The sequence below is a fragment of the Lissotriton helveticus genome, chromosome 6, assembly GCF_964261635.1.
Source record: "Lissotriton helveticus chromosome 6, aLisHel1.1, whole genome shotgun sequence".
Lineage (NCBI taxonomy): Eukaryota > Metazoa > Chordata > Amphibia > Caudata > Salamandridae > Lissotriton > Lissotriton helveticus.
The window spans coordinates 1,791,925,624-1,793,079,056 of record NC_136067.1 but is presented as its reverse complement, the minus strand read 5'-3'; the positions used below and the strand labels follow the sequence as shown (position 1 = coordinate 1,793,079,056).

The window sequence follows — 1,153,433 nt, the reverse complement described above, 5'->3', positions numbered from 1 at the left end:
CAAAAATAGAAAGGAATAGAAAAAAAGGAGAATGAAAAGGAACAGTCCCCCCCATAACAGACCGCTAAGGGCAACACTGTTGTGGGATGAGTTTTTTCCCCTCATTGCCTCCTATCCCCAAAGCTGCCTCTGGTTGGCAAGCACTGTGAAGCAGCCTACTGCTGCATTCTGGTGCTATAGGCACAACAATAAGCACATTTATTGGATAATTAGAGGAGTTGGGGCACCGAGTCATATTACTCAGATTGCAGACATCGTCTGCCTGTCAAGATTCTAGGCCCCATTAATCACAATAGAATAGTGAATTTTCAGAAGGAACGAGAGAAGGAGGATATAAATATTTTGCAAAAAGTATTCCCTATTCGTCCTTAGGCGCCCCCCTGAAGAGGTGTGCGCACATTAGTCAGGCGAGGGCCAATAACTAGCATAACTGATTGACTTTCTGTTCAGCAATTTTACATTGCCTCTCTTGGTAAACTTTTCAATCTGAGGCCCGACAAACCACATTATGGACTAGTTTTCAGTAATATTTCCTCACTACCCCTTCATGATTTACCTTGTTCTGGATTTCTCTAAAATAACCCCTAATCGAATGAACATTGGTACCACGGAAAAAAGCCCAGTTATTTTCACAAAAAATAGAATTAGATACAAAATGTTTTTTGTTTTTTTTAAAGTTCATAAACGCCACATGAACGTCTTGCACAGGAGTGCTTTGCAGCTGCCGCTTGAATTGGCACATAAATCAAATTAATAAAACAGACGAGGGTTACTATTTTCTTTTTTGTAGTTTTATATAGCGCGAACTCTAAGCGAAAGCATTGGGAAGCTTTACATAAGCAAACATTAAATCACACACGAGGACTAATGTATTATTTGCTTATAGGTATGGGAAAATTAAGTGATTTGCCTAGAATCACAGGATGTTCAGATGACACCGAGACTCGAACCGGGTCTCACAGTTCTAAAGTAAGCAGCACTGACCACTACACCACTGTCTCCTCTCAATGAAGACTCCTATTCCTCTCTGGTAAATTGTTTGTGAAGCAGATGAGCGCAGAGTATAAAGAGAAGTCACATCTGACGTTTTCCATTTATATTCAGTGCTTTATATGTGCCGGTACTCACCGGTACTGAGTACCAGCACTTCTACATTTTCTGCCTCTGAGTACCGGAACTTTTTCTTGTCTCAAAGAGAGTACCGGTACTCATGGGGCAGCAAGCCAACTCCGTGCAATCTGGCTTGAAAAGAAAGAAGCGTGACACAGCTCATGAGTCAGTCCGTTTTCGTGAAGCACTCGAGTGCTAATCTTTTACAATCTGCTAATTGAGCAACGTGCATATGTATTCAATCAGAGCAGGCAGGGCGTGGCGACAATTGCACTGTAGGTGTGCGAGAATGCCTGCTAAGAGGCACATCTGACTCAAAACTAAGAGTAGGCTTCCTGCTGGCATAGCAGAGTAAGAGCACTTGATTAGAGCCGGATCGAGGAGATAGGTGGTGATGATGACGCTGTAGCACAGCTATGGGGTGGGAGATGGCGGGAGGGGGAAGGGTCGGGGAATCAAGCTGTTGTAATGTGGACATATGCGATCCGAAAACACATGAACTAAATACCTTGTCTGTGTGCAAGTGCTTCTATGTCCCTGTGTATGTTCTTCTTGTATGGATGTTGTCTGCAGTGTGCAAATCTGCAGACCAATTACACCTCAAACAAATTAAATGTGTGCCACTGGCCCCGTCCCTTAGCCCTGCCCGTAGCCCCGCCCATGTAGCCCCATCCCCTAACCCCGCCCCCTTATCCACATCTCAGGTGAGTACCTGCACTTATTTTTTTCCATTTAAAGCACTGTTTATATTGTGCTGTTTGTTTCAAGCATCAAGTGTGAAAAGTAAACTATTCTGTCTGCGCAAATATGCTTTCGACACCTGCACATTGCCTTTCCTGTACATATGGTAATTTAGAAGCTGGGAAGCAAGGTGAGGAAGGAGTGTGGTGGTTGGGAAACAATGGACAGCGGGGCGAAAAATGGACAGCGAACACAAGTGAAAGGGGATACCCTCTAATTGAATGAACGGTGACGCTGTTGAAAAGAAAGCCCAGTTATCTTTGCTAAAAATAGAGTTAAGTGCAAAACGTATTTGTTTTTTAAGTTCATAAAAGTTACAGGTGGCTTGCAAAGGAGTGCCTTGCAATTACTGCTTGAATTGGTGAAAATATAACATCAATAAAACAGACAAGAATTATTAGATCCCAATCAAGGAAAATTAGTACATATAACGGCCTAAAGCAAGGATGTGTTTTTGCATCCTGCCTTTCTAACCTATTCTTATCATATATCGCTCAGTATTTAGACTCTATAAATACTCACGTGCCAAGGTTGGGGGAAGTGCAAATTAGCTACCTCCAATCGAAGTTGTTAAAACATACAGGTACTTCGGGGTGGTGCTCGACAGCAGAGTCTCTTTCAAATTTCATTTTAAATACCTAAGGTCCTAGTTCATGCTTTTAAAAGTAAAACAAAAAAATTGTTGAATTGTCAATCGTATGATTATATCCTTAAAGTCATGAAATCTAAGTTAGAACTAACTCTTTTATACGGCTCACCCATTACCAGGGGGAAAGATGCAAGGCTCCTGGATTTACAGGTGGACAAGGCTTTTAATTCAACTTTTGGGATCCCAAGATCAGTAGGACAAGCAGGAATAAGACTAGTGTTTGGTCTCCAAAGGCAGAGCTTGGTGTCAGCAGCTCTTTAAAGCTTATTAAACCTAAGTTTGGGAATAAATCCGACAAAAGAGTGTATTCGGCCTTGGATTGAGCAGTGGGCGGATACTACCTGCAGATTATGCGGATGGCCACAAGAATCATTAGTTCATATGGTATGTGTGTGTCCTAAATTGATTACTCTTTGGCGTATTTTTTTAAAACCCCAATTTTTGAGGATTGGGGTTAGATCAGCCAGTCAGGCACTTATTAGGTCCCTATCTGGTGAGTTGATTCTGCTGTTATGCTGTTATGCTGGCTGATAAAATGTTTACATGCAGCTTAAAAATGTTTGATATCGCCAGCTTGATTGTATTAAATATGAATCAATTGAACTTAAGAGATCGTTTGTCAGTCAGTCAGTCAAAAGCTTTTTATCGGTTAAAAACCATAGAAAGACATATTAAAAATTCACAGACAAGTTAAAAATGTTAAAAAGTTAAAACTCCACTATAAGTGCAAGATGATAAAAAATACAAGAAAGAGGGAGAAAAGGACAAGAGGGGCAAACTTCCATATCGCGGTAACAATAAAAATATGTCTGAAGGCCCCACGCAAATTTTTAATAATAAAAAAGGTGCCGCCACCACAATCAGGAAGAAGATCCGTAAGTAGTGGGCAGTGATTTGGTATTTCCTTTTAAATTGCGCACACCTAGAATACCTCATGGACAAAAGAAACCTTGATGTTGCAAACAAAGCCAGGGCCGTGGTATCAACTCTTAAAAATCTGAATGCCTCCCTAAAGTCCCTAAGACCACTGGACTTATAGTATTGGATTATCCATTTAGCCCTCGCCCTATGGTACGAGGGGCAAAAGAGCAGAACGTGCTTATCTGTCTCCTCTGCACCCCCACACCCGGGGCAAGTGCTCGCTAGCTGTGTGGCCTTAGACCACTTGTGCGTAAGGCCCCTAAGGGGCAGTGAGCCATGCCTAAATTAGATATACAGTTTCTTTGTCAGGGGAGGCTGGTTAGAGATCGTTTGTACAGATTGATGCCCAGTGGAATAAAGTGTATACACTATTAGGGTAATAATTAAGCAATGTACTGACTGATACTACCCTTTGGTCAGATACAATTGATGTATTTTAGTATTGTCCCTGAACTATGGAATTACTAATTATGGCACGTTGGCACTTTAACACACAATATGTGCAATATTTTCCTGTAGTAATTATTGTCGTTTTAAAAAAAATAAGTTCGATTCTGAGATGGATTATTACTTTTTCCATGATTTATACCACTTGAACTTAATAGATCCTCTGCACAGTTCGATACCTAGCAGAACAAAGTGTATATGCTATTAGGGCAATATCTAAGCAGCATAATTACGGAGACTATCTTGGTTCAGATTTAATTGATGCATTTTTGTCCCTGAACTATGGAACTACTAATTATGGCACAATGTCACTTTAACGCGCTATGGTATTCAGTGAAGTTTTTTCTATTTTTTTGGGGAATTACTATTTTATTGCATGATCTGGTTCATGTTTGATTTTATGATATATTTATGAATACATTTGTACAATTGTTAATAATATTTGCAGTACAGAAGCTTTCTGTTTTAATACATTATGTGATTGTGATGATCCTTTGATTACCATGATTTTTATTAATCATGTATGTCAACATTTTTCCAAGTTCTCCTCCACTGCCCTAGTCCAACACGCTTGGATCACAGCGGCCATCCATGCCCAAGAAACGTTCATGGCTAGGCATCTACGCATCTCAAAAGTGCATGTCCAATACACAGGAGAGTACTGAATATACTTTGCTCTACCCTTGATTATAGCAAATTAGTATACCGTATGAGCATTATCTCCTACCTCAAATACCGTCCCTAAAGCTATTTTACAATATTAACTCCACTTATTACCCTCATACTATTACTATCAAGACCAACCCAACAACTAATGACTACGTGGTCTTGTTTTGCTCAAAACGTCTCACTACAGGAAACTATTCTTTCAGGGATAAATCAATGCAGCAGCATCTTACAGGTAAGCAAACTAACACCGTTAGTTTGCCATATTTCTTTATCTGATAGCTTGTTGAAACATTTACATGAATATACTATAAGAATCAATTACCACCGCAACTGTTGCTTTTGGGATAGTACAGAGTGTAATTGGGTGAATCAAGTTTCAAGCCTCAGTGAAAACATACAGCAGTCAGAATGTGGTCCGCAAGGTTCAAGAGTAGCATAATTTAAAGTTTTGGAACAACATTTGGAATGATAGTTGTGAAAATGAAGTCATACTGAAACTCTGTTATCCCTCTGTATCCCTTCTAATTACACATACAGAAAATAACCTTTTGCTGTCTTGATAATGAAAAGATACACATTAGATTTACCTGCGTCGGTGTCCATTGGGATAAGGCCTTCTGGCGAGGAGCTGTGAACAACAGGAGACACTACTGCGGAGAGTTTGTAGGACATTAAAATGAGATCAGCCACCGTCTTCCTCCATTCAGTCAACAGGGATAGATTTCTTTAAAGTAGAAAGGAAAACAATCATCAACAGAGTCGGAGGGTGCCATACATAATCGCGTCAAGTGGTTAAAACAAATGTATGTCTTTATTTTCATCAAGAGCCTATTGCACGAAATTGAGTGTCGTTGGGCCACAAATTACCCAGATTTTACCAGGCTGGAGAGAATAAGTATCTGTTACCTAACTTCCACAAGAAAGCAGAAAGTAAGGACACAAACCTTGCTGCCTTTAAAGACCAGAGAATGAACATGGGATTATGCAGGTAGTTCAATCTGCAATAAAGGTATTTTTTATACTCCTCACTGGTTGCAGGAGTTAAAGAAATGACTGTGCTTTACCCTCAGCTTTGACAGACACAAGTGTTTCCTATAACTCAGGCATTTCTACAATTGTATATTATATGACACACTAGCACTAAGTAACTAAAAATACAAAGGGTGCAGTAAGACAGCTCAGTGGGTTACTGTACCATATGCAACGCTGTCTGTGTCACCAGGGGGTCGATTCCGATCCGGTAAAATGCGCTCCAAATCGTCGTATGGAGCGTTTTTTCCCCGTACGAATCGTACCCGTAGACGTCCCGTACGTACGACGAAGTACGATCCGTACCAGGTGCCGAACTCCGTACGAGTCGTACAGGACTCCGTACGACTCAAATCTCCGTACGAGTCTCACTCGGAACCCGCTGTACGCGACATCACAACGGTTCGCGGCTGGTTTTTACGACCCAGCAAGTACGATTCGTGTCGGGTACGCACCGTACGACCCTTTTCCTACGGGAGCTGAAAACAGTCGTAAACGCAGAGTTCGCGCCGAAACAGGTACGGAACGCCCCCCCCGGGTACGGCACGTACCCCCCATGATCGCAGGGGTACGGCGCGTACCCCTGCGATCATGGGGGGTACGTGCCGTACACCCAGCGTACATGGGGTACGGTGCGTACCCCATGAACGGTGGGTGTACGGGACGTACCCCATGTACGTTGGGTGTACAGCACATACCCCCCATGATCGCAGGGGTACGCGCCGTACCCCTGCGATCATGGGGGGTACGTGCCGTACGGTGTGTATGTGATTGTGCGCTTTTCCGTACGAATCGCCCTTAACTGACGTGGACCGTACGAATAGCGTCCCGATCACCCGGTCTGGATCGTACTCGCCGAGTCGTACGGTGTGTGTACGAGTCGTACGGAAACGGCTCCGGATACGAATCGTACGGACGGGGATTTTACCGGATCGGAATCGACCTACAGAAGTCCATAGAGGGCGGGCTCAGGCTTCCATCATTCTGGGACTGATAAATTAAGCACCAAGTGCAGTGTGTAATCGTACAGTACTTCTTTAATACAACATGTCAAGCTCCTAGGTATTGTCTTTTGTGCTGAGTAGATGCAACCTTTTGTATTATTTATAACGTGAAACAGGACATTTAGTTTACAGATTAAAATTAAAGCTATTTTGCATTCCCAGCGAAGGAATTACCATAGGCAAACACGTTGATGACTAATTACTCAAACACAGTGCACTAGAACAACAGTTTTAAAATGCAATCTGTCAACTTAGAGTTTTATGAATAACATTCAATCTATTCATAATTTTGACATGCCATTTTATGACAGGTTGACGTATTTCTAAGCGGACACTGATTATTTTTGAAGAGCTAATAACCAATCAAATTTCAAGTGGAGTTTGTTAAATAAAAGATTTTTCAAACGTCAATTCTAACTAAATACTTCGGAACAAGAAAGAAAATGTGAGCATCAGGAAACAGTTAAAACTTTATGGCAGACGTTTGATATTAAAAAAAGGACTCCTCGGATTTAAGAATCAAATAAATCGGTCAATCAATACATCGAACACGAAATACGATTTACCATATTAAAACAGCCTGTATATGAAATATTATGGTAATAAATTAACACATTTAAGATATATCTGTCAGTATAGAGGCAAGACTAAAACAGAAATTTATGTGCACCTCTTCAACAAAACTCAGTTTGAAAAACAGTGTTTTTAAGGAAGGTCACCTCTTGTCGTAGCTCAGTGCAGAAAACATTAGCAAAATACTTTGCCATCTGTCTACACAGCCTCTAAATACAACAAGGAAATAACATCTTGAGCCACACACTTAATTTCAAGAACCGTTGTTTATCCAATATCAACGTTAAAAAATGCTCTTTTGCACAAAGATGGGCGCATGAATTTCCAGGAGAAAACATAATTCCTGTATCACCAGATTTCCTCAAGATATTAAAACATCTTTTTGGAACAAGTGGATTTTAGATTAAAAAACAACAACAATAGCTTTGGTATTTTTAAACTAAGCTTTTAAAAGTTTACCCAGAGTACCCATTCCTGTTGACATTAGTTTTAATTTGTTTAATGTTTCATTTTACAAAGATATGAAAAACTCTGTAGATTTTCCATCAGGTCCAGAACATCAGCCTAAAAGCACTTGCTCAAAATGTTTGGGCTAAATCAAACTCCACTAGAAGGATTGCTTTTAATTTTAAGGGATGGTCACACACCAACAGGTGAGCAGCCAATGGCTATGTCTGACTTGTGGAGGCCCAGCATCTTTCACAAATAATCTCCGTACAGTGCCGTAATCTTCATAATCTGAGTGCACCCCTCAATTGGTTGTCATGATGTGGCTGTCAATCTCATGCACAACTCACAATTAAATCTGTTATAAAATGCACTGCTTGGTATGGGTACATATTTACCACTTCAAGCATATTTAGGGCCATATGTAGGTAATCTCTATTATCGATTCTTAAACACCGAATTTTACCGATTCGGTATTTGAGATTCGGTAAATAGTATGTAGGTAAAAATTCGGAAAATTTTACCGATTCGGTAATATTCGATATTACCAAATCAATATTTACCAATTCGGTAATTCCCATTCATTCCTATGGGAATGAATGGGAAGCCATTCACTATTACCGATTCGGTAAATACGGAATCGGTAATAGGGGGAACATACTCAAGGGTTGCAGGGTGTCACATTGATAGTTTTGAAATTTGAGAGTGACCCCTTAGCACACCAGGGCAATAGGGTACTTTAAACAGTAAAAAAAAGGGTTTCTTCCCTTGGCGGACAACTGAAGTAACACAAACTTTATGATTGTCTAGGTCACCTGAACACATACAATAAGTCCTGCACACTATAATACACCCACACAATAACAGTATAGTTTTGATATTTATTTTTTTAGTAAAAAAAGGGAATTTTTCTGTATATTACACTTCTTAAAAACAACACATTGCGCGCCTGCATAAAAACAAATTACAATTTCATTAACATCATTTTATACACATAATAATTAAAAACACATTGACTCACAATTGATTTTCATCAACATTGGTTGGCTAAAAAAAGAGAGAAAGGTCACCAGTGCCCAGAAGCAGGAAAGACTGATTATTTAGTCTTGATAAAGATGGCAGAGTATCAATAAAAGCCATCGAAACGCGTCGACGCTACTGCTGCACAATCAAGAAACCAAATCTATCCTGTAGACAAGATATAAAGCGGGTCCAGGTTTAGATTTTGTGAATATTAGGTTTCCAGATGTGCAAAATGTAAAGACCAATAAGGAGTGTCTCTGTTTGTCTCTCCCCCTATGTGACCTGTGACTGTCTGAAAGCACCACACAAACCCCAACAGCAGAGACATTCACAGTCATGTGATCAAGGATACTGGCAGAAAGGTACAATTGGGTGGGGCAAGAAAATGTTAACTTTCTAAAAGTTTGAGTGTACACATCATATCTCTATCTGTCCCCAATCTGAAGTTGGCACTTATTAAATGTAATAACGTAGTGCAGTGTTAGTCACTGGAGAGTGACAGGCCTTGCCACAGTGAAAAAAGCCTTTGGGAGTTTTTCACTGTCAGGGCATGTAAAACGTAAGTAAACATGTCCTGCTTTTTAAATACAATGCACCATGCCCTATGAGCCTTTAGGACCTCCCTTAGGGATGACTTCTAATAAGCATTAAAAAGGAAGGTTAAGGCGTGGTAAAAGGCGTATTTTGCCAGGTCAAAATGGCATTAAAAAATTGCACAGCAAACACAAGGAGAAGATGGACGGGGACGGAGCGCTGAAACTTTTCTGACACTTACCCCCAGTCACAGATCTGGGTTGAATCCATCATCATTCTTTAGCTCACTTCGCCACCCCAGTTCAGACCCAGCCATAGGCAAATCATTCTTGAACCTGTGCCTCATGGTAACAGTCCAACCTGAACTGCCAAGCCAGGTCTTCCCTGGACAGGAAACAAGCATCCTGGGCCCGGTTTCGGGGTAACACCCCATATCAGCCAGGTATATTTCCACATTTATTTTACTGATAAATATGCGCTCATACGTTTATGCCAGTCACGTTTTAGAAAATTAAACAGCCAAATATTTGTAATGGTGTAGTTTTAGTATTTTAATCTCATAGTATTGTAATATTTTAGCGCTGTAGTTTTATAGTAGTGAGTTTAGGTAGTGTTATAAGTGTTAAGGTTGTGTGTTGCATCTTTAGCATTGCGACTTTGCAGTTGTGGTGTTGTATTGTTGTGGCCGTTGGGCAGCAGGTTCAAGTGGGGTGGTGGTGTTGTTGCAGTACCACAGTTGTGGTTCTATAGCACAGTTCTGTAGTTACAGTGTGTTACTGCTGTAGGAGTAGCAATAGTTTATTATCGTAATTACAGTCTTGCAGTGGTCATGTTGAAATAATAGAACTGTAGTTGGTGTGTTGTCACACTGTAATTGGGTTGCTGTAGCAGTAGATGTAATGCTACAGTACTGTGGTTATAGCTCTCTGTAGCTGTAGCTCCTGATGTTAATAGTACTTAATGAGGGAGATCTTGGCGCTCTGTCCGGCAGGCAGGTGAACAGTTCAATAAAACAGCCAGGTTTTGGGATGTTTTTTCAAATCATTAAAGCTGGAGCATGCAGCTATGGACAGTGGGAGGCTATTCCAGTGGAGTGGGGCGAGATAGGAGAAAGTCCTGTCACCATATTTTGACGTGTGAATGCAACGAGGACAAAGAAGAAGTTGATCTTTAGACCTAAGGTTTCTATTGGGATGATAAGGAGTAAGTCTGTCTTGTAGATATTTAGGACCTACGCCTGACAAGGATTTATAAGTCAGGCAGAGCAGTTTAAACAGCGCTCTCTTCTCAACAGGGAGCCAATGAAGGGCACTGAGTGTGGGGAATGACAGTGTCTATGGAGGCACTAAGTGGGCAGCGGTATTTTGGATATAAGGATTTCATTTCAAGCGAGGAGTAGGGCATTCCCTTAATCCTAGCGACTAATGATTAATGTCCGGATGAGTGCCTTCTGGGAGCTCGGAGGGAGATACCGAAGGATTTTCCTCAAAAGCTGCAGAGTGCCAAAGCAAGTGCCGCAGGGGGAATTAATCTGGTCTTTCATAGATAGTCTATCGTCTAAAAGTATACCCAGGGTCATGGCTATTCTGCTGGGCAGAGTTCAGTTGGCCGCCAGCCCTCCGTCCAGAAGAGCTGAGCCTTGCTTAACAGAAGGATCTCTGTTTTGCCCCCATGCATGATGTAGCAATAATGTTTTACTCTCTACCTGCAGTGCTGTTTGCACATATAAAAAGCAGTGGGAACAATGGCTGGAGGAGCAGCAGATCAGTGTCTGAATGTACTCAATAATGCAACAGGGGGACTGGAGCGGGGAGACAGGACAAGCACATCACAATGCTTTGGTGCCCCAGGTCCACGGGAAGCCTTCAACAACTAATGGTAGACCTTGACCCAGTATGCATACACAAAACCAACAGCTCAACTGTAGTAAAGTGCTATTAAAGCCAAACCTAGTCTCCTTTTCTCTCACCAAGACTTGTGGGAAAATCAATACTAAGGAAAGGAAAAGCCCCCTTCTCTATTAATAGCAGCTCAAGATTGTGAAGGTTTTCTCAACTATATGAACCTCACATACGACTTGAAATTAAACATTGCTGTATCTTACCTGAGCGATACCTGCTGCAGAGCACCATTGATGCAATGCACCCTGCCATACATGGGAAACAGCGCAGCCGCCTGCAGCAAAGACTTCTCAGAAAGTGTTATGTCGCGCTCCAAGTTGGCCAGCAAACACCTCACAACTGAAAATGAAACATAAAAGCAGATTAAAAAATAGGCTTGGTCACAGACAAAATGTATGGCTCTGCATTCAAGTAAGGAGTCTGAGGTGTAGCGATCATCAGTACAGCAGGTACAGTAGCACCAGGGCTCACAATTTTGAGCCGCAAACTTCACTAAATATAATGGTCGGCATTTATTACCTGATCAGGGGTACTAAGACCCTTCGTCCTTGCTCGTGTTTGGGCACACAACACCATTGAAAGAATAAACACAATGAATAACGCCCCATCCTGGAGAGGTGTTTGCTAAAGAACGGGCGGATGGGACAGGTTTTTGCCTATTATTGTGTTCTTGCAGGGGAACCAAAGGAGGAGGTCAGGAGAAGGGAAAGTACGTAATTCCAAAAGTTTCATGCCAAATGAGAAAATAATTGAATCCGAAAACACACAAAGGATGGAGGAGAGTAGACGAGATGGGTTTCAGATGCAGGACATAAATATCACACACCTTGCTTTTCACTGGATAAGGTCAGAACCACAGGGAGGTGGCAGAACATGAATACATTTTGACATGAGCAAGTGGAGAAAGCTGGTCCTCTCTTCCCTGTGTTGTACAGGATGTGGGAAAGAATACAAGTGTTTCTGCATATTGTGTCCATAGGAACGAGAACCCATTTCACCATACACAATCCTTTGCTACACAGGGCTTTACTCTTGTAGATCTAGCTTTACCCTTTGGATTACAATGTGCCCGAATCATTATTCTTATCATTCTTTAAGGGAGATCCAAGACGGATGCAACTGGAGTATAGGAGAACAGACGGACACAGCACATGTATGCCCAGGTAGGACTTGGAAGAAGGCAACTACGCCACCCCGTTCATTTATTTGAGATTACAAGGCACTTGTTCTAACTCTATCTCTCACCAAAGCACAACATGGAAGAAGACATGTCCACCCCAAGCACAACGTACAAAATGGTATGTCCAGCTCAAACGCAACAGGGAGGACGACATGTCCAGCTCAAGTACATGGAAGACGACATGTGTAGCTCAATCACAACGTGGAAGAAAACATGTCCAGTTCAAGCACAACTTGAAAGAGGACATTGCCACCTCAAGCAAAACAAGGAAGAAGACATGTCCACCTCAAGCACATGGAAGATGACATCTCCAGCTCAAGACCATGGAAGAAGACATGTCCAGCGCAAGCACAAAATGGAAGAAGATTTATCAAGTTCAAGCACAACATGGAAGTTGACAAGTCCAGCTCCCAGTTGGAGGATGCTGGTCACTCAGTATTGAACACCAAGGTGGACAGTTTCATGTTCTCTTGTTCTTCATCTATCTATTTTAAAATACTGCCTCCGGACCAGTACTGTCAGCTTTGTCGAGTTCATGAAGCCATTTGTGACCAGACTGTGCAGCCTGGAAACACAGAAAGGTGAAATCTATATATGTAAACTACTCAACACAACACCCAAGACTTGCTCCTACGTTTGAAAGGTTACAAATCCCACCTCATTTCAGTCTTCCTACTACCCTAGACTGAATTGTGCCACTTCCCTCGCTCACTCCATAGTGATGCTATGTTTCGGATCTCGTTGGTTTTTGCACACAATTATTGCATTCAATTCGCACTGCAAATCAACCTGTATGTCATCAATTGAGGACTACACATCCTATTGCTAAGTGAAGCACCCAGTGCCATTTGATACCTGCTTTAATATTTATTAACACGCCCTAGACATACACCTGCTACATGCTCTGAAGACCATGATTACGCAAAGCAAGGCGCCACGTCTCCAAGCTACATTAAGAAAGGACGATAACTTGATATACTGATATGACACTCTTTAATTCACTCCCTGGTCTATTAAAAGGAGTGTGTTCACATAACACACCTTCATGTGTATGTCCATCTTTAATACATATATATTTATGAGTAAATAAAGAACATAACGAATAACCATTTATTAGATATTAAAAATGCATGTGAACAAGCCACAGTTGTACGAAAAATTAGTTCAAAAGTTTTTAAAGGCCAGCCTGAGCTCCTAATTAAACTCAGTGGTCTGGGACCCTAGAGGAGGTTTGGAAAACATCAGTGGTCTACAGAATAAAAAGAGAGCGATATAGAAAAGAGAGATTCTTGTATTAAGTGGCTAATGCTGTTTGTGGCAAAAATGTTCTTGTAACTGACCGTTCAAGGTGTTTATTTCCACGAATCCAGCAGACGCATCTGTTTCCATCTGAAGAGAACAAGAAACGGGCTGGTCCATGCTCCAGGTGTTGAGCGCGTTCTGCAGCCCTTCCTGGTGAATGAGGAAATTCAACATGTATGACGCTGTCACGCAATCAAAATGCTTAGTGCTGGTGCTAAGGTCCATTCCTGCACGAAGTAGAATCTGGAAATTTTCCGGATCCTGCAATAAACCAATGATGCAAAAATTGGATTATTTCAAAGCGAAATTATGGAAGACTATCACATTATTTAAAGTTAGATAACATTTGTTAAAGCAGGTCATACTGTACAGGTCTACAGCACAGCCCCCACAACCATAAGAAAATACACAGGGCAGGCAGCTCAGAATAGTGTAAGTCCCACAGCACCCAAGTCAATAAACAAGGAAAGGTTACAATGTTAAACTCTTACAAAGGTGTGAACTTGAACTTTAATTCTGGATAGTTTCTGGATATAACAAACATTGGCGGAGCCGATAGGTCTCGCCTTTGGGATCTATTGGCTCTGCCAATGGTTTTTGCCATGCGGCACAGCATCCCAGATACCGTTCTGCATGGCAAAAGAATATATATAGAAAAAATACACCTAAAAAATTACGAACTCACTTTTTTTCCTTTAGTTATCTATCAGTGTTGGCTCAGTAACTAAAAAAAATGCAATTTTTTTTTATGTTTGAAAGCAGGTGGCGAGGAAGCAACACAGGGAGTTTACTGGGTCCCAAATGGCCAATCCAGCCCTGCACACCGTAAAGCCCAACTGCTGATACCATCTAGATTTTTCAACAATAGAGAATTGAAAGCTTCCCCCCCAACAAACCACAACTTTGATCGTGTTCTGGCAAGATACAGTCAGATACTACATGGAACATAAGCAGACAATGTGCAACGAGGAGGGCATCTCAGTTGCTTTACCAGTGCTAGAGCATAAAAGTTAAAAAGCACCACCAGATGGGGCACTATTTTCAGAGAAAATTCTTCATGTTAAAGAATGCCTTCACACATTTGGACACTGACAAAACAGAGGAGAACGGAGTAGGTAGCACAAGTAACATTATGTTGCTGCAACTTACATTAGTGCAGGGTGGGCGTCGCAAGTGCCACACAAGATGGCAGCTGGACTGTGAATCTCCCAGTCGGCTTCACATGGGACTCAGTGCCGTCACTACATGAAACTTCCTCCCCAGCCCGGATTTCAAGTTTGGAAGGTTATTTATTTTATTTATTTATAGAATTTTAATATTGTGCGAACATGACCCAAGAGGGTATCGGAGCACTTTGCAAATAGTCAGGAACAAGTGACAGGGAGACAAGTAGGGCAAAACAACAACATGATCGTGAAGCTGGTGGAGCTTGCTGCCACCTTCCAAGAAATTTTTTGAGGGATTTACATGCTGTGTTGGTATGTTTACCTTCATGCAGGAACATGATGGACAATTAGTGGCTCTTTTGAAACATTCTCAGTAAAGCAACTAAACTTAAACACTCTCTGGCGTCGGTGGCTCTAGATGCTGAAAAGGCATTTGATCGAGTAATGTACACTCTTCGCTGGCACGGGTTTGGCCCTCGATTTCTTCAATTAATTTCTGTAGGAAGCTGGCTCTTTATAAGGTATACCAAAAAGAGGTATACCATGCAAAGAGCCAGGGTATTTCCCTACTAGTGGACAGGGGCTTGCTCTAGCAATCCCAAGGTGCTTTTCTAGGAGGTAGTGGAGTCGAGCAGGGTTAGGCTTATCAGAGAGGAGAGTTAGACATCTGCAAATACACACAATAGTCAATAAATGATGCACACCACTCAATAATTAAATTCACACCAATTTATAAAAATAACACATCTTTATATAAATTTAGGAACGAAGGTCATCACAATCAGGTAAGTGCTTTTAAAAATAGCAGGTTTGAAGTAAATAGGTTTTTGATACTTTAAATCATGATTAAAGCCTTTTGCTGTAATGTTAAGCTATGGAGAAAACATACGCTGCATCCGGTCACTTAACGACGACTTACAGGACCCATCCCCGGGACTTAAAGTGAGTAGGTGGCAAGGTCCAAGGCAGCACCAACAGGTCCCACGGGATGCAGTGGAGTGTTTTTCAGTGTCGGATGATTTTGATACTTGAAATCGCAATTGAAGCACTTTGGTGTAAATTCAACCTGTGGAGGAATAACATGTATTGCATTCAGGCACTTACAGCGATTTACAGGACCAATCTTCTGGACTTAAGGTGAGTATGGGGCAAGGTCCAAGGCAGCACCAACAGTTTACTTCGACCAGCACTTTGGCGGCCGGATGCAGATGTGGCGGCCGGATGTAGATGTGCCGTACAGCGTTGGGTGCCCCGTTCAAGTCTATGGAGATCAGTATGTCGAAAAAGAGGCAGCAGACTCGGACTGGGGGACCAGTCGGGCTGAACCAATAAGGGGGCTCAACTCTTGCGATGATCGGGAATGTGGGGATGCCTTTAGGCCTGTTCTCCTGGGGCAGCAGCTTTTGGAGGATCATCAGCTTGCACCGTGAGACGACTTTGGCACAATTGTCGAAAATAGGCGAACAGGCCAGCAGTGCTGGTGCCAAATCAGTTTGCTTCTTCTGCAGTTCTTGTTTCGTGGCTCTTCTGCCCGTCTTCTTTTGCTCGGTAGGATATGATTTCCTGGTGTCAGGGCTCCACTAAATTCTGAATTTAGAGGTGTTAGGGGAGTTTATAGTAGTAGCCAATGAGCTACTTATCCCTAGGGTCACTACACCCCCTATATGACCACTTCCTGGGGGAAGTGGGCATACCCCTGTCCCAGGGATCCTAAATTTGCCATCACCAAGATGGTCGCATCTGAAAAGTTGCACCCACACCAGGTAGCCCAGTTCAGGGGTGATGTGTTCCTGAGGGTGGACACGCCTGTCTTGCCTAGCTAATTCTTCCTGCCTTTCCAGGCGCCAAAGGGCTCTGAACAAAGGGGGTTGGTTTCCTCTCCAGTGAGAGAAGCCAGATTCACATACCAAATGCAGTGGGCCTCTTTGAAGCTCCCCGGCCATAGAATGCTAATCTGCAGGTCATCCTGTAGGCGGGGGAACAAAGCATCCTCTGCTAGAGCAGGTTTGGTTTTTGTCCCACGCAGAGCAAAGGCCCTTACCCTTGGAGGTCGGCAACTCATCTCTGGTGGCAGGCTGGGGACAACCAGTCAGTCAACACACCAGTGGCTGGTAGAGTTTCAGGGGGCACCTCTAAGGTGTCCTCTAGGTGCATGTATTACTAATTCCAACACTGGTGTCAGTGTGGGTTTATTAATATGAGATGTTTGATATCAAACAACCCTATTTTCAGTGAAGCAATCATGGAGATGGAGAACTCATTTTCACCAGTGTCCAACACATGCTCTTAAAATGGCTTCCGTGATCACATGTACTGGCAGTAATGGAACGGACCAGTACGGGGGATATCTGCTCATGCATTTGTGCCCTCACGTGTAGTATAGTGCACTCTGCCTTAGGGTGGTAAGGCCTGCAATAGAGGTGACTAACTTATACTGCATGCAGTGTCGACACGCAAGGCACACAGGCTGTGCGCCATGGCATGTTTTCACTTTTGTCTGTACCTCGACTTGCTGCCTGCAGGGGCAGTTAGCATGAGCCTGGTGAGGGGTCCCTTAGGTTGACGCAATACGTGCTGCTGCCCTTGGGGACCCTCTTTAGTACCTCAGACCCTAGGTACCAGGGGTACTCTTTACTAGAGACTTACAGAGGGTACTAAAGGTATCGCCAATTGAGGACACAATTGCACAGTTTTGGTAAAGAGATCTGACACTTGGGACCTGGTTAGCAAGAACCCAGTGCACCTCCAGTGAAAATCACATTAAAAAAACAGGCAAAAATGGGGGGTGACCATGTTGCAAAGGGTACATTCCTACAATTTCCTTACTATATTCATCCCCAAGCTCTTCTGTTCTGGTAAACAGACATCAATCTTCCTATTTTCCCCTCAACAGAGAAACACGGCAGGGATGCCCTCTATCACCCATGCTTTTTATTCTCGCACTGAAGCCTTTTTTTTATATAGGCTGAAACATTCTGAAACCTTTTTCGTCTTCCAGCTAAATAAGGGTAATTTACAGCTTATGCAGAAGACATCCTTCTCTATATCTCCAAACCAGAAACCTCTCTCCCTTCGTTTTTTGAAGAGCTAAGTGTATATTTGAAAGTGTCAGGTTATTAACTTAACATAGAAAAATCGGAAGTGATGCCTCTGAATACGTTCTGTTTGAAAGCACCTTTTCCTGGGATGGTTCTCTCCTGGAACGCTGCCAATATCAAATGTCTAGGAATCCTCTACCATAAAAAACTAAGAGACACTCTGCTATATAATATGGATGTCCTTCGTGCAAAAATAACAAAACTAATGCAAGGTTGGTCCCCTCTATTTTTGTCATAGTGGGGTCGCCTGGATACTGCTACAACCTTCAAATTATTCATTTCTATCTCATGATGTTACCTATTAAAATCCCGGTTAAATACTTTATAGCTATTGATAAACTCTTATCTAAACTTTTATGGAACAGGAAGCTTTCTTGTTTTGTTTTTTTACCTCGCCTAAAATTACCAGAATCAGTCGGAGGAGTCAATTTCACTGACTTTTCTTACTATCAAAAAAGTTGGTATTAAACAATGTTAAAGTTGTTCTCTTGAACTTTCAGACCCTCCACCCAAATTATGCTTTCAGCTTGAATTAGCCCTTATCTCTCCCTTCTCTCATACATATATTATACACATGTCAAATCTCACTAAATATTGGGTTCCCGTAGTCATATCTCACTCTTGTTCTCTTTTCAAGCCTTACTTATAGCTCATCTCTCCTCGTCTGAACAATTTCTGCAGAGTCCTATTTGGTATAAAGGCTACTCGAAAATGGTAAACCAGTACTTTGGTGGACTTGGTTAAACAAGGGTATATTCACTATTTCTCAATTACTTCCACATAATAATACAATTATTCAATTTAGAACTCTCACCTCTTTCTTTAACCTCTCCCCGACATTTTCCAAACAATATCAGCTCTTAGTATCACTGGCCCCTACATTGGTGTCCCTCCCACCCCGTTCAATTCAGGGAAATTCTCTGAAACCCTCCCACAGATGTAAACTTCAAACTTCCAAGGCCTCATTAATATACTGAACACTGATAACTCCCTCTCTGGGTATGGGGAATCAGATTTGGTGTCTAAATATGAGAGAAACATCATTCCACTGCATGTCCCGCCAACTTTACCAACATGCTTTATTATTTCTATAATAGACTATCATACACCAGAACACTTGCTTAAACTCAAATTGCTCAAAAGTGTGTGCTGGCATTGTAATACCAATACCAGTACCTATCTTCACATGTTTTTCCAATGTCCTATGTTGTGATTGTTCTGGGAGCAGTTATGGACAAGAATAGGAGACATCACCAAAGTTGACATTCCATTTTCCATTATGTTTTTTTTTTAGCAGCTTAAGTAATATCTGGCCTCGGAATAAACTACTCCATAAATCTGTTGATCTACTGATTGCTATTGCCTTCCAGGTAATTACCAATATTTGGAAATCTGTGGCCATTATCACATTACACCAGTGATGGAACTTTGCGTGTCATAACCATCATATGGATCATTATAATTTACACTCTCTATCACTGTTGGCAAAATGGGATGAACTTTGGGAACCACCGACTAGATGGTTGTCCTTGCATGCTCGTACTACAAAATTACTTAAAGTATTTTATCATTTTGACTGTGGGTTGTTGTTTATGCATTTTTCTGTTACTAACATTGTCCTTGTTTATCATACAATGTATTTTTGCATGATTATTTGGAAGTTTCTCTCAACAATTTTACAGTATTTACAGTTTTCTTCTCCTCTTTTCTCTTCTTAATCTCTCTCACCTTCTTTTTCTATATTCTCCCTACTTTACTCTTTCCTTTCCACTTTTCCTTTAATAAACCTCTGTTCAATCCGGTTACCTGCACAGTACGGTTATTTGTATTTCTGATGTTAGCATGAGTCTCATTATTTCGTTTCTTTATTGTATCCCATTGCTATTTTTGAAGCTGTGTATGGAATTCATGTATATCTTCAATAAAAATACTAAACTTGAAAAATTACATTAGTGCATCTGGTAAGGTGTTTGCAATACCAAGCAACCAGTCTGGGTGTAATGACCTGAATGGACAGTGAAACATTAAGAAATAAAGAACTAGAACACTAGTCCTGTGCCTATCGAGGTCAGTAATGCTGGCCCTCCTTCAGTTAAAAAAGAGAATGAAGACACCTCTTCAAAGAGTACGGTCATCCCACATGATATTAACATGATAGAAACGTTCTTGTTAACTAGTTAAAGGTAAATAAGGTATACATACTACTCCGCTTTGGGCAGACCAAAATTCACAATGAGTAAGAATGGCCATTCTCCCTTACAATTTCCTTTTTATTGAAATTCAACCTATCAGTGTGATGGGTTTGGTTGACGGCAAAGGCGTGGGCAGGAAGTGAAGGGAAAAGGAAACATCATGCAACTAGGTGTAGCCAAGCCACCATAAAGGTAAATTTATCCTTCTCTTCCTTTCTGGGTCTCTCATAGAGCCACACTCATATTAGATTTCACAACAGCAGAAAAAGTAACCAAAGGTAGAAAACAGCACTGCACCGCCCAGAAAGGGTAAGCAAAGTTTGTTAAGATCTTTTTAGCAATCTGTGGATCATCATTGGAAGAAGCATCAAGACTAAAGTACTAGCAGAATATTTGTGCAGTTGTCACCTACTTATCATGTAAATCTATGCCACAGGAATGTGTCTTTTCAGAATAAAACATATACCCTATTGGTGCTAGTTCAATATTAGCGAAAGGGGCCACCAATGGCCACTCCATGAGTAGGTCTCTTTTCCCAGTAGGCAAAATTCAGTTTTATTTGCCTACAGGTGGAGGCAATTGGCATTCATCTATTAAGCGTCCACTAACAGTCCTCTTTGAAAGTTAGACCTGTCATGCATAGGATTATCAGTAAAGGAGAGCACCAGCTGAGCATCATCAGCATAAGAAATTAGTGCAATCCTTTTGGATCGGATGACCTGTGCCAGTAGTTGAATGTAGATATCGAACAGGTTAAAGCCCAATGAAGAACCCTGGGGAAACCCGTGGGGTACAGTGTGAGATTGAGAGCTGTGGGTGGGTGAAATTACCTGGAAGGTGCATTTAGATAGACAAGTCGCAAATCAGGACAATGCCTCCCCACCTACACCAAGTGCTGTTGTCAGATTTTATGAGACAATGTATCAAATGCGGAGCTCAAATGCAACAAGATCAGGGCCTTCGTCCAGGGCACTGAGCAGTTGTTAAGTGACTTCGAGGAGTGCGGATTCAGTACTGGGCCCTGGCCTGAAGCCATTTTGGGAAATATCCGTGGTCCTTGGGGTTAGTGGAGAAATTCAAGCTCTGGCAATGCAGAGCCTACCTGAAACGATTATTATGGACAACAACTGACCAGTATCAAATTCTATTCTAGAACCTATAATCTGCTTAGGAGCAAACTATACATAATATCGAGACATGATAATAAGAGTTGGGTCACTTCATCCCAGAATTCCTGCAAAACAAGAATGTGACAAACGTATGGAAAATATCAGGTGCAAAACAGCCATATTTAGGGCATTTAGTATTCTTTCCTCCAAGGTTCCGACCTCACTTTGAGATTCTATCCGGCTTGGTTTATCTTCCTATGACTTCTAGACATAGATGAACTATGAGGTGGTGCAGGAGACTTAGATGAATTCAGCCTGATGTGCACCTTCTTGAGGAATAGGCCCGGGTTCACATGTTTGAATGCTACCTCCCTCTCAACAACCTCCTGTATTGAATGGGGAACACACAACCACTGGGGAGGTGGAAAGAGGAAAACTCAGGAGCAGTGCAGGCTTTTTCAGGCTAGGACTCAACAAATGGGTGCCCACAGGAAACTAGCCTGACTCCAAGATGCAACCCATCTGAGTCACAGGTGACGATGGAGACTCTGCACCCTGAAATGTGCAGAGAAAAGGTGAAGTGCTTGACTTCTATGTACAGCTCACAGTACAAATGCCTCCAGAAATAGGCTGCTTGACGCCATTGTGAAAATATTTAGCTTGGCCACCACTTGACATGACTGTGTAACCTCATATATGGAAAAGTGGAATGTGTACTCTCCAAAGAACCATCTGCTCTTGGGCAAAATTTCCCTGAACCCCTGACAACCAGATTCAGCTAAAACAAGATCAGCATAACCAAGCTGGGTAAATGAAATTCCAACTAGATCTGCCTGTCAAGGTAGTAGTGTTTCATAAATGTATGCACCAACATCCTGGCAGATGTCTAGAACAGGTACCCCTTTCATCAAAGCCACTGTTGCAGCCTTCTTCCTAGCGGAATAAACCCGCAGGTTTCTTGGGGCGCTCCTGGGCCACTGCGTAGCTGATTTTAATACAAAGGACGTTCCACCTCGACTGGGTCCACTTTTCCACTGCCTTCCCTTTCTTCACCCCCATGAAACGGATCACTGACAGAATATGGAGTACTAGAATATTGAGTTACACAAATATCGGGACATAAATATCGTTGTCAAAAATATCGACCTCCTATCTTCATAATGGTAAGTACAAAAATATTGAAAAAAATTATTGTTAAAAAATATCGAAGTACAAAATATTGTTTTTTTATGTATTAAAAATAATGTAAAATACATTAAATAATATATTTAGATTTATTTGTATATTTTAACAATTATAAGTAATAAATGTAAGTTAAAAATAAATTAAACATACATATATAGAATGTATTATATATATTTACTTAAAAATAATTAATAAATAATTGTAATTAATTATAAAATATTCGAAATATATAAACAATTATAACTAAGTATATATACACCTGTAACAAAAATGATTAAAAAAATATATTATAAATTAAAATATTCAATATTTTTTAAACCTACATTTTATACTACATTGAGTGCAAAGGTAGGGAAAGTGTTGGATAGTGTAGGGGAAAAAATTCATTACTATTCCCACTCCAGTGAGTGCAACAGTAGGGAAAGGGTTGGATAGCGGAGGGGAATAATTTACTATTCCCACTCCAATTAGTGTGACAGTAGGGAAAGTGTTGGATATCGGAGGGGAAAAAATTACTATTTCCACTCCAGCAAGTGCAACAGTAGGGAAAGTGTTGGATAGCGGAGGGATAACAATTACTATTCCCACTCCAGCGAGTGCAACAGTAGGGAAAGTGTTGGATAGCGTAGGGGTAAAAATTACTATTCCCATTCCAGTAAATGTAACAGTAGGGAAAGTGTTGGATAGTGTAGGGGTATAAATTACTATTCCCACTCCTGCAAATGCAGCAGTAGGGAAAGTGTTGGATAGCGGAGGGGTAAAAATTACTATTCCTACTAAAGCATTAAAATTTAAAAACAAACAAAATATCAACTACAATACAAAATATAATAAAAAAACAAAAACAAAACATATATAAAAATATAAGAATTTACAAAACATAGAAACATATAATGTAGAGAAAATCAAAAATTAACATAAAAAGAGTAATTGTTTTAATTGAACAAACAATTAGCAAATAAATACTTTGTAATAGAAATTAATTTTAATCAAAACAAATAGTTGTTTAATGTAATATTTTTTTCCTACCCTATAACACCACACAATTTACAACACATATCTAAATTTAAAAAAAGTGTACTTCTATAATTAACACAATCAATGAAACAAATATTAACAATTAAACAACATTTAAAAAAGTAAAATGAATGTACTAACCAAACGTTACAGCTATAGAACCTAAATCCCCAAACAAAATAAAAATAAACAATTACTAAAAATATTTATCAAATAATAAATAAATATTAATGATGAAGTAATAATTAATCAATTTACACTCAATTACTTTTCACCCTCTACCCCAATAGAGTGGTGTGGCTCATTGGTTAGAGGCGGCAGACCTGTAAGCAGAGAACGGGCTGGGACCAGGGTTCAATTCCCGACGCGGCAGGGTCGTGGACCAGGGTCAAAACGGACTCGATGATTCTCGCCTCGGTGCCTACTCTAACCAGGGAACACACTCGGCAACTCTGGGCATTAAGCTTGCCTCACCTCTACAACGGCCCCCCACAGATGCCGGGGATGCCTGGTTTCACCTTGGAGATACCCAGAAAGGGACCATATCACAGGGAAAACCAGGGCGGGTTCCCCAGCGGTCTTTAGTGCCAGGATACTCCATGGAGTCGCAGTGCGCTTTACAAGTACACCCACATTTACATTTACATAAACACCAAAAGACACACCAAACAATATTTACAAAATTTCCATAGCTAATTTAACATTAATAAATTAATATCAATTAACAACAAATCATTAATTTATTAAAACTAAATTAGTCCCGACCATTTACCACTATAAACCCCACAACTCACACATCAAAATAATTACACAATTGCCATATTTAAATGTTTTATTAATTAGCATTAATTAACAAATAATTATAAATATATTACCTCCCACCATATTCCCCTATAAATGCCACCACCAATTTCTTAAAACTGACACAATTAACATAATTAGCAATTAACTAATTGATAAGAATTAACAAGCAAAATATTAATAATTATTAATAAATTAATTCCCACAATTAACACTATAAAATAAAATCATAATAAAACTATCAAGAAAATTATTAAAATTGAATTACTTTCCACCCTACTCCCCTATCAACCCACAACCCGCTCCTAAAAAAATAATTACCATAATTACCAATTAATAAATAATAATTAACAACCAATTAATTAATAATACATTAATTCCCACAATTAATATAACATTTTAAAATAAATATTTATTAGAAATATTGATAATTGAATTATAATTAAATTACTTCCCACCCTACAACCTGCTCCTAAAAAAATAACAATGACCATAATTACCAAGTAATCAATAATAATTAACAACCAATTAATAAATAATTAATACATTAATTCCCACAATTAACAATATACATTTTAAAATAAATATTATTTAATAAAGAATATTGATAATTTAATTATAATTAAAATACTTCCCGCCCTATTCCTCTATAAACCCACAACCCGCTGACAATTAACATATTTAGCAATTCTTTAATCAAAAATGAACAGCCAATTATCAATTAATTAATAAATCAATGACGACAATTAACACTCTAAAATCAAATTTAAATGCGTACTAATAAATAAAAATTAATATTGAATTTATTATAACTAAATCACTTCCCACCCTATTCCCTTATAAACCCACTTCCTACAGAACGAAAAGGCTAAATTTAATAAACATTTTAAAATTCTAAAAATGTAATACATATATTAAAATACAAATGTAATACTTTGACAAAAAAATAGAGCACATGCACTTAAAATAAATACTAAAATACATAACCCTAACTAAAAAAATCTATATTTGTAACTATATTTTCGCAAACGATATTAATGACTTCCAAACTGGAATGGCATGGTGAGCAAAAATGCTATGGATTTAGGCCCATATATCTGTACTGAGATGAATGTACGACATTGTTCTGCATCATGTCCATCAATTGTTCTTTTTGCAAACCTTTTTTTTAAAACACATCAAAACAGGGACATACACAAAGATGGTTGGCAGGGTAAACACAGAAGCTGAAAGTGCTGACAAATAACCTTTCACTATGCCCACATCAAGGACTTGCTGGAGTAAGAAAAGTTCAACATAAGAACATCAAAAAGCTTGGAAGGGGTACTTTCACTCTCGAGTACTACATCAAATCTAGATTTGATATAGTATGCAGTGGCTAACGGTCCCCTGCATGGGTTACTCAACTTTCAGATTTAATTCTATATGCACTGGACTAATAAATACGTGGTACAGTTCGGTGATTAGCGGAAATAAAATTGTTTGGACAGTGACGTTTCATGTGTATCTGGTACCAGACAAGTATGGTGGTGGATAACTAGGTCCTGAAAAGACCAGACTAGTAGCTCCAGGTCAAAATGTCAACATCCCATCTCTTAGTTGTTTCATAACTGAAGGGACTTGGAGTATATGTGTACAGCTGAATAAAGTCTCCTGAAGATATTTGTAAAATTACCTTTAACCTTTGGATCTGTACAGTATTTTTTTGATTTCTGTATGCATATGTTCGCGTTTAATGAGCACTTTGTCATTTGCACTACACTTTCATTATATGTATTACACCTTAATGCGATGAGTTAACTATAAAATCTGAAACACAGAGAAAATAGGTAGTGTTTCAATCATTCTGAAGGATATATTCCAATTTTAAAAGTGTATGTTATATATTGAAGCAAGCAACTATTAAACAGTGATTGACCACATTATCTTAAAATCAGAACATAGGTATTGATTCAAATACATTTCACAGGACAATTCTTTTGATATAGTATGATTACCCACATTTTAATAGGTAGACAGGATTGTCTTTGGGTTTTTTTACACTGTACCACTGTTTGGACAGATCTACTGGATTTCAACTGGGCTGCAAAACCACTGGTTGAACTTTTGTGATTTCATAGCGCGACACAGGGCTGGATTGGGTAAATGTCGGTTTGGGTCAGAAATCAGATCATCAATGGGCACAGGTGGGATCTGTGCGAGTATGGAAGGAGCTAGCGTGGACCTCGATACAGGGGTAGAAGTCAGAGCTGGAGTCGGTAGGAACTCAGTACTGGATTCAAAGACGGCATTGTGCATTGAGAGTGGACCTGCCAACGGAAGTGCGACTGAAGACCCCTGTAGTTCCATGAGGCCTAAATCCATGCCTGAGGGTGCTTGAATCACACCAAAGATCTGCCTCATCCTCTTTCAAGGTAGCCATTGCTGCTCGGTCAATAATGACCCAGGAAATTTGGGGTGCACTAGGAAGAACTACAGAATTTGTTCAGACTCAAGAGACATCAGAGGACTGCAATCTTTATCCTGGCACCCTTGTGTCTTTTTGCTACAATTGTAGTGATGGGATGGGCTCAAGTCCCATTTGGCCTTCTTGCACTTGTATCTTGACTTTGATATGGACTAATTGGAAGACTTGACTTAGAAGTGCATTTTTTATGGGAGTTGCCTTGAGACCACACCTGCAACGCAAAGCGGGAGCTGGACTTATGCTTCGACAGCGATCTCTTGCGCTCCGCGAAGCAGAGATTTTTGCATCCTGGTTTCAAATCGCCTTGGGATGCATGAGGGCACCTTTGTGACACAGCCTTCAGTCATGTCTGGAGCCCCAGCACCACAGACACACCTTTTGCGAGTCTGTGACAATCAAGTGCTTCCTGCAATCTCAGCACGGTTCACATCATGTTGTTTTCGGTGGTGACAACATTCCATAGCACACTGCAAAAAGTCAGTGAGAAACCAGATGAAGGTGAAAGTAAAGATCAGAAGCTGCATTGATAGGAACAAAAACAAGGAACCAACATCAGCATGCTTATGGGTCTCACTTCATTACCTCCGGGAAGGTGCAGAGTCAAAGTGGAACCACCCAGCACCACATACCGTTGCGCAAAAGCACTGCTTAAGAATCCAACAGATCCAGTCTGGCACCTGGGAATATTCTAAAGTGGAGGATTATGCAGAAAGCGGGTGGGAGCACACAGCCTCACATCCCAGCACTCAGTTTGCCCCAATGCATCATGGTAAATGAAGTGCACGATAACACTTACTTCAGGGACTATGGTGTTTCTCACCCTTGTTAGTGCAGCCAGTGCTGTGTCTCTCTAGACATGTGTTTCAGGATAGTTGTCCTTCTTCAGTAGAGAGAAACACATCGTTTTGGGGGTGCTGGAGATGCTGGCCAAAGTCTTCTCAGGTTTCTGTACCACTCACTGGGTGCAGGTGCATCAGCCAGAACTTGTCACCTCATTTTCTCATGGGAGCCTTTTTTAACAAAAAAGAGGGTGGGAGCACAGTGCCTCACATCCTAGCACACCCAGTTCGCTCCAGTTTTAAATGGAGTATTAACATGCACTGCATTTACCACAATGCATCTGGGATCATTGTGTGCTGGTATACCAGACAGTGTGCTCCCTTCTCCTTTGGGATTGGCTACTTGCTGAGGATTATGCAGGCTCCAAGCCATACCAGAAGAGGAAAAAAGGATATATGGAAGACACTTACCTTCACAGGAAGAAGGAGCATCACTGCATAATACCATGACGCATGCGTCAAAGCAGAAATGGAATGCCCTCCATTCTACAGCTTTAAGAAGTAGTTCCCTGTGCCGGCTTGCCGACCTAATACACAATGGTGGTGAACATTTTTGCTACATGCTTTTTCTTAGTAAAAAAATAAGAAGAAGGATGCTCGCCCCTTTGTCTTCAAAAATAACTAGACCTTCTCTCAGGATAGACAGGAAAATCTGAATTATTTACCAACAACATTAAAAACCAATCATAGGATGAAATATTGGCCACATTCAGCATCATTTAGCACCCAGGAGAACTCATTTCAGAGTACGCTTTCTACTGAGTTGGCCAGAGTTAAACATTTTGCAGAAACAGATGATTTAGAAGAAATTGCATTACCTGTAGACCTAAGACATTTTCCGGCAGTTTTCTTAGCAGATCAAATGCAAGCCGTTTCACTTCCTCAAAACTGTTGGTGAAGCACTCAATGAGAGCTTGAACATGTCTGTATGTCACTGCTCGAGACAACTCAAACACTACTCGGGTTTGACCTGCTTGAAAGAGGTAGAGAAGAAACATTTAACGTAGATCCATTTACACCTAATCAGATTGACATGTACATTCTGCCACCTGGTGAGTCTTGCCTCAAACAACCCACACACAATCAGTTTTAATTATTGTTTTTTATAATGTCGAGCAATTGTATTAAAACAACATTGATAGAGAAAGATTACAGTCTTTATGGACTAGCTTTAACGTAATTTCATATTTTTCCATTTGAACAGACGTGCTTCTTGAATATGTAATTTAATGTTATTGGACTAGCATCTTTGAAAAAACGTGGGAAATTTAAATCACCTAAGTAAAAAGCAAAACTGTTAATAACCATGCTGCCGTTAATTAGCCAAGAGGAAATTAGGAAATTCCAACCTTGCATTAATGTGCTGAAAAAAATGACTTGGATAAAGTTACAGTCATTCGCGATACTGGCCGGAAAAGAGAGCTCGATTTTTTCCAACATCGAGCAAGTCCGAAGCCACTTACTATCTAGAGGGGTAAGAAAGACACGCCAACTCTTTCACTTAACTTCTGGCGACATGCATAGTTCCTGACACTGCCCCAACTCCTGTTGCCCCTTCTGCATCCAATTCCTGGGCTCTGTCCCTCCCCAGGAATCGTTCCCATCTGCAACTTGGCCATACGACACCCAGAGCTCTTATTTAGTTTCTAATACATTTTTATTGGCATTTAATATTTTCCACATTAGAACAATAACAATTTAAGATATACGAAACTCCTCCACTGTCAAAACTCCACTCCCCCGCCAACTTGTCTATTTCCCTCTACCTCTCTTCTCTTTTCCTGATCACCTTAGACCCCCGTCTCCATAATCATTTGTTGTCTTGGATATGCACCAACATTATCCAGACCCTGACAACGCTTGACCATGGGTTTTATGCATCACCGCAGAATTATAATGGCCAAGTTGAGTCTAGTTTAGGATTTTGAGGGCCACGTGTCTCTGTGGGCACAAGGGTTCCCTGTAGTCCTTGCTAAGGAAGACAGGGAGCTTACTCCATTGCTTGGCAAAATGTTTTTCCTCACCTCCTGCTGCCCGTGAGGGTGATCCCATGCCCTGGAGCCACCAACGTTCTTTCATCCACTGGTGTTGTGAAAAAAACGTAGGTTTTCCCCACAGGGATATGATAGTTTGATTGACAGCCAAACCCAGATGGAAGATAAGACGACCATCGTTGGCATGCAAAGGGTAGATGTCTGTGGGTGGTTAGCGTAGCAGTATCACTTCCAGGCACCTGGCTAGGTCGGAGCCCGTAATCTGCTCTTTGTACAATAACACAGAGTTCACATGCAGAACATTTCGAAGGTGGGAAATGGACTGTTTATCTTCCCTGCAGGTAAGTATTTTTCAAACGGGGTTAGTGTGCTAATGTTCCCCGCTTGATTATGGTATCGCGCAGCAAATACCATAATTGTAGGCAGATGTAGCGCTCGGATTCTGGGAGCGCCTAATCCTCCTTGAGCTGTGTCATGGTCAAACATGTTCCTAAAGGTGCTACACCCACCTGTACGAAGCTGGCTCTTTATATACTGGTTGGAAATGGCCCTTTTTGAAGGGTTATCCCCAAACATTTATCTTCTTCCTCCTATTTTTTCCTGACTTGTTTGTGTTGGTTTTAGGGCTCTGGCCACTTTACTACTGCTAATCAGTGCTAAAGTGCATATGCTCTCTGTGTAAATTTTGGTATGAATTGTAAGTAAGCATTACTTTATTTGGTTTCGTTAAAAATCATAAAAGCATGGAAGAAACACATATTACATAATAGTTTGCAAAGATAAAAATCTATGAAATACAAAAGTTAAAACATTATCCAATCATAAGCTTCGGTCACAAACAACGGTTAAAACAAGAAAGTTGTAATTTATACAAATTGTAAGAACCTCGTCGCAGTTCAATATGAAAAGAGCGATATTTAGTGTCAGTGCAGATAGGGAGTGACCAGACAATCATATATCTTTGCCATGTGGACTACTATGTTTTTTGTCCAATTCTTTGGCTGCCATTTTCCAAAAGGTGATGACTCAACATGACAATTCAATTGACAGGCCACCAAGGCATTGTATCACTGGGGCTCTGCACGACCTCAATTGGTTTTTCCTAAACATCTCGCGGATTACTGTTTTTCGGGATTCTATTAGCAAGGGGCAAATGCATAAAAGGTGTAGTAACAACTCTTCTCCTTGTTCGCACAGGCGGCATTCTTTAGTGGGCCATGTAGACTTCCATTTCGGGGTTACATCCTTCGTGGGGAATGAACCCAGTCGCAACAGCGTCAAGTACTGCTTTTTGTAATGAGAGAATTGTTCAGACAAATGCGGTTGGGGTTTCAGAAACTGATATGATTGAATCACTGCCCATGCATGATTTTTCTTAGCAAAGGCAGTGCTGTCCATTAGTAGCGAAATTCGTTTAGTTGCGCTGTTTACCATATTTTTGAACCCGGAATAAGAGGTTGCTGTAAACCAGGCCTCTTTAAGATGTAGATCCGCGAGTGATTCTTTTAGGACTGCAATGATATAGTTTTTTTGCCTCGCTTGCTTTTCAATTTCTTCCCAACAGAAGTGGGCTATAGTGTTGTCTTCCCCTTGCCTCATCTGCCAGTAATATTTGACCATCGCCCCTTGTCTGGCAGGTTTCTGGTTTTTCAGCCCATATTCCAGTTGAATTTGTGCCTGAGAGATGTGCTGAGGGATTAAAAACAGGCGCTTGGAAAAACTTGATTGGGCTAGATTTAAGGCGGTGGTATCTTTTGTATTCATATTTTTCGACCCATATGATATAGTGGGTAACATTTTTGCTGCAATTATCTTAAGCAACTGACCTGTTGGACAACCTTTTAGCTTCTTCTGTAGAATTTTGAAAGCATAAAGGAGTTGTTTTGCTTTAATATTCCCTTGGTCCAAGTGTTGCTTACAGTTAAGTTTAAGGTCAAGTTGGAACCCTAGGTATTTGTATGAGTCCACCTGGGATATTGTTTTTTCCTCCAGTTTCCAGGTGATTTTCCCTTTTGAGCCTATTTTCTGATGACTACAAAAGCATAACACCTTAGTTTTCTTAAGGTTTATTGTTAATTGAGCAGAAGTAATATAATTTCCTAGTTGGGTCATCGATCGCTGCAGGCCTATTGGTATTTGTACTTAAAGCACAATATCATCCGCGTATCGGAGGCTGATGATTGCTGTTTTGCCTAGTTAGAGATACTTCTCAAGATTGGCAGTGTAGATGCTGAATAAACAGGGGGCCAAGACGCACCCCTGTTTTAGCCCATTTAGTGTTAGAATATTGTTTGTTATGGTGTAGCCATCTCCTTTCCTTATCTGCACCCACTTGTCCGAGTAAAGATTGATTATTGCCTCAAAAAATTTAGGTGGTGCCCCCCAGCTTTGCATTTTGGCCCATAACTTCTCTCTCTGAACCTCGTCGAACGCTGATTTAAGGTCAATGAAGCAAGCGTACAAGGTTCAGGATTTTGCATAGGCTTGATGGGCTAGAAGTGTCAAAACAGAGATATTGGTGAGGGTGCCCCTTCCGGCCCGAAATCCAGTTTGCGTGTTTGGTATCAGGTTTACGCGATGGACCCAATCCTCTAGCTCTGCCAAAAGATTCTAAGCATATATCTTGGCCTCGACATCGATCAATGCAATCATTCTGTAATTAGCAGGGTCTGAACATAAACCCAATTTGTATATAGGATTTATAATACTTCCTCACCAGGAATCGGGGATCGTGCCAGTTGCTAGTGCATGCGTGAACAATGGAGTGAGAATACCAGACCAAAATGAAGGTTTGTGCCGGAAGAGTGCATTTGGCAAGCCGATAGGCTCTGGTGCTCCCTCAGGTCTTAGATTTTTTATCATTTTGAGAATCTGATCTTGTGTAATCTGTAGCAAAGGTTCTGAAGATTCTAACTTTTGTGTCTTATGGGCGATTTCTAGTGTATGAACTTCCTGGTTTATATCACCTAAAAGTGGAGTGGCATTGTATGTATGATTGATATGGGCTCTCCAAGTGTCTTCCATTATTTTCGAGTTGAAATGCAGGTTCTTGCCATTTGATAGCTGGTTAATAACTTCCCAGAAGAGCTTAGAGTCTCTCTGTTTACTAGCATGGGAAAGTTTCCGCCAGAGGTGTTCACTATAATTATTCTTGGCCACCTTGATGTCCCTTTTTAGCTCTTTTCTTGTTTTTGAAATTAGGGCAAGGATGTCATGGGAGGGTTCTGAGCCTAGTACTCGAAGTTGTCTTAAATATTTATTCAGTTGATTTTTTTGTTTCCTTAGGCTGTTCGAGAACCACGCTGCTCCTGCTGGTCTTCCTTCTTTACGACCATTACCTTGTCTTGAGAATTCTTTGTTGAGGTCATGAGTGAAAGGTGCCCAAGCCTTTGGGCACAGTGCTTCAATTTTGAAGTTCTCAAGGAGAGTAATGCATGTGGCTATGATGTCGTCAATTTTTCCCTTATTCCAAGTAAGTCGTTTTAAATTATAGCATTGCGTTTGTAGAGACACTGCGTTTTCTGTTATGAGGTTTGCGGTGCTTATAAGCAAGGTGAACGTTTAGGGATAATGATCACTTTCTGCCCTTTCTTTTATTAGGAAGTTCACAATGTATGGAAGAATGTCATGATCTATAAATTTGTTATCAAGGATTGAGCCTGACTTTTGAGTAAGCCTGGTGTATGCTGGGGAGCCTTCTGGTTGTGTTATGGATTGGTGCTTCCATGATTGGGTATTTGATTTACTTGTTAGTCCCTAGTAAAGTGCACTGAGTGTGCCGGGCATGTAAACCAAATGCTACTAGTGGGCCTGCAGCACTGATTGTGCCACCCAGTTGAGTAGCTATAAATAGGTAAACTCAGACCTGCCATTGCAGAGTCGGCGCGCAGTTTGTAACTGCCATGTCGACTAGACCAGTGCACACACTTGCCAGTCCCTAACCTTCCCTTTTCTACATGTTAGTCACCCCTAAGGTAGCCCAAAGTAGCCCTGTGGGCAGGGTGCAGTGTATGTGAAAGGTAGGACATACCCTGGTGTGTGTGGCATGTCCTGATAGTGAATTACAGCCCATGTCGTTTTTTCACTATTGCAAGGCTACCTGTTCCCCATAGGAAAGAATGGGAAGTTTGTTTATAACATCTTATAAACATAACTGGCCCTGGGAACTACGTAGGAAAATAAAGTTTAGTATGCCTGAACTCAGAATCTAAAGCTGCATCTTTTAGTGAAGGTGATTTTTACATTCTGAGTTTGAAAATACCGCTTTTAGAAAGTAGGTATGACGCCTGCTGATCCCACCACCGAGCCGCTGCTCGCACGCAACCTGTGGGCACTGCACTCCACCTCGCTTCCTGCACTGCAGCCTTGGACTACCAACACCAGCGCCATCGACTCTAGTTTGTCAGCCAACGACAGCGCTGCAGCTTGCACCGTGACCTGCCAGCACAGTCACGAGCACCACCTTTATTTCGCACCGCGACCCTGGTCTCACCGACGATGCCATCGGACGCCGCCACCGAGACGATGCTCGCACCCCACCCTGAGGGCACCGCACGTCACATCGCAGCACACAACGCCTGCCGAAGCCAGCGCTCCTGACTTCAACAGAGAGGAGATCGACCTGCAACACGTGTGACTTCGAGGGCCCCGACGACTCCTGCACCAACCTCCGGAACCGATGCCTGCAGACGCTGGGTTTTTAGAAGGTCAACGAGAGGTCGCAGAAGTCCTGCATTTCTAAAAGGTACTGTTTGCAGGTCTTCCCGATACCGTAGTTGGCCCGCGACGCCGCGGTCAGCCAGAATTGTTTGGATTTGTTTGCTCACGACGCCGTGTTAGCCCCGGACGGAGCTATCGACATCAAGGAACTGTTTTTAAAGCGTATTTTGATAACTGTGGATTTTAAGTACTATATTGTGGATTTTTATTGTTTCTGGTCTTGTCCTATATATATATAAAAATATTGGATATTTTTCTAAACTGGTGTGGTGTCCTTTTGTACTGCTTAAACTGTATTACTGTTGGTTATGTGTTGGGTATGTGCAAATGCTTTACACACTGCCTCTAAGATACGCCTGACTGCTCATGCCAAGCTACCAAGGGGGTGAACAGGGGTTATTTTAGGAGTGTAACTCCCTTATTCTGACTAGAGTGGTGGTTTCGGCCTGGCTTTGGCACATGCCCTAGCCTGCCATAAATCCTATTTCTAACAATACTATACCAAAATGAAGTATAATTCGCATATAATCCAGTGGAACCCCAAAGGTAGACAGAGGTAAAAGTAGATAGCACCTTACTCTCTATTTGTGGTAGTGTGGGTGAGCAGTAAGGCTTTATCAGAGAGTAGTCTTAAGCATTTGTTGTACATGCTTAATTAGCAAATGATGTCACACACTCAAAGACTGAACTCAGACCAATTTTATTTGTATACAAATATTATTATGTTATTTTATTTCTGGAGAATTGCCTTACTTCGGTTACTGTTTGTACTAGAGTCTTGCGCCTGTGTATGACTCGCATCTATCTCCCCCTAGAACAGCCATGGACTGCTCGACCCGCACTACCAATGAGTGAAGTGCTGAAAGGGGTAGGACAAAGCCCAGTTACTCAAGACCCATAGTAGATCGGGCCATGGAACATTAGTAGTAAAAGGCCTCAACCCCCGCAGTTTGCCCCAGTAACTCCTGCTTGCCCCTTTGCTCTCTGAGAGTGCTTTTGTAGAAGGCCAAAAAAGGGATGGACTGGCATGTGACTGAGCATTTACCAGCAGCTGAGATTAATTTATCAAGCATTCCATCTATCCATTACTTATGTTTGTATACTTCAATTTGTAGCCCCAGTGCCAAAAGGATTGCTCAGACATGGGGCGGTGCTCACTATGCCAGTGAACCAAGCTGCACCCGACTGAAGGGGCCCAAATAGAACAAAGCTGGTCTGGTCCTGGGTTGCTTGTGTTCCGGTTCAAAGAGGACTTGACTTGGCAGTTTCGGCTGTATTGTTCCTACAGGAGCAAGATTGATGCGGATTTGTATATGGCTGAGACTTTTTTGGGTGCCATTGTGGGCAAAAAAACAAGATGGTTTGGGATGCAGGTTATGTAGTTACCAGCAGCTGAGATTCATTCAAACAATCCAATGTAATGTAAATGGACTGTGGCGAAGTGGTTGGGGTACCGAGTCAGGGACAACATTTGAACAGGTTGGCAGCGATCTATGCAATGCAGTGGGTCTCTGTGTATGTACGTCTGCTCGATCTTCAAGGAGCATAATAGTTCAGGAGTAGAGACCTTCTCCCAGTAGTTTTACAGCTACCGGGTAAAAACAGTGCCAAAAGTTTTGGATGTCTTTCAGCTGAACATTCACAAAATTCACTGAAATGTTCACAGTTTTTGAGTTGAGTCTGTCTAGATAAATGATATTATCAAAATGCAGTAAAGCCTCTAATCCTGGAGATACTTCTGCGACAGTTCAACAGAATGCAAAGGCTACTGACAGCATGCTCTTCCTTGTACCATGAAGATAAAATCCTTGTAGTTATGTGCTCTTGAACTGAAAGTTAGAATCAATCCCCAGTTCAAGCCCCCCCACCCTTGCAATGTGCCTTTGAAAGTGCAGGAAGGATCAAAATAGAGAAAGCCGCCAAACATTTCAGACACTGGAGAAATAGTTTCTAACAGGATAAGCAGTGAGTTTGCATCATCTATTTCATTATAGGTATGGATTTCCCCTTACGGGCATTGCCTGCTTTTATGAAGCTGCAGGAAATCAAGCCGGGACAGGACCTCGTCATCAGCAATAGTTTATTTAATGTGTCATTAATAAGCAGGTTTCAAAGATCAGGATTTTGTGTAGGCCATGGTAGGTGATACATTGAATATTCCCCTTGGTTTCTTGTGCTGCGTTACAAAGACTGCAAATCTTGCAAAAATTTTAAAATGGAAAAAAGAGTATATTACAGGTGAGGCACATCGTCTGTCGGGTTTCTCTAGTTGGACAGCAGCAGATCCACTTTAGACATTGTAGTGGCGGGTTCTATTTCACGATTAAATTCTCTGGGAGAACGGGCTCCTTGGTTCAACACTTTCCACAGGGAAGAAAGATGCCCATCTCTCGCTTTAATAATATTGTATTCAACACTAAATGCATGTACTCAAACTGAAGTGTAATAGACACACAGACCAGTGAACAAACATAATCCATGTGTTTCACCAGTCACCAACGAATTGCACAGCCTCACTATTTCCTAGTAACTAATAAGATATAGGGCCAGATGCAAAAAGCACTGGTCACAAAACACTAGTCACAATTTGCGACCAGTGTGGTATTTTGTGACCAAAACCTATGTACTAATAGGTCGGTTTGCAAAATACTGATTTGTAAAGAGATGCAATTCAACCTATCTAATGAATAATAATGGAGTAGGTCCCAAATTGTGACCGAATATGATTTACAGCCATCACAGGGATGGTGGCCTGCTGGAGTTAGCAGACCACCATAAATCCAGTTGCTTTTATATTTATTTTTTTCCAATGATATCCGTGTACCTTAAAGGAAAATGAACTGTGTTTAAAACAGCAACAACGATACCTTTAAATAACATTTTATAATGCTAGGCAATGGTCACATAGAATCACCGCCTACTCTTAACAAATGCTTTTGTCAACATTCACAAAGGGTGAATGCGTTACCACTACATTAAGTAGCATTTGATTGCAAACCCAAGATGCGATTCGGTAACATGTTACTGAATCACAATTTGGGTTTATTACATACCCCAAAGTCTTTTAGCAAACATCCCAATTTAGGGAACTGAAACATTGCAAAATCAAAAAGCCTTCATACATCTGGCCCAGTAAAGCTGGAAAAAATGCATGCCTGCTTAAAACCAAGGAATGCAAATAATTAAATGTCTGGGCTTTTCCTTCAATTATACATTGCCTAAAATTCAGATAATGAGATCATAGATAATATCCATTCACCAATAAAAGGGAGTTGTGGGAAATCCACCTTTTACGGATTTCAACTTTTGCTGGGCACTATAATTTTGACGGCTTTAGTACTCTGTGCAATTCACCACTGCTACCCAGGAGTGAATTGCTGGTGCTCCCCTTTAAACATGGTCAAACTGTCATACACCTAATTGGTATATTTAACTTGCCTAGTACTTGGTATATGGTACAAAATGTACTCAAGGGCATGGAAGTTAAATGCAACTAGTGGACTGCAGCACCTACCGTGCCACCCACTATTGTAGCAGTGCAAACATGGCTTCAGGCCTACCACTGTAACCTGACTGTAACAGTGTAACACATGCACTGTAAGCTGCCAAAATAAACACTTTTGAGAGGTAAACACCTCCCTTTTGAACATTACTAAGTCACCCCTATGGAAGCATTGTAGCCCACAAAGTAGGCAGCATGATATTTAAAAACAGAACATGTAGAAAAGTAATATTACCATGTCTTACGGTGACTATATCCAAAAAGCTATTTATTTTCACTGTGGTAGGCCTAGCTGTCCTATATAGAAAATCAGAGTGCAAATTAAAATATAAATTTTGTATCCCAGGAATGGGACCAATTTAATCAGCTATATCTAATAACCAATAAAATGCAATTCAATGGTGGTTAGATTTTAAATAAATAATAAGGAAAAGTAACTTTCTATAATGTTACCTCTTCCTTGCCTGAGGTTTCTGGGGGCTAATTTGCTTTAGTTTCCCAGCTTCTCACAGACAGTAAATATCCTTGAATCTGTGTGAAATGCCTCCCAGGAGCAAACAATAGGCTGTTCTGAACGGGCACAAATGGCTCCTTTAAATACAGCAGAATACAGTCTTTGCGCCTTGAGCCAAAAACATCTAAAATGGCAATACAGTGAGAATGTTTATATACAATTAGTGCAAATAGAAAGGACTGTGGCCTCTTTACACTTTCAATAGGGAGTTGAACATTTCAGGAAGATTTGCAAACGCATGTAAAAGAGGATGTAAAAGAATACTCCTAAAGCGCTACTTCCCATACTCAAATGTTTTTGTGAATCACCTGCTGCACTTTTTACTCAAATACCATTTAGCAGCTCATCTCCATCAGTTTCCATCACTGAAAGAAATACACAATAAAATCTTAACTAGCATAGCACCAAGAAGTACCACGTCTTGGTTCCTCATCAAATATGTCAGCAGGTGCCGGGTCTGGGGGTTTAGTGGACTAATGTGTCCACTGTATGGGCCTGTGTTTGACCTCAGTCACAGGTTAAAATCCCTCCAGGTCCACTCAGCCTTTTATCCTTCTAAGGTCGATAAAATGAGTACCACTGAGTTGGGTAACAATAAATATCTGTTATTCAGCGCCAAGATACTTATCTGGGTGAACGAGTTCTTTACATATACACGTTATGTTATGGTGTAATTATGTCAGAGCCCTGGAAAGAATAGAAAGAAGCCATGCAATCAATAATAATGATGATCCTCCTAAACTGCCTAGTAGATGAGATTATTAAAAGCAAAGGAATGCAGTCAAAGGGCACCACACTGCAAATTGATCGCAAGGTTGATCCTAGAATTTGGCCAGGCTGTTTCTGCCACTTTTGAGAGTGGCACAGTCATAGGTTCTAACTTGAGCATCAGACCAACCCCATATTGTTAAGAGTCTCATAACGCAAACACAGAAGACCCCTCACCTTGTATGCGTTCCAAAAAGCATGGTGGGAACTGGGTAATCAAAGTATGTTATACTAAGGAGGTCCTAGTTGCTTGAACCTTGCAGGAAGAAGAATGAACACAAACTATTCTATACATAAACAAAGACAGCCTGATACCAGCTCTCTCTTTGAAAGCAGCGGTGGCTCCTTCGCGAAAGCGAAGGAACACCGCCCTACTGCTCTGCGAGCAGTGTTAACTAAAGTTATTATCATTTTTGTTTTCCTTCCTCCTTGGGTGCAGGGTGGGTGGGAGTGGGCTAGCCAGTGCAGGCGGCAGGGGAAGGAGTGTTAAGCATGTGAGAATTTGGCCTGATATGTGATGTCCACTATTCTAGTGAGCACCCTGTATCAGTCCAAACAACCCTTATGGTGATGGTTGTAAAGTCAACCTTATAGACCAGCTATCCTAGTGGGAGCATGGACAAAGCAGTCTTAGGCTAAAACTTCAGAGAGCATGTGAAGCCAGCTGCTTTACCATATGTAACCCCTTGAATACCAAATGAAAGGACATCACACAGGTTATATATAAAATATATATGTATTTATTATCAACACAACCCCTCTGAACTTTATGAGGTCAGAGGCTAAAGCATATAACAAGTTACTCAATTATCATACAATAAATTGCACAAAATACAGTCGAGCCCTCGGGGCGCTGAAGACCATATACTAAAATAGTGGTATAAGAACCACGTCACGAACAAGGAAAAGGCCTAGGGAATCGCTGGGGCTACACTGAGCTAACATTAGTTAGGGAGCAGGAGGCCCACGAGAAGCGTGTGCAGTGTCTACACACACACACACACACACACGAGTTACCATAGGGATACAATGGGAACGTACAAGTTAGAAACTAGTTGATTTAGGACACTTCCGGATGAACTAGGAGAAAGCTACTGAAAACAGGGACACTTGGATAGTCAATACCCACAGGAGCACCGGAGTAATCACGTTACCTCACCCACAGGAGCCGGGTGCATAGGTGTCAAGATGTGTCAGGTTTCGTCGCTGAATCCTATGGAGACCTGTAAAAAGATGCTGCAGGCGACCAGGAGAGAAGTGTCCGGTTGGATCCAAGGGTGGATCGAGGATGAAGAGTACCTGAAAGCAGAGGGGACAGAGTCTGGGTCACTAGCCAGTGACCAGGAAGGAACCAGCAAGGGACCAGGCGATGTCGGATGCGATCAGGTGAAGATGCGAAGCTTGTCTCTGCAGCCACGTGGACCAGGAGGCGTTGACGACGACCAGGAGCTGGAGGCGGACTGTCCCACGAAGGCTCTAGCTGTCGGCAGTGTCGGCTTCCAGATTGGAGTCAACAGGGCTTGGCAAAAGCAACCCAAGTAGGAATCAAAGATGGGCTTCTGTTCAGACCAGCAAGGTCTGGGGGGGGGGGGGGCTACTCCTTTTTAGGGAAGCAGGGGCCAACCTGGAGCAGCCAGGCAGGTGGTTCAAATTCAAGGGTTCGTCGTCACAGAGGCCACTAGCCAACGGGCAAGTGACCGGACAGACGCGTCGAGCACAAAAGTACTAGCAGGCCCCACGCTGCACTCGGTGAGTGTGGGGGGCTGTGCTACGGTGCAAAAGGTGCTCGGGGCTGAGGCTTCTCAATCCCCAATGCACAACTTCGAGGGACCCTCAGAAGCTGCACAAGGAGTGTGATGTATTCCTATAGGTTCTGTATCGATCCCCCTATTCCTGACCCTGTTCTGGTTAATAATTAACTAGCAGCCATCCCACGGTACAAAAAAACCGTTATCTGATTAAGCCACACCACGGCACAGGAACGCGTTATCTGATTAGGTCATAACGCTTGCCATCTAATTAGGCAAACACTATTCCTCCAGCCCCTGATAAGGCATACGGAGTTCTCAAAACAAATCAAACCTATGACAACCTAGGAAAATCCCTACGGCCATTGTTTTGATTTCACCGAGAACTTCAGTAAAGAATGTGCTAACGACCAGTCCGTATGACATCCTTATTGACGTATCTATGTCCATCCTTACGTCAATCTCGGCACCATACAGGTATAAATATTACCGACATTGCCTTAAGCAAACACACGCGGTGGTGACGAGATCGGAGCAGCGAGACTTGCCGAAGAGGCCAGCACAGAGCGGACCCCGCTGGCGCTGCCCCGCCTTCCTGACGCGCTGATAACGAGACGCTGCTTTTCTCCTGCCGAGAAATCCAGCTCCGGCGCTTCCAAGCAGCCCTCGCAGGCAGCTGGAATATCAAGACCAGAGACGAGAGATACCAGCCCTCAACCATTCTAGATCTCAGGTACAGAACTGAATAACCCCTTGCAGAGAATTCTTGAGTCAGTCACTTGGCAAAACAAACTTAACTTAAACTGCTACTTATCTACTCCCGCCCACGTATTAGGCTTAGGTCAGGTACACTGGGGTAGGCGTGGTTAGAAGCACCAGTTGAGTACGATTAGTCAAATGTATATATGTATGTATCTATTTTATCAGTTTTAAATATCATATGGCTTAGAAACCATATCAATGCTTCTGCAGTATTATTTTATACTCCTGCTTTTATTGTATGCACTTTACTTAACCATAAGTATCGCAATAATATCGATTCATTTCTCTTGTACGAGAAAAGAGACTGATCAATAAATAACATCTTTTATTGAACACGCCCGTCTCTTCCTTTTCTCTACAATCTGGTGAAACTAAGAATGCACTGAACTGACTGAGTAAAATAAGTTGTCTTTTGTTTTCACCCGACTCTAGAGATACACTCTTGATTAGGGGAGAGCAAAGTTGTCATGTTCTATGGTTGTCAGAAACTAAATCCCTTCTTGTCTATCCAGGGAGGTTAAACTCCTCCTTGCCTATTCGAGAAAGTTTCTAGTGAACTCTGAGCTAGCTGGCAAAACCAAAAACTTTAAGTCTAATATCGTCAGTAGAAGACCTAGTTAACCTCTGTCCTAGGTCTATACTATTGAAGGTATTATTCCAATGCGCAGAGCCTATTGGGATAATAGGAACTACACTACATGGCGCCCAACGTTTGGATAGGCGATAAAACTAACGCAAGACATTAGAGTAACTCAGTCGTGCTTTTTCACACAGAATTCCTTTTTTTCCCATAATACTCCAAAGACGTCTGGAGTGGGTGAAAGGTCATATCCGCCAAACCGCGCAGGAGGAGACTCCTATGTACGGTTCTTGGTTTAGTCAACGTTGAAGGATACACTGTTCCAAAATATTGTGCATCTAATCTTTGTTTCCATAGAAACCTGATCTGCAAACAAACAGAATAACCTTCCTGTCGGTAAAATGATAGACAGTGATGAAGAAAGGGAGACAGCTAGAATAGCAGCTGAACTCCTAGTAGCAGACAATACTCTGCTGGAAAATGACCCAAATGCAATACTCATCCCGGTCAACATAAGGAAATCTATAACCTTAAAACTTATAGAAAATGGACTGACATCGAGAGGTGGTACAGTCATATTCGTAATTGAGGCACACGAATATCGGCAGACAGAGGTATTCTATTCATGGATAAACTTTCCAGCAGCAAACGCTGTAACAAAAGAGTTCCACTATTATAAAATAGAGGAACCACCGGATATCTACACTCCTTTCGAGGAGGTGGAAATACCACTCAAATTCCAAGAGCACCTGCTCTTGTTTCATGGCGCCCTAAAACATAATAATCACATCACCAGGCTCGGTCCACTAGGTAGGCCAGGAGCAACGTGGCCGGTCCTAGCCGGATATACACCACATCCAGACATTGAAGAAATGCCTGCAGCAGAGCTTTTAATACAGCTAAAACAACTAATCAAAATACATAGACAATTAGTCCAATATGTAATGCGGACTTCAACAGTCCAACCAGCAATTAAAATTCCACAGCTGAACCCTCATCAGGGTAACACAAATAAAATTACACCACAGAACATACAGTCCTGTCTGGGTAAAGTACCCGCAAAACGGGAACAAATACCTTTCTGGCTAGCAAAAAAAATCACTCAAATAGAGGCGGTGTTTCCAGACACCACCCCGGTAGAAAAACACAGGATTCTGACTATCTGTATTCCAATGGGAATCGCACCACACGTGGAAGACTTTGACACTTGGGGTACAGTCTTTGCTTCCATATACACAAAAACACATGGTGTACCATCCATGTCAGTAATACCAGATGTGCTAAAACAAATTCAAGATGAATATGGTCCAGAACCCGCCTTAACTCTTGGTATGAAATTACTGAAAGACTTCAGGCAGGTCTCGGCTATATTATTAGCAAACATAAAGGGAGAAGCAGCAAACGTGGCGATCCGCCAAAGGTTAAGAGAGACAGATATAGCAGACCAACCAACTGAAATTGCCAGAATTATAGAGAAATCCTATGAAGAACTAGGAAGAGATAGTCTGGGTGGAATACCGGTAAAACCTCAACTGATTGAAAGTCCTGAAAAGGTATTTATTAAAAATAATTTAAACACTCAAAAAAAGAGCTGGGATGGAAACAAACAATCCAATCCTAAAGAAAAAAGATTCCAGTCCAGAGGAAGGTCTCCTCGGCGGAGAGAAAGATCTCCGAACCAAGGACGCAGGTCTCCCCAAAGTGAGCCCTCTGGGAAAAAATACAACCTTAGAAATAGGGATAATATAAAGAAACCTGATAGATATCAAGATAATGATACACGTCCCTCTCAATCTTTTCAGACTTCCTCGCAGAAATCGGAAAGAAGAGGACGATCAGAACACAGGGAAGAGCACGTCAAGTCCAAAGACAAGGAACCTGCTCATCCAAATAAAAAGTTACAATTTCCAAAAAAGAAGGTAGCCAGTATTAAAGTAATCAAAGATGCCGAGAATACTGCGAACACAGCTGAAAAACGGAGAATGGGCTCAGACAATGCTAGACAGCGCAGCAGAAGTGAGCATAGCTCGCAAAGTCCTTATGAATCATCTGGAGACAGTGGACACGAATGAATACATTCAGGTGGAAACTGCAGATACCAGAGTTAGCAAACCTCATAAAATATATGAAATTACACTACGTATAGAGGGGGATAAGACTAGAAAAATAAGGGGACTATTTTGGGATAATCTGTCCAAGGGCTATGACATCCTTCTAGCTGAACGAGACTGGCCTCCAGAGTTTGTCAGGGAGTGTCCTCATGGCGAAGAAATAATTATGCCTGCCTTCTCAAATCATATTCCAATTCATAAAAAATATACACTTGCTAGAAAGTGGGCAGTAGCTCAAGCTCCTGCTTTATATAAAAATCATGTAGGATGGGATGGAATGGAATGGAATGGAAATTGCACTTGTATAGCGCGTGTCTACCCGGAGGCCTCGTAGCGCTTCAAGCTGAATTCTGGTGCAGGCTCACGGGGATCAACACGTCTTTGCAAACAGGTGAGGTTTTAAAGCCTTCCTAAATGAAAGATGGTTATTGATTTCTCGAAGGGAGAGGGGAAGGGAGTTCCAGTACCCAGCAGCAGTATGGGAGAATGAGCGGCCGCCCCAGCGAGCTTTGTTAATTTTAGTGGTAGTTGGACTCTCCTCCCCACAAAATCCAGTTAAAATCACAACCTACTGCACAGAGGCAGTACCCAATTAAGCAAGAAGCTAAAAAACAGGTAAAAGAGATCCTAGATCAACTTGAATACCAGGGGGTGATTGAAACTTGCACCTCACAAATAAACAATCCTTTGTTTCCTGTCTCCAAACCAGACAACTCATATCGTCTAGTTTTGGATTACAGACACCTTAACTCATGTTGCAAAACATTTGCAGTACAAAACTCGCATAGTGCTGCACTAATGAATAACATAGTGCGCAAAAAATACAAAACAACATTAGACATCTCTAATGGATTCTTTTGTCAAAATATAGCACCAGAGAGCAGATATTTGACTGCGTTTTCGGTAAATGGCTCGCAAAAAAGTTTCTGCCGTTTACCCCAGGGGCACAAGAACAGCCCAGGATTATTCTCAACGAGAGTAACAGAATTACTACAAACATACGATGACGAGGCATTATCATATGTCGACGACATTTACCTAACAGATGATGACTTGGATACTCACTTGAAGAGAGTGAACACCATAATACTTGGGTTCGCAGCAGAGGGTTACAAATTCAACTTTAAAAAATCAAGAATTGCCCATCTAACAGTCCTGTTTTTAGGATATGAATTATCAAGTGAAGGCAAAAGCCTGGCTGACAATTTCCTAGAGAAATGTGCTGTACTCCAAGCTCCTAGAACACTAAAAAACTTACAATCAATTCTAGGCTTCCTAAATTTCGGAAGAACATACATTGCAAATTACGCAGAAAGGATCAAACCCCTTTATGATCTAATAAAACCAGATTTTAAAAGAATCAATTGGACTCAAAAACACACAGAAATTTTGAGATCTTTACAAACAGACATGTTAATTAAAACAAAATTAGAAACACGTGACAACACACGCAATCTTGTGATTCGAGTCATCCCAGGAAGATGCGGATTCACATACCTGACCTCTAATGAGGGAGAAAAGGTACCAATTGCATACAAATCACACTTGTACACAGAAGCTGAAAAGAAGTTCAGTATTAAAGACAACATTGTTCATGCAGTTCAAACGGCTATAGCAAGAGAAAAAGACAACGCTGACGGTAGACGTATCACAGTCAGAACAGCGGAGTCAGCCTTTGAGGCATTAACAACCCCATGTAATTTACCAACAACAGCGTTGAATCCAGAATGGATACAATGGGTGAATTCAATTACAACGGACAAAGTAAAATACTACTTTGATCCAGAATTAAAGGAATTAAAATATCTAGAATATGAAATGACATACCCTCTGCCAATCGACATTCTGCCTGTACGACAGTACGCCTGTGTAATACATACAGACGGGCATGCTCAACCCTCAGTTTGGGGAGAGCTGGCTTACAAGGCCACATGCGAAATTGTAAAAGAAGTGTGGCGCGGAGGTAAATTAAGACCTCTACTTACAAAAACACACTCAGTAGAAAATAATTCAGAACAACAAACTGAAATAATAGCGTTAAAAATGGCGCTAGATAATGCCGATCGCGAATTCCCGACACTTATTGTGTGCGATTCGTATTACTGCCTCAAATCATACAATAACGATTTACAGAAATGGATTCAAAACGGTTACAAAGATGACACAGGTGCAACAATAAAGCAAAAAGTGCTTTGGGAACAAGTAGTTCATTTGCAAAAAGAACTACCAAAGACTCACGTGATACATACACTGAGTCATCAACGTGATGGCGTTCACGTTGCAGGGAATTCATTGGCTGAGAAAGCCACAACGGCAGCAACTGAATCAGCTTCCGTAGTCAAGAAAAAGCGTGCAGTAAAATACATTGACGGTGAAACAGTGCTGGCGGTGAAAACGTCATCAAAAGGCGACTGCTCAGCACTACCGATCAACTATCCACTCAATTATACATACATAATCGATGCAAACTCCGTTCCTTTTGCTCGAATCCCTGGAGTGGGGGACAGAGTGATTCCAAACATGGACAGGAGAGGTTTGTTAATAGCAGACGCACATATGGGTGAGGGTCTCAGACACCTCAAACTAAAAGATTCCCTGGAAGAATTACAATCAGTGTACTGGTGGCCAGGTATGAGCCTGCATCATCACATCTTTGTAAAGAACTGCCCAGACTGCAATAGAGATCGCAGTGGCGAGAGAAACGGTATATTAGCATGGCGTTTCACTCCAGAGTTGATCAACAATAAAAATTAATGCGTCCAATTAACATATAAAGACTAGTTTCCACTTGTGATGTAGACCCCAGCACTCGGCTGACGTCTGGACTGTTATAAAAAGATTTGCAAGTCTATAATGGCATATACGCTAGAAGCATGCTACGTTTGGCTGAATGTTTTTTCTTCTTGCCCTAAAGCGTATGAAAAACATGGCCAAATGAGCATAGCATAGCGGGACTATTCTCACTTCCTACCTGAGGGAACGGGATGGTGTAAAGAAAAAACCAAAGGCATAAAGCAATCTATAACAGCGAAGGTATTAGGTTCGGGAGCTGGGTGGGTCAAACATCTAATCCAACGTAGTCTAAATAACCTGCCAAGAAATTCTCTGAGGGGATTCAGTCCGTACAAATTATTGTTTGGAACTAGAATGATGGTCTTAGATCTGGACAGTCAGACTTCAGTGGTTAAAGAAAAAAGCTTTGATATCAAAGATCGTTTGGCTATTTTACAGGACTTAAACGAAACAAGGAAAGACCTGAGCAACATAAAGTTGAAACAACAGCCAACGACCACTGAAGAAAAACCACCTGTCCCAGCAAGAACTGTCTGGATTCCAAAAGTCGGGGATCTAGTCGGAGAAAAGATCGCGGTAAAGAAGGAATTTGGGCCTTCTTACAGAAAAGCAGTTCCTGTCTTGTCTATCAACGGGACAAGATCAGTAGTACTACCGCCCCTTGCTGGTAAAAAGGAGAACAGAGTTGTATCAATCGACCTGATAAAACCACAATCCTGTGGCCGATAACGAACAGTAGGCCGAGTGGACTCCCGATAAGTAGTAGAACACCAAGGTTTGCTACAAACACAGAGGTTCAATCTAAGAGGCTACTCACATTTGAAATGCCAACAGAACAACAACAAGGACTATGCAACAATGCTATGGAACTTAAACCTCTAAAAACCCAAATAAAAACATTTAGCAGAGACACACCAATCTACAATGATGTAACAAATGACTATGCTGCTGCAACAAAACACAATAATAAAGCAAACAGCAATCCTGAAACAATAGGGACAATAGACAGAACGGCATCGGGTTACTTCATCAACTTCAATGATTCATCTGAAAACCTGAGTGAATCAAAGGAACAAACATCAACAAAAACCTTTAAAGACAAAGCTAAGGAACTTTTTCAACATCTGAAAGAAACCTATCTGATTTCTCCATGGATTGAATTCTGGGTGGCCTTAGGTGCACTTATCCTCATACTTTGGCTCATCATGGTACTATGTTTGGGACACTTCATTGAGGGAAAATATGCTAAAATGGACACAGCAAGCCAGAAAATCAACTTGGTCCTCAAACCACACACGTCTTCACACGTCGAGAAAAGAGAACTTTCTTCAGTCAACTTCACAGCCAATCCTATACCCGGTGGGGTAGCATGGGACAATACTGATTATGAAATCTATGGTCCGGTTGAAATCCTGAAGTATCCACATCAAATCAAGATCTCATTGAGTGACTTTGTAAAACCAAGCTCAGTTGCTGATGATTGGGACGTTGAAAGCATTAATAATATGATGTCTGACCTAGTGATGTCTGCTAAATTTACAAAACATGATTATTTGCAGGGTTCCTCTAATTATGATAAAATGTTCTGCTATAATCACTATAGAAATTAAGCAACACCTGACTTTACTTACTGATGGTGCTGACTTGCGTGATTTCATTATGGGACCGCGCAAACAGCGTCAAAAACGCTTCATAGCAGCCTCTGTATATGCAGCTTATAACGAAGCCTGGAAAATAACTCAAATTGAAACGTCAGAGAGAATATGGGAAATTGACCGTATTAATTTGGAAAAATCACTTTCTGTAGTGGACAATGGGTTAATGACTCTGTCCTCCAGAATATACTCTTTGGACAGCATTGTGTCTTCAGCAATCGACATAATATCGCAAGACTTACTGTTGTTACAACACGGTCAGTCCCAATTGCGTTCTATTGTACAACTTGGCTGGACGTTACAAAATCTCCGTTCAGGCTATGTGCCTTGGCGTTTAATCAACACAACATCACTATTCAATATCTTTAACCTTACTGATAAACAAATCAGTATGGCACAGAAGGGTGCTGATTATACAATCCTGAGCATTGAGAAACTCGAGAGATTACCATTGACAATGTCAGAACGACCTGTCAGTGAATGGATAATACATGGAATAATTAATATTCCAATATCTACTTTCAGGTTTCAATACTGCCAAAAATATATACAGGCTGGCATGTACGAAAAATTGGGTAAAGGGTACATTAAGTCAACATGGAACTTGCCCTATTCACATGCTTGTGTCAGTAATAAAGGCCGGAAAGTGTTTCTTAGTGGCAATAAATGTGCGATGTCACTAAGCGGTACACTTCTGTGTAATGGTATTAGTTTACACGGAGCCTGTGAAGGGTCCTCAAATAACCTTTCATGTCACCAGCTAGGCACACCTGCGACACAAATAGAACCATTCTTTAGGAGACTATCGAACGGGAGTTACATTATAATTGTAGACCGCAGATGTTGTAGCTTGGTGCCCGGAATACCTTATCTCATAACTACGACGGCGAAGGTCATGTGCTGTGAACGAGTATTGTTCCCCAGCGCAATGCCAGACAGGGAGGCAAGGTTATGGCCGAATTTGAAAATTGCTTCCATTCGAGTTGATACTTTAAGCAGAATGAAAACAGTGCTCCTTCAGACGCCGACCAGGCTCACGTCATCAAAAGAAACGTATGCTCTCCAAGTTGCAAGGACAACGGCAGAGATTCATTCATTGTTATCAACTAATTCCCCCATACATTTCGCAGAAATCCTGAACGAAATCTTAAATATTTCTGATACCAGTGGAGTCTCAAATGTATTTAAGACAGTGTTTTCGGGGGCTTTAACACCATTTAAAACCATTCTGGGTATTTTTCCGGACTTTGTCCATTCCATCTTTGGTGGACTTCTGCTCCTTTTGGGACTAGTGGCAGGAATCCTATTTTTGATCCTGTTATTTCGCTATGGCAAACCGTGTCACAGACAAAACACCTGCGACAAGGGAAGAAACAATCCTAGCCATTGGATACCGGGACCAGATATCTAAAATCCTTGGACTGTCCCGGCTTAGAGACCTGAACATGACTTGGTTTCTTTCATTTAGACCAATGTGGCAAAGCTGTGTTTTACCTGTATTAAGGTGCTTGCTATGCGGAGAAGAATGCGTGTTGGACACCTGTCTGACGCTACAATCGGATGCGCCAATGGATGCAGAAACTTTGTTGGGTCCGGTCACGGCTCATGCATTGTGCTGTCCCCAGCGGCTACCAATCCTGATGACGGCATTCGTGGAGACTTCACCACTACGATTGAGGGGTAGTGAGGTTCAAGATGAAAGCAGCATCGATCAGGTACGACCTTCTGTCAGCTATGCTGATCGAAACATCAATGAAGGCAATCATGCTCATGAATGCATGGTAACATCTTTTTCCGAGTTAATGGAACTTTCACAGGAAGCTGTTGACAGCTTTTTCGAGAGTCTAAATGATATGATGTTCTCACCAGAGCAGAAATAATGGCTTTTGAGCAAGCTAGCACACGGCGTTCCCAACACCCTGAATTTGGCCTTCAACTTTGATAATAAAGTATTGTGAACAATTTTTCTCCAGTTTACGGACAGCGGAACATAATTTTTTCAGCGGCCCCAAAATATGTTGCAATTTTTCGGGACACTTATCTTCTGCTTAAAGTAGAAACTATTCTTAGAGAACTAAAATTCTATTTTAGGAACTTTAGAGACATTAGCTGCCCTCTGGCATGTTCATATATATTTTATATTGTGATGAAATGGTCTCGCATTTTTTTCTTCTGTCTTAAGAGCCATTTCATGTGTAATTTTCATATTTTATTAATAATGATGTATGAATATGCGTAATTTATTTAGCATTGTTATACTGCTTGAGTGCATATATGCATATATATATCTTTTCGTATATTTCATGGTTTCAAAATGCATATGGATGTATTTTGGGGTGGTACGGTATACACGTGCTCTACTAGTATATTTACTATGCCTAGATTTGTAAATATGGACATAGTCTGCGTGGAGTGGGTGTGATGTATTCCTATAGGTTCTGTATCGATCCCCCTATTCCTGACCCTGTTCTGGTTAATAATTAACTAGCAGCCATCCCACGGTACAAAAAAAACGTTATCTGATTAAGCCACACCACGGCACAGGAACGCGTTATCTGATTAGGTCATAACGCTTGCCATCTAATTAGGCAAACACTATTCCTCCAGCCCCTGATAAGGCATACGGAGTTCTCAAAACAAATCAAACCTATGACAACCTAGGAAAATCCCTGCGGCCATTGTTTTGATTTCACCGAGAACTTCAGTAAAGAATGTGCTAACGACCAGTCCGTATGACATCCTTATTGACGTATCTATGTCCATCCTTACGTCAATCTCGGCACCTTACAGGTATAAATATTACCGACATTGCCTTAAGCAAACACACGCGGTGGTGACGAGATCGGAGCAGCGAGACTTGCCGAAGAGGCCAGCACAGAGCGGACCCCGCTGGCGCTGCCCCGCCTTCCTGACGCGCTGAGAACGAGACGCTGCTTTTCTCCTGCCGAGAAATCCAGCTCCGGCGCTTCCAAGCAGCCATCGCAGGCAGCTGGAATATCAAGACCAGAGACGAGAGATACCAGCCCTCAACCATTCTAGATCTCAGGTACAGAACTGAATAACCCCTTGCAGAGAATTCTTGAGTCAGTCACTTGGCAAAACAAACTTAACTTAAACTGCTACTTATCTACTCCCGCCCACGTGTAAGGCTTAGGTCAGGTACACTGGGGTAGGCGTGGTTAGAAGCACCAGTTGAGTACGATTAGTCAAATGTATATATGTATGTATCTATTTTATCAGTTTTAAATATCATATGGCTTAGAAACCATATCAATGCTTCTGCAGTATTATTTTATACTCCTGCTTTTATTGTATGCACTTTACTTAACCATAAGTATCACAATAATATCGATTCATTTCTCTTGTACGAGAAAAGAGACTGATCAATAAATAACATCTTTTATTGAACACGCCCGTCTCATCCTTTTCTCTACATTTCTGGTGAAACTAAGAATGCACTGAACTGACTGAGTAAAATAAGTTGTCTTTTGTTTTCACACGACTCTAGAGATACACTCTTGATTAGGGGAGAGCAAAGTTGTCATGTTCTATGGTTGTCAGAAACTAAATCCCTTCTTGTCTATCCAGGGAGGTTAAACTCCTCCTTGCCTATTCGAGAAAGTTTCTAGTGAACTCTGAGCTAGCTGGCAAACCCAAAACTTTAAGTCTAATATCGTCAGTAGAAGACCTAGTTAACCTCCGTCCTAGGTCTATACTATTGAAGGTATTATTCCAATGCGCAGAGCCTATTGGGATAATAGGAACTACACTACAGGAGCAAGGAGCAGGTTTTTCAAGATGTCCGGCCCCACATCTCTCGTCGCCTCTACGGGTCTCAGCTTTGCTGTGGCTGTGGATCGGGCTCAAGGAAGTCTGGAAGTCCAGTTCTCGTCAGGCTCTGTGCTCGGGCTTCGGCAGGAGCGTCGACAAAGCAAACCACTGATCGCTGCATGGTGCCTGTTTGCACAGGGTGGTCACTCCTTGACAACAAGGGAGATTCTTCAGTCGTCTTCTGTAAAGTAGATCGTCGAAAGGTCCAGAGTTTCGTTTCAAGTTTCAGTTCAGGATTAATCTAAAGTCTCTAGACTCAGCTCCTACCTTTATACTAACCAAAGGGAGTGGATTACCTGCTAGGTCCCTCCTATGGGTGGGACCAGGGAAGGGGGTGGTTACACCCCTTTCCCTTTGTCCAGTTTCGTGCCAGAGCTGGGGCTGGAGTGCCCCAGCAACTGGTTTCAACCGGACTATGCATGGAGCACCTTGTGTGCCCCAGGCAGTGTCTCATTTCATTCAGCCCTCCCTGCCCCAATACACTAAGGCCTGTCTGGGGTGGTGCTAGCACCTCCCAAGGCAGGAAATCTATTGTCAGATAGGGCACAGTAAGGTTGTGTACCTGGGCCACCTTGTAGGTGGGGGGCAGGTTCAACCACTGGAGAGTAAGATCCAGACCATCAAGGACTGGGCTCCTCCAATCACCCAGACACAGGTCAGAGCTTTCTTGGGCCTGTCTGGTTATTACAGAAAGTTTGTTAAGAATTATGGGTCCATTGTGACCACTTGACCTCAAAGAAGATGCCAAAGAAAGTTCAGTGGACAGTAAGCTGTCAGAAGGCATTTGAGACCTGAAGAAGGCCATGTGCTCTGCACCTATTCTGAAGAGTCCTGATTACTCCAAAGAGTTAATTGTCCAAACAGATGATTCTGAGTTGGGGGTGGGAGCTGTACTTTCACAACTGAATGTAGATGGTCAAGACCAGCCCATTGCTTTTATTATCGGAAGGCTGACCCCTAGAGAGAAACGTTGGTCAGCTATTGAGAGGGAGGCCTCTGCTGTGGTTGGGGCCCTGAAGAAGCTGAGGCCATACTTGTTTGGCACTCACTTCAAAATTCAGACAGACCATAAGCCCCTCTTGTGGCTAAATCAGATGAAGGGTGAAAATCCCAAACTGCTCAGGTGGTCCGTTTCCCTACAGGGGATGGACTTTACAGTGGAACATAGACCTGGGACTGACCATGGCAATGCAGATGGCCTCTCCAGATATTTCCACTTAGAACATGAAGACTCAACTGGTCAAGGTTAGTTTAATGTCCCTGCGTTTGGGGGGGGGGGGTTGTGTAGGAGAGTAGGGTCTGCTTTCCTATGGTCACCCCACTTTTTGCTTTTTGCTTTACTGGTTCTCGACTTTAATGTGGCTGTGGGCCTGCTAACCAGACCCATAGCCCAGCTGTTCTCTCTCTAAATTCATACCATGTACTTTAGGTACATAACCAATTGGGAAATGGGTCACCTTTGTGAGCCCCTGTGTAGTGTACCATAGGCACCCAGGGCATAGGTGCATCCAAGGCCTACCAGGGGCTGCAGCATATCTTATGCCACCCCTGGCTGGCCATCCAAATTGACACAACTGGCGGATCACTCAGCTGGGGCAAGGTCGTGTAATCACCCCTTGCCTAGGTATAGTATTCCTATACCTACCATTATATATAGACACATATATACCTATAAGTCACTCCTATGGCAGGTCGTAACAATCCTGAAGGCAGAGTGCTTGGTTTTATGTGAGATGAGGCTCTAGCATGAGCTGAGCCTGTCTGCAGCTTTCAGAACCATCTCCTTATAGCTGTTCTATGATATAGCCTTACCATATACTCTTAAGTGCATTATAACCCTCGCAGTTATTGCTAACTTTGGTTTGGCTTTATCAAAACATGTCGTGTAAGGTGTCATACGCTTTGGAATACTACCCCCTCGCCAGTTCTGGCGACCCGGTTAGCATTCCACCCTTCTAGAGGGAGAAGACATGTTGTTCCTGTTAATCCTGGTTAAAGTTTAACTTGTCTACAGTCCTGTTGCTGCTGGCCAGTGAGGCTGCCAGCTAAGGCCACACCATCAACTGAACCATCATCAGGGTTCTGAGTCAGCAGGTCTGGGAGAGGGTCACTCCCTTCCTCCTGGCCCTCATCTGTAGCCATGAGCAAGCCCAGGTCTGCCCTCTCAACATATGCCTTGAGCCTGTTGACATGAAGCACCCTGTGGGGGCTTCTGGGAGTCCCAAGATCAACCAAGTAGGTTACCTCTCCCTTTTGCTCAACAATTGTGTGGGGTCCAGACCATTTGTCTTGGGAGTGCTGCTGGGGCCACTGGCTCCAACACCCACACTTTCTGTCCTGGCTGGTACACAGTCAGCAAATCCTTTTGGGCATGCCAAGCTTTTTGAAGTTCTTGGCTAGCCTCTGGGTTTTTAGAAGCCTTCTTCATGTATTCGGCCATCCTGGAGCGGTGATCAAGTACATAGTCCACTATGTCTTGTTTAGGCTTTTTGAGAGTTAACTCCCATGCTTCCTTCACCAGACATAGGGGTCCCCTTACAGGATGCCCAAACCAAAGTTCAAAAGGGCTGTAGCCAACCCCTTTTTGTGGGACCCCTCTGTAAGCAAACAGAAGGCAGGGCAGAAGGATATCCCATCTGCGCCTAAGCTTTTCAGGTAAACCCTTAATCATGCCCTTCAAGGTATTGTTAAATCTTTCAACAAGGCGATTGCACTGTGGATGATATGGGTAGTGAATTTGTAATTTACACCACACTCCTTCTACATTGCAGTCAGGTACCCAGACATAAAGTTTGCACCTCTATCTGAGACAATCTCCTTCGGAAAGCCCACTCTTGAGAAAACTCCCAGGAGAGCTCTTGCCACCACAGGTGCTGTGGTGGTCCTCAGGGGAATAACTTCTGGATACCTGGTGGCATGATCCACTACCACCAGTAGAAATCTGTGCCCAGAGGCTGTTTGGGGATCCATTGGTCCAACAATGTCAATCCCTACTCTTTCAAAGGGAACCCCCACCACAGGTAGTGGTATAAGGGAGGCCTTTGTTGTGCCACCTGATTTGCCACTGGCTTGGCAGGTCACACAGGAGCGACAAAACTCCTTGGTATCTTCTGACATATGGGGCCAGTGAAAGTGAGCGACAAGCCTGCCCCAAGTCTTGTTCTGGCCTAGATGTCCTGCTAGGGGAATATCATGGGCTAAGGTAAGAAGGAAACCCCTAAATACCAGAGGTATGACCAACCTCCTGGAAGCACCACACTTGGGGTCTCTAGCCTCTGAATAAAGGAGTCCTTCATCCCAGTATACTTTATGGGTTCCTGTAGCATTCCCAGCAGCCTCAGCAGCAGCTTTCTGTCTGAGGGGTCCTAGAGAGGGGCAGTCTAACTGTGCTTGCCTCAAGTCTGCCCTTGAAGGTCCCCCTGTCCCAAGACACTCAACCTGTTCAGGCTCAAGTTCTTCTTTGACAGTTCCTTCAGTGGTCTCACTATCAGCTTCCTGAGAAGGCTGATCTTCACTTTGAGGCAAGGAGGAAGGCAATGCCTTAACCCTACTGCTCTTTCTCTTGGATGGCACTTGGTCCATAGTTTCAGTATCCAAGGCCTGTTCAGTTTGGCACTTTTTGGCCTGTGACCTGGTCACAGCAAAGACATGAGCTGATATGCCTAACATCTCTGCATGGGTCCTATACTCCACTTCTGATCATACTGAGGATTCAAGATCATTGCCCAACAGACACTCTCCAGGGAGATCTGCACTTACCACAACTCTTTTGAGGCCAGTTACCCCTCCCCAGGAGAAGTTAACAACTGCCACACTATGTGTAGTAGTGACATTGCTTGCATTGGTCACCAGGTAATTATCACCCAGTACAATCTGTCCAGGGTCCACAAAATTAGGTGTCAGCATGGTGACACTGGCACATGTGTCCCTGTAGGCCTGAGCCACTTTATCATTAATCAAAGGTGTTTGCCTGTACTTGCCCAGGGTACTGAGACTCACAGTACAGGACATTGCCATGTCCACATCACAGACAAGAACAGCCTGAGTTGGTATCCTGACTAGGCCAGAATCCATCTCAGTACCCAGGGTTAACCATACTATAGCCTTGGGTTGGGAACCACCACTGTTAACTGAACTAGGGGGTGCAGGTGTATAGTCCTTAACTTTACTTACCAGTAACCAGCCTTCCAAAGCCTTAGTGGCACAATCAACAAAATCAGTCCAGTCCTGAGTCTGTGTCTTCTGGGTATCCCTGAACAACAACCTGTATTGCTCAGTGCTTAAGCCAAACCCATCAATCAGAGCACTCTTCAGGACAGTGTAATTGTTAGCATCATCATCACTAACTGTGAGGAGCTTGTCTCTTCCTTTTTTTGAAAAGGAGAGCCACAAGATTGCTGCCCACTGACTTTGGGGTACCTGCTGTACTTTGCAGGCCCTCTCCAAAGCAGTTATCCATTTGTGGATGCCATCCCCAACTTTGTAGGGGGGCACAATCTTACTCAGGTTTCTACTATCATAGGACCTGTCTTTATCCTTAGGGATATTGCTGCCACCAGTGGGTTCTAACCCACTCAATTGTTGCTCTCTGGCAAGTGCAAGTTTCTCCTTGGCGAGGGCAGTTTCCTCTCTCTGGATCCTCGGATTGACTTCCTTCATCCTTGCCGGATGTTCTCTCCTCTGAGGAGAAGTCATTCCCCTCTGAGTAGAGCCATTAGAGTGCCTAGAAGCATTAGAGTGGAGAGAGTCCCTGGAGTGGGACCTTCTCCTCCTATACCTCTGGTTAAGTCCACTTAGAGGCCTGTATGGAGCTAGCCCATCTTCAGCCCCATGTAGGCTTAGGTTAGCCTGGCTAAGTCTTCTAACTTGGACCTGGCTGCCTACCTCTTCCTCAGAATCTTCCTCCTCCACCGCTTCCTCATCATCTATGACAGTAGGGTCTGGGGCATCTTCTGTTGAGGGTAGTACCTCATCTCCACTGACTGACAGACCGTTGCTAGAGGCCTTGAGAGCATCATATTCCTCCATGAGCTCAATCAGGTGTCTGAGGGTCGGGTTGGAACCCTGTTTTAACCTTCTAGATGTGCACAAGTGCCTTAAATCTTGGAAAGTTAGGGTATCATATCTGGAAGGTATCCTTGGAGTATCTACGTCCACTGGGAGAGATCCACTTGGTTCTGCTCTCAGAGACATGATCTAGTGAGGTGTGGTGTGTGCACCTACCTACACTAAGTGTTTCCTACTAGAACCTCTCTAGGAGTTGTAGTCAGGGTGTGCTAAGCCCTTTGCTCTACAACAACTAAGTTCAGTAGAACTTAAAGTATTATAAGACTTGTTATATGTACCTATAGGTACCTAATGTGATCTTTCAAATGATATCTTAAGATTACAATTGGTAAAACAACAGCAAGCTCTTATCCCAACTGCTGCACACCAATGTGAGAAGTTGGCCTGATATGGGATGTCCACTATTCTAGTGGGCACCCTTTATCAGTACAAACAACCCTTATGGTTGTGGTTGTAAAGTCAACCTTATAGACCAGCTATCCTAGTGGTAGCATGGACAAAGCAGTCTTAGGCTAAAACTTCAGAGAGCATGTGAAGCCAGCTGTTTTACCATATGTAACCCCTTGAATACCAAACGAAAGGACACCACACAGGTTATATATAAAATATATATGTATATATTATAAAAACAACCCCTCTGAACTCTTTATTCGGTCAGAGGCTAAAGCACATAACAATTTACTCAATTATCATACAATAAGTTGCACAAAATACAGTCGAGCCCTAGGGGCGCTGAAGACCATATACTAAAATAGTGGTATAAGAACCACGTCACGAACAAGGAATAGGCCTAGGGAATCGCTGGGGCTACACTGAGCTAACAATAGTTAGGGAGCAGGAGGCCCACGAGAAGCGTGTGCAGTGTCTACACACACACGCGAGTTACCATAGGGATACAATGGGAACGTACAAGTTAGAAACTAGTTGATTTAGGACACTTCCGGATGAACTAGGAGAAAGCCACTGAAAACAGGGACACTTGGATAGTCAATACCCACAGAAGCACTGGAGTACTCGTGTTACCTCACCCACAGGAGCCGGGTGCATAGGTGTCAAGATGTGTCGGGTTTCGTCGCTGAATCCTATGGAGACCTGTAAAAAGATGCTGCAGGCGACCAGGAGAGAAGTGTCCGGTTGGATCCAAGGGTGGATCGAGGATGAAGAGTACCTGAAAGCAGAGGGGACAGAGTCTGGGTCACTAGCCAGTGACCAGGAAGGAACCAGGAAGGAACCTGGCGATGTCGGATGCGATCAGGTGAAGATGCAAAGCTTGTCTCTGCAGCCACGTGGACCAAGAGGGGTCAACGAGGAACAGGAGCTGGAGGCGGACTGTCCTACGAATGCTCCCGCTGTCGGCGGTGTCGGCTTCCGGATTGGAGTCAACAGGCCTTGGCAAATGCAACCCACACAGGAATCAAAGATGGGCTTCTGTTCAGACCAGCAAGGTCTGGGGGGCTTCTCCTTTTTAGGGAAGCAGGGGTCAACCTGGAGCAACCAGGCAGGCGGTTCAAATTCAAGGGTTTGTCGTCACAGAGGCCACTAGCCAACGGGCAAGCGACCGGACAGACGCGTCGAGCACAAAAGTACTAGCAGGCCCCACGCAGCACTCGGTGAGTGTGGGGGGCTGTGCGTCGGTGCAAAAGGTGTCCGGCTGGGGCTTCTCAATCCCCAATGCACAACTTTGAGGGTGTCTCAGAAGCTGCACAAGTAGCAAGGAGCAGGTTTTTCAAGATGTCCGGTCCCACGTCTCTCGTCGCCTCCACAGGTCTCAGCTTTGCTGTGGCTATGGATCGGGCTCAAGGAAGTCTGGAAGTCCAGTGCTTGTCAGGCTCTGTGCTCGGGCTCCGGCAGGAGCGTCGACAAAGCAAACGCTGATCGCTGGATGGTGCCTGTTTGCACAGGGTGGTCACTCCTTGACCACAAGGGAGATTATTCAGTCGTCTTCTGTAAAGTAGATCATCGAAGGTCCAGAGTTTCGTTTCAAGTTTCAGTTCAGGATTAATCTAAAGTCTCTAGACTCAGCTCCTACCTTTATACTAATCAAAGGGGGTGGATTACCTGATAGGTCCCTCCTATGGGTGGGACCAGGGAAGGGGTTGGTTACACCCCTTTCCCTTTGTCCAGTTTCGCGCCAGAGCTGGGGCTGGAGTGCCCCAGCAACTGGTTTCAACCAGACTATGCATGGAGCACCTTGTGTGCCCCAGGCAGTGTCTCATTTCATTCAGCCCTCCCTGCCCCAATACACTAAGGCCTGTCTGGGGTGGTGCTAGCACCTCCCAAGGCAGGAAATCTATTGTCCAAGCCTCCTTCGCTGGAAGGACTCCCAGCAGCAGGAGGTCAGACTTGTGTCTGTGACAGCAGCATCCATTTTGTGATGCTGAGGCTCTGGTTAACTTTAACCGGGATTAACAGGAACAACATGTCTTCTCCCTCTAGAAGGGTGGAATTCTACCCCCGTCGCCAGAACTGGCGAGGGGGTAGTATTCCAAAGCGTATGACACCTTACACGACATGTTTTGATAAAGCCAAACCAAAGTTAGCAATGACCGCCAGGATTATAATGCACTTAAGAGTATATGGTAAGGCTATATCATAGAACAGCTATAAGGAGATGGTTCTGAAAGCTGCAGACAGGCTCAGCTCATGCTAGAGCCTCATCTCACATAAAACCAAGCACTCTGCCTTCAGGATTGTCAAGGACTGCCATTGGAGTCAGTTATAGGTATATATGTGTCTATATATAATGGTAGGTATAGGAATACTATACCGAAGCAAGGGGTGATTACACAACCTTGCCCCAGCTGAGTGATCAGCCAGTTGTGTCAATTTGGTGGCATAAGATATGCTGCAGCCCCTGGTAAGCCTTGGATGCACCTATGCCCTGGGTACCTATGGTACACTACACAGGGGCTCACAAAGGTGACCCATTTCCCAATTGGTTATGTACCTAAAGTACATGGTATGAATTTAGAGAGAGAACAGCAGGGCTGTGGGTCTGGTTAGCAGGTCCACAGCCACATTAAAGTTGAGAACCAGTAAAGCAAAAAGTGGGGTGACCATAGGAAAGCAGACCGTACTCTCCTACAAAGCACACTCCCTATGTGTGCATGACTGCTTCGCTTGCCCTCTCGGGCCGGCCAAACCATCATGTGCAGTTTGAATCTTCCGCACCAAGCTGTATTACACAGCCTGGTGGGGAACATGTCCAGCCTCCAAGACCCCATCTGAGCGCCAAACCACGGCGCTCAGACCAATCACAACGCTGCTGTAAGGCAGTGTTGTGATTGACCAGATGATTCTGGGAGTTGCTTCGCCAGAAGAGGACGGAGCAGAAGCGGTGGCACTGATGAAAGTTAATTTTTTTTGTATCCCATCTCCCTCCTCCTCCTCTCGCCGTACCACCCACGCTCAGTAGCAGCCGCTATCTTTCAAAAGAAAGTCAAACCATTTATTTCCGAAAGCGAGTTCAGAACTGCTGTTCAAGCCCTTGCACTCTTGAAGATGGCAATGCCTTACTCATTGGTCTCCCAGGTTCCCTGCTGGCATTTCCTTAAGGAGCATCCAACATGCCGCAGCATGTTTCATTCAGGCCTGAGGAAATATTATCACATCACCCCCACCCTGACGGAACTCCATTTGCTCCCCTTGCCAAACTGCACCAATAGCCATCACACCAGTACCCAGGCTTATTTGCAGACATGCTCACCACCTATGGTGGTTCTCGGCACACCCTCATCCAGGACACCATCAGATTGCAGACTATAAAGTGTAAAAAAGAAATGACAAGCGAGCTGGCCTTTTCCATCTATGCATTTTGAACATCCCCATACCCATCATGACTGTCCCAAGACTGCTCCAATTTAGGAAGGAGTTGAAGACTTACCTCTATACAGAACACCACATCACAATACATTAAACATCCTTAACTAAGCTTCCTCTCTTATTACTTGCCAACTTTAAGCTTGGCTTTGACCATGTACAGTGCTCTACAGCCTTTTGGAGAGGATCACGCTATAGAAATACCATACACATACATACTTTGAACAATATTATTTAAATGCTTTGTTAAAAATAGGAAGCGTTATATCAGTAGTTTCATAATGAACATACATTTGCACTGTATGCCATTACATAAATCCTAGGACCTACCTTCTGGAGCACAAAATATATCCGCTATTGTTTCCAAGATAGTCAAGGCAGAAAATCTGGTTGAATGGGAGGAGCCAGGAAATAGAGCTTCAAACAGGCTGTTACTCAGGGATAACATGAACTCCTGGAAAAAAAATAAAAGAAAACAATGTATGGATCGTAATGAATTACAAACAGTAGAGTTACCATCACATAAATAGAAAATGTAAATACGTATAGGTGATTACATTATACAGGATGTTCTTTTATTCCAAATGTTATGCAGCTTATCAAAAATAACAAATCACAATACAAAATAGATGGTAGAATTATTAAATTGTGATGTGGAATAGCGAGTGAAGCCAAAGCCTATTAAAACACGTCTCTTGACAATAATTTGCTGATTGCAAATAGGATAGACAAGGAAAAAACCAAAGTAGGTTCAAAGCTTGCGAGCAAACAAGAATAATTATTCAATGTGAATAGAAATAGATGAGATAAAATATTTTAGGAGGTGTAACTTTCAGTGGAAGAACGAACAACATTATATTCATGGCAATCCAGCCTTCAAGTGCATTTCACAACATGAAATTCTATTTAAAAGCAACTGGGGCAAGACAATCGATTATTAGAATTTGCAAAAGGTAAGTATTATTTAAAAAAGTATTTCCTTATAGGTTTCTTTGGCATACTGTCTTCTTCAGTGTGTGCAGCACAGCTGTTTCATGCTGAAAGAACAAATTCCACTTTCGCTTGTAGACCCTTTATTACACTAGCAGGTGCTGAGGGATAAGGTCCCCTGTGTATTACTGAAGAAATCTGCTCTTGACAACAGCACTGTTTCACTCATCATCTCAAATGTATTTTATCTGGGATCCCTGGTACAATTGTCCAGAGGAATTAATCATCTAGGCCTCCAAATGGGTCTCTTTCAATTTCAGATGAACTGATCATAGAGAAGTGGATGGAGAGGGAATGCTGTGTTATCACTAGTGATATTAAAGTGGCCTTTCCACAATGCCTATGATGCCTTCTGAGAAGGTTACGCATTGCAGATATTGGTCATTCTAACTGAGCCCACACAAGTTGTGAAATATAAGCATTTCACAACAAATTTGCCTTCAGCAGAGTTTTTCTATGCAGGATGGCACTGTGGAGGAAACAACAACTGTTTTCAGGGAGATTTACTCATGTAGTGACATTTTGTCCACGTTGATTAGCACTATGCCTGACACAAATTGTTGCAAAAGTCACAATGTTCACAAGTAAGTGGCAAAGCGGAAAACTATGTAATCAATGCTGCAAAGTTTCTATAGACGTTTAGGAAGTTTTGCACAAAAAAAAACTTTGCAACTTCTCCTCCTAGTAACAGCGACCATAAACACTAATGGGATAAAGTTGAACTATAGACAAGTCACATCGAGCTTGTACAAAACATGGATCAACTTGTGCACCAGTAGTTACGTTCACGTAAGGTTTGTTTATCATTGGTTTTCTAGACAATATGCCGCCTGGTATAGGGATTGACCGATTTTTAAGGGTAACTAAATGTTCCCCCTTTTTGTGACAGCTTGTTTTTCTCACCTCATAACGCTTCAAGGCCACAGAGGGATCCCACGCAGTTGCATCTGGTTCACTGACAGACGCCAACTTGTTTTTACTTTGCTCCAGTTTATACAGCACTTGTGAACTTTCTTGAATCCTACAAAATAGCTAAAAAATGCAGCATGGTCAGCGACTGGCGGCCGCCCCCCCCCCCCCCCCCCAATCCGGCACCCAACACCCAGAAACATGAACATGAGGCTTCTTTATCTTTGGAAGGCGGGGGCTAGTCCCCCCGCCGTATTTATTAAGATATGAAATTAAAAAAGGTTTTAATTGCATGGTCAACAATTTATACAAAAATCAGCAGGACATTAGATACAATATCATCAACAAGTTTGAGAGGCTAACTTTAACAAAACTCTAATACATGTTGTCTCCTAACCGAATCTAACATCCTCAACTTGATTTCTGTACATTTCTGGCCATATGGCAAGGTCACTAACCGGTGTCAGGTCCTACAAGCTGCGCCTCACCTAGAGCCGTGCGCATGCGCAGTCGTGCCCCGGGAATTGCCCGGTCTACGCCGTGAACTCCATTTACCCACTAAAGGAGGGCCCTTACTCTGCGCCATCCGGTGACGTCATGAGTATACGCGCGCGGGGTGGCTACCAGCCTAAGGAAAGCGTGACTACTCCTACCCGCGCTCCTTTGAAGCATCAATTACCTTGCCCCTGGAGTTCTAGGAGTGGCCCGAAGGCCCCTCCCCCTGGGCGGGAACCTCCATAGGATGATGCCCGCCCCCTCAGACCTTAAATATGTGCTCACCGGTCATGACCTTACCGCATGCCCCATACCTAATAAATACGACGACCTATGGGAAAAAATTCTAAAGGACAGCTACACTGACTAATAAATAACAGCATCAACGTAAAGCTACAAAGGGAAAAAAGGCCTAAACACAGATGGCATCAAAGCATTTTACACACCGTTCGCTACAAAGGGAAAAGGGGCCTAAACACAATTGGTATCAGAACACCTTACACACAGTTCGCTACAAAGGGAAAAATTCCTAAAGCAAATTACATCATCAAAATATACAGTCCAGATAAAGTTCAATTACGCATGAGAGACATGTTAACAATACGCCAGCAAAATTACGCTCAAACTAGACTTTTGTTCCAGGGATGGTGGGTGGGAAAACAAAGAAGCCCCGAGCGCGGGGCACACCGTCCTGTGGGGGAGCGTCCAGGGACAAGGGGGTCTCCCGGGCGCTCCCCGCCTCTTTATTCCCAAGGGGCCAGGCGGAGTAGCGACGCCCCTCCGCCCCGCCCCTCCAGTAGCCCGCCCCCCCTAACCCGGACATCCTCCACTGGTATCCGGGTCAGGGGGGCCGCCAGCCAATCGGTGGTGGGTCGCGCCCAAGGGCCCGCCCCCACCACCGAGAGGCAAACAAGGGGAAGGAGGGGAAGCGGTCGCCGCGCCGCCATGCGTGCGGGGGGGCCGAGGGCCCCCCCTTTTCACATGGTCAGCGACTGGCTGCCGCCCCCCCCCAATCCGGCACCCAACACCCAGAAACATGAACATGAGGCTTCTTTATCTTTGGAAGGCGGGGGCTAGTCCCCCGGCCGTATTTATTAAGATATGAAATTAAAAAAGGTTTTAATTGCATGGTCAACAATTTATACAAAAATCAGCAGGACATTAGATACAATATCATCAACAAGTTTGAGAGGCTAACTTTAACAAAACTCTAATACATGTTGTTTCCTAACCGAATCTAACATCCTCAACTTGATTTCTGTACATTTCTGGCCATATGGCAAGGTCACTAACCGGTGTCAAGTCCTACAAGCTGCGCCTCACCTAGAGCCGTGCGCATGCGCAGTCGTGCCCCGGGAATTGCCCGGTCTACGCCGTGAACTCCATTTACCCACTAAAGGAGGGCACTTACTCTGCGCCATCCGGTGACGTCATGAGTATACGCGCGCGGGGTGGCTACCAGCCTAAGGAAAGCGTGACTACTCCTACCCGCGCTCCTTTGAAGCATCAATTACCTTGCCCCTGGAGTTCTAGGAGTGGCCCGAAGGCCCCTCCCCCTGGGCGGGAACCTCCATAGGATGACGCCCGCCCCCTCAGACCTTAAATATGTGCTCACCGGTCATGACCTTACCGCCACAGGCCAGCATTGTTAACCGACGATCTGGCCTCCCCCTGCCTTGACCTACCCTAGAAAGTACTCACTTTAGCAAAACCCTCCAACCAGGCCCTGACATTATCAGACCACAGGACCTTTCCTTCCTCCGTCAAATGGACTCCCCTCACCAGGTAGAATTATGCACCGGGATAAGTTGAGACCCTACTACTGTGCCACCCGGGCAAGTCCTGAAGACCCACCCGCAGTGGAGATGAACTCCTCAATGAGTATTCGCCTCCCAAGTTTGGCCAAGTCATTTCCCCCCTAGGTGAAGTATCACCACTGACGGGGGGTCGGGCTGCTGAGCTAAGAGTCCCTGAAAAAAGTTCCTGAACTGACCAAGGCACAGACCCCCAAACCAGATCTTCCCTGTCCCGCGTCCAGCCTGTGGCTTGTGCTGGGACGTTGTAGCTCCTCCACTTCTGGTGATGAGTTCCTCCCCTGCATCACAGGTTTGAGAAACTGCAAGAACCAGGAAAAGACCAAGAAAACCTGGGTGACAATTCCCACTTCCACCTTAGGGAATGGGTAGCACTTACACCTGCCCGCACTACTTGGGCCCTTGGGTGTCCTCTTTCTCGCCGTATGCTTCCCTTTTGACGTCCACCCGCTGCTGATGTTGCGGTGTGGAGCACCCCTCAGATATCCGCCATGGACCCAGCCGTGACTGACGTAAGCATCCCTTGGGCTGTCCACCTGTTGCAGCTGTTGTGATGTGGAGCACTCCAGGTATCCACCATGGACCCGGTCATACATAAATGGAAAAGATAAACACAAACCATTAGTGTTTCTGGCGATAACTGCTGTCCACGTGCCAGTCTTACATTACCATCACTTGCTAAGTTTTAGATAAAATTAGCGCCAGATGACTACTCATTAACACTTCGACAGTAAATGTCAAGCATAGCCTCAGTTTGTGTCCCATGTTTTGTGATTGAATTAGTGTTACGGAGAGTGCCCTGTAGAATGACCTTTATTAGGAATAATATCCCGTGTGCAGTACAGTGACCCAGTGGCAGTGCCACAATATCCCGTGTGCAGTACAGTGACCCAGTGGCAGTGCCACGGCACATTTATGGCTACTACAAAATTCTGCTGTAGACCAGGACATCACCTCCTATTCCTAGTTTTCCACCCACGTCTTTAGGCCATAGGGTCTAGGTATGAAAAGGCCAGTCTGTTTGCCAGTGCAGCATCTAGGTCGTTAAGCATAGGACCAACACCGCCCTAACCATGCTAGGCTGTAAAAAATTGGCTTCCTATTTCCACATTCATTGTTACTACAAGAAAGTTGTGCTGCAGGCGAGGACATCGCCTCTTAATCCTTGTTTTCTACCCACGTCTTTATGCATAAGATTTATGTGTGAAAACAAGACAGTCTACTTAACCGTGCAGCTTCAAAGTCTTTAGCTAAAAAGGACTAGCACAGCCCTAACTATGCCCGGCTGTAGGCTGGCCCAAGGGCCTTTTTCGCTCGCCACTTCGGCTTCTGGTAAATATCATCCTAGCCAACCGGACATGATCACACGCATCCCCAGAACTATGCGATGCCGCAACCAGGCTCCTGGGCACCCTTTAGGTGTGACATCGGGGTGTGTAGGATTATCAGGACCCCAAGTAGTCTGTCTACAGGCTCTAGGCCCTGTCTCTATGCCATTCGTGGTACCCCTACCACCTTATTGATATATGGCTTTGGTACACCCCTAGAGCTCAACGTATATGGTGCTAAGTTACTGTGTGCTATATAGGTTTACAGACTGTAATTATTCGCCTCTGATCGCATCATAAGCTCAACGTATATTGTGCCAATTTACTTGTGTGTTAAATAAGTTTACTGACTGTAATTTCTTGCCTTTAACCTCGTAAAGGAACTGAAGGGATGTGTTTAGAACAACTACATATATTTGTTACACACCTGTTCTGTTTTCATTCACTCATTCATGAGATTATAAACTGGTAAAACAAGCTGCTCTACATTCCTTCAAGACTTAGCCCGAAGGCTGCACGCAATACAGCTACCACTAGGATAGCTTTCTAATATTGTTGACTTTAACCTATCATCAATGAAGGGTCGTTTGGACTGGTGCAATGTCCCCCCAGAATAGTGAACAGCACCTCAGATGTTTATTACCTTCACAATGAAATAAGTCCCTTGTTAGGCTTTCTGCTTTGGCTTGCAAAGGAATGTGGGCCCTGGGAAACTGGCTTTCACAGTCTCGTCAAGCCCTACCCTTAGATGTGCGTTAATCCCCAGGAGGACCCCAAGAGAAGGGGGTATACCCTATTCGTGAATTGTTCCAATGATTGTTCTAACTATCACCTCAGCAGACACCAATGATAGTCATTCTAGAGTGTCAAAATTTGACTTATGTCAATGGCTGTTCCTTGCGTAAGATAAATAAGCAGCAACCATGGCTTGGATAAAATATTGCAAGTGCCTGGAGGACATCAATAAAGAAGCCCAGGAATGAACACAAAAAAGGCATATGTAGCCCGGGCATCACGGCCATTAAGGAATGTGTTTAGCGCCCGCACCCGGGTGAACCAAGGAAACTTGTAATCACAGTGCCAAAGTTTACAAACATGGTGCACAATGAAACAGCCCATGCCATAATACAACATGTTTAACCACTGCAGAAAAGTGGTAACTAAAGCACAGGCCTCGCTCACTGTTTTGCACTGAAACTCCTGGCCGGTGCGCGCAGCAGCTTGGCCCACAAGGTAAGACTACCACCATTACGTGCACTATTCCCAACTCTGGACTGTCACAGTCCGTGTGTGTGTATTTTGAGCGTGTGTACCATATTCACCCATGTGATAGTGCAGATCCCTATATTTCTGTTTGTACGTCCTTGTAAACAGCTCTGAATTCCATGGCACTCCTTCTGCACACTCATCCTCCGTAGGTGTACGCTACATACGCAGACAAGTCAGTAATCCAGCGCAATGTGTCTGGATACCTACAGATGTACAACTGATTCTATCCTATTGTATTCTATGCGCTTTTATAAAGCGCTGATTTTTCCCGAAGGTGTCAGAGCACTGTAACATAGGACCCGTTACATGAGTAAACTGTTGTAGGAATAGAGCAAACAAAGTGTAGCATGAACCGACTGGCCAAGCAAAGTCAACCAGTCTGACCAATGTTGAGGACTCACGAACTTCCTGGCGAACAATAGCAGGCCAGATAATCACACAACACATGCGAAAAGAACACCATTTCAAACCCAGCACGCACATGATGTACTCCTTGCCACCTAAAATTCGCTGCATTCAGTAATGCCTAATGTTCATAAGAGAAGAGAAAGTTGGATGCTCATGAGATAATCATATGACGCACCCAACCTAGGAATGAACCATCATTCAATATTAATACACGATCCAAAGTGCAAAACGGAAAGATAGATAATTACTGCTTTCACATATGCCCCTGTCCTAAGGACATAGGCCATAGGCATGTACCGCATGTGGCCATCACCTACCCTTCAACCACTGTAGTATCGCCAATCCATGTAGCTCTGGGTGTCCAACCAGAAGCCAACACCAGAAGAAAACAGAAAGTAATATGGGCGCCACTGCCATTTATGAAGGAGGTGAAGCATGTGAAGGAACTTTTACTTTTTGCAACGATATAATGAGCTTTGAAAAGGATGACCGGCTGATGAGAGCCTCAGAAGGACGTAAGGAATAGGACACGGGAGGAGAGGAGTTAATGCAAAATCGGTCAGTAATCCAGGCCTTCTTTACTGAATGCGGAAACCTTAATCAAAATATCTAGAGAATATATAACCAATTAATTACACCGAAGGCAAGTTCAATTTACTGTTCACACGGGATTTCATAAAGCTCTTTCAGGAAGAACAGACAAGTTCATCACTGCAATAAAATGGAGTTGACCGATGCAGAATGTAAATGTGAACGCACCGAGTGGTGTTCCTGGCTTAGTCAAGAGGTGAAACATATTACTAGCTCATGTAGGATTTTACTATCTTCTAAAATGAAACGCTGGCCAACTCAAACATTGTACATTGACCCTCCCAAGCTCTCAGTTTTGTCTGCCAGCAAAAAGTAATAGCTGGCAAATGGGGAAAACAAAGTAGCATGTTTCAATTTAGAAAAATGCCTTATATTACTTGCAGCCTTATCTAAATTACAGCATATCAGTGCTGCTGTATATGAAGTCAATTTCAGTTTAACTCAAATGCGTGCAGTTATTGTTCATGCACTGCATGTTAAGTGGTGTTTTAATCCCAAATTATAAACTGAGGCCATTTCTACTAGTCAGAGACAGCTGAGTACCTCAGAGAAAGCCGTTTGACGAGAAAGATATCCGCACTCAGAAACCAGGTCGCCCAAAATATATCTTGTCAGACCAGCCTGTTAATCTAAACTCTACACTGACACCCAGTTATTTTCACTCTTAAAACGCTCACAGGAACCAGTAATTCGTTTCTCGCTTTCTACCTCCAAAGGAATGGATTTTTCGACCGTAAAGAGATGGACAGAGGAGCTGGTGACCCACAGATAACCTCTGCTTCATTAAGCTGCTATATTTAGCATCATGGCATTAATTTTTGTGGTTTCCCTTTCATATTTTGTAGTTTGAACATCATTAAAGTCGGGAGCACTGCTCCGTCACTGGGAAGCTCGCAGTGTCGGCTTACAACTTTATGAGAAAAGAAATGCAAGCAAGTTAAAAAACTGTTAATTGGAAACAGTTCCTTTGTAAAGCGATTATTTTGAAACATTAGGCCGAATAGGTGCATTTTATTAACCCACTTTCAAAAAACACAAGCCTTTTCAGAGACACGTAAAATAATGCGAGTATGCAACTTGACATTGGCTATCATTTTTCGAAACAAACATCATCATCGCTCCCAACTTCCACTGACTTATTTTCTCATCCTGTCCCTTCTAAGTAAAGTCTCCGTCACACTATATGAGTAACATTCTAATTTAAGGATCATATTATGACAATCACCACCTCAGGCTTTAGCAAAGAGGTTATATTAACAGATCTGTATAGCGTATAAATACTCCAGGAGCCGAGCTAGTTTCGTTCACGCGACAGCCTCAGGCACACAAAGGATGTAAACTGTCCAGTGCACGCGCGGCCAGCTCGAGCACGAACTCGAAGCACAACGATCTCCGAGCACGTCCAAGGACAATGATAAGCTTACGAGTGTCACCTGAATACCCTGGAGACGTACGGAGCCAGCCTCGTACCCCAAAAAACAGCTCTCTCTGATCAGTCCTGAATCTCCCACAAACAGAAGCAACAGACATGCCAGAGTGCTGTCTTGTTTGACCATGTGAGGACTCGAGATCTGTTGCGACATCCCTCACTGGATGGCGCCGCATCCACCAAGCCACAGTCTCGCCTCTGCACATGGGGCCAAAAAGCACACGTGGCACGGCCACTCCGCCTCCGATCCGACTCAGGATCTTGCACAAAACCCAGGCGGGAAACGGCCACTACAGCCGTCACATGTCCCAATATCCCCGTCCATGGCTCTGTGAGATTGTCCAGCTGATGACTCGGGACCAGGAAAACAAAAAAAAGACCGTCGGAGCTGGAGTTCTCGAGGATCCATCGTCGCTCCGGCTCTGTCCGCAAACAAAGAAGCCCCGAGCGCGGGGCACACCGTCCTGCTGTGTTATCACTAGTGATATTAAAGTGGCCTTTCCACAATGCCTATGATGCCTTCTGAGAAGGTTACGCATTGCAGATATTGGTCATTCTAACTGAGCCCACACAAGTTGTGAAATATAGGCATTTCACAACAAATTTGCCTTCAGCAGAGTTTTTCTATGCAGGATGGCACTGTGGAGGAAACAACAACTGTTTTCAGGGAGATTTACTCATGTAGTGACATTTTGTCCACGTTGATTAGCACTATGCCTGACACAAATTGTTGCAAAAGTCACAATGTTCACAAGTAAGTGGCAAAGCGGAAAACTATGTAATCAATGCTGCAAAGTTTCTATAGACGTTTAGGAAGTTTTGCACAAAAAAAAACTTTGCAACTTCTCCTCCTAGTAACAGCGACCATAAACACTAATGGGATAAAGTTGAACTATAGACAAGTCACATCGAGCTTGGACAAAACATGGATCAACTTGTGCACCAGTAGTTACGTTCACGTAAGGTTTGTTTATCATTGGTTTTCTAGACAATATGCCGCCTGGTATAGGGATTGACCGATTTTTAAGGGTAACTAAATGTTCCCCCTTTTTGTGACAGCTTGTTTTTCTCACCTCATAACGCTTCAAGGCCACAGAGGGATCCCACGCAGTTGCATCTGGTTCACTGACAGACGCCAACTTGTTTTTACTTTGCTCCAGTTTATACAGCACTTGTGAACTTTCTTGAATCCTACAAAATAGCTAAAAAATGCAGTTTGCAGTGTGAGAATAAGAGTATTTTAAACCACTGACACAAGCCTTTAAATGGGCTAAAAGCGAAATGAATGGCAAACATGGTATTCTGACGTGACAAAAAAGAAACGAGTGGAGAAAATACTAAATTCAGAAAAACTGAACGTGTTCAATAAATGGTCCAAATTAATGAGGAGGGATTAGAAAGCTCCCTGTAAACAATTGTAGCAATGCTTCAGCTGTCTGTAGTTACAATCATCAACACATTATCTTTATTCGATTTGACAAAGCAAAGCATAAAAGTACAGATTTAATTAACAGACATTTCATATCACTTTAGGAATCATAAATTAGCATGAAACACACCAGCTAAGAAACGTGATACAATAAAATACATTAAGATTGTAAAAACTGCAAATATAATAATGCTGGCTTAGCTTGTTTAAAATTCAAGGGTTATAGAAGGGTACTGTGGTTACAATTAAAATAATTAGGTAAACCCTCAGAGGAAAGGAACACGTCGCATACATCTGCGACACTTGTACCCCTATATTTTCAACCCCATTCCTGGAAACTGTCATGAAACCCTTTCTTTAGGAACGGAAGAAGCAGGGTAGTTGATTCTGCACAGCAAAGGGAGAAAAGCATGGGCAAAGGCAACCCCAACCACTCTTGATTCTTGGCAAGATCACACACACGTGATCTCGAGAGAGAGATCGATCTCGATCGATCTCTCTCTCTCTCTCTCTCTCTCTCTCTCTCTCTCTCTCTCTCTCTCTCTCTCTCTCTCTCTCTCTCTCTCTCTCTCTCTCTCTCTCCATCTCTCCTCATCTCTCCTCATCTCTCCTCATCTCTCATCTGAAGCAAGCATCAGCTATGCAAACATTCCTCACAACCACACCTAGTTGTATTGCTTGAAGGGTGTGAGTGGTGGCTGTGATCCCTGCTTTTGATGCTGCAGGTAAATCAAACACCCTTTAATAGTTGCCTTGTGGAGGAAGGCATTAGGGAGAAGAAGGAAAAGTATTTATGTCAATTGAGGATGATAGAGTCACAGCTGTAACCAACCACTGGGGCCATGAGTTGAGCACAGACGTGTAAGTACCGATTAAACCTGTTTATATTAAGGTGACCGAACGACTAAAGAAATCCCTAAGAGAAAACATCACCCATTGAGATTCAGTAATGACGGGGTGTAGGACAAATCCTGAAAGGTATGATGAGCTGAACAGCAAGGGTGAGGCTGAAGGGATGCCTCACCAATACCATCTATGCATGAATACCATTCAGTGGAAAAGTGCCCAAGCTAAACACCGACTTTGCACTGATGTTCAATTTAGATTTGTTTTTATATATGCATTTATCTTCTGTTGGTATTCTGGATATCTATCACTGGTTTGGCCTCCAGGAACTATGCTGGGCCCTTGTGATCTAAAGGAAACCACTTTTGACCTAGTCATTTGATTTCCATTTTTCACATTTGCTAGTTGCCCCATTTACTCTGCTGAAAATATATGAAAATGTGCTATGAAAATGAACAGTAAAAGCTAGGGGATTGTCTGTACCCTTGGCTCCACAGAGGGGAAGTTATTTTTTCTACAAATGAAGACAGGCATCACTTTAAACACAAAGACAAACAGCACTTTACACACATGACAAAGGTTTTAATCTTAACAACTGCAGCACTGGAAGAGTACTTGCAACCCTGCAGCATTAAAAGCTAAGTTCATTAAAGGTTCTGATACCTTTTTCATCAGACAGCAGATCTGCTGGCGCACCGAGGGGGCCTGGCTGCTCAGGTTGTACCGGATGAAGAAGTGGACCAGCTGCATCTCCTCCGTGGACACAACTTCCGTGCTGCGGTGGCTCTCACACAGCAGGCCCAGAGCATCGATGCGAACCTGTTCACAACACAAAAAATATTTTGTTTAATTTTTTTTTACCATTGTCAGTTGTATTAACAGCATACACTATATTGTTTTTGCGTTATGTAAATTGTCAACATTTTAGCGTCAAACTACAATAAAGTTAGTAAACTCTCCGATAGAAACAGAAACACTAGCTGTGGTGTTTCGCTAATGGAGGCTTTTCACAATATTGTTGTGGGCTCAATTCACGCAACCACCTCAGCAGTGGGGGTTACTGAGCATACAGATGTACATGCAATAAACACTGACAAAGCCAATAGGTTTGGCTGCTATAGAGTCAAAAGTATTTTCTCAACGTTCATCTGCGCACACAGGCAGCGGGGTAGCACAGGCTCCAGGGGTCACAATCCGAGCATGATAAATGTGCCCCTCGCCCCCCAGTTTGTAAGGGGAAAAAAGTTAGAACTGAGAAGATTTGGAGCACAGGCCAACTGCACCTGCTGCACTGTTGACACCTACGACCCTGCACACAGGTCACGTCCAGCAAAGGAGACAGCAGCAGTGCAATCTTCTCTCATATCCAGTACAGGTACAGCGCGGAAAAGCAATGCAAGCTTCCATCCATCACACACAGATTAGGTACAGCGCGGAAACGCAGTGCAAGCTCCCATCACACACAGAAGAGGTGCAGCGCGACAAAGCAGTGCATGCTTCCATCACAGACAGAACAGGTACAGGGCGACAAAGCAGTGCATGCTTCCATCACACACAGAAGAGGTGCAGCGCGACAAAGCAGTGCATGCTTCCATCACACACAGAACAGGTGCAGGGCGACAAAGCAGCGCATGCTTCCATCACACACAGAAGAGGTGCAGCGCGACAAAGCAGTGCATGCTTCCATCACAGACAGAACAGGTGCAGGGCGACAAAGCAGTGCATGCTTCCATCACAGACAGAACAGGTGCAGGGCGACAAAGCAGTGCATGCTTCCATCACACACAGAAGAGGTGCAGCGCGACAAAGCAGTGCATGCTTCCATCACAGACAGAACAAGTGCAGGGCGACAAAGCAGTACATGCTTCCATCACACACAGAAGAGGTGCAGCACGACAAAACAGTGCAAGCTTCCATCACAGACAGAAGAGGTGCAGCGCGACAAAGCAGTGCAAGCTTCCATCACACACAGAAGAGGTGCAGCGCGACAAAGCAGTGCATGCTTCCATCACAGACAGAACAGGTGCAGCACGGCAAAGCAGTGCAAGCTCCCATCACAGACAGAAGAGGTGCAGGGCGGCAAAGCAGTGCAAGCTTCCATCACAGACAGAACAGGTGCAGCGCGACAAAGCAGTGCATGCTTCCATCACACGCAGAAGAGGTGCAGCGCGACAAAGCAGTGCATGCTTCCATCACAGACAGAAGAGGTGCAGCGCGTCAAAGCAGTGCAAGCTTCCATCACAGACAGAACAGGTGCAGGGCGACAAAGCAGTGCATGCTTCCATCACACACAGAAGAGGTGCAGCGCGACAAAGCAGTGCATGCTTCCATCACAGACAGAAGAGGTGCAGCGCGACAAAGCAGTGCAAGCTTCCATTACAGACAGAACAGGTGCAGCGTGACAAAGCAGTGCAAGCTTCCATCACAGACAGAACAGGTGCAGGGCGACAAAGCAGTGCATGCTTCCATCACACACAGAAGAGGTGCAGCGCGACAAAGCAGTGCAAGCTTCCATCACAGACAGAACAGGTGCAGCGCGACAAAGCAGTGCAAGCTTCCATCACAGACAGAACAGGTGCAGGGCGACAAAGCAGTGCATGCTTCCATCACACACAGAAGAGGTGCAGCGCGACAAAGCAGTGCATGCTTCCATCACAGACAGAACAGGTGCAGGGCGACAAAGCAGTGCATGCTTCCATCACACACAGAAGAGGTGCAGCGCGACAAAGCAGTGCATGCTTCCATCACAGACAGAACAGGTGCAGGGCGACAAAGCAGTGCATGCTTCCATCACACACAGAAGAGGTGCAGCGCGACAAAGCAGTGCATGCTTCCATCACAGACAGAACAGGTGCAGGGCGACAAAGCAGTGCATGCTTCCATCACAGACAGAACAGGTGCAGGGCGACAAAGCAGTGCATGCTTCCATCACACACAGAAGAGGTGCAGCGCGACAAAGCAGTGCATGCTTCCATCACAGACAGAACAGGTGCAGGGCGACAAAGCAGTACATGCTTCCATCACACACAGAAGAGGTGCAGCGCGACAAAACAGTGCAAGCTTCCATCACAGACAGAAGAGGTGCAGCGCGACAAAGCAGTGCAAACTTCCATCACAGACAGAACAGGTGCAGCGCGACAAAGCAGTGCATGCTTCCATCACAGACAGAACAGGTGCAGCGCGACAAAACAGTGCATGCTTCCATCACAGACAGAACAGGTGCAGGGCGACAAAGCAGTGCATGCTTCCATCACACACAGAAGAGGTGCAGCGCGACAAAGCAGTGCATGCTTCCATCACAGACAGAACAGGTGCAGGGCGACAAAGCAGTGCATGCTTCCATCACAGACAGAACAGGTGCAGGGCGACAAAGCAGTACATGCTTCCATCACACACAGAAGAGGTGCAGCGCGACAAAACAGTGCAAGCTTCCATCACAGACAGAAGAGGTGCAGCGCGACAAAGCAGTGCAAGCTTCCATCACACACAGAAGAGGTGCAGCGCGACAAAGCAGTGCATGCTTCCATCACAGACAGAACAGGTGCAGCGCGGCAAAGCAGTGCAAGCTCCCATCACAGACAGAAGAGGTGCAGGGCGGCAAAGCAGTGCAAGCTTCCATCACAGACAGAACAGTTGCAGCGCGACAAGGCAGTGCATGCTTCCATCACAGACAGAACAGGTGCAGCGCAACAAAGCAGTGCATGCTTCCATCACACACAGAAGAGGTGCGGCGCGACAAAGCAGTGCATGCTTCCATCACAGACAGAAGAGGTGCAGCGTGACAAAGCAGTGCAAGCTTCCATCACAGACAGAAGAGGTGCAGGGCGACAAAGCAGTGCATGCTTCCATCACACACAGAAGAGGTGCAGTGCGACAAAGCAGTGCATGCTTCCATCACAGACAGAAGAGGTGCAGCGCGACAAAGCAGTGCAAGCTTCCATTACAGACAGAACAGGTGCAGGGCGACAAAGCAGTGCATGCTTCCATCACACACAGAAGAGGTGCAGCGCGACAAAGCAGTGCAAGCTTCCATCACAGACAGAACAGGTGCAGCGCGACAAAGCAGTGCAAGCTTCCATCACAGACAGAACAGGTGCAGCGCGACAAAGCAGTGCAAGCTTCCATCACAGACAGAACAGGTGCAGGGCGACAAAGCAGTGCATGCTTCCATCACACACAGAAGAGGTGCAGCGCGACAAAGCAGTGCATGCTTCCATCACAGACAGAACAGGTGCAGCGCAACAAAGCAGTGCAAGCTTCCATCACAGACAGAACAGGTGCAGGGCGACAAAGCAGTGCATGCTTCCATCACACACAGAAGAGGTGCAGCGCGACAAAGCAGTGCAAGCTTCCATCACAGACAGAACAGTTGCAGCGCGACAAAGCAGTGCATGCTTCCATCACAGACAGAACAGGTGCAGGGCGACAAAGCAGTGCATGCTTCCATCACACACAGAAGAGGTGCAGCGCGACAAAGCAGTGCATGCTTCCATCACAGACAGAACAGGTGCAGGGCGACAAAGCAGTGCATGCTTCCATCACAGACAGAACAGGTGCAGGGCGACAAAGCAGTGCATGCTTCCATCACACACAGAAGAGGTGCAGCGCGACAAAGCAGTGCATGCTTCCATCACAGACAGAACAGGTGCAGGGCGACAAAGCAGTGCATGCTTCCATCACAGACAGAACAGGTGCAGGGCGACAAAGCAGTGCATGCTTCCATCACACACAGAAGAGGTGCAGCGCGACAAAGCAGTGCATGCTTCCATCACAGACAGAACAGGTGCAGGGCGACAAAGCAGTGCATGCTTCCATCACACACAGAAGAGGTGCAGCGCGACAAAGCAGTGCATGCTTCCATCACAGACAGAACAGGTGCAGGGCGACAAAGCAGTGCATGCTTCCATCACACACAGAAGAGGTGCAGCGCGACAAAGCAGTGCATGCTTCCATCACAGACAGAACAGGTGCAGGGCGACAAAGCAGTGCATGCTTCCATCACAGACAGAACAGGTGCAGGGCGACAAAGCAGTGCATGCTTCCATCACACACAGAAGAGGTGCAGCGCGACAAAGCAGTGCATGCTTCCATCACAGACAGAACAGGTGCAGGGCGACAAAGCAGTACATGCTTCCATCACACACAGAAGAGGTGCAGCGCGACAAAACAGTGCAAGCTTCCATCACAGACAGAAGAGGTGCAGCGCGACAAAGCAGTGCAAGCTTCCATCACAGACAGAACAGGTGCAGCGCGACAAAGCAGTGCATGCTTCCATCACAGACAGAACAGGTGCAGCGCGACAAAACAGTGCATGCTTCCATCACAGACAGAACAGGTGCAGGGCGACAAAGCAGTGCATGCTTCCATCACACACAGAAGAGGTGCAGCGCGACAAAGCAGTGCATGCTTCCATCACAGACAGAACAGGTGCAGGGCGACAAAGCAGTGCATGCTTCCATCACAGACAGAACAGGTGCAGGGCGACAAAGCAGTGCATGCTTCCATCACACACAGAAGAGGTGCAGCGCGACAAAGCAGTGCATGCTTCCATCACAGACAGAACAGGCGCAGGGCGACAAAGCAGTACATGCTTCCATCACACACAGAAGAGGTGCAGCGCGACAAAACAGTGCAAGCTTCCATCACAGACAGAAGAGGTGCAGCGCGACAAAGCAGTGCAAGCTTCCATCACACACAGAAGAGGTGCAGCGCGACAAAGCAGTGCATGCTTCCATCACAGACAGAACAGGTGCAGCGCGGCAAAGCAGTGCAAGCTCCCATCACAGACAGAAGAGGTGCAGGGCGGCAAAGCAGTGCAAGCTTCCATCACAGACAGAACAGTTGCAGCGCGACAAAGCAGTGCATGCTTCCATCACAGACAGAACAGGTGCAGCGCAACAAAGCAGTGCATGCTTCCATCACACACAGAAGAGGTGCGGCGCGACAAAGCAGTGCATGCTTCCATCACAGACAGAAGAGGTGCAGCGTGACAAAGCAGTGCAAGCTTCCATCACAGACAGAAGAGGTGCAGGGCGACAAAGCAGTGCATGCTTCCATCACACACAGAAGAGGTGCAGTGCGACAAAGCAGTGCATGCTTCCATCACAGACAGAAGAGGTGCAGCGCGACAAAGCAGTGCAAGCTTCCATTACAGACAGAACAGGTGCAGGGCGACAAAGCAGTGCATGCTTCCATCACACACTAAAGAGGTGCAGCGCGACAAAGCAGTGCAAGCTTCCATCACAGACAGAACAGGTGCAGCGCGACAAAGCAGTGCAAGCTTCCATCACAGACAGAACAGGTGCAGCGCGACAAAGCAGTGCAAGCTTCCATCACAGACAGAACAGGTGCAGGGCGACAAAGCAGTGCATGCTTCCATCACACACAGAAGAGGTGCAGCGCGACAAAGCAGTGCATGCTTCCATCACAGACAGAACAGGTGCAGGGCGACAAAGCAGTGCATGCTTCCATCACACACAGAAGAGGTGCAGCGCGACAAAGCAGTGCATGCTTCCATCACAGACAGAACAGGTGCAGGGCGACAAAGCAGTGCATGCTTCCATCACACACAGAAGAGGTGCAGCGCGACAAAGCAGTGCATGCTTCCATCACAGACAGAACAGGTGCAGGGCGACAAAGCAGTGCATGCTTCCATCACAGACAGAACAGGTGCAGGGTGACGAAGCAGTGCATGCTTCCATCACACACAGAAGAGGTGCAGCGCGACAAAGCAGTGCATGCTTCCATCACAGACAGAACAGGTGCAGGGCGACAAAGCAGTACATGCTTCCATCACAGACAGAAGAGGTGCAGCGCGACAAAGCAGTGCAAGCTTCCATCACACACAGAAGAGGTGCAGCGCGACAAAGCAGTGCATGCTTCCATCACAGACAGAACAGGTGCAGCGCGGCAAAGCAGTGCAAGCTCCCATCACAGACAGAAGAGGTGCAGGGCAGCAAAGCAGTGCAAGCTTCCATCACAGACAGAACAGGAGCAGCGCGACAAAGCAGTGCATGCTTCCATCACAGACAGAACAGGTGCAGCGCGACAAAGCAGTGCATGCTTCCATCACACACAGAAGAGGTGCAGCGCGACAAAGCAGTGCATGCTTCCATCACAGACAGAAGAGGTGCAGCGCGACAAAGCAGTGCAAGCTTCCATCACACACAGAAGAGGTGCAGCGCGACAAAGCAGTGCATGCTTCCATCACAGACAGAACAGGTGCAGGGCGACAAAGCAGTGCAAGCTTCCATCACACACAGAAGAGGTGCAGCGCGACAAAGCAGTGCATGCTTCCATCACAGACAGAACAGGTGCAGGGCGACAAAGCAGTGCAAGCTTCCATCACACACAGAAGAGGTGCAGCGCGACAAAGCAGTGCAAGCTTCCATCACACACAGAAGAGGTGCAGCGCGACAAAGCAGTGCATGCTTCCATCACAGACAGAACAGGTGCAGGGCGACAAAGCAGTGCAAGCTTCCATCACAGACTGAACAGGTGCAGCGCAGCAAAGCAGTGCATGCTTCCATCACAGACAAAACTTGTGCAGGGCGACAAAGCAGTGCATGCTTCCATCACACACAGAAGAGGTGCAGCGCGACAAAGCAGTGCAAGCTTCCATCACAGACAGAAGAGGTGCAGCGCGACAAAGCAGTACATGCTTCCATCACAGACAGAACAGGTGCAGCGCGACAAAGCAGTGCATGCTTCCATTACAGACAGAACAGGTGCAGCGTGACAAAGCAGTGCATGCTTCCATCACAGACAGAACAGGTGCAGCGCGGCAAAGCAGTGCAAGCTTCCATCACAGACAGAACAGGTGCAGCGCAACAAAGCAGTGCATGCTTCCATCACAGACAGAACAGGTGCAGGGCGGCAAAGCAGTGCAAGCTTCCATCACAGACAGAACAGGTGCAGCGCGACAAAGCAGTGCAAGCTTCCATCACAGACAGAACAGGTGCAGGGCGACAAAGCAGTGCATGCTTCCATCACACACAGAAGAGGTGCAGCGCGACAAAGCAGTGCAAGCTTCCATCACAGACAGAACAGGTGCAGCGCGACAAAGCAGTGCATGCTTCCATCACAGACAGAACAGGTGCAGGGCGACAAAGCAGTGCATGCTTCCATCACAGACAGAAGAGGTGCAGCGCGACAAAGCAGTGCATGCTTCCATCACAGACAGAAGAGGTGCAGCGCGACAAAGCAGTGCAAGCTTCCATCACACACAGAAGAGGTGCAGCGCGACAAAGCAGTGCATGCTTCCATCACAGACAGAACAGGTGCAGGGCGGCAAAGCAGTGCAAGCTTCCATCACACACAGATCAGGTACAGCGCGGCAAAGCAGTGCAAGCTCAATCACACACAGAAAAGGTAAAGTGTGGCAAAGCAGTGCAAGCTTCCATCAAACACAGAACAGGTACATAGGTTGGTAGAACTTTTCTAGGGCACAATTCACCTCGTTTCAAAAAAGTACAGGAATTCAACTATGTTTGTTTTGCACATATGGAGAAAAACCTACAAATTCCGCCAGACATGTCAACTCACTGCAGCAGCTGCTCGTATGGGCCTGGCCACTGAAGCCGTAGAATCTTATCCCAATTTAAAAAAAATGTTTGGAACATTGAAAACCATCTTAATCCACTTGTTCCAGTAGTTTCCTTCGGAGGAAAGATACTCAATACATTTTTCAACCAATAATCATAGAGAAAACTGATCCCTGGATTACTGGTTGCTATCACTGTGTTGACAATGGCACACATTTTCTTGAATTCCTTGTTCGGGCCACATTGGGCAGGCCTTTGCCTAGAAGGAACAACATGAACCATGAAAGAATTAGGCCCCAAGTGGTATCAAGGAGAAAGGGGTTCCATTAACAGCAAGTGTTTCCGGAGTAAAGTGCTTCATATGACTAGAGCCAAAGAAGTTTTCCCCAAATGTACAGTCTAGGCGCTTTAAAACAACCAATATAGTGGAGGAAAAGATGTAAGAGTGTTATGTATATTTGACGTAGTTTTCTTAAGTCGTCATCATATTAGATTCCAATGATGTGGGCGTGGTCATGTCTCTAAGGATCTTTTTTTTTAAGTATGCCCTATTTATGTGCATTTTTACACAGTGCGGACCAACCGAGGAACAAGTGACAGAGAGCAGAACAAATTCCAATTAATATAAGAGATTGGCGTCTTATTTAAAGTCAGAAATTGTACAAATGGTGAACAAGATCGGGAGCAATAAAGTGCTTCTGAAGACCTGGACACTGGACTAGGGATTCGGCCCACAAAAACGGATGAGGATGGCTAAACATATGGATTTTGGGTTCCATCGCTTACAGAAACACTGATCCAACAAAACTTGTCAAAGGGTACAATGATAAAACATGCAGTGGTACACTGCAGAGGGTCCAGACTGCACAACATTTACTACTCAATAATGGCACATTCAAGTTTTACAGCAAACTAATTAGAGAAATGCTACGACTTTAAACCCTTCCTGCTTCCCTAGCTTAGTAGTAAGAATAGTTTCATTGTTATGCTAAACCTAGAGAGGGGTCATGAACTTGCACCCTATTTTGATCCATCTCAGATTAGGTCAGAGGAAGCACTCTCACCAGGAATACTCCAGCACAGCTAAAGTCCTCCCCCTGCCTCAGAGGTACACCCTCAGAGTCTCCCTGGCCAGCACCCATTTTCTGTGCCACTGATAGAACAAGCATTGGCATAGCTAATAGGTCTCGCCTTTGGGACCTTGTAAGTGTTTAGCCATGCAGCACATTATCCTGGGTGCTGTGCCACCGGGGAATGAAGAGCTATGCAATTACTACACACTGGGGTCATGCAGTGTGATTCACTGGAATACATGCATGCTTCAGGGAACATTTATGGACACATTCCAAGGTCTTATAACGCACAGACAGAAAGCAGAGTTCTTCAACACAAGTCAACAGCACTGTAACATTCTGTGTGCGACTGAATCACTAGAGTATTGAACAGCCTATTAAAAAAATCTGTGAATTACTTTTCAATGGCGGAAAAGTCACATTCCCCCGCCCCTTTCCCACCCCCCGGCCTGTATGCAACGGACACCTTTGTCTAGAGTTTTCCATTCAAAACACCGCTTGCACCATTCATTTAACAGCAAGCCCCGACCTGCCCTCGGTCCCAGCCCCTGGGTATAGGAGCACTGGACATAGCAACAACAACAAAATGCTCCCATTTGTCAGGTAGAGGGGAAATAATGAATAAACAGGTATTACTTGTGTGTCTCTTAATCTCCGTGCACCTAAAAACAAAAGAATGAATGTGACCTTGTGTAATGTAACTAGTGTTTTTGTAAAGCGCTTCAATACCTTTGGGTCAGATGATTTCACGCTCTATAAAAATGCCCCCAATAAGTTATCTGGCATTGTGTAATGTAACTAGCGCTCATGTAAAGCGCTCCAACACCTTTGGGTTGCTTGAATTTACATTACATAAACAAGCTTCCAAAAGAATGCAACAGGAGTTGCCAAAAACTTGCCCTTAACTATGCTGCAAAGTTGGGCTGTTGAAGGTCTGGTGATCGAGGCTCGCTAAAGCAACGATCAGCAAAGTGGGTAGGGTTTTGGGGAAATCCTCGCCCTTTGAAGTCAGTAAAAAGTATAGAGGCGATTTTAAAAAAGCATATGTAGCACCTGGCATTTCCTCTCGGTATTTGAATGGGACAGGGAAATTAAGAGACGGGTGCCAAAGCCAAAACACCGAAGACGGGCAATCAGCGATACGAGCAGAAGTCAAAGAAAAAAAAAGTTCCTCATATGAATGCATAAATACAGAACCGTAGTGTTAACATTAATTGGGCGGTGCTCTGTGGGAGGAAACCAAAACACAAGAAGGAGGGAAAAAGAGGAAGGAGTAAACACTAGCAAGCAAGAATTTTTGAACGACAATCGAAGGGACGAATAAAAAGGCAATGGGCGGGCTGTAAGCCCACAGAGTTAATACAGCATCTAAAAACTAAAATATCAACAGAATGATTTCTACATCAATAGGTCATTTCCTAATTATCACTGAGTTACTATTAAAGAAGTTTAGCCACAATGAAATGTTGTGTGTAAGTTACAGGTTTATGACGGTCTTCAGAGTTTTGAAACACTATATAGCTGTGTGATTTCATCTATTTCGTATTTTCACAGCTTGGTGGATTTTATTCTGACCAAATTATATATTCTTCTGGTTTTTAAGATTTCTGCACACAGTTTAAGGAGTTGTGCACAAAGACATCTTTGGAAAGAGCAACACAATTTGCAAGATTTTAATATCCTGAGACATATCTCGTACCCTCTTCACATAAAGGGAAGCTTCACATGGTAGAATATGGCCTTTCCTTGTACATGCGATAGTTGGACGACACCTTGAGCATTATCCACAGTTGCTTGACAATAATAAATATGATTTTCCAAGCAGCAGTGACTTCAGAGGAGGTGTGTGTATGTGTGTGTGTGTGGGGGGGGGGGGAGCTCTTATAAAACAATCCATGTTTGAAGTATCTCAGAACGTTTGAGACCACTACCTTGTGTTTTTCTACCACTGGCTCTTTCTGATTTTCAGCTTCACAAGAATATCTTAGGGTCTGCGTTGCCTAGGAAGCAGAAACTATCTGGGTGGTAAAGCTTCTTTCACGAAAGACTTGTTTTGCTGCATAGACATAAGGCATTTACACCATACTGAGTAGGTTGGTTTGCCAGGCAACCTCCATGGTTTACAAGTAAGCGAATATCAATCTTCCTACTACTTTCCAGAGTTGGGACACTTGAGCCGGGGTAATTCAGGATAAGCCAGCACGGCCAGCCCACAACAGTATATGCAAATTGTGTTACTACTACTATACTCAAGAGAGCCCCCTCACCTGGTCCAGTCCCTGTCTCAAATACTCTCCCCAACAGATAACTCCCCTAAATTGGCCCCTTCGGCAAAATCCCTTGCTATTACCACAGAGCATAAATTAGGCAACATATCTAAGCAGGCCAACAAAGTTCTTCTAAATCTACCTCCTGGGGAACCTCAAGCCCACAATCCCACAAGAAGATTTTAGGACTTTAGCATAATCTCTTCTTCAGTCTCACTTTGACAGTGGCAACGCCATACTATCTGGGCTACACAAACCGTCTGTGGTACTTACACTCTGCTGCACATTTGGTCAAGGGAGCAAAAAGAATTGAAAAGCATCACACCAGTTTTGATAGACCTCCACTAGCTGCTACTCAACGTCAAAATGGACTTCAGAATAACCTGTTTCAAACAATAGGCAAATCACCTCGGTCTGACATCCTATATAACAAGCAATCTCAACACCACAGGAGGATTAAGAAACACAATAGGCAAATCCATTCTGCTACTTGAAAACCCTATTAAAAACCAAACTAAAATCCTTCAACCAAGTTTTCTCCTGCCAAGTTTACAAAACTTGGAACAGCCTCCTGGAGAACAGTGGATGATCCGAGTGCCAGTTAAAGTTACATATCCTATTCATTGCATTCTTATTATAGTTAGCTTTTAATCGCTTCTTGGCCAGAATCTACACTGATCTCTTTGTAAGAAGCTAATTCTATGCTGTCGACAACAAGGTTTTAAATGTTCTTGGCCAATTGACAAGTAGGGCAAAACACCTTGCTGCACAATTCGTTATCTGCCAATTTACAGTACCACAGTATGGATCTGTGAAAGACTATTATCTGCTGCAAACATAAGGTTTGTATCTATATATTAAGTTGCTCAAACTTGTACATATGATTGATCAATGCAAAACCTTTACTGTTATGGAAAGTGCTTTAAGGAACTGCAATCAGCTGTGAGCTTAACTTGCAGTGCCAGTACAAAAATTGTGCATATTTGCAAAATGTAACACTTTGAGGCTATTCATAATTCTACTAAAATGCTCCATGATTATATGCAAATACAAGCATGGACGTGAAAGCAAGACTGGTGATTGTTTGCTTCCAAGCAAAATGTACACAAACAAATATCTTCAAAAATGTTTTGGTAAACTGCAAACTAAAATACCATTTGTATGACTAATCATTTATTTAACGCGATTGAGGCATTCCAATATTTAAAACAAATAATAATGGACACTCAGTGTAAACCCTTCAAGGGAAACATGAAAATAAATGAGGGGGCCCGATTCTGGAAGAAAGTCAAAATAGTGCACCCCCTATAGAAGCCCTGTACATTGGTGCAGATTTACAACTTTCAGTAATTCATAAGAGTTTGAAGAAGACCTAGACAATGTACTTGTAGCAAACATCTGTGAATTCCATTTTCGTATAAGCAGATATATACACATATACACGCTCATGTTAAGATAGTAAAGTACCGACCTTTTCCGGGTTGACCCTAGTAAGGATTTGGTCAGTACCCTTAGACATGTTAGTTTGCAGGTAAGCAGAGACTCAACATGACCTTCCAACCCGGGACCTATCGCTTCCCACCTACTTCGTTCTAGCCCAGTATGTGTGGATTTGTGGAGGTGTGCCAAAATCAGAGCTTTGCTATAATTCAAATCCTGATATAACGTAACCCAGACATAATCAGATAGGCTATTAGTATATCTCCGACATAATGTTGCCATCATTTGTGACATCACTGCATGGCTTTAAAGGTGACAAATTAAATTTTTTTACAGAACAATTTAATCTCTGAAGCCTTTGACCCTTGGGACAAGTAGATATTTTATACAATTTCACACTAAAGTCCATGTCGTTTGTTTCATGTAAAGCACTCCACTACTCGGGTGGTGAGGTTTGCTGTATATAAATAGCGCAATAAATGTATGCAAGTAGGAAAGATCAAACGTTTTCTTAAAATTATAGAACGTTAGGTGGTAGCAGAATGAAGGATATAGAAAACAAGGCAAAGAGCTCATGAAGGTGCACATCAATGGGTGGGAATTGAAACCCCATGAAGGCGTACATCAGTGTGTGAGATTTGAGATGTGCTTCTCAATTGCGCACCATTGAGGTTTCCCATGTGTTAAATCGTAGATGGTGGGTTGGTTGTAGAGGGAGTTGAGGATAGTTGAGTTAGGTTTATGACCCGTTTGTCTTTAGTTGTCACCTTCATGGGACTCTGGATGAAAGCAAGGGTATTTGTTAACCATTTTATAAAAGAAATAGTAATTTCAAAAAAATTATAGATAGTGAAGCGCAATATTTATATTTGTATTTTATTTTTAAAGCGCATCATGCAAATAACAGCAACCTGGAGGACTTCAGGCAAGGAGGAATGTTTTGCAGCAGTATTGAAGAGACCTGAAGTGTCTGCCATGCTGCAGAATGGTGTATTTACTCCATGTGACTGTTGTTTGCATAGCGAATTACAGTAGAAACTCTTGTGTGGGACGAGATTGGTCATACTCCTTTGACAGTTCGGGGAAATAATAGGGCTGGACTTAAGAGTCTGACTGATGTTTTGTGAGTCAAAGTTCATGGAGAAGTGAACCAAAGAATCCAGTAGATACTCTTAGGTTGTACAAAGGCGTTAATTTTGAGGGTGCACTCTAATGTCAGGAGCCTAAAATGGGTCTTACATAGGCAGCAAGATTTAAAAAAAATAGACAACCATAATCATTGAGCAGGTGGAAAGCATGATCCAGGCGGCTGATCAAAAGCATCGGAAGGGTTGGTGAACCAGATGATTATGAAGAGATCTCTGAGAGTGCTTTGTAAACTAGGTAATATGTTAAAATGTAATACATCTCTTTGACTAGAAGCTAGGTTTTGTAGAAAACCATCTGCAACTAAATATGAGCCAAGTTGCATGGTGCAATAGTTCTGGACTCCTTGGCGATCAGAAACATCCATTTTTTGGAATCTGTTTTTAGACAGCATGGAACTAGCCCAAGCGGGAAGTTATTAATGTGAAAACCAGGGCAGGAAAAGCTTAGTAAATACATTTTTTAACACAATTGGTGTGGATGGTGAAGCTGTTGGTCACTGTTGAAAGGCATTCTGATCTCGTGTTACTCCTACGACAGCTTGGGGGAGGGCAAGGGGTAGATCCAGGAGTCTCGCTGCATAAATGTGTGTTAATACGTGAAGGACCCATTGGGCCCAAGGGCAGAACAACACTAATCTGAACACTAAGATAGAGTCATCAGTGCTTGATAAAGTGTTGAGTATCTTTTCAAGGTGACAAAAGTTCACACGTGGTAGCCAATGAGATGAATTTCCATATTTCGCGTAGGTGGATCTGGTCAGTTGAAGGCACCTGACCAGAAGGATGAACCTTGCAACACTATGGAATCAATGGCAGCAATGTCTGACAGGAGGACATCTGGTTGAACTGGCTATGACAGATACTATTGAAGAAAGAAGAGGATAAAACAAACTATCTCATCAAGGGTGAGTATCCAGGCGATTGAGAAAAAGATAATTTGCTGTCTAAAGACACTGGCTCCCAATAAGTGAGTAAGAGATAAAGTGTTGAAGAGATGCACATGAGTTACTGAGACAGTAGGCTGTATTCTTAATATTTTCACTCCACATACCCACAAACCGTGCATAGGCCAAACAGTTTTAGAAGGCATTAGAAACTAGACCTACTTAATTTGTTGAAAGCAGTAAAGAAATCAGTGTTGGCATTACCCTCAAAATCAATGTGTGACTAGTAACAGCGACATAAGGCAAACTACCCTAAATATTTAGGTTTTTTAAAAGACATCCCACTAGGATGCATCATTCAGATATACAGCATCATAAAAGGGAAAAAACATTATTAATCTGATTGGCTGTTTATAGACAATCAATGTACTACATTTGATGTTCTGCATTACCTGATCGTGTCTGTGAACTAAGCCTTGCCGTATTATTCCAACTGACACTTGTTCCACCCAAACAAAGTTATCCGTAAACTGCATGTGCCCATGAGCTCTGGCTGTCCTCAGGCATGCCATCAAGGCTCCCAATGCACCACGGCTGTTTGTGGATCCTACAGAACACAACATGAAACAAATACAGTCATTTAACAGATCCAAATTACTGACAGACAGTTAAGACACGAAAACGAAGATATGCTCTGTTGATGCCTTCATCAATCTAAATTAATCCACGCATTTAGAAATTAATAATATTTGGAAACTTATGAATAACTATCATAATTCATTGGTAAACACATATATCAAATGTTCCAAGTGCGTTTATATTCTAATGGACACAAAATACCTCCCAGGTTCTCGTCCTTTTTTGGTCCAGTCTTATATGTTGTTTTGCATGTGCTTGCAACTTGAAGGTAATTCAGATTTCCTATGTACATCACTTGAAATGCTTGATTGCAAAGAATGCACTTGAATGTATAGTTTGTACGCCCTAATAAATGCAGCATTTATGCAAGAAATTGTTACTTTTTTAAGATCGGATTATAAATATTGGTCATGACAAAAATAAAAAATTATTTTAAAAGAGACAAATAAGACTTGTCCCTCATAGCCTGTACATAATCCTAACAATTAAATGGATGCAGGAGGTATCCTACAAGAATAATCTGGGTCTATTACAAGAGGTAATGACAAGGAGGATTGTATACAATTGTCCCACTAGATAACTACATTTCTAGCAGGACACAGCACCCCAAGCAAATCCAACCTCAGTCTGGTGAAGCTGCATACCAACCACAGGCTGCATTTAGCCAATATATTTTGGTGAGTTGGTTCTCATTGACTCAACTGTATGTTCCACTTTCCTGGAACCCAAGCAACTACAATACTAAAAATTTAAAGTAAAGCAGATTTAGTACCAGGAGGGTAGCTAGACAACAACACTTGAGGACCTCTTTGTTAAGGTAAATGTACAGCTTGAAGAAGTTTAAAAGACGGCTGATAGCCAGAAACCGGTCCTAGGATGCTTGATTCCGGTCCAGGAAAGACATGGCTTGGCAGTTCGGGCTGGACTGTTCCCATGAGGCACAGGGTCAAGACTGATTTGCATATGTCCATGTCTGAACTGGGGTGGCTTGGTGAGCAAAATAACGATGGATTAAACCCAGATCTGTGACTGGGGGTGAATGTTTTTCCATTGTGCAACATTCCGTCCATCATCTTGTGTGTTTTGCTGTTCACCCTATGTGGGAAGGGTATGCCCAGACGTGGGTCCCATGCTCACTAAGCCACTGGAGTCAAGCTATCCTGGCTGAAGACGGCTGATAGCCAGAAACCGGTCCTAGGATGCTTGATTCCGGTCCAGGAAATACATGGCTTGGCAGTTTGGGCCGGACTGTTCCCATGAGGCACAGGGTCAAGACTGATTTGCATATAGCCATGTCTGAACTGGGGTGGCTTGGTGAGCAAAATAACGATGGATTAAACCCAGATCTGTGACTGGGGGTGAATGTTTTGCCATTGTGCAACATTCCGTCCATCATCTTGTGTGTTTTGCTGTTCACCCTATGTGGGAAGTGTATGCCCAGACGTGGGTCCCGTGCTCACTAAGCCACTGTAGTCAAGCTATCCTGGCTGAAGACGGCTGATAGCCAGAAACCGGTCCTAGGATGCTTAATTCAGGTCCAGGAAAGACATGGCTTGGCAGTTCGGGCTGAACTGTTCCCATGAGGCACAGGGTCAAGACTGATTTGCATATGGCCATGTCTGAACTGGGGTGGTTTGGTGAGCAAAATAACGATGGATTAAACCCAGATCTGTGACTGGGGGTGAATGTTTTGCCATTGTGCAACATTCCGTCCATCATCTTGTGTGTTTTGCTACTCATTGAGTGTATGGCATGTTATTCTGATGGTTGATTTACTCAACAGTAGTTCTACTATTACAGACATGAAGAATGTACTTTGACATTCATACACGTTTGAAAATATTGGCAAGGCAGGACTAGACCGCACACAAAAGATATGGCGTGTAATGCATATGACCAACCTATCAGAACTGCATTTCTCCTAAAGAAGATAGGCATGGACGCTTGCTATGACCGTTCATTATTCTGTCCATTTCATCAGAAAGCAGAGGTAGATCCAGATCTCTCTACCCACTCCACCCTAGCGACTATAGTTGGTCATAATTGTGTGAGAGTGTCTTAAGGAACTGAGCTCCAACGTCAACAACTGAGGTCTTTCGCTTATGGTGTTCTCGGGCTCCTGGTTCTGCAGACTCCAAACTCTGAAACAACGAACTGATTTTAGCATTTGATAATAAGGGTAGCAACGAAGAGCAATCCATAGCTTTCTCATGGAGCTGCTAGGGGCTAGAGACTCATAACTCCAGAATGCAAGAAACAACACTAAATCAATGTCTAGTCAGTGCCTTATTGCTTAGAAGATTGTTGCGAGGCTTCCAGTGAAAAGGTATTAGGTGATGACAGGCAGGTGAATATTGTAGATGATGGAATGTTGAAAAACACAGGTCTCACATTGTCCCTCTGATGACAGAGTTAGTGGTGCCTGGAGGTGAGCCATCATGCCCCTCTAGAGGACGGTGTTAAACCATGTGAGAATACTGCGTCCACCCGAGTGGCACAACATCGACATTGCCACTCTTGACACCTCAGAAGCAGTCCAACAGGATGTCACTGCTTCATGAAATGAGACAGCAACACTGGTGAATAGAGTACTGCACATGCAAGCTAGAACCAAATTCCAGGCAGGAGAGTTTCGCCACCCAAGTGTAGGGGTACAACCCACTCAACCCTTAACAGTGCTACGCATGACAGTACATTCTTGTTCCTTTGGCAGTCCAGGAAAGGTTAATGAGAGATCCTACAAAAATACAAATTTTCCGGATGAGAGTACAGTTGAATTTCATCTGTCGTCCAACTGCATTTCGGGATTCTCATTCAAGGGTGGCATTCTTCCTTTCTTATTTGCCCGCAAACCCTGATTTGTGGGCAATTCCACTGGTATGGTAAGACAATTCCATCCTGTACAACTGGAGCACCATCAGAACTGAATTTGAGAAGGTCTTTTATGGGTAATCTGACATGTTGTCAGTTGCTAAAGAATTATTGAAAGGTAAAACAAGGTAACATGCAGCTACTCGTGTACTTTGTGCAGTTCAATCTTCTTGTAGCCGATACTGTTTGGCCTGAAAAAAGAGGTGGCACTTTTCCTAAATGAGGACTTAAAAGACGTTCTAAACCACAAATGTAATAAGATTCTGAATGAGACAGCATTTGTCTGGTTTAATAAAACAAAAGCAAAAAATATTTTAGAATGTAATAAGGCAGGTCAATTTTTGGCTATAGTACTAAATGCACAAGGAATTCTACCTGCATCGCAGCCATCAGAGATAAACTTGGGGATATCCTCGTGGATCTTAACACCATATTAGACTCTTTTCACTCCTTTAATGATTTCTTATATAAACCAAACAGGGAAAGAAATATTGATATATATAGCAAACGTATCTTGATGAGTTGAATCTGCCCAGTCTCTCAAGAGATCCACAAGAAACCTTAATAAAAAGATTAAGGCTGTTAAAATATTAAAATACATCAAATCTTGGATGCTTTGCTACCCAACTTAATAGAACTATTGACCATGTGGCAGAGTCAGCCCACTGACAAAAATGGCTGTCGAACATCGAGTCTCCTGAACACATGTAGGTCTCGGGGGTGAATGCCCCGATGGCGACGTCTTGCCTGACCACCACCAGCGAGGAACCAACCCTGGCATGTTTGGGTAGGTTTCGGGGGCTCCCTCATGAGGGGATAGTGAAGCATGGTGTATCGCTGTACATCTGCTGGTTGGAGTGCATCATGTGGACTGCAGAGAAAGAAAGAGGGATACCTGGAACCCCGCAGCGGTCCCTGACATACCACCTGAGGTGGACCGCCCGCTATGCTCTACTACACTGGGTTTCATCACATGATCAACTGTCTTTTTTTATAGACAAAAAAAATGACAATGGAATAGCCCTATAAAAGAAAATATTGGTACAATCCATAGGCAACTGACTGGTGCAACTGTCATCCCTGAGACATTCTTGAGAAGTGAAGGCTTTCCAAATAAAATGTATTTTATGCTAATTAGATGCCTAACAAGAGAACAATTATCAAACAGTGAGCGACCCAAAGTAACCCTTGAGGGCTTGGGTAATATAATAGAGGGGTAAAGGTGCCGCAATGTTTAGTTCATTTTGATTTGGGATAGATGGTCTCCTAGGTTTTGCTGTGACACATATTAATTTGATTTTTACTCCTGTGTACCTGCATTTCCTATTTTCTGCTTTGTGGAATCATTTTAAAAAAGAAACCTTTGATAAAATTCACTTTTTAATATACACCTTCGTGTTTCGTTGTTTATATGTTGTGTATTTGTTATATGTGACCTCATGGTTTTGATTTATTCAACTTTGATGTATTAGCTACACTTTAGGTTGATTGACCTCACCTTCCTTAACTAATTATAATTTATAATTCATTCAAACTATATCCCTTGAAGGCACCTTTACCCCTCTAACAAGAGAACAAACAACCAATACATTTTAAGTATCTTTGTATTCTAGGAAGAGGGAATTAGCTTGGTTAGGGCATCTCCAGTGGCGATCCTAGACTTGTCTGGGTTTCACCTATAGAAAAGAGGTAGGAGTATCATTCTTTATATGATGTTTTTTTGGGAGGCAGTGCTCCACCCTCTGTTGAAATAGTCTCTACCTACTCCAATTTAAATAAACCTATCCAAAGAGGCCAGTGAATTGGCAAATGGATTTCAGGAACACAAACAAATGGCAACAAACATGCACATCTACATGAAGCAAAAAACACCATCCATTTTTTTAAACGGATAAACCTCTACCAATAAACAGACCAAGAGGCATACAGGCACCACTGCACAGAGGCTAACTTGCACACATACCAAAAGTAATGCAATAGTAATATAACACAGAGGCTCTCACCCACATGCACACAAGGACAACACACATTTAAGGCATATTCTATACAATGAGGCACCGGTTACACAGTCCTACCTGCCTTGTTAGAGAACATGCTTATACAGTCACAGGCACTACCCACATACAGATACACAATGAGCGAGAGACAGATGGACTTATAGAAGAACAAGTGCATAATGTAATCAGTGTCCAGCACTCTGGAAGTCCCGCTATTGACAGGAATACGGAATGTGGTTACCTAACTGTCTAGTGGTCACACAAAGGATTTATCAGCTGATCAATGCATCCTTAGAACATAGTATAGTACCTGTAAGAAATGAAGGCATTAGTTGGCAAGTAATAACCACAATTCTTTTCAGGGTGAACCCTTAAAGTCACTAAATTAACCGGAAGTCAACTCCTGGTAGCTATGGCGCAGAGACAGGCTTAACTTGGAGGTGATATGTAATGTAGCAAAACAGTAATAAAGTCAAAACACCACACAAGAAAAATCCCAACCAATTTTGAAAATTAGAGTACATTTTAATGAATGAAATTGTGTCAAAATGACATTAATCCAATAAGGGAAACCGGAGATATGAATTTCTAATGTTTAAAGATTAAAATATTGGCAAAAAAAGTCAAGTGTCAACTGTGGTCATCTGATTGCGCTTGACTGGTTTCTAGGCGCAAGTTAAGGCTGACCACGATGGAGTACGGGTTACAGAATTCTGGTTCAACACAGTCGGAGTTTAACCTTCAGACTTAACCTTTGAAATGGAAGTCAAAAATCCTCAGTGGGTCAAGGCAGCTGGCTGTGGCTAAAGAGAGCTCAACGTCGTTGGCTAGCCTCTGGAAGAGTACTCTGGAAGCCGCTGACTTTTGCTCCAAATGGGAGAAATTTTAATTGGAAGAGAAAGTCCCTCAATGGCCAGATAGTTTTGGTACCTTTGCGAGGTGAAGATTTTTATCTTCAAACTTCGTCACTTTTTGGGAGCTTGGATTCTTCCAACAGGGCAAGGCTTCAGGTTCTAGCCAAGAAGAGCTCTAGGAGGCTAGATACCTTTGCCACGAGTTTCAACTGAACAAGATTTGCTAGTGCAGTAAAGCTTTGAGGGGGAGCAACAGGATTCTTTGGCCCAGCATCAACATACCTTTGTCAGATCTACTTCCAAGGTTAGTCCCAGTCTCCCAGAGATCTTTGAAGCCAAAAGCTTTCTAAGTTCCAGATTCCAGGAAAACGTAGGAGTATACATTGACACCAGTCATGGGTCCATGATCTTGGGAACAGCACTTGCAGCACTCTGGGGTCAAGATTTATCCTGGGTCCAAGAGGGCAAGTAAGTCCAGTCTTCCAGCCTCTTCTCAGATAACAGACAGACAGTCCAGTCCACTTAAATTCTTCCACAGTTTGAGAAAGTGTTCTGAGAAGGGTAATGTGGGTGCCACATTTATGCCTGGCACCAGCCTGTAGGTGGGGTGACTCCTGACCCCTCCCTATTCAATAGGATAAAAGTTCCCAGGGGCATCCCTACCACCTCACCGGCCACCTGAGAGGCCTCCACTGGCTCCCAGTCAACAAAAGGAACACCTACAAACTCCTCACACGCACCTACAAGGCCCTCCACAACGATGGACCCGCATACCTCTACCACCACACTCCTTCCACACTCCCACCAGGCATCTCTGCTACACCCATCAGCCCCTGGCCACCATCCCACAGATCCACAGGACCACTGGTGGAGGAAGATCCTTCTCCTACCTTGCTGCAAAGACCTGGGACTCCCTACCTCTGAATCTCAGGCAATCTCCATCTCTGCCTCAATTCAAGAAGCGCCTTAAGAACGGGTGAGGGTATCTGCTTAAGAAGCAGATACCCTCTCGCCCCTCAGCACCGTGAGATCCTTACGGGTGAGTAGTCTGGCTTTACAAGAACACTGATTGATTGACTTTTGCAGTCCTTCCTGTGTAGCCTACTGCAAACATTCCCACAGTGCCCCTTTCTACCTAGAACCAATATGGCAGAACCTTTCTTCCAATGTGCCCATCCAAGAGATGTGGCAAGGAAAAGAGAAATCCCCCCTCTTTGGTCACTCAAAACAGGTTCTCGGGCAGTTCCTCTTAAACAGGGATTGGTGTATGGCTCATTAGAGGGACAATGGAGGGGACAAGCCTGGGTGTTAACTACATCGGCCTGCAACAGAGTAGGCTCTTTGAAGTTGAATAAGTTCCTGGGCTTAGCCCAGATGGTCATCCTGCCAGATGAACAGATCACCTCCCATTACTCAAGACCTTTGTTTCAGCTCTGGGAGAAAGTTCACACCTTATCAAGGGAGCTTATTCAGCTGCCAGGTGACAGTTGGGCTAATGCAAATCAGCATCCGGAGGAATTAGGCAGGGAGCAGGCAACTTTTTGAAAGTACCTTTTCTAAAATATTGAGTACAAATCCAACCTCACCAATTAATTAAAGATTTAAAAAACTCAACAATAATGAAGTTTCCAGCTGTTTCTTACCCGGTATTAAATTTAATACTGTAAACTAGTGCGAATCCTGCTTTTAGGGCCTTTTCACTGTAAGGATATGCTTAACATTAATATCGTACATGTCCTACTTTTAAATACCATGCGTCCTGCCTTAACAGACAGTAAGCCCTACTGAGAGGTGACTTATTCATATTAGAAAGGAAAGTTTATCCCTGTCAAAAGTGGTTATTTTAACAGGTCAAATCTTCAGTTTAAACCTGCACTGCAAGGCTACACATGGCAGACTTGCAGTCAAGTTAACACTGTCACTATAGTGGACAACACAATGGGTGCTGCAGTCTACCTGTGACACTTAACATACAGGCCTTGGGAGCTCTTTGTACCATATAATAGGGACTTATTTATAAGTTAAATGAGTCATTGGGGTATGACAATTTTATCATGTTGAAAGGGGAGCACAGGCACTTTGTCACTTGTTAGCAAGGGTAAAGTGCAAAGAGTTCAACAGCCAGCAAATAGAGGGTTCAACTAAAAGGCAAAAACACAAACCTGGGGTGACCCTGCAGAAAGGGTACATTTCTAACAGTACTATAGCAAAGAAGATGTCAATAAACATTTTCTTTAAAGATAGTGCAAATTTGAATAATGCAGTTTGTTATCACAAAATTTTAAAAGCACTTTTCTGTTTAAAATAACAGTGAAATTGATAATAAATCAACTTCAACTTTATGTTGAACAAACAGGAATACTGGTGTAATTTCGGATTGGTTTAATATTAAGAATGGGAACTAAATTAGTCAGACCTCTTGCACTCACCTGACTCTGTAAACTGGAGAAAAGAAAACATGGTGCACCTGGTCTCATCAGTCCGCCAAACATATGACGTTGCTAGATCAGGGAGCAAGGATGTGGAAATCCTGGGGCCCGACGCCCAGGACATATTGTTTGGGGTCAAGGGCAACACGTTTTCATGTGTATTTTGTCCTTGGAACAAGTAGGCCCAACCCCCTACAGTACAAACCCTTTGGCTGACAGTTCACAGTACCACATTATTAATCAGGGAAAGGCATTGCCTGCAGTTAAGGTGATATTTGTGTCCATGAGTTAATGATGTTTAAACCTGTATTCATGGTTCATTATTGCAAAGGCTTTATTATTAGGGTGAGGGCTCTAAGTCAATGTTGTACACTCAGACTGCACTACTGACAGTTGTTAGTGTATAAAAATGTGTACACACGTTTTCAATGTTTAGCAATATGAGGCTATGTATACTGCTTCCAGAATGCTCTCTGATTAGATGCAAATATTTGCAGAAGCTTGAAAGCAAGATTGATGATTCTTTGCTTTCAAAATAAAATGTTCACAAAAAAAAAACGAAAATATTTCGCTAAACTACTGAAAAATGTAGGTACCATTTCTTTGCAGCATCATTTAGTAAAATGTGTTGATGTACACTAGTATTTCCCACAAATATTCATAATGGAAAAAATAGTGCAACTAGTTTTACTAAGATTATGGGAAACATCAAAAATAAAAAAGCATTGGTAAAGCCAGTAGGTCTGAAATTGTTGGTCAGCCTTTTGGTTTTGTCAAAGCGTGACTTGTTTTGGCATGGGTTTTGTAAAACTTTATTAGTGTGGGAGCTGCCAGGCCCTCACCATTATGACAAACATTGGAAAAAGCTAAAATTGTTTTGGTCTCAAAAAGCACACATTGCACAGTAGTTTCTGGCACTGAACAAAACAACTGTGTGTCAATATGCTCCTTGTGAAAGAACAAAATGCTATCACTCACAGTGAAGCTAGCCAATAGACAGAGAGACAGAGAGAGAGGGAGAGAGGGAGAGAGAGAGAGAGAGACATTTTAATAAACACAAAAGGTCATGGTTAATGCCAGACCTAATTAGGGGCCATTATTAAATAAAGTGCACCCATATCCTTGGATCAAGTGCAGATATATGACTTTTGTGATTTCACAAGAATTTACAGAAGTAGGCCAAGAAATAGTACTCCTCGCAAATATTTGTGAACTGCATTTAAGCATGAGCAAATATACAGGTGTAGATTTGCTCATGCGAAAATCTTAGTGTTTGCAAGTTCACTTTCCCTCTTACCAATTTTTTTCTCAACCTTGGAAGAAGTGTTATGTCTGCCATTGCAACCTTTCTCAGTATGGGAAAAGATTAGAGAAGAGTCGGTGAAAACCATCAAAACATGCAAATTTGTAGGTTGTCACAGACTCAAAAGGGCATTCCAACCCTGGAACTCTTGCTTAACATTACCTTCAGCCCCAGTATGTAGATCTGCGGAAACGTGGAAACATAAGGGAAGTGCTAGTATTCAAACCCTACTATGGAAGAAACCCTGGCATGATGAGAGAGGCTATTTCAGAGCGCTTATATAATCAGATTGATGCCATATTTTGTCACCGCATCACATGGCACAAAAGGGATACGTGGATTTTGTCACATGACAAGTAGATTTATGAAGCAACCTGCCCCATGGACAAGTATATCTTTTAATACATTCCACACCCCTGCAGGGAGGCCTACCACACAATGCAGTATTTCTTTATTGATAGGATCCAATGTGTAACAATGCCACCCATACCATCATTTCAATGTATCCTGGGAAATATGGTCCATCGACTACCCCAGCGATCTAGATTATCCTCACTGTTATTTCACATTTACCTGAAGCCTTCAGTATTGGCTTCCTCTATTCTTTGGATTTTAACTTGTAAATTAAGTGGATCATACACAGCTTTACAAATCAAGAGGGTGGATACATCCTGTAAGAATTATATATGCAAAACATGTTCTGTTAGTATGATAACAACAGAAAGCATTCACCATTCTCTATGAGGGACCTTAAAGAAATCGCACAAAAAACACGGGTGGTCGATATATTTACTCTTTCAGGATTGGCTTCAAATTATTAAAATAGGCACTCATTTGCACCTAATTTTCCACTTTACAAACTAATCAGAATGAGGCCTTCAGACTATGCATCTAAGGCGGTTTATCAAAGTATTTCTAGCAAGGATTTAAAAAAAACTGCAGTAAAGACTTGCCTGAAAAACATTTTGGAGCCACTCAGAACATATTTTCTGCACTTGACTCTTGGTGAACTCTGACTGTCCCTCCACATTGTAAGCAGAGATCTTATGATGCAGGAAGATTGTCAATTTCAAGGTATTGCTGTCATTTATTCTTCACGTGGCCGTTATCACAAATGTACTGCAATAATTGCCGAGCAGTTACTCACTCTCGTATGATGAATGTATGTTTTTTTCTGGAGTCTGAACTTTAATATGAGAAAAGTTAACACATTATTAAAAACAAACTGCAGCATCCAGCAAGCAGTGTTCTGGTGAGAATACTACACCTGTCCAGAGGTGATCTTGTTTCAAACGGAACAATGTGTCCAATGCAAGCCTATATGTATGGTCCATTGTTTCCTACATAAGAATAGCCTCAACGCTTTTTAAGGTGTAGTATAACTATACAAATGATAACCATTCTTAAGCTCAGAAACATTTGGAACGCACATGAAATCTTACACAGATCCCACACCCAGAAAAGAGGATAAGCACCAGGAAAGATGAAGATGTCAGCTTGCAGGGGAAGTAGGCAGTGGCATTGTTGAAGGAGTGAAAGCTGGACATGGTGACTTCCAGAGGATTTGTGGCAGGTGGGAGGCCGGGTACAACGTAATAGGTTAAAAAGTAGGTATACTTCCCAAAATAAAAAGACCACCGCTACCAAATTTAGACAAACCGTTTCAAGATGGCACCTGTCCTGAGTTTATTCCTCCTTTCGGGGTAAGAGAGGCAAAGACGTTTGAAAGGCAGTCAGAGCTTCACACTTCCTTGCTTGCAATTGAGTGTTAGTAGGTTTTGTGCTGTTGATCATAGAGGTTTTCCGCTGCCGCTTCTAGTTTTCACTCGCCTTTCCCTAAGATAGTCCCTTCGTTATTTTCGGTTCTTCCTTCAGGTTACCTTCCTTTTCTAAATTCAAATTGGGGCTGAACAGACTGTTTATTAACTCAATTTACATTTCTGTTATATTGAAATGCTAATCTACCTGGAGTCCATATTCTCTGGCATGCACTCCCTTGGGAGCTGCTCTTCCTCGCTTCCAGGGCGGTGAGTGGTGCATGTGTACACAAACTCTATTATGATCTACTGTGCTAACATATGTATCATAACCAATAATTTTGTTACAGCATTCCGACAAATAAGATCTTATCTTTGCTCCCTTTCCCAATCCTTTTCTCTTGTGTCCCCCAAGTCTAATGTGCTGCACTGACTTGTCACTTGCCATGCAGGTTTATTAGGCTACTGATAGGCACAGGCGCCATCTGTTTGCATTCTACACATAGGTGGTCTTGACAGTTTGCCACACAGGCTATGGGTGCAGAAGATGGATCCTTTGCGGGTCTCCCTCACAACTATTGAGGAAATTACACAATGCAACGACTTTAAGGAGATTTTTGCTTGACAGACAATCACGTGCAGAGTCCAGTTTGTTGATCCCCTTGGTGTTCGAAAAAAGTTAACTTCCTGCAACAAAAACACCCTCACATATTAGGGCCTATGACAATGAGACAAGGTGACCAAAAATGTGTTCCTTATGTCACCACAGTTCAACAACTGTGTGCTGAGGCAGCATGGACTGATGAAGGAGCAGGTGCTACCTTTAATAATATCTAGATGACAAACTTTCTTATTTTTTTATTTTCAAAAACCTTTATTGAAGATTTAGACACAGCAGTGGTACAGAGTTACACCATGGCAGAATAATATGCATCACAGTATAGATATCTAGCGGGCGGGATCTAGCGGGCATTAGGTCCCAGAATTCGGACAGTAGAGTCTGGAAACGGGAAGCATCATGCAACCAAAGGGAAACCTTTGGTGCGAGTGGGCGACCCCAGCAAATGGAAACCCTGCACCGCACAAGGACTAACAGCATATCAATCAGTCTGCGGGATGCATCTGGGCAAAATATGACAAAGCCTAAGAGGCAAATCAGAGGGTCGGGAGGGAGCGGAAATTAAGTGATGTCAGAAATAGCAGCGCATACCTCAACGCCAGAAAGCGAAGACCTTAGGGCATAGCCAGGTGTCTAGATGACAAACTTAAAGATACAGCTGACACTATGGTTGACCGCACCACTAATACTACTAAGTTAATTGATTCAGTTGTGCAAACTGATCAACAACTTTCCAATAGAACACGCAAGAAGAGAGGAGCAAGACGTAAACATTAATATGTTCCTAAAGCCACATTCACAACGCCAAATCACAATTCACCCTCAGAGGAGTAAATTCAAATTGGAGCAGTCAGGAAGTAATTTACTGCTGCGGTGAAGAAATGTAGAAGAAAGGAATATTTATGTATGTATTGTGGCCAATCGGGCTATTTTCTTCAGAACATGCAAGAGCTGTGCCTTTCTGGATTACATTCTGTTGAAAACAATGCACATTTCTTCCTGGACATGATACTTTATCTAGCCAGAAGGCCCTTGAAGTGTTAAAGCACAGTTGGATTACAGAGATTCAGAGGTAGTCTCTGAATAAATGGTATGCTCAGAGTCTATTTGGTTGATAAAGAAGAATCATTTAGAGCTTATCCTAGAAAACCTATGGCAAATGCTTCACTTTTAGAGATTCCATTCAGCAAGCAGGGTCACTGATAATGATTTATTTGATTGGCCATACAGTATTAGTTTCCATTGCTTGATGGGGCTTCATTTTCAATCATTTTAGGAACTACATGTTTCCAACTGCATAAGCTGTACATAAATTACAAGAAATGATTTTGTTTCCCTTCTCCTCACTAGAGTCTAAGAATTTGGCTTCAGAACACGAGCCAGAAGCTCCACTATAAGTCGTGGCAAACACAAGTGATCAAGTGACTATGAAAAATCTATTGTAATTTTGGCCCTTTAGGGTTTTTGTGTGTTTTGTGAAAAGAGTGCTCATCACCTTTCCCTTCAGGGGTCCTATGATTGTCATCAAACTATTTCTGAAAACCAAGAGTCCTAAGTGCCAAATTTAAGCCCTTACACAAAAAGAAGAGAAGGAACTCAAACAGTACATCTAGCCAATGGTTTTATGTGGCAACATACTTCCCTCCTGGAGCCCCCATCTTTTTTTGTATCCATATGTAATAGGAGAACTGTGCCCATGCGTGGACACCAAAGAGCTGTTAAATGCTGTAACCATAGAAGACAGATATCTTCTTCCCTCATATCGGTGCTTCTAGATCAGTTACATGCAGCGAGGTGGTTTAACAAACTTGATCTGAGGGGAGCTTACAGTCCTGTACTACTTCAAGAAGGCAATGAGTGAAGACTAGCTATAACATTAAATATGGGCACTATGAATATTTAGTGATGCCCTTGGCCTCAGTAATGCATCTACAGCATTCCACCACTTCATTAGTGATATCATGCAAAGTGTATTTGATCAGTATGTAGTAGTCTATCTAGATGAAACCTTTATTTTCTCCAAAACACACGCAGAACATGAAACGTGGGTTTACATAAACATTCTTTAAAAGTCAACATACCGAAATGAGTGTTTAAAACAGCATTTGTCACCTTAGGTTATGTGATCTCAGAAACTGGCATAAGCATGAATCCAGTTAAGATGGAAGCAATGAAGCAGTGTCCTGTGCCAACAAGTATGAAAGCGATCAAACGCTTTATAGGCTTTGCAAAATTATACAGCCAGTTTATACAACATTACCTGGAGAAGGCTAATCATCAAGTGCGTGGCTAGACCATAAAAATCTGGTCTTTTCGAAATGCATGAGGATGGAACACCATTGCCAGTAAATCATCGGAACAGCTCTGAAAAACCTGCTAGCTGCAGTGATTAGTTCTGCTTCCCAGACATACTTCTAAAAGAACTACAAAAGGCTCAAAAATAAACCTTAAGAATGCCTGAATGCACTCAACCCCGTAATAGCAGTCATGGTTTCTTAGGCAGATTATGTTTTTCAACTAAATACCTGCAAGACGTGATACTCCACTGATGTCATTGCACCCCTGTGGCAGGGCATCCTGGTAAGTAATAACTGGCAACTTAATGTCTTGTTTACTTTGGTGGTCTACCCTCCAACAGACAGAGCGAGGATATGTAAAAGCATGCATCACATTTATTCAAGTTAAATCCTCTAACGTAAAACTGATAGGATTAATACACCACTTCCTACTCCTTCACACGTTTAGTACACTATAACCATGGACTTTGTTGATCCTCCCTCATCCAAATTCTGTGATGACATTTTGGTAGTGACTGTCATTCATCAAGAGTATATTATGCCTTGAAAATCTTCTCCAACACCATAGTCTCTAGCCCAAAATTCCATGCAAAACATTGATCAACTCAATAAAGTGGGCTTGTATCAAATATATAGATCCTCTTTTTATACGGGTTTCCCCAAATTAGTATACACAAACCAAAAACAAATATAACATTTGAGGGGCTCAAGTTGAAATTACCTTAAGTACTTTTTTTTAACCATTCCCATAAATTTGTATAATTCATTTTTTTTTATTGTGCAGAACATCAGGCCAACAAGTTTCGCAATATTATGATAGCTTCCTCATGGCCACTAACATGTAAGAAGTATTTAATTTAAATTGCTAGAAGTGTGATCTTGAAATTTGGTCACAACACAGTGTGCTGTGCATGCATGGACTAAAAATAACATATGTAATGTTATCAGAGAAATACCTAGAAACAGTAACTGTTGAAGTGCCTTCAGACATTCTGTAGGACTCACACAAGTAAACCAACTTGTGTTTACCTGTGTGAATCCTACCGAATGCCTGAGATACTTCTATCACGAAGATGACTGGGTTTGATGGATTTCAACTGCAGAAATTATACATAGTAACTTGTTACACTGTTACACTGTTCCATCAAACCATCTCCATTTTTTCTTATTTGTTTTTCACCTGTGTGTGTTACCCATTGTCCTACCATCGAGTCCATTACCTTCTGCAAATGCTTTACTGTTTGAACATTCTATGCTTTGTGGTGTATTAGTGTTCTTTAAAGGGCTGCATGTTGGGGCAGTCATAAAAGGATTTTAAATAATGTTAGCCTCCATTTTCTATAATATAATCAAGATTTTCACCTGACTTGCACTAAAGCCACTTACAACATAGACGCACATAACTTACTGTGTCATTCTTACAAGATCAGGGACTCTGTATATATTTCCATTCGGTACTTACACCTCTCTGAGTATTTGCTCCATATTTTGCGAGACCTTTCTCAGTTTCGGCTGTAATCAATCCTCTGTCTGCCCAACTAACTTTACCAACGCACTGGCAAGTCCACCCTGTGTTTCGTTTCTCTCTTGAAGCCATATCTTCCTGGTGCTTCTTATACCTCTCGTCCCCTTCCCTAATGTAGTGTAAGGTAATAATATAGCCTTATAGCCCGCCGTAGCGGGCTATACCGGCTATTAAAGGCCCGTTGAATCGTTAAAGGCCCGAGCCGAAGGCGAGGGACTTTAACGAGACAGTGGGACTTTAATTGCCGGTATAGCCCTGCTACGAAGGGATATAAGGCTATTAGAACATTCTGACAATAGAGGGCAGAATGTTCTAACAAATTAAACAAAGGGTTCTCGAAGCTCGAGGGGATAAAAATCCCCTCGAGCTTCGAGAAGCCTTTGTAGAACATTGGAATGTTGCTCTGCGGGCCTTTACCGGCCCGTAGAAGCAGGGAGCACTCAATTGTCTGCAATGAAGCTCCCAACATTCCAATGCTCTAATAGTGAATAAGAAGTCTGTGAAATCTTTCATTTCATTTGTGTGCAGAATGGCGATTGTCCATTTAACATGCAAAGAGAATCTTGATTTCATTAAAAGACAACTGAGGCTAACATTATGCAATATAATTTTATTGCTGCCCCAACATGCTGCCCTTTAAAGAACACCAATACATCATAAAGCATAGAATGTCCAAACATTATAATCATTCAGTGCACATAGCCTTCATCCCTTTCTTTACTTTCTTTTGTTCTAAGACAAGTTGTAACAAAACGGTCTCTACCTGAAAACCTAGGAATTCCATATTTTGTGAAGGGATCATAACTGACTTCTCCACATTGATTATGAAGCCCATGCCCTATATTGTTACTACAGTCCACTTTAAGTGTTCTAAGAGCTCGACTCTGTCCTAGGACATGAGTAAAATGTCATCCAAAAAGGTACACCTCTTTTCCTCAGGAAGGTTACTACAGGACGCAGCCCCATGGTGAAACACCAAGGGGCTGAAGATAGTCCAAAAGGAAGACATAGAAACTAATAGAGGCTGCCCCCCAGGTGAAGCGGAGGAATTTTTGACTGTCTGTGTCAATAAGGATTGTGAAATATCCGTCCTTGAGGTCTAATTTTACTAACCAATCCTTTGATTGTAGAATGCCCCTTAAGAGATGGATTTTCCTAATCTTAAAATGCCTTTAGACTAAATAGAACTTCAAGTCCCTTAAAGGTATTAGTTAACGTCATCCATTGTCCTTTTTCTTCACTAAGAAAACAGTGCTCACAAAACCTCCTGTTCTTGTTGACTCTTGGAGATGGTGGAGATGGATCGAAGCTCCTTTGTAGCCTCCGGTCTTGTAATGAAATCAAAAGCACTACCGCATTAATTGTAAAGGTTAGGTTCAAGCTTTTCATCTTCGCCTCCCATCTAAACCAGGGGAACATTTTAGCGGTGGGGGTTCTGTCAGGCCTCAGCTGAAATCCTACAGAGATTCCACACTCAGATAGGAAATCAAGCACCTAGAGAGGCAAAGATGTGACTGGAAGGAGTAGGTAGGCAGTGGTGTGGTTGATAGAGTTGGAGTTGGTGGCCTCCAGTGGCAGTAGGGAGCCTGGGTTCAACACAATAAGGTGAAAATGTAGCTTCCTTCTCAAAACAAGAGGACCACCATTACCAATCCAATATGGCATCCGTCATGAATTTACTTCCTCTTCTGAGTTAGGAGTGGCACATATGCTTAAAAGGCAACTTGGACTTCACTTCCTTGCGTGGCAGATGAGTTGGCACCAGACGTTCACTAAGATAGCGCCTTTCTTACTTTTTGACCATTCCTTCATGTTCCATTTCTCTGCTAACTTTTTACCTCGCTGAACTCACCATTGATGTACCTTCTGTTTATGATGAAACGCTGATCAAGTACATACCTGGAGTCTGTATCTGGCATGCACCACCTGTGGCTCTGCTCATTCTCTAGGAGTGGCACATGTGTATGTATAAGATGTGCAAACTATTTTATGATCTACTATGCTGGCATATGTATGATAACCAAGAGTAATGCCCTGAGACAGAGAAGAGTCCAGTGTTTCTCCTTTTCTTATAAGTCTTATGTGCTGTACTGGTTAGGTCTCACCTACCTGACAGCTTATAGCGGTCTGTTTACGAAAACCCTTTTGAGGGCTATACCAAGAACCTATTGTGGGCTTAGATCCCATCCACTGTTTCCACTGGTAGGCTTTGCTTTAACTCTCATTTGCTTGCTTCTTATTCAACTATTTCCTTCCTCTTCTTGTGTTTGTTTTTCCCTTGGAGCATAACCATTTTACCATCCTTTTGAGTGACTGACTTGAATTCTATCATTATGCACACTTAGGAGCTGCTTCCTCCCTGCGCTCTCCATGTTACTTCCTCCTTTTTTCTGCTTGCTCCTCCAAGGCTTCTGCTACCCTTACCCACATGCTTTTATTGGTTTTTAAATTCTATTTTCTAACCTCTGGTTACCCCAATTTTCTCGCTTGTTCCCCAATACCGGCCTTCTAACTGTACAATGTCAGAAGTGGAGGTGTTTTTATTCAGTCATCAAACTTATGAAATAAACTCCACGGCTGGTGCAAGCAAATCGTAACACTGAACGTAGATGGGAAGTTATTGCACAGCGAGCTTGATTCTTGCTGTTCCAACTGCACTGGTAGTCTACTGATCTTTGAATAACAGTGTAGTACACTATTGCTTCATATGGCGGTGAAGACTTCAGAGGGTAGGGCTCCAGGTTGCTGTTATCCGAAGGGTCAACATTATAGTCCTGCCAAGGATCTTTAACCTTGTATGGCCTTACAGGATCATAGTAGGCACAAGACAATTTGGGCCACTGAAGTGGAGCCATTGTTGAGCCATTGCAACTTGAGGGTCCAGGAGCTCTCAAAGAACGACCAAACCCGAAGGCAAAAAAAACAATCTGATGTGGAATCTTTGTCCTAGTGCAGTGAGGGTTTTTGGTAGGGATCACAAGTTACCTTAAATTTGAAAAGTATATTTAAACAAAATAAAACCTTTCAATGTCCGCACCAAACACTAAACGGGAGTAGGTAAAGCATGTGATGTGAAGCTAGACATACTACAACGTGCTTTTATGAGTTACTAGGAAGTTAGGATCCTCCCAAAGCCACTCTGAAGCTGATGACATTTTTAGTGATGTACACAAACCTGTTACAGCAAATGGTTAGCCCTAAAGTGTAAACGCAAGAGCCCTTTTTAGGTCTCGCCCTGGAACAGGGACAGAGACTCTATAGCCGTCGGATGGCGGGGAATGAGGGACACAAAACTGGCACTATTTTTAGCAGTCGGATTTGGCTGCGTGAATGCGCACGTTCCGTCCTGCGCCGCCCTCCCATCCTACTGCGCATGCGCCGCCCTCCCAGCCTACCGCGCATAACACACACACACACACACACACGTCGCAGACAGACACTCGCTCACACACACACCCCCTCCCTCACAGTCACACACACGCACTCCAAGACACATACACACACGCACGCACACACATACACACACATACCCAGCCCGCCTCCCCCCCGCGCCTACATGCTCCTCTCCCTCCGCCCGCCCGCCGCTCAGCAACGCACTCACCGGCTTCCTCTCCTCAGCTGCAAGGCCCGGCAGCAGGACTCTTCTTCCCTCCTTCGGCACCGGGGCGCAGGGTAGGCTCCTGCCTGCTCCGGTGCTCCCTGCTCCCAACACGGCTCCAATCGCGGCTCTTCCGTGGGAGGCGGGGTAGGCTCCCGCCCTCCTACTTCCTGTTTCCGGGTGTCGCGCCGGCCTGCCTGACTTCCTGGTCGCAGGCCGGCAGAGTAACGAGGATGTTTTGCGGTATGTGTTTATTTATTTAATTATGCATTTTTATATAGCGCAGACTTTACCCGAAGGCGGTATTTATTTTTTTATGTATTTATGCATTTTTATATAGCGCGGACTTTACCCGAAGGCGGTATTTCTTTATTCATGTATTTATGCATTTTTATATAGCACGGACTTTACCCGAAGGCGGTAATGCTTGCCTTTAAATACTGCATAAATAATTTTAACAACAAATACTTTATATGTAGCTTTTTATGTACATAAGAAAACTATAGCATAAAGCAAAAAACATTGCCATTTACAATAATAATAGCTCAAAGTTAAATAATGCGAGACCTATTGCATTGCAAATGCTTGTTTTTACAGTGCCAAGAATCCACACAGCACGAGCCACATGAAGAGCAGCTAACTCTGCATGTCATGCATATCACTGTCACAACCTTTCTTGGTACTCCAATCCCAAACACTACAATTCCACATGACTCACCTAAACCCCTAATATATATCGCCAAAGGATTTACTATGATGCTCCACACACAGTTGGGAGCAACATAAATAGCAATTTGTGGTGAAGTGTGCTGCTTAACTACAAGGTCCAGGAGATTTCAATTAGCAGGCCACCAGCCAAACGCTTAACGAAGCTGGATGTGCAGACCTTTGTTTGTCTGGCAGTGCTTGAAGCAATTCTGGCATGTTTAGAACTAGACAGGACCACTTGAAGGGATTATTAAATATTTCACAATTTCCTCCTAAACCACTTTTTTTGTTATAGACATCTTCTAATTGCATGAATTAACTCATCCAAATATACAAACAAGCGTAAATATATTAATCATTGGCTGTTGAAATGCATGAAAAAATCAAATGCTAAAGATGTACTCACCAACATTAGTTACTGCTGAGGTATTTAGTATTTTCACCATGTAGCTTAAACTTTCAGGGCTACACTTCAGTAACTTGGGTAAGTAATAATCGATGATGTAAGTTGTTTGGAGCGGCTTTCCTTCACACAGTAAGAGAAGAAGAGGGGACACCCAGGTTTCATGCCACTGGTCAATCCAGCATTTTCCTTGCATGGCGACCCTGAGGTTATTCTTGTGGTTCACAAACATGGCTTCCAGAAGGTTACTTGCATATGGAGCAAATGACTGGTCACCCATCACGTCTAAGATCTGTGCTGGGATTGTTCTATCTATTGTAAGTATACTTTCAATGCCAACACAATCCACTAGACATGCAAGTGACGCATACTTCCCCTTAGTGTGCCATTCTAAACTCAGCAAGCTCTTCGTTAGCCTGGAAAAGAATGGGTCCAGTTTAATATCCAACGCATCCATGGTTGACATGTGTATTTGGAGGAGGTTTTTGAATACGACTTTTGTCTGATGCCGGACAGCATCTAATGGGTGTTCCCAGTGTGTGTAGACATATTCCAGAAAGGTGCCAAGAGTATCTGTATTTCCATTAAGACGACAGCGAAGGTCTTGGGAGCACTCATTAAGAACATCCAGTGCAGTGCTGGTCCACATGGCTAAGATTCTGGACACCAACATAGCTAGACAGGACTCTTTTAACCTATGAGAGAAATGTTTGTTTCAGATACAATTACAGACATATATAGAACAAACAGAACAAACATCAGCAATGTCCAGTGTCAAGCCATTTCATTTTTCTTTTTTAGTTCATTTTTTTTTTTTTTTAATATTTTTTATTTTACCTTTCACGAACGCACACATTTCTGAAAAAAAAAAAAAAAAAAAAAAAATAAAGGAATACAGCATTTTGCTCATACATTTGTTCCTCTTACAATGCAATCAAATAAATTCCAAATTGAAGCTATTTAACCACCAAAGGGGGAAAACATATATCATGTATCAAATTATATAATAAACATAGTCATATTACGTCAGTAATAAATAAATCAACCTATTCCTGTTCTCCATTTCTCCAACGGTCCCCATAACTTAATACCTCGTACTCTCCCACTCCTACCCTTTCTTGCATATATGTATTTTTCTAAATTATGTAAGGCGATGAGGTTTGATATCCATGTTTGCAGAGTCGGAGGATTCTTATCTAGCCATACCCTGGCTAACATTAATCTAAAAACAGCCGCTGCCATAAACAAAAACATTGCATCACCTGGGTCCGAATACTCATTTCCTGTATCCACGCCCAACATGATTAGGCCTACAGAAAAGGTTAACCTGATCCTTAATGACTTGGTTAAAAAGTTTTCAACATCCTTGATTAGTGTGTATAATTGAGGACAGGTAGCAAACATATGGACAATATCTGCCTCAGTAGAGTTGCACCTGGGGCACGTAGTACCTTCTGTACCCCCCCACTTCGCAATCCTGGCTGGGGTGTAATATAGCGAGAATAGCGTTTTGTAATGTTGGGATTGCAAGGGGGCGGAGCATAGGATAGACCGACCTAGCTCCAGTGAGTCGTTAAATGATTCAGTTGTGGCCTCAATCCTTTCCCCCCATTTGGCCCTATGTTTGTCTAGATCGTCAGGTCTATTCTTTGCCAGTGCAGCATATATTAGCCTAATGGAGTATTCCTCCCCTGTAGTTAGCCCTTCCATCAATTCCGTTGGCTGAAAGCCCAATGGACCTCCTTGTTTGTTCCTAAGGAAACTCCTAATCTGAAGGTACTTAAAGAAGTCCCTTCTGTTTATTTTATATGTTCTAACCAAATCATCAAATTGTATTATGCCCTCTGATTTGACTAAGTCCCCAACTTGCTGTATCCCTTTACCCTCCCATTCCGCCATAATTGCATCAGAAAAGATTTCTTCAGGGAATGATTTGTTTTTATAGACTCTGGTGTACCTATTAAATCTGCCCATACCAGTCTTCTTCAAAAAAATACTCCAGATTTTAAGTGCTGCCCTTAAGGTCTTATAGGTCTGCCTTCTAAGATACCCCAGATCCGTATAGTACAGGAACCCGTTATCAGTGTTTAGCCCTAAAACCATTGTATAGGTTTCATTTGACATGTTCGTGGCCTTTGATGCCCCACCACCTCCTCCGATTAATCCCTGCATGTACTGCAGTGCAGCAGCCAAGAAATATAATCTAAAATCTGGTGCACCCCACCCCCCTCTATCCCTTGGCAGGGAAATAAATTTATATGCCCTACGCGTTTTCCCTCTTGCCCAAATAAATCTATTGGCCAGGCTTTCCAACCTATTGAACCATTTGTTGTCAAAAATCAGAGGTATTGACCTAAATAGATATAAAAATTTAGGCAAGACCATCATTTTCAGCACATTTGTGGTTCCAACCAATGAAAGATGTAGATTGCTTATCCTTTCCAAGTCTTTTTTAACCTTAGCAAGCAGTGGTTCCATGTTGCGCTCTACTAATTCCTCCAATTTTACAGTAATATCAATCCCTAGATAGGTTGCATTGCTGACCACCCTACTATCTAGACTTGATGCAAACCTATTCAGAATGATCTGTGTTTTAGTTTTATTTAGGTTATAGCCTGAAATCAACCCAAACTCATGCGCCACTGCCTCTACTCCAACCATAGCCATATCCGGATTTGGAGTCAATATAGCCACGTCGTCCGCATAGGCCAGAATTTTCACAGTGCAGCCATTGAGTGACATGGACTGAATAGCCCGGTTTCCCTCCAATTTACGTAATAATGGCTCAATGTACAGAGCAAACAATAGTGGAGAGGATGGGCAGCCCTGACGAGTCCCCCGTTGTATATGTATTAAATCCGAATGCCCTCCGTTTACTCTGATTTTAACCACTGGGTCTCTATATAAAGCTTGTATGGCTCTTATATAACCTGACCCAATACCGCACCACTTCATAGTTTCCCATAGATAGTCCCAGGCGACCCTATCAAAAGCCTTCTCGGCATCTAAAAACAATGCTGAAAAAGGGTCGCCTGTGACATCTGCCACATCGATCGTAGTGATCAGCGTCCTAATGTGCTGAGTGGTACCCTTCCCGGGTATGAAACCGTGTTGTGACGGGCTCACCAAGTGCTCTATACAGCCTGCTAATCTCTTTGCCAACATTTTAGAATAGACCTTGCTATCTGAATTCATCAATGTGATGGGTCTGTAGGATCCAGGTAGGGATGCGGGCTTTCCTTTTTTGGCAATAACAATTAGGTCTGCCCCGCGCCAAGAATCTGGTGAAAGCCCACCTTGTTGTACATATACCATAACTTCAAACATATAAATCAAAAAACAGTCACGAAATACTTTATAAAATTCAACCGGAATTTGATCGGGACCAGTTGCCTTTCCTGCTGGTAGGCTATTTAATGCATCTATAAATTCCTCCAGACATAGGGTAGAATCTAGCATTTCACCTTCTTCTTTTGTGACAAGTGATGAACGCACACCTCCAAGATAGTTCCTAGCTTCCTCCAGGTCCTCAGTATTGCCCTGTGTATACAATTTTTCGTAAAATCCTCTAAAAACCTCTCTTATCTCATCTGAGCCTGTAACAGTGATACCCGTTGAATCTAGTATCTCTTTTATTTCAGCGTCAGCCCTTTGCTGTCTGGCTTTAACCGCAAGTATGTGACCCACTTTCTCACTACATTCATATAGTTCTTCTTTCTTAGCCAAGTATTTTTCAGCAGACCTTTTCGAGAGGCTTTCAACTGCGTCCGCCTTTAGTGCTACAATTGTTAATAGTATATTTTCCAAGCTGGACTTAAGTCTTACTGCAGAAACTAGTTTTCCTTCCTCAATGATCAATTTTTGCTGATAAGTTTCATATCTTAACCTCTCTTTCTTACGTCTAGTCAACACGTAGCTTAGTGTTTCTCCTCTAATGCCTGCTTTAAAACAATCCCACGTCTGCCCTACAGAAGCTGTCCCGTGGTTAATCTCCCAAAAAATCCTGATCCACTCTTCCATATGTTTCCTATATTCAAGATCTTGGAGCAGACTCCTCTCAAACGTCCATGTGGACCTCGTTCTCTGTGCTTGCGTAACCTTGATTGATAATAACAATGGGTTATGGTCCGATATAGTTCTTGGATATTTCTCGATCTGAGTCGCGTAAACCAGGGACCTAGAAACTAAAAAGTAGTCAAGTCTCACCAACACCTGGTGAGGTGCCGAAAAATAGGTACTACCATCTACAAATGGGTGTTGTATTATCCAGGGATCTGCCAGAAGATTATTTTTAACCATGTTAGTAATGGCCCTGCTTACTTTTTTCTTTCTACCATTATATACTACTCCTGTATTCATAAATGAGCTTGTAGGATCATGCATGTTGAAATCGCCACAGCAGATTATTGGTTCAGGCCACTGTGCCATTTCTATATCTAAAAACTCCCAGATCTCTGAATCGTCCTCGGTAGAGCCATATATGTTTACTAGTGTGACGTTGAGCCCTTTAACCATTAGTTCCGTGATAACCCATCTTCCCCAGCGATCCTCTTTCTTTCTTCTGACAATCACTTCTCTACTTCTTCCTAGGATAACGACTCCCCTTGTCCTGGAACCCTGCCTGCTAGCTGCAAGCACATCAAAACCCAGTTGATTCATTAAGTAAATCTGTTTTTCCTCTATGTGTGTTTCTTGTAAACATACTAGATCTGCTTGCAGGTTTCTTAAGTACGCTGCTACATTTGTCCTCTTCCTTGGGTCATTCAAGCCACATACATTTAATGAGACAATCTTACATGCCATTTTATGCAGAAAAAAGGGCCAACTCTTCCTAACCCGACTATCATTTCAAGCTTCTCCCCCCTTCCTTCACCCTTCCTCCCTCCTTCTTTATCCAACAATTTAAACAATAATTTAAGCAACAAACAAAATGCATAGTCCATGTGTGCTAATTGTCTTATCAAAATCGTACGCTTCAACTGTTTTTTACCTTCCCTTCCCCCCCGCCTCCCCTGACTGTCCCCCCCTTCCCTCCCCCTACGGGCAAATAGGTCACTCGTGACCTATGTGTGGACGCTTCCTGGTTGAGTTGGTCGCACCCCTCTCCCATCTCCTAATATGTCTCCCCCTTTCTCGAAAATTGAGCCATTTGACCCTCAGTGTCCCTCTTTCTTCGCCCTTTCCAAGTCCTGAATAAACTCTTGCGCTTTTACCTCTGAAGTAAACATCCTGATCTTGCCCTTCGTAACTACTTTCAGCCTTGCAGGGAAAAGCAGATATGCTTCCGAACCTAGAGCCTGAAACTCCGAGATCAGACTTCTGAGTCTCCACCTCCTCTCTACTGTCACATGACAGAAGTCAGGTCTCGTAAAAAATGTAACTCCCTCCGCCGACCTTTTGCTATCTGGTCTAGCTTTCTGGATGAGTTCCTCGCGGAGTAGAAAGTTCCCAACACAGACCAAAATTGCTCGGGGGAGTTGAGGTTTCGACCCTCCTTCGGCTCCGTATACCTTCCGCTGGACAAAAGGGAACCTGTGGGCTCTCTGCACTTCTGCCTCCCACTGCCACTGGGATTCAGGGAATGCCCCCCTTAATAACTTGATCACAAACCCCCTTGGATCTTGCCCTTCCAGCCCTTCTGCCACTCCCAAAATGCGAACGTTGTTTCGCCTTTGGCGATTTTCAAAATCCTCCATTTTCCATAGGATGTCATCTATTTTCTTCTCATGTTGTTCTTTAAATTCGCCAAAGCTACGAAAGTCGTCCTCCATTTTGCCTGTTCTCTCCTCGACCTCAGAGACTCTCCCTGCTAATCCTTCGTATAGTTTGTTAGTTTTCCTGAGTGTCGTTTGTATTCTCCTGAAGTCTTGCCTCGTTTTCCGGCTTGTAGATCTCGCTTCAGATTGGATTTGTTTCAGCATGCTAAACACTTTTCCAAACGCATCTCCCTGATTCAAACCTACTTCTGGCTCTTCTTGATATGATTGTGATGTAGCTGAATAGTCCCAAACCAGCTTCCTTTCAGCGCCCCTTGTCGGTGACCTTTCACGCCTATGCCTCCTTGTCTTTGTCTTTTTCAATGTAGACTCCTTATCAATATCTGTTTCTGAGGAGGTAGAGGCTGTCCATGAGTCGTCCTCCTCATCGTCTTCATCCTCCCTCTCCGCCTCTTCCTCATCCTCCTCCTCCAGCTCGGAGCCCTTTCTCCCCTGCTGAGCTGGGTCAGAATCCTCCTCCACTGAAAAAAAGCGGTCTCCCTCCAGTGAACATATATCCTCCTTCTCCTTCTCTTTAGGGCACCCGGGTGCTAACTTTCCATACACCAAGCTGGCTGTGCTTCCCCATGAAGGGTTAGGTGGTCTAGCCATTAGCTCTGCTTCGACCTGCATGATCGCCTGCATCATATCGTCGGCTTTCTCATGGGCACTCGGCCCTACAGCCTCCTTTAGTGCTTCCAACTCCTTATCGTTGTTTTTATCAGTTTCTGCAGCCACCATCTTTTTGCCTTCCTGCAGCCCCCTCTGAGCCAGCTCCCTTTCGTCATCCTTTACAGCATTAGCGTTATCATTAGCATTTGCGTTTCCCCCAGCCCTCAGTCCCGTATGCCCAGCTGTTACCTTGCTGCTGGCGTCCTCCTCGTGTCTCGCTGAAGGCTCCGCTGTAGGTTGCCTAGCAACTACTGCCTTGGCGTCTCCCACGCTCTGAGCTCCTGCCTCGGCCGGCCCCGCAGCGTCCTCGAGGACGTTTCCCTGCCTTATACCGGGATTGGGCACTTGCTCTGTAACACTGGTTACCTCCGGACTCTTGCTGGTTACTCCACTGTCTGCACAGCCAGGGCGGATGAATGTTTCAGGTAGGGTAGGCTGCCTAAGAGGGGTTGCTTTGTTTTTGGTTTTAGAGATCGCTGCTTTCTCGTTTATTTTACTTCGCTCATCTCCCAACATTTTTTCCCCTTTCGCGTCCGATTTCTTTTTGATAAGTGGCACAAGCGTTTTCCTTATTGCACCCTGGTTCTTGGCTGGTTCCTGCGCCTTCCTCGTAGCAGGTGTTATCGATGCAGAGAGGTTTACGACATTCCGTTCAGGCTCGGTATCTTCTTTGCTTTTCTTTTTGTCAGACTTTATCGGTTTTGGCGGCATTTTGTCTGGAATCGTGCTACTCCAGCCTTTTAAGCCCGATGCTTCAAAGTTTACTGAGAGCTTGGCTAGGTTGATTCTTAAAAATCCGAATCTCCGCTCTAGATTCCTTGCCCACCTGCCAATTCCAGCAGCCGCCGCGCTGCCTAGATCTCTGAAGAAACTGGATTTTGATGGTGCTGCTCCTTGAAGAAAGAACGACTCCAGCATCACAGCATCCCGACTTTGATCTCCAGGCACGACTCTAGTAATCCTATTTTAAATTATTTCAGCTAGTGAGGGAGACTAGCACTCCATTAAACCCGCATCAATAGTCCCGACAGGAGAGAGGCTCTAGTGCGACTGTTCACCTCGACCCGCCTGCGGCCATCTTGCCTTTCTTTTTTAGTTCAAACGTTTTAAGTTTTCAATATAATGGAAAATACACAAAGTTGAAAAACATCCCCATTTATCCATTTGATCCCATTTCACACATAAAGAATAACAAGCAGATGGTGTAATATAAGTCATCCACCATTGGCTAGAAGAGCAGTCTCTACAAAATAAGATGTTACGGTCTCTGCAGTATCTACGTTTGTATTTGTATTACATTACATAATATTCATATAGCCATGACTCCATCAGAGTCTTAACTAGAGGTTAATAAAAAGGCTATTGAATGTTGCCATTCTTGTTCTACTGATACAGGTAAAGCACTCGTCCATAGTCTAGCTCTACTATTCAAACCATAAGACTGTGGGAGATTCTTTCCATGTTTCGGGGTGGTGCTCGCAGGTCTTTCCTTTGAAGTACTACTTTGATGTTACCTTGGCCATAGTCTCAATAGAAATGCTACTTTTATGTCTAGCACATATGTATTTTATGCATACCTATGTATAATTTGTACCATGTGAGTCATGGTTTTGTCGTATTGGTTATCCATGTGCTAGGATTGCGTCTGTGGGTCACTTTAATTAATACATTGTTTTACAGAAATGTAGGCACTGCTTATATTGAAAAGAATCAGAGAGGCACATGTACGGCGACAAAAGCACAACAATCTTTAGATTTAGTCCACAACACACAGAAGAGTGATGATGACAGGAACAAGTTTTGGCTTGATGCAATAGATCTTTTATTCGTAAACATATGCAACACAGCCAGCGCGTTTCAACTTTGCGTGCTTCTTCAAGGCAAAGAGTAATCCAACGAGCAAGAAACAACACATTTCTAGAAAAAGGCATTTTTGATCGAGCAGCTGATTTAATATTCATGTCTGCTGAACATCGTCAGCTGCGTGCACTCACAGGAGGACCCGCTATGAAGATGTCAAAGTGGTGTTTACTGTGACTAGCATGAGATTTTGGTCATCAATCTGGTAGAAGCCCAGCTGATCTATGTGCTCAATAAGCCAGTACACAAATGGTATCTAGACTGTACAAGTGATGTTTGATGGAGCCTTGCATGTACTTCATGTGCTGCCTTTAAAGAACTTCATTGCAGAAGTTACACACAGGAGCTAGACAACATGAGCAAATTGCAAGTGGCGAAAGATATTGTGCTATGACTTTAACTTTTGCTTTGGGAAATCAGTCAAATCAAAGGCTCAATTTTCTCCCTGATTTAAGAATGGCGATTTTGCTTGTGCAGAAATCAGCACCATTAATTAGTGGTTCCCAAACTGTGTGCACCAATGTCTAGTTTTGACGATGCATGGGGTGCAGCGGTGCACAGACTGGGAACCACTGGTGCCTGCAGCCTGTCTCTGGGTCACATGGCTGGGTGTGGGTGATAGTTGGGCTTTGTGTATTCATTCTAGACAGCCACACACAATGCGAGTCATAGGGGTGACTGGATGGTCAATCACTGGCAGGATGGGAGGGAGGAGCTGGGCATTACCCCACTTACTTTCTTAACTGACCTGAGTGAGGCCAGTGGCATTTTTCTTTGCTCCAAGTGTGGTTTTTTGTGTACCATAGAACACTCTTTTCTTGTTTGCCAAAATTTAACCGGGGACTAAGAGTGGTTCCTCATTCTCCCTACCTCTCTTTTTGTTGTTGTGTGATTACCCCACTTACACCTGAATAGGTTGAGCCCTACATTCACACAAAGGGCTGTATACCCCCTGTAGTCTGGAGCCAGGACCAGGAAGGCAGGGCATCTGTGTACTTCAAAGGCATGCCTCTAGAAGCTTCTCCCCACTTCAAAAGGCACAACTGTGTATAAAAGAAGGATCAGACACGAACTCTTCAGTAGAATTCTAGACCTGTGGATACTCTGCTAGGAAGATGGACTGTTGCGCTGCCACAAGACACCTCCGGGTATTTGTGCGCTTTTTATAAATCTCGTTAACTTTAACATTAACACGAACTGCCACTCTGCTGCTCTAAAGAAACTGCTGCCATGCTGTGTTGACCTGCTGCCCATTTGCCTGGGGAAGAAGAACTGGACCTGCAACTACATCTTGAACCCAGGACCTCAGAGTGACTCAGAGGGCCAGTCTGCTGGCCTCCTGATTTGAGCCTCAGGGCCATAAAAGGCTGCCCAACAGCTCTTTGATCTGTTCTCAGCGAGTTCCTGACCCCCCAAGCGGTGCCTCTCGGGGCCTGGACCATTGCTGTGGCTCACAGGCTGTTGAAATCAAGCTTTTGAGCTCTTCGCGACCGACAACTTTCCTGTTCGCACCGGAATCACACCACTACCATCGAAGTTCAGCGTGAGCTGCCGCGAGCCTCTCTGTTCACACAGCAGCATCGACAGCCCACGTGTGACCACCAATGCGCAGCTCCAGCATACCCGTCCGCAACACCCAGCCTGCTCTTCACACCATGCCAACTGTCACCCGTGATACTCTCCTTGCTCCCTACGACACTCTCCAATGCGAACGGGACTCTTGCCACAAACACATGAGAAAGGTAAACCTTTAGTGGAATTAACCTGGGACTGTTTCTGACCCGCTCTCAATCGCTGTCGCCCTGAACTATTGGCTTTGACCCGGTCCAGCGCGACCAGATAGCTGCGGTTGGTGCTTTATGATTTTAGGCGCTATTTTACCATTTATTCTTTAAAAATTCACAACTCCGGTTCTACCGATTTAATTTTGGTTGTTTTGGTCTGGGTTTATTTATTAAATTAAGCTATATTGTTCGAATCAGGTGTGGGATCTTTCTGTGTGGTGTATTAGGAATATGCTACTTACCAGTATGCATCTGTTCTTGGCATAGAGGGCTGCAGAGTGGTACATTTATGAATAGATCGCCATCTGGTGTTGGGCTCGGATGATTGCACTTGTTTTTCTTCTGGAGAAGTCTTTGTCGTCATAGATGACTCCTCCTCTTGGTGTCAGTGCGCATGGGCATCGGCTCCATCCTTAGATTGTTTTGCCATAGTAGGGTTAGATGGAGTAGTGTAGTATAATACATAAAGATATGCCCATGTAAGTGTATCTAAATAAGATAATGTTGGGACAGACACAGGTTTCCGGGGAGACAGGGAGGGCATGTACCACTCTGCAGCCCTCTATGCCAAGAACAGATGCATACTGGTAAGTAGCATATTCCGTTCGAGGCATATGGGCTGCAGATGGTACATTTATGAATAGATTGTACAGCAGTTACCTCCCTAGCGGTGGTCACCAGTGTCTGTCGCAACTGTTTGAAATAGAGTTTTTAATACAGCTTGGCCCACTCTGGCTTGTTGTGCAGCCTGTACATCAACACAGTTGTGCTTTGTGAATGTATGTGGTGTAGACCAAGTTGCTGCTCTACATATGTCATCTAGGGGAATGTTCCCTAAGAATGCCATAGATGCTCCTAGTTTTCGTGTAGAATGAGCTCTAGGAGGAACAGTTAATGTTCTCTTTGCTTTAATGTAACATATTTGTATACATCTTACAATCCATCTAGCGATGCCTGCTTTAGAGATAGGATTGCCCTTATGTGTTGGGGAAAATGCTACAAATAGTTGTTTAGTTTTCCTGAAGTTTTGTGTTCTTTCTATGTAGTACAAAATGGCTCTTTTGACATCTAGTGTATGTAGAGCCCTTTCTGCTACCGTCTGTGGCTTTGGAAAGAAGACTGGTAGTTCCACTGGCTGGTTGATGTGAAATGCTGAAATTACTTTAGGCAAGAACTTTGGGTTTGTTCTAAGAACCACTTTATTCTGGTGTAACTGTAGGAATGGTTCTTGTATTGTCAATGCCTGTAATTCACTTACTCTCCTGAGGCTATAAGGAAAGCCACCTTCCATGTAAGGAATTGTATTTCGCACCTATGCATAGGTTCGAAAGGTGGCCCCATTAGTCTGGTGAGTACTACGTTGAGGTTCCAGACTGGGGAAGGTGGTAATCTTGGTGGAATGACTCTTTTAAGGCCTTCCATGAAGGCTTTTATCGCTGGTACTCTGAACAATGATATGTGTTGCCTGTTTTGTAGGTACGCTGCTATAGCTGCTAGGTGTACCCTGATAGATGTGTACGCTAGATTACATTGCTGCAAGTGTAATAAGTAGCAAATAATCTCCTTTGTGGATACGTCCAGAGGGTTGATATTGTTATTAGTACAGTGTATAGCAAACCTCTTCCACTTAGCTGCATAGCATGCTCTGGTGGTGGGACGTCTCGCTTGTTTAATTATCTCCATGCAATTTGGGGGTAGATCTAAGTACCCAAATTCTAGGATTTCAGGAGCCAGATCGCTAGGTTCAATTGTGTGGGATCTGGGTGCATTATTTCTCCATGGTTCTGTGTAAGGTGCATGGGTAGAATTTGTAGCTTTTGATGTGGCACTTGTGAGAGTTGCAGGAGCGTGGTGAACCACGGTTGTCTTGCCCACGTGGGTGCTACTAGTATCATGGTCATTGAGTGTTGTTGTAGTTTTCTGACCACTAATGGGATTAGTGGGAGAGGGGGAAAAGCGTATGCAAATTTGTTGGACCAATTTATCCATAACGCATTGCCCTGCGACAGGTGGTGCGGGTACCTGGACGCGAAGCTTTGGCATTTTGCGTTCTGATGAGTGGCAAAGAGGTCTATCTCTGGCTGTCCCCATCTTTGGAAGAATGGCTGCAGTATTTGTTGGTGCAGTTCCCATTCGTGTATTTGTTCCGACTGTCTGCTTAAGATGTCTGCTATCTGGTTTTGGACTCCTGGTAGGTGTTCGGCTAACAGATAGATATTTTGAGGAATGGCCCATCTCCAGATTCCCTGTGCTAGTCTGGATAGTTGGAGAGAGTGCGTCCCCCCCTGTTTTTGAATATAATACATAGCTGTCATGTTGTCTGTTCTGATCAGGACTGCTTTGTTGGTAACATGTATTTGGAAGGCTTTCAATGCTAGAAACACCGCTAGTAGTTCAAGGTAATTGATGTGCAGTCTTTTTTCCTGCACACTCCACCTTCCTTGTACTGTGTATTTCTCCATATGTGCTCCCCATCCTGTGAGCGATGCGTCCGCTGTTATTGTCACCTGTGGAATTGGTTCTAGGAACGACCGCCCCTTGGCAATGTTTGTTGTGTTCCACCACTTCAGAGAGCGGTGTGTGCGGTCGTCTACCAACACCAGATCTGTAATCTGTCCTTGAGCCTGATTCCACTGTGTCGCTAAGCATTCTTGTAGCGGACGCATTTGTAGTTTGGCATATGGAATTAGCAGTATGCAGGATGACATCATCCCTAATAGCTGCATGAACACTCTTGCTGGTAGTGAGTGTTGTGGCTGGAATCTTTGAATGATTGTAAGCATTGTTTGGATCCTGACTGGATTGGGGTATACTTTGGCTTTTTCTGTGTCTATAGTAGCCCCCAGATATTGTTGAACCTTGCTTGGTTGTAGGTGTGACTTTGTGTAGTTCACCGTGAACCCTAGCTGGTGTAGTAGCTGAATTGTCTTTCGTGTGTTTTGAAGACATTCCTCTTGTGACTTGGCCTTTATTAGCCAGTCGTCCAAGTATGGGAAGACATGTATTTGTTGTCTTCTTAGGTGAGCTGCCACCACTGCCAGGCATTTTGTGAACACCCTTGGTGCCGTTGTGACACCAAACGGAAGGACTTTGAACTGATAATGTTGTCCTTCTACCACAAACCTGAGGTATTTCCTGTGTGCTTTGTGAATCGGGATATGAAAGTAAGCGTCTTTTAGATCCAGTGTAGAAAGAAAGTCCCCTTTCTTCAGTAAAGGAAGTACCTGTTGGAGCGTGACCATGTGGAAATGTTCCGAATTTATGTATGCGTTGAGAGGTCTTAGGTCCAGTATCGGTCTTAGAGACCCATCCTTTTTGGGAATTAGGAAGTATAGGGAGTATACTCCTGTTCCTTGTTGGTGCTGTGGAACCTTCTCTATGGCATGCTTTCCTAGCAGGGATAGTACTTCCTGCTTTAACAGTGTCAGGTGATCTTGTTTCATTGGACGCTGTTTGGGGGGGATGTTTGGTGGGGTAGATGTGAGTTCCAGGCAATAACCATGTTGGATAATTTGTCTCACCCACCTGTCTGATGTGATGTTTTCCCAGACAGGTAGGAACTGTGATAGGCGTCCCCCGACCGGTGTTATATGGTCTGGGGGGAGCTGTATGAAGTCACTGCTTTGGGGTTGGAGAGTTGCGGTTGTTGTTGTTTCCGCGACCTCTACCTTGTTGTTGTTACCTCTGTAACTACCTCTAGAATTACCTCTGGGTGATGTAGGTGTAAAAGAGGTTTGTTGCTGGCTTGTACCTGTATTTTTGGATCCTCCTCTATAGGTGGACCTACGAAAGGAACCTCTTTGTGTCGGCTGTTGCAATGCTCCCATTGATTTAGCCGTTTCCGTATCCTTTTTCATCTTTTCTAAGGCCTCATCTGTCCCTGTGCCGAAAAGTGTTTTCCCATCAAAAGGTTGGTTCAGTAATGATGTTTGTACCTCTTGTTTGAACCCTGATAACCTGAGCCATGCATGTCTCCTTAACATGATGCTTGTGTTTGTAGATCTTGCTGCAGTGTCTGCCGCGTCTAGGGCGCACTTTATGGAAGTGTTAGTAATTAACTTCCCTTCTTGTATGAGTTGATCTGCCCTCTTTTGATGTTCTTTCGGGAGATGTGTGATGAGTTTTTCTAATACATCATAATGCGCTCTGTCATACCTTGCAAGTAGTGCTTGCGTATTAGCTATGCGCCAGCTGTTTGCCGCTTGAGATGCTACTCTCTTGCCAGAGGCATCTATTAGCTTAGACTCTTTGTCAGGAGGTGGAGCTTCTCCTGTAGATAAAGAGTTTGCTCTCTTACAAGCGTTTGTGACCACTAGTGAGTCTAGAGGAATTTGCCCTTTAATGTATATTGGGTCTTTTGGAGCTGCCCTATATTTCTTATCGATTCTTGGGTTCAGTACCCTAGCCCTCACTGGGTCTTTGAATATCTCTGATGTATGACTGAGAAGGCCCTTAAGCATTGGTAGTGTTCCTGATGTTCTTTGTGCAGTAGGTAGTGTTTCTAATAAGAAATCCTCTATTTGAGGTTCTGCATGTAGTTCTACCTTGTGATATGTTGCTGCTCTATTAATGAGTTGCGCAAAACCAGTATTATCATCAGGAGGTGAAGGTTTTGAAGGATACATTTCAGGGTCGTTATCGTTATCTGACCCTACATTGTACTCTTCCCATGGGTCTGCCTCCTCTGGGATTGTGTCTTCATCATCCCCAGGATGTTCCCCCTCCCCTGTGTCACTCTCTACATCTGTTGTAGGTGTAGATGGTCGTGTGGGAGGAATATTTGGTCTATTGTGAGGAAGGAGAAGATGGTGTGTGTCTAGGTTTTGGAGAAGGGGGAGGAGTTGTATTTGTCCCCATTGTTCTCTTCTTCGGATGAGTTTTGTCGTCCGAATGTTCATTCTTCCTCTTTTTAGGTAGTTCTGTGACTACCTTGCCAGTTTTTGGATTAATAAACAGAGTCTTTTTTTTAGGATCGGTCTTGTATTCCTGTGTCGGTACCACAGTTTTCGGTTCCGAAAGGTGTTTTTTCTTCTGACTGTCCATTTGTACTTTCGGCACCGAGATTTTATTCGGATCCGATGTCCTCGGCATCGAAGATGTCCCCGGTGTCGAGGGTGTTTTCGACGTCGAAACGTGTTTCGGTGTCGACATGGACTGCTTCGACTTCGAGCTTTCCTTGACTTGGAGCTTCGGTGTCGATGTGGTCCGTTTATCGGAACCACCAAGATGGGAGACCGAGTGTTTCGGTTTCGTTGCCGGGCTCGAAGGCGGGGCGTCGGAAACTTTTTTCGGTTGTCTGACCGGGCTCGAGGGCGGGGTCGACACCGTGCGGGGTCTGTTCTTTGGTAAAGGGACGTCGTCACTCACGGTTTGTTGGACGTCGATTTCCTCGACATCGGACCCGTCCACTTCCGACCCCGCCTCGTCGGCCTCTTCTTCCTCCTCTTCTGGGTGCTGGTCCTCGAACAGCTCCGGGATTGCTTGTGACTGCATTCTCGATACCTCGTGTCTTCGGGCTCGACGGTTTCTAATCGTCGATTTTGAAGAGAACGCTGCACAGGCCTCACAGTCCCTGGATTCGTGTTCAGGGGACAAGCAGAGGTTGCACACCTCGTGTAGGTCCTTGTGTGGGAACTTAGCACCACACGTTGGACATTTTTTGAATGGAGTCCTTTCCATGGACCCCGGGCTGGACTACTTAGAGTTTCTCGTAGTCGTCGTCCTTCGAAACGCGTCGGTATGGAAGTGAAGTCGCGTTCGATAACAATACCGTCGAATTGGAAAGGGTTACGCGCCGAATATAACCTTCTTTATCGAAGTCGGTCCGGAGCGCTTCGATCCTCATCCGAACCCGATGGCGGAAAAAAACAATCTAAGGATGGAGCCGATGCCCATGCGCACTGACACCAAGAGGAGGAGTCATCTATGACGACAAAGACTTCTCCAGAAGAAAAACAAGTGCAATCATCCGAGCCCAACACCAGATGGCGATCTATTCATAAATGTACCATCTGCAGCCCATATGCCTCGAACACTGTTTTACTGTCTGAAGTGTTGCACAAATACTTTACAAATTGCCTCCTAGTTAAGCCTGACTGCTCAGTGTCAAGCTACCAGGGGTTGAGAACGAGTGAATTTGGGGTTGCTGGTGCTATACCCTGACTTATATTGTGATTGCTGCTTGACCAAGGCTCACACCTAAGTCAACCAGTAACCCAATCTCTAACACTTCTCAATTCATATCCTGAATCCATTATTCATCGCATAACTTTATTTAAAGTATTCAGTGTCTGAAGATTGCAACTGTCCCATCATTTTGCTCAATAAGACAAATATATTCTAATGTAGAGTATAATGCTCTAAAGTGAATAATTTCTGCCTGTGGCGCCAAGTATTACAACTCCATGACTGGCTTCTGAAGAATTAGATCTAGCTGCTAAAATACTCTCCTCCAGTAACACTTCCACATTTAACAGTCCTATAACATATAGTTTGTTTTTCAACTACAACATATATGACCTACCCCCAAAACTGAACGTACATCTTGACGGACCTTCAAAATCCATGTAAAAGCAATATTTCAGTCTGGCTGTTGGTATTTCAAGAGCTATGTTTTTCTTCTTTGAGAAATAAAATTTCAACTCAATATCTTAGAACGTTAAAGAAAATGTCACCTTATCTTTCACTTGATTCCCGCAAACAGGCTATGGCTGCACTGGTGACATCCAGACTGGATTACTGTAATGCTCTTTATTTGGGCATTTACAGAGGTCTGATTCAGCGGCTGCAACTGGTTGAGAACGCAGGAGCCAGGTTTGTGATGAATCTACCCCGGTTTCAGTCTATCTCCCCCTTTCTCGTTAGGCTGCATTGGCTTCCCATTGACCACGGGATTCGTTTTAAAAACCTATGTTTAGTCCATAAGGCTTTGTTTGGGTCTGTCCCAGAGGGTATAAAAACTCTTTTACATCGCTATACACCCCCTAGGAACCTTAGGTCGGCGGATAAAAACCTGCTTATAGTGCCAAGGTTTCGTAAGGTCAGATGGGGAGGTCGATCTTTTTCTTCAGCTGCTTCCAAACTTTAGAACTCCCTTCCTCATGATCTCTCAGGCCTCTCTTCTCATCTACTTTTTCGTAAGGCCTTGAAGACTTGGCTTTTCACTCAGTCGGCAGCTTAATTCTTTCTGCCTTCCTTACGCTCAGTTCGTTTTAGCGCCTTGATGCCCTTGGGCTAAGTTCGCGCTCTATAAAACCCAATTTCATTCATTCATTTATTCTTATGTTTGCCAAATTTTTGCCAGCGTGTCATTTTCCAAATTTTATGGACAATTATCTACCTTCTTAATTGCACCCTTTCACATTTTGTAGAACTACGTAACTGCCCATTGACTCCACTGAACAATTCTGGAGGCGCAGTCCAAGACTCTCTTAAAGTAGATGTACCATCCAATGTCATCATGTGGTATGGCATTACTGCAGTGAAGTTCCACACATGAAATCATCCCATCTCACTATACCAGCTAAAATATGCTTTGTCTGCTAATTTTGATAATCTGATTCCCCAAATATAGGATTCAAAATTTAAAAGTGTCTTCAAACCCACAGAACTATTAACATTTTCCACATTTCTCTTAATGTTCTAAATTTGGATGACGTTTCAGCATCAGAAAAAATGTATTTTCAATTTAAGCACCAGCTTGTTTAGAGCACCACCAAATTGTGTCTGAAAGGTAAATTGAGTCCTCTTGAACCAACCAAAATGTCAACCAACTATCTCAATTTCTTATCTGTAGAGGTCTGGAAAGTGTCAAGAAGCAGATGGTCAAAGCTCGTGCTATGACATGATTACTGGGCATTTATTAGGAGAGGGATGATACTAGACGGTGCCTACTATGAACTTGGAAACCAGATATATCTTATTATTTCTATACTGATGTGAATAGGCCAGGGCAGAGTTTGAGGAATTCCACATAGCGGAACTCCACGAAGTGACAAAAGAACTCTGCCACGCTACGCAGAGTTCCGCAGGCTGCAGAGTGCGTTACATCGCTCCATTCGTGCTGACTTTTAGTGCCGGGTGTTTGTCCCGGGCTGTAAAATCAGCACGAATGGCACCACGCGCAGCGCAAAAGGGAGCTGCTTCTTTCTGCCGCATGAGTAGATGTTCTACTTGAGTGGCAGCTTCCTCAACGCGAACGGAAGGTTTCTCAACGTGAGCGTTAGCAATCATCTATGTTGAGAAATCTTGCCGGGAGGTGGTTTGGTGTAAGATATTCCTCATTCATTGACTTAACATTGGCGAGTGAGGAAAAGACTCCGCTCCTTGTTTTTGGAACTCCGTTCGCTAAGCATAGCGTGGAGGGGGAAACTCTGCAAACGGAGCAGAATTTCACGCCCAGGCCCAATTGTGAACCATGTGTACAGAGGGGATCATCAATCCCAGCACCAGCAGAACTATCACAAGTAGTGTTTTATAAATGATTTACACCAAGTCATGTGATAATGTGTCGATAAAACCAGCATAAGCGGTGGTATAATTTCAGGTATTTAAAATAAACAGCAGTATTTGCGTCAGCCTTTGGTCTCCTAGTTTCAGAACACATGCACATTTAAAGCAACTATAAAATACGAAATATTTTATGTACAAAAACCAACATTTACCTTGAACTGAGGGACAATAAAACCGATAAAATCTCCAGGAGCAGTTTTTCTCCATTCTGGCCCATGCTTCCTTGTTTCCAATCCAGCATAGCCAGGGCTCCATGGCAGAGGAAGAGGAGGGCGGAGTCGGGCACGTCTTCCTTACACAGGTTCCCACAGCTGTTCAGAAACCAGTCTGGTACAGATGCAGTATCTACTGACCGGAGCAACAGGTTACTCACCTGAGTAAGAAGAATGACATGTGAAAAGACTGCTTAAGATGTGCACTGCCCCAGAGTAGTGGAAGCCTACAGCAAAAAATGTGAATATACATGCCTAAAAAGAGGTATAATTATTTCTTAGGGTTAGCAATATCACTTCTCTTAACATACAGAGTAGAGAAGTGTTAAAAGCATTTTTTTTTATTAATTTCAACCACTGTAATTGTCTCAAAAGCACAGCAAGTAAACAGCAGCAAGTAAACAGCAGCAAGGAACATTTCACACTGGGTGTGCTTCTGGTCAGATAGGCTATGTCTATATTGACAGTAAATTCTGGACCTGATGTCACAGTGCACACCTAAACACTTGTGTATAGTAGGTGCAGGCACAGCAGTATTAAGGTAGGCATGAAGTATTTTTAGACATTAAAGGGTTAGTATCAGCAAAACAATGTATAAGAGAGAGCCATTAAATCTGCTGATGTCAAATCTGAGGCAGAAATAAAAGAAACATTGCTAGATATTAATCTTCATAATGCTAATTTACATTCAGTTTTATATGTACCACTACGATCCAATACTGACATCTGGTTTGTACTGGTTATATGATATTCACAATGCCGAACCTCTAAAAAAACAGAGACAGGGTTTTCTGTGAAATACTTGGCAAATTCCCAAATCTCCAACCTGCAGTCTACTACCTCGACATAAACTTACAGTTCCTAATCCCTAATCTCCATCATTAAGGAGGCAACCCAAAACACAAAGTTGCCAATTTTAAACATTGATTAACCAGATTAAGCTAACACTAACATTCAGATAAAAGGGTTTAACCATAGTGAGCTACTGTACGAGATACTGTCACTGGGCAAGACCCTCCACAGTGAAGCAGAACACTCAGCTCTGTGTTGGAGGTGAATAAGGGGCCATCACTATAGAATACGTGTATTTGTTAATAAATAAAAATGTACAAGACATTTCCCAAATGTTGCATAGAACGGTACTCACCAATAGAGGCAACTTCTCAGGTGGCTCAAACATGATCTTCAGATAAAGAATTACAGCCATTGCCGAAGTGCTTTGAACATTCTGCAAGAGCTCCTCTAGGAAATATAGATTACACATAATTATGTAGATATTATCCAAGAGCAGGGATATAGGAATACACAGTGTATCATCTAGAAAGCAGGGCTAGGATGACATATGCCAGACAGGTATTTCAGACACCCTATATAAAGAGTGCTGGAGAAGGAGTGGAATTATGGATGCACACAGATAAACAAGTTACTTACCTTCAGTAAAGATCTTTGTTCAGGATATTCTTTCTAACCAGACTCCATTCCATGTCTTGTGAATTTTCCCCAGGCGCCAAACTGGATCTGGAAAACTCAAAAGCAGTTCTCCTGCATGCCGGTAGGTGGCGCCATGGGACTTTGCATCAATGCTCCTCTATTTTGGAGGTATGGAACGAAGCTGCACATAAAATGCGTGCAACCTTCGCTTTCTTTGACAAACTCGACTGGGCCCTCAAATTTAGACCCAATTTATATATAGACCGAACTAGTGTGCAGAATTATAAATTGAGATCTTCCTACATACTAGAAAACATCCACAGAACAGGGAGGTGGGAGGGCGGTGAGGAATCTGCGGTTAGATCGAGTATCCACCAGAAAGAACATTATCATATGTAATTAACTTCTGAGGGATACTACTAACCACAGATTTCTCACCTTATGAACAGATACCAAAACAGAAACTTCCAAGGTGGTGGGTGTGTAGAATGTCTCAAACAAAAAAAACTGCTGGACTAAGGCGTGCAAAATGTAAATCGTGACAGACCTGATTGTCGAGGCAGTAGTAATGCTTCGTTAAGGTGTGCACTGATTCCCAAGTAGCTGCCTGACATATATCCAGGATAGGTACTCTCCATGCCAACGCAGCGGTAGCAGTCTTAGCCCTGGTGGAATGAAACCTTCTGGAGGCTGTTTCTTGGCCAATGCATAGCAGATCCTAATGCAGAGAACTATCTGTCAAGAGAAGGTCCATTTCTGCCCTTCTTTGCCCAGGAGTACCCCACAAACAGCAGATCGTCCACCCAAAGGACCTTAGTACGGTTGATTTCTAGGGGTCCAAACGATGGAGTTTCCAATTGCAGTTAAGCAGCCAACACGGCAGATCTTTTGCAGTCTCCTCCGAAACCTGGATGGGATCTGATAGGTTCCCCAGGTGCAGGGCCCACTGAGTCTTCAGATTCTACTGTATGGGCTGCATATGCCACCTGGAATGGTCAGCAAGCAGGATGCAAGAGGCTAATAGACTAAGAAGCCTCAGAGCCACCCTCACTGAAACACAAGACAGAGGTTGAAACATCCGATCATAGCCCAAATGTCCTGGATTAATAGGTCCAAAGTAAATGCTTTAAAGTGCAATGTAAAAAAAATGACTCCTATGAAAGGGAGACTCTTTGAAGGAGTCAGGAGTGCCTTTGGCAGGTTGATTGCGAACCCAAATGATGTTAAGAGATTCGCCGTTGGTTAGAGGGGCAGATACTCACTTTGGTGAGCCCACCTTCAACATCCAGTCATCAAGGTAGAAGAACACCAGTAACCACGGATCTCCAAAGATGGGCAGTAACAACCACCATCACCTTTGAGAACACCAAGGAGCACTGAAGCAAGGCAAACTGTAAGTGCTAGGGCCCAACTGGAATCACAGGTACTGTAAGTGGGCCTGCAGGACCGGGGTGTGACAGTAAACATCCTGCATGTCCAACGCCACCATCCAGACTCCTTGATCCAGGGCAGCGAGAACCTGGTCTAAGATTAGCATTCTGAATTTGTCATTGCACAAGAAGACGTTGAGAGGGCTTACATCTAGGATAGGACAAAGGCCTCCATCCTTCTTCAGCACAAGGAAGTAGTGGGAATAGCACCCAGTTCCTACTTTCAAGGCCAGCACCCTCTCTATGGCTGATTTGGCCAAACGACAGTGCAGTTCCTGGCATAATAAGGACATATGGACTTCCGAAAAGTGGTAAGATGTAAGTCGCAGGTGTGGTTGGTCAAAAAGAAATGGTAACCTGTAACCCCTTTGGACAATCTGTTGGACCCATCTGTCTAATGTAATTTGTTGCCACCCCTGCACAAAGTGGCCGATACTGCCTTTTGTGTGCTACTAAGGGCACACTAAAGGGTTTTTAGGTCTCGCCTGTCGATGCGCATGCGCATCGAGCTTGCGAGACTATGGGGGCTTAAACAGTCTTTAACCAACTTGCAAGGAATCGTGGCGATTCCTTGCAGTGCCCGTGAAATTCAAGCTCAATGCGCATGCGCTTAAAAGCGCGTGCACATGCCCCCAGCCGCCTGCCTGCCCCTGCTGCTTTCACACCCTCTCCCCGCTCTGCCCCCTCCCCTGCCCGCCGTGTCGCATTTCTCCTCCCCCCTCCCCTTCTCTGCCTTCCCTCCGTCTTGTCTCTTTTGGGCCCCCTCCTCCTCCTACTCTCCTCCCCCCTCCTCCTCCTACTCTCCTCCCCACTCTCTCTCTCACAGCCTCCCCCAGCTCCGCCCCCTCACTTCTTGGTTGCACGGCCGCTAGGCCGTGCCTCCCCTACTCTCCTCCCCCCTCCTCCTCCTCCTACTCTCCTCCCCCCTCCTAGTGCGTTAAAAAACAAAAGAACACTCCCATCACCTTAGCAACCGCACCGGGGCAATTTCTCATTGCATTCTCCTCGTGTCAGATCCTCGCAGCCATTGCACGCTGGATCTCTTACATAGTAAATTGTAATTGTATTTATGTAGTGCTTACTACCCCTAGTGAGGCGTCGAGGCACTTTACGCTGGCCAGCACGCAGCCCCAGAACCCAAGGTTAGTCCAGTGTTATGGGTTACTGTTAGTTATTGAACGTAGTCTTGTGCGCTCAAAGCAAAACATTCCATGTCGTCATTTCCGTTTCTGTGCAATGCTCTTTGTTTCACAGACGTCCTCACACGCAACTCGGCCAGCTCGGGTCACACTTCTGTCGCACAGTCCTTCCACGCCCCCTCATGCCACTGATCCGTCGTGCACACGGCGAGAACTGGCACGGATCCCAGGCACGCCCCGTGCCAGCCGTCGGTTACCAAGCGGCGCCCGGTGTTTAAATCAGGAAGATGAGATTATCTTAATTGCTGTTTACTGAGCTGCGCGGCAGGTGGTGGGGGGTTAATTACAGCCCTTGGAAGGGGAGAATGCGTGCTTTACTCCTGCCCAGGAGGCGTGGGCATGCTTACCTCATTTTACACTGAGTGTTCCATTATTTCACTGCTGCTGGCTGTTTTTTTTTTCTTGACGTGTTTTGGCCACCCCCTCTTACAAAAGCGCACCAAACGCACGCCTACACCACCCTCAAGCTACAGATTTTTAAGGGGCCACTAATTAAGCTGAACAGGTCACGCAGGCATCCTTACCGCCATCTCTGCTTTAATTGGATGTATTTTATTGTGAATAGCGCAGTAAGGCACAGAGTTGGTGTGATCTTGCGTCACACATATAACCCAGCAAAGGACCTTGGGAAACATAACTTAGAATGACATTGTTATGACATAACAACGAATGCAATATGGGGGACAGAAAGGTGTTATCGATGCACAGGGTCAGAGGTCAAACCAGTTTTGGGCTACCTCTCAGCGAGTTATATTTGCGTTCAATAACACATCACACACAAACAAGCATACACTTCATTTAAAATAAAAAAATAAAAGCCCGCCGTGTCGCATTTCTCCTCCCCCCTCCCCTTCTCTGACTTCCCTCCGTCTTGTCTCTTTTGGGCCCCCTCCTCCTCCTACTCTCCTCCCCCCTCCTCCTCCTACTCTCCTCCCCACTCTCTCTCTCACAGCCTCCCCCAGCTCCGCCCCCTCACTTCTTGGTTGCACTCTCCTCCCCCCTCCTAGTGCGTTAAAAAACAAAAGAACACTGCCATCACCTTAGCAACCGCACCGGGGCAATTTCATAAAAATGTAGGTTTCCTTAAAATTAAAAGTGAAATTCTACTGGTGCTATGCCCATAACCTCACAGCAGGGCAACCCGTGCCAATATCAGAAAGGCTGACTGAAGCACAAACAACAAATATATATAGAATGAGCGAGTCTGCATGATTCAGACTGTTCTACTGTGTCCTTTCCTCCGTTCTACTCTCAACATTTTAAAAGTTTCCGAATGAAGCTCTGGTTGGAAATTCTTAGTACGAACCCTTCAGGTGGTCTGAAAAATGTGTGTGAGGGTTGCTCTGAAAAAAGTGCGACCCACAAATTGTAACTAGTAATGACGTAAGTAATTATATGTTTGGCTTACACGTGACCTAAAATACTGTGCATTATATGCTGTGCCACACGACCAGTTTTGGGCTACCTCTCAGCGAGTTATATTTTGGGTTCAATAACACAACACACCACACACAAACAAGCATACACTTCATTTAAAAAAATAAAATAAAAAAAGACAAACATTTTGGAATGTTTATGGCTTTTTTTATTTGTAATTCTTTACCATTGGCTACAGGAAACAAAAATGCTAAAGATTTACAACAAAAACCCATAAATAATTCTAAAAGCACTAACTCTAATGATGCGAGACCTATTGCATTTCCAATGCTTGTTGTGGTAGTGGCTCTAGGGGAGTGCGCGCTGCCCCAGATGGCCAGGTCAGTGTCTGTTGGGTCTACCGCCTTACCTTGAAAAGGCTGTGAGGCCTGTTATGCGGGCAGCAGAGCCTGGCTCTGCCAATAAGCCAAGCCCCTGGTATACTCCAAAAAAGGTCAGGGGGGTGGGGTGGGGGAGAAGAACTGCCTGAGTGGAGCTGAAAGACCCAAAGACTGCACCGTGGCTCAACTCTCCTTAAAGCCTTCTAAGGCAGAGTGCACCTGTTCACCAAAGAGGATGGAGCCATTGAAAGACACGTTAATTAATGACACCGGGCCTTCCCCGGGGAAGCCTGTGATTTCATCCATGCATGGCTGCGGAGCACCACACTCACTCCAATAGACCTTCCCAGACAATCTGTGCTGTTTACGATTATGAATTTTTAAGCATCCTAACCGTCCTAAATGGCCTGGGCTACGGAGGCGTGCTAGTCTTCTGGGAACGCCAGTAAGGTCTCATCAACCATGCCCCAAAGGGCGGGGGTGTAGCAGCTGAGTAGTCAGCTGGCATTAACTGACTTCAAAGCAAGGCTGGCTGAGGAGAGCATTCATTTGCCTAATCTATTCTCCGTTTTGACTCCCTGTCAGGAGGAGTGGTTGGGAAGGCATTCGGGTTTACTCTACTGGTGGACACCTGCAGCACTAAGCTCTGAGTGTTATGTCAGGAAACACTAGTTGCCTGGGGCAAGTCTATGCAACCAGCAAGTTACCAGGTAAGTGGGGGAACAGAACATGGCTTAGACCAAGTGTCCAACAGTGTGTCAGGGACGGTTCATTGGAGGGTGAGAGAGGTTTGGTCAGTGTCTGGCCAGGCCTCAGGACCTCTGTCAGCATATTGATTTTGACCTCCATAGTGGGGAGGTGGCAGTGAACGACCTCAGCCAGCCTTCCTAATTAAAGCAGTGAAGGATATACTTTCTTCTGTTGCTGGTGAGGTGTCTAGCCCACTGGCAACCTGTAAGTCATTGTACAGGTTCTGAGCCCCAAAGAAGGCACTGGCCCCAGTATGGAACCCAAAGTGAATTCAAGAATCACAGATAGTGCAGAGGGTGCACCCGCTAACAATAACCGAATGGGAGGTCCATGCAGCCCCTTGGGTCCCAGAGTTGCACCAGCGGGAACCTGAAGTGTGTCAAAGATGCACAGCATGGCCTCTCAAAAGGATTCCACTTGTTGGGACTTTGCCAATGGACCAGGAAACTTGAAGTGCATTGGGACGAAAGATGGAATCAGCTCCTCAGTGGAACGGGAGCAAGACCTAGAGGCAGGATGACGCCCTCATGCCTCCCCTGGAGAGCGAGGGTGGTGGAAAACTGCAGACTCCCGCTTGTATTTCTTATATTTCTTCTTTGAATTTCCAGAAGAGTTTGATCACAAAGATGATCTGCCACAGGAAAGACATTGTGAGTGGGTCCACACTCTCAACTTCGACCTTGGAGCAAGACCAGTGCGGAGCCTTCCAGTGCTTCACCACGCATCGCTTTGCGGTCTCGGATGGCTTTTGTATTTATTTGGAAAGAAAGGAACTGATGTCAGTGCGCATGGGTGGTGCTTATATGTGATTGCGTTTGGCACTAACGGGGCGGAACGGCATTGACGCGGAGTCATATGGCCCCACCTACTGGTGCGCATGAGCATTCTTTTTGAGTTTTCTAGATCCAATCTGGTGCTTGGGGGAAATTTACAAAGTAAGGAATTAGCTGTTGGAAGTAGCCATCAAAAAATTTCATATGGCAGAAAAAAGAACAATGGATCCCGTCATACTCCTTGCAATGTCCGCAATATCCAAGTTGCACCACAACGCACAACTGAGTCCTTTGTCTAAGTAGTATAGAAAGTCTTGTTAGAATTCACTCTCCGCTATCACGTTTGTGTAATATGCTTGGGTATCATCTTAAATAACACTTCTTACTCATCCACCAACTCTCAAACATAAATAAGAATTAAATATCTTGCTTACTATTGATTGCAAGTGTATGAGTAAAACCTAATTTGATTCCAAATTCATTTTTAAAGAAGCCTGGGTCATTCTTGAGAATAAACACACCATAGAATATTTGTGCATTGGAAATATGGTGAAGTTCAAGCCAGCTGTTTTGGGGTAATAAGGTGAGACAGGAATACCATTAATCAGAATAAAGTTTTCAAAGTCTATAAACCAAAAACAGAGTTCCTCAAAACAACATTCCACTATTCTGTCTGGTTGCATTTTATTCATAAACTGACAGTGCACACAATCAGGAACACAGAGTATACATATGCGGATGGCCAGCCCAATGATGAATGAGTATTCTAAAGCGGCCACACAGATGCCTATGAGACAAAGAAGCCACTGCAAAACAGCAGAATGTTGCTTTGCTCTTGGATGTTTATCTGAAAAAAACTGCAACCGGTTGATACAAAAGAAGCTTGCCTGCTGACAGCATTAACATCAGAAGTGATTATTACACTATGATATTGCTCTCTTTGTCCAGTTGAAAAGGTTGACTTCTTTCATATGGTATGGGATACTCAATCATAACAAAATACTGGACTGTAATTTTGAATACCTTGTTGCATATACTCGGGAGTCCTACTGAACATTCACCCTGAATTGCTTTGCTGGATGTACTAGAGGATTTGGGGGGAGGTTTAGGTGACCACATCTTGGTTGGGATCGAACCAATGATCGTTATGAGAGACATGCATGCTACTGGAACTCTGCAGATTCTACCCCCTGCACCCTTTGTTGAACTGTTGATGTTAATTTGAACGGTGCAGTGTGACGGATTAGTGTGAGAAACAAAAAGAGCTCATCTGTATTGAAAGAGGCTACCCTCATGTACATCACAAAATCTGGGGGAAATGGTGGGACTTCAGTCGCTTTACATGACTGATTTACTGTACTTCGACATATGCCAACTGAATAATTTTCATTACCCTGATTGCACAGCATCTATTGTTCTGTATTATAAAATCAATAAAAAGTTGCTTTATAAAAAAAGACATCTGATCAAGGATGAGAGTTATACAAAGTAAATTAAAGAGAGAACCTTTGTACAGGGATCCGTTGGGTTGTATCTAAGTTAATATTCTCTAAAACCCACAAACGTACAGTCAGAATTTTCATGCATATAGTTTCCTTTCATATTAATGCTCTTAAGATATCAAAGTGACAGGGCTTTTTCGCTTGCTAGCTTTAGACAGCAAAGGCAAATTTTTTGGGATAACTCCTCTATTTCTTGGTGCCTTTGTCATTGTGCTCCAGCGCCTAGATATGGGTTGTTCCGTGGTGTGAATGCATTACAAATAAATACATAAATAAAACAAGAGTTGTATCACTTAATACATGTGGCAAACATAACAGAGCATGCATGTGTTTGTTTCTTCCAATATCCACCTTAACATTCAAATGTCTTGATCTGAGGTTTTGTCTGAAGAACTCCAACATTACTGCAGTAGCACTTTTTATTCTGTATACATAAACTATTACGTTTTGAGATGGGATCTATGCACTTACAGCTAGTTAAATTAATAGAAGTTCTGGAAAATAGATGTGCCTGGGCATTTCAATAACATGAATTGGTAAGGATTAGAACATTGAGTTTGTTACTCACCATCGATTAAAAAACTTGAGAAACAGTTGAGGAGGCCGCACATGCTTTTGCAAACAGGCGAATTGCGATCATCTCGAAGAGCCTCCTGAACGTTATTTTGAACTCTCTGCACCAAAATCATCGAAATCTTCACGGCCATTAACAAGTCATACATCAGCTGTGTTTGAGCAATTCGATTCCCATTGAGAGCCCTTTGGAAATTATATCAAAAACAGGTATTGTTATCTACAGGATTTCTTTATAAACAAAAACAAAAAAACAGGAAAGAATGTTGAAACCACAGAAACTATTATCGGTGGCGGCTCACCCTTATGATCAAATAGGGGGTGTGGGGTGCACACCTTAACTTTACATACTCTTCTCAAAAAAGCATCCTCTGCTTATAATGCTCCTCATTTGCGTGCTCGTCGGTATGGTGCCAAACCCAAATGGCACCTCTGACAAAGTAGATAAAGGGGGCAACATGATGCTCCAACCGGCCGCACAGTTGCGTAGCGCCACTCTGGCAGACAGTTTATTTGCCTTGACATTTTAACCAATATTTTTCACCCTAAACCATTCTTGGTATGTTTATCAAAATCTTCAAACTTTACATCAGTCCACACACGGGATTATGCCATTTTCAAATTTCTAGTGTGAATGCTGTGCCCATCCGGACCTCTTGCGTAAACACGACAGACGCAGGGGTTTATTATGAAAACCAATGCATTTCGAGCATCAAGTGCTCTTCGTCAGGGTATGCTGTTTCAGGCGTTCTCGCCACTCCGTTAACCCGGAGTGGCGCTACGCAACTGTGCGGCCGGTTGGAGCATCATGTTGCCCCCTTTATCTACTGGCTCACCCTTATGGGCATCGGGGCTTTGCACTCCTTGCTTTCAGACATTTCTTTGCGGTCTTGCAACAAACCACTCCAGCTCTCTGTTGCAGATAGCATTGTATACAATACTCCACAGTCAGCCGTTGCTCATGATTTAGAGGCTTTTCAGTCAGTCACAGTTCTCTACTTTTTATCAGTGGCCTTTCCCTCCCATTCTGCATTTGTCCCTTCCTTGAATCACAGTTATTGCTTTTGACTGCCTATGATCTTTAGCCTTCCACTGATGATGTCACAGGACTACTTTTTGTTATTTATTTCCTTAATGTCATTTCTTGTTTAACACTCCATCCACTCCTCCTCTCTCCACAGTGCTTCTGCAATTATCCTCCTCCTCCCTAATCTGTGTTTTCCCCTTCAAATTCTGAATAAGAACAATTCCATACCAGTCGGGAGTGATGATGTGATGGCGCCTTCGAGCCTCTAAGTAGATGATGGGACTCATGCAAGCAGAGTACTATCAGTCTGGGAAGGAGAGAGCCATGCATTGCAAACCTCTTTCTGGACCATCAGTATCACATAATGGGCACGTCAGTCATGCATTTAAAGCTTCTCTGGCTTTTTCTCTGCCAGAGGACATTTCTTTAAAGGCAAGACAGATGGAAAGCTGCACTTCCTAACGCAAAACATCGCGGACTGTGACGTCAGTGGCCTGGGTGGTTGCTACAACAAGACCTAGGGTCTAAGACCATGGGTCTCCGAGGAGTTCGTAAGGAGTGCAATACAGTGTCTGGTACTGTGCTCTGTAGTCATTCCTGTGCTGATACCATGCACTTGGTGCAGTGCTCCAGGCCTCTTTTCCCTGCCGTTGGACCATTTGTGCAGTGTGCCCACACAGCTCCTGCATCAGACAGATTACACTAATTAAGAGCCCCAGTGCAGTTTTCCATGTGCCTCTGTACCAGCTCCCTCTGCCATGCTTATTTACAATGGCGGCTGGTAATTTTAGCAGGGAGGTGGGTGGGGGCCACACACGCACACATACACACTGACCGCCATTGATACATTTACACACATGCACAACACACACCAATTCACAACACTCACTCACAAATACACATGCACGCTTGCACCAAACATCAAACAACATAAAACTTGCCTTTAGTGCAGCTCCCCCGGAGAGAAGCCTTAGAGGTCCCAGGAGGGATGGGTCTACTGTCTTGGCTCATTGGCTAACCATAGCTCAACCAATGAGAGACGGCTGCAGTCCCTCATTCATCACATAGTGTGATAGTGTCAGCAAGACTGCCCCACCCCACTCTGTGACAAGATGTCACTGATTGACACTCACCGTGGCCACTTCAGGGCTTACAACTGAAGCGCCCAAGTCCGAAGCGATCAGAGAAGCTCCCCCTCATAATGAGGGGGAGGGCCTCGAGGCACTTTTGTCAGGCTGAGGGGGTCAGGCTTAGGGTGACCAACTGGCATTGGTGCAAATTCAGGACGGTGAGTGTACAAATTCAGGACAAAGGGTCAAAATTCAGGACACAAATTCAGGACAGGAGGTCAAAATTCAGGACAAAACTTCAGGACAATAGGTATGTTTTACAGACACATCAGAGGTCGCGCAATAGTATATAAGTAAGCCCAGCCATTTTCAAACATATTCAACCATTTGCAAACCTATTCATCATGTATCCTTCCATCTATCATTTCACTCATCCATCCCTTCATCCATCCCCTCATCCATCCTTTCACTCATCCTCCATTATCCATCCATCCATCCACCCTTTCACCCTATCCATCTGTACACTTATCCATCCACTCTTCATCCCATCCATCCATTCACTGATCCATTCAGCCATTTACCCTTTCACCAATCCAGCCATCCTTTCACTTACTAATCCTTCCACCCATCCACTCTTTTAGTCATCCATCCATCCTCCCTTTCTCTCTCCATCGACCCTTTCACTTAGGCATCCTTCCTTCCATCCATCCATCCACCCACCCATCCATCCATCTACTCATCCACTCATGAATCCATCCATTGACCCTATCACTCATCCATCTATCATTTCACTCCTTCACACATCTATTCATCCTTTTGTCCATCTACCCTCCCTTTCACTCACACATCCATCCTTTCATCCACCCTTTCACTCATACGTCCATTCATTCACCCTTGCACTTATCAATTCATCAATCCATCCATCATCCACCCAACCATCCCCCCACCCACCCACCCACCATCCACCCACCGCACATCCATCCTTTCACCCACCCACCATCCAATCCACTCATCCATCCTTTCACCCACCCACCATCCACCCACCCACTCATCCATCCATCCATGCTTTCACCCACCCACTCATCATCCATTCATCCTTTCACCCACCCAGTCATCATCCATCCATCCTTTCACCCACCCATCATCCATCCATCCATCCGTCCTTCCCCTCATCATCCATCCATCCATCCTTCCCCTCATCATCCATCCATCCTTTCACCCACCCATCATCCATCCATCCATCCTTCTACCCACCCAATCATGCATCCATCCTTCCCCTCATCATCCATCCATCCTTTTACCCACCCCCTCATCATCCATCCATTCCCTCATCATCCATCCATCCATCCTTTCACCCACCCATCCATCCTTTCACCCACCCATCCATCCTTCCCCTCCATCCATCCCCCTCATCCATCCATCCACCCCCTCATCCATCCATCCTTCCCCCTCATCCATCCTTCCCCCTCATCCATCCATCCTTCTTTCCCCACATCCATCCACCCCCATCCATCCATCCTTCCCCCTCATCCATCCATCCTTCCCCTCACCCATCCATCCTTCCTATCCATTTATCCTTCCCCTCATCTATCCATCCCCTCCATCCATCCATCGATCCATCCTTCTCCTCATCCATCATCCTTCCCCTCATCCATCTTTCCCCTCATCCATCATCCAGCTACCCTTCCACCCATACATCCAGCTATTTACATTTTCTCTCTTCATCCTTCCCCTCACTCATCAATCCATCCATCCTCTCTCATTATCCATTTATTCAATCTTTCATTCATCCATTCACCCTTTCACGAATTCATCCAGCCATTCACCCATCCCTTCACCTACGCCCACCTTTCCATATTAATTTTGAGCTGAGCCCTTTTGAGAAGAGGCCCATCAAGAACTTCACCCTCGCTGCAGGGGCCGTTCCAGGACTGGGACAGAAGCCACCCAGGGCGGAGACAGGATCCACCACAGGGGGGGACAGGAGCCATCACAGGCGGGGGGTGGGCTTGAGCCACCACATGGGGGGACAGGAGCCATCACTGAGGGGAGGGCAGGAGCCATCACAGGAGAGGGAACAGGATCCACCAGGGTGGGCACAGGGGTGGGCATGCAGTATTCTAGGATCATCTAGGGCTCCTCGCCCCCTCCTGCACAAGACAACGAGAAGACAGGCTCTCTGTCCAAAATGCCACCCCCCACTGTGATGTACAGTACTTAGGAGATACTCTAAGAGAACTGATTGAACTTATTGTCCTCCATACTCTGTTAATCAGTGTGGGTGCGATTGTGCCATTTCTTTATTGTATTACATTATAGACTGCAGGGTTGAAGAGCCAAGGTTTGCTCATAATTTAGTGACAGTAATTAAGCTTGGTGAAGAGAAGCACGTGCTGCCTCGGTGTAATCTGGCCGAGTCTAGGATGTTTGGGGCCCTGGGTAGAAATGGAATGTGTGAGCCCCCCTCTAAATAGCAGAGACATGATGCATTCAGGGCTGTTTGCATTTGAATAGATGTCACTGCTCCTAAACCTGCAGCCCCTCCCTCTCAGTCACCTTCGAGCACCTCTTAACAGGTCATCAAGGGCTGGAGGTGTGAGGGGTGCCACCCCGCTGTGCCTCTCCAATGCTGCTGAGTATCTGAGGAGCTTTGGTGCAGCATCGGAGTGAAGAAGGGGGGTGGGTGCAAGCTGTGCAGCCTTTAGGGTGGGGCAACCGGTGCCCTGTTAAAATGACGGACAAATGGCGTCCGTTAAAGAAACCTTCACGGACAACGGACAGACTGCCGAAATTACGGACTGTCCGTGAAATTTACGGACGGTTGGTCACCCTAGTCAGGCTGTGAATTGTCAGCCTGGCAAAGTTCAACTCGGGCAGCCAGAAGTCTTTGCGTTTAGCACATGTATAGCTCCTGGCTACCTGGACTGAACAAGAAGAGTGTATGTCAGGCAAACCTTTGTTCAGCCTGACAGACACTCTGCTTGTTAGTGGAAAAGCTGGGGGGGGTGGCTCGTATGCATGGCCCGTGGCTGCCTATTTACACCTTTTGAAGGGCACCCACACTTCGCTGTGGCCATGTCTATGTTGTCCAGTGTAGTGCAAATGCTCACACAGGGACTTAGCTGCTGTGCTTGCTTGCCAGCCTTGTCATGTGACATGTGCGCCCAGGCACTGCGCCACACATTGCACTATCATGTTTTATGAAGTACCCCTGCAGTCTCTTTGCTCCCTTAGTGCAGCACCAGTCATGCCATTTTCGAATCTCTTGTATGGTGTCTCAAAAGACCTCTCACAATGCCCCGTGTGCAATGCCTGTGCCCCACTGCAGGCCGAGCCACTGACTTTCTACAACACTTCATGTTTCTGTACACTGCCTCTGAACACAAAGTGCAGTGCCCATACCGGCATGATAACTTGCAAAACAGCTCTAACTCCAGTGTGGTGCACCATATTCTCCCTTCCCATGTAGCATCATGACTGATTCACCTCTGAATGTCAACACCACTGTGCACTTTCATGCCTCTGCCAAGTCTGCAGAGGAACCACAGCTCCCTTCATTTGCAGTGACATGGGTCCCCAGTGCATGTGCAGTCATTTCGTGGGCCCACATCGCAGTGCCCCATACACTTTATGCAATGTTGCAAATGTGTCGCCAGCGGAGTGCTCATGTTAGCCACCCCCAGTTCAGTGCCCCACAGTGCAGTGGCTATGCACAGGATGGGTACATTGCACATCCTGTTCTAGACATATAATCATTAAACCGAGACATAGTAATAGCCATCAATAAGTTAGAAAACCTATAGACAGTCACATACAAATATATATATGCATATGCTTTCGCATACACAGACATACACGGCTGTCCCTACAGAAGAAACTACAGAACCATATTCTTAGATACCTCCGAGCACATATGTGCATGCCCATTAAGATTTCTTTACGTGTGAAAATATTTAGTTTTTTTTTTTTATAACTCACTGTTTTAATATTTTGGTTCTACTTTTGCTGTGCATTATTGTGTTGTGAGTATTGTAGTCATGTAGGGAAGAGACAGCTCTTGACTAATCTTTTGGTGCTGAGAATTTATGAGGATCTTTTTTTTGGTGGTAACAAATTCCATAGTTTAGCTGCTTGCACAGAGAAAGATGTTCCACGCATGTTTTTTTTCTTGTATTCTTGAATTTAATGACTGGGTGACAATCTTGAGTGCAGATTTCTTCCTTGGATCTACTTTGTGATTTTCTTCCGGATGAAAAATTGTCCTTTGCCTTGCATGGCATTGTGGTTGATATTAAGCAGCTTCAGAGAGGATCTTCTGGCAACTAGTAACTAGTTGAGTGTAATTAAGGGAGGCCCGATATGGGCTTGCGATTTTATACGTAGTAGTAGTCTAGCAGCAGAGTTCTTAATTCTCTGTAACCTTCTCATGGTTGATAAAGGTGAGCCGTGATCTAGAAGACCATTAGCATATTCTAGTTTGACAGGACAATAGATATTGTCGCTTGTACCTTGTGGGAGAATCCTAGATGAGGCAAGATGCACTGCTGCATTTTCATGGTGTTAGAATGATGGGGCAGTGCTCTCTTTATTTCCCGGCAACACCATTGACTGGACTGCCATGTGGTAGAGGCAAACCTTCCTTTTTTACAGCGCACTGCTTAGCCCCATAGATGGAGGTTGGACTTTTCACAATGGGAGACTGTTACATAAATGGTGAAGTTACGCCCTAAAACCAGATGTTCACAGATTATAATTTAGCATCCGGACAGTTCCTGACCTATGGGGCCGTAAACCATACATCTCCACGCCAATGGCATTTGGGGCCAAAAGAACCCCTGCGACTTGAGGTCTTATATCAGCTTATGATGTTAGGTAATAGCAGAAGCTTGATAACCTGGCTTCACAGTGAGGATAGATCTGCTGAAACTCGGGCGTAGACGGGAAGCGGACCTTGCCACAACATGTTAAACAACGAATGGGGCAGGATCCTGTATCACACATAACAGGTGTCCCGGAATACATGACTGAAATTCACACAATTTAACTACTTAGACCAAACTTAACTCTCCCCCAAGAAAATTGGGGACATCTTTGATGGTGATCCTAGATTATGCCCTGGATGCTTTGCTCAGCCAGCTTAATTTATCCATATGGTATGGTCTCGCCGGATGATACAGGGATACTGGTCACATGTTATTGACTATCAGGTGAGTGCTTTGAGCAGGAACTAGAGCCGACTCCTCAGATATGTTTGTTAGGCAGATTTTTCCATCCAACACTCAAAATAGCAGGTAATAAGCTCATCGACTTGCGCTAGCTAAAACATTAATAGCCAGGTCCTGGAAGTCGATATCAGGCGGGAATAACGAAAATGGGCTACAGAGGTGGTATGCTGGGGTAGAGCGGAGGAGGAGGGTATTTTTTGAGGGAAGAGGAGAACGGTTCTTGCAGACAAACCCTACATGAGATGAGGAGGGAAGTTACCCAGGGATTCATAGACTATTCTAACCCACTCAGAGCTCAGACTGAGCCTCACCCGGGACCTGCTGATTTAGACCAGGACTTAGGGAAGATAGTACCCCAGATCACGGTAGATGCAGTCCTATCGAACTGCTGGATCATCATATCCCCTCCTCGTACAGCTGGCTCAACCCAGACACACCATACGGCTATACAACCCTTAACATAAATGAGAAGATACAAACCTATGCATGGTTACTGGTTGGTTTGCAACTGATTGTTTATGTTTTGAGAACCTCAACTCTACAATAATAATGCATGCAGTACAAATAGAAATGTTTATCGTAACAGTAAATGCTATGTCAAGTTTATGGACTGTAAGACTGATGCCAACAAAAAAGTTTTTTTAAAAAGCTGAACAGATAGACATCATGCGGAGGGGGAAAAAAGGATGAGATTTTCTTAAATACAGGCATATGCTAACATATATTTGTATAGAACGCTAGTGTTTAACTATGGGTGTAGTGTTTTGTTATAGTTGCTAAAACACGACAGGCAGCAAGGTTTGTGTGCATGTTTAGCAGTTAAAAAAATGTAGAAATATACTGTTTTACGACTCCATTTATTCTCAAACCACAAAATAAATATGGATCAATACCAATAAGATGTCCCAAAAATAAATATGGATAAATAAAGGCAGAAATGTGGAAAAAAAATAATACCATAACACCGGGAGCTCTAGTTATAATCCACTGTGTTGAAAGCAGCTGAAACGTTCAACAGAAAAAGGGCTGCAACTCCATTATGGTCTACTGTGTTTTTTACGTTTATCTCAGGTAGAGATTAAGGCTGACTTAGTGTCTCTTCCTGGACTCAATCCAGCTGGGAAGTCGGAAAGTAAGGAGTTTTCTTCAATGGATTGTTACTGGACAAAGGCAGCTTTTTCTAAGTTTGCCAAAGAGTGGTCCCTTAGCTGTAGGCCTGGTGCCTTGAGGGTCCACGTTTGTTTTCTGAAGCGTAAATATGACTGTAAGTCTTCTGAAAAACTTCTGTTGTTAAGAAGTTGTTGACCAGTGTTCTAACTGGAATGGCCACTCGAGTGGTTAGAAAAATATTTTAGAAAGATTTGTTCGGGACAAGAGTCAGACGTGCAACTGGCAGACCTGCAAAGTGCAGAGGATGTGTTAGCCTTCCCCTGGAGGGGTTTGTTGGAAAAGGGTCAGTGTTGTTTGTTGTTTTGTGTGTCAAGTATGAATCCAACATCTGCTTTTGTTGTATAATGTGTTGTCAGGTTGAGACAAAATTCCTGCGAAATGGGATGGGATTCTTCGGTCCGTTTAGAACTGTGAAATTCTGTGAGTAGTTTTTTTTTTTTAAATATTCATTGAAGCGTTTTGTATTGTGAATTTTACTTGAGTAGTATTCTTTTTAGCACGATTGTTGACTTGTATGTTCTGTTATGTTTGTGCAAGCCTATTTTCTCCAAGGTATGTTTCTTTTGAGCCAGGTGCATTGAAGCTTTGTGATTTGGTGTTTTATCTTTTTTACGTCTGCACTCATCCAAGAATCACTTTTATTATGTTTAGAGTTTTTGAACTGTGTTTATTGTGTCCAGATGTGTGTTAGAAGTAGACTGGGTTTCTAGGTCCTCCAAATTCAGCTTGTTCCAAGGTCTCTATGTAGTTGCAGGTAAACTGAGATTAGTTGGGGTGAGTAGTGCTGTCTTGTTTTGGAATACAGCTAGGTGGTGGTGTGGCCATGTGACCCGAGTAACCTTTTGGAATGTAACATAGGTCTGGGTTGCCAAAATGACACCCATCGTGTGAGCTGCATTGTGTGTGTGTGTGTGGATTTGGGAATGAGCATTTGTAAGTTGAGCGTGTCGAGGCCAGTGAAGATTGTTCTTGAGTGGGGTATATTCGGGTTGTCAAACCATATGTTAAAGTCACTAAGGATGCATAGGTTTACTATTTGGCAAATATGTATGTATGTATGTATGTATTGGCATACTTGTATAGCGCAATGGCTGTCACCCAACGGGTATCCTGGCGCTTTAAAACTGAAACTGTGTCTAGAAAGGTGTCTGGGAAAGTTCCATTGTTAGGTGGTAGTTTGACAAGGAGGGCCTCACGACCTTATAAGGAAACGTCCTCAGCTTTGGTAAGAGTTGTTTCCTTAACTAAAATGGCTAAGCTCCCTCCTCTTTTGCCTATGCAATTTTGATTAACAGTTTGATAGCCTGGTGGAACAGCTTCATGCAATACTGGAGACAAATCTTACCCCAGCCATGATTCAACTATAAAGAGTAAGCCACATTCTAGGTCTGTCAATAGTTCAAAGATATGGTACTTGTTCTTGTACATAAAACAAGCAATTAGTAGGCAGTTTAAAGCAGCTGTTTTGGAGTTGGTGGATTTTACGCTACTGGAAAGTTTGTATTGTCGCTAGTGGTTGTAGGTGGTGTGCTATTGATAATAGCGTTTCCTGTAGCAAGACAGAAATTGAATTGCTTTTGGGCATCATTCTCCTCATCCAACAGGCTTAGAAGGTATTTTGTACAGTCTGTGTGTCTAGGTGGTGGGTAGACTGGTGGGCAATGGCACTTGAAAAGTGTAGTTGAATGCTAGCCAAGGTACAGGAAAGTTACGAAGACTGATGGGAAGTGGCTTCCTTTTGCGTATGTTGAAGGTGGAAGGGGTATGGGTGAGAGGTGGTGGAATATGAGGGCCTGGTTTTATGGCTCTGAATTCTGCAATGGATGATAAGATTATGTAAGTGAAAGTGAGTCCTATTGTTGTGCATTTTTAGACTAATTGGTTAGTGTCTTTGTTGTCTGGAAACTCATTAGGCGCACTGTGAATTCGCATTAGTATATTGGGATGGATGGATGGGAGCTTGGTAACGTCTGAGCTGTTTTACAGAGAAAGGTGGTGCAGTGTTTGGGTTTGTTTTGGTTGCTTAATTCTATTGGTGAAGAGGAGTGCTAAAACAGTGTTGTCCTGGGCTTCGGGTGGTGGAGGTTACTACGTAAGGGTAGAATATAAAAGAGGGATTTCAGGGTATGGTATGGACAATATTTGGAGCTGGCAGAGGTTAATTAAAAGATTTAGTGAGAAAAGGGTGTGTGAGATTGAAGGGAGTATGGATTTTTATTGCGTGTGGTAGGAGCGTATTGGGGATAGGTTTATTAAATCTGTTTTTTGCACAGAGTTGTAGTTTGTGTAGAAGTGAAGAGGTCCTTGTAAGCATGTGGGGTAGGAGGGTGATCAGGAGGGTTTTGAGGAGCTGGGTATTGCTTGGTGGTTGAGGGTTTGTTGGGGTGAACTTGTTTGCTGAGATTGACAAGTGTTTGTTGCAAGATTGTGCATATTCCATGTTGTGGATGTGTCCTGTTTTATTTGAATAGATATTTGAATAGGCACAATTTCTTGCCCTACTCCCTACCAGGCCCAAACAGAGAAGTTGCCCTTGTCCTCTCCAACCTTTGCCTCGATGCCCGGACTGTGATACTCTGGAGAAAGGCCTAGTATAGGCTGATTATGAGGTCAAGTAATCCTCTCTCAGGATCACCTGAAAGCCCAGCAAATCGGTTGCCCAACCAAGTGGTTGCCCAGCAACCACCAAATGAATGCAGCTAGAGGAGGGGTGTGTTCAGATTTCTATTCCACAACGTCTGTCTGAGCTAGCAGGTCAGGAGACCAGAGCTGAGCAAGAGGGGAGGAGAAGCAGAAGGGACAAAGATTAGGTCTTGCAGCAGTAAAGATTAGTAAATGGCAGGCAGAATTGCACATAATTCACAGATGTTTATAGTCAACAGTAGCAAATTTTCCATACAAAGCTCATCTAAATCTTCCTATTGGGTTTATAAGCAGATTCAGGTAGTCAGCAGGGCCCATGAGGAGTCAGACAAGAGAGGGAAAAGAGAGCAGATTTGGATTAAGGCCAGATTAGGAGTAGGAGTAAAAAGTGTTCCTCTTACCTGCAGGTGTGTCACAAGCAATTGCAGGCTGAATTGAGGGAGGTGGTCTTGAACCCCACAGGATAGATCTGGCGCAGACAGGTGCAGGGGTTGTCAGAACCACTCTATTGAGAGCCACGGGGCAAGCAGGGGTTACTGGGCCCAACCGTGGTTGATGCCTTTTACTTCTTATGTGCCAGGGCCCAGCCTACTATGGATCCTGCTCAGGTGGGCCAAGTACCCCTTCTGCACTTGACTCTCTGTGGTAGTGGTGGTCGAGCAGTCAAGGCTCCTTCGGGGGGGGGAGGGGGAAATGTGGATACAAGCCAGTGAGCATGACTCATAACTTAAAGTGCAAACAGTACAAACAATAAATCAAGGTCCAGCCAAATGCTTGCTTTTATAAGAAAAGTTGTATTTTATTTCTAACTCTACACATGACATTTAGAAGCAACACAATTCCCCTTGCGGTAGGGGCTCTAGTAGTTGTCAGGTAAATTCCTGTCCCGCTCTCTTTCGTGTAACGTGTCCAGGGTTATTCCCCATTCACTGGTGACGGCATCAGGGAATGTGACCTATTAGGCAGAACTCAATAGTTTCCTTTTGACTCTTCAGGATTTCAGTCAAAAGTTTCTATGGTGCCACAGCCCCAAAGGCATTAGTTCAAGCCTTACCCGCTCCTGCAGCACAGAAGCGTTCGGCCTTACAGCCGGTGCCCTGAGCGCGGGCACCAGCAAGGTTCAATTCTGCTCGTAGTGAGGCTGCTCGCTAACACGCAGTGTTGAACAGGCGCAGGGTTACTCCCCAGAGTTGCACAGCCGCTCTCCCTAGCAATGGGAGCAGTATCAAGCCAACAGAAAGTCAAGTTCTCCCTGGCATGAGAATTTAGTCCTTCGGCTCCCAACTAGAGTCCTGCGAGGCGGCGTGTCGTCCTATTCGGTGTGCTCCCGGTTCACAGGGGTTAGTGAGCACAGATCTTTTGGTGCGACAAGTCTCGCTGGTCACAGCCTCACTTCATTCCCAGGCGTTGGCCCGAAGTCTTCGATGATTTGGTCCTGGCAGCCCTCCTCAACATACGGGATTGCTGAGGCACCTTCGAATGCAATGTAGGCTTCTCAGATGCAATCGCCAACACCACAGCGAACAACGCTGGCATATGGTGTTACCACTAAGGCGTTCATGAGTGCTGGCACATTGGTTACGCAAATTCTTCACCAATGGCCCCCTCTGGAATACAGGGTCACCACAACGATGCTGTGTGGCCTTGGCACCCTGCACACAGCGGTCTATACTTGGCACAGTCTAGGCCAGCCCTACATTGGCATAAAGGGGTCACCAAAAACAGTCTTGCACACAGGCTATGGCCTGATCAGTGCACATACAAATCCTCACACAAGGAATCCTTATGGTAGGGATCCCCATTGGATCTTATTCCCACCAACGCTCTCCTCTTCCTCACAGGGTACACTGGTCTTGGCAAGCAGACAGGCGCTGGTGCTCCAGGCTCCAGGGCAGGTGGTCTTGGTTTCCCTGGGTGATGTCCTGACACCCAGTAGGGAGATTAGCAGGCCTAGGACCCCAGTCCTGGTCACAGGCATAAAGCCCATCTGTCTGCTTGGCAGACAGCACATTTTGTGGGACTCAATCTTCCCTTCTTATAGTCCTTTTCCAGACACCAAATGTGATTTAGGGTCTGGGTCTTTGAAGTTTTATGTTGGGGTTCTGCAACTTTTGAAGTGAGCACTTCTTTTCATCTTCTTTCATGAAAGAGGTCTGCCACAGTAGGCATGACTCCGAAGCTGATTATCCACAACACAATTCATGGGAGTGACCAGAGCTCACATCTGATTGTCAGCCATAGTGATATGTGCATCAAAAGATTGATCCCAGACTACCAGTGCTACTCTTAATGATTTTCTAATTGGCCCCATCTCCCTTCATGCAAGGTGTCCAGCTCCCTCCCTTGTAATTTGAAATGTAAAGGGAGTCTCTTACTTTTCTCTCCAGTGTGTCCACACCCAGCTCACAGAAATGCTGCAATACACAATTCTGTCTAGGGTATTCCTCTCCTCCTCATGTCTTTACCAGGCAGGCCTGGGCTTCCCAAAATGGAAACCAGAGTACAATACAAGCAGGCACACCCACTCAGTGTACTTTCACAGCACACTTGCAGTCTAGCACTGCTACTCCGTTCATTCGTTACATGTATTTATGCATCCGGAATGAACACACACACAGTCTGCACACACTGTTCAGCACTGAAGCATTTCTTTATTTATCCAAGGTGTGCTCTTAGCAAACATACACTGCTAGCACACACTCACTATATGGGCGCTGCACAACACTTCACCCTTCACAGTGTACTCCAGACAAGCACACAAACATTCAGTACACGCTTTATCAACACATGCACTGCATCTTTCATGTAATGTATTCCTCTCAGTATACATACATCCAGTACATGTACTAACAACACATGCACTGCACATTACTGCTTTATCCTTGTACAGTACCCTTCCCAGGTGCACACACAACTAACGCAGAGTCACTACTCCTGCTCTGCACTGCACTCCACATCTTACATGTAGGCCAAAGGTGAGTTAAGCACGCAGTAGCAAAACTTTTAAGAAGGTGAGTGAACCTGTAGCCCTTACTTCAGTGACGCAGTGCAAAAAGGTCCTAGTCCCTACTAGTGATCATTACATGGTATGCTGCCACCACCATGATCGTGCTGCTTAACTCCTAGTGAAGTCGGCAGCCTTCCACCACTATGAGGGTAGCTATTTGGGTGCCCCATTTCGGTCCAACAAGACCGCAATCACCAAGACATGTCTATTTCATGGCACATATGCATGATCCGTGTTCACTTATGACAAACAAATCAGCATTTGGGATCCAGACAACAGTGCAGAGGGCACTCCAGGCACCCTGCAGATAACTTTTCCATCCTAACAGGGGCCATGTGGTACAAGCACAAATAATGTAGCACTAGAGCCAAGTCAAATGGACAGAGGTGATGTATCATGGAAAGTAGGATCTTGAGAGGTGTCTCACAATGACAAAAGATGATAAGTGAAAGAACGAATGGAATGATAAAAAGGCATAAGCAATAAGATAGGTTTACACAACAATACATCACTACATTCAGTGTACCTCCCTCTCAGCGAGGTTTAGTTTGTATCCTCATTGTTAAAATGGGAAGCTTTCTGCTGGCAAGCTGTTGTATATTCATACTTTCTTCAATATGGCTACTTGGTGTCTGTAGTCCTTTCTTAGTGTGTTTATCTTCTAACCTAAGAGTGTTCTATCTGTGATGTGAAGATTCCTCATGTTTTGTCGATCGAAGGGGAGAAGGTGGTCATCATCATTATCATCTTGATCCTGATTCGCTTTCTTCGAGTTCTGGAAGTCCATGAGGTCGCTGACCTCCTAAGTGTTATATGTTTCCTTCTTTGTGTTTCTCCATGCTTTAACTCTTACCATTTGTTTGAGACTTTCATTTGTGTTTTGTTTGTAAGGGGAGAATATGTGTTGTATAGTCATACTTTCTTCAATATGGCTACTTGGTGTCTGTAGTCCTTTCTTAGTGTTTCTATCTTCTAACCTAAGAGTGTTCTATCTGTGATGTGAAGATTCCCACCTTGGCAGTTGATGGTCTGGTCAGCTGTGAGGTTTACTGCTCTGCTGTCTTATCTTATACTATCTTAATAAATATATCTTAATAACCTGAAGACGTGTCCTGCTGCCTACCTAAACTACTTACAACACAAGCCTAAGGAAATCATTCTAATTCCATTTCAAAACCACTGCAGAGAGGTCAGACACAGGGCAGCAACAGTCACTCCTGACACAGCACCTCTCATGGCCATGTGACATTGCAGATTCATACACTGAGAGACACTTGATATGGACAGAATCCTGGCCTGTGCTACCCCCACTCATTAGCGAGTGATCCTTAGAATGGTGACCAGGTACACAAAGGCCTACCTCTTCTCACCTGCCTGAGCTCTGTATCCCGGTCTTTCCAAGTCTCCCTCTCACTATTGTCCACCATGACTCAATGCATTTAGGTGTGCACACGTGGCATGCAGAGCAGCACAGCTGGCCCTGCGTCCAACATTAGCAAAGTAGGCAGCCTGAGCTGTCACTTGACCTTGATATATGACTCACACCACCAAGTTATCCTCAGAGTGGTTCCTACAGTCTAAACAGTTCATCCCAGTCTCCCGTACCCCGTCCCTATAAATCAGAAAAGACCAGAACACCTATCCACTTCAAGAGGCTATTTGGCATGGGAAGGATGCAAACAAGTTAAGTCCGCCAAAATTAATATTTACAAATCTTTGCAGCATCTTTAGAATGACAGCTTCCTATTCAAAGATGTTTGCTAGTTATACACATTTTCAAAATGAAATAGGGAGTGTGATGGCTAACCTTACCAGTCAACCCAGTTAATTAAAGCATTATAGAAACTGATCTAAAACAATGGGAAAGAGGTGCCCAGAATACATACGGAGATGTTTTAATGCAAAAAGTTGTCTTACAACTTAGAGTACTTGCCTGTTTTGGTCTTGCAGTGTATGAAGAACCCATTGCAAATACTGTAAAACTGAAGCCAAAAGAAAGACAAAATATTAGCTTGACATTCAACATCATTTAAAAATATGTGTTCACAAGATAAAAATTAAGTTAGCATCCTCGGTTGATTTGTGGGAAGCAATGCATGATCATCAAACAGAAAGTAGTATGGCCGATGAGTGGCCTTAATTTGATGGATACTTGTTTTTGTATTTTAAGTGTATCGTTTTGAAAAAAATCGAAAACGACTAGGCCGTGGTCCGTGGCTTACAGTAATGGCTCATTTGGGGTCCCCGGATTCTAATAATGATCCAGTAGGGATCCCCGGGTTCCAGTAATGTTTAAATAGGGGTCTAAAGAAGTCAAAAGGTTAAGAACCGCTGCTCTATGGAAAAGGGTGGCAGAGCCAGCTCTAAAGCAATGCACACTTGGTCCCACTTTCTGCCACAATGGCTCACTAAGGTAACATCCACTCAATCGGTTAATTTAGGCAATAAAAAAAATCACTATGTAAAGTGTAATGTTTTAATACTAACATCACCACAAGGGTTTGGTACGGTAATTTGTTTCATTTAATTGTGAAGAGTATGATAAAAACCATTTGCCTAAGTATACTTTTCTTTTCTCTTGCAATAGCCTTTGCTTCACCGGTTATTTAACAGGGACCAATGACATTACCCAAATGTACAGTTAGTCTTGACACCTCTGTACTGATTTAAGAAACACCTTTTATCATTAGGTAGTCTCTGGGACTCCAAAAAAGTGTCCCTTGTACTATTGTTGAATACTATTTTCGGTTACTTCAATAATTGTGATCAAAACATGCAGTGCTTACATTTTTACTCTAGACTAATGCAGTGGTTAATCTTTACTGTACATACAATATGCTATATCACTGTACTATTACTCAAGATGCTTAAAAAAACAATAAAAAAAACAAAGAATTCCGCTGCATACATCAGAAATGATCTTTATTAACTTACCCTCCATATATATGTCAGTCGCACATGTGAAACCTGTTGAAAAATACAATATGAATAAAAATAAACTCTACAATAGGTGTTCAATGTTTAAACAGGCACTTGAAAGGATAAACAAATAATATTATTTATTCAATAAAGGCGTGTTTAAAATACAATATAATATTTGGTTTAGGGGTTTTCAACATTAATAAGCAATTGCAAAATATACTTACCTGCCTGAATAGTTGTCTTCTTAGAATATCATCGCCTTAAAACTTGTCTGACAGTACCATGCTTTTCTGACAGAAGCATCAGAAAAATGTGCCATGTACTTACTCCTGCTAGTCCGACTCCACAACATATATGTGACAGCAGCAGTGCTATCCTACATGACAAAGTGTGGCCATACGGTGAGTGTAAGTAATTGTGTGTTACAGTGATGGGGTATTCGATTCAGAACAACCATCTTCAACTTTTCTTGACGGATAACACCTTATGTTCAGAGATCGGTAGCGTAACTTTCACCTCCCCCATTTACTCCCCGTCTTTAAAAATTATTTTGCCTGTTGAGCATTTCCAATAATTAAGTGGCTCTTGAACTCAGTTTTATAGATACTTTCCCACCTCCTTCCATGTGGGATATCCTCCCTGGTATGGTCAGGAGGAAGAGTAGCTCAGAAGCATCACTAATTGCAAAGACAAGCCCCTCAGAATTCAGCACCAGGCTTCTTCTTCAGTTCCTTATCTCTGGCCAGCACAAAACATGGCGTTATTAGGTAGGTATTAGGTGGGTGAGTTGTATAAGTAATGCAATATTTCCAAGTATGGGAAGAGTCTCAAACAAACCTGGGAGTAGCAGCTTGCCCTGAACCCAAGCAAGACTAACTAAAATGCCCCACCCGAAGTGAGCTATGGTCTCTGAAGATGCATTGAATGCATAGTGACTGGAGAAACCTATGGGGCATGGTCTTGAAGCTGCCCGGCACCTCATGATGATTAATGGGCTTTTAAAAATGCCTGATGCTTCCTTGACTAGCCCAGTATATTCCTGAAGCCCCTCTGGAAGTAAGGCAGGAGGACGTTTGCCAAAGAATCAAGGAGCATTAAGCAATCCAACTGGCCCCTGATAGATTACAGGCTGCAATTTCGGTTAGAGTCGCCGAAAGACAAAATGAGCTTGCTCAAGAACAAAAGAGAACATGATGACTCAAAGCAAACAGTAACAGCCCTCCAAAAGTCAAGAACCTGACAGTGGCACTTAGTATACAAAGGAGGAAAGAAATAGGAAACAAAATCGGGCAAGATGAAAGGATACTTCCTAAGCACAAACCTTTCCTTGTGGAATGCAATACAAGACACCTTAGCCAATAGGGTCATTTCAAAAGCAGGATCTAAGCTTGTCTGTCTCATATCTTCTCGTCAGAATTCACACTATATATTTGCCACATTTGTTATCTCAATCTATTGTGAACAGCCACAAGCATCTCTCTTGATTGCAATTTCTTGAAAAATCACATCTTTACGGCACAAAGTATGGTACGCTGGGTAATTGTATGCATATATGGTGAAAGCGCCTCAGAATTAAATAAAATTGGAATAGGTCATAACAACAACTAGAACCATAGCTAAAGTGCTCAGTCTCATACAATCTACAATACTTACTTTTTGGGGCTCCTGACCCACAAATGTACCTTCTGATACTAACCTGTGAAGAGCTTCCAACTTGATGTCTTTTTGTAGCCAATCCATGTATTTCTTTGCCGGTGTATGATCTCTAGCTTAGAACCGGATTGTTAAAGTATTGACTATGTCCTACAAAAAGTCTCTTATAAGGTCAATGACAACGTAATTTTTTTATGCCTTTAGGTACCCCTACCTGGATGACACAGGAAACATAATATGGACTTAAATGTAAGACCTGAAAAGTCTCAAGCTTTTTATTTAATATGCAACCTGACATTGGAGAACGGTAGAAAGGGTGGTTGAAAAAACGTTTGTATTCAGTCTTCCGTTCCAGTTCCCAAAAACTATTATCCATGGGTAGAGGCAAACGCTTCATGGATTTTACTAAGCAAACATTTATTAATTGAGTATTCCGTTGGTCATCTGTATTTTACATTGTGTGGAGGAGCTTGAGTAATTGAAATGAAAAGACATTTAATGAATTTATTTGGCTGATAACGATACCATAATCATATAAGGGACTTTTTGCATGCACTTTTTAATATATGACCAAAGCCATAATTTACACGGTTTTTACTTTCTGTGGAGTATGCCATGCTAGTATTTACTTGCTTTACTGAAAAGATTTAATTAGCTATCACTAAAGATGCAGGGCCCGATTCACAGAACTAACTTAAGACAAAATCCTAAACTTACTACTTTTGGTATTCACAGAAGTTAGGATTTTGTCTTAAGACAGACTTAAGACAGGATTTTGTCTTAAGTCTGTCTTAAGTCTGTCTTAAGTATGTGTGGCTGCAAGAACCAACGCATCGTGGGACAGCGGCTGGAGAAACCAATGCAGCGCCATTGCCGCATCGAGAACCGACACATCCACGATCCTCACGCATCAAACCGGAGCGTCAAGTCTGCATCAATGCTGGGGCCACACAGTAAGAAACCGACGCATCACCTCCCCTGCAGTAAGGAACTGACGCATCACCTTCCCTGTGGCTGTTTTTGTTTATGGTTTTGATGCATCCAAGGTACTTTGTTTTGAAAGTGTGCTTCTAAAGTTTGCTGTTGACAGAACTGTTTCCACCTTTTAAAAGTCATATTTTTATTACTGTTTTGTGGATTTTTGTCGTTTTTGTCTTGTTTGGTTTAGATAAAGATTACAGGGGGTGAGCAGTGGTTAATTTAGAAGTGTATCCCCCTTACCCTGACTAGGAAGAAGGGTCCCTACTTGGACAACGGTGCAAACCATTGCCAACTAGAGACCCCCATATCTAACAAACATCAATTGAAGCTGTAAAACCAGAAGTTGACGGAGTAAACCACTATGCTGAAATCTTCCAATAAGGACATGAAGACTGAGTGACATCATAAAACACATTTACAACCTTGAAGATGTCAATATTTCATATACATCGAATGAAGTGGTTGCTGCTATGCATAAGAGTCGATCGGGCAAGGCGCCAGGCCCAGATGAGGTTCCAGTCAATATATTAAAGGACAATATTAATGTCTGTCTGACATATATTATGGGTTCAGAAAAGGTCTTGGCAGGGCTGAGCAATGTTTAAATATATTATTGGTCTTGGAAAGGCTTTGATGAGAGAAGGTTTGAACCTACCATTGATTGGTGCCTGCCCTATCCCCACTTTACTGTATGCCGACAATGCCATTCTTATGGCTAGAACAGCAAAAATTACAAAAACGTTTACATTATTTTATAAGTTTAATGTAAAAACTTCACTTAAAGGGGAACTTGAACAAATCCTTTGTAATGATTTGCTGCAAATGCATACCTAAAATAAGCCAATTTTTAAAATAAAAAATACCCATATATTGGTAAAGTGAACCCCTTTACATATCTAGGGATATAGTTTGATTACTTAGGAAACTAGGTTTACCTAAGACAATGAATTCAACAATTCTACCATATGAAAAATCCTTCCAAGAACTCCAGGCAGAGTTAACTTTACAGAAATTCAAATTTTACCAAAACCTAAAGTATGGCATGTGCTTTACTCACATAGGGACTCTCTTGTTAGTGTGCCTGACTTTCAACCATCAGAATCAAAACTCCTTAAGGGCTCTCGGACTGAAGAAGGGATTTCCCAGATATACAGCTCTTCTGTCATACAGCCCACATCCTCTTGTGACACCCTTGTGGGTCCACTGGGAAACCTGGCTGAGTCCTCTTGATGACCTCTACGTCTCCTAGAACTTTGGTCATCCCTTCCAGACTCTGAATGATACAGCTCAACTACCTTCATATGAATTATCTCCCACCTATCAGATTGTGGCGGGTCAACAGACTGGTGACGCCCACAGGCTCCAGTTGTCAGGCAGACGAGGCTCATTTTTTCCATGTAGTCTGGGAATGTCCCTTGATATAACAATACTGGTGGAAAATACTTGCCTACATGCTGGTCAAGTGGAACCATCCCCCAGAATTGTTTTACTGGGAATAGTTGACGACTTTAGGGGAATATGGGGCGATGGAACCTTAGTGGGTTTTTGGGGAGGTGTTTGCCAAGTGAGACGCTGCAAAACAAGGGAGTTACCTGTACGCCCCCTGCCTGGTGAGCTGGAGAACTGCAATGGACTGGTGTGCTAAACTTGAAGAAACAAACTACCGATCCAGAGATGCTCACAGAAACATAAGAAGGTATGGGGAAAATGGTTGGACTAATATGGTTTAGAAATAAAGCCAGGTGCTATTTGTATGGTATCTAAAGTTATTCCCATTTGAAAACTGTCAAAGGTTTGTTTTCAATAAAAAAATAATAAAATGTGCTCATCAAAATATAATTCAATAGTTAGATAAAACAACGGAGGCAGTCTTTAGATTTGCAACCAAGTTAGGGATATGACCAAGTAAATTTCTTGCAGCTGTTACACAAGGTGCTGGTGTATGGGGGATATACAGAGAGTCCGCAATTAGAAAAAGTAGAGAATGGTTTTGTAAGACGAATACTTGCTGTTCCCCAAAGTGCTGTTTCCTGTATATGCCATATTGAATTAGGGTTGTTTTACTTTTGAGATCTGACACAAGTGCACCCTGGTCAGTTGTGGCACGCAATATGGTTTAATTTTAGTAGGTGAAGGTTTTCAACAATATATATTATTCCCCATTTGTTTGCCTTCCCACTGATGAGACAATGGCACAGACAAAGTTTACCTTGTCCTTGCGAAGTAAAGGCATTATTACAAGCACTATGCTCTTTATGTTTCTCTGCGAGTTTTATAAAGTTCCTAGGGCATGCATTTTTAAACCTTTATAACTGACTTTTAATCGCTTTAAACCAGACACAATTTTCCTTCAGTCCCTGGATTCAATGTAATTTTGTTTTGGGGTAATGAATTATGTCTTTGCGGCAATGAGAATAAGAAAAACACTGTCATTTCGAGAAAGACTCCAATTAATAGAGAGTTACTTATATATGACCACGGGGGATTTGTCCCTTTCTATCTCGGCGTGGATGGCATTTCCCCAATCCTACGCTTCAAGACTTTGATAGAAAAGCATTTGAGGTGAGCAAATTTAGAGTGTCGCTGGTATTGAGAGTGCTCTAACTGGAGCAGCTTTCCATCTAAACTTGAGAACTACCAAGAGTTCTCGGATTTTTTTTTTGCATATATATATATATATATGCAAAAGCCTATGAGGAAAATGTATTATCGAAACACGACAGGCATTGTCAGGTGCCTTTAATTGAACAGTATGCACGTCTTGCCTATACCAAATAAAGCTTTGGGGAAACGCTACTTGCACTCGAGTGAGGCTCAATAGTTGGACACTTCCCCTCAGAGCTTGATATTTGAGCGGCCATCCTGCAGTTGAAGAGGACCACCCCGAACCCAGGGGTGGGTCATGAAGTGCGTGTGAAGCACGTCTTGAAGTGGAGTGCAAGCATGGATTGAAGGCAACCGTGGCTGCTGGGGCACATGTGAGAGCCTTTATTTTGGCAAAAATTGAAGTGGCATCCATACAGGATTGAAAAAGGACTCCAGATCCCACAAAGCAACGTGATAATAATTTTTGCTCATTCGTGCACACAATAGTGCTAAACGAAGGTGATTGGTGGACTCACATGCCACTTCCTGACTCGGAGCCTGTGAGGAAGATTTATTATCGAAACGCGTCAGGCATTGTCAGGTGCCTTTAATTGAACAGTATGCACGTATTTCCTATACCAAATAAAGCTTTGGGGAAACGCTACTTGCACTCGAGTGAGGCTCAATAGTTGGACACTTCCCCTCGGAGCTTGATATATATATATATATACATACATATATATGTACTAACTTAAGGTGGATTTGTAGAGCGCTGCTTGTCACAAGTGCTGCGCTCGAGGGTATCCAGCATTTACACACATGAATGGGCAGCAGCATAGTTGCTCAGGTGGCACTGCCAATGCTGTGCCTTAGAAACCAGAGCTGAAATTATAGACTGAAAAATAGTTCTTTCCCAGGACTGTTTGTTTCTGTCCAAATTGAAAATTGTAACGTCAATTGGCGGTGGTGGCATGGCAAGTGCAGCAGCAACTGGTCCCTGGAGTTACTGGCAGCTCCGCAGCAAACAAGCATGCAGCATTCGGATATTTCACTGTGACAAAAGAGATTACCTAGAGTGAAGTTCTCCATGCAGCTCGAAAGATTATCCAGCACCCGTCTGTGCAGTGAATACTCTGTGTTTTGTAATTCTTCTCGAAGGCAGCTTGTGAAACTGTAACGAGCTTCTGTGCTAAAGTGCTGGTGAAGGCTGTCCAAAGAGCTATAGCACAAAACAGAAAAACAGAGAAATGTTAAAACACAATAACAAAATGTTACAAGTTGACAAGTGGTGCTATCAACTTCTGTCAAACACAACACAGATTGGCCTAGAAAACACACATGGCCTTCCACCTAATCGCTTTAAAAAGAAAGATGCGATGTTTGATACATGAATATTTATTTCACAAAATATAGATTTTGCAGCAATGCATGCACATTATGCATGTTTCACGTTCACACACTAGCTCTGGGTATTTCTTAGTGTCCACCTGCCCAAGGAAAATAGAACAAGCATTGGCAATGCCAAAAGGTCAGGCTTATAAATGCACTATGAAGCTAGACCTAAAAATACATGTACGTTAATGACTACCTTCTCCCCTCTGTGCTACTGGCAGAGAAAAACGCCATATATTATTCAGTTACCGTAGCCACTTTAATGGCATTACCATGATGTGTGTGTGCCCCTGAATGTTCAACTTTAGGCAGCTGGATAAACAAAATGATCACAGCTGTGAGAAGGACACACACTTTTTTTGTGGAAGCGCATAATTTCTGCCCAATCAAAACATGTACTCTTGGCTCTCAACATAGGCGGAGCCAAAGTCCCTCTGCTGGTGATTCTCACATAATTGTCTGGTGACAGCTGGGCTGTAAAGCCAGACCATTAAAAGGGATAATCAGCGGGTAGGAAACCCTTTGGAAAGTCTGCTCAGTTGGAATAATATGTTCAAAGCCAAGTTGCATCTCCTTATCTCAATATTAAAAATAGATAAATACAAAAGTAAAGATTACTTTAGAAGGGGAAATATGATACAAAAAAAAGAGAGCATAGTTTAAGCTAACATGAAACTTCACATAATTAGGAGCAGCTTTTCTTGCATGTGTTTACAACAGTGCAAATGTAGCTTAATGTTAGCTTTGAAATTATGTAGTACGAGTTAGTGTCAGGGTTTGTTTTATGGATGCAAAAGTACAAATGAACACTATTTTAATTTCGGTTTACTCAGAAAATTAACATTTAACTATAGGCTCCACCAGTTTTCTGATTAACACTATAGCATCAAAACCTTTTTCAGTGGCCCTTTCCCTGTACACTATGTTAAATATTCCCCCACTGTACTGTATTATCATCAAAAGCATTAATCCCCCCACCCCCCGCCACTCTGCTACCTCAATATCTTAAAACGGCATAGAGATCTACTCAATGTACCTCAGAAAATGGCAGAGAAGGATTTCCCAACCCATCAGACATCAAAGGCCTGCCTGCTATGACCCGATGTATGCCTGTGACTGAGTGATCTTGTACCCGTGCAATCTTGCTCGGGGTAAGAAGGGTGGTTGGAACCCAGTACAGACACAGGAAACAAAAAACTGAATTCACATGTGGAAAAACAGCAGATACTTTTGGGTACTCTTCTGAAAGCTGCAATGAAACTGCTGCTCCAGCTGCAGTGCGAGAGATCTGTGTGTGTTTTTAGTTTCTTTTTAAACCGGTAGAACAATTCTGGATGTGCCAGACCCATTCACTGCAGCACAGGCCAGGAAACCAGGGCTGGGCGCCCGATTGATAATAGGGCACCAGACACTACTGCTCCACCCTCTACTATGACTGTTGCAACTACTTTTACCACTACTATTATTGGTCCTACAACTGCTGCCAGTACTATTAGTCGTGAGACTGCTCAAATATTACATATCCTACTACAAGTTGGAAGCACTAATAGAACCTCCTATACAGCTGCTAATACTGGTCCCACTAGTACTCCTAATATTGAAACTTCTGCAAAACATACCTCTACTACTGCTGCCTATAGTGCTAACACTGGGACTACTACTACTGACACAATACTTTTACTGGTGCCAATTAGTACCTGCACTTTCAGCAGAAGGAGCTGTAATATTAGGTACAGCAGAAGCACTACTGGTGTAGAAGTCCGAACTAGAGGAACCAGTAGTAGTATCAGCAGTAGCACTAGGGGTAAGATAAGCCATAAACGTGCTTGTAATACATGTCCTATTAAGAGTAGTAGGTCTAGCACCAGTGCTAGTAACACGACTGCTACCAATGGCAACCATTGCTCTCCACCGCTAACCCTCAAAATGGAGCATGGGCACAGGAATTCTGCAGGCCCAACTATATAGCCTAAAAACATTCAGCTAGATACGATAAAAATGACATCACTTTAAAATGAGAAAAAGAGCTGTGAAGAACACACCAGAAACTACGTACATAATATCACCAGTCAATGAAGGGGCACTTTTAGTATACGCTAGATCTATTGGCTGTGGCAGTGTTTGGAGTATGTTAAAAGAAATTTTAGAGTGGATTTCTACAATTTAGTCTTGTACTGCTTCTGGAGTCTTGTGTTGTTTGTGGTCTCGGTGCTCTGTTGTGCTTGTGTTTCGTTACAGAAGATCTCTCTCGCCAATATATGGTGTTAATATATGGTCCTCCCTTTTAGGTGCACTAAAGGTGTTCATCTAATGGTTGTGAGCAATAATTCTGACATTCTAGGTGAGTGAACCTATGGGCATGTCTATCCTTGCATCACACCTTGAACTGGTCCTATTGCAATATGATAAAACAGCCTCTAGCGTGAGAGGAAGGGGGAGTTGCAGGAAATAGGATGTCACCAGAGGTAGGCCATGTGTGCTTCAAGAAGGTTTGCAGAGCCGTATTTACCAAGAGTGGGCAGGATGGCATAGTAGGTATTCAGACAGTTCATCCATGACCTAATTCTGATGGCGGGGGACTGCATGTGTGATATGGTGCATGTGTCTGTTCTGCACTGCTTCTGCCAATCCTTGCTCTACTAGCTTTGAGACTGAGGCTACGAAACGACTCCTTTCCAACAATTATGAGGCATTTCTGTTCTGGGTTTTTGTTTAACAACTTAATGCATTCTGGGAGTTACAGCCATATTTTTTTTTCATTTGACCCAACTGAACCAAGGTACATGAAAGCAATGACTTGCAGAAGAAAAAGTCATACATGCACCATTACATTCTTGGTTACCTAGAATAATCTGGTAACCTTAATCTTGATGTCTAAGGGTAAGGGTAAAAACATCCTTTGGTCAGATCATTTTCTGATTGAGTTCCACCTGGCTGGACCAATCAATCGACCTCAGAAAGCCTTGCCCCCGCCTATTCTTCGTCGAGAATGGCATAAAATCTCAGTCACCAACCTGCACAAATTTTGGGTGCAACCGACTATCACGGAGACAGATACTGCTGAGTCTGCATTGGAGAAATTTAATCAATCCCTAAAATCTGCTATTGACACCATTTCCCCCCTCAAACTACACAAACAATTTCCCCATACCAAACAGGAGAAATGGTATACAGCTGATCTTAGGAAAGAAAAGAAAAAATGCAGACGCTTAGAAAAACTTTGGAGAACATCAAAAAGTGAAGAGGCCAGGGAAGCCTTTCACGAGGCTCAGTCAGCATATTATAAAAATATAAAACTAGCCAGAAAAGTCCACCTTTCCGCGCAACTGGAGGAGGCAGGGAACTGTCCGCGCGAATTATTCAAGATTTTAAAAGATTTTATTAAACCCACAGCCACTGAAAGTACTGATGATGCTTCTCAGCCACTCTGTGACGAAATCTCTGAGTTTTTCGAGGAAAAAATAAATTTGATCTATGAAAAATTTTAACCTCTAAGGGTGGGGTTACTACACCCATTCCCGAAGCTCAACTTAGCACTCAGGCTACAAATTCCTTGTTTGTCATTCCTCCCGTCACAGATCTCAATCTGGCAACACTTATTGGCCATATGAAAACTGGCTCCCCCAGCGACCTCCTTCCTGCCAAAATGGTGGCCCCTCTGATTTCCATCTTAGGCCCCTCGATCCAGGCAGTTATCAACACCTCCTTGGCCAAAGGCCAAGTCCCCATGGAATGGAAGACTGCGGTAGTAAGCCCTATCCGGAAGAAGGCGACCCTACCCTGGACGGACTTATCTAACCTCCGACCTATCTCTCTCTTGCCTTACATCGGCAAACTAACAGAGAAGCATGTGAACACCCACCTTTCTAACTATATCGAGACAGCGGGTGGCCTAGACCCTTCACAATCCGGGTTTAGGCCCAACCATAGCACCGAATCCGCCCTACTGGCCGTCACCAATAACATCAGGATGACGCTTGATAGTGGAGGGTCGATGATTCTGGTGCTATTGGACCTATCCGCTGCCTTCGATACGGTGTCTCACGATCTGCTTCTCTGTCGGCTGAGAGAGATAGGATTGGGAGGTACAGCCCTGTCCTGGATGGCGAGCTTTCTTTCGGGTCGCTCTCAGGAAGTCCGATTGGGCTCCCATAAATCCATCGCTAGGGAGCTCACCAGGGGTGTGCCACAGGGCTCATGCCTAAGCCCCACATTGTTTAATGTGTACGTGGCCCCCCTGGCTGACTTGGTGAGATCCTTTGGGTTTATACCGGTGTCCTACGCCGATGACACCCAGCTTCTGTTCCCTTTTAAGACCTTCTCTCCTGCCTTACAGAGATCTTTCGCAGAAGGCATGAGGGCAGTTTCCAGATGGATGACTAACAACTGCTTACAGTGCAACGTGACTAAAACAGAGGTTGTACTCTATGGGGAAGCAGTAACACTTTGGTCCAATGAGTGGTGGCCGCCTGAACTAGGACCTGCCCCTATTCCTAAACAGACCATAAGAAATCTGGGAGTGCTGTTTGATCAGTCACTGACTTTTAAAGAACACGTCAACCAGGTTGCTGGTACCTGTTTCGGGGTCATTTCTCTGCTGAGAAGGGTGTTTCCTTTTCTCCCAGACCACCATAGAAAGACCTTGGTCCAGGCTCTGGTTGTCAGTAGACTGGACTACTGTAATGGCCTTCTTTTGTCAGCTAATGAAGGCCAATTTAACAAACTACAGGTGGTCCAGAATACGGCCGCGAGGTTAGTCATGAATGCTCCACCTAGGACTCCCTCCCGGCCACTACTGACAGAACTTCACTGGCTGCCAGTGCGACTGCGGACCAAATTCAAAATCTTGTGTACAATTCACAAGTGCTTGATGGGGAAAGGACCAAAATATCTCACCTCAGCCTTCCTTCCCTATGTCCCTGGACGCTCACTACGATCAAGCAGCCTCCAGCTCCTTAAAGTTCCAAAAATTAAAAAAACTCGGCAAGGAGGCAGAGCCTTAGCATACACAGGGCCTGTCCTATGGAACACCCTGCCCCTTGCACTAAAACTCAGTACTGATCACCTGTCTTTCCGAAAAACCCTGAAAACGTACCTTTTTTCCAGCATCTAACTTACTCCTCTCCCACCACCCACTAAAAATGTATATGGGCAGAGTAGCTGGTTTCTTTTGTATGGCACAGCGCGGAGATACCCCTTCGGGGGTCTATTCAGGCGCTATAGAAGCATATAAAATAAATAAATAAATAAATAAATAAATAAATAAATAAAATAGTCTGGTACTACACATGCTGTACATACTCTGTCTCTGTACATGCTGAGCATGTATCTTTGTAAGGAATTATGTATTGTCGTCACTGCCTATGCCTTAAGTGCACAAGTGTAAACTACTTGATAAGAACTGCAAGGAACTATAAACATTGACACTTAGGTCTATGATGAGCAATATCATTCTGAGAGATGCTATTTCCCCATTAGAATAGTAAAGACAAACGAGGAAAGGTATACCATGAAATCTGAGTGACATTAAGTTCCAATGTTCACTTATGTGCTGTGATGGAATTATGGAGTACCATATTTAAAATAAATCTCATTTACAACCACCAATCACTTCCATTTTTACCATTCGCAAACGTGCCATGAAGAGATATGCTAGGCTATGTTGTGAGGTACACCACTTTTCTGGTACTTGGCATTTCTAACAAATTTGTACATTTCGGGAGATGAGGTCTTAGTTCAGTTTAAATGATGTATCTCTTTAAGAGGAAAAATTCCTTTTTAGGTATGATCTAGCAGTACATGTTTTGCTCTTGCATGTATGATTCTGAGTTTTTTCAAGTCTGTATAGACAAAATACATAAGAAAGCTTATTCAAGTGCTGATATAATACAAGGGTCTCCAAACTTTTCAATACGAGGGTCACTACGATTTTTTTTCCAAATATTTGTGGACCGAAAAATATAGGTTTATAAATTAACAAATATAATTTAAAGGAATAAATACCGTTTACTTGGATCTTTTTTGTTATCAGCATGATGTTATTCAGAACAAAAAAGAAATGTGACCATTACAAAGAAAACAAAAGAGAAATGTAACAATTACAAAGAAAATATCATGCTTAAACTGAGAAATGATATAAAACGAGTAAAAATGTCAAACATTGGTAAATGCTCTGACAAAGTAATCAATTACTTAACAGTAGATAAGAAAAGCAAGCTATCCATTTTTTAATTGATTTTCAATATCAGAGAAGATTCAAGAGGCTCTGCTGCCACTTACAGGCTGCAAAAGGAATTGCATTTATATTTCCCTTTGATCATCGGAATCCGAGGCTTTGGAAAAGAATGGAGAAATTACATTTAGCTTATTAATGCTAAAGTTGCTGTGGGCAAGATAAAATCTTGTAGAGGGCCGTGGGTCATAGTTTGGAGACCCCTGATATAATACAAACAGAATGCCTGCGTAGGTTCCTTTCTGCAAAAGGCCTCCTCTCCGGTTAGGTCATGGAATCATTGTGATAAAATAATCGGCCCAGTCCTACGGTTATTCTGACTAACTAAAAACTATAGTTTACCTTTATCGTACACCCACCTATAACTTAACAACAGTTTTTGGAAGATGGGGGTCACCGAAAAATGACAGCCCCTGATTTTGTCAAACCACAAACTGCAATAATTTGGCAAATACAAATCCACTTAGGCTGTAGACGAGGAGTTTTCTTTAAGGTGAAAAATACAGTTCAAAATTGCCTTAGACGAGTGTACTGTTGTGAAATAGCTGAAACTGCATAATGGGAACATTTCTATTATGAAATTTAAATAATTAGAACATATTTAAATATACCTGGATAACACCTTCTTCAATGGGTTCTTTGAATCAACTGAGAAATACATCATTGTTAAAACCTCCAGACAATTCTGAATCATGGCAAGGCAGACGGAGGATTGGTGCAGCTCCTCCAGTAAAGGTGCAACCTAGAGGGGAAAAAAGCAGAAAGGGGTTATATTTACATTTATTTGCAAGTACATTTGGGGCCGGAAGTAAAAAGACTAGGAATATCGATTTTCAAATAGCGATTCTATCCAAATCTCTATTTAGAAAACGCTATTCCTTAACCCCTTCGCTGCGGCGGCTATTCCGCCGCAGCGCTAAGGGGGAGGTGGGGCCGCGGGGCGGTCCTGTGCTCGTGACGGAACCGCTCCGTCACGGCCCTAAGGTGAGCTGTGCTTGTGACAGAACGGTTCCGTGACGGACCTGCCCGCCCATTAGAACGTCAGCACAGGCGCGGAATTCGCACCGCGCAGGCGCGGCGAGCAGGCCGTGACGGAACCCTTCCGTCACCAGCACAGCCCACCCGAGGCTCGTGACGGAACGGTTCCGTCACGAGCATGGGAGGGGTTAAGTATGAAAGTTTTGTTTCATACTTGCGATTCCTAGAGGGTCACAAATCGACTTACCTCATGAACATTAATGAGGTAGGTCGCAGTTTGAAACCCATTAGGAATCGCAGCCCTCACAGGGGTGCTAGCCTGTAGAGACCAGAAGACTACCATGTCTATGATTGCCTTGGAATAAAGGCCTTTTTTTGTTGAAATGCAACCAGTTTTCATTAAAAGAAAACCAATTGCATTTCAACAATAAAAAAGAAAACGCCTTGTTTTTATTTTTGAAGAGCAGGCAGTGGTCCATGGTACCATTGCCTGCTCTTAAAAAATGTTTTCCCAACATTCACAAAGGGCTAGGGGTCCCATGGGCACCCCTCCCAATTTGCGAATGCATTACCACCAACTTTAAGTGGTGGCAAAGTGCAAATGTTTTGCAACCGCATTTTGGTCACAAAACATTTGTACATGCCAATGCGATCTGGTATTTGGAAAGGACGGCCTAAATACGCCCCTTCCAAAAGCCGAATCTAAAAACCGAAATTGCGATTCAGTAACAAGTTATCGAATCGAAATTTGGGCTCTGTACATTCCAAAAAGCACTTGGTCGCAAACGGCTCGATCCTGCAATCCAGCCCGTTTGCGCTGGAAAAAATGCTTCATACATATGGCCCTTAGACAGCAAACATGGCAGTAAGGTATACTGCATTTTACTACATATTCCATTCACGATACACGCACAAATATGGATACAGTATGTCACTGAGCAAGGGGAAATGCTAGATCTACAGATATTTTATACTAAAAAGAAATACATTTAGTATTTACCTGAAACAGGTTTTTAGCCGTAGTAAGGTTGCAAAGACTACTGACTAAAACAAATAAAGAAGATGAAGTATCGAAATTGCAGACCCACATTGGTTAAACACTCGCATATATAACAAGTCACCGTATTTCAAATGTACACATTCATGGTGCAGTACGGTGTGAGTATCACTATGGCTGCACTCTGAATACGACCAAAACAAAAATACAGAAAAGAAACTGCCTGTCCACCTGCTCATGTTTGGGGGGTGGTCCCAGACTGACTGTCCTATTTGCTCCTGGCAGTTTGTTGTTGTTTTTCTTTTATGCAAACTGTAGTGCCATACTTTAACAACACATTCAAATTCAGGGTGAACCCGGTAAGCCACAGGCATCTGGGTAAATAACGTAATATATAAAGAGAAATGATGCCTAGGTCACTAATAATAAATTTTAAATAAATAGGTGAGATAGTTGAGTTATCTGACCTAACGACAAAATAAATTGCCAGGAGAAGCATCTATTTTTGGATTTATAAATAAAATTTCCCACCTCCAAAGAGAGAACACCAACTCTTATTTTCCTTCTGGTTTTTCACTTTAATTGAAAAAGAATATAGAATTAAATAGGGGCTTATATAAATTGTAAGGCCGCCTACTATAAACAAACATAACAACATATATATTTACATATTGCTATTTACATAGACATATACAAAACACATATATATACAGAAAGATGTATCCTTATTCAAATGTTGTAGCCCAATTTTTCTTACAAAAAAGGATGATTGCTATATGTACGAACTCCGCATTCCTTTCGAAGTAAGCTACCCCAGACTTAGCACAAGAAGTATGAATAGTCCATATCTATTTAGGCTATCTCCAATCCTTTTACTCCTTGCAAATGATACTTTTGCACAATCAATAATTTAGCTGGGGTCTTCTTCAAACAAAGTGTCTTCAAACAATTTGCGAATGCATTACCACCAACTTTAAGTGGTGGCAAAGTGCAAATGTTTTGCAACCGCATTTTGGTCACAAAACATTTGTACATGCCAATGCGATCTGGTATTTGGAAAGGACTACCTAAATACGCCCCTTCCAAAAGCCGAATCTAAAAACCTAAATTGCGATTCAGTAACAAGTTATCGAATCGAAATTTGGGCTCTGTACATTCCAAAAAGCACTTGGTCGCAAACGGCTCGATCCTGCAATCCAGCCCGTTTGCGCTGGAAAAAATGCTTCATACATATGGCCCTTAGACTGCAAACATGGCAGTAAGGTATACTGCATTTTACTACATATTCCATTCACGATACACGCACAAATATGGATACAGTATGTCACTGAGCAAGGGGAAATGCTAGATCTACAGATATTTTATACTAAAAAGAAATACATTTAGTATTGACCTGAAACAGGTTTTTAGCCGTAGTAAGGTTGCAAAGACTACTGACTAAAACAAATAAAGAAGATGAAGTATCGAAATTGCAGACCCACATTGGTTAAACACTCGCATATATAACAAGTCACCGTATTTCAAATGTACACATTCATGGTGCAGTACGGTGTGATTATCACTATGGCTGCACTCTGAATACGACCAAAACAAAAATACAGAAAAGAAACTGCCTGTCCACCTGCTCATGTTTGGGGGGTGGTCCCAGACTGACTGTCCTATTTGCTCCTGGCAGTTTGTTGTTGTTTTTCTTTTATGCAAACTGTAGTGCCATACTTTAACAACAAGTACTAACAAAGGCAAGGGCGACACTTCCGACACCTAGTACAACCATATATTAAATATGGTATTCACTTCAGCATTCGGACTTTTAAGTCTTGGTTTAAGGTCACAGACTTTCTTAAAAAGATGATCATGTCTTTCTAAGTCAGACGCTTCCGACCTACCATTACGCTTCTCTTATCCCAACAACACACCAATCAATACGTTAGTATGACCACAAATACCATCGTGAACCCTTAGTGACATACATAAGGAAGTAGATGGCAGCATATTGAAAAAGAATAATTTAGAACATGGATATCTTTAGACAAATACAATTGTCTCAGATCAGATCTTTTTTAGTATTATGTATTTCAAAGCAAATCACCATCTGGGCACACAATCAGAGCCTCCAAATACTTTTTGGGCCTAACGGCAGCAGGTTAGTTAGCTATGGCATATGAAGGGGGAACACACACAAACACAATAGTGCAACATAAATATGTCCTGGCTGTCTCATGTTGCCAGAACAGGAAGTAGAAAACCGGTGTTGAGTGTTATGTAGTTTTTTCAAACATCTTAACTGGTGAATTTGTGTACTTATGAGATTAATTTTATACAACTATTTGAAATCCCATCTAAGGTGACAAACTCAAATTAAGTGCTAGTTATTGTTCAAATAAGTACAAAAATGGCAGCGAGAAGAGCCCCGCTGACATCGCACAACACTGTTGATGGCGAACAATGAGCAGCTGACTGTGTAGTACACTCTGGACTGTACGCACAGTGCCACTTCACCAATCCCACTCGGTGTGAGCAAAGTTTGTACCAAATGAGGAGTACAGTGTAGTGTTGTGAAGAACTCTTCTGCCACACAAAGATCAGAAACAAATTTGTAAATTCAGGCATTACAGAGAGTGAAACAAATTACAAGCTCTACCAGGCTTCCTGGGACCAAATCAAGAATCACAAGTAAGAGTCACCAGATTCTAATGTCACAGTGATTCTACCAAGAAGTAGCGCCACTGGTTATTAGTGCATTATGGTAAACCACATATCAGCAGGATCAACGCTTGGGCACCGAAAACAGACCCTAAAGCGGGATGAAGCAGTCTACTGGGACACACAGTTTGGGAAAACTACATTTTATGAAATACTATCTTACTATGGTCTCATAAGTAAAGCACAAACATTCACCACATACAGATTGAATGACCACAGACTGGACATTGGGAAAGAGACTAAATATAAAAGTTCTCAGCTTGCAGCACTAAGTTGTCTTTTGTCTCTGAAGTACGCACATATTTTTCCTTGAGGGCTCCGCTGAGCCCCAACCCGAACAAATATAGTGCACCCAAGGACATCCTTCAAGAGCAATGGAACTGGGGAGACCCTAAACTTGTTACCGCCCCAAAGTCTCAAGGTGGAATTCACCACCCCAATTTATCAAGAGGGAATAGTAGCTTGATGCGTTTACTTTATTTATGGCTGTTGACTGTAATTCTATAGTTCTGAGGTACTGCATGTACTAGCAACCTGTGTAAATAAGGTCCAGCGACACCTGGTAACACAGACCGCTTTGCATTTACCATTTTAAACAAATAGAAATGTTTGCGAACCTTCAGTGATGGCAAACACACAATGTTAAGTGCAGTGCTGTATGCAATAATTTCTTGTGCAACCATTGCAAGGGTTGTCCTCAGCTATCTCTGTGCAAATAGTGTGTGCAAGACAGAAGGCTGGTGCGGCACATAGAAACAGGAAGGGCAAACCATGCCCCACTTCTTCTCCAGGGCCTCTCTGATAGAGAATATCTCCCAATGCTGCTGCCACCCGGGGACACCTGTTTTTTTGTGGGGTCATATAGACACCAACGTTTGCTTGGAGCAAAGTTAGCCTGCTCTATCCAGTATCCTTACTAATGAAGGAACCTTTATTGATTTGATTTTTAAACTGTAAAAATGTGCCTGAACCTATCAGCAGTGAGCTAACCTGCCAAGGACTGTGAATATAAACTAAAGCCATGCTTCAAAAATTCAAAGAGGTGCATAGGCACAGACATGCAGCGCTTCCTGAATGTGGGGCAGAGTGATGCCATGTTCTTCAAAGCTAGGACTTTTGAAGCTCTCCAGGACTGCCCTTCAGCCTTCCTTGTCTGTGTCTGTGTGTAAGCCATAGATCAGACATTGGCCTACAATACCAAAAAGCCCCCTTTCTCCTTAACTAGACACTGGATTAGGGCTACCCAAGATCCATCCAGTAGTGAGTGGTCACTGAAAAACACACATTCTCTATTCATCCACCTGTTTTGCTGTTTGACCCATGTGCCTTTCCCACCTTTCACGTTTACAGTAGCCACAAGCCTCCATCTGGAGTGGCATTTACCACCCTGAGTGATCTGGGTATTTGACGAAGTGTACCCAAGGCACACTTGGAGGTTTCTTAACAAGGCCTGGCTGTTCAGAGATACCACCAAAAGCACTCTAGCCTAACAAATGAGGCATGAACCCAACATATAAAATAGCCCAAAGTAATAAGTGATCAAAACAGAATTTCTTAAGCCATAAGGCAGCAGAGGCTTCTCCTTCCTCCATACTAAACAGTTGTGCTGCCTGACGCAGGCTCAGTTCTGTAACAGACTCTAAGCCCAGAGGTGCACCACAAGCGCACTGATCTAATACCTAGCTGTATTAGGTTAACTTACACAGGACAAAAGCACCAATGCGATCCCCTCCTTAGGGTGCATTAGTGAACACTAGTAACGGGCAGGCCAAAACAGTAAAAAAAAAAAAAACTCACTGACACTGACCATCAGATTGGAAATATCTTACAAGAAAGATAATCTATGGTGGAAGTTCGAGGCATCTTGAGTGATCTGCCCTCGGACAAACTGAACATCATCCCAACTACCAACTGGGAAAACCATGAGGCTCTTTTAGGGTAAACTGACACTGTAGTCATTGGCCTAGGACTACAGAGAGCTGATCAAACACAGCTAGCTTTCGGGGTGACTGAAAGGTCATATACTGTCTAAAGTTATGCAGACTGTTGCAGACCTCCCAACTCAAACAGCTGAATTACCATAAAGAGTGAGATTTTTCAAGTATAAGGCCAAAGACGTGGAGGGCTGCTCAAAGAGAAATAATATTCCTATGATGGGACTTCTTGAAAACAGTTTCTCTAGCAGGTCATCACACTTTTTTTTTCTATTTTGCCCTCCAAGACCGGGGACTTTTCCTAGACCAGTGGTGGCCCACCTACTAAATTACAGTGACAGGGGCCTCCTACTCTGAGATCTCCGCAAGAGAGAAAGGCTCCTTGATAGTCAAGTACAGTAAAGTATTAAATGTCCCTGGCTTCATCATGGATATGCAGCACAAATGAAACTCTTTCCTGAAGGTGAAACCACAACTATGTACACAAGTTGCTGTTTTCAGCTAAACTAAAAGTGACAGAGGTGGAAAGAGAATTTCTTCACAAAGGCAACATCGGTTTGGAGCTGGACCAAGCAATGGGCAGGAATGAATAACATAGAAGGAGAAATAGAACAATAGCAGAAGACAAGCAGGAGAACAAAAAACACATGCCTCGCATGGCATATATGAAGGGCACCACTCAATCAAAAACTCACATTAAGAGTGATAGCCATAGCAGTAGTTAGTGCACAAAGCATTAATTCAGTAAGAGATCAAGACCCAGGTTCTGTCATATTAAGGTCCAAAATGGATTCTGAAACTTCACAGGACATTAACCTAGGATTACTCCCAAGACTTGAGATGAAATAGCTAACAAATATGAAACTAAAATATGCTAAAGATGGACTCCCGTTTCCCTAAACTACATATGAATTCAGACGTTGAACACATACTGAAAGGTCCAAATCACTACGAGTAGATTGATTACTATTGAAGCAGGATGGCAAACGAAGGCCACATCCTTTCCACCTTACTTTTGAGCCATCCCAGGTGGGAAGGAACCTAAATGTTGGCAAGCCTTCATTTATGACTGGCCTGGAGGGTTTTATGTTGTGAGAAATGTCATGGCAGTCAGTTGCTGGTTTTGGGTCACTTTGAAAATCTATGGTGGTGGGCTTGAAACTTGCATGTTAAAATCTGAAAAAACCTAAGTTGATATTGAATATGGAAGTGACACTGAAAGTTTCTGGGAACGTAATGCGTAGCATTGAGGTGCAACTAATTCATGAGCTATTATTAAACAAATGGCAAATGTTTAGGGTGGAATGTAAGGGAGATAAGTGACAAACGGTATACACATGTCTTTGCAGATGTGGTGCACGCATTGCCTTCCTGCAAGAAGCACACTAATATGAAGCAGATAGAGCAAAACTGAAAACGAAATGACAGAGTAAGTTATTTTATATCCCTTACTACTCATTTGCAAGAGGGGCCCTGTCTGGGTAATATATAGTAATATAAACCCAAGTAAACCAAGATGACTTGTAAGCTAAATTTATTTTTATAACACCAAGCAGGATAGACGGAGACTCTTTTTGACGATGATTTGTGTTTAGACACCTTATATTTTCCAAACTCTGTTTCTGGAGATGTGTTCTGCACAATTTCAGAATACCCAGATATTAAGCGGGGAAGATTATAACTGTGTTTTAAACACAGAGCTAGACAGGTTATACCCTTCCTTTATGGGGACACAAAATGGCATGTCAGATAGTGTTTTTAAAGCTGGGCTATTAACAGAGGTGGATAGAAATATGGTGTGCTCCAGACCGACATGTGTTATGTTATGTGGATTTGCAGAGCGCCACCACCTGTGATTGTACCCTGGTGCTCATTATTTATAGAGATGACTCTACATGTTCCTAACAGCAGAACATTGTTGTCTGACAATGGCCTTAGAATATTAGATAAGGCTTTGTCATAAATAATCCTTCATTGCTAACGATGCATTAGATTAAATGCTTTCTATCCTGGAGATTATTAGACTTGACATAGCATTCAGGGGAGAGATAAGGCAGGCATGGTAGGTTACTCTAGAGAAAATGCTGGAAAAACCCCATAATACTGACAGAACTGGAAGCCTATCAAATAGTCATGAGGGTAATTAGCAGCAAAACCTCCCATAGATGTAAAAAGACATTAAAACAAGAAACGAGACTTAAGAACAACAAGACAGCTCTCAAAAATCAAATATAATGAATACCCAATTATTACAGGGTAAGGCCAAATACAGTACATTATTGGCAAGTCTGGGATTATGGCACTACAGGGAATATGTAGCACTGCTTCATGAGGGAGGAGACCAGGCTGGAAACCTGCTTGTGCGATTAGTAATTTGTGAGAAAGGGTAATGAGACGTGAGAGTGAATCAGAATGCAATACACAGACGTTCTATGCTTAAAACAGTCTAACAGAAGTTGGTTCGACACACTGCCAACAGGAATACACTACATATCCTTTATTCATTTTTCTTTAAATCAAATATGTGCTTTATAACAATCACTGGAAAAACATGTTTTGTAAAGATTGGAAAAACAGTGTTTCCCTATTTTTAGGTTAGGCAGCTGAATAAGCACCGAGAAGCACTGATTTCAAAAGATTTGGAAAACACTGAAAAAAAACATCACTGAAATTCACACAAAATAAACACTGAATGCAGGACAGGTTGTACTGCAGGATACTGCAGAATTGTAGGCTTTTTTGCAGTTTGAATTGATGTTAACCACTTCGGCGCTCATGACGAGCTCAGCCAGGGATTGCACAGTAGAGCAATGTTTTAATCTCTACCTTTTAATAAGGGAACACATCAAGGCCAAGAGGGAGATGCTTTACACCAACATTCATGGAACTCTCTTGTGCCTTTGACGTGGTAAATCATTATAAACTATGGATCCTAATGGGGAATGGGGGAGGGGGTGTGGAAAAGAAATTAGGCACGCTGATAAGATGTCAGCATTGGGGTGCTACTGCCAAGGTACATTATGGTCTGCAGGGTGAGAGCACTTCCCAAATTAGATCTATTCATGGTCTATGCCAGAAATGCATCCTGGCCCCCTTTTTGTTTTAACTATATATCAGTGAGTTGGACATTCATTTATCTCTTATGGGAAAGGACATGCCTCAGATGCGGAAACTCTGCACTCCAATTTTGTTATATGCAGATGATATAGTCCTTATTGCAAAAACTGCAAATGGTCTTCTTGATTTATTTTTGTCTTTTATAGAGGATTTGGATTTAAAGGTGAACTTTTCTGAATCATTTATTATGGCCTGTGATCCTCTTAATACCAAGACCAAGTCTTATTGAATGGGGGGTGTCCAGTTAGAAAAGATTAGACCTTTAATTATTTAGGAATTCGTTGTAATTCATCACTAAACTGCCCCTTCCTTTTAACTTCAAGATGACAGCAATTTAGCAAAGCAACCGAGGCTGTTTTCTGGTTTGGGCACAGGTTATGTCATAAACCGATGGGACAAACAATAAAAATGTATAAGAGCAAATGCATATGGATGGGGAGGGTCTATAAAATGATAGTAATTCAGAAATTCTCCAACGTGCGGAAAATGGTTTTATCCATAGAATATCAGTACCTCAGAGCACAGCCACTTTTATATGCAACGCCGAGGCGGGTTTAAGTTACTTGGAAGATACTATTGGTTTAGGTCCTTTGATGCTATGCATTACTACTTAGTGCAAACCTGAGGCGTGTATGGTATTTTTTTCTTAAGTAGTGTTAAGCACTTGGAGAGGATTCCCTGGCTTGCCTATGTGAGGAAAGCAATTACGTTGTTGGGCCCAGAATTACTTATGAGTTCCCACAGTGTTGTTGCCAGTTCCAAAGAAAACGTCAAACTATTATGCTATAATTATTGTTCAAAGATGCGGCTGGAAAGGGCTCAGTCAGTGTTTAATTAGTTCAGTGTGTCCACTATCGCGGGGGATATCATTAACATTGGTGGTTGTAAGAGCTATCCCAGAGAGTCAAGGCTAGCTATGGACGCCGACTGTCATTAGGAAATGTCTGCAATTCCTTCTATGATGCAATCTGCCTGTGCAACTTCATGGCTCTGAAAAAAAGGCCATAGACTAAAGCAAACACCCCAACAGTGAGGCCAAGGAGGAGTAAAGGGCAAACTATACTTTCTCCTATAATGCCTCAGCTAGAAATACATTCACGACCATCATGTCCCCCATATTCTGCAGGGAAAATAGCTGGGCAAAGATCCCCCAAATTCTTAAGAAAATATTACAAATGGAGGCAAGAGCACACCTTTTGTTTCGCATGTGCTACAATAGAAGAGAAGCAATGTAGAAAAGGTTACATTTCACAAAAAACTGAATAGAGACAAGCTTAAACTGTTGTTAAAGTATCACTTTATGGCCATATTTACTTACCTTACTAATACTTGTCATACCAGTCATTTATTTGCAAAACGTGGAAGAGAATGTCTAGAGCATGTCTGTGGTTGTGGAAAGTATGGTTAATGTTTGGGCGAGCGTGGTTGATGTGTTTGATGTTGAGTTAGAGTGTATTTGACTTTGGAGGTGGCGTGACTGAGGTTGAGCAGAGCCTGGTGAGAGCGGGCAGACATCAAGAGCACAGCAAAATATGTACAGTGTGCAGACCAGGGTGGGCAGGCAGATCATGGGAATGATATTCAAGTAGGTCTGATTTACAGCGAAGAGCGCATGGTGGATAGTGAGTAGAGTTTATTTGCGGCTGGGGGAGAGTGTGGGTGAGGGTGGGCAGTTAGCAAAAGCACAGCAGAGCAGGCGCAGTGTGGAGACCATGGTAGTTTGAATCAGAACACAGGAAGACCATGGGGTAAAGAATAGGAAGAACATGGTGTAGAAGGTGAGTAGTGCATATGGAAAAAGCTAGGTAGAGCAAGGAAACGAGTGCACAATGCAGGCACGAATAGAGTAATTGCGTAACTGCAGAATTTTGAGGATGGTATGTAGACCATGGCTGAGGTATTTTCACGGTTTGTCTTAGGATGCGCAGTGAATAGTTCAGCATGTGAAAAGATGCAGAGCAGGTGTGTGGAGGTCATTAAATCCACACAACAATGAATGAGCTGTGAAGTGGGTCCACAGCTATGCGGCTAATCCGTTTATCAATCCAATAACTCTGAGGGAAGTTTGTTTGGTGCTCTGAGGCACTAAATCATTGCTATTTTTGCACCTGGCTATTTTATTTAACTGTGTGCTTTATAATTTTGTTTTCTCTACTTTAGCTTGCTCGACTTAGCTAGCTTTTGTCCACCATTTTGAAAATTAGCAGTCTAGTTCTTTATGGTTGCTCATTAGAAGTCCTATAAATGTGCAGCAGGTCAGTCTGCCCCTGGAGCGAAAGGTTGCTTAGACCTTGTAGACAGCAGGCGTACTTAGAAACCCTCCTTCGACGGAGTATTCTCCGTTTCCCACCCCACCTGGTTCCACTTTGTTCAACTCTCCGCCTCTCTTTGTCCCCTAACACTTCCTATCATCCCTACACATGGTTAATATCAATACCAGGTCCTTGAATAAGCATAGCACTGAAATTTAGAACTTGAGGGACGAAAACGCACTACACTTATTCTGTCTTACAGAGCCCTAGCTGTAGGAGTCATCCATGCCTGATATCTTGGAGGCATTACCCTCTCAATATAATATTTTAAACACCAATTGAGGCTCTCAGAAGTAGTGTGGGGGTTGCCATTATCGCCCACGTGCCCTTAACTCCTCGACCACTTTTCCTTAAGTTCCTTAAACATTTAATTTCCCTCTTGCTGTCTAGTGTACATGGTCGTATGTAGGCCAATGCAATGCATTACCAACTTTATTGACTCCTTACTTCTGACTCCTTCTTTGAGTTGCTGGTAATTGGGGATTTCAATTTCTTACATGACAGCTCTCAGGCAAATTCCAAGGACAAATACTTCTTTGACCTCATGTCTTCTTTATCTTTCACCCCACAGGTCCAATTACCTACCCATGCTAAGGGGTATATTTGGGATTTGGTGTGGTCACACAACATACCTATCAAGAAGTTGTCAGTCTACCCTTGCATATGGGCAGATCACCACCTCATTAAATTTGAAGCATTTCTAAGGACCGGTACTGTATTAAGTAATGCGTGCCCGAGTACCTTCCGCAACTAGAGCAGGGTGAATCTCCAGGATATGGCTAGTACCCTTCGTGAAACCTGACCAGTCCCCAGCCCCTCTGTTGAACAGACTTCTGCCAGTTTTTACAACTGTCTGTAGCAAGCTGTGATGTACATGTCCCAGAGTGAGCTCAAGGATGAAGCCTACTGTTAAATACGATCTGCGGTTTAATGAATTCAAAGCGGTAAACCTCAGGCTACGCCAACTTGAAAGGCAGTGGCGTAAGAGCTACGGCACTTTAGAAAGACTATCTTCTCGTTAGGGCTTGTTGAAGTTTAAAAGATTGTTCCTCACCACTAAATGTTTTATTTCATTCTAACCACGTTAATTTAGCAGCAAATAAACAAAAGAAAACTTTTAAGATATTAAACAAACTCGCTTGCTTCACGCAAGTAACCCGGGAGATCAAACCCTCCCAAAATCTGTGCAATGCACTCGCACTTTTTATGAGCAGGAAAATTAAATCAATTATGTTTAGCATTCCAACCACTTCTCTGCCTCAAAAGCATGGGGAGAATGTGGACAGTGGCACCATTAATTCTCACTCATTGATACAGTTTCCCCAGCATAAGATCCTTATTTCTTTCATGCATAAGGTGAAATCTAGCTTCCCACTGGATCCATGCCCTCCTGCTATTATACGAGCTCTGTCCGTCCTAACAGCCAACTATCTTTTAGACCTTTTGAATAAATCACTCGTTCGGGGCATTGGCCCAGACATATTTAAAGCTGCTGTGATATTTACCTTGCTTAAGAAACCAGGCGACAATGCTAAACTGATGAAAAAGTATCACTCCATTTCATTTCTCCCCTATGCAGCCAAAGTTTTAGAAGGTTTTTTTATGCAGGAGCGAAGCAGGTTCCATTATTCATCCAACTTTCTTCATCCATTGTTGGCTGGTTTCCGTCCAGCCCCCAGTACCTAAGCAGTCATGCTTTCTGTCCTCTATGATCTACGATGGGAGTTGGATTCGGGACATGTGTCTGCGCTTGTTCGTCTAGATATATCTTCCGTCTTCGATATTGTCGATCAGGCGATTCTGCTGAATCGTCTAAAGGCAGTTGGTCAACAGGACATGCTCTAAGTTGGATATTTTCCTTTCTCGGAGGCCACACACAAAGTGTAGCTCGGCCTGTTTTCTTCTACTAAGACCCATAGTATCTGTGTGCCACCCCCAGAGCTAATCATTATCGCATTTGCTGTTTAATGTTTACATCAGCCTTTTGATCTTAGCTCTGACTTGTCGTGGTTGTAGATTCTACAACTGCACTGGTGACTCTCAGCTCATCTTCAGGCGTGAGAGTAGTGCCCAATTCCTGCAATAATGTCAACCTACCCTGAAGTTCATTTGAACCTGGATGGGCACTAACTCCCTCAAGCTAAACGTTGATAGGACTGAGCGTGTTATTCTCAATTACAAGACCGGTATCTGAGCCAACACATATTGGTCCTCTGAACTTCCAGTTCCAGCAGCATCTACCAAGAGACTGGATATTGTGGTAGAAAATCAACTGTTCATGAACCACCAGATGAAGGCGGTCGTGGCAAAGTGCTTTGGCCTGTTGAAATCCATTAGAAGGGCTGCTCCTTTTCTGTCATCTGGGGCTTTGAAAGTGCCTATTGCAGCAGTAATTGTGTCCTGTTTGGACTATGCAAACTACCTGTATTCTTGTCTACCAGCATCTTCTTTACACAGATTTCAAATCATTCAAAATACAAGAGCAAGCAACATCTGTAAAATGCATAAACATGCACATATCTCTCCTGCCTAAATGAAGCTTCACTGGCTCCACGTTAAACAGAGAGCTCTTTTTAAAACGGCTTGTTATATTTACAAATGCATTCTTGACAAGGCTCCAGCCTTTGTAGCAAGCAGAATTAAGAGGCATGTTCCTCCTTGACCTCTATGATCCTCTCTTGCCAACAAGTTGAGGATCCTTCGGTTCAAGCACAAGAAAGCAGGGGGAAGGATCTTCTCTGTTCTGGTCCCCTTCTTATGGAACCCTCTTCCTTCCTCGATAAGGTTGGATTCTAACTCACTAAAATTTGGGAAGTTTTTGAAGGCTTGACTATTTAAGAAAGCTTTTGATTTTTTAGGGCTGGACCACAGGGGGTTACAAGATGGCGGGGGATCTGTATATGAACGGTATTTTCATTGATCTGGTGGAGATGGGAACCCACTATGGGGTTGACAACTGACAGTTTCTGCAATATGCAAGAATTTCACGCACTGTGTATGGGATATGACCCACCTTTCCGGAGGGGCCACAGAAATCTCATTTACTCGAGGCGATTCTAAACCCAGGCTCCTATAAAGGCATCAACTCCAGACTGAATGTAGCACTGAAGGCCGATAGGACGGTAGTAGACATGAGACAAGAAGCGTGGGACAGGGAGGTGGCTACCCTACAGACAGATGGTGAATGGTGCGGGAGGTGGCAAGAAATGTCCGCTTTAAGTTAGTGCATTTTTATTTTCTTTATCAAGCCTACTTAACCCAGCCCGACTCCATAGAACATATTCCACGAGATCACTAGGTTCTATTAGGTGCGGGAAAACGCCTGGAGACTTCTGCCACGTGGCTTGGAGTTGTGCACAGCTTAGGCTGTACTGGGGAGAGGTACGTAATGAAATGTGTAGAGTGACTAGGGTAGCTGTGGAGACCTCAATCCGTCATTGACTATTGGGTTTGCTACAACCCCCTCCCCAGAAGGGTAGAAAAATGTGTTATTAGTTTGCCCAGCTTGGCCTACTATTAGCACACCGCCCCAGAACAATACAATGGGCTGGCCCCATACCCCGACGCTCCTCAAGTGGAAAGCAGACCTGAGGGAGTGGGCGGCAGCCAAGGAAGGTAGACTTAGGAAGGTAAGTACAGATGAACATGCAGAGAGAGACACTGAGATGTGGTCGAGTATGCTGGATGTACTTGGAGGCAATGATGGGCAACAAGATAAGGGGAAGGTGAGGGATGGGAGCAGTAAGGAAGGTGACACGGATGAGACTAGTGAGAGTGAGCGCGAGGTTGCATCGGTCTCACGCACCTTGCCCGACAGGACACAGGGATAGGGTCGGGTTCAAGTTGTTGGTGACCCCCTTGCTTAATCGCAGCAATGGACTTGGATAGGGAGGGTGCCCCTCTGTTATGCACACGCACTACTCTACATAATACGATGTATGAGTGAGGGGGAAGCTTTTTGTCTCACCTCTCATCTCTGGCATCGGAGGTACACTTTGCTCCCCCCCTCCCGCCTGACTGGGCGGAACCCACCTCTGGATGATATTGTATTTGTCAATATGTGAAAATGCTGCTCGGTTGTATTTTGTATTCTTTATAAATTACAAAAAAAAGAGAGAAAGCTTTTGATTAGCCTAAACCCTCTTTCTTTTCCCTCCTGATTGTCACAGCGCCAAGAACACCCTTGGGTGTTTGTGCAATCCATACATTTTCCTAACAGAACAGTTAATACTGAGGATAAACTGGATGTGGGAGAGAACCCAGTATTTATTATTAGGAGCCTAAATAAGCTAGAGGTAACCCTTTGAAGGCCTTCTTCTGTGAAGGTGCCACTCAAACACTTATAATAAGAGGCAGCCTCCTTTCTTTTTTTGATTTCAGGTAATTTCAGAGTTAACACAATACGATGAATATCAGAAGAAAAGACCAACACTCGAGTAACACACTCTCTGCTCAAATGAGAACTAGGACTAGCCATTGTTTGTGCTGTTGGGAGTATCTGGACGATAAAGGCTGTTAACAGAAATCTGCAACTAAGTATCCGAGGTGCAAAAGTGGGTCCTGGAAAATAAAGCCAAGCCTCTTCTCTGAGGAGAGCAGGATCGCCATTTCATGGATACCCTTCTATCAAGAGGGAATAAATATGGGTACATCTACAGTGTTGTATGAGACAGAGTGAAAGCTAGGAAAGAGCTGCATGGCAAAAGGTGATGTATTCTTGTTGATGGCTGAAAGAGGTATCCACAACTGTTCACGAAGATCCACGCTGAATGCATGTGAAGCAGTTTTATTATGTTAATATATAAACTGGATATAAAACATCCCAATAATGAGAAGGCATCAGTATTGTGGTGGGACCCTATTATTATTATTATTATTATTATTATTATTACATTTATAAAGCGCCTGACTCACCCCAGAAGGAGTATCTCCGCGCTAAGGACATCACAGAATGCACGTTGGGGAGAAAGGATTTAAAAAAACTGAGCTTTAAGTTTTTTTCTAAATGCTAAATAGTTTTCTTCCTGTCGTAAATCTGTGGGTAATTGATTCTACAGCTTGGGAGCCAAATAAGAGAAAGATTTGCCTCCGAGTCTAGTCTGCTTAATGCGAGGGATAGTAAGCAGGCATTCAGATCCGAGTGGACGCAAGTGGGTATATTTGACTAACTTTTCTGATAAGTATGTGGGGCCCATGCCATTAAGGCCTTTAAACACCAAACAACACACTTTAAAGTGAATCCTCTTGCGAATGGGCAGCCAGTGTAGGTTCCGCAATAGAGGGAGAGAGGGGGTGCGATAAGGAGCATTGGTTACCAGGCGTGCCGCAGTGTTCTGCACCACCTGTAAACTTTGGAGATCTGACTCCTTGGCTGATATCAACAAGGCGTTACTATAATCCAAGCGACTGAGAATCAGAGCATGGATTAGTGTCTTGCGAGTGTTCATGGGAAGAAAATTGAATATTTTCCGAAGAAGGCCGGGCGCATAAAAGCATGATTTTTTAACTGTAGCGATGTGGCCTTCTAAGTTAAGGTCTCTGTTAACCAGCACCCCAAGGTTTTTGACCACGATTTTGGGGGTGGGGGCATCACCCAATTCTGCAGGCCACCATCCGGGAGACCATCTTGATATGGCATCTTTAAATAACAGAATCTCAGTTTTCGCGGTGTTTAACTGCAAAAAGTTGCTCTTCATCCAGGCAGTTATTATGTTCATGCCCTCGGAGAATATTTTCTGAACGTCAAGCGTGTATTTATTATAGGTGAAGATCAACTGTGTATCATCTGCATAGGAAATTGGGAAAAACACAATTTTCCTAAGCAGCGCAGCCAGTGGGGCAACATACACATTAAACAGAGACGGACTGAGACATGAACCTTCTGGCACTCCTTTTGTGACATGGCTGATCTTGGATTGGAAAGGGCCCAGATTTACAATTTGGGTCCTATCAGTTAAGAAATCCTTTATCCAGTTTAAGGCAGAATTCTTAATCCCTGATAGGCGAAGCCTGTCAACTAGGATCTGGTGTGATATGGTATCGAACGCAGCGGACAGGTCAAGCAGCACCAAGATTACTGCCTGACCTGCGTCCACCAGTATTCTTATATCATCGGTTACCTTCACCAGAGCCAGCTCAATACGATAATTTGGCCGAAAGCCTGATTGGGAATCATCCAAAAATTTGGCAGATTCCTAGGAGGCCGACAGATGGGTGTTAACGTGTCTCTCCAGTAATTTGCTATAAAGAGGTAGCAGAGATATGGGGCGGAAATTGGTGATGATATCGGATGCTACTGTGGTGTTTTTGCGAATTGGCATAATTTGGGCTACTTTCCAGGCATTAGGGAGTTTCCCTTCCTCGAGTGATTGGTTTAGGACAGAGCAGAGAGGTGCCGCTAATACTTCTGCTAACATTTTGGCAGACTTTGCAGGGATTAAGTCGGTTGGAGAGCCCGACCTAACTGATCTTAATAATAGTGCGGTATCTTGGACTGTCAGCCGTGGAAATTCTCTAAAAACACCTGGTCCTACTGGCACAGATGGTAGGTTGATGTCAACAACATCCTTTTCAGTATCTGAGGAGGTTATTTTACTATAGATGTCTTCTATTTTTTTAACGAAATAATCGGAGATTTTGTCGCAAAGCAGTTGGGTGGGTTTTTCCTCCGTGTCAAGACTTTTAGGATTTACAAAGGAATTTAAAATCTGGAAAAGCGTTTTAGGCAAATTGTCTGACTGTTCTAGCTGCCTTATGATTTGATGTTTGCGCGCTAATTTTATGTTTTTGTGATAGGTGAGCAGTGCTGTTTTATAGCGCTCTTTACATGACGTGTCTTTAGTACGCCTCCAATTACGCTCCAGTTTCTTACACTTGCTCTTCTCTTAATTCCATTGTATACCATACATTCTGTATGCGGTTAGTCATTGGATTTGACACTTTCTCTGGAGAAAGACAAGACTTTTTTAATTAATGAGTAACTTACCAGTTTGATACAGTGAATTTGCTCAACCCCATCAGTCAGCTCCAAACTTCGCAGCAACAAAGATGCCAGATTTTTCCCTTCTGCATCTGCAAACACTACGGAATTTTGAACCAAAAGGACAGGTTTAAATAATCATCAAAAAATAACCCTCATAAAGCAATGCAAGCGACTCGAGCACACACCAAAATGTGGACCTTCCTTTCCATTTCATTACTAATTTATGAGGTTTGTAATATGTTACAATAGGTAGACATGCAGCAGTGGGCTAGAAGGGACGGGGGTCCAAAGATGAGAATAACTTACAAATATTAACTAATAATGAGGGTATTATTGCTACTTTGATGATTTTCAAGCCACCATTTTCTGGACGTTTTCTTCTACAGCCGAATAGAGCATCTCTCTCTGTTGGAACAGATGTCTGCAGCAATTGCTTTCTTACATACCTCCAGTGATCACCTGAAAACCTGAATTAGTGGTCTATTTAATCACATGTCCATCCAATTTGTGATGTATGGGGATGACCACCCGCTAAATTAAGTCCTACATTATTGAACATTAGAGCAACATCAAACCAGGAATGTTTAGTACCAAATCTATTTAATCTACTATAAAGACATGAGGCATATTTAGGATGATTTATAATGGACAGTCATCCAAAAAATTGCCCACAGAGAGAACCACACCGTGTATATATATGCGTATAATGCTGGGTGTTTAGACTAGGCACATATATAAAAGGAGTCAATTACATTATGAGATGGGGTCAAGTTTATTCACTTCCCTATTTAACACCAGTACCTGGGAATCTTTATTATTGCACGGAGCGAGGGTTGGTTTTTCATCCAATCAATATTCGGTACCATGACATCAACCATGATGAGTTACAATGTGTTCTTTCTCAGATGATTATGTTCGCTAGGCTTCTATTAATATTTTATTACTTATTTTCTAATCAGAGTGCTCCGGTGACCAATAGTACCTTCACTTGCTCATGAGATCCTTTATCATTTTTGTGATAAGATCAATCTAAATATCCATGTACATTTTTTCACTTATCTAATAAGGTGTATCTGTTACGAGATATTACCATTTTTAATTAGAAAATAATTGTCACATAACAGGCTTTACCATGCACCAATGACTGGGCATTTCAAACCATCCACCAGTCCAATATGGCTGACAATTTTCCTGTATGTAAACACACTATATTCATACTTTACTTCAGCATGCTTACCTTTTTCACTCTTCCAGTAAGGTGTATCTCCGATGAGATACTACTCTTTCCACACAATTAAGAACAAGCTGCCACAACAATCTCTTAGAACCATTGACGAAAAAGTTACAGTACAGCAAAACTGCAGAACGGATGGAGCACCAGGACCCAATGGGCTACCGGCAGCCCTATTCAAGGCATCGCCCGGGCATGGGCAAAAAAAGAAAACTCGCTTTACTGCGCAGTCCACCTTCAACAGGCAGTACCTAACTCATGGACAGGATCAATAATTCAACCAATCTTTAAATGGGGTAACAGAAGTGATCCAGCAAATTAACGATTATTCGCGCTATTGGACACTGGAGCCAAGTACTGTGCAAGTCTAATACTACAAGATCTACAGCCAAGGGTAAACATGTGCAGGCCGGCAACCCTGAAAACATGCGCCTAAATATTCAAGTAAAGTTCATAGAAATATTTGAAGCTAGAATAAAGCTTAATGGGAGGGCAGACCTTACGGGGTAAAGGCCCATGGTGGGACATTGGCTACCACATGATTCACTGTCACTTTAGTGTCTTTTATATGTGCACTTTAGAAAAGAGTGGTGTGCTAATAAGACATGGTGGGACTCTGGATATCATATGATGCGCTGTCACTTTAGTAACTTTTGTATACACACTTTTGGCATTCTGCATAGGAAGCCACAGCGGGGACCGGATGTTTTGCTGATTCTTCATGGGTTTATATTTGGTTTTGTAAGGTGTATTTTATGGTCATTCTGTAATTTTAGAGAACCGAACTGAAGTTAGTTTGTGGGCTACTTTTATTGTCCACCTCTTTATTGCACAAAAGTGTAATGGTTTTAACTAACTATGGACTTTAAAAATAAAATTTGAATTTTGACTGTTTTTTTTTACTCATCCTTTGGTTCAACATGGCTGGGCCTTTCCCCGCAAAAAGTACACTAGATGCATACTGTTGACTTTGGCATGTGTTGACCTCTTACAAGTCAGCAAAAAAAGGCATGTTGAGGTATCCAAGCTGTGTGGACGTGTCGCAGATGGTATTCAACCACCTAAACCCAATACACTCAGTGGTACAATACCATTCGACAGGCAGGTTTCTGCTACTGCTAGGGCCACGAGTAACGGGGTAAGTGAACCCATGGCTGGTTTACCTCCTCTCCATGATTGAATCAAGCATACTTTTCTTCCTTTATGTCCTCGCCAGAGGTACCCGTTTGATACTGATTACAGCCAGGTGGCCTATAATTAGCTACCACTGTTGAGCTTATGATTTCCAATAGAAAGGAATATCTGCGAATTTGTCTATCACCTAGTGGTTGATGAGTGTGGTTAGGGTGGAGGGTGTGGGTTTGCTTTTGTTGAAGTGATCATATGTGCACTGGCACACGTATGACACATATGAAAGTATATTGGGTGCAGTAAGGTGATCAGTGAAGAGAAACGTTGATGGTTTTCTTTTTCTCTCTCTTTAGGTCAAATTACCAGTGATTGCACCACATCAGGAAAGCCACTTCTATCTCCTCCCCATCCATCCTAAACTGTCATACTTATAATTTAAAGTGACAGTAGATTTCGAGATAGGCAGCAAGAGTGGCGTTAAGTCCTGACAAATGCCCTGGACCAGTCCAACTCACACACACGTAGGGCAGAAACATGTTGACACGTAACTAAGGATCTGTAATGAACAGATTCCCAAAAGCATTGATTTTATTGACACTATAAGGAGGCACCAATAAATAATACAATGCAACCATCCCTTATTCAATTTTAACTCTTAAGTCTCATTTACCTTACTTTTAATAAGGGTTACTCTATAATACTCTTAAAGATTTCAGAGGAGAGCTCAGTGAGTAGACCTTTCAGGGTTTTTGGTGCGAAGGGACCAGATGATAAACATTCCACTTCGGTGGGTGGGGGCCCGCACCTTTTTAGAAAAACTCCAAGGCAATCTTTCATCTGTTAAGCACCCTCAAAAGGATGTTTCGGGTTGCTCAAATTTGATGGAGAATCAGGTACCCTGTAGTGTAGTTCCTATATTCCCAATAGGCTCTGCGCATTGGAATAATATATCCTATAGAATTGAAGTAGGACTGAGGTCGACTAGGTCTCTTTCGAATACATTAGACTTAATTGTGAGTGCCAGCTAGCTCAGAGGTCACTAGAAACTCTCGAATAAACAAGAAGGGATTAGTTTCTGACAACCGCATAAACAGGCCACCTTTGTTTCCCAAGAATAAAACGTATCTTCAGAGTCGTGGAAACAATAGACAGATATTTTACTCAGTCAATCGTGCATGCTTTGTTTCACCAGAGATGCAGAGAAATAGAGAGACGGGCGTTTTCAATAAAAGTATTTATTGAACAGTCGTCTTTCTCATGCAGAGGAAATTAACTGCTACAATCGTAATACAGGCTGCAAAGTATAATACGTACAGCGAGAAGAGTATTACAAAATAATACTGTAAAAGCATGGTATGGTTTCTAAGCCATAAAATGCATACATAAATAACAATGACTAAAAGTACTTAACTGGTGCTTCTAAAATACGCCTACCCCAATGTACCTAACCTAAGTCTAGTACGAGGGAAGAAGTAAGTGTGGTGTAGCATAGGTTTAATATTTTTTGCCAAGAATCTATCCAAGATTTCTCTTAGGGTCTAATCAGCTCCATACCTTAGTTTAGAATGAAGGAGGTCTAGTATCTCTTTTCTCGGACTCGATTTCCCAACACCCCGCAAGGGGAGCTTGGAAACACTGGAGCTGGATTTCTTGGCAAGAGAAAAGACAGCTTCTCTCAGTGCGTCAGCTGGAGGGTCGGCTTCCTTCGGCACTTGCTGTAGCGAGCTGCGTTGGGCAAGTAGATAGTCGAACTGCTCCAAACCACTGTGTGTTTGCTAGGGCAAGTGTGGGCATATTTATACCTTGAAGGTGCCGAGATTGACGTAAATTTGGACATAATAATGTCAGCAAAGAACCCCAAGGGAATGGCAGTTCTTTGAAAACTCCATGAGTTCTTGGACAAATCAATATTCAGGCAAGGGGATGTCCCTGACTGCTCTAAGCCGATTTTCCAAGAAATCGTTGTGGCTTTTTGGAACTAGTGGAAGTATCCATACCTGTATTTGGACTGCATGGGCTATGTCTAAATGTGGTTATGATTTCTATGCCTATATAAGGGCAAGGTGACTTGTACCAATATAAGGGCATGAATCGGGAAAATTACACTAGGGTCCTAAAACGCTATACAACAACCCATTTAGTTTCTTGCTCCGTTTTATGCAATCCCCATTTACAACCTGAACAGTCATTTAGCAGGTAGTCTTGTATCCAAAGCATTACCCTAGTCAAAAAAGGGATTATACTTTGACGCAGCTGATAGTGCCTTGTGCTGGTGGGACAGTAGTAGGATCTAGCTTAATACTTTAACACCTTCTGTGCTCATGACAGAATGGGTCCATCATGACCACACTAGAAAAAAATCTGTCTTCCGTAAAAAGCAGAGGAATTTTCCAACCTCCTTAGGCATGGTTTTGGTTTTCCTTGCAATGACGATCACATACATGGCGTGCTGTTGTCATTACAACAAAATCTAAACTGAAACTAAGTTTCAGTGTCCCAGTTTTGGTGCTCGTTGGGCTATCTCAGACTCCTGAGAACCGAAACACATGGGAGAGGTATCGTTGGAAAGGGGAGAATCTCCCCTTCCCAATGGTACCACTCTCTACTGAATCTCTGCTTGGAGATCGCAGGGATATAACCACTAACCACCAGGGATGGGGGAGCGTCCCCTTTGGCAAGGGCCTTCACTCCCCACCATTTAATTTTGCCCGAAACAGTCTTTCTGCCCCTCAGACGGGGGCAGTAGACCAAAATCTGGCCCAAAATGTGGCTTCCCTTACTAAGCTTAGGGGTGGGGGCATCCCAGAATGGGAATGTCAATGCCCCCACCCCCTAAAAAAATGCTACAGTCTTCCTGACCACCCCAGAGGCAGATGGGACGATAGCCCCCTATCAGCCCCTCTGGGGGGAGGCAGAAAGCCTACTAGGCACCAGGGATTTTTTTCAAAGTTCGGGTGGGGCTGCCCAGAATAGGCATGCCAATGCCCCCACCCCCAAAATAAAAGTGCCATAGTCTTTCTACCCCGTACAGGAGGCTGATGGGGGCAGAAGGACTACTAGACACCAGGGATTGTTTTTTTTTTTATACGTAGGGATTGGGGCTGCCCAGAATGGGCAGGCAAAAAGCCCATTAGGCACCAGGGATACATTATTTCAAAATGTAGGGGTGGGGGCTGCCCAGAATGGGTATGCCAATGCTCCATCCCCCTCAAAAATGCCACAGTCTTTCTGCCGCCCCCAAACCCCCGCCACCCCCCTTGGAGGAAGATGGCAGATGGGGGCAGTAGCCCTGTGGGGGAGGGAGGGGTGGGGATCAGAGAGCCCACTAGGCTCCAGCGATTATGGTGGCTTTTTTTTGTCAAACTTGTTCTTATAACCTTTTCAAGTCAGTTATCATAGAACATGGTAATACCTTCAATTGTTCTACTCATATACCACTGTTAGCAATCTTTTTCATTGTACAGTGTTTTCAGTTGGTCCGAGTCTGATCTGGTAGTCCCTTGAATAAACATTACATTTCAAAATCCTTGCCTTTAAACAAAACCCTCCCGTCCTCCCCTTACCCTCCCCTTCCCATAAACAGTCCCCATGGGCGATCAGAGTAGCACAGCTTCCACTGGTGAGTGGAAGACAGAGCAATGCGAGAAAGCAAAACTTGTAACTAAATTAATAAAAGGGGTACAAGAAAGAAAAAGAAAAAGGACCGATTAGCCTAGGCCAACTGGGATCCTGGGTGACGTGTCAGAGTGTTAAAAACATCAGGGCAAGCTCAGGCATGGGCAAAGGCCCTGCTTAAAATTGGAACAGGTGCAATGCTCTGACCCTCATCGGAAAGCTAGTCAACGAAAGGCCGCTAGATAGGTAGTTGACCACAGGGCCCCAGGAGTATTAAAAATTTTTGAACTATAGATAACGCTCATACGCTCCATGGTGAGTGCTTACCACATATGTGCCTCCCATTGTATCATGGCTGAAGCTTCTGTCTTCCTTCAGGCAGCGGCTTATGCTGTGTTGACCACCCTCAAACAAAGCTACATTATGGCCTGGTCTACTGTCATTTGGTATTTCAGTCCCGGGTCTCGAAGACCCAGCAGCGCAAAGTCGGGCGAGTCTGGAATTGGGTACCCTAGGATCTCATTGATTTGGGCTAGACCAGACCAGAAGGGACTAATTGTCGGGCAGTCCCTGCATATGTGACGAAAGTCGCCCAAGAGGCCGGATCCTCTCCAACATAGGTCGGTTGCGGCAGGGAATAATCTTTTAATTTTAGTAGGATAAAGATACTAATCGCAGAATATCTTGTAGTGAGCCTCACGTTGGGTAAAGGAGTGGTTATGATGTTTTATGTCCCTCCATAGTGCTTTCCATTGTGTGTCTGTGATATCATGGGGTCACTGTTCCATAGGTGTGGGTGCTAGAGAGTCACTCTTACACCAGTAAGAGAAGAGAGAAACGAGTGAAAGCAGAAAGAGGATAAGTCTAGGATCCACTTAGTAGGGGGGAGAACCACTGCCAACCCTTGACGATATGGGAATACCGGCAACACAGCCCATGGAGTAATTCTCCATGTGACTCTTGGTGAGCATTGGTGGACTTTGTCCACGAAGCTTGTGTGTTTAACATTAATAAACTCTAATTAACTGATTTTCACACAGTGGTGCCACCAGAGCGTGTACGTTACGGCCCAGACAGGTTGGGATAGGATGTGTGTGTACGCGCCATGGTCTCGTTACCACACTGCCGTGCACCACACCACACCACCCACTCTGGAGAGCAGCTACTCTGTTACACTCTGACCTTGGGGAACCGTTCCGTGTCTAAATGCATTACCATGGGTACTTCAAATACGGCACGATCCGGGTGGTGGGGGCACTCCAGAAAGCCTATGAGTTAGTCCACTTCTTGGCGCAACATGCGGGTTGCTCAGTAGGCAAGCTTGGACTGCCCTCTCCCCCGGAGACCCATCCTTTGCTGAAGCCAGTTTCATTGGCATGTTTCTCACCACAAGCAGAACTTTTTTGTCGCTTGCTATACAGACATATGTCATATATCTATTACTAATGAGCGATGTGTGTCCCTTTATGTTCCTCCATTTCTTCTCCTTTTCTAGGTCGCTTCTAGGAGCCAATCAACGAGTGAGTTGTTTTAAAGATTTATGGTGCCTTTGCTCCCGTTGGTGAAGTACACAGTCATGCCTCGTTGCAAAACACAAGCCTAGAAGGGAATAGGTGAGTAATCGGATTCAATGTTTTAACTTTGCCTCTTTATTTGGCCTCTTCCAAAACTGTTTTCATTTCTTTATTAGCTCTTTTAAGAACTTGTGCGGTACTTTGAGATATACAGTGGCATCTCCATGAAACCCTCTTCTTTTACCTAAGGTTACACCTAAATATATTATAGTTTGGCCAAAATGTTTGTCTTGTATTACAACATTTTTATAGCTCCTTGCTTCACCAAATTCAACTGCATGCAACGCTCTATAGGTTGCTTGGTTGGAAGTGGCTAAACTTTTGAAACTTTGATAAATGCATGTTCTTTTCTATTTCATAGCCAGGCATTGTAACGTTTTAAATAATGCTATCTAATGCAATTCAAACATTAAATACAGAAAATAACATTGAAACAATTTAACGTGAATAGGTAATTCCTTAATTCAAGTGTTTTTATTGGAATTCGTATTTGGTGATGACTAATTTTCCCTGCTCGGCTTCAGATCGGTAAACATTGCATTATTTGAAGCTAGCATTCAGTAGCCTAGCAAGTGTATTGTGCGTCCAAGTGCTAGCCAGGAAAAAGGATGTTGAATGAGCAATAAAATGTAGGAACTGTTTGCGTTCATTAGGACCCTCAAAGCCCCTGTGACACTGCACCTGCTTCACACTTGATAGCTATACCTTCTCCTAGCAAGACCACTGAAGCTTGAACCAAGTTTAGTAAAATATCTATTTGATTGCACTACACTGTGTGGCTCTTTTTACCACCCGAAACAGAACTCTGCAGGGTTGGATGTCAGGACTCCAAGGCCACCCACGGTTCCTTGCACTGATGATGCCTTACCCCAATAGCTAAGCAATGAATTATATTTCCTATTCCGAGTGTAAAACTTACAGCACATGTGGTAGTTAGGTTGCCCAAGATCATGCAATGCAATAGGTCTCGCAATGACATTATTTTGAGCTATTGACATCATAAAAAAAATTAAAAGGCATTGTTATTTACAATACCAAAAGCAACACCTATTGCATTGCCTAGCACGGTGTCCGTGAAGACGGCGCGGTGCTTATTAAAGTTTAAAAAAAAGTGTGATGGGGTGCAGAGCGTATTGACATAGCCAATAGGTCTAGGTTTTTGGACCTTATAAGTTTTTAGTTATGCAGCACAATATCCTTGGTGCAACAACATCAACTGTTGTATGGCTAAACACTTATAAGGTCCCAAAGGCGAGACCTATTGGCTATGCCAGTGCTTGTTTAGTATGGCAACGGGACAGACACAGTAAAAAGTTTTCTCCCCTTTGGTATCCTTAAGCCATTTTTAATATTACTCACACACACACTCACTGTGCACATAGGACCCACTCCATCAACACACCTGCATTCATCTAACGCTTGTTCTCTTAAAAGATTTCCGCTAAAATGACCCTTCGGGGGACCCGTTGCGCATTGCAGCGCCGGCCCGACGAGGAGCAAACGCCTCATGATGAAGCATGACATCCTTCGGGGTGTGTGAGGGCAACAAGAGACCACTTTGGTTCTCCCCCCTACTAAGTGGATCCTAGACCTAGTCCAATCCTCTTTCTGCTTTCACTTGTTTCTCTCTTCTCTTATTGGTGTGAGGGTGACTCTCTAGCACCCACACCTACGGAACAGTGACCTTATTTTTTGGTTTGATGACTTGATGGTGGAGCACGCGCACTGGACCGTAATCAGCTCCTGGTCCCCCTTCTCCCCCTTTGATACTGTCTTTGATATCATGGCCTAGTGTGCAGTAGTAGAGTGTAGAGGAAGGAGATGGCCCCTCTTACTGTGCCAGCTTCCTTAACGTAGCACTCCAGTGTCGTGAGTTCCCTTGTCGCCCCTTCTCTAATCTCGGTTTGTAAGGCCCAGTGTCTCAATTGGAGGTAGTGAAAGTCATCAGTATTGGGTAGGTGGAAGTCTCTTTGGCAGTGTTCAAATGTTAATATGTCCCAGTTGTGGAATATATCAGCTGGTGTAAGGCAACCTCCCTCCCTCCCTCTATGCGTTAAAGGGTACTGGCTGTAATGCTGGTGGGAAAGCTGCGTTATAATGTATAGGAGTGAACGGTGATGTGAACGTTGTCCAGTCAGTCTGCCTTAATACATAGTCCCAGGTTTTGAGAGTCGTTCTAGTGGGTGTGCCTATGTATGCATTAGCAGGTCGGTCTGACTTTGGCTTCCAGAGGAGGTCCCATATCACCCTTCCCACTATCACTCGGTCCATATGCAGCCAGTGTTTATCTGACTCATGTTGGGACCATTCAGCTATGACTCGGAGCTGCGCTGCTTTATAATAAAGGGTCAGGGCGGCCATCGCCAGTCCTCCTGCGTCTGAGGGATTGCGTAGAAGATGGAACGGGAGTCTTGGTTGTTAGGGAAACGGTGGGGGAGCCACGCAAGCCATAACTCCCTGGATGCCCAAGGGTGTCTAGTTTTCAGAAATGTGTGGGTTTGGTAGGTTTTCCTAGCTGGCTGCCGAGCCCGGGCCCAAAAACTCAGGTGAAGCCTCTTGCAAATCAGGTCGAAATTGGGGAATCAACACAAACTATAAAGGAGACATGGTTTCAAAGCATGTACTTTTAAACAGCAATTGGGTGGATATAATTCAAAGAACTTACACTTAAGTTTGTCAAGCTTGGAGCCTTCTACAGCAACAGAATTCACTCTAATTTCCTTCTTTTTCTTTAAAACCATCTTCAAGATGTGGTGGATCCTGAAAAAGGAAATAAGAAACAAAATTCATGCATAAAACCAATCACATATATATATATATATATATATATATATATATATATATATATATATATATATATATATATATATATATATATATATATATATATATATATATATATATATATATATATATATAATTTTATAGTAAAACAAAATGTAACGTTTTGAAACATACATAAAGTAGATTAAATAAATGCAAGAAAGTGAATTATTACTAAGGGTGAATGGTAGTCCACGATAAATAACACACAGCCACTAACCTGTTAGGTTCTGGCCAAGGGTTTCAATCATTGAAACCTGATCTCAACCCCTGGTAGCTATAGGAAAAAAGAATAAGTCCTAACTCTGAGAAAAAGTGTAACACACGTAGAAGTTCCACAATAGTCAAAAACACAACAAGATAAAAATCCCACTCCAATTTATAAAACTAGGGGAAAATGTAATAAACAAAATAACACCATAACAGCAAACATAAAATAAGGGGAACCGGAGATATGAATTTTAAAAGATTTAAGGCAAAAAGTGCCAGGAAAAAGTAAAGCTCCAATCAGTAGTCCCTGATCGCAGTTGACCGGGAACCAGACACAATTTCAAGTCAACTGTGATGTAGCGGATACACCAAGCAGGTTTTTCACAGTCAAAGGGTTTACCTTCTGACTCTCTGAAATAGGAGGGGAAATCCTACAGAGGAGCAAGGTTGCAGGCTGTACATGCCTATTAAAACTGGAGCTTCTGGTTTGCAGAAGTATGCACCCTGTCCAAGCAGGAGCCACCAGCCTAGTCAGGGTAAGCTAAATACACACTAAACTATAACCTGTGCTCACCCTCTGATAGCTTGGCACAGAGCAGTCAGGCTTATCTAAAGAGGCAATGGGTTAAGTATTCATGCAATACACACACAGTGACACAATGGAAACACCACAAAAATACTACACACAGGTTTAGAAAAATAGATTATATTTCTAGGAGTAAAACAAGACTAAAACTACAAAAATCCAATAAGTAGAACTAGAGTTATGAATCTTTACAAAATAAATCAAAAAGTAGTGCCTAGAAGCAAATAGTGCTTAGGGGTTATTTGAGGTTGCGCTGGACCGTGGTAAATTCAAAGTTAAGGCCAACTGCGATGGAGAGCTGGCCGGCTACAAGACTTGCACATGTCCCGCTGAAAAAGTACCTTGAATGTAGCAAGCATTGACGCTTGTCAAAGACTCAATGCATTAGTTCCGATCCGCATAAGCGATGAAGGCTTTGTTGAAGAACCCCTTTAGGATGCAGGCAATGCGTCGTCATCGAGCCACGCTGTCCATCTTCATCGAGCCACACAGTCAATAGAAGTGATGTTGTCGATCAGCTCCAGCGTCGAAGGGCAACGCGACGGTTCCAATCAGCGTTTTTCAAGGGCCCAGGACTGGATTGGCACCACTTGGCAGGGCAGGACTCACAGATGGAAGAGTCCAGGTGCTGTTGCAGGGTTGAAGGAAATCCTTGATTACCCTGAGACTTCAGAACAGGGGGCAAGCCAGCAAGCCCTTGGAGTCCCTCTGGGTTCAAGTCAGATGGGTCAAGTCCTTGTCCTCAGCGGGGCAGGGATCACCAGGCAGCTGGGCAGCACAGCACTTAAAAGCAGTTCTTTCAGAGCAGCAGTCAAGCAGAGTGCCAATCCTTGTAGTACAGTACTCTTTACTCCTGGCAGAATTCTTCACAGGTCCAGGGGTGTACTGTCTTGATAGGGTCAGAGGCCCAGTACGCATACCCTGTTGTGCCTTTGAAGTAAGGTTGACTTCAAACCAGGCCCTTCCTTGGCTCCAGACTATCAGTAGGGGGAAATCAGCCCCTTGTGTGGAAAACAGGCACTGCCTATTCAGGTTAAGTGTCAGCCCCCCTTCTCTTTTCCTGCCCAGGAAGATGTGTTCTCTCTCACACCCACCCTTCCTGTGTTTGTGGCGGACTAGAGAAAATGCACAAAGTGTAGCTGTCATGCACTTCACATATATATTGGAGGCAGGCTACAAAGCACACAGAGCAGTAAGAGCAGAAAAAAGCCCACTTTCTAAAAGTAAAAGACACACAGACGATGGACGGAATGCAGAGCAAATCAAACATTCACTCGCAGTCAAGAAATCTGGGTTAAATCTATTGTTCTTTTGCTCACCATGCCACCCCAGCTTAGACCCAGCCTCCCTGGACTGGAAACAAGCATCTTGAGACCAGTTTCACTGCATCACCCCATTTCAGCCAGGCTAGCTTCAAGCCAGTGACTCAGTAAGCCAATAACGATGGATTAAACCCAGATCTGTCAAAGGGGGTGAATGTTTGACAATGTTCAACATTCCGGCAACCATCTTTTTGTGTTGCACTTTCTAAAAGTGGCATTTCTAAAATAGAAGTGTTCAATTCAACATTGCCATTAAACAGGAGTTATCATTACCATTCCAAAGATTTAAAACATGATGCAACTACTCCTTCCTGATCAGGAATTACAGCGTGAAGGTTTTTAAGCAAATAAAAATACTAGCCTATGAGAGGAGTTGGCCTTACAGTAGTGAAACACAAATGTAGCTGTTTGTCACTACCAGCACATGTAAAACTTAAAAGTACATGTCCTTCCTTTTAGTTATACAGGTCCTGGCCCTGAGCACTTCCTAGGGCCTACCTTAGTGGTGATTTATTTGTAATAAAAGGGGTGTTTAAGGCTTGATAAGTGGTTTTAAATGTCAAATCGAAGTGGCAGTAAACTCCACACACAGACCTTGCAATGGCAGGCCAGAGACAGGATTGAAAAGCTACTTGTGTGGTGGCACAACCAGTGCGGCAGGCCTACTAGTAGCATTTAGATTACAGGGCCTGGGTATATGGTATACAACTTTACAAGGGACTTACAAGTAAACTAAATATGTCAATTGTGTATACAACAATGTTACCATGTTTAGGGGAGAAACACATGCACTTGAGTACTTGTCAGCAGTGGTAAAGTGCTCAGAGTCCTAAAGCCAACAAAAAGAATAAGCAAAAAGAGGAGGTAAGCAGGCAAAACGTTTGCGGGAAGACCACCCTAATGACGACACGTCTTACACTGCCAAAGACCTCTCAAAGATGGATAGTTGCTAGATGAGGCACTGCTAATGTTGTTAGCTAAGTTGGAAAAAGCTCAGAGACAGACAAATTAAAATTTCACAGCAGACAAAGTCTTTGCTTCGGGGTGGGGTGGATACCTTTTGCACTTTTGCCCAGTTAAGATTTCTACCTTTGTGCATCATATTTTTTATGGAACTTCATATCTGGGGCTACTCTGAAGCAATATCTGACAAAGCTGCATCAAAGTCAGACACTTTGGGCTTGGTCCAAGCTTCTGCTGATGCTCCAGAGGTCTTGTAAGTTCCAATATTTGAAGTTTCTGGGTCAGCTCCTCTTAGTCAATTCTAAGGCTCCCAGGGGCTCACAGAAAGCACTTAAGGTCCAGGACTCACACCAGCAATGGCCACCAATAAGGTCCAGTCCAGTTGCTAATGGTCAGCAAGGCACCTCAGGAAAATGGCCTCTTGCAACTTGATGCGTCAGTTTAGCCCCTAAAAAGTCAGCCAATTGACTCTTGGAATCAACGCATTTGTTCTACGTACAAAAGGGAGCAGGTTCAGCACTTCAGGTCTCATCACTGGTCTTCTATTCTTGTGCAGTTGCCGAAAGCCAGGGGGAGGGCGTGAATCTTGAGGATTCCCTATTCAATAATATAAAAGTTCCCACGGGCAACCATGCCCATGTTTGCAGCACGCCCGGTTTACTTTACTGCAAAGTAGCTCGGAATGCACTTTTCTAGGGGGAATCTAAAATGGCACATACCTTCTGCCCTGAAGGGAACTTGTGTGCCAGTCATGGGTGTGTGTAGGGAAATGATCAGTCCACTTATCCTAAGATATAAGCTACACCAAACTAGTGCTGGGACCAGCTCCCCTTCCCACTGGGACAAAGCTAGGCCAAGCAGCATGTGTCTTGAGATCAAAGAGTTTCTCCCCGTCAGGCCTCCACTTACACAAAACTATGAATGGATTGGCCTCACTTCTACTCCTTTCAAATCAATGACGTTCCTGGAACCTCACTAGCTGCCCTTCCTGAGCTCATAAGATCCCATGCCCCAAACACAGCCAATCTTGTCACCAGCCTTAAGCTACTGTACTACACTGGGATCAATTTTCATATCTCATTAAGGTCACACATTCACAGGGTCAACTGCAAGCAGGCTCATACATATTAGCCTTCAGAAGCTTCTGGCTGTGAAGATAGCTGTTTAAAGGTTACTTTCCTAAATATTTATTAGAACTCAAATTGTACTGTTGAATTGGATTTTTAACATAAATTACAAATAGTGGCTGAACCATTTCTGTAGCTAGGACAAAAAAAACAAGATAGCATAATAAATGATTCTGCACTCTAGTTTTCCTCATGGGACAGCAAGAGCCGTGAGCAGGGTTTTCACCATAGGGACATCAAGCCTCGAAAAAACATTAAAAAGTTACTAGACCAGCAGGTCAAATGACTTCAATAATCGAATCAACCTAACTGTAATGCGCTTGACCCATAAACGGGTCTCAAACTGTGTGATCATAGGCAAATATTTTATTTCACTAAGTCACCCTTTTCTTCAATTATCATATATAAAAGCACCTTCAAATATGAGAGTTCAGCATTCCTGCTGGGCAAAAACTCTTTTGTTTGATTTAATAGACTAAACTTTTGCCCCAAGTATGATACAAATCTAGATAGCATAAGGGTGCACGACCTGGTTTGCCTCTTAGTTCAGCAATAGCACTGTCATCAGGGCAGGTGCAGGAATATAATAATAATAATACTAGTATTTATAAAGCGCGAACAGCTGCCTCAACTAGGAGGCGTCCCGGCGCTGTGAGGGCTTAACAAGAAAGTTAGCTGGGAGTCTGCAGCCTAGAGAGGCACCGAGAACAGCCACGACTTAAGCTGTCTCCTAAAACTTGTTTCTGATTGGGCCTTTCGCAGCTCAGGAGGTAGGGAATTCCAGAGACGGGTCACATTAGCTGAAAAGGTCCGGCCGCCCAGTCTAGCTCTTTTGACTCGTGGCACACTCAGTAGCACCTGATCATTTGAGCGAAGACAGCGGGACTGTGTATATCTAGGCAGACGGGCTCTCAAATAATTAGGACAGGTGCCGTAGAGGGACCTATAGGCCAGAGTAAGAGTTTTAAATTGTATTCTACTGGCAATCGGGAGCCAGTGTAAGGCCCGAAGATGGGGGGAGATGTGCTCCTTAAAAGGAATATGCTTAAGTAGCCTGGCTGCCGCGTTTTGCACCGTTTGCAGCCTTTGAACCAAGTATTTTGGGAGACCGCTATACAGGCCATTAGCATAATCCAATCTCGAAGTGATGGTAGCATGGATCACGGTTTTCCGTCAAGACTCAGGCAAAAGTTTCAGGACTGGGCGGAGATTCCTCATTTTGCTCAGGCAGCAACCTGTAACCTGATGGATCTGGGGCACAAAGGAGAGATTTTCATCCCACTTGACCCCCAGATTTTTTGCCCCCTGGGAGGGGGAAGGTGGAGTACCCATCTCAGTCGGCCACCAGAGCTCAGCTGGAGGGTGACTGCCTTTACCAAAGAAGATCACTTCCGTTTTTCCCGGATTCAGTTTCAGCTTATTAGTATTCATCCAGGAAGCCACATCCTGAAGGCACCCCTTAAAGTTTGCAAATGCCGCCTCTGTAACCTCAGAGTAGGGAAAAACCAACTGGGTGTCATCAGCATAAGATATTGCGGTGACTCCCCAGTTGGCAATGAGGGAAAAAAGAGGGGCAAGATAAACGTTAAACAAGAGGGGGCTAAGGGCAGATCACTGCGGGACCCCGCATCGCAGCAGCTTACGCTTTGAGTCACAAGTGCCTAAGGTGACCCTCTGCGTTCGGTTTGACAAGTAGGACTGCATCCATTTTAGAAAACTTTCGCTTTTATAAAATATATTACTAAAGCATGATGTGTTGGTGCACAGTCCTTTACAGACAGCACATTTCCATTGAAATTGCCACAAACTGTTCCACTGATATGCAGTTTTATTGATACAACTATATAGCCTACAAGTAATAATGTGTGGAAATCAGGCTTCTGCAAATATTTATCATTTGTGCCTCACCAAATAAATTTTTTTGATCATAATAAAATCTTTCTTTCCATCAACACTTCACAATTTCTGATGTGGTCACAACTGTAACAAAAATCAGTCATTAGTTGCTCAGCACTGTTTTTCATCAATTAGAAATAGCTCTCATTATAGAAAAGGCTGGAGACGCCTGCTTTAGCAGCACTGGAGACCCAGGGCCTGCTTCCCTCAGCATTTCCAAAACTCCTGACAGTCCTTGCAGAGATAAGACTCGTGGACTTGCAGGACCTAGCCACGTTCCCCAAGGTTATCGAAATGGAGGGCGGTCCATGCACTATCTTGGATTTACCAATATAAACAGGCACCCCAATTCCACTTAGGTTGCCTTTCAACCATAGTTCCAGTTTGAAGAGTACACTAGTTCTGTAAAAAGATTACCTGCAGATCCCTCAACTGGTTTCCTTAGTTTCAGCCCAGCTTCTCTGCAAGTTCCGTTCTACTGCTGTGGTTACGTTACATCTAGGAAGTTAAAAAGAAAGTTTGTGTTAATATACCAGAATTCAGTAGTATGTCAACAATGCAAGTAACAAAAGCAAGTCGATCTACCGACCTTTTAATCACCTAAAATTCGCCTGCTCCCAACATGTGTATAAATCTACTCAGTACTTATGCACAACCCAGCTTTGGTGTAAGCAGGTATACATAAATCTGGAAGTTCACAGATATACATAACTCCTGTGGCGTAGCTGGGAGTGGGGGGGGGGGGAAGAGTGGTCTGCCCTGGGCGGCACTGTTTTTAGGGGCAGCAGAGGTGAGCAAGTTGTGTCTGTCGATTACCACCCTCCCCCGCCCCCGAGAACAAGCACTGGATAAATTACTGAATGCTGCTCTCAAAGCTGAGACTTTCTAGAACCGCCCTCACGCCCAGGACAGCTGCAAACCGACTCACCTAATTTACAGATGGTGAGCGGTGCTGGGGCTAAGTGTGACCATGCGAGGATTTTGTACACATCTCCAGTGTCAATTTTTATTATTTCCAAGGTCACTCTAGTCATTTATAGCTTGTGAAGGCAGTGCACCAACTTTAACTTGATCAATCCCCCTTTTCTATTACTTCTTCTGTTCATGCCCTTCCCTACTATTAGAAGGCCAGCCAAAATGTTTAAGAGTCTGGGAGGGCCAGTTTCACTGCACCCTTGTTGCAGTCAGAAGTCTAACAATTGGCAACTGGTACTGAGAGTAGGTTAGGATCATTGTCTGGCATTGGTACTAGTGGCCTTTGAGTGATCATGGAAGTACGAACGGGGGAAGAGGTGTGTTGGTGTGGAGTAAGAAGTTTAAGGTGCCAAATTCTCCAAACCCACACAAACACCCCGTCCTTCCACCATGTCCAAGAGGTCTGTGGAGACAAGTCACTGACTTGTATACTATTATGACTCCAAGTCAGATCGCAGTGAAAGTTGTCCAAATGAACTACAATATATTTATTCATTAAATCTATTAAAAACAATAGACTTTTAAGTAGACGCATGTTGCAAACTCACGGCCCCTACAATCCTTCTTCCTCAATCTGCCACCTTCCTCCTTCGCTCTAGCCTAATTCTTTCTTTTCCCATCCTATTTCTCACCACTGACAACCCAGTTGTCTACCCTTTTATTTTCCTCAACCATCCTAATTCTCCTGCTTTTCCTCTTCCCATCACTTTCCCTCAGATTTAAAGTTGGTGCATGTTAGTTGCAAGCATCTCATCTTTTCCTGTTTTTTTACTTACAAACATAAGCTGACATACACTTCACAACTATGGACCTTACTGCAATGCAGTCTCAGATGCAATTAATATACCTATCACAAGATCCATGGGAGGTTTGTCCTATATCTTCTCAGTAACTATTTTCCGGAGGTTTGCTTCTCTAAGACAACACGGTTTGCCACCATCCAACTGCCATCCTTAACGTATCTTCACCAATGTACTAATGCTGTAGAAGAGACTCGCTTATCACCAAAGTTGCTCTAACAAAAAAACTAATGGTCACTCTGTAGTTCCACCTTCTACTAAATGCTTTAGGGCCAGAAACTATAACCATCTACGTCTGAGTCATCCTATTGCTGCAAAGGGTACAAATTAGAGTTCATCATCAACATTTCCTATTATAGAAGGATACCATTTCACTTAAATTACTCAAATCCCTAGATCAAAATCTTTCCTGCCACGTCCTTACTCGGATGCCTTCTTGCCACCGAATGCATACCAAACTGTAAGGCAGATGAAATATAGCACCCTAAACTACCTCCAATTAGCTGATCTGACACGTAGATTATCATTCGTCCTAAAAGAAAAATATGATATTGCAGAATCCCACCAAAAATATGTTAATTCATACCTTTTTTATATCAACTTTTGGGACAAAGCCCTCACCACCAAAGCACATAGGTATCTTAAGGTCGCCCTGCTATAGAAATCACTCCATACATATGTGATCATAACCCGCTAACGTTGAATATAAAATTACTTTTATCCAAGGATGTTCAGAAAATTCCCCAACATCAAATAGAATATAATAAAAAATAAAGGACTACACATTAGATGGGGACAGATTGCCAAGGATGCCTTCCACACTGACCTATTTATACACAACCAAATGGAGATTAATCAGATCCTGCAAGAGGATTTGAGTCCAAGTGAGGTAATCCAGGCCTTTACCGCGTACACAAAGTATATGGTCGACAAACCGACCAAAAAAGCATGAGTTTGTTTGAGTGTGAATGCATACGTATGGGAAGTGTATGATGGAAGCAGGGTTTGGAATGATAAAAATATTCCAAATTCTGGATTGTTGTTAGATATGATAAATTTGGAACTACTATGTAATAATGGCCTCCATATGATGAATCTGATAGTATTATGTGATAAGGTACTTTGCATGGTATATTAAAACGTGATAAATAGATATAAAAATAACGAAAATTAAATACATTTAGAGTTATGCAGGGTCAGTGGTTGTCTGATTTATTCAGAGTGTGAAGAAATATAGGTTAACCTAAAATATTATTTTGCTAATTGCCACATGAGCATACCAAAAGGAAGAGACGTCTGTGGTATTATAGCCAGTTCTGAAACCGTCATATGGATTGCTATGTCCAATTCTGGAGGTCTCATCTTGCCAATTGTACCCACTGCTGTCGGTCACCTCTGTGCGGTGTACACAGTTATGTCTTAGTCAGGCATACCCAGAACCACTGGAATTATGTGGCTTTTTTTGCATACTTGTGGATTTGCTCCATTTACCACTTCCACGATCATCTGTTGCATAATCTGCAGTTTCTAGCTCACATGGATCAAAAGTTACTAAAATTGCAGCTACCCATATTGCTGCACAGTGGAATTCCCTATGCAAAGGTTGCCTGATCATCAATTCAGTAGCTTATTACTGTATTTCAATGTTAAACTAGTACTAATAAGGTGAAACCTTTGCCCAGATAGTGCCAACATGTCAAAAAACGTACAAAATTATGCAGTTATACGATCACATATATTCCGCATTAGACAGAATAATTTGGACTTTCTTGTTGCAGATTTTAGTCAACCCTTTCGCACAATTTGGCCCTCCCCTGCCGCATATTTCCAGTGAACCTGCGTTTAACTTAGGAAAGACAAACTGCATTCTTTAAAGGAGTGTGCAGTCATGACACCTTGATCCACAGAGAGATGGGTAAGAATGGTGGCATACCCAGTGGTTCATGGGCCTTGTGATGCAGGATCCCAGTATAGGAGTCACTTTGTCCCAACACAGACCATGCAATTAGGGAAACAATGAAAGTGTCTGTTGGAATCTCAAATGCATACAGTGATGTTATCCATGGTGGATCAGGCACTGTTGGCACAGAAAAGTGCTCTCGTGTGAAAGGGCTTGTATCACTGCCCGGAGTGCCCAACTGTACTGTTGTCTGGATCCCTAATGCTATTTGTTAATGTCATAGGCAAACATGAATCAAGCGCATGCTCCATGACATAGGTCTGTCTCACTGACTGTGGTCTTGTTGGACCAAGAGGGCCATCCAAAGCTCTATCCTCAGTGGTGGAAGGCTACTGCCTTCACCAGGAGTCAAATAGCATGAATGCAATGGTGGCAGGAGGGGGGCGTGGCTAAGCACGCAATGGCGATAGACGTGCCCGGGTAGAGCTCTCGCCTGAGCTCCCCTACCCCGGGACATTTCTCCGGCCCAAATCATCCTGTTTGGCCTGAGACTGCTGGCGGAGCTGCCCGCAATCCTTACCCGCGCACAGGCCAATTTTTGTGAAGATTAGCTGCGGAGCACCGCACAGAGGCCGGCACTGATTCACCCGGCCTGCATGTGGCCCTGCTGGGCGACGCGAGCACGCGAGGCCGCGGCTCTCTGAGGCCTACCGGACCACACACTGCGCCCTGCCGAGGACGGTCGGTGCCTGGGGGATACGATTGGAGCGGGACACATCGACCCTGGCCTTGCTGAGACCGGAGCTTTCCTGCACCAGGCACCCGGAGGGCCTTGGACGGCGAGACGACGGGCTGCAGACGGCCGAGGTCTGCAACGGACCGCGACTGGCTAGAGGGGACCCGCGAGGACGCGGAGGTGCAGATGCGAGAGCCCGACCCTGAATGCAGCCGATGCCGAGGTGCGTGACTGGTGCAGCGACGCCGAGAAGCAGACGGAGCCTCCTTCCCTCACCCGCTTCCTGACTGTCCAGCTGCTCCCCGCCGCCATTATCGGTCGGAGGCCCCGGGAACCAACGCGACCACGAGACACAGTAAGCTGCTGCGCTGGGATCGCACATGCACTGAGGGCTACGGGGGGCACTAACGGGGCACAGACATCTATGACTGTCGGCAACACCCCTGCATGCCTCAGACGCCCCTGCCCTGCGAGGCACCATACCTGCAGAGGCGGCCCAGGCGAGACACGAGCTGTACCAGGACATACCCTCGGGAACGGAGTTAACGGGCCCGCCACACTAGACTACTGGGCGGACACCGGAGGCGCTGGAGTGAGCACGGGACCCACACTCATTCATAGCCACGTCTGCGGCGATGAGGGCACTTGCTGACTGCTGACCACGCAGGTGTCTGCTGAGCGATCGGGTGGGAAGCTACTTCTCCCCTTCTACCACCCCTGAGACACCCTGGTGCACACCTTAGCCCTCACCTACTGCGCTACAGGCCCGAAGCTATAGATAGAGACTCGTGCGCCTGAACTACCGGGCACAACACGGCCGCTACCCAACAGCTCACCTGCCCCCTGGCGCTTCACCGGACGGTCGCGACCTGCACCCCTGACACTACCTGACCGTACCACCAACCACATGTCTGGAGGGGTTATGACACGTACCGGGACGGGGAGCACATCGGTGAAGGGGAAAACGCCGAAGGCCTCATCCAAAATGGACGCCGACCACGTGGCGTCGAAACTGGATTCGGTACTGGCTGCCATGGAACGAATGGAGGAGTCCCTCCAACAGACGCGCACCTCCTTAGAAACGAGGATAGACAGTGTGGCAATAGACCTGACACACCTCAGAGCTGACCACAAGAAACTGCAGGAACGCACCACGACGCTGGAGGGAGCAGTGGCAGCGATGGAACCGACAGTGGCCCAGTCTGACAGACACATACAAGATCTCCTTAACCGGGTGGAATTCTTGGAGGAACGCGCGGAGGATGCAGAAGGGCGGGCAAGACGAAACAACATTCGGCTGGTGGGCATCCCGGAGAAATGGGAGGGAAAAGACCCCACGCAGAGAGTAGAGGACTGGCTACGAAACCTACTGCCAGAGGACACGTTATCGCCTCACTTCGTGGTGGAACGTGCTCACCGAGTGCCCACGAAACCCCTCTCAACTGGCTCGAACCCCAGACCTATCATCCTCCGAGTCCTGAACTACAGAGACCGCGATGCGATATTGAGGGAAGCCAGGAAGCTGGGAGAAATCCGAATTGAAAACACAACGGTGATGTCCTTTCCGGACTATACAGTGCAGGTACAAAGGCAGAGGCACTCTTTCTTGGAGGTGAAAAGAAGGCTGCGACAGGCTGGACTTCAATACTCGCTGCTCTTCCCTGCCAAACTACGGGTAGTGGCGAAAGACAGAACGCACTTCTTTATGAACTCTGATGAAGTTGAGGCCTGGCTGGATGAGAACATGCCTGAGGTGCCCAGATGGGCGCACGGGACTGCCACCATGGAACGCACACGAGGGGCTCGGAGACGCCGCCGACGCAGGGCTCCCACCCCTCCCGGAGCTCGAGAGGCACCGGCACACTCTCCATCTGCACTCGAGAAGATACAAGGCCAGCAGGATGCTCTCTGCAGCGTGGCGGAAATCAGCAACTCCCCGGCTCCATCCCCTGCCCCGGGCGCTAGCCCGACGCCCCTCCAGAGCGATGATGAAGCAATCTATGGATTACCAGACTCCCAACGTACGGACGACCTGCCGGATGTCACCCCACAAACTGCCGACCTGTTTGGTTGACCTGGCCCGAGCGATTTCTCGCAAATGCGCGCTGGAACGACCAGGACTGCATGAACACACTGCGGACCCCCTTCGCGGACACAGGCCTGCACGACTGCGAGCAGCTGGACCCCGCTCTCCTTGAGACCCCGAACTTCACCCAGGTACTGTGACCACCACACATGAACGATCACACTGTACACTGCTGCGTAAGGGTCGCCTTTTCTGTGACGCTAAGCGCGACTGCTGGCACTCCCCGCACCTTCTGGGGACAGGGATCTCCTCCTGGAGGCGTGGCCCCCGCCACCTACCGTTTGAGAGCGCTGCCGGCTTCACCCTGAGAGACAAAGTTTGGGCACCAGCCAGGCAGCGATGGCCTCCTAACTCTATCCGGGAGGGCAGATACGCTCCCATTAAACTGAATTACATTTGCATTTGTTATACAATACGCCACAAGATAACCCCTTGAACTGTATAGTTTACGAGCTCACTTGAGAGTTTGGACGGCGACATGTTGTGCAGCCGACCTTTTGGCATTTTAGGTTATGTTGCCATGTTGAGGCTTTATGTTCCCCCCCCCCTTTCCCTACCCTATTACACCACTGGAGATCGTCACACTCCATACGGAGACTCTGGAGCGGACTAATACTGGGGACGGGGCTTTGGACCTGGCGGGTGGTAGTGCCTGGGAGTCACACGGGCGGGGGAGCTGGTGGAGCTTATACATTAAAGCGCTATGGCTGAGATACGGATATGCACCTGGAACATCAGGGGAATGCACACACCAGCTAGGCGTTACCAGATCTACTCCTACCTAAAAAGACACAAGATAGGCATTGCGCTCCTTCAGGAAACACACTTGAATAAGACAGAGGTGCTAGCACTACATCGCAAGTGGCGCGGACAACTATATGCTACCACTTACTCCTCATATGCACGTGGCCATTGATATGGGTTCGCCCTGGGATCCCCTGGACAGTCACAGACACTACACTGGATCAGGAGGGTAGGTTTGTTGTGGTACAGGGAAGACTGGATGGCCAACAGATAGTACTGGCGTCGCTGTATGCCCCGAATACTGATCAGGGAGATTTCCTGGTGCGCCTCTCCGCAACGATGGCGGCCTGGCACGCGATTCCGTGGCTACTGGGGGGAGATTACAACTGCACATTAGACGTTACGACAGACCGCTCATTCCCGCCCCCCATAGGCACTCCGACGCGTAGCGCCACGAAGGCACTGCTGGAGTGGGCTGGCCGATGGGATCTCCATGACGTTTGGAGATCGCGTAATCCGGGGACACGGGTCTACTCATACCACTCAGGCGCCCACGACTTACATGTCCGCCTAGACAGATTTATGGCGTCTACTGCACTCCTGCCCCTGGTGACCGACACACTATACATGGGTCGCACACACTCAGACCATAACCCACACTTTTTAACCATGGCTTGGGACCGCCCGCGCCCCCCCATTCCCACCTGGCGACTACAACCAGCGCTCCTACTTGATGCAGCTTTCCGCGAATCCCTCCTTACACACACCTCCCAGTGCTTTGAGGACAACGCAGGCACGGCTTCCCCCCCCAGGTGGAATGGGACGCCTTCAAGGTGGTGGTTCGTGGTCACTGCCTGAGGACGCAGGGGCACATAGGACGACAACTAGAGAGCGAACTGACCCGGATAGAATCTGACCTACTGGACAGGGAGGGGGAGGCTGTTGACGGTAGCGCTGACTCATTGCAGGTAGCACACGCGAGCTTACTTGAGCGACTCCGGGACATTAACTACGCAGCACACTCGGCGAGGACACATCACTTAAGTGACAGACCTGGCAAGTTACTGGCCTGGCTGATCTCTCAGGAATCCCGCTCATCCCCAGTAGTAGCGATACATGCGGAAGGGAGGGGCCTATTACACACGCAACAACAGATTCATGATGCATTCACTCACCACTACGATGCGTTGTATCGCTCCCGACTGCTGCGCTAGCGCGCGGACATAGCGGATTACCTCTCCCCTCTGCTCATGCCACACTTGACTACCACGCAACAGGACGAACTAGGAGAGTCGCTTGATCCTGATGAGGTTCGCGAAGCCATTTTTCACCTATCTAACGGCAAATCCCCTGGCCCAGACGGGTTTCCGGCCGAATTTTATAAGGCTGGCGCGGATTTACTCGTTCCGCAACTTTTGAAAGTGTACGCCGCAGCGGCGGGAGATGCGCTGTTACCTGCGTCGCTGAACGAAGCAACTCTGATCTCCATCCCAAAGCCAGACAAGGACTGCACACAAATGGGTTCTTACCGCCCCCTGGCGCTGCTAAATACAGATTATAAGATACTGGCCTCCGCATTAGCCCGAAGACTGGCCCCCTATGTGCCCCAACTGGTACACCGAGATCAAAACGGTTTTGTTCCGACACGCCACACCTCCCACAATATCCGTCGCCTTTTCCGTGTACAAGAATACGCTACCCATCAATGGCCCAGAGCGGGGTGCCTGGTACTAGACCTAGAGAAGGCCTTTGACTCGGTCGAGTGGCCCTACCTGGGAGCAGTTATGGAAAAGTACCAACTGGGAGGAGGCTACGAAGCCATGGTGGGCCTGCTGTACGACAAACAGACAGTCCGAGTTCGCACGGGTGCGCTGCTCTCTGATACTATTCGGGTACGAAGGGGAACCAGACAGGGTTGCCCCCCGTCGCCTCTATTGTTCTCCTTGGCCATGGAACCCCTGGCCACAATCCTCAGGGCTCAGGGACCTGAATGGGGGATCCCGTTGACAGATGGCCTCCACGAAGTGTCGCTATATGCAGATGACCTGCTGCTGTACGTCAGAGACATAACAAACGTCCCTGATAATCTGACCGACATCTTCAGCACCTTCGAAGAAATGTCTGGACTGAGAGTCAACTGGTCCAAATCGGGGGCTTTTTCCTTTAGCCCAGACACGCCTGAATGCGATGTGCGCCTGGGCGGAGGTAGATTGCAGTGGTATCCCACCACGTTCCGCTACCTGGGGATCCGAATATATCGGAATCCGATGGATATTCTTGAGGGAAACCTCCTGAGGGCCATCGCCTCGATTCGGGCACTAATCAAGTTCTGGAACACCTTACCTCTAAATGTCCCGAGCCGCATAGCACTTACTAAGATGATAGTGCTGCCCCGATTGCTGTACTATTTTGCTAATCTGCCCACATACGTCCCAAATAAAATATTCCACGATCTGGAAACTCTGATACGCAGTCTCATCTGGAACACGGGCCGGCCCCGAGTAGCGCTGACCAAGCTCTACATGCCAACTGAGCAAGGGGGCCTGGCAGTCCCTAACATGGAGCTATACTACCTCTCGGCTCAGATGCAGTGGGTGACGGGGTGGCTCAGTGGCAAGCACCTCGACGATACTGCTTCGGACACTGCTGCCTGGTCGCAAGCACAAATTTGCGCGCTGTTCCACCCGTTAACCCGGGCTCCTTGCCCCTTACAACTACACTTAGCGGTGGCGCGCAGATGCTTCCTGCGTTGCCTACGGCTCACCCGGGCGACGACACCCTACGCTCCGACACTACCTATACTGGGCACTCCAGGGCCGGTGGATACACTTACAGTGACCCGATTAACTAGCTGGACACAGGCGGGGGTAGACACTTTGGGAGATCTCTACGCTGATGGAACACTACTCACTGTCGCGGACCTGGCCGCCAGCACGGAGATCCCAGCTGGCCAGTTCCTACTACATGCGTCCCTCCTACGCACACTCACACAGTCTTGGGGCGATATGACTGACGAACCATCGATGCACACCTTTATGCAATATCTCCACGTCATGGGAAATGGCTTGCATATTATACATTGATTAGCGCAGGCCCTACTAACGCACTCGCAATTGTCTACACTGCCACTACGCGACAAATGGGCGACGGATAGGGGGCGAGCATGGACTGATAAAGAATGGGCGATGATTTTAGCCGGGCCGACATACATCCCGCGTAACCCCCGTTTTAGAATAATACAATTCTACATCTTGCACCGAGCTTATCTGACGCCCGACAAGATAAACAGGTACTTCGCAACCACGGATGCCGCCTGTCCGCGCTGCTCCCTGAACGGAGCAGACCTCCTGCACATGATTTGGCACTGTCCCGACGTACACACGTACTGGACTGAGGTGGTGACGCTACTCACACGCAGCACTGGTGAACAGGTACCGCACACGTGGGAAGCATGCATCTTAGGGCTATACAAGCGTACTAAACTTGACAAAGTGCGGACGCGGTTCTGGGACATGGGGCTTATAACGGCCAAACGTCTGCTTACCAAGCATTGGAAGGCGGCTACCCCCCCTCACGCGCGACACTGGCACGCCTCATTTACCAACTGGGCGCGAGCAAAAGGCACGGTACTTCTCCGCGAGGAAACGGCGGGACTACGTAAGTTCCCTATTGCTCAGCACTGGGACGACTTCCTCAAGGCGTTCCGGCGCGCCTGCCAGGAACAGGGAATAACCTGAGACACACTTGCACCGTCGCATTACATTGCCATTTAACATCGGAAGCTGACAGAACCCTGCTTCCCTCTCCACTGCTCACCCGCCTCACTGGACTTAAAGATATACACTGCCGATTATAGACACTCACTATGCCAAGCGCTGCACCGGCCACCCGCACAATACCGTACGCCAGCTGCTATCTTCGCCTCGACTGACCTGCGCAATTCGCGTGACGGGACACTCTGCTAGGCCCTGCCCCGCGCCCAACGCCACATATGAGGTCCTGTGACGAACCCCCCCCCCACCCCTTCCTTACTGACCCTACCCCCCAGATTTTCCCTGCCAAGATATTGGCATAGGGAATAGTTTGTTAGCTGGTCGTGTTCTCTGACCGGACCCGTTTTTTTTTTCACGCAAAGGAAGACGTTAGATGCAACATGTCACTAGCAAGACACGACGCCTTACTGCTCTCGAGTTACACATATCCTGTGGAGCCACAGTGACACTTACACATTGAGAGGGATACGGCCTAGCGCACACCCTCGCCCATGTTAGCAACAGACCCGCTGCGCTGCCTATCAGATACTACTGCGTCTCTTACGGCTTCTCGTCACCGATGCTGGGAGGTCATGTAGACACCAAACTACCAGACATTTGAGATCTGACTGCAACGGCTGCAGACTGCCTCTGCCACACATAACCACATACCACTGTGCCATAGTGAGCTATACTGTTGTACACCTTGTCGTTTTATAGACAGCACTGCGATCACGGATCTGGTACATCATCCGTTATGGATCCCCTCCCACTATTGATTACCTGCGACTCACTGTTAAACATCAGGTGAAGAATTGGGGGATTACGAACATGACTCTACTGTTAAGTGATCGCTGCACAGCAAACCTCTACAACGTAAGACAAAACACACTAGATCTACTACTGAAATACCTGCATTTCGCATGGCTACATATATATATACACTTGAGACTTGCCGCCGGACCCCCGGGTTGTCGGCTAAATGGCTGTGTCAACTAGTCATTGGTTAATCTGATTGTTTTCTGCCCGGCTGGCCCACGCGAGCCGCTAACTGTACCGTGTAAGATATTTACCGTCTTTAAATAAAGGTCTTCAAAAAATAAAAAATAAAATGAATGCAATGGTGGCAGCATGCCATGTAGTGATCAGTAGGAGTGAACGAGTCATTTTTAGGACTCGCCCTGGCGATTACAGCACGAAGCGCTGTCTCGCTGCGAGACCTATAGTCAACGGCTGTGCTTCCCAGGAGACAAGAGATGGGCATGGGCAACATGCCGGAATCGTATCAGGTCACGCGTGCTCCGATTCTGGCATGCTGTTCCCAGTCACAATGGATCAGGACGCACGCAGACACACACACGCGCGCACACACACACACGGATCAGGACGCGCGCATGCACACACGCAGACACACACACACACACACACACACACACACACACACACACACACACACACACACACACACACACACACACACACACACACACACACACACACACACACACACACACACACACACACACACACACACACACACACACACACACACACACACACACACACACACACACACACCCCACCCACCCCCCCCCCCCCCCCCCCCCCCCACCCCCCCCCCCACCCCACCCCACCCCACTACTCACCGGGCTCTTTCCCCGTGTCCCTCTCTCCCTCGGCAGCAGGTCAGTCTCGGCAACAGGCGGGGCTCTCCACGAGCACGGGAGCCCCGCTAGCTCACCCAAATCTTCCGGGTGGCTTCACGGGCAGAGGAGCGCGGTGTAGGCTCCCGTCTGCTTCCTGTCTTTTTGCGGCCCAGCCCCCGTCCCAACACAGGTTGCCTGGCTTCCTGTCTAAGCCGGGCTGCGGTGGTGAGTTTCGCAATACCTGACTTGTTTTTTTTCTGCTGCTGGCATCGGCTGAAGTAGGACACTTGTGTTTAATGTCTTTTTAATCCCTCCGTCGTGAGACTCATTCTAATAAGCACATGTTCTACTCTTGCAGCAGAGAAAATCGAAAGCATTGCCTTGAAGTACCATCGACGGCCTGTGTTTTGAGTGGATCCCTTAATGCGCCGTTTGTTTCTGCCCTGATCACTTCTTCTCTCCCCCCGGCTTGAGAATTATTGTATTCATGTAAGCGTCGGAGGCCATGTTGTGAACCGTCAACGCCCCAGCAATAGTAGTTACCGTGTTTCTGATGTGTGAGCAGATTGGGGTGAATTGGGCCCTATGTCGCCTCTCTTCTGTACCCGCCAGAGCATGGTACGGTCTGCTCCTCTCTAATAGAGGTACAGAGGTAATAGGCTATTGGGGTACCACCTTACTGATGTTACTGTTGAAAAGGGGTGGGTTGACATGCTTTTTAATCGCCGTTAATTCTCATGGCCAGTATTCCTTTCCACCTTTTGTAAATCTGGCTGAAGAGAGCTTTAGCTTCTCGCTGCCACTGTAATACAATGATTGGTGCTCTTTTTAAATGCACGTATGCCTGTCTGAAATTTTCGCTATGCCAGTGTAATCTCACGTAATTGCAGGTTGTTACTTGAGATTCCCATAATTACAGCATTACAACATGTTGCATATTTCCAGTCCATTTGGGTAAAAAAATCGAACTGCAGAAGCATTGGAACAAAGCGAATGAACAAAACTGTTCATATCTCGTGTGCTTTCTTTGCTACAATTGTATCGCAAAATGCGTCCTTGTGTCCAAAATGGACACAATGACGCATTTTTCATTAGAATGTATTGCTAAATGCTGGGTTTCCATTTGGAATAATGTTGTGTAGCGTGCTCAAACTTTCATGTAATTAGGCAAAAGAAACTGTGTACAGTTCATTCTCTTCTATGTCTGAGAGATTTCTTCTAGCGTTCTGATTCGTGTTCATCCTACATCTACAAACGTCATGATTGACAGATGAAATAGGGTTGGATTACAACATGGCTTCTCTGCAGTTCATTGGTGCCTCAGTGTGATCAAAGGCAGCTTTGTTTTAATGTTGCACTATGGGGGGTCTTATTTGCTTCTGGCACCCTAAGGACCCTAACAAAGCATACTGCAGTGCATCCTAGGGATGCTGACCCCCCTGTGTTGCCAACAGACCGCAATTATTTCTAGGGGCATTTACTACCATGAGCCACACTGCTCGGCATCTCAAAAATTTCAACCAACTGCACCACGGCCTACAAGCACTAATTAAACACTCTCTGTAGTAGATGATATCCTACCAACATCACTGCGTTTTCAACTCACTGCACACACTACATTGCATCTGAGATATGCTATTCCAACATGTTCCCCTGCAACCTAAAAACTAACCAAAAAGCATCCACAGGGGCATGCTGTCAACAGTGCAGCAGGTGAAGTTGCACCATGGCACGAAGTCTGAGCGGCCCACTGCACCCCAATTATGACTATTTTTACTATCAAACTAAGCGATAACAGCATTTTTCTTGTTGTTGCTTTGGTGGCCCCCTCTCACGGCCTCGCGAGCCGCGCAGCACTTCTCCAGCACAGCAACGAACCCTGCATGCGCCGTCACTGGGCACGAGCCGCAGGGCACGCCGATGTGCACGCTCATGGCGTGCCTTTCACTTTCACTTGCTCTGAGATGCCGAAGCCCCAGGGGAGAAATCGCCACCGCAAGCAGAGGCAGCCCGAGTGGCTAGATGACCTTGGGCTGTGTGGAGACGGCCAACCCCGGCGCTCATGAGGGTCAGGACACTGGCTGCTTAAAGAACTGCAGCGGAGCTCTGGAAGAGGGGCCAGCGCAGCAGACGGTCAAGGTAGGAGCTAGCGGGTCGATCTCTGAGGTCTTACATGTGTTCTAGATGTTGTGATGCCTGCCGACAAAGAGAAAAACCCCTGCCTGAATTGTGAGCGACTGTTCTATTACTAACTGCAGTCGTTTAAGGTGAGAAACACCGAACACGTCAGATTGCATGGCATGGGAGGGGGGCGCACTGAGTGGTAGGAGGAGCGGCCTGCAACCCTGGACCACTGTATGTCTGTGCTGAACCCCCTCACTCCCCAACCCCCACGCCCCCCAACCTGGACTGTTGCAGAAACCCATGGCCCAGTAGTCTTTCAGGTAAGTTTAGGAGCACTATCTCCCTATCAAAGTAGTGCCTGGATTAGGTGATTCCAGGGAGATGCAAAGATGTTTCTGTTCAAAAGCCAGTCACTGTCTCGAAGTCCCTCATGTAGGACCCAGGCCTGGTTCCTATGGGCTTTATCTTTTCTACTCTCCACACCTCACCCTTTTTTCTCTGTCTCACCTTCCTCTATCCCAACTTCACCCTCCTTTCTCTCCACTTCAACTTGCTGCCCCCCCCCACTTCACCCTTCCACTGACTCAATTACAATAACTTTTAACCCCATGCGTGCTGCGGGTTTTCCCGCTGTGCGCTGACTTTTTTTAAAAGCCGCGGTTCATGACGAGCTCAAACTTTAATGCTGCGAGACCTATTGCATTGTAAATGCTTGTTACCTTATGTCACTGGAGTGAGGTCTACAGATTTACTCACCTTTTTAAATTTCTTCTGGTGTCTGCTTAACTCACCCTTGGTCTACATCAGTTAGATGTAAAGTGCTGCACAGCGCAGGAGTGGTGATTCTATGATGGATGTAGGTATGCATGGAAAGGGTACAGTACAGGGATACTGCAGTGTTGTGCATTACCTGCATGGTGAGTGCATGTGCCGAGTGTATGTATACCTGAGAGGAAGACATTACACGAAAGATATGCTGTTGTGAAGTGCATGTGCAGTGGAAGCATGTGCTGGGTGTATAAGTGCTTGTGAAAAGTAAAATACATAAAAGGTTAACTGCTGTGCAGTGCGCTCAGGATGAATGTGTTTACTGGCAGTGCATGTGTTTGAACGTAGCACACCATGGCACAATACAGAAAGGCTACAATGCAAAACAGTAGGCAGAGTAAATGTGTGTGCTGAATGTATGTCTGTCTGTGAGGACACAATGCATGAAGGTCAGTGGAGGCTGCCACCTATCGGGAGTGGTGAGGCGGGCAAACCGCTGCTGGCAACACAAAGCATACTACACTGAACACAAAGTACAAGCTAACAAAAATATAAAAGAGAAAAACACCCTTACCTGATCACGCTCTTCACTCCGGACCAATCTGCCTCTTTCCTGCAGCACACCAGCTGCCTTGCTAACAAATCACTGCACTGCTCTGCAGAACTAGGATTGGATGGAGCGTCCTGGCTGGAAGCTCCTTCAGTTCCTTTAGGCATGTGTTTGGTCTCCATCCAGCTGCCTAAGACAGCAAGGTGGAGAGCTTCAAAGTGCGCATGTCCCTTGGACGGCACAAGACAGCCATCCAAAGTGATATGCGCACTTTGGAGCATCCAGCCTGCCACTACTCCTGTCTTCTGCTGCCAATCGGCAATAGAGAATACGCCCCGTCTGTTTCTGGGGTCAGGCAGGCTGGCTGCTGCAGCGCGCTCAACAGTAAATCTTTTAATTGCCATTTTATTTTTTTCTGTGCAGCTCGCAGCAGGCGGGGGGTGACGCTCCCCCGCCCCAGTGCAGAAACCTCTGCTGATGAAGGTAATAGTACTAAAAAGAGTATGTGCTGTGCCCTGAGTGCCTCCAATGGTACATTACATGGAGGACCCTGGTTCCATTTTTTGAATCCCAGGCCTGCCTGGTGAGGACATGAGGAGTAGAGGAACCCCCCCAGACATATTTGTGCCACAGAAAGGGTGCCCAGGCCACAACTCAATTTACATAACTAACCTGAATGCTAGGCCAAAAGCACTGCGGTTTCCAAAATATCTTCCTCTAAGAGGCTGTCTAACTGTGCCATGAGTTTCCAATCTTACATTGATATACTAATCATGTCCTCCAGGTGACTTGCAAACAACTTTAGGACCTCAAACAGAATATTTCAGTGTTGCATCAGCCCTCAAGTGTCTCATCCAGATCCAGTGTCTGGCCATAACAGAACAACCTGCTGATGCTGCACTTAACCAATATCCAAGAGGAACTGCTGCTCCACCTTTGCCAATGAATCAGTCAATCCAGCTCCCTGTTCTGGTTGATCTGCCATTTTCTGAAAGTTTTCGAAAAATGAATAGTGTAGCTAGGATAGGCTGCCGCACTGAGAGAACATTTACCTGTGGAATAATGCACTGCTAAATCAACTCTTTTGTCAACTGCGTCAGAGGTAACATCTTCCTCTGGTATTATAGAGACATTAATCAGCCTACCATTACCATGGTAAGCAACTGATTTGAAAACACTGGAAAGAATCAAAAATGTGGAAAGTAGTATTAATCTACGTCCTTCCATTCAGCAGAAGGTTCTCAGGCTCTTTCGATACTGGCAAAAGAAATCATAACTTTTCTCCTCCATTTGCTTGACAGGAAAATACATATTTTCCTTAATATGTTGCAGGAAATCTTTCAGGTCAGATCCTTGAATGGATCTGCCTTTAACCTACAGCTCACCATCATCTTTCCCATTTTATTTGGGGCAGATCTATGTGCAGTCTTTTTGGGAAACGAGGACTGTCTCTTACACTGAAAACAGAAGACGCTCCCATTTCAGTCATTTGGCTTTCCAATTGGAACTTTTATAGTTCATCACGACAAGTGAATCACAGTGATCCCGGTTGGGGAACGTTGACAGCATGTTATCATTTTTTTCCAATATTTTACAAACACACCCTGCCACCCTCAACAGAAGGGGTGAGGATTTGCTTCCTTCAAGCCATTTAGAAAAGACTACTCTTTGGCTCTATGTCAAGTGTATCCTGAGTTTTCCCACGCAGCCTTTATCTGAAGGGTGACTCTTAAACTCCTAGGGCCGTATTACAGCAAGGGTACACCTGTAACTAGTCGCACTAGGTGCAAACAGTAATAGGGCACCCTTTTACAGATAATGCGTTGTCCTTGGCACCGGCTGATTGAAGCAGGCATCCCACCTTTCACAGTGCAGCAGCTTGCCTGCACATTCAAGGGCATAAGAAATCCATCTGCAGGTGGACGCACTGAGCGGATACACCTGAGTGCAGTGTGGTGTCTGAGTGGCTCCTCTGGACACCAACTTCCCTCCAGAGAAGCGCACTGACTGTGTGCCACCTCTATGTGGCGTACAGTCAGTGCCCCCTCCTGACAGCCTCTTTACCTAGAAGCGCAGAAGCAAAGTATGTCCCTTATTTGCAAGGGGCAATGCCCCATGGAAATGAGGGAAGGCCTCTTTTGGGATAGCACTGGTCCTACATGCGCCCTGGCATTATCTCTATTACAGAAGGCAAGAACAGGGGCGCAGAAAGTGGCACTTCTGGGGCATTTTATGTAATATGGCCCTGGCGTCTATTCTAAAACTTCTTAACATTTCCCATATTACTAGGTTTATGCGAACTCAAACCTTCATGTGGGGATACGAATATTGTTTTACTCCCACAAACTATCATTGACCCATTTGGAGTCTGAGATCTCTACTAATTTGATTTCTCCTTAGGTCCTCTAAGCACGGTATCAGGCTTATCTCATATACTGCTGTCTATATTAAATGCTGTGGGGGTTCATACTCTATTTTTGTGATTAATGGGGCTCTCTTTCCTTTTGAAGCCCTTATGCTTGCTCCTTGCACCTCCAGTGGCATACAGATATCTGAGGCAAAGAAGCTTTTAATCTCTTCAGAGATAAAGACAGCTTGAAATGCATCTCTTTTTAAGGGAAAACAGCCACTACAACGCAGCCGTTTCCCCGCATAACTTTAACCACGCATGCATTACAACTCATGTGTGGTTACCATGTATAGCCTTTACCATGCATTCCTTTACTATGAAATACTTAGTAAAGGCACGTGTGTTAAAGGCTATACATGAAAAAGGGGTTGGGGGGGGGGAGGTCTTCCCCTTCCAAAATAAATAAAATTGTGTATTAGAAAAAGGGGGCTTGGGGTTCTCCCCCCAAAAAAAGAAAAAAAAACGCACCAGTTTCTGTTTGTGGAGGCAATCGGCGTCGTAAGAGGAAACGGATATACACTTCCGCCTCCTCTTAACAACGTGAAACGCACCACCACGTAGGAGCATGAGAAGGAGAGGATGTGGAGAGGTGAGGGGGATTAAAGTTTAAAACAAAAAAAAAAAGAGAAAGAGGGGGTGGTCTAGCGCAGGGGTACATTTTAAGGTATCAGTGGAGGGGTATTTAATTGAAGGGTTTGTGTTTTTTATCATTTAAATAAAGCTATGGCTGCAGCGAAATACTGAGCTCTGTAATGATAACATCACTTAAAATGATCAGTCATTTTTTGGCTTGATTCACACTCAGGAAGAATAGCATATGTGATACCATGAAAATGCCATTACCATGCATGGTTTTACAATGGAATAGTTGTAAAGGTATGCATGGTAAAGACATGTTCATGGTAAAGGTGATGCATAGCAATTGCATTTGCGTTGTAACGCATGCGTGGTAAAGGCATGCGTTGCAACGGAATGCGTTGTAACGTCATACAACCCTTTTTAAGGTGAAAACAATGTTGCTTCACGAGTGTGGACCTGACGGGAATTTCTAAAGTCCTCCCATGGACTCAAAAATGGTGCTAGGGTAGCTAAACACTTCCAGGATTGCATTCGGACACAATTCACAGGTCGTTCTTCCTACCAGCAGCAAGCCATCAGTCAGACACAGGCAGTACACTAGATTAGCAGCACCTAGTGTCCTGGGAGTTCTCCCAAAAGCTAGAGTTTCTAATGCCACCTCTAACCTGTGGCAATGTATAGCTCTAAGAGACTAGCACACGTAGGTCCTGCTAGACTCCAAGGGCCAAAGGCACTAACTGGGAAAGGGGCACTAAATAGTGCTCACCCACTTCTCCTGTTCTCTAGGCCTCACTCCCAATCCCCCCCCCCCCATTTCACCCCACTCCCCTCCCCTCCCTCATACCCACTCTCCTACATTCTTCTCTTTTCTCTAGTTCTCATACTCGTATTCCCGGTTCGCTTCGCCAGTCATCGTTTATACTGTAAATGTCCACTTATAGGGGCTGCAGAGACAGCTGTGCTGTGGCGCACTTTACTTTAACGGGTCTGTTTGCAAATAAAGCTTGCACTGCTAATGACCGTCATATGTCCCTGTGGGAGGGAGGAGCAGCTGGGAGGCGGGAGCGGGGGGGGGGGCCAATGGGGTTGACAGAAATGAAAAGGGGCGGGCCGCGAGGGAGCAGCGGCGGGAGGCGGGGAGCGGAGAGGGGGATCACACATGGGGAACAGTGACAAAAATACAAGGCGCAATAATCCTACTTTACAAAAAAGAAGCACTAAACAGTAAGTCACAGTAGAAATACAGAACACTGACAACTGGGCACAGAGGGCAAAAAGGCGGAAAAAAACGGGCGAAAATAGCGAGCAGCAGCGAGGGGGCACCTGAGGTCAGGGATGGACCTGTGGCGCTGGGGGAGAGCCGCGCCTACAGCTGGGGCCGTGCGGCGTGGGGGTGTCCTGGAACAGGTCACCTGTCCTGGAACATCTACCTCAAAATTTCAATTCTGGTCATCTTCGTATTTAGTTATATCTTTCTCAATACTGGATTTCAGCGGACGGACGGACGAACACACACACACACACACACACACACTTTTTATTCCACTCCAACTCATTCCACTCTCCCATCTCACTTAACCATCTCTGTTCTGTCCATCCACTTTCTCCTCTGCTCTCTCTCCTTTGCAAACCTTCTATGCCTCCCTCTTTTACTTCATTCACCTTCCACCTCTCAAGTCTCACTGTACTCTATCCAACTCTCTTCCTCCTTTCTTACCCCTCTCGCTCCTTCCTTTCCCCTCCCTCACATTCTCGTTCTAGTCTCATTCACTTTCACTGCACTTCATGGCCGACCTCCCTTTACCACCCGCTCACCCACTTCTCCTGTTCTCTAGGCCTCACTCCCAATCACCCCCCATTTCACCCCACTCCCCTCCCCTCCCTCATACCCACTCTCCTACATTCTTCTCTTTTCTCTAGTTCTCATACTCATATTCCCGGTTCGCTTCGCCAGTCATCCTTTAGACTGTAAATGTCCACTTACAGGGGCTGCAGAGACAGCTATGCTGTGGCGCACTTTACTTTAACGGCTCTGTTTGCAAATAAAGCTTGCACTGCTAATGACCGTCATATGTCCCTGCTGTGTATGTTAATGAAGCTTCGAAAACCCTGTCATTATACAAGTGCCAGAAAAGACAGGATTGGTCGATGAAAAGTACAAACCAAAAAAAAAATCACTTGACTTCACACCCTTGCATACTTAGGGACAGATTTACGACCCCCGTACGCCACTTTTGTGTGCCTGTGCTTCACTTTTGTGACGCAGCGGCGTCGCAAAACCAGCGCCATGCTGCTGTGTATTTACAATGTGACGCATCTAGGGAGATTTATTTATTTATTTATTTATTTATTAACAGTTTTCTATAGCGCGGACATGACCCATGGGTATCAGAGCGCTTAACATCAAAGGGTAACAAAAGGTATAGGTTACAAATAGATTTTACATATAGCGATGAGCTTTAAGATGAGCTTGAGATGAATGTCTAACGATCATGACAAGTATTCCGTAGTGCAAAACAAGGTTATGGGAGGAATTTGCTCATAAAAAAGTTCTTAATTTCTTTCTTGAATGTTGTTGTGTTTCTAATTTTTCTAATGTTTGCAGGAAGGGAGTTCCAAATCTTGGGCGCTACGCCTGAGAAAGTCCTTTCATATGTTTTTTTTCTTCTTAAAGATGGGTGGTTTCAGGAGCAGATAATTCGCACTCCTGACAAGTCTGTTTCTTCCTGTGATTTCTATTTTGTGGGCGAGATATTTAGGTGTGTTATGGTGGATCGCTTTGTGTGTGATACATGCCATTTTCATTTGAATTCTGGCCTCGTACGGTAACCAGTTTAAGGTCTTCAGGTGAGGTTTGATGTGGTCGAATTTCCTCGATCCTGTAATAAGTCTTGCCGCAGCATTGAGGCATGCTTTTAAAGGTGCAGTAGAGATTTTTGGTAGGCCAGCAAGAGTAGTACAACCATATTCGATCCTAGATATGACCAGTGATTGCACCGCCAATTTCAGGTCTGTCTCTGTTAGAAAAGATTTAATCTTTCTCAAGTAGTTCAAATGGAAACAGGCATTTTTTGCCATGGAGTTAATGTGAGTTTTCATATTAAGGTTCTCATCCAGTGTAATACCGAGGGATTTCGCCGAGTCAACTAGAGGTGGGATGCAATTTAATGCTGTAATCCTTTTGGACCATTCTTTTGTTAAGGATTGTTTTTTTGGTGGTGAGATGAGTAGGAATTCGGTTTTGTTAGCGTTGAGCTTGAGATGATTGTTGGTTAACCAATTCAGCGATGTTTTGAGGGCATCATTCATTGTAGATATGTCTTCCAGGCTGATGATCTTGATGTAAAGTTGCGTGTCGTCTGCATACATGTGATAGGATATTTTTGAATTCCGTAGGATTTCTGTGAGAGGTTCGGTGTATAAGTTAAACAGAGAAGGAGATAATGTGGATCCTTATCCTTGCGGTACTCTGAATGTGTTTGGGCATGAAGGCGATAGTGTTTGGTTTACTAGGAATCTCTGTGTTCTGTTCTTTAGAAATGATTCGAACCATTTCAATACCGTACCAGACATTCCCATCCTTTCTTGAAGTCTGATCAGTAATTTTTCATGGTTTACTGTGTCAAATGCTGCTGACAAGTCTAGGAGGATGAGTAGACACGATTGATTTCGATCGAGGGCTTGCAGTGGATCATCGACAATCTGAAGGATTGCTGTTTCCGTGCTATGATTAGCTCTGAATCCTGATTGGCAGTCATCAAGCAATGAGTAATTGTCGATGTGTTTACTCAGTTGATTCTGTACACATTTCTCTATGAGTTTTGCGAGAAAAGGGATGTTGGTTATTGGGCGGTAGTTGTTTGGATCTGTTGGGTCCACTGTGGGTTTTTTAATGATCGGTATTACTTGTCCCATCCTCAGGCCTTCTGGCAGGCATCCCTGTGAGAGTGAGGCGTTTACAATGTCTATCCAAATTGGAATCATATTATGGCTGATTTCTTTCAGGCATTTCGATGGTATAGGGTCATTAAAATGGTTATTGGGTTTCGTGGATGCAAGTGTTTTAGCAATTTCATTCTGGTCTAATAATTTGAAGGTGTTCCATTGTGCTTTGTTTTTGGCTGTCCTGTTCTCATAGTTTGGAACGGAAGGCGGAGTAGGCGTGGTGTCTTTGATGTTATCTGCGGCGGTCTTAAGCTCTTTTTCCAGTTTATTGGACTTGTTTATGAAGAATGCAGAAAATTAATCGCAACTTATTTGTGTTTTAGTGACCTCTTGGACAGATTTTGCTAGTTTGTTGGATTGTTGTTTTATGATTTCGAATAGTTTACGTGGTCTGTTTTTGGCGTTATCCAATTCAGTTCTGATAAATTCCTTTTTTGTGTTGATGATCTTCTTGTTATAGTCATTTCTGATTTTTCTGAGAGATTTCAGTGTAGGGGAGGATGGGTGTTGTCTCCATTTTCTTTCTGCTCGTCTCAGGGTACGTCTTTCTTCATTCAGCAATCCATTGAACCAGGGATTTTTAGTCTTTTCTGCAACTCTTTTTAATTTGAGTGGAATGGTGTCATTGACTATATTCGTTACTCTGGTATTGTAATGGTTTGTTAGGTCGATCACATTTTTCAAGTTGTTAGGTGGGTTCAGGTCTCTCTTGCAACTTTCAGATAGCAGATCCATATTAGCCTCTCTGGTATCTCGGATCCATTTTTTCATTTTGGTAGTTTGAGTCGTTTTTATTTTTTCCCGTGATTGTATTCGGAAGGTTATGGCATGGTGGTCTGACCAGTCGCACTGTTCATTGGAGAGAATTGAGATGTCCTTGTTCTTCGAGATAATCCAATCCAGAGTGGCTCCTTTTGAGTGCGTTGGTTGAAGACATGCTTGGGATAGTTTCAGATCATTTAAAAATTCTTTGAAGGCGTTGACCTGTTTGTCGTTGTTGTCGTTCCAACGAAGATTGAAGTCACCTAAAAATATATTATTGATGTCTGAGTTGGCGTTAGGAGTGATGATTTCCATCATTTGGTCAATGAAAATCATATTGTTTCCTGGTGGATGATATAGGGCATGTAATTTGCAGATCTGTTTGTTTGCTGATCTTATGTTGAGCCCCAGTTATTCGCATGATTCAAGGGGGTCAGATTAAAATTGGTTAACTTCTAAATTAGACCTATAGATACAGGCAATACCTCCCCCTGTCCTTATCTGCCTATCAAGTCTTAATATGTTGTATTGCGGTGGTACAAGAAGGTCCATGACTGACGATGAGGATTCAGACAGCCAGGTTGCGTCACGTTGTAAACCCCTGCGCCACACGTGGGTGTTTCAGAGCAGGGGGGGGCATACCGGCGCAGGAACGCCTCGCAAAAGTGGCTGAGTGAAATCTACAAGATTTCACTCAGTCACTTTTACGGCCATGCTGCATCAAAACCCTGCGCCTGCATGAAGCAGGCGTAAGGATTGACGCAGCATGTTAGGCATAGGGGCACCCCCGAGCAGTGCTGGAGTTGCGTCGCGATCGCGATGCAACTCCAGCACTGCGTCAGCTTTCCGGCATCAGATGCGTCATGCATCTGTCGATTCTTGCGCCAAGGTGCGCCCCATTATGCGGCACATCCATGGTGCGCAAGAGGCGTCTGCCGTGACGCACAATAACTGCTGCATCCGTGCTGATATGCAGGGATGTGCCAGTTATTGTAAATCTGCCCCCTAGACTGCTTCTGTGTAGAGATAACAAACACCATGTTTTGAAAAATAATACTTATGATGTAGTGGCTTATTTCACAAAAGCAAAAAGCTAGAAAAAACAAGCATTGGCATAGCCAATAGATCTCGCCTTTGGGACCTTATAAGTGTTTAGTTATCCAGCACAATATCCTTGGTGCAACAACATCAAGTGTTGCATGGCTAAACACCTATAAGGTCCCAAAGGCGAGACCTATTGGCTATGCCAATGCTTCTTTCCTCTTTCAACGTGTGCTGCATTCTACAGCACGCATTAAAAAAGAAAAAAAACTTTAGTGATTGGTTTTCTGCAGGAAGGTGCCCCTTCCTGCACAAAAACAATCTCCCCATGACGCAGGCATCCTTGCACCATGGTGCAAAGGTGCCTGCACCGGCACTTGGCAGCTGTTTGCGCGCCAGCATAGGGGAACGCACAGGAATGCGACACATTCTTGTAAATATGTTGCATTCCTGTGCTCTGAAAGTGCTGCAGCGTGGCGCAGCCAAAGGGCTTGCGGTGCCACGCTGCGGCACTTTCTTGTAGTTTCTTGTTACGCCACTGTTCACCTTCACGTTCCTTTCCCTGTAAAAGACACTACATGCAATAATAGAAGCTTGCGGTGCCGCTGTAGTAGAAGGGAAATAGCCATTCTCTGTGCTTATATCTGGGTCTTACGGTGTACGAAGAAACCACTAGGGAAGCCCTCTCCACGTCCCTTTATTTAGTGATAGTCATGTCCAGTTCTGACTAATGTTATCCGTTGATCATGCTTTCCGTTAGTTTCCATCCTTGGGAATAACTCTTCGGTGCACTCAGGGCTGATAAAGGTATTTTCATAAGTATAATCACATTCACCTGTATCCTGAAAAGTACGATCATTATTATACTTTTATAAGATACCAATACAGTAATATATTCATTCTAGAAATAACCTATATAAATAGAAATGCGTCTAACATATTTTACTTGTCATGCTATTGCACGTACACTGAGATTTTTTTGCTGGCCTCTGCCTATTATTTATCCTGGCTTCCCCACCTCCTGCGAACAGACGAAAGTCAGAAGCACACGTGTGTTTTCAAGCATGTGCAGAGTGCAGTCTACGAGAACTTTGGAAGAGGACTCTGACACGGTGGGAACGTGGTCCTCGTGATACCCAGACAATGTGTTGTTTTCATTAGGAGAACTGGAATGGAACCTGGGTGAGTAACTAAAACATGCCCACAACTCCTGTACACACACCACTGTAAATAGATCGAGGGATAGCACCATACACAGAGCAGTCAACGAGGAACAGTAACGCTGCTCCCGACAACGCCAACCTTTCAGGCTATAGAATAACGCACGTGGAAAGCCGAGCAAATGAAAAACATGTGCAAAGCCGGCAACCTCTTACCTGCAGCATGAACAGGAAGAAACACATCACTACCGCGCGCATGAGTGTAACCCATGCAAGTCAATTCATGGGCTTGGAAGTGTCACAGCAGCTTCCATGTCAGAGTCAGGCATGACGTCACTGGAATCAACAGGGTAGGCCACAGGCATGATAGAGAGATGGCGGAAAGTATCGATAGCCCACTTTCTCAAACGATTTCATTGCCGCGAGCGCCTCCCCGCGGCCAACCTTTGAAATAATTGCCACATTCTGATCACCCTAAATTTTATTTTGTTTTGTAATCAATCATGTTTGTTCCTTACCGGCGTTGCTTAACATTTGGTATCTTATCGGACTACTCCCACAGTATTGGCCTCAGAAGCCGACTCTTAACCGTGCCGCATTAGAAATAAATATAGGTAGCCGCGGCACACCGAGCTGAAGGTGCTTTAAGTAGGACTAGCGAGTTACTACATGTCTCACTTTAGGGTAGCTCGTGGATATGCATCACATATATTTAATTACGTAAATGAAAAAAAGATTATAGAAAGTCTCTATTTCTGTCCACCGCCACTGTCACTTTCATAGCTGCCAAGGTTTCACACTGCTTATGTTTCACATTTCCATAATTTCACTTTAATTATGAGTGGCATTCAACGACTAAAAATAAGCTTTATTGTTTATGGTTATTTAAAACCGTTACAATTTGATTTTTAAAAAACTGGCTCAATTAATAAAACTTGTGACTTGAGATGATGCTATGCACCCTTTCCATTGTAACACCTTCCCTGCTGCTCAGCCAGGATGAGTGCTGGAGTACTTGGTGATTTAGTGGAATGCTAGAGTGCTTGGTGAGGTAATGGAATGCTTGAGTGTCTGCAGAGGTTGGGAGTGTCAGCTGGAGTGTGTGGGCTGAGCAGCAAGGAGGCTGCTCCTGGTGGGGCTATCTGCTATTTACTTACCAGCAATTTACCTTAAACTTACCATCTTGATTACCCGCAACTAAGTCTTTAGAAACCTTCTTCTACAATCTACTCTATGGCTACCAAACTTCCTTACATTTACACCAGTGGCAATGGTTTTGAGAAAGAACCTACGTGTTGTTGAAAACTGAAGTGAATCTGAACCTACTGAGAACTGAAGTAAAGAAACTTGAAGCTTGAAAGCAGTGAAACGCCCTGGTAGCCCCAACAGTGTCTCTTAACATCTAAAGGCCTCCAGTCTGAGGTGTTCGACTTTCTTTACATCAATGGATTTGATGAACTGATACCAATTAGCTTGCCTGCCTGTTTGCCCTGATGCGTCAAAACAGATTTGAGTACCTGTGGAGGCACAAGGAGTTGCTGCATGTTTGCACGGATGGATGAGAAATATGGTAGTTTCTCCTTCTACAACTTATCTTCGTTTACTAAAGTTCCTTGCACAGTTTTTTTTTACTGTGTGCCTGGAAACTGATTCTGACTATATTGTCCCTTGTACCGGTGAGCCGCAACATTATTTGTTTCATTGGGCTCTGATGCATTTGGAGTGAGTGTTTCTATACTTTGGGAATGCGTGTACCCTGTTACTGTTAGTGCGCCATTTGAAAAGGCCCCTGTGCAACTGCGATTGGAGGACGCCACGCGCTGAAGTGAATTGTCATCAATGGTGTATGTGTAGCCGCATGTGCTGGAGCCTTACTGTGGGTGCGGCATTTGAATGGGCTGCAAAGCAGTCATGCGATGTGGAGTGTGTATCCATGGAGATCCTGCGAGGGTTGCCATGCATCCTGCGAAGCAATGGGTGGTGAGAGAACTGTCATCACCTTTATTATATGTAATGTTAAGAAATGGGTGAAAGTGATGCAGGTGTCTCCAAGTCTTCAGCATCGGTGAGGAACTTCGGGTAAGAGATCGCTCACTGGAGTAAAAGGCTTTTCATCTGCCTGTGATGGAATATTTTAATGCTGTTGTATTTTGGGACGTGTACTTACGGTGCATGTTGTTTGCTAAGGAGCTGTTTAGTTCGAATACTTTACATTCTCGTTGTTATGTTGTGAATGAAAAAGCAACTCTTATCGTGATGCTGGTGTATGACTAGTAATGCCTTTCGAGTATTAATTGGCTTACTATGTGTTGTTATGCCATGCTGATTTTCCTGTGTAAGTGGATGTTAAATGCTGGTCTAAATTTACTACATATACTGCATGCCTGTGTTGCATGCAGAGTGGTTGTTTCTTGTTTTTCCATCCCAGTGCGAGACTGATGCGGGAGGTCCATTGTGGGGAGGTTGAAGTGGAAGGAACAAGAGAGCTGGCAAGCCAGAGTCCTGGAAGATGGTAAACAGGTAAGTGGCAGGCGAAGAGGCTAAGCGATGAGGAGGAGTGTGGATGGTATGTAAATAAGACTGCTTTAGAACATTCATAAAGGTCACATTCTAATTGTTTGTAACAAGGAACAGGTGCAGATAATTATCTTGGTGAGTGTAACGAGGGGGACCCGGACCCGCCTGGCTTACCTGTGTCCCCTCTCTTTACACAGCACACCGAGACCTGGAAGACGCCGAATGCTGTGTACAGCCCCGGACCATAGGTAGTGGCGGAACCCTGTTTCTTTAACTGGGCCGAGCTTGACCCTGACCACGCCCTCCCGTCCAAGGTAAAACCCTGCCCCGAGAACCTGCAGGTGTGTTTTACACCCGGAGGAAGTGGAAGTGATTGGCAAGAGGACGGAGAGGAGTGGGAGTATGGAGCGAGCAAAGAGGACCGGCGAGAGGACGGAGAGGAGGAAGAGAGAGGAGACCATCGGAGGAAGGAGGACGGAGAGGAGGAAGAGAGAGGAGACCATGGGAGGAAGGAGGAAGAGAGCGGAGACCATCGGAGGAAAGAGGAGGCGAGCAGAGAACAGCGGGAAGCGGAGGAGGCAGGACGAGGAGACGAGGAAGCCCCGAAGTGCGGAGCCGAGGAGAAGAACGGAGAAAAGCGGAGACCGGGACGAGACGTCCGCGACACGCCAGGAGGCCACCCTAGAGGCGCTTCGCCCAGCCACGCTTCAAGGGAAGTGTGGCTTGAGCAGGTACGGTCACGCTTTGCGGGTTGGGCGGGTCGTAGGTGGGCTAAACCACCCTGAGTAACCGGCCCCCTTCTAGAGTAAAACCCTACCTTCACAAACCCTCACTTGAACCTGGGTCGAGTAGAGTCAAGTGTGTTCCTCACTCCTTTCCCTGAGCACCTTTCACAACCCCAGCCTAACTACGCTTTCCTTCTTTCCCGGTACGCTGGACGGGACGGGACGACAAGACGAGGAGAAGCGGCCTACTAGTCCCAGAAGACCCCGGGAATACCAAAGACCAGGAGCGGTGAAGCGTCTAGAACGACTGTCAGAAGAAACGGACACGCCTCTCCCCTACTATCAAAAGACGATTCAGAAGAAGCGCTCTTACAAACTAATAAAGCCATCCTTACCCCGAGTACCAGTGTCCGTGAGTCTGTTCGAAATCCCACAAGTGGTGGAGAATGCGGGCAGGGGAGTAACCGTCTGGGACACAAAGATGGAAGAACTATTACAAGCGCTTATCAAAGGCCAGGAACAGCTCGGATGGGCCGTGGAACAGCAGCTCGCAGCGGCCCAATAGGACAGAGAAACATTCAGGAACACAGTGGTGGCGCAGTTTGAGGGGTTGCATCAGGCGACCGATCCGGTCAGCAACCCTGTCAGAGACCCGAGGCCTCCACACACCCCTTCAGGCATTTCCCTCCAAAAATACATAGCAGGCGAGGACCCGGACGCCTTTCTCGTCAACTTTGAGAGGGTGGCGCTGGCGTGCGGCTGGCCGCTGGAGAAATGGCCATTCTTCCTCGCGCCCCTCTTGACGGGGGAAGCCCAAGCAGCCTATCAGGTCGCCAACGGCAACGGGCAGACCCCCAATAGACTGATCAAAGAGATTATCCTAGACCATCTGGGCCTGGATGGGGCGGCATATCGGGTCCGCTTTCGCAAGGAGAGAGGGGTCCCCGGAGAAAACCCCAAAACCTTGTTTTTCCGCCTGAAATCCGCCGCCGACAAATGGCTCACTCCTTCCACCTGTACGAAAGAAGAGATCATGGATAAGATCTACCTCGAGCAGTTCCTCAAGGCGTTACCCTTTGGGACCCAGAGGTGGTTGAGACAGCACTCCAACCTGTCGACCAAACAAGCTGTGGAGATGGCCTCCACGTTTGTCCGGGCCCAGCCCAGACTACACGCCACCGAGCCAGAGAAGACAAACCGGCCGCCTCTCAGACCGGATCGTAGACCCCGGGCACCCCCCGGTCTTCCGGGACCACGCATGAATACCCCTGACGTTCCCCAGTTCAGGGGCCCTCAATGTTTCGACTGTGGGGCCTGGGGCCACATCGCTCAAATGTGCCCACAAAAACGGAACCAGGAGGAACCCATGGATGTCGGGTATCTACCCCGGGCTGTCCTCTACACCTCTGAACTTGGAGGGGCTTATCACGTGAGTGTCCGGATAAACGGGGCAGAGGTACGGGCCCTCTTAGACTCGGGTTGTAAACAGTCTGTAGTCCAGGGGTGTTTTGTGTTGCCAACCCAGGTAATGCCAGACGCCATAGTCCACATCAAATGTGTCCACGGTGATGTTAGGGGCTACCCGGTGGCTTACATACCCCTAGAGATAGAGGGAGGGAGGACCCTAGTAGTCAAGGTAGGAGTACTTGACACCCTCCCCGAGGAGCTCATCCTGGGGACCGATAACCCCCACTTTCTGGATCTCTTCAAGGGGACCCTACACAAGAACAGTAGTCCCAATCCACGGCCTTTACCTGCCTTGACGTCCCCGATCCCTGGGAGGGAGACCGAAGTTTTCGTTTCACACAGGCGAACGATACCAATCTGTTCAACGCATGGGAGCAAGCCCATGTTGATCAGGCTAATCCCAACCCCAAATTCCCCCGGTTTGTGATTAAAGACGATCTTCTTTATCGACAGGAGAGTAAGGATGATCCGATGCAGCTCTTAGTCCCGAGCTGTTTCCGTGAACAGATATTGTTTTATGCGCACACGCATTTGTTGGCTGGCCACACAGGGAGCGAAAAGACTACCCAGAACGTTTTGCGTAACTTCTACTGGCCAGGTGTCTATCGGGACATCAAGACACACTGTCAGACATGTGACGTTTGCCAACGCAAGAACATGCACAGACCACCGGCAGTGCCCCTGCAGCCCTTGCCTATTATATGGGGCGCCTTTCGAGAGAGTGGCCATGGATCTCATAGGACCGCTGCCGAAAACACGTCGGGGCAACCAATACACCCTGGTGATCCTGGACTATGCCACGCACTTCCCGGAAGCCTTTCCTATAAAAACCCCGACTTCCAAGAACATCGCCGAGAAGTTCATGGAACTGTTTTCAAGGGTGGGATTCCCCAAGGAGATCCTTACTGACCAAGGGACTCCCTTCATGTCGAGAGTCATGAAGGAGGTATGCCAGCTGTTAAACCTCCACCAGATCCGGACGTCCGTTTACCATCCCCAGACGGACGGACTGGTGGAGCGCTACAACGGGACGCTGAAGAAGGTCCTGAAGAAAATGCTCACCGTGAACGGACACGACTGGGATACGCTATTACCCTTGGCCTTGTACGTCATATGGGGTCAGAAACAGAGCAGTTTGGGGTGCTCGTCATTCGAGATGCTCTATGGACGACAGCCACGGAGTCTCCTAGAGATGACCAAGGAGTTCTGGGAGGCAGAATCATCGGGGGAAACAAGGTCCCTACTGGAATACACCCAGAACCTAAAGAACCAGCTCGGGAAGATACGCGAACTGGCGTACTCCCATTTGGAGAGCAACCAACAAAAACAGAAAAACCACTATGACAAGGGAAAGAAGTGGCGACATCTTAACGTGAACGACTGGGCGCTAGTGTTGCTGCCATCCCCCACAAAGAAATTCCACAACGAGTGGCAAGGACCCTACCGAGTCCTAGAAACCATAGGAAAGACAACCTACCGACTACGGCTGAGCGGGAGAAAGACCCAGATATTCCACATCAACCTCCTGAAGAAGTGGTTAGGAGCCCCCCCGATTGATGACAACCTCGTCGCTTCCATAACACCGACGGGTGCATCGACCTTAAGTGAGTTGATAATCAACGAGGAGCTATACCAGAAGGAGAAAGAGGGTCTACAGAGGGTTTTTCGTCCCTTTGCACAGGTCTTTTCCAACCTTCAAGGCATGACAAGATTGGCGGAACACCGGATAGAGACCCCGGCGAGAGCCATTGTAAAACAGCGACCATATCGGATACCGGCTGCGAAGAGGGAAGCGATAAGCAGAGAAGTGGAGGAGATGCTCAAGCTCGGAGACATCAGACCCTCTCGCAGCGAGTGGTCCTCACCGATCGTGATGGTGCCCAAACCAGATGGGAACAGCAGGTTCTGCATGGACTTCAGAGGCCTGAACGCTATTTCATCGTTCGACGCATACCCCATATCCAGGATAGACGAGTTAATCGAGAAGCTGGGGGACGCCCAGTACATCAGTACTCTCGACCTAACTAAAGGGTATTGGCAAGTCCCCCTAAGGGAGGAAGACCGCAAGAAAACTGCCTTCGCCACACCCGACGGGCTCTACGAGTTCACTGTACTCCCCTTCGGTTTACATGGAGCCCCCGCCACCTTCCAGAGGCTGATGAACGAAGTCCTGAGAGAACACCAGGAATATAGCTCAGCCTATCTAGACGACATAATAATATTCAGTCCAACATGGGATGAACACCTGGAGCACCTGGAGAATGTCATACAACAACTAGACACAGCCGGGCTCCACATCAATGCAAAAAAATCACGGATGGGATATCAAAAAGTCAAATATTTAGGGTACGTACTAGGCCACGGTGTCATAGAACCACAGATAGAAAAGGTCAGAGCCATAGCAGACACCCCATTTCCCAAAACCCCAAAAGAAATGAGGGCCTTTCTAGGGTTAGTTGGCTATTATCGTAGGTTCATCCCTTCCTTTTTGGACATAGCCGCCCCGCTGACCGATACCTTGAAGAAACACCCCAGAACTCAAGAACAACAGAAGCCGACCCCAGCTATGTGGAACACGTTCCAAACGCTCAAAAGAATCATTACAACCAGCCCGGTTCTCTCCTCACCGGACTTCTCCAAACCCTTCATCCTCCATACCGACGCTTCGGACTTCGGGATCGGGGCGGTGCTGTCCCAGGAAACAGAGACAGGGATAGAACACCCCATATTGTATATAAGCCGCAAACTGTTCCCACGGGAGGTAAGGTACCCCACCATCGAAAAGGAATGCCTTGCAATCAAATGGGCCATAGATAAACTCCGGTACTATTTGGAGGGCCATGTCTTTACCTTGTACACTGACCACGCCCCGTTGCAATGGATGAGCCGCAACATGTCGAACAATCCAAGGGTCATGAGGTGGTTCCTGTCATTGCAGCCCTTCTCGTTCCAGGTCCGACACAAGAAGGGGAAGGACAACGCTAGTGCTGACTATCTGTCCCGTTATCCTCTCCCCGATCGGGAGAATCCTAGGGGGGAGGGGTGTAACGAGGGGGACCCGGACCCGCCTGGCTTACCTGTGTCCCCTCTCTTTACACAGCACACCGAGACCTGGAAGACGCCGAATGCTGTGTATAGCCCCGGACCAGAGGTAGCGGCGGAACCCTGTTTCTTTAACTGGGCCGAGCTTGACCCTGACCACGCCCTCCCGTCCGAGGTAAAACCCTGCCCCAAGAACCTGCAGGTGTGTTTTACACCCGGAGGAAGTGGAAGTGACTGGCGCGAGGACGGAGAGGAGTGGGAGTACGGAGCGAGCGAAGAGGACCGGCGAGAGGACGGAGAGGAGGAAGAGTGAGGAGACCATCGGAGGAAGGAGGACGGAGAGGAGGAAGAGAGAGAAGACCATCGGAGGAAGGAGGAAGAGAGCGGAGACCATCGGAGGAAAGAGGAGGCGAGCAGAGAACAGCAGGAAGCGGAGGAGGCAGGACGAGGAGACAAGGAAGCCCCGAAGTGCGGAGCCGAGGAGAAGAACGGAGAAAAGCGGAGACCGGGACGAGACGTCCGCGACACGCCAGGAGGCCACCCTAGAGGCGCTTCGCCCAGCCACGCTTCAAGGGAAGTGTGGCTTGAGCAGGTACGGTCACGCTTTGCGGGTTGGGCGGGTCGTAGGTGGGCTAAACCACCCTCAGTAACCGGCCCCCTTCTAGAGTAAAACCCTACCTTCACAAACCCTCACTTGAACCTGGGTCGAGTAGAGTCACGTGTGTTCCTCACTCCTTTCCCTGAGCACCTTTCACAACCCCAGCCTAACTACGCTTTCCTTCTTTCCCGGTACGCTGGACGGGACGGGAGGACAAGACAAGGAGAAGCGGCCTACTAGTCCCAGAAGACCCCGGGAATACCGAAGACCAGGAGCGGTGAAGCGTCTAGAACGACTGTCAGAAGAAACGGACACGCCTCTCCCCTACTATCAAAAGACGATTCAGAAGAAGCGCTCTTACAAACTAATAAAGCCATCCTTACCCCGAGTACCAGTGTCCGTGAGTCTGTTCGAAATCCCACAGTGAGGCTCTCTTCTAGAGGGTGTTTTACAATGTTCTCAGAGGTCTCATTCTAATTGCTTATAACAAAGAACAGGTGCAGGGGATTAATTTGATGAGGGCTGTCTTCCGGAAGGTTCACGTTGAGGTCATCTATGCCAGTTGCTTGATGCTTATTCTGGTGGATTTTCTGGAAGTTTCAGTGGAGCCTGAAACCTGAGCTTGCATATGCATGGTAAAAGTTATTAAGCCTTTTCAGACAAACCGGGGAACACCAGCTGCAGCTAGCTATTACCAACAGCATGTAATATGGTCAAAAGTCAGGGTACAAGATGTGTTTTCATTCATAGGTGTTGGGAGGAATGATATGAGTCATGCTGGTATATTGTAATGTAATATAATATAGTCTTATAAAGCGCACTGTCACCCCATGGGTATCCTGGCGCTGAGTTTACATTAGCTCCCCTAATTGCACATATTACCATGAAGATGACTGATCTGCATTACACCCTTGGGAAGAGCTAAATTTTAAGCCTCTTCCTGAAGTGTAAGAAATCTTCTATTTGCCTAAGATTAGGCGGGAGTTCGTTCCATAAACGAGTAGCTGCAGAGCTAAATGCTCTTCCTCCAAACCTATTGTGATATTCAAGAGAGATGAGCTGCGGCAGGAATCCTGACATAGGCGGTGTAACAGGCAAGTAAGCCACTTATAGTTCCAGTCCGGTCTTCAGGGGTCTCAGACCAGCACTGGGTGCACGTCAGTTGTTTGGGACTGGGGCACACAGAAGGTGTGGGGTTCAGTATCTACTGAGGCGGTCGATACCTGTAATGATATTTACCCTTGCGGTCCGTGGAGGGTCAGGAAGTGGAATGGTAATCATCAGAACGCCAACACAACTACTATAGCGGCTGCTGGCAACAGTTTGCTGTAGATCAGATGGATGAGTTCCTTGGCAATTCCAATGTTAGGAAAATGGGTCACAGTACTGATGCAGATATGCCCTCGCCTCTGGTATAGTGCACCCTGCCTTAGGGCTGTGAGGTCTGCTAGAGCAGTGACTTATACATATGTCTTCAGGCAGTGCCATGTCGACTTTGTCATTTTCTCCCTCCCAGGGACATGCAAGCTGGAAGGGCAGTGGCATGGTCCAGGTGAGGGGGCTCTTCAGCTCCCAGCCCCTAGGTACTCAGGGCGCCATTTACTACGGACTTACAGGTGGTAGAAGTATTAATGGGGGGGGGGGAGAAGCACCAGCATAGGGGAACTGGTTGGCAGGAAACCTGTGCGATTCATTTGAAACCACAACAAAACCAGCCAAAAAGTAGGTGGCTAAAAATGCGAAAGAGGCACTTTTCACAGTGAATATATAATGTGTATTAATAGTTTCCCTAAGAGAAGGAGATGGGTGTTATTGTAATGTATTTATTGTCTTAGAAGAAGTGTGGGTACTCTCCAATTAAAAGTATAGCATTTCTCTTGAGAAGTGCCAGTACTCTCTCTCTCAAAATAAAAAAGTGCTGGTACTTCGTACCGGACAGTACCGACCCATTTAAAGCACTGATGCTAGGGGAAGGCAGATGGTCCCCTGGGCACAAGCCGTACCAGCCACTAACTTGGCCGCTTCTGTGCACTGGTAGCCCTATTCTGGACGTGTCTAGTACCCCCCCTCTTGTCTGTCAGCTGTCTTTGCCTCCTGCACCTCCTTTTCACAGGTGCCCTAAGACTATTCTGCGGCTGTGCTCTGTGCTGGTCCAACTCGAGTCAGGTCTTTGTCACTGGCTTTGCCTCTGCCTCTGCAGGCTCTACTCCAGTGGGGGGGCTGAAGCTGTGGGGGCTCACCTACGGTCGTGACCAACCCAGCTCCCCCCACGCCGCTTTAATTTGATGTGCACCACTCACCGTAGCTATTGGTACAGGATCCAAGTGGGTTGAGCGAGCCAGCTCAGGCCTCCTTCCGGCCGTGCTTTTCACGCTTCCTGGGGAGCCTCGAGGGCTGATCTCGATGTTTCCTGGGTTGGGCTGGCTGTCTTTATGGTGCTCCATGGCTTGGCTTGGCTGGCTCAATGTGGTGCCATCATAGGGACATGGGTCAAGCACTTTCTCCCCTCTCTCTGTGGGGGGAGTCCTGAGGACTACAGTCTATGGTCGGGAGCTCTGCCCTGCATCTTCCTGCGACCGCAACCAAGCCTCCTCCTCCAGCAACAGCCCATGGCATCAGCTCGCGATAAATCAAGGAAGGGTTTTCGCTGTTGTAGGAGAGTAGGATCTGCTTACTATGGTTACCCCCACTTTCTGCTGGTGTTTCACTGTTTTTTAACTTTAGTCTGGCTGGGGCCCTGATATCAAGGACCCCAGACTAGCTGCTTCCTCTCTAAATTGATTGCATGTACTTTAGGTACAATCCAGTTTGGTTACTGGGTTACCCTTGTGAGTCCCTTGTATATGGTACCTTAGGTACTAAGGGCATAGGTACCGCAGAGGCCTACCAGGGGCTGAAGCATGTATTATGCCACCCCTGGGAAGCCTTCCAAAATGGCACCACAGGTCTGCTACTGCAGCCTGGGTAAGGTGGTGCATGCACCCCTTACTAAGATATAGGTTACCAATATCTAGCTTTAATCACTGACACATATAAACCTATAAGTCACTCCTATGGCAGGCCTTATCAATCCTGAAGGCAGAGTGCTTGGTTTTGTGTGAGAGGGTGCCCATGCATTAGCAGGACCCCTCTGCAGCTTTCGGAATCTATTCTCTGATGCTGTTCTGTGATGCAGCCAGACCATATACTCTTAAGTGCATTATAACCTCGTGGTAAATGCTAACTTTGGGATGGCTGAATGGAAACATGTCGTGTTTGGTGTCAAACACTTTGGAATCCTACCCCGCTGCCAGTCCTGGCGGCGGGGGTAGAATTCCACCCTTCTAGAGGGAGAAGATATGTACACACTAACCTATCTGGTAATAGTTTTAAAGATCCCTGGCATCACAAAATGGATGCCACAGCCACAGACACGGGTCTGACCTCCTGCTGCTGGAAAAAACTACGGCAGGGGATGCCTGGACAATAGGTTTCCTGTCACAGGGAGGTGTAACCACCTCCCAGACAGGTTTTAGTGTATTGGGGCTGGGTGGGTGCATTCATAGAATGCTTTTCAGACAATGCTGGGGGCACACTTGGTGTCCCTGTGCATACCCCAGTTCAAACCAGTTGCAGGGGCACTCAGCCCCTGCTCTGGTGCGAAATGGGACAAAGGGAAAGTGGCCTAACCACCCCCTCCCTGGATCCACCCATAGGTGGGTCCCTAGAGTAAGTCCAACCCCCTATCTTAGTATAAGTATAGGCACCCAGTCCTTAGGACTTTAGATTACACGTGGACGAAACTCTGCAACATATATCCTGTAACTTCGACATTCTACATTGACTAGAAGACGGAAGAATCTCCCTTGGGGTCAAGGAGTGACTCTCCTGTTCAAACAGGCACCATGCATCTTGCCTGTCTGCATTTCCAAGGCTCCCGCCGGATCCCGATGGATTTGCGACACAGGGCACAGACTTACAGACTTCACAGAGGCCGACACGAGATCCCAGCAAAGCTGAGACCCGCTGCTCTCATGAGTGATGTGTGACCGGAACTCCTGGACACCGTGCACATTTGCAAGTGCATCAACTTCCTGAGCTTTCCCGAAGTTGTGCGTTGGGCTACTTGTAGTCCAAGCCCCGATAACTATCTGCACCGAAGATTGTGGGCCTACACTCCACAAGTGTTCCGTGGGCCCGCTTCTATCATTTCCGCTCAAGGCTCCTTCGCGATCCCTGGTACGTCGACTAGTGGGTCCCCACGAAGGTGACTCTTCTGTTCCTTGAGCTTTCCTGGTTTCTTCAGATGTGCCCTGACTCCCCTCCAAAGAGTAAGTCCCTCAGACCTTGCTGGTCTGCACCAAAGCCAATCTTTGCTTTCTGCGTGGGTTGCTGCTGCCAAGGCTTGTTGGGTCCAATCCGGAAACTGACACCGCAGCACTCGACATCCTTTGTGGGACAGCTCGAATCCAGCTCCTGGTCATCCTCGATGCCTCCTGGTCCTCGTGGCTGAAGAATCAATCTTCACCTTCTTCACCTGAAATCACCCGACATCGGTTGGCATCTTCTCATCGCCTTCTTGGTCACTGGCTAGTGACCCAGACTCTGTCTCCTCTGCTTTCAGGTTCTTCAGATCTCCGATCCACCCTTGAATCCACCCGGCCACTTTCCACTTGGTCGCCTGCAGCACTTTTCAGCAGCTCGCCATTGAAATCGACGACAAAACACAACACAAAAAGACACCTATGCACCCGGCTTCCCTGGGTGAGGTAACTCAAGTACTCCGGTGCTCCTGTGGGTGTTGACTCTAGAATCTCCTAGTTCTAAAGGGGTTTGCTCCAAGTCCTCTTCTAAGTGTCCTTAATTTGTAATTTTCCAACCGCAACTTTACCCATAGAAGTTAGTGGTTAATCGCTGCTGTCTTTAGACACTGCACATGTCCCCCGTGGGTCCTGTGTTGCTACCTTGGGTGGTTCCTGGAGGCCCCAGTGGTTCTAAAGGCTCTAGGCCTTGTATCTATGTCAATCGTGGTTCTCATACCACTTTCTTAGTATATGGTTTGGTACGCCTCTAGGGCTAATCATATATTGTGCTAATTTACTGTGTGTTAAATAAGTTTACTGAATGTACTTTTGCCTCTAGCCTCATAAAGGGATTAAAGGGATGTGTTTAGAATGAATACATATATTTTATATATATACCTGGTGTGGTTCTCCTTTCATTTGGTCATTCATGAGATTATAGACTGGTAAAACAAGCTGCTTTACATTCCTTCAAGACTTAGCCTGAAGGCTGCTCTCCACAGCTACCACTAGGATAGCTTTCTATATAGGTTGTATTTAAACCTACCATCAATAAGGGTCGTTTGGACTGGTGCAAGGTGCCCACTCGAATAGTGGACAGCATATGCCAGGCCAACTTCTCACAGCTGTCATGCCTAACCCGTTGCTCAAGGGCCAGAGGCTTCTCATTTTCTCCAAGGGTGGGAGTCGTACAGCCCAGTCTGGCAGAAGATAATCCCCGAGGGCAGGATACACGTTCAGGGCACATACAAAATACAGGGAACGCCGAAAAAACATTAATCGACAATGAGAGACTCCTTCTCGCGAACAGTATAATGTCACCCACACTTAATAGTAGCATGGCACAGCCTAGGTCAGACAACTGTTGCCAGGCAGGGCGGCAGAAAAACAATACATTAAACACAGATTCACTGCCTTAGCCAGCCTGCGCCTCCCTGGCTTGATCAGAACATGATCAATTGACAGAGTCCGTCCAGGCTCTCTGCCATGTGGGACCCGAGGTCGACTACAGGATGTGAGATTAGCCCCAGCGGGGGATCTTCTTCCTATACAGTTCTCCAAATAGGTCCCTCTTTTACTGCAGTTTTAGACTAACCCAGTTTTTGGCATGTATTTGGAAGCTTCATTTTGCGACTGAACATCCACTTCGGGTTGATATTATGCTTTGACAGGGGGCGCTTTTTTACATTAATTATGTGGGAGGGTGGTTCTGTGTTTCAGTCTAGAAATCTCTGAAGTTTTCCTGGCTTGAATATGAATTTCTAGAATAGTAGGATAGTTCCACGTCATAATATAGTGAGAATCCTATAACTCCCATTGTACACTAGTGCCATCTTGTGTCCTTTCAAAAACAGCACTCAGCTTTTAGGCATCCATCCCAGCAAAGCGAGAAACCAGAACTACATGGTTTAATCGCACATCAAGACATTGTCATTTTGTGTGATAATGTCAGGCATTGCGCTAATGCGGGAAAATTACCGGAAATGCATTATTCTAACGCGAGATGCGTGGCACTTGGCAGGGTTGCACTTTTGAGATCTGCAGCCTAACAAATTAACAAGGAATGCCGGACCAAGGGTCTTGCTTGGCTCTAAGTCATGGTGAACACACTGATTCATGTCAGCACACCACTTTGCCATTCCTGAATTTTGCTGTTACATATCATTGTTATCAGGTGTGTTGGGCTAATCAACTCAATTAACATGAACCACGCCTACAACTCCCAGGATGCACTTTTATGTGAAGGCAAAGTCCAGGAATGGCAATGTGGTGTCTGGGTGACATTGTTGGTGCAAATTGTCAGTATAGGCTCGTCACTGATGATTCAGGAGAGATGTTAGACCCCTAAGGATGTTGTTGGTCCTCAACTGGACCTGATCATCAAATTAAATTCAATATTAAATAATGTAAAGCACATTAGGCATAACAATAAAGACTGACAAGAAATATAATCCAACCATGAAGTGTTATTGAAAGATTTAAAGGCATTACAGAAAGTAAAATAAATGGTTAGAAGTTGGTCAATTTATCGATAGCATGATGCTCAGAATAACATCCAAGGAATGAATAGGTAGATAGAAATATAGTTCAGCCCCAAGGAAATAAATCAGAGTTATAAATCAGAGGTCAGACTGATGTGGAGTCACCTCCTGAAGTAAATGGAGAGTGAGTACAACTCCCTCAGGAATGGGCTTCATTTTGTAATTCAAAGGCCAATAAAAAATACATACTTGAATACAGTTATGTTAGAATCACACACATTGAACACATCAGAATAAAGGAACAACAATGCAGTTTCTGAAATCACATTTGTTCCCAATATCCCACAGATCCACATAATGAAATTTCCACCTCTCTTGCTCTTTAGGCAACTTAACAGTTGTGCAAATATCTTGACTTGTTATGCAAGGTCAAGTTTTCATGAGAATCACACCATGCTCTCCAGCAAAGCCCTAATATATGTCCTCCCCAAGTCAGGGAAAGACCCTTTCCTCTGCAGTAGCTACCGCCCCATTTCCCTGCTTAACACAGATGTTAAGATACTGGCCAGCATCCTGGCAACTCACCTCAAACGGGTCCTTCCCTCCCTTATCCACCTCACACAGGTGAGGTTCGCCTTGGACCACTCATCATACAGTCACCTCTGTACATGGGCTCTTGCAGTCTGAATGGTGGCGGACCTGCCGGAGGAGGTCTTGGCACTGTCATTGGACTGTCACAGGAGCAAATGGGATTACTTGTTCGCTTCACTCCAGAAATGTGGTCTAGGTGTGGAGTTTATATCCAGAGTGTGCTTACTCTATGACTCTCCATCGGTGCAGGCTAACATTGGTGGCTTCCTCTCCAACCCTTTCCCAGTCCACCAATGCTCATGCCAGGGATGTCCAATCTCCCCCCTGGTTTTTTTCCTCTCCATGGAGCCCCTGGCAGTGACCTTGCATCTGTCAGATTAGATCATGGGCATATCCATGCCTTCAACACTGTATCTATATGCGGACGATATTCTGCTCACTCTCTTGGCCCTGCCCTTCTTTATCCCTGTGGTACTGAGGGTCATTAGCGCTTTCATAGCCGTATCTGGCCACAAGGTCAACTGGGGTAAGTGCGAGGTCATTGCGCTATCAAGAGTCACCACTCTGCTACCACTGCTGGAAAAGCTGTCTGCCTTAAATATCTAGTCATTTTTGTTAACATGAGCCTTGAGCACATGGTGGCAGACAAGCTGGAACCGCTCATACAGTGCATGCTGTTGGACCTTGCGAAATGGTCCCACCTGAACTTATCATTGTGGGGTCAGACTCAAGCGATGAAGATGGTGACCCTCTCGCAGTTCATCTATGTGTTGATCATGCTCCCCTTGCTGATGCCTCACTTGCTTCTTTATCAAGTGGATAGGGATCTCAAAGCCTTTATTTGGGTTTCAATGAGGTCCATCGATTAATTTATACAAAAATATAATAAATATTAAATCTCCAGATTATAGTGTTTCACATCCGCTCCCCAATCGTAAAAATGCACTGGATAGTGGCATATAATTACCATCAATTCCACTAAAGTTCCAATCTTGTCTTTGTTAGGTCTCTGTTACTAGTGGTACAGTACATCCAAATTGGTGCAATATTGAGGTTCAAATCTAAAAACAAGACCAATTTAAATTTGTTACAAAATTATTCACGAGGCAATCACTATATTGTCCAAAATTAAATGTCAACCTACTCACCCCCTCTTTTCCAGTCTCCATGCACACCAGGTATAACGAATCCAAGTTCCAAATATTCGTATCCGTACAAAACATCGTTTATAACCCAAATTCTTAAATATCCGTGACTACGTCCTAGAAGAACAAGTTAAAATATAGAAACGTGTTTGCGATATCCCGCAAACGGACAGTCACAATAACGAAATTAAACGGGTTCAAAACTCACCATTGATACTAGCGAATATCTTCGCATCTAAAGTCGGCGTTGCACACGGGCGCCATCTTAACCTGACTATTTATATATTCCAAGTCTTAGTCGCCATCTTGTAGTGTGCAATTTGTTATTTCCGTCTACAGGGTAGCCACTACCAGGATATATCATTGTTATTAATTTATTACTCATTATAGTCTAATCGTGGTGATCATGCGAGTAACCCAATATATTAATATTGTAATAAATGTTCCAAAAGTCGAGGAAAGGGCATGATAGTAACTCCAATACCTATTAAATCTAGCCCGTCATCTCTAAGACCACTATATCGTATTCCGCTAAATCACAACCAAAGTTTATAAATAAAAGGCGAAACACCTATTGATTATCGGGATTCGCCAAACATTTGCGTTCACAAAATATAGAAATATTTCCTCGTAAATATCCTGATAATAGAAACCAAAATCTTTCGTCAATTAATCCTAATAAGAATGTAGTTCAGTTCAAAGCACTCATGCATGTGTTACTTAGAATAGAAGAAAGAGAGAGAGTGTTCACCAGTCTCATAGATAATGGTCTTGTGTGTGTATAAGAATCAAAGAAGAAAGATAAGGAAGCGTGCCGGTGCTCATGGCTGAAGTAAATCAATAAATCTATGAATTTCAATTTAAATTTAGAAATAAGTAAATGGACTTATATATATCTGTATACAATATCTTTCCATGTCAGACAAGAAATTATCGGAGTGTACAATTATGACATATTCAGTAAAACCAATTGCAACCCATGCTGTACAGAACTTTGAGAAGATGGATGAACATAAATTCAGTTACTTTGGTATTGATCATGTAACACAGGACCCACGTGGGGCAACAGACTTTTGAAGCTAAGACGTAGGGAGGTAATTTGGCTGATGAAACTTAGAGCAGTTGAGGATGGTATGAATATTGATAACGAATACCAATTCTTCCTGGGCCAAGAATGAAGTATGTAAATGATATGCAATGAGATACTGTATATGTCTTAAATTATCTATTATGTTTCTCAGATACTATGGGTGTATAGGTATGCAAATTGACTTATTATTTTTGTAGGCCACTATACTTGAATGTATCACAAGTTATATTATTCTCTTGTATATTGAGACCTTTATGTTTGACTGTAATTAGGTTTTACTGAATATGTCATAATTGTACACTCCGATAATTTCTTGTCTGACATGAAAAGATATTGTATACATATATATAAGTCCATTTACTTATTTCTAAATTTAAATTGAAATTCATAGATTTATTGATTTACTTCAGCCATGAGCACCGGCACGCTTCCTTATCTTTCTTCTTTTATTCTTATATACACACAAGACCATTATCTATGAGACTGGTGAACACTCTCTTTCTTCTATTCTAAGTAACACACGCATGAGTGCTTTGAACTGAACTACATTCTTATTAGGATTAATTGACGAAAGATTTTGGTTTCAATGATCAGGATATTTACGAGGAAATATTTCTATATTTTGTGAACGCAAATGTTTGGCGAATCCCGATAATCAATAGGTGTTTCGCCTTTTATGTATAAACTTTGGTTGTGATTTAGCGGAATACGATATAGTGGTCTTAGAGATGACGGGCTAGATTTAATAGGTATTGGAGTTACTATCATGCCCTTTCATCGACTTTTGGAACATTTATTACAATATTAATATATTGGGTTACTCGCATGATCACCACGATTAGACTATAATGAGTAATAAATTAATAACAATGATATATCCTGGTAGTGGCTACCCTGTACACGGAAATAACAAATTGCACACTACAAGATGGCGACTAAGACTTGGAATATATAAATAGTCAGGTTAAGATGGCGCCCGTGTGCAACGCCGACTTTAGATGCGAAGATTTGGTTTGGTGAGTTTTGAACCCGTTTAATTTCGTTATTGTGACTGTCCGTTTGCGGGATATCACAAACACGTTTCTATATTTTAACTTGTTCTTCTAGGACGTAGTCACGGATATTTAAGAATTTGGGTTATAAACGATGTTTTGTACGGATACGAATATTTGGAACTTGGATTCGTTATACCTGGTGTGCATGGAGACTGGAAAAGAGGGGGTGAGTAGGTTGACATTTAATTTTGGACAATATAGTGATTGCCTCATGAATAATTTTGTAACAAATTTAAATTGGTCTTGCTTTTAGATTTGAACCTCAATATTGCACCAATTTGGATGTACTGTACCACTAGTAACAGAGACCTAACAAAGATAAGATTGGAACTTTAGTGGAATTGATGGTAATTATATGCAAATATCCAGTGCATATTTACGATTGGGGAGCGGATGTGAAACACTATAATGTGGAGATTCAATAATTATTATTAACCCCACGCAGTTCGAGAATGCTGCTGTGAACTTTTATCCGGACTTTTCTCAATCGGTCCAGAAACAACAAATGGGATTTCAAGGGATGAAACGGCGACTAAGAGACATGGAACTAAAATACGCTATGTTATTCCCGGCCCGACTGCGTGTTGAATATGACAATCGAACATTCTTCTTTGTCAGGCCTGAGGAAGCGAGTGATTGGTTGGACACTTTGCCGACTCGCCGTGCTGGTCAGGAACATGCTGGTGGTGCTGAGGGGGGACTGATGGACCAAGAATGACTATGGTGCCTGTGTCTGGAACATTATTCAACGTGTCCAGCTGAGGCTCACTGACTTCCTTGATCATTCCATTCGTATCTTGGGAGGTAGCGGGGATGGCGGGACCCCTTTCCTCCTCTGGGGTTTTCTTTGTGTAGATTTGTTCTTGTTCGTAATTGTTAGGGCAACAGGCACACTGCAAATTGGGGTGGCTTTTGAGTCGGTGCAGGGGTGCAGGGTGGGGGGGAGTTGTGTTGGGAACCTGGGGGGGGGGGGATCATGTTTTGGGATTGTTTGTTTCTTCTTTTTCAAGGCAAGGTACTTTCTTTATCTTTGACATTGGTGTGATGCTCGTTTTGCGATGGGAGTTCATTGTGGATCTGGATGGGGTAGAGGGTTGAGGGTATTATGCTGGAATGTGAATGGGTTGGGTGATCGGATAAAGAGAGGGGTGGTTATGCAGCAGTTGAGGCGCCTTTCGCCTGATGTTGTTTTGCTACAAGAGACACACTTGATAGGAAATACTTGTCACGCTCTTAATAGACGGGGTTATCGTCTTGCTGCCCATTCTGGATTTACATCTAGTTCTAGAGGAGTGGGTATTTTGCTTAGGGTTTCCCTCCCCCTCGAGGTTGACGATGTGATCCTTGATGCCAGGGGTCGATATGTTGCACTTGTTGGGCCGTGGGAGGGAAAACCAATTTCGTTGGTGTCGGTGTATGTCCCTCCGGGCTTACAATCCACGACATTTACGGACCTGGGGCGGATGGTTCTGGGTCTCCCGGAGGGTGTTTTGATACTGGGTGGTGATTTTAACTCCGTCATTTCTGGCAGAATAGACTGCTATCCGCCCCGAGATCTTCCTGCTGCGCACTCCTGGTTGGGTGACTTCCTGGAAACATTGGGACTTATAAATTGTTGGAGACTAATGCATCCAGAGCAAACACACTTTCCATTCAGGAGCTCATGGTAGTCTGTCTAGACTGGATTATATCCTGATACCGGCTGCCCTGTCCCCTTCGATTGGAGAGATTAGACACTTGGCCCGGGGTATATCAGAACATTTCCCTATTTGGTTTTATTTTAATCTTGGCACCGGCGCCGAAGGGAGGGTGGCCCCGATTAACCCCTGGTATCTTCTTAACCCTAAGACTCGCACTGAATTGATTAAATCAATTGATCTGTATTTTACTGAGAATGCTGGTTCTGTATCCTCGCCTGTTTCGTTATGGGAAGCTTTTAAGACTGTGATCAGGGGACAGGCATTGTTTTTGGTGGGGTGTGCTAAGAAATGTAAGAATGAGGCAATTGTTCGGCTCGAGACTGAAATCACAGACCTGGAGACTCCATTGGAACGAGAGGTGTCTCGAGAAGCATTACATGTCCTCCGCCTACAACAATTAGAATATAAAACTTTGGTTACTGATGCGGCAAAGATGATGAGTAGAGAACAGCAGGGACGGCTATATGATGTGGGTGATAAAGCAGGAAAATTGATTGCCTGGCTGGACAGAAGGGAGAGAGCGAGTCGAGTGATTCCGGTGATTGAGACATGTGGTGGTGTGCGTGTAACGGACCCTGTTGAAATTGTTGAATGCTTTGCTGCTTACTTTCGAGGGGTCTATACCTCGGTGTCCGACAGGCCCGAGGAGGATTCGCAGTTGTTGCTTCGAGATATAGCGCTCCCATGTTTGTCGGAATCGGATCGGGATTGTTTGGATGCCACGCCCTCGGTGGATGAGGTGGCTTTGCGCTACGCTCCATTCGTTCCGGCAAAGCTCTGGGTCCCAATGGTCTTCCTGTTGAACTGTATAAATTACGCCCTGATACTCTAGCTCCCTATCTCTGTGATATGTTTTTGGCTGCGCGAGACAGTGGCTCCCTCCCCAGAGATCAGCGTCTTGCTACCATTGTGGTGATCCATAAGGAGGGTAAACCACGGGATCGCTGCTCGTCTTATAGACCCATTTCGCTCTTAAATGCGGAGCCTAAGATCCTCGCCAAATTGCTTGCTAATCATCTGATTACGGTTATTAGCGACCTGATTTATCCGGATCAATCGGGTTTTATCCCGCACCGTAACACGGCATTGAATTTGCGACGTTTACATGGTGTTCTCGCGATGGCCCGACGCTGCGTGAACCAGCCATCTTGGCGTCCTTGGACGCCACGATGGCCTTTGATACAATCGAATGGTCTTATCTCTGGGCGGTACTCGCCAAATTTGGATTCAGCGCTGGTTTTATTGGTTGGGTCAAACTCCTGTATGAAACACCACTGGCACAGGTGGTGGTTAATGGCCGTGTCTCTGTGCCTTTTACTCTTGGGAGGGGCACGCGGCAGGGTTGTCCGTTGTCCCCGCTCCTCTTTGCTTTGGCGTTGGAGCCACTCGCCGCTTGGCTACGGTGGGAACCTTCGATGAAGGGTATACGCTGGACGCCGGAATTTGAAGATCGCATTTCCTTATACGCGGATGATATTTTATTGTACCTTACATCTCCCCAAAAATCGCTTAACGTATTGTTTGACGTACTTAACTCCTTTGGAAAGAACTCGGGCCTTATCATTAATTGGTCAAAATCCTACATTGATGTACTTGCGGGTGATGTCCCTCGTTTGCCGCGGGGCTGTCCCATCCAGTTGTCGCAGTCTGGCTTTAAGTATTTGGGTGTGTTTATCTCGTTGGATCCGACGGTTCGCTATGAACGATATTTGCTTCCCCCGCTCCAAAGGTTGCGCTCCGATGTAGCGCGTTGGGGTAAATTACCGTTATCTCCCCTAGGGCGTGCGGCCCTTTTTAAAATGATGTCCTTACCGCGGTTCCTATACGCACTTCAAAATAGTTTTGATGTCATCCCGTCGAAATATTTTCGAGAAGTAGAATCGTTGCAGAGGCAACTAATATGGGACGGACGTTCACGCATCGCTCTTCCAAAATTGACACTTCCCTGGTATGATGGCGGTATAGCGCTCCCGGATATTCGTAGGTATTATTGGGCCTCCCACCTTGCTGCCATCAACCACGGGATGTACGGCCCGGCGTTGAATCCAGCATTTGAAATGGATAAGTGGCTGCTCCCGGGTGGTGATTACTACAGGTCACTTTATTCGGGACCCTCGCGTTCTCAACTCTCGGGACCTACCGCTATAGCCGTGCGGGTATGGCATAGCGCAACGGCGGCTATGGGCTGGAGTGATAAACTAACTGGTGCAACTCCGCTCTATGCCTCTGCGAAGTTGGGTGGCCTATGGAAAACGAAGGGATTTGATAAATGGGACACGATCGCTATTAGTAAAGTGCGTGATCTCTGGGTTAAAGGAGAGGTGAAGACCTTCTCGGATCTGCAAGTAGAGTATAAGCTAAGTGACAGGGAAAAGTTTTGTTATGTCCAGGTACGCCATGCTCTGAACTCTGTGTTGCCAGTGGGTAGTGATATTCCGGAATCCTCCCCCCTCGAAGATCGTATACTAGACGGTTATGTGCCCGACAGCACTATCTCATTGTTCGATAAGAAAATGATTAATGACCGATCGAGTCTGCTTGATCGCCTTCGTGCAGCTTGGATTGCTGATGGTATTGAACTGGATGATGAGGACTGGCAGTCCGCGATCTCCTCTCCCAGGGAGGTGGAGATTCCGGCCTGCCTCCGTCTGGTCCAACTCAAGATCCTCCACAGAATCTATGTCACCGGTCCCCGTCTGATCCATATGGGCTACTCCACCGATGGCATGTGTAGGCGTGGGTGTGGTCTCCCTGGCACCTATCTCCATATCATATGGGAATGCCCTGAGGTGGTGCGATTTTGGAAACGTATACATGAGGTGATGGATGAAGTAACGGGTGTTGTCATGATGCCGGAAGCCCGACAATGTTTATTGAATGTGTGGGGTCCGAATGATTATGACGTGTCGCAGCTTCGGTGGGTGACTCTTGCCAATATGGTTGCGAAGAGGGATATTGCACAGCTGTGGGGGTCCCCGAGGCCGCCTACAGCGACCGCTTGGAAAGAGAGTCTGGACTGGTGCATGTTCAGAGAGAAGACAGTGTATATGGCACGAGGCAGACCCCAAAAATGGGGGAAGATTTGGAACCAGTGGAACTCATACCGTGGAGATATCTGTACGCCCCCACTCACTGCGATTCCTAGTCCTTCCCAGTCACCCTGACCTACATTCCTTCTAGCTGTGGTATATTGTGCTGTTCATATGCAATTCTACCTTTGGCACCCTCCCCTCATCTGTATTCAAAAAATATTTTCTACTGTTGTCATATATCTCCCGTCCTCCTTGAGCACGGACCTAATGGCTGTATTATTGCTGTATTGCCTTGATTGTATGTTTGATGTGTTGTTTCCTTTTGTTTTATATAATAAAAAGTTACAAAAAAAATTTATTATTATTAAGTTAGCTTCTTATGCAGAGGCGCTCCGAGAGGTTATGGAATTAGTGGGCTGGTCTAAGATCAAATGGCTGAGGGAGGTTAAAAGGTTGTTGGCGGAGCTCGGGCTTGGTGATGCGTGGATCGCGAGATCTGCCCCCCCAAAGCCACCTTAAAGAAACTATATTGGAGTTGGGTTCATACTAAACTTATAACCAAAACCAATCATTGTAACTCCACTGTGGCTTTTGTGAGGGTTAAAGACATGGTAGCCTACGAGCCATATCTGGATATGATTTCCATCCCTTTCGATCGAGCTCTGTACTTTAAGTTCAGAGTGGGGATTTTACCAGTAGGCGAACTGACTTCCAGATGGAAATCCTCTCACCAGCTTTCACCCTTTTGTGCACTCTGCCCCAATCGAATTGAGTCTGTAGCCCACATTCTCTTCGAATGTCCCGATTATCAGGCACCTAGGAGGCGTTGGCTTAGACCTCTATGCAGACGGCTGGGAACACGTCAGCATACTGTTGTACTTCGTATTTTAATGTCTGACACATCATCCTTGATTGTTTGTGGTGTGTCCAAATTTTTAAAGTGGTTTTGGCTGATTCGATTAAGAAGGCTTTCATTGGCAATTTAATCCTTGTTTTATTTAGCCTTATTTTAACATTTGTAATATATTGTGATTGTTGTAAATATTGCTCTTTTTTAGGATCATATATTTGTATTGTGACTGTTGTAAATATTGTGTCTTTTTTAAGTAATATGTAAAGCTTTTATGATATTTTTATATATCGAAATAAAGCCTATCAATCAATCAATCAATAATTATTTTATTTTTGTATAAATTTATCGATAATTTGGAACCTGGTCTGATGCTATGTGGTTCATGTTTGAGAATTCGATACACTGGTGTGTATTATGATTGTAGATTTGGATACAATTAATAATGGAAGAGTAATTTGAGCAGGAGGAATGTGCTGAAAACAGGTGAATAATACTAATAATTTGGAATATTTTTTTATTGACTTTGATTAGTCGCTGACTCTTTCAATAGTCTAGCAAGGGATAATCGATAATTTTCACATGCATGAGGTGATGCATGCAAATGGTGGGGGTTTCCCCTTTCTTTTCAAATTCTGTCTAGTTTTCACTGGGACCTTCTGACTATACCATCTTATCACAACTTGGCTATTTGGTGAGTGTTAATGGTTGAAGAAGGATCCCTAGTAACTATGACTATTATTTATTTATTTTGGGTTGCAGCCCTGAGGAAGTCAATTGTGTATAATAATCACGACGAAACACGTGTTGGCTGCATCATTGTGAAGATATACGCTGTCTATTGGATTGAACTGCATTGTCAAGCAATAAATACTGTTGAAACAACATTCCGGGATATCGGAATCTGAATTTGGACTTTGAAGCTTGCGCTAATCAAGATTTTGAATGTACTTTGGATCTTTACAAGTATAGATTAACTCATTAGAGTGCTCGGGAGGGTATTTGTTAGTTTAAGGGTGTGATGTAGGGGCTCTACAGTGTCCTGGTTTGCCATCTCTACTCCCAGCTGCAAACGGCAAGCCTTAGGGCCACCTGGCAGGCCCGTCTACTAGTGGAGTATTAGAAGGAGTTTTGGGCATAGTTTCTGGAGAACTTGGGATGAAGAGTCCGGGAAGCCTGGATGAAGTTTAGCCTCTTTAAGATCCTCCAGGGTTGGCACTGGATGCCGGCATGGCTCTACTCTCAAGACTATTGCCTCACTCTTCGTGCTTGCCGTGTGACCATGCATCATGTGACATAGTCCATATATTATTAGAATGCTCCACCATTTACCCCTATTGGACTGCGGTAAATTCCATTCTGTGGGAAACCCTAGACGTGCCCACGCCTCTCCTAGGCCCACTGATCCTCCTACATGACCTGGGGGACCTCCCCAAGCTGGCCCACCATGGCCTACGTTTGGTCACCACTGCCAATACAGTGGCCAAAATTTACACTCTACGACATTAGCATTCACCACAGCTGTCAAAACAAAAGGAATGGCCTGGGCAATGTACAAAACCTCCTCCTATGATAAAATAATCTATAACTTGATGGATAAAGATGACCTGTTTCTCCTTATATGGTCCCCATTCCTGTGGGATGACTGAACCTGACCCTTTCCTCTGCTACTCTGCTCACCCAACTCCTGTCCCCCAATTCTCTATCTTTTTCGGTCTCACACCTCTTTCTTTTTCTTTCCCTTTTCTTCCCTCCCTGCTCTCTCTCTCGCCTTCTTAGGCTCCTCTCTTTCCCCCTATGGCGTTCCCATATGGTTGGACTTGTTGCACCCCCTTTCATTGGATATGCATGTATTTCTATTGGCGGTCGATCATCTCTTCTGTACCCACGATGGATATACATGTCATTGGCACTGTTGTTCCTTTTTGTGTTCTTGGTATCAATAAAAAGAATTACAAAAAAAAAAAAGAATCACACCATGGCTACTAAAGGTGATGCTTTCAGAACAACCACTCTCAGTAAAACAGTGTTCTACAGAGTTCTAATAAAAGAAGATGATTTACACAAAGAGGCTGAGGCAATAAACCACTGCACTTACCTTTTTAGTGAGTAAAAAAGTCACAATAGATCATAATGATGCACCGACCTGGTCCAGCCCCTTTCACCTCCCTTACAGTAAAAACACAATTTTCCTACATAAATTACAAAGTTTCAATGGTCCAGCACAATACTAGTACATAATGTAAACTATTCCAGACTTTTGGAAATGGGGGTCTCTAGTTGTCCAAATAGAGACCCTTGCTTCTAGTCAGGGTAAGGGGGATACACATTTTAGATAACTCCTGCTCACCCCCTGGGTAGGTATGCACAAGCAGACAGACTTATCCCAAAGTCAATGTTTAAAGTATTTGTACTCAAAACCTACAGTAATACAGTGATAACACCACAAATGGACACCACACCTATCTAAACTCAACCTGGCCCATAGAAAACTATGGGTGCGTGATTTCTCTCAAAGTACCTGTAGTTGTGACTAAATTCACAAGGCCAAACAGCGGCAGAGATGAGAAGCGTTGAATAACAAAGAGATGCATCGGTTCTTGAGACCCTGGAGAGGTGATGTGACAGTTCTGCTGCACGCAGGAGCAGTTATTTCTCGAATCCGGTCTGTAGGGGGAAGTGATGCATCGATTCCGAGACGGTTCTTGTCAGCGGGCGATGCGTTGGGAAAACTTGCCGCACAGGTACAATGCGTGGAAATCCGGGATACGTTGGCGATCAATACGGCGGCGGCGAGCGGCGCTTTGTGGGTTTCTTCAGCCGCAATGCCTTAATGCGTTGGTTCTTGCAGCGGCGACAGGCGCTGTGTTGGTTTTTGCAGCAGAGCGGCTATGCGTGGAGTTTCTTCTTGCAGTGGTGCTGCTTCAGAAAAACAGCTGCAAGAAGAACGATGCGTCTATATTCTTGTAGTTGTGTTGCTTTTCCAGCTCCTAATAGCAGGAACAACCTCCAGAGGCCCAACACAGTACCTCCTGGTAGGTCAGAACTCCCAGCAAGGAAGTTCAGGAGAGCTGGGGGGTGAAGTCTTTGTGTCCCTGAGACTTCAGAACAGGAGGAAAGCTCTACTCAAGCCCTTGGAGATCTTCCTCAAGCAGGGGGACACAGCACACAGCAAAGTCCTTCTCCTTTCCTTGGCAGAAACCGCTACTGCAGGCCAACCCCCAGACAGCACACAGCAAAGGGGCAGTACTCCTCCTTCAGTTTCCCCAGCTCTTCTCCTTAGCAAAGGTTTCCCTTGATTCCAGAAGTAGTCTAAAGTTATGGGGTTTTAGGCCTAACACTTATGCCCCAAAATGTCTTTGTTCTCTTTGTGCAAGGGTCTCTAAGCCAAGTCCAAACTAGTTCTGTCCTCACTGGTGTAGTATGACCACATGGGGTGGGGCCAGCATTGTGCAAAGTTGACAGGCCCCATTCAGGTGCAAGGAAATCTTCTCCCACTACTCTAAATTCAGCCTGGATCTATTCAGCCCAGCTCTGAGTCATCCAGGAAGAGCCAGGCACACCTCAACACCCCCAGTGGCTGTCTACAGTGAATGCACATCCCCAGGCCCTGTCACTCCTAAACCAGAAAGTCAATACACAAACAGGCAGAGGCACACAGAATGGTTAAACAAGAAAATGGCACCTTTCCAAAAGTACAAACCAATATGTCGGGAACGAAATCACCCCCGATCCGGAAGCACTGTTGCATTGCCAAAAATGCCACAATTGATTTTCATTCAATCTTTTTATTCTTGTTATTCCAATCATTTCAATTTTCAGTTTGTTTTAGCACTTGAAATCCATATTTTGTATATACATCTGATGCTGAAGGTATGCCCATCCAGGCCTTTTCCATAAAGCAGGACTTATACAAATTTCATCCTCATTAGTGTGTCTTTCCCAATGCATTTCGGGCATTTTACTTGCCCTTCTTCAGGGGTTCACTACAAATATAAGCAATAACTTTAGACATTATGTTGAAATGTATAAAACACTTTACATCCTAAGCTTGTAACATGCTCATTGTATTTACATTTATAAACTGCTTCACTTGGCGTTTTCCCTCTAATAGTCAACAACATTAGACCTAAATTTAATATAACCCATTACTTCTCCCTTTATGTCTCACGTAGTTAACCATATTAACACTATGTGGAAATGTCGCCCCACTGCCTGAATTTATACGTTTAACCCATGCGCATTACAACCTTGATAGTGAGGCCTGCCTTCTGCAGAGCCTTCAACACTTCACAGAGGTGTTGCAAGTGTTCCTCCCAGCTGGAGCTAAACACAGCAATGTAATCCACGTAAGCAGCGCTGAATTCCTCCAGCTGGTTGACCATTCTCTGGAAAGTGGCAGGGGCGTTCTCAACCCAAAGGGCATGACACGGAACTGGTAGTGCCCCTCTGGCTTTGAAAACGCAGATCTCTCTCAGGCTCCATCGGTCAAGGCAACCTGCCAGTACCCAGACGTTAGATAAAACATACTAAGGTACTGGGCAGCTCTCAGCCGAGCAATGAGCTCATCAGCTCTGGGGATGGGGTGTGCGTCAGTCCTGGTGATGGCATTGAGCCCATGGTAGTCCACGCAGAACTGGAGTTCAGGAGTGGCACCGGGTGCAGCAGCTTTCGGAACCAAGACTACTGGTCTAGCCCAGGGGTTGCTTGAGGGCTCTATCACCCCTAAAACCAACATCTTGAAAATCTTTACCTTGATGCTGGCTCTGACTTTGTCAGTTACCCTGTAAAATGTATGTTTCACTGGTAAACTGTCCCCAGTGTCCACAACATGGACACACCAAGTGATAATTCCTGGAGTCAGGGAGAACAGGGAGGCAAACTGTCCCAGCACCTGGCGACAGTCCCTCTGCTGCTCCGGTGTCAGGGTGGAAGAGAGGTTCACTCCATCCACTGAGCCATCATGTTCCTTGGCTGACAGAAGGCCAGGAAGAGGCTCACTTTCCTCTTCCATTCCATCATCTGTAGCCAGGAGCATTGTCACTTCAGACCTCACAAAGTGCGGTTTGAGGCGGTTCACGTGCAGGACCCTCAAAGGGTTCCTAGGAGTCCGCAAGTTAACCAGGTGGGTTACATCACTTTTGCACTCCACTACCTCAAATGGACCTGTCCACCTGTCTTGGAGCATCACTCCCACCTTTGGCCAGGCTGAAACTCAACCAGAGTGGTATTCTGGTCTTACGGTCCTGTAATCTTCTCCTGGCTAGCTTCCAGGTATGCCTGAGCGAGTTTCCCGAAGGGTTGAGTCTGGTTTCTGAAGGCCAGCATGTAGCTGAACACATCTTGGGGGGGGGGGTCTTGTAGGCAAACAACAGGCATGGTAGAAAGACGTCTCACTTACGCCTCATGGCTTCTGCAAGACCCTTTATCATGCTTACATGTTTTGGTTGTATCTCTCAACCAACCCTATCCCTTGGGGGTGGTAAGGAGTGGTGAATTAGAGCATTACACCGCACTCCTCTCACAGTGACTTCATGTACCTGGAAATGAAGTTTGTATCAGAGACCACCTCTCTGGGGGACCCCACACAATGGAAAAGATCCCCATCAATGTACGGCTCACCACAGGGGCAGTGATTGTCCTGAGATGGTCAGCTTCCGGGTACCGGGTGGCATGATCCATCAAGAGCAAGATAAACTTGTTGCCTTAGGCTGTCTTGGGTTCCAGTGGCCCCACAATGTCAATGCCCTCCTGCTCGAAAGGGGTGCTCACCACAGGAAGGGTTGGAGGGGAGCCTTACAATTCCCTCCAGTCTTGCCACTTGCATGGCAAGTCTGAAAAGACCCACAATGTGTGCCATCATTCTTCTGCATTTGGGGCCAGTAAAAGTGGGCGACAAGCCTGTGATAGGTCTTGTCGCCCCCCAAATGTCCTGTCAAAGGCACGTCATGAGCCAGGCCCAGTAAGAAGGTTCTGTAGCACGCGGGCACCACCAGCACACGGGCTGCCCCGGGCTCAGAAACCTTAGGCTCACTGTAAAGGAGACCATTATCCTTATAAATCAAATGGGATCCGGGTGGACCACCTGCTGCCTGGTCTGTGGCCTGCTGCCGCAAACCAACAAGAGTAGGGCATTCCATCTGTGCTTTGCAGAACTCCTACCTGTCTACAGTGAATGCACATCCCCAGGCCCTGTCATTCCAAAGCCAGACAGTCAATACACAAACAGGCAGAGGCACACAGAATGGTTAAACAAGAAAATACCTACTTTCTAAAAGTCACCAGTCGTCTTCAAACTTCGTAAGATGCGAGACGTCTCAAGGCTACACGACTCCACTCTTCTATAGATTAACTGGACATAATTATTTAGCATTGAGAGAGACGTCTTCTGAACCAGATGTAAGACGTCTCGAGGCTACATTCTTCTTTTTATTAGATTAATTGGATATAATCGTCTAGCATTTAGAGAGATGTCTTCTTAGCTATTATCCATTTATCATTAGTGGTATAAACCCAGTGCTGTACACCTCGGTGCATTTTGGATAACAATTGCCATCTAAGAAACAATTTATTTGTTGGAGCCTAGTTATATGGCCCTCGTGGTGGGCCAAAGGACTGATTGACTTGGTTCTTATCAGTTAATGCATTACATTGGAGAGACTCTTTTAAATACTCAACTGTATGTCCTGAAGATGGTCTGATGGATGATTGCACAACAACAGACCGAAACGTCGACTGTTACATCCATTTACATAGTGTTTGTTACTGTTGAGAAACTGTTTCTATTGTTTTAGGCTCATTTTCTCTCCTTATACTTACCAGGAATCGATGTATACACTTATGATATGCAGGCTCTTTTATGTATCCTCTATCATAGTGTTGTATCTTTTCTGAATGTTCCCTTTAAGTTTTTGTTCAAATTAAATGTGGATATTAATGAAAAGAAGATATACCAGTGTTTCCCAATGTTCTTTTAAAATTCCAAAAGTACAGTTGAAAACTCAATGAATTGAATGAGCTTATTGAATTTTTAGATTAAATCACAGTTAAGTCACCAATTGGGGCTTAGCACCTTAGCAACCGGCTCATTTTGAAGATTAACGAACGAAATCCCTTGTAGGCATTTTCACTTATACTATTATTGTTGCCCAAGCCTCCATGGGTTTATTGGGTTTCCCACTGGTTTATTACTGTGCTTTCTAAAAGTGGCATTTTCAAACCCATAATTTAAAAACCATCTTTACTAAAAGATATTTTATTAAATTCTGAGTTCAGAGAACCTAAACTGTATTTGTGTATCTTGTCCCAATGGGAAGTTATGCTTATAAGATGTTACAATTTCATATTTTGTGGTGCAACGTTTCGCTCCTACTACAAGTCGCACAGCAAAGTCATGAAAAATTCAAATCAATCCATTTTATGTCTTATAGTCCGTTTTAATTCTTTTTAATTCAAAACATCTTTTCAACATATTTTCACTGCTTTCTCCATTCACATGAAACGTAGCGTGATTTCCAGTTATATTAAAGGTAATGTGATTTTCAGTTCTTTTAAATGCTTTCAAATGCTGAGAAAATGCCCATCCGGGGCTTTTACTTGCACATAGGGAATCACTGTTCATCCTGGGCAGCCTTATTCGCGTAAACTCAATGCATTTTGGGCTTGATAGCCCTACGTCAGGGGTCACTGCAATGTTAAAATGAACATCAGTGTTCTAGGAACATTTTCATCAAACAAGACTTAGTTAATAACAATTGATCAAAAATATTTACACCCTTTGTTATATAAATGTAAATTGTATATGTAAATTGATACTTGTATAGCGCACTACTCACCCGCAAGGGTCTCAAGGCGCTTGTACGAATACTGCTGTGGAACCCATCCTGGCTTCCCTGTGAGGTGTCCACTCCTGGGCACTCCCAAGGTGGAGGCCAGGCATCCTTAGCGTTGTGGAGATTAAGCAAGCTATTGCCCAGAGTTGCAGAGTGGGACTCCATGATTGGAATAGGCACCGAGGCGAGAATTATCAGGTCCGTGGAATTTTTAAGCTCAAGACCCGCCGAGGCCGGGAATTGAACCCTGGTCCCGGGCTAGACCTCTGCATCAGGGTCTGCTGCTCTAACCATTGAGCTCCACTGCTCCACTATGCTCCAGTGTATGAAACAAAACTACGCGTTTTGATTCTACCACCCTTTGCTTAATTGAATCTGCACCAGAACCATCCCCTCAAATGTCGTGAATAGTCAAATAAATCAAATATCTAAAATATAATGAATCATCATGAAATGAAGTGCCTCGCTTGATCTCCTGATTTACAGCCACTGTGAAACATCTAAACATCGACACCATGAAAGATTCCTAATGTTGGAAAAAACACTCTTTAGTACCTGCTACATCTTAACGCCGTAACCGGCAGTGTAGCCACTTCGTCCACACTCTATGAAGCTAACACGACAGTGCACAATGCACGCTAAGTGCTAATGATCTAGATAAAACCACCTGAACTGCAGCCCATATACTTTAACAGCACACACCATTTAAACTAAACCCGTGACTTTGGCTACCAATTACAACCACAGACCACAAAGAAATACATGTCCCACCATGCATCTTGAATGTAATCTGCCTTCAAACTCCCTAATGACCAACCCTACCTGTGTAACCAAATGATTTTCCCGGATCACTGACAAAATATAAAATACAGAAATATAGAATACCCAAAATATCGAAGATAAAATATAGAAAGCAAAAATATCGAAGTCCTATCTACAAACAGGTAATTACAAAAATATCGAGAAACAAATATATAGCATGTCAAAATATCGAATTTTTTAAAATGTCTTAAAAGTAATTTAAAATTAATGAAATAATAACTATAATTAACTAACAAATACTTAAAAATACTTAAATAACTTTAGAATTATTAAATAATTAATTTAAGTTAAAAAAAGAAACATACAATTTGATTTTTTAACACATATATATATATTAACATAATATTAATAAAAAATATACAGTATTTTTACCGTAGGATAGCAGGAGGGTAAAATTTACCATTACCACTCCAGCGACTGCAACAGTAGGGTAAACGTTGGATAGCTTAGGGGTAAAAATTACTATTCCCACTCCAGTGAGTGCAACAGTAGGGAAAGCATTGGATAGCGTCGGGGTAAAAATTACTATTCTCACTCCAGTGAGTGCAACAGTAGGGAAAGCGTTGGATAGCGTAGGGGTAAAAATTAGTATTCCCACTCCAGTGAGTGCAACAGTAGGGAAAGTGTTGGATAGCTGGAGGGTAAAAATTACTATTCCCACTCCAGAGAGTGCAACAGTAGGGAAAGCGTTGGATAGCGGGAGGGTAAAAATTACTATTCCCACTCCAGAGAGTGCAACAGTAGAGAAAACGTTGTATAGCGTAGGGGTAAAAATTACTATCCCACTCCAGAGAGTGCAACAGTAGGGAAAACGGTGGATAGCGTAGGGGTAAAAATTACTATTCCCACTCCAAAGAGTGCAACAGTATGGAAAGCGTTGGATAGCGTAGGGGTAAAAATTACTATTCCCACTCCAGATGGTGCAACAGTAGAGAAAGCGTTGGATAGCGTAGGGGTAAAAATTACTATTCCCACTCCAGTGAGTGCAACAGTAGGGAAAGCGTTGGATAGCGGGAGGGTAAAAATTACTATTCCCACTCCAGAGAGTGCAACAGTAGAGAAAACGTTGTATAGCGTAGGGGTAAAAATTACTATCCCACTCCAGAGAGTGCAACAGTAGGGAAAACGGTGGATAGCGTAGGGGTAAAAATTACTATTCCCACTCCAGAGAGTGCAACAGTAGGGAAAGCGTTGGATAGCGTAGGGGTAAAAATTACTATTCCCACTCCAGAGAGTGCAACAGTAGGGAAAGTGTTGGATAGCATAGGGGTAAAAATTACTATTCCCACTCCAGAAAGTTCAACAGTAGGAAAAACGTTGGATAGCGTAGGGGTAAAAATTACAATTCTCACTCCAGAAAGTGCAACAGTAGGGAAAGTGTTGGATAGCGTAGGGGTAAAAATTACTATTCCCACTCCAGATGGTGCAACAGTAGAGAAAGCGTTGGATAGCGTAGGGGTAAAAATTACTATTCCCACTCCAGAGAGTGCAACAGTAGGGAAAGCGTTGGATAGCGTAGGGGTAAACATTACTATTCTCACTCCAGAGAGTGCAACAGTAGGGAAAGCGTTGGATTGCGTAGGGGTAAAAATTACTATTCCCACTACAGAGAGTGCAACAGTAGGGGAAGCGTTGGATAGCGTAGGGGTAAAAATTACTATTCCCACTCCAGAGTGTGCAACAGTAGAGAAAGCATTGGATACCATAGGGGTAAAATTTACTATTCCCACTCCAGAGAGTGCAACAGTAGGGAAAGCGTTGGATAGCGTAGGGGTAAAAATTACTATTCCCACTCCAGAGAGTGCAACAGTAGGGAAAGCGTTGGATAGCATAGGGGTAAAAATTACTATTCCCACTCCAGAGAGTGCAACGGTAGGGAAAACGTTGGATAGCGGAGGGATAAAAATGACTATTTCCACTCCAGTGAGTTTAATAGTAGGGAAAGTAAAGATTTAATATATTAATAAAAATAAATTAAATATTAATACCAATAAAAATTCATTAAAATAAATTACCAATTTAAAATTATGTAATAATTAATCAATTAAAACTACAAATAAATATTAGTTATTAAAATTATTTTCCCATTAATACAAATTAATTACCAACTAACAATTAATTAACAATAAATTAAAAATAAATACCAACAAATAAATACAAATGATTTATTTAATTACAATTAAATTACTTCCCACCCTATTTCCCTATAAACACACAACCCGCTTCGGAAAAAAATTAACAAAATTAACATTATTATCAATTATTCAATTAATAAAAATTAATTACCAATTAAAAATAATTAATTACAAATTAATAATTAATTACCATTAATTCAAAATAAATACCAATAAATAAATTAACATATTTAATTAATTACAATTCAATTACTTCCCACCCTATTCCCCTATAAACCCACAACCCGCTACGGAAAATAAATTAATTAGATTAACATAATTATCAATTAATCAATTAATAAAAATTGTTACCAATTAAAAATTAATTAATTACCAAATAAAAATTAATTAACAATTAATTCAAAATGAATACCAATACATAAATTAACATATTTAATTAATTACAATTAAATTACTTCCCACCCTATTCTCCTATAAACCCACAACCCGCTACGGAAATAAATTAATAAAATTAACATAATTATCAATTAATCAATTAATAAAAATTAATTACCAACTAAAAATTAATTAATTAATAATGAATTACCAATTAATTCAAAATAAATACCAATAAATAAATTAACACATTTAATTAATTACAATTAAATTACTTCCCACCCTATTCCACTATAAACCCACAACCCGCTACAGAATTAAATTAAGCAAAAATTAAATAACATAACATAAAAAACACTTTAAAAAATTCTATATTATTAAAAATTCGATATATTTTAATACCTATATGATATACTTCTATATTTTAACTTTCTATATTTTAAAAATCGATATTACATTACTTACCTTCAATTCGATATTTTTCACCACTGTATTCTGTCCATTCGATATTTTGTCCATTCTATATTTTGACTTCGATATTAGTGCTATTCTATATTTTGGAATCGATATTATGGGGTCGATTCCGATTCGGGAAACAAATCCGTACGACAATTCGTATTCGTAGCCGTTTCCGTATGAATCGTACGAATCTGTCCGAATCGCGTAGTACGATCCGTTGCGAGAAAATACGTCCGAATCAGTGCGAACCGTATGACAATGAAGGGTAAATCCGTACGACATCGATCCGCACAGTGAACCGTACGATTCGGGAAAATGCCGTATGACCCGCCAAGTACGATCCGTACAGGGGAATGAGTACGCGATTCATACGGTAAACGTCGCGTATGAGAAATTCATACGGAGGGCAACACTATCACATACGCAAGGTACCCCTAAAATCAAGAGGTGTATGAACGGGGTGTACGTACCGTACACCTACAACCTTGGGGTGTACGAACCATAACCCTCCGGTCCGTACACCTACAATCATGGGGTGTACGCGCGGGGACATATGCACCGTACCCCTGAAATGCAGGGGTGTACGCACCGTACCCCGATGCACCATACCCCTGCAATCATGGGGTGTACGCACCATACCCGGGGGTCCGTTTTGTATGCATTACGAGGCGATATCTGCTTTTACGGACGTTTTAAGCTCCCGTAGAAAAATAGTCGTACCGAGTGTTGTCGATACGATTCGTACTTGCTGGGTCGAAGAATGCAGCTTCGATCCGTATGGACATTGCGTACTGCGCGTTCCGAATGCGATTCGTACAGATTAGTGAGATGTACGGTCTTCGGTACGATCGGGAAAATACTGCTTTGGGTACACATCGTACTACATGGTACGTACAGGTACGGTTCTGCATACGATTCGTACAGGAAAAAAGCTCCGTACGGCTATTCTGAGGGCATTTTACCGAATCGTAATCGGCCCCTATGTCTGTATACCGATTTTCACATTATAAAATTATATGCAATGCTTTGACAAGTCTGAATATTAAGTAACTGCAATAACAAATAATGTAAAATACGTTGTGTGTTATAAAGTCCTTTGTAGAGTTCACATTACTTCTAAAAAAGCAAAGTAGGCTCCCTCATGGGGACACGATATTTCCAGCCAACCTTCAATCTGATATTGTTATTTCTTCTTTTTTTAAACCAGATTATCATCTGGGTGCAAACGATCGGGGGACAAAAGTAAATTAAATCTCAATGATGATGATAGACTGCTCACCTAGTACTCATGTCTCACTGTTTTGGAAGAGTGCTCATGGCAGAATTATTGCGTGACGATTTGTAATGTGCCTTGTCCCAATGGCACTGGATGATAATTTCATCTTTTGTGGTGTGACGTTTCACTCCATCTACAAGTCGCACAGCAAAGTCATTAAATATTCAAATGAATGCATTTTATGTCATAACTACTTGTTTTGATTCAACCACCCTAGCGTGGGTCAATACGGAGTTTAAAGGCAGATTATGTTCAAGATGCAGGGTTGTAGGTGATGATGTTGATGTTGTGGGTTCTGATGATGTCAGGGAGTGGTGTCATGTAGATGTAGATGTTGAAGAGGGTTGGACTGAGGGATGAGCCTTGAGGAACGCCGCAGAGGTTGTGCTTGGGTTGAGAGGTGTTTACATCTCCTCCAGCAGAAAGGCTTGTAAATCAGCATATTAAGGCCAGAGGCTCCTGATATGCAAGCCTGGCGTCCGCCAGACCTGGAGGATTTCACTCCCTGCCCTGAGGCCCATTTGGCACCAGGACAGGTGGGAAATTAGATAGTCAGGAGGCGTGTTGCACTGCTAGGCTGGACACACCTTTAGGTACCACATGCAAAACAGGAGTATAACAAGATTAATGTAATTGTATGCTAGTAAGAAGCATAGAGTTCCCATTGACATAGATGGTCTTCTTGGGTGGCTGATAGGAGTATCATGGCAACAAAGGATGTAACACTTTCTATATTGTTTCTTTCTTCAGAGCCTCCATGCAGCTGCAATACAAGCTGTGATGGCCTGGAATATTCCCTTCAATGTCTGTCCTCTGACAGAATGAAATTATTTATTGCATCAGTTGATATTATGTCACCTGAATGGTGGTTGGAGCATCTGCTTCCTGATGGCCGTGGTTTTCCCAAAGACAAGCAAAAAATTAGTTTGTTTCTGGACAACAAACTTTCAGTTATAAATCTGAGGGTGTTCCTTATTTGCAGAGCAGTTCTTTGTGAGTGCTTGTTGGCAGAGTTCCTAGCCTGAATTTTAAATATAGACTTCCTAAGGAACAGGGATCATATTCTACTTGTCCTTTAAGTAGGTATATGGATTCTACCTACTGGGGTATTTTCTATATACTGCAACTGTATGGTTCGTCTGTAGTTTGCTTTTACTTCTGATGTCCTTGGTTGATTTATGGTGTTGGGATTGTTCCAGATATTGTCACACCCTATTGTTTTTAGAGTTGTTTCAATGTGGTCCAACCTTTCAGTTTTTGCAGAGCCATCTAATCTCATAAAATCCATCAAAGAAGGCCCATATATATTTGATAAAGGGTTTAACCATAGTCTGATCTCGATTAATGCAGGTTTTAGATTGATTATTTGTTCTATGCTTTTTAGGCCCAGCTCGAGCAGTAAGGCTTCCATAGACGTTTGTCGGCCTAGATGCGTCGGAGATCTTAAAAAGCATTTGTTTCCCTTTAGAAGTTTCTTGGTTTCTTATATCTCCAAAAAGCTGAACCATAGACAGCTGACAAAACTGCTTTCATCCTATACTCATCTTATTGAGGACATGACAATTTTAATTTTCGTCTTGCAAAGTAATATGGCAATTCGATTTACATTTTTTTTTCTCCAGTTGTTGACTTCAGATTAGTTTGTGATGAAGGATAAGCAACCTTAGTGACTTGCTCAAGGATAACGTCATATTATCAACATTACTAAGAACTAAAATAATATACTGTAACCAGACAATAGCAGGAAGTGCTAATACTAATAGGACATAGACAGTGTATACATCCTATTTAGAGCATGTCATGGAATGAACTCCTCAGGTTACTTTTTTTTATTTAGAATCATAAATCTTGCCTTGTTTGCATTGATGGTCAACTATGTATTGTTGCAGTAAGCCTCGAAAGACTTTAAAAAGTGGTGCATTGCCAACTCTGTCTGTGATAATACGACTGCACCAGCAGTAAAACTGGGGATTAGTATTCTTTCCTTCCACAAGTTCTGTACATCAGATTTAATTCTAGTAGATGAGTGCCCTTGTTGTTTCTATAAAGATTTAATAACAGAAGCGCTAGTACACCATCTTGGTGCATGCCCACTTCATTGGGGAAATTGGTGGTACATTCTGCAGATGCTCCAAACCTCATTTGAGCCATGGTATGATGATGTAGACATTTCAAAGCTGTAAGTAGATCACCAGACATTTCTTCACTTCGCAGCGTCGACCTGAGAAGAGTGCGACTGACTGTGTCAAAAACTCTTTTGAGGACCTCAGAGGTCAGGTAAAGACCCTTTCTGAAGCTTACTTGAATGATGGATAGTACTTTCATATATTCAATCCACTCTTGTAGATGGTCCAGTAAGGCTTTGGCATCTATCTTCCCTACTCCTTTGAGCAGTGATATAAGGTGAAAGTTGTCTGGTTTGGAGAGGGATCCATTGTTGAAAATGGGTGCAATAATTGCTGATTTTAATAAACATGGAGCTTATAAACCATATTGAAGACTATGCTCAGCATTGGGACCCACAACAAAGCCCAGGAGCCACAGAGTCTGAAGGAACTCCGTCAGGGCTGGATGCTTTATTTGTTTTTTGGCGGTAAATGGCTGTTTGAAAATGGGGACTCCGCTAGTCAGAGTATGCACCCTGTACAATCTGGAACCACCACTCTAGTCAGGGTAAGCTAGATACACAATGAAAAATAACTAGTGCTCGCCTAGCTTGGCACAAAGCAGGCAGGCTTATCTAAAGAGGCAATATATAAAGTATTTGTGCAACACTTTCAACAGTACCTTGGATAGAGCAGGCGTCAACGTCGAACACTCAATGCGTCAGTTCTGGTCCGTGTAGGTGATGAAGGCTTCGTTGATGAACCCCTTTATGATGCACCCACTTCGTCATTGTCGAGACACGCCATCCATCATCGGCGGGCCGCACAGTCCATCAAAGCGATGTCATTGATTGACAGCAGCGTCGATGGACAATGCGTCAGTTCTGATCAACGCAAAGTCGTCACTGCATCAATTTTGTTGGTTCTGAACAGTAGCCGTCACCTTTCTAGGTCCCAGGACTGGATTGGCACCACTTGGTAGGCTAGAATTCAAAGATGGCAGAGTCCAGGTGCTTTTGCAGGGTTGAAGGAAGTCTTTGATTCCCCTGAGACTTCATAACAGGGGGCAAGCCAGCAATCCCTTGGCGTCACTCTGGGTTTAAGTGAGATGGGTGTCCTTGTCCTCAGCAGGGCAGAGATCAGCAGGCAACTGGGCAGCACAGCAAAGCCGAAAAGCAGTTCTCCTAGAGCAGCAGTAGAGCAGAATGGAAGCAGAGTGACAATCCTTGTAGCACAGCAGTCTTTACTCCTGGCTGAGCTCTTCCCAGGTCCCGTAGTGTCCTGTCTTGGTAGGGTCAGAGCCCCAATACATATACACATTTATGCCTTTGAAGTGGGGTGAATACAGGCCCTTTCTTCCCAGCCATGGCTCCAGTCTATCAGTAGGAGGTAATTAGCCCTTTGTGTGGGAAACAGGCAGAGCCGGACTGGGAACCAAAACCAGCCCTGGCAAAGTGCTCGGCCGGCCCCCCGGGGCCTTGGGGGTACGGCAGAGAAGTTTGCCAGGGCTTGTTTCGGACGATTTTGTTACAGGGGCTGATATTGCAGCAATACTGAAAAACCGATCCGGTAACAAAAATAGCCCCCAGGGGCCCGACACTTACCCCCACCCTGGCAGCCCACCGGGGAAATGCCTGGTGCCACTATGACCAGTCCAGCCTTGGAAACAGGACACTGCTCATTCAGGTATGTCAGTTCCCCCTCTCTCTTCCCGTCCTGCAAAAGCATATGAATGCAAATGTGTTCTCTGTCACACCCACCCTGCCCGTGTCTGTGGCTGTCTAGAGGGAATGCTCAAAGTGTAGCCATCACCCACTCCAGACGTTTATTAGAGACAGACTGCAAGAGGAGAGAAACGTCCACTTTCTAAAAGTGGCATTTCTGAAATAGTAATGTTAATCCAATTTTACCAGTAAAGAGGATTTATAATTAGGATTTCAATGATATTGAACATGATGAAGCTACTCCTTTCTAATTTGGAATTACAATTGAAACATTTATTAAGAAATATCCAATACTAGTCTATGAGAAGAGTAGGCCTCACAGTAGTGATTAATGAATTTAGCTGTTTGTCACTACTAGGACAAGTAAAACTTAATATTACATGCCCTACCTTTTACATACACAGCACCCTGTCCGTAGGGCTATCTAGGGCCTACCTTAGGGGTGACTTATGTATAATACGGGTAGATTAAGGGTTTGCAAGGAGTTTTGAATGCCATGTCGAAGTGGCAGTAAACTGCACACACAGGCCCTGCAATGGCAGGCCTGAGACAGGCTGGAAGGGCTACTTGTGTGGGTGGGACAATCAGTGCTGCAAGCCTACTAGTAGCCTTTAGGTTACAGGCCCTGAGTCCATGGTATACCACTTTACAAGGGGCTTATAAGTAAACTAAATATGCCAATTGAGTATACACCAATGTCACCATGTTGAGGGGAGAAGCACATGCACTTTAGCGCTAGTTAGCAGTGGTAAAGTGCTCCGAGTCGTATGGCCAACAAAATGATACAGCAAATTGAGGAGGTAAGGTGGCAAAATGTTTGGGGAAAGACCACCCTAAGGTCTAACACTTGTCTCCCCCAGCTGAAAGTGAGGCGATCTACCCAACCTCCAGGGACTACTCGTCACCAAGGCGGAAGAACCTTGATAGACCATCAGCATTGGCGTGGTCTATCCCTGGTCTGTGTTCCACCCTGAAGTCCATACCCTGTAGGCAAATGGACCACCTCAACAGTTTTGGATTCTCACCCCTCATTTGCGTGAGCCACCTGAGGGGCTTGTGGTCAGTCTGAATCAGGAGGGGAGTGCCAAGCAGGGATGGCCTCAACTTCCTCCATGCCAAATCATAGCAAACGCTTCTCTTTCTATAGCACCTCACCAGTATTCCCTGGGTAGTAACCTCCTGGAGATGGAGGCTACAGTTTGGTCCAGGCCCTCTTTATTTAGCTGTGATGAAACTGCCCCTTTGCCATGTTCTGAGGCATCTGTTTTAACAATAAACTCCTGGGAGACGTTAGGTGCCCTGAGCACAAGGGCTGTGCACATGGCCTGCTTCAAGAATTCAAATGCAGTTTGGCATGCCTTTGTCCAAATCAAATTTCCCGGCTGCTTCTTAGAAGTTAGCTCTGACAAGGTGGCAACAGTGGTGCCATACCCCTTGACAAACATCCTATAGCACCCAGTAAAGCCCAAGAATTCTATGACCTCAATCTGGGTTTTGAGGGCTCACAGGCCATGATAGTCCCTATCTTTAACTGGAGGGGCTTCACCTAACCCCCACCCACCAGGTGCCCCAAGTACACCAGAGACCCTTACCTTGCCCTATCTGGCACTTACTGCCTTTGATAGTCCTGCCGGTTGCAGAGCGTTCAGCACTTTCTGGAGGTAAAAAAGGTAGTCCTTCCAGCTGTTACTGAAGACAGCTATGTCATCCAGGTAATACATAATATGCAAATCAGTCTGACCCTGTGCCTCATGGGAACAGTTCAGCCCGAACTGCCAAGCCATGTCTTCCCTGGACAGGAAACAAGCATCCTGGGACCGGTTTCAGATTCATAATCCTCATCAGCCAGTCTATCTTGAATCCAGTGGCCAAGTGAGCAAGGGACTCACGTCTGAGCATACCCTGCCAACTTAGGGCGAACAAAGCGATACAAAAGGGGTTGATGGGAGGAGCGTTTGAGCAATTCAAACACTCACCCCCAGTCAACTCATCTGGATTTAATCCATCACCATTCTTTAGCTCACTCAGCCACCCCAGTTCAGACATGGCCATATGCAAATCAGTCTGACCCTGTGCCTCATGGGAACAGTCCAGCCCGAACTGCCAAGCCATGTCTTCCCTGGACTGGAAACAAGCATCCTGGGACCAGTTTCGGATTCATAATCCTCATCAGCCAGGCTATCTTGAATTCAGTGGCCAAGTGAGTAAGGGACTCATGTCATCCAGGTAGGCAGCTTAGAAGGCCCCATACCAGCAAGGATCTGGTTCACCAATCTCTGGCTGGGGCATTATCTCGTCCAAAGGGCATCACATGAAGTTGCTAGTGGCCCTCTGGAGTGCATAAGGCTGACATCTCCTTGGCATCTTCTGTTAGGGTGAACTGCCAGTACCCTGAAATAAGATCAAAGGTACTTACGTACTGGGCAGCCCCAAACCTGTAAATAACCTCATCTGCCCAGGGGATGGGGCGAGTATCTGTCTTTGTCACTGAGTTTAGCCCTCTATAATCCTCCCAGAATCTCAGTTCGGGTGTGGTGCCTGATGGGGTAACCTTTGGTACACAGGACTGGACCAGGGGCTACTAGAGGGTTACATCACACTAAATTCCAGCATTTTAGAGACTTCACTCTTAATGCTTGCCCTCACCTTAACTGACAACGTAAGATTTATTCTTAACAGGGAGGTTGTCCAATGTGTCCACATCATGGGTACACAGGTGGGTAGCCCCAGGAATAAGGGAGAACAGAGAGGAGTACTGTGCCAACATTTGGTGGCAGTCTCTCTGCTGTTCCGGAGTTAGACTGGGGCGAAAGGATTACTCCCTCCAGAGATCCAGCTTTCTCCTTGGAGTCTAAGAGGTCAGGGAGAGGTTTACTCTCCTCTTCTCCAGCTGTTACCGACAGCATGGTGAGATCAGATCTCTCAAAGTGTGGTTTGAGGCATTTGATATGGAACACCAAGGGAAGCAATGCTTTCCGAGAGGACACCGGGCGGCCACAGCAGGTGCCCTATCTTACTGGGAGTACATTCAGGGGATGGGTTCTCATGCCCTCTGCATTTCCCCTTCTTAGCAGCTGTCTGGGCCATTATTCACACTCATCCTAGGTAGCCGTGTGGTAGCACAGATCCAGTGAGGTAACCCCAACATCTCCACATGAGCCATGAGCTCCTCCAGGTAGTGTGCTCAAGGTCATTACCAAACAAACAGTCCACAGGCATGGCGGGGCTCACAGCAACCTTCAGAAGTCCTGAAACCCTGATTCTCATTCTAATGGAAAAAAGGCCACAGGATAGTGACCCACTCTGTTTTCAGCCACATCAACCTGGTAGAATGCATAGGCAATGAGTTTGGGACTTCGATTTGCTGTGAGACTTTCTTTCCTGCAACAACGCCATAACTTCCATTAAAATTTGCGGTTATACTTACTCCTGTGTGGGCCTCCCCAAGATGGGCGAACTCTGTGGTGGATATATATATATATATATATATATATATATATATATATATATATATATATATATATATATATATATATATATATATATATGTATATATATATATATATATATATATATATATATTCACTGAAAAAACCATAGGTTATAGACCATATATAGTTAGGAATTAGCATTTACAAAACCTTGAAAATTCACTGAAAAAAACATAGGTTATAGACCATATATAGTTAGGAATTAGCATTTACAAAACCTTATTTTACTCACACAAAACCATTGAAATTCCATATATAGTTAGTTGCACTAACTATATATCGCGCACCCGCAATCCACTGCTGATGATGTCACATATTACATCATTCATGACATGGTCAGTGACATCACTGATGACATCACTGATGACATCTCAAATGACATCACTGATGACATGACTGATAACAACATCCAGTGATTTTTTGTTTCTGTAAAGTTTAAATATGTCTTACATATTGAAGATTGAGTGGATGTGTAAGTGTCTGGACGAAGGATTTAGTAGGTGCATGACTAACTGTATGAGTGAGTGATTAAATGTGTCTCACTGAGTGCATGGGTTAGTGACTAAACTGTCTTAATTTGTGCATCATTATGTCTGTTGTTCTGTAAACTGCTGCATGTGTTGATCAGTAGCTGTATGAGTAACTATATGGGTTATTGATTGATTGCCCAAGTATTTGTATGGGAGACTGAGTGTGTGTGTGGCTGGCTGGGAGGTGTGTGACTCTGTGCAGATCAATGTGTACTTGTATCAATGATTGTATAAGAAGGTAAGTATGTGTTAGTATATGTTTGAAAATGTAAGGTGCTCTATGTTTAACTGTATAGACAAGAAAATGGAAGTGTCATTGATTCTTTACATGACTGACTAGGTGAGTGAGTAACTCCATGGATGAGTGGCAGACTGTGACTGTCTGTATAGGTGTATGAGTGCATAGGATAGTGTTGTAAAGATGAGTGATTGTATGTATGAATGATTGTATGGGTGAATGAGTGAAGGTGTGTGTAGACGTAGGAATCAGTGAGTGCGTATGTAGTAACTAGTATTGGTGTGTCAATGGTTTCAAAAATTATACTCTGTATTTAACACTGGGTGAAACAGAGGTTATATTAAAATGTGAGGAGATGCATTGTATTGTCACATGAATGATATCATCAGTGATGTGGTCATTGATGTCAAATGAGATGTCATCAGTGATGTCATCAGTGATGTCATTTGAGATGTCATCAGTGATGTCATCAGTGATGTCACTGACCATGTCATGAATGATGTAATATGTGACATCATCAGCAGTGGATTGCGGGTGCGCGATATATAGTTAGTGCAACTAACTATATATGGAATTTCAATGGTTTTGTGTGAGTAAAATAAGGTTTTGTAAATGCTAATTCCTAACTATATATGGTCTATAACCTATGGTTTTTTCAGTGAATTTTCAAGGTTTTGTAAATGCTAATTCCTAACTATATATGGTCTATAACCTATGGTTTTTTCAGTGAATTTCATTGTTTTTTTAACAGCTAATATCTGTAGCTGTAAAATGTATTCTTCTTTAAATCCAAAAATATATTTTATATGTTTATGAATAATTTTTTTTTTAAATATTTTTTTTTCTTCGTTCCCGCTTCGCGAATCGGGAAGCTTCCCGTTAGCTGACCTTGATGCCGCGAAATAGACCGCGAGCCGGTAAACGTTTCTTTACCGCAACTGCCGCATTAGAAAACAACATCGTGACGCCTCCCGTCCGCATGACGTTTCGCGTTGTCGCGTGATACGTCATATGACGTGCTACGTTAGCGAACTGGTACGCGAAGCGAGTCGCAAAGCGCAGGTTTCTGGAAGCAAACCGGGAGGCCCTGCAAAGCGCTTAACGTAAACACAGCAGGTCATGTGACTTGGTAATAACACTTTTCATTGGTTCATTTCACTTTTGGTTTCCTAATGATGTAAGACTAGGTCATATAATCTAAAATGAACACTTTTCATTGGTTGAGAACTCTTGTTTTTCCCAAATGATGAAAATCCCTCCTTCTTTCCTCACTCTGACTTTCATCATTGTGAGAGAAAGACCCTTTGTGATCACTGAGCAATGGCTTCTTTAGTAGCTTCAGCTGGTGCTTCCCCACCACCTCCACCACATCCAAGGAAGAGTGGACCACCTGCTCAAGTTATAATTCAACAAGAAGAGGAAGAAGAGGAACAGGACGACGAGCACGAAGAGAGGCAGTTTTTGCCTGAGCAGCCCAGGACGTCTCACCGGAAAGAATACTTCATTTGGCAATTTTTTTAAATTCCCAAAGGTCAGAAAAAAGTAAATGCAAGATACGTAACTTGCCTTATATGTCAAGATAGACTGTCCAGAGGAACCGAGAAAAAATACAGTTTCGGAAACTACACAATGCATCGCCATATGACTAGGTGGCATCCTAACAACTACAGTGCTGCACAGTTTCGGAACGACCTAGATAATCTCCCTATTATGGCCAGAAGATCTGTTGTACCGGAAGTAACGGGACCAGAGGGCAGGGAGATGGTGCCAAATATACAAATGAAATTTGGTGAAGTAAAACACATCTGCGTATTTTGCGATGGATTCATTTCCTACGGAGAAAGAAGCATCACTCTGATCAACAGAGCTATTGACTATCATATACAAGTTTGTACGAAACGCCCAAAATAATAAATACTTCTTTTTTTGTTTTGTTGCTCCTGTTGAGCCCTTTACAATGAATCGTTTTCATTGCCCCCTCCAAGAAAAACCCAAAAAAATATAAAACTGTTCAGAAAAATTCAAAAAAATTAAAAAAAGTTCCGAAAAATAATAAAAAAAATATAAAACAACAAAAACAATAAAAAAAAAAGTTCTTTTCAGAACTACCTCCCCGTTATTAAAAAATTGGTACAATATTTGGAACTGTGCCAACCTCTATTTCTCTTAGTTCGCTTCCCAGTTCGCTCGCCGGTACGCGAACCGGAAGCGAACCAAAAACAGTAAGTATAAGGGAAGGAAACAGACACTTATGTTAAAAGAAAGACAGCTATAGGGGAGTAAACTAGAGATACTATTACCCGTAATCCACTGCTGATGATGTCACATATTACATCATTCATGACATGCTCAGTGACATCATCAGCAGAGGATTGCGGGTTTTTTGGCAACGTGCCTTATCCACGGTTTAATAACGCTGCCTTTTGCTTTATATAAGTTTTCAAATTGTATGAAATATATACCAATAGGTCGTTATGAACCTTTAGGTAGTGCTTTTCTTCATGAGGTCTGGTCGCTTCCATACACATACAGATGTTTCAAAGATGATCAAGAAGTTTATCTGAATGGAGAGGAATGCACTGAGACGCCAGATCATTCACTAATGTGTAGGCACATACAGTTACACGGTTCATGCAACAAACACCGACCAAATATGGCTTGCGTGTTGCAAGGCACGCCAGTTCCTGCTATCATCCCCACGTTCAAGTTGTTGGAAAATGGTAGTTATTTGATGCTCAATAATGAAGATTGTTCTGGGTTAATTAAAAGTATTCCTTTTATCGTAACAGTAAGTGAACGGGTTATTTGCTGCAGAAATGTTCTATTTCCTCCCACACATGAACATAGGGAGTTTTCAATCTCGCCACAAATACCAACCTTGAGAGCAGATTTCAACGGCATGGCAAGAATAAGAGCTCTTTTGTCTCAGAGAGAGGTGGCCTTGAGTTCGGCCCGTGAAACTTTCGTGCTTCACATAGCGAACACCCGTACAGAGGTGCAGACCCTTTTCAATTCAGATTTGCCTTTCCATTTCAGCAAGATGGTTCGGACTATCTCTAACGCATCCTCCACAAAGGCCCTGGCGCACTTTTTTAAAGTTGTTACCAGTGGTCTCGTGACTTCATTTGAGAAAATCTTTGGAGTCATCCCTGCTTTCTTTCATTCGATTTTTTCCACTCTGCTTCGTGGATTGCCATTTTTACTTGCATTACCAGCGGACGCTCTTGTGCTTTTTTACATTTTTAAATATGGATGTCCCTCCTATGCAACCTCCCGCCCTGCAGCTGCTGACACTGTTCCGCAATCGCATGCTAGAATATTATGGCACAATGCCGTTGGCGATATTAAGCACGGCATATGGATTATCTTTTCGATTCTCCTACTTCACCTGTGTCCAGCCTGTATTTCACTGCCTGACCTGTGATTTCGATTGGGCCATTGATTTGTGTCTCTGCGGACCGGTTTCTCCTGACGTCGACTTTAATCAGCTGATGACTCCTATCATTACTCACGAGTTGGTTTGTCCTGGCGAAAGGATTATGGCTGTGGCATTGATGCATGGACTAATTGGTCCCTGGAATTTACTGGCGGCAACACAGTCTTTCTTGGAACAGAGCTTTCTTGAAAACCCACCGAGCTGTCCTCTGATGGTGATAGAGGATCCGGTGCTGGGAGAGCACGTATGTTCTTTTCCGCTTTTAAATTGGATGGCTGAACTGTTTTCGGATGAAGACGGTGACTTCCTATTGGAGGCTGTTGCAGCTTATTTTGCATACACAGTTATGTCATAGACCTTTTTCATGTTTGATATGCTGAGTACTAGCATTTCATTGACAATTCATTGACTTATTTGTCAAGTTTTTATTATTTACCTTGCCTATTGGCTTAAGACTCGATAAAGTACTTGGCTGTTTTATTTTTCTTTAGCATTACATTTTCCTAGTTTTTAATGCTTTACCTTGCGGACCGTCCACAAATAAACTTGCAATCTGCTCTCATGAGATGGCACTTCTATTATCTTATTCAGTTCGTTTCCGGATCATGGGGAGGTGTCATCTACGTCCTGGATATCTTTACACCGTGTTAAGTTAGCATGGGCTCATTACCGGTTTAAACGCCATTTTTCCTTTTTTGCAACTTCTGCACACGACACTTAGTTGTTGCTTTAGCTTTCAACCTAGTAGTTCATCGTGGTTTACATGAGAATAATATGTTATTGCTCTACTATCTGCTTTGCTTGTTAAACTATATCTGTACAGCGAGTGCTAAAGTTTCAAGAACAACACGATACAGAATTGTTATGAGGTCTGATCTCCACGACTTCATACTCATAACATAAGTGCAACTTCTGCCAATTCTGGGCATGAGGCGGGTTATATATTGCTTTGCCGAACACACATACACAACACTTGATGCGGTTCACATGAAGAGAGAGCTGGTGTATGCTGATGTGATTCCTTCAAATCTAAGACACTAAAGTATGGGCAGGCCCTAAACCAACACAAAGAGACCTTCTTAGCAAATAATATAATATGTGTATTAGGGAGGGTGAGATATAAGCAGCCGCGGGCCGTGGAGGGAGTTACGGTGAGGCAGGGAGGCGGGGAGGGGGAGAAGCAGGGTGGAACCCTCTCCACCCTGCCCCTCCCCCTCCCCGCCTCCCTGCCCCACCGTAACTCCCTCCACGGCCCGCGGCTGCTTATAAGTGTTGCTAACTCTTATTCATTTACAGCATGTTAACATACTGTCACCATTCGCTTTTTATGTACTAGTAACTATGCTGGTAATTTTGCTACTGATAATATGTGTACTTGTATTATCTAAGATACTACGCCTGAGAAGACGGCATTAGTAAATAAACATTTCAAATACACATGTGTTCTTCTTAACTCCATGTTCTGGTTTCTAAGAAATATATAACGACCGACTGTTCATGAGTTCCACGTATCCTGAGGTACTATAAGTTCATATTCTGGATTGTCTAAACATTGAGAGTTTGTTATATCCAATGTGACACTGTACCTAGCTTGCTAAGGGGTTTTTGATTACTAAGGTGAGTTTTGGGACACCCTAATTCGCCGAGGTTCCAATCCTCTGTCCACAGTTCTGTGTGAGAACAGAAACCCTGCGACAGGGGCACCCCCGACCCTTGCTGGAGCTTCATCACACTTGCGATACAACTCCAGCAATGCGCCACCTTTACGGCACAGATACATCACGCATCTGTGCTGTTTTTGCCCCATGATGCGCCGCATTGTAAATGCAGCACACCATAGGTGACGGAACAGCGGCACAGAATGACTAACACATCCCTGGTGATGCGCCAGTCATCATAAATCTATCCCTATGCTTCTTATCTTGTTAGAGATGAACCGCCATATGTATCATCAAAGTTTTTTGCATTTCCTAAATAGCGAACTTTAAGGAATAAATAGCGATTCTTTACCATTCCTAGTTTGCGATGAGCTATTTGCTAATTACAAATTACCCATTCATTTCCTTCATTTCCATAGGGCGGTTGGACTCACTTTTAGCTCGAACGGCTGAATGGATTTGCACGAAACTTGGCAAAATTGTAGGGACTGGTAGCCCGATGTGCCTTTGCTATGTCTCAAGATATATGCTCCAGTGGTTTTTACGAAAATTAACTTTGAAAAATATATATTGGGCTACATTGGCCTATATATATGTTGGAACCCAAATGTAGCCCAATGTAGCCCAATGAAGCCCAATGAAGCCCAATGTAGCCCAATGTAGCCCAAAGATGGCCGCCAGAGACGAAAAAAAACAAATGTAGCCCAAATATCAGCCAGATGTAGCCCAACTATAGCCCAGTGACAGAATGACCAATCAGCGTCGCAAACCTCCGTTACGCGAAGCGGAGCGCTGTTACAGATATATATCTTTTTTTGAACGTTAATTTCTCAAAATCCACTGGAGCACATATATTGAGACCTAGCAAAGGCACATCGGGCTACCAGTCCCTAATATTTTACCAAGTTTCGTGCAAATCCATTCAGCCGTTCGATTATTATTATTATTTTTTTTTTTTGCCCCGCGGGGCCCTTTTAAAACCTCCACATCAAACCTAGGGGGTCAGCGAGGATCTACTATTCCCCCTTATGGTCATTTGCCCCTTCGCTTTCGCCTCCTCTTGTCTCTCGATCCTACCGAGAGACAAGATGGCGGCCGCTACGGACTGTTTGGAATGTTGACAGACGCCGGAGAACCAATCAGCTTCGCTTCACAAAGCTCCGTTGCGCGAAAAGTACGCGTCCTGGAGCGCTGCCCGGTCCGCTGTTACAGATATATATCTTTTTTTAAACGTTAATTTCTCAAAATCCACTGTAGCACATATATTGAGACCTACAAAAGGCACATCGGGCTACCAGTCCCTACAATTTTGCCAAGTTTCATGCAAATCCATTCAGCCGTTCGGGCTAAAAGTGAGGCCAACCGCCCTATGGAAAACTCAATGTTAAAAACACGTTTTGGGACCCCCCTTTTTTCTCGGCCCCCCCTTGACGAACCCCCCCCAAATTTTTAAGGGCTGCTCAGAAACAAAATGTGCCATTTTCCTGAAAATTTCAGCCAATTCCGTCCACAAACGCCAAAGTTATTAGACATAGAATTTTCAAAAATCCCATAGAGAAAAAATCCTAACTATATATACCTACTGGCGACCGCCAGTAGGTAATATATATATATATATATATATATGTATATATATATATATATATACAGACCAGATTCCTATCAAAAGGATTTGATGCGCACTCAGATAGAGTTTAAAACTCGCCAAAGTTTTATTTTTCAGAAGTCGCTACGCGTTTCGAGACCCACCGGTCTCTTGATCACACGATAATTGCTTTGTCTCCCAAAACGTGCATACATAAAGTTTCAAAGTGACTGCGTGAGTAAACACAAAGAAAAGACAATCATAACCACATGCTGCAAGCTTGAAACCATATGGATGTGAGCTCACTCTACACTATAATTGATCATGAACAAGGCATAAAAGCGTGCCTACATTTCATGCAAGCAAGAGATTTAGCGTACCTTGATCATACCAACATGATCATGGAGATGCTCAGATTATGTTTGAAAAACAACATTTTTATGTTCAATGGGGATCTTTTCAGACAGGTACGCGGGACCGCCATGGGTTCGAGCTTTGCGCCGTGCCTGGCGAACCTTTTCCTAGGCAAGTGGGAGGAGGAGCTCCGCAAAGATCAATCACTTACAGAAGAATTCAGGAAAGTCAGGACCTGGGTCCGGTACATAGATGATCTTTTCATTGTGTGGGACGGATCCGAAGAAGAGGCTCAGAATTTTGTCATGAAACTAAACAGTAACCCATACAACATTAAACTTACCCTGAACACCAGTACTCATAGCATTGAGTTTCTGGACACGAAGGTCACAGTACAAGACGGCCGTTTAGTAACCCAATTGTACAGGAAAGATACAGCAGGCAACAGCCTACTACATGCCCAGAGCGCCCACCCCGAGAGTCTCAAATGGAGTATCCCCTATGGGGGACTCCTACGAGCCAAACGCAACTGTAGCGAAGAAAACCTCTATGAGCTGGAAAAAAATACGATGCTCAAGAGATTTCGTGAGAGAGGCTACCCAGAATGGGTTCTAAACAAGGCAGTCACCAAAGTCAGTCAAAGAACTAGGGAGAGTACCTTAGAACCCAAAATTCCAGAGACAGAGACAGAACCCACCACAAGGCTTATCACAACTTTCACTGAAGATTCTAGAAAGGTAAATAAAGTATTGTTGGCCAATTGGAATATTTTAAAAAGTGATAATGTCATTGGTGCCAAAGTTGGTGATCGACCATCAGTCACTTACAGAAAAGGTAAAAGCTTGAGGGACATCCTGGTGAAAGGGGATATTAGCCCCAGAAACAGTGCAAGTCCACACAATCTTATAGGCTTCTATCCTTGTGGGCACTGTCGAGCATGCACAACCAGTACCATGGTGAAAGAAGTTGAGATACCAGGTGTTAACAACAAGAAACATAGTATAAAACAGTTCCTCACCTGCAGCAGCAACTACGTGGTATATGTCCTAGAGTGCCCCTGTAAACTTAAGTATGTGGGTAGTACCATCTGTATGGCAAAAAAACGGGTGCAAGAACATTTGCGGGCAATCACTAATATTGATAAGAACTATCCCATTGCACGCCATTTCCAGACACATCACCAGTCTAACAATGCTTTATTGAAATACTTTGCTCTGGAACAGGTACACACAAGTGGTAGAGGGGGCAATCGGCTCATGGCCTTGCGAAAAAGAGAATCAAGCTGGATAATGCAGCTCGAGACGAGATATCCCGGGGGACATAACCTTGATGAAGAGCTAGCATCACATTTATACGATACTTGATGAATTTCTAGTCCATGTTATTAGAGAAAAAAAGTCTGTTTTACAAGAAATTTGATGATTTAAGATGTATATATGTTTTAACAGCATTTTAATAATTTCTTTTCGTTCTGTTTAAATTTCAGGAGGAAAAGGAAGGGGCCTTTTCACAACTCACTTTTATAAAGATGCACGGCCTCCTACCCTTTTTCTTCACATGACTAAACCTGCTGTAAGGTACAGGAAGGACATGTAGTAAAGGGATTAATTCTGTTTCACTTTTTCAATAATTCTCTGGCCTTATGACACAGTAATGTCTATTGGAGAGAATATATTTCACAAACTATGTTACAAATCACCAAAATCATCACATTATCTGCACTAAGGTAAATTTATTGGGTGTATATCTATACTAGATATGAAATACAGAAGAGACATTGGATACCACTGACCGATATATATAGCAGTGCACAAACCAGCGGTATTATAATTTTTGTTATATATGTACTTAAGGCACTAGTCCGAATGTAGATAATACGTTTTCTGTTCATTAGAGATGCAATTGAAGTTGAATTTAATTTCATAAATGTATTAGGGGCACTAGTCCGAATACAGAAAACATGGTTTCGTTCACCTTTTTCTGAATGGGAAAAGGGAGTCAAAGCACTCACGACTGAGCTTTCTATAGTGCCATTTTTGCGCAAATGATGGATCTAAAATGATCCATATTATTAAAATAATGGAAGTCTGCTGCATAGCATAATCAGAAAATAATTTAGACACTTGTCATTGAGGTCGACTCATGTATATAAATTCTATGATTTGTCTATTATAATATCACGCGCAACAGTGGGCTTGAAGATGATGTTATTTAGCAGCAATTACACGGCTGGGTCGGTATGCATGCAATATAGACACTGGTCGTTTTTCAAGTTCTAACATGACAGTCTACGTTTTCAATGTATGTAACATTTAGACATATATCACTTTGACTAGGAAAGTATGCATTATATACTCCATTACAAAATGGCCGCTATGGTTTCAAGCTTGCAGCATGTGGTTATGATTGTCTTTTCTTTGTGTTTACTCACGCAGTCACTTTGAAACTTTATGTATGCACGTTTTGGGAGACAAAGCAATTATCGTGTGATCAAGAGACCGGTGGGTCTCGAAACGCGTAGCGACTTCTGAAAAATAAAACTTTGGCGAGTTTTACCCTCTATCTGAGTGCGCATCAAATCCTTTTGATAGGAATCTGGTCTGTATACATAACGAACCGGCACAATGGATCCTGCCGGATTATGCGCCACCTGACACGGGAACCATTCAAGGAGGATCTTTTCTGTATCTAGATATATATATATATATATATATATATATATATATATATATATATATATATAACCGACTAGTGTTCGCCAGTAGGTAGGTATAGTTAGGTCTGGTTTTCCATTGACAAAGTGTTTTTTGATTTGCTAATAACTTTGGCCCCATTTGATGAATCTTGAACAAACCTTCCAAAACAAAAGTTCACCCACCCCAGCTCCATCCAGGGGGCTGAGAAAAAAGGGGAGTCCCATAATGTAAAATCCCCACGCATTTTTCATACACTTGTTTAAGACAGGTTTTAGTAAAAACTACTGAACAGAATTACACCAAATTAGGCAGGAAACTAGATCTTGGTTCACAGATTGAGCTTTTTGTGATATGGTGTAATCCGTTTAGTAGTTTTTGAGATATGCAGGGTAAAAATTAATTGTACATTTTAGCACTTGGGCTCACTAAACTCCTGTGGGCATCCTGCGAGAGCATAAAATCATAAATGAAGCACTGTGATTTGTTGAGAGGTCAACTTTTCCCATGAGCTTTCATGCTCACGCAGGAGTGAGAGGCTCCTGCGCGTCTAGTGAGCGCTCTTATTGGCTGGCTGTTGGAATGTTAGAAATGAAATAGCCGCCATGCTGTGGAAATGAAGTAAAAAACGCGATGTAAGGGGGCAGCAGAATGGCATGCTGTCCCCCTATTTAGAGAGGAGGTGTCTAAAGAACAACTACAGTGAAGATATCAAATTTGTATATTTTTAAACTCATTTTTACGATCTCGCAGGACTCTTGGGGGACTGTGAATAGTAAAAAGTAGTAGATGAGTTCTCAATACACTCTATTAGTAGGAATGCATATTGTGGGGTTTGTTTTTGAGAAGACGTGTGTAAGAGTTAAGTACTGTGATGATTAGAAGGTTACATCTTTTTTTTTCAAATGTTACGCTCTCACAAGACTCTCGCGGGATCGTGAAAAGTAGGAAGGAGTAGGTGATGTTTGAAGACATTCTACTATGCACATTTTTTACTGTATGAAAGAGTCTTGCTGGTGATGGTTTTTATCAGACTCTACTATTTATGCTCATTGGTATGAGAAGAGTTGTGAGTAGAGAGGAGGCTCATCTAAACACCCTTTTTATGCACACTCATCATCTGAGATAGAGGTGTGAAAGGAGAGCCCAGACCCTCCACATCTACTATGCACACCTATCAATACAGAAAGAGATCTCAGCAGAGGGACCAGTCTCTCCATACACCCTCCTAAGACCACCCGTCATCTGAGAGAGAGGTCTGCAAGAAGAGGGCAATCCCTCCCGTACCCTACTATGCACACCAATCATTACAGAGAGAGATCAAAACAGAGACGCCAGTCCCTCCACACATCCTCCTATGTACACCTGTCATCTGAGAGACAGGTCTGAAAGGAGAGCCCCATCCTTCCCCACATCCTACTATGTATATCTATCATTACAGAGAGAGGTCTCAGCAGAGAGGCCAGCCCATCCACACTTCCTATTACGCACACCTGAGAGAGAGGTCTGAAAGGAGAGGCCTTTCCCTCTACAAACCCTACTGTGAGCTGCACCAACACGTGGTTGCTAGCAAGTTAGCTGATCCCAAGAAAATTGCTGAGGAGGCAGACATCTAGGTCAGCACCAGAGTGTCCAAGAAGGCATCTGGGTGGGTCTTCCGAAAGGGTGGTTAGGGTTCCCAGTTGAAGAAGGGGGAGGGAGTTCTCTAAAGACCCCCAAAACAACTCACTGAGGAAAGGGTCTGGTTCTCATTTCCAATCTGGCCACCAGAAGAAAAACTACCCTGACAACGGTTGGCAGCCCAAGACGTCCAAGTGCTATGAGTATGGGCACTACAAAGGGGATCCCAAGTGTCTAAAAAGAGCACCACCTCCCACTGGAGGCAAGATACCAGGGGTGGCTAGTGTAGTGCTGGGGTAGGAGTTTGTCCCAGTTAATGGGAGCAATCAGTGGGGTTATCCGAGTGTACCTGGGTGACAGTGAGATGGTTCCCAAGACCCATGTGCCCATAAATACTACAAAGTATACACAATGGGTCACCATCATTGGGCAAGGTGCTGAGGCTCTAAGGGATACAGGTGCTAGCATGACTAGGTACATCCAGTAAGCGCCGTTGCAGAGAGGTGTAAAAAGGGACATGGCCTGCACTACCTCTCTGCAACGCAGCGGAGTGTCACTTCCAGGAAGCACCTGGTGGGCTAGTTGGACCCCAGGGTCCCTCAGGATTGAAGGGTGTTAGACCTGGCACCATTGGCGTGGGTCTCCCTTCCATTTTTAGCTGTTGCCTCATGTGTTTTTGCTGGTGTTAGATGCTTTGGGCACCATGCCACTGCTGTCTAGTGTCACAGTGCAAGTGCTCCCTATTGTAAGTGAATGTATTAATTGGTGACTCCATGGTTGACTGTTTGGTATACTTGTTAGACCCTAGTACAGTGCACCGAGTGTGCCCGGGGTGTGTAAATCCAAATGCTGCTAGTGGGCTTGCAGCACTGGTTGTGCCACCCACAGAAGCAGCCTTGTAAAATGTGACTAAGGTCTGCCATTGCAGAGCCTATGTGCAGTCTGGTACTGTCATGCTGACTGGGCAAGTGCACCCACTTGCCTGTCCCTAAACCTTCCCTTTACTTCATATCAGACACCCCTGTGGTAGGCCTAAGGGTGCATTGTAAGTATAAGGTAGGACAAGCCCTGATGTGTGTGGCATGTCCTAATAGTGAATTACAGCCATTTTCGTTTTTCACTATTGCAAGGCTACCTGTTCTCCATAGGCCGGAATGGGCAGTTAGATTATTACATTCTTATAATCCTGACTGACTCAGAGGAACATGGTAGAAATTTGAGTTTAGTATGCCTGAACTCAGAATTATAAAATACATCTTTTAGTGAAGTTGGTTTTAACATTCTGTGTTTGAAAATACCAGTTTTAGAGAGTATGTATTTTCCTGCCTAACCTTTCAAGCCTGCCTCTGGTAGGTTGTGTATTCCTTGTCTGGTGTCTTCGGATTCCAAGAGACAGAATGAGTCAGCCCAGTGGTGAATAGAGAGATCTCCATCTAGATGGGTGAGAGGAGAAAGAACTTTGTGTGCTTTACTTTCAACTTGTGAAGGATCTCCAAGGGCTTGGAATAGAGCTTGCCTCCTGCTGAAGTCTCAGGGACAACAGACTTCAACCCCCAGCTCCTCAGAGTTTCTTTTGAAAGTGCCTGCTGCTGTTTTGGGCCTTCTGAGGGACTGCGTGTCGCAAGGAGCTGGAAGGGCGACTCAACGAGGAAGAAGCGTGTCGCCGTCGCTGCTCCTGCCGTCGCACTTCTGAACAAGGGTGTCGCCGCTGGAGCTGTCGTATTGCACCGCATCAAGAGAAGCGTCCCGCAACGAAGAGGAAGCGTGTAGCGCCACTGCTGCTGCCGTCGCACTTCTGAACAAGGGTGTTGCCGCTGGAGCTGTCGTATTGCACCGCATCAAGAGAAGTGTCTCGCAACGAGGAAGAAGCATGTTGCCGTCGCTGTTGCTGCCGTCACACTTCTGAACAAGGGTGTCATCGCTGTAGCTATCGTAATGCACCGCATCGAGGAAAGCGCCTCGCATCCCCGGAGAAGCGCGCCGCCGTCGCAGCTGCTGCCGTCGCATTTCTGAACAAGGATGTCACCGCTGTAGTTGTCGCATCGTACTGAAGCTTCTCGCAAACGTCAGAGAAGAGTGTCGCAGCTGAAGCTGTTGCCGTCGCATCGCTGAACAAGGGTGTCGCCGCTGCAGCTGACGCATCGGATCGAGACTTCTCGCATCATCGGAGAAGCGTGCCGCATCTGGAAGATCTTCACCTCTTTATTTCTTGGCCGCATTTCCATCACTGCAACATTGCTTGTTGTGGAAGCGCAACGCATCGTAAGGTACATTGACGCAAAGTGTTGCATCTTAAGAACTGAACTAAGCTAAGCTAAAACTACCATCTTAAAAGTACAGTATTGTGGATTTTTATCATTTAATGGTCTTGTGTTAAGTCTACTGTGGAAACGATGCGGCCCTTACCTCCCCGGGGCGACGTCTGAACGTGGGGCCCCTGACCACCGGGACCGGTCACGCAGTGCCCCTAACCACCAGGACCCCTCCTCTCTCTCTTCCCCTACAGGACCCGGCAGCAGCAGCCGAACGCGGACAACCGGAAGCGAACTCCCGTGACCCCGGAAGTCAGGCATCCCTCGAGGAACCGGAAACCATCAACCCCGACCCCGGAAGTGCTAGACCGAAACCCTGCCCGGAACACAGAAAAGCCGGCATCGAGGAGGACAAGCGGTTCCCAGCAGCGGACTCGTGGCAGGAGGCAGCAGCCAGCAGAGAACCACGGACAGAGAGCCGAGCGGAGGTGAAGAAGCACGACGAGGACGAAGAGGAGGACGTCTGGACCGAAGACTGGTGGCGTCCTCAGGAGGTGGCTGGAGAGCGGCCGCAACTTGGAGAAGAGTTGCGGCGGGGCACGTGAGTACACTCTACCCTTTCTCCGTGTTCCTCCCTGAAGTTAATGTAAATAGTGTAAAACTCGCCTCACGAGCACCAAGCACTGTATGTAGTAGTATAGCACCGGCACTGTAGAAAAGACCCGAGCATCGCCCCCCCCCGACACGCTAACCTACTTCCTGTTTCCCTCTTGCGTGACTATTCCCAGCCTACCCTACCATCCCCTCCTCACTGTCATCTTTCAATTCCCTCACTCCCCGGTGAAGGTGGGAGTACTCTGAGGACCTTGTATCAAGGACTAACCACCCTGTATTCCTCTCTCCCTTATATGTACCTCCGAGGAGTGCCAGTGTTCTACCGGTGTACAGACGACATCAGCCCGGGAGAGGAAACCCTACAGACGACCTCGCCGCATCAAACCGTCGTTCCTGTTAACCCTGCCCTACCCATCCATCCGGGACACTCTCATCCTATTCCACTACGAAAAGACCATTGTCCTGAAATCAATAAAAGTCGCTGATCATAGCACATTACATCCGGCCTCCCCGCCTGTTATTCCGGTCCGCCCACACCCCTACTCCACATCTACATAAAGTATACTTATTTTTGATATAAAACCTGTGTGGTGTTCATTTGTAGTGTTGTCGCTAGGTTACTGTATGTGGTCACAAATGCTTTACATACTGCCTCTGAGATAAGCCTGTCTACTCGTGCCAAGCTACCAAGGGGGTGAGCAGGGGTTATTTTAGGAGTGTACCCCCTTACCCTGACTAGAGGCAAGGGTCCGTGTTTGTCACAAGTACCTACCTGTGCCAACTAGAGACCCCCAAATCTAACATTGGTGGTCAGCGGTGAGGATTCTGGACTTGAATTTTTGACTCATGTACAGTGATTGGTGAACACTACTTATTGAGTGCAGACCATAATGCAACCACATAGTTTTTGGTAGATTCCTTTTTGGATTTTCTATTTTTGAAAGATGCTAGATTCAGTTGTCATGGAAGATACAGAATCCATAGCCTCTATTGATTGTGATTGTGAAGAGGAGAAGCTAGAAAGCTACAAAGTAAGACATCTGAAGTACTTCTGCAAGAAATTCAATGTTTCCACTGCTGGATTCAAAAGGAAGGAAGCGTTCTACAAGGCGCTGAGGGCCTGGGTAGAAGCAAGGAAAATCCCTGAAATTGAGGAGGGGGATGACCATGCAGATGTACAGCTGGAAGGGCCAGTGGGTCCAGAAGGAAGGAAGGCCCCTTTTCCCGCAGGTAGCAGTGCTTCTGGCAAGAGTCTGTCTCCAGAGGAGCTGGAGGACAGAGAGAGATCTAGGCGGCACAAAATAGAGATGACCAAGTTTAAGGTGAATAAGTAGAAAATAGACAATTAGACAAAGAGGAAAAGAAAATACAGTTTGAGCATGAAAAGGTTTTGAGGAAGTTGGAGTTTAAAACCAAGAGTTTAGAGGTTACTCCCTCTGATGGCAGTGTACCGTCAGTGCCTGTGGAAAATAGAGTGTATATTCCCAAAGATGTGGTGAAAGAGTTTTACAAAAATGATGATATTGGGCAGTGGTTCAGAGCCTATGAGGAAGCCATGTCTTCCCTGAGAGAGATTGAGGAGCGGGGTTGTGGGGAAGGTTCCTTAGTGAGGGGTGGGACACACTGTTAGACTTGCCTTCTGAAGTCCACAATTAATACAGCCACATGAAGGATGCATTAATGTCTAGGTATGGTTTGGCCCCGGAACTCTATAGGCAGAGGTTCAGGTCTTGTAAGAAGATAGAGAATAGTACCTGAGTTGAATATCTCACTTTCTTTTGCAGAGCATTGGATGGTTGGGTGAAGGGCAGCAAAGTTAATGATTTTCAAGGTCTCTTTGATTTGATTGCATGGGAGCACTTGTCTAGTAATTGTTTTCCTGAGCTAGGCCAGCACCTGGTTGATAGCAAGCTGACTAACCCTAGGAAGCTTGCTGAGGAGGCGAACCGCTGTGTTAGTACCAGGGTCCACAAGGGTCACATGGGAGACTCAGCCAAAGGTGAGCAGGGTCCCCAGCAGAAGAGTGGGGGGGACAAGGGTAAACAAAAGGAGTTCCGCAAAGGACCCCAGAGTAGTCCCCAAGGGAACCAAGGGAAAGGTTCCCAGCCTCCCCCGGAGAGAAAGCAAAGGGTCCCAACAGGTAGTCCTGTTCCACAGGGGCCCCATATATGTTACAAATGTGGAGACATGGGTCACAAATAGGTGCCGCCTATTTGGAAAGACAGCACCCACTGGTGCTCCACCCCGGCAGATGGCTAGTGGCCTTGGGGGAGGAGATTGATGTCCAAGGTGGGTGGGGTCCCATACTGATGACCCTTGTCTCTTTAGGAGACTGTGAGGTGGTCTCAGAAACTCAGCTGCCCAGGAAAGTGAAAATATGGGCAGTGGGTGACATCAATGGTCAAAGGGTGGAGGCTCTTAGAGATACAGGAGCCAGTGTGACAGCTGTCAGGTGTCACCGGGTGTCTCAAGAGTAGATTATCCCTCATGCATTTTGCCGAGTTGTTGCCGCCAACAACACAGAGAGCCATTGCCCAATGGCTCAGGTTCCCTTTGAGTGGGGGGGGGAGTCTCTGGTACTCTTCAGGTAGCTGTGAGACCCACCATGCCTGTTGACTGTTTGTTGGGGAACGATTTAGAGAGCTCACCTTGGGAGAAGGTGGAGAAGAGTACTCACTTGAAGATGGTGGGTCTGCCTGACTGGGCGTGCGTGACCACCCGGTCAATGGCAGCCAGTAGGGGTGCTCAAGAGGACCTGGAGCCTGAGAGGGAGGCCCAAGAACCCTCCTTAGAGAGAAGTGGCAGGTGGTGCAGGAAACCGGCCCCCGAAGTTCCCATGGCCCAGGAGGAGGTAGACTATGAGGGGGATGCCCTGGAGCCTACCGGGGAACAGGTAGCTGAACTGGGGGACCGGCCTGAGCTGATCCATTGGCAGCAAGAAGGAGGCCCCTCCAGGGAAGAATTCTGCCGGGAGCAGAGAGAATGCCCTTCCATTGAGGGCGTGTGGCAACAGGCTGTAAGCCAGGCAGCAGGTGATCAGTCAGGATCACATTGGATCTACTGAGAGAATGGTCTCCTGTATAGTGAGCCTAAGGTTGCTGAGCCTGGGTCAGCTCTTATGCTGGTGGTACCCCAGAGTTTCAGAGCCTTCCTACTGGGGCTGGCTCATGATGTGCCGTTAGCAGGATATTTGGGGCAGGACAAGACCTTTGAGAGGCTTGTCATCCACTTTCATTGGCCCTAAATGCGCAAGAATTCAGACACCCATTGCAGGACCTGTCAGACTTGCCAGGCAAGTGGAAAGAGTGGGAGGAAGCAGAAGGCTCCTCTCCAGCTATTCCCTGTGATCAGTACCCCCTTTGAGCGAGTGGGGATCGACATTGTGGGGCCACTGGACCCCAAAACAGCCATGGGTAACAGGTTATCCTGGTCTTGGTGGACCATGCCACCCGGTACCCGGAAGCCATACCTCTGAGGACAGTGACGGCCCCCATGGTGGGACGAGCACTGATGGGAATTTTCTCACAAGTAGGGTTCCCTTGCGAGGTAGTGTCTGACCGGGAACCCAACTTCATCTCTAAGTATATGAAGTCCCTGTGCCAGGAGTGTGGGGTAACTTACAAGTTAGAAAATGTATGTGTTCCTAGTGAATCACTAGACCCATCCCTGTGGGCACTCCGTTTCCCCTCTGCGCAAAATGAGGGTTTCAACACAGTTTTCCTATTCCAATTCTTTGAATGTTTATTTCATGCGATTTCAGCAATTATTATTCATTGCAAGGTCATCAATTCTTTTCCATGATTTTTATACATGAGGCATTATTAAAGTCAAATCCAATGCATTTCGGGCATTTTATCTCTGCCCTTCATCAGGGAATAACACTAGAAACAATAATAGAAAAAACGATATGAATAATTTATATTAAAAATATATGTGCATTTTGTTAGATTATTTGAGTTTCCTACCTACATGGTGTTAAGTGTTTGTGGTGACCATGCCTTTTATAGTTACAGTAACAGAGATGATATGTGCACCATATATGCGAAAAGGTGATGTCACGAATGAAAGAACGTGAAATGTTAAGGGGCACCTCTTTCAACCTTATGCCCAGTGACGGTAAAAGCATGTTTCTATTAGCGTTTCACTTACATGCCTGTTCTACCAAATCATAATCTATTTAGTCGATACGACGAGCTGCAAGTAAAAAATGCAAACAACCAGACGTTACTATCACGATTATTCAAAAACCCAGAATAAACCGCGGTTATACACTGATCAGTGTTCCTTTCTCCAAACCAACCTTATTAGTTGTATGGATAAATCTCCTTTACGACCTCCGGCACACGTCCGCCTCTCAGTACGCCTGCAACGCGTATCCACCATTTTTCTAATACCCGCCGTTTAACTCCAAAAGAGTTCCGATCACGTGGTTCAATGGAGTTAGAAAAAAGACTATGTGTTCATTGGTGTTGATCCGTTACTATGACCATGTTCATTCGAAACTATAACTATATCATGGGGGAACTCTCTATTGGAAATTTAGGTAAAATATGTTTATTATTAGCATATCCAAAAAATATAACAACGGGAAAAATGTCGGCGAATCCTAGATAATTAAAAAATAAATTTAGACGTGAAACAATGGCTTAGACTAGAACCAGTGAGATGAGAGAAACTGTGATGTTTATCTGCCTTAGTCCATGGAGCTACTGGGTAGGTGTGGTGAAATGTACGGCAAAGGAAAATATGTGAAAATGAATAAAACTGCAAAACATTATTAGTGAATAAAACATTACAAAAATTACATATCTCAGATACTACAATTGTCGGCCAAGGAACAGTCATAATTTTTCAAAGATAACATGATAGTTCAATTCGGTCATTAAGACCGTGAGGTTTCTGTGATGATAATTTTTGAATCCAAAATTTCTCCCTTTGTAGGAGGTGTTTGGTATTATCCCTCCATTCCACTTTATTGACAGTCTCCAGTATTGTGAATTTAAGCTGTGATATGTTGTGTTTCTCCTCCATGAAGTGGACGGCGACCGCTGATTTCATGTTATTCAAACGTATATTTGATTTGTGTTCAGTGAGTCTGATTTTAATACGGCTTTCAGTTTTGCCAATGTAGAGTTTTCCGCAAGGACATTTCAACGCATATATTACATTGGCTGTATCACAATTGGCATTCACTCTTAATTTAATTTCATGTCCTTTCATTGGATGGTTGATTGTGTTTCCTTTGATTATGCTGTTACAATTGCCACAGTTCAGGCAAGCTCTGGTGCCTTTAAATGTCTCCGTCTTGGGTGGTTTGTGTTTTAGTATCTCTCCTATATTGCAGGATCTTGAATGAGCGAACAAAGGTACGTTTTCAAATGATTTGTTGAAGTCTGGTTCCAAATTCAGTATCGCCCAGTGTTTTGTGGTAGTTTTCCTGAACTTTGCACTCGATATAGAAAATTTAGAAACTACTACCATTCTTGTTTGTTCGTTCTTGGTCGTGGTTTTTAATAATTCACTTCTTTCAATAGATTTGACTTTTTTCTTGGCTTCATCAATGATGTGGTCAGGATAACCTCTTTTTTTTAACTTTGTGGCCATCTCTTCCATTCTTAATTCCATTTGATTTTTTACTGAAGTTATTCTTTTCACCCTCATCATCTGCGAGACAGGAAGATGTCTTTTCAGGCTCGGTTCATGAAAACTAGAAAAGTGCAACCTATTGTTTCTGTCGGTACTTTTTGTGTGTATATCTGTTTCGAATCCTTTGTCTGTAATTGATACTCTAACATCCAAAAAGGTAACTGATATTTCTGAAATGTCCCATGTCAGTTGTATGCGGTCATCTATATTGTTGAAACTGGTAAGCATTACGAGTAAACATTCTTTAGAATTTTTCCAGATGATAAATATGTCATCAATATACCTTATTAGAAGTTTTAAATTGTCTTGCCATTCCGGTTTACCAAAGATGTTAGTCTCTTCATAGTCCTGCATAAAGATATTCGCGTATACCGGCGCTGCCGGATTGCCCATGGCTGTTCCCACTAACTGTTGATACCAAGTGTCATTGTATCGAAAATAACTTTGGTATAATGTAAACAACATGAGTTCCATTAGGAACATCTGAAAAGGAAGTTCCAGGTCGGTGTTGAGTAGCGCTTTTTCTACTGCTTCTATGCCTAGAGAGTGTGGTATTGATGTGTATAAGGAACGGACATCAGCCGTGCATAAAATTAGGTTTTCCTCTAGATTTGTTGTTATTGCATCCAATTTGAGTAAAAAGTCAGTAGTATCCTTCACATAAGTTCTCATGTTCCTGACTGTTGGCTGAAGATATTTGTCGAATAATTGACCGATTGGTTCATGTAGACTACCACATGTTGAAACAATGGGCCGTTAAAGGCACCAGAGCTTGCCTGAACTGTGGCAATTGTAACAGCATAATCAAAGGAAACACAATCAACCATCCAATGAAAGGACATGAAATTAAATTAAGAGTGAATGCCACTTGTGATACAGCCAATGCAATATATGCGTTGAAATGTCCTTGCGGAAAACTCTACATTGGCAAAACTGAAAGACGTATTAAAATCAGACTCACTGAACACAAATCAAATATACGTTTGAATAACATGAAATCAGCGGTCGCCGTCCACTTCATGGAGGAGAAACACAGCATATCACAGCTTAAATTCACAATACTGGAGACTGTCGATAAAGTGGAAGGGAGGGATAATACCAAACACCTCCTACAAAGGGAGAACTTTTGGATTAAAAAATTATCATCACAGAAACCTCACGGTCTTAATGACCGAATTGAACTATCATGTTATCTTTGAAAAATTATGACTGTTCCTTGGCCGACAATTGTAGTATCTGAGATATTAATTTTTGTAATGTTTTATTCACTAATAATGTTTTGCAGTTTTATTCATTTTCACATATTTTCCTTTGCTGTACATTTCACCACACCTACCCAGTAGCTCCATGGACTAAGGCAGATGAACATCACAGTTTCTCTCATCTCACAGGTTCTAGTCTAAGCCATTGTTTCACGTCTAAATTTATTTTTTAATCATCTAGGATTCGCCGACATTTTTCCTGTTGTTATATTTTTTGGATATGCTAATAATAAACATATTTTACCTAAATTTCCAATAGAGAGTTCCCCCATGATATAGTTATTGTTTGGAATGAACATGGTCATAGTAACGGATCAACACCAATGAACACATAGTCTTTTTTCTAACTCCATTAAACCACGTGATCGGAACTCTTTTGGAGTTAAACGGCGGGTATTAGAAAAATGGTGGATACGCGTTGCAGGCGTACTGAGAGGCGGACGTGTGCCGGAGGTCGTAAAGGAGATTTATCCATAGAACTAATAAGGTTGGTTTGGAGAAAGGAACACTGATCAGTGTATAACCGCGGTTTATTCTGGGTTTTTGAATAATCGTGATAGTAACGTCTGGTTGTTTGCATTTTTTACTTGCAGCTCGTCGTATCGACTAAATAGATTATGATTTGGTAGAACAGGCATGTAAGTGAAACGCTAATAGAAACATGCTTTTACCGTCACTGGGCATAAGGTTGAAAGAGGTGCCCCTTAACATTTCACGTTCTTTCATTCGTGACATCACCTTTTCGCATATATGGTGCACATATCATCTCTGTTACTGTAACTATAAAAGGCATGGTCACCACAAACACTTAACACCATGTAGGTAGGAAACTCAAATAATCTAACAAAATGCACATATATTTTTAATATAAATTATTCATATCGTTTTTTCTATTATTGTTTCTAGTGTTATTCCCTGATTAAGGGCAGAGATAAAATGCCCGAAATGCGTTGGATTTGACTTTAATAATGCCTCATGTATAAAAATCATGGAAAAGAATTGATGACCTTGCAATGAATAATAATTGCTGAAATCGCATGAAATAAACATTCAAAGAATTGGAATAAGAAAACTGTGTTGAAACCCTCATTTTGCGCAGAGGGGAAACGGAGTGCCCACAGGGATGGGTCTAGTGATTCACTAGGAACACATACATTTTCTAATTTTAGACGTCCGGGGATGTTGGACGTCACCTGTGGAGCACCCATAATTTTCTAAAACATAAAAGAGGAAACCATCACAAATGAGCTGTGCACTTGACTCTGCATGCTAGTTTCACTGTCTTTTCGTCCCACGAGACAAGTAGCACGCAAACACTACCAAAATGAGTAACTATGAGGAAATTTGCAAAAGCACAGAGGCTAGAGCAGACACTTTTGCGTTTAAAACAGATGAAGCCGATCGAATATACGCTTTAATCAGGGAAGAATTGTCTCAGGAATCTACAAAACGCACCAAGGAGCAAAACATAAGACAATTAATATATCTTACAAAAAGGCAAATCAACCAGAGACTTCATGCTAGCACTTTAATCAGATACCACCAAAATCGTCGTATCCCACGTGGCCTCAGGATTGCCCTAAAACCCTCTCTCTGCAAAAACTCCAAAAGTTTCCAGGATAAATGGTTTGCGATACTAAACAAGTGCTCGCTCGATCTCATTCTTTTAATCATAGAGGAATTGTCAGGAATACTTGAGGAACTGACCAAAGAAATCTCAGAAGTATCCACAGAACTAGCAAACATGATGACAGAAGATGAACTCAAGAAAATCTTGGATGAAATCAAAGAGCAAATGGAGAAGCATACAAGAGACATCAATGAACACAAGGTATGAAAATTTAAGAGGGATACCCTCGATTATAAACTGGGGGAAGTATACACATGGGCCGAAGTGTATGCACAAAAGAGAAGAAACCGACCATATACATCAAACACGGAAACTTCATCATCTGGCAGTGATACTTCACAGAAAACACAAAGAACACAACAACATGTCAGAATACCGGACACCTCACAACTAGAGCAACCAACTACAGCGTTTTAATTGAACCAAGTCCTTTTTTAGATCAGGGCCAGGCCCAAAAAGGAGACCCAGGAGAGGACAAAACAAAGGAAAAGGAAAAAGAACATCCCAACACGAGAAGCACGGCAGTGCCAGTCAAAGACAAGAAAGGGAAGAAGACTCAAGTGCAGAACAACTAGTTATAAACATCAGTGACTACGAATTGAACTCACATGAGATCGACTTACTACAGAGAGGAACATCATTCGTACCAACGACGGAAACTAACACTTTAGAGCTAGAAGTTAGTTTTTTTAAATTGATGCGAAAGTTGCGGTTACACCATTTTTTCGATAATGTTCTCCCAAAACAAGATACGGATAAGACAGATCAACTACAAGGACTAAGAACACCTAGCTCCTTTCAGGCACCAGTCAGCCATAAAACATTAGATTTATTTGAGAAGTTGGTGAAACAGGATCTATTGCAAATTAAACATAAAACCCGGAGTAAAAAGAACATCACCCAAAAGGATTTAGACACATTAAGAAAACTGGCTGCTCAAACTGATATTATCTGCACAAAAGCTGACAAGGGTGGAGCATTAGTTATTATGAACCATTCCATGTATGAAGAAAAAGTAATGGAACACATAATGGATACCAACACATATATGAAACTGGAAGGGAATCCCACCATGGAATATATGAAACTCTTGAGATGCATCGTTGAAAGAGCTTATGAAATGGGGACCATAAATGAAAAAAACAAGAACTTTTTAATCAAACCCAATCCAAAGAGTCCGGTATTACACATGATACCTAAAATCCATAAAAATCTCAGGAATCTCCCTCTACGGCCCATTGGTTCAACATTTGGTAGTCTACATGAACCAATCGGTCAATTATTGGACAAATATCTTCAGCCAACAGTCAGGAACATGAGAACTTATGTGAAGGACAATACTGACTTTTTACTCAAATTGGATGCAATAACAACAAATCTAGAGGAAACCCTAATTTTATGCACGGCTGAAGTCCGTTCATTATACACATCAATACCGCACTCTCTAGGCATAGAAGCAGTAGAAAAAGCGCTACTCAACACCGACCTGGAACTTCCTTTTCAGATGTTCCTAATGGAATTCATGTTGTTTACATTATACCAAAGTTATTTTCAATACAATGACACTTGATATCAACAGTTAGTGGGAACAGCCATGGGCAATCCGGCGGCGCCGGTATACGCGAATATCTTTATGCAGGACTATGAAGAGACTATCATCTTTGGTAAACCGGAATGGCAAGACAATTTAAAACTTCTAATAAGGTATATTGATGACATATATATCATCTGGAAAAATTCTAAAGAAAGTTTACACCCAATGCTACCCAGTTTCAACAATATAGATGACCGCATACAACTGACATGGGACATTTCAGAAATATCAGTTACCTTTTTGGATGTTAAAGTATCAATTACAGACAAAGGATTCGAAACAGATCTACACACAAAAAGTACCGACAGAAACAATATGTTGCACTTTTCTAGTTTTCATGAACCGAGCCTGAAAAGTCATCTTCCTGTCTCGCAGATGATGAGGGTGAAAAGAATAACTTCAGTAAAACATTAAATGGAATTAAGAATGGAAGAGATGGCCACAAAGTTCAAAAAAAGAGGTTATCCTGGCCACATCATTGATGAAGCCAAGAAAAAAGTCAAATCTATTGAAAGAAGTGAATTATTAAAAACCACGACCAAGAAGGAACAAACCAGAATGGTAGTAGTTTCTAAATGTTCTATATCGAGTGCAAAGTTCAGGAAAATTATCACAAAACACTGGGCGATACTGAATTTGGAACCAGACTTCAACAAATCATTTGAAAACTTACCTTTGTTCGCTTATTCAAGAGCCTGCAATATAGGAGGGATACTAAAACACAAACCACCCAAGACGGAGACATTTAAAGGCACCATAGCTTGCCTGAACTGTGGCAATTGTAACAGCATAATCAAAGGAAACACAATCAACCATCCAATGAAAGGACATGAAATTAAATTAAGAGTGAATGCCACTTGTGATACAGCCAATGTAATATATGCGTTGAAATGTCCTTGCGGAAAACTCTACATTGGCAAAACTGAAAGACGTATTAAAATCCGACTCACTGAACACAAATCAAATATATGTTTGAATAACATGAAATCAGCGGTCGCCGTCCAATTCATGGAGGAGAAACACAACATATCACAGCTTAAGTTCACAATATTGGAGACTGTCAATAAAGTGGAAGGGAGGGATAATACCAAACACCTCCTACAAAGGGAGAACTTTTGGATTCAAAAATTATCATCACAGAAACCTCACGGTCTTAATGACCGAATTGAACTATCATGTTATCTTTGAAAAATTATGACTGTTCCTTGGCCGACAATTGTAGTATCTGAGATATGTAATTTTTGTAATGTTTTATTCACTAATAATATTTTGCAGTTTTATTCATTTTCACATATTTTCCTTTGCCGTACATTTCACCACACCTACCCAGTAGCTCCATGGACTAAGGCAGATGAACATCACAGTTTCTCTCATCTCAGGGGTTCTAGTCTCAGCCATTGTTTCATGTCTAAATTTATTTTTAAATCATCTAGGATTCGCCGACATTTTTCCCGTTGTTATATTTTTTGGATATGCTAATAATAAACATATTTTACCTAAATTTCCAATAGAGAGTTCCCCCATGATATAGTTATTGTTTCGAATGAACATGGTCATAGTAACGGATCAACACCAATGAACACATAGTCTTTTTTCTAACTCCATTGAACCACGTAATCGGAACTCTTTTGGAGTTAAACGGCGGGTATTAGAAAAATGGTGGATACGCGTTGCAGGCGTACTGAGAGGCGGACGTGTGCCGGAGGTCGTAAAGGAGATTTATCCATACAACTAATAAGGTTGGTTTGGAGAAAGGAACACTGTTCAGTGTATAACCGCGGTTTATTCTGGGTTTTTGAATAATCGTGATAGTAACGTCTGGTTGTTTGCATTTTTTACTTGCAGCTCGTCGTATCGACTAAATAGATTATGATTTGGTAGAACAGGCATGTAAGTGAAACGCTAATAGAAACATGCTTTTACCGTCACTGGGAATAAGGTTGAAAGAGGTGCCCCTTAACATTTCACGTTCTTTCATTCGTGACATCACCTTTTCGCATATTGGTGCACATATCATCTCTGTTACTGTAACTCTAAAAGGCATGGTCACCACAAACACTTAACACCATGTAGGTAGGAAACTCAAATAATCTAACAAAATGCACATATATTTTTAATATAAATTATTCATATCGTTTTTTAGGTTTCGAAACCTGGCGAGGGGCGAAGCCCCTCCCAGATCGAAATCTATTGATTTCAATAGTGAGGTTAGGACAGCCTCTGTTTCCAATTGGCTAGCTCCATAAATGGAGACTAGCCATTGGGAGACAGAGGCTGTCAATCGCGCTTTCTCACGAAAACGCGATTCGGGGGCGTTTCTGGTGCTTTTTTTAAGCCCCGCCCCTTTGTCCCGGGCCGCGCTGCCATTGGCTGCCGGCCCGGGACACCCCCGTGACGTCATTCCCGGGCCGCGCTGTGATTGGCTGCCGGCCGGGACACCCCCGTGACGTCAGCCAATCACAGCGCGGCCCGGGACCTGACTTGTTTTTCTTGTTTTTAATCTCGCCTCAATAAACAGTGTGTTGTGACTTTTTTTTAGTTTAGAAGTTAATGCAATGCTAAGGTCGCCTCAAAGCGCTCATTTTGGGAAGGGACAGGCAGAAAAAGTGGCAGAGAGGAACGATGGATCGTGGGCATAGCCTCGTGAACGGATGGAGAGATCGCACCCAAAATGCTTACATTCAACTGGCAGCTTCCTTTGTGCCGGTGGTGGATGTGAGTTACAAGAGATAGAAACAAGACTAGGTAGGCAGCCTTGGTGTTCAGCAACCTTGACAATCAGCACACGTGGCAGGCCTCTTAAGCTTTAGGCCCGTGCAGTTATTGTTTGCTTTTACAAAGTAAGCCGAGCTGCAGATGTCTCCTTTGGTGTGTGGGGCGGTTTCATGCGTACCACCAGCAAGAAAGGTATGTCCCCATTATAGAGCTATCACAGAAAGCTACACATTTTGTGTCAGATTAAAATAAGGAAATTCAATAGGGACAACTGACTATGTCGGGATATTTTCATTTACCAGTAGCATAATCACGCCCGTGTATATGTTGAGGTACAAATTAAGGGATTGTATAAGGGGTTTGGCAAGAACCCCTGGAAGCCGGTTTTTGGAAGGAGGTACAGAGAAAGCTACCAAAGACCGAGAGAGTGGAGAGAGAAGGAGAGAAAGAATGGATAGAAGGATAGAGATGGTGCTAGGAGATGAAGGTAGCGGGACTGGTTTGAGCATTTTTGTCAAGCCTGCTTTTGGTTCCCCAGTCTGGCCCTGGCCAGACAGGTGCGGCTCCGCGATTACTGCTGGTGTCACAAATAAACATCGGGTTTGGTTGTAGGTAAACGTATTAAAGCAACGGAGGATCGGCGCTTGATGTTGTGTATATGTGTCCTGTGACTATTATATCACTGTTTGTTACGTAAACAGCTGCTCAAAACTCGATTGACCGCCTCACCTCTCAGCAGAGAGCTTTGTGCACTTTTTTTATTTCAGAGGCACGAGGGGTGAAATGCTAAGTGACTGAAGTTCCTATCCTAGCGTAATGTTTGTTTCCATCTCAATTCCTACATCCCACGTATCGGAAATGTCCACCCACTCGAGCATAATGGTGCAAATAGTAAAAAAAAAGTATTCATAAAAAAATCCCTTAACTTGGCAAATGCATTATTGTATAAAATAGTAAAGGGAGTGGCTAAATTCGGCGTACACTGCAATCTGCAGGCTTGCTGCCTGGGTGAAGATCAAACGTGTCTCGAGGGTTTGTGGGCCAGCCTTTTGCGCTGTGTCTCGGATCACACAAAGCGCTTGCCTCAAAGAAGCCGCCTCTGCTTTGTCGTCGCCACTTTCACAAACACGGAATGTGCTGATGAGCGCGGAGCGGGGGCAGTTGTCGCCTGTTGGGGTCCCGGGTCGCTTCTTTTACCTCAAGTGTCGGCCTTGGCACTTCCCTTTCACACGGTAAACAACGAAGGTGTTGTGGGGGAGGACGCCGCGTTTTACAACAGTATTTCACCCTTCGCCCCCTCCAAACCAGAAGACCGGGACATCTCGTCCACATCGAAAGGGGTCTGTCTGTCCCTGCGCCCCGGTCCCCACAGGCCAGGGGAGCACGGGCGGATGCACGGGCCCACAATACTTTGGTTCAGGTACACTTCAAAGACATCACTGAACTGGAAATCACCAAACTAGCCATTTAAACATGGACGGGCAAGTAGCTCTTGAAGGACTGTTTTGCACAGGCGCTATTTATGTATAAACATGACAACACTCGTGCCACACCCGATGGCAAACGAAAAATGACGAGAACACACGCACAGAAAGAAGGGCCATGAAACTCCTGCACTTCGTAGATATTCGTTAGGCCTTAAGCTGACTGGGACCCCCCTCCCAGTCCCTGCCCCACAAGGGCGGCAGGAGCCTGCCTTACACCCCTAGTCACACCGGCTGTCCACCTTTCCTGCTATAACACATAGGTTTAACGACATGCACGAGAAGCTTCCACCCCAACCCCACCAGACCTGGCAAGACAGCTAACGCTCTTCTGACGTGCTGATTCAGACCTTGGCCTAGGGTGCTGTTGTGTGGCGCAGTTCATTTTGCACCCGGGTCCCTTTCCTCGTAACACTTTTTTAGGTTTCGCCTGGCGTCCGCTGCGCAGCAGCGTTCGCGCAGGTGAAATCTGTTGATCTACACTATGTGGCAATGTCCCGCCTTAGTCTACCATTGGCTAGCTCCATAAATGGAGGCTAGCCATTGGCAGACATTGTTGTCCGTCACTCTTTCCCCCGTCAGGACGCGAATCGGGGGCGTTCCCGTGCGTTTTTTAAGTCCCGCACCCTTTTTTCGTCACCCGCCCCTTTTTTCGTCACGGCATTTTGTTTTTGTGTTCATTACGAGTATGAGAGGTAAGACCTTTTTATTATTTATTTTTAGTAACTGTGTTTTCTGTTTCTCAGCCTTGCTCTGCCAGCGCTGCTTCCTGTCACGCTCTGACATAAATGTAAATGTAAATGTAGTTGAGCTTATATAGCGCACAGCTACCCGCAGTGGGTGTCCCGGCGCTTGCTTAGGGAACCCTTCCTGGTATTCCCCTGTGAAATAGCAGGGTATCCACAAGGTGAAAGTCAGGCATTCCGCCGCGAGGGGCCGTTGTGGAGATTAAGCAAGCTATTGCCCAGAGTCGCAGAGTGTGAACCCGTGAGTCGAGGAGGCACCGGGGCGAGAATTATCGAGTCCGAGGAATTTTTAGCCCAAGACCCGCCGAGGCGGGGAATTGAACCCTGGTCCAGGACCAATCTCAGCTTCCGGGTCTGCTGCCTCTAACCCCTGAGCCACACTGGCCCCTTCTGTACGGGCTCTCCGCCCCCTCTTCCTTTTCAAACACACTAAGCCTCCTTTATGCAGTACCATTCGAAAGCTTTGCGTTCTTTCTGTAGACTTGTATTTACTGTGCCCTGTCGACAGTCTTGTTGTTTTGTGCATACCAAGGCACAAGTAGTTCTGCAGAACAGTGTTAGAGTGCTCGAAGTGGTCATGTGTTAGGTATCGGTTGCCGGTCAGAAGCAGAGAGCGGAGCCATGTGCCTGGCAGTGGTAAATATTGGTGAGAGGCCGGTCAGGAGGCGCAGCACAACAAAGGCCGGTCCGCCGTCTGCAGGCGTCCCCGTATGGCGAGGCACAGACCGGCCCTTTGTTTGGCCTCACGTTTCCTGCTGGGCTCCGAGAAAGCCCTGACATTGAAGGATGGGCCTCCCCCGCCTACCGCCCCGTCTGCACGCACTCGCCTTTTGTGGGAAGCGCTCCACGTCGCCGGCCCCCTCCCTCCTACGTCTCTCCGTGTCGTGCGCGGGTTGTTTCTGCCCGGCTGGCCACCGTGCGTCACGCGGGTCTCTGGGGCGCGAGGGCCGGTGTTTGTAGTCAGTTTTTTAGGAGGATTGGGGCGACTTCGAGGCGCACACAGATTTCCCCTTCCTAACGTAGTGCGTTTTTTTCAGTTTTTTTGGGACGTGCAGTTTGAAGGGACTCTAATGGCCAAGTCGAGGGCGGAGAAAACGGCACCGCTGAGCAAACTCTTCTTGGCAGGGGCAGTGTTTTCCCTGTCACCGCAGAGCGCCAGTCTCTGACGACAAGGAACCACACCGACCCAGCCCCCCTCACTCAGGGGGCGTAAACTTGAGCTTAATAAGGGTCTTACAGAAAGAAAAGGCCCTGTTCGTTGGACTTTTTTTTGTTATTTGTGCAGAGCCCACAGCTAAACTAAATGGGAGGGGGTTAGGGGGCTGGAAACAGTTGTGACTAAAGTTTGTTTTATGAAGGCAAATAGGTTGTAGAATCTGGGCGCACACGTTTATAAGCCATGCCGGAAATTAACTTTACTCTTGATCTACTGGCGACGTGCACATTTTCTTTCGGCCAAGTGAGCTGTAGTATGTCTATCAGAGACACATTGGGGGAAATCCAGATGGTTAGAGTGACTGATAATTATGCATTTATTCGAAAATGCAAGGCTTGGGTATTCAAGGGCGGCATGAAAAGCACAATGCAAATACCATATCAGTGCGACGCATCATAGGCACTAGGTGTCCAAAAGTAGTAACCCCTCCTCCATATCAGTTCCAGTAAAAACGAGAATTAATTGGATCCGTTTTATATGTCCAGTATTAGTTAGTATTTCTGGTATATTCAATATCCCCTTTCCTCTCCGAACAAACATTTTGTATATATTGGTAGTTCAGCCCCAGGCAGATCTAGTGTTAAAAAACTTCCTTTATGCTTCCTATACGGAAAGCGCTGTAAAAATGCTCTAAGTCCAGTGAAGTGTTTTTTTTCCCAACACTGCACCACTTCAGCATTTGTGAAAGATTAAGCTATTGACATTGTAAATGACAATGCCATTTATTTATCTGTTTTCAAAACCAACACATAAATAAACAATTTGTCATTTACAATGACAATAGCTCTAACTTTGTCAAAGGCGAAACCGTTGCATTGTAAATGCTTGTTCTATTATTGTTTCTAGTGTTATTCCCTGATGAAAGGCAGAGATAAAATGCCCGAAATGCACTGGATTTGACTTTAATAATGCCTCATGTATAAAAATCATGGAAAAGAATTGATGACCTTGCAATGAATAATAATTTCTGAAATCGCATGAAATAAACATTCAAAGAATTGGAATATGAAAACTGTGTTTAAACCCTCATTTCGCGCAGAGGGGAAACGGAGTGCCCACAGGGATGGGTCTAGTGATTCACTAGGAACACATACATTTTCTAATTTTAGACGTTACCTGTGGAGCACCCATAATTTTCTAAAACATAAAAGAGGAAACCATCACAAATGAGCTGTGCACTTGACTCTGCATACTAGTAACTTACAAGTTCACCACTCCTTACTACCCCCAAGGAAAGGGGTTGGTTGATAGGTTCAACCAAACCCTAAAGGGCATGATTATGGGTCTCGAGGAACCTATTAGCCGTAAGTGGGACGTCCTCTTACCATGCCTACTCTTTGCATACCGTGAGGTGCCACAGAAATCTCTAGGGTTCAGTCCCTTTGAGCTTCTCTATGGACACCCGGTAAGATGACCTCAGAGTCTGGTCGAGGAAGGCTGGGAGCAAGCTCCTAGGAAACCTCCTCAGGATGTATATAGCTACATGCTGGCCTTCAGGAACCAGACTCGGCGTTTCAGACAACTCGCTTAGGCAAATCTGGAAGCCAGCCAGGAGGAGATGAAGCGATGGTATGACCAGAATGCCATTCTGGTAGAGCTTCAGCCTGATCAGAAAGTGTGGGTCATGTCCCCACTGGAGCCCTGCGCGCTCCAAGATAAGGGGAGCGGACCATTTGAGGTTGTGGAGCGCAAGAGTCCAGTTACCTACTTGGTGGACTTGCGGTCTCCCAGGAACCCCTTGAGGGTCCTGCATGTCAACCGCCTTAAGCCCCATTTGGAGAGGTCCGAAGTGGGGATGCTCTTAGCAACAGATGCTGGAATGGAGGACAAGACTGAGCCTCATCCTGACCTCCTGTCTGCATCAGAGCAAGATGGGTCAGTGGATGGTGTTAACCTCTCTTCCACCCTGACCCCTGAGCAACAGGATGACTGCCGCCAGTTGCTAGGACGACAGTTTTCTGATATATTTTCCCTGGTTCCTAGTATCATAGATTGGTGTGTCCATGATGTGGATACAGGAGACAGCTTATCTGAGAAGCACAAGTCTTACAGGGTAGCTGACAGCGTGAGGGCTTGCATCAAAGAGGAGGTCTCAAAGATGCGTGCGCTAGGGGTGATTGAGCCCTCTAGCAGTCCTTGGGCCAGCCCAGTGGTCTTGGTCCCAAAGGCTGCAGCGCCGGGTGCCACACCCAAACTCTGGTTCTGTGTGGACTACAGAGGGCTCAATTCAGTCACGAAGACTGACGCGCACCCCATCCCCAGAGCTGATGAGCTCATTGATCGGCTAGGGGCTGCACGGTACCTCAGCACGTTTGATTTCATATCTGGGTACTGGCAGATCGCCTTGACTGATGGGGCAAAGGAGAGGTCAGCATTCTCCACACCAGATGGGCATTTCCAGTTCTGGGTTATGCCCTTTGCGATGAAGAATGCATCTGCCTGCTTTCAGAGCTTTGTCAACCAGGTGTTGGTTGGACTGGATGAGTTCAGTGCTGCCTACCTGGATGACATCACAATATTTAGTGCCAGTTGAGAGGAACATCTGCGCCACCTCTGGGAAGTGTTGTTGGCGCTGCCGAGGGCAGGCCTCATGATCAAGGTGAGTAAGTGCTAGATCGGGCAGGGTTCCGTGGTGTAGTTGGGACACCAAGTTGGCAGCGGCCAGGTGGCGCCCCTACAACCCAAGATTGAAACCATCCTGGCTTGGGAACCCCCCAAAACCCAGACAGAGGTGAGGGCCTTTTTAGGACTCACAGGGTACTACAGGAGGTTTGTCAAGGGGTATGGCAACATTGTTGCACCCTTGACAAAGCTGACTTCCAGGAAGCAGCCCAAGAAAGTGATTTTGACTGACACCTGTCAGAAAGCTTTTGAGGCCCTGAAAGCTACCATGTGCACGGCGCCCGTGCTCCTGGCACCCAAATTCTCCAGAGAGTTTATCGTTCAGACAGATGCTTCAGAGCATGGTGTGGGGGCTGTTTTGTCACAGATGAATGAGGAGGGCCTAGATCAACCTGTAGCCTTCATCAGTAGGAGGTTACTTCCATGGGAACAGAGGTGGAGTGCTATTGGGCGTGAGGCATTTGCTGTGGTCTGGGCACTGAAGAAGCTGACACCATACCTGTTTGGGACTCACTTCCGGGTTCAGACAGACCACAGGCCCCTCAGATGGTTAATGCAGATGAGGGGTGAGAATCCAAAGCTGTTGAGGTGGTCCATTTCCCTACAGGGTATGGACTTTACGGTGGAACACCGCCCTGGTACAGAACACGCCAACGCTGATGGTCTGTCCAGATTTTTCCGCTTTAGTGATGAGAACGCCCAGAAGTTATGGTAGTTCTACCCACATTTCAGCTGGAGGGGACACGTGTTAACATGGCACCATTGGCGTGGGTTTCCCTTCCATTTTTTGCTGTTGCCTCATGTGTTTTTGCTGGTGTTTGATGCTTTGGGCACTGTGCCACTGCTGTCCAGTGCCACAGTGCAAATGCTCCCTATTGTAAGTGAACGTATTCATTGGTGACTCCATGATTGACTGTTTGGTTTACTTCTCAGACCCTAGTACAGTGCACTGAGTGTGCCAAGGGCGTGTAAATCCAAATGCTGCTAGTCAGCTTGCAGCACTGGTTGTGCCACCCACAGAAGCAGCCTTGTAAAATGTGTCTAAGGTCTGCCTTTGCAGAGCCTGTGTTCAGTATGGTACTGTCATGCTGACTGGGCAAGTGCACCCACTCGCCAGTCCCTAAACCTTCCCTTTTCTTCATATCAGACACCCCTATAGTGGGCCCAAGGGCAGGGTGCATTGTAAGTATAAGGTAGGACAAGCCCTGATGTGTGTGGCATGTTCTAATAGTGAATTACAGCCATTTTCCTTTTTTCACTATTGCAAGGCTATCTGTTCTCCATAGGCCAAAATGGGCAGTTAGATTATTACATTCTTATAATCCTAACTGACTCAGAGAACATGGTAGAAATTCGGGTTTAGTATGCCTGAACTCAGAATGATAAAATACATCTTTTAGTGAAATTGATTTTAACATTCTGTGTTTGAAAATACCACTTTTAGAGAGTAGGTATTTTCATGCCTAACCTTTCAAGCCTGCCTCTGATAGGCTGTGTATTCCTTGTCTGGTGTTTTTGAGTGACAGGGCTGGGGGATTCCAAGAGACAGAATGAGTCAGCCCAGTGGTGAATAGAGAGATCTGCATCTAGATGGGTGAGAGGAGAAAGAACTTTCTGTGCTTTACTTTCAACTTGTGAAGGATCTCCAAGGGATTGGAATAGAGCTTGTCTCTTGCTGAAGTCTCAGGGACAACAGACTTGAACCCCCAGCTCCCCAGAGTTCTTTTGGAAGTGCCTGCTGCTGTTTTGGGCCATCTGAGGGACTGTGTGTCACAAGGAGCTGGCTGGTAGCGCGACTCAACGAGGAAGAAGCGTGTCGCCGTCGCTGCTGCTGCCGTTGCACTTCTGAACAAGGGTGTTGCCGCTGGAGCTGTCGTATTGCACCGCATCGAGAGAAGCGTCTCACAACGAAGAGGAAGCGTGTCACCGCCGCTGCTGCTGCCGTCGCATTTCTGAACAAAGATGTCACATCGTCAGAAGCTTCTCGTAAACATCGAAGAAGAGTGTTGCAGGTGAAGCTGTTGCCGTCGCATTGCTGAACAAGGGTGTCGCCGCTACAGCTGACGCATCGGATCGAGACTTCTCGCATCATCGGAGAAGCATGCCGCATCTGGAAGACCTTCACGTCTTTATTTCTTTGCACTGGAACCTCATTTCCATCGCTGCAACATTGCTTGTTGTGGAAGCGCAACGCATCGTAAGGTACATTGGCGCAAAGTGTTGCATCTGAAGAACTGAACTAAACTAAGCTAAAACTACCAGCTTAAAAGTACTGTATTGTGGATTTTTATAATTTAATGGTCTTGTGCTAAGTCTATATAAAGTATACTTTTTTAATATAAAACCTGTGTGGTGTTCATTTGTAGTGTTGTCACTAGGTTACTGTATGTGGTCACAAATGCTTTACACACTGCCTCTGAGATAAGCCTGTCTGCTCGTATCAAACTACCAAGGGGGTGAGCAGGGGTTATTTTAGGAGTGTACCCCCTGACCCTGACTAGAGGCAAGGGTCACTATTTGTCACAAGTACCTACCTGTGCCAACTAGAGACCCCTAAATCTAACAAAGGGGAATTAATTCCCCAACTTAAAACACGCCATAGGGCGTGTTTGCACATGTCACCTCAGGCCCGCCCCCTCCCTTCACCACTGTGTAAACGCGCCATGTGTCCGTTGTAAGTTGGGAAATTAAGTCCCCTTGAATCCTAAGGGCCCCCAGGGTCAAGCTAGCCCACTAGGTACCTCCAGTAAGCGCCACAGATCTGCGTTGCAGAGAGGTGTCAAAAGGGGCGTAGTCTCTGAACACCTGTCTGCAACGCAGCTCCCTGGTGCATACTGGAGATACCTGGTGGGCTAGTTGGCCCTCTGGGACCCTCATTATTGAAGGGGAATTAATTCCCCAATTTACAACTCACCAGGGGCCGCGTTTGCACAATGGTGAAGGAAGGGGGCGGGCCTGAGGTGACATGTGTGCAAATACGCCCTGTGGCGCATTTCAATTTGGGTAATTAATTCCCCTTAAATCCTGAGGGTCCCTGGGGGCCAACTAGCCCCCTAGGTACCTCCAGTATGTGCCAGGGAGCTGTGGTGCAGAGAGGTGTTCAGAGGCCAAGCCTCTTTTTACAACACTCAGCAACGCAGCTCCGTGGCGCTTACTGGAGGACCCTGATGGGCTAGTTGGCCCCCTGGGACCCTCAGGATTGAAGAGGAATTAATTACTCAACTTAAAACGCGCCACAGGGCGTGTTTGCACACATGTCACCTCAGGCCCAGCCCACTCCCTTCACCACTGTGGGGGTCCAGAGGTGGATGTGGCGGCAGTGTCGGCAGGAGAATTGGCCATGGGTGGTGTTCGACGTTGACAGCAGGCAGTTGTTGTTTCTTCCGGGGTTGAGTGCGTGGAGGTTTGCTGAATCATAGTGGTGGGTGGTCGGAGGAAAAGGGTCCATGCCGCTGGTCACAGTCGGGTCGCGACGGGTGCAGATGGGCTTGACTTTTGTGTGCCCGCTGCGCTTGGCTGCCATTAAGTAGGAACGGGGAGGGAGAGCAGCTGGAAGGCAGGAACACGCAGGGGGAGGGGCTGCGGGGGCTGCGGGGGCAGCAGTGGGGGGAAGGGAACAAAAAAGGCAGCAGGTAATCAGTGAAAAACAGCAAACAGAAAATAGCACAGACAGACAGAAAAGGCACAAACAGTCAACAAGGCACAGACAGAAAAAAGAAAGGTTCAAACAGTCAGCAAGCCACAGACAGTAAAAACGGGGCACAAACAGTCAACAAGGCACAGACAGAAAAAACGGAGGCACAGACAGACAAAAACAGAAAGGCTGGGAGAGCGGCCCAGCAGAAAAGCACCCCCACAGCTACCTCTAACCCACCAGACCCCAGAAAGCCCAAGCCCTTGAGCTGCATCCTCCTCAACATACGCTCCTTACACAGAGATGCAGTAGAAATCTGGGACTTCCTCAACACTCTCTCATCTGACGTCGCCTTCATCACAGAGACCGGGATCAACATCAGCTCCGCACCCGACTTTGCAACCACCATCCCCGACGGGTACAAGATCCAGAGGAAGGACCGCCGCAACCACCCTGGAGGTGGATGCGCCATCGTACACAAAAACTCCCTCCGACTCACAACAGCCAGCACAAATGAATCCTCGTCCCCCATGGAACACCTCCATTTCCAAATCCAGATCAACCTCAGAACGACTCTACGCAGAACCCTCACCTATAGACCTCTCAGACCGCGGACCGCATTCACCACTACCATCAAAGACCTCTTGCGCCCCTAGCCTCCACGGACTACACACTGCTCAGAGACCTGAATTTCCACCTTGACAACCTCAGTGACCCCAACTCCACCTCCCTCCTGGAAAACCTCGCTAACATCAGACTCAAGCAGCTCATCGCCACCCCCACCCAAAAGGCAGGACACACCCTCTACCCCATCATCACAGAAGGAAACAACATATGCTTCAGCCACACCACGCAGCTCTCTGGACGGACCACCACTGCGCCCACTTCTCCTTTTCAAAACCCACCGCACACAAGCCTACACCACACCCCCACACAGGAACTGGAGCAAGATCACTGAAGAGCACCTCAACTCTGCCCTCAACCACGCTCCTCCACCCACCATGACGCCAACTCTGCAGCCAACAACTTCACAGATGGATCACCGACCGCGCAAACACTTTCGCCCGCCTCCAGAACTTCAACAAACAACTCACCACGAATGCCACCTGGTTCACCACAGACCTCCGAGAATCCAAGCGCATCTGCCGACGTCTCGAGAAAGCCTGGAGGAACAGCAAAGCCTCGGAAGCTCACACCACCCACAAGAACGCCATGACAGAACACCACCAACTCATCAAGTCCATGAAGAGGAACTTCATCCAGGACACCATCCTCTCGAACTCCTGCAACTCTAAGGAAGTCTTCAGCATCATACAAGAATTCACCAAACCCCCCAGCTAAACCTCCAGCGTCCCTCCTTCCCAGGACCTCTGCAACAAACTTGGCTCCTACTTCCATCACAATTCAGGACACTCTATGACAGCTTCGACGGACAGAACCAAGACACCAACACTACACCTACCACCAGCAAAGCCACCCAGCCTACAATCACCGCCTGGACCCCTGTCACCACAGAAGACACCACAAAGACCATGAGGAGCATACACTCAGGAGCCCCCACCGACCCCTGCCCACCGCACATCTTCAATCATAGCACCCAAACTACAACTTACAATCACCTGCACCCTCGAAACAGGCATGTTCCCTGATGACTTGAAACGCGCCAAAGTCAAACCCCTCGTCATAAGCCCTCCGCAGACCCGACAGACCGCAAGAACTACAGACCCATCTCTCTCTTCCCCTTTGCAGCCAAAGTCACGGAGAAGATCGTCAACAAGCAGCTCATGAACTTCATAGAATCTAACTCGATCCTCAACACTTCCCAATCCAGATTCCGCAGCAACCACAGCACCGAGACCGCTCTCCTATCCACCATGGACAACATCCGCACTCTCCTCGGCCAAGGCCACACGGCAGCCCTCATTCTAATAGACCGCTCAGCAGCCTTCGACGCCATCTCCCACCGCACACTAGCCGCTAGACTCCACAATGCTGGCATACAGGGAACTGCCCTAGACTCGCCTGCCGAATTCCAAGAATCAGACTCCCACCCTTCCTCTCTGAACCCACAGAGATCAGCTGCAGAGTACCCCAAGGATCCTCACTCAGCCCCACGCCCTTCGACATCTGCATGGCACCCCTCGCTACCATCGTCAGAAAACACAGACTCAGCATAGTATCCTATGCAGATGGCACCCAGCTTATCCTCTTCCTCACCAAGGTACCCGACATTTCCAGACACATTTTCCAGGAAGGAATGAAGGACATCACATCCTGGATGAGCAGCAGCTGCCTGAAGCTCAACTTGGAGAAAGCTGAAGTCCTCGTCCTCAGATCCACCCCCTACGCATCAGACAATACCTGGTGGCCCACTGCCCTTGGCAACCCTCCCACACCCACGGACCACACCCGCAACCTCGGCATCATACTCGACTCCTCCCTCACCATGAACCGACGGATCACCGGCGTATCTTCCACGTGCTTCAATACCCTCTGCATTCTCCACAGACCTTCAAATGGATTCCCCAATTCCAGAAAGACTGTCACCCACGCACTCATAATCAGCCAACTGGAATACAGAAATGCCCTCTACACAGGAATCAGCAAATCTCTACTCCTCAAACAAAAGACCATCCAGAACGCAACAGCCAGATTTGTCCTCAGCATCCCACGACAAGACCACATCACCCAGCACTTACGAGACATCCACTGGCTCCCTGTTGAAAAGAGAGAGACTTTCAAGCTGCTCACTCATGCCTACAAATCCCTCCACAACACCGGACCCCAATACCTCAACGAAAGAATCTCCTTCTACGTACCCAAAAGAAACCTCCGCTCTGCCGACCTTGCCCTGGCCGAAATCCCTTGAATCTGCAGAATCAGAACGGGAGGAAGACCCTTCTCCTATATCGTGGCCAGGACATGGATCAAACTCCCCCTCAGCATCAGACATACCCCGCGCTGCAAGCATTCAGGGAAAACCTGAAGACCTGGCTCTTTGGATGAGACAGAGCTGCTCGAAACCCCCTCTCCCTAGTACCTTGAGACCCTCAAGGGTGAGTGGCGTGCTTCACAAACCCCTGATTGATTGATTGAGGGGTGTAGCGAAATCTGTGATGTCGCTAGTGAAAGTGGTGTGGGGTGCTGGTGGTCTGTATACAAGGGTTCCATCCAGGGAGATGTTGGCTTTGATGCGTATTTTGAATGCGAGGTGTTTCATGTTGCTGTTGGAGGTATCAGTGTATGTCGTGCACCTGATGGTATCTTTGAATATGATGGCGACTCCACCTCCTGGCAGGTTCTGATGGTCTTGCCTGGCAATTTTGTAGTGGTCGAGGATGGCTGTAGTGATGACCAGTGCAGAGGCTGGGGTTAGCCATGTTTCTGTGAAGAAGAGCAGGTCTAGAGCGTGATTGTACAGTAGGTCCTATGTCTCTGTGGTGTGTTTGGTGAGCAAGCGAGTGTTGAGGAGTAATCATGAGAGTGTGTTATGTTGTGCAGATGGTGTTTGGTCTATATGAGTGGGTGGCTGGTTTGTGTGAGTGTGAGCAAATAGGGTGATGGGTGCTGTTGGCACCTGAATGGTGGGTCTGGAGTGTGGGAGAGTGCATGAGAATTTGCAGGCGGTGCATGTCAATGCTTCTTCCACGTTGTTTGATGTAGTGTGGCAGCATTACGGCAAACGGGGGATTTACAGATGAAATCAGTCTTGAGGAAAGTAATACCACGTAGAGTTAGGATACATAAAAGATCACCTATTGCTGGTTAATGTATTGGGATCCTCAAAAAAAAGCTTAAAATAGTGCAGATACTGAATACTTTCTTCTGACTTTCTACCTTTTTCCTTCCACTTTTGGCTTCCCACTGAGTGAGGCTACAGGCGGGGCCCTCAAGGCTCGTGTGCTTCACAATCCCAAAAGGCAATCTCCAGTCCAAGTGAATTGAGTAAACAAGGTCCTGGTAGGGCATTTTTCTGGAGACATATGCTTGAGGAGACTTGAATGCTGGATGGACATTATTGAAGTTGAAGTTGAAGTTGAAATGTTATGTTATGTTAATATTTATTTGTTAAGCGCACGTACGCCCAAGGGCTTCATGGCGCTATCGAAGGGAACATAACACAGAGTAACACTCAGCAGTAGGCCTGGCAAAACAGCCATGTTTTGAGAGAATGTCTGAAACTAAGAATGTCTGCACTCATTTTTAAAGAAAACGAGAGCGAATTCCAAAAGGTGGCTGCAAGATGGTCAAAGCAGCAGCCGCCAAGGCGTTTTTTTTAAAAGGATGGGACAACCAATAAAGCTTTATGAGCAGAACGAAGATTTAATGAGGGGTTATATCTGGAAACAAGGTTTTTAATAAACTTAGGGCCTGTATCCTGTAAAGTCTTGAAAATAATGCACCCAGTTTTAAACGCAATACGCTGTGCCACAGGTAACCAATGAAGTTGTTTCAAACCAGGTCTAATAGACTGCCATTTTGTTTGTCCAAGGATGAGCCTGGCAGCTTGGTTCTGAACAAATTGGAGCCTTTTTTGCAAGCCCACTGGGAATCCCAAGTAAAGACTATTTGAGAAGTCCAGTCTGGATAAAACGAGGGCAATGGTAACCTGAATAAGTGCGGCCTGCGTGAGGAACTGGGCTATTTTCTTTATTTTCTTAAGTTGAAAGAAGCTGGCCGAGACTACAGTGCCAATTTGTTCTTTCAAGGAAAGATCCGCACTAAGTGTAACTCCCAGACTTTTGACCGAGGAAGATCTCACGGGTGGAACCCCCATACTAGATGGCCAGAAGCATGGACTCCAACTCAATTCGCTTTTCCCAGGCAAGATTAATTCTGTCTTGCCTGGGTTAAGCTTCAGGTGGTTAAGGCTCATCCATCTCTGTATATGGGTCATGGTATTTTGGAATTCCACCACTGAATCTTTGGTGTTGAGAGGAAAGACCAGTTGGAGATCATCCGCATAGTTATAGATGGTAACTTTAGCATTTCTAAGAGAGTATAGTAGTGGGCGGAGATACAAATTAAATAATAAGGGTGACAATGATGATCCTTGCGGCACTCCGCACATGGTGGGGAAAGTAGGGGCTGTGAAAGGACCTAGTTTTACTGACTGCGTGCGTCCTGTGATAAAGGAAGTAATCCAGCTTAAGGCAAGGCCCCTGAGGCCGGCTTGTTCGACACGGTTGATAAGAATGGTATAATCAACCGTGTCGAACGCTGCCGACAGATCAAGAAGTACAAGGGCTTGGTGGATACCTTTATCGGCATTTCGCCTTAAGGTGTTTTGGACAGCCAGGATCACTGCTTCCGTCGAATGACAAGGGCGGAAGCCCGCCTGGTTGGATTCAAGATATTCGGAACTTTCTATAAATTTAGACACACTTGTAGAAACGTGCGCTTCCAGAATTTTTGATGTATAAGGTAACAGGGATATAGGTCTGTAATTTATCGGATCATGTGGATCTGCTCTTGCTTTTTTAATTAATGGGATAAGCAGAGCTTTCTTAAAGCAGCTGGGCACTTTACCCTGTAAGAGTGAGCCATTCAGCAAAGAAAGGATGCCCTGTGGAATTGTTAACCCCACCTCTCTAAAAATATGTGGGGGACAGATGTCATCAGGTGATCCAGATTTAACCCGTGCACAGAGATCAGACAAAATTATTGCATCGATGGGGGGAAAGATTTCGAGAATGAAGGGGTTGTGATAGACATCATCCAGAGGAGAAAGGGGGCAAAGAATTTAGGATACTCTGCTTGATAGTAGTGATTTTATTTAAAAAGAACGCATTCAGCGAGTTGCAGAGCTCTTGTGTGGGAGTGACCAAAGGGGTGGTTCTATCACTATTACTAAGATCATTCACAATATGAAACAGGTCTTTTGTCTTATTCTGTGAGTTTAGCATTTTCTCAGAAAAATTGTCTGTTTTCTGTTTTAGAATAAGTTTTTTATATGTTTTGCGGACCATGCAGTAATTTACTTTATCTTGTGGTAGGTACCTGGTCCTCCACTTCCTTTCTTTTTGATGCACTTCAAGTTTTAAGATCTTCAATTGTGGGTTAAACCACTGGTGGGAGTCATTAGGGCGTGTGCGGGGGAAGTTCACACAGGGTGCATAGATGTCAGCTGCCCGTTGTATCCAGCGTGAAAAGGCTTCTTCAATGACATCGATGTCTTTGGTCATTGGAGGGAGGGTCGAGGCCAAGGTGTCCAAGAAAGCCGGTGTGTCAATACCCTTCCATTTCCTAACCTTTCCACCCAACTGAGATGACTGTTTTATGCCTCTATCGATGGTAAGTGTAAAGTATATGAGGAAGTGGCCGGCCAGATACAAGGAATTATGGAAGTAAAGGATACGGAGAGATTCTGAGACCATATTTGGTCCAAACTATGCCCTTTTTCATGAGTAGGGGAATTGATCTGTTGAATTAGATTCAAGTCTAACAATAAATCCTTAAGTTCTGCTGCCTGGGCATCTGTCTCAGTAACATCAAACCAAAGGTTAAAATCACCAATTAGGACAATTTTAGAATAGTTTGTTACGAGAGAAGCCAATTGTTCAGCCAGTAGAGCAGGGAAAGTAGGCATAGATTGGGGGGGTCGGTAGAGTAGGACTAGTAATAATGTTCCATTGTCAGTATCAGTCTTAAAAACAATATTCTCCGATCCAGTCAGGTCAAGGGGTGGGAGTAGAACAAGCTTGTGGGTGTTATGAATAATGGCAGCCACTCCTCCACCTTTTTGTTCCTGAGGGTCTATTGACATTTAAGATGTAGTAGTCAGATGGAACAGCAGCCAGAATATCTGGTAATGAGTCCTGGTTAAGCCAGGTCTCAGTAAGAAGCATAATGTCAGGTTTCCCCGATATCAGCAATAGGAAAATGTCCATTTGATGTTTAACCATGGATCGCGTGTCAAGATAGATACAGTGAAGCTTAGTCTGTGGTAGTAAAAAAGAGTTAGGGCCAGTACGTGGACCAGAGTAGTTAACATTGCCGGCTGTGTACTTATATTTATAAATACCATAGAGGGAGGCGCGTTTAAGTACATACGAGGGAATTGGCGGGCAAAGGTGATCGGGGGGTCTTAACATAACTAAGTCACGAGAGGTATAAGTGTGTATTTGATCATAGGTTTTGGCCCCTGGCTCCGGCCGGCCGCGGACGGGCGCAGACGGGCTTACCTTAGGCGCACCTTCGGCGCGCCATCGTCGCGCCCGCTGCGCTCCCGGATACACATGACGTTTTAAGCCCTGCCTCCCAGAAGAGCTAGACCGCTAGCTCCGGTCCTAGCCCAACCAAAGATGGCGCCTCGCCTCGCCCTCCACACAAACGGCACCGTCAGCCGCGGTGGAACGGGGCGGGGTACAGTACAAAGTATACAGCAACACAGTGCACAAAATTGGTAAGTGATTTAAAATATTGATTTAAAATAAGAGACAGCCACTGACATCTAAGTCATGCCAGTACTGTCTTGCGCTATCAACAGGGGATTGTGCGCGGTATAGCGCTGAATACTACTGTTAGTCGGTTCCCACAAAAGAACCTCAGTTGCTGCCACCAACCTTGAGTCCTCGAGGGGCCCTGGGCTCTCGGTCGTTTTAAGCCCTGCCTCCCAGAAGAGCTAGACTGCTAGCTCCGGTCCTAGCCCAACCAAAGATGGCGCCTCGCCTCGCCCTCCACACAAACGGCACCGTCAGCCACGGTGGAACGGGGCAGGGTACAGTACAAAGTATACAGCAACACAGTGCACAAAATTGGTAAGTGATTTAAAATATTGATTTAAAATAAGAGACAGCCACCGACATCTAAGTCATGCCAGTACTGTCTTGCGCTATCAACAGGGGATTGTGCGCGGTATAGCGCTGAATACTACTGTTAGTCAGTTCCCACAAAAGAACCTCAGTTGCTGCCACCAACCTTGAGTCCTCGAGGGGCCCTGGGCTCTCGGTCGTTTTAAGCCCTGCCTCCCAGAAGAGCTAGACTGCTAGCTCCGGTCCTAGCCCAACCAAAGATGGCGCCTCGCCTCGCCCTCCACACAAACGGCACCGTCAGCCACGGTGGAACGGGGCAGGGTACAGTACAAAGTATACAGCAACACAGTGCACAAAATTGGTAAGTGATTTAAAATATTGATTTAAAATAAGAGACAGCCACCGACATCTAAGTCATGCCAGTACTGTCTTGCGCTATCAACAGGGGATTGTGCGCGGTATAGCGCTGAATACTACTGTTAGTCGGTTCCCACAAAAGAACCTCAGTTGCTGCCACCAACCTTGAGTCCTCGAGGGGCCCTGGGCTCTCGGCCGTTTTAAGCCCTGCCTCCCAGAAGAGCTAGACTGCTAGCTCCGGTCCTAGCCCAACCAAAGATGGCGCCTCGCCTCGCCCTCCACACAAACGGCACCGTCAGCCGAGGTGGAACGGGGCGGGGTACAGTACAAAGTATACAGCAACACAGTGCACAAAATTGGTAAGTGATTTAAAATATTGATTTAAAATAAGAGACAGCCACTGACATCTAAGTCATGCCAGTACTGTCTTGCGCTATCAACAGGGGATTGTGCGCGGTATAGCGCTGAATACTACTGTCTAGGCGAGATAAAATCATAGCCAGGAGGATGAGTTTGAGGGCTTCAACAGAAAAGAAGCGGGAATTTTTACGAATGATTCTGAGAGACAGAAAACAAGATGAAACAACAGAACTGATCTGGAGACGCATAGTGAGATCATGACGGATTTTAATGCCCAAGGTTTTAACAGAGGTAGAGGGTTGGGGAGGGGAACCAAGGGCTGGGGGCCAGAAGGCAGGGGTCCAGGGTTTAGGGAGGCCACCGGTAAGGACCAACTCTGTCTTATCAGGATTAAGTTTTAAGTGATTATGGTTCATCCAGTCATAGATGAACGTAAGTGTGGTTTGGAACTTAGAGATAGAATCAGAAGAAGAGGAGAGATTGAAGATGAGCTGGAGGTAATCGGCATAATTAAATACCGTGACCTCCATTTTCTGCAGAGCGGCTATAAGAGGATAGATATAAAGGTTGAAAAGGAGAGGAGAAAGGCAAGAACCCAGGGGAACCCCGCAAGAAACAGAGCAGGTAGGGGCAGGGACACCAGGAGGCTTTACCCGCCCACACCATAACGGAGACAGCATGTTTGGCACCCAATATATCCTTGTTGTAGAGATTGACAGGTTCTCACTGGGGCACTTTCGAGCTTCTCCAAAGAGTTCTTCATATTCGCTTTACTCCTGGAATAGGAGAGGGCTCCTTTTTATGGGCAGCACAGGAGTTCTTAATGTCACCACGATGGAAGAAAATAGTGGGCACTGAATCGTTTATTCCATGGAGAGGGCAGCAAGGAGAATATCTCCGTAGATATAAGTCAACCAAGTCCTCATAGTGCTGTTAAAAGGTGATATTAGAAATGAAACAAAAGATTGATAAATCATCAGCAAGGGCTGTTGCTAATCTAGATAAGCTGAAGTGATTTGTCATAACACCGGAAGAAGAATAAATGGAGTAAAAAGTACCACTAGACAATAGCTAAGACCTTAAAGCTAGCTACTGATATTAAAAATAATAAAGGGTGGAAAAGCACACATGTGAAAGTGGCGTGCCACACTGTAAGGCTGCTAATCAAATGAGAGTGACCTATCTACAGACCCTCAGACTCCCACCAGATGTTGAGAAGCTTGAGTTCAAAGGCTTTGTAGGACACTGGCTGGAGAAGCAGTAGACTTTGTGACAGGAGTACCTCCAGCTTGTTATCACAGAATACCACCACAATGGACTACAGATTTTGGGGTCATAGTATCACAGCTCCCCAGCTCCGGATCTTGTGATCTGGAACCAAATTCTGAGCAGGATCAGGAAGAAAGGGAAAGCGTTGTACAAAGGTTTGCAGAATTATATTTTCCAGATGTTAGCGGTGCCACTGAGAGGAGAAGCAATAATTGGCATTGGATCAAAAGTGGGAATGATGATTCCCACTAAACCTAGTCTTTTCTAGGACTTATAGCAGGCTATCTCTACACTGAAAGAACGGTGGAGCAGCAGTGGGGAAACTAGATCTGTGAGACAGATTAAATTGGGACAGCAGGGTGATTTGCGCCTCCAGGAGCTGTGCTTCTTTGTGTTGTATGCACACTGCCATCCACTTCAGGAACTGTGAGTGAACATGAGAATCAGAGCCAGGCTTTGCTCCCATGGTGGTCTTATAATAAAATCAATGGTAAATGGTCCACCCTCACTCTGACACATTAGGTTAACTGGATTGTAACCATTGATTTCTCCATCTTCGTCTTCAAGCTTTTATTTGCCACGTGCCTAACCATATTTTTATTACATTCATTTTAATTAATTTTAACTAACTTACATAATGACTTTTTGCCATAACTCATTTTGCTAACCAGTAACCCTTATCTTTTTGTACATATCTATCTTAATTTTATTTAAGAAAGTATTACCTTCAAAAACATATAATTGTTTTGTTAGTAATTGTTTAATGTCAATTAATTTAAGTTTGATCAATCTAATGTGTTTATATAGTGTTATATGTAGTTATTACATTGTTTGTATTACAATAACATTTTAGTGAGTTTATATTATTATAAATCAAATAAATCATGAAAGTTACTTTACCCTTTTTCGTTCTTTTTTATAAACAAAATAACCAGAATCGCAGTTTCAAAAGAAAGTAAAAAAATCCCAAGCTCAATACATCTTTTTTTTAAAGAAAATAATGACCTTTTTTAAAATACTTTTTTCAAAATTCATATACAGCCAGGTAGTCTTTTGGTATTGTGCTGCCGGTTGACAAAGTGGTATTACTAGGTTCAAGAAAAGCCACAAGGAAAGTTGCTGATAAGGAATTGAATGCAAGGACATTACATGACCCCTTTATCAGCTGACACTAAACTGAACAAACATTTGCAATGCAATAGGTGGCGCATTTGTGAAAGTTTGAGCTATGGTGTTGTAAATGCTAATGTTTGTCAGATTTGTTTTTGTCAAAAAATATACCAGCGGTAGCATAAGTAATAAAAGAAAATCCACGAAGCAAGGAAAGGGTGCAGTACCACAGGCTGTTACTAGGTATCCCTTCGGAGTTATAAGGGGACCTCTATTAGCCACAAAAGGTACTGCACCCTTAATGAATAGAATGAAATGAATAGAAGCAACGCTTGACAGGCCCAGTTCATTGTTTAAAACATATGTTAGTTTCGGGGATTTATTTCACAAAGCATCTATGTATGGTACATTAAATATTAATGGGTGTCTGTCACCAGAGACCTATGGAAATATGTTATGTAGTCGTGTCTTGAGATTTTATACTGTCTGCAGTTTGTTGCAATTGTATCACCTGCACGTTTGGCTGGTGTTGAAAATTGGTAAAAATGCTGGAATTTTCATGATGGTAATCTTTTTTCCCTTACAGGACACTGTAGGGCTGCCGTCCGACTTTTCAACGAAAAACCTAATAAAGTGTGTTGTTAAAAAAATATATATTAATGGGGACTTGTCTCAGAAAACTGTTTCTTCAACATCTGAAACAACAGTACTTTTGTGCTGCTTTTTGGGGAGTGGCGAGGGGAGGAGATCTCTGCGATCAAAAGCCATTAAGAATGACTGAGCACAGCATGCTCTACAAAAATATTATTTTGAGCATTTATCTTAGGTGAATTCATTTTGTTTGGTGCAAAACTTGGAAAGAAGTCATCTCACGGAGATTTGAATTTCCGTGAGCGGGATTACAATGGTTAACGACAAGTGTGTGGCAGCCACACTAGCCCTATAACATGTGCACTCACACCTATTGTATCTGTAGTGTGGGTGGCCACAAACAGCCCCACGGCCCGTTTCCAAGTTTGGCTGATAGCCAGAGCAGAAACCAAGACCTTTTCTCCATTCAGATCACTGTTTAATTTTAAATTAACTTATCCCCACAATCATGCAGAGAGCGTGGAGTGTTGACTGTAACATCCAACACATTATGGCTTTTAATTGCTTCAGAAGTACACCATGTATATGTGTGGAAACATTGAAGAATCCATATGAGCAGAAGAAAGTGGGACACCTTCATTTCTTTTAGTTCATTTTTGTTCTGAAAGTCGCGCTTTCCAAATCATTCTTGCTCCAAAGCTGATATGATTTTTCATGTACTCTCCTCTAGCCCCCTTTACAGACTACCCAGTCACAGGAGCTATGGCCTGGCCTGCCACATCGGGCAACAGCTAGTGGTCGGTAGTCCACAAACCATTTTGCATTTCTCATTGAATCAACAAACCAGGAAGACAGGTTTTAACTTTTTATCACCTTTAGGTTTTCTCTTACACCCTCCTTTTTGTCCTGATGAAGACCCGCAGGCGGAAGTCCTAAGTTACCCTCTACGCATTAAGTCAGGTCGAAACGTCGACATCCCTCAACCCAGGGCCTGGATTATGGTGTCTAAAAATAAATAACCAGAATTGTCTTGTCGACAGGCCCACCCACACTGGTATACCGTTCTCAGCATAATCCCTGCCAGTGTCCACTATGAATTGTAATATTTTGTTTTTTAATAATTTTCTTTTGAATTCTCCTTCTCTCTCTCACTCACTTTACACATGAGCACTTCTTTCCCTGCAACCTTTCCTTGAGCAACCTTCCATTGATACACTGCTGATATTGCAATGATTTTGCTATTTGTATAACAAGAAAATAAAAATAAAAATATTTTTTTCCTCTGAATACAGCTGTTGTGTCTTCCCTTGTGATGTGTGTTGTAGAAAATGCAGCTCTCTTATGCAAATATCAATTGAGAAAAACTTCTGACTCATCTAATTGAATTTCTGGAGACTTAACCTCTTTGGTCTCTCCGAGGAGTAACGTTAGGAACACTTGTTGTTTGTATTGCACTATACCCAGGGCCTTTGACGTACATTGGGTTACCCCATTAGTTTGTAAAGTTTTTCCCTGTCATTATGGGCAGTGTAATTTTGATGAACTTGGCTACTACTGCATTTAAATGCAAGATAAGTAAACGAAAAATACCTACCACTGTACCTTTAATTGAATCACGACTGTCCTGATACTATCTATTTAGGAGTGTTCGTGCCTATTTAGTGCTTCAGAGTTGTAGTGTTTCTGTGTACTGTGCATCACTATGAAGTATTGGAATATTTAATTACTATTTTGCACATTCTTTAAAACCTACATCACTTATCAAAAGCATTTTGGAAACAATAAATTATAATTAACTGTTAGGTCACATTTCATTTTTTTTAGCTATAAAATTGGGGCTGTAATCCTCATAAATAATCATTTTAAACGAGGTTTGACTCCTTGATGCAAAATGACACTAACATTAAATTATTTAGCAAGGCTGCTTTTTTATTCCGGTCATGGAGTGGACAAGCACACCAGAGAGCGGTTGAACGGTGTGTTTTGTACACAAGGTCACTTAAAAGCTATTACGGAAAAAGCGAGGCCTGGAAACATGGGGTCCAGGGCTGGCTCTAGGGTGATGCGACCGGTGTCACTACACCGGGTACTGACTTTTGGGGTTGGTGGTGCCCAGTTTACAAGTGTATTATAGTTTTAAAAACACCTCCTGTCATGTTCCTTGGCTCCAGCAATTTTTATACAACAATAAAAATGTCACGATAACGCTGGTGATTAATGTTCTTCCTGGAGTGAGATCTGAGTTTTGTATAGTAGAGGTTTTGACTCATCATAAAGTAGCTTAGAGGGTTAATGTGCCTGATGCGAAAGGATGTGTACTGTGTAGATCACAAAGTGTATATAATGTAAATAGGTCCGTGCTTTTGTCAGAGAGATCCTTTTAATGCTTGCAGTGTATAAGTTAAAAACCTAATACAGAACATTGAGCTAATAACTGTCCTCAAAGAGCTGCCTGCAAACTGCAAGGTATAAATTAGAGTGTTATATTTTCCCCCCAGTCTTTTATTGTAATGTTGCAAAACTGGTTCATTTCGGTAAAAAAAGACAATCTTATTAATATTTAAATGTAACCTCCAACCATGTTGTTATGCTTTAAATACTGAATTTGTGCTTCTCCAAAGCAAGCACTCTTAAACTATACTATCAGCAATCAATGACGTGTCTCCTACACCTTGTAGTTCTCTGTCTTATGTAACATTCCAATTACACTGATTTAAACAATATGATAGTCTCTGTGTAATCTGTGTGTGATATAAAGTGCTCTGACACCCTACACTGGTGTGAGTGGTGCTATAAACCTAATCAAATGCATCTGAGCGAGAGTGCTTATGGAGACTAGAGGGGCACTGTGGGCCGTTTCTACCATTAGGCCAGACTAGGCGGCCGCCTAGGGCGGCAAAAGGGGGCGGGCGGCAAAAATCATGAGTTCTTTCAATGCCAACAGTAAGCACACCCTGCTGTCCTCTCTCTTCTGGACCCCAGCAGTTCAAGAAGCCCCTAGAACTCGACCGTTCAAGAGTTTTGTCTGTTAGTTTCTCCAGTACATTCTGTTTCTAGGGCCTGTGGGTCCTCGCACCCTCTTCCTTTCCTATCTCCTTTACCTGTCCCTCTGTACCTCTCACATCTCTCCTACCCTTACTATTCATTCTTTTAACAGCTCTACACGATTACCTATTTTATTGGTAATAGTTTTAATATCCTGTAAAATAATAGAGATAAAGAAAAGGGTTGTGTTTTGTTCTACACTCCAAGCGAGGGATAAAAGTACTGACCAGCAGAAATACATTTGGCTCGAAGGAAGATTCAATTAAATGCACTCATCTCCGCCATGGGGCCAAACGTGTGCACACCATCCCGGATCACGCAGAGGCCAGAATGGAAGGAATTTTGAGATATGACCAAAAAGTTGTAGCGATTTTGGAAACAGTTCCCTCTGATGTGCGTGACAAGTCAGGAGTGATTTCCGCTATTTAGAAATACTAGATTTTTTACATCATGTTATTTAAATGTCAGTGTTCCTTTTAATATTACTACCCCTTTTGTAGCGCCCATGCTAAACTGAGCAGCTTCTTTGTGCTTAATGTATGTTTAACTGTGATATGCAGCGAAGCTCGTTTTACTGCTTCAGGAGGCGCTCTCTGCTACTCAGCATCCACTGCATCAACTCATAATCACCTCAGAGGCACCACATTAATGTTGTTTACTGAAAAACTCAGAACCACCAAAAGATTCTTTTAGTGGTTCTGAGTTTTTCAGTAAACAAGAGAGAAGAGAGGGCCACATCTTTGGGCGCTATGATGTCATGGGTATTCGATAGACAATTATTAAATTACTTTTGCCTTTAATGATAACATTAACAGAGAAAAACAAGATACCTAGGTCCGATGCCCCAGTAAAGCTATATCAGTTCATTTTAGCCCATGAGCGAGTTAGAGACAGCGGAATAGTATTTTTAAATGTCTTTTAAGTGATTAGGGTGTTTAAAGACAGGGACCGTTGCGTGATGTGACCAAACAAGAGGCCTTTCGACACTACTCAAATTATGCTTGGTAGCGATGGGTTTGAGAGTGTGTGCAGCCGATCTGTGGCATTTTTAAAAAGTTGTGGGAAGCCTGTTGGAGTCTAGAGGGCCCCTAGGCCCCTTTTACGCCGCAGTTGTGTATCTTTTGTAACGCAGCGGTGGCGCAAAAGAGGCGCCATGGTGCAGTTTATTTACAACGTGACGCACCTGGGAGATGCGTCACGTTGTAAAGCCCTGCGCCAGAAATAGGCGTTCCGGCGCATGTGGGGGGGGCGTTCCGGCGCAGGAACACCTCCTAAAAGTGGCTGTCAGTCCCTTTTGAGCCCATGCTGCGTCAAAACCCTGCGCCTGCTTGAAGCAGGCGGAAGGATTGACGCAGCATTGCAAAGATAGGGCCCCCCAGAGCATTGCTGGAGATGCGTCGCACTTGTGATCAACTCCAGCAATGCACCGCCTTTACATCACAGATGTGTAACGCATCTGTGCCATTTTTGCCCCATGGTGCACCGCATTGTAAATGCGGCGCATCCATGGTGGCGGAGCCATGGCCCACAATAACTTACGCATCCTTGCTGATATACAGGGATGCAGCAGTTATTGTAAATCTGCCCCTAGAAGTTTAGTAGCTTCTGGGTACTGGGAGTTTTCCAGGTGAGAATTGAAGTCGTCATGAATAGTAAAACTGGGACTTTGAACGAAAGAAGGTGCCAGCAAGGAGCACATGAAGTGAGTAAAACCTGATCTGAGGCCTGGGGGAGGCAGCTGTGCCTGAAATGACATTTATTTCACATTTATAGCATAACTCTACCCAGATAAGGTGTCTGTGCTCATACACAACAGCAGAATTTGAAATGCCAGGACTTAAGAACTAAATTAAAACAGTTACCTGCTGTAAGAGATGTGTGAAAATATCCAAGCTGGCAGACCGCAGAAAGGGGGGGGAGAAGAAGCAAGAAAGCAGTGAAGTGTAAAAAGGTAAATAAACAAGGGGCAGGTTTGGGCAGTGAGGAGAGTAAGGTGCAACTAATGAGAGCAAGGGAGGGGGGGGGCATTTTTCAATTCTCGCCTAGGGCGGCAAACCACCTAGAAACGGCCCTGCCTGTTACGGGGTGGTTGTGAGGGAATCCATGGCAAAGGAGGTCATTAGGGGGGCGCCAACAAACATTGTTGCAGAGGGCGCCAACAAACATTGTTGGACAGGGCACCACCAGCGCTAAAGCCTGCCCTAAGGGGGGGGGGTCAGATCACAAGATTTCTTTGTGACTTTATATTATATTAATCCTGGGTTGCTGATGAAATCCGAGAATAAACCAGAAGTTAAGTAAAGCGCGAGTGACCGTCTAATTACTTCCTCGAACTTCTCCACACCCAGCTGCCGGAACCTTTTGTGCATCTGGCAGCACACACACATATAGTGACTCACTGTCTTCCTTATAGTTGTTGAGGGTGAAATGAGGAGTCTTGCCCACGTTCACGCCCTTGTCTCTTTCTTCGATGTTTATTATTTTACCGGTACAGTTTCCATTTCTTCTCAAATGCACACGTTGGGTTACGCACCTGAATGGCACCTTTCCCACTCTAGCCTCACATTGAAATTTGCGCATTTGTTTTTTTCCTCACAGTTTTGGTCCCGCGCGCAATTAAACGTGTATTAGACTGAGAGCAGCAGTCGGACAGAGTGTGTGGCTGTCGCCGACACTCTGTGAGTGTGTACTCCATTTGGCAGCTGTCAGTCATCCGTGACAGGTCCTCCACCTGTAACTGAGTGCTCAGCATCTACCTAAGTCAGCAAACAGCCCTCCTAAAGGAAGCAGCTACCCGTCAGCACTCTGCCCTCCTCCAGATGTGTCCCATAACCACTCACCACTGCCAGACAGCGGCGGCTGACTATTTTTGGGATCCTTAACTTTCACCAACTTTTCCTGCCTCCCACGCTAGGCGCGGAATTGCAGGAGTTAAGTTTTTTTTGGGCTGGTCTCACTTTTTCCCCCTGCTGTGGTTTCCTTAGTGACGCGGCGATGACCAATGGAATCGCCGCTCCCCCCTCCGCCCCCTCGCCTATACAGTACCGGGCAATGCATGGGAGCGACGAGAGGTAAGCCCGCTGCGACCCGAAACTTAAAGGCTTGTTTGAAAGAAGTGATATGGGGGTTCAACAGCTGCAGCGGCGTCTCACAGATAACAGTGCTGAAATGCGTGTAATTCTTTCCTGGTTGTTCCCCGTGTCTGTCTCGCCAGGAACGGGGGTTGGACAGTACAGCGGAGCTTGCACTCTGTGCTTGTTTCTCTGTACGGTTTATTCCGTGGAATGCGCAGATGTGTTCTGTCCTCCCTGATTTAGCGGTAGTTACAGAGGCACGCTTTGACATGGGACTTGGAGCATAAACGGACCGTCCCCCCAGCCGCCAAAACAACCAGTTCTAGAGGAATTCCCCCCCCCCCCCCCCCCCCCATGAAAACAACTGGAGTAGCAGGAGACTTCCCCCGTGGGATCTGCATTGTGTAATAATGTGCGAGGGGAGTGTGTGTTGGGGTGCCGTGCTTGTGATCGCTGCTCACGTGTATTATTACCTAGTATCGTTTAATTCCCCTGCTGTTGTGTGGTATTTTTGTAGCGCTGTGATGCTTGCGGGCGGTGCAAGCGCTATATAACAACTCTCAATCAGATTAAAAAAAGAAAAGCGGGGATTTAATCATCCCTGCACCCTTCGCAATCGACTCCGATAGCATGCATGCCCACCGCCTTTGACCTCACCGGGGTTGGGTCACTCAACATGACGTCGCCGCTTGGGGGCTCCAGAGTTTGGCGGGGATGGAGACTGGAGTGCGACTGTGGGGCCAGGCACTGCTGCTTCCTTCCTTCACCTGTCCTAGTGTGCCCTCATGGAAACTATCCGCCCAGCATCCTCCCGGGCCACCCCTCACGCCCTCTCGCCTCCACATGCACGCGCTGTCACACGTGCCCCCGTCACCACGGGCTCCCGTCGGGCTGCAGTGTTTGGAACTGTGAGGAGCCTTCATGGGGCGGCGGGCTCCGCCCAGGTAATTGCTTTTCCCACAAGCACCCCATTCATGTCGCTGGTCATTATAACATAGTCAAAAGCAACATATGTTTTAAAATACGGGACATTTGCTATTTGCGCTCCTACAGATTCTAAACATAGGTTTTATCAAATAGTGAGCTATTTGTCATACATGTGTCCAAATCTTCAGCTTAAAATACAAACCCCCCTATTTGAATCATGTTCAGAATGAGGTCAGCGAGCCAGGCACTCATGGAAATGGGGACTGTCATGCCTCAGTTTTCAATTAATTTGACCATCTCTCCTTTTATCCATCCATCTTTCCCGTCTCCATCCATCCACCACTTGTCTCCTCCCAAGCTCCATTGCTTCTACTCTTCTGCAGGAGTACTCTTAACTTGCTTGAAGAGCCTCCAATATAAGTCAAAGGAGCCATAAACAAGTTGTTAAAGGTTTGTGCCCCTCACACCTGCTCAAGCATACAGTGGGGGACCAATGACGACCCTGAAGTTGTGCATTATGCATAGATTTGGAATTGCATGCCGGCTTGTGTTTTTTACACGTTTCTGCATTGCATATGGTTTTGTGCAGTTAAAAGTTTATTTCACACAGTTGTTTGAGTTTTCACATATCGTGGAGCCGTTCATGAAAGAGTTAATTTGACATAGTGGATTTTAAGTAAATCTCCGCATTTCATTAAGTATGTGTATTTAAAGGCTGGGTCTTCATTTCGTATATGTCTGTTTATTTTTCATGGATATCTACCATTCCTACACTGTCTTTCCTAGTGAGCTATAACAGTAGCTAAGCAAAATAACGGAGCTCCCCAGTAAAATGTGACGAGGGCCCCTCAAGCCTCCCATAGCTCACAGATGTACATTGGCATTAGGCTGAATGGGCCTCCCTGAAGGTTTGGGGGGCCCTTGAAGGGTTGGGGCCTCCAGCGCCGCAGGGGCCTGGTTATGTCCCTGAGCTATACAGTTGATATACAGCTGCGATTTCCATAGTGCTAGTTGATTATACTCTGTCTCTTTCTCTCTCTTACTTCCTATTAACTGCCTTAGGTTATGTTCTTACTAGAGGCACACATGTAATAAGAAAGCTGCATCACCACTTGTAATAATGTATTATACAACATAAAATACCACCGACTGTACATTCAACGGATACTGCAAGTGACCTTGTTCTTGTTTGTCTATGTGCTTATGGAATTCCAGTATCCTTGTGAGAAACGTCAGATGCTGTGCTTAAAATCTACAGGTGTTTCCCTTTTGAACTCCTTGGTTTGGATCTCAGTTGTGGAATGAACCCTGCTAACAAAGTGTAACTGCGGCTTACTAGCTTTTAGACTGATACACCCACCACCACCCCTGCAAGATTGCTGCTCAATGACTAGCCAGACCTGAACCAGGCAGCTTACTGGCCACCAACTTGTGTACACAAAATATCTAAAATAATATGAAAGTGCAAAAGGACTGCACAATGACACACTTGTCACTTAGGAACTAAGAAGCAGAACATCAATTTTTCATAGTTCTGAAATGTCTCTGTGGTCTAGAGACCTTCATTAGACTGACAAGCATTATAGATGCATTCATATTAAGACACTACATTTATGAAAAATGTGTGCTGAGTCACATCTGAGTTTGACCTCATCGCTCACTGACTTTCCCAGACATCGACTGAGCCCCTTGGACCCCACACCAGTGATGGAGATGGGCTGCTGGCAGGTGTAGTTGTGATGCTGGGAGCACAGCCCTCTTCGCAGCACTGTTCATTATTTGTTCAAAGTCACCATTGCCCCCTTGGCCCTGTGAGCTCAGCGGTCCATCACTCTGTTGACTAGGTGTCTATAGTGCTTCTGAGAAGGAGGTCTTGTGTGCCCTGTGGCAGCGTATCTCCACTGTATCCTCACCCATGTGTACACACTCAGAGACACTGTCCTCTTGCCTTGCAGTACCTGTGATGTTGCTGTTGTGTTCACTGTTTGCTGCCTTAATCCAATGCTCATAAACACTTAAGTTTGCGAACACCCTCAAGTACCTTAAGAGATTCGAAGTGTCCCGCTTTAGTGGAAAGGGTTTGGAGTCTCCATTTAAGCTCACACTGTATCTGTAGACTCTACAGACACAACATCAGCTTCTGAAACCGAGACACTGCATCCAGGCTGCACGGCATTGTTGCTTCGACTTTTCTGCTTACAGGTTGTTCTATGTACCGTCCTGGGTTCAAAAGCCTTAGTGTTTCATGGACACGAGAGTTTTGTGAATGTTTAAACGTTGTCATTATAAATAATGTTGTATGTATGGTCGCAGGCCTGGTTTTAAAGCTGTATTGTGCTTACAACTGCTCTGCTTGTGTTCGGTGCTCATCCTCGAGGTTATCAATCCCAAAGTGAGAATACTGACTCATTGAACTATTACTTTGTGTTGATTAATTTGTTTTGGTGTTGCGTAGTATTGTGTTTGCAACCCAGCCTGACAATATTTGTTTATCTATTTAAAAAAAAATCTTCACTTAAAAGAACTTTATTAAGAATATATTATGATGTATCTTTACACGGCATTGTATGTGTAAAAAAACAAATTCTCTTTAAAAAAACTATGGCTAAAGTGAAGTTATGGTTACAAAATAAAAGTTTAAAGCTCTAGAGATTGGGCAGTTATGGTTAGCGACACAAACTCATGCCCGCTGCATGGTAAGTATGACATGCCCCCCAATTGCGATGCTGAGTCCGGGCTCTGCACCTCTCAGAACCTGTTTAGGGGTCACAGGACAGAGACAGTCTACTGTGCCCCAACCGTGGTGGAGGAGGTCATTTGCTACTGGTGTCCTTGGGGCTGTCCTACTATGGCTGGCTGCGCAAACTGGGCACCTCAGGGTAGCAAGGGAGAGCATTCACAGGTTTATCAGGGAAGTAGTGTGAGGGGCAAGTGCACAGAACTCAAAACTCAAACAGAAGACAGTGATACAATACCCATCCAAGTGCTTATCTTTTTGGAAAACAAAGTATTTTTAGTCTCACAGAAAAACTCAATACTGCACAATTCAAACTACTACCATACAGGGTTGTTGTAAGTTTTGCTAATCACGAGGTACTACACTCATCTCCCCACCCCAATAATCATCTTCCCCTCTCTGAGGTCAGAGATCCTGGTATTACTGTTATGTGTTCTTGGTTATAGGCAGGGAGTAGGCTCAGGCAAACATTGCTCAGTGGTCTTATGAATTCCCATTGTGAAACTCCAGTGAAAGTCTTAGGATGGCTTTTTACCACATAGTCTTCATGCAAGCGCAGAGGTCTCACCTGCATGCATCTCAGTATCTCTTTCATCACCAGATGCAGCTCGGCCTGCTGTTGCCTTATCTTGCTTGGTGGCTGTTCGGACTGTGCAGCAGGGGCCGTTCTTGACTGTATTCAGTGGTGGCTGCCCAAAGTATTATTTTGTTTGCACTTGGCTCAGACTAGCTCCTGAAACTGCTCCAGTTCCAGCAGTGGCGATCCTCCAAGATCGACTGCAAATTGGTGCTTCATCTGTCGAGGGGTTGTTTGTTGCAGCTTCTCGGATGCTGCACAGAGAGAGCATACCTTGATCGCTCTCTCAAGGTCACTAGCTTCATCTGGGTGCTCCTCATACTGGGAATATGCTCTCATCCTTTGACAGTCTGTCCTGTAGGGTCAGGCACAGTCCTCCACTCTCTCACCGAGCAGACTTTCAGCTTTCTTCACGCAGATCCTCAGCTCCTCCACAGAGAGTGCTGGCTTCAAGTGAATTCTACTCATCTTTGAGAGACTGACTGTGAGGCACACACCAGCCCTGTTTACACAGTAGGTCTTTGGGTAACCTTCAGAGTATTCCCTTCCTTGGTCATAAAGAACTTGGGACTAGAAAAGATGAGGTGGTGTGGACACCACTTTTATACACATTTTCCAGTTAGGTGAAGTGAGAACCAGTTTGGGTTGGTTCTTTTTTCAAGTATTCTTCTCAGGCTGCTCTCCGCATACAGCCTTTTTGTAAAGCAATGCTCCTCAGAGCAGGTGGCACTGGGTCTGTCCTCAAGCAGGAGAACACACAATATGGGCTTAATGTAGTGTGGGTTTTCTGCACCTGGCAGTCATCGGCTTTACTGAAGCAGTAATCAGGGACACACAGAAGGACAAGCCAGGCCTATACACTTCCTCACCTTGGACAATAGAAAAGACAGTCCTATCCTTTATCCCTACCATCCACCAAATGGCAGCACACAGGAACAACTAATCAGCAGTCGCAGTCACTTGCTAATAATATATTCTTACTAGAATTTTTAACAGGAGTCCTAACTCTATCCTCTTCACTTCAGTGTTTGGGTCTCCACCTTCCAGCTACCGGAATGCAGGCGATAAAATCCCACTTTCTGGGGAAGCTATCCTCAGCCTCTTGTGTCATGCTAAAACAGGAGCATCTAAAATGGATCCCACTCACTTCAGTAATCAGACTCTCTCTCCGTCTTACTACCATACATGTATCACAGACTCACTGTCGACATACTTGACAAGGAAACAAGATACCAGCATAATCCGGGGATGTGACATGGTAGCAGAACTTTACGCAAAAAGGATCAGTATGGCACACTTTCACAGGTAAAAATGTCTGGTTAAATTATTAATCACAAAACATCGTATGCTGCCACAACTGCTTCATGTGTTGAACCCATAAGAGGGACAGTAGTCTACTGCTCACTATGAGGGCATGATCTACACGACTCTGCAGGTAGAAGAACACTTCCTGGACCTTGCATTGTCATGGGCAAGCAAAAGTCTCTGCCTATATGCTAGAACAGCATAACGCCAGGCCCAAAATTTAAGTCAGGGTGTCAGATTCACATGCAGAAGGGCACGTAGAGCAGGAGAACACATTTGTATACCAAGAAGAGGACTTACACGCCCCAACAAAACCCAACCTCCCCTGCAGCTCCAGGACCTGACCCCTCTAGTCACATGCATTTTTAAATCTGGCTGCAGCAAATCTGTCATTTTGCATGGTCACCACAGATTTTTTGCCTTTTTCTGGACCCTATTTTTGCAGGTATTTGAACTCTATGCACTGTACTTCTACTAAATAGGAATAAAGTGCCTGTGCTCCCACTTTAAACATGGATACATTGTCTTACCCCCAATTGGCACATACTTAACTTGTCTCTAAGTCCCTAGTATACTGTGTGTAGGGAATACATCCCGGGCCTGGAAGGTAAATGCCAATTGTGGGTTGCAGCACATGTGGTGCCATCCACAGGCTTAGCCTGTAGAACATAGCTTGAGGCCTACCATGTGTAGTCTGACAGCAGCAGACTGTAAACCTGCTGCCAAAGCTGTCAAAATAACCATTTTTGACAGGTGGGCAATCCTGCTTTTAAGTATTAATAAGCCCCCCTAAGAACACTTGTTGCTTACAAGGTCCAGCGCTTGATAGCTAAAAGTGGAACATGTGTGAAATTAAAGTTGGCATGTTCCTTCAGGCACTAGCTCTCAAAAGCTATTTTTCAGGCATTTGGAGTGGAACCAGGAAGGTAATTAACTAAAAAGGGACAGATGTGAACTCTACCTATTCATTAGTTTAAGGGGAGCCCTGAAGTAGGGAAAGCCTTTGTCTCCAAGGCCCACATTAGCTAGGCTGGCACCAACACAGTGTAAGGGAAGGTACCTCCAAAATCATCTTTGATTTTAGGAATGAGTGACAATGTGGGATTATTTGCAGTAGGGCAAACAGTAACTTATAAACAAAATGGGGAGGGTTGACCCAGGGAATTGTTTCTCCATTGTTTAGCATGTGTCTAAAAATCACCCCCACCCCACTGGCTAGAGCAAACCATAAATGTGATACCCCAGTGATTGCTCCTAAGAACACTTTCAGACTCTGCAGATCAGAAGAGGACTTGGCCTTCTGTCTGTGACCTGAGAGGAGCCATGACGGACTGAATCTGCTCCCTCATGAACCCAGGACAAAGAAGTGGACTCCAAGGATCAGTTGGCTGAACTCCTATCTAGTTACATGAACAGAAGCTGCAGGAGGCCTTTTTCCTAATGTGAAAAGTTGACCAGTACCAACTGGACTTTGATTGGATCTTGCTGGTGGTATTTCCTGGTACGAATCTGACCCCCTAAGTGCTGTCACTGAGGTACATGGAGCCTTAGAAGTGATCTAGAGGAGCTGCTCCAGAAACCCTGATAAGTTGGGACTTAGAATATTTTTGGACTTTCAAGACCTCTTGAGCCATCAGGGAGACCTTGCGGCAAAGTTGTCTCATTTCCGTGTACCTACCTCCAATAAAGGTCAGGTTTGCCCCACTGTAAGAATCTGAGTGCCATAAATAGACAAAATCAAAAAGTAAAATATGTGACTGGGATGAATCCGCTTGGTGTACCCGACCCACTCTCCATCACAGTTGGCCACGAATTGCAAATAGGTCACCTTCTACTGCTTCCATTGTCTATCATCGGCTCTTAGTGCTTTTTGCCACTATTTATACTTAAAACATATAATAATCATATTTATGTTTTTTTGTCATTTTGGTGCTATTTTGTTCATTAAATTTCCTCATTTTTGGGGGGATTTTTATTGTTTGATGTTTTGCCTTTATTACTGTTTAAGTACTGCATAAATACTTTACACATTGTCTTAGGTTAAGCCTATATGGTTTGTGCAGTAACTACCAGGGAGCTGAGCTCAGGTTCATTTATTGACTTTAGAGTTCACCATGACAAGCTAGTTTTAATATTCCTTGAGGAAAGGGACTGCGACCTTAAATAACAATCAACTTTCTTACACTGATCTAAAGTTGTGTCTGAGGGTTTGTGGTGATCGGTGGGTCGGATGAACCTAGTGAGAAAAACTGCATATTTAACACTTACATTGCCTTGGGTCAGTGGATGCTATCTCCGTCCATTTATTCCTATTTTCATATTTTTCATGCAAGATGTGACAGCAAGCACTACTAGTAATGGCAGCAGCAACAGGAATTTTGAGTTTGGAAACCTCCAGTGGATGATGGGTGAAAATGCTCCCTCATCCATTGGGATTTCTTTATTTTTAAATTTTTGAATCTGGGAAAATAAGTTTGTGAACTGTGTGTGAATTAACGATCACATATGCAGAACGCCTTCTCTCCTTAACCCTTGAAAGCCTGCAAACACCGTTTTGGAACATTCCTCAAAAACTACTCAATGGATTTACACTAAACAAATCAAGGACACTCCTTTGATTAAAGGTCTAGTTTCATGCCAAGTTTAGTGAAATTCTGTACAGCAGTTCTTGTTGCAGTAGTGAGTAAATTTTCCTAGGGGAATTTGGATTAACAATACAATATTTTTGATCTCTCTTAATTGTTCCCCTCCAGATGGCTCTTCACAAAACCTGACATGCTAATACATAGAGTCCCAATGTATAAGTCACATTTGCAAACCAGGGTTGTGCAGTTTATACAGTGACTGGTTTGCAATTGAGAATGCAATTTGCAATGCAACCTTTTTAGGTCTCGGCTAGCCGCGCGAAGCGCGTCTCCGCTCAGCCTGAATTTCACCCAACTCATAGCACAGAGACTGCGCTAGTTCTAGCCTGCTACGATATTCCAATGATGCTTTATTGGGCGGGTGTCATGACACTGCGTTAGTCCCGTCTGCTGCCAAAACACCATTGACCATTCCAGGCTCTTCTCCAAGCAGCACAAGATGAGGGTCAGATTTCCTGTCTTGGAATCATTCAGGCATATCTCACTGATAGACGTCAGGCTTTCCCACTCTCCCCATTTTGCTCGACCAGCTGTCATTGTAACACCGGAGTGCCTGAAGGTTGTGCTCTCAGTTTCACTTTACTTACTGCATTTGTGGCAGCCATTGCTAGTCCAGGTCCTACAATTTGACTTTTTCGCGTAAGCAGATGACATTTAAAAACAAATTAGATGAAGCCACTAAATATAACATTTCCAATTTCCATCTGTGCATGACCTCCTCTGCTTCCTGGATACAGGAGAATAACACCAAGCTTAGTTTTTACAAAACAGTTCTAGTTCAGGGAGCCCCACCTACAGTCGGATCAAGAATTGGTGGCCATCCTCTTCGGGAGTCCCTCCTCCTTCTCCTTCTATCAATGTCAGAAATGTGAGTGTCCTATTCAACAACTTCCTGTTTTTCATTCCGCAAGAGAACACAGTGACCTCCATTCGCCTTTTGCTTTTGAAAACCGTTTTTCGTAATCTGCGTTTTCTGACTCATGAAGGCAAGAAACATGTCATTCGGACTGCCATCCCTTACAGACAGTGGTGATGGCCTCTGCTTAAGTCTGCCTAAACTGCTTATTCCGTGTCTGCAGATCGTGCAGAACTCTGCTGCCCATCTTCTACTTTGTCTCCCTCTCTGATGTCCCATCTCTATTCATCCTTTCGAATTGCACTGACAGAGTATTAGCAAGAAACATGTTCACTCTGTACTGTACTCAGTGGTGTTAGTCTGTTCTCATTAGCCTAGGTCCATATGTGTCCCATTTGCTCATTTTGCTCCCCCTTCTGTCTCTCCTTCTAGTTCCAAAATTCCATCATGTTCACATGAAAGGACATGCCTTCTGTGTGATGGCTGCTTTACTTTGTATCTCTTCGCTCCATTCAGAATCTTCTGCAGTTTCATGAATTTGTCAAATCCCTTTGGTTTGGTAAATAATCTTAGGTCTAAGTGCAGCTACAGTACCAGGCCACCCATGTGGTAGCAGTGGCCCCCATTAGGATGGGTGGCGGACTTTGCCCGCCCGCCATCCTCACGGTACTAGGGACCGCCCGCCATAAGGGCGGGGGTTCCATGCATGGCATTAGGATTCACCCGCCACAGTGGCGGGCGCATCCAGCATTCCTACCATTGTGGCGGGCGGTGCACTCAGCATTGCCCGCCACAAACGCAGGAAGGCATGCAGTGCACTTCCATGCACAGCATGGCAGGCACCATGTGGTGCCTGCCATGCTGTGCATGGAACTGCTGGGGGTTACCGTAGGTACCCCAAATTGTGCACCCCTACCCCCCCAGAGTCCATGGGGTCCCTCATCGTGCCCCCAATGCAGACTCCACATGCCTTTCCGTGGAAAGGCATTTAAAAAATCCCAGCCTAATATGGCTGGCGGTGTCTGATAGACACCGCCACCATAGAAACCCTTTTCCGCCCTGGTCGCCTTGCGACCGGGGCTGACAAGCAGCGGACGGTCTGTCCGTCTGCCGCGGACCCCCAGCCATATTAATATGGCGGGGGGTCATTCCGGGACGGATGGCGGGCAGATAGCCCCCGCCAGGCCGGCGGTGGCTACGGCCGGCCTGGCGGGGGTGATCCGCCCGCCATCCTAATGGGCCCCAGTGTGCTCAAAACAGCGTAATCAACGTGAGCTGGGTGCAAGATGTATTACCGTATGTTGTTATTATTATAATATTATCAGTAATAAAGCTGACTCATATCCATTTTATAACAATGGAAAAGAGACAAAAGAAACAGAAGAAAGAGGAAGATCTATTTTAACCAACACCACCTGCTATGAAAAGTACCTAGTTGTTATATTGATATTAGTATGTTTTAATTGTTTCATTTCCAATTGGGCATGTGTAAGAAACTTCCTCACATTTTTATTTGAAAAAAAAAACTTTTTATTAAATAGTCTCATGAAGATATATATAATGAAAGACGAGCACATATATTCAGATGTTCAAATGTATGAAAACAATTACATTGCAAAAGGGTCAGTGCGCCACTATCATTTCAGACTACATCTGGAAAGTTACTGCACAGTTAGGTCCTAACTAAGGGGCTCATTAGGATCGCGGTTTCCCCGCATCCTCCGGGCCGGCGGAAGCCACTGACGGCCCGGAGGATGCGGGGAAACCGCCGCGGAGCCTCCAAAGACCCACCGCCAAATTAGGATGGCTGGTGGGTCTTGGTTTATGTCCGCCGCTTTTCCGCCGCGGTCGGCTTACAACCGCGGCGGAAAAGCTCTTATATGGTGGCAGTGTCTCTCAGACACCACCAGCCATATTAGGATTGCGTATCTGATATGCTTTTCCGCGGCGGATTCTCCGCCGTGGAAAAGCATACGGATGTGCACTTCGGGGGCCCGTTGCGGGCCCCCAGGGTGAAGGGGGGTGGGGGGTGCACATGGGGGGTACCTGTGGTACCCCCCTGCATTTACATGCAGACAGCGGCCGGCACCACGCGGTAATTTGAGTAATTTTGAGTGACATTTCAATGACCATGAGTGACACTTTCTCACCAGCAAAATAAATCAATGAAGAAGAGGGAAACATAAAAATACCATAATGTAACCCACTTCAACAATGAGAAAAAGATGATTTTAAAGCTGCTTCAAAGCACCAGATATTGAAGGACAATAATCTAGTGCCCCTTGTAATCAGGTCGTACTGTTAAACTGGGCTGGACGCCCCGTGCTGGAGAGATCGTTGTTGTATTCGGCGCACAGCGACGCCCATGGCGCTATAGTCCGGCAAATTGCATGTAGCGCTAGTCCACTAGCACGGCACACTCACCCACACCCCGACTCTGTTACATTTTAGTAATGTGCATTAACGTTTCACTGTTGAAGCAGAGACACGCTGCTTTACTGCAGGGATACTAGAGTACAGGGTATGGTAACGGAAGCAGCTCTGAATAAAGCCAACTTAATACCCAATGTAATATCGGTCAAGTGGAAGTAGATACTGGTTGGGGGATGTGAAAAAGCTGTTGTGCTGAAATAAGTAATAATAAAAGCGTGCAGCGGGTAAACAGCAAGTTATTTAAAATTCTTTTGATGCTGAAACTTTAGTTTGTTCCGGAGGCGCTCAGTGGGAAGGTTAACCGATGACATGATGGCAATTAGCAAAGCTAATTTCCGAGGTGGCAATGTGTGTATTTCTAAATTAGGTGCTCCAGGCATGGGACGTAGGGAAATTGTTCGTGCTGAAGTTTGCAAAAGGCAGAGGGCGAGTCACTGAAACCCATAGGAAAACGTCATCGACTGCCCATTCACGGCAATGATTGTTGCGTGAAGGCAACGTGGAGGATAATGTTAATGACGTTTTGCAGGGATTGACAGTTCAAACTTCTTGAAACCCTTTCTCCCCTGTCCCACGGTGTGAACCCCGACGTTCCCCCCAATAGTAGTCACTTACTGCGGCCCCGGCAAAGACTGTAAAGGTAACGTGGGTCTTGTCAGTCAAGCCTGACTAACTACACGGTCGTCTAGCGGCCACGGCGGTGAGCAGTACAGGGTAACTGTGGTAACGGGGTAATGGCCCCACTGGCACACATGTCATGCATGGCCCCGTCCCGGGTGTTTAATCGGTAGAGTCAGTGAGTTTGGTCGACAGCCTGGCGTGCGGCACCGCGGTCGGGCCGGGAATTAATTAATTAATGGAGCTAGGCTGGCGGGCGGCTGAGGCCGCAAAGGTAACATTGTAGCACTGCCGCCAGCACTCTCAGTGACTCACTTGGCCTGAGCTGGGGAGAACGAGAATTTAACTATTTATGAGCCACACTGCCAGAGCTGCTTGAGGCAAGTCTGGTACAGCAGAGGCAGCATGCTAGCACCAGTGCGGTAGGCTGGCTGTTTCAGTGGCATTTAAAATGCGTGACAAAGCATTTCAGTGCGATGATGCAGAACACCGCACCGAAATGCGTTAGTGTCACACGTGATGTGTGATACTTGGCAGGACTGTGCGATGCCAAGTCAACGGCAGATTGTGCGCTACACAAATGGCAAATCAAAAAATACATAAGAGCAGAGCGCGAGGGCACCAGCTTTTCATGCAAGGTGTCGGGTGGAGGCAGAGTTTTCACTGTACTTATCATCTGCACAGCTGTATCACTCACTGTAATACGTTTATAGCATTTTCTATGTAAAGTGCCCATCCGCGATATAGGAAGCTGTCCCTATAGGCTTCGACTAGTAATTGTTTTTAAGATTGTAAATTGATGTTTTTGTTTCGTTTTCTGTCTTCTCCTGTGTAAAGCGCTCAAAAGTCACCCTTTGCTCCACGTAGCGCTGCGCTGAAGAGGGTAGCACAGAATACCGCGTGCCAGGCGCTGCGATGCCAAGTCAACGGCAGATTGTGCGCTACACAAATGGCAATGCAAAAAATACATAAGAGCAGAGCGCGAGGGCACCAGCTTTTCATGCAAGGTGTCGGGTGGAGGCGGAGTTTTCAGTGTACTTATCATCTGCACAGCTGTATCACTCACTGTAATGCGTTTATAGTGCAGAGTGACAGTGAGTGCAGAGTGACAGTGAGTGCAGAGTGACAGTGAGTGCAGAGTGACAGTGAGTGCAGAGTGACAATGAGTGACAGTGAGTGTAGAGTGAGTGCAGAGTGACAGTGATTGCAGAGTGACAGTGAGTGCAGAGTGACAGTGAGTGCAGTGTGACAGTGAGTGCAGAGTGACAGTGAGTGCAGAGTGACAGTGAGTGCAGAGTGAGTGCAGAGTGACAGTGAGTGCAGAGTGACAGTGAGTGCAGAGTGACAGTGAGTGCAGCATGACAGTGAGTGCAGCGTGACAGTGAGTGCAGCGTGACAGTGAGTGCAGCGTGACAGTGTGTGCAGAGTGACAGTGAGTGCAGAGTGACAGTGTGTGCAGAGTGACAGTGAGTGCAGAGTGACAGTGAGTGCAGAGTGACAATGAGTGCAGAGTGACAGTAAGTGCAGAGTGACATTGAGTGCAGAGTGACAGTGAGTGCAGAGTGACAGTGAGTGCAGAGTGTCAGTGAGTGCAGAGTGACCGTGAGTGACAGTGAGTGCAGAGTGGCAGTGAGTGCAGAGTGACAGTGAGTGCAGAGTGACAGTGAGTGCAGAGTGACATTGAGTGCAGAGTGACAGTGAGTGCAGAGTGACAGTGAGTGCAGCGTGACAGTGAGTGCAGCGTGACAGTGAGTGCAGCGTGACAGTGTGTGCAGAGTGACAGTGTGTGCAGAGTGACAGTGAGTGCAGAGTGACAGTGAGTGCAGAGTGACAGTGAGTGCAGAGTGGCAGTGAGTGCAGAGTGACAGTGAGTGCTGAGTGACAGTGAGTGTAGAGTGAGTGCAGAGTGACAGTGAGTGCAGAGTGACAGTGAGTGTAGAGTGACAGTGAGTGACAGTGAGTGACAGTGAGTCACACACCACCAGCCATCAGTGCACGCATCAATTGTTAACGCATCAACAATTAACTATTGTAGCAATCACAGTATGGTACACTTTACTTTTAAACATATTCATCTAAAACACAGCATGACACCATTGGTAAAATTACAATCCAACCCACATAATTCCACTACACACCACATGCACACACTCCATAACACATGGCGAAAAGACATTGCCATTTACAATGCCATTAGCTCAAACTCAAATAAATCCGAGCCCGATTGCATTTCTAATGCTTGTTACCATTGCGGCGGGCGATCCTAATGGTCTCCTAAATCAGGCTGTACGTCTGGCCTCATGCCTTCTTCATTCACAAGACGTGTGTATACCCTTTGACTCACATACTGTTGAGTCCTCGCCCATGTTTCTATATTTATTCCAGCGGGACCATATTTTATCACATTTTTTCCTGCAACCCCTACTGTCATATATAACCGTCTCCACTTGGTGGCACCAATCAAGATCGGTCTCCCATTCTGCCACCGTTAGGGGGATATGTGAACACTTCCTTTCTTTTTAAACATAAACAATTCTGGAATAAATATGGAGGAACCCGTTACAGCACAGAAGGTTAAACAGGTTTCTCTCGTAGAATAAAATTACGTTTGGAGTTGACCCCCCTACCTGTAATATGTTTTTGCATTCCATGCAGTGTTAGGCAATACATTGAAACCCGCTATCATTTTTCTGGCTCTTCTATTGATACATCGGCAAGCACAGTATGTCCTACTTGAATTGTAGCAGCTGTAGCAGATGTTGTTGGTTTTTCTGGCCATGGTAGCTTGTATATCTGTTTCTTAAATGCGTGCTAATATTTATCATTCAAATGCTTTGCCAAACTTAATAGTGAGAATGAATGGCTCACTTTATCTTTCACAGAGCACCTTCTCACACTGTGTGCTCTATACTTTGTGTGCATTTAATAATTTGTTCTTTGGTTTAGTAGTAAAGAATTTTCCCACTACAGATTCAAATGAAGAATTAGGTGATGATTCACCTAATAAATAGTCAATGATTTTTAGGTTGCCATCATTCTTTTTCTCAGTGGGTTGTTGTGAACTGCAGTCTCTTCTGTACATACTCTAGCTTTTAAAAGAGCCAGGAATGGCTGCACGTGTACAGCTCAGAACACACAATTTCTCCTCAGCACAAGTGAAAGAGGATCTGTATGTGCATCACTTATTAGAAATAGGATTTCTATCAAATGACAAATCCCTGTTAGCCTGTTATATGCCCTAAGTTGGCAGGGTATGCTCAGACGTGAGTCCCTTGCTCACTTTGCCACTGGAGTCAAGCAAGCCCGGCTGAAGACGGCTGTAATGCCAGAAACCGGTCCTGGGAAGCTTGATTTCGGTCCAGGGAAGACATGGCTTGGCAGTTCGGGCTGGACTGTTCCCATGAGGCACAGGGTCAGACTGATTTGCATATGGCCATGTCTGAACTGGGGTGGCGGAGTGAGCTAAAGAACGGTGATGGATTAAACCCAAATCAGTTGATTGGGGGTGAGTTTTTGTATTGTCAACGCTCCGTCCATCACCACCTTTGGTTTTTCTTTGTTCGCCCTAAGTTGGCAGGGTATGCTCAGACGTGAGTCCCTTGCTCACTTTGCCACTGGAGTGAAGCAAGCCCGGCTGAAGACGGCTGTAATGCCAGAAACCGGTCCTGGGAAGCTTGATTCCGGTCCAGGGAAGACATGGCTTGGCAGTTCGGGCTGGACTGTTTCCATGAGGCACAGGGTCAGACTGATTTGCATATGGCCATGTCTGAACTGGGGTGGCGGAGTGAGCTAAAGAACAGTGATGGATTAAACCCAGATCAGTTGACTGGGGGTGAGTTTTTGTATTGTCAACGCTCCGTCCATCACTACCTTTGGTTTTTCTTAGCCTGTTATATGACACATGGACAGTGATTTGCTTGCCAGGGTTCTAAAGCCCCGTCACAGCAGGTCTTCTTGTTTTGGATCCACAGTTCACAGAAGATATTGGTGAATGTGGGTAGTTTAAGGGATCATCAGGTTCTGCATTAAACACTGTTGTTTGTCCTAGTACTTGCATTGAGCACTGTGCTTGGCTAATGATTTGGCCCTATGTCCAGAGCTAGTTGAGAATAGAGACTCTGGCTTCCACAGCCCTTATGTATCAATGAATTTCTGCATAGAATGAAAGGGAAAAGCTCTTTAATACATCAGACACCACATTCCTTCTCTATCAGCACAGGACTGGGGGCCATGGTCGGAGTTTGTGCCCAGAGCTCATTAGACATAGCCAAAGTGGCCCTTGTGCACCAAACCCATTCAAATTCAGGGGAGAATTAAGCCAAAGACCATTCTCTGTGCCCAAAGATATTGTATATGGCCAAGGGTTTAGTTCACTACATTGTGAGTGGCAGTTTCCATGAGTCACTTCATTGCTGAAGTCGATGAAATTAATGCCTAAGTGATGTCAACATGTGATATCAACATGCCTACGTGATGTCAAAATGTTGATGCAATAAATTACATTGGTGCCTATTCACAAAAGTAATCTGAGAAAAATCCTAAGTTTACGACTTTCAGTATTCACAAAAGGAATTTAGTAGTAGTAAAGTTAGGATTCCTAACTTTGCTACTACTAAATGCCTTTTGTGAATACCAAAAGTCGTAAACTTAGGATTTTTCTCAGTTTTGCAGTAGTTTAGTTAGGAATCGTAACTTCACTGCTTCTAAATGCCATTTGTGAATACCGAAAGTCGTAAAGTTAGGATTTTGTCTCAGATTGCATTTGTAAATCGGGCCCATTGATGGCATCCTACTCCCCCTCATACCATTGAGTCATAACCTGCTTGAATATGGGTCCATTTATTAAAAATCTGTAATTCGATGTTTCCAACATCATCAAATTAGTCAACTTCTTGAAGTCTGAAAATGTAGCTGCTTTGAACCACACCTTCTCTTCAATTTATGAAACCTCGCAACACATGCTGCAATAGTACAATAAGTTATTCCTGAATATTGGGTTGGAACCAACATTCTGTTTTTCAAAAAGGCATAGTTCAGCTTTTTTGTCTCGCTGTGTCTTAAATCAATATCTGTATCTGAAAAAGTACAGCAAATAGTTCTAGTGGCTTGCACTGATTAAGCTTGTTTTGCAAAACTGACACTTCAAGGAATTCCCGGAAGCAAAAATCGATCTTAGGCAGACCCATCACCTTGATGAAAGTAAACCAACCAATTAAAGAAACGGCACACAATCAAATCAACATAGATTCCAATAAAAAAGTGGATAGCTAAAGATTCAGAGGTATAGAGCTATCAGTAAAAGTTGAGAAAATACTTCTCTCACATCCAGTTCCTGCACCACAAATGTATGTGTTGATGAATCTAAACCAGTCAGCCATTGCAGTCATCACCTCTTTATAAACATCAACTGAGGAAATTCCTTCTTTTAGAACATTAACAGTCGAATCTCTGATACGATCCATTGCTTGATTGTGCTTCCTCTGGCCACCCGGGTAGCCACAAGGTTTTTCAGACTGACACTTATTAGCCTCTGAGATGACTTTATTGCCTGGTTCACATATATTCAATTCAGGCATGCATTCTGGTTAAAGAGAGTCTTGATAAAGATGGTTTAAATTGACGAATTCCATCAAAACGCGTCAACCCAACGTTTTTACACAATTCTGTGGTTGACTGACTCTACAGATACTTTCAAAAGAAGGGTGTATCGGGCTCTGGTTAATATTTTGTTCCTTTCATGAATGTGTTACATTTTATGGCAAATTGAACTGTCTGTTGTTTTTCTTTCGGGGGTTTGGTTTGATTTAGTTTTATTATTAGATATTTGTTTGTAGCGTATCAATAGAAGGGAACGTCAGAGAATCCTTTCTTTGATTTATTTATCATATTATATTGATGCGATGTACTGGATACCAATGTTTTAGATTTTATGATAGAATATATTTTTAATCATTATTGTATAAAATGTTTTAATAACATTTGTATTGATTTCTACTTTGGACAGTTTCTTTGAGCTTACTGTTTGGGCTTTACTGTTTGCTTATCTTCTATATCTGTTTGAAAGACTTAAAATGAGAAAGAGTGGTGTGAAACTGTGTGTTTAGAAAACCAAGGAGAAATCTATTTTTCAATAATTATTAAAACTGATAGATATAATTAATTAAAGTAAGTTAATTATATTTTAATAGAAATAAATGTTGCATTTAATGTAAAAATTCAAAACCATTTGTTAAAATATTTAATACATAAATAATTCATGTTTTATGTTAAGGTCTTTTATCTTTTAATTATATTTATTTATATTTTTAACTATTTACAATTATTTAATACAATTTAGCATTATTTCCCATTGAGTTTAATTTTAAGTTCCTACCTCCATTATGTCCAATGGGAGGCTGCTCCAGTACCAGTAGTTGCTATGTATAGTGCTGAACTTACTTTAGATCTGAGCTGGAGTAATTTACTATTGTTTGTGTCCCTTTTTGGTTGTAGTACCTAGAAGTGCAATTTGTGAATAGCAATTGGCATACTCCTTTGTGGGTGTGTCATGTCCATCCCTAAACCCATCCTCAACCTGCCCTAAACCCCTCCCATTCAGTAGTAAGTATGCCCCTTTTGGCAACCACTCCTCCAGTCCCTACCAAATTTTCCACTAAATACTAAATGTGCATGTCTGAGGAGCTCCCCATAGGAAAGGTAGGAGAGGTGGAGATTTACTGTTGTAGGTTTCTGATTGGAATTTTATGGTACTTTAGTAGTACCGGTTCAACTGTTGTTATAAAAAGTATTGTAAAGCGCTCTGATATCCTTCGGATTCAAGTTTGCGCTATATAAAACTTTATAAATAAATAAAATAAATAAAAATAGTGCTTCTAAAGAACTACAAATGCAGTTTGTGGATAGGCCCCATTATTTGGATCAATTCTCATTTTTTCAGCTACAATTTCTAAAGTTCTACTAATTGCTGTCTACTTTGTTGCAATCACAGTGGCTTCGTATACATAAAGGGCCTGATTTATATATTGGAGGTAAGCATACTCAATTGCTACGGAGATGGAGTGTGCTTACTGCCAATATAATGGTCTGCCTGCTAGAATTTATGTGTAAACGGACCATAGTTTGGCAACTATGGAAACTACTCTGTCTACACTCTGGCCAAACTTCTCCGACAACCCCACAGAGTAAGGGCCATCAGAGAATTACCTATATGTCTGTTCACCCAATTTAGATGGGCAAACATATAGCTGTTTTTTCTGCCCATTACCGCCCGGCAAACCCTGGTGGTAAGAGGCAATAAAACATTAAAAATGCCCCCCTCACCATGGGAGTTGTCTCCCATTGCAAGGGAGATATTACTTTTTTATTTAAAAAAACAAAAACACTCTTTGGGGGTTTTGTTTTTGAAAATAAAAAAGTATTGAAACTTTACTGTAAGGCCCGTTATGTCTGATGGAGCTGTAAGGCAGAGTTCCAACACATTCACAAGAACCGCCTTGACGGTGGTACCTGTGAATGGTAGCAATGTCCTTCGGGATGACAGACATTATTACATTTCGCAGTCGGGTACTCTGTCAGGGAGACGGAGTAATTCACTCCATCACCCTGATGGAGTACAATCCATCCGCCGAGTTACGACTAAGCCCCCAAGGCTCCAGTTGTAAAATCTCTCTTTGACATACTGAGTTGCCAACAGCGAGTGTTGTATCTCCATTGTGCTTGGTCTTGTTATTGTGGCCATTGGAAAAAGGAATCCAGTCCTGCCAAGATTAGGAGCAGTAGTGAGGGGATTATTTCCTTTGTTTCCTGTGTATCATGCTTCGTTGGAATTATTACATTTAGGGGCCATTGCTTGAAGAAGGCAGTTGACTAGCAGCACAACGCTGGCACCAGGGGGATGAATCACCTTGTCCTGATCTACCATTGAGGTCTGCCTTTTATTTCTAAGTGACACTGTCTCCCTCACAAATTGCTCTTCCATGAGCGAAGCAAAACCCAGAGTCGAGCTAATGCCAAGAAATGAAAGAATAAAACAAGAAAATTACAGTAGGATTTGTGCCCCTTGAGCACAGGAAAGGAAAGAAACTAAAGGCAAGACTTCTCTGTTAATACCCCAAGGATCCTGAACATCACCCCTAATTGCATCAGCTCACCACAACCTCTCTTCCAATTCAGAAAACAAGCTGAAGATATACTTCTTCAAGGAGCCCCTGACCCAACAGTCTATCCTTGACCTTACACCAATAATTGTAATTGTCCAGATCATGCTCCCTCTTTAGCTCTGTTGCTCTCAAGCTACGTGAGTGTCATCCAAGGGACAGGTGATGGGTGACTGATTAATTCAAGCAACCCGCTCCTCACTTTTTTGCGATGCTATTAGTGAAACAGGTATGCCCAGATGTGTCGTCCTATGCTCATCACATATATATAAACAGAGGGAAGTTCGACCTGTAGGTCAAGTAGGAACTCCTGGTCCCCTTGGTTATAATAATATAAACAAAAGAAGGTGCTCCCGACAGATCTGCTGCTAGGCTTAACTGCCTGATCTCCACAAGCCGCAAATGGCGGCTGCACGAGCATGGTCGGAGAGCTCATGAAGCCCTAAATCAGCGTGCTTCTAGTTTTTAATCGAAACTAACCGGAGAGCAACACCTTTTTCAGAAATCACCTGTTTGTGATTTCACCTGAACTGTAGGCTAGGACTGGATACACCTTAGCGTGTGTAGACCATCCAGCCTATATTTACACTGGTCCTGACGAAAACCTCCATAATCACACGTAGGTTGAAACATGTAGACCTCCTTCCTTTCTAACACGTCTCTCTTGACACCACAGCCTACCTAATAAGGCAAAGGTGCCTCATGTAAATACTTTTGTATATATATTTTAATGGTTGTCCAACCACTCCAGAATAAAGTCTTCGAGTGGGTAGTGTTGAGACAACTTTTAAACACACTTTTTTATCCTTATCACATATAAAAACGAATAACCCGCTCCACTGTAATCAGGTGTCGCAGCACACCTGGATGGCATTCGGCTGTCCGGGTGGGACCCCAATGATGAAGCATGTCACCAACTAGGTTGGTGAGTGAGGGGTCTTCAAAGGACAAAGGATTGTCCTATGCTCATCACGCCATGGGACTGAGGGTGCAACATACAGGCAAGGGCCAAATAGGCCAAAACGGGTCTGTGGTTGCTTGTTTTCCCGCTCAGAGGGGACCATGCCTGGAAGTTAGGGCTAGACTGTCGTTCTTGATGAAGATCTTAGGCTGATTTGCACACACCTGGTTTCTGTTGGAGGTGGCATGGTGGATAAAAATAGATGGACTGCATAGCAGCTGAGATTCAAGCATTCCACTCATCACTTTTTTGTTGTCCTCACTGCAAAGGCAGAAGATGATGGCATGCAGTTTGCAAAGAGCCGCCTGATCAACAGCATGTATCAGTGAGCAGCTCCATACCGCTCACCTCATCAGTAAAGTTGTTGACGTTCCTCACCTCTGCAAATCTAGTTGCAGGATATTTCGCTAGAGATAAATTGAGAACAAACCTGCCAACCCAAAGATATGGACTGTTCAGACTATGGGACTCAAAGAAAGCTGACATCTCTTGCAGGTTGGCTCCATTGCTGCCTCAACTCAAACCTCCAAGGGCTTGGAGCCCCTCTCCCAGTTCCTCTCAAAGTGATGAACCAAGGCTCTAGGCCTTCAGATCCTTGGGACCAGGCACTTTAGTTCAACCTCTGGGGCCATCACAAGTACAATTGAGCTCACAGTCAACGTTCAAGGTACAGCAACCAACAATGCAAAAATAAGTCTAAATGAAGCAACGAAAATGAATGGGGTTGTACAAGGATGGGGTTGGCAGAGACAATCAATCAATCAGGGGTTTATGGAGTGCGTTACTTACCCGTGATGGTCTCCAGCCCCCGGAGGCGGGGAACCAGCCCCGGATCAGTCAAAGAGCCAGGTCTTGAGGTCCTTCCTGAATGTGTGCAGCGTGGGGGAACATCTGATGTTCACAGGGAGCTCGTTCCAGGTCTTGGCTGCGATGTAGGAAAAGTCTCTCCCGCCAGTTCTGTTTCTGCGGATGCGGGGGACCTCTGCCAGGGCGAGGTCGGCGTAGCAGAGGTTCTTCTTGGGTACGTGGAAGGATACTCTCTCGTTGAGGTATTTCGGTCCAATGTTGTAGAGGGATTTGTAGGCTTGGGTGAGGATTTTAAAGGTGATCCTCTTCTCGATGGGGAGCCAGTGGAGGTCTCGTAGGTGTTGGGTCATGTGTTCGTGACGCGGTGTCGCGAGGACGAGTCTGGCTACAGCGTTCAGGATGATTTGGAGTTTGTGTAGAAGGGTTCTGTTGATTCAGGTGTATAGGGCATTGCCGTAGTCCAGTCTGCTGGTTAGAAGTGCATGGGTGACGGTTCTTCTGCAGTCGGGGGTGGTGGGATCCATTTGAAGGTCTTGCGGAGGATGCGTAGGCAGTTGAAACTGTTGGAGGCGACGGAGTTGATCTGGCGGTTCATGGAGAGGGAGGAGTCGAGGAAGAGATAGGAGCCAGGGTTGGTGCTATAGCACCAGGATTTTATCTGCTGTTTATCCTACCCGACTGTTATATTACCACCGTTCTGTTTATTTATTTAGCATTTTCTCATTTAATTGTACTGATATTAGCAAACTTTTAAAACTGTTAGAAAATATTGTGATGCAATAAGATGCAAATAAACGATTTCTTCTGGTTCTATTCATGCTACTGTGGGCCAAATCTTGTTGCATCTTAGAGCTCACAACCAATCAAGTAGGTGGAAACATATTCTATTTGTGTTGAGGGGGCAGTATGCTGGATAGCAGTCTATAGGGTCCATGTCAGTGAGTCAGTCTGGCTGTCTCCTTACACCCAATGCGGTGCCCCCAAGCACAAATATGGAAAATCTGCCCAAGCACAGCATGCTGGAGTAGTGGTGGTAATACCTGACCTGCAAAGGAGGCAGCTTCATAGCATGCCTGGAACATGACAGTGCTAATGGCAGCACACACATTTCAGCAGCCCCATGGTATCAGAGACTGGTCCTATGGCACATCACTGCCTTTTACAGTGATTGCGATTCTCACCTGGGATCCAACTTCACCGTGGTGGAACCCAGATCATATTAACAGCTTCATTCATTGATCAATTGCCTGTAGGTTCCAGGGGATACCCTGACCAATGTTCCCAATACCCCAAGAAACCCCTCTTTGTGTGGATGAAGCTTGCACAGATGAGGTGCATTTGGTTACGATTCTGTGTATATGTGCCTGTAAATCTGTCAAAGCATGCACAGCTGCTGACATTGGTGTAACAATTATGGCTGTGATGGAAGTTGCACTTTAGAAGTTCATGTGGTACCTAATCTTTGTACCTATGTGTGTTGGGGGCATGCACAACTGCTTCCTATGTTGTACCTGTACTGTGTGGGGGAAGCATCCACAGCAAAGACCTGTGCTGCATTTGTTCTCAGTATCGAAGGGAGGCTTGTACTTTTGGCTGCTCCACCCTTACACAATGCCCTGCTTCTTCTTGGCACCCTGTGCTGCTCTCTGTAGCGTTAACACTTTGGTTCCCTGCTCTGTTGCCTCTCTTTCTCTCATCTCAGAGCTGCCTCCCACACTACATTCCTCCCTAACACTGTGTTACTCTCCCAACCACTCTACATTGGTTCTCCGAACATCATGCACTGCTCCCCACACCCTGTGCAACTTCCCTAGCCCTCTGCTCCACACTCATTGGCACCCTTCCACTACTATCACCCACAGCACAGGAGCAGCAGGTTATGCTTCCTCATTCACAGAGCAGGTCCGCCCAACACGTGCACCAGCCTGGCAAGCTGCCCTAAAACAAGCAACAATTACAGGAGCAGTGGGACCAATATATGCTTCCTCACATAGAGGATTGGTACAGCTTGTACAGCAGAAATGCAGTTTTTTTTTATCTATGTGCAAAATAAGCCTCTGCTACTGCTATCCACGAGCTACATCTGCTGTGTATTACTGAAGCTTGTAAACACCCTTCAGCTTCGCAAAAGCCAAAGCGTTTGGCTTTGCCAATGGTTTTTACATTCTTGGAATGAATTGGCAAATTATTGAATGTTCTTATTTTGGACATGCTCATTAGCAACCACAGCTGTGTCATGCAGGATCCCTACTTTCATCAGTTTTTAGTTACAATTGAAAAAAAATGTGTGTATTGATCGGTAGCAAAATAGATTTCAAGGATGCAAAAGCGTTGCACTAAGTTGCACCGAGTATTGGGGCAGAGTCTATTGAGGACAGGACATCAGAACATCATGAACCAGCCCCTATTCGTGCATTTCTTTGCATCTCAATAGAAGACATTCCCATCAACATCTTTGTCATTCCCTATCTTGGTTGCTGCATCATTCGTGCTGTCTTCTCTCATCCTATTTTCCTTCCGACCTAGTCTACATGTTGCTACCACATATCACACTAAGGGTCTGATTTAGATTTGATTGGCCACTGGAAACGTTCCAGTTTCTGGACGGCGTGCTAAATTTCCTCCACTCTACTGTCCTTATGGTGGAGGCAAACCTGTCGTTGGGTCACCTGCGGATTTAGCACCTGAGGATTTACCACAAGCTGGAACATTTTCTCTTACCACATAACGTTAAATGTTTTAATTTTTAACGCTCTTAAAGATGTCTGTCAAGCCTTGTAGAAGTCCTTCTTCACTTTTGTTCATGCAAGGAGAAGCGTGACTCAGATGTTCAAGAAACATCAAACTCTAAAATAATCTTTTCAGTCAATACTCTAAGAATACAAATTCACAGTTCTAACTCTAGCTTCCCTCTTCTAAGGGCTGTACTTATGTCTGTATGAAGGCCTGGCCTGGCCATTAGTTCTCAGTATGTTCCCTCACCTACAAACGTATCCTCTTATCTTTGGAACAGATAATGTACCTTCTTCTGTCCTCTGCTATTCCTAGTGTGAAAGGGCAGGGGTGATCCAAATTGAATGAGCAACTTTCGAGTATCCAACACCTTCTTCGGGTGAAATTCACACTTCTCATATTCGTTCTCTTCTTAATCCTCCCAATCTCTTGACACCTTGCATGATGAACTTGTGAGACTGTATCCACTGGTGCGTATGGTATGATCCACTTTGTTCAATTTGCCGTGGCACCCAGATTGTATGCCTTGGCGCTCCATGATCCTACTTCAAATATGTGACCCTTTTTTGCACCCCGGCACTCTCAGATATTGAATATCTGTAAACAAAGTTGTGGCCCTTCCACTCCTAGCTGTCACTCATGAGTCTTTCTTACCCCAACCTTCCCCTCACTTATCTTTTACCATCTCCCCCTCATTTCCTGTATAAAATTGTTCATTCCCCCATTGTGCAGAGAGAGTCGTTTCAGTTATATCTTGCCGCCCATAGCAGCCCACAGTTCTCTCAAACAGCACCAGACACCCCTCATTGCTATGTGTGATATAAAGATATCCTTTTGTACCCTGCAGTTCTTCCTCATTGGAATGTGGTCCCTAGTGTAGGACGCAGTTCTCTATCCCAATACTTCTAGATCAGAGGTTGTGTAACCTGTCTATGTCAACAGGACAGATCCACCATTGCTTATGGTGTGTCGTGTGTCCCTTTGTAAGAAGGGCACAGTCAATACCATTGTATTGCAAATGAGGCGGTATAGCGCTCAAGATTCAGCTCATTATGAAGACCATTCATTTATATTTGTATTCAGCGGATATGAGATCAAACTATTTCATATTATCTATCTTACATAGACGTTTAATCAAGTTTAAGCTTCTTATAATTGTTGTAGGGAAATGTATTATTTGTTTCACACCAGAGTATTACTTTTCTCATAGCGACTTATTTATTCGAATCTTCTATTTGACTATAAATTGATACAAATGTGATTTCATAGCTTGCGCATTTCCCAAGTCAGTATCCTTTCCACACCATTATTGCTGTCTTGCACCCATATGTATTATTTCATCCTTTGTTTTGTATCTGTTATATTCCCTTACACAGGGACGTGTTTTACTCTTCTCAACTTTTTCAAGACTTGTAACTGTGTACTAATTGTTCTAATTGTGTGCTTTGTTTAAAACTACTTTAATGGCATATATTCAATAAAAGCTCATGGCATTGTATTTATGAGTTTGCATATTATTGAGTACTGCTATATAAATTGTACCACTCTTATACCACTCCTGATGTGGACATTAACTTTTCCAATACAGTTTTAGTTGATGAAAGAAAAGCAAAAAATGTTAATAACTTGTAACTACAACACATGTTAAGAATGTGACTCTTATTGGTTGAATGTTGACAGTTACAAAGAATGCCGCTACTTACATGCCTTCGCATGGTTTTCCAAGGGCCAGGAATTATACATTATTCGCGATAACCACAATCTAGAGATCTAAGCACTATGGCCCTTTATTGGGGTAGAACATATTTATGCATGTTTGTGAGACATTTTATGGGGGGGGGGGAATTATTGGGCAGTCACTTTAGTAGAGAATAAGCCAATGTAAACCATCTGGAAACGCGTGAATCAAATACATTGACACCCATTTGGTAATCACCCAGGTGATCAATTGGTCATTCACCTCATGCTAAATTCGTGCCAACGGCTGCAAGTGTTCAGCAACAACACTCATATTTAGGGCCCTGGAATAGACATTGACCCAGAGCAAGGGTGAGAAAGGTACACAGAAATAGCAGAAGTGATCCATAGGAAAACAGTGACAAAGGCAGAAAGCAGAGATGCAAAAGCACCTACAAGAGTGAGATAAAGAGACGGCAAATGTAGGGTGGTAGATCAAAAGAGGTATCTGTGGAAGTAGGACGAGGCAGCCTTGATATTCCACAAATATAACACTTTGGAGGATCTACGGCAGGCTCCTAAGAAAAACTTTGGGGTCCTGAAACCCACAACCACCATCACTAGTTCCTGACTTTGGGCCTGATTACGAACCGCCAGACTTGCGGGGGCATGGCAGTGGCAGTCTAGCCACCGCTGCACCAGCGGTCCAACCGTCCCATTACAAGTTGGGCTTCCAGACTGCCACTGTACCACTGCAACCACGCGGCGATGCAGCAGTCTTGAGGCCGCAATATTCTTGGCAGGGACTGCGGCAGTCCCGCCAAGCATATATTATGATTTTTCTCTCCACCATTTCTTTTGATTTTGTAGGTGCATCATTCACTCATGGTGAGGTTGGCTGCAGCCTGGGCTTAATGATCCACCAGCAGGAGCAGTGACCATTTATGGTAACCTGGAATGCTTGCAGTTGTACTAAAACTTCAAGATTCTACTGCATTTTGTTGCTGCCCAGATCCAGCTATTCTCAGTGTGTTGTGGTCTAGGGAAGCTGGACCTTCTCACTAGAACACCCTCCAATATGTGAGGCTAAACCTAGTGTCTACCTTTCCAGCTCTTGGACTAAACCTGTGGCATGCTTCAGCCCTCGATAATCACCCCTAAGCAGAGCCCTCTCAACAGGAGAAACCATCCATGGGGGTGATGAAGAATCAGCAGCCTTTCTGTAGCCTCTGATTTGACCAACTCTTGGAATGCTTACTCACCAAGACATTTTGTCACCATTCAGGTTCCAGGCACACCTTTTCCTCCACCTAGTCAGTAGAACATTTGCACCATCCGGTCTGATAGCCATTTCTTGCCTGGCAGTTACTCAGGACACTTTCATATTAAAAGAGGATGCCTCACTGCCAAACAAGCCTTTTTATGTTGTATACAAACTGACATGTAGTGGTGCAAACAGAAGCATGCACGGATGACTTTTACCATCCTCCTGAGACATACCTGTGAACTGGCTTTTGTATTCAGCCATTCACTCAATATGGTTGGACCTTGACAGAAAGACAAAGTTATATGTTTTTCTGGCTCTCGGATAATTTTGTTTTAAATGTCTTTCTCGTTTACCATCTTTTGGACTTGTAATGATGACTTTTGTCAACATTGTGTTGCATGTATTGCTTATTTAACGTGTTTATCTTGGCCTTTATTGTCCTTCAGTGCTTGTTTGAATATGCATTTATTGTATATGGCATTTCTATAGAGCAAACCTAGTCAAAAGGTAGCAGAGCTCTGTACATGGTCAAAGGCAACCTTACAGTTGATAAGTAATAGGAGAGGAAGCTGAGTTTTGGACGTTTAATGTGTTCTTTAAAAAGGCGAGTTTTTAACTCTTTCCTAAATTGGAGTCGTTTTTGGGCTGTCCTGATGGATACAGGGATGTTGTTCCAGTTCCTGAGTGCATAGATGGAAAGGGTGTGCTGTCTTGTTTTCTCTTTTTAATACTTTTTAGTCTGCAGTGGGATGGTGTCCTGGCTATGGGTGTGCCGAGAATCACCAGAGATGGTGAGTTTGTTTGCCAGAGATGGTGAGTTTGTTTGCAAGATAAGCGGGGATGCTGGTTGTGATAGCTTTTAAACTGATGCAGCTAGTTTTGAAGATGGTGCCGGCTTGCAAGTTGAACCAATGGCACTGCATCATGGTGATGTGATCAAATTTCTTCAGGCCCTGTATGAGACATGCGGCTATGTGTAGATGCCCTTAAAAGATGCCAATATGGAGTCTGGGGATCATGGAGCAGGGCATTACCCCCATGCAGATGCAAGAGTTCAAGGGCTTGAACAGCAATTCTGAAGTCACTTTCTGGAAGAAAATATTTGACTTTCTTTAGAAGAGTGGGCTGGTGCCAGGCTGTCTTTGTTTTTTGACAATCTGTTTATTGAGTGAGAGGTTGGTTTCCAGGGTAAATCCAAGTAATTTGGCATTCAGTGAAAGTTGGGGATTGAAATCATCACGGCTCATTTCATTAAGCAGGTTTCTACTGTATCTTGTTTGTTGTTTTTGACAAAAAATAGGAATTCTGTCTTGGGTGAAATATAAATAGACACTGGGCATCCAGATCTGCATTATGTAGAAGCTGTGTTTGAGGCATTGTATGTCTGAAGCAGAGGAGACTTTCAAGTAGAGTTGAATATCATCAGCATAATGGGGAATCTTGATGCTGTTATCTCTGAGTAGTTTGAAGAAATTAAGGAGCTTGGCCCTGAGGGACAAGGACTAGGCAGGGCCGTATACAAAAGTGAAAAAAGATTGCCTAAACCTCAATTTATTCATAAGCTTTTAAACGTAATGCTTCATGGCCAAACACATTCCTTTTTGTTTGTACCGGTATTTTTATTTGTACTTTTTTCTTCATACATTTATATCTTCATTAACTTTTTAGTATGAAAAGGGAACATGGTCCACAGTTTTTAACCGCATGCGTGCGGGCGGAATTCCGCCCGTACGCTGGGTTTTTTAAAAGCGCACTTTACGTGACGAGCTGGGCTCGTCATGAGCGTGCGAGGAGGCTACGCCATGACGAGCCCAGCTCGTCATGAGCGTCGAAGGGGTTAAACAATACATACATAGAGACTTTAAAAAAAATTCAGAAAGAATTTACAAACAACATTTGTGATCCACATATCTCTAAAAAACCTACTCTAAATACTGATGATGAAGGATAATGGAAAGACATCATCTTCATAAGAAGTGGTTTTGAGAGAATTGAGTAAGGCAGCCAGAACTGGAAGAGATGGGGCTTTGAAGGCTGACCATTGCAGAATTCTACAGGAAGCGGTGGGAGCGAGAGATGAAGCTGGCTCTGTATCATTGATGTGGTGTTAGATCTTCTGTATATTTTCACCGTAGAAGAGGGTGATGTCATTGCACTCTCAGAAAGTGCTTCCACTCATTCCCTCTTAACTGCATCGGCCTACTTTCATCGCACTGATTACATCTCATCTTGATTACTGCAACACCCTGTACCTCAATGTCACTGCAACATCACTAATTAAGCTCCAGGTGGTACAGAATCCAGCAGCAAGACTGATTTAAAATATTCCCAAACATCAGTCTTCCATTGTCAACGCAAGCTCTCTTACAGTTTTCAGGAAACGTAGAAAGGCATGGCTATTCCCCTCTTAATCCTCTGTTTGCGCTTCTCCCTCTGCTCTTGTCTGCCCAGCGCCTTGACACCTTCGGGTATAGTGCGCTTTGCAAATACTATCCTATCCTATCCTTTTCTGTGGAGTGAGGAATAGGTTGTTCTGGCTGGGGGTTGATGTAGTGCTTGATTGTCTTGAGCAACACTCTGCTTCTGATGGTGGCTTCATTGATGGTGCTGGTGCAGTACTTTGCTTTTGGCTAATATGATGAGCCTCCTGCATGTTGCACGGAGGGCCTTCGGTTTCAAGAGGTGCTCGGGAGTTCCGTTATTTTTCCTGTCTGCGGATGGATCATTTATTGTCAGTAAGAACTAGAGATCACCAGATGAAGATGCAGAAAACCACTCATGTAAATAAACATATACATTAATTAACACTACTTACTTAATGGGTTGATTAACTTTCATGTGACATCAATTGATTTGTTTGATAACATCTAAGAGACTTTGAATGATGCCTTATGTTTATTTAGCAGCACAGATACTAACTGTAGCTTTGCTGTAGCACTCAACCATGTTTCTTTTTCAGAATAAATATGGCGGAGCTTTCGGAGTCAGAGGCTGACGTGGACTGGAAAGAGAGATGCATAAGCCTGGAGTCCCAGCTGATGAAATTTCGAGTGCAAGCCAGCAAGATCAGAGAGCTCTTGGCAGAGAAGGTAGATACTCCCATTCGAAATATTATCTCAATGCAATTAAATAAAAGATAATCTGGTGATGACACAGCTATTGCGCTTCCAATTTTGAGGCAAGGTTTTGAAATAATATGCAGGTACTACTCTCTATATTTTCCGACAATTTAAAAAACAGTAAGGAAGACGTGACATCTTCATAATTTCAAGCATGCATGTTTTTATTTGCACGTTTTCAACCAAAATGTGCGTAACAACTGTCACTTTTCTTCCACTACACACAACATAACATTTCCATTTAGTTATTTTTTTTAAATTATTTTTGTAACCTTAAGTTGCTGAAGAGCCTCCTCTCAGTCTGACTAAATATCCACATCAGTGCATAACACATGTATATTTTAAATTATTGTTTCAATACAATTATGTTTATGATTAAATGCCATCATTTTTTGCGGTTAGATTTTTTTCCTTGTGCATCAATTAACTTTTCATGTTTATTAACTTTCATCTTCATTCAATACATTTACCAACAAATTGGATTGTATGTCCGACCTCCACATTAGATTGATTTTGGATGCTGTTCTAGGCGGGGTGGCCTACATCCGCCCTCGCCTCCTTGAGGACTGTGCTTCATGTGAGAGGTGTTGGGGTTTAGAAGCATGCCTGGTACATGCCATATAACTATTTCTGTTAAACTTAAAGGTTCATATATTTTTTTCTAGAACTGCTTTTGCCTTATAAAATGACCTCTTCCTTGTCTTGAGGACCACCACTGCGTTATTTTTTAGGAAAACTTGTTTCAGGGGACATCTAAACCTGGCTTCGCATACATCGTTTTAATTCAAACTGAATTGTATATAATATCTTTGCTTTTATTACCAATTGATGGACAGCGCCCCATCCTTTCCTTTTGAATCTTTTATGGATTTTCTACAGTGTCATGCCACACTTATTCATCATAGTAAAAATGTGTGATACTGGCTCCCTCCTAAAGTAAAATCAATGAAAAATCTGTCATGCCCCTATGAATGTGAATGCTTTCTTCATTTTCACTCTTATGATAAATACAATATTGTTTTTCATCTTTTCTGTTAAGTTCGTCCCAGATCCTATATGAGGTTTTATGTTTTTATGTACACGCGCTGTTTCTTAAGGCCTTCACTTCACTACGCATTGCCTGTTACCATGGTGGCATCAGAACTAAAGATAGGCCTGGACACCACCAGAAATGTGGCCCACATTCGCAGATCTCGACCATTCAAGGATCACAACATTTCATAGGGCATTGATTGTTAGTCTCAGGGTGGTAATTTCGTGAGTTGTAAAAAAACACAAACAAAAGTTAACTATGAAGAAATACAATAAAAAAAATCTGCAACAATTTTGCAACTCACAAGTAAAGGATTTTTTAAATTCAGGTTTTAAACAAACATTTGCAACACGAACTAAAGAGGGTGTAGTCAAAGAGTAGCTAAGTGCATTAAAAAAGTATTACAGTGCCCTTGAGCACCTCATATGGTCCATACTACATCAGGACTGGCTGTTACTTTAAATTAAACATTCCAAACCTTAGGGAGGGTCAAAAAGATGTTGATATTTATATAAAACAGACAGACTCATACTTAACTGTGACAAGGGATATCTGCCCTTCCAGACTATGGTCTACTTAAAACCCTACACCTGCTCTCACTCAGTCTTATCAGAGCAAAATTCAGTCCCGGGTCTTGATTGAAGCTTGAACTTATAGGATAAGTATACGTTCTTCTCGTCCCATATGCAGCAGTACTGCAGGGCCTGACCTTTAATGTCCATTCAAGGGTAATAATCACTCAACCAGTAGCTGTCATATGCCAGCCCATCGGTCTGCTAACAGTAAAATAGCTCCTAAGACAGGCGCTCAAGTCAGTGGGGCCTACTGAGAGTGGCCAAGCGTGAGACTTGCCACATTCCCTTCCAGATTATTTTAGCCCCTTTACATGATCTAAAACAACTATCAAGGTGCATGCAGCATGCCTCTCCATACAAACATTATACATCCTTTGCTTCGGAGTGCGAGACTCACCCATGAGTAAAACAGGAGGTGGTGTGGCACAGATGGATGAAGTCACTGAGCTACCAGGCAAACTCGCTCGATTATATAAGTGATCATTTGAGTCTGCAGGGTAGACCCAGACTTTCATCCTGTCAAGGATGTTTAAACAGGTACCATTGTTTTGAGTATTGATAATACTCATTAGTTATGCAGAAAGAGACATTTCAGTTTGTGGTGTGCATTAAATCTGTATGAAACACGAGCACACGGTAGGTCTTAAATGGACTTTCAAGCAGAAAGAAGGTGGGAAATGGGTTCTCTGAAGTCTCCCTTTGTTTCCTATGAATGAAGTGAAGAAGAGAAGGACGTTTGTGGGCTTTCCCTAGGGCCCATTTGCAAAAAACATACAAAAGCATGGGCTACGATGTCTGTCTCCGCAGGTGCACATCATCGTCCTATCTCCTCAATTATAATATACGTTTTTATGGCTCGCGCAGTGAGAGCCCTTTTGTCTGGGGTTCCTAATAGGAGCCTGGAATCGCACACGTTCATGCGTGTGCTTTTCCTGTTGTGCCCCACTATTGGCCTTTGCTTGCGTGTGTTTTAGCAATAGAGCACGCAATAGGCCAAAGGCAGGCGTATTGCTCCTCTCACGGCCTATTGGTGTCTATTACGCGCACCAAAGGCCATGTGCTTTTAATTATCGTGCCCAGACACTGGCGTGATAATTGAAAGCACGTCTCGCTGTGGCACGCGCGCGCACACACCACTCGCAAGCTTCTTCTGTTTTTGGATCCATTTCATAGGGAAGCAACTAAATGAAAGAACCACTGATGCTGAGGTCTTGTGTGCTTCTTGTTTGTGGAAGCACACTACTTCTGCCCAATGAAAACAACTACTCCTGTGTCCCATCTCCTGGTGATACTGGTATGATTGTCTGGCAACAGCTGCGCTGTAATGCCAGACCATAACAATGAGCTAAACAATGTCTTTTTCCTTCTTTATTTTTCTCGTTTCTCTACGTCTGCGATCATGTCGTCTCCCTTTTGTATTTTTTTATGTTTTCTTATCAATGCACACTCTACCCCTTAGGACACAGCTGTTCCAGGTGTTCATATTTTGGTTAGCCTAACGTTTAAATCCTGTGTGGACACATCTGAATATTTCATAGTTGGCCTTTGCTGCAACCGGGCATTTTCGGAGCGCTCACTTCTTACCACTCGGCGACTGTAGCAGTGACCGCTCCAAAATTACAATGATCTGCTATTCTGAGAACTCCTGTTCTTAAACAAAAGCACATTTAGCTATACCGTCTTGGCGATCACAGGGAAAGCTAATTATGTCATACTTTATCACACTTGATAGCATCAGACACACATTTTCGGACATGCTCTTTTTAATGGGGGCAACAAGAGATTAATGCTGATTAAATAATAGCAAAAAGAAAATATATCTAAATCTGCCAGAAATCTATGGTTTGTGTACTAGGATAAAGTGAAGTCTGGACGCTGTATCACAGAATTCTGTTCTATGCGCACTTTTTCATATAGAGCTTTTCCCCTCCCATGGATAAGCCACATTCCTTTAACCCTTTGACTGCCGGGGCGTCTTTGAATTCGTATGCTACATTTTTGCAGTGTTTGGAGAGATGTCGAATAGGTACTGGAGGGGGGCCTATGTCGAGGATGTCTCTATAAATGACATACAGGCACCTTTATATGATGTGTGCGTGTCAGGGAATTAATGCGCGTAAATGTCTCACTCAGATTGAAGAAAGACCTGCGCAAAAGATCCTAAGAAAATGTGTTTGCTCATTTCGGATGCTGAGATCTGGACATCCAACTGGTTTCCTCAGAATGCAGTCAAAAACTGCTAGTATGCGACTGCTCTGTCATCGCTCGCAGAACACTTTTATCATTCAGATTGCTGGAGAAGGCGCCACTGAAAAGGAACAGACAGCGAGGAGTGCGGCGGCTCTGGCAATTTCATTTGTTCATAATATCCCCTCTCAGTAAGGCCAGTAACTACCAACATAGACTGTTTCCGTTCAATAACGCGACATGATAACCTGTTCAATATTTGAAGTCCTCACCTGAAACTCATAGAATGCTTCAATCCACTTCTTCTTGAGAATAGGTGATGATAGACCTCTGACGTCGCAGGTATGACGTGTCACTTGAGGGTACGAGCACTCTTCTTGTGTTACTTCACTAGAGTGTAACCTACAATCTTGTGTCATGGAGTTTTGCCCTAACTGGTGGACAGAACCGTGGCACCATCTGCCAGATGATGTGAGGGTGGGACTGTTATCTGTCCCCTGAAAATGACCTGGGACGGGGGTCCTTCCTCCCTCTCCTGCTCTGAAAGTTAGGTAGGCCTGCGGCCTTCCACCAATCACTGATTTCCTCTGACGAACCGTGCCCTCAAGCAGCTGTTCGCTGCAGGAGATACCTTTCATCTACCGGAAGTGGGGGCGGGGGAGGGCATTGTTCCTTTAATGCGAGCACATCAGCTGCTGTGCCCTTGAGCCACTTGCCACATTGCCTTGGCTGGCAGCCAGTGTAGTAACTATATACAGCGCCCAGGCAAACCATTTCTGTGTGGCCTTTCAGTGTCTTTGACTCTCCAGGCAGCACTGACTTTATCCATAAGAGAGTTAAGGGAGGAGGCAGGGTCACTTAAGAAACTTTTGTTTTCTAAGGATGGCGCTGCACAGCATTTACGTTTTGATCTTTGCATTCAGACGTCGGAAAGGTGTGTGTGTCTCTTTAATGGAATGCTAAGACCAGTGGTCGAACTGGGTAGGATCGGAGGGGCATGATGTGCCCACACCTTTTTAATGTAAGCAAAATAGTTCCCCTACTTTCTGTGAAAAGATAACCGCCCCCGAAGGTTAATTCCACAAGCTCAGTTGCTTCTCCTGTGCTGTGAAACCAAAGGCGAGTAGACATCTAAACAAGCCTTCTTGCCGGGTGCCTGCTTACCTGAAAGAAAGAAATGTGCACAATGGGTCAATCTGCAAATGTAAAGGGGGCTTGGAAGCTGACGTTCGCTTTGATTAGTGGAATCACGTGACACATCCTGATGACGCAAATGTCTTCTTTGCGAGTGCTGTAGGAAAGCAGTTACCAGCTAAGCTGGGAAGTATGTGCTTTTTAAAGGGGTTTACGGCAGGTGTTACGCCCCTAATTATTCTCCATTGCTCCAACTAGGATTCAATTCCTGGCTCTCTGGTAACAGACACAGACTTCTGCAGCGCATGAACTAATAGAGGTTTCATAAAGTCAGATAGTGCAGTTCCCACAGATTAACTTAACGTACATTCATTTATTTTAGATTTAAGCTGGTATTTTATAGGTACATACCTGAAGGTGAAAGACTGAAAAAAGTTTCAGAATATTTAGTTTTTTAGCTATGTCTTTGACCCAGCCCCAAGCTTACTCACCCCGCCCCCCTTGTGCACAGCATCACAGTTCCCTTACTTTTTAAATGCACTTGGATCGCTGAGTAAGACACACTTTAGTGCTCTGACTAAACACAGATGTTATGTTAAAATAATTTGTATAGCGCACTCTGGTTTTATGGCGCTACTCTGAGTGATACCTGAACCGCAAAGAATGACCTGAGACCTAAGAAGTTATTCATACGCCTGTCGGAACAGCCAGTTTTTAAGCAGTCTCCTGAATCCAAAGAGATCGGGATAAAATCGGATTTCAGGGGGAAGGGAGATCCAGGGTTAAGGGACTAAAATGGCGAACCTTCCACCACCTGCATGCTTCAATTTAAAGGAGGGGGTAAACAAAAGTTGCTTGTAGGCAGAGCGCAAATTGCGCGTGGGTGTGTGCCTTGTAATCAGGTTGTCTAAGAATTTAGGGCTCCTTCCATTTAAGGATTTGAAGATGTGACAACAAACCTTGAAGGCGCAAAGTTGACTGATCGGGAGCCAGTGTAGCTTCCTCAGGAGGGGAGTGACATGATGATACTGGGATGCTGGAAACTCAAGCGCGTAGCTTAGTTCTGTACCAGCTGCAGACATTTAGTTAAAAAATAAGGGGATGCGAAAATACAGCCAGATGGCATAGTCAACATGGGACATAACCATGGCAAGAATCACCCGAGTTAAAGCTTCCTGGGTGAGGAATCTTCTAATCATTTTAATTTTCCTCAATTGGAAGAATCAGGTGGATATCAGTGACCCAATTTAGTACTTCATAGTGAGATCATGGCTAATTGTTACCCCAAGGCTTTTTGGCAGACCTAGTTCCTTGGGCCAATAATGAGGACCCCAGGGCTTTTTGTGAATACCTAAGAAAACAAATTTCTCCTGGGGAAAGTTGCACCACACTGAAATCAGTGATATCAATTGGTCTACACCCTATCTTATAAACCTTTCAGTCCAACACCAGCATCCATGCCAGCTATAATTTCACCAGTCACGACCAGCCGGGATCCCCACAGTCAATTATATAACACAACACAGGTGAAAAACTAATGTGCAAAGGCAAACAGATTTTTAATAAAGTTACAGATAGTATACAACAAAGTTAAAAAGCTCATATGAGTGAATTCATAACGTATTCATTGGAAAAAACAAATCTGCATATCGGTTAAAAAAACATTTAAAAACGAGAGAACAACAAAAGAGGTTCACCCCTCTGACTACATTTAATAGCAGTTGTGCACCAAGGATATAATGTAATGTAAGAGACATTTCTAATGCGCAACTTTCACTCCAAGGAGTATCTTGGCGCTCGCACAACTCAGGTGGAAGAGTTGGAGGGAAAAAAAAGGATGTCCTGCATTCTACACCACAATTACACCAGAGTCCTACACATGTCATCGGGCAAAGAAAAGATCCAAGTTTTCAATGCTTTCCTGAAGGAGGTTTCTTGGGAGAATGAACGTAAAAAGAGGGGAAGCTTATTCCAGGCCCTGGCACCCAAAACAAAGAGGGATTTACCACCCTTTGTAGCCAGTTTAAAACGAGGAAGAATAAGTAAATTCTGACTGGCAGACCTCAGGCAGCACGTCGGGTGATATCTTTTGAACCCATTGCATATGTATTTTGGACCTCGTTGGAAAAAAGCCCTAAAGGTAATTAAGAGAATTTTAAACAGAATTCTTTTACCTATTGGCAGCCAATGAAGAATGTTAAGTGCTGCTGAAGCTGAGGACCTACGAGGCCAACGCAGTACGAGGCGGGCCGCCGCATTTTGGACCATTTGTAACCTGTGGAGAACGATTTTATTGGCTCCAGCTTACAATCCATTACAATAGTCTAGCCTAGAACTTATTAAGGCCACTGCGACTGTTTTCCTCGCCGATAACGGAAGTAGATCAAAAAACTTCCTCAGTGCTTTTATGATCTGAAAGCACATCCCTGCCACTGCCACAGCTTGGGGTTTAAAAGATAATTGATCGTCAAATTTGATACCCAAATTGCGGGCAGACGTAATTGTATTGGGGGGAACATCTGCCTCCACTGGCCAACACATTTTTGGGGAAAACAAATTATGACTCCCGACTGGTAGAATTTCTGTTTTTCCGGCATTGCACTTTAAATGGTTGTTGGTCATCCATTTAAAGGTTGCTGCTAAACATTCCTTGAGGTCTTCCTTGGCACCTGGCCGCTCCCTATCCAGCACCAGTATGAGTTGAGTATCGTCAGCGTATGAAATGGAACTGATCTGGAATGACGCGATCAGTTTCACTAGGGGTACCATGTACAGATTAAAAAGTACAGGACTCAGACTTGAGCCCTGAGGGACCCCTGAGCTGACATCTTTAGCCTCGGACTGGTATTGGCCCAGCACTGTGACTTGGCGTCTATTGCTGAGGAAATTCCTAAGCCACGCCAAGACCTGTCCTCTTACCCCTGCGGCAGCCAACCGGTCCACTAAGATGTTATGTGAGACCGTATCGAAGGCTGCCGACAGGTCAAGTAGGATAAGGACAGCCTTCTTTCCTTGATCCATTGCCGCCCGTAGGGTCTCTGCGGTAAAAAGCAGGGCCGTCTCGGTAGAATGTTCTGACCGGAATCCTGACTGATTAGGATGGAGAATATTATTCTTCTCCAAAAAGTTAGTCAGTTGACTATTGACAAACTTTTCAGTCAGTTTAAACAGGGCAGGTAGCAAGGAGATAGGGCGCAGATTGGAAAGGGTGGAGGGATCAGCAATTGCCTTTTTTTGGAGAGGCTTGACAGCTGCAAGCTTCCACTCTTTAGGAATGTTTGACGTAGTTAGAGAGGAATTAATAATCCTGTTGATTATAGGATTAACCATCTCTACTAAAATATATACTATATACTATAAAATATAGACTTGAAAACTGCACCCCATATGCCCGTAAAGCCACTAAGTTTGATTAAATGAAATCATCCGAATCATTGGTGGACGATAAGACCTTGGTCTTCTTTTAGAATCTTTTTACAAATACCCGTGGAGGGGTAATAAGAGAACCCTGTAGCGACCATAACAGAATTAGGAGCAACTGGAGTGTTAAGAAGCCCAGGAATGATTTTTTAATGCTATGTACAAACCTTTCTGAACCGCCCCAAAGTTATCAAGAGGACACTTTTGGGGGTTGTTATTGAAAGAGAACGGTTGATTCATTTTGTCCTGAGGAAAGGTGGCCAACAATAATACAAGTGCCATCGAAACTCGTCGACGTACTCATTGATGTTATATCCAAAGAATTGTCTGTGTATTTAATAGACGTATTGATTTATGGACACCCGTAATATATTGTTATGAATGTGACACGGAGTAACGCATTTATGATGTTTTTATGATCACACACTGTCTTTTGTTGTTCTCTTGTTTTTAAATGTTTTTTTAACCGATATGCAGATTTGTTTTTTCCAATGAATACGTTATGAATTCACTCATATGAGTTTTTTAACTTCGTTGTATATTATATGTAACTTTATTAAAAATCTGTTTGCCTTTGCACATTAGTTTTTCACCTGTGTTGTGTTATATAATTGACTGTGGGGATCCTGGCGGGTCGTGACTGGTGAAATTATAGCTGGCATGGATGCTGGTGTTGGACTGAAAGGTTTATAAGATAGGGTGTAGACAACTTGATATCACTGATTTCAGTGTGGTGCAACTTTCCCCAGGAGAAATTTGTTTTCTTAAATACCTGTGGTACCCCTTCTCTTGGGTGTGGGGTCGCTCCCATCCTGTCTTTTGAAGGCTTTTTGTGAATACCTCCTGTTAGGACCAGCTCGGTTTTGTCCGGGTTAAGTTTTAAGTGGTTGCTGTTCATCCATCCGCTAATGAACAGCATGGTAGACTGGAAAACACGGAACGAATCAGTGGAGTTGCTGATGGGGAATATAAGTTGAAAATCATCAGCATAGTTGGAAGTGCAGACCCTAACGACGGCACAACAAGATGACCTCGGAGCACCACTAGATCCCGAGGAACTCCGCAACACCATCTTTAACCTCTCGAATGGTAAGACTCCGGGGCCGGACGGCTTACCGGCCGAGTTCTATAAGGCCGCCTCAGACGTCCTGATCCCACAACTGGTGAGGATGTACTCCGCGGCTGTCGATGACTTCACCTTACCCTCGACTCTTAATGAGGTGACCCTTGTCTCCTTACTCAAACCTGGCAGAGATGGCACGCAGATGGGCTCTTACCGCCCTCTCGCACTTCTGAATACAGACTACAAAATTCTAGCCTCCGCGCTTGCCCGCAGACTGGCCCCTATGGTTCCTGCGTTGGTACATCATGACCAAAACGGGTTTGTACCGACGAGACACACATCCCACAATATCCGACGACTATTTCGCTTGCAGGAGTACGCCACAAGACAATGGCCATGAGCAGGGTGCCTTGTGCTCGACCTGGAGAAGGCGTTTGACTCGGTGGAGTGGCCCTACCTGCGAGCGGTCTTGGAGAAGTTCGAGCTAGGGGATGACTATCTGACTATGATAGCCCTCTTATACCGCAAGCCCACAGTCCGAGTCTGCACTGGAGCGTTACTCTCTGACCCCATTCGAGTACGGAGAGGCACCAGACAGGGTTGCCCACTGTCACCCCTACTGTTCTCCCTAGCAGTGGAACCCCTGGCTACGATGCTCCGGTCACAGGGAACCAACTGGGGAATACCGTTGGCGGACGGACTGCATGTAGTGTCCTTGTATGCTGATGACCTGCTCTTATACGTCAGGGACCTAAGCAACGTCCCAGAATCCCTCACTGCCATCTTCGGCACCTTTGAGGAAATGTCGGGATTGCGAGTAAACTGGGCCAAATCGGGGGCCTACTCCTTCAGCCTGAACGTTCCCGAACGTGACATACACATCGGGGGTGGAAGGTTGCAGTGGTACCCCAACACGTTCAGATACCTTGGGATACACATCTATCGAGACCCAATGGATATCTTGGAAGGAAATCTGATGAGGGCGATCGCCTCTACCAGAGCACAGGTGGGGTTCTGGAACACACTACCGCTAAATGTCCCTAGTCGCATAGCCTTAGCTAAAATGATAGTCCTACCGCGGCTGTTATACTACTTTGCGAACATACCAACCTATGTACCTACCCGGGTGTTCCGAGACCTCGAGGTCCTGCTGCGAAACCTGATTTGGAACAAAGGTCGGCCTCGGGTCGCATTGACGAAACTCTGCATGCCTACTGCAGAGGGCGGACTAGCAGTTCCAAACATGGAGTTATATTATCTAGCAGCACAAATGCAGTGGGTGTCAGGCTGGCTAGGTGGTAAGAACCTGGGCGACACGGCAACGGATACCACTGTTTGGTCCCTGTTCCAGATTCAAGTACTATTCCATCCGCTGACTCGGACTCCCCGACCGTCGCAACTACTACTCGCAGTGGCACGCAGATGCTTCCTCCGCTGCTTGCGTCTAACACGAGCAACGACACCATATGCGCCGATATTGCCGCTGTTAGGCACCCCGACAACGGCTGGGACCCTGACCACTTTAAAGTTAGATAGCTGGATCACCGCAGAGGTGGAAACGATGGGCGATCTTTACTCTGACTGCGCCCTCCTGCCCTTTGCAGCCCTCATAGGGGATACATCCCTCCCGGCTGGACAGTTCCTAACACACGCGTCCCTCGTTCACGCGTTGATTACCGCTTGGGGAGACATGTCTAGAGAGCCACCAACACATCACTTCATGCAGTACCTGCATGTCATGAGCAACGGCACTCACATTATTCATTGGTTAACACAGGTACTCCTCCTACACACACACCCGGCAACTGTCACCTGAGGGAAAAATGGGCGACAGACAGAGGACGGGACTGGACGGACAAAGAGTGGGCTATGATCCTGGCTGGTCCAGTGAACATCCCCCGCAGCCCTCGCTTCAAAACTATACAATTTTACATACTGCACCGCGCATACCTCACCCCTGACAAGATAAATAAGTACTTTTCAGTAACGGACACTGCCTGCAGCCGCTGCTCTCTTCTAGGCGCGGATCTCCTCCACATGCTCTGGCTCTGTCCCGCCCTCCAGCAGTACTGGGACGGAGTGACCATGATACTCCGACATTGCACGAAGGAACAGGTACCGAGCACATGGGAAGCCTGTATATTGGGTTTGTACAGGCGCACGCGCCAAAATAAGGTCCAGACTAGATATTGGGATCTTGGACTTATCACAGCCAAAAGACTACTTACTAAGCGGTGGAAGGCAGCCACACCCCCACACCTCCGACACTGGTGTCTGTCGCTGACAAACTGGGCACGGGCTGAGAGCTCTGTCCTGACGCGGGAAGAGACAGCAGGGCTCAGAAAATTCCCCATAGCACAACAATGGGAGGATATACTACACTCCTTCCTGCAGAAATGTACGGAACAGGGAATTACGTGAAGAATTATGTGCTGCCACCCCCACTCCCCGATATGAATTCCTGCAAACCGCACATGATGCACCATACACCATCCAACCGACCATTAGGCTCAGCCCACTGTCTGACGTGTGCTTACCTGTTTCACACTGACGACTACTTGCCCCACTCCCGGACGCATACCGCCACATGTGATGCTGCGACAGAAGCCCAGGCTCCACACCGGAATGCCACACCCACCGACCACTCGTGGGCCCCCCCCTAATAGCTCCATCAAGCGGACAGCTTGCACTTTCCCGCGCCCCCCCCGGCCCCCCACCTGCCTACCCCGTGAGACACGGCTGACACGCTGATTCCGACCTCCCCCCCCCTCGACGATATGGCGAACTCTGCATACACCTGCCCCCACCCACCTCCTGTATAACCCATGTTCCTGTTTTATAGTTAGTTGTTGATTTGGTTTCATCTCCTCTTAGACCATGTCCGCACACATACAACTCCATGCCTTATACCATTTTGCGCCACAAGGCGCCCTCGGGTGTGACAGCTAAAGCTTAGGCACCTCGCCTGGGCGCTAAGATACAGAACAGCTATTTCCAACGGAATGGATGCACAAGGCGGTTATGTGCCCCAAACGCGCTTAGTCGCTGAACACCCTCATCGCTCCCTCATATTTATTTATTTATTTAGCAATTTATAGAGCGCCTGGTGACCCGGAGGCATCCCCGCGCTGTAGCATTTGTGGAGACCAGAGGGGGGAGGGGACTTTATTTTGGGAACAGCAGCGTTTTCAATTTTTTCCGGAAAAGGAGATGGCTGGGTTCCAGCCTCAGGGGGCGAGGAAGTGAGTTCCATCCTGAGGATGCTTTTACAGAAAAGCGTCGACCGCCGGTGCGTGCCTTCCTGTATCTGGGGACGTTGGCCAGACGCTCATTGTCCGAGCGTAGGGACCTGGGGGCCTTGTAGGGGGTAACCAGGTCTCTCAGGATAGCAGGGCCGAGACCGTTGAGAAGTTTGTGTGTGGTGCACAGGGCCTTGAATTCTACCCTTTGTCGTATTGGAAGCCAGTGGAGGGCCTTCATCGCTGGTCTGGCTGAGACTCTGGAAGGGAGATTCATAAGGAGCCGGGCGCTGCATTTTGCGTACGCTGAAGTTTAGCCATAGTGGCTTCAGGAGCTCCTAGATAGACCGTGTTACTGTAGTCTAGCCGCGCAAGGATCAGGCCTTGGACCAAGAGTTTCCTAGATAGGGGCGGAAGTAGTGGGAGGATCTTGCGGATGGAGCGCATGAGACCAAAACAGGTGCCTGCTGTTTTGGCTGCTTGGGTTTTCAGAGACAGCTCGGGTTCCAGCCAGACTCCTAAGGTCTTAATTACTTGTTTCGGGGTGGGTACTTCACCGAAGACGTCTGGCCAGACCGATGAGGGGATGGTGGTCCATTGCTTGCCCAAAAGCATGACTTCTGTCTTTGATCCGTTTAGCTTGAGCGATGACTCGCACATCCAGTGGTGAATTTGCTGGAGGCCGTTCGGCAGATTGTCTGGGTGATTGTCCAGATGTGAGAGTGAGATGACCAATTGCGTGTCGTCCGCATAGCTCACTATCTTAATCCCGAAGGGGGCGACGACATCCTCGAGGGGGGCCATGTAAGCGTTAAATAAAGTGGGGCTTAGTGATGACCCCTAGGGGACCATATGACACTAGGCCCGTCTGAATGTTGACCCACAATGAGACACTCACCAATGACGCACGTTAGACGTAGCGGGCTCGGCCGCCACCGTCGCTACTGATGAGGGTGGGTTCGGCACAGCTACTTTGATCCACTGATGTTATACAGGGAAACCCATAGACCGCACACTTACTTGGCAATATATGTATATATGACTACGGTGTTATGTGACGTACTGATATACGCTGCCGGACCCCAGGGTTGTCGGCCTTGAAGCTGTGTTCCCTTACCCTATCTACCACAATGTTGGTTATCTGCAGCTGGCCCGGCTGGGTTGTAAGCTACGATGCTGTGTACACTGTATGTTGGACAATAAAGGTCTTTAAAAAAAAATAAAAAAAAAAAAAAATAGTTGGAAGTGCAGGCTTTCCGCTCCTTCAATGCAAGAATAAGGGGGAGGAGGTAGAGTTTGAACAAAAGAGGGGAAAGTGCATTCACAAATGCATTACATTGTCACAGGCAATTAGACCTCCTGAATATCCGTTGAATACACTTGAATATTTCGTTGCCACAGAGTGCACAATATATGACTCGATCTCATTAACATCAGTGGTATTATAGGACTGTGATGCTACTTTCTTTCACATCACGTCCTGTGATGTCACTGCAGGTTGTATGTGCTAATTCCTCCTCCATTTTAGGACCTGTTCTCTGTTGTAGACTGTCTGTAATTGTGTTTTAAAACTCAAATTAGTAGACGGGAATACCATTAGCCAAATGCTACCCTGTCAACCTGTTTACCACCCTTTACTTTATTTTCAGTGTTTATGCCTCGATCTTGCATTTTTATATCTTAATATTCATTTTAATAGGAGTATTTATGGCAGACCAGGCTAGCTGCTTTAAGCTTTTAACTACTGTTTTTCTAACTGGCTAGTAGTTTCATCAGTGTCACATGTAACTGTCACTTCTGGTGTTGCCAGTTCTGATGATGTCACTGGGATCAAGCGTTGTGGCTTACAGCTCGATCCCTTTGGAAATTTGGAGTAGGCACTCTTGGACCTGGCTATTTTGCCTTTTAGGGTGCGATCCCGTGTTGGACGGTTTGAGTGTGTGGAGAAGGCGCGGGTGCACAAGAACATAGGGGCCAAAATAAAAATGTTCATCCTTTACACCTGCCCAGTACTTTGCAATTCTGAGTTTGACGCATGGAATGGGCAATAATGTGGTGGACCTTACATTACCAGGCCATTTCCCCACATATTTAGTTCATCTTTCTGCTGTGTTTCTGTGCACAGTTTCCTCTTATTTGAGTGCAACCGGAATGTGTGTGCATGAAGACACAATTGGATACATTGGCACAGGAGTCTTCCATCATGAACTCTGACTTCGGCGAGGCGGTATCTTCCATGGGTATCTTGCTCAACCAAAGTCAGATTTGGGCCCATAATATTAAGAAGTAAAAGGCTGAGCTACTGTTATGTATGGGATACAATACTCCCTTCTTACCTTATAAGTACATTACAAGTCACAGAGGAGTTCCATGATCATACAGCGGAACAATTATAATATAATGGGGTAACCCAAAGATGTCCACGGACCTGGGTAACGATTGATATAGAAAAAATTGGTCCTAGACTAATTTTAGATCACAGTTTAATTGCCAAACATTCATCATTCAAAGAATAGATTAGAGATGCATTATGGTTAGCATATGATCATTAATGTATAGTACATTCGTCAACATATACGTAAGTACATTCTCAACAAAGGGGCGGCACTCAAAATAGTTCAAGTGGTGACTTTTTAATTCCACAAAAAGTTTAACAGATCACCATATGCATGTTGACTGCTGGAAATGGAAAGGTTGCTCTAAAGGGAGTGTGGAAAAGGAAACATGCTCGTGTTGGAGAATAGATAAGGAAAAAGAGGATCAAGATATATTCAACAGATAATTAAATGCAATTTATGTATAGCAAACTGACAAAAAAATGTTACAATTTCTCCTCATCTATTCTCCAACACAAGCACCTTTTCCTTTTACGTATATGAATTTACTATACATTAATGATCATATGCTAACCATAATGCATCTCTAATATATTCTTTGAACGATGAATGTTTTGGTAACTAAACTGTGATCTAAAATTAGTCTAGGACCAATTGTTTCTATATCACATATAGAGGAACAAGGCCAAAGGCGTAGTTCATCTATAAGGTTATCGAACTCGAGGTGACTTGCAATATCTTTATCGTGTGCGGCAAGGGCTACTATTTTTCATAATAGATGCTCAGACTGTCACCTTTCACACAACGCACTTAAATCCTTTGTGCGTAGCTCTTTCATATGAAAGACAGCGCATGTTTGCAAACATGAAAAACAAATATAGCATCCCTAGTTCAACATTAAACACATCACTTGTTAGATATTTGTTGCAAAAAGATATGAAAATAAAAAGTTTAATGCGTCAGTTTGAAAAAAAAAAAGACGTTGTCGCTCAGAATGTCATTTTTAGGTCTCGCCTAGGCAGTGCTTGTGCTGTCTCTTCAAGACGTGCTGTATTCAGGTATGGAACTGAACTCCGCCCGTATTTTTCATTGGCTTGCATCATTATCCTTTGTATATGTTGACTTCTGATTTGTTATTAGGCTTATTAGTCCCTTCTTAGTCTTCTGTGGTTACCTCCCATGAGGACTGGCCTTTTTATAATTGTCCTAACTCAGGAGCTTTCATTAGCAATTCAGAGAACTATTTACTTACTTAATGAACACAGCACTCACGGGATGCCAGCTTCAGTAATGGCACTCGTGAAATGCCAGCTTCAGTAATGGCGGCTGCTTCCTAACAGAATTTGCATTTGCATTTCTTGTTTTATTTGTGGCTCCCTGCACGACTTTTCTTTTTGAAATGTATTTACTTTTATTTAGTAGTGTAACAATGGCGGCAGCATGAGTATGCGCAGCTTGCAAACTCTTTGCCGCTTCCTAGTGTTTTAGTAACTCAGTGCGGCGCCTGCTTAATGGGCATCGCTCAATAACATGTAAATACGCCCCCTTCCCCCTTCCATCCCCCATTGCTTGGACGTCTGCAAAAAGAAGACGCTTTCTTAAGGCACCCGCTTTTATAAAACACTGCAGCCACCTCCTAATTACCAACAATGGCAGTCACTGGCGTCACTAGGGGGGTGGGGGGGTGCGGACCGCACCGGGTGTCACCCCATCTGGGGGGTGACACCAATCTACACTGACGAGTCTACCTGCGTCCTGCTTTAGTGCAAGAAGCGCGCCACCACCGCACCCCGGCCCGCCGTAGCTACGGGCACCATCCGCCATCTGCATTCTGCACGTGCACGGAATGGATGGGTCACAGAAGTCAAGTAGTCAAGGGTTTGGGTTTGCATTGTTGTTCTGTGACGAAAGTCGAAACGAAACCGAAGCCAAACCAAACCCAGTTATGCATATACCAGGCAGGCAGGCAATGGCATCGTTGACTTGCAGTTTGGTTTCACTGACACTTGCCCAGCAGTTTGGGTCCCAGGGCCGTCAATCTTATCCCTACTACCAATGACGTGATGGCCCTGGGACAGCCCCCGCGCTCTGTGTGCAGTGCCCAACTGCACCTGCTGCTCTTAGCCTCTGGCGCGTCACGGCGGTCACGCGCCCGCCAGCGCCAAGGAGTGTGCGTACTGTGCGTCGTGAGAATAAACTTAAAAAGAACGACGACGACACCGGTCCGAGCCGAGGCGAGTCCGACTCCGGCACCATCTTTTCTCTCCCCTTCAAATTTGGAACTGTGAGAGACTGGTGACAGTCACTAGTAGTAGAGACAGTAGAGAATAGTATAATTTTAATGTATAATATACTGTATATCATTATCATAAATACTGACTGCATGACATGAGACTGTCGTAGTAGTAAGCAGTGCAGTGGCACACAAATGAAAACACGGCCCTGAGGGCCCTCTTCGGCGGGTGCAAGCTGGCTTTCTAAATTCTTCCTATGCCCCACACATGCCCTTTTCGTCGAGGTAGCCTGCCCCTGCCCAGCCCATCCCCCACCCTCCAGCGCTTCCAGGGCCTTTATTGCATTGCCAAATATGCCAAACATTGCAAAATTGCTGCATTATATCAGAAAGAGTGCGGCCGGTTTCGAGGATTTCTAACCCTCAAAGGCAGCAGGGAATCGATGGGTTTTTAATGAGCTGCTGCGTGCCTATTAAGCTCTCGGCCGGGGAAAGGTTGCTTTGTTTATTGAAGCCAGCGGACTGTATGCAGGTGTGTTAATAGAGATAGAGATTCAATCTTTGAATATTATGTGACAGGCACTGTTGCAATCATGTGCAGGCCTCGAGTGGGAACCTAACATTTCATGTCTTTTTTGGATATACCAACTTAGGCCAAGAGCTCTGCCTGTGCCTAAAAGTTGAACAGAGCGTGACGCCCGCCGCAGCTGCTGCCACTGCACATGCGGACAATGACAGCCTGCTGCAGTGCTGCCTGATCGCGCCGACACCGGCAGTGACGCACGCCATAGTTCATTAGGCATTATTAAAAGGCTCGTCCGTCCCTCCATCTCAAAAACACGGATCCCTGTGCGTCCTGAGTGAGTCCAACCCCTGTACTGAGTCGAGAACAAAGGAGCAAGGTGACAGACGACCTCCATAGGAAAATACCCCTTGTTAGGGCCTCAGTCAGTGCGTGAATTGGAAATATTGAATTGCAGGCACTCACTAATTAGAGTACCTGCTTGCTCCTGAGAAGTGCCGGTGCTCTCCCATTAAATATGTTACAGCAGTGCTGAGAGGTGCAGATACTCTACCCTTCACATTCAGGTAGTGCAGGCAGGGCCGGACTGGCTACCGGGCAGTTGTGTGTGCTGCCGAGCTGGGAGCTGATTTCGTTGATAGGGACCTGCGTGTGAAAAACGAAATTCGTTTTGCTTTTTTATTTCAATGCGCACGCAGGTCCCCATCAACAAAATAAGCTCCCACCACAGAGAGATTAGCCCCCAGCTCGGCAGCACACACAACTGCCCGGTAGCCAGTCCGGCCCTGAGTGCAGGCACGCAGTACCGGGCAGTATCTTCCCATTTAACTTCCCTTTTCTCTAACCACTTCACCGAGCCCCTAGAGAAGACACCATGCCCTCCTGCCTTCTATTTATTCCCTACGTAGCATGCCCCCCAGAGATGACCTCTGCCTTCTACTCTCGGCACAGCACTGCCCAGAAAAGAAGACGCCTTGCCTTCTACTGCCTGCATAGAGTCCCCCCTCAGAGATGACCCCTTGCCATCTACGCCTTGCATGGCATGGTGATGGTGTGCCCAATGGGGGTGATGATCATGCTCTACAGTTGTGCTGATCCTCTTCAGATTAACGCAGTGGGCGTGTGTGGACAAATCTACCTGGCTGAGTGGGAATATAACGATGCTCTCCAGTTGACAAAAATGGCACCTTGGCAGATCTTTCGAGTAAGTGTTGCCGGGGACTGCGCGGTAATGGCATTTTGTTTGCTTTGATACTTGCACAAGTGCCACCATTGCCTACGAACGTAACGTTTGTTCTTGTGCTCGAGTGTCTACCATATATTGCAGTACTATACATTACCTCTTCTAATTATACTTTGTTTTCTCTCGAGCAGACTTCACTTTAAAATAGTTTATTGGGATTAGACTGTAGACACCTGGTGCAGAGAGATCTTTGTTTACCCAACAAATTCCAAAGCATTGTAGCTGTAAGATAACTTTGGTGGTGAATACACTTGCTGGCGAGATCTGTGTGCAGTCTAGTTACAGGCCGGCCTCACTCATACAAAGTATAAAGAGACAGACTTAAATGTGATGTCCCAGCTGCAAAGTGAAGCATGCACCACGCAGGTCACAGATTTGTATTTTATGTTGGAAGCTCAGCGAGTTACTGCTTTCATTGCAGACATTCTTGAGTGAGATAGGTCTCAGGTTACCAATTTGTAATATACCTGCTTAATGAATTATGAACCATCTTTAAGGAATTGCATGGATGGTAACTGCAAGGTATAAGTTTAGAAACAGTGCTTTTTGCTCAGTATTTCATTATTCAAATTTTTCACAAAAGTGTTCCTTTAGTAATAAAGACGCATTAGTAGTAATTGCTTTTATACACTGTTATTAGTTTAATTACTCGTGTAGATAATGCATCTAGCATTCAGACTGTGGATGTGAAGCTCTTACATTCAGGGATTGGAAAATTCAAAACCTGCCTTCAGTCATCTTTTAAAGACTTGTGTAACCTGCACACATGTCACTTTTTCCTCCTGTAATGCACCGTTTGCAACCTCATGTATTTTGTTTGCTCACAATTGTTACTTTTGCCTCTTGTAACTTAACGTTTGCTTTTGTAATTTGTTCACTTGTAATTTTCTCCTCATGTTTCATTACTGTTCCTATTGTGAAGCGCTCTGACGCCTTTGGGTAAAGTCTGCGCTATATAAAAACGCATAAATAAATAGAAGACCCTGTCCGGCCCCGCCCTTCCAGCCTCTTAGGCTAGTCCTGACCCGGGCGGTGCATTGTGCTTGCAGTTGCACACGGCCGGCTGCATGATTCATTGCTCAAGGCAGGGAGCAGGCCAGGCCTTTCCTTGAACTCATCACTTCTCTTGCAGATGGTTCACTTTGGCCTTTGTAAATATAGGAACTAAGGGCCAGATGTAGGTAACGTTTTTACCGATTCTAAAATACCGAATTTTACCGAATCGGTATTTTAGAATCGGAAAATGGGATGTAGGTAAAAAATCGGTAAAAAATACCGATTCGGTAAAAATCGGTATCGGACACTCGGAATTTACCGAATCAGTATTTGCCGATTCAGTAAATACCAATTCGGTATTCCCCATTCATTCCTATGGGCCAAAAGGCCCATAGGGATGAATGGGGAATACCGAATCGGTAAATACCGATTCGGTAAATACTGAATCGGAAAGCAAACAAAAGTGAAACTCAAGTAGGCAGCCAATCAGGTGCCAGCACCATCCCCCTCCCTACCAGGAAGTGGCTACACACGCAGCTGCAACTAATTAGAAGCTTCTGGAAAGGCAGTTGGAGCTGAGCAGAGTGCAGGAGCAACAGAAAGGGTTTGGAGCACTTTTAAAAGTGAAAAATGACAAGCAGCCAAGAAAAAGAGCAGCCTGAGAGGAGAAGGAAGCTGACATTCAGCAGCATGGAGCTGCAAGTCCTTGTGGAGGAGGTGGTCAAGGTGTACCACAAATTGTTTGGCAGGCAGTCCCTCACTGTGGCTGAATCAGCCAAAAGAAAAATTTGGCTGGACATCATGGAGAAAGTGAATGCCGTGGGGGTAACCACCAGGGACATAGATGACCTGAAAAAACGTTTTTTTGACCTGAGGAGCCAAACCAAGAAGAAAATGGCAGAACAACACAAGCAGGCATCAAAAATAGGCGGAGGCAAGAACCCAGCACCCCTCCCTGACTGACCTGGAGGAGATGGTGGCCTCAACACTTGAACCAGAGAGCGTCTGCGGACTTGGAGATGTAGACAGCTCGGCCAGAGCTGCAAGCAACAAAGGTAAGACAAATGCACTGCATTCCCCCCAACAGCAACACCCTTACCTGTACCATTAGTGGGCAAGTGAACCCAAGTCAAGTACTGCTAGCAATATACAAGGCAAATGCATGATGAGATATGTAGACAGGAAATGTAAGGACATGTCATACAGCACACCACCAATTAGTACATGTAATGACTGCATGCAGACCATGGCCAATGTGATAATTTTTTAATTGTAGTGACTGTGAGACAGTAGCGCTTAGCTAATGTACGCTCATATGTCCACAGGTGAAACGTCTCGCAGGCGCTCGCAGGTGTTGGATTCCAACCAGCTTGTCCCACACCACGGAAGCGAGGATGGCCCCAGTCCTCTACCCCTATTCGGACCGCAATACGCCCATTATTACACAGCGTAAGTACAGCCAGGACAAGGGGAGAAGGTGGGAAATATCCAAAAAGAAAAAGAGGTCCCAAGACTCTTTCGTGGCTCAGCTAAGCAGACCCTGAAGTTATGAGAATACAGGTCTTCTATTCTGCAGAGGGGAAAAGAAGAGAAGAGACAAAGAGAAAAGACTTAATCTCAAAACAATGTCCTCTCACCTGTGCCACTCACAAAACATACCCAATATGCCCAACACAACCCTGTTCCCCTCCTTACTTGTAATGCCCAGCTGAATCGCCTGAACAAAATGTCTTCTGGGATATCCTGGAGTAACCAAAACAACTCCTGACTCCAAATCGTGGAAAGGAAAAAAATAATGGACACCCACTCGCAAATGATCAAAGTATCGGGGAAAAAGTCTCCAGACTGAAAAAACCCCGCTGTAGCTTATCATACATTAAATCGTTATTTCATCATAACGAATATTTAAGATGTGGCCACAAAACTAAAACAAACGATTCTTAGAAAAAACGCCTGAAGCTCTAAGCTCCGTGAATGCGTCCAAATGACACACAATGAGGTGGACAGACTACAAAAAGTCCGGAACCGGGCAATTACGTGTCGTTATCACCACACGCAAATACAGCACACGCCCGTCTGCCAAGCAAGTTCCAATGTAACAACACGGTCCAGGACAACACAGCGTACGTAGGTCAGTGTATCTTCCAGAAAGCACACAACAGTCCGTGTGAATCCAAAAGTAGTCCGCCTCGAACCTGAGCAGAACGAAGCCTCGCTCTGCCAAAATCCAATCCCAAAATACGCTCCCAAGTCCACAGAAAATCCTCAGTGTACCAATTACCCAAAACCTGGAAGAACCCAACCAGGCTAGAAACCAAGCACTGATCCCGAGTGCTGGCCCCCCTGATAAGACAAAAAAAGAAGGAGGGGCTACAAAGGGGAGGAGGCTACCTCCGTGACTGAAACAGAGAGAGGACACCGCTAGTACACAGAACAAAATAGAAGAGAAAAAGATGTAAAAGGCAACTAACTCCCCTATTTCCCAACAGCAGGAGGCTGAAGGGGCACCACCTGAGAGGGAGGAGAGTCAGGATGCAGGACAAAGTACCCCCAACGTACCACAGGAGAAAGCTGCATCAAGTAGCCATCCACCTGCCCAAGACACAGAAATGGGCCAAGAGTTGCAGGCGTCCCCTAGCAGATCACAGTCCCCTCTCCTGCTGTCATCACCAGAAATGCCAGCATCACAGCATGATGTGATACCCCCTTCACAACCAGGCAGGAGGCATGTCGTGGCTCCACTCCCCGATTTGGAGTCCGTAGCAGCTGACATGGAGGGTGACAGACAACAGAACTTGCCCGTAGCAGTGAGGCCTGGTACAACGCACTCTAGTGCAGGGATGGGCCAAAGTACAGCAAGACGCCGCAGAGTGCAAGAAAGGCCAGCAGATGCACCAGTTGAGGGTGGAAATGTGTTCCTTGGTCTGAAGGGGATCATGGTGCGGATACAAAAGATGCAGGGAAGAGCCATCCAGGCATGCCAACGACAGCTGAGGTCCCTGAATAGTAACATGGGAGAGATAGGAAAGGGCATCAGTGAGATGGTACAGGTCAACAAGGAGATGGTACAGGTCAACAAGGAGATGGCACAGGTCAACAAGGAAATGGCAGCAGGGATGCGGGGAATCAACAACTCGGTGCAGCTACTATGCACCAAAATAGACAATGATTTTGCTGCAAGGCACAGGGATAGGCGTTGTGCACATGTCCAAAGTACAGCCATCAACCGCCTGGCCACAGCCACATCCCTGTTATGCAGGAGAAGCTCCAACATGCAGGAGGCCATGACACAAAACACAAATGAGGTCACCAGGGGCACGGGCAGGATGACCAGTGCCCTTGAGGTACTGTTGAATGCACAAACTGCACACACAGCTGCTCTGGATGTGCCTATAAGTGAGGAGAGCATGAGCAGGAGCAGCATTGGAAGCACCCCTGTAACTGAAACCAGGAGGAGCAGGCGCCATGCTGAGGCCACAGGCCAGCAAGACAGTGAGCAGGTTGACCAATCTACTAGTGTTACTGGGAAGCGAGCAAGGAAATAACTTTCACAGTGCATGGTGACCTGGTCCAGAACTGTGAGCATTGCAGTTAAATGCTTTCTGGTGCACTTTTGTGCTTTAACATACCAACGTCATTACAAAATTAAACTAGTGTTCTAGCATTCTACATATGTCTTTGTCTCATTACTTACTCAGAAATAGTTGTGTGTAATCTCCTCACGTCTGTATCTGCCATCACTTGGTGTTGACACTCCAGCAGGATGTGGTTCAGGCACAGCAACCTCGTCATCATGATCCTCAAAGTCTGACAACTCCACCTCTGTGTCCTTCTTCACAGCAAGGTTGTGCAACATGGCAATCAATCAATCAGGAGTTTGTTAAAGCGCGACTACTCACCCGTAAGGGTCTCAAGGCGCTAGGGGTGGGGGGGGTTGGGGGGTGCAGGTTCCATTCCATCAAGGAGGGGGTCTGTCGAAGAGCCAGGTTTTGAGGTTTCTTGCGAAGATGGGGAGCGATGTTGTCCGTCTGAGGTGGAGCGGAAGGGCGTTCCATGCTTTGGCCGCGAGGAAGGAGAAGGAGCGGCCTCCCGATCTGGTCTTTCTGGTGCGGGTGTCCACAGCGTAGGAAAGCTGGGCTGATCGTAGGGTCCTTTGGGGTGCGTGGAATTTGAGTCGGCTGTTCAGGTATGCTGGTCCGGTGCCGTGGAGGGCCTTGTGTGCGTGGGTGAGCATCTTAAAGGTGATTCTCGCCTCGACGGGGAGCCAGTGGAGTGTGCGCAGGTGCTGGGAGATGTGGCAGTGTTTTGGCAGGTTGAGGACCAGTCTTGCGGCGGCGTTCTGGATGTTCTGTAGCTTGCGGATGAGGTTTTTGTTTATTCCGGCGTAGAGTGCGTTGCCGTAGTCGAGTCTGCTGGTGACCAGGGCGTGAGTGACTGTCTTTCGGTGTTCGAGGGGGATCCATTTGAAGGTCTTACGAAGGAGGCGGAGGGTGTGGAAGCAGGAAGATGAGACAGAGTTGATCTGGCGGTCCATTTTGAGCTCGGAGTCCAGGATGATTCCCAGGTTGCGTGCGTGGTCTGTGGGGGTTGGCGGGTTTCCGAGGGCGGTGGGCCACCAGGTGTCACTCCAGGCGTCGGGGTTTGGGCCCATGATGAGTACTTCTGTTTTGTTGGTGTTTAGTTGTAGGCAGCTGTTTTTCATCCATTTGGCGACGGCTTCCATGCCTTCTCGAAAGTTGCGTCTGGAGGTGTTGGGCTCATTGGATAGGGAGAGGATGAGCTGGGTGTCGTCTGCATATGACACGATGTTGAGTCCGTAGGTTCTGACGATGGGGGCAAGTGGAGCCATGTAGATGTTGAAGAGCGTCGGGCTGAGGGAGGAGCCCTGGGGGACTCCGCAGGTGATAGGTGTGGGGTCCGAGAGGAAAGGGGGGAGTCTGACCCGCTGCGTCCTGCTGGAGAGGAAGGAGCAGATCCAGTCGAGGGCCTTGTCCTGGATTCCTGCATCGTAGAGTCTGCGTATTAGGGTGCGGTGGGAGACTGTGTCGAACACCGCTGATAGGTCGAGGAGGAAGGTTGTGCAACATGGCACAGGCAGCAATGATTTTACAGCAGGTGATGGGGGTATACTGCCGGGCACCTCCACTCTTATGCAGGCACCTGAACCTGCTCTTCCATATACCAAAGGTGCGCTCCACAATATTTCTTATGCTCTTGTGGGCCCTGTTATATCTCCTTTGGCTAGGTGTTGAGGGGTTGAGGTAGGGGGTGAGGATGAAGGAGCGGAGGGCATATGCACTGTCTCCTAAAAGGAAATGAGAATACATTACTCACATGCATACATGTACTTCTTTCTGCAATAGGTGTTAATGGGGTCGCACACTGTGTCTTACCTAGAAGGTGTCCTTCACCAAATTCCCCTGCTGTCAGCCGAGCATAGATACCGCTGTTTTGAAATATGAAGGAGTCGTGGGTACTCCCTGGAAATTTTGCCACAAGGTCAGTGATGGTGCACTTGGCATTGCAGATCACCTGCACATTGATGGTGTGGGTGGACTTTCTATTCCTATATATGTATTCGGTGGCAGCAGGGGGACAAATGGGAATGTGGGTGCCATCAATGCAGCCAATGATATTGGGGAAATGCGCCATCAGATAAAAGTCAGTTTTTGTTTGGAGCAGTTCAGCATGGGTTGCAGGGAAAGTGATATAATGGTCCATCCTCTGTAACATGGCGTCAAGGAATTTGTGGAAAAAGCGTGACAGGCTGCTCTGGGTCACCCCACCTACTGCAGCAACCACACTCTGGTAGCTCCTAGACGCAAGCAGGTGTAGGCTGCACAGCACTTGCACGTGGGGTGGAATGGCGTGTGCCCTTGGGGTAGTGTGCTCCAACAGTGGGTGGAGGTCCCTGATGAGGTCCAAGATGGTATCTGGGTCCAACCTGTATCTCTGGAGGATCTCTGGCTCTGTGAGCATGAACAAGGTGATCCTCTGTCTGTAGACCTGCTCCTGTCTCTGCCATTCCCTCTCTCCTTCCTCCTGTAGCCGTAGCCGCCTCGCAATGACATAGAATGCCGCTATTGTGAAAAAAGTATTGCATTTTGGGTCCATTTTTATGGGCTGCACCTGGTTACCACCTGATTTCAATCCATGGTAAATACAGATTCTTAAATACTGAATTTCAAGCAAATTCGGTATTTCAGAGCTTACCTACATCTCAATATTCAATTCTACCACTTCTTATTTACCGAATCGGTAAAGTTACCGAATCGGTAAACACTCCGAATCGGTAAATATACCGATTCGGTAATTTACCGATTCGCAAACTGTTGCGATTCGGTAAAATTACCGAATCGGTAAATTTACCGATTCGGAGTGTTTACCGATTTTCGTCCGTTTCCGACCGGTATTGGGCTATCTACATCTGGCCCTAAATTTACAAACGTTACTAAGGATTCTGTATGGTCCCGTTATTTGCCATCTGTGTCCACTGGCGGACTCGGAGCGGAGGAGGTCCATGCGGTAAGTCGTGAGGGGGTGACAGCATGAGTAACCCGCACCGGGTGACACCAACCCTAGTGACGCCACTGATGGCAGTCACTTTTTTTTTTCTCTTCATTCCGGCTCGCACAACTTCCTTCGCCCTTCCTCTGGTGCCTCTCTCCATATCGGAACAAAGCCTGTGAAAGAGATGGCTTTTGGGTCTGGCTAACTTGGCGGTATCACCTGGGCATAAAGCGGGCGCTGCCGTTCTTTAGTTTTGAACGTCGCAGCGTGCTCCTTAAAGCTCTATTTGCTTTTCCCCTCCCGCTTCGCATAAAGAGGCCTCCTTCCACTCGGCATAAACGCAACCTTTCTCTTAAGGAGGCGACAATGCCTCTTCAATAATCATTTCTCCGCTGCATTTGCTGTTCTGCCCGGCCTCCTCCCTCCGTCCCTGGGGTCTCCCCGCTACGCCATGGCACGAATCCGCCTGTACTTAGTGTGTGAGCATGTTGTTAATTAACCACACTCAATTGTTAAATAGGTAAAATAAATATCTATACGAATGCAAGGCACGGAGGGTTTGACTTTCCTTTGCAAACATAGCAACAATTGTTTGAAAACTGCTTTTACTAAGAATGCATCTACAGACCAGTATCTTGTGATCGTTATGGCTTTTTGGGGTTTCCGATCATCTATGTATATTGTCTTGAACAATTTTTTTTCTTTTAAGGCAAAATAGCATTTGTTACAGTGCAGTTAAGCTAACTGAGGAAGTGATTAGCAAGCCCTATTCCTCTGGTCCCACCCTGTAGACCGCTGTATTTGTACTTTCAGGTTTTAAATGTTCTGTCTGTGATAAGGAAGTTGTTGATAAACGTTTTTTAAAGCATCACATCCAAGAATTCTGACAGCGTAGTAAAGGTTTTGGAAACATCCGCCTGATCCGCATTTTAACAGTCCGGCAAATAGGAAAGAGGCTTTAAATAACTGCAAAGATGTTTGTGCGGATTGGGTTGTTTACTTTGATGTTAAACCCACTCGCTTCCCCTCTGTAGATGGTCGTTTGACCAGATCGGAGCAAATCAATTTGTTCAGCTTCTTTTGGCACTTCATTAACATTTATTAATGATGTCCTTTTGGCACCCAGCTGCAGGTGTGGAACAAACTCCCCTTCCCAGACCTGCAGTCTAGCTTCACAGGCGGGTTAGTTCTTGTCTTTCGGTTCCCCTACTCTGCACGCCTTTATCAAGTCTCTTCTGTGCTGCTTCTTTCTAATGTTTTCCACATCCCTTTTCTGCTATGAACTTTCTACACTTCTCGTTTGCTGGTGTCACTCATTTTCCCCCACCTTGGAGTTGCTTTTTCCCTTGTCATGTAAAGCAGCGCTCTTTCATCTGGGCCTCTTCTCCGTTTAGAACTAGTGTGCTCTGGTGTGTTGCAGAACTACCATGACTCTGGTGTAAAGTAGCAGCCGGTGGTGGGAGTGCTGAAGGGCAGCGATGGTGGTGGAGCAGTGTAGGGGTAGTAAACTATGGAATACGGCCCAATGGAGGTAAGTAAACAAATAAATAAATAAAACGAATTTCGTTGCACGCGCTGCATGCATTTGGCAAAGCAGCACACGCAATGAAATCAGTTTTATTTGTTTATTTACCTCTGTTCGGCCATATGCTGTAGTTTACTACCTCCCACCCTGTAGCTCCCCCAGACCACCGTCCTGCAGCACTCCCACTACTGGCCGCTACTGCTGGTGTGTCCACCCTTCTTGGGAGCTTTTTGTGTGCATCCATCCCTAGAGAGGTGCCAACCAACATAATTCCACTCCACACCACATACATCCACTCCAAACAAATAAAATAGGTAAAAGACATTGCCATTTAGAACATCAATAGCTCTAACTCTCACAAATGCGAGACCAATTGCATTGCAAATGCTTGTTTTCTGTTGTGATGTCAGGAATTGATGGGTCTTATAATATACGTTTTTTTTCTGTTGTGATGTCATGAATTGATGGGTCTTTCATGGTTTATGATGTCACTAAGCACATATTACCGTAAGACATACAATCTTTAATTATTTATGCAACTTCAGTGATTGTTTTTGATTGATTACTTGGTGGTTTTTGCTAATTGAGTTCTCAATAGCAATCTTGAGCACTACCTGCTTTTGGGCATTGTCATATTGCACTCAGGCTTTCCATCTATTACTGTTAATTAAATCCTGACCCTACTTACCACTAAAGAGCCTCTTACTCTCACAGACTCTAACAGACACTCTCTCACAGACACTCTAACACAGACACTCTCTCACGGACACTCTCACAGACACTCTCCTAGACACTCTCACAGACTCTCTCTTAGACTCTCTCACACAGACTCTCTCCCACAGACACTCTCTCACAGACTCTCTCTCACAGACTCTCTCTCACAGACACTCTCTCACAGACACTCTCACAGGCACCCTCTCACAGACACTCTCACAGACACTCTCTCACAGACTCTCTCTCACAGACACTCTCTCACAGACTCTCTTTCAGACTCTCGCACTCACAGACAGACTCTCAAAGACACTCTCTCACAGACACTCTCTCACCGACTCTCACAACCACTCTCACAGACTCTCACAGACACCCTCTCACAGACACACCCTCACAGACACTCTCTCACAGACACTCACTCACAGACTCTCACAGACACCCTCTCACAGACTCTCACAGACTCTCTCACAGACACTCTCACTGACACTCTCACTGACACTCCCAAACACTCTCATAGACTCTCTCACAGACTCTCTCAAAGACAGACTTTCACAGACACTCTCACAGACACTCTCTCACAGACACTCTCTCAAAGACTCTCACAGACTCTCACAGACACTCTCACAGACTCTCTCACAGACACTCTCTCATAGATTCTCTCACAGACACTCTCTCACAGACTCTCACAGACTCTCTTTCGGGTTCATAACCCCCATCAGCCAGGATGCTTGTTTCCGGTCAAGAGAAGGCATGGCTTGGCAGTTCGGGCTGGACTGTTCCCATGAGGCACAGGGTCAGACTGATTTGCATATGGCCATATCTGAACTGGGGTGGTGGAGTGAGCTAAAGAATGATGATGGATTAAACCCAGATCAGTTGACTGGGGTGAGTGTTTGATTTGCTCTAACACTCCGTCTATCATCCCCTTTGGTATCGCTTTGTTTGCCCTAAGTTGCCAGTGTATGCCCAGACGTGGGTCCCTTGCTCACTTTGCCTCTGGATGCAAGATAGCCTGGCTGATGAGGGTTATGAACCCAAAGCCGGTCCCAGGATGCTTGTTTCCGGTCCAGGGAAGATATGGCTTGGCAGTTCTGGCTGGTCTGTTCCCATGAGGCACAGGGTCAGACTGATTTGCATATGGCCATGTCTGAACTGAGGTGGTGGAGTGAGCTAAAGAATGATGATGGATTAACCAGATCAGTTGACTGGGGGTGAGTGTTTGATTTGCTCAAGCGCTACGTCCATCATCCTCTTTGGTATCACTTTGTTCGCCCTAAGTTGGCAGTGTATGCCCAGACATGGGTCCCTTGCTCACTTTGCCACTGTATTCAAGATAGCCTGGCTGATCAGGGTTATGAACCCGAAACAGGTCCTAGGATACTTGTTTCTGGTCCAGGGAAGACATGGCTTGGCAGTTCGGGCTGGACTGTTCCCATGAAGCACAGGGTCAGACTGATTTGCATATGGCCATGTCTGAACTGGAGTGGTGGAGTGAGCTAAAGAATGATGATGGATTAAACCCAGATCAGTTGACTGGGGGTGAGTGTTTGATTTACTCTAACGCTCCGTCCATCATCCCCTTTGGTATCACATAATGATATGCTACATAATTACACTCTACTGAATGCAACATACACTCCACACAATACCACTCAGTACAACATAATTACTTGTTACATAATTACACTGCACTCAATGCAACATACACTCCAAATAATACCACTCAGTGCCACATAATTACATGCCACATAATTACACTCTACTCAATGCAACATAAATACACTCCACATAATACCACACAGTGCCTTATAATTGTATGCTACATAATTATATTGCACTCAATGCAACATAGGCTCCAAATAACACTCAGTGCCACATAATTACATTCCACATAATTACACTCTACTGAATGCAACATACACTCCACACAATAACACTCAGTGCCACACAATTATTTGCTACGTAATTACACTGCACTCAATGCAACATACACTCCAAATAATACCACTCAGTGCCACATAATTACATGCCACATAATTACACTCTACTCAATGCAACATAAATACACTCCACATAATACCACTCAGTGCCACATAATTACACTCCACATAATTACACTCTACTCAATGCAACATTAATACTCTCCACATAATACCACACAGTGCCACCTACATATATGCTAAATAATTACACTGCACTGAATACAACATACACTCCCCATAATACCACTCAGTGCCACACAATTACCCACCACATAATTACACTCTACTCAATGCAACATAAATACACTCCACATAATACCACACAGTGCCACATACTTATATGCTACATAATTAAACTGCACTCAATGCAACATACACTCCAAGTACCACTCAGTGGCACATAATTACACACCACATAATTACACACCTAATGCAACATACACTTCACACAATATCACTCAGTGCCACAAAATTATATGCTGCATAATTACACTGCACTCAATGCAACATACACTCCACTCAATACCACTCAGTGCAGGAAGAATTTACCAGCAGTGCAAGTCCAAAAAAAGTAGAAGACATTTTTTATGTTAAAATCTTTTTAAATCAGGTTTTTCAGTTGTATATAATGTTGTCTTCATTTGTATAAAGGTAACAAAAATTCTTCACACTTTTTATTATAACCTTTCAACAACATAGCCAAAACTTATGGCCTAAAGACATAAGGTCCCAAAGGCGAGACCTATTGGCTATGCCAATGCTTGTTATACTGTTCCCAACAGGCTTCCCTCACTATTTGTGAACTGAGTTTATGTTGACTCGTAGTGCTAAACTTGAGTTTTTGTTTCATAACGTAAGACTATTGTATGGGAATTACCATATATGGTGAAAAGCTCAGAATGCCTTTGCTTGTAAAACCTCGATGTATATTAGAGATATATACAGAGCCTGGGAGGATGCAAACGTGTGGGGGTGATAACTCCTGCTTAAGGAACACAAAGTCATATTTTGCCAGTGTAGTATGACGAGGGCATTGTATTTCCTTAAACGGCGACTCTCAGCAGGCTGCATTTTTATCTTTTTCAACGCAAAAGGCTGATCGTTCTTAGTAATTTTTAGACATTTTTATATCACATGCAAGTTAATACCATATATTTTCTAAAGGATACCTGTATAGAATATTGTGCCATTCTTCAAACATTTGAATGAGTCGAAGGAGTGCACTGGGAATTTGATGGAGCATTTTAACTAGGGCTATCTAAAGCAGTTTCCCTCCAGTAGCGTTTTGTGAAATTCCAAATTTCACAAAGTTTCCCAATTTAATTCCCCCCTTTCAAAGTTTTTGGGCACACTACAATGTCGTTTTTATAGCGCTGTGAAATTTACCATTAAAGCGAACCTGGCTCCGACTCCGAGATAGTTGCCTCCTTTGTTTAAGTCTCTTCTCGGTAGCCATGGTAGTCCAAATTCCTCACCACAACTCTGACATTGGTGGTGCTTCCGGTTTCTGTGTATGTGCCAGAAAAATACTCTTGTTTAATGTGGGCTGGGTGATGTATTTCCTCTTCATCAAAAGTAACATGTAAAGTTTGCCTTCATGCAAGGGCCCCAGCATACCTATGGCAGGGGCCTGGGTGATTGAACCCCCTTGACGTGGTGACTTTAGAAAGGATTACTTCACACTAGACGAGAAATGCTATAGATGCCACCACATATGAAGCATTGTTCCAAACTAGCAAGTTAATCTTCCCTCCATGCTACTATAGATATCTCTCTACCAATACCTCTCTCCCATCACTATGCCCTCATGTGTGAAGATACATTGTCTCATTTACCCTTCCACAATACTTGAAGGGCCAGATGTACTATCACACTGATAGCAAAAAGTGGTCACAAATTGCACATTGATATTTTTTGACCATTTTTTTATCTTGCAAGGAGACCTATGTATTATGAAGTTGGTTCGCAAAATCATTAGTTACAAGGGTCCTAGAACAACCTGCCTACTGTAATGGATATTAATTAGGCAGGTTGCAATTTTAGACCCTCTGAGATTGGCTAAAAACACAGGAATTGTGGCCTACCAGAGACAGCAGAGCACCATCTCTGTGTTCGAATTCCCAAAAGCAAAACTTTTTTTTTAAGACCCCATGTTTCTTAGAGGAATTGGTGCTGTTTTTATAAAAAGTTTTACATTTGGGAAAATATCAGAGGGGGAAGGCAGTGGTCCCCTCTACTGCGCCCCCTGTCCCTGAGGCTGCCAACACAATTCCCAAAAGGGAAGGTGTCCCCTTAGTGAATCAGCTACCACCTTCTTTGACTTGTGAGTAGCTTCAATGGTTTACTTGCTAAATTATGGTAACAAACCATTAATACATTGCCCCATTTACGCCCCTTCTAAGCTGCTATCGGTTAAGGGTCGTAAAACCCATTTAATGAGTCAGAAAAGCATTTGTGACATGTAACATGGGTTTTGTTCATAAGTAATAAATGTTGCAGTTGCAATAGCTGTGATTTTGGAAAACACAGGGTTTGTGATCATAAACCTGCTTTGTACATCTTGCCCTACATGTGTAGGATACATATTTTAAAGTGGAGTCCTTGTTTTTTAGAGTGACTTTAAAATCCCTAAAACTCCTTGAGCCGGACTTCTTATAAAGTGGGTACAAATATTAAATTCCTGTTCTCTTTCTTTTTATAATGCCAATTTACATTCCCAAAGAGTTATGAATGTATCCTTGTCCAATAGGTAATATTAGCACAGTAGCGTCTTTCCTTAAGAGAAAACTGTGCTTGCCAGAAGATGAGTAAGAATGGGCCACGTGACCCCCCTCCCTGAGCCTTATTAACTCCTGGTGACCCCATTCCACAGGGTCATCATTTTGTAGGAATAGGGGGCTGCTTGCCCCCCCTCCCTGAGTGGTAAAAAGGCCCTGGGGAACCATCTTTGGCCTATGACCTTCGCCCCATTCTAAATTACCTTGTTACCATGTTCCCTGAAGATGTTGGCCACTAAGGCACATTTTGATTTGTATTAAAGGTGCCCCGCATATAAGTTATTCTTTCCCAACAGATACATTGATTATTAGTGTGTCATGTTGCTGTTTGCAAAGTGACATTGACAATTGCTATTTGGTTTTTACAATGCAATTCTCTTTTTTTTTGTTCAAAGTCTCTTTTTGTTTAGATTAAAGGTATTTTTGGACACTGCTGTTTTTTCAACGGTTTTTGTTTCAGGCTATTTTTGTTAGGCCTTTTATTGAGATTCAGTGATCTTTACTTTGTTTAAATGGACAAAGTTTAATTTTAAAGACTTGTTTTTAGGTCGAGCCTAGTGGTAGCGCGCATGCTCTGCTCACTATGCGAGACTGCTGTAGTAGAGTATGGGAGAGAAGAAGCGCCCACCCTCCTCCCATATTTGTCATTGGCTTGTGTCATTATCTTTTGTAAATGCTGCCTTCGAATTCATTAATAGGCTTGTTAGTCCCCCCTTAGTACGGCCTTGTCTTAATTTGTACCCTCCAATGGCGACTGGCCCCTTTACTTCTGTTGTTTCACAGGACCTGTTATTTCGTCTGTAAGCACTATTTACTTTATTGAGATTCTCTTAATGCAGGCCGGACATGCGCTGCTTCAACTGCAACCACTTGTGTTTTTTTAAGCAGCACGGCGGCCCTGTAACACGGCTACCTGCTTTCAATCACTTTAACCCAGCATTATTTCGTGTCTATTTCAAACCTGTCCCCCAAGTAAAATGGATTTAGAATGGATTAGCGTGTTAAGCCATGTGAATTCCATGTAGCACATAATCCTGTGCTAATGGGCTGAAGCTGACAACAGCACATTTGTGTTACATGTCGTCTGTAATAAATCCACCTGATTGGTTGTTTTCAAAAGCCTACTTTATTAAAAAAAAAACACCAATACCACCACCACCATCAATATCACCACCACCACCAATACCACCAATACCACCACTACCAATACCACAAACACCGCCAATACCACCACCAATACCACCACCAATATCACCACCATCATCACCACCAATACCACTACCACCAATACCACCACCACCAATACCACCGCCACCACAGCCAATACCACCACTAATACCACCACCACCATTACCACCACCAATACCACCACCACCAATACCACAACCACCATCAATACCACACCACCACCACCACCAAGGCCACCAATACCACCACCAATACCGCTACCACCAATACCACCACCACCAATATCACCACCAATACCACCACCACCAACAATACCAATATCACCTCCAATACCACCACCACCAATACCACCACCAAAAATACCATCACCACTAATACCACCACCAATACTACCTCCCACCAATACTACCACCACCAATAACACCTCCATCCAGAAATACTGTTGCTGGGATTCTGTAGCTACACAGAACTATGCACAGGAAAAAAAGACCGCGGTGTATAGGGGTGTACCAACCTATCACCTTAGTACACAAAATCCCAAAACCGACTAGCTATAGTGTCTCATTCATTCTCCTCCAAAAGTCAAAGAGCTACAAATGATTAGACAACCCAGAACACAACACTCCTGACTCTCTCAGGAATCGCGGTTGCTAAACAAACTCTTTTGCTCACTCACTCATACTTGTCCACAATAAGAATTGACAGAGTCACTGAAATAGTTGAAAATGTTTATTTTAACTATTGTGCTCTACAATACAGTACGGGCCACTACCAGCAGCTAAATGCATAAACCCAGAATGGTTAGCATTGTTACAATTCCATAGAATACAAATAGGGAAGTCATTTTATAAAGACAGTGGAATAAGTACTGGAAGGCCTAACCACCCTCCCCTTGGCTGGAAGAAGTTTATTTATATAAAGGAAGATCTCTGGGCTTTGACAGCAGACCCCATACCTTTTAACCTGGATGTGCGGTTTACCTCATAGGAACATGCAGCTCGTCTCCATAGAAAGGCTCTCTCGAAGTGTGTGTTAAAACAACATGCATCCCCGTAATATCAAAGCACGAGTCTCCAGCCTTGCAGCTGTGTTTAGCATGTTGTGTCTAGGTGCTAGGGACTGACCAGAACAGAATAACAAGGGGCATTGTTTATCGACCTTGCACATCGTGTTCAGACAAAACTCCAGGAACTCAGCAGAAAACTTAAAAAGCAGACGGTTTTCATGTGAAAAGCATAAGCAATGTCTTTGCAAAAATAAAGCCATGTAGTAACATGCGCAAAAGCAGCATCATGGCAGCAAAGCTCATGCTAACTTAGCAAGGTCAAGGTCGACAATGTCCCTAAGGGCCATATAACAATACCACCACCCCCAATACCATCCCCACCACCAATACCACCACTAATACCACCACTAATACCGCCACCACCAATACCACCACCACCACCAATACCACCACCACCACCACCAATATCACCAATACCAATATCACCACCACCAATACCACCACCACCAATACCAATACCACCACCACCAATACCACCACCACCAATACCAATACCACCACCTCATCGCTTTTGCTCACTAGTAATAGCAAGGGCACTGTACGAGGCCAGAGCTGCATCCAAGACTTTCCCTCCATGCCTGCCATAAAGCACAGCCCACCCTGCACCAGGAGGTGGAGCAAGGGCTCTACTTCAGCTGGAGTGTTCTTTATTAGGACAAAGATAGCAATGACATTATGCAATGCGACACTGCACACTCAAATCACGGAGAGGTAGGAAATAGCCCCCCTCCCGCTTTTTCCATCAAGCCGCGACAGTGTAATCACAGAGCATAGGGTGTTGGAGCGCTTTTTTAGTGTTTATAGCTCGGATCATATGTAACTGTCACTTCACGCATTTTCTTCACTGCACTATTTATCACTAATTTGAAGACGTTGCAGGCTGTTCTCTTCCTCGGATATTTACAATTTAACAAGCGGCCAAGAAGGCCCTCTATTGCAATGCAATAGGTCTTGCATTTGCTAGAGTTTAAGGTATTAGTATTGTGAATGACAATGCCTTTTATTTAAGTTTTTAACCCAAAACATAAATAAAAGGCATTGTCATTTACAATGCCAATAGCTCAAACTCGCGTGAATGCGAGACCTATTGCATTGCACATGCTTGTTTTTTCAGGGCATAGTTTGAAATACACAGTTTTGTTGTATTTGAGTAGGTTTGTGGTGTCTGGGCGCAGTTTCGGACATTTTTCTGGTTTCAGGGCGTTGTTTTGAAAATGCGAGTTTGGCTCCTCTAGAGGCCCTTTCAAACATCTACATAAGGTGTGCATTTATTTCCCACATGCTGAAGAGGAACTGACATGAACGGGCACGGGAGCTGTATGACTGTGTGGAACTTGTCATTTTGAAGATGCTTAACAAAATGGAGGAATCGCTACCAAGGGGAAGGGTAGAGATGTGATCAAGATGTACTTTCCATTATTGTGCATAACAAGCCTGTTTCACAGATACCATGCCAAGGCGTATTTTGCATAGCAGTATGAACAACATGGAGAATTATGGTACGTGAGCGAATGTGGGTAGAGAGTCAGATGGCATGAGGGGATGCATATATAGTACAAACGAATGGACCCATATCAGCTAGGATACTTAACTCCTGAAGGATGTAATTGATTCTGGTTTTACTTGTTTTATTTTTCATTTCCTAAAAGCAAACATATATTTAACTTAAGACTACCAGTATTTATTTTGTGTTACTGAGGTCCCTGAGAAAATGTTTAAATCTTCTCACTCTGGAAGCGCGGTAAACAGATGTGCACGCCTAGATCACTTCGCATATTGACTACGCCAACACCTTTTATCTTGACATCCCTAAGTCATTGATAAATAGACTTCTGGTTATACAGAACGTGGTGGCATGACTGGGAGGAGATCATCTCTATACCTGGCCATCTCAGACTTTTACACTGGCTGCCAATACAGAAGTGTATCCAGTTTAAATCCTTAACTTTGGTTCACTGAAGGCGCCTAAATATGTAATAGACCAATTCGATCATTACAACCTGCTCAGAAATTTGAGATCAATAAAGCTAGTCTTTTTCAGCTTCTGGCTTTTAGACTGAAGAGAAGGGGTGGCAATGCCTTTTCTTTTTTAGAACCTACACTATGGAACATCCTTCCCCTTTACCTGGGGGAGGCTGATGAAGAAGCTGTGTTCAGAAAGCAACTAAAAACATTGTTGCTTTCCTTCCAGATGTGGATTGTTTAATCATTCTACCTTGTTCTTGTGCTCAATGCAGGGACGCCCTCTTTTGGGCAGCTGTTGCACTGTATAAACTGGTGTCATTCACTCATACATTTACAACTTTAGCATTGTGCATAATTGCGAATTAAATGCATATAATTACATTACATTGGCAAGGAGTGCTGACAAAGATGTTGAACAGTACTGAAATTCAGACTCTGTTTAGGAAAATATTGCACATTTATGATTGATTGATTGATTGATTGATTTTAGAACTTATATAGCGCTTACTGTCACCCCACGGGTATCCTGGCGCTTCAGACTAACAACTGAACCACGATTGAATAGGTCACACCTGCCCAAGCCTAAATAGGGGGCTCAGGCTAGGCTTTGGGAAAAAGCTAGGTTTTCAGGTTCCTGCAAAACTCTAGCAGGGCGCTGATCTGTCTAAGGCTAGGGGAAGTCCATTCCACAACCGAGCGCCGGCCACACTAAATGCTCTACCTCCTAGCCTGGCCCGTTTGAACCTAGGCACCGTGAGTAGTGCGGCACTGGACGATCGGAGCTGCCTAGTGGGTTGATACCAGGAGAACCTTTCCTGCATAGGAACTGGCCCTATCTCATGTACCGCTTTAAAAACCAAACACAGGGATTTGAAGCGAATACGTTCCATCACAGGTAGCCAATGCAGCTCTCTCAAGGCCAGTGTTGTCGAGGAGCAGCGTTGCCAGCCGAGGGCAAGTTTAGCTGCTGCAGACTGGATTCTTTGGAGCCCCTGCAGAATGTATAATGGGGCCCCCAGATACAGCGAATTGCAATAATCCAGCCTGCTACCCACTATACTACTTACTACCAGTGGGCGCGCCTCTTTAGGTAGCAAGGGAAGTATTTTACGCAACATACCTATTAAAGCAAAGCAGACATTGGCGGTCTTATTAGCCTGTGATTCCATCTGGAGATCCTTGTCAATAAGCACCCCCAGGTTACGTACTCTGCTTGCCGGGGTCAATGGTTCCTCCTCTGGGGTAAGCCTAAATTGAGAGGGAAATTGTCTAGGTGGCCTACCCGAGGAACAGTAGACCACCTCGGTCTTTCCTGCGTTAAACTGTAGGGAATTCCTACTAAGCCAGTTGGCTGTCTTCCGCATGCATTCCTGAAACAGGTCAAGAGATACTGCATTGTCACCTTCCAGAGAGAATACCAATTGTGTATCGTCCGCATACTTGACTGTGCAGACTCCGGCAGACTTTATAATGGGGAGCAGGGGCTGCATATAAATATTAAATAAGATGGGGCTGATCGCAGAGCCCTGCGGCACCCCATGAATGACTGATGATTTACTGGCAGTGAAAGGAGCTAGTGTTACCACCTGCTGACGTCCTGCCAGGTAAGATTGTAGCCATTGTAGTGCCCGCCCCCTCACTCCCAGATTCTGTAGTCTATCCAGTAGGATGAGATGGTTCACCGTGTCGAATGCGGCAGACATATCGAGAAGCACTAGCACAGTCGCAGTCCCGTTGTCGGCACGCATCCGCAGGTTATTTATCTGATCAGTTAGGTGCTGTGGCCTTAACTGGATCAGGAATAGAAATCCTTTTCAGTTGTTCCCAATTCCACTCAGATGGGGAAACTTTGTAGAGTAAGGGGACAGGACATATAACTGGATATGCTTGCAAAAATGTAACTGTCAGACAGGGAGCGTAACGTTAATGAGATGTAGTCTATAGTCCCTTGTCTTAAGGAGCTCACAATGAAAATCGATCTGAACATAAAGATCATTACAAGTATGTTTGTTTCACTGTTACACTTTATTGAAGGATCAATTATTACATTTAGTATGTTACTTTAAAGAACTAATTAGAATAAATCATACCTCCCTACACTTCTCTGCACTTTGCCCAGCCCACCTCCTACTTATGTAAAATGTTACTTGAGAAAAGCCAAAACAGGTATCAAATGCCTTTTAATCAATTGTGCACTGTATATTATCTATAAGACACTATAATTATTGACCGTACACATTATATTATAGATTATGACTGCTGTAGAAAATGATGCATACATAGCACTCTAAAAAATGCAGGCCAGGTTGTGTGGTTGTTTTTATTGCTTCATTAACATTGTGTGCCCAATAACACATGAAAACTTATATTTTCCTTCCCTGAGATTTTCCTCAGAGTTTCCCTGTAGGGACCTCATTACGATGTTGGTTGGAAAGGTTCCAGTTTCGGTTTGTTTGAATTTGTGTCGGAACCCATGTTTCCGACCGACTCGAAAATATTTCCGACCTACCGATTACGATGCAATTTAACTGTTCGGTCTTTCTGAATCGGTTCCAATCAGCATTCGGAGAAACAGAGTCGTTCGGACCTGAATCATACAGGTCTATGGACCGCATTTAAGACAGACATATTACGATGTTGGGTTCAGACAGCATTTCCGACTCATTTGTCTGACACGGATCAGCTGACGGAAATCATCTTTGGGGACCCGTGGCAGGCCCCCCTTCACCCGGAGGCCTCAGGTTGGAGCCTGTGGGGTTACCCATGGGACCCCTCTTTGCAATCATGCACAGTGTAGCAAGCACAATGGGGTGCTCGCAACAGACTGCAAGGTTTTCCGCAACCACCCCTTTCTTCAATGGGAGCGTGTGTTGTCGTAGGAACACAGGCCCAGAAGGGAAGCACACTTTTTGAAGTATTCTATTGGCAGTCTTTGAGGCCTGGTGTTTTACAGAAAGGCATTGAATTGCTTTGATTGCTCCAGGATTTCTACCTCAGCCCACAGGAGTTCCAGTGCCTCTCTTTTTGCGTGGGTGAACCTATACACTATCAGATCATTTATGATGTGATTATCCTTTTCTACTTTGGGAGGATACCCTGCTCTGTAGAGCTGTTTGTAGTAGTGAGCGAATGTTGTGGCAATTTTTAGAGGGTGCATGATGAATTATTTTCTATGTCCAGCGCTAGTAGTTATTAACCTCAGATCTACAATAGCTTTCGGTCTTATCCTCCATTTCGTATGTTCTAAACGTAGTGGCAGCCCAGGCTAACTTAGTTGAATCTAATAGGCTGCGCACAGGCCTCTAACCTCCAGAGGTTATTTCAGGAGCGACTCCTCCGTGAGAGAGGAAGAGCATCACCCCACCACTTAAAATGCTCCCAAAAGCCCCAGGGATGAAAAATAAAATGGTAATAAAAATAATATTATATTTTTCATCCACCTGTCCCGAACTGATGGTCAGGACGGGGCAGAGCTTGCTGAGTCAGCAGCAGCGAAGAGAGATACTTCTCAAAATGCGCGTCGCCCTTTGGCTGGTCGTCTTGCGACAGCCATTCAGACATGCGCACTTTGAAAGCTCTAATCCAGCTTCATTAAGAAAGCTGGGTTAGAGCAAGTACGGGCCTCCAGTGCCCTTGGGAGCAATGAGAGCGGCCACTCCCTCCAATCCTGGTGCTTCTCTCAGGCTGTTGAGAGCAGCACCAGGATTGGTTAAGGCAGTTGGCTGGGGCCTGCGCTAAAAATTGTACTACAACAGCAGGAGGAGGCTGTGCAGAGAGGAGGAGGTCGTGTTGAAGGTAAGTGTTTTTTAATTTTTTATATTTACTCACTACCCATTTGCCCGCCCCACCACTCCCCATAGAGGCCAGCTGCAACTTGGTTATTCTCATTATAATCTTGCATCAATAACCCTTCTGCCACGTAGAATTTCTTCACCAGGCCCATCAAATCTTTCCTTCTGTTCCTTTTACCGGCCACCAAGAAGGACATCGCCTGTCCGCTTATGACTGCCTTGTGAGAGTCCCAAATTGTTATGGCTGGGGATTCAGAGCACATATTTATGTTGAAAAAGTTTGAAACATCCTGTCAGAGGAAATCCACAAGTAACCCATTTTTCAACCGTAATGGTTCAAACGTGATGTGCATCTAGGACCTGGCTTGGAGCGGCCATTAATGAGCTCCACCGAAGAGTCGTTGGACAGGCAGCAATGGAGGATATGAGTATCCAACACTTTGTGCAGGTCTATAGGGATCAGGTAACAGTTAAACCAAGGGAACAAGTGGCGGGCCTATTGGTATTATGTGTATGCGAGTTCTTTGTGGAATCTTGACCTCCATAGATCACATAATCCCAAAGAGTGCATCAATTTGGACAGCACTGATGTCCTGGGCTGAGTCCCTGGGTCCTGGACATCCATATGGGGATCTAGGACCGCTTTATGGTCACCACCAAGAATTGTCATTCCCGGGGAGATTGAGAGCAGTACCTGTATGGTAGTTTGAGGGGTATCCCCAACAGTCATCTGTGGGATATTCGTGCTAAGTGTGAACTATTTATGTTCGCCCAGGAGACCTGTGATGACTAGAAGCATGCCCAGGTGGTCAGTACGATGATTTGCCCAGGATTATTACCACTCCGCTTGAGCCTTTAGTAAAGCCTATGCGGGAAACCCATGTGTATCAATATCGACCTAGGAAACTCCTGTTGGTACTTAGCAAGTGTGTTTCCTGTAGGAGTAGAAGCCTATCTTCTGAGGCGTCTACATTTCATGTGATTAACTTACATGTGCCCAAGAGTAATGATGCTGTGTGTGTGAAAAAAAAGAAACAAGTGGTAGGGCGTAAGGGCCTAACAGACACATGCATCATTGTTGGCTTTTGCAATTCCTTAATTGCGATTTTTAAGAAATTGCAATTAAGGAATCGCAAAACCCTATGAATGTAGAAAATTGATTAAAAAATAGCGATTTCTAAACATTCCTTAATTGCGACTCGCAATTTGCGAATCGCAATTAAGGAATACCTCCCCTGAGGCCCATAGGAATGATTGGGAAGACATTCTCAATTTGCGAATCTCAATTAGAGAATCGCAAATTGAGAATGCAATTTCAAGGGTGCCAGGGTGTCAAAATGACACCCGTTGCACCCCTGAAATTGATCTGTGCACATATGTTGCGCACACACATGCCCTAAGGGCATGTATGTGCGCAACATGAAACTTTGAAAAATGCATAAAAGTGCATTTTTCAAAGTTTTAGCAAATTACCATGAAGTTCAACTTCATGGTAATTAGCTACTCCTATTAGTGAAATCGCTAATTCTTTGTCTTTGATGCATTGCATTTAAGGAATCTCAATTTGGGATTCCTTAAATGCAATCGCAATTTAGGGAATTTCAATTTAGAGATTCCTTAAATTGCGATTTTTGCATTTGGGATGATGCATCCCAAATGCAAAAATACCGGTCGCAAAGGGGCAGATTCTGAGAATCTGCCCATTTGCGCCTGGTTTTTAGCTTGATGCATGTGACTGTAACGGCCACATGCATCATTGTAGGATTTTGCAATTCCTAAATTGCGAAAATTAAGGAATCGCAATTTAGGAATTGCAAAATCCTATGCATCAAGAAATCCTAAAAGTTTTTAGGATTTCTTAATTTTTGCAAATTGCGATTCCTTAATTGCGTATCGCAATTAAGGAATGGCATTACATTGATTCCTATGGGCCTACAGGCCCATAGGAATCAATGCTTTTTTGCGAATTTCTTTTTTGCCAATGACATTTTGTTGATGCATTGCAAGGGTGCTGAGGGGGGTCCAAAGGCCCCCCCCCTGCACCCTTAAAATGTTTGTTTTAGTGCAAGTTTCACACACACATGTCCAAAGGACATGTGTGTGTGTAACATGACACTTTCCAAAATGCATTTTTGTGCTTTTTTAAAGAATTTCGCAAATTACCACGAGGGTCAACCTCGTGTTCATTTGCACTTCCTATTTCAAAATTCACATTTTTTTACAAATTCATGCATTGCATTTAAGGAATCGCACAAATGCGATTCCTTAAATGCATTCGCATTTTTAGGAATTGCAAAAAAATGCGGATTTTCCAAAATTGTTTCATGCATCCCAAAAACTTATTTAGGAAGCGCAAACGGCCGAATTTACCGATTCGCACCGTTTGCACTTCCGAAATAGGTTGATGCATGTGGCCGCAAGTGTCTTGTCAAGTATTTTCCCATGTGTATAACAACCAAACTACGAGCCTAACTCACAAAGGTAAAGTTACACTTTTGTGTATGTTCACAATTGTTTGATTCTGACAAAGATTTGAGCACCTGCACTTCATATTTTACAAATTAAGCACTGGAGAAAATATACAGTCTGTTGTCGAAAAACCTCACATGCAGCCATGAATCAGAGGCTGACGACTCTCCAAATCCTTTTGGCTGAACAACATTCTAGACAACTGGCTGCTGTTGTGACAGGAAAACGGAAAGTGGGTGGACTATTTCTGCCCCTAAGCCATTTCCTTTAAACATTACTTTAAAATTAGAAGATACCGCATTTTTGTCATGCTTCCTAGGACTTGGTTAAGCCATAGACGTGAGCTGTTTCCAAATATTTGGTTGAGTAACAAAAATATGAGGGTATACTATCTAAGTCACCATGCTCACATAGCATTGAAATGCCCGTAGTTACAGAAAACTAAAGGGCACATCAAACTTCATCTTTGACCACGTCCTTCGACACCCTTCATGACGGTGGGTGGGGTGAATGAAGCTTCCCCCGTGCCACTCACAAGTAGCACAAAAACAAGATCATGCAGAGAAACAGCATCAGCACAGCACTTGTTTGTTTTTGCCTTTCCCTGGTCACCAAAAGAAGTGCCTCAAATCCTGCAGGTACAAAATTCAAAATGTAGCTAACTACAGCCACGTGCACAGTTTCACCCATGGCCTTGAGTTTTGTCCCATGGTGAGGCACCTGCGACCCCGCAATAGTTAAAAGACAAACTCGATTCAGAAGCAAATAGTTACAGTTAAATTATTACAATTAATTACAATCTATGCAGTTGGTGCAAATCTACGCAGCCCCATATAGTTTTCATTGTATGTCAGCATAACTAGTAGATGAATACAAACATTCTTAAATCAGAAACGTGTTACAAATAGCCTTCCCCACAGCATAAATAGATTGTTCACAAAACGAAGGATTCTAGGAATCAAATCCACCCATTTGCAGCACAAGACATTGGACGTTTGCAACTCATCTGTCAAAACCACTGTGCTTTGGGTGACCGCGGACAGGCATCTTTGAATTTGTTTTTCTTATGTAATAGTTTATCAAACATTTATTTTAAAGTTTACTTGTATGTAGTTCAGCAGTTCAGGGAGAGTTTTTTCCTAATGGGCCATCACACAAACAAAGTCTGCGATGGTGACATATTAACATTCCTGTGGATCAGATCGCCATGGGAGTTTCTAAATTGGGGTCGACTAAGGTCAATTTCGTTCATGTGACACTAAAGCGAATTGTAATTTAATGTTACTTTAATTACGTGTAACTAGCATAACAATAGAACAGGGGGTATTTTTCCTTCTGAATTTAATTTACATCCGTTTTAGCAGCTAGTTTTCGATCAAGGTGACATTTACATTCACGGTGTTTTAAATGAGCATTATATTATTTCATAAGCATAAACAGAGCATTTAAGTATTTTTTTCTTAGTTTAAATATTTATGAATAGAAATGAATCTCATTACATAGTTGGTAATATACCTGGAGCATTTGTCTATATATTTCTGTCTCTGTTGAAGATACCAGCCTACATTCCCGGCAAAGATACTTGTACTATTTCTTGATGGAGCAAATCTAGCTCAGGGGTGCATGCTTCCTTGAGTGAGGCTTTACCTAATATGTGAACTAAATGACATATGCTCTAAAAATTTGCAACTGCACGTGCACATCTTGATTCTGATTCATAAAGTTAGGATGTCCAGCTTTTTCTGAGATTGTTGGTGTGCCAACGCAATAGGCAGTATAAATTGTGTAAATACCCACAAAGTCGTGTCCTTATGGGCAAACTCAAACATTTATATGTTTCTCACCCTTACTTCTCTTCCAAACTAACATCAAATTAAACGGATGTACGGGAAGTAGTAAGGGCCTCATTATGATTGCGGTGAATCCGCATACTCCGGGCCGGCGGAAGCCACCGCCGGCCCGGAGTATGCGGATTCACCGCCGCAGCCACATAGAACACCCACCGCCAGATTAGGATGGCGGTGGGATTGCGGTTGGACCAGCGGCGGACGGCAGGTCCGTCCGCCGCTGATCCGCGGGGTGGGGAGGGCTATTTGGTGACGGTGTCTGCAAGACACCGTCAGCCAAATTAGGATTTGCACGGAGACATGCTTTTCCACGGCGGCTTTTCCGCCGTGGAAAAGCATGTGGACTTTGGCTTTTGGGGGCCCGTTGCGGGCCCCCAGGGTGTCGGGGGGTGCACATGGGGGGTACCTATGGAACCCCCCAACATTTACATGCACAAAGCGGCAGGCACCGCACGGTGACTGCCGCTTTGTGCATATAAATGTAATACATGCATTTTTAACATTGCGGTGGGTGCTGCTTGAAGCAGCACCCGCCACAATGTTATTAATACAGGATGTGACCGCCACCCTGGCGGTCACATCGTAATTTGCACCCTGCGGACGGTCCCTCCTACTCTATGGTGGCGGACGGACTCAGGTCCGTCCGCCATCATAATCGGCCCCTAAGTGTGGCTGTACGAATGCAAATGTCATAATTTTTACAACAGGTATTGGAGAACGAAGCTCTTCACCTAGAGAATGATTTTCCAGAAGAAAAAACAACGAAAAATTGCCTTTGAATTTCACAATAAACCCAACCCTCCGTACACGCTCCTAATTTCAGAGGTTCAGACAATAGGCAGACTTTAGATTAGTGCAAATAGGCAGATTCACGGAAGACTACTGAACCCATACTTTCTCTGGGGCTTTTAAGCAGCTAAAAGCTGAGATTAAGTGGAAAAAAAGAGAGCGAAGCGTTATATTATTATCTATTTTTTAATATGTTTTATCATTTGTACAAAACTGTTCGTGTGTAAAGCACTCTGCACCTCAGGGCGAGCTCACTGTATATAAAACTGCTAATAAATCTCTGAACGTCATAAGGTTCACGTTGGCTTTTGTGGGGTTTTCCAAGTCTTTTATTGTGAGTCAGGCACTAAGGGGTCTATTAGGATGGAGGGCGGACCGGCGGCTGCCGTCCGCCCGCGATTGGGACCCGGAAAACCGCCGGTCCGATTTGCATAGCAGTCATGACCACTGCGGTGTGATTTTCTGCCTGCCACTTTTCTGCCGGTTGCAGTCCGCCCGCTTGCCTGTCGGGCGGAGTTGGACCGCTACAATTGTGACTGATCAGAGCCAAGCACCGCCGGCACGATTATGATGCCAGAGGTAGCCAGCCTTTCCGCTGCAGTGGAACGACCATGGAAAGGCATGCAGAGACATGTTCCGGGGGCCCATTGCAACCCCCAATGTGTTGGGGGGGTGAGAGCACTGAGGGGTACCCCCCTACCTGTCTGTGCCTGCCACGCAGTGCAGGGAGATTCAGGATATGCTCCTTATGATATCACGGCAGTGCTGCGGGCAGCAGCCACAGCCGCAATGTTATTCGCCAGAATCCAACCGCCGCGGTTGGATTTAGACGGCGGAGCATCCTAATTGGACCAGCGGTTATGCGGCGGTCCTTGCGGGCGGTCTTTTCCCGCTACCATAGCAGTCAGGGTGATTTTCCAACCGCCATCCTAATAGACCCCTTAGTTCCCCAAATGTAAACTCCTTTTTAGGTCTCACTTTAAAGACGAAGACCTGTTGCTGTTATAGAAGATACAGATGGAGCTTTGGGCTACACCTTTGATCATGAATGGATGGCATTACTGTCTATGCCATTTCTCACCTCCTTACTCGATGGCTTTCTTTCCAATTCTTGTGTTTGTCCCACCCCCAAACCATTTCAGGTTTACCATGATTCTGATTGGTGGACTTGTATCCCTTCACTGCTGTTGTTGCTTACATTCAATGAACTACTTTATTATTCTGCTTCCAGCACTCCATGGTAGTGCATGTGCTTTCTTGTTCTCGTCCCCTTCCCTGAGTGCTGCTTTGTCCCTACACATACTGCCTCACCACACTCTTGTTCTGTCACCCATCATCTCATCTGTCACGGTCACTACCCACCATCTCGTCTGTCACTGCTCAGATTTTTTTTAATAAATATAACACCGTGTTGAGACCAGGGTGCTTATTTATCAGAGCCCTGCATCACTTTTGCACCACGTAAAGTGGTACATGCATGACGCAGGGCCCTCATTTCGATTTATGCAGCAAACCAAAGCCAACCTGTGTGGCTTTGCATGGCCTCATAAATCATGAGTAAGGTGACACAGAACAAATCGCTGTGTGGGCTTACTCTGTGCTCGGGATGCGCTCCATGGGCATTGTGGTGGGTTTTCCCATGCAACAGCCATGGAATTTAACACTGCACTTGATTTACAAAGTGATGCAAACCTGGGGAACCGCCAAATCCATACGCCTCCCGATGTGAGGCGTAACAAGGAGAAATATGTTTATTTCTCCTTGTTTTTTTCTCTTTCTATATGTGCTACATTCTGCAGCGCACACAGAAAGTGGAAAATGCCTCTTAGGATTATTTTTGTGCAGGAAGGTGGCCCTTCCTGCACAAAAAAAATCTTGCATGCAACAAAGGCACCCTTGCACCATGGTACAAGGGTGCCCACATTGGGGCTAGGCTGCTGAAATGGTGACAATGCAGGGAGAAAGGACATGAATGCATTTTATTGCTTAGATATAGTGCATTTCTGCTCCTTCACTTTGGCGTAGGGCAGCGCAGAAAGGTGCCTTGCTGCACTGCCCAACCTACGTCAAAATCCCATAAATAAGCCGTAGCATGGTCAGTAAGACTGGAGCGGTGTGAGCTACATATTTTCCAACAATCACACTGGCACGTCATTAATTATATGAGAAGCAGCGAAAAGTGGGGGTTAAGGGCCAATGGAAAGGAGTGAGGATTGTGAGGGGTACTCAAACACTGTATTTTGTAAAATACCCATGTTTTAAGACCTTCAAATCAGAAGAGCATATGTGTGTTTTTGTCTGAGTGAGTATTTTAAAAAGCCCAGGTGAAATCCGACAGACACTTACCAGGCCCAACTAAAAGCTCCTGTACCCATCTATTTGCCAAATAATACATTTATTAGGGGGTTGTAGCACCTCCAAACCCCCCCCCCCTCGAAGCTACCCCCCTGGTTGAAACACCAGTGACGCAGCAGCAGACCAGAGGCAGTGATGGACGTTGCTTTTTCTTTGTTAAATGAATAGTTTGTGCACAGGGCAGATTCCAAACTGGGTTGGCATGGTGAGAAAAAAAACAATAGATTTAACCCAGCTCTGTGACTGGGGGTGAATGCTTGCAATGTTCAGCATTCCATCCATCATCTTTTTGTGTTGCAATAGTTGCTCTAAGTGGGAAGGGTATGCCCAGATTTGGGCCCCTTGCTCGACATGCCACTAGATTCAAGCTAGACTGGCTGATGAGGGGAGGTACACCGAAACTGGTTCCAAGATGCTTGTTTTCCGGTGCAGAGAGGACTTGGCCTGGCAGTTCGGTCTGGACTGTTCCCATGGGGAGCAGGTCAATGGCTGATCTGCATATGACTGGGTTCAAACTGGTGTGGCATGGGAAGCCACAAATTATGGATTTAACCCAGATCTGTGACTGGGGGGTGAATGTTTGACAATGTTCAGCATTTCGTCCATCATCTTTTTATGTTGCTATAGTCGCCCTAAGTGTTAAGTGTATACCGAGATGTGGGTCCCGTGCTTGCTATACCACTGGTTGCAACCTGATGAGGGGTGATATCCTAAAACTGGTCCCAGGATGCTTGTTTTTCTGTCCAGAGAGGACTTAATCTGGCAGTTCAGGCTGGACTTTTTCTATGGGGAACAGGGTCAAGACTGATTTGCAAATGGTGGGGTCCAAATTGTGGTGGTATGATGGGCATAAAACAATGGATTTAAGCCAGATCCGTGACTGGGGGGTGAATGTTTGACAATGTTCAGCATGCTGTCCATCAACTTTTTGTGTTGCTATAGTTGCACTAAATGGGAAGGGAATGCCCAGACATGGTTCACATGCTCGCTATGCCACTGGATTCAAGCTAGCCTGGCTGATGCGAGGTGATACCCCAAAGCCGGTCCCAGGATGCTTGCTTTCCGGTCCAGAGAGGACTTGGCCTGACAGTTCGGGCTGGACTGTACCAATGGGGAACAGGGTCAAGACTGATTGGCATACGGCCGGGTCCAAACTGGGGTGGCATGGGGAGTAAAAAACAATGGATTTAACCCAGATCTGTGACTGGGGGTGAATGTTTGACAATGTTCTGTATTCCGTCCAACATCTTTTTGTGATGCTATTACTACACATTAAACTTCACAATGCATAAAATATATATATATACATATATATAAATATATATGTATATATATATATATATATATATATATATATATATCTGTCTGTTTGCGTATCGATATATCGACTTTTTGAAATATATAGATATGTGTTTAACCCCTTCCCTGCACCGCGAATTCTGCCGTGGCGCGGGGGGCTAGTCGGTGGGCGCGGCGCTTCTGCACTCATGACGGCTCCACACCATCATGCCTCAAGGGTGGCGTGTGCTCATGATGGCGTGGTTCTGTCATAACCCCACCCACTCATTCATTCTCCTGCACAGGCGGGGAATTAGTGCCGCTTGGGAGGAGTGGCAGCGGCATGATGGCTTCACTCCGTCATGAGCACACGCCTCCCAGATTGTGTTGAAATCAATAAAGATTTATTTCAGGCCTTTGGTGTAGATGGAGCAGGCAATGTCCTGAAATAAATCTTTATTGAATTCAACACAATCTGGGAGAGTGCAGCGTATACTTTGTTTGGTGGTGGATAAAGCTTGGGGAGAGTCTGACTCCGCCGCGTGCACCAGCTGTGAGACAGTGCGCCCTTTGTTGCTGGACTGTTTTGGTGAATAATATATATATATATATATATATATATATATATATGTATATATATATATATTACCTACTGGCGGTCGCCAGTAGGTATATATAGTTAGGATTTTTTCTCTATGGGTTTTTTGAAAATTCTATGTCTAATAACTTTGGCGTTTGTGGACGGAATCGGCTGAAATTTTCAGGAAAATGGCACATTTTGTTTCTGAGCAGCCCTTGAAAATTTGGGGGGGGTTCGTCCAGTGGGGGCCGAGAAAAAAGGGGGGTCCCAAAACGTGTTTTTAACATTGAGTTTTCCATAGGGCGGTTGGCCTCACTTTTAGCCCGAACGGCTGAATGGATTTGCACGAAACTTGGCAAAATTGTAGGGACTGGTAGCCCGATGTGCCTTTTGTAGGTCTCAATATATGTGCTCCAGTGGATTTTGAGAAATTAACGTTTAAAAAAAGATATATATCTGTAACAGCGGACCGGTTAGCGCTCTGGTTCGCGGACTTTTCGCGCAACGGAGCTTTGTGAAGCGAAGCTGATTGGTTCTCCGGCGTCTGTCAACATTCCAAACAGTCCGTAGCGGCCGCCATCTTGTCTCTCGGTAGGATCGAGAGACAAGAGGAGGTCAAAACAAAGGGGGAAATAACTATAAGGGGGCATAGTAGATCCTCGCTGACCCCCTAGGTTTGATGTGGAGGTTTTAAAAGGGCCCCGCGGGGCAAAAAAAAAACAAAATAATAATAATCGAACGGCTGAATGGATTTGCACGAAACTTGGCAAAATATTAGGGACTGGTAGCCCGATGTGCCTTTGCTAGGTCTCAATATATGTGCTCCAGTGGATTTTGAGAAATTAACGTTGAAAAAAAGATATATATCTGTAACAGCGCTCCGCTTCGCGTACTTTTCGCGTTACGGAGCTTTGCGAAGCTGATTGGTTCTCCGGCGTCTGTCAACATTCCAAACAGTCCGTAGCGGCCGCCATCTTGTCCCTCGGTAGGATTGAGAGACAAGAGGAGGCCAAAGCGAAGGGGGAAATGACCATAAGGGGGCATAGTAGATCCTTCCTGACCTCTTAGGTTTGATGTACCATTTTGCCAAGTTTGGTGTAATTCCGTTCAGCCATTCAGGCTGTAGACGTATGTAAATGTCCTATGGAAAATTGCATGGGGAAAACACATTTGAAAGTGTTGAAATTTAGAACCAATTAAAATGTTACTTTGGTTTTGTATTTGTGTGTGATGAAAGTTAATTGGTTATGTATATATGTCAAATGAGAGGAAACCACAGCCATTTTGTGATACTACTGTCTGAGGTACATTTGTGAGGAATTTTTGGTGGTGAATTTCTGGTGTTTGATTTACACAGTACTAACACTTCTGCTACTTTTAAAAAGGTGAGTTGTTAATTTGTATGGGGAACTATGTTGTACACTTGAAGATAATTTGAAAAATGTTTTCTGTTATTTATTTGCAGTCCTTCTGTTATACTAAATACTTGATAAAGTTAGTTTTATATTATGTATTACTAAAGACGATAAATGAAAGTGATTATTTTTTTCTGCAATTTACAGCAAGCAATTTCAAAATAAAATGGCTCACAATGAAGAGACCGTGGCAATTTCTTTTGAATTGTCCAACACATTGATTGAAATTGAGAGCACCAATAATGAAATATTGTCACAAGGAGGACATGACTTGTATGATTCCATTAGATTGATTGAAATGGACAGCACCAAGAATGAAATATTGTCACAAGGAGATGACTTGAATGATTCCACTACATTGATTGAAATTGAGAGCACCAATAATGAAATATTGTCACAAGGAGGAGATGGCTTGTATGATTCCATTAGATTGATTGAAATGGACAGCACCAATAATGAAATATTGTCACAAGGAGGAGATGACTTGAATGATTCCACTACATTGATTGAAATTGAGAGCACCAATAATGAAATATTGTCACGAGGAGATGACTTGAATGATTCCACTACATTGATTGAAATTGACAGCACCAATAATGAAATATTGTCAGAAGGAGGAGATGACTTGAATGATTTTTTTGATCAATCTCTTGATGGCGAATTTATCGAGTGTTTGGAGACCATAGAGTTACAAGAATCATCATTGGAGACTTTTAATGAGGACATTGCTGATGAGGACATGTTACTAGTTCTTTCAAATTTAGAAAATTCTGAAGAATAAATTTATATTTAGAAATCAAAAATTGTTTGAGACATTATTCATTTTTATTTTTAATTTATGAGGTTGTAGCGAAGTGATTGTAGTATAAAATGAGACTTATAGTATAGAGTGCAACATTTTTATGTTACATGGTAAGTTTACTCATATTTACTTCCCTTCTGCCACTATATTATCTCCAATGTGTATTTGACATGTCTTCTTCATCTCCGGCCTCCTTTCTCTCACTGTGTGTCTCCGATGCATCTTATCGCTGCTATTTTGTGTAATTACAGAAGAGAGTAAAATAAAATAGTTCGGAACGTGAAAAGGGGGCAAAGTAGAGTACTCCTCACCCCCTAGGCCTTTTTAGGCGGTCCCAAAAGGATCAGTTTCTGCTTTCCTGAGAGATTATGGTATGAGTTCCATATACCACAATAACTTGCATTACAACATGCAAGATATCTATCTCCTATTACCAACTTTTGGAGATATTCGCGCTAAGCGCGAATATCTCCAAAAAGTAACACCTGCCCTGAGCAGTTCTTAGCCATGTTATCCAATGGGAGGTGGATAACATGGCTAAGAGTATTAGCTCGGTAATGCATGAATATCGCTGAGTTTTTAGCGATATTCATGCATTGCGGCCGTTTATTATCGCATTTGCGATAAACCTTGATAATAGTAAGGTTTATCTTCGATAATTTCTGACGATGCTTAGTGGTAAAAAATTGGTTGGTAAGCATCGTTAGCGATAAATATCGCTTAACTTTGGTAATATGCCCCAACGTCTGTTAACGTTCGATTCGAAGGAAATGAGGAAGTGTTGAAAAACATTGTCTGCGCCATCTTGCCTTTTTTGAAATGCCACACTTTTGTCGTGCACGGCAGCCATTTTAGATGTCTTGACCAGACCCACTCTCTGCACGCTGTCGATTCGTAGCATGGCTCCTCACCCTCGTAAGCATCTCCCCCAGGCACTGGTCACCACCGCTCTCTGTCTTATGCATGGGCAATAAACCTTCCCCCATCTGCGCTGCTCTTCCCTGAGAATCACACTCTGTGCCCGCCCGACACCTCCCTTTCGCCCTATTCACTACCGCACCCTCTGACACTCCTCTTCCTCTGTGTCCGATTGTCCAGGCTATCAGCTAGCCCTGCAGATGTAGTTTATGGCTCCAGCTGTAAAGATTCACCCCTCTTCAAAGGAGTTATAGTAGATCAAGGCCCACACCCGATGAGATCCGTCACACCACACGTGTTCCTACTATCTGAAAACCATCCTGTATTGTGATTGGTGAGGGGACCGAGCCTGAAGCGGAAAGTTCTAGGAATGACTCTTTGTACATCAAAGTTTTTACAATTATGTGTCACATTAAAAATATATAGCACTCCAACAAAGTAGTAGGAATATAAAACTTTAATAACATATAAATATATACAACAAAACAAAAACAGTAAAAACATTTAAACAACGAAGAGACCGTGGCAATTTCTTTTGAATTCCTGATGAGGACATGTTACTAGTTCTTTCAAATTATGAAAATTCAGAAGATGTTGCCTGGGGGTGGGTCGTCAGTAGCAGTCTGTTGTGCGAATAGTTCCAAGGCAGCAGAACGCGCTGAAATCTAGATGGCACGAAAGTGATGTCTAGTAAGTTGCCGCCCAGCAAATAACGGCGTGGGGCGCCGCGGGGGTGAGTGAGTCCAGTAGGCACCACAGCTATTCTTACCGGCATTGCAGAATTACTGCTGGGGACAATGCCTGTGCTGTAGCAGGGTCACAGCAGAAACAAAAAGGATTCTGTTGAAGATGTTGTTGGTTTTCAATTTGAAAACAGTTCTGGTGTCAACTGCTATGCTAATGTAGTGGTTAATGTTTTGTTTTCTCTAGAAAATGTAAAAGAGGGGGAGGCAGTCCAAAGTTCCGTTAAAAGGGCAAAGGAAAGGATCGGTGGTTTGAACTATCAGTCAAAAAGGGGAGGGGGTGCAATAATTTTTCCTACCGGGTCACACTGTGCTTTCACCGGAAGTGAGGTCTGCAGGATTGTAGTAATTCAAAGTGAGGCTGGCGCCAGCATGGGAGCGCCGACGTCCCGCGGATACAGTTTCGTCACTCCACGGGCGATCATGGCAGTCATTCCCCATCGGGGGTCGGAGACTCCCGCGGCTCCTCTAGAATCTTCAAGGTCGTGGAGGACTACGGTGGTGGAGTCAACCAGTGACCGGGCCATTTCTTTATGTTGGGCCCGCTCTTGCCAGGTCGACCGCCATTTTGAGAGTTCGGCAGCTACCGGCGATCGCGGGGTCACATGAGCGGACGGGCTCCACCCTGCCGGGCGAGACGTTGCAGCATGGCCACAGTGGAAGAACCGTTATCTAGGTCGTTCCGAAACTGTGCAGCACTGTAGTTGTTAGGATGCCACCGCCTGGAGCGCTGAGGGTGCAGCTGGGAAGCCTCCACCTGGGGAGGCGGGAGAGGCCTGTTCGCACCGTCTCTCCCTCCCAGTGCACCCCACGGCGTCTCGCTTGAGATTTGTTATGGCCGGACCAGGCGATGAGGACGAGGGGGGGGTCGGAGGCATGTGCAAGACATCCCCCTCCAGTGTTGTCGCAGCCATTATAAAAGAAAGAAGTGTCCCGTCCGTCTTCGGGCCGGGCTTCCGGTGGATGTCGGCCGGACGCCCCTGGCTCTGGCCCCATGAACGGGTTTCTTGGTTTATCGGCTGCAGCCGGATCCCGTCGGCCTCGGCCCCCCGACCGTTGGTGGTCGGACCGGAAGAGCATGTGGCGGGACTACCTGCAACTCTCAAGGGCCACCGCGGCCGGACTGGGAGAGAGAGGGGAGGGTCGAGGAGACATTCCCCCCCCCTGCAACTGTTCAGCGTTGTAAAGGCAATCCCCTGGCCGGGTCCCGCTGGTCTCGGCCTCTCCTCCGGCTACACCCTACGTTAGGATCTCCTGGCCGAGGCGTGGCAGCAGGACCTGCCTTATATGGGCTGCTCCCGGCTGGGCGTAGCCGGAACCCTGCCCCACCTTGGAAGTTTCCAGAGTGGGGGTGGATGTTCTACTGACTTGCATTTTCCCTAGTCTATCGATTTTTTTGGCGTGGCAGGCGGTGGGACAGCGAGGGGTGATTTGGTTTCTCTTACTGTTTTTCTGGTCTCTCACCACTGGCATATTTTAACGTTTTCTTGTTTCTAGGACATTAATAGGTTTTATCATTACGTTATGTTATCGTTTCTTTGTTCGTTGTTTAATAAAAGTTCATGTTCATCAGTGGCCTACTGATTTTCGTTTTCCTATTTTTTTCTTTCCAGGTTGTTTCATGGTAAAGTTTCTGTTAACAGGATACAGTGATCACTTCGTTATTATTGCATATGTCCTTTTCACTAGGGGTGCTCTCTGGTCGGGCCAGATGACGTATCTCTAGTAAATGGTCCGGGTGAAAAAGGTGCATCAATCAGTGGGGAGTAGATAGGCATGACAGATTACAACGGGGGAGAAAGGTCCGCATTACATACCCTTTCACTACTTGCAAAGATTTTCCTACGTTTATTTGCAAACAGGGAATACCTCCAAAAAGAACTAATTCCCAAACAGTCAATGTTCGGACAATCAATCAATCAATGAGGAATGAAATAGGTACGACGTGTTAAAGGCTTGCGTTACCTACCCTTCACTATCTGCAAAGGGAGATAGAATATTCCTATTCTTCCTCGTTTGCAGGTAGAGAAGATCGTTAAGAGAATTAACTTCGAACAATTCAATGCTCGATTGAAACAATCAACAAGGGGTACTGTGAACACAAATGAACGCCGCTTATATACATACGCATTGCTATTTTCAACAGGTTGTTCCTAATGTTTCTATTTTAGCGAGGTCAAAAGAGATCCCATTAGTGGCCTACTGATTTTGCTCGATTCCTTTTGTTTTTTTACACGATTTTTCGCTATCTGCAAAGAGTAAACAGAGTATTGCGACTCTGTGCTTGTTTGTAAATAGAGAATGAACCAAAGAGAACAATCAATCAAATGGAGAGAGAAGCAGGCACGACGGATTACAAAGGGGGAAAGGGCTGCGTTAACTACCCTTCACTATCTGCAAAGAGAGAGTACTCCTAATAGAAATGAGGGGTGGGGGGCAGCAATCAAAGCAGATCAGTGTGCATAAACACGAAAAAAAAAATTCTTACCACGTACTTGACATTCGACAGCTTATGATATTTGCTATTAAAAAACCATTGAAATTCACTGAAAAAACCATAGGTTATAGACCATATATAGTTAGGAATTAGCATTTACAAAACCTTGAAAATTCACTGAAAAAACCATAGGTTATAGACCATATATAGTTAGGAATTAGCATTTAAAAAACCTTATTTTACTCACACAAAACCATTGAAATTCCATATATAGTTAGTTGCACTAACTATATATTGCGCACCCGCAATCCACTGCTGATGATGTCACATATTACATCATTCATGACATGGTCAGTGACATCACTGATGACATCACTGATGACATCTCAAATGACATCACTGATGACATCACTGATGACATCTCATTTGACATCAATGACCACATCACTGATGATATCATTCATGTGACAATACAATGCATCTCCTCACATTTTAATATAACCTCTGTTTCACCCAGTGTTAAAAACAGAGTATAATTTTTGAAACCATTGACACACCAATACTAGTTACTACATACGTACTCACTGATTCCTACGTCTACACACACATTCACTCATTCACCCATACAATCATTCATACATACAATCACTCATGTTTACAACACAATCATATGCACTCATACACCTATACAGACACTCACACTCTGCCACTCATCCATGGAGTTACTCACACACCTAGTCAGTCCTGTAAAGAATCAATCACACTTCCATTTTCTACTCTATACAGTTAAACATAGAGCACCTTACGTTTTCAACCATATACTAACACATACTTACTCTCTTATACAATCATTGATACAAGTACACATTGATCTGTACAGAGTCACACACCTCCCAGCCAGCCACACACACACTCAGTCTCCCATGCAAATACTTGGGCAATCAATCAATAACCCATATAGTTACTCATATAGCTACTGATCAACACATGCAGCAGTTTACAGAACAACAGACATAATGATGCACAAATTAAGACAGTTTAGTCACTAACCCATGCACTCAGTGAGACACATTTAATCACTCACTCATACATTCAGTCATGCACCTACTAAATCCTTCGTCCAGACACTTATACATCCACTCATTCTTCAATATGTAAGACATATTTTAACTTTACAGAAACATAGTCACTGGATGTTGTCATCAGTGATGTCATCAGTGATGTCATTTGAGATGTCATCAGTGATGTCATCAGTGATGTCACTGACCATGTCATGAATGATGTAATATGTGACATCATCAGCAGTGGATTGCGGGTGCGCAATATATAGTTAGTGCAACTAACTATATATGGAATTTCAATGGTTTTGTGTGAGTAAAATAAGGTTTTTTAAATGCTAATTCCTAACTATATATGGTCTATAACCTATGGTTTTTTCAGTGAATTTTCAAGGTTTTGTAAATGCTAATTCCTAACTATATATGGTCTATAACCTATGGTTTTTTCAGTGAATATATATATATATGTATATATATATATATATATATATATATATATATATATATATATTTGCATATGTATTGTCTGGGATATTAGCCCCCGAAACCCCTCTTTTTTTTGCGTAACACCCCAAACCCCCCCCTTTTTAATTGCCTCCCATTACCTCTACCCATCCCTTAATCTCTAAATCACCTTATCTCTAAAGCTACCACTACCCACCCCTAAATACTAAAATCACCTATTCCTCCCTTACCTCTACCCACCCCATGAATCCTTAAATCACTCTTACCCCCATTACCTCTATACCTCCCTTAATCCTAATATTGGCCTTACCCCCCTTTACCTTTACCCAACCTTAAACCCTTAAATCACTCTTAACTAAATGTACAACTACCCGCACTGTTACCCTTTTTAAATAAAATAAAAATAATATTATTTTAAAAAGTATGCATACTTACCTGCAGCGTAAAGTACCACATAGTAAAGGTAAAAACCCATTTAATATACTTTTACTTGCGTGGGACTTACCTGCGTAGTAAAGACTGAGGGCTAAAGGTCATGAGGGGTAAAGGCCTTGGGATAAAGACTACATACTAAAACTAGCTAATGACCTTGACAAGCCAGTACATTCCCTCTCCTTTCTCTCTCCTTTTCAGTTACTTCTTTCTCGTTTATTCACTTGTCTTTTTCGCCCTTTTTTGTTCTCTTGTTTCCCCTTTTACTCTTCTATTCAGCCAGCTCGGCTGTTTCACTCTCCATCTCATTTACACTCTCCACCGGTTATAGTCAGTGCTTAATTTGACCTGATGGTTGCAGGTGTTGCCCACTGGCACCTATTTTTGGGGGCTGACATTTATTTTTCCTCAGTGTACTTTGATCCAAAGAGAGAGAAAAACACAAAAAGGGGCAAAGAGAAAGACAAAGGTGAAAAACCAATGTCAAAGGAAGAAAGTAGGGATGCAAAAGAACCATCAAAAGTGTGATAAAGGTACAGGGAGTGTCTGATGATGGATTATAGAGGTAAGAGGTGGAATCAAGTCTATGTAGCCTTGATATTAGGCAACACCCGACATTTGAGAGCCCCGTGGGCTCATTAGCAGAACTTTGGGATCCAACACTTATTCTTTTATAAGACAAGCAATGTTTATAGTCCTTGCACATATCTCCTTTCATGGCTTCTCATACCATCACCCCACGCTGTGCCCATTCTCTTTAATTCCTCTGTGTTTGGTATCATAGAATTAGGTGAAAATAAGTCCCCTTGTGAGCAGCTCCTGGATGCACAGCATACAGTTTAGCAGTGGCTAAGATGCAGTCTTACTATTCTACACTTTCTTCTTTTTGATTCTCTTCCTTGTTCCTCGTGTTTCACTGTTTATCGCTTCAGTACCCATCTGTATTTTTTTTTGCTCATCCTTTTGTGGTTTCACTCTCGCACTTATCTGTCTCACTGACTGACTGACTGCATATTTCACTTTTTTAACCTTCTTTCCTTTTTTCTGGTTTATGCCATCATTACGCCTTCACCCTCATCATAATCAGTTATTCATCGATGCTTCCCTCATTTTCAAACAACTTTCTTCTATTTTTCATGGAATAATATGCACATATTTGAAATGAACGTGCCCTTCCATGGTGTAATGCTGGCTCATGTTGATAAATCTTGGCATATTGCGGCCATTGTTAGCAAAATAGTTCTACTCCAGAGCTAAATGCTGGCCCCAGGCCAAGTGATGAGATTTCTGGGCTGTTTGTGGGCGTTGCTGACATGATGATCCAGGGACGGCTCCTCCACGGAGGCACCCCGGCATGCTTGATGTGCGGCAGATGAGCATTGCCCCACTGCTCCCAGAGCAGGAAAACTGAAAAATAAAATGATAATAACATTATTATTATTTTATTTTTACGAGCTACGGTCTGGGTTAGGGCAGGGCTGGTGCCAACTGAGGGGGGGAGGGGAGGGAGTGGTTCATGCACTTAAGTGCACAAGGCGGTTTGGCCGGCTGTCTTGGGCCGACAAACAGTCATGCACACTTAGCATATTCTCCACTGGGCTGTAATACACAGGCTGGGTGGAGAACATGCCCAAGCTCCCAGTCCCCGTCTGAGTACTGAACCACGATGCTCAGACCAATCAGGGTTGTGATTGGCTTAGGGGAGTCTATGTGCTACCGGGACTCGTCAGCGAAGCAATAACGGAGGTGAGACGGAGGCGGCCGTGAGGAGGCAATTGTTTTTTTTGTCCCCACCTCCACACTCTCACTCCCTGCCAGCTGCCACTGAAAGCATGAGTGAGTCTTAAAATATAATTCCGAATAATAAACCATTAAATACGGTTCTTGCCACAAAACAAATCTCCAGTGACCCTAAAGGACCCATAGAGTTCAATGATCGGGGACCCGTAGACATAAGAAACCTCAATACATTTTGTACACTCTCCTCTTCAAGTATTGGCACCGCCAGTTTCAGGACACCTTCATAATGAAGCCTACACAGTACAAAGTGAGTATTGTCACTTCCGGTTCACAGTCAGTGTTCAGTATTACCCTTAAGGTTTATGAAGTCAATGGTGTAGTCAGAAAAGAACCACTTAGAACCAAAACTCTTATGAATACTGATATGAATTGTAATGAAATTGTACTCGTGTCTAGACTCTTTAGGGAAATAAACTATCTATGGAACGTACCACGTCATGCTTTTATTGTATGTGGATGTCTTTTAAATGTCTTTTAAATGTTTTAATGTTTCTAATGAATCTTTTATGGTCTCAATGGCCGAAATAAAGAATTTTTGGATTGGATTGGAAAACTCTTATGGCACAAGCAAATGAAGCATGTCACTGCAACCCACGCACCCCCAGAAGAGCTCTCCTGTCTCTTCCATCCAAACATCTATCCATTCATCCTTTCATCCCCCTAATATCCACAATTTCACCTTTACATTCTGTCATCCATTCATCCTTTCATCTATCATTCAGTCTTTGACCATTCCGTCACATCTAGAAGCTGCACGTCACAAAACCAGAAAACTGTATTATCATATGATCTTTGGCCTCCATGTTTTTTTGTAACAAGTCAACCTGTTTGTATTCTATTGCATTAAACATATGTTTTGGTATATATTGAAGCTGATGTAGAAGTTATTTTTATTGCTTCTGTTCCGTAGTCTCTTTCATTAGATGCCAGGAGTACATTGCCCATTAACCTAATAGTAACTGACAGGGATATTGCTGATTTGGCTGCATTCATGGCTTAGAGATTTCACCCCTTCTGGTTTAGGGGCTCTTTTTGGCAGGTCTTCCCACCACTCTTTATTATCATATGTAAATGGAGAAGTGTCACCTTGTAAAGAAATGTACTCTTTCACACCGTATTCACCTTCTGAAGCTACATCCAGTCTAGGTCTCTGAGGGACTTTGGTCCACCACTACTTTGTGCTCTCAAAATCAGCAACCAAAGAAGAGAACTGGAGATGCACTTTCAGTTAATTTAATAAATGAAACAAATGTTGGTGCATTAGTTGTACCCGTCTCAAAATATAGTGCTGACCCCATCCATCTTAAGGCACAGTGGCAGGCCAAGATCATTCAGCACTGTGGCAGTATGACATCATGTGGACCTGGTATCACAAAGCACAGAACCAATATGATTGCCCCTTACACAGCAAAGACCCAAATTAACATGCTATCCTATCAGTGGCCATTATACCACAGCGCTTGGATGAAATAATGCTGGCCAACATCATTATGCAAGCCTAACATCACTACAGTGACGGCCAGTGTGCACGGTTTTAACTCAAACTCAACTTAAATTCATTTTGAGAATCCTTTGGCATGGTCTGATGTGGCTTGTCCATATAAATTGAATAGACCGTGTGAGTATGCCCACTGAGTGTAACAAAAAATAAGGATGAGTCCTTAAAATGAGGATCATTCAAAAACTAAGGTGCTGAAGGAGAGTTGTGCCCAGACCAGTATATGTATTGACTGGTGTTACCTAGTGATAAAGAAAAATGTGCATTTTGAAGCTGCTGTGCCGGAGCTCCCCCTCCCTTCAATTGCCTTCCATGGCAGTAAAGATAGGTGGAAGGACGATGACCCCTAATATTACGCACCTTATTAAATACATGCCAACATATTGGAAATACCTAAAAGTTCGTTTTAGAGACATACGTTTCAATAATTTTATTTTCCATTTTGCTTTTTGAGAATGAAGGAAAAAGCGTCAGAGGATTAAAACATAATTTTAAGCTAAAAGTACCCACCCTCCACAAGTTGCTGCATACATGCCATTAAGTACTAAGTGCTGTTCTTTATGAGCTCACCCTAACCTTTTTAGATCGAGTCTAGCAGGGCGCATGCGCTGCTCTGCGAGGCTTCTTGTGTTTACTCTGTGTGGGTCTGACTCCTCCAACACATAGGATTGGCTTTTGCGTGTGTCTTTCAATAATAAAAGCACTCGAATGGCTAAAGGCGGCCGCATGTCCCACCTCTTTTGAACTGTTCACTCCCACGGCGTATTGCTCTCGGGAGTGAGCAGCGGCGCGTAGGGCGGCAGCTGCATTCCTTGTCGTGGATCAGGTTACTAAATGAACACAACGCGCCTTGCTTTTTTGCAAATGCTTGTTGCATTTGTTGTGAAAACACACACATATACCGAAGACACCATTTCTGTCGGGTCTGTTCGGATTTTCTCCTATGGCTACTACCAAGCTGTGTTCATCCTTCAACAACTGTGTTTATTTATTTATTTATTTATTTATTTCTCTTCGTATTGACACTTAAGGATTACAGCGGCACGGGGCTGAAGGATTGACAGCTAGTGCTGTATAAAACACACTGTAAATGTGATTAATCTAGACCGGTAGTCCCTCAGCTGAGTCAGGGAATGTTAGAACTGGCCGGTAACTGGTTTTCCAAAGCAACTTGAGCTTGGCAACCCGCTCCCCTTTCCCCCAATAGCCTTATGGTACTGCACACTCGCCGGCAGCACACTTCTGTGAGTCAAGAGGACGGTTCATTTTGCAACATTTGGGCTTTGCCTTCTCTTAAAAGCCCGATTGCTTTCAGTATTTCTGTACACAATGACATTAGTAACATCTTTAACGTGGAAGTTGATCAGAGCCTGTCGGAAACAGAATCTAATAAACCCGTCTGAGCCACCGAGAGGCGCAGCCTCGCTGGAGCGCAGAGTACCCTGGGTCATTACTGCAAACTGTTGTCAGCCAGGAGCTCAGCCGGCGCCAGCACAACAGAAACACAGCACTCTCGCATCTTCTAATTGAGCTGACCCACGTGCTGCAAACAGATGATATTCAGGGCACTTCCCAGTGATTGGCCTGGTGCGGTATTGTGGTCCATGGCTAGAACACATTGTCTCCTCTGTCTTTGGCCAGCAGTAATCCGTTTTGAAGTTCCAGTTTTCAGCAATACCATGCTTTTGCAAAATGCCCACTAGTGTGCATTGCAGGACCTTAACAAACAGAAGTTTATGGTGAAAGCAATATCTTAAAACAGGCACAACTTCACATGGGTACCACTGCTGGAAATGTGAAAGAGTGGATATTAAAAATATTTTTAACTACACAATGAAAACACAGTACTTTGCTTCAGCCAAACGTTGCGTACATTGCTATTTGCACCATCTCAGTCCCTCAGCCTTCTAAAGTTGATATATTGAAAACACCACATATTTTACTAAAACGTTAAGCTCTTTGTATCGTTTTAATCTACACTTACAAGATCTCCAATCGTTGGGTACAGCAAAAGCTCTCTTTTCTTCGTAGGCACCGGTTGGGTCACATAGCTTAATAACAAGCCAATAGCTCTGGCTAAGCACTTGTAAGGTCCCAAAGGCGAGACCTATTGGCTATGCCAATGCTTGTTATAATCTGTGACTTCTGTGAGGAACAAAGCACCAAGCAAAGATCTGAAATGATAGAGAACCCACATCACTGGCACAAGGTAGTATATTAGTGGCCCAGAATAAGTCAATGTAGGTCTAAATCAGAGCCATGGCTCAAGACAGACAAAGGATGGCTTAAAATATCAGTGTTGATCCAAGTCCACATATTTCTGGCCAAACATCACATAGCAAGATTACTTTACTCTATGCTCATTGAAAGAGTCCAACATTGCCCCCAGGCTGCCAAGCCCTCTACGACCCTGTTGTCAGTACGACAGAGCCCCAGGAGCATGCATTGTCGCTCTCCAGAACATCATTGACCCATAAGGCCTCACTTGGATTCTGGGATCCCATACTTTTGGTGTAAGTTCTGTTTTTTTTGCTATTCAAAAATGATGAGAGTAGTTTTACGAGTAGTATCTTTACGACTGCAGAGAACTCTGCACATAAAAAGATAGGCCAGTCTCTGCAGTCGTAACGATACTACATGTAAAACTATACTCGTTTGTGAATATCAAAAAATAGTTAAATTATACGAAAAGTGTAAGTTTACCTTTGTAAAGAAGGCCCCAAATGTAGAACTAAATATATACATGAGTAAATCTGCACATGTAAATTTACCTTTGTGAGTCGGACCCCACGTGCCTGTGCAACTTTCACCTGATTTAAAGTCAGTGCAATAACTAAAGGCAAGGTCAGCAAGAACTGCAATGGCAACGAGAAACTCGTGATTCCCCAACGATGCTTTAGTTACAATCACAGGCCGCCACAAACGAAGACAACATCTTAAACGCGCAGCCTTTGGCCATGAAGTTAATCAGTAACCAAGGGGGTTTCAATTGTTTCCATGTGCAGCCAGCACTATCAATTTTATGAAACTTAGACTGACCTTCTGTACTACTTACAGGATCAATGTTTAGGTTGTTGGAACACTTTACTTGTAGAAAGTGCACTTCCGGTTTCAGAAGGAACTGCTTAAGGCCTCTGAGCAGCTGCAGGGCCGCCTCACCGAGCACGAAGGGCTGCGCGCGCTCTGCAGCCGGGGCTTGGAAAGAAAGAGGCCTTGTCTGAAGCTGCTCTGGCTGGAGAGGTCTGTGCAGGAATCCGAGGAATGGTGCAGGAATATTCATCAGACGCCAAATATAGGCCGCCCTCAGAGGCTAAACCCACAGCAGCACGTGAACATATGTGCTGCAGCACCTCTCGGAGCAGTGCACACGCGCTAGTGCTCGTGCACTAGCTAGCAGGGGCTCACGTAAAGTTCGTGAAAGTGTTACATGCAGGTAAAGGAGTCCTGGCTTGCCTTTACTTACTGGCCTTTGAATAAGTAAACGAACTCTCGCTTTCACAAACTGTGACTTACTAACGTGGATAGCACATTACCTCAAGGGCTAGTAAACAAACTGCAGCAAATATACCAGCGGCTGCCCGCGTGGGTAACGTAGTGCAATGCAAAATGATGGGGCCCCACTGCAGAATGTGTGCGGAGTGGCCCCTGAGTCTCCCGGATCTCACAAATATTACCAGCTTTGTGCAGAAAGGGGGCTACTGAATCACTGAAGATGGCCCTGAAGGCAGGGTTTGCGCCCCCTTGGCTGCAGAGGCCTTAGTTACCCCCTTGGTGGTAGCCAGTGGCTTAGCAAGGGTGCCAAGGGCCCTAATGTAAGCACACAAATCCCCCACTCACACCTCGCAAATCCCCCCACTCACATCTCTCACATCCCCCACTCACATCTCGCATATCCCCCCACTCACACCTCGCAAATACCCCCAGTTGAATCTCTTGGTTTGGTAATAAAAAAAACAGCCACTATTTCTGGTGGAGTGGGTCCATGGCACACTTGGGCCCTGGTGCCACTGCACCTGCTGCACTGCTGGTAGTTTTTTGTAACACATTAAGTCTTGTTCAGGTTAGCAGTGCTTCTAGAACTAGTCATACATATCACATGTTCCCAATTTCGTAGGCCTAGGCTGCTGTGCTCTAAATTGAGAGGGTGCAGGAAATGCCACTGTCCCTTTATCCTGCATTACTACGGGGACCACATTGCAGTCCCATAGGAAATATATATTTTTACATTTTTAATAAATTGATGCCATTTAATGCACCTGCTCGAAGCTTTCCGAAACTTTTATTCAATCACAGTAACTCAATTGTGTTTGAAGATCTGGGGAGCGTCTGCAAACTCTGTCCTGCCAACTGGTGAAGCATTCTCACCTTTTGAGTGAGACTGTGAGAGGTGGGGCCCCAGAGCGGTGAGGCACTATAAGACCCCACTGGATCGAAGCTGCAGAGAGCGGGCCGGGGTGAGGTTTTATACCCAGCCTTGCTACTCCAAACCAGCCCCAGCCAACAAACACAAGGCTCCTGAAGCTTCATCTCTTGTCAGAGGGAGGTTTCTAAATCTTTAATGGATATCAGAAGTACAGAGCCTCCGCATGCAAGCTGCAACCCTACCATGTGCAGTGGTTCGCAATCCCAGCTCACAATGTGCTCACCGTGTGATCACTACTTCACTAGGTGGCGGTATGAAGCGTGACCATATTCTGCCCAGGCATCCTGGGAAATCTGAGTAAGAGTCACAGCAACATTTTGAATCAGCTCCCGAGGATCTAAATAAAAATCCGGGGCGTAGCTTGGTCAGTAAGATTGGAGGAGTGTGAGCTTTAGATTTTCCAACAATCAGGCAGGTATATAATGTTAAACTTAATTTATACGACAAGCAGGGTGCAAGAGAGAGGCTTAATGAGCAGTGGAAAGGGAGAGGAATGTGGATTGGTAGGAGCACTAACAGAGAAAACACAACATTTTGTAAAATAACCAACATTTTTGTGGATTTTCAACACAGAGAGGGACAGAGTGTGTGTGCGTTTTTGGCTGCGTGTAAACATTCTTGGTGAAATATGACAGACATCTCACCATAACCCGACTGAAGGTCCCTGTTCCCATCTATTTATCAGAAAATACATTTATTAGGAGGTTGTAGCACCCCGAAGACCGCCCCTGAAGCTACGGCACTGATTAAAATGTATTTAAAAAAAGGAAATCAACTATTCTGCCGATTATGGAAAGTGATCATATTCTGACTTTTGGCTGACCCTAAAAGAAAATGAAATTCCTTCACGGCTTTTACAGCAGTGTGGGCATTCAGGACATTAAATGGATGGACCATAAAGTTGAACACTAGGAAACAGCATTATTTAAAATAGTAAATGACCTAGTAGTTCTTCTTTACGACTGACTGAAGCAGCACAAATTTAAATCTTTATTAAAAATATGGAAAAGATACTACCTTAAAGGCTTGCACCTGATTGGCGAGGTAATTTTCCCCAGGCTGACCCTCATGCTGTTTGCAATCATATTCCTGATTCACTGAATAACAATGGGGTGACTTTTAGGTACATGTTATGGGGGCTGCCTATTAAGCACCAAAAGTTTAAGCCATTAGCAAGACTACTCTAAAGACATGATAGACAATTTATCAGCAATTATATATTCAGACCAGTAAGGGCCCAGGCCCCAGTTTGGTTATATAGTAATATCCGGGTTTTGGACATGAGCCCCCTCGCCACCATCGCACGCAAACACAACATCAACATCATCTCCTACGCCGACGACACCCAACTGATACTCTCCCTCACCAAAGACCCATGCACCGCCAAAACCAACTTCCAAGACGGAATGAAAGAGGCTGCAGAATAGATGAAGCACAGCCGTCTGAAGCTCAACTCGGACAAGACAGAGGTTCTCATCCTCGGACAATCCCCATCCGCCTGGGACGACTCCTGGTGGCCCACGACGCTGGGCACCGCACCGACACCCACGGACCACGCACGCAACCTGGGATTCATCCTGGACTCCTCCCTCACGATGACCAAGCAAGTCAACGCAGTCTCGTCCTCATGTTTCAACACCCTGCGCATGCTCCGAAAGATCTTCCGGTGGATCCCCACCGAAACCAGAAAGACGGTCACCCAGGCCCTCGTCACCAGCCGCCTGGACTACGGGAACGCCGTATACGCAGGAACCACAGCCAAACTTCAGAAACGCCTTCAGCGCATACAGAACGCCTCTGCACGGCTCATCCTCGACATCCCTTGCCACAGCCACATATCCGCCCACCTGAGAAACCTGCACTGGCTCCCCGTCAGCAAGAGGAACATATTCAGGCTGCTCACCCACGCACACAAGCGCTCCACAACATGGGCCCAGAATACCTCAACAACCGCCTCTCGTTCTACACCCCCACCCACCAGCTCCGGTCCACCAGCATCGCCCTCGCCACCGTCCCACGGATTCGCAGAACCACCACCGGAGGCAGCCCAGACATGGAACTCCCTCCCTGCACACCTACAACTGACCCATGACCATCTCACCTTCAGGAAACACCTCAAGACCTGGTTATTCGATAGCGGCACCCCCCCCCCCCTCCCTACAGCGCCTTGAGACCCTCATGGGTGAGTAGCGCGCTCTACAAATGTATTGATTGATTGATTGGACTCTATTTAGTTCACACTATGTTTACATATTTCTAAGACCTGGTTACGTTCACGCATTAAACTGATTTCTAAGAAGTATAACAGATTAGGAGCTGGGTCTTCTAGACTGATCTCACAGGTAAACTTTCCTGCAAAAATATTTTTTAAACTAATACTACAGATTCTTCATGAATTGGTAGAAGAACAAGATCCAATTCCTCTTTAATAGGCTGGCTTTAGGACAGGCCTGGTTTCACAGACCAAAATGTTGGGTTGCACAGAGACTGGCACGTTATTTGGCTGTTTTGCCAACTTGCAGAGCAACGTCACTCCACTGGCTCAGAGCCAGCTGCAAACAAATAAAACAATATTTCATTATTGTTTGATTTTTAAGCCGCTGGCTCAGTCATTGTGTGCAGGGACGGGCGGGGCTGAGGCATGGGATTGGGGAGGGGGAGTGCTACGTACACTCCCTAAGTGCTCATGTGTGTTTGGATGACCGTCTCAGGCTGACCAAAACACACATGCACACTTAGGTTTCTCTAACCCGGCTATATTGAACATAGACCTGAATATACTAATTTATACAGAAGACCTTGTCGTACTAGATCCGATGCCGCTGGCCTCCACAGGAAAGGAGAATAGGGGAAAAAATAGTGAGTCAGGGTCAAGTAAATCTAAAGGATCATGGAAAGTAGTTCGGACAGCCAGGTAAATGACCATCTCATTGTTCTGGTCAGTTAATTGCAATCTGTTTTATATCCTCATTTGACCACCTCAGGACTCACAGATATTCTTAACTGGTAACTGACTGTATAGTTAGGAATCACAATAATAAAACTGATAGGATATATTACATAGGGGCTAACACTTTACTAGCCTCTCCTCCATGTCTGCAGAGAGTCAATCATGTGCTCCTTGAGGTCTCATCTTGTATCATATCACCTCTTGTTTAGTCCAGCCTCTGTACCTCCACCGGTTCCTCAACATCTATTGGTTCTTCACCTCTATTGCTACTTCATCTCATTTCCATCCTCTCCACTACTTCCTCCTCTGCTCCATCCATCGTCCTCTCTTCTAGACCACCCAAACACTAGCCACCTTAGTCCAGTAGCTTCTTTCAAGTGTTGTAGTGCCCCTCATGGCGAGTCTTTTTATGTTGCAGAATAATAATGTTGGTGTACTTGTTTGCAAGTGCTCCTAAGGGCCCTTACTTTCCAGCACCACAGTCACCTGAAGCAGTCCTCGTTCCCCATTACACTTCGAAGATAAAACAACTCCTCTCCCATTCCACTGGGACCTCCAGTAATTGCCTTGGACCACTCATTATTGAAAATTTTGGGGTAAGACTGTGTGAGTTTTTATGAAGTAAACCTCCACAGTTCTCTCTCAAGGAGCATTCTTAAGTATCTTTAGCCTGCCTTTGTCACTGTTTCTTATCGTCCCGTATTCAAGTTACAATGTCATGAGTTCTATGGCATTGGACGGTTTAGCCATTCCACTACTTCACTTCCTGTATCCTCCATATTACCCTTTCTCTCACCCTTTCGCCGCACTCGATCTTGCAGGCTCCCATTCTTCTTTTAGATACCTGTTTCACGTACTACGACTCTGCACATTACCCTCAAGTGAGTTTGTGGTCCGCCATAGGATTGCTCCATTCATTCCTTATGGCTACAGAAGATTTCCAGGCTTTCCTCTGAATAAATGCTCTTAGATGTTCCAAGCACCTCTAGGCCCAGCCAGCACTCCAGCCACAAAGCTATCCTCTTTCCATACCTCAGCACAGTGCGCGGTCTCTGTGCAGTGAGTCGTTCCTTCATCTCCATGGTTCTCCATCAATGAAGAGGCCTCAGACTCAAGCAAAAATTGTCTCTGAGTTTGCCATCACTTGCTCTGCTACCTAAGTGGACCAGGAGTTCAATGTTCCCTTCTTCAGGCTCCAGATGCTCCTTTTAGCAACAGAAGCTCATTGAGTTTTGAGTCTGCCATATTACTCACACCCCGCCTGTACATTACATTTAAACCCTTCACTCATAGGAAAAGCAACTGAAAATACCTGGCAGGCAATACACATCTATTTGCCTTCCAAATTGTGGCCATCTCGCTGCATCTTGTGCACAAAGAGTCTGTTTGTGTAGAGTGCATGTTTTATCCCAGTAGTATATCCCTTAGTTACTCTCAGTTCTCTCACTTCTTTCCCACTATTAACTGTACAAAGTGTTGGGTTATTTTCTCTCGAGGTATAGTGGGGTTTGAAGCATTTCCTGTGACCGCACCTCGTGCATTCATTCACTATTTTCCTTGTTCATGCAGCAGTGAGGGCTTTAAAGTCCTGCATGGGTCAGCTCCTATATATTGCTTCATGGCGTACTTTAGAAACAAAGAAGGTTTTGCCCCGTCTTCTAATGAGAACCTCGATATTGTCAAATTGTGACAAGAAGGACGTAATCCTGAAGTTTTTTATGATTTGTTTTTAGTGATTTTGCGCTTATAAGTAATGGGGGTTACATATTCATCTTATTGTGTCAATATTGAACATTGGGTTTAATGCAGTTTCAATATTTTCTCAGCCTTTCTCATTCCCATATAGCAAAAATTTGGACCTCAACCATTACTCTCTAAAAATCACTGCTCCTGCCCTTCTCCCTTGCCGTCTAACCCTTGCTTTCCACTCGAGACCCCCTACAAGGAACCCACTTATCTAAATTCCCTGAGGACGGTTGCCCATAGCGAGGGTGCTGTTCACTGTTGGCTAATTCCACCAGAGCCTTCATCAACTACCACCCCAACCCTTCCCACCGAAGCCTCCTTCCTATCTTACCAGCTACCAGTTGTCTCTGGTCTTATCAAAGTGTCGTGCCACGTTGGGTCACGGTGGCCTGCCAACCAGGGGATCCGCCAGTTGTGCAATTCCCATAGCTTTTGATTTGTTCACCATAACCACTCAATGTAGATTCCCAGCCTTAAGACATGACTGAGAATCTACATATATAAGAAAATGCAGTGAAGAATGATGCTTTTTTCATTTTGAAAATGATACATAATGTAGTGGAGCATAACAAGATTTGCTTATCTACCAGAAAAATATAAAGCTCTCTAGGAATTTAACAGAGGACTTTATACTGAGAAATCAGTCCCAGGCAAGGTTTGCCACAATTGTTTTCAAAACTTGTCTGGGAAGCACGAGTCTCGCACTCATAGGGAGAATAAGTCTTGCCTTGCGTTATATACCAGAAAAGTACTGTGTGCCTTGTTTTTCAAACATTTTGGAAATTCCCCTTTGGACTTTTCTTGAAAGGAGGTTGGGCTTACTCAGCCAAATTTGAAGAACCTAGGAAGTTGGCTGCATTTTTCCATTTTTACATTTGCATCAGCTGCCATTGCTGTGTAAGGTGTTGTGTTGTCGCTATGGATTAGATTTGGAGAGCAGAGGGTTTTACTGTTGATATATCAACTTTCAAATGAAAAGTTGTATTTTGAAAAGATCCCAGGAAATTACCTACTTTTCATAGTATGGTGTCATGACTGGCTGTGTTTAATTTTGTATTACGCAAGAATCATCTTGTATCCCAATAATTGTGCGATTTCCCATTACCTTAAGTTTGTGCCGGCTGCGTATCTTTTTCTCAGAGTTGATTTGAGCAGAAAAGTCTCACGAGAATGGATAAACGGGTGAACAAATGGTGAAAATAGCGATTCTGCGCTGAAAATTATTATAAGTGCTCTGTGAGGAGAAGCACAATTATCAGTAAAATTAGCATAGCATTTGGCCAAGAGAATTTTATTCAAACCGAGTTCGTTAGCTATTTTCAATGTTTTCGATGTATGTCTGCGATACCCACTGAACAAGTAGGATGTTCATGGTTTCCAAACGAACGCAAGGCCACTTATTCCATTCTTCATTGCCTTGAGTAATTTTTCTGCTTTAGTGCAGCAGGTACAGTAGCACCAGGGCACGGAAGTGTAAAGGGCCCGGTGATAGCTGTTTTTCTACTACTAAACCAGAGGATGGAGTCCCATTTTGGTTACTTGTCTGATGGCACCTTTGCAACACCCCTGCTCAACTGCCTGCTTCGTTTCTCTTTTAATATTCTGCTGGTGCGAAATTGCGGCGACACTTTCTTCCGTCAAATCACATCTGTGGCTAATGCATATTATTTTAAACAGTGTACAAGTTCCTTAATGGGTTTTGTTCCTTTTTAGGTCGGCTTTTGTTTGGCTTAGCTCGGGTCTCGTGCCGTTCGAGGCATTGGATGTTAGCTTGGTCATGCTCCGTCTTGGAATGTTCTGGAAATGATCCATCTGCTGTGACGTGTGGAAACAATGAAAGTTGAATTGAGCATGAATACTTCCGGATTCGTTTCCTCTAGTGCCCTGAGGCGTCCTGTAAATATACGGATGCCTAATCACTCCAAACCCAAACATTGTGGCCGTGTCAGCATTTGGACGTGGTGCGGCCTTTGTTACACACAATAAGCTGCAGATGTTGTGGCTTTGAGTCACCAGTCTCCAATTCCTGCAGAAATGGATAGCAGACTCATTCGGGACTGCTGCAGTTATGTTTTTGTGTTCAATAGTACGAATGTAACCTTTGTATGATTATGGAAGTGAAGAATGACCCAGTAAAGACACTCAACCAACAAGAATGTTAGCAAGCAATGTTTGCTTAAAGGAGTTCTCCAACGATAACAAACCATCTCAGTTAGCACCCAGACAACCTGAAATGAACCAGAGTTACTTAATCTACGTACTTTATTTATGAATAGTGCCACATATCTTCTCAGTGACTTCAGGGCACTAAAAGTAAAAAGTATAAGGTTAGCACCTTCCCATTTATGAGAAGGGTATCTGGAACAGGCCTTCTTGGGCCACTCCTATTGGCGAGTTAGATGTCTAGTTAGAAGCTCTGCTGAATACCTATTAAATTGGAGGTCATTTTAAATGAAGCCAATATGTGGACTGGTGGCTTTCCAGAATTTCAGGCCTTACACCCCCAAGGATCTGAAACCTTCTCTGATTCTTTTGAAAGATCGGTGTTAGGTTAAACAGAAGGGGACACTAGCATGTAACTGATTGGTAGGTAATGTGCAGCCAGACTTTGAAGAGAGCTTGGACCAATTCTCCATTAGGCTCTGTGCTTCATGCAAAACGTTTAAAGTGTGATTCTGTATTCCATTGGAAGATAAAGAGGAACCATCAATGACATTTTGATATGATCCTGTCTACACGAGGGCCGAAGCATTCTGTCTGCCTCTTTTTGTAATCTCTATGGGCTTTATGTGCTGATGCTAATTTATTTTTAAACAACAATGTAGCTCACGGTATATTAGACCAGGTATCCCATCACTAGGGCTCAATTCACCTATATGAGGATCTGTCAGGAAGAATGCGAGGATTTTCTTAAATGTGAAAGGAAATGTTGATGCTCCTGACAACTGCGTTGATTTGGAGAGTCAAGGTGAGATTCAAGCCAAAATGTTTCCCATCTTTCGTACTTTCTGTGCGGGTGCCAGATAAGATTAAAGGTTCACAAGTCAATTGAAATAGAGTGATTCAATAAAGCCTTCTTTCCCAAAGATGATGACTGCTTTTACCTCTGTTTAAAAAGAGGAAATCTTTATCCAGTGATGGATAAAAACTATGAGGAATATCAACTTTCTTCTCTGTAGTGTCATCCAGATGAATGTAAACCTAGTTAACGTCTGAATGCTTTTTAACCCCTTAAGTGCGCCCATCGGCCAACGGCAGTCGTGAGCCTTGGTAGTGCTGTGCACGCCAGTTGGCTGTAGGCCCGCCCGCGCAATAGGACGCCCTCACTGCGGCGGAATTGCAGTCGCGGTAAACGGGTTAAAATACATCTGTTGTCGATGAAGAACTTGTGCTGGGGCAGTATGTTGATGCTAAAAAGCAGCACTGATGAGAGAGGGCATTTGCGGGATGCCACATAGCTGGTAAAATTGATGACCCAGTTTGTACTTGGGGCACCAAATGTGAAGGAAGGAACAAATCCATTTTAAGGCAAGACCATACACTTCAACCAATTTATTCAGGCCTTTATTATGAGTGGCCTGGTAATTCCAATTTGGCTAGGAACATCAGTTACTTTAGCCATCAGAAATAAAGGTTTTTTACTTGCACATAGAGATTTTGGGTGCTGAAAATAGCAGAAATCTCAATTTTTAAGTTTGGGGAAATAATGAGGAATTACTGTGGAATTGTGCCCAGAACTGCCAATCTCCTCAATAAATCCTTGTTTAATAAAGGGCCTTCAGGATTCTATTCATGATGAGTCAGATTTTGCCCACCCCTGGAGTTACTAGTTCGCCAGGTATTTGGTAACTCCAGCCTATTTAAAAGATTTGAATTTTGGCTAAGGTTTTCTTAGCGGCATGTTGCCAACTCTTCACTAGCTTAAATGAGTTTGATTTAAGCCATTCAAAAAGATAACAAGGTTATTTGGGTAAGATGGTTTTGAGCCAGTTGCTTACAATATCATGTCAGAATTGCCTACTCTTAAATTTTTCATTTGTATGATTGGTAGGAGATAGTCTTCAGGATTGAGGTGAGGGTAAAATTGGTAAAAGACGTTAGGCAGGAAGAGGACAAATGTACTGTGGTCTGGATTGAGGATACTCTGGTAATAACTTGTTTTTATTATTATGTGTGAACACTAATTCGTGGATGTGACCCACTACATGACTGGGACCAATCACTGCTTCAGTGAAAGCTAAATTTGACATTTTTCCAAGTAATTCTGATGCTGGTGGTTCTTTCAGTGTTGTCTACCCAAAGACTGAAGATTCATATAATGATTTTATGGGTGATTGATTGTAGGAGCAAGGCCTGGTCAAGCAATTTTACAGATTATGGTGCAGAGGTATAGAAGTGACTGCCAATGTGTCCCACTGCTTATCCAATGCCCGTTGTTGGACTCAGAACAATTGGCTCTGCCTTAATGGTAACAAAACTGAAACCCTCTTCCTAGGCTCCTTGAATCATATGCCCTTTGGTTGTACTACTGTATATCACCGCCAACAATATTGTGGCACAAGAATATTGAGGGAGTAATATCAAAAGGTTAGTGTATAGAGGGAAGCATAGATTTATTAACCCTAACTCCACATCTACGTTCATTGAAGATATATGTAGAGCATAGGTACATATATGTGGTGTTAGGCATACAAAATGTATAGTTTTCTAACCTGTCAATATTTTATTTATGATATTCTGTCCCCGATACTGTAATCCATCGATATTGTGGTTTCAATATTCAGGGGGCACACCTTGCCGTATCTACTGTCTTAGCTAAAGGACATATACACCCCCTTCCCACCCAGGTGGATAAGGTCTGAAACCTTGGTATGATTTTCACTAGCAATCTCCTATTCATCCCCATATCAATGCAGTATCCCAACCTGACATTCCACCAATGTGGCTCCTGAAAGGGGCCTGCTATATTTGCTCACAGAGAATCAACATTAACATCCCTGTTGTGATGTCCCAACTAAGGTTTTGTAATAGCTTCTACGTGGCTCTCACTTTTTTAATGATACTCTAAAATACTGGTTCTTAACCCTTGGGGTCTGCGACACCTGTTCAGAGAATCTGCCACTAAAGTAAATATTATCAGATTAATAATGTTAATCTACATACAAAAACAAAACTGAACATTTTAAAATGTTCTGTAATTGTGAAGACATATTAAATTGTAGTAATTTGCTAGAGTTGAGCATATTATTTTGGGCCTAATTACGAGTTTGCAGTTCTTAGGACCGGCGAACTCACGGTAGAGGTGCGTTGGAGGCCTGGGACAGCCGCACCAGTGGTCCAACCACAACATTACAACTACAGCGGTCAGACTGCATTAGGACTGCCACAACCACTAGGGTTCCAAAATCCCTGGCTCTGGTGTGGCGGCCTGAGGCCGCAATATACTTTGTTGTGTCTGTGGTGTCTCTGCAGCGCTGCCAAGCATATCACAAGTTGGCTGTAAGCCACTCTTTTAATGGAGGTGAGTTCACAATGAGAAGGGTGGCGTAGATTCAACAAAGGGGGCCCTCCAGGGTCCCCTGTTACCTCAGGGCCTTTGGGACGCATGCAGGAGGGCACATCATGTGTCCATGCCGTGCTGGAACGCGCTTTGGTTGACCCAAGGCGCTGCCTTTCTAAAGCTCTCCTATGAGCCTTTGGAAAGGCAGCGCCATTACCCAGCTGCCGCAGGACCGCCCGCCTGGATTACAACTTGTTATCCGGCAGGCGGCGTTCGACTTTGGCGGTGCCTGAGCGACCCGGTTATGTGTTGCCCCGCTCCCGCACCTCCAATGTCACAATCAGGCCCTTAATCTTTTATAAATAAAAGTACATTTTGAAAAGCTCCAACCTACCTATTAAAATTAAAATGTAGTTTTTTGAATGTGAACTAAATAAAATATTTCAGAATTTGAGGCATGAAGCAGGAATGTCCCCTGTACCCGTTCCTCTTTGCCATGGTGATTGAACCTCTGGCGAATTGTCAGTCAGTCATGTACCTTTAATAGATTTTATAGAGAAATCATAAAAGTGTACAAGTCTAAAACATTTCTTCTTAGACATTTCATGAAAATACATCACCATGTAAAAAAAACAGTAGTAAAATGTATTTTAAAAATCCATAAAAATAAATTGCCATGTGCAAAAATCAATGATACAGTTTATAAAACCATAAAATACATCATCATAAAATTGATTTGAAATGACTGGGGGGGATATAACAGCATCATGACCTAAGACAGAAAAAAACATATTAACTGTAAAGTAATATCTTCTGCTAAAAATATCTGCCACGAACCGTGATACATGAAAAAAAGATCTTAGGAGCAGATAAGAGCTGCAAATATAAATAAGCAGGTCTAAACTGTCTCAGATTGGTGGATAACAAAAGGGGCCTTATGAAATTGTGACAAAGGGAATTTACTCTAGGACAGATAATTACAATATGCAAAGTACCACAGTTTGACCCGTTATCACATATACTGGATAGTAAATCAGCCACTTTATAACAGGCACCTTTTAGACAATAACTAATGAAACATTCCCAATCTAAAATAAGCCAATAAATGTCAGTAGTGATTGGACATCTTTTGGAAGAGGTATGGTTCAATTCCGTTTGCCATGATATGCTGGTGCATCGACTGCTTGTTTAATGCACTCCCATTCTGCTGCCACCCTGAGAGAAAAAGCCTGCTTTAGCCAAGCAAGGTCTTCTTTTAAGATAACGTCAGGATCAGAGAGTAACTCCGGTCTCCCTAGAGCCTTAAAGTTGGCCCTTATATAATGCAATCATGGTGTATGGAGCATATTGTCAAACTTCAGGCAGTCTCGAATAATTAGCCTATTTAAATTTGGCTCCTCCTTGAGCCAGAGTGTACACCACAATACAAGGGAGCGGAGGCACATGAAATCTGTAATATAACCCATGCCCAGTTCTTCGTCTATAATCTCTGAGATGGTTCCTTGACCCACACTTAGAAGGCCCTTCATAAACTTATTTTCCACAACCTGGATTGGGTTGATAGGGGCATATCCTCATTCTCACAGCCAAAAGTTTCTATGCGAATGCACTTTGCTTTGAAAATGTCTATCAATATCTGGATTGGCTTTTGTCCTAAACAACAGGAAACATCATTTAAACTAGAAATGGCCCTCTTAAAACACTCAGGGCCTCATTTATGAAAAGTGACGCAACGCGGCGTGAAAACAGCGAATGCGCCACTTTTCACTGCGCTCTCCCTGCGACACTAACGATGTGTCATATTTACAGTATGACTCATCATGTCGCAGGGAGTTACAGATACGTCAGTATTTCTGACGTATCTGTAGGCGCAAAGTGAAGCATTGCTGGAGTGTGTCACAAAAGTGACGCAACTCCAGCAATGTGTTAGTGCCTGCGTCAGTCTTACGCCTGCCATGAGGCAGGCATAAGATTTGGACGCCTTAGCGTCCAAGAAATGGCGCAGTAAAATTTTATAGATTTCGCTGCGTCATTTCTATGACTCTTTCTTGCGTCAAAACTCCCCCTTGCATAAATTATACCTGGCGCAGGTATAATGTGGCGCAGGGGTTTACAAAGTGACGCATCTACCTAGATGCGTCACTTTGTAAATATGGTGCAACAAGGCACATTTTTTACTCCGCTGGTGCCTCACAAAAAGTGACGCAACAGCGGTGTAAAAGTGACGTAAGGCCTCATAAATGAGCCCCTTGGTGTTTTTCAATATCAACGGTTGCCAACGAAGTCTTAAATCCTGTCCATGAACTGAAAATCTAGAGGGTTTGTGTTGGACTTGGCCCGTCTGGCAGGTCCACCCCTGAAGTTTGTGCTTAGTATATGTGACCGGGGGATGGTGATTCCCCTCCTGAGTGTGTGCGTGGTGAGAGAGACCTGCCGCCCATAGGAATGCATGGGGGATGTATGTGGCTCTGGTAGTTCCTGATGCGTGGGGCGTGCCGGGCCGTGTTTGGTATGTGTGCGCTCGTGAGGTTGAATGCTACAAGATGATGTATGCGGCCTGCGTGTGGCTAGAAGGGAAGGGCCCCTTCTAGACCTTGGTGTGTGTGTGCAGTAGATGTGCTGGCGCCTGATTGGCTGAAGCCGGCTGGGCCTTCCCCCACCAGGCTGGCCCCACCCCCCCGGGGGTGCGTCCAGTGTCCCTGGCCTGGCCAGCACCAAGAAATTCCTTGTAACCAGTTCCAGCTGGTTCTCTCCCTGCCTGCCCCTTTTGGAGACAAAGGGAGCTCCTGTATAAAAGGGGGGTGGGCCCTTTTCTCTCCCTCTTCCCTCTTCCTGCTTCTCCTGACTGGAACCCTGCCAGGGGCTGCTGCTGCGTGGGCTCAGGGTTGGCTGGCCTCCCTGGGCCCTGCCCTGCTCCTGAACTGCTGTTGGGCCTCTGCCCCTCCTAGGAGCTGCTGTACTCCTCCTGAGGTCCTGGACTCTCCCATGGACTTTGCTATCCCTCATCTAGCGCTTGGGAGCGCTTTCCTCTGACCCCCTAGCGCTTGGAGCGCTTCACTCTGTCTCCGAGCGCTTTGGAGCACTTTGCCCGTGTTTCTAGCGCTGGGAGCGCTTCCTTCCACCAGCCGGTGCCACCCGGCCCTTGCCCTGTTCTGTGGGGTTCTACACCCCCAGCGAGTGCCTACCTCGCTACTGCCCCATTCCCGAGGGGGCCTGACCCTCGCCAATTCCCCCCAAGTCACCGCCGCCTGTAGCAGGGTTTCTGTACTCACACAGAACTGTGCACAGAGGAGTGGAACCTCGGCAAATTAGGGTGTCCCAAAACTTACCTTAGCAACCAACTCACCCCTTACCGAGCTAGCTACAGTGTCTCATTGGACATATCAAACTCCCAATGTTTAGACAAACCAGAACATGAACTTACAGTACCTCAGGGTACGTGGGACTCATGAACACTCTTTCGTTATATTATCATTACAAACCAGAACATGGAGTAAAGAAGACACATGTGCATTTGAAATGTTTATTTACTAATGCCGTCTTCTCAGGCGCAGTATCTTAGATAATACAAGTATACTTATTATCAGTATCAAAATTACCAGCATAGTTACTAAGACATAAAAAGCGAATGGTGACAGCATGTTAACATGCTGTAATGAATAAGAGTTAACAACACTTATATCTCACCCTCCCTAACACATATATTATATTATTAGCTAAGAAGGTCTCTTTGGGTTGTTTTAGGGCGGGCCCATACCTTAGTGTCCTAGCATGAAGGAATCACATCAGCATACACCAGCTCTCTCTGCATGTGCACCGCATCAAGTGTGTTAACAATTCTCGTGCAAAGCAATATCAATCCCGCCTCAAGCCCAAGTTGGCAAAGGCTGCACTTGTGTTATGACTATGAAGGCGTGGAGATCAGACCTCATAACAATTCCATATCGTGTTGCTCCTGAAACTTCAGCACTCTCCGTGCAGACATGGTTTAACAAACAAAACTGATATCAGAGCAATAACATATTATTCTCACATACACCACGGCAAACCACTAGGTTGAAAGCTAAGTCAACAATTAAGGGTCGTGTGCAGAAGTTGCAAGAAAGGAAAAATGGCGTTTAAATCTCAAATGTACCTATGCTAACTTAACACGATATAAGGATATATAGGAGCTATACAACACCCCCCCATGATCCGAGAACGGACTAAATAAGATAACAGAAGTGCCATCACATGAGAGCAGAATCCAATTATAAACGAGCATGAATAAAAATTCAATTATAAAAACTAATGCTAAAAAATAGCCCACAAGTATAATGTGGCTCAAGCCAATAGGCAAGAAAAAAAATGTCTTGACTAAAAGTCAATAAAATCAAGGAAATGCTATCAATCAGCATGTCAATTTGAGGCAGTGTCTATGATAAGACTGTATATGAAAAGTAAGCTGCAACAGCCTCCAGGAGGAAGTCACTGTCCTCATCCGAAAACAGTTCAGCCATCCAATTTAAAAGATGAAAGGAACATACGTGATCTTCCAGCACCGGATCCTCTATAACCATCAGAGGACAGCTCGGTGGGTTTTCAAGAAAACTTTGTTCCAAGAAATTTTGCGCTGCCGACAACACATCCCAGGGACCCATTAGTCCATGTGCCACCGCCAAGGCCATAATCCTTTCGTCAGAACAAACCAACTCGTGAGCAATGATAGGACTCATCAGTTGATCAAAATCGACGTCAGAAGATATTGGTCCGCAGAGACACAAATCAATGGCCCAAAGGAAATCACAGGTCAGGCAGCGAAATACAGGCTGGACACAGGTGAAATAGGAGAACCGAAAAGATAATCCAAACGCCGTGCTTAGAGTCGCCAACGGCAGTGTGCCATAATAATCAAGCATGCGGTTGCGAAACCGCGTCAGTAGCAGCTGTGCGTGGTCTTGCACAGGAAGGGCATCCATATTTAAAAAGGCAGAAAACCACCAATGCGCCAGCCGCTAATGCAAGTAAAAACGGGAACCCTCCAAATAAGGACGAAAAAATAGAATGGAAGAAGGCAGGGATGACTCCAAAAATCTTCTCAAAGGAAGTCACGAGACCACCGCTAACAACTTTAAAAAAATGCGCTAGGCCCGTTGTGGAGGATGCGTTAAAGATAGAACGGACCATGGCTCCGAAATGCAAAGGCAAATCAGTGTTTAAAAGAGCCTGAACCTCCGTACGGGTGTTAGCAATGTGAAGCACGAAAGTTTCACGGGCCGAGCTCAAGGCCACCTCTTACTGGGACAATAGAGCTCTTATTCTAGCCATGCCGCTGAATTCTGCTCCCAAGGTCGGTATCTGTGGCCAAATGGAAGACTCCCTATGTTCACGTGTGGGAGGATAAAGAACATTTCTGCAGCAAATAACTCGCTCACTAACTGTTACTATGAAAGCTATACCTTTAATTAAACCACAACAGTTTTCATTATTGAGCATTAAATAACTACCATTCTCTAACAATTTAAACGTGGGGATGATAGCAGGAACTGGCGTGCCCTGTAAAACGCAAGCCATATTCGGTCGGTCCTTGTTACATGAACCGTGTAACTGTATGTGTCTGCACATTAAAGAATGATCTGGCGTCTCAGTACACTCATCCCCTGTTAGATAAACTTCTTGTTCATCCTTGAAACATCTGTATGTGTATGGGAGTGACCAGACCTCATGAAGAAAACCGCTACCTAAGGGTTCAAAACGACCTATTGGCACATATTTCATACAATTTGAAAACTTATATAAAGCAAAAGGCAGTGTTATTAAACCGTGGATAAGCCACGTAGCAGTAGTGGCTTCTGCCACAGAAAAAGGTAAAGATTCCAACCTTTCAATATGGAGCATAGAAAAGGAAGCATCACGCATTGAAAGCAAGCGTTGTTTATCTGTCAAATTAAACGGTGAAAATAAAGAGGAAACGTTCATGTATCCCCAGGGAACTTTACCCATTTTCAGAGTCTGAAGTGTCCACGCAAACTGCATGATTGACCGTAATTGATTTTGACCATGGTATAATACTGACACTTCATCATGCACAATATCAACAACAGACGACACAATATTATCTAATGTGTAAATTCTAGAGGAAAGCACGTTAATGCTATTGTCAACAACTGCAAGCACTTTCTCAAGATTCGCCTGATCAATAGCCCTAAGGCGTGAAGCAGCCTCAATCTGTGAGAGTTTCCAAATTTCATTGTAAACCCCATATAACCACCGTTTCGACCTGCCACTAGCTGGGCCCTTAATGAAATCATTCAAATCCACGTCTGCATTCAGTTTGGAAAGGTGATACTTAACCGCAGGTAAAGTTGAATGTCTCAGCCAAGCTTGACACAACTTGCCCACAGAGTAAGAGGTGACAGTATGACTCAAATCAAACCGGGGATCAGATCTAACAGTCTTAAAACCGTCAGTTATATTTAAAAATCTTTTTTGGCAAGAATCAGCACTACGGTGCCAAAGCAGCCAACCCTTGGGATTCATACTGGAAATGTTAAAGGAGGAATTAAGAAGCAGAGCCTGTATATCTTTAATGGACAATCGAGTAAAATTACTCCAATCCTCATATTCCTCCAACTCCGGGAAAGACGGGGTGTTTAACCTTTTAGATGTAGCCAATCCAAAGCATGTGGTCTGGGAAATGGTTTCATTTAAAAACAACATATGATTCGGGATGAGACATGCACGGTGCAAAGCCTCAGTGCCTCGTACCTGCCAGGCCCTTGAACCCCAAACCGATTTAAGGTCTATTGTTTCCTTCCATAACTCATAGCCCCCAGTAACTAATTGACCTAGGAAGGCCTTCGAATACAACAATTTTGTATCGGTAAGTCTAACCTTGGACAGTGGCTGTTTGTGAAATTTAAAATAAAAGGACTCGGGATTGGACTGGTTAAAGTCAGTGAAATAAGTATACTTTTTAAGAAACGTTTCTGAACTCCCTTGTGTAGGAGCTGGGCAATGTTCCCACTGAGTAAAATTAACAGCATCCCTTCGGGAAGATGTTTTGTGTAAGAAGTGATTGCCATAATGTTGGTAACAGAACAATTCACCATAATTAGCAGATTCTAAATATAAATCCTCAGCATCAAAAGCAGCATAGTATTTCAAATCAGAAAACAAACTTTCCACAGCATTAACATCCCAATCATCAGAACGAATGTTTTGTTTCACCACATCCCCCATATTAACTCTTAGTACATTAGGAACATTAACGACTTCCGTTGGGCCATGAATCTGAAAACGAACTGCATCCCACGCGATTCCATCCAGAACAGGCCATGCCGTGATGTTAACCAAAGTCAAGTCTCTCTTTAATCTGTGTGTAGAATGTGAAGAGGAAAGTGGGGCCAATGTTCCATTTAAATGAGTAATGCAAGTTCTCTCCTCGACATAGTGTCCATTCATAATCCGAAAAAAATAAAACACAAAACCAATTGACATAAAAAGGTAAACCGAAAAAAGGACCAGCCAAATGTATATCCAAGGAGGAATCAAAAAATGTTTTTTAAACAGGCTAGCATATACCGCAATTTGAGAGGGTTTTTTCGAGGCAAGGGAAGCAGAGTCAAATGAAAATCTGGATTCCGTGGCTAAACGAGCTTGCAGGTCAGGCATGGACAAATCAGTGGGGTATGTATAGTCTGTCTCATCAAGGTTAGTTCCTGGTAAATTATTCAATAATGGACTGGAAACAGCAGGTAATTCGATGGCCACCTCAGGTTCATTATTAGAAGCAGTGGGCATAATTGAATTTCTCACAATGGAAGGACAGGAAACAGCTGGTGTCATGCTAAGAAGAATCGGCCACTCTGTGTATCTTGACATTGTCAATAGAAATAAACCTGTTTTCCTTACGACCTGGAAGTGGTGGTAAAATGACTGTTCTTGTGCCCTTCACTCCAAGCACTGGGACTGGAGCTCGATAGGAGGGACCAAACTCTTTCTTGTTGTCGATCTTCTCCCGAACCAGTTCTCCAACTTGGGGTAGCCAGCCAACTACCGGGATCTGCAACGCATCATCCGATGTGGAGGGCAAATGTTCCTTTGCAAGACTGTCTCTGGTCTTTTGTAGATTCTGTAAAACATTGCAATGTTCATCTGCGTCAAAGGAAGTGGCGCGAACCACAGAGTCTAGACCGTCAAGGTCAGGGACGTACATCTTGATGCCAAAGAGCATTTCGTATGGGGTCCGCCCACCCAGAGACCTTCTAGGGAGATTATTAAGAGCACGCTGCACGCCATAGAGGTGAGCCAGCCAGTTTCTGCCAGTGCCTATAACTCGGGCTGTCAAAGATTGCTTTAAATCACGGTTCATTCGTTCAACTACACTATTACCCTCAGGTCTGTAGGGTGACGAAAACTTGACTTGGACCCCCATCGAAGTCATGGCATCCTTATACGCCTTAGAGGCGAAAGCCGGACCCTGATCCGAATGGAAGGTACCACAGGCAAAAATCCCTATAAAGATACGCAAATCTCTAATGACAGTCCGTGAATCAGCGCTGCGATGTGGCCATACCCACACAAAGCGTGTGCATGAGTCAACTGCTACTAAGATGTACTTATACGCAGTATCAGATGAAAAAGGACCGCAGTGATCTAAATACACACAGCCTAGTGGTTTATTAGAAATGTACAACTGAGTCTGTGGCGGACGCGTAGCAGTTGAAGTTTTAATCTGCTGGCATATGTCACAAAGAAGGACATAATCACGCGTCTGTTTGTACAGTCCCCGCCACCAGAAACGTTGTTGTAGTTGCGTTACAGTGGCTGAGACGCCCGCATGCGCAGACGCCACACCTTCATGAGCCGCTGTAATCAAGTCTGTTCTGCGATCCGAGTTGGGAATCAGCCGTTCCCCAACATCAGGAATTGTCACAAAAGGAACCTTTTCGGGACTTAAGTGGTATTTATACTTCGAAGGGAATCCTGCAGGATGTTTACTTCCCTTCTCAGAGGCAGCAATCGCTGCCAGGATGTCGCTATCAATCTTGGTTTTAGACCTAGTAACTGCTGCAACTAAGTATGTAGATACTGCTGATTTCGCTGCTTCATCAGCAAGCGAGTTGCCAACAGCGTGAACTCCTACGCGCTGATGACCGAGAGTATGAATCACATAAACGAGTGGCAACATAGCCTTAAGCTCTGCCACTCGAACCCAGATCATTTTATGTTTTATTGTGCTACCCTTGGAATCATGAAAATCATTTTGAATCCAAAAGAACAAGTTTTCATTGTAAGACTGGACACAGTAGTAAGAGTCACTCACAATTAGAGTAGTAACACTTGGATCTGCGTACTCCAAAGCTAGTAAGAGAGCACGAAGCTCTGCCAATTGTGCGGTGCAATCGCCCAGGGGCAACGTGTGCACTTCCCTGGAAACGAATTCATCATTCAACATAGCACCGACTACAATGGCGCATGCGGAAACGTAGGCATGTTTAGAGCCATGCGCAACCTGCGCCGACCCATCAGTGTAAATGATGCAATGGAAGTCCTCCAAAGGTCGCATAGCCAGAGGAGCAGGATGAACGAATTCATACTGCAAGTACTCCTGCGACCGTAAGGAAGCGTCAAAAATAAACATGACATCCGTGGATGACAATGACGCTGCCCACTGAATCCACCGAGGGTGCAAAGCCTTGGAATTCGGTACACTGGCTTTCGTGACTGCCTCCAAGTGAGGACAGGGTGTTACCACTAGCATGCGTTTCCCCTGAGACAGTGCTCGTTCCTTTAGAATAGCCATCTGTACAGCAGTTAAAACCTTTTCTACTGTGGGAAACCGCATCTCAGCCGAAGTGTACAAGTGTGACTTGTAAGCAATAGGTACTGTGTCACCTTCATTAAAAGTGAGGTATGTGAAACCCACCGTCCCAGGAATTATTCTTATTACCAGGTTGGTGTGGTTATCACGAGTCAGTAAATATTTAGAAGCGAGCAGATCAGCCTGCAAGGATTGCAAAATGGCTGAATGCTCAGGCAGCCAGCATGATTTTGAGAAAGTTGGTTGTATCAAAGCATACAGAGGCTTGATACGCTGGGCATAATCCGGAATGTAAGTTCTGCCGAAATTCAAAAAGCCCAGTAAAGACTGTAATTTTTTAAGAGTTGTTGGAGCGCGCAATTGTGCGCACTTCTCTAAGAAGTGAGGAGCCAAACCTCTACCTTCATTGTTGAGCTCATAGCCCAAAAACAACACTGTGTGTTCTGCAATGTGCGATTTTGCAAAATTAAATTTGTAACCCATGTCTGCAAAGGTACAAATTATGGAATTCACTCGACACAGATGCATCCAAATTTCGTCGTCTGTGAGATAAATATCAACCACATAAGAACATGCATCCGGATCGATTCCCTCCAATAGTGTAACTATTCTGGAGGTGAAGACCCCAGGACTATTGTTGTAGCCCATTGGGAGTCGCCGGAAGCATTTATGCACCCCAGCGGACGTAAAACTTGTCCATTGGGAGCTAAAGCCATCCAGTCTGTGGGCATAAAAACCATTGGAAATGTCAAGCGTTGTCTTGAAACGCTTACGCACTAGACTATCCACTAGGGCAGAGCCGTGAGTATTCTGTACTGCACAGTTACGGCAATGCGAGTTCAAATGCCGGTAATCCAATACCAAACGATATGATCCGTCAGGTTTGGTCACAGTAAAAAGGGGATTATTCATTGGTGACACACACGTTTCAATAACTCCCTGATATTCCAATTGTTCAAGGATTTCTGCGACGGCCGCTTTAGCTTCACGCCGTATGGGATATTGAGGCTGAGGCTGCGGCTCAGACCGCAAAGGAATTTCGTGGCATGGGGACAATTTGTCCCAACCACATTGGTTGCGGTAGAGAGCCGGTGCAAGAGCCCGAGCCCACTCTTCTGCAAAATGCTGCGCATGCTCAGTCGAGACAGTGTGCGCGAAACTGGGAAGGATTACCTCCTCCCCTCGCGGCGCTGCGAGCACAAAAGGTGGGGGCCAGTCAGCCTCGGAAAGCAAAATGTCGTACGTAGACGAAAGGTTCTCCCAAAACACCCCTCTGACAGTACGCTGTATGTCACCTTCAATTAACAGGACAATTTCAAAAAGTCTTTCAGGGGGAGCTAATCTCGTATCAGCTGTTTCTATTACAACAAACACTTCAGTCGCTGTCACCCTCAGTAGTGGACGGAGCGCCTCTCTGACTATGGTAATCTCCGCCGCGCTGTCCAGCAAGGTCAGAGCCCACGTCAGATTCCGAAGCCGCGTTCTCACTATCTGTGGCATATCTATGCGCTGTTAAGGCCGCGACTTTCTTCTTCGCAAACTGCGGACGCTTAGGCGTAGAATCCTCCTGCTTCACTGCGCCGTCCGTCTGGCGGGACTGACCACGTCCTTGCTGGCCACCACGTCCACGTCCACCCCCTCCTCCACCACCGGTCTTCTGGGCCGATGTTTCCTGAAAGGAACGAGGAGAGCGTTGATCAGAACCCTGAAAACGATCAGGTGATTTAATCATCGCGCGATCGCGCAAATCATAAACTCTGTCTGCCGGCGCAGGAGCTTGTATAGCAGGAACAGAATCCTGACTTTGCCTAGTCTGCTTCCCCTGTGTCTGTTTTTTAGGCCAAATCTGTTTTTTGGACTTGGGCTGGACATCTGTCACTGCAGATTGTCCCTGAGGTTGTTTTTTATCCTTCACTGGAAAATATTTCAGACCTCTACTTGTGCGGCCAATTGTCTTATATGCGGCCACCACAATCTTTGCTAACTGGCGGGGTTTGTCGGCATCGGGCAGAGCAGCCAAAGCATTCGACACCTGAAAGTTAACTGCATCCCCTTTAACATTGGAGAGAATGAGATCACTTACAATCTCAAATGAACCACACAGGCGCATACCCAATTCAACCGCTGCCTCCGGACCGTGATCATTCTGAACACGTCTAATGATTTCAGGCAGGGCATTCATAGACGGTGTGCCGAAGCACCTCGTATAAACTGCCGCAAAAGTTTTTCCCCAGCTTTCACAGTCAACAAGTTCAGGAGTTATATCCTTCGGTAGAGTAATCGTTAACATTCGATGTTTATCAGCAGGAGTAGAATTCGGAAAAACCGCCTCCAGTTGATCAAACTTCTCTGCTAGCCAGAATGGGAAGTCATCGTTGTCAACTGGACGCGCACCAAAAACCGAATTAACCATCACTGGATTGAGACGCATTCCGCCTCGTTCCATGGGAGCGGCCGCACCCCCCTGGGGACCACCAGGAAGATGTCGACCGATGTATTGCACTAAAGCACGAATCACGGAAATGGAAACAACATGTAGCCTGCGAATTTCTGCTAGGGTACAAGCCCCGTGATTCGGGTGCGGGGTAAAGCCACCCAACGCAGGCCAATTTGTACCTGGAATTGAGAGTGGACCTAACCTCGCAGCGGACAAAGAGTGGGGGAGGGCACCATCAAACCAAACACGATGCTGCCAATGATCAATAGGTATTTCCAATGCCCTGTACGGCGTATATTCAGCCGGGACATCCGAGGCGGTGTAGGAGTGGAACAAACCAGAATTAGCGTCCACAGCCGGAAACGTAACCCAAGAGTAAAACAACTCGTAAGGAAACGCCGGATCTGCACATACCACGAAAATCACAGCCATCCCATCTACCGTGACCTGGTACGTCTGAAGATGATTGCGTACCGCTACGCGACTATGCTGCGCAATAGCCACCGCCGCCATGACAGTACTGGAAACAAGAAAACACAAAGAATACTTTGTAGCACAACTGGGTAGTAATTCAAAGAAACCGTTTAAGAAAGAATCAAGCTTGAATAAAGACCTATTTCAAAAAATAGGTAGGTTTCACCGACACCCCGTTTTCCGGAAACGGATGTGAAGGGGTTAAGGCATGAACGATAAACTACTCGAGTGTCATGATATAAGACCACCGAAACCGTTGGGCGCCATGTAGCAGGGTTTCTGTACTCACACAGAACTGTGCACAGAGGAGTGGAACCTCGGCAAATTAGGGTGTCCCAAAACTTACCTTAGCAACCAACTCACCCCTTACCGAGCTAGCTACAGTGTCTCATTGGACATATCAAACTCCCAATGTTTAGACAAACCAGAACATGAACTTACAGTACCTCAGGGTACGTGGGACTCATGAACACTCTTTCGTTATATTATCATTACAAACCAGAACATGGAGTAAAGAAGACACATGTGCATTTGAAATGTTTATTTACTAATGCCGTCTTCTCAGGCGCAGTATCTTAGATAATACAAGTATACTTATTATCAGTATCAAAATTACCAGCATAGTTACTAAGACATAAAAAGCGAATGGTGACAGCATGTTAACATGCTGTAATGAATAAGAGTTAACAACACTTATATCTCACCCTCCCTAACACATATATTATATTATTAGCTAAGAAGGTCTCTTTGGGTTGTTTTAGGGCGGGCCCATACCTTAGTGTCCTAGCATGAAGGAATCACATCAGCATACACCAGCTCTCTCTGCATGTGCACCGCATCAAGTGTGTTAACAATTCTCGTGCAAAGCAATATCAATCCCGCCTCAAGCCCAAGTTGGCAAAGGCTGCACTTGTGTTATGACTATGAAGGCGTGGAGATCAGACCTCATAACAATTCCATATCGTGTTGCTCCTGAAACTTCAGCACTCTCCGTGCAGACATGGTTTAACAAACAAAACTGATATCAGAGCAATAACATATTATTCTCACATACACCACGGCAAACCACTAGGTTGAAAGCTAAGTCAACAATTAAGGGTCGTGTGCAGAAGTTGCAAGAAAGGAAAAATGGCGTTTAAATCTCAAATGTACCTATGCTAACTTAACACGATATAAGGATATATAGGAGCTATACAACACGCCGGCCCGGGACCCCTCCGTGAAGCCCTCCCCCGGGCCGCGCTGTGATTGGATGGCGGCCCGGGCTTGGCTCCTGACGTCTCCCCGGGCCGCGCTGTGATTGGACGCCGGCCCGGGGAGCTGTGGAGGCGAGGAAAGAAGAGCCGAGTAATGCAGGGGGCAGCGGGAGCCTACTCCGCGCCCCTGCTTGACCCCAAGGACTGCCGCGACTTCCCCCCGGGGCCCCCAGGAGCGAGAGGGAGCCCCGGAGAGCGGAGAGAGACCGGCGCGCCCGCCGACCGGTGAGTGATGCCGGAGGGGAGGCGGGGCATCGGGCCACATTGCCGGTGGCCGCCCCTCCCCTCAAGCGCGAGCCCGAGTGTGCTCAGAGGCCCCCGGGGCCCCCAGTGATGCCGGGTCCCCCGAGGGGGGCCCCGCCTGCCCACCGTTCTTGCCCCGAGCCCCGAGGAGGCTCCAACGTGCCCCCGACCCTGCCTGGGCCCCGAGAGGCCCCACCACGTGTCCCTGGCCCTGCCTGGGCCCTGAGAGGCCCCACCATGTTTCCCTGAGCCCCGAGAGGCTCCACCATCGCCCTCCTGTCCCCCTGAGCCTGCAAGGCTCCACCCAAGTACCTCAGCGGCCCAGCACTTCGTGGGCCGCTGCCACGTTTAGGTTTGCCCGAGCCCTTTCAGGCCACTTTGGACACCGAGACTCTAAGGCGCCCCTGCCCCAGGACGGTCATCTGGCCTAGGGGGTGCTGCTGACTAATATCAATGTGATGCTGAGGATTACTATGTGTTGCCCTGCTGATTGACTATGTGTTGCCCTGCTGATGGGGGCCTCTGTTGTGTTATGTACCTTGCCCCTTCCCGCCTGAGTACCCGATGTCTCATGTATGTGATCCCTGGTCAGAGTGAGTTCTACTGCTAGTTCTAGGAAGCTCCCAGGAGATATGTGTTCTAATGCCAGTTCCATCAGATGCGTACCACTGGCAGTGGTCCCTTGGCCCTGCCCTGTACCTTTTCCCTGGTAACCCCTGCCGTGCCTTGAACCCCTTGTAAAGTGTATATCCCTATGTGTCCTGTCTAATACAAAGACTATTTTCATATATACTTCGTGTGGAGTTCCTTTTGTGGGAGGCCGGGGATGTTGCGGTTGGTGGGTGCGTGCGCAAATGCTTCACACATGTCCTCCGAGATAGGCCTGACTGCCCGCGCCGCGTTACCTAGAGGGCGAGCAGGGGTCGACTTTATATAGGAGTGGCGGTCTCTGACTGGCTGGGGCGCAAGCCCTGGCTGGCCGGGGGTCCCATTTCTTACACTGGCGGCTAGCGGTGGGATCCGGACTGGTGTTTGCGCAAGTACCACAACGATAACTGGCCTCCCTACAAAAACTCTGTATTGTAACTGGTCGCAAAGAAAGGAGATTATTGTTTTTAGGAGGTTACTTAAATGTCCGTTCTGTGAAAAATGTGTTCTGGTTAGGTGACCCTAGCCCGGGAGGGTAGATCAACCCCCTAGTGCGATGTGTTTTCTGGATTCACCAGAAGGGTGGGATCCAGTGGTGGCAGCGTAATTGTGTTCCATGTGTATGGTCCCTGTTCCCTCCCTGGAGTAATGATACCTGCGCCACATGGGGTCAGGTCAGGTTGCTAAAAATATCTGCTCTATGGAAATGTTTAATGATCAACGGAAATGTCTGTTCTGTGGAAAAAGTGTCTGTGTACCCTGTTAGTTAGTTGCCCCTAGCTTGGGAGGGTAAATCATCTCCCTAGTACAATATGGTTTTCTGGATTCCCCAGAAGGGTGGGATCCCGTGGTGTCTGCGTAGCTGTGTTCAAATGTGTATGGTCCTTGTCCCTCCCCTAGAGTAATGGTACCTGTGCCACAAGGGTCAGGTTGAGGAATCTGGGCGGTAGAAAACTGTCTTCCCAGTCTAAGGGACGATGTGTGGATGAATGTTGAGGTGTGCTGAGTAATGGGGTGTAAGTTCTCTGGGAGGGGGAGCGGCTGAATCAACGATAATAATGTCCTTCCTTACCCCGCTGAATGTGTTGGATGCATCAGGTCCCCTTACCCCGCTGGTTGTGTTTTAGGCGTCAGGTGTCGCCCTGGCTGAATTTATGTTGCGTTGTATTGAGACCTGCTGGCGCTGCCGCGGCTCATCGTGTTGTGTTCTAGGTGTCAGGTGTCGCCCTGGCTGAATTTAGGTTGCGTTGTACTGAGACCTGCTGGCGCTGCCGCGGCTCATCTTGTTGTGTTCGTTGTACTGAGACCTGCTGGCGCTGCCGCGGCTCATCGTGTTGTGTTCTAGGTGTCAGGTGTCGCCCTGGCTGAATTTAGGTTGCGTTGTACTGAGACCTGCTGGCGCTGCCGCGGCTCATCTTGTTGTGTTCGTTGTACTGAGACCTGCTGGCGCTGCCGCGGCTCATCGTGTTGTGTTCTAGGTGTCAGGTGTCGCCCTGGCTGAATTTAGGTTGCGTTGTACTGAGACCTGCTGGCGCTGCCGCGGCTCATCTTGTTGTGTTCGTTGTACTGAGACCTGCTGGCGCTGCCGCGGCTCATCTTGGTGTGTTCTAGGTGTCAGGTGTCGCCCTGGCCGAATTTAGGTTGCGTTGTACTGAGACCTGCTGGCGCTGCCGCGGCTCATCTTGTTGTGTTCATTGTACTGAGACCTGCTGGTGCTGCCGCGGCTCATCTTGTTGTGTTCTAGGTGTCAGGTGTCGCCCTGGCTGAATTTATGTTGCGTTGTCCTGAGACCTGCTGGCGCTGCCGCGGCTCATCTTGTTGGATTCTAGGTGTCAGGGGTCGCCCTGGCTGAATTTATGTTGTGTTGTACCGAGACCTGCTGGCGCTGCCGCGGCTCATCTTGTGGTGTTTTAGGTGTCAGGTGTCGCCCTGGCGGAATTCATGTTAAGTTGTATCCCGGACAAGGAAGACCTGCTGGCTCGGCCGCGGCTTGCCTTGGGGAGAGCTGACCGCTTAGTTCCCAGGTGGAAGACCAGTGGAGGGAGGAAGTTCCAAGACTGGTAGGAAGGTGTGTTCTGAGGGTGTTTCTCCTGGGAGAACGCGGAACCTCAGAAGTAGAGGTAGGGTGGGGCATTCTTGCCCGTGACCTCTGGCAAACCTGAGGGTGCGGACCCTAGGTGGAAGGAACCGTGGTAGTCGTGGCTACACTGAGAAAGGGAGTGGAGAATGGCTGTTGGGGGCCAGGGGTACCGCCCCCCACTTCGGATTAGCAGGGACCAGTGGTATCTGGATGGCTTAGGGCCTGGTCCTAGTCATGGGCAACTAAGGAGTACCAGGTGGGTAGCCTGGTTGGACCTATGTCTTCATTTTTATTTTTTTTGTTGTTTGTTTTTGGTTTTTTTTTGTTTTAACTTTTATTATTTTTAATCTGGATATGTTTATTGGTCCGGCACTGCGGGCCGCGTCCACGTCCTACCGCCCTGCAGCAGGGAAGTCCATCCCGGTAGTGATTGGCCTGCCCTGCGTTTGGGCTGGGAGGGGCATGTGTTGGACTTGGCCCGTCTGGCAGGTCCACCCCTGAAGTTTGTGCTTAGTATATGTGACCGGGGGATGGTGATTCCCCTCCTGAGTGTGTGCGTGGTGAGAGAGACCTGCCGCCCATAGGAATGCATGGGGGATGTATGTGACTCTGGTAGTTCCTGATGCGTGGGGCGTGCCGGGCCGTGTTTGGTATGTGTGCGCTCGTGAGGTTGAATGCTACAAGATGATGTATGCGGCCTGCGTGTGGCTAGAAGGGAAGGGCCCCTTCTAGACCTTGGTGTGTGTGTGCAGTAGATGTGCTGGCGCCTGATTGGCTGAAGCCGGCTGGGCCTTCCCCCACCAGGCTGGCCCCACCCCCCCGGGGGTGCGTCCAGTGTCCCTGGCCTGGCCAGCACCAAGAAATTCCTTGTAACCAGTTCCAGCTGGTTCTCTCCCTGCCTGCCCCTTTTGGAGACAAAGGGAGCTCCTGTATAAAAGGGGGGTGGGCCCTTTTCTCTCCCTCTTCCCTCTTCCTGCTTCTCCTGACTGGAACCCTGCCAGGGGCTGCTGCTGCGTGGGCTCAGGGTTGGCTGGCCTCCCTGGGCCCTGCCCTGCTCCTGAACTGCTGTTGGGCCTCTGCCCCTCCTAGGAGCTGCTGTACTCCTCCTGAGGTCCTGGACTCTCCCATGGACTTTGCTATCCCTCATCTAGCGCTTGGGAGCGCTTTCCTCCGACCCCCTAGCGCTTGGAGCGCTTCACTCTGTCTCCGAGCGCTTTGGAGCACTTTGCCCGTGTTTCTAGCGCTGGGAGCGCTTCCTTCCACCAGCCGGTGCCACCCGGCCCTTGCCCTGTTCTGCGGGGTTCTACACCCCCAGCGAGTGCCTACCTCGCTACTGCCCCATTCCCGAGGGGGCCTGACCCTCGCCAATTCCCCCCAAGTCACCGCCGCCGGCCCGGGACCCCTCCGTGAAGCCCTCCCCCGGGCCGCGCTGTGATTGGATGGCGGCCCGGGCTTGGCTCCTGACGTCTCCCCGGGCCGCGCTGTGATTGGACGCCGGCCCGGGGAGCTGTGGAGGCGAGGAAAGAAGAGCCGAGTAATGCAGGGGGCAGCGGGAGCCTACTCCGCGCCCCTGCTTGACCCCAAGGACTGCCGCGACTTCCCCCCGGGGCCCCCAGGAGCGAGAGGGAGCCCCGGAGAGCGGAGAGAGACCGGCGCGCCCGCCGACCGGTGAGTGATGCCGGAGGGGAGGCGGGGCATCGGGCCACATTGCCGGTGGCCGCCCCTCCCCTCCAGCGCGAGCCCGAGTGTGCTCAGAGGCCCCCGGGGCCCCCAGTGATGCCGGGTCCCCCGAGGGGGGCCCCGCCTGCCCACCGTTCTTGCCCCGAGCCCCGAGGAGGCTCCAACGTGCCCCCGACCCTGCCTGGGCCCCGAGAGGCCCCACCACGTGTCCCTGGCCCTGCCTGGGCCCTGAGAGGCCCCACCATGTTTCCCTGAGCCCCGAGAGGCTCCACCATCGCCCTCCTGTCCCCCTGAGCCTGCAAGGCTCCACCCAAGTACCTCAGCGGCCCAGCACTTCGTGGGCCGCTGCCACGTTTAGGTTTGCCCGAGCCCTTTCAGGCCACTTTGGACACCGAGACTCTAAGGCGCCCCTGCCCCAGGACGGTCATCTGGCCTAGGGGGTGCTGCTGACTAATATCAATGTGATGCTGAGGATTACTATGTGTTGCCCTGCTGATTAACTATGTGTTGCCCTGCTGATGGGGGCCTCTGTTGTGTTATGTACCTTGCCCCTTCCCGCCTGAGTACCCGATGTCTCATGTATGTGATCCCTGGTCAGAGTGAGTTCTACTGCTAGTTCTAGGAAGCTCCCAGGAGATATGTGTTCTAATGCCAGTTCCATCAGATGCGTACCACTGGCAGTGGTCCCTTGGCCCTGCCCTGTACCTTTTCCCTGGTAACCCCTGCCGTGCCTTGAACCCCTTGTAAAGTGTATATCCCTATGTGTCCTGTCTAATACAAAGACTATTTTCATATATACTTCGTGTGGAGTTCCTTTTGTGGGAGGCCGGGGATGTTGCGGTTGGTGGGTGCGTGCGCAAATGCTTCACACATGTCCTCCGAGATAGGCCTGACTGCCCGCGCCGCGTTACCTAGAGGGCGAGCAGGGGTCGACTTTATATAGGAGTGGCGGTCTCTGACTGGCTGGGGCGCAAGCCCTGGCTGGCCGGGGGTCCCATTTCTTACAGTTTGGTATTCTTAGGCCCCACCACCATAAAATAAGATTTTTTTTTTAATTAGTAGACAGATCCGAAGTGTCCATAAAAGCAATACAAAAGTCTAAGAGTTGCAGGAGACTTCTAAGGCCCCAAGATACAGCCCTGACGGACTCCTCTCTTTAGATTAAAGTGATTAATGCATTCCCAGTTAATCCCGAATTGTACCCATCCAGTGAGACCATTATGAAGGTCTCTCAAAAAAGTAATTAGAGCCGTTTCAACCCTATAGACCCCAACTCTATTAGCCCCGATGCCCAAGTGTATGATTTCTCCTGGTCCTTCTGTCATGAAGATAAAGTTGCACTATATGTGGAGGATATGCTGCTATATATGTAGTTTCCTCAGACAACCCTGCTCGCCTTATTAGAATGTTATAGATTTAAGGAAATGCTTCTGGATTGCAGGTTACATGGGATAGATCACAATACATACCCATGACAGGCCCACCACCTCCATCGTTGCCTGAAACCCAACTGAAGGTCACATTCGGCCCCTTCAAATACCTCAGCATTCTTATTACCTCTGATAGATGGACTGCATGGGACCTGAACATTGCCCCAATCCTGGCACGAGCACGCATGGACGTTGATGCCTGGCCCACCCTTCCACTGATCCTCCCTAGTCGAATTACCTTATTCAGGATGCTAATTCTCCCTGGATTCTTATATGTCGTACAGAATTACCTTTTTGCATTCCCTCCCTCCTTCTTCCCAGAGCTGCAGTCCATTGCTACAAGGTATTATTGGGCAGCTAGGACACCAGGGTCTCTTACGCTAAATGCAGCATATGCCATTATAAGGGAGGCGTAGGCGTCCCCAATCTCCCCCTTCACTATTGGGCGGTTCAAATAATACCTTTCAACGACTGGCTATTTGTCGAGCACCAGTATTCTTCCTGGTGCTTTGAACTGCATATACTAAAGGACTAGGGTGTTCACAATCTACCCTATGGGAAGCACCCACTCCTTCCCTTCCACAGAGCTTCAGGATCCGCTTACTATGTTGCACACATAAAACATCTGGGGGCGTTGATGGTACAGACTCCTTTATGAGAAGGGACGTGGCACATTTGGAGTCCATTCATGGATGTGACCAGATAGGGATCTCTACACTGGGTGACTTATGGGAAACAGACCATATTGTTTCCTATGACCACTTTAAAATGGATTACAACCTTCACAATTCACAATACTTCAAGTATCTACAGGTGCAACACACACTTGAAACATACAGGAAACTACTTGCACAGGTGCCCATAAATTTTGCCTAGACAGGATCTGGAGAATGGGGCGCGCAAGATCGCTGTGCTCCACATGCTGTGAAAATCCATAGGGGTTCTTTCATCACGTTTCCTGGACTTGTCCTGCTATTAAGACCTATTGGACCTAAATCCATGCACAGATCAATCAGGTACTGCATACCACAACTGACTTAAACTCCAAGGTGGTGCCCCTGGGTATAATGGATAGGTGAACTGACAGTACACACCATAGAACACTTGCTGGCATAGGGTAGCTTATAGTCAAACTGGACATTGCACGAAACTGGCAGGGGTATGAACTTTTGCTGCAACACAGAAAAGGAGATATGCAAATGGAGAGGTTGTGCCAAAAAAGACTCAAAGATCAGGGATTCCTGGTTTTAGTACACCCGATGAATGACTCACCGATACAGCACCACCCAGATATGAATGATGTTGATCATTTTCAGGTGAGTAAGATGGGATACACTGTTCGATGTTATCGTAATAATTGTATCCACCAATTGTGTATCTCCTACCTTGCATTGGTGATACATGACTATGTTATAAAAAACAATGAAAAGTTATACTTTTTTTCAGAATTTGTACTTGTTTCATGTATATTTGTTTATTTACCTTTTTTGTGATCTTTGAGGTTCAAGTCATAGAAATTCTGGAGGTGGTGGTCCCCGGCTTCCAGTAGAGATTCAGTGGACAGGTAGAGCTAGCTTCTGGTGCCTTATATCTTGTGAACAACTGCCCAGCATTAACTCAGCCAATAACATGGCTAGTTTCCAAACCATTTCTAGGGACCCCCCTTTCTCTCCGTTAATGGAATATGTTTCTACCTATCTGGTTTGGGGTTTACTCTGGTCTGCAACAATATCTCGTTTACTCATCAGAATTATGGCATAAAGGGCATTAGAAAAAGGATTTGTTTTCATTCAAGTGCGTGGCTCAACATATTCCAGCTGTTATACAAGTTTGGTAATAATATTTTCAAATCTGTAGCAAAATTATAAAAGGTTTTGACAACCAATAATATAACTATCATTATAACAATCACTGCATAAGGTGACAACATAGAATGTGTGAGGCTTTGCTTGCAAGAGTGTTCCCTTTTGCTTGAATGGGAATGAATGCTCATACAGTATTCAAGTGATGCCTGTTTATTTCCGAAAAACTGAAGCAGGCAACCTCACTCTGCATTCAGCAAAACACATAGACCTGGTTCTTTTCCCACCTGGCGGATGCAGTGTGGTTTTTGGTTGCCAAGCAACGGTATGGCATTGCTTTCTCTCTATCTCCCTTTGGTTCTTTGGTTTAAATTCCCAAAATACAGCACTTTAAGGAAACCCATCAGCCACAGTTTGTTGACGTAGCGAGACGTCCACTTCAGGTTCGACCTTGCACTAGCGGCATCTTAGTGATATATCAGACCAGAATAAGGAGGATGTTCTGTCTTCCCCTCTTGTTCCTCCTGGAAAAGCTAAAGAGAAGTGTTCAGGAAGGAGCTTGTGAGGAAAGTGTCCCAACTGTTTCAGAGCTATTTGAGACTTGGCAGCAGCTTTGTGAGTAAAACACCTTTATAGAGCTGATGAAAGAAAATTGCCCAAGGATTTGATGGCGGAGAAGACACAGACTCTAAATTCTTGCCAGATTCTTACAAATATGGACTATCTTCACCATCATCCTGAATATTGTTTGAATATGATCATCAGGTGGAGGTTGACCCAAGAAATGCAGAACCTAGCAAGAAACATGTGAATAAGGAAACAGTGAAGGTAGTCATGGATCATGTTATGTCCAACCTGAGCCTCCTATCAAAGAGTGATTCCCTTCACCGAAAGTGAAGAAAGCCTATTTTAGTAGTTCTTTCCCTTTCATACCCTTAACACGCAGTTCAGCAGGCAATAAAGGAAGTGATTTTGTGCAATTATGAAGAAAAGGAGAAATAGTTTGCATCACTATAACCCCTCATACTGCTTGAAAGTGGCAGCTGTGATTTTCCTCAGAGTGTTTTGTCCTTTCTGTTGTGCCTAATCTAGTAGACAAATGGTCTGGAGGTGTGGAAAACACTTCTCTTGGTGTGAGTTAAGAAGAAAGTCAATTTAGCTAAGACATACTTGGGGCTGAATCATGCTTAGCTGTCCTACCTAGAATTTGCAGTCCCTGTTGAAGCTGTTTCAGGCCCTATCATGGGCCTTTCAAGAAAGTGGGATGCCTCTCCATTTCTGGACTCAGTGAAATCAGAAGGCCAATTTGCAACCCACTGCATGGGCATCCCCTTGGCATTTGTGGATTGGGAAACTGAGCTCAGCTTCACTTTCTGAGCAAGAAACTATTTGGGTGCCAACAAACATTCAAAGAAAATAAACATATGCAGAACTTTTGCGAGACCCACAATGTCCTCTTGTGAGGCCTTTGATGGTCCATCCTCGTACAATGCCTCCTAGCACGCTCATCCTTCTTTTCCTGAAAATACTTCAATTATTTCAGAGGCAGATTCAGGAACAGTCCATCAGGGAGAGTTTTGGGCAACCCCCCACTAACACAACAAGCATTGGCAAGACTAATAGGTCTCGCCTATGCAAGAGGTATTGGCTTTGACAATGTGTTTTTAGCCATGCTGTACATTAGCGTGACTGCTGTTCAACATGGATAAAAGTAGGTAGCCTAGAGTAGAGTGAAGTGTTGTGCAGTGTCATGGAGGGGCGTAAAGTGTTGTGCAGTGGTATATCAAGTTGAGTTGCGTAGAGTTTTGTGGAGTGCTGTAGAGTGGAGTAGAATAGAGTGGAGTAGGGTTGAGTCGCATAAAGTGTCTTGGAGTGGCATATAGTGGAGTGTCGTGCAGTGGTGTAGAGTGATGTAGACTGCAGTGGCATAGAGTGTTGTGGAGTATTATGGAGGGAGTAGATTGGAGCAGAGGAACATAGAGTGAGGGGCGTAGAGTCATAGAGTAGATTGGAGTACAGTGTAATAGAGTGGAGTGGCGTACAGTGGAGTGGCGTACAGTGGAGTGGGGTAGAGTGGAGTAAAGTGGCATACTGTGAGGTAGAGGGAGCTGCGTACAGTAGTGTAGAGTGTCTTAGAGTAGAGTGGTGTTGATTAGAGTGGATTGTCATAGAGTGGAATGGCATAGAGTGCAGTAGAGTGTCATAGAACGGAGTGGCACCGAGTATTGTTGGGGGAGTAGAGTGTCATAAAGTGGAGTAGAATGGGGGGCGTAAAATGGAGTAAGGTGTTGGGGAGTGGCATAGTGTGCCTTAGAGTGGCGTGACGTAGACTGGAGCACAATATCATAGAGTAGACTGGAGGAAAATATTGCGTGAAGTGGCATCGAGAGAGTTGTATAGAGTTGAGCAGAGTGGAGTGGCGTAGAGTGGAGTGGCATAGAGTATAGTGGTGTGGCGGAGAATGGAGTGGAGTATAGTGGAATGGCATAGAGTGGAGAAGAGAGTTTTAGAGTGGAGTGGCATAAAGTGAGGTTGAGTGGATTAGATGAGTAGAGTGGAAAAGTGTGTCATAGAGTAGAGTGGAGTAAAGTGGCATTAAGTGGTGAAGAGGGAGTTGCGTAGAGTGTTGCAGAGTGTAGTAGAGTGGCATAGAATGGAGTAGAGGGGAGTGGCGTGGAGTGGCGTAGAGTGGAGTAGAGTGGCATAGAGTAGAGTGGCATTCAGTGTCTCGAGTGGAATGCCATAGAGTGGAGTAGTGTCTCCTAGCTGCAGTGCCAAAGTCTTCATGCCAATTTGTGTGTGTTAGTCACTTTTCTCTTTCCCAGTATCTGTAGTATGGCTTCCTTTCGCAGTTATTGTGACACTGTCTCAGTTTTAAATTGCAGATGATGCTGCTTTCCACTTGTAACTCTAACCTGGATGTTAGAGTACCCGTGCAAATGCCTTCTTTGCTTAATGAAATGTAAAAGTGTATTTATATAGCGCGACTATCACTTCTAGGAGCATCTCGGCGCTAATATGGAAACCAGAGATGGAAACAAAGCTGGTTAGCTGCTAATGATAGAAAAATGGACGTTCAAATCAGAGTTTTGCAGAGTATGTCTGGCGCACTAAAAATCCAAGTTTTAAGTGCCTTTTTAAACACAGACTCAGTTGTAATCTGGTGGAGTTGAGGTGGAAATTTATTCCATGCCGTTGCGCCTATGACTGTGAGTGATTTACCTCCCTTTTACACCAATCTGAAGGTTGGAATGATCAACAGATTGGCGTTAGGTGATCTTAAACTTCGCGAGGGATCGTAGCGCTTAAAGCCAGTTCAAAGGTATTGGGGGCCTAGAGAGTGAAAATCCCTGAAGGTAATGATGAGGACCTTAAACAGAACACGTTTGTGAATTGGCAGCCAGTGCAAGATATCTAGTGCCGCAGAAGCAGATGATCTCCTGGGCCACTTCAGTAGGGTGATTAGTGTACTATACAAATCAATACATCATAACATAACATTGCAATCATCACCCTACTACCACCATCACCCTACTGCTAACCACCCACAATACCAACACCCTGCCACAACTCTACCAACCACCCTAACCACTACCACCACCCTAAGCACCAACACCCTAACCACCATACCACCACCCTACCACCAGCACCCTATCACAAGCACACTATCACCACCACTCTAACATCACCCTACCCCTAACACCACCATCCTACCACTACCCTAACCTCCATCAGAATACCACCATCCTAACACCAACACCTCTCAAACCATCACCTTAACTACCCTATCACTACAACCACCTGAAACATCACCACAACCGTAATGACCAGCATCATCACCCTAACAACCACCACCCTTTCTAGCACCACCCTAAACCTCATTACCCTAAGCAGCCTATGCTAAGTGCCACCACCCTACCCTAACCAGAAGACCACCACTCAACCTTTAGCACCACCACTTATGCTGTCTCCCACCACACACTCATTTCCAGACTACACAGCGGGAGTACAAGGAACCAGCTCTCAAATGACTAGTGTCCTTCCTGTCCGGAAGAACACAAGTTAACCTCTCACCGTTCACTTCAGAACTCAAGGACCTCATCTGCTGTGTTGCACAGGGGTCATTACTCAGCCCTACACTCAAAATTTTCATGACTTCTCTGGCAAACATCATCAGATCCCATGTAACCAGCATAATCTCCTATGCTGACGACACCCAGCTAATTTTTCCCTCTCAGACACCATCTCCACCAGATCAACTTCACACACTGCATGATCAGCACGGCCAATTGGATGAAAGAAAACTGCCTCAAGCTCAACATCGACAAAACGGAAGTGCTGACCTTTGGGAATAAGAGCTCACATTGGGACTCCACTTGGTGGCCCTCGATCTTGGACCTGCACCCACCCCAACCAAGCATGCTAGGTACCTAGTCCTCATCCTGGACACCAACCTCATCATGAAGTCCCAGGTCAATGCTGCCACCCCCTTATGCTTTCACATCCTCCGCATGTTATGCAAAGTCTTCAGAGTGTCTCCCACTGGACTCCAGACGTACCATCACTCAGGCCCTACTCACAAGCAGATTGGCCCACGGCAACATGCTCTACGCTGACATCCCAACCATCTCCTTCACAGTCTTCAAACCCTTCAAAACGCAGCCACCAGACTCATGCTTGACCTCCGGCGCTGAACACACACCACACCGCTCCTCAGAGAGCTCCATTGGCTCCTCATCCAGGAGAGCAGTTCAAACTTCCCACACATGCATTAAAGTCACTACACCATACGGGACCCACATACCACAATCACCGGCCCACTTCCACCAACCCACCAGACAACTTTTCTCAGCATCACTCTCACTCAGACACATCGCCCGCTTCCACAGAAGTAGAGTAGGAGGTCAATCATTCTCCTACGAAGCTGCCAAATCCTGGAATGAGCTCCCCTAACACATCAGGGCCTCCGTTTCATTTCTTGAATTCCGCAAGATGCTGAAGAATTAGCTATTCAATTAGTCTCCTTGCAGGACCATCAAGACTGCCTGTATTCAGGCCCAGCCTTACCACACGCATACACTCACCTACTCAGTGCCTGGATACCATCACGGGTGACAAGCTGTGCTCTACAAAACCATCCGTTCATTACGTTACATTACACCACTTTAACCACCACTACTGCTACTACCCTACCACCACTGCCACTTTAACCACTATCACCAACACCCTAACCAACACTACCCTAACCACTATCACCCTAACTAGCCTACCACCACCCCACACCACTACCATACCAACACAACCCTAACACTGCCCTACCACCACCCTAACCACCACCACCCTACCACTATCACCACCCTCCCACCATGCTAACCTCTACTACCTTAACCACTACCACCCTACCCTAACTACCAACACTCACCCCTAACCACCATCACCCTACCATAAACACCACCCCCCTATCAACCACCACTTTACCCTAACCACCACTACCAGCACCCTAACCACCATCATCACGCTTACCATATCACCAACTTACCACCCTAACAATAACCACCACCTTACCACCAGCCTACCCACACCCTAACATCCCCACACCACCCTACCCTAACCCTCACCTTACCCTAGCCCTCATTCTACCCACCACCATCCTATCACCACCGACCCGGATCAACAGCACTCCAACCACATCCACCTAAACCACCATCACCATCCTCACCACCACGTCCTAACCACCACCACCCAAGCCACAATCCAAACACTGTAAAAACTATAACCTTAACCATCACCACCATTTTCACCACCACCACCGCACCATCACCCAACTACTACCCTAACCAATACCACTGCCTAACATCACCCCACCATCACCCTTCCCCAACACCACCACCTTGCTACCACCATCCTAACTGCCACCACCCTATCGACCACCACCATAACCAACACCACCACGTCAACCACCCTAACACCCAACCTCTTCCATAACACCTACCACCTACCCTAACCACTACCACCCTACCTGTGCTCTACAGTAAGCACCATCACCCTGCCCTCACTACCACACTCACCGCCACCATCCTACTGTTTCCAACAACCTATCCTAACCACCAACACGCCCAGCATAATCACCACCACTTTTGCCATCCTACCACCACCACCACTATCTTACCACCACCTCCCTGCCATCACTGCCACCCAAACCCCCACCACCCTAACTACCGCTACCACCCTAACCACAACCCTAACCACCACTCTCCTCATCACCACCAGTAAAAACACAACACTTGAAAAATCTCACACCCAATCCCAATCCTGGGTTCAAGAAGTGGAACAGGGCTCAAGCAGCAGGGGAGGCCTCTGAGGGTTTAAGGCAGTCTCCAGGGACCAGTCTTTTCAGGTGCAGCAAGGCCTTCTTCAAAAGTACACAACAGGCTGCAACATCAGGCAGTACTCTGACAGTCCTTCCACAGGTCTAGAAAGTGAACTGAAGAATGGGTCTGGGGTCCAATTTCTTTTACCTGGTGCTGAAGAAGGGTGTGCAAAAGCAGGTCTTGAAGTTGGCTTCAGCCAGACTCCTGTTTCGTATGAATGGTAGATCAAGCCAGGCCATTGATCTCTCTATGCCCAACATTAAGGAAATTGTGCATAGAAAATAAACATGAATCTTTTCAAATATGGACAAAAATCAAATTTGAAATGTTTGTGTTTCTGCTTTCTCTATTATAATTGCAGTTTAAGATAAAAGCAGAAGAAAGTAAAACAAAAGTGAAGACACTGTGGTCAAGTTAACTCCATAGATTTTATCTGAGAGCCCGATATAGAGGATTTTCTGAACCTTACTGTGTTCTATTTTATTTTTTATTTAAATCTATTTTATGGCTCATATTGGGACATAGGACTTAAATCAGTAATTACTTTCTATTTTAAGTTAGAGAAAGCCAGATATAGTAACACATACCTAGGTGCCCTGCTGTTTTACATTTCTACTTTATAGTGTGGCAAAAACATATGCATTAAAATTGTTTAAGGTAATGTAATTTACCAGTTTTCCCTACAGCCATTTTGCAGATATTCGTTCACCTCTACCTTTTTAGATTGAATCACACTTGGATTGCTGAATGTGTTTGTAGAAAGAATTCACATGTACTGTCAGGTTTGTCCATTATATGATTAACAACATTTTCAAGTCTGCCTTATTGAACGTATTGTCCAAATTTGGCTTTTGAAAGACAATTGCACTCAAGCATTTCCCTTTTAATAAAACTGAAGTACGTTGTGGGTATTTGGACAAAATATTGAGTTGTACATATCGGGAGACAGAATTATCGGAAACAAAATATTTTGAAACAATATATCATGACACAGAAATATTGTTGTCAAGAATATAATTTTTTCAGGTAAGTAATATCATTAAGAATATCATTGTTGTAAATATTGTTTTCAAAACTATAGTTGTAAAGAATTTAGGTCCTGATTACAATGTCCAGCAAAAAGCTTCTGACCAGTTGTCGGAGGCTTTCCACCCGACATTGTAGGTTTCAGTTTGACCACCATATTAGGATGATGGCAGTCTGAGTGAAACCTGCAGGTGGATTCCGATGCGCTTCCAACGGGCTCAAGGTGCCCGTCAGATCTTCGGAAGCCACCATAATCCCCTAATGATGGCAGAGTCAGGCTCAGCTTCATCGTCTGGATTATGATGGCACTTTCTGACAGCCTTTTCATGTCGGCCTTTCTGACATGGAAAGGCTGTTGGAAAGTGTCTTTGGAGGCCCCTAGCAGGGCCCCCTGGCCCTCCCCAATGGGGCCTGGGAGGCACCTATGGTGCTCCCCTAACCATCCCTGCACCGTGTGTGCAGGGATTTTTAAAAACATCCATTTTACAATGGCAGCTTTTGCTGTGGGCCTGTTCCGCCCACCGAACAAGCTGGCATTATAAAATGGATTTTTCAGACCGCCCATCCTAATACTGAGGTTGGTACCGCTGACCTAAGGTCGGGCGGTTCCAGACCGCTACGATGTCCACCCGACATCGTAACGAACCCCATAGATTTTATGGAACAACTCCGTTTATAAGTGAGGATCCATAGAACATTTAACACAGCTCATTGCCTACAACCATTGGCTGTACAAAAGGGGGTGGTGATAGACGGAGCATCTGAACCAATCAAACACTCACACCCAGTCAACAGATCTGGGTTTAATCCATCACCGTTCTTTAGCCCACTCTTCCACCCCAGTTCAGATATGGCCATATGCAAATCAGTCTGACCCTGTGCCTCATGGGAACAGTCCAGCCCGAACTGCCAAGCCATGCCTTCCCTGGACCGGAATCAAGCTTCCTAGGACCGGTTTCTGGCATTTCAGCCGTCTTCAGCCAGGCTTGCTTGAATCCAGTGGCAAAGTGAGCAAGGGACTCAACGTCTGAGCATACCCTGCCAACTTATGGCGAACACCCCCTTTTGTACCGCTTTGTCGAAGGGAAGGCATGGCTTGGCAGTTTGGGCTGTACTGTTCCCATGAGGCACAGAGTCAGACTGATTGGCATACGGCCATGTCTGAACTGGGGTGGCAGAGTGGGCTACAGAACGGTGATGGATTAAACCCAGATCTGTTGACTGGGTGTGAGTGTTTGATTGGTTCAGATGCTCCGTCCATCACCACCCCCTTTTGTACCGCTTTTACAACCAGCTGGCTGGCAGCGTATGTCATGAAGATGAACAATACACAGATATGCGCTCACAACCCGGAGTCCGGCAGCGATAAACTGACCGTTTAAATATATATAGCAGACCGCTAAAATAAAACTGCTAACTAAACAACCCCCTCCCTTCCGCCCCATCCCTCTGCACCAGGAGCATGTCTGCGTTAAACTCTGGGTAGCGTATGATTGCTTATGTACCCTTCTGGGGATCAGAGCCTCTAGTGAGGGATAATAGTGGCTCCCCGCCTTTTAAAGGTAATAGATTCAAGATCTGCAGGTATTTGGGACATGTGACCTCCCGGAATTCCATTGAGAGAATACGAATGAAGGGAGCCCATAGTTCCGCGTATGCAACTCCTCTATTGTCTACTACAATTCACGACATTCACTCCATTGTTAGCGATAACCATAGTTTGTGAAGCCTTGATGTGTGGTCTAGGAGGGTCACAGTACCACAAAGTGCTAGGATCACTGGTTGTGCATCGTATAGCACCAAGGCCATCTGTAAGCCCCAGAGCGAGCCAGTGAGAAAACCTGGGGGTTTGGGAGACATAGGATGGTGTACACAGGGAAGCACGGGAGAAAGGTATTACATGCTGAGTCGATGTCATCTAGTATCCACTCCAAGAATCGGAACAGCATGGGGCAGTGTCATAGCAGATGAACAAGAGAGAGTGTTTGACCGCACCTCCTCCAGCATTTCTCTGAGCGACACTGTAGATGCCTGCAGGTTTAAGGTACCAGCAAGAGGCTAATTTGTAAGCTGTTTCCATCCCTGCTACACTGTGCGCTGTGTGATTTGCTCTATAATAAATGTCAGCCATTCCTTATCGGAGAGAGAGCGCCCCAGTTCCTCCTCCAAGCGCAGCTAGCCCTTATTTTTGCGCCCATCGCTCCCTTTTGACAGCATGGTATAGAGTTCAGAGATGAGGGGCTTATTGTCTCCCTTGCAGACCAGCCATTTTTTTAATACGGTAAGGGGGACTCCGGAGTAGTCACCCAGTGCCTCAGTTGCAAATAATGGAACTTCACCCGCTGTGGGGAAAGAGTAGTCCCGTTGCAGTGTTCAAAAGGGATGATCCCATCGGGCTCAAAAAGAGAACCCACCCACTTACATCCTTGCTCTCTCGATGGGCTAAACACCTCCAAGCCTCACCCTGGGTGAAGTCAGGGTTGTCAATAATCATAAACATGGATGAAGGAAACAATGCCAGGCCTCATCTAAGGGCAATGAATATTTATTTATTTATTTATAGAGCGCAGCAATCATCCCAGAGGGATATCAAGGCGCTAGAGCACATGGTCCGGTGAAGCTGAAAAAAAGGGTCGAACTGATGTTTCTTAGTTTTTGGGGAACAAGTGGGTCTTTAGTTTTTTCCGGAATAACAAATGGTTGGAGGTGAGCCGTAGATCCAAAGGCATGTCATTCCATTTCTTTGCCGCTAAGTATGAAAAGGATCTCCCTCCGGACCTAGCTTTCTTGATGCGCTTTGTTCTAGCCAATGCTAAATGTAGTGACCGCAGACTCCTTGAGGGGATATAAAATTTAATTTTGTCCTGAAGTATTTTTGGGCCGCTTTGGTACAGTGCTTTATGAGCATGGCAGAGCAATTTGAATACCGCTCGTTGACGCACGGGTAGCCAGTGCAGTGTATTCATGCACATTGATGCAGAACTCCTCCTATTTGGGTTACAGACCAGTTTGGCAGCGGCGTTTTGGAGTATCTGAAGCCTCGTGAACAGGAGCTCATTCATGCCAACGAATAGTGCGTTGCCTTAGTCGAGTTGACTTATCAGCAGGGCCTGCATGACTGATTTCTGGCAGTCCATTGGTATCCACGGAAACAGTCTTGTTAGTAATTTTAGCGTCGCAAAACTCCTTCTACAAAGGACCTGTACATGGTCCTTCATGGATAGGGTGTCGTCAATAAAGACGCCTACGTTTTTAGCACATTGTTTGGATGGTACGTAACCAGGGACTCCCAGAATCAGGAGCCGCGGAGACGCGTCAATAATTTGGAGCGCGTTAGTTGCAGAGGGTACCGGTTCAGTTGGTTTTCAATCCCTCAGGGCAATTCGATCCATTCCGTAAGCTCTAGGTCATCCTAGGCAATAGAGGCTTGACCGAATTAGGCATTAATCAATGTCCTGATGATGATCGCCATGATTAAATAGTGGGATCGAAACGCCGTCGACCTTTATGTACCTTATACATTGCTTATACCATGTACTATGTAGATGTAAAGGTGCATTTTGAATTATCTGTTCTAATTGTTATTTCAGAACCCTGAAGCTTTTGCCTAAAAGCCCTGTTCTTGTCCACTGTTTTCTCGAATGCACTAATCTGTATGTGCTTTAGTAGGGTAGAGGCTTGTGCCCCACCACGTGAAATCGTCGAAGGAAATTCCTTGTTTATTCCTTCTGAAGTAAAACATTGAGACCTCTGTCCGGCTGGACAAGTCATATCAATATATAATCGATTGTGTCTATATTCATTGTTCTTGTAAATTCATTTGCATGGGACCACTGTTGTTTCCTAAAGTATGCTCCCCGAGGTCCTGTGCTGACTCGTTTGGGGTACCCTTGTTGTTCTAAATATATATATATATATATATATATATATATATATATATATATATATATATATATATATATATATATATATATATATATACAAAGATGAAACATAGGCATTGAAAAAGGTGGGGCTTAATGATGCCCCCTGCAGGACACCACATCTGGAGGTGCTGGATTTAGATTGGAATTGGCCCAGGCGGACTGACTGAGTTTGATTGCTTAGAAATCACCTGAACCATTGCACAGCGTTGGAGTGAATTCCCTTGGCATGGAGAATTTCCAGCATTCTGTCATGTGAGACCGTGTCGAACACTGCAGACAGGTCCACCAATATCAGCGCAACTGCTCCACCTTGATCAGTGCGTGTTCTGATATTGTCTAGCACAGCCAGCAGCGTGGCCTCCGTGCTGTTGGTGGCCCTGAAACCCGTCTGTGATGGATCCAATAGATTATTAGTTTCCAGATAGTGTGTCAGTTGCTTATTTACCAGTCTCTCCAGGACTTGAGATAGGTAGGGAAGTTGAGAAATTGGACGATAGTTCTCAGGATTGAGAACATCCGACCCTGCTTTTTAGGTCGAGCGTAGCGAAGGGACCTCTAGTATACTTTAGTATACTTTGTAAATGGGACAGGGGAGGTGCACGCGCTTTCCCTCGCGGATTTGACCTCGTGGGCGCGCACGCCCAGGCCGGCGCCGTGCACATCCCCTGTCCCACTTTCACTGCAAGTCAGCCTCTCGCGCGCGCGCGCATGCATGCACACAGACACACACGGTGCACACGCACTTACACAGACACGCAGGCACCCAGACAGGCAACCCCCCCCCACAGTCACACACACACACACACGCATACACACAGACTCCAAGACACATACACACACACACGCACGCACACTCACACCCAGCCCGCCGCCGCACGCGCGCGCACACACACATGCCCCCCGCCCTCGCAGCCCAGCAACAACCCCACTCACCGGCTTCCTTGTTTATTTTGTTTTTGCATACTTTTCTGTTCGATATGTTTTTTATGCACAAATCCTATGTTTGGTAATCACAATAGCAAGTTAAAGCACCTCGACGCCTTACTAGTGTGTTGCCTACTTTAAAAGACCTGTAAATAATTAAACATTTGGCAGGGGCCTGCAACTACCTTCACCTCAGGTGTGGGACTTGGAAGCACCTCCACGAAGACAGGCTACGGAGGGAGATGGTTAAGTTGTTCTCAGGAACCTATGGAATCTATATGGACACCTGTACTAAATCATCCCTCAAAAGGTGTCACAAAGTTGACTGAACTTTCAACTTCCAGAGGAAAATAAAACGAAACATTACTTAAAAAGCGAAAAGTGATATTTCGGAAGAGAAATGTATCTGTGCGTGCTTGGCCCATTTTTTGTCACATAAATGACGTGAAAAGGACGCAAAGCAGAGCGCAGGCCGCCTAAGGGGCTGGACGGCGGTATTTTGAGGTGCAGACCTCTTGGGAGGAGGTCAGGTTTCAAGGCGCTCGCACGTGGGCACTTCTCGTCTTTATACAATGCACGTGCCTGTGTCGCTTTGTACACCGACAGTTCATCCGGAGGCACGCGGACCGGTTCGACAGAATAACTTTATCAGACAGGTGGGACTGAGACACGAGAACCTTCTGGAAAGGCTCCGAACGGAACACTTCCGCTCCACATACACCTCCCGCCTCAGGATATGTGCCGAGTTTGTGGATACTGCTCTTGCTAAAGAACCAACAAAGGAGACAAACATTGGCAAAGCCAATAGTGTTTGCGTTTGTAAATTAAAGAGCGTTTTCCACACCCCCAGTAGCGCACAAAAAGGTTACAACCTGGCGGGTGGCGTGCACGCGTCCCTCGCACACACAGGTCGGCCTACCATAGGTAGCAGTGGCGTAAACGTGTCACAACAGAAAACATGTGCCCCCCCCAGGGGAGGACAGGGCATTTCCCAAGGGTGCAGGGGCAGTGCGGCCTAGGAACAGCTTTCAGGACACGAGGAGATATCCACCCAGGCCCTGAAAAGGGTAAGTCGAATGAATGCAATTACCTTAAACAATACATTCTCACACTTACCGTAGGGCTGCTGAAATAGCCTGGCTGCTCGCCTATATTGTTTTCAAAGCTAAGTTGTGTGACATCCTTCCGAACAAGGCAGGCAAAATATAATATATGTTTTAATAAAAAAAACTCAAATCAAATTGCATGCTATTTTGGGGATAATGTTTGTGTAGGAGTAATAAGTTGATGTAGAACTGTGATGTAAAATGCAGATTTCCTCTTCCCTCTGCAATATGAAACAACACGCCAAACCGCTGTGCAAGTCAGGATCTTCCAAACCAAGGAAATGATCTGTGTGAGAAACAGTCAATAAAACCAGGCATCCTCGGTAGATGGTTTTTCAGTGCCGTGTTACATCATGATATTTTGGGAAAACGATTCTGTTTATTCTTATTTCCACATCGGTAGCTCTTTATTTTGGATTTATGGGCCTCTCTTTATTTGCTAGGCTGCTGGATCCAAGCAAACATGAACAACTGTTTTTTTAACTAGAATTTGTTAGGTAGGAATTGCCATTGTGTGTTACTGATTTATTCAAGAGAACGCATAACATTTGAAAACAAATCGAATATATGTTCAGCTGACCTATATAGAGGTCCGTTATAAATGCAAAGTTCTCTTGCTGCATTTGATTCCACTCATGACAGTGACCATGCTAAATAAGCAAGCATTGGCAAAGTCAATAACACATACACTGTAAGCATATTAGAGTGAGACACGCCAGAGGGACTAATCAGAGAGGAGAAAGGGGGCTATTACTGTAAACTCGTCGCTCATGCAGGTTAATTTGTGGATGGAGTCACAGAGAGCCTGGGCGGTATCCATCTTGGCAGCAGGTGTGTTCAGGATCTCACACTGATGTCGTATTATTGCGCTCTCTGATACACTAAACATAATTTCACAAAAGTTCTTTAGAAAAGTTTAAGCTATTGCCATTATAAATTACAATAACTTTTATTTAAGTATTAGTTATTTAAAAAAATTAAACACCATTGTTATTTGTAATATCAATACATCTAAGTCATGTAAATACAAAACATATTGCATTACAAATGCTATAGGTATCACATTTGCGAAAGTTATAACTATTGGCATTGTAAATGACAAAGCTATTAATGTAGGTATTTAAAAAAAACATAAATAAAAACTTTGCCATTTACAATACCAATAGCTCAAACTTTCCTAATGCGAGACCTATTGCATTGCAAATGCTTGTTTAACAGGGGGGTTACTATAGCCTGTTTCCAGATGTCTGGAAAGATGGCAGTTTTGAGGGAGTTGTTGAACATCTGGGTGACGTATGGGCAAAGGATGTGTGCAATCTGCGCGAAGATGAAGTGAGGGCAGGGATCGAGGGGAGAGCCAGATTTCACTTCTCTTATTGCTTTAAGAACCTCAATTTCTATCAGTGGTGTGAAGTTGCTCATTTCTGAGAGGGTCCCTGGATGTGGGGTTTGGCAATCCAAGGTAGCTATGTCTGTTTGTGTAGTGAGGTTAAAAGAAGAGTAGATTTTACTGATTTTGTCCGAAAAAAAGTTGCTTATCTTTTCGCAGGCTTCTGTTGATGGGGGTAGGGATTGGGACAGTCCAGCTGGTTTGCTAAGTTCTTTCACTATTTTAAATAGCTCTTTCACCGTATTGCAGTTATCATTAATTCGTTGTGCGTAATAACTTTTTTTGGCATGATTGTAGGCCTTGAGTTCGGATTTGTATTTTAGTCTGTCAGAGTCCTCTTTTGACTGTCTCCATTGGTGCTCTAGACCTTGACACTTTCTTTTGAGCACTTTGAGTAGTGGTGTGAGCCACTTCTCTGACGCTGGTTTTGGTGATTTCGTAAGTTTTTGTTTTTGTTTAGGGGCTAACTTGTCCAATGTTACACTTATTTCTGTTTCGAAAATGACTGCACCCACATTCACGGGGATGTCGTCTAATGCCTGTGTATTTTGATGCGAAAACTGGGATTGGAATGAGATTTCCGTGACTAATTTACAGGCACGGTTAGTCAACCGTTGTGATTTACCAAGTTTGGCTAGTTTCGTTGGTATACCGAGTGTGAAAGATATCAAAAAATGGTCAGTCCACAGTAGTGGTTTAATCTCTTGGATATGGGTGGCTTCGATGTTGGTGAAAAGTAAATCGAGGGTGTGTCCAGCAATATGTGTATTCACTGCTTGAGATCAAGAATTTGCATGTCATCCTCCAGTTGTGATGTAGCCGGGTTGTCTTTGTTATCATAATGGGTATAAAGCAGGAATATCGACGGGATAATATCGACTAGCATAAATATCGAGGTAAGAATATCGACTGTAAAAAATATCGTTGTAGTAAATATCGTTGTTGTAAATATCGTTTTTGTAGAATGACAAAAATATCGTCAAAATAAAATATCGTTGAATAGAATATCATTTAGAGAAATATCGTTGAATATAATATCGACAAAATAATTGAATGTGTAATATAAGTGTAGAAAAATTTGTTTTATGTTTAAATATTATTAATTAAATGTTTATTTTTATTATTATAGGGATAAAAATGTAATTTTTTTTAATATTAGTAAATATTTTAGGAGCGGGTTATTGGTATTATAGGGGATAAGGGTGGGTAGTAATTTAAAAAAGTAGTGTAAATAATATGTATATAATGGTAAAAAATTAGAAAAATGTAAATAAATTTTTTTTTCAATGGCGAAATTTTAAATTTAATTTAAATTACTGAATTATTGATTGAATTGTTTTTTTTAAAGATTTAGTAGCGGGTTGTTGGTGATATAGGGGATAAGGGTGGGTAGTATATTAAAATATGTTTAATAAAATTTAAATTAAATTAAAATAAATTATAAATTGAAATACGAAAATGTATTTAATTTATTTGAAATTGAATGTATTATATAATAATTTGGTAATTAAGTGTTATATTTTTTATATAGTGTTTAATAAAAAAATTCTATAAATAATACGAAATTAGAAATTTCAATATTTAAATTTCTAAATTGAAATTTGAAATTTAAAATTTTTTATTTGAAATTTGAAATTTTACATTTATTTTTTAAATTATATTATTATAAGTCAAGTGTGTAATATTTTATGTTTGTGTATTTGTTATAATATATGCTAAGAATGAGTCAAAATACAAATATACAAAGTTTGGGTTACATTTTTAAAAATTTTAAAACTTTTTTAAAATTGTTAAAAAATTTAGATTTTTGAAATTTTAAATTTTGTTTAAAATTTTGGTATTGTTATGTTCAAAATAAAATATTGTGTGATTGTAATTTAATAGTCTATTTTGTAGTATAATAGATAAGAGTGGTTATTAATATATATAGTGATGTTTATGTGTTATAATATCACAAATATTATTGTTTCCTGTCCAGCACTTTACCTGACTTATGTAGGATTGGAGTTAAAATTGTGATTTATTTTAGCTTACTGTTAAGTATTTTCTATGTGTTATGTTTTATATTTTATATTTTATAAAAAAAGAAATTCATTTTTTTTTTATATTTTACAATTATTATGATATATAATTTTGCTATATTTTTTTAATAATAAACAAATATGATTCTTTTGTACATTTTTACATATATATCACAAGTGTCAACATTTATTAAGTACAATGGTAATATAGTTTTGGACACTTTTTTTATTCATACTTTTCAGTTGTTGATGCAAACATTTTCATATTTTTTAATACACTTTTTTCAAATATTTATTTACATTCTACATTGCAATTTTTATCATATATATATTGTTATATTACATTAATTACTATATTAAATTTAAAATTTTTAAATTAAAATTTAATATGTTAATTAATTTACATGTAATTGTATTTTTCTACAGTATGTACATAAAATTGTGTTCAGTGTTATACATATAAAACAAAATTAACAATCAAAAACATATTTTTAATATACTATAATTATTTAATATATAATTATATTAAAAATATTATTGTATATTTTACATTAATCAAAAGGTTCTTTACAAACAATAATACATTTATTACAATACATGGAAAAAATAATGCTATTCATCTCTATTTTTGTTTAAATTATGGGGATTTAGTCCTATTTTAGTTTTTATTGTGCTGCCATTTTAATTTTTGAACTTCACTTTTTTGTCTATCTACATCGTTGTTTGGGTCAATTCAGAAAACGGAACCTCGCGGTTGGGAGCTGCTTCGTGTTGGTGAATGTAAGTTTATTTTACATTATTTTTAACTACATTTTAAGACATTATAGAGCTAGTTGTATTGTGTAAGTGTTGGTATGTGTTGTACTTTACAGTTTATGTGAAAAATACGTGTTATTTAAGGTCTTTATTGATAACGTACTTTGTAAGATATTTATTATGAAATTAAGGTTTATGTATTGTGTAAATGAATTAATTTAGGTGTTTTCCTATGTTTTATATGTTATGTTTAGGCTTAGTGGCTTTCGTATTTATTGTGGGTGAGTTTTGTTTGTATTTATTTACAGGTGTTCGTTTTGGTGAGCTGAGGGATTTTATCGCGTAATTTTGGTTAAATACAGCTAAATGTTTAACTACATTTCTTGATTTTTCGGGGTTTTGGAGCGTTTTTATCGTCATTATTTTTCTCGTTTTTTATGGTTCCGTTCTCGAGAGGATTGCTACGTGGGACCCTTATAAAACAGTTGTTTTTTTCCATTTTGTGGGGATTTTTTTAAACCATGTGGATTTATTTATTTTCTATTCGTCTTGAAACCATCTTTTTGGAACACATTCTACTGCTGCACAACACTTAAGTTATTATTATATTTTAGATTGGGGTGGATTGAGCTATATTGTGCAATTTTGTTTAATGTCGTTTTATTATGTCTTGTAATAATAGATTACATTTATTTTTACGTGACATAATGTAACTACATTAAATAAAAAGGTTTGTTTTATTTATTGTTCGAAATGTTTTTATGTGTTGCTTGTTAAAGGATAGATTTTGCTATTAGTTCTAAGTATTCAATACCTTCAATACTTGGGTACATTCTGACTTTTTGCTGTAGGTATTCGTACATATTTAATGTTTGTTTACTTAGTTTAGGGCCGATTTTAGATAGAGATTGCTCTATTCTTAGTTCTTGGTAGCTTTGCTCTTTTTTGATGCTTTGGATTAGTTTATGAAGTGTGGGTTGTGTTCTTCCTATTGTGGCTTGGAAGGCATTATGCCATCCTTCGACCGCGTTGTTGGTTTTGGCTTTCTGTGCCATAGTACTAGCATACACATTCCACCATGGAATTTGGAATTTAGGTTGTCTGCGGTGGCCCGAACGATGTAATCTTCCCACCCAGGTATCTTCAAAATAGTCTAAGAAGGGAGTTAATTTTGTCTCATTGGTGCGGTAGAAAGGGCTGTCAAGTAGTAAATTGTAATAGTTAGCAACTTCTGTTGTTGGTACAAATGCCAATGCTATTAACTTTTTAATCTGATAAGCAAAGTTACTGTTTGTTGAATATTCAATGCTTAAAGTTGATTTTTGTAAGTGCCTCCATATACTTTGGTTGTAGTGATAATAACACCCTTGTATTGATGTGTGAGGATATATTTTAAGTATAGCTTGAATCATGGCTATTTCAAAGTCTATTATTATTCTTTGTGGATAGTAATTATCAGTAAATTCTTTGATAGTTGTTAAAATTTCTACATAGCTAGCATTTGTTTTATTTGGCAGCAGTGTATAAATTAAAGGGATATTTGTTTCTTGGTACTCACCATGGATGGTGTAAAGTTGATAGAAAGGTTTGGGACATACTTTAAAAGTTCCGTCCATCATCCAGGTTTCACACGATTTTAGTTTTTGCAAATTGCTATTTGTTGCAAAAAGTAAAATTCTTTTATCATGACTGTGGTTATCATACATTAAGAATTTATCTTCATTGTGTGTAATAGTATATTCAGGATAAATTATAATGTCTTGAAAAGTTTTAGGTGCTGGTGGAGTTGGATCAGAAGCTCGTTTTGTTTTTGCAATTAATCTTTTCAAGTTGGGTATTGAAGGTAACTGTCCTGTGACATGTTCTGGCACCTTGCTTAAAACATTTTTCAAAATAGTGGTGCTTGTTTCTTGTGAGCCTGTACTAGCTTCTCTCAATGTCTCTAGTGCTTCTCTTACTTCGACTTCTGTTACATTGGGTGGGTGGTTATGCTCATGTACATTTACAACATTGTTATCAACAGTCTGTGCTCTACCATAGCATGCAGTTGAGTAATATTTACTACATTTCCAATAAGTTTTATTCCCTTTGATTCTTTCTTGGGTGTAGGTGTAACCCATGTAGCTCAGCATAATTTTCCCTTTTTGAGAAGTAATAAAAGTAGCTCCTGTTGCCATGTCTAAGGTAGATCTGTGAAGACATATATATTTTTTTTAGTAAAAGTGATAAACATTTCTTGACATGTGTACGTTAAAAGGAAAAACTGCAAAAACTTACTTCCAATGTTGTTTTCCTGCTAATTATATGTTTTCTGTTCTTATATGTAGATTTTCACTCTTTAATGTTCTGTAGTTGTGGTAAAGAATAATACAAAAAAATGATTTCGTTTTATAGTTGTTTGTTTTTACTTTCTGATTATTAATAGACACAGTGGGTATACTTACTTAATGTAGTAGAAGATGTTGTTAGTTTAGTTGTAGATTGGTAGATGAATTTTCTATAATCTGTAAAAGAAGTACACATGGATAAGGCAGTTCTTAATTTCATTTAATTATTATCTTGTGGTAGTTGTTGATAGGATGTTGTAGTTATATTTAAACAAATAAAAATACCATTTTTTTAGTTTAGGGAGTTTAGCTAGTTATCGACAGGTTTGTATGATAAATGAAATGGGACTTCACTTACTTGATTTTTAGTATGCTGTGTTGTAGTCGTTGTAGTAGGTGTGTATTCTCTTGTTTTCAGCAAAGTAACCGTTTTCATCCAAGTTTGGCCAAAAAATTGTAAATTACGTTAAGTCTGTAATTGTCTTTATAGTAGTGAGTTAATTAATTGTTATATTTGATTGGTTCAATTACATATATTTTAAATTCATTGGCTGAGAACATTAGTTTGAATTTGAAAGCCGTTAATTTGTAAAGAGTTTGTAGCATCAATAATTGTTTTCGATTTTAATTACAAAATGTATTATATGTGTTTTATTTTAAATGTAAATATTTATTACAATGTTAAAATTAGTGAAATGTTATTTAAAGTAATCCGATAAGAGTGTATGATAGTGTTTGGTAATGTTTATATTGGTTTACCACCTTTACAACTTAACTTTTACAACGCTAAAACCATTACAACGTATGTATTTACAACGCATGTTTTTACAACGTAGGTACCTTTACAATGCATACCATTACAACGTAAGTATTTGTAAGTATATAATTATATTTAAAATGTAAAATGTTTGGTTTTTTTTAAGGGGTATATTTAGGGTTCAGGGTCAGTTTAGCGTTTTTGGGTGAAGGGGTATTTTTAGGCTTCAGGGTCAGTTTTATGTTTTTGGGTAAAGGGGTATTTTTAGTGTTCAGGGTCAGTTTTCAGTTTTTGGGTAAAGGGGTATTTTTAGGCTTCAGGGTCAGTTTTCAGTTTTTGGGTAAAGGGGTATTTTTAGGGTTCAGGGTCAGTTTTCAGTTTTTGGGTAAAGGGGTATTTTTAAGGTTCAGGGTCAGTTTTCAGTTTTTGGGTAAAGGGGTATTTTTAGTGTTCAGGGTCAGTTTTCAGTTTTTGGGTAAAGGGGTATTTTTTGGGTTCAGGGTCAGTTTTCAGTTTTTGGGTAAAGGGCTATTTTTAGGGTTCAGGGTCAGTTTTCAGTTTTTGGGTAAAAGGTTTTTTTTTAGGGTTCAGGGTCAGTTTTCAGTTTTTGGGTAAAGGGGTATTTTTAGGGTTCAGGGTCAGTTTTCAGTTTTTGGGTAAAGGGCTATTTTTAGGGTTCAGGGTCAGTTTTTAGTTTTTGGGTAAAGGGGTATTTTTAGGGTTCAGGGTCAGTTTTCAGTTTTTGGGTAAAGGTGTATTTTTAGTGTTCAGGGTCAGTTTTCAGTTTTTGGGTAAAGGGGTATTTTTAGGGTTCAGGGTCAGTTTTCAGTTTTTGGGTAAAGGGGTATTTTTAAGGTTCAGGGTCAGTTTTTAGTTTTTGGGTAAAGGGGTATTTTTAGTGTTCAGGGTCAGTTTTCAGTTTTTGGGTAAAGGGGTATTTTTAGGGTTCAGGGTCAGTTTTCAGTTTTTGGGTAAAGGGGTATTTTTAGGGTTCAGGGTCAGTTTTCAGTTTTTGGGTAAAGGGGTATTTTTTGGGTTCAGGGTCAATTTTCAGTTTTTGGGTAAAGGGGTATTTTTAGGGTTCAGGGTCAGTTTTGAGTTTTTGGGGTACAGGGGTACAGGATAGAAAAAAATAAAATTATATATAAATTAAAAAAAAATTAAATGAAATGATTTTATATTAAATTAATTTACAATTTATTTTTTTCAATTAATTTATATTAACAAAATTAATATATACTTACCAATACTTACGTTGTAATGGTATGCGATGTAAAGGTACCTGCGTTGTAAAAACATGCGTTGTAAATTCATGCGTTGTATTAGTATTTGTGTTGTAAAAATTTCGTTGCAAAGGTATGCGTTGTAAAAGTATGCGTTGTAACGTCATACATCCTTTATATTACTAATGTATCTTTTTATTATTATATATAAATAAAACAAAAATAGTGTATATACATATATGTTAGAAAAGCTTATTTTGATTTTTAATTATTATGAAAAAGTGAATAATAGAAAGGTAATGTGTATATAAGGTTATAATGAAAATGACGATATTTTTTGTATATTAATATAAGTAGAAAGGTAGTCGATATTTGTGTAGTCGATATTAGTGTAGAAGGTAATGTTATTTTAAAGATAGTCGATAATGTAGTAGTCGATATTTATGTAGTCGATATAATTGTTAACGATATTAGAGTAGTCGATAAAAAAATATCGATATTTGTGTAATTTCTTGTTTAAGTATATGGTGACGATATTTTTGTAGACAATGTATTTGTGGCGATATTTTTGTAGGTCGATGTTTTAGTAATCGATATTTCATCATGGAACCATCATAATGCACATTAAAATCCCCAATCAGTAGGTCATTTTTATATTTTAAACATATCGGAAGGAGTTGAGCAAGTAGTCCAGCTTGGTGACCTGGGGGATTATAGATCACTGCGCCCGCTAGGATGGTTAGGCCTTACTGTATTAGTTGGAAGGGTAATATTTAGAAGTCTTTCTGCAGTGTCATATGGACGGGTAGACAAGAATAATTGCTACCCCTCCCCCCTTTCGACCAATCCTGTCTTGTTTCACCATTTTATAATTGGCTGGTAGTGTGTTGGCAATGTCTGGAGAGTTATTATCATCCAGCCATGTTTCTGTAATGAGCACTAAGTCAGGGTTCCTTTCATTAAGAATGTCCCATATGTCAGTGGAATGTTTTGGGACTGATCTTGCATTGAAATAAATGCAGGATACTTCGTTAGTGCTTGAGGAGGTATGGCTACCTATCCTGCTTCGGGCCAGGCGTCATCACTTGCAGGCAAGGCATGAGATTGGGCCGTGCGTGAGGTCAGGGTGTGCTGAGGCTCACTGCGTGTATTTAGTGCCTCTGGTGTGCGAGTATGCCAGCAGTTCATCTCGCGTGTAGGTGTAGATATTGTTCGTGGTTGGTATGTCATGTGTAGGGGTTCTGGTCCCTGGCCCCGGCCAGCCGTGGACGGGCGCAGACGGGCTTGCCTTTGGCGAAGGCGCGCCAGCGGCGCGCCCGCTGCGCGTGTCAGCTGCGCGGTCGCTGACACATTGGACTGAAGTAGCGGCAATCGCGGGAGCCTGGCTCCGCCCTCCCGCCGATTGGAAGTGCCTGTTGATTGGCCTGCCTGCTTCATGTTCTGCCCTCCTCTCAATCGGCACACAGCCGCGGTGGAACGGGGCGAGGAAGGCAAGGCAGTACAGAGTGTGAGGTGAAGGGTAAGTGAAGCTAAAATTACCTAATCGTCTTTTAAAAACCCAGTTCTGTCAGGCCGTTGGTAGCAGGAATATTCTGACAGCCAGCACCGGAGTAGTGCTGCAGATCAATGCCCCCCAGGACTGAAGTAGCAGCGATCGCGGTTGCCTGGATCCACCCTCCCGCCGATTGGAAGTGCCTGTTGATTGGCCTGCCTGCTTCCTGTTCTGCCCTCCACTCAATCGGCACACAGCCGCGGTGGAACGGGGCAAGGAAGGCAAGGCAGTACAGAGCATGAGGTGAAGGGTAAGTGAAGTTAAAAGTACCTAATCGTCTTTTTAAAAACCCAGTTCTGTCAGGCCGGTGGTGGCAGGAATATTCTGCAGCCAGCACCGGAGTAGCGCTATCCCACATTTTCGTTGTCGGGCTGTTACTGGGAAAGAGTACAGACCCCATGGCCTGAGTTTGCGCGGGAGCCACACCTCTTTCCAGATATTCACACTAGCGACCATCTGGTCCATAAAGGACCAATACTTTTCAGAGAGAGGACGATTCCACTCCACTAGATAACAGCTATTGTCGAAAGTATGTTGCCATTAAACTTTCAGGCCAGTAGAATAGCTACCCCATTCTTTTTCGTGTGGCCAGAAGACCATATCTGACCGGGAAACCAGCGGGAGTGCATGCGGGCAGGGTCTTTGGGAAGCAGGTGGGTTTCTTGCAGTAAGCATATACCCCCCCTCCGATTGCTCTAAAAGGTACAGAACAGCTGCATGCTTCACTGGGTGATTGAGGCCCAGAAAATTGAGGCTGAGGACTTTCAGGTTCCTAAGCATGGCTCATGTGATGGGCTGGTCGCCCAGCGCAGCGAATATGGGCATAATAAAAATAAGTGCTGGCCAAACCGCGTGGCAGACATACATGTCTCTGCTGGAGTGCTCTATACAAAACTGGTGTGAAGAAGTGAAAAGAAAGAAAAAGAAAACAAACCCTGTAGCCCAGTATAAACAACTCATGAGAACAATTTTTGAAACAATGACATTAGTCTGTCAAAATTGGAGATCCGGAGTAGGTCGTCAACCTGTCGGGAGTCACAAGTGTTGCTAACTCCTCCACTCCGAGAACCGTCTCACAGGCAGATAAAGCAAAGGAGCGTTTGCAGGAGGAGATCATCTCCCTGACTCTGCCGCCCTGGAGCCTCCCCGCCAGGTCTGTTGTAACAGTTCAGGTAGGATACTGCAACCCCAGTGAGCCAGATAACGTGGTGAGCACCACCTACCATTCATTAGCCATTGTAGCTGTATCCGGTTTGTGATTCATGGTGGGTTTCCCAGCTTTACGCCAGTGGTGTTGCATGCAACCGGTTCCTTCTGGGGAATCAAGCCTCATCTCTCTTGTCGTCTCCTCCTGGAGGCCCAGGACCTATAGTGCCTTCTTTAAGGGTCTCAGCTGTCGCAACGTACCCCCATAGCGGAAGATGATACAAAAGGGGTGCCCCGAGGAGTACGCTATCCCTTTCTCCATGACATGTGTCCTGACAGAGTGGAAATCCCAACACTTGTGTAGAGTAGTCATTGACAGTTCCTTGTATAGCTTTAGAGTATAGCCTCGAAACTGAACCGGGTGGGTCTACCTCGCCCGGCAGTTGAGTGATTCTTTGATTTGGACGTCATTCATACATGCTAGGATTTCTGCCAGGGGAGCATTCCCCCCTCCTGGCAGCCCAAGTCAGTGGACGCTGTTGATTTGGATATTTGTTTCATAATCGTACTCCAGGATGTCACGAAAAAATACTAGGACATATCCCCACAAACCCTTCCCTTCCACCTGAGCTGCTATGATTTTCTCAGTCCTTTGCCTGTGCTTGTTGCTCTATATGCTGGTCTCGAAGCCGGAGAATCTCCTGTTGCATCAGCTCTATCTCTTCTTCCCTCCCGGATTCATGATCTTCCAATGCTGCAACTCGGTCTCCAACCGCCTCCAGGTCCCTTGGTACCTCTTTGAAATCTGCAAAGACCTGCATCTGCATTGCCTGTAGGCCCTTTCGAAGGGAGGAGAAAAGCAAAGCCATGAATGTCATTGTGGCTGGGCCATCCGTGTCTTCTGCCCCCTCATGTTGCCAAGCGTTGTTTGGCAGGGGCCCAGACGGTGTCCCCTCGGTCGGCTGTTCTGTGAGCATGTTCATTAGAGACAGATCCTTCTTGGAACACCCGGCAACCATGACTTAGGTCCTCTTGCTCATCCCAGGAGGGAGCAGGATAGTGCTGTGTCGTCCCCACAGTGGCACTATGTAACCACAAGCACCCCCAGTGGGGGCTCCCTCAGGTTGTCTGGCTATTCCCCTTTGGAACCCTCTCCCCGAAGGCGAGGTATCTCTCAGGACCACCCCAGTTCAGACATGACCATGTGCAAATCAGCCTTGACCCTGTGCCTCATGGGAACAGTGCAGCCCGAACTGCCAAGCCATGTCTTCCCTGGACCGGAATCAAGCATCCCAGGACCAGTTTCTGGCTATCAGCCGTCATCAGCCAGGATTGGTTGACTCCAGTGGTGTGGAGAGCACGGGACTCACGTCTGAGCATACCCGTCCCACTCGGGGTGACAAATGCAAAAACAACAGATGATGGACAGAATGCAGAACACTGTCATACATTAACCCCAGTACAGAGATGTGGGCCTAAATCCATAGTTTTTTTGCACTCCACACTACCCCAGTTCAGACTGCATTTGTCACCTCGAGTGGGACGGGTATGCTCAGACGTGAGTCCCGTACTCTCCATACCACTGGAATCAAGCTATCCTGGCTGATGATGGCTGATATCCAGAAACTGGTCCTAGGATGCTTGATTCCGGTCCAGGGAAGACATGGCTTGGCAGTTCGGGCTGGACTGTTCCCATGAGGCACAGGGTCAAGACTGATTTGCATATGGCCATGTCTAAACTGGGGTGATGGGGTGATGTGGTGAGCAAAATAACAATGGATTAAACCCAGATCTGTGACTGGGGGTGAATGTTTTGCCATTATGCAACATTCCATCCATCAATTGTTGTTTTTGCGTTTGTCACACCGAGTGGGATGGGTGTGCTCAGACGTGAGTCCCGTGCTCTCCATGCCACTGGAATCAAGCTATCCTGGCTGATGACGGCTGATATCCAGAAACCGGTCCTAGGATGCTTGATTCCGGTCCAGGGAAGACATGGCTTGGTAGTTCGGGCTGGAATGTTCCCATGAGGAACAGGGTCAAGACTGATTTGCACATGGCCATGTCTGAACTGGGGTGGTGTGGTGAGCAAAATAACGATGGATTAAACCCAGATCTGTGACTGGGGGTGAATGTTTTGCCATTGTGCAACATTCCGTCCATCAATTGTTGTTTTTGCTGAGTTCATCATATGAGTCACGTCTTGAGGTCCTTCCTGAATTGCATCAGGGAGGGTGATTTCCTGAGGTGGATGAGCAGGGTGTTCCATGTCTTGGAGGCCAGGTAGAAGAAGGACATTCCTCCAGTTCTGGTCTTGCCGATTCAGGGGACGGTAGCCAGGGAAAACTGGGTGCATCAGAGGTGTCTGTTGGGTACGTAGAATGTGAGGTGGTGATTCCGGTATGTGGGTCTGGCATTCGGAAGGGCCTTGTATGCGTGGGTGAGGAGTTTAAAGTTTATTCTTCTGTCGACTGGGAGCCAGTGGAGGTCGCGGAGGTATTAAGGGAAGTCGCTGCGACAGGAGATATTGAGGATTAGTCTTGCTGCGGAATTCTGGACATTCTGAAGTCTTTGGAGGAGTTTCTGGGTGACGCCAGCATAGAGTGTGTTGCTGTAGTAGAGTCTTCTGCTGATTAGGGCGTGGGTAACTGCCTTCCTGGATTCAGTGGAGATCCATCTGAAGGTCGTTCAAAGCAGGCAGAGTGTGCTGAAGCAGGCTGAGGAGACAGTGTTTATCTTAATTGTTAATAGTAATTCATAGTGTTGTAATGGGTTGTTGGGTTTGTGGGGGGATATAGTGGGAAGTTAATTAAGTAATAATTAACAAATTAATAATTTGAAAGTATTGATATCTTTTATGTTTATTATGTATTATTGATTTATTATACTTATATTTTGGGTGCAGGTTGTCATGTTTATAGGGGTATAATGTGAGAAGTTAATTAGGTATTAATTAATTAACAATTAATGTATAATTTATTATTAATGATTTAATTGCTTATTAATTATGTCAATTGTGTAATAATCATATATTTTGTTATATTCTAGGTGCGGCTGCTAGGTATGTTGGATTATAGGGTGGGAAGGTAATTAAGTGATAATTCATTATTAATTAAGAATGTATTATTCATTATTTGATTGATTATTAATTATATACATTATGTAATACTGATTTATTTTAGTTATATTTTAGTTGCGGGTTGCTATGTTTGTAGGAGTATAGGGTGGGACGTTAATTAAATATTAATTAAAAAATAATTATGATTAATATATAAGTACATATTTAATTGATTGTTAAATATGTAAATTGTGTAATAATGTTATATTTTAGTTATAATTTAGGTGTGGGTTGTAAGGCTATAGGGTGAGAAGTTAATTAAAAAATATTAGTTTATAATTAACAATAATTAACTATTAATTATTTTATTGATTATCAATTATGTACATTGTGTTATACATATTTATTTTCATTATACTTTAGGTGTGGGTTGCCAGGTGTGTAGGGGTATAAGGATTAAAGTTAATGAAGCAACAATTTAATAACCATTATTTTTTGTATTGAAATTATTACATTGTTTATGAATTTTTTAAATTGGATAATTGTTCTTTTTTAAAAACAATTATATATATTATGTTAAGTAATAATTTTAATATTTAGATTTTTTTGTGTAAATTAATAGGGTTTTGCAAAAAAGTAATGTGTTTGAAGTGAAGTAGTTTACCTCCTATTGCTTAGACAGTAGTGGTAAAAGTAAAGTAATCCTGAAGTATCCCAACTTTTGCACAGATTGTAGTGTAAAAAGTAAATGTTACCCCTCCAAAGACCTATGCTTTCGCTACTGTTGCACAGAGTGGAGTGGGAATAGTATATCTTTTATTGCCAAACTCCAATACATTTCATAATATTGGTGAAATATATATTTGTAATTAATATTTATTTATAAATAAAATGTTATAGTATTTGTTTATATTTGTATTTGTGTTCACATTATTACAATATTTCTTAAAATTGTGCTTTTATAATTGTATTTGTTTGGTAATTTCTTTAATATTTTGGAATGTAATTAAACATTCTTTTCTGTTTGATGTGATATATGTATTTATTTATATGCAAAAAAGAAGGAGAGAACTCTGGGTAGGTCTCAGTTTAGGTGGAAAGCAGCTCCTGCTAGAACACTCTCAACACCAACCTGCTTTTATTCATTTCAGGTTGGTGTTGAGAGTGTTCTAGCAGGAGCTGCTTTCCACCTAAACTGAGACCTACCCAGAGTTCTCTCCTTCTTTTTTGCATAATTTATGCGTCACTCTATGCCTGAAAGGGTTTTGTTTTGACTTAATACTGGGTGCTCCCTTGTGTCTGGACAAAGCTATACCTCTCTGAAGAGCTCTAATTAGAGCGAAACACTGTGTCAGGGGTTGCTTTTATTAATTTCAGGTTGGCTTGAGTTGGTATTTTACCAATTCAAAGCTGTAATATTGTGCCTGGAGTGATAAATGGCTTTTGTTATTTGACAGCTCGGCAAGGACTGCACTGTACTAGTCCTATGCTTAAAGACTTTGCTGTTTAAATGGCGAAAGACTTTGTCATTTTCTATCTCGGCATGGATAGCACTGTCTAATCCTATGCTTAAAAACTTTTATAGAAAAACAGACATTTGAGGTGAGCAGATCTAGAGTGTCGCTGGTGTTGAGAGTGTTCTAACAGGAGCTGCTTTCCACCTAAACTGAGACCTACCCAGAGTTCTCTCCTCCTTTTTTGCATAATTTATGCGTCACTCTATGCCTGAAAGGGTTTTGTTTTGTATTTATTTATATATATATATATATATACATATATACATATAGATATATATGCATACACACACACACACGCATATATAATGTGTTTTTTATTGTAGTAAATTAAAAGAAATAAACAAAAATGTATAATATAATTTAAAATATATATTTTTAATAATTGGGTTACATTATATATGTATGTATATATATAATACATACATATATATGTACATATATATTAATGTGTGTAAATATACAGATATATTTAATATATAGTATTAAATATTAGTTAGATGTATTTAATTAACATTATATTAATGGTATATATTAGTATGAAACGATATATATTTTTAATATTTAATATTTTTGAACTTATCTATATAAGGATAGGAAATCGATATTTTTGTAAACAATATTTTGTCATGATATTTCTGTTACAGTATATTGTTGATTACAATATTATGTCAGTGATCCAGGTGGGGATAACAATCTGTAACTGAATTGGGCACTGTGTGACTAGGAGAACTTGGCCCTTCCTGTTTTGTCCCTATGACCAAATCATTTTGCCAATAAATGTTAGTATTTAATAAATGGCCCTGAGTGCATTAAAGTAATGTAGCAGAAATGTATTCTAATGAATAAAATCCAGAAATATAAACGTGTCAACAAATAAGAAGTAGCTTTAACTTTACAGCGTTACATACACGTTATCTTTGTGTATGTACACGATAAGTCTCTTGTTGACTTATTATCTTTTTTTCACTTAAGACCAAGCCAGGCACTGCCTATGGCTCTTGTACATGGATTACTTAGCGCCCGCCTTGAAGAATTCAGACAGTGAATTGGTGAAGGCTATAGTGAAATTAAATTGATCAAGTCTCAAATCTTAACCGAAGGAGCCATCATTTGAAATTAAAATTGTCCATCTCCATGGATCAATCATTGCAAGTTTAATAAAGCGTACAATTTGGAAACAATATTTTGATCCTGTTTTGAAATGGACAACCTGCTAGTAAGATGAGTTAGGTTCAGGGTCGGTCTGGCTACCGGGCAGTTTGGAATGCTGCTGAGCTGGGGGGTGATTTCGTTCATGGAGACCTGCGTGTGCTAAACGAAATTCGTTTTGCATTAATTATTTCGAAGCACACGCAGGTCTCCATGAACGAAATCAGCCCCCACCGCAGTGAAATCAGGCAGCAGCTCGGCATCTTTCTAAATTGCCCGGTAGCCAGTCCGGCCCTGGTTAGGTTGCAGGACCACTCTAACATAAGCCTTCCACGGTACATTCAGCACTGTACATATATAACTAAAAGATTCAATAAATGGGTTTTGATCTGTGGGTAGTACTTGGCATCAGTAAGTAGCAAGTGTGGATCCAGATAGTTTATCCAGTGGTTCTGCCTCTGTAACTGGGAATGGGAGTGCCGAGCTTCTTAGAGTTTTGTTGAGCATGAACAAGGCTTCAGGATGCACCAGAAAGAGTAAGAAATATAATAGAGCAATGAATAACTGCGAGAGTAGTGTGACTGTGTGCGTAGTTAGAGGAGCATTACATAGGAGAGCAAACGTATACAGAGCAGACAGTATCATCATTTAGGGGTCAAGGAGTATTAAAAGGCAGAGCATATAAGTAGAATAAGAAAACAATAGCAGACCAGTCCTTGAAGATGTAGAAATACCTAATCATCAAACTCAACTTGTCAGCCATTTTGCACAGTGTAGTATAACATTAAATTGTTTACCTGTGACTGAGTTTCATTAGAACATTGTACAGAAGGCTTGAAGATGAGCTAAATGCATCAGCCAGGGTGAATACCATATTGCTTTTTATACTACCTTAATTGACACCTGTCTTACAGATCTATATTCTGCTAAGGGGCAGAGGGTGATGATCTAGTAGCCCCTTGTATGTTCATGACGGCATAGTTCTGTCATGAACATAAGTGCCAGTGTGCTCATGACGGAACCATTCCGTCATGAGCACACTTTAAAAAAATCTCTCTGCTGTAAACAGCAGAGGGAGTTCCCTTTTTTTTGTTGCTTTGGGAGGTGGGGAAGAGCTTCCCCAACCCAAACACATGTTCTCATATTTCTGTGGTGATAGTAGAGGATAGTTAGTGGGATTTGAAACATGTGATACACCCCAAGTTCTTAACTTTAATGACATTCACAAAAGTTTTGCAGCACATATCTGGTCACCTTTGGCAGTCCTAAGTTAAGAGCACAAATTTGTGGCGCAAGTGTAGGTGAGCATGTGTGACAGAATTGCATTCAACCCCATTTTTGGAGGTGTGTGGAGGATGAGAAGGTGTGTTCTGGAAAGATATTTTGAGGAAAGAAAAAAATGTTTGCATGCTGTTATCATTTCAATTTCATAATTCTTCATTGCCCTTTTGGCATATCGTAAGCATTGCGTAGGTTAAGCTACTTTTAATCTACTGTCATTTACTTAAATTATTTTTTTTTAATACCATTTAACTACATTTCAAACTTAAAGCTTTCTTAAGCTTTGCATGGCATTACTTAAGAACACACAATAGTATAATATACAATTATCACAGGTTATGGCCACTGTTGTAAATTTGCCCTCTCATCATCTACCAAGTTTCTAGACTACATACTTTGGCACTGCCGGACCCACCATGCTTATACAAGATACCTGTACTTCGGCATACAGTGATTATTGGATGGAGAGGGGATGAGACTAGTCCTGTATTCTGTGCTGGGCACCGCTGTACCCTTCTTCCCACGACGCCAGGGCTCAGAGTTTGGAGTAGTGCGGCAGAGGAGCCATCTTGGGGCTCAGTTAGCTCCAGCCCGCATCAATACATTTTAAAGTTTATGTGAACTTTAGAAGTGGAAGTTTTTTGTATTTTCTTTCTGAAACATTAAGATAAGGCAATATGAATATGCATAACAATGTGGTTCATGTGTTCTTTCCACATGCAATATCCAATCCCCATTCAGCACTTTGTAATGACTGAGAAGTGTTAGGAAGCGCACAACAAAAATTTAACTTAATACATTAAATGTATTTAAATAAAATTCACCATGTTGTCACTGGATTTCATAAATTACTTGTATCCTCCTGGCACCCCTTAGGCCTACATCCAGTTTCCTGTGGGGTGGGGTTATTTACCCTCCCTAGTACAGAACCTTCATGCCCAGTCTGCACGTACAAAACTGCAAAAAAAAACTGAAAAACACCACAGTCTGTGTGAGTCACAGCAAGGGCGTAGATTAGCACCCACTATACCAACTTGTGTGAGGTGTAATTGGACTCATTGAAGTTCTTTTAATGGCTTTTTCAACTTTGAACTGTGAGTCCCAGGTTTCAAGACAGGAGCAGAAACTAATAAATAACAGAAAGAAGATAGCATTAGACAGTTGGTGGGTGGGGCCAATGTGTGACTAAAGAACCAGAGACAAAAGATAGAAGCAGATTGCAGAGAGAAATAGGATAGATGAAAATCGCAAGGAAATGTAAGTAAGAAGCAAATGGAGTGAAACCACGAAGGATTTGCAGAAAGAATGCAAAAGAAGGAAAGAATGATCAAAGGAAAAAAGAAAGTAGGATGGAAAGAGGGTTGAAACCAGAGAAAGAAAGAAAAATGAACAAGCATTGGTATTGCATCGGTTTCACCCATGTAATGACTAAAGAGCTGCTTGCATCAATCAACGTTCGGGAGAAGAAAGAGCTACCTCACAGATAACACAGGAGTGGAGAGGATGTGGCGCAGCAGCCAGAGCAGCTGACTCAAGAGTTGGGGATCCCAGTTCTAGTCTCGGCGGCGCCAGGCAACATCCTGTGATTCTAAGCAAGTCACTTAGGGCCAGATGTAGGAAGCCAAATTGTGATCGCAAACGCTAAAATTCTGCGAATTTCAGTGTTTGCGAGCGCAATTCAGATTTGTCCAATGTAGAAAGGCAAATACCTACTCGCAAAATAAGGAATCGCTAAAATTGCAATTCCTTATTTTGCGCAAGCATTTAGGGAATCGCAATTTGCGATTCTGTAAATGCTTTGCTGTTAGGTATCGCAAATTGAGATATTGCCTTAAGGAATCGCAAATTACCACCAACTTCAAGTTGGTGGTAATTTGCAAATTCTTTTAAACAATCACTTTTTTAAAAGTGCCATGTGGCACACATTCATGCCCTTAGGGCATGTATGTGCGCCACATGTGCACACATGCACATTTCAGGGGTGCAATTTGCGAGTACCTATTGGGTACTCGGAAATTGCGGGCACAATTTCCATTCATTCCTATGAGCCACTAAGCCCATAGGAATGAATGGGAAGGTATTCCTTGATTGTGAATCGCAATTTGCAATTCGCAATTAAGGAATATTAAGGAATTGAAAAAAATATTGCGATTCCTACCTACATGGCATTTTGCGAGTCCTTAATAGCGATTCGGTAAAAATCGCTATTCAGGACTTGCAAAACTGACTTACCATTTTTTGAGAAATCAGCCAGCAGAGGGAGAGCCCACCTACCCGCCATCTCGCCGCAGCGGAGACCAATTCCGCCAGTGAAGGAGGAGAAAGAGCCGAGTCCCCCCTGCCGCCGCAGCTCAACATCTTCGCGGAAGCAGAGCGGGGGGACTCCAACACCCAGGAGCCTGTGCGGGGGTGCGCGATAGTGACGCGCAAGAAGGCGGCCGGAGGCGCCTAAAACAGCGGTGCCTCCGTAGCGCCTTGGGAACCATTTTTTGAGAAATCAGCCAGCAGAGGGAGAGCCCACCTACCCGCCATCTCGCCGCAGCGGAGACCAATTCCGCCAGTGAAGGAGGAGAAAGAGCCGAGTCCCCCCTGCCGCCGCAGCTCAACATCTTCGCGGAAGCAGAGCGGGGGGACTCCAACACCCAGGAGCCTGTGCGGGGGCGCGCGATAGTGACGCGCAAGAAGGCGGCCGGAGGCGCCTAAAACAGCGGTGCCTCCGTAGCGCCTTGGGAACCATTTTTTGAGAAATCAGCCAGCAGAGGGAGAGCCCACCTACCCGCCATCTCGCCGCAGCGGAGACCAATTCCGCCAGTGAAGGAGGAGAAAGAGCCGAGTCCCCCCTGCCGCCGCAGCTCAACATCTTCGCGGAAGCAGAGCGGGGGGACTCCAACACCCAGGAGCCTGTGCGGGGGCGCGCGATAGTGACGCGCAAGAAGGCGGCCGGAGGCGCCTAAAACAACGTCACCACCTCCGCGTAGCGGGACGCGTGCGGGATACAGCGCCGGGCTAAGCCCGGGCAAAGGGCGGGCCCTCTGTGGCCCTCAGAGGCCCGAGGAGCCTGGGCCTGGGCTTGAACCCCTGCCCGATTTACCCCAGCCAAAAGGAACAAGGTGCTCACGGTAACCGTAAGTCGGTAGTCTATTTCCACACTATTTGTACTGACTAGGTTATTTCACCATCTATATAGGGGTGCCATGAACTGCCGGGAAACCAGAAGCATGGCCGCAGCAGGTACTAAAAAACTAACTGGGACCCTAGACGATTTCATCGTCCGCACCAATGCACTAATCGACCAGGGAATAATATTAATGGATAGGAGAGTATCCCAGGATCTAGCTAATGCCAGGAGATCTTCGTTGGGCCTTATTGCCCAGGCACACACTCCCACCATCAACTCCCGGCATATTCATAACCAAGCTGATCACACTGAGGTGGATAAGGAACTAGATGTTGCAAATTCACAACTGGATTTAGAAGCTACCCCCAATCTCAACATTTTGACAGAGAGTGGATTAGACGCCACTGAGCTAGATAACTTTCCCGTGGTAACTAATATAAATCAAAGGGGTTTGATAGAAGGGGCAATCCCGAAACGAAAGGCAAATAACTCTACCACCCCCAAAGGGAAAAAAGCTAAAATAGCGCAAACTGTTCGACTTCAACAACCCTCTACTGTAGATCCGGGCATTGTTTGCAATAATTTGCTAGTTTCCTCCAATGATACAGGCGGGGTGAATCCCACAAATTTTGGCTTACCGATTAGTCTTCCAGACGATACCATCCTAGATAGCAGCCTGGAGGAAATTTTGGAACTCACTGGGGAAGTCTCCAATCTAGCTATACAGAATCAAGATGGCCATGGGCAGGATGTGGTCAATAATATAATCTTTAACACGATTAAAAGCCTTCTGGAACCCATAGAAGTTAGACTTCGCGGCTTGGAGACTATCCTGATGAATATCCATAAGGAGATAAGTGCTCCATGCTTCTCTATGAATGCCAAGACATCTCATGCTGCGAGTACAGCTAACAAGTCATCCTTGGGTAACAATGTCACCGCGTCTAAAACTAATCCTCCAAAAGACCCTAGTAGTACTCTAAAACAGGGAGGCACGAAAGCAAAGACCCCTGTTCCCAATTTACAGGTGAATACATCTAATGCTAATCAAACCTCCAAAGCCACTAAAGAAATCCCTCAAGCTACTAAACAAACTACCCAAGTTACATCAAGTGTTTCCACTTCAGTAACCCTAAATCCCGATCAGGCCCCGCGAACTAAGGCTGCGATTCGCAGAAACATTCATCTTCCACCAGACGCTTGTCCCTTTGTAGTGATTCTTACTGGAGTCACTGAAATTCCCCCATCGGAAGTAGAATCTCATCAGGCCCTTAAAAATAAGGTGTGTCATTGGCTCACTAAAAACCATCCCCTCCCGCCTAACATTCCTAGTAAAATTTTAATGGTAGAAAGAACTCCATGGGTGGGCGGGAATAGAAAAAATCTGCAAGGGGAATGTGTTGTGGTGACTTTCGAGAATACTCAGGTTGTAGAACACATATGTAGTAGAGCACCCAGACACCTAGCTAGCACTGTTATGGCTAGGCCACTTTCGTATTTCTATCTACCAGGGAATCATACAGACAAAAGATGGAGCTGGCTAAGGGGTCCACACGATCCAAAACCTAGACAGAGGTTTACCAACCCATGGGAGGAACAATCATACGGATGGGAGGAGGAGGGCGATGTGGGCTGGAATCTAGTGAGGAGGAGAAGAGGCAGACCACTCCAAGGGGGTTATGCGGTAGGGCCCCAAAATAGTTACTCACAACAGTATTATCAGGCTACAAATGGGCAAGATAGCTACTTTGACTTCCCAATTGTTAACCGTTATGAGTGCTTGTCAACCACGGACTGGGTTGACTGACATACACAGGGATCACTAGGTGGTCAGCGGCGCCATAACTCCCAGACTCTTATGGTGAGAGAAGATAGCTTTGTGGATCTGCAGAAGATTAAATCAACTCTCTCTCCTGATGATGGCTTGGAAGCTACTGAGGCTAGAGGAGTGCATAACCAGCATAAATCCAATAAGCCTCTTTGTAAATTCCTCACATGGAATATAGCGGGTATTACTGCTAAGGCCTTAGATCCTAGTTGGCAAGGGTTTGTTAAACAATATGATATAGTGGCACTTCAAGAAACGTGGGACACGTCAACCTGTTTTTCATTGGATGGTTTTCACAGTTTCTCAATCCCAGCAGTATCAGGTGCGAGAGGGAGACCCAAGGGGGGGCTTCTAACATTATTCTCACTGAATCTGGTTGGGTCTTTTAAAAAAATAGAACCTGCTCCCAGGAATACGTTGATAATTGAGTGGGTTATTTCGGACCATCAATCCTTTTTAATCATTAATTTTTATAATTCCAGGGATGGTTCTTTTGTAAACGAGTATTTGTCTGCTCTGTTAGATTTTTTGTCAGTCTATAGACACGATTGCACTTCCGTCCCAGAGATTGTTATCCTGGGCGATTTTAATATTCACCCCTGTGATGGGGATTGTTACAATGACAGGTACGGAGGATCATTGGTTGAAGGGATCCCCCATTTTGAACACACTAAGGAGGGGGAGGGGCTTGAGAGCTTTCTGGCCACTTTAAATCTATTTGAATTGGGTTTTGGTACAAATGAAATCAGACCACCCACATTCATTGGGAGAGATGCTAATACCATCATTGATTACATTTTTGTATCACCAGGGGTGTTAGCTAGGGCTTGCGAATACTGTGTGGTGTCTGCTGTTTTCAGCGACCACAACCCTGTTTTGCTGACCTTGGACCTGGATTGCTCCATGACCGAGAGGGTAACAGGGGTGGTAGCCCCAAGGGATCTTACCTCTAAAGAGCAGGGGAGGAGGATTAAGTGGGAGAAGATTGTCCCCGAAAATTTCTTCCAAATACTAGCCCAGGAAACAGAGGCAAAGATGGCAGTTTGCCTTGATCCTACTTCCTTGGGGTCTGAGGTAGTGGCCGCTTACACTGAGATATGTTCAAGTATCTCCAAGAATTTGGAGTCCAGGAATGGCCCGCAAGGTAACAAGCATATACATAGATGGTTCGATAGGGAATGTTCAAAAAAACATAACGCCCTATTGAAAGCACTGCAACAGAGACCCAGAGACAGGACTCTAGTGGCAAGTCTTCGGCAGGGTTATAAAACTGCACTTGCCAATCGTAAGACTCAGATTAAGGAGGAGGCCTGGGAGAGTTTACTGTCCGTAAATATACTGAGAGACAGTAGGAAATTCTGGGCCATTATTAATCAGCCCTTCTTTACTGAGGATGGGAAATCAGATATGGATTGCGTGATCGAAGACGACAGATGGCTTAATCATTTCAAACAAATCTATGAAACTGAAGTCTCATTCCCGTCAGTTAGTGTCCCTTCACGGAATATCATGACCATGGATTTTAACATTTGTGAGGTTGAAAAGGCCATTAAAGACACAAGTAAACATAAGGCACCGGGACCTGATGGGGTACCTGCTGATCTCTACATGCAGTATCCCCAATTCTGGTCCAAAATATTGACCAATGTTTTTAATGCGATACCTTCGGCAGGCTTTCCCCCTTCTTGGTCCACCTCTATAATTGTTCCGATTTTTAAGAAGGGGAACAGGGGGGACCCGGCTTGCTACAGGCCAATCTCCTTGCTTGACTCTGCTGTTAAAATCCTAGGCAGAGTCATTCTACAAAGACTCGGGGATTGGCTTGATGGGAGTGGGGTCCTCTCTGACCTTCAGTATGGTTTTAGGGCTCACAGGGGGACCATGAACCAATGCTTAAACCTCCACCTCATAATTAGTAAATACACCGTGGCGAAGGAGGGGCATTTATATCTAGGGTTTATGGACTTATCCTCCGCTTTTGATTTGGTTAATCGCTCTAAACTTTGGCTTATTTTGCGGGATTTGGGTTTGGACACTACTTTGGTGAATTTTTTACATGACCTCCACCAGAATTTGTTTGCCTCCGTTAGGGTTACAAGGGAAGGTAGATGTACTGAAAAATTTAGATCAGGGAGAGGGGTCAGACAGGGTTGTATCCTGGCCCCTCTCCTATTCACACTCTACATTAACTCCCTGGGTAAATCACTCAATTTAGCCACCATGGACGTCCCGCGTATGGGAGGGTCCCCTATCCCGGTCCTCCTGTACGCGGATGACGCTGTCCTAATAGCCCGCACAGGCATTGGCTTGCAAAAATTGTTAGACCATTTCGGATCATTCATGGAATCTTTAGATTTAAAGATCAATACACTAAAATCCCATGTCATGGTCACGGGCACACGTAGGAAAAGCCTGAAGATTAAAACTTTTAGTTGCAACGAATTACAAATCTCTAGGGTACCTTTTTTTTGCTATCTAGGCGTCACTTTTGACGAAAAAGGATCCTGGGGACCTCAACTAAAATTGAAGGCCAACGTAGTTGCAAGATCTACTACAGGACTCATGAGCTTTTCTAAAAAATTAGGTTCTAGGCCCATGGAGGCCATGATCCGTATCTACAAATCCAAGTGCCTGGCTATTGCATCCTATGGGGCTGACATCTGGGGCTATGCTCCCTCTCAAGGCATTCAAATTGTAGAAAATAATTTTATACGAACTTTGTTGTCACTCCCAAAGTCATCGCCTACATATTCCATCCATAGTGAAGTCGGCCTGGGCCACATTACTGACCTTCTAAAAATGGCCCCCCTGCTATGCTGGGTGAAAACCTGGACAAATGAGGAGATCACGTTGAACCATCTCATACTCAAAGACTGTCTGGCCCTGGACAAGGCGGGCAGTATTCCCTGGCTAGCGTATGTTAGAGCGGCATGCGTGAAGCTAGGGCGCCCGGATATGTACTCTTCTCCACAGGGCCTCAAGAAAGAAGATGTAGGGTGGGTTAAGTTGCATCTCCGGAATTTGCTGGAGTTAGATAGGGAAGAGGTTGAACTCAACAAACCCATGGTGAGAACAATATATCAACTTTCTACCTCCTCTGCCATGGAACCTTATCTAACATTTGTGACCAAACCATACCATCGTTTTCTTTTATTGAGATTTAGGTTCAATCTTATCCATCTAGTGCTGGGTTTCAACATAAAGTGGGGGACCCTTGAAAATACCCCACCTTGCACTTGTGATAGCTTCTCAAATCAGGATACAGTCCACTTTGTGATGTTTTGCGAACACTATCTGGAGCCCCGGAAAAAGTTTTTATATCCCATTCTGAAGGAACTTAATTTTGTCCAAGTAAGGCCTGCACTTTTATACCTGCAAATGTTGAACACTGTGCAGGTCACATATGGTGTAGCCAGTTTCTTGGTGGCGGCTGCCCGATCAAATAAAACAAGACTTACCCAGACAAATATACATCCTGGTTGATATTTTGTCAACTTTATTCTGGGACACTGCACAAGGATCATTGGGACATGGAGGCGCTTGTCTTTTTCTGGACCTTTTCTTATAGTGAACCTGTTTTGTACTCAAACTTTTTAATAACAAAAAAACCTCTTTTAAAAAACCTCTTTTAATGAATCATTTTAGGAACTGCAACATGTGTATAGTTTGTTTAATTGCCAATTTTAATCTATTTGTATAGTTCTTATTTTTAAAAAATGAATTGTGTATTGCTTTTATGGTTTTAATTAACCGAATAAAGATATTTGACTGACTGACTGACTGACTGACTTACCTACATCTGGCCCTTAATCTCTCCATAAATATGCTGCAAGAGTAAAAGGAAAAACTTTATGGAAATATAGTTCCACCAAAGCAGAAGTTAACATTATTTTGGCGGTGAGAAACTAATAAGAGAAGCAGACAGGACAAGCATTGGAAAATGTAGGAAAATATGCTACAGCCAAAAGAAATGGAGAAAGGTAAGTGGCACAAACAGGAACTAATGAGAAGCAAGGAAAGAGAGCAGGCGGGATGTAAGTCCCTTTTAAGTTTATATTAAAAACAATAGATTTCCCAAGCACAGTGCAAGTGTTGTGCAGGCGAAACCGAAAAAGGAGAAAAGAGAAAGAAAGGAAGAAGAAATGAGGGGAACTTCTCAGGAGAAACACATTGCTGTGGACCTTCCTTTAAATTGTTGGGATCACATGTTTCTCTCTCTCTTTCTCATTATTAGTGGTAGCTATATACATCAATGGGTGGGGGGGGGTGGTATTTTATTTTTCTGGCTATTCCCTTGACTCAAAGCTCTTGGCGTGTGCATGAAGGATGTATCATTAAGTGAAAACAGGGAGGACAGACTGAACATCTGGTGTTCTTCTTTTATCTGAATACAAAATGACTAGGGGAGAGATATTGGAGGAGAAAATAATCAGACAAAGAATTATAATTAAAAAAAGGAATGTGCTGGCTGCCTTTTTCCTTGGAGTAATGGTGTTGTAAAGCTGTCAGGGATTCATAACCTCTAAAGGGCTTTGGTCTTGCACGCTGCTGTGAATATTCAACTTATAACAAAGTGTCTTTTAGAAAAACCACATCTGTACACCCCAAACACATTTTATGCAGTCTAAAAGAATCCTGCTGGCCTCTTTGGATCTAACAAATTGTTCTAAAACCTCTGTGATGTTCATTTATGAAATACATGTAAGCCCGAGACAGACTGTTTTTAATTAATAGAAAATAATGCTTGATTTAAATGTGTTCTGGTAAGAAAGAAAGGAAGAAGAAATGAGGGGAACTTCTCAGGAGAAACACATTGCTGTGGACCTTCCTTTAAATTGTTGGGATCACATGTTTCTCTCTCTCTTTCTCATTATTAGTGGTAGCTATATACATCAATGGGTGGGGGGGGGGTGGTATTTTATTTTTCTGGCTATTCCCTTGACTCAAAGCTCTTGGCGTGTGCATGAAGGATGTATCATTAAGTGAAAACAGGGAGGACAGACTGAACATCTGGTGTTCTTCTTTTATCTGAATACAAAATGACTAGGGGAGAGATATTGGAGGAGAAAATAATCAGACAAAGAATTATAATTAAAAAAAGGAATGTGCTGGCTGCCTTTTTCCTTGGAGTAATGGTGTTGTAAAGCTGTCAGGGATTCATAACCTCTAAAGGGCTTTGGTCTTGCACGCTGCTGTGAATATTCAACTTATAACAAAGTGTCTTTTAGAAAAACCACATCTGTACACCCCAAACACATTTTATGCAGTCTAAAAGAATCCTGCTGGCCTCTTTGGATCTAACAAATTGTTCTAAAACCTCTGTGATGTTCATTTATGAAATACATGTAAGCCCGAGACAGACTGTTTTTAATTAATAGAAAATAATGCTTGATTTAAATGTGTTCTGGTAACAAAATCAAGCTTTACTTAACATGACTGTGGCCTGGTTAGCCTGCAGTTACTTTCATTTTACAGTGATAGGAAGAAATGTGCTTTTAAATTACATGAATAAGCTTTCTACATGCATGTTTCTTTTCTCTGTCCTTCCATTTAAGAAAATAAGCGAAATAGAATGATTTCATGGCACTGTTTACTTGTCAAGCTGAAATGTATTGATTTGTGTTCCTGGAGAAGGAAGCCAAGTACAGAAAGTTTCTGTATTTGTAACAATTTCAAGGTTCTTTACCCTAGCCTGCTCTCGGAATCGTTTGTCAGTTGTACTGTCCATTGTTGTATTTGCTGCTCAAATCTCATGCTATTTACTTTATTTCCTACGCATATCTCAAATAATTATGCATGAAAATATTTCTCATTTAATGTATGCATATTTTCTTGAAAGCTATTGGTTTACGTAACTTTATCAGCACAACCATATTATGTCACATCTCACCTTGTCAACAGTGTGGTATTCACTGCCGAAACCTATAAAATGTGCCCTTTTGGTAGATATGCCAGACTTTTTACTTACTTCAACAAAGGCAGACTCCACGTCAGTCTGTCTATATTAAGACATTTTGCTTTTTGAAAAGTGCAGACTCTGCACTAGTCTGAATATTGACTTAACACTTAAGCTGTTGGAGCAGATTCAATGCTAATTCTCTTGCTCAACTATACTTTTATGATGGCTATCTAATTGCTTGGCAGGGCCTTTATGTCAACCCGTTCGCATTTGCATTATTTGATGCATTATTAATAATGATTTGAATTTGACTAACTAATGACTTTTTGGCTTCTGTATTGATTCTTAAATGTGAATGTACTGTTATGTATTTGTCTTTTAATTTTGCCCTTTGAAGGTTTCTTTTATTTGCACAAGGGCCATCATCATTTGAGATTCACATGGCCCTGCAGCTTAACTCTTTTGATGTATTAACTAAAAGAGCTGACATATGACTAATAAGATATTTATCATACAATCCAAAATCTCAGTTTATGATTAGCTCTTTTCTGCTTCATCTATGTCCATGCCTTTTAGGTTATTGTGTTGTATAAAGAACCAGTTTGGAAATTGACAGTTATACCATAGGCCACAAAAGGCGATCTAAGGCCCATAAATGCCAAAATCAATAATCCTTAACAACTATAGGTATTTGTAGAGAGGTAAGGAAAATGTTCTTGAAGATGTTCCCAACCCCAAGAAAACAGGTAAAGAGAGATGGTTAGGTATCAATGAAAAAGCGATGCAGACAAATTTATACCATAAATTAAGAAGAAATTAAATGTGCTGTCCATAGGAGGTCTACTCTAACAGGATCTCAAGACCATGGCACCAATATGTTAAATTGGCTCCATTGAGGTACCAAGCATAATCTTTGCTTAAAAAATCTCTTCTTGCACCTGCAAGTAGGTAGGCAAACTTTTTTTTGTAGTTGGACAGACTGTACTTAGAGGGGTAAATCCTCTATGTGCTTTTCATGTGGGTTAGATTGCTGGATGCGGTTATTACATATAGGTTTTGTCCATCAAATCATGCACACATGGGTTTTTAGAAAGCCTTTTAGTAACTTGATGCACAATTTCTTATGGAGATATTTTAAGACTGCATAGGGTAGAAGGGTGTGGTGCTTGATGGCAATGCTACATTGACTCATCATCAAATATGTTAAATTCTCTTGGGAGTTCATATTAAAGATTGGCAGGTTAAGCTCTTGTGGGCTGCTCCCTGGCAAGCAGCAGTTTGATCCTTAATATTTATTTAAATGTCTCCAGTTGGCAGCACTCAAAACAGGACTGGCACTTACCAATAATAATATGTGTTTGTTCTTTCAAGTATCTTGAACATTATATTTGCAATGGGCATTGGCACATAGGAAAGCTCTTGCTTTAAAAAGATAAGGCTTGTATATAGTGCTGTGTCATGGGCTGCAATAGCTGTTCATGCTACCATAACCCTGGTTCCTCTTTAACCGTGGTCATCCCTTCTCTCATTTGTCCCCTGCAAAAAGATATTTGGATGGAGAAGGTGGATCTCTAGCTAGACTTCTCTTGCTCTGCTATCAAATCTAATTCTTCAGCACAGGCATTTGTTATTTCATTCTCATCATATTTACTATACATAGATTAACAAAATCTATGAATAACTTTGAGTAAATTCTGGTACAAATATGCTTTCTTGTACTTGTTTGTTCTGATCGTTGACTGAATGTTATCTTATAAATGCAAATGGATTGTCGTAAGTTTGGATCATAAGCCAAAATAAGCAACAATAACCCACTTACCGCGGCGGACATTCCACAGTGGTTCGGGCGTTCCACGCAGTGGGTGGGGCTGCGTCGTCTGTTGGTCGTGCGCAGCACCCCAAAGGTAGTGCTCGGGTTAAATAGTCAATTAAAACACTCACCTTTTGCATACAGTTTCAGCAAGTGTTCCATACAGTTCTACAAATCTAACTATCTCAATTGATTTACCTTTATAGTGATATAACAGAATAAAGCAGTACAGACATTGTCTTTCAATTTTAGAAACACCCTTTGCGCGATTGTGCTAAAAACACAACACCGAGCCATATTGTTGGCAAAGAGTGTACCACCTTGATAGCAACCAAATCATACTTATACTTCCTATTACATCAATAGTATACATCCGGCAAAACTCTCTACAACATTATGCATGCAATACAATGCCAAGCCAATTAGCCGCTAAATATTTGCCACCCCAACTACATATCCACTTCAAGTGTTATTCATAACGTGACCTCTACTTCCTGGAGCCAGTATGCATTCCACACGTTGTTAAGTCCTATAGTTGGCTAAGCATTTGTTGTCTCAATGACATACAATCTAATTATACTAAACATAATATCAACAATATATATTAGGAGGCAAATACATTAGATGTTTCCTTAAGCTCAGCGGATGCTAGATTTTTAGCTGAAAATGTTTTCTACTTTCAGTAGTACCAACTGTTGGTACATGGGCATAAGGAGGAGTTTCTCGGCACCCGTGATCTAAACAATTCACCCACACTTCGGCCGCACACCATATACACGCGTACATAGACAGCATTTACATCCCCTCGACCGACTGCCTTCGGCTCCAGGATGTTGCATTCCTTCCAAGAGGTATATCTGACCACTCCCCAGTTATGCTCACCGTAGGTCCCCCCCTGTCACTATGCGTCAAACATGGAGGTTGAACGCGTGTTTCCTCCAGGACAGGGATTTCCGGAAAGTGGTGGGGCAGGAGCTCCAACACTACTTCCAAACCAACGAGGGGTTGGTGTCATCGCCGGGTACTTTGTGGGAGGCAGGCAAGGCCATGATCCACGGAGTGGCCAAAGGACAACTCAATGCCCAGCGGCTTACGAAGTTGGACAAGCTTACTTCATGCGAGGCACAGGCCTTTCGTCTTGAACGGTCCGTTGCCCAAAACCCTGATGCCTCCGATGTGAGGTTCCTCGCCCACACGCGCAAGGAGATTCGACAATTGTCGATGGACGCGGCCAAACTCCTTTGGCGATCTTCCATCGCTAGGGTGTACGGATGGGGAGATAAGACCAGCTCCCTCCTCCACAGACTGGCCATGTGCCCTAGAGCGAACCGTATAATCCCTGAAATCATAGACCACGATGGCTCCGTATGCAACTCCTCCGCCGGTGTTGCCCAGTCCTTCGCTCGATATTACCGCCAGCTCTACACAGCTCGGACTCCCTCCCTGTCTCTTTCAGACATGCTGCGGGCGGGGAGCGGTCGGCTCCCCCACCTGGACTTGACAGTGCAGGCGCACCTGGACCGCCCTATCTCCCATGACGAGCTCGGGGGGCGATTGCCCTTGTCTCGTCTGGCAAAACTCTGGGTCCGGATGCTCTCTCTTTGGAGTACTATGCCCTGTTCCGCGAGACATTGACTCCACACCTTACCCAGCTTTTCCACGAAGCTGTGGAAAAGGGTTCCTTCCCGCCGGAGACTGACATGTCAACCATTGTGGTCCTGCCTAAATCCCAGCCACCGTCGCCTTGGTGCACGGACTACCGTCCCATCTCGCTGATTAACACTGAGCTAAAACTGTATGCCACAATACTTGCCCAGTGCCTCAAACCCTATTTGCATACGCTGGTACACCCAGACCAGTATGGGTTCATGCCCTTCTGTGGTACCCGTCATGGCTTGCGGGTCTCCAGTCGGCCCTGGCTTATCGCAATCTGCTCACCCCTTACCTCACACTCCTTCTGGTAGACTTTGAGAAGGCCTTTGATTCAGTGGATTGGGGGTTTCTGGACGACGTCCTGGCGGAGATGGGCTTTGGATCCCGCTTTCGTGGTCTCGTCCGCATCTTGTATGCCCGCCCGAGGGCTCGCGTTCTGGTAAACAGGGTTCTATTCTGAACCCTTCCAGATCTGCAGGGGAACAAGGCAAGGTTGCCCCCTCTCTCCCCTGCTCTTTGCGCTGGTGATGGAGCCCCTAGCAGCCCTGATATGCTCCAGCAGACATGTGCGGGGTTGGGAATGGCCCAATACCGAAACAGACAAAATCGCCCTCTACGCAGACGACGTATTGATTTACCTGGCGGCCCCGAGAGTTCAGGCCCCCAGTGCCTCTGGATCCTCCAGTCATTTGAGCAAGCCTCGGGCCTTCGGCTCAATCCCGGTAACTTGGTCTTGGTCCCCCTCCACATCTCCAGGGAGTGCTTTGAGTGGCAGTCCACCATACCGCTCCGCCGACAGTCGTTTGAGTAGTTGGGGATTTGGGTGTCTTTACTCCCCGAGCTCACCTGGGCTCTTAATGTCACCCTCCCCTGGTGAAGCGCGTCAGATCTGACTTGTCAAAATAGCAGTCACTGTCTCTGAATCCCATGGGAAGAGTCGCGCTATTTAAAATGCTGATCCTTCCCAGGTTCCAGTACATGCTTCAAAACACTCCCCTTAATTTCTCGCGAGTATGGTTCCGGGAGCTTGACGCCATGGCTTCCAGATTCTTTTGGGGGGGGGGCAGATCCCTATTGTTGCTGGGCGTCTGTCAGATACCGTCCTTCGACGGGGGTCTAGGGATGACCCACTTATACTTGTATTACCTGGCGACGCGCTTGCTCGTACTGCATGATTGGTTTAATGGGGGTTGGTCTGATCCAGATTATAGGCTGGAACTTAGTGAGTTGGCAGTGTAAATATCAAGGACCCCCTGAATTAAAAATTAATTCAACTCCTAGGTCAGGGACAATTATATATGAAAAATAACAACCTAGGCAATTGTATTATCTTGTCTATACAATGATAGAAATAGGGGAATCAAAACATTAACAAATGAGATTCTGCTTTTTATCGTCACAATTTTATTTTTAAAATTAAAATAAAAAAATTTCTATTTTCTGATGTTTTTTTGATTTTGGTTTTTAATAAAATTGTATCTGATTTATTCTATATTGCATATAGACACAAGTCTTTTTTAATGATGTATGTACCTTATAATGTGTCTTTTTTTAAATTAAAATTGTGACGATAAAAAGCAGAATCTCATTTGTCAATGTTTTGTTTCCCCTATTTCTATCATTGTATAGACAAGATAATACAATTGCCTAGGTTGTTATTTTTCATACTTAGTGAGTTGGGCCAGTCCACCCTCCAGTCGAGTATGTACGGGGCGCCCGTCCCATCTCACCTGCCCGACGTGACTCGTTCGGCGTTTCTGGCATGGCGGGCCGCGCTTCGCCACACCAAGTGGACACAGACTCTGACCCAATGCACGCCCTTGTGGCAAGGGAACTGGCTCGGGGAAGTCAATGGGCTGCAGGGCTTCTGGTCTTGGGACCTGATAGGTATCTCTGAGCTGGGCGACGTCTGGGTGGGTGACCGTATGCACTCCTTTCTGGACCTCCAGGGAAGATACTCTTTACATCACTCACAATTTTACAGATATTTGCAGCTGCATCACGCCCCTCAGGTGCACCTCAAGACTGGCACTCGTCTCCCGGACCATAGCCCGCCCGAGGCACACATCATGGTGGGGGACCTGGGGAGGGAGAGCGTCTCCCGCATCTATCGAACACTTATTAACAATACCCCCACCTCGCTTGAGCGGCTGCGGATCCAATGGGAGGAATGGGTGGACCCCCGGGAAGAAAAAGACTGCACGCCGCCCTATAGCGCCCAGGACAATCACGGCCTCAGCCAGACTGCGCATGATACAGCGTTACTTTTTGCACGCGGCCTATTTGACACCGGCTCGTCTGCAACGCGCAGGGTTCCAGCAGTCCCCCGCTTGTGCGAGGTGCGGCCACGAGCCGGCCAACTTTTTTGATGTGGTGTGGTCATGTCCGCGCTTGCCGCACTTTTGGGGAGACATAGAGGAGGAGGTCACTGAGGTGCTGGGGTTGGAGATTCCTCACAACCCGAAGCATGTGATCCTGGGCATCACGGATGGGTTGGACGGGTCCAGACACAAAAAGTTGTTTTATTCAACAGCAATGGTGGTGGCAAAGAGGGACTTAGCCTCTGTTTGGAAGAATCCTGACCCTCCCACTATGGGGAAGTGGCGGGCGGGGGCGACTGGTGCGCCGCACAACAAAAAACATTGTATGCAGCACGTGGCTGTCCCAAGAAATATCGTAGGGTTTGGGGGAAGTGGTTGGGGGGCTTCGCTTAGTTTGATAGGGTTTTTTCCTAATGCGGTCCTTTTTGACTTGTACGCAATTGTCCCTTGGATTGTCCAGATTATTGTATGCATTCCTTCACTGTCATGGAACCTTGATGATTGGCGGTTTTTCTTTGTAAAATCAGTAAAAATGTGTTTATCAAAAAAGGAGGAGTTTCTCTACTTGATCTATTAAAGGGGTTCCCAAGGTAACACCTACAACCCTGCCGGCCAAATGACAATGGTAGGCCTCCTCGTTTCACTATTTAGCAAGTATTTAATTGTTTTAGAGAGGTTTTAACATGATTTTTTATTGGATTAATAAATAGTCACTTTGGGTGGCCAGTATTCATGCCCAGTCACCCCACCAAATCCACGTTTAGCATCAAAGGGTACCTACAAAAGTAACTACACCACATTGCCTGGATCACCCAGTCTCTCTGTTGAATGCACCTAGGGCTGATACTACATCAACAATTCCTTTTTTGTTGTTAGAATCACTGCTGGAAAAACGTCTGCTAAAATGTCACCACATTCCAGCCACTTGCATCAAGTAGCACAAGAACTGTGAACTCATGTATGTTCATTTGTTTGCAAGCAAGTGATTCAATACCATTGAACTGCACACTCAGCTTCTTTGAGCTGGAAAACCTGTACCAAATCCTGCATCTTAGAGCTGGCTCACCATCAACTCAACACCACTTCCTTGTGTGAGGCAGTGAAATGTATCCCATTTACCAATTTGAACAGTACCCCTGAAATGCATTCACATTGATTCAGGCTAGTTTTGAACAAACTATTCTTTGTGTTTTCCCCTATGATCTGCCAAAGATTGGAAATATAGTATCAGAATCTGCAACTGTTTCTTAAGTTTAGTCACTCACAGTGATGCCATTGTGCAAGACATTCTCTGCTATCATGTAGACTTTTTTCATCATGGGCGTCTTCACCCTGCTGCTCCATCATGGGATGCTGATGCTAGGATAAGTAGTCTACTGGGTTATCTGCCCACAGGTATTCAGTGGAAAATTGGCACTACTGCAATTTCAATGACCATTTTTGATCTTTGGCTATGAGTGGGGAGACAGTGGATTGTAATACGGCATGTTTTTGGTGGGAAAGTTATATGGAAGTTCAGGATATCTAACCACTTTCTCAGACTGCAATCAGATTTGCTCTGTTGGTGTGATGTCCCGGCTGGTATATGAAGTGGAACATGCTCTTCCCTCATTGACATTTTTCTTGCTCAGTTAATTACAGGTGCTCAGTGATACTCGGTAATTGTGACACAGTTGGTTATTAATCTTATGTGGGAATGGACCGTACCAGGACACTGTGGGCCCGATTCACAGAACTGACTTAAGACAAAATCCTAAACTTACTACCATTTTGGTATTCACAGAAGGCACTTACTCATCTTGGTATTCACAGAAGGCACTTACTCATTTTGATATTCACAGAAGGCACTTACTCATTTCGGTAGTCACAGAAGTTAGGAGTCCTAACTTTAGGACTCCTAAATGCCTTCTGTGAATACCGAATGTCTTAAAGTTAGGATTTGTCTCAGTTTAGGAGAAGTAAAGTTAGGAGTCCTACCTTTAGGACTCATAAATGCCTTCTGTGACTACTGACAGTCTTAAAGTTAGGATTTGTCTCAGTTTAGGAGTCCTAAAGTTAGAAGTCCTAACTTTACTACTCCTAAACTGACAAAAATCCTAACTTTAAGACTTTCGGTATTCACAGAAGGCATATAGGAGTCCTAAACTGTTGTCCTGACATTTCCTTTTCCTTTTTGAAAATTCCTTTGCATAAGCTCACTCATGTAAAATGATTCATGGTAAGATATTCCTCCTCAAGAGGCAGTCAGATGCCTCAGTATCCACATTTTCCTCCTCTTGCCAGTCATCTGCCATGAGTGATTTTGTCAGCGGTTTGCTGTGGTTCATCTTCCACTTTCAAAATAAGCTTTTTTTGGCCAAAGGGAGTGTGCAATAGTTTGGCATGAAGCAAAATTAGAGCAAGATTCCAGGCTCCTTCAGAATTTATTTTTTCTAAGTTTAGATGATCAGCATCCCATGATCTCTGGTCTGATATCCACCTTTGAGGATCATAGTTGAAGTTGATACTAGATCTCTAAGTCTAGAGTGGAAGTTTTCTGTTTCTTTGTGCTGGTTCATTGGGGTGTAGAGTGGGAATGCAGACTGCTGTGTTGGCATCAACACTGGTAATGGCTCCTATGTTAGGCAATATGGTGAAACCTCAGAACCTCTTCATCTGCAGAGTGTATCAATGGAATGGCAAGATGCACCCGCTGGCATGAGTTTGGGCTTTATTATGAGTTTAGGGGAGGTCACTGTACCAACACCTACGGACACCACATCGTAAAGTTCCAGCAAGGGGCGTGCCACGACCCGGGGTGTTTGGAGTGGAGAAGGCAATAACTGTTTGCGGCCAAACATCAATGGAGGACTGTGAAAACAGTGACTTTTTGTGCAATACGTGCTGGAATTAACATCTATTATAGAAATAATTGGAGTATTTCAAACAGCATGCAAGATCATGGTATACACATTTATTGTGGTATGCAGACAATTTGATGTACACAAAGTCCAAAGTTTTGTAATTTTATATTTATACAATAACAACAGTCCTCTCTCTATAGCCCTGCAAATCTTCCAATGAGAACCATGCCATGAGTACTTTAGCTGTCTAATTGAACACTCCCCGCAGTTTACCTGCATTGAGAAAGGCATAACTGCTGAAACGCGTCTGCGTGGTAACTTTAATAAAAACTGTGGAGAAAGGAGACATCTGGAGCCTTGCTCAAAGGTGTTGGATTCACGCTGATGAACTAGAGCTGTGTCGGAGCCTGCACTGAATTGGAAGCTTGCGTTTGTGTATATATATATATATATATGTGTGTATATATATATATATATCTATATATATATCTATATATATATATATATATATATATATATATATATATATATATATATATATATATATAGATATATATATAAATATATATATATATATATAGATATATATATATATATAGATATATATATATATATATAGATATATATATATATATATCCTGTACACCGTTTGTCTCCAAACTCGCGCGCTCGTGCAACACAGCAAGCAGACTCCGGACACGGACCTCGAGGTGTATAAAGTTTTATTCGGCAGAAAGAGTCACCATATATATATAATAAAGTATTGTGTTGCGTTCTGTTGTTCTGTTGGCACAGAAGACTCGCACTACCAGATGTATTTCACCAGGAAAGGTTTAATCGGCTACACGTTTCAACCTAGCCAGGTTTTCGTCACGGCCAAACAATGGTTGTGAGAGTGCTCAACTACCTTTAAAAAAACAGCTTGACAACATCAAGGACATAGAATACATACTCTATCTGTTGATGTAATGAAAAAACACATTGTGCAATCCTCTAACAAACTGTCAATAAAACCATATTGTAGTGACATTCCAAATATTCAACAAACAGATAAATGAACAAATCAGATCATATTGTAAGCAAGGAAAACATCACATCTGTTTCAAATATGAGGCAGTTTTTAATTGAAATGGCTTGATTTGAACATAATGAGGTTCTCAATTGGATACATTGCAATAAATAAGCATTTCATGTCATATACATTTATAATAAAAATATATAATACATCCAAGTGGTTGTAACACAAACATTGTATCACATGCATCCTTCAAAATGTATCTATCCAAAATATTTTTAAACAAAAAATCAATAAACTAAAACACAATAACTCCACGCAAGGAGGCTTCCCCCAAACCGGAGTAGTATTTCAGATAAAGCATATGTACTGTATGATTTAGTTTCCTGGCAAGTGTCCCCTGTCAAAGAACCTAGGCAGAACAAAATACCATTGTATTCATGATGTTACTAGAGTACACACCCAAACCATGCAAAATATAAGAAAAAGTCAGAAAACGAAAAAACAGACTAACAAATATTCTAACAGAATGAAAAAAATATCAAGCAAGACTAGCCAAAAGGCCCATTCATGCCCCAAAAAATAGAAAACTCATATGTATCAAATTAGCCAATGTGGACATGTAACTCTTCATTGAGGTTGAGACCTCTGGGGTGCTTGCTGTTAAGTAGCATAATGTACCTCGACTCCATCTTTCGGTGGGCCTTCTCCCTATCCCCTCCACATGGGACCCTGTCAATTCCCCCAACAATTCAATCAGTGCTGGGTTCATGCATGTTATGCCAGTGACATGCTACAGAATAACTAGGATCCTTATTTTTCACTGTACACAAGTGTTCCAATATCCTTTTATTAACTGGTGCTTCCCACATATTGTAAGCCACAGATGCAAACGAAAACATACACTACTGGAAACAGTGGTCTAAATGAAAAAACTGAAAAAAATGGTTCTTTGCAAGGAACAATGAGTGAGACCATTCGAAATGGCTAGATGTTGCATGCAATCTTTTTGACGGAAATGAAATGGGCACACATTTTACGAACAGTGATGCTGCAGATAAATCAGGAACCACAAACACTGAAACAAAATCTGATGCAATATTAAAAATTGTGTAATAAAGGAAATTAATCTGTGCTGAGAGGTAATCTCTGTAAATAATTATATTGAAGTGGGGTGTGTCCCTCACGGGTTACGGATACTCATCACACCGACGTACCAGAACCCTCATCCAAATTTACCCGAAGAGTCGTCCCAACTCATGGCAACAACATGTAAACATATGTTGGGTTTTCTTTTGAAATATGCTGCAACTGAATTGGACCAGGTATGCAAGGAGATTAAGAAATTAAAGGATTTCTTGACAAGCATTCCTTGCAAGAAGACATCCAGAACCTCCTGAAAGAATTGGGAACGAAACTGGCGAAATATGAGGAGGAAATTAGGGCAAAGAATAAATGAAAGTTTCTAAGGGACAAAATCGATTATTCCAGAGGAAGGATTTTAACATTTGGCAGGAAGTACCACAGGTCTCGTAACGAGTATAAACAGTTGAGTACCTTGAGGCAACAGGAGTTGGCAACCTCAGAGTCCAGTTTGGATACTTATTTAGATTTGGAAGACCAGCACAGTGGTTCAGACACCAATTCTGTGCCATTCACAATGCTGGAAGAGTATTGGTTTTGACAATCAAACCAGGGACCTTGACAAAAATCTCCAAGAACAAGAGGAGAAAACGACGGAGAAGGAAAATCCAGAGGGGTGGCTTCAGCAAAAGAGAAACTTTGCCGCATGGGAGGAATACACCTCAAAACAAAAGCAACAAGCAATGGGTGAGAACAGTTTTACGGTTATTAATCTCTCAGCGCATGAACTGAGTCCTGACCAGAAAGCTTTATTGGAACTTGGTCTGTCATTTTGTCCGATAGCGAACTCTAATTACCCCAGTACTTGCATTGATTTGTTCCTTTTTGTTAGGAAATCGAAACTTTTGAAGGTGTTTACACAGCCGAGTAAAAAACAGAAACCTCTGTATGAGCCTGGGGTTTTGGGTGCACAAGCCAATGTATTTGAGAGTCTATGCATCCGACGCATTGAAGGATTGGAGCTCTGAGAGTTGGAATATGGTGACAGAGTTTGATTTCTGTGAGAGATCTATTGTGCAATTTAGGCATAGAGATAGACAGGACAAGTAGGAGTGATTTTAAACCTAAATCAAGGTGCAACCCCTCTACCCCGCATGATAATATTGACAGCTTTCAAGAGGCAATCACACACAGCCTCATCAAACTGTGGCAGGATGGCATCAATCATTTATCCCAGAATGTGATCAAAGAACAAAGATTAATGCTATATTCCTTGAGCAAGAATACATCGTTTGTAATAAAATCTGCTGATAAAGGGGGGAATGTAGTGCTATGGGGAGGCAAAGAGGCAGTTGGAATTGTCAGGGCTTCACGAAAAGTCGACTGTAGGTGCCTACAGGGAAGCCATCTCTTGTTATCATAGTTTAATTTTGGAATGGCATTGAGTTAGAGGAATATCTGTTCTTACATGTGAATAAACCCAAGGTGCCATGTTTTTATGTTATATCCAAAGTACACAAGACATAGAAACCCCCCCCCCTGGCAGGCTCATTGTCTCTGCTAATAACAGCCTTCTGAGTAATACATCCATGTATTTAGATTATTTGTATGTCCCTATGTCTTAAACCTTCGTGAATATTGCTGCAATAGCACAGGTTTTATAAATAAGATTCAGAACTTGGTGAAACTTACTTATATCATGGCCACTATTGATGTTGTTTGCTTATACTCGTGTATGAACCATGATTTGTAGGTGTGGGCTTGCATATACTTTTTCAGAGACAAATCACTATTTTTATATGACCATTCCCTGATTATCCTAGATATGCTGTGCTTCTGCCTCGATAATAACTTTTTCTTGTTTGGTGAATAATGGTACAAGCAAGTTACAGGGACTGCAATAGGAAGTTGCTTTGTGCCCAGCTACACTGGGATTTTCATGGACTGGTGGGAGGCGCAGCACATTTGGACAGAGGCTAATGGGATCCGGACGACTAAAAACAAGTCATTTTGGACATGTTACATATATGATTTATTCATCATATGGGATGGACCCCAGAGGAGCCTTAATGCCTTTCTGACCAGGATTGCTGACAATAATCTCAATTTTATAGTTCACACACAAGCCACATTTCTCAGAAATTGAGTTACTTGCTGTCCTGGTTAGAGTAGAAGGGGATGCAATTGAGATCAGCCTCTATAGCAAAAGCACTGCAGGGAATAGCGTTTTACACGCACAGAGTCATCACCCTGCCCCAGTTAAAGTGAAGCATACTGTATGGAGAAATGCTGAGGGCCAAGTGCAACTGCAGCACCCCGGACTCTTTTGAACAGGAGCAGAACCGCATGGTTGGTAGGTTTTTATCGAAACGTTATTCCAAGAGGTGGTCAAGACTGCAATAGACAGGGCAGCCCATCGGCCTAGAGAGGTTTTATTAGCACTGAAGATGAAAAGGAAGGGCTCTGATCAGGTCAGACCTTTAACCACATACAACAGCAAATTCTGATAGGATCAAACAACTATTAAATGGACTCTGACCATTAGTGGAAATATATTTTGTTCTACCTATGTTCTTTGTCAGGCGCCACTTGTCAGGAAACTAAATTATACAATACATGTGCTTTATCTGAAGTGATACCTGGTTCGGGGGAAGCCACTTGGCGTGGAGCTATTGTACCTTAGTTTATTGATTTTTTTATTTTAAATATTTTGGATAGATACATTTCAAAGGTTACATTTGACAAAATGTTTGTTTTACAGACGCCTAACTATTATCATTTTTCATCATGTGTGACTTGAAATGCTTATTTATTGCATTGTATCAAAATGTGCACTTCATTGTGTACAGAGCCGTTTTAGTTAAAACTGCCTCATATTTTAAATAGCTGTGTTAGGGCTGGGTTCCTCTCTACCAATTTTCTCCTGAACTCTTGGTCGATGAATCTTTGTTACCTGCTGAGAAGTGTAGAGGGGAGAAATAACTCATTAAGACAACTAACAACTTTAAAGAACCATGGCTCTGAAGAATCACAGACTCCGAATTCCAAATTAGAGGGTTTATTACAAAACCGAAAATAACTGGACATACAGACACCTCAAGACGAGGTTGTAAAAGTACATTGGAATTAATACAAATCCAAACCTACCGGTGAGATTAAAACGCTGAAGCATGAACAGAATGACAAATTCCAGAACCAGAACGCAGGCAATGATCAGTCTTCATTTGGGGTCGGTAAGTGAAAAGCATTAGTCTGTCCCTACACTACCACTACCATCATATCCCTAATTAGTATTTCCCCAGGCAAGATCAGGATAAGGTGTCAGCTCATGAAGACTTCCTAAGAAGTGCACTCAAGTTGTATGGGTAAAGTATTCAAAGCATCAGCGCTTGTTATGAGATGATCCTTCCGGCTCCAGCGATCTCCTCACCTCTTCTTCTGACTCAACCCCCGGGGCACTGTCCCTAATTCAAAATGCAAAACACAAAACACACTCACCTCTTGCATCTGAATCACCTCATCCTGCTGGGCACTTCTCATAGGTGATTTTCCATTTAGATAGCACCTGGCTCGATGACCTTGATTCCCAGGCCTCCTTCAGTGAGAAAGAACACTGACTCCCAATTATCAGCATGCTTTGCATAAAAGTATCCTCTCCTCCCTAAGCCTAACTCCTAAAACAAAAGGCATTAATCTAACTAACAAAGACGACTATCTTCACATGCAACAGAAACGTGAGAACATTACAAATCAGACATGCACATGAAATTCAACCTTCCCCCTCTATGAGAGCAAACAGGGAGAATACATTTCAGGCCCACAGAAATCGGCCAACATAGGAGGGAAGCACATATGTCCTATGAAAATGCATACATGTGAACATTTTATTTAAGCATTTCTAAACCATCATGTCATATAAACACATCAATGCACAAATCATTGTAAGCCGCCTATAATTTCTACACATTAAACTCAATTAGCCACATCCATGTGCAACTTCATTCTGATGCACTTTTAAATCTGTGCATTACATTATAAATAAGGCTCCCTGTTTTCCGTTTTTACTGATTTTTTACAGATAAATACAGACAGAAAACCATTTATTTTTTGTCTGTATTTATTTTTAAATGTGGATAAAAACGAAAATTGGGTGCTTTTAAAGTGATTCTAAATACACGTTGCCATGACTGCAAGACCAATAACTGTGTGGATTTATAGGTAAGGGGGTTAAAACAGAAAGGAATTTTAGTAAAGAGGCTTTGACAACAGTAGATATGCATAAGGCTAATACTGAAATGTGCATATTTTCATATAAGTGCATTGATTTATCTTCTACGGGTGTTCATTTCACTGAAACCTGGCAGGCATTCATGCATGACTGCATATTTTTTGGTTAAATAAATATGGAAATATACCAGTTTCAGCTTTATTTTTCACAAAAACCATAATAAATATGGATAAATACACATAAAGTTGACAAAAAAGAAATATGGATAAATACAGACGGAAATGCCCAAAAAATAAATACCATAAAACCGGGAGCCCTAATTATAAATGAGCAATTTTGTTAATCGATTACAAACAAATGCTAAAGGTTACATTATTCAAAACACAATTGTCACGTTTATTTTTTGCGTAGGTCTACTAAGACAACTGCGGAAAATATCACGACTCCTGACCTCGGCCACCCTCAGATGGGCAGTATCAGCTATGATCTTGTCATGTCTGGATTATGGCAACTCATTGTATGCTGGCCTCCCCCAACAACTGTGGCCAGATTACAAATAGTCATGAACGACACAGCAAGATTAATCCTTAAAAAACCTAGACGGGCACACTCTACACCACTGTTACATGAGCTCCATTGGCTCCCAATCAGGCAGAGAATCATGTTCAAGTGCCTCTGTACCACACATAAAGCCCTGTACGGACAAGCCCCAAAATACATCAAGGAACACTTAGTACCCTATGCTCCCAACAGGACTCTCCGATCAGCAGATGCCACCCTCCTGGTCTGCCCCCGCTTTAAACTATCCGCTATGGGAGGGCGAGCTTTCTCCAATGCAATTTCCGGAGCCTGGAACAACTTGCCAGTGAACTTGCGCAAGGAACCGAACCTCCTACCCGTCAGGAAGAAGCTTAAAACCGTGCTCTTCCTGGAAGCTTGGGGTACGTCTTAGCAGCTCCCTGCCCCTCCATCGAACCTGTGTGTAACCTCTGACAAGCGCTTAGAGACCCCTGGGTGAAAAGGCGCTTTACAAATCTAAATAAATAAAAAAAAATCTTTACAAGTTATGTAATAATTCTATCATTTCACTTTCACATGTTATTATCAAGTGCATTCTAATGACAAAATGTTAACACGACAAAAGAATAAATGTAAGTGCAGACTATTTGTGATTATGATGCACCCCTACAAATGAAAGAGCACCATCGCGCTGCATCAGATGAGATGTTTTCCCTGCTGACAATATGATCTGATTTGTTAATTTATCTTTTTGTTGGATATTTGGAATGTCACCACAATATTGTATTATTGACAGTTTCCTAGAGGAATGCACAATGTTTTTTTTTCATTACATCAACAGACAGAGTATGTTTTCCAAGTCCTTCATGTTGTCAAACTGTATTTTTAACCCCTTGCGTGCTTAGGACGCACATCACACTGGGCATGTGCTCAGGACAGCCGGGGGCCGTCCAAACGCTGCCAATTCCCCAGCACGGCGCGAATTCTGAGTCTGCGCTGGGGAATTAATTAGTGGGCGGAGTTCGGACGGCCCCGGCCGTCCTGCGCAAACGCCCAGCGTGACGTAGGACGGCTGGGGGCTGTCCTGAGCATGCAAGGGGTTACGCCCCCTTATTCAATCCCTGCACCGTGGCGAAATTATCGCTGCAGGGAAGGGGTTAAACGTGATTGGGCACTCCCTCAACCATTGTTTGGCCATGACGAAGAGCCGGCTAGGTTGAATGAGAGAGAGTATACATAACAAGTAACTGTTTAATGTGGTCCAATATTGCCAATGAGGGGGTTCTGGCGACATCATAAACCACGACAACAAAGACCAATTCGTTGGTAAATATCACTAGAAACCCAAGCTGGCACTATAGTACCATATGGCACATGTTACTCGTTACTTCTTTTTAAAAAATATGTGTTTTTTTGTGGTATTGAAAAAGATGATTTCTTTAAATTGCAGCTAACAATGGGCAATTATTGCATGTAGAATATTTATATTTTCCTATTGTTGATAATACAGTGTACAAAGGTGAGGACTAGAGGATTTAAGTGATTCTGCAGCTGCAAGGTTTACCACATTATTATGGATTTACTACAGTTTCAATATAATTTGCCACATAATTTGCAAAATTTGCATATTCCACCAAATATGGTGTTTGCAGCTAAAATAGATACAAATAATACAGAGAATGTACTGCATAATTGAAATGTTTGCTGTATAATTAAGAAAACATTGCTGCATAACTTGGTCCTCCATTGCACATAATGCTAGTAGCCCAGGCAATGTTAAAAATTTGTATTTCACAGGCAACCGGAAAAAGTATTTCCTATATTTCACTGTTCACTGTGATATATAGGGTTTTATACCACTGAATTTTGTAAATCTAAAGCGCCTATCTATCTATCTATCTATCTATCTATCTATCTATCTATCTATCTATCTATCTATCTATCTATCTATCTATCTATCTATCTATCTATCTATCTATCTATCTATCTATCTATCTATCTATCTGATAAAGAAACGCATTGCAGGTACTTGGTTGATGGGTGCCATAAAAGAGGTTTTTATCTAAACTTACTCCTAAGTTATAAGTGGAGTTTACTGGCAGGGTCAGGGATTTCATTTCAGATGGCCAACACAGATTGGCTCAGATATTTGGAGCATTGCCAAATATTAGGACCTGTGTCTTTTCTCCATGTAATTGTAGGCAATGCATCCTCATCCAGGCCCTTACCTCATGCATACATTCCTGAATTTGTTCTGCAACAACCGTTTGGCCATTTGAGATGTTAATCATAATTTGGGTATCATCAGCATAGGGTGATACTGTAAAGCCATAAGAGCACACCAACTCAGCCAATGGGGACATATAAAGATTAAAAGGTGCCGACAGAGGGATGACCCATGGGAGCCCCACAGGGCAAAGGATAAAGGTTTCTACCCCACATGTTCAATGGTATGGTTTGCATTCTCCATGCCAAAAATGATGAGAGGAGTTTACGGACCTTATCTTTGATGCCCAGCTTGGATAAATGGGCTACTGGCATGGAGTGTGACATTGTGTCAAATGCTGCTGAGAGGTCTAATAGTATCAAAGCAGAGGAGCTTTCAAGATATAGACTGTTTCTGAAGCCATCCACGACTGACACCAGTACCGACTCCGTGCTATGTCCTTTCCTGAAAGCAGCTTGGAAGCTGTCTCTCTAATTGAGGCATTCCAAGACTTGGGACAGTTCCTGGTTTAATGCTTTCTCCAAGATTTTGGCAAGCAGTGACAACAGTGCGATAGGACTATAATTTTTCCATTGGATCAGCAGAGAGTTTTTGGAGGAGAGGAATTATTGTGGCTTCTTTTCAAGGTTGGGGGAACTAGCAGACTTGATAGCTAGGCTACCAAGGACCATATGTCCTAAACTATTTTCGAGGTTGCAAACAGCATGATTCACTGAATCGGGCCATTTGCGACTACAAAAAGCTTTTTTTAAATGTGCCAAATTATGAGTCAATATCTTGTGACTAAATCGCAATTTGGGTTTGTGATTCGGTAGTTGGACGGGTGATTCGGGTGTCTCTTCCACATACCTATTCGCAGTAATATGTGAAAGTGTTTTATAACTGAAGTATGGTTGCAAAACATTACTTTGTTACATACTACTGAAAGGTAGTCGTAACCATTCACAAATGGGATGGGTCCTCATTTGACACCTTCTCTTTTGAGAATTGAATATATTTTTTTCAGATAGGCAGTGGTCTCATCGACCAATTCCTGCTTAAAAAAAATGCAACATGGGGCGTGGCCAAGATGGCGGCGGGGTAGGATGCGCTTCACAGTCTCTCCGGCGCTGCCAGTTCTGTAGCCTTGTTTATCTCCCTGACCAGTGCCCATCCGAGCTTGCGGTGGAGCGGCCCTGGGTCTCTGAGCTTACCTGATGCCGTTGGAGCCCCTATTTGTTGGATCCGAGCAGGAGTAGAGCGGAGCTGCACGGTGAGGCCCTGGCTGACATCGGGCCCGGCGAGCCTCGTGGCGGAAGCGAACAGGGGCCTACAGTTACCGGAGCGGCGCCTCAGCGGTCCATTGCAGCCGGCTCTGTCCGGGTGCCGTTATGAGAAGGGTGGTGACTGAGGCACTGGAGGAGGCGGGTGCGCGTTGTTGAGCCCAGTGTGGTGCACGAGGAGAGGAGGAGTCGCAACCAGGCTGAGCGGAGCGCCGGCGTCTGGAGCGGCACGGACGCCCTTTGCAGAGGCGGCGTGCGAGATTCCAACGAGGCATCTGTGTGCTCCCGCAGCGAGCTGCAGTAAGTGGAGCTGCTTCCTTCGACCGCCCCGGCCCCCCATTGATGGAGGTGGGGGGCCCGTGGTGTGGAGCCTACGGTGGGGAGCAGCACAGAACCCCCGGTGTTGAGGGGAGCTTGAGTGGCTGTGCGCATCGCCCTGGGCTGCCCCTGCGATCTGGTGACTGGGGCCTTGCCCGTTGCAGGAGGCCTGCTGACTGGGAGACGTGGAGCGAGCCAGGAGCTCGGCGTGCAGCCTTTCTTCCCCTCCTCAGACCTCTGAACTGCACCATTAGCCACCTGGCTGTGTGAAGATTTGCCCGGGGGGGCTGGCTTACTGTCGACCCGCGTATCGGCGGGAGAGCCCTGGCTGCGAGCGGCCCTGAGGGCAACTGCCTGGTTGTAGGGGCCTAGCTGAAGAGTGGGAGCCTCGTGGCCGTTCTGCCCCCGCGGCCCTGGAGGTACAGAGGAGTGCCGAGATTGGTGGTGTGCCGGGGCCTACCCCTGATTGGGCCCTGCGGTGGTGTGCCTTCCATGCGCTTGAGAGACCACGACTTAGAAGATTGGCGCGGCGGGGTGCAGAGAGCTTACTTACTGACGGTGCCTTGTACTTTGGATGTCCGTTGTCCCGGCCTGGCCTTGGTCCCTGGCGAGCGGCTACGAAACGGAACCTACATTTGGAGGCGAGCGCGTGGGCTCCTCGCTGGGCCCCTGAGTGTGGTTTGAGACTCTGCTCCGGAGTTGCGCATTGGAACACGGGTCCCCTCAGGAGACGATATGGCGACGTCAAGAAATCGTAAAGATAAAAACGGAAAAGACACGCCCTCAACCAGGAGCGGGGCGGTCAGCCGCGTCGCCCTCTGCCGCATCCCCCTGCTCTGGTGATGGTGAGACTCCGGCGACCAAGGCCTTCATGTTGGAGCTGTTCTCTGCCATCAAGGAGGACATCTCGGAGCTTCGCACCCAGCTCTCATCGGACCTGCGTGAGATGAGGCGCGACGTGGACGCTGTGGGGGAGCGGGTGGCGACCCTTGAGGAGCATGACCTAGAGACAGCGAAGGACATCCATCAGCTTCAACAGGACGTGCCGCGCCTCACAGAACAAAACTTAGATCTTCAGGCCCATGCTGAGGATCGGGAAAACAGATCACGGCGGAACAATATTCGGTTCAGAGCGGTGCCGTGGAAAGGAGAGGGGGATGACCTGCGCGAATACGTAGTAGCACTTTTCCACCAGATTTTAGATGATAAGGAAGTACAAGACCTTTAACTGGATCGTGTCCATCGGGTTGGTCTGTCGCGTGGGGGCCCGCGCCCCTCCCCCGGACTTATTGGTTTGTGTCCATGACTTCCAGCTTAAGGAACAGATCCTCCGGAAGGCTTGTGCTCTCAATCCCATTGAATTCCGTGATCACCATCCTGTGCTTTTCCAGGACTTGGCAGCCTCCACTCTTGTTAAGCGCAGGGAATTCAAGCCCATCACTACTCACTTGAGGGAGCAGAGCATCCATTATTCGTGGGGGCACCCGTTCCGACTCATATTTAAGTTCAAGGGCAAGCTAGTCCAGGTTTGTTCCTTGGAATCGGCTTTTGACATTTTGGGACTGGAGCGGGATGCCTCCACACCTAGCCAAGGTGGGTCGCCTAGCAGACAGCGCAGACGATCTACGGAGTGGCAGCGGGTCGGCAAAATGTGATCTATCGACGAGCCTGCTGGAGAGAGGGGCTGCGGTTGCCTCTGTGGCCTTGGTCACGGACACGCCTGGGATCGCCTGAGACCCAACAGCACTGATTGGGCTTGTAGTTGGCGCCGGAGGCGGACGGTTCTCCATTGTAGTGTGGTAAATCTTCTATTTCCTGGGGCAGTGGTGAAATTGGGGCAATGTTCCCCTGGTATTGGGGCCTGTTTGACAGACTGTTGTTTTTTCTTCTTTACTGTGAACTTTGAGCCTTTTACTTGTTGGGGAATTCCAGGGACTGGGGTGTGGGAGGGGGGTTTGGGGCTGGGTTTGGGGACTGGGGTTGTTTTGGGGCCTCCAAATAAGCTTTCAGGGGCACTGGGCGAGGATCCAGGGGTACGCTGAGACAATGAAATGCTTTAGGGGCTTTGGTGAGAAGGCATGTATCAGACATCTATTCCCTCCCTTGGTATGGTGGGTAGAGATTTGAAAGTGGTGAGCCTCAATGTTAGAGGACTAAATAGCCCAGTGAAGCGTGCTGCTATCCTTTCCCTCCTGGAGAATGTGGAAGGTGGTGTGTGCCTATTACAGGAGACGCACCTCCTCTCTAAAGATGTCAGGCGTATGACAGACAAGCGCTTTTCACTACAGCTTTGGTCCTCGGGCCAGAATAAGAAGCATGGGGTGGCTATTCTGTTTAGCACGCGTGCGCAGTGCAAGATTATTTCTCAGGTGGTGGACATTAGGGGCAGATTCCTGGCTGTTCGGGTGCAATGGGGGGAGATGCAATTCACGATAGAGTCAATTTATACCCCCAATGTTAAGCAGGAGGCCTTTTTGCGGGCAGCCCTCTCGCAGGTATTGGCGTCGCCGGATGCACTGATTCTAGTGGGTGGAGACCTGAATATTGTGATGGAGGGTGGGGTGGATAGGTCAGAACAGAGATCACATCAAGCTGGAGTAATGACACAAGGGGGGAAACAGTGGCTTTTAGAGGGTGGGTTGCATGAGGTATGGCACGTTCAGCATCCTCAGGAGCGCTATTACACCTACTACTCGGCAGCCCACAAGACATATGCGCGTTTAGACCACTTCCTAGCCACATCCTCCTTCTTGCCTCTTATGTCAGCAGCGGACATTGTGCCGCGCTCCCTCTCAGATCATTCTCTTATCTCTGTGGTAACTACGTCCAGCGGTGCCCGGCCGCCGCCGGACGGCTGGCGGCTTTGCGACTCAATGCTCCACTCAGAATCAGTGGTAGCGAAGATTCGCGACACTATTACTCACTACCTAGCCGACAATGAGGTAGTGGACACTCCCCTGGCGTCTGTCTGGGAGGACTTGAAATTGGTGGTGCGGGTGAATTCATAGCACTTGTTGCAACATATTCTCACCTGCGCAAAAAGTAGCGTGCGGAGCTGGAGAGGGAGGTTAGTGGCCTGGAGGCGATCCATAAGAGGACTGGGGCTCAGAGGGTCTGGAGGGAGCTGGAGACAAAAAGGTGCATGCTCAAACTCCTTGACCTTGACAGGGCGGCGCATACCATACTGCGCTTGCGGCACAAGTTTTATCTTTGCCGGGATAAAGGGATGCTTGCACACAGGTCACGGGCGCGCACTCAGTTAACCACTATTCAATCCATCAAAGACCCTAAGGCAGCGGAGCACTCCACTGACGCTGCCATAGTGGGCGCTTTTCGCCAATTCTATCAAACCTTATATAGGAGGGAGGAAGCGGCTCCGGGGGGAATAACAGAAGCTTTGGACTCGGCGATACGCGTCGAGGAGGTTGTATCTGCTATTGCGCGGCTGAAATGAGCTAAATCACCTGGGCCAGACGGCTTCTCAGCCATATTTTATAAAACTTATTGCGTGAAGCTGGCGCCTCTTTTAACTCGCCTCTTTAACTCCTTTCTTGATACGGGGGCCGTGACGCCAACCATGACAGAGGCAGCAATCACGGTCATTCTCAAGCCCGGGAAGGACCCTATAGAGTGTGGCTCGTATCGGCCTATCTCGCTCCTCAACATTGACGCCAAATTATTCGCAGGAGTGTTAGCTGCGAGGTTTAGCCCCTTGATGGACGGAGTGATTGAGCCCGATCAAGCGGGATTTATTCCAACTCGGCAAGGGGGGGACAATACTAAGCGGTTGCTCCATCTCATGGATTTGGTGCATCGCTCTTGGACGCAGGCCTTCTTGCTCTCTATCATTTACAACAAGGGGTGGTGATGGACAGAGTCTCTGAATTAAGCAGAGTACTCTCACCCAGTCAAGAGATCAGGGCTAGATCCAACACCGTTTTTAAGCTCATTGCACCATCCCAGTTTCAGAACCTGGCTGTATGCAAATTAGTCTGTCCCTGGCCCAGTGCATCATGGGAACAGGGCAGACCAGACTACAAAAGCCAATTCTTACACTGGGAAGGAAACAAGCTTCCGGGGACCGGTTTCTGGCATTTCAGCCGTCTTTGGCCCGGCTTGCTTGAATCCTGATGGTGCAATGAGCAAGGGACTCACATCTGAGTATACCCTTCCACGCTTAGGGTGGACAAAATAATTTACAACAAGGGGTGGTGATGGACAGAGTCTCTGAATTAAGCAGAGTACTCTCACCCAGTCAAGAGATCAGGGCTAGATCCAACACCGTTTTTTAGCTCATTGCACCATCCCAGTTTCAGAACCTGGCTGTATGCAAATTAGTCTGTCCCTGGCCCAGTGCATCATGGGAACAGGGCAGACCAGACTACAAAAGCCAATTCTTACACTGGGAAGGAAACAAGCTTCCGGGGACCGGTTTCTGGCATTTCAGCCGTCTTCGGCCCGGCTTGCTTGAATCCTGATGGTGCAATGAGCAAGGGACTCACATCTGAGTATACCCTTCCACGCTTAGGGTGGACAAAATAATTTACAACAAGGGGTGGTGATGGACAGAGTCTCTGAATTAAGCAGAGTACTCTCACCCAGTCAAGAGATCAGGGCTAGATCCAACACCGTTTTTTAGCTCATTGCACCATCCCAGTTTCAGAACCTGGCTGTATGCAAATTAGTCTGTCCCTGGCCCAGTGCATCATGGGAACAGGGCAGACCAGACTACAAAAGCCAATTCTTACACTGGGAAGGAAACAAGCTTCCGGGGACCGGTTTCTGGCATTTCAGCCATCTTCGGCCCGGCTTGCTTGAATCCTGATGGTGCAATGAGCAAGGGACTCACATCTGAGTATACCCTTCCACGCTTAGGGTGGACAAAATAATTTACAACAAGGGGTGGTGATGGACAGAGTCTCTGAATTAAGCAGAGTACTCTCACCCAGTCAAGAGATCAGGGCTAGATCCAACACCGTTTTTTAGCTCATTGCACCATCCCAGTTTCAGAACCTGGCTGTATGCAAATTAGTCTGTCCCTGGCCCAGTGCATCATGGGAACAGGGCAGACCAGACTACAAAAGCCAATTCTTACACTGGGAAGGAAACAAGCTTCCGGGGACCGGTTTCTGGCATTTCAGCCGTCTTCGGCCCGGCTTGCTTGAATCCTGATGGTGCAATGAGCAAGGGACTCACATCTGAGTATACCCTTCCACGCTTAGGGTGGACAAAATAATTTACAACAAGGGGTGGTGATGGACAGAGTCTCTGAATTAAGCAGAGTACTCTCACCCAGTCAAGAGATCAGGGCTAGATCCAACACCGTTTTTTAGCTCATTGCACCATCCCAGTTTCAGAACCTGGCTGTATGCAAATTAGTCTGTCCCTGGCCCAGTGCATCATGGGAACAGGGCAGACCAGACTACAAAAGCCAATTCTTACACTGGGAAGGAAACAAGCTTCCGGGGACCGGTTTCTGGCATTTCAGCCGTCTTCGGCCCGGCTTGCTTGAATCCTGATGGTGCAATGAGCAAGGGACTCACATCTGAGTATACCCTTCCACGCTTAAGGTGGGCAAAATAATTTACAACAAGGGGGGGTGATGGACAGAGTCTCTGAATTAAGCAGAGTACTCTCACCCAGTCAAGAGATCAGGGCTCGATCCAACACCGTTTTTTAGCTCATTGCACCATCCCAGTTTCAGAACCTGGCTGTATGCAAATTAGTCTGTCCCTGGCCCAGTGCATCATGGGAACAGGGCAGACCAGACTACAGAAGCCAATTCTTACACTGGGAAGGAAACAAGCTTCCGGGGACCGGTTTCTGGCATTTCAGCCGTCTTCGGCCCGGCTTGCTTGAATCCTGATGGTGCAATGAGCAAGGGACTCACATCTGAGTATACCCTTCCACGCTTAGGGTGGACAAAATAATTTACAACAAGGGGTGGTGATGGACAGAGTCTCTGAATTAAGCAGAGTACTCTCACCCAGTCAAGAGATCAGGGCTAGATCCAACACCGTTTTTTAGCTCATTGCACCATCCCAGTTTCAGAACCTGGCTGTATGCAAATTAGTCTGTCCCTGGCCCAGTGCATCATGGGAACAGGGCAGACCAGACTACAAAAGCCAATTCTTACACTGGGAAGGAAACAAGCTTCCGGGGACCGGTTTCTGGCATTTCAGCCGTCTTCGGCCCGGCTTGCTTGAATCCTGATGGTGCAATGAGCAAGGGACTCACATCTGAGTATACCCTTCCACGCTTAGGGTGGACATAATAATTTACAACAAGGGGTGGTGATGGACAGAGTCTCTGAATTAAGCAGAGTACTCTCACCCAGTCAAGAGATCAGGGCTAGATCCAACACCGTTTTTTAGCTCATTGCACCATCCCAGTTTCAGAACCTGGCTGTATGCAAATTAGTCTGTCCCTGGCCCAGTGCATCATGGGAACAGGGCAGACCAGACTACAAAAGCCAATTCTTACACTGGGAAGGAAACAAGCTTCCGGGGACCGGTTTCTGGCATTTCAGCCGTCTTCGGCCCGGCTTGCTTGAATCCTGATGGTGCAATGAGCAAGGGACTCACATCTGAGTATACCCTTCCACGCTTAGGGTGGGCAAAATAATTTACAACAAGGGTTGGTGATGGACAGAGTCTCTGAATTAAGCAGAGTACTCTCACCCAGTCAAGAGATCAGGGCTAGATCCAACACCGTTTTTTAGCTCATTGCACCATCCCAGTTTCAGAACCTGGCTGTATGCAAATTAGTCTGTCCCTGGCCCAGTGCATCATGGGAACAGGGCAGACCAGACTACAGAAGCCAATTCTTACACTGGGAAGGAAACAAGCTTCCGGGGACCGGTTTCTGGCATTTCAGCCGTCTTCGGCCCAGCTTGCTTGAATCCTGATGGTGCAATGAGCAAGGGACTCACATCTGAGTATACCCTTCCACGCTTAGGGTGGACAAAATAATTTACAACAAGGGGTGGTGATGGACAGAGTCTCTGAATTAAGCAGAGTACTCTCACCCAGTCAAGAGATCAGGGCTAGATCCAACACCGTTTTTTAGCTCATTGCACCATCCCAGTTTCAGAACCTGGCTGTATGCAAATTAGTCTGTCCCTGGCCCAGTGCATCATGGGAACAGGGCAGACCAGACTACAGAAGCCAATTCTTACACTGGGAAGGAAACAAGCTTCCGGGGACCGGTTTCTGGCATTTCAGCCGTTTTCGGCCCAGCTTGCTTGAATCCTGATGGTGCAATGAGCAAGGGACTCACATCTGAGTATACCCTTCCACGCTTAGGGTGGACAAAATAATTTACAACAAGGGGTGGTGATGGACAGAGTCTCTGAATTAAGCAGAGTACTCTCACCCAGTCAAGAGATCAGGGCTAGATCCAACACCGTTTTTTAGCTCTTTGCACCATCCCAGTTTCAGAACCTGGCTGTATGCAAATTAGTCTGTCCCTGGCCCAGTGCATCATGGGAACAGGGCAGACCAGACTACAAAAGCCAATTCTTACCCTGGGAAGGAAACAAGCTTCCGGGGATGCACTGGGCCAGGGACAGACTAATTTGCATATAGCCAGGTTCTGAGCTGGGATGGGGCAGTGAGCTAAATAACGGTGATGGATCAAGCCCTGATCTTTGGACTGGGTAAGAGTGGTCTGCTTAATTCAGACACTCTGTTCATCACCACCCCCTTTTCTGAATCGTTTTTGGCCACTATAGGTGTGGCAGGGTATACTCAGACATGAGTCCCTTGCTCACTGCTCCATCAGGATTCAAGCAAGCCGGGCCGACGAGGCTGAAATGCCAGAAACCGGTCCCCGGTAGCTTGTATCCTTTCTGGTGAAGAATTGGCTTGGTAGTTTGGTCTGCCCTGTTCCCATTTTTTATTTATTTTTTGGTTTTTAAGAAGATCTTTATTATGCAGTATGTGGTTATCTTACAATTCACAAGTAACATCTCTACATAGACTGCGTAAGCAGGTAGCAATCTGTTAGGTCCTGAACTGGATGACACAGCCATTCAGCCGACAACCCGGGGGTTCGGCGGCGATTTCCACATGTTAGTTCGTTGAGCCATCTGGTGGCTAATAACGTTAATGGTAGATCTCATGGTTTTACATTTTATCCTCAAGTTCCGTGTCGCAATGGTCACCCAGCATTCGCCTCGTGTATGTAACTTCCCCAAGTCCCATAGGTCATGTGTGAGTCAGGTGTGGGTAGTGTAGGAATGGGGTGGGGAAACAGCTGTGTATGCGTTTCCAGTGCTGAGTCAGTTGTGCTGCACTTGTATTGGCGACGCGTGCATTAGTATAGCTCACTGAGGCATAGGAGTGAGCAGGTGTAGTCAGCAAGGTTAGTCCGCAGTCATGTTGGGTAGGTTTCAAATCACTTAGCAGTAGGGTGCCTGTGTGACCTCCCAGTTGCATCACTGAGAGGGCACCAGGGACATGTCAGCGACCAGCGAGCAGAGTGTCGTATCCATGCACAGCATGTTTGTGGCCAGTTGTCCACGTGTACCCCTTGCGATGTGTGAGCGGTATCGCGGCTCCGCAGTGCGGCGGAGTCATGAGGTCTCGAGGGATTGGCTTCTTTTAGTAACGTGTTATCTCCTGCGTCTTCATTTAAACCAAGGAAGTTGGGTCCGGTCAGGGAACTTGACCAGCAAACAAACTGTTCCCTACGCCCATATATTGGCTGGGAAAACTGGGGGTTGGGAAAGTGTGAGAGGCAGGGGAGGGGAAAGGGGTGGGAGATCTTTGCAGGTTTCGATGTGGGGCATCTATTGTAGGGTGGGGTCCAGCGAGGCTTCACGCAGTGTACGGGGTCAATCGAGGAGGGGGGGGTCAGATCCGCGTCCACTTCCAATATCAGTTAGCATCACTATGGCTATGGTGTCATTTGTCTCATGGGGCTCCCCGTTCCTGGCAGGCGTGCTGGAATGCCTTTAGGAGGTCGTTACAAAGCTGGGCGATGGGGAATTTGCGGAGTCCCGCTGTTTCCTCTCGAAGAAGAACCGTTCCCTCCGCTCGTGCCCAGTTAGTGAAGGAAGTGCACCAATGTCGAACATGGGGAGGGGCCGCTGCCTTCCAGCGTTTGGTGATCAGGCATTTAGCCGTTATTAGCCCCATGTCCCAGAAGCGGGTCCGCACTCTGTTGAGCTTCGTGCGTTTATACAGTCCTAAGATGCATGTTTCCCACGTGTGTGGCATTTGCTCATTAGCGCTGCGCATGAGGAGCGTCACGATCTCGCTCCAGTACGTGTGCACTTCAGGGCAACGCCACAGCATATGTAAGAGGTCAGCTCCTACCAGAGAGCAGCGCGGGCAGGCAGCATCTGTGGTGGCAAAGTATCTATTTATCTTGTCAGGCGTTAGGTAGGCGCTGTGTAGAATATAGAATTGTATAATCTTAAAGCGGGGGCTGCGCGGGATATATGTCGGTCCGGCGAGCATCATTGCCCATTCTTTGTCGGTCCAGGCCCGCCCCCTGTCCGCCTCCCACCCATCACGCAACCTCAGCGCCGATGGCTGCGAGTGTGCCTGCAGAGCCTGCGCCAACCAATGGATGATGTGCGAGCCAGTCCCCATAACATGGAGGTACTGCATAAAGCAGTGCATCGGTGGTTCCTCCGCTACATCTCCCCAGATGGTAGTGAGCGTGCGCAAGAGGGACGCATGCATCAGGAATTGTCCTGTTGGGAGCCCCGTGGCAGCAACTAGGTCCTCAAAGGTGAGCAGCGCTCGCTCAGCATACAGGTCACCCAGGGTGTCCACCCCTGCTTGCGTCCAGCTAGTCAGACGAGCCACAGTCAGTGTTCCCGTTGGGCTTGGGGTGCCCAGAATGGGCATGGTTGGGGCGTACGGTGTTGTGTCCCGGGTGAGTTTCAAACAGCGCAGGAAACATTTGCGTGCCACCGCCAAGTATATCTGGGGGGGGCAGGGGGTCCGGGATATCGGGTGGAACAGGGTATTGATTTGCTCTTGCGTCCAAGCAGCAGCGTCCGAGGCAGTATCCTCAAGGTGTTTGCCGCTAAGCCATCCCGACACCCACTGCAACTGTGCCGAAAGGTAGTACAGTTTCATGTTGGGGACCGCCAGGCCTCCCAGCTCCGTTGGCATGTAGAGTTTAGTCAGCGCCACCCTGGGTCGACCCCCGTTCCAGATAAGGCTTCTCAGCAGGGTTTCCAGGTCTCGGAAAATTCTGTTCGGTACATAAGTCGGTATATTAGCAAAATAGTACAGCAGCCTAGGCAGTACTATCATCTTGATAAGTGCTATCCGACTCGGAACATTGAGAGGTAAGGTGTTCCAGAACGTGATCTGCGCCCGAATCGAGGCAATCGCTCTTAGGAGGTTCCCCTCCAGGACATCCAGCGGAGACCGATAGATCCTTATCCCCAGATAGCGGAACGTGGTGGGATACTACTGTAACCTGCCGCCGCCCAGTCGTACATCACACTCGGGCGTATCCGGGTGGAAGGAGTAAGCCCCCGATTTGGACCAGTTGACTCGCAGTCCCGACATCTCCTCAAAAGTTCGGAAGGCGTCGGCCAGCGAGGTCGGGATGTTGGTTATATCTCTGACGTACAACAGTAAATCATCTGCGTACAGCGACACTGCATGAAGACCGTCCTCCAGCGGGATGCCCCAGTCGGCTCCCTGAGCCCTAAGTATCGTGGCCAGGGGCTCCATGGCTAGAGAGAACAGTAGAGGCGACAGGGGGCAGCCCTGTCTAGTGCCCCTGCAGACTCGGATAGCGTCCGAGAGCAGCGCACCTGTGCGCACCCGAACTGTCGGCTTGCCATAGAGCAAGTCTACCATAGCCTCATATCCACCACCCAGTTGGAACTTTTCCAATACCGCTCCCAGGTACAGCCACTCCACCGAGTCAAAAGCTTTTTCTAGGTCCAATATCAAGCACCCTTCTCTAGGCCATCGCAGGGTAGCATACTCCTGCACCCGGAAGAGGCGTCGGATGTTGTAGGAGGTGTGGTGTGTTGGGACAAAGCCATTTTGATCTTGGTGCACCAGTCGGGGCACATAAGGGGCCAATCTCCGAGCCAGAGTGGAGGCCAGTATTTTGTAGTCCGTATTGAGCAGCGCCAGCGGGCGATAAGAGCCTACTTGTGTGCAGTCTTTATCCGGTTTGGGGATGGAGATCAGGGTCGCCTCATTTAACGTTGGGGGTAAGGCAGTGTCCTCTAAGGCCACAGCGTACATTCTCAGGAGTTCGGGGATGAGTATGGCCGAGCCTGCTTTATAGAATTCGGCTGGAAGCCCATCCGGGCCTGGGGATTTGCTATTAGACAAGTTAAAGATTGCATCACGAACCTCTTCAGGGTCGAGCTGGGCTCCCAGTGCATCCTGCTGTGCAGCAGTCATGTGCGGCATTGGCAGGGGGGCAAGGTAGCCAGCAATGTCGGGACGCGGGTGAGGTAGCCGCGAGCGATACAGCGCGGTATAGTGTGTGGTGAATGCGTCGTGGATCTGGCGCTGTGAGTATAGTAGGCCTCTCCCTTCTGCTTGTATCGCTGCCACTGGGGTTGAGCGCGTCTCTTGGGATATCAGCCAGGCCAGTAACCTGCCAGGTCTGTCGCTCTTGTGATGTGTCCTCGATGAAGGCGCTGCGTAGTTAATGTCGCGAAGTCGCTCCAGGAGACTCGCATGGTCTGCGCGCGCCCCCTGTAGTGAGTCAGCGCTACCCTCAGCGGCCTCCCCCTCCCTCTCGAGTAGAGTAGCCTCCAATCTGGTGAGCTCGCTCTCTAGTTGTTGTCTCATGTGGCCCTGCGTCCTCAAGCAGTGTCCCCGAATCACCACTTTGAATGCATCCCACTCCACCTGTGGAGAGGACGCCGTGCCTGTGTTGTCTTCAAAATATTGAGCAGTGCGTGTGAGAAGGGATTCGCGAAAATCCGCATCCAGCATCATCGCCGGTTGCAGTCTCCAAGTGGGGACGGGAGGGTGTGGTCGGTCCCAGGCCATGGTTAGAAAGTGTGGATTGTGGTCTGAGTGTGTGCGGCCCATGTATAGTGCGTCAGTCACAAGGGGTAGGAGGTCAGTAGTGGACATGAATCGGTCTAGGCGGACATGTAAGTCGTGGGCGCCTGAATAGTAGGAGTAGATTCGCGTCCCAGGGTTGTGTGACCTCCAAACATCATGGAGGTCCCACTGCTCGGCCCACTCCAGCAGTGCCTTCGTGGCTCCGCGTGTCGGAGCGCCAACAGGGGGCGGGGAGGAGCGATCCAGCGCAGTATCCAGTGTGCAATTGTAATCACCACCCAGTAGCCAGGGGGTCGCATGCCAGGGCGCCAGTACCATAGAGAGGCGTGTCAGGAAGCCACCTTGGTCAGTGTTTGGAGCGTACAACGACACCAGCACCATCTGGTGCCCATCGAGCCTGCCCTGTATCGCAACAAACCTACCCTCCCGATCTATCGTAGTGTCTGTGGCCGTCCAGGGGACCCCAGGGCGGATCCATATCAGCGCACCGCGGGCATATGAGGAATAGGACGTGGCGTAGAGTTGCCCGCGCCATTTGCGGTGTAGTGCCCGGACTTCTGCCCCGTTCAAGTGTGTTTCCTGCAGCAGTGCTATGCCTATCTTATGTCGCTTTAAGTATGAGTAAATTAGGTAGCGCCGAGCAGGTGTGTGCATCCCCCTGATGTTCCAAGTGCAAGTTCGTGTCTCAGTCATTGTGCCACTGGCTGTGTGTCCCCCCCACCCCTAGGCGCTCAAGTAATGCCCCTCGCCTGGCCCAAAGCCTCCTCCCCAATACAAAAGCGCCCCAAAATGTCCGTGCCGTGTGTGGTGATCTCCAAGGAAGGAAATGGGTAGGGAAAGGGATGAAAACACGTGGCCTCAACATGGCCACATAACCTAAAATGCCAAAAGGTCGGCTACGAAACATGTTGCCGTCCAAACGCTAGTATGAGCTCGTAAACTATACAGTTCTAAGGGGTGTTCTGTGGCTTAATCTGTAACAGTACCAACAACAGTGTCGTCCATAGTGGAGGCCGCATCCCTCCCGGGCAGGGTCAGGAGGCCAGTACCGTCTGGCGGTCGCCCAGGTCTCGTCATTCCGCGTAGCTACAGCGGCTCGCCCTGCACCGAGCTGGAAGAGCGGGGCTCCCAGGGGGTGGGGGGGGCGAACCCTCCCTTCAGGTAGTTTGGTTGTCTCTGGTCAGCTCATGTGTAGCTGTCTATTAGGTATCCAGTACTCAACAGGAAGTGACTGGGTCATGTATGCATGAGGGGCACAGTACCTGGTCGGAGTTCAGTGTTCCAGGGCGAACAGGATCCAGCGAAGTAGAGCTGCTTAGTCCTCCTCTCACAATGGAGGCCTGCATAGTCTCTGCACAGGCACATCAGTCCCATCGCGATGAAGCTGAAGGCTGCGTTGGTCTCTTAGCCAAACAAGTCTGCAGTTTGCGGTGTGATGTCCGGGAGGTCGTCGGTGTGCTGGGAGTCTTGTAGGCCATAAATTGCCTCGTCATCGCTTGGGAGAGGCGTCGGAGTTGTGTCCGGGGCAGGGGATGGGTCCGGGGAGCTGCTGATTTCCACTACCTTACGGAGGGCGTCCCTTTGCTCCTGCATCATCTCGCTTGCAGTTGGAGAGTGAGCTGGCGGTTCTCTTGCCCCGGGAGGCGTGGGAGCTCTTCGTCGGCCGCGCCTCCGCGCTCCACGCGTGCGGTCTGTGGTCGCAGTCCCTTGCGCTCGTCTAGGCACATCCGGCATGTTCTCGTCTAGCCAGGCCTCGACCTCAGCAGAGTCCGTAAAGAAGTGCGTCTTATCTTTCGCTACCACCCGTAGCTTGGCAGGGAAGAGAAGCGAGTATTTAAGTCCAGCCTGTCGCAATCGTCGTTTCACTTCCAGGAAGGAGTGTCTTTGCCTCTGGACTTGCACTGTATAGTCCGGGAAGAACATCACTGCGGTGTTGTCGACCCTGATCTCGCCTAGTTTCCTGGCTTCCCGCAAGATAGTGTCGCGGTCTCTGTAGTTAAGGACTCGGAGGATTATTGGCCTGGGGTTCGAGCCAGTGGTGAGGGGTCTCGTGGGCACTCGGTAGGCACGTTCCACCACAAAGTGGGGCGACAGCACTCCCTCCGGTAGCAGGTCACGGAGCCAGTCCTCCACCCTCCGTGTGGGGTCCACCCCTTCCCAATTCTCCGGAATGCCCACCAGGCGGATGTTATTCCTCCTCGCCCTCCCTTCTGCATCCTCCGCGCGGTCCTCTAGGAATTCCACCCTGTTAAGGAGGTCCTGTATGTGCTTGTCCGATTGCGACACCTTCGGTTCCATGATCGTCACCGCACCTTCCAGCGCAGTGGTGCGTTCCTGTAATTTCTTGTGATCGGCTCTGAGATGAGTTAGATCAATTGCCACACCGTCTATCCTGGTTTCCAAAGAGGTGCGTGTCTGCTGAAGAGATTCCTCCATCCTTTCCATGGCAGCCAGGACAGAGTCCAGTTTCGACGCCACGTGGTCGGCGTCCATTTTGGAAGGTGTTTTCGCCGTCTTCCCCTTCACCGACATGCCCCCCGTTCCGGTGCGTGTCTTCACCCCGCCAGACATGGGCAGGTCGCATGTGTAGGCAGTGGCAGGGGCGGTTCTCGTTGTCGATCGTGAGGGCCGAAGGGGGGGACAGGTTTGCAGGCTGCGTCCAAGGTGCTTCAGGCCATGCAGGCTAGCAATGTTGTCATAGCTGATCCCCAGTGCCTCCTGTCGGTGGTGCGGCGAGGAAGCCACGTGGGTGCACCCACTCACTCAGCCCCCGCAGTGTGGTTCCGTAGCGTGTGCCCCAGTCAGGCGCTTGGGGTCAGGTAGCCCAGCTAATCTCAGGTTGCGGGAGGACGGGGCGCCAGTTCAGTCCCGGGGAGTGGGAGACTCTCGCCGCCTCCAAGCGCCAGTTGGGTCCCACCAGGGCTAATGGTGCTGCTAGGGTGCCCCCCGGGCAGTGTCACTGCAGGCGTGTGGGAGCTAAGGCAGCCATCGCGGGTGGTCGTGACCTGGCAGTGTCTCTGTGGCTTTCCGTTCGTGGCCTCCTCTATGGTGTGGGGGGGAGGGGAATTCCCCGGTCCGGGTGCCCAAAGCGTCGCTGCGAAGGTCTGCTAGCTCCGAGGCCTCCAGCCCGTGGCGCCAAGGCAGGGCGGAATGTAGCGTCAGAGGGGCAGAAGGGAGAATGTTACACCCGGTGGACAGCGCCAAGCGCCTGCTGGGCCTCGCCAGGGCAAGTATTGCTGCAGAGGCGCCCCCCGGGGCAGCGTGGTTGCAGGCTTGGGGGGGGGGCCCAGGTTGCCGCCGCGGGCGGTCGTGTTCCGGCAGTGTCTGCACAGCTCTCCGCTGGCAGCCCCACTGTGTTGGGGGGGAGAGTACTCACTGCGTCACTGTGAGGGCTTGCCAGTTCCGGGGCTCTCTGTCCGTGTCTCTGCGTTGCTCCCGCGGTGCAGCCCAGGTCGCGTCTGCAACTGGCAGGTGCTCGTCCCCACTCGTCCGCGCCTCCGCAGGTCCGTCTCAGCCCGTGTCAAATTATTGCCGCCTTCGGCTCGCCATCGTCTCCACTTGCAATCTCCAGGGTCCGATGTGTGGGGGCCGTCAGCCGCGCCTCCGCAGGGGTCGTTGCATCCGCCTTCGTCCGCTCCCGGTAGCAGTTGGGCCGTCCCCTGTAGGCCGCAGAGTGTGGCCTGGTAGGCCCTGTGAAGCCGCGGCTTCGCGCAGTTTTGCACCCTGTTTCGGTGCAGGCAAGTCGGCCACAATATCGCCGTCAGTCGCGGTGCGGAGCCCCGCAGCCGATTCTACCCAAAGTCGGCCCAGTTGTTGCCAAGGTTTGCGGGCAGACTCGTCAGCAGTTTCAGGCCAAGCAGGGCAAGTGTAGTCGGATAAATGGCCCGGGGTAGGGGAACTCAAGCAGGAGCTCTACCCGAGCACGTCCTCCACCATTGCGTGCCAAGCCACGCCCCCGTCTGCCCTGTTCCCATGATGCACTGGGCCAGGGACAGACTAATTTGCATATAGCCAGGTTCTGAGCTGGAATGGGGCAGTGAGCTAAATAACGGTGATGGATTAAGCCCTGATCTTTGGACTGGGTAAGAGTGGTCTGCTTAATTCAGACACTCTGTTCATCACCACCCCCTTTTCTGAATCGTTTTTGGCCACTATAGGTGTGGCAGGGTATACTCAGACATGAGTCCCTTGCTCACTGCTCCATCAGGATTCAAGCAAGCCGGGCCGACGAGGCTGAAATGCCAGAAACCGGTCCCCAGTAGCTTGTATCCTTTCTGGTGAAGAATTGGCTTGGTAGTTTGGTCTGCCCTGTTCCCATGATGCACTGGGCCAGGGACAGACTAATTTGCATATAGCCAGGTTCTGAGCTGGGATGGGGCAGTGAGCTAAATAACGGTGATGGATCAAGCCCTGATCTTTGGACTGGGTAAGAGTGGTCTGCTTAATTCAGACACTCTGTTCATCACCACCCCCTTTTCTGAATCGTTTTTGGCCACTATAGGTGTGGCAGGGTATACTCAGACATGAGTCCCTTGCTCACTGCTCCATCAGGATTCAAGCAAGCCGGGCCGACGAGGCTGAAATGCCAGAAACGGGTCCCCGGTAGCTTGTATCCTTTCTGGTGAAGAATTGGCTTGGTAGTTTGGTCTGCCCTGTTCCCATGATGCACTGGGCCAGGGACAGACTAATTTGCATATAGCCAGGTTCTGAGCTGGGATGGGGCAGTGAGCTAAATAACGGTGATGGATCAAGCCCTGATCTTTGGACTGGGTAAGAGTGGTCTGCTTAATTCAGACACTCTGTTCATCACCACCCCCTTTTCTGAATCGTTCTTGCTCTCTATCGACGCGGAGAAAGCCCTCGACCCTGTCGACTGGGGCTACCTGTTTGCGGTGCTGAGAGCTTTTGAAATGGGGGACAATTTCCTGCGGTGGGTTCAATGGCTCTATGCGGCCCCTAAAGCAGCGGTGCGGGTAAATGGCTGTAGATCTGCTCTTTTTCCCATCACCAGCGGAACGCGGCAGGAGTGCCCCCTCTCCCCGTTGCTTTTTGCACTCTATATGGAGCCTTTCGCCCAACGCATTCGGTCCCACGTCGGTATCTCCGGGATCAAGTTCGGGGCAGATGTCCATAAGATCAGTCTGTATGCAGACGATGTCATTTTGGCGCTGACTAATCCTCACTCCTCTCTACGATGTCTATCAGTGGAACTCCTCGCCTTTCAAAAGGTGGCGTCCCTGAAGCTGACGCTTTGGCCTTGCAGCAGGACTTCGCCTTCCAGTGGGTGCAATCGGACATTACGTACCTGGGTATCCGACTGGCCCCATCTCTTGCTAAAACCGTGTCCTTAAATTATGCTTTACTTGTTGATCATGTTACCAAAGCTCTTGCAGATTGGACCCATCCCAATTTAGCATGGTATGGGAGACTGGCTGCGATAAAAATGACTGTACTTCCCCGTATATTGTATCTCTTTCAAATGCTGCCCTTGAGACCCCCACCAGGTACGCTGCGGAAGCTTCAGGGGCTCCTCAATAGGTTCTTATGGAATAACAAGAGGCTGCGCCTCGCGTTAGCTGTAGCTACTGCCCCGAAAGCGACAGGCGGGTTGGGCTTTCCCCTACTGACAGCGTACTTTCAGCAGGTCACCATTGCTGTGATTGCTGTGATTCCTAGTGGGTTACAAATTACGACCAACTTATTAATATTTATGAGATAGGTTGATTTGCGACCACCACTATTTTAAAATGTATTATTTAGTACATTAGGAATTGCAATTTCCAAATTGCGATTTACTAAGAATCACAATTTGGAAATTGCTATTCCTAATTTTTTTACATATGGCCCCAATTTACGTGTGATTTTTAGGGATGGTATCAGAGTTTAGCTGTAGGCAGTGCAGAGTACAGGGGTCAGAGGGTGTGCCTGATTTAGAAGACATGAGCAGTTCCTTAATTTGTGCTTACTATACATAACATAATTCATGCTTTTGGTGTCGGATCACTTTCATTTAAGATCTGCACAAGATTAGGCAGTGTGTGAAGAGGACAGTCTCTGTAAATGACCTCGATTTTGCTTTGATGAAAGCTCGTAAACTGGTTACACATACTTTGTGCCGTGTGTACAATTTTTAGGGATAGCGATAAACTACTTGCAATTGTTTGCAAATCGCGATTAGGGAATTGCTATTCCTAATGTTTGAAAGACACAGAGTTTTATATAGTGATTCCTAGTGCATTGCAAATCGACCCACCTCATGAATATTAATGAGATAAGTCGCAGTTTGCAACCCATTAGGAATTCCAGTGATGGTGGCCTGCTAGGGTCAGCAGACCACCATGTCTTTGATTGCTTTTAATAAAGCAATCTTTTTTTTTCTAAATGCAGCCCAAAAGCATTTAAAAAGCAAAATATGAAACGTTTAAGTTTCATTCTTTTAAAGTGAGCTGTGGCCTGTTTGACCACTGCCAGCTTAAAAAAAATATTTGCATCAATATGGGACCGCCTTCCCATTTGCCAATGGTTACCATCGCCTCTGAGGTGTAAGTAAAAAGTGAATGTTTTACAACCGTAATTAGGTTGCAAAACATTCATACGTACCAGTGTGAATCAATATAAGGAAGGGACCCCTATGCACGCCCCTTCCATTTACCGATTTGCATACCTGAATTACAATTCGGTAACAGGTAACCGAATCAGAATTTGGTTTTAGTGCTTTAAAAAAAAAGATTTGTGGTCACAAAAGGCCCATTTGTGACTTCAAAAAGTGTTTTGTAGATATTTGCCTTTGTGACGGCATATTAGTGGAAATACCACAAGGGGAGGATAAAACATTAATTATTCTCAGATTTGGGGGGCTCTAGTTGGCAGAGGTAGGTACCTTTGACCAAATAGGGACCCTTGCATCTAGTCAGGGTAAGGGGGTACACTCCTGAAATAACCCCTGCTCACCCCTTGGTAGCTTGGCACGAACAGACAGGCTTATCTCAGAGGCAGTGTTGTAAAGCATTTATGAACACATAAAGTAACCCAGTGACAACCCTACAGATGGACACCTCACAAGCTGTGCTATAAAAATAAGTATTTTTATATAGACTTAAGACAAGACCACAAATGACAAAAATCCCCAATACTGCACTTTAAAAATGGTAGAATTGGCTTAGTTCTCTTAAGATGTAAAATGCGACACTTTGAGTTCAATGTACCTTAGGATGCGTAACGCTATACAACAAAAGTGTTGCAGGGAAGATGACGCATCAGTTCCTTACACACAAGAACGGTGATGCGTCAGGTCCCTACTGATGCGTAGGGCATGCGTTGGTTCTTCTCGGCGTGGGGAGGTGATGGGTCAGTTTCTTACTGCACTTCCGTGGCGATGCGACCAGCAACGCCGTGATGCAATGAAGATCCGGTGCAATGAAACAAAGATACCGTCTTCTTCTTGATGCGACATGATGCGTGCACGCCTGACGGCCGTGCAGCGACTTAACGATTCTTCTGAGCCGCAACAGGCCCTGCGACAAGCTTTTTGGTGATGCGGCGGCGTCTGATGCGACGTCGATCCTCTTCTCCGGCGATGCGCTTTGGTGATGTGATGCGACAGCGGCAGCGGCAGCGGTGGTGACACGCTTCTCTGTAATACTGAAAAACGAAAATGGCTGTAACTCACTATTAGGACATGGCACACACATCAGGGCATGTCCTACCTTTTACTTACAATGCCCCCTGCCCTTGGGCCTACCACAGGGGTGACTAATATGCAGAAAAGGAAAGGTTTAGGGACTGGCAAGTGGGTGCACTTGCCCAGTCAACATGGCAGTCCCAGACTGCACACAGGCTTTGCAATGACAGACCTGAAACACACTTTACAAGCTGCTTCTGTGGGTGGCACAACCAGTGCTGCAAGCCCACCAGCAGCATTTGGTTTACAAGCACTGGGCACACTCAGTACACTGTATGAAGGGTCTACCAAGTAAACCAAACCAGCCAGTCATGGAGTCACTAATCCATGCATCAATTTTCAATAAGGAGAGCATATGCACTTAAGCACTGATCAGTAGAGGTAAAGTGCAGAGAGTCATAAAACCAACAAAAACAGTCCAGACAAAATACAGCAGGAAGGCATAAAGTTCAGGGATGACCCTTCAAAAAGGACCAAGTCCAACAATTATTGAAAAAAAAGATCTTTAAGGGTTATTTGGGTACAATAGTTTCCATTTCACCGAATGAAGCGCTGTGATCCTATCCAGGGCCGTAGCGATCCAGTCATTAAAATCATCAGCCACAAGTTATACATTATCACTTATTGCTGGCAAATTCTCTTCCTGAGCTACGGTGAAATTCTCTTGTTTCACCTGGCCCAGGTGCATGAATGCTGGTCCGGCTTTAGTGCTGGTGGAGCTCTGTGTGACAATTGTTTATTTGCTATAACATATTGTACAATAATGCTCAAATGAACAGGGCATGGCCCTTATACTCACCTAATTCGCATAAATTCTTAGATTTCGCGTTACATGAAATTCTCAAAATTTCTCAATAATATTTTTAAAGCAGTTTTCTTTAATTTTTTCATGTGAGTTAATCACGCAGAATATGTTTCGCTAAGAGACATTTTCTGCTCGAATTCCTTTCCTTCTAGTATGTCATGTGATCTTATGAAACAAAACGTGCGCTCTTGTCAAAAAATTACATGATTTAGCACATCCCTAGTTTGGATCCAGGGCTCCCAAAATACTGTTAGAGCAACCATTGTTATTTCTTATTTTGTTAAAAAAAAACAGCTATACATTCTTCATCAACCAAAATAAATATTTATGTTTTCCTATTTCCCTATCTAGATGCAGCAGCTGGAGAAACAAGTCATTGATGCAAACCGCCGAGCAGAACAGGCTTATCATCAGGTAAAACAATGGAAAGTATTATTGCCACAAAGAAGTTCACTGCTGTCTCTTAGTTTGGCTCTATCCATGTTCTGAGAATCTTGTGTTATTAGACACTGGGCATTGGAGACATGGACATTGTGACCTGCCACGATTACTGAGACAGAGAGTCCTGTGTATTGGGACAGGAAGACATGGGCTGTAAAAAAGGTAGTCACAGGCAGTGGGTCTGGGAGGCACTAAAACTGAAGCACAGAAATGAAGCCATTGAATTGGGATAAGGACACAGTAACAGAGAAGTGGGCACTGTGATAGTGAGACAGGGGACATGAACAAAGGGACTTGGGGACATGAAGCCTAGGTACTGAAGGAGATTGAAATATTAACATGAGGACAGTGAGATGTGGACACATGGACATGGAGACACAGAAATGTGGATAGTCAGATACAGACACTCCAACAGGGACACACAGACATAAGGAAGACGATGTATTCTGACAATGTTAGACCTTATTACATCTCCATGAAGTTGTAGGGATCACCTAGAAGTATCAAAAGGCAAAACTGTTTGTTTTACCTGTAGACCAGTGTTGGAAAGTGTGTTATTGGTAAGGGCAAATGTAGGTCTGCCACAGGCAATAAGGACACTAACGCATCATAGGACTCAGCATAGGTCTTAGAAAATTATTCCTATGCTGAACCCTTGGTAACGTGGCTGCGAGCAGACAGGCTTAACTTCAAAGACAGGTATGTAAAGCATTTAAATAGACCATTTCAGTAAATAATCAAGTCACAACACATAATAAAAATCCAACACCAATTTATAAAAATAGGAAATATGTTTATCTTTAAAATGACACCAAAATAACAAAGCTCCAATGTAGGGAACCGGAGATATGAATTGTGTAATTGTAATTTGATTTTTGTATAGCGCTAATCACCGGCAGGTCTCTAAGTGCTTTAGGGGGAATAGCCATAGGTTGTGGGCAGATGTAAGGCCCCACAGTGTGGTGAGTTTAGACAGTGTCCAGTGCCTCCCTAAACAGGAGCGTTTTAAGTTGTTTCCTAGATGGGAGAAGAGCCGGTTCTTTACGCAGGTGGTGGGGCAACTGGTTCCAGAGTTGTGGGAGGAGTACGGAAAAAGCTCTACCCCCGTTAGATGCAGTATTGCATCTTTCGGTGGCCAGGTGGCAGGCCTCAGAGGACCACAGTATGCATCCCGGAGATTTAATAAAATATAGGACTTAGATGATTATTCCACCATATTGTGATACCCTCTCGCGATAGACCGTGCCAAAGTCAAAGTTTCAGGTCAGGCTCGAAGGAGCCATACACGGCTACAGCTCGCGGCAGGTCCCTGTCTCAATTTCTATCTTGACACTTAAAAACTTTTCTGGAGCTTTTCTCCTCGAGGCCCCTCGAAGCTCCCAGCCAGTCCATATTCGGTGAGGGTTCGCCGGCTTCACTTGTGACGAGGTCCCGGTCAACTTCCCTGGAGCGGACTTAGAAGATTTCTCACGATCGCTTCAGTGGGGCAACCCAGGAATCCAGGCTGACACGCGATGGAAGGCAGGCGGCTTGGATCTCACGGTTGCTCCCGGTCACCTTTTCTACGAGCGGACTTAGAAACTTTTCTAGAGCTTTTTCTCGCTGAGTCTCTCCATGCTGCTCATGTAGCCGGATCCGGTGAGGGTTCGCTTGCTTCAGATTTTCTCTAGTCCTGGCCAATCTCTGGAAGTTAGAGCGATGGAGCTTTTAGCGGGGCAAACCTGGTTGGCTTGGCCGGCTCGCAGTTGAAGGCAGGCTGCCTGATAAGCCAGTTTGAGTCGGTCCCTCAATGGAGCTTTTTTTCAAAGTTGGTCCAAAGTTCTCCAAACTTCTTGAACTTCTTCCTGAAGTTCTTCAATGGGTCCCACAGTGTCTCAAATTCACTCCAAGTGTCTGGAAGCTCCAAGATGGTCCTTGAAAGATGAGGACTTAAGTTCCCACAATCCACTGGTACAAAACCCTTACAAATCCACTAATGGTTCTCCAAGATGTAGATTTAGTTGGTGATGTTCAGATGAGCTGTTTTAAACTGTAGCTTTTAGGGAGTCCACTCTTTCATTCTTTTTCAGCAAGATAATCCACAGAGCTGTAGTTTCAGATGGTGCAGTCTTCAGAGGTCAGGCCTTAGAAATCTTTGCACAGCAACACTTCTCAACAGGGCACTTCTTGCTTTAGTAAGTTTCAAGCAGCAGATCTGGTGGGCTCTGCCCCTCTCAGATACGTATTCAAAGTTCTCTGGGTCAAGCAAGAGGTCACTTCTGACCAATGGGAGCAGGGTAACTCCTCCAAGATATGACCACATCCTGTAAAGTGTGGCATTATTTTGTCCCAGAGTGCATCAAATCTTCCAAATCCATAATGGCTGATTTTCCAGCAAGGAGGTAAGAGCTGGCTAAACACACCCCTAAGATGGCTAATTTACTTAGACTCTCCCCCTGCATCTGCTCATACCTTCCTTAATCCTACCATCTGCCTAAGATGAGAAGTTCAGAGCTGTAAATGACACTGGTCTCTACTCTTTCCTTAGAAGAGCATAGTTTATGACTCTTCTCCCTGGCCTGGCATTCCTATGGAACAGCACACTGCCCTGTCTGCAGAGCTGGTTAACCCCAGGGACTCTTAGGTATAATAAGGTGAGACTATATCCGACCGCCTTAGTTGGACTAAGAATATGTATAAATTGTGATTAGATATGTTGTGTACGAACTCACACTGATGCGTGGCTTATGATTTACAGGTCACTTACTCGAGATATATTTATTACGTGGAATTAGAGGTGAGAGGTTATACATGACTATAAATACGCATACCTATACCATTAGTTTTAGTGGGATATTTACTCAAATCCACTACATATGTCTTTTTAGGATTGGAATAGATATACCTATGGTATTTTCGATTTGTGAATGACTATCTATATTTCTAATTAAGGACGAAATTAATACGGTGAGCTGTATTTTACATGTATATTCAGTTGACAATACAACCTAAACATGAGGAGTTTATTGTACTGAGCGTTCATATCGTGGGACGGGTATGGAATGAATATCAGCATATATAGCTATGAAGCCCCCTATCTTAATTAGTGATTGGTTAAACGCTACTAACGTTTATAATAATCTATTTTATGTGTGATGAGGAAATAAGAAATTATGATTAATTTGTCTTTGAATAAATTGAACTGGTAACATGTTTAACATGCTCTAGGGTCTGTGAGCAAGAATAGGTTAATCAAGATATATGTACAGAACTGAACTGACTATAAGTTTATTGAATGAGTACTTAGCGAGCAATTTATCTCTTTACAGTGGTACTATTTTAGGATTTTGATTAAACTTAATACTGGAGACTTTGGGAATTCAGCCTATGAGGTGATTCAAGCGTTCATACAAAGATTTTCCTTTTCTTGGTGGAGTTGTGCACTTTGGTGACTTTTGTTACTCGGTGACGTGCTGTATTTTCCCAGACTTTACTATCTGAATACGTTTTTCGGTGATGTTCTTTAACTATTCTCCCATCCTTTTGTTCACTAGAATAAAGTATAATTGGAATTTAATATGGAATATCGTTCATATTATCATGTTAATATTGATTACATAATGTATTTTATTGATGTGTACATTATTGTTGTTTTGGGTTGCAGTCCTGAGGAAGTCATTTGGCACAGAATAGTGCATGACACGTGTTGCTTCTTCTTCTCAAAAAAGGAAGAATTGGTTTTTTCGTTTGGAACCATGAAAATTGATTTGAAATAAACAGATTTGAAGACTTCTGAGTTGGATTATTGTTACAAGAACAAATTGGATGGACTATGTTATGGATTATATTTGGAATCGACTAATGAAATACGACTTATATTTTGTGATATTTCCCGTAAGAAGACAGGTGTTGTTCTCAGCTGTATCTGACTTGAAGTACTACATTGTTTTGAAACGTACTCTCATCAATATTGATGTATTACTGTACAGTGCTCAGGGAGGATTGCATTCATACTGTTTAGGTCCTCATTTTTATGGGGATCTGTGGGGTTGTCTGGTAGCCGACCCCATTCCAACCCTTTGATGCACTCTATATACTCTGATATATAGTTACTTCACCCATACTTACACTAGAGCGCCCTGTCTGAACCTGGTTACCAGAAGTATTTAGTTTCAACCTTCTATGTAGGACTTGTTCCACACACTTATCTCACACACACACCACGCAACAAGCACTGGCAAAGCCAATAGGTCTCGCAATGGCTTTGCTGTTTAACACCGAAATACGGTAATCGGCAACTGAAAAGTGATCCATTAACCTTTGCAAACATCCTTCAACTGCACAGCAAATGCACAGTAGCATTTTATTAACTTTTGAACTAGAAACAAATTTTCTCACCCAAACAAGCATTGGCAATGACAACACGTCTGGCTTATAAACAAACGTTTCAGCAGTAATCAATGGGTTTATGCATTGAAAAAGCATTCACATATGATCTCATTAAATCTTTATACATGCACTGTCATTTGTCCTTGCATTTATGCATCCATTCATTCAGTGACTTATGCTTGCATTTTTCCACTCACACAGCCCCAGAAAAAAACAAATTTAACAACATATACAAGATTAAATAAAAAAGTAAAAGTAGAAAAAATGTGTTGCTACCTAAACACTGCAGGCATATGCTTTCAATAACAAGGCAAATTCAAATTAAATTGTAATGCAATACATATTGAGTATATATGGGACTGGTCTAAGACATAGGCAGCCTTTACGAATGACACACTTTTAGTGAATGTGGACTAATCACTTGCTTGTTACGCAGAATTCATCTGAAACACCTCGCACTGCAAATAAAAGGCTGCAAGAAGATGCCCTTTGTCCATCTCATTCAAGCGAGGGCACACCCCTTGCAGTGTCCCCAGCAACCACTCCGGAGGTGCAGTTTCCCTGTGGACGGGCACAAACTGGACACGTGTGCACTCGCATGATACATAGATGTGTTTCTTTCTAAGCAGTGTTTTCTTTCTATGCAGAAGTTAGCCTTCCCCACTCCTGTTTAAAGAAGCGTAGGGGTAACATCCTATATATTTTGGAAAGTGTGAGGGATATCTAAGGGGGGTCTGTTCCTCATCTGAAATTCAAATTCTTTTTTAGCAAGGGAGAGAACGTCAATCCTTCAGATAGGGGTTTTAAACATAACTGAAATGTATGCGAACAACTGAAGAGCTTGTGCCCTAAAAAAGCTAGTGGGAAGGAAAAATTTGAATATCTCAATAAGTACAAAAAAACAAGCACTTTATAACCCGTCTCCCAAGCTCGGTTTGATATTTTTTGGACTCCTATGATGTGCCCAACTAAATCCAATTGCAAATCATGTCTTTATTGGGTTACCCATTTAGCGAGGTAACAGCTTGCCACGTGTGTGCCAGCATTGGTAATTTGTCACACAAATGCAGGAGTTGCATGTTCCACGCCCACTGGTCCGAGGTAGCATTATTTAACAGAAAAAAGCCATCACGGAAGCACGCTTCAAGCAATAAATAAATAAATAAGGAAACTTGGCCACTCCCAGCCAAACACAATGAAAGAGTATTTGGGATGATGCTGGTGCCCAGCAATATTAGTAAAGAGAAGGTGGCATAACACCCAGAGCTGCTAACCTCTCACACACACGCACCTACGCCCGCACACACACTTACTTTTTCCCTGACTAGTGCTAGTCGTTAACATATTTGTCCAGTTTCCTCTTCCCCTTCGGTTGGACAAAATCCATTTAAGTGCCTGACAGCACCAGATAAAAGGTAGTGCCTTTCCCCAGGCCCACCACGTTCTAAACAAAATCAAACTCTTAGCCCCATCTCTTCTTCACTACTCTGCCCAGCCGGATTCCTAAACTCCCTACAGCCCTCTGAGAAGGTTTTGCAAGTTTGGTTGGCAACCCGGTTACTCTTTGTATCATAGCCTTGACACAGTCATCCTAGATCGCTGATATCTTTGGTAGCTTTAGTGGACCATGCTAATAAGCGGTTGGTCATCTGTCAGCTTTCCTTATACAGTCCTTCAGTCCCTTTAAAGCTGAAGGACAATTTCTGTCAAGATGACGTTCAGTGGCTGTAGTTAACTCACTGTCAAGGATGACTGATGCGAATTTTCTGAGATGTTTCCAGCAAACCTTTAGCAGTTTATTGGAGAGGTAAAGATGAGCGGCATTAGAGGTCATAGTATCCCAAAATGGCCAAAATGAAAAAGAGGTCTTGAACCTTCCCAGACAATTTTTTTGTCATTTCGATTGCGATCTAGATTTTGTGCACCAGTTTACTAACGCCTCGTTATTTAGTTGCCAAACAATTGTGACTTTTTGTTGTGACTTTTTTGGTCAACAAAATCCCTTTAAGTTTCTGCACCTGTTCCTTTCACTAGTGAGTTTTATTTTTGCGAAACTATTATTTCCACTTTCTGTGGTATTAGGAATGACAGCACTTTTTCCATTTTATTGGACCTTCGAAACCATTAACATTCCAGAGAGATATTTTTAGAAGTTGAGTCATTTTAGCAAGTATCATGCATCAGATAATGCCAGAGTGGACATTTAAACAAAGCAAACACAAATGTTATATAAACTAACAATGTATGCAAATCAACCCTTCGCCGTTTCAATATGATGATGATGATCTTCTGTACTTACATGATGTACCAACATGTGTGTGGTGTATCGCACTGCATTCTGGTAAGCTGGAAGTTACATGAGGTGCGTGCATGCACACTTCTTTGTCCTGCGGCTTTTTCTCAGTCGTAATGTAACGGTATAGTAATAGCGAGACTGTGCTGTTGCCAGCCCTAAAATTGAAAAGATTCTAATTGATTTCATAATTGCACATTTACCCATAATGAAACATATTTGAAAAAAAAAGAAAAAGAAATATCACCATTTCACTGATGCAATTTATTTCACTGGGTTCATGCGAGTTGTGCATCTTCTTCATTACTCTCATTTGAACAGCCTTTTTTCTCTCAGTACAAGAAAGTTTCCAGGTGAATGGGTACCTTGACCTGCTCCCAAATATACCAAGGGCCTGGTTAGAATAGTAAGTAAAAACAATTCTTAACATATATATGTAGGACATGAGTTTGGTTGTACTTAGGCTTTAAATACAGCTTGGAATTTGTGTGGGAAATATTTATGTAAGGTCGAGAGATTTTGGAAGTCTCTGTCGTGGAGACTATGTTTTTGCAGAATATGCTTTTGAAGTCTGTGTCTTCACATGGAGTCCATATGGACGAGGAGGGAAGCTTTGGGGCTAGTGCGCCACACAGCAGTGACCTCGTGAGCCAAGGACAGAAGCAAACAATCTGAGTGTGTCATTCACACTGACCTTTCCAGGCTAAAGGGAGAAAATTCAACTACTTCTCGCTGTGGACACGTTTACTATTGATGACGTTAAAGTCAATGGCTTGGCACAGGCCCTGGTGGTATTTATTACACGAATAAAACATTTTACAGTGTATTTTGTGGAATACATACAATTTATAATGTGAATTATATCGAACAGAGACACTTTCGTTGAAACTCAACGCCTGCCGCATAACTTGCTCTCTTAAAAGAGACGGGAAATGGTTGCAGTGCTGGGGTTTGGTATTCACTGACCTCGAGGCGGCCACTACAGCTGGGCTCTGTAAACTGTTCCTCTCTGTAAGTAAACAGGGCTCTTCCAGGTCAAGACTCCGGGAAGCGGCTTGGGGGGTACACATAACTCATGTGCTGAGTACCCTTTGATGGCCATATAAGGGGTTTTGTTATCCTTCCTTAGCGACGTTCTCCCCACATGACTCTTTATATGTGATACACTGTGCGGGTCCTTGTAACCTAAAGTATCATGCCTGCAACTGATTTTTTGTTAGGGAACTGTCTTTCTCTTTTCTTGAAAAAGCTAGAACTGATAACAAATGTAACCCAGGCTAAAAACACACAAACACCATCGCCAAAATCACAAACTCAAGCTTTGCCTTGCACAACTGCATTGCCGCATCCTGGGCCACCCATAATCGACAAGGCAGGTATATAAGTTAAGTTCCTTTGGTGTAATTTACTCGATGATCTTCCTATATAATTCAGTCGAGTAAAAGGACATAGTCCATAGTCCACAGCGTTTATTATTTCTCCACTAGGACTGCGAGGTCTTTTGTCCTTGTCTTCTGGTAGTCAGTGGTTACTGGGAAGAATCCTTGGTGGCTGCTGCAGTATGCTTGTGGAGGCACTTCCATAATCACTGGTATCCAAGGGCCACAGGTCCTACAATGCAGAACCAAGTGAACAACCAAGGGTCAGATGTACAAAACTATTTTGCAGTCACAAAGCCAGCACAGACTTTGTGACTATAAAACGCAGTGCCGCAATGCACAAAGGGGCATATTTATGAGCCCCTTGCACCACCAGAGTGTCACTTTTTGTGACGCTCTGGTGACCTAAACTACAAAATCATATGTATGAGGTCACACAAACCACTTTGCGTGGCTTTAAATAGCCTCGTAGATATGGAGTAAGGCAAGACAGCTCCAATCGCTATGTTGCTTTACTCGCGGAGGCGGTCCATGGGCACTGCGGTGGGTGTTCCCATGCAACGCCCATGGATTTTGACACTTCCCCAAATTTACAAAACCATGTGAACCTGGGAATGCGCCAAAACCGTATGCCTCCCAAGGAGAGGCACAATGAGGAGAAATAACTCTGTTTCTCCTCATTTTTCCCCTTTCAATGTGTGCTGCATTCTGCAGCACGCATGGAAAGTGTAAAAAGCCTCCCAGGATTCTTGCTGAAAACACAGGCACACACCACACGCAAGGCTGCCTGCATTGGTGCTAGGCTGCCAAAACAGCACCAGCTCGGGGGGGGGGAAGGACAGAAATACACTGTATTGGATAAATATGGTGCATTTCTGCCCTTTCACTTTGACGTAAGGTAGTGCAGCAAGGTGATTTGCTGTGCTGCCCTATGTTAAAACCCCGTAAATGAAGCCCTAAGTCTCTCTCTTGTATTTCTGCCCTAAAAGGAATCTCAAAGGAGAGCGGTCTGTAATGTGCATCCCCCCTCTCCTTTGCAAGTCAGTAGGCAATGTGTTAATGATTTGTGACACCAGTTGCAAACCAATGGGTTGTTACCAAGACTCAAAAGAGAGTGGTAATACATTTTCAAATCAGATGCTCTCCCTGAAGACAGCTTCCACCTTGTGAATAGTAGCTGCCAGCCCTGGTATGAGCATGTAAGAAATTGGGTTGCTGGTTGAGGGGGCTGAAACCCTACTAAAGTAACAGCCACAATCCTTGTTAGTGTGAACCACAAAAAGTCACTAAATTAACATGTGCTTAACCCTTTGTTAGTTTAGAACCAAAGCAGTCAGGCTTAACTTAAAGGCAATGTGTAAAGTATTTATGCAGCACTCAAACAATAAAAACGTGTAAACAAAACACAAGGATATTCCCACACTAAATTAGAACAATAAAGTTAAATGTAATACATTATTTGACACTAAAACAGCAAAGATTCAATCAGTAAAACCAGATTTGGGATTTTTTTAAGTTTAAAGCAAAAAATAGTACCTAAAAGATCAAAGCGCCAACACAGGGCATCTACTCACCCAAGACCTCAGCAAAGTTGAAAGTTATGGCCGACTGTAATGTAGTGCATTTTGGATAGTGCAATGGGCCTGGTCGCCACTTACCTTCGGACTTAGACGAAATTTTGAAGAAAAAATGCTGAGAAGTTAAGTTCAGCGAGACAAGGCATCTGGTTATGTTTGAGGAGGAGTTGTCATCATTGGGGAGCCACTGGACGAAGTCGTGGTAGAGATTTCTACGTTCTGACTTGGTTTTGGAAGTCGAAAATCTTCAGCGGGACAAAGCTGCAGGCTGTAGTCAACAAGGGCTCCAGGAGGCCGGTTACTCTTCCAACGAAGAGCCGCTGAACAGGATTCGCTGATGCCGAGAAGAAGGTAGCAGGAGCTACCACAAAGTCAGGCTGACTGGTGCTGCACCGCAAGCGGCTCAGTGGTCAGGTATGCCCCGGTCTCCACTCTGTACTCAGATAACTATGTGGCCGAAAAATTGTTATGTTCCAAGTTTTGAATTTGGGCGATTAGGGCATATTTAGCATCACTTCCAAGGGTCCAGGATTGGATCAGCATCACTTGGATGGTCATGTCTCACTTAGACTTGTGCGGTCGAAGATGGTTTGAGGCTTTTCTGCCCCTGAGGCTCTGATCAGGATGCCATCTAGCCCTTGGAGTTACTACGGTAGTCGTGGGTTCAAGCAGAAAAACAGGTCTCAAGCACCAGGGCATTCATCTGAGTTCACAGGGCAAGCTGTAGGCAGCAGGGCAGTCCTTTGAAGTACACAACAAGCAGTCCTCTGATAGTCCTCAGCCAAAGGGAACTGAAGAGTGGTTCTGAGGGTCGAGTATTTATACCTGCTCTCAGCTTTGAAGTGAAATAAACTTATTCTTTTCCACCCACAGATGATGCTGGGATTTTCTTCCTCCCTATCCTGGTCCCAGGATGTCTGGGGCGACAAAAGGCTAATGTGAAGTTCCTTGTCTGTTGGCTGAGGCAGTGTCTTTGTATGTGGGGATGTGCAGAGCTCCTCCCCTTCCATCTTGTCAAGATGGTGCACCCTGCCAACACTCAGTCCCCACTTTGTAATACTGTCAGGAAGGAATACACAAAGGCCAACTACACCTAGTCATGTAACCCAGGACATAGGCTGCAGGCACTAAATGGTTAGGACAAGAAAATAGCAAATTTCTAAAAATGGCCTTTTCCGAATTTTTACTTCAAATCCAAAAGCGTTTCACATTACAATTAATGAGAGACCAAACCTGACATTTCTACCTCTTCCCAAACGAAATTTGTCACTTATTAAATGTGATGAGGTAACCCATTATTAATCCGTGGACCAAACCCTATGGGCAATTTAGGGCCTAGTCTAGAAGTGACTTATGTGTATGAAAAAGGAAGGTTTAGGCTAGGCAAAAGGTTAGTTTTGTCAGTTTGAAATGGCAGTTTGAAACGGCACTGCAGGCTGCAGTGGCAAACCTGAGGCATGTTGTAAAAGGCTACTGTAGTGGTTGGCACAATGAGGGCAGCATGTCCACTAGTAGCATTTAACTTACAGACCCTGTGATGACGTTGAAATACTACCACATTACTAGGGACTTACAAGTAAATTAAATGTGCCAACTAAGTGTAAGACAATTATGCTAAGTTTTAGGGAAAGTGCACATGCACTGTACCACTGTTTAGCAGTGGTAAAGTGTACCTAGTCCTAAAGTCAAAAAAATAAATTCAGCAAAACAGGAGGGGTGAAGGCAAAAAACATGTGGGTGACTCTGCAGAGAGGGCCAGATCCAAAAGTACCCACAGTATCACAAGAATGGCCTGTGGCCAGCAACATGGGCGATAGGACATAAATCTGCAGTCCATCACTGGCTGACATCTTTATCCAAAGCTTGTCTATTATCACAGTAACCATCTACTCACTAAAACAGATGAGCAAGCTACAGAAGATGTTTTGGAGCAGTTTGCTGTAACTTTGACACTCTGGTCAGTGTAACCATGCGCTTTATAAGCTCAGTTTACTTTATTACTTACTTTGAGCATCAATAATAGATGCTTAGAAATGCTGAGGCTCTGTTTCACTTGACTGGAATCAAACAACATGGCAGCCATGAGGAAACTGAATAGAGGAGTACACAAATGAGGAGGAACCAGCAGTGGCCTGGGTTATTAGTAAGCATAGAGCAGTGGGAAAGGTTAATCAGTGAAGTGCACCCCTATGTGAACTCTATGAACCATGATGCCTGTCCATCGCTTCCTTCACCACATGACTGACACAGTGACTTAACAGTCTGATAAGATAAATCACAAGTGAGGGAAGAAGTTTTCTAATTTGATGATCTGCAGTCTTCTGGATTTTTAAGTGGGGCTCAGAGAAGAGGGGCAGTACGAGATTTGTGATTCCCTGGGGTGAGGAGGTGACCTAAAAGTGTAGACCCCCTGAGGAAATTGTAGTGTGGTGTGCAGCTTACAAATTGTCTGGTGTCAGTTCCCATCTGAATTGAGAGGCACTGAAGGAGACAACTTGTGTAATCCAGAAATCGGATGAACCTGTGGACCTCGGTGAAGGTGGCTGCCCTTGTACCTTGGCATTGGCATATTTGTAACCTGCCTAATGAAAAAGTGGAGACTGATGACTATGACAGCACACACAACAAGCTGGTGTAAAACCCCACTGGTGAGTTGACAACTGTGTGGAATAAACTGAGTGTGCCTTTTACAGGCTGGCTATCAGATGGTAAACCAATCCATAAAGGATGATTAGTGCTCAACATAGCAAATGTGGGTATATCATGTTTACTTATATACACGTGATACATTAACACTGAATGAGGATGGGAAACCCAAATCTAGCTGTCAGGTGCACCTGACAGACTGGTTGTGGAAGGACACTTACCTATGATTGCAAATGCAGACACCACAGCCATATTAGACTTCTTCCTGTTGTCCAATCAAGGCATGTGGACTTCTGTGGACATCAAAACAGACATAAAGCAATAAATGTAGGATTGGTATGTGTGGACTAGAGAAAGGTAACAGAACAGGTGGTGGATATGACTGTGGAAATAAGGTGACAGAAATAAAAAAAAACAGTTACATGATTTACAGGAAAAGGATCACTTCCTGGAGTACTGCCATGAAGATGCTGAAGGCAGAACCAGAAGTAGCAATATTCAACTTGTTGGGCTCCCAGACAGAGCAAAAGGCTCTAGCTTTGAACTGTTCCTTGAGAGATAGGTAAGTGTAATGGTGACGTAAAACAGACTCCATTGAAAGAGTGCAAAGGACGCTGATGCCCCTGCCAAGGGTGCCGCCTAGAGCCATTATTACCAAACTACTGAGTGATCCTCTAGCATGCGCAGTCTGGTCCATACAAGATTGAAGGTTCACAGGTGCTGATCTCCCCAGATTAGCCTATGGTAGGGTGAGAAGAAAACTGCCATTTCTAGAAGTGAAGAAAAGACTTTGAGACATGCAGCTCTGATACATGGCAACTACCCAAAGTGATCGGCCTGTCCATGGCTATCACTGCTCTGATTGATTGGCCTGTGCTTGGATGCCATTGCAGGCCCATACATCGCCTGATGTCATGACCAAGCCAGACAAGGCTGCACCTGGTATGAGGCCGTCACTGAAGATGCCACCGGCTGCAACACTCACCTTTGGTCAGCTCAGAGAAATGATGACCGAGGACTGTCTTCTATGTCTCTACTGGGTGCACTGCATGAGTGTGGGCCCAGAAGTCAAAGTGTGACCCATGTACGATGCTGCTGGCTTGTGTGCAGCTTCTTAGAAGAGATTGTGCAAGCACACTGCATAACCTGGCAGCTGAACTGATCCACTGAGGACTCATCCACTTTGTGTAGTTAAACGGAGAACTAAAAATTAAGCGCACTGATTACAGGAGTGATATAACTCCACCAAGACAACTGAGTAACAGAGCCTGATTCAAGGGAGAAAATTGGGGAATAGCAGATTGAGGCTCAGGACTGCCTGATAGGAAGAAGGATACTAAACTGAATATTGATTTTCCAGTGAGTAGTGTTCCAAGCTAATTTGCATTAAAGTACATTTTGTTCCTTTCAGTTATATAAATGTGGCCTGAGAGAGACTGCGGACTGTGTGCGGTGTGGTGCTCCGAATGCAGATTTTTATCATGTCGCATGGCTGTGTAGCTGCGTGTTTGCTTTCTGGACTGCAGTGGTTCACATTTTAATGGATATAGTGTTGGAGCCGGTGGGTTGTACACCTGAGCTGTGCTTACTTGGATATGTCAAATGTTTGAAACCGGCTAGCAGACGTATCGGTGTGATCTCCACTCTGTTTGCAAAAAGGGCGGTGGCGCAGTGCTGGGGCTCCAGGTCTGCACCCACTGTAAAGGGGTGGCTTTGAGATTTGGTTTATTGCAGGGATCAATTGCAAGTGTATGAAGAGGAGGTACCTGAGTCCTCCTGCCCTAAGGATACTTTGAATGTTATACCCAAAGTGCTGGTGCTTCCTATTCAAATTGCGGCAGCCATTCACTTGACTGCTCTTTACCCCGTACTTAATGCTGGCTGCTGACTCAGGGATTGCACTTCCATTTTGTTGTCGTCTATGACATGCAGAAAATGTGTTGTTATATCCAGGAGGAGTGGTGATTATGGAATAGCTGCTCTGCCTGGGAGGAGGGGTGGGGGGGAGATGGGAGGGAGTTTTGTGGGGTGTATATGATCGATTCATCAATCAAAGATTTGAACTCTCGATTGTATGCTTTGCCTTGAAAGTAATAAATACTTTTTATTTAATTAAATTTACATTTCGTTCCTGGATTGTACATTCATTTAGTAAATCGAGCTCCTACACACTACCTCCCTGAGAAGCCTGTGACTGCTCTCCATCGCTACCACTGAGAGTCAAGTTCTAAAAGAGTTTTACTTGGCCCAGTTTGCAGGGCCATAGAGGATGGACCCTGGGATAACAGAGGCAAGCAACCTCAACCACCATGGTTGAGGTCCAGTATGTAGTGTCCTGACAGCCTAGACACTAGCCAATAAGTACGCCACACATGGAGAGTAGTTAGTTTCAGTGGCACTCTCAATGGCATGCTTGATGTGTTGGCAGCTCTTCTCACACTGATGTGACCAAGGAAAAGATATATTCTTTTTCGTTAGTTCTTGAAATGGTGCATTGACCATAGCAAAGTATTGTATGTATCTTGAACACTAACTGGCTAGTCCAAGAATGGATCGTAACATGGAAATGTCTAGTGTGGGATTTGTAGCAGACAATGCTTGTACCTTTGCTGGATCAGGTTTTATACTTCTATTGAAAAAGACATGGCCAAAGAATTCCAAGCTTTTCTTGTAGAATTCACATTTGTATGCAATCAGAGATAAGTCTGCAAATGACATATTTGCATGAGAGCTTTGTCGTGCTCTTTCTGTCTGGCTCTGAAAATTAATATGTCATCCTTGTAGTTAAATGCATTTACTACGGGCGGTTTGATACGCCGAATGACATCTTGGAAAAGTTCTGCAGCAGAGGACACACCAAAACTCCATCACTTATTGCGAAACAAACCAATATGTGTAGAAAAGGTTGTAAGGTACTGGATTTTTCTTTAAGCTCCAATTGGTGATATCCTTTATTTGAGCTGGGTTGAGAGAAGAACTTTGCACCATTCATTTGAGTTATCATATCAGCAATGTGCGGACCTGGATTTCTCTCTCGCTCAAGCGCCTTGTTGGCCTGGCGTATTTCAATGCATGTGCATACAGCTCCTTCTCTGTCTCTTTTAGGCACTACTACAATGGGAGAAACCCATGGCGTTGGACCAGTGGAGCATTCAATTATGTCATGTATAAGCAATGAATGAAGTTCCTTTTCAACATCCTCATGCAAGTGAAACACAATTCATCTGTGTCTTTGTGCAAGAGGACGAACATCTTCATTTATATGTAACTTTACTTTCATTGTTTTGAGTTTTCCTTACCTTTGAAATAATGAAGGAAGTTAACTTACAATTTTATGATGAGCATTCGTAGTTCACTGATATCAGTCCAATATCAGCAGTAGTATTATAACTTAGCAAACACGCACTTGAAACTGTTCCTTGAAATACATGAATAGGTGCTTGCACCACACTTTTCTTGCATTTCATTGTGGCTACAAAGGATCTTTAACTCTTTAAGGACTGCGAAGCAGCACATATGTATACTTTTGTCTTTGACTTAGTAAGTGGTGGTAGTGGAGACAGTTCTTGAATTTTCCTCAGGCATGATATTTATTGTTCCACCAACGTCAATAATGAATGATAGTGAACACCCATTTATTTTTAGAGTGATTGTCGGACAATGTTTGAATGTGTTTGGTGCTCCTTCATATTGATTTTTCTTCACTTTGAGTTATTTCACCATTTTACCTGTCCTACATGTGCATGCCTTTCAGAGGTGTACTTCGACATCGCACAGTTATCATTGTCGCTTTCACTGGAAACTGAGACTGTCAACTTTGTTTGGTGTTGATTTGCCTCAGTTGGTGTGACCGGTCGGCCTTGTGGGAGTGCGTCGTACGTTGCTGAGGTAGCATTCGGTCGGCCGTTTTGTCTATATGCTGTGATACACTTACTTTTTTCTTCCCCCTGCAAGTCATCACCAAATAGTTCGCTTTACCACAGCCGAGGCATGTTTTCCTAGTGATAGGATATATACCTTCATGTGGAAATGACAGTCCACATCTGTAGCACATTCTCTTTTTCTGTGAAGACATCACCCTGTGCCCCTCAGCCTTGTACCGTGGCCTACTTTCATGCTCAGGACTGATGCACTTTAGGTACATCCGGCCTCTATATCAGTCACTCGACAATCAGCAGGCTCTTCAGCACGGGCAAGCTTGAGGGCATGTTATAAACTCAGAGTTTCCTTCAGCATTCTTCTTCGAAAGGAATCTGACAGACATACTTCGATTACTTTGAGGCTGGTCGCTTCCTCATCATTAAATTAATCGAATTTACAGTCCTTCACCAGAACTTCCAGTCTACAAACTCATTAATGGTCTCATCTGGTCTCTGGTGCTTTTGACTAAATATGTATCTTTCGTAATCCACATTTGGCATTGGATTAAACTTGAAATTCAAAGCTTTTTGATTTGTTTGTACGTCGCTTCACCTTCTTGTGATATCATTTTCATGGCTTCTTTCACTCCTTCACCAGCATGTTCCTCAAACACTTTATAATATTTTTATGATCTATTTCAACGATTACATCTATAAAATCTTCAAAAGTCCCTATCCACCCCATTCATCTATTGCCAATATTGTGTTTTTTTGTAGTTAGCAGTTTTAAAATGCAGCAGCCGTATAGAAATTGGTGGACAGTAGTGGCTCTCAGGTGCTTTTTGTGGAATTTAATCAGGCAGAGCTCCTCTAGGGGCCCTGTGACGTGCTGGCTGCGGGGTGAGCTTTACTAACTTTCAAAGCTTGGATCTTGCCCTTGTTCTCAATTAGAGCTCATTACTTGATGGCTGTCTGGGAAGTTGTTCTGGGTACCTGTGCTGCAGCTTTGGTGGTGGGCCACTTCATCTGACCTCCTGATGCGGAAGCCGGGAGAGTCGTTCCTCGATTTTTAAAAACTGTTATACTGTGATTTTAAGACTGCTTTTATTATATTGTTGAGTGTGATTTGTGATTTTAAAACAAACTACCTCTCTCTTCTGGGCACTCCCGCGCAGCTGCCGGAACGCTGCCACGGGCTATTTCCTGGTGTTGCCGCCACCCCCGTGGGACACTCAGGCCACGCCCACCACCAGCTAAGCCACGCCCCTTTTCCGAGTGAATAAAAGCGCGACACAGCTTAACGCGAGGCTGAATACTCTGACCTCCTGAGGCGGAAGCCGGGAGAGTCGTTCCTCGAATTTTTAAAAACTGTTATACTGTGATTTTAAGACTGCTTTTATTATATTTTTGAGTGTGATTTGTGATTTTAAAAAACAAACTACCTCTCTCTTCTGGGCACTCCCTCGCAGCTGCTGGAACGCTGCCGCGGGCTATTTCCTGGTGTTGCCGCCACCCCCGTGGGACTCTCAGGCCACGCCCACCACCAGCTAGGCCACGCCCCTTTTTCGAGTGAATAAAAGCGCGACACAGCTTAACGCGAGGCTGAATACTCTGACCTCCTGAGGCGGAAGCCGGGAGAGTCGTTCCTCGATTTTTAAATACTGTTATACTGTGATTTTAAGACTGCTTTTATTATATTGTTGAGTGTGATTTGTGATTTTAAAACAAACTACCTCTCTCTTCTGGGCACTCCCGCGCAGCTGCTGGAACGCTGCCGCGGGCTATTTCCTGGTGTTGCCGCCACCCCCGTGGGACACTCAGGCCACGCCCACCACCAGCCAGGCCACGCCCCTTTTCCGAGTGAATAAAAGCGCGACACAGCTTAACGCGAGGCTGAATACTCTGACCTCCTGAGGCGGAAGCCGGGAGAGTCGTTCCTCGATTTTTAAAAACTGTTATACTGTGATTTTAAGACTGCTTTTATTATATTGTTGAGTGTGATTTGTGATTTTAAAACAAACTACCTCTCTCTTCTGGGCACTCCCGCGCAGCTGCTCGAACGCTGCCGCGGGCTATTTCCTGGTGTTGCCGACACCCCCGTGGGACACTCAGGCCACGCCCACCACCAGCTAGGCCACGCCCCTACCTCTACCTCCTACTTAATATGTGCCTTCATCGGAAGCGCAGCGGACGAGCGCAGCGGGCGCGCGGTTTGCGCGCCGAAGGCGCACCTAAGGCAAGCCCGTCTACGCCCGTCCGCGACCTGTCCACGACCAGGGCCGGCTATGCTGCAGGTAGGGGGGTGTGTGGTGGAAGGATTGTGTGGTCTAGAGAGGCCCTATGGGCTTTTAATAATACCTCCGAGTGTAGCACTCATGATCTAAATCCTCAGACCGTCACCCCCCCTCAGATCTGTGGGACTTGTGGGGTATCCCTCGGTCTTAGTGACTTGATGAGGCCATCCATACCCAGGCCACTAATTATTAAAGAGCTCAGAGCAGCCCTACTGAACTGCAGATCCCTAGTCAAACACACAGACGATATCTGGCTACTTTTGGAAGAGCAGGAGTGGGATATTCTGTTTCTTACAGAAACTTGGATCAAGGAGGATAACATGACCTCCATTGCACTAGCAGTCCCTCCTGGATTTAAAATGTGTCTCTCTAATCGCTTAGGAGACAAGAGAGGTGGCGGAGTGGCTGTTATCTTTAAGGAACAGCTAGTACTAACCTCCTCGATCCCCACCATAATTCAGGGTATTGAGGGTCTTCACTTCTGTTTTCAGGTGAGCCCCCAGTTATCCCTAGCAGGTTTAGTGATCTACCGCCCCCCTGGCGGTGAGGATCCCAATTTATTCACTCTGCTGGATACGATTGTTCAGAGCTCACTCCTCCATCCTCAATTTATCGTGGTTGGTGATTTTAACATTCATATGGACAAAGTGGACTGCGCTATTGCAGAACTGCTCAGATCCACACTTAGTACGGCCAAGCTGAGGCTGATTAATGACGGCCCTACCCATAGGGCGGGTCACATGCTCGATCTTCTCTTTTCCAATATTGAGGAGGTGATATCAGAGGTACCACTACCTCTGACGTGGACAGACCACTCACTGATCCCATTTACATTGAAAATGGTACTTGCTAGTTCTTCTTCTAGCAAACGCTTTTTTGTGAAGAGACAGTGGAAAAAAATAGTCCCCGATACAATGGGCCCTGTCTTGGCACAGACTATCCCTACTCTCACTTTCAACGCCAACAGTGACGCTCAGCTACTCCATGACTGGATCGGGAATATGGTCTCTTCCATTGCACCAGCCTCACGAGCCCTATCTAAACGTGACTCCCCCTCCGCCCCCTGGTTCTCTCAGGAACTTAGAACGGAGAAAGCAGCATGCAAGAAGCTGGAGAGACTGTGGAGAGCGAAATACGGGCTCATAGAAAAGACCAAGTATAAGGAAGCATTAAAAAAACTTCAGAAAGCTATTAGAAAAACGAAAAAACAGTTCTATGTGGACTCGATCCTGCAGGCAGAGCAGTCGAGCAAGCAGATCTTTAAAGTGGTCCAGTCTTTTTTTAAACCCAAATGTATCGAGAGGGAGATCCCCCCGTCCACCACCTTATGCGAAAACATCTCGGAGTTCTTTGACCAAAAAATCAAATTAGTTTACGAATCCTTTAAACCAGAGACTCCTTTGTTGAAAACGGACCTGGCCATGAATAATGTAGGGGGTGAAACCCTAACTCAATTTCAGATGATTCCGCTGAGTGTGGTGAGACAGGAACTCATTCGTTGTAAATCCGGCGCACCGGACGACCCATGTCCACCCAGGCTGTGGGGTACCATAGCTGATTTTGTGGCCCCCACAGTACAACAAATCTGGAACTCGTCCACCGCCTCCGGGGTTTTTCCGGACATCTGGAAACATGCAACCCTTCTCCCACTGAAAAAAAAACCTAACGGGAACCCAGAAGACCTCAGTAACTTCGGCCAATCTCCTTGTTAGCCGCTCCAGGGAAAATGCTCGAGAAAATACTACAGCGTCAGCTGAGCGAATTCATCGAAGTAAATAAAATACTTCATGAGACGCAATCGGGCTTCCGGCCCGGCTTCAGCATGGAGACAGCACTTATTGAGGTGGCAGAGTCAGTAAGGTGGTCGATGGAGGCAGGAGACTCAGCGATGCTGGTGCTCCTGGATCTGTCGGCCGCCTTCGACACGGTCGATCATGCAAGACTCTTGATGCGACTAGCTGACATAGGTATTTGTGACAAAGCACTGGGATGGATACACTCTTATCTAACTCAGAGAACACAGAAGGTGGCTCTAGGGACTGTCTCCTCAACACCCAAAGTCCTTAGCTGCGGAGTCCCACAGGGGTCAGCACTCAGCCCCCTCCTGTTCAATATCTATCTCGCCCCTCTCTTTACATTGATTGCCAACTGGGGTGTCAAGGCAATTTCCTATGCCGATGACACCCAGTTGGTATTTCCGTATTCAGAGGCATCACAGGAGTCCTTCTCGAACTTAGGGGCTGTCTCCAGGATGTGGCATGTTGGATGAACACGAACAAATTAAAATTAAACGCCAACAAAACTGAAGTAATCTTTTTTGGAAAAGGCCCCCCCCTCCCTCAGAGCTATGGTGGCCGGCGGAGATGGGCTCAGCCCCCTCACCTAGCCTCTCGGCGAAAAATCTTGGAGTGCGGTGGGATGACAGTTTGTCTTTTTCCTCGCATATTCAACAAGTAGTCGGTTGCTGTTTGGGTAAGCTGAGGAATCTCCGTAAGATCCTCAGACTCCTCCCGGAGAGCTGTCGGAAAACTGTAATCCATGCCACAGTAACATCTCGGCTGGATTACGCCAACGGACTCTATCTGGGCTTACCTAAATATCTGATCCACAGACTTCAGCTGGTCCAGAATGCGGCTGCGAGACTGCTACTACGAATCCCTTTTAAGCATTCAGTCTCTCCGCATCTGCGATCACTGCACTGGCTGCCAGTCGCCAGCAGAATCAAATTTAAGGCTCTTACGTTGGCCTTTAGATCTCTGTTCGGCACCTGCCCGAAATATCTTAAAACCGGTCTCCCGAGATATTCCCAGGCCCGTGCGCTCCGTTCCAATAGCCGCGTTCAACTTGTTGTGCCACGAGCAAAAAAGGCTCGACTGGGAGGTCGTACTTTTTCGGCAAACGTTGCTACGTTATGGAACTCCCTCCCCCCAGCAATCCAGCAAGCACCCTCTGAACCTTGCTTCAGGAGGCTGTTAAAGACCTGGCTCTTCACCCAACCACGATAATTTCCCCCACTCCTACCCTCTGGGTCAGCTGTGTTCGCACTAGCGCCGGGACACCTCCATCGCGAGGTAGCTGTCGCGCTATATAAAATGCTGTATTATTATTATTATTATCTGGGGACAGTCCAGCTTGTGCAACCCCTGACCCTCATTCTGGGGCCTCTTCGCAGCATGTTGTGGCACGATGATTCGTTAATGGTTTTGGTAAGTAGATAAATCTTGTATTCCGCTAGTCCATCGAAGCAGATAACATTATGATTTTGGATCAGCTTTGTACTTGTATGTTTTTTCACAAGCACCTGGTTAATCTCTGCTTCATAGCTCATGCATTTCAATAGAATTATTACTGGAGATCTTGCTAAGTCTTTGACTGTAACATCGCAGACTGCAAAAAGTAGGTCATTGAAGAAATGTGTAGGGTAAAGTATCACTTATGTAGAATTGAATGCTTTTCTACTCTGTGTTGCAAAGTTAGTCCACTCTTGTACAGGTAAGTTGTCACTTATCAATATCTAGCTCTATCCCAATTTCTTTTCTCCACTTCTCCTGCTATTCCCACCTAGACCATTACTCTTAAGTATTTTATGTATGAGGGATACAGCATGTCTGGTATTTTTCTTGGCACATCTCCTCAAACCTGGTTACCTTCCTCGTGAGACCCTCTATTACCTTCAGTTTTAACACCCAACATCTTCTGAATTTAATTGGAAAAAGCTCCTTTTCTGTACAATAAAAATATTTAGATGCATTGTACAAAATGTCAATTTGAATTCTTCAGTATTTTTATGGTGTAAAGATCACCCAAAAAACACAGGAGCACATAATCATGTCAAGTGTCAATCAAAATGCATTAAGCATTTGATAACACAAATATTTACATTCACTTCAAGGGATTTGAAAATAATTTCTCTAAAAGATCATTTTAGAGACCACCATTGTGCAAGTGTACAAAAAGAAAAATCTGTAGGCAGAGTGAGGGCAGGTGGAGGAATAATAATGCTTTTGAAAGTAAATTAGATCTTTCGTTTGTCTCTTTTTCTTTCTTCAATATGATCAAAGTTCCTCCTTGATTAGTCTACATGCTTTATTTCGACCCAAAGTGGGAAAGATATTTCATGGGTCTTCATCTGGACAGATTGAGCCAATGGCTTCTGTAAATGGAGTAGCGTCTGACTATTTTTGTGTTGAATGTGTGCCTCTGTCTTATTACTGCAGTCACGTATGTGATTTGTGCATTCAATATCCTGGCTTGTTGTTTGTGACTTAGTTACGAAGTCTGTGTTTTGATTTCTTTTCATCTTGTGTGTCTTTATTCATATTTGCAACTGTATATAACATGATGAGTCTACCCTTACCAAAGTAGCAAATCAAAACATTAATCGTTGATGGAGGGAGAGCTATTATAAAGAAAATTAGCTGTTGTTCTGCTCAAGGTTCCTTTGTGGTGTAGTTACTGCCATTGTTTTATCTAAGTGACTGCATGTGCAACACAAACAGTGATATGACCTGTTTCCAGGGTTTGCATTTTCATTAAATAAATATAGTACTAAACTGACAGACACAGGACTTTCTAATGGTCTCCCCAAACTGATTTTCAGCGATGTGTACGTGTCACTTTGTATGTTTAAACACAATCAGTCAGGTTGTCATCTCTAGACTGGCCACCTTCCTTACTGCAGCTACCAAGGCAGCCTCTGCAATGGAGGACTTGAATTACACCTGTGATCATTGTACCAATATTAATTCCTGTGGCTAGCTGATTAGAATTGCAAACCTACAGGTTATGTTGACAGAGAAAATAGATAGGGATGTGGCCGCTTGCTCGTATTTTGAATCAGTCATTCCTACAAGCTATACCTTGTATGTTTACCCTGTAGGTAATGGCTATCTTTAAATGAAATTCTCTCCTCAAATGTCACCACTATTCCAGAAGGGATATGGCTTTGGATAGGCATGTCTCAGACCTCAGTGGCCTACAGGAACTCCCCACCAAGCTTAATGTACCTATGTTGGGTTCAGTGCTTGTTTAGGTTGTGGTCTGTTTCCCCATCAATATCTTCCTTTCGCACATTTTATTATGCAAATGGCATGTCACCTGCTCCCAAATACAGGAACACCCTTTACTAGTGGCCTCAGCCTTCCATGGCTACTCTCTTCTTACTTGAAGTTCAATAAATGTCTTTGTTGCACTCTGTCTTCCTAGCCAACTCTGGCCCAGTTGAGGGATTGGAGGCCATAGTATGGAGAAAAGAAATACCAAACTCCAAAATCTCAATTCCACAAATTAATTTTCTCTATATCATATTGGTAAGAATATAGAGAGAAATATAGATGTGCTTTTTGTAACTCCACATCTGCTAGCTTGATGTATAATGCAAGATAATGCAAGTCTATATTGTGGAGTTGATTTTTGTGCAGGGTGGTATTAATAACTTGATATTGTGGTACAACACCAGTAGGGGCAGATATGTGGCTGACTGGGGTCCAGATTACCTACAAAGCTCCAATGGCACAAGCACATAGGAGCATGTTTTTGTTTTTTGCAAGTATGGGAGCATGTTCTGGTCCAAAGCCTCCTTCTTCTAGGCCTGAAGTTACCTCCTTCTTTTCAGCAGTTGCTCAGCCCACCCGCCCCCAACCCCGGGGTGTACTTCTTGTTCTGCTGCCCATGTCCCATGTCCTTGTTGATCGCAAGTGACAAAACATCAACCAAATTGTTAGGGCTTTTTTAATGAAGACATTTAGTCTTATGCAGACTTTTTTTGTTGTTGATCCACAGGTTCAGGTTATGGAAGAGAAGCTGAAAGAAGCAAATGTTCAAACTAGCGAAACGGAGACCGGGTTGTATAAGAGATGCCAAGATCTAGAAAGCTTGGTACAAGAAAAGGATGACATGATTCAACATTTGGAGCAACAGCTTGAAGAACAGGTTAACACACTTTCTTTTACATATATTTTGATTTTGGTAGCAAAAGCCATTAAATCAACTGGAGGCTGAGCAGGGGTGACCACCAAGCAACATGTACCTTACACTGTTCCAGTTCATTGTGCTTGTAAATGTAGCAGAACCAACATTTATAGAAGATGTCCATTCAAGGCTTGGTAAAGTTATGTATCTCGTGACAATCCAAAGGTATGCACATCATGTTCTGAAAGTCAAAAAGAAAACAATGAAAAGCTATGTTGTTTTTCTCCACACACAAAAAGCCTTATATGGGCATCCACATTATCAAGCTTCGCTTTGAATGGTGCCTTTATGTTGTTGTAGTACTTTATTCGATAAAAGCATTTATCATAAAAGTAAAAACCAATTTCAAGTACAAACAACCCTTAAAAGTTCATACGCAACAATATACAGATCTTATAATCAATAAAAAAACATATATACAATAAAATTGAACGAACCAGGAGGGCCATTAAAAAACAGAATAGCAGCAGAATCAGACACAGTTAGCCCAAGTTATCTATTGGTACCCTCGTTTGAGATCATCTTTATCTGGTTTGATCGTATCTGCCAGGCTCTTCCCAAATATTTCGCAACCCCACATACCAACGCCAAAGATGTTACATCTGTTGTAAGGATGCGTAGGGCGTTAAGATGCCGTCTGAAGCCCAACTCCCTACAAATCGGCCTAAGCCATCGTCTTCTTGCCCCCCTATAGGCTCTACAAGCGAACATGAAATGGGCTAAAGACTCTTTGGGGTATGGGCAACAAGGGCATGAAGTATGGTCAGGCAGGGAAGATCTCCACTTCTCAGTAAATGAGTTTAGTGGTAAGGTTCCATACCTAAATTTTAGGGAGAGGGTTCTGTCACTGGGTGTTTGGATAAAATCCAGAAATGGTTCGAGCTTTCTGACAGACTTATTGTTCAGAAATTGGTCGGTCAGTGGTCCCTGCCTTTGCCCCTCTAGTTCCTCCTTCTGGACCCAATCCCAGTACATTTTCTTAACAAAATTTTTTGATGGGGGGATTGAGTCCGCCAGAGCTCGCCCAATCCTAACCGCATGACCAACTCTTTCAGCTTGCTCAGCCATCGGATCTTAACACAGCCGCCCAAGCTGATGAGTTCGTCAAATGCTGCGGCATAATTTGCTAGATCTGTTGATCTTCACAGACGCACCCAGAACAATAGTGGGCGCAGGCGGACTATATCCTTGATTGAGCGCCTGCCCAAATCAAGAAAAAGTGGCTTTAGAGGGGTTGAGACTGGGAGCGAGACTAGATCTCGCAAAAACGTATTCTCTGCCCTTACCAGTTCCGGGATGTTCTCTAATCCCCAGAGTTCGGAGCCGTAAACCGCTGAAGCTAATGCCTTCCCTTCAAAAACCGCCAGGGCCGGGGCTATGGGTCTGCTGGTCGAGCCTCGCTGGTCTCTTGCGATGGCTCCTGACACTCTTTTAAGGTTTAGGAGCATTTTCGAGATGTGGGAATTCCAGGACATTTTATTATTAATTCTTATTCCCAAATAATCAAATGCCTCGACTACCTCCAAGGGCGCCCCATTGAGTGAGATGTTTAGCCTTTTTGCTTTTTTATGTGAGGAAAAAACCATCAACTTTGTTTTAGAGGTGTTGATGGTTAAGCCACGCTCATCACAAAACAAGCTGAATTTGTCCAGGAGTTTCTGGAGGCCCATTGGGGTCTTAGAGAGCAAGAGGGTATCGTCTGCGAAGAGGAGGGTATGTGTTTTTTCCCCCGCCAGGACTGGGGCATCGGCCGGGTCCCCCCTCAGATGGTCCACCACCCCAATCACAAAGAGGGAGAACAGGGTCAGCGCCATCACACAGCCCTGGCGCAACCCCCTGTTCACAGTCACCCCCTCTGTCAGCTCTCCCTGACTCCCCCATCTAACCCATATTATGTAGCACCTGCCACAACTTGTTACGGGGCACCAGATCGAATGCGGTTTTCAGGTCGATGAAGGCCAGGTAAAGGGAACCCCTCCCGATGGACACAGATTTCCAGAAAACCGCGAAGAATCTGAAAACCTGGTCCATCGTACCCACTCCCCGCCTAAAACCTGCCTGGAAGTGTGACAAGATGTTTCCTTCCTCCAGCCATGCTCCCATTCTCGAGACAATATCCCTGCCAACTACCTTCTGCACCACGTCAATTAAACTAATCGGCCTGTAGTTGTCAGGGTCTCCTCTGTCCCCCTTCTTGTATATTGTCACCACCTCGGCTGCCTGCCACGACTCGGGACCTCCTGGCCCTGAACAATTAGGTTCAACAAGAGACTAATATAGGCAGCCCAGGTCGCTGGGTCGTGTAAGAGTAGGTTGCCAAGCAGGCCATCCCGACCGGCAGCCTTGCCTGGGGCCATGTTTTTGATGGCTCTCTCAACCTCTTTAGGGGTAAAGGGGTCATGGTCCGGAGGGCTTTCCAAGCTAGATTCCAAATAGGGCACCGCTCTAGGCTCTGGTTCCAACTCCCCAGCCGCATCACCACAATATAGGTTCGAGAAATGGGCATGCCATTGTTGTGCGGTGATGTGGTTTACAATAGGATCCGAGCCTCTCCGGTTAGAAACGTTGATTAAGTCCCAGAACTTAGTTGAATCTTTAGCTTGGACTGCAAGTTTAAGGTTTTGCCAATGGTCTTCCTCCCATTCCCGCTTTGCCACCCTTAAGATGTTATTGTAGTCCTTTCTGGCCTCTATTACTGCTTCCGAGTTTTTTGACCGTAGTGCTAAAGATATTGCCTGTCTCTTTAACCTACACAGCGGGGTATACCATAAATGTCCCTGCTTTAAACCTTTGCTTTTATGACTTCTTGGGACATTTGTGGAGAAAAACAACTCCACCGTCTCCACCATTTCCCTGTAAAGGTTACTTGCCACGGAGCTCTGTTTAGTGCCCAGGGATACATTGAGAGTATCAAGATCTATATTCCCTAGGTGCACTGTGTCTTTAATGCGATCTAATATGTCTTTTTGGCTTGCAATCCTATTCCATTTAAGTCTGCGGTTGCAGTTGGAAGGGACTACTTCTTTTGATGAGAGAAGTTGGACTTTGGGAACACCCATCGTAGCTCCCCATCTAATTTCCATACATAATGGGTTGGGGTCACTATCATGTGATTGCTTAATCTTCATATCCACAAGATCACCCCAAGAGAGCGTGTCCAACAATAAATAATCAATCCGCGATGGGCAGCCAATTCTGTTGAAAATATTGGCACCGTCTTGGTCAGATAGTGTTCTTCCATTGAGAGCACGCAAATTAAACTCAACAGTCAGGGCATTAATTTGAATCGCCCTGGGTATCCACTTTTTGATTGGGGGTAAGCTCAGCAGGGGTATAGAGTGTTTTGCGTCCTCCTCGCTGGTTCCCAGCAGATCATCCTCACTAAGGGGCTCAAAAGTACAATTTAAATCTCCTCCCACCAATACTTTAGCGCGTGAATGGATACCTGCCAGGGCTGATTCTAAGAGCGATATAGTGCCTGATATTTGGGCCCCCGGCGTGCCTCGAGAATACAGATTAAAAAGCTCCACCTTATAGTTATTCTGAGGCCCTTTGATTGTTAAGTGTAGAATGTCTTCCGATCCTGAGTCGTTCATTTTAATGGACCAATTTAGGGCCACATTAACCCAGATAGTAAGGCCACCTGCTGGCCGGCCTTTACCTGAGCTTGTTGCCGAGATAAGGTGGTATACCCTGACTTATATAGGGGGGTCATACTCCACGTTTCCTGGAACATGCAAACGTCATAATTGGAAACGAATCCATTCCATTCCGGGATTACCATTTTTTCTCAAGGCCTGCGATGTTCCAGGAAAGGAGCATCTTTATGTGTTTATTTACTATTTTACTGTTTTGTAGAGCGCATGTCTGGCTCCAGGTTGGACCAGGGCCATTTTACGTATTCTCCTGGCTTATGACAGTGCCTGAGTACTGAACAACGACATTGGGTTGACGGCTGAAATGTAACTGAAACTGTGGTGATTGTGTACAGTGGTCCATTAATTGAAATAAATAAAATACAGTTGTGAAGGTCCATTCGGTGAATGAAAGTTACAGTTTAACAAAATAACACTTTCTATTGGCTACGATAGGGAGCCATTTGGAAGACGTTGCAGCCCACAAAGTATTAATACCGATTCCATCAGCCCCTGATCCAGTGCTTAATTTGAGCATGTGGTTTCGGTGCTCAGCAGCGGCACTTAATATGCAACACCGGGGTTTGTACCAGCCTTCCACATGGTAGTGCCAAAGGACTATTGGAGCCCTGGCACTTATGTTTTTTACACATTAATTACTGCCCTGATACATTAACTGCCAGCAAGATAGCTTTGTGATATGTGCGTTGATCTGCAGTTCAAATCCCAGCATGGGGGACTTTGCCTTCTTGTCTCTAAGAAATTGTTTATCATTAGATTGGATGATAGTAGCACCTGTTATTGGCACCGCATAGTAAGGACAGGAATGCGTTATGAGGTGCAATATTAAAAACAGGTTATTCTAAGTGTCTGGTTGGGACTACTTACCCATGAAGGAGCAAACTTTATAAGAATAAAACGCCAGATAAGACATGGCCAGGTATTGATGGTCAGAGGCGTGCAAGGACACCACACCCCTAATGCAAGCAAGGACTTTTCTCAACCCCCGCCCCCGTTTATTTTTTAAAACAGCCAGATACTTGGGTGACATGCGCCAAGGCGCCACTGCGCCTTGTAATATTGTGTTTAATCTTTGCCTCAGATGTATACCAATGGACCGAAGGACTGCAGCAATATGTTTACTTGTAAAGCACTGTAAAGATTGCATGTATATATTGCTAATGGTCATAGTTTTGAGTGATATATATATGTTAAAAAGCAATTTATGATTTATTTGTGTGTGTTCCAGGGAGGATTTGAGCATTTTCTCCTAGAGCAGCAAAAACTCTAGGGTAGGCCTTGCCAATAATTCTTGTATCATTCATGCCACTAGCTAATATTATTCATAATCTTGAATCATTAAGCCAAGGCCAGCTTCTGGATATCAACCAAAGTGTGTTGGACAATTAACAGGATAATGAAAATCTTTAATTGGAAAATCTTTTTAATGGCATTTCATTTTTTGCAAGGTCCATACATCGTGATAACATCATTAAGGGTGCAAAGTACAGTTATTACAAGCCATTTTGTTCTTGTGAGTAGTTACATTAGGTAGGAGCATGAGTTTTAACACATCCAGCATCACTGTTTCTAGGGGTGGCATGCTTGTACAACCAGCGTGAACATACGGTGCTCCCTGCATGACGTGCTGTTACTCTTGTATTGGCCTGCTGTGTCAGTGTTGGGTAACACCGCCTATTGCGTTTACATTTTAATGTGAAAAAAACTCTTCAATTAGGGTAATCAGCCCTGGGATTCACTGTGTAGAAGTTATCACCTGTCAATGAGGGCCCGTGGGCCATTTGGACAGCGTCGATCTCTAGGCTATGTAGCGCACAGTGTGCAGTGTGATAGACTATCTGGGGGGCGCCGGTTGCTTTTTGCATTCGGGTTGGGGGCCTCACCTCACTGGATAACTATTTTCTGGAGGGGTATGCTATGTGCCCTCCCGGCTGGCCTCCTCTACAGGGGGTGTGGTGGCCCTCTCGGGTGGCTTATCTGCTGATTCCTGCTTGAAGGCATGGAGCAGGGTCGCCCATTGCATGGAAATGTGGTGTTTGCGGGTGCCCTTAGATTTCTTCCAATCTAAGCACCTCTTCCTCTGAGGCCCCCCACTTACTAACTGCTCCCCTCCAAGCCTCAATCAATGGCCCTTCTGGTGCTCTCCAATGCATGGCTATGCATCTCTTTGCTAAGAGGATCGCTAGGGAGGCACAGCACGTCTCCACTTTTTGGTGCTTTCGGCGCACGGCTATGCCCAATGCGCAGACCTCCCATGTGTTATATAATCCATAAATTAGGCAGTAGGTCAGGACTGGTTTAATTGATCATAGGTATTTCCCACTATTGAAGAGGCTGGAGACCCTTGATGTAGAGCAACTCTGAAAAAATTTGTCTCTGGATACAGCATATTACCCCTCCAAATCCTTTACATTGAGTGAATAGCAATATTTATCAGGGTGGAAATTTACAGTGTGCTCTGATCTGATACATTTATTTTGTTCAGTCCTCTTCCCAGGAGCAGCATGGAATAGTTTATTTTGATGATGGAGTGCTGATTGCTACTCCAGTCACCTCCCTCTGCCTCACCGGACCAGAGTTTAAAAATACAACATCAGATGGGAGGCAAATGAATTATTATTATTATTATTATTATTCAAAGTTTTATATAGCGCGAACAGGATCCTTACAGATATCAGAGCGCTTCACAAAGACAGGGAAGGGGCAGTAGGAGTCAACAGAGATAATGGGAGACAGTATAATAGTCAATAACATGGTAATAACATGGATAATAAAAACATACATAAAACCAATCCATATACAATCAGGTAAGGGAGTAATATAGGAACAGCACAGGTCATTGTTCACACTACAGAGGTGTACAGGTGGATCAGTAAACCAACGTGTATCATATCTTGGTCGGTAGTAAGAAAGTAGCGCAGTAGTGCCCCCAACAAGTAGAATATAGTGCCAGGGGGTAGGGTGAGCAGTGATACACAGCAGTGCAGAGTCTCTGTACCAACATCTATAACGATCAGGAGATCTTGGCCGGAAGGATGGTTTTCACCTCTTTCTTGAAGAGTGCAGTGGAGGTGATCAGCCTGGTTTCAGGAGGGAGCGCATTCCAGATCCGGGGAGCCATCCCTGAGAAGGAGCGCTTGTAGGTTTTCACTTTCCGGAATCTGCGGGGTTTCAGGAGAAGATTTTTTGTGCTCCTATTGGATCTCGAACCGCCTGATAAAGACAGCTTTTGAGCGAGGTAGTTAGGTGCCTTGTGGTGCACGGCCGCGTGTGTCATAACTGCAATTTTTAGCTGTATTCTGGCTTCAAAAGGCAGCCATTTTAGAGACTTTAGGTCTGGGGATATGTGCGAGTGCTTTCTAGAGCCAGTGATGAGTCTCGCGGCAGCGTTCAGGGAGGCTCTTAAGGGTGCTGTTGTTGATAGCGGGAGACCGCTGAGGGCCACAATTCCATAGTCTATTCGAGGGATGACTAAAGCTTGTACAGCAGTTTGGAAGTCTTTGGCCGGGAGGAAGGGTTTAATTTTCCTCAGTGTGTTAATTTGGAAATTAGCTGCTTTTGTGGCTTTGCTGACGTGCTGCTGCATGTTGAGCTTGGCGTCGAGTGTGATGCCTAGGGATTTCGCCGAGTCCACGATGGTAGGTTGGACATTGAGTGCTGTTAGGTTGTTGAGCCAGGTTTGGATGGTGGAGATTTTCGCCGGGGGTGAGATGAGTAGGAACTCAGTTTTCAGAGCATTTAGTTTGAGGTGATTATCGGCCAGCCAAGCTTGGGTGTTAATAAGCGTGGAATTCAGATGTTTGATATCTTCCGGGGATTGTAACTTTAGATAGAGTTGTGTGTCATCGGCGTACATATGGAATTGTACATTGGATGCTTGAAGCAAGGTGGCGAGCGGTTCCATAACGAGGTTGAACAGTGTAGGGGAGAGGGTGGATCCTTGTGGGACACCTAGATCTACAGGCACAGGTGTAGATAGCACATTGTCAATCTTGAACCTCTGGGACCGGTTGTGAAGGAAGGACGAAAACCACTTGAGAACAGTTCCCGATAACCCCATTCTAGTACTTAGCAGCTCCAAATATTCCCAAACTCAATTGAGAGACAGCCAGCTCTTGCAAAACAGGCTACGAGCTACTGGTAGTTCGCGATCAACTTGTTGATCGAGAACACACTTATTCCCACTGGCTTGTTCGTGTCACCCATTATATTTGGTGATTATGCCAATTAGACACTTCTGCTTTCATCACTTGGTTGCTTCTCAGCATGGGGCATATGTATGAAAGCATTTTTGCGATTTTGTAAAACTGAATCACAATTTGTATTTAGAGATTTGGTATTTGAAAGGGGTGTATTTAGGGCGTCACTTCAAAAAAACACTGAATTGCAGTGCTATGTGGGAATGTTTTGTGAACAAATTACGGTAGCAAAACATAAAATTTGCACCGATTCCTCAAGTGGGGGGTGGTAGCCATTTGCACATGCCCATGGGACCCCTTCCCCTTTGTGAATGTTGAGACAAATATTTTTTAGGGACCACTGCTTACTCTAAAAAAATGAAACTTACAAGTTTTTTTTTTTTTTAATGCAACATGTTTTCTTTTTAGAAAAATTTGGTTGCATTTAAAAAAAGGTTGTTTATTAAAAAGCATTTACAGACATGGTTGTCTGATGACTACAGCAGGCTGTCATCCCTTTGATGGCGGCAATTCATAATGGGTCACAAATTGCGACCTACCTCATTAATATTAATGAGTAGGTCTGTTGAGACCTCATTAGGAATCGGTATTTTCAACTTATATGTTTTTAAACATAAGGAACTGCAATTTTTGAATTGTGATTCAGCAAGAATTGCAATTAGGAAATGGCGAGCCCTAAATTCTGTACATATGTCCCCATATTTCTTGTTAAGTTCTCTGTAAAGGTTTTGGCTATAGTTAATCCCAGCTAATTCTATTTTTCTTCTCAACCACATGAATAATTATATTTTCATTTGGGGGCATTGATATTCAAACTCTAAAATGATACTAGCTTCATTTTAAATCCCAACACTGTCTGAAATTCATTATGTGAGTACCTCTCGTGAGTACCTTATGACACTGAAAGCCAGGACCTGTATGTGCAACGCTTCATGGGAAGTGGCAAACAGTGCATCCCGGGTCTGCCAGGAGTGCAAATTTCGTTTTCAGCCCATTCTTAACCATTCGATTTCACGTCCCGCTGATTTTTCACTGGTCAAAGCCGGTTTGATTAATGCTAGGTCATTGGTCAAACATGCAGCAGATATTTTCGAACTGCTGAGTGAAAATCAGCTGGATTTACTCTTTATAACGGAAACCTGGCTTAATGAAACTTGTGCCCCCTCTGTTGAACTTGCCATTCCGCGGGGCTTTAAGATCTTTAGATCTGATCGCCCTCTGGGTAGAGGAGGTGGGATTGCTGCTGTCTATAGAGAACAGTGGACCTTTTCCCATGACCCTCAAGAGCAGCTGGCTGAAGCCGAGGTGCTCCATTTTTCTCTAATATTCAACGCTCACTCTTCCATAGGCGGCACGCTGGTCTACCGTCCTCCAGGCTATGTAGGTAATTTTATGGGGGCCTTGGAAGAGATTATAGTCCCTCGGATTTTAAGACATTCCCGATATCTTCTCCTGGGGGACTTTAATATTCATGTTGATAGCTCGGACTCGCCGGAGGCGGCTCGCCTTTCGGAAGCTCTTTCTATGGCCCAGCTAAAACAATGGGTGGCTGCTCCAACTCACCTGGGAGGACATGTCCTGGATTTGGTATGCTCGAATTTTGACATCAACATGGCCCACCCTGAGCCAGTAACCTGGTCGGACCATAAGCTTATCAGATTCTCCTGGTCTCTATCGACTTCTGCTGAGATTCACCCCCCAAACTGCTCATATACAGAGGATCAACCTAAACACCCTATCAGACGGCCTAGCCGCCTCTCGTCCATTGCTTCCTCCTGATATTGAGGCGGCAGCCAGCGCATTTAATCTATGGGTGGAATGTGCGACCACTGCCTCAATTAATAACAGCCGGGTTTGTAGACTCCGCTCTACCCCTTCCAAACCCTGGTTTTCTCATGCCCTCCGCGACCTTAAATCAGGTTGTAAGAAGCTGGAGAGGTTGTGGAGACAAGCCTATCTCCCCGAGGCTAAGAAGGATCTGCGGGCTGCTCAAAAAAAGTATTACGCAGCCATCAGATCTGCCAAAAGCAGTTACTATGCTGGTCGTATCAATAAAGCTAACAACAATAGCAAGGAAATCTTTACGATTGTAAAAAGTTTTGTATCTCCCTGTGCGACACAACCTCTGCTGCCCTCAACGGAGAAATGGTGTGAAGAACTATCTGAGTTTTTTATTGAAAAAATTGTTAAGATTCAGGAAGACCTGCAAACTGTTAGCAATGGTTTCTCATCGCCTTTAGCAACCCCTCTCCCTTTAATGCCAATACGTACTGAGCAATTTGTCAATTTCGCTCCGCAACTGAATCCTGACATTATTGCTATCATTGCTGCTTTAAAATCAGGATCTCCCTCTGACCCTTGTCCGGCTAGAGTATTTGCGGGTTTAGCGGAAACAGTTGGAAACAAGGTTACTCAGATCATCAACCTCTCGTTTCTCACTGCTACCGTCCCAGCCTGTTGGAAGCAAGCTAAATTGCTCCCACTGCTAAAAAAAACCGGACTAGATCCTGCCACTCCGTCCAACTTCCGGCCAATATCTTTGCTGCCAGCGCTTGCAAAAATTTGCGAAAAGATTGCTTTTAATCAATTGGATAAATTTGTTGAAACCACGGAGGCCCTGCATCCAGCTCAATCTGGTTTCAGGGCTGCCTATAGCACCGAGACGGCTTTAGTCAAAATATCTGAGGCTATTCGAGAGTGTTTAGACGAAGGTGGCAGAGCGGCTCTGATTTTACTAGACCTCTCTGCTGCCTTCGATACGGTACCTCACTCTCTTTTACTCTCCAGACTAGCCGCCATAGGCATTATTGGCCCTGCATTGGACTGGTTGACCTCATTTTTAACTAACCGTACACAACAAGTTTGGTTGCCTCCCTTTGCCTCTACCCCTAAATTACTTTCTACAGGTGTCCCACAGGGGTCTACTTTAAGCCCTTTGCTTTTTAACATTTATCTTACCCCTTTGATCTACCTTGCTGAACAGTTAGGGGCAAAAATTATGGCCTACGCCGACGATACACAACTATTGTTTACCTGGTCTAAAGATAACTTAGATACGTCGGCGGCCCAATTTTGTTTGTCCTCTGTCTTTCAATGGTTAGCACTTGCCCAGCTAAAGTGCAATGAAAGTAAATCCGAGATCCTGCTATATGGCTCTTTCCCTGATGATTTTAGTGGTCGTCTTTGGCCTGCTGACCTACCCCCCCCAAAAGCCATATGTGGCCCTGTGAAAAACTTAGGAGTCTGGTTCGGAAAGAACCTTAAATTTGAAGACCAGTTAAATAAACTTACTGGGGTCTGCTTTTCTACCCTGAAAACTTTACGTAGGTTTTTCCCTCTCCTACCGAAAGAGGCTAAAGAGACTGTCATTCGCGCCTTGATACTTTCTAGGCTGGACTATGCGAATGGATTGTTCTGCGGACTGCCGGCATACCTGATCCATCGTCTTCAGGTCATACAAAATGCCGCTGCTAGACTCTTGTTTAATACACCTAGGCGTTCCAGTGCTCGACCCCTTCTCCGTGTTCTTCACTGGCTCCCAGTTGCCCACAGGATTTTGTTTAAAATTTTAGTGCTTGCCTATCGTGCTATCCATCAAACAGGCCCAGCCTACCTGAGGAAAAGGTTCTGTCTGTATGTCCCTAACCGCCCCCTTCGATCGGCCAACCTGTGCCAAATGTCCGTCCCTAAATTTAACTATTGCAGACTGGGTGGCCAATCAATTTCAGTGAGAGCCGCAAAAGCCTGGAATGCTCTTCCCCTTCATATAAAAACTGCATCTACTCTCAGTGCTTTTAAGAAAGGACTAAAGACTCACCTTTTTAACGCCACAGTTTAATCCCTTTTCATTTTCTCCTGCATTCTGTCCTCTCCCTTTGCTGTTCAGCCTTCACCGCGCCAGGATACTATTTTTTTTAGTAATAGAGCGCGCTACAAAAGCCTTTAATAATAATAATAATAATTATGTAAGTAGTGCTGGAGTTGATTGTTCAGAGTTAATCAGAGTGAGCATTACATCATCGCAAATGCTGTGGCTTTTGAAATTCCTGCCCAATTTCACCACTCCAAAATTTGGGCTGGCGCGCGCTATAAAAATGCCTCCAGAACTAGTGCAAAGAGCAGGGTGTCCCTCTTCCTATACAAAAACTGAGGAAAATATCACCCAAGTGTTAAAATTTCCAATTTCTAGTGAAACCCTGCACCACAGCTGTGTAAAGGAAGTCTTTGTATAGGTCTTTGGCAAATATGAAGAGAAATTGATATAGGTGTCTAGCAAAGAAAGCTATCTCTTTTCTTTTTAAAGTTATTTATAATTTTCACGCAAATAGTTCCATCTTTTTTTAAATCCAGCAAAACTTGTGTAGGTTTTTCAAAGTTGTTTACTTGTTAAGGAGTTGTTTATTCATGTTCAGTGTACAGTACCAACTGTTATATTATTTTTATTTGTTGATTTATCTGTTGGATAAAAACATATGTAATTATCAATATAAACTACCAATAATCATGTACAATTCAATACATTTTATGACACTCAGGTTTAAAACCTTTAAAGATCTATGCAATTGTACATATCATAGTAAATCATTATTATTCTTTAATAAACTAATGTGTTCAATTTCAATTGTCACTGCAGATGTATACAAATATGGAGAAGTAGATTTAAGATTATAAACTGCAGTCAATGAAATAACATATCTTTAGTGGTTTCATTTCCTTGTTTGTAGCATTTTTAAATCCTATGCATCCTATATCAGCAACACATAACTTGGCACTCATCACCCAGAGGGTGTTAACATAGGGTGTTAACATAATGAAATCTAATGTACATAAACTTTCTCGTGATCTCTGTATCATTGAGTATATCCAAGTTCACACAAAACATCCCATCCTATAGGTGTCATGGTACTGCTTATAGGATACTTTTTCACTAAGTGGACTGATCAACATCTCTAGAAAACTGGCTCTTATTAGCTTTGGTTCTAATATTAAAAAGTTTGAATGTAGTTATTTGGTCATGAAGCAGCTGCTTATGGTTCAGAACTATCAAGCATATTGTACAAAAGGGACTAAAGTTCATATAGCCACCTATAGATTGTTTTTGAATTTCCTCTTAGAGCAAGTCTTAGAAAGAATGTGCATCAGCCCTTATTGAGGAAAAACCCAAACATGGAATAAAGAAAGTGCCCTGGCACAAACATTATGTCAACACTGACTTGATCAATTGACTAGTTTAGTTCTTCAGATCTCCAACTGTTTCCTCCACAAAGAAGCATTTAGCCAGTCGATGAACATCAACATAAAATTCACCACTATTTTAAAATAGGAGTAATATTTCTATTATTAGCTCTAATAAGTAAAGATACAGACTGCAAAATTTCGAAAGAGTTCCATTGCTTTCTAATTAGCTTCCCTCTATTTTATTTTTCACAACTGCATGTGGTCTAACAATATTTCAGGTACTTATATGTTTTGGTATGAATCAGTCAAAGACTACTACCCTATTATTCTGCCTAAATACAGAAGCACCAAATGTCATCATCTGAGTCTTCAGAATATTTATGGTAAGATGGTTTATGGCTAAGAATTTGAAATAATATCTAAGGCATGCTGTAATTTGGCCACAAATTAAAATGTAATTGAGAAAGTACAGAGCTGGCTCTGCTCTGGAACCAATTTTATTTGAAAAAATCCCAGCCTTTGTGTCCAATTCTAATAACATCTGCCAACCTGTTGTATTCTGCTTCTTTAGCTTGGTTTTTATTTTAATTTAAATTATTTGTTTAACTCTAACCTGTCCAAGGTATCCTAACAGTGAAAGCATAATACATTTGGGGGTACTTCTGATATGTCTGGAGACTGCAAGCAGTACCCTTTTCAATTAACTATAACAAAAATTGAAGTAACTTTTAGTAAACAGTAGTTGATTTTGTGACTACTTTTATAACTTAGCCAAATATTGGTCCCAGCACCAGGTTTGGGTTTCATGCCAACACCCCTGCTAGGCCCCGGAGGATACTTATCTCTCCATGACTGTTTTCGCTTTACGTTTAGCTGACAAGTTGGGCAGTATAGGGAAGAAGAGGTTTATACTGATCATTACCCCAGGTTACCATAAGGCAGAGCTGCATGTCCTTGCCCACCAGAGGACTGCTGGCAAATACTGTTGCATACCCAACTAGAGGCGCAACTGGTGGTCATGAATTACTTAATAGATTGTAGACGTCTACTTCAATGTCCTGTTCTATGGCTGAAGGAGGCAGCACCAGTCTCCTGTTTATCCAAAAGCATGTAGTTGATTTTTGGACATTTCTGTATGTGGTGGCCACAGGGCATCCGTGAAAGGATTTTCAGTAGGACCGCCTAGTAAACATGCGTCAGAGAGGTTGTGGCTGTTGCTGACCCTTCACAAATCCAGGATAGCTACGAAACTTCACCATAAGAAGCTAATGTGCAACTTGAAGGAGCTAGTTTTTTTCTAATGTGTTCTCCTTCTCTGTTCTTCGACACAAGAACATTACTTAAGTTATTATGAATAGCATATGTTCATAATAAAAGTAGCCTTAGTAATTGCATTTAGCATGCCTCTTTTCAGCAAGCAGGGCCTATTTTCTAAAAATAAACAAAATAATGAAACAGTGATAAGATTTATTTTCTGAGGCCTAATGCAATATTCTTAAATCTAGATACCGTAATATGATTTAAAATGTCAGATGCTTTGTATTACCTTGGAATGAAATAGTTTACAGCAAATTAACTACACATACAAGGCCAGTTGGATGAGTATCATTGGTGGGTCACATGCTCCAGGTATCAACTGCAGTGAGCCACAGCTGGAAAACTGGTGGTTTCCAGAGGATAACGAGTAGGAATGGAAATGCCAAGCATCGGAAATAGGGGAAGAGTATAATATCATTTAGTAACAAATGGGAAAATGCTAAGTTCAGAAAGAAATTAAGATCATTTATCCAATAAGATAGGGAAAAACATGGTTGATAAAGAGATGGATAAGGGACATTTATCGGGGGCTTCCTTCAAAAATCAATACAGAAAATCCTACTAATGGGGCCAGGAAGGGAGAGGGGGCTAGAGGAAGGCCACTTAACCTTTTCTTTTCATGTTCATCACTCATCCCACTGGATAGATTTTTTTCTTCATGGGGGCATGAAAGGTTCTAGAATTTTCTCTAATGCCTGGGGTCTTGAACCCCTAGAAAAGTGCTCCAACTTGCTATTATTAACTAGATGGAAGCACAAGTATCCAGGAGACATGAACCACAGTGAAGTCCTCCACGCTCCAACCCTAATGTTGCTCTGGGTTAGATTTGCTCATGTTGTATCCTGCGAATATTAGTAAGCAAATCCATTACCCTGCAGATCTACACCAGAACTAGAGAAGTGATATTATGCTTATACTTGTGCTGTTATTTTAAAAGTCAGTATTATCGAGATAAGGAAATACCTAGGATCCAGAACACTCACAGATGGTTACTATCACTAATTGCACTTGTAGACCAATGCAGATTGATGCAGTATCATTTGGATGACAGAAAATGAAAGTAATTACTTTACAAAGGAAACATTAGGTTACTTTAGAGACAGAATTTATTGGGCTGCATTGATCTGAGTACAAACTCACCAAACCTCAGATCAAAGTGTGGCAATGCAGCCACGTTCCATGCCAGAACTGAGATGGCTGAGGGTATTGCTGAGGTAATCAACCACCTCTCCCATCCAAGTTTGTCACTGAAACTGGAACTATGTGACCTCTTAGGCAGTCACACCTGCTGGTACCGGTGCTGATAGTGGTTCAGTTACCGCTGATCTCATACCCCAGTATACAGACTGCTAGCATACAAATAGCAAGTGATCACTAGACTGATCAGAGATCTTTGAGAAGTTCCTCCCCTCCCAGTTCCTCCGCACTAGACTTTTGTTTCTAGTCAGTGAGCTTATTTCTCATTTGTGCCCCCTCCACTGTAAATGACAGAACTGCTGCATCCTCCTTGGGAAAAAGGCTATCCACATCACAAGCTTCAAGGGGTTCCATACTCTGAGATGCTAACCCTATTCTTTGCTCTGGGAATCTTTGTTTTTGGGCTCAACCACATGAGCTCTCTTTAAAGTATATATTTAGTTTTCCAAATTGCATAAATGCTACGATAGTAGGACAGTTGTTTGTAGGCAGATCCCCTGTGTGATCGCCTGAGCACATATGTAGGAAGTGGTAGGGAAATAGTGGTGACAAAGTTAGTTATTTTAGTGACTTCTAGAGCTACAGTACATAGAGGTGATTGCAGAAGGCATGTCACAGACTGTAAAGATGCCACAAGTCGAGGTAAGTTCAAGATTTCTTTATTTGCAAAGCATCTTCGGAAGTGACTGGTAGGGAAGGAGGCTGACAGCAACAACGTCTCTCTGTTCAAAGGAAAACATTCTACACATGCATAAAGGAGAATGAAGAGGCATTCTCCATTCCAGGCTTGGAAGGAAATCAGATTCTAACACATCTTCCCCCTTATCAAAGGCAATAACAAACACAATAACATTAAGAAAACAAAATCTAAAACACATAAAGCATGACATCATCTTATATACATTAATTCATAAAAATAATACAGTCTTAACCTAATCCAAAATCCTGGAACCTAGAAGGTATTTTAGAGCTCCTACTCAATCTCCTAAACACAACACGCTGGGTTGTGTCCTGCTTCTGTTTGTCACCTGTCTCAGATTCACGCTCTCTGTGAACCACTGATAATTTGTTTTTATTCCAACATTTACCACCTTCCTAGGTTACAGAGAAATCACTAACTCTAACCACCTTCTAAAGGGAAATTTCAACTGCACCCAATCCTCAACATCCACATTCAGAGTTTTTTGTGATGATGTGGAATAATTGTTCTGAGCCAACACACATTTCTCTTTCACACTTTGCATAGTTTCTACAGACTCCATCTGCGTCTTCATCCATAACCTGTTCATTTTCGATCCAGGTAATCTCCTTTTGAGTAGCATGAAAGGAGACATCTTGGTATCAGCATTGGGTGTAGAGCGAAAAGCTCAAACTACATTTTTTACTTCTTGCATCCAATCCAATCCACTTGCAACAGACAATTGCATATTCTCTTTGCTCATTCTGTTGCAGTGCTCGACTAAACCATTGCTTCTAGGATGGCACAATGAAGTGGTAATATGCTTAACACCAAAATTGGAAAGGAAGGTCTCAAAATCATCGGACGCAAATTGGGGACAATTATCTGTAACCAATTCATCAGGAACACCTTCCTGGAAAAATAATTTTTTCCAGACATCTTCCACCACTACTGAAGTAATGCTATTCACAAACACAACTTCTACCCATCTAGAAAAGCAAGTAATCCACAATTACAATACCATATTTTATGTGACCATGGTTCACACTGACTGGACCTATTATATCCATCACCAGCTTAGACCAAGCAATCTCCGTAGGAGAAGGAACAGTTACTTGTGTCTTGTCGCTGGCAAAACAAGCCTTGCAAACCCTCACATACTGCTCAATTTGTCTGTCCATACCCGGCCATCAATATGAATCCCTCACTCTCCTTTTCATGGCCCTCATGCCTATGTGACCCTCATGGGATAATTCTAAAACTCTTGATCTAAGAACACAAGGCAAAACAAGTAGATCAGCTCTTCAGAACACACCTTCCATAACAGAGAACTCTGATTAAATGTTCCTGAAAGCATCCACAAGCTCATCCTGTATTTTACAATTAGGCCACCCTTCATTGATATATTTCATGACCGTGGTTAAGATAGTGTAATTCCTTAATGCATTTAACCATTCAGGTTCTGAGATGACACACTGGGTAGCACAAGACACCTCAGTAATCACCGCATCATCCTCTGCCAAAATCCTCTGACTTTCTTCATGGGTATTCACAGACAGTCTTGATAAACAATCTGCCATCACGTTCCTGATGCCAGGAATATATTCCATCTTGTAACAGTATTCCTGAATCCTATACAGCCACTTGGCTATCCTAGTTGTAGCTTTACCAGCCCCTTTCCTGGTGAACATGTCTATTAAAGGTTTGTGATCTACTGATCACAAATTCGGTATCCCACAAGTACTGACGAAAATGTTTGACACCCCACCAACAAGCCAAAGCTTCACACTCCACAACAGAGTATGACGCCTCTGCTCCTTTGAGTCCAAGGCTAGCAAACGCTACCCTTCTTCTTTTGCAGCAATACAGCTCCTAACCCATATTGGCTAATGTTTGTAATGATTATGCTGGAATCTCTAGTATCAAAAGAAAGGAGGCAAATGGCATTGCCAATTTCCTTTTTGATGTCAGCAAATTCCTGCTCACACAAATCACTCCACACCAATTTCCTGTTCTTCCTTAACACCTGGGGCATGGCATGTGTTCTTTGAGCACAACTGGGAAAGAGCCTAGAATAGAACTCCATCAAACCCATGAATGATCTCAACTGGTCCCTTCCCTGGGGAACAGGTGCTTCCACAGTGGCCTTAACTAGGCTGTCTTTAGGTCCAACCTCCACTGCTGATAGTTTGTGACCCAAATAAGTTACTTCAGCTACACCAAAGTTGCATTTATCAGCTCTTAGTGTGGCCCCTTTCTGTTCTAGGACATCCAGAACATGTGCTAAATGCCTGTCATGGTTGTCCTTTGTGTCCCCAAATACATCATCCTGTAAACACAAAATGCCTTCAATGTCTTCAAATAGAACTTCCATGAGACGTTGAAACACAGCAGATGCTGAGGCTAAACCAAATGTCATTCTTTTGAAGGGAAAAGCACTTTCTGGAGTAACAAATTAAGTTAAATGACGTGAATCCTCATGCAAAACTATTTGGTGATAAGCTGAGGTCATGTAAAGAGTGGAAAACCAATTGGCACTTTTGACCAACTATATAATTTCTTTTATGTTGGGCAAAGGATGACAATCTACCCAGATTTTGTCCTTCAGATCTCTTAGATCCACCCACATTCTAAAACTCTCATTGGGTTTCCTTGCAAGAACAACAGGAGACAAGTATTCCGAGCTTGCAATAGGCTCAATAATGTCTTGTTGTTGTAATTTATCTAGCTCTTTCCGTAGATCTGCTCTGACGGCTATAAGAACTCTCCTCAATGTATGCACTACAGGATCAACACCATCTTTATGCTTTATTTTATGCTTAAAGCCTTCTAACTTCACCAGGGTTTCTTTAAAGACTTTGCGGAACTTGGTTTCCCATATTGACAGTTGAATTTTATGAACACCTGTGAAATCCTTCTTTAGCATTACCTGTTCTGGGCTATTCAGGTCCAAACTTATTCCTAAATGTCGTTGTTCCAGCCATCCCAACAACGATGAACCATGTTTAGCTACATATACTACTGCTGAAGTAAAATTGCCTTTTAAAGAAAATTTGGTATTAAACTCACCTAAAACCTCAATAGGTTTGGCACCATATGCTATAGGTTTGATGAAAGATTTCATCAGGGTCACAATGTTAAATGTTTTCCAATCTTCTGCACCATTTAATGTGAATGGGGATCACAAATCTGCATCAAATTGACCACAGTGTTACCAACTGCTCTGCGACAGTAAGGTCTCTTTATGGTACCAATTTCCATGGGCATGACTTGGTTGCTCTCATGTGATTGAAATTGAATGTCATCAATACAAAGTACTACACTTTCATCACTCAAATCAGATGAGTAGCAAATGGTGCTCTACTCACATACATTACCACAGAGAGATGAAAGAATAAAAGATTTATTGTAGTGTCAAAGTAAAAAGCCCATTGGTGAGGAACAGCAGATCGCGTCCTTACAACAATAGCTCAGCATCGTTAATGCCTTCCCTATTCCACATTCCAACATTACATCATGACAAAGATCAAGATGATATGTCAAATGTTCTATACAACCCTGAGCCTAATCTGCCTCCGCTTGTGGAAATGTTAGACCAATGGCACGACTGACACTGGGCTGTCAGTCAAAGTACCTCAGACCATCCACACTATTATCTGACATAATTCTTTCCTGTTCAGAGCCACTTGGCTTTTTCCTGGTGGTCAAAAACAGGAAACTAAAAATAAATGAACCCTACTCTGAAAAATACCTTGTGTCAGGGTCACACGTTTTGTGTTTTCAATAGCAACCGTCTGCTTTTAACATTCTTTACAACATATCTCTTTTTTTTAAACACAACATAAGCATGAAAAAACAAAAGCCAAAATTTAAATGAAGTTCTAATAAATGCAAAAAATAAACATGTTTCCCACAAATATACTACTATGTTAAATTAAAAAAATAAAGACAAAAATATTAAACTCCTAATATCTTACTATAAAATAAAGTTTTCCAACCGCTTTGGCAATTTGTCTAACCTTTTGGTCTGGGAAATGACCCCAGGCACCCCATGCCCCTTCACAGGAAAAGATGCCTTAGGAACAGACAATTCCTTAGTCAAACCTTCATTTTCAGAAGAAGGAGCATCAAAGATGTTTTACAAACAGAAAAGTTAATAGTAACCCCTTTGTGTTCAGAAGTGGGAACATCCGAATTAGGCACACCTGGAAGAGATTCCTCCAAGTTTGATTCTTCCTGCCCGAACCGCCTTCCTCCATTCAATACGCTCCGTTCGCTGACACCCTTAAAAGATGAATTGTCCACAACCACCTCTTTCAACATTTTTTTATGCCTGACATCATCCTAAAATGAATTGTTGACCTTTTCTTTAAACATTTCTTCTTGTCCAGGTTTAAGCACCAGCACAGAACTCTTGTTCCACCAACCCCTCTAGTGTAGTAATACTGCCTGTCACCTTATCAACTTGAAAGGGTGCAGAAAAATTATATGTGCCTTTGCATTGCAAAACAGGGTTGGCAATACAAACCCAATCACGCACAGTGATAAGTTTTGATTTGTCTTTATGAACATCATCATGATACTTCTTGCCTTTAACTTGCACATTACTAAATTGTTCTTAAACGTTTCCCACCACTTTCTCATACCTCTTGATGTCCTGGAACTCCCAAAATTTGGAGTTAAAAAAAGGACAACGTTGCTTTCCCCTCATCAAAAATATGGAGACTCACCAGTTGCCAAATGTGTTGTTTTATGGGAACTTCACAATTTATCTCTTAAAAAGTTGAAAACATCCCTTCCATTATCCAGAGCACCATGAATACCATCTTTAATAAATCTGTTTTCCCTTTTACTTGACCATTTGCTTTTGTACTGTATAACAATACTATACTTTTTCAGAAAAAGCAACATTTTAGATTACTAGAATTGTACCCTATTTTCAGACATTAATACTTTATGAAAACCTTCAATTTGAAAGATCCTTTCCCAAAAATGAAATCACCTCATTAGTATTGGGATTCTCAACAGAAGCATGGTAAATCCACTTCGAAAAGGTGTCGATCAAGACTATCAAGAATCTATTCTTTCTTTCCAGTACATCATACAGTCCTGAAAAATCAATAGACACCTTCTCCCAAGGCTTTTATTGACAGTTCTGTAATTTTACTGGTTCAAATGACACTTTCAAATGTTTATCAAAATGCACCCAAACTGTACAAGTATCTACAAACCCTTGAGTCGTAGCCGCCAGGACGTTAGCACTTCCTCCGAGTAAAATTATCGGGAAGCACGCACATGTGTTTTACCAGGATTGATATGGAGTCTAGCAAACATTGACACGTAATAGTTGCAGTTGGGAGGATTTTCCCTTTCTGTGTCCGTACTGGCGTTTTACACTTTGAATAGATTACTTGGATAGTACCGCAGCTCAAGTTACATGATAGCGACGTGGAAGACAGTTTAAATCTTCACCTTCACATACACGCCATCTGAGGCTTTACCTTGCAGCTTGTTTTAATTATTCTTGAAACCAATCACTTCTCCAATTAATTGATTTATACCCTACCGGGTTGGAATTATCACCGGCTTTGGGATGTTACTGATCTTGGATCCAGCCATAGAGCCCTGAAGAGTCGGAGATCACTGTTTCTCTGACAAAACACGTGTCGACTGGCTGTGTGTTTTTTTGTATGATGACCAATTAAAGAAATCAAAGACTTCAACGTTGGATTGGTTCCATTTGCTTTCGAATCACATGTACACAATGTACTGTAATACTGTATGAGCGCACAGGGCTGTTGCTAGACAAACAGACCATGCCTAACAATAATTTTGTTCGCTATACTCAATTCACCTGACCATAACTCTGTAATCCTGGATCAAGACTCCTACTGGGTGGCCACCCATTAATAGTATACTGTTTAACTTTAGCCAATAGTTCATCTTCTTTAGACAGATTTCCCCATTCAGTCTCTGATATGGTATCATTGCAATTTTTCAAGACATCTACAACTCCATACTCAGGCTGGTCTAGAACTGCTTCTTCCTTCTCATCCTTCGTTGACAACCTTGAAAAACAGCCAGCGGTGATATTCTTTCCACCTGAAATATGGTATATTTCAAAATTAAACTCTTGTAATCTTATAATAAGTTTGACAATCCTAGAGGAAGCTTTACCTGACCTTACTCCATCCATCATGTACACCAATGGCTTATGATCAGTGATCAACACAAAAGCCTTCCCCCACAAAAAGTTCTTACATTTCTCCACTGCCCAAACGCTTGCCAAAGCTTCGTCCTCAATAGTGATGTAGTGCTGTTCCGCTCCTCTAACTGCTCTAGATATAAATGAGATAGCTCTTTTCCTGCCATCCACCATCTGACTTAACACTGCCTCTAGTGCAATGGAAATGGCATCCACACTCACAACAGATTTTCCATTGGGATCAAAAGTGTTGAGATCAGGGGTTTGCGCAGTAAGTCTATTAACCTTCTCAAAGGGCTCATCATGTTCCATAGTCCAAAAAAAGGGTAAACCTATCCTCAAAAGGTGACTTAAAAGCTCCACAACAACAGCATATCCATGTAGACAAATCTGGGATAATACTGTCAGAGTCCTAGAATGGATCGAGGAGAATCCTTTTTGTATTCAATGCACGGACTAAATATGATGAAAAGCAGGACACAAACTGGTAACAGGCATGGATGCCTTGTTGGAATTGGATGCAGTGTTTTAACCCAATGGTGTTTCTCACCTTGTAATAAGTGTTGTGAATGTAGATTGAAGTGTTAGTCAATGTCAGCATCCTTCTTAGATCAGGTGAATCCTATTGGTTAATTCATCCAACAAGGTGTTCCTGCATTTCTACAAGCATGGCCTTGCATTACATGCACTGTCGTGGCCCTACTTGAGAATGCAAACTCACAAATTTCAACTGCACGCACCAATTCACTCCTCAGGGAAATTGGAGCAGGTCCTTTGGCATTGACACTGAGACAGGCAAGGAATAAAGAAGGACCCGAAGTGGGTCTGAAAGCCAAGGGGATACAGCAATGGGACTGGAAGCATGAGGGGCTACAATATGCATAAGCCTTTGATGCTTTATTTTAATTACAGCTTCGCATTTCATGTTAACTTCCAAAAATTAAATATCTTTGCAACTACCAATTTCCATTACCGTTGGAAGTTTTTTCTTTATCTGAATACGTTTACCTAGATCTTATGCTAAAATTTGACCTCATGTATGTGTTAAGGTTAGAGCAATTGCACCAAAAACCTTTTTTTGGAATCTCTGATGATATGTAGTTGGGTTGTTACTATCGAATGATAACAACAAAAAAACATAGATCACCTCCCATAGATCTTCCCCACTTATTCTGATGGCACAACTTGCTCTCATTGGCTGAAAATGTATAAAAAATGGACTTTACATTGGAGTGTTTGATCTAAGGTTATCACACTTGTCTACTGAGTGTTTATTGTCTTTAGTACTGTTTAAGGTATAACGGGTAGTAGCTGTAGACTGACAGAACCCTTTCCAGTTTGCATAATGGAATCGGCACTCTGATGTGTCAAGGCCAAAAGCTAATGCTTTCGGTCCTATATTCTGGGTGTCAACTCACCAAAATGCCGGGGTGAATGGAAGTGACATAAATCACCCTTTGGCAACTAATGATTTCACATTTGCCCAAGGCTACTCCTCTAGTAAATTATTAACTAAGCCCTCTTTGCTGCTGACCGGAAAAGGTCAAAACTCAAGAAAATACACAAAGTTTTTTTAAACCTGTATACCTTCTGTTTTTGCATCTGGTTCAATGTATCCTAAGACCAGAGGACATAAGGGTAATGTCAGAGGTACCAAAGAGAAAGCCAGGGCTGGAAGCTGCACCAAATCAATGCCTATGTGTTATGCCAGCTAGTGTTATGGCTGATGCAAATCTTTTGTAGGAGAACAAATACTTTGCTTTCAAAATGACCTAATTATATTTCTTTAGTAATATGCATTGCACATGCATAGAAACTGCACACAGTCGATGCTATGAGAGTAATTTGATCAAACAGAGTTTCTGCTACACTTGTATATTTTATTTTATTTTTCACTTAACATGAATCCTCTTACTTCAGAAGGAGATAAGATTACAAGAAGCTAAAACCATAGAAGAGAAAGCTGCTAAGATCAAAGATTGGGTGACAGTTAAGTTACATGAGGTACAGTATAACTGTTGGTGTTTCACCTATTTTTCGCTATTATGTCATAAAAATGTCTATAAATAAAGAAAATAAAGATGTACATCTTAATTTTGGATGCACATCAGTTCAAGTAATGGTAAAATATGCAATGTTGATGTCACACACCTTCAGTGTTTCTCTTACAATGTATTTTTCTGTATTTATTTTTATTTAGATTTTTCATTACACTGCTAATCTTGTCGACCTTGCTTAGAGAACAAAAATACAAAAAGCAGATTATCTTTATAAATATAAAACAAAACCTGACAACATGGCTGTATAAAAACATAAACCAGTCACAAATCAAGTGCAAGATTAATAGTGAAAGTTGTCAAATCCTTCTTAATAGTCATCCATGTAGGAGCAAAACGTAAGCTTCACCTAGGGTGGAGGGGAATTGCAACATAATATTGTTTATGAATACGCTATGACTTTATTAACTTTTGCGATATTTACTTGGAGGTTATCCTTAATCTGTGTTGTCCTAGACCTGTCAGTAAGCATTAGTTTCTTAGGTTGGTTGTTTCAGAACAAGCAACTTATATATAGAGAAAACATCCTACTCCTTAATGGAAAACACGTTTGAAGCGTGAGTGTGCATATCTGGGAACACCCAATAGAACCTCATTGCCACCATGCACATGTAAATATGTAATAGCTTGTACTGTGTCAGCAAAAGCTCTCGTATGGAGGAGAGGACTTGATGTGCATTAATATGGATAAATGATACTGGATTGCCTGCACTTTCTTAACAACATGGCTATGAAATAAGCCTAGCCACAATCAGAATCTAAGAGACTTAGCACAGTTACCAAAAGCAGGTTTACTGCCTTGTGTTGTCAGAATAGATGCCTAAAACTGAGCTGCAGTTTTGGACTTTCCGATATAAATTAGTAGTTATAGTAGTTATTACATTTTGAAAGTATTTAACATTTGGCATGCTGCTTTCAGCCAAGCCTTGATTAATGAGAGAAAACAGTTAAGGTGGCATACACTTGATTCATAAAACTGTCAACTATCAAACGTTGTGCCATCAACATACTGATAAATGGAGACCCCTCAGCAAGCCACCCGTGGCCGATCATAACGTTTAAACACACTGGGAGACAGGATAAACTCCTTGTGCACCTAGCACAATGTGTGCATTGATAAGGGAGTGGAGAAACCCATCGGAGTGGATTGAGTACATCTTGTGAAAAAGACAAGAAACATTCCACACATTCCCAATCCAAGCCCATGTATCAACATTACACAATTTCACAGGGAATTTTAGCATTATGAGCAGATTGATATCTCCACCATTAGCAGCCCTAGGCAAGTCATCAGCTATCTCAGAGTAGACAACTTAGTATTGTGCCTGCAAGTGCTGCATCATTGTCTTCTAAAAAATATTTTCTCAAAAATGTAGAGGGGCAAGGGAAGAGTAATCAAGATTGGATTCATTTTCAGTGAAAGCAATCTGTGTTATATTGAGTGGTGAGAAGGAAATATACGATAATCTAGAGACTAATTAACAATTAACCTTAAAGAGTGCTATACATCAGGGACTAGATATTTATGAAATTTCACAGAATTCAGATCAGAATGATACCATGACTTAACAAAATCATAAAAATCCAAAGTGGAAGTAAATAAAATGGTTCCAGGAAAAGATGGAAAATGACTGGAATGAAAAAAGGCCTGTTAATTCACCAGGATTCAAAAATTTCATCTAGAATGAGAGTCGTTTTCTTCTCAAACCTGACTAATATTTGAGGAACTGGATATCAGGGTTGTGGGAAAAGGATTTGCTATTCCCCCTCAAATGTATACAGCGATTGGGAAAGTAGTTGTCTTCAGAGTGGTCAAATGTACTATTCCTACTCCAGTCTAAGCGACTGTAGAGAAAGAGTTAAATTTCAAAGGAATTACATTTATTATATGCATTCTGATGTATGCAAAAATAGGGAAAGAAGTGAACTTTTTAACAGTAACCTATACCAGTGATACTCATAGTATGGCCCTCCTGATCTTTACGTGTGGCCCCCTGATCAACAGCAGCACTGGGCTGCTGTTCGCTCCACTCAGCAGTAACATTAAAACGATGTTAAATCTACAGGTAAGCCTTTATTTAAAGGTTAATTGAAGTTAAAGAAAGGATGTAACTAGGTTGTCGTGCACCACGTAACTTTAGGAACACCTCAAAGTCATCTTGCAGCAAAAGTATAAAATATGATAAGGTTTCTTGAGCAGCTCAAAAAGTGTATTTCAGTAACATACACAACCATTTCACCTTAGTATATCAGATTATATAAGTGCATTGAGAAGTATTTTTGTAAGTGATATTATTCAAATATGAATTTAGGAACATACATTCTTTCCCCACACTGACAACAATGCCAAGAGGTAAGTCAGTTGTTGTGTGCACTCTAGGGGTGGCCTCCTATTATTCATGAACAACATTATAGTTTATTAATTAAAACACAGGAGAAGGTTTTGTACAGTGTACATCCTGAATTAATGTATTTCAAGGTCCTCTTATATATGATAATAAAATAAAAAGGAGGGAAAGTATAATAAAACAATTGCCTAGGATCTCCCAATTTGGTAAAGTGAGAAAGCTGGGATTAATCCAATTTAAAATAAAACAAATACAAAACATTAAAAAATGAACTAATTCAAATTAAATTCACTCCCCTCCCTACAACTCAAAATTACACAAACACTCCAAAAACAAAATCAACAGATTTTCTTGAAAATATTACCTAAATTAAACAAATGTAATTAACACAGAAATAAAACATATTAATCATGCAACAATAAGTTATTAAATGTATCAAATGAAACAATTATTTAAATAATAAGTAAACAATTCAGAAGTGTCAATACAAATTTAATTAAAAGTGCTGATTAATTAAAAAATATATAATTACATCCCTATTCCCCTACAATCTATCAATCAATCCGGATTTGTAAAGGATGGCTAATCACTAGCGTGAGTATACAGGCATTGTGAGCCTTGCAGCTTCAGGTCAGTTCAGTTAACAACCAGGTCTTGAGTCCCTTCATGAATTCTAAGAGAGAAGATGAGGTCCGGTCATGATGTGGAAGGCCGTTCCAAAACTTACCAGCGATGTAGGAGAAGGAAGATATGATATGCTTTGCAACTGCATGTATACAACAATTTGTTAAACTCTAACCAGCCACTCACCAACACAGCCACTTCGACTGTTAAGGCTCCAATCTCAATACGCAGGCCACAGACATTGGGGCAACAGTTTATGCTTGTTTCTCTGTGAATGGCATGTCTAGTCCCAGCACTAATTCTAGGTGTTCCTAAGAGTTCACTCCATGCCTCTGCCATGGGGTATTTCTGCCCACTGCACAACATCTCTCCTCCACTGTGCGGTGGTCAGGACCCATAAGGCCTACTAATAAAGGGCTATCTGCCTTTTGGCCAGTTTCAGAGCTAATACCAGAAACATAAAACATACCTTCTGGTTCGTGGCTCCTTGTGTGAGCCCCAATGAGCATATTCCGGGCAGTTGTGGAATCTCCTGCCCCAGCACCCCGCCCAAGCACTCCAGGATCTCCCTCCAATACTTCACCACCACCGCACACTCCCATACACCAAGTGCATAAAATCAGCCTTGGGCAGGTCACAACTGGGGCAAGCTTGGACAGTGGAGGGGAACATTTTCGTTATCTGCTTAAGACGCTGTGTGGAGATAATTGAACTGTGTGTACTAAATCCTCGCAATGCCTTCGACCACTGCTTGTCCGTAAGTTGTTTCTGGAGACGGGTCCCCCAACGGGCCTTCAAGGCATGAGAAGGGGACATAAACAAATTCAGAAATGCCTTGTAAAACCAGGTGATCAATCTGCTCGTAGTGAATTGTACAGCACTTCATGTGTGGCCAGCTCATTTTGCCTGGTTCCCCAGAGCTCTCACATCATGCCCGATATCTTCCCCTTTAAAAGGAGATGTGTGGCCGGGAGGTCCAAGTCGTCCATCATCTCCTACCCTGTCAGGGATTTCCCCTCTCTGTAGCAGTCCCCAGTAGTGAGGTTGTCCATCCTAGCCCACCCCCTCGGGTCTGGTGGTCTTTTAATGATATGAAAAGCTTATTTTGCAAAGGAGGGATCGATCGCCTTTGCAATAGGTGACTACTCAAATGAAGAATACAAGTGAACGGAATAAAAAGGGAATTCTTAAGCATTGCAGTAAATGTTTTCCGTCTTATCTTCTCACCCTGATTAGTATGATGACAAAAGAAATTCTCTGTCAATAGTGTAAACACAAGGTGGGAAAGATGCTAAAACCCATGTTTTAGTACGAAGTAAACAATCAACTTGCAGAGCTAGAAATAAAGGCAGTTTTCTGAGATATAAGAGTGTGCAGAGGCACAGGGACGAAGAGCAAAAGCCTTATCTTGAATATTGCTTTGGGAATAAAGGGAGTGATAAAGGAGTGCAGTTGAACTGCCCATGTATGAGTCAGGCCTATGGTGCACAGAGTATGAAGCGCTTGAATGTAGCAATGTACTAGAAAACAGACATGTAACATTTTGATAACAAGATAAACACTAACTATAATGGCAAACAAACTGGCATGCCCAGTCGTTCCGAGAAAAAAACAGGTTGTATGCTTGGAGGAGGTGGACAGATGAGAATGCAGATGTAAGAACATCAATCAGGATAAGGTACAAGTGGAATAAACGTCAAAACCTCCAAATATCAGTGCTGGCTTAATGGTGATGTGATCAATGGTGTCACAGGTTGGCATCCAGTGGCACAAGTAGGGAAGGGCATAGTGCTGAAGGCAGCTGGAGAAACGCAATGTTGTAGTTTTCCCACACGCCATGTGGAAACACCTGCAGAAGCAACAGTTTGGGTAAAAAATACAGTGTGATTGTCGACAGCAACAACAATTCACATAAAAAAGTGTATGCAATAGGTGGCATGATTTCCTGATATGACTTCTGACTCTTGGTCATGTGACCTACAATGTCATGGACTGGCGCCCAATTACATTAGGTATTAGTGATAAGTATTGGTGCTGACGGAGAGGTGCATTTGAGGTGTGCATATCTGCCACTGCCTTGTAGTGTGGGCTAATTCTGTAGGTGTAAGCTTTTTCTGCACTTTTTATCTGGGATTTTCGGTAGTGATTTGTTGCATTGCTTTGAAAAGCTTGAGGGACCAGCTCAATATAAATTTTGGGCCTGATTCATGAATGTAAACTTATCCTTTTGTGTAAATTTACTCTTATCCGTCTAATCTTTTATGTGTGGAGTTCTCAGTTCTGTCCTCTCTTTTTATGCGCAGAGTTCTCTGTTCTGTCCTATCTTTTTATGTGCAGAGTTCTCTGTACCGACTGCAGTCTTCAAAGTCGTAAAGTTACTATTAAATTGTAAATTGTGAATACCGAAAACGTACACAAAAGAGTAAGTTTACCTTTGTCAGTTAGGCCCTTTGTAGTTCGGTTGGTGCGAGTGCGTTCGAACATGTGGACACGCAACACAGATGTAAAATCTTGTATTGTTCCTGCTAATGTTATGTAGAATGTTCAAAATTAGCACCTGTCAAACTGCTAAATGAGCCTTCTTAGATTATCGGGCGATGAACCGAGCTAACAGGGGACACAGTTGTTTTTATAACGAGTTTTAACTTGAAAGCTCAGACTCACAGGATGTATGAAACTAACAATCTGTTTTTTTTTATCAGCTTGAGATGGAGAATGAAAATCTTCGATTGAGTAACAAAAACTACAGTGAAGAGATAAAAACAATACAGTCTCGAATGCAAGGTAATGTAAAAATATCCTTGTGGCAAAATATTCAGATTTACTTTCTTTAATAATTTAAATGAAGGGTTAGGCATTACCTTTTGCTAGTAGTCGCATAGTGCAATGGAAATGTTTTCTTCCCATTAAAATCCTGATAGGTTACTGAAAAATATAACTAACTATTATTTTTTGTGGGGCTGTATGTCCGAAATATTAATGCATCGGTCCTTTACTCATTGTCTGGTATTCAATTATGTCCGCCCAGAACTACATTTCGTTGGAATACTCCAACTAGGTACAAGAATACGCACTGTGTTCTCGTCCTAAAATATCATATTATAAAAATATATATATATAATAAATGCATGATCATATGTAGCTCAAATAAAATGCAGCAGTCAATAAAAATTAACAATTTTATTCTAAAATTGCTGTATAGTTTTCTGATGGAATGTTCAGCTACCTTAAGTTACAGTAATGGCTGTTGGCATTCAGGCCAGCTATGGAAACAAATCCTCGGTGCAATGCTTTTGACTACTGCATACTTCCTTAGCTTGAAATTGCGGGGTGGAGAAGAGAGTGAGTCACTTTTATTCAAAATTAGTCCTTGGCACTAAACCTATGGCCTTTCACTTTGGCAGTCATTACCCACATCTACATCCGTTTCTCATTATTTTTCTGCTTAACATGAGGATTTTCCTAGTATAAATATACCCATGTAAAGTGAAACACTGCCTCCTTTCTCAGTTCAACCAATTGCTAGCTAGCTAGAAGAAATATTTCCTTTCTCCAACCAGCATAAACAGGCACTTTCAAAACATTGCATTGGCCGCCAGCCTTTTGAAATTTTCAATGCTTGTTTTGTTTTGCCATGGGTTTTACAAAAATGTATTGTTGGACAAGCTGTGGTCCCATCATCAAACAAAAAAAACGTTGACTAAATGCAACACAATTTTTTTAGTCTCAAAAATCACACATTGCCATTGTAGTCCCTAAAACTTGAGGGAACTACTTTGTGTGTGGATGTGATACAATAACAAACTAATGGGTGAACATGGCTGCTTCAATGCTGTTGCAAGTAAATGTTTTATACATACCATTTCAGTAAAATCAAATAACAGCTATTGCCATACCTAAAAATTTAAATGCACTACATACAGAGCAAATTTTGTATATTTACGTACATTGGGACCATGGAGCCTAGAAAGGAAAATGTGTAGTGCATAAACTCTAAAAGCAACTAATCTCAGTTCTCCTGATCATTCCTGACCTCACCCTACCACACTATAAATATTTCTTCAATTTTGTTGTGTATTTCTTTCCATTTGCCTGTGAAATAATTTCTGATTATGGCTATCACATAATGTTGACATTTCTTCCAATTTTAAGTGTATAATAAGCAATTAAGGGAACTCATAAAACAGTATTTGAGGATAACACCTCTAATCTCACAGTGCCAAATGCCTGCAATTGAATTAAATCAGTTTGGTCAGCTGGGAGCAAAATCTCGAATGAGCTGGCTTTGTCCTTGCTGACAATGCAACCAATCTTTAAGTATTGCCTGATAAAATAGGGCCAGCTGTAGATGGGTGTTATTTGAGAACCTTAAGGAATGGATAGGTTGGATGAAAAACAACGTTGCCTAAACGTATTAGGGAATTAGACCATAGATAACTTTGTGGAAAAGACAACTACATCTAGTTCTACAATTCACTTAGAACCAGTGTAATATGCATGACCATTCAAAGTTACTTTTGCCAATTCTCACAATGAGCCAAATTTCATGTACATAACTTGGAACCAAGTTCCAGGATATGGTCTTCAGTAGAAGAAGGGACCAACGCCTTGGTGCATCAAGGTTGAACAAGAAAGTTCTGATTGGACGAGAATATGTTGCAAGTGGAGTCAAATTAGACAAGTGTTTTTCCAGAGATAGGTAGGACAGAGCCATTGAAGGATTTACATATTAGTATTTTCAGCTTGTATAGCCCTCTTTTTTGGCTGATTGCAAACCTGGTTAACAGTAATAAAGCAGGGATATACCTAGCAAGATTCTACAAAGCCCTTGTGCCGACATTGAAAACCTTATCTAGTGGGGAGAATGCATAATGGGAGAGATCGGACTATAGACTATTTTAATCTTAACATTTGCAGAGGACCATTTGAATAATCAGTAATTTAGCTATTAGGGAGAGAAATTAGATTGATCTTACTTGTATTAAAAAAGTTATGTCTAGTTGCTGTGGTTATTATTTTGGAGCCCATATGTTTGACTGGGTTTCAAAGCGCCCTGAGTTTTCTAGGTAAACAAACCATGGTTAATTTATCTTCGGAAAAAATATTATCTTTGTTTTCCTGAGTTTAGCAAGAGGAAGGAAAGAGCCATCCTTTGGAAAATAGATATTAGGCAGTCAGTGATCCATGATCATGGAGATAGGGGGGGGGATATGGGCAGAAGGAAGACGAATTGTGTGTTGTTCTAGTAAAAGTGATAGCAGAACCAAAGAGAGAAGATTATATCACAACAAGAAATAATGTTAAAGTAGAATAGGGGTCTAGATATGGCGGAGCTTTGTGGGACACCCACAGGTTGAAAGGTTGGGATTCAGGAAGTACAGAGGACTATTAGATGTAGGAGGATATGAAGAGATTAGTCACAGAGTGAACCAATAATGCCAACAGTGGCCATAGTTCATGTGTTTGTGATGTGAGTGGTCAGTTGTATAAAAACTTACAGAGACCTCAAGTAGCAGAAGGGTAGAAGAGTGGTGGTTGTGGCGAGAAGACGTCATGAAGTTTTGCATGTAAGAGAGCAAAGATTTTATTGAGTGAAGAACCCAAGAGCCTGATTGAGGATTGCTGATAAGGTTTGTGCAACGAGAAAGAAGGTGAGAAAGTTAAATACAAGGTCTTCAAGCTCTTTATAGAAGGAAGGGTTGGGAGACTAGGTGATAAATAAAGGTAGAGGAGGGAGCAGCAGAAGTATTTTAGCAGTGAAAGAACTGCTGTTGATATGAATCATTGTGTTCCTTATATAATTTTTTTTTTTATAAATCTTTTTATTAGCATTTCATAGAAAAGTACAATAATGCTGTATTTGAAACAACAGCCAGAAACCAAAACGGACCAATCCACTTCCGCATTCATCGTCCAATTGATAATACATTATGATTACGCAGTTCCTGCTCATACATACATGTCTCAAAAGTAAAGGTAGGGTCTGTGTAGGATTACAATTCATCAAACGCATTAATCAGCAATATGTCTACTTAAACAGTCCGTTAAATACATCCAATAGTCTTTTGGCCTAGAACGTGCAGGTAATTCTTCTTCAAACGTCCTTAATGTGTCCTGACAATGAGACATATCACTTAGACATTGTTTGACAGTTGACACATTTTTACTTTCCCAACACATGGAAATCCTACGTTTGGCTAACAGTAAGGCCACCATGCAGAACTTTCGTTTCGCAGCCCAAACCCCGTCCAATAGACCAAGGAGACACCCACGGATGTTACATGCAATGTCACTACCCACCATTTCTGACAGTGTTGTTGTAACTTCCACCCAGTATGCCTGGATTTTCACACATTGCCATGCCAAGTGGATGAAATCAGCCTGTCCAAAGCCGCATCTTTTACACTGCGCCTCCGCTCTCAAGCCATACTTACGCAGTCGCACAGGCATGTAATATGCCTGATGCAAATATTTGAAATGTATGATTCGCAAATTACCATTGGGCGTAAGCATTTTGGTCATGGTGCAAGTAGTTTCCCAATCCTTCTCCGTGATGGGAGACTCCAACACTGCGTTCCATCTGTCCTGTGCTTTGGATGCCGTGCAGTCGATTTCAGCTTGTGACACCGTGTAGAGACGGGAAACCAAGTGTGTGGTGTTTTGTGAGGTCAGAATAGGTTGCAGTGTATTCAGAGGCGGCGGTTCATTTGGGTAGTCAGGGTACAGCTGTTTGATCGCCCCTTGTAGTCTGTGGAAAGTGAATCTGAATAACAGTGTCGGATTCTGTATTTACGCTAAGTCTTGCTCTGTTATGAATACTCCATTACTATATAGGTCACCCATCGTTTCCAGCCCTACCTGGAGCAGGAGACCCATACCTACATAGTCACCTGTTACTGATAAATTGGGATGATGGTGCAGCGGTAGAGCCGGGGCATAGGGCGGCAGTTTGTGCGCTAGTTGACCCAATTGTCGCCATGCTGCATCAATGGTATTGATGTCATTGTCGTGCAGCGGTGGTCGGCGATGTGTGATTATTGCATTCAAAGGGATTGGCAGAGCGTCCCCCTCCTCAATAGCTGCGTGTGTCAGGTATGGAATGTTGTGGTACCAGTAGGTTGCATACTGCGCTTGGGCACATAAGTAGTATAGCAAGAAGTCTGGTACACCCAAACCCCCTTTGGAATAAGGTAGAGTCAGCGTAGCCAAGTCGACCCTCGCTTGCTTACCTGCCCATATTAGTTTCAGTACCACTGATGTTATGCGTTTAAAGACTTCCCTGGACTGTTGAATGGTAATGTTATTGAATAAGTATAGCAGTTTGGGAAGTAGTACCATCTTTACTATTGCTACCCGGTCAGCAAGTGATAAGGGGAGTTGTATCCATCGTCTAACTTTATCTTCCAGTGCATCAATAGCTCTACCGTAATTCGTTTTGATGACTAGGTCCGGATCCCTGTGGAACCATACCCCTAGCGAATTGGATCTGTCTGCCACTCCAATGGGAATTCCATCGCGTGCGGCATGGTAGTGTCTGTTAGAGGGAAGATGGATGATTTTTCCCAATTTATTTGAAGCCCCGAATGCCCCCCAAGCTTAATGTATGTTCGCAACAGCGGGTCAAGATGACGCTAAGGATCCCGGTCATATAGCAACATGTCGTCGGCGTAAAGGGAAATATGGAGGGGCCGACTTGGAAATTGTAGCGCGGAGGGGTGGTGATTCTGCCTGACCTTACAAGCAAGCGGGTCCAAGGCTAGGACAAATAATAAGGGGGACAGCGGACAGCCTTGCCGTGTCCCGCGTTCTATATTAAATGCCTCTGAAATATAACCATTTATTTTAACTCTCGCTACTGGTCGTGCATATAGCATTTGTATCCATTGTATGAACATCATACGGAAGCCCATCCTACGGAGGACTGTGATTAAGTAGGACCATTCTATTGAATCAAAAGCCTTGGCGGCATCTAACATGACCGCCACTGCCTTCGTGTTCAGGATCAGATAGTGTGAGACCGCAAATAATGTCCTGATGTTGTGTGTGGTAGCTCTGGAGGGTATAAAGCCCGATTGGTCCAGGAGGACCAAATTTGTCATAAGAGGCTGTAACCGTGTGGCGAGTATTTTGGCCAGAATCTTGGAGTCAACATTCAGTAACGATAGGGGCCGGTACGAGTTACATCGTTCAGGGTCTTTTTCAGGTTTGAGATGCGCTATTATCATTGATTCACGTAATGTGGGCGGGAGAACCTGTTCGTCGAAGGCTGTACCAAACATCGCAACAATATGGGGTGCTAATATGTCTCTATAGGCTTTGTAGAATTCACACGTGAATCCATCTGGGCCCGGGGCTTTGCCATTGGGCAACGATTGGATCACCTCTGTAACTTCCTCCACAGTAATTGGGAGTAATAAATAGGTTTTTTGAGTATCAGAAAGCCACGCAATGGCCACATCTTCTAAATAGCGGAGTGTTTCAGCGGGCGAGGCAGTCGATTGTGATTTATATAAGTTGCCATAATTTTGAACAAAGCTCTGCAGAATGCCCATTGGGTCTGTGTTTACAGTCCCATCCTCATCCCGAATCTGCAATACAGTTTGGGATTTGCGGCCTTCACATATTTTGGATGCTAACACCCTGCCAGGTCGACCTCCCTCTCCGTATGCTCTGGCTATGGTGCATTTATTGATATATTTAATCTCATCTTGTGCAAAGGACTGGTGCTCCGTAAGTGTTTGCCTAATTCCACCAAGTATGGAAGGGTCTTGTGTTCTTTCATATTGGTGTTCCAACGAACTAAGCTTTGCCTCACACCGTTTTAATTGTGCTCTGATGTCCCGTAGTATCCCCACTTTAGTGCTCATACAAACTCCTCGCAGTGTGGCTTTAAACGCCTCCCATAGGAGGCCCGCATTATCCATGGATTGTTCATTTAACTGAAAATATTCTTTGATAGCCTTCTGTATGGTGTCTGCATAGACCGAGTCTGTGAGCGCCGTAGCATTGAATCTCCAGCTGTAAGGTGGTGGTGTGTAATTGGGTACCTAAAGGGATAATTTGATGGGGTTATGGTCTGAAAGAGTTTTAGGCATGTGTGTTATGTTCTGGGTCCACAGTAGCACTTACCCGGTGCCTAACCAATAATCAATGCGCGACCAGCTGCCATGTGCCGCCGATGTATGTGTCACCTCGCTAATACCCGGATTGCGTGCCCTCCAAATGTCTTGGAGTTGCATTTCCATCATAATGTCTAGTAGTTTTGCTTGTGCTTTTCTGTGCGGTTCAGTGGTGAGGACCGACCTGTCCAAGTGGTCGTCCAGTGCCAGATTTAGATCCTCACCCCAGAGCAAGAGCCGATCAGGCTCCCTGTTTAAGTGTTGCCAGAGCTCATGGTAAAAGTCGGGTACATCAGTATTTGGGCCATATGTATTAACAAGTGTCAGTCGCTGTCCGCGTAGTGTCCCTTTAACTATGATATAGCGACCTTGATCGTCTAGTACTGTAGTCTCAATTTTAAAATTCGTCCCTATTTTCATTAATATTGTGACTCCCTGGAGTAAGAAGAGTATCTGGAATTATGAACAGACTCCGCCCAACGACGGCCCACCTGTGTGTGTGAGTGCGGGGCGTTGTGTGTTTCCTGCAATAACACGATATCAATGTGCCACCTGTCTAGGCACGCGAATATTTGTCTTATTTTCTTCGGGTTAGTGTAACCCCGTATATTCCATGTGATGAGGTTTAGTGTCTGCTTACTCACTGTGTTCGTCGCCATGGGTACCGAAAGTATAAGCGATAGACTTTAACTGCATGGTCCCTTTTACGACCCCTTACAGTGCACAGGTTACTGTTCGCATAAGCAGATATCTTAGTGCAGTTACTATTATCGTCTTGGAGCTCAGCAATGCATCTCAAGTAGTTTGGTCCATTGATTAATACATACCCCAACCCTCCCACCTCCCTCCCACAACAGCAGCCCAATCCTGCTGATGCCATACCCCAGTTGAACACCCCAACAGTACATAACTTTCGTGGGGATCACCCATGTAGGGGTCCGCCTAGGCTGCACATCTCCATCCAATCTAATGGATGTGGACGGACTAAGTCATCCGGCAAAAACCTTTACATCATACTCGGCAATATAAATCTAGTGAACTGCGACACATGCTTCCCATCACACCTGCTCAACTGATAACTCATAATGTCTCGTATTGAAAACAGTTTCATAGTGCACCTTCACTGTATCAGCCCTGCAGTACTCCACCCATGCCGGTCTGAAAATTAGACCGGTCATTGCCGGTATCGTCCCTAAATGCGAGCTATGTATAACATTTTAATTTTAAACATTATATAATCCCACCAGGACGTTGCCACATATAGTTACAAATACTAATATCTGGAAGTGAGCGTCCTGCTCCGCGTCGTTGATGTATCTGCCCATCACCAGTAGCCAACAAGAGCCACCCTCCAAGCCACCGCATACATGCATTGAACATATTTAGAGCGATTACAGCGTTTTTGCCATTATCCGACATACAGAGCTATTGGGATTTAGGCCCCATTAGCGTCCTGGCATATATTGAGGGAGTCGCTGCTGTGCATAATCACAGTCCATAAATGCAGTTGTCTGCTATGCCTAATCGGCAGAGTCTAGAGTCCCTTGCTCATCAGTTCGTGCCCTTCGTGTTGCATATCTAATCAGTCTAGTTGCACCATTAGCGGCGGAATCATGCAAGTACAATGTGTGCAGTGGCTTAAATGGCAAACTTACCACTTGCAGAGTGCCACCCACATGACAGTTCATGTAGTTGGATGCGTGCACATAGTTACCAACTGCTAGGTGGCAGTCCCTTCCAGTCGCCAGTCACGGTGGTTGGAGCCTGTCGCCAGACGTTACTCATTCTGCGTCCTGTTCCTTGTCCTGTTGTCTGCACTCCTTACGGTGATTATTAATCTTCTTAATGAAGTCGTTTGCAGCCTTCGGTGTGGAGAGTATCGTCGGTTTTCCATCCCAGGTGACTTTCAATCGTGCTGGATACAAAATTGAGTATTCTACCTGCATGCTGCGCAATTTCGCCTTTGCATTTGCAAATTCCTTATGGGCCTGCTGCACTGCCAGCGTATAGTCAGGATAGAATTCCAGTTGATTACCTTAGTAGCTGAGATTTTTCTGCTCACGTGCCATCCGTAATATGGCATCCTGGTCTCGATAGTTCAAAATGCGAGCCACTATAGGTCTGAGCGGAGTGCCCGGTGGCGGACGTGGTGCCAGTGACCGATGGGCTCTCTCCACTATAAATATTGGAGACAATTTCTCCTTGGCAAACAATGTAAGACAGAGTTCCTCTACATACGTCTCCATCCTACCTTTATTAGTGGATTCCGGGATACCTGTGATACGCACATTATTGCGACGCGATCTGGCCTCCAAATCTTCTGCCTTGTTTCTGATCACATCTAACACTTTTTCAAAGCCAGTACATTTGGACGTGCTGGTATGGGCTTCATCCTCCACTGCCGAGAGCCGAGTTTCAGCTTCATCCAGTCGCTCGCCCTGCCGATCCATTTTCGCCGCCATAGTATCCATGCGGCAGGTGAGGTGATCCAACTTGCCATTAATGTCCTGGAGGCTTGTTTGAATGGCTTTCAGGATGGATTCCATACCTTGTTCCGGAGCACTGTCTGACTCTACCTCTGCGTCCGATTGGGAAGATGGACCTCGTGTCGATCTGCATGGTTCAAACGTGAGCTTTTGCTGCTGTTTGTCCTGTTTCCCCTTCATGCAGTAGCGGGGTTGTTCCAAGCTTGCGGTTCCTGATTCTTCAAGATAGTGGGCCCGGGTGCGCTGTCAATGCGTTGGCGCTGCTTAGAATGCCATCACAGGGGTGCCCCAACCGATGTCAACTCAGCAGGTAGCTGACTCAGGTGCTCAGAATGATTCTTATCGTGAGTTCCTATGTGGCCGATGCGCTCGCTCGCTCGTCTAGTACTCAGGCTTGGGATGCTAACTCTTTACGATGGTCTTACTTCTCTGCCCCCGGGCAGTGTGCGTATGCAGTATGGATCTTCCAGTGCATGCGCATTGTTTCCGCATGTATCTTTGCCCATATGCCCACAGTGCATGGATGCGAGAGGTCACCACTTTAGGAGGTAGAGGCAAGTGAGAGCTAGTTCTGTCCACGTGTTTGGCCTCGCTGAGTCCTTGTACAAAATGGCAGCGTGGCGCATGACTTTCCTGTGTCTCAGACAAGATGGGGTCCTGGTAGTTGGCTGTTATGTCTTCCTTGCCGTCCCTGCTACACATACATCCTGTATCACAATACAACAACGTGCGCTACGTGCGGCATGCAGACCGGTGACAGCGCTAGTAATTAGAGTGGCAGATTGGTCTTGGAGAGAATGAGTGTGCTGGATTTTGAGTGCCACATTTCATGTCATGTTCGCTAATGGTCAGGTCCGTCTGGGATACCGTGGTGAGGGCATGCGCTATATGCTTCTCCTTCTCACTATCGAGTGTTCTTGTGGCAGTGACACATTTCGCTGCCAGCCAGGGCAAATGGCTCTGCGCTGGCGCTTATGGGATTCTACTTTGCAGCAGCGTTGCGGGAGCCGCCATGTTGTCGCAGGCTCGATCTGTGATGGCGCACAAGTGGTGCATACATGGGACTCGCGCAGCAGTAGTGTCTATTTGCTGCTGCCTCGCAATGGTATACTCTGTGGGTTCCTATTCGCCAGGTGTTGGCGTCCTTATGGAAGTGATATGCTCGGGTTGCATCTGGGGACATCTGCCATTAACTCGTCCTCAGTAACTTCGGCATTATAGGAGCACTATGGGAGCCGCCATTTTGTTGCTCGTCGTTCAGTAAATCCGCCTGCCTTTGTGCCTTTATTTGTCAATCTTGCAGGCATAGACTTCGTGAAAGGGCATTAATAGCAGTGGTGCTGCTCTCGCGGCCTGGCACACACCTTCGAAGAATATAGTCACTTGTCCGCCAGCTTTGGTTGGAGCGCCACAGTTAACTCGCGGGCGCCATCTTACCCGACCCCGTCTGGTTCACTCGCGGATCTTCAAAGGTACGTTTCTTCCCAGCAGCTAGGAGTCATGCCGCGCAAGGGTTTGCCGTTAGCTTCCCTGCACATTCCGCCTGCCGATTGCGCCTTTTAGCAACAAATTCGGTTGCTGATAACGGGTTTAACAGCGCAAATTGGCATCCGTCCGGCGGAGCTGCCTTTTCAGCCAGCCATCCCGCAGTGCGCCCTCTAGCGCCCCCGTGTTCCTTATATAATTAAGTGAGGTCAGACGTCCCAGAACACAAGGGTAAGGCTTCATGGTGTAAAAGCGGAAAGGAAGAAATTGAGCACATGGTGCGAATGTAGCATAGACATAGTAGGGGAGAAACAGTTGGGTAGAGTGGTTGGGTAGGACAGGAGGAGACTTTCTGGGACAGTAGGACTGCCAAGCAAAGTCAAGCTAGGTTAGTTCTGATGGCTCTGATTTTGGATCACAAGTCGATGCAGGATCTAGAGCTGAGAAAGAATAATGGATGGGAGGTGAGTTGGGCATAGTGAGTCAATTTCTAATGGTATGGATGGATGTTGTGAATAACAATGCAATGTTGTGTTCTGTTATTTTAATTACTTTTCTGAAGTGCAACTGTGACTTAGAAGGTACCCTGGTGCTGACGTAAGAGACCAATTTCAACATCATAGTAGTAGTAGGCAACTATTACAAATAGAGTCAAGTTTTCAAGGCTTTCTCAAATTTGAACAAATCTTCTTCCTTGTGCAAAGAATGTTGGATTGGATTTCAGAAAGCAGCCCTCCAACTGAAAATTATGTTCTCCCTAATCTCACCCTCTTAAAATTAGGTATTAGACCTAGCGTGGATTCCAACGTATGCAAAATGTTTATTTACATTGAGGATATTGACGTCCTTTCAATGAATGGCCCTATGGATCATGAAAAAGGACTTAAAAAGGATTCTTGTGCCAATAGATACCCAGTATTCAAAGATGATGAGCTGATGTCATGCAAGGCCATTTCAATTGCAACCTGGCAGCAACATTCTGAATCTGTAGTAAACATTTTAAGAGCCCTGCAGTTGAGCCAAGGAATAGAGAATTGCTGTAGTCCAAATGGTTTAAAAATGTGGGTTGTACCATCAATGGCCTACTGAGGAAGGAAGGAAAGGTACGGTCTTTCACAGGACCTTCAAATAGGAAAAAAGGTAGTTTAAAGATGGATGACCTGACTGGTCAAACAAACTGGTTGTCAAAATAGACATCAAAGTTACACACAATATTGGCTGGAGATGGTTGGGAGCCAGGTTACGCTGGTCAGACATCCATAGGGATGACACTAGAGGGAGAGCAACTACAATAAAAAAGGTATCTGCCTTATTGGCATTCAATTTCAAAGAATGAAATAAAAACCATAAATCGACTTTACCATACAGTCCTGAATGACTGCATACACCGCAAAAGGATTAAGCACTGTCTTGTCAATAGAAATCAACAGCTGGTATCATCAGCATAGTTTATGAAATTTACTCCATGAGTCCCAATCAACTTACCATGGAGTGTAGAAAAAAACAAAGATTAAAGTGATGTGTTAATTAGGAATTGTAATTATATCTCACTTTAAACTATAAAAAACCTTAGACATGCACTGAAAAATACATAGGTTAAAGGGACATTGTAGTTAAGTGAAAATGTCAGTTAAAATCTACCATTAGTAAATATTAAAAATTCCAAAATTAGAGTTATAACTTACGCACCATTTTCAAATTATTGTAAGTCACGCACCTCTATACACAGTGTAGTGAACTTGGTAACCACACTACATTAACTATAACTCACGCCTTCACCATGCACTGATTATCCCCTTTGATATTACATCACTTATACCATCTGAAATCATAGCATTCATAACAACAGTTACAACATCGCAAATTACATCATTTGTGAGAATACAGTGCACTGGAGAGTGGCGAGGTTCACTGCACTGTGTATGGAGGTATGTGAGTTATAATAATTTGAAGGTGATGTGTAAATGATAAATTTAAGCTATAAATTTAACTTTAGAATTGGTACTGTGTGTATCGATTCAGTTGAGTTTGTATAGACAAAAAATATATATACTTATATTAATTTAAAGGTGGTACATAAATTATAAATTGAAGGTATAACTTTAACTTTAGAATTTCTAAATATATGTAGATTAAATTCAGTTTGTATGGAAAGAATAAATAAAGTTGTCCTAACTATACCTAAGTTTTAACCTTTATTTTTTAAATTGAATTTCAATGTGTTGTACATTTTTAATAGAGTTGCGTGTCGTTGAACGGTGTGCTGTTATGTGGAGTGTCATGCAGTACAGTGGAGGAGAGTGTTGTAGAGTGCAGTGTCATACACTGAAAAGCTGGGTCTGGTGGCTTAGTGGACAAATGTGTCCACTGCAGGGGCCTGTGGTTGCCCTCATGGTCACAGGTTCAAATCCCAGGGGGTTGACTCAGCCTTTTATCTTTCTGAGGTTGATAAAATGAGTACCATTGAGGTGGGTAACAATAAAAATCTGTTGTTCAGCGCCAAGATGTCCATGGGTGAATGTGTGCTTTACAAATATACATGTTATGTTAGTATCCCAGAGTGAAGTGGAGTGGCATAACATACAGTCGAGTAACGTGTCATAAATTGGAGTGGCATCTCATAGAGTATAGTGGAGTGATGTGTTGTACAGCATTGGAAAGTCTTGTGGACTAGAGTGTTGTACAGTGGAGTGTACCTAGATAAAGTGCAGTGCAGTGTTTTACAGTGGAGTGCACAGGGAAAGAGTGGAACTGAGTGTCATAGAGTCCAGTAGAGTGGGGGAGAGTGTCATAGAGTAGAGTGGTTTAGAGTGGAGTGTTGAACATTGGTTTATAGTAGGGTGAAGTATTGTGAAGTGGAGTCAAGTTGAATTATGTAGGATATAGTGTAGTAAAGTGTTGTGGAGTGTTATGTTATAGAGGTGAGTGACGTGGAGTGGAGTAGAGTCTCCTGGCGTCGCATACAGTGGAGTAAAGTGTCATAGAGTGGAGTGGTGTATTGTACAGTGGAGTGGTCTGGCGTGTTGCAGAGTCTTGGAAAGTGCTATAGAGAGGAGTAGAGTCGAGTACCACAAAGTGTATTAAAGTGCTGTTGAGTGGAGTGGCATGAAGTACAGCAAAGTGCAGTCCAGTGTGTAGCATGGAGTGGCATAAAGTAGAGTTGAGTGACATAGAGAAGCATGTGTTGGAATGGGGTAGAGTGGAGTACTGTAGTACAGTAGAGTAGAGTGAAGTAGTGTGCCACAGAGTAGCTTGCAGAAAAAAATGGGCTGAAGGGCATAGAGGGAGTTGTGTAGTGTGTCATACAGTGGATAGAGTGTTGTACAGTGGCATAGAGAAAACTAAAGTGCCTTACACTTACATAGGCTAGACTACACTGCTGTGCAGTGGAGTGCTACAGAGCAGAGTATAGTGTAATAGAATGGAGGGGCATAGAGTGTCATTGAGTGGAGTAAAGTGGAGTGGAGTTGGGTAGAGTGGAGTGGCATAGAGAGCTGTTGTGTAGAGTTTAGTAGTATACAGTAGAATACCTTAGAGTGGAGTTCCTCAGAGTGAAGTGGCATGTTGTAGAGTGTTGGAAACTATTGTAGATGGAGTGGCATACAGTGGAGTAGAGTGTTGTAGAGTGGAGTGGTCTACAGTACAGTGTGGTAGAGGGGAATGGTATATAGTGTTGTATAGTCGAGTGGCATATTGTTATGTAGAGTGGGGTGGAGTACAGTGGAGTAGAATGGAGTACTGTGCCATAGAGTATAGTGGAGTAAAGTGGGATGTAGTGGCATAGAAGGAGCTGCATGGTGTGTTGTAGAATAGAGTGGCACACAGTGGAGTATAGCGTCATACAGCTGCATAGAGTGGAGTACAGTGTCATACAGCGGCAGACAGTGGAGTGGAGTGTTGTACAGTGGAGTGTATATAGTAAACATAGTTTCTTTTTTTATGCCTCTCACACGATGTTTACCACTCATGGTTCATCCGGGAATTAACCAAAATCCATGGGTGGATGCGTGGGAACACTCACGTACCACCCATGGAACGCCTCCCTAGAGCAGAGTAACGCAAGGCAGCAACTTAAGCTACTCCAGATATACCAACCATCGCAGCAGGGCCACCAAGGTGGTCTTGCATTGGTTGGCAAATCTGACTTTAGTGTTACTTTGCCCTTGTGTTACTTTAAAGTGATGCAAAAGCAGCACAACACTATGAGAAATATACCCGGGAATACTTACCGACATATAAGCCCCTAACAGAGAACACAGGGAAGGTGGCCTTAAGAACAACGTGGCTGCCTTTAACTTTTGTAAAGGCAGTCATTAGCCAATCTCATAACACCTTGTCATCACTAGGTACCATAGTACTTTCACGACATAAAGTGAAATTACTGTGACAACAGGTATCATCAAGCTAAAGTACTTGCCCTGCTTGCCTGTACTACTCATAAGGATCATCTACACACCATAATCAGAATTGTGCCAAATTTCATTCAAATCCGTTCAGCCGTTTTCACACTACATGCGAGAACAAAGTCTATGGAAAATACATCGGGCCAAAATGCGTTTTTGGACTCCCTTCTTTCTTTTGTTTTGAACTCCCATGACGAATATCCTGGAAATTTTGCATTATCTGCCAACATAGAAAAAGTCTGCAATGTTTCATGGAGATTCGTCAAACGGGCGCAAAGTTTTTAACCAAAATTCCCAGGACTTTGTTTCTCTGGTAACCCTAACTATAACTAGTACTAGCTACTACCACTGCGTATTATGTACATATATATATATATATATGTATATATTACACAGTGGCTTGATATATATGGCAATAATTTGTGTCACACATACACATTTGACGCTCTTTGAATGTTCAGAATACATTCAGTTAAATATATGTTCCTCAATTGCCCAGCCACATTAAATTTTTTACCATTTGCAGGTTTTTTTATTTAGGTATTTAGGCAGGTTTTGTAGCGATGACCAAGTCGAAGAAGAGCACAAGGGATCTCCACAAAACATGGCATTCTTGACAAAGCTAAAAGAAAAGTAATATAGTCATTTTTACTCGATCCACTTCATTACTCCATTAAGTCAAATGAAATGTTGTTTTATACCTACAAGCTTGTCAGAGGTTAGTGCAAGGGCTGGGGTCCAGCATTTAATGCAGGACCCTCTGGAGGCTTTTTCCATTTTTACCAGATTCAATAAACAGCACCTGTTTCTAAATATTACAAAACTGGAATTCAAGGAGTGAGAAAACATAGTGTCTGTCACAGTGTAGTGAAGTAGCTACACAAGCTACCTCATTATTAATGAATGTGGGTGGCTTGCTTGCAATTAAAAATCTATACATAATGGTTGCTGAAAGAGGTTGGGGCTGTAGAAAGCATAAAGCTTCAGCAAATGAATGAATAGGAGATTTATAGAGTATGCAGCTACTTCAAGGAGTGTCCTGATGCTAAATGAGGAAATCCAATGGTACGCACCTCAAAACCAAGACCTTATCACCCCACAGATAAAAGCCAAGTTTTTAGTTTTGTGCGGAATGTGGTCTGAAGGGGGATCTAACAAAATACATGTGGGAGCTCATTCCAGGCTTTGGCAGCACAGAAAGAGAAGGCATTACGCCCTTATGGGCCCTTTTAAAGTGAGGAATTGACAGAAGCGAAGCAGCGGCAGAACGCAGCGCTCTGGAGGGGAGATACTGGACATATCTCTTCACCAGATACCCAGGACTGGACAGATACACTGCCCTGTTGACCAGAACCAAGGTTTTAAATAGTATCCGTTTCCTGAGGGGCAGCCAGTGGAGGGCTTCCAAAGCCAATGACACAGAAGAGCGCCTTGGCAGACACAAAAGAAGCCTGGCCACAGCATTTTAGAACACCTGCAGGCGGTTCAACACCACCCCTAAGTAGAGAGTTGTCACGTAATCCAAGCGCAAGGTGATCAGCGCATGGATCACAACTCTCCTAGACTCCAGAGGGAGGAGTGGAAGAAATTTCTTCAAATGGCGAAGCATAGCGAAACATTAGACCACCACCGCAGAAATCGTCACCTGCATGGATAGGGTGATGTCACACTTCACCCCCAGGTTCTTAATCACCAAAGATGGAGGGGGCGGTATTGACAGCGCAGGAGGCAGAGATATTCCCACCAGTTTGACACCTGTGATCCAAAAGGAATAATTTCCGTCTTCTCTGCTTTGCATTTGAGTTGACTACCCTGCATCCATTCAAAAATGGCACGCTACCAGTCTGTAAAAGATGCTGCAGTTGAGGCATGGCAATTCTTGAAGGCAAAGAACTGGGTATCATCGGTGTAAGAAAGGATTATACACCCAAACGGCTCGACTACAGATGCTAGAGCGGACATGAAAACATTAAAGATAATAGGGCTTAACAAAGAGCACTGCGGGACCCCATGGTTGATTGCCTTGACCTCAGAAACAAAAGGAGCAAGCCAAACGGATTGGCCTCTGGAATCCATGAAATGACTTACACCAGTCCCACACAGTGCCCCCCACACCTACAGCAGATAGCCTTTGCAGGTCAATCTTCAAGGCACTCGCTCTCCATAAGGAAATGTAGGGTCTGATTTAGAGTTTGGTGTACGGGCATTCTCCCATAAATGTTACAGATATTTTGTCCATGGTATTACAAGCGCCTGGGTGCCCTGACAGGTGATAAGCTTGTGCACTACAAATCCAGATTACATTACAAGTGTATTGTAATATAATGCACTTGTATTTAGGCTGACAAAATCTCTGTCTCGCTTGTGAGGGAGTACCCATCCATCAAACTCTAAATCAGGCCAGCAGTTTTGTGCTCACTGATTGTATGTGTATTTCCTCAACCCAGAAGTAACAATGGCAACATCTTGTAAAAATATATCAGTATACACCACTGATCTACGATGTCTCCCTCCTCAATTGGATCTTCATCATACTTGAAGCTGCTAAATAAAGATAACATTTCTTATGTGGTTACAATCTGTGCAATACTGACCACGCAGTTATAGTGCTACTCAAATCCTGACTCTGTACTGTATCTTAGGGATCATAGTCTTATGTGTCACTCATGCAGCCTTTAGTAATTTCAGTCTCTTGAAAATATGCTTGCATTGGTTATCGAGTGCTTCTAAAATGGCTATGGTGGAGAAGCCAGAAAGATGCACTGCCTCTTAGGAAAGCTGTGCAAAACTATGTAACCACCTGCAGTCTATGGTGGACATTGTCAACCCCACCATAAATAATATTATAAATTCTTCACTTGATCAGGCCTCAATTTCTGTAGAATGGAAACTGGCGGTGGTAAAGCCCCTACAAAAAAAGCAGCTAGCGGACCCTACAACGCTATCACACCTACGACCCATCTCGCTGCAGCCAGCTCTTTGCAAATTAACAGAGCAATTCGTGAATAGACAGTTAACCTCCTTTTTGGAAGAAAACAACGCATGGCACCCTAATCAAGCAGGTTTTAGAGCCCAACATTCTACAGAGTCAGCCCTCCTTTTCACCACAGAAACACTGCGAGCTGCTATGGACCAAGGAAAGAAGGCCGTCCTGGTGCTATTAGACCTGTCCGCGGCTTTTGATACGGTCTCGCATACCATCCTCGTAGATCGTCAAGCCGCGGCTGGTATAGCAGGAAATGTATTGGCCTGGATTTAAAACTTCTTGGAAAATAGGCGGCAAGTGATAACACTAGGCCATTTCAGTTCGGTGGAAAAACAGCTTACCTCCGGGTTCCGCAGGGATCTTGCCTGAGCCCAACGCTTTTTAATGTATATATAGCCCCCCTGATTGCACTGATATCATCCTTCAAGATAAACACCATTTCATATGCGGATGATACGCAGCTCATGCTGGTGCTGGACGATGATACAACAGAGGCTGAAGAAAATCAAAAAAACTGCCTCACAGCCATCTTTGAATGGATGAGAAATAATCATCTGAAATGTAATTCAGGGAAAACCGAAATTCCTCCTCTTGGCCAAGACAATACTTTCAGTCCTAAGCAGTGGTGGCCTGAGGATGTATGACATTACAACGCATGCTTTTACCACGCATGCCTTTACAACGCGGTTTTTACAACGCAAACCTTTACAACGCATAGCGCTTTGAGGTGCTGGATAGTGAATAGTTTAATTTACTATTCCAACTCCAGTCCCCGTGGACACTAGAGAAGGTGTTGGATAGTAAATTAAACTTATTCCCTATCCTTGAGCGCCCCCCAGCGCAATGCGTTGTAATGGTTTGCGTTGTAAAAGTTGCGTCGTAAAGGCACTGCGTGGTAAAAGTTGCGTTGTAAAGGAAGTTTCCCGTGGCCTGAAGATGCCACTGTCCCTCCCAACACTATCAATGAAGTTAGGAATCTAGGGATCAAGTTTGATGCTAATTTATCTTTTAAACAACAGGCCTTGGCCGTGGCGGGGACCTGTTTTAGCATCATAAAAGGCCTGAGAATTTTTTTTGATCTATTACCACTCTCAGCCCGAAGAATGGTGGCGGTGGCACTTATAACATCCAAGCTGGACTATTGTAACAGTCTATATGCAGGAACCAATAAAGTGGTGGTGCACAAACTGCAGATGGTCCAGCATGCCGCAGCCAGACTGGTGCTGAGATGGCGTAGGAGAACTTCGGCCACAGCGGCGATGAACGCCCTCCACTGGCTACCGATCCACAAAAGAGTACTGTTCAAAGTCCTACTGATCACATTTAAGGCCTATTACTCACGAGGGCCCAAATATCTTCAGAGGATGTTTGAACAATACCTCCCCTCACGTAATTTGAGATCCTCAAACGCCAATCTGTTGACCATCTCTACCTTCAGATTATAAACCAAGGGAGGAAAGGCCCTGGCTGTTTTGGGTTCAAAGGCCTGGAACCAACTACCCCCGCCCCTCCGCAAAAACACCTCTGAATCAGTGTTTAGGAAATCACTGAAAACTTGGATTTTTAGCTTACCAGACACAATGTGTGAAGGGCTAATATGAAAAGACTGGTGTCCCTAGATGAGCAGTTGATCCAGTGCATGTCCAGCTGCCTGGCTGTCTCTTAGCGCCAAGATGCTCCATGGAGTGATAGCTACGCTATATAAAAATAACTCTACATTACATTACATTACCTCCACCTCTTGAATGCCTTGAGTTACCGACCTCTAGACGTTTTCACTCCTCTACTGTGGATCACTGGATCAGTACGCATAACAATCCCTTCCATTTCCCAGACTTCCTTTTCTGTGACTGTTATGGTGTTGCACAAACATACAGATCAAAAGGATAGTACAGAACAGACTACCAGAGCATTCCCTTACTCTTTATTATTTTTCCTTTGTGCCTATCAACTCCAGATTCTCTTGTTTTCAGGGGCTCATTGCTTCCATTAAATAGACAGTTAAACAGCACTGATAAGAAACACAGAGTTTGGGTTGCGGTGCTCTAAAGAGGACAGAGCATACCAACTGTAAATACAAAAGTTGTGCAACAGCTCCTTTAAGAGGATTGTCACAAACCTCAAACTGCAGCTCGAATGAGAGCGAGGCTAATCCATCACTGTATAAGTATCCATAAGATTAGGGAGCACCAGTTTTGGAAAGGGGAAACAAAGGGAGGAAATAAGAGGAAGAGACAGCAAAACCCTAGTTTCCAGCAGGATGATTGTTAGAAGACATGGATTGGACTCTCTGACGTACAGAATGGCACTGAGCTGCAGAAGACAGTCAGTCTTGGATAAATGAGTGCCCTTCTGCAATAAGTAATTTTAATGTCAAAAGTGTGATGCAGCTTACTCAGTGTGGTAGGAGGCATCTCTGTAACTTTCCCCCAGGGAAATCAGAAAACTTGTCCAAGAACCAAAGATGAAGTGTGCACCTCTCTACCAGGAGGTAGAATCTAGCTGCAAAAAACAACAAGCATTTGCAATGCAATAGGTCTCGCATTTATGCGAGTTTAAGCTATTGGCATTGTAAATGGCAATACCTTTATTTTATGTTTTTAAAACCAAATCATAAAAAAAGGCGTTGTCATTTACAATGCCAATAGCTCAAACGTGCGTAAATGCGAGACCTATTGCATTGCAAGTGCTTGCTTATTTCAAAGATGCTGGCCAGTGTCTCCCGATCCTGAACAGTCCAGCAGAATGAACTGCCAAATCTAATAGGCCCCAAAGGCGAGACCCATTGGGATTGTCAATGCTTGTTTATGAGGAAGCAAACTCAGACCTTATCTGCCAACTCAAACCCTGAACGCCATTCAGGTGGGCCTGTTTCTGTTGCCTAAAGTGAACAAGCATTGACAAAGCCAATAAGTGAAAGCTTTGTGGCTGCCGATTAGTGCCTTTGCTTATGCCAGATGCTTTTATAATGTTCTGTCACTGGCAAATTCAACAAAGGAGACCAGCTGTGCTAACAGTATAAAACACATTGTTTTCTAGTCTTACAAGTTGTCCACCAGATCTCCTGTTGCAAAGTGACAACACACCATGGCTGCTGTCTGGAATGTATCAAAAACGATGGCATCACAATTGCTAAAATTTGGGCAAGATGGCGGCGGCTTGAGAGACCGCCGTGTTGTGCGTCCTGACCGGTGTTTGTATTACCTGAGATGCGGGTAAACTACATGCATAGACCTGAATAATGGAAAACTGCGGTGCTGCTCTACTCCGAAGAAACTATCGTTTGGAGTGCTGACAAGTGAAATGTTATTTTGCAGCGACAGTGATGGTGCTGGCCTAATGGTGCTCGGACCTACCGCCGTGAGGGAGGAGGTGATAAGAGACCAGCTATCAAGCTTCGCATCGTTGGTTGGGATTGCCGGGCTACGGCTTCTCGGAAGATTGAGGCTAAGCAACCTAGCTGCGCAATCTACGGAGCAGAGCGGCTGTGTTAAAGGAGCTGAGGAAACGAGAATGGAGAAAGCCTACCTGGCATTGACGAGGGAAGAGCGCGGCGATATGGCCCCAAAGAACCCAGCGATACTAGCCGCCGCCGCTAAGACCAGAGCGGCGAAACAGGCTCAGCAGGCTCAGCGGGACCAGGAGCTTGCTGCAAAACGGGGCAATGTAAATGCTGGTAACGGGACGAGGAGCCCCGCTGTGTCTGATTCGGAGGCTGCCCTAACTCTTAGGACGCCCAGAACTCCTACGCAAGAAGGAGCTGTTGCCGTGAGAGGGAAAGTCGGCCCCTCTGTGGTTGAACTGCTCTGCAGAACTGCGACTCCTGTGAAACCTCTTCCGGGTAGCGGTGAGAAGAGGCGTCCGGCTGGCTGTGGGGAAGAGAAGATCCAGACTCCACCTGCGGTAACTGACGCGGAGCAGCTTGCGAGCATCGATGGAAGCACCGAAACTCCCCCAGACACGGAAATACCCCCCGCTTTGGAAAAGGAGGAGGGAGAGAATGGTACAACAGTCGATAATACTACCCTGGGGGGGCTGAGGACCACACGGCTGCAGCTTTGGAAGAAAGGGGCCATGAAGGTATGAGTCCTTTAATTACAGCGAAACAGATTAATTTAGAGGCTTCTGTCTCAGCACCTATAGACGCAGCTAACGGTTCAGCAGGTACCCCGTGCAACCAAATAAATAATCAGCCTTCAGTAAATGAAAATGGGACGGACCTGATCCTGCAGGGCCGGAATGACATTATTATCCCCCAAATAAATCATGCTGAGAACTCATGCAGAGAATAATAGTATTTTGCATGACTTGGGTGGAGTGGAGGCGGTGGGGGCCGTAGGAGAGGTGAACAAAGATCCAAGCGTTTTGTTTTCATTTTCAGATGAAGGCGAGTGGTCAGATGGGACTGGGGCTGAGACTGGGGCTGAGACTGATATCACCACAGGAAGTGAGAGTGAGGATGTAGTGAAATGCAATGCCCGCAGGGATAGCCGGAAAACGGTCCTAAGGAGGAAAAGGGGTCATCATGGGGCAGGGGAATTAACATGGGATTATTCCCCATCCACCCAGTTTGTTAATCCTCCGACTACAGCGACCACAGCGAATGTTCTGAACCCTCCGCTAGATTCAAGCCTCTCTCAGACTGCTCACCTGTCTCACCCCTCTCAGTCAGAGCACTCAGATCAGCCTGTAGCCACGTTAGAGTCTGTCATGGATACTGTGCTTCAGGCCATTGCTTCACATCGTGAGGAAACCTCCCATGATGGTCGTAAGGCACAGGCAGCTATTCGTAAGGTTCACGGGGTAGTATGGAAATTAACTAGAACTGTTGGTACCATTAATGAGCGAATGACTGAGATGGAATATCGTATTGTCTCCAATGAAGCCGAAGCTGCAGTGACCCAAGAGCGAGTTGAGTCTCATGAGGCAGAGCTGGCTGACACCAGGTGGAAGCTGGAAGACTGCGAAAATCGCCTACGTAGGAACAACTTGCGTCTTCTAGGCATTCCAGAGGCAGTTGAAGGAGACGATGCGCGCACATATGTGATCCAACTGTTCCGTGATACCCTGCCTGAACTACCTAATTGGAACTGGGACATGGAAATCCAGCGGGCACACAGAGTTCCTTTGACTTTGAAGCCTGCAGCAAACTCAGGAGGGTACCCCCGTGCCATCTTGGTTTATTTTGGAAATTTCCTTCTTAGGCAGGCAGTGAAGGCTAAACCAGAAGCGCAGCGCACTAGAGGCTCAATCTCCTTCTTTGTCCGTCCGGACTTCTGTCATGTAAGGGTAGAGAGGAGATGGCGCCTCCACCAAATGATCAAACCATTCCAAGAGAAGAGGGCCCAGGCATACCTTAACAACCAGTCTCGGCTTAAAATAATTTTTGGAGGCCAAACCAAATTCTTCTCAGAAATTAAAGCAAAAGAGTATCTTGATAGTTTGAACTAGATGGGAAGGAGACATTATTACCCGTATTTACTTGCTCTTTTGCTCTTTTCTTCTTTTTTTGGAGTAGATTGTGACAAAGGGTAGTGGCTGTTGAGGGGAGGGAAAGAATAAAAATGTGATATAAAATACAGATATTGGGTATATGCACACTTAAACACATTTTTTCATTTTGAAAATGAGTAAGGTGGATTCTTTTTTTTCTCTTTTGTACCCGTAAGACAAAAAAAAATTGTTTTCTTGATGCAAGTGAACACCGGTTGGGAAGCACTGTACCATCACTATTGTCGTGATCTATGCAGGTTTCTACTAACCTGTTCAGCCGGGTACAGCGGGAGCGATGAACGTAGCTAATTCTCCCTATCCCCAAGCAATGGCACACCCTGTGAGTATGTAGCAAACACCACAGAGAGTATCACTACCAGGGAAGGGGAAAAAAGGGACAAAGGAAACAATAAAGTTGCAGCTGTTCAAAATAAAGTGGTAGATATCTTCGGATATCTGTGCGAAGTATAAACCTCTCTGAGTTCTGGTGGTGGACCCTGCAGAGGAAGAGACAAGGAATCATTCATATATTCAAGACCTCTATTATAGATCAATGCACTATGTGTGTAGATAACTTACAGTTTTACATAGCTGCATGAATTCCAAAGAACACATTCAAAAACAAGAAAAATAAAGCATAAAAGTAAAGAAGCGTAATCCTGAAGTTAGCAAGGCACTCAGGATTCTGTAAGTTTAGTCACCATAAGATCCTCTGGCAATCACATACATAATCTCCTGGGTAACAAAGTATTAGGCAAGGTAAGTAGTACAAGCAATGACCAGCGAAAAGGAAATCACTCGCCTCACTCTAGTGAAATGGAGAAATATACGAGCTGCTCTGACAAAAAAAAAAAACCAGTGCTACTGGCAAGTTTGTAGCACTTGGGGAAAACCCAAAGGTAAAGTTTATGGATGCTTTTGGTTGCTCCGATATTGGGTAGAGCCTCCGCTCTACTAATGGTATCCAGCGCGTGTGGAAGCGCGATAATGCAGTGAACTCTGCGCCTTACCGAGAGGCTGACGATCTTCTTGATTGTTTGTCGGTAATCTCCCGACTGCTGGCCGCGCCCGCCTCAGATCCCAGCGCGTTTAATGCGTGATCGAGGCAGGGCTCCTTAATGATTCAGGAGGCTTACCAGAGCGCGAAGTTCCAGTGAGGCAAACGACAGGTTCCAAAACAGGGGGAAATACTTCCAAATCCAAGGCGACTTAGAGGCTGCAACAACACAGCTTACTCCTGAGGTCAGGTGACAAGCACCGGACTGTAGGTTAGGAAGGAGTTATGTGTAGAAAAAAGAAAAGAGAGAAAGGACATCACCCCTAGGCATTCTGGGCGATGTAGTGTTTCGTTTATTCCCACACATTCCTATTTCGCTTGGTTAACCCAGGGTGAAATGTGACAACTATAGACTCTTATGGAGTCTAACAGCCCTTTTTTGAGTCCGAGGGGGGTGGGCTGGCGTATTGGGGGGGGGGAATGAATGGGGGGTGGGTGGAAGGGGCGGGAAAAAACAAGAAAAAGAGCAAGTTCAGTTGTACGAGGTATGTAGGAAGAAATGCAACAAGAAGTGCACATGAGAAATGCATTAACTGTAGAATCCAGAGTTCGAGATCAGATGCTGAGAGTAAAAAAAGCGGCAAAAGAAGTTGGTTCAACGTTCCTGATAGTTTGTTGTATAAAATATTGCAATGGGGAAGTTCAGTTTGTGTTCTTGGAACGTTGCAGGGCTAAATGACAGGGGGAAAAGGGCGCGCTTCTACGAAAAAATTCGGCAGAACTCATATGATGTGCTCTGCCTTCAGGAGACCGGTGGGTGAGAAAGATCTTTTAAGAATACCTGGTTATAATGTACTTGCATTAACAACACAAACCTCTAAAATACGTGGAGGGGCTATTCTAGCGGAAAAAAAATTTGGGCAAGCTAAGCGCAGGCTAGTCGATCAGCTAGGTAGATGGGCCATAGTTGAACTAGAGATGGGCATCACTATTTGCTCATTATACGGTTCGAACCAGGATGACCCTCAGATATTTCAAGATCTGGAATTAGAGTTGGCTTCCTGGGCATTAATTGTCTGCGGAGGCTTTAATATATCTTTGGGCCCGACGGGGGGTAGTCAAACACAGCAGACATACATGGGGCACAAGTCTAGAGTTTTTAGGGCAGTAAAACAACTTATGGATAGCTACGATTTAATGGATAAATGGGATCTTAAACATCAAAATGACCCAGGATATACATATTTTTCTTATCCCCATAATAAATATGTCCGGATTGACTACGTAATGACATCAAAAGAATGCCCTACATCTACGGAGATAATTAAATCTCCAAAAATAATATCAGATCATAACTCCCTTGTTCTCACACTTCATCTTTCTAATCTCAATAGGCCCCATTCCCAGTGGTCATTTGACAGAAAGCTACTGGCCAACAGAGAATATATAGCGCATGTAACTCTTTGGGCGCAGGAATACTTTGATTATAATCAATATAGTGCTCCTAGAATGATAGTGTGGGATTGTTTTAAAGCAGCACTGAGGGGGGAAACTATTGCTTTTGTAGCCAAGCGCAGGAAAATTCAGGATAGACTTAACCATCAAAATATGAGTGAGCTAGCAAAATTGAAGGAACAACATGCCACTCAGATACTACAAGGGGAAGACCAGGGAAGTAGTCTGCGTAAAATACTAGTTCTTAAAACCGAGATAAATAGCAGGCTTACTCAAAGGGCAGCGGAAATCTTTCAGACAAATCAAACTAAACTCTATGAAAACGGGGAGAGGGTAGGTAAACAGCTAGCAATCCGTACTCGTCAGAAATACTCATACAATGTGATAGACTCTATCGACTTTGAAGGCCAGAAACATACAACACCTGTAGATATTACAGAATTGTTCCGACGATACTATCAAAAATTATATCAAAATGAAGATCAAGCGGAATCCAGTGATATTAAAGAATTTTTAACTGAATGGCTAACTGAGATAGGGTCGGCCCGGACTATTGATGAAGTTACTAGGGAAGACTTTGAACGAGAAATTTCGATGACTGAGCTGCAAATGGCATTATCAGAGCTGGCCAACGGGAAAGCTGCCGGCCCAGATAAAATTCCATTAGACCTCTACAAAATCCTTGAAAAACAAATAATGCCGTACCTATTAGATCTATTTCAGGGGGTACAATGGAGCGGCATTCCACCAGAGTCATGGCAGCGAACAAATTCAGCCATTTTTCCTAAAAAAGGTAAACCCCGGAACTCCCGTCCTCATATCGCCCAATTTCGCTGATAAACTCCAATTCCAAACTCTACGCCAAGATTCTTACCAACCGGCTCAGCAGGATCGTCGAACATCTGGTCTCCCCGTGGCAACACGGCTTTATCCCGGGAAAGGGCACTACGGACCACACCCGCAGGGCCATCTCTCTCTTTGACATCATGGGTGTGACGGGGGGCCGGATGTCGAAGATCCTGCTTGACGCCGAGAAGGTTTTTGATCGAGTCTCTTGGAGGTTTCTATGGGGGATGCTGGAATTAAACAACGTTGAACCAGGACTTTCCAAGGCTATCAAGGCACTATATGTTCACCCTAGGGCTAGACTTACTATAAGGGGTTTGGAATCGGAGTTTATCAACATTCAAAGGGGCACAAGACAGGGCTGCCCGTGTTCCCCAATTTTATTCGCCCTATACATCAACCCACTGATTCTAAAATTACTTGCATCTAATATAATTGAACCTGTTACGGTTGGTATTTATCAAACTAAAATATTAGCATATGCAGATGATGTGGCGATATTAACACCAAACCCTGCTGAGGTGATCTCGGAGATCGAGCAAATTACTCAGACTTATAGTTTCTATTCAGGGTATTCCCTGAATAAGGATAAAACAATGGTTTTATGTACCGATAACATCACGTATGAAAATCCTTATAAGGTGGATAACGCCACTTACCTTGGTGTTTGTATAACCCCCAAGGTGGAGAATATTAATCAACTTAACTATGAACCCCTTATTAAAACCATTAAAAAAAGATCTTATAAGGGTAAACAATCTCCATCTATCAATTATAGGTAGGGGGAACTTTATAAAAATGAACATCTTTCCAAAGATATTATACTTATTTCGTGCGATCCCACTGATGGCTGATGGTAACATCATTAAAACTATTGATTCTTGTATTTCCAAATTTCTTTGGAATTACGGTAAAGTTAGAAGGGCTCTTTCATACTTATCTTTACCATATCATACAGGAGGATTAACGGTTCCTAATATGATGCTATATCTGTTGGCAGCTCTTCTCCAGCAAATGGCACCGCTATTTAACTCTAAACCAATAATAGAAACTATGCAAGATCAGGGTATACCATCAATCTACGAATTGGCACTTGGCAATAAAGCCAGAGGGTTGCTGCTAAGACAATTGGATCCGTCCTATTTTAAAAAAGTTAAATTTAAGATTATTTATGGTGCATGGAATATATGGAAACGCTTCTCAAAACACCTAGCAATTCCAAAATACACCAAATATACTCCCCTTTGCAGAGCTCGATCTTGCCGCTCCAACTTAATGACTGACTTGCCAGAAAGTGGGAGAGTATGGGTATTATTACAGTTGGGGACTTTTTTGGTCAGGAACCTAATACCGGATTTCAAAATTTACAACTAAAATTCTCGGTTCCTAGTAATGACTTTCTTAAATATATACAAGTCTACACTGTCCTTAATCAACTTTTCCCTAAAATTATGATGGATAATGTTCCCTTCTTTGAACTTCTAGGGAAGCGAGTTACTAGGATAGGCACCATTTATGAGTTATTGATTCAGAATCAACGAGATGATTTAGAGCACATTGAGAGAGATTGGGCAACTAAATTAGGCAATCCTAATGTCGACATTGATTTATCTTTGTCTTTATCTTCTAAACTATTTTTAGCATTTAATTTAAAGGCCCAGCTCTACAAAACTATATATAACTTGTACTACACGCCAGCAAAGTTATATACATGGGGCAAAAGAGCAACCAATGACTGTCCAAGATGCGGGTTGGGACCTGCGGACTTAATACATATGTTGGCAGAGTGCCCTAAATTAGATCTATGTAAAAAAATGATTTCTGATTATTGGGAAGAGGTCTTTGGGCATAATATAAAAGTATCATCAACACTTTTTCTATTAGGCCATGATAATACCCTGGGGCATTGTAAGGAAGAAGAAACATCTTTATTTTTGGGAACGGCGGTGTTTCGGATTATATTAGCAGCCCGATGGAAAGAAGCTGACCCTCCAACTTTTCAAATGTGCCTCACCCGCTTTTTAGGAATCTACAACCAAGAGTTAGCCATTTATGAAGCTAGGGGTAAAAAATCTAGAATACGTGGAGCCCAAATATGGTCGCCAATTACTGCCTGGCTTCAGGATATAAGGAATGTTTAAATGTCAACTGCATTATGATTATATTATTATGAATTGTGTATTTTCTTGTTATCTTTTATTTTATTTTTTTTCCAAACAAATGCTTTTTTCTTTTTCTTTTTTTTCTTCTTTTCTTTCTTGTTGTTTTCTTGAAGTCTTGGCTTTTTAAGCTGTTCTGTATTTTGGGACTACGAATTTTGTAATTATGTATTATCTGAATTTTGCTCTAATAAAAAAAAAATGGAATGTATCAAAAACATTGATTCTGGACTTTCTTCTGAATGCTCAAGAAGGGCGCTACATTGGGTGATGCAATGTGATGACGCTTGTTATGATGTTGCATGATGCACAGACATATTTGGAGCATAGAAATTATAGAAAACAGCATTTCTAACACTTTTCTGATGGCTACTGCATCAAGGAACTTGGTGGAGGCCTTAAAAGAATACTTTTAGCTTGGCCAGTCGCTGCTATAGACCAGGGCATTGTAAAAGCATCCAGCATTGTAATGCAGCAGAGGAAGGAGTGACGATGAAAACAGGATGTCACGTGGAGAGGGGTTTGAAGCAACAGAGGAACAGGGGAGTAGGTAGTAAATAGATAAAAAGTGGATTAGGATGTAGATAGGTGGAAAAACAAGATGATCTGGGGTGTTGGAGAACAAAAAGGAGAGCCCAGAGTGGTGGAGGTGTGAAAGTGGAAGCAGCACACAAAGGAGAATGGAGAGAAGCAATAATCCCATGTGCTGCCGTGGAGTGCTAAAAGCAAAGCGCCTAGTGCTGAAAGCAAAAAAAAAACAAGCATGCGTGCCTCGAGGCACGTCTGGTGTGCGATGTGCGCGCGCTGTAAGGGTGCCCGTGAGCAATGCGCGTAATGAGCCATGATGAGAGAGGAAAGCCAGATGGCGCCTGTGCGCGTAACCGCACGCTTTAGGCCACACAAAAAGTGTGTGGTTAACTTTTTAAAGTCCCCTTACTAAAAGTCTCACCAGAGCAGAGCATGCGCTTGCTCAGGCGAGACCTAAAAAGGGGAAATTAGTACTCTGGTACTAAAGCAGGTTTCAAAAGTCAGTAGTCCCTGAAAAACTATAGCTAGGCTAAAAACCAAGAACCAGTTCAAGACAAAACAAGGGTAGGCACAGGGAGTAGGGAGGAGGGAATAGGTGAGGGAATGGAGATAAGGGTGTGAATTAAACCTCAAGTGAGTGTCAAAACCACTGATGTTGCCAGAGACAGCATTTAACATCCACTACTTATTTGTAGTGCACTGCCCTCTCAGACCTGGAAGTCAATATCTGGCCCTTGAGTGGCTGTACAAGCAGGTTTCGTGCCTGTCCCTAAAAGCTATTGTCTTCCATGATTGTAGTCATCACTGCCACGTCTTATATCTCCTACATGTCATATGTTTCCTTACTGTCTTCTGTGGCATTTTGTGTCGATACCTGACAAGCATCTGCCATCATATGGCAGAGAGCTATGTGTATTTTACAAAGGGTTTGAACAAGGCCATACCTCTTGGGACATGAAAATTCTTCTGGTCAGCTCATATATAACAAATAACCACATGCTGTGCGAAAAAATAAATCCCAGGAAGAGGAAACATGCTGTACAATTGAGGCTTCCTAGATGCTACTTCCCTTCAAGAGTAGTATGGTGGGCTCCAGCATTTTGAATGTTAAAATCTAATAAAACTAGCAAAGCTTAAGTTCCTTTGACGGACATTGCATTGTTATTGTGTTTGTTTTGCTGAAACCCTGGTTACAAACAGCAGACGTTCTTCTGCAGATTCATACAGTAGAAATTAAAAATAATAGTTTCACCAGGGCAGGTGATCAGTTAATCAGTGCACTACATCTTCGCTGTTCCCCCGAGGCTGCCACCCCGAATGCCAATGGGTAAGGGGTCTAAGGGAGAGACCTTTCCCATTGCAAATCAGTTACTACCCCATCTTCGGAGCCTGTAACTTATCAATAGTTTGCAACCAGATGTATGGTCAGAAACCATTGATACATACTGTGTAGAATCGCAATTTGGAATTGCTGGAGTGACAATTAATTTGAAATGAATAGTTGTCAGTTTACTATCATTCGGGCTACTTCCTGCTCTGCTTACTTGTCTGAGGGCTTGTGAATCTTTGCCGTCAGAAGAGGAGAACAATGCAACAAATAAATTACCATCACAATTATTAGTCAATTTTCAGTCAATAAAGAGAGTTGGTAAAGTTTAATGGGTATTATTAATCAAAATCTTTTAGTAGGTTATCTTTATTAGGTCACACAATAAATTTAATCAGGTTTCAGTCATTACAACTTAATTAAATCAATCAATAAGCAATAAGTTTAATAAAATGCCTTAGGAACCCATAAAGAGGTCCAGTTTGAGCGAGAGTCAGAGAAATCTTTAGCAATAAATCGTCTCAATAGATCAAAAATATCAAAGACGAACGTCCCATACAGAGAGGTTCAAGAAACTTAGTAGAGTCTCAGAGCAACATGGCATAGGGTCTGTGGCATAATTATTAAAAGGAAGTGGTAACCTACTCTAGGAACACACTTATATAAACAATACATTCCATGAGTCTTCTGCAACATTTGTATCTTCATTCTTCGTTCAACTAATTAACATTCAATATTTTCCTGAGAACAGGATCACTTCTCATCTTCTCCCCATGACTACAATGTTCTTTAGACAGCAGTGTTAAATAGACAAATATGTTGTAACAGTTGAAACTTAGTGTGGGTCAGTTTCTCATTCAGATTTACTTTCGCATCTATACATCTACTCTTCTAACCTTGTAACATATAATATCTAAACAACGGTCTATGTAGAAGTTGAAACATCTATATAATGAAAAGAAAACATTCAGCAGCAAACATCCACTGAAAAGGGAAGTATAAGCTAGTTGAAAGGTTCAAGATCAAGTTTAAACGCTTATTCTAAATATATGAATTCTTCATTTCCCCATTAAACTTATTTCTAATCATTTGCTAGCAGTGAGCTTTGTTTTAGTAGAAACGCTCTGTTGGAATATTTGAAACGTTATGAAACTATTTCTTCTTATAAAAGCACTTTCACGAAAAGGGCAAGAGTTGAACATTTTAGTTAGATTTGCATTCTTTATACATGTCAGTTTCTGGTCAAAATAAACATTTTATGCTGTATGTGTTTAAGCATTCCAAGCAAACAGTGTTTCTCTATCCATTTGAGGCCTAGTAGGTGTAAATATGTTAGCCTTGCTCAATTTCTCCCTTTTATTATCAATGCATTTTATTTTCATTTAAGCTTGCACTTTAATACTGCGTATTCATTATATAATTTTGCGTTTTATAAAAACTCTCTCTCTCTCAGAAGTGATGCCCACAACATATCCCTTCAAAATTGTGATTTGGTATCCATTTCTCAACCCATTTTAGGAGTTGGTAAAACTTTACTGACTCCTAAAGTTGGTTTAGTACATAAGAAATTGAGTTTTAGCTTTTGCAAACCCTCTGATTGAGTGACTCGGAGGGTTTACGGCCACTTAATAGTTTAGTATATCTATCCCTGAAATCTGCATGTTATGCCTTATTTTTGGGCAAAACTTGTATTTAGTGCTTTTTATGCACTCACAAAATTCTGTTCTCTGTGGGAATTTCCCAGAGTTTATAGGGCACAATAAATATGGCACTCTCCTCTGGGTCAGTTGTATTTGGGACCAAAGTCCAGCTAGAAAAGAGAACTTTGAGCAAGAAATTAAGAATGTTGGTGGCGGACAGTCAACTTTTTGGGAATGGCCCTCTACTATAATTTGGAAATGTCCCAGATTTCTTTTTTGTTTTACATAATTTATGCAGCAACCTTTCCCTCTAAAGAGCTATCTACAATATTTCACAATGACCACATTACTGAAAATGTTTCAACCTATTTTAATTGGTACATCCTTGGACAACATTTAGCAGGCTGTGCTATGTGTTTTAGGACGAAGATTGTTAACGTTGTGGAGATAGCCTTTTCTGTGGATGGCACTAATTCCTGAAACCACAAGTCTCAGTACTCAGAATGCTATGTTTTAAATTTAGGACGGCTCTTATAATTTGATTATTCACTTAGTAGTATTCTTTGTGGCTTTTCGTCCTATCAGTGCATACATGATTCGCTATTGTGAGACGAAACAGCCACAATGCTATGGTGATTGTACGTTTTATAGACTGAATTGGTATAACATGACAAAACATGCTGGCTTTTTAAAGATACATTTTGAATGGCATAACAATATTTTATTAAAATTAATTTTCAGAAATTCAGGAGAAAAAGAACTCTGTGTCTGTTACACAAAAACCCGGAGAAGGCCAACTACTCAGCAGTTTAACATTTGGCTGCTTCTTGAACAGAGCAAAAAGCTCTCAGCAGCAAGTTATTAAAATGGAAGGAAGCAGTAAGACATCCACTAAAGAATCTGATTTCTGTGAACATCACAGCCTAATAGGTACTTGTTTTTATTTTAATAAATCTGTTTATTACAATTTTACTCACAGAATAAGAATAATGCTGTAATACACAAGAAGCTCACATTATAGACATTTTGCAAATTACGGTCACTGACCAAAGACCTTTTCAACACAGCAATGTTACAAATCCCTCCTCAGGGGGTACATGAATCCCTCTTCTTGTGCTAAGTTATGAGTCTAATATTGTAGCTGTCCACTTCCAGCAGGTCTATTACTATGAGGATCCGTTATTCTCATCTACATTTCTGACCATTCACCCAGGTCCTCGGTAACCGTAACCTTGTTGTCCTTTCGAGTGACCCTCATATGTTGTCCCTCTGCCAGTGCCCATTCTAATAGACTACTTCTCCATCTCTCCAACAATGGGGCCCCTGGAGGCACACATTGAATAGCAATGCACTTTTTGACCAAGACCATTCCCAATTCCCAGATTCGCAATCTCATTTTGCAATGTTCTCATTTCAGTCAAAGGCCCAACAAACAAACGGGCCTTTATAGACTTAACCATAGCCATACCTGTCAAAGTGTTCATAATTTGCCCCACCTCATTTGAGAAGCACTCAACTGTTGGGCACATCTATGTAAGATGCAAAAAGTCTGCGTGGAGTAAACCATATCTGCCACAGAGGGACGACCTACCTGGATACACCTGGGCCAACTTACAAGCTGCTAGGTGTGTTTTATGCAACAAATGAAATTGTATCTGTTTAATCTGGGCATTAGGGGCTATAGTCTTAACTTGCTCACATGTCATCCTCCACTCACTTTCTGTAGGCCCTCCTGGTCAGTCCGGTGTCCTGCAGTCTCAAACTTTTCCCGTCTCTCAGTCTAGGCTTCCAGGAATGTGCTCCAAATGGCGTGCATCACATGCACCATCTTAGCTACTGAAAAATTGTCCTGTGCCCATCTCAAAATACTCCTGGCTGGGCAAATGAAATAAATATACTATCAAGGAACACAATTCTGCCACCAAGTACCCACCATCTTGCCAGGACTGAAAGAACATTTCCTGTTCCATTTCTATGAAAGGCCTAGAAGACCAGAGAGGGATCTCCATGACAAATAGGGACCTTTACAAAACATTAGCCACAACCGTATGCCCCAGGTTTTCCGCCCTGTGCTTATGGTAAGGCCCACTTCAGGGCCAACTTTCGGGAAGATCCCCCCACCATGGATAACTCCGGCAATGTGTGCTGATAGTAGGTGCCAGCCAAAAGCGTCTTCTCCCAGTTAGGGCCTTCCTCATACCAATGCACTACATGTTGCAGTTGCTCTGCAGCATAATACAAAAATACATTAGGGAGGCCTTTAGTGCATCCAACTTCATCCAACTGCATTTCCCAGCCCAAACGAAAGCACACTGCAAGCCATCAAGGCTTCTAAATGTTGCTTTCAGAACAGGACATATCGTGTTCTGTAGAATGTATAAGCACCATGGCAAAAACACCATTTTTGTGTCAGATTTCCAGCCCATAATCGAAAGGGACAATGCTGTCTGAAATGCTAAGACCTCCACCATTTTGTCCACATTCAGTAAATATTGGGCTCTCTGACAATGTGCTATCTGCACATCCAAATAAGTTATGTTTCTCACACTCAAAACCCAGAACTGTCAGGATATCCAACCCGTCTCGAAAGGGGGTGCAGCCGAGACTTACTACAGGTTGTACATAGCCCGATACCATGCTGGACTGCTCCAGTACGTCCTGCAGGTGGCGGACTGATCTAATTCGGTCCAGTGCATCAGCTGCATACAAGGAGACAACATGTGTTTTGTCCTCAACCTGGATGTCCCATGGAAGAAAACCTCCTCATAATCTGAACGCAAGAGGCTCAATCACCAACGCAAATGACAGCAGTGACGTTGGACAGCCCTGCTGAGCTCCCTGCTCCAAGACTCAAGAATCAGATACTCCCGTTCATACTCTAGCTTTGGGTTCTGAATTTAATACCTTTACCCAACTCACAAAGACCGGGCAGAATCCCATAGTGTGCAGTACTACAATCAAAAATCCCAACCCAATTTACAGTATCAATTTTAGCTTCAGTTCTGAGGATGGAAGAGCAAACCTTTTTTCGGACGCCTCTATCTCTTGCAAAACATGCATAAGGTTCCTAATATTAATGCAAGAGTTTCTACCCAGAAAAAATACAGTTTGACCATCCGTAATCAGGGAGCTTACAACTCTGAATAGTCTACTAGCAAGGGCTTTACTCAACAGCTTAACATCGGTATTAAGCATCGAAAAGGTTATGTTACATCAGCTAAGGGATGGCTCTTTCTTTGATGTCACACAAAGCACGAAATGATAAATATTTGCGTTTTAGTTCCTGTGCATAAGAAAACAGTGCACCAGAATGGACTAAAAAGTCAATAGCATTCCTCATTAACTCTGAAGATTGTAAAGATGCTTTCAGCATACCATCTAAGAAGTGGAAAAGATCTCTTACAGGGAAGCACTTCAGCTCAGGTATCAATTTTGACAGGTCATCACACAACTTTTTCATATACGTAGTTGAATCATTGCAAATACAAACAATATCACTCCAATCTTTGTTGAACTTGGAAAGAACCTTTTTTGCAGAGCATTCCAAGGGACACTGCTTTCCATGTTTTCCAAAAGTCTGGTGTCATGTTTTAACCTCTATCCCAGATGCTTGGTGATAGCACTTTTTTCACATATACTTGTCACTATACCTTGCATTGAATGTTTAAAGCCTGAGGTGTTGGCAATTCGCCCACTATCAATCATGACTCTCTAGAAACTGGGGGCTGACGTATTAAGGGTTTTTACCCATTCTCTGTGGGTAAGTGTGATGACACATATTAGGAAAGATTCTTATGAAACCAGACATTTTACCTATCAGTGAAAGAATCAAACGCAGCCAAAATATCAAATATTATTTTGATATTTCCTGATTCTCTACAGATTATAGAATAATTAAACAAGACCTAAAACATGCTTCTTAACCCTGCATCTTTAGACCAAAAACCACAAAACTGGAAAAAACAAAAGGAAGCAGAATCAATATTTCAGTGGCATCCCTAAACAATAAAACCCAAGCAGAATGTTGTTAGCCCAGACTTTCTTACTGCTAGTTTGTATAACAAAGTTACACGGTATTGGCCCCTTCAGTAAGAAAAAAAAATGACTGTCACTCTCTTTTTCCTTTCTTTGAAGGGCATTTAGTTTGTGGTTGTGCAGATGTTTTTTCAGTGTTTATATGTTTTCACTGGTGAGGGCTGTTTCTCTTTCGGTGGGGTTTTATCAGTTATTATAGGTTTAAACCTAAAACCGTATGTATGATGGTAACAACTCTGGGTCTTTATCCTCTTTAGGACTCAAAACTATAAGAGTCTCTCTTTGTATGGGAGGTAGCTGACCTTGTTCACGTGCTTCAGTAAACACCTCCAGCAGTTTTTCTAATAGGGACGAAAACATCGTCTTATAAAACTCTTCTGGGATTCCATCCAAACCTGACATTTGTTCATCACTTCCAATGCCTCCCTCAGTTACTTCACTCTAATAGGGGCCTTTAAAAGTAAAAGGATCTCCCCCAAGAGGTGTGGAATTTCTGCCGCACCAGGTACCTCTCTTTTTCATCTGGGGAACAGTCAACACCTGTGAAAAGCAGTCTTTCAAATATGCACAACTCTCCACATTAATGGGATCCCTATCCACAATGGTTACTTCAAGTTAAATATTTATAATTGCGGCCTCTCCCTTTTCAAGAGTCAGGCCAACATACACCCAGACTTATCTCCTTCTTTGAACAACCTCTGTCTGTGTTGTGCCTGTGTATACATGTGTAGCCTAGGAGAAGTGTGGCTCAGGGGTTAGAGGCAGCAGACCCGGAAGCTGAGATCGGTCCTGGACCAGGGTTCAATTCCCCGCCGAGGCGGGGTCTTGGGCTAAAAATTCCACGGACTCGATATTTCTCGCCCCGGTGCCTCCTCGACTCACGGGTTCACACTCTGCGACTCTGGGCAATAGCTTGCTTAATCTCCACAACGGCCCCTCGCGGCGGGATGCCTGACTTTCACCTTGTGGATACCCTGCTATCTCACAGGGGAATACCAGGAAGGGTTCCCTAAGCAAGCGCCGGGAAACCCACTGCGGGTAGCTGTGCGCTATATAAGCTCAACTACATTAGCCTAGACCAAGTCTCTACTATCTGTTGCATCATATTGACCTGTTGCCGGGCTGCTGAGAGGCCCAACTAGTAAACAACAGTCTAGTTGTGCCTGCGTTTTTCTAAATTAAATAATGACCCTATATATCTGTGCCATAAACTCCCCTCTAAGAGCAACATTTTACACCACCCTCTTTGTAGCTCACACATCCACATGCATACTACTCAACCCTGCTAACTCAGCAAACATGCAACTGAAGTCTGGGACCTACTGAGCAGCAACACACAGAACTTCCTCTTCCTCACGGAAACCTGGCTCAACTCTACATCGGTACCCAACTTAGGCCACTGCAATCCAAGCAAGCTACAAGATTGCCTATCAGGACAGCCTTCACAAGCCAGGAGGAGGATCCACAGTCATCTAGAAAGACTCCATCAAGTGCTTAACAACCACGAAGGATGCCTCCTCATTCATCGAACATCTGCAGTTCAAGATGCAAAGCTTTAAAAACGCCACCCCAATCGTAACCCTCTCCTACTGATCACCCGGACCTTGAACCACCTTCCCTAGCCTCACCACTGACTTCATTGCACCTCTCACCATCGACTCCAAAACCCTTCCTACTCCTCAGCAACCTCAACATCCACCTAGAAGATAGACCCAACACCTGCTCCACAGCCCTGCTAGAGAGCTGTGGAGCAGGGGTTGCTGGAATGCTGGAGTTGCAGCATTCCTCTGTTGCTCCGTCTTTCTACAGACCGTTCCTTGTCCGAGTTATGACACCATCAGGAGAATTGAGGTCTTCACTCCGCACCAGTGATCAGCATCCCAGACCGCATCACCTATCCCAGCAGGCAGCTTCACTCATTGCAGTACTCCAACTCAGCTGAGCTGAGATGTCCTCTCCCATACACTGTTCTCCTGCAGGCCACACATCGGTGGTATTGTGCAGCGGGAATTGATTTAGCTTTTTTCAGGCAACTGTAGATTCCCTCAAACTGCAGTGGCACGCTGGATCGACTTGTTAATCTCCCTCTGGCCAGGATGCTGAAGGATTCAAGCTGGGAACGACAGAGCTCTCACTGCTCACGACCTATTAGCTATCTAGCTAGACCATGCCTCCAGCCTATTAGGTACTTGGGGCCATATGTATCAACAAACTCTTTTGCGATTCCTAAATAGCGATTTTTAAGGAATCGCTATTTAGGAATTGCAAAATGGTATGTATGAAGAAATTCGCAATTTTTTAGCGATTCCTTAATCTTCCTTATTTGCGAATTCGCATTTTGCGAATTCGCAATTAAGGAATAATTTCCAATGCATTCCTATGGGCCAGGAGGCCCATAGGAATGATTGCGAAATAATTCTCAAATTGCGAAGTCGCAATTTGCTAATCGCAATTTGAGAATTATTTCAAGGGTGCAGGGGTGTCTCAAAGACACCCTGCTGCACCCCTGAAATGTACATGTGTGTGCATATGGCGCACATACATGCCCTATGGGCATGTGTGTGCATCACATGCCACCTTAAAAAATGCCAAAATGTGCATTTTTTGAAGAATTCGCAAGTTACCATCAACTACAAGTTGGTGGTAATTTGCGAATTCTTAACCAAAATTCGCTACCCAAATATGCTACTTACATAGCATTTAAGGATTCGCAAAATTGCGATTCCTTAAATGCTATGGCAAAATAAGGAATCGCAAAAGTTTGCAATTCCTTATTTTGCGAATATTTCATACATCCCAAAACATGCAAAAAGGCCTTTGCGATTCGCAAAAGGCTTGATACATATGGCCCTTGATCTGTTATTACGCCCTTTGTAAAATGATACATTTTTTGTAATTGGTGAAATAGCTCAGTGAGTAAAGAAATCATTGCTCAGGTAAGCGTTCAGTTTACAGATCACCGTTTCAAATTCCAATACACAGCCTTTTGTCAATAGTGATGAAATGAGTACCATTGAATTGACTTGTATTAACAGCCATTACTTTGGATACAACCAAATAATAGCAACTTATATTGGAGCAAATATATTAATGTATTTGCATTTGTTTAGTTTCAGACCAAGGCAAATTCGTCATAGGTCAATCCCGACTATTCAGATAGTTCAAGGCTAAAAATGTCTTCTCTTTATAACTTGTATGGAGGAAAGTCCATTGCAGGACCGTGCATTGTTTCCTGCTCAGACCTTTATCCCTCAACTCCTCCTATTCTACTTCCTCTTCTCTACTCACTACCCCACATCACCACCACCGCTACGTGCATTTGAGTAGGTCTTTTTTTATTATGTTTTATCAGCTGCATACAGCACCTGCAATTGTGAATGGAGACAAGAGGGGGAGTCTTTCTTGAGGTTCTGGCTGAGACAATATAAAGCCCTGCAAGGACTTGGCCAACTCAGTTTCTTTGTTTTCGTGCAAACCTGGCCATAATCACAAATTCTAACAAGTTGCAGAATTCACAGAATCCAGAATGGCCTGAAAATTCAGCTGATTTGAGTTTGTGCTTGGAAACATTTTACAGGCCTATCGGTCAAAGGGATTCTCCAGTTAGGTTTGAGACACCTGATACATAGTAAAATTACTCCTTAGGTCACTAACAATTTGGGATAAATGTATCAAGTCTGCAAAAATCTGAAAAAAGGATTCATGCACATAAGTTTAATTTCGGAAAGTGTATGCAGATTGTTACATGGTGATAAGTTATATGAATAGTGAGTGTCCCCAAATATGCATTACCATTCAGACTCCCTGAGAAAGGCTTGGAATGCAATTGTGCAAGGCATTTCTTGCCCGAAATACACCAAACATGTCATGAAAACAGAGTGTATGAGAAAGGAGTTCCTCTTAATTGGGTCTTTGTCGACCAGGTATTTGGACAAAACAAATCAAGCGTCATAATTATGTTGATTGTTTGATTTACAGATTCATATTGAATAGCAGATTTGCAAGAATTACTTTGGCTCCCAATGTGAATTATAAAAAGCTCTGAAAATTAAAAATTATCTTTGTGACAAACACTTTTTTGTGGATTTGTAAAGGTAGATTGAATGTCTGTGGCAATCCCCAAAAGAGTAAAAAATTTTCCCTTTCCCTGAAAAATTACTAACATTGGTTGGGGAATGCACAAATCCAACAATAGATATATGATCTGATAATTTCATTCTGGCACTCTTAGGTAGACATGGTGTTATTGTGTACTTATATCCTCACTTTTAACCAGGCTCTGCAGACAAAGCCTGTTGGTTCAGGTTCATACTGGTACTAAATGCAGTCCAGGGAAAAACTGCTTAGGATTTTGGCCACTTAGCTGGACAAGCAAATGTTGGTCTTTCAAGATTGATTTGTGATGTTTTTACTGGCAATTTGTTAGTAGTGCAATGTATTCCTTTGGTCTAAAAAGTTGCAATTCCCATTCAATTTCCAACATTGCATTTTTGTGACATGAGAGCACCAACAATGCTGCACAGATTCCATACTCTGCTGTTACTGCAAAGATGGATCCTGGTCACATGCCATGGCTTTGCCTGTGGGTTCAGAGGATACCGTTTTTCAGGATAGCCACAAGCCATTCTCTGTGGGTAATGTTGGCATGGAAGCCTGACAAAAGTCCCACCAATACATACAAGGCACAGCCTTGTATGATGTCGGATGACATGTAGAGGATGTCAGTGGAAGCAAAGGCAGACAATTTAGTGGTGAACAGGTAATGGAAATCTCAAGCAAAGGTGAATTGGCAGGGAGTAATACAATTAAACACTTTAAAGCACTGTCCTGATGAGCAAGAGTAAATTGCAAAGATAGCATAAAATAAAAGAAGCATTTGCAATGCAATAGGTCTCACATTTACACGAGACCTATTGCATTTCAAATGGTAGGTATCATGACAATAGGAGGGAGGGCATGGGGGTTGAGAAGGCAAGAACAATGGGAGAGAGGGCGGGCTGGTGAAAGAAGGCACGGACAACGGGAGGGTGGGGGGCGACAAGGCACGAACAACGGGAGGGCGGGGGTGGGAGAAGGCACAACAATGGGAGGGAGGGAGTAAAGAAGGCACCAAAGCATGTAGTGCGTGCAGTAGGAGAACCTCATTAAAGAAAATTTAGCTCACAGTCTAAATAACAGTACCATGTAACAACTGAAGTAAAGGGACCAGTTGCCATAGGAGGTGACAAATGAAGAGAAGGCGGTACTAAGGAGGGACTAACAAGCCTATCAACGAATCAAAAGCCAGCATTTAGAACAGACAATGATGCAAGCCAAATGCAAATATGGGCAGAAAGTGGAAGGAGCTTCGATTCACCTACTCCTCTACAAAAAGCCTCGTTCAAATGGAGAATCGATTGATCACCATAATTCATTTTACAGGGACAAAAAACACACCTGTGTGTTTTTATCCCTGTGTCACCTGTGTGTTTTTGTCCCTGTCAAATGAATTATGGTGATCAATCAATTCTCCATTTAAACGAATTAAGACGTAGATGTTGGGATAACTGTCGATTTAGAACTATTCCTACATGTGTTAGAAGTGTTGTTGAATTTTCATTTGACGTGGGGATTAGTTTGTGTTGCCACCAGTTTAATTAAGCATTGGGTGTTTGTCTGGATGACAAGAGAGAGTATGTGCTGTGGTGTTTGGAAGATTGTTGGAATGCTTGTTTGAGTGGAAGATTTTGAGTGAGTGGGGATGTCACTTTAAAAGTGTAGCTAGTCGTATATAGGATTTTGTCTCTGTTGTTGGACTCATTGGCTTTTCATACATGTACATAAAGTATTTTGGAAAAAAACTTGGTTTACTTAGTGTTGAAATAAAAAACAAAGATTGTTGAATTGATTCCTAAGTGCAGGTATATGTTTTATTCATATATTCATGTGAACAAAATGTGTTTCTGTGATCATTTCTCAGTATTGGCAATTGTTTCGTTGTTACCTCTGATATACTAGGGGCCTGATTATGACTTTGTCAGTGTGGCAGTGGCCTGCCATGCTAGCGCCAGCACCCTGCTGCCACAATTCCAAAGCTATACTGACACTGTCTGCCAGATTAGGAGCTTTCTCCTGGTCTGGCGGGCAGTGCTTTGGGGAACACAGGTGATGACCCGTAGAAAGGCTCCACAATAGGAATGCTAAAAGCACACCATGTGCCCCCCTGCATGCATCCCTGAGGCCCTTAGTTTCCTCACCGCCACAGTTTTTATGGTAGGTTTACTGCCATGAAAACTGTGTCCGTGATGAAACGCTTAATATGTTTGTCGGTGCCACAGTGGCACTACCTGAATATTGTGGGCCTCATACCACTGCATGACCGCCAGGCATTGAGAATCTTTGGTGGTAGCAGTGGACCCATGGTGGTCTGACCGTGGTGCCCGCTCTGCCACCATAACTATGGCAAGCCATCGGACCCTTAGTCTGTTGGATGGAAGTGATGTGTATAGGTAACGTGCAAAACCTTGTGTTTACTATGGTCTAGTGTCTCTACTGCATCACATGGGTGATAGCATCCGGAATTGTTTCACTGGCAAACCCTGTCAAGGTTCCACTGGTGCTCCATGGAGAAACTGAAAAAGCCACTGATCAGTTCAATATATCCTTTCATGATAGACATGTGGCACTGACAAAACTGGTGCTCCGCTGCCCTCTCTTGTACCCTGTAGGTCCGTGTGCTTAAAGCAATTCCTAGTAGGGTGGCCAATATAGCTGACTTTGGACATATCCAATTTGCACACTTCATTCCTACCAGGACTACTATCATTCATGACATTGACGTCTTCAAGGATATATATATATTACTGATGTTTTATGCAGCTCACCATTAAAAAATAACATACTTCCGTGCATAAGATATTCTGACAGAGGTTCTGTCCCTCTGAAACCATCTTCCGAGCCAAACTTAAAACCTGGCTTTTCTCCGGACTCTAGTTTCCCCTTCATCTCCTTCTTTTTTCACTTCCCCTTTTCACTTGGGTACCCCTGGATTTTAGCGCCGGGACACCCCCCTGGGGGTAGCTGCGCGCTCTATAAACTCCATAAAATAAATAAATAAATAAAATAAAATAAGATATGGCATATTCCTTATCGAAAATAGAAGCTTATGGTGAGATGTTGATGTCTACACTACACGGCGGTGAAGAGGCAAGCCGCATTGGCGTGAACCACCTTCGGGACGGTTGTGTCCTTAGGGGTTCTCCCTGCCCGCCGCCATTTCGAGCTCTTTAAATCAGTAAACTCGTATTTGCATCCCATGCTTGGGTAACTGCCTCCACATGTTGGGATCGCTGTATGTTTTGAACCCCGGTAATTAACCAGACTAAGGTAACGGGGGAGTTTGACTGGGACTGATAGAAGCCCTTAGGAAGACCGACATGACCCTTTATTGTGAGCATACTAACACGGTCGAAACATGTTGACATTGGCAGTCCAAGGAGGGGTGTTGTGAGTACCTAGGAATCTCTCTAACACGCCCATCCTTTACTATTTTAATCCTGACCGTGGGACCCTGGAATAAAGGTGATCGATAGGTTACCCACGAGCCAGTTTTAACCTTTTTTTCACTGCACTTGTTTCTATCACTGTCCCCAGTCTGTGGTGGTAGCACTTTGTACACACCATTTTGATTAATTTTTACCTTGTTTGTCTCCCCCACCCTATGCTCCATCCTGTGCGTGGCTACGCCAGGGTGTTTTGTAAGCAGACCCGATGATGAAGCATGCCACACACATCTGTGTGTGAGTGAGGGCAGTTTTCATTAACACAATCTGTGCCACTGCATGTATATAATTTCGGGTTCCTCTCCACCCCCCTTGGTGTGAGTATGTGAGAAGTTGATGTCCCTGCAGACCAATAAAATGGATTCTAGGTAACATTGATTTTGAATTGGTTATCTTTAGGTATGCAATAAGATTATGTATATTAACATTATGCCAACAGTTTCTTACATAGTATGTTATTGTCTATATATTGTACACTATGCGATCATGTATTGAATTATATACTGTTAATAATTGTTAGGATTAGCTGCAGTTAGTATGAAGGATTAATGATATTTCAGACTTTCTTTAACTAGGAATGTGATGTATTTTTTATGTTACGCCTATTTATTTTCCGATCCCTCAATGATCTGTATTTTGTTCTACAGGAAAAGAACTCAGAGAAAGGTCAGTGGGCTGTCATGTACAGGAACACAGCAAAGATCAGAGCCTGGTGAACCGGAATTCTGTTGCAAATGACCACACTAGGAAAGGGAAGACTAGTTATCCTGTCATAGACATGGATGACAGTATATCAAAGAGCTCTTCCATCAATACAAACAACTGGAGTTCTGATGAGGATGAAGGGCAGAAAACGCAGGCTAAGCCCAGGTGTTCCTCTACACTTTCAAGCCACACTTCTGAAGAAGGCAGCGGGTTCTGCAGAATGGGAAGTGAAATGTACTTGACTGCATCTGATGACAGTAGTTCCTTCTATGAAGAAGACGGCTTTGAGGGTCGGAGGCCAGAAGACAAACTGCTCTCTTCTTGGGTGCAGGGATCCCAGAGGAAACCAAGAAGCCATCTACCTAGGAAATGCCTATCAGAGTGCTTAAGTAAAGAGCGGGATCTCGACAGCTCATCTGATGAGCTGAGTAGGAAATTCCAATCTCAGAGACTTGATTATTCATCTTCATCCAGTGAAGCCAACATCCCAAGCCCAGGTTTGGCCCTAAAGCACCCATCAGCGTCCTCAGCATGGGGCACAAACTTTTCAACACCAGTGCATTCAGCATCACGGCTTCCTCCTCCAAAGCTGCAGACTCCAAATGCATTCAATGGAAGTTTTGCTTTAACAAAGAAGCACTTAAGTCAACCACAATTGAGTAGTGACCGGATGTTCGGGAGGAACAGAAATGCTATAAGCATGATCCGGCCCTTCAGATTACAGGAGACGGATATAGATCTAGTGGATGGGCCACACATGGACATACTAGAGAAAATGGAGACTGCTTACGATGATGGAACTTTTTTTCATGAGTCTACCAAAAATGAGAGGGCTTCTGAGCAGGTTACTAGTGAAGTAACAGGGAAGACAATGACCAACAAACCTCCAACACCACCCCTGCATCGCTTCCCATCCTGGGTAAGTACCATACTTTTATTCTCTCAGGGTCTTTTCAACGAGGCTAGATAGGAACAATACAAGGATGTTCCCCCAAAAATGTGTAATATTATATTGTAGAAAATATTTAACGTAAGTAAAAAGTGGCCCAAAATTTTTCTTTTTCCATGTGTTGCATATTTGGATAATCTGTTAGTTCTACATGTATTCTTCTTAAAAATCCAAATGTTTGTCTTAAATGGCTGCATTGAGATAGACCCGTTTTTAATTTCCTTAAGGTTTTTTACTTTTCCAATAGTCTCTCGCAATGAAAGTATGCCACATTCCTCCTAACCCCCAACGTCGAATATAAACGTACTACAAGGGAAGTCAAGGAAAACAAATGCAAGACTTGTGGAATGTTTTTGAAAATCAGTTTTTCTTTGGTACATTTGCACTATATAATATGTACAAGCATTCACTACAGAAGAGTGCAAAAACCTGGTCAAGTCGTTGCAGTATCTGCCGGCTTACAGAAGTGGGTGGAGTCTGATCATTAACAAGACTTTCGACAGCAAGACATAATCAATAACTATGTAATGTTACATAAATTATATTTATCTCTTTTATGACATTTTCTATAGTGCCCCATCTTATTGTATGGTCACTTCAGCGCACATTTTACATGGCTGTAAAAGCAAATAAAGAATAGTGACTGAACTAGTGTAACCGTTGGTGTAGCATAATGATCAGGAGCCGTATTACACTAAGGGCCTCAGGGGTGTCTGCCAACTTTGCACGTGCCGAGGAACTTTGGTATTACAGTAGGGGCTGCAGACACTTGTGCCGCCCCTTCTGTAATACCGATAGTGCTGGCTCACATAAAACGCCAGCCATATCTTCAGGTGGCATTCTCTCATTTGCATGGGGGCGGCCCCATACAAATGAGGGAATCCCTTTGCCTTTGCACCCATGCCGTATTAAAGACGTGGACGCAGTGGCAAAGAAGGTCTTTGGAGGTGTACTGATAGTGCGCAACCTAAAAGGTGGCGCACTGTTAGTGCGCCTCCTGAGAGCAGTCCTCTGGAGGGGGGAAAAGTGGGTTCCATGGACACACAGACATAATATCTAAGAGCAGTGTTCTAACCTGGATTTAACCCACTGGTGTAAGAGACTCTCAGTACAGCAGCACCCACTTGGGGTTGATATTGCGTGGAACCACAAGTACCAGGAGGCAATTCTGCCAACGCCCACTGGGGTGGGACTTGGACAGTATTTATCAGGTGTTCCACATCATGGCTGATGTTTCTTTGCTGCAAGCCTGTGAACAAGGACACATGGATGTCCGAAACGCGTTGGGCATGGCATTTTAGATATAAGTTAAGGTGGTATGCTGACTCTCCTGCTGTCAACATTAAAAGGGTGACAACTCCTCGTGTGCAGGCGTCTTCATTGAGGGCAAACTTGTGGAGTGATGTTTAGCGGCCAGTCCAGCCGTGAAGAAGCTCCGCTGCTGAGTAGGCGGCTCTGCAGCGCCCCTAATCACGAGTGTTGAGAGAACGAGGCGGCCTTACTGCCTGAGGATAAAGGCAGCAGAACCAGTGTTCTAACCTGGATTTAACCCACTGGGGTAAGAGACTCTCAAAACAGTAGCACCCACTTGGGGTTGATATTACGTGAAACCACAAGTACCAGGGGGCAATTCTGCCAATGCCTACTGGGGCGGGACTTGGACAGTATTTATCAGGTGTTCCACATCATGGCTGTTGTTTCTTTGCTGCAAGCCTTTGAACAAGGACACATGGATGTCTGAAAATCGTCGGGCATGGCATTTTAGATATAAGTTAAGATGGTATGCTGACTCTGATGCTGTCGACAATAAAGGGTGACAACTCCTCGTGTGCAGGCATCTTCATTGAGGGCAACCTTGTGGAGTCATGTTTAGCAGCCAGTCCAGCCGCGATGACGCCCCGCTGCTGAGTAGGCGGCTCTGCAGCGCCCGTAAGCACAAGTGCTAAAAGAATGAGGGGCGATTATTGCCTGAGGATAAAGGCAGCAGAATCAGTATTCTAACCTGGACTTAACCCACTGGGGTAAGAGACTCTCAATACAGCAGCACCCACATTGGGTTGATATTATGTGGAACCACAAGTACCATGAGGCAATTCTGCCAATGCCCACTGGGGCGGGACTAGGACAGTATTTATCAGGTGTTCCACGTCATGGCTGATGTTTCTTTGCTGCAAGGCTGTGAACAAGGACACATGGATGTCTGAAACGCGTTGGGCAGGGCATTTTAGATATAATTTAAGGTGGTATGCTGACTCTGTTTCTGTCGATAATAAAAGGGTGGCAACTCCATGTGTGCAGGCATCTTCATTGAGGGCAAACTTGTGGAGTGATGTTTAGCGGCCAGTCCTGCCGCGAAGACGCCCCACTGCTGAGTAGGCGGCTCCGCAGCGCTCGTAATCACGAGCGTTGAGAGAACGAGGGGGCTATTGTTGCCTGAGGATAAGGGCAGTAGGAGCAGTGTTCTAAACTGGATTTAACCCACTGGGGTAAGAGACTCTCAATAGAGGAGCACCCACTTGGGGTTGATATTACGTGGAACCACAAGTACCAGGAGGTCATTCTGCCAACGCCCACCGGGGCGGGACTTGGACAATATTTATCAGGTGTTCCACATCATGGCTGTTGTTTCTTTGCTGCAAACCTGTGAACAAGGACTCTAGGATGTCCGAAACGCATTGGACATGGCATTTTAGATATAAGTTAAGATGGTATGCTGACTCTGCTGATGTCAACAATAAAAGGGTGAACAAAGCTAAACCAAGCGGGATGATGAACGGAGTGTTGAACATTGCATACTCACCCCCAGTCAACTGATCTGGGTTTGATCCACCATCATTCTTTAGCTCACTCCGCCACCCCAGTTCAGACATGGCCATATGCAAATCAGTCTGACCCTGTGCCTCATGGGAACAGTCCAGCCCGAACTGCCAAGCCATGTCTTCCCTGGATCGGAAACAAGCATCCTGGGACCGGTTCCTGGCTAATCCGCCGTAATCAGCCCGACTAGTTTGATACAGTGGCAAAGTGAGCAAGGGACCCACGTCTGGGCATACCCTGCCAACTTAGGGCGAACAAAGCAAAACCAAAGGGGAAGATGGATGGAGTGTTGAACACTGCAAGCACTCACCCCCAGTCAACTGATCTGGGTTTTATCCAAAATCATTCTTTAGCTCACTCCGCCACCCCAGTTTAGACATGGCCATATGCAAATCAGTCTGACCCTATGCCTCATGCTCTGCAGCGCCAGTAATCATGAGCATTGAAAGAACGAGCGGGCCATTATTGCCTGAGGATAAAGGCAGCGGGAGCAGTGTTCTAACCTGGATTTCACCCACTGGGGTAAGAGACTCTCAATACAACTGCACCTACTTGGGGTTGATATTACGTGGAACCACAAGTACCAGGAGGCAATTCTCCCAACGCCCACCGGGGTGGGACTTGGATAGTATTTATCAGGTGTTCCACATCATGGCTGTTGTTTCTTTGCTGCAAGCCTGTGAACAAGGACATATGGATGTCCGAAACGCGTCGGGCATGGCAGTCTTGATAGCTATTTTCTGTTATGGTTAGATCAGAATTTCCAATATAAAAGCATTTTTCGTTTCCTGACTAACTTTGGTGCTGTTCAACAAAAATGTCCAACATTTTCCAAAACCAAAGTTCATCCGATTTGGGTTTGCATGGTAAGTTTTGCATATATCTACCAAGGGGAGAAAAAGGGTCAGAAAAGTGACTTTTCCAATTTTACCCCCAAAAAACTCTTTGCTCTCCTCTACAGAAAAACAACATCTGAAAGCCATTACACCAAAATTGGCATGACGGTAGAACTTTTCTAAAGGAAGTGCCTTTGCCTGATATTGTGCAAATCCATTTAGTAGTTTTTGAGAAACTTGTTCAGGATGGTCTTAACAGGTTTAAAAGTTTAGACATATCCAGACCCTTAGTCCATAGAAAGTCCATGAACTTGATTTGTGGAACTTCTGTGGTCTCAAATAAAAATGAAAGAAAAGATAATGAATGAGGGAGCTTTTTGGCCAGTTCTTCATTTCGGTTCTATGAATCCAAAACTAGGTTCGCAACCCAAAGACCTCTGATTAGCTGGCTGCAACTTAGAGACATACAATGCAGCTGCAATTACAGAACTTCGCAACACAGTCCAAAAGTCACAATTTTTTTTTTTTAAAGTAGACTGAAGGTGGCAGAAGGAGCATTCTCTACTATCCTGACTCTGGTGTGTGGCCCCATATGTACCCCTCCTAAGTGAAAATAAAAAAAATGATAAATTTTTTTCATGATTTTGCGGAACCTGAGGCAGGGTACATCAACCTCAGCATTGTTCCAGTGTTCGGAAGTTCTGCCTTGAGGTCTGCAAACCCTTGTCACGGGAACAACGTTGAACCTCGCAGTACCATGTTCATGACCCTCAGGAAGTCTAACAAGGGCTCTTGACCCAGTATGGGTTTCTGAACACAAACTGGGGTCCAGGAAACCCAAAAACATAAAACCAAAAAGGAGGTCTGACTTTGCATAGCCAACAAAGGTCATGTGCAGGTATACACAACATGTAGTGGATTGGGCACGGGGCCTGGCCAGACGTCAGGCAATGTTGCTAAATCCCACTGCACATGACCGATCAAAGGTTGGATGCAGAGGGGGCTGGCTGCATGTAGATGGTTGGGTCTTAGGCCAGACCCAAAGAACAGCAACAGCCGTGCACGGCTAAAGGCCATGAACAACTGGGGTGGCTGTCTGTGAAGGGTATGGGCTGTGTGGGCTACCGTAATTGGCTTTGGATGAAGGCTCACAGCAAGTCACTGCTGAACACGGCTAAAGGCCACATGGAGTGGGGGTCATTGGATGTACAAATAGGGGAATCACCTGACCACAGTGGTTTGGACACAGAGTCTGGCGGTAGGTATACTTTCATGAAAGCTGGATGTTGTATATGATCAAAAAAGTTTTAAAAACAGTGAAAACCAAGGATAAAGTGAAGTATAGTTGTATAGCCTGAACATGTGTTTATAAATCTCACAAATGTAAATAAAAAACACATTTTGAAGTACAGTTATCCGTTATTAATCGCTCAATCCATAATTCGCTCAACAGCCATGCAAACCATACCACCAATTTCAATGCTTAGAACCTCACAATAGTTATTCCAGAAAGTAACAAAACCTTAAAAGCACAACATAAATAAATAATAACACACACTCAAACCAAAATGCTACATCCATAGTCGTGTCTTTCATAGTGTTAAGGAAAATATTATATGTAATTCTATGTCGAACATCATTTACAATATTTGAAATTCCACCTGTCATTTCAGGGGTGAGGTAAGGAACACTACATTCTTTGCATGAGTAATGGTTTGCATTTCTTTTAAGCCAGTTTCCTTGAAGATTTTCTACAGAATATTATAAAGTTATATCCAAAAGTGAACACTTAGATTGTTACATCTCAGCAACAAGAGAAATACGTTTTTCCTCAAGTTTTTCCTCTTCTGTGTTATACTTACAATTACAACAGAGTGATTTTTAGGTCTTTTGTGACAGTCTATCTGTCTGCAAGGCCTATTACTACCAATTCTTTAAAACAGTATGGAGTGGAATTTGGCTTCTCCTAGGACAGTATTGCTCTCTCACCTCATGCTAATAGCTGACTGATGCATTATTCAGCCTCCCATGAGTGTTTGTGTTGCAGTGCACAAAGGACTGTTTTACATCTCAAAGGTAGAGAGAATCAACACATTAAATTCCCATAAATGCTTTGTCTAAAGAAAGCAATTGTTTTAAGTTCTTCTATACAGCAAACTTTTTAAAATATTTTAGTCAGGTCTCATAATGGAAGCCAGCCTTATTGGCTTTGGGAGTGTTTCTTACCATTGCACTCTTTTTGTATTCTGTGCTGCTCCAACACATTCCCTTCCAGCAGAGAGATTCAGGGTAGCCTGCTTCCTTTTCAGAAGAGATTTAATTCAAGCCACAATGGGTTTAAATTGTTTAAAACCTCTACAATAGGGGTAGCTTCTTCTAGCATTTTTGAACGCTGTTTCAGATGAATAAGTGATAACCAGGGCTCGAGTCAGGGTACCACGCGGGTGGACGGCGTCCCCCCACTTATTTTACCGGGTGGACGCCGTACCCCCTGCTAAACAGCTGGACTTCACTCTTTGGCCTCTCTGGGACGAGATCGGAGCTCACAGCACGCTGCTCACCTTCGCTTTGGAGCGAGGAGGAGGTGTCAGACAGGGGCAGCTCAGTCTGACGCTGCACTGTGTCTTCGGTAGATGCCTCCCTGCAAGGAACCCATGACCCCCCCCCGCCTGCTCCTCCTCTGTGCCCGTCATCCCATCTCATCGCTCACTTGTACAAGCCCCCCTCACTCTATCCCAGAACAGTGCCCTCTCCTCGTTGGAGCTCCTCGTCGCCTCTTGCACAGACCCCCCTCACCCCTTCGCTCGCTTCTACAGGCCCCCTCACTGTATCCCAGCCCAGGGCATATGTGCTAATCACCCCCGGCTCCCGCCCCTGGCACCTTTCGTGACGTCACTTCCTGTCGTGACGTCACTTCCGTTGACAGCGTCCCCCCACTTCTTTTTTTAGGACTTGTGCCCTGTTGATAACATCACAAAGTGAAGTTGATGATTTGACATTTCTTTATTACAAGCTTCTGACCCACAACTGTGGGGCATATTAACAAGGGCCAGCGATAATTATCGCTGGCCGCACATAGCGGTATAAATATTATCGACGGCTATCGCTGAAAATTATCGCCATAAATTATCACCATGATAACGCTATACTAACAGTACATAGCGCTATGGCGATAATATTTCAGCGATAGCTGTGTTTACCATGAAACATCGCTGGTTTTCCAGCGGTGTTCCATGGAAAACAGCGATAACATTGCTGATACGACCCTGTGGTCGTATCAGCATAATCCACCTACCATTATTAGTATGCCTTAGTCGGGAATTTAACAGATGTTAAATTCCAGTGTTAAGGCTGAGGTAGTGCGATTTTTGTTATCGCTGCACTTCCTTGTTAATATCGCGAAGCTGCCTTCGCGATATTTTCATGTGTTGTTTTCACAGCCACGCCTTCTTTGCATCTCATTAGCGATGCAAGGCGAGGCTGTGAAAAAACGGGCTCTACATCAAAGAAACATGCGCTAGCGTGTCCTTGATGATATTGTGATATAATTATCGATGCTTATCGCCTGACAACGGACGCTAAAGCGGCGATAATTATATCGCCAGCCCTTGCTAATATGCCCCTGTATTCTCTGAGCGATCAGCTCAAATGACCGTCCTAGAATTGCCTGATACTGGAGAACGCCCTAGAACATGACATAGTGACATTTCATAACAGGTTGAATTCAACAAGTAATACACTGTAAAATATTGAACAATTAAAACAACAGTGACGCATACATACTAAAAGATGCAAAATATGAAATAATGCATACACCACCACCTTCCCCTTTATGAAACAAAAGTAGAGTAGTGTGCGTATTTAGAAAGTAACATACTCACCCGTCACTCGGCAGTACACCCGTGGTGTGATCACACCTTGAACCAGGTTATATTCCGAAATAGTAAGTTTACCAATGCTGTTGGGAGACTTAGACTGAAACAGTTTGTTCAGAAATTGACAGTCGTGGTGTAGAACACAGGCTTTACATACTCACTGGGATGCTGTTATTGACTGCTACATCCCTCCCAGTAGTCCAGTCATAATTACTGTGTAGTTCTGAGCAACTGTTCTTTGCCATAAAATGAGATGACCCTAATGTCACAAGGGCCTTTGCATTAATATTCAACCCTCCTTTCTCTACCAAAAGAACTCTGCAATTGGTCACCTTAATCACTTTAAGAGGAACAGAGTATTTAGACTCCCCTTTAATTACTTTCATTGTTTTTTTAAATAATAACCCAGTCAGCAGGCCTCAAATTCACATTTGTAACATTCTTAATGGCATCAAATAGTTTTTTTAACTCTCTTGTTTTTCTTGCACTTTTTAAAAATTCACTCTCACAAAACATTCATCCATTCACTCTTTGTTCCAAGCAGCCTTCAATCTAGATACAGGCTGGCTACCTCTTAATGACAAAAGGGTGACACACGTGTAGTGCTATGTGGTGTAGTAACATAACACCACACTTTCGCCTGTATAAATGATAAAACACATAATCTGTTGGATATGACAGTTTGAATACCTTCTTTAATTATGCAATTAGCTCTCTCCATTAAATAATTTAAAGATGGGCTATAGACTGCCACTCTCAGATACTTCACACTATATCCCCTCAGAAAAACCTCTTAAGCCATTGTCCATAAAAATTACATTCTGCACTTCTTGTCTGAAAATATTCTCTTCAAAAATTAATTGACACAAGCTTTGTCTACTCTCTTAACAAAACAGAAATGCAACCACTTTGAATAATAATTTACTGCTACATTAAAATATTTAAAATCTTCGCAAAGTACATGGGCCAGCAAAAATGAAAAAACATGATTTTCCCATGCACCATCTGGCCAAGGAACTGGATGCAAAGGTTTCTCTACCGTTCTCTGACAATTGTCCGATAGAAGAGACTCTTTACAAATATCAATAAATTTTTTAAATTGACCATCTAAACCTGACCATAAATAATATTGCTTAGTCTTACGAATGGTGGCTGAAATATCCACATGCCACTCACATACTACTTCAGTTACTTTATGACATAGTTTCTTAGGTGGAACAAATACATTCTGACAAATTATCCTATAATTAACTTATGTAAGTTTTCAATACAGAACATAGTCCTGGCCTATGGCCATCCTTTAATAATATATTCCACAGTAGTATCCTCCTTGTAATTCTCATACCAGGCTGTCTCTGAAATAGTGAAATCTAATTTTTGAATGGCTTCAATTACAGCACAACACATTCATCATCATCAATGTGTTTAACACTTATATTGCTTTTCGAACTGTGTCTAACAGGTAGATTCATCAAGCTTAAATCCGCTCGCAAAGGGGCAGATTCTCAGAATCTGCCCCTTTGCGACCGGTATTTTTGCATTTGGGATGCATCATCCCAAATGCAAAAATCGCTAATTAAGAATTCGCTAAATTGCGATTCTTTGCATTTAAGGAATCTCAAATTGAGATTCCTTAAATGCAATGCATAAAAGTGAAAAAATAGCGAATTCGCTATTAGGGCACGCAAATTACCATGAAGTACAACTTCGTGGTAATTTGCAAAAACTTTGAAAAATGCACTAAAGTGCATTTTTCAAAGTTCCATGTTGCGCACACACAGGCCCTAAGGGCCTGTGTGTGCGCAACATATGTGCACATATCAATTTCAGGGGTGCAACAGGGTGTCCTTTGGACACCCCTGCACCCTTGAAATCGCAATCTCAATTTGCGAATCGCTAATTGCGATTAGCAAATTGAGATTGTCTTCCCATTCATTCCTATGGGCCTCTAGGCCCATAGGAATGAATGGGGAGATATTCCTTAATTGCAACTCGCAATTTGCGAGTCGCAATTAAGGAATTATTAGAAATCGCTATTTTTTTAGTGATTTCTTGATGAATAGCATTTTGCTATTCCTTAATAGCCAATCGGTATTTTTCGCTATTAAGGAATACCAAAATGTGTTCTTGATGAATCTGGGGTATAGGGCCGAAAAAAAATCCGATTTTTTTCAAATATTGCTTTTTTTTCTTTGAGCTGGACAAGACACACTAAGCCCCATGTGAAATTTAGAACCACATCTAAAACAGTTTCCTATTAATATTTTTCCTTGATTCCTACTGATACTGAGTTTTTTCTTTATGAGTTACAACACAAGCATCCTCTTCAGACACTTCACTCACATTACACACAGGACAAGTTCCTTACTATCTTTTGTGAACAGTTTAATAGACAGCATTGAACGCTCAATGCTTTTTTGCAATGTCTATGACCTCATTCAAAAAAGCATTTTTGAAGCTCAGTAATTTTTCCTGGATCTTCCTTAAATAGCAGCTAAAATCAAATTGGCCATGTAGGTAAGTATCTAAACGTCTTGCAAAATCAGAGGTTGCAGCCAACATTTTCATAACTGCTAAAACTGTTGCAGGAAATTCTACCTATTATAAAATTTCTGTTAAGTGTCACGCAAATGATTGACTAGTAAAGTTGTGCACCATACTGCATGAAGTGTACATGCGTCAATTGCGACCAAGTAATTCTAAAACATTCTTAACTATTTTTTCCAGTTCATAGGTTTTTTCCTGGGTATTGTTAAAAGGATGGTGGTTGTATAATATTGTTGCACTGGTAAAGGTCTACATTGGACTAAATCCAGTTTGATTTGGGGGTATGATTCTTATTTGTCTCGGCCCAGATTTGTAAAGAGTCCAGCAGCACAGTACTTCACTTCATTATCAATTAGAGCTATCATGCGATAGATCCAGGGAGACTTTTTATCACCCCTCTTGAAGATTGGGGCAAGTATCGAGCCACTCCACGAGTGGGGGATGCAGTTATTTTCCAATATGAATGAATAAAGTGGGAGCTAGTTGAATGGCTCAGAATGCTGGATCCTCCCTATATAGACCTGGTGGAATTCCACCTCGGCCTGGTGCCCCATCCCTGCGTCCCTTAGCAATTTGTTTTTGGTTTAGGGACTCGGAGATGAGGCACTTGGAGGTAGCCTCATTGTGGCTCTGTAGAGACTTCCGGGACACTGCTGCCCGCTGAGCCTTCCTCCTGCGCATGGAATTGATCTGGTAGTAACTGAATATTGAACTGTTCCTGTAAGAAGTGGTTCCATACTGGCTCCGAGATATTGGAAGAAGCCACCTTAGGGAAGGTGCCCTCTGGTTGTAATATTTGTTGCATATTGTGACTTTCGCAAAGCAATATTTACATCTTCATCCGTTCAAGCTTTACTTTTGTCTACAATTGCACATTTTGATCATTATACCTTTTTATATGTATACATGTATCTATCTATCTAGCGTTCTACCTTTCTATATATCGATAGATAGATAGATAAACTTAAGAGGCAAGTTTTGTGGAACATGCAAACTGGAATTTGATGTCATTTACTTATGTTGCAAAGGTTTAGCCTAAACATGCAATAAAGTATTTTCTTACTTCCAGAGTTAAGGTGGTTAAAGATATAAATATGGCTGTAGTCAAACCTTAATTAATTTCAACACAGTCTCATGAATCAAATGCTGCAGCTTTGGTTCCTAAAATTGGTTCTCATTTTGACAAATCAAAATGTCTACCACTCTCACTTGAACACAGTGGCGCAACCTCATAGAAGAGTTTAAGGCACTCAAGCGTCCCTACATCACTATATGCAATAGATGTGAACCATTGCCTACTGAAGTGTACACACAGAACGGTGAGTAGAGCAGATCCACATTCTGTTGTAGTGAGATAATGTTGAAAGACACAGTAAGTGCAAAATTGACTCCAAATATAGTCTGGACCCCTGTACCTGCCCTATAAAAGGCATTCCAACTGAACACTTGAGGCTTCGCTGGTACCTCCATTCAAAACTGTTCTCATGAATTGTACACTGTAACTTCAACTTGCCTCCAGTAAGCATTTGTCTCCTGTACGCAGTCTCCTTAGTTCCTCTCCAGTTCTGTTGGTGGACTAAAACATATCTCATATGCGTCACTATGTTGAGTGCTCTGTTGAACAAATACGTGATCACAGAGAGTTGATTGCTCAACGTTACTTAATTAGGAACAACCAAGTGCCTGACCCACAACTGCATTTTCTGAGTGGTGATATCGAATGGCTAACTTAAATATAATTGTCATTCGATAACTCCCTATGACATGACATAATAGGTTAAACACAGCAAGTATATAAAAGATATGTAACAATTTAAACACTGGTAACACATCAATATTAAAAGAACACAATATATAAAATAATACATATAACAGCCCCCTGAACAACCAATTGGGAAGTAGCAGGTGCTGCTGTTGTATTGTATTGTATTGTATACAGTATTTGTAGAGCGCAACAATCACCCAGCGGGTATCCTGGCGCTATAGTACATGAATCCTCATCGAGCAGTGGGGCAAGAACATTGTAGACTGATATGGCCGTTCCAGCCTGCCAGGCTCGGAAAAAGCCATGTAAGATCTTAAACCAACATGGCAGTTCTAGCCTATCAGGCTCTGGGAAACAGCCATGTTTTGCTCTTCCTCCTAAACTGTAGAAGATCCTGCAGCTGTCTAAGTTCTAAAGGAAGGATGTTCCAGAGCTTGGCAGTGGCTGAGCTGAATGCCCTGCCTCCTGACCTGGCTCTTCGGATGTTCGGAACTTTCACCAAACAGGCGGTGGCAGAGCGAAGGCACCGTGTTGGAGTGTACCATGCAAATATCTCTTGAAGAGGTGTAGGCCCAAGGCCATGAAGGGCTTTAAAGACCAAACACAGAGACTTAAACTGGACTCTCTGCATTATAGGAAACCAGTGAAGCTCTGCAAGGGCCAGTGAACCTGACGAGCGTCGCGGTTTCATCAGTGCCAGTTTGGCCGCTACGTTTTGGACTCTTTGGAGGCGCTCAATCAAAAATGTAGGCGCCTCCAACAGTAGAGCATTACAGTAATCGAATCTACTGAGGATGATGCTACCAACGACCAATGCTCTTGCCATCTGTGGCAGCAGCGGAAGGATCTTCCTTAGTGCTCTAATCAGAGAAAAACAATTCCCCACCACCTTGTTTACATGCATTTCCATGGTTAAATTCATGTCAAACATCACTCCCAGATTCTGTACTGCTTTAACCGGAACCAAATTGGACATATTAGGAGAGGCCCAAAAATTGTCCGGAAAAGGGGAAGGAATCCTCCCCACAGTGCAGTATAAGACTTCAGTCTTGTCTGAGTTAAATTAAAGTGAGTTGGTTCTTAACCAATGGGCAGTGTCCTGCATGCAGTCGTGAAAAGTTACCAGAGAAATTGACTGATTGCCCTCTAGAGAGAAGAGATGATTCCAATCAAGGGTCTCATATAGATATTAAAAAGAATAGGGCTTATCGCCGGACCTTGAGGAATGCCATGGTGGATATTGGAGAATTTAGACTGATACGGTGGGATGGAGACCGCCTGACATCTGTCAGATAAGTAAGAGCGAAACCACTCTAGGGCCGTCACTGTTACCCCAACTTCTTCCAACCTGGTCAGCAGGCTGCAATGGTTGACCGTATCGAAAGCGGCAGACAGTTCAAGCAATATAAGAATGCCTGATTGTCCCCTGTCTTCCCGCATTCGGAGATCATCTAACATGGTCACCAGAGCCGTCTCAGTTCCATGGCCAGGTTGGAAGCCGAACTGAACGTCATCCAGCCTGGAATTAGATTCCAGGAACTGCGCCAAGGTATTACTGACCAGCCGTTCAATGATTTTAATTGGGTAAGGTAGGAGTGAGAGTGGTCTAAAACTGCCAGCGCAGGACGGGTCAAGTGTCGTTTTTTTCAAAAGTGGAGTAACTACCGCCCATTTCCAGCATGCTGGCACTAAGCCAGAGGTTAAGGAGCTGTTGCAGATCAGACGCAAGATAGGAAAAAGCTCTGGGCCCAGCTCCTTCCAGATTTTATGGGGCAATGGGTCTAAAGGGGACCCTGAGGACACACTCATGGCAGTTCTGTTAAAAATCTCTTCCGAGAGTGTCTCAAAGTGGCTCAACGAGGTCAAGCGACCCAACTCTGCCCTTTTATCCTTCCCTAAATCTCATGACTCCTTGGTTTCATCAATAAGATTTCCTTTCAAGGGAGGATTATTCCTATTCAGTCCATCAATGATGTTATTTATTTTATTCATGAAGAAAGTCGCCAGACTATCACACAGCGCTTTAGTTGCCAGAATTTTGGAATGTGTACAATCTGGGACCGTCATGTCTTTCACTATTTTAAAAATTGTTCTAGAATTGTTTTTTGAGTTTAGGATAATATCAGCAAAGTATTCAGATTTGGCCAGATTAATTCCCTTCCTATATTCACCTATTGCAGCCTTCCAGGATTCTTTGTCCTCATCTGAATAGAACTTCCTCCATTTACGCTCAGCCTGTCAACAGGTCAATTTTAAAGATTTAAGATGGTCATTGTACCAGCAGGCGGATGGCCTGCCAGTCTTTTTGCAGTTTTTTATAGGGGCAATCTGATCAAGTTGGCTCTGAATCTGATCACAAAAGTCCATATAATTATCTTCCAACGTTCAATCATTATCAAAGTAATTTTCAAAGGACTTCTCTACCTGTAACCATACCACCAATTGGAAATTAGTGTGCTGTTGACTATTGGGTATCTTCAGCGCCTGTCCACCTCTTTATAGCGCTAGGGCACTATTCATTACCTTATTGTTTTATTTTATGAAACTTTAATCTGTGGTTGAACAACTCAAATCACTGTGACACCATCTTGTTTTGCACAAATTATGAGCATTTATAATCTGAACTACTTGTAACATCATGGTATTGTCCTGTTGTGCATTCCTTGACTGCAGATTTCAGTAAAAACCACACAATCAGTTCAATTGTCACCTGCCTTTTGACTTGGGCTTAAGACTTTCTGCACCACTCTTCTGATGTCTAATTCCATTGGGGTCAGCTTCTAATATGACTTCAGCCTCAGGATAAACCAAAAAACTGATCTCTTTAGTTAATCATGAAGTTTCAGTTGCAGCTGATCTGCAACTAGGCAACTTTCTTTCTTGCGAGTATTACTTTACATAAGATGATAGGTATACCTCACCAGGTTAGAATGTTAAGGTAAGGTCCAAGTATTTAGGACTAGGATAAAGAACATGGACAAGTAGGTCACAACTTGATCAGGGGCGATTCCTCCGCTAAGTCGGGGGAACTTCGCCCCCCTGTTCTCAGAACAGTGAAAAAAGGAAAAATAACATTGTTATTATCATTTTATTTTTCTTTGCTACTGGGCTAGGTTAGGGTGGGTGGGGTCACAGGGGGAGGAGTGGTGGGCACACTCTTAAGTGCGCATGACGGTTTGGTCGGCAATCTGGAGCCGGCCAAACAGTCATGCACACGTTGCATGTTCCCCACCAGGCTGTAATGCACAGCCTGGTGGGAACATGCACAGGCTTCCACTGCTTGTCTGAGCGCCAAAACATGGTGCTCAGACCAATCACAATGCTGCATTGCAGACGTGTGATTGGCTTAGGGGAACCTTTATGCTTCCAGGACTTATTGGAAGGGGCTTCATTTTTACCTCCATAGTCAATCCAGACTTCTTACTCTCCCCTCTTGGGCTTTGCTGTGCACCATTTGGCACTATCCTCCTAAGGTTTCTGAGCTACAGCATAGCAGCTGTATTCCAACTCCACTCTCCCTGTGTTTATCACCAGCGTAACCCCCACACCCTTAGACAGATTCAGCATTTGTAGTCTCCCAAATGTCTGGTGTGACAGACGTGCTCATAGCCAGACTGTGTCGTAGTAGAAAAGTGAACTACTTAACAAATCTTTTACTACAAAACCCAATCAGCAACCCTGGCAACAGTGCCACTATTGGCATTCTGCACCTTGGAATAAGCCTCCTCTGGTTCTCGCTGGAATGGACAGGCTTTTTTCCATCTTCACGACTTTCCTAAGGCAAACTTTCTTCTGTGTTTAGCACGCATATGTACTGTATGACTTCATCGTATAAAGGCTACTTCCTTTACATCACTTGAAGATGAAATGTAGTGAAAAGCATCTGAGCCAAACAGAAGTTCTAATACATTCATTTATTTTAGGGAAAACGCAAAGCCAACATGAATAGAGCTTTAAAGGAGCCAGTGAGCCCTCAGTACTATAAAGGGTTAGTTTAGTCAAAATCCAAAGGAGTCTGTAGAAAGTGATCCGCCATGGACACATTTATCTTTGTATCTCACAGGTAGAGATTAAATGAACACAAGTCATAAATGGCAGAAGTCCAGATGTCAATGGTTCTAACTCAATTTCTATATTGGTGACTAATATATTTGATTAAAAATTTGAGTCTCTATCGAAGTTTATTTGCATTAATGCTTGTAATTTAATTTTTAGTAGTTCAGTAAAATGTTTAATTAGCAAAAAGTATTGACTAGGTGCTCTAAGACTCAGCGACGATTTACAGTGATTCAGCTATGTAGAAGGGATGAAACTCGGATTAAAGTCTTTCAAACTATACAACTGACTTCCATCTTGCTTATGACCCTTCCCATAAATATTGCAATGATACACCATTTGGTCACGTTGCATCTTATACTGACCTTTCCTGCCCTTGTCGGAGGAATTAATATCCATTGCCCAAGTCTCTTTTGCACGTGATTGTGAAGCAAGCACATTTATTGTGAACATTATTTTAAATCAAATTGATAAAACTACTGTGAAAATAAACTCAAATCTAAGGTATACAGCAATTCAGAACCTCACTAAAAGATAAAAGAAGTTGAGAGTGAGAAATGCGACAAAATGTTTAGATTTACATTAGCACAGCACATGGATGTGTTCTTTCCTTCTTGAGCTCCCTCTAGAATCAGGTTCCAAATAAGGACTATTTGAGAAGTGTGAAAAGCCTAAGGGCTTGGCTAAGGTTCTGAACTGCAGCTCATAGGGCAGGTTGGAAGAGAAGAGGAGGCTGTAAGAATGAGTTTTTGTGTTAAAAATAGGCCGTCTTTGAATATGGCGTCAACTCATATTTTGGTAGATATACAATAAGAATACAATGACACTTCTGCACTAACACGAGACAGTTTTGTTTGTGTATAGAATGGATGCTGTTGCCAATATGCTTTTCTGAAAAGTATTTTTTTTCTTTTTACGTCTTAGGAAAGTCGAATTTATGCAATTGCCAAATCAGGCATTCGAATGTCTGAAGCCTTAAGTGTGGACTTGATCAAAAGAAGTACGTGATACATGTTTCTGCATTGTGCCAACAATAAATTGCATGTTTTATTTCAATCTCTGTCAGTCATTCGCAATGCAGCTAGGCATGGCCGGACCAGGCCTTCCTGAAAAATGTAAGTATCACACCCCATATGCATGTGATCAGATCAGCTGCTTCCAGCAACTCCTAGTCCAGACCTACTTAGAGGTGTATAAATAAAGATTGCAGATATGTCACTGTGCTGATAGCTACTCTTTGTAAGTATTTATAAAGATTTACCACATCAATAACCACCTAGAGCCGTTTTATGGAAGTGTCCCGGGGGCGCAACGGGGATCTGCGCCCGCTTTGCCACCCCTGTGGCACCTTGGTATTACAGAAGGGGCTGTCAGACGCTTGTGCGTCCCTCCTGTAATACCGATAGCACTGACGGACATAAAATGCCAGTGCCATCTTCAGAGGGCGTTCCCTCATTTGCATGGGGGCGTAGCCCAATGCAAATGAGGGAATCCCTTTGCCTTTGTGCCCGTGCCGTAAAATAGATGCGGGTGCAGAGGCAAAGAAACTGTCAGGAGGCGCACTGACAGTGCACCCCCTGATGGCAGCCTGTTAGAAGGGGCGACCTCAGAGGGCCAGGTCGTGCTCACCCGACCACCCCCAAGACCCACCTCTCCCACAGATCTTGCCGAGTCTTATCGTGAGGTCCTCGCCGGGGAGGACTTCGATTCTAGGATCGTACGTACTGAGCTCACACCACACTTATGAACGGACACCACACCGTTGGATTTCAATAACAAGTTCTTTATAAGCAATAAAAAGAAGAAGCACTCTTATGTACACAATGATTGCGGGATCGCAAAGTCTTGGAAGATTCGGGAAGAGGGAAGCGGGACAGTCTTTAGCCTTTAGGCCAGTACGAGGCGTACCCTGCGCACAGCTCTCAATCCTCGAGCCGGGGGGTACGGAAGATGACGGTCGTACTGACTGCTTCACTCCTGTCGAGTCGGCTCAGGTCGTGATGGTAGCGTCGATAGTCCAGCCGGACCAGGGTACTCCTCGAGCCGCGACGAGGTCAGCAGGGCTCGATCCGGAGAAGTTTGTGGGGAGCCGCCACAACGTCAGCAGGGCTCAGATGGTTACGAGTTCAGCTCGAGCCGCGACATCATCAGCAGGGCTCCGAGGTCTTTGCAAGGTCGAGCCGCGACAGCGTCAGCAGGGCTCCGAGGTCTTAGAGAGGACGAGCCGCGACAGCATCAGCAGGGCTCCGATGGTTACGAGTTCAGCTCGAGCCGCAACAGCGTCAGCAGGGCTCAGGTGGTTCAGTTCCTTGTTGCGAAGAGGGAGCCGCGTCAGCGTCAGCAGGGCTCAGCGATGCGAGGTTGAGTTCCTCTCAGGGTCAGCCGCGATCAGATCAGCAGGCTTCAGGTCCAAGATACAACTGCCCGCTAGTTGTCGGGCGGGCCCTGATATAGTCCATTGGCCCTTTGATGTCCGGACCCTCGCAGGCGGAGGTCTCACGCCTTGGGGGCTGGTCGTTGGTGAGGTCCGGCGGTTGGCTCTTTGATCTCTTTGGAAGATGTGCCCGGGGATTCCCAGACGCCAGTGGGTCTGGAGCCAGCACTCGGGGAGGCCAGAGGTGCGATCGAAACTGCCCCACAGGGGGAGGCCAAAGGTGTGACAGAAACCAGTCTCTCAGGGGAGGCCGGAGGTGCCATCAAAACTCCCTGGCTTATCTCACTCGGGGAGCCCTTTACCCCCCAGCCGGGACTGGCGCGCTTTTGGGGTCTGGGTTTCACTGGGGGCCGGGGTCATGCTAGGCCCCTGGAATCAGGGATCACGGGAATGGAAAATGGCTGCCGGGCCTTTTGGGGCATGCCGGTTTAGACGCTCGGAGCCGGGGAGTGGGACGGGATACGTGGGGCTGGTTGCTGGTTACGGGGTCTGGGCGTACAGGGGGCAGGACGACCAGGACTCGGGGTGCAGTCTACACTAACGGGATGCTGCGCAGGGAACTCAGGGTGCAGGGTTACGCTACCAGGGTGCGGGGGGAACAGGCCCGGACCACGCTACGAGGCCGGGTCCAACAGGCGTCCCCCCCAGCTGAAGGCGGGGAGAACTACCCATCCTCTTGGGGGTTCTCTTCGCTGAGGCGGAAGAATCGGGACAGGCCGTCTGCGTTGGCGTGGTCAACACCAGGCCGGTGCTCGACTGTGAAATCCATCCCCTGGAGGGAGATGGACCAGCGCAACAGTTTGGTGTTCTCCCCTCACATCTGCATTAGCCACCGGAGGGGTCGGTGGTCGGTCTGGACCCGGAAGTGAGTACCGAATAGGTAGGGCCTCAGCTTCTTCAGGGCCCAAACCACCACGAAGGCCTCCCGCTCGATGGTGCTCCACCTTTGCTCTCGAGGGAGTAACCTCCGGCTAATGAATGCCACGGGCTGGTCTAGACCTTGCTCATTCACCTGGGATAGGACCGCTCCGATGCCATGCTCGGATGCGTCCGTCTGGATCACGAACTCTCGGGAGTAGTCGGGGGCCTGTAGTACCGGGGCAGTGCACATAGCGTCTTTTAAGGTTTCGAACGCCTTTTGGCAGGCTGGTGTCCAGCTAACTTTCTTCGGCTGGTTTTTGAAGGTTAACTCCGTGAGGGGGACTACGATGCTGCCGTACCCCTTTATGAAACTTCGGTAGTACCCCGTGAGCCCGAGGAACGCCCGCACTTCCGTCTGGGTCATGGGGGCCTCCCAGGCCACGATCGCATCGATCTTGGGCTGGAGGGGGGCTACGAGGCCGCTTCCGACCTGGTGCCCGAGGTAGACTACGGACCCTTGTCCGATCTGGCACTTGCTTGCCTTAATGGTGAGACCGGCCCTCCGCAGGGCCGTCAGCACCGCCCAGAGGTGCTGGAGGTGTTCGGACCAGTGGGAGCTGAACACCGCGATATCGTCCAGATACGCGGCACTGAACTCTTCCAACCCAGCCAGGACCTGGTTAACCAGTCTCTGGAAGGTGGCGGGGGCGTTCTTCATCCCGAAGGGCATCACCCGGAAATGGTAGTGACCATCCGGGGTGGAAAAAGCGGATCTCTCTCTGGCCCCTTCCGTGAGGGCGATCTGCCAGTATCCGCTGGTCAGGTCGAACGTACTAAGAAAGCGAGCAGCCCCTAGGCGATCAATCAGTTCGTCTGCTCGGGGGATGGGATGTGCGTCGGTTCTGGTGACTGCGTTGAGCCCGCGGTAGTCAACGCAGAACCTCAGCTCGGGAATAGCACCGGGGGCGGCTACCTTCGGAACCAGGACCACGGGGCTGGCCCATGGGCTGTCAGAGGCTTCGACCACCCCCAGAGCTAGCATCTTAGAGACTTCGGCCTGGATGCAGGCCCGCACTCTGTCAGGGACGCGGTAGGCTCTGTGCCGTACCGGAGGGCTGTCCCCGGTGTCCACGTCGTGGACGCACCAGCTGGTGACTCCGGGGATGAGGGAAAAAAGGTCAGAGAATTGTCCCAGTAACTGGCGACATTCCTCGCGCTGCTCCGGAGAGAGGGAGGAGGAGAGACTCACTCCCTCTACGGAGCCATCTTTTTCTTTCGCACACAGGAGATCGGGGAGGGGCTCCGTTTCCTCCTCCTCCCCATCGTCCGTGGCGAGGAGCAAGCTCAACTCGGACCGTGCGAAGTGGGGTTTGAGGCAGTTCACGTGGAGAACCCTCAGGGGGTTCCTGGGGGACTGTACATCGATGAGATAGGTCACCTGGCTTTTGCGCTCTACCACTTTGAAGGGCCCTGTCCACTTGTCTTGCAGGGCACAGGGATCCACGGGGGCCATTACCCAGACCTGCTGTCCGGGCTGGAACTCGACCAGAGTGGCATTCTGGTCGTACCACCGCTTCATTTCTTCCTGACTGGCCTCGAGGTTTGCCTCGGCCAGCTCTCTGAACTTCCTCGTCTGGTTCCTGAGGGCCAGGATGTATCGAAACACATCCGGAGGGGGCTCTGGGGCCGCCGTCTCCCATCCTTCTTTGACCAGGCTGAGGGGCCCCCTGACGGGGTGCCCGTAGAGCAGCTCGAAGGGGCTAAACCCCAAGTATTTCTGGGGGACTTCGCGGTACGCGAAGAGTAGACAGGGCAGGAGGACGTCCCACTTACGCCTCAGGGGCTCTTCGAGACCCATGATCATCCCCTTGAGGGTCCGGTTGAATCGCTCCACCAGACCGTTACCCTGGGGGTGGTATGGGGTGGTGAATTTGTAAGTCACTCCACATTGTTGCCAGAGGGACTTCATGTATTTCGAGATGAAGTTGGTCCCTCGGTCGCTTACGACTTCTCGGGGGAATCCCACCCAAGAGAAGATCCCCATGAGGGCCCGCCCCACTACGGGGGCCGTCACCGTTCGGAGGGGAATGGCTTCGGGGTAGCGGGTGGCATGGTCTACCAAGACGAGGATGAATCGGTGACCTAAGGAGGTCCGGGGGTCAAGAGGGCCCACGATATCGATTCCTACCCGCTCAAAGGGGGTATTGACCACGGGGAAGGGTTGGAGGGGGGCCTTGCGCCTTCCGCCGCTCTTCCCGCTGGACTGACACGTGGGGCAGAACTTACAGTGGGCCTCCACATCGGAGCGCATGCCGGGCCAGTAGAAGTGCGTGACCAGGCGGTGATACGTCTTGTCTTGTCCCAAGTGTCCCGCCAGGGGTACATCGTGGGCCAGGTTCAGGAGGAAGCCGCGGAAGCGTAGGGGTACCACCAGCACCCGGGCTGACCCTAGCTCGGCAGACTTTTGTTCGCTGTATAGAAGGCCGTTTTCCCAATAAACAAAGTGGGAGCCGGACTGGTCACCGGCGGCCTGGGCGGCGGCCTGCTGCCGCGGCACAACCAAGGATGGACAGGAGGTCTGTTCAAGGCAAAACTCTTCTCGGGACGGTCCTCCTTCCTGGCGCCACTGGGCCAGCTCCGGAAGGTCGTCCAGGCTCGGGGTCGGTTCGACGTCAGGGCCGAGGGGACCCGCATCGGAGGAAGGGCTCTCCCCAGGGGACAGCTCGGGGGTCTCAAATGCCTCTGGGACCTCTGGGCCCTCGGGGCTGGTTGTGCGGTCTCAGAGCTCACCCTCTCGGGGGTGGCCACCCGGGCGGTCATGGACCGGGTGCTTACACAGGCCCATTCGGGCAGGCCCACCATCTCCAGGTGGGTCCTTCGCTCTACCCGCTTCCATGGGGAGCTCTCCAGGTCGTTGCCGAGCAGGCAGTCCACAGGCATGTCGGTGCGGACTGCTATTCGTAACTCTCCGGAGACGCCTCCCCACTCGAACGGGACTTGCGCTATCCGGCAGGTACGGACTGAGTTATCCGCTGCGATCACCCTGCAGGAGACGCGGGGCACAATTTGGGCTTCGGTGACCAAGTGACATTTTACTGCAGTGATGCTGGCCCCTGTGTCTCGGAGTGCCCCTATGCGGTGGCCAATGACGATCACCTGTTGTCGGTACTTCTCGGTGTTGTCTGGCAGGGGGGCTCCGGGGACCATCTCCCTATCGCCCAAGGAGACTAACATCATTGCGGCGGGGTCAGCCCCCTCAAAATCCTCCTCCCCTTCCTCTTCTAGGGCTACAGAGGTTATTTGGCGCGCTGGGGGACCCGCAGCGGCGGGTTTCTTGAACAAAGGGCAGCGGGGGTCATTGGCATAATGCCCTGGCTGTTGGCAATGGAAGCAGGCTTGGCTAACTCGGGGTCCTGGCTTGGCTGGGGGAAACCCTGCGCGCGTGGTGGGAGGCGATGTGCCGGGCTGGTTTCTGGGGGGACTGCGCGGGGACCCTACCTGGGACCCCCTCTGTCTATTCTGACCCCCTCCTCCCCTCTGACGGTTAGATCCCTGTTCGTTTCGGCCAGAGTCTCCCCCGGGCCCCCGGGGGACTCTGGTGCTCACCCAGCGATCGGCCTCAACTGCCAGTTTCCGGGGGTCAGCCAACTTGCTGTCCAGGAGGTGCTGTCAGAGTTCCACAAAGCAATTCAGGGACAAATGTTCGTAAGCAATGAGGTCGATGAGCCCCTCAAAGGTGGACACCTTGCTGCCCTTGATCCACCCTTCCAAGGCCCGACTGTAGAAGTTCACATATTCTACCCATGTGGTGCCGGGGATCTTTTTGCAGTCTCGAAACCTTTGTCGGTACATTTCCGGGGTGAGCCCGTACGTTGTGAGAAGGGCTTCCTTCATGTGGCTGTAGGATGTTTGCTTGGCGGACGGAAGGTCGAGCAGGGTGTCTCTCCCTTCACTCAGGAATCGACCCCACAGCCCGGCTCCCCAATCCGCTCGTGGAACTCGGTGGGAGGCCATGGCGACTTCGTAGGCCTTGAACCATTGCTGGATATCGTCGTTTTTATAATATTCTTTGACCACATCCTTGGTGATGTGGACCTTGGATTCTACCGGGGGAGCGGTTTCTCGGGTCCCCGATGTCCTGGTGTCTTCGCTCCTGGCCTTCAGTTCGATCTCTTTCAGGCCGCGCTCGTGCTCCAGCTGGAGTCTTTTCCCTTCGTGTTCTCTCTGGAGTTTCTTCTCCTCCAGTTCTCCTTGCAGCCGCAACTGCTCGATGGCCAGCTGCTTCTCAGCCAGCTTGAGTTCTCCGTCTATCTTCAGACGCGCTAGTTCTAGCTCGTGGTTTCGGTTGCGTTCTCGGTCTGTCATCTCTTCTTGAGACAGACCTCTCTCCGTGCTGGGACTCCACGTCTGGGACTCTGCTCTCTCATCCTCTCGGGCGTGGGTTTCGGTCAGTGGCCCTCCGTCTCCACCGTCTCCTGTCGGCGGGGGAGGTTGTTCTCCGGCCTCCACCCAGGCTGTTAGGGCTTTTTGAAAGTCTTCTTTGGTGCTTAATCCCGTTGTCGGGATATGGCGATCTTTGCAAAATTGCTTCAGCTCTCGGTGCGAATAGTCTTCCAGAAGCTCCATCTGGAAGGTGGTCTTGTCGTTCGTTAGGATGAGGCTCATGGTTGTTCTTCGTTCGGGTAGTGTGTCAGTACTGTACGATCCCTAGACGTAGGTTCTTATCCCTCCGCTGCCACCAATGTTAGAAGGGGCGACCTCAGAGGGCCAGGTCATGCTCACCCGACCACCCCCAAGACCCACCTCTCCCACAGATCTTGCCGAGTCTTATCGTGAGGTCCTCGCCGGGGAGGACTTCGAGTCTAGGATCGTACGTACTGAGCTCACACCACACTTATGAACGGACACCACACCGTTGGATTTCAATAACAAGTTCTTTATAAGCAATAAAAAGAAGAAGCACTCTTATATACACAATGATTGCGGGATCGCAAAGTCTTGGAAGATTCGGGAAGAGGGAAGCGGGACAGTCTTTAGCCTTTAGGCCAGTACGAGGCGTACCCTGCGCACAGCTCTCAATCCTCGAGCCGGGGGGTACGGAAGATGACGGTTGTACTGACTGCTTCACTCCCGTCGAGTCGGCTCAGGTCGTGATGGTAGCGTCGATGGTCCAGCCGGACCAGGGTACTCCTTGAGCCGCGATGAGGTCAGCAGGGCTCGATCCGGAAAAGTTCGTGGGGAGCCGCGACAACGTCAGCAGGGCTCAGATGGTTACGAGTTCAGCTCGAGCCGCGACAGCGTCAGCAGGGCTCCGAGGTCTTTGCAAGGTCAAGCCGCAACAGCGTCAGCAGGGCTCCGAGGTCTTAGAGAGGACGAGCCGCGACAGCGTCAGCAGGGCTCCCGATGGTTATGAGTTCAGCTCGAGCCGCGACAGCGTCAGCAGGGCTCAGGTGGTTCAGTTCCTTGTTGCGAAGAGGGAGCCGCGACAGCGTCAGCAGGGCTCAGCGATGCGAGGTTGAGTTCCTCTCAGGGTCAGCCACGATCAGATCAGCAGGCTTCAGGTCCAAGATACAACTGCCCGCTAGTTGTCGGGCGGGCCCTGATATAGTCCATTGGCCCTTTGATGTCCGGACCCTCGCAGGCGGAGGTCTCACACCTTGGGGGCTGGTCGTTGGTGAGGTCCAGCGGTTGGCTCTTTGATCTCTTTGGAAGATGTGCCCGGGGATTCCCAGACGCCAGCGGGTCTGGAGCCAGCACTCGGGGAGGCCAGAGGTGCAATCGAAACTGCCCCACAGGGGGAGGCCAAAGGTGTGACAGAAACCAGTCTCTCAGGGGAGGCCGGAGGTGCCATCAAAACTCCCTGGCTTATCTCACTCGGGGAGCCCTTTACCCCCCAGCCGGGACTGGCGCGCTTTTGGGGTCTGGGTTTCACTGGGGGCCGGGGTCACGCTAGGCCCCTGGAATCAGGGATCACGGGAAGGGAAAATGGCTTCATGCCGGTTTAGACGCTCGGAGCCGGGGAGTGGGACAGGATACGTGGGGCTGGTTGCTGGTTACGGGGTCTGGGCGTACAGGGGGCAGGACGACCAGGACTCGAGGTGCAGTCTACGCTAACGGGATGCTGCGCAGGGAACTCAGGGTGCAGGGTTACGCTAACAGGGTGCGGGGGAACAGGGCCGGACCACGCCACGAGGCCGGGTCCAACACAGCCCTATGGAGGGGGTGAAGGGGGTCTAATGGACCTCCCAGATATCTCATTGAGGCGGGTGCAGTCACTCACTGCACCCACATGCAAGGGGATCTCTATTCGCCCTTAAAAGTACAGGCGGGGTGCCGCCTGTACTGTAAAACACAGAGCTGCTTCAAAGCAGCTGCTCCTTTTTTCACAAGGATGTGGCTGCCCTGTGGGCAGTGCATTCATCCTAATATGACACATTTTCCTTGTTTACGCCAGGCGCACCTTTTAAAAAGTGTACCCGGCGCAACCAAAGAAAATGCACTGTATATATAATACAGCCCCTGGTATTTAGGGGAATTGTCAAATCATGGCTACAGCCTATCCTCATTGCTCTATGTTGGGTTCTACCACGTGCTTCATTAGTTTGTGTTGTGCAAAGTCATTTGGGGCTAGATGTAGGCAAATCTAATTTACCGATTCATAAATACCGAATTTTACCGATTCGGTATTTATGAATCGGTAAATTAGAAGTAGGCAGATGTAGATACATTTTCTTTTACATTTACCGATTCTGTAAGATTCGGTATTTACCGATTCGGTAAATACCGAATCGGTATTTCCCATTGATTCCTATGGGCCTTGAAGCCCATAGGAATCAATGGGAAATACCGAATCGGTATGTACCGATTCGGTAAATACCGAATCCTGGCAGGGGGAACGGGGTGTCACTTTGACACCCTGTAGCACCCCAATTGCAGGCTTGTGTGCCATGTGGCACACATACATGTCCTAAGGGCATGTCTGTGCGTCACATGGCATAGGTGTACATGCACAGATGTGCATGTACACTGGAATTCGGTATTTTACCACCCAATAGGATTGGTTGGTAAAATAAGAAATCCTAAGGGCCTGTGGCACTGCAAACTGTGCCACCTACATATGGATTAACAGAATCGGTATATTTACCGATTCGGAAAAATACCGATGTGGTAAATTTACTGAATCGGTAAATATACCGATTCTGTAAAATCCGAGCCACCTACATGTCAAAAGCCAAATACCGGGCGGTAACGGCCGAAATCGGCCGTCACCGACCGGTATTTGGCTACCTACATCTGGCCCTTGGTCTCCTCTTTTTACTGCGAAGGACATCCCATGTGACTCAGGGGGGTGACGGGTGAGCCAGAGCACTAGTGCTCTGACTCTGACACTAAGACATGTGGTCAAGACTATTGACCACATGTCTTAGTGTTAGAAGTGCTTTTCTATATAGAGAAACATTGATCTGGTTGTTAGAAAAATAATTAAATTATAGTAAAAAGCGCATTTTTGACACCACTCATCAGGGGTGGGTGAATCTTTACTAACTAACTCTGCATCTTTACCTTATCTGGACATGGAGGAGTCCTGATAGCAGCATGCGATTAGACCAGGCTGAGAGGCGTGCCTCAATGGGTGCGGGGTTTAATATCATAATGGCCTGCTTGATTTATGAATTCTGCATGAGAAAGGATTAAGAAAAATTTAGGGGATTGATATTCTGCCTGTGCTAATCTTGAGCCACGCGCAGACTCCTGGCTATTCCAGAATGTTTGGCTCCTGAAATGAGCTCCTTTGTCTTAACTTATAGTAAAGTTTAGTTTGTAAATTGTGCTGTAATAAGTGGTTAAGAATGTTTTTTTGTGTTTTGCAGATGGTTGTTCGGTCCCTTTAAACTCAATATCGGGGTCGTATACTTCGCTCATATACAAGAACATGACCAGTCCCGTCTACACAACCTTGAAAGGGGTAACGGCTCTTCATTACGAGTATGGAAAATCTGCTCTACCAAGTTAAAAGAGCAACAGACAAAAGTGAAAATGCTCTGAGAAATTGTAGTCAAAACATGTTAAACAAACCACAGATTGGGATTATATAGAAAAAAGATACCCTCAAATTATGTGGCAGCATTGACTAAATTATGCATAAAGAAAAGGGAAAGTATGTGGCATAATGCAGCACATTTTGTAATAGTATTACTTCATTCTTTTATCATTTTTACACTTCAACACTGGTCTGTTCAAAGGTTTCACCTCAATGCCAGTTCAACACCGAAATACAGATATTTTCAAAGAAGATGTATTTTAACTCTTCTATGTTTACCAGAGCCCTGAAAGGTTTTGTTAACAGGGTCTGGATTACACGCTGCACTACTGGATGACTACTTTTGCACTGGCAAGAGGGTAGTTTTCCCCTTGCCAGTACTGCACTGACAAACCAGTGCAAAATGACATTTACACTTCATGAAAAATGGCTGATAGCACCACTGTTTATTTGATAACTTAAAGGTGAAAATGGCTATGGGTTGGTATCAATCTTAATCATTTTGAAATACAGTATTAAAAGAAGTACCATTTTGCCTCTTTGCAGTCAGCTCGAGTCCCCTCAGTGCACACAGCCTCGAGTGCTGTGACCTACAACACTGTTACATTCACCCAATCGGTACTGATGCACGGCATTGCTGTCAATCCCAGTTTTAGGTGGCTGCTTACTAAACACAAACCTCTGGTTAAGTTAAGTGTGGTGAAAAGGGATCAATCAATCATTATTTGTAGAGCGCTGCTACTCACCCGTGAGGCTCTCAAGGCACTGTGGGGGTGGGGAGGATGCAGCCCCGTCTGGGCGCTGAGGTCAGTGGAAGTGCCCGGTCTTGAAATCCTTCCAGAATTTGGTCAGCGACGGGGATTGACTGAGGTGGAGAGACAGGGTGTTCCAGGACTTGGTGGGTAGTTGGGAGACGGATCTTCCTCCAATCCTGGTCTTGCGCAACCCTGGGACAGTGGCAAGGGCCAGTTGGACAGAGCGGAGGTGTCTAGTGGGTACGTGGAATGAGAGGCAGTGGTTCAGGTGTGCTGGTCCAGTGTTGTGGAGGGCTTTGTAGGCATGTGTGAGGAATTTGAAGGTGACTCTTTAATAGACTGGGAGCCAGTGGAGTTCTCGCAGGTGTTCTGTGATGTGGCTGCAACAAGGGCTGTTGAGAACCAGTCTGGCTGGAGCGTTTTGAACATTCTGTAGTTTCCTGAGAAGTTTCTGGATGACACCTGCATAGAGTGCCTTTCTGTAGTCAAGTCTCCTGCTGATGAGTGTGTGGGTGACCATCTTTCTGGACTCAGTGGGGAACCATCTGAAGGTCTTTTGAAGCAGGCCGAGAGTGTGGAAGCATGATGAGGAGACAGCTTTTATCTGGTGGTTCATAGTGAGCGAGGAGTCTAGTATGATGCAGAGGTTTTGTGCATTGTTCCTGGGTGTGGGGGGGCTCCTAGCGTGGTGGACCACCAGGAGTCATCTCAAGCGGAGTTGGTGGGCCCCAGGATGAGGACTTTAGTCTTGTCCGAGTTCAGCTTGAGGCAGCTGTCTCTCGTCCAAGTGGCTACGGTCTTCATCCCGTTGTGGAAGTTATTTCGAGTGATTGTGGCCTGGTTGGTGAGGTAGAGGATCAGATGGGTGTCGTCAGTGTAAGAGACGATGTTGAGTCTGTGGTTCCTGATGATGGGGCGAGTGGGGCCATGTAAACATTGAAGAAGGTGGTGCTCAGGGAGAATCCCTGGGGGACTCTGCAGCAGATCTCCGTGGGTTCTTAGAGGAATGGTGGTAGTCTGACTTGCTGTGTTCTATCAGTGACAAAGGAGCGGATCCAGTCCAGGGCTTTGTTTCGGATGCCGGCGTCGTGGAGTCTCATGCTTATGGTGCGGTGGTAGACGGTGTTGAAGAAGGCTGAGAGGTCCAGGAGGATGAAGGCTGCTGTTTATCCCCAGTCGAGGAGGAAGCAGGTGTCATTGGTGGCAGCGAGGAGGGCGGTCTCGGTGCTGTGGTTGCTTCGGAAGCTGTAGTGGGAGATAACATAACATATGTAGGATGTGGTTGGCTTTGATGAACTCAGAGAGTTGGGTGTTGATGGCCTTCTCAAAGACCTTGGCTGGAAAGGGGAGCAGGGAGATAGGTCTGAAGTTGTTGAGGTCCATCGGGTCGGTGGACTGCTTCTTCAGCAGGGGGTTGATCTCTGCATGTTTCCAGTCATCGGGAAAGGTGGCAGTCTCGATGGAGCAGTTGATGGTGCAGCGTGTCAAGGTTCAAAGGATACAAGCCAGCTTCCACGGGAACGAAGAGGAATCCCCAACACCTCCAGAAAACAGAAACAAGAATGCGACAGTGAACACACTCCTGACAACTGTTCCCTAAAAGTATGGGGGAAAAACCCAAGGAGTGTCCACCACTCTCCCCAAACGAGGGGTTGGTTAACAGGGCAGGAGCAGTTCTGGTTGGTGTAGTCAAGGCTGTAAGAAAATAGGACATGCACTAATATACTAGACACTTATTTAAAAGAGCGACCTATATTACATTGACATGCGTTATTATACCACAAGGTCACTTACCCCAGTGAAGTCCACAGGTTGTCTTAAGGTGAGTTCTTGCTGAAGAATATGGCCTGAGGAATATGATGCTAGGCCTAAAAGAGCAGAACTCGAGAAAGGACACACACTCACCAGACACACAAGAAAATATAAAAAGGGGGTGGACTTGAGGTGCACTGGCCGGCTCTCTCGGGGACAAAGTGCGAAGCAGCTACACTCTCAAGAGGAGAGACACCCGGCCCGGGTAACTATTCCGAGCGGGGTGCTCTCTCTCAGCTGGAAAAAAGAAAGAAAGACCCCAGACTGTTTGTCTGTGAGCAGGGGCTCCGTACAGGTAAAAGGACGTACAGGAATCACAGCCAGGAAGAGTGTCCTCCAAGCACAGGGTAATGAGAGAAAGGGCTCGAATTCTTGACCGGGGAAGAATGCCCGCCAAATGTGTAAAGATTACAGGGCGTGGCAAGAGAGTCCGGCCGGCACCGAGAGACGCTCACCGGACTGTAGGAACTAGGAAGAAACGGGGAAATACCCGTTATCATGAAGGATGGCAGAGCACTACCGGAAGGTTTTAACCTGTAGAAACAGAGAGGAGCCAGGAACAAAACAGCCACTGCCGAGGAAAGGAGCCTCTCGTAACCAGGAAGTAGGAAGGGGGCGTGGTACCGCAACAGTAAGCCAAGCAATGGCTATGTTCCGATGCGCCTCTTTACGTGCGCAAGGGAGCATCTGAAAATCTCTGTCTGCACTGGTAGTGATGTTGTAAGGATCGTGTAAAAAGGACATAAGGGGACCCTGAGGCTAAGAACACATGTCAAGGTCTTCTAGTGCGCTCGAGCCTTGGATTCCTAACACAGCGTAGCTTGGGGGCGATGGAGATGGCGGCTCTGTAGAAGATATGGTGCGAGCAAGAATCCAAGGGAGCTCTGGAGTGGATGCTCTTCATGGTCTTGAGAGTGTCGTGCATGGTGAGCAGGGTCCAGTTGAGCAAGATCTATTGGGGGGCGACGTCGTTGGGTGTGATGGTGGCAGGAGTGATTAGAGGGTTTGGGATGACACAAAAATATATATGATCTGTGGCCATGCTATCAGTGACACATTTTGGTCTATATCCTACTCCATTCCCTCCATAACATGCAACTTTCCATCTCCTACACCACCTTTTAACCAATTTATTTGTTACTGAAAATAGAAGAGTGGATAAAGAATTTAAAGATGGTTGTCAAAGAATATCAGTGCCTGATGCTTAATGTTGGTCAGATGATCTAAGCACTGGCCATTGGTAAACTCTTGCTACATTAATTTGAAAACATTGGGTTTCCATCCACATCACCATTCTGACCTTTATTATTTTTCATCTTCAGAAAGCCACCCAGATAAGCACCAGCCCATTTGCAGATGACTCTTCGGGATCAGAGGAAGAGGACAGCTCTAGATCCAGTTCACGGACCTCAGAATCTGATAGTAGAAATATAAGTGACCCTAGTAGCCCAAGGGCTATGAAAAGAGGTGAGTAAGGGTGATTTGGGTGTCTGTGAATGTAACACTAACAAAAAACAGGAAACAAAGAATGTAATACTTTTTTGGGTTACTCAAAATGACTTGCGTTCAAACATCAGGTATGTGTGATACTAACGAATATTGGCTGCACCAAGTATCCTCATCATCTTGCCACGGCTGATCCTTGGATAAGGAAAGGTAAGGCAGCTTCCTCATGAAGTGCTGTCACATAAAATGAAAAGGTATGAATAATTGCCTTTTTCAGCACCATATGGAGCATTGTATATCCTACACTGTGTCTGCCTATTGTGTTGTATTGTCTGGTCTGATAAAGTGGTGTGTTACCAACTAAATGGACTCCTGACTCCTAGCACTTTCTTACTAGTGGCAAATGGGCGACCTCAGTTGGCTACTAGTACAGACAGTGGAAGTCATTAAATAATGATAACGACAATAGAATTTAAGTAATTGAGTTCCAGACAGCTCCAAACGACCGTGATCATTTCCCATTTTTATTTTTTCCAAACGTAGAGTTCCCACAAAACGGTTGGAAGCCAATCTCAAGAACCTCACTGGAAGGAAATTGTGAAATTTGTTAATCACAAAATGCCATGTTTATAGAAGGCCTGTTCAGTATAGCAGGTGTCTTTCAAATGCATGAGAGTAGCCATAAAGCAGGCAGCATATTTACCTCAATTTCGGGGCGCGCCGCGGCCAGGGTGACTGACTCCGGAATCTGGGGATTACGGTTCGATCCCCGGGGCGGCGGCAGATTAGCCCAGCACCATGTGACTCTGGGCAATAGCTTGCTTAATCTTCCCGACGGCCCCCAGCACCTAGAGACCCTAACGGGTGATGGTTCGCACTTTACAAATGTGGATTATTATTATTATTATTGTACTTCAAGAAGAGCAATAATCCAGATGTGTCCAGATCATCTGTAGACAATAGGTTGGCTCTTGGATAGTCTCAGGTAAATGGTGCTGGCATAGTTGTAAAGTGATAGCACAAGTGTTATACTTGTATACCAACAAAAAAGTAAGCTTTCTCCAGAAACTTTCGAAGTCGTTGAACTTTCTATTACAACAGCATTTATTTAGAAGGGCAAGTGTCAGTTGAAAAGGGCACACGTGCCCTAAACTGTCTCCATTGGTATAATTTTATTGCCCAGAGTTCTAGGTCAGATTGATAGAGACCATCCTACTCGGGATTGCTCCCAATAGGTTTTCAGACTTCATTTTCAAACTTTTGTTGCACATCCTTTTGTGGATTTGTTCTATGTATGGAGTAAATGAATCTCTGGCTGCATTTCACAAATCGACAGTGCTTCATTACGTAACTGTCAAAGATACACTGTGGTTGGTGATTATTGGTAAGGGGTTTGATATCAATTTTGACAGAGAAAGTAATAATCCCTGGTAAATCCCATGAGCCAGCCTGCCCCTATGAAATAATGTCAAGATGAGGTAAATGTCAGTGTAACAATTATATAAATCCTGAAACTAAAAAAGGGATTATAAATATTTATTTTTCTAACTTCTTTATACCAATTATTTTCAAACTAAATTTGACCAGGACAGTTTACAATTTTGAGTTCTACGTTTCTCATTGAATGTTTCAAACTAAATTCATTTAGAGCTAAAAGCTTGAAACATTTTACAAAGATTCACTATGTACACATAACCGGTCTTCCTTCTATGGTTGTAGCTGAATATTCATTAGACCACAGAATTCTATGATGTGGAAGTGAGCAATTCTTTCATGAGATTAAAAAAATACCAATGAAGCTTTCAAAAATGAGTGAGTGAAAGGTGATGGACCACATCAGTAAAAGTCCTTATCTGTGTAGTTTAATTGTTAGGTTTTTGCCTAATAGTGCATGCTGTCTGTTGGCGAAAAGACCTTTTTGTCAGTTTACAATGGGCGTAGTGCCCACCTATTTCTAACCATTGGTTTACTTTACTGTCACTCTCATTTGCTTGCTTTCTATTCGTCAGCTTGTGTTGGCTTTTCTTCATATTCTTGTAGATCCCCTGGAGCATGGATGCTTTACTTTTGTCCTTCCACTGGTTAGTTATAAAGCACTACTTGTTTCTTTTATTACAAGCACTCCACAAGACTGCATGTTTCTTCCAGCTGTCAGTCTCTGTGCTGGTCTCTCTCACCGTGTGCTTCTCCTCTCTTCATGTTGTGCTCACACTATCATGTGCTTCATTGTGTTAGTTTCTCATCTGTTCACCAGTGAGCTTCCCCCAAATAGCTCCAGGTTCCTTTCTGTAGCCCAAGTGCTTCTCTACCACTCTGTGCTCCACGTTCCTCTCTCTTGCCTGTTTTGCTTCCCTCCACCCTCCATATTGCTTCCCCACCCATGCCTATTGTATTGCTTCTACCCCCCACACTCCGGGTCTGTGTTGCTTCTGTCTCACTTGTTTCCAGCATTGCTACCTCCCCACCATCCCCTCTGTGCTATTTGCCCCACCACCAGGCAGACATACAATGGGGCCTTGTATTGTTTACTGTTTAGCAATGCCCCATCGCATTAGGGAAGATGTACAGCATCCCTAAAAACCATTGGCAAAGCCCATAAGTCCCAAAAGCGTTACCTGGTGGCTTTGCCAGTGCTTGTTTTATATGTGACATAAGCTTGGGTAGATAGCCCAAGGTATGTTTTGCCGTACCTAAAAATTCCAGTTTGTAATGAATGTTGGGTTGAAGGGTTGAATATCATTAAGATCGCAGTTACCAGTCTTATGCTTCACCGATGAGTGTGGCCGAGTGCCGGTACCTTTTAGTTGTTCAGATTTAATGTGGTGCTGTGTCTGTATAGTAATATGGCATGAAAATGTGCTTTAAGTAGTGTGTGATGGGTGCCCCTGTGTTGAGCACTAAAATAAAGCTGCATCTATTCTGGTGGGTGGACCTTACTCTTAAAGCCTCTTCTCAATAAGTAGGTTCTTCCTTGTGAGGTTGCAAACAAGGTGCCGTTGCATTTGGGTAAAATAAACCCCTTTTTGATATAATGCTTAAATATGGGAAAACTGTGGTATGAATGTGGTATGCATGATAATTAGAAACATATTACTATTGGCTCATATTTTTCCAAGTTACTTGTTTTGAGATAAAATGTAGGCTCAGAAACGTATACAAAACATATGTCACATTACAAATAAAGAAGCAACATATTTCACTTCAGAAGGGCATTTATTCTTAGTCTGGCTTTCAAAATTATCGTCATCATATTGAAGTTGTGAGTTTACCACATCAGCCAGAAGAAAAAAATAATTAAAAAAATAAAAAGCAACATTCAGTCTTGCCAGGATGATGTATTAAATCCAGCTGGTGCCTATTTGTGGTTGCTACTGCAGCTTTCAAGCCTCTACCTGCCCAATGTTTATAATTTGTACCTATTTTACATTCTACAGATCAGTTGTGGCTGGTGACATTTGAAAGTGATGGGGCATAAACGTTCAGGATACTTGCCCTGTTGCAAGTGAGTGTAGAGTGCGAGTATGTTTGTCATAAGGAGGGTTGGGGGGGTGGGGGGAGGGGGGAGGGGTTTGGGTGGGGAGTGTTCTTCCAATGGGAAAATGTAAAACAATGCAATAGGTCTCGCTTTTGCAAGAGTATAAGCTATTGGAATTGTAGCTGAAAATACCTTTTATTTATCTGTTTTGATAATTAACCCCTTCGCTGCTAGGCCTTTTCCCCTCCTGTGCTAAGCCTTTTTTTTGGGCTATTTGGGGTAGTGCACGCTTAGGCCCCTGTAACGTTTTGGCCACATAAGGTATCCACGCCAAATTTGCGTCCTTTTCTTCCAACATCATGTGGTTTCTAAAGGTGCCCAGGGTTTGTGGATTCCCTTCGAGGGGTCCCAGAAATTAAGAAAAATACAGTGAAATTTTAGTTTTTTTTCAGAAAAATGGGAAAAACGGGCTACAAATGAAAGCCTCTGGGTTTTTCCCTGCAAATGTTATCAAAAAAGGGTTTGTGGGGCTGGAATCTCCATTTTCTCAGCTTTTAGGGAATGACAGTCTTTTGTCAGAGAACCAACATTTTTCACACAGTGTTGGCATTTTTCTGGGACAATGCCTATTTTGACAGCTCTTTGAAAGCAATATACCGTTACATCCGTGTGACCTTCCTGGTTGTGGGGATATATAGGACTTCTAGTTTCACCAAGAACCCGACGAACCCAGAGCCAAAAACTGAGCAGCAACTTTCAATGGTATTTTATTATTTACTGCGTATAGAGCACTTATTCTTGGAAAATGTATACATGGAAAAATCGGTATGAAAGACACCTATGTATTTCTGAATTGGGTACAAATTATAGAGTTTAGAAACAGTATATATTTGTACATTTTCAAAATTGGGAATACTCATACTAGCATTTGAATTATTGGTCATTTTTCAAAAAGATTTTTTTTCTACACAATGTCTTTCATTGGGAAGGGAGAAATGCATGAAAACTCAATAGGTAATAACAGTTGATTTACAAATCTGAATTACCCTAAGTCTCCCGATAAAAACGGTACCTCACTTGTGTGGGTCGGCCTTGTGCCTGCGACAGGAAACGCCGCAAAATGCAACGTGGTCACACCTCAATTTTGCAGTTAAAAATTGACCCTTTTTTGGCAAAGTGCCTAGCTGTAGTTTTTGCACCCTAGCTCTGCCGGCACCTAGGAAAACCTGGCAAACCTATACATTTTTAAAAAGTAGACACCCAGTGGAAATCAGGATGGGGTGAATCGACTGCCTCCCACCAGGTTCTGTTACCCAGAATTCCTTGTAAAGCTAAAAAATTGACAACAAAAACGCATATTCCTCACATTTCTGTGGTGGAAAGTTCTGGAATCTGCGTGGATCAACAAATTTCTTCCCACACCGCGTTCCCCCAGGTCTCCCGAAAAAAAATGGTACTTCACTTGCCTGGGTCTGCCTAACGCCTTCGACAGGAAACGGCGCAAAACGCAACGTGGTCGCACCTCAATTTCGCAGTCAATACTGGTCCTTTTTTGGTTAAGTGCCTACCTGTAGTTTTTGAACCCTAGCTATGCCGGCACCTAGGGAAACCTAGCAAACCTATACATTTTTCAAAAGTAGACACCCAGGGGAATTCAGGATGGGGTGACTCAACTGCCTCCCACCAGGTTCTGTTACCCAGAATCCATTGCAAAGCTAAATAATTGACAAAAAAACGAATTTTCCTCACATTTCTGTGGTGGAAAGTTGTGGAATCTGCGTGGATCAACGAATTTTCACCCACCCATAATTCCCCCAGGTCTCCCAAGAAAAATGGTACCTCACTTGCCTGGGTCTGCCTGGTGCCTGCGACAGGAAACAGCGCAAAACGCAACGTGTTCGCACCGCAATTTCGCAGTGAAAACGGGCCCTTTTTTGGCAAAGTGCCTACCTTTCGTTTTTGAAGCCTAGCTCTGCCGGCACCTAGGGAAACCTAGCAAACCTATACATTTCTGAAAACTAGACACCAGGGGGAATTCAGGATGGGGTAACTCAACTGCCTCCCACCATGTTCTGTTACCCAGAATCCCTTGCAAAGCTAAAACATTGACAAAAAAAATGCATTTTCCTCACATTTCTGTGGTGGAAAGTTCTGGAATCTGCGTGGATCAACAAATTTCCACCCACCCCGTGTTCCCCCAGGTCTCCCCAAAAATTTTTTACCTCACTTGCGTGGGTCTGCCTAGTGCCTGCAACAGGAAACTGCACAAAACGCAACGTGTTCGCACCGCAATTTCGCAGTCAAAACGGGCCCTTTTTTGGCAAAGTGTCTACCTTTCGTTTTTGAACCCTAGCTCGGCCGGCCCCTAGGGAAACCTAGCAAACCTATACATTTTTGAAAACTAGACACCCAGGGGAACTCAGGATGGGGTGAATCAACTGCCTCCCACCAGGTTCTGTTACCCAGAATCCCTTGCAAACCTAAAACATTGACAAAAAAAATGCATTTTCCTCACATTTCTGTGGTGGAAAGTTCTGGAATCTGCATGGATCAACACATTTCCACCCACCCCGTGTTCCCCCAGGTCTCCCAAAAAAATGCTACCTCACTTGCCTGGGTCTGCCTAGTGCCTGCGACAGGAAAGAGCGCAAAACGCAATGTGTTCGCACCGCAATTTCGCAGTGAAAACTGGCCCTTTTTTGGCAAAGTGTCTACCTTTTGTTTTTGAACCGTAGCTCGGCCGCCCCTAGGGAAACCTAGCAATCCTATACATTTTTGAAAACTAGACACCCAGGGGAATTCAGGATGGGGTGACTCAACTGCCTCGCACCAGGTTCTGTTACCCAGAATCCCTTGCAAACCTAAAAAATGGACAAACAAAACGCATTTTCCTCACATTTCTGTGGTGGAAAGTTCTGGAATCTGCGTGCATCAACAAATTTCCACCCACCCCGTGTTCCCCCAGGTCTCCCGAAAAAAATGGTACCTCACTTGCCTGGGTCTGCCTAGTGCCTGCAACAGGAAACAGCGCAAAACGCAACGTGTTCGCACCACAATTTCGCAGTGAAAACGGGCCCTTTTTTGGAAATGTGTCTACCTTTTGTTTTTGAACCGTAGCTCGGCCGGCCCATAGGGAAACCTATACATTTTTGAAAACTAGACACCAAGGGGAATTCAGGATGGGGTGACCCAACTGCCTCCCACCAGGTTCTGTTACACAGAATCCCTTGAAAACCTAAAAAATTGACAAAAAAAACGCATTTTCCTCACATTTCTGTGGTGGAAAGTTCTGGAATCTGCGTGGATCAACACATTTCCACCCACCCCGCGTTTCCCCAGGTCTCCCGAAAAAAATGGTGCCTCACTTGCCTGGGTAGGCATAGTGACTGCGACAGGAAACAGCACAAAACGCAATGTGTTCGCACCGCAATTTCGCAATGAAAACGGGCCCTTTTTTGGCAAAGTGTCTACCTTTTGTTTTTGAACCGTAGCTCGGCCGGCCCCTAGGGAAACCTAGCAAACCTATAAATTTTTGAAAACTAGACACCCAGGGGAATTCAGGATGGGGTGACTCAACTGCCTCCCACCAGGTTCTGTTACCCAGAATCCCTTGCAAACCTAAAAAATTGACAAAAAAAACGAATTTTCATCACATTTCTGTGGTGGAAAGTTCTGGAATCTGCGTGGATCAACAAATTTCCACCCACCCCGTGTTTCCCCAGGTCTCCCCAAAAAAATGGTACCTCACTTGCCTGGGTCTGCCTAGTGCCTGTGACAGGAAACAGCGCAAAACGCAACGTGTTCGCACCGCAATTTAGCAGTGAAAACGGGCCCTTTTTTGGCAAAGTGTCTACCTTTTGTTTTTAAACCGTAGCTCGGCCGGCCCCTAGGGAAACCTATACATTTTTGAAAACTAGACACCCAGGGGAATTCAGGATGGGGTGACTCAACTGCCTCCCACCAGGTTCTGTTACCCAGAATCCCTTGCAAACCTAAAAAATTGACAAAAAAACGCATTTTCCTCACATTTCTGTGGTGGAAAGTTCTGGAATCTGCGTGGATCAACAAATTTCTACCCACCCCGCGTTCCCCCAGGTCTCCCGAAAAAAATGGTACCTCACTTGCCTGGGTAGGCATAGTGCCTACGACAGGAAACAGCGCAAAACGCAATGTGTTCACACCGCAATTTCACAATGAAAACGGGCCCTTTTTTGGCAAAGTGTCTACCTTTTGTTTTTGAACCGTAGCTCGCCGGCCCCTAGGGAAACCTATCAAACCTATACATTTTTGAAAACTAGACACCGAGGGGAATTCAGGATGGGGTGACTCAACTGCCTCCCACCAGGTTCTGTTACCCAGAATCCCTTGCAAACCTAAAAAATTGACAAAAAAACGCATTTTCCTCACATTTCTGTGGTGGAAAGTTCTGGAATCTGCGTGGATCAACAAATTTCCACCCACCCCGCGTTTCCCCAGGTCTCCCGAAAAAAATGGTACCTCACTTGCCTGGGTAGGCATAGTGACTGCGACAGGAAACAGCACAAAACGCAATGTGTTCGCACCGCAATTTCGCAATGAAAACGGGCCCTTTTTTGGCAAAGTGTCTACCTTTTGTTTTTGAACCGTAGCTCGCCCGGCCCCTAGGGAAACCTAGAAAACCTATAAATTTTTGAAAACTAGACACCGAGGGGAATTCAGGATGGGGTGACTCAACTGCCTCCCACTAGGTTCTGTTACCCAGAATCCCTTGCAAACCTAAACAATTGACAAAAAAAACGCATTTTCCTCACATTTCTGTGGTGGAAAGTTCTGGAATCTGCGTGGATCAACAAATTTCCACCCACCCCGCGTTCCCCCAGGTCTCCAAATCGTACGGTGGAGAATTTAAAATAACCTATAGCAAAATTACCTTCTTTTTGGGGGGGAGGGGGCACCTGAGTTTTTGGCCCGGGGCTCGGCGGCAAACTTGTGAAACTACCAAACCCAAACAGTTCTGAAAACTAGACACATGGGGGAGTCCATGGAGGTATGGCATGCGTGGGTCCCCCAATGTTTTCCTACCCAGAATTCCTTGCATACTTTAAATTTAGGTAAAAAAATCACTTTTTCAAACTTTTTTTGCGTGGGATCTCCGTGCCGGCACAAATGTCCTACCACCCAGCGTTCCCCTTGTTCTCCCGAGTAAAATGATACCTCACTTGTGTGGGTGGGCCAAAGCAGAACAGGCCAAAAATGTATTTTTAAGAAATTGTAGCATTCAGGATTAACAAATTAAGCACGGAGAATTCAACTGTTTTGGGGTCATCCTAGTCACAGGCCTTTGCCCCACCCACACAAGTGAGGTATCATTTTACTCGGGAGATCAAGGGGAACGCTGGGTGGTAGGACATTTGTGCCGGCACGGAGATCCCACGCAAAAATGTATGGAAAAGTGTTTTTTAACCTAAATTTAAGGTTTGCATGGATTTCTGGGTAGGAAAACATGGGGGGACCCACGCATGCCATACCTCCCTAGACTCCCCCGGGTGTCTAGTTTTCAGAACTGTTTGGGTTTGGTAGTTTCCAAAGATGCCCGCCGAGCCCCGGGCCAAAAGCTCAGGTCACCCCCCCAAAAAATAAGGTAGTTTTGCAAAAGGTAATTTTTAAGTCTCCACCGTACGAATTGGGCCTTTTCCTGTTGCAGTCACTATGCCTACCCACGCAAGTGAGGTACCATTTTTATCGGAAGACCTGGGGGAACGCTGGTGGGAGGAAATTTGTGTGAGCCCAGTGATGCCACGCTTTCCCAAACAAAAAAGTGTGAAAAAACTGATTTTTTCAGCTAAAATTGAGGTTTGCAAGGGATTCTGGGTAAAGGAACGTTGGAGGATCCACGCAAGCCATACCTCCTTGGAAGCCCCCGGGTGTATGCTTTTCAGAAATGTGTGGGTTTGGTAGGTTTACCTAGATGGCCGTCTAGCACAGGGCCAAAAACCCAGGTAACCCCCTTGCAAAAGCTGGTGGTTTTCACATAGGCATTGAACTCCCCCGGGTGTCTAGTATTCAGAACTGTTTGGGTTTGGTAGTTTCACGAGTTTGCCGCCGAGCTCCGGGCAAAAAACTCAGGTGCCCCCCCCCCCCCAAAAAGAAGGTAGTTTTACAATAGGTTATTTTAAAGTCTCCACCGTACGATTTGGGCCTTTTCCTGTTGCAGCCACTATGCCTACCCACGCAAGTGAGTTACCATTTTTTTCGGGAGACCTGGGGGAACGCGGGGTGGGTGGAAATGTATTGATCCACGCAGATTCCAGAACTTTCCACCACAAAAATGTGAGGTAAATGTGTTTTTTTAATCAATTTTTCAGCTTTGCAAGGGATTCTGGGTAACAGAACCTGGTGGGAGGCAGTTGAGTCACCCCATCCTCAATTTCCCTGTGTGTCTAGTTTTAAAAAATGTATAGGTTTGCTAGGTTTCCCTATGGGCCGGCAGAGCTAGGGTTCAAAAACAAAAGGTAGACACGTGGCCAAAAAAGGGCCCGTTTTCAGTGCGAAATTGCGGTGCGAACACGTTGCGTTGTGCGCTGTTTCCTGTCGCAGGGACTAGGCAGACCCAGGCAAGTGAGGTACCATTTTTTTCAGGAGACCTGGTGGAACGCGGGGTGGGTGGAAATTTGTGTGAGCCCAGTAAGGCCACACTTTTAAACACAGAAATGTTTGCAAAAAATAAATTATTTCTACTACATATAAAGTTTGCTAGGGATTCTGAGAAAAGGAATGTTGGAGGATCCATGCTAGCCATACCCCATTGAAAGCCTCCGGATGTCTACTTTCCAAAAATGTGTGGGTATGCTAGGTTTCCCTAGATGGCAACCGAGGAAGGAGTGAAAAACCCATGTGATCCCCCTAGCTAAACCTATTAGTTTTGACAAAATTAGTTGTTTACTTGTGCAGCGTGACAATTTGGGCGCAATATTGCAAGGAAAATAAGACGGACATTGTGAGTTTTGCAGGATATTGTGTATACAATTAATTGTTAGATTTCACCAGAGAGACATCACCATGTAGTCCCATGGGATTTCAAGAATATCTACAATTGGCAGGTTAATCAGAAGCGGAATGTACACCTTGGCACAGAGACTAAGAAAAACAAGATCCCTACACAGCCGTCTATTCCTCAAACACACACACATACTGGTTGGATTTGGCACAAGGGCGAGTGATGATTCAGTATATATAATTTTATTAACAAGAGATTTCACAAAAATGAAATGCACTGTCAATTACTTGGACAAAAAAAATGAACCAATGACTCGCAGCTCGTGAGCTGTAAAGCCACTTCAAGGCACCAACCGCTTTACAGACCATTCACACACCTTTCATACCTGACACACAATCGACCATTCACACCACCAGGCACAAAAGCAACACATCACAACATTTACAAAAAAAGTGACAAGGTGCGTCCTGCTTAAAAAAAAACAACAAAAAAAACACTGACATCAAGTTTTCAAACACACACACATACTGGTTGGATTTGGCACGAGGGTGAGTGATGTAAATGTAAATGTATGAAGCTTATATAGCGCATGACTTACCCTGGGGCATCTCCGCGCTTGCTTAGGGAACCCGTCCTGGTATTCCCCTGTGAGATATCCCTGGCAGGGTATCCACAAGGTGAAAGCCAGGCATCCCACCGCGAGGGGCCGATGTGGAGATTAAGCAAGCTATTGCCCAGAGTCGCAGAATGTGAACCCGTGAGTCGAGAAGGCACCAGAGCGAGAATTATCGAGTCCGTGGAATTATTGAGCCCAAGACCCGCCGAGGCGGGGAATTGAACCCTGGTCCAGGGCCGAACTCAGGCTTCAGGTCTGCCGCCTCTAACCCCTGAGCCACACTTCTCCACTGAGTGATGGTTCAGTATATACCATTGTATTAGCAAGTGATTTCACAAAAAATGAAATACACTGTTAATAATGGAAAGGACAAGAAACTGAACCATTGACTCACAGCTCGTGAGCTGTTAAGCAACGACAAGGCACCAACCGCTTTACAGGCCATTCATACACCTTTCATACATGTGACACATACAAAACATTCACACCGCCAGCCGCGGACCCATCACATTACTACACTTCCACCAGCAGACAACGCCAATCAAGGGCCCATCACTTTCACACACCAACATTCCTGACACAGCAACAACACAAACTCATGGATTACATGGAGTGGCGCTCAACTAGCACTGTGTGTAGTAACCAGCATTAAGTCACTTCCCACACACCGCCAGCAAAGCACCAGTCCACGCACACCACCAGCCAAGCACCAGACCACACACACTGCCAGTCAAGCACCAGACGACGGACACCGCCAGCCAAGTACCAGTCCACACACACACACCACCAGGAAAGCACCAGTCCACAGACACCGCCAGCCAAGCACTAGTCCAGGCACACCACCAGCCAAACACCAATCCAAACACAACACCAGGCAAGCGCAAGAGCACGCACACCACCAACCAAACACCAGACCACGCACATCGCCAGGCAAGCACCAGTCCACACACACCGCCAGGACAGCACCACTCCACACACATAGCCAGCCAAGCACCAGTCCAGGCACACCACCAGCCAAGCACCAATCCAAACACACCAACAGGCAAGCGCAAGACCATGCACACCGCCAACCAAACACCAGACGACACACACCACCAGCCAAACACCAGTCCACACACACCACCAGGCAAGCGCCACTCCACACACACCGCCAGCCAAGCTCCAGCCCATGCACACCACCAACCAAACACAAGACCACGCACACCGCCAGGCAAGCAACAGTCCACACACATCGCCAGGACAGCACCACTCCACACACATAGCCAGCCAAGCACCAGTCCAGGCACACCACCAGCCAAGCACCAATCCAAACACACCAACAGGCAAGCGCAAGACCATGCACACCGCCAACCAAACACCAGACGACACACACCACCAGCCAAACACCAATCCCAACACACCACCAGGCAAGCGCAAGACCACGCACACCGCCAACCAAACAAGAGACCACGCACACTGCCAGCCAAGCACCAGTCCACAGACACCGCCAGACAAGCACCAGTCCACAGACACCGCCAGCCAAGCGCCAAACCATGCACACCGTCAGACAATGGACACTACACGCAAACCAACATCATACTTTATTTTTTTTTCAAAATAAATGAAAAACAAAAACAAATTGCAAATTGATACAAATCTACTAACACAACAACTAAATCTAAAAAGACTACACAAATGCCAACTTTGAAACTGAACAATAAGTTTTAAAGAATAAAGACCAACCAGTTCACTTTACCACTCATGTATGCTCCCAAAAATTATTTTGCGTGTGGTACAATCTAAAACAAGCAGGTACACACAGCCCAGGGTTTGAAGGGCAGTCGGGGCAGTACATACGAACCTCCTTCCGCAAACCTCTTCGCCAACAGACTCTACATCTCCGACTGGGAAAGTCTTTTGAGGTTGTAGGAGGAATTTGATGAGGAAAGTGGCGATCTTTCAATCTGGCAACATCCTCCACCACTCCAACTCTAGGAACACTTGCCTGTTCCACTAAAACAAGGCTGCCTATTACAGACTCCTGAAACTTTACAAAAGTCATCTTTGACTGGGGACAACATTTCTGGAACACAACAAAAGCATTAAAGGTTGCCAAGTGGAAAATATGGATAGCCAACTTCTTGTACCAAATGTAAGCCTTACGAAGAGCAGCATACGGTTCCAACCTCTGATCTACTCTGTCAACACCACCCATGTACCTATTATAGTCCATTATGCACACAGGTTTGCGCGCTTCTGCAACCTGACCCCAAACAGTCACCGGTTCAGTGCTTTCATCATGTATGGAAGTCAACATGTAGACATCTCTCCTGTCTGAAAACTTCACATCTAGAAGCTCCTCACAACGCAATGCACTGCACTGTCCCCGAGCAAGCTTTTGACAAACAAGTTCTTTTGGGAAACCTTTACGGTTTGAGCGGATTGTGCCACAAGCAACAGTGTCCACTTTGGCCAATTCCCCGAACAACCGCACACCAGTGTAGAAGTTATCGACATACAAATGATGGCCTTTGTTAAAAAATCCACGACCAAGTTCCCACACAATTTTCTCAGTCACTCCAAAAGTCGACGGACAACCAGGGGGGTTAATCCTGGATTCCTTACCAGTGTACACCCTGAAATTAGGAGACATATCCAGTCAGACTGTCACACAGCATATAAAGCTTAATTCCATAGCGTGCCCTCTTACTAGGAATGTATTGCCGAAATACCAAGCGGCCCTTAAACAACAGCAAAGACTCATCCACTGCAATTTCTTTCCCAGCAGAACTATTGTCAACAAAATGCATCATCCGAAGCAGAAGCAAATACCTATCACGACTCATGACTGCCGGAAATATAGCTGTTGCCATCAAGGGACTAGTAGACCAATATGAAGCCATTAATGGTTTCCTAAGCAAGCCCATCAAAAAAGTTAAACCCAAAAACTTTTTCATCTCCTCCAAATTTGTGGGAGTCCACCGGGTAGCTCTAGCGTGGGGCTTAAGGCTGGCACTGTTCACCCTCAAACAATTTTCAGCATACAAATTAGTCTGCTCTACAATCTCTGCCAAAAAAAATCATCCATAAACAACTTGAAAAAATCAATAGGCAAAAAGTTTTCAGTGTTTACCCTACACACTGGAACACCAGTAAATTCAGGCAATGCCGGCTGCACCATGCCTGGTGCAACCCAGAGGTCAGAACTTTCAACGTCAAGTCTTGCAGCCGCAGGCTGCCGCCCAGCTGCCTCTTGTCTCACTACACCAACTGGAAGTCTTGAAGGCCCAGGCTGCAGCCCAGATGCCTCTTGCCGCACTATTGGCACAGCAATGTCCTCCGCAACCACAGGCACTTCATCCACACCAAAAGTAGCTTCATCAGCACTCAGAGTATCTTCATCATCAGATGAAGCCATGTGTAGAGAAAACTAACTACCTGAATCTTCACCTCCCACCTCTGGCTCAGAATCAGAGTCAGTCTCTGGACCATGGTCAGAGGAAGAATCAAAAAGCATTCCAACAACTTGCTGAGCAGTAATCCGGCGGCTAGCCATTATCCTTACAAATAAAGGAGTCTGCACAAACAACTCAACAACCCCAACACTGGGCAAAGTAAGTAAAAAAATTTAAGCCTTTATCACAAATATCTATATATTGAAAAAATATAAAATTTGCATACAAGAGACAGCTACACTCACCAGTACCTACTCTGCAAAGACACAGCAAATAGGCAACGACATCCCACTAGAAAGAAGAAAAAAAAACTTACATCTACAGAAGTACACATCAATAACAAATGCAAAACATGTTTTACAATCACAAAAAACAGAAACCAAACATTCTCGTATTATTACACACTTTGCAAAAAAAAACAATTACATTACAATTGAAGAAAAAAGGTCTTTTACCAAACACATGCAACTACACAAACAGCAGAACAACAGAACCACCAGTAACGGAACCGCACACTGCAACAATCTAAAGAGAAAATAAAACAATACACATTAGAAGAAACAAAAACAACACACTTTACAACAGGCTATGTCACAGGGTATGTCACAAATGGGGTGTCTGTCCCCATGGGGGGCAGAGTAAAAATCATTATAAATGTGGGCCCCCTGGAAGCAACCCTACGGAGGGCAGAGAGGCCAAATAAAGACACTAATCTGCCCCCAAAGGGGGCAGAACATACTTTTGGAAAAAAAATGGGCCCAAGGAAGCGACCCTTGCCCAAGGGGTCGCTTCCTATATAAAAAAAAAACAATCCCTGGAGTCTAGTGGGCTTTTCTGCCCCCCCTGGGTCCAGATTCGGCCCAAAACCCGACTGATCTGCCCCCAAGGGGGGGGCAGAAAAGTTAAAAAAAAATTGTGGGCCCCTAGGAAGCGACCCTTACTTAAGGGGTCGCTTCCTTTATAAATAAAATACAATGCCTGGTGTCTAGTAGGCTTTTCTCCCCCCCCCAGGTCCAGATTCGGCCCAAAAACCCGCCGATCTGCCCCAGAAAAGTCTTAATAAAAATTGAGGGCCCCTAGGAAGGTCGCTTCCTTTTCAACTAAAATACAATCCCTGGTGTCTAGTGGGCTTTTCTGCCCCCCCCCCGCCCCCCGGGTGCAGATCGGCCAAAAAAAAGGCCGATCTGCCCCAGGGAGGGCAGAAAGTCTGTATTTAAATTTGCCCCTAAGGAAGCGACCCTTGCCCAAGGGGTCGCTTCCTGCACACATTGTTTACATAAAGAAAGAATCCCTGGTGTCTAGTGGGGGCATTTCTGGTGCAGGATCGCGACGCTGTGCGCGATCCTGAACCAGAAATGCCCTGCATTGGGACATCAGGGTAGAGGAAACACTGTTTCCTCCTCCCCGATGCCTCAAGGCACCGAGAAACGGGCCCCCCGCCCCACCGGAGCACCAAACACTTACCCTTCCTCTGGACGCGCTGGAAACAAATGGCTTCCAGCGCGTCCAGTGCTTCCTGATGACGTCGGCGCACAATAACTAGTCCTGAAGATGATCCAAGTTAATATTTGGAGCTAGGGATCGAAACGTCACGTCGACTGTTTTAACAGTACTGCAGTTCTCAATTGTACATATTTGTTGCAGTAACTGTTGGTTTGTACTTACACAAGATTGCATTGTATTGTAAGCCGCCTTTTGCTCCACTTCTTTTGCCTGTTAAACTTTTCCTTATCTTTCCCTCATTTTTTTCCCTGTACTGTTCTCCCTCCCTTACTTGGTACAGGCTTGTGCCCAGTTTTTTGATCTATGGCGTGTCTCACGTATTCGTGAATCCTTGTTAAATTTTGAAAATAAATATTTTCCTGTCGGCTGGGCATTGGAAAAAAAAAGAGCCATAGTTCTTATTTAAGTCTATGTTTGCCACTTATACATTTATTTGATAAGCTTAGGACCTTTGTTCTTGACAAAATTACTAATTACCCGAGGTCCTCAGCTACCTAGACGGGTTACCTGGTTGATTATACTGCTGTCCTATGGGCCTTGAGGCCCATAGGAATCAATGTCAATTACTGAATCGGTAAATACCGATTCGGTAAAATTAACGAATTGTCAAGGGGGACAGGGTGTCACTTTGACACCCTGTTGCACCCCTGATTCTGGCACACATACATACCCTTAGGGCATGTATGTGTGTCACATGGCACAGGTGTACATGCACAGATGTGCATGTACACAGGAATTCGTTATTTACCATGAAATAGTATTTCATGGTAAATAACGAATTCTTAAGCGCCTGTGGCACTATTTTAAGTGCCACCTACATCTAGATTTACCGATTCGGTAAATTTACCGATTCGGTATTTACAGAATCGTTAAAATTTGGGCCCCCTACATCTCAAAAAACCAAATACCGGTCGGTAACAGCCGAAATCAGCCGTTACCGACCGGTATTTGGTGTCCTATATCGGGCCCTAAATGTCCTTTTGGGTTCAGCCAGAGGCCCAGGAAGACCTCTCTTTATCGACGCCAGAGAAGCGGAAAAAACTCAATCCCTCACAAACTGCATCAAGAGGCATTAAGCACACATGGAATGCTTACTGCACTTGTATATAATTACTGGCCAATCCAGGCGCCTCTTGTTGAGAGCAGTGTCAGGACTGGATCGGGCAGGGGAAGCCAACGCTCACCCAGAGCACTGGGACCTGCGCCTACCCAACCCCTCCTCCTACCAGGCATAGATGGTGAAAAGCCTCCAGTGAACATTTCGGGCTTCTCACGAAAAGGCAACTGGACAACCTGACATGCGCACTTTGCGAGTGTGTGTTTCGGGACCAGGGTGAGCTGGATTGTGTATTGTATATATTAGCCACGCCCGCCCATCACTAAGCAGCCCGGCTCGTAAAAAATGCACAGTGCAGCTGCTGGAAAATATTTAAACTGTACATTTACATTAAATTCTGGAAATACCGATGCTCGAATAAAGGAGTCACCACTGCTACTGACTATATCAAGGACCTGCTGCGTAAACTGTTTGTAAATCTCCCATACTCTTTCCCACTATGAGTGTATGTAACTGCAAAACAAGCTTTACCTCTACAAATTGTAAAATTGTTTGGTTTTCTGAGTGTTGTTTTTATTTTATGTTGCTGGTCTGCCCATCTCTTTATGTGTTTGTTGAGTTGTTTGTAAACCTAATAATAGGTATTGATTAACGCTTTGAAATTTTATTACACACTATTTTGCAGACTATGTTATAGATATACTTTTAAATCTTCCTAGAATATACATCTTAGCTAAACCATATTTCTGTTTATTGCTTTCATTCTAGTACCGGTAATGTCATAAGTTAAATAAATAAATATTGTTAACCAGCGTTTAAAATACATGCAATTTTTTAATTAACTAAATATATGTTTTAGAGAAATGAAATGGACAAAAACGCCTCCTAACGAGTGACAAGATATGCAACACATTACAATAGAATACACGAAATAAAAAACAATCACCATAACATTTAACAGCATCTGCTGATAACCTCAGATCATGCTCTAGTCCCTGCCCTAAAACCTTAGTAAATGTTAATGTAACGGTGTTCTAGAAATATCGCATCCAAATTGCTTTGCAACTAGTTCTTAACACTTATTGCAAAGTGGCTAATACTTGACTGTCCCGAGATTCGCTGTCCCTCCCCCTGCATAGTTCTGTTGACAAATATTGACCACCAGTTAGAACCCCACAATTTGTAGACCCCCCAGTTGGGAATGGTCTTCCCCCTAAATTGAAATATACAAAAAGTGATAGTTGCAATGCTTGAATTAATCTTAGCCACTCGTATTTACTTTGGCCACATTCCAGTCCATTGTTATTATGCACACCATGCCACCTCAGTTTGGACCCAATCAGGGCAAAACCGGTCAGGGCTGCTTATGTTCTAGTTCACGGAGGACCTGGCCTGGCAGATCGGGCTGGACTGTTCTTATTGGAGCAGGGTCAAGTCTGATTTGCATGTGGGCAGGTCCAAACTGAGGTGGCATGGGGGCAAAAGAACGATGGGTTGGAATTCTACCCTGAGAGATTGCCAGTGGTAAGACTTATTGCAAGCATTTCTCACATCTCACATAACCATGTGTGTGTCTAATGAACTTCCTGCTAAGTGCCATCATTGCATGTTGAGTCACAGTAGTTATGAAGCAAACTTCACTATGCCTTTGGATTGCTGTTGACCTCTCCTGTTATGGAATTTAGTCAGCAGATACAGAAGACCTTATTTGATGCAACTGCACCCTTTAACTTTCTTATTGGCAAGAATCCTAGTGCTTGTTGTTGGGCTTGTGAGGCATTACCATCCTCAATATATCCATCATGCTTTGCTATCTTGGAAATTGACTTCTTCTCCAAGTTACTAGTTTTTTTTTGTTTTTTTTGTCCTCATTTGCCTTGCCCCCTACTTAGGAGATACCAGCCACCTTGCATGTCCCTGACCAAGAGAGGGAGCAAAGATGTTCTTGCCCATCTCTGGCGCCGTAACGCGAAATATTTTACTGGTGGCAGAGAGGTCCCGAGAGGAAGAGGGGTTTTAACCTCTTGGGCTGACTCCATCTAGGTATGTTTCAACCTGTAGGACCAAAAACCGTAACGAGGCCAGACCCGGTCCAAGGAGTGTTGATGGCATAATCACAGGACCCGGGGAAAAAAAAAACCAAAAAAAACCCGGAACACTATCTCCATTGTGTCAGCAGATCCCAAAAGGCCAAGTTACGATTATTGCAAGCTCTAGCCATGTCCACCTTTGATGGTACATATAGAGACGTGAGCAGAATATGATGGAGCAGTTTTCTCAACCCACCGTATTCAAATCTGCCTTCTAGCCAACAAAATGGCATAGAACAAAAAAGATCTAGCCTTGCCAGAAATGCTGTCCTCCAAGCCAAAGATGATAAGTGGCAATGAAATTACTAATGATGTGTTCAGGATGGAGTTCAGGGTAGACAACACTTCCTCCCAGAACCGGCCGATGTCGGGGCAGTCCTTAAACATATGAATATCTGATGCTTCTAATAAATTGCATTTATTACATTTCTTGTCTGGGAGAAATTTGGAAAGTCTCAACGGTGTTATATATGCCCGATGGGCTGTGAACAGGTGGTTGCGTCTCAGCCATGATGGCATCACCACTTTATAGAGGAGCGCAAAAGATCTTAACCATACCTCCTCACACTGAAAGCCAATCGCCTCTCCCCACAGTTCATCTGGGAGGGTAAAATCCCCATCAGTTTCCTCCTGCAGCTGCCAATACCAGAAGGCCACCTCCTTGCCTCCCCTAGGTCTCTCCAATAGCAACTGCTCCAGGTAGCTTGATTTCCCGAAGTGTACGTCTTTACACCCCTGGGCCCTCCCCCAGCTTTCCAGCTGGATGAATTTAAATCTAGAAAGCGCTGGGCCTATACGGTCATGTAATTCATCCCAAGGTAGTACTGATCCTTCCACCATTAGCTCTCCCCATCTAGTAATCCCAGCCTCCTCTAATGGAGAGGATAAGCTGTCCCTTAGGCACTCCGGTAGACCCGGAGAGTCCCATATGGGAGCAAAATTAGAGTAGTAGGACAGCCCCAATCTTTTTCTAATGGCTAACCAAACCTTAGCCCATGACTGTAGAATTTGTAGCCTTATTTTCTTAAAGAATTTCTGGCTCCCAAACTTAAATAGGAATCCATCAGATGGTAGATTTGCTCCAGTTAACATGGCCTTATACATTATCCCCCCCGGAAGATTAGATGGTGTTTTTAAGAGCATCCTGGAGTAGGATAACTGAAAGGCCCATGCATAATATACTAAGTCCAGTAGGGCAAGACCCCCCTTCTCCCTTCTCCTCCTCAACTTCTTCCATGCAATTCTAGTGGATTTATAATTCCAGATAAAGGAATTAATCTCTCGCTGACACTTGTCAATCATCTTAACATCAAACCCCAAAGGAATGGCACCAAAAATGAATATAAAGTTAGGGAGAATAGACATTTTTATTAGGTTCACCCTACCCATTATAGAGAGTGGCAGGTGAGTCCAAGATTTCAATAGGCCCTTACACTCCCTAGAGACTCGGTCTAGGTTAGTTTGGGCAATGGTACCGATGTCTTGGGTGATTCGGATCCCGAGATAGCGCATAGAGGTGGTGATGTTTATGCCTAACCGTGGATCTGGAATATTCCACACCATAACCTCGGTCTTGCTTGAGTTAATACTGTAGCCCGAGATATTACCGAACTCTTCTGCCCTTTGTATCACAGCAGGGAAGGACAATACGGGATCTGAGGTAAAGATTAAAATATCATCAGCATATAATGCTGTCCGCCTTTCCCACTCCTTAAATTTAAATGATGAAATATTTTCGTCTGCCCGCAAAACCTGGGCAAACGGCTCAATATATAAATTGAAAAGGAGGGGAGAGAGCGGACAGCCCTGCCTCGTATCTCTAGTAATCCTAAAGGGTTCTGTCAAGACCCCGTTGATCAGCAGCCTAGCCGAAGGGGCCCCATAAAGCAAGGCGATGGTTCTGCAAAAGCCCTTCCCAAAGTTAAACTTTTTTAGTACATCGTTTAGATAGGGCCAGTTGACCCTATCAAAGGCCTTTGCCACGTCAAGGGTGAGGGTGGCCAATGGAAGGGAGAAAGCCGAGGAAATATCTATTGCCCCTACCAAGTCATGTGTAAGGTCCGAGAGATGGCGCCCTTTAATAAAACCTTTTTGGTCATGATGGATGATGGTGCCTATTACTCTTCCCAATCTTGCTGACAGTATGGCGGCAAAGATCTTATAGTCGCTGTTCAGCAACGATATTGGCCTGTAAGACCCACAATCTGATACATCCTTCCCTGGTTTGGGTATGAGGACAATTGTGGCCTCACCCCACGATTTTGGCGGTAGCATCCCTTCTCTAAGGATGCCATTAAAAAGGGTCGTCAATACTTGGACGATATCCTCCCCCAAGACTTTATAGATCTCTCCAGGAAGTCCGTCTGGGCCAGATGCTTTCCCTTTTTTTACATGCTGTATCGCTTCCCTTACTTCTGCCTCCGTTATTACAGTCTCTAAGCTATTGCTCTGTGCTATTGAGAGGGTTGGAAGCATGATCCCTTCCAGCCACATATCTCTTGCCGGTCTGGTCATTTGGTAGTTCTTCCCTATAAATTGCCTCGAAGAATTCGAAAAAGGCTTTACCGATCTCCTGATTAGATACTCTTGGCGCCGCCTCCCCCTCCACCTTGATTTCTCTGATGTATTTCAGGGCTTGGTCGGATTTTATTTTCCATGCCAATACTCTACCCGCGGCCTCTCCAAACTCAAAATGGGAGATCTTACATGATTCCCATCATTTATCAACCCTCTCTTGTAAGATGTTTTCTAGCTGGAGCTTTAGCTCAGCCGATTTTGACTGCTCCTCTATAGAACCTAGAGACTGCCCTAGATTTAACTCAATGCCCTTCATTTCCTGTTCCAAACTGGCTATCATATCCTTGTATTTTTTACTCCGATAGGAGGCCCTACTAGTAATACACCCTCTTAAAATGGCCTTAAAGGCCTCCCAGACCACTGCCGGAGATGAGGATTTAAGATTTATTTAAAAAAATGCAGTTGTTTCTGCGGCCAGGAAGTTAACTTCACCTTCCTCAAGTAGGAGTGTCCGATCAAATGACCAAGATGGATGTTTCTTCCTACTGTCTGTTCTAAGTGAAAAAACAAGAGCCGAATGGTCCGACAGATGCGACGGGAGATATTCTATCGCTATTAAGGAGTCTTTCAAATTGTAGCTGAACAAAGCGTAGTCGATTCTGGATATGTGCTTGAAGCGACTATTCCGGAAGGAGACCCCCATTTTACTACCCGCTCTTTCCCTCCATAGGTCCGCCAGGCCGAGCTGAGTCATAAATGCTATAAGAGTTCGCCTGGACCTTGGTGAGCTACAAGCCCTCGAATTTACTGATTTATCCAACTTAGGATTCAGCACGATATTAAAGTCGCCCATCCAGATCACCGGATCCTGAGAAAGTACCAGGTGGTTCCTAATGGCGTCCATATGCGATGGATCTGATAAGCGTGGCTCAAATCCACCCGAGTGACTTACGGCACTCACCTATAGTTACCCAATAATAAGTCAGCCTGACAGTGGAGAAGAATGAATAAGGCAATTTTATTAGGCCACAAACTCCCATATGAGAGGGAACTGTCCGACCTCACCCATAAGAGTGCGCCGAGAGGACTGACCCATCCCAACACAGCAGTACATTATATCAGCATAGAGTAGAGTAAAACACGCCCAGTGTGGAATAAAAAACTGGACCCCTGGAAGAGCGAACAATGGCCTCACACAAGAGGCATCTGCACCTGCGATGGCAACATTTCTTATCTCTGCCCAAGGCCGCGGAGCCGGGCCTCAGCGTCTCTAGCATATGAGAACACCACTGATAATGAATTTGTTATAGTTTCGGTCACAGTTAGCTGAGAAAGGAAAACTACTGCATTAGCATTTCTTTTCTCTATTCCTATGGGAGGGGTGAGCGAGTGCGACTCGCACGCAGAAAGAAACACTTCCAAAATGGTGGCACACAAGCTAAGCTAAGAAAACATGATAGTATAACACGCCTAAATGAATATTAGATGGAGAATATGAGCAAGAATACATTAATGAATATACCATTGGTTAGACACATCCTGCTAACTCATAAATGTAAATGTAAATGTAAATGTAAATGGGCGGGGCATCGGGAAATGAAACCTATCAGACCCTCCTTTTAGCAGGATTGTGGCTAACATAAGTGCTTCCTTTATTAACCAAAAGAAGGGTCTTCACAGCAAATGCTAGGGGCATGGAAGCAATTTACTCGAAAATATCATCATCAATGAGCATTAACCAACGGATAGCGTGAAGTTCTACATCATTAGAAACAGGATATTGTCGTGTTGGTGGTTTAGAAGCACGGATATTGCTGGCACACATGGAACAACAAGGGGGAAGGCAGTAAACGCAGAGGCAACAAGTCAGTAGTACACCAACGACCCCAACAAGCCCCATCAAAATCTTCCAACCCCAGGAGGAGAAAACACTCCACAACCATGTCTTTAAGGACCAAGTACCTGTATCCTGATGAAGATCAGCTGCCAACCTATGGAGCTTCTGTACCGCTAAATTAACAGTCGGTGCCGAGTCTGGAATGTAAACACAACAGGAGGTCCTGATGACGCAACAAGCTCCATCCCTATCTGCGAGGATGACGTCAAGCACCATCCTGTTCTGGATCGTAAATAATCTCATAGCCTGCATCTCAATGGACATATTGGCAGCAATATCAGCCTCCGTATTCACCACCTTCTCCATTACCCTCGAGAGACGCCTAATGGCTCTGCTGTTAAAGATAGGACCCCAGAATGGCAGTAAACCCTTGGAAAAATCTGTGAATTGCTGCCCAGAGGTGTCAGTCTGATCAACGTCCTCGTCCTGGAGTGCCCTCCTTTTACGCTGACCGGGCATGATGGCAAACCTCCGATGAGTTTTATGATAATCCGAAGGTGCCACATAGACAGGAGGAAGTAAGTAGGCTAGGTAACAGACCCCACCCCAACCCTCAGGCAACCACAGGTATCCATTACTCCCACAGACAAAATAAATATTCGGGGGAGTAACTAATGAAGGACTAAGGGGCAGGCGAAGTGAAGCAGTCACATTGCAGGAGCTGTCCCCCACCTTAATGGGACCCCTCCCCAAAATACAGAAATAAGGTGAAGGCCCAACAACCGCCAGGGGCACCAGAGAACGACCACTACTGTTTGTCGCAGGGGGGTGTCTATAGGCCAAGGAGGAGTTCAACTGCAGAAAACTTTCCCTCACTTTGTCAGTGTCGTTGGGTGTCACAAACCGTTCTACCTTCTTCGAGCACGTCTCTAAGAATGCCTGAACAAAACGTCCGTCAGTGAACAACCGTCCAAGGGAGGAAGGGGGCATAGGGCGTACTCGCATTGTCAACGTTGACCCAGTACCAGGCAATCGAGGAGTTAGAGAATCAGGCTGCTGAAAGAATTTCACCATACCAATCAAAGTGTACCAGCCCACACAACTGTTTACGGGTGTCAAGGGAAGTGCCAGCAAACTATCCTTCTTGTATGCAGCGGAAGGGAGCAATCCACAGACCCAACAGTCTGTCACATTATACACAGCATGAGTATGATGCAGAGTTTTAATGAAAACATTATCACGATAGCCCTTTCTCATGCATTGTTCACCATAATCAACAGTAATCATATTATGCTCCGGCAGCGTTGAAGGAGTGGGAACGAGCTTATGAACAGGGTAAGCTTCATCCAGAAAAAACAGTATCCCAAGAATTATTAGAAATATAATGATGAAGATCACAATAACCACTATTTTTCCTTTTCGGGGCAGAGCACGCCATGGTGAATCTGGTTCTGGTCTACGGGGAGCTGCAAAAGGCTGCTCCTCCTCGGGAATAGGACGGCCAAAAGGATACATATCACCTAGCTAAAAAGTCTGAAACTAGTCTAAAACAGTACTACAAAAATTGTCCCAGACACTCCAAAACCGGCCAGAGGGGTTCTTCACCCTTGAAAGGGATCTTCTCCCTGTGTCCGTGAAAGCCTCACAGGTAGACTTTTATTGTTCAATCCCTAATCCCTCGACGGAGTCGCACAACTGTTGCAACTCAGGAGCACTAAACCTGGGCCCAGACGCGATCCTAGTGTTCCATGCAACAATGTCTCGAAGCGCACCAGGGCTCTTACCAGCAGTCCATCCCTACCATTGAGCTAACCTGTTCAGCAGCGTCCACACCTGTTCCCTAACTCAGCCCTTCTTCCAGTGCTCACTTTTCCTTTCTCTCTTTTCTGGGCCGCAGATTATAGCGAGTGCTCCCTCGCACTTCAGGATCTGTGAACAGAATGGGGGGATCAACAGCAGAGGACGTAATTTCCGGTGTTTGCTCGCCACGATCAGGGGAGGCCTCACTACTCGCACTCAGAGCTAGCCTCCTTTGACTCTCATTTTGCGCATCACCCTTCAGTAAGGCATCCGAAAAGGGGACGTAACGAGGAACTGCCTCGGTCTCGTGATCAGCAACGCCGCCTCTCACCCATTCATCATAAGGTAGTGGGAGTGGAACTTTCTTGACATGTGAAGCATGGGTCCACGCCTTCTGGCCCTCAACTCGAAGTGCGGTGCGCGTGGTGAGGAGCACGTGCCTTGGCTCCGACCACCTGGGCTCCAAGCAGGACTTCCGTTAGTATCGTCGTATTACTACCCAGTCACCGGGTTTGATGCTGTGTCTAGGCCCCTCCGGCCACGGCTTCAGGGTGTCTGCTACCTGCTGATGAATAGAACGGAGATCTTTAGTCAAGGCATACAGGTAATATATCAACAAAGGATATTCAATTTCCGAAATTTTTTTAGGTCTAGGGACACCCCAGACATTGGCGGGCGGGCCAAATATGACTTTGTGGGGGGAAACGCCTGTCTTGGAGTTAACTGTCACTCTGGTGGAAAGCAAAGCAAGAGGCAGTGCGTCTGGCCAGCGCAGCCCTGTACTCCCCTGTATCTTGGCCATTTTGAGCTTTAAGGTACCATTGAATCGTTCAACCAACCCCGCTGCCTGGGGATGTTGGGCTGCGTGAAATTTTTGAGATATTTGTAACCCTTTACAGATCTGTTTCATCAGTTCAGCATTAAAGGATGTGCCATTGTCACTCCAGATCACCCGGGGCAAGCCATATCTTGAAAAGTATTCTTTAATCAGCATTTTTGCTGTCGAGATGGCTGTACAATCTTTTGTTGGAAAAGCCTCCACCCACCTACTAAATGAGCATACCACCACTAGAACATATCTCCATCTCAATATAATCCAATTGTATAACTTCGAAGGGAAAAGAAGGAGGGGCAAAATTTCCCACTGGGACAGGTGTTCCTTTGCCAGGATTATGTCTTAAACAAACCATGCATTGCTGCACTAAATGTGTTGCCACTTTGGAAATGTTCTTATTGCTCCATACTGGGTCTAACAATTTGCAGATTCCCTTTGCACTAATGTGTGCTGGCCCATGGGCCATTGTCACCACTGGGAGGACATATGCATCTGGGAGTAGCCATCGTCTTTTGTCTGACACATCCGTCCAACATTCATCCGAGTCCAGCCTCCCCCCACCATCCTTCCATGTCCTCAACTCGTCGTCAGTTGCTTTCTCCTGTATATTCCGCACACTCTGTACAGTGTTCGCGAACATATTAACATCCGGTACCCACCTAGCTGGTCCTGCCACAAACATTCGTGGGAGTTTTGTCCGAGCCGTTTCTTTAGCGGTCTGGTCTGCAAATGCATTTCCCCGTCCTACGTCATCTACCACCGCTTTGTGTGCACTACACTTGATCACAGCCAGTCTTTTGGGAGGTGTCAAAGCTGTCAATAGTCATAATATCAATGGGCCATTCTGAATCTTCTGTCCGTGTGATGTCAAAAATCCCCATTCTGCCCACAGACGCCCATAGCTATGGGCCACGCCAAAGGCGTATTGGCTGTCAGTGTAAATATTCACATCCAATCCTTCACTCAGCTCACACGCATGCATCAATGCTATTATTTCTGCAGCCTGAGCTGAATGATATGGAATCCTAGAAGTCTCTACCACAGTTTTCAAAGTCGTGACTGCATATGCTGCAGTTGAGGTACCATCTGCAAGTTTGAAACAGGAACCATCAACATATAGTTCCCCATCGGGATCATCTAGGGGGTTGTCCGTCAAATCTATCCTTCCCTTTGTCTCCTCCTCTGTTCCAAACAAACAGTCATGTATTCCATTGTCCTTTTCGTCTGAAGGGATAGGTATCAATGTGGCCAGGTTCAGCGTAGCACATCGTTTAATCGTCACATGGGGTGCAAATAACGTCATCTCATAACCAGTAAGACGAGCACTAGTTAAATGCTGCGTCTGTGTTCTGTTAAATAAAATGTCCACAGCATGCGGTACCATTACTGTGAGAGCTGATCCCAGGACGAGCACTGCCGATTGTCTAATTGAAACTGCAGCAGCCGCTGTAGCCCTCAAACAACTCGGTAATGCTCTCGCCACATTGTCAAGCATTGCAGAAAAGTAGGCACACGGTCTCTGTTTCCCACCAAACATTGAGTTAGGACAGACAACGCGCAACCTTCCGCCTCGTGTACATAAAGCACAAAAGGCTTCTGGTAATCAGGTGTTCCCAAAACAGGTGCAAAGCATAAAGCAGTTTTTAGTAACTCAAACGCTTCTTGACATGCTGGAGTCCAGGGTAGGGGTTCGCGCACTTCTTTAGTAGTCAGATACAGAAGGGGTTTTGTTAGTAGGGCGTAATTAGGTATCCACTGGTGACAATACGAAGTTATGCCCAAAAACGCGCGCACCTCTCGCTGCGTGTTAGGTACAGCCATGTTAGTTATCGCCTTAATGCGCTCCGGCGTCAGCCTCCTCCCCTCCTTCGATAGGAGATGACCTAAGTAAGTAACCTCCTGTCGGCAGTATTGGAATTTAGGAAGAGACACCTTGTGTCCTTTGCAAGCCAAATGGTGTAACAATTTAACAGTGGACTCTCGACACCCTTCCTCAGTGTCTGATGCGATGAGGAGATCATCCACATATTGAACTAAAACATTACCGTGCGGGAGTTCCAAATCATCCAACTGCGCCTTCAAAGCTTGACCATAAATGCTGGGACTCTCCGTATAACCTTGGGGAATTCTACAAAATCTAAAACTTCGGCCAGCCAATGAGAATCCGAATAGGTAACGGCTATCTGGGTGCACGGGGATACTGAAGAATGCATTCTTCAGATCCAGAACAGAAAAATATTTAGCAGAGGGAGGAATCATTGTCAAAATCGTGGTAATGTCAGAGACCACCGGATACTGGGGCTCAACCACCTTGTTAATGTGGCGTAAATCAATCACAAAGCGATAAACATCAGGTGCACCATCACTGGAATCTGCAGATGGCCTCTTAAGGATCGGGAGAATAGGACTATTGCAACTGTTGGAGTCCGTCTCTTCCACTACTCCTGAACGAATCAAGTCTTGTATTATTTGCTACAAAGCCTTCTCTCCATCCCTAGATATCTTATACTAAGGTATCCGAGGCAATCGTGCTCCCATCTTAACCTTTATCGACACAGGGGCAATATCCATTTTACCCACATCAGTATCGCTGCTAGCCCACAAACTCACGGGAATCCCCGCAAACTCAGCTGGGAGGGGCTCATCTTTCGAAAAACACTGCTGCGCACGCACGACAGTAGGACCCAACGTGAGGTACACACCATCTGGGGAGCAGTAAATGGTAGCATTCAATCTTTTCAGCAAATCCAAACCCAACAAGTTCTCGCCACACTGTGAAGTTAGAAGGAAAGGGGAATCGATAGTAAAAGGACCAATCGTAAGAGCGAGCGGTTTAGAGATAGGGCTAATCACCGGAGTACCTGAGAACCCTACGGAGATATTATTCTTGCCAGACAGAGCCACCCCTGGGACCTGAGAACGGGCCACCGAACTCTTCGTAGCGCCCGTATCCACTTAAAATTTCTGAGGTGACCCTAACAAATCTGCTGTCACGTAGGGTCCTCGTTGATCAATATCCACAGAAACCGGTCCCATGCCCTGTCCTACGCTGTCCTAGTTATGAGAAAAACCAGTCAAATCGTCCATAGCATAATCATCATTGTAGTACTGTCTGTCCCTACCACTGTCGCCCTGGCTCTAGAAGTGCTGTCGGTCCCTGCCTCCATCAAAGTAATTTCCACCCGGTCTCCTCCCTTCATCAGACTGTCTATCATTCCTGTGAAATTCACCCCGACCACGTCCCCTGCCTTGTCCGGCAGTAGTCTGAAGTTCTGGGCAATCTCTCCACCAGTGCCCCTCCTTTTTGGAGTTAGCACATTGATTTTGCCCCAGGCGCTCTCTCTTCTCTCCCCTTCCATAACCACTTCCTCCTCGACCAGCCGCCATGGGCGGGGCTCCCCATCCCCGACCCTTCGCTACTTGCTGCAGTAACACTCTTGTCTTCAAATCCTTCGCCTTCTTTTCTTGTCTGTCTTTATTCTCATTCTCCCTATGTTCATAGTACTGAGCCATACTCAAAATACCAGAGGGGGTGGATGTCGTCCACGTACTCTCCGACGCCTGCAATCGACCCGATATTTCCGGTAACAAATTCGTTACGAATCTATTAACGAAAAGGCGCAGGCCGCCATCTTGGGAAATATCTTGACCACTAAAATCCATGAAAGTCTCTTCAAAGCGAGTGAAAAAATCAGAAACCCGCCTCATCCTTCTTCTGTCTGCATGCAGTCAACTTATCCCAATCCACTTTCTTAGGAGGAATAAGGGAGTGCATATATTTTATTATGCGTCCCGGTAACGCTAGAATTTCAGCCTTCGGCTTCTCCCCTGGCTTTCGCTCCTTGTCCCAATCCTTAAGTTCCTCCCAGGTGCCACCCAGTTTTTCTACATGATCCGTAGCCTTCACCTGCCTCCACACATCTACCGGAACCAACAGTCCAAAAAACAACTCTATGTCGGCTAAGGTCATGACCGTCAAGGACGCTGCCTCTGTCAGCTCTTTGTAATAGGCAGTCGGATTCTTTCTCGAGTCGGGCAACTGGGCCTTCAGCGCTAATACCTCACTCCTTTTCCAAGGCGTATACACCCATTGTTCTTGGAAATGAGCATCGACGCGAACTCGAGTGACAATATTAGTGTGCGGGTCTACCACCTCGGGTATTTCAGGGTGGAAAATAGGGTGTACCTCCCGCATCGGATGTACCCCAGGGAAACGAGGCTCTCCCGCCGCCGGCAGCTCATTTCGATACTCCAACAAGGACCTCAAACTGTGTAACACATCCTTCATACCAGTATTAGCTCTGTAGGCATTATTCTTAATGTCATGAAGAATCGCCGGTGCTTCCCCACCATATCCCTGTTCCCACAACGCTATCAATGTCGTCGACATATGCCATAAAGCATGCTGTTGCATCAGTGGGTCATAATCTTTCATCGTGGACCAAATATCTTTAATCGAATAAATATTATTCCTAGCCCACTGGCAAGCCTGATTAGCCACCACCGTCTTCTCATCCAACCCGACAGTAGAACGCGTGAGCAACTTCCGTACCTGATTAAGCAGCCCGCTTCCCGCACCCCGAACCGGGGTCACCAACCCACCTCGAGGGGTAGCGCTAGCAGAAACAGTAGGGAGCGCCGAGGGGGCCACCGAGAGGGCAGGTGAGCTCGCCGCCAAGAGGGAGACCAAGGGCGCCGTCAACGAAGAAGTAACAGAAGACAAAGCTTGCTCAACATCACTCAACAATTTTGGAGCGGAAACGGAGGAGGTGGTGGGGGGGCCAGATCAAGGAGAAGCACCTGTCTGCGGAACCGAAACCGTCGCGGAGGGAGCAGAACCAGCCAACACAGGGTACAAGGGTTGCGGGGCATATGGGGGAGGGGGGCGAGCATTCAAAATATCCTCCATCTCATCTTGTTCTTCCTCTCTAACCACATAGCTCTTACTATCCTGTAACCTGAAAAGCCTGTCTGCGCGCTCAATCCGCTGCTCATTCTCTCTCTTAGTGTGCTCTCTCGCCTTCTGCGCCATTGTCTGTGCCGCCCTCTTTTGAGCTACCTTCTCTTCCCTCAACTGTCGCTCCTTTACTTCCTTCTGCCACATCCTCAGAGAATCGAACATACTCTGGCGACTGCGCCTAGCAAACAATCGATCTTGTAAATAATCTAATTTTGCCACATCAAAAGAACCGGTCAAAGGCCACTGCAAGTCCACATTTCCTTTCGTATATCTGTGCCACAAAGTGTTAAACAAAATCAGAGGCAGTCTATGTTTAACGTACATCTCAAATTTAGGGGAGCCCTCCACCGGGGCGGGTTGGCTCTCAGCCAATCTAGTGTCCGAAGGGCCACAGCAGCACCCAAGGCACTGCAGTTTACTAAAACACGGCATCGCAACTCACTCAACCTCACACCAGCACAAAACTTTCGCTTACCCGGGTCACACAATCACAACGAAAAATTCACACCCACACGCAGTTACACTTCCTATTTCGCCAACACAATCCCTACCAAACACGTGTTATCGAAAATGGGACGAGGCCCGTCGACCAAGTCCTAGGGAACCTGGACCCTTCCGCAGACCGAACAGTATACACACCGTTCCGAAATTGAGGAACACATCCGCCTTCCGGGCGGTACTACAGATCGCTGCGCACTATACCACGTGAGAACCGGGACCCGCACCCAGCGAACCACACACCCTAGGGGTTCGGGTACGTTTGCAAAATTCATCCGCAGCAAGCCACGCCTCGACAGCAGTACCATCCGGTCGGATGACAAACAAACGTCCACCCAATCTCCAGTAAGTCTGTCAGGGCGCCACTCGCACCCTGAGTTCCCCGGAGCACACTAGCCCCAGGAGCACACCAGCTCCTCCAATCACCAGAGACACACCGGACTCATGGAGCATCCCCGCTCCCTCAATCAACAGTCGGACCACTCACCTTCTATGCGCGGTACCGACTTCTACCGTTCTCCACCACCGGCTGCCAGGACCAACACGGTCAGCTCCAAAGTTCCGCCTTCTGGACTCCGGCGCAGGATCATGAACCGGGACCTCTCCCGATCAGCAGGGCGGGGCAGCGCTGCAAGAACCAAGCTCGGCATCAAAGTGGGTACCCAGACCCACCGTGCCGACCAGAGGGTCCCCGGTCTTCTGCTACCCACTTACGGGTGAGAAAGATCCTTATCGCGGAGTCCCTGTTCGGGCGCCATCTGATAAGCGTGGCTCAAATCCACCCGAGTGACTTACCGCACTCACCTATAGTTACCCAATAATAAGTCAGCCGGACAGTGGAGAAGAATGAATAAGGCAATTTTATTAGGCCACAAACTCCCATATGAGAGGGCCCTGTCCGACCTCACCCATAAGAGTGCGCTGAGAGGACTGACCCATCCCAACACAGCAACACATTATATCAGCATACAGTAGAGTAAAACACGCCCAGTGTGGAAAAATACTGGACCCCTGGAAGAGCGAACAATGGCCTCACACAAGAGGCATCTGCACCTGCGATGGCAACATTTCTTATCTCTGCCCAAGGCCGCGGAGCCGGGCCTCAGCGTCTCTAGCATATGAGAACACCACTGATAATGAATTTGTTATAGTTTCGGTCACAGTTAGCTGAGAAAGGAAAACTACTGCATTAGCATTTCTTTTCTCTATTCCTACGGGAGGGGTGAGCGAGTGCGACTCGTACGCAGAAAGAAACACTTCCAAAATGGTGGCACACAAGCTAAGCTAAGAAAACATGATAGTATAACACGCATAAATGAATATTAGATGGAGAATATGAGCAAGAATGCATAAATGAATATACCATTGGTTAGACACATCCTGCTAACTCATAAATGTAAATGTAAATGTAAATGTAAATGTAAATGGGCAGGGCATCGGGAAATGAAACCTATCAGATCATCTGAGTTAGGGCCATATTAGCCCACCAAGGTGCAACATCGACCCACCAACTGTACTCTCAATATCAACCATCTCCCTGTGTGGTCTTTTATGAGATCCAAAATTTGGGCTTTGGCAGCTTTCTTAAAGATAAATAGAACTCCCCTAATATTAGCGTTATGATCGGTAGAACAGAATTTATCAACCCATCTCTGTTTTTTTAGAATCTCCACGGCCTCTGTTTTAAGAAGGTGTGACTCCTGGATGGCAATGATCTGCGCGGGGGAGTCCCTCAGATACTGCATTATGCGTTCCCGCCTACTTCTCACTCGCAGACCGTTGACATTCCAGGACAAATAGTGGAGAACTGTCATGGTGCCACCTCTATCCCCCTCTCATCGACCTTTCCCAGCAGCTCCTGCTGGGATCCTGAGATTAACCATTTACACTTCTGATGTTGGACAAGTGTAAAAAAAAAACATCCTGTAGAACAAGAGGCAGACTTATGAGGATTTTTTACTTTTTAGAAGCAAGCATGGGCTATGATGTTATGCAATAAACCCCAAAGTACGAGTGTCCCAAAGTTCAGCAAGCTCCTCTGGTCCCCTAAATCGCAGCGCCCCTCAGGCCAATGGGGTTCTTGTAGCGGGGGCCAAGCGGAAAATCCGCCCCGTCCAGAGAGCAGTCGAGTGGCTGCTACACCGCACATATATATATATATATATGTGTATTTATATACACATATATACACACATACATACATTTTTAGGTTATAAATTAAATTATGTTACCCCTACCCCCCCTCTTGTGCCAAAAGAATTCTTTTTTTTATTTTTTTAAATGCAGGTCTATCTATCGTATGCTATATATATTTTTATTTTTATTTTTTTAAAGAAATCTTATTCCTTTTTTTTCCCTTCCATGTTTTACCCATTTTTTTGGTTCAGGCATAAAATTCTGTGACTAGACTAGTATAAACCAACCATAGTTTGGATTGACAAATATTAGTCAATAATTGATCTAGAGTAGAAACTGTTTAGACCCACATAACCCGCTATCTTTTACTCTGGGCCTGGGCATGGTCTCTAATAGATTCTAATAGCTCATCTGCTTCCAAGGGCGAACGGATATTATGCATTTTATTATTATACATAATGCGCAAAAAGGCTGGGAACCTCATCTGGACAGTGGCGCCTAAAGATCTAAATTTATCCATGCGCTTCCCCAGCTCCCACTGTCTATCAAGAGTGGTCTTAGATAAATCTGACCGCACCTCAAAGGAACAGTCCGGGCCCTGCAATGATTTGGCTTTCAGTGCGAAGTTCAAGATCTTGTCTTTAAGTGTGTATGTCAGGAAGGGGATCAAAACCTTACTGGGTTTGTCTCTCCCTGGCTTTAGGCGAAATGGGTCGCGGTGAATTTGTTGGATGTCATTGTCTAGCTCTTCGACTGACTCCTCCAAGTTAAGAGAGTCTTTTAGAATCTTAATTACAAAACTTTTAAGGTTTGTGCCCTCCTTCCCTTCCGGGATCTTTAGAAGTCGCAGATTATTCCTCCGGGAATAATTTTCCAAACCTTCAACTCGCTCTCGCATACTTTCCCCATCCCTTTGCAGTGCTTGAATTTTAGATCTATCTATCTCTAGATTGGATGTCAGTGACCCCACAGAGCTTTCCAAAACCTCTGTCCTTGCACATAGGCCGTCCACTTTTTGATCCAGCATCTCACAGGATGCTCTGATTTCGTTCTGATTCATCTTAGAGACTGCAAAATCAGCACGGATTTCCTCCCTCATTGCAGTTATTGACTTTACCAAAGCCTCAAGTGTATTACCAACTCCTAGGTCCTCCAAATTGCCCCCATCACCGTCCGGCATCGCTTCCTTATCTGATGTATGCCCCCCTTGGGACCCTTCGTAAGACTGCCGGTTACATGCAGAAGCTGCCTCAGTTTCATTGGCAGGCACTGAGGACTCCTCTGATCTAATTACTGTTTTAGCTAGTATGTTAGGTACAGGGATGGCTAATGGGGATGATGGCACTAAAGGAGCTGCTATCTCCGTCGGCCTGGGAGCTAGACTAGGTGTAAGTGTAAGTGTAGGTGCAGCTACTGACGTCAGAGATATCTGTGTCTGTGAGGCCCCTGCTATAGTAGCCGCCATCCCTGATGAAATATCCAATACTTGGGGCAGCACTTTAAAGAATGAACGTAAAGATGGTGTTATGCCGCTGGAGCTCTTTGGGGGTCTATTTCTTGTTCCCTTTTGCTTAATATCTTTGACCACCTCCCTAGGAACGGTGCCTTTCGCTGAAGTATGCTCCTCCCCCACAGCTGCACTTCTACATGTACTTTGCCCCGATCTTGTGGAGCACCCTTGGAGCTGTTTTTTTTTACCCCCTGCGCCTCTTGTCTAGTTTCTTAGTCCCACTTCTTGTACACCTTAAGGATAAGCCCTTACTCCTCCCTTCAGAGCTAGTTTCCCCCCTGGGGTATCTAACGCCTTACTTTCTGCTGAGGAGAGGTCTACCGAGTCGTCTGAGCATGTCGAGTCTCCTCTGCTCACATTCAGGCCTGCTGCTAGATGCAAATCGCTGGCTGACTCGCCCGGATCCAGTACTGCGACGTGTTCTTTTGCAAAGCCGCCCCTCCTCCGTTCAGCAACCACAGCTCCTCGGAGCCCCCGGGCAGCCGCCGCGCGGCCTCGCCTGAGGTCCACGGCTGCTTGCCTCCAACGAGGCAGGAACGCGGAGGGGAGAGGGCGGACCGCGTCAGACAGGCACATTGAGCGGGTCTGGAGTTCAGCTTGCGCAAAAGAACCACAGAGGTACGTTGTCTCAAGATACACCTTCCGTTTTTCGCTCTGCTGTTAGGGTAGTGAATATCGTGTAGTGGGGCTGGAGTTGTAATTCTGTAGCGCTGCACCACAAACTGCCGTTTTAAAAAAAAATCCAGCCTTTAGTTTTTAGTGTCGCGTTGTAGCCACAACTTACAAACCGATTCCCCTAAGCTGTATACCGTCTGGAAACACCGTCCCACGGCATAGTCCCGTCAGGCAGAGTGGAGTCTAGAGAGCTGACTCTAGGCGTGCGAGCCGCGCTAGCCTGCGGCCGCCATGTTTGTTACCAGTTTGTTTTACCGACAACCTCCTGGTTATGAACAGGAATTTGATTTTGCAAAGTGATTATTTCTGTGTCTCACTTGCCAAAATTGTACTTAATGTGCTGTTGTATTACTTAGCTTGCACGCAGAACTGGTTTTATAGAAATGTGTTTCAATTCGAAATATATGAAGTGACATTAGGGATATAATGACATTACGAATTGTGCATTGCATAACATTTGGGCACCAGACGTTTCCAATCGTACCAATATAGGAGCGGGCTGCACGACGAGCACATTTATTGAATATACATAAGCAATTACACTTGTCTTATTGATGTGTAATGATTAGCAAAGTATGGGCGAGCTAATCAAAGATGAAGGCCTACACAGGACAGCAGGTCTTTACTTACCGTGCTTGTACTGTTATAAAACTACTGTGTATCTGATTCACAAAGAAAGTAGAAAGTCTATACTCAGAGGCTTACACTTATGTTTCGATGTAGAATTTAACATGTCATAATTATATCTGTGAAGCTGCACTAGTAGCAGTTTCCTACGACAACTCCTGGAAAAGTTTAAGTATTCCCATTTACCCTAGCGCAAAGTCATTTTCTCATGTGTAATTGTATATATTCTACAATTTCACATGCAAAACTGTGCTGCATTAGTGTAATTGCACTTTTTAACTTTTGCCCATGGCGCACAAATCAGCATGCAAAAATGTGTCTCATCAATTGAATTGCACCGTTTCATATTTAAAAAATAGAATTCTTATGTGTGGTAAAATATTTTTTCCTGTGTCGAAACTTTCTGTTTTCCTACACCCCACCAGTGTTTGGTGTGTGCCATTCCCGTGCCATTCCCATCCAGGAAACAGATTTAATTCTGCCTTTGAAAGGAGTTTATGTCTGACCGATTCTAGGATGAGAATGAAAGACTTTGTGCATATCCTCAAACTCCTAAGTTAGTGGTTGTATATAAACTTTACAGACTATCCTTGCCCTGAGATACCCACGCATTGCTTCCCCCTAACGCCCCCATAAGGCTTTGTTTTTTTTTGTTAGAACATTCTGCCCTCTAGTGGCAGAATGTTCTAATAGCCTTATAGCCCTTTGTAGCAGGGCTATACCTGCTATTAAAGTCCCTCTCCCTTGTTAAAGGCCCTTGCCTTCGGCTCGGGCCTTTAACGCTGGAGAGGGCCTTTAATAGCCGTATAGCCCACTAAGGTGGGCTAAAAGGCTATAATATTATACCATCAGTACTTCCTAGGTCATGGAAGCACTGATAATTGTAATATGGGCACCTCCAGGTGCAGGAATACCAAAGCAGATTTAGGACCTAATTAGAGTTTGTCGGTCCATAGTACCACCAAATCCGCATTGGCGCGGTGGCTACCGCCGCAATGGGGGTCTGACCGCCGTATTACAACTTTGGCGGTCAGACTTCCAAGGGACTGCCCAGGCCCGGACTGGCCATGGTGGGCACCGGGCAATCCCCCCGTGTGCCGCAAAGGTGGGGGCCGGTTTTGAACCCCGGGGGCCGATATTGTTAAAGGGCCGTTTTTGCAGCAGAGCTGCAAAATCGGCCCTGCAACAAAATTGGCCGAAAACCGGCCCTAGCGAAGCGCTCGGCGGCACCTCCAGCCCCCCCGAGTGGGGAGGGGGGTGGGCCGGCCGAGCACTTTGCCAGGGCCGGTTTTAGTTCCCAGTCCGGCCCTGGGACTGCCACAGCCGCTGGTGATCCACGATCCCTTGGTGTTGGTGCGGTCTGGAGCATCAACATGCTGGCGGTGCCGCTGCGGCACAAACAAGCAAATTATGACTTTCCTGACCTCCACACTTTTCATGGCGGTGATCCGACCATGAAAAGTGTGGTGGTCCTGAAAGTAAGGGGGCTCCACAGAGCCCCCTAGTACCCATGTACATGGGGGGGCATGCAGGTGGGCACATGGTGTGCCCTACTGGGTGCATGCACCCAAGTTCCTGCATGGCATGGACTGCAAAGTTCGTGCCTTGCAAGAACTTGCTTTGGCACTCCCTCTGCGCTGCAACTCAACGGCTCACATATGAGCCTATGAAATGCACCGGTGCCCGCCCGACTCCAAAATAACTCGTAATCTGGTAGGCAGGTGGCGGACGACTTTGGCGGTGTGAGAGTGGAGCGCTGGCGTGACAGCTTGCTCCCACACCGCCAAATGAGTAATCAGGCCCTTACTCTGTATGAAGAACTCAGAGGCTTTTTTAGGGGCTTATTTACAAGCCCCATGCGCTGCTGGTGTATCACTTTTTCCTTTTTAAAAGTGATGCACTGGTGGCACAAGGGGCTTGTAAATAAGCCCCTTAGTTCTTGCACTCTGTCATGAGCCTTAAGGTGACTCAATTGAAACCATCACCCTCTTCCTTGTTGTTTGAAGCAGAGCCTTTCATCTTGTACTGGCTCTCCTGCATTACTTCCGAAGCTACCGTCTGGACGTGTCTAGCAAGGCTTCTATATATATTTTTTATGTTACATATAATAGTGGCCTTTTGTTAGGCTAACATGGTTACTGATCTTGCAAAGCGAATGCAGTGAGTGGTGCAAATGCAGGGTATGAAAGCAGGCTGGCTTGTTAATTGTGTTCCTCATAACATTTGTGCTGTAGTTGCCATGATTTTTCTTAAGATTTATTCCAACAACGCAAAGAAGGAAACTTTCCCTTCTCTGGTGCACAGACTGTTCATGAATGTAGCAGCTGACATACGAGTACAAAGGGAGATGACCTTGTATGTACCATCTCAGAGTAAGAAAAGTAGCAGAGAGCTTCTGCCTATATTATGTACAAGAAGCATTGTTCAGGTGTCCTTTGTAACTGTAATCGCTCCATAAGACACCATGCATGTGAAAGATATCTAAGGCACCAATGTTAGGGTAGGGATTCAAGACACCTATTGGTTGTTGAAGAGAACACTGAAATATGAAGTTCAGACTTCAGGGCAAATGGCAAAATAAGGTATTTCTGGAGGCTTAACATGACCTGGAATATTTAAAAAAACTAATATAACCATGCTTTTAGGTTGCTGGTTACAGTTTAAGTAGGGTTCAGACCAAAAGGTTATGGATGTGAGATGATATATGATTTGGGCCTATTTAACCTTTGTTCTAATTTGTATAATAACTGCAAAGTCTTTTAAAATGCTTATAATCATTTGAATGCACATAATTTGCCGACAAATAGTGTAAAATAATCATATGATTAAAATACCAATTACTGTGTGTGCATATAGATTTTGAGGTGCAAGGTGGGTCTCTACCACCTGCAAATGCAAGATTCAGTAATAGTGGCAAATATAAATATTGTGGATAAAATTCATCGATTCAATGAAAAATGTTTTTGATAGAACCTTGTGCTGTAGTCTGCACAAAGCACTCTGAGAGCTTGACTTATTAGTTGATGTGATGAAAATTTTATAAGGAGATGGTATAAGTACATGACGTAAGCGTTTCAGAAAGAAAGGGGTCAAATGTGACATGCTTAACTATTCTCTTAGTTATGTTAATCTCAGTATTCAAGTTGGTAAATAATAAGAATTAGTGTATAGCAAAGCAAAAATAATCTAAATGTATCACTTTTTTCAAATGGAAGATTATTTTGTCTATATTTGGAATGAATGTATTTTTTAAGGATTACTAGTGGTTTGACTCAAATATAATTACTGAAACTTCCCAAATCCTCAGGGCCTAACATCTTCTCAAATGATTTCTACCCGCATTTCTAGTGAGATGAGGCTCTGATGCTTTCAAAGCTGTTCAACAAAAGTATCCAATCTTATTCCTTTTCCCAGTCAATGCATCATTTGCATATTGTTGTTAAGCATTGCAAAATGATACTCAGTGCTAATGATTTACAACTGTCATGTGAACTCTGAAATCAAAGTCTAATAAAGCTTTGGGTGCTCATAGTGGATCTAAGGATGAAGTCACGAGTGTGTAAGGAATAATGAAGGTCCATATGAGCCCAGCATTGTTACAGTAATGTTTGTTTTTTAGTGGCAATCGCTCATTTAAATGCTTGTAGCTGTGACTGGGATATTTTGCTCATTCTTTCAACTGAAAAAGTTGAATAGTCCTATTTCTTTACGATTTTTGTTCAATTTTGAAGTGAAATCATTTAGGCTCATGATTTGCTACAGCATTTGCTTTGTTGTGTGCTAGTCGCCAGCACAGATTCTTGGTCGGAGCTTACTAAATTAAGGAAAGCAATGAAAAATGAGTGCCTGCTATTTCCTTTTTTGTTTAATTTAACTTTAGAGCTACTTGCTATTGCTCTTGAAACAAATTTGAGTACCAATATGTGGGGAATAAAAGTGTGGGACAGTGAGTAAACAAGTTAGTCTCCCTGTAACCTAAGCTTCTTTGAAGGACAGGAAGACAATTGGTCCAATCCAAGATAACTGCACTGACAGTAGGAGTCCAGGGGTTGATCTTACTTACTGGAACTTTAGATATGTTGGGACTATGATCAGATATTTAGGAATATCCATTGATAGCCAAATTTACTCCCTGCTAGATACATTAAAGTTGTCATCACCCAACTGAGTAAACTGCACCTCTCCCTATTGGTAGACGTTAACACAGTTGAAATGGTGGTTATTCTACAAATTACTTCTGTGTTCAGTAATTTATATTTGAGGTGTCATCATAGCTAGGTGTCTTGATTTGACGTATTGAACCAGCTACTTTTTAAAGAGAGTTCAAATATATTCATAACTTGCTGAAAAATTGAAAGTACAATGGACGAGTGTGGATCCAGAAAACTCTGATCTAACCTCCTGCTATAAGTATCTATTCTTCAACATGCTGGCCATTTGTTAGGTAATCCCAGGAGTGTTGGTGAACCTCCATGGTGGATAGAGATTGAGCAATGTTCAATGGATGATTTGCCAATCCAACTTGCCATATGTTCTGGAATCTTAAGAGGTAATGGTTCATTATTGGAGAAAATTATGATCACTGAGATGGTAATTTGGAGGGTGGCAGGAGAAATAGTTTGAGTATTTGGCTCAATTTTGCACACAAAACTACTATTTTGAAAGATATGGTTGGTAGTTGGGATCTTTCATTCATGTCAGGTATATGAGATGAACTGTGGTCCAGTTAATTTCTCAGAATCAAAAAAGGAGAAAAGAGTACCTTTGACAGTACCACCTAAAGTATTTGAAATAAGTTCTCATAAAATAGAAGGATGTAACAATTATTAATTTTGTATTAGGACACCACAAAGTTTTGTTTGGAAGGGCACACAAAACCTATAACTGACTCGGAGAAAGAACTGGAATTTCTTTGAGGTATCAAAGTCATTAACTTAATTGCCCCATAGTTAATGATTGGCAAAGGGAAATAATATCCAATATTAACATGGTAATTGATTCTTCTCGCACATAAGGTGGTATTTAAAAGATGCAAGGCTATTGCATGATTGTGGCTTTGGAGGTGCAGATAACTATATATATGATGTAGCTTTGGATTCACATATGGGAATGAACTTTCACGTTGTCCGCAACTTGAATGAGCCACTAGTAAACTAAGGCATGCTATGATTGTCACTGAGTTGTAATGGATGAGCAGTCGTCTTGTTCGTAAGTAATGGATCCAGTGTAAATTGCCACAAAGTGGAGATTGCTTTTTATGTGATTGAAGTTGTAAACAAATTGATTGTCTGATAACATAATGCCATCAATTTTGTCCCAGGTGTGTCCTTGTCTTCGATGACATCTGAAAGTGACTATGCCATTCCACCTGATGCTTACTCCACAGACACTGAATATTCAGAGCCAGAGCAAAAACTTATAAAAACATGTTCTTCCTCGAGTGACAATGGAAAGAATGTAAGCAACTGTTCCTTCTTTCTTCAAGGCATGCCTGTTGCTCTTGTTTATGCTCGACCCTCTTACCATTGTGATTCTCTGAACAGGTCCTTGCATGCAGTTTTGATGTATTATGTACGAGAGTGAATTCTTTTTTTATGAGATTTTGGAAATATTGACAGTATTACAATCTCAAACAGGACTGTAGGATGTTGAGAGTAAATGTATTCTCGAATTGACAAGCACATTTGACTTATATGTTGAAGGCTTCTGCATAAGTAGATTTGTAATTCCCACACAAATAAAATAATTGTATTGTATTTTATTGTAATTATATTACACAACACTTAATATCCTTGAAGAGGCATTGACGCGCTTTATGAAGGGCAGCACGCTGCTCTTGAATCCATGGTTAGTGGTTGGTCCTGTGTTATTGGCTATTGTTGGCTATTGGGATTAGTCTTGTGTGCTTAAGGAAACCATTCCATGCATTAATTCCAATTTCTGTGTGGTAGAGTAAATTTACATTACTTATTACTTATTCAGGCAGTATTTGAGCTCATGCAGATGGTTGTTGGGATTAATAGATGAGCTAGAGAAGGATAGGTATGGTTAGGTTGCAAGAATATGAATTTCAAGGAAGGAGGAATTGTGATCTTTGAATTTAGTTGTGAATTTGCTGTAATACAATAACACAGATCTAGGCAAACCAGCATGTGACTTACAGTAGGTTATGCTCATAGACAGTAGACATGCAGAGGATTGATGTGAAAAAGAGGCCATTTGAAAGAAAAAAGTAGAGGCAACAAGGAGATGTTTTAAATGAAGGCTAATTTTTAATTTTTAAATTTTAGCAAAACAGAGAATATTTATTTGCGATAGCATGCAATGTGAGAATGCAAAACTGTAGAAAGAAATAACATTATTTGCATGAGAAGATAGTGTTAAATGAGATATTTCTGATTTACACTAGAATAAGGGAAATAATCTGTCCAACACCATGCCATGCCACCACTCCAGCCAGGTCAGCTGATCAGCTCAGGGTTTGGAAGAGAAAAGTAATAGGTGACGTATATGTAAGGAAATACAGAGAGCTTTAGGGTGCACTCAAAGGAAAGATTAACCTCACTACCATGGCAATTTGAGAACATACATGAGCAAATAATGCAAACATTGGAAAGGAGACTTTGCAAATGCTGATAAAGCATCTTTATTGCTGCTTTGCAGGAGCAAGTCTTAGATGTCAAGGCAATATCTATAAGTTCTCCATTCAAATCACTAGTACTGTCATAACATTGTATTTTCTCCCTGCCACTTTATCTTCCCCATATATTAACCCCTCATAGTGACCTTTAGACCGGTGCATACATACTTTTTTAAGCACATAATTATTGTGTCATGCCTTGCTGATAGGAGAGCCTTTATACTGCCTGGTCGATCAATAGTGGTTCACATGAGCAGGATCCATTCCAAAATTTCTGAATATGTACATGATATATATGTACTTAAATATATCTAAATGGGAATCATTTAGCATTGTGTAATTTTGAAAGTGTTGCACTGACCTAGCCCTCCTCTACAGATGTCCACCTTAATTAGGTCATAAATCAATTCACAATGAAAATGTTGCATTGATCAAGCCCTCCTTGGCTAACATTAATCTCACATTGACTAACTTTTGATGGTGATCCTCATTTTGTTTTACAAGGAGAAAAAACAGTCTCGCATTATGGTGAATGTTTTCTCTTTTTCTGACTCAGATGTAGTCCAAACAGTGATGAGATGTAGATAATGAATACTGGATAGTAAGCCCATTTACCTAGGTTTAACAATTATCTTAAAATCCATGTAATTGTGGGAAACCGCAGATCAAGTGGAAAAAGCCAGCTTCAGACTTCCGCTACGTTTACTCAACATATCCTCATTCCTTCTATGCAATACATCAAGAGCAAGCTGCATTTTGTTTCAATAATTGAGCTGGATTAATTAAAACTGAGTTTTCCTTGATACATGATGTTCATGATCACATATTTCCCCCCATATCTAGTATATGATGTTGATGTCTCTGGATTATTTATTTAATTAGAAGTTTTGTATATTGCATTGGTACTGTGAGATATACATGCACTTTTTATAGTACAAGCATCAGCAACACAAAGGTCATAATTTGAAAAAAGAACGGTACACATGAGAGGAGAAATGGGGCAAAGAATTTAGGGACAGTGTAAAGACTGGCTGGAAAGGAAGCAAGAATGTGTAGAAGAGAAGGAAATGAGAACTGTGGAGAGTAGCAAATGATAGATGAGAGGAAGAAGGAATTAGGGTGGGACTACACTTCATCTACGGCATTGATGATCTAGTGTGTCTCTAAGACACTAACATTGCATTATTCAATCTCTGTCTAGAATCAGATCAGGGAGAGAGAAGGTGAATGGGGTGAGCGAAATTGGTAAAGAGAGAAAAGACGTGTGGAGTAAGCAGCAGAGATGACGAGGAGAGAAGGTCAATAGAGAGTGGTAATGAGGAAGGATAGGGGAGGGCTGGGGAAGGAGGTTGGAGGATAAGAGAAAAGGAGGGAGATTATGACTTGGAAAGGAGGGGATGGCGAGGGAATGAGGGAATGAAGGAGGCGGGTTGAGTGATCAAAGGCAGACAGGATGAGGATAGCGGTCTGAGGAAAAACGAAAGGCACAGAGGCAGAGTGGAGAGAAGAGACAAGTGTGAGAATAGGGGAGAGCGGAAAATGAAGGTGGAACAAAAGTAAGCTTGAAAAGTGCCCTGGTACAGGGGAAATGGTGGCTGGCATGGGAAAGGAAAAGACAGAGACTAAGGGAATGGGAATGGATAGGAGATTGAATGGCTATGAAAGGTGATAGAAGGTAACAAGAAGCAGAGGAGAGGTAGGAAGGAAGGAGGTTAAGGGAGTAAGAGGAGGTCGGGTAAGGCTGTGTGGTTAGAGTGGGTTGCAATTTAGTGGTAGATAAAGAGGACAGAGTGGGTATGCACATAAGTAACCAACTTATTGGGAAGAATAAAGAGGGTAAATAGTGTATGAACATCATCAACAACATTACAGTTGATTCAATGGGTGAGATACAGTTTGAAGAGATAAGCCTTTAAAAAGGGCTGAAGAACAGAAGGGGAGGTTTGGTCCTGATTCATGCAGGAAGTGAGTTCCACAGGAGAGAGGTTGTTCCAGAGGAAGACTGATGTAAGGCCTGTGAAGTTCTACAGTTGGGGATTTTCATAAGAAGTTTACTTTTGCTTGTGAGGTCTATCATGCCGTCGGATGGCTGGAGATTAGTTAGTTTTGATTCTGGTCTTGATAGGAAGCCAGTGTAGCTCAACTAGGATTAGAATAAAATCTAATTTCCTTGAAGAAGAGAGGTCCGGCTTCCAATGCAAGACAGATTTAAGACACATAAGGGGGGGTAAGGAGGCACCTGCAAAAACAGCATTGCTGAAGTCAAGATGCGGTAGAATTAGTGTTAGCTGTCGTTTTTAGAAAACCAAGAGGCACAAGCGGCTTTATTTTTTTCAAAACCTGGAGATAAAAGTTAGCCGTTTGGCACTATTGTCTACATGGGGCTGAATATATAAGAAAGTGTCTGGCAGGATCCCAAGACGAGGCAGTAGGTGAAGGAGAAGGAGATAATTCTGCAATGTTTAGTTGGTTTATGAGGTCAGCACTGAAGGACTTTTTGTGTTTAGGAACAGGACAGAGTCAGTCTTTCTGGGATTGAGAGTGAGGAAATTTTCCTTCATCCAAGTCTGAATGTTGTGAAGGGCTGTTAGAAGGGTAAGGATGTCAAGCAGAGTTGTTGTTTTCAAATAGATTGGCGTGTTTTCTGTGTATTGGAGAATAGAGACACCTGTAATTTCACAAATTTCCTTCACCTGTTCCTTCACAAATTTACTCTATCAAGGATCTCACTAAATTAGATAGGGAGATAAAAAGTGTACTACTTACTGTGGCCAAGATCTAGCACCACCTGTAGCATGTCAGGCACCCGTGGAATATTTAGTAAACAGTTTTCAGGTATTTTTAGCTGCCTTAACGACCTTCTCATATTGAGATGCCTGCACTGCAGGCACCCCAAATCCACCCTTTCAGAAGAGGCAAGTTACCAACTTAGTGCCATATGAGCAGCCAAACTTCATTTCTGAGAAACCCCAGCCCATGTTTGCCAGCCACTGCTGTCGTGAAGGTAGTTCCAGGGGTGATGCCTTCCATCTTAGAACCATAGAGCAATCGTTTCTGACAGCTGTGAAATTCATGCTGATGCTCATTAGAACTTGAGTCTCTCCAGAAGGCCGCCCATTGTATATAGTGTGCATCTCATTTACAAGGCCATTGCGCCACCGATGCGCCACTTTTTTGGACGCACGGGCGGCGCAATGGGCCATCCAATATTTACAAGGCCATGTAAAGTTACCCTGCGTGACTTTTCATGGTCTTGTAAATATGGGCCACTTTCACTCATTATTCTGCGTGAAAGGGGCGTTTCTTGGGTGTTGCTGTGGGTGTTTCCACCAACCTCCATGGAACATGACACATTCCCAAGATTTTCAAAGATTTTTAAATCTGGGAATGCATCAGAATACTACACCTCCCCACTGAGCACCAAGGAGAAATATTTTTATTTGTTCTTGTTTTTTTCTCTTTCTATGCATGCTGCATTCTGCAGTACGCATAGAATGGGGAAAATGCCATCAATGAGTGTTTTTGTGCAAGAAGGTGTCCCTTTCTGCATAGAAACAATCATTCCCGCAATGCAGGCACCCTTGAAACATGATGCAAGGGTGCCTGCGCTGGCGCATGACAGCCAATTGTGCGCCAGTGTAGGGGAAAGTACAGGGATATGTTGTATTGTTGTTAACACAACGCATTCCTGTGCTTTTAAAATGGCATAGCTCGTCGCAGCAAAATGACTTGCAGTGCTGCGTTGCATAATTTCTTTTGTAGATGAGGTCCTACATTTTTATTAGTTGGTTCAGTGATTTCACTATTATCATAGCTCTACCATCATTCTATTCACTATGCCACTTTGTCCAACTGCCCATGTAAGTCTCGATAAGCAGAAGCATCTAAATACACAGGTTGGATTTGGAAGAAATACAGCAGAGACAGCATCACTACCATCTTGTTTAAAGAGACAAGTTCATTACAAATAATGTTAGTTGCAGACAAACGTTTACAGACCTTTCAAGTGCCACCATTATATTAGGTGGCATTACGTCTCAACAGATTGGTTTTACATTGACAAACCCTAATCCTCAATTACTTGAATGTGTATGGTTGCTACATAACCTGTAGACTTCCTGTATCAGATAATTTCGTCCCTGCTAGGTTTGATTTAATTGATTCTCAGACTAGGCACTTAGCAAAATTTTTCAGTTTCCTTTAGCTTCAGTTAAATGGCGTTTTTTTGGCCCATGTGCCAAACAACTTATCGTAAAATGTGACATTACATGATTCCTACCCACCACTTTTATGTCTCTGAATTGATGCCTTGCCCCTTCTCCCTTTACTGTCACGTTATTCTTCAATCTAATAATAATAATAATAATAATAATCCAGTATTTGTATAGCGTGAACTAATCACCCCTACAGGCCATAAGGCACTGGGGCCGTTGGGAAGATTAAGCGAGCGATTGCCCAGAGTCACATGGTGCTGGGCTGGGCTGCCGCCGGCGATCGAACCATGAACCCTGTGCTCTGGAGTCAGCCGCCCTAGCCGCTGCACCACACCTCTCACATTCTTCACTGAAACTAGAAAACTGACAATTGTGTAGAGTGCTCTACTACTTTGTAACTAGGTATGCACAGTGTATGTCATATACATACAGTCCACACAGCAACAGCACTCCTGTGTGACCACTAGCTTTCCCTCGCCGAAAGAAACCTAGTGAGTGTTTTGTTTACCACTTAAACATGCACAAGCCACACTAAGGGGTCGATTCCGATTTGAGAAAACCGCTCCGAATAGCCGTTCGGAGCGTTTTTCCCGTACGAATCATACCCTGCAACGTCCCCCGTACGTACGATGAAGTACGATTCGTACCAGGAGCTGGACTCCGTGCGAATTGTACAGAGACCGTACAAATCAAATCCCCGTACGATTCTCCCTCGGAACCCGCTGTAGGCGACATCTGTACGGTTCGCGGCTGGTTTTTCCGACCCAGCGAGTACGATTCGTGTCGGGTACGCACCGTACGACCCTTTTTCTACGGGAGCTGAAAACCACAGTAAAAGCAGAGTTCGTCCCGAAACACGTAGGGAGCGCCCCCCCCCCAGGTACGGTGCGTACACCCCATGATCGCAGGGGCACGCACCGTACCCCATGTTCGCTGGGTGTACGGTGCGTACACCCTGCGATCGCGGGGTACGGTGCGTACACCCCATGATCGCAGGGGTACAGTGCGTACCCCTGCGATCATGGGGTGTACGCACCGTACGGTGTGTATGTGAATGTGTGCTTTTCCGTATGAATCACCCTTACCTGACGTGGACCGTACGAATCGCGTCCTCATCCCCCGGTCCGGATCGTACTCGTCGATTCGTACGGCATGTTCACGCTTCGTACAGAGACGGCTCCGGAAAAGAATCGTACGGACAATTTTTTTCCCGAATTAGAATTTACCCCTTAGTGGTAAGAAGTGTTTACAGCCCCCCTTTTTGATAGAAGTTAAATGTGCCTACAATTTCATCTGCCTTCAAAGTCTCCTTTCTTTTTCTCTAAGCAGCTTCCCAAAGGTCTGATCATTGAAAGCTCAGTCCTCCTGATTCTTTATGTCATTTTCCAACTGAGTTAACTTCCACATTAGATCCTTTCTACTTCTGTACACATTGTAAATGTGCACATCCCTCATTTCTATTTTTAAAGACTTTCTGGACCATATTCAATATCCCTTCAGTGTTTGATAGCACCCAGAAATGGGAAACATCCTTTACAACGCAACTTTTACCACGCAGTGCCTTTACGACGCAACTTTTACAACGCAAACCATTACAACGCATTGCGCTGGGGGGCGCTCTAGGATAGGGAATAGGTTTAATTTACTATCCAACACCTTCCCTACTATCCACGGGGACTGGAGTTGGAATAGTAAATTAAACTATTCACTATCCAGCGCCCCAAAGCACTATGCGTTGTAAAGGCATGCATTGTAAAAACAGCGTTGTAAAGGCATGCGTGGTAAAAGCATGCGTTGTAATGTCATACATCCCCCAGAAATTGCAGGTCACTACACTAAATGTATCCTTATGTGAGTCCACAAACATTGTGCTGAACTATTTACATTTATTATTGCAGCTGTTTCTAGCCGTCCTCATAACCATATGTGACTCTTTGCGGTGAGCTATGGAACAATAGTCACAATCCCAGTTTCCACCTTGATGACCAGTTCCACTTTGGGACAGTTCTTCTTACCTCTTTCTAAGCTGGAGGGCAGAGTACTATATTGTGTCCTTGTGCTGTTGCTTCACTTGTCTTTCCACCCCATGACAGGTTTTTGGCAACTTAGCTGTGATGAGTGCCCTGTAAGCAGTGAAAAAAATATGTTTTTTTATTTTTTGGTATTGACTGTCACTTTGAGGATGTTTCAAAGGTGTAACAGGTGTGACTGGGCCGTGGTTAGCAAACCGATTTGACTGTGAAATCTCAGGTATCTGAAGTCCATCAAGTTAGTACAAAATGCATTCAGTAGCAAATAGGTTTTTTCACCTTTAATGGATTTAAAGAAAGTATGTTAAGGTATGAGGTATAGGAAAGGGAGTTCCAGAGAGCAATACCTCTAAGTTGGTATCTCCCACTGAACCCCTTGCATTTGGTAGATTGTATGGTAAGCAGGTTTAGGAAATGATCACTTGATTTTTGGAAAGGTGGGCAGGTATCCTGACATGTAGGACTTGTGGACAATGCAGATTACTGTAAACAGTATAAGCTGTTTTATCAGTCACCAGTGGTGGGATCATAGTGTGAGTGCTCAGAACTACTTGTTTCCAAGATGAATCGAGCAATTTGAGTTGGAGCCATTTACAAACAGTTAACTTTAAAATTGCCTTAGAAAAGCACTTCATACATTTACTTAAGGTGGATATTTTGGAAATTGGTGAATGGGATACTTTTGGGCCTATGGTGGAGTCCTTGGAGAAGGGAATCTTTATAGCCGGTAGTTTTTTGATGAGTACAAGCTCAATTTCTTGCTGTATAATTACAAGAAGCACTCATGCATTCATCCCCTTACATGTGCTAAAAATACAGAGAAAGTTTTTGTGTCAGGATGAATCACAGATAATTTCTTCAGGTGAATGGAAGTGAGAGGCCGAAGGGGTGGTTGACAGTTTTGTCAACTGCTAACTAGTTGATTTAGTGCTCCTCTTGTGACTTGAAAATTAATTGATGTATGACTGCTGGCCATACATTTTGTTGTTGGTCTGACAAGGTTGCTGAGTTTGGTGTGTGACCTCACTTTTATTATTTATTTTCATGAAAAGTAGATTGCTTATTGAATGATAGTTACAAAGGTGTTTTGTGTTGATTGTTAGCGTTTACTTGTGTTTTCTTGAGTACTTTAATGTCTTTAACTAGCCTGAGAGGTGTTTTCATGATGCGTGCTAAGGAGATATTTGTAATATATGAAGTAGAAGGATTGGTGTAGGCATTGAGCTCAACGGTCTGTCACATTGCCTGTCCTTATCTTGAAATGGTTTGTTTGAAAGAAGGTAATCTGTGCTTTGAGGACCTCAGTTTTGGGTTTTAAGCTCAGAAAACCTCCTGATAATTATAAATTGCTTGCATTTTCAAGGTTCTAGTTTTGCAACATTGCTTCTTTGGCAACAAATTACATATTTGTAGACTCTGATGCAAATTATGGAGGCCAATTTATGCACATTGTTATCTATTTCAGTCATCTGTTCTCAAGAATAGAAAAGGAGGATTTAATCTTTATTCCTAATTTTAGAAAACGTTCTCTGGCAGTTTCCTCTGCAACAAAAGGGCTAATTGTGCAATGCATTCCCTTCTAGGCTTGGAGAGGTCTCTCTGTTCTTCACTGAATGTCCACTTACACTCAGAGCAGCAATATCCTCAGCCATAATCTCCTTTATAAAACATTTTGAGCAAAATAATTTGTTTCAGATATTTGGCTCAGCTTTCTGCTTGCAATTTGCCAGGGATTCAGCAGATGGACTTGATATCTCTGTGTTTGAGTGATTGATGGTGTGCCTACATACTATCATCAAGCAGATAATGCTAGCAGTGGTTGTGTGAACAGTGTTGATGGTAATTGGCACCCACTTGGTAGAAGCACTGAGCCGAGTTCACCAAGGACATCAATAAAGAAAGTAAGAGCACATGTGTTATCTATTATTGTGAGTCTCTAATTCTTTTCTTCTTATTTTTTTTAAATAATAGTCCACTTATCATTTTGTGTGTTGGAAAATAATACTAAGTCAATTTACAAAATGCGTAGATTTTGATTTATTTAGCACTGACTTGTGACCATTTCAGGGCACTTTAAAATAAAATGAACAGAAGAAAAAAGATCTACGTATTTAGGCACTGAAGGATGAATGTTAGTAAGCCTTGGGTGGGGTACCCTTGGTAGGTTTTCTTTAGCAGTTCATGTTTAGCACAGTTTCTGGAATGAGGTGATTGGTCTTTAGGAGTTCAGGAAATTAGTGGTGGGGGAAATAGCCCACATGCATTGTCTATTGAGTCAGTGTGAAAGGGCTTTACTCATTCACCTCAGCATTCAGTCATAGTTCAGTTTAACTCTTCTTTTAAAAGAACAGTTTTCAGCATTTTATGACTATGTGGGAGCCTAGTTGGCTTCTTGAGGTAGAACTGAGGACATGCTACATTTCTCAGGCTTCTTCTCCTCTGTTTTTGTCAGCTACCATTTTGTGCACTCCCTGAGAGACGCTTGAGTAGGCTTGGTCGAAGAGAGGGTCTAGGTTGTATAGCATAAGCAGTTTCTACAGGCAGACAGACTGTTTTCCCAGATTGTCTTCTGCATGATTCTCTGACTCAGTGGAATGCTTTCACTGCTAGCTTGATGTGACCCCTGGTTTTAGACTGAGGACAAGTTTAGCTGTCTTCCTTTCTACTCTCTACAGGCACTCAGATACTTTAGGGTGTTGTTTGATGAAAAATGGTCTTTCTGAAGGGTCACCCCAAACATGTTGCCTGCTTACCTCCTCTTTTAGCTGTATCTTTTTATTGGCCTTACGGCTTGGAGCATTTTACCACTGCTGACAAGTGCTAAAGTGCATGTGCTTCTCCTCTAAACATAGTAACATTAGTCCATACACAATTGGCATAATTAGTTTACGTGTAAGCCCCTTGTAAAGTGGCATAACATCTACCCAATGTCTGTAACCTAAATGCTACTAGTGGGTTTGCAGCACTAATTGTGCCACACACAAGTAGCCTTTAAAACCTTTTGCAGGCCTCCCATTGCAGGGCCTGTGTGCGAAGTTGACTGCCACTTCAACTTGGCATTTAAAACTAACTAGACACACACTACATAGAAGAGGGTCCAAGGGCTAGTTTAAAGACTCACTACTAGATACACGCCCCTACTGAAGACCTAAAACATACAAAAAATATCTAGGAGTCAAAAGAAAAGGCTCTAAACACAGAAAAACCTTATTGACGCGACAAAAACCAGGAATTGTGGACCAAATTACTCGGTAACACCACGTGATGCAGTGAATTACAGTGCACGTGATTGCTCTACTGGGAGACACACAACCAAGGGTAGGTGAAAATTTTTCCCATCAGTTGCCGACCTGTTCCACCATTATCACATCATATGGGTTCTCCTTACCCAGGAGTTAGTGTGATCACAGTCACAACAATGTAGGAAAACCCTATCGCGTTATCTGGTGGGTGGTGTCAATGTAATGTGACAACTGTAAAAAAGCAGTGCAAATAAAGTGATTGGTGATAGAATAAAATTGGCTGAGACTGATAGAATAAAATTGGGTGAGACTGAGTAGAAATGAAAAGTTTTAATAAATTCTCTCAGCTCCTCAAGCTTAAAAACAATAGTGAAAAGACGGATTTAACAGAATATCTGTTTCAGCAAGATAGTGGTCAACATGTTTCTGCATAGATGGACAGTACCAATGCATTCGTCAGGACCTTGGTGTTGCTACTGCTGTGGGTTTAAGTGAAAAGTAAAAAGGAACATATCACCTGTTGTTCAGGTTCAATGGACTCTGCCACAATCTAGAATATAGTCACAGATAGACAACGAGTTGAGGAGAATAAGAACTCCTTGTTGCCCTTCATTCAGGTTTACAAGGAGGTTCTCAGAAATATGTGCAACTCTTCTAGAACTGACAGTTCATCACTGATTGTTACAACGCCATCGAGGATAGTACTAACACTTTTAATGTTTCAGTGTTATGTGAGAACTAAATGTCAGGTTTCCATTCATAAAGCTGAGAGATGTATACTCCCAAGGACCTCTAATCTCTTCTTCCACCTAGAGTGTCCAGGGTAGAGGCATAAAGCCAGGTAGAAAATTAAAACTGGAATAATAAGGGGCCTGCTTCCTTACACTAGGTCAACCAAGCACCTGGTGAGTGAGGAAAGCCTGTTACAAGTTAGTCAGCTCCAGTGTTAAATTGGTCTTGATAACTTCTGATCACTGTTGATTTATGTATCAGATATTGCATGCAGTATGTGTATATGTAGTGGGATATATCTGCTTCCAAGAAAAAAAAGTATCTTAGTCAGCCAACAAAATAAAAGCCAATAAAAGCAAGAGAGAAACCAAACCAACCCTCAATTCCAGTACCCACCATTTCGAAGCATCCAAAAATGTAATAGTCAGGAGTAATATAAAGATATTAGCGAAGGCAACTATTGTGTTGATAGAACAAAACAAAAAACAGAATGACATTTCTTTAGAGTACAGCCATTGTAGGCTGGTGCAGGGAAGGTGTAAGTCATAAGTCTTCTGGGCCCATTAAAAATGATCAGATCGAGCTCGAGAGCGTAATGGCCGCCTTTTAGCTCGGCTCCGTCGGCCCTCCGGCCAACCTCGAATATCCTGCAATATATCCTGTACTGCGACGATACTTCACTACAGATTTTGGAACTTAACGACCCACTCTTACTCACCGTCTGGTCCGGAGGCTCCTGCGTGCTGTGGGTCCGCAGCTGTGCCCTCGGTGGATTGGGGCCTCCGGGCGCTCGAGACCGGGACCTCGCCTGTGGGACCCGACCGGCGGTGCTGAGATTGCACCCCGGCCGCGAGAGTGAGCCACTGGTGGGAGCCGTTGTGTGTATGCCCCGGCGATCCTGAACCGGCCCCGATTTGTGGACCGTGCGGCTGGAGGGGGACGAGATGTGTCGGGGGCTGACTGTGTGAAGGGGTCCATTCGCCTTTGTTCTGTCCGGCAGCCCTGGACCCCGCGCCTGGCTCTCGCTTGTGGGGCCCGCCACTGTTCGGAGGGGCCCCCCCCCCATTGAGCGCCGGCCCGTTCTGTGCCGGTGAGGCCATTGTTGGGAACCTCCGTAGGTCTGTAAAGTCCTACATTTGGGAACTGTTTGGGGGCCCACGGTTGAGTGCGGGGCGGCGAAACTCACAAAATGGCTACCAACAGCGTGGGGAGTGATCCGCTCTGCACCGACGAACCTTGCTGGCCGGATTACGCGGAGGCCTGGGCGTGTATTCGAGCGCCCACGCTCGGAGATGTCCTGGACGCCTTGATGTCCCTGTACGCTGTCTTGGCCCCCGGTGCTTCTACCGACCCCATGCGGCCCGCCGCCATTTTGGGTCGTCGCTCTTTCATGCACCCCTATCGTCCTGATGCCTCCATTGCTTTGCCCCCTTCGGCTGCGCCAGGAGTTGCTGTCGCTGTTCTTTGGCCACTTGATGGGCCGGTGGCTTTTGAACCTCCGCTTTCTCACCGCCCGGACTTCGAGGACTTGCACACGACGCGGAGATCTGCTCCTTCCCGGACAATTGGGAACTATGGTGGGCCGCTGTTTGCTCCCGCTTCGATGGATTCGAGCTTTTGTCCTGGTGGGGTACCTTTGCATTGTCGAACTGCGAAACTGTACTCCGGCTTGCCTTTGCTTGCCCTGTCGTTGCTGCTACAATTGACTTGCTTCATTGACTTTTTGTATTCCATTAGTATGGTGGCTCTTCCTACTCTACATCACTGCCGTAACCCTGGTCAACATTACGACTATTCTGTGCTGGGTGGTCCGCTCCATGTTGTCCTTTATTGGGTTGGTTTCGTGATTAGGAAGGGCTAGGGGTAAGTTGCAAGACACTGATAGACTGCTGGTTTACCTGTCCGTTGCACTGATGCTTGTACTCTCGACATTGTGAAACGTTAAAATTTCCCCCCCCTCTCCCCCCCCTGCGGGTTTTTGCTGTATGTGAAGGTATAGCATTGATTTGATGATTATTCATTTGCTGGTCGGGGGAGGGTCGTAGCCGAGTGTGTTTGTTCATATCCTCTGGCTCCTCCCTCACATCTTATTTTTGTTTCATATTCCCTTTCCTCCTTCTTTTCGTCTCCTTATTCTACTTTCTTTCTTTACTATATTTCGGGTTTCGGATTAGGGCGACAGGCACGCTGTTTGGAGGGTAGGCCGTAGCCTTCTGCAGGGGTGCGGGGTGGGACGAGTGGGCGGGGTCTTTCAGATGTTTCTTTTTTGGTTCTATGGCCCTCTTCTATCCCTTTATAGCGGTGCCGCTTCTGTCCTCGCTTCTCTGGCATGAGTGGGTTGGGGTCTGTTGCTATGCCACTTTTATCTGTTTCGATGCTCCGTCGCGACTGCCATACCCTTCTTCTCGCAAGCTCTCTACTTTCTTCTGTATCATTAGCCGTGGGATGCCTGGCCCGGGGTGGCGCCCATCTTGCACGATTGTGTTTCTCCTTTTATATTTCTTCTATTTCTTTTTCTTTTTTCCCTTTTTCGTATATTTTAGATCAGACGGGGGGTCGGGTGGTGTTCCTTTTGGGTAGGATTTAGCACTCTGTGCTTATGTTGTTTGCACTGTTTATTGGATTTTGTGTGTACGGCGCTGATATTAATACACGGACATTGAATGCTCGCATATCCTGTTTCACTTCCCGATTATATTTCTTAGAGGGCCCGTATCCTCCTATATGGCTTGTTCCACGTAAAACTTGCTTTATTGTATGACACTGGATCCTTTCTTCCTGCTGTAAGAATGTGCCCTCTCACGTCCTGCTATATAGTGGCTAAGTTTGCAAATAAATCCTGCAGTGATATATTGACTGGGTGGGCACTGACTGGCGCGGAATGAAGTATAGTGTTTATGTATCCTGCCTACAATGTTCAACGCACAAATCCTAACTATTGCTGCTCTTTTAGTTGATACTATGTCGTATGGCTCGCCCTTTCGGTTGTCTGGTCTGAATGTATGACACCTCTTTAAATTTATAAAATGAAACCTACGTTATTCTTCTTATGTCTGCTGCTAATACACCGTAGCGCTCTTATTTTTAGCTTTTCCGCATAGTTAGACGACCTGGAATGTTGTTGATTGTCATAGTGGCCGGCCCGTAGTGGTTGTAGGCAGACGCTGTGTAATATGCATAAGGTAAATAAAGGTTTTAAAAAAAAAATAAAAAAAAATTAAAAATGATCAGATCATTCCCTCTATGGGATATTTCCAAACACACACAGGGGCTTATTTACAAACCCCTTGTGCCGCCGGTACATCACTTTTTGTGACGCACCTGCGGAGCACTTTGTTGCCCCATATTTACAAGGGCACGTAAAGCCGCCCTGCGTGGCTTTTCGTGTCCTTGTAAGTACAGACACTTTTCACGCAGCACTTTGCGTGAAAGGGGCATGCCATGGGTGTTGCTGTGGGTATTCCCACTTAGCACCCATGGCTTTTGCCGCATTCCCTGATTTAGAAACTTTCGTAAACCGGGGAATGTGTCAGAATGCCACGCCTCCCCAGGGGAGGTGTAGCGAGGCGCAATGAGGAGGAATGTTTTCATTTCTCTTTGTTATTTCCTCTTTCTATGTGTGCTGCATTCTACAGCACACATAAAAAGAGGAAATCACCTCTCATGATGGTTTTTGTGCAGGAAGGGACACCTTGAGTCACTTTCCTGTAGATGAGGCCCCCAGTGTATAGCTTCATGTAGGGTTACATCAGCATAGCCCTCATTGAATTGACTTGTGGGGTATCATAGATACCTGACAGAACCAACTGAGCCCAGTGGGCCATGAATCGTCCCTTACGAAAGCATAAAGGACTGACCTGTGCAGTGTACAAGAGAAAGACAGATTGACAGGTCACTGTATGGAACATTTAACTGAGTAGAAGTGGTTCATGCACTCATTTCCACAATTCAATCCCAATTCTTTGAGCTGAACCAAGGAAGGGAACGATAAGAGCCTTGTGGCAAGGCAAGTTTAGTAATCTGTCATTATTGAGTTAAACTGCTAGCTGGTCTCTGCTTAGATTTTGAAGCAAGTTTAATTAATGTAGCAGAGAAGACAGCAGATGTTGTGTTCCCATGTCCTACCTAGACATGGGACCCATAACTGTCAAATGAAGAAGGCCCACTAACAACAACTTCATGTATAGCAGACTATTCATATGCCCTCTTTGACTTGAATAAATGTCTAATCATCATTGGGGTCACCAAGGAGGGAAATATCTGTCACCTGCAACACAGTGACAACTCTTAAGTATGATAGTAAGCCCAGACAACAAGAACAAGGGACTTATGCTGATAATGAGTTATGTCACAGAGCTTCGTCTGCAAAAGAGAGGTCCAGCATACTTGGCCGAATTTTTTTTCCAGCAAAGAACAAAGGGGGAGCAGGGAGGCAATGGTATTTAGAACCATCAAAGACACTTACGGGCATATGCATCAAAAATCGGTATTCCATGTCCTTATTAGCGAAAAATAAGGAATCGCTAATAAGGACATGCAAACCGCGATGCATCCAGAGATTCGGTATTAATTACCGAATCGGTAAAAATCGTTATTCCACAGCGAAACTACGATAGCGAGACACCATTAGCAAATACCGAATTAGCAAATACCGAATCGGTATTTGCGAAATCGGTAATTGCTAATTCGGTATTTGCAATTTCAGTAAAAAGACGCGACGTATCGGAAGCAGCCTTATGACATCACAACCAGGAAGTTGGACAGCCCATGCTCCATTCAGTGCCCGAGGAGCTCAGAGGAGGAGGCAGAACACAGGAGCTGAGGAGCTACACAGAACCAGCAGCAACCAGGACCAGCCAAGCATTTGATGATGGAGAAGGAGGTACCCCAGCAGGGAAAGGACACACCCAGGAAGAGAAAGCGCAAGTTCTCTGATAAGGAACTTGAAATACTAATTGAGGGTGTCAGCAGCAAAAATGATAAGCTGTTTAGGAAGCTGTCCCTGAAGGTGCCTGAGGCAGAAAAAAGAAAGATGTGGCTGCGCAGCAAGGACAGGGTCAATGCTGTCAGAGTCACCCACCGCAGCATTGACGACTTAAAGAAACGCAGATATGACCTCCGTAAAAGGGCAAAGGAGAGGATTGCTCTAAGGGTCAAGGATGCAGCAGGCACAGGTGGGGGGGTCATCCAATGTGACACCGAACACAGCCCTGGAGGACCTTGTGGAGTCAACAATTGAACCTGAAGCTGTTGTGGGGGTCACCCAACTGGACACCTCTGGTGCTGCGGAAGGAGGACAAGGTAAGATGCATGGCAGCGTAGATATGCAGCGTGTTGTCAATCCCTGCCCACTCCCCCATGCCAGACACAGTGCACATGTAGCCGTGCCTAAAGCACATACCCTCACCATAGTGTTGCATCATGGGAGTTGTAGTCATAACATAAATGAGTGCATGTCTGACCTCAGAGGTAAATGATATGAAAACAGCAGCAAAGGGCCAAATGTCAGTCCAAATATGTACTTTATATAGACAAAAGAATGAAATATCCACATATAATGACAAAATAATAACAATGCACTGTTTCACACACAGATGCATCCCCCATGGAATCTGATGACAGCGGCCGCCTCGTCATCTCTGAGACCCCAGTGGTGACCGATGCGGAGTACCCACAGGGACATGAAGCCATGTCCTCTCCTTCACCACCACCGCGGACACAACCTCCACCACCGCCATCCGTGCGGACAAGAACAACACCTCCACCACCGCCATCCGTGCGGACAAGAACACCACCTCCACCACCGCCATCCGTGCGGACAAGAACACCACCTCCACCACCACCACCAGTGCGGACAACTCCGCAGAGCCGCAGGGCAGATGTCCCCTCCCTGCACGAGATGGAGACGGAGCAGAGTACAGCAGCCCCAAATGTCCCACGGCAGGCTGTCGTCACTCCAACCACCCTAACAGCAGCACGTCAGCGTGTCAGACAGAGAGCCGTGCCCCTGGGTAGGGCTGCATCGAGACCAGTGGATCCGGCAGATGTGTACGGAGTCATTGAGACCCGGATAATGCGTGTCCAGCGCCTGCAGGGGAGACACATGGGTGCAATTAATCTCAACATGACAAAACTGTCCAACAGAATTGGCACCATGACTGACGCTGTGCTTGAGCTCACCACAGCCGTAGCTGAGGGCAACAATGACATTAAGCTATGCCTGCAGGAACTGACACGTGATGTTGTCACAGGCCAACGAAGTGAGCGCCGGAGGCACAGGCAGAACATGCTCAATACTAATTCCACCATTAGGGCCATCACTAAGCTGTGCAACAGCACAGCTGTGCTCTCCCGCAGGTCCGTGTCCCTGCAGGTGGACTTAGGGCATTATTGTGGGGATGTGGCATTGGCCCTCGAGAGAGTGACCACTGCAGTGGAGCATCTGCAGTCTGGAACTGTCAGTGTCAGCAGTGTGGGAGTGGATGAGGGGAGTGAGGCAGCCTCAAGTGTGAGCAGCGTCTCCCTGCCGGAGACCAGCGGGAGGAGGCGCAGTGAGCGCAGCGCAACAGCCACTGACACTCATCGTGGAGATGTGGAGGAGTCACGGGACAGGAGACTGGGAGTACGTGGCAAACGCAAGTAGCCATGTGGCAATGTCCCCCTATCCATGGTGACGTAACCATGGGCCAACTATAGTGCCACATGCAGCACCCGTGTTGACAACGGACAATTTAAGTTTTGCTTTAAATTCAGCTGCATCATGTTTGTGTTACATTTATGTGCACCAGTCAGGTGTTCATGTCCATTAAACCCTTGCAAACCAGATCATGTTGTCAAGGCTCTTTCTTACCTGTCTCAGAAATGATGCAGTGTGATATATGTCCGCCTCCGTTGCCCTTCTGCTGTGTTGGGCACATGTGCCTGTTGGTGTTGGGGGGGTTGCTGTGCACGTAGTTCATCCTCTCCGTCCACCTCTATGGGTATCCCCCTACGGGTGGCGATGTTGTGCAGGATGGCACAGACAGCTATGATCTGGCAGCAGGTCACTGGGTCGTACTGCAAGGCACCTCCTGTCTTGTGCAGTATTCGGAAGCGACTCTTAAGGATGCCGAATGTACGCTCCACCACATTCCTTGTACTGATGTGTGCTCTGTTGTAGCGCTGCTCTTGAGGTGTTGCTGGGTTGAGGTAGGGAGTGAGTAGATACTCATGCAAGGCGTAAGCGCTGTCACCTGCAGGATGGGGAGAGAATAGTCAGCAGCATGAATGCAATGATACATGTGGGGATGGAGTAAACGATGATGCATCAATATGTACCTAGTAGGTGTCCCTCTCCGAGATCACCGTTGATCAGGCACCTGTGGATGCCACTGTGACGGAAGATGTATGCGTCGTGTGTGCTCCCTGGGAATTGGGCTACGAGGTCCGTTATGATGTGCTTAGCATTGCACACGACCTGCACATTTATGGAATGATATGACTTCCGGTTGCGGAAGATGTATTCGATGGCTGAGGGAGGACAGATGGGGACATGCATGCAGTCAACACATCCTATCACATGGGGGAATTGTGCCACCTGGTAGAACTCCCGTTTGGTGCGGGTCAGCTGCTGGGGGGTTGTGGGGAAGGTGATGTGGCGATGTATGAATGTCAAGCATGGCCTCTAGGAACCGGTGGAAGAAACGTGATACTGCGCTTTGCGACACGCCTCCAGTCTCTGCTATTACCCCCTGGAAGCTTCCAGACGCCAGCAGGTGTAGGCTGCATAGGACCTCGACATGGGCTGGTATGGCTTTGGTCCTACGGGTCTGGTGCTGCAGTAATGGTTCCAGGTCTGCTATTAGGCGCATGATCATGCCACGGTTGAGTCTGTACTTATCGTGCACCTGTTCCTCTGTCTGCCCCAGCAATGTGATGCGCACCCTGAAGACCCTGTCCTGGATCATCCTCCTGCGCTGAGCCTGGGCGTTGATCCTCCTCCTCCTAGCAGGCACGTAGGGGGCAGCCATTTTGGTAGACTTGTGGGGTTTCCAGGGACATTTTTAAAGGGTTACTGATAGTCAGCACCTGGTAATTTTTTTATTCTTTTTTTTTTCATTCCTTCAAATAACTTTACCTCCAGTTTGACATTCCCCTTATTTTGCTCCTGCAAAATTGCGATTTTGGGCATTTTCGGTATTTGCGATTTTTCATGCATTCCATGGCGATTCTTTATTAGCGATTCGGTATTTCCGAGGTCCGCTTTGGTGTTCGTTATTTCCGATTGTCTGAATTGCGATTCGGTAATTTACCGAGGGTTTTTTTAGTGATTCTTTATTTTTTACCGATTTGGGGTTGATGCATTGCATTTTCTGGTTTGGCGTTCGGTATCGGCCTGTTTTACCGATTCGCTATTTTACCGGGAGGTATTTTGCTTGATGCATCTGCCAGTGTGTTAGCTATGGGCTGATGGAAATCTACGTTGAGGGCGGAGGCAGCCCATCCCTGAGACCCTAGCACATTGATAAACTAAGAGATTGTAGTTTATAGGTACAGAAAAGATGAGAGTTCCAGAGACTATTTATTCAGGGGTTATGTGGTAGACACATTTGTACTACAACCAATAGTGGTCAACTAACATGTCAAAGTAGTGTATCAAACTGCTCAGATTTAAGGGCATGCAGTCAACCAGGCAATTTATGGTAAACTACCCGAAATACCATATAAAACATTATATTAGAGACACATTAAGGTATAACTGAACCACCAAAGGCAAAGTCATTATACCAACTGAGCATGGTTGAAACCGCCATAATAGGGTTAATTCTTCACTCAGTATCCCTCACTGATTGACAGAGGAGCCTCTCCTGTGAAGATCTAGCAGGGTGTCTGGGAAAGGTAAGAGGAGAAATAAAAGAAGACCTTTCTCAAGTTTTTTAAAGACACTTCTTTGCTAAAATGTCTAAGGTCCAGGAATGTACTGGGTGAGGCAATTAATATGAAACCCTTAGTAGAGTTACCTTAGCAAGGCAAAATATTTGTGCAGAACCCGTCCCTTGTTGCAGGGTTATCCCCAAACCTTTTGCCTTTCTCCTCCTATTTTTCTGACCCTCTTTCTGGTGGCTTTAACCAGTGCTAAAGTGCATGTGCCCTCTCTTCTAAACATGGATATGATTGTTTTACACCTGTATTACATATTTGGTGTACATATAAGTCCCTTGTAAGGTGGTATACCATATACCCAGAGCCTGTATATTAAATTCTACTAGTGGGTGTGCTACACTGATTGTGCCACCCACAGAATTAGCCTTTCAAACCTGTCTCAGGCTTGCCACCTTAGGGTCTGTGTGCGCGGTTTACTGCCACTTCAATCTGGCATTTTAAACTACTTGAAAAACCTTAAACTCCCCTTTTCTTATATATAGGTCACCCCGAATGTAGGCCCTCAGTAGCCCTATGGGCAGGGTGCTATGTAATAAAAGGTAGGACATGTGCCTTTAAGTGTGGCATGTTCTGGTAGTGACAAACAGCCTATTTCATGTTTCACTGTTGTGAGACCTACTGCTTTCATAGGCTAGCATTGGGAATTCCCTTATATACTCTTAAGTGGTAATTCCTGTTCAGAAAGGAGTGGCGTTGCCATGGTTGGTATGTTTGGAGTAGTGATCAATCCTACTTCTTGGTGAAGTTGGATTTTACATTACTATATTAGAAATGCCACTTTCGGAAAATTAGCATTTCTCTATATTTTTGACTATTAGTCCTTTGGAGCCTGTCTCCAATACACGTATGGGCTGGGTGACAACTACACTTTGTGCATACTCTGTACACTGTCACAACACAGGAAGAGCTTGGTGTGACAGGAAATACATCTGCATTCGTCTGGATATTGATGGTCTTCCTGGGCTGGGAGAGGGAGAGGTAACCCACACCTAAATTTGAACAGGTTGTGTCCTGCCCCCATACAAGGAGCTGAGTTACCCCCTACTGATCGTCTGGAGTCAGGGCTTGGCTGAAATGGATCCTTGTGCACTTCTGAGGGCTCTTCTGAAGTCACCCCTATATTAAAGAAATTTTGAGTATAAGTACTGGGTCTCTGACACTATGTTTTTAGACACTGCGTGGAACTTGTAACCAGACACTGCTGGCTCTACATGTGCACATTGCCAGAGGACTGCTGTGCTGTCAGAAGGGATTGCCATTTAGCTGACTGCTTTGATATGTTGGCCTGCTGACTGTTGATTGCTGGGCTGCAGGAGGGACTGTCAATTTGCAATCTAACCTAAATATGCTGGCCTGCTGTTTGCTACCTTTCTTTGTGCTCCTGTGTACTTCAAGGGCTTGCCCCCTGTCTTCTCCGAAGTGTCAGGGACATCAATCACATTGGGTACACACCACTTGCTGCCGCATTTTACTGATCCCGAGTTCAACTCTGGTGGATTTTCTTCAAAGCGTTCTCAAGTCAGCACAGAGCACCTACAGCTGACTTTATTGTGCATATCACTCATACAGGCTGTGTGTGACATCCAGGAATCCCTGTGCCTGTGAGCTTGATTGCCGACCATCACGTTTCCCAGCTCGCTGAGGCCGCAACACCAAGGGTACACTACGCTGATCAATGTTCATCGCCCTCCTACGTGGGACGATTCTTCAGCGATGTGTAACCTGCTAAAGAATTGTGTGCCTGCTGAGTGATCACAGATTGAGGGAGGATGCCCCGTCTGACCCACTATGCCTTCAGCCATCATGCTTACTTCCGTACGGCTCAGTACTACTTTGCACTGCATTACAAGAGACTGATACTCCCGAGACCCAATTCCAAGACCAGCAACATCGCTTAAAGATACTAAGACCCAGAGGGTCTCCACTGCCTACCTGTGTTCTCCCGGGTGGCACACTTCAGGTGATTTCCTAAATCTCCCATAATCTGTTAGGACAGTCTGTCCTTAAGCAATTCTCAAACAGTACTGTTTGTTTGTGCTAACACGGAAAGGAAGCTGAGGGTCCGATCCCTGGCTGGGATCATGGCCAATTCCCCCGTGTACTGTAAGGAACAAACTAAACACGCATGTGCTCCAGTAGCAGCATAACTGCATACTCTCATTACCAGTTCCTTTGCCTTCTCTGATTTTACAGTGTGAGTGCCAGAGAAGGCAATATAGCTTTAGCAATGTGGTTATGGTTTTATGTATTTAACGTGATCCTTCACCAGCTATAACTTTAGCACTGTGCATTTAACATGATATTTTTTAAACCTGCATAACTCGAAAGAGAAATTACTGTGAAAGGTCTAATGGGCGCGCAGGTGCTTCTGTGCCCCATGTGTTGTGCCTGAATGCAATCATTTCAGTACGGCTCATGCAAAATTACAGTATAAAGTGTACTAGGAGCGCAGGTGCACTATGCCCTATGTTTTCATTGCAATTAATATGATTTACCATAACAAACCTGCATTATTTACTAAGTACACATTGGATACATGTCGTTTTGGTCTTTTATGATTTACAATATAGAGAACTATTTTTATAATCCTGTGTGGATTCCCTTTCGTCGTGTATAATATGTTAATCTGTGTGCGTGTTTCACAAACGCTTTACACATTGCCTCTGATGCTAAGCCTGTCTGCTTTGCTCCAAGCTACCAGAGGGTGAGCACAGGTTATCTTTGGTGTGTATCTGACTTGCCCTGACTAGAGTGGTGGGTTCTACCTGGCCTAGGTGCATACCCTTGCTAACGCGGGATTACTGGTTACTAATTATCTTACCAAATCCCAAACTATGTCGACTGAATCGTTGGTACCTGTCGTTGAGTAAAAGGTAATCTCGCAATAAGTCAATCAATTTAAGAACTTACACCACTCTAAATGACCACTGACCAAATTTAAGTTTTAAAGATTTAATATAAAGTCAAAGATAACTGAAGATACAAACTTCTCAAAATGAGATTCAAAAGGTAAATTGGTATCACTATAAACATGAACTTCTTGAATAATCTAAGTCTGAAGAACAAAATAATAAGTACAAGCTCAAAAACCATAAGGGTTGTCAAAATAGATATAAGTTGCAATCTCAAAGTCATTACAGAAAAGAAAATTAAGGTTAGTCTGACCCTACACTATTTTAAATGACATCCCTACTTAGCAAGATCTTAACCCTCTAGGTGTCAGCCGTGGTGACTTCCTAAGAAGATCACGCACTTCTCTTTGTCTCTTCTCTAATAATGGGTCTCTCCTGATCAGCCTATCTGCCTACCCATCCGCTTCCTCAGGCTCCCAAAATCATCTGCTCTGCTCTCCTCCCGGGTCTCTTTCCCTAATACCAAATCACATTTTCAATAGAAACGCCCCTTGGGACGCCCCTCACGTGGTACATCTTTGCGCGGCAAACTCCATGATGGTACTCTTGAAGACCCTCGTTATAGTTGACCTTGGTTCCCAGGCTTCTTCTCCAGTGCGCTGATACCCCCTGAAATTCCTGGAAACTCCTACAGGCCTGCGCAAGGCGCCACTGAACAAAGTCCCTTTCATTCGAGCTGATTAGGACCCTCGCACCTGCATACAGCTCGTCCTGCAGTGGGCCTCAAATTCCAGACTCCACCATATCTTAAGTCGTAAAACACTCTCAAAGCTCTGTGCTGGACACCTCGCGACCTCTTCTCTAACGAGCACATGACGATTTAAACGACATGACATTATCTCCTCTGGCCTACTTGATTTACATGCAGCAGGTCCCTGCACTCTTAAAACGTTAACTTGATTTAAACAGCAAACATTCTTAACTAGCATACGTTTCTAAAATAACACATCTATAAAGCATATACTTTTAACCCTAAGTTCAATAGTACATTTGGAAGAACCATGTCAACCTTATCTCACATTAATTTAGCAGCACGTTCAGGTTTGCTGTGAATTGCCCTAAGGCCTACACAGTATACTGGATTTCAAAGTTACATTTAATTCGGACATGATTCTTTTAACATGAGAACATGAGGTTTTCACATATATTCCAACATTTCTACATTAATCTCACACCGTTACAATTATAGTTACTCTACTTAACATTCTATACATTTCACTACTGAATATAAAACACTCTGTATATTTCACTCCTGGATATAAAACACTCGTGTGCAAAACATGTTTAAACTAACTACGTGCTTGTAAATATGGCGTACTTATACATTTTTTTCCAAACTTGTGCTCTCTCAGTCCCCCCTTTGATGACCTTCAGGGGTCATCATCACCAAGACACTAAAAATGTAGAACCCTTCAAAGTGAAGACAGGGCAGTGCCACCTCTTTTCATACTCTCTAATGCTTTCAGACTCTTATATTGAGTGTCCTGCATCGCTGTCAACTCTTCTTCCTGTTTCTTCATAGCTCTCTGCAACCTATTTGCTCTATAACATTGATACAAACGCACCAATCCCCACAAAGTGATTACACAAATCACTATTATGATGATGGGTTTCAGTATGTACCAAACGATACCCTTTCCTAAGTTGGCAAACCAACTTCCAACTTTACCCATTCCATGACCTACTTTTTCCCACACATTTACCTTTGCTAGGTCCTCAATTTCGTAGTGTATGGCAGTGATGTTTTGTATATACTTCTCTAGAGGTTTTAAATTGTCTGGAATGTAAGTACAGCATTCCTGGACCTTCAAAGCCTTACAGACTCCTCCCTCTTTTGCTAACAGAACGTCTAAAGCAAGTCGGTTCTGAAGAACCATTGCCCTAATCGATTGCATCTCACCTTCTATCAGCATCAATGATCTTGCAGTACTGGCAGATAGCCTATCTACGACTGTAGCTAACCTCCTAATTTTGATGTCATTCATTATCAATCCTAAGAAAGGGAATGCAGCACCTAGTACATCTCCAACTACTTCTGCTGCACCCAGCCCTCGTTTCCATCTAGTTGATATTTCTTTCTTAGGCGTGTCTAAATTCTCTACATGGTATATTTTAGGGAAGACAACAGCCAGATAGCATGATCCGTACCAATTATCTGGTAACTTCACATAGGCATTTCTTCCACATACAAAATATACATTTGGTATTGCTTGCATCCCTTTCAAAAAGTTCTTAGAGTAATACTCCAATTGAAAGGCATGTTCACAATGGACTTGACCTACATAAAAGTTTTCATAATAGGAGTAACTCCTGTGAATGCACAGTTTTCCCCGTTTATCCTTATCCAAAGCAATTGGACCAATACTACCTTTTCTTTGATGTGTCCTTTCCTCCTTGGTCCAATCTGTTTCCCATTGTCCTGATGCCTTCAAAATCTTCTGCCTCCTGTATCTAGTATCTACCTGTGCTATAAACTTTTTCTCAACCTCTGATATTTGACAAGTCAGATTGTTTCTTCGAGCATGTGAAGTATCTAACGTTTTCCATGGAATAAACCATTTGTGTAATCTGTCTTCGCTTTTGTAGTAGTCCCATTTGTTCAAATGCTTGAAATTCGGAACCTCTGGCAATGTCGAGTCGAAATTCGAGAAATAATACTCGAATCCTTCCCGTCCATAAAACATGCTCAACAATAAACTACACGTTATTCCATACGTCAACGGAAGATGATGGTATCTGATACCCTCCTCCACTGAAGCTGGTAATTGCATACAAACGTAACAATCCTTCACTTCCATGGCATCAACATATTCATAAAGCAATTTAGCATAAGCATTTGACTTGTAATTTCCCTGTGACTCATCTGTGTGAAGCCTTTTTATTTCTGCATCTAACAACGCTTTGTCTTTCTCATTGATGTTTCCCTTCTCCTTAATAATGGTAGTTTTCGGTGTTGATACTCCCTTATCCTCCTTGACTGCGGTTTCATCCCCTTCGTGTCCCACTAGGAATGAAACAGTTACCACTAAAATTATAAGAGAAACCACTACTCCTAAAAGTGTAACAGCTATACATTTTGCCCTGCGGTTCGGGTTGCCAGCCTCCATGTTCTCAAACAGTGTCTCTTTGGACGTTCTTCTCGCATCAACTTCTTCCCCGTTTTCAAACAAAGTCTTTCTCTCTTGCAATGTCTCTCTTTTGAACACTTGGAAGCTTGACAATTTGTTTCCGCAAAACAGTTCAAAGTCCAGTAGAAATTTAGACAACCCTAGCCCTTCTCCATCCACTAAAATGAAACCCCTATCACTTTTCTTCTTCCACTCGGCGCTAGGTTATCTTGCAACAAGTTTACAATTTCTTTTCAAAAGTCTTATTTTCGTCTGAAGTTATGTATGACTCAAGGAGTGACACTACGTCTTCATAAATGTCCATCCGAAGTATCATTCCCTCAGGTTCTGGGCAGTTCGTACCACAACATGGAAAGTCAACTTTTTCTAGGATTATTCTCCTTATTTCGCTCAAGACAAGTGGACGGACAAAATTGAGAGTTAGCGTTTTTTCAATTTCTACTCCTGGTACTATCAGTTCTACATCCACAATTACAAAGGGGTCCGTTCTAATCAAGATCACTTTCTTCACCTTTCCAGTTCTGCGCCCCTTTGAAGACATTCACAATATGGTATTAATCCACAACAATAAGCGCTCCTAGCATTTCTACTACTCGCTCAAGCATTTCCAAACGAAGAAGAGTTCCCTCCAATATTGGATATCGTGAACAGCAAACTGGAAACTCAACTGTCTCTAAAATCAATTTTCTTATTCCACTCAGGAGAGCAGGATGAACGATGTTGAGTGTCAGCAACCTTTCGGTCTCCGCTCCTGGCAGTAGAAACCTTATTTGCACTGTGATGATCGGGTCAGTTCTGATCAGTTCCACTTCCCTGATCCTCCCTGTTCTGTGTCTCCCAGACATCTGCAACAAGGTAGGTCCAGTCGGGAGTAGAGTATCTTCTACTAGGCACTCGCACCCTCCTTGATCTTCTAAGACCCTCCTCGGCTTGATCCTGGATATCTTCTTCTGGATCTGAGTCTTCGGATATAGGAGTAAGCGTTTCTTCCTGGGCCGACCTCAAACTTAGCCTTCTTCTCCTTGTTGGCCAAGTGGCAGCTCCAAGCCTTATTCTCCTATTCCTTGTCCTCTCACTTGGTTCTTGGTCGCTCTGATATGGATCTGAGTCTGAGTCGTATTCACTTCTGCTCTCTCCTTCAGTTGCGTCTTCTGTCTCACTGCCGTCCTGCCTTCGCTCTTCTTCTGAATCCGTTGCGTTCCCAACTTCTTCTGACACCCCCTCAGCTGCCTCAGTCCCTTCTTGCAACTCTTCTTCCACTTCCGGGCTTTCGTCTGGGATGGGAGCTGTTCCCTCTAGAGGTGCTGGAACTCTTCGAGTATGGGAAGCATGGATCCAATTTGGCAGCCCCCCGCACTTCACCGCGGTGTTCGTTAACAGGATTACCTGAAAGGGCCCACGCCAGCGAACATCTAGGCAGTTCTTCCGGACGTGTTTTTTAACTAAGACCCAGTCCCCTGGGTTCAGATCATGACACAGGTTCCTCGATGCTGGAACTTCAGCCGCATGCACCTGAAGGGACACAGAATGGATGGCGTCAGACAGTCCTTTACAATAATCCAAGATCAGATCATCTGTAATATTCAATAGCGCAGTAGTTGGAACTGTAGGAAGTCTCATGGCCCTCCCCATCAGGATCTCGTGGGGAGAAAGACCTGTCCTCCTGTCAGGGGTGCTGCGCATGCTCATGAGCACTAAAGGAAGAGCATCTGGCCAACTCAAAGATGTGGATGCCACTACTTTAGCCAATCTATTCTTCAACGTGCCGTTCACTTGTTCCACAATTCCTGAAGCTTCTGGTCGATAACTACAATGCAGCTTTTGATCGATATTCAGTGTGGAGCACAACATCTTCACTATTTCGCTGTTAAAATGTTTTCCTCTGTCAGATTCCAAAGAGGCAGGCACCCCGAAGCGCGGTATCAACTCCCTGAGCAACAATTTAGCCACTGTGAGTGTATCGCACCTACGTGTAGGGTACGCTTCAACCCATCTGGAAAATACGCATACAATCACCAACACATACCTAAGGCGATTGACTCTTGGCATTTCGATGAAATCTAATTGCATTCTATTGAAAGGCCCCCCCGACCTCCCAATGTGACTCAGTGTGACTGGTGTTCGTTTGCCTACGTTCAGTTGTTGGCAGGTAACACATCGCTTACATACTGATTCTGCTGCTATTCTAAATTTAGGGCAATACCAAGTTTGCCTAAACACTCTCATCATAGCATCCCTTCCTAGATGTACTGGACCATGTATTTCTCTCGCCATGGGATTAGCTAATTCTTCAGGTAACACAGCTCTCCCATCTGCTGAAACCCAAAAATCCATTTCACTTCGCACACAACCTGCTATTTCCCATGCCTTCTTCTCTGTTTCAGGTGCGTTCTCCTGCATTATTCTTAAATCCTCCCAAGTGTCTACAGTTTCTAACATCATACTTAATTCAGTCTTTTCTTCTGCACCTTCTATTTCCACCTTTGAGAAAGAATAATTTTGTTCCGCACAATAGCGTGCGACTTCATCAGCGTATCTGTTGCCTTGTGACACAAAATCTGTATTCTTAGTATGAGCTACACATTTTACTATTGCGATATCAACTGGACCTTGCAATGCTTCTAACAACAGCCGCACAAATTCTCCATTTCGAATGGGCGAACCAGAGGAGGTCATGTAACCCCTCTGAGACCACAACTGCCCGAAATCATAAACCACACCGAAACCATATTGGCTGTCCGTGTAGATGGTGACTCTTTTTCCGTTTCCTGCTATGCAGGCACAAGTTAGGGCAATAATTTCTGCTACCTGTGTGGAATGTACTCCTTCCAGGCAAGCGGCTTCCACAACTCCAGTAATGGTACAAACAGCATAAGCTGCTCTCAACCGACCAGTATCGTCTCTTAAACATGAGCCATCAACAAAGTAAATTTCATCGGGGTCAGACAATGGCTCATCCACAATATCTGGTCTGGGTTTCGTGCATAGTTCAGTCACATCAAGGCAATCGTGGTCTTCACATCCTTCGCCTTCTATTACAGTAGGTAATGGCATCAAAGTAGCAGGATTCAAGACAGAGCATCTCCTGAGAGTCACGTTCTCTGTGGCAAGTATAACTTGCTCGTAGCGCGTGAGCCTACTATTGGTCAGATGCTGCGTCTTCGTCCTGGTCATTAGCAATTCAACTGAATGTGGTACATACACCACCACTGGATGTCCCATCACAATACTCTCGCTCCTTTCAATGCTGACACCCGTTGCAGCAACGGATTTGAGACATCCGGGCAACGCTGCGGCTACTGGATCTAATGTAGCCGAAAAATATGCAACTGGTCTACGGGCATTTCCGTGGGTCTGTGCCAAGACTGACAAAGCACATCCCTCTCTCTCACAGCAATAGAGTGAAAATGACTTTTCGTAATCTGGCATTCCCAGAGCCGGAGCACGACATAAATCGTCTCTCAGCTGTAAAAACGCCACCAGACATTCTTCATCCCATGGTACCGGATCACTCACCTCCTTGTGCGTCAGTTTCTGTAAGGGCTTTGCTTTCAGTGAGAAGTTAACTATCCACTGTCGGCAGTAACCCACCATTCCTAGGAACATTCTAACTTCTCTCTGTGTTGTAGGCGCATTCATTTTCATTATCGCCTCAATCCTCTCTGGGGACACCTTACGTTTCCCTTTTTCTAACCTATGCCCTAGATACTGTACCTCTGTCAGACAATACTGCAACTTGCTCGGAGATACCTTATGTCCATTTTCAGCTAAATGATTCAGTAAGGCAATTGAATCTGCTTTACAAGCTTCCTCTGTCTCTGACGCAACAAGTAGGTCATCTATGTACTGTACCAGAACCGAGTTCTGTGGCAGTACTAGATTCTCAAGATTCTTCTTCAACAACTGATTAAAGATGGATGGGCTGTCTGTGAATCCTTGGGGGATTCGACACCATGTTAAAACGCGATCTTCCATTTTAAAAGCAAAAAGATACCTGCTCTCTTCATCCAATGGGATTGAAAAGAAAGCCTGACAAAGATCTATCACTGTGAACCATTCTGCTTGACATGGTATTTCAAACAGTATCACTGATGGATTCGGTACCACGGGACAACATGAAACGACTATGTTGTTAATTTTTCGTAAATCCTGAACTATCCTAAACTTCCCGCTAGGTTTCTGCAAACCCATAATCGGGGAGTTACAAGGACTACCCACGATTTCTTTCAGTATTCCCTGCTGTATCATTGACTCAATCACAGGTTTTATTCCCGCAATCGTTTCCTGGGACAATTTGTATTGAGGCGTTCTTGGAAACTCAACATTTGGTTTTACCAATATTTTTACCGGTTCTACCCCTTTAATCAATCCTATATCTTCTCCTGTGAAATCCCACACCTCTGACGCCACTGCATCTCTTAAATCTTGGGGAAGATCTTCTACAGTCAGAGTAGGATATAGTTCTACACAGAATTTTGAATTGGTCACCTTAAAGGTAGCATCATCGTCGGTAGTCTGTACCTCCACTCCTTGTGGGGTGCAGTATATGGTGCAATTCAATTTGCATAACAAATCCCTTCCCAACAGACATACCGGACTCGAGTCACAAACCACAAACTGATGTTCGTTCATGTGGTTTCCAATTTTCACAGACACTGGTTCTGTCAAAGGACTAGTCATTCTTTTATTTGCGACTCCTACCACCTGAATTGTTTCCCCTGACATCGGCAAGTCTGGAACCACCGCTGATCTCAGAGTCGAACGAGTAGCCCCAGTGTCCACTAAGAACGTAGTGGGACACCCTGCCACTTCTGCCTCAACAAATGGCCCTCTTTGATCCACTTCTAGGACTGCCCCAAGGGTACAGTCCTCTTCACTGCTCACCCGTTGTCCTGTCAATGGATCAATGTAATAACACTTTTCTTCCTCGATAAACAGAGGCATTTGTTTAAAGACCTTTCCCCCAGCTGCTATCTTCGGTGGCTGTGGGAATTGGGCCCGTGGAGCCGAAGTCCCCCCTTTGGCCACCTTATTACTTGGGACTGTCACCTTTTGCACTGGGACTTCTTGGACCTGCTCTTCTACTTCCAACTCTCCATTTTCAGGGTTAAAGGGACACTCGCGTCGCCAATGCCCCACCTGGTGACACTGATGGCACTTTGTCGTTTTCTTTAAAGTGGCAAAGTCTATCCTAGGTCTCTGCCCTTCCTCATTGTCCTTATTCTGACCGTTTGGTTTTCGTCCCATCCCCTGCTTCTGCTGGCCACCCTTCCCAGCGGACTGCATTTGCACCACCATCAATTTCTCCTTTAGATTCTTGGCTTTAGAATCTATCTCGTCACTGCAGTACCTCGCATAACGTAAAATCTCATCTAGTGGTTTGTTCTGCCAACATATTAAATGTTGCTGTATCATCAAACAAATATCAGGTCTCAACCCCAAGACAAACTTTGACACAAACTGCCCTATATCTTTGGGATCCATTACATCTAGTCCACTGTATTGCTTGAATGTTTTCAATAACCTTTCATAAAACTCGTGAACTGTCTCCTTGGGTTCCTGCCTTGTTCGGTCTATTTTTACCCAATCTATGTCCTGTGGTGGTACCTTATCTTTCAGCCATGCTATTACCCTTTCATACTTTTGCATGACAATCTCGGACGGTCCATTAGTCCGAAGATCCCTCACTGGTTCAGTATTTGGCCATTCAACACTAGTCTTACAAGGGGTCCACAGATCAGATGGGACCACGATGTCAAACAACGTGTTCAAATCAATCCACAATACCTTCGAAATTTTAACAAACCTTTCTACCTGCTTATACCACTCTACCGGATTGTCCCGCAACTTCGGAAATGAGTTGGTGAATGCAGCTAAGTCTCCTCTACTCCAGGGCACATGTACATAATTTCCATTTGATATTTCTCGCAAAGGGAATGCCTCCATATGCATTACCCTTCCCTCTGGGGTCATCACATTTGTACTTCGTCTAACCGTGCCCTTTTTCGACCACCTTTCTTCCCATTTATCCAGTTCCCTCCACACTCTTATCCCTGATACCAGCTCCCTTATGTGTGTTTTTAATCCAGTAGTTCTCTTCTCATCTAGATCCTGGTCTGCGTACTGTAATCTGTGGTTACTCTGCAATGCCCTTGTCCTAGACAAATCCACGGCATATCTATCTGCCAAATCAGTCAGTTTCTCATGAAACGCTCTAGCTTTCCTAGTAATATCCTTTGCCATGAACAATAACTCATCCTGTTCATACAATTCTATCCTTTCCAAAGGTAATGTTCCATCTATTATCTCATCAACATCTGATTTTAAACTAGTAACATCAAGCCTTTTTGCCTTAATTTCAGCTTTTAAGACACTCAATTTAGCTCCTCCATCCGCATCTCTCCCATCCCAGCTCAGAGATCTACGTTTAGGTATTGGTGAATTATAGGGAGTCCTCCCCTGTTCCCATCTCTCTAGGTCCCATGCCTTTCCATCTTCTCGGGGTGGGTGGTGAAACACTCCTTCATGCCTCCTAGCCTCTCTCTCCCCATCCTGGCTAGTTTCACGGGATGCAGGGTAAGATGTTCCATTACTCCCTCTTTCCTCCCTACTTCCCTGTGATTCCTGATTATTCGAGGCGTGGCGGGACCTATCGCTGTTCTCCTTTCTCCAATGTTGAACGTCTTCCCCGAGTGTATGATGAAGGCACCTAAACCTATTCTGAAAAGCCCGTACCGCCTCATCTCCTCCTTTCCCCCAGAGACGGGACATTTCCTCACATTCTACAATCCTAGTATTTTGTTCCGGCTGTTCTCTCTGATTTGTAGGACATGCATCCCCTCTATTCTCTTGACTTTGGCCTTCCCGGCCCTGACTGCTTTCGCTGGCCCCACAATGAGATACAGTCCCGTTACCCCTGCCTTCCCACTCTGGTTCTGTTCTTGTCCTGTTACTTGGAGATACTATGGACCCGTCCCATTCCCTCAAATCAGCTCTTAACTCTGAATAGGATCTTGGCCGTGGTCCCCTTAGATCCATTGGTCCTCTCGGACCTCCCTGTTCTGAATTGGGACCGACAGTTATGTCTAATGGGGTATTCCATGTTACTGATCCTGGCAATTGTTTCCATGCATTTGTCACATTATTCCTCCTTTCCATCTCGATCCTTTCTCTATCCAATTGCCTTTGTTGTTCCCCCCTATCTCTCTCAGGGTTATAGATCGAAACTATGGGTCCTATGGTCACAGGCACTTGAAGAGCGTTTGGTAATCCCACAGACTCAGCCCTTTCGGTGGTTGGCGTTTTCTGCACCACAAACCTTCCCACTACACTCTGTACAGTGTTGTTTGGAGGTGTTTCTCCGCCTTTGATAGGTGTCCATTCCGATATAGGGAGTGGTGTATATCCCTCTATGTCATTCCCATCTTCCCTTGCAAGCCCTCTATCTTCAATTTCCTCAACTCTCGGAGGTGGTCTATCCATTAACAATCTGTTAATCAGATTGTCCTCCGACTCGCTTTCCTCGTCTTCTTCCATGAGGTTTCCTCCTCCTGACACCTCCCTCATCGGATACATTTTCTCCACCTCAATAGTCTGTACCCTCCAACGCTTTTCCTCCTCATCCCATTTGGAATCTCGCACTGCCCTTACCGATCGCGTCAGTCTTTGTTGACGCCTGTTCAAATTTCGGTCGTGTGCAGCCTTAATCCATGCATTAAGAGCCTCAAACTGTGTTGGTCTGGGCGAGGGTTTCAATGAGGACATGGTTGCTTTTAGCCGATGTAACACCTCTAATTTAAACGTCCCGTACCTCGGGAACTGCATTTCCTCATTCCCTTCCGTAAGCTTATTCCAAGCCCCAATCCACAATATGGTATGCAGCCCCACATTCGTTGCCATATAATGAGCTGGCGTACCCTCCGGCGGAGCCTCCTCCCCGTAATAATGTTCACTTCGTTTACGTTTAAAAATCCCTTTCAAACACTTAAAACACTTCATGATTTCTGTTTTCTCTACGTTTGTTTACTTCCTGATGACACTCCACCAATCTCAGCGCCGTTCTCACTAACTGGCCTATCCGTACGCGACTTTCCTCCGACGTCACTCTAGTCGCCCAACCAGAGCGCGGCTTTAGCTAACGTCACACCAACCGCTCAATCACAGCGCGGCTCTAGCCGACGTCACCCGTCCCCCTTCGCAGCAGTTCCCCTCCTTTCTCAGCTCGTCTCCTCGGTCATGCACGCGTCCCATTCATACTCCGAAAAATGATTACTTCCGTCCAAGCGATCACCTTTCTTTGACTGTACGCCCACAGTCTTTCTGTAGTTGTCACCTTAACTTGGCGAAATGTCTTTCCGTTTACTTCCAGACAATCGCCTTCTCCGATAGGGTACTCACACACAGTAACTTTCGACCAGCGTCCGTTACTCATACACTCACTCTTACACTCCCCCTATCTTGGATCCACGGCGGTCAATGGTACCTCGTGACCTCCGTACTATGGTCGACAACTACCCTGGATGTTCGATACACCCAAAACCACTTAAGCTCTGGCCTGAACTTAAGATTTCACCAGTTCACCCGTTTACCAGGTTACCAGCTTACCAGGTTGCGCGCGCTCACAACCTTCTCTCATTCACCCTACAGGCATTCAACTCCCCAAGACATTACAATACAAATACAACACAAAACACCGCAATCTGTTCACGCATGACCCTTTTTATACTCACTCTCCGATACTGCTGCTTTTCTCGCACCGTCTGCACCTTTCGGCACACGATTCTTCCGCTGCTCGTCTCTCGGCGTCTCGGGCCTTGGGGTAAACTAACCTCTCTAGATTACCTTCCTCAAGAAGATAACCATCCTCACTCTGCTACCAACTGCTAACGCGGGATTACTGGTTACTAATTATCTTACCAAATCCCAAACTATGTCGACTGAATCGTTGGTACCTGTCGTTGAGTAAAAGGTAATCTCGCAATAAGTTAATCAATTTAAGAACTTACACCACTCTAAATGACCACTGACCAAATTTAAGTTTTAAAGATTTAATATAAAGTCAAAGATAACTGAAGATACAAACTTCTCAAAATGAGATTCAAAAGGTAAATTGGTATCACTATAAACATGAACTTCTTGAATAATCTAAGTCTGAAGAACAAAATAATAAGTACAAGCTCAAAAACCATAAGGGTTGTCAAAATAGATATAAGTTGCAATCTCAAAGTCATTACAGAAAAGAAAATTAAGGTTAGTCTGACCCTACACTATTTTAAATGACATCCCTACTTAGCAAGATCTTAACCCTCTAGGTGTCAGCCGTGGTGACTTCCTAAGAAGATCACGCACTTCTCTTTGTCTCTTCTCTAATAATGGGTCTCTCCTGATCAGCCTATCTGCCTACCCATCCGCTTCCTCAGGCTCCCAAAATCATCTGCTCTGCTCTCCTCCCGGGTCTCTTTCCCTAATACCAAATCACATTTTCAATAGAAACGCCCCTTGGGACGCCCCTCACGTGGTACATCTTTGCGCGGCAAACTCCATGATGGTACTCTTGAAGACCCTCGTTATAGTTGACCTTGGTTCCCAGGCTTCTTCTCCAGTGCGCTGATACCCCCTGAAATTCCTGGAAACTCCTACAGGCCTGCGCAAGGCGCCACTGAACAAAGTCCCTTTCATTCGAGCTGATTAGGACCCTCGCACCTGCATACAGCTCGTCCTGCAGTGGGCCTCAAATTCCAGACTCCACCATATCTTAAGTCGTAAAACACTCTCAAAGCTCTGTGCTGGACACCTCGCGACCTCTTCTCTAACGAGCACATGACGATTTAAACGACATGACATTATCTCCTCTGGCCTACTTGATTTACATGCAGCAGGTCCCTGCACTCTTAAAACGTTAACTTGATTTAAACAGCAAACATTCTTAACTAGCATACGTTTCTAAAATAACACATCTATAAAGCATATACTTTTAACCCTAAGTTCAATAGTACATTTGGAAGAACCATGTCAACCTTATCTCACATTAATTTAGCAGCATGTTCAGGTTTGCTGTGAATTGCCCTAAGGCCTACACAGTATACTGGATTTCAAAGTTACATTTAATTCGGACATGATTCTTTTAACATGAGAACATGAGGTTTTCACATATATTCCAACATTTCTACATTAATCTCACACCGTTACAATTATAGTTACTCTACTTAACATTCTATACATTTCACTACTGAATATAAAACACTCTGTATATTTCACTCCTGGATATAAAACACTCGTGTGCAAAACATGTTTAAACTAACTACGTGCTTGTAAATATGGCGTACTTATACATTTTTTTCCAAACTTGTGCTCTCTCACCCTAACCAACCAGAAACCCCATTTCTATTATTTTGATTGACCATCATAGAATCCTTCAAACAACACATCACAGTGAGTAAGTACAAAATTTGTATACCTTAACAAGAGAACTAAATAGAAGAACCTCAGAGTATAAAAAGGGGTCAAAGAGTCAGAAATAACAGGTTTAAGTACACATAAAAGATCCTCAAGCATCGATGGTTACTACCACTCTCTAACTGAATATAGTCCACAAGGTGGACGGAGAACAAACCTGTGTAAGAACAGTTTTAATCTTAAGGACAAGGAGCCTGGTGTATCAAATGATTTTAGTAAATTATGTGCCTACAGAGAAATTTGTTGATGCATAAAGCCCAAGATTTCTTTTGAGACAGGTAAGCGGGGAAGCAATGCCCATAAATATCACCCAAGTACTTTACTCCCTTACCAAAATGGCAAAAAAATGGAGACCCATAACAAATAAACTCAGAAGAGAAATGAAGATCACTCAGAGAGGTGAGTAACTTTTTAGGTATTGCAATTGATGATGGCAGGTTCATATTTTTATTCAGCATGTTTTGGCCAATGTTTCCTATCGGTTAGAAGTATGTTTATAAAACTAAAAAGTTGATCGGAAAAGAACGGGATTGGACAATCCTCTATCGAAAAGAAAAAGAGATTGATTTAGGGGAAAAAAGCAATTCAGTGGTTACAGAATCTGAGGGAGAGCTTTGGACTTGCAGATTGTGAGAAATGGGCCCTGGGGCACTCCAACAGAAACTGACACAGGTGACAATATTTATTGTGGCATTGATGATTTGCAGCAAAGCCATTTCTAGACTGCAGCCAGACCTGTCACCAAAATGGGTCTTGCCTAGAAGATTATTTTCAGTTGTGAATCTCAAGAGTGAGAGAGGACACATTTTTAATTGTCCTGTCATAGTAGGAGGTTGTTGTGATGCAACACGAATTGCTGAGATCTCTAGGGGCAGAGGAGAGGTTAATGTAGTACCATGTGCAGCTTTAAGACTGCATAAGAATTCCTCTACGTTTAGAGATGCAAAGTGAATTGAGCAAGCTGATTTCAGTATTGTCAGTAAAATATTTAAGTAGGTAGGTCACAAGAGAATCTGCTAAGTTGCTAATGGCCTTAAGATCTGCAATACATATACCCTTGCCCTGAGTATAGTGAATTCTGCCCTTACAACCAATACTGTTCATCACCAGGAAAATAAAGGGTGATGAGTTGTTTATAGATGCCGATATTGTTTATGCTGTTAAGTATCATGTCAAGTTTTTGGCATTCTTTTCGAAATTTACCTGTGCAATTGCTGCTTTGTGTAATTGGATTAAAAGCTTACTTAACAATTTCATAATGGTTATTGGCTTCAGTAATTTGATCTTTGAATTAAGCTGCTTTGGAGAAAAGTGGATATGTTTTAATAGTATTACCTTTTTTGCAAAAGATGTTTTAAGTAGTCGTCTTTTGGCAATTATTACCAGGTTTTTCTTGTTTGACAAGTATTTTCTCTTCTGTTGTAACAACAATAGGACATCTTAGAACTCAAAAGTGATTAGATGCTATTTCCTTTTTTAACATATTTTTTATAAAGATTTTAACCATCAGATGAATAACCTTAGATACAACTTGTGTGTCCTTTAATGGACAATAAAACAATTGGATGGCAAGGAATAAACTTTCGATTGTCCTTTGTGGGGTTCTAGGGCCTGATGTACAGCATAGGAAAATTACCAGCCAGTTTGGTTCTCTTGCAAGAAAGACAGTGTTCGTTCATTAAAATGCAATATCTCCTAGTAGAGCAGACACCATTAATAAGCATTCTTCACACCATGAATTCAGCTTAGAGATTCAGCTGCCAATACTGAGACATAAATACTGTCATACACTCCCTTACCATCCCACACCACCAGAAGCTGAGCTCTGCAAAATACTGTCTGTTCATCCTATTTGTTAAATATTAAAGTGCGTGTGTGTGCTGTTGCTGAGTTTCATGTGATCTAAGCAAGATTAAGTAAGTTGGGTTTCATGATTTTGGTGTACACACTCACAGATCCTCCGCTTAGAGCAGCACTAGTTTGCCAAGTGAGTCAGCCACTATTCTACTGAAATTCTGCTGCACCTGCATACACGTACACTGACCCCATAGGGGTTGGTCAGTTAGGTATTCTAGGGCCTGATGTATAACGTTATTTTGCCATTGCAAAGCCTGCCATTCACAAAATCACAGGATCCGCTACAACAAAATGCACCTTTCTAATATTTACAAGGGCCCTTTTATGAGTCAGAAAAGTCCTTCCAACTTGTAAAGTGGGTTTTAGGTCACACAGAGTCATATATTTTGATCTGTCTAACTAATAATCATTGTGTATGGTCATATTGCAACCCTCTGCAAATGTACAATTTGTGATTTGACCTATTTAGTACGTAGTTCGCCTATCAAATAGCATTCCCATTTGTAAATCAGTCCCTATACAAATAACACATCCCTGGTTTTGGAATGGAAATTTAAAAGTGCTCAAACATTCTGCAGAGTGTGAATGCAGCCTGATTTTGTGAACCAACCTATGTACTAATATTCATTAGACAGGTTGCAACCCCCTTTGATGGTCTTTTAATGCAGAGATGGGGACCTGCAAAAGACAACAGAGCTGCGCCAAATTGCGAGTCACAATTTCCAATGTACAAGAACCTGAGACTCTGTTTGCAATTCTCAATGGGGTCGCAAATTTCATGCCGCACGAATATTAATGAGGCACTCGCAATTTGCGACCCCATTGAAAATGGCAGGCCCTCCCAGGTATGGTGGCCTGCTGGGCTCAGCAGACCTCCATGTCTAGGACTGCTTTTAAATAAAGCAGATATATTTTTTTAAATGCAGCCCTTTCTCCTTTAAAGAAAACAGGATGCATTTAAAAAAAAAAAAAAAAGTTTCCGTTCAACCTTTTTTTTTTGTGTTTGAGAGCTTTATTGAAGAAAAAAATCATGATAAGCAAAGAGCATCAGCAAAAAAAAAAGATAAAGATACATAAAAATGTTCTGAAAGTGAACAATGCTAATGTCAATGATGGAAAAACAAAAAGCATTTAATAAGGATTTTAAGGATACAGGGAGAGGGAGGAGAGGGAAGGGAAAAGGGAAGATGTTATTGTAAAATATCAAAACTGAAAGATAATTATGGCATTTATGCAAATGGTACAAATAATCCATACAAAATATGCAGATTAAAAAACAAGTGATATAACAAATGAATCTGCAAAAGATAACAAATAAATAAATAGGGATGAGAGAGTACAATTCCTTCAAGAAGGTTTAAAATCTTCTGAGCTGACAGGAATAGATTTCTTTAGAACAAGTCGATCTAAGTATGTGGTAAGGGGTAACCAATAAAGATCAGTGTTACGTACTGGTTTACAGGAAGATGCAAAGGCGACATCGAGTCTGTGAAAGTGACACAAAGTGTTCCACCAACCCTGTATGGAGATGTTTGTGAGGGATTTCCAGTTGGAAGAAATGTGTTGGAATGCAAGGGATAGCATGAGGTTGAAGAGACCGTGTGAATGCACAGGAAGATCCAAGGAATCAGAAAGGCTACTCAAAAAAAGAATAGTGATTAAAAATGGAACAGAAAGGGTGAAAATGCAGGAAAGATATGGCCAAACTTTGTTCCAAAAAGTAGACACAACAGGACAGAGGAAGAGTAGATGAAAAAGATCAGCGTTTAAAGAACCACAAGTCCAACATTTAGAGTCAGAAGAGCGAATGAAATGGGATAAAGCCAGAGGAGAAAGATAAAGCCTGTGGTATAAATAGAATAAAGATTGAGTTAAAGAAGCGGAACGAGAAATTGTTAAAGACCTGGACCAAAGTTTGTCCCAAATAGCAATAGACCAAGCACAATCAAAATCCACTTCCCAAGCAAGTTGCAGTTTGGTTTTGGCACGATCTGGGTTAGGAGAGGAGAAAAATGTATAAATAAGAGATGCTTTAGGGAGAGTAGAAAGAATCCCAAGAAGAGGAGATTGAGATGTGAGACTGAGGAAGGAAGAGAGTAATAACAATCAAGAATTAGTGCCATAAGAGCGGTAAATTTCTGCAGAAAAGAACGAGGACAACGGGATAAAAGTTGAAATTGAGGACAAGAGCACGGTACAAGACCTTCAAAAAGTTGGTTAACCCACATGATGCCCTTTGATCTCCAAGACATCCAACAAATGGGTCTATTTTTAAAAAGTATAAGTGAAATACACCAAATGGGGGTATTTAAGAATGATTCACGTGTGATGATAGTTGGAAGAAGCAAAGGTTTTAGGAGAGAAGAAGTAAATTTAAATAAAGGAAATGAAGTATAAGGGGATTTGGTAGAAAAGCGCAGCACTTCATCAAAAGAAAAGGGCAACAATAAAGTTTGTTCAATGAGGAACCAGAGAGGTGCGAAAGGGGAAGGATTCGATGAAAGCCATAATGAAGCCTGACGTAAAGAGAAGGATCTCTGGTAAAGACGGAAATCCGGAAATTTAACTCCATCATTAGGTGTAGATTTACGAAGAGTTGCAAGAGATATTCTAGGCTTTTTATTCTTCCAAAGAAATTTCGAGAGGGAGGAATCAATGCGTTTGAAAAAAATGTTAGGAACATGAACCGGTAACATGGACAATATATAAATCAGAAAAGGGGTAATCATCATTTTAATTGAATCTAATCGACCCCACCAGGATAGAAAAAGAGGGTTCCAGGAGGAGAACAATTATCAATTTGGGACAAAACTGCAGACATATTCAATTTAATTGAAGTAGAGATGGATTTGGAAAACCAAATATCAAGATATTTAATCTTTGAACTATTCCAAGCAAAGCCAGTCGAAGAAAAGAGATGAGGAAGACAATGTTTGGTCAAGGGGAGAATTTCAGTCTTATCTGAATTAATTTTATATCCAGAAACTAGAGAAAAGTAATCGAATTCAGATAATAAAGAGAGAACAGAGACTTCTGGGTTGGAGATAAACAAGAGGATATCATCTGCGTATGCTGAAAGTTTTAATTGATTATCACCATAGGGAAAGCCAGATATGGAATTATTGATACAAATGGAAGTCAGAAATGGCTTAAGAGCTAGGACAAATAGAAGTGGGGATAAGGGGCAGCCCTGACGAACTCCCCGCTGGAGGGTAAAGGATGAGGATAGTCACCAGTACTGAAGCTTTGGGTGCAGAATATAACAAAGATATAAGGGATATGATTTTGGGACCAAAACCATGCCAGCGTAAAGAGGAAAACAAAAAAGATCAATCCACTCTATCAAAAGCCTTTTCTGCGTCAACCGAAATAGCGGCTAGGGGAATTGAGATGGATGAGGCTTTATTCAAAACGTTAAGAAACAGACAGGAATTATCAGAAGTAAGTCTACCCTTAACAAAACCACATTGCTCGTTACCAATAAGATGAGGCATAAAGGGATGTAAGCGCAATGCCAGCAGCATAGCAAATAATTTTTAGTCCACATTAACTAAAGAAATCGGACGATAATATAAAAAGAATTTAGGATCTCGGCCGTCCTTTGGAATAAGACAAATGGTGGCATCTTGAAATGTGCCTTCTGCTTTACCAGAGGAATTAAATGATTGAAAGAGTGTTAAAAGTCTGGGTAATCAGAGAAATGTAAATAAAATTCAACAGGAAACCCATCAGGACCAGGTGATTTACCTTTCGTAAGAGATGTCAAAGTCGCTGATAGTTCGTGTAATGAGAGGTCAAGTTCAAGATCTGGAAAATTAAGATGGGAATTAGAAGGATTAGGCAATTTCTCAAAATACTTCTAAATAAGAGAGGGAGTGGGAGGGGACTCTGGAGTATTAAGCTGTTGATAAAACAGTTGAAATTGGTCAAGTATTTCTTTGTCTTTATATAAGAGAGTATTATCGGAAGAATAAATAGAGTCTATGAGAGTGCGTTCTTTACGAGATTTAAGATAATTGGCTAAGAGTTTTCCTGACTTATTACGACCACCATAATAACGAGCGCTGCTACGAAGGAGAATGGAAGACGCATTGTCAGTAGTAAGTTTGTTAAAATGCACGCAAAAGATCTGGAGACATAAATTTGTCGGAGGAAGTATAAAACTTATGTTCCAAGGATTTGATATGTGCTAGGGATAGTTTGCGCTTCTGAAGATATTGCTTCTTTTTCTTAGAGACAAAATCGATGATAAATCCCCTTGCGGTAGCTTTAAAGGAGTCCCAAAGGATATGAGGAGGAGTACTAGGATTAGAATTAAAGAGAAAGAAACCATTAGTAAAAGAGCGAAAAGATGAAGAGAAGTTAGGGTCATTAAGGAGTGCACTATTAAAACGCCAACGAGAAGGCTTCGGATGTGGAGGGAGTAAGTCAAGGTTTGTTATAATGGGGGCATGGTCGGAGATAACTATGGGCTCAATAGAAGAAGATAATAGAGTCTGTGATAGAGATTGAGATAGAAAGATATAGTCCAAACGAGAAAAAGATGTATGAGGAGGAGAAAAAAAAAATAATCCAAAGTGTCAGGGTGTAAGAGTCTCCAAGAGTCAGTGAAATGTGATTGTAAGATAGTGTCAAGAAACTGTTTATGTGTTTTATGGGGGATGAAACGAACTGCGGATTTGCGATCAAGGAAGGGGTCAACAATCTGGTTACAATCTGTATCTAGGACAAAGAAATCATCTCTATGTTGAATACATTTGTTCGTAATTAGAGGCCAAAAAGAACAATAAGGCTGTGTGGGTCCTTAGACATTAAAAATAGTTAAAGGTATAGAATTAATAAGCAATTTAGTCAATATCCATCTACCATCAGCATCATATTCTTGAGGTAAAACTTTACATTTCAATTTTTTATGAATTAGGATGGCAACACCATTTTTCGTATTGTTAGAAGGGGAAAATAAAACTGTACCAACCCAATTCCTATTTAATTTAAGGGATTCAATTTCAGTAAGATGGGTTTCTTGTAAAAGGACTATATCAGGGTTATAAGACGCTAAATGGGAAAGTACTCTCTGCCATTTAATGGGATTAATGAAACCTTTTACATTCCATGTAACAACTCTAAATATAAACTATTGTAAAATGAGTAAGAACAAGAGATGCAAAAAATTGCACAATGAACAGACAGCCGAAAAGAGAAGAAAAGAAATTTAGAGAAAGAAATGTAACAAACAACATCAAAAGGAGAATGAGGGTAAAGGGAAGGAAAGAAAGGAAAGCTGCAAAGGAGAAAGCAATGAAGTAAGAGAAGAGACAGTACATATTCAAAAGGATGACTGAAATGAACAAACCTGAAGGGGAAACCCAAGAGGGAAATGGGGTAATGGCAACACTCAACAAGACGGACCGCTCGAAGAATAGGAATCCAACCGCACCAGGACATAAAAGACCAAAGGATAGGAGCCACACGGGTTAAGGGGTCAAAGGGCACGGACTTATGCAGGAGTATCTGATGACAAATAATAATAAAAAAACTACATTAGAAAAGATCAATATAATGAATACATCAAGCAAACATTCATATTAACATATTCAAATATGTTTGTAATAAATTTTGAAGAGAAACACCAGCAGGAATTCTGCAAGAAGAACAAGAAAATAAACAAATATAAATGATGAATCAACCAGCCAGTAGGAGAAGTAGAGGTATCCATGCCACAATTAGATTGAATGTGAATAAAATTCTTAAATTCTCCAGGATCTAGAAAGGTCCATGTTCGATTTTGATGAGTGACCTTGAAGGTGCAAGGATGGAACAAGCCGTGTCTAGCACCAAGAGACCTCAAAGGAGCGCGAAGACTCAGAAATTCTTTTCTTCGGGTCGCGGTGGCATTGGAGACATCTTGAGATAAAAACACTCTCTGGCCAAGCCAGGAAACTTGATGCTTGGCTCTTGCTGCAGAAAGGACGGAGAGTAGATCTGTAAATTTCAAGAAGAGAATAATGACTCCATGTGGTTTTGTTGAAGCAGATGAACGAGGACCAAGTCTATGGGCTCTTTGAATACTAAGAGAAATCGTAGGTTGCATATCCAGTAATTTCGGAAGGAAAGAAGTGAAAAAAGTCACAGGATCATCACCCTCCAAGGATTCAGGTAAACCGTAAATACGAAGATTGTTCCTCCTGTTTCTGTTTTCTAAATCCTCCTTATGTTGCTAGAGGGTCAGGATCGACTTTTCCAAAGAAGAGATGCGTTGAGAATTAGTTTGTATCTCCATAACCTGTTGTTCCACAGAGGTGATTCTATTATCCATCGTCGACCATTTTTCCTTCAAAAGCTGCATATCACTGCTGGTCTCCTCTACAAATGGACGTAGTGCACGAATTTCCTCTAAAATTAACTCCATAGAGATAGGAGAGGATGACTTGTCAGGGGAAGGAGGATCGAGTTTCAAGCGTTTAGTCGAAGTAGTAGGAGGAGAAGATTTGTTGGACTCAGACTGTGTTGATGCAGAACGGTTAGGCGTTAATCTAGCCATTTGATTTCCAGCCATAGGAGAACTTGAGATTGAGGAGAATGGCGCTTGCACACTAGTGGAAGGCACAAAGACAAATTTCGGTTTGCGCAATTTACCCACAGACGTAGGTTAAATGTAACGTAGGCTTGAAATCAAAGTAGTGAACCATGCAATAAACACAGAAGTAGATGTCGGTCGTCAATCTGTTCACAAAAGCTGAGTTAATTAGTGCAGCACACACAGGAAAACCATGCGCGTGAATATCCAGCAGAAAGATTCCTGTTGTACAGCGCAAAGGATGGAGGAGTTAGCTGAGGAGCTCAAGGTATGATGAATAGCCACCATACGAAGGAAAAAACGCACAACTGGCAAGTGATAAATAACAAGTTTTGGCGTCAGCAGTAGGCAATGGAAAAAAAAAACAAGTAGCAATATTGCCAGAGTATTAGGTATGAGCCTCTTAAAATTGGTATCCGGATAGCAACGAAGGTGCAGGCGCTTAAAATGGCGGCATTCCTGAGGTAAAAAGCAGGAGTAGGCGGTGTAAGCAGTTATTCAATAAGGCTCAAATCTACTTGGAGTATGTTAGATAGCATGGGTTTGAAAAAGGAGGTAATATGAATACCAAACACTTCTTAGTAACCTGTTGTATAGCGCAAAGGATGGAGAAATCAGCTGAGGAACTCAAGGAACGATAAACAGCCACCACACGAAGGAAAAACGTTCAACATACAAGAAGAAAAGAAATTTAGAGAAAGAAATGTAACAAACAACATCAAAAGGAGAATGAGGGTAAAGGGAAGGAAAGAAAGGAAAGCTGCAAAGGAGAAAGCAATGAAGTAAGAGAAGAGACAGTACATATGCAAAAGGATGACTGAAATGAACAAACCTGAAGGGGAAACACAAGAGGGAAATGGGGTAATGGCAACACTCAACAAGACGGACCGCTCGAAGAATAGGAATCCAACCGCACCAGGACATAAAAGACCAAAGGATAGGAGCCACACGGGTTAAGGGGTCAAAGGGCACGGACTTATGCAGGAGTATCTGATGACAAATAATAATAAGAAAACTACATTAGAAAAGATCAATATAATGAATACATCAAGCAAACATTCATATTAACATATTCAAATATTCTTGTAATAAATTTTGAAGAGAAACACCAGCAGGAATTCTGCAAGAAGAACAAGAAAATAAACAAATATAAATGATGAATCAACCAGCCAGTAGGAGAAGTAGAGGTATCCATGCCACAATTAGATTGAATGTGAATAAAATTCTTAAGTTCTCCAGGATCTAGAAAGGTCCATGTTCGATTTTGATGAGTGACCTTGAAGGTGCAAGGATGGAACAAGCCGTGTCTAGCACCAAGAGACCTCAAAGGAGCGCGAAGACTCAGAAATTCTTTTCTTCGGGTCGCGGTGGCATTGGAGACATCTTGAGATAAAAACACTCTCTGGCCAAGCCAGGAAACTTGATGCTTGGCTCTTGCTGCAGAAAGGACGGAGAGTAGATCTGTAAATTTCAAGAAGAGAATAATGACTCCATGTGGTTTTGTTGAAGCAGATGAACGAGGACCAAGTCTATGGGCTCTTTGAATACTAAGAGAAATCGTAGGTTGCATATCCAGTAATTTCGGAAGGAAAGAAGTGAAAAAAGTCACAGGATCATCACCCTCCAAGGATTCAGTAAACCGTAAATACGAAGATTGTTCCTCCTGTTTCTGTTTTCTAAATCCTCCTTATGTTGCTAGAGGGTCAGGATCGACTTTTCCAAAGAAGAGATGCGTTGAGAATTAGTTTGTATCTCCATAACCTGTTGTTCCACAGAGGTGATTCTATTATCCATCGTCGACCATTTTTCCTTCAAAAGCTGCATATCACTGCTGGTCTCCTCTACAAATGGACGTAGTGCACGAATTTCCTCTAAAATTAACTCCATAGAGATAGGAGAGGATGACTTGTCAGGGGAAGGAGGATCGAGTTTCAAGCGTTTAGTCGAAGTAGTAGGAGGAGAAGATTTGTTAGACTCAGACTGTGTTGATGCAGAACGGTTAGGCGTTAATCCAGCCATTTGATTTCCAGCCATAGGAGAACTTGAGATTGAGGAGAATGGCGCTTGCACACTAGTGGAAGGCACAAAGACAAATTTCGGTTTGCGCAATTTACCCACAGACGTAGGTTAAATGTAACGTAGGCTTGAAATCAAAGTAGTGAACCATGCAATAAACACAGAAGTAGATGTCGGTCGTCAATCTGTTCACAAAAGCTGAGTTAATTAGTGCAGCACACACAGGAAAACCATGCGCGTGAATGTCCAGCAGAAAGATTCCTGTTGTACAGCGCAAAGGATGGAGGAGTTAGCTGAGGAGCTCAAGGTATGAGGAATAGCCACCATACGAAGGAAAAAACGCACAACTGGCAAGTGATAAATAACAAGTTTTGGCGTCAGCAGTAGGCAATGGAAAAAAAAACCAAGTAGCAATATTGCCAGAGTATTAGGTATGAGCCTCTTAAAATTGGTATCCGGATAGCAACGAAGGTGCAGGCGCTTAAAATGGCGGCATTCCTGAGGTAAAAAGCAGGAGTAGGCGGTGTAAGCAGTTATTCAATAAGGCTCAAATCTACTTGGAGTATGTTAGATAGCATGGGTTTGAAAAAGGAGGTAATATGAATACCAAACACTTCTTAGTAACCTGTTGTATAGCGCAAAGGATGGAGAAATCAGCTGAGGAACTCAAGGAACGATAAACAGCCACCACACGAAGGAAAAACGTTCAACATACAAGAAGAAAAGAAATTTAGAGAAAGAAATGTAACAAACAACATCAAAAGGAGAATGAGGGTAAAGGGAAGGAAAGAAAGGAAAGCTGCAAAGGAGAAAGCAATGAAGTAAGAGAAGAGACAGTACATATCCAAAAGGATGACTGAAATGAACAAACCTGAAGGGGAAACCCAAGAGGGAAATGGGGTAATGGCAACACTCAACAAGACGGACCGCTCGAAGAATAGGAATCCAACCGCACCAGGACATAAAAGACCAAAGGATAGGAGCCACACGGGTTAAGGGGTCAAAGGGCACGGACTTATGCAGGAGTATCTGATGACAAATAATAATAAGAAAACTACATTAGAAAAGATCAATATAATGAATACATCAAGCAAACATTCATATTAACATATCCAAATATTCTTGTAATAAATTTTGAAGAGAAACACCAGCAGGAATTCTGCAAGAAGAACAAGAAAATAAACAAATATAAATGATGAATCAACCAGCCAGTAGGAGAAGTAGAGGTATCCATGCCACAATTAGATTGAATGTGAATAAAATTCTTACGTTCTCCAGGATCTAGAAAGGTCCATGTTCGATTTTGATGAGTGACCTTGAAGGTGCAAGGATGGAACAAGCCGTGTCTAGCACCAAGAGACCTCAAAGGAGCGCGAAGACTCAGAAATTCTTTTCTTCGGGTCGCGGTGGCATTGGAGACATCTTGAGATAAAAACACTCTCTGGCCAAGCCAGGAAACTTGATGCTTGGCTCTTGCTGCAGAAAGGACGGAGAGTAGATCTGTAAATTTCAAGAAGAGAATAATGACTCCATGTGGTTTTGTTGAAGCAGATGAACGAGGACCAAGTCTATGGGCTCTTTGAATACTAAGAGAAATCGTAGGTTGCATATCCAGTAATTTCGGAAGGAAAGAAGTGAAAAAAGTCACAGGATCATCACCCTCCAAGGATTCAGGTAAACCGTAAATACAAAGATTGTTCCTCCTGTTTCTGTTTTCTAAATCCTCCTTATGTTGCTAGAGGGTCAGGATCGACTTTTCCAAAGAAGAGATGCGTTGAGAATTAGTTTGTATCTCCATAACCTGTTGTTCCACAGAGGTGATTCTATTATCCATCGTCGACCATTTTTCCTTCAAAAGCTGCATATCACTGCTGGTCTCCTCTCCAAATGGACGTAGTGCACGAATTCCCTCTAAAATTAACTCCATAGAGATAGGAGAGGATGACTTGTCAGGGGAAGGAGGATCGAGTTTCAAGCGTTTAGTCGAAGTAGTAGGAGGAGAAGATTTGTTAGACTCAGACTGTGTTGATGCAGAACGGTTAGGCGTTAATCCAGCCATTTGATTTCCAGCCATAGGAGAACTTGAGATTGAGGAGAATGGCGCTTGCACACTAGTGGAAGGCACAAAGACAAATTTCGGTTTGCGCAATTTACCCACAGACGTAGGTTAAATGTAACGTAGGCTTGAAATCAAAGTAGTGAACCATGCAATAAACACAGAAGTAGATGTCGGTCGTCAATCTGTTCACAAAAGCTGAGTTAATTAGTGCAGCACACACAGGAAAACCATGCGCGTGAATGTCCAGCAGAAAGATTCCTGTTGTACAGCGCAAAGGATGGAGGAGTTAGCTGAGGAGCTCAAGGTATGATGAATAGCCACCATACGAAGGAAAAAACGCACAACTGGCAAGTGATAAATAACAAGTTTTGGCGTCAGCAGTAGGCAATGGAAAAAAAAACCAAGTAGCAATATTGCCAGAGTATTAGGTATGAGCCTCTTAAAATTGGTATCCGGATAGCAACGAAGGTGCAGGCGCTTAAAATGGCGGCATTCCTGAGGTAAAAAGCAGGAGTAGGCGGTGTAAGCAGTTATTCAATAAGGCTCAAATCTACTTGGAGTATGTTAGATAGCATGGGTTTGAAAAAGGAGGTAATATGAATACCAAACACTTCTTAGTAACCTGTTGTATAGCGCAAAGGATGGAGAAATCAGCTGAGGAACTCAAGGAACGATAAACAGCCACCACACGAAGGAAAAACGTTCAACATACAAGTGACAAGTAAGTTGTGGCGTCAGCAGTAGGCAATGGGAAAACCAAGTAGTGAAAAGTTCTGGTAGAGTATAAAGTATGAGCCTCCTAAGATTGGTTGCTTTATAACAACGAGGGTGCAGGTACTTAAAATGGCGGCATTCCTGAGGTAGAATTAACAGGAAACCCAAGGTGCAGGCAAAACATCCTGAAAAGCGGTAGGCATAACACCATTATGAGTTAAGAGGGAGGAGGAGCCCAAAAGGAACAGAGGAGCCAGCAAATGTAGAGCGCGTTCCTAAAAGCGCTAATTTCATCATAAATAATTTGCACTGCACTTCAAAATGGCGGGCGCTATTTGTGGAAGAGACGCGATTTAAATAACAAAGAGCGCGACGCGCTGGTTGCTCCGAAAAGGTCTAACCACGAACTCCAGGTGATCCGACGCATAATGCTGGTTGTAGGGTCCCGAAAATCTGAGGTAAACAATAATAAAGTTCGGGAAAAGGTTCCAGTGCGGCGAAGCTACTCCACTAGATGGCCATCTTGAACAGCGCCTAAACCACGCCCCCTTCGTTTAACTTTTTAAGGGCAAGTAGTGGTCCCTCGCAAAACATTCATACATAGGGTTGCAATTCGCAATTAGGAAGGGAGGCCCTTGAAACGCACCTTCCTGATTGCGAGTTGCAAATCCTATTTAGTGAGTCACAAATACATTGTGAATCGCTAAATAAGGTTTGTACATGGCCCTGTAGGTTTTTGCATGCGCAAACGGGTCGCAAACCTGTTTGTGCATGCAAAGACGGGTCGTACATCTGGCCCATTATTTCTTAAAGCAGCCTCCATCTTTAAAAGGGACCAGTGCTGTTTTAAAAATATATAAATTCCCTATTAAAATGGGGATCTCTGTACCTGCCTTACCCGTTTCCAAAGTAGATGCTGTCCAACAAGAAACCTTTTTTAAATTTTTTTTTTTTTGATTTGATCTATTTTTACTTAACACCATTCATCAAGCAGTCAGTGGTGGCAGTGGTACTGCTACCATGAACCACGATCTCCTTAATGGTGTTGTGGACTTGCAACCCCACTCAGCACTAATGGTAGAGCAGAATAATCTGATTTTGTGCACCACAGGTGTTCTATTTCGATAAACATGCACACATGCGTCTCCCTAGTCAAGATATCATATTTGCATATGTGTAAGTCATGTACAATTGAATTATATAAACAATTCCACTTGTCTACATTTGACACCTTTGACCCGTCAGTCAGTCACAGCCATGGCTGTGTTCAGAAACTGTGCTTACTCTGCACCAACCTGGGCCCTCTATCGATAAGTCCACTCATCCAAGTCTCGGGCTTTGCAGCAACTTAATGGTAATTGACAAAAAACTAGGAGCACAACAGAGCAGAAGCATGGAATTGTCCTCATTTCTACCGTGAGAAGCCAACCATGCGGCCCAATGTTCAGAACAATGCTGAAATTGGAACTTGTAAAGAAAGAGTTAGACTGAACTATGACTGAATGATGAGGTGTATGAGCAGTCGCGGCCGGTATGACTTGTAGGGGGTTTCGCGCGGAGGGGATTTAATTATTTGTAAAAAACATACCTGTACTGGGTCCCACGCCGCCTCCGCACCTGGCCGGGTCCCACGTTTCCCTGCTGCTTTTCTGCTCTCATGCCTCAGGCAGGAACAGAAAGCAGGCAGCCTCCCTCCCCTCCCTAAGCTAATCACAATGCTGCAATGGCAGCGTTGTGATTGGCCCGGACGGCGCCCAGCCAGGCGCCTACAGGGAGGGCCATTTTCTCTATGTAGGCTGCATGCAGCCCATATAGAGAAAATGTAGAGTGCGCATGACCGGTTTGGTCGGCCCAAGAGGGCCGACCAAACAGTTAGGGCTCACAGCATTGGGCAAGCAACTCCTCCCCGACCCGCCTACCCGCCCACCCCGAACCAGGCAAACCCTCCCACCCATTCCCAACCAGGCATACCCTGCCGTCTGCTTTCTCGCAACGCAAAAAGCAAATCCTAAAATAGTATTTAAAATACTATTTTATGTTTCTGCTTCTCGCACTGCGAGAAAGCAGTGGGGCGACGCTTCTCTGCCCTAATGTAGGAGCCGCCCCTGTGTATGAGTTAAGTCCACTATCATTCAAGAGTGAGAAACTTTCCTCCTTTGAGATGTTGCTATCTAATCAATGGTTTCTGACTGCAATTGCAGTCACAAACTATTGATGCACTCTTCTCTGACTCGAAAATAGGAGAGGAACGTCCCTTTAATCAGACCAGGACGCAAAACCCTTTTATGAGTAAGAAATAATTTTCCGACTCGTAAAAAGGGCTTTTTTACATTAAGAAAAATCCTTTTGCAGTCACAGACCCTATGCCTTTGTAAATTGCAGGTTTTCCGATCACAAAATGCCTTTGTAAATGAGGCCCTACGATGTATTGGTTTTATTTTCGGAAGATAGTCAGTGACAATCACTGGCTTACGTTATTGGTTTTAGCGCTAGTGGCTCCCTTGGTTTTATGTTTTTTGTACCAGAACCTGGAGGAAGGATGCTTGGGTGCTTCAAGAGAACTTTCAGTATTTGTCCTGTTATGGGCCTGGAGTGGACTTTGGGGTCTGACGTGGCCTGTGATGTTCAATGGACTTTGGTATTCAGTGCGATAAGATATTTGAAGTACTGAAACTGCCAGTATAGTACTTTACAATTACAAATGCCAGAACGAAAGTTCTACTTTTTAAATCAATCAATCAGAGTACTTGTAAAGCGCGCTACTTACCCGTGAGGGTCTCCAGGCGCTGAGGAGAGGGGGTGCCGCTACTGCTCGAAGAGCCAGGTCTTGAGAAGTCTTCTGAAGGCGAGTAGGTCTTGGGTCTGCCGTAGGTGGGCAGGGAGGGTGTTACAGGTCTTGGCGGCGAGGTAGGAGAAGGATCTGCCGCCGGAGGTCGTTCGTTGGATGCGGGGGACAGCAGCGAGGGCGAGGCTGGCGGAGTGGAGCTGGCGGGTGGGGGTGTAGAAGCTGAGTCTGCTGTTCAGGTAGGCTGGTCCAGCGTTGTGGAGTGCTTTGTGTGCGTGGGTGAGGAGCTTGAAGGTGATCCTTTTGTTGACTGGGATCCAGTGTAGGTCTCTCAGGTGGGGGTGATGTGGCTGCGGCAGGGGATATTGACGATCAGTCGGGCGGAGGTGTTTTGGATGCGTTGTAGTCGTCGTAGGTGTTTGGCTGGGATTCCTGCATAGAGTGCGTTGCCGTAGTCCAGTCTGCTGCTGACGAGGGCCTGTGTCACCGTTCTTCTTGTTTCGGTCGGGATCCACTTGTAGATCCTGCGTAGCATGCGGAGGGTGTTGTAGCAGGAGGAGGAGATGGCGCTGACCTGTTTAGACATGGAGAGGGAGGAGTCGAGGATGAATCCTAGGTTGCGTGCCTGGTTGGTGGGTGTCGGTGTTGTTCCCAGTGTGGTCGGCCATAAGGAGTCGTCCCAGGCTGAGGGGGTGGGTCCGAGGATGAGGACATCCGTCTTGTCCGAGTTCAGCTTTAGACAGCTGCTCCTCATCCAGTAGGCGATGGCCTTCATTCCCTCGTGGAGGTTGGTTTTGGCGGTGTGTGGGTCCTTGGTGAGGGAGAGGATGAGCTGGGTGTTGTCGGCAAAGGAGATGATGTTGAGGTCGTGATGGCGGGCCACTTGTGGGAGGGGGGCCATGTAGACGTTGATCAGCGTTGTACTGAGGGATGAGCCCTGGGGGACGCCACAGATGATGTCAGTGGCTTCGGATCGGAAGGGTGGGAGGCAGATGCTCTGGGTTCTGCCGGAGAGGAAGGACGTGGTCCGGTCGAGGGCCTTCGCTTGAATTCTGGCTTCTTGGAGGCATGTCTTTAGGGTGCAATTGCAGATCGTGTCGAAGGTGGCTGACAGGTGCAGGAGGATGAGGGCTGATGTTTCGCCATTGTCTAGTTGGCGCCTGATGTTGTCTGTGGCGGCGATGAGGGCTGTCTCGGTGCTGTGGTTTCATCTGAATCCGGACTGGGACGGGTCCAAGATGTTGTTGTCTTCGAGGTGGCGGGCCAATTGTATGTTGATGATTTTCTCGATGACCTTCGCCGGAACGGGAGCAGGGAGATGGGCCGGAAATTCTTGAGGTCCTTGGGGTCTGCCTTGGGCTTCTTGAGGAGGGCGTTGATTTTGGCGTGCTTCCAGGTTTCCGGGAATGTCGCTGTTTCAAAGGAGATGTTGATGACCTTCCGTAGTTGGACGGTGATGGCTGCGTATGCTTTGTTGAATATGTGGTGTGGGCACGGGTCTGACGAAGATACTGAGTGGATGGAGTTCATGACCTTGCGTGTCTCGTCGTCGTTGACGTTGGACCAGGAGGTCAGGCGGTTGGTGCTGGTGGTGTTCGCGGGGGAGGTGGAGTCTGGTGTAGTCGGGGCGGTTGTGGTATTGAAGCTGTCGTGGATGTCAGCGATCTTGCGGTGGAAGAAGGTGGGTAGCGAGTCTCACAGTTCTTGTGAGGGTGGCATGTCGTTGGCGATGGCGCTGGGGTTGGAGAGTTCCTTTACGATGCTGAAGAGCTCTTTGCTGTCGTGTGCGTTGTTGTCCAGGCGGTCTTTCAAGGAGGATCTCTTGGCTAATCTGATGAGGTGGTAATGTCTGCGGGTGATATCCTTGTGGGCTGCGTGGTTGTCCGGTGTGCGTTCGTGGAGCCATTTCTTCTCCAGTTTCCGGCATGCGCGCTTGGAGGTCTGGAGCTCGTTGGTGAACCAGGTGGCTCTCTTGCTAGTGGGTTTGTTGAAGGGTTTATTGAGCGGGGCGAGGGTGTTGGTGCAGCCGTCGATCCACTGTTTGAGGTTGCGGGCTGCGTCGTCTGGGTTGGTGGGGTCGGTGGGTGGGTTCTGGGCGAGGGTGGTGTTCAGCTGGTCTTCGGTGACTTTGCTCCAGCAGCGGCGAGGCAGCTGTTGGGTGCAGTGGTGCGTGGTTTGTTTCTTGAAGGTGAAATGGATGCAGCGGTGGTCGGTCCAGTGAAGTTCGGTGGTGTGGTTGAAGGCGACGTGGGTGTCTGTGGAGAAGATGGGGTCCAGCGTGTGGCCGGCGGCGTGGGTGGGTGCGGTGACGAGTTGTCTGAGGCCGAGGTTGGCGAGGTTGTCGATCAGGGTGGCGGAGTTGGTGGAGTTGTTGTTCTCGAGGTGGAAGTTCAGGTCCCCGAGGAGGATGTGGGTCTGTGGAAGCGAGTGCGTGGGTGCTGGCGAAGGTCGGCGATGGAGTCGCTGAACTGGGCCCGGGTTCCGGGGGGTCGGTAAATGAGTGTTCCTCTGAGGGTGGTGTTGGGGTCGGTGTGGATCCGGAAATGCAGGTGTTCGGCGGTGTTGAGGGTGTCGTCTGCGTGGGTGGCGACCTTGAGGGAGGACTTGTGGACAATGGCTATTTCTCCTCCGATTCCATTGACGCGATCCCTGCGGGTGATCTTGTAGCCGTCCGGGATGACTACGGCGATGTCGGGCGCCGAGGAGTCGTTCCACCAGGTCTCGGTCAGGAAGGCTACGTCTGCGGCGGAGGTGTCGAACAGATCCCAGAGCTCGACGGCATGTTTGCGTGCGGAGAGGGTGTTGAGGAGTATGCAGCATAGGTGGTTGGGTTCAGTCCTTGGAGGTTTGGTGGCTCTGTTGCAGGTGCGGCAGGAGAAGGGTCTGTGGGTCCGTTTAGGGGTGGCCTGGAAGCAGGTGTGGTTTCGGCCGGTGTTGAGTGCGTGGAGGGTGCTGGCATCGTAGCGGAGTCTGGTGTTGTGGCGTTCGTGGGGTCCAGGGGTTCTGGCGCTGGGCGCGGTCCAGGCACGGACGTGCAGGTGGGCTTGCCTTAGACGCGCCCGCGGCGCGCCCGCTGCACGCGTCCGTGCAGCGTCAGGCATATATAGGGAGGTGGAAGGGAGGCGCAGCTGGGAGGCGGGAGCAGCGAGTGGGCAGGGGGCGGGGCCGCAGTGGTCACAGCGGCAGGGAAGCAGTGGAACAGAAGCAAAATGGGGCACAAGAGTGGTACAGAAGGCAAAAGGGGCACAAAAGGGGGGAACGAGTGGCACACAGGCAGAGGGGCAGAAAAGGGAGGAGAAAAAACAAGTGGCTCAGACCACAAAATGGGGCACACAGGCAAAAGGGGCAAGAAAGAAGAGGGGAAAACGAGTGGCACAGAGTACAAAAATGGGTCACAGAAGGGGGAGCAGTGGCCCAGAAGCCAGTGGGCACTTACCAGCGAGTTGCCAGCAGCAGCAGGGGCACACAGTCGGAGCTGCGTGGAGGGGGAGCGACCTACCAGGAGGGTCAGGGGTCGCTCACCTCACCGCGTAGGCGTCCGGCATATAGGGGGAGGTGGGAGGGAGGAGCAGCTGGGAGGCGGGAGCAGCGAGTGGGCAGGGGCCACAGGGGTCACAGCGACGAGGAAGCAGTGGAACAGAAGCAAAATGGGGCACAAGAGGGGACAAAGGAGTGGTACAGAAGGCAAAAGGGGCACAAAAGGGGGGGAAAAACGAGTGGCACAGAGCACAAAAATGGGGCACACAGGCAGAGGGACAGAAAAGGGGGGAGAAAAAACGAGTGGCACAGAGCACAAAACGGGGCACACAGGCAAAAGGGGCGAGAAAGAGGGGGAAAAACATATAATATAGTAACAACAAGATCAGGACTCTCGAGAATTTTTCAGTCATAAAGGTGACATTCTTGTTATTTATGTATTAGTTTATGACATTACTGGACGAATGCGCTGAACTTAAACTCTTAGGGCCCAATTCACAAAAGTATTCTGAGACAAAATTCTAACTTTACGACTTTCGGTATTCACAAAAGGCATTTAGTAGTAGTAAAGTTAGCTACTACTAAATGCCTTTGTGAATACCAAAAGTCGTAAAGTTAGGATTTTTCTCAGTTTAGCAGTAGAAAATTTAGGAATCCTAGCTTTACTACTACTAAATGCCTTTTATGAATACCGAAATTCGTAAAGTTAGGATTTTGTCTCAGACTACTTTTGTGAATCGGGTCCTTACTCTCCATGCCTTGGAGTTATGTTGTAAAGCAAGTTAATTGCTAGATGTGTAGTAATTGCTCATGCAGTTTTACCTCATGTTTGTAGTATTTTAAAGTCGATACACCAACAAACAAATGCCAGATTATTTTCCTGTAAAACGGCCAGGAATGTGGGAAGTGCAAGCAGAAATCACTACACAAACAAAAGAAAATAGTGTGTCAATACCACACTCTGCAATTTATAATCTTCACTGTATCTAAAGTCCCTGTGTTCAAGGTTTTGACCACGCTTTATAAAGAATTAATACAAGAAAGAAAATAAAACACACAAATTGTGTTTCTTCCTTAGGAACCGTGGGAGAAGTCTGGATATCTATTGAAACTTGGTGGCAAAGTGAAGACATGGAAGCGGCGGTGGTTTGTTCTAAAAGGTGGTGAATTATTGTACTACAAGTCCCCAGTAAGTACGAAGTAATCAGTACATGACATTTAAAATGTGTTTATTAACATTTTTATAGTTAGATTTATATTGTTAATCATCAAGCATCATAATACATTATCGTACTATATGAAACTCTAAACAGAAGACTCAATTGTATTGTTGAGGAATTTCTTTGGGCAAACACAGTACTTTTTGCTAGTTATCCAGTTATACACGGTGTCTAAATAGTAGTTGTAGGCAGAAGAACAGACTTAAACAGAAGAATGACCTGGGAAGCTGGAATGGTGCCCAAAATGCCAAGGAGACTGCCAGCTGCAGAGTCTAGGGCAATAGAGCAGGTCAGGCGAGGGCATGAACAAAGATGTTATGTCTGTGGAATTGCCACATGGCAGATGAAAGAGGAACTTTGGAGGAAGAGGAATAAGATAGGTCCTGAGTTAAGGTTTAGTGCAGAACAGTGCTTTGACCAGAAGCCTCATCGGACATCTTATAATGTCTGGGTTACATCTCCTTGTGTCTGTTTACACCATTGGAACACCGTGAAAGTAGGAACCCATTCTTTAGTATGTAGGTTACACCCATTTCTATTGTTCATGAAGCCAGTTAAAGACAGGAAAAACACTGTCAAACACAAAATGCTGTTACACACACAGACAAACTTAAACATGGCGGTGGTGGTTGCAGTGGTCTTGGTGTTGACGGTGATTTATTTATTTATTTATTTTTTTTTTATTTTTTTTTTGTAGAGCGCGTAGTCACCCGGGGGTATCCCAGCGCTAAAAAATCTTATCTCCTGAGTACAGTGGTGATAGGAGTAGATGTAGTATTACTGGTGGTGCTGATAGTAGTGGTGATGGTAGAGACAATGATGTTAATGGTGCTTATAGTGACAGTTTTGTTGGTAATAGTACTCACGGTTCTGGTGATGCTAGTAGAGGTAATGGTGGTGGCAAAGGTGATGGTGTTTGCAGTAGCAGTGATGGTGGTAGAAGTAGGGGTGGTAATGTTGGTGATGGTAATTATGTTGGTGTTAGGAGTAATGGTAGTGTGAGTAGCAGTGGTGAGGGGATGGTATTCGTGGTTGTGGTCATGGCGGTGGTAATACTGGTGGTGATGTTAATGGTGATGGTGTAATATTAGTGGCAGTGGAGGTGCTGATTGTGATAATGGTGCTGGTAATGCTAATTTGTGCTAATAGTGGTGATAATGATGGTGAAAGTAATGTGGTGGTCATGCTGGTAATGTTGGAAATAGTGGTGGTGGTAAAGGTCATATTGGTGTGGTTATGGATGTGGCAGTGGGGGTGGGGCTGATTATGATGATGGTGTATGTATTAATGGTGGTGGGAATGGTGGTGCTGGTAATGACGGTAATAGTAATGGTTGTGGTGGTGGCAATGGTGGTGGTGGTGGTGGTAGTAATGTTAGTAACGGTGTTGGTGGTAATGGTGGTGGGATGATGGCGGTGCTGGAGGTAATAGTAATGGTTGTGGTGGTGGTAATTGTGGTAGTAATGTTACTGCTGCTAATGGTGATGGGATTGGTGGTAATAGTAGTGGTGGTAATTGTTGTAGTGGTGGAATGCGGTGGTGGTAATAGTAATGTTGATGGAACTAACTGTGGTGTAATGGTCATGGGTGGTGTTGATGATAGTGATGATAGTAGTGTTGGTAGCATTGGAGCTAGTGATAATTTAGCTTGGTAATGGTGGTAGTAGTAGTAATGGTAATGACAGTGGTAGTAATGGTGGTAGTAATGTGGTATCAGTAATAGTGGTAGGAATGGTGGTGGCAATGGTAACTGTAGTAACATTGGGGGTGATGGTGGTGGTTGTGCCGCTGTTGATGGTAGTGGTGGTGTTGATGAAATATTCAGGATAGAAGGTGAAGTATTGTTGGAAGTACAGACAGAAAGGGGTAGGCTCCTCACAAAAGCATTGCTGGCAGCAAACCACTACTGAAAGTAAGAACAGCAATGATGAATCAGAGGAAGCAGGAACTGGTTGGGTTGCGGCAAGAAGGATGATGGGACAGCGAAGGTATCAGGTCCACTACGAGCTGCAGCGAGGAGCGAGGGGCAGAGCAGGAGCTGGGACTGCCTGAGCAATTTGAAAAGGTGCCAAGATCACTGTGACATGCTTTGAGATTAAGGAAGGAGCAGGGAAGGAGCCAGGACTGCCTGTCGCACTTTCTGTGAATACATAACTCTACTTCGCCCATGTTGTCCTGCCTCCCTTGAGTAACGTGCGATCAGCGGTAAAGAGACAGACGGCAATACTGTGAGAGAAGCGACGATGAACCAGTTTAACACAGTGCTCACATTGCTAACATGCAACATTATCTACAGTTTGCCCGTCATTATTTTGAATGCTGCGACCTTTGTAGAGGAGGGGAACCCCTCTGGAGCCAGTAGGACCCCTGTGCAAGCAATCTTTTGGGAGTGGGGGGGATGGGGGGGGTCAATGGGGGAGGGTTTACACATTCCGATCAAAAAGCTGCTGAAAGGAAGAAGATCAGCATAGCTTTGACGACAAAGCCCTGTTCACTCTCTACTGCGTCTTGAAACGTTCTTATTTCATTGGATTTGTCAGACAGGTGCACTGTCAAGTCTGACCTAAACACATCACTAGTCAGCCCTCTACAGTACCACCTATTGCATTTCACCAGCGTCTGCTGACATTATAGAACTCTCTAAGACACTGCTGGCACATATTTCTCAGCAAGTGCAATAAAGGCAGGCGGGAGCTCTCTGATAAGAAACAAAGGCAAACATACTAGAACTGTGACTAGTAGTACCCTATTTGATGATGTATCTGTGCTGAAATCATATGATTCTACTTGAGACACATTTTCAGAGATGCTGATGAAGAAGTAACTGTTTCCTGGGTTTGCAGACTTTCCTTTTACTGATAAATTCTAACAAGCATTGGCATAGCCAATAGGTCTCGCTTTTGGGACCTTATAAATGTTGAGCCATACAACGGTTGATGTTGTTGCGCCAAGGATACTGTGCTGGATAACTAAACACTTATAAGGTCCCAAAGGCGAGATCTATTGGCTATGCCAATGCTTGTTTTTTGGGCAGATGGTTAGCTCGGAATGTGTAATTGAGCATACCCTGATCTTAGAAAAAAAACTAAAACAGAATAATGTGAATGTGTGCCATAGGAGCAGCACTGTACTGTGTAGAGTTGAGTTTGGTTGACTGGATGTAGTAAGGAATTTGGAGGCAGAGCTTGACAGTACGTTTGAGGGGAAAAAAGGGATACAATTGAAAATATAGTGATCTCAAGGTGTTATGTAGGAAATTGAGTAAGTAGTTGACCAAGTTGAAGCTCCACCACATGAACAGGTGATGATGCTTGTTTAGGAAAGAGCTCAGGCAAGGTATGAATGTTAGCACGATGGAAGGATGTCGGGGAGATGAAAAGGTGTGTCGTGACAGGGCAGTATGGAAAAGCAGTCTGAAGGTTCCAAAAGTAGTCCGTCTCGGATTATTGATGTAAACAGAATATCTAGGGCAATGCCGATTCGTTCTTTTCTTTTCATTTGTTAATTTTCTTTTCTTGTTTGTGACTGGGATCTGTAATATATTTTATGTATTCCATTTCTTTCTCTTTGAATAGAATGAAGCTCAGTTTCCAATCCCAAGATTCCCTGACTTGATATACCAGGGTGGAGCAATGTTCTGTGTCACTACTCATAGTCGTTGAATTGTTACTCATAATTGCACTAAAATTATGTAAATGACACACATAGCAATCTGAAACCCTGCAGCTATGAAAGAGGCGCTGTGTCTGGACTGTCTTGTCGACCTATGAGCCTGCTGGTAGACATAGAAGGGTCCCTGTGGTCAGGGGCCTCACAGGAGAGCGACCAGGTGGACAGGGCCTGTGAGAGCTAATGACCCACTCAAGGCCTCAGAGACAAGAAGCCTGCCTAATGCTGCAAGGAAAGACCACTGTGTACCATGATGAACCCATTGGAAATAGGCTTGGGACTGTAGGACATGCTGGTTCTGGGTGTTCAGGTTTATTGTGCCCCGGTGCTTTCCGACAAAGATTTCTGAGGCCTGCACCACAGTGTACTCGGGGCTTCACAGGAGAGAAGCCAGGGGCATGCTGGTACCGGAAACGTTCTCTATTTCGAGGGCCTCACTGGAGGTAGGCTTGAGGCTTAATTTGAAGCCTGCTCAGGTCTAATCAGTACTAAAAGCAGCTCCAATCTTAACAAGAAGAGAATTTCCAATACTTCTAGGCTGTGTTCTGAAATACACCCCTTGCAGATGCTGCTGTTGGACTTACTAACTGGCATCACTGCACCGTTCAGGCATAGTTTCTGTGGAAGAGAAGTGCTGGCAAGGTTGAAACTGACAATGTGCATAAAAATCAACCTTCCATGTCATGACATTGAATTTTCTTGATGTCATATTGGTCAGAAGCCATTTGGAATCTTTCTCTGATCCAGGTTCCAGAGCATGAAATCCGATGTCATCATCAGGCCAAAGGTGTTAGATGTAATTTTCAGTCATATCCTCATTATAATAATGAATGATTTTAAAATGTGAAAAATCATCTATCTTTCTGCTCACAATGTTAGCAAGCATGAAATTATACGGCATCTGGTGGCGGATTTTGTGGTAGTATTACTTCGTTATTTTAGACTTTTTACACTTTTAACACTCTTTGGGCATTTGTTGCACCTCATTATTACCTGTTGAACACCCAAATATAGCAATAAGAAAAGGAAAGGTGACCAGTTAACCTTTGCAAAGGGCCGTCCACTGTGCAACAGTACATACGGCTGCACTTTTAATAACGTGATCTGTGTGAACCAGATTTTTTTTTTGTTAAAATCTGAAGATTATGAAGATGATAGATTATGTGGCACATGCTGCAAATGAATAATTATGCAGAAAACGCTGCAGCCCCATACTCGCATAACTCCTGGTGCCCTGGACGCAAGTCCCAGGAAGCAAAAGAAAAAGTGTATTTGCTGAGCTAACTTTTTGTTCTATATTGGATACCTTAACAAGCAAGTATTAGGTGACAGCTACATTTGGCTCCTCCGAGAGCACACTCTGAGCAAAGGTAACCCTGTTCGCTTTGTCACCCGTGTGTTGTGTTGACACCGGGTCACAAAGCTGCACCAACACAGCCCCAGGTTAAAGAGCAGAACCAGGCCCAATGACTGAGGATCTGCGGCGCTCGAGCTGCGACACACCACCGCCCGTCTCTGTACAAGGCTTTAAGTTTCTTTGTGTGAAATAATACGATAATATCTACACTCTAAGCTTTCGCATAGGAGTTTAACAGTACATTACTGCGAGTTACAACAAAAAAGTACTTGGAAATGCAAATAGTTAAATGTAAGTACACTACTGAGGAGGTCTTCAGAGATGGAATGTTTATAACACATTTAAACAAACTATTACTCTTTGACAGACCAGGATTCGGCTGCTTTTAAAAATCCACACTGGATAAGATGTTTAGTTAGGCTTGTACAAAGCATTGCCTTGGGGTGAGCTGTGCCACTTGATAAAACGAATGTGCAAGAGTACAATATCAGGGTGTATGCTGACCTCTATGGATGATATGTGGGATGGCACTACATTTTTCAGACGGGTTTAAAAAATGAACTCATTACTTGCCTGTGATCTTCAATAATGATGTACCCTTGTGAGTTAAAGCGACAGCGAGCAGGCAAATGCAGACAGCTCTTTTCAAGCACTCGTGCTTGTGCTGGCATCCACCTTGCGTGAGCAAGCAGCGGTGCGCGGGCATCTGTTTTCAATTAGCGCACCGCTGCTCACTCCCACAAGGTGGATGCCAGCACAAGCGGATGTATGTCAGTACAACGCGATCTTTTAGATCGCGGTACTTTACAACGCTGCCATTACAACGCAAGTCGTTACAACGACTTGCATTGGAGGGCGCGGATTGTGTAATATTATAATTTTATATTCCAACACCAGTCCACGTAACAGTAGGGAAGGTGTTGGAATATAAAATTACAATATTCCTTAACCAACAGCGCCATCCAGCGCAAGTCGTAGTAACAACTTGCGTTGTAATGGCAGCGTTGTTAAGGTAGTGCGGTGTAAACACCGCATTGTAAATGATGTTTCCCGCACAAGCACGAGTGCTTGAAAAGAGCTGACCAATTTCTAAAGGTCATCTCCTAGACAGCGCATGCGCGCTGCCTAGGCGAGACCTAAAAACATCATCAAAGGGATTCCTGCTTTTTAACCTGTGAAGCAGCTTATATTGAAAGTGATCTTCAAATTCTGTGCAAATGTATTGAGTGGGTTTTCAAACTGCATCAAAACGTTGCACTGAGAATTTGCATTTTCCATGTTTCTAGTATATTTACTGTTAGCTATATGAAGCTGTAGGAAAGTGCCTTTTTTGGATAGTCACCTCCACACTTCTTCTCCAATGCTGATGATTATAACTCTGAATGTGCACTGGAGCCTGCTGCCCAGGCCCCAGTGCCAGTGCGCTCTCCCTAAAACACGATGTAGCAAATTGGTACTCCCAATTGGCATGGACTGTAACCGCCTTATAAGTCACTAGCAATGTGGTACGAAGGATACCCAAGGCGTGGGTGTTAAAGGGGTCACCAGGGCCTGAAAGACTACTTGTTCCACCCTGAATGATCCAAGTAAAGAGCTGACAGCAGGCATTGCAGACTGCAGGGACAGTGCAAACTGCTTCAAATCGATTTTGGCCGCACCATGTGTGGAAAGGTCAAAGCACCCATTTAATATATGCCAGTCACCCTTAAGGTAGCCCTCCTAAGCCCAGGATATAGGGTGTAGTATATTAAAGTTGTGAACTTATATATGCAAGTTTATATGCCCCTATAGTAGCCCTTTCCATTAAGCACCACTACAAGTGTTCAGCGGTCTATAGGATAACATGGGCTGGCAGCCGGGCACACTCGAGGTTGCCAGTTCCATTATGGTACTTCAAAATATGGTCATGTTTGGTATCAAACAACGTGCCTCCCCACCCTTACATGATTCTAGTGTCGAAGTTGCTGTGGCATGCGCCCAGGTGGCTACCTTAGAGGTTACCCACCTGGTTGGCCCAGCCTTTCCTGTGCTCTGGCTAGCTGCCTGCACTTGCTGCCGCCAAGATAGGAATCTGACCTCCTCCCTGAACAGGATGGCTAGTGAAGTGGCACATCTAGGCTGTGAGATTCAAAGCATTCAACACCTCTGATATGCATGCAGGGTGCAACCTAGAGGAGAAAACAACCCTCTCCCTGCCCCATGCACACTTGCACCTGGGCAGGTGGGAAGACTAGGTATTCAGGAGATGTACACCCCAGACGGCTGGCCACACCTCTAGGGTGGGCTGCCTGGTCTGTACAACTAAGTAAGACTTCTGCCATTTTTAAAAGTGGTAGAATGGTGGATTCTGGAAAGAAAAGGTGACCTACACCCCCAGATGTGGTCACCTCAGGGGCACATTAGCTGCTGGGGCAAGAAGCCCATTGGCTACTTCCACCCACACCCCAACTCCTCTAAATCTTGGATTTAAGGGACCCCCTAACACCAGAACCTCAGATCTGTGAAGACTGCAACAAGAGGGCAAAGAAGAGACCAAGTCTGCGACCCAACTCCCACGCTTCCTTGACTATATACTGCTGGGCCTCCCAAACCCACTCACATACTACTTGAGATCAAATCATGGTCACATGCATGGCACTAGGGGCAGCCACCCAAAATATCCTTAGTCTTTGTGGTACTTCCAAAATTCCCACACATACAACATGGCTACACAGGCTCTGGCACATTCTAGGTATGGAGAAGATAGCTATGTCCCTGGCTGGGAGGGGAATACATTTGGGGACTTGTGGAGCCCATATGTGTCATTGCTCTCACAGAAATATCGGGAATTAACATGCCCAAGATATCTTCACTTGTTACGCTTATCACAGGTGACCTCGCCACCAGCAACTTTAGATCATTGAACACAACCAAGGCTGTGCAATTCAAATGTTCCTATGTGAGGGTGAGGAGGTGGGGGCGGGAAACTGTTGGGGAGGTGAGTAGGGTTCTGCCAGCATGTAATCAGCACTTTATGCATGACTATACCCGAGAATGTTCTCTCTTGGGGGAAGTGAGTCTGCTGCTGCCACTGTTTGTTTTATCTTTAAATTTGCTAATAAAAAGATTTGAACTATAAAATTCATAACTCGGGTTATATGTATCTAATCTTGTTTATTTTGGTATCTAAATTCATATACAATTCATCGTTATTTTATCCTCTAGTAGAGTCTGACTGCCCTTTGCCACACTACCAGGACTGAACTATGGATTTATAGTAAGGATTTATTATTGTGAAACCAAGGACCATTTTTGGAGTAGTGTGAGAATTGTGCATGGTGGAGCCTAATCAGCCTCACCACATAATATACCAGCTCCCTTCAGAAGCATATTAGACAAATCATATATTATAAGGAATAAAATTCCCCCCTTCTTTCTAATGAGGATATTGCATGCTACCCATGAGTTCCTTAAAAATATAAAGGCACTTATCCTCTGTACCTTTGTGGATATTAAACCTCCTGTTGGACTTGGCCCTTTTTGCATGGTCATCCCAGAACTTTTTGCCTTCCTCCTGTATTTTTTCTGACTTGTTGGTGGTTGTATGACTCTGGGCACTTTACCACTGATGATCATTGCTAAAGTGAATATGTCCTCTTTGTAAATTGATGTTATGGATTAGTGATTCCATGATTGGCATATTTGATTTACTTGTCAGACCCTAGTAGGCGCACTGTGTGTGGATAGGACCTGTAAATCAAATGCTGCTGGTGGGCTTGCAGCACTGATTTTGCCACCCACAGAAGCAGCTTGTAAAATGTGGCTCAGGCCTGCCATTGCAGAGCCTGTAAGCCGTCTGGGACTGCCATGTCAACTTGGCAAGTGCACACACTTGCCAGTCCCTAAATCTTCCCTTTACTACACATTAGTCATCCCTAAGGTATGCCCAAGGTACCCATTGTGGGCAGGGTGCATTGTATGTGAAGGGTATGACATGCTCTGATGTGTGTCGCATGCCCTGATAGTGAATTACTGCAATTTCGTTTTTCGCTATTGCAAAGCTATGTGTGCCCATAGGCAGGAATGGGTAGTTTATTTATAACATCTTATAAATGTCATGTGCCCCACAAGTCTTACCTTTGCTTGTGACGCAATTCCGCAGAGACGACAAGAGCACCCGTCCCTGTACCCACCTGACCCTCGTGGAAGGCAATACCCAGCAGGGATGAGATGGACGCAGGGATGGGAGCCAGGGTGTAGGGTAAGGAAAGCGTGGAGCTGGCGGGGCGTTCCGGTGTCAACTGGAAACCAAGAAAGAGCAGGATCAGAGACAGACCCGAAAAGGAACCACCCCCACATACACACACAGACCGTGTAACCTTCTGTGGACTCACCAATGCTTCCGGGAAGGCAGGTCCCCAGATGGGTTCAGCTCCGACGATGAAAGGCGAGGATATGACACTCCTGCGCGTTATCCCCGAGGTCAAACTAAAGAAAGCGCTCCTGCGCGTATCACAAAAGCTATAACAACAGAAAGCGCTCCTGCGCGTTGCACCCCAGTGTAAACAAAAGAAAGCGCTCCTGCGCGTATAGCGGCAACTGTACGTAGTCACTCAACCTAAGTATGCAGGCTGAGCTGTTTCCCTCTTTTGCGCTCCAGCGCGGTGGGAAACCAATAGTGCAAATCTCTAACAAAACCCAGGTTCACTAAACACCCTCAAAAGCGCTCCTGCGCGTTTAAGGGTTACTAAACCAATTTAGGAGCAGTCCTGGAAATACCCAGGTGATGATCAACCAAGCGCTCCTGACTAGCGCTGTCTCGAAATGCCGAGTTGCACTCCAGCGCGGCTTGTCTCCTGTAGAGACGGGCAGGTCACAAACAGCGGGACTTCAGCAAGGAATCCGGAATCCGAAGCAACAAGCCGGCGGGAAACGCGATGTTTAAGCGTTTTCCCCCGGAAGTGCTTCTGTGCTGTGCTGCCCGGGACTAGACCGGGTACTCGACTTCCGGCCGGAAGTGAATATTCCGGCTCCCATGTGTGTATGCGGGAATGGCCGGCCGCGGCAACGCCGCGAACCGTGACAGCACCCCCCCTAGAACAGAACCCCCCCCCCAACCCCTCCGGAAATCAGTAAAGAGAGACAGGGCAAGGGCTCAGGGGATGACTCAGATGGAAAGCACGAACCAGAACAGGAGCATGGCGCACATGGGACAAGGGCTCCCAGCACCGTTCATCGGGACCGTACCCCTTCCAGTCCACAAGGTAGAACAGCTTGTCCCTGGTACGACGGGACCCCAAGATAGCCCTGACCTCATACTCAACATGGCCCTCCACCACCACCGGAGAAGGGGGAGACGGAAGGGAGCCGCCAGACTGGACTGCCCGCAGAAGGGAGACATGGAAGACCGGATGGATCTTCATGTGCGGAGGAAGCGACAGCTTCATGGCCACAGGGTTGACCACCTTCTCTATAACAAAGGGACCCACAAAACGAGGCAACAGCTTCTTGGGCCCATGCACGTTCAGGTGCCGAATAGAAAGCCACACCCTATCACCCGTGCGATAAGCGGGTTCCTTTTGTCTGTGAGCGTCAGCATGCTCCTTGTAGGAGTCCTTCGCCTTGGCCAGCTCGAACCGTGCCTGTTGCCAGAGTTTGCGTAGTGTCTCATGATATGATCGCACGGTGGGCAGGTGGCTATCCTGAGGCTCCTGCCATGCCAAAGTGCGGGGATGACGTCCATGGAGGCAAAAGAAGGGGGACATGCCGATGGCCGAATGCTTGCTGTTATTGTACGCAAACTCCGCCATCCATAGCACTTCGGACCATTCCTTCTCGACCGTAAGCAGCAAACAGCGGAGGTACTGTTCCATGGTGTGATTTGTTCGTTCGGCTTGACCATCGGTCTGGGGGTGATACGCTGAGGAGAGGCGTACGTCCATCTCGAGTATCCTGCATACCTCCTTCCAGAAACGGGACACGAATTGCGATCCCCGATCCGTTATGACCACAGAGGGGATGCCATGGAGGCGAACCACCTCCTGTACGAAGATCAAGGCCAGTTCGCCGCCGTGGGCAGTTTCGTCAAGGGTACGAAATGCGCCATCTTGGTGAGGTGGTCCACTATAGTGAGAACCGTGGTGTGACCAGTCTTGGTGAGCGGGAGCTCAACCACGAAATCCATGGAGATGGTATGCCATGGAAAAGGAGGTATAGGAATAGACTGCAAAAGGCCAACCGATGGTTCGGATCTGTTCTTGCCGAGCAGGCAAACTGCGCAGTTCGTCACGTGTTTCTTTGTATCGGTCACCATCGTTGGCCACCAAAACAGCCTTCGCACGAGATCGAGCGTTTTGTGGTGACCAGGATGGCCAGAGAGGACATGATCGTGACACGAGTAAAGGGCCTTCTTCTGTTCGGGTACCCCATGAAGATGTTTTTGGTCTCCTAAGCGCCGTGAACCGCTCCCACTTGTCCCGCCTTCTTCGTCCCCTGTCGTGACCACGGGATCGGACCGTTTCTTGTCTGGTTCTGCCTGGCAGATGGAATCCATAGAAGCGACTATACCCTGGAAGTGTTTCTCCGGTATGATGGAGACAGGCTCGTGGTCTTCGGCGTCTTCATCGGATTCAGCCAGCCGCGACAGCGCATCAGCCTTGGCGTTGTCTTTCCCCGGCTGGAACGTGATCACGAAGTCGTACTCGTTGAAGAATAGGGTCCATCGGAGCTGTCGGGCTGTGAGGGCACGTGCTGATCGTAGGAACTGCAAGTTTCTGTGGTCTGTGTAGATGGTCACCTTGTGTTTTGAGTCTTTCAGGAAGTGACGCCATTCCTCAAATGCGGTCTTGATGGCTAAGAGTTCCCGGTCAGACACGGTGTAGTTGCGTTCAGCGGGTTGGAGTTTCTTGGAGTAAAAAGCCACAGGATGCAGTTGTCCCGTATCGATGTTTCGTTGTGAGAGCACTCCGCCTATGGCGTCCCTAGAGGCGTCTGCCTCTACTATGAAGGGTTGCTCGGTGTCGGGGTGCACCAGGACTGGGGCCACGGTAAACCGTCTCTTCAGTTCCTGGAAGGCGTCGTCTGCTTTTTGGTCCCAACCAAAATGAACCCCCTTGCGCAGCAAGCGCGTGATGGGAGCCACCATCTGGGAAAATCCGGTGATGAAACAACGGTAATAGTTAGAAAAACCGAGGAACCTTTGGACTCCTTTCACGGACTCCGGTGTAGGCCAAGACAGGATGGCTTCTACTTTTTTGTTGTCCATTTGGATGCCCGCCGGAATGATGATGTGCCCCAGGAACTCAACAAATGTGACGTGAAACACGCTCTTCTCCAACTTCACGTACAGACGGTGTTTCTCCAATTGCTGCAGGACGGAACGCACGTGTTGTACGTGCTCTCCGGTGGTCTGAGAGTAAATCAAGATGTCGTCAATGTAGACGATACAAAAGACGTCGATGAAGTCTCTCAACACTTCATCGATGAAGAACTGGAATGCGGCGGGGGCGTTGCAGAGTCCGAAAGGCATGACCTGGTATTCCAACAGGCCGAACTTCGTCCGGAAGGCGGTCTTCCATTCGTCTCCCTTCCAGACTCTGACAAGGTGGTAAGCACCCTGTAGGTCCAGTTTAGTGTAGATGGTGGCGTTCTTGACCTGGTCCAAGAGATTGGAGATTAACGGTAGCGGGTACCGTTTTTTTACGGTGATGGTGTTCATTGCGCGAAAGTCTATACAGGTCCTCAGATCCCCTTCCTTCTTCGACACGAAGAAAAGAGGAGAGGAAACCGGAGATCTGGAGTGACGAATAAACCCGTTGTCCAGGTATTCGTCCAGATAGGAGCGGAGGTGGATGTTCCCCTTTTCCGTGAGCGAGTAAATCCTGCTGCATGGCAACGTGGAGCCGGGAATCAGGTCAATGCGGCAGTCGAATGACCGGTGGGGTGGCAGAGTGTTGGCTCCCTTCTTGTCGAACACTTCCGCTAGGTCCAGATATTCTTTCGGTATGGTTCCTTGGGAAACCATTCCCATGCCTACTACAGGCAACGAGTGTGCCTGTATGAAACGAGGGCCTGACAGGTCGACCTTTGCGTAACAGGTGCTGCAGCAGTGCTCCGATTCTAGGTGGATGGTTCTGGTCACCCAATCGATGCGGGGATTGTGCTTCACCAACCACGGCAAACCCAAGATCACCTTAAATTGAGGGGCGTCTATGACGTCAAAACTAATGGACTCGGTGTGGTTGTTTGAGAAGGACATCGTCATGGTCTCTGTTCGGTGCCTGATAGGGCCGGAAGTTAGGTCCGTTCCATCAACAGCCTTGACGGGTTCGGGTTGGGCCTTCGTCACTGTGTCAATACCCAAGGTGCGGGAAAACGCTGTATCAATGAAGCAGCCTGTCGCCCCGGAATCCAACATGGCGGTCACCACCAAGGTTCTGCCCGCCAGATTCCGTAAGGACAGGTCCATGCCGACGTGATGACTACCGTCGTATACCGCAGGGATCACAGATGTACAAGACGAAGAACCCAGAGGACGGATCCCCATGTCTACTGGGTTGTCTCGTTTCCCGTCTTGTCGCCCTTGCTGATGGGCAACGCGTACGGCCTTCTGCCTCGCGGTCTGGAGGGCTTAGCAGGGCATTCCCTCACGAAGTGGCCGCTTTTACCGCAATATAGGCACTGGTTCTGCTTCCTCCTTTTTTCCCTTTCTTGACTGGTCAAGGGTCCTCTTATGCCTCCAATCTGCATGGGTTCGGACGCTTCTCCCTGGGGAGCAGATTCCTCTTTGGCTTTCTCGACGCCCTTGTCCCCAATGGGCAAGAGACGGTTGTCGTTGCCTTTTCCCCTGTCGGTCTTTCTTTCCTGTAGTCGGAAGTTCATTTTCACCACCATGTTGATGAAAGGGCCTATAGCTTCGGGCGGATCGGGATACTGCGAGATGAGGTCCTTCAGGTCATCCCGTAAACCCCGATAGAACACAGATAGCTTCTTGTCCTCTGGCCAGTGGGCCTCGATGACCAGCCTGTTGAACATGCTGATGTAATGGAGCAAGTCCTGGTTGCCTTGTTTGAGGCTGAGCAACTCGTTGTCTGCGGCCTGCACGAAGGTATGGCGAGCGAACATACGCCGCATGGCTTCCTTAAACGTTGGCAGGTGGTTAAGCATGGGATCGTCGTTCTCTACCAAGGAAATGGACCACTGAGCTGCATCCCCGCCCATGTAAGACAGTATGTAGGTGACCTTGGAAGCATCATCGGGAAAGGCCGCGATCCTTGCCATAAAATGCAGCTGACATTGATGGATGAATATACCGTACTTAGTGCTATCACCGTAGAAGCGTTCGGGTGGTGCCAACTGCACAGGATGGGGAGTGACCACCTGGATGGCTGTGTCTTGGTTGGTGGCAGCGGAGGATCCCCCAAAGGTGAATGTTGGTTGTCTCAACAGGCCGTCTTGTCTGACTCTAGGACTGGGAGTAGTACCCCAAGGACTGGTGACCCCGGCTGCCATTTGACCCTGTAGGGCCGTTATGTCATGGCGCAAGGCGAGGTTCTCTGTCTGCATGGCTGCCAGCATGACTGCGATGTCTTGCAGAGTGACCTCCGGGTCGCCCATGTCGTCTGGGCGGAATGAGTACCATGGGCTTCGGATTCTGTCAAGTGCCCCACAAGTCTTACCTTTGCTTGTGACGCAATTCCGCAGAAACGACAAGAGCACCCGTCCCTGTACCCACCTGACCTCGTGGAAGGCAGTACCCAGCAGGGATGAGATGGACGCAGGAATGGGAGCCAGGGTGTAGGGTAAGGAAAGCGTGGAGCTGGCGGGGCGTTCCGGTGTCAACTAGAAACGAAGAAAGAGCAGGATCAGAGACAGACCCGAAAAGGAACCACCCCCCACATACACACACAGACCGTGTAACCTTCTGTGGACTCACCAATGCTTCCGGGAAGGCAGGTCCCCAGATGGGTTCAGCTCCGACGATGAAAGGCGAGGATATGACGCTCCTGCCCGAGGTCAAACTAAAGAAAGCGCTCCTGCGCGTATCACAAAAGCTATAACAAAAAAAAGCGCTCCTGCGCGTTGCACCCAGTGTAAACAAAAGAAAGCGTTCCTGCGCGTATAGCGGCAACTGTACGTAGTCACTCAACCTAAGTATGCAGGCTCAGCTGTTTCCCTCTTTTGCGCTCCAGCGCGGTGGGAAACCAATAGTGCAAATCTCTAACAAAACCCAGGTTCACTAAACACCCTCAAAAGCGCTCCTGCGCGTTTAAGGGTTACTAAACCAATTTAGGAGCAGTCCTGGAAATACCCAGGTGATGATCAACCAAGCGCTCCTGACTAGCGCTGTCTCGAAATGCCGAGTTGCGCTCCAGCGCGGCTTGTCTCCTGTAGAGACGGGCAGGTCACAAACAGCGGGACTTCAGCAAGGAATCCGGAATCCGAAGCAACAAGCCGGCGGGAAACGCGATGTTTAAGCGTTTTCCCCCGGAAGTGCTTCTGTGCTCTGCTGCCCGGGACTAGACCGGGTACTCGACTTCCGGCCGGAAGTGAGTATTCCGGCCTCCCGTGTGTGTATGCGGCAATGGCCGGCCGCGGCAACGCCGCGAACCGTGACAATAAAAATAACTGATCCTGGGAACAAGATAGAAAAGAAAAGTTTAGTATGCCTGAACTCAGAATGTTAAAGTGCATCTTTTAGTGAGGGTGATTTTTACATTCTATGTTTGAAAATGCCACTTTTAGAAAGTGGGTATTTTCTTGCCCACCCCCCAGTGTGCCTCTGCTAGGTTTGTGTATTGCATGTTTGGCTTTTGGTTGACAGGGGCTAGAGGAGGGTTGTGGCTCCAGAAATCTGATGAGTCAGGGCTGGACTGAATGAACCTGGGTTGAAGATAGAGTAGGGGGAGGAGATTTCCTTTCACCTGCCTGGGCCTGGTCTGCCTTCAACAATGCTGTTTCCAACTCCTGTCAGGAAGCTGCACCAGTGAGGACAGAACTGGTTTTGTCTGGATACAGACACTCTCTGCCTTCAGAGAACAAAGGATTTGTGTGTATAAAGAGTGGGGCCCAGACCCCAGACTTTTAGATCACTTCTGGGAAATGAAGAGGAAACCTTTGCCAAGGAGAAGAGCCGGAGAAACTGAGGAGGAATACTCCCCCTGTGCTGTTTGCTGTCTGGGGTTGGCCTGCAGTGGCTGCTTGCTGCCAAGGAAAGAAGATAAAGGTCTTTGCTGTTTTACTTTGTCACCTGCTTGAAGAAAAGATCTCCAAGGGCTTGAAACTGAGCTTGCCTCTTGTTCTGAAGTCTCAGGAACACAAAGACTTCACCCCTTCTGTCTCCCTGCATCTGGAACTGCTGTTTCAGCTGCTACAGAAAGAAATTGCAACACCAACGCCGGCGAGCGACACCGTAACCTGCACTGCTCTGACTTGCGATGTAGGCCCACCGCCTGCTGCCGTGCCGCATCGACTCTGAAGCCGAATTCATCCTCGCGGAGCCATTCCTCGATGTGGGTGAACCCCGAATCCATCGACATTGCGCCATTATATGGTACAGTGGTTTCGGCGCCACTGTGACGTCACCTCCCCATCGCAGTAAGGAACCGTCATCTCATCTCCCCAGCGCTGCAGTAAGGAAGAGAGGCTGCACCTCCCCTGGGGTCGTAAGGAACCGACACCGCACAGCGCCTATGAAGCCGCACCTCCCCGATGCTGTGAACTGTCTTTGTTTTCATCCATTCCAAGGTACTGTTCTTTGTGGTACTGCTTTACTCCAGGCCCGATGCCGCGCACCTCGCGGTCGGCACGGTACTTTGGGATTTCCACCGGTCACGACGTCTTTATAACTCCAAGTGGAGTTATTTGTTGCTACAAGCTTTATTTTAGTGAATAACCTATTTTTGAGGATATCTTGATAGCTGTTTTGTGGATTTTTGTTGTTTGATCTTGTTTTGGTTTAGATAAAGATTACTTATTTTTCTAAACCAGTGTGGTGTCCATTTGTAGTGTTTTCACTGTATTATTGTATGTGTAAACAAATGCTTTACACACTGCCTCTGAGATAAGCCTGTCTGCTCGTGCCAAGCTACCAAGGGGGTGAGCAGGGGTTATTTTAGGAGTGTATCCCCCTTACCCTTACTAGAAGCAAGGGCCCCTATTCGGACAAATAGGTACGACCTCTGCCAACTAAAGAACCCTATTTCTCACACCTTCTCTTTAACTTGCAATATTCTGAGCATGGGCACTAGGATGGTGCTTTGTCACATTTATTGTACATACATAACAAGTGATTCCAGTTGAATATCAGCAGAGTTTTATGCCATCTGTGCTGTGAATGCATAAAACCTCTATAATTAAACAAGTAAATACGACATTTTCCTTACACAAGAAGGTGGAAAACTCCAAGCATCAGCGAAATGCCGTCCCAGTTTTACAAAGATTTCATGGAATGCAGCCCAGCACCCAAAGGTGCTTCACTGTGTTGCGTGACAAGGAGAGAGCAGGAAAGTACACTTTCGACAGATCTATGGCACTATCCTGCTCTCTCCCTAGCTCCGACGCACAATCAGGCAGCCATGCCCCATGCACACACGTTGTATCATAGTGCAAGGGTGTCTGTGTGAGTCTAGAAAAGGTTTGTACTATAAAAATCTATGCTTTGACTATCTTTAAAAAAAAATCCACCTCATATATGTGCTGCACAATGCAGCATACGTTCCAAGTGGGAAAACCTAGGAGAAATAGAAGTATTTCTCTTTTTAACGCCTGCTTCAAAATAGCATTATTCTTTGGTGCAAAACCCTATCTACTATTGTTAGTAGGTAGGGTTATGCATCACATTCATGGGTGGTTGTATTGGAACGCCTATGTACCACTCATGGTATGCCCCCTTGACATAGAGTAACACAAAGTAATGCTTTGCACCTCTTTGTGTTACTTTCAGGCACATTTCCAGCACAAAACAAGGGTTGCAGTGGAAAGTAAATTTGAAAAAAACATGGCCATCGACCCATTGTTCAGGGAGCTGTTTATTATCTACGCCCAGAGGGATGCTAGGGCATGGACAAGGCTCTTCGTTAGGGAGGCCAAAGGAGGATCTGCTAGGTGGGAGGAGGGCTTGGAATTCACAATCATTTTTGATATGTCTTCCACCATGAGAATTTTGAAAGTCCTCCAGCTCTTGAGCATTGAAGGGGATGCAGGATATATATTGCATCCAGAGGGGTCGGGTGGGTGGCCACCCCTTGGGAGTTTGGCAATAGCAAACTTGCTTGAACAGGCTGAAACGGATGAGTTGCGATCTTAAATGCCAATCAGCAAAGGATGCTGAGTGATGAAACACATTGTGGACTGGTATTAAAAACAGGTCACCTGAAATATATGTAGTTACATTTCACAACTCAAAAACAGGGGACAACCAGACTAATAGCAATGTAAGAAAAGAGAACAATGAGTAGATAAATAGGCCTTCAAGATCCCTGAGCCGGAGAAGCGCAACACGTATTAAAGGCAGGAGTAAATAGAGGCATAAGGAAATTGAGGAAAGATGATGTTCAGGAGCATTGGCAAGACTGTGTCTGGATCGTAGGGACAAAAGTCAAGTGTTGGACTTGGCCCTTTCTGCAGGGTCATCTCAAACCTTTTGCTTTTACTCTGCTGTGGGCTGATGCCATTTTCACTGGCTTTTAGGACCCCGCACACTTAAACACTCCTAACCAGTTCTAAAGTGCTTGTGCTGTCTCATTTAAACATGGCAAATTGGCTTACATGCAAATGGTACTTTTAATCTACTTGTGTGTCCCTAGTAAAATGGTACTACTCAGGGTCTGTGACTTATTTGTGACTAGTGGGCCTTAAGCACTACTTGTGCAGTCCACTTCAGTAGCCCTTTAAACATGACTCAGGCCTGCCATTGCAGCTTGTGTGTGCAGCTTTCAACTGACATTTCGACCTGGCAAAATAAACCTTTTGCCAGGCCTAACCCTTCCTGTTTAAGACATATAAGTCACACCTAGGGCAGACCCTACACAGCCCATGGGGCAGTGTGCAGTGTATTAAAAAAGTTGGACACATACTTTTAAGTTTTACATGCCCTGGTAGTAAAAACCTCCTAAATTAATTTTTTACTACTGTGAGGCCTTCTTCTCATATAGGATAACATTGGGTTACCTTATTACATTTAATAAGTGCACATGTTTAACTGGGAGCAGGTAGGTATATTGAGTTTAGTGTCTAAAGAACTGTAATTTACAGCCCTCTCTAATGCTAAAGTCAGAATTTAAGTCAATTCTGATTAGGCCACTTTTAGAAAGTTGGCTTTTTCTTGTCACAACCATTTGGTGCCAGCATCCTTGGTCACATGACTAGATGTACCTGGCAGTGGGTCTTTATTTATTACTACCAGACAGTGAGACAAAAGGAGAATAGGATGGGCCATGTCTGACTTGACAGGGGGGCAAAGCTTTCACCTATTAACACCTGCACATCACAACGTCTCTGCCTCAGTACACTCACAAGGGGGTTCACACTTGACTTTTGCGGTCCCTGACAATCTGAGGCCAGGGCAAGTAGGAAAGAAATTCCAAGCACCTCTAGGAGTGGAAACCTCTAGAACCTTCTCCTACTTCAAAGCTGGCATCAAGTATAAATATTAGACCCTGAAACCCAACTCTTGAGTACACATCTTGACCTGTGGATACTACAGAAAAAAGACTGATGTGCTGCTCTGCTGCAAGAGGTACTGCTGCTGTTCTGCATTGATACTCTCTTGCCTTGCTGTTTGTTGCCCTGCTAGCTGAGAATGAAAAATAGACCTGCACCCTTTATCCCATGCTGAAGTAACTCGATGGGTCAGCTGACGGACCACCTGTACTGAGCGGCAGGGACATAGAAAGACTGATGTGCTGCTCTGCTGCAAGAGGTACTGCTGCTCTGCTGAATTGCTACTCTCTTGCCTTGCTGTCTGTTGCCCTGCTTACTGAGGATGAAAACTAGACCTGCACCCTTCATCCCATGCTGAAGTAACTCCATGTGTCAGCTGACTGACCGCCTGTTCTGAGCTGCAGGGACATAACCAGTTCCAGATGTTAGTGGTAGCCGATCTACCACAAGGCCAAGGCTGTGTTAGACACTTTATGTGTTGCGAGGCATGCCAAATGTGCTTCAGTAGAATTGGTTGGAAACATGAGATGGCTTGATAAAGCAGGTCTGCCCAGCTGACCAGTTGCCAGGACCTGCAACTGGACCTGCCTGAATCCCGGTGGCCTGATCCCAAAGAGGTGCCCGTCAGGTCCTGGACCCTTGGTGTGGCATCAGTTAAAATCCCTCACCAAGAAAAGGAGAACTCCTGAAGTTTTGGACTCTCCACAAATGTAAACCTGGCTGTTCTTCCCAGGATCTTGCTGCCTGGGTCGCCCACCAACATGAAGCTCCTGTGAACACAACTCTTTGCACTACAGCGACCACCAACGTCAACTGGTGAGGTGAGATCTCGACTTCACGCTACAGCCCGCGGTGATCGCCAACACAAACCTACAAAAATGAATGTCCGCGACGTTCAACAGGTTATTCGTGCTACAGCGACGACCGTCTGCTTCTCCCGGCCCGCTCCTCGCACCACAGTGACAACCATCTGTTATGATCCTTGTGACTTCCTCAACTGCAAACTGAACACTTTAGAAGGTAATTCTTTCAGTGAGACTAACCTGGTTCCAGTATCCAGCCCGCACTCCATTGTAGTCTGCCTGAAATTGTGTTTGTTTCCCAGTCTCGCATTACCAGATTACAACGAGTGGTGCTTTGTGCGTTTAGGTGCTATACTTTCCTTGAATCTTTGAAATTGCTTATCTCCGGTTCTACTGAATGGACTCTTGTTATTTTCGTCTCGAATAATTTATTACATGTTAATTTATTGCCTCAATTGGTGTAGGATCTTTCTTGTGTTGTCTTTAAGCTTGACTGCTTTTGTGCCAAGCTACCAGGGGGTTGAGAACAGGTTAATTTAGGATTTTCTTGTTTTTCACCCTGACAAAAATTGTGGTTGCTGCTTGAGTAGGGTTTCAACCCCTTCAACTCCATTTCCTACAACAAGGATCAAGGATAAATGTTGCTGGAGAACGAATTGGGAGTAGGTGACAGCACAGACAGGACACTTGTGGGATAAGGAAATTTGGAGCATAGAGCAGGGCACTTGGGGGAGTCAAGTGGGATGTGGTCAGGAAAAAATACAGGGAAAAATCTGGGGGCAGCAAGATCTTGGACACAAACATTTGGAATGTAGTATGGACAGGGGCCATGGAATGGTTGGGGGAAGCAGAAGATACATGAGATCAAGGTCATGTTTCCATATAGGGATTGAAAGGAGAGCGCAAGTGGCTGAACATGCGGGCTCATGAAGGGAAGCGGCACATTGAGGGGGTTGCGGAAGTGGACTACCATCAGGGAGGACAGGGGCATCCAGAGGTGTGTTATGTTATGTTATGCTCTGCTACGGTATGTTATGCATAATTGTAGAGGGCAATATCACCTGGAAGGGTATTCTGGTGCTGAGCTATTGTGAGTCTAGCCAGACTTAGGGCACTGTGGGACTACTTGAAAAGCCAGGTCTTCGTTTTTTTCAGACTTCAGGAAGGCTGCTATGTGTAGTGGGAGGTCATTCCATGCTTTAGAGCATGGCAGGTGAGAAAACAAATGAGATCAATGCAAGGCAGTTGCATGTGGAATTCAAATAGGAGAGCAAGCAGGATCACGGACAGGGAGACTTGGAGGAGATAATGATCAAGTGTCTAGATCAGGATGCAGTTGTGGGCACATTCAATGGGATTCATAGGTGGCAAGTAGATAAGATTGAAAAGAGTGCATGGGCAGAGGCGAGGCTGTATTGTAGGGGGCGATAAGCTGTTTCATGACCCACGACACTTGGAGGGGACGTGGAAAACACAAGCAAGATCACTAACAGAACCAGGTGGAAGGTGAAGGGAAAGAGGGACAATAGCAGCCTGGTAATAGCCCAGGGACAGCAGATGGGCAGATGAGTGGGGAATATGTAGAGATAGATTACCTGCTGGTTGACAAAGACTGAAAATGGGGAGAATACAAGTGTGATCAAGGACTGGCCAAGTGGAGAACAGAGATGAGCAAGGTCAGAACGGGTGCAGACTTGGCAGGGTCTCTAGAATAGGCAAGGCAAGATTACATAGGGGATGAGCAGGGTAAGAGAAGGGTACATTTAAAGTGGGAGAAGATTAAGAGCAAGGACTAGAGAACATGGATGGAGTAGGGAGAAAGCGGATCATATCAAGGGCGTGAAAGTTAGATATTGCTGGACCTTTCATTTCTTTTTGACTTAGTTTATCATCCCATCTTCATAAGCAGCTTTGAGTCACAAATGAGATTCACCAGCAATGTTCTTCACTTGTTCTCCTCCTTCCTTTCCAACCAACACCAGTTTAGTTCACATGGTCACCTCTAGGGCACAAAAGAGCCCTAACACATATGGAGTCATTCAGGGTTCCATATTGTCTTCTGTCTTCTTCAACCTTTACATGCAGTTGCTTGATGCCCTTTTCATTTATGATGATATTGAACTCTACTTCAAAGCCTCCTCTGTTTCAGACATCCAATGCATCAAAAACTGCATGCACATCATATAGCCCTGGATGTTGAACGCCTAAAAAACATGGTGCAGAGGCATGAACTTGGATGACTTTGATCCCTAGCTCTCACCAAATGCCAGATTACTTGGATTCACTCTGGACACCAACCTTTCCCTCAAGGAAAACATTGTCAAAACACAAAGATTGGCCTGGTAGCAGCTCTTTCATCTAAAGAAAGTCAAATTTGTTCTTCCAGAAATTGACTTCAGAACTGCTGTTTAACCCCTCGCAGACTTGCATCTGGATGGTGGTAATGCCCTACACTATGGCCTCTCAAACTCCACTCTGGCACCCATTAGGGCCATCCTACACACAACAGCACGTCTCATCCAGGGACTGAAGAAATATGATCACATAAGTCCCATTATGATGAAACACCATTAACTCCCCTTGTCAGCCCAATCAGTCTGTGCATCAGGGAGCGTGCCATAAGTGGGGAAAGGAAAAGTCTTTGGGGTGGCTGGCGAGGATGTACCATCATTTAAATTGGTAAACTCCCCACTGTGTAGACTTAGAGGGAGTGAGAGCACACTAAACCAGACTAATTTGTAAAATGGCTTTCATGTTCGGGCATAGAGGGTGGTTGGAGAGGGGAGGAAACAAGATGAGTCACCTACATTGACACTTAGAGGAGATGGGAAAGGTAAGAGGCTCATGGATGAAAGTACATGGAGTTCATTGAGGAAGAGGACAAGCGACAGAACAGGCATAAGTGGGATTATAAGGTGGGCAAAGGTGCCAGGTGCAGAAGGGACAGAGTTGCATGGATAGGTGGAATGGTGATAAACATCCAGGATCCCAGATGAGGAGCTTTAAGGAGAGACACACTTAGCAGAATGAACACAGAACAGCCAGGGGCCATGGAAGTTTGGAGAGGGAGAAGGTTGATCAGTGGGGCCACATAGAAATATGTAGGTGGCGCTTGAGTGCTAGAACAGTCAGAGATACAGGAAGGGGTGAAGAAAGGGCGACAAAAGGTATAAAGGAAAAGTCAGGGGCACATGGATTGGCTGACGTGAACTGATTCTTGTATAATTGTATAATCACCGGGTCCCAAAGCTGAGCTACTGAAACATATGCATATTTTCAGTGTTTACGCTCAGGATGGCCTGGCTTCAATGAGTCTCAAACAACATCACAATTAGATCCACAGCACATCAAAACATTTTAATTTCTTTTATCTGTAGAAATACTTTTTTTTACAAAATTTTGTAATTTCTAGGAAGAAAATCTGGAAAGAGCAATTTAACATCACAGTTTAGATCAGGGATGAACAAACTTGGTCCGGAATGAACCAATTGCATCTATTTCATGGACTTTATGTGAATAGTTTATATGCAGGGCTAGACTGGGACCTAAAAGCAGCCCTGAAAAATGTTGTCAGATCAGCCCTCATACTGCAAGTGATGAGGAAGCGCAGCGAGAGAGCCTGACCATTGCAAGAGGGGTTTCATCCCAAAGACAATTTTGTCAAAAAGTATGAATATAGAGGGTTTTACAATACATGTTTCATTAAAGAACCTTGTCCTTTTAATGGATGCATGGAAATTGGAGACATGGGTGCATGCTCAATGAATACATTATTTAATTCAATAATGGATGACAATGAATAAAGTCTTTTAGCATTGTGGAGCAAACATTCTCAAATTAATGACCAAGGGTGGGAAGGGTGGGTGCTCTAGTTTTCATTTTTACTTCTTCATTACACCATCACCCTCCCCAAACACTACTAACACTATACCTAGTGAAACGTGCATTGACCAGATCTATTTAAAACAGTGCACTGAATTAGCACCTCAAAGAATTGAACACAAAGCATTTAGCATTGATCTAAAATAGGAGACAGAAAGTAATAACCATTTAGTTGCTTCATTGATCAACGTGAAACCAGGAAACCTTGCATCAGTCCCTGCTTCCACTTGACAGTATTGTGTGATCCTAGGCAATTTCTTGTTTACACAGTGCCTTCTTTTGCTTCACCATCACTTGAGAGTACCTTGAAAATACATCATTTCAGGGTGTGTGCTGCACAAAACAAAATACTATAATATTACTCCATCCATAGTAACACCCTAGACCATATATACGGGTCTAAAGACAACTGCTTTTCCTCTTGGCCTGGGAATAGATCCACCATAGCGGTCCAAATGTGCTGCATATTTCCTAAAACATCTAAAAATCTGGTTGACTCCTGGTTTCTCCCTCAATGTTTCCTCACATATGCTGTGGTTTAACAATTTTAGGTGATTTTCTTCATTGCCTCTTTCCTTTCTCAGAGTTGCCATAGCAAGAAATATTCTTACTTTAATATGAATTTATAGGCAAACTTGCAATGGGCTTATATGGTGCCCTAGTAGACAAGGGCCCCATCAGCACTTCTAATATAGCTAATAATTTCTTTATGCGGTACTAGAATTAAAAAAAGAATGCCTTAAGATGAGACTAGGGTTGCTTTGAAATTATACATCTGGTACAAAGTGACTTGTGGGTACCATTGACACTTTTTTGCCCTTGATAGACTCGTGTGAATTTAAAAGCACACCAGCCTCAGATGGTATCCACCATATGAATGATAATAAAATAAATGTTTATTTTCATCGGTCCCACTCTTATTTGTGAGCAGGCTCCGCCTCCCAGACAGAACCTCTTAGTGGCATATTTATTTTCTAAGGTCTACTCCCAGCATGACTCTTAAAAAGGAGAATTCCATTAACAACTGCCTTGGTTTTTTTCTGCCTTCACCAACAGATCCTTTGTAGCACTTCTGATTTTGACCTTTATGGTGATTAGCTGGGTCCTTCTTACATATCTTGCGCATTGTTTTTTGTCCCTCCTTTGCTACTTGTAGTCAGATTGGGGGAGGAAGGAGCATGTTCTTCCAGTTGTTTCCATTGGCTATTGGAATTGATGCGTAATGTTTGTCCCCGAAGAAGTAATGCAGTCAGGTGGCGCCATAGGTTTGTGCATCTCTGTAGAGTGGCAGCCATGTTGGATTGAGATGGCAGCTGTGTTACATAATACGAAAAATAAGTATCAAGCACTTTTGTTGCCAGACCCAGAAAAGAGCTCCTTTTTGGCAGTAATACTTGACAGGATGCCCCTAGGAAGTGCTGTTTATTGATTTCTAAATAAGGCATTTATTCTCAAAATCTACAGTTCCAGACAGCAGTGGAGTTGGTACAGAATGAATACTATCCACTATTATACCCATTCTGTCTTGGAAGTCTGCATCAGCCACAAAGGGGATGCTAATGCAGGGAGATTTTGTGAGAGATAACGATTAAATTATTTGAGGTTTATATCCTTATGATCTCTTCCTCTTTTCTTTTTGTTTTTTGGTATAGGCTTCAACAATATTTGTGGTTCCTTCAGCCCAAATTATCTAGGGACAGTTACTTGCCACACTCTTTGTTGGAAACCTGCTTTTCAATGTTACCACAGTAAGGTTCCTGTCTTGAGTGACATTGTTCAGGAACTATAATGCTAGTTGGTTCGTGCTCACTTGGAGAAGGGAACTTCTCCTGTCTATCCTGACTCCTGTTGTTCTGATCTTGGATGCCTCAGGCCTTGGTTGAGGAGCAACATTGAGAATCTATCATTTCAGGGTATCTGGAATCAACAAGAGTTGGATTAAACATCCAATTGGAAGGAAAATTCATGAATTCTGAGAGGCTTTTACGTCTTTCACTTGAAGATTGAAGGGTAGACATTAATATTGAATACAGACTATATCATGACAAAAGCAAGTCGTGGGGGGCATTTATAGCAGAATTCTGATAGAGATGGAAGTCTGTGTCTCCTATGGGCATAGTCTCATCTTCTATTCCTCTTGACAGTCTACATAAAAGGGATGGACAAATCTAGAGAGAATTGTCCAAGTGATATCGTTTGTGCCTCTCAGAATCTGTGCTTATCTCCTCAGAGTTTTCAGAAAATATGCAACACATTTGCACCTCTATGTTGGATCAGTATGCAGACCCAGAAACAACTCTGCTCCCCAGATTCTGCTCTTGATTTCTCTCGACCAAAGTTTGGGGGTGAATGCCTTGATGTGCTGTTGGCCAAGGGGACTTCTATTTGGCTTTCCCACCTTTCTCTGTCATTTGCCAATTCTTTCTGCAGGACACAGAGTGTAGTTCTGGTAATTCCTTGGTGGCCTTTGAACCCTCATTTCCAATCTTAAAATGATCAGCATCAACACAAGAGTTGACCCTTTCTGTCTCACCATCTCTAATGAGATTTCCTTCTCTGTGAATACTTTCTCTAAAGAGAATACACGTTGGTGTGGGTATTGAATGCCTAGGCTGGGAGTATTGAGAACCACCCTCTGAAGTTGCTCAATCAGTTCAAGCCTCTTGCAGGTTGTTTACCAAGAACACATATAATAATCATTGGGCTACTTTGCAAAACTGGTGTACAAGGAAAAAGGGAATCCCTTGGGAGAGTGATCCAAATTTGGTTCTCAAGTTTCTTCAGGTGGGTTTTCATTAGGTTTATCTCCATCCCCTTCAAAGTCCAATGGGCATCAATTAGGTCTTTTTAAGAAGCCTTGTGGATTTCCTTCTGCCATCATCAAACTCAGGAGCTTCTCCTTATCTCCTCCCATCACTAGAGAAGGAATGCCCTCTTAGGAGCAACTTTAATTTTATCCATTCTGTAGTCTGCTCCTTTAGAATCTTTTAGAGAAGTTTCTCTGAAGCATCTATCTTTCAAAACTGTCTTTCTTGTGGTAGGATCCCTGGCTATTTAGGCTCTTTAGCTCGACATTATTTCTGACAGAATGGTTCTAAAGTGGGCCCATGTTTTGTTCTTGAGGTTGCTTCTAACTTTCATCAAATTGCAGAGCTTGTCCTTCCTGTTTTCCACCCAAATCATGTAACATCTGAGGTAATAGCTTGCCATTCCCTAGATAATTGTAGGTAGTATTGTATCATCTGGATTGAACAGCTCCTATTAGGCCCTCTGGCAATCTTTTTACAAATTGTAAAGCCATCCAAAAATGACTCAGATCTTCTTCTAGAACTGTAAGTGGTTGGGATAAGGCTACAAAATCTTTGACCTTTACCATGTCAGGTACCCCTGTACCTGGTCTTGTGCAAGAGCACTCCACAAGAGCCATGGCAGCTTCTTGGGCTGAGGCAAAGTATGTTCCCCTTTTATACATCTGTTTAGCAGCTAGTCAGGCTTCTCCATCTACTTTTGTTGATCGCTTTGAGTCAGAATTGGAAAATAATTGGGAGTAAGGTTTTCATAAATTGTGGTTCTTTTGTTTTGTCAACTGTTGAAAATTAATGTAGATTTTGTTTATTTTGTTTCTTTATTAAATTGCACTTGGGTGTTGCATTCTACTCAAAGTCTTTACTATATTGTCCTACTAATGTATTAATGTATTCCAAAGCTGTTATTTTGGGTTGGGAACATACTCACCAGTAAGGATGGGGACAAGCAAAGAGAATGAGAAGATAATGTCTAGATCACTTACTGGTAAACCTGTTATGCTGATTTCCCCTTCACCCTCCAGGTTTTACTCCATTCCTCCCCTCCTTCTTGGTACACAACCAAGGTCTAAAGTATGAGTATTGTTACTAGGAGGTGATTAAGGGAATTCTCCCTTGTATGGGACATTCTGAAAGTAGGTCTAATGTAATGCAGCTGGTGGTAATGTAATGCAAAGTGTTCCAATATCTTTGGGTCGAGTTTGTGCTATATAAAACCTAAAAAAAGACACTATGTAAAAGCTGAAATTTCTAGTTTGCAAGAGTTAAGTAGCTATTTTTTACTTCTCTCTCTCGTGGGTCAGCAGGAATTCGCCTGTTTTTTATGTTGAGACTAAAATAAACCTTTGTTTAATTTGTAATTGTGGTTAATATATCTTCTTCCATTTCCCTTCTGGCAGTTCCAACTCACAGGTATGCTCCTTTACCGCAATCAAGTGCTAAGAGTTTTTGACAATCTGTAAAAATAGAACGTATGCATTTATTTATTATAGTGTTGTGTATAGGGCCTCATTCCACCTAAATAAATGTATTTGTTATAGCATTGAAAGTAATTCTTACCACATATTAAACTGGATGTTTGTTTTTCCTTTGCAGAGTGATGTAATCAGAAAACCAGAAGGACAAATGGAACTCAGCACCTCCAGCCACATTGTTAGGAGTGAAGGGAAACAAACAGTCCAGGTACAGTCTCAGAACTCCACACCTGATACTCAAACTGTGTAGTGGTGCACATAAATAACAAAAAGATTAAGGTTACATTTATTTTCAGAAACGTACTTATAATTTTAAATGAATCCTTCAGTTCTGCACACAGTGTGTGAAACAACACAAGATTTCAGAAGTATTAAGTTTGTACAAGTATCACTAAGAGCCCACAGCAGATACATTATCTGATGTGCTGCCTAAACTGAAATAGATCTAAATGCCTATCAAGTAATCTGTGTGATGTCATGATAGATTCTGATGTCATATTCAGTTCTTGAAAGCTGATATAGGGAGATTTGAATAGAAAGGAATCAGTTAGCAACCTGGCTCTTACCTGTGAAGGCTGCAAAGAGGTCTCATTCCTTCTTGCAAGACTCCTAGCTCCTGGATTTATTACTATAAATTACTGCCAAACATGATGTTCTAGTACAACAGAGGCAGCATCCATGAAGAATCCAGACATTCGTTTTGTTTTATCGCTGACCGTCTTGATATCTGCCGTCTCACTGGAATGTAACCCTTCTTTCCTTCTGGTTGGGAGTGGAGCCTAGTTTGAATAAAGTACTTCAATGAGGAGGGTTGTTCCTGTTGATATCTTTAGTACGCAAGGCCTTCTCGTACTATTTGGAGGGGTGGTTCTGACATCACTGGTTATCGATTTAAAGGCTGAAACGCACAGTAAGCATATACCCGTAAGCACGTTCCCTACACATGCACATCCATGTGTGCCACCATTTCGGGTGTATAACAGTAGAAATTTCGAAGAAACTGAGGAGCTCACAGATAAAAGGCACTGAATTGTATTCATGGTATTGTGGTGAGGCGCACGCCTTCTTTTATCACTTTAAGGATTTCAAGGTGATCCGTACACCATTCAAGTAGTGTTTTGTTGATACACACATTTGGTATCATAAAAAGCTTCACATTAAGGTGAGTGTTTTCCCATAGTGTTTAAATATGCTTTAAATTCAACTACTTGTGAACTATTGTCTCAGTTGTAAATGCATTTACACTTTTGGGTTCATAACACTCAAACTCTCTTTTGCAAAGGTGTATCAGTATTGTTGAATTCAACTATGCAGTAAGCTAACCCCCTCCACCTTTTTTGGAAACTTTAGGAACTCCTCTCATTCAATGGAGAAACTGGTTTGATGCATTTGAAATGCTCTTAGGGGTGACTGGGGCACACGTTTTCGGCTAGAAAGGTAAACATTTAGGGGCATATCATCAAGGACCAACGATAAATATCGCTAAGCGCACTTAGCGCTAGGATCATTTTCACCTGGTAACGTGGGATTTTATCGCTGAGATAGCGTGCTATTAGCAACGCTTATCTCAAAAGCGATCAAATTCCAAGCGCTAACTGCCAAATGTGAGATTATCGCTGGAAACCCAGCGATAATCTCACAAAGTTTGGTGATAGCTTGATGATAGGGCAAGGCATACTTAGCCATGATATCCACCTTACATAGGATATCATGGCTAAGTCAGTCTTGAACCAGGCATAAGGAAAGTAGCGATAACAGAGGTTATCGCTACTTTGCTTGTCGCTCTGCAGGTTAGCGTGCCCATTGATAATTGGAGTAATGTCGCTTAGCGACATTTCTCCAGTTATGTCTGGGCAGGAACGCCCACTTTGCATCTCATTAGAGACGCAAAGCTGGGCATTCAGAAAATAGGCGCTAATGCAAGGTTTCACGCGATAGTGTGACCTTGCTGATTAGGCGATAAAATTATCTCCCCTTTTCGTCCGAAAATGGACGCGAAAACGGACGTGATAGCGGCAATAATTTTTTATCGCCTCGTTGATGATATGCCCCTTATTTTTTTCACTCTAGGATTTGAGGGAAGAGCTGAATCCAAGCATTTACCACCTCTTGTTTTGAATGAGGGGGAGGAAATCAATGAATTCATGGAGTTTATGAAGAGACTTAAGCTCAGGGTTGATATTCAATCAGGTTTGGTTATACTTAGGCACAAATGTTTTAAAGGGGAACAAAAGTGTGGTTAAAACGTTGACGATTACATTTCAGCCCTGAGGAAATTAGTCACATATTGTCAATTAAAAAAAAAAATCTGAGCATCTGGAAGTTGTGACAGATGAGGGTTTTGAAAGCTGTCTTGTTGCTGCCATCGATTTGCTGATTATCTGGCTATTAGCAAGAATCAATGGAGGGAAGAGTTACCCCCAAGATTTGTGGTTGTCCAAGTCATAAGTGTTGTCATGAATGGCTAGCACAGAGAGAAAAGTGTGCAGTATCCTAGTCAACATTTTATGAAAATTGTGACAGAACTTTCAGTTAAAGGTGGTGTTCTTATGCATGAAGAGAAACTTGAACCCTCAGAAAGTTTTCAACTCAAAATTGTCAATGGTGCTCATGAACATCATCTTGGTAGGACGCTCACTAAACGTAGAGTCTATGAAGTATTCTGGTGGCCTTGCAAGGATCGACATGTGAAAATGTCCAAGAATTTCATTACAAGACCGGAGGCTACATTATGCATTATCCTTTAATAGCAACTCACAGCAGCCGCACTACATCATAAAGGATAAAGGTCTAGAGTTTACACAACAGTGGATAAAGGATGTAACCAGGAGATGATCTGCCTCTTTTAAAAGCGGCTCGCCAGCAGATAAGTCACTACTACTTATTTCTCCTTTTATTTTAGACACTTTTGGCTTATATTTTGTGTATTATACTAATTTAAAACGTTTGAATGCCAATTTGATTCCTTCTTGTGGTTTTATACCATTTTCTTTGTCCTTTAACGCTGTTTTTTAGCTGGTTTATCTAACCTTATTGCCTTGTGCCTTTTTCGCATTGGTTTGAACCCTTACCCTCTCCCCGTGGGTGGCGCTGGTTTCCCCATTCCACCCCCCCCCTCCCATGGACTTCCAATTTATGGTCGTCCCTCACCCTAAACATGACCTTTCTTTATTCCCCTCAGCTCGCGATCGCGCAGTAGTCTTACCGACATTCGCCGCGTTTTTACCGCTGTCCCCGCTCCCATTTCATTTCGTCAGCATCGCTTTGGCTCTGAGGTACGCTCCATATTAAAGGAAGGGGCATTAGCAACACCCGCGTTGCGTGCCTCCTTTCCAAAGAGACTTTCATCTTCTCCGGCGGCTGAGCTCGAGGGTTCCTCGATAACCTGTCAGTTGCTCTGCTTCAGCCGCCGGAGATACTCTGTCTATTTGCGCATTTACAAATACCAATTTTTTAATAACAAATACCGATTTATTATCATCTATAACAATAATATTAATAAGAATTTTAATTCCCCAAGAATATTAATAAGAATATTTAAATTAGGATATTAATTCCCCAAGAATACTAATAAGAATATTAATTCCTTTCTGAACTTACCTTGCCTCTCCCACCCTTACCTTACATATGTAATATAATAATAAAAAAAAAAAGAAGTTTTTAGATTCTGAGTTTAAATTTAAAAAAAAAAAAGAGAGAGAGGAGAACTTTTTAATACTTTATCTTTATTAATAACATTGTTTCATTTCCTTGTTTCAAATCACTTAATACCCTCTGAGATCTTTACTACACCATGTCTGACATGGATTCAGATGACGCTACTGCAAGCTCACCTGCGCCTATTGACCATTCACTCAAGAAATTCCTTCAACAGGAGATTAAATCCTGTATGATGTCGTCCCTGAAGGAAGTCATGTCCTCTAAGAGACCGTGTGATTCCCAAGATCTCCCCTCTATACACGGTAAGAGATCCAAAAAGACTAAACATTGTGTAAGCACTTCAGGCCCTAGTGCCTCTCACAGTACGGGAGGTCCGAGCACCTCAGTTTGGATGGGAGGCCACTGCGCCTCACTTGAACATGATGTCCCTCGGGACACTCCCTTGATCGGTGCCCATGGCGGCACAAATATGAACGGTGTCCCTCGCGGCACGCTTTGGAATAGTGCTAACCAAAAAAAGAATATTGGTTTTGACTCGTCTTCCTCCTCTTATGATGGCGACTCCTCCAGAGATCCCTCTGACAAATTTGTCTTTGACCTAGATGAGGTCCAACATGACTTTAATTCTCAACCTGATCCTGAACCGACCTCTAAAAATACTATACTTAACCCTATCGGCGAAGAGATGTTCTCTCCCCTTAATATCTCACGCCCTAATAGTTTGAAGTGGTTCCCCCAGGAACATGTTTCCCAGTTTGTAACACGTTGGTTAAGGAATCTTCTAGACAGAGATACTAGAAACACCATGAGATCTGAATCTCCAAGACCTACTTTTGAGGAGAGGGTCTGTCAAACTCCAAACCTAGATCCAGACCTTATCAAATTCCTATTCAAGTTAGGGCGAGACCCTAGAAAAGGCCTGGAGAGAGCTCTTAAAGGCTGTCAAGACCGCCTTTTAGATGTCCTAGGTCCACTTGTTAGAATCTTGGACATGGCTAAACAGTCCCACCTCTCCTCTACCCCTTTAAATGTTGACCTCATTCGAGGGTGGAGCCAAAGAGCCGTTGTTCTCCTTGGCAACGCTAATTCCAGTTTAGACATTGAAAGGAGGAGATTCCATTTTAAACAAAATTAACCCAAAATTAGGTGACATAGCAGAGAGGGAACCCTCCCAAAACCCTAAAGGCCGTCTTTTCAGGGAGGACATAATCAAGGAGATTGGTAAATATGTGTCGACCTTCACTGCTCTCGACAGGGCACAAAACAACCAAAGACGGGTGTTTAACACCAACCTTTTTGGTCAGGCCGGGAGAAGGGGTCGCTCTTCTGGCCGAGGCAACCAACGGCCCTATTCGTCATTCAGAGGAACTGGAAGAGGCTTCTACCCCCCTAGACAACCCTTCTTCCCCCAAAGAGGAAGAGGTCCAAGAAACCGAGGTTCAAGAGGTCATGGTACTCTCAACGCCTCCAATTCTACAAGTAAGTACTACTCTTTCTTCTTCTTCCCCTCCCATAGTAGGGGGCAGACTAAAGCAGTTTTATCATGTTTGGCAATCAATCACCCAAGATCCATGGGTTCTAGAAACCGTTATGGGATTCAAGATAGACTTTCTAGAGGTCCCCTTCCAAACGTTTTTACCCCAACCCTTTGTCCTTTCAGAGGAACAAGAAAAGATCGTGGAGGAAGAAATTATTTCTATGCTCAAAAAGGGCGCAATAGTGGAGGTTCCCTGGTCCGATGCAAGATTCATAAGCACACTTTTTCTTGTTCAGAAAAAGGACAAAGGGTGGAGACCAGTTATAAACCTTCGAGAAGTCAACAAATTTCTCGTTTATCGTCACTTCAAAATGGAGAGCCTCCACCTTCTAAGGGATCTCCTTCTCAAAGGAGATTGGCTAGTCAAGTTAGACTTGAAGGATGCATACTTCACCATCCCATGTACAAAGACCGCCAACCTTTCCTTCAATTTGCCTGGAAGGAACGTCTATTCCAATTTCAGGCTCTACCCTTCGGCCTTTCTTCTGCCCCTTGGTGTTTCACCAAGATTATGAAGTGTATCGTTACAATTCCTGGACGATATTCTTATCATGTCCCAATCCCACTCAGACCTCCTGAGAGACCTCAAAACTTCCATGAATTTAATAGATAGTCTAGTCTTCATCATCAACAGAGAAAAGTCCATTCTCTCTCCCTGCAAGACCATAGAGTTCCTTGGTTTCACTCTGGACACCTCGGAATGTCTTCTCCTTCTTCCTGCCAAGAAGATTGCCAAGATCCGGAAGGAGATCAGATCCGTCTTGAAACAAGATTCTTTAACCCTCCGCGAACTAGCCAGACTTCTTGGTCTTCTTTCTTCTTCTATCCAGGCCATCTTCCCTGGTCCTCTGAATTATCACGCACTTCAGAGAATAAAGTGGAGAGCGCTCAATTCAGGTCTCTGGTATGGAGATCTTGTCACTCTGGACCCAGATGCCAAAACAGAACTCTTTTGGTGGCTGGAGAACTTAGATGCCTGGAACGGGAAGGCTATCTTTGGTTCATCTCCGGATTTCATCCTAGAATCGGATGCCAGCCTTCATGGCTGGGGTGCACGTTTGCAAGACCAGAACACCGGCGGGGTTTGGACCCTGTCGGAATCTTCTCAACACATACATTTTCTGGAATTGACAGCTGGTTTATACGCTCTTATGAGCTTCAAACACTCCCTTCAAGGGAGGTCTGTTGTTCTGAAAATGGACAACATTTCGGCTGTGGCATATATCAATCGTCTTGGAGGAACAAGATCTGCAGACCTCTCCAATCTTGCCAGGAAACTTTGGATGTTCTGTCTAGAACACAAAATTTCGCTCAGGGCGGAATATCTTCCCGGGAAATCAAACATTTCTGCAGATTGGAATTCGAGATTCCTTCTAGACTTCTCAGATTGGAAACTCAATGTGAACGTCTTCAATGCCCTCTTCCATTTTTGGGGTCCCATAGACGTGGACTTATTTGCCAGCAGACTAACGTTCCAGTTACCCAACTACTTCAGTTGGATGCCAGACCCGGGCGCACTTTATGTTAACGCTTTTCTCCAACCATGGTCTCACTTCCTGGGTTATGCCTTCCCTCCTTTTGCCATGATTCAAAGGGTCCTTCAGAAAGTCAGGAAGGAAGAATGCCTTCTGATCCTAATAACCCCCTTTTGGCCGTCCCAAGCTTGGTTCCCGACAGCCCTGGAACTAGCATGCGACATTCCCTTTCTGATCCCTGCGTCTCCAGGTCTGGTTTCAAACGCAGACGGGGAAGATCATCACCTTATTCTCGAATGGAATTTGAACCTTCTTGCCTGGAAAGTGTCAGGCAATCTAACGAATTGTCTGGACTTTCGTCATCGGCTCTCTCTCTTCTCGGAGAATCTTGGGCACCCGGAACACACCTCAGGTATAACAACATTTGGAAAAAATGGTTTCATTGGTGCATGGAAAGGAGTCTGGATCCCGTGGAGACTCCTGTCGTCAATATCGTAAATTTTCTGGTCGAACAATTTGACAGAGGCTTATCCTATCGTACTATTATTTGCTTTAGATCCGCAATCTCCGCGGGCCATTCCCCTATCAATGGTAAATCGGTAGGTAAAAATGTTATCATTTGTAGAGTCCTCAAAAGTATTAGACTAAGAAGACCCCCTAGACCTAAGTACCAGACCCTTTGGGATGTCAAGTGTATTCTAGACCTTTTTTGTTCTTGGCCAGATAACTCTTCCCTTAATAGAAAATTTCTCTCCTTCAAACTTGCCACTCTCTTGTGTTTAATCTCCTGTAGGAGAGTATCTGACATGAGAAGCTTAGATATTTCTAATAGATGTTACGACATATTTGGTGTTAAGTTTGAATTACTAAGAAGAACTAAAACCATGTCAGATTTTATCTTTTATCCTCGTTTTGACAGTTTACCTAAACTTTGTGTGGTTGCTTGTATGAAAGAATATGACGCAAGGATGTCTCCCCTACGTCCTAACGATGCCAATCAACTTTTAGTTTCTTTTGTTAAGCCTTTTAAACCTGTTTCTTCCACCTCCATAGCTAGATGGGTTAAATCTACCATGTGTCTTGCTGGTATTGACCTCTCTAAGTTTCAAGCACATTCTATCAGAGGAGCTATGGCCCGTAAATCCTTCTGGTCAGGTGGTAAGCTGGATGATATCCTGAAAGCTGCTGACTGGTCAAATGCTAACACCTTTGCTTGTCATTATTGTAAGCCTATCGAGCATATGTCTGATGTTGTCCTTCGGGGCTACGAACATGCATAATGTAGCCTCCGGTCTTGTAATGAAATTGCGATTCTCCTATTAACATGACCAGAGAATCTGGATTTCATTAAAGACACAGAGGCTGACATTATCCCTCCCTCCTCCCTTTTACAACTTTTGATATGTCTTTTATGATCTTATTGATTACTTCAATTGTTGTTATTCTATGATTTATGCCTATGTTTTGTTATCTTTATTGAATGTAATTAAGTCTTTTGGCTCTCTAGGCTCTTCACTATGGATTTGGTTCTTAACCCTTTCTTTCTCCTTTCAGATAATTCCGTTTAACCGTCTGATCCTTTCGATTTGAGATACCGAAGTTTATTCCATGATGTTTTCAAGCTCTACTTGGATTTCTCAGTTTATGAAGTTCTTTCCTGCTGCGATTCTTTTAAAAGAGGCAGATCATCTCCTGGTTACATCCTTTATCCACTGTTGTGTAAACTCTAGACCTTTATCCTTTATGATGTAGTGCGGCTGCTGTGAGTTGCTATTAAAGGATAATGCATAATGTCAGCCTCCATGTCTTTAATGAAATCCAGATTCTCTGGTCATGTTAATAGGAGAATCGCAATTCCCCCTCCAGTAGAGATGATAAGTATAAATTGATATGCTGATTACAAATGGTTGAATAATGTGTTCTACCAAAGATAACTGGCCTGATTCACAAAACTATTCTTGCAGGTAAGTTGAATGTACATGTGGAAATAGCATTTTTACTGGTGCAAAATCACTTTTCTAATCCACAAAAGTTGACTTTGCACACTCAAAAGAAGGTATTCATAAAGAGGCTTCCATATAAGTAACTTTCCTCTTGTGGGGTTGATGTATTGGAGGATGAACTTGCACTGGAAGTTTCTGAATACCCACTAACTTACATATTTGTAGTAATTCACATAAACCTGTTTTCCGACCATTTCACACCCCAAAAATTTATGGTGTTTTACATCTGTCAAATTCAGGAGTAAATCCATGTCCAGGATGAGAAAGAGAAAGGAACACCACAAGAAAATGGAGCAGGTGTAGGTGAAGTAGTTTTTGCTTTGGGAAAATTAACAAGCATTTGCAATGCAATCGGTCTCGCCTTTGGGACCTTATATGTATTTAGCTGTGCAGCACATTAGCTCGGGTGCTGAAACATCTACTGTACTTTAACATGGAGGGAAAGTAAGCACGAAACTGCGTGACACAGCAGGTATGGGAACACATGGAGAGAAATATTGCCTTTCAGAGGGAAATGGTATTGTCCAAAGCTCTATTTTTCGTCTAAAATCAGGGCCTTCTGTGGTCATATCACTAAAAAATAAAAGATTTGTAAAAATATTATTGTCTGTGGGTGCTCATGGAAGACAATTTCTATGGACTGGAATCTAGAGACTGCTTAAGTGATTCTGGTATTTTACTGACCTCTGCTGGTCGTTTTCTATCAAGAAATTTAAATATAGGTAGTTGCCAGAAAAATTAAAAAAAGAAAGTCCATCAGCAGAAAGCAAATCTGGTGTTTTACTGACCTCTGCTGGTCATTTCCCATCAAGACAGTTAAATAGAGGCAGTTGAACAGAAAAATCTAGACAATGCTAAAGTGATTCTGGTATTTTACTGACCTCTGCTGGTCGTTTTCTATCAAGAAAGTTAAATAGAGGCAGTTGTCACGAAAATTTAAAAAATAAAGTCCCTCAGCAGAAAGCAATTCTGGTATTTTACTGACCTCTGCTGGTCGTTTCCCATCAAGACAGTTAAAAAGAGGCAGTTGAACAGGGAAAAAAGTCCCTAGGCGGAAGCAGACAAGTCCTAGGGTTGATCTCCAGAGCCCACAAAGTACATACACATATTAGTATATACTAAAGTATATACTAAAGTATATACAAGAGGTCTCGAATGCTCAACCTAAAAAGTATTTTTTTTAACTGCACCTGAACTTTTTTTGCTTGTGAAAATACACTGATGATTATCCTCTCACGTGAAAGACAAATGTTTTCTCAGAGTATGTATAACAACTTGTTGCAGGCCCAGCTTTCCACAGATTCTTCTGGAGTGTTGTCAATGCTTGAAAGTCAGTAATCTGCACCCATGAAAGATAGTAAACCTGTGGGTGAAGATTTCCAATATCTTAGTTAGAGGTTTCATCAATAGCCCCACCAGGAGCAGCATCCTTGCTGACATTCATACCAACCAGGCACTCATCACCATTCCATTACATTCCACTCACAATGGCTGAGCAGCCGGGAACTGGGAACTATGGAGTATAGCAGCAACACAGGTTATATCACATCTCCCATTAGAGAAACAATTGAAAGGACCAACAGATGTAAGATGGAAATAAACAATGAATCAGTACTCATAAATAATCAATTACAGAAGGACAAAAGAAGGAAGTAAGCGATCAATCAGTCCTATGGATATTCGACTTATAAACAGTCAACACAGGTAAATCCTCTGCAGGACTTAGGGAACTAATAACACCCCATGCTATACTCAGTTAATTCTTAAGATGGACACTCTCATCACTAGGGTACAACCCTCACACTCACCCTATACTGCAACACACTAGAACATTAGGGTGCAACGCACACACTCACCGTGTACTGCAGCACACTAGAACATTAGGGTGGAACACATGACCCCTACACTCCTCCTCAACCCCTTAGAAAGGACACTTCGCATCACTAAGGTACATGTTAACCCCTTAGGAAGAACACTAGTAATCTTAGGGCCACAAGACACTGCCCCTACACTTATCTTTAACCTCTTAGGAAGAACACTTGTAACACTAGGGTGCAACACAAAACCCCCACACTTCTCTTAACCCTTTAGGAAAGACACTTCGCAACACTAGGTTGCAACCCACACACTTATCCTATAATGCACGACACATGCCGCACACCTGTAGGACCAGCGGTACATGCACACATTACCCCCCTACTCTGACGCGGTCTAGTTGCTGCATAAAAAGGAACAGTCATGCCTCCGCGCAGCGGACGCGCATGGCGGATGCGCCGGAACCGCGCCGGAGTCGTGCCAGAGTCCTGCCCGTCTGCGCCCGTCCGCGACTATGCCGCGGCTGTGGCCAGAAACTCTGGTAGGACCCACAGCGGACCCTCAACTAATATCATATACAGTAAGGAGACGCTGCTCAAATTACAACCGAGCCGCTGCACCCTTGAGGACTCACCACAACTAGACTTAATTACATCTCCCTACCCGAGTCTTCCATGCTCTTCGGGAAAAGATATAGGAAAGCCAGACACTCATTGCCCCCTCCTTAAAGCACCCGTCCAACCCGCTTCAGCTTACAGAAACCACAGGCTAAAAGCAGGATTGATTAACTGCCGCTCTCTGGTCAAACATTCTCTTGACATTGCCCAGACTTTGATGGGACAATAAATGGGATCTTCTCTTCTTGACGGAAACCTGGCTCGGAGAGGAATCCAACCCTGCCTTGTGTCTGGCCATTCCCCCAGCCTATAACATCCTCTGTGCCAAAAGGCAGAGCCATAGCCATGGCGCAGGGGTAGCCATCATTTATAGGACACAGTGGACTATCTCTTCCTTTCCCTACATTCCAATTGAATCTATAGAAGCCCTTCCATTCTGCATTAAATTGGCCCCTAACGTTACCTATTCCGGTCTGCTAGTATACCGTCCCCCTAAATCCAAGCCTTCTTTCCTCCCAGTTCTCCTGGACTTTGTGCTCCAAGCAAGCTCTCGTTATGCCAATTTCACCTTACTTGGTGACTTTAATATCCACACAGAGGAGGCCTCGGATCCGATCAGTTCCAACTTTTTAGCCAAACAAAACACTACGGTAGGGGGGGACCTAGGGGAAGTTTACAGACCTTGCTCTGGGTACAATCCCCAACAGGCATATCAACAACAAAAGGTACCAGAGGGTCTCGAGGAGTGTGCCCACATGAAACAGAAAGCCAACCTTTCCCGGTGAACCACAGTGATACAGCACAGAAGATTCTCAACAGGATGAGGAGAATACCCATCAGTCACCATGTGGATCCGCCCTTCATCATTTGGGATTTTATCCGTACCACCCGTCTGAGGAGCTCGGTGCCACTCTGAGAGGTCAACCCGGTGGTAAGGGGGTTCCTCAAAGGAGAATGGCAGTGACAGTGTGGTAGACCACTTGATATTGGTAAGTGGCCCTGGGTGTGGGACTGGGGTGTGCAGTGCTGAAAAAAGTGATAACGTGAAAGAAACCCAAATAGTGTATGTTTAAAATTGGTTTGAATAGGCACTTGAAAAAAGTTTATTCCGTGTCTGCCTAACATACCAAAGTATAAAAACAAATATAACCTAAGGCCTTCTCATAAGGTAGACTGCTCTAGGTTAAAGTAGGTCAACTAGTTTCTGCAATATTGGGACTATAGTTCCCTTGCATTCTTCAGGACCAATCTAAATAAAAACTACTGCACCAAGTGAATTAAAAATAATGAGTGAAAAATGACACCAGGGTAACAGTGCAAGTGCTGATAAGTCACCTGAACGCTCCCGGTGCCTTTACAGTCTGTGTTAATCACTGAGGAGAGAAAAGGTGGGTTAGGTATGGTTAACAGTATTCAGTGGGCTGACCAGAAAGTCCAATTTATGTGGATCAAGCTTTGCATCACATTAACTGTGTTGACATATAGGCAATAAATACTCATATGGCCAGAATTAGAATATTCGGAGAGACAATTTCATAAGCCGAATATATCGTCGTCCTTACCTAGATCTGTAAGGATGACCAGCCTCACCCCACCTGGCAGTGGCTCAGGGGAAAGATGAAGCACCGCTCTATAAAACATGCAAGAAACACGTAAAAAACACAACACACACACCAGGAGTAAAGCACTTCCTCTGAACGATTGCCGACAAGCAGTGGTATCTGTATCTCTACTTCAAGGATCTTTATAGTATCCAACACTCGCGGGGCCAGGGCTGTGTCTAGAGGCTGCTGTCGTTATTTAGAAAAACGCGGCTCTGCGCGTTTAAGGGCAGCGAGCGCGAGGTCTATGCTCAGTTTCAGAGGTAGGTAAAATAAAATCAAGGGAAGAACGCGGGAAAGCGCGTGGAACAGCGACATGCTTCGCCTACCTCTCCGTCGGTACTCCGTGCCGGCGTCCTGGCCGACTGGGGAGGTGACGAGAGGCGGGGTAGCAAAAGTATATAAGCCGCGCTCCTATCGGTCGCCGGGTCACATGGGTTGACTAGCGGACCTATGAGCATCTAGCAGAGTTTAGACGAGCCCTCTCATCTCATTGGCTGAAGCAGCCTGAATTGAAAGCGTACATTTGCCAAACCTGCATAAAGTAGTCATGGTGACGCGGGTCCGTACCCGTTGTAAACACAGCACGGACAGGATCCCGCAAGCAGGGTGAACTCCGAAACGTCATAGCGATCTTTCAAAAGAAGACGAATGAATTAGATTTCAATGACTGTCGCCTCCTAAGGCGGCCAAAGAGGAAATAGACACGATGGTTACTGTGGTTAGTGTTAACCGAAAGTGCGTCAAAGAGATCTTTCAAGAAGACGAATGAATTAGTTTTTAATGACTGTCGCCTCCTAAGGCTTCCAAAGAGGAAATAGACACGAAGGTCACTGTGGTTAATATTAACCGAAAATGCGTCTAGTGAGGCATAATAGAAACATAACGCTACTGTTTTAGGTGGAATAACCTAGACACAGTGATCCATATATATTGCTAGGATCAGTATGATCTGGTCCTGTTTATAGGGACTGCATCCCACGTGGGGTCACGTGGCGATCAGGATGGACAAAATCAGCCACGGGCTGTGGCTCGGCCATTGTGGCTACATTTAAAAGGGACGGAAGAATTCTCATACGTCATTACCAGCCAACAATGCAGGTTGAAACAATGGGGCCGTGCACTATTTTTCTGGGCAGAGTCATAAGGAGGACCAGGGGATGTCATCGTTCAGACCCCCTCTGTGTGTCTTCAATCTCAGCACCCACCTTTGCTCTTTTTTCAGGAGGTCACTTTGGGTCACTTTGGAACCTTCCACCCGTCCAGGGACATCATCCCTGCGGGAATTGCCAGGCTTGTGCACAAACTAGTAAGTCACAGGAGATAGACATTGGCACAGCCAGACCGTGGAAACAAATCAAATTCACGAGTTGCAGCAGTGATCATGTGATCTACTTGATTACTTGTCCATGTGGCTACAGGTATGTGGGCATGACTACCCGTAAGGTCCGCATACGCATATCTGAACACAAAAGCACCATCAGGTGTGCCAGACAAGCCACTAAGTTAACTGCTCACTTTCTAGAAGCTAAGCACTCAGCCACGGATTTCCAATGGACTATTTTGGAGCAACCATTTATTCCGAAACACACAGCTGATGTAACAAGGTACCTCCTGAAAAAAGAGCAAAGGTGGGTGCTGAGATTGAAGACACACAGAGGGGGTCTGAACGATGACATCCCCTGGTCCTCCTTATGACTCTGCCCAGAAAAATAGTGCAGGGCCCCATTGTTTCAACCTGCATTGTTGGCTGGTAATGACGTATGAGAATTCTTCCGTCCCTTTTAAATGTAGCCACAATGGCCGAGCCACAGCCCGTGGCTGATTTTGTCCATCCTGATCGCCACGTGACCCCACGTGGGATGCAGTCCCTATAAACAGGACCAGATCATACTGATCCTAGCAATATATATGGATCACTGTGTCTAGGTTATTCCACCTAAAACAGTAGCGTTATGTTTCTATTATGCCTCACTAGACGCATTTTCGGTTAATATTAACCACAGTGACCTTCGTGTCTATTTCCTCTTTGGAAGCCTTAGGAGGCGACAGTCATTAAAAACTAATTCATTCGTCTTCTTGAAAGATCTCTTTGACGCACTTTCGGTTAACACTAACCACAGTAACCATCGTGTCTATTTCCTCTTTGGCCGCCTTAGGAGGCGACAGTCATTGAAATCTAATTCATTCGTCTTCTTTTGAAAGATCGCTATGACGTTTCGGAGTTCACCCTGCTTGCGGGATCCTGTCCGTGCTGTGTTTACAACGGGTACGGACCCGCGTCACCATGACTATTTTATGCAGGTTTGGCAAATGTACGCTTTCAATTCAGGCTGCTTCAGCCAATGAGATGAGAGGGCTCGTCTAAACTCTGCTAGATGCTCATAGGTCCGCTAGTCAACCCATGTGACCCGGCGACCGATAGGAGCGCGGCTTATATACTTTTGCTACCCCGCCTCTCGTCACCTCCCCAGTCGGCCAGGACGCCGGCACGGAGTACCGACGGAGAGGTAGGCGAAGCATGTCGCTGTTCCACGCGCTTTCCCGCGTTCTTCCCTTGATTTTATTTTACCTACCTCTGAAACTGAGTATAGACCTCGCGCTCGCTGCCCTTAAACGCGCAGAGCCGCGTTTTTCTAAATAACGACAGCAGCCTCTAGACACAGCCCTGGCCCCGCGAGTGTTGGATACTATAAAGATCCTTGAAGTAGAGATACAGATACCACTGCTTGTCGGCAATCGTTCAGAGGAAGTGCTTTACTCCTGGTGTGTGTGTTGTGTTTTTTACGTGTTTCTTGCATGTTTTATAGAGCGGTGCTTCATCTTTCCCCTGAGCCACTGCCAGGTGGGGTGAGGCTGGTCATCCTTACAGATCTAGGTAAGGACGACGATATATTCGGCTTATGAAATTGTCTCTCCGAATATTCTAATTCTGGCCATATGAGTATTTATTGCCTATATGTCAACACAGTTAATGTGATGCAAAGCTTGATCCACATAAATTGGACTTTCTGGTCAGCCCACTGAATACTGTTAACCATACCTAACCCACCTTTTCTCTCCTCAGTGATTAACACAGACTGTAAAGGCACCTGGAGCGTTCAGGTGACTTATCAGCACTTGCACTGTTACCCTGGTGTCATTTTTCACTCATTATTTTTAATTCACTTGGTGCAGTAGTTTTTATTTAGATTGGTCCTGAAGAATGCAAGGGAACTATAGTCCCAATATTGCAGAAACTAGTTGACCTACTTTAACCTAGAGCAGTCTACCTTATGAGAAGGCCTTAGGTTATATTTGTTTTTATACTTTGGTATGTTAGGCAGACACGGAATAAACTTTTTTCAAGTGCCTATTCAAACCAATTTTAAACATACACTATTTGGGTTTCTTTCACGTTATCACTTTTTTCAGCACTGCACACCCCAGTCCCACACCCAGGGCCACTTACCAATATCAAGTGGTCTACCACACTGTCACTGCCATTCTCCTTTGAGGAACCCCCTTACCACCGGGTTGACCTCTCAGAGTGGCACCGAGCTCCTCAGACGGGTGGTACGGATAAAATCCCAAATGATGAAGGGCGGATCCACATGGTGACTGATGGGTATTCTCCTCATCCTGTTGAGAATCTTCTGTGCTGTATCACTGTGGTTCACCGGGAAAGGTTGGCTTTCTGTTTCATGTGGGCACACTCCTCGAGACCCTCTGGTACCTTTTGTTGTTGATGAACCAACTTTTTAGCCACCTTAAATGATGGTGGTTTAACCCAACTGGTTTCTCTCCCTACTCACAGGACCGGACATACACTTGATCTTATTTGTTCCAACATCCCCGATACCCTCACCAGTGAACCCTACCCAGTAATCTGGTCCGACCATTTTTTCATCCCCTGTATTATTTCCCTCCATCATCAGAACAGATCTATACTTCCGGCCAAGACGGTTTGCCGAAACTGGAGTAAGATCTCCCTGGACAAGATCACTACCCAACTCTCTGCTTCCGCCCCTATGGAAGGCCCCGACCTAGACACTAGGCTCTCCAATTTTAATAGTTGGATATCTACCGCTATTGACTGTATTGCCCCTATCAAACTGTAGTATCCTGCTATTCTCAATGTGATGCCTTTCTACCACCAATGGAATGTTCATTGGAGCAGCTGTCAGAATGTTGGTGTTCTGCCTAGGTAGTGACAGTTGGATGGGCTGAGCACCTAGAAAGAAGCTCCTGGTGGGGTCTCCTATTGAGCTTGTACTTGTCATAATCTAACTACTCAATAAATCTCAATAAATCTACTTGAGAAATACCTACTAGAGTGGACTCAATTACTACATTATTTTGGCGACGATACTGAAAGAACCTACTTCTGTCACCTCTACAAGGACTACAAGCCAGTTAATGACACAAGATTTTCTGAAATTTAATCAAGGCACCCCAACTGGCATAGTGACCCCACCAGTGACCTGCCACCGGTCGCCCACAGCAGTTTGCCAGTTGTTTAAGCGTCTGGAAAGTCTGGTGAGCAAGCCTTTATTTTTGTCAGGCCTTCTAACACCCATATCTGAAGCCCTGCATCGTTGAAAGTCTGCTGCATCAGTGCCAACCTGCCTATCTATCTGGCTGCCTTTATACTGTGCTGGATGATTATTTCAGCCCTCAACCTGACAACTGTTAAGTCTTTGGGGCTCTGGTGCAATGTTTTTACTTCAAGAGAGTTTGCAGGACTGAGTTCACATAATTTCCGAAGAGTCTGGATTCACAATTTTACATACTGCCTGGTGAAGGAGTGTGTTATGGATTTTCTTGTCAGCACCTGCCTACATGCCCGTACCTGCGACCTGGTACATTGAACTATACTTTATTGGGAAAGTTTGTGTTTACCCGACTTTGTGTGAGAGACAGCGCTATACATATCTTCACAGTAGGGACCCTCACACATGTTAATCTATTGCTTGCTTTTGACTTCAGGAAGACTCGGCGAAATTTTGTAAGTACAATTTAATTTTAATCAACAATTTTGCCCCTACATCGGAAGTTCAACTGTCTTTCCATTTTAAAATGCAGCGCATGCTTTCTACTGCGTGCGCACTCACCTGTTGTCCTTGGCGAGGCTCCTGTGACGTCCTGTGCTGTTTTCCCTGCTGATTCTTCCGATATTCTAAATGTAAGAAAACGCCGTGAACCATCCGGTTATGCGTCACTGTACGTGCCTCCATTTTTGATTATACAATTTTGTCCAAACATTCCTGTGATGTTTTCCACAACTATGACTTCCACGTCAAAACAACATTTTCTAAAGACACTGAGAATGTTTTGGAAACACCGGAGGTGGAGGATGTGGTGGGCGAGGTCAGGGCCTCGCGCGCAGCGCTGATCAAATAATAAGACACACACACAGTGATAGTAGGGTATGCCGGAAAGACCCCGAGCGGTCTTCCGCGCTTTTTATATATACCTCGGGGCGTGCCCGTCCCGAGGGTGAAGGCGTGCGTGTGTGTGTGTGGTAACAATGTATGTGAGAGGCCGGGTGGCTCTCTACATCCCTCCTTCAATTTAGTTCACATATAACTATCCCCACGTAATGGCTAAGGGGAGGTGCATATAAAGTCTCGAAGTCTTTGGCTTGGCCCAGGATTGGGCCGCAGATGATATCTGTGGTTGGTCCGGGCAGGAGACTCAGCAGCCCCGGCCGGGGCTGTTGTTTCATCTCGGGAAGAAGACATGCCCCCAGTTGTTTCACTTCGGGGTACACCAAGGTGACGTCTGTCTTCTCCTGGCTGGTCGCAGCTCGAGAGGGGCACGGAGTTTTGGGCCCCTGGTCTTCCATCATCCGGACCATCTGCGCCGACATCGATGGTTTCATCGGCTTCCTGGGGAGTGCCATCCGGCACTCCTATTCGTTTGAAACAAGATACATTCCGTGTGACAGTCTGGTGGCCGAGGCGGGCCGTCACCATTGTTCCATGAATCCTCTCCACGACCCATCTCTCTGGTTCGAACGGGGTCCTGAATTTCCACCCAGGGTGCCGATCTTGTACTACAACGACGTCTCCTTCTTGCAACCCTGGGTTTCTGGCATGTCTTTTTTCGCTTGCTTTCTGGTTCGTGATTGTTCTCCTTGCCTGGATGGCATCACCATCCCTCTCTTCCGGGGTCCATGTAGAGGACGCAGGGATGTTGCCTCTTGGTGCTCTTTTGAACAGGACATGCGCCGGTGCGCAGTGAGTGGTGCTATGCGGGGTCTGTCGGTATGCACTCAGGAATTGATCTAACGCGGCTTCCGGATCTCTGCCATCGTTGATGGCGATGCGGAGCGCCCTGTTGAGAGTCCGCATGAGCCTCTCCACTTCGCCGTTTGCTTGCGGCCACAACGGTGTGATCTTGCGGTGTTTTATCCCTAGGCTCTCCAGGTAAGTTTGGAACTCTCGTCCTTGAAAAGGTGGTCCGTTGTCCGACTTCACCTCCTCCGGAAGTCCCATAGTGGCAAAGACGTGGTCCAACGCTTTCTTGACCGGTCCAAATGCTGTGGAGGAGAGCAGCTCCACGACGGGGAATTTTGAAAAGGAATCCACGACGACCAGCGTGTGTCGGCCATCCGGGAAAACTCCCAAAGTCTATGCTCAGTTGGGTCCAGGGCGCTGTCGCCGCTTCTTCTGTGATGACTGGGGCTGGGGCCGGATCTGACCCCGTGATGGTGCAGGCGTGGCACGAGCGCACCATCTCATCCACCATGCGATCCATGGCCGGGAACCATACTTTGCTGCGTAGTCTGGCTTTTGTTTTGGCGGTTCCTTGGTGGCCCGTGTGAGCAATCACGAGGGTCTGTTGTTGGAGGCTCGCCGGTACCACAATTAGGTGCCCTCTCAGTATAACGCCTTCGTCACCGACGCTTAATTCATGGCGGATCTGCCACAGCTGTCGTCGGGCATGACTAATCTCCGGACGAAGTCCTTGAGCTCCTTCCAGAAACCTCGTCCAGCTTCCAGTGTCCAGGGCAGTCTTGACGCGGGTCAGCGTCTCATCATCAGCGGTGGCTCTTCCCATCTCCTGCAGGGTGAGGGTCTCCGGGCAGGCAGCGACGGACACCATGTGGACGAATTCTTCCACCAACGGGCTATCCGCCAGCGTGATTGCTTTTCTGGTGACATCCGGATGCCTGGACAGATAGTCCGCTGGATTGTGGGCGCCGGGCCGGAAGACCAGGGTGAAATTATAGCCTTGTAGCTGTACAGCCCATCGTTCAATCCGCGGTGGGGCAAGCCTGGAGGACCCGGCGAACAGGGGCAGGAGTGGCTTGTGGTCGGTCACGATGGTGAAGGGTTGGCCACAGAGATACAAGTGGAAATGTTGGCAGGCCCACTTGATGGCTAGCGCCTCTCGCTCGATTTGAGCATATCGCGTTTCAGTGTCCGTGAGAGCCTTGCTCGCATAGGCGACAGGTTTCCAATCGTTCTGGCCATATTCCTGCAGTAGAACGGCGCCGAGACCTACGGGGCTGGCGCCCACGACCAATTCGGTCTTCCTGCGCGGCTGGAAGTAAGCCATCGTGGCCTTGTCCAGAAGGTTCGCCTTGATTTCCTGGAAGGCTTGGTTTGCCGCGCCAGTCCATTCCCATTCATGGTCCTGTCTAGTGAGTGCGCGGAGGGGCTCGGCCAAGTCGGCCAAGTTAGGTATAAATCGGCCACAGTACGTCGCCATCCCGAGGAAGCTTCTCACCTCGGTGGGGTTTCTGGGCGTGCTGGCATTCTGGATGGCTTCCGCCTTCTTTGGGTCAACTCGAAGTCCTTCGCGTGTGAATCGGTAACCAAAGGAGTCCACCGCTTCTTGGTAGAACGAACACTTTTCCCTGTGGAGGGTTAGTCCATGTTCCTGCAACCTCTGTAAGGTGGCCCTCAGATGTGCATGGTGTTCCTCCAGCGTGTTCGAGTAGATCAGAATGTCGTCGCTCAGGTTGATGACCCCACTCAGCCCGGACAGAACTTCCTTTATTGCATTCTGAAACACTTCAGCCGCCGATGACACTCCAAAACTTAACCTCTTGTATCTCCGGAGCCCGACATGTGTGGAAAAAGTCGTGATGTATCGGCTGTTCTGGTCAAGTTCCAACTGGTGGTAACCCGCGTTGAGATCGAGTTTAGAGAACCACTTCGCCCCGTTGAGGTCGGCGACGATGTCGTCCATGGTGGGCGTGATGTGGCGCTCCCTTTTCACGGCAGTGTTTGGCAGCCTCATGTCGACGCACAGCCTGATGGCACCCGGCTGCTTGGGCTTCGGGGCAACCACCAGGGGAGACACCCACGGAGTCGGTCCCGACACTTTCTCGATGACATCGAGGTCTTCGAGCTTCTTTAGCTCCTCTTCGACCTGAGCGCGGAGGTTAAACGGCACTCTTCTGTGACGCAAAGCGACGGGACGGATGGTGGTGTCTATGTGTAGTTTGATTTTCTTATCTTTGAGCTTTCCGAGGCCGCTGAATAGCGCAGGGAAGTCTCCTAGTATGGAGTCAGCGTGTGATTGGTGTACTTGGTTGGCGAAGAAGACCAACCCGAGGTCCTCCGCTGTGTTGCAGCTGAGTAATGTCCCTTTCTTCCCTTCAGTTACATGGAACCGGGCCTCGGTTGTGTATTCCCCATTACGAATGGTGGTGCTGATAACGCCGCGTAGCGGCATGGGTTCGGTGCCTCCATATGTGTAGATCCGAGCGTTCATCGGGGCTAGTGTGGGTTTTGGCGACATCTGTTCATACTGGTCAGAGTCCATGACATTCACGGAGGCTCCGGTGTCGATCAGCGCCCTGATCTCCGAGCCTTCCACAGAGATCGTGCACATGGGTGGTGGCCTCTTCCGGGTGGATATCCTGCTGACATAGGATACCACATATACCTCATCGTCTTCCTCGTCCTCATAGTACGGTTTCCGTTCTTGGGCCTTTGTGTCGGGCGGTGGGTGTTCTTGTTCCAGCGACAGCTGTCTCACCCTGGATGTCATCGACCGAGATCCATATCCGCCTCGCGCCCTTTGGGCGCTGGGCCTGTATCGTCCTCCTTGGCATACCGCAGCAAAATGGTTGAGTCTGCCGCACTTCGAGCACGTCTTTCCTTTCGCGTTGCACACGGCGGTCGCCGCATGGTCTCCCCCACAGTAGGCGCACTGAGCGTCCCGGGCCTGCCACTGTCGAGCTTTGCCGCCCGCTGGTCTCCTCTGTATCGCGTCGACGGTTTCCTCCTTGATGGGCGCCATTTTGGGCGCGGTTTGCGGGGCTATGGGGGACCGAAGTGCCAGCTCCATTTCGTCCGCTCTGGAGTCCGACAGTTCATGGGAGCGGGCGAGGACGAGAATGGCATCCAACGTGATGCCCGGTTGTCTGAGGATGAGCTTCCGTAGAAGTTTTGATTTGCACCCTACGATGATCTGGTCCCTGATTTCCTCACGTGGTTCCGTGAACGGGCAGCTGCTGGCCAGCCGGCGCAGCCTCGCGTAATACATGTCCACAGATTCGGCCTCAGTCTGCCACGCCCGCTTAAACTTGAACTTCTCATAGTCGGTGTTGACCTGGGGGTCAAAGTGGGTATTCAGCGCGGCCACCGCCGCGTCATAGTCGTCGTCTTCACCGGTGTTCGGGAGAGACTCGAAGAGGTCATAGATTTCTGGGCCTCCATACAGGATCAAGAGTGATCTTTTCACTGTGCTGTCTGTCTCTCTGGTGCCTCGAAAGTAGAGGTTCAAACGCCCCAGCCACGCCTTCCATCTCGGCGCCGCAGTTGCTGGGTCCGCAGTCTCGCTAAATGGCGGAAGCGGGGCCACTCCAGTGTGGGCATGGCTGACTATGTGCGTGTTAGCTCCGCGCCGTGGAGGTGGGCGTGGCGTAGCGGTATGTGCGGCCGTCCACGTGGGCGCACCCCCTGTGGCGGCGTCGTTCATGATGGCGACCCTTCCCTTGGATCACACCCCACTTGCGCGGGCCGCGTGGCGTGGACTGGAGATAGAAAAGGTGAGTAAATGATCGAACAGTTGCACTCGCCAATGCTTGATGGCACTGTTGATCCCTGTCAGTTGCACTCGCCAATGCTTGATGGCACTGTTGATTCCTGTCAGTTGCACTTGCCAATGCTTGATGGCAATGTTGACTCCAGTGAACTGAGTGTAAGGGCCCACCGTGAAGTTATTGTAGGTGCCCTTCGCCTTTTATTGTCATTTTCCTTCCTTCGCGCTGCAGCAGACGATCACATCCCCCATCTGCTCCCAGTGAGAACCCAGGCGCGCAGGACACGGCAGGATGCAGCAGGGCCAGACACGCGTTGGAGGCACCACGTGTTCCTGCCTCGGGACTGACGTGCAGCGTCTCCCCTGTTCACCCCTCCCCCTCCGGGGCAGCACGCAATGGAAGCGCACTCGCGCTGGATGCAGAGCGGGGCAGGCCCGCAGATGGCAGCAGGAGCAGCGCGGGGGCCGGGCAAAGGCCGCGGGGCGAGGCACTCACCAGGCGGCTCCCGCCAGCTGAACGCGATCCCACCAGGGAGGCGCGTGGGCGGGGAGCCGACTTCGAGCAGGCACAGCAGGCCGGCGGACGAGCTCCGCGGCCTGGGAAAGCAGCTGAGCAGGGGCGGCCGGCAGCAGAGAAGAAGGTGAGGAGCGGACAGCTCCGGCGGGGCGGCCAGGCACACGTGGGAGTAGAACCGGCCTCGTCGCCAGTGTGGTGGGCGAGGTCAGGGCCTCGCGCGCAGCGCTGATCAAATAATAAGACACACACACAGTGATAGTAGGGTATGCCGGAAAGACCCCGAGCGGTCTTCCGCGCTTTTTATATATACCTCGGGGCGTGCCCGTCCCGAGGGTGAAGGCGTGCGTGTGTGTGTGTGGTAACAATGTATGTGAGAGGCCGGGTGGCTCTCTACAGAGGAGTATTCTCTTCATCATTTAAATATATTTTGTTAGCAAGCACGGGGAAACACTGTGAAGATTTATTGTTCTACCACGGTGTTCTTTAGGCATATGTTTAGCAATCAATAAAGTTTTGTTCTCGACGGCTCATCATCACAAGAGTACAAGACATCTCAGCAGTGTTATGTTCGGGACCTTAACATCCCTCATCTTGATAATGTCAACCTGAAATCATTTTGCCGTCCGAATAAGGTACTGTGTTCATCATTCTTAAATGCTGGAGTCTTTTATTTTTTCTCCGTTCAAGGAAATGAAAAATAAACTTTCAGTGACTCATCTATTATTTTCGAGTTGATGAAAAAGAGTCACAGTTCCTTCGTGCATCTATTTTGGCTATTGTTTTTATCCCTCTATTTAGTATTGTACTGCCATCTAGTGACCTATTGCCAAATTGAATAAGATTTATTCCTAAATGTCACATACAACAACTTAATTATTGGCAATTCTATACCTACTAAGTTCATGTTTAATGCCATCTATACCTACTAGGTTTATGTTTAATACCACTTTGGTAAGTTAGGTTCAGCATAATATATTGTATTATAGAGTGGTAAAACTTTGTTTCTATGTACTTACTCTCATGAAGATATATTTGTCCTTGTAGTGTTCTTTCATAGTACACATTGTTTTACATGTCATTTTGAGAGGGCAAGTTGTTCTTATATACTAAGGGTCCCTGTATGTCCCTTTAGGTTCCATTTGCACACACAGACCTCACTAAAATGTTGTTTCTGTGTTGCATAGGATTTTAGTTTACAATAGTGCACGTCAGTTATTCATACACAGACCTCACTAGTTTTGTTGTCTGTATTTCGCATAAGATTATACTCCCTTTAGATTATAATTGTGCACATCTAGTGTCTATACACAGATCTCATCAATCTTTGTTTATCTGTGTTTTGCTAAGGATTATAGTCCTTTTAGTTTCTAACAGCACCACAATAGTTGTCTACACATAGACCCCACATAAATTCCTTCCGAGGAGTTATGCTTGGGATACTGTCCCTTGACATTATCGTAATGAGTTCCTACTCATACTTAATTTTGTATTTCAATTCCTTTTTAGGAATTGTATTAGGGTGCAATTCCCTTTGTGTAACATGGGTTCCCACCCATACTATGTCTTTTCAATCCAATTTGAAGGAATTTTGAAAAGTTTAAAGTCTTTTATATCTCTTATCATGAGTTTTACTCATACTTGCTAGTTAATTAGCATTTTACAATGTGCACCATGTAGTTTTTCCACACAGTTTTGTCTTAATACTTACAACGCCAGTAAGTTCTGTTTCTAAAATGGTGCACAACGTTTTTTTTAAGAGATTTGTCTTATTTTCATATTTAGCTTATGTTTTATTTATATCTTAGTGCTTTCATACATCTATAGCTAAATATGTTCTGTTTTCATTGTATTTTGAAAAATCTTCTCGCACTATTACCTTTGCATTACTGAATTGTATTTTGTTTAAAGTTAATGGTGTTTTGATGAGGTTTCTCCCTAATTGTTCCTCATCTTCTTTTCTCTTTTATTCTTCCTTTTCTACGTTTCTGTGTTCTGTAGTTTCCAATTTTCAGTCTTCATTCATTCCTGTTCTGGCCAGTAGGTGTGTTTTGGAGATGTCTTTGTGCGTCCTTCTATTCTTTTCTGCTGTTGTGCAAGATGAGGGGATGGTCTATATCTTTGGTTCCATTCTTCTATTCATAATCTTGACTTATTTTGCTGTGGTGAGTTTCCTTATTTCTCTTGCTGCTTTACTTTGCGGGTGTTCTCTTTTCGCTAATTCCTTCCTGCTTTTACTTACTTTACTTGCTTTTAAAATCTGGTTCTTATATGCTGTTTTTAGCTTTTGTTTTCTGTATAAGAAAAGGGGATATGTAGTATCCTGCTATTCTCAATGTGATGCTTTTCTACCACCAATGGAATGTTCATTGGAGCAGCTGTCAGAATGTTGGTGTTCTGCCTAGGTAGTGACAGTTGGATGGGCTGAGCACCTAGAAAGAAGCTCCTGGTGGGGTCTCCTATTGAGCTTGTACTTGTCATAATCTAACTACTCAATAAATCTCAATAAATCTACTTGAGAAATACCTACTAGAGTGGACTCAATTACTACACAAACCTATAAAAACCTTCCAAGCAGCCCCCTCAGCACCTTGGAACTCTGATGAACTACGTCAGATTAAATCCACCTGCAAACAGTTGGAGCGCCAATGGAGACTTTTGTACGACCCAGATAGCAAAAACAAATATAAACAAGCCTTAAAAAACTACCAGAAGAAAATAATTGTGCACAAAAGAAATTACTTGGAGGACAAAATAAATAAAGCACAAGGCTCTACAAGAGAAATCTTTAGTACGGTAAGAGCCTTTACTGATCCCATGGCCCTCAAACGCCAATCTCCGGTATCCCAATCCCTCTGCACCCGGCTTTCCGATTATTTTGAAGAGAAAATTGCCTCTATTTATAACACTTTCCCCAATAAGAATCATTCAGGCACCACTGACAATCTTGCTATCCCATCTGATCCCCATCTGGTATTCTCTGATTTTGCAGAGATCACCCTTGATCGCTCCTTGACAGAATTTCTGAAATGCAGATCCGGTTCCCCAGACGACCCTTGGCCGGCCAAGCAGTATAAAGCTTTGGCTCCGCTCCTCAATCCCACTCTCAACGGTATCTGGAACGTTTCTTTAAAGACTGGCACCTATCCTGACGCTTGGAAACATGCTAAGTTGGTCCCTATTTTAAAAAAGGCCAACGCAGACCCGGAGGAACCAACAAATTACAGACCCATCTCCCTACTGCCTGCCCCGGCTAAAGTCCTTGAAAAGCTGGTACAGCAGCAGTTAGCATGTTTCCTTGAAACCCATGATCTTTTCCATGACTCTCAACATGGGTTCAGACTGGGCCACAGCACAGAGTCCGCCATGATTGAGATGGCTGACTCTGTGCGATGGAGGCTGGACGGGGGATCAAGGGTGGTGTTGGTGCTGCTGGATTTGTCGGCAGCATTCAACACCATCTCTCACCCAGTCCTGCTTGATCGGCTCCGGTCTAAAGGTATCCAGGGCAAGGCACTGGACTGGTTGTCCTACTTCCTTTCTAACCGGACACAGGCGGTTTTTACCCCCCCTATACCTCTGATAGTCGCCCGCTCAAGTGGGAAGTCCCTCAAGGTTCCTCACTGAGTCCCTTATTATTTAATGTTTATTTTTCCCCTCTTGCTGAATTGATATCCCAGTCAGGAATAAAGGCCACCTCTTACGCTGACGATATTCAGCTTTTATTTTCTTACGACACCCCCACTCACTCCACATTCGACCCACTAAAAACTGCCTAAGAAATATCGCCCGTTGGATGGACGATAACTTCCTGCGCCTAAATGCAGGGAAAACAGAGGTCCTTTTCTTCCACCAACCCTCCCCGCTAGACTCTAACCTCTGGTGGCCCCTCCATCTGAGCCCTCCCCCCTCCCCTAAGGAATCAGTGAAAAACCTGGGGGTGAGATGGGACTCCCACCTTTCATTCCACAATCAAGTGCAGACTGCGTCAGCCGCTTGTTTTTCAAAAATCCGGATGATAAAGAAATTCATTAACTTCCTTCCAAGCAACATCAGGAAAACCATAGTGCAGGCATTGATAACACCACACCTGGACTATGCTAATGGCCTGTACTTAGGGGTTGCCTCCGGATTGTGTCACCGACTGCAGACAGTCCAGAATGCGGCAGTTCGACTGGTCTGTGGCGTCTCTCTCCGAGACCACATTTCTCCCCACCGTCGTAGACTCCACTGGCTCCCCATCCAAAAAAGGGCTGAGTTCAAGGCCCTTACCCAGGCTCATCGAGCTATTAAGGGGAAAGGCTCCGCCTACCTCTCTTCTTGTCTCCGTCCCTATAGCAATGGCAGACACCTCCGGTCCAACTCAAAAAATCTAATTGCCACCCCGAGCTTCAGAAAGGCGCGCTCAGGAGGAAAAACGTTCCAGGTATGCGCCTCCCCTCAATGGAATAAACTTCCACTGTCCCTCCGGATGATTCAGGAAGAGATGCCCTTCCGGAAAGCGCTGAAGACCTTCCTCTTTTGTTAAGAACCACTGATGTTTGAGACAGCACACCTGCAGAAGCGCCGGGACACCCCGTTGGGGTAGCTGTGCGCTATATAAAACACACTAAATAAATAAATAAATAAATAATACTCTCAATGTGGCAAACTACATACAACACCCACCTTTTACTGCATAGCGTATGCAAGGCTGCAAGGCATTAACATATGCAGGCTACAAGGCAAGGCAATTCCAGACCTTAAGCACAACACCATCTTTAAACTTCTAGCACAGCATTGGCATTGAAAATGGCACTGAAAAATACACTCAGGCAGCAAATTAAGCGTGACGTAGAAAAAAATTCAGAATGGCATTGAAAATATAGTCAGGCTGCAAATTTTACATGAAATTAATAAAAAATATGCAGGCAGCAAATTCAAAATAATAATCAAAATACACTCAGACATATACTTCAGGTGCAAAGTGGAATGGCCAATCAGAGGTTTTAAATCCTTCAACACCGGATGGGGGATTACTGCCGCTTATGTATGCCTTCTATTTTTAAAGGATGTGTCTATCACCTGTAGTCTTAAATCACAAGGACAGGCACAGGCACACAGACACTAAGGTGTTCTTCCCTGTAATGCTCCTAGTTGTAAAGGACACGCTTACCCATTGCTGAAACTTAATGTGTAAGGAACTCAACTCTTAGTTTTGCCCATCACCGTTTTGTTCCTCAAACTGACGGAATGTACCATTCAGCTGCCTCCGCCTCCGTCGAGCTGAATAATAGCTCTAAATAAGTGAATGAGGATAAGTATAGAAGTTGTTTATGGTATGACTACAAATGTTATATTCACTGTGGGAACCTAATCCATTGTGATTTGGACGCATGAGTTTGGATCGGTTGTATGGCGTTACTCTGCATGCATTTACCCCGCATGCTTTTACCCCGCAGTTTTTACTCTGCAAAATCTTTTACAACGCAGGGCTTTACAAAGCATTCTGTTACAACGCATTCCCCATTACAACACAATTACTATTCTAACTCCAGGGGGCGTTTCTTCGGGGAATGCATTGTAACAGTTTGTAGTGTAAAGCCCTGCGTTGTAAACGTTTTTGCGGAGGAAAAAATGTGAGGTTAGAACATGCGGAGTAAAAAATGTGGGTTAAAGGATATTTCCCGTTTGGATCCCATCCCCACGGTTGTAAATCAAAAGATCACATAGCCAAGTCATGTAGATTATAAGATCTAGCTTTATTGTAGAAGTCATATCTGAATTACAGGTTAAAGGATATATCAATTGCCCCACCAGGAGCAGCATCCTTGCTGCTCAGCCCACTCTCTCCAAATGACATTCATACCAATCAGAACCTCATCAACATTCTAATACATCACACTCACACTGGCTGAGCAGCAGGAAACTGGGAATTATGGAGTGGATGCTTAGTAACAGCACAGGTTACATCACATGTGTTTAAATACATTCTTTAAACACAAATGATAATTGATGGGAGTGGGTGCGGAATTTGGAGTGTGGAAAATATCATGCCTTCCTAATATTAATGCCAAAACATCGACAGGTAAGTATTATAGATTTTTGGTACCTAACTCCAGGTAACTAACTTGAATCTGTATATCTACAAAGTACATAGATGTGGAGTTAGGAATAATAAATCGATACATCCCTCTGTGCACTGTGTCGATCTTTTCGTCCTCAAAGTCTTGCCTACAGCATTAAGATAGCACGATATTCCATACTCTATATTTCGTCCTACAACTCAAATTTTGTGGTTATGAAGTAACAACTGAAATCGAATTAAAAGATGTGCATACTTTCTTCCTATATACACTCATGTTGTGTTACCAACACTGGCAAAGGCCCTTGGTCTCGCCTTTGACAGAAGTTAGACTCCCTTTTGGCTTTGCCAGTGATTTTGCTAATGCCGAACAGCACTGGCAAAAAGGAAACAAGCATTTACAATGCAATAGGTCTCGCATTATTAAAGTTTGAGCTATTGGCATTGTAAATGACAAAGCCTTTTATTCATTTGTTTTTAAAACCTGCAATCAGTGCATGAACACGCACTTTGAACATATAGTCCTTGCTTACGATGAGCAAGGTTGGCAGTAAAAGAGACTGCCAGCCTTGCTTCTCATAAGCATGGACTATAAGTACAAAGTGCTTGTTTACGCATTGATGCAAATGAATAAAAGGCATTGTCATTTACAAACTAACTAAAGCTACAGGAGTGAGCTAGTGAGGGACTGCCACAGTGTGAGAGTGCAGAAGGGAGCCGCGACAGGCTGGTGTGAAACAGCAGCAGGGGAGGGGGTGGAGAGGAGGGTCTGAGGGAGAGCAGGAAACTAAAGCTACAGGAGTGAGCTAGTGAGGGACTGCCACAGCGCGAGAGTGCAGAAGGGAGCCACGAGAGGCTGGTGTGGAAGAGCAGCAGGGGAAGGGTGGAGATGAGGTTCTGAGGGGGTAGAGAGGAGGCTTGGAGGAAGAGCAGGAAATTAAAGCTACACGAGTGAGCTAGTGAGGGACTGTCACAGTGTTGTGCAGAAGAGGAGCTGCGAGGGGCTGGTGTGGAAGAGCAGCAGGGGAGGGGGTGGAAGGGAGGCGGTGGAAAGGAGGCTCTGAGGGGTGGAGAGGAGGCTCTGAGGGAGAGCAGGAAACTAAAGCTACAGGAGTGAGCTAGTGAGAGACTGCCACAGCGCGAGAGTGCAGAAGAGGAGCCGCGAGGGGCTGGTGTGGAAGAGCAGTAGGGGAGGAGGTGGAGAGGAGGCTCTGAGGGAGAACAGGAAACTAAAGTGAGCTAGTGAGGGAGTGCCACAGCGTGAGACTGCAGAAGAGGAATCGTGAGGGGGTAGCAGGGGTAGTCAGCAAACGAGTAGGGAGTGGAGGCGAGATAAAGGTAGAGCGGGAGGCTGGTGAGAGAGAGCAAGGGAGGGCAGAGGAGGCTGTTGGGTAAGACCAACGGGGAGTGGGCAAACGAGGTGTCTCTGAGGGAGGGCAGGAAGATAAAGGTACAGAAGTGAGCTGGAGAGGGAGGGCAGGAGGAAAATACGTGAGGAGAGCTGCGTGAAACAGCAGCAGGAGGGGGCATACGAGAAGGCTTGGAGGGAGAGCGAGAAGAGAAAGGTACAGGAGTGAGTTGGTGAGGGAGTGCAAGGGAAGACGGGAGAGTACGTGAGGAGGCTGGTATGGAAAAGCAGCGGGGGGAGGAGGTGCAAAGCAACTGGGGCGCAAAATAATATTGAGTGCCCCCCATAAAGGGAGAAGAGGGCATATGGCTAAACCCCACGGTAAAGAGTACATGAAGATGCAGGTGAGGGAGGGCAGAGGGGGCACACAGGGCTGCTGCTGAGGGAAGAAGGGGGCATATGAGGGAGGGGTCATACAGGGCATGAAGAGAGTGCGCTAGGGGGAAGCTGGTGAGGGGCAGCACAGGAGGGCAGAGGATGACCTGTGGGGGCGACATAGGAGCAGGAGGCTGGTAAGGAAGAGCAGCAGAACACAGGGGGGGTGCACATTGCCCACGAGGCTGGAGAGGGAGATCAAGGGGAAGGAGGGGATTGGAGAGAAGAGGAAGGGCACGTTCTCAGGCTGGTGAGAGAGCGCAAGGAAGTGGAGGGCACAAGGGGCTGGTGAGAAGGGAGGGAGTTACAGAGGCTGGTGAGGTAGTGGAGGGCATACCAGGAAACTGATGAGGAGGCTTGCGGCGATGGAATAGGAGGGCACAGCAGGAGACTGGTGAGAGAGAGCAAGTGGAGGGGGAGACACCGCTCACCAGCTCTGGTTGAAGGAGGAAGGTGAAGGAGGAGGGGAGAAGGAAGGGCAGGGTCCGGACCCTCTCCTTGCAGCAGCCTGCCTGTCTCCACACCGACAGCCTCATTGTGTGCTCAGGAGGCAGAGAGTGACTCAGCGCTCTCCCACCAGCGACTGCCCTTCCCTCCCCGGCCCTACCTGCACAAAGAGACAAGTGAAATCTCACACCGCCAAGGAGGAGAGTGCGCCCCCTCAAGGAAAAGGTGAGCCTGCGATATCCACATTTGGACCTCAGGACCCCTACTCACGGTACAGAAGTTGCTCCTCTTTGGCGTTGCTCGCTGAGTTTGGGAACGGGCGAGTCCGGGCCTTGTTGGATCCTGGGCGCACGAGTTGCGGTCCGTGGGCGGCCTAGCGGGACTGACTGGAATTGCTACCCATGTCCTGGCTGCCAGCTCCTCACTCATTAAGCCCCAGCAGCCGCCCTACAGGTGCCTCCATCTGGTTTATTTTTTTCCCTTTAATACAATTCCTAAATTGTGCACGTGCATTAGTTCCGCTACATGAGTCTGATCACCAAGGCAACGTGAGTGCATCGCTTCCTCGTGTAAGCAGAATTTTGAAGTGTAGGCATACGCATAGCCCCCCTCCCCTCCTCCTTACTGACTTCTCCTAAAGATGGAGGCAAGGACTCGGTGTCATGACAACGTCTGTGCAGGGCAGCGCCTCATATTCTGCTTAAAACACGAGTCATGATTGGAGCGAACCTCTATAGCGTTTTTTGTGCTGCTTTCCAAGGTTACTGCTAAAGTAGAGATGCCAAAGAAGGCGCTCGTGGCAAGCTTTTTACCTTGGGGCTTGTTATGGGACATTGAGGCGTTCTACACATTTTACCTCATATGGCAATAGAGGAGTAGTAGTCCAAAAAGGATTTTTACTTTGGAGGACAGCTCAACTGACTTTCTATACTTCGAACATGCTAGATGCGACACAGTTCACAAACGGCTAGCGGAAGCGGAAGTGTGATCACATATTTCACAATCACCTGATACTATCAACACTGCAGGGCTCTCTCGATTCGAACTTAACTTGAATGTTCCTGTTGTTGCAGAAAGAGGGTCCCATAGTGTTATGTGTAGGGCCCCCCTGGCCGTGGTGACAGACTCACACATACGCAGCCCACATTTACACGGCAATATGTTATTCACACCATGTGGCACCCGCCCTACCTTTAAACAAGGACGGCACTGCACCCGCCAGCAAGATCAGCTCCATGGGCTACGGCCGGCGGAGGCGGCGCTCCGCCCCCGCACAGCTCCCTGGGCCCTGGGCTCAGCTCATCCGGAGCCTCCGGGGCAGGTGCCAGGACCCGGCCAGCAGGCTAAACAGGAAGGCGCGATGGGAGAAGCTGCTGCCCTGGGGGGCGCCATAAGGCGCTGAAGCTGCGGCTGTCTGGGCAGGCAAAAAAAACAAATGGGGCGCACGCACCCATATGCTTTCAATTATTGCGCCCGTGTCTGGGCACGATAATTGAAACCATATGGAAGGAAATGCATGTAATAGACACCAATATGCCAGGGGCGGAGCTATGCTCCCTCTTCTGGCCTATTGGTGTCTATTTTACAAAAATACACGCAGGGAAAGGCCAATAGTAGGCCGCAAATGGATAATCACACGCACAAGCGTGTGCATTTTTCAGGTTTATTTGCAAAACCCGGCCAAAAGGACTCTTGCTGCGCGAACACTGCTGCGCAGTGTATCGCTAGGCGCGAGACCTGAAAACATGGTTGTTGCTGATGTTAAACAACAGAAGCAAATAAAAAAAAAGCCATATTGCCTGCACAGCATGAAGATATGTATGCATCAGTGCTCCCCTAGTATGCACACGTATGAGTCATGGGGATACAGCTACAATTCTTTTTTAATTTTGAGTTTGGCCAGCTCCAGCGGAATGACGTACATGCATGCACAAGCCACCACACATGCTCGTATTGACTGTGACTGCTATTTTTTTCCTTTTAACTTACCGTTCTAGGATGGCAGACGCCCATCTTGGAGAGGTAAATTGGAAAAAAGTGTGTAAAAATACATAGTAGTGTAAAGAGCAGTTAGGTGGCAAAATGCAGGTATCTTGATCTCCAAATAAGAAAAAATGGGGACAGGAATATAGGGAGGGCAAGGATGCAATGGAGGAGTAGTGGAGGGACGGGTTTGGGTGGGCCTGGAGAAGTAACAGAAAAATTCACAGGAGAGAGCAAGAAAACACATGCACTTCCATGGAGTGCCGAAACAAAAAGTAACTAAAAGTAGCTCCCAGGGAAGGATGCAAGTCATCCAATCAATATAATGGCAAATTTTGGAAGGACAAACTCAATAAGAGGAAGGAAAGTAATTGAATGGGTTTGACAAGAAAGACAACGAATGATAAGAAATAGGCTCGGCATTGTACACAATAGGTCTTCATCAGTGATAACTAAAAACAGGCACTGCTATCATTATCCCTATGGGATTATGAAGAAGGGATACCGGCGAAAAAAACTTAAAGAATGCAAATCATTAATTCACTATTACTTTTTCATGTTTCAGTTAATTACAGAGAAGAGGACATATTATCTGAGCGCCGATTCCCCTAATATCCTGGAGGAGTGGATCAGAGTTCTCCAGAATGTTCTCCGGGTGCAAGCCGCCAGCGCGCTCTTCACACAGCCTGAAATCAAACCCACGGCCAAGGGGTTTCTGACCAAGGTGAGAGACAGCAACCATTCTCTGGTAACTCGCATAGCTAGAGTCCAGTATGCTCCCAGGTTTTTGCCCTGGTTCCCCCTTTTACAGAAAACGTGTTCCTGGGGAAATCTCCTTCTAGCTGAGTTAGTTATTCAGTGAAGTTCAGCAAGTAGTACCTACACAGAGCAATGTTTAAGTTAGTACAGTTGTCTAGAGATACTTGATAGGAATGCCGTGCTCCTCATGTGTGATAGCTACTTGAAATTTTCACATTCAACGCGTATATTTACGTTAAGGAAAATAACCTTATTTATAATAAAGCGTGGCAAATGTCATACTTAAGTACATTCTTTTTGTACTTAAATAGGGCGAAATCCCTAACAACTACATGCCCTGAAAGTGACAACACCCCTCCACTTGCCCCTACAAGCAAACTACAAACACCAAGATATAGAAGATGCCTTAAAATACATATAACACCCATGAAATTGTGGGAAACATAGCATTGCTCCATCCAATTTCACCAAACACTAGATTCATCAAATGCTAGCTTTAACAAGTCTAAGTCTGTCACACAATTAGGTTGATGCACCTAGACTGGTCAAATTGTGCTTTTGAAAGCAGTTTACTATAAGCACACTTACTTTTCAAATCATTAATTAAAGAAACATATGTGAGCACTGTAAGAGGTAAAGGTACTGAGATTAAGCATTTGGGTCTGTTAATGTCACTCTTAAAAGTAGGGAGTATGGCAGGCCTACGAGTATGGGGCAATGAAGCCCAACATAGTGTTTCAGGAGAATGTTATCTTTAGTTCTTCGTTAGACTAATAGGTCCTTCTCTCCGTCTTGGTATCCATTGTTTTATCTCAACTGCTAATGCTCATTCCGGTATGGTAACACTGATATTACTGCAGTGATAACTCTTCCGAAGGAGTCATTGTAGACCAAAATAGTCTATCATTATTTGGAGTTAGGATTACTGCCCCTGTTACGGTTTTGTTTATGTGGATCACCGTAAACTTAAATGAGTATATCCAGGCGGTAGATCAGGAGCCTATGGTCAATGGTGTTGAAGGCAGCTGTCCGCTCGAAAGGAATAAGTGCGCTGAACCTCTCTTTATTGAACCCCATTACAAGCCCCATCAGCGACTGTGACCACCACAGTCTCTGTACTCAGGAGCACACGCCGTGTTTGCTACTCAGTAAATTACTGATTTCAAAGAAGAAACAACATTGAACCACACCATGATGTTCTAAAATGTAATGGCAGAATTAAATAACTAGTTTGATAGCCCAAGGCCTGCTATTTTCAGGAGAAAAATACAACTCCTACTTTAATGAACAGGTACTATTCCATCTTTTAAAGATACATTTATGATGAAGCAAAGATGGGAAACAATGGCTTGGCCAATTTATGATAACAGGGGCACTGGGCAAAGCTCCAGGAGGAACTCGGATTTAGAAGAGTAGATAGCTGCCAGGAAATGAGAGAGCAAAAGGGACACAAAGGTTCTCACACAAGACTGGACAGGGGAGGCTCCGGTATTTCATTCCTGGTTTTAAAAAAAGTTGGACACCGTGGAAAGTCAAAATGATGTTGATAAAAAATAAAAATACGGCTTGTTAGATATTGTTTTTACGTTGTATTAGGATGTGTCCTTTTATTTCTTTATAATGATATGTACATGAGATTAGTATTGTTATGTTGTAACAACTAGACCGGAAACTAACAAATCGAATAGGAATTAATGGAAGTGCTTAATGTTTCTTTTGCACTGCTTGTACATATTCTCAGTTTAGGTCTAATTTGATTGTTACGTAGGTGGGTAACATAGGTGGGTAACGTGATAAAGAAATGGAGCAGCATGCTTCTTATAATGAACTTGTCGTTGCAGGTCAAACATGGATATTCAAAAAGAGTCTGGTGCACGCTGGTTGGTAAAACACTGTATTATTTTCGGAGCCCAGAAGACAAGGTAAGCCTAGAAAATTGCATGGGTGCTTCAGGGCCAATTGTTGGCATGTTTTCTTTATCTTATTATTAAGTCTGGGCCCCCTGCTTCACCAATAGTAACATTCAGTCCGGTTTTCTCACTATCGACTACGAATATGCCTGAAATACTGTTACACATCTGAATTTCAGGAAAGATTATTTACATTTTTTTATTTTTTTATTCTGATAACCTGAGTTTTAATATTGTATTCGTTAGAGCGATGTGCTCATTCCTACTTTTTAGTAAAAAAGGTGGATGATCTGCTCATGAGGTAGTGTTCTAGTTTCTTTGTTTTAGCAACACATGTATTAGTGATGGCATCACAAAAGACTTGAGTCTGGTATTTTGGTGACTGCACTCTGGTTTGCGGAATTCTGAAGGGATCCTATGTATATCATACGGAAGGCATTTTGAATTCCAGATTCAGACTGATCAGGAGTATCTCCTCAGATGAGACATGTGGGTGGCAGCTTCTAAAAACAACTTGGTACTTAGTTTGATGTGTCACAAGGTAATTAAGTGTATGGAGTCTACCATGACGTACCTTGTTCTTCATATTTCGACGGATGAGTTACTCAGTCACAGCGGTGATGAATATTCCATCTGTCAAAATATAAATCCCATAGAATATTATGGGATTTATATTTCGATGTGGAACGTCTGTCAGCTTTGGGACGTTGTAACCCGTCCGCCGAAATCTAAATCAGGCCCTTAGTCACTAGCAATCACTTGGACCATATCTGAGTTCTTTTTTTTTCTCTTCCACTATCCCACTTCAACCATAGGCTGCTATATGCAAATCAGCCGTGTCTAGCTCCAATGGGAACAGTCCAGCCTTAGCTGCCATGCCAGGCCTGAATGGGAACAAAAGTACTTTGGCTTCATTAGCTCTTGTAAGTGAGGTATATCTTGATTCCTGTGGCACACTGAACATGGAGTCCATGTTTGAGCATACCCATCACACTTAGGGAGTCACTAAAGAAAACTTAAAGGTGATGGGTGGAATGATTGCAAAAGGTTCACCCTCTGTGAACTGCTCATTCTGCATTGCAGTGTGTCATTTTCCACACCCAGAATTCCACCTCAAACAACGACCAGCCAGATCAGTCATGTCAGCCCTGATCCTGCTCCGCTAGGAACAGTTCAGCCCAACTGCCAGGCCTGCTTGGGGGCATATTTACAAACCCCTTGCGCCGCTGGTGCGTCACTTTTTTTGCCGCTCCAATGGTGCGGTCTGGTGCTCCATACATAAATGCCACATAAAGCCACCCTGCTTGGCTTTTCGCGGCCTTGTAAATACGTCCCCTTTTCATGCAGCTCTTTGCTTGAAAGGGGCATGCAATGGGTGTTGTTGTGGGTGTTCCCACCCAACACCGATGGAGTCTGCCTCATTCCCAGATTTACAACGTTTCATAAACCTGGCAATGCGTCAGAATCCTACGCCTTCCCAGGGGAGGCATAAGGAAGCGCAGTGAGGAGAAATACTCTATCTATGCATGTTGCATTCCTTAAACACCTCTCGTGATTGTTTTTGTGCAGCAAGGTATCTCTTTATGCACAAAACCATCTCCCCTAAAATGCAGACACCCTTGTACCATGGCGCAAGGGTGCCTGCATTGACACATGGCTGCCAATTATGTACCAGCACAGGAGAGAGCTCAGAGATGTAAATATGACACATCCATGTGCTTTGAAAGTGACGCAGCATGTCACAGCCAAGTAGCTTGCGGTGCTGTGCTGCGTCACTTACTTGTAAATAATGCCCTTTGTTTTTAACAGGCCCATTAATGGGGATGCCCTCAGCATCACTGATGTTTATCGCAGATGCCTAAGTACCAGGCACTTAGGGGCCACTGAATAAGGCTGGGGGAGAATGGCACAAGAGTCTTCTCCAAGCAGGTCCCCCAAGCCAGTGGGTGAAAGGCCTTCCCCTAGATGTCTGGCCAGGCAGGTCTAACAGGTGGCTGAATTAGAACATGTAGAGGGTGGGAGAGGATCTGCCAGAAAGAATAGGGCCAGGCCCTGACTTCTCTGATGCAGCACTCAGAAGGCACAAAGCCAAGGAATTTTCATATTCTATTTTTTAAGTTCTTTGCCTATGTGCATCAGAAAGGTAACAACATAATGCCCATGTTGTAATCAATAACGCTGGCAGCATCTTCTGAATGAAGCTTTCTATAAAATGAGGGCCAAATAACTGTTTGACGAAACACTGGCAAACATGTCATTCTAAAAACTGGTAAATCCATCGTCTGCTTTTATTTTATTATCATTTTACCATAATTTGTTTTAGCAAACTTTGAGCGCCAGTGAAGCATCCCTGCTGATTATTTATAGAGTGATATGTGAGAAAGGAAAGTCAATGTAGTTAGTCATCCATTCATCTCATTTGTATTTGTGGTTTCTTATTTTGCTATGCATTATAAGTAAGTGGGATAGAGTATATGGAATTCCTTTTGATGTAATTTGAAGACCGATGAAAGCAGATTGTCAATTTTGCATGAATACATTTTGTTTTAGTTATGCTATGAGTGGAATAAAAATTGAGACTTGAGTAAAAGTTTAATAGATACTTTTTAGATATACTTGTCTGCACCAAGCATACAACAGTTTTTGCTCCCATAGCTTCCTTTACATCGTTTTGGGGGTTTATTTTCAGTTTCCTTTAGGTCAAATCAAGCTCTGGGAAGGTAAGGTGGAAGAAGTCGACAGGTCTTGTGATTCCGATGAAGATTATGAAGCCAATGGTCGTAGTTTACTATCAACACATTACACTGTTCTCATTCATCCACAAGAGCAAGGACCCACGTACCTTCTCATCGGATCCAAACACGAGAAGGTAAATATTCATACCCATAAAAAGCCACTAAACACAATGACAGCTGAGGGATGTAGCTGAAGCGGGCACACGCGCTTGACCGTGTTGTGACCAGAGCCTCAGTGCTTGGTTCAGCTGGCTGTGTATCTGCCCAACCCGCACGCCTTTTCTGTGGCTCCTATTAATGCCCTTTGCCTAGGTCAAACCCTAAAATGCCCTTTCAAGCCTTTGCTAAGCATTGTTCGTGCTATCGCACTTGTGTAAGGTAGCCTCAGAACGTCCTCGGTTGCAGTCTACACTGATATTGAATGGGTGCCTGTTGAGCCTGCCACCTATAGGGTTGATCTCACCTCCTGTTGTTGGCTGCTGATGTGCTTTGATTCGCCATAGGAACCTGCTTCTAACTCAATTTAGTTTCTGGGAATGTAATAGACAACATGCGCTTTAGGTTTAGAATGCAGGTCAAAGGAGGTGACTGTGGATTGTATCAATGCTGGTGAAGTTATTGAGGTGAGCAGTGAGTTAAGGGTTGCATGTTGCCTTGATGTCTTGCTCTTTTTTTTTTACTGAAGATGGTTTCAAAATGCTGGTGTCAGAAATATTAATGGAATAACCTCTGAAATTGGTGAGGTGGGATCATATTAGCAATAGATAACACTATTTAGTTTATTTTAGTAGTAATGTGTGATATCACTGTCAATATTCCTGACACATTATTTGCTGTAGTTAAAATGTGTTCTGGCTTGCTTCCTCCTGCTGCCTCTTGTACTTAGTGAGTATGGGAGTGAATAGGGGAATATCTGGTAGTGGCACATTAGTTCTGCTTGTGCAATAGTCTGCCTTTAGAGATTTACATAAGGATCCAAGGAAGAGATTTTCAACAGGATGTGGAAGAACAAATTCAAGGAAAGAAGAGGTGTGGAAAAGGATAACGAGAATCCTCTAAGCTTAAAATGTTATGTGCATCACTCTTATCATGGTCTGGAAAAGTTTATTTAGAAACTAATCACAGAGATGTTCCTGAAGAGGATCTATAATAATAAAAATAAGAGCAATAATATATCCTACTCACAAAGTCGATAGTATGGTTCAAGTTGAGATGTTATCATGAGGTTACTCAGAATCTACAAATTAATCAACAAAACAATGGATTTCTGTTGAAAGTTTGAAACTTTTAGAATAAAGTACATGAAGTTCAAACTTTTAGTGAGACACTTTTAGTACAACATTTAATTACCCATGCATTTTGCATTCACTATGAAAATATTTAGGGGCATATTATCAAGACAGGCGATAAAATGATCGCCGCTTTAGCGGCATAAAACTGCCGCTAAAACGGCGATAATGGGCTTGATAATATGCTCTATGGAATTCCAATTGAATCCCATGTTAAATGTGAAGGACATCTAACATGGGCTTCAATTGGAATTCCATAGAGCATATTGTCAAGCCCATTATCGCCGTTTCAGCGGCAGTTTTCTGCCGCTAAAGCGGCGATCATTTTATCACCTGTCTTGATAATATGCCCCTTAGTGTTAGACGTATTAAGGGGACAGGTTGCAATTAGTAGATGCACATAGTGCGCCCGCTTTTTGTAACCTATCTGTAATTTAGTGGTGTGACCGATGCACCAATTTGTCTCATTGCAAAATTGAATGTTAATTAGGCAGGTTGCTATTTATGTCCCTCTGCGAGTGACCAGGGAAGGTGAAAGGCACAGAACAGCAAACCGATGTCCCTAAGTTTGCATTCCCAAAAGGTTTTTTTATATTTAAAGCAGACTGTGTACTGTAAATAAATAGGTGCTGCTTTAAAAAAGTGTGTACATTTGGGAACACATCGGGGAGAGCATGTAGTGGTTCTCTGGATAACCAACTACTCCCTCGGCGCCTGCCTCCTAGGAATTCGAAAGCCAGCTCCTTCAGGGCCACTGTGGTCACAGGTAGGAGAAGAATGGTTATGGGTGCTAGAAGTTACAGATGGAATAGGAAGAAAAGTTGTCCTATAGGAGAATTAGACATCCCAGTAATGAAAGATTAATATAAGAGTTTTTCACTACCAGGATATGTCATAGAAGTGCATCTCCAAATGTTTAGGTACACTGCACCCTGCCATATGGGCTACTTAGAGCCTACCCTAGGGGTGACTTATATGTATTAAAAAGGGAAGTTTAGGCCTGGAAAATGGTTTATTTTGCCAGGTTGAAATGGTAATGTAAAAATGCCCACACAGCCTCGAATTGGACATATTTAGAACACTACTTAAGTTGGAGGCACAAGACGTGCTGCCGGCACACTAGTAGCACCTAATTTACATGCCCTGGGTATAGGCTGTATCACCTTACTATGGTCTTACCAGTAAAAAAGATGTGCCAGTTGGGAGGGAGCCAAAGTTACCATATTTTAGGGAGGGAGCACAAGCACTTTAGGACTGGTTAGCAGTGGTAAAGTGTGCAGAATCCTAGGACCAGAAAAGCAAAGTCAACAAAAACAAGAGGATTGAAGACAAAATGTAGGGAAAACCATGTCAAGGATGTCGAGTCCAACAGTTAATAAAAAAAAGAGGGGGCAGGAACAAGCGTGGTTGTAGGACTAGTGAGCTTTGACAAATAACAAACTTGGATATTAAATATAGTTCATACTTTTAAGCCCTTCGCTGCTAGACCTTCCCCCGTGCTAATCCTTTTTTTGGCTATTTGGGGTAGTCCGCGCTAAGTGCCCTGTAACTTTTTGACCACATAAGGTATCCAAGCCAAATTTGCGTCCTTCTCCTCCAACATCATGGAGATTCTAAAGGTACCCAGGGTTTGTGGATACCCCGGGAGGGGACCCAGAAATTAGCCAAAATACAGCTCATTTTTTTGGGGCGGGGGAATGGGACAAAAGTGCTGCAAATAAAGGTATCTGGTTTTTACCCTGCAAATAGAATCAACAAACGGTTTGTGGGGCTGAAATCACAATTTTCCCAGCTTTCAGGGACTGACAGACTTTTGTCAGAAATCCAACATTTGTTACACAGTTTTGGCATTGTACTGGGACATAGACTATTTTTGCTATTTTTTGTGCTTTCAACCTTCTTCCAGTTAATGGTGGGAATGGGTATGAAAGAAATGGATCCTGAAAAGCTATATATTTTTAAAAAGTAGACAAAATTCTGAATTTAGCAAGGAGTCATTTGTGTAGCTCCTTCAAGGTTTCTTTATAGAAACTAAGGGCCCGATTCACAGAATGAACTTAAGACTAAATCCTAAACTTACTACTATTTGGTATTCACAGAATGCACTTACTACTTTCAGGATTCACAGAGTGAACTTACTACTTTCGGGATTCACAGAATGAACTTAATACTTTTGGTATTCACAGAATAGATTTAAGACTACTAACTTTACATCCGCACTCGGGCCGGAAATTCCGGCCCGGAGGCGGAGTTTCTGGCTTGGGGGCAGAGCTTGCGGCCCGGAGGAGGAGCTTCTGGCCCAGAGGCGGAGCTTGCGGCCCAGAGGTGGAGATTTCAGCCATGGCTAAATCCCCACCTCCGAGCCGGAAGCTCCACCTCCAAGCCGTAAGCTCCGACTCTGGGCCGCAAGCTCCGCCTCTGGGCCGCAAGCTCCGCCTTCGGGCCAGAAACTCTGCCCCCGGGCCAGAATTTCCGGCCCGAGTGCGGACGTAAAGTTAGTAGTCTTAAATCTATTCTGTGAATACCGAAAGTAGTAAGTTCATTCTGTGAATCCCGAAAGTAGTAAGTTCACTCTGTGAATCCCGAAAGTAGTAAGTGCATTCTGTGAATACCAAATAGTAGTAAGTTTAGGATTTAATCTTAAATTCATTCTGTGAATCGGGCCCTAACAGTTGAAAACGGGAAAAATTGAAAATGAGTTGAGAAAACAGCCATTTGTGCCAATGTTTTCACCTGTAACTTCTTCTGATTATGACAGATATTTGGAAGCAATATACCATTACATCCGCTGGACCTTTATGGTTGTGGGGATATATAGGACTTGTAGGTTCATCAAGAAACCGACAAACCCAGAGCCAATAACTGAGCAGCGTCTTGCAATGTTTTTTTATTATGTACCGGGTATATTGCAATTCATTTGGGAAAATATTTTTAGTGAAAAATCAGGATGAAAGACACCTATGTTTCTCTGAAATTGGAACAAAATATAGAGTTTAGAAACAGTAGCTATTTGCACATTTATGAAATAAATTGTGAGTACCTATACTAGCATGCCATTTTTCAAAGTGACTTCTTTTTTACACATTGTCTTTCATTTGGAAGGCAGAAATGCATCGAAAGTCAATAGGAAATAACAGTTGCTCTACAATTCTGTGTTACCCTAAGTCTCCTGATAAAAATGGTACCTCACTTGTGTGCGTAGGTCTTGTGCCCGCGACAGGAAACAGCTCAAAACAAAACGTGGACACGCTTCATTTTTACAGAGAAAACCTACCCTTTTTTTGCAAAGTGACTTGCTGTAGATTATGAACCCTAGCTCTGCCGACACCTAGGGAAACCTAGGAAACCTATACATTTTTGAATAGTAGACACCAAGGGAAAACCAGGATAGGGTGACTTGTTTGGCTCTCACCATGTTCTGTTACCCAGAATCTCTTGTAAACTTCAACTTTGTAAAAAAAAAAAACATTTTCCTCACATTTCTGTGGTAGAAAGTTCTGGAATCTGAGTGGATCCGCAAAATTAGACCCACCCCACATTCCCCAAAGTCTTCGGAGAAAAATGGTATCTCACTTGTGTGGGTAGGCCTAGTGGCCGCGACAGGAAATGGCCCAAAACACAACGTGGACACCCCACATTTTCACAGTGAAAACGGACCCTTTTTTTGCAAAGTCCCTAGCTGTAGATTTTGAACTCTAGCTCTGCCGGCACTTAGGGACACCTAGCAAACCTATACATTGTTTAAAAATAGACACAGAGGGGAATCCCTGATGGGGTGACTTGTCTAGCTCTCACCAGGTTCCCTTGCAAAGCTCAAACTTTGTAAGTATAAAACACATTTTCCTCACATTTCTGTGGTTGAAATACGCTGCGGCACTGCCAGCATATTTCTGCTTCCAACTGCTGCCGAACTCCGCGGGATCCTGGATCCTGGCGGTCACAGCGGTCCTCTGGCAGTCCAACCGCCACAGTCGCAATACTTCGGGCAGTCCGCCTGCCATATTCAGACTTCAATTTTGGTCTGGTGGGAGGTTGTGCGGCGGTCTCACAGTGGCGGTCTCAGGCTCACAGAAGAGACTAACATGCTTGTCCTAAGGACCGCCAAACTCGTAATCAGGCCCTAAATCTATACTTGCTTATCTGCACTTACCTTCTTAATATTTTGGTCCTTGATATTTTTGCCACAATATTTTGGCTCCAGGATTTTTTTGTCCTCCATATTCTGTCAAACAACTATTGCATATATGTGCTAGGTCAAGGGTCTTCAACATTTTCTGTAATAAGTGCTACTTATAATTAATGAAAATCTTCCCGAGCTACTAATATTATGAATGTTGTAATAGTGACCTCTTCACACATGATTACATTAGTGGCCACCCTAAACATGTTTCCCAGCATTAGGCATGGCCGCCAGCAGTAATGTAAAAAAGGCTTTGCAATTTGAAATGCCTTTGCATGGGTAATACATAACAGCCATAGCTGTAATGCAACTGTCACCAAGATAGTAATGTTAATAATAAGTCGCCCTAGTGCCACATGATTTATCCCTTAATATTAGCTTTAAATATATTTTGGAAATTCAACCGTTTTTCACCAAACATTAGCGTGTGGGTTCTAAAATACACACATTTTCATCTTGAATACACTGTTTTCAATTTATTTATATAAATAACAATTCAGCCAGTCAAAAATGTCATGTAATTACTGACATTTTACTTATCAATGAAAAACATTTACTTCTGTCATTTTTTGCAACAGCATATCTTGAAAGGTTCTCTAATTGTAGAACTATGACAGGAAGGTTTTAGCTTAAAACGTGGTTTTCAGAATATAGTTTTATGTTGAAAATGTATTCGTTATTTTCTTAGGACACCTGGCTTTATCACCTGACCGTTGCTGCTGGAAGCCCTAATGTTACAGTTGGATCAGAATTTGAACAACTTGTTTGCAAACTTATGAGTTTAGAAGAGGAACCATGTAAGTTATTTGCTTTCAAATCAGATTTCATGAGTAACAATATACTTAATATTTGAATCTTACTGCTTTAAATAATGTACAGTATTTGTTGATTGATGGTGTAATGTCCAACTCACCTACAATTTTCTGTGAGTAGCTGTGACTTACCTTCCCCGCCATCTTGGGTGAGGGCGGGTGAGGGCAGGTGCAGGGCGACCAGGCGAGTGCTCAGCCCCTCCCACCTCCCGCCCCTCGCCAGTACATAATGGAACCATCACGCGGGAAGCGCAGCGGACGGGCGCAGCGGGCGCGCCGTCAGCGCGCCGAAGGCGCGCCAAAGGCAAGCCCGTCTGTGCCCGTCCGCGCTCGGCCCGGGCTCAGGGCCACCCCCCCTGGCCAAATTGCCCCAGACAAAGTGGCACTTAGATACAGCAGAGAGACACTAATGGGGCTGGACCCATTATCAGGTAAGGCAATCTGCCCACGATTAGCACCTAACCTGAAATCCGAATACAACTACTCCTGCCCTATCTGTCTCACCTATCCACCGCATATAAATCCCCTCCCAATCGACCTAATGGCCAAAGTAAATCAAGTCTCTGATAACAACCTATACCCTTCTGGAGAGACACTGTGTACAGAACCGGGATGCAGATCCAAAGAAGAGCTGAGAAGCGGGTTATTAAACGTGAGATCTCTTCCCAAACATGCCACCGAGATACAGCTCTTGATCGAATCCAATAACTTGGATATTCTGTTTCTTACAGAAACCTGGACGGTGGCTGGTTTAGAGCTTGAACTAGGTCCAGCATGCCCAGAGGGTTACAAGATTCTCCATAACCCAAGGCCAAAGGAACGAGGGGGAGGAACGGGAATTATTTTCAGGGAGGATCTGAACATCACCTCGCTGGACATAGACAAAACCTCCTGCGCTGAATTATCAGGGATATCTATCAAACTCGGCTCAGGTTACTGCCTCACTGGCCTAATCTGCTACAGGCCACCAGGGTTCATTAATGCTATGCAACAACAGGAATTAATCTCAGTCATTAACAACTTGACACTCACCCACAGCAGAGTACTAGCATTGGGGGATTTCAACGTGTGGACTAACGGCACTTTGGATACTGCCTACCACAATATCATACAATCCTGTGCTAATCTAGGATTAAAACAATGGGTAACCGCTCCCACACACAGGGAAGGAAATACTCTAGATTTAATCTTCGCCGAAGAAAATCTTATAACCATGGGAGAAATCCAACCAGTGGGATGGTCAGATCACCATCTCATAATGTTTGATATTCATACCCTGGGCAATACAGATCAAGTTAATACACAAGTTAGAACTTTTATCAGCCGCGATTGGAAGGGATTACTGAAGAGGAAAGGAGAAAAGGAGACGGACCTCTTTCAGATGCAGACCCTCCTTAAATCAGAAAATGATATTGCTACGAATTACAGTTTACTTTGTGACCATGTAACCAAGAGACTTGACTGCATAGCCCCCCTGAAAGCAATCAGGAAAAGAGGCAGCCCCTCCGCACCCTGGTATACAGATACACTAAAAGATCTGAAAAACGTCTGTAAAAGGGCAGAGAGGCAGTGGAGAAGAGGCTACGAAGAACTGTAGTGTAGCTCCTATTTTCCCAATAGGCTCTGCGCATTGGAATAATACCTACAGCAGTAAAGGCCTAGACCAGACGTTAACTAGGTCTACTACTGTCGATACTAGACTTAATTTTTGGGTTTGCCAGCGTAGCTCAGAGTTCGCTAGAAACTTTCTCGAATGTTCAAGGAGGAATTAACTTCCCTGATTAGACAAGAAGGGATTTAGTTTCTGACAACCATAGAACATGACAACTTTGCTCTCCCCTAATCAAGAGTCAATCTCAAGAGTCGTGTGAGCACAAGGCAATTATTTTACTCAGTCAGTACGTGCATTCTTAGTCTCATCAGATTGTAGAGAAAAGGAAGAGACGGGCGTGTTCAATAAAAAGATGTTATTTATTGATCAGTCTCTTTTCTCATACAAGAGAAATGGATCGATATTATTGCAATACTTATAGTTAAGTAAAGTGCATACATTAAAAGCAATAGTATAAAATAATACTGTAAAAACATTGATATGGTTTCTGAGCCATATGATGTTTAAAATGATTAAAATATATTTACATACACATATACATTTGACTAAACGTACTCAACTGGTGTTTCTAAATACGCCTACCCCGTGTACCTGACCTAAGTCTAATGCGTGGGCGGGAATAGAAAGTTACAGTTTAAGTTAAGTTTGTTTTTGCCAAGTGAATAACTAAAGAATTCTCTGTGAGGGGTTATTCAGTTCTGTACCTGGAAGTTAGGATGAATGAGGAATGGTATCTCTTTCTCTGCTCTCGATATTCCAGGCTGCCTGCGAGGGCTGCCCAGAAACGCCGGTGCTGGGTCTCTCGGCTTGAGATAGCAGCGCGTCTCTCAGCGCGTCAGGAAGGCGGGGCTGCTGCCAGCGGGGTCTGCTTCTGCTCTCGGCTTCGGCAAGTAGGGCTGCTCCGTCTTGTCACCACGCGTGCGTTTGCATAGGGCAAGATCGGCAATATTTATACCTTAAAGGTGCCGAGATTGACGTAAGGATGGACATAGATACGTCAATAAAGATGTCATACGACTTGCTCGTTAGCACATTCTTTACTAAAGTTCTCTGTGAAATCAAAACAATGGCCGCACGGATTTTCCAGGTTGTCATAGGTTTGATTTGTTATGAGAACGTCGTATGCCTTATCAGGGGCTGGAGGAATGTCGCTTGTCTAATTAGATCTCAAGCGTTATGACCTAATCAGATAACACGTTCCTGTGCCGTAGTGTGACTGCGTCAGATAACGGTATCTGCATCATGGGGGCTGTTCTTGCCTCATGGGCTGACTGTTAGTTAACTTGATAGTTAGTTTAACCAGAATAGGGTCAGGAATAGGGGGATCGATTCAGAACCTATAGGAATACATGACACCCACTCCACGCTAACTATGGACATATTTACTAATCTATGCATAGTATAACATAGTACAACATACTATAGAGTATAGTGTATACCTTACCACCCCAAAATACATAAATGCATTTTGAAATTTTCAAATATACTGAAAAATTGCAGTCATATATATTGTATGCACTTACGCTATGAATTAAATGCAAAAGTAAACACGCATATGTATGCATTATTGCTAATTTGGTATTTGAAAAATACACATGAAATGGCTCTTAATATGGCTATACAGAAAGGAAGTTCGAGACCATCTCATCACATAATAAAATATTTGTGAACATCCCAGCGGGCAACTAAAGTTTTATAAAGTATCTAAAAATAGAAATCTTAGTTCTCTAGGAATAGTTTCTTACTTTAAGCAGAAGATAAGTGTCCCGAAAAATTTGTGAAAAATAATTTGGGGCTGCTAAAAAATTGTTGTCCGTGAACTGGTGGGAAGAATTGTTCATGTGACTTTATTTTTAAAGTTGAAGGCCGAATTCAGGGAACGCCGTGTGCGAGCTTGCTCAAAAGTCTCTATTTCTGTTCTGGAGAGAACATCATATCATTCAGGCTTTCGAAAAAACTGTCAACAGCTTCATGGGAAAGTTCCACTAAGTCGGAAATAGGGGTAACCATGCATTCGTGCGCATGATTGTCTGCATTGACATTCTGATTCGCATTGCTGACAGAAGGTCGTACCTGTTCGATGCTGCTTTCATCTTGAACTTCACTACTCTTCAATCGCAGTGGTGAAGATTCCAGGAATGCCGTCATCAGGATTGGCAGCCTTTGAGGGCAGCACAAAGCGTAAACCTTGGTAGGAACCAACAGTGTATCTGCATCCACTGGCGCATCCGATTGTAGCGTCAGACAGGTGTCTAACACGCATTCTTCTCCGCATAGCAGACACCTTAGTACAGGTAAAACACACCTTTGCCACATTGGTCGAAATGATAGAAACCAAGTCATGTTTAGGTCTCTAAGCCGGGAGAGTCCCAGGATTTTTGATATCCGGTCCCGGTATCCAATGGCTAGGATCGTATCTTCCATTGTCGCAAGAGTTTGATCTGTGACATGGGTTGCCATAACGAAAAATAAGGACTAAGAATAGGATTCCTGCAATTAGTCCCAGGATCAGGGGAAGTCCGCCAAAAATCGAATGGACGAAATCTGGAAAAATACCCAGTATGGCTTTGAATGGTGTTAATGCCATCGAAAATACTGTCTTAAATACCCCTGAGATCCCATTGGTATCAGAAATATTTAAGATTTCGCTCAGGATTTCCGCGAAATGGACGGGGGAATTAGTTGATAATAATGTATGTATCTCTGCAGTCGTCCTTGCGACTTGTAGATCATACGTTTCTTTTGATGACGTGAGCCTTGTAGGCGTCTGAAGAAGCACTGTTTTCATTCTGCTTAAAGTATCTATTCGAATAGAAGTAATTTTCAAACTGGGCCATGCCCTTGCCTCCCTGTCTGGAAAGGAGCTGGGGAATAAAGAACGTCCACAGCACTTGACCTTCGCCGTCGTAGTGACTAGATAAGGAGTCCCGGGCATAAGACTACAACATCTGCGGTCTACAATAAGAATGTAACTCCCATTATAGAGTCTTTGAGAGAATGGTTCTATTTCAGTTGCAGGTGCGCCTTGCTGGTGACATGAAAGGTTGTATGAATTCCCTTCACAGGCTCCGTGCAAACTAATACCGTTACACAGAAGCGTGCCGCTTAGTGACATAGCACAATTGTTGCCACTAAGAAACACTTTCTGTCCTTTATTACTGACACATGCATGTGAATAGGGCAGTTTCCAAGTTGTTTTAAGGTACCCCTTTCCCAATTTCTCGTACATGCCAGCCTGTATATATTTTTGGCAGTATTGAAACCTGAAGGTTGAGATTGGAATATCTATGATTCCGTGGATTATCCATTCACTGACAGGTCGTTCTGACATTGTCATTGGTAATCTTTCTAGTTTTTCAATGCTCAAGATTGTATAATCAGCACCCTTTTGCGACATACCGATTTGTCTATCAGTAAGGTTAAAGATTTGGAATAGTGACGTTGTGTTGATTAAACGCCAAGGCACATAGCCTGAACGCAGATTTTGTAACGTCCAGCCAAGCTGTACAATGGAACGCAATTGTGACTGACCATGTTGTAATAACAGTAAGTCTTGCGATAATATATCGATTGCTGAAGACACAATGCTGTCCAATGAAAAAATTCTGGAGGACAGAGTCATTAACCCATTGTCCACTACAGATAGTGATTTTTCCAAATTAATACGGTCAATTTCCCGTATTCTTTCTGCTGTCTCAATTTGAGTAACCTTCCAGGCCTCATTGTATGCTGCATATACAGAGGCTGCTATGAAACGCTTTTGACGCTGTTTGCGTGGTCCCATTATGAAATCACGCAAGTCAGCACCATCAGTAAGTAAAGTTAGGTGTTGCTTAATTTCAGGCAGTGTGGAAGTTTGTAGCCATTGAAGGCATAATTTGCCCACACTGTAGGTTGTTATTATCCCTGGGTGATGTCTTTGGGGATATCTAGGGTCTGGCCTGGTCATTTTGAACCCCTGTGTTTTATTCAGGAATCTGTCTTGACAGTTATTAGTATCTGTGGGCCAGATCAACTATTGTTTCCAATTAGGATGTGTTCTGTTTTGGTTTAGTATATGGTTTACGTCTATCTCTTCATCTGTATCAGAGCTATTGCTAAACATTGTTGGCTTTGGAATAGACGGTTTATTTAAATCTTTGATTTTGGCTAAGCCAAGACAGGTGGTTTGTTGAACAGTGTCATTTAAAAATATCATTTGTTCTGGGATCATGCAGGCTCCCGTGTTCAGGCGCCCACTCATATCGGTGGACACGTGCTCGACCAAGTCTGGTCCCTTAACTATTCTATCTCCTCAGTAGCAGTGTCTCCTTGTCCTTGGTCCGATCATGCCATCATTTTCTTTACCCTCCATCTTAGCTTACCACCCAGGTGTCCGCGGGAAAAGAACGTCTGGGCCAGGAACTGGAACCGGGTCGACTTGACCTCGTTATCATCTTTTCTCCTAGCCACTGTGCCTGACTTAGATGGTTTACCTTCGTCAGCACAAGTCACTGGGATTGATACCTGGCTTAAGGAAGGCTGCGACCCAGCGGCGCCCCTACGCCGGATTTCAATTAAAAGACCCAAGGAGGCAAACAGATGGTTTGACACTAACCTTAAAGATAAAAAATCGTCCCTTCGGCGCGCTGAAAGATTGTGGAGAAGGGAATATTGCCCCCTTCTGAAAAGTCGCTACTTAACACTACGGCAGGACTATAAGAAACTGATTGTTGAAACCAAAATTACTTACTTTTCATCAAAAATTTTAGCAGCTGAGAACCAACCACGAGAAATTTTCTCGATAGTTAAGGAGTTAGCCTTCTCAGATAGGAGTACATCGAAACCCCTTCCTACTCAGACCCTCTGCGACTCATTAAATTCTTACTTTATTGATAAAGTGCTTAATATTAAAAACAACATTTCCCCTCCATCTGCTTCTTATGTTGACCCTTGCCCACCAGCCTTGCCGCTTAGCCTAACATCAATTCCTCCTATCACGGAAATCGGGTTCCGGGAAACTCTGCTGAAAGTTAAGTCGGGCTCACCAGCTGACATCTGCCCGGCTCGTATTTTGCAGCAGATTTTCTCGGTCTGCGCACAGCCCCCGATTATTTTCCTAAATAGTTCCCTCTCTCAGGGAGTTGTGACCCCGGCCCTTAAAGTGGCAACCATTGTGCCCATTCTGAAAAAACCAGGGGCCGACCCTGCAATTTCTTCGAACTACCGGCCCATCTCCTTGCTGCCATTCTTGAGCAAGGTGCTTGAGCGGCATGTTGCCTCGGTGCTTAGCACCCATGTTGAGGCCACGGGAGGCTTGGCGTCCTGCCAGGCTGGTTTCCGCCCCAAACACTCGACTGAGTCTGTGGTGGTGTCAGTCCTAAACACCCTCAGGGAGGGTCGGGACCAAAATAAACATCAAGCCCTGGTGCTCCTCGATCTCTCTGCCGCTTTCGATACGGTGGATCATTCCATCTTGCTTTCACGTATCGGAGCGGCGGGAATCGGGGGGTCAGCACTAGTGTGGCTCTCGTCCTTCCTGCGGGATCGGACACAGGCGGTCCGGCTGGGAGAGTTCATGGCAGACCCTTTGAAGATCACTTGTGGTGTTCCCCAAGGTTCCTCTCTTTCTCCCTTATTGTTTAATCTTTATATCTACCCTCTGATCTTTGCACTTCAACAGCTGGAGGTCGCGGTGTATAACTATGCGGATGACCTCCAGCTGGTCTTTGACCTGTCTTCTTCTCCTCACGCTATTTCCAATTTTCAGTCTATTATGATTTTTATCAGGGACTGGATGAGCCACAACCATCTGAAGCTCAATCCAGACAAAACCGAGTTGGTGCTTACTGGTGGCTCCTCCAGTCCCTGGAACTCTTCCTTTTGGCCCCTCACTCTTGGTATCCCTCCCCTTCCTTCTTCTACGGTAAAAACTTTGGGTATAAAAATTAATCACCAGCTCACCCTTCACTCACAGGTTGCTGCTGTTGTCTCTTCTTGTTTTCTTATGCTTCGAACTATACGTATTGTGTCCCGCTTCTTTTCCCCGTTGGCACTTAAACTCATTATGTCTGCCCTGGTCATCTCCCGGCTAGACTATGCCAATGCCCTTTACAACGGCATTCCGGCATACAGCCTCCGCAAACTTCAGCTGGTGCAGAACCAAGCAGCCCGGCTGGTGTATGGCCTTCCCCGGTCCCATCATTCTACACCTCTTTTGAAGGAACTACACTGGCTGCCTGTCCGGCAACGCTCACTTTTTAAGATGGGGTGCATGGTCTTTCAGGCAAGACAGGGATCTGCTCCGGCCTTCATTTCATCACTTTTAACCAACTACGTTCCCGTCAGACAACTTCGTTCGTCGGATCGGTCCCTACTTCAAGTCCCTCGTTTTACTAGGAAAAAATGGGGAGGTTCTAATTTCTCCTTCCTAGCTCCGGTATTCTGGAACTCCTTGCCGGACCACCTTCGAAGTTCTAAACAATATTCTGCCTTTCGCAAGGGCCTGAAAACCTTTTTGTTTACTCAGGCCTTCCCACTCTAAATGGTCCATTTACTAGGTTGTTGCAAGCCGTTAAAGCGCCAAGAAACCACAATGGTGTACGATGCGCTATATAAGCTTTTTAAATTCAAATTCAAATTCTAAACAAAGCTTCTATACCCTGTACTTGCCATTCTTTTGTACCCCAAACACTTTTCAAATCAACATTTTTGTCCCAATAATCAAATCCAAATGTATTCATTTTTTCAAAGAATGAATCTGAATATATCAATTTTGTGTTGGTTATCATGGTTTTCATCCCTGTCTTGTTTGACAATTTAAAATAAAATGTTTCAGCATTACTTATGTTAAAACCTGAAAAATATGAATATTTGTCATATACGGTTCTAGAGCTTCCTTTTGGAGGTGTAGCACAATGTTCCCATTGATTATAACTTAAAACATTTCTAGGTTGTGCAGATTTATGTAAAAAATGGTTACCATAATGGTTATAGCAATACATACTATCATAATTTGTAGAACCTTGCAAATAATCATGTTTTGTAAATTTAGCAGACATTACTAAGTCAGACATCATGTTGTTAATACTTTCGAAGTCCCAATCATCAGCAAATGAGTTTGGTTTTGCAAAGTGACTCAAGGAGATCTTGATTTGGTGTGGATATTTCAGGATCTCGACCGGACCATAAATTTCATAGTCAGTGTTGTCCCAGGCTACCCCACCAGGTATAGGATTGGCTGTGAAGTTGGCTGAAGAAAGTTCTCTTTTCTCGACGTGTGAAGATGTGTGTGGTTTGAGGACCAAGTTGATGTTCTGACTTGCTGTGTCCATTTTAGCATATTTTCCCTCAATGAAGCGTCCCAAAGTAAATACCATGATGAGCCAAAGTATGAGGATAAATGCACCAAAACCCACCCAAAATTCAATCCATGGAGAAACCAGATATGTTTCTTTCAGATGTTTCAAAAGTTCCTTAGCTTTGTCTTTAAAGGATTTTGATGATGGCTGTGTCTTTGATTCACTGAAGCCGTCAGAGGAATCATCGAAGTTGATGAAGTAACCGGATGCAGTTCTGTCAATTGTTCCAATTGGTTCAGGATTTCTGTTTTTTGCATTTTCACTTGGTACTTCAGTATAGATTGGTGTGTCTCTGCTAAATGTCTTTATTTGGGTTTTAAGAGGTCTGAGTTCTATTGCATTGTTGCATAGTCCTTCTTGTTCTTCTTTAGGCGTTTCGAATGTGATGAGCCTTTTTGTTAGGACCTCTGTGCTGGTAGCAAACCTTGGTGTTCTGCTACTTATTGGGAGTCCACTTGGCCTACTGTTTGTTATCGGCCACATTTTGTGGTTTTACCAGGTCGATGGATACAACTCGGTTCTCCTTTTTACCAGCAAGTGGCGGTAGTACAACTGATCTTGTCCCGTTGACAGACAAGACAGGAACTGCTTTTCTGTAGGAAGGCCCAAATTCCTTCTTTACCGCGATCTTTTCCCTGACTAGATCCCCGACTTTTGGAATCCAGACAGGTCTTGCTGGGACAGGTGGTGATTCTTCAGTGGTCGTTGGCTGTTGTTTCAACTGTATGTTGCTCAGGTCTTTTCTTGTTTTGTTTAAGTCCTGCAAAATAGCCAAACGGTCTGTGACATCAAAGCTTTTTTCTTTAACCACTGAAGTCTGACTATCAAGGTCAGAGATCAACATCCTAGTTCCAAATAATAATTCGTACGGACTGAATCCCTTCAGAGAATTTCTTGGCAAGTTATTTAGACTACGTTGGACACTTATTAAATGTTTGACCCACCCAGCTCCCGAACCTAATATCCTTTCCATTATAGATTGCTTTCTGCCTTGGTTTTTTCTTTACACCATCCCGTACCCTCAGGAAGGAAGTGAGAAGATTCCCGCTGGGCTGTGCTCATTTGGCCATGTTTCCCCCCAGGCTGGTGTGCCAGAGTGAAAACAATGGTCAAACGTAACATGCTCTTAGCGTATATGCCATTTAGACTCGCAAATCTTGTATAATAGTCCGGACGTCAGCCGAGTGCTGGTGATCTACATTATAAGTGGAAACTAGCCTGTATATGTTAATCGCAAGCCATTCTTTTTGCTGGTAATATTATCCGCCTTGATACGACGAGGTATTAAACTGTTTCTCTCCCCACTGCGATCTCTGTTGCAGTTAGGGCAGTTTTTTACAAACATGGTGTAGTGCAGGCTCATGCCTGTCCACCAGTACCGTGATTGTAATTCTTCCAGAGAATCTTTCAGTTTGAGGTGTCTGAGACCCTCGCCCATGTGTGCGTCTGCGATTAACAAGCTTCTCCTGTCCATGTTTGGAATCACTCTATCCCCCACTCCAGGGATTCGAGCAAAAGGGACGGAGTTCGCATCGATTAAGTATGTATAATTGAGTGGATAGTTGATCGGTAACGCTGAGCAGTCGCCTTTTGATGACGTTTTCACCGCCAGCATTGTTTCACCGTCAATGTATTTTAATGTACGCTTTTTTCGATCTACGGGAGCCGGTTTAGTGGCTGCCGCTGCGGCTGCTTCAGCCAATGAATTCCCCACAACGTGAACGCCATCACGTTGATGACTCAGTGAGTGTGTCACGTGAGTCTTTGGTAGTTCTTTTTTCAAAAGAGCTACTTGTTCCCAGAGCAGTTTCTGCTTTATTGGTGCATCTGTGTCATCTTTGTAACCGTTCTGAATCCATGTCTGCAAATCCTTGTTATATGCTTTGACGCAGTAATATGAATCTGACACTATAAGTGTCGGGAATTCGCGATCCGCATTATCTAGCGCCATTTTCAAAGCTATTATTTCAGTTTGTAGTTCTGAATTTGTTTCTACTGAGTGTGATTTTGTTAATAGAGGTCTTAGTTTACCTCCCCGCCACACTTCTTTTGTAATCTCACATGTGGGGTTGTATGCTTGTTCTCCCCAAACGGAGGGTTGAGCATGTCCGTCTGTATAGATTACACAGGCGTAATGTCGTAGAGGAAGAATGTCGATTGGCAGAGGATACGTCTTTTCATATTTTAGATTTTTTAATTCTTCTAGTTCTGGATCAAAGTAGTAGTATACTTTGTCCGTTGTGATTGAATTCACCCATTGTATCCATTCCGGATTCAATGTTGTTGTTGGTAAATTACACGGTGTTGTTAATGCCTCAAAGGCTGATTCTGCTGTTCTGACTGTGATATGTCTACCGTCAGCTATGTCTTTTTCTCTAGCTATTGCGGTTTGAACTGCACGAATGATTTTTTCTGTATTACTGAATTTCTGTTCAGCTTCTGTGTACAAGTGTGATTTGAATGCAATTGGTACCTTTTCTCCTTCATTAGAAGTCAGGTATGTGAATCCGCATCTCCCTGGGATGACTCGAATCACAAGATTGCGTGTGTTATCACGTGTTTCTAATTTTGTTTTAATTAGCATGTCTGTTTGTAAGGATCTCAAAATTTCTGTGTGTGTTTGAGTCCAATTGGATCTTTTAAAGTCTGGTTTAATTAGATCATAAAGGGGTTTGACCCTTTCTGCGTAATTTGCAATGTATGTTCTTCCGAAATTTAGGAAACCTAGAATTGACTGTAGGTTTTTTAGTGTTTTAGGAGCTTGGATTACGGCACATTTCTCTAGGAAATTGTCAGCCAAGCTTTTGCCTTCACTTGATAACTCATATCCTAAGAATAGGACCGTCAGATGGGCAATTCTGGACTTTTTAAAGTTGAATTTGTAACCCTCTGCAGCGAACCCAAGTATTATGGTGTTCACCCTTTTCAAGTGAGTCTCCAAGTCATCATCTGTTAAGTAAATGTCATCGACATAAGATAATGCTTCATCATCATATAGTTGTAGTAATTCTGTTACTCTAGCTGAGAATACCCCCGGGCTGTTCTTGTACCCCTGGGCTAACCGACAGAATTGTTTTTGAGTGCCATTTACTGAGAATGCAGTTAAATATCTGCTCTCTGGTGCTATGTTTTGACAAAAGAATCCATTGGAGATGTCCAAGGTTGTTTTGTATTTTTTGCGCACTATGTTATTCATTAGTGCAGCACTGTGTGAGTTTTGCACTACAAAGGTTTTGCAACATGTGTTAAGGTATCGGTAATCCAAAACTAGACGATATGAATTGTCTGGTTTGGAGACCGGAAACAAAGGATTGTTCATTTGTGAGGTGCAAGTTTCAATCACCCCCTGGTATTCTAGCTGATCTAGTATTTCATTTACCTGTTTTTTAGTTTCTTGCTTAATTGGGTACTGCCTTTGTGCAGTAGGTTGTGATTTTAACTGGATTTTGTGAGGAGGGGAGTCCTCATCCCATCCTACATGATTTTTATATAAAGCAGGTGCTAAGGCCACTGCCCACTTTCTAGCAAGTGTGTATTTTTTATGAATCGGGATTTGATTCGAGAAGGCAGGCATAATTACTTCTTCACCATGAGGGCACTCCCTGACAAACTCTGGTGGCCAGTCTTTTTCAGCTAGAAGGATGTCATAACCCTTTGAGAGGTTATCCCAAAATAGTCCCCTTATTTTCCTAGTCTTATCTCCCTCTATACGTAATGTTATCTCGTATATCTTGTGGGGCTTGCTAACTCTGGTGTCTGCAGTTTCCACTTGAAGGTATTCATTCGTGTCCACTGTCTCCAGATGATTCATAAGGACTTTGCGAGCTATGCTCACCTCTGCTGCGCTGTCTAGCATTGTCTGAGCCCATTCTCTGTTTTTCAGTTGTGTCCTCAGTATTCTCGGCATTTTTAACTACCTTGATACTGGCTACCTTCTTTTTTGGAAATTGTAATTTCTTTTTTAGCTGAGCAGGTTCCTTGTCTTTGGACTTGGTGTGCTCTTCTGATCGTCCTCTTCTTTCCGATTTCTGCGAGGAAGTCTGAAAAGATTGAGAGGGACGTGTATCAATGTCTTGATATCTATCAGGTTTTTTAATATTATCCCTATTTCTAAGGTTATATCTATTCCCAGAGGGGTCACTCTGCGGTGACCTCTGTCTTTGGTTTGGAGATTTCTCTCTTCGCCTGGGAGACCTCCCTCGGGACTGGAATTTCTTTTCTTTAGGATTGGATTGTTTGTTTCCATCCCAGTTCTTTTTTGGTGAATTATTATTAAAAAATATTTTTTCTGGACTTGTAGTCAGTTGCGGTTTTACTGGTATTCCACCTAGACTATCTCTGCCTAGTTCTTCATAGGATTTTTCTATGATTCTGGCAATTTCAGCTGGTTGGTCTGCTATATCTGTCTCTTTTAACCTCTGGCGGATCGCCACGTTTGCTGCCTCACCTTTTATGTTGGCTAATAATATAGCCGAGACCTGCTTGAAGTCTTTTAGTAATTTCATACCAAGGGTTAAAGCAGGTTCTGGACCGTATTCATCTTGAATTTGTTTTAGCACATCTGGTATTACCGAAATGGATGGAACACCGTGCGTTTTTGTGTAGATGGAAGCAAAGACTGTACCCCAAGTGTCACAGTCCTCAATGTGTGGTGCGATTCCCATTGGGAGACATATAGTCAGAATCCTGTGTTTTTCTAATGGGGTGGTGTCAGGAAACACCGCCTCTATTTGGGTAATTTTCTGTGCCAACCAGAATGGTATCTGTTCCCGTTTAGCTGGAACTTTACCTAGGCAGGATTGGATGTTCTGTGGTGTAATTTTATTTGTGTTCCCCTGGTGAGGGGTCAGCTGTGGAAGTTTAATCGCTGGCTGAATTGTTGAAGTCCGCATTACATACTGAACTAATTGTCTATGAATTTTTAGTAGTTGTTTTAGCTGTATTAACAGCTCTGCTGCAGGCATTCTTTCGATGTCTGGATGTGGTGTGTATCCGGCTAAGACCGGCCACGTTGCTCCTGGTCTTCCTAAAGGACCGAGCCTTGTAATGTGATTGTTATGTATTAGGGCGCCATCAAATAAGAGCAAATGCTCTTGGAATTTGAGTGGTACTTCCACCTCCTCGAAAGGAGTGTACGTTTCAGGAGGTTCCTCTACTTTGTAATAGTGGAAGTACTTTGTTACAGCATTTGCTGCTGGAAAATGTATCCATGAATAGTATACCTCTGTCTGCCGATATTCGTGTGCCTCGATTACGAATATGACTGTGCCACCTCTAGGTGTCAGTCCATTTTCTATAAGTTTTAAGGTTATAGATCTCCTTTTAATGTTATGTTATGTTATGTTATGTTATGTTATGTTAGGGCTATTTGTATTGCGCACGGCTGCTCCAGCGAAGGAGCGTCCCGGCGCACCGACAAGGTGGCGAACACAACACAACAGAAAACAGAAAATATTATTTAAAAATGGGGGTATGGATTTTAACATAACTCAGAGAACAGAAGGGTTTTAGCGGCCTTGCGGAAGGAAAGCAAGTCGCCAAGGGTCCGGAGTTTCAAGGGGAGAGCGTTCCAGAGCGCGGCTGCCCGCACCCTAAAAGAGCGACCCCCCGCCCGACTGAGTTTGAACCGAGGGGCTGCCGCTAGTTCTTGGTCCAACGAACGCAAAGTGCGGCCCGGGATGTAAGAGCACAAAAGTTGGCACAGTAAGGGAGGCGGTAGGCCCTTCAGAATCTTGAAAGATATGCACAGTACTTTAAAATGGATCCTCTGCCTAACGGGTAACCAATGCAAGGCTCGCAAGGTTGGACCGGCCGAGCAAAACCTAGGAAGACCTACGATTGCTCTGGCCGCTGCGTTCTGCACTCTTTGAAGTCGGGTTAGCTCGGCCTGGTTTAACCCTATGAAAAGGGAGCTGGCATAGTCCAGCCGAGCCAAAACCGTTGCTTGTACCACAAGTTGACGGGTTGCGGCATCAAAATATTTAAGGGCAGGTCGCAGATTGCGCAAGATGCCAAAGCAGCACGCCGCCGTCCTTTTAGTGTGACCAACAAAGTTGAGGGAAGGGTCCAGCCAGACACCAAGATTTTTGATCTCCGCAACCGGAGTGGGGGTGGGACCCAACTCAGGGGGCCACCAGGTATCTCCCCAAAGGTCCGTCCGCTTCCCAAAGACCATCACCTCCGTTTTTTTGGCGTTAAGTTGGAGACAGTTGGACGTCATCCAACCAGCCACCGCCCTAAGTCCTTCTCTGAATCTTGGGGCATCCACCCCAGAGTCCCCGCTGATCGTGACCGCTAGCTGGGTATCATCTGCGTATGACACCATGGTCATACCACAGAGCTTCACCACCTCAGCCAGCGGCCTCACGTAGATGTTAAACAACGTGGGACTCAGCGAGGAACCCTGCGGAACCCCAAGAGACAGAGGATGACATTTGGACTGATAGGGCGGGGACGCCACACAGAAGGAACGATCCCTGAGAAACGAACGAAACCACTGGTGTGCAGTGCCAGTCACCCCTATCTCCTCCAGCCGCTGCAGGAGAATTTCATGGGAGACCGTGTCAAAGGCGGCCCTTAGGTCTAACAAAACAAGCGCCGCCGTTTGACCTGCATCCAGAACTGCCCGCAGGTGCTCGACCATAAATAACAATGCTGTCTCCGTACTGTGGCCGGCCCGAAAACCATTCTGGGTGTCGTCCAGAATGTTGGCACGCGACAGATGATCAGTGAGGGCGGTGTTAACATGCACCTCCGCGAGTTTGGCTGGCCACGGGAGAAGCGAAATCGGGCGGTAGTTCTCCGATTTTAAGGGGTCGAGAGATGGTTTTTTCAAAATGGGCATAACTACCGCATGCTTCCATTTCAAAGGCACCTGGCCAGATGATAGCGACATGTTGATTAAGTCGCAGACCGGGCGAGCAAAAGTCTGGTCTCTGAACATTGGTGGCTTGAGCGGGTCAACCGGCGACCCAGACTTGACTCGAAGGGCCAATGCCTTGTAAGACTCCAAAGAGAGACAGGGGAGAGAATCTAGCACCACCTGATCCTGCTGGATGGGTGGCCCCGTACTGGTTTGTGCAGTGGTGGGGAAGGCCCTATAGATGGTCTGGACCTTCTCCAGGAAGAAAGCCGCCAGCGCTTCACAGTGGGTATTGGAGCTGATGGAATTGCCGGCAGGCTTCCTAGCCACAAGGTCTTTAAGGGCCTTAAAGATGGTTTTAACAGGATTCCCACTGCTGCGAAACTCCAGAGCGTAATATGCCGCCCGGGTTCTACAGACCGCGCGGTGATAGGACTTAACCGCAGCCATATACAGGTTTTTTTTTGCTGCTGTCATACCTCTTCCTCCAGTCTCTCTCTGCACGTCTACAGACACTTTTTAGAGCCCTCAGATTGCCATCATACCAGGGGCTGGGGGCGCGGAGGCCACACTTACTGGAAACCATCGGGATAAGGGAGTCGAGGGCTCTGGTTACCCATCCGCAGAAATGGTCATAACCAGATTCCATGTTCTCCACTGCACCCAGAGGATCATCAGTGAGAAGGCGATGGAGATCTTCCGCCTTAAGTTTGCTCCAGCGCCGTCTGGGCATAGCTCGCAGTGGCGCCTTAAGTGGGGCTTCTATAAGAGGACAGTAGATAGTCACGAGCGAGTGGTCTGACCAGGTCAGGGGGAGAGGGGGGCCACTGTAGCCCCCTCTAAGTTGGAGAAAAAGGGGTCCAGAATGTGGCCACCCTTATGAGTGGGGTCCGAGACCAGCTGGAACAGTTGAAGGGCCTCGAGATCCGCCACCATCCCTCCCACTGAAGAAAGACACAGAGTGTCAAAATGGAGATTCAAGTCTCCAATGATAGAAAAATTGGCAGACCCTACTGCTAGTGAACTAACTGCCTCGGGAAGAGCCTCCCTAAATGCCACGGAACTACCAGGTGGGCGATAAATAAGCAATCCTGACATGGTAAAATGCGATGTAACTGCAACCTTGAACAGGGCGCTCTCGCATCCCGTGATGTTCTGCACTCTCCAGGCGCAAGGATAACAAGATTTAACTGCAAGAGCGACTCCACCCCCTCTCGAAGAGCGGTTGAGCGTGTAGATGGAATACTCCGCGGGGAGCGCCAAATTCAATACAGTAGAATCGGTATCCTGCAGCCATGTCTCTGTCAGACAGAAGATGTCAGGGGGGTCATTGTCCATAAGATCAGCAATATCCTGATAATGCTTGACCGCCGATCTTACGTTCAAATTCCAGATGGTGAGATGTCGCGGAGAGACGTTGCTGCTTATGGCAGGCTGCACTATACTGGACCCCAAGCAAGATGGTGCTTCGAGTAGCCAACCACCACAAGCACAATGGTGGGGGCCACACAAAGGGTCAACACGGGCTCCAGCGCAAGGAGGCAGGCAATTGTTAATCGCCAGGAGAGTTTCCCTGGTGTACGTAAGCATAATTAATGATGTACCTGATGTTAAGGCCACCGCGAAACCAGCGCAACCGAGCGCGGACGGGCGCAGACGGGCAGGACTCTGGCACGACTCCGGCCACGCGAGGACACGCCCGCTGCGCGATCCCGCTGCGCTAGGGGAGGAGCATTAAGTAGGTGTTCCCAGGCGTCACATGCGCAAACAAGCGCTAGCAGATGGAAATGCCTCACTCCACTCACCCCACTCCAAGATGGCCACCAAAAACGAGCAGGGCACCCACCCCAGGACCAGACCCGCCCAAACGGCGGTGAGGGGCACAAAATTATGGTGCAGGTAAGGGGGGATTTAAAAAAGGGTCAAAATGACCAAAGCCAGCAGAAATTATAAATAAGCGTTTTTAAAACAGCAGTTTTACTGCAAAAACGCGCGAAGCGCTCTCGCAGCAGCAGCTACCTTGTCAGGGGCTGAGAACAGGAGGGACTCGCCTTAAGTAGGTGTTCCCAGGCGTCACATGCGCAAACAAGCGCTAGCAGATGGAAATGCCTCACTCCACTCACCCCACTCCAAGATGGCCACCAAAAACGAGCAGGGCACCCACTGACCGGAATGAGTGTTATATTCGGGTCTGCTGCTTGCATGGTAGCATCAGCATCTGCGAGTTCAGTTGCTAATCTAACTGCCTCTCTTTCATCATCACTCTCTGCCATTTTACAGACAGGATGGTATTATGTTTGTTTGCAGATCAGGTTTCTTTATGGAAACAGAGATTAGATGCACAATATTTTGGGAATGTTTTTATCCTTCAACGTTGACTATACCAAGAACCATACATAGGAGTTCCCTCCTGCGAGGTTTTGGAGGATATTACCTTTCACCCACTCCAGACGTCTTTGGAGTATAATGGAAAAAGGGGTCTGAGTGAGAAAGCACGACTGAGTTACTCTAAATGTCTTACGTTAGTTTTATCGCCCTTTCCAAACGCGTTGGGCGCCATGTAGTGTAGCTCCTATTTTCCCAATAGGCTCTGCGCATTGGAATAATACCTACAGCAGTAAAGGCCTAGACCAGACGTTAACTAGGTCTACTACTGTCGATACTAGACTTAATTTTTGGGTTTGCCAGCGTAGCTCAGAGTTCGCTAGAAACTTTCTCGAATGTTCAAGGAGGAATTAACTTCCCTGATTAGACAAGAAGGGATTTAGTTTCTGACAACCATAGAACATGACAACTTTGCTCTCCCCTAATCAAGAGTCAATCTCAAGAGTCGTGTGAGCACAAGGCAATTATTTTACTCAGTCAGTACGTGCATTCTTAGTCTCATCAGATTGTAGAGAAAAGGAAGAGACGGGCGTGTTCAATAAAAAGATGTTATTTATTGATCAGTCTCTTTTCTCATACAAGAGAAATGGATCGATATTATTGCAATACTTATAGTTAAGTAAAGTGCATACATTAAAAGCAATAGTATAAAATAATACTGTAAAAACATTGATATGGTTTCTGAGCCATATGATGTTTAAAATGATTAAAATATATTTACATACACATATACATTTGACTAAACGTACTCAACTGGTGTTTCTAAATACGCCTACCCCGTGTACCTGACCTAAGTCTAATGCGTGGGCGGGAATAGAAAGTTACAGTTTAAGTTAAGTTTGTTTTTGCCAAGTGAATAACTAAAGAATTCTCTGTGAGGGGTTATTCAGTTCTGTACCTGGAAGTTAGGATGAATGAGGAATGGTATCTCTTTCTCTGCTCTCGATATTCCAGGCTGCCTGCGAGGGCTGCCCAGAAACGCCGGTGCTGGGTCTCTCGGCTTGAGATAGCAGCGCGTCTCTCAGCGCGTCAGGAAGGCGGGGCTGCTGCCAGCGGGGTCTGCTTCTGCTCTCGGCTTCGGCAAGTAGGGCTGCTCCGTCTTGTCACCACGCGTGCGTTTGCATAGGGCAAGATCGGCAATATTTATACCTTAAAGGTGCCGAGATTGACGTAAGGATGGACATAGATACGTCAATAAAGATGTCATACGACTTGCTCGTTAGCACATTCTTTACTAAAGTTCTCTGTGAAATCAAAACAATGGCCGCACGGATTTTCCAGGTTGTCATAGGTTTGATTTGTTATGAGAACGTCGTATGCCTTATCAGGGGCTGGAGGAATGTCGCTTGTCTAATTAGATCTCAAGCGTTATGACCTAATCAGATAACACGTTCCTGTGCCGTAGTGTGACTGCGTCAGATAACGGTATCTGCATCATGGGGGCTGTTCTTGCCTCATGGGCTGACTGTTAGTTAACTTGATAGTTAGTTTAACCAGAATAGGGTCAGGAATAGGGGGATCGATTCAGAACCTATAGGAATACATGACAGAACAGAATAGACTACTCTGGAGACTGACTATAACTCAATACAAGAAAGAGATCGCCACAGCCAAAGCAGAATACTTTGCTGCTATTATCTTAAAAAGCTCCAACAAATCACGCGATATCTTTAAAATTGTAAAAGATCTGTCCCATCCTGTTTGTACTAACAGTAATATCAAACCCTCACAGGAACTATGTGATGGTCTGGCCTCCTTCTTTCAGGAAAAAATTTCCAAACTTATTGAAAGTCTGGAGGACGCCCCCTCCTCCATAGTGCAGCACCAAAGCAACATGGAGAAAGATGACAGGGATGAGGAAACAGAAGAACGCATGATACCAGGGGCTATCCTGGACACTTTCGATATCCCCGCAGAACAAGAGTTTGGACAATTAGCCCTTAAAGTAACATCTGGATCCCCATTGGATCCTCTACCCCACAAAATAGTGAAAGAACTGGGGGCTGAATTCTTTCCTGTACTGCGCCAGCTATGTGCACAATCCTTCTGCACAGGCACTGTGCCGAGGGAGTGGAAGCAGGCAGTGGTCACACCCCTGTTAAAGAAATCCAATCTGGACCCCAACTGCCATAAGAGCTACCGACCTATCTCTCTCCTGCCATATCCAGTAAAGATCATGGAACGGATGGTCAGTAGGTCTCTGTACCTCTTCCTGGAAACTAATAACATCCTTGAGGAGGAACAATTCGGGTTCAGACCAGCCCATGGAACCGAGTCAGCATTACTGATGGTCCTGGACGACCTAAGAATGAGGGCGGACAGGGGGGAGTCAGCAATTTTGATTCTGCTTGACCTGTCCGCCGCTTTCGATACGGTGAGCCACGACATCTTGCTGACTCGGTTGAAAACCGCTGGAGTAGAGGGTATGGCTTTTGAGTGGTTCCGCTCTTACCTGTCAGATAGATGGCAGGCAGTGGCACTACCCCCGTATCAGTCGGAGTTTGCTATGGTCCCACATGGGGTCCCTCAGGGGTCTGCGATCAGCCCGATCCTTTTTAACGTATATATGCAGCCCCTGATGGCCATCATCAAGGCTCACGGCATTAGCGTGATCAACTATGCGGATGACACGCAGCTGATGATTTCCCTTGATGGTGCCCATGCAGAATCTCTTGAGACCTTCCATACCTGCATAAGGAAAATGGCAACCTGGCTAAAAAGAAACTCACTACAGTTTAACAGCAGTAAAACTGAGATAATGCAATGCAAAGTGGGAAGAATTGCTAGAAACCTGCCCGTTTACTTTTGGCCTCTGGACTCATGTGAGCCATTGGCACCAGTAACAACCGTACGGAACTTGGGGGTTAATCTCAATGACAAACTGAGTCTTGAGTCCAACGTCAACAGACAGGTGAGCAGCTGCTTCGCTTTAATGCGGGGCCTTCGAAAGCTGCTGCCCTTACTTCCAGCACACACCAGAGCAACCGTGGTCAGAAGCATCATCCTTAGCCGCCTGGATTACTGCAATGCTCTGCTACTGGAATCTCCTGCTTATCTGATCTCCAGACTTCAGAGCATCCAGGCGGCAGCTGCAAAGATGGTGCTCTCCCGAGGACGTCGATCTTCCACCACTCTTGCTCTGGCCGAGTTGCACTGGTTGCCCATTCAGCAGAGGATCCATTTCAAATCCCTGTGTACCGTTTTCAAGGCTGCACATGGCTTAGGTCCTAAACCCCTTCAGACCAAATTCAAGTGGTATGAACCTACACGGACCCTCCGTTCCTCATCCACCAATCTCCTTAGTATACCCAGGATCAGGAAAGCCACTCATGGGGGCAGAGCCTTTAGCATAGCGGCAGCCCACCTCTGGAATAGCCTTCCTCTGTCAATTAGGAAAACCAACGAACTGATGCTCTTCCGCAAAAGGATAAAGACCTGGCTATTTCCTAATGTCACACCTCCATAAAGCTTCTCCCCTCATTTCTGCCCTTACTGCTCAGCCCCTCAGATGCATTTTTCAGCGCCAGGATGCCCGTAGGGTTACAGCGCGCTTTAGAAATGATATAAATAAATAAATAAATTTGAATTACCCATATATTTGTGACATTATAGTGATGGAATTTGTCTTGGTCTCTGGAATTTTTGACTGTATAATTCCATCAATAGGTTATCTTCTTGTTAACAAATACACAAAGAATAAAAGATTACAAAAGCAGATTTGTGTGACTATGCTATTTTACCTAGCAATGCGCATATGCCAGCATACAGCAAGTATAAAAAGTTGACCGCTAAAAACTATACCAATTGTGGCGGATACAGTGCTTAATTTGTCCAACAATAAGTGCCTGGGCTCTCACCAGGAGGCCACTACAGCTTCTACCACATATTGCCCCTGCTTTGCTGCCAATGATAGTAACAACACAACTACAAATCATCACACTCCTACAGGTGTGACAATTCAGACTATTTCAGGCCTCCAAATCTATAAGAATGGCTTGGGCTGCAGGTAATAGTTATCTTATTGTATACTGAATTAATAATTATCTGTTGTTGTGGTCATCTCTAAATTAGCTAGACACCGCCACCTTGTAGCAGACTGTGTTGATAATTAAGTGCCAGTGCTGATCACCGGAAACCACTGACTAAAATTAAGCACTGTGGCAGAAGCTTTTTTAAATGTATTCACTAAATCAGATTATTTACATACTGCAGTCTCAAATCTCATTTGAGATTAAAGTAAATTTAAACCATGTATTTAAAAAAATAGACTTTATTATTATTATTATTACTAACGTTGCTGATTTGTTATGCCGAAAGATTAGCAGAAACATTGGCCTAATAACAACACGATGTCAATCCATATCTGAAATATTAGCTTCTTACAAAAACTGAACAACTGAAATCATTTCAATTGCAAATATCTTCTTCAGGAGACCCCAGGCTTGGATGAGGGAGACTTAGCACAGGGACAAAAAACACAATTTCTGTAAGAAAGATGTTGAGATGTTGATTTATGTAAAGAGAGGATGTGCCCCTTTTATATGAGGACTTGGCATATTACAATTTACTTTACTGCACAGCACTAAAAGGCCGACTTGTAAAAATCTAGTTAGTGGAGCCAGTAGGAGCTCCCCAAGTCAGTTTATCTGGAATTTAAAAAAACATGGTGTACAGCTCTAAAAACACCCGGACACTGTGTACTCTTGAGCGTTTAGCCTGTCACACAGGGGGCCTGTAAGCAGACATAACAAAACCATTATCCTACAACTGATCTTTCCAATATTACCATGTTAACCTGTCTTAGGTCAACTGGAGAATTAGCCTCACAGGCATCTCATACATCATGTAGGTCAATGAAATTATGAGATCTCTTGGTGTAGCAAATACCACAACATTTGCACATTGGCACCTAACCAATCATTTGCCACATAATTTTCAGAAGAGAATAACAATATACGTGATTCTTCAGTGTTATGTTGTAGATGTAGAGAAGGGTGTCGACAGCTGTTGAGGGCTGGAATGTGTGGGCAGGTCAATCCCTCATGCTCCTGTCCTGTGGCAGGCTTTGTCTAATGGTATTGGCTCTATTTTAGGAGGCCATCATATAGCTCCTCAAGCCCAGAAGAGTCTGAGCTTCTATAACACCCTCTTGCTTCTCCTCAGGTGAAGTGTGACTTTCGTCTAATCCTGTGCTTAAAAGTAGTGAATCAGTATGCTTGTCACATCCCCTCTCTTGGTGTCTACAGGGGCTTTCTGTTGACTCTAGACATGCAGCATTCCGACTTCCATGCCGTTGTCCATCTAGACTGTCTGGGGTTCCTGCAGTTTTGCAGTGGGCTCCAGTCATTTCCAAATCACAGTTTTCTGTTCTTTGGTCTCTCCTTTGCACCTCCAGTCTGAACCAAAGCATTAGCTTCAGAAGTGACTTCTTTGTAATTGGAAAGGGTACAGATGTTCCCTTATTTGCATGACTTTTTGCTCTTTTTTTCCTTACATGAGCTGGACGCCTAGGTGTGTTGTTGGAAGCTGGGGTTTGCTGAATACAGAAAGATTCCAACTCAGTCTTGCCAGTTTATTGTGGCCATTTTCAGAACTGGCCTGGCTCTGTCTCCCTCCTGGAGAGCAGGGGGTTGTTTCTCCAGTCCACTCTGAGAATCTTGCTGGTACATCCTTCGGTGAAAATATGGGACTGGTTGTGAGTTCATGACATCACTGCTGCAACTACTGAAGTTGAGCTTTGGGCTTGGTTCTACATCAGACCTCTCACGGTTCATATTTTTTCTGCCAGAGTCCCAGAATTATGTTGCTTCCATCTCAGTGACTGGTGCAGTGGTCTATCCCCTGGGATAAATTCTGATTGCTTCAGGAGTGTTTCGTGAATAGCATTCCTTTGTCCCTGCCAATTTGATTGTTCTGATTACGGGTGAGTGCAACTGTGACTGGGGACCACTTGGATTGACACACTTTCAGGGCAATTGTTCCTGGTTGGATTGTCTTCATTCTCTGCTACTTTGTGTGCTTTTTTGGGACAGGGGCACAGAATTGTGCAGAACAGACAACTACGTTACCAAGGCCTATATCAATCATCAATGGACATGAAGTGGCCAGCTTTGACTTAAGCATGAGGCTGCCAACTCGAATCCTATCTGCATGGGCCATCTGATCTTAGGTGGAGGATCACCTGCTGTCCCTTTCAGCCTCTTATTGTGTGGGACATGATAACCTGACTCTGGATTTGCTCAGCAGGGTGTTCCCCTCCTCAGTACTCGTACACCTGTTCATGTTAGCATTTTGGTTGAAGACCTATAAGCTGCTCTGCCATGGTGTTAGGGCTGTGCGCTGTTACACTTGTCATACCCACAGATGAAGAGGAGGCATCAGGAGCCAGGGGCAGTGTGAAGTGTGGCTCAATGGTTAGAGCGGCAGACCCTGATGCAGAGGTCTGGCCCGGGAACAGGGTTCAATTCCCGCCTCGGCGGGTCTTGGGCTCAATTTCCTCGGACCTGATAATTCTCGCCTCATGGGTCCCACTCTGCAACTCTGGGCAATAGCTTGCTTAATCTCCACAACGGCCCCAACAGCGCTGGGATGCCTGGCTTCACCTTGGGGGTGCCCAGGAGTGGACATTTCACAGGGAAAAGCCAGGAAGGGTTCCACAGCAGTATGCGTTACAGCGCCAGGACACCCATGGGTATTAGTGCGCTTTACAAGTACAAATTACATTTATAAGTACAAATTACACGATGGTGACTCCAGCCATTATGGGGAAAAGCAGTCCACAAAGCAAGAGGATTCAAGATACACCACACCTTGCAGAGAGGTGGAAGTTGCTGGCCAGCAAATTCTGCCTTTGCTCTTGTTGAGCCCAGTACTTTCCCTCACACACCCAGCCAGGTTACCTGGCACCGGTTAGCAATCAGGTACAGGCCTATTAAAAGACACAGATGAAGTATCCTCAGTATAAGGTACAACTTGCTAAGACTGCTCATTTTGACCAGACCAGACCTGCTCCTGCCTTGACTGTTCAGGTATTGAGATTGTGCACTTACCTTTTTCCAAGTTACATCTTACTCTCCATCCTCCAGAGGGAGAATTCCCTTGGTTCCTGTTCCTCCTTGATAGGTACCTCTCCTGATCCAATGAAGTTTAGTTATCCTTGTGGTAGGAGGCTCTTCTGACTAATCCAGTGACTTGCTCTTCTCTCAGCTTTCCATCTCTCCCCAGAGGGCTTTATTGCCATTTCACTGAAGTTGCTGCTGGGGGGTCATATTATTAGCAGCAGTTCATTCTGGATCTGATAGTTCACTTGGAAAGTCTGTAGTGGAGCGAGGAAGGAGTGTGAGTTAGTAAGAACATAGCTTCACATTGGTCCTTGAGTCATGTTACTGAGGGTACATCTGTCTCCAACCATCAGACCCGTACACATAGTTGGACCTCTTTACTTTGAGGGATTCCACTACCCTTCCCCAGTGCTGTTCAGAAGTTTAGTTTCAGGTAGCCTGGAAAGCTGTATACGCTTTCTCTACTCTGGCCTTAGAGGATTTTCTATTCCTTTCCACTAATCCTCCATCCTCAGAGAGTGCTGAAAAAGATTCAGGTGGTCTCATGATGTGTGATCATAATTTTCCCCTCTTGCCCACATTGTCATGATTTCAGATCCTTCTTCGTCAGGCTGTGGCTCCTCCAGTTCACCTTCCATTTTACCTCCTTGCTTTGGTTCCATTGCTACTCTCCTCTGGTGAACATGTGATGGAAGCAAGTGATCACCAGTGGCTGTGATTATTTCAAGTATTTCTTGTATCGCTCTTTGTTTTTTGTTTGTTTTACAGAAGGCATTTTAAGTATTACAGGTATGCCCAGCCATGGGTCCATGCCACAGAACTCAAGTTATACCTCACTGATAAAGCCTCAGTAGGCTGAAACTGTTCTGGTGTTGCTTGTGTTTTTCTGGAAAAGACCTGGCCTGTCAGTTCGGGCTGGATTGTTCCTATTGGATCAGCCTCAAGACTGATTTACATATGGCTGTTCTCTCTAGAGTGATACAGTGGGCAGAATTATGGGCTGGAATATGGGCCTAATTGATTACCAGTGGCTGAGATTAATGCAAGCATTCCTTCTATCACCTTGTTGGTTTTTTGCCTTTACCTTAGGGTCTGGAGTTTGAATGGGTATGGTTGCTCTATGGTTGTGGTCTTGGCAGTTCATACTCTCTTTGAGCACTTGCCACATGAAGGCTTGGGCTCATTTTGGTTTTGTTGACAGGAGAAGGGGAAGCTCAGTCCTTCCTTATCTTGTACATTATTTGTGTGGATGTCTTAAAGGGTTGGTTTCTTTCCCTATAGGTGTTCAGTGGGCAAAGGTGGTCCCTTTGTTTGAGAAAGCATTAACTGTTTCCACAACAAGTGACTCGTTGTGCATTCTCCCCTACCTTCCTACGATCTTCTAATTCTAATGTGAGGCTTACAGGGTCCTCCTTTTGAGACTTTTGAGGATACCTAATTGCTTTGACTCACAGATAAACTCGCTTTTTGGTTGCTATCACTTTGGCACGCAGGTTGGGAAAATTGGAGCCTTTAGTGATCTCTTCTTAGTACTGTCTATCTAGCCTTGGTTGTGGTGTGTCTAGGGCCAGGGTTCACCCCTATGGTGCCTTTCTTCTAATTTGTCTCTGGAGAGGTTTTTTTCTTTCTGGTCCATGGTAAGTCCCTTTACTCCTTGGAAGTTTGCTCCAGGCTTTGTGTACTTACTGTAGGAAGAACAAGGACATTAATATTTCAGAATCCTTGTTTGTTTAGATTTGGGACTTCCAGAAACTGTAAGAACCCCTCCAATGCCATTTTAAGTTGTTGGGTTTAACTTGCTATTTCCCAGGAATGTTTCCAGTTTTCCTTGGATTGACCAGTGAGTATCTGGGGTCAATATACTAAGGGTTTTGCTACTTCGTGAGTTGAGGACAGTGGTGTTTCATTGAGTGATTGTTTTTAGGTCTGCACTCGGTTTCATCCCTCATATGTTTATTTCTAACTACTACCTAGGTGTTTTGTGTTTGGGTACTGGTAGTTATGAGGCTCAGGTGTTAGCATCTGTTTCTGTTTGAATATGTTTCAATACAGTTTATATGCAGTAATGAGTCCTGTGTTTTTGGGGAAGTGACTTTGTACATCCTTACAAATTCTTTGGACTGGGTAAGAGTGGTCGCTTAATTCAGGCACTCTGTTCATAACCACCCCCTTTTCTGAATCATTTTGTCCACCATAAGCGTGGAAGGGTATACTCAGATGTGAGTCCCTTGCTCATTGCACCATCAGGATTCAAGCAAGCCGGGCCGACGACGCCTGAAATGGCAGAAACCGGTCCCCGGAAGCTTGTTTCCTTCCCAGTACAAGAATTGGCTTGGTAGCTTGGTTTGCCCTGTTCCCATCATGCACTGGGACAGGAACAGACTAATTTGCATATAGCCAAGTTCTGAGCTGGGATGGTGCAGTGAGCTAAAAAACGGTGATGGATCAAGCCCTGATCTTTGGACTGGGTAAGAGTGGTCTGCTTAATTCAGGCACTCTGTTCATCACCACCCCCTTTTCTGAATCATTTTGTCCACCATAAGCGTGGAAGGGTATACTCAGATGTGAGTCCCTTGCTCATTGCACCATCAGGATTCAAGCAAGCCGGGCCGACGACGCCTGAAATGGCAGAAACCGGTCCCCGGAAGCTTGTTTGCTTCCCAGTACAAGAATTGGCTTGGTAGTTTGGTTTGCCCTGTTCCCATCATGCACTGGGACAGGAACAGACTAATTTGCATATAGCCAAGTTCTGAGCTGGGATGGTGCAGTGAGCTAAAAAACGGTGATGGATCAAGCCCTGATCTTTGGACTGGGTAAGAGTGGTCTGCTTAATTCAGGCACTCTGTTCATCACCACCCCCTTTTCTGAATCATTTTGTCCACCATAAGCGTGGAAGGGTATACTCAGATGTGAGTCCCTTGCTCATTGCACCATCAGGATTCAAGCAAGCCGGGCCGACGACGCCTGAAATGGCAGAAACCGGTCCCCGGTAGCTTGTTTCCTTCCCAGTACAAGAATTGGCTTGGTAGTTTGGTTTGCCCTGTTCCCATCATGCACTGGGACAGGAACAGACTAATTTGCATATAGCCAAGTTCTGAGCTGGGATGGTGCAGTGAGCTAAAAAACGGTGATGGATCAAGCCCTGATCTTTGGACTGGGTAAGAGTGGTCTGCTTAATTCAGGCACTCTGTTCATCACCACCCCCTTTTCTGATACAAATCCGGATGGGCTGAGGATGATGGATAAGGGGGTAATGTTTCAAAAACGTACTGGTAATCTTTATTGCTCGGAGTCCTAGTCTTCCTAGACCCAGTATTTATCGCACTCTCGCTTCCTTCTTTTTTCTCCACTGGATATGCTTTGCAAAAGTTGCTTCTACTTGTTGGCTTGTGGATGAGGTGTATACTGCAGGAATACAGTTAAGGTTGTAGGGGAAGAGATGGAGATACACAAAAGACAGAAAGGCAAAAAAAGCAACTTCTGTAAAGTATTTAATAAAATACTCTTCCCATCGATAGGGCAATTTGTTTGTCTCCTCACATTTATTATGATTGGATGGTGAAGGCTAGGATTCAGAGTAATGAAGATTACCGATTAGTAATCAGGAAACAATTCTAGTGACAACTGGGTGCAGATCTTCTCTACTACTTTAGGATGGTTGAACTAGATATGTTTTGCATTTTCCATCCTAATACATTGCTCCCCTTCTTCTTCCCAAACGCTTAAAGAAAAGTATATGACCTATCTTTGAGAATGTTAACTTACTCTCTTCCTAGTGGACAGGAGGCTTACGAGTGGCTGTATATACTAACCACGCCAGTCACAACTTGTTACTGTGGGCGTTGGGGCTCTACCCTCCCTATTTTGTCAGTGCATATTGAGTGTCTGTCAGGCTGACCCTTTCTTTGAGTGAAATACTCGTAAAATTGGGTTCAGTCAAGAAGCCAAGTCCTTTCATGTATATTATTGATGTGCAAGCCCTACCCAGCCAATGTTTACCAGACTGAAGATTTCATTGGGCTTCTGCAGTGAATGTCCTGCTCCTGATGATGTGTCTTAGCGTCACTAATAAAAGTAAGCCCTGGGGAGTTTATGTTTCCGTCTGCAAGTGCAGTTAGTGTAGATCATCAGAGACTGAAGAAGGTTTTTCACATTCCTTCTATTCAATGAGATTGCCCTTTGGAAACTATGAGGCAAAGGCCATGCAGCCTGGGAGGCAACATCAGACAGCAGAACTGTTCTTCAAACAACTCTGTAAAAGGTTCTAGTCTTCTCCCTCACTCTTGCTGCATTACCTTTCTTCTTGTCATTTTTCCACTGCAGGAACCCCTCTGCATCTCTGCTCATCCATATCCTGGTGTTTGGCCTGGCCATTCTTTCCACCTCAGCCCCAAGGCAATGGCTTCCATCTCTCACTGGGATGGATTGAGCTGGCACACAATCACCAGCAAATACATATACATGTTTTAATACTTTTCCTTGAGACTGTTCTTATTGCGGGGTCCTCAAACCCTACAATCTTGCTTAGACTCTGAGGGCAGAATCATCTACACCAGGGCACTAACTGTGTCCCACCACCGTGTGTAGGCATTTGTTCAAGGGTGTACTCCATGGAAGGACTGAGGTCCTTGAGCCCCACTGAGATAGATCACATAGTTATAATAAGAATAATAATAATAATAATAAAGGAATTTATAAAGCGCATGGTTACGCCATCTCGGCGTGTCCCCGCACTACGGTGAGAGAGGTGGCAGCAGCCAAGACTTCGTTACCAGGCGTCCACATGATTAACCTATAAACAGATAGGATTAGCGCCTTCCTAAACTTAACTTCAGAAGTCTCCATCCAGAGTTTTAAAGGGAGTTTGTTCCAGTTCTGAGCCTTTGGCACTTTCAGCAGGCCAGTCCCACTCGATCTCAGTGACCTTCCCGGCACATAGCTGGTGACAAGATCCCTCAGATATGAGGGACCAGTGCCCTTGGTGATACGATGGCACGTACATAGTGAATTAAACATTAATCTTTTCCTTACTGGGAGCCAGTGCAAGGTATCCAGGGCTCTTTTGGAGGCAGCCCTCCTTGGCTGCATAAGAACCAGCCATGCGGCAGCATTCTGCATAACCTGCAATCTACCAAGACATTTGGCGGTGGCACCCAGATAGAGTATGTTGCCATAGTCTAGGCGAGATGTTATAAGGGCATGCACCAGCGTCTTCCTTGCCTCTATCGGAAGGAGATTCATCGCTTTGCGTAAGTTTTTGAGGACTCCAAAACATTTCCCCACTACGCGTCTGGTGTGCACTTCATAGGAAAGAGTGGAGTCCAGCCAGACCCCAAGGTTTTTCACCTGGGTGCATGGTATAGGAGTCGGGCCCAAACTCGGAGGCCACCAAGCCGACATCCAACCTGCCGGATCACCCTCTACCACAAGCACCTCTGTCTTGTTGCCATTAAGTTTCAGGCAGTTCTTAGCTATCCAGGAGGCAAGCTCCTGCATGCATGCCCTGAAATTAGAGGCTGCCACGTCCGGTGCCTGAGACAGGGAGATCACCAGCTGGGTATCGTCGGCGTGAGAGACGACCCCAACACCAAAGCCCTGCGCTATCTCCGCCAACGGAGTTACGTACAGGTTGAACAGGGTAGGGCTCAGGGCGAAGCCCTGGGGCACACCCTGCTCCAATTTGAAGTCCTTGGAGTAGTGCTCTCCCTGTCTAACCTTAAAACTACGCTCAACCAGGAAGGACTTAAACCATTTCAGGGCCGGGCCAGAGACACCGTCCTTGTTCAGACACTGTAGCAAGGTGTAGTGGGCTACAGTGTCGAAGGCGGCACTCAGGTCCAGCATAATCAGGGGCATGGTATGTCCAGCATCAGCCCCCTTCCTGATGGATTCCGTGGCAAGCAGAAGTGCGGTCTTGGTAGAATGACAAGCCCGGAAGCCCGATTGAGACGGATGTAGGAGGCTAGAGTCCTCAATATGAGTCATGAGCTGTTGATTTACCATCTTCTCTGCTACCTTCGCCAAATATGGCAAAAGCGAGATAGGTCTTAGGTTTTCCAATATGTCTTGGCTAATATTTGGCTTCTTCTGGAGTGGTAGAACAATAGCTCTTTTCCATCTCCCTGGCACCGTATGCGATTTAAACGAGACCTCCAAAACATGCCTAATATAAGGTTCAAGAGTCTCCATACTCGCGCCCAGCAACTTAGGTGAAGCTGGGTCTCTCGGTGAGCCTGACTTAATGCTGAGACAGATTTTACTGAGCACTTATCACTTATGTATCTGCATAATCCCTTCACTTTCTCCTAGTAGTAGGAAGTGAATAAGGAAGTTATCTGTTCTTGTTTACATTGTTCTTCTGACAAAAGAGCCTTGTTTAGGACATTATGTACAGAGAGCATTGTCCAGATTTGCTTGTTACAGGGACCCTTCGGTTTACATTGTAATATAATATCCTGCAGCATATTAAGGGCCAGAAGAGAGGAACATTCATCGAACGAAGTACCAACCATTGGGTGTGAAAGCCTTTAGAAACTCCTCTAGATTATTTACCATCACCCCATTTTGACATGCTCCTTCACACAGGTGACCCTCATAATTCGCTGGGCTAGTCATTCTCGAAGAGACTGGTAAGTGAGAATTCCTGTTCACTCACCTCCTTTCCTGGGATTAAAAAAAAAAACGCTAAAGTGTGTTTTGTTGACATACTAAGTATTACTTTACAAATAACCTCTTCTACAAAATTGTCTAACAAACTGCCATGTCTTATTCCTAAAACATTGCTGGGAACAATGCCAGCTTCAAATAAGGGCTATCAAAACAAGTTATATAATGTTTCTTTTGAACAGCTTTCCTTAATGTTTCAGGTACTGAAATTTGGAGTCACCCAACTCTGTGTTACACCAAAGAAGGAATTACTTCCCCACTCACAACGCTGCCATCAGAAGCCCTGCAAACTGAAGCAAAGAAATTATTTAAGGTAAATAGCTGTATACTTCAGGATATTTGTGTGAAGCATTACAGCGAGTGTTCTCTTGTATCTCTACTTCCTGCTCTCACTAGTGGTGCAATAAAGAAGACTCAGACCCTGATTTAAAGTTGAGAAGAAATAGAACATGTTTCCAATCTCTGGGGGAAATACTGAATCTGTAGGGAGGTCCACAGATTGAAATTTCCAAAACATAAGAATAGCACATTAGAAATTGTTGATAACTTCCTCTCATTGGATGAGTGTACTGGGTCCTAAACCAATGGTCTTTACCAAAGAGGAACTGCTTAAATGAGTTACACCTCACTGGCAAATTCCACCAAATCAGCACCTATGAAGCAGTCAATACCTTGCCAAGTGGATGAGTATATGTAACAATGGTACGTCTGATGCACAGTGTGATTATACACAACCTGAGCATGCACTCAGTCAGTGGAGGATGCCACCAATGTCTGTGCAATTCTTCTGCTCCATCTTTATGCATTTCACCTGTTCGCAGTCTGTGAAAAATAAAGGTATGAGTAAACTGGAGGTGCAGAGTTGATTCCAGATTCAAGTTCCATTTAATTTATTGGCAACCCTGCTGAGAGTTTACTTCAGCCTTTTTTGAGGAGGTCTGTACAAGATAGTCCAACGGGTTTCCATATAACCATGCATCCATCTTTGTGCAGATGCTTGGGGTTGACCTTGTTCCAAGACACCAGTATCTGGCTTGAAATTGACCCACATTGAAATAAGGGATAAGGAAGAGTTATGAGGTGGAAATGCAGTCCTTCACGTTGAAAATCACAGTTATTTGTACTGCATTGATAGCCCTAGGCTCTTGACCTTACTTTCTTTTGTAGAACAGTGGTACGTAGAAATTTTTTTAGCAAGATGAAATTAGCTTCCTACTTAAAGGAAAGTAACAAAAGCTAACATCTGAAAGAAACATGTTAGTGATAGATTCCTTACCTTAGAATTACCCCCAGGCGTAAGACTGGCTTTGGAAAGTTTTTGTCAGCAGTACCCCTGCGCACCGTAAGGGGGCGATGTGCGGCTATGCGTCCGTCGTTGGCGTCGTGGTCGCCCGGATGACGTCGCGGAGCTACTTAGACAGCGCTCTCACGCGCTGACGTCAGTTCTTTCTTTTTCCGCACCAGCAAGCGTTGATCCGGGAAGAGCTAGTACCCCCAGTCACTTTTTGACTGAGTTTTTGAGATTTTTTGTCTCCATTTGTCAAGTCTATTGACTTCTGATACCAAGTAGGGATGCCCGGTTTTAAGTCCTGCAGTGCCTGTCGCCGCATAATGTCAGCGAACGACCCCAACGACGTGTGTCTCTACTGCCTGGAGCACAACCAGGACCCACGGTCGTGCTCCGACTGTCGGGCCATGGCACCGAAGACTTTGCGGGAGAGGTCCCGAAAGTTGCTGGAAGCCTGGCAGTCAGCTCCGCGCCGTTCGAGGTCCCGGTCGAGGAGGAAGTCGAGGGACCGGTCGCAGAGCCACCATCACCATTCTTCAAGTTCCAAGTCCTCACACTCGGGGTCAGTAAGTCGAGGCGCTCAAAGAAGAAGTCTAAGAAGCGTCATCGCTCTCCGACTTCCCCTCGCGGCTGAGGGTGCGGGCGGTACCACCCTCGCGGCTCCGGCAGAGCCTGTGCAGTCAACCCCGGCCACCCACCCTTTCCGGGTCCGGGAGCAACTCTGGCCCAGGTGTAAGACTTTCTTGCAGCCATAGCTGCCCTTTTTGGGCCGTTGGCCCCCGCCAGTGCGCCTTCCCTGTGCTGACGGTGGCTTCGGCCTCAGCGCTGCCGCCGACTTCAGTCCCGGTGTTGCAGGACCCCCTTGGATCAAGGCCTGGATCCCAGTCGACGCCGGTTGACCTTACGACTCCTCCGCCGGCGTTGACTTTCCCGGTACCGCCTGTGACGTTGTCTGGTCCCTCGGACAATGTCGGCCCCGGTTTCAGCCCCGAACTGAACACGGCGCCAGTCCAGCTTCGTTTGACGCCGATTCCTATGCCGATGGGGAATTCTATCCCTCATTTCAGCCTCCATCTTTTTAACCTATTCCTTAGGCCATTGAGGAAGGGGAGGACTGGGAGAGGTCTGAGGACCAATCGCCTGACCTTGGCTTCCTGTCTCCTCCCTCTGTGGCTTCGGAGGAGGGAACGACCTATGGTGTAGTTATGCGTAGGGCAGCCGAGGCCCTTGACCTCGAACTTCCCATGGAGCCCTGAGGACTAACCGCCTCACTGAGGTGCTCCAGCCGACAGTAAGCTCTTCGTAGCCTCTGCTGCTGTTCAATGAAGCACTAACTATCGTTCTTATGGGCACTTGGTCCAGGCCCACCACAGGGGCTTCTGTGGATAGGCCCTGCTTTTCTGTCCACCCACCCCACCCCCAAGAGTCTGGCTATCCAGGACTCTACTTTCCAGAGCGCATTCCTTACCGCCCCTCTGGATAGGGAATCCAAGAAGCTGGAGCAGTTTGGTAAGAAACTGTTTTCATCTGCCAGCTTAGTGCTGGGGTCAGTGAACACCGCATGCCTCTTGGGCAGTTATTCCCACTCTGTGTGGGATACGGTTACGCGAGTGCTGCCTCAGTGTCCGGAACAGACCCGGACACTGCTCTCCCAGGCAGTTGCTGAGGGGTGGGATGCAGCGAAGTTCACCATACTTTGTGGACTGGATACCGCGGACTCACTAGGCAGGGAAATCTCTCAACTTCGCTGCATCCCTCCCCTCAGCAACAGCCTGGGAGAGCAGTGTCCGGACACTGAGGCAGCACTCGTGCAAGGGTAGCGCCGAGGGTAGCGCTCCGCCGCCACGCCTGGCTGCGGACCACTGACTTTTCGGGGGATGTCCAAAACTCCCTTATGGACATGCCCTTTGATGGCCATTACCTTTTTGGCGACAAAGCAGATCATGCGCTGGACCGCTTTAAGGACTCCCGGGCTACGGCCAAGTCCTTGGGCCTTTCCACCACGCACACGGCTACTTATGCTTTTTGTCCCTTTCGTGGCCACGAAAGGGGCGCCCGACATTTTCATTCAACCACAAGCAGCAGAAGCAACCTAGAGGCAGCTGCGGACATGGGCCCCGCCGTGGCGGGGCAGGGGGCCAGCGGGCGGGTCAGTCCACCTCCAACCCCGCAACATCTGCCTCAAACCATCACCTCTCCCACTGGCACACCATCACATCGGACAGGTGGGTGCTGTAAATTGTCCTAAGAGGCTACTCCCTCCCCTTTGAGACTACCCCTCCAGCCATGCCACCCCAGTACCACCGCATGTCGGGAGATCATCTACAACATCTACAAGAGTAAGTTACGGCCCTCTTGGCCAAGGGGGCCATCGAACGCGGTCCTGTGCCAGAAGTAAGTTGTGGTTGCTATTCCCACTACTTTCTGGTACCCAAGAAGGGCAAGGGCCTACGTCGTATCTTGGACCTCAGGAACCTCAACTGCTTCTTCCGGAAGGAGAAGTTCAAGATGTTAACGCTGGCTCAGGTCTTATCTGCTCTCGACTCTGGAGATTGGATGGTAGCGTTGGACTTGCAGGACGCATAGTTCCACATGCCCCTCCTGCCGGTCCACCTGCGTTATCTGCGGTTCATGGTAGGCCACGAGTATTTTCAGTTCACTGTGCTCCCCTTTGGCCTTACCAGTGCCCACGGGTGCTCATGAAAGTGATGGCGGTGGTCGCAGCCCATCTGCACAGATCAGGGGTTCCAGTCTTCCCCTATCACGACGACTGGTTGTTGAAGGTGGGCTCGCCCCAGACAGTCGTCTCCCGCCTCCAGACTACGGCTGACCTCCTGCATTTGCTGGGGTTCTCCATCAACGTGCCGAAATCACACCTGGTTCCCTCCCAGAAGCTCCCTTTCATCGGGTGGTTCTAGACTCAATGCAGTTTCGGGTTTATCCTCCCGAGGAGCGAGTCCGGGATATTCAGGCTATGATTCCGTTCTTTCAGCCTCTATCCCGGGTTTCAACGAGGATGACCCTCCGGCTGCTGGGCCGGATGGCCTCCTGCATCCAGTTGGTAAATCATGCCAGATGGCATATGCTGGCTCTGTAGTGGGACCTGAAGTCCCAGTGGGCACAGCATCAGGGCAACCTGTCCGATCACGTCCAGATCTCGGAGGTCACTGCACGACAATTGCAGTGGTGGCTCACAAATCGTGATTGGGTCAATGGCAGATCCCTCTCCTTTCCCCAACCGGAGCACACAGTAGTGAGGGATCCGTTCCTCCTGGGATGGGGTGGCCACATGGGAGAGCCGGAGATCAGAGGCCTCTGGTCTCCGGCGGAGTCCCGGCTTCACATCAACCTTTTGGAGCTTTGGGCGATCCAACTTGCACTGAAGGCATTCCTTCCCTCCATCCGGGGAAGTGTGGTGCGGGTGTACATGGACAACACCACTGCCATGTGGTACTGCAACAAACAGGGTGGGGTGGAGTCGTGGACCCTATGTCAGGAGGCTCTGCGCCTCTGGGCATGGCTGGAACATCAGGGCATTTCCTTGGTGGTTCAACACCTGGCAGGTTCTCTGAACGCCAGGGCAGACAAACTCAGCTGTCGGTGCATGATGGATCACGAATGGACTCGGACGTGGCTCAAGGTCTCTTTCAGCAGTGAGAAGACCCTTGATTAGATCCATTCGCCACCGAAGAGAACGCGCAGTGTCAGCAATTCTGCGCGTTGGAATTTCCAAGGCTGCACTTGCTTGGCGATGCTTTTTGTCACGAGTGGAGTTGCGGTCTGTTGAACGCCTTTCCACCTATACCACTTCTGCCCAGAGTGCTGAAGAAGATCAGGCGCGACCGGGCCCAAGTCATCCTTGTGGCTCCAGATTAGGCACGAAGATACTGGTATCCTGGACTACTCAGCATGACCATTGATCCCCCGATCTGGCTGCCTCTTCGAGAGGATCTTCTGTCACAGCAGCAGGGGATGGTCCTCCACCCGAACCTGACTAGCCTCCACCTCCATGCCTGGAGATTGAGCGGCGGCAGTTGCCGTCTTTCGACCTTCCTCCCGAAGTCTGTGATGTCATTCTGGCAGCCAGGCCTCCCTCCACTAAAACGGTATACGCCTGCAGGTGGAACAAATTTGTGGCATGGGACACATCAAAGGCTGTGGATCCTCTTTCTGCCCCGCTTTTGGAGGTTCTTCTGTTCCTTCTTTCTTTGGCCCAGCAGGGCTCAGCTCTGAGCACTATCAAGGGCTGTCTTTCGGCCATTTCAGCCCACCTTCTTCCTGCCTCCGCATCCCTCAAAGAGGAAGAGAGGCTCAACCGTCTGGACTCAAAAGGTGCGCTTTCCTTCTGTCTGAACCGCACACAACAGTTCCAGGTGGATGATCAGCTCTTTGTTGGCTACGTGGGCGCCAAGAAAGATCGGGCTGTGCACACATGGACCATCTCTCGGTGGGTCGTTCTGTGCATCAAAGCATGCTGCTCTTTGGCAAGAAAGGAGCCTCCAGTAGGACTATGCACCCATTCTACCAGGGCGACGCCGCCACTACTGCTTTGGGACAGGGAGTCCCAAAGCAGTACGTGGGCCTCGCTGCACACGTTTACAAAGCACTACTTCCTGGACAGCCAAGTCCGGAAAGATGACTTCTTTGGCCGTTCGGTTCTCCAGGACTTTCTGGTGTGATCTTGGTTCGGAGACCCACCACCGGGGTTGATATTGCTGGAGTATCTATTCTAAGGTAAGGAATCAATCACTAACGTGTTTCTTTCAGATGCACAAGATACTTACCTTCCGTAATGATATATTTGTAAGAAACATTAGTTACTGATAGATTTCTTACCACCCCACCCATCCTCCCCGTTCTGCAAATTGATTTCTAGGGTTAAGGTCATCCCTTTCAGGGCCCTAGTTTCATTGCAACAGTGGTCAGTTTCTTGCATGGCTCGGAAAGTCATGTACGGAACTGACGTCAGCGCGCGAGGTCGGGTCTAAGTAGCTGCCGCTACGTCATCCCGGCGACCACGACGCCAACGACGGACACGGAGACGCACGACGCCACCTTCCCATGCACAGGGGTACTGCTAACAAAAACTTTCCGGATCCATTCTGACGCCTGGGGGTAATTCTAAGGTAAGGAATGTATCACTAACTAATGTTTCTTACAGATATATCGTTACCGAAGGGAAGCAACTTGTGCTTCAGTCTCTATGTCCAACTTATTAAACAATCATATACAAAAATATTTTGCCAATTTGTGGACAGAATATTTATGTATTAATAGCATTTGTTTTTCATCCTTTCTCTAAAAAAAGAAATTGCCTTCTTCCAAATTACAGCAACTTTGGCTGCTAGGAGACAATACACGCATAATAGTTTTCATGCAATAGTGAACGTGAATTACTTTCATACAGATTACCTTTTCTTCCTAGGGCTCTAAAATTAATTTATGTAAGTAATAATTTGTAGTCAGCTTTTTAAATCCCTCATACGAATCTTTATTGTTCAAATTTACCATTGTTTTTTCTGATGTACAGGACTAATTAACTTAAAACACAAGAATCTGTGTTAAAGCTTTTGAGAAATGCACAGCTCAAGTATTTTTTACAACCTTGGAGAACAACAGTGAATGCATGGATTATCCCATGTACAAAGAATATAAGCTCAAGAGTAGCTATGTGCTGCATATTTCTCACAAATCCTTAGACACTTTTGAAACTTGATCACTAATGACTTCAATTCAACCAACAATGAATGGGCGATAGTTAGAGCTTTGGTCAACAAAAATGAAACTACCTTCAAATTGGCAGATTAAGGGATGACCAATAGTGAATTTTACAAGGAGAAAATCCAACATCCACTTTCCAAAGCATTCTGGATCAAATTTTGGACAAAGCTTTTGAGTGTTAATGGATTGTAAAAAAGACAAAAATGTTCTTGGAGACATCTTTTACCGAAGACCAAAACTGTATATGGTACCAAAAGTGCATAAAAGTCTCACAAATCCACCTTTTGACTGATCATTTCAGCTTGTGATTCAATACATGAACCACTTGGAAAATATTTGGACAACTTCTTACAATCTATTACTCAAGAGATGCGTTCTAATAGTAAGGATACCACTGACTTCTTGAAGAAACTAAAAAACATACAACTCAACAAAGCATATAATCTGGCTATGGCCATTGATGCGAATTCTCTTTACACTTTGATTCCACATGCCGAAGGCATGAAGGCTGTGCAATGGGCCCTGTTACAAAAAAATGTAATAGGAGCAAACAAAGTGTATCTGGTAGAATAACTTAATTTCACATATCACCACAGTTATTTTTTAGTGGGACAGTACTTCCTATAGAAACACAGCAATCTATGGGGTTTACAGGACCCCACTGCTATACAAATATTTAATTGGCCAGATTGGAAAACAATTTAATTTACAAAAGTTACATGAGAATTTGCTGTTGTATCTTAGGTACATCATCAACATGTTGATTATGTGGAATGGCACTTTGGTAAGCTTGAAGAGCAACATTACTGATAATAATACTTAAAATCACAACATCTAATTTACACACAGCATTGACAGGTCACACATTTCGTTCTTGGACGTCATAGTCTCATTTAAAGGAACTGAGATACAGACTACTGTTTTTAGAAAACCAACAGACAGGAATAATGGTTTGAATTTTCTCAATTTCCACCCTGAATCCTTGAAAGCACCTCATCCCCATTTCCAATTGATCCTGTTGAAAAGAATGATATCTAACACGATTCAATAGGGTGACATACAAGAAGATTACAAAGAGAGATTCCGATCCATGTGGTACTCTGAAAATATCATATCCAAATCAGTAGAACAGATTATTAAAATTAGTAGAAATGGTTTGCTAAAAAATCTGTCTTCTTCCTCGTGTTTCAAAGTGTGTACCCAGGGTATTGGGAGCAAGTGAAAACTGTCAACTGTTTCACCTGTTACTACTTAGGTTTAAGGCTGATGTAATAAAATAAGCTACAGCTGCCTTATACCAAACTGAGGTCATGTCTTCTTATGTGTGTGAAAAATACCTCATTGTCTGTACTACACGGCAGTGTTCAACGCTCCACATTACAGACAATTTGGGGGCCTATATAATCAGCATTTAGAGTAATTTGCCCTGCACTGCTATTTTGTAATACCAAATTCATAAACAGTGTTGATGCCCCCGAGCACAGAACTGGGAGTGTTTCCTCACTAGTGAGTGTGCATGGACCATGCTTACTACAGAATCACTGTCACGGGCACCCAATACCCTACGCACACTCGATGATGCCTCTCTCAAGGGAGGTGTGGAATAGAGACCACTGAAGATGTGGTCTACCTATGTCAAACTCCATCAGCCCCCACCAGGGAAGTTACTCAGGAGACAGCAATGAGGGCGAAAGGATCCTTCCTGTATCCCGCTGGATAGCAGTCTTAGAGTATGACCTGTAGCTTCCCTCCTTTCTTTTGATTCTACTTGATCCATATCAATGATGAAGCATGACACAATTGTGTGTGTGTGGGACTTCCTCTTCCATAAGGATGACATTTCTTGCACTCGCACAGGAACTCTGTGATTGTCCTAGTTGGACTTCCGTATGTCTGTTTGAGGATAGTAATACTGTAACTTATATTCTACCTGTAGCTGCCGTACCTACATGTGTTGGTTGTGTCTTCATACGAGTGCGTATGGTGGCTTACCTTCTCCTCTCTCTTATATGTTATAATACCATGTCAATATGCACCTGTGACTGATCACTTTTTCACATAATAAGGAACATTACAATATTTGTGTGTTGGGGGCATGCTTTAAACTATTTATTAAAATGTTATAAGGGTGAAATAAAACTATTGCATTGTCTTAAATGTACATTTATCTTTATTTTATCAAACTTGTTAGGGAAACATCCATGACATGTTACAATTCTCTTCATTGAACAGGTAATGAAATCATAGCTTTGTTTTGTTTTTCTTCCTCCAGACTTGCCAGTTATTCATAAATGCTGCGGTGGACTCTCCTGCAATCGATTACCACGTGTCGCTATCCCAGAGTGCCCTACAAGTGTGTCTCACACACACTGAGCTGCAAAATGAGATGTACTGCCAGCTGGTTAAACAGACCACTCCCAACCACCCCCAGGGCCAGCCAGTGCCCGTGCAGGTACAGTGCTGTCTGCTCACTCATAATCCCCTTCTTGTCTGCGGGGATGCAGCCAGCATCTTTACCACGTGATGTGTTTTAGTTTTGCTCCATCTTTGTTCTCTGATACCGTTTGCCCATTCTCTAGGAAGACAGTTGTTTGTGGTGTACTGTCTGTGTGTTTCTAATGTTCCTGATGTTTGTTCAGTAAATATGAACATTATTTTGAAGCATGAACTGTTTCTTGGTTTAAAGCTTTCTTTGCAATGAATGGAAGTTTGCTGGTGGGTGACACTGTTTACACCGTTTTGCGCAAAACAACCTAAAACAAGTATTGACAAAGCTATAATTTCTGGCGGTAATGGGCTAACGTTTGCAAACACAGGCGTGAAAAATTATATTTGCATGCATTAGAACATGAAAGCTAGACCTGCTGGCCTTGCTAATGTTTATTTTATTTGTCATCGCATTGTGCATTTGGTGTCATAGCCTAAATTGAAAGTTGGTATCCATTTTTCATTGAAGTAATTTTAATATATATTGACATTTGAGCTGTATGTCAGGTATGTCTTACATCAGTGGATATTTCCTGCAACTGTTTCCCTTAATATATAAGGTATACCATTTCGCAAATAAATTTCCTTTTACAGCTATGCATGTGCACTACGCACAACATTGTATCTACACCAGTGTTTTATGAACATGAAAGCTAAGGTTTAGGTAGAGGAAAGATGAGATGACATTCCAGAGGGGAAGATGGAGTTAGAAGGGCAGTGACAGGAGCAGAAACAATGACGGGAGACGGCCAACAGACAAGGGCTTTTAGAGAAAAATAGATTTGGCATTACAGAAGCAGGCTTACATTCAGAACATTGAAGACAAGTTGATGGCTGATGTACTACGGGGCTTCCAGCAAATGACTCAACTCCTATTTTACTATCCCATTTGAGGTCGAGCAACAGCGCGCATGCGCTGTCTGCAAGACCTGTGGTAATCAAAGAAAACCACGTTTTACCCGCCTGCTACATACCGTACGTTGATTCTAATGTCCCTCTTTAGTGCTGCCTCCTAACTCGTTGACTTTGCCGATACGTCACTTTCGTTCAAGGCAGTGGCTCACCGGTAAAGTACAGTTCAGTTGTTGTGTTGAGAACGCTTTTTCTACTCACTGTTTGTTGTTGAGTTTTCTGGACGACTACAGTGACAAGCTTAGTGGCTCTTAGCAGAGGAGTCTTTGGGGAGATGTGTTGTTTGCAGCTCTCTCCCAAATCAATCGAATGAACTCGAAAAGATATTGTCAGGCGCAAGACAAGTACACAGCTGGCTCGTACTGGGCTAGCACCGTGGACCGGCTAATTTTATTACCTCCACAGAGACTTCAAAAGGCTCTGGAGCTTTAATGGCAGCCGGGGCCGACCCCAGAAGTCTGCTGAAGCGGTGTGTAAACAGTGGATTAGGACCAAAGACTACTCCCAGATCGTCATCTGAACTCGTGGGGAGGGATGCGGCTGAACCTATGCATTAAAGCCCTGTGGTGGACAGTGGCACCTCAGTTCACTCAACTATATTTCTATGATATTTATTTTTAATTTAGAGGTGGATCTGCTGAGCTAATCTCACTCAAGGCCTCAAAAACAGAAAGGCGAGTCACCTTTCAATCTGACTGCCTCTCGTTTTGGAATAAAGGTTATTCACGGGGTAGATGATGTTTGTTAAAAATGTTATTTATTACACATGAAAAGTGATTTTAAGGAATACATGCGGAATAACTTTCATGCAACTGGGACTCATTTTTTTCTCTTTGTTTCAGGCAAAACATTATCTACTGAATGCACAAATAAACCAGTTTGCCCCAACCTCCTTTATGCAAACCGCAACATCACTGCAAAATAGTTTGGGCCTTTTTTGCACTAGTGTAAAATTTATGCAACGTGGTTTCAGCTGCCAAGAAAACAAAATCTCCTTTAGCTCTCACATGATTGGTAATGCATGCCCCAATCCAAAATTCGTCATCTCCCTGTCGTATGCATGAAGCTGTAAATGATTTCCCTTGGTCACCAAGGGCACATGCCCAGAGTCCCAAATGAACATCATTTGGGAAGAGGCGTTGGTCTCTTTTTTTGTTGGCTCTGCCCAGTATATTTTTCTGGACGAGCTCAGATGAAAGAATATTGAAAATATGTTTTCTTTATTTTTTTAAAGTATTTATTAATTGTAGCATTTCCACAAAATATTGTACAACAAAATGACATTTACAATAAATACAATTAAAAAATAAAAAATAATACAAAAATTTTAAAATGTGTACAATTGATAACAAATGTTAATTGATATCATATAACACAGCATAAATAGTGCATCAGAATGTGTCTGCTACAAAACATAAGTCTTAGAAATTGATTTTAATAAAAAATGATTTAAGTGTTTCAGCATCACAAAAGAAAGTGATAACCTGGATGTGTTGTTCCCCTCTTTCCTGGGGAATCAGTTCATTTCACCTTTAAGAAGATTTACAAACTTAATTCGTATAAATCTTCACACATAGGGGCTCAGATTGGTTTTGAAATAAAACTATATTTCTCCAATACTTGGAAAAGTACAATTAAACTGTAATCCTTGTATATATACACAATTTTAAAAATTGTTTAAAAAAAGCATTTTGTTTAGCATTTTTTTTTAATCATAAAATATTCACGACTCAAATTACTTTGGTATTTTCACTATACTAATTCACTTCTAATCATTTATGGGTTGCGGAGTAGCGTGCTACTCACTGAAATAGCGCTTCAGCGCCTCGTCAGGGGTAATAAGTGCTAAATAAATGCAATTACAATGTAATGCAATGCAATACAATAATTTTATAGACAGTAACTTAGATTGACTTGTTAATTTAAATGAAGAGATTTTAAACAAAAGGGTATACATTTGGTAAACAAGAATTTTTCTTTGGTATCATATGTAATTTCATTCCCTATTTGCTTTTTCAAATGAGTACAGGTTCTTCAAAAAGATCCTATAAATGTCAGCTTACTTGAGAGAAAGCTCAAAATGTTATTTATGTTATTTATTTATAAAGTTTTATATAGCGCGAACTTGATCCCGAAGGATATCAGAGCGCTTTACAATTTGAGGCAATTAAATAACTTCCCACCCTATTCCCCTATAAACCCACATCCCAGTTGTCAGTCCCCACGATTGCAATTCTATTTTTAAACAAAGCATAAAGTGAGAAGGCAGGAAATTTAGGAATTTGAACTTTCATTAGAGAGGATCATGCCTCTTTCACCGTGGAGAAACATCTCTTACTTCTGTTTTTTTTCCTTTTCTTCAGTGTTTTATGTGTGTTAACTATCAAAGGAAAGCGACATTTATCATATTTAGGAAGATAAGTCTGATGGTTTTCGAGGGGCGGGGCGGATATCCTCCTGGCTAAATAGTTATAAACGTTAATTGTGAGAATGTTCACCTTCGTGGAAATCATTCATAAATCTGCCATCAGTATTTCTTAAATCCTTTCATCTGCTTCTACACTCACATCTACTCTCCTTCACTCTAATACAAGTCCCTGCTTTATCAGCTGCCTAGGTGGAGTCGCTTCAGTCGTCGGATGTGATTAAAGTATTCATCCTGCCCTCTCATCTTCCCCCTCTGGGGCCTTATCCTCCTACGCTCATTACTGCCCACCTGCCCATTTTCTATCTGATGCATTTGTAATCAATCAAACACCCCTGCCTTCCAGAACACCTCACTCATCCTGTTTTCCACCACACTCAACCTGTTTTCCATCACACTCATCCTGATTTCCACCTCATCCATCCTGTTTTCCACCACACTCATCCTGTTTTCCACCACACTCATCCTGTTTTTCACCACACTCATTTTGTTTACCACCAAACTCATCCTGATTTCCACCTCATCCATCCTGTTTTCCACCACACTCATCCTGATTTCCACCTCATCCTTCCTGTTTTCGAAACACACAAGCAAGCACATAAAAATGATTTCACTTTGCAGCTTCATTTTATATAACCTCCCTACCTGCTACACGCCAACCAGTGCCCGCTGCCATGGAAGCTGTTCCGCACTTATACAAACTTCTGTCTCATCACACTTTTTCTACAGCACAACATTATCACTGCTTCATATGATGTACTTAGTTAATGTGGAAAGGGGCAAAGGTGAATGCGGACCATCCATGGGGTAACTGTACAGCGCCACTTACGAAATTGGCACAATCGTGCATCTTTCTGGAGTGGGATGCCACCTGTGGTAACTGGGTAGCACAATGGGGCTTTCCAGCTCTAAACTGCTGCTCAGGTATCTCAGGGGCACCCAAAAGCACAATGCTGGAGATTACTGGACAGAAAGAGAGAGAGTAGTTAAGGATATTTGCCAGGTCCCAGAGTGCAGGCCAATTGTGCTAGTGATGCTGTACAGTTACACCACTTGTGTTGCTGAATAATGGCAATTATGTCAGCATTGCTGCTCATTATGCCAGAGGTTCTGGTCATTTATAGCAGTGCCATGCGCACTTCTCTGGGACAACGACGGCTGCTTCTTTGTAATAAAATAGTTGTGTCTTATTTACACATGTTTGAGCTATTGGCATTGTAAATGACAATGCTTTTTATTTATGAGTTAATTATCATAACAGATAAATAAAAAGCATTGTCATTTACAAAGCCAATTGCTTAAACTCTTGCAAATGCGAGACCTATTGCATTGCAAATGCTTGTTTCTTTTGGAATCTCATCTGCTAGTCCATGTGGAGAATTGAGAGTACTGTTTGCAACAAATATGTCTTATGCGTTTCAGAAAAGTGTTACAATACACAGTACTGCCCAGGTGTCTCATTTAAACCCTGAGCAGCTTCAGAATGACTTTATTTAATAACCAATATGAGTCTGAATTTCTTCTTATTGAGTTAAGAGGGACCACAGCATAATATCCAACTATAACCACTGGTAATGCATCCGAACAAAAAGATTTACTGTTCCAAGTCACAGGTTCTTCTAGAAGTAGCTATAAGACTTGCATTTCCATTTTAGTTTAAAGATGGATACTTTGCTTGAGGGGAAATACCCCTCCCCCCACACACACACACACACAAACACACACTCTCTTTACCTCTCTCTATTTTTCTTCTCTCTTTCCTGAAGCTTTTAAACAGCACAACAGTAGTACAGTGTAAAGTGATTACTCTCATCTTCATTTAACTTAGTTAGAAGGTATTAATGTTGAAATTGATGACAACGACAAATCATATTTCTGTGGAATCCGAGTAGCAGTGTCATTTAACAAACTAGTTTTAGTAGAAGGCTTTGAGAAGCATTAGTGTGGGGGCAATGGTGCCATGACAAGTTAGATTCACTAATGTACAAAGCGGGAAACCACCACCTGGCTTTTGTGCTGCCAGCATTAATGATCTGGAGTCAGAATGAATAACCCATCTTGTGAGAGAGGAAGGCAGGCTTATACAACATTCTTCTGTCACGTCTTTCTAGTTCATTCTAGTTGAGGTGCAGTGGAACTCCTTACAGGTTATACCTGTAAGGAGATGAATGACTTCCTTCATGGCAGTTTAGAGATGCAATTCAGGTTGTGGGCTTTAAAGTGGGAACTTTGGGTGTTTTAAGGATAATGCGCGCCACTTTTTTCAATTTGTTGCCATTACTTTTCTTACTTTCTTTCTACAGGGTTGGCAACTGTTAGCTCTGTGTGCGGGTCTTTTTCTACCACAGCATCCATTCTTTTGGCTTCTCAAGCTCCATCTCCAAAGAAATGCTGATTCGAGGTGCGGAGTTGTCAATGTTTTACTTATGTTTATGAAATGTATTTTTTTAATGGTGTGGCACTTATTTAGCACGTTCTTTTCACCCCTGAAATGGTATTTTGAGGCTCTATCTGTGAGATATAAAACTTGGATTCGTAGTATGATGTCCTTTATTTTTAGATTTGTAGGTATGGAGCCCTTTACAAAGGTGCAGTTGGCAGATCCTAGGAAGCCTTCTGAATCGTTCAAAGATTTCTGTAGCTAGACAATGTAGTGGATGTGTATTCGAAGTGTTCACCTTTGTGAGCAGAACAAGTCTGCCTATCAGTTCTACTTTGCATTTACCTGGGTGGCAAGTAACAGGAGGCTTAGGAGGGTTGGAGGTCGAAAAATTGGGGCAGGGGTTTATCTATCAAACATGATAGCCCTCTTTTGCGTGATTTGTGATTCAAAATGTATGTAGTTAACAACGTCAAATGCAGAGTGAAAAGCAGATGTGGTGAGAGAACGTGTGCTTTTGAATCAAGTGGGCAACCACCTGATTCAGCTGATGGATAAGATCCTGATGGAGGACATCCATTGGCTGACACTTAAGAGGCAGAGTGAAAATACAGCTTGTGTGGATTTTCTAAAGTTAGTTTTAGTACAACTTGTGTGTTAACCACATAGTTGTAGTAAACACAGAATAATGTTATGATCACACATAATGTGTTTGTTGGGACCAGAATGCCTCCTGCTTGGTATACAGTTGTGTACCCCTGTCCTGAAAGCTGGCTGCGTGTAACTGGTGTTGTGATTTCTGAATATGACTCTGGTGCCATGCTAATCTAGCATGTGCGCAGAGTCCTAGCCTGTCCTTTGACATCAGAAAAGTCCCAACTTGTCCTGTGTACTGGATAGGTGGAGCATGCATGCCTTCATTGACTGGTTTGTGTGACCAGACGTTTTTATCTACGTCACTGGAGTGGAGGCCTAATTCTCCACTTCTGTAAAGTCCTGTTTCTATGCGCTAACCATGTTTCTAGCATTGACATCACTAGTGTATGTTGTTCATGCATGTGTGGTAAATGCAGGAAGTGAGGGAGTCAGGGCTATAGAGACCTATGGGTTCCTTTTCAAATACCCTAGGCCTTGCCTTTGCGCAAGCTCAAGATGAGGTTGTTTTCACAGGCAGTGGAAACGTGTTGTTGATATTCCTGAAGCTGGAGTGAAGAATCTTAGACAGTGAATTGATGAGAGTGGAGACAGGGCTCCTATATAAATTTGATTTGCCTGTTGCAACAAGTGGTTGCTGATTAGTCTTCATGAATACTGTCATTTCAGGGGTGATAGGGGAGAGGGGTGGGACTGCAGACTTTGCTGTTCAGAATTGATGAAAGTTTTACCTGACAAATAGACATTGCCTGGCAGCTGAACCCTTTGTTTTTTCTGATTACTCCTTTAGTAGGCTGAGGACAGTCAGGCGTAGAAACATCACACCTTTTACAGCCTCTGTTGTAGGTGTATTACCCCCTCACAAGACCTTCGCAAGAAGCTCTTGAAATTCCTCTGTAACAAAATCACCTCCATGTACAGCATCTTCGATCCTCAACAAGACCCTGTCACGGTCACAGCTCGACTTCCCATCACAGCCAAAGAATGAACCCTGACTTTGTGGCCTGCCATCATCACTGTCGAAATCACTGCTACTATAAAGACCATCCAGTCAGGGGGCTTCATCTGACCCTTGCCCCCACCACGCCTTCACAAAAGGACTCCTACAAATCATTAAAGCATAACAGCCATCCTCAATGCCTCCATCAACTCAGCCACATTCCCAGCAACCTGGAAACATGCCACTATCATGCCCCTGCTCAAGGAACCATTTGCTGACCCAGCCACGCTTTCCAACTACAGACCCATCTCCCTCCTACCTTATTGATGCTAATATCTGTGTAGAGCACCAAAGAGCTCCATGTAAAGGTTGAAGATGATATGAGACAGCATGAAGCCCTGGGGAACTCCACAGGTGATAGAAGTATTTTGTGATCTGGAGGTGCCCAACTAAACTAACTGGTGTCAGTTGGAAAGGCAGAATAAGAACCAGTGCAGTACATTACTTGTGTATATTATTTTAGACTCCGGAGTGCATATGAGGGTGGGATGGTTAACTGTGACAAAGGCAGCTTAGAGGTCCACAATATCAATAGTTGTCTTCATCTTTGGTCAAGAAGGCTTCATCTATGATGTGTAAGGTTTTGGTCTTTGGGTTGCAGTGTGATAATCTTGGCAAAGGTCAACCAATGGCTCACCGGCCACCTCAGCAACCACCAGCTCCTCAATGTCACACAGTCTGCATTCATGCCCAACTACAGTACAGAAACAGATGACATCTGCATGATCCTTGTCAAAGGAGGCACACCAGCCCTCATTCTCATGGACCTCTCTACAGCATTTGATACGGTCTCTTACCCCATTCTCATCAGGTGCCCGCATGAGATTGGGATCCAAGGACCCACTCTCCTCTGTATCTGCTCCTTAATTGATAGAACACAAGCTGTCAGCCTGGTACCTTACTATTCAGAAGTACGTAAACTCATCTGCCGAGTCCCTCAAGGTTCATCACTCAGCCCCACACTCTTCAGTGCATATATGCTCCCTCTGGCCAGTGTCATATGAGTGCACAACATCAAAATCCTCTCATATGCAGACAACACACCACTCATACTATCCCTCTTGTACGAGAAACAAGTTCACCACAAGCATGACCGAAGTCACTGACTGGATGAAAAACAACTGTCTTAAGCTCAGCATGGACAAGACACAAGTAGTTATCTTCGACAAGAACACTTCAAGGTAGGACCCTTAACTGGTATCTGGCTAAACTCAAACCAACACCCAAAACCCAAGCCAAGAATCTCAAAATAATCGTCAGCAGCAAACTGGACATGAGTGCACAAGTCAACACCGTCACTGCATCCTGCTGCCACACCCTGAGGATGCTGAGTAAGATCTTCAAATGGCTCCCAAGCAACACAAGAAAATCTGTCACTCATTCCCTAGTCACCAGCAAGTTGGATAATGACAACTCAATAGAAGACTACAGACCATGAATAAATCGGCAGCCAGACTCATCCTTAAACTCCCACACAGAACTCACATTACACCACAATTCAGGGATTCCACACATTTGCTCAATTCAAACTCCTCACAGAAACATGTAAGGCACTCCACAACTCAGACCACACCTACTGGCACAGTCGCATCTCCTTCCACCAACGATCCAGACAACTCTGCTCTGCAGGACTCCTACTCTCCAACATCTCATGCATACACAGAACTAGATCAGGAGGACAGGTGTTCTCTTACATCGCTCCTAAAGTGTGAAACTACCTCCCTCACCACATCAGAATCTCCCCCTCTTTTCTTTAAATCCACAAGAAGCTGAAGACCTGGCTTTTCCATTAACCAACCTACCATACGTAGGGCTAGGCACATACACCTACTCACGGTCAGGATACCCTCACCACTTGGATAAGGCAAGCGTCGGACAGGCGTGGCTTAAATTCCACGTGCTTTTCTGCAGTAACAAGACTCAGGCGACACGGACAACCGGTGTTCGCTACGGCGAGATTGAAACTCCAATTGAAGATGGTGCTGGCCTGTAGAGGAAGCCAATGGAGTTCCTTCAGTGTTTCTATGGTGTGAACATATGTCTTCAGGCCCAGGATGATGTGCTGTGGCATGTAAGATGTCCTCAAGGGATGCAGATGTGGAGTCTGGGAGTCCATGAAGTAGGGCATCACCATCATCCAGATGCAAGACTACGAGGGCTTGAGCAGAGGCTCAGGTCTGAATAATGTGCAGGCAGTATTTGAATCATTGGATGTCTGAAGCAGAGGAGACTTTCAAGGAGACGTGTGTATGATCAGCATATTGGCAAATTTTGATGCTAATATCTGTGTAGAGAACCAAAGAGCTCCATGTAAAGGTTGAAAATGACATGAGACAGTATGAAGCCCTGGGGGACTCCACAGGTGATAGAAATCGTTTGTGATCTGGAGATGCCCAACTGAACTAACAGGTGTCAGTTGGAAAGGCAGAATAAGAACCAGTGCAGTACATTACTTGTGTATATTATTTGAGATCCCGAGTGCATATGAGGGTGGGATGGTTAACTGTGACAAAGGCAGCTGAGAGGTCCATAATATCAAGAGTTGTCTTCATCTTTGGTCAAGAAGACTTCATCTATGATGTGTAAGGTTTTGGTCTTTGGGTTGCAGTGTGATATGAAGCAAGACTAGTAGTCATTCACTAGATGTATTTATTTATTCATAAAGTTTTATATGGTTAGCATTAATGTTATCTTGGAGTTGAACATAGACTGATTTTTCAGTGATCTTGACAATGGAAGGTAGGTGAATGGTGGGCTGGTTGTTGACAAGGTCATCCACGTCTAGTGAACCTTTCTTTAGGATTGGGTGGATCTTGCCTATCTTGAGAGCTTCTGTGGAGATGCCTTGAGTGTGGGAGGCATTGACAATGGTAAGGGTATACAAATGGTAAAACATAATCTTCATAAGCTGTGGCTCTCAGAGGGCTGAGTATGTCAGCGAGAAATGGGTGAGATAGGGCTTTCAAAGCTGACCATTGCGGGATTCTAGAGGAAGGGGTGGGTGTAAGAATTACAGTAGACTTGGTGTTGTCGATCTGCTGTCAGATCGGTATTTTTTAACTGAAGAAGATGTTGATAGACTTGCACCTTTCTGTGGGGTGAGAAATGTGTTGGTCTGACAGGGGCTTGATGCAGTGCTTGATGGTCTTGAACAGCATCCTGCTTCTGTTGGTGGCTTAATTGATGGTGCTGGTATGGTACTTTGCTTTGGGTGATGCAATGAGTTGTCTACGAGTTAAGCGAGAGGACATTAGTATCAAGGGGTCCTGGGGGGTTTTGTTACTCTTCAGTTTCCTTTCCTGTCTACAGATGGATCATTTATTGTCAGCAAGGTTTTTAGAATACGAGGGTGCTGAAGGCTTTGTCTTGCACTTGCGTTTTGTAGTCATGCAGGGATGTTCACACAGATTTTTTAAAAATTGCTGAAGTTATTAGAAGGGTGTTGGCATTGGAGTTTATAGGATGAGAGACACCATTTGGTTGTCTATGGAGAAGTCATTGAAGAATCTGAAGGTTTTAACTTCTGTTTTGTGTTGACCTTGGTTTGTTGGTAGAATGCTAAGCATGGAGATTGGGTTAGCAAAGTGGTCAGCCCAGTCCAGGGGTGTGGGTGGTTTGCATTGGATTGTTTGTGATTTTGAAAGGACATGGTTGAGGATGTTGGCTTTGAATTGTATTGGTTGTGTGACATGCTGTACCACAATTGAGTGTATCGATGACGTTGGAAAGGTTCTCTCATGTTCTTTTTGAGATTGTATTGTCTGGGAGGTTGAAGTCACCCAAGAGAGTGGTATGGGCATGTCAAATAGACAAAGTGGTGAGGAGATCTGAGCATTAATAAATGAAGTCCTTGTTCTCCCCGGGAGGCCTGTAGATGAGATAGAAGGTGGTGGTCTAAGTTGCAGAGAGACGGAAATGGCATGTCAGCATCTCCATAGAATTGAGTGTTACTTGCTTGCCTAGGGTGGTGGACCATGAGGAATTATGGATGTTAGGGAGGCTTCCTCCCTTTTTATATGCACGGTCCACACATAGCCTGTGGGGTGAATGGTGTCTAGAATGTGTGAAGAAGCGTTAACCATGTTTCTGTGATGAAGAGGGTGGCAAGTTTGGGATAGGTGATGAGGTCTGCGATGTGTGGTATGTGGAGTGCTGCAAAGCAAGCATTTATGAGCATGAGCTGGAATGTGAGTTCTGTAGTGTGAAGGTGTGTGGAAGTTAATAGGATGTGCATGAGGTTTGGTCTATGTGTTGTACGAATGCTATGTGAAAGTGAGTCATCTAGAACTGGTTGCAAGTGTGGGGATTAGCAGTGTGGGGTGCTAGGAAACATACATTATTATGTTACCTTGTATGTTTCAGTAGAACAAGTGTTTTGGACCAAGGCTCTTCCTGACTGTAACAGGCCCAAAAAAATCAATGCTCTTGTCTGTGTCTGCCCTTTGAGGGGGAAGGCAGGGTAATCCCCTGAAGAATTCATTGAATTAGGGAGAAGGCAGGAAGTGAGGTTACTTCCTGTGCAGATAGATGATGGGAAATTCGGTGGTGTCACTTACTCTGCAGATGGATGGTGGGAAATGAAGGCCTCTTGCGTGGCTTTTTTATAAAGACAGATTAAGGGAGATAGAGTTGGTCGTTGATACTAAATACAAATGTCTTGAGCACTAGCAGAGGGTTAGGGTGTTAATCCATCCAATTTCATGTGGAAGAGGCAATCCTGTGGGAGGCTTTTGAAATCAATGGCTGAAAGTGCAGATGATGTTTGAACCTATCTGTGACCATGCTTGTGGAGGCTGTCAGATAGAATTGCATATTGTGTGCATAATGGGGGATCTTGTTGGCCAGCTGGCTCTTAAAGGTTCCATGTATAGGCGTAAGACTACAAAAGAGAATGTCTGTTTGTGGCACTTCCAAAGTCACCAGTAGACGATGGGCTCGGTAGGTACTCATTTTGATGAATTTGTATCTAATTGAATCAGTAGGAATACATTTTGTGGAATTTGTGTAGGTTGAAGACATAGGAAGAGACGCAGTGTAGTACTGTAACACATAATGTCACATGAGTGACTGTGGCATGTTTTTAGGGCTTCATCTTCATCTTCCAGTAGCAAACATCAATGAGAAACTAAGCAGCTTTGGCAGGAATTAATTTTGCTGAAGCATCAGATGTAAATTGTTCATCACTGGGAAACAAGCAAGCAATAAATAGTTAAGGAAAGAGCTTAACCTAGATAGCATAGAGTGTGAAGGAAGTCAGTTAGTTGTGCCAGATCACAGGATATTACCATTTTAAATATCTATTTCAACAGAAATGTACACTGTGCTTTCCAGTTTTGTTATAGCGGTGTTATCGAGAAGGACCTTTATGTTTTTAACACAGGACAGAAATAGGAAAATATGCCATCTACTGTCAGCGTTGTGTGGAGAGAACCCAAAAGAACGGGGATCGAGAGGCCAGGCCTTCCAGAATGGAAATCCTATCCATCCTGCTTCGACATCCGTACCATCATTCCTTGCCTTTCAGCATCCCGGTGCACTTCATGAATGGCACATACCAGGTATTTTATGGTTTCTGCTGATGTGTGCGCATGATCAATGACCATTATAATGTACCAATAGCTGATGAATGTGATGGATGAAACTTAGAACCACCAATAGGTGAGATGTCCATAGTTTCAAATGCTTTGGAAGAGAATTAAAACTCCCTCTGTCAGACATAATAAGTAACTGCTTGGTTTACTTGAGGTTGTGATGTAGAGCTGAGGCTGTAGGTCATTACTGGGTTTGCTTGATGAGGTCCTGGCCCGCCCTTGTGACCTAGGCCCAAACAGTGCTTCAGGTGTGCTACCTGCATGCCTGGGCACCAGAGACAAATTGTCATCCCATCAGAAGGGCATATTTTCAAGGGACATCACCTCCATTTTATAGTATTCTTAATATTTTATACATTTTCAGCAAACAAACAAAAAAAAACAATACATACAATGATTAGCAGGAAACCTGAACAAATGAAAGTATGCCACATATACATTAAAAACCAGCAAAAACATACATCAAAGTGTATATACAAATAGTTGGACCAAGGATATCATTGTGCCTAAAAATCCAAGATAAGACGTAAAGTTAACAACGTGTTCATGACCTTAGGGGATGTTGATCAAATGTAAAACCGTAATGAAGAGGACCACACAGTCATATCGATACTATGTATTAATCACAGAAATATAAAAAGAGGCATATAAAGATTGAAGAATCGTAGGCTCCAAAGGTAAGCTTCATAATAAGATTTACAACATAATAATAAAAATAAAAAGAAGAACATAAAATGAAAGAGAAAGACAGAATAAAATGGTTGATAGGAGAAGAAAAGAAAGAAAGGAAGAAAAATAGGAGGTAAGGGGTGGGGAGAAGCACCATGGGGGTGTAAAGTTAAACAATTCCTGCTGGAGGAAAAATGATGGAGTGGTAATAAAGAGTCTATTATACAATTGCCATAAACACGTTCAGCGTATGCCAGAGTGACTATGATGAGGCAGGTATTCTTGGCAAAAAAGTTAGACTTTTCTTCGTACTCCTAAGGTAAGTGACCCATGCCCACCATGCATAGAAAGAGACATTGTTCAGAGCTCTCCAATATTACCACCAACAAAAGAAGATCCAATAAAGCCATATTGGTATCAGATAACCCCAAAGAGGGGTTAAGTACATATGGACTCAACATGATAAGAGGGATAGAGATGGAAAAGGATACACTAAAAATGAAGGTGATCCGATCATGGTCTTCCATCCAGTAGATAGGGAGGTGTTTGCAAGTGAAAATCATGATCAAGTGCACCGGCAATCAATCAATCAATCAATCAATCAATAAGACATTTGTAGAGCGCACTACTCACCCACGAAGGTCTCAAGGCGCTAAGGGGGGGGGAGAAAACTGCTACTGCTCGAACAGCCAGGTCTTGAGAAGTCTCCTGAAGGTCAGTAGGTCCAGGGTCTGTCGTAAGTCGATGGGGAGGGTGTTCCATGTCTTGGCAGTGAGGTGGGAGAAAGACCTGCCTCCGGTGGTAGTTCGGTAGATGCGTGGGATGGTGGCGAGGGAGAGGTCAGCGATCAAAGCTGGCGGTTGGTAGTGTAGAAGGTGAGTCGTTTGTTGAGGTATGTTGGTCCGGCGTCATGGAGTGCTTTGTTAGCATGGGTGATGAGTTTGAAGGTGATCCTCTTGTTTGGCGGGGAGCCAGTGAAGTTCTCTCAGGTGGGCAGTGATATGGCTGTGATGGGGGATGTCGAGGAAGAGGCCTGCGGAGGCGTTCTGGATGTGTTGAAGTCTTTTCTGGAGTTTGGCTGCAATTCCCGCATAGAGGGCATTGCCATAGTATAGCCTGCTGGTGACGAGGGCCTGGGTGACCGTCCTTCTGGTTTCGGTGGGGATCCATCTGTAGATCTTGCGAAGCATGCGGAGGGTGTTGAAGCAGGAGGAAGATACGGCATTGACTTGCTGGGTCATTGACAGTGAAGCGTTCAGGATGAACCCCAGGTTGCATGCGTGGTTGGTGGGTGTCGGTGCAGCTCCTAGAGAGGCCGGCCACCAGGAGTTGTCCTAGGCGGCGGGGGTGGAGCAGAGGATGAGGACCTCCGTCTTGTCCGAGTTCAGCTTCCGGCGTCTGTTCTTCATCCATTTGGTGACGGCCTTCATTCCTTCGTGGAAGTTGGTCTTGGCGGTGGTGGGGTCCTTGGTGAGGGAGAGGATCAGCTGGGTGTCGTCAGCGTATGAGACGATGTTGAGGGCGTGCGATCGAACGATGTTGGTGAGCAGTGTCATGTAGATATTGAAAAGAATTGGGCTGAGGGATGATCCTTGGGGTATGCCGTAGGTGATCTTGGTGGCTTCGGAACAGAATGGAGGGAGGTTGACTCTCTGGGTTCTGTCGGTGAGGAGGTGATCCAGTCCAGGGCTTTGTTGCGGATCCCGCGTTGTGGAGGCGTGTGTATAGGGTGTGGTGACAGACGGTGTCAAAGGCGGCCAAGAGGTCCAAGAGGATGAGGGCCGTGTTTTGCCGTTGTCCAGCAGGGTCCTGATGTCGTCGGTGGAGGTGATGAGGGAGGTTTCGGTGCTGTGGTTGCTGCGGAATCCGGATTGGGATGAGTCCCTGGTGTTGTTCTCTTTGAGGAAGCGGGTCAGTTGTCTGTTGACGAGCTTCTCGATGACTTTCGCCGCAAACGGGAGCAGTGAGATAGGCCGGAAGTTCTTGAGGTCCAATGGGTCCGCCTTGGGTTTCCTGAGTAGGGCGTTGATCTCGGCGTGTCTCCAGCTCTGCGGGAAGGTGGCAGTCTCAAAGGAGCTATTGATGATTTTCCGGAGTTGGAGTGCGATGATGGGGCTCGCTTTGTTGAAGATGTGGTGAGGGCAGGGGTCTGACGGTGAGCCAGAGTGGATGGTGTTCATGGTTTTGATGGTCTGGTCGTCATAGATGTGGTACCAGGAGATCAGGAGGCCGGTATGGCTGGAGGGGCGGCGAGTCTGATGTGTCGGCGCTGTCGGGGGGTTGCAGTATTGAAGCTGTCGTCGATGTCTATGATCTTGCGGTGGAAGAAGGTGGCTAGCGAGTCCCAGAGGTCTTGTGACTGCGGGATGTCGTTAGAGCTGGGGTTGGAGAGCTTCTTAACAATGGCGAAGAGCTCTTTGTTGTTGTGTGCGTTGTTGTCGAAGCGTTCCTTGAAGGAGTGCCTTTTGGCAGTTTGAATGAGTTGGTAGTGTCTGCGGCTGGCGTTCTTGAGGGCTGTGTGGTTGTCCGGTGTCTGTTCGTGGCACCACTTCTTCTCGAATCTTCTACAAGTCTGCTTGGATGCTTGGAGGTCGGTGGTGAACCAGATGGCCCTTCTGTTGGTGCGTCTGTTTGAGGGTTTCCTGATCAGGGCGAGAGTGTTGGCACAGTCCTCGATCCATTGCCTGAGGTTTTGTGTGGCTGTATCGGTGTGGTCAGTGGGTGGGTCAAGGGCAAGGGTGGTGATTAGCTGGTCTTCGGTGACCTTGTTCCAGCTGCGGTGGGGGATTCGTTGCGGGTCATTGTGTTCAGTGTTTTTCTCAAAGAAGAAGTGGACGCAGTGGTGGTCAGTCCAGTGGAGCTCGGTGGTGTGGCTAAAGGTGACGTGGTTGCTGGTGGAAAAGATGGGGTTGAGTGTGTGTCCGGCATAGTGTGTGGATGTCGTAACAAGTTGTTTGAGTCTGAGGTTGGCGAGGTTGTTGAGCATGATGGTGAAGTTGCTGTCGTTGGCGTTCTCGAGGTGAAAGTTCAGGTCTCCGAGGAGAATATAGTCTGTGGAGGCCAGTGCGTGCAGGCTGACGACGTCTGTGATGGAATCACTGAAGTGGTGGTGTTGGGATCGATGTGGATCTGGAAGTGCAGGTGTTCAGCGGTGTTGAGGGTGTCTTCGGTGCTGGTCGAGATTCTAAGGGTATTCCGGTGGACGATGGCGATTTCTCCTCCTGGTCTGTTGGTGCGGTCCCTGCGGGTGATCTTGTAGCCGTGTGGGATGGCTATAGTAATTTCAGGCGCCGACGCTGGGTTTATCCAGGTCTCAGTCAGGAAGGCGACGTCCATGGAGGATGAGTCGAGCAGGTCCCAGAGTTTCGCCGACGGAGACAAAGATCAGAGTGAAGTAGATGTAACTTAAACATTCTAGCCGGTGTCCAGTTAAGAAAATGTGCATTGTAGAAAAGTGTTTAAAAGATGGATGAGATTAGTTTTTTGTAAGAAGATTAGAAGAAATGCTATGCTAGCAATCGTCAGGAAATAGGAGGGTTTGGCTCTTGTACGAAGGACGACCACCGGTTTTTAAGAGGTGAAGAAGGAGTAATCAGAGTGCTGCAGAAGGTCTTATATATTTTTGACACAAAATGGCCCCCTTAACTCAAGGGTGGGAGGAGAAAGGCTGAAGGGGCAATGAACCAAGACAATGTGCACTTGGCTTGTAAAAGAGCAAATGAGAGAGGGCGGTCATCCTCCATCAGATCAGATAATACATTGATATCCTTCTCTGCTGATACCGGGTCTATATCGACTAAAATCATAGTAAAGGTTTTTGAATTATTCCATAAGGAAAGGGCTGAAGATTTAGATGGACTAGGTGACAGAGACTTATCCAGAAGTTTGACGTGAATTGTGTCGTAATAAATATGAGAATAGTGATCCAAAACTAAGAAGTTAATGGTTGAAGCTGAAAAGAGAGAGTATAAAAACCAAGGAACCACCATAGAGGTTGAGATATCAAGCCAACATCACGCCACCCTACAAGGAAAGCTGTTTGATAATCAAACACATTTGGCAAATCATATCCACCCATTGAGTACAGAAGTCTAACTTTCTTAAGATATGTCCTAGACTTTTTATTAGACCACAAAAATTGGATGCGAATTTATCTACAGTCGAGAAAAAAATTGAAGACATTCGAACAGGTAGCATCATGCCCAAAAAGTTCACAAGGGTCGTGATCATCTTTTTTAAATGCTGCAGTCCCCGTCACCCAATATAAATTTAGGTGACCATTAAGATAGATGATCTTTAATTTTATACAATATTTTTTGTTCATTGGTGGTCATTAAACCCTCCAGGTCCTTAGAGAACCATATGCCAAGATACTTAATCATTTTAGGTTCCCATTGAAGGCCCGATTACCCAATACAAGAAAATGACAATAAACATAAGGAGGCATAACCTCTGTCTTCTCTCTATTTAATGAGTATCCGCAAAAGATTGGATGAAAGAGAGAACTGTGGGAACAGTATTGTCAGGAGTTTGAGGAAAAATAGGAATATCATCTGAATAAGGAGCTGTTTTCAATATGTGTGAACCAAAAGTGAAGCCGCTAATGTCCGGGGAATCATTAATCAACACTGGCAGAGGATCTATACCAAGAGAAATAGCAATGGAGATAAAGGACAGCCCTGATGAGTACCTTGATATAAGGGGAAGGAGAAAGAGAGAGCCCTGTTAATCCTTATCCTGGCAGTGGGGCCGGCACATAACCATCATAGAGAAAAAATCAACCAAATTACAGCGATACAAAGCAGCCTTAAGGAAGTACCAGTAGAATTATCAAAAGTCTTTTCACCATCCAAGGCTACTGCAATGGTGCCTGGAGAGTCAGCTAGGGCTGCTTTCTCGATAACGTGAAAAAGAGACGAGTACTATCACATGCCAGCCTACCTTTAACAATATTGAACTGTGACTGATGGATTAGTTTAGGAATCAAATCGCTAAAATTTCCACATATATCTTTGCCTCCATATTCAGAAGGGAAATAGGTGTAAAATTCTTAACATATAGATGATCTTTCTCCTCTTTAGGAATTACTACTATAATCGCTTCTGCTTATGTACTCGTAACAGCACTGCACTTGACAAAGTGATGTGATAAGCATTCCAAAGGGGGCATCATTGTATCAGAAATGGACATTTAGAACTCAATCGGGAGGCCGTTCAGCCCAGTGACCTTGACCCCGAGGATGAGTTTAAATGCCTATTAGAGTTCCCTCATTCCGATTGATTTATTAAGGGGTCTATTCTCGTCATCCAAGAGATTTAGTGGGAATGTGATTAAGAAAGGTCGCACAGGCATGGAGGTGGCTCTACGGAGTTCAACTTGTTTTCTTACCGCATCCCAATCAGGCATGCAACGCTCATTGGGCTGAAAGGGCTTCAGCACCCCCCCCCCCCCCTCGAAACCCCACCCCCTGTCAAGTGTCTCAGTCCAGGCTGCTGGCAGCTCGTCTGGGCAGTGTCTGGACACTTATCTCCAGCACGCCTGAGTTTTTCACAGGCTTGCATATTTACATACCTTTGTTAACTGGTTACCGAGGCTTTGTTTAGTTTCTGGTTTCAATACCCCATGGGCCCCCACTCAACCTATTCCTTTGCTGTAGTGCGAGGATGCATTTCATGAAAAGGAATCCAATGTAGGTTTGCCAAAAGAAAAATGCCAGCCATGTGTTTAAAGAGCCTGGAAAGATGTTGTCTTAACTAAATAGGGTTTTAAATAAAAAAGTATGCATTCATTTGTAATGTGACTTTTCTGTCTTTGTTTCCTTTCATTGTCAGTCATGGATCATTCAGGAAGTCCAACAGGCAGTCCTTAACGAAGTAACACTATTGGCAGATTGGGGCATAGAAGTCACCACCCCCAAGGCGATAAAATACCCGTATGTCCTCAGACCTCAACACAGCCGTCAAGAACCTATCTCTGTGCTTAAAGGCACAAAATCCATCAGCCCAGACGGGGGTATGAAATTAGGGAGGCCAAGATCCCCACTAACAATAAAAATCCTGCCAAAAGAAAAACAACGCAGAGTGCAGCGGCCTCAGCTAGGACTGGTTCACACGGAGGACACATGGAGACAGGGCTCCTAACCCTGCCTACACCCATGTAAACAGAGCACGCATAAATCCATCATGGGGCAAAGTTCGTAAGCTAACTATCATCTCATGGAACTCTGCGGGGCTAAACACCATAATCAGGGACACAACCACTCTTGACTACCTTGCACAGGGGGATATTTTGTGCATTCAGGAGACCTGGGCGAGGTCAACGTCCCCTTTAGCTGGCTTTTACGAATATTTTAAATCAGCGACCAAAAGGACAATCTTCGGCCGCCCGTCAGGGGGTCTCTCCATCTACGTAAGCCACGCCTGCAAACTCAACGTGAAAGAACTAAATCTGGAGTCACCTGATTTGCAAGCCATCATAATAGAAGGTTTGAGAGCCGACCAAACAGCCGGCCCGCTTTTACTAATCAACTGCTATCTCAACCCAGCAAAACTTCATTCCCCCCACGCCCTGGAATCACTTACCATCACCCTGGAAGACTTACTAATAAGCTGCCTGCACCATGATGTAATACTACCTTCGACAGAGTGAACAGAAACCAGCTTTGGGCAAAACTAGAAACCTGGGGACTCCCCAAAGCCCTGCTAAAAGCTATAAAAGCACTTTACGAGGGGACCTGGGTCCAGGTGAAACTAAGCCCTACAATTACAACCACAAGGATTGCCACCAACTCAGGTCTAAAGCAGGGGTGTGGCCTGGCCCCCCTGCTTTTTATTCTGTATACAGCGGACATGGGGCAAGCCCTGAAAGATGCCAACCTAGCACCCCCTAGACTGGGGAAGCTGGTCTTGGGTATGCTCCAGTACGCAGATGACACAGTTATCATGGACCATACCAGGGTAGGGCTTCAAAGAGCCTTAAATAGTCTTGCCACCTACAATAAGGAGAACGAGCTATGCATCAATGTGAGCAAGACCAAGATAGTGATCTTTTGGCAAATACCATCACAAAACAAAAGCCTCATGGTCCTTGGGGGAGCATCGAATCACCACGGCCCCATCCTACAACTATCTGGGCATATGGGTTTCTGAGAGGGCCACTGCAGCTAAACACCTGAAGGAGCTCAAACCAAAAATCGACAGAATAATATCGCCGCTAAGACGTTTAAACCAAGGCCTGGCCAGTCCCTCAGCAGATCCGATGCTGACCGTACTCAGGGCAAAACTGATCCCCGCCATCACGTATGGCCACATAGCCTACCCGGGGACATTCGAGAAAGTGGTCCATGCGGCCCAGGTGAAAGCATATAAGATGGTTCTACGTGCCCCTAGACAGGCACGGAACAACAGGCTAAGACTAGAAATAGGCCTGAAACGACCAGAGCTGGCCCTACTGGGGGATTTGCTAAAATATTATATTAGAGTATTGAAATCACCCGAAAATACCTTAAAGCATTTCCTAAAAACCATCTTTGGTGAAGCAGGCTCCCCATGGCTTACCAAGGTGGAATTAGTCATCGAAGTCCTGAAAATCGGGGGAAGGAGCCTGCACCTTCATGAAATTTCTTACTTCGCTTGGGCCCAAACCTTTCCTCGCTCCGGCACAACGCATTAACTCTGGCCCTGGACAAGTCCTACATTCCCGGCAAACCCCAACCATATCTGCAAGATTCATTAACAACTCATGTAAGCCAGAAAATTCTGTACATGCGCCTTTTGGCACTCAAGATCGCGGACTTCAACCCAAATTGGGCACGAACGGACGGAGCCATTGCTTGCCGGCTTTGTAACTATCGCAGAGAATCCTGGCTACATCTACTATGTTGCTGCACAAAGTTGGCTAGCGACCGACAGCGGTTGCTGTGTCCGGCTTTATGCAACCTGGGCTATAGATCGTGCAGAGAGGCCTCGGACTGGTGTTTTTCTGTAACCACGACCTGCTTAGTAGCCAGGGTCGGCAAGTTCATCCATCAAGTTAAAATGGCACTTGAGTCCCAAGTAAAGGCCACTGACCCGAAGGGCCCTGACAGTGGGCTCAGCGCTTTCCCTGTCGCCCTAAAGTAGTCAGCCCACATTTAATTCAGGGACACATCACAAAGTAATCGGAACTTGCGGTCTGTGGTATTTAATCTGGGTTGGCTAAGTATTAGACTCAGAATCTACCCACTGTCAACTGGTTCCGCAGCGTGTCTGATGACATCGTACTTTCATAAGTCTCTCAGACTCTAGTAGGAGTGGACTCACGGAGAAATCATAACCCTTTCTCTCTTAATAGAACCTGAAGTGGACAATAGGAGTTAACACAATCAGTTTTCTTTTTTTTTCTCTTTTTTTGGTTTCACTTGGTTTTGGGCGAGAAGGGGGGGGCTTTTTATTGTTTTCTTTTTTTTATTGCAGCTCATTGCATTTTATACTGTTATGATTTTAAGTAATCACACAGTTTATCAATAAAACAAAACAAAGAGATCATTCAGGCAAGCCTATAGCACAAATGTGCTTTTTATTTATATTTGCTGTTCGAAGTATGCACAGATGAGTGCTGAAAATCGGCTTTAGGTGACTGTTTATTTTTGAACCGTCTGGGACATCAAACTAATGAGCTGGCAACCCTAATCATAAGACTGGAAGTTTGTTGCAGGATCAGAACATTATTTTATTTCCTCCACCCTTGATCCCTGATTAATGCCATAATAGCAATAGTTAAACTTGTATCTTAAACCCTGCGCCGCCGTCAATAACATGCTGAATTACTTCAAACTTTGCCTCAATTCAGGGTGCATTCCCAGACACACTCCTCATTCTCGACCTTCACTTTTATGCTCACCCTACACTCACAGCGATCACAATGCACAATAACATGCTGCTTTCTACACCATTTCAGCGCTTTCTAATTTTTCTAGTCTCTCTTCAACTAAGACTTACATACACCAGTGCTTAATTTGAGCCGGTGGTTTCCGGTGCTTGGCACTAGCACCTGTGACAGTCTGCCATAAGGTGGCTCTCTCTGCTAATTTGGAGATGACCACAACAATAGTCAATTATTAATTTAATTTACATTAAAACTTACTATTACCTGCCGTCCAAGCCATTCCTTTAGCTTTGGGGGCCTAGAATAGTCCCAATTGTCACACTGATAGGAGTTTGATGGTTAGTAGTTGTGTTGCACCTACCACTAGTAGCATGGCAGGGGCAATGTGTGATGCAAGCTGCAATGCCCTCCTGACGAGAGTCCTGGCACTTATTTGTTTACAAATTAAGCACTGGCATGCACAATACTGCTCTGATGGCAGCACCTGGGTTTGAGATGCACGCCAGCTGAAATACAAATATTTTTCACAAACTCGCACTACATCTTGTGGTTTTACTTTCTCTCGTCCACAGTCTTTCACTCTAGGTCTTCCTTGCAGCAGATGGATTAGCCCACCAAACTGTCTTTGTAGCATTGGAACATGTGACCTTCGAGTTAAATGTAGAGCAGTGCAGCAGGTATTCGACTCCCTGAGCTATTTCACTGGGACCTGTAGCCTGCAGGCGACACAGCTTCTGCTATATGTGTTCAACTAACCAATGGGGACGCCTCACTGGCGCTTCGGAATATTCCTCCCTCCCACCAAAACATGCATCCGTGACAGAGCGCCCCACTTTCTCTGACAGGGTGAACGCCCATCAGGCTCTGCCCTGAAAGTAGGTAGCAGGTGGAGCAGCTGGAAAGTGTTGCTGGGTGCAGGGGGTCTTGGCCCACCAGGCAAGCACTGCAAACGGAAAACAGTGCACCCCTCCGATGCAAAGTCCTCCGGCTCCTGTACCAATTAAATGGCCTCTAGCCTGCTCTCCAACGAAACACTGTGCTTTTAAATTACATCAACCTATCAGCCCCTCCCCTGAGTCTCCCAACGTCAGTCTAAGTCCTAAATTGACAACTGAGAAACTTGGGCTGCGCTCCATCCCTACACCGGCCCTGCGCCTCTGGAACACAATCCCTACTGAGAGGCACAGAACAAGAGCCTTCAGGAAAAGCTGTCCTTTGCCCTCTAAACTTCCCAACTCTGCTATTGTGAAGGAACACCTAGCCCTTCTCACCCTCAATTCCCCTAATCGCGTAAGAAGTTATCGTATGCTAGGTCCTAAGGCGTTGAGCTCTTTCGTTTGCATGTACTTTTTGTTTGTGTTCATAGCTGAAGTTAATTGAATGGCTAGCGCTGGAAGTCCAACAGAAAATCAACCATTTTATTTATTTTCCTGTTTTACAAGATTAGCATTTTTCATGTATCTCTATGCCACGGTAGTCACTAGTTCAGAAATATACCAAAATTCGCTTCCATTGACCACTGGAAAATATTGGCATTAAAATACTTCATTGTAGAAATCATTAAGGTCTTACAAGACCTCAAAATGTGATTGACGATGTCTTGTGTGATTTGACACGTCCAGCAGGTGCCGCTGTCTACTCATGCAAGTATATGTTTCCTCTTTGCTGACAAACTATCGTTCAGCGCAGAGGAATTTTGACACGCGTAATTTCTATTTTCTGCACTTAAAAATATTAACTTTAAATCCTAAAAAAAATATAAATGTAAGTATATAATAAATACACTTTTCACTCAAGGAGCTATTTCTTCAATTATCTTAACTGCTGCACACTGTCTTCAATTATGGCACCATTACATTTCAACAGCATATTCATTTTCCTCAAATGATGATATTAATAGAATACCGCTATGATAACCCACACTCATATCTCTTGAAATGTTTTTTATCTTTTCTACGATTGCTCGATTACAGCAAAGATGCAATTATTACAGTTAAATTCTTGGCATTCAAATACATTTCTAAACAGGAAAATGACATTGCTAGCTCAGAGTGAGCGAGTGTACTGAATGATAGCCGTCACAAAACGGGGGCCTGGTAACTCACGCATGGGGTTGGAATCGACAACCAGGGTTGGATTGGGATTAAAAATCGGCCCGGGCACCCTAAAAAAAAGTGGCCCTCATTTGCATATTGCGCTTTGCAAAACACTGCTTTGGCAACATTTTATTTGAAAAAAGAGGGGGGGGGGGGTAAAAAAATGCACTGATTAGTTTACACTGGTCAAATACACCTGAAAACAAGTGAGGCCACTTTTGCTCAGGCCCCCTGCCCCGCTAAATATGCATATATTAATGGACCGGCCCAGGAGGGAAAGGGAGTGACACCTCTGCCCTGATAAAAGGGAAGATATGGACGCCCATCTGCCTCCAGAAAGGTCACTCAGGCACCCACTGGGCCACTGGCGCCATCAAACAACGCAGAAACCACCCAAATCGGACCCCCAGGCTGCTAAAAAAAAGCAGCCCACAGCTGGAGCTCGGACACCGGCCCCTCGGGCATTGCCCGAGTGCCCGGGTTACCAATCCGACCCTGTCGACAACCCCTACATTCGAGTGTCAGCGTTGAACTGTCCGTGCTCCCTTGCCTCACTGCCTGAACAGCAAGCACCCTTTCTGCAAGTGATGAGGCATATGGACCCTTTTATCATTGCCGTTTGTGTACTGGGGAAAAGATACATTCTGCTATTGTGCGATAAATTCACACAAGTACCATCCAATTACAACTTAAACTCCCTGGAATGGGAAATAACTGTGTGGGACTGATTTTTCTGGTCGTAAAGCCAGACGGAATTCCCGATTCCATGGCGTTTAACACACACATTATCCACCTGTGCTGAGCAGGTGGTAAATATATACGGTGAAAACATAGGAAGTGGTGTGGGATTGGGGGAGGAAGGGACGCAAGGGGAAGCTCATTTCTGGATAGGGAGCATCTTATGCTGACAACTGGCAGATGACAAGCATTTGTAATACAATCAGCCTAGCCTTTGGGCCCTTAAATGTATTTAGCTTTGCAACACATTGGCCTGGGTGCTGAAACATCTACTGTTCTTTAAGGCACCAAACTGCATGACACACCAGGTATGGGAACACACGAAGAGAAATATTGTATTTTAGCGGGAAATGATATATTCCAAAGCTCTGTTTTTAATATAAGATCAGGGCCTTCGGTGGTCATATCACTAAAAATACAAGATTTGAAAAAATATTATTGTCTACAGGTGCTCATAGAGGACAATTTCTATGGACTGGAATCTAGAGAATGCTAAAGTGATTCTGGTATTTTACTGACCTCTGCTGGTCTTTTTCTTTCAAGAAAGTTAAACAGAGGCAGTTGAAAAGAAAAAAAAGTCCCTACGCGGAAGCAGACAAGTCCTAAGGCTGATCTCCAGAGCCCACAAAGTACACACACATATAAGTATATACTAAAGTATATACAAGAGGTCTCGAATGCTCAACCTAAAAATGAGGAATGGGGCTTGGCCTCATGTGATTTTTATGACAGGAGAAATTGATTCAGTGCTTAATTTGTAAAAAAAAAAAGGGAAGTGCCAGGACACTTGTGAGGCCACTGCAGCTTGCACCACCCATTGCTCCCACTAGTGCTGCCAATGACAGTACTGTCACTACTAGCCACCACACTAATGCAAGTGTGACAATTCAGTATTAGTCATTTTAATATATATTTAATTATTGAACAACAGCTGTTGTGCTTCTAAAAAAAAATAAGGCAAACAGCGCCACTGTCATTAGCGTGGGTGTTGAAAATAAAGTGCTGGTGTAGAGCACAGGAAACCATGGCTCAAATTAAGCACTGGTTCTGGTTCTCCACCGCCATGAAAAATGGGGTGTGGAAGAACCAGCCAACTTGTAATCTGGCAGGGTGGAATTCAACGAGGTGATTTAACTCTGCGGGCTAGTAATTAAAGCTATAGAATCTGCCACCACCATTGAAACAAAAACGTGGAGCAACTGTGCGCCCATCTGGAAAATTGTACTGAAATTAGCCACTGCAAACACTAAACCTTCTGGCCTTGATGAGGATTCTATCCTCATCCCCACCTCCAAGCAAAGTGGGTGAAATAACTTTACTGTGCTCCTCCTCTTGCTACCTTTCAGAAATACTTAACTGCACAGCACCATTGGCCCTGACTGCCTTAAACAAGGCAATGTGAAGTCTTTATTGAAAGAACAAACTGTAGACCCAAATATCAACTAACGCCCTATCTCAGTTCCCCCCCTTTATGACAAAAAATCATGGTAAACATGTGGCCTTTTAAATAAATGATCAAGTTGAAAGCATCAGCCTGCTTGTTACTTAGTAGTTAGGTTTCAGACCAGGGTATAGCACTGAATCAGCAAATCTAATGCAAATTGATAGCATATTCATGAACCCTGAGGAGGACCATGCCTACCTCCCTCGCCTACTGAATTAGTTGGCCGCATTCAACATCATAGTTTGCAAGAGACTCCTGGACACTATGAGGAAGAGGTTGAGCCTCCAAGGCACCCTTCTAAAGGGATTCTGTTCATACCTATCTGAAAGAATACAAAAGTATTAATAAGTAGAAAGTGGAAGTGTCACCCATGGCTCTACATTGTCACCCAACCTTTTCAGATTATACATGGACATCCTTAATGAACTACTCAATGATTTTGATATATTTCGCCATCAAATGGCAGATTATGGTTACCTGTATCTTAAAATAAATTCACCGAATTTGATTCTTAATTTTAAGTCACATCTAAACCACAATCAAGAGCAAATGGAGAAAAGCCATGTGAACTTAACTCCTGGGGTGGGGCCGGGCAGCACGCAGAATGACCTTATCTCTTATAGCCCTATTATCTCACAGCACACGTGACTCTGAGAACAGCTGGATAGACTTTATGGAAGGTGGAAGCCATAGTAAGATTGCAGGTACTACGCAGAAAATTGGCGATCTGGTTGAGCCCTGGGTTGAGATGTGGTAGTGGTGAAGACAAGATGGCAGGTGCAGCATAAATGTACCTTTATGCTGCCACCATATGACTGAGAAATGGAGAATATATCTGTTGCATCTAGAACCCTTGCCACTCAGTATGTCTGATATAAAAACTAAATTACTTAAAATGACATATCAAGTTATCTGATATGGATTTTTCTCACTATTCACTGATAAAACATGTCTCTAAAACTTTACAGGTGGTTGGGTTTGATGCTTCTACCTCAGTGGAAGAATTTTTGTGCACTCTCAACCAGGAGTCGGGAATGAGGAATCCAGCACAGTCTGGGTTTGCACTGTTCACAGATGATCCTTCTGGCAAGGACATGGAGCACTGTCTCAGAGGAAATATTAAGGTAAGTGAACAGACCGGATAGTAGCACTGCTTTAAAAGGTGTCTGCAATTACAGGGAGAATCTAGTATCTACTGAGTTTTTGGCACACTGCATTGGGGTTTGTACTTTTCACAAAGCAATAGGTAAATGGTACACAATGGTTAAACATTAGTTTCTTGAGTGGTTAAGCTATGTAGATCTATTATGAAATATGGAAGAGGAAAGTGACTCAAAGCCACCTCAAGATGCCTTGTAACCAGTGTGATCATGGAGGGAGGTCGGCTTACAGTGATATTAACTGCCTGTAAGTGGCATTGAGCAAATACTTTCTAACAATTAAGATCTAGCGCACGGTAGTTAAGGGATATTTAATATTGGTCGATTACTATTAAATTTGGGCATGATAAGTTCTCAGAATGAAAGTGGAATTCTGTTACATGGTTGAGTTGTATTGTCATCTTACATATGGAATATTGTAGCCCACTCCTAAGTTTTCTTTAGCGGTGTGAAAATGAAAAATAAAGTTTAAGAAAAATGTGCAGATAAGCTGAAGCTATAGTCAGAGACTCTGACTTGACTCTGACTCACCATTTGGCTGAGAGCACAATGCTTTTATCTTCAATTCAGGAAGCTCCTGCAAACCAAACTTTTCCAAATGTGGTTCAACTAGAACCAATTACATCAACAGGAGCGACTAAATATCCAGCTTGAATCCAGCCCCTCTTAAATGACTTTTTCTTATTTTGTGGGGTTTTGCATTTGTTCCTCCTAGCCTTCTGAAGTTACCAAGGAGATGTTTTGATGTTATATAAATGTCTGTACAAATACATATCACTCGCCAGAATTCAGATTAGGCGAGTATTGGACTTGGCCCTCTCTGCATGATAACCACTAAACTTTTTGCCCTCACCCTCCTGTTTCTGAACACATTTATTATGGCTTTTAGGACTCTGTGCACTTTACACCTGCTAACCAGTGATAAAGTGCTGGGTCTCTCCTTTAAACATGATGGAATTGGCTTACACCAAATTGGCACATTTCATTTACTTGTAAGTCCCAAGTAAAGTGGTACTACTTGTACCCATGGCCTATAAATTAAATGCTACTAGTGGGCTTGCAACACACATCATTCCACCCTCTTAACTAACCCTTTAAACATATGTCAGGCTCGTCATTGCGCTTGTGTGGGCTGTTTTAAACTTCCATTTCAACCTGCCAAAAAAAAAACATCTGCAAAAGAATCAATTGATGGACAGAATGCTGGACAATGCAAACATTCACCCCCAGTCAGGATGGGTTACATCCATAAGTCTTTTGCTCACCACACCACCCCAGTTTGGACCCAGCCATATGCAAATCAGTTGTTACCCTGTTCCTTGTGGCGACAGTCCAGCCCGAACTGCCAAGCCAGGTCCTCCCTGGACCGGAAACAAGCATCCTGGGAAAAGTTTCAGGGCATCACCCTTCATCAGCCAGGCTAGCTGGAATCCAGTGGTGTAGTGAGCAAGGGACCCATGTCTGGGCATACCCTTTCCACTTAGGGCAACATATGCAAAAGAAACAATTGATGGACGGAATGCTGGACAATGCAAACATTCACACCCAGTCACAAAGATATGGGTTGAATCCATCATTCTTTTGCTTACCACACCACCCCTGTTTGGACCCAGCCATATGTAAATCAGTCTTGACCCAGTTCCTTTTGGGAACAGTCCGGGCCGAACTGCCAAGCCAGGTCCTCCCTTGACCAGAAACAAACATCCTGGGACCAGTTTCAGGGCATTACCCTTCATCAGCCAGGCTAGCAGGAATCCAGTGGTGTAGTGAGCACGGGACTCATGTCTGGGCATACCCTTCCCACTTAGGGTGACATATGCAAAAGAAACAATTGATGGACGGAATGCTAGACAATGCAAACATGCACCCCCAGTCACAAAGATCTGGGTTAAATCCTTCATTCTTTTGCTCACGCCACTACCCCAGTTTTGACCCAGCCATATGCAAATCCGTCTTGACCCTGTTCCTTATGGGAACAGTCTAGCCCGAACTGCCAAGCCAGATCCTCCCTGGACCAGAAACACGCATTCTGGGACCAGTTTCAGGGCATCACCCTTCATCAGTCAAGCTAGCTTGAATCCAGTGGTGTAGTGAGCACTGTACCCACGTCTGAGCATACCCTTCCCACTTAGGGAGACATATGCAAAAGAAGCAATTGATGGACGGAATGCTGGCCAATGCAAACATTCACCCCCAATCACAAAGATCTGGGTTAAATTTGGGTGAATGTATGACATTGTTCTGCATTCTGTCCATCAATTGTTTTTTTTGCATTTGTTACCCCGAGTGGGATGGGTATGCCCAGACATGGGTCCCGTGCCCTCCATGCCACTGGAGTCAAGCTAACCTGGCTGATGAGGGGTGAAATCCCGAGATCGGTCCTAGGATGCTTGTTTCCAGTCCAGGGAGGACCAGGCCTGGCAGTTCGGGCTGGACTGTTCCCATTGGGCACAGGGTCAAGACTGATTTGCATATGGCTGTGCCCAAACTGGAATGGCATGGTGAGCAAAACAACAATGGATTTAGGCCCAGATCTCTGTACTGGGGTGAATGTATGACATTGTTCTGCATTCTGTCCAAAAGATACCTCTGCCAGGACTAAACCTTTTGGTTCAATACACATCAGCCACCCCTAGACAACCCATGGAGATGGGTGCAGTGTATTTAAAGAGTCGGACATTTATATTTAACCTTTAAATGTCCTGGTAGTGAAAAACTCATACATTAGTTTTTCACCACTGGAAGGCCTACCTCTCACATATGATAACTTTCGGTTATCTTATTACATTTAATTAGTGATGAATTTCAATTGGAAGCAAGTAAGGAAGCCGAGTTTGGTCTCTAAAGAATTCTAATTTAAAACCCTCTTTAAAGGTAAAGTAGAATTTTAAGTCACAACCCTGAAAATGCCACTCTTAGAAAGTTGGCACTTTCTTGTCCTAACCATCTGGTGCCTGCAGCCAGTATCCTGAGTCACATGACTAGGTGTAACTGGTAGATGGTCTTTGTGCATTACTTCCAGACAGTGAGATGAATGGGTAATAGGTGTTCGCAGAATAGGCCATGCTTGACTTGATAAGGGGACGGAACTGTCACCTAACACATTTTCACATCACAAAGACTATGGCTCAGCACACTTACAAAGGGTTTCACACTAGGCTTTTGTGCCCCCATACAAGCTGGTTCCAGGGTAGGGAGGCTGGAAATGTCAGATACTTCTGTAGGGTAAGGACTCTAGAAGCTTATACCACTTCAAAGTGGGCACCAGTTATAAATGCGGACTTCGCAGCTCCTCATTGGAACCAACGCAGCGTGGTACAGTCTCGACGCAAGCCAGCATTGCAGCCCTTGTAGGTCATTGGAACCGCCAATGTGTGATGCATCCTCGACGCGGACCTCGCATCGCTCCTCAAGACCACTGCTGTGCCGCACAATGGTCTGAGACTAGAATTTAAGCTACAATTCTCACCAGGACTAAACTGGTCGGTGTATCTAGCCCGCGGTTGGCCTGACCTGGTGACTGTATCCTGGTCTGGCATGACCAGATAACCACAGTTGGCGCTTTGTTCTGTTAAGCACTATTTTTACCTAAACCTTGTGCATATGTCTGGATCTATTGACTAGTTTGTTGTTGTTTTGGTGTCAAATCGTTTATTAAATTTTACTCAATTTTTCTAAATTAGTGTGGTTTTTTTGGTGTTGTGTTTTCACTTTATTGCTATCTGCTGGATGAATACTTTACGCGTTGCCTCTAAGGTAAGCCTGAATGCTTTTGTGCCCAGCTACCAGAGAGTTGACCACAGGTTAATTTGGGGTTTGCTTGTGTTTCACCCAGTCAAGAATTTATGGTTTCTGTTTGAGTAGGGTTTAACCCCCCTCAACCAGTTACTCCATTTCCTACAATGGGGTTAAAGATTAAGACCCCACCCTAGTGGGTAAGAGTTTGATTTTTGACTTTCTTATTGAGAATAGAGTCCCAGCTCATTTCCCTTGGTTCAAGAGCCAGCCATGAGTTTCCCGCAGATTTCAAACAGCCCGAGGGTCCAAAATCACTTGATAATGAGGTCCTGTGTGGGCTAGCCATTCACAACTATGGACATTTACTCTCAGCAGAGAAGCAATGCTCTTAGGGTGTGACTTCAGGCCCAGCACAGTGATCACAATCCAGAATGAAAATCTGTGTGTTTAAAATGATAGACATAGCATCCTACCAGGCAGCCATCTACTGGAATAAAAAATACCAAATAGTTAGGATAGCTGCCATTGAGAGAAAGGAGATGGATATAATTTAGCTGTAAATTCAACTGCTCTCCCTCCGGAACTGGCCTTCATCAGAGACTGAGAAAAGGACACCTAAATGAGTGTTTTGTTGATTGCCACTTAGGGTCAATTCTAAAGAGATAGAGCTGCTTTCTGTAATGAAACTCTTTCTGGACCAATTCATACACTTGAGGAACATGTAAATTCTACACAATTATCAGTACCCTGCTAACCAATCTTCATGGCACTTTCAGATTTCCATGCCGGAAACCGTTACTGCCTTCTTTCTCACAGCCTCTCCTGATGCAAAAGCCACATTTCAATGTAATATTGGGAACGAATTGCTCTTGTTTCTTCCTAAGGTCTTGAAGTCATGAATATTCTGTTCTTTCTATTATCTCATCATCTCCCCTTTCTTTGCTTCCATATCTCTACTTCTCATATTGACCTGTCCCCTTTATATAGCTCACGAGAAACCAGTGAGACCTCTGTCTTTGTTTTCTTCTCTCTGAGCTATTGGCAATTTATACAAGTCAGAGGGCTAAAATAATCTTCCTGGTGGTAGGCAAAAATCTTTTGACTTGCATCCCATTACTAAATGCGTTTCTGTGCCTGGCAGCAAAGGTAATTTTTGGTATGTATCTGCTCTAGTCTGATCCATGATATTCAATATTTCAGGTGTTATATATGCTATGTTTAGAAATTAACTGTATTGGTTTAAACCTTGCAATGAGCTCATTTTCAGTGGTGGTGTAGCAGTTTCCCAGGAAATCCTGCTATCAATGTGTCCATTACATATTTGATTGCGCCTGAAAAAATATTTAACCTATATTTTCCAGGCTGGGAGAAGATTTTTGAACAGGGTGAATTTTTTGTTTACAGATAGGTTAGATATCATATGCATTCCTATTCAATGAACCAGGACAGCTGGCTGCCAGGCGGGTGTGCAAGCCAGAATCGGAAATTGGGCACTTCGGTGTTTATCTTAATCAGATGCCCAGAATACATTGCCCATCTGATTTATTCCCCCACTGCAAAGTTGCATGATTTGGGGAACAGACTGCACCTTTACGCCTTCTAGTTATAGATGGGACTTTGAGAAGTGTCATTTGTCCAGCAACTTACAGGGTCTGCACTATGTAGGTGCACTCTGTAACTGTGCATCTCAGCAGCATGACTGCATATTGGGGACTGCTATCCTTCCCACCCCATAACCCTTCATCGCCATCCAAAATTTCATGTTGTGCTGGCTGGATCACAGAGACCTCTAAGATATAAAATAAGAAGTGTTTCAAAGTCAGAATTGTTGATTGAGTAAGACGGGAAATATCCTTTACAACGCAACTTTTACCACGCAGTGCCTTTACGACGCAACTGTTACAACGCATGTCATTACAATGCATAGCGCTGGGGGGGCGCTCAGGATAGGGAATATATTTAATTTACTATCCAACACCTTCCCTACTATCCACGGGGACTGGAGTTCGAATAGTAAATTAAACTATTCACTATCCAGCACCCCTTAACGCTATGCGTTGTAACAGCATGCATTGAAAAAACTGCGATGTAAAGGCATGCGTGGTAAAAGCATGCGTTGTAACGTCGTACAACCAGTAAGACCATCATGTTTACTAGGACAGTCCTTCTCATCATCAACAGCGGACATTTATTTGTTTATTATTTATTTAAGGGTTTTGTATAGCGCTGGCCAGACCCGAAGGTATCAGAGCGCTTTACAACATTAGCAGCGGAGAGGTTACATAGTATGGCAGTAGTATAAGCATTGATTCATGACAAGTCTAAAGTATCGGCGTACTGTACAGAAAAATTGGTAGCATAGAAATCACAACAACATAACAATGGTATATACATTGACTCGTGAACTACGTCCGTTCGTGGAGGGGGGGAAGTCCAGGGAATGAGACGGGATGGGCGAGGTAGGAGACTTAGATTTAAGGTGGCGGCGAGTCGTAGTGGTCAGGATTCTGAGCTTGGTCGACAGCTATCCATTTGGGAGAGATCCATTGAGGAAGAAGTCTTTGAGCTGCCTTTTTCAATTTTAAGAAGGAGGGGGTAGTCCTGATAGTGACTGGGATGGAGTTCCATGTTCTGGGCGCATTTCCTGAGAAGGGTTTTTGGTTGCGAGTTTTCGGAGGAATGAGGACTAGAGTGTTTGTTCTCCTAAGGGACCTTGTTTGGCCTGCCTTCTTGAGTTTGGAAGCCAAGTATACGGGTTTTCCAGGGAGCAGGGCTTTGTGCGTGAGACAGGCAGTCTGAAATTGGCATGCATTTCTATTGGGAGCCATTTTAGGTCTCTGAGGGCCGGGGATATGTGTTCGTATTTCTTGACTCTGGTGACCATTCTGGCTGCCGCATTCAGAGTTGATCTGAGGGGAACAAGGTGAGACTTTGCTGTTCCTGTGAGAGTTGCATTCCCGTAGTCTAGTCTGGACAGCACTAGGGATTGAGTGACTTGTTTGAGGTCGTTGGGAGGGATGAAGGGTTTTAGGTTTAGGAAGGAGCTCTTTGCGGTGATCTTGATGTGTTTCGTCATGTCTAATTTTGGGTCCAGAGTAATTCCCAGTGACTTTACGGAATCGACCTGAGTGAGGTTGCAATTTGAGAGCATCAATGGCTTCTAGCTATTCTGTTATTTGGGGTTCTTCTCCTTGTTGGAAATTAGGAGGATTTCAGTTTTATCTTGGTTGAGTTTCAGGTGATTGAGGGATAGCCAGTGTTGGACATCTCTTAGAGTGACTTTTAGTCTCTGAATGTCATCGATGGGGGAGGTTTCAAGATAGATCTGTGTATCGTCCGCATAGAGGTAGAAGGGGATGTTGCTTTTTTTAGTAGGGTGGTGAGGGGTTCCATGTTTATGTTGAATAGTTGTGGGGAGAGAACTGATCCTTGGGGGACACCCTTGCTGATGGGGATTAGGTCAGACATGTGGTTTTTGATTTTTGTTCCTTGGGTGCGGTTCTGCAGGAATGAGGAGAACCACTGTAAAACCACATTTTCTGCACCGACTCTTTCTTGGAGTACCTTAGTGAGTAGTTTGTGGTCAACTGTATCGAAGGCTGGTGATAGATCCAGGAGTATGAGTAAATAACAATGATCTGTATCGAGTGATTTGTGTACATCATTTATCACAATTAGTATCGCTGTCTCAGTGCTGCACCCTAATCTGAAACCCGATTGGTGGGGGTCAAGGACGTTGGTGTTGTCCAAGTGCTGAGTAAGTTGATGGTGGACACATCTTTCCAAGATTTTAGTGAAGAAGGGGAGATTGGAGACGGGTCTGTAGTTATTAAGATCGCTTGTGTCAGAGCCCGTTTTGTTTTGAGTAATGGCTTGACTTGTCCAATTTTTAGACAGTCTGGCATGATTCCAGTTCTCAGGGAGCTGTTAATAATCTTGGTCCAGAGTGGGGCTAGGGTGAGTTTGAGCTCTTTGTCCTGTTGGGCAGGAATGGGGTACGCAAAGTGTGCTGAGGGTTTGGGACATTTCCCTCATTATTAATTTTGGCTCGCAGTTCGTGACAGGTTTCTGCCTATTATCAAACCTGAAAGTTAGAACTGGTATTTGAGCCGGACCCAATAATTTCCTGAACCCTAATAATTTAGAAACCCTGATTTTTACTTTAGGCAGTTCGGCTCCGCTCACTCTCGGTGATCTAGCAGCAAGAGACACCACCCTCCACAACATGGACACACTTTGCAGGGGTTCTTGGACTTTAAAGTGCTCCACTGTGGGCTGTAACTTTGGTCCTGGGTTCCATGAACGGTAGAGCAAAACACCTTTTTCTCTTTATTTTACCTCATTAAGAGTACCTTTGGTCCCTGACTGTGTCAGGGTGTCACCAGATGCAACCCTACCCTCTTAGGTTAGCTTCAAACTTTGCTATGAATAAATGACAGAGCCCTGAATCCTGTAATGCCAGCCGCAATACTTTTCTCCAATAGCGTCCAGCCAATGAGAAAGCTTCGGGCTGTTGGCCAGGAAATTAATAACAGGGGAAATAACTCCCTAGTCCAACAGATCATAATATTTTTTTAATTTGGTTCTGTGAAAGGTCTACAAAATCAGGTTCATGGACCATCTGCGGATTAGCATCCCAGATATGTCTATAATTCTTGCAAGTCTGCCAATTGTTTTCAAACACTGATTCCTCAAAAACTACTGAACAGAATTACACCAAACCAGGCAAAGGCAATACCTTGAGTAAAGTTCTATTTTCATGGCAAGTTTGGTATAATTACATTCAGCTAGTGTTTTATATAGGAGGGAAAAGAAACCTTCGGGTTATTAAATAGTAAGTGTTGCTTTTTTGATTAACCCTCACCTTTACTTTGGACCCTACTGTGGTGTTGGGCCTTAGGCCCACATGGTGTGGGAATGAGACACACAGACACCAGTTAGGGGATAGCAGATCTGGCCACGAGCACGTGCGCTCTGGCTCTTTTATTGACAGCGTCACCTGACCCAGTGACGTCTGTGGTGGGTGGGTGTTTAGTGTAGGGTTACATAGAAAACAACTAGACTGTGTCCTAGCAGGACACTACATTCCTCCCAAACTTTAAGGAAAAGAAAAGCGAATGTCCAACCTGTAAGAAAACAGAACAATAACAGTTGATAGCCCAACAGATCTTCTTCAGGCGATCAGCTGGGAGAATGTTGAAAGTTCCAGGACTACAAAGTCAGTCAGATGAGCTTCACCTCGGCGGTGTACTTCAGATCATCCGTGTCTTGCTGTGTTGACACATATATACAATGTTCTCACTTTGGGAGCAGAAAGGGTGTGACCCTTGAGGGGTCTCGCAGGTGTTCCTAGTCCAGTGGATGACCACGCTTGTCGGTTGTATGAGACGATTATGGCACGAGAGGTCTTTCTTTGGATTTGCTGATCTTGATGCCTTCACATCTCCGTCCGGCCAAGTAACTTCCGACTTGCCTTTCTTGCCGGACTCCTCTCTCACGGGAGCCTTGAAGACTGACCTCTCCTGCTTGGACTCTTCTCTCACCAGAGACGCTGGGAGGACCCTCTTGCCGGACACGACTGGACCGGGTGGGCCGTGCGGGCTCCGCATGAGCCGCGCAAAGGCGTCGCTGCCGAACTGCCAACGGACTCACCGCCAAGTCTCTCATGATGTCCTCGGGGTGTTGATGTCATCCGCCAGGATGGTCTTGCCGTTAGGACGTGGGTTCAGTGTCTTCAACCGACCGTTACTCGGTGCCAGGTGATTACCTGGGGCCTTCATGCTTCCTGTTGCCTGTCGTGGAGCTGCCGCTGCTGCACCTCTCCCATCCGGATTCCTCTCTCACAGGATATGCGGCCGAGGCCCTTGTCCCCTGGACCGCCACTTGATCGCGTGGGCTGTACGGGTCGCTGCCGAACTTCGGACATGGCTACAGTCGAGTCTTGTGTAGTCCACAAGGGTGGATTGTCTAGTGCTCGGGTATGCTCTGCTTCGGCAAGCTTCAGGTTCACGGGGCACCCATGCAGTTCTTCAGTGGTTGGTCTCTTCGAATGCAGGTTGTAGGGATTACTGGGATCCACACGGATGTTGCGATGCTCCTTGGACAGCACCGATGTTCTGGTGTGCTGTGGTTCTCTCTCCTCCTCTGTGGAGTGATGTTGTGTTACTCCATTCTTCCTCTCCGTTCACTTTCTCGACGCGGTCCAGTCTTCTTTCATGGCTTCCTCATGCTAACCAGGATTCTCCATGTAGCGGGCCCTCTACATGTCGTCCCCGTGGTCTTGTCCATGTGGTAGGACACTGTCTTCACTTGGCTTGGTGACTAGACCTGTCGTCGTATCTTCTCTGTTGTTGCTTTTCTTTCCTTGGTGACCAGACTGGGTGGTCGGTTCTCATCTTGGGCATGAGTTGTCCTGCTGTGCTATTGTCTTTGTGGTTGCTATTCACCGTCACGGTGTTTTGGCGTTGGCGCGCTTTGTCTGCGCGGAGGAGGGTTGCGTCACCGCTCCTGGTGCAACTCTGGTGCGTGCTGCCATGCGTGCTGACGATGGCGCTCCGGTTGCTGCGAGACATCGCGGTCTCTGTTGGGGACCTTTGTGTGCTGTCCCGTGGTGTTGGCGTGTCGCTGTGCAGCGTCACTCTGGTGCTCCTGGCACGTTTCGGCGCAGTGCTGCGCGGTCCTGGCGTGCGGGTGTGGAGTTCTGGCACTCCTGTCGCGTTCTTGCAGCACGGTTCCGTGCTGTTGGCGCGTTCCTGAATGTTCTGGCGCGGTTCTGTGCTTCTGGTGCGTTCCCGCATGGTTCTCCTGATGTGTTCAGGAGGTTGCATGTTGACGTGGCGTCATTCGGGCGTGGCAGTGTCCTTTTGCTTGCGTCATTCGGGCGTGGCAGTGTCCTTTTGCTTGGACAGATTCTCCTGTTGCTGTGTGGCGCGTTTCTGCGCACTTACTGTTCAGGGTTCTTGGACACCTGTTGGGTGGCGTTGGGTACTTGCTGCTTTGGCTGTCGTCAGTTACTTGCTGCTTTGGACCGTTGGCGGGAGTGGTTGATGCTGCGGTGAACACCTGTGGCCACAAGGCGTCGCTGCTCTCTCCGTCGTTTGATCTCGGCACTCGTTTTCCCTGGACGTTCTTTTAGTGCTTGGCAGGCGTTTTCCCTCCAGACGTTCTGTCAGTGCTTTGATGCTCTGGACGTTCTCCTAGTGCTTGGCAGGCGTTTCCCTCCAGACGTTCTGTCAGTGCTTTGATGCTTGGTGAGGTGTTTGTGCCTCTTTCCCACGTCGCGCTGAAAGTGGCATCTGCAGACCCTTTGCTGGTGTGTGTGGGTGTCTTCTGCGTGGTTGCGCACTTACTTGCTGCTTGTAAGTAGATTCTCCCTGGGGGCGCTATTCAGTTTGTGGGTATCACTTGTGGGGGGGGTTCTCGTGTTGGCTTATTTTCTTCATCTGCTGCAACACTTGAGAATGCACGTTTGGGCCAACCTTATGGTGTATGGAGTAAGTGTGGCTGTACCTTGTTCCATGTATATCATTGTGAGCGTTGCTTCATTTCATGGGTGCAGTTACTCAAAATGGCCACTAGATGGCTCTGTCAGGACTTTGAGGCAGTCCCTCGGTTCCACGGTGCTCGTTTTTTTTTTTTTTTTTTTTTCTCCCGGGCTGTACAGGGGCTGGAGGCACCGCGGGTCACCAGGAATGGGTGGGACACCGCCTCATATGCAGGTAAGTTCCATCATTCCCTTCTTATGAGTGGAGTTAGTAGGCGGCTTGCATCGCTGCATTTACCGTTGCTTTATAGCGCTAGCGGCTTACGTACTTGGTGGGGTGAGGGGCCTCTTTGCGGGTGGGCTCCGCTTGGTGCATTTATGCCCGGCAGCTTGGCACACGCTGCGGGGCTTATCATCAGGTGTTGTGTGCGTTCTTTCGTAGCTCTCCCCGCCCGCAGCAGTCTCAGTCAACACGCTGGGCTGGGCAGGGGAGAGTCAGCGCTGGTGCTGGAGACCTGCCTTTCCCGTCTAGGGGAGTTTGCTCCTTCTCCGGCCAGGGATTCAGTTCTGATCTCCCCTCGCGGCAGGCCTTCACTTTCCAAAGGGGCTTGCACTGATGCTGTTGCAGGCTGCGGACCGGGTGCCGGTTCTCTCCTTTCCCTTCCCCACTGCCGCAGCCACACACGGCGTGGGGAGGGAGTGACAGCGCTACTTGCAGTCGCGGGTGGGCTCCGCTGACGGTTGCATTGATTGCGGGTGAGCTCCGCTGAATATAAAGTTATTTGCGTTGATTGCGGGTGGGCTCCGCTTATATCAATTACGGCCTGGCAGCACTCCTCACGCTGCGGGGCCCCTTTCTCCTACGGCAACATTAGTCCGACGCTGCGCGGCAGGGGTGACTATATGCAGGCCGCGGGTGGGCTCCGCTGGCTCTGCCGTGTCTGTCCTTCGCTGGGGCGCCGCCGGCAGGCCGCGGGTGGGCTCAGCTTGCACTGCTTCACCGGAAATTCAAATGAGGCTGCACTTGCGCCCGGCAAGGCGCGCTGGACAACGCGGGTAGGCTCCGCTTATTTCACAGTCTTTCGCACCTCCGCCGCACTTCACACACGCGGCGGGGGAGGGGGGGGCGCTGCAGGCAGGCCGCGGGTGGGCTCCGCGAGTCTTGCTGTTTTGCGGGGGCAATGTCTGGCAGAGCTCTCACTGTGTGGGGGCATAGTTAATGTTTATTCACCCTCGCCGTACTTCATGCACACGGCGGGGGACACGGCAGGCCGGCCGCGGGTGAGCTCCGCTGGCCCCGCCTCATTCGGAATTTATTCTCGACCGCGTTGCCCGCAGGCCATGCGGGTGGGCACCGCAGTTCTGCAGTATAAGAGGGGGGTCGCTCTTGGCATTCGTGGCCCCCTCCGCTCACCTTCGGCCGACGGGCCAGGTCCTGGGCTGCGGTCGTGGTGGGTGGGCTCCGCCCGGCCGGTGCATCTCTTCGGTGGGGGTCTCTGCCACGCGGCCGTCTCAGGTGGGCACTGGGCGGTCCGCTCTTCCCTGGAGGTGCGTGTTGGTGGCGGCCGACGCGGGTAGGCTCCGGTCGGCTCGGCTTTGAAGGCTGGTGCGGTGGGCCTCACGGTCGCTGCAGGCTGCGGGGCTCCGACGTGCCCACCGGCTTCTCGGCGCTGCTGCGCCCTGCTACAGGGGGTGCCCTGCAGGCGGGCAGCTCTCTCCCCCTTTATCCAGGATGCGAGGCAGTGGCACGCGTGGCTTCACTACCGTCCTCGTCGCCAATGTGGTGTTGGGCCTTAGGCCCACATGGTGTGGGAATGAGACACACAGACACCAGTTAGGGGATAGCAGATCTGGCCACGAGCACGTGCGCTCTGGCTCTTTTATTGACAGCGTCACCTGACCCAGTGACGTCTGTGGTGGGTGGGTGTTTAGTGTAGGGTTACATAGAAAAGAACTAGACTGTGTCCTAGCAGGACACTACACCTACTTAACATGATGCATGAAACGTGCCATGCTGAACCCAAAACAAATTAACTTTTTATTGTAAAGTGTGAGGCATTTTAATTAATAAAACAATAACTGCCTTTCAATGTAAATTCTGACCTAACCATAGCTAAGCACAGCTACAAAGGCACTATCGCCAGATATAGAATGTGTTTGTTTCACGGGGGAAATATTTCCCTATAGAAAATGTGTTTTAAATGTTAGCACTGCACAAAGACAGTGCTATTTCTCCCTGTATAGTTGTACAGTGCATACAATTACAAACTGTGAAAATGCCATTAAGAAAACAAAAATGCAATTCTGTGGGAATTCAGACCTAACCATAGCTACAACTGCGCCATCGCCAGTTGTAGGAAGTGGTTTCTCCACATGTAAAAAATATTTCCCTGTGGAGAACTTGTTTTAAATGTTGGCACTGGACAAAAACAGTGCCACTTATACCTATGTAGTTGTACACTGCATACAATTACACACTGCGGAAGTGCCTCTGGAAAATACACGTTCTTAGGATTATACCTCAAACGTTGCTGTTCTTGTAAAGTTTCCAGCCCCAGCCAGAAAAATGAATTGTGAATCCAAGGAAGTCATACGTTTACATTCCTGCGAGGTCTTGTGGGTGCAGCTTTCTGACTTTTTAATGTGAATCAAGCTTTTGACATGTATTTATGTGGTGTGCTTACATTAAGCCCACCTAACACTAGACAAGGATTTTTCTTTATAACTGGTGAATGTTTTAACAGCTAAGATTGCTTAATTTTTCCATCTCTATGGTCCTGAATCCAAAGTCTTTACTGTGGCTAGAGATGGAGGGTGAACGAAAATAGCTATTCCAAAATAATTGTGTTTAGTTCCCCTCCTGAAGCTCACCTGGTCCTTAGGCACCTGAGCCTGTTATAAGTAGTAAATATGCCCGTAATAGTAGTAAACATTGGGGCTGCGTGCCGGTTCTCTGAAATAATTTGAGCTATTAATGCAATTCAACAATGCAAGTTCTGACAAGACCTCCACAACCTGATCCAACTTCACCAAATGCATGCTCTGCATGGCAGAATGGATGAAAACCAACTGCCTGAAAGTCAACTTGGACAAGACATAAGCGCTGATTTCCGGGAACAAGAACTCCCCCTGGGACTCCACCTGGTGGCCATCAGAGCTTGGTCCAACACCTATGCCCACTAACCATGCAAGAAACCTGGGAATCATCGTAGACGACAAATTCAATATGGCTGCACAGGTGAACGCTGTCAGTTCCTCCTGCTTCCACATACTACGCATCCTCAGGAAAATCTTCAAATGGATCTCAATGAGCACCTGGGGCCATATTACATAAGTGCCCCGGTGGTGGAATGGTCGTTTGCGCCTGCTTTGTGGGCCCCCAGGGAACTTTGGTATTACAGAAGGGCCAACAGACGCTTGTGCGTCCCCTTCTGTAATACCGATAGCACTGGTGCAATAAAGCGCCAACACTATCATCATTGGGCGTTGCCTCAATTGCATAGGGCATGGCCCATGCAAATGAGGGAATCCCTTTGCCTCTGCACCCGTGCGGTATTGCAGATGCGGGTGGGCGCAGAGGCAAAGAAGCTGTCACGAGGTGCACTGACAGTGTGCCACCTAAAAGGTGGCACATTGTCAGTGCATCCACTGATGGCAGTACTCTGAGGGGGGAAAGAGGACCCTATGGATGTACCAAACATCCCCTTGCAGGTGGGTGCAGTCTCTCGCTGAACCTGTATGCCAGGGGATCTCTAATTCCCCTTAAAAGAGTAGGTGGGTTGCCACTTGCACAGTGAAACATGGAGCGACTTCAAAGCAGCTATTCTGGAGTGGAGTGGAGTGGAGTAGTGTGGCTCACTGGTTAGAGGCGGCAGGCCTGAGAGCAGAAGTCAGCCTGGGACCAGGGTTCAATTCCCGACGCGGCAGGGTCGTGGACCTTGGTCAGCGGACTCGATAATTCTCGCTTCGGTGCTTACTCTAATCAGGGGTTACACTCGGCAACTCTGGGCATTAGCTTGCCTAATCTCCACAACGGCCCCACCAATTCCGGGGATGCCTGGCTCCACCTTGGGGACTCCCAGCAAGGGACCATCCCACAGGGAAAGCCAGGACGGGTTCCCCAGAGTTATACAGCGCCGGGACGCCCCGTTGCTGGGGCAGCTGTGCGCTTTACAAGTATACTACATTTACATTTACATTTACATTCTGTTTTTCACATGAATTTCGCGGCTGCCATGGGGGCAGCGCATTCATTCTAATGGGATGCATTTTCCTTGTTCGCGTCGGGTGCGACTTTTAAAAGGTGCACCCTGTGCAAACAAGGAAAATGTGTGTAGGTGTGACACTGCCCCAGGTGTATTGTCACTCAAGCCCTAGTCACTAGTTGACTAGATTATAACGACACTCTATGTCGGAATCTTTAACCTCCTCTTCTAACTTCAGATGATGCTATACTCTGCAGCCAGACTAATCCTGGAGCTCCCACTTCTCACACACATCACGCCACACCTCAAGAGATCTCCACTGGCTGACGATATGCAAATGCTGCCAATTCAAACTTCTCGTTCATGCATACACAGCTCTCCACAACATAAGACCAACATATCTGAACTACTGCCTTCACCTCCACCAACCCACCAGACTCCTACGCTCAGCCTCACTCTCCCTCGCACACACACTCCAGATTCAAAAAAGCAGAACGGGCAGCCTAGCCTTCTCCTGCATCTCACCAAAAACATGGAAAGACCTGCCGCCACACATCAGGGACCCCTCTGCGCTTCTTGAATTCCGCAACAGCTGAAGACCTGGTTCTTCAACTTCTCCCCCCCCCCACAATTGACCTACACACCTGCTCCAACGCCTGGATACCCTTCAGGTGATACGTTGCACTCTACAGATCCAAATAAAATAACATAACAGTCCATTCTGTTTACTCATTGGAATGATCAGTTAAGCCCCGGAACGTTCTAATCACTTCCTCAACTAAACAAAACCAACATTAGTGTTAATTATTTTCTTCTCTGAATCTATGAGGAACATATTTAACACAGCCTTCAGCCCCCTATGGCATTTCCATTAAGTGAACCGTTGCTTGATTAGCAGTGCCAAATTTGATGTGTCACAATTTTTCATTTCACATTTTCTCAAATATTACTAAGTTACTACCAGGCTATGTTCTTCCCTACTTTGCAGGAAAGCATAAATTAGATAGGGTAGGAAGACTTTGTAACTCATGTTCCTAAAATGCTGTCGGTAACATATTGTCCAATCAAAGGTACTAGAAAGGAGACAATTCTCAAGAAGGAAGTAACAGTCAGTGGCGAATTTTAGGAACAATTAGGTACCAGCATTGGTCGCATTGGTATACACAGGACCCCAATTTGATTGAAAGTGTGTTTTGCATAATTACAACTGAAAAAAATTGAAAGAGATGAGTAGCACGTTAACTTGGGGATAAGGTTTTTTCCAATAAAGATATGAAAGAGAAGCAGTGTTGATTTAAATTGAAAACATTAATATTAGTTTATGGGGTGGGGGGCGGAAAGATTCATATCAGTAAAAAAGAAGGTAACATTCCTGTTGCACTAATGTCCATATAAAGAGTCTTGGATAACAATATCTTATACACCACTTTTATTTCATTTCTTTATAAAAATTGAAAAGAGGTACAGTCCTTAATCGTGAATATAGCATATTAAATTTGACTACTCAAAAATGAGATTAAGGACCGGTATTATGGCCTTTGAGCGTAATTGAAGAATTGCATTATTGTATTTATATAACAATACGAATAAAAAACTTGTAATGAATCTAATGGAAAGCCCACTTTCCTTTTTCTAAAAAGAAATGAAATAAAAGTGTTTTTTGCATTTGTAAGGCACAATTGTTACTGGCTGTGTGGGTTGAAGCAGTGCAGGGCCCGCGCTATCAGTTAACCCTGAACCATTTATGTAAAATGATTTTGTTCATTTTATAAAAAATACGAAATCTCTTGGCTAAACACAGACCTTGCTGCAGAACATCATGGAATAACATGTAAATTGCTGAGGTTTGGTGAAAAGAGGAGTCATTACTACAATATCATGAGTGTAAATGGCAACATATGGTATTACCATATATGTTAAGGTATGTAATGAGAGCTGAAGAGCTAAGAAATGCCGTTTTGCTCCCTGGGGCCTCTGAGTATATGCATGTAAAACCGATGAAGCGTGATACTCGGGGCCATTCCAGGGTGTGGGGGGAAGATATAGCCGCTGATGCGTGAAGCAATAATCTGTAATGTGTTTCCCATTGGAACCTTTAGATGAAAGACCATTAGTAAATAATAGAGCGTTATTACGTAGGTGTTTTGGAAAGGGATTGTATTTAAGACTTTACTTAGGGAACATTATGTAAAGCAAGATATCGATGAAAGTAGCTTTAAAGAAAGAAGCCAAGGTGGCGGCCATTCAGCAAAGGCTCTGTGAAATCTTGATGAATAATAAAAAATAAAAAAATCACAAATCTCTTCGGCTAAACTCTATACCCCAAAAATTTTTTGTTTTGGGAGTCATGCAGATTTGATTTTCTCTTTGTTTTTGGCCAAAGCAGATTGTTGTCCACTGACCCCACCCCTCTTTTCTTACTCCTTCCCTATACTGTGCCTATCTCCCGTCTTGTTCCCCCTCGTTTCTCCTTCTTTTTTGTATACAGGGTGACCTCACTATTTCGTACCATCTCCCCATGTCCCTATGTTTCCTCGATAGTGCCTCTCTCTTGCTTGCTTCACCCCTGTGTTTATTAACTCGTTTTTAAAAATTGTTTTAAATGATAATGTATTTCCTCCTGTTACTCCCTCTCATCCACTGACTACATCATCATCCTACAGTCCTCTGCTTCTACTTCCTTCCCTTTTTTCCTCTGTTCCTTTCTCTTCCTTTCTGCCTTGCGTTCCTGTTCCTTCTTCAAGCAGGCGCTGCAGTAGAAATAAAGACAAGAGTAGTTCAGCCTGTATTTCCCACTGCTCAATTATTACATCACCACCAGAAAAATAAATATATTATGGCGCTCATTACAAGGTACAAATACCACCTATTCTGAGTTTTTAACTTAAAAATGAGGCCTACGATTGGGAATCGTTATTTACTACACCGAATTCTGCATGTTTTGCTATTTAAGGACTTTTTCCCTGATAAATGTAAGCAAGTTTGATCTGTCAGAATGTATTGTGTGACATCTGCGAGGATGTGATGATTATCACCCGACTCATAATTACGATCATTGTGCAAACAAAAGTTTGCACAGGGGTTAAGAAGGTAGCCCTGAGCTTGTGATGGGAACCTGGGGAGGGTACTGAGAAGAGGGGAAGACGCAACCACCAAGAAGACACAACTGTCACAAATTAATGAGGAGTCTGTGAGCGCCACCTAGAAGCAGGGTCAGAGCAACTTTCAGGCAGATGCAGAGTCCAATAACCCCTAGATAATTCAGAAACTATAGAGTCCAAGTGGTGTAGGTACAGCTCTCACTTTGTGACAACTTTATGTGGATGTGAGAGCAGTGACAAACTGCAACTGGATTCAGTAAATCTTTATTTTCTACTTCACTCCTACCCACTTCAGTGCCTATGGAGTGTGCACACTATGACGGCAGGCCCAGACTGGCCATAGCGGGCATCGGGCAATCCCCCGGTGCGCCGCAAGGGTGGGAGCAGGGTTTGAGCCGCTGGGGGCCGATTTTGCGCTGCAAAATCGCCCTGCAAAAAAATCGGCCGAAAACCGGCCCCAGCAAAGCGCTCAGCCGAGTGGGGAGGGGGGCCGGCCGTGCACTTTGCCAGGGCCGGTTTTGGTTCCCAGTCCGGCCCTGTATGACGGGCAGCATATATTGTCTGAAATGTTAACACTGGGTCGACGTGAGAGCTCCAATACACCTTTATGATTTTTTTGCTTGACGTTGTAATACTTGAGGAAACAGACTACACACTAACTGTGTAATGTTTTTAATTACTACAGATCTCAGAGTTCTGCTTTTTCCAGCCCCAGAATCGAAACATTTTTAATACATCTACCTAATCTATTCAGCGCCGGGACACCTCTGTTTGAGGTAGCTGTTCGCGCTTTACAAATGTCGTTATTATTATTATTATTGCTGGTTATGAAAGTATTACAGACAGTCATATTTATTGGGCCTTAAGCTTGCAGGTCTGTTTGCTCCTGTCTAATTATTGCAATACCCCTGGCATGACGTCAGTCCAGCTCCACCTGCCACTTCTTGCATTACTGAAGAAACCAGGTGACTCTACGAGCATGCTCCATTGTCCCTTCTCGCTGCACATGTGAAGCGTGGCGAGTCACTTTAGCAGCTCCAGGTGACTCTACAAGCATGCTCCATTGTCCCTTCTCTCTGCACACATGTAGCGTGGCGAGACGCTTCAGCAGCTCTACTGAAGAGAACCAGGGGACTCTACGAGCATGCTCCATTGTCCCTTCTCGCTGCACACGTGAAGCGTGGCGAGTCGCTTCAGCAGCTCCAGGTGACTCTACGAGCATGCTCCATTGTCCCTTCTCTCTGCACACATGTAGCGTGGCGAGACGCTTCAGCAGCTCTACTGAAGAGAACCAGGGGACTCTACGAGCATGCTCCATTGTCCCTTCTCGCTGCACACGTGAAGCGTGGCGAGTCGCTTCAGCAGCTCCAGGTGACTCTACGAGCATGCTCCATTGTCCCTTCTCGCTGCACACATGTAGCGTGGCGAGTCGCTTCAGCAGCTCTACTGAAGAGAACCAGGTGACTATGAGCATGCTCCATTGTCCCTTCACGCTGCACACATGAAGCTTCGTGAGTCGCTTCAGCAGCTCCAGGTGACTCAATGAGCATGCTCCGTTGTCCCTACTCACTGCACACATGAAGAGTGCGAGTTGCTTCAGCAGCTCCAGGTGACTCTACGAGCATGCTCCATTGTCCCTTCTCACTGCACACATGAAGCTTCGTGAGTCGATTCAGCAGCTTCAGGTGACTCAACGAGCATGCTCCGTTGTCCCTTCTCGCTGCACACATGAAGAGTGTGAGTCCCTTCAGCAGCTCCAGGTGACTCTACGAGCATGCTTCATTGTCCCGTCTCGCTGCACACTTGAAGCTTGGTGAGTCGCTTCAGCAGCTCCAGGTGACTCTACGAGCATGCTCCATTGTCCCTTCTCACTGCACTCGTGAAGCTTTGTGAGTCGCTTCAGCAGCTCCAGGTGACTCTACGAGCATGCTCCATTGTCACTTCTTGCTGCACACATGAAGAGTGCGAGTCGCTTCAGCAGCTCCAGGTGACTCTACGAGCATGCTCCGCTGTCCCTTCTCACTGCACACATGAAGCTTCGTGAGTTGCTTCAGCAGCTCCAGGTGACTACGAGCATGCGCGGACTTCCCTTCTCACTCACTTGAAGCTTTGTGAGTCGCTTCAGCAGCTTCAGGTGACTCTACGAGCATACTCCATTGTCCCTTCCCGCTGCACACGTGAAGCGTGGCGAGTCGCTTCAGCAGCTCCAGGTGACTACGAGCATGCCCGTACTTCACTTCTCAGTCACTTGAAGCTTTGTGAGTCGCTTCAGCAGCTCCAGGTGACTCTACGAGCATGCTCCATTGTCCCTTCTCGCTGCACACATGAAGAGTGGTGAGTGGCTTCAGCAGCTCTACTGAAGAAAACCAGGTGACTCTACGAGCATGCTCTATTGTCCCTTCTCGCTGCACACATGAAGAGTGGTGAGTGGCTTCAGCAGCTCCAGGTGACTCTACGAGCATGCTCTATTGTCCCTTCTCGCTGCACATGTGAAGTGTGCGAGCCGCTTCAGCAGCTCAAGGTGACTCTAAGAGCATGCTCCATTGTCCCTTCTCGCTGCACACGTGAAGCTTGGTGAGTCGCTTCAGCAGCTCCAGGTGACTCTACGAGCATGCTCCATTGTCACTTCTTGCTGCCCACAAGAAGAGTGCGAGTCGCTTCAGCAGCTCCAGGTGACTCTACGAGCATCCTCTATTGTCCCTTCTCACTGCACACATGAAGCTTCGTGAGTTGCTTCAGCAGCTCCAGGTGACTACGAGCAATGCGGACTTCCCTTCTCACTCACTTGAAGCTTTGTGAGTTGCTTCAGCAGCTCCAGGTGACTCTACGAGCATGCTCCATTGTCCCTTCTCGCTGCACACGTGAAGCGTGGCGAGTCGCTTCTGCAGCTCCAGGTGACTCTACGAGCATCCTCTATTGTATCTTCTCACTGCACACATGAAGCTTCGTGGGTTGCTTCAGCAGCTCCAGGTGACTCTGCGAGCATGCTCCATTGTCCCTTCTCGCTGCACACATGAAGAGTGGTGAGTGGCTTTAGCAGCTCCAGGTAACTCTACGAGCATGCTCCATTGTCCCTTCCCGCTGCACACATGAAGAGTGCGAGTCCCTTCAGCAGCTCCAGGTGACTCTACGAGCATGCTCCATTGTCCCTTCTCGCTGCACACATGTAGCGTGGCGAGTCGCTTCAGCAGCTCTACTGAAGAGAACCAGGTGACTATGAGCATGCTCCATTGTCCCTTCACGCTGCACACATGAAGCTTCGTGAGTCGCTTCAGCAGCTCCAGGTGACTCAATGAGCATGCTCCGTTGTCCCTACTCACTGCACACATGAAGAGTGCGAGTTGCTTCAGCAGCTCCAGGTGACTCTATGAGCATGCTCCATTGTCCCTTCTCACTGCACACATGAAGCTTTGTGAGTCGATTCAGCAGCTTCAGGTGACTCAACGAGCATGCTCCGTTGTCCCTTCTTGCTGCACACATGAAGAGTGTGAGTCCCTTCAGCAGCTCCAGGTGACTCTACGAGCATGCTCCATTGTCCCTTCTCGCTGCACACATGAAGACTGGTGAGTGGCTTCAGCAGCTCTACTGAAGAAAACCAGGTGACTCTACGAGCATGCTCTATTGTCCCTTCTCGCTGCACACATGAAGAGTGGTGAGTGGCTTCAGCAGCTCCAGGTGACTCTACGAGCATGCTTCATTGTCCCGTCTCGCTGCACACTTGAAGCTTGGTGAGTCGCTTCAGCAGCTCCAGGTGACTCTACGAGCATGCTCCATTGTCCCTTCTCACTGCACTCGTGAAGCTTTGTGAGTCGCTTCAGCAGCTCCAGGTGACTCTACGAGCATGCTCCATTGTCACTTCTTGCTGCACACATGAAGAGTGCGAGTCGCTTCAGCAGCTCCAGGTGACTCTACGAGCATGCTCCGCTGTCCCTTCTCACTGCACACATGAAGCTTCGTGAGTTGCTTCAGCAGCTCCAGGTGACTACGAGCATGCGCGGACTTCCCTTCTCACTCACTTGAAGCTTTGTGAGTCGCTTCAGCAGCTTCAGGTGACTCTACGAGCATACTCCATTGTCCCTTCCGCTGCACACGTGAAGCGTGGCGAGTCGCTTCAGCAGCTCCAGGTGACTACGAGCATGCGCGTACTTCACTTCTCAGTCACTTGAAGCTTTGTGAGTCGCTTCAGCAGCTCCAGGTGACTCTACGAGCATGCTCCATTGTCCCTTCTCGCTGCACACATGAAGAGTGATGAGTGGCTTCAGCAGCTCTACTGAAGAAAACCAGGTGACTCTACGAGCATGCTCTATTGTCCCTTCTCGCTGCACACATGAAGAGTGGTGAGTGGCTTCAGCAGCTCCAGGTGACTCTACGAGCATGCTCTATTGTCCCTTCTCGCTGCACATGTGAAGTGTGCGAGCCGCTTCAGCAGCTCAAGGTGACTCTAAGAGCATGCTCCATTGTCCCTTCTCTCTGCACACATGAAGCTTGGTGAGTCGCTTCAGCAGCTCCAGGTGACTCTACGAGCATGCTCCATTGTCACTTCTTGCTGCCCACAAGAAGAGTGCGAGTCGCTTCAGCAGCTCCAGGTGACTCTACGAGCATCCTCTATTGTCCCTTCTCACTGCACACATGATGCTTCGTGAGTTGCTTCAGCAGCTCCAGGTGACTACGAGCATGTGCGGACTTCCCTTCTCACTCACTTGAAGCTTTGTGAGTTGCTTCAGCAGTTCCAGGTGACTCTACGAGCATGCTCCATTGTCCCTTCTCGCTGCACACGTGAAGCGTGGCGAGTCGCTTCTGCAGCTCCAGGTGACTCTACGAGCATCCTCTATTGTATCTTCTCACTGCACACATGAAGCTTCGTGAGTTGCTTCAGCAGCTCCAGGTGACTCTGCGAGCATGCTCCATTGTCCCTTCTCGCTGCACACATGAAGAGTGGTGAGTGGCTTCAGCAGCTCCAGGTAACTCTACGAGCATGCTCCATTGTCCCTTCCCGCTGCACACATGAAGAGTGCGAGTCCCTTCAGCAGCTCCAGGTGACTCTACGAGCATGCTCCATTGTCCCTTCTCGCTGCACACATGTAGCGTGGCGAGTCGCTTCAGCAGCTCTACTGAAGAGAACCAGGTGACTATGAGCATGCTCCATTGTCCCTTCACGCTGCACACATGAAGCTTCGTGAGTCGCTTCAGCAGCTCCAGGTGACTCAATGAGCATGCTCCGTTGTCCCTACTCACTGCACACATGAAGAGTGCGAGTTGCTTCAGCAGCTCCAGGTGACTCTACGAGCATGCTCCATTGTCCCTTCTCACTGCACGCATGAAGCTTCGTGAGTCGATTCAGCAGCTTCAGGTGACTCAACGAGCATGCTCCGTTGTCCCTTCTCGCTGCAAACATGAAGAGTGTGAGTCCCTTCAGCAGCTCCAGGTGACTCTACGAGCATGCTTCATTGTCCCGTCTCGCTGCACACTTGAAGCTTGGTGAGTCGCTTCAGCAGCTCCAGGTGACTCTACGAGCAGGCTCCATTGTCCCTTCTCACTGCACTCGTGAAGCTTTGTGAGTCGCTTCAGCAGCTCCAGGTGACTCTACGAGCATGCTCCATTGTCACTTCTTGCTGCACACATGAAGAGTGTGAGTCACATCAGCAGCTCCAGGTGACTCTACGAGCATGCTCCGTTGTCCCTTCTCACTCCACACATGAAGCTTCGTGAGTTGCTTCAGCAGCTCCAGGTGACTACGAGCATGCGCGGACTTCCCTTCTCACTCACTTGAAGCTTTGTGAGTCGCTTCAGCAGCTTCAGGTGACTCTACGAGCATGCTCCATTGTCCCTTCTCGCTGCACACGTGAAGCGTGGCGAGTCGCTTCAGCAGCTCCAGGTGACTACGAGCATGCGCGTACTTCACTTCTCAGTCACTTGAAGCTTTGTGAGTCGCTTCAGCAGCTCCAGGTGACTCTACGAGCATGCTCCATTGTCCCTTCTCGCTGCACACATGAAGACTGGTGAGTGGCTTCAGCAGCTCTACTGAAGAAAACCAGGTGACTCTACGAGCATGCTCTATTGTCCCTTCTCGCTGCACACATGAAGAGTGGTGAGTGGCTTCAGCAGCTCCAGGTGACTCTACGAGCATGCTCTATTGTCCCTTCTAGCTGCACATGTGAAGTGTGCGAGCCGCTTCAGCAGCTCAAGGTGACTCTAAGAGCATGCTCCATTGTCCCTTCTCGCTGCACACGTGAAGCTTGGTGAGTCGCTTCAGCAGCTCCAGGTGACTCTACGAGCATGCTCCATTGTCACTTCTTGCTGCCTACATGAAGAGTGCGAGTCGCTTCAGCAGCTCCAGGTGACTCTACGAGCATCCTCTATTGTCCCTTCTCACTGCACACATGAAGCTTTGTGAGTTGCTTCAGCAGCTCCAGGTGACTACGAGCATGTGCGGACTTCCCTTCTCACTCACTTGAAGCTTTGTGAGTTGCTTCAGCAGTTCCAGGTGACTCTACGAGCATGCTCCATTGTCCCTTCTCGCTGCACACGTGAAGCGTGGCGAGTCGCTTCTGCAGCTCCAGGTGACTCTACGAGCATCCTCTATTGTATCTTCTCACTGCACACATGAAGCTTCGTGAGTTGCTTCAGCAGCTCCAGGTGACTCTGCGAGCATGCTCCATTTTCCCTTCTCGCTGCACACATGAAGAGTGGTGAGTGGCTTCAGCAGCTCCAGGTAACTCTACGAGCATGCTCCATTGTCCCTTCCCGCTGCACACATGAAGAGTTCGAGTCCCTTCAGCAGCTCCAGGTGACTCTACGAGCATGCTCCATTGTCCCTTCTCACTGCACTCGTGAAGCTTTGTGAGTCGCTTCAGCAGCTCCAGGTGACTCTACGAGCATGCTCCATTGTCCCTTCCCGCTGCACACATGAAGAGTTCGAGTCCCTTCAGCAGCTCCAGGTGACTCTACGAGCATGCTCCATTGTCCCTTCTCGCTGCACACGTGAAGCTTTGTGAGCCGCTTCAGCAGCTCCAGGTGACTCTACGAGCATGCTCCATTGTCCCTTCTCGCTGCACACGTGAAGCTTTGTGAGTCGCTTCAGCAGCTCCAGGTGACTCTACGAGCATGCTCCATTGTCCCTTACCGCTGCACACATGAAGAGTGGTGAGTGGCTTCAGCAGCCTTTTTTTTTTAAAATATTTTTATTGTTTTGCATCAATGGGGTAAATTAAACAAGTTATACAACAAGACATCCACAATAACCAAAAGGAAAAAGCAGTTACAGAAAGAAAGAAAAAGGAGAGGAAAAAAAAAAAAAGACAAATAATTTTATGACATAATGGTATGTTATGTTATGTTATTTTGTGACTTTTATAGCGCACGGCTACTCAGAGAGTGTCCCGGCGCTTTATTAACATCCTGAAAGCAAAACATAACACACAGAGATTAAAAAGAGGACAAAAAAAAGGGAACTCAGAATCTAAGAGGCAAACAGCCAGGTTTTTAAGCCCTTTCTAAAGGATAGCAAATTGGAGTTGCTTCGTAGCACGAAGGGCAAAGAGTTCCAAAGCTGAGGAGCTCGGAGCATAAAAGAGCGACCTCCCAAACGGGCCCTCCTCACACGAGGAACGATGGCAAGAAGCTGCGATTCTGATCTCAGAGATCGCAAAGGACAGTATTGCTTAAACCTCCTCTGCAGGTATTTAGCCCCAGTGGAATAAAAGGCCTTATGGGCAAGAGTCAAGGTTTTAAAAACTATCCGCTGTCGGATAGGCAGCCAATGAAGTGCCTGTAATAGGCCAGAAACATGCGCTCGCCTGTGCAGACCAAAAATGGCGCGGCCGCCGCATTTTGGACCACCTGCATCCGTTGCAGGAGGTATTCGGGCAGGCCAAGATATAAGATGTTAGCATAGTCCAATATTGAACCAATCAAGGCCTGCACCGCAATCCTCCTGTGATCCTCTGACAGCAGCGGAAAGAACTTCCGCAACATGCGGAGAAGTCCAAAGCATGTGCCTGTAAGGGTGAGGATCTGAGATCTGAGGGTCAAACCGTTGTCAATTTTGACCCCTAGATTCTTCGCTACCTGCGACGACTGGCTCGGAGGAGACATGTCCACCGGCCACCACATCTGCCAGTCCGGGTCGGATTGACAGCCGAAGAAGAGTACCTCCGACTTATCTGAGTTGCACTTGAGGCTGTTCAGTTGGAGCCATTTAAAAACAGCCCCAAGGCACTCACGGATACTCTCTCCGTCAAAATCCTCCCCTTTCCGGCAGGTGAAGAGCAGCTGGGTGTCATCCGCATAGGATACGATCCGGGCTCCATAGGACTCCGCCAGAGCCGCCAAGGGGGTCATAAAGATGTTAAACAGAGTCGGGCTCAATACAGATCCCTGCGGGACTCCGACTCCCAATGGTGGCATCTCGGCGGAAGCCGAGGAAACCCGGACCGACTGTCGGCGACCAGCTAGAAAAGAAGTAAACCAGCTGAACACCGTCCCCCTCAGACCGATCTCATGAAGTCTGATGAGCAAACCCTCATGGGGGACGGTGTCGAAGGCCGCCGACAGATCGAGCATGATCAACATCGCTCTACCACCCAGATCTAGCGTCTCCTTGATGGCCTCAGAAACCTCCAGCAACGCCGTCTCCGTGCTCAGATTAGGGCGGAAGCCCGACTGAGTGGAGTGAAGCAGGTCGTTGGATTCCAAAAAATTGGAAAGCACGCTGTGGACATGCTTCTCCAGGGTCTTGGCTAAAGCCGGAAGAAGAGAGATCGGCCTATAATTAGCCAAGACCTCAGGAGCCAGACCGGGCTTCTTAATCAAAGGGATGACCATGGCCTGCTTCCACGCCGAAGGGACCTCACCTAGGCTAAGAGAACGATTCAGGAGAGGGTTAACCAACGGGTTAACTACCTCCGCCATCCTCGCCAAGAATTTGGCCGGGCATGGATCAAGCGGTGACCCAGATTTGAGATTGGCCAGCAGAGCCAAGGAAGAGGACATAGATAAAGGCGGGAAGTCTGACAAGACAGGTCCCGAGGGCATCGATGGAACAAAGCCAACATCGGGGCCAGGCGGGGCAGCCGCCTGCCGCGGTGGAAACGACTCCTGTATCGTCTTGATCTTCGCGGTAAAGAAGCAAGCCAGATCCGAAGCCCACTTCTGAGTGGGAACGGACTGGGCCACGTTCGACCGCGGGGTGATGTATTCCCTAACGATCGAGAAGATCTCTTTACAGGAGTTCGAGGCATCCTCGATCCTCCTGGCAAAATAGCTTTTCTTCTCAACCAGAATCGCTCGGTGATAGGCTTTGACCATAGTCCTATATTCGAGCTTGGCTTCTAGATTGTACTGGGCTCGCCAGGTCCTTTCAGCCACCTTGCACTGCCTGCGAGAAGCAAGCAGTGCACCCATAAACCACGGGGCAGAGACCCGCTTAGGTAATAATCGAGGAGGTCTAACCGTGGCCAGGTCATTTAGCCTCTCCTCAAGCCAGGCCTGCAAGGATTCCAGGTCACTATCCAGATCTCCCGTCAGCAGGCACGGATGTTCATGTAGTGCTTTAGACAGCAATTCAGGAGTCACCTGATGCAGCGCCCTTGTCTCTGAACCAAGCTGCCTAGAGGCATTGCTCCGAGGTCTCTTATTGGCCGGTATATAAAACTGTACCAGGCGATGGTCGGTCCAGAGCACCGGCAGAAGTGCTGTCACCTCTATGGGAGAAGAGGAAAAGACCTGGTCCAAGATATGGCCTTTGTCGTGCGTAGGTTCAAAGATAAAAGGGGCTAAGCCCAATTAAGCCCCATATTCTGTCCACTTTTCGTTTAGCCTGTAGACCCCTAGTATTTGCCAGAGCATATTCCATATTATATATCTCTTTAACAAGACTCCACCACTCAATAACCTTTGGTGAATTTTGTTGAATCCAATCTCTAGCAATAGTCAATCGAGCACAAGTAATTAGAATATTCAATAAATCACATAGTACAGTATTTACCCCTGACGTACCTATAAATACATCTCTTAGCGAGAGCGTAATAGGGATACCAAGTTTAGTAGAAATAATTTTGGTTACTCCATTCCAAAATTCACCAAGATTTGGGCACAAAAAAAACATATGGATAATATCAGCTCCTTGCATATCACATTTAGGACATTTTGTACGATCGCTGAAGTTATTATTATTCGATGCCCATTTAAGAATCCGATCTGGTGTATGGTATAGATGACATATAGTTTTAAATAGCTGTAGCTTTAGATTTGAGGATTGAACAGCAAGATTGAGGCTATTTAAGGAAGAAGTAATAAAGTCTGGTGTTATTTCCATTGTAAGCTTATTAGGCTTCAGCAGCTTTACTGAAGAAAACAGTTGACTCTACGAGCATGCTCCATTGTCCCTTCTCGCTGCACACATGAAGCGAGGTGAGTCGCTTCAGCAGCTCTCTCCTGTTTGCTGAACTTTAGAGCCCAGGACTTCCCTCATTCTCCTTTGCGCTTCCAGGTGAGGTGAGAAACACCTCCGCCTGTCTGCATGCTAGCTCACATGGTGGGTCTGCAGGACCGAGAGGTCATCGTTTAGTGGTGGCAAGTGCAAAACAAACTGGCCTGGCTATAATGTGCTAACTCATACAAACGCAGGCATGTACACATCCTGTTAGTGCATCAGTATATTAAATCTGGACCTATTAGCTATTTCAGTCATTGTCTGAAGTATAGAGGCTGACAGTCTTTATTTTCTAAAATATGTTTTTTTTTTTAGATTTGTGATATCATTTCGAAGTGGGAGCAGGCTTCTAAAGAACAGCAACCTGGTAAATGCGAAGGCACAAAGACTGTGCGCCTCACATATAAGAACAGGTATTTGATGCTCGATATAGGTACTAATATACACATTTCCATTATGTTGTCAAAATAGATTTGTTTAGAACAGAAAAAATATCCATGGTCAAAAATTTCAAAATTCAAGACCCTTTTAAAAAAAATTTAAAACAAGCAAGACCGGTTTGTAGAGTTGGCAAAGCAAGTCTCAAAGCCTAAGTATGTTTAAAAAGCATCAAGGATCTGATATATTTTCTAATCTCAAACAATTTTAATGTTATGTTTAGTGGGAAAAATGGGAAAAGCCAACCACTTAAATGTGTACATATGGGTAAAATACATTATCCTTATTGTGTAGATGATCACGAGGAATGCTTCCATTATAGTTCAGATTTTTTTCATATATTATATTCACAGTAATAAATACACATGAAGTTTTCTTCTCAAGAATTCTCCGTGGGGTCCCCTATAGTTCTAATCTTATTAACCTAATGCATCTAATTTTCAAATGCAAGGCGCTCTTTGGGCCTGTTTGATTTAGACTGGGGATTGAAGATCAACATACGCGCAGGTGATATGTAAGTGGAATTCTGATATTCATATTGTACATTTGACTTCCTAGCCTGAGCTCTCTGGGATATTAAAACCAAGTTGACATGTCCTTGTAATTGTCCCAAAAAATCACCTAAACTATCCCTTAAGGGCGTCATGATTTCTGTTCTTGAATACAATGCTGCTTTCCATTTGTCTATTCTTTTTTAACATATTGGTTTTCTTTATTGCAGGCTCTGCTTCTCCATGCAAGCTCGTGGAGAGACAGAGAGGGAAAAGTTGCTGTTAATGTATCAGACAAACGACCAAATAGTGAAAGGGCTGTTTCCGGTGAACAAGGACTTGGCGTTGGAAATGGCAGCTCTCTTAGCCCAGGTACCTTACTACACCTCTAGCCACTAAACGCCATAGGTTGTTCGCCCTAAAATGGATTTGTTGTATGTATTTATTTGTAATTTTGTATAGCGTGGATGTGGTGCTAGGGTATTAGAGAGCTATACAAAGTTAGTACAATTATAGAAATACCCAATGACGCTGTTCACATTGTCTGACAAAGGACTCAACTGTAAGGAATTCTCAAATGAAGCATTGTGGGTGATTTATATGGCTGAAAAAAAGGTGGAATTAAGAATACATTTTCAGATATAGAACATAGTGTGTCAAGGTAGATCAAATGATCCTTTGTGGTTGCGGGTAATAGTGTCATCCTTCAGGATTAGATTTTACTCTATGGTACTTGTTTACCATGTAGCACAGTCGGATGTACGATGTAACAACGCGTGTTATTACAACGCGTGCTGTTACATCGCAGTCGTTACAATGACTGCATGTTACAACGCTATGCCTTTACAACGCAAGTCTTTACATCGACTTGCGCTAGGTGGTGTGCTAACACTAAAAAAGTGTAATTTACTATTCCAAATCCAGTCCACTTATCAGTAGGGAAGGTGTTGGGATAGTAAACTACACTATTTTTAATGTTAGCACGCCATCTAGCGCAAGTCGATGTAAAGACTTGCGTTGTAAAGGCATAGCGTTGTTACATGCGGTCGTTGTAACGACCGCGATGTAACAGCACTGCGGTGTACTGACCGCGTTGTAAAGGATGTTTCCCAGCACGGTCATGTTGGGGTAAGGTTGCGGGGGCCAGTGACACAGGAAGCGCAACAGAGCGGCTGCGCACCCCTTTCTTGAATCCTTCTGCGTACAGCCATCTGGAGGGTGCAGCAGGGGTGAATAGTGACGTCGAGGCCGGTTCGTGGCCCTGAGAAGCTCTTGTGAGCACTGCTGCTGCTTTTTGTTTTGTTACTGGAGACGATATTGCAGCACTGCTGCAAAACTGGTGCCCAGTGATAAAACTGGTCCGCACAGCCGCAAAACTGGTTCCCGCCCCTCCAGCCCACTGGGTAAACGTCTGATGCCAGCTACAGCCAGTCCGGCCCGGGCTACCTGGCTTCCTCCACATAGCGGCACACTGCTCCTGATGATCAGGCATTTGGAGTCGCTTGGTGCCTCTCTGCCACCATCCTTGGCACTGGGTGGTGCTGTGTGGGATATACCCTCAAAAAACGGTATATGCTTGTCTTGGGTCTTCTCTTTGCTCTACTCGATGTAAAAGGCCTTGTTAAGGGTCTACGTGAAGCATTTCACATCTCCGTTGACCCTGTGGCCATTGTGATACAATATTCTGGTGTTTAATCACTAGCTGACCCAGGTATTTGCTAAACCTAACTCCTAATCCTGATTTCTGTAGACAGTCCAATTGTAGCAAATTGTAGCAAATGTTTTGTCCAGCAGAGGGCATACATTGTGAAAGAACATAAAGTGTTCAACCATAGAGAACTTGGAATGTCCTTTGATCAACACTATCAGTCATCCATCCGAGAGATGCCACCTCAAGTAGGACCCAAATCACTCAGTTGCATGAACTTTTATGGTGTGAGTGGGAGACTACAGTACATCTCAGGGACCCATCTCCTTCGTGGTGAAGTGGAAGTAGGCTCTGGTATTGATGGAGCGGTAATTTCTTCTGGTAGTTTCTCAATGTAAAACCCATATGCTACCTCTAATATACTGCTCAAAAGGTGTTGGGCCCTTCACACCATGTATTACCTTCAGGAGACTTTAAATAATAATGAACAGTAAAAACTGCAATTATTATTCAAGCCAATAAAGAGAGTTGTTGAGTATTTTAAAGGGTTTTATTTTCTAGTCAAAAGTAAATTTTTCTCTGACCCTTTATCCATTAGTAAAATATCAATCAGGTTACAGAATTTGGAAAACAGGAAAAATATCAATAACACATTACAGTCTGCATATAAGCATTACATGTAGGAAAGAAAATATGGCGCAAAATTCTTAAAGAGTTTGTAAGAAAAATAGTCTTGCAAGGCTAATCAATAATTAAATAGCAAAAATCTCCCATTAAGAGAAATAAATGCATAAGTCAAATAAATCTTTTCAGACCTAATTAATTAGTCAAAGCATAAACTTAAAGTTTAGCATCTAGTTCTATCCTGATCAGCTACACTCTCTGTCTGTCTGTGTCTAAAGAGCAAGCAGCCCCTCCTTCACCAGACCTCAAAGGAATGTGGCCTGCAGTGCCAAAATATGACGTGGAAGCAAGAAACCTCCCCCTGACTCTCCTCGGACGCCCAAGGCTGCACCCGTGACGATCTCGTACCTAACCCATAGAATGAAGCAAAGCCTAAGCCAAAATGAGCAAGAAGCCAGCTGAGCTGAGAACGCCAGCCCCTCCTCCGGAGAGGTCATTATTTATACTCTAATCCTTGGCAGACTACACAAAGATGTTTCATTTTCAGGAAAACTTGTACGTGATTGGTCAGTCATGATGGCAAGAGTTCTCACTACCCTGACTCATTCTAAAAACCTGACTTTACCAGTTTTAACAAAAGAAGCATACATGAATAACTACATTTATAAACATTTGCAACATTTACTAGGAAAAAATTTTCATTCTAATTCTTCCTTCCTTCCTTTCACAGCGAAGTAGGACGGATACTTTAGGTAGCTGGTACATTGGCATAATCACAAGAATGTACAGCTGTCCTGGGCGTAATGTGCGGAGTGGGGCTCCGCGGAGCTACGCGAAGTGGGCGCAAAACTACGCCCACCCGCGCACTCCGCGTAGCCCCACTACGCGCCGCCCGCCTCCCTCCCGCCCTCCCTAAATATTTAAATAAAAGGATTGAAAGGTTTTAAAAACACTTACCTTGTCCGCCGCGTCCCCGGGGCTCCCTCTCCCGTCCCTGGATTCGCGCCGCCGCCATTTCGGATACTAATGCGCATGCGCGGGTGCCCGCGCATGCGCATTTCTCATGAGAAATGCGCATGCACGGCCGCCCGCGCATGCGCATTAGTATCCGAAATGGCGGCGGCGCGAATCCAGGGACGGGAGAGGGAGCCCCGGCGACGCGGCGGACAGGTAAGTGTTTTTAAAACCTTTCAATCCTTTTATTTAAATATTTAGGGAGGGCGGGAGGGAGGCGGGTGGCGGCCGGCTACGCACTGTCTGCGGAGCGTGCGTAGTGCCGCCTGGCTACGCCGGCTACGCAAAATGCGTAGGAGACGGCACTACGCGCACTCCGTGCACGGAGCGTAGCTGGCCGCCCACCGTTAATGTACAGTTCAAGATGTCCTTGACTCCTTTAGGGAAGCTGGTGTCTGCACATGCTCTCTTCTCTTTTAATGCAAGCCATAGCCTTGCTGGATTCACAGGCAGCCATGTTTTGTGTAGGCCCCAAAAATAAAACAGACACAAAGAAAATAATATTTTCATGTAAATCAGCCCATTATGTTTCCCAACTCCATACTAATACCCCTTATAAATGTTTACCTAGCCAAGCTATTAGTTTCAAGCAGCTTTTCTATTGTTTATGACAAGATGCAAAATAAATGTGCAATGTGCAACATAGCATTTTCATGTTTTAGTGTAAATTATAAAAGCACACACAGTTAATATAGCACACACAGCAACATGCTTTAGTGTTTTAGATAGCTTTTCATGCAAAAAAAGCATTTAGCCCCCTGTGTGGTGTTTGGTGCATTTATTAATTCACACACATTATAAAAAGAGGTGTTATTAACTGAAAATATTTATCAAAATATGCAACAAATCAAAGTCTCTTAAGACAGGAATAGTGAATTTAGATTACAAGGGATGAGCTGGGAAGAGAGCCTCCAGGCTTACCACTCGGCCTGTGACATTGCCAGAGCTAATCATGCTAACAGCACCATACTTAAGGCCCAAAATAGACCTAAGGCTCTGTTTAAATTAGTAAAAGATCTTTCTGGCATGTCCTCTGCTCCAAAAGGCCCTTCTTTGGATACTTCCCAATGCAATGTTCTGGCTGAATTCTTTTTGGATAAAATCGACAAAATCTATGCTATCCTGGACGCCACTCCCAATGTCCCTACTATCCCTGAGCCCGTACTTCCTACCCCCTGCTGCACTGTTGCTGATGATGGTATTCATACTACCTCCCCAATTCATTCTTGGGAGTCGATATCTCTCCCGCTCCTCCGTAAATATTTACATGAAATAAAATCGGGCTCACCTCTTGACCCTCTGCCCCCTCAAATAATGGGCACCTTGGACCCAGACCTGCTTCAGATCATTTTAGACATGCTGAATGCCTCACTGGAGGAGGCTACAGTCCCCAATGAATGGAAACACGCAATGGTGGTTCCATTGCTAAAGAAGGCCAATGCAGATTCTAATAACCCTTCTAATTTTCGTCCTATTTCTCTCCTTCCCTGTTATTCTAAAATTCTTGAAAAACATGTGAACTCTCTTATCACCTCTTATGTAGAATCTTCTCACCTCCTTCACTGCTCTCAGTCTGGGTTCAGGGCTGGCTTCTCCACGGAGACTACGCTTCTTGGTGTGTCTGAGACCATCAGGAAACAGGTGGACAATGGGGAGACTGTGGCACTCATCTTACTTGATTTGAGTGCCGCATTTGACACCGTCTCCCACTCCATCCTATTGTCTACCTTGCAATCCGTGGGGATTGATGGCACAGCTCTGGCCTGGATTGCTAGTTTTCTCTCTAATCGCACTTTTCAAGTCTTTTCCTCTACTTCTGTTTCTTCTATCTATTCTTCCCCTCACGGTGTTCCCCAAGGGTCGATTCTTAGTCCCCTCTTCTTCAATCTTTATGTGAGACCGCTTGCTTTCTTGGCAGAGCAAGCGGGTCTCACAATATATTCCTATGCTGACGACACTCAAATCGTCTACTCACTTTCTACCAAAAATCAATCGCCTACATCTTCCTTGCAGTCTGGCTTGGAACAGATCTCCAACTGGATGCAGAGACATAAACTAAAACTCAATGGGGACAAAACGGAGCTGCTCCTATTCGGTCCCAATACATCTTTGTGGGGCCCACAACATTGGCCACCACAGATGGGCCGTTACCTACCCCTTCAGATTCAGCCCGTAATCTAGGGGTTCTGCTTGACAACCAGTTGTCACTGAAGCAACATGTTGTAAAGGTCTCTGCCACCCGTACCACCATCATCAGGTGGCTTAGAAAAATCACATGGATGCTTCCAGTGGATACCCTGAGAACCGTGGTCCAAGCCCTTGTCATCTCACGGATGGACTACGGGAACATACTACTTCTGGGCGCCTGTAAGGAGGTATTAAAGAAATTTCAGGTGGTTCAGAACATGGCTGTGCGCCTGATATGTAACTTACCTGCTAGGTCTTCGGCCTCTACCCATCTGCGCAAACTGCATTGGCTACGAATTGAGAGCCGTATCAAATTCAAAGCCCTTTGCATGATGCACCGTATTAAAATGGATAAAGCCCCGAAATATCTATTTTCCTTGGTCCAGCAGTATGTTCCCTCTCGCACCTTAAGATCTTCTACTCAAAACAAGTTTCAAATTCCACGGGTCAAGCGAGCCAAAATGGGTGGACGCGCATTCGCCTTACAGGCTCCTTCCTTATGGAACTCTATGCCCCAATTTTTGCGCTCGGAAGTCTGCTATATGACATTCCGTAAAGGCATCAAGACCTGGCTTTTTAACATGTAACTGCCATGCCCTTGGTTTTTACACTGGGTCATCTTCCGTTTGCTCTAGCGCCGGGAAACCTCCGGGTAGCTGCGCGCTCAATAAATGTAATTATAATAATAATAATAATCTTCAAAGCTAAATAGGCCACTTATCACAAGTTTTTCTCTACACTGCAAAAACACATGTTAATTCAGCAAAAGCATTTCAGACTGAATAGGCCTCACTTTCATGTTTTTCATGTGCCATGTTTTTAACTTGCACCAAAATGTGCGTGGCAATTTAAATGCAGTCTGTCTGTAGCACAAAAATAAAACAATGCCTGACTGCAGATGAACTCTGCTCCATCAGTATCTGCATCTTCATTGCAGAGGATTACTTCACTGATGCCTGCCAGCCTTAAGGGCTGCAGTCCTCCATATGCATAGATCTGGGTATGCGTCGAGGTTATGGGGCTTGTGGCTTCAGAGCTTGGTCCAGCTTTGGATACATGATTTTGACTGATGCACCAGTGCTAATCAGCACCTTTACCAGCATATATTTGATAGTCAATACACGGATGGGCTGGGATTGACTAGGCCTGGTGTGGTGTATGGGATGGATGTATGTCATTACTTCGCATACTAATACCACGCATGCTATTACAACGCGGGTATTACTACGCAATGTCAATGACATCGCATTCCATTACATCCCATACTTTTACCACTAGTATGCCTTTACCACGCATGCCATTACAACGCAAAGGCATGCGTGGTAAAGCTATACTCGTGGTAAAAGTATGCAAGGTAAGTGACAACCCTACCCCTACACCTACACAACACACTACTCCCACCCCTACACCACCCCTAACCCAAAAACACTACCACACTACACTACCCACACTACTCCCACCCCTACACTACCCTAAACCCTAAAACACAACTACGCTACCCACACTACTCCCACCCCTACACTACCCCAACCCAAAAACACTACCACACTACTACACTACCCACACTACTCCCCCCCCTACACTACCCTAAACCCTAAAACACTACTACGCTACCCACACTACTCCCACCCCTACACTACCCCAACCCAAAAACACTACCACACTACTACACTACCCACACTACTCCCACCCCTACACTACCCTAAACCCTAAAACACTACTATGCTACCCACACTACTCCCACCCATACACTACCCTAAACCCTAAAACACTACTACGCTACCCACACTACTCCCACCCCTACACTACCCCGACCCAAAAACACTATCACACTACTACGCTACCCACACTACTCCCACCCCTACACTACCCTAAACCCTAAAACACTACTACGCTACCCACACTACTCCCACCCCTACACTACCCTAAACCCTAAAACACTACTACGCTACCCACACTACTCCCACCCCTACACTACCCTAAACCCTAAAACACTACTACGCCACCCACACTACTCCCACCCCTACACTACCCCGACCCAAAAACACTATCACACTACTACGCTACCCACACTACTCCCACCCCTACACTACCCTAAACCCTAAAACACTACTACGCTACCCACACTACTCCCACTCCTACACTACCCTAAACCCTAAAACACTACTACGCTACCCACACTACTCCCACCCCTACACTACCCTAAACCCTAAAACACTACTACATTACCCACACTACTCCCACCCCCTACACTACCCTAAACCCTAAAACACTACTACGCTACCCACACTACTCCCACCCCTACACTACCCGAATACACTACAATAAACAAACACTACAACACTACACTACCCTAAAACCTAAATCACTACACTACATAAACATTACACTACCCTCCCTAATACACTACACTAAACAAACACGACAACACCACAACACACACTAAAACGTTTTTTTTTTAAAAACACTACATTTAAACTACCCTAAACCCTACGAAAGTAACCCCCACCCCATGCACAAACCCCCTTACCTCTCTCCTCTCCAGCGTCACCATCGGATCCTGCTTCCTCCTTCCTGCTTGCTTCACGTCGTTGTGAGGAAACAGCCTAAGTTTCCTCCCAACGACGTGGATAGCCGCCCCGCCATTACACATTACATCGCATGCGTTGTAAAAGCACATGCGATGTAATGGTATGCGTGGTTTCACCACGCGTTGTAACATCGCATGCGTTGTAATGCATGCAATGTAAAAGCAACGCGTGGTAAAACCCGCGTTGTAATGGTTGTTCCCCGGTGTATGATACCAAGAAATCTCTTAGTCATCATATTTGTTCTGTTTTTCTTGTATCTTGGCCCTGGCGGTGGTTAGCAGATAGTTGTGTTCCAGAGTCAGTTGTTGCTGGGCAGAAGTGGTGAATTGCTTCACTAAGATTTGTTTGTTCTCACTCGCCCCTCTGCATGCTTAAGCAAAAAGGTCAGCTCTGCTGCATCTGGAACGGATCTTTCTTGAGGGGGAATGGTTGTCTTGCACTCAGGGGTCCAAAACACAGTCTCTGCATCGAGTCATTGTATTGTGTTATGCCCTAGTCAGTTGTTGTGGTGGAGCCCTCCTCTTTACGGTGCTTACCACCTCTTCCTTCACGCATTCCCATCTTTGATTGCCTATGTATTCTGGGCCTCTTGTCAGCACTGCCTCCTTCTGCCCTGTGGTTCGACAGACCATGGGGTGGGTATTCCTGGTTGGATCAGCATTAGGCATTATAGTATTGATGATCTACACCCTTGGATGAATGATGCTCTGATTTCTTTCCCTTGATTGTTGTCAGTGCTGGTGTTGGCTAGTTCCCTTAGTTGGGCCTGAATATCGTCTGCCGTGTCTCCTTCCTTCTGCCAGGCTTGTTGTAGGTTGAATCTCTCATAGTCTGGTTTAAGCTATGGATCAAAATAGGCATTCAATGTGGCTATCGCTGCATCATAGCCTTGGTCAGCCCCTGCCCCCCGGAGGTTCTCAAACAGCATGTATGCCTCTTCTCCTGTGAAGTGCAGCCAAAGGGACCTCTTCACTCGTCCATCTGTCTCTCTTGTTGCTCAAAAGTATTTATTCATGCAGCAGACATTCTCTAATTGGGGACTGCTGCTGCTAGATCCACCAACTCACTAACAACTACACCGCCATGCAGGCACATGTTGCTAACCCTCCCTGTGAGGAAGTCATGGGTGGCAGCAATTTATGATGCACTGATGTAGGTTGAGGTTCATCAGCCATGCCTCCGTGGTCTTGGTTGCAATTAAGTTTACTGCAGCTGGTCTTAAGTGTCTATACTATCCTGAGGGAGCCTCTGTGACCATAGTGTGTCTCTAGGTGGTGTCCTGACAGTCTTCAGGCAGCTCACGGTCTTTTAGATCAGCTCTGATCTGTTTACACCTGTTGCAAGTACAGTGGCAGCAGTTATGTTATGTTATGCTATTAAAATTTATAGAGCGCACGTATACCCGTAGGTGTCTTGGCGCTATGGACAGGCGAGGAAGTCTGCACTGTCGACTAGTTCTGGAATAGCCAGGTTTTCAAGCCTTTCCGAAAGCCGATGAGAGAGGAAGAATTTCTGAGCTCAAGAGGCAGCGTGTTCCAAAGTTTGGAGGTAAAAAAATGGAAACTACGCCCACCCCATTGCACAGTGCGGGTTATTGGTACCTGGAGTAGTTTAGAGCCCGAGGACCGAAGATTCCTGGTCGGTTCGTACCAGGAGAACAGGTTTTGAAAAAAGGTCGGCCCTTTGTTGTTGAGGGCCTTAAAGGCTATGGACAGAGCCTTGAATTTAATCCGTTGCTCCACCGGAAGCCAATGCAACTTGCGGATTTCAGCGGTGACTGAGTGAGTTCTGGGGATATTGAGAAGCAGTCTGGCGGCCGAGTTTTGCACACTTTGTAGTTTTTTGAGACATTATTTTTGGGCATTGCCTAGTAATCCGTTGCAATAGTCCAGTTTGGCATCTACTGGAATGTATGGGAGAATTTTTCTGATCTTTTTAATAAGAAAGTGGCTTGCTGAGACAATAGCGTTTGTGTGATGAATTAAAGTAAGTTTAGAATCAAGCCACACCCCTAGGTTCTTAACTTTTTCCGCCGGTTTAGGGGGTTCACCCATCTCCACTGGCCACCAAAGGTTACCCCAGCATGGTTAGACATTGCCAAAAGTTAAGATCTCAGTTTTAGAGGAGTTTAACTTGAGGCTGTGGGTGTTCATCCAGCAATTGACCGTACGCATGCAAATTTGAAATTGTGTAGCGGGAGATGGATCTTTTTTATGTATTGTTATGGCAATCTGAGTGTCGTCAGCATATGACGTGAGGCAGAACCCAAAGTTCTGAATTATTGGGGCCAGCTCTGAGACGTACACGTTAAAAAGTGACGGGCTCAAGGACGAGCCCTGAGGCACTCCACAAGGGAGGGTGTAAGTATCCGAGCGGTAGGCATCCAGCTCAACCGTGAGTCTTCTATCTTTGAGGAAAGAGGATAGCAGAGCCAATGCTGTGCCCCCGATCCCTATTCTCTCGAGCCGCTCATGCAAGAGAGAATGGTCAACCGTATCAAATGCGGCTGACAGATCGAGGAGTATGAGCATGGCTGTCCGCCCCGATCCATCGCCATCCTGATCTCTTCTGTAGCTTTAATTAGTGCTGTCTCAGTGCTGTGCTCTCGGCGGAAGCCGAACTGAGATGGATCCAGCAAGTTATTATCATTGATGAATTGAGTCAATTGGGAGTTCATCATTTTATCGATTATTTTGGCTGGTAGTGGAAGCCTGGCAATAGGGCGGTAGTTATTAGGGTCAGTGGGCTCCAGTGAGGGTTTCTTGAGCAATGGGAAGATGGAGGTATCTTTCCAGGTTGAAGGAAAACAGCCAGTCCTAAACATGGAATTGAAGATATCTGTGAGACCTGGGCTAACCACATCGCCGATTTCTTTAAGAATTATCGGTGGGCAGGGATCAAAGGGGGATCCGGATTTGGAATCTTGGATGTATCTGGCTACGGTCTCAACAGAGACAGGAGAAAAGGCAAGCAGAGTGTTGGTAGTATGCTCACTGCAAGAGGAATCTGTCGATGTTAGAGGGGCAGAGTTCTGAAAGTTATTGAAAATGTTCAACACTTTGGATTTAAAGGCTGTTGCAATATTATCGCAAAGCTCTTGATCGCATTTAATTGCTGGACTTTTTATCGAAGTGAGTATGTTCACCACTCGAAAGAGTTCCTTAGGAGAGTTTTTTGCTTCCTTGATTTGTCTGGTATAGAAATCCTTTTTGTTAGCTATTAGATGATTTTTATAATGCAATAGTGCTGTTTTGTAAGCAGATTTCAGGATGGGGCAATACGTTGTGCGCCAGCGTCTTTCTAATTGCCGGCAGTGCTGTTTTTCCTGCCGAAGATCTTCAGAAAACCAGAGAGCTGAGTAGTTTTGTCTATTTCCTGAAATTTTCTTAAAAGGAACGGTGGTCTTAAATGCGTCGTTAAGCCATTTAGAGTATTCTGGGGCTGAAACTTCGGGGGACCCTAGGAATGAGGGACAGGACTTTTCTAGCAGAGAGCGAAGGGATTGCTTGTCCATGAGATCCCATTTTCTTTTGGTAGTAGTAGCGGTCTTTGGTACCTTGGACGATCCCAAGGGGGTAGGAGGAAATGCAAATTTGATCAATGCGTGGTTGGACCACGTTAGAGCCAGCGTTTCCATAGGCGCGAGGTTATTAATAGAAGAGAAGAAACCATCTAAGGTATGGCCAGCCTCATGAGTGGAGGTCTGAATTTTTTGGGAGAGACCTACTGCTTCCAGGGTCTCTAGTAATGCTTCTGTCTCCCTTTTGGCTTTATCCTCGAGATAGAAGTTAAAGTTTCTGAGGATGGTGAATTCATCATTTTGTAAACTGGATTCTAAGAGGCTGTCGATATTAGAGATAAAATGGCTCCTGAAAACGGGAGGCCGATATAGAAGGATACCTTTGAAGGTTTGTTTAGTGTTCAGTTCAATGATGAAGAGTAAGGACTCATAAAGAGATGTAGAAGTCGGGTAAAACCTGACTGGGAAATGGTCCCTTAGTATAATCACCACCCCTCCCCCGCGTTTGAGAGGCCTGTCGACCCTTATTGCCTGGTAACCTGTCGGAGCTGCAGTAACAAAGTCAGGGTCAGATGCAGCATCAGCCCATGTCTCGGTCAGGCAAAGTACATCCAGATCGTGATCGATAATGAGTTGAGATATTTCGTATTTGTTTAGCTAATAATCTCACATTTACTAGGCCTCCCTTTAAGGTGGAACTCATCCCAGGGGAGGTGGAGTTGCTATTTTTGCGGACTGGGCTGTCTGAAATGCCCTGGTTCTCAAAGATTCCGGGAGGGAGAAGCCACAGGTGCAGGCTGTATGCGGGTTGCCTGGTATCAATGTACAACAGTTGGGGATTATAGTGTTGAGACAACGAAGCGCAGTAGAGTCGTAGTTCAAGATGCAAGGAGTGGAAAGGGCAGGGGTTTTGGCACTAGGCACGGGCCAGGCGCGGACGGGCGCAGACGGGCTTGCCTTTGGCGCGCCTTCTGTAGCCTAACCTGGACAGAACCAGAGATTGGACTATTTGTTTTAAGGATTCTTCAGGTATGAAGAATTCTTATCTGGGGTTGTGCTTCTTTTGCCAAGGCATTTATCCATCACAGAAGCGTGAGATTTTTGCCAAGTGTAAAGTGTAGTGACCTTTTGCATTCAATGAAGGATGGTTGACAATTGGGCATGGGTGAAATGCCCAGGGTCGGACTGGTAACCAAAACCGGCCCTGGCTAAGTGCTCGGCTGGCCCCGGGGGGGGTGTGACCGAGCTATTTAACAGGGCCGGTTTAGGTTGATTTTGTTACAGGGGCCAATACTGCAGCTATGCTGCAAAACTGACCCACACCCTGGCGGCCCACCGGGGAATGCACGGTGCCCGCTACGGCCAGTCCAGCCCTGGAAATGCCCTTCTTTCTATGTGTGAAAAAGCATATAGGATTCTGCCATTTCCTCATCCTCCTCCCAAGGATTTGAAAAAGGCAGGAGAATTGTTCTGCTAAACATTCCTTGCACAAGGAAAGCAAGGAACAAGGAATTTCATTCTGCCCTGTAAGGAGCCGGCCGTTTTAGTTAATTTAATCACAACTACTAGATGCGTCTATACAATAAAAGGAGACAGTCCCAAAAGCATAAGGTTAAAATTCTCTTCAATGAAAGGTTCACAGAATATGTGATTTTCCTTGCTACCCCGATAAAGCAAAATGACCTCAAATGAAGTTTTAATGGTCAGATAACGGTATGTTTTGAAATAAGTAGAGGAATGTTTTAGCAGATTGGTAATGTAAACGTTGTGGCCATAGTGAGATTGTCAAAGGCTTATGTACTGCTTGATGGCAGCATCAAATTAACAAAACTTAATTTAAAGATGGTTCCATAAAAATATTAACTGGTTTACTTCTGTACTATTTTTGGAATATTTGCATTGCGAATTGTAGGTGTGGGGCAACGAGCTACGGATCCACTTATTCTAGTGTTTCACCATAATATGTATGGTAAAATATATGTAGGAATAGGCGAGCATTTAAGTCGTAACCATTCCAAATTCTCTAGAATCAGAGATGCACCATGCAAGATTTTGAGGAAGTGCAGACTTTTTTTATTCCTCTAAACCGTCATGCAATCTTTATTTTTCCCCTTTCAGTTGTGTGCGGCCTAGGAACCCAGTTGTTTAAAAACAGCTATACAAGAGGGATTATGTGATGTCCTATGCAATTATAATATAGTGTTAGATTGAATTATGCTTTTTTTTGTCCTCATTTCACCTTGGATCTGGGCAGATTTTACAAGCCAACTAGGATAGACCTGGGCGCCCTTCGTCTCGCTGCATAGATCCATGCCCCCCCAGGGCTTCCTCACGTAGTTGAGGTCAGGTGTAATCATTGGACCAGGATTTGACCACCATTGATCTAGTAATTTATCAGGTGCAAACGTCGTCCCCAAATTAAAAGGGGAGACCAGATGTTTTCATGTGCTCCTGTCCTGTCTCCCTGGTCCAGACGTGCCATATTCAGCAAAGCTTTTACCCAGTTTTCTCTCTTGGGGGGGATCGGGTCTTTCCACCTCAGGCAGATCTCTCTCCTGGCTATGATTATAAGATATAGTAATAGCCCCTTGTCTATCTGTGACAATGCCTCTCCTGTAAAATCATTTGAGCCAAAAATCACCAGGTTAACGTCAATTTCCAGATCTATACTACAAATGGAATTCAATATTTCCCCCACATTCTTCCAGAATAAACTTAATTCCCTGCATTCAAAGAACATATGAACATTGTCAGCTTTATCTCTTTTACACCTGGGGCATTGACGGATCGAATTTAGCGATTGTAGCCGGAGTATAATAAAGTGGCGGAGAGAGAGGAACATGGCGGCCGCCGACTGAACGGCCGCGGGTGCTCCTCTCCGGGCTCCTAATGGTGGCTTGACTTCGGGGCGAAATTAATAACAAACCCCCCCTCATTAACCTCCCACAGTTATGGTGTGGATCGCAACAAAGGAAGATTCGTTTTTTTCCCCCCCAGTCCCGGTACCTGTTTATTTTCCGGCGTCTGCGGCTGGAGTTGCTGCGGTGGAGACGGGGCGGGGGCTGAGAACCTGTTCCCAGCTCTCCAGATTCGGTGCCGGCGCGTGTGGCGGGAGCGGGCGATTGGAGAGCTGGGTTGAGCTCGGGGCGTTGGAGCTGGGCAGCCTTCGAGTTGGAGGTGGGGAAATGCGGCGAATGCATTTAGACAGACTGGGCGGTTGCCGCGCTGTTGTTTGGACGGTGCTCCTGGCTCAGTTTCTGCGTGTGTGCCTACAGAGCAGGTAGAGGGGTTAGGATTGGGGGCTGGGAAGGACCGGCAAGGATTCAATGCTGAGGAAATCTTGGCGGTTTTTGTGAATGTTTCTCAGCCACTTTATCCACCTGTGGGAGCAGTATTCTTGGGGGTAGCGGTGGTTATTTTTGATTTAATAAAGAACAAATCATTTTTATACCCCCCCCCCCCCAGTAACAGGAAAGACATAACTGAAGGCAAACCTGTTTCAGCAGAGGGGTATATTCTCGCCCCAAACCCACTAGATACTCGTTAAGGGCCAGGGCAGCACATATTGTCTCAAATAAATTGATTACCCACTCGATTATCCCCCAGCGAGTTTCCCCGCCTGTAGCTGAAGTCAACATTGTGGCTAGGAAGAGAAAACATATTAAACAGGAGGGGTGTTTTGGAATCCCAGCGACCCGTTTTTTTTAAAGGGGTAAAACGAAACTAAGGGATTAGAAACCTGCAGAGGCTAAAGTAAGAATTACCCCCTCTTTGAAATCCTATTACCAGGTCATGTCTATTTCCTCCACAAAAATGAATTCTCTACCCCAACCCCAAGTCCCTTCTGGTCCTGAAGCAGCTTCTACACCAAGATTAGAGCCTGAGCAGAACAGTGAGCCGCAGAAGGAAAGCCCCTTATCTGGGTTGAGAGGCGTAGCTGGTACGGATGCCACATTAAAATCAAATCAGGTTTTGGAAGTGCATCCAGCTAGTACCCTTGTTAATAGATTCTCCGTTCTAGACCAACCGGAGAAGGGCATCCAGGGGTCAGACCAACTGTCCAGTAAGCAACAAACTCAACCCAGGGAGGAGGGAGGGCATGGAATGGGTATACAAGATGCATCAGAGCAGTTAATAAAAGGGCAAACCGAAGAGATGGCAAAAGGATCCGCCTTCCCCCCAGAAATTAAGGACACTCATGCTCCAATTTCCCATTCGTTGGCTGATATTCTTTTGGCTCTAAAGGACGAGATGGCAAATAGATTTACAGTTTCCGAGGCAAACCAAGCCGATTTGGCAAATAGATTTCTGGTTCCCAAGGCAAATCAGGCTGCCATGCTGGTCCAGAAACTGGAACTTGTAACCGCAAGGACTGATGCAATTGAGGAGGAGATTCCCAGGATTAAAACCATAATGGAGGCCACCGCGTCAAAGCTGGAAAAACTATCTATCCAAAATAAGGATCTCAAAGATGATCTCGAGAGGTCGGAGAACCATTCAAGGAAAAATAACTTGAAATTCATTAATATCCCCGAAGCAATGGAGGGAGATGACATTAAGGGTTTTCTGATCTCTCTTTTGAAATGCACAGTCCTGAAAGACCACCCCGAAATAGACATAAGCTTTGAAATACAGAGAGTCCATAGAGACGCATTAAAAGGAATCCTGGTTGGTTGAAACCCCGGAAAATTCTGGTTAACTTTTTGTCCTATTCAGTCAAAACCTGTCCCTAATTCGTGAGGTATCGAGGAACGTCTTGAAAAAGAAATGTCTCGCTCATCTTGAGGACTTAAGATTGATGAGCGAGGTCACTAAACCCTCCGTCATTCACAGCTTGCTGATACAATCGGTACCTACCATACAGCCGTACCTCACCTACAACACCACGAGCTATGAGCGTTACCTCCTGGTAAGGTTTAGGATGAACTTTTTCCACAGAATGGTTGCATTTCCCACCAGAAATAATTGGGCCAAAGAGCTTACGCCCTGTCCTTGTGATGATACCTCTTCTCAATCTACCTTACATACCATTCTTTTCTGCAAACTTTATCGTGAACTCAGGAAAAAATGGCTTATTCCTTTTTTAAAGCTCACTGGTTTTACACAATGTCGCCCGGCTGTGCTTTTTTTACAGCTGCTACAGGGAGAGCAGTTGGTATTTATAGTGGTCAGCTTTCTTAAATGTGTTGTTCAACATCGCATGAATTTAGACTGTATATTGCACAACAGTCAGTCTTGAAATCTAATACTGCAACAAGCAATGCAATATTTTTAAATGTATTCATTCTGCTGGTTGTTAATCGTCTTATATTTTAACCTGTTAATATTGTACTTTTATTAAATTGTACTTATGTACGATTATTTAAACGTATATGTTTGTGTATATATGTATGTTTATTTTTGTATGCTTTTATGATTTGCAACCAAAATCGAAATAAAGCAAGATTGAATTGAATTGAAAGAACAAATGTTATCCGCTGCTCTAAAGGAAGGTGCTATCTCCTCTCCATTTGCAAAAGAGTCACCTTTTTCATTTCTTATTAGATTGGAAATTTCGCATATAACAGGAGAAAGACAGTGGGAATTGGGGAAAAGGCTATCCGAGTTAAATGGGTTGGGGGCGAAGGCTCAACTGAGATTCCCAGCCACACCGCATGTTATGTGGAACAACCAAATGCACATGATCCGCTCACCATAAGAAGTTGATACTTTAATAGCAAAAATTCAGCTTCAAAAACAGGGAGGCTTGTGAGAGGGGTATGTAGAAGCTCAATGTAACGCCTCGAGTCAAGCCGCTAGTTTACGTTTATGTCTTAATGTTTTTTTTCTAAAGCCCGGAGAGGGGAAGAGCCCGAACAGGCATTTGCCTTTTTGGTAGGTAGCTTTCCTCAGGGTGTTAGGGGTCACGAAGGGATAGGGTGGGAAGGGGGAGGGGGATGGGGTAGATGTGGGGCACAGGGTGGCAGGAAAAAAGTTTAAAAAAACTCTCATCTCACTGGTTATCTAAACTATTCTGTAAAAGTTATTCGTCAAACAGGGAATGCACTGTGGAAAGATTAAATTAAGGGGGCCGTAATATTCAATTTATTTATTGGAATATAAATGGATTAAGATGCCTTAGACGACAAATATTGATTTTTTTAATATTTAGAGATGTTACCAGTGCAGGTTTGCATACTGCAGGAAACTCATCTAAATCAAAGAGTATCTTTTCAAAACTCCCGTGGATACAATGTTTTTGGCACTCTCAACAAACAATAAACTGCCGAGGGGTGGCAATCCTGGTCAGGAAGGGATTTAGTTGTGAAATAAAATCGGTATTAATTGATCAATCAGGAAGATGGATCATCGCCCAGTTGGATTTTGAACGGGAAAAATTGACTTGTTCCTCATTCGATGGCCCCAACGTGGACTATCCCTCTTTTCTGGTTAAATTACAGGATAATCTTAACTTAGCGCCCCCCCTTTAATAGTGGGAGGCATTTTCAACGTCCGCCTTGACCCGGTTAAAGATAGGTCCAATCTAAGTCATACCATTGGATCCCCTAGATCCCGAAGGGTCCTGAAAAATCTTCTACTTAATATCAATATGGTGGACGTATGGAGAGCCAAGATTGGTGGTTCACAGTGTTTTACTTTCCACAGTAAAAAATACCATCATTCAGCCAGGATAGACTATGTCTTGATTAATAAAGAGGTTCTAGATAAGATCCTTATTATCTCTATATCTCCAAGCCATCTATCAGACCATGCTCCTCTGCTCTTTTTATACTCTACAAGCAGTTCATGTCTACAAACAAGGTGGACTTTGAACAGAGTATTCTTGTCAGATGCAGAGATTATCCAGGCAATTCAAGTAGCTACCACTGAATGTTTCACTTTTAACATTGGCTCCACTTCAATAGATCATGGCTGGGATGCTTATAAAGCCAATCTGAGAGGGGTGCTGGGTACCCAAATAAGAATTAAAAATAAATAAGAAGATCTTGGAACTACAGTCCCTGGAGTCAAGAATATTGGCTCTTGAAAGGAACTTCATTAACTAAGAGAACCCTAGGGATCTAACCGATTTGGAGGAGGAACTTGAGAAAGCCAGGCAGAATCTTAGGATTTTCCTAGATGAAAAATGCAAGGCCCAGTGGCAAGCACGGAATATGGAGAATTTTGAATACGGGGAAAGAGCTGGAGCACTACTGGCATGGAAAGCAAGGTTGGACCGGGCAAAAAATGATATAAACGAACTTATCATAGATAGTGCGGGTGCAAAATCAAGTAAGCCTACAGAAATACAGGAATGTCTTCGGTCCCTCTTTTCAACACTGTATAGTGAGGAAATAACACCTTCCCCTGAAGCAATTAGCTCATGGTTAAGGGAGAGGTCCTTGCCAGTGTTAACTACAGCCGCCAAAGATTCGCTAGAAGCACCTATCTCCATGGAAGAGATAGAGGTCCAAATTAAGAGGGCACAAAATAAAGAAGCGGCCGGCCTCGACTATCTATCTAATAAAATTTATAAATTGTTAGCCGATAAGCTTTTGCCTATTCTCCATACACTTTTTAATTCAGTCTATTCCTCCTCCGGGGTGGTTCCAAGATCTTGGAAAGAGGCCATTATAGTTTTAATATTGAAGCCAGGGAAAGACTCCCTGTTGGCATAGTCCCACCGTCCAATCTCCCTGCTGAACGCCGACTATAAGATCTTTATGGGTAGTTTAGCAGGGAGGTTGGCAAAACTGGCACCAAGCCTATTAAACCCCAATCAAAAAGGCTTCATGGTAGGGAGATCCATCCAGGAGCAAACTCAAATTTTGATCGGTAATATTGACTTGGCAGAGAGAAGGAACGATCTCTTAGCGGTAGTGGCCTTAGACGCCGCTAAGGCATTTGATCGAGTGTGCTGGTGATATCTCTGGGGGGTGTTAGAGACTGTGTGAATGGGCTCAGTATTTGTGCAGACCTTAAAAAAATGTTATACTGGGGTGTCAGCGTAAACTTTGCTAAATGGTGCCCTCATTCCAAGCTTTGAAATCCAGAGAGGAACAAGGCAGGGATGTCCCCTGTCCCCACTTTTATTCAATATTTATATTGAACTCATGGGGCAGATGATCAGGCTGGATGATGGTATTAGACCATTTAAATCATTAGACTATCAGTGTAAAATTGCCCTTCACGCTGATGGTGTTATCATTTATACTAGTGACCCCAATATTGCCATCCCTCGGATCGAGATATTGTTACAGGAGTTTGGCTCATTGTCGGGATACCTTGCTAATTCGGCCAAAACTGAAATCACGTTCAGAAAGCAGGGAGATTAGATATCTCGGGATTAAAATTGTGAAGGACCGGAAGAAAATCCCTCTTTTAAGTTTGGTTAAAATTGAAAAAGACATAGATTATCTCTTTGCTAGATGGAAAAACCTTCCAATGACGATCTTCGGAAGGCTAAACCTAGTAAAGATGACGGTCCTAAATTGACATACCTCTTTAACACGATTCCTCTCACTTTTCCACAGAAAATTATTAATAAAATCCAGGGCAAAATTGGGAGTTTTATTTGGGGGCAGAAAAGTGTAAGATTATCTTGGAAGAAGCTAAGAAGAAAGCTCTTAAAGGGCGACTTGGCTTTACCAGATATTAACTGGTATTTAATGGCATTCCAGTTCATAGGAATTAGGATGTTGCTAACTACACCAGCAGAGACTAAGTGGGGTAGCCTTTTGAGGGAAATGATTTCAGCGGAGGGATATAATGGGCAAGGTGGGTTCCTCTATAAATTTGGGGCTCCCAGATTTTTAAACGTGTCCGCCTCAAGGTCTTGAAAACTGCCTTGTCAATCTGGTATAAATTGAGGCGAATCTGGGGCATAGGGTACTTTTCTGATCTCGCCCCAATATGGGACTCACCAGGGACCCCAGAATGTCTGAATGACAGCTTAGCGATTTCCTTAAGGGAGGCTGGTTTGCGGAGATGGTCTTACTTGGTTGACTCGGATGGTTTACTTCCATGGGAATTGTTATTAATTAAGATTGGTCCCACCTTTTCAAGGTTTAAGTTCCTTCAGTTGAGCTCATGGTACGAGGTGGAAGAGGGTAAAATGAAAGGGAATTGGGATCTTGAGCAGCAATTTTTAGACCCGCAACTAAGGAAAAAAGAAATATCTTATTGGTATGCAAGATTGCTCGAAGCAGAAGATAGCGAGATCCCGTTACAATCTTTGGTGTGGAACTCCCTTCCGCAGACCCTCCCAACAGAAGCTCGATTTGAATCCTCCCTTAAATTGCTTTACAGATTTATAAAGCCAGCGAGGTTAAAGAAGAACCACTTTTTTGTGTTAAATGATTTTTTTGTAGGCAAGTGTGATCTATTGTGCTAATTTACCCTCATCTTTTGTCCAACAGGTGGAAAACGGTGACTATGAACGACCATTCTCAACTCCATCAGGCCAAGCCACAACACAATCCAAGTCTAATCAAACAGTAAAACAGATCTTGGAGAAGTTTTACCCACACATGTACAGGAATGGCTGTTCTGAAGAGCAATTGAGGTGAGAAAATTTGTATTATCATAATTTGATAAACAAGGAGTGTTAATCAATGTTTACACGCTGAAGAAATCAGGAAGGAGTCCATCAACCATGAAGAGACAAACTCCCCTGCTTTAGTTAATTGATGTGGTCAGAGTACTCGTTTAGTATACATCTTTCTCTTAATTACATTTTAGTTTGTCAGATCATGTTATAACCTCTATGTTGTTGATTCTTAGGCCTGTATTGCAAGTGGCCTTTTAATTCTGACTCATGCAAAACTGGAGATTCAGCTGGAATCGAAATTACAAGTGTATCAGATTTACATGTGTTTTTGAGCACCCATCCAATGGCTCAGCAGCACATAAATTGTCGGGAAAAACATGCAGAACACGATATGTATTACTGCATCCTGAACATTATTCCCAATTTTGGGTCCATAACAATGCCTGGCAATGATGTGAAAATCTGCCCCGTTAACGGCAATACCAGATGCAATATTACATTGCTGCATGTTATTTCCCATTTGTTGCACAAATGTTATTTGCACTTATTATGCACCACAATAGAGGATACTAAATCCGATAAATACAACATAATACTACCTTCCAGTACACAGTCATGGATGGCTTGACCAATTTTAAAAACAAACAAAAGACATTTTTTTTTAAAGTTCAAAATAAGTTTATTGAGATAAAGGAATATGTTAATGCAGAGAGTACAGAAGCGATAAAATTAAAGAATTGCCCACAAAGTCATTCAATTTTTGAGGAATACAAAGGCTTATAAACAAAAGTCAGTCACTTATATCATGTGTAAAAGAGTAACAAAGTCATAGAAGAAAAAAATCGGTATTTTAAGGGTATAGACAGCGGGATATTAGAAATTGTGTATAAAACTATGGGAGAAAGCATCATCTTTATGGTGTCTAAGCGACACCACCGGGATAAGTAGAGGGGGTGCCACATCGTTGTTAAAGAGGATAATCTTTGTGCACAGTTGTCCATGCAACGTGTTATTGTTCCTGAAAGGGAGGAAGTGAAATGCAGACCTAGGTATTTAATGTATAGGGGACTCGATGCAAAACCTGAAGTGATAAGTTCAGCCTTAAAAGTATATTTTGTTAGAGGTAGAATTTCGCATTTATCTTTGTTCAGTTTATAACCAGAGACGGATGCAAAGGAATCTATTTCTTCTAAAAAGGCTGGAAGAGAGGATTGAGGTTGTGAAATAAATAAAAGGACCTCGTCAGCATATGCTGCCATTTTAATAGTAGTCTCTTTAAAAGTAAAACCATGAATATTAATGTTTTGACGTATTTTTAATAAAAACGGTTCTAAAGCAAGATTGAAAAGAAACGGCGAGAGTGGGCATCCCTGACGGACACCTCTACCTAGTTGAAAATAAGAAGATATACCACCATTTGCGCATACAGCCGCTCTTGGATTGGAATATAAAATAGATATTAGAGAAATAATCTTAGGACCAAAGCCAAACCACTTAAGCGTACGGAAAATTAGGGCCATTCAACTCTGTCGAATGCTTTTTCTTCATCCAGGGCTATTGACGCTAGGGAGTGAGAAATGTGTGAGGGTTTGGATAGGACAACAAAAAATAGGTGAGTGTTATACGTGATAAGCCGCCCCTTCACGAAACTAGATTGCTCTGCTCCGAGTAGAGCAGGCAGCTGAGATTCCAAGCGTGATGCTAGAGCCTTTGAGAAGATGTTATAATCTATTTTAACCAGAGAAATGGGTCGATAATTTTTGCAATGTTGCGGGTTCTTACCATCTTTAGGGATAAGACATATAAGGGCATCCCAAAAAGAGCCAGAGGATTCACCAGATTATAAGAAAGCATTTATGAGGGTATGTAATTTGGTAATAAGTAAATGTGCAAAGTGGGTAAAGAATTCCACAGTGAAACCATCCGGGCCAGGCGCCTTGTCTTTTTTTACCGTTTTTAAGGCAGCAAGAAGCTCTTTCTGCGTAAGGTCAGATTCTAAAAGTGACAGGTCAGGGCGAGTGTCATAATTGGAAGAATAATAAGAGTGCTCCAATCTCTTCATATTAGCTAAGAGGTCATTGGTGATTTGCTGTGCCTTTCTACGTTTTCTAGAGACAAATCTAAAAATAAAATCTCTAGCTGATGCCTTAAATCAGAGGTCTTCAAACTGGCGGGCTGGCCCCCCTAGGGGGGCCTCGAGTGATTCCAGGGGGGGCCCCAGGCTGTGCCCAAAAGAAGCATTATGCTCACAGCAGTGGTTTGTTTTAAGCATGGAAGAAAATGAGCAGCTGTAGCTTCTCTGTAATGTGCCATCACTAACAGCTTTTGTCATTTATATCAGACTGGGAGAAGGTGTCAGAAGGGAAGGGACTCCAAATATTCTTCTACACACCACCCCCCATTTCTATTAATCACACTGTGGGTATTTTTAACCGTTAGTAAGGCCTGTCTGACCACAATAGTATGTTTGGCAATCATGTATTTGTGTGCATTTTTAAAACACCCAGAGGATTTAACTGGAATGTTTAAATATGTCTCCTGTTTAAATAAATTGAGACATATTCAAACATTGCCAATTTAATGGAATTATTGTGAAAAGTTCTAAGGCAGGGGGGCCCGATTAATTAGATTTTTTCACTGGGGGGGGGGGGGGGGGGGCGCGGCGTTAAAAAGTTTGAAGACCACTGCCTTAAATGCATCCCAAATCACGTGAAAAGGCATAGTGTCTGATTTGTTAAGTAGGAAGTTTCGCTAAAAAAGGAATCAAAGGATGATGTGAAAACAGGATCAAGAAGCAAGGCATTGTTAAAGCATCATTTTCAAGACAGGTTAGGCTTCTGCAATACATCGAGGTTAATAGTGACAGGAGCATGATCAGATATTAAAATAGATCCAATATCTGCTGAGACTAATGATTGAGAAATATTCTGAGATATAAAAAAATAGCCTAATCGTGGATTGAGTGTGATGTGTCGGGGAGTAGTAGGAATACTCTCTCAGCATGGGATTACAAAGTCTCCAAGCATCTATAAACTTGCTTTGTTTAATTGTTTGTGTAAAAAATGTATGAGATTTATGAGGAACAAAGGGAGTTAATGAGTTCCGATCTAAAAGAGGATCCAGAATTTCGTTACAGTCTCCTGCAAGAATAAAATTGTCATCAAAGCAATGTGTAATTTGTTGGGCAGGAGAAGTCCAAAAGGAGGACTCACCAACTGTGGCCGCATAAATATTCAATAAAGAGATTGGAGCATTATCCACCATACATTTAACAAATAACCATCTGCCCGCTTTATCTGCACATTGCAATAGTATTTTAACAGGAAGAGATTTGCGAAAAAGAATAAGAACTCCATTACATTTACCATCACCCAGGGAGAAGAGGACCTCCCCCACCCATCCTCTTTTTAGTTTAGCAGATTCTTCGGCTGTCAAATGAGATTCTTGTAAGCATGCAATGTCTGCTTCTAATTTAGTTAAGTTAGTTAAAACTCTCCGTCATGTAATAGGTGAATGTAAACCTCTGACATTCCATGAGACCAGTTTTAAAGGCATAAACTATGACTGTAAATATATCGTAAGTTACGACTAAAGCAAAACAGTGAACAAGTTAAACTGTACCAAATATTTAACTAACTGTGTAAGATAAATCAACTGCAATTAAAAAGAAAATAGGAAAAGGAGAAAAGTATGGTGAATAGGATGACATTTGACACGTAAAAGAATATCTCAGGATAGGAGAAAATATTAAGATGAAAAGAGATCGAGAGAAGACATTCCAGGGAAGAAGAAAGTAGAAAAGAAAGAGAAAGGTACAAGAGCAAGGAAAACAGGTAAGATGAGAGACATATATAATCCAAGACATACGAAGGATGGCGGGATGTGAGGCCACACGGAGCAACGACGTGCCCAAGACTCAAACGGGATTGAGGTTGTGAAATAAATAAAAGGACCTCGTCAGCATATGCTGCCATTTTAATAGTAGTCTCTTTAAAAGTAAAACCATGAATATTAATGTTTTGACGAATTTTCAATAAAAACAGTTCTAAAGCAAGATTGAAAAGAAACGGCGAGAGTGGGCATCCCTGACGGACACCTCTACCTAGTTGAAAATAAGAAGATATACCACCATTCGCGCATACAGCCGCTCTTGGATTGGAATATAAAATAGATATTAGAGAAATAATCTTAGGACCAAAGCCAAACCACTTAAGCGTACGGAAAATTAGGGCCATTCAACTCTGTCCAATGCTTTTTCTTCATCCAGGGCTATTGCCGCTAGGGAGTGAGAAATGTGTGAGGCTTTGGATAGGACAACAAAAAATAGGTGAGTGTTATCCGTGATAAGCCGCCCCTTCACTAAACTAGATTGCTCTGCTCTGAGTAAAGCAGGCAGCTGAGATTCCAAGCGTGATGCTAGAGCCTTTGAGAAGATGTTATAATCTATGTTACCTAGAGAAATGGGTCGATAATTTTTGCAATGTTGTGGGTCATTACCATCTTTAGGGATAAGACATATAAGGGCATCCCAAAAAGAGCCAGAGGATTCACCAGATTGTAAGAAAACATTTATGAGGGTATGTAATTTGGCAATAAGTAAATGTGCAAAGTGGGTAAAGAATTCCACAGTAAAACCATCCGGGCCAGGCGCCTTGTCTTTTTTGACCGTTTTTAAGGCAGAAAGAAGCTCTTTCTGCGTAAGGTCAGATTCTAAAAGTGACAGGTCAGGGTGAGTGTCAGGAGTGTATTGAATGTCGGACAAAAATTGAGGGATGGATTGGTCAGAAGAGAGAGTTTCAGATGAATAAAGTGTCTTATAAAATTGGAGAAATTCATTTACAATATCTCCATTTTTAAAACTCAATGTGTGGTTTTGATCGAAGATAGATTCTATATTAAGTTTGTTGTGTTTAACTTTTAAATAATTAGCCAATAACTTTCCAGCCTTATTCTGACCACCATTGAATGTTGCACTAGACTTCAATAGGTAATTAGACGCGTTATTAGTTGTATCTTGGTTAAATTGAAATTTAGCTTTTATAAGGTCAGACAAACATGTTTTTGATTTGGAAGAATAATAAGAGTGCTCCAATCTCTTCATATTAGCTAAGAGGTCATTGGTGATTTTCTGTGCCTTTCTACGTTTTCTAGAAACAAATCTAAAAATAAAATCTCTAGCTGATGCCTTAAATGCATCCCAAATCACGTGAAAAGGCATAGTGTCTGATTTGTTAGGTAGGAAGTATTCGCTAAAAAAGGAATCAAAGGATGATGTGAAAACAGGATCAAGAAGCAAGGCATTGTTAAAGCACCATTTTCAAGACAAGTTAGGCTTCTGCAATACATCGAGGTTAATAGTGACAGGAGCATGATCAGATATTAAAATAGATCCAATATCTGCTGAGACTAATGATTGAGAAATATTCTGAGATATAAAAAAATAGTCTAATCGTGGATTGGGTGTGATGTGTCGGGGAGTAGTAGGAATACTCTCTCAGCATGGGATTACAAAGTCTCCAAGCATCTATAAACTTGCTTTGTTTAATTGTTTGTGTAAAACATTTATGAGATTTATGAGGAACAAAGGGAGTTAATGAGTTCCGATCTAAAAGAGGATCCAGAATTTCGTTACAGTCTCCTGCAAGAATAAAATTGTCATCAAAGCAATGTGTAATTTGTTGGGCAGGAGAAGTCCAAAAGGAGGACTCACCAACTGTGGCCGCATAAATATTCAATAAAGAGATTGGAGCATTATCCAACATACATTTAACAAATAACCATCTGCCCGCTTTATCTACACATTGCAATAGTATTTTAACAGGAAGAGATTTGCGAAAAAGAATAAGAACTCCATTACATTACCATCACCCGGGGAGAAGAGGACCTCCCGCACCCATCCTCTTTTTAGTTTAGCAGATTCTTCGGCTGTCAAATTAGATTCTTGTAAGCATGCAATATCTGCTTTAATTTAGTTAAGTGAGTTAAAACTCTCTATCGTGTAATAGGTGAATGTAAACCTCTGACATTCCATGATACCAGTTTTAAAGGCATAAACTATGACTGTAAATATATTGTAAGTTACGACTAAAGCAAAACAGTGAACAAGTTAAACTGTACCAAATATTTAACCAACTGTGTGTAAGATAAACTAACTGCAATTAAAAAGAAAATAGGAAAAGGAGAAAAGTATGGTGAATAGGCGACATTTGACACGTGAAAGAGAATCTCAGGATAGGAGAAAATATTAAGATGAAAAGAGATCGAGAGAAGACATTCCAGGGAAGAAGAAAGTAGAAAAGAAAGAGAAAGGTACAAGAGACAAGGAAAACAGGTAAGATGAGAGACTTATATATAATCCAAGACATATGAAGGGTGGCGGGATGTGAGGCCACACGGAGCAATGACGTGCCCAAGGCTCAAACGGGAAGGCGGAGAGGGAAACAGAACCAACGATTGCTGGAACATAAGGGTATGGATGGCACACATGAATAACCTGTAGGGAGAGAAAGAATGTTAAATATACAGTTGAGACAATATTCTTATAAATATACTTTGTACAATAAGTAACAGCCCTTAAACGTAACCATTAACAGAATTAAAGATCAGAAGAAGAGTAGAAGCATATCAGGAGTCAAAAATGTCTATTTGAAGCTTGATGAGGAGTTGGTGTCCATAGAGTCAGCGTGGTAGGAGTATAAGAAGCTTTTTAGTTTTATAGGATCTTCATAGGTATTAGTGTTGTTATTGATAGTCACTTTAAATAGGCAAGGATGGAATAAGCCATATCGTGCACCAATTAATCGGAGTTGAGGTCTTAATGCTAGGAATTCCTTGCATCGATCTAGAGTTGATTTGGCATAATCTTGAGAGAAGAATAAGGAATTTCCTGACCAGATAATACAATTCATTGCCTTTGCCGCAGATATGATATGTAGCAAGTCAGTATACTCTAAAAAGTGTAGGATTACTCCTCTTGGTTTTCTTGCTGTAGAGGAGGATGTCAAAGGTGAAGCTGGGCCCAATCTATGAGCTCTCTGGATAATAAGAAGGGTGCCTTCCGTTAACTTAAGTAGCTTTGGGAGAAAGGATTTGTTCCTTCAGAAAGACAATAAATGCGGAGATTATTTAATCTATTTCTATTTTCCAAGTTTTCAATTTGTTTGTGAAGCATTGACACCTGTGAGCATAAAGAGTCTACCTTGGAAGCATAGGAGTTTAAGGAGTCCATATTATGCTCAAGGGTAGTAACACGTTCTTCCACATTAGACCACCTTTCGGAGAGCATCTGTAACTTAGAATTGGTTTCTTTGACGAATGGTCGTAAGGCTCTAATTTCTTCTAGTAGTAAATCCATTGTGACTGAAGTAGGCTGTTTAGGAGGAGAAGGATGGTCCTTTTTCAATCGTTTAGATGGAGCTTTAGTAGCACCAGAGTTGAAGGTGGTGTTAGCTGTCGGCGCACCCTTAGGTGAGGTGCTGGCTGGGTCATCCATGGCAAGGCAGCTGTAACGTGAACTGGTGTTGATGTAGAAACTGTGAGACGTAGACTTGGGTTCAACAAAGCCTTTAGGTAGTCTTCACATATATAAAGATGAAGTTAAACTGGAACATTAGCGATAATGAGACCTCAAGTTAAAAACGCTTCAGTAATTACTCTATTAATGCATAATGAAGAAGTAGTAATTGAAGATGATGCAGAAAGTTTATGGTGCAACTGGATAAAGCATTTACAATGTTGTAGAGATGCCACAATTAATGAGTTAGTAAATGAAGCAAAACGTAGGTGGTATTCGAATCAGTTAGCTGAATGAAGCTCGCTTGCAAAGTATTGAAGAGTAGCTGCTGTTAAATGCGCGATCTGTATCGCGTCATTAAGGGAAGCCAAAGTCAGTAAATGAGATGACGTATTGATGAAATAAAAAAAAGACGCTTATGTAGGACTGTCTGAAGCTCACTGCTAAAGGAATAGAACAGTAAAAGAAGCGCATGTAGGTGAGAACTCTGCCAGTGAAAATACGAAGAGTAGTAGTCTCAAATTCAAGGAAGCCGCAGTTTAAAATGATGATGGAACTAACTTGCCTGTGTTTTTTGTTTTTGTTGTATAATGTGGAGAGTATTCTCCTTGGTGCCGTAGGGTATCAAATCTACTAGAAGTGACTTGCTTATTTCGTTTTGAAGTATAACATTCCAAGTGGGAATGTGTGGTACTAGCAAGAAGAGGCAAGCCAGTGATAATGTAGCAGAAAGAGATGTAAGCGTGACAGGAACATTCCCAGCCTGAGGAAAATGAGGCACATGTAGATATTCAGTCAGTGTGCTTAAGCAAATTCGTGTATGAGGTGCTGTAAAATGGCGGCCATTAAAGTCATGATCTGCTGCATTTCATTCATGCAGGTTGCAAAATCACTAAATGAAGTAATTCATGTAGGGAGTATATGGGGCGCTCATACATCACTATTAAACGATTGACAAATATTAGTGAGGAGAGTACGGCAAAAATAAAAGCAGCAGCGAGACGGGATAGCAACTCCGTCAGCGATGAGTCAAAAATTACAGGCGCAATCTCAGCAGCAACGCGCTACAACTCAGGTGTCCTCAGTGCCGCAGTCCCGATGGAAAGTAGGTTTCTATGAAGCTCAGTGCTTCCGATGCATCTTTCTCCGATTTTAAAGGCTATGCTTGCGAATTTTACCGCGTTCAGGCTGTTTCCGCTCCCACCGACCCAGGAGAGCTACGGGCGAGCCGCCATCCTCATCGGGCGCTAGCCACGCCCCCAACAAAATAATTTTTTTATTTTTGCTGTCCAGGGATGCAGAGCTGAGCATTGGAACGAGGCTTGCGAGTGGGAAGGGGCTTGCTCTAGCAATCCCAAGGTGCACTTCTAGGGGGTAGTGTGGTTGAGCAGCCTTACGAATAACAGAGAGGAGTGTTAGACACGTGGAAATACACACAATAGTCAATAAATGATGCACACGACTCAATTAGGAGATCTACTCCAATTTATAAAAATAACACACTTCAGGTAAGTTTGTTTTTTAAAAGAAATATTTTCAGATTTAAAAAGTCAACAGAGTAATTTTCAGAGGTTGCAATGCTATCCTATAGGAGGAAGAACAAGTATGGCATTCAGGTACAGTCCAGCGACTTATGGTGCCAATCTCCAGGAGTTAAGGCAAGCGGTGGGCAAGGTCCAAGGCAGCACCAGCAAGACACCACCAGCGGCACTAGGGCGGCCGGTTGCAGGGGAGCAAAACAGTGTTGGGTGCCCAATGTAAGTCTGTGGAGATAGGTATTCGCGTAGAGAGGCTGCAGGATCGGACTGGAAGGCAAGTCGGGCTGAACCTACAGGGGGCTCAGGCCTCACAATACTCGGGGATGCAGGGACACCTTTGGCCCTCTTCTCCATTGGCCAGGGGCAATGGGTGCAAAGGTGCCTTCAGGCATATGGCTTTCCTTATCGGAAGCAGTCGATGTAGAAGGGGCCTGCAAACAGATGCTGCAGGCAACGTCAAGAAGTCAACGAGAGGCAAAACCACAGTGGACTCTGTTTCTGAAGGTCTGGTGGACCATGCTGGCATCGTGATCCACTTCAACTCGTGCTTAGAGTGACGGGTGCAGTGGTATCCTTATGTATTGGGTTTTCTTGGCCATTTCAGATCTCTTTGGGTGCCTGCAGAATGCAGGAAATCAGCTCTGCTGATCCACTGGAGTTCTTGGTTCCGGGGTGAAGTGCTGGCAGGTTTCCCAGGCTTTGGAAGCACAGCAGCTGAAGGACAAGTCAACTTTTGGGGCAATTGTCAAAGTCAGCAGGCAGGCAAGCTAGGTTGGCGCCAAGTCAGTTGCTGGGTCTCCAGTTATTGCTCTTTGCAACTCTTCACTCTTCTTTCAGGACAGCAGAGCCTGCTTTTCTGGTGCCATGGGCTCCCCTAAATACTGAATTTATGGGTGTTGTCGTTGGGAATGGTAGTAGCCAATGGGCTACTTGCCCTTGGAGTCACTACTCGCCCTATATGACCACTTCCTGAGGGAAGTGGGCATAACCCTGTCCCAGAATTCCTACGTTTGCCATCACAGAGATTGCCAACTCAGATAAGTCATGCCCACTTCAGTTAGCCCATCCTAGGGGTGGTATTAGCCTGGGGGTGGGCTCGCCTACCTGACTAGCTAATTTTCCCGCCTGTCCAGGTGCCGTAGGGCTCTGGACAAAGGGGGTCGGTTCATCTCCTGTGAGGAGAGATAGATTTGCATTTCAAAGGCGGAGGCCTCTTTGAAGCTCCCCTGCCTTGGAATGCTTATCAGCAGGTCATCCTGTGAGAGGGGGTGTGAACACCCTCTTCCCTAGCAGTCTTTGCTTCTGACCTCCTGAGAGGAGAGCAAAGGCTCTCACCCTTGGGGGTCAGACTCTGGTCTCTGGTGGCAGGCTGGCAGAAACCAGGCATTCAACACACTAGTAGCTGGTAGGTTTTCAGGGGGCACCTCAAATGTGACATCTTTGTGCATGTGTTAATAAATCCAACAAACGTCTCTATTTTCAGTAAAGGTATCAAGTAGCCGTGGGACTAGTTTTTGACCACTATCCAGCACATGTACTTAAAATGGCTTTCTTGATCACATGCACTGGCAGCAATGTAACTGAGCAGCAAAGGGACATATTTGCTTGTGCATATTCACCCGCACATAAATATCAGGCACTCTGCCTTAGGGCTGTAAGGCCTGCTGTAGGGGTGACTTACAAATACTACTTGCAGTGTTAGGGGACATGGCACACAAGCATGCGTGTCATGTTGTGTTTTCACTTTTGTCTGCACAAAAACACACAGCCTGCAGTGGGATTCTTGCATGTGTGAGTGGAGGGGTCTCTCAGGGTGGCACAATTCATGTTGTGGGCCTTAGGGACCCTCTATAGTACCTCAGGCCCTAGGTTCCTGGGGTACCATTTACGAGGGACTTACAAAGTGTGCCAAAGGTATTGCCAAAGGGGGTAAATTTGCACAGTTTTAGAAAACAGATCTGGCAGTGGGACCTGGTTAGCAGGAACCGAGTACACTTCCATTCAAAATCACATCAAATAACAGGCAAAAAGTGGGGGTGACCATGTCAAAAGGGGCACTTACCTACATAACCCCCCCCCCCACACCAAACAAAAGAGAATGAGACTAACCTTTCACAAGAGAGGCTGCATCTTATAAGTGGAAAAACCTGGACAGCCATCAGCATTAGCATTGTCAGTCCAGGTCTGTGTTCCACTGTAAATTCCATTTCCTGTAGGGAAATGGACCACGTCAACAGTTTGGAGTTTCACCTTTCATTTGCATTAGCCATCTGAGATACCTGTGGTCAGTTTAAACAAGGAAGGGAAGGCCAAACAAGTATGGCCTGGTCTTCAGAGACCAATTCACAACAAAGTCTTCCCTCTCAATGACACTCTAATGCTGCTCTCTGTTGAGTAACCTCCTGCTCATAAAAGCAACAGGTTGGTCATGGCCATCATCATTGGTTTGGGATAGGACTGCTCCTATCCCATGTTCAGAGGCATCTGTCTACACTATGAACTGCTTTGAATAATCTAGTGCTTTCAGAGTGGAGGCTGAACACATTGCTTCCTTCGGAATGTCAATAGCCTTTTGACATCTCACTGTCCAGTTCACTTTCTTTGACATTTTCTTAGAGGTCAACTCTGTGAGGGGTGCCACAATAGTACCATGCCCCTTCACAAACCTGCTGTAGTACATAGTCAAGCCAAGACATGCCCTGACTTGTGTCTGCGGGGTTGGAGCTACCCAATCCTCAATTGTCTGGATCTTGGGTTGTAGGGGTTGGACTTAGCCTCCAACTACATGGTGACCCTGGTATACCACAGAGGTCTGCCCTATCTAGCACTTGCTAGCCTTAAAAGTGGCGCCTGCATGTTGCAGAGCTCAAGGGTTTTTGCCAAGGTGGAACTATAGACCTCAATATCGTCAAGATATGCTGCACAAAAAGATTCCAGTCCAGCAAGGACTTTGTTCACCAACCTTTCAAAAAGTGGTAGGGGCATTCTTTAGGCCAAAGGGCATAACAGTGAACTAAGAATGCCCACCTGGGGTTGAGAATGGGGTCAAACCAGTCTGCCAGTACCCTGATGTCAAATTAAAAGTACTGAGGAATTTGACTGCCCCTAGCCGGTCAATAAAGTTCACCTGCTTTTGGGATACAGTGTGCATTTGTCTTTGTGACAGTGTTGAGACCCCATATTGTCCACACAAAACCTTGGTTCCCTCTTTCCGCCCTGGGGATAAGGTTTGTGGACTAAGGCCACTGCGCTGACCCAGGAACTTTCAGCGGGCTCAACTACCTCTAACTCCAGCATCTTGCTAACTTCAGCTCTGATGCTTTCCATCACTTGGTCAGACTATCTATACAGTGTACGTTTGAGACTGTCACCATTGTCTGCATCATGGGCACACCAGTTAGTCTGACCAGGGGTAAGGAAAACGAGCTCAGCATACTGCTCAAGGACTTGCCTGCAGTCAGATTGCTGTTGGGCAAAAAGTGTGTCTGCCAATATTACTCCATCCACTGACCCATCTTTGGGACTGTTGGACAGGACGTCAAGGAGAGGCTCACACTCTTCCTTCTGATCCACATCAGTGACCATCAGCATGGCCACATCAGCCCTGTCTTGATAGGGTTTAAGGAGATCCACATGAATGGCCCTTTTGGGGTTCCTGCAAGTGCTAAGGTCCACCGTATTGGTGACCTCCCCTTTTCTTTCTAGAATAGGGTAGGGTCCACTCCATTTGTCCCGGAGGGCCCTAAGACCTAAAGACCCTACGCCCATACCTTCTTCCCTTGTTGGAACTCCACCAGTGCAGACTTTCGATCATTCCAGAGCTTCTGAAGCTCTTGGATGGCCTCAAGGTTTTTGGATGCCTTTTCCATGTACTCAGCCATCCTGGAATGGAGGCCATGCATATAGTCCACAATTTCCTGTTTAGGTTCATTAAGAGGTCTCTCCCAGCTTTCTTCACTGGATGACCAAACAGAAGTTCAAAGGGGGAAAGCCCTACTCCGTCTGTTCCATTTCTCTGTAGGCGAAAAGCAGGCAAGGTAATAGGACACCCCATCTCCTTTTGAGCTTTTCAGGGAGTCCACCAATCACGCCTGTCATGTTCTTGTTGAATCTCTCAATAAGACCATTTGTCTGTGGGTGGTAGGGGATAGTGGACTTAAAATTCACTCCCCATTCTGCCCACATGTGTTGTGGGTAACCACACATGAAGTTTGAACCTCTGTGTGACACCACCTCCTTAGGGAAACTCACACTGATAAAGATACCATTGAGGGCCCTAGCCACTTCAGGAGCAGTGGTAGTTCTAAGGGCAATTGCTTCAGGGTACCTGGGAGTATGATCCACTGCTACCAGTATAATTCGGTTTCCTGATGCAGCTGGAGGGTCTAGGGGACTGCCAATGTCACTCTCTACCCTTTAAAAGGGAACCCCATCCACTGGAAGTGGAATTAAGGGGGCCTTTGTGAGGCCACCTGTCTTACCACTAGCTAGACAGGTGGAACAGGAGTTAAAAACTCCTTCACCTTCTAGGACGTACCTTGCCAGTAGAAGTGGGTGACTAACCCACTCCAAGGTTTGGCCTGGCCAAGATACCCAGCTAGGGGGACGTCATAAATCCATACTTTTGAGGCACTACTGGAAATGTTCTAGAAAACGTATCAATATAAAAACTTATCAATATAAAAAAGTAATTGCTGGAGGAGCAGTAAATGCATTGAGCGCTGCAGCGCCATCAGTCGGTTTGAAGCTGTCACATCCACTGTGGAAAATTAATACGCATGTCATAAATGGTTTAATTCACTGAAATGTGATACCTCTCAGCCCTACGGCTCTACCAATGAATGTACTGTGAAGCAGGGTAGTGTTCAAGGGTTCATGACCTATTGCTTCATTTACCAGCATTATGCTGACTTGAGTTTACTAGCGTGCTGGGAGCATACTATAAGTCATCCACGCAGGTCGTGTGGAACCTGCATCATGGTACCAGTCACATGGTCCATGCTTGTACTCTCCAGTGCAAACTGCAGGGTAACATTTACATTTGGCAGGCCTGTAATGAGTGCCACATTAATAGTAGTGCATGTGGATTGCAACGGCTAACATGAGGCATGTTGCTCTTTTGTAAACTCTGGTCTAAAGCACAAGTGGAGAAAATTATTAAATTATGATTGGTGTTGTGCAAGACATAACATGGCATGGCAGAAAAACCAAAAGGTCATGGGAATTCTATTTTCTTATCCAAGCACCTTGCAGAAACGGGAGTGAAAGTACAGTGCTGGACCGTAGTCTTTTCCATGCCTTAAATAACTGACTAGGAACATTATCCTGTGGCTAGAGCAAGGTAACACATAGAGAGACGGTAGACATTCCTTCATGAGACAGCTTGCAGCGAGGCAGGTGTAGACGGCATCTGGCTTTCAAATAAGCACTGGTGTTACAGATTTGTCACGTGACAACTAAATAATGAGGTCACACTCTTCATAATCCGTATCAATGTAGTGTTTTCAATGGGAAATATTAACTTGAATGCTCCACACCACCACCACCTCCTGCCCCCTGTACTGTTTTGCAAGTACCCATTGATCTGTTATTAGTTGGGAACAACGTAAGAATTTATTTAAGATATACAATAAAAACAGTCAGTGGTCACTGGTAAGGGGAGGAAAAGAAGAGGCTACTTTGTAACACTGTTCCAGGCAGAAGGTGTGAGAATGTTTACATATCTGGCAGAACCAGAGGGAGTATGTGATGTTGGGAAGAGTATGCTGCTTTTGATACAGTAATGTTGAAACTGGAGAAGCGTTATTTCATGAAAATCACATTGGTCTAGGAACAGTATAGTTTACCCACCATTAATGGGTCAATGAATGTGTTACCATTTTAAAGCTACATTGAGACAGTTAATAGTGGGAAGCAAATTTACTGGTGAAGAGGATGAATATCTGAGACACCGATTGATGATGATGTGATGCTGCTGCTTAGAGAGGACATGAGGTCACCAGTAATGGCTGAGAGGATAGTTTGAAGGTCTCAGGAAAAACACATACATTGATTTCATCAGTGATATGTGAGAGCATCTTGGCAAGGAGTGTTGAGTGTAAAAGACAAATCATATCAACCTGGAAGGGTAGGGAAGTGAACCCATATTCAGCTTGTGCTGTTTTGTGTCAGACACAGGTAGCAGCCATTGTGTTGCAGGCACCACTGAGCCATGAGAATGATAGTCAAGAAATACTTTATTCGGTTCGAATTTTTCAAAACCATAAAAGTACAAGACACACATAAACAATGGTCCAAAAATCACAATATATCATTAAAAAAGTTACAATTATCAATCAAATAAAAACATTACAATTTAAAAAAAACTAGATTCAATTTTACAGTAAGCATGATTGTTGTAGGTAGGTATTCTACACCCAATTAATCTTTTTACCCAATCTGACTGCAACAGTTAAAAATTTGGCCACGTTATAGATTTCCCAGATATCATTTAACATCTGAAGGTATAATAAAGCTGGTTTAACCTGCCTAAACCCCCTCCCTTTTAGCAGGGGAATAATAAATTGTTCCCTGATAGATTTGAAGTGGATACAAAAGAACAAGTAGTGGGCAGTGTCCATAATTGAGTGTCCATCACAAGTACATATATTCAGTTCCGAGTCCCTGGTCCAGCCAGGGCGGCCAGAGATTAACAAGTGAACTTTATTCAGACGGAACTTGGTAAGAAGGTACCTATGGTTTGGGTTGTTTACGACCTTCAAGTACAGTTCCGGATCATGGTCTGAGGAAACAATCAATTGATGCGACCTAACCGAGGGTTTTAACAACTCCCTGTTTTCCCTATTCATTCCACTGTACAACAAAAAGGTGTTCTTTGTCCACTTCAAGTCAGCCTTCACGAGGGCAGAGGGGTTATGGAACAATTCAGGCCTTCCTAGCTTAATACACAACTGCTCAACATAGTTCAGCCAGGGGATCTTGTTCCAGTGATCTAAATTAAGGCAGTCCTTCAGGATTTCGTGATTAACTTCAAGCTCTGGGTTGAGCCACACAGATATCCATTTCAGGAGGGGAGCCATAGCGACCCGGTCCTCCAGAAAATCCACCCCGCATTCCTGATGAGCAATAAAGCTTGCCGTGGATTTTGGTAAGGAAAGAATGGATTTTAAAAAGTTATCTTCAATCACTTGAAGAAGTTTAACAGGCCTAAAACCCCACAGGTCTGCGCCATACATAACGATAGCTATGCATTTAGCAGCGTACACTTTTAAAACGGCCTCTATAGGCTTCACCCCAATTTTACGTGAAAAGCCGAGAACTGCAGATATAGATCGTGTTAAGACCTTTTTTTTCTCCAGCATTTGGGGAAGCCATGTAGAACGATCATCAAACACTACACCCAGATAAGGGAATCTGGGAACTCTAGATAATTTGTGACCATTACAGTGTAAGGTCATGGCATGTTTTTTAGTCTTTGTTTTATGCCCTACTACCATTACATGGGATTTACCAAAATTGATGCTTAAGTCCAGTTTTATCATAAAATTATAAAAAGAGTTCAACAGACTTTGCAGGCCGACTGCGGTTCTAGCTATGAGAGCAGCGTCGTCTGCATACAATAATGCGGGCAATATGTATTTCCCTGCCCTCGGTATATCTATACATGCTGTGCCCAATGTTCTGCCTAGATTGTTAATATATAAAGTGAACAGCAGGGGGGCAAGAATGCAGCCCTGCCTAACACCGTTGGTAATATGGATTTTCCCTGTGCAGTTCCCTTTTCTGTCATAACGGACAGAGGCGGTAAGGTCTTTATGGAGGTCTGCTAGGAAGTACACGATATTTGGGTCAATGCCTATGCTGAGGAGCTGGCCCCACAGCTTGGATCTGTTAACTCGGTCGAAAGCCGAGGACAGATCCATGAAGGCGATGTACAGGGATCCAGGCTTAGCTATGGTGTATTTTCCTATCAACAGTTGTAAGTTTAGGCTCTGATCGATGGTGCTCCTTCCCTTTCTAAAACCGTACTGAAGGGGTGAGAGAATGTTAGACTCATCTAGCCAATCAGTAAGTTTACTGAGGACCTCTCTCCCTATGACCTTAACCGCAGAGTCTATTAGGGATATAGGGCGGTAATTTCCCGGTTCCCCCCTGTCTCCTTTTTTAAAAATAGGGACAATTACTGATTGGGACCATGATGCTGGGATACCTGTTTTAAAAATGCTGTTGAAAACTCTGGCTAAAATTTTGGACCAGAATAAAATATCCACTTTAAAAAGATCAGCGGGAACCCCGTCCGGCCCGGGAGCTTTATTGCTAGTCATTTTTTCAATGGCTAGGCCCACCTCTTCCTCATCCACCGTTAGGCTGTAAGGGAGTTGGTATAAGCTGGTCATATCCTCAGCCCCGGGGGCTTCCTGTTCATACACAGATTTAAAATGCAGGTGCCATTTGTCTTCTTGAATACCACAATCCAACTCACTGTTATGTGAGTCCGCAAAAAATGGTTGATTGACCACGGCCCAGAATTTGGCGCTACTTTTCAAAACATCAGTTGAGGTCAGGTCAGCCCAAGCATCCTCTCTGATCTCGCGCCGTCTTCTCTCGATGGCGGTCTTATATGCTTTCCTAAGGGTGGCCACAAGTCTTCTATCTACTGGTTTCGATTTTAAAGCTGATTTTAATTTACGATTAACAGCGGAGCAATTATTGTCAAACCAGCCCACCCTTTCTTGGGTTTTCCTTTTACACTGTTGTGTCAGGTTCGACACAATATTGGCGCAGACCCTATTATACGCCTCTAACACCTCTGTGTCCCCCACCTGATCATCCAAACAAAGTGCAAAGGCCTCCTGGCTACTTATGCGCAGTTTACCAAAAAAATCCTCCGGGATTATTTTACACCATTTGATTCGGCGGGCCTGATCCGATGTTCTTAAATCACATTTATCTGCTAGACTCAAAGTGCTAACATTAACAGCTAGAACATTTTCAATTTTTAAGACAACAAGATTGTGGTCACTAAAATGGGACCTTACAACAGTATAGCCAAAAATATGACTACTATAACTACTGCTTAGAAAAATATAATCAATGGTAGACCCACTGCCATGTCCCGTGAAAGTTGGGATACCCTCTTCCCCCCCAAGAGGCAACATTAGACCATTTTCAGCTAACAGGGATTCTAAACAGGATCCCTTTTCTGAATGTTCAAAATGGATATTCTCTTCTTCTGGGGGACCAAACAAGAGGTTCGGGGGGCATTTTTCCTTACAACTATGGACATTGAAATCACCCATTAAAATTACAATACAGTTAGCCTCCATAGACTCCTGAAAACTAGTTAAAAAAGAGTTTAACCTCAACAAGTTATCGAGTGGGTGTTCTCTATCAAAGGAGTTGTAGAAGTTAACTAATAGTACAGCATTAAATCCCCTGTGTGTAATTAAGACTGCCAAACAGTAGGGGCTGCCAGTGGGAATTTCTTTATATGTGCCAGAGATTTTTGCAGATATCAAGGTAACCAAACCACCTCTGGCCCGCCCTCTCAATGAATTGACAGCTGGGAGGTAAAAGGTGGTATACCCATCCATTGTGAGCAAATTTTCAGTCGCCCACGTTTCCTGCATGGCAATTATGTCCATAGTGCCTATTAAGTCTCTCCAATGAGGATCATCAATCTTATTCCTAAGGCCCGCTATATTCCAAGTGGCCATTGCGATCACCCGCCTACTTCCTTTTTTCCCATCAGTCACACACGAGGCTGTCCCTCCCTCCAAGCCCTGTCCTGTGGTTAACATTGGCTCAATAGTTGGCTCGGAGTTTAATTCTTGTGAGTGTTGACGGCACTGTGGTGTGATGTGAGGAGCAGTCAAGACTTGTATGGTGGGGGGGCCTGATATTTGTCAATCTACCCAATCCATAAAGGACGGGTGATTGTAATGATTAAACGTTGGGACATTAAAATAATTTTCTTGCCCGTTTGCATAGTGATGGTCATGATATAAATATTTATTTTGGGGGCCTGCAGCAAACCCACCCTGAAAAGGTCTGGCTCTTCTTCTCCTAACCACGTTCCACCCGTCCTCCCCCCTCTCCTCCCAACCGCAAGATTGAGCCTCCCATGGGGGATTGAACTTCTGTCTGTGGTTAAGCTCCTGGGGGCCCTTTAACCAGCTCCACCTACTGTCGGGTTGATTCCCCTGTACATAAAAGTAGGAGAGAGGCCTGGCAGTGACCGTGCTCGCCTGATGGCGTGGTGCGCCAGCACAGATGTAAGTTACTACCTGTTGGTGCTCAAAGGTGACCACAACGCAGTCACCTTGTAGGTTTTTCCTATTGCCTCCCACCCAAGGGGTTCTCTCCACCATTAGGATGTTACTAGGCATGCCAGGCGGTAAGGGGTAATTTTTTGACAACCAGTGACAAACCTTATTTTTTAAGGCTTGGTAAGACTCCGTTTCAGTTGTTACAAGTTCAGTGACCCCAGTCAGGATCACTACATAGGGGCATGCATCCGGAGGAAGATGGATATTTCTCCGTGGTTCTCTCTTTTCTTTCGGGGTCTGATCTAATTTAGGGGCCGAGGGTGTGGGAGCTTTAAACTTAACCTGAGCGGTTACCTGGGATTTTGCAGGATTCGTTGTTTGTTTTGAATCAGTGGTTTTTAAAGAAGTGCCACCTGAGATGGTAACATTGGTGGGGTTACTGGGTATAATTTTTTTGAGAGGGAGGGTGTTTTTGTCAGCTGTGGGAGGCTTGTTCGTGGGCTTTTTTACAGGGGGTATCTTATTTTCCAAACTAAAACTGGGAGCACTTATATCTTTATGAATGTTTTTTAAGATGGTTTCTAAGCAACGCAACCTGACCTAAATTGGTTCAAGCAGGATTTTTAACATTTCCAAGATGTTGTTATTTACCATGTTTAAGCTGTTCATATCCTCGTTGCTTCTAACATGGTTATCTATTTCATCACCCAAATCCAGTATTTCCTCTAAGCTACTATCTATGACCGTGTCATCTGGTAAGCCTAGGGATAAACGCACATTAGTTTGGGCAGCTCCATCCGAGTCAGCAGTGTGCGCAACCAGGATGCTGTTTGAGGGCGCCAAGTCTAAAGTGGTTTGATCTAGGTTTTGAGTGGTCGGTGCTTTCCTTCCTTTACGTTTGGCTGATTTGGACTTTTTTTGGGGAATTGCACCCTCTTTCAGACCCCTGTCATGTACATTAACCACAGGAACATTTTCGGGCTCATTTGGAGAATCGCTCTCTACTAACAAAGCAAGATTAGGTGTTGCCTCCAAACCTTCTTGGGAACTAATATCATCATGGGCCCCCTCATTATGTACGATGGCACGGGTGTTTGAGCCAATCGCTGCGTGTGGAGTACAAGCCTGAGCTATAAGTCCTAAAGAAGATCTCCTGGCTATTGCCAGGTCCTGAGACACCCTTCTATCCATTAATATAATCCCTTCGTCTATTAAAGCATGAGTCCGGACAATGAAATCATCAAGGGTCCCTGTCAGTTTTTTGGCTCCAGCAGCTGCCATACTTCTAGTCTCTCGATAGTTCATAACAGGCCCCAGAGATTTTTGAAGCGCGGGGTAGCAGAAATTAAGTGTAGGCTGAGAGAAGAAAGGAAAAAAAATATATATATATAATAGATAAAAAACTCAGCCTATACAGTTGAACCCGATGATAATGATGAATACAACGAAGAGACAGACTTACAGTTTATGATGGAAGGTCCAATAGTCCAAGCAAATGACAAAGGGGATGGCCCAGGCCAGGCTCCTCTGGCCTCTGAGGGCCACAGAGGGCCCGCCCTTTGCCCGGGCTTAGCCCCGGGCGTCCCGCACGCGTCCCGCGTAGCGGGGATCAGCTGTTCCCAATAAGGGATGAGGCGGTTGGGGGCGGGGCAACCAGGGAGAGCGTCCAGGTGCAGGTGATGGCAACACAAGGACTCCTGGGAAATGGAGTCCCTGTCCCTCACCTGGCGCTCGCAGCCCTGGTAGAGTGTTCTCCTCCCGCCCTGCAGCCCACACAGGACTCCAGCGAAGGTCCCACTCCTCAGCAGGAACACCCAACAGAACGGGCGATGCGGGACCCGCGCAGCGGGTACCGCGAGGTCCAACGACGGCAAAAAGGGCAACCGGGCGGAAATGGATTCAGCAGCAGAAACGTTGCAGGGATTAGCCGGTGAGTTCCCTGGTCCGCTACAGGCAGTTTTAGGCGTCTCCCAAACTTCTTTCACAGGCGGCAGCTTTAGCTCGGCGGTGGGGGGCGGGGCAACCAGGGAGAGCGTCCAGGTGCAGGTGATGGCAACACAGGGACTCCTGGGAAATGGAGTCCCTGTCCCTCACCTGGCGCTCGCAGCCCTGGTAGAGTGTTCTCCTCCCGCCCTGCAGCCCACACAGGACTCCAGCGAAGGTCCCACTCCTCAGCAGGAACACCCAACAGAACGGGCGATGCGGGACCCGCGCAGCGGGTACCGCGAGGTCCAACGACGGCAAAAAGGGCAACCAGGCGGAAATGGATTCAGCAGCAGAAACGTTGCAGGGATTAGCCGGTGAGTTCCCTGGTCAGCTACAGGCAGTTTTAGGCGTCTCCCAAACTTCTTTCACAGGCGGCAGCTTTAGCTCGGCGGTGGGGGGCGGGGCAACCAGGGAGAGCGTCCAGGTGCAGGTGATGGCAACACAGGGACTCCTGGGAAATGGAGTCCCTGTCCCTCACCTGGCGCTCGCAGCCCTGGTAGAGTGTTCTCCTCCCGCCCTGCAGCCCACACAGGACTCCAGCGAAGGTCCCACTCCTCAGCAGGAACACCCAACAGAACGGGCGATGCGGGACCCGCGCAGCGGGTACCGCGAGGTCCAACGACGGCAAAAAGGGCAACCAGGCAGAAATGGATTCAGCAGCAGAAACGTTGCAGGGATTAGCCGGTGAGTTCCCTGGTCAGCTACAGGCAGTTTTAGGCGTCTCCCAAACTTCTTTCACAGGCGGCAGCTTTAGCTCGGCGGTGGGGGGCGGGGCAACCAGGGAGAGCGTCCAGGTGCAGGTGATGGCAACACAGGGACTCCTGGGAAATGGAGTCCCTGTCCCTCACCTGGCGCTCGCAGCCCTGGTAGAGTGTTCTCCTCCCGCCCTGCAGCCCACACAGGACTCCAGCGAAGGTCCCACTCCTCAGCAGGAACACCCAACAGAACGGGCGATGCGGGACCCGCGCAGCGGGTACCGCGAGGTCCAACGACGGCAAAAAGGGCAACCAGGTGGAAATGGATTCAGCAGCAGAAACGTTGCAGGGATTAGCCGGTGAGTTCCCTGGTCAGCTACAGGCAGTTTTAGGCGTCTCCCAAACTTCTTTCACAGGCGGCAGCTTTAGCTCGGCGGTGGGGGGCGGGGCAACCAGGGAGAGCGTCCAGGTGCAGGTGATGGCAACACAGGGACTCCTGGGAAATGGAGTCCCTGTCCCTCACCTGGCGCTCGCAGCCCTGGTAGAGTGTTCTCCTCCCACCCTGCAGCCCACACAGGACTCCAGCGAAGGTCCCACTCCTCAGCAGGAACACCCAACAGAACGGGCGATGCGGGACCCGCGCAGCGGGTACCGCGAGGTCCAACGACGGCAAAAAGGGCAACCAGGCGGAAATGGATTCAGCAGCAGAAACGTTGCAGGGATTAGCCGGTGAGTTCCCTGGTCAGCTACAGGCAGTTTTACTTGGTCCATTGAATCTACACCCATGAAAGAATATTAGAATTACATAAATAAAAATATCAATCTCTTCAGCATTACATTTTAACTACAAATTAAAGGAGACTAAACAAGATACATCAGGTGAAGTATGGGAATGTAGCATAGGTCAGATGGGAGTTGCATCTGGAAATATGTCAGCGGATAGAGCCCAAGAAGTGGAAGAGATCCCACTGAGCTATTGGAGATATCTACTGGGGCAACACATCAACACATATATAGATGTCAAAATAACATGTTAACTGATGCCTCCAGAGTACAGAGATCTAGGAGCAGACTGAAGTTAGGCACTCTGTCCCCTAAGGGCTGCTTTCAAGACAAAGGATCCCAGCCATTCAAATCAGAATGAGACATCTCCGAGTGGAGGATGTCCAACAGAAAATCTCAACGCAAGAGGTGGCAGTAGGAGCAAGAGTTAGTTGCTATAGACTTCACAGAACTCCACAGAAATCTGCAGAGGAAGCCAGACAGTACCACCGTAACAGAGCCTTTGCACTCACACAACTAGAGACAACTATTGACATTGGATCTTATCCCCAAGAGGAAACCGCAGTCGATAATAGTACTCTGAAAATCTGAAAAAGAGAGAGAGGAGCAGGATGCACAATATACACAATCGATTTGTCTGTTTCTGCTCTAAACTCTATAGGCATCAATGTCACATTCTACAGACTCTGTCCATCTTTATCCATTCTACTGGAAACGGTTTAGGATCAGATGAATTGAGATGAATGTAAGCTGTGGTTTGAGGATTTAACTGGCGGGATAGAGTTCTCGAAATGGATGTATCTTGTTTTTGTCATCAAAAGGACTGTTAGAGGTCATGGACCTTTTTTTTTATCTGAACTGATGTATACAGGCAAACTTTGTTGAGCATCACCAAGACAGTTATCACATTAGATCTTACAGATTGGTACAGCACATTGGGCCTTTCATCCACTTTTTGTCCCAAACCTTTTTAGCCTAAATAATGTCACCTTACTTCCTTTTTCATGTCCATTAGGTATATACCAGTTCCATGCATGCAGTTTGGGTTTAGCATTAGCAGTGTTGTATGGTTTTATCCACTACAATGGCTTCAGAATCCAGAAATATTTGGGCTCTTTGAGTGCCCCGAAATATGTGTTTGGTTATAATCCTAAATAGTAATTTTAGTAAGATTTAAGTGAAGTGGTTTCTGTGTAATTGTTTTATACTGATTTAGGGCCAGATGTAGGTCGCCGATTTCGGCCGTTACCGACCGGTATTTGGTGATTGAAATGTACGGGGCCTAAAATTTACAGAATCAGTAAATTTACCGAATCGGTAAATTTACTGATTCTGTAAAATACCGAATCAGTAATTTTACCGAATCGGTAAATCTAGATGTAGGTGGCACTGAAAACAGTGCCACTGGCTCTTAAGAATTCGTTATTTACCATGAAATACTATTTCATGGTAAATAACGAATTCCTGTATACATGCACATCTGTGCATGTACACCTGTGCCATGTGGCACACATACATGCCCTTAGGCACACAAGCCAAAATCAGGGGTGCAACAGGGTGTCAAAGTGACACCCTGCCCCCCTTGACAATTCGGTCATTTTACAGAATCGGTATTTACCGATTCAGTAATTGACATTGATTCCTATGGGCCTGTAGGCCCATAGGAATCAATGGCAATTACTGAATCGGTAAATACCGATCCGGTAATTACCGAATCATACAGATTCGGTAAAAATTACCGAATTTTTACCTACATCTGATTTACCAAATCTAGAATACCGAATCGGTAAAATTCGGTATTCTAGAGTCGGTAAATCAGATTTACCTACATCTGGCCCATAGTCTTAAGTATCATTTTCTGAACATGGAACTGAAGAAGATTGGTTAATTTAATTAGCAACTTAGAAGGTAAACTCAGCTTCACGTTAGGCTGATAACATTTTAAATGTTCATCTAATAAAATGCCTGAAGAAAGTTGGAAGAGCCGTTGCTTTGGGTCACTTAATCTGAAATATGGATTTTTTTTTATGTATTTGAATGTAAAAAAAAATCTGAATGTTCTACTGAATCCCGTCGGTGTCCGACAAGCGAATTTTTATCTGGAGCTGATGTCAATCTATTAATGAAGGTTTTTCTAGTTCGGTACGTTACTCAATGAGTGTTTTTTTTGGAGCAGTAAATGAGCATGTTTACTAAAGTATTAAGGATTCATTATGTATAGACATCAATCTGTGAATTCATCAGCAGAAGGTCTAAAGATTAAGGGACATGAAAGTTCTAACAATGTATTGACCTTTCCTATTTCTTCCTGTTTATTCTTGTCTGCCTCAATGTGTGCCTCCTCTTCATGTTGCTTTCAATTATACCTGTGTTTCGTGATAATCCATACATTGTTGTTGGCTCGGGGTGTCATCCTCTGTGTTGGATTGTGGACAAGGGTACTTGACTGTTTCCAGTATCTTCCTTTAACAATACTCTGGGGGTCATTAATGTTATGTTTTCTTCTATGTTTTCATTTAATCTAATCTACATTAGTGGCTTCCTTTCCTCTCCTAGCGACAAGATTCTACTACTGGAATCTGGTTTGTGGAGTCCAGCAAAGAAGCATGGCTGTGAACTGAGAGTTTGGTCTTCAGGGGTCTTTGTACCAATCTTATTTTAAAGGTTTTATAAAGCGCTGGCAAGACCCGGAGGTATCACAGCGCTTTACATGAGCATCAGATCATGGTTACAGGTTACATAGTTACAAAGGTTACACAGTTCTTAGAGCATGGCAACATAGTTACTTGTAAGGTCGAGATAAACAATAAGCACAGATAGGTAAGGGGAAAAGCAGGCAAGGTGAGCGATTCAGGGGGGGTTGGAGCAGGGGAAGTAGACAGATAATGAAGGCGGGAAAGAGGAGGGGAGGGTGAGAGACACAGCATGGGAAGAGGAGGGGAAGGGTGACAGGGACACAAACCGGTAGACGAGTCAAAGCAACGTCCAAAGTCCAGTAAACTGTGATCCCAGGGGAAGTGGTATCACTTCCCTATCTTTGTTGCGAGAGGCTCCCTTTACGCAGTGGACTCTCTCAGAGGGGTCTCTGAGACTCCAAGGCCTGCATACTGGATCCTTCCCCAAAAAGGGGAGAGGGAGTGCTTTGGCAAGGCAGAAGATTGCTTTGGCAAGAAGGATTGGATCTGCCATTGGAGAGGATAAACACTGTATCCAAGGAAGGATTTATTGTTTAAAAGAACTGCGACACAATTGGATTTCTTTTGATACCCATTTGGTATCTGTTGACCCCCAGCTGTGATCATGTTGTTGTGATTTTGCAATTTGTCTGGTGGTGAGAATTTTCGTTTCAATGGGAGTATTTTGGACAATTTCCAGTGAACTCGCATCGAGCAAGACTGGGAGATGCTGTTGGATTTTGAAGGTAAACATTCATCTTTTGTTGTGCTGCTCGTGACCTGGCAACAACTCCTTAGAGTGTGGAGACATCGCGTGATCATATCCCAGGCAATGACCTGCAGAGAGCGTGAGAGGGATCACCTGAGGCTCCTGTCCATCCACCAGCTCATGAAGTGAAGTGTTCATCCGGTAGGACATTGCGCGAGGCTCCCTCCGGTTTCTTGAAGCTTTCTGCGACCTGGAGTTCTTATTGCTGTGTGGACACTCTACATTATGGATTTCCCATTGTCACGTTAGGTAACGTGTGACGTTGTCATTCTTGCGGCGTTGCCTAGTTACAGTGATGCTGCTGTAATCAGAGCCAGGGTTGTGACGTGGATAGTGTGTGTGCTGCCATTTTGGATTCACCGTTACGCCTCTTTTCAATTTCGGTTATCTGACACACAGAGCTTGCTGGAGGGTTATACCTTATGGACGAAAGAGAAGTACGGACGCATATTTATACAGTGAGTTTAAGGCAGCACAGCACAGCGCAGCACATTGGAGTTCTTCTTGGCTGAAAATATAAACTTCGTATTTATGCAGCAAGTTTAAGGTAGCACTGCGCGGCAGGACAACCCTCTCTCCGAAAATTCTCCTCACAAAATGCAATAGCATTGCTAGATTTGATTTTACTGACAAACACCACCTCTGGCCACTTTGAATAATAATCCATCATAACCATTGCATATTTCTCACTTACTCCTAACCCCTCAAATGCACGTACAAGATACACACTTCCACACGAACCTTTCAATATCCCTATCCATGCCTGGCCACCAAAAACACATTCTAGCTTTTCTTTTCACAGCTGACATGTCACCATGGCCCTCATGTAATAATTTCATCAACCTACCCCTCAAAGGTTCAGGCACTACCAACTTGTCACACGTCCTTACCACATCATTCACATCCGATAGTTCTTCCCACACATCCTTATACATCAAAACATCATCGTCTAATTTCCATCCAAAAGCCACAGGTAATTTTCGATCACCTTCACCAAAAGAGCATCGACTGAAATAGCTTCCTTCCATTCATTCTCACTAATTGCCTGACATACATCAACAATGTTTGCCACCATCCATTCCTCTTCATTATAATCTACATCATCCTCCTATACAGGTAAACATGACAAACAGTCCGCATTCACATTCTTCACTCCAGGAACGTATTTTAAGTCGAATGAGAATTCTTGCAAATGATATAACCATTTTGAAATACGAGGAGTAGTCCTACTAGCTCCAGTTGTGTTAAATATATCTAAGACGGTCTGTGATCATTGCGTAGTTCATATCTTGTGCCCCACACACAAACACGGAAATGTTGAACACCCCAGCAGTGCGGTGGCGGGCCTTCCGCCATCGGAAAGCAATTTTGCCCCCGCCACATTACAATGGTGGGGGGAATCTGACCGCAACCGTGGTGGGCGCAAAGATTGCCCGTCACGGATCCGCCACAGGCAATCATTTCGATTACCTGGCGGAGTGGTCAGCATCAGTAAAATGGTGGTGGGGCCTAGCAGGCACCGTCCTCCAGATTAGGATGCTGGCTGCAGCCAGCCTTTCCGCTGTGGGTAAACCGCCATTGATAGGCTATCGGGTATTGGTTTTGGGGGCCCATTGCAGGCCCCCCTTGCATTGGGGGGAGGTGTTTGTGCACTGGGGGGTACCCATGTTCATTTCACTGCACTAAGTTGCAGGCACCGTGTGGTGCCTGCCACGTAGTGCAGTGAAATACACAACATGCATTTTTAACATCCCGGCGGGTGCTGCAGTCAGAAGCACACACGCAATGTTAAAATGCAAAATACGACCGCCATGGTGGCGGTCATATCATAATTTGGAGTGCAGGACCACTGCATGCATGGCGGAAAGTCCCACCGTCATCGTAATGACCCCCTCTGTTCCTAGCTGTTACGAAATTCCCTGACTTCTATTACAAGGTTTGTCCACTCACACTGTTATTCCAGACTCCAGTTTCCCTCTGCTACAGTCTATTTTACTCTGTGAGAACCATATAATAGAAAGTGTCCTGGGGCACAACAGACATGTGGACTTACTTTTTGTGCCACACATATCACTTTGGGATTACATAAGAGGCCACTGGACCAAGTGGCTTCTTCTGTAATTCAGATGGTGCTGGTCCTAAATGTGCACCAGCGGGATCTCAGCGGGGTGTTATTTTATTTGCATCGGGTGTGGGCCCATGCAAATGAGGAAACATCTTTCATTTGCGCATGTGCTGTATTACAGATCTTGGTTAGAGGCTACGAGACTATTAGGAGGCACAGAGAAGTGACAAACAATCAGTGTGTCTCCAGTCGCACACCCTTAATCAGGGGAAAAGGAGGCCCAATCAATCCCTGTTCCCACCATTACTGGGATCTCTGATCCCATTTAAATGCACGCCAGCTTGCTGCCTGCACAGTGAAAGTTGGACTGGTGTCTACAAACAGCCAGTACACATTCTGCTAATGCACTTTTTTCAGTGTAGGCCGACCAACGCACATACTTAAGTGTACGACGCAGTAGATAGTGGAACAGTGTGCTGCATCTAAAATGCAGCCTGTGGTTCCTCTTTGCCGATCAGGCGCCTAAAGTCTACTACTTATTAGCACTAAAATTTCAAGAAGATATTTGCATTCGTCCCATCTCTTGTTCCGCTCTTAACCTTCTCGGATACTTAGCAATTAATAGTGCAGCAGGTGTGCAGGGGCACAGGAATGTCAGTGGCCCATTTTACCACAATTACAGTTGTTTTTACTACACAGTTGGGCAGGAGGGCCTATTTTCCTTGTTTGCATTACACCCTTCCTACACAGCTGTCCACTCCCCTGTCACATCTAGTGTTTGTAAATGGTCTAGTTTTAGGAGCTATGGGCCAACATAACATGTCTCTTTGTATGTGTGTATGTTTAACTTCATAATAGAAGGTTTATGTGTGTGGGTGCTTGTAGGTCTTTGTACATGTTTGTCTATTGGTCTATGAGTGTACATTTTTGTAGGTATGGTGTTCCATCTCCCTATTTGCATGTATGTGTCAACTATGTGAAGGTGTGTGCAGATATTGTGTCTCTGCATGAATTACATACAGATCTTTTGGCTTTTTCAGTGCTTGTTTAATTAGCCGTTGTTTTCTGAGATGAGTGAAACTGATACTAGAAATTGCATTTCTGGGAAGTCTTGATAGAGTAGCTGAACGTGCAAACATGTTGGTGTAAAAGAAGTATAGTTTGGATCAAATAAATAAATCTGAGACGAAAATATAAATTGTGATCAATTAAATGCAATGTACAGTAACAACAACTCTTAGTTAAAAATGAAAGAATAAAGAAAAATATCTCCAGGGTGCGCCACGGTTTAACTTTTAAGAAAGTGGGCTCGTATGGTGCCTTACACAAACACTCTTCAATAGTTGTATATTAAAAAAATTGTAAAACATATTCTGTAATCCCATGCAATTATTGTAGTGGGTTCCTCACTCGAGATGTCATAACAAACCAGACATGTTTCGGCAATATCTGTAAACCGAGAATGATGGTTGCACCAGTTAATATTGCCGATAACCATGAATGTTTAAAGAGACTTGATGTTTTAGAATTCTGAAGGCAGGTGTGTACTTTTGAAACATATAAGATACACTTGGAAGGATAGCTTCCTTGCAACATTTGGGTAACATGTTTGTCATTGGTACGCCCAGAAAACTATCCGCTGTATTCAGTTCAACAAATTTGAATGTTCATGAATGTATACGTCTATAGCGTTGTGTAACTTGCGACCCTACCAATTGAATGTATACGTCTATAGCGTTGTGTAACTTGCGACCCTACCAATACATTGTCAGTATAATCAGCGTGTCGCTCAAGCTTCACTTTGGGATTTTACTTAAATTTCTAATTCTTCTAAGGAAATATAAATATTTGATATATTTAATTATGGGTGATTCTTCAATGCACATGTTAATTTTACTTTTTAATATAGGCTTCTTCGTCAGAGGTTGTCCACAAGATGGATGTCTCTTCGCGGTCACAGTGCTGTAGACTGTGTGCGTATTTATCTCACTGTCGCAAGAAAATGGACATTTTTTGGTGCCAAGCTGTTCTCTGCGAAGGTAAGGTAGTGCTAGAGAACTGCTTGCATGATTTGTTATCAGGGCCTTCTGTGTATGTGTATCTAAGGCAAGCTGTTTCACGATAGGTTGATATGATAGGTATATTCTTTACACACCACAAGCATCTTTACAGCACCCACACAGTGAAAACCTTGTTCAATGAGCTCGTAATTAGATTGATCGTCAGGTGACACCCAGGCCATCTCCTTAATAATCTAGGCTATTCCAATAGTGTGGTGTTTCCACACCCAATAATTTCCAGGTCTGGAATTGCCATACTTGGTTTTACCAGATGTGAATATGCATCTGAAAAAACTGGTGTGTGGAGGGGGCAAGTTCTGCAATCCGAGTCATAGCCTGGCCCCCTTCCACCCTCTCCAGCACTACAGGTGGAACAGACAGAGACCACAGCCCCCATCCCCAAGACTTCCCTGAAGATCCAGACAAAACCACCTGATCCACATAGGTTGCCCTGCGGATATTTATCATGCACTCAGAGAAGACAGTAGTAATCTGCATTAAACTTCGCAGAATCAGGGGGAAACAGCCAAAAGGACCCAGAAATTCTGGGTCCTACAGATTATTTTGCAATCGGACCCACTTTGTAATCCATGGTAACTCATTGGAGACATCAGTAATTCTGGCCCAACTATGGCCCTCATTACGATGTCGGATGGACGTGGCGGTCTAGAACCGCCCAACAATAGGTTGTTGGTTCCGACCTCACAGTTTGGATGTGACTACCTTATGGGCAGTCAAAAACATAAATTATTCAATGGAATCCTGTACAGCAGGTGGAAAAGGCCAGCACCACAAGCTGCCATTGGAAAATGCATGTTTGTAAACTTCCCTGCACAGTGTGGCAGGCATCACACAGTGCAGGGATGTTTAGAGGGTACTTTAGGTGCCCACCACGCCCAAAGCAGTGGGCCAGGGGTGTAGGGGGGCCCTGCTTGGGGCCCCTTAAGTCACTTTCTAACAGCCTTTCCATGTTGGAAAGGCCGACATGGAAAGGCTGTTGGAATAAAGCATTGTAATCGCGGCAGCGAAGCCAAACCTGGCTCCGCCATCATTCATGGGATTACAATTCCGCTCTTCTTCTGACGGGTCCCCCGCGGGGTTCCCTCCGACTGCCATCATCGTAATACGGCGGTTGGAGGGAAACCCTTGATGTTGGGCACAAAGTCTCTGTCATCTGTCGGATGGCTTTCCTTCTGACATCCAAATCCTATATCGCTAGGAAGTTCACTTATAATTGGGACCTATGCATTTAAATGTAGTTTAATTTTCTGATTTTTCTGTATCTAAGCTACAGGACATATTAGATGAATAGATACCTGTGTATCACAAATGAATACGTATTTCCATAAAAAAGTAGAATGCTTAGCTAGGTAAACTACTTGTTCTACACATTTGCAAGCAGAATAGAAGTGACATTATTTGGCCAAATATAAAAGAAGAACTTTGAATGTTATTGTGTAAGATGTCACAACTAAGCAAGCAATATTATTCTACTATGGGCATCATTTCATGGTCCCAAGTGATCCATGTGGAGCTGTTTTTGAGGATTTTGAGATCCACAGGAACTCGGAGGGCTGAGAGTATTTTCCCCAACTTTAGCTGCCAAAAGCAGCTAGTCCATTGGTCAAATACCACACAAAACAAATGGGAATTCGAGTTCCACAAGTTATTCCCCAAATCCCATAATCAGGAGTATTCTCACTGACCGGATTTACTGCTATCCCAGTGTCAGTAACTCTGAGGCTGGGAATACTGTGCCTTATGGCGCCCAACTTATAATGGAGCTCCAGGAACACTCTTAGGCATTCAGCTCTTCTGCAGTACAGCTTAAATGAGGCTCAGAGCAGTGGTCAATAACACACTCATATAACCATAGAGACCAATGAATCCTCCCTATTACAGTCAAAATTGATCACATACACATATTAGATTTTTCTCTTACTGCAAAAGAGGTTGCATGTGATCTGGACAAAAACCAGCTTGAGGAAACCTGTACCTACAACTATTTAATGATGAACTCTGTTCTTTGAAATTTATGGATTTTAGCAGGTTGATGAAACACATTCCATGCATGCTTTACAGTTTGAAGAATATTTCCTGTAGTTGATTGTTCACTTGACCCCACTGAACCTTTTTTTCTGTCTTTCTCAGGTGTCGCTTCAGTATGTGCCATTTAGTTTCGATGCTCTCCGCATATCTACCCTTGACAGATTTTTTCAAACCCTGTCGAATGGCCTTTTCTTTTTCCCCATCTTGCATTCCGTCTCCGTGTCGTGCCTTCCACTTTCTGGTGGTTAAATTAAAAAAAAGGTCGGGGCCCTAATTTTATCTTGAGAACCCTCTTCCGTTGCTGCCATCTCACTTTTGCAGGTTTTTAATCATCCCTGATTTCTTTTGTTGTCCTGTCTTTCCTTTCCTTACTAATTCTTCCTTTGTTGTTGGCCCCTTTCTTGCTCTGTACCAATGTCTAATAAATAAGTCCTGGTCACCAAAAATAAATGATGGTGTCAATCATCTGCAACTGCTCCCTTTTGCCCTTCTTGTCTTCCCTCAATCCTCCTCTGCATCCCCCGTTGCCACCTCCCACTCTTTCTGCTGCTCCATGCTATTTTTCTGTTAAATGACTTCCAATCCACTCTATTTTCTTCCCCCTCCTTCCTTACCCTTACTGATTCCTTCTTCCCACTTTATGTTCCAGTTCTCCATTTTGTCCTTTCTCCTCCTTTGTTCCCAATTTCCATTTATGCTGGCAGTATCAATAAAGGACAGACCACCATAATCTCTCTGTTTAATATCCTTCTTTCCCTCTTTCAAGTTAAAAAGAAAAACATAACCTACACTTCCTTTTTGGAATTGGCCTAATGCAGCTTTCTGAAAAACCTACGGTTAAGAATACTTTACATAGGAGTAGGCTTTAGCTCTACCTCAGGGGAGTAATTGTTTCTCATACCAGGCTTTTAGCTGTTAGAATGTATTATTCCGCCTTTCATTGCAATGCATGAGGGAATATTTGGCATCTAAAAAGTACACTCAGTCCTTCCACTGCTAGTACTTTGAGAAACATACATTGTTACACAATCCTTTTTTATTTTCAATAACTTAGCCTTTTTTGAATTGTCATTATTATCTCTGTGCCTGACTCGCCTGCTTCCCTGATACTAAGATTGCCTCTGTTATTTTAAATATTGTTAGCTTGTGTTGCCATCTGAGGGTTGGACAGCGATAACAATCACAATGCGTAGGGTTATACCTGGTTCCAGCTCCTTCATTTCGCTTGGGCTTGGTATTTTTTTACATTGACAGCTCTTGACTTTTCCTCACCGCCACTGTGGTGGGGTCTTGTTTTATTATTTCAAGCCCCTGCCACCAGAGGTGGGTAGTTTGTTATTAAGTTGATGGCAAGAAACCCGTCTTGCATTTACAGTAAGGTCCTTGTTGACGAGGAAGGCAGCCAGTTTGGATGTGGTTGAGTTGCTGGGATTATCCCCAGGAGCATCAGATCACTCTGAAAGATATTGCTAAAGGACGGTGATATGTGTCACATTTTTAACAAAGGAGAGGTTGATGGGTAATGTGTAACCTAGTGAGATGTGTCATTGGACTTTAGTTCTAGCATCAACCATTTGTGGAAAAGGATGGCGTCTGACCTTCACTTCTCATATAAACAAAAGCAGGACTATAATGTCTGCAAGATGCCCTTCATTATAATCCCTCATTTGTTTATATAGCATTATAAAAATCAAGTTCTGGACAGTAATCTGGAGGTTGCAATTTTGCTTTCTTCCTTCTGTGTATATGCAAGGGTCAAAACAAGCAAGGTGATAACCAATGGGTCTGTCTTTAATGTTGTTACTCGTGCAAACACAAGCATGCACACATGTATATGGTGTATTCTAGTGCTTGTTTATACCAGCATATTATAGCTGAACCTGGTGAATTGCCCTCTGGATCTTCTTGTCAAATTGTTATCCTCATTTGTTTCTGTGCCACTCACATTTCTATGGTATAGAAACAAACTCAGGATTACAATGAAGATTGTCTTGCTTTCCCACCTTAATTTCACAAAGGAACAAAACCAGGACTATAATGAAGGCAATATATTGCCAATCTTTATAAGCCCTGACTGGCATCAATGTGTGCTACTGCACGCTTCTGTACACACTTTTTACATCAGATCCAGATTTACTGACTTTGTCAATTTGGACTTTATTGGAACCTATTGTACATACTTATTCCATGGTTCAATAACAGTTCCATGGTGGGCTTGGAGTTTTTTGAGCCAATTTCACCTTTATGAATCTTATTTTTTCTCGGAACTGACTTTGTCTGATTTTCCATCTTCATGTTTCCACATTTTGTGTGTGGAATATATAGATATCTGTAAAAGTTTACAAAATGTGTTTTTCCTGTTCCAGCCTACACTTGTATACACTGTAAGGCATCACCGAAAGACAAATAGCTTGTCCAGTGTAAATAGATAAACACTCATTTTGATGGTCTTCTATGCTATGCTGTAATGCTTTCCTACACCAAAGCAGGGCTGCAGGGACTTATAATTAGGGATGTGTTTGAAGGTAAACATTAGAAATGTCAGGGCTATAGATCTCTATATTGTATAGTATGTGTTAACTTATTGTAGTCACATGTTTGAACATTAATATGAAATAGATTTTTTTTTGGTTTCCTGTCTTGCTTACTTAGCCTTTGGCTCCATCACCACTGGAAACCACCTTTACATGGCTGGCTGTTCATGAAGACGGCATTAGTGTCCTGGAGTACAGCTCAATGGTAAGAAAGCATACACACTAAGCTATGAACCTTGACAATGAACATGTTTACAGTTTAGGATCTTTAATAGTAGGACGCTCAGCGCACAAATCCATTTGCTGCTGTAATTTCATGTTAGAGAAACAATTGTGAATCCATGTTTGAGATTTACAAAATGTGGATTTACACTTCTAAAAAACCTTTTATTCACATACTTTTGCGTGTAAGTAAATCTTCTCCAAGGGACTGAGAGTCGGTGTTTCAGGTGTGGGATGTCCTTTAAAGTCGGGAACACAAACACACATACTTGATTGTGACACTAACTGAATGCTGACCTAATCCCATCCTAACTATACCTTTACTTCTATTAAAGGGAGGCATACATTCATTTTGAGGGTGTAACTGGGAAAAGAACATGCATTAAAAACGGGGCAGGTATTTCCGTATGGAGGAATAAAGAAAATGTTCAGTGTACATTTGCACAAATATTATACGTTTTGCACGCTTAAATGTATACTATGGCATGTGGTAGTGCCTTTGCATAGTTGTATGTAAGTCGTAGAGATTGATTTCAAAAACCTTTCCGGAAGGAGTCCTGTGACCCAGCAATGGGCACTGGTTGTCAGACGTACTCCTTCAAATGGCTAATATCCCAAAGAATAGGAAATGTATTCCAAAGTTAGGTGGAAACCCACAGGAGTAAATTTGCAGGTTGTTAAAATCGTGGACATTTACTTTTCAGCATCAAGTTGCGCGATGCTAAGACCTTTTACCACAAATACCTATATGTTACTAGCATGTACAAACCCTGGATGTCAGTAACAATACAAATGCCTATTCCAGTCAGCTCCTTCCTTAATACTGAACCTGGAGGTTTTTTGGGGTTGTGTTTTGGAGCCTATTCAGGTTTTTAAACAATTTGTTAGATTTGCAGATTACCTTGTGACCTCTTGGTCCTTTGTCTAAGCGATGCAGTGGTTTGTTATTGTTTTACTTGGCGGTATTGATTTATGCAGGGCGTGTGCGCTTTGTGCCAGCCTAATTCTTAACAGTTCTCTCTTTACACTTAGGGGGACATTAGGATGGCGGGCGGACAGAAGTCCGCGGGCCCGCCACCCTAGCGGACCTGGGACCGACAGCCTGTGGTGCGGCGGTCCCGCCCCGACGATTAGGATGCCACCGCCGCGGTGGCATCCTTCATTCCCAGCATTGTGGCGGGCGGTGCTCACAGCACTGGCAGCCACAATGCTGGGAATGCACTGCGTGCATTGCCATGCACAAGGTGACAGGCACCGCGAGGTGCCTGTCACCATGTCCATGACAATGCAGGGGGGTACCATAGGTACCCCCCATGTGCAGCCCCCACCTCCCAGAGTCCCAGGGGGCCTGCAACGGGCTCCGTAAGGAAACTCCGCATGCCGCAGGCATGTTGCCGCCTCCGCCGCGGTACACCCCCACCGCCATACTAATGTGGCGGGGGGGTAAATGGGTGGCGGGCGGGGACGGATGTAGGGCGGATCGCCACCGCCATGCGGTCAGTGGCGATCCGCCCTACATCCTAATGACCCCCTTAGTATCAATACTCAAGGTACAATAGAGCTTTTTTTCATTATAATTTATCCTATGCATTTGTTGCATAGCAGCAATTATGAAATCCCACAATTATACTGTTTATTTTTGTAGACTTTATCCCTTGGTCAGGTTTTATCATTTATGTAAATTACTATACACGTAGTAATAATATTAGTATAATTAACATTAGACAAAATGAAGACATATAAATATAAGGTAAACTTAGAATCAGAAGGAAGATTAAACAAGCATTGGCATAACCAATAGATCTCGCCTATGGAACCTTATAACTGTTTGGTTATCCAGCACAATATCCTTGGTGCAACAACATCAACTGTAGCATGGCTAAACATTTATAAGGTCCCAAAGGCGAGACCTATTGGCTATGCCCATGCTTGTTTTTTAAAGAAGTTTATCTGTGAGTAGGAGGTTATTTGGGTTTGGTATAAGGAGAAATAGTGTTTGTTAGCATTACTGAAGTTTCTAGGATGGAGAAACATTCAGAAACACACATGAATAAAAAAAACATAGAACTACGCTCAACCAGTTTGCCAGGTGTCTTCCATGTTTGCTGGTGTCTGTCATGTTTGCCAGATGTCTGCCGGGTTCTCCCAATCGCCACAGAGTAACCAATCCCCAGAGCACAGGTGAAAACTCCCAGTAACTCGCAAATCAAACGTTAGCAGGGTTACACCTGCAGCCAGGCAGCACATCAACCCTTAGTAGGGCTACAGTTCAGCCAGGCAGCACAGCCTGCTGAGGATACACATGGCCGCAAAATATATAACCGAAAACAAGAGGAGCACAGCAGAGGACAAAGAGATGCCAACCAGGTCAGAACAGCGGCCTTCCAAAACTGGGAGACTGCAAGGGCAATGACACTGAGCAGTGATCACAAACAAACTAAATGCTTCTAAGAAGAAACGACAGGAAGAGTAAAGATGTCAGTCAACTGACCATGGAAGCAAAGGAGGTCTAGCAGCAGATATCAAAGAATGACTGAAGAGCTCTGAATGGATTAACGCTGAAGGACTCAGAAGACAGACACTGCAAGGCTCTGAATGAACAAACACTTAAGGGCTTTGAATGGATATGCATTAAAGTCCTCTGAATAAAGTAACTGTGAATAAACGCTGAGCACAAACCAGAAAAATGCGGGAGGGCTCAAAGCCCCGACCAGTGGGCCATGAAAAGGCTCTGTAAAGGCCACTGAGGACAGGCCAGAAAAACTCAAAATAGCTCATGCAAGAAACAGGAGTGACAGAAGGGTTTTGAGAAGCGACTAGAGAAACAGAAGCACTCAGTGGTGAAGTTATCAAGGACGTAAGTAAGATGTTCTGATGAACCTTTCTCGACTTCAGAGCCTACAACGGTGTATTGCGGAAAAGCAGATCTACACTAACCAAGAAAGCATTACGTACAAGTGAAAGATTTTATTGAAATAAGTATTACCTATAAATAATGTATTGACCCAATTATGTTCTTTAAATGCTTGCAATTTGTTTCTGCATGTGTTAATGCTTGCTTGTTATGCTTTTTTTTGTTAACAGGGGGTGAACACAAACAGCCGAAGTGCATTATAAATGCACCATAGGAAACCGCCCGAAGCTGGCACATTGCCTTATAAAGGCTTTGCTTAACATAAGAGGGCCATCCGTTTGACAAACGTAACAATCCCACGCTAGCCTCAACAAACCTTCTGCAGGCTCCGCCAGGGAGTGCTTACAAGGACATGCGGACCACGACCCGTAAGCAATCAGGGTCAAAAGCAAGGAAGACGAACGGAGCTCACTCAAAGACCACTAATTGCGCCCTTTGATCTGGAGAACAACCGAGCGATGTCACAAAAAACCACGAGCAAGCACAGCTTTCACAAGTCTATACGCCCACAGAGTGTGCAAACTCTGTTCAGATAAATTTACTTGTATTTCCTTAAATAAACAGTCTGGATTTTAAAAAATGCAGACAAATGCTTTCTGTTGCAGTGTTCTTGTTTCGCGTGAGTGCACCCTTCTTTATAAAATTGCACTCACCAAGCATTGCATGCAAAATTTAACAGGCAAACGTTAAAATATACAAATCACAACTTTTTTGTAAAGGAACTACACAGTAAAATCAAAATAAAGATAAATCCTCATCACAGACATACAAAAATGCTCACGCTTACAAAAATACATTAGCACAAACGCTCTTATAGCTAGGAAGGGTGGTGTGTGAGTTCATATGACTCGGCGTGGAGGGGTGAAAGGATCGGCTACGTTGAATCAGACAGACAGATTGACGTGATTGACAACAAAATACGGACTCCATGTGGCGATGCAGGAGCTGCTGGTGTGCGCGTGCTGTTGCGAGCAGCAGCATATGTTTCCAATTATCGCGCCCGCGTCTGGGCAAGATGATTGGAAACATGTGCTGCTGCTGCGCGTAACCGCAAGCATTAGGCCATGGGCGTTAACATGGGTGGGACAAAATGAGCCATTGGCCAATTGCGCGCAGTCTTTGTTAAAAAGACGCACGCAAAGGCCAATAGCCTGGGGCAAAACTAAAAGCAGACGCGCAAGCGTGTGGTGTGATTTCTGAAAGCCCTTACTAAAAGTCGAGCAGAGCAGCGCATGCGCGCTGCGCTTGGCTCGACATAAAAATAGGAACATGGGGTGACTCACTGAGCACCTCCTAGAATAAGGACCAGATGTACAAAGCCTGCGATTTGCAAAACCACATATTTTGTGAATGCAAAATACCTTTGTTTCATGTACAAAAGCCATTTTGCTAGTCTGAAAAGTTTTCTTTCCATATCGCAAATAGACGGCGGTGTGAAAGAGGCACTGCTCTCCTATGTGCGAGTCGCAGAGTTACGTATCAATGGTTTGCACTTGCAGTCGCAAAGTATTTACATTGATTGACTTTACATGTACAGTTATACAGTAATGTCAAGCATGATGTCTGATGAAGCACAACAAAGATGAACAAGATGTGATGCTGGACTGTCGCAGGAATATGGATCTGGCAGGGAGTATAGGGGGCTCCTGCTACTGAAGATAATGCTCTGAAATGGGGATGAATACTGTTTACTGGGGACAAAAGTCAATACATATTGACATTAGAGAAAACATTTCTAAATTTTTAGCTATGGATAAGGAGCTAGACTCAAATTTGTTAGGCCAGCTCTTAACAAAAGAGTGGTCCATACCATTGCCTTACAAAGAGTGAACACCCAGATGGGCACCTATCGCCCAAATTACTCAATGTGCCCAACGAGAAGTGTTCCGTTCTATAAAAAAAAATAATACAGGGTATTTGAGGAATCACAATTCTACTCACTACTCTACCACTTAACTGCTTCCTTCGAACAATAACTTTAAGCTAAAAGTCAATGAACCTTCCAATGGCACAAAGATTCATCTGTCGGCCAAAAAAAGTATCTGGGCAACATTCTAACCTAGCCACCATTTGCAATCACCTACCATACAGACAATGATAGAAACAAGAACTTGAGCTTTGCTTGAATGTGTCACATACAAATGTCATCCTTGTCAAATGTACCTCCAGCACATTTGCCTTGTTTTGTTCTCCACACTAGGTCAAAACCCAGTTGTGCATTCTCCAGTAACTATAGACTTAGCACTCCATGTCAAAATTAAATGTCGACATAAAAAGTGTCTGAGTCTTCAAGTCCTCGCCTGGAGGAAATACATAGCCTTGTCACCAATTACTAGGCAGGTGAGCTACTGCAACACTATGCACAGCTGCACACTGGTAGTGAACTGCAAAATAAATCCTGCTATCTAGGTATTCTGACTGGAGAAAGGATGTCCTCCGAGCTCTCTTTAGCTATCCGTTGCACAGAGAAGTACCTTTCTGTCTTATAGTGAGCAAACTCCATTACATGTTTAGTCTGCTTATCTGCTACATTGAAAAGAGAACCCTAGGGCACCTGACAAGACACAAGATGATTTTATCAACCACAAAATATAAACATTCCATAGTTAGACCATTGTGATGTTTAGACCCAAATTCATGAAACTGTTAGACTCCTGAATGCAGAGAGTACAGCATCTGCCTCAGGTTCAGGAAGATGCTGAAGAACATTCTTCTTAATGGCTTTAGGACTAAAAATCCTACCCATCATCGACCCTCATCAATGATACCCATGCTATATTACGCTAAGTGTGCTTTCACAGTATCTGTAATTTGATTTAAATGTAATCGATTCCTGTACTCTAAAAGGTGTTCTAGATGTGTATACCAGCCTATCTGTAATTTTGAACTTGTTTCGCACGCACTTATTGATCAAATTGACACTACCCAAAGGTGCTCAAATCGGCTTTCGCCACATGCTGTCCTATAACTCGCAATAGATAATAATTATATGAGAATTGAATCTGGTGGTGTGCAAGTCATTGTTTCATGGCTTCAGTACGAGTTATGGCTTGAGGAGCCAATCATACATGTTTTTATGTGTTTTTTATTTATTTATTTAGGTATTTTCCTTTTGGACTACATGTAATACATGAAAAAATAACAAGAATACCCTTCAATGCAAGGTTATGCTCAATCAGTTGCATACACTTGGTTTTCATCGTGAACAAAACAGTCGATCAGCAGTTCAGCATACTTTATCACATCATGAAATTGTCTTCCCACAAACCTTCCGGGGGGTGCGTGGGGCATTCCTACATTTCTTTTAGCCGTATGTATATGATGGCATTGCATCACTGTTCTTCCTCAATTCAGCGGCCTCCACCAGTAAGTATTTCCGTAGGGGAGTCCCAGATGTCTCTGGGTCTGGACTACCACATGTATCATGTACCATGTATCACTGACTGCGAGATACACCATACCAGGTCCTTCACCCATTCTTCACGTCTAGGCGACCTGCCCCAGAGGTACATTACCACTCATCGCTTTGCCAGTAGCAGAGCTAATGCTGTGAATTTCTGGTGTTTTTAGGGATATTCCATACCCCTCTCCCCCCAGCAGTGCTAGTTATGGTGTTGGGTCCGGGATGTCCCTTATCATGGTAGTTTATCAAAAAATGTCCCCAGTAACGATTTATCACTGGGCACTCCCACACCAGGTGGAAAAAAACCTCACCTCTAGTGTGTTACATACTTCACACCGCGTGTCATTTGTGAGTCACCGTGTCTGCATACTCAACTTTCTGGATCCCTCAAGTGTGAAAGTCATCTGTGTAATAAACCTCTGTATTATAAAGCCGAGTCACAAGATGCCCAAGCATGGCTCAGATACATTTCTTGTGGGACCTAGGTAGTTCTAGGCTGGTGGCCACATAGTGGACGCACAATGTCGGGCAGAGACAGTAAGTGCTGAGAAAGGGCAAGTGGGGGGTCTACAAAGTCTCTAAGCAAACATTGGCACAGATATGGATAGGCTTACCAGAATCACCACTCAGCTCATCTGCACTTGTAGATGGTCATTCCTTCGATAATCTTCCTCCAGTCTCTGGTGAGGATTAATGCAAGCTTCTAGGTGCTGTGTCTAAATCTCTGCACTTCCTAGGCATATTGGAGCCCTCTCCCAATGTCCTCTTGCAAGGCTGGCAACACGGTGGGCCAGACAAACTGCCGCAAAAGCATGAGGCTTAGCTCCAGCCTTGAAAAATGGACCAAAAGGGGGTGGTGATGGACGGAGCATCTGAACCAATCAAACACTCACACCCAGTCAACAGATCTGGGTTTAATCCATCACCGTTCTTTAGCCCACTCTGCCACCCCAGTTCAGACATGTCCATATGCAAATCAGTCTGACCCTGTGCCTCATGGGAACAGTCCAGCCCGAACTGCCAAGCCATGCCTTCCCTGGACCGGAAACAAGCTTCCGAGGACCGGTTTCTGGCATTTCAGCCGTCTTCAGCCCGGCTTGCTTGAATCCAGTAGCAAAGTGAGCAAGGGACTCACGTCTGAGCATACCCTGCCAACTTATGGCGAACAAAGTGGTACAAAAGGGGGTGGTGATGGACGGAGCAGCTGAACCAATCAAACACTTTGCCACTGGATTCAAGCAAGCCAGGCTGAAGACGGCTGAAATGCCAGAAACCGGTCCTCGGAAGCTTGTTTCCGGTTGACTGGGTGTGAGTGTTTGATTGGTTCAGATGCTCCGTCCATCACCACCCCCTTTTGTACCACTTTGAGACAATGGACAGCATGCAGCTTCAAGTCCTAGAAGCACCACAGGAGGCTGCCCGCAAATCACAGCCAATGTAGACCACGTTATATTTACAGGGCAGTCGGGCACCAGCCATCTGTCAGTCAGTGCAAGAGTTTTCTGAAACCCTAACTACCTAGGGGCCAGATGTGTGACCATTCTGTGTCTATGGGAAAATGTGTTTGTACATATGGCCCTAAGTGTGTACAGAGTTTGCCTGCTCAGAGAGGCATCTGAGAAAGGCGGGCCATGCTCACCTCCCAGAAACCACTGTGGGAGCTGGTTTCTATGTCACAAGAGGCAGGTACATTCAACAGGAACCTACTCTGGTAGGAAGCCATGGGTATTCTGCTTTAACAGGACCTGGGGACCACGAAGGTAGAGAGTCATTATTGGTTTACTGGGGGAAGCAGCCACCCTCCATCTTACAATCAGTGCTTGATACCAAAGAGATGAATGCCATAATCAGTGGGTAACCCTAATAACAGGTGCGGCAAAGGGTTAATGGTAATCAGTCTTCTCTCCACACTTGTTCGAATGTTTGTAGTCATTATCACATTATTATTAACCGTGCATGCACGTTTTCCAAACATTCACAGTCATTATAATATATAAATAGGGCTGACCACCATTTGCTAGGGATCTCTGATCTTAGTCTACAAATGGACGCCAGGCAGCATCATTCCGGGGTGCATCCCGAAGACTATAATACGTTGCTACCAGCCAGGTTTCGGGGAAAGGCATCAAGTGTGGTTACCCCCTCAAGACTAAAGAGTGGGGGAGGACAATTAAGGATCTCTCTAATCTTACGGCACTCTATGGTTACCCCAAAGCACACCAGATCTTCAGTCTGGGGGGTCTGTTGAGATTAGGGGAATATTCTAAATATGCCAGAAAGGTTAAAATATGTGTGAAAACATGGACAAAGGAGGAAAGCAGTGACCCGAAGGGACCAGCTGCAAAAGTGATAGTGGACTTTAAATCCTACATCCTGACAAACTTCTTGCATCAAAAGTGCATTGTTTATGGCACATACTCCAAACTTTAAGATACAAAAACACTGCTTCTATAAATTGGCCTTCAACCAACGCTACCATAATACCGCTCTGTACATCCAGAGAAGCCCGTGTATTTTCTTTTTTAAATACTCAAATAATGTTGGAAGTGAAAATGGATTTAGAGGGTCGCCTTGGGGAACAATGGTGGAATTGCCCCCAGTTCGTCGCTGCCGTGCTGTTACATGCATTAACAAGCGGGTCCTCCTTGCTTACTATTAAGCTCCCAGCAGAATCCACTCTTCGCGTTTTGTTTTCCCGCCCTTGGATGGCAATAGAATTATAGCACTTAAGAGCTGCACATTACACAGCAGCAAGCATGCTTACATTCTCAAATTGATAACATGCCTCGGAGAAGAGCGCGCGACCAAATAGCTGTGTGGGTGTAGCTACTTTCAGACTTTATTTCACAGCTGTGACTGCTGGAGGCTGCCATGTTGTTCTTAAGCTGGTATCATGTGAAATCTAGAGACCCACCTACCTCCGAATACGTGGGCTCCGCTCTGTGTGGCATTCGTTTAAAAGCAGAAATACCAACGTGGGCCTCTCCAATTTATGTAATTACAGGTGAAGAGTGTGAAATGAAAGAATGCTGTTCAAACTGGAACATCACATCACATCACCTGCTCTGCAACTAAGCCTTGATGTAGGAGGGACACTTTTTCGGCTGTTTAAGCTGCACGAAACACTGCGCCAAAGCAATGCACAACGAATTTGATCATGTTTTTCTTTACCTGCGTGCCATGCTTTTGTTCCATCTCGCCAATAATCTGATCTGAAATACAATATTGCGTTGGCAGGGACACTGATTTACTGTTGCTGTTTTGTAAAACTACTCTTCTGACAGTGGAGGGGCAGCCTGACCTCTCACTACACAGGAGCCAGGCGCCAGAGTACATAGTGCCAAACTGATCTGTACCGATGTTTGCTCTAACTGTGTTGTAATTAAACGATTTTGCACCCTTTGATTAATGCATATGTTTATTGTGAACCCACCAGTTGATGAGTATGTCCGTTCAAAATTGCACTTCACCAGTTTTGTGTGGTTGATGGACTTAGTTTTAGTTCGAGCCTGCGAGAGCATGCGCTCTAGCTTGTGGGACTCTTGTATTCAGTAATGGGCTGGGAACTTCCCACAATTTACCATTCGATGTCATTATTTCTTTCTTCTTTGCTGCTTTCTCATTGGGCAGCGCTAGCCTTCCGTCATTTCCTTTTATTTCTATGGCGCAAAGACTAATTACCGATTCATTATGCTTGATTAGTGTCCCTCTGCCGGCCATCAGCTGCTCATGCTGTGATTCTGTTATCCAGTCTACACTCAGAATGTGATCATCAAATAGGCGTTATTACATATGTTGGTATGATCCATATGACCAGTTGTGAGAAATCATCAGAGGGACCATGCAGCAAACGTGTCTGATTTCTAAGGGACTTCACCAGATACATCTTCCGGCTTGCTCTGCTGGAAGATTTTGAGCTCCATAAAAAGACTAAGGGGCACATTAGTATGCGGCGGTCCCACATAGCCCATTATGATGCACCCACCACACTGGCGGGCACATCCCTTATTTTTAACATTGCGACGGGCAGTGCTGGAAGCACCGCCCGCCGCAATTTCTAAAAATGCATGTTATGCTTTTCAAAGCACAACGTGACAGGCACCGCGCAGTGCCTGCCACGTTGTTCTTTGATAGGCAAAGGGGTACCATAGGTACCCCCCATGTGCACCCCCAACCCCCGGAGTCCATGGGGGCCCGCAACGGGCCCCCCAAGCAGACTCTGCATGCCTTTCCGCTGCGGCAATGCCGCTGCGGAATGGCATTAAAAAATGCACATTCTATTATGGCTGGCGGTGTCTTTCAGACACCACCACCATATTGAACCCTTTCCCGCCAGGTCGACATGTCGACTGGGCGCAAAAGCGGCGGACAGTCTTTCCGTCCACCGCGGACCCCCCAGACATTGTATTATGGCGGGGGGTCTTTTCTACAGGGATGGCGGGTGGATTGCCCCCGCCGAGCCGGCAGTGACTACCACCGGCCCGGCGGGGGTAATCCACCCACCATCTTAATGGAGCCCTAAGTTCGAAGGTAGAAATCCTGACTGGGTGAATTGCAAAAACAGTATCCTCCTGATGTGAGGACTTCAGAGGACCTGAAATATGAACTTCTCTCACTCTGATCTTTTCCCACCAAAACCAATAGCTTCAGTGGAACCTCGTCCATGTGATGTGGCCCCAGTGCTAACCTGTGTTCATCTGATTCCTACAGGGGTGAGCTGCGTCTCACCTGGTTGTAATATAGGGTGGGGTCTTAATTGGTTAATTGGGAGTGGGGTTTTGTGTGAAATAAAAAGGTCCTGGTATCGCCAGAACGATGAACAGTCTATCGTGTGTGTTGGTGCTTGCTTACCTACGACATAACATTTCTGGTGACGAAGGTGGGATCCTGTGGCTGTTCTCCTGCTTGGTCCCGGTGTGTTCGTGGAATTGCGGCACTCCTCTGCGGGCGTTCGCATGCTGGCGTGTCATCTTGCCGTGCTGTTTGGGTCCCGGGACTACTGCGGTGTCTTTTTGGACGGGCTGCGGTGTTTGGTGAGCGAAGCTTCCCGGTCCGGTTCCTGTTTACTTCCTGCCCGCTCTGGCTCTCAGGCTCTGTTTGTGGGCGTGGCCTGAGTCCTGTATTTGGTGAAGTGCTGCGGCAGGCCAGCTGGCTCACGGCAGTAACAGCGTGTTTGCTGTTTATTCTTCCTTCAGCGCAGCTGTCAATCTGGAGCTGCAGACTTGCTCTCATTGCGAGGAGGAGCGCGGTCCATGAGTGTCTCGTGGCAGGAACGCTCTGGGGGACACTTGGAGCAGGAATCTGGGTGTTGATAACAGCGTTTGGCTCTGGAGGCTACCGAAGGAAGTTCTCTGACCCTGATGTGTTAATCTCAGTGCTAGGAGCGGACTGGTCCTGCAACTAAATAGTGAGCACTGCCTTAAGGCCCTAAGGCTATTGGTTGCTGTGGATGTTGAGGCCACTGACGGTGAGACCTCTGTAATATTCTGCATTTGACCTGTTGCATGGTAGTGGTGCAGTGATATTCTTACGTCACTATGATGACCATACCCCCAGTAGAACACTTCATGTTGGATGGTCCTCCGTCTGCCCAGGCGGCCCGCTGGAAGGAGTGGGTGGACCGTCTGGAGAATTATTTTGAGGCCATTGATCTGGTGGAGGAGCGGAGGTGCCCGATGTTGTTGCATCTTGGGGGTGCGGCGATTCATCGTTTGGGAAGGTCAGTGGTGGAAGATACTCCTCATACCTATGATACTTTGAAACAAGCCCTGACTGCCCATTTTAAGCCTCTAGCGAACCCTGATTATGAGAGGTTCCTACTACGTCAGGCTAGGCAGTTGCCTGACGAATCCGTGGACATTTTCTTTGCTCGTCTACGGACTTTGGCCAGCATCTGTCGTTTGCCTGATGCTGCAGACGAAATTAGGGCCCAATTTATACAAGGCTGTTATTCAAGTAAATTCCGTGAAGCAATCCTCCAGGTGCCAAATATGCCCATGGCTGACATGTTGACTCGTGGCAGATCCAAGGAGCTTTCGAAGGTTAGAGCGGCTCATATGGATGCTGCCCTTCAACATGCTGTGAAGTCGGAGCCGGTGAATGCTGTTTCAGTCAAGCAGAAGATCTGGCAACGTGGTAAAGTGGATCGACCCCGGACTTGTTGTGGTTGTGGGGGTTTGTTTCCTCATAAGGGACTTGTCCTGCAGTCGGGAAACGGTGCTCTAATTGCAATAAAGTAAATAATTTTGCAAAGGTGTCCCGTTCTGCTCCTGCCCGAGGCTCTGTTCCTTCATCATCCGCCCAGGTATACTTGGCTGCTCCATTGTTGGCGGATGGGGATATGGATGACGATGACGAGACTGTACACGTTATACATGCCTTACAACCTGGGGGTGCTGTACGGAGAGGTCTACCCAAATGTGTGCTGGTGAACGGTCATTAAGTGCCTGCTCTAATTGATACAGGGGCATCTATTAATGTGATGGCTGAGTCTATGATGATGGAACTGCCAACCATTCCTGTGTTAAGTGGGACTTCCACTAAAGTATATGCTTTTGGAGCTCATGAACCCCTTCCATTGGCTGGTGTTTTTACTGCTGAAATTTCACATGGTTCTCATATTGTGAAAACACTGGTGTATGTTACTAGGAGTGGTCAAGGAATGCTGCTGAGTTGCCAGACAGCCGAACGATTGCAACTGGTTGTCTTTGCCTTTGTCATCCATCAATGGACTGTTGATGACTTGCTGATTCAGTTTTTACCATTATTCAAAGGTCTTGGCTGTTTGAAAAATAGGATGATTAAGCTGCATATTGACGAGTCCATTCAACCAGTGGCGTTGCGTCATAGAAGGGTGGCTTTTCATCTTCGGCCAAAGGTGAAGGCAGAATTGGCAAAGCTCGAGGCAGCTGATATCATCGAAAAAGTATAAGGCCCGCCTCCTTGGGTATCCCCTATAGTGATTGCCCGTAAGCCTAAACAACCTGGTGAAGTCCTTATTTGTGTGGACATGCGCTTGCCCAACGTGGCGATTAAGAGCGAGCGGCAAATCACCCCTACTATTGATGATATTGTGGTGGAAGTAAGCGGGTCTAGGTGGTTTTCCAAAATGGATCTCCGTGCTGGTTACCACCAGTTGATGCTTGACCCTGCTTCTAGAGTGAACACCGCATTTTCTACGCATGTAGGTTTACGACGATATAAACGCTTAAGCTTTGGCATTTCCAGCGCCGCTGAAGTGTTCCAGGATACGATTCGTGGGGTGTTGTCTGGACTGGATGGGTTAATAAATGTCAGTGATGACATTCTGGTCCATGCCCCTACCATGGATGGACATCTTAGCATCCTTGAGGGAGTGTTTCAGAGGTTGTTAGATCATGGACTAACTTTACATAAGGAGAAATGTGAGTTCTTGAAGACAGACATTTCGTTCTTTAGGTATAGTTTTTCAGAAGATGGTGTGTCTCCTGATCCTCTGAAGGTATGTGACATCCAGACTGCTTCTGCTCCTGTTAACGTGTCTGGTGTAAGGAGCTTCATGGGCATGGTCAACTACTGTGGCCGCTTCATTCGTGGTTTGTCTGATTTAACGGCTCCTTTACGAGAACTGACTAAATCTAATGTTACCTTGGATTGATGCAGGAATCTGCCTTTCAAGCTACCAAACAGGCCCTATCCGCCGATACTACTCTGGTGTACTTTAATCCATTACTGGACTCTGAACTTTCTGTGGATGCAAGTCCTGGTGGCCTGGGTGCTGTGCTTTCCCAGCGGCAGATGAACGGTGAATTGGCCCCAGTGCTTTGACAGCCACCGAACAGCGGTATTCTCACATCGAGAAGGAGGCCAATGCAGTACATTGGGGGTGCCGTCATTTCCATTTATATTTGTATGGCCAGCCTTTTGTTGTATATACTGACCATAAACCCCTCATTCCTTTGTTTATGGGTTCACCTTCCAAACCACCTCCCCGCATTGAAAAGTGGATTTTGCAACTACAGGATTACTGTTTTACGGTGGTCTTTCGTCCTGGGGTTTTGAATCCAGCTGATTTCCTTTCTCTGCATTTTCGTCCTGCTACTAGTGCTGAGGAAAATGATGCCGTGGAGGTTGAGGAGTATGTGCGACTGGTGGTGGAGCGTTCCAGGCCTCTCCCTATTTCCATGGAGGAGATTGTGGATTCCACGGCTAAGGATGGGTGTCTACAACTCTGCCTGTCTGCTGTTTGTACTGGGAGGTGGAGCGAGATCATGAGTTCCGCCAAGAGCCGTACTGAGGATGCTAGATCTGCATTGGCATCTCTCTTTCAGGTGCGAGATGAATTGGCCTGTTCCCCGGAGGGGTGTCTTATGAGGGGTCCACGATTGGTGATTCCTGCCTGTCTTCAGCAGCGTGTGGGTGATTTAGCCCATTTGGTTCATCAGGGGGTTGTGAGAACCAAATCCCGTTTGAGATCCAAAGTATGGTTTCCCGGTATGGACGCACTGGTGGAGAACACGGTGTTGGGTTGTGCGCTGTGTCAGGCTGCCGGGGGTGGAGACGCTCCAGCCCTCATCATTACAGAAGATATCCCCTCATTTCCTTGGCAAAGGGCAAGTGCTGATTTTGGATTTTTACCTGATGGGAGGCACATGTTGGTGGTGATTGATGACTTTTCTAAATATCCAGAGGTCGAAATAACGGACACCACCACTGCATGTCGTACTGTACCGCTGTTTGATAAAATCATGGCTACTCATGGCTTGATTTCTGAATTGCGTACCAATAACGGACCTCCTTTTTCTAGCCATGAGTTTTCAACTTATCTGCTAAATAGGGGTATTGTTCATCGTAAAATCACCCCTTTGTGGCCTCAGGCCAATGGACAGGCAGAAAGTTTTATGCGTACTCTTAACAAGGCTATTAGAATTGCTGTCACTGATCATCAGGACCTGGATTGTGCTATCTTTTTGTTTCTAAAGTAATATCGGATGACTCCTCATTCCACCACAGAAGTCAGTCGGATGTCCCTATGCATGAATCGTCCTATGGGTGACTTTGTACCTTTGATGGAGACAGTACCTGCAAGCTATGCGGTTGTGGCTGGTGAGCTGAGCAACCGTAAAGCGAGGACCGATAAGATAGCATTCCGGCGTGGGGCTAAGCCCAGGACATTTTCTGTTGGTGACATTGTAATGGTTAAGAATCGGCACCGAAAAGGGAAATTTAGTTTACCTTTTGAGCCTGAGCCTTGGGTTGTGCAATCTGTTCATGGGACAAAGGTTACTGCTGTGAGGGATGGGGTGATTATTTCTCGGAATGTGTCTTTCTTTAAATCTTGCCGTACTCCTGTTTGTGATGGAGGGTGTGGACCTGTGGTGCCATCTGATGTGGACTCTGTGGGTTCAGATGATGGTTTTACTGATAAGGAGTCTGTTTGTGTTCTGTTGTCCGCTGATGTGGCGCCCAGCCAAAATATTGCATTCCCTCCTTTTCCGTCCTCAGGTGTAGAGTCCGAGGCGGTCATCAGGCCTCCATCTGATGTCGGTTTGGTTCCGGAAATGGAGTCCCAGCGACGGGGTGCGGGAAGATATCAGTTATGATCATGTCCTGCTCGATCCACCCGTTTGAAGGATTATGTGACCTGTTGAAATGAGTTCATGTTTGTAGTTTAATTTTTGTAAAATTGAGGAGGAATGTGATGTGGCCCCCGTGCTTACCTGTGTGCATCTGATTCCTAAAGGGGTGAGCTGCGTCTCAATTGGTTATAATATAGGGTGGGGTCTTAATTGGATAATTGGGGGTGGGGTTTTGTGTGTAATAAAAAGGTCCTGGTATCGCCAGAACGATGAACAGTCAATCGTGTGTGTTGGTGCTTGCTTACCTACGACATAACAGTCCACAGCTATTTAGCTTCAAGAGGAATTCGTCAGATACAGTCTGCAACTTTGCCCTGCTGGAGGACTTCGACTTCCATTTCAGCAAACAAGTCCGAAGGTAAATTCTTTGACTTGGATGACCCACTTGGTGTATCCAACCTGCACTTCATCCTGGTCACATTTAGAGCTTGGGCAAATACAGCCCAATTTGGAATTCGTTTTTGGACACAAACAAGAATTTGCACCAAAAATAAATTAGCCCTGTAATTAAATATTGTGAGCATGAGCTAGCTACCTCTTATGACTCAGAACCATCATCTAATATGGAAGCCCTTTGATCTGCAACAACATTTTCCAGACCTGAAGAATGGCCCTTCATACATTATTGTCAAGAAAGGAATGAAACAACTCCTACCTCAACGCTAAATTAACACTTAGGGCCAGATGTAGGAGCCCTAATACCGGTCGGAAACAGCCGATTTCGGCAGTTTCCGACCGGTATTGGGGTTTTCAGATGTAGGGGGCTGAAAATTACAGAATCTGTATATTTACAGATTCGGTAAAATTACTGATTCGGTAAATTACCGATTCGGTAAATATACCGATTCTGTAATTCCAAATGTAGGTGGCACAGTTTACAGTGCCACAGGCCCTTAAGAGTCTGTATTTTACCACACAATCCTATTGTGTGGTAAAATACCGAATTCAGGTGTGCATGCACATCTGTGCATGCACACCTGTGCAATGTGACACACAGACATGCCCTTAGGGCATGTATGTGTGCCACATGTCACACAAGCCTGTACTTGGGGTGCTAGAGGGTGTCAAAGTGACACCCCCTGCACCCTTGCAGGATTCGGTATTTACCGATTCTGTAAATACAGAATCGGTATTTCCCATTGATTCTTATGGCCTTCAAAGCCCATAGGAATCAATGGGACATACCGATTCTGTATTTACAGAATCGGTAAATACCGAATGTTACAGATTTGGTAATTCTGAATTTAAAATTACCTACATCTGCCTCCTTCCTATTTACCTACTCTTAAATACCGAATCGGTAAAATTCGGTATTTAAGAGTAGGTAAATCGGAATTACCTACATCTAGCCCTTAGCTCCATTCCACACCTTGGACTTGACAAATTCTCAACTGTAGTCCTTGGACATCTTACAGAGCTCTATCTTTACTCATATTCCATTTGCATATGAGAAGAAAATATGTACTTTGAAGATTGCAAGTGAAGGTCTGTTTCAACGTGTTCTCTAAGAGAAGTACTATCGGTACGATTAACTCCCAAACTGTACACTCTGATGTTCTTGTTTTTAGGTTGAGCTTAGGCATTGCACAGGCGCTGTCTGGAAGACCTGTTGAACTGAATAAAGGGTTTGACTCTCATCTGCTGCTTACCATTGGTTCAGTCTGCTTTGCTCTTTTTGCTGCCTCCTAAGTGGTTCACACAGTGATACCTCACTTCAGTATTTTTCACCAAGGAGCATGGCCCAATTACAGTTTCCTTCTGCCTGCATTCTTCATCTGTTGTTGGGGAGAACTCTTTTTTGTAATTGTTGCAGTGCTGCACGCCTTGATTAAACTTTAATTATGGTGGCTGCGCCTTTCTTTTGTTCTGCACAGTGTGGCTTGTCCACCTCTATTTTTAATAATTGTGAACATACTTTAACTATCAGCGCTGCACCAGTTTCATGAGCACCACGCTTTATGTTTTACTTTCATTCTCATGCTGTGTCACTTGTTGTGCAACACCTCCCTAAGGGGTGCCCTTCCTGGCACAAGCGTTCACACCGCCGCAACTAGAACTTTCCGTTTGGGTGACTTGTCCATGGCTCACCTAGCCATCACATGGCTGGCCACCCTCTTACACAGAGGACCTTTAAACCCATTAACAAAACACAGGCATCTGCTTACTATTCACTGTGCACCTGTCCCCACTGATATTCGCATGCATGCAGCTTCCCCCTCACCACAAAATGTCTGAGGATTAAGTGTTCCAACAACAAAAAACAACATCTCTTCGTCAGCACAACAGGTGACCAGCAGACCTGCATAACTTGCTGCTTCTGGGCAGCCAGGACATTGACCCTAGTTTTGCTGCTCCTTCTGAAACCCCGGGCTGCAACTCAATACACGTCTGGGTGAGTGGCCGCCTGAAGGGAGGGAGGTTTGTGGCTCTTCTGCACCTCTGAGCATCTAAACTTACTTCCAGGTGGTGCACTTTTATGGTGTATGTTGTGCGGTATACACAAGGCGCATGTGCTGTTTTTAGGTTGTTTGAGCTGTGAAATCGGTGCACCCCTCATTTTCCTGTAATGTCTGTGTTTTGTATTTTTCTGTGGTTTGCATTTTCTCACTTTTCTACTCCTTGCTGTGTTTATTTATCTGTTGGTTTATAGGGTGTGAAAAACGCACACACCCTTGTTGTTTTTTTATGACATTTGTGCCGAGGGTGGGGCATATCAGCAACGATTAGAGATTAACATCGCTAAGCGCATTTAGCGATGTTTATCCTATCGCTGGATTTCCTCACCGTATGCGCTGTGTCAACAACGCTTTTCACAACGGCGATAAGAAATCCAGCGATAGCGGGGAAATCGCCGTTTTGCAGGGAACAGCATTGGTTTTCCAGCGATGTTCCCTGTAAAACGGCGATAACCTTGCTGATGCGACCCTGTGGTCGTATCAGCATAATCCACCCCCTGTGTTAAGCATAGGTAAGTCAGGATTTTAGCAGATGGTAGTTTTTGGCAAAAACCGCAGTTTTTGCCAAAATCTAACGTGTGCTAAAATCCTGTGGGCTGCCTTGTAAATATCGAGATGTGAACATCAGTGATATTTTACAAGGTAGTCCATCCGGGGTATGCCCAGTGACGCCCACTTTGCATCTCATTAGAGATGCAAAGGGAGGCGTCGGGGAAAAAGGGTGCTAACATGCGATTATGCATGTTAGCACCCTCTTGTAAATAGGGCGATCGTTTTAGCTCCGCTTTTTTGGCTTTTTAAGCTAAAAAAGCAGAGATAAAGCTCTTGTTAATATGCCCCTGTATTGTTTGTAAATGTCCCTGCAGCGGAGTTTTCTGGCGTGTTTTTGGCCGCTGTTTGCCCGCCAGTGGAACGCATAGTTTTGCATCCAAAGTGTGCTCTAGTGCAGGAAAAAATAGCAGAACCACACCAGCCCTTCATAAGTTCAAAATAAGTGAATTTCTGAGTTTATGGAGAATTGTTTCCCTGAGCGAGCGGCACCTCTTCCCTCGCAGTTATATTATGTTATGTTATAGCATTTATTGAGCGCACTGTTACCCGTAGGAGTCCTGGCGCTATGTGAAACTTCCTTAAGGAATGAAACCCGAGTCATGCTAGTCCGCAAACAACCAAGTTTTTAAGGCTCTTCGAAAAGCCAGAAGGTTTGACATACCTCTCAAATACAGAGGAAGCTGATTCCAGGCTCTAGCTGCATTAACTACAAAGCTTTTGCCACCCCACATGGATTTTTTTATTTTTACAAACGGCAGTGTTTAGCTACTAAAGGGACAAGTGTGTTTGTACTATGTGCATGTAAAATGTGTACTGTTCCTGCTCACTAGGCAGTTTTTGTTAGTACTCTGCGTCTGTTTGTCCCATGTGGACACTGTCATTTCTCCCCCACATACTCACTTCCCCTCACATCTCTCTCTCACACTCCCACTACACACTCTCATCTCGCAATACCACAGCCCTCTCTCATCCCTCCCTCATACTACCTGTCTCCTCTCTATATGGCCTACTGACACATGCTACCTTACTCTACCTCCTCACTTTTTGCACTAGCCCACCTCTCGCCTCCCCCCTAGTTGCCCCTTCCACTTGTCCCTCTGTCTCTCTCCCGTACTCTTTCTCACACAACTGTCTCGCTCTTTCACACACTATTCCATCCTCTCTTGTGCGGTTAACTTCAGGTCTTCAAGCAAAGTTCAAAGTTCGCCATTCTACATAATTCCACTACACAAATACACTAGACAACACACAATTCCACAACTAACAATTACAATACAACCCACATAATTCCACTCCACACCACATACATCCACTACACTCCAAAACAAAACACATAGATAAAAAACATTATCATTTACAATGCCCATAGTTCTAACTCTCACTAATGCGAGACCTATTGTATTGCAAATGCTTGTTAATTATATATGTCCTAGAAATGTGTTTTAATCATTGTCTCATTCCAATGTAAAGTGCTCTGACATGACTTGATGTGGTATATTTTATACAAAATCTAAGAATAAAAAAATGAATACATTGAAATCCGGTCCTTGGAGGTCTTTCTTTTTACAGTTCCATTACGTCTTATAACTTTTCTTTCTGGTTTTTATAACTGAAAATAATGGAATGGAATGGAAAACGTAAACATGACTAATTATATTTCATGCCCTAGTGCGCGCCTTGCTGATGATACATTCTTTCTCTTTTAATTCTGAAGAGATTTTGTCCCAATTTAGGCGAACCAAGCAAACAGACACACTTTTACTGTATCAATTCTCAAATGTCAATTTCCACTCCAAAAACTAACAATTTTATGTTTTCTACTTTCCTTTCTGCTCTTTAGCGTCTATTAACGACATATGTGTACAAGAACTTGATGACGTTTGGCGGTTATAGAGATGACTTCATGCTGGTCGTTGGGAGCGGCCAAACAAAGGAGAAGTCAACCGAAAAGCTTATTTTTGCCATGGAAAGGCCAAAGGTTAGTTAACTAGCGCTCGTTAGCTGGGATCTCCACCAATCCCACATTTCCCTCAACTTTGCTTGTGACGTGTTCAAGTACTCTCCAAAGGCAACGCGCCTCTGCAGGCGGTTTACCCCGCTGTTCCAAGGAAGGTGTGCTTATTAACAATGTAGTGCATTTCGAGAAAGGGTAATTGGAGGTAAAACGTGTGCTAATGCGATGATTACATGTTATAGTCTGCTTTTGTCATCCTGCGGGGGACCTTCCAAAGTCTTGTGTGCAAAAATAAATTCTAGGGACTGAGATGTGTGCTGTGCAGTAACTAAACAACAGACTTGACTGAAAACTGAAGCAGACTATCGATTCAACACGACCTCCTGGTTAACCTCAGACAAGTCAATGTTCAGTGTGAGCTGATTTCTAAAATTGAGCGCTCCGGATTTAGAGTAGTCGACTCTGTGAGTGTCAGGTTATGTTCTGCTGCATGAGGCTTGATGGCGTCTTACCGAGGGCCAGACATGCCTGCGATTTAAATTCTGATGCTGCAAAAAAACAACAGTGAAGTTTTGCTTTATGTATTTGCCAATTAGATAATACTCAAGGTTTTGCAGACAAATGAGTTAACTCCTATTAACGAGGCCAGGTTCACAGATAAAAAATGTGAACAACACATTTATGTTTTTTGTATTGTAAAAACCTACTGCCAGTAAAAGGGGCATCAATTATTTAAAAAACAATAAATAAATGATTTATTCCACAGTAACCAGATATCAAGCAAAACACAAACACGCACACATACATACACAAACACATAATTATATAATATACACATATTTATATATATATTACCCATTGTTAGTCGCCACTGGGTAGTTATAATTAGGACCAAGTTTCTATAGAGATTGAATTATTTGGTGTGCTATTAACTTTGAAACCATTGACAAATCTTCACGAATCGTTCTAAAAAACGAAATCTCATCCACCTCGGGTGCTTTCTGGAAAGTTTTGTGGTGATTCTTAAAGTGGGCAGAAGAAAAGGGGGATGGAGGCAAACACTTTTTCCCAATGTAATTTTCCATGGGAAAAATTGAACAACGATTCAGAAAAAATGCCTGATGGAATTTCACCAAATCTGGCAGAAAGCTAGATCTTTGCTTAGAAAGTGAGCTTTTTGTGATTTGGGTAAATGTTTTGGAGAAAAGACAGCGCAAAATGTATGTATATTTCAGGCCATGCTACCACCATGGATCCACCATTGAGATTACAGTGCCGCAAGCTCAAACCGTGTGATCTGATTGGCTGGCTACAACCTGAAGAAAAAGTTGTGGCTGCCATGTTAGGACTTGGAGTCTCGATTGGTGGGTGCCTGACCGATGCACTCACATCACCCCCTCATTGGGGGCAGGGGGACAAGCCCCAATGCCTTGCAGCCCCAGCGGGCTCCTCAGCCAGCACCATACTGGGTGCTTGCAGGAGCCGGCACCATTCCTTTGCTCCCTATTTTTTCTCAGTGTTTCCTGCTGAGGAGAGTGCGGACAGGGAATACATTTCTGTTCCTTATCTGCACTCTCCCGCGAGGGAACAGCAGTGTCCTGAGGGATGAAGTCCTTGAAGCGAGATCGAGCTCTGGGAATATGGTCCTTGGAGACGATCCTGGGGGAGTGGGGCCCAAGCACAATGCCCTACCCTACAAAAAGGAAACTGGCCCCGGGGCTGGGGTCCCTAGTGCCTCCCAAAGGCTTGGGGATGGGAGCTGAACACCCCCACCCAATATTAGAATAAAATGTCCCCCGGGGATTTGGTCCCCAGTGCCTCCTGCAGGCTTGGGGAGAGGAGCTGAACGCTCCTCTGCATATTATAATAAAATGTCCCCGGTGGATGGGTTTCCCAATGCCTCTTATAGGCTCATAGAGGGGTCTGCATGCCCCACACCTTATTAGATAAATACGGCCCTGTTGATGAGGTTCCTAGGGCCTCTTAGAAGCTCGGGTAGGAGGGCCACGTGCATCCCTCCCCCAAAAATGTGTTTGCGCCACCCCCGCCCTCCAGGCTTTAGCCCATGCCAGCAAATATTAATATAAAAGGCATGACTACCAATTTTTTTCACCCGCTCAACTAATACCCCAATTTCTCACAATCGTGTACTTTAACACAGACATTTTAGATGTATTCAGCAAACGAAATGGCCGGAAGAGAGTTAAGTGATCTGCAGTGTTCCTTCAGATCTCATAATTCTAATGGAACCAGTAACTACTGTTACCGGCTTCATTAACATTATGAGGCCATTCGTAATAACAGCCTGAGTACTCATAGGAAGGAAGCAAAAGCTGATTTGCTCTATAATGATGAGGCAGCCTGTTGGAACTTTCTGGATTTTTGACAGTGTGTATGCCACCAGGACACAGAAAATCTTTGTGAAATTCTCCCTCTGTCAGGTCAACCAATTCATTGTTTATGTCCGTGTGAAAAGTAGCACATATTTCTCCCTTTTTACCTGACCTTGTATTTAAATTGTATTTCAAACAATAGCCAGTTATTGATATTTATAAAAATTCCACATTTATTGTCATCATAACAGTGTGATACATTTGCCTCCACCTTAATACCATATCAAAAAAAACATTCCTTTTTGTTAGAAGGATCACCCAGGGTTCTATTGTTAAACTTTGTGCACACAGGTACCATTGAGCTGTTCAAAGATTGTAATTTAAAGGAAAAACTCATTCCTTGCCAGACTTCAAGTCGGGATGTCAGACAATGTTTTGTTGGAATTTAAGCTTTTGACAGCAGAATGCCTTCTCATTGTCCATAAAGAGTGAGAAATAAAACAACCCAATACTGACCGATGAACTCAAAATGAGTGTCTGTGCTTTCTGACTAACACAACTAGTAATATTGTTGGGATTTACATCTGATCTTACATTGTCACTCAATTCAGACATAAACAGAATCAGCTCATTTTCAACTGCACTCCTTCAAAAATGTCAAACACTTTCTCTCAGCTGCATATCTAAAACTGGTATGCATGTGCTAGTTATATTTCTATTAGAGTTTGGAAATATCACCTTCACCAGGGTTCCTCAGTCCTCTCAGGTCCTTGTCAGTCCTACACTAAACATCCAGACGAATGTGGCTGACCCTGCTGCGCATAGCCGAAGCCCGACAACAGATCAGGCGGGCCTCCAGCAGAAGGTTGTATGCTGGGTCTGGCTGAAGGCCATGCATTGCTTCCAAACGGTGAACAACCATTACAACGCAACTATTACAACGACATACCATTACCACGCAACTATTACAACGCAAGTCATTACAACGACTTGCGCTGGGGGTGCTCTAGGATAGGGAATAGTTTAATTTACTATCCAACACCTTCCCTACTATCCACGGGGCCTGGAGTTGGAATAGTAAATTAAACTACTCACTATCCAGCACCCCCCAATGCAAGATATTGTAACGACTTGCGTTATAAAACTTGCGTGGTAAAGGCATGCGTTGTGAAAGCATGCTTTGTAATGACATACATCCCTTCCAAACCTGCTGTGGACTTGGTAATTTCGTCCTAACCGTCTCCAATTATCATATATCTATATTAATTATTGTTTTGAAAAAGGTTCCTCATTCTAATAATTATTTTGAATCTGTTATTTCCTGCTTAAATATGTTGCTGTACATCTCTTTGTTCGAATGAAGCCCAATTGTCTAACCATCTGTGTCATTCCTGGCTCTGTTAGCTGTCATCGTATAACTGAATTTGAAGTTTGCGGTGCTCTAATTTGTTGCTGAGGTTGTACAACGTGCTTTTTTAATTCATGTGTTAATTCTGCAAATGTATCACGTGTACTAGCATGTCTTAAAGAACAGAAATGTGTTGACTTCTTGACAGCATTGTGACTATCAATATTAGCAAAGTAAGAATGTTCTGCTTGTTTTAATAGATATTGGAAATCACGCTGCTGATTGCCAGTTACATTAACACGTTTCATCAGCAGAAGGGAGCTGCTCATCACCTGTCTGCTCCTGCACTTCTCTCATCTCGGACAGAAGAGCAAAAGTCAAAACAGGGAGTAAATCAGCCACTATTATCAAGCAACCGACCAACAAAAGGCCCTACCCTTCTGTGAAGTGAGAGGTCACCTGCCTTATTGTGCAACCCCTTATAGAGGTCAAGTGATGAATGCAAAAAGGATTATTTCATTCACTTGACTTATTCACTCTGGTCATGTAACAGATTCTAGAACTATCACTGGAAACAACCAAAGCCAACCATCCCAGTGAGCAGGGCCTCTGATTCCACTGGGGAGTGAAACATAGTACAGCCCGGTGAAACCCATGTACTACCTGGACAGGACTCCCAAGAAAGAACAAGCTTACGAAAAACGAATAAAGAGTTTAAAAGAAGAACACAAAAATTGCTGTAACCCATCACAATATGCCTCAGCTTTTTCCAATGTGTAATTCAAACATTAAAGACATAGAAAGCAAAGGTAAATACAATATAGCTCGACTGGGCACAGCACACAGACATACACAAAGGTTGGTAAATAGCACATGATTGTGGGGAACACTGGGAGCACAAGCTTTTCAGATACACAAGTGATGTATTAAAATCAGAAGCTAATACTGACTCCAAGATGGGCAATGCAAATAAATACATATGAAGTATTGCCATAACCTTGACAATAATACTTTTCTGTGTTCTGTGTATCTCAAACCAAAATTCCCATCTTCTCTTAACTGTTCGTATGTTATTTATTAATAAAGTGTTGAACACCTTCAATGTGAAAAACAAAATCAACTAAATAAGTCAACTTTAAATTTAACTGGACTGAATATACTATTTTTTCATTTGTAAGAACAAAAAGAAGGATTTTTTGGCTCAGCGAAGCTTGTTAGTTTGCCTGGTCGTGAAGAAATCTATTTGATCAGTTCCCTAAGGGTTTTGTATTATGCTTAGCACTTTAACTGTTGTGATTGCAAAGTCTACGTTGCAAATATGTTGATATATTTACATGTCTTAATGTTAATTGTAAATGTAATTTGTATTTTTTTCTGGGTGTCTAAAACTAAATTCTGCATGCTCTGGAAGCGACATGGAATTTCAGCGACAGCTGATGCATAAAACTGCCACATTATTAGATTCAGGACCAGTTAATGCAAAAGTAACTACCAAATTAAACCTGGAAACATTCAAGAGGCCATTGCTTAATTGAACACAATTATATGTTTTAAACATAAATAAGATTTGAAGACATTAGATCGTTTGCATTGTAAGGAAGTCAAAGAAATGCTGGCATCTTGTTAGTATCTTCAGTCACTGTCTCCTATTTATAGGCTTTTGTCTGGATTGAAACTGGTTCAGTATCTGCTCAGTTTGTTGAACAATTCAGACTAGGACACATGGCACTTACATACATCCAGAACAGACAATGTTTGCATTTGGTTATCGTTATCAATATATCGCCTTCTTTTGTTCGACAGTGACTGAGTGGTGGAATTCAATGGACCAATGCACAAGTTCCTTTTCTAGCTATGAATTTAACATAGCCATTATCTGTTGAAGTCTAAATTCTGAACCACATTACTGGAAAGTCGTACCATCATGCAATCAGCCATCAAACCTCCAAGCAGATCAGACAATTCAATAAGTCCCTGCAAGTGAAGGGGCTCATACTTTACAATGCTCTTGAAACCTCCCTAAAAGCAGCATTCATCCTCTCCTTTTAAAGCTTCAAAAAGTGCTTAAGTTGAGACAAACCCATGAAGACGTGGGAGTAGGTGATATCGTCTAATGCCCAACCTGTCTATACTTTTTTTGTATTTGCTGTTCAAGGATTTAGAGTGCTCTGTTTAGAAAGTATTTTCTTACTGCAGGGCTGCCCACATACTGAGAAACACAAATTGGGCTCTTTTTCCTCCATTTGGTTTCACTATTCTGTTTTTAACCGTGCCCCAGACCTGTCATCATACCAGTGATGTATCTTTAACTTAAAAGACAGGGAATGTAATGCTACCCTGACAGCCATGTATGTATTCTCGTACATGTCTTGGTTTGGACTCACCCAGGTTACTTAAACAGATTTACCAGCAGTTCACAGGGATTGTGAAGGTGATTTGGAATTCAAGCTACTAACAGTGATTCAATTGGTTGCTAGCTCTGATATAAAATCATTTGAAAAGACTCCTTAATCTCCACTGAAGCAGGCCCTCTAAAATTAGGAACATGGTTTTAGTACAACTACAGTATTACAACCATTAACAATAATTTCCCTGTGGAAAGGGACAACACTTTCAAAGGCCTATGCTACTTTCTTTTAAATAGGTTTGAGCCCTGTGGCTACCTGCATTAAAATCTGAAGTAGGTGCTTTTATGCCCCGCAGAGACATAAATGGTAATTACAGTGTATGCAATATAACTACTGCAACGCAATGTCACATGTAGAGCTAATCATACATCAGCGCACACAGCATATTTAATTCATGTAGTATATTTGTATTTATTCATTTGGCTGTAACACATTGTATGGTGTTTATATAAACTATAGAACTTGATTTAGCGAAAAAATGGTTTGGATAATAATAAAAATTATTTATTCCAAAAGAGTTTATCCAGAATAATGCATTAACATGAAAGTAAAAGCAGACACTGCTAATGATCTGCACACATTGCAGATGTAAGCACACAACTGAAACAATTGTACATAACCATAGACAGCAATTACAGAGAAGTGGGTTGGTTGTGGTTTAAATGTACCTTTTTAATGATCTGTTAAAGGCACACTATTATGGTGCAGTGAAGATTTACACATGTCTAAGAATTGTAATATCTCACAATGTGTCTTGTTGAGTTTTTTACAGCTGCTGGCCTCTATGAAAAGAAATGTTCTATGTGCATCTGCCTGTTCCTGGAGAACAGATTTCCGAGCACAATAATGAATACAGTGATATAATGTTATTTTATTCATATCATGTCAAGATTTCAAGTATAAAATAAAATAATGTAAGATTAACCTTTTTCATTCATTTTAGCACTCATTTATTGTTGAATGAATCATTATGGTGCAGTGAAGATTTACACATGTCTAAGAATTGTAATATCTCACAATGTGTCTTGTTGAGTTTTTTACAGCTGCTGGCCTCTATGAAAAGAAATGTTCTATGTGCATCTGCCTGTTCCTGGAGAACAGATTTCCGAGCACAATAATGAATACAGTGATATAATGTTATTTTATTCATATCATGTCAAGATTTCAAGTATAAAATAAAATAATGTAAGATTAACCTTTTTCATTCATTTTAGCACTCATTTATTGTTGAATGAATCCGGTCATACATGTGCTGTCACATACAAAGGAAAGCAAACAAACAATTGGGCTGCCAGTCCGCATCATTCATTCGGAGGTATTACTGTTCCTCATCTGTCTGACAGCGCATTTTTCCATTACATTGTTCTTTTGTACGAGTTTCTTTTTGTTGAAGTGCCATTTTATGTTTCTGATATCACACTTTTTGTTTAGTTGATACAGTGAAATTATTTATTTATACAATTATTTCAATAGCGCAGATCTGTCTTCAATAAATAAATAACAGATGGGGGGGCTATGCGCCACCGGAACGTCACTTTTATCGATGTTTCAGTGGCGCAATGCCCTGCACCATATATACAAAGTCACTTTTTGTGGCTTAATGCCTCTTTGTAAATATGGCACCCTTTCATGCAGGTATCTGCATTACAGGGGCATACAAAGACGTGTTGCCGTGGGCGTTCCACCGCAACACCCTTTGCTTTTTGATGCTGCCCCAGATTTACTAGGATGTGTATATCTGAAGAAGCGCCAAAAACGAACACCATGCAATAGCAGGCGTTAGAATGGCGCAACAAGGAAAAATACCTATGTTTCTCCCAACTTTAGCTTTTTGTATGTGTACTGCAAAAGAGCTAAACACCATTAATTATTGTTTATGTGCATGAAGGTGTCCCTTTCTGCACATAAACAATCATTAAATAATGACGATTTGCTACTTCTCAGCACATATAGAAGTAACAAATCACCATTATTGATTTGGCTTGTCTTCTTCTTCTTGTGTTCGTCCTTCCCCTGGAACATAGCATCTTTACCATTCTTTTGACTGGCTAACTTGTATCTTTCCTTTACTTACATTTAGGGAATTTCTTTTTTCTTTTTCATTAGGCACTCTATGAGAACTCATATGTGTTTCCTTGCTACCTCTTCTGTCAAGCTGCTGCCCCTTCAAATATCCCCTACCTCTTACTTTCCCTTCACCAGCCCAATCTACCTGCACTTCCATTGTTTCCCTTCCCCTTGCGTTACTTGTAATTTTTTTGTGAATGACACTCCACATTGCTTAAAGTGCTTTTTCGTGTCAACAAAACAAGGATAACCCTATCTGCCCACGAGGACCAGGGTACTCATACTAAAATACAACAGTTGTTTCATGGAGATAATTCGCACAATACCTCTCATAAGATTCAGTGGTATGCAACAACATTCAATCATTCACTTCATATTGACAAATAACAATAATGTAGATGAAACATTTCTCTTGTTTCCTCTTAATATGCATTATAGGGCCTCGATGCAATATACACAGTGTGATGACAGAACAGACAATGCAGTGTTCACATATTGAACATATATACATAAGTCACTGTTGAACAAAAAAATATTTAACAGTTGCAAAAGGAGTTAGCATCTGTTTATATCCAATATCTCCATGTAAGATTTAATGAGAAAGCAACTGGGAGGAGGAGTCTGTTTCGACATTTCGGCCCGTGTTTATTTGTCAGGTCTCATCTGGACCAGTTTCATCTGACTAATGCACATCAGCTGCAATTGTTTGCTGTGTAAAGTCGGCTACCTTCACCACTTATTGGGGTCCTACTATGGTCTGAACTAAGCGCTGCTCTTCAAAGCGTCTCCTCCCTAAACTGGTAGCATCTTTGCAAGCTCTAAAGTGCTGTTGTGTGCCTCTGCTGCTTTTGTGTGCCTCATCCCTGCCAATTTCATGTTGCTTAACCCCACCTGCGCCCCTACCCCATCACCACACAGACTTCCCCTTGCTTAACCTCACCTGTCCCCTACTTGTCTCACCACCCGCCAGAATCATACATTTATTGTTTTACTTTTTGAAGGGCCCAGCAGCTGCCATTTGCTGCTTGGGCGTTCTGCTATATGAAAATCTGTTTTGCACAAATAGAATTGCGTTTTTTTTTTTTTAGTTTACCTATGTAAGTGGAATTTGCCATCTTAGATTGGACATTAAAAACAAACGCAAATGGTTCCCACATGGTGTTCCAGTCATACGCATGCGTTATCACCCATGTGCACGCCTACAGAATGATGAGGCCAGAAACAGCGACTGCATCATTGTACCTTGACCTTTTGTATTTTTTTTAGCTCATACTGCACTCTATTGGCAAAAAGAATTGCAATGCCATTAGACGAACAAAGCAAGACCTATTCACTTTGTCAATGGTTGTGCTGGAAGTTACAAGGAAACAGTATAGGTGAATCTGTTCTCAAAATTGGTATTCTACAAGTTTGTTTTTCTCAGAGATCAGATGCAGGGGATGTGAGGCTCCCCTTAAACATGGGGAATTAGCAGAGAAATCCAAAATTCTGGGTCTCATTTCTCAAGTACTTCCTCATCCCCTCCGCCCCACCCGATTTTGACAATGAGATATCAGCTCCTTCAGCTGATATCTCCATGTGAAATTAAAAAGATTTGCAAAAGCACAGTGTGAAGCTCATGATTCAGATGGGGCCGGGGACTCATGTTACTGGTCCCATCTGAATTAAAAGGCTACACTTAATGAGGGCCAATGTTGTTTGTTACATTACTCTTTAGGTTATATTAAAAGCTCTAACTAGGAGGTCGATTATGATGGCGGATGGACCTGCGTCCGTCCGCCACCCCCGAGGTGGAGGGACCGTCCGCAGGGGCAGCGGCGTTCCCTCCATACCAATTAGGATGTGACCGCCACCCTGGCGGTCACATCCTGTATCTTTAACATTGCGGCGGGTGCTGCTTCAAGCAGCACCCGCCACAAGGTTAAAAATGCATGCTTTGCATTTACATGCACAAAGCGGCAGGCACCGCGCGGTGCCTGCCGCTTTGTGCATGCATGCAAATGCAGGGGGTTACCATAGGTACCCCCCATGTACACCCCCACCCCTCCCTTCACCCTGGGGGCCCGCAAGGGCCCCCAGAAGCAAAGGTCCACATGCTTTTCCACGGCGAAAAAGCCGCCGCGGAAAAGCATGTTTACAAACACACATCCTAATTTGGCTGACGGTGTCTTGCAGACACCGCCACCAAATTGCGGTCAACACCCCGCGGATCAGCGGCAGACGGACCTGCCGTCCGCCGCTGTTCCCACCGCCATCATAATCTGTCGGTGGGTGTTTTCTCTGACCGCGGCGGTGAATCCGCATCCTCCGGGCCGGCGGTGGCTTCCACCGGCCCGGAGGATGCGGATTCACCGCAATCATAATGGACCCCTAGATTATTTTCCAACATTAATGGTAGATTGTACACTTCGCTCTGGATCCAAAATTTCTGGACGTAGTCGGTTTCACATATATCACTGTTAATGCATGCAACAGTACAAGTCAATCAAATACTTTGATTATTATTTATTTTTTTATACCATTTATAAAGCGCGCTGTTACCGAGCGGTGTGGTAATGTATCCCTAGTATTAATAACTTCATCCCTTGACATATGTGTCTAGTTATTAGAGTATTCATTGAAACAGATGTGTTGCTAATAAACATTTGGGAAGTTTGATATGATTTACAGTCCGAGGTCTTGTGATCAACAAAACTTATTAAAGGTTTTATTACAATTACAAAATTGGTATAAACATATGGTAGTTTAGCAGTGTTGATAATAAAGGAGGTCTGTGGAGTGTTGCTGGATGGCAAAGATGGCGGTCGCAATTTAGTTCAGTTTCGTGCTGGCCCTACCAAACCAAAATAAATCCTTCAACATACTAATGCATATCTAAATTAAAGGTGGACCCCTCCAGGCAGGCCTCCAGTGTGCATTCTGGCTGATGAAGACAGAGCAACAATATCGAGAAGCCAATACTGCTGAAGATGGCGGTGCTGTGGTATGGCCTGATCAGGGCCAGGGAAGACCAAGTGGGCCAGTGGGGAGCCAGCAATCATGGAGGTGAGAATGTAGTCACCTCCCAGACCGCGAGGATCTTGTCAGGGCAAATTGGGCCACTGACCGGTTGCAACACCAGTGAAGGTGAGGCCTCATGCCAGTCTATGTTGGGGAGGCATATGCCTCCTTGGGAGCTCCTGGACTAGAAAGTCCCTGCCCTGGTGGGGCCTCTGGTGGCATGCTGCTGGTGCACCCAACTGAGGAATGAGCTGCACTCAGCGTCGCTGGGCAAGGCGAAACCCCCAAAAAGATGTACTTTCTCTTTGGCATGAAGGGACCATTCCACATGGCTGTACTGAGGCCTGGGGAGACAATGGCTACAGAGATGTAATAAGTGGGGCGAAGTGACTGCCCTACAATTATCAGATGGGGTCATTCCCCTCCCGTCCTGGGTTGCAATCTCGAACTGAGGACATTGGCCTCACAGTCCTGTTCATGGTGCTCTCAGAGTATGCTACCTGGATCATCTCAATAGCTCCAGTTCTAGCCCGCACGCTGAAATTCAGGGAGAGTCCGGCGCTCAAAATTGGTTCTATGACTTGGAGTGGGGCTGCTCCCTTCACCCGCTTGCCCTGTTGAGGGATTTCTTGCTTGGATTGGTGGAATTAAGACCATAATATCAAGTTGGTTGATCAATAGAGTGGCACGGTGGTCAGTGACAAGGCACAACTCAACAAAGCAAAATTGACAAGCAAACGAAGCCCAATCGGACTGAATATGTACAAAGAAAAAAACCAGCTGACGGCATAGAGGGGAGGTCATGTCAAAACAACTTGAGACTAGTTGGAATTTCCAATGTGGTAGAAGGATAGAAAACTGAGGCTTCTCTGATTGCATGGCTCAAATCAGCGATCTCAGAGGCAGATCTCTCAATGTGCTTTGTGCTCCTAAGGGACACCCAAGCCTCCTCCTGGTGCACCGCTGCATCCGATGATTGTGAGACTCTTTAATTATATGGATAGGGCTGTCAACCACAGGGAACCTTGACTGCTACTGGACATTTGCTGCAAATCTGCCAATTTTTAATTTTTCCAGATTATACAGTCAAAGTTCGTAACAGTGCAAATCTTACATCGAAGTCAAACACAAATTGCAGGCACTGCAGATTCAATATATGCTGCTCTACCCAGCCAAGTTAAAGATAATGTTTCAGGGGAAACCCTTTGTAACGGGGATGGCTGGAAGGACTACGAACAATATGCTTGGTGGGAGCGGCTCCCCTGTTACCTGCTCCGTTTCCCTCTCTACAGCGACCGGATCCCAGATGGAACGACGAGCCGTTATACCATTGGCCTCCTACGGACGAGGATGGCGATACCTTTAAGAGTCCACAGTGGGTGGACGTGGCTCCGCCCCTCGATGACCCGGAAGGACGGTCAAAAGAGAGCACAGCGAGAGAGGAGACGGACAACTACCCGGAAGAGGAGGAAGCCGGAGGACTGAAGCCGCAGCGAGCCAGCCGAAAGCGAGAGGGAGAAGACCGACGAAGCGACGAGAAGTCCGGACCAGAGACGCTGCCCGGAGGCCAACGGTCCCACGATTCGCCCTGCCACGCACCCACGGGAGGGGCGTGGCTTCAACAGGTACGGGGGCGTGTAGCGGGTTGGGTGTCTCAAAGGGTCCAACCTCAGGACCGAGAGTGAGAGTGAGCACCAGTGGCTGTATACTTCCCTGCACACCTACCCTCCCTCACGAGCACTGACAGCCCGGAGTGTACATAGTTCAACCTCACTGGTGTCCCTCACCTCTGGCCCCATCCCGAGAGTACAAGCGACGGCCTGACAAGTTCTCTCTTTTCTCTTGCTTACATGTCCCGAGGAGAGAGAAGACGAGACGAAGACCGCCCAAGGTGTTCCGAGAGGCATCCTGGATATACCGAAGAAACCCCCATTTGACTCTGCCGCCTTTGCTCGTGAAAGACTAACGAGTCGCCAGAGACGTAGCTACATAAAAATAAAGCCTTCTTTACGTTCCCTCATCAAGGATTCCGTATCTTCTTTGTCCGCCTCCCCCTGGGAACAAGTAGAAGCCCCCGAGCCAAGCATAGCCGACGCCCCCCTGGGACACGTGGTGTCAGAAGTGGGATCAGCAACATCCCCCATCTGCAGCGAAAAGATGGACACCCTCATAGAGCACATAATAAAAGGGCAACAAAAATTCGAGTGGGCCGTTGAACGGCAGCTGGCAGCCGCACAAGCTGACAGGGACCTCTTTAAGTCCTCTTTGACCGCGCAAATCGAAGGCATGAAGAACGTGACGCCGACCATCCCCCTGACGACGGGAGAAGCGCGAGTGCATACCCCCCACCCCGCAGGCATCGCGCTACAGAAATATATCCCGGGGGAGGACCCAGATGCGTTCCTACTAAATTTTGAAAGGGCCGCCCGAGCCTTGGGTTGGCCTGAGGAGAAATGGCCTTTCTTTCTCGCACCACTTTTGTCAGGAGAGGCACAGTCAGCCTATCAGGCTGCGAACGCTCTGGGGAACACCCCTTACGCTATGGTTAAGGAAGTGATCTTGGACCACCTAGGCCTAGACCCGGAGGCCTATAGAGTACGGTTTCGAAAGGAAAGAGGCCTGCCCGGCGAAAACCCAAAGACTCTCTTCTTTCGCTACGTATGGCCGCCAACAAATGGCTGAAGCCGGACTCCTGCTCCAAGGAGGAAATCCTCAATAAAATATACCTTGAACAATTCATGGAGGCCCTACCGTATGCCACACAACGGTGGTTACGTCAACATGTGGGGTTAAGCGTAGAACACGCTATCGAAATGGCCGCCCAGTATGCTAGGGCCCAACCTCGACTTAGCGCTATCGAAGCCGAGAAACCCGGCAAAGCCCTCACCCCTATGAAGCCTGACCGAAAAGCAAGACCTCCTTTCGAACCACCCAAAACGAGAGTCTCAGGGATGATGTCCCCAATGTTGAAAGGACCCCAATGCTATGAGTGTGGTGAGTGGGGCCACATAGCTAGAATGTGTCCAAGGAAAAGGCCCGCTGAAGAACCGATGGAGGTCGGATACCTCCCAAAGACAGTGATGTACTCTGCTGAACTGGGCACGGCCTTTCACGTGAGTATGAGGATGAATGGTTTTAGGGTAAGAGCTCTCCTTGACTCCGGCTGTAAACAGTCAGTAGTGCAGGTACGCTTCGTCCTACCGGAGCAATACATTCAGGAGGCCCAGGTCTTTATCAAGTGTGTTCACGGAGATGTGAAACCCTACCCCGTGGCTTCCATTTCCGTAGAGATACCGAGGAGATACCGAGGAGAAAGACTAGTACAGTAAGGGTAGGGGTGGTTGATTCCCTGCCAGAAGACCTGATCCTGGGCACAGACAACCCTGAGTTCCTTTCGCTATTTAGGGAAACCCTTGCCACTAGACCTTCCCAGATAGGGCATTCCTCTCCAGCTTTGCTAAGCCCCGAACCATGGGTTATCGATAGGAATTTTAGGTTCGCGCAAACAGAAGACCGAACCTTATTCAACGCCTGGGATAGTGCCCATCAAAGCCAAGGGGACCCCTCTCCTTCGAACCCTAGGTTCTTGATCAGAAAGGAGCTATTATACCGACAGGCTACGGAGACGAGCCCTTGTCAGTTGTTGGTTCCCGCCTCCTTCCGGGAGCAAGTGTTGTTTTTCGCCCACTCCCACCTTACTGCAGGACATTCCGGAAAAGAAAAGACTACCGAGAACATCATAAGACATTTCTTTTGGCCAGGGATTTACCGTGATGTTCAGGAATACTGCGCTAGGTGTGAGGTGTGTCAGCGGAAGAACGTCCATCGACCCAGTGCGGCACCACTACAACCCCTGCCGATCATTGGAGTGCCCTTCGAACGTGTCGGGATGGATCTTATAGGTCCCGTACCCCGGTCCAAAAAAGGGAACATATACGCCCTTGTAATCGTGGACTACGCCACCCGGTTTGTAGAAGCATTCCCCTTGAGAACCACCACTACGGCAGCCTTAGCTGAGAAGTTTGTGGAGCTGTTTGCACGAGTAGGGTTTCCCAGGGAAGTCCTGACGGATCAGGGTACCCCCTTCACATCAAAACTGATGAAAGAAGTATGTAATACCCTCGACATCAAACACCTGAAGACCTCAGTATACCATCCCCAAACTGATGGTCTTGTCGAGCGGTATAACCAATCCCTGAAGACGACCCTGAAAAAGATCTTGGCATCAGAAGGCATGGATTGGGATCGCTTACTACCCTTGGCACTCTATGTTCTACGAGCACAAAAACAAAGCAGCCTGGGCTGTTACTCGTTTGAACTCTTATATGGACGACTCCCAAGATCCCTCCTTGAAATGACCAAAGACATGTGGGAATCAGAAGACCTACAGGAGCAATCTTCCATGTTGGAATACACTACCCAGCTACGTTCTCGGCTAGGCAAACTCCGGAGCCTGGCCCACACCAGTCTGGAACAACACCAAAACAAACAAAAAAGGAATTATGACAAAGGGAAAAAGCTAAGAAGACTTTCCGTGGGGAAATGGGCTCTGGTGATGCTCCCGGCTTTAAGCAGCAAAGCCAGACATGAATGGCAGGGGCCCTTTCAGGTCATTGAGGCTATAGGACAAACCACTTACAGACTACAGATGTCCCCTAGTAAAACTCAGACCTATCATATCAACCTGTTGAAGGAGTGGCTGGGTCCACCTCCGCGGGACAACCACTGGCCTCCCCTTCGCCCCCCTCCTCCGTAGAACAATTAGTGGTGAACCCGGAGCTAACGCCCTCCATGAGGGCCGGTCTACAGGAGACTCTGAGGTCTTTTACGGATGTCTTCTCGGATCTGCCTGGGAGAACCAACTTGATAGAACACCGCATCAACACTGCCCCGGACAAGATCGTGCAGATCCGACCGTACCGCATCCCAGCAGCCCGACAAGAGGTCATAAGGAAAGAGGTACAAGAGATGCTGAGATTAGGCGTAATACGCCCTTCCACCAGCCAGTGGTCCTCTCCAATAGTCCTGATACCCAAACCAGATGGTTCCAAGCGGTTTTGCATGGATTTTAGGGCCCTGAATGACATCTCCAATTTCGACACCTATCCAATTCCGTGAGTGGATGATTTAATCGAAAAGATCGGGGATGCCCATTTTATTACCACCATTGACCTCACGAAGGGGTATTGGCAGGTGCCGCTCCGAGAGGAGGACCGCAAGAAGACCGCCTTCATCGCCGACAATGGCCTGTATGAATTCACCGTCCTCCCGTTTGGGTTACACGGCGCCCCAGCGACCTTTCAGCGCCTAATGAACGCAGTCTTGCAACCCTACACCACTTTCAGCTCAGCATACCTAGACGATATCGTCGTCTATAGCAAGGATTGGGCCGAACATCTCGAGCACTTGAGAACTATCTTAACGGCGCTCCGGCAGGCGGGACTGCACATTAACGCAAAAAAATCCAGAGCGGCGTACACCAGCGTGAAATATCTGGGGTACGTCTTGGGGGACGGGGCTATTCCCCCTCAACAAGAGAAGGTGAAGGCCATAGAGAACGTCCCTTTTCCCTCAAACAAAAGAGAATTGAGAGCGTTCCTCGGACTCATCGGCTATTACCGCCGATTCATAGACCGATTCGCAGAGAAGGCGGCACCCTTGACCAATCTACTAGGGAAAGAGAAGAAGACACGTGAGATCGCCAACCCTTCCCCTGAAGCCCTCTCGGCTTTTCGACAGCTAAAGAAATGTATGACTTCAGCCCCCGTCCTCATGTCCCCTGATTTTGAGAAACCCTTTATCCTTGCCACCGACGCCTCGGGGGTGGGTATAGGGGCGGTGTTGTCCCAGACCGGGGTGGATTGGCTGGAACACCCGGTGTTATACATTAGCCGCAAACTATTTCCCCGAGAGAGCAGATATTCCACTATCGAGAGGGAGGGATTAGCGATAAAGTGGGCCATAGAAAAGCTGAGTTATTACTTGGAAGGGAGACCATTCATCCTACATACCGATCACGCCCCATTGCAGTGGATGCATCGAAACAGCAGTAAGAACGCTAGGGTGTTGAGGTGGATGCTTTCCCTGCAGCCATACTCCTTTACGGTACTGCATCGCAGAGGTAAAGAAAACGGTAATGCTGATTACCTGTCCCGTATGCCGCCTCTCCCCGAACGGGAGAAGCCAGGGGGGGAGGTGTGTAACGGGGATGGCTGGAAGGACTACGAACAATGTGCTTGGTGGGAGCCGGCTCCCCTGTTACCTGCTCCGTTTCCCTCTCTACAGCGACCGGATCCCAGATGGAACGACGAGCCGTTATACCATTGGCCTCCTACGGACGAGGACGGCGATACCTTTAAGAGTCCACAGTGGGTGGACGTGGCTCCGCCCCTCGATGACCCGGAAGGACGGTCAAAAGAGAGCACAGCGAGAGAGGAGACGGACAACTACCCGGAAGAGGAGGAAGCCGGAGGACTGAAGCCGCAGCGAGCCAGCCGAAAGCGAGAGGGAGAAGACCGACGAAGCGACGAGAAGTCCGGACCAGAGACGCTGCCCGGAGGCCAACGGTCCCACGATTCTCCCTGCCACGCACCCACGGGAGGGGCGTGGCTTCAACAGGTACGGGGGCGTGTAGCGGGTTGGGTGTCTCAAAGGGTCCAACCTCAGGACCGAGAGTGAGCACCATTGGCTGTATACTTCCCTGCACACCTACCCTCCCTCACGAGCACTGACAGCCCGGAGTGTACATAGTTCAACCTCACTGGTGTCCCTCACCCCCGGCCCCATCCCGAGAGTACAAGCGACGGCCTGACAAGTTCTCTCTTTTCTCTTGCTTACATGTCCCGAGGAGAGAGAAGACGAGACGAAGACCGCCCAAGGTGTTCCGAGAGGCATCCTGGATATACCGAAGAAACCCCCATTTGACTCTGCCGCCTTTGCTCGTGAAAGACTAACGAGTCGCCAGAGACGTAGCTACATAAAAATAAAGCCTTCTTTACGTTCCCTCATCAAGGATTCCGTATCTTCTTTGTCCGCCTCCCCCTGGGAACAAGTAGAAGCCCCCGAGCCAAGCATAGCCGACGCCCCCCTGGGACACCCTTCTTTTGTGGGAATGAGTGGAGGAATGTAGGACAACAATGACCGGGGTGCACTGGGAGAAAGGTGCAGGCCTCTCAGGAGGGCTCCAAGAAACGCAAAACCAAAAAAGATGAGGGGACTTCCAACACAGGGTCCAGTGAAGAGGACGATACACAACCTGCCACCATGAAAAATATAATTATGATCTCATCCTGGCTCGAGTGCTGCGGGCGCACTGAGGCAGGAGTAACCCTGGAGGCTTGGAAACTCAGGAGGCCAGTTTTATGCTGTTTGATCCCATTTGGGGGTCTATACACAACAGATATGTACATTTTCAAATTGCATATGGTGTATTTAAAATACCTTTGGCTGGGGCATTTGTCCCGGGCTTTTAGGGAGGGGGTTGGGATTGAAAATAAAATATTTTTCCTACCTTACAGCAAGACATCCACACAACGACATGACTCAGCGCAGTAACTGGGGACACTACTTATAAGATAGCCTCCTGAAATATCAGTGGCTTAAATGACAAAATTAAAAGGGGGCTGTCATGAGTTATGTTAAAAAACTATCCCCCAAAGTGCAAGAGACTCACCTACTCTGCACAAACTGCATGTTTCTGGGCAGACACAGTTACAATAGAGTGTACCACTCTGGGTTTACCTGAAGCTTTAGAGGAGTGGCTATACTCCTGCTCGAATCCTTTCTTCTGCCGTGTAACAGGAATAAAATGATGCACTGGGTATCTTGGTGAATGTCATAAGAAAGTTAGAGCGGGTCCCCTTGACAATGTGAGTGCCTGTTCTCCCTGACACTTACAGACACCACCCTGGGGGACCTTTCACAACTGTTTTTTCAAGCCCAAAATGGAATGGTCATCCTAGGGGGGACATCAACATGCTTATGGACCCTAGGAGTGAATTCAGAGTTTCTAATACTAACTGGTGGACCACAGCAATTTCAGAATGGTCCTCCTCCTTTGGACTTACTGATATATAGCAACTTTGCCCCCCCCCCCCCGATATTTTACAGTTTACCCTTTATTCTCACTCTCATAAATCATACTCAAGACTGGACTATTTTTTCACCTTAGGAGCAGAGATTCGGGGATATCCAGAGTTTGTATTTTGCCCCACTGCATGTCAGACCACTCCCCTATTGAAATGGGATTGAAGGGCTCTTGAAAGAGCAGTGGGGGCCAATGATGCCTACTTGCTAGATGTGTTCTAGATATTCACATTTCGGACTTCCTTGAGGGAAGAGATAGATACATGCCTACACTTTAATCAGGAATCAATGGACTTGAAGGTCACCCATTGGGAGTCCTTTAAGGGTGTTATACGGTAAAGCACACACTTAGTGGGTCGTAAACAAGACAGAACATGGGAAAAAGTCTCTCTGGAAGAGCACATCACTCAACTAGAATGTCCCAATCTGAATTCTAATGATGAAGAAACACTCCATCAGGTGGCAGCCGTCAAGACACAGCTAAAACATAGGCTGACCAACCTGCCTAAGGGCATGGACTACATTTCAACATACACTATACGAACACAGGGACAACATTGGGAAACTGATACAATGGTTAGCTTATAAGGAAATTACAAACGGATTCCTACCCAGGAACACAGAGGGTGGGAGGGTTCATCATACTTTGAGCATTGCTAATGTGTTTGCAGTTACTATTATAAATTACAGCCATCTTGTCTACTGGGATAGCTTGAAAGGGAACTCCCCATGATATGGGGTTTAATGATTCTCATTCTAACAACAGAGGATAGGATAGCTAGAAATCACCCAATTACGGAAAAAGAGCTGGGTAAGGCCCTGTAGAGGATACCCACCGAAAGGATTCTGGGCCTAATGGGTTTCCCATGAGTTCATCAAGAAGAATGCTTCCAGCCTAATCCTTCTCATAACAGCCATGCATGAAGGATGCCCTACAAATTGAAAGCTGCCCTATGACTTATGCAGAGACTGTGATGCACAAACCCAACAAGTCAGCATCAGAGTGCCCATCCTATACGCCAAAATCATTGGTTAATATTGAAAAAAATTATCTTATGATTAGGTCAGGAAAATTCCCCAGTGTCTGGAAGATAGCCCATATTCTCCCTTTAATCAAAAAAGCTAACCTAAATCCTTTAGATCCTGGGAACTACTGTCCCATTTCCAGATTGCCCCTTTCAGCAAAAATAATTTTAAAAGCTCTTAACTCACAGTTGACAGCTTTCATTGAGGACCAGAGCCACCTAGACCCTTGCCAATTCGGATTTAGGAAACATCACAGCACAGAATTGGTTTTGATAAATGCCTCGGAACAGATTAGATGGACACTGGATGTAGGGGGTAGTGCAGTGCTGGTCCTATTAGACCTCTCAGCGGCATTTGACACCATAAATCACCAAATCCTGCTGAATAGACTGGAGGATATTAAGGTAAAAGATAAAGCCCTTGCTTAGTAAAATAATTTCTGTCTGAAAGAATCCAGTTTGTTGCAGCTGATAATTTCAAATCCCCATCCTTCTCTCTCCCTTGCGGCGTCCCCCAGGGTTCGTCTCTTAGCCGGACCCTTTTTAAGATCTATGTGGACCCTTTGGCTAAACTCACTAGATCATTTGGGTTCTCAGCAGTTACCTATGCAGATGACACACAATTAGTGATCTCCGTATCATCTAATATCTCAGAGACAGCAAAAGCCCTTTTAAAACTGTATGCAAGAGATCGGAAAATGGATGGCCCAAAACTGCTTAAAGTTGAATTCAGGCAAGACCGAGGTGCTGCTCTTTGGGAAGGATACTTCCTTCTGGTCCCAAGACTGGTGGCCACCTGAACTTGGACAACTTCCGTTGCCAGTCACAAAGGTAAAAAATCTTGGAGTTATCTTTGACAACCATCTGACCTTCCAAGGGCATGTGAATACAATCACATCTGCCTCCTTCCTTAAGATGAAACTCTTACGGAAGATCTTTCCTTTTATTCCAAAGGACCTGCAGAAACAGTAATTTCTGCTTTGATACTTTCAAAAATTGACAATGCAAACGTTCATTTTTAAACATAAGAAAATAGAGTCTAAATAAGCTGCAGATCCTATAGAATTCAGCTGCTCGCCTGTTACTAGGCATACCCAAAAGAGAATCGAAATTTGCCTAGCTTATGTAACGGTAAGTTTCAATTCTATTAAGGACACGGAGGCGAGGATTATGCTATATTCTTCCTTCGCTTTATTAGAATATTGCACACAGCAGCTCAGGAAACCAAATGTACAACAATGCTCAAAGAAACAAAGAGCATCAAAACCACTTGTAAGAACTAGAAAAAACTACAAGTCCCATGATATCAGTCCTGGTCATCAAACGTAGTCCTTCCACTATGTCCGCTACCAGGGTAGAAAGCCAGCCCTTCCTTCGACTTCCTCCTCTTTCTTCGCGCAGATCACACCCCTCACTCACTGGTCCTGTTTGACGCCATCGTTTCCTAGCAGAAAAACAACAGCGTAAACCAGTTGCCACAAACATGCGAACAGAGGAGCATCGTAAGACTGGCACAACAGAACTACAATGTAGAACAGTCCGAAAAACGCTTTACTTACTGCCATACGGGTGGGTCCCGACTATGGAGGGTCAGCTGGGTGGGATAATCCTCGCCTCCGTGTCCTTAATAGAATTGAAACTTACCGTTACATAAGCTAGGCAAATTTCGATTCTATGTCAGGACCGGAGGCTTCAGATTATGCTAGTTCAAAGCTTACTCACCACCAACTGGGCTAGGTCCACTACTGGTTTGAAATAGAACCTCTTAAACGTGGAATCCGAGGACCAATCCGCTGCTCGCATGAGATCCTCCAAACGAGCTCCCACTGAAAAAGCCTTCGAGGCCATGGCCCCCCTGGCCGAGTGAGCCCCAAAAAGTTTCGTATCAATGCCTGCCTCTTGCATGACCCAACGCACCCACCTTGCAATAGTGGGGGAGGAGACTGCTTTGTGTGGTTTACGCAAGGCAATTAGTAACTGTCGCTCGCCCGCCGGGCGAATGTCTAAGGTAATGTCCTCATAAGCTTTCAAGCAATGCACAACACATAACTTCGGGGTGTCCACGAAAGCCGGGTACGAAATAGATCGAGTTGCGGACTTCGTGCGACGCCCCACCGTGAAGGTAACTCCATCCGGAGAAAAAACACACGCGGAAACATCCAATGCGCGTACATCCGAAACTCGCCTGCAAGATACCAGGCATAGAAGCATGGCTAATTTCGCCGAAATCTCTTTCAATGACAAGTAACGATTAGCCGGCCAGGACAAAAACAGATTCAAGACCACGTTGACATCCCAAAGAACCGAGTACCTGGGTTCCGGAGGCAACGTCAGGCGAATACCTCGCAAGAGTCTACAAACAAAGGGGTGCTCCCCGACCGGGGAATTCTCCACCGGTTGGTGACCCGCAGAAATCGCAGAACGCATAGCGTTGATCGTCCTATACGCCAGACCTTTCGTCGCCAATTCAGCTAAGAAATTTAAAATGGGAACAAGGCCCGCGACCAGGGGATCCAGGTTCCTTCGAAGACACCAACGCATCCACCGAAGCCAAGCGGATTTGTATCGCTTTGTCGTGCTATCAGCCCAGGCTTTGGACAGGAGGCCCTGAGCCGATCCCGAAAGGCCTGGGAGCGACCAACGGCCCCGGAAAGCTTCCATGCCATGAGGCGGAGCGAACTCCGAGTGATGAGAGGATGCGGTTCCTGACTCGGATTCAGCAGGAGGTGAGGAAACTGGGGGAGTAGGATTGGAAAATCCCAAGAAAGTTCCAGAAGAACCGGAAACCAAACTTGCGATCTCCAAAGTGGCGTGATCAACACCAAGTCCGCCCCCTGGCGTCGCAGCTGTGCTGCCGCCCGGACCACCATCGAAAAAGGGGGGAAGGCATAAGGCCGGTCCCGGCTCCAATCTTGCAGGAAGGCGTCCGTGGCCTCCGCTAGAGGGTCTGGTCTCCAACTGTAGAACCGTGGAAGTTGGTGATCCAGGCGGGACGCAAACAGGTCCACCGTAAACGGACCCCACAGGTCGGCGAGCCACTGAAACACACGGGGATCTAACATCCACTGGCTGGAATCCCGCAAGTGTCGGGAATGCCAATCCGCCACCTGATTGACTCGGCCCGGCAAGTACTCCGCCGTCACCGAAATGTGCCGGGAGAGACAATAGTCCCAAAAAGTCTTTGCCAAATCTGCTAGCGCTCGAGAGCGCGGACCTCCCAGATGGTTCACGTAGCGAACCGCCGAGACGTTGTCCATTTTCAGCAGGACACAGGCTGTCGCCGAGTCCTTGGTCCAGCAACGGATCGCAAAGGACCCCGCTAGAAGCTCCAAACAGTTGATATGTAACTGTTGTTCGTCGGAAGACCAGGCGCCGCCGGTGGAGAAATCCCCGCATCGGGCGCCCCAGCCCGATCGGCTGGCGTCGGATTCGATGACCAAATCCGGGACCGATCCGAAGATCGCACGCCCATTCCACGCCTCCATGTGCGTGAGCCACCAAGACATCTCCTCTTTCACTTCCTCCGTAAGGGGCACCATCTGGTCGTAGGACATACCCCGTCTCAGATGGTGGGCCTTGAGGCGTTGAAGCGCCCTGTAGTGTAACGGCCCCGGGAAGATCGCCTGGATGGAAGACGACAGGAGGCCCACCACCCTGGCAATGTGACGCAACGACGTCCGATCCTTTGCGATCGTCTGTCGAAGCAAATGTCTGATCTTGGCGGTTTTCCTTGAGGGAAGACTGAGCGTAGCTCCGATTGAGTCTATAACGAAGCCTAGAAAGGTAAGCTTCTGAGAGGGAACCAAAGCAGACTTTGGACCGTTGATCACAAACCCCAACCGCTGTAGTAGGGAGACTGTTTGCCGAAGCTGACCCGCCAGGACCACTGGACACTGGCCCATCAAAAGAAGGTCGTCTAAATACACCAACATCCGAATACCCTGACCTCGCAGGTATTCCACCACCGGGTGCAGCACTTTCGTGAAGCACCACGGAGCTGAGGAAAGTCCGAACGGAAGGGCGGTGAATTCGAACACCGCGCCCTTCCAACAGAACTGCAGAAAACGGCGGTGTGGAGGGTGGATAGGAATGACCAAGTAGGCATCCTTGAGATCTAACCGAACCATCCAATCCAGAGGGAGAAGCACGTCCCGAAGGAGGTGGATCCCCTCCATCTTGAAATGCCGGTAGACCAACCACCCATTGAACTCCTTGAGGTTGATCACCGGGCGTTTGCCGCCATCCGTCTTGTCCACCAGGAACACATTGCTGATGAAACCAGCGGGGTGGCGCGTTGATCGACAGATGGCTCCCTTGCGGAGCAAGTCCTGAACCTCCCCGTCGATCAAAAGCGCGTCGGGTTCCGAAAACACAATCGGCCGAGGCAAAACCTCTTGAAAAGGTTGATCGTAGAATTCTATGTGAAAACCACGGACGGTTTGTAAGACCCATGCGTCGGCAGTGAGCGATGCCCACTCCTCGTAAAAGGTTGCTAGCCTCCCCCCTATGGGAACCTGGTCCAAAGAAAGGACACTCACCGTTGGTATTGTTGGGTCCAGGGTTCTTGCGGAAGCCTCTGCCGCCAAAGCGCTGTCCTCTTGTGGGATAGAAATTGTTGAAATTGGCAGAGGTCTGGTACTGTCCTCTGCCGGAGCCTTGACCTCTGTTATTGGCATTCTGCCCTCGGCCGGGCGCGCGGCCCCTTCCGCGACCGGCCCCTCCAGAAAAACGCTGGTGAAAGACGCGTTTAATGGTGGACTGCGCCTTGTCCAACGAGGTAAAGGTAGAGACAAATTTACCTAATTCTCTGATGAAGGGCTCCCCAAAAAGGCCACCCTGGGCTACCACACCTGCTTCTGACGAAGCCAAGTCCCCCAACTTGGGATCCAGTTTGATGAGGAGGGAACGTCTACGTTCAGTGGAAAGGGCGCAGTTAGCGTTTCCAAGGAAAATTATCACCCTCTGGGCCCAGTTAGACAAAACCTCAGGGGAAATGACGGTACCATTGGCTTTCACCTCCTCCGCCATGTCAAGAATCTTCGTGGCGGGCCCGACCGCGTCAAGGAGTTTATCCTGACATGACCGCCAGGAGCGGTCGATGCCCTTGCGCGGGTCCTTCATAAACTTGGCCAAAAAAGTGGCCATTTTCGCATCTAACTCTGGGGTCAGGGCTACCTTACCCTCTAGAGAGGGCCTCGGACACTCCCCACGCAGGCAACCCCTAGCCTCTTTCTCCAAGGGCTTGCGCAGGCGACCCGCTACAAACTTAGCCACGGTCTCACCCGGTGTCCAAGCCGCAGACCTCGGATGCACTAACTCATCCGGGTCCAACATGCCCGAACCATCCCGCGGTAAGACCACAGCCGAGCTCGAGGGGCGCCACGAGCGCACAGATTCGCCATCGTCGTCCGTATCGGGGGAAGACAGCACCGGAGACGGGGGAGCAGTCCCCACGTCCAATGAAGGGTCAGGGCCCGCGAGCGGCGCAGGGGAGGCATTAGACGCGTTAGCCAGGAAGGCATCCCTAAGGCGCTCGAACGCATCCTTGTCCACCCCCTGTGCCCCCAACGGAGCACTTTCCCTACGTGGCAACTTAGGGGCCGGTGGGCCCTCACCCGAGGGACCCGGGAGGGCAGGCGAGCCCTGTGAATGAGCAGACGCTAACTTCTGGCACTCCTCAACAATACGTGCTGACAGGCGGTCCTCCATGGGCCCCACTATTTCAGTCACGCAGCGGTAGATGGAACTGTCAACCGCTTGGTAAAATTCATCGTCCTGAAAAGAGGGGTTAGAGTCCTCAAAATAATTATCTTCCTCCATTCTAGCCATGAAAAACCCAACTAGGGAGGGTGAGCAAACTGCCTACCCCACGGGGTGTCTGTGGGCAGAATATGGGCAGTCCCTAGGGCTGCAATGCAGTTATGGGCCAAGGACCTGGCAATAGGGGCAGCACTGTGACCCCCAACGCGCAGACCCTCTCTCTGGACTGGGTCTAAACCACCCCCACAGCGCGTTCACCACACACACAGGCAAATGCAGTGCTAATCCCGCCTTCCGGCGTTTAACGCGGTCCAGGCCGCTATACAGACCCTTAACAGGGCGTCGTGATCGTAATTGGGGTCAGAATACAGACCCGGGTCTACCGGGCGTGAAGGGGTGGCGAGGGCAAGGCTCCGGCGCTGACCGACTCCTCCGCGCGTCTCCCAGAGTGAGGAGAGCGCCGAGGAGCCAGCGAGACGTGTGGGCGCCCTCTGGCGGGCGTTTACCGCACCGCAACAACAAACTGGCAAAGACCGCGAAAGGAGCGAAAAAACGCTCCCGCGGTCGGGGCTCTGAAAGGCAAGACGCCGCAACAAGCCCCCAACAAGCGCTGAAGCAACGCACAACGAAATATTAATACAGAAAGTCAGTAGATAAGAAAAAACATGAAGAGCACTTAACTGGCTGCGTGAGCAGCGAAGAAAGAGGAGGAAGTCGAAGGAAGGGCTGGCTTTCTACCCTGGTAGCGGACATAGTGGAAGGACTACGTTTGATGACCAGGACTGATATTATGGGACTTGTAGTTTTTTCTAGTTCTTACAAGTGGTTTTGATGCTCTTTGTTTCTTTGAGCATTGTTGTACATTTGGTTTCCTGAGCTGCTGTGTGCAATATTCTAATAAAGCGAAGGAAGAATATAGCATAATCTGAAGCCTCCGGTCCTGACATAGAATCTATCGAGAAGCATATACAGTTTAAGGCCCTGAGCATTGTGCATTGCTTTCAGGGCTCTTCACGGGGAAGGCCCACAAGTTTTTAAGCTTTGGTTTCATTGGTCTTTTCCGCCACGATCTCTTCGCTCAGAAACAGCATGCAATATCATTGTTCCCAGAGTAAAAACGAGTAAAATAGGGCGGGAGAAGTTTTATTGGCAGCACCTCCCATCCCTGGAACAGCCTCCCTTTATTCCTGAATAACAGACCTCTGCTTTAGGAAAAAACGAAAAACCTGGCTTTTCAATCTCTAGGAGTCTCTAAACTTTGGCCAGCCTCATAACCAGGTACTGCTCAGTTTGCAAGCTTGCGCACCAAGACACCGCAGGGTCGTAGTGCGCGTTTATTATAAATTTCATTTCAGTATAGAGGTCAAAATGGTCACCAAGGTCTTGGCCAAAAGAGTGATAAATGTAATCGACTCATTAGTACACTGAAACCAGAACTGCTTTATGTGAGGATGTGCATAAAACACCGTCTGAGACAGATGCAAGTAATACTGTCACATCACGGAGCTGACCGCACTAGTGATAGTGGATTTTGAGAAGGCCCTCTACTCTGTTGAGTAGCATTTTCTCCACCAAGTACTAGAAAAAATTAACTTTGACCCAAACTTTCAAGCACGTATTGAAGTACTGTACTGTTTTCCATGGACTAGAGTTCGAATAAATGCGGTACTCTCCCAGTCCTTTCCCAAAGCACAAGGTATATGGCAGGGATGATATCAGGGCTTTAAGTGTCCTGCTGGGGCTCAGCACTGGCAGTTTTTTTTTAAAAAGCAGGTGCCGAGACGGGTCCCTATCGGGCTCTCCATTTTTACCCTCAGGATGAAAAAAAAACCTTAACTCTGCAATAGTACCATCAATCACTGCCTTTGATGTAACTTCAAAGAGACTCGTTTTTCAGTTTTATATAGCACAAACCTCAAGCACCTTACATGTGCACTAGTTACATTACACAAGGGACTATTCATTTTTTAAATCACAGTACGTCAGGCTTGAACATGTTTCCTCAGCTCGCAGGTCGGCTGCTCTAGCCTTACGCCAAAACCTCGCCACAAAAGCCAGTAGCATTTTCAGTATTGTATACAGCAAACTGATAGTTGTTGCTTGTTTATCTTACAGCTATTGATAAAACCAATAGTCCTGGCTGGTTGTAGGTCTAATGTTACTTGTTGTATTATATATCATATGGATGGACAGAAGCAACAAAATACTAGACTAGAGGCACACTATGCTAAGCACAGATTATTAGCTTAAGTGTTTTGAGCCATGCCCTTAATTACAGCAGTCACACCCCTATAAGAGACCCCCAATTTTTTGGGGTCCCACTTAAAGCCCTGCATGATATGATGTCCATTGCCCCCTCTTCTATTCAATTTAGATATGGAACCATTAGCATAGTGGGTACCAAGGGATGCACAAGTTTTGGTTGTTCGGTGGGAGGATGGTTTGGAGAATCATATCTTTCTTTATGCAAACAATATAGGTCCAGAAGCCTGCTGAGTTTATGCTGCCTTAGATGCAGATACTGGAAATATTGGTAGTTCTGGCCTCAGGGATGAGTGGGGCAAATCAACCATAAAGTTGGTAGTGGGGGAAATACACCTTAAAACCCCTAGGGCTCCTGCACCACAGTTGATTACATCTCATTTTAAATATCTAGCCATACACATCTCCCGTGATTTGGATACCTGGATGTCTTAATATAGCCCAGTTGCTACAAAAGATCACAGAACATATGGCTAGATGCAATAGACTCCCTTTGAACATAATGGGGAGGTAAGACTAATTTAAAATGGGTGCACCCTCACAACTACTTTATACACTACAAAATTATCCATGTAGACTCCCTCTGGGGTTTTCCCTGCTCTGCAGTCTTTCTTGATGAGCTTCTTTTGGGCGGGTGGCCAACCTAGGGTAGCATATGGGAAATATCATATGTGCATTCATCCCATGGTGGAGTGTTGGGCATAGTTACCATGAAATTGTACTATTAGGCAGCCAACTTCTCCATATTCATGATTGGGTATTCAGGGACAGGAATGACTCGGTCATCGGACTAGAATTGGTGACCTTGGAAAAAAAGTGGTTGTTAATGTTGTATGATGATAAGGTGCCTCTGGGCATGGGCGTCCACAGGGGGGTGTAAGAGGGGGCCCCTGGATCACCAGTGCTTCCGGTGTGGGCCCAGTCAGGGCCGGCCCTAGTCCATCATGCTTTTGAAATGGTGCCATTGTTCCACGTGGCAGCCCCCTCAATTTGGGTTCGCAGACTTGGTGAACTGTGAAAGACACAAGGTGGAGGGGGGGCTCTCCTGGGCATGGCTGCCATGGGCTGAAATGGCAACATGACACTGCATCCCTTTGAGGTGCTGCAGACTGGGCAGGGCAGGGTTTGTGGCAGTGATTAGCTTTCCCTGCATCTCTTTCTCCTAGCTTAATCGCTGCATCTGCATGATAACAGCGTTAGGCAGACACTTGAACTGGTGTGAGGTGTTAAGTGAGCCCTGCCCCTGCATGAATGAAACGCAGAGCATCCTGCAGGGCTTACAACAAAAACCAAGCATTGGCATAGCCAATCGGTCTCGCTTTTGGGACCTCATAAGTATTTAGGTATGCAGCACAATATCGTGTGGCTGCTACCATTTGTTATTTCTTTTTGTCTCAGACACCGATTGGCTGAGTGCTAGCCAATCAGCGGGCAGTACCGGCGGTGCTCGCAGTCTCCCGAGGCTTGAAAGCGCACTGATGCCAGGTCGCGCAGCTTTCTCTGCGGTGAATGTTGTTGGGAATTTGTTGGGGGGTTGATTGTTGAGGAATCGTTTTTATTCTTTTAAAATTGCACCCACTACTTAGAAAACTGTGCACTCACTTTAAGCTCAACTTTGCTCCTCGGCTCACACGCTGTTGGTTCGTGTGGCTGCTACCATTTCTTAATTCTTTTTGTCTCACACGCCGATTGGCTGACTGCTAGCCAATCAGCGGGCAGCATCGGCGGAGCTCGCTGTCTCCCGAGGCTTGAAAGCGCGCGGACGCCAGGTCGCGCAGCTTTCTCTGCGGTGAATCTTGTTGGGAATTTGTTGGGGGGTTAATTGTTGAGGAATCGTTTTTATTCTTTTAAAATTGCACCCACTACTTAGAAAACTGTGCACTCACTTTAAGCTCAACTTGGCTCCTCGGCTCACACGCTGTTGGTTCGTGTGGCTGCTAACATTTGTTAATTCTTTTTGTCTCACACGCCGATTGGCTGACTGCTAGCCAATCAGCGGGCAGCATGGGCGGAGCTCGCTGTCTCCCGAGCCTTTTGATGCACACCGGCTTTAGGACACGCAGCGTGCCAAAGGCAAGTGCATCTGCGCCCGTTCGCGCCTGGCCGTCACCAGGAGCCAGGGACCCTGCCCCGCCCAATGCCCTAAGACTGCTACTCTGGGGAGGAGTTAAGAGCCCTTAACAGGACACTTATCTGTAGGACCCACGGTTGGGCCCCAGTGGAGTGCCCCTCTATCTGTGAGCACTGTACCTTTAACTTGGCCCGAGTGAAGCACCCTACTCCCTATAGTGATACTACGTCGTCATATACCCTTTGGAGCATAAATTGCCGCTCCTTATCCAAACACCATGCAGAGGTATTTGATCTCCTCCAGGATCACTCCCCTGAGATTCTCTTCCTAACGGAAACGTGGCTGTGTGCATCGTCTGTGGCCATACCAGCTCTCGCCCTGCCGACTGGCTATGCCATACGAAGTATGGACAGAACAGGTGGGAGAGGAGGTGGCATCGAGATCATATATAAAGTAGTCCATTCCTGTAGTTTATCCCCGGAAGACCTTCCAGAGTGTGAGAGCGCACCCTTTTAAAATTGCACTAGAGGCGAACTTTACCTTCTCTGGCCTCCTGATCTATCGCCCGCCCGGTCCATCTGAGCGCTTCAGAGAAGCCTTGTCAAACATGGTGATAGCCCTTGCTTTACACACTGCCAACTTTAACATCATAGGCAATCTAAATCTCCACCTAGAATTGCAGCATACGACGGAGATTCTCAGTTTCATTGGGGACTTGACAGCCTGTTAGCTGTCCCAACTGACCCTTGGTGCAACATATAGAGCAGGACAGCTCCTAGATCCGATATTCTCGAATCTGGAGATATTAGAAGTGTTAACTCCGCTCCCTATGATATGGACCGACCACTTCCTCGTCCCAATGCGTTTAAGAATAAGTGCAGTTAAATCTCGGCCTAACCAGCTGCCCTCATTTAAACGACCATGACACAAACTTAATGAAGCAAATTTGTGTTCAGCTCTAAGAGCAAAACCTCTGCTACGATCTAACAATGTGGACGAGGCTGATGCTCTCTTTAAAAAATGGCTTACCCAAGCACTAGACACGTGTATTCCCACCAAACTTACTCATTCCAAAAGTACCCGAGCCAATGCGTGGTTCAACGAAGAACTCACGCTGGCTAAAAAAAATGCAAAACCCTGAAAAGATCCTGGAGGAAAACATATGATACCCAAGCTAAATTACTCTATAGAACAGCTATTAACTCATACCATGAGCTAGTTCGTAAAACGAGAGCAGCAAACTACTCCAGTTTGATCTCTACCAGCACGAATCGTAGTAAAACCATATTCTCGCTACTAAAGGACCTGACCTCTCCACCAACAGAATCTGGTAATACTATCGCCTCTAACTCACACTGTGAGGCGCTGGCTACTTTCTTTGTGAAGAAAGTCAAAAATATATACTTAAAGCTTGGTTATAACATTTCTCCCAATGCTTGGAGTATGGACGTGAATCCTGGTTCCGAATCTACCCATCTTTCATCTTTCCTCCCCTTGACCTCCAATGAACTAGAGAAATTAGTAATTAAAATTAAATCTGGCTCTCCGGCCGATCCCCTTAAGCCTGAAGTCTTTAGAAAAATCCAATCAGATCTTATGCCTGCATGCTTAGAATTACTTAATCACTCCCTTTCCACTGCGACAGTGCCTAAAACATGGAAGCATGCTAAAGTGGTACCCTTGCTTAAAAAACCCACACTTGACTTTCCAAAGCAGAAAATTACCGCCCAATTTCATTGCTTCCGTTTCTGTCTAAAATCTTGGAAACCTATGTGAATAATGCACTTACGCAATTTTTAGATATCAATAATATTCTTGATAGCTCACAGAATGGCTTCCGCCCTCGGTACAGTACCGAGTCGACCCTGTTAGCGGTGGTTGAACATCTCAAATCCGCGCTGGATGCCGGCAGCACGTCTGTCCTGGTGCTGCTCGATCTAAGTGCGGCATTTGACACAGTGTCTCATGAAATACTACCCCAGCGGTTGGAGGAAATAGGAATAGGAAACACTGCATTAGCCTGGTTTGCTTCCTTCTTATCTGAACGAATATTCCAAGTGACTGCCCCCCCTTTGCCTCTCAGGTCCATCCGTTTCGATGCAGGCTTCCTCAGGGCTCTGCATTGAGCCCTATGCTCTTTAATATTTACGTGAGCCCTTTGGCCAGAATGGCCAAAGCAAGAGGAATGTCCCTGGTGTCATACGCCGATGACACTCAACTGATGTTCACCCTATCTAACAAACCCACTCAAGACAAACAAAAATTCAAAGAGGATATCTCTGCAATAGCAGAATGGATGACAAACAATTGCTTGCAACTGAACTCCACCAAATCAGAAATCCTCTTGGTGGGCAAAGATCCCCATCTTTGGACGAAATGAATGGTGGCCTTCGGCACTAGGTAACTCTCTGGACCCTAAACCTATGGTAAAAAACTTGGGCCTCCTATTAGATAAAGATCTGAACTTTGAAATGCATGCAAAAATAGTAGTCGGAAAATGCTTTGGGATACTCCGTGGCCTGAGACCGATTCTGGGTCTCTTCGATGCTCAAACACGCCAGATGATTGTTCAGGCTTCTATCCTGGCCCGTCTGGACTTTTGCAATGCTCTTCTCCTTGGTTCTAACAAATCTGTGATGAAGAGATTGCAACAGGTCCAGAATGCGGCAGCACGTGCCATCTTTGCTATGACGAAGTTCAGCCATGCCTCCAACCTCCTCCATCGTCTTCATTGGCTGTCCATTGAGCAGCGGGTCAGCTTTAAGACACTCAGTACCACGCACAAGATGCTGACAGGTATAGCCCCAGACATTCTTAATGAGCTGTGCACCCTGTACACTCCAGCTCGAGCACTGCGCTCTTCAAACCAGTGTCTTGCACGCACTCCACGTACATGTAAGGCCAGTTCCAGTGGCCGGTCTTTTAGACGCCTGGCACCAACACTCTGGAACTCCCTTTCCTCTTTTCATTTGTGCTGAACCAGATCATAAGACCTTCAGACGGCACGTAAAAACCTGGCTTTTCTCTCAGATTTAGTTCTCTTCCTATGTTCACCGCTCTGCTTGGCTCTAGCGCTGGGTCGCCTTTTTGCTGAGGCAGCCATGCGCTCTATAAATACTCTAATCTAATATCTTTGGTGCAACAACAGCAACTGTTGCATGGCTAAACACTTATAAGGTCCCAAAGGCGAGACCTATTGGCTATGACAATGCTTGGATGCAAGGCGGCGGGGAGAAGGGTGCAAGTCAGAGGGGAGAAGGGTGCAAGGCAGAGGGGAGAAGGGTGCAAGGCAAAGGGGAGAATGGTGCAAGGTAGAAAAGGGTGCAAGGCGGAGGTGGAGAAGGGTACAAGGCGGAGGGGGATAAGGGTGCAAGGGGGAGGGGGAGAAGGGTGCAAGGGGGAGGCCGAGGAAGGTGCAAGGCAGAGGGTGAGAAGGGTGCAAGGCAGAGGGCAAGAAGGGTGCAAGGCAGAGGGGAGAAGGATGCAAGGCAGAGGGGAGAAGGGTGCAAGGCAGAGGGGAGAAGGGTTCAAGGGGGGAGGAGCGAAGGATACAAGGGAGAGGGAGCGAAGGGTACAAGGGGGAGGGGGAGAAGGGTGCAAGGGGGAGGGTGAGAAGGGTGCAAGGCAGAGGGGAGAAGGGTGCAAGGGGGAGGGCGAGAAGGGTGCAAGGGGGAGGGGGAGAAGGGGCAAGGCAGAGGGCAGAAGGGTGCAAGGGGGAGAATGGTGCAAGGCAGAGAAGGGTGCAAGGCAAAGGGGGATATGGGTTCAAGGTGGAAGGGGAGAAGGATGCAAGGCGGAGGGGGAGAAGGATGCAAGGTGGAAGGGAAACATGAGGATCGTCTAGCAGCACCAGGCCTGTCAGCAGTTTTTATGGACCCCTATACAAACAACTACTGCTTCGGCCTGATGGGTTTTAAAAGAAAATCACTTTTTAACAAATAAGTATGGCGCATTCCTACTGAGCGGAATCTGTCCATGTTGCCTGTTCACCTTGCCAAGACCAGCATGCAGAAACTTCAGGAAGCAACGGCTGCTTAGGAGAAGGAGAAATCGTTGCGTGTTCGCCCTCCTTTTCAGTCTGACAATACAAATCGCAAACGACTCCTGTGTGTGTCATACGTCATCTTTTCACCTTCAGGTCGAACCGTCGTTTCCAATTAATTTTTTGAGAGGCGGACAGTTTGAGGATACAGGATTCCTACGGCTCCCACCTGTTTCGTTAAAAAATCAAGGCGCCCGTGGCGCTGTTAGTGACACACGGCAAGTCACCCATAACCGACCTTGGTTTCACGTCAGTTCAGTAAATAAACCCACTCCTCCCCACCCAATCTCCGTTCAGTTGTTCAATTAATCTCCACCAAAGTTTCACACTCGCTTCTCATCACAGACTTGTGCAGGCGCCTTGCTCATGACTTGAATTTCCCTTCATTCAGAAAAGGGGGAAAAAAAAGCACAGCGAGATGAAGGGGGAGGGGGCTGGAGGGAGGGAGCGGCTCAGGCTTCACACAGAGAGAAAGCGAGCCCAGGAAGGACGTGAACCACTGGCTAGAGGTGGAGTGAGTGACCCCCGGCAGGCTCCTCAGTTGCTAGAGCATTCTCTACTGGAAATTAAAGCTAGTCAGGCCAGCAAAAGGGGTGGAATGAAAGGTATGTGGAGGTTTGGAAGTAAAGGTGAGCTTGCGGGGCCAATGGGGAGGGAGAGGAGAAAACCGGATATAGGAAGTGGAGAAGGGAAAGGCAGGTATGGAAGAAAAATGACAAGAGGCAGAGTCCCCGCTCCAGAAACTTAAATGGAGTAAACTTTTGAGCAAGGAACGGATCGTTGTTCCACTTTACGTCTGACATTATTCAGACAAGTGGCTTGATAGAGGGACAATGAGGGCAGTACATCAGTGCTGTAAAGAGCTACAAGTGAGGAACACTTCCTTCCATATAGCTGGGAAGTTTTGAGCACAAAAAAGTCAGCAGTTCCATAGGGACCAAGTATGAGAGAACAGTAGGCAAGATCTAAAAAGCTGATGAGAAGGGCGGGGGAGAAAGAAGGGGGTAGTGAGGGAGTAGTGCAAGCAGAGGTGACGAGAAGAGCGGGGGGCAGAAGGGTGGGAGTAGTGCAAGCAGAGAAGCCTGAATAAAGCTGATAGGGAGGGTGAGAAGGAAGGGGGGAGTGCGAGCAGCAGAGGAGCCATTGGAACAAGGCTTAGTGAGATAAGAAAGGCAGATAGCGGCTGAGCGCGTTCAGGCGCACATGCACGCAAGCTTTAGGCCAGAAAAAGCTTGTGGATAGCACTTTGAAAAGCCCCTTACTAAAAGTCGAGCAGCAGCGCATGCGCTGCTCTAGGCTCGACCTAAACAGAGTGACCTCACATACCAATGGGCTCTGCTCACTTGCAAAGAAGGGAAAGGGGTTGAAGAGCAGAAAACGTAGAGAGAGAGGTGGTTATTATTATTATTTTTTTACAACTCTGTTTTGTTGTTTTATTTTACAAACAAGCATGTGCATCCAAAAGTAACATGAACAGAGTCAAACATACATAGTAACGGCAGTCAAATATAATCACTTACTGTTTTTTATTTTAATGTAATTTACACTAAACAAAGGAATAGTGAACAATTGGGTCTGTAAAAGCATAGTAGGAATGACAACATTGAGTTGGTAGGAGGGAAGGAGGGGTGACCCCACATCCATCCTTACCATCCTGAGGTGAGTGCAAAGAACTGTCTAAGATACACCTGTGGCATCTATGTTTCTTTTTCCTCATGTAGGTTGTAATATTTAGTTGTGCATTAGTAATGTCATTAGTAATATTAATTCTATATTTTTATATAAAGGAAGGAGATGTGGCATCTCTGCATCTTTATATCCATAGCAACACTTGATATTGTGATTCTCCTAATAGATCATCACTATTCTAGAATGGTATGGAGACAGTTACCTGTCATACTTCTTGCTGTGTGGATGTATCTACTTGTACCTGCTTGTCTAGTATATATCTTTCTACAATTACCTTTTGTGGAAACCATCATTACAATTGGCGATGACATGATGGGATATTTCTGAACCCTACGTCAGAAGAATTTGCTTGTGACCTTGAAGAGACCAGTAGAAAGAAACTTGTGGGAATTTTAAATTCAATGGAGCGGTTACAGCCAAGCAGAGGAAACTGCTCACTATTAACTTAGAGGCAGATTTACAAGCCCCTTATGCCCCTTTTACGCCGCCGTTGCGTCACTTTTGTGATGCAGCGGAGGCACAAAAGAGGCGCCATGGTGCGGGGTATTAACAACGTGACGCATCTGGGAGATGCATCACGTTGTAAAGCCCTGCGCCAGAAGGAGGCGTTCCAGCGCAGGGGGGGGGGGAGCGTTCCGGCGCAGGAACGCCTCCTAAAAGTGGCTGAGTGAAATCTACAAGATTTCACTCAGTCACTTTGGGGTCTATGCTGCATCAAAACCCTGTGCCTGCTTGAAGCAGGCTTAAGGATTGATGCAGCATTAACAAGATAGGGCCCCCCGGAGCATTGCTGGAGCTGCGTTGCGCTTGCGACGCAACTCCAGCAATGTGCCACCTTTACGGCACAGATGCATCACATATCTGTGCCTTTTTGCCCCATGGTGCGCCGCATTGTAAATGCGGCGCATCAATGGTGGCGGAGGCATGGCGCACAATAAGTGGCGCATCCCTGCTGATATGCAGGGATGCGTCACTTATTGTAAATCTGCCCCTTTGTTTTCTTCACATTGGAATAGTTTTTTATCATCTTCGCAAGGACAGCGAAAGCGGAAAAGAGACATTTCTTAGTTTGGGGGAGCGGATTACAAACCAAGGAGTTCAACATTTCGAAGGAACTTTAAAGACAACATTCATCTTCATCAAAAGACAATATCAAGATGGAAATTGCTGTAAGCCTCTTGAGTAGCGATATTCATTAATGCTACATCATACCTGTAATTATTTACACTCGTATGTTCAGCCGTTGTGGCCGTCCCCCAACCGCATATTTTAAGCAGTGGAGAATGTTCCATGAAGCACTTGAGGGATTGCACGTTCCGATTTGTCTTGCGTGTCATCTCTGACGTTACATACTACGCAGACAATAGAACACAGCGTCCCCAACGTGTACACAAAATCACGCAAGGTAAAGCAGCATGACCCCTACGCGGCAGTCATTTTTGGTTGAGCTGTCACTAAGCAACTGAAACAGCACGATAATTCACGATCGCCTCAACACAACGAAGCACGTTAATAACTCTAGAGAAGATAGGCATCCTCAACAGGAAACACACAGTAACAAAAGTCATTCACACAAGGTGCATAATTTAATCGTAATCCTTTAAAAAAGGGAGAGAAAGAAAATACTATAAAAAAGAAAACTTAATTATTAGTTACTATTAAACCACATTGCATTTTACAAACAACAAACCATCAACATGGCTTCACAAACATCTGGATTAGTTCCTCCTGTACCTTTTCTTCCAAGCCCAGGTGAACCAGTAATAAAGTGGCTTGACTGGAAGGAATCCTTTTTAAACTATATCGCAGCTTTAGAAGAAGAAAATGAAGATGAATTCTCAGCATCCAGAAAAAAGAACATGTTGTTACATAATTTAGGTCCTGAAGGTATAAGAATTTATATTCAGATTGAGAAGAAAATTTATACTGGTGTTAACTCTAATGTATTTTTGGACACATTATCTGACCTAAATACTTATTATCAACCTACAGTATGTGTTGGTATTAGTAGATCCAAATATTTTCAAAGAAAACAACAAAAATCTGAATCTGTAGAGGAGTATGTTTCTTCTTTGAAAAAACTATCCATTAATTGCCAATTTGGTGATTTGCATGGCAGTTTTACTCGAGACCCGCTTGTTATGCACTCTAATAATTCAGCCATTCAGGAAAAACTATGGGTATGTGGTGATTCACCTTTAAGTGAAATCATTGCAATAGTCAAAAAAGCAGAAATGTCCAAGAGAAGTGCACAGGTTGTGTTAACGAAAAATTATGTAAACAATGTTGTAGCAAAAGTATATGTAAAGAAATTGAAGGTAAGAAACCTGACAACCGTTATCAGAGAGATAGCAACAAGAAAACTGTCAATAGAAATAGAAGTGATACTGATGACGAACATGTTTGTTACAGATGTGGTTATAGTGGCCATAATACTTTAGGAAAATGGTGTCCAGCAATTAAATCCAGATGTACATTCTGTGGAGTTGTAGGTCACTTTTCTAAAGTATGCAGAAGACGATTGAACAGAAATAAAAAGAAATTTGTAGGTTGTATAGAAGAAAAAAAGAAGGAAATGTTGAGAATTATTCATCTTCAGATGATGGCATATTGTGCATAGAAGACATAAATGATACTAACAATGTTATTCTGAACATTAATACAGCGGGGAAAAAACAAACAATTTGTGATATTAATATAGGTGGAGTAGATACTCAGATTGTACCAGATTCTGGGTCACATTACACTATTGTCAAACGTGCAGTATGGGAAAAGAAATGTGCTCACATTCTTAAACAAAAGTTAAAACCCTCAGATATTCAACCAGTAACTTTCACTGGTGAAAAGATCCCTATGATGGGTTATATTGAAGAAATTTTCACATTCAAAGACAGATCTACCAGAGGGAAACTGTATGTTGCTGAAAAGGGTCCTTCTGTATTGGGGTGGATTGTCCAAGGTGAATTAGGAATCATCTTAAACCCGAAATCGGTTGATCAAGTTATGCTCATTGATGATGTAAACAAAGATTTCACTGAGAGTATAACTAAACAATTTCCAAATGTCTTCTCAGGTGAAGTAGGGAAACTTAACGGATTCACTCATAAGATAATTCTTAAACAAAATGCTATTGCTGTAAGCCATAAAGCTAGGAACATTCCCCTAAGTATTAGAGATAGTGAATTTTTAAGAGAAAAAAGGTATTATTGAGCAGTTGAAAGCGCAGAGTGGTTGGCTTCGTTAGTCGTCGCACGCAAACCTGATAACCATTTACGTTTGTGCATAGATTTGAGAGATCTCAATAAAAACATTATAATAGACAAATTTCCTCTTCCCAGGATAGATGAACTGTTATCACAATCTAAGTACATAAAGTGGTTTTCTTCGATAGATCTGATATCAGCCTATCATCAGATTCAATTACACGACAGCAGCGGAAGTTTGACGGCATTTATTACACCCTTTGGTTGTTATTGTTTTATAAGAATGCCATTCGGCCTCGCTTCTGCTGCTGCTGTATTCCAGCGACTGATGCATAAACTACTCAAAGGCATAAAAGGTATAACGTACTTTCAAGATGACATATTGATAATGGGTCGTGATTTGAATGAACATGATGAAAAATTTAAAATTGAATTAGAGAAATTGATGGAAAAAGGTCTTACTGCTGAATTTTAAAAAATGCAAATTCAGAATTAGTTCTGTGACATATCTTGGCCACCAAGTCAGTGGGAATGGTATTTCCCCTAAGAAAAGCTTAGATTAATTGAAGCAATTGAAAAAGCATCTTCACCAACATCTATGGACGAAGTAAGTAAGCATGGGCGGATTTTGCGAATCTGGCGTACGCGAACTTGCGTATTTACGGATTCGCAATCCGCAAAATCCGCGAACTCTCGCAAATTTGCGGATTTTTGTGTTTTTTTGTGTTCGCAAGGGTTTCTGCCAGTTCGCGAGGTTTGTTTACCAGTTCGCAATTGCGAACTTACTTTTCGGCTCGCAACGGCCGCGACTATGTAGTTTCTACGTCTGGTTCATCATCACAGGTTCACAGCACCCTCTGTTTCACCACTGCCACCCTCTGGTACACCCATGCCACCCTCTGGTACATCCTCACTGCCACCCTCTGGTTGGTTTATCACTGTAGATTATGGGGGTGAAAAAAAGCAAGCACACCTGCCCTGCTTCTTCAACTGCCATGAATTAATTTGGGGTTGATTAATGTGTCACTGATTTTTAAACTTCCAGTCTGGCTGGCACCTGCTTCCTTCCTTATCTGTAATTTGCTTTCTGTTGCAGTACAATTTTTTTTCACAGGACCTTTATGGCCTACTTGTAGCTATTCTATGAGCCTGCTTTGAGGGTCAGAGCAGGGTCATAGAATAGTTGCAAATAGGCAACTGAACTCTGGAGGGGCCCCTCAGGAAGCACTAGAGTGAATGGTTACTAATGTTAAGATTGAACTTTTGCACCTGCTGATTGCTTTCAGTTTTGCAAAAATCGTTTTTCTGCAATTTCGCGCGATTTGCGGGGCGCGAATCCGTGCGAGATCGATTTCGGAAGCCGCGAATTTGTGCGAATACACGATTAGTTTTTTGCTGCGTGTTTGTTCGCGTGATTTTTTGCATGTTCGCAAGCCGCTTGTAGCGCAACGTTTGCAAAGTTACCCTAGCGGTCGTACATGGGCGCGGCCATCTTGTTTGCGTGACGTAATTCCGTTTCCGGGCGCTATGTGTAATCTCGCAAAGTGTGCGGCTCGCTCGTACATGTTCGCGTGTGATCGCGAGGAAAATCTCGTGCGAACTTACCCACGCGGTCGTGAACGGGCGCGGCCATCTTGTTTCTCATTCATTGCTATCATTCTGGGCATGCTCTCTGTATCCTTTCTTAATCTCTGCCATCCTTTGCTTGTTTGAAGTTTTTTTTAATCTATTTTACTTATTATCTATCCCTCTATTTTTCTAGCTCTATATTTTTATGTTTTCTGCTACTTTTTGTTCTTTTTAAACTACTTTTTTAAACGCTTTTCTTTTCTTCTTCCCTGTTCTATTTATTCTTTCTTATTTTTGCTTCCTTTCTGCCCAGACCATGGCAAAGGGAGCCGGGAAGAAGCCCGCAAAGGGGAAGGGTCCCCGTGCCCGGCTCCCGTGCGGGCGTTTGAGGGGGGAGACAGTTGTAGCTCGGGAGATTTTTAGTGCGGAGGAGGTGGCCGCACTAGTCTTTCACGTCCAGCGCCGCCTCCCCAATACCATCATGGGAGGCTGCAGGATCGCTACCGGCTACGGGATCCGGGAGCGCCGGAAGCGGTGGGAGAAGGTGTGCCTGGCCATGTTTGAACACTCTGGGGTCCGGCGCACCTATAACCAGGCCACCCACCGCTGGACGGATCTCATGGACCGGAAACGCGACTTGCTGGACGTGCTCGGGGTAGAGATCCCCGGGCTTGGTGAGTAGTAGTAGCTATTTCTATCTATTTCATCACTACTCTGTTTTATCCCGCTCTGTATGTTATTATATTGCAAATTTTTGTTTTTTACCAAGAGCAATAATGCTGCCGATTACATTGTAGGTAAATTATATTTCAAAATCTTCTATGCATTTCAGGTGCACTGCTCTCCTTCTCAGTAGCCTTGCTACTATGCTTATTTGTTTTCTATTTTGTGTTCATTTCATTGGCCTGAGAAATTATGTATGAGTGTAGTGTAAAGAACTGCGTAATGCTAGACACTAAGGGTCAGATTTTCAATTACCGGCGCATCCCTGCAAAGTAGCAGGGATGCGCCAGTAATTGTGCGCCATGCCACCACCAGCCACCACCCATGGTGCGCTGTATTTACAATGTGGCGCACCATGGGCCCAAAACGTCACAGAAGCCTTACGCATCTGTGCCGTAAAGGCGTGGATTTGCGTGCCAACGATGGCGCAGCTCCAGCAATGCTCTGGGGTGCCCTATCTCCCCAATGCTGCATCAAGCCGTACATCGGCTTCAAGCAGGCGCAGGGTTTGAGTCACGCATCATTGTCCTAAAAGTGACTGATTGACATCTTGTAGATTTCCCTCAGCCACTTTTAGGATTCGTTCCTGCGCAGGAACGCCCTCCCTTGCGCCGGAACGCCCCCTGATGGCGCAGGGCTTTACAACGTGATGCATCTCCCATATGCGTCACTTTGTCAATATACGCCGCACCATGGCGCCTCTTTTGTTCTGCCGCTGCGTCACAAAAGTCACGCAACAATGAAGCAAAAGAGCCGCAAGGGGCTTCTAAATCAGCCCCTACAGACTCAAGTCCAGTCCTTCCTTTAGACACATGGCTATAAGAAGAAATAGTGGTGGTGGTCGGTGGATTGATAGTTTGAGTATTCACTGATCTGCAAGCACGATGGACTTTGTCTGTCACTTTGCGTGCTGCGGACTGCTGCCTGCCAGGCCTAGGCAAACCTTTTTAGTAGTTTGTTTACTGAGTTACATAGGAACTTTCCAAGTCAACGGTCCGCAAATCAAGCAATGCTAATAACATAGTAGACCACATGAGATCGGTCAATATATCCCGTGGAATAGTTGTCTATTTGCTATTTCGCCAAAATATTTTGTTATTGTTCTTTTGAAATGTTTGATTTGGTTGACAAATATCATCCATGTTTTCTGGTCTTTCTTTCTTTCATGTTGTACATCAGCTCCCCCCAGGGGCAAGAGGACACAGGAGGAGGAGGAGGGTGCTGTTCAGGATGCAGACCAGGATCGGGCAGGCGAGGGCTCCTTTGCTGGCCCCAGTAAGTTTTAATTTTAATATAGAGTACCTATTTTTTCCTAGCGTTCCTCATTCGATTTTTTCTAAATCTTCTTTGATCTTCTTGTAGACTGGATCTAAATTCTTATCCTGCCTCGACTATGACTCCCTGTGGTATTACTAGATTATTCTTATTAGTCTGTCTGTGTAGCTAACTAAGATTGCACATTTGGCAATTCCATTGGACTCCCATTCTAGTCAGCAATAGCTCTATGCACTGAGTGCAGTCCTCTGGGATTGTCCATAATGTCTTTTCAAGTCTTCTAAATGTTTATGCTTTGACAATTGCCAACAATAAAAAGGTGAATGACCACCAAGAAAGAATAAGATACTACTTTACTTTGGGTTTGGATAGTAGGACAATCCATTCTACTACTGTTGCAGGGACAAATCTGCACAAACAGAACTATGGACACTAAATAATGCATTGCTTAGCTTATCAATTATAATAGGTGCTGTTAGACTTTCCACATACCTCAGTGATAACAGACTTTGTAGTTGAACCCCCAATCTCCTTACTGACTAGATAGTGTGGCAGAGTCATTTAGCTCCCAAAGTCACCGATGATTGATCCCCAATGATGATTAGATTATCCAACGCAGGACAAGAGTACGGAGTCAGAGTCAAGAAGTGTCAGAGGCACGGACTCATGCTTGCAAAAATTCCAAAACCTTTAGCTCATCCACTCTAGTCTGGAGGACCAAAAACCACAGAGTCTATTTAAGTTTAAAAGCTTTATTAAAAGTAAACACATTTATTAAAATCAACTTTGTCATAAAACTAAACGTTTAACTGAAAATGGAAAAGTGCTTAGTGCTGACGATTAATTGGACACATTTCTTGTGGTCGAGCCGAGCTCTGATCTGGTTTGAACTTGATCCTGCTCGTGTTCTTAGAAGTCAAGCTTCTGTCTGTTAGGAGAAAAAGTGGTGCGTGTTAAAAATAAAAAGCAAGCATTCATCAGTTGTGCCAAAAAGTGCAGCAAGACAACAGCCTTCCCTGGAAAAAGGGACATTTTTACTTTAGAGTAGACAGTCACAAATTATTACATTGTATTCTGTTTTTTTCACATTTCTTTATTCCTCCTAGACCAAATATTATATAGTAGTGAGTGGTGTATTCTAACATTCTTAAATGTACTTGTGGTGGTATTGGACGAGGGGACCAACTCTGGGGAGGAGGCGGTGCAAGTGCCGGACGTGCCTGTGAGGGTTCACACGGTGGTGGCGGGCAGAGGTAAGCTATATATTCCTTACTTATTGAGATTGAAGACTGCATAGTGTGCTTTCTGCACGGGTGTATTATAAATCAACCAGGTAGTAGCCTCCTCTAAATGTACTTCAACTTAGCTGTGAAGTTTTTGGCGAGAGGAATCCCAATAAGATCTGAGATGAACTTGATGGATGGGATGAACGAAAAGCGAAAGAAGGGTGTAAGTAAGTGTGGAAGGACGAGAAATTTAATGATGACTGGCAAAGAAGAAAGATATGTGTTTGCTTGGTCCCCGAGGTGGCTGGGAAGGAAAGAATATGGTATGGTGCATGGCTGGGTGAATGATGAAGCAAGGATAGGTGGAAGGAGAACAGCCTGGGTGGGTGAAACAGAAACTGTATGTGTGCATATACTTTGAATGGATGGATGCCTGGATCATGGTATTATCTGACTCTTAGATAGCATATGTGTATCTAGAGAGAGTAGACGGTCACTGGATGAACTAAGTGTTACTTTGAAGAGCATGTGATGTAACACCGCACCCGCACGTCCGTTCCAGTGTAGGAAAGGCAAGGAAAAGAAGTTGTAATTTTGTCCAAATACTATAGTAGCAGTAGTTTGTATTGCAACTGCAAGCACAGCATATATCCGGTTATTACGGTGGACACTCCCTACCTCTCTTAATAACTTTAGTTTAGTAGTAGTACGTCATTCATGTGTGGGTGTATCACACTGTTCACTCAATAATAAGCAAAGCACCTAAAGTCATCCCATATGTCATCAAATACATCCCATGTGAAGTGATAGATAATCAGATTATTTAGCTTCTTCATTTTCCTTTTCTAGTACTCATTTGCACTGTAGGGTGAAAGCTAAATTAATTAAGCAGTAGCCCTTTTAACAGAGTATTCTCAGTGCCACCCGTAATAGGAAAGTAAGAGCTTCACCACCTGCATGTACTAGACCGGTACAGTAACGCAAGTCTGTCTCACTCATCATGGTGTGCGTCTGTTTTTCTCGGGTGCAAGTTCACTGCGCTGGCATTATTCCGGCTTGCATAAGATAACGTACCAATTTTCCTAAACAAGAGAGAAGAAGAAGAATAAGACTGGTGTACTGTCATAGTCGACTGTAATGGAACTCCATAGTGCTCGTAGAATTTGTTCCTTAAACTCCCACTAATGTTAGAGCAAGGATGAAGAAGTGGGAGGTTAGATAGATACTGTCCTCAATAGTTATGTACTTTGCTTTCAATTTGCTACTTGTACTGTGACACAACTTTCTGCTCAATCATTTTGTGTTAATCTTAAGGAGCATTGGTTACAGACTATGTCTTTCTTTCTTCATGTAGTTGCTCCTTCCAAATCAACCAGAAGACCATCAAGGAGGGACCTGGCTCAAATGGCCCGGCAACGGAGGCTGGATGCCACTGTCGCCGAATATCGGCAGCTGGTGGCCCTGGAGGAGGAGGAGACGCAGTCTACCGGTACAACAACAACATCGACTGGGACAGCTGCATCCTCCTCCATGCCCCCACGGGCTGCCAGCCAGTGCTGTGCTCCAGCGGTACGGAGCCGGGCTACCAAAGCCAACCGCCACCGCCGAGCAGCAAAGACATCAGCTGCCCCCCACAGGAGTTGCAAGGCACGCCAGCGCCGCTTATCCCTCAGAGTGTCCTACCTGGAGCAGGAGGTCTTAACCTATAAGAACTTGGTGGAGGGCCTCCGCTTCGACCATGCCACCCTCCGCAAGGAGTATGACGCCCTGGCCGCTAAAGTCAACAGCACCCTCCCGTAGTGTAGTGTCCCTTGCCCCTTTTTTAGAGACTTTTGGGGGGTGGGAATTGGGAGTTGGGTTGTTTTTGGGACTTTTGAAGGACAATCGTTGGGGTTAGGGAGGGTCTTGCGGGAGATTATTTTGTTAGGGCTACAAAAATATACTTTTTTTAACTTTATCTTACCATACCTGTTTTTTACTGCTTTTGAGTCTGGTGGGTGGGGGTTTAACAGTAAGTTTGTTTTCCTGAAGAGTCCTAGGACTTTAGTAGTACTACCGTCAATCTCTCGTCTATTCCTAATACTCCATTATACTACCTCCCACCAAACGCTTATCTTACCTGTAATTTGTGTTTGAAAGTAGGGCTAGGCCCAGGGCTGGCTCCACGGGAAATGGCGATTAAGGTTGGCAATCCTGGGCGGATGAAATGTCCTCATTGCGGTGGTACTAGTGGTGTGACACAGTGGCAGTTGCATGCCTATGGAAAAAAAGAAAATGAAACCTTGTTTGTCCTTACTGTAGCATTACAACGGTACGATAGAGAATATAGCAGGTGACAGTACACTAGAACAGTGCCACACAGAGCCTAACAAATGGTAAAGTATTGAAAGTATAACTAGTACTTGCGTTGAATTTCTTTGACATTGGCTACTACTACAAGAAATAGTACTGAAGCTGAGTAAGTCTAGAATATATCCTCGGATTCCTTCACCAGCCTGTTGCTATGACCTTATCCTCCCCAGCAAGTGTGTGGAATTATTGATGTCATTTAGTCACACATCAAGCAAAACCACACAGCCCGGGGGAAGAGGGTTAGGGTTTGGAAAATGGATGGGAATGGGGGTTTCTTTTTGGGTAGGTTTTGTTGAGAGAAAAAAAAAGCACAGCATGGACAAACAATAATTCAAGATAAAGAAATCTTTGGGTACAAAGCTAACCATAAATCTTTTAAGTGAGTCGTGACATAAAGGAAGTGCATGCCCTACTGCATGCATTGTTACTGAAAAGTAAGTAGTACTAGAACCCTGGATCTTCTCTTCACGAACATTGAGTCGACCACTATGAAGGAAATCCTCCCCCTGTCTTGGTCTGACCACTCCATGCTATCTTTCTCATTTAAACTCCTCGGCAAACCCGTGAAGTCCAGACCCACTCCCTCCATCACCAATAGAGCCTGGAGACTAATCAATGACTCCAATTTTCAAAACCACTTCCTTGAGACAGATGTCACCTTGTGTGATGACTCTTCCATTTGCAGTAACGTCACTCTTCTAGAAACTGGAATTCGCCAAACGCTAGACAAACTAGCGCCCCTGCGGGTATTAAGGAAAAAAACAACTACCAGAGAAAAATGGTATACCCCTCTCCTCAAAAGCCTTAAAAAGGAATGCCAAAAAACCGAACATCGATGGAGACAAACAAAGGATTCGGAAACCAGAGCAAAATATGTCACCAAGCGGAAACAATACATCCTAGCCATTCGAGACGCAAAAAAAGTATACTTCAGTCAACGAATCGATGAAAAAACAAAATTCTGCAAAAGAACTGTTCAAAATTGTAAAGAAGCTCAGCAATCCATCCAGTACCTCACAAATCCTCACCCCCTCAACTGAGGCCTGTGAACGTATTAGCACTTTCTTCGCTGATAAAATTAATAAAATATACTCTACCTTCGCCTCCTCATATACCTCTACCTTATCCGACAACCCTGATGAGAATTCGCTAACATCAGACAAAGGCAATTTCCAACCAGACACAGGCAATCCTCCATGTCTTACTAGTTTTCAACCATTCTCCGAAAACGAGGTACTATCGGTACTAAAGACAATTAAATCTGGCTCTCCTGCGGACCCATGCCCCCACTTTGTGTTTTCCAAAATTGCATCAACGCTCTGCCCTTTCATCACCAAACTTTTTAACCAATCACTCACCACCGCGTCTTTTCCGGAAGCCTGGAAACACGCATCCGTGACCCCCCTTTTGAAGAAAGCCGGATCCGATATCTCCAATCCAGAGAATTACAGGCCAATTTCCCAGCTCCCTTACCTCTCCAAAGCTTTGGAAAAACTGGTTAATATACAACTGTCCCGATATCTGGAAGATAATTCACTCCTGGACCCCACCCAGACCGGCTTTAGAGCCAACAATAGTACCGAGGCAACGCTGCTGGCAGTGTCGGACAGTGTGAGATGCATCACAGATCAAGGGGGATCTGTGGCTCTGATACTGCTCGACCTGTCAGCGGCGTTTGACACGGTATCACACGATTGCCTTTTAAACACCCTCCTGAGCAAAGGAGTGCAAGCTACAGCATTAAGCTGGATTAAATCATTTCTCAGCAATCGCACCCAAGCAGTTCACATGGGCCAATTCCATTCAAAACCCTACCCCATCGGCTGTGGAGTCCCACAAGGGGCCTCACTGAGCCCCACTCTCTTCAATGTCTATGTTTCATCTCTGGCTGACATTGGAAGAAAGTGGGGCATCGGCATATGTTCCTATGCCGACGATACACAGCTGATGGTGACAATGGATGAAGGGTCGGAGACAGCTAAAAAAAAGCTACATGGCTGTCTCTCTGAAATGGCAGAATGGATGCGCAACCATTGCCTAAAACTAAATGCCGGCAAATCGGAGATACTACTGTTCGGAGGAGCCAAACTCACATGGAACGCCACATGGTGGCCACCATCATTGGGGTCAGCCCCTATCCCGAAACAGCACGCCAGAAATCTCGGTATCATTATGGACGACGCCCTGTCCATGAAGGACCATATACGATCACTCTGGGGTAAAGGATTCGCAATACTCAAACTTCTGGCAAAAATCTTCTCTTGGATACCTCTGGACTGTCGATGTACAGTCACTCAGGCCCTCCTAGTCAGCCGCCTGGATTATGGCAATGCCCTGTTCGAAGGGATGAACGAACAACTGTTCTCCCGCCTACAGGTCCTACAAAACCAGGAGGCTAAACTAGTATGTAACAAAGGCAAGCGAGACTCAGCATCCGCATGCCTCAAAAAACTTCACTGGCTACCGATGCGCCAGAGGGCCACTTTTAAATTACTCTGTCATGCGCACAGAGCTCTTCATAAAACGGGCCCCACCATCCTCCAAGGGAAAATTGAATTCTATATCCCCAACAGGAACCTAAGATCGAATCACTTAGCCCTGGCCAAATCTAAGCATATTCACAAGGTAAGGACAGGCGGACGCGCCTTCTCATACTTGGCTGCCAAAAGGTGGAATGAGTTACCTGTAGATCTCAGACATACCACAAACTACCTTCACTTCCGCCAAAAATTAAAAACTCACCTTTTTCCCAAAAACTAATTCCCTAGCATAGTCCTCAGTAGTCTCCTTTGTTTTACAGCGCCGTGATATCCCATGGGATGAGTGCCGTGCTTTACAAATATCAGAAATAAATAAATAAATAAATGCGACAGTACAGGGCTGCAGCGTTTTCACTTGCCTATCTCTGCACTCAGAGAAACACTTCTTACATTAAATTAGGTTTAAAAATTAGCCGAAGTAAAACCTATAGAATGGCTGTAGGGATCAATTTAGAAGCAGAGAGAGATCCAAGAAATGCAGTCACACTCATAGAAGAAAACAATGGATACTGTATCTGTATGTTGTTGTAGTTGTCCTGTTGAATTTGGTAGTTGCATGCAGCAAACAATTCCTCTTATTAGCGGCACTCCTCCATTCCAGCTGGCGCTTCGTCCATCAATGTTGGTGACCAGAAGACACCCTGTCCACTGCCTGCCTGGCGGATGCTGAATTGCGGCTCCCTAATGTGAAGCCTGACTCCATCCTTTTTCCCCATTGCACAGACTGAAACCCGGGCCTGTAATTATTGAACGAAAAATAGGAAGTGCTATTACAACACCACTGATAAATAAATATAAGGTATGTACGCTGTGTAGTGCAAAAAGTCACACTTTGATTTTCCTAATAGACAGTACAATATTTTTGAAAGTGCGTACTCTGTCTGAGTCACCTTTTGAAGGATAAATAAGTATGGGCAAATTAATTTAGCGGATCTTTCCCCTCAATCTAGGTGTACTGTAAACTGTGTTTTAGAACAAAATTAGACCTTCCCAGCAGTGCTCCCACCCAGACCCTTACTATAGCCAGTCGCAAAAATGTAGAAGACCCCCAATCAGATCTCAAAAAACGAGGCCTAGCAGAAAACTGGTGACAAAATGTACTTTGAAAGTAAAAGTAGGCCCAAATACCCCCTTACACACCGTGGATTATATTTCCAAACCACTTGCAAGCAAGCAAAAGTATCCATAGCCAGCATCACTCCAAGACGCGAAAACCCCCCACCCAAACACATGCAATAGAAATACTGCTAACCCTAACGAGCCCTAAGTTAAGAATAGTGGCAAAGGCTTTCTTTAACTATGCCAAATCCCCCCTTTTCCACCATACTACTGCTTTTGAGTGTGGTGGGTGGTGGTTTAACAGTAAGTTTGTTTTCCTGAAACTTAAGTCTGTGTCATTTTCTTCCTTTAAGTGTAAATGGCTAAATGTTTTCAACACTAAGTGCCTCTCACAGAGTAAGTGATCCCCCCTTTACCTCCATGGATTTTCTGCAAATCGCTTGCAACAAAAATTACACATTCCCACGAGTGCTCTAAAACCCCAGAACTCAGTTGCAAAAATCAAGAACACCCCGAAACACATGCAATCCTGCTGCTAGGGCTAACCCTAACGAACCCTAAGTTACAAAAAGTGCCAAAACCTTTTTCCTCATGGATGTTGTTTAAACCAGTTTTATCCGGTATTAGACCTTGCCAGCAATGGCCCCAGAGCCGTCAACCCAGGCGAAAACAAGTAGAAGACCCCCAAACAGCCAAAAAGCAAAAGTACAAAAATGTGGACTTAGTCACTTTTCTGAAAATTTGCTAAATCACTCAGCGCGCGCTCTGCAGCTAGGCCCTAACTCCCCTCTGCCTCCATGGATTTCCTTCAAACTTCTTGCTATCTAAACTCTCCATACCCAGTAGTGCTCCCAGACCCCGAAACCCACCCACAAACACCAGGAAGCCCCCCAAACCGGCCCCCGAAAACGCTACATTGAGCGAAAAGTCAGAAAAGGCAAAACCTTTTTCCTCATGGATGTTGTTTAAACCAGTTTTATCCGGTATTAGACCTTCCCAGCAATGGCCCCAGAGCCGTCAACCCAGGCGAAAACAAGTAGAAGACCCCCAAACAGCCAAAAAGCAAAAGTACAGGTGATTAAAGTTTTAATTATATTAACTTGTGCAAAACAAAGAAAGACAGAAACACAGGAATAAAAGTCAATAAGTACGAAAAAGAAAATGTCTGAATTCATTGGCTCATTTTCAGGCCTCGGCGTCAGGGAAGAAGAGTTCGTCCTCATACTCTGCGAAATCAGGCAGGAGTAGGTCAGTGTCAACTCACACAGAAGAAATTCCCTCATCTAAGTTGCTGTCCTCCTCGTCTTCTTCCGTCGTGCGATCTGGTACTTTGAAATCTGGTGGTATGAGGTGCTCATTCATCTTGATCATTGTCAATATCTCCACATTTTTGGGCGAGAGGCGGGTCCGTTTGCAAGTTACAATGCCACCAGCAGCACTGAAAACACGTTCAGAAGACACGCTTGCGAGTGGGCAAGACAAGTAATGTATAGCCAGGCGGGAGATCTCTGGCCACAATTCTTTTTTCCCATGCCAATACGCCAATGGGTCAGCATTAACATAGACCTCTGTTGAGTCATTTAGATAGTCCTGCAACATCGACTCAAAGTTCTCCACGTTTCCTCCACTTTGCTGAATTTTCGCTCTGACCTTTTCAGAACCATAACCAATCTCAGCTAGCCAATCCTCTTCATCACCCGATATTTCTGTTGTGTCTGGTGCAGATGATGCGGTTGCCGGTGTCTTTAACGGCTGAGAGGTCACTTCTGCCACAGCCACAGGTGCAGAAGTGGAGTCTTCTGACTGGGGATGGCCTGCTGATGCTGATGTACTGCCTTTTCCTTCAATTTGCTTCCGTTCTCTTTCAAACCTGATGGCTGACCAGGCTACCCAACGTTTGTACTTTGTAACATCTTCATCACTAAAAGGAAATAATGCAGAGCCTGCCAGCGCCTTTTTGTAGCGTGGATGCAGAATAGTAGCACAAATGTAATGCTGTTCTGAGTGGATCTTTTGAAGACGTTCATCGCCACGTAGGTGCTCTAATAATTTCTCCGCCAAAACAAAAGCTTCTTGCTTTTCTTCATCGTTTTCAAACTTTGAAGACACCGCCTTCAGTTTGTGCTCCAGCATGCGCAACAATGGGATAGCTTTTCCCAAATTACAGTCCTCCCTGCTGACTGCACGCGTGAAGAACTCAAAAGGACGAAGCATGTCTGTCAGGCTTTTAACAAGCTCCCATTGCGCCGCATTTAACCTCAGGTCCTCCTTCACAGCTGTACCCATTGTTAAGAAATACTGATCGAGTACCGTAAACTGCTCATACAGACGCTCAAGCATGTAGAAGGTTGAGTTCCAACGTGTTGGCACCTCCTGGATGAGTGCTTTCACTGGCGTTCAACGTTCATGTAGCAGGCTCCTCAGATGCTTCCGGGCCTTAAAAGAATGGCTGAAATGGTTGCACATTTTTCGGCAGGTGACCACTAACTGGCATGCTGGACTTTCTTTATCCAAGAATTTTTTGACAACCAGGTTTATACAGTGCGCCAAACACGGCACTCTGAAATGGTCACCCAGTTCCATGGCCTTAACTACATTGGCGCCATTATCCGTGGAAACATAACCAATGCCGCGTTTTTTTGGAGACAGCCAGTGAAAGACCTTTGTGTTGAACTCATTCAAAATGTTTTGTGCTGTATGACGTTTCTCCAAGCCAAACATGGCTAGTGTTGCATGTTTCCGAGCAGCTTTAAAAACTTGGTCCAGGTCAGCACCTGCGTTTATCTTTGCTTTAACCCCTGAAAAAGAGACCCAGTGTGCAGTGATGCACATGTAACCAGTGCCTGCGCCACTGGTCCACATGTCTGTTGTGAGATGTATAGTGTGAACAGCACTCTTCTGCAAAGCTGCCCCAATCACCTCCAGCACATCTTCATGTAGTGCTGGAACCGCAACTCGGGCAAAATAGTACCGGCTAGGAACCTTCCATTTAGGGCAGAGCGCTGCCACTAATTCGAGAAAACCAACCCCTTCTACAAAAGAAAAAGGTAGAAGATCCAGCGCTAGCATTTTAGCCAGCTTAGTGTTATACAGACGCACCATTGGGTGGTTGCGGTCATATGGCGTGTCTGAAAAAAAACATTGTTTTAATGTTGCCCTAGACCATTTTACGTATGATGATGATGATGACTTCTTCGACCCAGTTACGCTCGCTGATTAACTTTTTCGCATTGGTGTCTCACTCTGTCCCACACTCTTAGTGTGGCTCACAGGGGGTGTGCTGACAGGGGTACTGGGTGTAAGTGAAGTGTGTGACACTTCTTCCTCCTCGTCATCATCAGATGGAACATCAACGTTTTCTCGACTTGCAATTCGGGCTTCCTTGATCTCCTTTAGGTGCGCAAACCATTGGACAGCGTGCTGTCTCTCAAGATGACCTCTCTGGCCTCCAGTCCCATAGTTGGTACCAAGCTTACCACGACTAACTGCAAGCTTACAAATGCTACAAATGGCTATGTTTTCCCTTTTTGTGCAAACACTAAAGAAGTCCCAAACTGCGGACTTGAAATGTCTGTGGGGGCCGGAGGAGGCGATACTGGTGGTGGTCGTGCTGCTAATGCCAGATGAAGTGGAGGATGTGTATTGCTGAACTTTACTATGTTGTGCACTTTCACCACCACTAATTGAGGTCGAGGTGGATGGAGGTCCCTTCTGGCGAGTAAGAAATATGGAAGCGGTACGTTGTGGTGTACTAGTTAACATCAATGATTCTGGTGTTCCCATTGCCTCCTCGTCGACTTCATCATCCCGCTCAGCAGCTTGTCGGGCTAGGGTCAAAATGTCTGTTTGCCGCATGCCCGCAGGGGCTTCAGTGACGTTAGTGATGATGACTGCGCCGTCGTCGTGAGAGTCTTCAGCAGCAGGAGTATACGCCACTTCTTGTTGAGCGTCATCACACTCCATAACTTTGAGAGTTTCGACGACCTTCCTTTTACGCTTAGCTACCTTTGTCAGATCATGGTGTGCCTCCTCAACCTCACTCTCAGACGGCAGTGGTGCTGGTTCCCAAGTAAGATCCATATCATCAGAAGGAGGTGGGCTTGAAGAAGATGTAGACACCAACACCCTTGATCTTTTCCTTGCTCGGGATGTGGAAGACAATGAATGATCATCAGGAGGAGTGGCTTCCTCGAATGATACCTCGGCTTGATTGTCGATTTCCAGATGTGCCCCTACTTCTGGAGGAACAACTATTGTGGCCACTTGTTGTGCCCCTCCATGCACCTCTGCTTGCTCCTCTCCTTGCGCCGCCTCTCCTTCCACATGTACTTGGGCTTGTACTTGCACATGTGATTGTTGTTGCGGCTGTGGTTGTTCAACACTCGTCAGATGAGTTACAACAACCTGTGTTGATTGAGGGACATTGCTGCTACTTTCTTGCGATGAGCCAACATCACTGGTCGATGGTGATTGAACAACTATACTGGCTGCCTCTGCAGCACTCAAGGGCTTGGACCTAAGTTGGCGTGGTGGTGGTGGCACTGAGCCCAATGGAGCGGAGGTGCTGCTCCCAGCTTGGTCCCCAGCAGACCCCGCTGCTGCAGCAGGCGTACTTTTTTTTCCCAAAAAAATGTTGCGGTCGTCATCACACCAGTCTCCTTGGTAAGTGGCGCCACTTGCTTCTTCTGCTCCTTACTGGCAACTTTCTTGCTAGAGGAGCTACGGGCAACTTTTTTTGGGGCCATCTTCTTCAGATGTCACTCTGAACAACAGGCCGCAGTTGCACAAGTTGCAGAGTTGTCTGTGGCCACACGTGACGTTGTGCTGCACACACCGCAGCAGGACTTCTTCCTGGCACTGGTGGTTCTCTTGTGCACCTACAAGCAATGGAAGACAGAGGAACATCAGTTATACACCCCAAAAAGTCGAAAAAACACAGAAAAATCAGCACAATCCCAGCCCATCCATGGCATCAATGGTGTTTAAATTCAAGAAGACACCCCACACAAAGACTAGGCCCATGCACCACTCACTACCCCTGGGCAAAAGGCCCCACCAGCAGCCCCAAAAAAAACGACAAAAAACACAAAATTCAGCACAATCCCAGCCCATCCATGGCCTCAATGATGTTTAAATTCAAGAAGACACCCCACAGAAAGACTAGGCCCATGCACCACTCACTACCCCAGGGCAAAAGGCCCAACCAGCAGCCCCAAAAAAACGACAAAAAACACAAAATTGAGCACAATCCCAGCCCATCCATGGCCTCAATGGTGCTTAAATTCAAGAAGACACCCCACAGAAAGACTAGGCCCATGCACCACTCACTAACCCTGGGCATAATGGATGAAAGTTAGGCAAAATAAGTGCAGGCCTCAGACACTGCCTCTCTTCAAAATGGCCCCTTGCACCGCAAGCACATGTTGCCTGTACCAGCACTCAAGATGGCCACCACCACCACCCACATGGCCAGTCCACATCAACAGTACACCCCAAAAAGAAACGAAAAAAACACACAAAAATCACCACAATCCAATGCCATCCAGGATGTTTACATTAAAGAGAGTGAGACCCCACAGGCAGACTCAGTCCATGCACCACTACCCCTGGGCAAAAGGCCCCACCAGCAGCCCCAAAAAAACGACAAAAAACACAAAATTCAGCACAATCCCAGCCCATCCATGGCCTCAATGGTGTTTAAATTCAAGAAGACACCCCACAGAAAGACTAGGCCCATGCACCACTCACTACCCCTGGGCATAATGGATGAAAGCTAGGCAAAATAAGTGCAGGCCTCAGACACTGCCTCTCTTCAAAATGGCCCCTTGCACCCCAAGCACATGTTGCCTGTACCAGCACTCAAGATGGCCACCACCACCACCCACATGGCCAGTCCACATCAACAGTACACCCCAAAAAGAAACGAAAAAAACACACAAAAATCACCACAATCCAATGCCATCCAGGATGTTTACATTAAAGAGAGTGAGACCCCACAGGCAGACTCAGTCCATGCACCACTACCCCTGGGCAAAAGGCCCCACCAGCAGCCCAAAAAAAACGACAAAAAACACAAAATTCAGCACAATCCCAGCCCATCCATGGCCTCAATGGTGTTTAAATTCAAGAAGACACCCCACAGAAAGACTAGGCCCATGCACCACTCACTACCCCTGGGCATAATGGATGAAAGCTAGGCAAAATAAGCGCAGGCCTCAGACACTGCCTCTCTTCAAAATGGCCCCTTGCACCCCAAGCACATGTTGCCTGTACCAGCACTCAAGATGGCCACCACCACCACCCACATGGCCAGTCCAAATCAACAGTAGCACCCCAAAAAAAACGAAAAACACACAAAAATCACCACAATCCAATGCCATCCAGGATGTTTACATTAAAGAGAGTGAGACCCCACAGGCAGACTCAGTCCATGCACCACTCACTACCCCTGGGCAAAAGGCCCCACCAGCAGCCCCAAAAAAATGACAAAAAACACAAAATTAAGCACAATCCCAGCCCATCCATGGCCTCAATGATGTTTAAATTCAGCAAAACAGTTGTATCATGCACCCATAACCAACCCTGGTCCTACTGGATACTGTGGCTACCCACAATATATTTTATTTAATGTTCTGAAAAAGTTCCAAAATTGTAGTTGCAGCAACTGTAATGCCCCAAACAAACTTACTTGTGAAAGTTGATTTCTAATCCAAAAGTGATCCAAAGAAAGTCAAAAAGGCCTCAAATCCAAATATCCAGCAGCACCCACAAAAAGTAATCCTTCCAGGTCAAGGTCCAAATGAAAGTGACCAGCACATGAAGAAAGCACTGGGAGGAGCCTGCTGGACAGGAACAGGAAGTTGTAGACTGTGGGGCACTTCCTTCGCCCCCCCCCCAAAAATGGACTCCTTGCAAAAAAAAGTGCAGGCAAATGTCAACCTGAGGAGTGATTCTGATAAAAATCATAATTTTCTGAAGGTTTATGCTGTTTGCTGGTGGATTTCTTGTGCAGAATTGCAAAATCTCTATTTCACGAGTGCGAGATTGTTCCTGCCCGCCGCACCTACGTGTTCGCAATTGCAAACTCTCGCGATGCGTGCTGTGCAAGGTAAGGTGGCAAACCGCGATTACGTATTCGCGGGCGCCAACTCCCGCGGGATCCCGCAGCAAGATCCAAAATGGCACAGCACTCGCAAAATATCGAGAAAAACAACTCGGCAAACGCTGAATGACGGAAAGTGAACGCTGTGCGCCACGCCGCGCGCCGCAATATTGTATCACCAAGCAAAAAAATCCGCCGCGTGCGAATTGACGGATTTTCGGCAAATTCGCTAGAGTTCGCGGATTGCGGATTTACGGAAAATCCGCAAATTCCGCGAGTGGAATGGATTTTACGCCCATGCTTAGAAGTAAGATATTTTCTTGGATTAACTGAATTCTATTCAAAATTTGTAAAAAATGTCCCACAAAAACGTATAATTTGAGACAACTTTTAAAAATCAAACATGAATTTGAATGGAATGATGAACTGGAACATGATTTTCAAGGGATTAAATCTGACCTTCCCCTTCAAGCTTTTGACAATTTTGCACACAGTATTAATCCAACTGATGCCAGTGGCAAAGGTTTGGGGGCTGTACTTTCACAAATGAACAATGAAGGAGAATAAGTAACTATTGCATTCGCATCTCGATCGTTATCTCCATCTGAAGTAAAATATTCTGTAATCGAAAAAGAAATGCTAGCCACGGTTTGGTCTATGGAAAAGTTCAAACAATTTGTGTGGGGGACAAGATTCATTCTTCGTACCGACCACAAACTTTTACTTAGGTATTAACATCAGAAGGTATACTCAAGGCTACACCTAGAATTGCAAAAGTGAGTTTAAAATTGTTGGACTTTACATATGATGTTGAATACTTTCCCGGTAAGCATAATCAAGTAGCTGATTATCTCAGCAGGTCACCAGTTCAGCATGAATTTAGCTCAAGTTCAGACTCAGATGAATTTATTGTAGCTATTGTATTTGATGATAAGAGTGCCATAACAAAAGAAGAATGGGACAATGAATATTCTCAAGATGAGGTACTAGCAAAAGCTACTGGCTTCATCACCAAAGGATCGCCAAGCAAAAACGATCTTCAAGGAGATTTAAAAGCTATGTGGGAAATTAAAGATAAATTATCCATTGACAACTCTGGTCATATTTGCAGATATGAAAGGATTATTGTTCCTGTTACATTGCGTATGAGAATACTAAGAATCAATCATGAAGGTCATCTTGGCATCTCGAATTTGAAATCTAGAATTAAAATGCTATATTGGTGGCCATGAATAGATAAGGATGCAGAAACTTTGTTAGAAGCTGTTCAATGTGTGTGATGCCGACAAATCCTTAAGAGTACTTAAACCCACACTTGGTTTAAGAACAATTCCAGATAATCCATGGGAAAATCTCAGTATAGATTGGCTGGGTCCTATCGAGGATGATGATGGAAACAATAAACAGATTTTAGTAGTAATTGATGAATTTTCCAATTGCCTGAAATTGAAATCACTGAAAATTTTAATTTTTTTGCAAAATGTATTCATTCAAGAAGGAGTACCCAAAGTGATTACAAGTGACAATGGTCACAATTTTCATCTGAAAAAATATGCAAACTTTTTGGAAAGGAATGGAATTTACAAGAAGTGTACACCAGTTTATAATCCTGCAGGAAATGGAATTGTTGAAACGTTCAAAAGAGTCATTATGGGCAGTATCCAAGCAGCAATAAATGCAGGAAAGAATTGGGAAAAAGAACTGTTGAGCACATTGTGGGCATATAGAATCACTCCTACTGGAACTGGATATAGTCCTTTCAGAATTTTAAGAGGGAGAGAACCTTTTGGTAAGGACAACGTAGCTTGGAAAACAAAGAAAATTCATAGTAAGTGGTCACCAGCTCTAGTCAGATCTAGGAAAATGCACGATTCTTGCAAAGTTCATTTTGACAAGATGCATAATGCTAGTGATATTGAATTAAAGACAGGTGATTGGGTCAAAGTAAAGTTATCTTCAAAGGTTAAGAAAGGTCATAGAAAATACTCAACACCCTTACAGGTCACTTCGCCTTATTCCAAATCAGCCAGATTAAGTGACGGTAATGTGTGGCATTACAACAGAATGTCCTTGTACAAAATACTGGTTCTAATAAAGAACATAACAAATCTTCCTCTTCCATGAATTGGATGTGGGATGAAGTTATGGATTCATCTTCAGATGGTTCAATCAGTTTTCCTTCTACATCTGGTCAACAACCTACAAGAACCATCTCTACAGACTCTACCAGTGTCATTAATGGAACTATACAGTCTACAAGTTGTTCCACAAAAGTAACACGAGTTGGTAGAACGATAAATGTACCAGTAAGATATAGGAGCTATGTTATGTAATTTAAATGTTTTATAAAGAAAGGGATTGGGGCTAACGGTGTTGTACTAACCTTTTAAATTATTCTTTCTTAGGTTGTTTCTTTTTCCTCATGTAGGTTGTAATATTTAGTTGTGCATTAGTAATATCATTAGTAATATTAATTCTATATTTTTATATAAAGGAAGGAGATGTGGCATCTCTGCATCTTTATATCCATAGCAATTGTATGTATGGTATTGTGATTCTCCTCATACATCATCACTATTCTAGAATGGTATGGGGACAATTACCTGCCATACGTCTTGCTGTGTGGATGTATCTACTTGTACCTTCTTGTCTAATAAATACCTTTCTACAATTACCTCTTGTGGAAACCATCATACAACACCCTAGCTATTTAACCCATCAAACCACACACCATTCCTTATTTTTTACATCTGAAAAGGTAGCACTACTCCCGGCATCAAGTTTAATTACACTTGAAATCTTAATTCCTGTGTCCCTGGGTACATCTAAGGAGGTCTGGTGTTCTTTTTAGGTTTTAATAGAAGTTTTGAGGGAGAGGCACATCTAAAAGGGGTTAGACAAACAAAAGAAAATAAGAACTGGGGCGATGACAGACTACAGCAGAGAGCTGAACATAAGGGGCAAAACAGCTATATAGAACAAGACGCTTAAGGAAAGGGAGATGGGGAAGGAGTGATGTGTATGTAATGGCAGAATCAATGAAAGAAGGGAAGAATGTTGGTTAGGCAAAAGGAATAGCATGCAAAAAAAGAAATGTAACTGGCTTGGGGAGAGTGGGAGGGTGGAAGAGGAGAAGATGTTGTAACTTACATAAGAGCAGTGGTGTAACTCAAAATGATGGGGTCCCTCTCGGCAGAATGTGATAATGGGCCCCTGGGTCTCCCACATATCACAGATATTCATTGGCCTTGGGCTGAATGGGAGCCCCCTGATAGGTTGGGGGCCCTCTGAAGTGTTGTGGGTCCATCTGTGCTGCAGGGGCCAGTAATGCGTCCTGGCACAAGAGGTGAAGCAAGGTAAGAGGCCGGGGAGAAGATTGGTGAATAGCAGTGCATGTAGGAGGAAGCGTAAGCTACAGGGGCAGAAACAGCAAATGGAGATAAGAGGTGAGAGAGAGATAAAACATGAAGAGTTGAGCATGGAGGGGAGAGGTGGACATGAAGGGGGCAGAATCAGTGAATCAAGTTAATGCTGGAGAAAAAGATGAAAGGTGAAAGGCAGTGCTTGGATAGGAAAGGTAGATATAAGAGAAGCGGAACCATTAGGATAACTTGAGTGTCATGGAGAGGGAATGCTGAGTGTTAAATGTAACAGGCAACACAACCAAGATCGGGTAGGAGGCTAGGGGAGAGAGGCAGGGGAGAGGTAGATGTCAGACAAACGTCCACTGTACCATCATTGAAAGGTTTGTTGATGTGGATCTCTCTAGAACCACATCAACCTGATTTAGAATTTTTGTGTTTTTTTCCAGCCATTTTTTAGTTTTTCCCTCTGTTTCACTGTAGTTGCCAGGTCATCTGCTCGGCTGCCTCACAAGATTTGTTTCTTCCCCCTATGGGTTTCTTTGTTTATTTAAGCTCTTTGTCTTATTAGATTTTTTAAAAATGTATTTAATACTTGCGCTCAATCATGTCGGAGGATGGTGATGAAGTTAAAAATGTGCCCCCCCCGGAAACATTTCTGCAGACGCCCATGCCTCTGGGACTGCTTCTCGTTAAACGTATTTTTTTTTTTAGGTTTGAGGGAGGTTCTAAAATGGATATGTTGGAATGAACACTTAATGCAGGAAATCCCCTCTTTGAAAGGGGAATTGACTCGGTGGGTTGTCACAGCTGGAGGGATCCCATCCTTGGGACAGGATTTGAATATCCAAGCTTGTAAATGTGTGGTTTTCAAATAATAAGCTGTCTTATGAACAGTTATCAAGGAATCAAGGCAATGTGGGCTCCTTAAACCTAACCGCTGATGTCGAAACTAACACTAAAAAGCACTGAAACACAAGGGTGTCACCAGACTATACAAACTATTAGTTGTAAATTCCCTGAATCCACTGCTGGTACTGAAAGAGGAAAAGGAGCGCAATGACGGGTCTTGGGTGATGAAGAGTGGATGGAGTTGAAAATGGTAACACATAAGGCAGTGATAACAGCAAAACTGCCTCATTCAATTCAAATATTTCCTCTGGGTATACTACACACTAGATAGGATGTCAAAAATGGGGAGGGGAACAAACCTCACTGTCTGAGATGCAGGGTGAATAGAGGTACATTTATACACACAGTCTAGGACTGTCCCGTCATTCAATCATACTGGGCCAAAATATTCAATATTATTGAGTACATCATTGGCATATCTTTTCAAAAAGGTCCTAACTTTAAGCTATCGATCTGTAACATGCTACAAGATTGGGATGTTAATATGGGGGCAGGAACGGTGATTAGAATTGGAATGTTGGTGACTAAGAGATATATCTTACTTCACTGGAAGTCCTCCTCAGCACCACCTACTGCGGAATGGTTACAGGAATAGATTATTGTGCAATTGCTGAGAAATTGGTTTACAAAACAAGGACCTGCTCAGATAAACACCACACCATATGGGGAACATGATGGAACCATTTTAAGGTGAGACCAGTGCCCAGGGAGGTAGCAAAGGTAGAGTGAAACTTGAAGTTCAGGAGGGTAGGGTGGTGAATGGGATCAAAAGTGCAAGTAAGTGTAAATTAGTAATTTTTGTGGTTGCTATGATGAGTGGGTGAGAGATTAGCTGAGCAGTAAGATATATTTTATTGTCATGTTAATAATTGTGTACAATTGATTTGTCAGTTGTGTGTTAAAAAACAAATGATAAACGCAGGGGTCTTAAAAAAGTAATGATGTGGGTATCAGAAACTTGTAAAAGAACAGAAGGCCCTTCTGGGGAATCGACCACAGATATATTGCTGACATTAAGTACTCTAGCTGTATTTAATTTGAATTTAAAAACATTTATAGAGCGCTCGTATACTAAAGCAGTTTCTTGGCGCTGGGAGCTACAGTGGTAAAAACAAGCAAACGGGGGGCGCAACTAACCAGTAAATGCTTGCTGGAACAAGAGGGTTTTTAAGGCCCTACGGTATTCCATATAGGATGGTAGGAGTCTAATTGAAGGGGGAAGGGCGTTCCAAAAAGTGGGGGCCAGAACTGTGAATTTCTGACCACCGGCTCTTTTCTTTTTAAAACGGGGTACTACTAGCAGGCCCAAAGAAGAGGAACGAAGGGCTCTCGGCGGGCAATAGTTTGTAACGGCAGAGTTGATAAATGCCGGAGCTGTGCCCGCTCGGGCTTGAAATGTAAGGCATCCTAATTTGAACAGTGCCCGTTGCTTGATAGGGAGCCAGTGAAGGTTTTTTAAAAGGGGGGTGGAATGGTGTGACTTAGCCAGGCCATAAACCAGGCGGGCTGCCTGGTTCTGGACCAGCTGTAGACGGTGAAGGGCGTATGCGGGGGCACCATTGAAGACGATGTTCCCATAATCAATTTTTGACAGTACCATGGCCATAACGATCAGTTTAAGTGCTGACACAGAAAAAAAACGGGAAATTTTCCTAATAGTCCGTAGGGAAAAGAAACAAGAAGAAACAACTGAACTAATATGTGAATGTAAGGTGAGTTGGTGATTAAGAGTAATGCCCAGCGTTTTAACTGAAGGGGAAGGAATGGGAGGGGTGCCTAAGGATGGGGGCCAAAAAAGAGGTGACCATGGATTTGCGACCCCGCCCGTCAAAACCAGCTCCGTTTTGTCCGGATTTAATTTGAGATGGTTAGTATTCATCCAATCACGGATGAATAGCATCATGGACTGGAAGCTGGTTTGACCTGGCGAGGTCGGGGATAAATCAAAGATGAGTTGGAGGTCGTCGGCGTAATTGTACACCGCGACCTCCATATGCTGTAAAGCAAAAATAAGGGGAAAAATATATAAATTAAAGAGTAAAGGGGACAGCGAAGAGCCCTGAGGGACCCCGCACGTGATTTCACGAGAAGGGGCAGCAAATTCTGCCAGATGGACAGCCTGGGAGCGACCAGACAGGAAGGACTCCAGCCAAACCAAAGGAGGGCCCTCGATGCCCGCCAACCTGACACGGCGTAAGAGGATGGAGTGATCCACCGTGTCAAAGGCGGCGGACAGGTCTAATAAAACGAGGGCCTGAGGTACGTTGGAGTCCAATCCCTCCCTGAGTCGGTCCAGAACTGAAATGACCACCTTCTCTGTGGAGTGGCGGGGACGAAAACCCGCTTGGCAGGGAGCAAGATAATTGCTATCCTCGATAAAGGAGCTAAGGACCTGCGTGAGATGGGACTCGGCAATCTTCCCAAGGAAGGGGAGGAGGGAGATTGGACGGTAATTAGCCGGGACGCCAGGGTCCGCCCCCGGTTTCTTCAGTATCGGGATGATTGTGGCGGCCTTGAAAGAAGGCGGGACAGCACCCTGTTCAAATGATTTATTTAGCAGGGTGAGGGCAGGGGAGGGGCAATCTAGAAAGATCTGGCTTAATATGTGAGCTGGGCAAACATCAGCGGGGGAACCAGATTTCACCCGTCTGAGAAGAGGTGGAAGTGAATCCAGAGTCAGGGGGGGAATATGAGCCAGGGACTGGCTATTGATAGGAATAAAGCCCTCACAAAAGGACGGTGAGGGAGGGGGAATGTTTGCCTTAATGATGGCCACTTTTTCTATAAAAAAGTCGTTGAGAGAGTTACATAAAATCTGTGAGGGGGGGACTTTAGTCTGAGTCCTGTCGGAAGCCGCAAGTTCATGGACCATCGCGAAAATCTCTCGAGGCTGATTCTCTGCCGCCAAGATGCGTCCAGTGTAATAGTCTTTTTTTGCGACTATAATATCTAGTTTGTATTCAGACAGGGCTAAAACATAGCGCTGTCTGGCTAATGGGCAGTAGGCACGACGCCAGGCGCGCTCGGCTTGTCGCACTGCAAGTTTCTTGGCTTTTAGAGCTGGGCCAAACCACTTGTTAGCATTGTGAACACGGTTAATAGTTACCCGTTTGAGGGGGGCTATGCGATCACAAGTTGTAACAAGCCAATCATCTAGTGTGGTAGCATGAGAGTGTAAAGACAGACCCTCAAAGGTCGGAAGGGAAACGCGGAGTGAGCTGCACAAGGTGGAGATATCAACTCGACTCCAGTTCCGGGTCCAAATGTTTTTAGATTGGCGAGAAGGGGCTGGGATGTTGAGAGCCAGCGACAAAGACAAGAGGTGATGGTCTGACCAAGCGCATGGTAATACCGAGGGCGTCGAAATGGGGATGTTAAGGGACCATATCTGGTCGAGTATGTGCCCCTGCCTGTGTGTAGGGGTATGGACATGTTGTAAAAAGTTCAGGCTGAGGAGCAAGGCCGTAAATTCCTTAGATAGTGCATCCTCAGCAGAATCACCGGGCCAAAAATTAAAATCTCCAAGGACCATCACTGAAGCATTGTTGATGGACAAAGTGCCAAGGAGTTCCTGCAGTGCAGTAATAAAACCGGGCGAGGGTTGGGGAGGGCGATAGACCAATACACAAGTAAGGGGAGTTTTAAAAGAAGTGGACCGGGCGACCAAGCAGTCAGATGTTGGCAAGGAAGAGGAAGCCAGTGTCTGGAAATGTAGCCCCTCGCGCGATATTAAAGCAACCCCACCACCCATTTTCCCATTTGGTCGGTCAGCACGGAGGGCAGAGTACAAAGGGGGAAGGGCCGCCAGGACGTCGGGGAGAGAGTCCTGGCGGTACCACGTTTCCGTTAGGAATAACAAGTCAGGGCTCTCCGTTTCCAACAAGTTGAAAATTTCCGTTTGATGTCGCACTGCAGATCTAGTGTTCAGCATGACAGCGGAAATAGTGGGGATAGGGACAGGGACACATAGGCTGGGGGCGGGCAGTGTGGTAGGCGAGAGATCAGGCCTGAGGCCAGGCAGGTAAGCATCAGGGCAGGCAATGCCGTGTGCTGTGATACATGCAAGTGTAGTCAGATCTAATGAGTAGCCAGCATGTAAAGAATGTAATACCTGCGAGGAGTAAGTACGGGCATGATGGTCTAGCCCTAGTCCCGGCCTGGCGCGGACGGGCGTAGACGGGCAGGACTTTGGCACGACTTCGGCGCGAAGTCGGCGCTCCCGCTGCGCTCGTCCGCTGCGCTTCCGCCATTGCATCATTTAAGTGTAGAAAAGAAAACCACTAGCCCGCTGACCTGCCAGTCGGCCAGCAGGGCGGAAGTGAGGATGAGGGGGCGGAGGAGGGGTTTCGTGCTCGTATGGTCACCGCCGCTGCAATCGGCACAAGCCGTGGCGGATCGGTGCCTAGAGCCAAAGAGCATAAAAAGTGCAAACAAACGCGTTGCGCCGAGGAGCGGCGATCTGAGGCAGGTAGGAGAATTGTTTTCCACTCAACAGTTCACCCAGTAGCACAATACACAAAATATTTACACATAGCGCGATATGTCAGGTTTAAAAAGTTTTAAAATTAGAAGCCTGGGGAGCGCGTGGCCTCAGCAGCCGCTCTCACCAACAGTAAGCTGTAGCTTAATCATTTGCTAAAACACAAGGTATTGTTTATTAATGTATTTATCCAACACCAATAACACCATATTAAAATAGGATAGCATTCGCCATAAAGGAGAATATTAAAGTTGTAGGAGTGATTGTGTACCTATTCCTGCTGTGACAACTGGTTGTGATGAAGCAGCTTTTAGTTTAGGCTGATGCAAAACAAGTGAGCTACAGGACTTTTCTGAAAGATAGAAAAGTTTGCATAGTTTTCAGATTCTCAGGAAGGGATTCCCATAAAGGACCGATACCAGAGAACAAATTTGTATGTTCGTTGTAAGTCCAACCAATGTTTAATTTGTGAGAGTGGAAAGGAGAGGACAGAAAGTGTTAGACTCATTTTACGGATGGTATTGATAGCTGGCTGTAGGTGAGAATTAAACAATTTGACCCTGAATATGAAAGCAGGAAGTAACAATTAAAAAATATATTGATAGGAGGTCATGTAATGCGCATCGCCGAGAGCATGTGTGAAAGCTCGCTCCTGCATCCATATACAAAGGGCAAATACATCAGTCCAAAATAACAAATGAGGTAAAGAGAGGAGTACTTTTATTGGCCGATGTTGCCGATGCTCACCAAAAGTGTAAAAAAAATGACAATAATCAAAGTATGGGCGTCTTGGTGGGTCTCCTGCACAACTGGATCCATGTGGCGTGTAGAACCCTTGATGCAACGATTAAGGTCAGCTCAATGGATTTTGAGGCTCATGATTTCCCATTGCAAATCTCGTAGGATGTTCAGAACTCGGGAGATGGGCTCCCACCTTGGACACAGCTGTCTAATTAAGCTGAACTCAGTTCTCCATCCAGTGATTTCCAAAATTATACAATATTGTTCACTGTGCATATAAGTGGGTGTGGGTAATCTAAGCTTCCTTCTTTTGTATACAGTTTTCCGCTACTCTGCAAACAAAGGCTGCCTAATGCTCCCTTCCACTCAGAGTGATTAAGAAGTTTGCTAAGAGCAGACCAGACTGTGTTTTAAATTCATGTTTTACCCCCATTCCCCCGCTACTTCAATGTGCTGGTCACCATATTATTAACTCAAAGGTGGGTCCAGGCAGAGGAGGGAGTGAAGAATATGGAATGCTCGTGCACGACATGATCATCACAACCAGGGGTGCAGCTAGATTCGGGGCGTGGGGGGGGGCTACTGCATTTATCACTGGCAGTGTAGTCATTTTAAGAACCTGGGACCCAAAGACTAGTTGAGGCTCCCTTTATTGTTGCGGTACACTACATAATCTGTACAGCACTATAACCCACAGAATGTTGAAGCTGTATTCATTGGTACAACACGGTAACCCTGTATTCCAGCTTCCATCGTGCATTCATACTTTTGAAATGCTTGGCAAGTACCACAGCCTGAAAGCAACTCATATTTGTAAAGATGTTGGTGCTAACAGCACACGAAGAAGCACAGCAACTGAATATGATTATCCATTGTGCATCTATTACAAAAACAAACAATTTAGTTATCCAGCTGTATCAGCTGCTACAGCTGTCAGGACATTTGCTAACCCTGGCAGTATCTTTGGTATTGCAGCTTTTGATGTTCATCAAGACAGTTGTTGGATCACAAATTAAACATAGCTCTAAAAGTCCTGCACCGTGCAATCAAGAGGAGGGCTGAAAAGCTCAGGGTAGGACAAACGATCAACCATGTATTGCTATTCATGATCAAAGGGTATGCAATGTCTGGTCCATTTTGGTACTTTAGTTCTTTGAAGTCCATGGCTTCACAAAACCAACGCCCACGCATGCATCACATATATGAACATTAGTAGCAGGACAGTAATAAATATTAATGATTTCTAAAAATAGTAACTGTATAAGAGGAAATGCTACAGCCTTAAGTCAGTGGAATCTCTACACAATGCTTTTACAGATGGTGTGGTGTACATATTAAACTGAAATCCCTGAGTAGGAGCAAATAGCTTATAAAATATGATTTATTGCGGTAATGCTAAGTGAAAGCATAACAATGTACTTTTAGAAACAAAGGTAGTCAGGCTTCTTACAGCAGTGAGGCGGTTAAATCATAACAATTGAGAAAAAGGTTTTGGATAAATAGCAGTAACTTGAATGGCCCCTCTTGAGACCTAACCTGTTCCTTCTATCTCTTAAACAGCTATTAAAGACCTAAAATCTCGGGCGTGCCAAACAGGATGGCGGCGTGAGTGTGGAGCTCCGCGCCGAGGGTCCCAGCATGACTTCTGTTTTGAGAGGGAAACACCCTTCTTCCAAGTCACAGATATGAGTGTCTGACTCAGCTCAGTTGCAGGAAGCATCCGGACTTGACCAACGTTGTTTTTCTCCTGTGTGTCGGCAATTTTGCCGGTATGTGCTGATCCTTCCATTATAGCAGCCGCCACTTTGTGCGCTGAATCCCTCACACCGTATTGGGAACTTTCTCTCAGAATGCTTGGTTCTCGCCCTCTACTGACATCTAGTGGCTGATGGTTTCATATGGACAGCTGAATTCTTCTTTCTGTTGACTCCCTTGAGGTTTTTTCTGCTACTCTGGGAGACTTGAGGTGATTTGCTTACTGGTGGCCGCCATTTTGTGATTCCTTTTCACCTCATGTCACCTGAATATTAATGAATACTAACTGACTTTTACTCCAAATTTCTCCCTGATTGTTTGACTTTTGGGTGTTTCTTATGCTGATGCTCTGTTAATACTGCAGAGACTTGGGCATTTTCATCTTATTACTGTATATATTTTAGTGGAAACACCGCCTCTCAAAATGTTTTGAAGCAATTTTCTCTGTTTTGACTTCATATCTGATTGCACATAACAGGCACATCCACTCTAATGAAAGCAAAAATGTTTTTGTGCCTTCACTATTCAATTTTTCTTGTTCTTCTGAATTGACTCTCATTATTTTTGAAGAGCTTAGGGACCACTTTTTGTCACTATCTTTTCACTATTTGTGATTTAATTCACTAAGACAGTGCACCCTGCAATTTCTTTTTTTGGACTTAAACTTCCATTACCTCACAATAAATTTGACTCTGCCTTACTGTTTCTGGAAATTCAGATTTAAGGTTTTGCTTACTAAATTTCCTTTGTCTTTTCTATGGGAAGACTAAGAAATCTTAAATGTACTACTCCCTCCAAACCTACTATGCAATCAGACTCCGACTCTGCTATCAACGAATTGGAAGGCATTTCTCCTCAGAACCTGATCACACGACAGGCACCATTCCAAAATCACATCCTTCAAGTAAACTACCTGCAATTTCCACCAAGCGACAGAAAAAATACCTTCCTTCACTAGTGTACTCAGCACCATCCACTATGGATATAATCATTGAGGAAATTCGTGCTGTGAAACAATTTATTGAGGAACCCAATAAAACTTTTCAGTATCTGGATGATAAATGATCTTTGTTGGATTTACGTTTGCTTGTTGTGGAACAGAAAACTGAGTCTCTTCAGGTCTCATGTTCTCGCATCTCCAGTCTGGAGTCTGAGATATCTCAGCTCAAGAGGCAATCAGAGGATTTAGAAAACTGAAATCACTGAAACAACCTTCGCCTTTATGGTCTTCCCGAAAATACAGAGGGTTTCAATTTAACAGTCTTTTTTCAAACATTTTTGCCTAAGCTCTTGGATCTATCTACTACTTCTCCTCTTAACATTCAAAGACCTCACAGACTTGGTAAAAAGATCTCCGCAAAGCCTCGTGGAGTCATCATGTTTTTCTTGGAATACACAGACCTTCTACAAGTGCTGTTCAAAAAACAATTTTTTGGGGAGGGTCAACACCTATTTTTCTCTCAAGATGTGGCCAAAGTTACAGCTGACCATCGGACAAAATTTCTTGATCTTTGCCCTCAACTACGTTCTACAGATGCCAGATTTGGCCCAATTCATCCCTCCCTTTGCAAAGTCACATATAAGGAAAAGCCTACTACATTCGATGAACCAGTTGCTTTGCAGGAATTCCTTCGTTAACATGGAGCGGTCGCTATGGATACTTCAAAACCTACTTGATTTGTTATTTTGCTTCTCCATGACTGATTGTTTCCTGTATTTGTAATTTCTTTATCATTGTTTTGTTTGTAATTCTGTAATGGTCACAGTATTAAAATATATTTTCTCACCTATATGTTTTATCTTTTTCCCATAAAATGTGCAATTCCTTTCCCGAAATCGCTTCCCGCATGATCTCCCCTGTTTGTTGAAGTTATCCATGGTCACTCTGCTTTTCGGGAGAGCTCTGATGATGTCGCTGTTGTCCTCTGGTGGAGCCATCCCTCATTTCGTCTTGTGTTGTAGGTATGTTTTTCAGTTATCATCTATATGACATGTACTGTCTTTTTGTTCTCTATTTCATCTTCTTTCCTTCTGTTTTCTTTCTTAAGGTTCCTCGCTCCACTTTCTTATGTATTTTATCTTTTTTACTCCTTATGTCTTCTTTTCTAAAATGCATGCTATATTTCTTTCACTTTACTTCCTCATATCTATCCTATTTTGAATCTGAGTTCGCTCTTGTGAGCATACTACTTGTTCATGCTTTTATAATTAAGTTACATTTTGGGTTACTACATGGAACATTAAAGCATTAAGCAATCCTATCAAAAGGCAACAGGTGTTATCTCATCTAGCAAAATGAAAAACTGTTGTTGCTCTACTTCAAGAATCCCACATTTCTGAAGATGAAGTGTCCAAGTTGAAACGATGTTGGGTGGGTCATGTATTTAACTCTCCAGCTTTTGGCAAGTAAAATGGGTTTGTGATTTTATGTCATAAAAAATTACATGTTTCTCTTGTTCAACAGGAATCTAATACTGAAGGACGTTGGGTTATTGTTAAGCTCCTCATAGATAAGATCCCTTTAGTTATTTTTAATGTGTATGCCCCTACTTCGGTTGATAAGGTTTTCTGGACTAATGTATCTGACAAAATGCTTCTATATGATGATGATTATATTATTTTTGGGGGTGATTGTAACCAAACTCTAGATCCCATATTAGATAGAAACTCTAGAGTTAAGTTTGTTCCCTCAAAAATGCACTCACAATTCTCATTCGCAATACGTCGAAAATTGTTTGTAGATATCTGGAGACTCTGTCACCCTGACCTTCGAGAATATAGGGCCAGATGTAGGTAAATATATTTTACCGACTCATAAATACCGAATTTTACCGATTCGGTATTTATGAATCGGTAAAATATAAGGAGGGAGATGTAGGTAAATCCAGATGTGGATTTACCGAATCTGTAAAAGTCGGTATTTACCGATTCGGTAAATACCGACCGGTAATGCCCATTCATTCCTATGGGCTTTGAAGCCCATAGGAATGAATGGGCATTACCGATTCGGTATTTACCGAATCGGTAAATACCGATTTTCACAAGGGTGCAGGGGGTGTCACTTTGACACCCTCTAGCACCCCCAAAACAGGTTCGGTGCCATGTGGCAGGCATACCTGCCCTAAGGGCAGGTCTGCCTGTCATATGGCACAGGTGTGCATGCACACATGTGCATGCACACCGGAATCGGTATTTTACCATCAAATTGAATTTGATGGTAAAATACCGATTCGGTAAGGCTTGTGGGACTCAGAAGAGTCCCACCTACATATCAAATTTACAGAATCGGTAAAAATACCGATTTGGTATTTTACAGAATCGGTAAATTTACCGATCGGTAAATTTACCGATTCTGTAAAAATATGCCCCCTGCATCTCAAATTCCATTTACCGGTCGGTAATGGCCGAATTCGGCCGTTACCGACCGGTAAATGCCTACCTACATCTGGCCCATAGTTTTTACTCAGCCGCACATCTCTCACAGTACCATATTGATTATCTTTTCCTAAGAAAGTCTCTTGCCCAACATGCCATTCAGTCTGAGATTGGTTCTAATTTAATTTCAGACCACGCCCCTGTACTTGTAGATATAGACCTTATCCCATTCTCTCCCCTCCCAGGAAGATGACGTTTTAATAACTCTTTATTTCTTGATCCCAAATTCATTTGCCTTGAATTCTTTAGTATTAACAAAACCCTGGATTCTTTAAAGCCGCCGCCAGAGACTTTATTATAAATTTCATATCACAAGAGAAAAAATCTCTAGAACAACAATCCATTCAATTACTTAATAAAATTAAACAGTTAAAATATACGTATTATCAATCTAATAATGAATCTTCTTTAAAGAATCTTATTGACGCCAAACTTGCTTTTAATAGAATTTCTACTGATGCTGCTTCCAATTATTTACTGAAATGCAGTTCTCGCTATTATGGGGGTCAATACAGAATGGGGAAGTTATTGGCTAATTACTTTAAAATTAGAAAGGACAGAACAAGAATAGAATCTTTCCAGAGTTCTACCGGTAATCCTATTTTTAAAGATAATGACATTCTAAAGGAATTTGTTACATTCTACAAGAACTTATATACACCTGAATCCCTCCCAGAAGAGTCTGATCTTTCTTCCTACTTCCAGTCCATCCCATCTCCTTCTCCTAACCACATTGATTTTGATTCCCTGGGAATTTATATTTCGTTAGCAGATATTACTAATGCTGTTTCAGTTCTTCATTGTGGGAAAGCACCTGGGCTGGATGGTTTTACTATTGAGTTTTATGATAATTTTGCAAATATTATTTTGCCTAATTTTTTACTTTTGTTTAAATCTTTCACCGATAATAGCTTATCTCAAGGAACGTTTCAAGACTCCTTGGTCTGCTTAATTCCAAAGTTGGATAAGGATCCTACTTTCCGTAAAAATTATCGGCCTATCTCACTAGTTAATACAGACTATAAGATTTTCGCTAAGATATTGGCTCTCCATATCGATCCAGTCTTACCTGACTTGATTGGCCCTGAACAATCTGGTTTTGTTAAAGAAAGAGTAGCCTCTGACAATTCTCGAGTCTTCTTTAATGTACTAAGTAAGGCCTCCTCCTTAGATCATCCTATGGCTGCTACCGCTTTGGATGCAGAAAAGGCCTTTGATAGGATTGGGTGGGATTCTATGTTTCATCCTTTACGATGGGCCGGTTTTCCTCCTAAACTGATTCCTTTAATTTCTTTGTTGTATTCAGGACCCAAAGCATCAATATTTGTCAACTGTAGAACTTCTGATTATTTCCCACTGCGTAGAGGTGTGCGACAGGGATGCCCCTTGTCACCACTGTTATTTATCATAGTTTAGAACCTTTTAGAACCAGGATTAGACAAGACAATCATATTTCAGGTTTTCATTTTGGTCCTCATCAGGTTAAAATGTCATTTTACGCTGACAACATTCTTTTATATTGTTCCAATCCTGAAGCCTTTTTTCCTCACTTTCTTCAACAGGTATCCTCCTTCTCCCAGCTTTCAGGATATTGTCTACATACAGACAAATGTGAAGTTTTGCCTTTTTAATGTTTTATGCCAGAAACATCTTTTGGACCATTCTGGATTTTCTTGGCAACCTTCTAAAATAAAATACTTAGGCTTATGGTTTGCTCCTTTAATTCCCGAAACTATAAGGTTAAACTTTGAATATGTCGCCAAAAAAGTGAATGGTGCTGTAATCAGTTGGCACCCTCTTTTTCTATCCTGGTGGGGTCATTTAGACTCGATTAAAATGATGCTCTCTCCTCTGATTTTATATATTATTTCAATGATACCTCTACACATTGCTGGATACTATTTTAAGAAAATAACCCTACCTTGACAACATTTTGGGAGGAAAATAAGCCCACTCGTATAGCTTTATCCTCTTTGAAACAGCATAGACTTCATGGAGGTATTAGGGTTCTTTATTTTAAAGCTTATCCTTCCCCTTTGTCCCTAAAACAAGCTTCTCGTTGGATCTCTATGAACCTTCCTCTATATCCTCCTATGTGGATAAAAATAGAGACATTTTTATTGCCCCTTTGGATTTCCAAGAGATCCTTGCCTTCACCATCAATATTTCATCTTTACGTTCCCCTGTCATCTCCCACTCTCGTAAACCTTTGGTCTCCCTTTTACCTTCCTCTTATCCTTCAATTAATTCCCATCATCAAATACCTATTTGGCATAATAAATTACTACAAATTCATAATCTTTCTATATACTGGAAAACGTGGCATTCCAAGAGTTTACATTGGATATCTCAGTTACTACATAACGACCAACTCCTTTCTTTTTCAGATCGCCAAAATAAATTCTCTTTACCATCCTCCTCTAGACCGCAATATGATCTTTTGTTGTTCCCTAAATCAATATCTTCTGCTTTACCAACAGACACAAACTTTTCCGCACATTACAAAAACCTATATTCAATACTTGACACTTCCCCCTTCTTCTAATATATATCAATTGCTACAATCTCCCCCAGACACACATCTAAGGCTGAATTGGCATGGGGGAAGGATCTCTCACATGTTTGGCCAATATCTTTATGGGACAAAATATGATTTAAACTTCATAAAACTTCTTGTGCTGCAAACACCACACAAACCCTCTATTTTGTTTATCACCGAGTATTATTTTCTCCAGTAGCCCTAGCATCTTTTTTACCAGATATGTCCTCTACCTGTTGGTCCTGCCCTTGCACATCTGCCGATTAAAAGCACATGCAATTTGAATGTCCCCCTATTCATCAATTCTGGCACCTGGTTTGGTCTCAAATTAACATAATTTTCAAACTTCAGATTCCTTTATCTATCACAAATTTATTTTTGGGCACATTATTACCCCAATGGCCTCACTCCTCCCTGAGTTTTAAACTCATAGATTTATTGCTACCTATTGCCTTTCATTTAATAACTTCTAACTGGAAACAGGCAGACAAGGTTACTTTTAGATCCTTGTGGAACGCTGTTTGTTTTCACCACTGACTAGATACCAATTATGTTTCCCCTATTTCCCTAGAATTTAAAAGAGATTTATTATGGCTCCCATTAACAACTGATTAATCTTTGTCTGCCTCTTCTAGTGTTAAAACTGCTAAGATTTCAGACGACGTAGGAACCACTTTGAGTTCTCCCCTTGCCGCTCTACTCCTAGACGTTTAAAAATGTCTTAACAACTCTATGTTTAAAAAACGTTATTCCTATTCAGTTATTGTTATGCTTACATTGTTGCATTATTACTCTTAATTGTTATATAGTAGGGGCAAAATGTTTCCCTCCCTTGCACTCTTCCTTTTATTGTTTATATTGTGTATATTTCTTTTTGTATACTGCTTGGCTAACCTATCCTTATATATTTTTATCTCACTACATACTTTTTATGTTATATAGGATTTGTTCTATTCATTGTATTGCTGTTTCCTTTTCTTGTTTTCTTTAATAAACTCAAACTTTAAAAAACAAAAGACCTAAAATCTCAAAAACTAATAGTCTTTGTCCTCCCAGGTCAGATCTTCTTCCAGCGCTTCTTCAACAGTAGGCGCACTGTGAAATGTAACTATAAGTAGGAGTCTCATGAGAAATTGAACTGTAAATATTGCGGAGCAGCTAGGCAGTTTCCTGCCTCAGTGGGACTCTATCTGACCTACCTTAGTGTCTCTGTAAGATTTACAAAGCTCAGTCAGCATCTGATTCACTCCGACAACACAACAACTAGGATCAATAACCATCCCCAGAACCATGTGTTATCTCTGTATCCTATTACCAAGAAGTCCTACTGTACAAACTTTTCCTCCTCCCAAATTGTCTTTTGTTGATCACCTTTATTTGTTACGTGTCTTGTTGTTCACCTTTTCATTCCTTTTACTGTAAAGTGCTCTGCTACCCTCGGGTCTTGTTAGCGCTATAGAAAACTTCTAAATAAAATAAATAATAAACAACATCCTTTACTGATCCCTCCTGCCACTCATTGTTTCTAATTTTCTGTACTACACGGTTGTTGGTCAGATGCTTAAGTCTGGTTACCCAAAAAGCACTGTTGCCTCTTTGGCGAGAGACCAATGTCTTAGAGAACACCCACTTCATATACAAGGCTCAGTCCCTCTGCTTTGTGTTCTGCATTTCTCTCTCCTTATTTTTTCTCAATCACTCCCCCTGGGATCACTTAAACAATATCGATGACACAAATATAGAACTACCAAAATATCGAGTAAAAAATATAGAATGCAAAAATATCGACTTCCTATGTCCAAACAGGTAAGTACAAAAATATTGAATCAAAAATATTGTTGTAAAAAATATAGATAGTCAAAATATTGAATTTTTTAAAATGCTTTAAAGTAATTATAAATTAATGAAATAATAAATATAATTAACTTAAACATACTTAAAATACTTAAATAACTTTAAAATTAATAAATAATTAATGTAAGTTAAAAAACAAACATACAAATTGATTTATTAATACATATCTATATATGAACGTAATATTAATAAAAATATAAAATATTTTTAGCGTAGGATAGCGGAAAGGGTAAAATGTACTATTACCACTCCAGTGAGTGCAACAGTAGAGAAAGTGTTGGATTGCGTAGGGGTAAAAATTACTATTCCCACTCCAAAGAGTGCAACAGTAGGGAAAGTGTTGGATAGCGTAGGGGTAAAAATTACTATTCCCACTCCAGAGAGTGCAACAGTAGGGAAAGCGTTGGATAGCGGGAGGGTAAAAATTACTATTCCCACTCCAGAGTGCGCAACAGTAGGGAAAGTGTTGGATAGCGTAGGGGTAAAAATTACTATTCCCACTCCAGAGAGTGCAACAGTAGGGAAAGCGTTGGATAGCGGGAGGGTAAAAATTACTATTCCCACTCCAGAGAGTGCAACAGTAGGGAAAGCATTGGATAGCGGGAGGGTAAAAATTACTATTCCCACTCCAGAGAGTGCAATAGTAGGGAAAACGTTGGATAGCGTAGGGGTAAAAATTACTATTCCCACTCCAGGGAGTGCAATAGTAGGGAAGGCGTTGGATAGTGGGAGGGTAAAAATTACTATTCCCACTCCAGTGAGTGCAACAGTAGGGAAAGCGTTAGATAACTGACCCCTTTCTACCCCAAAAGGTTCTTGTGCTGCCTCGAAGGAAAGCAGTGTGCCATTGGGGAAAAGGTCTACTAATGTCAGGCATCCCTCTTCTTTCCATCCGGTTACATCCACCTCCGACGCCAGGTGGAGGAATGCCGGGAGGTCCCAGAACTCAAACTCCATGGCGAAGGGGGTGCGTCTCAGAACCACCCTCACTGCTCTTTCCCAGAGTGCCACTGTGTGCTTAATCAAGGGGGCTTAATCAAGTAAGCCCACTCCCACCTCCATGCAATAGCTGGGGCAAGGATTTTCCCCCCGCGTCATCTGTCAGTAGTTCTTTCTCCCAACTGTTCTCTTCAGTTAGCCAGTGTGCTGCATGTTGGAGCTGGGAGGCTAAGTAATAGAGTTCCATATTGAGGAGCACCTACCCTCCTTCTTCCTGTGGCAGCTGCAGCGTCTCTCTGCTCTCTTAATTTTTGCCATTTATCCATACCAAATTTCATTACAGGGAGTGAAGTCGTTTAAACACTGACCACTGAAGCATGTCCAGCGAGTGCTGAAGGGCATAAAGGCCTCAAGGCAGGAATACCATTTTGGCTACCGCCACCCGCCCCATGAGGGACATGTATCACTTTCCAGAAGGTGACTGACTAGGTCAATTCCTCTGTCACTTGGTCTATATTATATTTTTTCCGTCTCTGGGCAGTGTGTCCGACTACAATTCCCAGATATCGGAACTGGTCTGTTTCTCAATGCAAGGGCAGCGGGGGAAGCATGATGGGGACCCGGTGGTGCAAGGCGCGGAGCGGAAAAATCAAGGACCTGGTCATATTTATACGCAATCCAGAAATGTCCCTGAAGGCCTTAAAATGCTCCAGCAAGTATGGCAGCGAAACTGCCAGCGCTGTTGGATAAAATAAGGTGTTGTCAGCGTATAAGGAGATCAGATGCTCACTTGTCCCAATCTGTATCCCATAGTGACCCATGACCCTCCTAATTCTGATAGCTAGGTGTTCCAGTGCCAATGCAAATAGCGGGGGCGACAATGGGCACACCTGCCTGGTACCCCAATGGACCGTAAAGGGTTCAGAGGTTAATCTCCCCAGCCTAACCCTGGCGGAAGGCTCGGTATAAAGTAGGCGTACCCAGGACGGAAATCGGGGTCCAAACCCCATTCTCTCAAGAACCGCCCGGAGATAACACCAATTGACTGTGTCAAACGACTTTGCTATATCAATGGATACCAAAGCAAGATCCTGATCGCTGTCATCTGCCTCATGAATGACATGCATGTGCCTCCTAATGTTCATCGTGGTATTTCCACCAGGTATGAACGTGCATTGGTCTGTGTTGACTAGACTGCCAATATCCGGCCCCAACCTCTGGCCCAACATCCTGCACAAATTTTTATAGCGATGTTTATCATTGTGATTGGATGATAGGATGCCGTATCTGAGGGTTCTGTGCCTGGTTTTGGGATCATAGCTATAATGCCTTCTCTAAAATACTTCTGTAAACCCATCGCTACCCGGCGCCTTCTCGGATGGTAGTGAATTAATGCCCATCTGTATCTCTTCTACCAGTAGTGGTTCGTCCAGGGCTTTTCTCCCTTCCTCCCCCAGTTGTGTGTCTGGGGGAATCTTTGAAATACTCAGCTAATTGCTCTGGGGTAGGGTCACCTGAGTTTGCGTATGCCTGTTCAAGATGACCCTTGAATACCTGCACTATTGCACACTGGGTGCGAGCCTCAACCCCTCCGGAATCTACAAGATGGAGCACCTCAGCATGGGGTGCTTCTTGCTTAGGAATCCAGGCTAGGAGTCGTCCCAATTTGTCCCCCTTTCGATGTAGCAACTGACGTTGTTAGTCGCTTGTAACCTTGAGGGTATACAAGGAGGGAAAGAGCCACTGTTAAGGTCTGTGTAAATAGGTTTATTGGGGTTCTTATGCAAGACAGCACATTTAAGTCAAAATACCGTTCCAGTGGACTTGGGGTAACTTCCTGCTTTGTCTTCGGGTGGAGTCTCCACAGCTCGGGTTTTACGGCTTGCCAGTATATGCAGGAAAACAAAAGAAAGGTGGCAATTACTTCACTGCCTGGCTTTACGTAATTGAAGGGGAAGGGAGTGAGGATAACAAACGTGGGAAGTCAAGAGACTGAACCACCATCACCAACAACGACCTCACATAGATGGAACCCGGAGTGCGGTGAAGTGCGCAAAGCAGCTGGTGTGTCCTAGTCCCTCCCGCTCCTTCCGTTACCCGGCTTCCCCTTTCTTAAAATGCAGAAGGTTACGGAAACGACCCCGTACCTGACTGAGCCACGCGTCTTCCTGCGCGTGGCTGGGCGGTGCGTGGGACCGTTGGCCTCCTGGATTCTCCCTCGGCGGGGACTCGGACTGTCTCTCCTGTTCCGACATTCCGTTGTCGGCTTGCTTCGTTCCGGGTTCTCTGCTTCTCCCGTCCGACTCGGCGTCCTCCGTTGTTCGTCCTCCACGTCTGCTTCTACTCCGGGGTTCGATGTCTCCTCGGCACAGCAGCAAAACGGCGTCTTCCGGGTCCTACTTTTCTTCGATGCCTTCTCCTGGTGATAGGCTGATCTCCGCTGACGTCAGAGGGGCGGATTCACGGCCAAGGGAATCCAGACTTCCCTTAAAGGGCCCGGACCAATCCTGCGGGGAAGACGGAAACTCAGTCATGGGGAGGGATCCTGTTGCTTTAGGGACCCGGTGACATCGCTACATCGTTGTTAGTGAATATTTTTCGAATCAGTGTCTCCATAACTTGTCTTAATAATTCCGTTTCAGTTTCCTGACGGCCCTCGTCTCCCCTCTCCCCCTGCAGGGATGCTAAGGCACACTCCTTCTCAGTAAGTGTCTCCTGCAGAATGTGTTGCACACCACATGTGAGACTCACGCATCTGCCCCTCAGGACAATTTTAAGCGCTTCCCACTCTTTCGAGCGGCTTCCAGCCGTTGTCCAGTTTAGTTCAAGGTAGTCCCCCAAAGCTTTTGCAATTTCTTCTGTCTCTACTTGGTCCATTCCTCTGAGTTTTTGTTTAACTGCCAAGAAGAACTTGCATTGCTCCTGGACATATTTTGTGTAATCCGGGTAAATGCTGATACTGCAGTTCTCAAACCGTGGTATTTCCTGCTCTTGTGCTGCTCTCAGGATACAGTCCGTGTCCCTATAGTTGAGGACTTTTGCAATGATCGCTCTCGGGCCCCCGGTGGCACAGGGAAGTCATGGCTTGGTGCGCTCTTTCAATGATGAATACTTTGGAGAGTCCTTTTGGTTTCAAGACCTTCCAGATCGAAGGAACAGTTCGACAGACACTCCTTCAGCCCGTTCTGGAAAACCCAACACCCTGATATTGCTGCAGTGAGAGCGGCCTTCTGTGTCCTCAGCTCTCCTGCCCAGCTCCGCCACTGTGGTAGACATTGTGGCTACCTGTGGTTTCAGTGTGGTGACCTCTCCCTGCAGTGCCTTGATGTTAGATTCTGAAGTCACCACCATGTTGGAGACTTAACGCAAGTCAGCTCTTAGGAGGTTCACATCAATGGAGACTGTTTCTATCTGATGCTCTAATGCTGATCAGAATCTCTGTATGACTGCTAGAAGGTCAGCCCTGGACAGCTCCGAAGCTGGAGGCCCCTCCGAGTCCCTTTCATCCATCGGGCCTGTCTGCCTTGTCAGTCTATGCGCGGGCTGTTTGGGGCTGGTATACTGAGTCATAGTATTGGTCACCTGGGACCAAGCTGCCTTGTCCTTGCCCATGTTGGGACTGCTTACGGTGTGCAGGGAGGTCCTCCAGGTGGCACAGTTGTGGGAGACATGCCTTTAATTTTCCCCACAGATTAACCCACCAGGCTACTTATGTTCACCCTCGGGGGTATCCCCAAGACCACACAGTTGCTTGGCAGGGATATACTGCTGATGTACTCACTGCGTGGTCTATTCTCTCTCGTCCCAACTTATCACTTTCCAAGGGTCCACGCTGTTTGTTTTTTCAGTTCCTGCCTTCCTTCTCGTTATCCCATATTCTGTATTCTTCTTCATTTGTTTTTATTTATTTTTATTTTTTCGGGTTTGTTTTTCCCCAATCCTTTATGTGTTTCTTTAAGTAAGTAAGGTCCAGATGCATCAAAGGGTTTTGTCCATTCTGTGTCTATGGGAAAATGTGTTCATGCATATGGCCCTAAGTCCCTTGTGCTTCTTAATTTTTTTTTCTATCCCCCTTTTATTGTTATTATTTCTCTCTTTCCTTTTGGATTATCTGTTTTTTACCCCTTCCTGGGGTGGGTGCAGCTGTTCCTCAATGCCCCAACTTTGTTTACCCTGTTGCTCGCGGATCTTCGCTCCGGACCAGCTCTGCTCACCGGCAGGGCAGCAGACTCGCCCCTAGAGGTCTCACTTGCTTTGGATACCTCACGAACCCTGTTGGCAATTAAAGCACCCACCCGGTCGCACTCGATTTTCTTCCCCTACTTACTGCGGTCCTGGGCTCGCTGGCTTGCCTTGGTGTACACCGAGGATGGGGCTGCTCTCTTTCCCATCTCCGGCTCCCGCTGTCTGCGACAGCTTGTCCCTGGGCCCTACGATTCCACAGGCACCGTCGACGTCCCGACAGGAGCAATCCTCGGGTCAGTTGCTTCTCTGCATGCCCGACATCACAGTCGGAACCAGGCCACGTCCCTGGCCTCCTCAAGCAGGATCGTCGTAGTTGGCTCTGCCTTACTTGACCGATGCAAGCCCTCCCTTCTCCAGCTGGTGTCGGCACACCGGCAACCGCTCTCTGTCGCGTCTTCGATTCGGTCTCGCATCGTTCAAGCATGCGGCTCAGGCAGGCTCCAATTCCCTGTCAAAGTGAGTCGCAGGCCACCAGTGATGCAGCGCATCCAGAGCAAGCTGCAGACTTACGGCTACAAAAAACCCACGTACCAGGGTCGTCCAGGTCCCTTGCTCAGTTGCTTTACTGCCCTACTATTGAGTAACTCAGCATCACTTTCTGTGACAGGATTTTGCGTTCCCTAGAGACCCGATCGGGAGAGAGCTCGGTAGTTCACGTCTTCTCAGCCATGTTGCCAGGCCATGCCCCCTGGCCAACACAATTAGATGGGCGTACTATCTATTGCATGTAGAAAAAGGCTCCTTGAAGCCCTCTTAAAGAGCTAAACTTTTAAGGCCGGAATAAGCCACTATATCCTTAATGAAAATCTTATGACAGCTTTAGAGCATTATTAATGCTTTATAACCCTTTTGCAGTCTTGGTCACCATCGCTTTTGAAATTATTCATGAGAAAACGACACCAAGAATACGTTTTGACCTTGACATTGCACACTGTTCCTAATTATCACATTATAGGCTTTTTACTGTCACTTTAGAATATGAGATTTATCAAAGATATCTGAGATCCACCCTACAACGCTGCATCATTACGCTCCACTTAGGGATCCTACCAGTAAAAGCGTACAAAAAATATTGGAGCGATACAGGTGATAAGACAGGATTTTGTGAACAATGTAGAGGACGAGTTCAAGATATCGCACACGGGTCAAATATCTCCTCCAGTTAAGTCCTGGTAGAAGCTCTGCATCATTTTATAAAACCTATATGTTTTAGACATAATTTATTTCAACAACCTGATCGTCTTAATTAGATCACCTTCCCATGATTTAATCTGTCATAATTTGCATACATTGTTTACATCTTTTATCATTATTTTAAAAAGAAGTTATGAATATGGACTGTTATTGACTTTTGGCACTACAAACATTAGGGGAGGATTGTGATGCAAAAGAGAAAAAAATCTTCAAATACACCCTGTTTCTAAAAGAGAGTCAGAATACTATGTGGAAGCTGGTACAAGGGAATGCTCAAGTCAAGCCACAAAAAAAAGTATAACCACAACACACTTTGTGGGCTTTTTAACTTTGCGAAAAAGATGCAAATTGACCTCCTAGGTGTGTGAATACTTGTTAAAGACTCTAGGCTTACTACTGAGGTGTTCGGAAAACCCACAGCAGGGAACAGCATTATGCGTGCTGATAGCTTCCACCCACAATCTCTCAAAAAATATTATCCCATTTGGGAAACTTTTGAGGGCATGGCACACCTGTAGTGAGGAAGACCAGTTCATGGAAACATAGGAGAACATGCTGTCAAGATTGAGAGAAAGGGGATACTTAGAAGCCATGCTTAAGACAGCAGAGGAAAGAGTCTCCAAATGCAACCGAGAAGACTTACTGTTTAACAAGAAGGTAAACAGAAAAAAGAAAGATACAGACCAAGGGGTTAGATTTATCACTATGTTTATGCAAAACACCACAACATAAGAAAAGCATTGGTGAAACACTAGCATTTGATTAGGAATGATACTATAATAGGAAACAGTGTGACCAAAAAACCCCAGCTGACATTTAGAAAGGCAAGATCTATGAGGGACATTCTGGTCAAGAGTGATGTGTCTACCACCAGTGGCACTCAGCTGACACCCAGTCCAGGTTTCAGAAAGTGTACTAGATGTAAGACCTGGGTTAATGGAAAGAATTTGATGAAATTAACAACTCTCATAGGGAAAAGAAAGAAAGTGAAAAAAAGCCTGACATGCAAAACAGAATACGCTGTATATGCACTGTCATGGCCATGCTCAAAATGGTACATAGGTAGCACAATTTTACTGGTACACAAATGTATTCTCCAACACCTACGAGAAATATAAAATGTAGACAACACCTATCCAGTAGCACAACATTTTCAGAAACTACCTGAGGGTGACCAAAAGCTATTGACCTACTGTGTGATTGACAGTGTGCTGAAAAAAACTGAGAAGGGGAGACAGAAAGAAAGAATGCAGAAGGCTTGAATTCAGATATATTTTAGAAATGGATTGTAAAGAACCAATAGGGTTGAATGTCGACGAATAACTTTTGTACATCTGTAACCCTTGGTTGTATCTGATTGTTTTGAATTAATTCTGTGTAGAAAGCACTAGAGATCGTAGGAATTCTATTTCCTTGTTTTTAACAGTGTACATATGTGTTTATTCTTTTATAAGAAAGCAAGCTCGGATGCATCACAGTGTAGACAAGCATGTAACGGCAGACAATATAGACTACTCAGCCACGTCTGATTGAAACCTGAGAGTATACCGCAATCAAGCTGGTTTGATTTTGAGTTTATTTTAAGATAATGAACACATTGCCAGCCCTGAGAATACGTTTACATATAGCTCACTGGGGCGAAATTTCCTTTAACCCTTTTGGACATGCAAACATTATGAGAACTTACCATAAACACACTGGGGCACATACATAAAGATAGAAAACGTAGTTCGTCCACAAAATAAAAAGGCATCTAAATTGTCTTTCAAAACAGAATCTTTGATGATGTAATCGAAGTCAATTGTTAATATATAATAATGTTGAGCTATACTTTTGGTTTCAAGACCTTCCAGATCGAAGGAACAGTTCAACAGACACTCCTTCAGCCCGTTCTGGAAAACCCAACACCCTGATATTGCTGCGGTGAGAGCGGCCTTCTGTGTCCTCAGCTCTCCTGCCCAGCTCCGCCACTGTGGTAGACATTATGGCTACCTGTGGTTTCAGTGTGGTGACCTCTCCCTGCAGCGCCTTGATGTTAGATTCTGAAGTCACCACCATGTTGGAGACTTAACGCAAGTCAGCTCTTAGGAGGTTCACATCAATGGAGACTGTTTCTATCTGATGCTCTAGTGCTGATCAGAATCTCTGTATGACTGCCAGAAGCTCAGCCCTGGACAGCTCCGAAGCTGGAGGCCTCTCCGAGTCCCTTTCATCCATCGGGCCTGTCTGCCTTGTCAGTCTATGCGAGGGCTGTTTGGGGCTGGTATACTGAGTCATAGTATTGGTCACCTGGGACCAAGCTGCCTGGTCCTTGCACCTTAGGGTGACCACAAGCTATTGACCTACAGTGTGATTGACTGTGTGCTGAAAAAACTGAGAAGGGGAGACAGAAAGAAAGAATGCAGAAGGCCTGAATTCAGATATATTTTAGAAATGGATTGTAAAGAACCAATAGGGTTGAATGGCGACGAATAACTTTGTACATCTGTAAACCCTTGGTTGTATCTGATTTTATTTGATTGTTTTGAATTAATTCTGTGTAGAAAGCACTAGAGATCGTAGGAATTCTATTTCCTTGTTTTTAACAGTGTACATATGTGTTTGTTCTTTTATAAGAAAGCAAGCTCGGATGCATCACAGTGTAGACAAGCATGTAACGGCAGACAATATAGACTACTCAGTCACGTCTCATTGAAACCTGAGAGTAGACCGCAATCAAGCTGGTTTGATTTTGAGTTTATTTTAAGATAATGAACACATTGCCAGCCCTGAGAATACGTTTACATATAGCTCACTGGGCCGAAATTTCCTTTATCCCTTTTGGACATGCAAACATTATTTTATTCAAAAAGGGTTGTACATAGTGAGAATATGAATGTCTAAATGCCACAGGTTTTGACTATTTAGTGGTATCGAATCGATTATAGCACAGTACTATATTAGCTGTTCAAAGATGGAGCTACCTATATCTACTTTGAGCTTCTCCTTAATTTATGTTAATGAAAGGTTTAACATGATCGTGACCTAGGTGCTTTGAGCACCAAAGCGCGTTGGTGCATTCTTCCAACTGAGCATAAAATATCTGAAAAATCAATCCTCAACCGGAGTGCATTGGAGTTCTCTAATTGTAAAGAAACCAGAGTTTTGGATAATTATTCAGAGCGCGGTGAAGCACTAATTTCGTGCACCGCCAGCGGTTTGGCTGCTTGAGGGTAACACGTCAAAATCAGGTATATATATATATATATATATTACCTACTGGCGATAGCCAGTAGGTATATATAGTTAGGATTTTTTTCCTATGGGATTTTTGAAAATTCTATGTCGAATAACTTTGGCGTTTGAGGACAGAATTGGCTGAAATTTTCAGGAAAATGGAACATTTTATTTCTGAGCAGCTCCTGAAAATTTGGGGGGGTTTCGTCAAGGGGGGGCCGAGAAAAAAGGGGGGTCCCAAAACGTGTTTTTCCCATGCAATTTTCCATAGGGCGGTTGGCCTCACTTTTAGCCTGAACGGCTGAATGGATTTACACCAAACTTGGCAAAATTGTAGGGACTGGTAGCCCGATGTGCCTTTGCTATGTCTCAAGATATAGGCTCCAGTGGTTTTTACGAAAATTAACTTTGAAAAATATATATTGGGCTACATTGGGCTATATATATGTTGGAGCCCAAATGTAGCCCAATGTAGCCCAATGTAGCCCAAAGATGGCCACCAGAGACAAAAAAAAACAAATGTAGCCCAAATATCAGCCAGATGTAGCCCAACTATAGCCCAATGACAGAATGTCCCAGAGTGTTCTAAAGAACAACTAGAGTGCTAACAGTCCTACTTATTACAAAGGTATGGCACACCTGAAGCCATCTTGATTGGAATAAAGTGGTAACTCTTAAAACATTTAATTTAAAAAGGAACAAAATGAGGGGGTTCATTTTGCCATAGAAAGTATGATTAGAGAATATATGACGAAATCCCGCATACCATCAGTCCGCAAAAAAAATCCTGCATGTACTATTAGGCCGCAAATTAAAATAACGAAAACTTTTAGAACGAATATGCCTTTAGCATACACTAAACAACTAAACTACCCTAAACCCTAAAACACTACCCCCAGCATGACCCTACACTACACAAACAGTACAACACTACCCTAAACCCTAAAACACTACCCCCAGCATGACCCTACACTACACAAACACTACAACACTACCCTAAACCCTAAAACACTACCCCCAGCATGACCCTACACTACGCAAACACTACAACACTACCCAAAACCCTAAAACACTACACCCCAGCATGACCCTACACTACGCAAACACTACAACACTACCCTAAACCCTAAAACACTACCCCCAGCATGACCCTACACTACACAAACACTACAACACAACCCTAAACCCTAAAACACTACCCCCAGCATGACCCTACACTACGCAAACACTACAACACAACCCTAAACCCTAAAACACTACCCCCAGCATGACCCTACACTACGCAAACACTACAACACTACCCTAAACCCTAAAACACTACCCCCAGCATGACCCTACACTACGCAAACACTACAACACTACCCAAAACCCTAAAACACTACACCCCAGCATGACCCTACACTACGCAAACACTACAACACTACCCTAAACCCTAAAACACTACCCCCAGCATGACCCTACACTACGCAAACACTACAACACTACCCAAAACCCTAAAACACTACACCCCAGCATGACCCTACACTACGCAAACACTACAAAACTACCCTAAACCCTAAAACACTACCCCCAGCATGACCCTACACTACGCAAACACTACAACACTACCCTAAACCCTAAAACACTACCCCCAGCATGACCCTACACTATGCAAACACTACAACACTACCCTAAACCCTAAAACACTACCCCCAGCATGACCCTACATTACGCAAACACTACAACACTACCCTAAACCCTAAAACACTACCCCCAGCATGACCCTACACTACGCAAACACTACAACACTACCCTAAACCCTAAAACACTACCCCCAGCATGACCCTACACTACGCAAACACTACAACACTACCCAAAACCCTAAAACACTACCCCCAGCATGACCCTACACTACGCAAACACTACAACACTACCCAAAACCCTAAAACACTACCCCCCAGCATGACCCTACACTACGCAAACACTACAACACTACCCAAAACCCTAAAACACTACCCCCAGCATGACCCTACACTACGCAAACACTACAACACTACCCAAAACCCTTAAACACTACCCCCAGCATGACCCTACACTACGCAAACACTACAACACTACCCAAAACCCTAAAACACTACACCCCAGCATGACCCTACACTACGCAAACACTACAACACTACCCAAAACCCTAAAACACTACACCCCAGCATGACCCTACACTACGCAAACACTACAACACTACCCAAAACCCTAAAACACTACCCCCAGCATGACCCTACACTACGCAAACACTACAACACTATCCTAAACCCTAAAACACTACGCCCAGCATGACCCTACACTACGCAAACACTACAACACTACCCTAAACCCTAAAACACTAGCCCCAGCATGACCCTACACTACGCAAACACTACAACACAACCCTAAACCCTAAAACACTACCCCCAGCATGACCCTACACTACGCAAACACTACAACACTACCCTAAACCCTAAAACACTACCCCCAGCATGACCCTACACTACGCAAACACTACAACACAACCCTAAACCCTAAAACACTACCCCCAGCATGACCCTACACTAAACAACCACCACAACTCTACACTACACTAACACAACACTACACTACACAACACTACACTACACTACACAATCACTAACCCACGAAAAAATTAACACAAACCCACTTACCTCTCTCGTCATCTTGGTTTTCACAACGCAAATGCATTTACCATACATGCCTTTAAAACGTAATTCTTTGTAAAGGCATGCGCGATAAATGCACATGCGTTTTGAAAAAATGCGGGATAATGGTATGCGAGGTCAATGACCTTGCGGGATAATGGTATGCGGACTGAAAGTCTGCGGGATAAAAAATGCGGGAAAATGGCTGCAAACCATGATTAGCAGAAGCTTCCCTGGTGAGCACTAGCTTTACTACAGTGATCTAATGAGCAACTAGAGTGCTAACATTCAGAATTTATGGCAAATGTGTGACACATCTGAATGCCTTCTTGATAGAACCAAAGTAAACAAGCATTGAAAATGCAATAGATCTCGCCCTCGTTTAAGTTAAAGCCATTCTGTTTGTAATGAGGTGGCTTTTTAGCTTTGCTTTTATTAGTGTTTTTAAAACTTTCATGTAAATAACATGCATATGTATGCATATATGTATATGTATGCATGCATTTATATTTATATAGATATGCAGAATATATATGTTTATATATGTATATTACCTACTGGCGATAGCCAGTGGGTATATATAGTTAGGATTTTTTCTCTATGGGATTTCTGAAAATTCTATGTCTAATAACTTTGGCGTTTGTGGACGGAATTGGCTGAAATTTTCAGGAAAATGGCACATTGTGTTTCTGAGTAGCCCCTGAAAATTTGGGGGGGTTTCGTCAAGGGGGGGCCGAGAAAAAAGGGCGGTTGGACTCACTTTTAGCTCGAACGGCTGAATAGATTTACATGAAACTTGGCAAAATTGTAGATATGGTTTGCCCGACGTGCCTTTGCTATGTCTCAATATATGTGCGCCAGTGGATTTTGAGAAATTAACGTTTAAAAAAATATATATATCTGTGACAGCGCTCCGGTTAGCGCCCCGGTTCGCGTACCTGACGCGTAACGGAACTTCGCGAAGCGAAGCTGATTGGCTCTCCGGTGTCTGTCAACATTCTAAACAGTCCGGAGCGGCCGCCATCTTGTCTCTCGGTACGATCGAGAGACAAGATGTGGTGAAAAACGAAGGGGGAAATGAAGGAAAGGGGGCAAGGTAGACCACTCCTGACCCCCTAGGATTGATGAGGGGGATATTAAAGTGCCCCGCGGGGCAAAAAAAAAAAGAGGGGCGTCCCGGTACGCGAACCGGGCAGCTCACCGGGCAGCTCACCGGGCAGCTAACCGGGCAGCTAACCGGCAGCGTAGCTGTCAACATTGTAAACAGTCCAGAGCGGCTGCCATCTTGTCTCTCGGTAGGTTCGAGAGACAAGATGTGGTGAAAAAAGAAGGGGGAAATGAAGGAAAGGGGGCAAGGTAAACCCCTCCTGACCCCCTAGAATTGATGAGGGGGATATTAAAGTCCCCCGCGATTTTTCGCGGTAGAGGCGCTTCCCGGTACGCGAACCGGGCAGCTAACCGGCAGCGTAACGGAAGTCCGCCATCTTGTGTTTTTGGAGCGTCCGGTTCGCGTACCGGGTAGGGTCCCGGTAAGCGTAACAAGGGGAAAACCAAGAGAAACAGTAAAAAAAGTAGTAACTGGTATTGGTGTGTCATGATGTCATCAGTGATGTCATTTGAGATGTCATCAGTGATGTCATTTGAGATGTCATCAGTGATGTCATCAGTGATGTCACTGACCATGTCATGAATGATGTAATATGTGACATCATCAGCAGTGGATTGCGGGTTCGCGATATATAGTTAGTACAACTAACTATATATGGAATTTCATTGGTTTTATGTCAATAAAATGTCCAGCTAACTATATATGGTCTCTAACCTATGGTTTTTTCAGTGAATTTTCAAGGTTTTGTAAATGCAAAATCCTAACTATATATGGTCTATAACCTATGGTTTTTTCAGTGAATATATATATATATATATATATATATATATATATATATATATATATATTCACTGAAAAAACCATAGGTTATAGACCATATATAGTTAGGAATTAGCATTTACAAAACCTTGAAAATTCACTGAAAAAACCATAGGTTATAGACCATATATAGTTAGGAATTAGCATTTACAAAACCTTGAAAATTCACTGAAAAAACCATAGGTTATAGACCATATATAGTTAGGAATTAGCATTTACAAAACCTTGAAAATTCACTGCAAAAACCATAGGTTAGAGACCATATATAGTTAGCTGGACATTTTATTGACATAAAACCAATGAAATTCCATATATAGTTAGTTGCACTAACTATATATCGCGCACCCGCAATCCACTGCTGATGATGTCACATATTACATCATTCATGACATGGTCAGTGACATCACTGATGACATCACTGATGACATCTCAAATGACATCACTGATGACATCACTGATGACAACATCCAGTGACTGTATAATTCTGTAAAGTTAAAATATGTCTTACATATTGAACAATGAGTGGATGTATAAGTGTCTGGACGAAGGATTTAGTAGGTGCATGACTGAATGTATGATTGACTGATTAAATGTGTCTCACTGAGTGCATGGGTTAGTGACTAAACTGTCTTAATTTGTGCATCATTATGTCTGTTGTTCTGTAAACTGCTGCATGTGTTGATCAGTAGCTATATGAGTAACTATATGGGTTATTGATTGATTGCCCAAGTATTTGTATGGGAGACTGAGTGTGTGTGTGGCTAGCTGGGAGGTGTGTGACTCTGTGCAGATCAATCTGTACTTGTATCAATGATTGTATAAGAAAGTAAGTATGTGTTAGTACATGTTTGAAAATGTAAGGTGCTCTATGTTTAACTGTATAGACAAGAAAATGGAAGTCTCATTGATTCTTTACAGGACTGACTAGGTGTGTAAGTAACTCCATGGATGAGTGGCAGACTGTGAGTGTCTGTATAGGTGTATGAGTGCATATGATAGTGTTGTAAAGATGAGTGATTGTATGTATGAATGATTGTATGGGTGAATGAGTGAAGGTGTGTGTAGACGTAGCAATCAGTGAGTGCGTATGTAGTAACTAGTATTGGTGTGTCAATGGTTTCAAAAATTATACTCTTTTTAACACTGGGTGAAACAGAGGTTATATTAAAATGTGAGGAGAGGCATTGTATTGTCACATGAATGATATCATCAGTGATGTGGTCATTGATGTCATTTGAGATGTCATCAGTGATGTCATTTGAGATGTCATCAGTGATGTCATCAGTGATGTCACTGACCATGTCATGAATGATGTAATATGTGACATCATCAGCAGTGGATTGCGGGTGCGCGATATATAGTTAGTGCTACTAACTATATATGGAATTTCATTGGTTTTATGTCAATAAAATGTCCAGCTAACTATATATGGTCTCTAACCTATGGTTTTTGCAGTGAATTTTCAAGGTTTTGTAAATGCTAATTCCTAACTATATATGGTCTATAACCTATGGTTTTTTCAGTGAATTTTCAAGGTTTTGTAAATGCTAATTCCTAACTATATATGTTCTATAACCTATGGTTTTTTCAGTGAATTTTCAAGGTTTTGTAAATGCTAATTCCTAACTATATATGGTCTATAACCTATGGTTTTTTCAGTGAATTTCAATGGTTTTTTAATAGCAAATATCATAAGCTGTCGAATGTCAAGTACGTGGTAAGTAAAAACATTTTCGTGTTTATGCACACTGATCTGCTTTGAATGCTGCCCCCCACCCCTCATTTCTATTAGGAGTACTCTCTCTTTGCAGATAGTGAAGGGTAGTTAACGCAGCCCTTTGCCCCCTTTGTAATCCGTCGTGCCTGCTTCTCTCTCCATTTGATTGATTGTTCTCTTTGGTTCATTCTCTATTTACAAACAAGCACAGAGTCGCAATACTCTGTTTAGTCTTTGCAGATAGCGAAAAACCGTGTAAAAAAACAAAAGGAATCGAGCAAAATCAGTAGGCCACTAATGGGATCTCTTTTTGACCTCGCTAAAATAGAAACATTAGGAACAACCTGTTGAAAATAGCAATGCGTATGTACATAAGCGGCGTTCATTTGTGTTCACAGTACCCCTTGTTGATTGTTTGAATCGAGCATTGAATTGTTCGAAGTTGGTTCTCTTAAGGATCTTCTCTGCCTGCAAACGAGGAAGAATAGGAATATTCTCTCTCCCTTTGCAGATAGTGAAGGGTAGGTAACGCAAGCCTTTAACACGTCGTACCTATTTCATTCCTCATTGATTGATTGATTGTCCGAACATTGACTGTTTGGGAATTAGTTCTTTTTGGAGGTATTCCCTGTTTGCAAATAAACGTAGGAAAATCTTTGCAAGTAGTGAAAGGGTACGTAATGCGGACCTTTCTCCCCCGTTGTAATCTGTCATGCCTATCTACTCCCCACTGATTGATGCACCTGTTTCACCCGGACCATTTACTAGACATATGTCATCTGGCCCGACCAGAGAGCACCCCTAGTGAAAAGGACATATGCAATAATAACGAAGTGATCACTGTATCCTGTTAACAGAAACTTTAGCATGAAACAACCTGGAAAGAAAAGAATAGGAAAACGAAAATCAGTAGGCCACTGATGAACATGAACTTTTATTAAACAACGAACAAAGAAACGATAACATAACGTAATGATAAAACCTATTAATGTCCTAGAAACAAGAAAACGTTAAAATATGCCATTGGTGAGAGACCAGAAAAACAGTAAGAGAAACCAAATCACCCCTCGCTATCCCACCGCCTGCCACGCCAAAAAAATCGATAGACTAGGGAAAATGCAAGTCAGTAGAACATCCGCCCCCACTCTGTAAACTTCCAAGGTGGGGCAGGGTTCCGGCTACGCCCAGCCGGGAGCAGCCCATATAAGGCAGGTCCTGCTGCCACGCCTCGGCCAGGAGATCCTAACGTAGGGTGTAGCCGGAGGAGAGGCCGAGACCAGCGGGACCCGGCCAGGGGATTGCCTTTACAACGCTGAACAGTTGCAGGGGGGGGGAATGTCTCCTCGACCCTCCCCTCTCTCTCCCAGTCCGGCCGCGGTGGCCATTGAGAGTTGCAGGTAGTCCCGCCACATGCTCTTCCGGTCCGGCCACCAACGGTCGGGGGGCCGAGGCCGACGGGATCCGGCTGCAGCCGATAAACCAAGAAACCCGTTCATGGGGCCAGAGCCAGGGGCGTCCGGCCGACATCTACCGGAAGCCCGGCCCGAAGACGGACGGGACACTTCTTCTTTCTTGTATAATTGCTGCAACAACCCTGGGGGGGGATGTCTTGCACATGCCTCCGACCCCCCCCCCCTCGTCCTCATCGCCTGGTCCGGCCATAACAAATATCAAGTGAGACGCCGTGGGGTGCACTGGGAGGGAGAGACGGTGCGAACAGGCCTCTCCCGCCTCCCCAGTGGAGGCTTCCCAGCTGCACCCTCAGCGCCCGGAAAAGGGTTCTTCCACTGTGGCCATGCTGCAACGTCTCGCCCGGCAGGGTGGAGCCCGTCCGCTCATTTGACCCCGCGATCGCCAGTAGCTACCGAACTCTCAAAATGGAGGTCGACCTGGCAAGAGCGGGCCCAGCATAAAGAAATGGCCCGGTCACTGGTTGACTCCACCACCGTAGTCCTCCACGACCTTGAAGATTCTAGAGGAGCCGCGGGAGTCTCCGACCCCCGATGGGGAATGACTGCCATGATCGCCCGTGGAGTGACGAAACTGTATCCGCGGGACGTCGGCGCCAGCCTCACTTTGAATTACTAGAATCCTGCAGACCTCACTTCCGGTAAAAGCACAGTGTGACCCGGTAGGAAAAATTGTTGCACCCCCTCCCCTTTTTGACTGATAGTTCAAACCACCGATCCTTTCCTTTGCCCTTTTAACGGAACTTTGGACTGCCTCCCCCTCTTTTACATTTTCTAGAGAAAACAAAACATTAACCACTACATTAGCATAGCAGTTGACACCAGAACTGTTTTCAAATTGAAAACCAACAACATCTTCAACAGAATCCTTTTTGTTTCTGCTGTGACCCTGCTACAGCACAGGCATTGTCCCCAGCAGTAATTCTGCAATGCCGGTAAGAATAGCTGTGGTGCCTACTGGACTCACTCACCCCCGCGGCGCCCCACGCCATTATGTGCTGGGCGGCAACTTGCTAGACATCACTTTCGTGCCATCTAGATTTCAGCGCGTTCTGCTGCCTTGGAACTATTCGCACAACAGACCGCTACTGACAAGAATATTTCATTATTGGTGCTGTCAATTTCAATAAATCTATTGGATAATTCAAAAGAAATTGCCACGGTCTCTTCGTTGTTTAAATGTTTTTACTGTTTTTGTTTTGTTGTATATATTTATATGTTATTAAAGTTTTATATTCCTACTACTTTGTTGGAGTGCTATATATTTTTAATGTGACACATAATTGTAAAAACTTTGATGTACAAAGAGTCATTCCTGGAATCTTCCGCTTCAGGCTCGGTCCCCTCCCCAATCACAATACAGGATAGTTTTCAGATAGTAGGAACACGTGTGGTGTGACGGATCTCATCGGGTGTGGGCCTTGATCTACTATAACTCCTTTGAAGAGGGGTGATTCTTTACAGCTGAGGCCATAAACTACATCTGCAGGGCTAGCTGATAGCCTGGACAATCGGACACAGAGGAAGAGGAGTGTCAGAGGGTGCGGTAGTGAATAGGGCGAAAGGGAGGTGTCGGGCGGGCACAGAGTGTGATTCTCAGGGAAGAGCAGCGCAGATGGGGGGAGGTTTATTGCCCATGCATAAGACAGAGAGCGGGGGTGACCAGTGCCTGGGGAAGATGCTTGCGAGGGTGAGGAGCCATGCTACGAATCGACAGCGTGCAGAGAGTGGGTCTGGTCAAGACATCTAAAATGGCTGCCGTGCACGACAAAAGTGTGGCATTTCAAAAAAGGCAAGATGGCGCAGACAATGTTTTTCAACACTTCCTCATTTCCTTCGAATCGAACGTTAACAGACGTTGGGGCATATTACCAAAGTTAAGCGATATTTATCGCTAACGATGCTTACCAACGAATTTTTTACCGCTAAGCATCGTCAGAAATTATCGAAGATAAACCTTGCTATTATCAAGGTTTATCACAAATGCGATAATAAACGCCCGCAATGCATGAATATCGCTAAAAACTCAGCGATATTCATACATTACCGAGCTAATGCTCTTAGCCATGTTATCCACCTCCCATTGGATAACATGGCTAAGAACTGCTCAGGGCAGGTGTTACTTTTTGGAGATATTCGCGCTTAGCGCGAATATCTCCAAAAGTTGGTAATAGGAGATAGATATCTTGCATGTTGTAATGCAAGTTATTGTGGTATATGGAACTCATACCATAATCTCTCAGGAAAGCAGAAACTGATCCTTTTGGGACCGCCTAAAAAGGCCTAGGGGGTGAGGAGTACTCTACTTTGCCCCCTTTTCACGTTCCGAACTATTTTATTTTACTCTCTTCTGTAATTACACAAAATAGCACCGATAAGATGCATCGGAGACACACAGTGAGAGAAAGGAGGCCGGAGATGAAGAAGAGATGTCAAATACACATTGGAGATAATATAGTGGCAGAAGGGAAGTAAATATGAGTAAACTTACCATGTAACATAAAAATGTTGCACTCTATACTATAAGTCTCATTTTATACTACAATCACTTCGCTACAACCTCATAAATTAAAAATAAAAATGAATAATGTCTCAAACAATTTTTGATTTCTAAATATAAATTTATTCTTCAGAATTTTCTAAATTTGAAAGAACTAGTAACATGTCCTCATCAGCAATGTCCTCATGAAAAGTCTGCAATAATGATTCTTGTAACTCTATCGTCTCCAAACACTCGATAAATTCGCCATCAAGAGATTGATCAAAAAAATCATTCAAGTCATCTCCTCCTTCTGACAATATTTCATTATTGGTGCTGTCAATTTCAATCAATGTAGTGGAATCATTCAAGTCATCTCCTCGTGACAATATTTCATTATTGGTGCTCTCAATTTCAATCAATGTAGTGGAATCATTCAAGTCATCTCCTCCTTGTGACAATATTTCATTATTGGTGCTGTCCATTTCAATCAATCTAATGGAATCATACAAGTCATCTCCTCCTTGTGACAATATTTCATTATTGCTGCTCTCAATTTCTATCAACGTAGTGGAATCATTCAAGTCATCTCCTTGTGACAATATTTCATTCTTGGTGCTGTCCATTTCAATCAATCTAATGGAATCATACAAGTCATGTCCTCCTTGTGACAATGTTTCATTATTGGTGCTCTCAATTTCAATCAATGTAGTGGACAATTCAAAAGAAATTGCCACGGTCTCTTCATTGTGAGCCATTTTACTTTGAAATTGCTTGCTGTAAATTGCAGAAAAAAATAATCACTTTCATTTATCGTTTTTAGTAATACATAATATAAAACTAACTTTATCAAGTATTTAGTATAACAGAAACACTGCAAATAAATAACAGAAAACATTTTTCAAATTATCTTCAAGTGTACAACATAGTTCCCCTTACAAATTAACAACTCACCTTTTCAAAAGTAGGAAAAGTGTTAGTACTGTGTAAATCAAACACCAGAAATTCACCACCAAAAATTCCTCACAAATGTACCTCAGACAGTAGTATCACAAAATGGCTGTGGTTTCCTCTCATTTGACATATATACATAACCAATTAACTTTCATCACACACAAATACAAAACCAAAGTAACATTTTAATTGGTTCTAAATTTCAACACTTTCAAATGTGTTTTCCCCATGCAATTTTCCATAGGACATTTACATACGTCTACAGCCTGAATGGCTGAACGGAATTACACCAAACTTGGCAAAATGGTACATCAAACCTAAGAGGTCAGGAAGGATCTACTATGCCCCCTTATGGTCATTTCCCCCTTCGCTTTGGCCTCCTCTTGTCTCTCAATCCTACCGAGAGACAAGATGGCGGCCGCTACGGACTGTTTGGAATGTTGACAGACGCCGGAGAACCAATCAGCTTCGCAAAGCTCCGTAACGCGAAAAGTACGCGAAGCGGAGCGCTGTTACAGATATATATCTTTTTTTGAACGTTAATTTCTCAAAATCCACTGGAGCACATATATTGAGACCTAGCAAAGGCACATCGGGCTACCAGTCCCTAATATTTTGCCAAGTTTCGTGCAAATCCATTCAGCCGTTCGATTATTATTATTATTAATTTTTTTTGCCCCGCGGGGCCCTTTTAAAACCTCCACATCAAACCTAGGGGGTCAGCGAGGATCTACTATGCCCCCTTATGGTCATTTGCCCCTTCGCTTTGGCCTCCTCTTGTCTCTCGATCCTACCGAGAGACAAGATGGCGGCCGCTACGGACTGTTTGGAATGTTTACAGACGCCGGAGAACCAATCAGCTTCGCTTCACAAAGCTCCGTTGCGCGAAAAGTACGCGTACTGGAGCGCTGCCCGGTCCGCTGTTACAGATATATATCTTTTTTTAAACGTTAATTTCTCAAAATCCACTGTAGCACATATATTGAGACCTACAAAAGGCACATCGGGCTACCAGTCCCTACAATTTTGCCAAGTTTCGTGCAAATCCATTCAGCCGTTCGGGCTAAAAGTGAGGCCAACCGCCCTATGGAAAACTCAATGTTAAAAACACGTTTTGGGACCCCCCTTTTTTCTCGGCCCCCCCTTGACGAACCCCCCCCAAATTTTCAAGGGCTGCTCAGAAACAAAATGTGCCATTTTCCTGAAAATTTCAGCCAATTCCGTCCACAAACGCCAAAGTTATTAGACATAGAATTTTCAAAAATCCCATAGGGAAAAAATCCTAACTATATATACCTACTGGCGACCGCCAGTAGGTAATATATGTATATATATATATATATATATATATATATATATATATATTTTCAATAGTGCGCGCTCTACCCGGAACTTCCAGCCGGATTCGCACAAGAAGACGAGGCAGACCCAATTTGGTGCTTTAAATTTATTTTCTTACAAAGCCACCAAGATCCTCACGACGCGTTTCGGCAGATCCCTGCCTTGATCACATGATATATATATATATTCCACTCACCAGCATTTTTTGTTCATGCAAAATGAAACTTTAAAGTGAACATAACAATAAAAGTAGGACTACCTGTCCCAAAAACAAGTGATTCCGCTTATACATAGCAGCCATCTTTGACTGTCTATCAGTCCATTGAAACAAATGGTATTCTGGTATTCGTACTTTTTTAAAGTCAAAAACATAGTTTCTTACACGTTCATTAATGAATTTGACGTTATTATTATTCAAATTCAAACATATCATGCTACTTTTATTGTTATGTTCACTTTAAAGTTTCATTTTGCACGAACAAAAAATACCCATGACTAAGGTGCGATAGCGCTGAAACGCGTCGGGTGTGCGTTTGCCTTTGTGTTAAATAAACAACACGCTTACGAATTTGGGCTCGAGTTGGCTTTCTTTGGAAGAAAAAAGCTAGTGAGGGGAATATTGGGGGTCGCTTCCCCGCTCGAGCCCGCCACCATTGAAGAGGCTGGGGGACTGGCGAACTTTGGATTTAATATATATATATATATATATATATTCCTATAGGGTGACCGGCACTAGGAAATGTATATATATTTTACCTACTGGTTAGGACCTTATTTCTATTCAAAAAGTGTTTTTTCTTTTGCCAATATCTTTGGTGCTGTTTGACGAATATTCATGAAATTTTCAAATGATATGCCAACGCACTTCAGCTGCTGTGTTGAAAGTTTTGGGGTGATTCGTCAAGCGGGAGCAGAGAAAAAGGGGGGTCCCAAAACGCCTTTTCTCCATGTTAATTTCCATAGGAAACTTTTGACGCAGCTACAGCCCTAACTGCTGAATGGAATTACACCAAATTTAGTAGAAAGGTAGCTCTTGGTCCAGAGTGAACTCTTTTTGTTAAATGATGTAAATCCGTTCAGTAGTTCCTGAGAAATGTAAACATTTCTCAGATATACAAATATGGCCGCAGAGGATCCGTGAACCCTCCTGAACTTGAGCCTGCGATCCGATTGGCTGCCAATACTTCAAAACAGAAAGTGTTGGCAGCCAACTTGTGACTCTGTACAACCAAAACACAAGAAAAAAGGTAAAACATAAAAAATTAAGCAAAATGGGCAGGGTAGAAACACCCTGACCCCCTAGACCTGCTCAGGGGGTCCCACAGGGAGCCCCTGGACCAAAAAAAGCATTCTTAAAAATACATTTCAGCTGGATTCGCAGTGGATATGTAAATCCATCCAAAACATTTTTTTAAACAAAGCGCGGACTCCCGCGATTCGTTTTCTTCAAGCCCCCGGGTGGGCCATGGGGACCGACACCTCCCAGGGGCTAATTATGATGGTAGGGCAATGAGCTCCCCTTGTGGCCTGAGGACTTCAGGACTAAAGTGGACTTCATCCCCCAAGCAGCGGTGTGCCAGGAAGTGCATTTGCAGAGTGGTGGAGAAGGGGGGCGTGGCCTCTGATCACCTTTCAGCAATCCAGCTGTGTAGGGCTTACTGGAGGTAAAAGGAGGGCTAGATGGCAAGGGGACTTCACCCCCAACCAAAAGTGTGCCAGGAGGCATGTCTGCTGAGTGGTGGAGAAAGGGGGGGTGGCCTGTAACCACCTCTCAGCACTCCCACTCCTGGTACCTCCTGTTAAGTCCTACGCAGCAGAATTCCTGAGAGTTGGATGCCCAGCCCCCTTTCTACACCACTCTGTAAATGCAACAGGTAGGTAAAAAAAACATAGAAATTCACTGAAAAAACCCACAGGTTTCTGGGACGTTATCGATGGAAATTAGCATTTAGAAAACCTTAGAAATCCACTGGAAAAACCACACGTTTCAGAGACTTTATAGTTAGAAATTAGCATTTAAAAAACGTTAGATCCTCCACACACCCTACTACACATAACCGTCATGGGAGAGAGGTCAGAAAGAAAAGCTCAGTTCCTCCCCACAACTTACTATGTACACCCATCCTTACAGAGAAAGGTCTGAAAAGAGAAGCCAATCTATCTGTACACCTTACTATGCACGCCTGTCATCTGAGTGGTCTCAACAGACAGGACAGCCCCTCTTACGCTCTTACGCACACCTGTCACCTGAGAGGGGTCTGAAAGGGAAGGCCAGTCCATCCACTCACCCTACTATGCACACCCGTCATCTGAGAGAGGGGTCTCTGCGGAAAGGCCAATCTCTCTCCACAGATACACCCGTCATCTGAGGGAGAGGTCTGAAAGGAGAGGAGTGGCCAGCCCCTCCCCACAACCTACAACACACATCTGTCATCTGAGAGAGGTCTGAAAGGAGAGGGCAGTCCCTCCCCAAACCCTACTATACACATCTATCATTTGTGAGAGAGGTCTCAGCAGAGAGGCCAATCCCTCCAAACACCCTACTACGTACACCCGTCATCTGAGAGAGAAGTCTGAAAGGAGAGGGCAGTCCATCTACACATCCATCATGTGAAAGAGAGGTGTCAAAGGAGAGCCAAGTCCCTCCCCAAACCCTATTACACACACACATCTTTACAGAGAGTGGTCTCACCAGAGAGGCCAGGTCCTCCACTCACCCTACTATGCACACCTGTCATCTGAGACAGAGGTCTAAAAGAAAAGCCCAATGACTCAATGAGCAAAGAAAGGTTACTCTGCAGAGAACCAAAAGACAGATCTCAAACAAGTTGTCTTCAGATACCTACAGGAATATTCATCAACACCGTACACATAAAAATGGTGTGTCAGTTGCCCTCAGGGGCACCTTCCTAATGCACCTTTCATGGATTCGAAGGACTTAGACATTGAGGAACTGAAGGCCATTCTTGTTCCACAGTGAGTGTAAGCCGGTTTGTTTCCACAGTGAGAGGGAGCTGTTGGAGAGGTGCTAGGCTATCTGGAGATTCTGTATTGTTTAGACACTGACACCACAGTGAAAATGTTAGTTGCTATATGATTCTAGGGCAATGATTTGATGAGAAAGAAAACCGCACAACAATGGCCAAACATTTTGACTTCAAATTTACTTGCAACATCTTGACATTTAAGTAGTATCAAGTCAAGGATGTCACCAAATAAGACAAATTCAATCATTCGTAGAATGGTGTTGAGAAGGAAGACTGAGGACTGGCCAGAACAAGCTACAAACCATAAAGTTAGGGAAGAGGTTATATGTGGCAACTCTCCACAAGTCAGCAACAGTAGCAAACTAGAGCAATGACAAACACAAGAAGCCAATCAAGTGTTGACAGGAAACCCTGGCTATAGTAACACACAATGACCATAGTAAAGAATTCACCTCGAACACCAGCCTCAGTGCTGAAAGCCAATTAAAGTGGCTTCCTTAACTAGAAGAGCCTCTACAATTATTAAGGAATACCAGCTTTTGTAAGGAACAATTGGGAAGAGAAAGAGGCCAGAATCAGAAACATCACAAGAACAGAAACCATGGAAACAACCAACATATTAAGCAAGGTACCCATAATCAATCTAACACATATATGTTTTAGTAAGATTGAGTATGAGACCTTAGAAAGGGTGTTCAGTTTTGATCCAAGGGCGTCATGTCTGTCAGTCGCAACTGCCACCCCAAAAAACGTATTTGCCTTGAACCAACATGACACTACTGCTGTCGTGTGTGCTGGCCACTTCGGGCACAGCCTGTGAGCGTAGCGTAGAGGCTCATAGTTCCCATTCGGCATGGCCTCACGGTCTACTCTGTATGCTGTCTCGCCCCTGTTAGCATATACCCATTCATTTATAACAAAGAGTTGTGATGCCCAGTAGTACAGCCTAACATCCGGGATAGCGAGGCAACCCTCATACACCCCTCTCCACAATTTGTGTAGGACTATCCTTGACGTACCACCCTGCCACAGTAGAGTACTGAGTTCCTTCGATAATGCAGTCTTACCCATTTACAGAACACAGGGCAAAGCCCAGCCTTGATAATACTGCAAATAACAACGGCCACTCAATGCTAACAAAGGCCATTGCGGCGACCAGTGCCATCAGCGAAGTCTGCTGAGGCTAGAGAGTTTTTTTCAGGTGCCGGACGCCGTAAAGTCTTCTTCTCAGATTATGGCGAGTACTCCTGTGGGGCATGAAGCCCAATTGGTTTACATGAATGATGGTGGAAATGACAGCCACTTGTCTAGTAGCTAATGCCTTCGCTAGCACCTTTGCCTCCATATTTAGCAGCAAGATTGGCCTATTAGAGCTTCACAAATCTGGGGGTTTCCCCGGCCTATGTATGACTACAATTGTGGCCATGCGTTGGTCGGTCAGCAGCTGGCCCTCTCTCCTAGCCTCCTCTAGCATGTTTTTAAGTGGTGATGTTACTTTTTAGGCCAGGCTTTTGAAAATCTCGACTGGTAGTCAGTTAGGACCGACGGCCTTGCCAGACCTCAGAGACCCAAGGGCGGTGAAAAGCTCTTCTTCTGTGAGGTCTGCCTCAAGAGCCTGACTTGGGTTGGCCAAAAAATTCAGCAATGAGAAGTTGCGGAGTAGTTCCTCATTGTTACTTTCAGAGCGTGTGCTAACCGGCGAGTAAAAATCTTCATAGTAAGCCGCGAAAGTCTCTGCTATGTCTGCATTGGACGTCCAAAGGACCCCCGATTTGCCCCTATCCCATTTTCCAGCCAGACTAACAACTTAGAGGCCTTGTCGCCCACATCATACAGACGATGTTATGTTGCTAGAGAGTACGCCCTTACCTCGCTCGTGGCCAACGTGCACAGTTCACACTGGCAGAGGGTTAATTTGTGGCATTGATCTACTTTCCCCCTTACAGATACCTCTTTTTCTAACCATGCCATGTGAGTCAACTGCAGGAAGCATCCCTCCCTGTCATGCTGTGTAAGTAGGTAGTCTATCCTGGAGAAGGAGCCATGCCGCGCTGAATGGTGTATTGTCGCTCCTGGCGGTTGTGTGCCCTCCAGAAGTCCACCAAACCCATAGATACCAGGGAGCTTTAGAAATTCTGCTCTCTCTCCTAGCCCATCTGAGCATGGGAATGGTCCAGTCTGGGATTTGCTGTAGCGCTGGCGTCTCCTCCCGCTAAAAGGGTGCATGCCGGAAGGCGCACCAAGAGTGCATTAATTTTCGGGAGGATAATGGAGTGTAGTCTTGGCGGCAGATAGAACGAGAGGTGCGTGAGCAGGCATCCCTCCCATCTGTCCACCACCACCACGCAACAGCCAGCATCGTCCCACATAATTTTGTCAATGGCAAGGGGCAGTGAGTTACGTAGCAGGATTCTCACCCAGCGAGCATTGGTCGTGTAGCCCAAGTGGGCCACTAGCTAGCCACTAGCTTGTACCCGAAATGATCAAGGGCCCTATAACGATTCCCTTTCAGATGCGACTCCTGCAACAACACTACATCAGGGGAGTGCCGCCTGATGTATTGCAGGACCAATGTGCATTTGATTTTGTTCCTCAGGCCAATAACATTCCAAGTCCAGGCTCGGATACTAATGCTATCCCCCATTATCCCAGCAGTGAGCATTTACGACCCCAGGGAGCTCCTCCCACATGAACAATTTAGCGCCCAAATTCAGTTTATAACGTCCAATTCCGTCTTGAGCCACACGTAACATATAGAAAACAATTCTAACAGTTTCCCCAATGCCCCCCTCCCTGCAGCCCTGCTAGGCGAATTAAGAATCTCCCACCACACTAATATGCAGAGTGCCTGTTGCCCGAAATGTGCTGCAATAACAGCTGTTGGGAGAAGCGAACTCTCCACCTGCAAAGCTGAGATTGACTAACTGCCGGAAGTAGTGATACCCCACTCCATACATGTGAACAAACAACTGTTGGAAGTCTTTATGAAGACAAAGGCCCACCCCCGCTGCCAGTTGGTGCTTTAATTATCACATTACCCCATAGCATAATGCCTCCCCCGAAGAACAAGGGGAAAAAGGAGCTCAACCTGCAGCAATTGTCTCCTCTGAATGTCACTTATCTGACTGCTGCCATTGGCTGCAGCTGCTAGGCGGGGGGACGGTTTCTTGACGTGTCAAGTCTTGCATTGCCTTTCGTGGCGACTGGGCTCTGTTCCCCCTGCGCCCGGCCACCCTCCAGCCAGCTACATGCTTCCTCCAGCATCACAAAAAAGTAGTATTTCCCCTCTGAGAGAAACTTAGGCTTTTCAGGGAATCGCATCATATACTTAACGTTGTGGTCCCTGGAGGACCGCTTCACCGTGTTGAAGAGGCGCTACTTGGAGCGTTAAGTCGGTGAAAAAGCGAATGATGGCATTTTCATGCTGGAGGTCGCCATGGATGTGTGCTGCCAGTAAGATCGCATCTCTGTCCCTGTAGTTTAGTATGCGAGCTACGATTGTGCGGGGGGAGCCCCCAGGCGCGGACGGGGTCCCAGCGCCCGATGCACAAGCTCCACTGAAAAGGAGGTAGACAGGCATTTGGGCTTGAGTTTATTAAGGATTAGGTCCTCAAGGAAGAGATATGTTGAGTGCCCCTCCATGCCCTCCGGGACACCCACTACGCGAATGTTATTGCGATGAGCTCTGCCTTCCTGATCTTCAAGCTTGGCAAGAATTTCGGTTTTGTTCTTGCTAAGTGATGACACCTGCTCCTCCAAGCACTTCGTTTTAGACTGCAGGCCCCCATACTTTTCTCCGCCGCTGACATTGTATCCCTCAGTTTACAGAAACCCATCCTCAATAAGTGGACCTCCTCAATGACTGAGTCGAGCTTGGGTTCTAGGGTGACCCTCAGGTCCCTGATTGCACACATTATGTCCCTCAGTGAAGGCTACATTCAGAAAATCTTAAGGTGAAGCCTTAAGATAGAGGTTATCCCAGGAACTAAGTAACTAAGTACATTAAAAATATAAAAAAACAAAATACTACAACATGGAGAGTATGTTTCAAGGTGGAGAAAATATAGTACAGAAAGAGAGTCTAGTGTCATGAATTACTCAAGCATAAGTAATAGATTGAAAACATTAATTAACAGCAATTGGGAAATCCTGAACATTTAGGGAAAGTACAAGTTAGATACACCTTTGTTTGCTTTTAGGAAAAATCAAAATGTGAGAAGTAATCTTCTCCTCGCATATAGGGAAAGTAAAAGAAAGATTAGCATAGAAAATATATCTTAAGTTGTTGGTAATTTTGTTTGTGGTTCTTGTAATACCTGTGAGGTAATTTCGGCTAGCAACAGCACTGAATGCCATAGTGTTAAACATCACATTGATGTCATGGCAAATTGTCAAAGTAAAGACATTGTCTAGTTGTTAATCTGTCTCTGCAGAGAAGGATATACCTGAGAGACTTGTTGCAAATTGTGGGTTCAGCTTAATGAACACAAGTCAGCAATCAGTAAGAAAATGTTAAGTGCTCAGCTGGTTGAACATTATTTGTAAAACAGTACAGTGAGAAGGACACACATTGATTGGTTCATACTGGAGAGGATTGAGGTGACACTGAGAGGGTGTGATGTCACTAAAAATGAAAATGCATATGAAAATGCAGACAGCAGTCAAAATTAGGTACCAATACATTAGGCCTGAAAAATAAGGGCCTGATTTACACACTGAGTTTAGTAGCAGTACTTCATAGAAAGCTACTGCCTTTCTCTTCGACCTTCATTTACTGACTTCCGTATCCTGAGGTGCTCCACATTTCAAGGAAGGTTTCCAGGTACTACCTGTATTTGTTATCGGATTGGTGTCACAACAACGCATGTTATTACAACGCATGTTTTTACATCGCATTTTTTACAACGCAAAGTCTATTACAACGCGATTTTTTACAACGCATACCACTACATTGCAATATACTGTTATTAATGAAAAAGTACTAATACAACGTATTCTATTACAACGCATACATTTACATCGATTTTTAATATATATATTTTTTTGTAATATAAAATCTGGCACGGGATACAGGGAAAATAGGGGTTTTGGGTGGGGAAGTGTATTAAAATATAGTGGAAAACTACACGTAAAAGTAACAATATTTTAATAAATAATTTAAACGTATACCGTTTTTTTTTTTGTAACATAAAATCTGGCACGGGATGCAGGGAAAATAGGGGTTTTGGGTGGGGAAGTGTATTAAAATCTGTTAAAAAATCTGCACATAACCATACTTTTTTGGTTAGATAATTAATAAATTAGCTTAAAATATTAAAATTTTAAATCAATTAAATAAATTAAATAAATAAATAAATAAATAAAATAATGGCCAAAAATCATACGGAAACACTATGTAATCATCACAGTATTAAAATGAATACTCGAGTATTAAAATAAATACTTGAGTAACAATAAATAAATTTAAAAAATTTAAAATTACAGTAGTAAACAAAGTAAATTCGTTAAATTTTTTCATATTGTTACATTATCTGTAAAGAAATATTTTTTTAAACTATTATTTAGATTTTTAGAAAAAATATATATATTTATTTATTAAATAAAATAAATAATTAATTTTTATTATTTAAATAAAATAAAAAATAAACGACGTGTTGGTTGTTAAGTTATTTTCATACAAAAACGACTAATATTTGTATTATTCAAACAACACAGATACAAAGCAAATGCATAAAGATATTCTAATTAAAACGAGAATAATAAAGAACGTACTCGATAAATTTTACAAATTAGTTATACTAAGGAAAATTATTATATATCAAGAAAATAACAATGTATTGAAATGATAACGAATTAATTATTAGTAAATAATTAGTTTTTAAACTTTATAATCAAAAACAACACATTAACGAGGAAAGTAGCGCCATTTTACACACAGCAAACTAAAATGAAGTCCATCTACAATTTCCATGACCTAATATATCAATAAGACTTTCAAGATGGATGCCAAAATGAAACGAAAATATGAAAAGTTTACTATTACGTAACTTATTTTAAATTATATGTTTCCACATGATATGATAAAAAATAAATTTAGAAACGTAACGGTATAATTTACTCAAAAAATAATGACAATAACGAAATGTTATAAATAGAGGAAAACCACCATTTTGAAGCCAGTTGATTATCAACTAACAGAGTGAGCAGACGTGAAATCCTGACCCTCTGACCTCTTGAATTAATTGTGAAGGGAAAAGGAAAATTGAAGCATTTCTTTTTCACATTGAAGTAAGTGAAATGAAATAAGAATTAAAATTATATAGTGCTAACATATCAGCACCAATATATTTAACAAATAATTTTTTACATAGATTATTTAATATAATAATAAGCATTTAGAAAGAAAGTATTAAAACGATTGATAGCATCAAGATGTATGCCAAAATAAAACGAAAATATGAAAAGTTTACAAGCAACATTACTAAACGTTCCCTCCCTCTCCCCCACACCCTTCGAGAATTAATCGAAAATTTAATATGTTGAAAAAGTAAGACAGAGACATAATACAGCGTAAAAATAGATGTAAACTAAATGTTATAATAATTAAAAATAAATTATGAATATGTATTTATTTCCTTTGCATCTCATACAAATCAACATTTAATTTTAGATATTTCAGTGTATGTTGTGAAGCAGTATATATTTTTAAAAAACCCTGAAAGGCCAATCGAGTCAACAAAAGAATAAAAAATATAAGAAAAATAAAGGACTATCAGCAAGGTAAATACTTAACAGTTTTAATGTACCAGTAGAATATCGTTTTTAAAAAATATACATTAGTATAAGAAGTAGATTATTTTCTTGAAAAAATGTCATAGTAATAAAACTCGCATGTATTATGAAGTAATATATGACACGTTTTGAAATGTTTTTTTTACAGCAAAACGATAACAAGCAAAACCGAAAAAGTTACCGAAAATCAGCCAATATCCAAACAATTTGCAAAAGTTGAAATAACACCACAAATTAACATTCAAACCTCAAAGGTAACTTTTAAATATAAGCACATTTCATTTTAAGAATACATTGCTAATAATAAATATTTTTTAAGCACAATAAGTGCAGGATAGTAGGAAAAAAGTAGATTATTAATCTAAGTCTAGATAATTGGCTATTTGCAAAAAATGCTGAATATGAAGAGAAACTAAGAAATGTGCTGGATATTGTGAAAATGTCTCTTATTATTTCCACTCTAAGAAAAAGCATGACGTTAAAAAATAATGCGTACTACAGAGAAACAACTTATTATTTCAATTCTACTAAAGTATATGATTAGGTGAAGTGCTGGATAGTCTCGAAGTGCAACTTACTATTCCAACAGCAAATAAGTGCATGATAAAATTCCAAGTCCAGTAAAATGCATGAATAAAGAAAGTGCTGCATAGTATAGAAATGAGACTTATAAATCTAAGTCCAGGTAAAAGTATGATCTGAGAAACTGCTAGTTAGTGTTAACATTTCACTAATTTCTAAACATTAGTAACCATATTTTTTTTCAAGACAACGTATAAAAGTGATAAATAAATAAAACATTATCCAAACATATAACACATTTCCTAATTAATTTTTTTACATTCAAAGGAGAACAACCAAAACTGAAAAAGCGACCAAAGCTCAGTCAATATCAAAGCAATTTACAAGACTTGAAAGAAACCCACAAATCAACCTTCCAAACTCGAAGGTAACTGTCAAATAAGCACATTTGCTTTCCTGCTTATTTTGTGTACTATATATAAATGTAACGCAGAAAAAATTCAAGAAATTGAAAAAATGTCAATTACTATTTAAACTGCAAGTAAGTGCTTAATACGGAAAAGTGCTATATAGTATTAAAATACAAATTACTATTCTAACTCCAGGTAAGAGCATGATTAGATAAAGTGCTGGATACTTTAGAAATGCCACTTACTACTCCAACACCAATAAAGTGCATGAAAAGAGAAAGTGGTGGATAGTGTTAAAGTGCCACTTACTATGCAATGTCCAAGTAAATACATAGTTAGTGAAAGTGCTGGATAGTGTTGAAGTGCCACTTATTATTTTCACTCCAAGAAAGTGCATGAGTGGGGAAAGTGCTGGATAGTGTTGAAGTGCCACTTATTATTCTAATTCCAGATAAGTGCATGATTAGGGAAAGTGCATGATAGTTTTGAAGTGCCACTTACTATTCTAACTCCAGGAAAGTGCATGAGTAGGAAAAGTGCTGGATAGTATTAAAGTGCTACTTACTATTCTAACTCCTGGACAGTGCATAATTAGAGAAAGTGCTGAATAGTGTTAAAGTGCCACTTACTATTCTAACTCCAGATAAGTGCATGATTAGGGAAAGTGCTGGATAGTGTTGAAGTGCCACTTACAATTCCAAGTCCAGGTAAAGACATAAGCAAAGAAAGTACTGGTTAGTATTAACATGTCTCAAATTTGTAATCATCAATAAATGTAGAATATTTTTTTCAACTTTTAGAAAAGAAATTGAAAGAAAACATTATCAAACCATATAACACTTTTTTAAATCTTTTCATTACAGCCAAAGAAGAAAAACCAAAACCGAATAAGCAATCAAAGCTCAGCCAATATCAAAACAATTTGCAAGACCTGAAAGAAACCCACAAAGCAACCTTCAAAAGTCAAAGGTAACTGTCAAATAAACACATTTTATTTGCTGCTTTCAGTGCATACAAAAAATAATTTTAAAACTAAAAAAGTGCAGGATAGTAAAAAAATGTCAATTACTATTCAAATTCCAGGTAATTGCTTGATTATAGAAAGTGCTGGATAGTGTTGAAGTGCCACTTACTATTCTAACTCCAGGAAAGTGCATGAGTAGGGAAAGTGCTGGATAGTCTTGAAGTGCCACTTACTATTCTAACTCCATGATAATGCATGAGTAGGGAAAGTGCTGGAGAGTGTTGAAGTGCCACTTACTATTCTAACTCCAGGAAAGTGCATGAGTAGGGAAAGTGCTGGATAGTGTTGAAGTGCCACTTACTATTCTAACTCCAGGAAAATGCATGAGTAAGGTAAGTGCTGGATAGTGTGGTAGTGCCACTTACTATTCTAACTCCAGGAAAGTGCATGATTAGGGAAAGTGCTGGATAGTGTTGAAGTGCCACTTACTATTCTAACTCCCGGAAAGTGCATGACTAGGGAAAGTGCTGTATAGTGTTGAAGTGCCACTTACAATTCCAAGTCCAGGTAAAGACATAAGCAAAGAAAGTACTGGTTAGTATTAACATGTCTCAAATTTGTAATCATCAATAAATGTAGAATATTTTTTTCAACGTTTAGAAAAGAAATAGAAATAAAACATTATCAAACCATATAACACTTTTTTTAATCTTTTCATTACAGCCAAAGAAGAAAAACCAAAACCGAATAAGCAATCAAAGCTCAGCCAATATCAAAACAATTTGCAAGACCTGAAAGAAACCCACAAAGCAACCTTCAAAAGTCAAAGGTAACTGTCAAATAAACACATTTTATTTGCTGCTTTCAGTGCATACAAAAAATAATTTTAAAACTAAAAAAGTGCAGGATAGTAAAAAAATGTCAATTACTATTCAAATTCCAGGTAATTGCTTGATTATAGAAAGTGCTGGATAGTGTTGAAGTGCCACTTACTATTCTAACTCCAGGAAAGTGCATGATTAGGGAAAGTGCTGGATAGTGTTGAAGTGCCACTTACTATTCTAACTCCAGGAAAGTGCATGAGTAGGGAAAGTGCTGGATAGTGTTGAAGTGCCACTTACTATTCTAACTCCAGGAAAGTGCATGAGTAGGGAAAGTGCTGGATAGTGTTGAAGTGCCACTTACTATTCTAGCTCCAGGAAAGTGCATGAGTAGGGAAAGTGCTGGATAGTCTTGAAGTGCCACTTACTATTCTAACTCCATGATAATGCATGAGTAGGGAAAGTGCTGGATAGTGTTGAAGTGCCACTTACTATTCTAACTGCAGGAAAGTGCATGAGTAGGGAAAGTGCTGGATAGTGTTGAAGTGCCACTTACTATTCTAACTCCAGGAAAGTGCATGTGTAGGGAAAGTGCTGGATAGTGTTGAAGTGCCACTTACTATTCTAACTGCAGGAAAGTGCATGAGTAGGGAAAGTGCTGGATAGTGTTGAAGTGCCACTTACTATTCCAACTCCAGGAAAGTGCACGTGTAGGGAAAGTGCTGGATAGTGTTGAAGTGCCACTTACTATTCAAACTCCGGGTAAGTGCTTGATTATAGAAAGTGCTGGATAGTGTTGAAGTTCCACTTACTATTCTAACTCCAGGAAATTGCATGAGTAGGGAAAGTGCTGGATAGTGTTGAAGTGCCACTTACTATTCTAACTCCAGGAAAGTGCATGAGTAGGGAAAGTGCCATATAGTGTTGAAGTGCCACTTACTATTCTAACTCCAGGAAAGTGCATGAGTAGGGAAAGTGCTGGATAGTGTTGAAGTGCCACTTACTATTCTAACTCCAGTAAAGTGCATGAGTAGGGAAAGTGCTGGATAGTGTTGAAGTGCCACTTAGTATTCTAGCTCCAGGAAAGTGCATGACTAGGGAAAGTGCTGGATAGTGTCGAAGTGCCACTTACTATTCTAACTCCAGGAAAGTGCATGAGTAGGGAAAGTGCTGGATAGTGTGGAAGTGCCACTTACTATTCTAACTGCAGGAAAGTGCATGAGTAGGGAAAGTGCTGGATATTGTTGAAGTGCCACTTACTATTCTAACTCCAGGAAAGTGCATGAGTAGGGAAAGTGCTGGATAGTGTTGAAGTACCACTTACTATTCTAACTCCAGGAAAGTGCATGAGTAGGGAAAGTGCTGGATAGTGTTGAAGTGCCACTTACTATTCTAACTCCAGGAAAATGCATGAGTAGGGAAAGTGCTGGATAGTGTTGAAGTGCCACTTACTATTCTAACTCCAGGAAAGTGCATGATTAGGGAAAGTGCTGGATAGTGTTGAAGTGCCACTTACTATTCTAACTCCAGGAAAGTGCATGAGTAGGGATAGTGCTGGATAGTGTTGAAGTGCCACTTACTATTCTAACTCCAGGAAAGTGCATGAGTAGGGAAAGTGCTGGATAGTGTTGAAGTGCCACTTACTATTCTAACTCCAGGAAAGTGCATGAGTAGGGAAAGTGCTGGATAGTGTTGAAGTGCCACTTACTATTCTAACTCCAGGAAAGTGCATGAGTAGGGAAAGTGCTGGATAGTGTTGAAGTGCCACTTACTATTCTAGCTCCATGAAAGTGCATGACTAGGGAAAGTGCTGGATAGTGTCGAAGTGCCACTTACTATTCTAACTCCAGGAAAGTGCATTGACTAGGGAAAGTGCTGGATAGTGTTGAAGTGCCACTTACTATTCTAACTCCAGGAAAGTGCATGAGTAGGGAAAGTGCTGGATAGTGTTGAAGTGCCACTTACTATTCTAACTCCAGGAAAGTGCATGAGTAGGTAAAGTGCTGGATAGTGTTGAAGTAACACTTACTATTCTAACTCCAGGAAAGTGCATGAGTAGGGAAAGTGCTGGATAGTGTTGAAGTGCCACTTACTATTCTAACTCCAGGAAAGTGCATGAGTAGGGAAAGTGCTGGATAGTGTTGAAGTGCCACTTACTATTCTAACTCCAGGAAAGTGCATGAGTAGGGAAAGTGCTGGATAGTGTTGAAGCGCCACTTACTATTCTAACTCCAGGAAAGTGCATGAGTAGGTAAAGTGCTGGATAGTGTTGAAGTGCCACTTACTATTCTAACTCCAGGAAAGTGCATGAGTAGGGAAAGTGCTGGATAGTGTGGAAGTACCACTTACTATTCTAACTGCAGGAAAGTGCATGAGTAGGGAAAGTGCTGGATAGTGTTGAATTGCCACTTACAATTCCAAGTTCATGTAAATGCATGATTTTGAAAATTGCTGAAAAGTGTGTAGTGCAATTTATTTATTTAAACAGAACCAACATAATAATTTATATTTCATATGTCTTTTTTCCCACAGAAAATGGCAAGCAATACAACAGCAATTTATACAAAATCAAGAAAAGGAAACAGACTTCTAAAACACTGTGGGTATATATATTGTAATGAGAGGATAAGTGAACCAAGGAGACATTGGAGGTGTGTTCAATATTATTCTTCTCGTTGCAGTGGCAGAGCGGTTACTGTTGGTGACAACATAATCAAAACCACTGAACATAACCACTCTGCCTCTGCAATGGAAATAGAAATACGCGATACAATCAACCAAATTAAAGATATTGCATCCACCTCCAATGCAACTCCTGGTCAAATTTTAAGAGAGGTTGCACAACATGTCCCTGGACATGTTGCTTGTAATATGCCAACAATCCCTAATTTGCGTAGAATTATTCAACGTAAAAAGCAGGCAAGTAACACACAAACAGTTACTCCACAAACTTTTGCTGACATTGTTATTCCACATGAATTAACTCTTTCTTTCTCTAATGAACCTTTCCTTCTCTATGATAACCAAAACCCTCTCAAACGCATATTAATATTTAGCACTCCCCGTAACCTTTACAAATTAGAGAATACTGAAATTTGGATGATGGATGGTACGTTTAAATGTACGCCCCATCCTTTCACCCAAATTTACAGCATTCATGCACAAATAAACAATAATGTAGTTCCCTTAGTATATAGTTTACTACCAGACAAGCAATCTGCAACCTATACTGAATTTTTATCAGTAATTAAAGAGAAAACATCAGCAAAAAGTCCTAGGAAAATCATTTTGGATTTTGAATTGACTATGATGAATGTCATCAACAAATTGTACGTGGATACCCAAATTCAGGGATGTTTTTTTCATTTTTCCCAGGCATATTGGCGTAAACTTCAAAAAACATCCCTGGTTACAGATTACTGCTCTGATAGCAAATTACAAGTTGAATTAAAAAAATTAACTGCCCTTTGTTTTGTACCACCTGATAGTGTAGATGAATACTACACTGCAATTTCAGAATCTGATTATTTTATAGAAAATGAAGAAAAATTGGCTCCAATTTTAAATTATTTCGAGGACACATGGATTGGACGTCTAGGCAGATCAGGTCGCAGGTGGAAGCCACGTTACCATGTGCAGTGGTGGAACTGCTACTCAACCTGCTTGGAAGGTGGTGCTAAAACAAATAATGCCATAGAGGGATGGCACAACTCCTTCAGTCATACAATTGGCAAACATCATCCTAATTTTTACTCTTTTTTGAAAACTTTGAAGAAGGAGCAAAGTTTTCAAGAAATGAGACTTGCACAAGCATTTTCAGGTAGTCTGAATCCACGACCTTCAAGACAAACAAAGGAAATGTCCAGGAGACTATTGGGTGTACTACAACAATTTTCGTTGTGTGTGGCATCAGACTACTTAGAAAATGTTGCTAACATACTACATTTCTAAAATCTAAACCAAAACTTACTTTCCTGCTTTGCCCTAAATTTATTTTTTATATATTGAATTCAATTGGTTTTTTTGTGACAAACATTTTAAATTATAAATCGTCGGGCTCCCTTACCTTTTGAAAAGTTATCCTTTTTATCTGCACATTTTTGAAAAATGGACAAATCCATCCCCTTTCTTTTTACAATTAAAAACCCATAGAAGTCATGTAGAAAATATTTTTCTACTAAAAAAAATGTTTGTGATTACATTCCATACTAATTGTAATCGAATGTTTTTCCTTGAAGCAAACATTTTGAACGTTGGTTTTAAAGTTATATTGAAACACTTTTTTCACCACTTACTATTTCAAAAATGATACTGGCTTGTGTTAAATTTTTTCTAAAAACTGGTTTATATTACAATTTTCTGTTGTCTTTCAAACAGAAAACAAACAAAAAAGCACCTTTACTGAAATATTACCCATTCTTCTATTAATGTAACATTTCTTCATGTAAAAATGTGATGTAAGCAACGTCAAATCATTTTTTTATGGTTAAGTCAATTCACAACCTAACTGAATATAATCTCACTTACTAAATATAGTAATAAATTCTTCCCTGTAAATATTTGCAAGATTTTTCCAACAACACATCCTAACTGCAATTTTTCTCGCTGACTAAATTTTTTAATTTATCAAATATTACAATTTGTAAAACACACACGCAAAACATGTATTTTGTAAACATGCTTTTTGAAATATGAAAAGAAATCAACCAATTTAACCAATTATTCGTAATTATATCTTGCATCCATGAAACCACTCGAAAATAAGCATTACCAAACAACAAATCCAGCCCCTTATTTCAAAATATCAACAAAGAATACCGCACATATATTGCTTCGATTTCAACAAGCGAAAATTCAAAAACCAGTTTTCTTTTAAACAATGCATGGCCAAAAGTATCATTTTTCAAATAAACGTTGGTAACCTTTCGATGTTGTACAAACTTACCAAAGAATGCATTCCCATCTCAACACAAAACATGTAACGTTCAAAATGATTACTTTTTATTAAAATAACTTTATTGACAAATATTTACCCTTGACTTTTCCCGATACATTACCAGACGAAGGCATATACAAGTGAAATGTTCGGCGACATGTTCAATTTCAATCAAAAACAAATATTAGTTTAAAACGCAACCTCTCCTTATCCTCTCGTTACAATATATATACTTTTTTAATCTATGTTACTGTTAATTAAGTTGTAAAAGTTTCCTACCTTGATCGCAGATCAGCTTCCAGCTGCTTCCAGCAATCGATGAAATCCAAGATGGCGTCTAACGTCGACGTTAACGTAACGACGTGATGAAAAAGCCGCAAAATGAAAAAAGGACTATTTTAATATAATGTATTTTTTTTTGTTATAATACATTAAAATAATCATTTAAAAAGTTTAAAAAATTTGAAAATATTGTAAATGTTAAATAAAAATTATATATTTTTTTTACATGTTATTTGCATTAAATAAATAAATATATTTGAAAACAGAAAGACTTTTTCCATTATTTTTGTTAATTTATAACGTTTTAAAATAATGTTTATATATCAAAAATAATGTTTTTAATCACTTACCATTAGGCTACCCTTGTATCCTTCTCCATCCTCCTTCTATTCTTTTTCATCCATAATAAACCGTTCCGCGTATTGCAATGGAGTATTCATAGAAATAAATAAAGGACTAAAACCTTCATTGAAACCAATGGAAAAGCGTGAGAAAATGTACAAAAATACATCTATTAATATTCCAATTTATTTGTAAATTATTTAAATAATATTTTATACCTAAGTTAATAATAAAATATTTATTAATAATAAATGTTACCTTCTAAACCATGTAATTAATATTTTAATGTTTTTTTTAAAAATCATATTCTCTTTTCTTTTTCCAAAAATACTACAGTATTTTTTTAATATAAATAAAGTGTCTAAATTGCTTTCAAAATACCAGAGTATTATTACTTATTTTTATAAAAATTATTTACCAAAATATTAATAATTATTTAAATAAATAATTAAAAATTACTACAAAAAATACCAGAGTATTAATACTTGTTATATTTTAATAAATTATACAAAATTGCCTGAGTATTACATAATTAAATAATTAATGTATTACATACATACATAAGTATTACATAATTAAATAATTAATGTATTCCATACATACATAATTAAATAATAATTATTTACCAAAGTATTTATAATTATTTAAATAAATAATTAAAAATTACTACAAAAAATACCAGAGTATTAATACTTGTTATATTTTAATAAATTATACAAAATTGCCTGAGTATTACATAATTAAATAATTAATGTATTCCATACATACATAATTAAATAATAAAAATATTAATAATTATTTTTTTAAATATTATTTTATTTTAATAAATAATAAAAAATTGCTACAAAAAATACCTGAGTATTAAAACTTATTAGATTTAAATAAAGTATACAAAATTGCCAGAGTATTACATAATGACATAATTAAATTATTCCATTTAAATGAATAATAAAAAAATTGCTACGAAAAATACCTGAGTATTCATACTTATTATATTTTATTAAATTATACAAAATAAAACACAAAATGATAATATTAAATATTATTTACTATAAAAATTAAATATTATTATTATTATTAAATAACCCACAAAATAACATTTAACAATTAACCCACAAAATAACATTTACCAATTAACCATATACCATAATTACGATGTAAAAGCATGCGTTGTAATAACACTTGCGTTGTAACACCATGCGTTGTAAAAACATGCGTTGTAACAGAACCTGCGTTGTATTACCTGCGTTGTAATAGCACTACGTTGTAATATTTGCGTTGTAATGGATGTTCCCCTTTGTTATCCACAATCTCTTATGGAGCATTAAGTGAGTTCCATGTGAACAGGGACTGTTTTCTGCTGTGGTACATTTGTATCCATTACAGTCTAATGGTCTGCATGTGTCATTATATTTAGACTAGCTGTACCAGTGGCAAGTGTGGTCTCTTTAATATCTTTGAGATAGAGAGACGTGTACCAACACAAACAGTGATCATATAAGTCAACAACCTCCAGTGTGATCCTCTCCTCCTCCTTTTCCCTATTTCCTCCTAACAAGAACCAGTAGCAGCAGCTTCCCTGACGTCTTAGCCCATCATGGATTTGCATTGGAACCTGTTCCCTTCATCTTTAACACTACACAGCTGGATCATGACAATGGAGCTCAAAGAAAGAAAGAGCTGGTGCTGTAGAAGGAAGACCATAGATGAATAAGAATGTTAGAAAGAAAGGCTGTGGTAAATGAGGAAGTAGAAAACTATAGTCAAGGTGAGAGAATGCAGTAACTCCTCAACTGTGGATGACGGAAAGAAGGTGTGAAATGGGAAAAGGAAGCTAAGGTCACAAGACTCGACTCCTCTATCTCAATCTACTTTGTAGGGAATTTAACCAGGATTACTAATCCTATAGGTACCTATTATGCACAGAGCTCTCAGGTTTTTTCAGGTCCGTGCACGAGTATCTTATCCAGTCCAAATTTTTAGTTTGGTACTGGGCCTTGTAGATCTAACGGCATAATGATATACTGGTCTACAAGACCAAGAATGCAAAGCAAAAACTCTGGACTAGATGTGGTTTTCACGCCTGGATCTGGGAAACTTGAACGCAGCTCCATGTCTGGAAGAGAGCTTTGGCCTCTAGTTGGTTTCACTGGACACTGATCTCAGCTGCAATGGGGGCTCAGCTGGAAATATCAAACAAGAAGGGTCATAGGGAGGAAGCACTGACAAGTGTTCCCACCTGCCTCATTTTTGTTGTGTTTTTTGCAATCTCTGGTACGAATACGTATTTTCAACGTCTGATGAACACCTGCACAATGCTTGAAAATCACAGCCAGCACTAAGTAGAGTATTGTCACCCAAGGAGATTTCCACAGTTCTAAACAAAAAGACACAATGTGAGGGAAACACTTTTCTGTTATTCTTTATTGCTGACATATTCCCAGTTCAGTTTTTAAGAGCCCCTTAATGTAGGGCACGAGAGGGTAAAGATTTACAAGGGGTAGGAATAAAAGAGGAAGTACATAGGTAACTATAATGTGCTTAAAAGTGTGCCTTAGCACTGGCTACTCTGAAAACCCAATGGTCACCGATTAAGGCATTGAGAGAACCTTTAGGTGGTATGAGCCAAAATGAGATTTGTTTGTCTGGACTTTGGACGACATTGTTATTTTTTAAGCATGTGACATGTTCCTTAATGCCTCGCTGGCATCAGCTGTTGGCCTTGAGAGCACTTGAGGTAGTGACCTTTGAATTTGGTAGACTTGAAATATTTGACTATTAAAGTAGTATTTCTGGTGACAATTACTTTGGTTAGAAGAATTGGTGAACTTGGAGCACTGTTTGAGAATGTTGGTTGATGGGATTCCATTAAGATGCAAGCCTGATTTTCTTCCAAAGGTGTCCCCCATGTTTCACAAAGAACATGAGGTTATGCTTCTAGCATGTTTTCCTACGTTCTCCTCCATTAAAGAAGAGTTTTGTTACTAACTGGATGTGAAGAAAGCAGTAGCAATATACCTGGACCACTGGACATCCTTCAACTCCACCATGGCCGGTCGCATGACCAGCTGTGAAAGGAGGAGGTTTTTTTTGTTACCTTGTTTTTATTTCAGAGTTGCAGTCATCAGTATACACCACAGCGCACGTTGTCATAATGTGCGAAAATGACGTCAGAAAATCAGAAATGCACTGCATACATCAGAGTTTCTTCCCAAAATTCGCAATGGCCCAGAGAGTAACCAGTGACTAGGTCCGCGGGTAACATCATAAAGTACATTTCTCTGTGCCAGATGTACTGCACAAATCCCATGGAATAAAACAAGCGCAACAATCACAAAAACAAAAGAACAGAATACAGAGCCAAAACTCTGGCAGTGATTGGCGGTGGAGACATATCCTATACTTTCTCGAGTCATACAGACAGTCTTGAATACATTCCGGAATCCACCACCTCCTGGGGCTGACTCACTGAGTTACAAGGCAGCGCGGCTATAATATGAGGCATTTGGTTAGGCAGCTATCATCAGTTGATCTAGACATGGACTATCCCTGATAATTAGAAGCAAATTCATAGGGGACTTCAACCCCTTCCCCCGGAGGCCCCACAGTGCAACAGCCTGTCTAAGCGCAGTCACCAATACAAGGGTCGCCACTCTCAGCACTTTCTCCCAAACTGTTCACCTCAGCTAGTAACCATTATGCGCCCGCAGCCATGAAATGGAAGTCCCCGCGTTGGTAAGGTCTGCTGTGTCTCCGTCCGGCTGCTCAGCTGACTGGAAGCTCTCCAACATATCCCTCCAAATCTCCAAATCATGTTCAGCATTTTCTTCCTTACAAACTGAGCGCGGGCGGCGCTCCTCAGCCACCCCCCATTCACACATCTCAGTCCTTCATTTAGCCTAGTGAGGTGGCACAGGATGAGTCCAATATATAGCAATACGGCATTTGGATAACACAAGCCCCAATAGGGTAAATGTATGTTGCATACGGGTCCTTGGTTTGGAAGCAGGAGGAACTCTCAGAAGACAATTTTTGGACAACGCCTCAACAGGGACTCCCGTAGTGTCCCAGAGCAATTCCAGGACCATCGACCAGTATACCTGGAGGTGAGTACGATCTCAAGTCATAGGAATAAATGTCATGGTGTCATGGGTACAACGCTACCTAAGGGGCACGCTGATGTGTGCGGTGCATTAAATCATGACAATCGGTGAGGGGTCAGGTATGTGCAATGTAAGTAGTAAAATTGTGTACATTTAAATCGAAAGTTGCTAGCCACCTCCCGAACCTGTGCGAACGCCCTGTGTCACTCCACCTTCGTAAGAGGTGACGATAAGTCTGCCAGCCATCTACCCTGGACCCTTGAAACTTCGACTTTGAGTTCTGCCTTCAAAGCTTTATACAATCGCCTGAAGGACCCTGGATCAAGAATCAACATCAAGGTATGGGATTCCTTAGGTTCCTCTGGAAAGGTTGTCCACAGCTCACGTGCTGTGTGTGTTATAATTGCATATTGTAAAAAATGGTCCTTCAGGATCTGTTAACATTCCCTTGCATCAGCAAAGGAGGAAAAGTCCTGCGGCCACACAACCACCGCCAAACCATGCCGCCACGTCCATCACCGTTAGTATGTGACAGAAGCTGTGGAGCCATTGGAGGGGAAGCAGTCATATGTATGGGGCTCTTTGCAAAACGAATGTGACCGCTCGCTCCCAGGCCCATGCAACCTGAAGGACCAGGAACGGGCAATCCGGCGGGGTCCGTGAACCCATCATGATTTATCTCGGGAGGTCTACCCCTGCATCCCAGTCGGCCAGCAGCTTTTTCTTTGTGTCAGCAAAGTAGTAAATGCCAAGGTCCGGAAGACCCAGGCACAACAGGTCCATATCCAGTTTTAGTATCTTCAGTTTCAACCTACTGCGCTTCTGGCCCACACCAAGGAGAAGGGGCGGCTATTTAGGGTGGAAAAAGTGGCTCTAGGGATGTAATAGTAGGAGTTCTGGATGAGGTAGAAGGGCCATTTTAGCAAGGGCCAATCGACCCATAACAGAAGGCCAGGTGGTTCAAAAACAGATGGAGGACTCTAAACCTGAAAGGACTGCTCCCATGTTCAGGAGGGTTATGCGTGAGGCTAGCTACCCCACCATGTAAAGAAAATCCTACCTACTTAAACGTAAACCAAAATACCAAAACACCCCAGCCTGGGGGGTGGATCTCCTTCACAGAGAGCTATGATGCCTTATGGTGAGATCCAGAGATTCCTGAAAGCCACAACAAAGCTGATTCACCTGCTTTCGACCAAGACCATAATGATCGGCACATGGAATGTGAGGACCCTGTACCAGACAGGCAAGACAGTCCAAGTGATGAAAAAATACAACCTTGTCCTGCTTGGCATCAGCTAGACCAGACGGACACATTCTGGACAGAAAAGACTGGCTACAGCAGGAATGTGGCTGTATTCGGGACACGAGGAAGAGAATGCCTCACTCAGGGAGTAGAACTAATGGTAACAGCAGCAGCCAACAGAGTATCCTAGAGAAATGCCTTGAGAGAGAGACATCACCATACTGATGGGGGACCTCAATGCCAAGGTTCAATGCAACAACACTAAGTATGAAGAAGTAATGCGTAACCGTGGCCTTGGCGGCATGAAAGAGATTGGTGAAAGGATCGCAGATCTCTGTGCCCTTAACACTCTGGTGATAGGTGGTAGTGTATTCTCACACAAAAGACAATGTGGGATTCACCAGACCATTCAACAGATAATTAAATAAACCATGTCTGAATTGCCAAGAAGTCTGGAGATCCCTGCAGAAAGTAAGAGTGATGAGAGGAGCAGACGTGGCATTAGACCATCACCTTGTCATGGCCAAGCTAAAGCTGAAGAAGGCATGGATGGAACCGCCAAACCAATGCCAGCAATATTAACACAATCCTCCTCAAAGACTCACAGTAATTGAGCAAATACTCAGTCACCCTCAGTAACAAGTTTCAAGTCCTGGAAGAAGTAGAAGACGACAGAGAACTGGTAGGAAGTTAGTGGGAGAAGATCATAGAAACAGTGACAATAACCTGCCAAGAGGTACTGGGTCCCAAGAAACAACAGCATGAAGAATGGATCTCCACCGAGACTCTCTGCAAAATCCAAGAGAAAGCGGAAAAGAAAGCTGCAGTCACCACCAGCCAAACAAGAGCAGAAAACGTGAAAGTTCAAGGTGAATACACCAAAACCAACAAGAGCGCAAAGAGAAGCTTAACAGCAGACAACCGAAGATTCCTTGATGGTCTTGCCACAGAAGCCCAGGAAGCAGCAAGCCATGGTAATTTGAAAGAACTCTACGACATAACAAGGAAACTCTCCTGCAGATACAAGCCAGAAAGACCTCTTAGAGACAAAGCTGGGAAGACAATCATTGGTAATAAAGGCCAACAACGAAGATGGGCAGAGCACTTTGAAGAACTTCTGAATCAGCCTGTGCCGCAGTCTCCACCAGACATACAGCCAGGTGACAAGGACTTGCCAGTCGAAGGCAGAAGACCAACCAAGGAAAAAATACAGCAAGCCATCAAACATCTGACGCATGGAAAGGCAGCAGGATCTGACAACATTCCTGTAGAGGCACTGAAGGCAGACACTGAAACATCAGTAGACATGCCAGTCAGTCAGTCAAGTATGCTTTATTCGAGGTAAAAAACTCATAAAAGCAAAACACCTTTAAAAACTTACATTCATGACAATGGTATTAAAAACATATTTACAGTCACAAAGAAATTTAAAAAATAAGGCTGCAAGACTTCCATTTAAAATTCAATATAGAACTACAAAATTCATACAAAGATACAACACCAATGTGTAATCAGATTCTCAATGGATAATTGGAAGGGCAGGAGAAGGACTAAATTTCTCTATGCATCCTATTATTGTGCCACAAAAGTTCTTCTAATTGCCCATGCCCAGCCTAGGTATTTCGCAACAGCCACAGCAATAGTGGGAGAAGAACTAGTGCGTATCATTCTAAGGGCCACATCACTATCCCTTGTGCTAAGCTGTTTACACATGGCCCTCAACCAGACACGTCGGGGTAAACAGTAGGCCGCACATACAAACAGTAGATGGGCAATGGTCTCTATGCAGCCTTTACAAGATGGACAAAAGTGAGAGTTACCCTCAGCCCATCTCCCAGTTAGCGATCTAATAGGAATGGACCCCACCCTGAGATGGAAGTATAACTTCCTTTCCTGGGGCTTGGTTATAATATCCCAGTAAAGCTCAAGGGAAGGGCAAGATTTCCATTCAAGGTACTGGCCCTCCAACGTAGAAGGGTCAGCATCATTCCAATTCCTATGATTTACTGTTTCCCAATACTTTGCTTTTATAATTTCCTTAGCCGGAAACTGCACCTCCTCTGGTTTCTCCCAAAGCTCATTCAAACCCAAAGACCCCAAGGATCTGCGCAGATCCCCTCACCAGCCTATCTTATGAAATTTGTCCCGGTTAATAACATCCAGGAAGCCCCTGGCGTAGTGAGCGAGCTCAGGAGTGACCCAGATGCGACGCCAATATAGAATGGGTCGCAACCTGGCCACATCAGATATTGCTTTTCTGCCCAACTCGCAACATAGCGGCTTCAAGGGTGTACTTTTAGGGAGTGCAGTAAGGTTTCGGAGAAACTTATTTTCTGTGAGTGTTAGTGGTGCCAGGTTCTCATAGCCCCACAGCTCAGCGCCATATAGCGCATGGCCAACTGCTTTGGCTTCATATACTTGGAGTGCTGGCTTAATAGGTCTAGTCAATGATTTTTTATGCTCAGCACTTATGACACCTGTGTTTTGGTGGAATTTGAGGGCCGCCATTTCCATATGTTTCTTCCACTTAGCACCCTTATCAATATGGACTCCCAGGTAGACAAAGTCTGATACTATTTCCACCTTCTGGCCATCCAAGAAAAAGTTCCCTCTGATACTGAAACATGGCAGATGGAGGAACCTTCATAGAAATGCACCTGATCCAAAGTAACCTCAATCGTATCTTCCCCTTTATAAATGGTTAACTGGGGATTATGTGCACACTGATAAAACACCCGCCATCACAGTGTTAGTCCTAAACAGAACATGACATATATTGAAATAAGCACAGGTGCACCATATATCACAATTGTAGAAAGACCACAAACTTATTGCACAGGCACAAATAGTGATGTCCAGAAGTCTTGTTTGATTAATTCCTTTATTTTTTCAATAGATAGAAACGAACAGCCGACGCGTTTCGTCCCGGAAGGGACTTCTTCAGGGCAAGTTTAGACTGATAAATCCTTGGCGATGTAGGCGATCGTGTGGCGAAGGCAGGGGCAAGATGATCCCTTTTGTAATTTTGAGACGGTAAAGAAAACGTAAAGAAAGCAATGGTAGCTGGAGAGAGATTTATATTGTTTCTGTCCTCCAGAATAGATGAAGAGCATGGGCTTGAGAGTTAACTTTAAAATGTTGGAAATACAACAAGGTCTAAATTTATCTTAGACAGGGGAAAGTGTATCCATGGTGCACCATCCATAGGTTGTGCACCTTAATCTGCGCTTAGAAATAACGTCTTCGGTTACTGGTGTGGATATGTGTCTCAAAAAAACCCTCCTCAATGTTCGGCCAGATTCGCGAGAGAAGACGACATACGATCTCTATCATGTATAGCCCAGTGGCTGCGACCCTCAGTCCGTATAGCACCTGGTATAGAATGGGTCGCAACCTGGCCACATCAGATATTGCTTTTCTGCCCAACTCGCAACGTAGCGGCTTCAAGGTTGTACTTTTAGGGAGTGCAGTAAGGTTTCTGAGAAACTTATTTTCTGTGAGTGTTAGTGGTGCCAGGTTGTCATAGCCCCACAGCTCAGCGCCATATAGCGCAGAGCCAACTGCTTTGGCTTCATATACTTAGAGTGCTGGCTTAATAGGTCTAGTCAATGATTTTTTATGCTCAGCACTTATGACACCTGTGTTTTGGTGGAATTTGAGGGCCGCCATTTCCATATGTTTCTTCCACTTAGCACCCTTATCAATATGGACTCCCAGGTAGACAAAGTCTGATACTATTTCCACCTTCTGGCCATCCAAGAAAAAGTTCCCTCTGAAACTGGGGTGAGCGTTAAAAGTCATGAGCTTTGTTTTTGCCACATTTACTTCGAGGCCACGATCCCTGCAAAAGTCCTCAAAAATGTTCAGGGCATGCTGAAGGCCACTGGGGGTTTTAGATACTATCAATGTGTCGTCTAGGGAAAAAAGTGTTGGCGCCATGGCACAGCCTTGACGTACCCCTCTTTCCACTCGGAACTCATCAGTTACCTGGCCATGCCTACCCCACTGAATCTTTGCATGGTTGGCCTAATGTAATCTCATGACCAGGGATAGGATCTCAGATGGCATACCCATCTCACTTAGGACTTTCCATAGCAATGAGCGGGGGACTAAATCGAAAGCTGCACGCAGATCGATGAAAGCTGCGTACAGACTTCCATTCCCCAACTGCACTATTTTCCAATGTAGCAAAGTGAACCTAAAGATCTGGTCTACTGTGCTGGTCAGTTTGCGAAATCCGGCTTGATAGGGTGATAGTACATTAGATTCTTCTACCCAGTTCATGATCTTTGTTAGGGTAATTTTTCCTACAACCTTCTGGACCGTATCTATTAGGCTGATGGGCCTATAATTCCCCGGTATAGTTTTATCTCCCTTTTTGAATACGGGTATTATTACCGCCCCCAGCCACGATTTTGGCACTGGTGCCCTTAGAGCTAGACATGCTCTACCTCATGTTTGGAAAGATCTGGGAAAAGGAAAAGGTGCCACCAGACTGGAAGGAGGGATATTTCATCCGGGTCCTCAAGAAAGGTGACCTGAGTAACTGCGCAAACAACAGAGGGATAACTCTACTATCAACCCAAGGCAAAGTGTTCAACAGAGAAATCCTGAACAGAATGAAGGAACAAGTCTACTTTCAGTTATGAGACCAGCAAGCTGGCTTCTGCAAAAGAAGATCCTGCACAGACCAGATTTCAACACTGTGCATCATCATTGAGCAGTTGATGCCAACTTCATTGACTTAGAGAAGGGATTCAACGGCATGGAGAGAGAGAGAGACCCTTTGGAAACTCCACCGCTACTACAGTGTGCCAGATAAATCTGTAAAAATCATCAGGAATTTTTACGAGGGAGTGACCTGCATGATAGTCCATGGAGGACAACTCATGGAAGCCTTCCCAGTGAGGACCGGATTCCGCCTGGGTTGTTTGCTCTTGCCTTTTCTCTTCCTGCTGGACATAGACTGTATCATGAAGATATCCACAACAGGAGAAGAAATAAGATTCAGTGAATACCTTGGACACAGCTCAATGACCTGGGCTTTTCCAGAGGACCTAGCCCTACTTTCCTATACCCATCTGCAGAAGCAAGAGAAGACAGACAATGTGGCAGTCACATCAACATAACTTGGCCTCAACATCCACAGGGGTAAAACCAAGATCCTGAAGGCTAACACGGCCAGCTCAACTGCAGTCACTCTTACAGGCGATGATCTGGAAGAGGTTGAGCCCTTGACCTACCTGGGCATTTTCATAATAGACAAGTATGACGGCACAGATGACAAGGTCAAGGCAAGAATCGGCACAGCAAAGGTTGTCTTTATTCAGCTAAAGAAGATCTAGAGCTCCAGGACATAACACTGCAAACCAAGATCAGGCTTTTTAACACCAATGTAAAATCGGTCCTTCTGTATGGAGCAGAAACGTGGAGGACAACAGTGACCACCACCAACAAAGTCCAGACATTCATCAACACTTGTGCGAGACAAATTCTCCAAATACGCTGGCCAAACACCATCAGCAAGAACAAACTATGGCAGAAGGCTTTCCAAGTCCCGCTCATGAAGAAATCATGAAAAAACGCCTGGGTTACGCCCTCCACAAACCCGTACTAAACACCACCAGGCAACCCCTGACCTGGAACCCTAAGGGAAAAAAGAAAGGATGAAGACCAAGAAACATCTGGTGCTGAGGCCTCGAGGTGACTGCAAGGAGATGGGTTACACCTGGAGTCAGTTTGAAAGAATAGCCCAGAACACAGATGGCTGGCGAGTCCTGGTTGATGGCCTCTACTCAAGGAGGGGTAGTAGGCATAAGTAATACAAAATCCATCAGCAACTCAAATCATTTATTCATAACATTTGGAGGCAGTGGACAAGGGCATAATATAGCTAATATTCATATCAGTAGGTAGACTTGTTCAACTATATCCATGACATATTCTTTGTCTGACATTCCGATCCCTGAGGGGATCCAAGGGAGATCTACAAGAAGGATCACCATGAGCATGCCTTCCAAGTACCATGCATCATGGGTTAGCTTAACACATTTAGGAATATTTTTTTCCTCCGTGCGATGTCCCATTAATAAAGCAAATAAGCTGACTCTTCACCAGCTGTCAGGTTGTCCTCTCATTTAATATATTTGTTATTTAGGTTTTTCGATACGAAGCCTGCCCCTGCTGGCTGCAGGTCAATCAGGAGAGGGATAATGGTCTGAGGCCTAGTCAGCAGCATGGACTCTCATGATTAACTCACTTCCTTCCCTGGCACTGATTGGGGAATGCTGCAGTGATGTCACAGCACATGCGCATCATCTGCTGCCTTGCTTGGTTGTGTGAAGATTGCAGCATTAGTGGTCTTTCAGCATACCCACAGCTTACCATTGGCTAGTTGCGGCATCGCTCTCATTTGCTTTGTTCTCGTTTGACTCACCTTGATTGCGTCATGTATTCTTCTTGAGTTTGGCCCTCCCCTGGAGCATGAACCATGTACTTGTGTCCTTCCACTGCTCCAATTTTTTGACCTACTTTTTTGTTTATGTTCAAGCCATATGTGTACCTGAGTTTTCAGCCTGTTTACCATATGCTGCTTCTTTTCCCTCCCACACCCCCGCAGCACGTCCATTACTTCTAATCTGTTTGATCTCGTTCCCCCACCAGCCCGTTTCCTCTCCCTCCCCCCGCCCTGGTGAATTTTTCTTCTCTCCCCACCCAGTCCATGCCAGTTTCTTCTGTCCCGCACATGCTCTTCTATTGTTCCTAAGACCTACTACCATGACTATGTCGCTCCCAAGCAAACTCCCTACTGTTCGTTCAAGTAGATCTCGGTGCGTTACTATGCCTGCACTGCATACGTAAAATAAGAATAGGGTCAAGCCCAAAGTAAAATGGACATTATAAACTTCCAGGTTAGTCTGGTCACAGGCGTCCTATTTGCAGATACGGTATTCTGGGTGCACCTGCAGTGGCTACTTCATTCTTTTTGCAGAGGCATGGGTGCTATCTTCCTGAGCAGTGGAGTCAGCAGCTCTCATTTTCACTCTGCCCACCCCCTGTCTGTCGCACAGCACATACTTCATCCCAACCAGCGGGTGACGCTGATTTTGGAGTTGTGGAGAGAAAGGCTCAGGAGCAGCAGGATGATTAAGACTATCCAGAAATCAATAAATCTCAGTTAGATTACTTAGCCAGAAGGTGACTATTGCATGCATTCACTCTAACTCTCTCTTTGAGATAAGAAAAGTACTGCCTGCTGTCTCAGGATTCTATTCTTCCACCATAAAGCACTCACATGCGGTCTGCAGCGAGTTCTGCCCACTTCCCATGTGTTGTATGGTTTTAGTTTACCTATACTTAAAAATGTCCCATGTGTTGTGTATGGTTTTAGTTTACCAATACTTTTTTTAAAACAAGAAGTAGCACAGCAGAAAAATTATTTTCAACAATTACATTTTCTAGTAAACTTGAGATAGCAAGTTGCATAAAATGTCTCATTAGATATATATGGTTTATTTTCCAAAACTTGATTCACACTTAACAGAATTCTGCCCTGTTCTCCAAACCCACTCCCACCCCCACCTTCCCATTCACCACACCCACTCGATTAAAAAAGCCAACAGCTCACTCATATGTGAAACCTATTGGCTTTGCCAACGCTTTAAAAAAAAAAAAAAAAGCAAAACCAAAGCAGATGATGGACGGAGTGTTGAAAAATGCGGTTTAATCCATCATCATTCTTTAGCTCACTCCGCCACCCCAGTTCAGACATGGCCATATGCAAATCAGTCTGACCCTGTGCCTCATGGGAACAGTCCAGCCCAAACTGACAAGACATGTCTTTCCTGGACCGGAAACAAGCATCCTGGGACCGGTTTCTGGCAATTCAGCCGTCATCAGCCAGGCTAGATTGAATCCATTGGCAAAGTGAACAAGGGACCCACGTCTGAGCATACCCTGCCAACTTAGGGCGAACAAAGCAAAACCAAAGGGGATGATGGACAGAGTGTTGAACAATGCACGCACCCACCCCCAGTCAACTGATCTGGGATTAATTCGTCATCATTCTTTAGCTCACTCCGCCACCCCAGTTCAGACATGGCCATATGCAAATCAGTCTGACCCTGTACCTCATGGGAACAGTCCAGCCCGAACTGACAAGCCATGTCTTTCCTGGACCGGAAACAAGCATCCTGGGACCGGTTTCTGGCAATTCAGCCGTCATCAGCCAGGCTAGATTGAATCCATTGGCAAAGTGAACAAGGGACCCACGTCTGGGCATACCCTGCCAACTTAGGGCGAACAAAGCAAAACCAAAGGGGATGATGGACGGAGTGTTGAACAATGCAAGCACCCACCCCCAGTCAACTGATCTGGGATTAATTCATCATCATTCTTTTACTCACTCCACCACCCCTGTTCAGACATGGCCATATGCAAATCAGTCTGACCCTGTGCCTCATGGGAACAGTCCAGCCCGAACTGCCAAACCATGTCTTCCCTGGCCCGGAAACAAGCATCCTGGGACCGGTTTCTGGCAATTCAGCGGTCATCAGCCAGGCTAGATTGAATCCATTGGCAAAGTGAACAAGGGACCCACGTCTGGGCATACCCTGCCAACTTAGGGCGAACAAAGCAAAACCAAAGGGGATGATGACGGAGTGTTGAACAATGCAAGCACCCACCCCCAGTCAACTGATCTGGGATTAATCCATCATCATTCTTTTACTCACTCCGCCACCCCTGTTCAGACATGGCCATATGCAAATCAGTCTGACCCTGTGCCTCATGGGAACAGTCCAGCCCGAACTGCCAAACCATGTCTTCCCTGGCCCGGAAACAAGCATCCTGGGACCGGTTTCTGGCAATTCAGTGGTCATCAGCCAGGCTAGATTGAATCCATTGGCAAAGTGAACAAGGGACCCACGTCTGGGCATACCCTGCCAACTTAGGGCGAACAAAGCAAAACCAAAGGGAATGATGGACGGAGTGTTGAACAATGCAAGCACCCACCCCCAGTCAACTGATCTGGGTTAAATCCATCATCATTCTTTCTTGGCAGGGGATGGCTCTGTCACTTCAGGTATTGAGCAGCACATCCGTCCTAAACTGATGCTCAGATGAGCTGACAAGTCTAGCTACTGTCTCAGTATATAAGGCAGCATCGTGTGACCTTCTCTCAGGGCAGTGAAGAGCAACCCTTAGAAGAACCCAAAGTCAGTCATTGAGACACTGCTGAGACGTCTTTGACTGGGGGCCCACAGAGGGGGGAACATAGTCGCTGGGGAAGGCGACGCTTAACAACACAGCATATTGATCACCCTGCTGCGTAAGTATCATAGGTACATTGAACTATACTGTCATTAAGAAGACAATGAAAAAGCGAGTGGATTATTGTCTCTTCTAAACTTAATGGTGAGCATAAAAGCACCATTCTAGTGATAGAAATACCAGGCTGCTTGATCGTTTTCAACTAGTAACAGAGACCCAAATTTGCTACAAAAAAAGTTGACCGCCAGATTGTGCAACTATAGTTACGTTGTAACATGAAAGGTTTTACAGAAAAACCATAGTCAAGTTAAAGAGTTTATGAACACAACAAAGATTGAGTCGAGCGAGAGAAAACAATGATGGCGAGGAAATAGAAAAGTAGTTCGAAGGGCGTTATGGAGAAAATAATGGATACTGAGTACTGAAAGAGGTAGGGCATCTGAGTTGACATTTGAGGTGTAACTCAGTATCTGGGAAGATCATAGGCGACTTTAGAAACACTGATATGAAAAACAGACTAAGGAGCTTAGCTG

General features: G+C 44.6%; 2 protein-coding genes across 2 annotated transcripts in view; one reads left to right on the top strand and one right to left on the bottom strand.

Moving 5' to 3' along the window:
- THADA (THADA armadillo repeat containing) overlaps positions 1-229,066 on the bottom strand; it is a 1,377,633-nt gene extending 1,148,567 nt beyond the window's left edge. Inside the window, exons 1-20 of the mRNA XM_078649688.1 lie at positions 228,944-229,066; positions 203,167-203,247; positions 196,488-196,582; positions 186,275-186,369; positions 167,860-167,990; positions 160,695-160,843; positions 154,417-154,449; positions 153,416-153,464; positions 137,336-137,526; positions 129,073-129,167; positions 127,866-128,086; positions 109,134-109,825; positions 88,583-88,737; positions 73,439-73,594; positions 63,161-63,289; positions 61,598-61,721; positions 28,223-28,377; positions 13,569-13,791; positions 11,252-11,387; positions 5,125-5,261 (exon numbers count right to left, since the gene is read on the bottom strand). Of these exons, the coding sequence (XP_078505814.1) occupies positions 5,125-5,261; positions 11,252-11,387; positions 13,569-13,791; positions 28,223-28,377; positions 61,598-61,721; positions 63,161-63,289; positions 73,439-73,594; positions 88,583-88,737; positions 109,134-109,825; positions 127,866-128,086; positions 129,073-129,167; positions 137,336-137,526; positions 153,416-153,464; positions 154,417-154,449; positions 160,695-160,843; positions 167,860-167,990; positions 186,275-186,369; positions 196,488-196,563 (2,947 nt within the window). The 5' untranslated portion in view covers positions 196,564-196,582; positions 203,167-203,247; positions 228,944-229,066. The remainder of the gene's footprint in view (positions 1-5,124; positions 5,262-11,251; positions 11,388-13,568; positions 13,792-28,222; positions 28,378-61,597; positions 61,722-63,160; positions 63,290-73,438; positions 73,595-88,582; positions 88,738-109,133; positions 109,826-127,865; positions 128,087-129,072; positions 129,168-137,335; positions 137,527-153,415; positions 153,465-154,416; positions 154,450-160,694; positions 160,844-167,859; positions 167,991-186,274; positions 186,370-196,487; positions 196,583-203,166; positions 203,248-228,943) is intronic.
- A 130,207-nt stretch (positions 229,067-359,273) lies between these two features.
- Positions 359,274-1,026,068, top strand: PLEKHH2 (pleckstrin homology, MyTH4 and FERM domain containing H2). The gene is made up of 29 exons (XM_078649687.1): positions 359,274-359,399; positions 540,789-540,851; positions 565,077-565,226; positions 589,617-589,700; positions 595,428-595,509; positions 628,391-628,579; positions 639,873-640,849; positions 657,700-657,775; positions 667,942-668,036; positions 672,001-672,145; positions 713,991-714,127; positions 771,509-771,619; positions 800,402-800,488; positions 834,329-834,487; positions 836,364-836,444; positions 839,122-839,301; positions 845,325-845,433; positions 877,575-877,687; positions 886,656-886,835; positions 892,511-892,608; positions 899,622-899,799; positions 914,613-914,768; positions 944,079-944,176; positions 944,923-945,064; positions 965,675-965,820; positions 996,007-996,136; positions 1,000,859-1,000,945; positions 1,021,745-1,021,882; positions 1,025,800-1,026,068. Exons 1-29 carry the CDS (start codon positions 359,277-359,279, stop codon positions 1,025,983-1,025,985), a joined length of 4,500 nt encoding a protein of 1,499 aa, XP_078505813.1. The 5' UTR covers positions 359,274-359,276; the 3' UTR covers positions 1,025,986-1,026,068.
- The last annotated feature ends 127,365 nt before the right edge of the window (positions 1,026,069-1,153,433 follow it).

Bases quoted from the DNA above. Each gene is read 5' to 3' on its own strand.
- PLEKHH2 (XM_078649687.1), top strand. From the start codon at position 359,277: ATGGCGGAGCTTTCGGAGTCAGAGGCTGACGTGGACTGGAAAGAGAGA. The intron at 595,510-628,390 runs GTAATGTAAAAA...ATTAATTTTCAG, and splicing joins AATACAGTCTCGAATGCAAG to AAATTCAGGAGAAAAAGAAC. The intron at 892,609-899,621 runs GTGCGGAGTTGT...TTTTTAACACAG, and splicing joins CAAAGAAATGCTGATTCGAG to GACAGAAATAGGAAAATATG.